At 43.6% G+C, this 938,530-nt stretch overlaps 2 protein-coding genes, 1 long non-coding RNA gene and 2 pseudogenes across 12 annotated transcripts in view; 1 reads left to right on the top strand and 4 right to left on the bottom strand.

Annotated features, from left to right (window-relative positions):
* Window positions 1–575: 575 nt before the first annotated feature.
* Window positions 576–514,243, bottom strand: GALNT17 (polypeptide N-acetylgalactosaminyltransferase 17). Of its 2 annotated transcripts, XM_088796796.1 has the most exons (12): window positions 513,324–513,461; window positions 330,673–330,736; window positions 307,381–307,564; window positions 269,011–269,177; window positions 244,085–244,259; window positions 241,090–241,287; window positions 104,021–104,138; window positions 35,932–36,117; window positions 33,424–33,561; window positions 25,750–25,845; window positions 2,781–2,948; window positions 576–2,206 (listed from the first exon to the last, which is right to left on the bottom strand). In XM_088796796.1, exons 1-12 carry the CDS (start codon window positions 513,324–513,326, stop codon window positions 2,078–2,080), a joined length of 1,626 nt encoding a protein of 541 aa, XP_088652922.1. In that variant the 5' UTR covers window positions 513,327–513,461; the 3' UTR covers window positions 576–2,077. The 2 variants fall into 2 exon arrangements, with proteins under 2 accessions (XP_088652922.1, XP_019571332.2); XM_019715773.3 differs by lacking the exon at window positions 330,673–330,736 and having other exon boundaries at window positions 513,324–514,243.
* Window positions 466,998–467,178, top strand: LOC148758532 (U2 spliceosomal RNA; annotated as a pseudogene).
* Window positions 514,244–636,405: 122,162 nt separating the features above from the next.
* LOC141570660 (uncharacterized) lies at window positions 636,406–645,496 on the bottom strand. 2 transcript variants are annotated; one of them, XR_012494940.2, is made up of 6 exons: window positions 645,365–645,496; window positions 645,148–645,258; window positions 639,514–639,773; window positions 638,428–638,651; window positions 637,798–638,005; window positions 636,406–637,060 (listed from the first exon to the last, which is right to left on the bottom strand). It is a non-coding gene; the product is annotated as an uncharacterized LOC141570660 (long non-coding RNA). The 2 variants fall into 2 exon arrangements; XR_016020752.1 differs by having other exon boundaries at window positions 638,428–639,773.
* Window positions 645,497–748,823: 103,327 nt separating this feature from the next.
* Window positions 748,824–749,271, bottom strand: LOC109449741 (large ribosomal subunit protein eL34 pseudogene; annotated as a pseudogene). Its single transcript, XR_016020554.1, has one exon. The product of XR_016020554.1 is annotated as a large ribosomal subunit protein eL34 pseudogene (transcript).
* Window positions 749,272–751,657: 2,386 nt separating this feature from the next.
* The window catches only part of AUTS2 (activator of transcription and developmental regulator AUTS2), a 1,118,598-nt gene continuing 931,725 nt past the window's right edge, over window positions 751,658–938,530 (bottom strand). For 2 of the 7 annotated variants that reach the window (XM_074328450.2, XM_074328453.2), the window contains 14 exons: window positions 834,177–834,228; window positions 779,445–779,916; window positions 777,854–778,107; window positions 776,544–776,785; window positions 774,868–774,912; window positions 771,845–771,940; window positions 769,262–769,333; window positions 768,032–768,061; window positions 766,246–766,317; window positions 762,953–763,094; window positions 759,540–759,617; window positions 758,510–758,593; window positions 757,128–757,350; window positions 751,658–754,823 (listed from right to left, as the gene is read on the bottom strand). In XM_074328450.2, the coding sequence (XP_074184551.1) occupies window positions 753,575–754,823; window positions 757,128–757,350; window positions 758,510–758,593; window positions 759,540–759,617; window positions 762,953–763,094; window positions 766,246–766,317; window positions 768,032–768,061; window positions 769,262–769,333; window positions 771,845–771,940; window positions 774,868–774,912; window positions 776,544–776,785; window positions 777,854–778,107; window positions 779,445–779,916; window positions 834,177–834,228 (3,111 nt within the window). In that variant the 3' untranslated portion in view covers window positions 751,658–753,574. The remainder of the gene's footprint in view (window positions 754,824–757,127; window positions 757,351–758,509; window positions 758,594–759,539; window positions 759,618–762,952; window positions 763,095–766,245; window positions 766,318–768,031; window positions 768,062–769,261; window positions 769,334–771,844; window positions 771,941–774,867; window positions 774,913–776,543; window positions 776,786–777,853; window positions 778,108–779,444; window positions 779,917–834,176; window positions 834,229–938,530) is intronic. The other 5 variants (XM_074328451.2, XM_074328452.2, XM_074328456.2 and 2 more) reach the window with 5 other exon arrangements.

Genomic DNA, 938,530 nt, shown 5'->3' with positions numbered 1-938,530 from the left:
AGAAAAAGGGCAACTCATAAGAGCATTTGTGTGACACCGAACAAGATGGGCCTTCTTGGCCTCATCAAAGGAAAGAGGCCTGGGGCCATCATAGCCCAAGGGACTCTCCCCCCATTTGTTTTCCATATGCACTTCCATGACAGAGGCCTGGCGTCTTTTTGGATTTTACTTTTCCATGAACAAAAGGGGCAGATACTTCCATCACTGGCTTCAAGGTCTCCAGAGGTGGGAGTCATTGCCTGGCAGCAGGAGGGGATGAATGGGGATCGCTCAGCCAGATCACCCCCACCCTCCTCTTCCTTACAGTTATCGTCACCAGCCAACCCTCCTCATCTGGGGTCAGCAGGGGGTTAGTAATCCAGTGCCAAATGTCAAGTTCTGTTCTGCTTTGGGGCGTGGCAGGGGAATGGTGGGGGGAGGCAAGTACAAGGGCAAGCTGGCTTTGTCTCAGCTCCAAGCTATGAGGGCTTTGGCTATTAATAAGACCAAACCCTCAAACCAAAAGAGCCTTCTGGCACACCCCAGGAACTCCCCCAGCCCTGGGCTCAGGAGAAATCAAGAAACAAACAAGGCTGTTTTGGGAAGTGCTCACATGTATTTATTTCACAAGGTGGGAGATAGGGCAGGGGTGGTCTTCAACAAGATGCCACCCAACGAGACTCTGTGAACCCCAAACTAGGCAACTACAGGGTTTGGTTCTGGGCAGGGCTTGGCCTGTGGGGATAGCATGAGGGGGAAAGATGGGCACTGGCAGAAGGGACAGCTTTCCGTTTTGGGGACCACATGGGATAAGGCGGAGCCATGTCCTCCTGGCCAGTGAAGCCTGGCCACTGCACCCCCTTCCCCACCCAGAGGCTTCTTGGCAGCCTCGTCCTGAACCAGGTGAGCAGCGAAGCAGCAAGCCCAAAGCCACACTACTACATCTGCTCTGCCACACACCCAGACACACATGCCACATGGTGTCACACATGCACCACACACGTGCAGCTGCACACACCCTGCCACACGCACCACATGGGCACACACACTCACGCATGCACACAAGTCCATATATTAACTCTGATTTATAAGTGCACCCTAACCAGAGGGCAATCGAAAAAAATTATTACTCTTCAGAGAGGAATCGACTGTCTTCTCCCGTCAGCCAGCAAGTATGGGCTGGAATGGGATGAGCAGAGAGCATCCTCAAGGGTCCTGGTCCCCTCTGCTGTGCTGGCTCCAGTCCCTACGCTCCAGGTGGAGGCCCCTTGCTGCCTACCCTGCAGCAGCCTCTGAGAGGCAGGGTGTCCTATGCCCCAGGCAGGCAGAGCTGCAGCGCCTGGCTTAGCCTGGGGCCCTTCACAGCTCCGACCATCCTGTGTACTCAGCCTGCTCCTGCCTCAACTCCCTGGAGACAGAGGCAGAACAGCTGGCCAGGAACACAACAGCCCAGTGCCCAGGCGACCATGGAAGTGTCAGCTCCTTCCAGGCCATCTCAGGGAGGGTCCAAAAAGTCCAGAGCTGTAGCCCCCACAGTCACCTGATGGAAAGGTTTGGGATGGAGGCTGCCTTGAGCTGTGAATGGACATCTGGGCAGAAGCAACCTCAGGGGAAACTGAGTCCCAGGGCCTCACTGCCTCCTCTGAGGGGGAGCTAAGATGTGGTTGAGCACCCCCCACACACATACACACACTTTGTTGAGGGCTGGGGTGGAACTCAGAAGCTGCGGCTGCTGCTGCAAGAGATGAGAAAGGAGAGGCCCCGCCTGTCCCTGTCCTGACAGCGGTGGGACGACCACAAGCAGATGTGGATGTTTTACTCCTTGGTACCAGGTCCACATCCGGGCTGCAGAAGACACAGCTCCTGGGTTCCCAGAGAAGGGTTGGGGGTGCTTTTCCAGGATGCATGAGCCATGTGGCAGCTGAGTGCCTGAGGTGGACAAAGTCTCCACCCGGGGCCCCCACACTGCCCTGGAGCAGCCTCAGGGGCCCACCAGCACCTACTGGCTCCCGGCTGTCCCCCCACCAGTGTGGCTGGTCCAGAGGACAGGCAGACCCTGTCCCAGGGGCCAGGCTCTGGGGTCCCCAGCTCCTTCCCACTACTTGATGGAGTTCTTAATCGTCCACCTCTGCCCCGTGCAGCTGCGGAGGATGAGGTCAATGCCCGCCAGGCCACGGTTCTCCACTTCCAGGCAGCGGCCAGTGCCCTTATTCATGATGGCTCCATTCTGGGAGGAGATGCGGCAGAGTGGGGGGGGGGGGAGAGACAGAGGGGAGAGAGAGGGAGAAGCTTAACTATCATAGTGCCCGGTACATGGCCTCCTGGGGAGAAATCCCACCAAAATTCTTTGCACAGGGGGAGGGAAGGGTCACTGGGGCCTCCTCTGGAAACTCTAAAGTCAGAAAATAAATAAGCTTTGCCAAATTTGAATGGCTGAACTAGGTGATGAACAATGGTGGGGGATGGTGTCAGAATGGGGAATTTCCAGGGATATTCGAGGTCTGACTTTCTAAATCGTACTGCCTGTAGGTACTAGCAGATTTCAAGGAAATCACCCCCATACACCGCTCCCAAGATTTATCAGGACCAACCTAGCTTTGTGCTTGCTGTAGGGATCGAAGGCGGTCTCCCACAGAAATCACCCCACCAACTCCCCCAACATTCTTTGGGTCCACGCACCGGGCCCAGGGCTAGGAGACCTCTGGTGTACTTTGTCAGGTACTCTGGGGAAGCCAGATTGCCCTGTGGCCGGCAGCACCCTCACCTCCTCTGGGTGCTGGCCTTATCGATGGAGCACTCACCTGGATGAAGTTCCAGCGCTTGTATAGGCTGCTCTTGACCTTGTCACAGTCAAGGAGCTGGGGCAACCGACTCTTGGAGTTGTCCACCAGGCAGCGGGTGTCGGGGAGGAGCGTAGTGGTCCCCAGGGCTCCCAAGTGCAGAAAGCCTTCCTTGGTGTATCGGGCGAGCTGGGGAAAGCAGAGCGGCAGGTAGGGGTGAGACCATGAAAGGAAACAGGGCTCAGGTTTGTCGGTCTCACCCATGCCTCCATCAGTGCTGCAGTCCTGGCTACCATCTCAGACGTGTCACACCTCCATCCCCACCCCCACCCGCACCCCCATCCCCAACTCATAGGTGAGCCCTGCCCAGGAAGCTCTCTGGCTTGCTAAGCCTGGATACCAATTCCCTGGGGCCACTTTGAGTTTTCCCAAGCATGTCTTTGTCAGTGTGTCAGGAGTCTGGCCTTCTGTCCAGCGTGGGTGAGAAGGGATAAGTGACAGAGCAGGGCAGCTGACTTCTAAAGCTCCACTCTGCTTCCAGCTGGCTGGGCCACCTTGAACAATTCATTTAATGTCTCTGAGTCTCCATTTCCTCCTCATTTGCAAATTGGGATTAATTAACGCTACCCTGCTGCAAGGGGCCCAAAAAGGCAGTGCACAAAAGAAGAAACAGATATTAAAAAGCATTCAGTCTCATAGGTATTAAAATAAATAAACTAAAACAGCAACGAGATACCACATTTTTAAAAAGAACTTATTCTTTTGTCAAAGTTAGCATAACATGCGCTGGACAGAGGGTAAATTATACAACCTTGCAAAAAGGGGATTTCAAAACATACACTTTGTGCTTTTAAAATGTACCTGTCCTTTGATTCAATAAATTCATGTTTAGAAATCTATCCCAGTGAAATAATCAGAACTGTCAACAAGTTTATGTCTAGAGTATTTATTGCAACATTGTTTTATAATGACAGAAAAGCAGACACATCCTAAATGTGCAGCACAGTCCCGGTACTTGCTTTCTGCTCCATGTACTGCAAGGAGCCCTCGGAGGTGGTGGTAGATTCCAACAATGGCACATCCTTCGTTCTCCTTCTATACACCGGGGGCAATGTGACTTTGCAGCAATCTCCATCAAGTGGAGTGTAGTTCCCCATCCCTTGCATGCTGGTGCCTTGCTTTGGCCAGCAGAGCTCAGCAGCAGCGAGGATGTGCCTGTCCTGAATTAGAGCCTGCATCCTTCCGCCTCTTGTAACCCCACTGCCCCATGGCAGGCAGCTCAGGGCGGACTGCTGGAGGATGAGAGACGCCTGTCTCCAGCAACAGCCAGTCAACCACCAGACAAGTGGATGAGGTCATCCGAGGTCAGCCAACCTCCGAGCTGATAAGAGATTCCTGAATGAATCCAGCCCAAACCAGCCAAGCCTTGTCCAGATCAGAGAACCATCCGCAGGTCTATACACTCATGAGCAATAATACATGCATATCGTTTTATGCCACTACGTTTGGGGGTAGTTGTGCAGCGATAGCTAACTGATACAGACGTGGTGTTGCCTGCCAACCCTTCCCCCAGCAGGGCCCCTACTACTTCATTGTTCCCCTCTCCTGCCTGTCTGTGTTGTTTGAACTTTGCATTCCAACTTTTGAATAAATGCATACACCTATCACTCATGCTCCTTTAAAGGCAGGGCTGTGTCTAATTTATTTCATTCCTTCTAGGAGAGAACCCACAGGCCAAGTGCTCAAAGCACGTTTGTGGATGAACACATTGCAAATGCAGTAAACTTCAGCATTGAAAAAAATGCAGTGTGACATCGTGATGGCCCTGGAGGGGACTGTGCTGAGTGGGGTGTGTCAGACTGAGAGAGACATATACCATACGATCTCACTTATATGTGGAATCTAAAGAACAGAACAAACAAACAAAACAGACCCAGAGACACAGAGAACAAACCGATGGTTACTAGATGGGAGGGGGCTGCGGGGATGGGTGAGGAAGGCGAAGGGATTAGGAAGCACAAACTGGCAGTTACAAAATAGTCACGGGGAAGTAAAGTACAACATGGGAAATATAGTCAATAATGTTGTAAAAACTTTGTATGGTGTCAGAGGGGTACTAGACTTATTGGGGGGATCACTTCATAAATTATATAGATGTCTAACCACTGCACTATACACCTGAAACTAATATAAAATAATATTGAATGTCAACTGCAATTGAAAAAAAAATAGTCATAGGGATGTAAAGTACAGTATAGGGAAAATAGCCAGTAATGTTCTAACAATCATGTACAGTGTCAGGTGGGTAGTAGACTTGTTGGAGGTATCAGGTGTGTAAATGTATGATCACTGTGTTGCTCTGTACACCGAAAACTAATTTTAAAAGACGCGTTGAAGAAGCCAAAAGTTAGTTCTTTGAATAATGAAATATAGAACAGTATTTTTTTCTATGACAAAATTAAAAAATGATTGTGAGGGGGGATAAGTATGGACATATTCAGATTGTATGATATCATTAACATATATCTTAAATTTATAAAACAATGCTATATATTGTCAAAATAAAAATAAAAAATGCAGGCAATCTACTTATTTAAACTCTACAAGCACGTTTTGCAGAATCCTCTGTGTGCAGCTGCAGACAGGCTTCTGGGAAGTAAGGAAGGGGCTGACTTTCCCCCCGAGAAGGCTCCGCGTGAGCTAGTGAGGGCAGTGAGACAGGCACGCACACCCTTCTTGCTCGTTCTTACAGTTCTGAGAGGTGGCTGGGGTAGGAGTGATGATTGCTAATACACAACCGGTTCCTCATAAATTAACAAAACAAAATTACCAGCTGGCATGTACTGAAGACACTATGCATAATTTCTAAGCATTGTACAGAGAACAAAGAGTGGCATTTCCGTAACAATCCCGTGAGATAGGTTCTACTATTCTCCCCATTTTACAGATGGGGAAACGGAAGTGTGAAGCTATGTGGTCACCTGGCTGGGTCCTGGCCTCTCTCCTTGGGTCGCTAGAGACCGGGTGGTTGGAGGCCCTGGCCCAGCAGGTGTGCAGCCAAGGGACCTCCTCCCAGGTGACCCCGGCCTCCTTCCGGGGGCCTGGGCATTTCCTTTGACTACTTACAAAGGAGTAAGAAGGCAGCTCTGCCTAGGGACACAAGTGCCTCTTCTCCAGGGGTGAAGATTCTCCACAGGGGCTCTCGCCTCCTGGTGGAAGCTACTCAGAAGCCCTCTGCTCTATCCCCAATGGGGAGCCCGCCTGGTCCCCGCTGAAACAAAAGACAGGAGTTTATTAAGTGCTCTTGAGAGAGATGCAGTTAACATGCACTTTAACCCCAAAGTACTTTCAAATCAGAGTAACTGTTAGAGGCAAAATAGTAAGAAAATCAGTAAACCCTCCCTTACCCCTCCCTAAACAATGTGTCCAAATGTATCTGAATTCACCAAATGCGAGTGATGAATGACAGCAAGCTGCCGTTATGTTCAGGGGAAAGATATACACAGCTGCTTATTGAAATTATGAATCAATCTATTATCCAGCAGGCAAATGAGCAGCGCTAAGCACATTAATTAACTGAACAGATCTGTGACCCAGATGTTTCAAGAGTGAAGCTAAATGCCACTGAGAGTGAGAGTCTCTCCGTCTGACGTCTGTGAGGGCATGAAAACACTGAGACCCAGGCTGCTAGGACCTGCAAAGGCCACACACCAGCCCCAAGCCATGCAGGCATCAGGGCGGGCAGGGCAGGTGAGGACAGCCTGCAGGATTTCTGCTCCTGGGAAGGTCATTTCTCACACCACAAATATGAGGCCGCGTGTACAGGTGCACTGGCCTGGCCAAGGGGCCAGCGTCAGGGGAAAGATGCTATGGTCTGAAAGGAACCTGAAAGTTAAGTCAGGCCACCAGGTCTCACACTTGCTTCTCCCCAATGAGGCAGCAGAGCCATGAGCACTGGGACCTGCCATCACCCATGTGCCCCTGGATTGGGAGTCTGCCTAGCCCACCACCCAATGCTTCCTACCCCCATGCTCCCTCCTTAAGGACCTCTGCTCTCTGACTTCTGCATGTCAACAGGCTTCCCTGCCTTCAGGGTTTTGCTCTAGTGGTTTCCCAGCCTGGAAATGCCATTTATTGGTGTTTCTCTAGAACTTTCTGGCTTCACCATTGCTGGACCTCAGTGCAATTCTCTCCAATCCATAATGTCTTCTCTAACTCTTCCCTGTCATCTCCTGTCAAGTGTTCGGCGCAACAGAGATCCATATGCCGTCATGTCTCCCTTCAGGGCGTGGGAGTGTCCCGCCTCCTCTTGACCACTGTTTCCATTCACCAGGCGATGGATGTTGGGTTCTTTCCACTTTGGGCTATTATGAAGCATGACGCTATGAACACTCATGTATAAGTTTTTGTGTGAAGGTATGTTTTCAAATCTCTTAGGTATAAATCTAGAAGCAGAATTGCTAATTGTTGGGTCGTATGGTAAGTCTATGTTTAACTTTTTGAGAAATTGTCGAACTGTTTTCAAAGCAGCTGCACCATTTTCCATTCCCACCAACAGCGAACCAGGTTCCAATTTCTCTACATCCTGGCCAACTCTTGGTATTGTTGTTAAAAAAAAAAATTAAATTCAAGCCATCCTAGTGGGTGTGAAGTGGCATCTCACTGGGGTCTTGATTTGCATTTCCCTAATAACTAATGATGGTGAACATTATCAGCTTATCTTCTTTGGAGAAATGTCTACTCAGATCCTTTGCCCAGTTTTGAATTGGGTTATCTTTTTATTGTTGAGTCGTAAGAGTTCTTCATATTTTTGGATGTTAGACCGATTTCACATATATGATTTATTAATATTTTCTCCCTTTCTGTGGGTTTTTTCCCCCACTTTCTTGATAGGGTTCTTTGAAGCTGAAAAGTTTTTAATTTTGATAAAGTCCAATTTATCTATTTTTTTCTTTGGTTACTTGTGCTTTTTGATCTAAGAAATCATTGCCAGCTTCTCCCTGGTTTTGACAACAGAGATGGCACAGTAGGTAAACGCTGTGTTTACCTTCTCTCACAACCACATCAAAATTACAACTAATCTGCAAAACAACCATTATTGAGAATTGACTAAAATCAACCTGAACTGAAGCCTTTCAACTAAGGACGCTCAAAAGAAGCACCCCCCAGACTGGTAGGAAAGCCAGAGACACGGACCAGGCTGGTCCCACACCCACGTGTGACCATTAAAGATTATGAGGGCTATTTCAGCTGTGGGGGTCCCCCCATCCCCTAAATGAGCAAGAGATCCCAGCCAATCCCCAGCGAAGGATTCCAGTGCTGGGGAGAGAAGCCCCCATGATTTCTGATTGTGAAAAACAGTAGAGATGGTGACTCAGTGAGACAGTGTGGCTGCACTCACAGGCTCTCCTCTTAAAGGGACCACACACGGACTTACCCACCAGTGCAATCACTCGCTCTGAAGTCCAGCACTGGGGCAGCAGGGGAAAGCCAGCAGGTGGGGAACTGAGTTACCGGGCTTGGGATGAGGGCTAGAGAGGCGGTTTTCTCCTGGATGGGGGAGCTGGCGGAGGCCATTGTTTCTTTGTTGAGCCCTCCCCTTTCCCAGTGTGCAGACGCAGGCGGCCACCATATCTGGTCTCTGCTGTTCATTTGCTACGCCTGGCTATTTGAGACCCTGCTCCGCCCAACTTTCAGGCACACCTAGGCTGCTTTCAGTGGCTTTTATGTGTGCAGACCACCTGCCTTGGCTCAAGCTGCAGACTTTCCTAGGGTCTCTCAAAGGTTTGCAGAACCCAGAGAAGCAACATCTGGCTGAGCAGCCCTAAGCCAGCACTAGCAGCAGCCGGCCTTAGTTCACGGCTTAGACTCTCAAGGAGTTTCCAAGCATAGCATGGGCAGCAGCCATCTGTGGATTTCTTTCTGTCTTCTTCTGGGTGGCCCCAGGTAGGGCATGGGCTGTGGCTGAAGTAGACCTACAGAGGATTCCCTCGAAGGTGGTCCTGGGGCTGGAGCCCCCAGTGGCCAGCTTCAAAACAAGCTGGAGCATTACCCAGCTGCCTACAAGTACAACACACCCAAGGAGCAGATTGGGCAGACACCAGAGTCCTGCTGAGGCAGATCCTGCTCCATAAGATCAGCCCCTGCACAACAACTCTTCCCCTGTAGTCAAGGCCAGTCCTCACAACCAGTGAGCTTAGGGGTCAGTCCCTCCTATTGATGTGCAATTATCAACCAAGGCTCAACTACAAGAGGAGGGCACACACAACCCACACAAGGGACACACCTGGAGCATCCGGCTCAGGTGACTGGAAAGACTGTGCCACTGAACCCCACAGGACACCTACTACACAAGGCCACTCTACTAAGACCAGGAGACATAGCAGCCCTACCTAATACATAGAAACAAACACAGGGAGGCAGCCAAAATGAGGAGACAAAGAAACATGTCCCAAATGAAAGCACAGAACAAAGCTCCAGAAAAAGAACTAAGCGAAATGGAAATAAGCAATCTATCAGACGCAGAGTTCCAAACACTGGTTATTAGGATGCTCAATGATCTCAGGGAGAACTTCAACAGAGAGATAAGAAGCATGAAAATGGAGACAAAAACCATAAAAAAGAACCAGTCAGAAATAAAAGATACAATAATGAAAGCAAAGAATATATTACAGGGTATCAACAGTAGATTAAATGAAGCAAAGGATCCAACCAGCGATGTAGAAGATAAGGTAGCAGAAAACGTCCAACCAGAACAGCAAAAAGAAAAAAGAATCCAAAAAATTGAGGAGAGTTTAAGGGGTCTCTGGGACAATATCAAGTGTACCAACATTTGCATTATAGGGGTACCAGAAGGAGAAGAGAGAGGGCAGTGAATTGAAAACCTTGTCAAAGAAATAATGACAGAAAACTTCCGTAACCTGGTGAAGGAAATAGACATACAAGTCCAGGAAGCACAGAGAGTCCCAAACAAGATAAACCCAAAGAGCCCACACCAAGACACATCATAATTAAAATGCCAAATGTTAAATACAAAGAGACAATCTTCAAAGCAGCAAGAGAAAAGCAGTTAGTTACCTACAAGGCAGCCCCTATAAAACTGTCAGCTGATTTCTCAACAAAAACTTTGCAGGCAAGAAGGGAGTGGCAGGAAATATTCCAAGTGATGAAAAGCAATAACATACAACCAAGATTGCTCTACCCAGCAAAGCTGTCATTTAGAATTGAAGGACAGATAAGGAGCTTCCCAGACAAGAAAAAGCTGAAGGAGTTCATCACCACCAAATCAGCACTACAAGGAATCTTAGGGGGACTTCTCTAAGATGGGAGGGGGATTAAGGACAGGTGAAAGGGGATAAGATTAAGAACAAATTGGGTGTTATACAGTAGTCACGAGGATGTAGATTATAGCATAAGGAATATAGCCAACAATATTGTAATAACTAGGTAAGGTGCCAGATCTATCAGAGGGTGATAGATAGGAATGGGGTTGGGGCAGGGTGAAAAAGGTGAAGGCATTAAGAAATATAAATGGATAGTGAATACAGTGTGGGGAATACAATCAACAATGTTGTAAAGGTCATGTAAGGTGCCAGACGGGCACTGGATTTATCAGGGGGATCACGTCATGGACTGTGTAGAGGGCTGACCAGTGTGCTGTACACCTGAAGAGCTGAAGTAGAACAATACTGAATGTCAACTATAACTAAATATATAGGTATATATAAATATATAGGTATAAATATATAGGATGTGGAGTACAACATAGGGAAGATGGTCAATGGTATTGTAGCAGCTACGTAAGATGTCAGAGGGGTAGTAGCTTGGGGGGTGGGCTATCACTGTAGGAGGGGTTTAAACATCTAACTATTACGTTGCTTTGTACATCTTAAACTAATAAAATAAAGAAAAAGAAAAAAAAAGAAACTGTTGCCAAATCCAAGGTAAACCCATAGATTTACTTCTATTGCTAGTGCAAGCAGTGTCATTTTCTGCGAACCACAAGCCACCATCCTGGTACCTCATGGTCACTCTGAACTGTGGGCTCTGAAGTCTTCTTGGTTCCTGCTTCTGCAGGGCCAGGGCCAGTGCCAACTGCCCACATTCACTGCAGACCCATCCAGAGCTTACTGTGCCTGGGCCTTGCCCAGCTCTCTCATCTTTTCATTCACCTCATGTGACTGTCAGTCAATGTGACTCTCTGTCACCTCGTGTGACTCCTTACCACCACGTCAGGGTCTTGATTTTAAAAAAATATGTCCTTTGCCCTCAGTCCCCAGCCTGGTGTCCCGGGCCTTCACTGCCCTCAGAGTATCTTGCCTCCCTCTTTGTTGAGAAGTTATCTCTCCTATACCCCAAAACCCGACTTCCTTCCCATTTCCTCACTTCTTTTCAGTCTCTGCCCTCTCCTCACTCTGCAAGTACCTTAAGTCATTATTTCTCCCTTTTTATTTCTGCCTAGTCACAAACACAACCGGATCTTTATGCCCAGAAAATCTTCTTTAGACTCAGCTCTAATTACCTCCTAGTTTAGTCCTTGGACTTCTTCTCTTTGATGTTTTAGCTTGGCAACGTGGCTTCCACCACCACAATTCACTGCAATCACTCTCCTGAAGATCAACAAGGTTACTCCGTCAACCATCAACTTCAATTGCTTTTTCTTCATCTGCATTGGGCACAGACTGTGGGTCAGATGCTGTGCTGGGCACAGGTGACAGCATCTCTTCTCTCAACACCCACCGTCCTGCAGAGCTTGCCATTCTCAGGGCTCTCAGTAGCATCTGTGCTAACTTTGCTAATTGTGCCAAATCTATCTCCAAACCAAACTTCCTACCCAGTTCTAGATTAGTATGTCTAACTCCCCACTTGACGTGCCACTTGGGTATCTAATGAGCATTTCAAATTTACATGACCCAAAGCAAATTCCTCCTCCTCTGTGTAACCCACCGTCCTCCTGATGCTCATCCAGCATCTCTTCCTTCCTCGTAGTGACATCCCCATCCTCCTTGTTGCTTAGGCCAAACACTTTGGTTTTCTCTTTATTTGTCTCTTCCTCTGACCGACCATATTCAGTCCATTAGCAAAGCATGTCCCGATTTCACCTCCACTGCTACCTCCTTGTTCCAAGCCACCGTCATCTTTGGACTAGATTACTACAATGGCCTCCTAATTGGTCTCCCAGCTCCCATCCTTGCCTCCCTTGGTCTTTTTCCAATATAGCATTCAGAGTGATTGCTTTTAAAATATGATGTTAAAATTATATTACCATAAGTTGGAGTCAGGCCATGCCATTCCTTCACTCAACAGCCTCCAAAGTCTTCCTACCTCACTCAAAATAAACGTCCAAACGCCTTACTATGGACTACACAATCTAAGACCAACACAATCTAATCATAGCTCCTGAGCCCAACTCCCACCACTCTGCCCCTTGCTCATGTTGCTCCAGCCACACTTGTCGCCGTGTTGTTCGCTAACAGGCCACAGCTGCTGCTCAGAGCCTCTGAACTTGCTGCTCCTTCTCTCTTGAATGCTCTTCCCCAATATAAGAATGGCTCACTCCCTCATCTCTTTCAAGGTTCTGCCCAAATGTCATCTTCTTGGAAATTTTTTCTCTTGCCTATCTTATTTAAAATGTCACCTCCACCACTTGCTCCTCCCTCCCTTGCCGTATTTCTCTCCAAGCACATATTATCTTCTAATAGACTATATGTGTTCCTTATTTACAGACTTTGTTGTCTGGCTCCCTCACTAGCATGTGTGAGGTACGAAGGCTGAAGCTTTGTCTTTTTTATCTCTAGCCTTGTCCCTAGCTCTTAGAAGAGTGCCTGGCCCATAGTAAGTGCTCAATAAAGTCCTGTTGACATCATGAATGAATGACACAGTACATGCCTTCAAGGAGCTCACACCTTACTCAAGTAAGCAGGCAAATAAAGAGGTGAGGATGACAACGTGTGAAATAATGCTATGAAATATACTAAATGTCGTCTTAGAGCCAGAAGAGGAAAGGCCCCAGTCCAGAAGAGGGAGGGCAGAGAAGGCTGCCTGAGGAGGGTGCATTTAAGCCAACCAAACGAGTAGGAGAGGGCAGACCAGACCAGACAAAGGCAGTAGCGCATCCAAAGGACTACAGACCAGAGGAGATGATGGTGTAACGGCTGTGATGGGGCAGAAGTAGGGAGGGCGGGGACACTACAGATGAGCCTGCACCATACAGACGCACCACACTCAGGAATCGGGGTGTTATACGAGGAGCCATCTGAGCAGTGAGATGGCCACACTGGCTGCTGAGTGGAGAATGAACTGCATGGGGCGTGACGGAAGTCCCGGGCTGATGGAAAACTGAACTCAAGTGGTGACACTGAAGGAAGAGAGAACATGACAGATTTGCGAAGTGCATCCAAATTAAGAATGACTCTGTCTTCCTGGTGAGTTGAATCTTTCATCATCATGACATGATACCATTCATCTTTAATAATGCATTTTGTGTGGAAGGCTACTTTGTTTGATATTAATGTACTTACTCCAGCTTTCTGCTCTTTAGAATTTGCTGGCCATTCCCTTTTCCATCCTTTTGCTTTCAACATTTCCCTCTCCTTGTGTTTTAAATGTATCTCTTGAAAACAGATTACTCCTGGAATTTAAAAAAATTGAGGTGATAGTCTCTGTTTCTTAATCAGAAAGATTAGTCCATTTGTTTTTATTGTGATTAATGATACATTTGACTTATTTCTACTATCTTTCTTATACTTTGTGTCCAACCTTCCCTGTTTTTCTCTTCTATTTGCCTTTGTTTGGACTGGCTACATTTTTATTTATTTGTTGGAATATTATCATATTTCATTGTTCCCCTCCACATATTAGGAAATTATATTCCATTTCTGTTATTCTATTGTTCACTCTTGGAATTTAACCATTAACAACTTAGCAAAATCTAATGTTATTCAATATCTTAACATCTACTTCCACTCAATAAAATTCATGAACATTAGGATACAAAATTTCGTCACCTCTGTTCAATGTTTTGGTTATATTTCCCCACCCCAAAAAGACATTGTTATTTTAGGTAAGAAATACTTGTTTAGATTTACCTATATGTTTATAAATTTCTTTGATTGGAATTCATTCTTGCTTCAAGACATTCTTCTGGGGTCATTTTCTTTCTTCTTGAAGTACATTACTTAGAAGTTCCTTTGGTGATTGTCAGATTTTGTTTATGGGAAAATGCCTTGGGGTGATTTGTTACGCAGCAAAAGCTAATGCATACAGTTGCTGTTGTTTACCTAGAAAGGTTTTTAAATGATATCTGTTGTAGATGATCTGGAACCTAGTTATAAGTAGTGGGGAGACTTCAAAGCATCTAACCTGCTCTATTGTTAGAAGCTAGCTCATCATCTTCTCTCTGTATGTTCACCTATAAAATTATGGCCAACCCACTCTCTGTGGAATTTGTCACCTCAGTACGATGCTCACGGTTGCCAAGGTAACCCTGCCCATAGGAGGAGAAGCATGTGCTCACATATCATGGGAGGGGCTCCCTCTTCTGAGCTGATGCCTGCCTGAAACTTGTTGACACTCACTTTTCCAGTTGTGGTCACCAGACAGCTGGCTCCCCTTGGTACACCATAGCCCTGATCTCTCCCTAGGGTCTAGGTTTGTCAACTTGAATCACATTTTCCTTTTCCTCTCCCTCTCCCTCATCCACAAAGTTACAGTCTTACAGTTCCTGCCTGTATATGTCTCTGAGATGTTTTCTCCTAGTATCCCAGGACAGACTCTTCTTAGACCTGAATTGCTGCAGTAGCTTTGTAACTGGTCCTCCTCCCTCTAGGACTTCCTAGCTGCCATCTGTCCTACCCAATCCTTCAGGTTCAGAGCATGTCATCCCCTGCCTCAGCATTCAGTTGCTCCCTCTGCCCACTGATTTAAGGGTGAACTCTTCACCACGACATTCCACTACAGGGCTCCAGCTGACCCCTTCAGGCTTAAATCTTAGCTTCTTGGCTTAGTCTGACAGATGACTTGAGATTTCTCAAAAAGAGCCCTACATGGAGGATGTCCCCAATGTACCCCTACCATCTTCCACTGGCTCCCACAGCCCCCACACAGTTGTGGTGCCTCTCAACTTACATAATCGTGTATTTTATGGATGTGTATTTCCTTGCTACAGGTTGTTGTTGTTGTTGTTTTAGGACAGCACTATCCTATGCATTTCTGTACAGCATGAGGAATGAGAAAAGTATCTGGCAAAAAGCAAATGTTCTATAAATGTCTTTTGAATTGAATGGGATTATTCTAGCTTTGGCTGCTGGGCCCAAGAGGAGAAATGAATGTCATTACCCACAACACTAAAGCATTAGGAGAAAAACCTCTGAGTTCAAATAGAGTTAATTCTCACTTAGGAGAAAAAAAGAAATTTCTGTTTGAGATGATCTAAGAAGCACACACAGCTATTAACCCACATTTGACAGCCTTGAGGGAAAATTAAAACATCCAGGGTATAGCCAGATAAACAAAAACCAGCCAGATTATTGTGGAATGACTCTGGAACATAGCAAAATCCATTGTATTGTCAATAAAAGCATGGCTTGCAATTGCTTTCATGTTAAGGGTCTTTCTCATCACTTTAAAATCAGGCCTAGTCAGTAGAAAACCATGGCTAAATGAAAAATGGAGTTTACCCACCTTCTACACATGACACAAAGATATGGGTTCCATTGATTCAAACCTGCTTTAGGGTGAATTTGTTTGTGGCTTGGCAGAAGCCACAAGAATGGTTTCTGGTGACTACATGTGTACATGAATATTCTTAGAAACAAATAGCCTTTCTCCATCACTGTCAGGGCATGCCAAATACCATACTGAATACGAAACAAATGTCTCCAAATTGTATCCAGAGAGGACAAGAGGTGGCTGCCTTGGAGCTGGGGCTGGAGAAAAGGGGCAGGAGGAATCTCTGGGCCTGGGGTGAGGGGGATGGAAATGTTCTGTATCTTCATTGGGGAGGCAATGCTACAGATGTGTACAGCTGTCAAAACTTGTCAGATTTATATGAGTACTTTAAGTAAATACAGTTCATTGTATTTACTTTATACTTCAATAAAGTTAATTAAAGTATATATCTGGATACTTTGAAGGCATTTTAGAGAACCAGATATTTATTTATTTATTTATTTATTTATTTATTTATTTATTTATTTATTTATTTATTTATTTATTTATTTTGCAGAGAGCCAGTTTCTGGAGGTGGGATGGCCCCAGAGGCCTCCCTCCTCAGTCTTCCTTCTTCCGTCACTGGTGACTCATCATGCTGGATTACAGAGTTATGTTTTCAGAAAATGCAATTGCTACTTAGAATGAATGGGGACCCTGCAGAGACAGGTGCAGGAGCCAGTGGGTGGATCAGGGCAGTGCCAATGGAGGGGGTGGCAGGGCCCGGCCCACATAGTTTACCGAGAGAGCTGGGGCCCCTTGGAGAAGGGTCCCCTAGGTGTGTGGTCAGAAGAGCAAGTGGGAGAGGGAAGGTGAGCAGTAGAGCTGCCTCCGACCTCCCAGGGGCCTGAAGCAAATTCCTAAGCATGCCTTCCAAGCCCACCCTGACTGTTAAAGGAACAGTAACACAGACTATTTTTCAATGTGTGAAATAGGAAGGTAAGATTGTATCCTCTGCTCCCTTTTTAGCTCGATCTTAGTTAAATCTGTCTCACATTCTCATTTTTATAATTGATAAAGCATCCCTGGCTTTGTGCCGTGTCACCAAAGGGGCAGAATATTACATGGGTGAGGACTTGGACTCTGAAGCTTGCTGAAGAAATCCAAGCTCTGCCACTTAATGGTTTTATGGTCCTGGGCCAGTTACTTTAGCCCTGCGGGGCTTTGTTTCCTCATCTTCAAAATGGGGACAATTTTAGGATTTGGTAAACCTACCAAGTAGGGTAGTTACGAAATTCAATAAACGAGTGAGAAGAGGATGTGGTACATAGCAAGCCCTGTATGTGTGTTACGCTTATTTCCCTGACTTTGCCCGTAGAGGACAGAGCCTTGCTTCTGCTTCACCGAAGACTTCAGTTCTTCCCTACAGACTCCCGTGTGGCCCCACAGGGCCCGCATGTCCTGGCTCTGGCTCCTTCCTGGCACTCAGCTACCCCAGGCTGCCTGTCCTCTCCCAGAGCCTTTGTCTCTAAGGTCAGGGGTGCTGCCCCAAGTACTGGGCAGCTGCGTGCCCCCAGGCAGCCTTTCAGCTACCCAAGGCTCTCCTGGGCTGGGTCAGCGGTTTCTTGTGTCAGACACCTGGCCCAGGAAAGTCTGCATCCTGCCCCCTGCTCTTGCCCTGCCCTCCTCTTTCCCTCTCCGACTGAACTTCCCTGGTTTGATCCAGACCTTGTGTGCCTGGCCTGGAACAGGCCCGATTCCTGGAAGGCTAAGGTTTTGCACTGGACTGTTGGTACTCACCTCTGTATCCATAAAGCTACCCTGGGTCCCATGGATGCCCCAGGCCCTTAGCTCACAGCTTCTCATCTCTGATGTGTGCCCCTCCTCCACACCTTTGCAGTGAGGATAAGAGCTGCGCCCATGTTCTGCTTCTGGCATGTTCCCTGATGTGTCCCAGGCAAACCATTAACTTGGTCAGCCTCGCCCACATGGGGATTCAGAGCCTTAGATGCGGGCCTGAGTGTGACATTCACATGTGACAGTGGATGTGAAGATGCACTGAAATGGAGCCAGCCCCCGAGATTCAGGTCCAGGTTTGAATATCACCGAATGGCCATTACACTCCAGGCCTCGTTCTGGGTCTGTTAATTTGCATAATGGTGTTTAACCCTAAAAATGTGGGGACACTTTCCATTTTATACTTTCAACTGAAAAGACGATATATTTTCTCTCAATTCTAGAAGCCAAAACTCCCCTTGGCACAGTGCCTTCTCCTTCCTCAGTCTGTGGACCTCTCCACCTAGACTGGCTCCTCTCACGTGGCCACATTCACCTGCCACCTGAGCCCAGGAGCTTATCCTGGAGCTCGTGCCAGGCTGCGGCCACCCTGGGCTAACCTCACGGCCGCAGCACGGGCCTGGCCAAAGCATCCGGGCTTCTCCTGCCAAGAGCTCATACACCCTTTGTGACTCTTCATTCACCATTAACACATGTACATGGCCCACCAGGTGCCCCAGCCTCCTTAGTCGGAGAGAATGCCTGGGATGTGGGGCCTTCATCTCTGTAAGCTATGCTGGCTGAGCTAGAAATTGTAGTTCTCAGAGGCCTAATTCTAGGCTGGCAGGTCAGTCAGTTTCTGTTTCTGTTGAGATAAATTCATAAATTTCTCTCAGAAAAAAGGCCTAAATTTCTGCTCCCACATCCCCTTACTTGACCCAGGGGAAACTTAGTTTTGCTCAAATTCAGGTGACAGAGCATTAATCTTCAGTGTTCTCTGGATTTTCCACTAATGTTTTAGAAATGTAATTAGTTCCTTTCTGTTTAGACTTTCACTCCCCTTCACTTTGCCTTAAATGTGCTCTCCAGTTCCAGCCCCGGCAGCCATCCCACCTGTCTTCTTGCCTTCTCTCAAAGTCAAGCTTCTGGAGAGCTCTCCCCATCGCCTCCCTTTCTCCCTGCACCTGCTCCATGCTCCTTGGAGAGTCCTCTCACCCACAGGTGCGTTGTTACTACACCTCCATGCAGCGCGGTCTAGCTTACTCTGGGCAGCAGCATTTGACACTACCGTTCCTGGGTGTGACACTCACCCTTCTAGTGTCAACAGCTGCTCCCTCACACCCACCCCAGAGCCCCATTTGTCCTCAGCACCGGACTGGAATATTCGGCTGCCTGGAAGACATCACTATTAGGGTTTCCAAGGCGCCCCCCCCCAAAAAAAAAAAAAAAAAAAAAAAAAAAAAGCTCACATTGCCCCAAACAGAATTCATCGTCCTCTCCTGAAACCTTGGCCTGTTCATGGCCAAACCAACTATTTACGTGGCAGACACTGAGGCTGATCTGACGAAACCCACGTCCTATGCACAAGTCCTTCCTGCAAGGCTTCTTGGATTCACCTTCAAGACCTGGCTGGTTGACACCTCCGTCTCCATGGGGGAGCCACAGACTCAGCCTCTGCAGGAATTTCAGACATGAACCTATCTTGTGGGAGCAGGATCAGGCAGACAAGATGACTGATAGGGGCTCCTTGAAAGAAGGGCCCATCACCTACGATACTCAACCCCTGGAGCTACAGGAGGAAGCCACACAACCAACGTCAGTGTATAAGCCAGCCTCAGTGGGCCCCACGGGGGTGAAAATCTAGCAAGTTGTCTGATCCGTGGCACTTTGTACAACCCCTTGCTGCCGAGTCAGGCAGGTGGTGTGGTGAGGACAATCTTGGGTATTCTGCTGCCCACATCTGGTCTTCCTGGCCTCCGACAGTGTGAACCACTCTCCCGAGCCGGCGTCCTGCACCAGTGGCCTGAAACCCATTAGTCCTGAACTCTCCTGGGTTGGCCCTTGAATGGCCATATTCTCAGACCCTCTCCATTCCAAACAAGCAACGTATTTCAAAATAATAATTCAACAGACACTGCTGCTCCAGAGAAAAAGTAACACTCTGAACTAAAAGGCCACCTACTGTTTGCACTGACTCTGAGATGCTTAGGCCCTAAGTACCTTCACCAACAGCCTTCACCTTCCCCCTCATCCTTCAGAAGCAACAGTGCTGTTTCTTAACCTAAGAAACCAAGATAGTTCTTCAGAACAACAACAATAAAAAAATACAAAGACTGAACACAAGCCTCAGAAATGATAATAGTTGTTTTAGGGTGATAGGATTATGGATGATTTCAATTTGTGTTTTTCAAACTCACTGTAAGGCGGTTGAGTCTTTAGTAAAAAAGAAAAAGATTACAGTGACTTTCTCTGAATTTAACAGCTCTGGGCAAGGCAGGAAAGTTCAGTTGATAATGTGGCCACCACCGCATTTTTCAGTCTGAGTTCCTTATTCCACACCTCACATTAACCCAAAACCTGCCTGGATTACTTTTTGTGTCTGGAGAAAAAGCAACTAAATTTCTAAGGAGAAATAAAACTCTAAATTAAGAATCTATACTGGAAAACAATTAATGATTCTGATTTTCTGGAACAAATCGCTCATCAGCTCATTCTAGCAAGAAAGAGTACAGTACAGTAATTCTTCCTCAGCCGGGGGCCCTCCTTGAGCTAGATCAACTACACATGTATTCACTTCTGTATGTAACTTAGAAAGACAATTACTCCAGATCCCTGTATGTGGATGTCGAGACCCATTTCAGAGATAATCAGAAAGAGGGAACTGGAAATTGGAAACAGAAAAGGGAAGGAAAACAGATAGCAGAGAAAGAGGCCTCAGAAAACACAGACAGTAACCTGCCCTCATGGAGGTCTGCGAAGAGGGCAGCCCCGGGGATGTGCATGTGGGCTGCAGGCAAGCCCAGGAGGCAGGAACTGACAACCCCAAATAATAAAATCAGAAACGTTTTAAATATTTTTCGAGAATATGAGTCAGAGGAACAAAAAAAATCTTGATACTCCCGCTATCTGCAACAAGGCAAAACGAATTTATGCGTGTCATACTGGAATGTGAGGGGAGGGTTTTTAAAATATGGCATAAGAACAGGAAATGGAATTGAGCATACGGAACCTGCGGGGTGCACATGCACTTCAGATGTGTAAACAGCACTGGTGTTGTCTCCAGCTTTCCCTGTGTCTCTGTGGATGCGGTGGGTTTTTACTAACATAAAAATCTCTGCCCTCACTCCTCCCACCGTTTGCTCACAAGGCCCAAGGTTTCCTGCTTGACCTCATGGTGCTTTCCAGGAATCGGAGGGGATTACTGGGGTTGCTTCGTACCAGATGTGGGAAGCCCTTTCCCAGAATCATATGCCTGTTTGGGGGTGGGGCCAACGCCATCCTTCTGTGGGTAGTTAACTCCCAAGTGCTCCCGATGGCTCCATTCCCTGAGCCCCAACTCTTACAGGACTTTGTTTGGAAGCCAAGAGGCTGCTGGATGTCATTAACTTCTGTGTTTTCCAGGCGCCTCCCACATGTCCACAGCTCGTTGGAGCCCTGTCACTCCAGTGGCGCACGAGTGCCTCATTGGCACAATGCATCATCGTGACAAGATGTTGGATGATGGATCACTTCAGAGATAAAGCCATCAGAGAGGAAGTCCAAGATCAGATTAAATTTAATTATGGGATGAAAGAATTCTCATCTGTCATTCCGATGATGAATTAACTGAGAGAAGGAATGTGAGCTTCTCAGAAAACAGGGGAAAGGAAGAATAAAACGTATTGACAGAAGGACAAACAGAGGGGAGACCTGTAGTACCCTTCCCAGAGACCAGTGAATCAGAAAGGTCCTCAGCACAGAGCCTGATACACCTCGATTCCTCTCCATGGCACACACCTTGTCTTAAGAATGCCCCACTACAGAGAGCAGCTGTCCAGGAAGTACCCAAGACTGCTTCATTGGAACTCTTGGCTGGTCATGCCCTGTGCATGCCATGGCATGCTACGCTGGGGAGCAGCACCCCCTCAGCTCCACGAGGAGCCCACATCAGAATCAAAGGGACGTTTCGTGTTTGCACACACACACGTGCAGCCATTTAGGGGATTCCCACCCACACTCCCAGTGAAACTGGTCCTCAAACTTGGTATGTGTAAAGCACTGGGGACTGAGGGAGGGGTTAATGACAAAGGGACTCGGGAGGGTGGGGGTGGCAGAACTGCTCTATACCTGATGGTGGTGGGGTGACTTGACCACATGTGTTTGCCAAACTTGCAAAACTATACATTATAAAGAGTGAATTGACTTTTAAAAAAAACATCAATTATATAAAAACTGAAATAGCATTATAAATTTTTTTAAAAATTACGCTGGGACACGAGGCATAAATTGGGCCTGTCCTGGGCAAACATCCCATGGGACCTCCCATCACGACTACATACCTAACACCTAGCTCTGCCCATAATCGATGCTCCATGATCATGTTCCTTGAAAAAAAGAGCACTTGGAGATGAGTGTTGACGTGTAGATTGTAGAATCCCAGGCCACACTTTCAGTAGTTCTGGGGTGGGAACCAGGGAGCGCATTTGCAAGGAGCTCCCGGTAGCCAGCAGTCCTGTGGACCAGACCCGACCCATGCTGGGTGGGGAGCCCTGGGGCTCTCAGTGCTCTGTGCATATTGGCTGTCCTGGACCACTTGCCACGCCAATTGCTATTGTCCCCCAAAACGTGGCGTATGCCCCCCAACCTCGCACCACTGCTCTGACATTCCACTTGCCTAGCACTGGCGCCACGCGCTCACGTCTTTCTGCCATGGCCTGCTGCTGTGGGCTAGAGGACATGTGGGATTTGAGTGTATGAGACATGCTTCCAGACGGCACTGCAGAGTAGCCAAGATCAGCAGTCACAAGACTTTAGTTTTTAAAGTGGGACGGCACTACCTGAGTCCCAATCTTCTTGTAAGTAAAGGGAGCAGTTACTACTTACCTGATTGGATTAAAGGTGTTGCCAAAACCAGAAATGGGTTTCTCATCAGCAGCATTTTGGTTCCCTGCCTCTGGCCCAAACGAACGCCCAGAGCTGTTTCCAGGCAGGGAAGAACACTTAGCCCTGGGGCACTGTGCAGCCTGCTACAGCTCAGCTGCAGACTTAAGGCAGCCTAAGAACCACTGGAGGAGTTAGGGGTGAGGAAGATGCTATGCGCCCCTAAGCCCCTGGGGGCGGCACTGCCCACTCTTTTCTTTCTTCCTGACCTTTGCTGTCAAAGGAAACCTGAAGCAAAGGCTGAGGAGGGTTGATGGGGTGGGCTGAAAAAGAAGGCAGGAAGGGGCTGTCAGCGGAGCCATGCCCACGGCTGGTAGCCCTGTGGGGCAACCTTGGCTGCTCCAGCTTGGGGACCCGCCCGATGTAGGCCCAGGATGGCAATGCGCTGGACTGGGGTAGGGAGTGGTAGCTCCTTAGACAAGACCCTGCTCTTAGTGGGGTTAAGATGACACCAAAGGCTGCTGCTGCGTCCTTGGCCATTTTTAAATAAAACAGGCTCAAAATAGAAACGGATGTTTGTCTAATCCAAATTAGTAGCCGACAAAACCAAGGCTGGTCATGAGCTTGCTGACAAACACTTGCTAGCAAGCAGGCTCTCTGAGTGGCTGGGAACCATTTCCAACTTGTTGACAAATACATGTTGCAAGACAGGAAATTACCCTCCTTGGTGCCTATTTTATCTCTGTTTAATTGCTGTTTGATAATAAATTACAACAGAGTCCATTAATTAGGCTAACAATGTCCACGGAACACCAACTCCTTCTTGGAGTGGCCCTGCTCCAGGAGCCGATTCAGTCTCTGTTAACCCCCAGCACTTTAGGAATCAGTTGAAAAGATGCCAAGGCATGTTACTGGCGTGTAACGACCCCTAGCACAGAGGGAGCAATTTAGGGAAGGGAAGAAACCTTGATGAGTGAGGGGAGGGGCCACCAGCCAGCTGGAAAACAGTACCAAGAGTGCGCTCTATTTCTGAACATGTGGTAGGACAAAAACAACATTAAACTTACTTTAAAAATCAGCTGATGCAAGACAACTATTGCTGACTTACAGGTATGCATCTCAGACTTGAGGGGAGAAACAAGCACCCTCATTTGGTCTGCCACTTGGACAAAGAAGCCGGGAGTTAAGTGGTCCTCTAAAGGCTGGTCATGTACAGCAATATAGCTCAGCAGTGGACATCCCCCAAGGCTCGGTGTCCAGGCTCCTGCTGCCCTCCTGGCCCAGTACCACTGCTTCCCCATCTCCCTCTCCCAGCCAGCTTGCCCGAGAGAGTAGCTGTGGTCAATCGTTGGCTTGTCATTGGGCCTATTCCAAGATGCAGCCTCTCAAACAGCTGACTTGACTGTCCCTTGCAGACCACAGCTCCCTGTACCCATTTCTCTGGTCACCACGTCTTCCAGGGTACTTCACTCCTCAGTCCCCAGGACGGGAAAACTGCAGTCAATGGGGACCAGAGGCCAGATGTCTCCACAGCATCTGCACTTCTCCGAGGCTTTCTGTGCACAGTCTAAACATACCAACCCCCAGGTGAACCCTTCAATGGCTCCCCGTTGCCCTCAAGGTCAAGTCCCAGCATCACCGGCATCATCTAGGAAACTGTGAGAAGTACACAGTCGCAGGCCATACCCCGACCTCCTGACTCAGAAACTCTGGGTGGGGCCCAGGAGCTGGTGCTTTACAAGCCTCCCCGGTGGTCCTGCTGCACACTGAAGTGCCTGCCTTAGGGCATGGCCACCTGCCTCCACCTGGCTTTGGTCTTACCTGTCAGCACTTCCTTCCCTCTTGCATTCTAAGCCCTGCCAAAGAGAGCCACCTCTGTCTCCCAGCACCCAGCACCCTGGGCTTCTTGCCTTTCTACACTTACTATGCTGTAGGTTTCTTGCCTTGTTACTTGTCTCTCCCCCTCAAGTGTAAACCACTTGAGAGCAAGGATGATATCTTATCAAATGCCGTATACAATTGTGGCTAACATCAGTAGTAGGTGAGCAAGACATATTTGTTGAGAAAATGAGTAAATGAATGGAGGAAGACACTCACTGGCTCTTTAGTCCATGTTGCCTTTGATGCTAATGCCCATTGTCCAATTGGAGAGATTTCCGCCTAAGCTTCCCAGTCATTCTCCTGCTTCCGACGGACACTTTTAGCCAATTGTGAATGGTGGTAGGGCTCAGTGAAATATCTTGAATTAAATGGACTAGCTTTAATTTAAACTGCTTTGGTTGTTCTAGTGGGCCTGGCTCTAGTCTGCTTTGCTAGCAGGAACTTGCCCCTCCATGCCTCAGTTTCCTCATGCTACCTGCTACCTCCCAGAGTGACTACACGGATCAAAGGATTCAGGATTTGACCTGTCTGGCCTTCGGAGGACCCATCACATTGTAGGGAGGCTGAGGGTCTAGATTACAAGCAGCACTTGCAGTAATAGAAGGAACACAACTCTTTTCTTTCTAGGTACTGGCTTAACGGGAAAGCGAAGTGCTCTAAGCAGAGAAAACCAGGGAGTTTTTATGAACGCATGTGTACGTGTGCACGTGTGTCCATAGGGCATGAGAGAGACAATGGGAGCTTACAGGGTCTTTCGTCCAGTGTCTTCCTTTCACAGGACAGTCTGTGAGTCTGGCTTTGAACAAACCATCTAGTGCTCCTTTGAAATTGAATGATAAATGTTTTCCCAATTTTTAGCTTGCCTTTTATTACCATTGGTTGACATAAAAATGTTTTAAATTTTTATGAATGTCAAGTGGAATGACATTTTTGTGTATGCTTAGTCCCAATCTTAGAGAGTTTCTGCGAAGCTCTTTGTGCGCACACACATACATACCATTGGCTAGCACAAAAACATCAAAACAAATTCATTTCCCAGGCTCTGCTTTCACTTTGTTGGCTGACCGTTTTGTCCTTTCTGAGTTGTCTTGTGTGTTCTCCTGAGAGACCAGAGAACACCTGTGCTCTCTGAAATGCACTGCAAGCACCTTCCTCCTTCCCAGGGGGCACAGGGCTCTTGTACGGCACGTACAGACCAGGTCACACTCACCACCAAACTGACGCTGGCCCTGCAGCCTGGGCATGTCAGTCAGGTTCTCATGAGGGAATCTGCTAACTCTTTCTCTGAAGTTGTACACAGGGGTATTTGGTTATAATTACAACACATGCACAGGTGGCATATACTTGCCTATTAGCAAATGCCTCTCAAGTTTATTCACATTTTCCTTTCAGTTTGACACATGCCAACTGCTCCTCTTAATATCTGTGCTGATACAAGCACTTGTGAATCTTTTCCCTAACTCATACAGAAACAATCAGAAAGCCCCCACATTCTCAGAACTGGTAACAACTACCAGAACAGAGGACAACAGAAGTGACCAGAAGTCCCACAGATGCCCTGTGGGCCAGTGACTTTACTCTTTTTTGGACAGAGATGGGCTCCTACCTGGGGTCCCCAGCCATGGCATGGGTACAAGATTGCTGTGTGGTTCTCCATCGGCCCCTGGTCCAAGCAGACATCTTTTGCCTTGTTGTTGCGAAGCTGCAGGAATAGGCAAAACATCACCCATCAGAGTTCACTGGTGGAGTGGCTGCTACCTACCCACCGTCCCATCATGCCTTGGTCCCACCTCTCACTGGGAAGGCTACACGATGCTCCACATAACTACCAGGGCCTGAGTCTGTGAGGTGATCACTTTAGTAGGAAAGACAAAGTCCGTCAATGGATGCCATGGGCATCAGTACTCTGCCTGTGACCCCCACCTACGCAGCTCCCCCATTCCCAGCACAAAAAGGATCTCAGGAAACTTTTGGACATTGGAACACTGGTCACCCATTGGTTATCCAGGATGGCCTTCAGTACCAACATTGATTTTAATAACCCTGGGAATCATAGGTCAGCCTTCGGGTCATTACCAGCATAGAGCCACGAAAAAACGATAATAAAAAAAGCAAACAAAAGCCTTGTCATCATGCAAAGTTCTAGCAACATTTATTTATATATTCAAAATATATTTACTGAATGCCTACGCTATGCCAGGCACCATCCTGGGTGTTTGGAACACACCAGTGGAGGAACAGACAAAAGTCCCCAGGACAAAACCCCTGTTTCTTTGGGAGCTTGTAAGAACTCACCTATTTGAACCTCCAGGTGCACTGTGATTCTGTATTGGCGTCCACCCCGCCCACCACCCTGCAATCTCTACCAGTGGAAAAATGGTAATGTTGGTCTGCCCCATATATACACAGTCCCCTCCAGATTATATTCCACATGGAAACCAAACTAACCAGGAATAAATAAAGAACAGAGGCAGGAGGCACCCTGCTTTTGTGCGCCAAAATTGTGTCTAGGTTCAGACAACCAAGCAGATTGTTAATGACATTTTTTTTTAAATTATAAAAATAACACCATCTCATTGAAGTATTGTGGAAAATACAGAAGAAAGTGATAACTGTTAACAGTTCTTTCACACAATCGTTAATTTGGGGGCAATTTAGTTTTGTTCAATTTTTGCTGTGATAAGCAACTTTATGCATAAAGCTTTGTTCACATTTCCGATTTTCTTGACTAGAATCCTAGAATTAGGAATACTGTATCAAAGGGTACAGACACCTTGATGTCCTTAAAACGTGCTGCCCAGTTGCTTACTGGACATTTTGAAGTAGTTTATATTCCCATCCACAAGATACATAAATGCTTACCAGTCCTGAGTTTCACCACCTAAAAATACTGTGTTGGTCCAAGTGTACAAACTTCCAGTTCTAAGATGAATACATTTGGAGTATCTATTGTACAGCACGGTGATTACAGCTACTAATATTGTATTATATACTTGTACATTGCTAAGTGAGTACATCTTAAATGTCCTCACCACAAAAAAGAAATGGCAATTACGTGAGGGGATGGAGGTGTGAGCTAACACTACTACAGTGGTAATCGTGCTGCAATTCATAAGTGCATCATGTCAACACCTCACAGGCCTTAAACTTACACAACATGATATGCCAATTATATCTCAATGGCGCTGGAGAGAAAAAAGAAAAAGAACAATAGATGGGGGCGGAAATTAAATGGTGGAACCTTCTTTAAAACCCAAAGTACTTAAAGTTTGTTGAGGGGTGCAGAGAGAAGTGATGAGTCTATGTGGCATAACGTTCCCAAGGACTCCCCAAAGCCAGCTATCGCTAAGGAATTGCAAAGCTAACATAGGAGTCCAACACCATAGCTATAGTTCTTTTATGAATGAGTTACGGGAACGCTTGCTGCCAATGCTTTCAATGATGCAAAGGATAAATTAGATGGAAAAACCTGGACAACTTCTGAGTCAAATTTCAGAGTTAGATTTTGAAAGCAATGAAATTTAAGAACTACCTTTACCAATGTATTTTGCTCATATTTTCTTTTTTATGTATACACAAGAGCAATATGATGATAATGTGTCTGATGAAGTCTAACAAAACTTTTAATACAAATTATAGGTAATAAAAAAAGAATTTAAAATATTGTTTGGGGAGGTAAAGAAAGATCTTTATTTTATAAATTTATAATTAATAGTAAATTGGAATGTTTTATGTTTCGTAATCATTTCCCTTTTAGAGAATTATCAATTTATTTCCCCACTGGGATCTCAAGTGCTTTATTAGAGATTTGCAAGAGTGCTTCACATATTAAGAAGATTAATTATTTTATGGCATATTCCATGTCACGATTTCAGAAAGCTAGGCTTCTAAATTTTGTTTCTAAGGTTTAGGCAATCCAATCTATCATTTGGTATTCAAAAAACATTTATGGAGGGCCTGATAAGAGCCTGGGACTGCGCTAAGTTTAACAAGGACCTTGCCCTGAAGCTGTCTGGAGGGAGAGACACAGGATGAGCCAGTGCAATGACTGAGTCATGCCAGGGTGACAAGGACACATCCTTACCCCTCTGAAAGGCTCAGAGCCTAAGGGGCGCTAACTCCTGAGCTGTGTGTTCAGAAGGATAAGTGGGGGGATGCCGGCAATGATCCCCTTGCCCTGGCGGTGCTTACGTGGATTTGTGCACGTGTGTGCATTATGCACATGGCATGTGTGTTGTATTTCATATAAATAATACCTAAAGAAAAAAAAAAGATGAGCAAAAGTGAACTAGGGGCCACAGGAGGTTCAGGCCATAAGGGTAGCTTGAGCCGACCACAGAATTTTGAGCAAAAGAGTTGGTGGCCGCATGTTTTTGTGCACAGTGAAGTGCATTTGCATGTGGGAAGGCAGTATCTCACTCGTGTAAGGGTCAGGACATAAAGCATACACATATCTTTTTTTAAAGACTATTTTAAGGCTTTCCAGCTAATAAACATGAATACAATTTTAAAAAAGAAGCAAAAGTGACTCATTATCTAAGTGGACTGGACACTGACACTGGATGTAGGGTGAGGCAGATACACTGGGGCTGACACCTGCTCAGAGGTGTCTGTCTGCTCCCTTTGTCACTGAGCTCTGGTCTGATGCTGGGACAAGAACTGGTAGGGGTCAGCGTTAAAACACAGCTGTCTGAATATGGTAAATTTTGTCACCGAACTGAATGTGACTAGAAAGTGATTCTTAAAGAAGGTATAAAATGCAAATAAAGTGTAATAATGTTTGGGTCTAAAATCCTAGATAATATCAACAAAGACTGAAAAGTTGATAAAGAGTTCAGGAGAAAGTGTGTTAAAGTTCTTACATACTGCTTGACCTTTCATTCTGGAGGCTCAAAGGTTTGTTTTATTTTGTTTTGTTTTTTTAAATCAGAGGTTACCATAATGTTATCAAGAGCAAGACATATACAATTCAAATGACTAAGAAACTTTTAAAAGCCAAAAAACAAGCTAGGTAAAAAAATTAGGGAAGAGCAAGGAGCATAAAACCCAGAAATATTTATTGGCCTGGGGAAAGATTCTCAAACAGAATTGCACATGAAAAACGAAGGGTGCAAAGTGCATATATGTATGAATTCACTCTGCTTTCTTCTTTTTCCACTGCGTGGGGGCCTGGTTGTGGTGAAAAGAACCAGCAGGAGTGAGTGTTAAAAATAGAGTTGTCTAAATAATGGTAGGTTTTGTTATCAAACTGAATTTTATTAGTTTCATTTCTTTCATTTAATGCTATAGTCCATATCTGAAGTATACATTTTAGTAGCTGGTGAGTTCAGCAAACAGAGGAGTAATAGAAAACGCCTAAAATGTTAACAACGATCATATCTGGGAATTAGGAATTGGAGTTAGTTTTGTCTTCATCTTTATATTTTTCCACAGAATGTATACATTAAATTTATTACTTAAAAGAGATAGGGAATTTTGCAAAATCAAGACTTCCCCTCTCCAAAAATCGGACATGTTACCTCCAAGGCCACATCACTGTTCAGCTCCAGAGACATTATTTACACTGTACTTCACGTGCATGGCCAGCTCTGGGGTTGTGCAGTGCACAACCTGTGGAACTGTGCCCTGGCCATCTAGCATTTTCCCATTTTTATTCTTTCTTTGTTAATACTATTTTTCTTCTAATTATAATATCACATAAACATTAGCAATAATTGGGAAACATGAAAAGTGCCTACACAATAACTGCCTGTCCCACTATACTCAGAGGTAACTAAAACTATCATCTCCATTTCCCAATACTATTCTCTCCCTTGTTCCCAATTTAAAATAGTAGCTAATCCAATTCATAACTCTGACTTTTTCCTTTTAAGAATTATATTATCAATATTTTCTCATGCCATTAAACTTTTGTGCATACCTTTTGAAATGGCTGCAAAATATTTCAAACCATTAATATACGGAGGGTGCCAAAAAATGTACATATTTTAAGAGATGTTATCTATGTATTACTTTTCGAAGTTGAATTGAATTAAGGTAGCAATGTGTAGTATGAGGTTCACGCAAAAGATTTCGTTAATCAAATAAATGCTAGCATCATTCATTGTATTACAATTTTAATAGTCTTTTCCTTTCTTAAAATGTGCATACATTTTTTTGGCTCTCTCTCTCTCTCTCTCTCTCTCTCTATATATATATATATATATATATACACACACACACACACACACATACATATACATATATGTATACATACATAGTGTATATATAGTGTATATGTAGTATATAGTATACATATATATAGTATATCTAATTAACCTTCAAATTAGATTCAAAATTTTTGATCCAAAACAAAAAAACACTGAGATGAATAATTTTATTCTCAAATCTTTGTTCTCATTTCAGATTATTTGCTTAGGATAAGAGTGGAATGACTATCAGTAAGCCTTTTAACACATGTGGTTCAAATTGCCTTTAAAAAATTATTTCAATTTGTGCTGTCACCAGAGGATATGTGGGTTTTCATATTACCAAGACCTTGCTGGAAAAATACCAACATATATTCCAAAAATGAATATTTGTTCATTTGGTAGTAGGAAAAAGCCTACCTCAATGTTTTTTTAAATTAGTTTCAATTTCTTTGATTATGAAATAAACTTAAAATGTTCATGTGTTTTTCAATTATTTTTATTTTTCTCTTGTACTTTATTTTTTCTTTTGATATTTTAAAAATTTTTCTTATTTAGGTTAAATTTTTTACTTAAATCAATTTGCAGAGCTCATTACATATTAATGGCATTATTGATGAATCTACAATATTTTTGGCATACATATTTTCAGTTTGGCATATTATTTCTCTATTCAGTTGATGTATAGTTTACTGTAATATTTATGAGCTCAGATCCATTATCCTTTTCCTTTGTATTTTCTTCCTTTGCTTTCATTCTTAGAAAGCCCTTTCATATCTATTTCTGTATGGTTGTATTATGGTTTCTTTTATTTCATTTAATGCTATGGTTCATCTGAAATACATTTTGGGATATGGTCAGCAGTAAGAATCTAAATTGTTTTCTTTTTAGATTCAGTTTACCCAATTGTTTCATGAATAATCCATTCATTGCCCATAATTTTTCAATGCCTTATTCATATTTGATCTTATTTTGTTAACCAAAAAGCAAAACAAAACAAAACAAAACCAACCAAACAAAAGAACCCAAACCATGCTTTTATTTTGAAGAAGAAAAGACAAGGCATTTGGACCTATTAATAGGTACTGCTGTGTGCCAGGTACTGTTCTAAGAACTCTACATATCGCAGCTCATTTCCTCTTCCCAACAACCCTATGCAGTAAGCATTTTTCTTCCCTCATTTTGCAGATGAGGGAATGAGAGTCGAGAGGAACCATTCTGGGCGGCTGCAGTCTTCCTCTGTTCTAACCACTATGCAGACTGCCCTGTAAGAAGCAAGCTTTCCATTCCAGATTCCAGCTCCGGAGAGGCATGTCGCCAAGACCCTGATGGTTTAACCTGGAGCTGATTTACTTTTTTCAAAGGCATGTAGTCAGTGGTACTGTAAAAGCTATATATGATGTCAGTAGATTAGGGGCGGGGGTTATCACTTTGTGAGGGGTGTAAATATCTAACTATTACATTGTTTTGTACACCTGAAACAAATAATAAGAACAAGGCATCAGGCATAAAGTAGGAAAATTCAGTTACAGAAAAGTAAACGCTCTAAGTCAAAGAGAGCCTTCCTAGCTTCAGCCTGGCTACCACAGGGAGCTGCAGGCAGCCCTGGGCAGAAACCCAAATGCCGAGCTAATGGGGTGTCTCTGCCAGGTCCAGAGCACCCGCCCAGCTCCCTGAGCCCTGGCCTGATTCTGCCACCGACTCCTCATCCAAACATACACTGCAAGGAAGGAACAAGGCGTCTGGGCAAGCACCTTCTCTGCAGGGGTGCTTATATAATAATTTAAAAAGGGAGACAACATAAATGTTTATGTATTCAAGCAAAGCAAAGTATACACAAAAGGTAGCATCATATGTGGCCACTGATAATGTTGCAGAAAAATGTTTAATGACACAGAAAAATATTCTTTGCATATTATTGAGTAACATTTAAAATTATTATGCATGTGGGCAGCATAATTTCAGTAATTATATAGATATATATGGTTTCAATAATATATAGATAGATAGCTAGAGATAGATATATAGATATATACAGCCTATATATCTAGATATATATATATATATATATATATATATATATATATATATTTTAGTAAATATATATATATAGCTTTAGTAAAAAGATACATATAGACACAGTAAGGAAGATCATACATCAAAATGTACATATTATCTATGGAATCAGAATGCCTATGCCCAATCTTGGTTTCATGATTTACAGGCTGTGAGACTTTAGGTAATTTATTTAATTTCTCTAAGTCCCAGCTTTCTTACCAGAAAGCACTTAGAATAGTGTGTGGCGACAATAGTTTAGTGGTTGCCAGAGGGTAAGGGGGGTGGGGGGTGGGGGGTGGGAGATGAGGGTAAGGGGGATCGAATATGTGATGGAAGGAGAACTGACTCTGGGTGATGAACACACAATGGGATTTATAGATGATGTAATACAGAATTGTACACCTGAAATCTATGTAATTTTACTAACAATTGTCACCCCAATAAATTTAATAAAATTAAATAAAAAAAAAAAGAATAGTGTGTGGCATATCAAAAGCACTCAGTAAGTGTCTATTGCTATTACTACTATTTGCAAATTTTCCTAAAATGCATATTTATGGCATTTGTAATAAGAGAAAAGTCAATCTGTTTTAATGTTTAGAAAAGTGACATTATCTCATCCTAGAAAATCCAAGACGAGCATCTAGACCCTTTTTCTGGTGGTAAATGGCTCCAGCACACAGCACTGAGCAATGACCCAGTCCCCACCTTTCTTTATACCCAATTTCCTATTCAATGTCCCACTTAAAGGTCCCAGGGGACCTCAAAATCAAAAAGTCCCAAACAGAACTCATCATCTGCTCCACGCCCTAGGCAAAAGGATGGTCTATGTCTCATTGTAACATTACATCTGTCCCCTCTACCAGTTGGTGAGGGCCTTGCTGTCAGGGAGTGCACCATCAAAAACCACTTATTGAATGAATAAATGAATGGAGGAATGAACAAATTACTCTGTTCCTTATTTTCCCCCATTAAAGCAATCTACAACCCATTGCACAGCCATCCAAGTTGATAGCATGCGTGGTCTTAATTACCTCCCCATATGCAACGGTGTTATTGTATCTTCTCATTTCTGGGTAAACATGATCCAGGTACCACTGGAAATTCTTACACTTTAAACTTTTCCTTAAGGCTCTTCTTTCAGAGACATCACCTATGTCAATTCCTGGATTCTGGAAATAGAGAGAAACAAAGGGCATTAGTGGCTGGGGAGCTCTGGCCAAAGAGAAGGATAGGTGGTGTCACCCTCAGGAAAACCATCAGAGAGAAACCTTAATTTCTCTGCATGTTTGCTCTGAAGGTCTGATTAAGGGGACCTATTTGATCATGTAGCCCAAATCTAGACACTGCTGTCCCCTGTGTACAACACACAGCCCCCAATGTCAGCTGCCCTTATCAATGCCACGCAAAAGGAATCGGGGACACACTGAGACGACAACCTACGTTCCCAGCTCCGTCTCTCCCACACTTCTTCAGTGACTATCCGAGCCCATTATTAGAGGAATTATTTGACTAAGACAAGAAAATAGATGCCTATAAACCACCTCCTGTCTTTCTTTTCTTACACGTGTGTAATTTCCCCCTTTGTTGGCTCTTTGTGAAGTTCATTTATGCAGAAGTGAAAATAACTTTCCTTTGAAAAGCTTGTAATGATGTTCTAATGAATAATTCACTCTACTTTTACAGAAATGAACCTGTAATGGGCTGCTGTGTGCTGACGGGGGAAATAAAGTTGCTGAAAAATGACTCCACAGACTCAGCCGTGAGATGGCCGTGAACTGACAGAGGCAGGACGCTCTCTCCACAAAGGCCAGCAGTCAGGCAGCATCTTGGGGCCGAGGAGAAGAGTTCAAATTATTTCATTAAGATTTCTTCTTTGGCAGCCAAACAATGATTTCAAAGGAAAATCTCTCTAAATGTCAAACATTAAAATTCAAAGGGAAACCTGGGCAGCAATATTGAACTCTTTGTTTTAATATACTCAGTGTGATTAATGAGAACGGTCATTTGTGAAAGCGTGGAAGGGTGCCCTGGCATTAGGGACCAAGGTTGTTTGTAATGATGGAGAAAGTGCTGGGGTGGAGTCGACAGCCTTGGGTTCTTATGATTCTGAGCAAGTCACATCATCATTGTAGGTCACAACTCCTCTGTTTGTCACAACTGGCAAAACAGGAAAAATAACCTCTATCCCACTGATGTCGCAGGGTAGAGGTGAACCAAGATGTGGGTTCATATCCCTGCCCGGCCATGTGCTAGGTGTCATACTGAAGCAAGTCGCTCTTCAACCCAGAGCTTCGGTTTACCCATCTATAAGGTGGGCATCACAGGACATTCCTTTCAAGCTAGACTGAGTACTTAATATTTGCTATGCTCTGTTCTAAGCCTCACTGCTAGCTTCGCAGGAGCCCTATGAGCTAAATGTTAACAATCTGTGCTGTACAGATGAGGAAACTAAGGCAGATGGTTCCTGAGTCATGAGGTGGTTATGAGGGCTAAATGAGATATTGCACATAAGGAACTTATCTGGTGCCTGGGACATAGTAAGGGCTCCACAAATGTTGCCTATCTTTATATCACAACATGTAAAATCACTTGGAGTATAAGAGCTATAAAGTGCTACATGGCCATAGGGGGTTTTCAGTGTTTTAGGACATTATTTCCATAATTGTAACAGCAATGAGATAAATGCTCCACTTTTATCGTCTTTATCCGCAGACCTGCACATAATTTAGCTGCATTTCTGCTATTCTGGGCTCCAGCCCTCTGAAACACAGGGCCTGCCTTGCACAGTGGGAACAATTCTAGACGACTCTCTCAGCATGGCTCAGATACCTTCAGGTGCTCTGGCTGAGGAGGTCAATCCAACTGTGGCAGACAAGCAGTGCCCACCGACACCTCCACGTCCCGTGCCACACACTGCTCTGAGCATGTCACCTGGACTTAGATTTAGTAATTTAGATTGAGTTCTCCCAAACACCCGAGGAAGGAGGACCCGCTGTTACCCCCATTTTATAGCTGAGGATCGTAAGGTACAGAGACAATAGAAATGGATTTATTCAAGATCTCACAACTAGTAAGTGGCAGAGCTGGGATTCAAAAGGTTGTAGTAACACGGGAATTTTCCTACGCAGAATGTAGAGGAGAGTTGAATAGCCATGAAAACAAGGGACTCAGCCTACAGTGAGGGCACATGTCGTGGGGCAGCTGCAGCTCCGTGGGAAGGCACACAGCCAGAGCAGAAGACAGGGTCTGGGGCCAGAAGCTCGACAAGAATCTTCTGGACATAATGTGTGTTCAGGAGCGGGGCATTCAGATTAGTATAAGACTGCGATTAACACGGTGAGACCTTTGTAATCTTTGTCAATGGATTTCGAGATTTCCGTTCTGAAACCTGGAGATCTGTGGACTCCTCAAAATGCACTCATAAGTTTGCAAGCTTGAGCATATTTCTGGGGAGGAAACCTCAGCTTATTAAAGGGAGCAGTGATCTGTCAAACACAAGCATCATTGGTGCAGGTGATGGGGCGAGCTGCGGGGCCTACCTCCAGGGGCAGGTTCCACGCTATGTAGACGTGAGACTTGTAGTCGTCCATCCAGACCTCAGCCACCCGCAGAGCATTCCTCTTGGTGTAGAAGCCGATGTTGCTGTTGTACGGCTTCTTCTTCCGCTCGATGTGGGCCACCCGTGAGCAAGGCAGGACCTCCATGCTGCCCCCGCAGAGCCACACCTGGAGGCGCAAGGATTTCATCATCAGCCGGACAGAGAAATTCCCAGAGGCCACTGCCCCTCCCCGAGGCCCAAAGGCAACGGCTCAGGAGACCGCGTGAGTGAGAAATGCGTGTTAATATGTAAAGCCGGTGAGATTCCAGGGTTAGTTTGTTACTGCAGCATAGCCCAAGCTAACCTAAAACAGGTAGAAAAGAAGGTTTTTGAAATTTTTATAGATACAATAGTTTAGGACATTAAAATCCAGCTTGGTTCACCACCCAGAGTCAGTTCTCCTTCCATCACCATATATTTGATCCCCCTTACCTTCGTCTCCCACCCCCCACCCCCCTTACCCTCTGCACACAATGCCTCTTAGCCATGGTTCAACTCCACCCACTTCCCTTCCCATCCAGGATGACCGCTAGACCCCCTCCTCCTCCTCCATCATTCCAAGCTGCCACCACCTGGACCACAGCAGCCACCTCCCCACTGCTCCATCTATCCAACCTCCACTCAGCAGCAGTGCAGTGATCTGGTCATGCCATGTCCCTGAACGCTTCGCTGGCTCCCACTGCTCTGAGAATAAAGTCCAAAACCTTACTGTGGCCTTCAAGGACTGGCATCGCCTCACCCCACCAGTGTCATGGCTGCAGCTTCCCCACGATCCTGCGCCCTAGTCTCCCTTGCTCCATACTCTTCCCAGCCTCAGAGCCTTTCTGTCGCCCTGCTTGGGACCCTCCTCCTTTCTCCGCCTAGTTAACTCCTATTTCAGCCTTTTAACTCAATCATTGCTTCCTCAGGGAAGCCCCCGTGAAGTCAGAGCCCCTGTATGCTCTCGTGGAGCGCCTACCACAGTTGTGATTTTGTGAGCATATTACTTTGTCTCTTCTTTACCAGGCTGTTAACGCGATGAGGACAGGACTCACGCCCTCCTGTGTCCCCACAGCCCAGCACTGTGCCTGGACACAAGGAAGCACGCGATAAATTCTTGTTCAGTGGATGAGCATGTGAGGGCATCAATTAGTGGTGAGGAGGGCTGGAGGACATATGCATGGGAAGTGTCTGGAGAGCGGGCATAAGAGGGAGGGAAGAAGGAACAAAATTAAGAAGAAATGGAATAGTCTAGGAGATACAACGTGATCAGCAGAGAAAGGAAAAATCAGATCGACCAAGGGCATTTACTACAGGACTCAACACCAGGAAGAGTCTCTCCACCTTCTCCCGCAAACCCAGAACCACCCCTATCCCCCCCCCCACCCAGTTCTGAGAACCCTGCTGTTCCTTGGCACGCCGACTGGTGATGTGAACCCACCCTGCAGTTGTCACCACTGACCGGCCAGCCCACCCTGGACCCAGCTGGGAGGTATTCTCTAGGGTGAGCTGAGAGCTACTGAAGGAGGAGTCAACCGTTTGACTGTCTAGTGAGGAAAGGCCACAGGCTCCACTTCTCCCAGAACTTGGGCACACACATTCTCCCCCGAGCCCCAGTTTTCTCATCTGTAAATTGGGGAGGTTATCTCTGAGTCTCTTTTCATCTCTGGCACTCAGAGTCTGCGGTTCTCTATACCACAGACCACAGCCCCAGGCTGCAGGACCAGGGGGCATAACTAGCAGTAACACCAGCTTCCTAAGGCTGCCCACTCAAGTGGTAACTTCCTTGAGGAATAATCTTGGGCCACCAGGAATCCCCCAACGAGTGCATTACGCATGTGATATAGACCACTCCCTGATTTACCTCTTAGTCAAACTTCTAGGGTGCCTTGGGAGAAAACATAATTTTCTCTATATTTCATCATGTAGATTTGGAATATAAGAGAAAAAATGCTTACCCCTTAAAAAAGGTGGGGGGAGGGAAGTCAAAGAGCCCAGAATTAAATAAACACTCTGATGGCTTCCAGTGGTTTGTGACCTGCAGACACTGGTTCTGGATTATAAAGTGTTCTGGGGCCACACCCACTCCTGCACCCTACAGCATCCCCTTAAGAGAGGCGGACGCACCTGACTTTCAGCTCCAGGTCTCTTACTCGCATGGGCTCCTTTCAGGGCCAACCTACGCATGTGACCCCGCAGAACCTGGAGCCCTGGAGTGGCACCTCTGCTGCCCTTCCCTTAGGGAGGTAGAGTCTCTCAGGTGTCTCCTTCCCACAGACAGGAACTCTTCCTGGTACCAGACTGAAGTCAACTTTAGAAGTTATTCAAACCAATTTACATTGTTAAAAACAACATTAGAGGAACACTTAACACAGAAATTACGTAAATAACCTCATTCAGTAATCCAAACACAGGCAAATTTTAATCTTTTGTCTGCTGGTAAAACCTTTCCAAAACAACAGGATTTCTGGCTAAGAGTGCATTTCATGTGTTACTCCCATCCCACCAATCCTTTCAGGGACTACCCAGTAACCTGCTTCCCAAGGCCTGGATTCATGCTCAGGGCTCCCAGAGGGGCCACCGTTTTTCAGCTCTCCCCTCTGACATCCTGGAACTGTTGAACTGGTTTTTCCCGGTTTAAATGCACATTCTATCCCACAAAATTGGACAGACACATAATGGCTTTCCTCCTAAAGTCCTTCACGAAAATTCAATTTCAATCTTCTGCTTTATTTATTACTGCTTCTCAGAAATAGGATTCACAAATATGGACCTCGAGACATATCTTAATTTAACTATCAGAGTGACGAGAAGCTCTAAATACCTGGATTCTATTGCCAGTCAATGCAAGTCATTTCTCTTAATACAAGATGAGGAATTAAAATGAAGCTTGTAAATGACATGTGATTCAGAAGAGGAAAAAAATGCATGCTTAAAGCAGCTCGATTTATCGAGCATGGAAGAGGTGTTGGGAGAGCTTTTTCCTTTTCTTTTGATTTTTTGTTGCTGTTGCTTATGCACTTAAAAGTGTAATATTGGGTAAAAAAATAATATGGGGTCTATGTTCACCAGTTTACGATTTGCCCCAGCTTTACTCCCCAGCCTGATAGCATGTTATTGTCAGAGAGGGCCTGGGTTTCTATGTCAGAAAAATAGCCCAAAGTAGCCTCAGTCAGGCACTTTTAGAAGGCTGGGCCCGGTTCTCCGCTCTCCTCTGCCTGCCTCTCTTTCCTTGCATCCCTTTCCCTACCGCTTAGGACTGGCCCTGTCAGCTGTCTGCTCTTGTTTCTGCCCTACCTCTGCCCTGTTCCCAAACTCCTTCCTCTGCACAGTCCCTCCTTGTACGAGAGCAGCTCCAACGCTTCTCCTCCCTCTTTGCATTCCCAGTTCCCTGTCCTGCTTGAAGTCTTCAACTTGTAAATAATGCACCTTCTTGAGTCATTCGATTCAGTGCCATATACATGTTTGCTAAGACCAGAGCACAGAGCTAAATGCTGCCAGGGATGTAAAGATAATTTAGGCAGGGATCCTACTCAGTCTTTGCTCTTTCCTTGGAGCTTAAAAGTAGAATTCCAGGAAAGTGCTGCAGATCGCCTTAGAGCCTCGGTGCGACATCAGCCAGGAGGGAGCAGGTGACACACTGCCTTCACTTCCCCTATCTGTGCATCCATGTGCTGCTGTCATTCAGTCTGCATTTAGCCCAGGATTAAAGAGGAGGTGGTGGGTTGCAATTGTAGATAAACTATGCTTAACCACAGGAGGAAAACGAATTCTATTTCACTATGTCTATAACAGCAGAGGGCCAGAGCTGTGTGATCACGTGCAGTGATCTGGAAGGAGACTGGAATATCTGCAGGCTTTGGAGCGTATCCCAGCTCTGTGGTTCAGAGGCCCTCAAGGCTGTGATCGCTCTCTCGAGTGCCTGAGCTCCCGCACTGAAACCAACTTGGTCCATGCTAAATAAAAGGCCTTGCCGCTTGCCACCTCCACTGATCTGCAGAAGGGTACAGTGGCTGTAGAGTGGCTGGCAGTTTGGGGCTAGGACTAGGGGGAGGTCAGGACTGACCCGCCCATCACAGAGCCATCAGATGGAAAGTCTGTCCAAGGCCACTACCTAACATGGACCTCCCCTTCATTATCATGCAGCCAGGAGGGCCTCCTGACACCTGCCGTAGAGAAAACCTGGTTGACTACTCATCTGACCCTTCTCTCTTCCTCAGGGAAGGCCGAGGGAGGCCCACTCCTCACTGGGGATAGAGGTGTGAGGTTTGTCAGTCAACCTCACAAAGCTTGGATCCAGAGGGTGCACAGCAAGGATCAGTGCAGATGTCCTGATGAGGGCAGAACTTGAGAAGCCCCACACAGCAAGCTGTCAAGTCCAGGCGCCCAAGACCAGGATCTGAGGCCAAGGCAGAGCCAACGGCAATGGCAGAGCTGGGAAATGGAGAGAGAGGCGTCGTGGTGAAAGCTGGTGCAGGGAGGGCAGGGCCACCTCTGCAGATGGGAGGAAGTGGGCATGGAGGACCCGAGAGGCAGCACCCAGAACTGAGCAGTGTTCTGCTGGGCCCACTGGCTCGGCGTTTCCCACAAGCTATTTCCACGGCAGCTGTAGAGCATGACCTCGTGAAAGGTCTATGAGAGGTCTGAAGCACTGGGCTCACCTCCAGCTCTGCTACATGGCAGCCTGGCCGCTCTCACCTCTGAGCACTGGTTTCCTCAGCCACGAAGTGCAGCCAATCACTTACGGCACCTGATCCGAGAGTTGTTGTGAGGTGGGAACTGGGGCCTGTATGTAAACCTCTAGCATGATGGTGGCTCATAGTAAATGCTGAACAAAACCCATGTTAGCTACTATTTGCTGACCCTGAGTGCAGCTAGGAAGTGAACTGTGTGCTGAGCAGTAACGGCACCAGGGCCTGTGTGTGGTGCCCACAGCAGGGCTCAGCTGGAGATGACGACCTGATGACTGTAGGGAGAGTGAGGCTGCTGACACTGGTGCAGGGCTGCAGGGGGTACCTTGAGTACCTTTGTGCATTTTATGGCTTTTCCTGTGGCACAGAACTGCAATTTGATGTGGGCTCTCTGGTGAGCTGGGCCGTGCCTGCCTAGCTGGGCAGACCCTCAGCCCTCTTATAGCTACTGGGGGTCAGGACTGAGGATTTCCAAGGGTGCAATTGCTGTAAAGTGGTATCGGGCATTCAGGGAGGCTCAGAGAGTAAGGACAACCACTTAGGAGAAACTCAGAGGGACCCTGAGCACCACTGGAAGTCCACGGTGACATGAGGGTGGTTCTCCTGAGACTGTGACCACAGACACTTCCTAGGAGGTGCAGACAGGGCAGCGCTGGGGCGAGATGCTCACAGAAAGGGACTCGTGGGTCTCCAGGGCCTGGCAGGAAGCCAGCCTGCTCCTGTTTGGATACCCTACATTGTAGTCCATGTGGGTAGTCGACCTGCTAGGGTGCAGGTGGAAAGGGATCAACAGGGGCCATAGAGGTTGTCACTCATGCTCTTCCCCCCCAGTTCCTGTAGGAGCAGGAGGAGTTGAGCAGAGTGCTAGGCCTCCAGCCTGTGGTGCATCCCATTGCCATCTGTAAATAGCAGACTTGGATGTCTCTGTGGGGATGGAATCACCAAACACACTAGTCTTTGTGGTAGAGGACCCTGAAGAAGCCTTGTCCAGCTGTAGAGAGGTTTCAGCTCCTCCCTCTGCTTTTCCTGTAGCTGAGATGAGGGGCATGATCAACTTCCTTCCTGTGCACTGTACACACAGGGAGCCACACGGATAAGTGAACACACACTCAGTTTCCAGGCTCAGCAAAGGAAAGAGTGAGAAAAATAACTGTCAGTGACACTTAAGAAGGTGAGTCCACTTCCACTTCACTCGGAAGATGTAAAGACACTGAGTCCCTTGTAAGCAGCCAATTAATTAAAGAGGAGGTTCAAGACAGAGGCTGAGGACACGTTGGGAGCATCCAGTCTTGCCTCCCTGAGCGGGGTCACTCACTGCTTCCTTCAAGGCTGCAGCCACCTCAGAATCTTCCTAATGAATCCATACCAGCCTTTTCTTTTTGCACAAACTGCTAAGAATGTCAATTAATTTTTAAAGTGTGGAACTAGTAACTGGGCTAGACATCATGGATGTTGGGAGAATGTGGGGTTTCTGAAACTGATGATAAGCTCTAAGCCAGCAAAGAGACAGAGATGCTGTTCCGTGTTGGAGGATGCAGCATCAGGGCCCAGGGATGCAGGACAAAACGGATGACCCGACAGTTACCGGCGGGGGGGCTTTTGGGTGGGAGAGCTGCCCATAGGAGAGTCTGAAGACCAGAACTTCTGAGCCTTCAGTTGACATGGTGCTTTGGGGGATGCTGGGTAATTTAAAGCACAGGAAAGACAAACACAGGTCCTGGTTCACTTGGGTCTAGGCACCAAATAGAACTCAGAACGATTAGGCAACCCTCCTAAGTGAATGTGGGCCTGCAGCTGGGGGCTTGCAGCTTGATGAGTTACAACACCAGTAGGTTTCCCAATCTCTTCCATTTTTTTAATGTAAATATCAGGGCTTTGATCAGGAAAGGATCCTAACAACTGGAAGGATGCTCATATGCTGAGAAGATGACAAATCTCAGTCCTTGTCCCTGAATTCCAACCTCTATTTCAGGCCTCAGAAGGACTAGTGAATCATGCAAAGCTCTACGTGGGCCCATGATCATCTGTTCACAAGCCTAACCCGAACATGACACCGCCCATGGGAAAGAGCAGGGGCAGCTGTACCAGAGTCTGTGCCAGTGCTTGAGCCTCTCTGAGGCACGTAGGCAGCCACACCCCAGCCCCCTCAGCCAGGTGTGCTGTAAGGCTACTTCTCACCAGGGCAAATGCACCCAAGGCCTGAGGTGCTTGAGAAGCTCCTGTGCCTTCTCTACCCTCTCTTCCACTGCCCAGGGACATTGTAAGTCACCTGTAAAGATGGAAGAGCCACACATGGCAGGAGCTGAGGTGCCTAATGACCACAAGGAAGGCTACCTGCCAACCGTGAACATCCACAATGGGTTTTTACGAAAATTCCAGTTAAGCCACTGAGATTTAGAGGTTTGCTTGTTCTAGTGGTGAGAGTGACTTGTCCCATATATTCTCTGTCCCCTGTCTTGACTTGCAAATGTGTAGAATATTAAAATGCATACAAGAATTCCATGCTTCAAATGGATTAGACGTCCTGAAACAAGTGGCCTTTCTGAGATTCTTTCCAATTTTGTGATCTTATTTTTGTTTAGCTCCCAGAAAACACTTCATTCTGCAGCCTCCATGGAGGCTGGATATTGCACCTGGATATTGAAAATGTCACTGATCTGCCCAATCTCTATTCTCTGCCCTGCTTGGGGCCAATTTCGTTTTGGAAATTCCTGGAATGGTAGCCAGCAGAGGAGCTGATAAACGGAAATGATCTTTTAAATTTTTAAACAGTTCTTTCAGGCATTGCTTTGTTCTTGCTCTCTTAACACGGTGCTCGGCATCTCTTGCAGGCCTGAGGTCTATTTGAACAATGCTAAAATGTCATCTCTTACCTGCTGACTTCTGCTACTGCAAGCAGCTGGCAGCCTGCCTCCCACAGAGCCCGAGCGCTGGAATGTGTGTGCACACTATCCATTCACAGAAAACCCAGTCAAAAGGAGGCAGCTTTGACCAAAATATATGTACTTGTATCTGCTCTCTGGCTCAGAGAAAACATAGGAAGGACAGTGTATTATCTTGAACGCACACCCTTTTTTGCCTTTTGCAAAGGTAGTGTGAGGTTGGGTTTTGCTAGTTCTTAGATAGAATGCCATTGAATAGCATTGATCCTGAAATCTTAAAGAACCATCAGCTTAGGGTTTCTTTACAGACCACCCCAGGCCTTTGTCCAGGAGAATTTGAAGAACAATCCATCCTGGGATTGAATTTTATCATGTCTGGCAATCTCAACAGATGCCACGTGTTGTTGTAGTTTCTTGCCACCCCTGGGTCCTAGAGAAGTGCTAAGGGGACAAAAAGAAGTCACATCTGTTATGGGCCAAATTGTGCCATTCCCAAGTTCATTTGCTGAAGTCGTCAACCCCAGTACTTCCCCTTAGAGAGGGAATTAAGGTTAACTGAGGTCATTAGGGTGGGCCGTAATCCAGAGTGAAGGGGGTCTTTATCAGAAGAGAAGACGAGGATGAAGATACATAGAGGGAAGACCCTGTGAGCACAGAGAGAAGACGGCCACCCACAAGGCAAAGAGAGGTGTCAGAGAAAACTGACTCTGCCAACACCTTGATCTCACACTTACAGGCTCCAGAACTGTGAGAAAATAAATTTCTGTTGTTTAAACCACCCAGGCTATGGTGCTTTGTTATGGCAGACTAAGAGGACTGATACAATATCTTTCCTACATTTTCCCTGGGCACTGCCCTAGGGGAACCCAGCTAGGACTGACCAATAGAAGGTTCTAGAGAATCCAGAATATGGCCTGTAAAGGAAAACCTTCCTCCAATAAATTTGAGGCAGTCAGTTGCCCATGAAACTGCAGCACCTTCTGTTATAATCTCGGAGGTCCACTTTAGGAAAACATTTTACATCTCCTCTCAGAAACAGAAGAGAGTTAAAGTGCTTCCATATGGAGAAAAAATAACTTCTGGTCTGCAGACAGGAGGGGGCTTCTTTGGCAAAACGAGACACTTTGCTCCATGCAAAGAGTGGGGGCAGCCAGGAGTGATGCTATACTCTCAGGATCAGGGAATGGGCATCAGCAGACAGCACCCTACTCCTGGGGATATGTCACCCTCCTCATGGGGCAGGGGACAGCTGATGCTGGAACCACTGGGCACAGCGTGTCTGCACTGTGACTTGCAGGAGAAAGCCCCGAGCACCTCTGAGAGCCGGGTCTTCCTGTCATCCTGTAACCACCACTTCCTTTCTCAGCCTCGGGTTTGCTGCAGGCTCACAAACAATATTATTTTATCATCGTCAGCACCAAAGGCAGCTGAGACCCACTGTGTGTCAGTCACTTTGCAAAGTGCATTATGTTATTTTATTTCATTCTCACGACAGGCCAGTGAGGTAGCTGCTCCCCGAGTTATAGATGAGAAGCTGAGGTTCAGGGGATACTGACCACCCCCAGGCACACACGTTAAGTGAGGCCCCAAAAGCCAACTTGGCTCCATTTAACCCCCGCTGTTTCCCACCGCATACACTTCCAGAAGTCTCTCTATGATGGAGCCTCTCAGCAGTGCCACCGACCCCCCAGTTCTGAGGTCCTGGTTATTGGGATACAGCTGGGATAAGCCAGAGGTTTTCTCCGGCCTGGGGAGGTTTTGAAAAACATACACAATTGCTAATACTAGTACCAGTTTGAGATGAGTGAACATCAACATGAATTTCACATTCCTGACCAAGTTTACAGACCCCTTGATTCCATCACAGACTCCTGGGAGATGTGTGGACCCCAGGCTAACAGCACTTGTCTGGGGGCTATGCTAGCTATAAAATCTAAAAAACTTAGAATATGGATTTCAAGAGGTTTTCTTCATGTCTCCACAAACAGGTTTTCCAAGAGGTAAAATCAAGCCAAAGAGGTGCTTGATTTTCATTGGCAATGTGAAGTTTGCATGGGTATTTTGATCTTTTCTCCCAGGCAAAGGGACTACATTAAATGATTGATTTAAAAATTAGGCATCACTAGTGGAATAGTAACCATGAGAAATCACATTCATGCAAATTTCACAGGGGAAAATGTTGCATGATTTATCTTTTTGTCAGCATTCTGGCATTCTAAAATGAGATATATTTTCCCCCCATCTTGCTTTGTTTTGCACTTATCTTAATTTTCTAAATAACATGGTTTCCAAATTGTGAGAAATGATTATCCTTATTCAGAGCAAATCGTGCCAAAGATATATTCCTGCAAAAGGCTGAGTTCTTCCTGCAATCAGCCACCTCCTCCTTGGCCGTGTCAGACTGCATTCCCCTTTGAGGGGATCCCCCGACGGTTCAGCAGGAGAAGGCAGGAATGGAAGCTCCCATGCAGCTAGGAGCTATGCTTCACGGACACCAGGAGGTTTGCTGTGCTTAGCTGTTCAGTAGCTCCTGGGGTAGGATTCTATGCATGCTTCCCCAGCGCTTACTAGCTTAGAGCACTTCTTGCCGCTTCTGGTTGGTCAGCGTTTGCTCGGCTGCTCACAATGATGCAACTCATCGCAGAGGTAATGGAGTTTAGCATCTCCTGCTGGAGGGAACTGAGCCGTCCCCAAGGCCTTCCTGGTGGTGGAGGAGAGACATCCGCCAGAAGGGGATGATGGACACTGGTGGGCAGCCCACATCTCCCGGGAGGAGAACGTAGAAACTCTCCCAGGTGTGCACATTGGCGATGAGACTGCAGCTCACATAGATACGGCTTCGTCCTCAGCAGGGTCTTATCAAAGTACGCAGTGCCATTCAGATCTCCTCAAATCTTTTCTCTGTTGGCTCCTTTTAAAGCAATGTTCACCCCTCACACAGCATCATGAGCCTCAGTACCCTGCATCCAGACTTCCAGGCCTCACCGATACACAGAGGGCAGGACAAAAACCAGAATATCAAAAGTTCCGTTTCAATATTTCCCTCTGTTCGTCTGGCCCGAGCCTCCGGGCTCAGATTTCGCTTCCCCGCCATCCCTATTAGATTCCACTACATGCTCTCCTGTCCATTCTAACCTCAGCAACTGTTCACACAGTGCCCATACCAGGACGCCCTCTCCCGTGCTCTCTGCTCACCAAAATCCCACTCACCTTTGAAGGCCTAGGGGCCCTACTTAGAAGCACTTTCCTAACCCTCCACGGAAGGGACAGTCCCCTTTCCTCCTCTATTACCACATTCTGTATTTGTGCCACTATTTCACAGATGGAGCAGATGGCCTAAAACGTCGGCTGTGCATGGGGACAGTGTGTCATTCTAATTTGTGAGCTGCATGTTGAGCCAGTGCTGAGAAATGCTCTGGCCACATTCAGAATGACCCACTCTGACCTTAGGCTCCTTTTCTTTTCTGCCGGTTCTCATTCACTTACTCCTACTAAACTTGTTCAGAGGGAGGGCCTCAGGCCTCAGTGCCTGTAATAATAAAATAATAATAACAAAGTAATGAGAGCTAACACTTAACTGTGTTTTAAGCACTTTACATTTACTAACTCATTACAAACTCAATCACATAATGAGGTAATCACATAATCACATTATGAGGAATGTGCTATTATGCTCCCCATTTCAGAAACAAAGAAACTGAGGTAGAGAGAGTTTGAGAAAATTGCCCAAGGACACCAGTGTCCTAACCATGTTTTCTTGGGTTCTGTATCTATTTGGCAGCCATTAATCATGGGACCAAACTAACGGCCAAGTGGTTTAAACCCCCTGCAATCCAGAGTGTGTGCTCTGGATCCACCTCCTTACCTCACTCTCTCACACCACGCCAGTATTCCCTGCCCTATGTCACCCAGGGCCACATACCAGACAAGTGCGACAGTCCCCATGACCAGGCATGCTGGAATTCTTCAAGCCAGTCAACCCTAAGCTGTCTACCTGCCCTGCCTTGCCTTCCCTGCAGAGGCCCTAGTAATGGCTCGGGCCTAGGCTGTCCCTTCGCTCCGGCCTCCTGACCAAACCTAGTACTTGCCCCTGGGGTCTTGTGTGGCGGGCACACCTCTCGTTTCTAGGGGAGCTGTGAGCAACATTAAGCTCTTCTTTCAATGACACTGACCTTTGTGTGTCGTCACTCAGCCACTATAAATTAAGAGCCAGGCACAAACCACCCAGGTGGGTAGTGGCTGGGCTGGGATTTGAACCCCGGCAGTCTGTATATATTGCCCCTGCTGCTTTGCTATGCCTAGCTCTTCCTTCCTCCTCAACTTACAGCCATTCTCCATCACTTTCAATACTCTCTTGTACTCCTCTCTTTGCACCACTGCCCTTCTATTGGACCCTCTTGGCAAAACCGCAACCTTGGATTGGACCAACAGTCTGCGTTTTTGAGGACCAATACCCGAACTACTAAGTACTACAGGAGAAAAATCTTATAAGCACTAGCTGTCACCACAGATGCATGTATTCAAACTTCAAGAGGGCCTTTCAGCACCTTCCAAGTCTCCCTGGAAAGCCCCCTCTTTGGTCCTGACTGCAGCTGTTTCAGTCTTCCCGTTCTTCTCAAACCTCCAGCTGCCCTCACCTTTAGCTGATGACATAGCCTACATGTACCCAAGCAAACAGAAGCCACAGGTGGGAAGCCACTCAGGCCTCCGTCACCAAACTAGCCTGCTTCCAACCTTGCCCCCTCCCACCTTCCTCCAGTTATAGGGGAGATGCTGTCTACATAGGGTGAGGGATGGCGCCTTGCTGCTAAGCCCAAGGGCACTTTTAAACCCTTCCAAGACTGCAGTTCTCTGCCCCATTGACCCATTCCACTCATTAATTTATTGAGCACCTACTATGCATCAGGCACCAGCGGTGGGGAAAAACAACGAAAGATCCCTGCCCTCTGGAGCTATATTTTCACAAGGGCAGGTAGATATTAAATAATACGTAATAATAATAAGTAATAGTAATAGTAATAATAAGTGAATTGTGTCACACATTGGAAGGTGGTAAGTCTATGGAGAGGAGAAGCGGTGTGGAGGGCTCTGCAGGGCAGGGGTGTGGGCAGTGGGGAGGAGAGGCTGTGTAGCATGAGACGAAGTCAGTCCCTGGAAGGTCTGTAGGGGACAGAACTGCTTTTAGCTTTACTTCAAGCGAACTGGGCAGCCATTGGAGGCTTTGGAGCACAGGAGTGCCATGATCCGACTTAAGTACCACGAGCATCAGTCTGACTGCTATGTTGAGATGGACTGTGGGCCGACGGGCGGCACGCAGAGAAGATGCGGGGAGACCCGTGAGGAGGCTCTCACAGCGTTCAGCGCAGGAGGTGAAGGTGAATTAGGCAAGAAGGGAGCAGGGAGGTTGGACCTTGGAACTCTGCCCTTCCTTGGCTCTCCCTTGGTTCTTTCTGCCATGTTGGCTGCTCTTCCTCAGTCTCCTTGGAGGGTGCTCCCCTGGACTTCATGGGTTGGGGCTCCACAGGGCTCCTCTGACAAGCTCTTTCTGGCCAGTTGCCATCTGCATGTTGGTGACACCGACTCTCCAGCTCACATTTCTCTGTTGAGCATCAGACCTGCAAATCCAACAGTCTACTCATCCATCTTTTGGATGGGACGCAGCCTTCAGACACAGCCCAAAGTCACCACACATCTGTTCTCCCCATCTTGGTGGATGTTACCCAGGGACTCATCCAGGTGTCCAGAGAAGAAACCTGGGACAATTCACTGTCCTTTAATATCACAGCCAACTTGTCACCAGATCTGGTGATCTTCCCTCTGGAACAGCTTCGGAAAGCATATCTGCTGCTTCCATCCCTGCTGCAACTTCGCCAGTCCACTGTCTTCCCAGGAGGACTGTGGCAGCCTCCTAATGTACCTCCGCTGGAGTGAGCTTTCAATAGTACAAATCAGCCTGGGCACTGCCCATCTCCCACCTGCAGGGGCTCCACATCGCCCGGTAGGAGAAGGTCTAAATTCTACCCGTGGGTCCATGCTGACCTGCTCCCTTCCCCCACTGATTTCTCATGCTCCGGCCACAGTGAGAATCCCCCTGAACCATCCTCTGTGGCCCACGAGCCCTGCCACTTGCAATTCCATCTGAACGCAACACCCTTCACCCACCCCCCATCTCTCCCAATCATTTCAATGTCACATTCTCTAGAAGCTGCCCTCACCCTAGATGAGCAGGGAGCCCCACAGATGGGTCCTTTACTTCTTCAGCCAGAGTATCTCCATTCTGCCTGTTGTTTACTTGTTTGTGGCCCCATCATGTTATCAGGTCACTGAGAACTGCCCCCTGCCCCTCGTCTTCCTCCCCAGAATCCCAGCTAACGGTGATGTCCCAGACATCGTAGGCTTTTGCTGAATAACAAAATATAAAGAGGTGGGGTCGGGCTGCTCAGGTAGTCTGGTCTACATATAAACATGGCTCCCTGAGTCGAGCTTGTGATCTGGGAAGCCTACACTGACAAGTGACACTGGGAGCTCCTTTATCACTGTGACCCTGACAATCATCTGGAAAGGGATAAGTACATCTGCAATATGCAAGGCCAAGGACTAGACACTTTATGGGTTATTTCATTTAATTTTCACAATTAGTTTTCTATCAAATCAGTTTTCCAATTTTCATTTTATAAATGAAACACCAAAGCTATGAGAAAAGGAACTTTTGCTGAGTGACAAACAAGTGGCAGAATGTGAATTGCCACTTTGGAGTTACGTGCCATTATTACCCTCCATGACACAGTTCCTCAAACATAGGGAAAATAACCCTGTTTTTCCAATAATTATCTCTTATCCTCCTACCCACCCCCCAAATTTCTCAAACCCTTTCTTGAATACATTTTATTTCTGGCTTGTACAGTTTTAAGTATAAGGGTCTACAGACTGCAGTGTAAGGAAATACACTCTCTGATTTGCCTTCCAGCTCCTCTGCACCTTCGGGTGGGGCTTCTCATCCAGGAGGGTGGATCCTTGGTGACTGGTCCTGGCAAGGCCTCACAGGGCTGGTGATACCTGCCCCTCCAGCCCTGGCCTCCTGAGGGGCTTCTAACTGGGCACAGGGGTCTCCATCAGTGGCTCCCATAATGGTTCTCCTCTGGGTCTGCCCAGCATCCTTCAGCCCTTCTCACAGGAAGTGGTCCAAATGAGGCACCGAAAAGAGACAGGTTTGCCAGCAGACTACAACCACAGAGCTGGTGGGATCTAGCACTGGGGTGGGGTCTAGACTGGGGTGGGGACTAGGACTGGGGTGAGGTCTGGACTGGGGTGGGATCTAGACTGGGGCGGGATCTAGATGGGTAGGGTCTAGACTGGGGTGAGGTCTAGACTGGGGTGAGGTCTGGACTGGGTTGATGGGACTCGCACTCTCAGATATGGGCGTGATGGGGGAAGGGAGCTTCTAAGTGAGATGCCCCACTGTGACGCTGGTGCCCCTGCAAGCAGGGGCTGGGCCCTACCCACAAGTGTCCCTGTCTTTGTCTCTGCCTTGCCAAGGACTGCCACCCTCCAATTCTTGATGTAACTGAGCACAGGGCTTCAAGTGGAAAGTAAAAATGGGCCTTTTCCCTGGGTCCCTTCCTGCGAATGCTACTTATGCCCTGGATTTACCATCAGTTGGCATGTTTCTAATATGACTTACTTCCTCTGCGGTATTTCTAGGGGAGCGATTAATGAGCAACCAGACTTCAAGAACAAATTCAACCAAACAAATGCTAAGAGAAATCTCTCAGGGCCTTCAGGGGGCAATGAGGCATGTTATATGAAGATGAGCAGAGAGAACCGCCAATCCCCCTTAATAAATAAATAATGAAGTGGCACATACCAACAGCTGTCTTCATTTCCTCCCTGGTGGGTGAACGCACTTTACTCCTGCTGATTCAGATGGATTCTGGGGGAGCCTCCCCAATGCCTCTGCTGACTGAAGGACTATCCTGGCCCTCAGGACAAACTGTCTGGCCTCAGTCGGCCCTTTGTAAAGTGTCAGGGTAGGCAGGCCATTATTTTAAGACCCCTTCCTATGATTTTATGATGCAAATCTCCCACATTGCTCCCCAAAGCTTCACACTGGGGAGCCTCCCCAATCCAGAGCAGGGTTAGGCCTGGGGTGAAGCTAAACATCTCTGGCTCCTTAATAAAAAGGGTCTCCATCTGCTGTGGCTCCTGAGCCTCTGCCCAGGGTGTTGAGGGTTAGGTTACTTCAGGTCCTCAAAGAAAGACTGGTTGCTGGCTAATTTTCCTCTTCCTCAAATTTTGCCATCAGCTTCAAGCACCAACCCTTGCCCATTTAAGTTGAAGCCACCTGGTGACTTCTCACCTGGATTATTACCACCTTAACTGCCTAACTGGGCCCTTGTTTCCACTCTTGTCCCACTACAGTAGAATCCCCACATAGCAATGAGGAATCCTTTTAGAACATAAGTCACACATGTCACGCCCCTGCTCAAAACCCTCCCGGGGCCCCACCTTACTCGAGTACACACCAACATCCAAACGGCGGTTGATGGTCTGTCCTCCCCTATCCTGCCAACTCTTCTCACTCTCACCATTGCTCATGCCATGCCAGCCACGCTGACCTCCTGCTGTTCCTTAACTGGGCCAAACTTGTTATAGCCTCAGGGCCTTTACACTTGCTGTCCCTTCTGCACGGAATACTCTTCTCCTAGAAATCCACATGACTTGTTCTTTTACTTCACTCAGGTCTGCTACTTAAATACTGCCTTATCCCCCAAATCTTCCCTGTCTACACTACTCAAAGCAGCCTCTTCCTCAAGCCCCCTGCATCCATGTTATGTACTTATCTGCTAATTATCTGCTCCACGAGGGATGGAATATGTCTGCTTTGTTCACTGCTAATCCCTAGTGCCAGAACAGGGCCTGGTGTACAGTCAGTGCTTAGGGAATGCCTGTTGAGTGGATAAATGAAATGAAGAGTCTGCACCTGAATTGACAGTCTCAGCATCGACACGGACTATTCTTGGGTATGAACCCAGCAGCGTATCCTATGTCAGATATGCTTCGTTTCTTCACATCCAAAATGGCACCTCTCCCATGAGTCCTCGCTCTCAAACTCCATGATTCTGGATTGCATCAGGATATCCAAACATATCGTCCTTGCTATTTTCTACTCTTGCTGAGCTGAATCCCTGGCTGGCCCTTTTAGTGTTGCCCCAGTATTTTTAGAAGGACACTTCTTGTGTGTTTGTAAGGGCCAATTATCCCAGCTGCCTCTCTGGGTACATTTCCATTTGCTGGTTCATTTCTACATTCTGCATAAACACTGATGAAATTGCCCACTAAACATGTGCCAATCCTGACAAAACTCAATGACATTGGTCCTGAGTGGCCTTGGCCACCATAGCTCATCCGGTGGAAGCGCATAAAAGTGGATCAAAGGGATTAAAGTGCAGAGTTGTTCTGGCAGGAAGCAGTCGGGAGAGGGGGGACCAGATGGCACGGGGGGGGGGTGTCAGCGTGTTAGGGGAATGCCAGCCCCTCGTCCTCACAGGACGTCTCAGGTTTACTCTCTTCTCCTCCAGCATGGGACCTCTGCCAAGGGAAGGGTCTGGCTTTGCTGCCGGCACCCTGGAACGCAGGATGTCCTCTGGGTACCAGCACATAGTCAGGATTCATAAACATGGGACGGCTGAATGAATGAGGACAGGAGGAGGGTTAGAGGGTCAGCTCAACTGTCTACACCCTGCTCCGAGTCTGCAGACTTTGGATGGATTGTTGCGAAACAATCCCCTCAGACTGCTCATACAACGTCGTGAGTTTGTTCAGTATTTGGGAAGGGGGGTCCATCAGTGCCACCAGAATTTCAAAGTGGCCACTGACCCCAAAACATTAAGGTTAGAAAGGTGTGAATGTACCCACAGGACTGGGGACCCCGTTCCTGCTGGAGCAGTGTGCACTGCCTTCCTGCCTCTGGTCCTCGCCTTCTTCTAGATTGCTTCCTTGTCACCGCCACCTTCACAGGTGCCACACGTTCCCCACGTGGTACCTCTGCCCCGTTGTGCCTTCTGTGAAAACGCTCTCCTCTCCCCCACCAGTCAAGTCTCGCCATGTTTCCAGACCCCTCAGGGCTGCCCTGCTCCAGGCCTGTCGCAAGCACCTCTGCTCTATCACACCCCAGAATCCCCAGATCAGGGCCACCTACAGTGTGGCCCACAGGCTGCTGCCTGTCCTCCAGTGGTCTGCCAAAAAGGATTCTCATGGAAATTGTCAGTAAGCTTTAAAACAATTTGACTGAACAATTTTATGTCAGTTGAATCTAATCATAAAAAGTTGGGGCTTAGATTTGGTTCTTTTTCCCCATTTTATTTTTCTAGTAATTCATTTTTATTTTATTTTATACCAGTATCAGCCAATGATGGATTGGAAATAAGAACCATATCTGGTCTTTTACTATAAACCAGTATTTCTCTAGCTTTTTTTCATTATTGCCCCCCCGTGGAGCAATTTTAGATACCCCCCCATAGCCACCCGCTCGTCTCCCACCATGAATTTTAATACCACAGATATTCTGTATATCTCTGAGTGCTGTATGTCTGTGGTTTACAGATAAAAAGAGCGGTACTCTTTTGCATCCACCTCCAAGAACCAATTTTCACCCCGATGGGGAACATGTGGATAAGAACACATGCCTTACACATGTAGATGGTTCGAGAAGCACTGTTGCAGTCCTAGGTGAGGGGGGTGCTGCCTCTAGGAGGAGCCTAGGAACCTATGGGGTGTTCTTGTCAGCTAGTAGTTGTGCCAGAGCCTGGAGGTATAAATGTTATTGTAAATCACCTCTCTTTTATTTCCCTGGTACACTACAGTGATGGAATTACACTGATATTTTTTATGAATGTCAGTAGGTTCCTTTATCTATGATCTTCCTGTTGGGTCTTGTGACTCTTCAACAGACGAGAAGGAGTATGTCGTGCTACCAGCTGCTCGTCCCCAGTGTTCTTGCTCCCCTGGTCATTTGCCTTGTGATCACTCACTGCTCGCCATCTGGACATCTCAGGGCACCCCGGGGAGCCCTGTGAACCACCTGGAGAAGCTGTTGTGGCATGTGAGTAACCAGGAAACACTGGTCTGGGAAGTGGTCCTCCCTGCTACACCTGCGGTACACTCAGCTTTGTAACCAGCTGGAAGCCATGTCCACTCGGCGGCAAAGCCCACGTGTCTGTTTAAGTCAGAGGCTTCCAATGCCACTGCTTTTACTCTCACCTCACTCTATACTTCCTGCAGGAGACCTATGACAACCAGAGAACTAGCATTCCAAAGGACACACTTTGGAAAAATCTGAGCCTGAGGTTCAGTTCCTGTTCCTTTGCCCCAGGACCACATGTCAGTGGAAGTCAGTTAATCAGTGAGAAACCGAACCTCTTCCTTGTCCAGACTGATGCAGAAAGGCTGGAGGTTCCTGGGGTGCCGGCACCTGTGCATTCAGACCTCATCACCCAGTTTTGAAATCCTGCCCATCATGGATCCTGGAGCAAGTCTGAGGAACATCATGGTTCTTGAAGCTACCATGCTCTGGACTGAGGTCATTCTCTCTCCCCAAGTCTTATCACGGACTTGGCAGACACTGGAAATTCAAATTCATTTTCTAATTTCTCTTGGACCAAAGGTGGATTCATTCTACTTGAAGATGCTGAGTTTCTCATCATCTCTCCACTTGGCAGATAAGCCAAAGTGCTGGAGCATCATGGCTGCATTTAGTGCCCAGGTTCCCTGAGCACTCGCCAGAGCTGCCCAGATGATGTATTTCTTCAGAAAGAGTGATCATTCATTCTCTCCCAGAGGAACTGTTTCAAAAACAACGAAGTCAGTCTGAGTTCAAAACAACAGTCTGTTAATTGTTGGACATGGGCTTAGAGAACATAATGGATGGTGCATTCGTGTGCTAGGGCTGCCATGACATAGCACCACATACTGGATGGCTGGAATGACAGAGACTTATTGTCTCACAGTTCTGGAGGCTGGGAAGTCCAAGACCAACATGTGTCAGCAAGTTGGATTTCTTGCCACTGTCCTTACTTGCAAACAGCTGTCTTCTCCCTGTGTCCTCACAGGGTCTTCCCTCTATGTATCTGTGTCCTAATCTCCTCTTATAAGGACACCAATTGTACTGCATTAGGGTCTACTCTAATGAGCTCACTTTAACTTACTTATCTCTTTAAAGACCCTGACTTCAAATACAGTCACATTCTGAGGTACCGAGGGCTTTAACATATAAATTTGGGGGAACATAATTTAGCCTCTAACAGAAGGAAGGCAGTGGGCCTCTCAAGTTTAAATCGCAGAGAAACACATTTGTGGAAGCTTTGGCAACTGTTGAACTCGTTCATTTTATTAACTGGGAAAACGAGGCCCATGAAGCAGAAGTGACTGCCCACAATAACGCAGCTCATGGGCCCTGGGCGCAAACCTAGGGTTCCCAGGACCGTCAATACAGTAACCTTTCTAGGCACCCGTCAGACCATTTCCTCCCCGCACTGCTACTCCTGCCCCTACCCAGACAAAAAGCCAAAACCCCAAAACCCCAAAAAATTATAAGCAATTTAAAAAGAGAGAAGAAAAAATAAGTCTGTAAGGGCAAGGTAAATACTTTGACAAAGATTCTTGGCTTGACCAATCTTTAGTCAGGTTTCTGAACCTTCTCCTATGCCCTTGCTTGTATGACGCAGTTTTTGCAGGAACCCTGCTAAGTCAGTTTACCAAGAACTCGCTCATCAGTTTCCTCATCTTGCACCACAACTCCCCGGGTGCTGTCTAACAACTCTGGCCTGTCTTCAGTAAGAGTCCTGTCATTTTCCATCCACTGACTCCGGCCCTGCTGCTTGGCTACAAATCCCCACGTTCCCATGTGGGATTCAGAACTGATCTCTTTTCCCCTCTGCAAAATCCCGTTGCAGTGGTCCCACATTTGTGGCATGGGCCTCAATAAAGTCTGCCTCAGTGTCACTGAGTATGTTTTTCTTTAACAACTTGAAGTCTGGGTTGTAAAGGCTGGAGATCAGGGAAGCAACATTGAGTCAGTTACGTTATTTAGCTGCAGTTTTCAAAGTCTCGTCCACAAAAAACCTGGGGGTCCCTGAGACATGTCAGGGGTCTACAAGTTCAAAACTATTTTCTAGTTATACTAAGATGCCATTTACCATTTTCACTTTCATTCTCTTGAGTGTGAGAGTTTTCCAGCGGCCACACCACACGGGATGATGTCATTGCTCTGACGGCTGATGGAATGCATGAAACAGGTACGAAAATCCAATTGTTGTCTGTTAAACCAGACATCAAGAGCTTTGCAACAAGGCAGGACAATGCCACTTTCCTTCTAATTTTTTGGGTGTGTTTTGGAAAATAGTTATTTTATTTTTCATAAAAATGTGTTACATCACCTTGGAATGGATTTATTATTATTTTGGGGTGATTAAATAAATACTTTTAAAACTTCTTTTTTAATTTCTAAGACAGTAAAAATCAGTAGAGAGGACACATATAAACAAAAGCTCTTTGGGAGTCTGCCATAATTTTTAAGATTGTGGATGGGAGCTAAAACCCAAAAGTTTGAGCACAAGTGCTCCAGAGCAATGAATGAAGCTCACTGATGAAACCAGCAGGCATTTGTCTTCATTCTCCTGTATGTCATTTCCTTCTACTTTGTTTCTGTTAAGAACTGACTCAGTTTCCCCCCAGGCCTTTACAGAAATGGATGACCTAGAATCCCGAGAGAGCCAGCTCCAAGCGTTGCTGCTCCCTACACTGCCCTGCCCTCCCTACCTTCCCAGTGCTCACTTTATCAGTCTCTGATGGGCCCTGCACCCTGTGGCTGGTGACAAATGTAGGAAACCAGTACCTCACTGCTGATGTACAGTTAATAAGCACAGAGAGGGACATTGGCTGACATCACAAAGCCATAATGAAATGCCCCCGGTGGCCATGTCCTATTTCCATCTGTAATAGGCCCTCTTCTGCTGGCTTCCTGGATGTCTCCAGGGATGTTCTGAGCTCTCCTTCTGATGAGGGTTTGAGAATGTGTTGATTTACTATACATTCATCTTTTGGGTCTTTCAGCAAGCTAAGTTTTTATCCTTCCTTTGCCATTGCCTGGTGATGAATGAAGGGAGGAGGGAGACAACAGAAATAAGGTTGAAAGGTAAGAGGCTGCACACAGAGTACTTGTTTCCCAAGAACCGCCAAGCTAGGAGGTCCTACTGTTGACAGCAGTGACAAGCTAACACCCACCAACCGAGAGAGGCTAAGTAACTTGCCCACGGCACACGGCACAGGAAGAGTTTGCATTCTGGAAGCCTGATGCCAGTGGTAGTCTGTGCTCTTTAGTGCTGTGCTGTACAGAGAACACGATACAATATCCTTTCTCAGGGAGCCGAGCAGCTCACAGTCTGAAAGGAAAAACAAGGTCCAGATCTAGGATGTTGGGAAGGGGCAGATGAATGTGTCAAATACAACACTCATTCAGAGGACAGACCTTGGCCTCAAGGAAGACAGGAGGAGATGCTGAGGAGGGGGAATGAGCAGTGAGTAAAGTCTGGGCATAAAAACCCTCGCTTATCGTCCTGTGAGCCCCTCTAAGTTTTGCGATGTCTTATAAGAGGTATTCCAAAGGTTACGGAAGAGCCTCCTGCCAATTCCCTGCTGCTCCAGTGTCGTAGCACTCAGCTGGGAGAACCTACATTGATGGAGGATTGTCTGAAGAGTCTGCAGTCGTCCCAGGCCTTCCACCTCCTCCTGTCTCAAATCAGACCTAAAGGGCAGTCTCCCAGCCTATGAACAGGAACAAGGAAGCCCAAACCACATGAAGTCCTGCGAGATGCCACATTCAGATCCTGAAATGACATGGAGAGAAATTTCAAACTGTAGTGGGGCAAGGCAGGAGTCAAGGCAAGTAGATGCATTCCAGAACAAAGCCAATGGAAGCTAAGAGAGACAAAGGTGTGTGTTACAGCAGGCCCACAGAGGGCTTGGAGAGGAAGGCCATTCATCCTAGAAGCAACAGGACTTCTTCTGAAGACTTAGTGTTCCACCTGTTCTCAGTTGTAATCACCTCCATGTCCAGTCTTTGAAAGGATGCTCTTATCACTTGGGAAAGTATGCTCTCAACTTTCATTCCAACATATAGTGAGATCATCATTTTATACTCAGAAAGCCCCAGGAGAAGAATGCCTAGAAGAGTGATGAATATAAAGGATCGATTTCATATGTCAGCCTTCTACCTACCCAAGTAACGCCACCATGTTCTACCTTGTATGGGCTCCATGCATGTACATTCTGTGTTGGGTCCTGTTCCTCTGCACGGTATGTTATGAAGTGTCAGAAAATCCCTGTAGCAAAGGAACAGGGCAGACTGCAACTCGGGGTCTCCTGGTTCTTCATTTCTATGGAGTGAAAAACATTTCTAGGCATCGACCCAGGAAGGACATTCCTTTTTTCTTGTTGACAGATGAAAAAATGAGCCGTAGAGACATGATAAAAAAAGATATTTTGCTAAAGAGAGAGGATAACTGTCCTTTCTTAGGGACATAGTATGTGGCCAGTCTGGAAGAGTGGCCAAGGGGACACTTTAACACACAGTGAAGCTCTATTTCCACCATAGGATGCTATGATCTTATCAAGGTTTTCAAAAATGGAAGACAGGAAAAATAAATATTTTTATCCATTATCCATCCATCCATCCATCCTACACTTTTCTTAAAGGCCAACAACATGTCAGGCACCATCTAGGTTAGTCAGAGGATACATTGATGATAAAATAGGCAGAGACTCTCTTCTTAGGGAGTTTGCAATCTAACAGATAAGGGAGATGATTTGAGAGTTACAAGTATTCCTAATACACCGAGAAGAAAGGCAGTGTTCTGGGGGTCACCAGAGCACAGATGTAAGGCAAGGGAGAAAAAAAAAGAAAGCCACGCATTAAAGTGTGTTCACAGTGGAGCTGTTCACACTGAATTAAAACCCGGCTTAAACTCTCTACCTAAGGATCCAATTAAAATGTGGAAATGATATATCGCTCATATCTACATTTGAATATATGACGTAAGCCTATAACTAACTGAGGTTTTAAAAATGCAACCCAGTGAAATGTAGGAACCAAATCCTGTCTCTTGGGCTATTCACTAAATCCCCCATTAGCAGTCAGACAAAGGCCATTGTCCCCAAAGCAGTCATTTTGGTGTTCAGTATGATCTGAATTTGCAAGCCTGTGTGAATTGAGAACCAGAATAAAGCTGATATCTATCCAAAGAGGAAAAACGCTTGTTGATGACAGAAAAGAATGACAACCAGAATAAGTGAGAGGTCAGCAGAAACCTGACATTGAGAAGGATTTATGCTTCCGACAATTATTCCTTTTTTGTCAAAAAGATTTGGTGCCTTTTTCTATCAATTCTCTCTACCTTATTTCAAAATTACTCTCTGGGTGAGAATACTGCTGAAAAACTTTCAGGAATTATGAAAAATGAGCAACGTACTGATGAGAGAAGAAGGCATAAAGGTTCACCATTTTCTATATGTAACACCAAAAGAAGTGAAGGGACTATGCCACTTCACACTTCCACTAATTTTAGGGTTAAACGGGGGAGGAATGACACTCCACTCCCTCCTTATGAATCTCAGTCACAATTATGAATGACAAAGAACACAACCAGGGCCTCACCTTAGGCTTCATGTGGGATTCCCTGGGCAGAAATGGCTCTAGAGCTGGCATTGTTCTTGGATGGCAGATGCAACCATCATGACCCACTCTCCAGAGAGGAATGCTTGAGGCCAAGCATACATGCTTTGAGTGTCTGACTCATGGGTGCATTCTCCATTTAGAGTGGAAAGTCTATTGGACAGGGCATCAGCAGTTCTTCCTGGCCTTGGCCACTGAGCGTGGACACACTGTGACTCTGTAGTCTACAGGCCATCTCTGAAGAGGCTCTCCAAGGCTCTGAGTCTGAGAATTGAGCATTCAGCACACAGCACAGAAAGCACCCCTACATCCATGCCCCATCATGGTGGCTGAGAAACTGTGATGGATAAAGGATGCGACTTAGGTGACCAATGCATGATCTCCTACACATGGGGGTGAGCTCATATTCCTTTTTTTAATTTTTTTTATTAAATTTATTGGGGTGACAATTGTTAGTAAAATTACATAGATTTCAGGTGTACAATTCTGTATTACACCATCTATAAATCCCATTGTGTGTTCACCACCCAGAGTCAGTTCTCCTTCCATCACCATATATTTGATCTCCCTTACCCACATCTCCCACCCCCCACCCCCCTTACCCTCTGGTAATCACTAAACTATGTCTGTGTCTATGAGTTTTTGTTTCTCATTTGTTTGTCTTGTTCTTTTGTTGTTTTTGGTTTATATACCATATATCAGTGAAATCATATGGTTCTCTGCTTTTTCTGTCTGACTTATTTCGCTTAGCATTATACTCTCAAGATCCATCCATGTTGTGACAAATGCTACCAATATCATCTTTTCTTATTGCCGAATAGTATTCCATTGTGTATATATACCACAACTTCTTTAACCATTCATCTATCGAAGGACATTTTGGTTGTTTCCATGTCTTGGCCACTGTAAACAAAGCTGCAATGAACATTGGAGCACATGTGTCTTTATGGATAAATGTTTTCAGATTTTTTGGGTAGATACCCAGGAGATGGATTGCTGGGTCGTATGGTAATTCTATTCGTAATTTTATGAGGAAACTCCACACTGCCTTCCATAACGGCTGCACCAGTCTGCATTCCCACCAACAGTGTATGAGGGTTCCTTTTTCTCCACAGCCTCTCCAAAACTTGCTACTATTTGTCTTGTTGATGATAGCCATTCTGACTGGGGTGAGGTGATATCTCATTGTGGTTTTGATTTGCATTTCTCTGACGATTAGTGATGTTGAGCATTTTTTCATATGTCTATTTGCCATTTGTATGTCCTCTTTGGAGAAATGTCTCTTCAGGTCCTCTGCCCATTTTTCAATTGGGTTGTCTGTTTTTTTGTTGTTGAGTTGCATGGGTGCCTTGTATATTTTGGATTAGCCCCTTATCAGAGGCACTGTTTGCAAAAATCTTCTCCCATTCAGTTGGTTGCCTCTATATTTTGTCGATGGTTTCTTTTGCTGTGCAGAAGCTTTTAAGTTTCATATAGTCCCATTCATGTACTTTAGCTTTTACTTCCATTGCCTTTGGAGTCAAATTCATAAAATTGCTCTTTGAACCCAAGGTCCATAAGTTTAGTACCTATGTTTTCTTCTATGCAGTTTATTGTATCAGGTCTTATGCTTAAGTCTTTGATCCATTTTGAATTAATTTTAGTACATGGTGACAGATAGCAGTCCAGTTTCATTCTTTTGCACATGGCTATCCAATTCTCCCAGCACCATTTATTGAAGAGGCTGTCTTTCCTCCATTGTATGTTTTTAGCTTCTTTGGCAAAAATTATCTGTCCATATTTATGTGGTTTTATTTCTGGGTTCTCAATTCTATTCCATTGGTCTATGTGTCTGTTTTTCTGCAAATACTATGCTGTTTTGATTATTGTAGCCCTGTAGTATAAGCTAAAGTCAGGGAGTGCGATACCTCCAGTAGTGTTCTTTTTTCTTAAGACTGTTTTGGCTATTCAGGGTCTTCAGTGGTTCCAAACAAATCTGACGATTTTTTTGTTCTTTTTCTTTAAAAAATGCCATTGGGATTTTGATGGGGATTGCATTAAATCTGTATATTGCTTTGGTTAATATGGCCATTTTAACTATGTTGATTCTTCCAATCATGAACATGGAATGTTTTCCCATTTCTTTGTGTCTTCTTCAATTTCTTTCAGAAATGTCTTACAGTTTTCAGCATATAGGTCTTTCACATCCTTGGTTAAGTTTATTCCCAGGTATTTTATTCTTTTTGCTGCAATTGCAAAAGGAATTGTTTTTTGTATTTCTTTTTCTGAGATTTCATTGTTAGTATATAGTAATGTAATGGACTTTGTTCGTCGATTTTGTAGCCAGCAACTTTACTGTATTCATTGATTATTTCTAATAGCTTTTTGGTGGGGTCTTTAGGGTTTTCAATATATAGCATCATGTCATCTGCAAACAGTGATAATTTAACTTCTTCATTCCCAATTTGGATGCCTTTTATTTCTTTCTCTTGCCTGATTGCTCTGGCAAGGACTTCCAACACTATGTTGAAAAGCAGAGGTGATAGGGGACAGCCCTGTCGTGTTCCTGAACGTAGAGCAAAGGGCTTCAGTTTTTCACCATTAATTATGAGATTAGCTGAGGGTTTCTCATATATGGCCTTTATTATGTTAAGGTATTTTCCTTCTATACCTATTTTATTAAGTGTTTTAATCATAAATGGATGTTGTATCTTGTCAAATGCTTTTTCTACATCAATTGATATAATCGTATGATTTTTGTCCTTTATTTTGTTTATGTGATGTATCACATTGATGGATTTGCGGATGTTGAACCATCCTTGTGCCCCGGGGATGAACCCCACTTGGTCGTGATGAATAATCTTTTTAATGCATTGTTGTATTCGATTTGCTAGAATTTTGTTTAGGATTTTTGCATCTATATTCATCAGAGATATCAGTCTGTAGTTTTCTTTTTTAGTGTTGTCCTTACCAGGTTTTGGTATCAGGGTAATGTTGGCCTCATAAAATGAGTTAGGGAGTACTGTCTCTTCTTCAATTTTTTGGAAGAGTTTGAGCAGGATTGGTATTAGATCCTCTTTGAAGGTTTGGTAGAATTCACTAATGAAGCCATCTGGTCCCGGACTTTTGCTTTTGGGAAGATTTTGGATGACTGATTCACTTTCATTACCGGTGATCGGTCTGTTTAGATTTTCCAGTTCTTCATGGTTGAGCCTAGGAAGGCTATATGTTTCTAAACTTGTTCATTTCTTCTACGTTATTGAATTTGGTGGCATATAGTCCTTCATAGTGTTCTTGGATGATCCTTTGTATTTCTGTGGTGTCTGTCATAACTTCCCCTTTTTCATTTCTGATTTTGTTAATTAGTGTCTTCTCTCTTTTTATCTTAGTGAGTCTAGCCAAGGGTTTGTCTATTTCGTTAATCTTTTCAAAGAACCAGCACTTTGTCACATTAATTTTTTTCTATTGTCTTTTTGTTCTCTATTTCATTTAGTTCTGTTCTGATTTTTGTTATTTCCTTTCTTCTGCTGACCTTGGGTTTCACTTGTTCTACTTTTTCTAGTTCTTCAAGGTGTAACATGAGGTTATTTATTTGGGATTTTTCTTGTTTCTTGAGATAGGCCTGTAATGATATAAAATTCCCTCTGACAACTGCTTTCGCAGCATCCCCAAAATTTTGGTGGGATGTATTTTCATTGTCATTTGTTTCTATGTATCTTTTGATCTCCCCTCTAGTTTCTTCTTTGACCCAGTCGTTATTTAAAAGTATGTTGTTTCATCTCCATGTGTTTGTGTTGTTTCCCACTTTCTTTTTGCAGTTGCTATTCAGTTTCAAAGCTTTGTGATCAGAGAATTTGCTCGGTATGATTTCAATCTACTTAAATTTGCTGAGCTGATTTTATGTACCAATATATTGTCTATCCTTGAGAATGTTCCACGTACACTAGAAAAGAATGTATAGTCTGATGTTTTAGGATGAAGTGCTCTATATATGTCAATTATGTCCATTTCATCCAATGTGTCATTTAGGGCTGCTATTTCGTTATTTGTTTTCTGTTTGGATGGTCTATCCATAGCTGTCAATGATGTATTTAAGTCCCCTAGTATAATTGTGTTTTGGTCAATTTCTCCCTTCAGTTCTATTAGTAGTTGCTTGGTATATTTCGGGGCTCCCTGATTGGGGGCATAAATATTGATGACTGTTATGTCTTCTCGTTGTATAGTCCCCTTTACCATTATGAAATGTCCATCTTTCTCTCTTGTTATATTTTTCACTTTGAAGTCTGTTTAATCTGATTTCATTATGGCTACACCTGATTTTCTCTGGTTACCACTTGCTTGGAGTGTCAATTTCCACCATTTCACTTTGAGTCTATGCTTGTCCTTGTAACTGAGATTGTCTCTTGGAGACAGCATATGGTTGGGTTTAGTTTTTTGATCCAATCTGTAACTTTGTGCCTTTTAATTGGTGAGTACAGTCCATTTACATTTAGGGTGCTTATTGATATGTGAGGATTTCCCGTCATTCTATCTTTAGTTTTCTGGTAAGGCTGTGTCTCCATTGTTTCTTTGCCTTTTTATTGTTGTCTATTATTTCTGTGTGGTGGTATTCTATGATGTTTCCCTCTGTTTCTTCTTTTATTATAGTATATATTTCAGTTCTGGATTTTTTTGGAGTGGCTACCTTAGTTTATGGAAAAGAAAGTTTGATATTTAGAGTATTCCATTTTCTTCAGCACACTTACTTTTATATTCCTTTATTCCGGTTCAGACATTTACTCTCTCCCTTTTTATGTTTAGGTTGCCACAAATTGTCCCTGTTGATGGTGGTCGAATAGCCTCCTTTAATATTTCTTGTAGTGCAGGTCGTGTATTAGAAAATTCCCTCAGCTTCTGTATGTCTGGAAAGGTCTTTATTCCTCCTTCATATCTAAAGGATATCTTTGCTGGATGTATTATTCTTGGCTCAGAATTTCTCTCTTTCAATAGTTTGAATATTTGGTTCCCCTCCCTCCTGGCTTGTAGAGTTTCTGCTGAAAAATCTGATGATAATCTAATTGGCTTTCCTTTGTAGGTTACCGTCTTCTTTTCCCTGGCTGCCTTGAGGATTCTTTCTTTGTCGTTGATTTTAGACAGCTGCAATACAATGTGCCTTGGAAGGCCAGTTGGGATTGAGGTAATTAGGTGTTCTATTTGCTTTTTGGATTCGAGGATCCAGTTCTTTTCACAAGTTTGGGAAGATCACATCAACAATTTGTTTGAATATATTCTCTGTTCTCTTTTCTCTTGCTTCTCCTTCTGGTATGCCCATTATTCTTATATTACTCTTTCTGATGGAGTCAGAAAGTTCTTGTAGAGTTCTTTCATTTCTTTTAAGTCTCAAGTCTCTTTCTTCTTCCATCTGAGTCATTTCCATGTTTCTATCTTCTATGTCACTGATTTTTTCCTCCATCTGATCAAGTCTACCACCTAAACTGGCTATTTCATTATTAATTTCTTCTATTGAATTCTTAATCTCCAGAAATTATAGTTGTTTTTTTTTTTTAAATTTCAATCTCTTTGGTTAAATGTTCATGTTGTTCTTTGATTGTGTTTCTGAGTTCATTAAACTGCCTTTCTGGGTTTTCTTGCATCTCATTGAGTTTTTTCAGAACTGCAATCTTGAATTCTCTGTCATTTAAGTCACATATTTCCATATCTTTAAGTACCTTTTCTGGAGACTTTTCTCCTTCTTTCTGACCTGTCTTGTTGCCTTGGTTATTCATGGCCATTGCTGATTTACTGTTTCTCTTCCTAGGCATCTACAGGAATGGCTTCTGCAACAGGTTGATAGGAAGAGGTCTTTCTTTTGTTTTCCAGTACTTGTTGGTAGAATGTTTTATTTTCTCTCCGACTGCAGCTTTTTTTGCCACTCTCACATGGTAATGCTATGTTTTCTTTGCACTATTCCATCTTCTCCCACAATGGGGATATTACCTCGGAGATGGGCTTCTCCTCTGTTTATAGTTCGCCTGGGTCACAGGGCGCAGTGTCCTGGTGGGTATGTGGAGAGCTTTTGATGTTCCAAAGCTCTTCTAGCTCCAGATTCAGAGCCTGTGTGTTTCAGCCGTTCTGTTTACTCCTGCAGGGATCCGCCCAGATATGTGGGGCCAAGGGCGGGGTGAGTTGTGAGAGGTGGCCCAGAGCAATGGCGGCGACCACCACCACAGCCGGTCCTGCTTCCACGGCTCCATCCCCTTTGCTGGAACTAGTTGGGCTGCGAATCTGTGTCTGTGGTCTTCAGTCTACAGAAGAGCAAATATTCTGTTCTTTTGATCTGACACTGCTATTGTTCTGTTTCTAGCACTGGGCAGGTGGGGGCGGGGTGAGCTCTGGGAGGATAGGGAGGGGGAGGCTGGTCTCAGTGCCTAGTCTCCGTTCTCTGCTCGGCAGTGCGGGCTTAAACCACCGTTTTCAGCCTTCTTCCCTCAGTCTTTTCTCCGAGGTCTCTGCCGTGAGCGTTGGGTTCAGCCGTGTTATATGCTGCCCCCTCAGCCCTGTGGGCCATAAGCGGAGCCCCAGCAGTCCGAGGTCTTCCCTGTCCTGCAGCTGCGGTAGTTCCGGGAAGCAGCGAGCTCGGCGCACTGAGCTGGGTCTGCGTCCTGCGCCCGTGCGGCTCCATCTCCGCTCACTTCTCCATTCTCTCCTCCCCCCGCTCGCATGATTCACCCACCTGTGGGTGACTTTGGTAGTGGACCTCTTCGTCTTGCCTGTCTGCTGTGCAGGGAGTCCTTTGTGGAGTTTTTGTTGTTCGATTCTTTGTAAATTCCAGGGGAGCTTTACAGAGGCTCACCTCACGCCGCCATTTTTCCTCCCTCAACCCCCTCCTACCAGTCTTGATGTTGCTTCTTTATTTCCTTAGTTATAAATAACTTCTCTTCAGCTCGACTTCAGATGGGTCTCAGGTTGATTGTTCTATAATTTAATTGTAATTTTAATGTGGTCACAGGAGGAAGCAAGCACAGCATTTATCTACTCCACCATCTTGGATGTCTGGTGAACTGCCATATTTTAAAGGGCCATGTCCTCTTCTTTTCTACAGGAAATCTAGGGTTTTTTTTACTTCCTGACCTTTAACCACCTATCACAAAAGTTCAAAAATAAGACATCTTCTTTAAATGAATAAAGAAGGATGATTAAGCTAAACTGCCTTTTGGCTGGTTCCTGAACTAAAAATCGGATTCCCTCAGGAGAAGAATAATGATGGAGTGGTAGTGGAGGTCAGGGAAAGGAAAAGGTTTACACAAAATCTCTAGTGATTGTAGGGAAAGCAGTTCCAGAAAAGTCATCTAGGGGAGATAGATGGAAGAACACTGAAGCGGAAGGACAGTGCGTGGAGACCACCTTTTACTACCAGGAGCCTGGACGAGAAGAGGGGGAGAGAAAACTGCAGCTAGAAGAGGAGGAAACCAGCCTGTTTATATGATGAAAAGAAAGGTGCCAATGAAAGGGGAGGTTTGAGGAAACAGGGAGGACAAGAGAAACAATCAAGTTCCTGAGGAGGTGGGAGGGAAAGGAATCTTGGATTTCATTGACTTCAAGCTTAGCTTGAGGTACCACTGTAAACTGCCCACCTCAGGCTCTAGGAACAGGCCCAGATTCTAATAAGAACCCCATTCTTGTCTGGTTGAGGCATAAGCTGGAGACCGCCTACCAGGCACCTGTGTGCAGACTTTAACAAGTTACATGGCTCCTCCATATGTACCGTCTCAGGGCCTCTCATCCCATCCACCTGTGAGGTCAGCTGGACGGCACTTGGCTTCATTTGACAGAGGTATGGTCTTGCCATCAAAGCACCACATTCAGAACTTCTAGGTTTCTGACCCCAAGCTCCTGATGCTTCGTGCTTCACCTGCCCTTGTCAGAGGTGGGAGAGATGAGGGCGACACCTCCACCACCTGGAATCATGGGAGAAAACCTCATTGCTTTCATCCTGCCAAGCTGAGTGGAAGCCATGCCTCTTCTAATGGCCTCATTCATTCAGAGTCCTTTGGGGAGAAAAGAAGCTGATGTGGAATAAGAGGATAACAAAGCAGAAAACATTTTGGTTCTGAAGAGTAAACAGAAAAGGGAGCCTGGCTGCTTCAATCTACTTCACAGGCTGAGAAGCTACACCTGAGGCTGACAACCTAGGTGACGTGGGAGGCTGGCCAGTGAATGGGAAAGTAATAGAGTGACAGACCTTCGGCCAGGAGACAGAATAGGCTAGCAGGTTAGAAGCCAGTCTGGTTAAGGTACTGATTGAACAATTCCATCTAAAACTAAAGATGACAAATAGCCTGTCCCATTCCACGAAGCACTGCCAATGCGATGAGCCTCATGCTCCCTCGTGATGCTCCAGCCACACCACCCCCCACTTCCCTGGTGCTGGCACCCTGTCTGCCAGGGCAGTGCTCCTCTCCGCCAGAAACTGCCATGCTCGTGCTGGAAGATTCCCACCAGTCACACTGGTCTTGAAACAGACTGTTTTGGCAGGAAACCATTTTCCATTTCCTCTTTAAGGGAAACAAATGTGAGGGTGGAAATGACCCCAGGAGTGATCTCTTGGCCCTCTCCAGAAGACATATTTGGGTTTGTCCAGTCTAATATGATCACAAGAAATTGGAGACTAAGGGCACTTTTTGTTTTGAAATACTAACCTTTTTGGTGATGAGGTTGAACAGTTTTATCATAAAACCATGGACTAATAGGTCTAAAATAAAGCTAGCTAGTTGCAACTCCCAATAAATACCCAGTGAGGATGAACAACTTGCTCCAGGTCTTAAAGTAAGTAAGCCATCCCTGAAAGAAACCAGGGTTCTTGACTCTCGGCTTTATGATTTTTCTGAAATTATGTGTCCTGGAGCCAAACAAGATAGAGAGGGTTACTAAAAACACCCAGACACAACCATCTGACCAGTGGAGGAGACTGAAGGCAATGATCTGGAATGCTTTTTCAATCTCCATGTTCTGATTGATCCTCTCAGAAAACCGACTGCTCATGGAAAGACAGATGCTGATTCGATTCACACACCTGCAGAAGGACACTGCTTCCCAGGGCTGGTTAATGTTAACCCCTTAGCATTTTCACCTTTGATTCCCTTAGTGTGATTGCTCCTGTTTGACAAACATCAATTCCTATTTGTCCTCTTAAATGGGCTGCTTAATGCTGGGGGAAGAAAGACCAACAGACAACCCTCATTGTCATCCATGAATAACTCCAAAGTCATTCTTCTTTGAACTTAGACATTTTTATCACATACAAATATCCTCACTGGCAGCATCTAGTCCTTTATGGAGTAACTGCCCCTCAGAAAAGATCATGTTTTTCTGAACATACAGTATTTTTGGATGCAGCCTTGAACTGCTGGGAATGCAACTGCTTTTTAACTGGAACCAACAACCAGAGCTGGCTTGGATTCAGAGCTGAGCCTTCCCACCTCAGAAATGTCTGCTGGAGCCTGGAGATCAGGGAATGGGTGGCCTAGTGATCCACCTTCAGGTTCTCCTCCCAGGGAAGCTCTGTTTGGACCTAGGGACTATGCTGGCTCAGAAAACAGAATTTCTTTTCTCTGGCCAGAAAAAAATGACTTGTCACTCATGGGGACCGCAACTGAGTGGCTCATGGGGGAAGTGTTCAATTGCCCAGTTGGTGTCTGTGAATATGTGAATAAACTAGAAGTTCAGAGGAAAGGAAACAGAAGAATCACCAAGAAAGTTTTTGTTGTCTTCCATCAATATGCCAGGCCAAAATGTCCTTTCCTTTCCAAAGGGAAAGAATTGTAGGAACAGTTTCTCTTGTCTTCTGTTACTGAAGGAAATAATCAGCATTCTGGAAACCCATCACTTCTGGTTCTCATTCTATCAAGCAATTATTTAGAATTTATAGCTTATTAATATAACAGTACATCTCATTGACACGGTATGCTAAGCAGCTTACGTTTAATCAGAATATCAAGCACAATGGCTTGTTAAACACAATCTCTTCTCCATGCATTACTTTGATTTAACTAATTTTAACCGAGCACATGAAGGAAGTGAGCTGAAGGCCAGTCGTCCACATTGAAATGCCGGTAGAGTAGTTATGCACAATATAAAGGGACTAATAGGAAGTGTCTAACGGGCTATTTCCATATGCAAGAACTCAGATGGGGTATGTGTTGTGCCAGATAAAGCTGCTGTGCAATTTGGGATGAAAACCAACATAGGGAAAAATCCCAACAATTCAGTGAAATTCTCTCTTCTCCCATTCACATGAACTCAAGTCCTTTACTCTTAGTCTAAGATTTCAAACAGTAGATACAGGCTTCTACATGGGGAGAGGGAGGATTCCATCTGAACTCACAGACATTGTTAATTCTAGCTGAGTAAGGTTTCCAGGAACAAAGGAACCTACATTTGTCTGCATAATACCCTCTGCTTCCACCGCCGATGCCTTACAGATGGGAGACAGTGTCAACTCACACCCAAACTGGGGCTGGGCGGTGGGTGTGTGGCCCATCCAAATGCAGCTCCCATGCTAATGTGGCCCCTCCACTGTCCCCACACTCACACTCTCTCTGCTTTGGGTCATGTACCTCCAGCTAGCAATTCGAGGCCATGAGCTCCGTCGTTGTTCCAAGGGTTTCCCTTCTGCAGAGCCAGCAACATTTTAGGGCATCCTGGGTTACTTCATCCTATGATCTTCCTCTTTCTCTGAATTTCTTTAGCACTTTCACACACTGGTTAATATACAGTTTCCCCCTTTTCCCAAGAGTTTAATGTATTAACACCAACAAGCAAGTACAAGTGTGTCTACAACTGCCCTAGTCCCTGAGAAAATTCTCTGTCATCTAGCAAACATCTGTCCGTGTATCTGTGCTGAGAGCATTGTGCTGGGGCACAATGAGGACAGAGAGGGCCAAGGGAGCTTGTGAAGGCAGTAGGACACGTGAAGGAAGCTTATACGCTGCTGGGAAGAAAGACAAGTCAACCATCCAATCGTGCCACACCAACTACGAGCAAGGGGGTGGGCGTGTTGGGCTGGAAGGAACTATGACTTGTAACTCCAGGTCTGCTGGATTTGAGCTGGACTTAAAATCGGAGACACTGGACTGGGGTACTTTGCGGAAGGCGCCTGGAAGGCCCACACACAGGGCAGATTTCAGTCTGACAGCAGTAGGGACACAGCAGGTGTCTCTCACGAGGGGAACAGCAGGCTGCTGTCTGATTTAGAAAGAGGGGACTGCTGAGCATCCCATGGGAGTGGGAATAACAGTGTAACTGAGGGCAGACAATGGGCACACACAAGCCGAGGATGCTCAGAGGGAACTACCGGATGAATCGGATGTGGAGTGAAATAAAGAGGTGGGGACACAGGTTCAGATGCTGTGTGGCCACACACGAAGGGAAATTTTGACTGAGATTGAATATTCCCGATTCCTCCACCACTTCGTGTAATTATAACGATTGCAGTGAAAGCTGTTAATTTACCTTTGAGCATCATTGTGGCGACATTCCTTGGGTTCTGATGGTTCTGTTTTCACTTGCATTAGCTTTTAGTAGCTTGTTAGGACTTTCTTGGTGCTCTTTGTCCAACAGTGCTGTAGTTAGAAGCATTTTAAATGTCCAAAACTTCTTTCCCCCAGGGGTCTTTTTATTTAAACCTATATTACTAATTTTTGCTTCTATTACATTGTGATCAGAGAATAAGATCTTTAAATATTTGCTTTTTAAGCTCTATGAAACTTTTGCAGACTAGGACATAGTCAATTGTTGTGCCTGACCCATGGACATTTGAAAAGAAGTTACTCTCTCCTTCTGGAAGGCATTCAAGTTCTAAAAATATCTACTTTTATTAATTATGTGTGTTCATTAATTCATCATGTAACTGATGAATCAATGTTTGTTAAACATGATTAAGTCAAATTAACTGTACCTTTCATATCCACTATATAATTTTTCTATTTCTTTTCCTCAGTTTGCCACATATTAAAAATGGTGGACTAGCAATTTCTACTTTCTCATGGCAATTCTGATTCACCTGATGTTTTGTGCCTGGATCCTCCTTCACCTTCACGGTGATTGGTCCTTTTCCCTCTTCTTCAAGTTCTCACCACTCACAAAGGAACATCTGTGACCCCAGTTGTCCTATTTCAGGCCCACTGGCACCTGACTGCCCTTCAAAGGCTCACTCATTCTGAATCCGTGATCTCCACAGCCAAACCCAGCCAAACGACTCAGAATAGGTGAACCAGTGCAGAGGAAGTGGAATAAGGCCCATCCTTGAGCGTCAGCATCAGGCTGCAACGAAGGCTCTGGGGGACAAGAGTTAGACAGGTGAACATCCTCTGCTGGCTTTGCTCAGGAGAATAAAGGATGTCCAAGTGACCATGTGGCTGAGTCAAGAAATGACATGGTGTTGGGTATGGATCTCTGGGCAGGGACTGGAGGAGGCCAGGCCGAGCTCAGGTCCTCTTCTGTGGTCACTACAGAAGAGCTAAAAATGATAGGATGGTGCTTGGAAACTTCATTATCTTGATACTGCTTATATTTGGGTAGCTATTTATCTTTAACTTTGGCTTTTACTAAGCTCACTGTGACAGTGATATTTGCTGTTTACTGAGATTCTTTTACTGAGATTGAAATTCCCGATTCAACCTCACCATGGCCTCCCTGTGGTTAGATGAAGCCCTGTGACTCCAACGAGTGGTGCATCGCACCTCAGCAAAAGCATTTAAGAACAAAACTGGCACACGAATCTCCAGTTTCTCTCTTCCCTGCTGTGACCTGCAAGCCAGTTCCAGATGGTGTAACTGTAAGATGACTATGTTTATGCACACACATGCACATTTGGGGGGGGGGGATGAAGAGGCACTTGTCATAATTAGGCCAGGACTTTCCTAGAGCAACAGAACTACATGCACCCTGTGTTATGTAAGTTGAAAGCAGGTCGGTTCCCTGAACTACCACTTGGAAAGGAACCTACCCTGAAGAGTCACCCAGCTCTCGCTGAACTTTACATAAGTGAGCCATAACTTCTGTGTATTAAGCAACTGAATGTTCAGGGGATAGTTATTACCACAGTGTCGCTTGTCCTATCCTGATGACAAAGTTCTTTAGACAATGTCAATGTCTCTCAACATGTGGACCATCAGCAAGGAAGGAAGAGGGCTGGGCTCACATGTGCTTTGCTCTGTTGAGAAATCACCAAAGAAAGAGTGAAAATCCAGGGACAAGAGCTTCTTCCTGTCCTCTTTTTGTCTGGAGACTTTTTTCTCTTTTACACTGGGAACTTCTGTTATTCATAGATTATATGTCTATGTCTCATTACCATGTCAGTTATCTTTTCTCACATTCTTTTGGAAATATTTCTTGTTTATCTGTTTATCTTCTTCAGTGTTAATTTAATTTTTAAGTGCAACAGCAGTAAAACATAGTACAAGTTTTCTTAGTGTTTTACTTTCACTGTCTTATTATGTGCCACCCAGTTTATGATTAATAAACATAAAACCCTCCTCTATCTTGCTGGAAGTCTGTAACAATGTTTCCTAACTTTTCCCTGGGTTTCAAGTAAGATATAATTTAGGCACACCTTTGAGCTCTTATGACTTTGTTCTTTTGTGTTACAAAATGTATCCATAGGTTTTAGATACTTTTTCTGTTTGTTCTTATACTTTGCTAAGCTCAATGCATGGATGATAAAATTCTTGTTTTTCAGGCAGTATAAGAAGCATTTTTAATGAGCGTCTCACCCTATCACCATTGTGGATGATATTATGTAGTATTTTAACAAGACACTCAGTTGAGAAGCCTCTGTGGGAATGGGCCACTTATTTCTGACCACCAGAAATTTCTGTTGCTTTGCTGCCACCCATACTGCCCACCTTTCTCTGACTCACCATACATGCCATTAACACTGCTTGTGCCTTCTTGACTGTACCAGTTTGTCTCACCCTGTTCTACAGATCTGTGATTTAAGATTGTGAGCAAGAGAAATCAAAATGGGATTTGTGTGTGTGTGTGTGTGTGTGTGTGTGTGTGTGTGCGTACACGTGAGCATGTATGAGTGTGAATGGGAGTTAACCACAATGACTAAAGTTGATAGAAGTAAATTTAGCAAAATCAAATATTTCCTAAGAGATATTCCCCAACCATATACACACTGGAATTGCTGTGGGTGGTGAGGGTGGGTTTCAGGCTGAAAGAGAGACAAGACACTATAATCAGACCACAGGATACCACAAGGAAGAACTTTAGATCCTCTATGAAAACAGATGTACTATTACTGCCATGAGATAAAAATCAGATGCTACAAAAGATCAATAAGGTTAGAACATCCCTAAGGCGGAAGGAGTTAGGAGGAAGGACAATTTCACATACACAAAATAATGCTGCCAAGAGCTGTGCAGTCTCCTTTACACTCTTTATGTTACATGCTGGCCCTCGAGAGCTGGCCATCGAGCCCTCGGGCCACAAACGATGACAGGTTTGGAACGGCTGAGTGATGTGTGAAAGAGTGTGCACTATTAGTTGCAGTCCATTAACATTTAAATTTGGTACGCTTCCTCCAATATGATTTATACTAACTGGCCCCCCTTGATCTTGGAAATTTTCCCATAGGCTAAATGAATCCTCTTTCCTCTGTGCTTGCCCGCCCCTCCCCTGGAACACCATTAGTCCTGCTGGTCTCTAAGGGACAGTCAGAGGTGACTCTGGGCCCCCAGCCCTGGACCCTCTTCTGTCATTCCAGCTTATCCTGGCACGTCTGCATGATTGTGCTCATTGTGCTTTATTACGTTAGCCAATCACGTGATTTCTTTTTCTTTCTTGGGAGCAGGACCTATGACTCCTTCACATTTATATTCCCCAGACTCAGGGCTCTGTTTGAAACACATTAGGCTCTCTGCTGCTGTGTAAATACGGAATAGATGAATGAAAACACAGAATGTTGGCACAAAGGCGAGTCTTCCTTACGTTTAAATACATTGTGATGAAGAATTGGGCAAGCATGACGGTGAAGACTGGCGACAGCCTTCTCAGTATCCCTGATCAGGTCTCCTCAGCGTAGCTTCAGTGACTAGTTCTGAAGGGGATTCCCAAGAACATTTCTTTGTCTGTGGGAAAACAAGTGGGTTTATTTACTCTGTATCCACAGTGTGATGTAATCTTAGGCTTTAAGCAATACTGCTAGAATAAGAGATAGGACATGTTCCTGTCCCCCACCCTGCTGTTTGCCATATATAACGATTCAGATTCCTTTCTGGGCAACAGAAGAGAAGAATCTGGACAATAGGAAACATGAAGCAAGAGATTAGAGGAGTCAGGGAGGAACTCGGTACGTTTATCCTACAGAAGAGAGGATTGGGCGGCTGAGTGGGTGGGGGAGTAGGATGGGATAGGGCCCATTCACCCCACTCACTGGGGTGAATTATCTGAAGAAAGTTTGTGCAAGAAGAGGAATTGAACTTGCACCACAGAGCTTCGGTGGGTAGAACCAGTACCCTTGCATGAGGGCCATGGGGAGATACTATGTGAATGTTACAGAGCAATACATTATAAGGTAATATTGCATGGTGCTTCATTACGCCTCTGAGGCAGATGACCTGTGTTCAGATCCTGGCTCCTCCCTTAGCTAGCTCTGTGATTCAGCTTCCCTGTCTGTGCAACGGTGACAATAAAAACAGCTCGCTTGGCAGTTCTCAGAATTAAATGAGGTGACCAGCACTTAGCACAGTACCTGTGCTAAGGCATTCCAAATGCGTGCCTCTAGAAACACTACCTATTTCCAGTGTTGGAGGGGTGTCAGGTGGTGACAGCCTTGTCACCAGAAGGGTTCAAGCACAGGCTGGCTGACAGCTGACATACGAACTTGTAGGTCCCTCCTGACAGAGCTCTACAGTGAATCTGGGAGCCTGAAAACGGCTGGTGGGCATCTTCCCTGCAGCATGGCTGCAGGCACTCTGGACCCCTCAACTGCAGCAGAGAGAGAGAGAGAGGAGTGGCAGCTAATCTGTGTGCAAGAAGCACCTTGGAGAGAGCAACACGCAGAGTGAGTTATCATAATTCCATTCCTAGTTTGAAATGCTCCAATTACTCTACTTTAGAACAACTTTTTCAAAGTTGAAACATCAAAGCTGCAACTTTTACCATCGCCCCAGGCCACCACCGGAGAGCAAACGAGGTGGACCTGTTTTGGAGCGCATGCTGGGGGCTGGGAGCTGTCTCTCAAGCTATGGGCCCTTTGGATTGAAATTTAAAGCACTTCCTCAGCACAGATTGAGGATAAAAATAGACAAAATTTTGAGTCTGAGAAGAGAGCAATATTTGCCAAAAAATGTCATGAAATAGTGTTATTTCTCTTTGTAGATATATGGCTTGGGTAGAAAATATGCATTTTTTTTTTTTTTTTTTTTTTAAATCAGGGATGGTCACAAAATTCTTTTCCTAAAAGATCATGAGCTTAGAACAAGAAAGAAATCAGTTGAGACAGGCCCCAGAGGGAAGTCAGGTGGCATACTGATTTACTTAAGAAGTGTGAGAGGATATGGCCAAGGCCAGCTTTGCATGGGTCCCTCGAAAAGAATCAATTTGCAGCTGCCCAGCCCAGCCTGCTCTTCTCAATCTACAGCCATTGTGGAGGGAAGAGACTGCAGAGACACTGGCAGAAGGTTATATTAAGGATCCCACTGAACGCGGAGGCTGATTCATTCCATGCTTGTGGGATTTGGGGCTTCCTACCTCCCTCTAGTCTAACCTCTCAATTTTCCATTTTTTCTAATCACTCCTTATTATCTTGCCTTCTGTTGGTTCCTGTTATCTCACAAGTTCCCTGCTCTCTAATGATACATGATCTCAAGTTACCTTACGAGGTGCAAACCCCTCTAATCAGCAATTTAGGTCACACCCCTCCATGCCCAGGTGGCCCTGAGCCAGTGCAGTAGAGGGCACAGCTTCTGGGCAATGACTGCTCACTGTGGCCCCGCCGATTTCCTAACCCGTGTGCCTCCGTTTCCCACCTGCAGAGTGGGAGATAAACAAGAGCATCTGCATCCCGGCCTGACTGTGGCCCTGAAACCACCTGACCCATGGGCAGTGGGCCGTGTTAGCCGGCCTCGTTAGCCAGCATCGTGAGCGGTCCCTGGCACCCAAACCTGCCCACTGTTGGAAGCCGTCTGCTTCCCCATTTCAACTTCCAGTTCTTCTTCTATAGCCTCCCAGAAAAACTGGTTCTCTCTTGATCTAAATCAGTGTTCTCAACCTCGTTTTTTATTATTATCCTTCTGAGAAGACTTTTTAGACAATTATTTTCTAATTCAATTTTCCACCATGAAATTTTAATACAATGGATATGCTATATATCTATTTATGTACTGTGGCCCTTTGGAGGGCTACCAACCATTGTAATACCTAAGATTTCACCCTTCTAAGAACCAGGTTTTAGCACTGTGGGGACATTTTGCCCCGTTGAGAAGGCGTGGTCTAAATCAGTTGTGCTTCACTGAGGGTAACTTGGTTCCATTCCCCTCCCCCCAGGGACATTTGGGGATCTCTGAAGATATTTTTGCTGTCACAAATTGGTGGTGGTGGTGGGTACTACTTGCATCTAGTGGGTAGAGGCCAGAGATGCTGCTAAATACACTAAAAGGCACAGAATACCCCTTTCCCACACAACTAGGATTTACGCCGCCCAAAATGCCAAGACTGACCGGGGAGAAATTCTGCTTGAATGGATGACCCTAGAAGCTTTCTGGGGGTCTCAACTCAGGCAGAAGAAGTCTCTTAGGCTTAAACTTCCGCTGGCCTCAGGCTGGCCTTCAGCGCTATTCTCTCAGGAGAAGGGCCGCTCTTAACACTGCACAGCGTGATGCAATGACCGGACAAGACTTCATTTCATTCAGGGCTCCTTGAGGCCTTAGCTAAGACCACACTTCCACAGCCAATAAGGCTCACAGGCCCCAAATTCTGGTCTCCCCTACCATGCCCTCATGCCCCAGAGACTCACAGAGTATGACTGTCAGAAGGTGGCATTGGCCTTTTAAATAAACGAGAGCAAAAGCCATACAAGTATTTTGTCAGGGCCTTCCCAACACAATCGGACCAGCCTGTCTCCTCTCAAACCTGCCTCCCCCACAAGTCTTTTGTGGGATCATGCGGTTCTCCCTTCACTCACCTCTCACGTATGTTGCGCTAAGGCCCCAGTGCGTGCTGTGGCCTGTGAGGCCCTGCCAGGTCTGGTCCCTCCCTGCCTTTCCAACCTCTTCACTTTCAGGCGGCACCTTCATCATTCTGCTCAGTCATACAGGCCTTCCCCAGGCCCTGGAATCCAGCAAAGCCATTTGTCCCTGGAGCTCAAGGTATTTCCTCTCAAGAACATTCTTGGCTGTTCTCTGCTGTCCCCTCCCCCGTTTAGGTCATGCTTCAGTATCGTTCCTTAGGAAGGTCCTCCCTGAGGAGTGTCCTCAGCCCGCCACCCAGCCCTCTGCTCTTTGTCATGGTGCTCAGTGCTTCTCCTTCCTATCACTCATTCCAAACGCGTTACTGTCTGTGTGGGTGCTTAGTTACTTAATGTCTGACCCACCAAACAGACTGTCAATTCTAGGATGTCGGAGACCTCACCACCCCAAGCCTCACAGAGTACCAGCACACAGCGACACTTAATAAGTATTTGTCAACTGACTGAACTCTAGGCATTTCCATAGGATACCTGTCACCTCTAACTCCATGTAAAAAATATTTCTAGAAAGTTGGTTGAGACATCTCACTCATATAGATGTTGCTCCTAGGTCTTTCTGTCTTAAATCTACCAAATTCAAAAGAGAATTAAAAGGCTCCCAATGAACCCCAAAGTCACACTGGAAACAAAAAACTACCCCTAACCGCTGACTAGAGAAATGATAAACACCACTGCTGTGGGTTCATTCTCCTGTGTGAGCCCGATGCCCCCATTACAGGAGTGTTAGCCGTGTCCCTGCTGACCCCAGAAGCCAGTTGTTGACCATGCTGGGGTGAGGATGCACTGCTGCTTCTGAGGGAGGCAGCCAGGGTCATCAGAGACGGTTGTCTTGTAGAGTGTGGGTTGTTCCTGCTTCCTGAACCAGAAGACGACGTGTCCCCTCAGGTAAGAGATGAAGCCATGGTGCTGCTGCAGAAGAGTGTAGGGAGCGTGAGAAAAGATGAACACACAGGACAGGATGGGGAGAAGCACAGAGAGTGCTTGGGGGTGGAAGACCCACAGGCCCCACCCTGCCAGGCCAGGCAGTCATGTGATGCTGGCCACAGGGGAACCTTGAAATGGAGCCAATCCCATGACCTCCACTAGGAACCGCTTTCAGTCTCCAGGGTTCCCAACACCTGGCTTCCATGAGCCATACAGCACTAATCACACCTGACCTTGCACTCTAGTCAGCTGCACAGCTGTCATCAGTCCTCCATTGCTGTAACTCTCCTAGGCCAACAACACTTCCCGGCTGCCGACACAAGGCCTGACACAACCCTTAGCTCACTTTCTTGCATGCAGAACCCAGAAAATGTTTATTGAGCTGAATTTAATTCCTTCTCTGGGGGTAAACAGACCATGGCTGTGAAAACCTCATATGGCAGCAGAGATATTCCATAAAGAAGATGGCAGAGTCGAAAGGGGAATGGAGGAAGGACAGACTGGCCCAGTTACTTGCTCTTGACAGAGGTTGTCTAATCCACCCAGCTGGGGGATGGTGTGTTCTCCAATGTGCAGATTGTATTTTCCACAAATTGTGGCACCTATCACTCCCCTTCCATACGTACTGTGACTCTGACACTGTGTCCATCAAGAAGCAGGGTCTATGCCCCTTCTCTTGAACCCAGGGCTCCCCTTGAAATGTGACTATAGTAGTTCCCCCTTATTCAGTTTCCCCCTTATTCAGTCTGCAGCTTCAGCTACCACGTGCTCTTCAGAGCACACCCCTATCCCACAGAGCAAGCCTCAAACCTGCCCCAGTGCTCTCAGACTGAGGGGCACCATCCCAACTTGTCCCAGAACCCTGGCATGCCTCTGGGCTCATTTTCCCCTGATAACTTTCAAAAAAAGAGCTCCAAATTTCCCATACCCACTCTAAGTCCAAAGAACTGGCTGATTTTCTGGGTAAGCAAAAAAGCTGAACTTGGTGTGAGTGTCAATGGGATAAAAACATAAAAAAGACAATGATAACTTTCCATTGTAATCTACACATTCCTTTGAACTTTTCTGCATCAATAGAATGGACTTTTCTAATTTCCTGCATGGGTTGTTCTTGTAGGAGCAATGGGGTTTGAATATGTCTCAAAAAGGTTAAGAAGAATATAAAATGCAAGTTTCAAACTTACGTGAGGCTTTCATTTTGTCCATTTCAGTCACATAGAGGAAACACACAGTTGTATTTCTAAGCTTGAGTACTTAAAATTTATGAAGTTGTCAAATACACAATATATATCCCTTTTATATTTTCAAAAGTGGAGGCAATTAATTACAAATCAGTCAAACGGGTGCCATTTCATGCTCTGTGAGGCCGGCAGTGACTGCATATGGCTGTGACTGGAAGAAGGACTCACGAGTGGCGTTTTGCATGTGTATGGACAGTGGCTTCAAAGTTGAGGCCGACATCTGGCAAATCCATCCGCCATATTTCCTATCTCCACTTAGATTTCTTTTCCCAAAACAAACTGGTTTAAATAAGAGCTTCCACAGCGATAAAGGCCATTAGCATAAACAAAGAGTTTGCTTACTGAGCTAGGTTGGTACGTAATACTTACGAAATGACCTTCAAGAACAAATGGCCCAATTACACACAGTCCCCAACACAAACTTTCCAAATTTAGGATATGCCAGAGATGCTAGAGGTACTTTTGTGCTTGAATGCGGAGTCCTCAGTGGGGACCGCAGTTTAGTGATGGGTTGCCCTATTCTGAGGGCCTGTAGATGCAGCCAGCCCAGCCATGCATCAGGCTGCATGGGTGGGGGAGCCAGCCCAGGGCACCAGACTCTACCTGTCCCAGGTACTCCCCAAGGATTCCTCTCCTCATTGCTAGCCCGGTCCACCATTTTCCCCGCTGGCCTTCCTGGCTCTCCAATTTTCTGGCTATGTTTTCCCGCCCTGATTCCTGCTCATACCCTCTACCTCCTTGTTTCAGTGACTGTTCAGGCTCTTTTCCCACTGCCCACGTCCCTTGCCCTGGACGCATCTATATCTCTGGGCCCAAACAGCCTTGGTCCCCTAGGACCTCAGACAGCTGACAAAGGGACATCTCCCACCTTGGCATCTTAGCAAAGGAATGGAGGATAAAACACTGACATTCCCCAGACGAGTTTTTCTCTGATGGGCCAAAGGATGGGTGCCAAGAGTGATAACCTGGACGTGCCCAACAGGCTATCAATAGGACAGCCAATATCCAAGAAGCCCCCAGACATTTCACTACTTCTCTGATGAAGCCCTGAATATTTTGCAGGGGCAGTTCCTGAAGGCTGAGCCCATCGCGGTGCCCATGGTATGTCTGCAGACATCCACCCAACTATGGGATCCAGGACTGAACAGAGCAGCTCAGAACATGCAGGCTGTGCTTTCTGGCACGGTCAACAGGCCTCCACAGCACAGGGGGAAGCAGTGACACCCGAAATAGAACAGAAACAGGATGATCCCCCCTACCTTCCTGTGGAAATAGTAACAAACACACCAGGCCAGGATGCTACTGCCCAGTTCCTGGCCCCAGAAACAGCTATTATGAATCACCCATATCACTAAAGTCCTAACTGGAGAAGATGGTGTATATTCAGGCTCATATTTTACAGAGAATCAAATTATTGCTTTGTTCCCAGGGAGATGAATGAGAGTGACAGACTTTTTGGAGTTGTAAAAATAGATGGATGCTTTCTATAAAATCACTCACAGATGCCTACAGTAATTCACAATAGATCTGGGAGCAAGCAAGTGAAATTCCAGATAGAATACTACACTGTTTTCCAGTGGTAGAGCAAATAGTTTGGCTATTATGATAATACATTTCCGCACAGCAAATACATCTCCCCTTAATAGAAATACATTAGACAACATTTATAAAAATATCAACATTGCAGTTCTGTTTCTTGAACTATAAGTTAGACACCAATCTAACACAATTTATGGATGAGGAAATCCAATTTCATGCTGTTTCAAACACATTTTTGTTTATTACACAACTATAGTTCTCTCTATATGAGATAGTGTATTACATGAACTCGATGTATGGGCATGGTATCTCTCTGTGTCTGCATAGGAATTATCAGCATTGTACCTATTACAAATGGAATTATTTTAGGATATGTATTATACACAAGCAACATCCTGAGCACTGACGATATGATGACATCACTGCATGATCTGTTGCCCAAGCTGTCCCGAGGGTGAGGGATGAGATGCTCTGGATGAATAAATACTCCAAGAAATGGGGAGTAAAGCTGCAGAGCATTTTACAGTCAGACAGATTTGGGCTGAGTTCTGACTCTTCTAGGTATTAGTGGCAAGATCTTGGACAAATTCCTTGGCCTCTGTCAGTCCCCATTTCATCATCTGTGAAATGGGATCCATAATGACTAATTCTTGTGAGGAGTGAATAATGTAATGTTTGTAATGCCTAGCACAGTGTCTGTTACAATGTTACAGCCATTTTCTTTTTTTTTCTTTAAGTGCTTCTCTCTCCTATTTAAATGTAATGACATTTGTGGGAACCATCCACAAACTTAGTCCTTACTTTCTTGCCTTCGTAAGCACCAAACACAGACTAACTGAATACAGACTAAGTGTGGGGCAAAGTACTACCCAGTGAGGGACACACAGAAGGCCTGCGGCTCTTCACTTGGCCGTTTCTCTTCTTCCCTCCCTGGCATCCATTCTGTTCTCTCCCGCCACTCAGTGCAGGTTTTTCGTGACACACTCTTCCCATTTTTAGAGTTCTGAAACTCCTGTCTTTACCCCGGTATGGATTATTTCTCCTCTCTGGCTTAGCTTAGGTATACAAGGATTTAATTAGCTTTGACAATCAATATGACACTTTTTTTCTGGGGGGGAGGGGTGTTTTCCTTATGGCTGGCAATTCTTGGGTTTTTGTCTAATGCTCTAGAGATAATAGTAATGATAGAGCCCCCAGCTACTCACATACAGGAGCTCAGGCAACAGTGAAGGTGGGCTAGGACAGATTTACACACAAAACATATCCATGGGAAGCAACAGTCCAGACTCGCAGCGTCCCTGGAAGAATGGGTTGCTGGATACCACAGAACCAAAAACCTAAAAGGGCTCTGGGCAGAAATCGGTCTGAAAACACTGCTTGGTACCCACTGCTATGACTATATGGCCCAGCCGAGCCAAAGTTTCACAGAGATGGTTATAGCACTTGTATTCATAACAGTCAAAACTTGGAAGCAACCAAGATGTCCTGCAGTAGGTGATGGATAAGTAAACTGTGGTACCTCCAGACAATGGACCATTCAGTGATAAAAGGAAATGAGCTATTAAGTCATCACAACACATGGAGGAAACTTAAACGCATATTACTAAGTGAAAGAAGCCAATCTGAAGAGGCTGCGTATTGTACGATTCCAACTCTATGACATTCTGGAAAAGGTAAACTATAGAGACAGTAAAAGATCAGCGGTTGTCAGGGATTGGGGGTGGGTGATGAAGAGGCAGAGCACAGAGGAATTTTATGGGTAGCAAAATTTATGATATTCTGTATGATACTATCATGATGGATACATGTCGTTTCACATTTGTCCAAACTCATGTAATGTACACCAACAGTGAACCATAATGTAGAGACTATACATTACTAGGGACCTTGGCTAATTATGATGTGTCAATGTAGGTTCATCTGTTATAAGAAATGTTCCACTCTGATCAGGGATGTTGATAATTGGGCAGGCCGTGCATGTTTGGGGGCAGAGGGTAGATGGGAAATCTCTGTAATTTTCTCTCAATTTTGTTGTGAACCTAAAACTGCTCTAAAAATTGTCTTAAAAAAAGCCAAAACTTTAAGTTAAAGAAGTTTAGTCAACTGACTTGTAGCTTCAGTAAAATAGAAAAAAAAAGTGAACTTCATTGATCATTGCCATATAATTCTATCATCCTATATCAAGGAGGTAGCTTAACACGCACAGAAAAATTATTTCAAATACCTTTAAAACCTAGAGTGTTGACTACACATCTCTAGTGAAATACATCCTAAGGACAAAACAAACCACAAAGAAATACTAAATTTCATTCAGTCAACTTATTACTTGGTATTCCTATTTGGAAGTTATTATTTACATACTGTAGGATAAAGCAAATAAGAAATTACATCAATAAGAAACAGACTTATTCTTATGTCAATATGAATAGTGAAAGATAAGTATAAAATCAAAGAAGTGAAAATCCTGCAATTGCAAATAATGTGAATTAGAAATATTGGCTTGAAGTAATGATTTACAGTTCTCCTTCTAAAAAGAAAATTAGTATTGTACAGCTTTGTTCTTTGAAAAGCCTTAGACTCAATGACAAGCCAGTAGCAATGAGATCCCTGACTAACAAGACTTTGGTTTCTAAATACCATTTCCTACCAGAAGGAATGAGACCCCCTTAGAGAAATGCCTGATTCCAGGTCTGGGATTAAAAATATATAAGATGAGACTGGAACATCATGTGCTGGAAGGCAAGGCAGCTCTGCAAAGTTGCTGTTCAGGTCTTTTGCCATTTTACTCTTGATTTTTAGAATTTGCTCTATATAATATGAACAGGATTCTTCTGTCAGACATAGGCACTGTGAATATTTTTCCCAGTGTGTGACTTGCCTACACATTTATTCGATGGTATCTTTTGACGAGCTGAAATTTTAAATTTTGATTAAGTCCAATTTGTCACTTAAAAAAAAAAGTTAGTATCTAGCTCAAAAGCATATTGCTTACTTCAAGATATTCTTCAGTCAGTCTTCCGGCGCCTGGGACCGCCCACTCGGCTGGCGGCCACTCAGAGCACTGGGTCTACTGGGAAATTCTCCAGCCCGCGAGACAGAAATGTTCTTGTTCCCGGCACAATACCGAAACTCCTCTGTAATGGTGTGTTCCCCCAAACTGAGAAACTTCAGTATGGTGTTTGAGTGAGGGCTCTGGAGTCCTGCAGACATCGGTTCGACTCTCAGTAGCTCGGTGACCACAGACTAATTAGAAAATCTGGACTATTCCATCAAAATGGCAGCGTGAGGTGAGCCTCTGTAAAGCTCCCCTGGAATTTACAACTAATCAAACAACAATAACTCCACAAAGGACTCCCTGTGCAGCAGACAGGCCAGAGTAAGAGACGTGCAATTGAAATCATCTAAAGGTGGGCAAATTGGGTGAATGGGGGAGGAGGAAAGGGGGAAATGCGGAGACTTCGGCTCTGAGCTCTGAGCTCCCTGCATTCAGATGCTACTGCAGCTGCGGGAGAGGGAAGAATTCACAGTGCTAGGGCTCCAATTATGGCCCACAGTCCTGCCTGAGGGGGCAGCATATAACATGGTTGAACCCAACCTTCACGGCAGAGACCCTGGAGCAAAGACTGAGGGAAGAAGGGTGACATGGCAGTTTAAGCCCTCACTGCCAAGCAGAGGATGGAAGGCATAGGCACAGAGCCTAGCCGACCCCTCCCCACCCACCCACCCAGAGTTCACACCTCCCCCGCCCTCTCAGTGCTAGAAGCAGAACACTAGCAGTGTCAGATCAAAAGAACAGAATATTTGCAGTTCTGAGAACTGCAGCCCGCAGCCACAGACTCAGGGCCCAAATAGTTCCAGTGAAGGGAAGAGAGCCTTGGGTGCAGGATTGGCTGTGGTGGTGGTTGTCACCATTGCTCTGGGCCACCTCTCACAACCCATTCTGGCCCTACCTCCCCCCCCCCATCTGGGCAGAATCCCGTAGGAGTAACCAGAGTGGTTGAAACACATAGGCCCTGAATCTGGTGTAGGAAGAGCTTTGGAACTTCAGAAGTGCTCCACAACGCCCAACGAAGGCAGTGCACTGAGACCCAGGCAACCTACTCAGAGGAGAAGCGCACCTTCCAGAAAATTCCCCCATTGTGTGAGAAGCCGGAACAGTGCAGAGAAAATATAACACTATAGTGTGAGAGAGAATAAGAGGCTGCAGTCAAAGAAAGTAAAACATTCTACCAACACCTGCTGGAAAACAAAAGAAAGACCTTTTCTATCAACCTGTTGAAGAAGCCACTCCTTTCAGTGTCTAGAAAGAGAAATAATAATTCACTAATTGCCATGAATAACCAAGGTAACAAGACAGCTCAGAAAGAAGGAGAAAAGTGTCCAGAAAATGAACTTAAAGACATGGAAATATCTGACTTAAGTGACAGAGAATTCAAGATTGCAGTTCCTAAAAAACTCAGTGAGATGCAAGAAAACACAGACAGGCAGTTTAATGAACTCAGAAACACAATCAAATAACAAAACTAACATTTGACCAAAGAGATTGAAATTTTAAAAAAGAACCAAATAGAATTTCTGGAGATTAAGAACTGAATAAAAGAAGAATGAAATACCCAGCTAAGGTAATGGAGTTGATCGGATGGAGGAAAGAATCAATGACATCGAAGAGAGAGATCTGGAAATGACACAGATAGAAGAAGAGAGAGTCTCGAGAGTTAAAAGAAATGAAAGAACTCTACAAGAACTTTCTGACTCCATCAGAAAGAGTAATATAAGAATAATGGGCATACCAGACGGAGAAGAAAGAGAGAAGGGAACAGAGAATATATTCAAACAAATTGTTAATGAGAACTTCCCAAACTTGTGGAAAGAACTGGATCCTCAAATCTAAGAAGCAAATAGAACATCTAATTATCGCAACGGGGCTTCTGCAAGGCACATTGTATTGAAGCTGTCAAAAATTAATGACAGAGGAAGAGTCCTCGAGGCAGCCACAGAAAAGAAGATGGTAGCCTGCAAAGGAAAGCGCAGTAGATTATCATCAGATTTTTCAGCAGAAACTCTAAAAGCCAGCAGGGAGTGGAATCAAAAATTCAAACTATTGAAAGAGAGAAAATTTGAGCCAAGAATACGATATTAAGGAGGAATAAACACGTTCCCAGACATACAGAAACTGAGCGAATTTTCTAACACATGACATGCACTACAATAAATATTGAAGGAGGCTATTCGACCTGAAACAAAAAAGCAAAAGAATAGAAAACCATGAGTAGTATTATGAACAGACAGAAGCAGGAAATGGCAACCCCTACACCAAATAGGACACTATATTCTTAAACATAATACACAAGGTAAAGAAGGAAAAAAAAAACCCAAACACTTAAAAGACACCTTGATACTGCAACGCAGAAATCAACTCCCAGCAAAAAAGGGGGATAATTTCTGACAACAAAAACATAAAAGGGGAGAGAGTAAAGGTCTGAACCGGCACAAGGGAATGGAGAAAGTAAGCACAGTGAAGAAAATAGAATATTCTAAATATGAAACTTTCTTTTACATGAACTTAATGGTAACCACTCAAAAAACATCCAGAACTGAAATGTATAACATAAAAAAAAAAGAAAAAGAAATAGAAAGAAAAAAATCATAGAATACCACCACACTGAAATAACAGACAGCAACAAAAAGGCAAAGAAACAATGGAGACACAGCCTTACTAGAAAACTAAAGCTAGAATGACAGGAAATCCTCACATATCAATAATCACCCTAAATGTAATTGGACTGAACTCACCAATAAAAAGGCACAGAGTAGCAGATTGGATTAAAAAACTAAACCCAACCATATGCTGTCTACAAGAGACACATCTCAGCTACAAGGACAAGCATAGACTCAAAGTGAAATGGTGGAAATTGACACTCCAAGCAAATGGTACCCAGAGAAAATCAGGTGTAGCCATAATGATATCAGATGAAACAGACTTCAAGGTGAAAAAGATAACAAGAGACAAAGATGGACATTTCATAATGGTAAAGGGGACTATACAACAAGAAGACTTAACAGTCTTCAATATTTATGCCCCCAATCAGGGAGCACCGAAATACACCAAGCAACTACTAACAGAACTAAAGGGAGAAATTGACCAAAACACAATTATACTAGGGGACTTAAATACATCATTGACAGCTATGGATAGATCATCCAAACAGAAAATAAGTAACGAAATAGCAGCCCTAAATGACACATTAGATGAAATACACAAAACTGATATTTATAGAGCACTCCATCCTAGAACGTCAGACTATACATTCTTTTCTAGTGTACATGGAACATTCTCATGGATATACCATATATTGGGACATAAGGGCAGCCTCAGCAAATTTAAGAAGATTGAAATCATCCCAAGTATATTCTCTGATCACAAAGCTGTGAAATTGGATATCAACTACAAAAAGAAAGCAGGAAAAAACACAAATATGTGGAGATTAAACAACATACTTTTAAAGAATGACGGGGTCAAAGAAGAAATAAGAGGAGAGATAAAAAAAACACACAGAAACAAATGACAATGAAAACACAATCATACCAAAATTTTTGGGATGCAGTAAAAGCAATTTTAAGAGGGAAATTCATATCAGTACAGGCCTATCTCAAGAAAGAAGAAAAACTCCAAATAAACAAACTCATGGTTACACCTTAAAGAACTAGAAAAAGAAGAACAAATGAAACCCAAAGTCAGCAGAAGGAAGGAAATAATAAAAATTAGAGCAGAACTAAATGAAATAGAGAACAAAAAGACAATAGAAAAAATTAATGCAACAAAGAGCTCGTTGACAAATCCTTCGCTGACTCACTAGGTAAAAAGAGAACAGACACAAATAAAACCGGAATGAAAGAGGGGATGTTATCACGGATGCCACAGAAATACAAAGGATCGTCCAAGAATACTATGAAGGACTATATGCCACCAAATTCAATAACCTAGAAGAAATGGACATTTGTTAGAAACATATAACCTTCCTAAACTGAATCACAAAGAATTGGAAACATCTAAATAGACAGATCACCAGTAAGGAAATTGAATCAGTCATCAGAAACCCAAAGCAAAAGTCCGGGACCAGATGGCTTCACTAGTGAATTCTACCAAACCTTCAAAGAGGATCTAATACCTGTCCTACTCAAACTCTTCCAAAAAATTGAAGAAGAGACAATACTCCCTAACTCATTTTATGAGGCCAACATTACCCTGATACCAAAACCTGGTAAGGATAACACACACACAAAAGAAAATCACAGGCCAATATCTCTGATGAATACAGATGCAAAAATCCTAAACAAAATTCTAGGAAATCGAATGCAACAATACATTATAAAGATTATACATCAGGAACAAGTGTGGTTCATCCCAGGGGCACAAGAATAGTTCAACATCTGCAAATCCATCAATGTGATACAGCACATAAACAAAATAAAGCACAAAAATCATATGATCATATCAATAGATGCAGAAAAAGCATTTGATAAGATACAACACCCATTTATGATTAAAACACTTAATAAAATGTGTATAGAAGGAAAATACCTCAACATAATAAGGCCCATATGACAAACCCTCAGCTACTATCATAATTGATGGTGAAAAGCTGAAGCCCTTTGCTCTATGTTCAGGAATGCGACAGGGCTGCTTTTCAACATAGTATCGGAAGTCCCAGCCAAAGCAATCAGGCAAGCAAAGGAAATAAAAGCCATGCAAATTGGGAACAACGAAGTTAAATTGTCACTTTTTGCAGATGACATGAAGCTATGTATTGAAAACCCTAAAGACTCCACCAAAAAGCTATTAGAAACAATAAACAAATACAGTAAAGTTGCCTTGCTGGCTACAAAATCAACGTACAAAAGTCCATTGCATTTCTCTATACTAACAACAAAATCTCAGAAAAATAAATTTAAAAAACCACAATTCCTTATGCAATTTCAACAAAAACAAAAAAAATAAAATACCTAGGAATAAACTTAACCAAGGATGTTGAAGACTTATAGTCTGAAAACTATGACATTTTTGAAAGAAATTGAAGACACAAAGAAATGGAAAGACATTCCGTGTTCATGGATTGAAAGAATCAATATAGTTAATGTGACAATATTACCCAAAGCAATACACAGATTTAATGCAATCACCATCAAATCCCAATGGCATTTTTTAAAGAAATAGAACATAAAATCATCAGATTTGTATGGAATCACAATAGACCCCAAATAGCCAAAGCAATCCTAAGGAAAAAGAACAATGCCGGAGGTATCACACTATCCTGACTTCAGCTTCTAATACCAGGCAACAATAATCAAAACAGCATGGTATTTGCAGAAAAACAGACACACAGACCAATGAAACAGAGTTGAGAATCAAGAAATAAACCCGTATAAATATGGACAGACAATTTTTGACAAAAAAACAAAAAACATACAATGGAGAAAAGACAGCCTCTTCAATAAATTGTGCTGGGAGAATTGGAAAGCCACGTGCAAAAGAATGAAACCAGACTGCTATCTGTCACTGTGTACAAAAATTAACTCAAAATGGATCAAACACCTAAACATAAGACCTGAAACAATAAACAGCATAGAAGAAAACATAGGCACTAAACTTATGGACCTTGAGCTCAGAGAACATTTTATGAATTTGACCCTAAAGGCAAGGGAAGTAAAAGCTAAAATAAATGAATGGGACTATATCAAACTAAAAAGCTTCTGCACAGCAAAAGAAACCATCGAAAAAATAAGTGGCAATCAACTGAATGGAAGAAGATTTTTGCAAACAGTGCCTCCGATAAGAGGCTAATATCCAAAATATATGGAACTCATACAACTCAACAACAACAACAAAACAAACAATCCAATTAAAAAATGGGCAGAGGACCTGAAGAGACATTTCTCCAAGGAAGACATACAAATGGCCAACAGACATAATGAAAAAACGTTCAACATCACTAATCATCAGATAAATGCAAATAAAAACAATGAGATACCACCTCACCCCAGTCAGAATGGATATCATCAACAAGGCAAATAGTAACAAGTGTTGAGGAGGCTGTGGAGAAAAAGGAACCCTCATACACTGTTGGTGGGACTGCAGACTTGTGCAGCCGTTATGCAAGGCAGTGTGGAGGGTCCTCAAAAAATTAAGAATAGAATTACCATATGACCCAGCAATCCCTTTCCTGGGTATTTACCCATAAAATCTGAAAACATTTATCCATAAAGATTTATGTGCTCCAATGTCCATTGCAGCGTTATTTACGGTGGCCAAGACATGGAAACAACCAAAGTGTCCATTGATAGATGATTGGATAAAGAAGTTGTGGTATATGTACACAATGGAATACTACTCTGCCATAAGGAAAGATGAAATAGTACCATTTGCAACAACATGGATTGATCTTGAGATTATTATGCTGAGCGAAATAAGTCAGAAAGAAAAAGTAGGGAACTATAGATTTCACTGATATGTGGCATATAAAACTGAAAACAACTAAAGAACAAGAGAAGCAAATAAAGAAACAAAAACCCATAGACACAGACAATAGTTTAGTGCTTAGCAGAGTGTAAGGGGGGAGGGGAGTGGTAGACGAGTGTAGGGACAGAGTCCCAGAGAGCAGTTTCCAGGCTCTTGACCTCACGCTCACGTGGGAAGGTCCTGGCTCGGGTAGTAGATGGCCATCAGCTGCAACTAGTTGGCCATCAGCCATTAGCCATTGGCCACTGATATAATTGCCGTCGCTAAGTTAGCAATCATGGATTCCAGTTAGCAAGAGGTTGGTTGGTTGGTTGGCTGGTTGGTAGAGAAGCAGACAGCTGATTGCGGCTAGCAAGAGGGGTTGGTTGTCAGAAAAGCGGATGACAGATTGCGGATCGTGTGGCTCCTGCTTCCTGTATCTCCAACCCAGCCGCCAGTGAGACTATAGTGTTATGACTCCCCTACCTATGGCTCTGTTGGTGTTCCTTTTTGGCCTCACCATATCCTGCGTTCTTGTGCGGGGAGTGGGAGCAGAGACCCTGCATGACACATGGTGCAGCGAGCAGGGTATGGTGCCGGCCAGAATTTTCAAAGGGATAATGGAGCAATTTATGTGTATGAAAACTCAGTCTCAGGAAGCCCATGAGGAGCGGCTCCGGGAGCAGGAAATGCAATCTGCCTGGGAGAAACACGACCCCTTGGTGAATTGGTGGTCCTCTCAAGCATCTGGATGGCACACCGCCCTGTTGGCCATAGCAGGCGTTGCCTGCTTTTTGGTGGTCTACTGCTGCTGTAGACTCCAAGGGTTGTGGACATCTTATTCCGAGGCCTCTACCCAATCGGACGCCTGGCACAGCGTGCAGGATTCTGGCCAGGTAGGAATGGCATCTGACTCTGGGCAGAAGGACATGTGACCCCCACACAGTTTGTGTTGCCCAATAGCCACTATTCTCAGGAGTTGAACCCCCATGGAGGGGTGGGAAGATGTGGATGGTTCTCCGACCAGCTTAGGCTGGAGAAAGCGAAGGTCACTGTGGCCCTGTGGGCTGGGAAGTGCTTGCTGAGGCAGCCCAGATGTGGGATTTGTAGTCCCAGGAGGAAATGCTTGCTGAGTCCTCGGTGGAAGATGCAGGTAAGGTCAGGGTCGTCCCTCAACCCTAGGTTGGGGAGGACTTGGAGCCCTTGCCCTGCAGAGACGGCATACGATGTGAGGCCAATGCATAGCCCTGGCGAATGACTGTGGACTATGGGGAATTGCCTTCCATCCCTGATTTGATGGACCACTTGACTGTTTGCTTGGGAACGTGCCACCATGTGATGGAACTGGCAGATGTTTACTTTCTGTGTCTCACCCAGCCGCCAAGAAGACTGGGGTGCAGGAAGACCCCTTATTGGGGTACTGGTGGATGTTTACTTCCTGTGTCTCGACCTTTGAGAATATGTAAGCACCTTGGCTGTGAGCCACTACTGAGACCAGCATGGTACCCTGAGAAACCCTGGCTGTGCTTAGGAAGTCTGGCTATGCCCAGAAAGACTGATTGTACCCTGAAAACCCTGGCTGTGCCCAGAAAGCCTGACTTCAGGTAGGTGGTTCTTCAGCTGTGGCTCTAGTGGGGGCCTCATCATCTCCTTTTGGGAGGTGCCACAGAAGAAACATGGGAGCACAGGAGCACTAGATGCGCAGCTAAGGAGCCTCATGTACTTGCATGAAATTGGAGTCTGGAGTGGAGATGTGCAAGTTGCAAACATCTTAAAAAATTAAGATCTTTTCCCAAAAATATTTCATCAAAAAACACGAAGAGTCTTCAATTAAAAAAACCCAAAACACTATTTTCCTAACTCTTCAATTCTTGAGGTGTAGCACATGAGGCAAGTACCTGCTGTGAGCCACTGGCTTAAATCATAAAAGGGATCACCACATCCTGCTTCCTTTAAGTCAGCCCAAAACCTAAGCACTGTGGTCCAGCAGATAGATTGGAATGGTGAACACCCCACACCTGTCCTGGAACCCCTCTACCAAGCTCTACCCTTGGCTGGGACCCTGTAATACTACTACGTTCCCTTGACCTCTCACTGCTAGGTCACAGAGCACTGCTCCTCCTCAAACCAAAAGTTTCTGAAATGGAACTTCTCGAGTCCCCACCTAAGACGTTCTTCTCTGCCAGTGTCCTCTAAGTGAATACAAGTGCTTGGAAACCTGGAGGTATCCTTCACATTCCCACTCATTCATTCCTCACGTTCAATAACCCTAGCTCCTGCTGGACTTACCTCCTAAATGGCCTCATATCCATCCCCTGATCTCCATGTCTACTGTTTCTAACTCCAACTTCTCTGGGTACTTACGTGCACTCTTCTCTCATTGCCACAAATTCACTCTCCACGTCACTTCTTCTTAGTCTCCTTTCCAGCCTCTCTTTCCATGCCTTAAGTATTGCTTTCTTTTTTTCCCCCCTGGACTTCTGTCTTATCCCCTCTTCTCCTTTCTATAGGTAAACTCTTCCTTCTTGTGTCTTCAAATATGATATAGGTACCGCAGATGGCCAGTCTATCTCAGGCCAAGTCCTCTCTTCTTAGCTCAATCACCACACAGCCAACTGCCTGCTAGATGAATACGAGTGTTTAAGAAACTTCAGACTCGCCATACCTTAAACAGAAAACATCATCTCTCTGCCTTCTCCCAAACCTCCTCCAGTGGTGTTACTTATCTCAGAGAATGATAGCACCAGCATCTTTCAGTTGTTCAAGCTAGTAGGTATCTTGAGAGTCAGCCTTGACTCCACTTCCCTTCATCCCCTCCACACACTGAGTCCTCAGGTCCTGTTGCCTCTACTTTCTGAATTGGTCCATTTTTCTCCCACTGCCCCAACCCTAGTCCAAGCTCTCTCACTGTTCATCTTCTGACTCTATTCAGCTTCATAATTCATTCTCCACAAAGCAGTCATATTAATGTTTGAATTAAAAAAAACCCACAAAAAACTCTGATGGCTTCACTCCCCTTAAATCTCTTCAAAGGAGCTGGTGAAGGACATATGGAAGTGTGTGTGTGTGTGTGTGTGTGTGTGTGTGGTAGTTACATATACATATATAGTTATATCTGTCTATAGATATATAGAGATATACACAATGCATATGTATCTGTATCTTTTTCTCCTGAAATGTTCACATTGGTCCTTATGAAAAAACCAAATTCTTTTTCAAAAGTCCTCCATAATCTAGGCTCTCCACCCACATTGCTGCCACTACATCTAACGCATTTCTCTCTTCCTTTCTCTGCTCCAGCCATATGGAACCCTGCAGTTCTCTGACACGTTTTCCTCTTAGAATTCTAAACTTTTTCACATGCTTTACTCTTTGACTAAAATAGTCTTTCTCTTTTCTGAACCACATTACTGAGGTATGATCAACATACAAAAAGCTGTACATAGTCAGCATACACAACTTGATGAGTTTGAACATAAGTATACACCTGTGAAATCACTACCACAATCTACACTATAAATTATATTACTATTATCATATTACTACTATTTTGTGATAAGAACACTTAAATCATATAATCATCTCAATAGATGCAGAAAAAGCATTTGACAGAATTCAACATCCATTCATAGTAAAATCTCTTAACAAATTAGGAATGGAAGGAACATACCTCAGCATAATAAAGCCTATATATGATAAGTGCACAACTAATGTACTTGGTGGTGAGAGGTTGAACGCTTTTCCTCAAAGATCAGGAATAGGACAAGAATGCCCACCCTCACCACTCCTGTTCAATAGAGCACTGAAAGTCCTAGATAGAGCAACCAGGCAAGAAAAATAAATAAACAGCCTCAGAATTGGAAAGGAAGAAGTAAAATTGTCTCTATTTGCAGATGACATGATTTTATACATGGAAAATCCTAGAGACTCCCACTAAGAAACTGTTAGATCTAATCATGAATTCAGTAGAATTGCAGGATATAAAATTAGCACACAAAAATCAGTAGCATTTTTTTTTATACAGTACAACAAATTATCTGAAAAAGAAATAAAGAAAACGAACTAATTTACAACAGCATCACAAACAATAAAATAATTGGGAGTAAACTTAACCAAAGAGGTGAAAGGTCTCTACTCTGGAAACTATAAGACATTGATGAAAAAAATTGAAGAAGGCACAAATAAATGGAAAAGTATTGTGTGTTCATGGATTGAAAGAATTAATATTGTTAAAATGTCCAAACTACCAAAAGCCATCTATAGATGCAATGCAATCCCTATAGAGATTCCAGTGGCATTTTTACAGAAGTAGGAAAAACAATCCTAAAATTTATGTGGTACCAAAAGACCCCAAATAGTCAAAGCAATCCTGAAAAAGAAGAACAAAATGGGAGGCATCACACTTCCTGATTTCAAGCTATACTATGAAGCTATAGTAATAAAACAGTATGGTACCAGCACACAAACAGACAAACAGATCTATGGAACTGAATTGAGAGCCCAGAAATAAAAAGCATATATGGTCAACTAATAGATGACAAGGGAGCCAAGAATGATCAATGTAGATAAGACCATTTCTTCGACAAATAGTGCTGGGACAACTGGATATTCACAAGTAAAACAATAAAACTGGACCCTTTTCTTACACCACTCACAAATAAACTCAAAATGGATTAAAGGCCTAAATGTAAGACAGGAAATGATGAACTCCAAGAAGAAAACATAGGAAAAAAATCTCCTTGACATGGATCTTGGCAATTATTTTTTTTGGATATGACACCTAAAGCACAAGCAATAAAATAAAAATTAAAAGCTTCTGAACAGCAAAACAAACAACCAACCTAGTGAAAAGATAATCTAAGGAATGGGAAAAATATTTGCAAATCATAATCTGATAAGGGATTAATATGAAAATATATAAAGAACTCATACAACTCAATAGCAAAAAAGCAAATAATCCAATTTTTAAAAAGGGCAAAAGATCTGAGTAAATATTTTTCCAAAGAAGATATATGAAAAGTCAACAGGTACATGAAAAGATACTCCACATCAGTAGTTATTAGGAAAATGCAAATCGAAACCACAATGGACTATCACCTCATGCCTTTAAGAATGGCTATCATCACAAGGGCAAAAAATAAGTCTGCAAAGATGTGGAGAAAAGGGAACCCTTGTGCACTGTAAGTAGGAATGTAAACTGGTGCAGCCACTACAGAGAACAGCACGGAGGTGCTTCAAAAAATTAAGACTAGAACTGTGATATGATCCAGCAATTCCACATCTGGGAATATATCCAAAGGGAATGAAAACACCCACTTGGAAAGATATATGCACCCCCTTGTTCATAGCACTGTTATTTTTTATTTTTTATTTTTTATTAAATTTATTGGGGTGACAATTGTTAGTAAAATTACATAGATTTCAGGTGTACAATTCTGTATTACATCATCTATAAATCCCATTGTGTGTTCATCACCCAGAGTCAGTTCTCCTTCCATCACCATATATTCGATCCCCCTTACCCTCATCTCCCACCCCCCACCCCCCGCCCCCCTTACCCTCTGGCAACCACTAAACTATTGTCTGTGTCTATGAGTTTCTGTTTCTCATTTGTTTGTCTTGTTCTTTTGTTGTTTTTGGTTTATATACCACATATCAGTGAAATCACATAGTTCTCTGCTTTTTCTGTCTGACTTGTTTTGCTCAGCATTACTCTCTCAAGATCCATCCATGTTGTCACAAATGTTCCTATATCATCTTTTCTTACCGCCGAATAGTATTCCATTGTGTATATATACCACAACTTCTTTATCCATTCATCTATCGAAGGACATTTTGGTTGTTTCCATGTCTTGGCCACCGTAAACAAAGCTGCAATGAACATTGGAGCACACGTGTCTTTATCTCTAAATGTTTTCAGATTTTTTGGGTAGATACCCAGAAGAGGGATTGCTGGGTCATATGGCAATTCTATTCGTAATTCTTTGAGAAACCTCCACACTGCCTTCCATAACGGCTGTACCAGTCTGCATTCCCACCAACAGCATAGCACTGTTATTTACAACAGCCAAGGCGTGACAACAACATAAGTGCCCATCGATGGATGAATGGGTAAAGATGTGGTACATATATGCAATGGAATATGACTCAGCCATAAAAAAATGAGGAAATCCTGCCATTTGCAACAATACGAATGAGACTTCAGGATATTATGCTGATGGAATCTAAAAAAAATAAAATTAAAAAAACCCTCAAAAACCAAAACAACAAAAACCCCAAACTCAGAAAAAGATCAGATTTGTTGTTACCGGAGGCAGGGCGTGGGGGAGGGGAAACTGGAGAAAGGTGGTCTAAAGGTACAAACTTCCAATTACAAGATAAATATTTACTAGGGGTGTAATGTACAGTGTGATGACTATAGCTACTGCTGTATATGTATGAAAGTTAAGAGAGTAAATCCTAAGCGTTCTCACACAGGAAAACATTTTCTTTTTCTTCTTCTGCTTTCTCTTTTTATTGTGTCTATGTGAGATAATAGATGCTAAATAAACTTACTATAGTAATCATTTCACAATATATGTAAGTCAAACCGTTATGCTGTACACTTTAAACTTATACAGTAATATGTCAATTATATCTTAAATAAATATTTTTTTAAAAACACTTAGCAAAAAATCTACCCTCTTAGCAAATTTTTAAGTATACAATAAGTAGTAACCACAGGTGCTATGCTGTACAGTAGATCTCTAGGACTCACTCATCTTGCATAACTGAAACTGCCTGGAATATTCTTACTCCCACACCCTACTCCCACACTCTCTTTGCCTATCTAAATTCAACTCATTTTACAAGTCTTAAACATTTCCTTAGGGAGGTTTTTTCTAACTCTCTAGACCAGGTTATTTTCTCTTGCTATGTTTCCCATAGCACCCCCATCCTCTTTTCATACTCATCTCATTGGTAATTATTAGTTAAATGAATGGTTTTTTTAACTGAACATAAATTTCATGGCAGCGGAGAACATGTCTATCTACGGTGGCGTCCCCACTGAAAGTGCCGCTGGAGTAGACAAGGCACTCAACACGTCTCCATTATCTTCAAAGCATTCAGTTGAGCCATTGGCCACTGCAATATGTGCATCCAGATTAAAGAGCAGTCTGAAATCCCCAAGGCCTACTCTATCCCCAGATAAGACCAGGAATTTTCTCTGGATTTTATCACACATATATGCTAACCCTGCACTATGAAGGTATTTGCATAGCCAGACATGGCCAATGCCAGCAGGGAAGAGAGAACCAAGGATTTGTACAATCTAGAGGTTAGGAAAACTAAACAGAACTGATGGTCTTGTCCCCTCTAGGAGTAACCGTTATCTAAATCACAACAGCCAACAAATGTAGCAGCCTTGAGCCCAGGAGTTCCAAATGGAAGAGAAACATCACAAGAGGCTTCTGGACATGGGAATATTGGTGTCACGGGTCTCAGAGAGAGTAGGCGGGTGTATCCTGCTTAAGATGGACCTGAGTAATGTGTCCCAAACCCATGGGTAGAGGAGTGGCTGGGGTGGAGACCAGAGCACCAGTCAACTGCTTTTGTCAGAGCTCCCGTGTTTCTGCTGGAGCTAAGACATCGTCTTCTGCTGCCCTCACATATCAGCCCTTCCGGTTCTTGGACTTTCAGACTCAGACTGGGACTTCATATACCCCCGATTCTCAGGCCTTCAGACTCGGACTGAGTTATACCACCAGCTTTCCAGAGACAAGAGACAAGGTGGGGAGCAAAACTGTAAACATGAGACGGGATGAAGGGACTAGTGTGAGTGGCAGATTCCATGTTCGTTTGGAATCTGGAATGTTGACCACCTATGCAGCCCATACTTTCCGAATGACCCTTGTGAATGAGGCAATCCTTCAAATCTACTGCTGAAGTTATCCCTGCTGGCTCAGCGACTATGAGGGCCTGCGCCTGTGGGCGACCCTGAAGGTCTCCAGAGACTTGGGCTTGTGGGCTAGGCAAGATGGCAAGGATGACAATCTTGGGTCCCCTTGGGTCAGAATGGCTTCCCAGCTCTTCCGAAAAATGACTGGCCTGGAGGCATCATGGACTATGCAACCAGCAGTTGAGATACACAGGTCAAAACCTGCTTTTTAAGAACAGGATTGTTAACCTATACAAATTAAAATACACATGTCCTTTGCCCATAATTCATGAGTCTGAATGCTTCACCTACCACTGTTGTGGAGTTTCTGGCAAAAGCTGCACCCAGCGGGAAGCCTTGGGGCTGGGAGGGGCCAGTTAAGGTGATCACATCTGTGCATCCCCACACCCTTGTTTACTTACCTCTATCATGGGTCCTTGGTCTCACAAATCTTTTTTAGCAATGTGTGCACACAGGAATTCTGCCGTTTATTCAGTCCTTGAGGTTCCTGATCGAGCTAAGGCATTTTCTGATAGTTTGAAGGTCTGACAGTGTCTGTTTATTGTCTTCCTTTAGGACTGGCTGCCTGATAGGGTTGAGCAGTCTTGTGTGTCACTGTTTTATACAAGGATCCAGACTAAGATAGCACCTTTTCTTCCCAAAGAAGACTGATGTACAGGAGAAATCTGAAGCCATCTGATTTTACTCCACTTAAAAGTGATCTATCCACTCTTCTCCCCTTAGGGGATTTTTTTTCCCTTATCATTTAGACATGTTACAATAAATGCCTAGTTAATAGTTTCTGATTAATGTTATGATGAAAGCTTTCAATTTCTAATCTCATTTATTTTCTCAGTCCTGGAAACCTGTTTTCCTTTCACAGGATCGGTATTGATTGCTTTGGCCCCAGGCAAGCTGCCTTTCATCCTAAGGGTCCCAGAGTCAACTCTGAACCACAGTAAGACTTTCTGTTCTTCCTATTCTTGACACATCTTTACTTCTGAGGAATTAAAAGCTAATGAACATTTTCAAAGAATAGTTAGAAAGACTGTAGATGGACCTATTTCTCAGTGAAAAAAAATCACAAAGAAAAGATGGTATTCTCTAGTTGAAACGTTCCCACTTAATGAAAGCATAAGATTTTTGTCATTTGTTATAGGTTAATTTCTATAAATGTATGTGTGCACACCATATGAAAATTATATATGTGTGTATATTAAATAAAGCTCTGATTTTTTTTCAAGCAGTGGGGATGGCTTTCTTAATAATGTATTTATTATTCACCTAATTTGTGCTCTCAGCAGTATAAAATAGCACAAAATGAGAGAAGAAGCAATATAGTTTGTAAAACAAGCACCTGACATAGATTATTCCATGTGAAAAGGAGCCCTGCCCAGGGACCTAGCAGTCACCTGGTCCAGACACCTGCACATGCTGTTAAGGAGGAAGTGGGTGGTGGTATCTAAGGGGGCTGTGCTGTATGGGCCGGGAGTGAAGACAAAGGACTCGCTGTGGGCCCGCAGTGGCCATGAGGGGCACCTGGATGAGGCCTTGAAAAATGTAGACTCTAAACTGAGCTCCTTTCTGAGAATATTATGCATTTTCCAGGAAGCTGGCTAGGTCAAGGTATGGACGTGTGGCTCTCAAACTTGGCCATGTAACAGAATCACCTGGAAGGCTTGTTAAAACACAGGTTGCTGGACTCCACCCAAGTGTGTGATTCGGGAGGTCTCGGGTGGGGCCCAAGAATCTGCATTGGTAATAAGTTCCTAGGTGAGGTCTATGCTGCTGGTCAGGGACCACACCTTGAGAACCATAGAATATCGTAGGGATGGTGGCTCTCCAGACCCTGAACCCAGCCTTTGGTCTTTATGGCACCAACAGCACTCAACTCCTGCTTTAAGGATCAGCAGCAAACCAAGACTTCTATGGAGTTTGCAGGAGGGCATGCTCTGTGGGAAGTCAGAGGCATAAACCCTCCCCTCTCTCCAGCGTGAGTGAACAATAAGAGGCAGGCAACTGCACACGAGGGCGGTACCCACACCCGATCCATCCGATGCTTTCATAGTGATGCAGAGAGCAGCCAGTGGAAGAGTGGCTGAAGTGCCATGGAGATGACAGGGCAGGGAGCGGGCTCTATGGGCTGTTCATAAGGAACGTGTAGCTTTGGTGCACTGGGCTGTGCTTCGACGTGGAAACAGATGGACCTTCAGTTCCTTCAGGGATGGGGCAGCCATGCAGGACTGTCATCACCATCACCACCGAGGCTGACCTTTGCCAGGTCCAGGTCACTGCAAAGTAAATGCCTCACGAGTGTGGGGAGACCATCATCTTTAGCAAGCCTTAGCAGTGACTTCCCCGTCACATCCTCTGTCTCCCCAGAACACAGCCTAAAGTGGCACTCAAACCTGGGAGTCCCACCTGTCCCCATAACCCTCTGCCTATGCCCCTACCTCCTTAGGGACAGTGCTCCACCCATCATCCTATGCTCCCCTCCGTGGGTGATGAGGTCGTATCGTTCACTGGCTTCCTTCTCTCAGCACACAGACACATTCAAATCTCTCTCATCTTAAAAATAAAATAAAAAAAATAAAAAACTCCACTCCACTCAGGGCTTCACTCAGCTCCTTCCTTTCACAGATCAGTACCTGGAACGAGTAGGTATCACCTGCCATTCAGCCATCTACTCATCCCGTCAGGCTCGTCTCCACCACTGCACGGCTCCTACTCATGCTAAATTCCCAATAGGCATTCATTCAGTCATTAATCTACCAGGTACCTTTTGAGCCACGTGCCAAGCATGGTCCTACATACTTGGGATGCAAAGACATGTGCGCCACAGAGCTTATAGTCTAGTGATGGGGAGGTAGAGAAAAATAAGACACATGATAAATAAAGTCTATGGCAGCTAGAAGTTGATGGGAGCTGAGGAAAAGAGCAGCAGCAGAACAGGACAAGGAGGGATGAGAAGATGGGGGCAGAGTGGACATTTAGGTTACAGGTCAAGTTCGACATGCTGGGTCCAGAAGTTTTCTTCAATTAATTCAAAACAGATGAAAGACAAGTATATTAGCTATGATAACATACTTATGGAGTTTTGAATTGCTGGGCTTCATGAAGAAATCCTATGCAAATTCCACTGAGGATGAAACCCAGCCTGAACTTGAAAACACAAAAAGAGTCTGTGATCTCCAAAGGGGAGTGATTTTAGGATCCAGAGTGGTCCCCATCATCCCCTTCGCTCATGTAGCTTGGCTGTTCATTATACCACGAGAGCACAAAGCCTGTCATTCCATAAAGGAGGCTCAAATGTAGATGAGTGGCCAATGAAGCATCTCAAAGGTACTGAGCAATTAGGGATAAACCAGGGAAATCACAAACAGGGCAGGCTTTGATTGGAAGTAGGAATTCTGCACTAGATAGCTGCCTAGTAGAACAAAATCAAGAAAACAACAGAAGAAGGTGGAAGAAATTCAATAAACATTAATCCTTACAATTGTGTCCTGAGTCATTTCCAGCAAGGTTACTTTCTAGGGGCCTTTCAAAGGTTCAGGATGGGGCAACAGACACAGAGACCCCAGCAGGGCATCTCCCAGCACTAACTCTTTGCAATGTGGAGGAGGACTTAACACCAGGCAGGAGAAGGAAGCCCATTGGTACGTGGTTATCAGGTCCTAAAGCAGTCCCTTCACCCATCCGTGGGGTTCATTTATCCGAACTCTAAAACGAAGAATTTGGAATGCATCAATGTGTCCAAATTTAATTTTTTTTTTTTACAGCGGAATTCTTTTTTCAAACAAAATCTTAAGCAAAACCCAGTATATAAAATATCTAACAGTGGACCTGATCTGGGCTGAGGGTCTAGCAAGAGGCGCATTCTGCCTCCTCCTCAGTCACCTCCCCCATCATTCTTCTTAGAAGCATTTCCGAGAAAAGGGAGGGTCCCACAGAAGGTGGTACTTCCCTCCTCTGGCACCATATAATTCTATAATGTACGTGACCATCAAAGTTCATAGAATGGAAATACTATTAGGTTTATGCAAAAATAATTTCAGTTTAAAAGGTTAAAAATAATTGCAAAAGCCACAATTACTTTTGCACCAACCCAATAATTTAAGGCGATTAATTAAAAAAAATAAATTTAAAGAGACAATTGAACTGGAAGAGCATGGGAAACAAATTCTCTTACTCATGCCCAGAGTGGGTCACCTAGGCATAGAATAAATCGTTCAACCCTTTAAGAGGAGAAAGCCCAGGATTCCCTGCCTAAGGAGGGGTGACAACCTTGCTGGAACATCTTCAGGAACAGGGGTGAGGTAAATGAATCTGTCGTTCACCAGCTAAAGAAGCTTTAAATACACATTAAGGCAGCTCTGCTCACAAACGTGAACAAACCAAGAAGATAGGATGCCAGGTCACAAACCTTGATTCCAAGTTCGATATTTTCTCCTCCATACACATCCATCCCAGGGTCCAGAAGGCCAATTTCACCAAAGAACTTCCTGTTGACCACGAAGGAGCAGCCAATCATGGCTGGCGTCCTGCGGAAGAGAGAGAGAAGCTAAATTTATGTGATACACACACACACACACACACACACACACACGAGACACATACAGACACGCAGAGAGAGAGAGAGACAGAGAGACACATACAGACACACACACACACACACACACACACACACACATGCACTTTTTTCAGCCATAAGAAAAAAGGAAATCTCACCATTTACAAAAGCATGGATGGGCTTTGAGGGCATTATACTAAGTTAGATAAGCCAGATAAAGACAAATATTGTATGATATCACTTCTATGTAGAATCCAAAAAAGCCAACCTCATCAAAACAGAGAGTAGAATGGTGGTTACCAGAGACTAGGGTTGGGGGAATTGAGGAGATGTTGTTAAAAGGTAGAAACTTGCACTTAGAAAATGAGTAAGTTATGGAGATGTATGAACAGTGTAGTGATTATAGTCAACAGCACTACATCATATCCTTCAAAGTTGCTAAGGGACTAGATCTTAAACATTCTCACCACAAAAAGAAATGATAATTATGTGATGTGTTAGAAGCGTTAGCTAACACTACACTGGTCATCGTATTGCAATGTATAAATGAACCAATCAACATGTTGTACACCTTAAACTTACACAATTTTATATGTCAATTATGTCTAATTTTTTAAAAAGAAGGAGCTGAAGTCATTATGGCATCAGTACCAGAAGCCCTTCACAGGCACCATCGTAACACGTGCTACGTTCCACTCTGGCTAATGGAGTACCTTCCCTGGAGGCCTCATTCCTGCACCCTCATTCTCCACAAAGCTGTTTCAGCTTCAGACAAATGACAGGCCCCAAACCCGCTAGGGATAAGCTGGCTCCTCTGTAGCTTGGACAGGAACAATCTCACATATCACATGAAGCCTGCAAACAAGAGCACTGGTTCTCACGGCACATCTGGTGACAACCGTCCGTGGGCGGTCTCCGAGAAGCTCAGAGATGATGAACAAGACATATGTGCTCCCTGTCCCAGGAAGAAGAGCTTTACAAGTTGGGGGTGTGCAGGGAAATGAGACGGGAAGGTCAACGGGAAGAAGCCCAATCTCCACATCCTGGTAGGAGAAAGTGGAGCAGCAGAAGGCAGAAGACTCAAAGGACATCCCTGGTGCCCAAAGGGGTCAATAATAAGCCCAGAGAGACTACCTCTGTCCACACAGAGGGGGCGCTGAGCAAGAGAGATGCAAAGTATCTACAGGGCGGCTTGGCCATACAGTCTGAAAATAAAGATTAATATTTTATTTCTGCATATATTAATACCCTTGATTATTTTTTCTAGAGTAGGCTAAAGGCACAAGTAGAACTCAGTGAAAACCAGAGACAAAAACCATCTGAGGCAACACATCACGGATGCATGGGTAGGAATTGGGGAAATGCAGCATTAGTCTACCATGTTCATTGCAATTTTGCATGAAACACGGAACCATGCATTGCTAATGAGGACAACACACTGACACATTTTACATTGCATGGTATTATATTATATTACATCCTATATTGTCATGTAATATCAACAAATCCTTTATGATGTCTTTCTGCCTCTGTTTCCAAACTCTATAGGTACCCTTGTATAATAAACTGATTCAGGATATATTTTCTCAGCACCTACCGTATCTAAGGCATTTTACTGGTGCTGTAGGGGTAAAGAAACATACAATATACTTCCTGCATTCAAGCAACCAAGAGTCATCATCATTATTACTATATTATTGTTATTATTACAGCAGTCATGTATTGAGTAATTACTATGTCTCCAGCACAGTGCAAACTGCTCTTCATACATTGTCTCATTTAAAAACCTCCACAGCCCTGTGAAGGAGATAGGACCATCTCCATTTAAAAGCCGAGGCCCACGGAGACTTAGTGACCTGCCCCTGAGTCCCAGAGTAGAGTTCAGAACCCATTCATCTTCCAAGCCCTTGATTACAGCCCTTCTGAATCATGTCGCTCTCCAGCAGAGGCTTCATGGAAGAACTGGTGAACCTCACTCCACCAAAGGCCAGACATGCATTAGGATGCTTCCTGAACAAAAGAGACATCTCATACCGGGGGCCCAGTGAAACTCCCCTGCCCCCCCCCCACGTGAAAGTACCGTGTTTTGCCGTGTATAATGTGCACCCACGTCTTTGGCTCAAAGTTTCAAGGGAAAAAGCTTTCATTTTAATTTTTTAATTCAAATTTTTATTTGTTTACATTTAGGTACTTGTTTTTTTTATTCTAAAGAAATTGTAGCATTTATTTTTTAACATTATGGTATAAGAAATTCCACATAACAAATAATTACAAAACATAAGAACTGATCAAAGTATAGGAAATTTTATGTATTGGTAACAAATTTACGATATTTACACATCATAGAAGGCCAAGAACTCCGGCGTTGCTAGTTCATTGAAAGTTCAACAAAACCGATGATCGTATTCCAGGGTGTTATTTTGCATACGGATATAGTTATTGATTTCTAGAGTTACACTTTTAACTCATAAGCACAAATAAAAGAATTAAAAACATTTATATAGATACGGAATTAGTACTACCCATGTATAATGTGCATCCTTATTTTTTCCTCACAAATTTGGGCAAAAAGGTGCACAAAAAGGTGCACATCCAGCTCAAAAGAATTCCACCTAATACCATGGCAAAATATGGTATTAGGTGGAATTCTTTTGAGCTGGAATGTAGACCTCAGTCTCAGCTCCTCATCTGCTCCTTCTGACTTTGAGCTTAATGTCCAGATTTCTAACTCTATGGAATACCTCTAGGTACCCATGAGATAGGGCAGTACTGAGGCACACTGGAAAAAGCAGTGTTCAGAGGTGAAAGGACCTAGTTTGAATGCTGGAACTGCCATTGAAAACTGTACTTGGTTATGTTAACGGAGCGCTCTGGATACCAGTTAAGACTCTCCGGAGTGTTGCTGTGAAAAGATGTGAGATGTGCTCAGTGCATAGGGCAGGAGTTCAGTAAATAATGTTCCTTTGCCCTCCTACTGAGGCCCATCCATTTTCCCCCAGAAACCTCACCCAATCACACATGGGATGCTGCCCTCTACTGGTGCAGCTGTGCCACTCCAGCTACAAGGCCGGAGGAGGGGTTGCGGGGTAGGTGAGGGTGGAGGGCAGAAACCACTTCAGTGTCTGTCAATTGTTTCCTTCAGACCTTGGCCCCTCTGAGAGAAGCAGACCTGAAGCCTGGAAAAGCACTATGTAAGCCCATGCCCTGGCCTCAGTTAACAATCAAATTACGTTTTTCCTGAAACTTGGAATGGTGCTGGGAGCTAGAACTAGATGGTCTCATCCACGTGTAGAGCACCGGCTGCTATGTGATGTGGTGCAGCTCTAATGGCCCTGGGCACATGGATGATGGCACATTGGCAAGAGGCAGATGCACAGTGGAGGTGTGAGCCAGGGGGTGGGGCTGCCTGGTGATTTCAGCTTCCTGTCTGCTGACAGGTCTGGCTCAATTCTCTGCCCCAGATCATGTGAGAGCCCCCTGTATCTTTGGGGTCTGTCCTCCTTGACTTAAACCATGTTAGATAAGCTTCTGTTCTTTGCAACCCAAACCGTGATGATGACACATGCTGTCCCCTCTTACTTATGACCCAGAGGGAGGAGGGAGTTTTCATCACATGCCCAGAAGTGACAAACTGCAGGGAAGATTCATTCGGGGAGAGTTAAAAACTAGGGTCCACCCTAGTGATGGAGAAATGTGACATGCGTGCGAGAGATGGGAGATGAAGCCTCGGAGTGCAGGAGTCTCCAGAGAAGGGGCACAGCAGCAGCCTGGCATTAACTCAGCTTTCCAGAATGCAATTGCTGAGCACATCAAGGAATTCCGGTCAGAACAATCTCCTGCAAAAGCCTGTGCTTGGTGGTTAAAATTGTCTGCTGTTAACAAGCATAGCTAGTTAAAATGCTGCCTCAAGATGTTATACTTTCTAACTCCTGAAGGCAACCAAGGCAGTTAAAATCACAGGGCAGTCAACAAACACTATTAAAGAGGTGGCTTTGGACACTGCCTCACGGGTAAAAGGAATGATTCTCTGAGATCAGCTCAGGGCACACCTGGGCCGACATGTGCCAGCGTCACCCGGATGACTCCTTAGAAAATGCAGATTCTTGGGGGTGGCCCCGAACCATGGAACCAGATTTACAGAGATGGGACTCAGGAATTTGTGTTTGTACCAGCAGAGCCAACCTATGGAGACGTCTCCCTCTCAAACTGCCAGGTCCCCCAGAGCAGACAGGTTACCCCTCCAATTGCTCATTGTATTCTCAGGAGCTGGTGCCTTGCCTGGCACAGTGCAGGCACTCATTGGATCCCATTGAATCGATGAATGAGTGTAGCAGATGTAGATGAATGCCCAGGTGGGGAAGGGCTCCATGATGGCTCAGGGACAAACTGGCTGAACTGAAATGAACCAGAACACAAGGACAGCAGGGGAGTGTGCTGTAGCTAGGGCTGGAAGGGAGGGAACAGGAAGGGGGAGAGAAGAAAGAGGGAAGAGAAGGAGGAAGAGAGGAGAGAGGTGGAGGACAGAGGGGAGGGATAGGAAGGGAAGGAGGAGAAAGTGCTGGAGAGAGGAAGAGGAGGAGAGGCAGGAGGGAGTGATCCAAAGCACGTAACTTTCACTGTCCAGCAGGGTAGACAGACTTGTCCTTCCAGGGTGCCCTCTGAGAAACACCTTCCCCCGTAAAGCAGTCAGTCTGATATTTTAATATAACTGGCTTTATATGGATGATGTTTTTGGTTGTGGTGGTAAGGAGAGAATTCACAGTACCAGTCACCTTGAGTCCCCTGTCGGCTGGTCACAGCTCTGTTCAGTATATCTGACCAGGTTCCATATCAGAAGCCCTGAGACAGGACTGAGAGGACGCTAGTGTCTCCTCATTAAAACCAGGCCATAGCAGCTGCCCAGGCTGGCACAGGACCCACAGGAGGCCATGGCAAAGCTGACCTCTGTGTGCATCTGGGCCGGCCATCAGAACCCAAAATGAAGGACAGGAGGCTATTCCTAAGGCGATGGAAATGTGGAATGAACTCGTGACCATTATAGCTGTATTGCTGGCCTGTAAAACGGTTCTCTAAAGGCCCTGGTCAGAAATCTCCACAGTGTCATGAAGAGTGCATTGGCGCTGCTCCCAGTCTCTGCTATAGCAAGGCAGCACCCGACGGGACCATGAGGAAAGAGAGGCCGGAAGCAACCTGGAGATCAGCCCTCTGGAGGTGGCCGCCCCACTAAGCCAAGATCCCGGCCCTGAGAACAGCAGGGCTCGGAGGCCTGCCCCACAGTGCTAGGCTCCTGGCAGGCGGTTAATGTATATGGTAAGTGTGGAGACTAAATAATTAAGAGAGACATGTCCTCAGCCATGGCTAGGCCAGCCAACAGTGCGGGTGAGTTCAGTGGGACGAATGCTTTGAATTTTGGAACTATCTGACTAGACCGACGATGAGTAGCTGTCCTCTTGAACGGGAAGAAACAGGTCTCCAACAGAAATCCACCCCCTGGCCCTACCTGGGACCCACGACACTGGTTAGCCAGACTCATCCTTAGTAAGCCAAGAGCCAATTGCGCCCACCTTCCCCTCCAAAGACTCCCTCACCACCTTCCCAGCCATGCGAGGCGCAGTTAATGGCACTTCTGGGCTGAGGAGATTCTGGAACATGAGCCTATAGCCTCATTTCTCAAACACAACTGCGATTACCACCATTAGTGTAAACATTTCCATTCAAAACCATTCAAAAATGATAATCATATTAAGGGATCTGCCAAAGTCTAATAGCTCCATTACATAGGAGAAGAACCGAAATTAAAAATAATCACTCTTATTGTTGATGTTACAGAGTATATGCAATACACACAACACTTCCAGCTGAGAGAGATGAGAAAGGAGATGGATGCACGAGGAAAGGGTGCAGTACTAGGAAATTTCACCAAGATATGCAAAGCTTTCTCTGTGTCAATGCTTCCTCTTCTCACAGGTGACAAAGGCCCATTCTGTGTTCTAGGTATTTCCCCTCTTCAAAACCCTTCACTGGCTCCCTATTTTCTCCTAAATTAAGCTTCCTCTTTGGCATTCCTGCCCTTCTCAATACCTTTCCAGCCAATGCCCCTTAGACTCTGTGGCTTAGCTACACTGGGCTATGCATTCATTGTTCAGGAAACATGTCCCAATTTGTGCCTATACCTTCCTCACTCTCAACTGATGACTTTGCTTCCTACTTCTCTAAGAAAGTAGCAAACTAAATAGAATATCCTACCTCCCACATCTACCCACTTACCATTATCTGTCACCCACTTTCCTTCCTTTTGCTATAATTGACTGTCCATGCTCTTAGCTGAGGCCAAACTGTCCTTTCTTGGTACTCAAGAACCTCATCTCAGCAATCTCCCATGTCCTAAATACACCTGTATTAGATATCTTTTCTTGTTTTCTGTATTCTTGATGCTTTGGTATCTGGGGACTTGCTGACTGGGGAGAGAGTGCCCCTCCCAAGGTAGCCCAGGAGACAGCAAAGGAGAGCAAACTAAGCCAGAGACCATGCTCTCAGCCACCTCCCCACCTGGCTCTCACACTCCAGGGGGTGATCTCCCTGCACGGTGCTGCATGGTGATCATCCCGGGGCCAGGAATCAGACACCTGGAGATACCCCTACACCCCAGAGCCTGCCCAAAGTATTCCAAACACAGTAAAGACCCATATCCATGCTTTCCTCTCCTTCCACCTCCTGACTGACCCAGGTGCTTCTCCATATGGCCCTGTGTGCATGGCAGTTTCTTCCTCTTGGGAAATGTGAATAACAAACTATCTTTTTAATGACAATCACCTCCTAATCTGTTGTCCTTACCATACCTGAGTAAAATAACCATTTTATCATATATTTTAGAACAACACTGCATATCATCAGCTTCCGTCCTGGGCTGGATCATTCCTAGCTGCTTACACAGCCTATAAATCCCCCTCTTGACCCTTTTCCTTTACAGCTATACTCTCATTTTTTGCTTCCCCTTGTTGAAAAACCCCTTTAAAGAGTTGTCTAAACCCGGTGCCTCTAAGTCCTCTCTCCAGTTCTCTCCTAAACCCATTCACCTAGGCTTTCCCCTCACCATTCCACAGCAGACATTTGTCAAGGTCAGAGATCACTCATCCTTCTAAATCCAACGCTCAATTCTCAGTCCTCATCGTGTGCACCTCCTAGCTGCATTTGACAGAGTGGATCACTCCCTTTCGTTGGAAGCAGGGTCTCCACTGGGCGTTCAGGCCCCACACATGCTTGTCTTCCCAAATGGCTCCTTTCAATCTTCTTGGCTGGCTCTCCTTTTCCCCAGGACATTCAAGGCAGTAGGACTCCAGGCAGAGCCTCAGATCTCCTCCCTTCTCCAGCTACACTCACTCCTTGGTGAGCTCACGGATTTCAGTAACATTCATATTCCAATAGATTCCCAATTTACACTCCAGTTTGAATCCTTCCTCTAGACTCCAGCCTGGTATATCCAACTGTCTACTCAACATTTCCATTATGTCTAAGAGATCCCTCAGACGTGGCTAAGTGGAATTTTTAACCTTCCTTCCACTCAAACCCATTCCACCCACAGTCTTTCCTATCTTAGGTAATGTCAACTCCAAATGCTGAGGTAAAAACTTTGGTGTCTGTCTTGGTGCCAAACGGTCAGAAAATATACCCACCTTTAAAATATATCTGGGATGATGATCTCTCAACACCTTCACCACCACCATCACAATACTCTCTGGATTACCACAACAGCCTCCTAACTGGCTTCTGCTTCCTCCCTTGTTCACCTTCAGTCAACTCTAAAGAGAGCATCTAGAATAATCTATTTAAACATAAATCAGATCAGAATGTACCTCTGCTGGAAACCCTCCAATGACTCTCATTTCCTTCAGAGTAAAAGCTAGGACCTCACAGTGGTCTACAAGGCTCCATCTAGACAATTTCCATTCCTGGGAATTCTCTGACCTCCTCTCCATGCCCTTTCTGCTCTAACCACTTTTCTAGGTATATACCCAAAATAACTAAAAACAGGTGTTCCGATACCACCTTGTACACACATGTGCATAGTACCATTATTCACAGTAGCCAAAAGGTTTAAACAACCCAAAAGTCCATCAGTTGATGAATGAATAAAATGTGGTACATGCATACAATCCATCCACTAAAAAGTATAAAGCTCTGATAGACGCTGCAACATGGATGGACATGGAGGAGGGGGTAGTAGACAGTGACCACTTCATGGATATGGGGTTTCCATTTGGGGTGATGAAAATGTTCTGGAAGTCGGTAGATAGTTGTGATGGCTCTACAACTCTGTGAATGTAATTCAAGCCACTGAGTTGTAGGCTTTCAATGGTTAAAATGGTAAATTTTATGTGTATTTTACCACAATAAAATACATTGAGCTGGTGACAACAATCCTCATGCATGCTTCGATTTTCATGTTACATTATAAATGTGAAGACAAAATCCAGTTGCCCTTAGAACAGAGGGCAGGAAGACAGAGGGGTGGCTCTATCTCCATTCTTACCTTCCATGCATGGAGACAGATTTTTCTAGCACTCTGGAGATAAAGTCCCACAGTATTTCAAGCTTTAGTCCAAATGTTTTCAATCTGGGATGAATGGCACAAGCACCATGGTTGTCACTCTACAATGGGTGAGAACACGTGGCCCCAGCTCTCAGGGAAAGTACACTAACCGAAAGGTCCTACCACCTGCTGGGCAGTCATCCAACCATCTGTGACTCCGTTTCTTTATTAGTAAACTGGGCATGAGACTGCCCTGATGACCTAACAGGATTATGGTGAGAGTCTGACGAGATAATAAAAACAGATGTGCTCTGTGCCTGACAAAGTGCTCAACACACGTGAGTTGTTATCAAGGACTTTAAAGAAAAGTGAGAGATGAAGGATGGTGGGTGGGGGTGAGAGGTGGACATGGAGGGAGAAGCTGGTGAAGATCCTGGCAAATGATGTCGCTCCAGGAAACAGTTTAGGTCTAAAGTGAGTCAAGCAGAGATGGAATTCTAGGAGGAAAGAGAAGTGAGAAAGTCTGGTCCAACATGGCAGAGGTGTGAATTCTGAGGTGAGTGACAGAGGCAGGTGTGAAAAAACACCCTAGAGAACAGAGAAGCGCCCATGCCACCTGCAGTGACAAGGTGGGGGATGTCGGCCCCACAGATGGCCCAGCGCGGCCTGAGGTCATCTTCTCTCAGCTCCAAGACTGGGTGCAGCGTTCGTGCCTCTGCATGAGGAGTCCAAGAGGACGTGTGAGAATTGCTACCTCCCCATTGCTCCTAGCACCTGTTTAACTCTAAACACCTTCTCCTCATCTGTAGGGAACGGTTCTGAGTCGGGGGTCGAGTGTGCTCATCTGTGCATTTGTTTGGTCAACAAGCCTTGTGAAACAATGGAGGATGCTTGAGGATATAAAAACATGTTATCCCATTATAGTGAGCAAGCAAAAACTGTTTTTTGTTGTTCCTTGTAAAAATGATTTCTGACTGAAGCCATGGTACTCCCTGTTATATATTGGTGAGCAGGGCTGTGGAAGTCAGAAGAGTAGGATTCATTGGTGAGGAGGAAAAAAGGAGCTAGAAAATGGAGGCCCTGCAGATTGTGGCCTGTGAACTAGGCAATGTGCTGTCCTCAGGACGCAGGATGAAGCCTCCATCGGGAAGGGTCTTCCCTTTGCCCCTGTTCAGTGCCTGCTTATACCAGGGTGCATGCATGTCACTCTGTGCCTAGCTGTCGTGGTCATCAGGCAGGGTGTCAGGGCTGGGGTGTCTGCCCTTTGCTTTGCCCTGCCCACCTTCCATCTCCTGCTGTGCTTGCAGGTCCCAGTCACCCCCTGGCCTCTGTCTCTGGTGGTCACATCTCCACATTCATGTCAGGCTGATGGTTCATTAGCTAGGGGCTCACAGCTTACCCTGTTTTTTCTTTTCATAATTCCAGCTGGTCCCTCATTGGGACTTGCTACCTTTCTGTGACCTCAAACTCAAACCTCTGCCATTTTCATTGGTTTCAGTTCTGCTTCAGCTAATGTCATGGCCTCTTTGCTGAACATCTTCCAATGCCAAGGCCCCATCTGTGGGAAAAGCATACAAACCTGAATGCCATCCCTGTTGTCTCATATGAGTCTCTGCAAACACTATTCTCAGGGTATAACCAGCACTAGGTATCCTGGTGGCATTGCCAACCCCCACAGTAGGTAGCTTGGTTAGTCAAAATGCTCTTATTTCAGTGCTTGGTTCCAATACTGTGCACCACGAATTCTTTTGCACCATCTCCTGATCAGCAGAACAAGTGCATGACGGGGATGTGGCCCTTTCTCAGCCTCTGACACACACACTGATGCTGAAGTGACCGAAAGACAGGGCAGGGGAGGGAGCTGGGTGGGACCACATCACCCAGGCCAAGAACTCCCTGAAATGAGCGAGTGGATGCATCAGTGATGCATTAGGACAAGTCATAATTGTTTCTTAGCCACAAGCAGCTCTTCTTGGCAGATATAATTATTCCCATCCTCCAGGTGAGCAAACTGAGTCTATGGGTCAAATGATCTGGCCAAAGGCACACACATGCAAGTAAATGTGGAGCTGGGAATAGCCAGTGATGTCTGAGCCCACACCCTCCTATGTATCCTGCAGCCTCCAAACGAAATCATCGAGAATTGGCAGCAGTTAAGAGCTGTCACACTGGGTAGAATAAGTGGTCCCGCTTTGAAGATTTCTGGGAACTTGCAGCTGCTAAACACGAAAACTACAATTTTGGGGAAGGACTTGGCTGACTTGCATAGAATTCTCACCTGGCACAGAGCAGTAATTTAATACTCAGAATTCCATTTGCCTCTGCTATACATATAAGCACCAAAAGGGTAAGTCCCACTGCCTTTTTAAAAGTCTAACGCCGTCTCCAGCACACAAATAGCTCACAAGAAAATAGGACCCAGAAGCCCGTGCTTCGCCTGTTAATGGAGGTAGCACTTTCCCTTTTGTTGCTGAAAAGATAATTCACGCTGAAACAACAACTTCCTCCAGATTGGGAAGTGAACCGTCTGGGTATTAAGAGCCTTTCCTCGCAGAGGATAAAGGAAATGCTCATCTCTCTGGAGTGTGATTTTTCACAGATGCAGAAAATGCCAGCAGGGATTGAAGTTGCCAGCCCCAAACACACTGTCTTGGCTGACTGACTTCGTCTGGGCTTGTTTTATTAAAACAAAGACCATGTAGAAACACTCTAGTAAGATGTTTCCTACAAGTAATTTTCTCAGCATAACACTTTGCTCTTTGTTAATCACATTTTCTTTACGCTTTGAGAAACTGATGTGCAAATAATCCTTTGATGATGATTTTTGTAAAAGCACAAAGTTTCTGAAGAAGTGGTAACACACATTAAACCATTATCACACATTGACACACACATGTGTGGGTGTGTCTGGTGAGCTATTGTATGAGATGAAACATAGGTCAGGTGAATGGGAAAGTGAAAAAGAGGAAAAGTCTAGGACAGAGGTCAGCCAACTACACTGCCTGTTTTTATTCAGCCAGACAACTAAGAATGTTTTCTTTTTATAGATGAATGTTTATAATTGACTTAAAGATGAGATCTCTAGTTTTGAACCTCAGTGTAGCTTCCCCTCCCCCAACAAAAATTTAATTTTCCTCATTAGCAGACCTGAACTCCAAAAACTGTATGCATCATTATTATATTTCGGATTTTATCAGTAAAACATTTGTGGAAATTTGTTTTTGCCCTTGTTTATAAGTATCTACATAAAAGCTTTGATTTTGCCTTGTAGATCATAAAGCTTAATTTATTTATTATTTGGCTCTTTACAGAAAAATTTGCTGAACTCTGTTGGAGCACATGAGCCCTGGAGGGGAGTGAAGGCTCTACGTGGTGGTCCTGGGCAACTAGCAGGAAGGTAACTTTGAAAACGATAGACAAGGGACTGAGGGGGAGAGAAAGACTAAAAAAATGGATGAGCACCATTCTCACCTGTAAAAGGAAGACGATAATCTATCTTCAGCTTCCAGGGCTGAGGTAAGAACAAATTTGATAAAGGCTTTGGGCCATACACTTGAAAACGGTGTAAGGCTAGCTAAACACACCCTGTTCTATGAATACAAGCAGAGTACTGGAATTTGTGCATCATGGATCATTTTTCTGAGGTTTTAGAACACCCTACCTACATGCAGGCACTACAGCATACAATAAAATTAAAAATAAGTAAATGAGAACAAGCAGACGAAGGGGAAATGAGCAGGATAAGATGAGCCCAGGGTGAGCTCAGTGTACAGAGCGTTCACTTAATAAAGACGGGCCACAAGTTTCACTCCGTGTTCTCTGCAGACAGGATCCCTGGAGTGATCTTAAGTGTCTAAAAGATTTTTAAAGACAAGTATAGTTACTTGTCCATGAAGCCCATAGAAAAATATCTCTACTGAGTAATTTGGTGAACAGTCTCCTCGCAACACCACTGCAGTAATACAACACGTTTCACAAATATGTCTCTTAAAACACCTCTCAGCATTGACACATGGCGTTTCCCCAAGTATAAGATGAAAACAATTGTTTCCAAGGTCAAAATGAGGTCAATGTAAGAACATAGCTTTCTGATGGCCTTGCTTATTTAAGCGCTAGATTAGTAGTACAGTAGATATAAGAAAGTAGTCAAATAAAATAATAATACATTTTGAAATATATGAGAGGGCTTTTCTATTCTGGATTTGTTGTTTCATCCAGAGACAATTGTAGCTATAAGGCAGGTTAAGACTGTCAGAGCTGGGATGAAGAGAAGCAAAGATGTTAATTTTCGGTTGTGACTTAAAAACTGACACTTGAAGCTAATTTCTGAAAGTCTCAAAGCCAGGATTTCAAGTGTTCGAGCCATGCCCTTGAGAAAAGTGTTTTCTAAATTCCAAGTCTCCCTTGAAATATCACGGACAGCAGTCAAGCAAAGTCAGAGGATGGAGGTTGTGACACGGCCAGTCATGGGTCTTGGTGCCGGCCCACGCTAGGACCACCTGGGGAGCTCTTAAAAATTACCTTGCTGGGGCTCACTCCCAAACACTCCAACTCAATTTGTGTACATTCACAGTTGATTCAAAAGTGCAACCAGGGTTGAGAACCACTGACAGATTGAGTGTTTCCAATCCCACAAAGAGGTTAATTCTTCCTAGGCTGGGGGCAAAGTCTGGAGAGTGGAGGAGGGGCAACAGACATGCAGGAAGGCTTCTTCTGTGGGGTTATTAGCCTCGTGCTGCTGCTCAGGGTGGAATTCAGGGTGTGGGGAAAGAAATGCTGCAGAGACTTGAGGCTAAGCAGGCAACAGAGATGATGCCGTGCTTGCCGCCTATACTCTGTGGGAGGGAGAGTGTCTTGTGCCCAGGCACTGGGGCAGAAATGGCGGGGTGGTGTTTAGGCAGAGAGACCTACAATTGCACTCCCAGTACCCAAAGCCAGCTCCTAGACTGCAGGAAATCCTGGTGTTCCTGCATTCCCCAGGGAGGAGGTGGCACAAGCTGAACAGTCTGGATGGACCACAAGGATGGGAGGGCACAGAGTGAGTGACTGCTGCGCCCAGATACCAGAACCAAGAACATTAGCTGGAAATACAGAGGGGATAAAACTCTGAAGATAGGAGGTGTGAGACAGTTATCAGGAAAAGGAGTTACCAGAGGACAGCCTGCAGCCCAGATACCTCTCCCCACTGCCACAGGACAGGGCCAGCTTCTTCTTGCTCCAGGTGCCATTCAAGAGAGGAGGCAGGAGAGGGAAACCTTTCAAGGGGGAAGAGTGGCTCTTAGAAAGAATAACCTGTAACCTGTTTAGTCCCAATTTCACTGAGCAATTGACTCCAAAGAGCTGGAGTTTTAAATTGGAAGAAACTGAGTTACCTTGAAATGACAAGATTAGTTTTCTTTTCCATCAGCACTGAAATATGGGCTAGAGACCAAACTGAATTCAAACATAGAAAAAAAAAAGTCGATCAAAATGGCAGCGTGAGGTGAGCCTCTGTAAAGCTCCCCTGGAATTTACAAAGAATCGAACAACAAAAACTCCACAAAGGACTCCCTGCACAGCAGACAGGCAAGACGAAGAGGCCCACTACCGACTGAAATCACCTACAGGTGGGAGATTCGCGCGAGTGGGGGGAGGAGGGAAGGGACAAGTGCAGAGACGGAGGGGCGCGGGCGCAGGACACAGACCTCGCTCAGTGCGCGGAGCTCGCTGCTTCCCGGAACTACTGCAGCTGCGGGAGATCAGACTGCTAGGGCTCCGCCAGGGCTCCACAGGGCTGAGGGGACAGCATATAACACGGCTGAACCCAACGCTCACGGCAGAGACCTCGGAGAAAAGACTGAGGGAAGAAGGCTGAAAACGGTGGTTTAAGCCCGCACTGCCAAGCAGAGAACGGAGCCTTAGGCACTGAGACTAGCCGCCCCCTCCCTCCCCTCCCAGAGCTCGCCCCGCCCCCACCTGCCTGGTGATAGAAGCAGAACAGTAGCAGTGTCAGATCAAAAGAACAGAATATTTGCTGTTCTGAGAACTGTGGACCGCAGACACAGATTTGCAGCCCAACTAGTTCCGGCAAACGGGAGGGAGCTGTGAAAGCAGGACCGGCTGTGGTGGTGGTCGCCGCCATTGCTCTGGGCCACCTGTCACAACTCACCCCACCCCTGGTGCCACCTATCTGGGCGGATCCCTGCAGGAGTAAACAGAGCTGCTAAAACATACGGGCTCTGAATCTGGTGCAGGAAGAGCTTTGGAACTTCAAAAGCTCTCTGCATACTCACATGGACACTGCGCCCTGTGACCTAGGTGAACTATTAACAGAGGAGAAGCCTGTCTCCCAGGGAATCCCCGCATTGTGGGAGAAGCTGGAATAATTCAGAGAAAACACAGCACTACCGTGTGAGAGAGAGAGAAAAAAAAAAAGGCTGCAGTCTGAGAAAAAATAAAACACTCTACCAACAAGTACTGGAAAACAAAAGAAAGACCTCTTATTATCAACCTATTGCAGCAGCCACTCCTGTAGATGTCTAGGAAGAGAAATAATAAGTCAGTAATTGCCAAGAATAACCAAGGAAACAAGACAGCTCAGAAAGTAAGTGAAAAATCTCCGGATAAGGAACTTAAAGATATGGATATATGTGACTTAAATGACAGAGAATTCAAGATCGCAGTTTGGAAAAAAAAACCTCAAAGAGATGCAAGAAAACACAGAAAGGAAGTTTAATGAACTCAGAAACACAATCCAAGAACAACATGAGCATTTTATGAAAGAGATTGCAATTTTAAAAAAGAACCAAATAGAACTTCTGGAGATTAAGAAATCAATAGAAGAAATTAAAATGAAATAACCAGCTTAGGTAGTAGAGTTCACCAGATGGAGGAAAGAATCAGTGACATCGAAGATAGAAACCTGGAAATGACACAGATGGAAGAAGAAAGAAACTTGAGACTTAAAAGAAATGAAAGAACTCTACAAGAACTTTCTGACTCCATCAGAAAGAGCAATATAAGAATAATGGGCATACCAGAAGGAGAAGAAAGAGAGAAGGGAACAGAGAATATATTCAAACAAATTGTCGATGAGAACTTCCCAAATTTGTGGACAGAACTGGACCCTCGAATCCAAGAAGTAAATAGAACACCTAATTACCTCAATCCCAACAGGCCTTCTCCAAGGCACATTGTATTGAAGCTGTCTAAAATCAACGACAAAGAAAGAATCCTCAAGGCAGCCAGGGAAAAGAAGACGGTAACCTACAAAGGAAAGCCCATTAGATTATCATCAGATTTTTCAGCAGAAACCCTACAAGCCAGGAGGGAGTGAAACCAAATATTCAAACTATTGAAAGAGAGAAAGTATGAGCCAACAATAATATATCCAGCAAAGATATCCTTTAGATGTGAAGGACGAATAAAGACCTTTCCGGACATACAGAAGCTGACGGAATTTTCTAATACATGTCCTGCACTACAAGAAATACTAAAGGAGGCTATTCGACCACCATCAATAGGGACAATTTGTGGCAACCAAAACATAAAAAGGGGGAGAGCAAAGACATGAAAGAGAATATGAAAATGGAGAAAGTAAGCGTGCTGAAGAAAATGGAATACTCTAAATATCAAACTTTCTTTTACATAAACTTAAGGGTAACCACTCAAAAAAAAATCCAGAACTGAAATATATACTGTAATAAAAGAAGAAAGAGAGGGAAAAATCATGGAATACCACCACACAGAAATAGTAGACAACAAGAAAAAGGCAAAGAAACAATGGAGACACAGCCTTACCAGAAAACGATAGATAGAATGAGAGGAAATCCTCATATATCAATAATCACCCTCAATGTAAATGGACTGAATTCACCAATAAAAAGGCACAGAGTAGCAGATTGGATCAAAAAACTAAACCCAACCATATGCTGTCTCCAAGAGACACACCTCAGTACATAGGACAAGCATAGACTCAAAGTGAAAGGGTGGAAATTGACACTCCAAGCAAATGGTGCCCAGAGAAAATCAGGTGTAGCCATAATGATATCAGATTTCAAGGTGAAACAGATAACAAGAGACAAAGATGGACATTTCATAATGGTAAAGGGAACTATACAACAAGAAGACATAACAGTCGTCAATATTTACATCCCCAATCAGGGAGCACCGAAGTATAGCAAGCAACTACTAACAGAACTAAAGGGAGAAATTGACCAAAATACAATTATACTAGGGACTTAAATACATCATTGACAGCTATGGATAGATCATCCAAACAGAAAATAAATGACGAAATAGCAGCCCTAAATGACACATTAGATGAAATGGACATAATTGATAGAGCACTTCATCCTAAAACATCAGACTATAAACTATTTTCTAGTGTACTTGGAACATTCTCAAGGATAGACCATGTATTGGGACATAAAATCAGACTCAGCAAATTTAAGAAGATTGAAATCATACCAAACATATTCTCTGATCACAAGGCTTTGAAATTGGATATCAACTGCAAAAAGAAAGCAGGGAAAAACACAAATACATGGACATTAAACAACATACTGGGTCAAAGAAGAAATTAGAGGAGAGATCAAAAGATACATAGAAACAAATGACAATGAAAATACATCCTACCAAATTTTTGGCATGCAGCGAAAGGAGTTTTAAGAGGGAAATTTATATCATTACAAGCCTATCTCAAGAAAAAAGAAAACTCCCAAATAAATAACCTCATATTACACCTTAAAGAACTAGAAAAAGAAGAACAAGTGAAACCCAAGGTCAGCAGAAGAAAGGAAATAAAAAAATTAGAGCAGAACTAAATGAAATAGAGAACAAAAAGACAATAGAAAAAATTAATGTGACAAAGAGCTGGTTCTTTGAAAAGATTAACAAAATTGACAAACCCTTGGCTAGACTCACTAAGATAAAAAGAGAGAAGACACTGATTAACAAAATCAGAAACATAAAAGGGGAAATTATCACGGACACCACAGAAATACAAAGGATCATTCAAGAATACTATGAAGGACTATATGCCACCAAATTCAACAACCTAGAAGAAATGGACAAGTTCTTAGAAACATATAGCCTTCCCTGGCTGAACCATGAAGAACTGGAAAATCTAAACAGACCAATCACCAGTAGCGAAATTGAATCAGTCATCCAAAACCTTCCCAAAAGCAAAAGTCCGGGACCAGATGGCTTCACTAGTGAATTCTACCAAACCTTCAAAGAGGATCTAATACCAATCCTGCTCAAACTCTTCCAAAAAATTGAAGAAGAGACAGTACTCCCTAACTCATTTTATGAGGCCAACATTACCCTGATACCAAAACCTGGCAAGGACAGCACAAAAAAAGAAAACTACAGACCAATATCTCTGATGAATACCGATGCAAAAATCCTAAACAAAATTCTCGCAAATCGAATACAACAATGCATTAAAAAGATTATTCATCACGACCAAGTGGGGTTCATCCCCGGGGCACAAGGATGGTTCAACATACGCAAATCCATCAATGTGATACATCACATAAACAAAATAAAGTACAAAAATCACATGATTATATCAATTGATGCAGAAAAAGCATTTGACAAGACACAACATCCATTTATGATTAAAACACTTAATAAAATGGGTATAGAAGGAAAATACCTTAACATAATAAAGGCCATATATGACAAGCCCTCTGCTAATCTCATAATTAATGGAGAAAAACTGAAGCCCTTTGCTCTACGTTCAGGAACACGACAGGGATGTCCCCTATCACCTCTGCTTTTCAACATAGTGTTGGAAGTCCTTGCCAGAACAATCAGGCAAGAGAAAGAAATAAAAGGCATCCAAATTGGGAATGAAGAAGTTCAATTATCACTCTTTGCAGATGACATGATGCTATATATAGAAAACCCTAAAGACTCCACCAAAAAGCTATTAGAAACAATCAACGAATACAGTAAAGTTGCTGGCTACAAAATCAACGCACAAAAGTCCATTGCCTTCCTATATACTAACAATGAAATCTCAGAAAAAGAAATACAAAAAACAATTCCTTTTGCAATTGCAGCAAAAAGAATAAAATACCTAGGAATAAACTTAACCAAGGATGTGAAAGACCTATATGCTGAAAACTATAAGACATTTTTGAAAGAAATTGAAGAAGACACAAAGAAATGGAAAGACAATCCGTGCTCATGGATTGGAAGAATCAACATAGTTAAAATGGCCATATTATCCAAAGCAATATACAGATTCAATGCAATCCCCATCAAAATCCCAATGGCATATTTTAAAGAAATAGAACAAAAAAATCATCAGATTTGTTTGGAACCACAAAAGACCCCGAATAGCCAAAGCAATCTTAAGAAAAAAGAACAATAATGGAGGTATCACACTTCCTGACTTTGGCTTGTACTACAGGGCTACAATAATCAAAACAGCATGGTATTGGCAGAAAAACAGACACATAGACCAATGGAATAGAATTGAGAACCCAGAAATAAAACCACATAAATATGGACAGATAATTTTTGGCAAAGAAGCTAAAAACATACAATGGAGGAAAGACAGCCTCTTCAATAAAGGTGCTGGGAGAATTGGATAGCCATGTGCAAAAGAATGAAACTGGACTGCTATTTGTCACCATGTACCAAAGTTAATTCAAAATGGATCAAAGACTTAAATAAGACCTGACACAATAAACTGCATAGAAGAAAACATAGGTAGTAAACTTATGGACCTTGGGTTCAAAGAGCATTTTATGAATTTGATTCCAAAGACAATGGAAGTAAAAGCTAAAATAAACGAATGGGACTATATGAAACTTAAAAGCTTCTGCACAGCAAAAGAAACCATTGACAAAATAAAGAGGTCACCAACTGAATGGGAGAAGATTTTTGCAAAAAGTGCCTCCGATAAGGGGCTAGTATCCAGAATATACAAGGAACTCATGCAACTCAACAACAAAAAAACAAACAACCCAATTGAAAAATGGGCAGAGGACTTGAAGAGACATTTCTCCAAAGAAGACATACAAATGGCAAATAGACATATGAAAAAATGCTCAACATCACTAATCATCAGAGAAATGCAAATCAAAACCACAATGAGATATCACCTCACCCCAGTCAGAATGGCTATCATCAACAAGACAAATAGTAACAAATGTTGGAGAGGCTGTGGAGAAAAAGGAACCCTCATACACTGTTGGTGGGAATGCAGACTGGTGCAGCCGTTATGGAAGGCAGTGTGGAGGTTCCTCAAAAAATTACGAATAGAATTGCCATATGACCCAGCAATCCCTCTCCTGGGTATCTACCCAAAAAATCTGAAAACATTTAGAGATAAAGACACGTGTGCTCCAATGTTCATTGAAGCTTTGTTTACGGTGGCCAAGACATGGAAACAACTAAAATGTCCTTCAATAGATGAATGGATGAAGAAGTTGTGGTATATATACACAATGGAATACTATTCAGCGGTAAGAAAAGATGATATAGGAACATTTGTGACAACATGGATGGATCTTGAGAGAGTAATGCTGAGCGAAACAAGTCAGACAGAAAAAGCAGAGAACCATGTGATTTCACTGATATGTGGTATATAAACCAAAAACAACAAAAGAACAAGAAAAACAAATGAGAAACAGAAACTCATAGACACAGACAATAGTTTATTGGTTGCCAGAGGGTAAGGGGGGTGGGGGTGGGGGGTGGGAGATGAGGGTAAGGGGGATCAAATATATGGTGATGGAAGGAGAACTGACTCTGGGTGATGAACATACAATGGGATTTATAGATGATGTAATACAGAATTGTACACCTGAAATCTATGTAGTTTTACTAACAATTGTCACCCAATAAATTTAATAAAATAAAATAAAAATACTAATCTGATGAGAGTCACAGCCCCATGCTCTGAGCCCTGTGTAATCAGGGCACTGTGGTGGGTGGGGGCTGAGGTATTGAAGGGGAGCCCAGTGTACCCTGTTACTCAAGCCTCAGCTCTAATGACATCTGTGTCAGGGTGTCCCCAACACCGCTCAGTTTTCATCATTCACCAGGAAGACTCACAGGACTCAGCATAGAGTCATACTCCTGGCTCCAACTTATTACAGCAAAAGGATACAAAGGAAAACCCAAAGGGAAGGTGCACGGAACAAAGTTGGACAAACCAGGCACAGCTTTCAAGATACTCTCCCAGTGGAGTCACACAGCACATACTTAATTCCCTCAGCAGTGAGCTGTGACAACATGTGTGACATATTGTCTACCAGAAAGGCTCATCAAAGACTTAGTACCCAGAGTTTTTATTGGGAAGGCGATCATGGAGGCACTCTCTACTCGGCGTGCAGCAAAATTCCTCTCTCAGAAGGAAAGCAGGCACTTAGCATAAGTCATATTTTTTGTCTGAATAGTTTAGGTGCAATAAGCCACTCTTATCAGATAACAAGTTCCTAGATGCCAGCCAGGGCCTATAAGCAGGCCTTTTTTAAGAAGAAGCACTTAGGCCTGTTATGTTAACTCTTTTCTGCACACAAGCCAATATGGACAACGTAGCACCCCAACAGACAACCCTTTTCTCTCCATTTGTGCCAGATCGCACACTTGCAAAGCTTGCCTATTTTATTAGACCCTTGTGAAAATCTTGTATAAGAGACTGACAGGGATCAGTCCCCTCACATATCGGCTGCCAAAGGCTGAGGAGATGCTTGGTTCTAAGTCACTGAGAAAACGTTTGGGAAAGCTGGACCCAAAGGTCAGCCAGTCTCCTCCCTCCGGACCAAGAAAGGAAGGCTAGGCATGGCCTAGATAACCTACGTGAACAAAAGCATAAGAGAAGGTTGCTGTCCTTGCTGTCACTTGGCTGTAGAGTGAGACAGGAATGGGTCTCCACCACTCAGGGAAACAAAAGGAGAACAGAGCGCCAGTCTCCATGAACTTTTACCTCTTCTACACGGCTCTCAATGAAATCAATTCACACAACATTAGTGCTAGAAGTGTTCTTGAAAAAGTCACTGTGTATAACTAATGTCTTTATTTGAAAAACATGGGAAACAATTAGCCCCTATTGAATATGGCTCATAACCTATTGTTTAGAAAAGACTGGAGAATGTGTAATGAAAGCCTTATGTATGGTAGCTTTTACTGTGCTTCCTTTATTGTTAGAAGACTGCCTTTATTATTAATGGAAGCACCAACTGTCCCCCGTCTCCTGCTGCAGGCTGAAGCCAGGGATCCAGTTCTAAGTTTAATACAGAATTTAAGAAAAAAAAAAAAAAAAGACAAAAAAATAAAATCCTCAGTTTTTCTACTATGTAAAGGCAGGCAAATTTACCCAGATGTGGACAAGTGGACCCATTAGAGGGTTTCTGGGAGGAGGATAACGCCTGCACATGAAGTAAGGACGTGCCCTGTCTAGCAGTGCCATGTATGAATCTTTCTGGATCTGAGTTTCCTCACTTCTGAAGTGGGGAGACCAAGAACAGCTACCATTGACAGACTGCTTCCTCCAAGGTGGTACAAGGCCCTGAACTCCACATATATTTGTGATCCCATTTGATTCTCACTCACAGCAGTACTTTTAGACGAGTAATAGCACCTGCTTTTGAGAGTCAGGAACACGGGAACACCAAAGTTCAGAGAAGTTGGGTGCTTTCCTCTAACACAGCAAAAAAGAAAATGCCAACCTGATCTCCCTGACTTTCAGGGAGATGATTACATCATCTGCCTGCATTCAGAAAATCTGCTCCATACGTAAGTCACAAGGAAACACAGAGAAATCTACCTGTCTCCCCTTGGGCTCTGGGTATGAAAAAAAAGTGTCCCCTGAGAATTCATAATGACTTGCCCATAACAGAGTTTGAGATTTTAATCCCATTAGCTGCATGGTCAGGAAACAACAGGCTTACAAATTTACATGAAACGTAGTCCTGGCTGGCAACACCTAGGAGTGACTGGCAAAGGCAAATGAAAAACCACACTGGAGAGACCCAATTTAACCTAAATCTAGACCACACAGAGCTCCGACCCAGAAGCTCCACTGAAGGTGAGCTCATAATCTAAAATTACAACACATGAGAAAACAATCCACCATCAGTGAGAGTCAACAAATACAATAGGATTAGAACCCTCAAGAGCTTGAGATAATAAACTATCAGATAGATACTATAAAATAAAAATGTTCAAAATGTTCAAAAACAAAAAATAGAGGTAAAAAACATAAGAATAAGGCCCTATGGGAAAAATAAGTGGATGTGAAAAATAACCAGAGAAAACTTCTAGAAATGAAAAATACAGTCTTTGAAATTTAAACACAGCAGGCAGGTCAAACAGCAGATTATACATAGCTGAAGAAAGAAATAGAGTGAACAAAGAGATATATTGATGAAATTACCCTTCATACATATAAAGAGAAAGCAAATATTAAAAAAGAGATTAAGAGATATGAAAGACGGATCCTGCCAGGTGAACACTAGCCAGCAAGCTACTGCAGCCTGAGCAATTTCTGTTGGTTGGCTACAACAGTGGAAATTACTACATGTTCTACATTCAAATACAGCTTTATAATTTATAAATCAAGCTTTTGAAGTTAATTCATATAATTCACTGAAACAAGCTGCTCAAGTGTCTTGCTCCTGAGAAACCCTTCTACAACAAACCGGCTTGATTTCTACATTCTTATAGCTCAAATTTATAAGTTATTGGGATTCAACATATCTGCCAGGTGGGATCTTCAATCTGACAAGGCTCTGGATTCATTAACCTTGACAGAAGGAGTCTGGGTAAATCTGCTTGCAAAATCTCTGCTGTATATTTTAATTCTCAAAAGGGCAAGAAAAATAGAATACAGATCTATGTACCCTGCTTCAGTGATATCCTTGACAATTTCAATAAACTTCTCAAGATTATCATAAACTTTTATTAAAGAAGTGGCTTCTCCCAGAGTGCCGGAGCATCAACAGCACAGGGAAGGTATGCTGCTGCCTCTGGACTCAAAGCGAGCTTTGTTCCTTGCCTCTCTTAGGCATTTATTGCTTTCCATCTTATATTACAGTTATTCACCTACATGGTCTAATTCTCCTGGTCTAAAGATATGCTCATGTTTAGTCATCAGCAGCATTTAACACAATGTCTCTCACTTAGTAAGCGTTATATAAATATTTGGTGGATAGCAAAGGAATGAATGTGCCTGATGAGGATACTCTTTCTTCAGTAACTCTTTGCTTAAAGAAGTCTGGTCTGAAAAGGACCTCCATGTATATTCATGAGAGAGCAGCAGGAATCCAGAAAGAAATGATGTACAAGTCAGTAAGCAGTCATATTTATAATTGAGTAGTCCTTTCCATTCTTGTTCCAGATTTGCAACATGATTACGTTGGGTTGTCAAGAAGAATTCTTAGGAAGATGCTCAAGGTTCAGCTGCTATCTCCTCACGTTATCAGGGGTTGGAAAACAGTAGAATAGTGACCACATTACAGAGGTAGAACGGGGTTTGTGAATGGGAGCTGGGTGGGGACAGGAGACCAAAGAATTAATTCTCTCTCCATACCTCCTGGTAGCAAGTGGTCACTGTTCCTTTAGTTCAACTCTGTGATGTGACTTAAAGCATCCAAGGCAGACAAGTGAGGAGTAGGGATTCAAAGCAGGAGAAGTGGGTTAATGCAGCTGTTGACAGTAACTAGCCTTGTGTTAAGAAAGAAAAGGGTCCACTGGTGAATGCTGCCTTCATGGGCAGCTCAAACACCTGTTCTGGTTTGTGAATTATAATACTGTCACACTCATATGATTGAACAGAATACTTCTACCTTCTTGGAAACTGGCCCAGAAATGTATGTGTGCAATGAAATATAAATATACATTTAAGACTATTAACTGTTGTATTTGTTGGAATAGAAAAACATAGAAATAACCTAGGGTGCATTGATAGATCTTGATTAAAACGCTCCACAGGGTGGATAAACTTCTGCCTGTCATGTGTACTGCAATAAGTCCAGCACCCAGAACACTGCATGGCACACAGTAGGTGCTCAATGAATACTGGTTTATGAGATGAACGGGATGGTGTCCAACTGTTAAAAACACTGAGGTAGAATTGAATTCCAGATATGTGCTCTTGATGTATGAAGTGAGAAAAAGTAAGTTGAATATGAATGATGTACTCAAAATTTTGCATGTCGTAGGTGCCATCAAAATATTTATTGGAAAAAAGTTCATTGAATTTATGTAGAATTGAAATCTTGTATGTTTATGAGCATATGTAACACACACACACACACACACACACACACATATTGGTAAATGTATAAAGAAAAGGATCTGGAAGGCTATTCAAAGGAAGGTAGTATGATAAGTAACTCTTGGCTTATATGATCCTAAATGGGTTGACGTTTTATAATTAACATATTTCTATTTTTATAACTCATATGACATTTAAAAATCTCAGCCTTCAAGAACCTCCCCCCCACCCCGCAAAGGGCCCAGCACAGTAGCTTCCATAAAGTGCAATCTGTAACCACTGTCAGTCCTGAGGCCTCCTCCCACCCCTCCAACAGAATGTGAGGTGAGGGATGGAGAAACAAGCTCTGGGCCTCAGCTCCTGATTTCAGTCCCTGAGCTCATAGAAAGAGCAGGGAAGAGACTGTAGTAACCTTCATAAAATGAGGGTTAATTTAACAGTGGAGAAGCTGCTCCTGCCGCCACATAACCAAAAAGGGGAGGTTGATAAGGGCTATTGATCATTTTATTTCATCACTTCAAGGGACTAGAAAGATCTTTCACAGGCACTGAACTTGCTCTCAAGTTTAAAGGCCTTTAAATCAATTTCATTAGGTTAATTGATCTCTTTGGTGCAGTTTTGTTCTGCAATCTGCCATGTTCTATCAGGTTGACTGGAAAGCTCAAAATGGACTTGGCCCTTCATCCCTGCAGGAAATCGGAAGCAGAGAGGATGAAGTTGCCCTCCACATGCCACTGGCATATGGGCTAAAGGAATAAGAATTACTCCGCCCTCACGCAGGTGCACAGCGCTTGAAATAGCATTGGTAAGCGCTGATTTCCAGGGTTACCAGCGGGCTCATACAAATGTGATCGGGGCAGAAGACACATTGAGAATTTTCTCTCTCCTTTTATATAGCTTTAATCATTTTAAGTGTACTAACTACAAATTATCACTGTTTATTCATTTAAAAGTTGAGACCTGACTTTGTAATTTTATATATATATATATATATATATATATATATATATATATATATATATATATATGTATGTGTGTATATATATATGGGTGTACATATATATACACACACATACATATATATATATACACTTTGTAATAGTATATATGTAATAGTATATATGTAATAGTATATATGTAATAGTACATATATATAATAGTATATGTGTATGTAACAGTATATATGTAATAGTATGTGTGTGTGTGTGTGTGTGTGTGTGTGTGTGTGGTCTGACAATTAAGTTTGCGAACTTGTTGCAACAATGTTGCTAACCTTTTTTCATGTCAGAGGGATTATTCATTATGAATTTGTAGCAACTGGACAAACAGTTAACCAAGTTTACTATTTGGAAGTGCTGAAAAGGCTGCATGAATAAGTTAAACGATCTAAACTTTTCACCAATAATTCATGGCTTTTGCATCACGACAATGCACCAGCTCACATAGCACTGTCTGTGAGGGAGTTTTTAGCCAGGAAACAACGGTACTGGAACACCCTCCCTACTCACCTGATCTGGCCCCCAAAAACTTATTTCTTTACCTGAAGATAAAGGAAATATTGAAAGGAAGACATTTTGATGACTTTCAGGACATCAAGGGTAATACAACGACAGCTCTGATGGCCATCTTAGAAAAAGAGTTCCAAAATTGCTTTGAAGGGTGGACTAGGCACTGGCATCGGTGCATAGCTTCCCAAGGGGAGTACTTCAAAGGTGACCATAGTGATATTCAGCAATGAGATAGGTAGCACTTTTTCTAGGATGAGTTCATGAACTTAATTGTCCGACTTTGTATATAGTTTTCTGGGTGGCTCACATCAGAAATTTATCCTCTAGGTCGGAAGTCCAAAACCAAGGCATAGCAAGGCTGCACTCCTTCCAAAGTCTCCAGGGAAGAATGTACCCTTGCCTCTTTCAGCCTCTGGTGGCCTGAGGAGCTTCGTCACCTGTGACTGCAGAACTCCAATCCTGGCCTTTCCTCTGAGGCTAGGACTTCTGTGTCTTCTCTGTGTCTGTGACTTCTCTTCTGTATCTTATAAGGACATTTGCCATTGGACTCGGGCTCATCTTGTTAATCCAGGATGGTCTCACCTTAAAACTCTCAACCCAATCACATCTACAAGGAACCCTCACCACACACTTTTCCATACAAGGTCACAATCATAGGTTCTGGGGGTCATGATGTGGACATATCTCTTGGGGGGGTCTTCATTCAATCTGCCACCCTTATACCAGGCACAGAGGATACAAAGATACATAAGCCATGGATTTCCGGTGAAGAGTGAGGAGTAGGTAAACGTTGTGCTCACCTCCTTTCATGACCACATCAAAATTACAATTAAATTACAGAACAACCATCATTGAGAATCACTGATATCTAGCTGAACCAAAGTCCTACCTCTAAAGACATAGAAGAAGCCACCTCGATACTGGTAGGAGGGGCAGAGACACGGAAGGGGCTGGTCCCACACCCACATGTGACTGTTAAAAATCAGGGGCGATATCTCAGCTACAGAGGTACCCCCTGCGGAGCGCAGGGTCCCAGCCCCACACCAACCTCTCCAGTGCCAGGGAGAGAAGTCCCCACAATTTTGGCTGTGAAAACCAGCAATGACTGTGGCTGAATGAGACGGAGGGCAGCTGCAGTCCCAAGAGCTTCTCTTAAAGGAGCCACACAGGGATTTACTCTCTGACTGACTCACTCACTCTGAGCTCCAGTGCTCAGACAGCAGCTCTAAAGATGCCAGGGACATAGTGGGAGGAACTGAGTTGTCTGGCGTCAGAGCGAAGGCTGGAAGGGCAGCTTTCTCCCAGACAGAAGTGCTGGGAAAATCTATTGTTCCTTTGTTGAGCCCTCCCCACTCCTGGTATGCAGACACAGGCAGGTGCCCTATCTGAGTCTCCATCAACCTGGCTATGACTATTAGTCCATCTCCCTGCCCCACCAGTCATTACTTGAGAACCTGCCCCACCCAACTTTTGGGCATAGCCAAGCTGCTTATATCCAAATGAGCTGTCTTGGCTCATGGTGCAGACTTTCCTAAAATTTGTCAAAGGTTCACAAACCCCAAACAAGCAGCATCTGGTTTCAGCATGTCCTGTACCTCTTGCCAAGCAGCCCCAAACCAGGCACTAGCAGTAGCCTTGGGTCAAGGCTTGGCATCTCAAGGCACCTCCAAGCACATCACAGGTGGCAGCTATCTGTGAATTGCTTTATGGCCCATTCCAGGTAGCCCAAGGCAGGTCACAGGCTGCAGCAGAACTTGGTCTGAGGTGGGGCAGACACACCCAGTGGCAGCTTCAGACACAGCCAGAACATCATCTGGCCACCTCCAAGGATGACACACCCAAAGGGCAGACTGGGCAGGCACCAGAGCCCTGTTAAAGCAAATCCTGCTCCACAGGGTCAGCCCTGCACCATAGCTCCTCCACTGTAGTCACAGAAAGTCCTCACAATCAATCCCTCCCACTGATGTACAAACAACATCAAGTCTGAACTACAACAAGAAGGCATACACAACCGACACAAGGTACACACCTGGAGCTCCTGGCTCAGATGACCAGGGAGACTGTCCCACTGGGCCCCACAGGACACCTACTACATAAGACCACTTTACTAAGACCAGGAGACATAGCAGCTCTATCCAATATATAGAAACAACCACATGGAGGCAGCCAAAATGGGGAGACAAAGAAATATGTCCCAAATGAAAAAACAGAACGAAGCTCCAGAAAAAGAACTAAACAAAATGGAGATAAGCAATCTACCAGATTCAGAGTTCAAAACACTGGTTATAAGGATGTTCAGTGATCTCAGAGAGAACTTTAACAAAGGGATAGGAAACATAAAAATGGAGATAAAAAACATAAATAAGAATCAGACAGAAATAAAGACTACAATAACTGAAATGAATAATATAGTAGAGGGAATGAACACTAGATTTGATGAAGCAGAGGATCGAATTAGTGATTTAGAACATGAGGTAGCAGAAAATACCCAATCTGAAGAGCAAAAAGAAAAAAAGAATCCAAAAAATTCAGGATAGTTTCAGGGGCCTCTGGGACAACATCAAATGTACCAACATTTGCATCATAGGGGTACCAGAAGGAGAGGAAAGAGCAAGGAACTGAAAACCTCTTTGAAGAAATAATGATGGAAAACTTCCTTAAACTGGAAGGAAATAGACATACTAGCCCTGGAAGCACAGAGAGTCCCAAATAATATGAACCCAAAGAGACCCCACCAAGCTATGTCACAATTAAAATGCCAAAGGTTAGAGACAAAGAGAGAATCTTAAAGGCAGTAAGAGAAAAGCAGTGAGTTACCTACAAGGGAGCTCCCATAAGATTGTCAGCTGATTTTACAACAGAAACTTTGCAGACCAGAAGGGATTAGCATGAAATATTCCAAGTGATGAAAAGCAAGGACCTACAACTAAGATTACTCTACCCAGCAAAGCTATCATTTAGAATTGAAGGACAGATAAGGAGCTTCCCAGACACGAAAAAGCTGAAGGAGTTCATCACCACTAAGCCAGTAATTACAAGGAACATTAGAGGGACTTCTTTAAGATGGAATAAAAAAAGATAAAAAACATGAATAAAATGGCAATAACTACGTATCTATCAACAACTGTTTTCAATGTAAACGGATTAAATGGTTCAATCAAAAGATAGGGTGGCTGAATGAATAAGAAAGCAGGACCCTTACATATGCTGCCTACAAGAGACTCATTTCAGAAAGAAAGGCACACAGACTGAAAGTAAAGGGATAGAAAAAGTTATTTCACGAAAGTGGAAACAAAACAAAACAAAAAGCTGTGATAGCAATACTTATACCAGACAAAATAGACTTTAAAACAAAGGCTATAACAAGAGACAATGAAGGACCCAGTAATCCCACTGCTGGGTGTTTATCTGAAGGAACCCAAAATGCTACTTCAAGGGGACATGTGCATCCATATGCTAATTGCAGCATTGTTTAAAATAGCCAAGATGTGGAGGCAGCCTCGGTGTCTATTGGTGGATGAATGGGTAAAGAGGAGGTGGTATATATATACAATGGAATATTGCTTGGCCATGGAAGGGAATAGGTTTTTACCATCTGCAGTGGCATGGATGGACCTGGAAGGTATTGTGCTGAGTGCCATATGTAAGACAGATGCAATGCGATTTCACTTATATGTGGAATCTAAAGAACAAAATAAACAAGCAAAACAGACTCATAGAGAACATTTTGATGATTCCTCGGTGGGAGGGGCATTGGGGGTTGAATGAAAAATAGCAAGGGATTAAGAAGTACAGATTGGTAATTACAAAATAGTCATGGGGATGTAAAGTAAAGCATAGAGAATATAGTCAATAATGTTGCAACAACTATTTATAGTGCTAGGTGAGTACTAGACTAGTCGGGCGGATCACTTCTTAAATTATATAAATGACTAACCACTATGCTGTACACGTGAAATTAATGTAAAAAATATTGAATGTTCTCCCACTAACCTGTTAATAAGTTCATTTTCTCCTGCATTCTCAAAAAAAAATAAAAAAATAGATACAGAAGCCACAATTCTCCCCATGGAAGAGTCATAGTTTGTTACATGTAATCAAATAACTATGATACAACGCAATACAAAATCTACAAGGTGGATGGAATCAACACTCCTGAAGACTGATTTAGGAGAAAGCATAAAGAGGTGGGGTGAACCTTAAAGAAAGAATAGGCCACCACCAGGCAGACAGAGATGCAGTGCGCTGAGAGGCATCCAGGCAGCAGAGAGATCAGACGCAATGTGGGTTTGAATGTGCTTGGTGTGTTCAGGGCGTATATGCAACGTAACCCAAGGGGTCATTCGGTGGGTACCTTAGGGAAGAGGAACCAGGAGATGGGATTGGTCATCTGGAGTCAGGATCTGCTCTTCCAAGCCCACATATGCCAACCACTTGCCATCACTCAACTCTTAAAGGACAAATTTATAGTCACCTTAAACTTATCTGTATGAGTAACTCCCTGTTACAGAAGAAGCTCTTCAAGGCTGAAGGTCCCTTTCTTTGCTGACACCTGAGCAATGAACAGTGTCCAGGGCACAGCTATGTCTAAGACTTGGGTCTCTGTGTCAGACTGCTCCAGCTGGAGAAAGGGTGAGGCCCAGATATAGGAGGCCCCCAAAGGCAGAGTGTAGGGTGTAATAAGAAATCTGTATGAACACGTCTGTGGGAAAAGTTTAGAGAGAGAGCAGTGACTAGAGTTGATAAGCAATCTATTTCGATGTTTGGTTTTTAATCTTTCATAGTTAAATGCCCAAACAGACTGTTAAAACAGTCAGTTGAGTCATAAAGTGAATTGTTAGGCTAAATTCATTGATTTTTATTACTAAACAAGTTCCAATAATGGCCTGAGCTGGGTTGTTATATAGACATAGCTTCAGTGCTACAGTACACAGAGTCAAAAATTCCAACTGTTGGAAATTAAATGCATTTATTTTTACAAATTAAATTTCCTTGAGGAAATCAGCCTCAGGTGCAGAAATATTTAATGATTACCAACTAATATTTCAATTGCTAAGGCACCCGGTTGGGTTTTCACACGTGGCCCAGAGTGACATCCATCTTCCTGATAAGCAGATAAAATGAAATCATGACCACAGAACCAAGGATTTCACGCCCACCACTTTTCCTACACAGATGCTTGATGGAAACTCTAGACACAAAGGCAGTGTGGTCATTATTAAGCCATATGTTAGAAGAAAGCATCACAAAGTGGGATGAGCTACTATTTGTACAACCGTCTGTTGATAGCAGAACTTAATGGTCCTGAAATCAAATTTTGATGTACTTTTACTTCATAGGTAAAAATACATAGAAATCAAAGGAAGTGTACTAGATTTGAATCAACTTCCCTTCTTTTTCTATACAGATCTAATCTGGTGTCCTCATCAGGGACTATGTTACTTAGGTAACATTTCAGAACAAACAGAGAGCATAATAAGAATAGCATGAGCCAACCCCAAGCCCACAGATAGTGGTTAGACAACGGGAGGGACACCTCAGTGGCAGAGGTCCCCTTGAAAGAGGTAGGGGGCCCAGCACCACACCAGGTTTCCCAGGCCAGGGCTCTTGTGCCAGGAAGAGGAGTTTCTACAACATCTGACAGTGAAAATTATTGAGGACTTTGTCTGCCTGTCCTGGAGAGACAGGAGGCAGCTGGAAACCCAGATGTCCTCTTAAAGGGCCTGCATGAAAATTTGCTCACTTGCAAATACTCACCTAGTCTCTGGTGAGGGGCAGTAACTCAAGAGGCACCAGAGACATATGGGGAAACAGTGAGCAGTATGGCTTTGGGGCACGGGCTAAAGATATAGGAGCCATTGTCCCTGTGTGGAGCCTGACTCACGTGGAGCCTACAGGACAGTGCCATCTTTTCTATGTTGAACCCTCCCCCAAAGGGACAAATCTGAGACCTCATTGGTCTGGTGAAATCTGAGCATGCTCACCACCTTTGGGGCACACCACCTGGGTGCCCACCCCGCTCGGCCCAGGCACTCTCAGCTGCTGAGTGGCTGGCCCTGCCCCCACAAGCTTCAGAGAACTTTTATAGCAGCCGACAGGCAGCAATGGCCTAGGAACTGTTGGTGGTGGGTAGTGACAGTCCCAGTGCTACAGCTTCTCTTGAGCAGCTCTCGGGGATCTGCAGGTCTGAAGCAAGCAGTGGCTGGCCGCGGTACTTTCAGGATATTTTTGTGAAGTGGTGACAGGCCCAACACTGGTGCAATAACTGAAACTGCATTAACTTCGTAAAAACCGCTCTCCACACCCTGTAGCTCCCTGAAACCCCACCCCACCCACCTACAGCTGCATTGCCAGAGGCACTCTCAGTGCCTGGGTGGCCAGTCCTGATTTATAGGCCATGAAAGACTTTTACAGCAGTAGATGGCCCAAAGCTGCCTGGGGGGTTTTGGTTGAGGGTCAGTGACCCCAAACCTGTGCTATAGCCTCTCATAGGCAGCTCTCGGGGATTTGTGAGTCTGAGGTGAGCAGGGGTTGGCTGTGGTGTTCTCAAGGCTCTTTGCGAAGTGGTCACAGGCCAGGCACTGGCACAAGACCTGAATCTGCATTAACTTTGTAAAAACCACCAGCCACGTCTTGTGACTCCCTGAGACCCTGCCCAGCTCAGCTAGGGCTGCGTCACCAAGGCCACTCTAAATTCCAGGTCAACCAACCTGGCCCATGCACATAAGAAGGCTCTTTTAATGGCTGAACCTTACGGGCAGCTGGCAGGTGGCAATAGGTCTAGGGGGTCTGGGGCCTTTTGTTAAGCTGCCCCAGGCCCACTAAAGGTGGCAGCTAGCCTCAGTTCACAGAGCGGCCACCCCCACATGCCTCCAGGTCCAGCATAGGCAGCAGCCAACTACATATAGCTTTCTGACTTTTACCAGGTAACCATGGCTGGTCTCAGGCATGTCTGAAATTGCCCTGCACAGGAGACCCTCCTAAGAAACACCAGAAACAATACACCCAGAGGTCAACTTCAGACCAAACCAGAGCATTACCTAGTTAGCCCATAAGTGGCACACCTAAAGGGTGGTCTCAACAGGTACAAGATCCCACTGGGGCAAATCTCCCTCTAAGGGGTCAGCTCATACATTATGGGTGTAGCCAATCCTCACAGCCAGCGAGCCTGAGAGGCAATCCCACCCAATGACGCGCCCAAAGCAAACAAGGCTTAACACAACAGAATAACACACACAGCACACTCAAGGGACACTCCTGGAACACACACACAGGAGACTGTCCATTAGACACATAAGACACATATTACATAAGCCCACCCAGCAAGGACTGGGAGATACAGAAGATCTATCTAATACATAGAAGCAAACACAGAGAGGCAGCTAAAATGAGAAAACAAAGAAACATGTCCCAAATAAAACATCAAGAGAAACCACCAGAATTACAACTAAATGAAATGGAGGCAACCAACCTACCACACTCAGAGTTTAAAACACTGGTTATTAGAATGCTTAAGGAACTTAGTGAGAATTTCAACAAGGAGAGCAATCATAAAGAAGGACACAGAAACCATTAAAAAAGTCAGAAACAGAGAGACTCCCATCATTCCTAGGGCAATTGCTTTTGCTTATCACCAGTATATCACTCTCCTGATTCCTTTATATCTCTTCCTTTCTTTTTGATTTTCAAAGTTTTTCTTTTTCGTCTTCAATTTTTAAAGACATTATACTTGTTTTTTCTTTCTTTTGTTTGTCCCTTACAGATTTGTCTTAATTTCTGATATTAGTTGTTTATTCTTCTTCTTGAGTTCAGTGACCCTATTTCTGAGTTTTGCTAATTCTTATTCATGTTTTCCTTTCATGTCTTGTACCTTCTTAAGGTCTTTTAGCTCATTTTAAAACAGTCAGTGACAGTTTCTCTTTGTTTTGTGGGCACATCTTCATAGCTTGTTCCCATAGTCTGTGAAGAATTTTGTCTGTTCCTGATTCTCATTTTTGTCTCGTAAAACCTTTGATTGAGATTTAAGCTTCACACTTTTTTGTTGCTCCAAATATGTGCACTTTCTCTTATTGTTATCTTTATTATTTTACAAGAGAGAGAAATAAACAATTTGGTTTATGGTGATTTGAGGCTTTTAGTTTTTTTATGTGAAATTCTTTTTTCTCATCTTTTAGACGAGGCGATGCTTTCAGGAAAGCTTTTCTAATTTCACAGTGCTCCCTCTTCTGTGCTTCTGGGATTTCCTGGCTGTGGTTCCCTTTTGCATTTTTATGTAGATCGTCTTGAGTTTTCCTCTCTCTTGTCCTGTCTTGGTCAATTCTGATTCAGTTCTTAGACGTTTCTGCTTGGCGAGGGACCCATCCAAAAGGACTCTGGAGAGTTTATTTTGAGAGTTCTGAGGGGCCTGGGCTGCTGCAGTTCTTCAGTTTTGCTTAACCCGGGCCCTAGTCCTTACCCAGTTTGTGGAGAGCAAACGCCTTCTCTGTTTCAGTTGCTGTTCTCAAGTTGATCCATTATTCTTTGCAGAGAACATCTGTTGGCTCTTTGAGATGACTTCTGTTCTTAGTTCCAAAACATACCACCTTCATTGTTTGTCTTCTTCCCACACAAACAGTGGTGCAATGCCTGTCTTGTGGCTATTGGTGTCTTTTGCAGTTCATGGAGATACCTTGAAACCTAGTTTTGTTGTAAATGTTGTCCATGTGTTTTCGGTTTCACTATGTAGTTGCCATCTGTTTTTAAGAAGGAATTCAAGAAGACTGAAAAATCTTGCAAGTGTCTGATGACATTAGAAGAGTGTAGGATCTTTTAAAAGCATTGCAGTACATGCATGGCTTAGGTTTATTAAGTAGCCTTATAGGAACTAGATAGGAGCCATATTTGGCCAAATTTGTCCCATTCATTGATGGTTTTCTTTTCTTTTTCTTTTTTGTTGTTGTTTTTTTTTGCTATCACTTGCATCAGTAGCAAATAGTGGATTTTAATAGGGAAAAAATATCACTAGCACTTTCTTGTTCTTGTATAGAACTTCTAAAACATAACTTTTTAAAAAAATTTGAGGTTAAAAGGTGCTTAAGCTCTATGAGAAAATTAAAGCTGTTTATACAAAATCATAATCAGTCTAGATGAGATGTTGGTTAGACACAGAAAGGAGGTTACAAAATATGAATTACTCAAGAAAAGAAGGAAAAGATATTTTAACCCACTAAAAGCAGTTTTTCATGTTTAAACATCTAATGCAGATGGGGACACACTACACACTCCAGCCTTGTGTGGCTGCCCTTCTTCTGAAGTGCCAATGTTTTTTGTGGTCCCCCCCTCCCATATTTAGCTAGGTTAATAAACACCTGTAAAAAAAAGTCAGAAATGAAGAATACAATAACTGAAATGAAGAATACACTAGAATGGATCAACGGAAGATCAGATGAAGCAGGGGATCAAACCACTGATTTAGACAACAAGGTAGCAGAAAACACCCAATTAGAACAATAAAAAGTAATAAGAATAGAAAAAAATGAAGATAGTTTAAGGGACCTTTGGGAAAACAGTGGGCATAACAACATTCACTTCATAGGAGTACCAGACGGAGATGAGAGGGAGCAAGCAATCAAGAGCCTATTTGAAGAAATAATGACTGAAAACTTCCTGAAGTTAGTGAATGAAATGAACATACAAGTCCAGGAAGCACAGAGAGTCCCAAACTAGAAGAACCCAAATAGGCCCACACCAAGACACATCATAATTAAAATGGCAAAGGTTAAAGACAAAGGGAGAATCCTAAAAGCAGCAAGAGAAAGACAACTACTTCCTTACAAGGAAGCTCCTTTAAGACTATCAGTGGATTTCTCAACAGAAACTTTGTAGGCCCTAAGGGAATCACAGGAAATATTCAAAGTAATAAAAAACAAGAGCCTACAACCAAGACTACTCTACCCAGCAAGGCTATCATTTAAATTTGAAGGAGAGATAAAGAGCTTCCCCAACAAGAAAAAGCTAAAGATCCATCCATGTTGTCACAAATGTTCCTATATCATCTTTTCTTACTGCTGAATAGTATTCCATTGTGTATATATACCACAACTTCTTTATCCATTCATCTATCGAAGGACATTTTGGTTTTTCCATGTCTTGGCCACTGTAAACAAAGCTGCAATGAACATTGGAGCACACGTGTCTTTATCTCTAAATGTTTTCAGATTTTTTGGGTAGATACCCAGGAGAGGGATTGCTGGGTCATATGGCAATTCCTGAAATCTATGTAATTTTACTAACAATTGTCACCCCAATAAATTTAATAAAATAAATTTTAAAAGAAAAAAAAAAAGAAAAAGCTAAAGAAATTCATTAACACCAAGCCAGTATTACAAAAAAATGTTAAATGCACTTTTTTAAGCAGAACAAAGGAGAAAACAAGCAAACAAAGATAAAAAAAATAATAATAATAAAATGGCAATAACTGTGTACCTGTCAATAATCACTATAAATGTAAATAGATTAAATGCGCCAATCAAGACATAGGGTAGCTGAATGGATAAGAAAATAAGGCCCATGCATGTGTTGCCTACAAGAGACCCAACTCAAAACGAAAGACATACACATACTGAAAGTAAAGGGATAAAAAAAGATATTTCATTATATGGAACCATAAAAGACCCCAGATAGCTTTGGCAATCTTGAGAAATAAGAACAAAGTGGGAGGTACAATGACATCTGACATCAAATTATACTACAAGGCTACAGTAATCAAAACAGCATGGTACTGGCATAAAAACAGACACACAGATCAATGCAACAGAATAGAGAGCCCAGAAATAAATCCATACCTATATGGTCATTTCATCTATGACAATGGAAGCAAGAATTTACGGTGGGGTAAAGACAGTCTATTCAATAAATGGTGCTGGGAAATCTGGACGGACACATGCAAAAAAGTGAAGCTGGACCACCTGCTTATACCATATACAAGAATAAATTCAAAATGGATTAAAGACTTAAATGTAAGATCTGAAACCATAAAATTCCTAGAAGAAAATATAGGAAGAAACTTTACAGACATTACCCGGAGTAAGATTTTTACTGATATATCCCCTCGGGCAAGGGAAGTAAGAGAAAAAATAAACATGTGGGATTACATCAAAGTAAAAAGTTTTTAACAGCAAAGGAAACCATCAATAAAACAAAAAGGGATCCTACTGAATGGGAGAAAATATTTGCCAATGACATATCCGCTTAAAAACTAACAACTCAACTACATAAAAACAAACAACCCAATTAAAAAATGGGCAGAGGACATGAAGAGACATTTTTCTAAAAAGGACATACAGATGGCAAACAGACATATGAAGAAATGCTCAACCACTTTAATCATTAGAGAAATGCAAATAAAAACCACAATGAGATACCACGTCACCCCAGTCAAAATGGCTATCATTAATAAATCAAACAAGTGCTGGCGAGGATGTGGAGAAAAGGGAACTCTTGTGCACTGTTGGTGGGAATGCAGATTGGTGCAGCCACTATGGAAAACAATATGGAGGCATCTCAAAAATCTGAAAATAGAACTACCTTATGACCCAGCAATTCCCCTCCTAGGTATCTATCCAGAGAAATCCAAAAAACTAATTCAAAAAAATGTATGCACCCCTGTGTTTATTGCAGCAGTATACACAATAGCCAAGACATGGAAACAACCAAAATGCCCATCGGTAGATTACAGGATTAAGAAACTAGTACATTTATACAATGGAGTATTACGCAGCCATAAAGAAGAAGGAAATATTACCATTTGTAACAATATGGATGGACCTAGAGAACATTGTGTTAAGTGAAATAAGTCAGACAGAGGAAGACAAATACCATATGATCTCACTTATATGTGGAATCTGAAGAAAAGAACAAATGGGAGACGTCATCAAAAACAGTGTGAGGTGAGCCTCTGGAGGTCTCCCCTGGAATTTATAAAATTAAACAGCTATAACTCCCCAAAGGACTGCCTGCACAACAGACAGGCAAGACGAAGTGTCTCTCTACCGAATTCACCTAAAGGTGGGCAAATTGCATGAGCAGGGGAGGAGGGAAGGGAGAAGAGCGGAGATGGAGCCCTGCAGGCTCAGGACACAGACCTAACTGCAGGCGCAGGACACAGACCTAGCTCAGTGCTCCGAGCTTGCTGCTTCCCGGAACTACCGCAGCTGCAGGACAGGGAAGAACTCGGACTGCTAGGGCTCCGCCTATGGCCCACAGGGCTGAGGGGGCAGCATATAACATGGCTGAACCCAACGCTCACGGCAGAGACCTCGGAAAAAAGACTGAGGGAAGGGGGCTGAAAACGGTGGTTTAAGCCCTCACTGCCAAGCAGAGAACAGAAGCTGTGGGCACGGAGCTTGGCCGCCCCCTCCCCAACCTCCCGCAGCTTGCCCCGCCCCCACCTGACCGGTGCTAGAAACAGAACAGTAGCAGTGTCAAATAAAAGAACACAATATTTGCAGCTCTGAGAACTGTGGTCCGCAGACACAGATTCAAAGCTCAACTAGTTCTGGCAAAAGGGGAGGGAGCTGTGGAAGCAGGACTGGCTGTGGTGGTGGTTACCGCCATTGCTCTGGGTCACCTCTGAAAACTCACCCCGCCCCTGTCCCCGCCTATCTGGGCGGGTCCCTGCAGGAGTAAACAGAACTGCTGAAATATACAGGCTCTGAAACTGGTGCAGGAAGAGGTTTGGAACTTCACTACATCTCCGCATCCCCACAGGGACGTGGTGTCCTATGACCCAGGCGAACTGTTAACAGAGGAGAAATCCTCCTTCCAGGGAATCCACCCATTGTGTGAGAAGCTGGAATAATGCAGAGAAAACATAGCACTACAGTGTGAGAGAGAAAAAAGAACTGCAGTCGGAGAGAAAATAAAACACTACCAACACATACTGGAAAACAAAAGAAAGACCTCTTCATATCAACCTGTTGCAGAACCCACTCCTGCAGATGTCTAGGAAGAGAAATAATAAATCATTAATTGCCATGAATAACCAAAGTAACAAGACAGCTCAGAAAGACAGTGAAAACTATCCAGAAAATGAAGTTAAAGATATAGAAATATGTGACTTAAATGACAGAGAATTCAAGATTGTAGTTCGGAAAAAAAACAAACAAAACAACTCAACGAGGTGCAAGAAAACACAGAAAGGCAGTTTAATGAACTCACAATCACAATCAAAGAACAACATGAACATTTTACCAAAGAAATTGAAATTCTAAAAAAGAACCAAATAGAATTTCTGGACATTCAGAACTCAATAGAAGAAATTAAGAATGAAATAGCCAGCTTAGGTAGTAGAGTTGACCAGATGGAGGAAAGAATCAGTGACATTGAAGACAGAAACCTGGAAATGACACGGATGGAAGAAGAACGAGATTTGAGACTTAAAAGAAATGAAAGAATTCTACAAGAACTTTTTGACTCCATCAGAAAGAGCAACATAAAAATAATGGGCATACCAGAAGAGAAGAAAGAGAGAAGGGAACAGCGAGTATATTCAAACAAATTGTGGATGAGAACTTCCCAAACTTGTGGAAAGAACTGGATCCTTGAATCCAAGAAGCAAATAGAACACCTAATTACCTCAACCCCAACAGGCTTCTCCAAGGCACATTGTATTGAAGCTGTCTAAAATCAATGACAAAGAAAGAATCCTCAAGGCAGCCAGGGCAAAGAGGACGGTAACCTACAAAGGAAAGCCCATTAGATTATCATCAGATTTTTCAGCAGAAACCCTACAAGCCAGAGGGAGTGGAACCAAATATTCAAACTATTGAAAGAGAGAAAGTATGAGCCAAGAATAATATACCAAGCAAAAATATCCTTTAGATATGAAGGAGGAACAAAGACCTTTCCAGACATACAGAAGCTGAGGGAATTTTCTAATACACGACCTGCACTACAAGAAATACTAAAGGAGGTTTTTCGACCACCATCAACGGGACAATTTGTGGCAACCAAAACATAAAAAGGTGGAGAGTAAAGGCCTGAACGAGAATATGAAAATGGAGAAAGTAAGCGTGCTAGAGAAAATGGAATACTCTAAATATCAAACTCTCTTTTACATAAAGGTAATGGTAACCACTCAACCAAAATCCAAAACATACTGTAATAAAAGAAGAAACAGAGGGAAACATAATAAAATACCACCACGCAGAAATAATAAACACAACAAAAAGGAAAAGAAACAATAGAGACACGGATTTACCAGAAAACAAAAGATAGAATGACAGGAAATCCTCACATATCAATAATCACCCTAAATGTAAATGGACTGAACTCACCAATAAAAAGGCACAGAGTAGCAGATTGGATCAAAAAACTAAACCCAACCATATGCTGTCTCCAAGAGACACATCTCAGCTACAAGGACAAGCATAGACTCAAAGTGAAAGGGTGGAAATTGACACTCCAAGCAAATGGTATCCAGACAAAATCAGGTGTAGCCATAATGATATCAGATGAGACAGACTTCAAGGTGAAAAAGATAACAAGAGACAAAGATGGACATTTCATAATGGTGAAGGGGACTATACAACAGGAAGACATAACAGTCATCAATATTTATGCCTCCAATCAGGGAGCAACAAAATATACCAAGCAACTACTAACAGAACTAAAGGGAGATATTGAACAAAGCACAATTATACTAAGAGACCTAAATACATCATTGACAGCTATGGATAGATCATCCAAACAGAAAATAAATAACGAAATAGCAGCCCTAAATGACACATTAGATGAAATGGACATAATTGACATTTATAGAGCACTTCATCCTAAAACATCAGACTATACATTTTTTTCTAGTGTACAAGGAACAATGTCGACGATAGACCATATATTGGGACACAAAACTAACCTCGGCAAATTTAAGAAGATGGAAATCATACCAAACATATTCTCTGATCACAAGGTTTTGAAATTGGATATCAAATGCAAAAAGAAAGCAGGAAAAAACACAAATATATGGAGGTTAAACAACATATTTTAAAGAACGACGGGTCAAAGAAGAAATTACAGGAAAGATCAAAGGATACATAGAAACAAATGAGAATGAAAATACATCCTACCAAATTTTTGGGATGCAGCAAAAGCAGTTTTAAGAGGGAAATTTATGTCATTACAAACCTATCTCAAGAAACAAGAAAAAACCCAAATAAATAACCTCATGTTACACTTTAAGAACTAGAAAAAGAAGAACAAATGAAACCCAAGGTCAGCAGAAGAAAGGAAATAATAAAACATCAGAGCAGAACTAAATGTAATAGAGAACAAAAAAACAATAGAAAAAATTAATGTGACAAAGAGCTGGTTCTTTGAAAAGATTAACAAAATTGACAAACCCTTGGCTAGACTCACTAAGATAAAAAGAGAGAAGACACTAATTAACAAAATCAGAAATGAAAAAGGGGACGTTGTCAAGGATACCACAGAAATACACAGGATCATCCAGGAATACAATGAGGACTATATGCCACCAAATTCAATAACCTAGGAGAAATGGACAAGTTTTTAGGAACATATAGCCTTCCTAGGCTGAACCATGCAGTACTGAAAAATCTAAACAGACCGATCACCAGTAAGGAAATTGAATCAGTCATCCAAAACCTTCCCAAAGCAAAAGTCAGGGACCAGATGGCTTCACTAGTGAATTCTACCAAACCTTCAAAGAGGATCTAATGCCAATCCTGCTCAAAGTCTTCCAAAAAATTGAAGAAGAGACAGTACTCCCTAACTCATTCTATGAGGCCAACATTACCCTGATACCAAAACCTGGCAAGGACAACACAAAAAAAGAGAACTACAGACCAATATCTCTGATGAATACACATGCAAAAATTCTAATCAAAATTCTAGCAAATCAAATGCAATAATGCATTAAAAAGATTATTCATCATGACCATGTGGGGTTCATCCAAGGGACACAAGGATGGTTCAACGTATGCAAATCCATCAATGTGCTACATCACATAAACAAAGTAAAGGACAAAAATCATATGATTATATCAACTGATGCAGAAAAAGCATTTGACAAGATACCACATCCATTTATGATTAAAACACTTAATAAAATAGGTATAGAAGGAAAATACCTTAACATAATAAAGGCCATGTATGACAAGCCCTCAGCTAATCTCATAATTAATGGTGAAAAACTGAAGCCCTTAGCTCTATGTTCAGTCCTTGCCAGAGCAATCAGGCAAGAGAAAGAAATAAAAGGCATCCAAATTGGGAATGAAGAAGTTCAATTATCACTCTTTGCAGATCACATGATGCTATATATAGAAAACCCTAAAGACTCCACCAAAAGGCTATTAGAAACAATCAACGAATACAGTAAAGTTGCTGGCTACAAAATCAATGTACAAAAGTCCATTGCTTTCCTATATACTAACAATGAAATCTCAGAAAAAGAAATACAAAAAAACAATTCCTTTTGCAATTGCAGCAAAAAGAATAAAATACCTAGGAATAAGCTTAACCAAGGATGTGAAAGACCTATATGCTGAAAACTACAAGACATTTTAGAAAGAAATTGAAGAAGACACAAAGAAATGGAAAGACATTCCGTGCTCATGGATTGGAAGAATCAACATACTTAAAATGGCCACATGACCCAAAGCAATATACAGATTTAATGTGATCCCCATCAAAATCCCAATGGCATTTTAAAAAGAAATAGAACAAAAAAATCATCAGATTTGTTTGGAACCACAAAAGATTCCGAATAGCCAAAGCAATCTTAAGAAAAAAGAACAATGCTGGAGGTATCACAGTCCCTGACTTTAACTTGTACTACTGGGCAACAATAATCAAAACAGCATGGTATTGGCAGAAAAACAGACGAATAGAATAGATTTGAGAACTCAGAAATAAAACCCCATAAAAATGGATAGAAAATTTTTGACAAAGAAGCAAAAAACATAAAATGGAGACAAGACTGCCTCTTCAATAAATGGTGCTGGGAGAATTGGAAAGCCACGTGCAAAACAATGAAACTGACTGCTATCTGTCACCATGTACCAAAATTAATTCAAAATGGATCAAAGACTTAAGCATAAGTAAGACCTGACACAATAAACTACATAGAAGAAAACATAGGTACTAAACTTATGGACCTTGGGTTCAAAGAACATTTTATGAATTTGACTCCAAAGGCAAGGGAAGTAAAAGCTAAAATAAATGAATGGGACTATATCAAACTTAAAAGTTCTGCACAGCAAAAGAAACCATCGAGAAAATAAAGAGGCAACCAACTGAATGGGAGAAGATTTTTGCAAACAGTGCCTCCGATAAGGGGCTAATATCCAAAATATACAAGGAACTCATGAAACTCAACCACAAAGAACAAGCAACCCAATTGTAAAATGGGCATACGACCTTAAGAGACATTTCTCCAAAGAGGACATACAAATGGCAAATAGACATATGAAAAAATGCTCAACTTCACTAATCATCAGAGAAATGCAAATAAAAACCACAATGAGATATCACCTTACCCCAGTTAGAATGGCTATCATCAACAAGACAAATAGTAACAAGTGCTGGAGAAGCTGTGAAGAAAATGGAACCCTCATACACTGTTGGTGGGAATGCAGACTGGTGCAGCCGTTATGGAAGGCGGTGTGGAGGTTCCTCAAAAATTTAAAAGTAGAATTACCATATGACCCAGCAATCCCACTCCTGGGTATTTAGCCAAAAAATCTCAAAGGAATTATCGATAAAGACACGTGTGCTCCAATTTCATTGCAGCTTTATTTACGGTGGCCAAGAATGGAAACAACCAAAATGTCCTTCGACAGATGAATGGATAAAGAAGTTGTGGAATATATACACAATGGAATACTATTCAGTGGTAAGAAAAGATGAAATAGGACCATTTGTGAGAACATGGATGGATCTTGAGAATATAATGCTAAGCAAAGAAAGTCAGAAAGGAAAAGCAGAGACCATATGATTTCTGATATGTGGTATATAAACCAAAAACAACAAAAGAATAAGACAAACAAAGAAGAAACAAAAACTCATAGACACATACAATAGTTTAGTGGTTACCAGAGGGTAAGGGGGGAAGAGGGTGGGAGATGAGGATAAAGGGGATCAAATGTATGGTGCTGGAAGGAGAATTGCCTCTGGGTGGTGAACACACAATGGGATTTATAGACGATCTAATACAGAATTGTACACCTGAAGTCTATGTAACTTTACTGACAATTGTCACCCCAATAAACTTTACACTGGCCTTTATTATGTTAAGGTATTTTCCTTCTATACCTATTTTATTAAGTGTTTTAATCATAAATGGATGTGGTATCTTGTCAAATGCTTTTTCTGCATCAGTTGATATAATCATATGATTTTTGTCCTTTACTTTGTTTTGCACGTGGCTTTCCAATTCTCCCAGCACCATTTATTGAAGAGGCAGTCTTGTCTCCATTTTATGTTTTTTGCTTCTTTGTCAAAAATTTTCTATCCATTTTTATGGGGTTTTATTTCTGAGTTCTCAAATCTATTCTATTCGTCTGTTTTTCTGCCAATACCATGCTGTTTTGATTATTGTTGCCCAGTAGTACAAGTTAAAGTCAGGGACTGTGATACCTCCAGCATTGTTCTTTTTTCTTAAGATTGCTTTGGCTATTCGGAATCTTTTGTGGTTCCAAACAAATCTGATGATTTTTTTGTTCTATTTCTTTTTAAAATGCCATTGGGATTTTGATGGGGATCACATTAAATCTGTATATTGCTTTGGGTCATGTGGCCATTTTAAGTATGTTGATTCTTCCAATCCATGAGCACGGAATGTCTTTCCATTTCTTTGTGTCTTCTTCAATTTCTTTCTAAAATGTCTTGTAGTTTTCAGCATATAGGTCTTTCACATCCTTGGTTAAGCTTATTCCTAGGTATTTTATTCTTTTTGCTGCAATTGCAAAAGGAATTGTTTTTTGTATTTCTTTTTCTGAGATTTCATTGTTAGTACACTGATTCCAAAACCACACAAAGACATTACAAAAAAAAAAAAAAGATTATACACCATGATCAAGTGGGATTCATTCGTGATATTCAAGGTTGGTTCAATGTCCACAAAGTAATTAACATGATAAACGACATAAGCAAAATGAAAATAAAAATCATATGGTCATATCAATATAGGTAAAAAAAGAATTTCACAAAATCCAACATCAATTTATGATAAAAGCTCTCAGTAAAGTGGAAATAACAGGGAACATATCTCACCGTAATAAAGGCCATATATGACAAACCCACAGCTAATATCACACTCAGTGGGAAAGCCAAAAGAATTCCCCTTAAGATCAGGAACAAGACAAGGACGCCTACTTTCACCAGTTTTATTCAACACAGCACTGAAAGTCCTAGCCACAGCAATCAGACAAGAAAAAGAAATAAAAGGCATCCAAATGGGAAAGGAAGAAGTAAAATTGTGATTATTTGCAGATGACATGATACTATATAGAGAGGGCCCAAAAATTTCCACCAAAAAAACTATTAGAACTGATAAATGAATTTAGTAAAGTAGCAGGATACAAAATTAATCTCAAGAAATTGGTATTTTTATTCACATTTTTATACACCAATAAAGAACTATCAGAAAAAGAAATTAAGAAAACAATCCCATCAAAAAAAGAAAACACTTATGAATAAATTTAACCAAGGAAGTAAAAGACCAACACTCAGAAAATTATAAGATATTAAAGTGAGATTAAAGAAGATACAAATAAATGGAAACATATGCTATGCTCATGGATAGAAAGAATTAATATAGAAAAAATGTCCATACTCCCCAAAGAAATCTACAGATTCAATGTAATCCCTATCAAAATAGCAATGGCATTTTTCACAGAACTAGAACAGTTAATCCTAAAATTAATATAGAACTCTCAATGACCCCAAATAGCCATGGGAATCCCGAGAAAGAAGGACAAAGCTGGAGTATCATGCTACTTGATAGCAAACTATACAACAAGGCCGTAGTAATCAAAACAGCATAGTTTGGCATAAAAACAGAGACAGATAAATGGAACAGAATAGAGCCCAAAAATAAATCCGTGCTGATATGGTCATTTAACCTATGATAAAGGAAGCAAGAATTTACACTGGGATAAAGACAGTCTATTCAGTAAATGGTGCTGAGAAAAGTGGACAGATACATGCAAAAAAACAAAAACAAAACACACAAAAAAAATAAAAAACTGCACCACTTTCTTATGCCATATACAAGAATAAACTCAAAACATATTAAAGACTTAAATGTAAGACCCCAAACCATAAAACTCCTAGAAGAAAATGTAGCAAGTAAACTCTCACATATTACCTTTAGTAATAGTTTTACTGATATATCTCCTCAGGCCAGGGAAACAAAAGAAAAAATAAACAAATGGGACCTATCAAATTAAAAAGTTTTTTCACATCAAAGGAACCATCAACAAAATTAATGCATCCTACTGAATGGGAGAAGATATTTTCCAGTGATACATCTGATAAGGAATTAATATTCAAAATTTATTAAAAAATTCATACAACACCAAAACCCCCCAAACAATCCAATTAAAAAATGGGCAGAGTACCCAAATAGATATTTCTCCAAAGAGGACATACACATGGCCAATAGACATGAAAAGATGCTCTACATCACTGATCATCTGAGAAATGCAAATAAAAACCACACTGAGATACTACCTCACTCCTGTCAGTACGGCCATCATCAATAAATCAACAAACAACAAGTATTGGCGAGGATGTGGAGAAAAGGGAACTCTTGTGCCCTGTCAGTGGGATTGCAAATTGGTGCAGCCACTATGGAAAATTGTTTGGAGGTTCCTCAAAAACTTAAAAATAGAGCTACCTTATGACTCAGCAATTCCACTCCTGGGTATTTACCCAAAGAAATCCTAAACACTAATTCAAAAAAATACATGCACCCCTATGTTTACTGCAGTGCTATTCACAACAGCCAAGATATGGAAACAACCAAAATGTCCATCAATAGATGATTGGATAAAGAAATTGTAGTACATTTATACAGTGGAGTATTACTCTGCCATAAAAAAGAATGAAATCCCACTACTTGCAACAACATGGATGGACCTAGAGAATATTATGCTATGTGAAATAAGACTAAGAAGGACAAATCCCTATGATCTCACTTATATGTGGAATCTAACGAACAGCATAAACAAACAAACAAGTTAGAAGCAGATTTATAGACACAGAGAACAAACTGATGGTTACAGTCAATAATGTTGTAAAAGTGTAAGACGTCGGGTGGGTGCTGGACTTGATGGGGAATCACTTGATAAGTTGTATGGATGCCTGGCCACTGCACTGTACACCTGAAACTGATATAAAATAGTATTGAATGTCAACTATGATTTTATGTATTATACATATGGTCATGGGAAGTAAAGTACAGCATAGGGAATATAATACAATGGTATTGTAATAGCTGTCTACAGTGTTACCGTATATAATGTGCTCCTATATATAATGTGCACCCACGTTTTTGGCCCAAACTTTCAGGGGAAAACTTTTGTTTTAATTTTTTAATTCAAATTTTTATTTGCTTACATTTAGGTACTTATTTTTTGTATTATAAAGAAATTTTAGCATTTATTTTTTAACATATTATGGTACAAGAAATTTTATGTAACAAATAATTACAAAACATAAGAACAGATACAAGGCACAAAAAATTTATGTACCGATAACACATTCACGATACCTATGCATCACAGAAGGCCAAGAACTCTTCGTTGTTGCAAGTTCATCGAAAGCTCAACAAAATAGATGATCGTATTCCAGGGTATTACTTTGCATACGGATATTATTATTGATTTCTAGAGTTACACTTTTGACTCATAAGCATAAAGAAAAGAATTAAAAACATTTACATAGATATGGAATTAGTACTACCCATGTATAATGTGCATCCTTATTTTTCCCTCACAAATTTGGGCAAAAAAAGTGTATTATACATGGCAAAATATGATAAATGGGTAGTAGACTTGGTGGGGTTATCATTTTATGAGGGGTGTATATGTCTAATCATTATGTTGTTTTTAACACCTGAAATTTTTTTAAAAAAGAAAAAGAATGACTGATAGAGGGGAAAAAAAGGTATGTATATGGTCTTCAAGCATAGGAGAAGATACTTAATACATTAGTAATCACAGAAATGGAAATTAAAAGCACTATGTGATACCACTACAAACCCATTAGAATGGCTAAAATTAAGTGTTGCTAAGAATGTGGAATTACTGGAACTCTCATACACAACTAATGAGAACGTAAAATGGTAGAAAAAATTTGGGAAACATTTTGATAACTTCTTAAAATGTTGAAGATACACTTGTCATCTGACTTGTCATTTTGGAATTACCCAAGAGAAACGAAATCTCATGTCCACAGACATCTTTTATATGACTGTTCATGGCAACTTCAGTCAGAGTGGCCCAAAACTGCAAAACAACCGAAGTGTCTATCAACAGAAGGAGGTATAAACAAATTTTTGTGTGTCTGTGTATTAGAATACTACTTTGCATTTCAAAGGAATAAACTACTGATACATGAAAAATAGAGATGAATTTGAAAACCATTATGCTAAGTGAAAGAAGCCAGACATAAAGTGTACACTTTATGACTCCATTTCTGTGAAGTTCTGGAAAGGCATGTCTAACAGTGACAGTAAAAGTATTTCTGGGGCCAGTGCTAGGCAAGTATTGACAGGGAAGGAGCACAAGGTAACCATCTATACTTGATATCATGATTGTGCTGTTCATTACAGGTTTATTATACACTTATCAAAATTTGTTAAACTGTAGATTTTAAATGGGTGCATATGATATAGTTAAATAAGACCTTAATAAATTTAGTTTTTAAAAGGGAAAAAAAGAATAGCTTGAGCCAGACTCAGATATCCGTCAGCGTCTGGCTAGCACCGTCTCACGCCACCTTCTTATCACGTGGCAAGATGGATGAAAACACAAAAGAAAATAACAATTTCTAATCATTCTAAAGCTTGGATTCAGGTAACATACTGATAACACCTGGCAGAAATATCTACTAACCACACATCAGTGGGGCTGGATAGAGAAATACAACTGTGGCTTCCCTCTTGAAACAGCATTCTTGCCCTCTTGAAGGATGATAAGAAAGCTGTATGGACCTTCCCAACCACCTTCCCACTGGCCCAAAGGCTCAGTAATGGAGAGAAACAGAAAGCTGGGCAGCTTGGTTTCTACTACTCTGGGGGACATGATACTAGGTTGCACCATTCTCCTTTAGAAGCCTGAAACTCCCAGAAAACAAGAGGCTGGAAATATGCTGGAAGGAATGTGATGCATGGTGTCATAGAAGTACAGTTCTCATAAGTGAGCAGGGAAGGGAGAAGGTAGCACTGAGATTCAGTATGCAAAATGTATGTAAAGTAACCCAAAACAAACCTGCAAAAGCAAACCTACACAGCCTTAGAGACTCCCAGGGAGATCTCTAGGAGATGCCTGAATGAAGCTAGCAGATGTACACCTGTGATGTGTGCACATCATTCTGCCCCTGGCTGGAAGGACAGAAAAGGCTCTGACCCACAACTCAAGCCTAAGATAATCAACCACCTTGGCCAGCATCTCTCTAGAGCAGGGGTGTCAAAACTGCGGCCCACGGGCCAACTGCGGTCTGCAATCTCATTGTTAATTGGCCCGCAGCAAATTCCAAAAATATATTTAGTTTACTTAAATAAACCAGGTGAGGCAATACGTACTTCACCTCGAGTGAGTGGCCCGGCTGTTTGTGTATTTTACCGTATATGGCCCTTGGTGAAAACCGCTGAAAAAAGTTTGGACACCCCTGTTCTAGAGGATGCGCATCTGTGAAAAAAACACTTCAATGGAAGGGAAAGAGAATAACTTTCTGAGCTCTCAGAGAAACAGTACGGCTCTGATAGTATTTGCTACAGGAAGAGACATTTATTTCAAAAAAGTTTAACGTCATCAATGGCAAGATGCAAAAATACATAGTCTCTCGATCTTCCCTAACCTGTTTTCCAAGACATTCTACTTCATATTTATGTTATGGATTCTGGCAGGGAAGATGGTGCACTTTTGTTCCCCTACAGTTTAATAAATTCACAAGCTAGTCACTCATATTCCTAAACCAGGTTGGTTCCTGCCTTAATTCCTTAGCTTCATGTCCACATGAGGACGTTTAAGCTGTGATGAAGATAAGTTTCCTTGGATAATTCAAATTTTTATTGAGAAATCTATTTCTAAATGTCTTGGTCAAGTGATGGGTAAAAGGAACTTGAGCATCTACTACTCTTCCCCCTCACATGGGTCGTGGGTGAAGGTGGAGAGCACACTCTGCGCTGCCAGCTCTAGAGATGGAGAGCTTGGCACAGCCAGGCCACAAGAAGGAGACCCAGAGGCCCGACTAAGGTAATGGGGCTTGTCCTGTGAGAAGCACAGAACCTGGAAATAGGTGTAGCAAGAGGCAGTTCCCTTCCATGTATGTTTTATTCCTTTCTAACCCCCCATCTGGAGGAGTAAGCTTTGGAAGGCTGTGGACCGGGGTGGACCTGAGGAAAAGACGAGAAGCAGGCTCCTCGGGGCTGCCTCTTGAGCTTCAAGCTCTGCACGAGAGAGCCCCTGAGGCTCATCAGAGAGGAGGCCAGCTGGCAAATAGGGATGAAGTCCCTGTCAAACACATTGTCAGTCCCCTTGTCCTCTTGTGCATGTAACATGGCTGACGTGAATGTGGAAATGGACAATTTGTCAAAATGTATTCCTTTAGATCCAAGCCATCTCAGGAGACATTGTCTGACCTGTGTTACTCAGCTCAGAAAGTGCTGATATGATTAGTGCATGTAGATATACGTCAGTTTAAGAGAAGTGCTAACCAAAACAATCTGTGCAGGTGATTTGTCTATTCTGTCTCAGAGCCAACCCTACTCTTTAAAGCCCTGCACTGTGATATTGGGGCAGGGAGTCCCCAAATGACATTTTCCAATCTCCTTTGCCTGATTAGATTCTAATTAGATTAGGTTATACAGATTATGTGCCATAAAATTAGATTCTACCAATGGAAAGCACTGGCAGAGGGCTTGAAGTCAGGGGGAGGAAACAGGATTCATTCCTTGTCTTCAGTTTGGCTCTACAGCTCTTACGAAGCAAAGGGAGAAAAGAGCTCCAAACTCCAGTGCACCTGAGTTCCTGGTATAACCTGCATTAGGTCCCCAGGTGAACTGAGCTCTTGCTACTCAACCCTCTCTCAAATACCTAGCTTGGCTTCTATGTTCTTGACTGGACCCAGGCTGACCCACTACATTTAAGAAATATCCTAGAATTTTGTGAGGCTTAAGTTAATTATTATATACATTTAGATTAAGGTCTGGAATATAGTAAAGTTGAAAGCCCAAAGCCAAGTCACATACAAGTATTGGCTATACTGTTACTCCAGAGACTGCTGCTGAATTATCATCTAGCTCTGCACTATCCAGTATCGTAGCCGCTAGCCACAGGTGCTTACTGACTGTGCTGATGGGACATCAGGGACCCAGGGCTCGCCACCTTCTCAGCAGAACTGTAATTATAAGACAATTGACTAAGTAAGCAGGAAAAATGATGAGTAGCCAAACGTTACCTGGGTCACAAACTAATTATATGTTCCTGTTCACCTTTCTAATCACAAAGCTCATTTCTTAGTAAATGCTTCCACTTTGACTGTAACAATTAACCTTGATTTTTAAACAACAACAAAAAAACACACAGATTTTCCATTGAAAAACCCAGAAGTCAAACTTAAACACTTCCTAACAATGAATTCATGATTGTGTAATTAGCTTTGTAAATATTAAGGTAAATATACCTAACAGTCACTGATTATTCATTGCCTAACTGTGCCCTACACATGTGCCCAACCTTCCCCTCTTACAGAAGAAATATACACAGAACGCATAATCTGAGGGTGTTAGTCAATGTACTAACCAATCCCATTATGCAAAGACCCAAATAGCAAATGCTTTTTTTTTTTTTCTTTTTTTTTTTTTTTTGGTGTACAGAACTGTTAGAGAACATTATGTTAAGTGAAGTAAGTCAGACAGAGAAAGACAAATACCATATGATCTCACTTATATGCGGAATCTAAAGAAAAGAATAAGTGAATGAACTAATCAGAAACAGTTTTGGAGACATAGAGGAAAAACTGAGGGTTGCTAGATGGGAGGGGGGTGGGGATAAGGGGAAGGTGAGGGGTCTAGCAAATGCTTTTTGATGCGCAGAGCTGGGAAAGTTGTCTCTGATGATGTATTTTGCATATCTCACTGCCACCACACAGGAGCTAGGTGTCCCATGGTTGGTTCTTTCTCTGCTCCGACTGCTGGCTAGGCCATTTCAATCACTGAAGCTTTATATTTCCATTTTATATGTAACCTTGCATTTTATTTTACAGTCAGTCTTTTTCTTTTACACTTAATCTTATGTCACATGGTTTAAGTCTTATATATATGTGCTTTCACTCTAAGTCTCCTCGGCAAATAGGTGATTTAAAATTCATCTATCTATCCACCCATCAGTCGAACTATTCTTCCTTGCTGTGGGTGACAGCTACAATTCAATAACTAATTTCACTAGGATTTCTAACTCCCCCTGGAATATACTGGAATTATAGTGGAAGACAGATTATGTTAATTGAACACAATTCATGTTCTGCCTGCTCTGACCATGCTCTCCTACGTACTTCCCACCTCCTGATTGGGCCAATGGCATGTGAGTGGAGGTGTGCAGGCCATATTCAAACCAGATCTTCAGGTTCCCTGCTGCCATTTGGCTCTCATTGCTCCTGCCCCTTCCGTAAGAACGGCATGTCCCATGTAGGTGCTACTCTTTGGCCTGGGTCTCTGAATGAAAAGGCATGGAACAGACACCCAGTCAATCCACAACTTGGAGAAGAGTTGCAGGGTTGCCTCCAACCTGCAGATGACATGTGACATAAACACCAATGACCTTTGTTGATGAGGTCACCAAGATTTGGGGTCACGGGCTGTGCCACATAACAGAGCATAAGCACTCTTGTTCATTGTACTGTTGCTGATACAAAGGGGCAGAGTAGAGCACTGGCCACATCTGACGGAGCACGCCCAGCTGGGGTCAGCTCACAGCGCGCCAGGTCACAGTCACGTGTGTTACGCTGGCTAAAACCTTCCAGCAAAGAAAACAGAAGGATGCGAAACAGAAAGAATCCGCAGACGGTGAGGTGGTACCTAAAGCTACAACAATGAAATTCAAGGGCACTGAACAAGCCTGTGCCCTGGCTGCAAGAGCAGGGAGAGCTCCTGTCCTGTCCGGGGTCATTTCCAGGCCCTCTGCCTACGTTATATACCCCCGGCAGAGTCCCTTTGGACTTGGCCTCTGGCCTCCCCAAAACTAAAGGGAATTTAGTAAAAAACCTTGGTTCAACAGTCATATTTCAAAAGCGAAGAAAATATTAATATGAATAAATACAGAAAGGGGGTTGGTATGTGTGCGCGCGCATGTGTGTGCATGTGTGTGTGCGTGTGTGTGTGTGTGTGTAAGGAGAAAATAAAGATCTCTCCTTATGAAACACCAAGTTCCTTGTCTCATTTTTACTGTAGACATTTAGGATTTTGTTACATTTTAAGATTTCCTACAGATGGCAAATATTTATTAACAAACCAACTATAAAATGAGCACAGCAAGAAAAGACAGTCAAAAGTTTACACAAGCCTTGAAGTCGAGAACAAAGTGAGCCTCAGTATCAGCCTATGGAGGAAAGGATAAAATCAAACCAGAATGGAGGGAAAATGGATCTCTATGTAGTTGCAGCTTTGAAATCTCAGCCTCAGAGCTCCTTTCAATTACATACCAGGACACCTCATGCCATTCTCAGAGGACTGACCTCACATAATCAGGGGCAAACAGTAGTTCTTCACATTCAAACGTTGCCACTACATGACAGTTTTGTTCTACTTTTTGTTGTCCATGGATTTGTATTGCCTAATGACCTGTATAACGGTTTTTCTGTATGATTTTTATATATCATACTGATCTATCTTTAGACCTTCCTTTGCTTTAATATTTTACGGAAGGGATGTTGTCACACACGCATTATTAACTTCACTCAGTGAGAATATAATGGCCATCTCCAGCAACAATCATAATATTTGCAACAACAATGAATGGGATACCTTTTCTGTGCAATACGCTGTGCCAGATACAGTCTGAACCCAAAAATAAATAGCATCAGTTTCCATCTTCCAATTCTAATGAAAGTATCTAATAGGGCTCAGAGGCTGATTGAAGTTAGAGGGATATGAAATTTAATAACTAATAAGGCAAATAAAATGATCATTGCTATAAGTGGGGTGCAGATGAAGGGGCTGTGGTGAGATTATATTGAGTTTGGAGATGAAAGTGGGCTGCAGGAAGGAGGTAGCACTGAGAGGGCTGTGGCTGCTTCTGGGCATTGGCAGATGAGAAGGGCATGTTAACCAGGGGAACCATGTCAGTAAAGTCACTTGAAGTAGGAAGGAGTCTGCAAATGTTAAGAGCCTGGTGTGGTTCCAGTTTGCAAAGGAATATTATCTTGCATTTCAATGTGAGAAGTCTTGCCTGGTCCCCTGAGGGGCAGGGGGGAGAGAAAGGAGGGGGGAGGAAAGAAGAAGAAAAGGGAAAAGCCTAGGTTCTAGGTCCTTTTTCTATTCCTGGCACTGCGTGTGAGCAGCAGTCACATCAACTCTTTTCTGAGGAAAATGTCTAACATCCCACGAAGGGAAGAATCAAAACAAAGAAGCAAAAGTGGGAACATTTTGGACTAAGAAGACTAGTAGTTGCCCCTTAAAACACCTAAGCAGGTAAGTCTAATAATTATTATAGATGTGGTCACAGAAGTAAATGTAACTGTCAACTATTCTTCAAAGAGAATATAGCTGACATAAAGATTAATAAACTGATAATCAAGTCGGCCTAAAACCTTAGATTTTATTACTAGAGAGCAGGAGAGAGGGGGGAAGAAGGAAAACTTTTAATGAGTTAAACGTCTTGTCTTATTTGGAGGAGTCAAGCAGTGGAGATTTCTTCTTGATGTTGATCACTTAAAAATATAGGCTTTAAGTATTTTTGAAAAGAAAAATAAAAGTGATAAAACTAAAGACAGCAACAAAAAAGTGTATTTTCCAAATCACCAGAGAAGATAAAAAGAGAGAACACATACATCATAGAAAAAGATAGAAAACAAAGGCCAAGAAAGTATGCAAACAGAAGGTATAAACCAGAATATAAGTAAGGGCACTGGTGTTAATTCTGACAATAATCATATGGGGTTCAGACTCCTATACTAAACTCAGACTCTGGACGGAGTTTAAAAACAAAATCCATCCATGTACTGCTCCCAAGCACAGTGCTTAAAACAAAGTGACACAGAAAGGTGTAAGGGATGGGCCAAGACTTGGGCAAAAGCAAACAGAAAGCAAACAAGGGGCCAGTGTTGATTACAGAAAGATGAGAGGCCATGCTTGCTACCCCAATGTGTACCAGAGACTCATGCTGATAGGACTCTCTCACTACCGTTCACAAGGTTAAAATAGACAATGGAACACAATGACTTCACTTCTTTGAACATCTTTCTCCAAAGGCAATTACCAAATGTTTCAGGAAACGTGTCTGGTACACCGTGGCCATCTGCTCAGCCAGCTGGACACTGAGGTTGCGTGTGGACATTGGGTACAGTTCTGTCAGAGCTCTACTACTGAGACAGCCTAGACCAGTGGTCTTTAGGCCTACGTGGCATCAGAGTCACGCTGGGACCACACCTAGAGTTCCTTAGTCAGTAGGTCTGGGGGCCTGGTAATCTGCATTTCTAACATGTTCCCAGGGAATGCTGGTCCAGGGAGCAAACTTTGAGAGCCCCTGGCTTAGATGATTTATTGCTCTACTAATCCAAACATCACTCAATGAATCAAAAAATGATCCCAGGTGAAACTGAGTTCTACCAGGTAGGGGGCCCTCACTTTGTGACCACCTCACTGGCCTGAAGAGCAGGGCTCATGGGTGTGGTCAGTCCCCATGGGTGTAGCAGAGGCCCCAAGAATCACCTACATCACCTCAGAAAGGGCCACTCATGCTCATGAGGGTGTGAGGAGTGTTTGTAGCCAAGAGTTGATGTTGTGTCAGAATCATATCAACCATGTGGGCTTCTGGCATGTTCTGCTTTCTTCTCTGAGAAAAGACAAAGCCTGGATCAAGAGGTCCCATGGTGCTCTGCAAAGAACATTGGACCGAATGTCAGGGCCCCAGGTTTTATTCTCAGCACATCATTAATAAGCTGAATGATCTTGGGCAAATCATTTAATGTCCCTGTACTTTGGTTTCTTAAATGAGAGATTTAGACCAGAGATTTCCAGGGGCCCTTGCAGTCTGATGTTCTATGATTCCTTCTAGAATCAAAGCTTTAGGGGGAAAAAGTCTCTATGATTATGGAAATACTAACTCAACAGTCATACTTTTAATGCATACCATCTGTTACTGTTCAAATGTGTCATACGTACCACAATGTCATCAGCTGGTAATCTACATCCCTTCCTAGCAGCATGACGGATAATAGTCAACCTGCCACCGAATGTATCAGGAAGAAACCATTTTCCAAGCAAGCAGTGTGGTGAAGCAGAGCCTGGGCATGAGAAGAACAAGAACAGAGTGGAGCTGCCTTAGTTGGCAGCAGGCCCAGAGCTGGGTTCAGCCACAGTGATCTGAGTAAACTGCCATTCTCATCTGCTGGGGGCAGAAAGGCTGCCACGTTGGCACTAGGGCTCCAAGGACTTCCATGGAGAAGGTGTGGATAACAGCAGTTAATATAACGATGGTTTCCCAGTTAGGCCCTGGAAATCTGATCTAGACCCCAGAAAAAGATGAGCAGTAGCTGGTGGCGATTCTCTGGGCAGATGAGCAGGGGTGGGGAGGAAGACAGCCTTTATCTTTGGCAGACCTGGCTCCCTGACCACCAGTAGACAGGTGTGCTAAGCCTGACCTTCACCTGACTCACTAGTGCACAAACCATAAACACACAAATGCACATCAGCCCTAGAACCTGCCTTCGGACAGAGCTGGCATGTGTCTGAGGACCTACAGTCACAGCTCTGTGTGTGACATTCTGGAATCCCAGCACCACCATGCATACACATACACACACACACACACACACACACACCCCTAGAATCTTCAGTGGCTCCCCATGGTCCTCAGGAATCTCCCACAGGCATTTTCTGCTCTCCCCCTCGCCTACCTGGAGATCAGCTTTGCAATTCAGAAAGTGCCAAAAAATCACACTACCCCTTAGCAGATTTTACTGTAGGTACTGTAGTAAAACAGAGGGGGATGAGAGAGTTCTGATCAAGATGGCGCAGTAGGTAAATGCTGTGTTTATCTTCTCTCACAAGCACTTCAAAATTACAACTAAACTACAATACAACCATCACTGAGAATCACCTAAAAGCTTGCTGAACTGAAGCCCTACAACTAAGGACGTGCAGAAGAAGCCACCTCAAGACTAATAGGAGGGGCAGAGATGTGGAACGGGCTAGTCCCATACCCACATGTGACCATTAAAAATCGGGAGGGATATCTCAGCTTTGGAGGTCACCCAGGAGGAGCGAGAGGTCCCAGCACCTCCCCAGCCCAGGTTCCAGTGCTGGGGAGAGAGGTCCCCATAATTTCTGGTTGTGAAAACCAGTGGAGATTGTGACTGAGTGAGACAGAAGGCTGCTAGAATCCCAAGCACTCCTCTTAAAGGGACTGCACAAAGACTTACCGATAGAATCACTGGCTCTGGGCTCCAGCACTGGGGCAGCAGTTGGAGAGGCCAACAGGGTCATATGGTGGGGAATCAAGCCATCTGGCTTCAGGACAGGAGCTGGAGGGGCAGTTTTCTCCTGGATGGGGGAGCTGGCAGTGGCCATTGTTTCTTTGTTGAGCCCTCCCCCTTCCCGGCATGCAGACTCAGGTGAATGCCATATCTGAGTCTCTATCAAGCTAGCTAACACCACTCGTTCTCCACACCCTCATGATTTGAGATCTCACCCTGCCCAACTTTCAGGCACACCCAAACCATTTCCAGTGGCTTTTTTTGTACAAACCACCTGCCTTGGCTCAAGCTGCATTTTCCCAGGGTCTCTAAAAGGTTCATGGAACCCGGAGAAGCAGCATCTGGCTTGAGCATGTCCCATACCTCTGGTCGAGCAGCCCTAAGTACAGCACTAGAGTCAGCCAGCCTTGGTTCACAGCTTGGCCTCTCAAAGTGCTTCCAAGCACTGCATGGGTGGTGACCATCTGAGGATTGCTTTGTGGCTCCTGCTAGGTGGCCTTGGGTAGGGCATGGGCTGCAGCTGAACTTGACCTGCATCGGGTCCCCTCCCAGGTGGCCAACTTCAAAAAAAGCTAGAGCATCACTTAGCTGCCTCCAAGTATGACACACCCAAGGGGCGGGTTGGGCAGGCACCAGGGCCCTGTGGAGGCAGAGCCTGCTCTGTAGGCTCAGCCCCTGTACCACTACTTTTCTACTGTTGTCAAGGCCAATCCTCACAACCAGTGACCCCAAGGGTCAGTCCGTCCCATTGATGTGCAATTGCAACCAAGTCTCAACTATAAGAGGAGGCCACACACGACCTACACAAGGGACACACCTGGAGTGCGTTGCTCAAGTGACCAGAAAGACTGTGCCACTGAGCTCCACAGCACACCTACTATATAAGACCCCCTACTAAGACCAGGAGACATTAGCAGCTAGACCTAATACACAGAAACAAACACAGGGAGACAGCCAAAATGGGGAGACAAAGAAACAGTCCCAAATAAGAGAACAGAACAAAGCTCCAAGAAAAGAACTAAACATAATGGAGACAAGTAACCAACCAGATGCAGAGTTCCAAACACTGGTTACAAGATGTTCAATGATCTCAGGGAGAACTTCAACAAAGAGATGGGAAGCATAAAAATGGAGATGGTAACCATGAAAAAGAGCCAGTCATAAATAGACTACAATAACTGAAATGAAGAATACATCAGAGGTAATCAACAGTAGATTAGATGAAACAGAGGATCATATCAGTGATTTAAAAGATAAGGTAGCAAAAAATACCCAATCAGAACAGCAAAAAGAAAAAAGAATCCAAAAAAAAGGAGAGTTTAAGGGACCTATGGGACAGCCTCAAGCATACTGACATTCACATCATAGAGGTACCAGAAGGAGAAGGAAGAGAGCAAGAAATTGGGAACCTATTTGAAGAAATAATGACAGAAAACTTCCCTAACCTGGTGAAGGAAATGGACATACCAGCCCCGGAAGCAACCTGATGCTAGTACTTTCACTTGGAAAACAGAAATATGCGTAACTGATTCTCACCCCAACTCTGAAGAGCCCTTGTGATTTCCTGAAGGGAAGAAACACTGCCTCCCTCCTCTCAGTGCCTCCAGGACATCTGGCAGCAGAATGTGTGCTACTAAGTGAATGAATGTGAGAAAAAAATGAATGAATTGGCCAACATTCACTGATTAAACCACTTACCTAATCCAAGCAAGAGACAGGGAAAAATAGGCATGAAACCACTTACTGGAACCCAGAGAATCTTCCAATTTCCTTCCAGGCAAAGGTTTTAACCTTGTCTGGCAGTGGGCTTTGAGAAACATGTGTTGTTCAGAATATCTGTCTTTTCTGCCTCTGCCCAAGGAGCAGTGTGAGAGTGTATCCACATCATGTTTGGAGAAAGCCACAGGTTTGGGGAGCCAAACAGCTATTCTGAAGCTTCCTGGTGACTCACTGAGTGAGGAGGCATTCTGGAAATAACAATCTCAAACCATATTGATTTCAGTAACACATGCTGGACTTGTCTCTTGGGTGATTAATGCTATCCTGTTAAATCTCACACTTTGTCCAGGACTTACAGAAACACTATATTCAAGGCACAGCAGGTTACAATGCCTTTAAATCATGGCACTCAACCAAAGTTCCTTGGGAAAGCAAGTTCTGGGTTAGAACTTGGATACCAAAAGAAAGGACCAGGAAAAATGATGATGTGAAGATGAAATAATTGTCTTCTTCAGAAATCAAGAAAAATGGGAAATGTGCAGAATCAGCAGTAAATAAAGAAGAAGATACATGAGGCAGCAATTACTGATGAGCATCTTCCCACATCTTTTTTATTTTTATAAACTAGACCAGATGGTGCCATGGCTCTACTTAAAACCCTTGAAAGGCTTCTCCTTGGGCTAAGAATGAAACGCTACATGCTTGCCTTGGCACAGAAGGCTCACACATTTGGCCCTGGTCAACTTTTCTGCTCCCCTTCACGGACTCCAGCCTCCCTGCCATCATCTAATTCCAAGAAGGGGCCTTTCATGAGCTCCTCCCTCGGAGGTGAGACCTCCTGGTCCCAAGCCTTTCTTCACAGTTGGTCCTTCTTGTGCTTCACACCCGCAGTTGGCCCTATGTCACTCTCCCATCACGCTGTTCAATTTCTTACATGGCATTTATCACAGGCTCAGGGTTTCTGTTTCTATTTACTTGGGGGCTTGCTGCTCCCATGTCTCTTCCTGCTGTAGTTTGTAGGCACCATGAGCAGAGGGGCCTTCTCTGTGCTGTTCACCACTGACTTCTCTGAACCTAGAACAGCCCTTGGCACACCGTTGCAGTCAGTGATATTTTTTATTAGATGATTGATTTTCATGATCTTATATTTATCTTGACATTTTATGCCAGAGAGACACTGCAAAGCTTTGTCATCTCCAAAAGCGCTGCACATGAAAATCAGTAAGTTGGGCAAATAAGCAGGGGACAGCCCTCTCCTCCCAAGGTCTTTGACATTGCTGCATTACTGTCAGCAGCCTCTAGGGTGGCTTCGGGTCCTGAGGCATAGTGACACCAGAGAGAATATAAGTGGTGGTCATAGCAACATTCACCCTGGTGGCCGAGGAAAGCCACACAGGACGCCGTGTGCTCTGAGCTTGGAGACTTGACCAAGCCTGAGGCTGGGAGGCTGTGTTTGTCTAGTGAGGACAAGTGCAACCCCAGGGACCAAAGCAGTTCTCCTGGGCAGGAGTCTGGGGACGAAACAAGGGTTGTGCTACAGGTGAGGGCAACAGGCAAAAGGGGAGCAAATGGCTCACCCATCACAGGAGCCAGGATGATTGGGGCCCTCTGTCAAGCCTGTGGGCTGATGTCAAGTAACTCTTGCATGTTCCCATCTTCCTCAAGGAACCCTACATACCTGAGGGTGCATGCTGCACCCCTCTGCTCTCTGATGGAGGCCCTGGATCTGGAGCAAGCCCCACAGGGACAAGCCAGATGAAGAGGAGGAGCCGTTTCTCCACACCTGAGGTGGCCTGTCCAGAATGAAGGCTCTGCAGTCAGTCCCAAAGCCCTGTGCACATGGTCAGGGATGCTTCATTGCACATCTAAAACCACGAGACTGAGGCCGAGTCCTTCTCTGCTACTAGTCACTGTAGATTCTGAGCAATTACCAAATTCCTCAGGTATCAGAAGAAGAAAGGCAATAATAGCTCTCTCCTCCCCAAGGGGAAAACAATGGAGAAAAACAAAAGATGAGCCAATTTAAAGAGGGCCTGCCTCCATGAATGAGGAGAGAGCACCACCAAGGGCCTTGCTGCAACCTCAGGGAGTGTTCCTAAGAGGCCCAACCCCCAAAGGCCCAACCGCCTGTGCTGCGGAAGTCCTTTCTAGACCATGAACCATACAAGTGGAAAAATAAAGACAGAGAGAAAGATGGGTAATAGAGCTTGTTCTACCATGGATAAGCTTCAGTAGGTGAGTAGTGACATCTACACGGGACTGTCCCTCCCATGCCCAATCTGGCTGCATTCTGCTGGCAGGGGTCTCCTGGCAGCTGCACAGTCCAGTGCATTCAGGGCGAGGGAAAATGTGTGCTCCTGGGGGATGTCAACCCCAGCCTCTCTCTGGCTTCTAGGGCAACTGTCTCTCTTTATATCCTTTGCAAATGAACCCTGGGGTGGCCAGGCTCTAGTGGGAGGAATCTCACTGTCCCACTGAAACTGACCAAAGCAAGACAGCAATTTTAGTGACTGCAAACCAAGGAACTTGGATTTAGCTCTGTGGAGAAAGAAAAGTCACTGGAGGCAGAGCAAGGCTGAGCAAGGGAATGACAGAATTAGAGCGTGTTTCAGAAAGATTAAGCAGACCTCGAGGAGGGAGGTTGGACAGGTGTGAGACAGCCAGGAGATGTCACCAAGAGAGAAGGACCAGGTGTGAATCTAATGAGGGTGTGGCTGGAGGACAGAGGGAGGATAAGACTTACAATGGCAGATCCCATCGGACCTGGTACCTCATCTCTCAAGGAAGCCATCCCTGACAACAAGGCTCCAGGCCTCAAAAAGGGAGGGACGCTGTTGTCACTCAAAAGGCTAATGGCTACCTACTCAGGTCAGGCAAGACCAGGACACCTTCCCTGATCACGCCTCAGCTGAGTGAGTAAGGGACTATTCATTCCCTCGCGCTCCCATAAAGCCTTTTAGGGGAAACGGCACCTGCCCCATTGTACGGCTCTTACATTTGACTCATTCATTTTCCCAACCAGACCTTAAGCTCCTTAGGGCTCGGTGCCATTTATCTTAGGCGTCACTGCATCCACAGCCCTGGAATATAGAAAGATTTCAGACCGTATCAATTTCTTCTACCAGAATTTTCCTACATGGTTTTCCTCCTTAGTAAAAAATAAAACCCAAGGGGAGAGCGCCCATGAGTTGCTCACAGTTGAAGCTGAGTAATGGGTACACAGAAGTGTGTTATGCTACTCTACATTTGTGTATGCTTGAAATTTTCCATAATAAAGAGCTAAGGTTAAAAATAAACTAAAATTGCCAAGGGAAGAATAAAAGGTTTGGAATTCAGGGTTCCTTGCCTTTACGGAATGGCTCAATCTGTAAAAAGGCAACTCAACCTTTAGTTACAACAATCAGCCTTGAAAAACAACACAAACAGCCTAATCAACCCAGGAATGTAGAGAAGACTGTTTGTGAAACTTAATTGCCATTTTAATGTGCTTTAATTGCATAGAAATGCTATTTAATGTAGTGTTTCAGTTTCCATTTGCCATTTTGGGAGATCGCAGCGCTCAAAAAGCAGCCAGGTTGCAGCAGAAGGACTCTTGGCCCATTTGACGACAATGAAGTATTTCCCTGAGCAGGCGACATGGGCCTCGGCCTGCTTTTCCCCATGCCCCTCCATCACACCTTGTCCCCGAAACAGGGGGCCCCGTCCATGCGTGGCTGTCAGAGGGAAAGAGAACAGCGCCCTGGGCACAGTCACCACCAGGAGAAATGGAACACCACCAAAATGGGCCCCTTCCCAGGTGGGGGGGCTGAGAGCCTCAAACACATTCCGAGCCCCAAATGTCTCTCCCATCAGCGTGTGAAGGGCTCAGAACAGGTGGGGAAGGCGCTAAAAAGCAAAGCTGCCCTCTGAACCTCTGTGCTGATGCTCCAAGCAGGTATTTTCTCCCAGGGCACTGTCCGGAGATGCTGGAGAGCGGGCAGGCCTTTTGTCAGGCCCAGGCAGCTGGCTGAGCTCATGCAGGAAGGCGGGGCTGTCAAGCTAGAAAACCCACCACCCCACACTACGTCTCGCTGTTACATATCATAACACAGCGGGGCAAAGAAGGCAACCTCAGCGATACCGGGAAGATGGATCCCAGATCAGCTGTACATTGACACAGAGCCAGTGATGAGGGGACAAACTCTCATGCAGATAAAATATTGCCTTAAATTTTAAAAAATGTCAATGCAACATACAGATGTATTATGGAATTGTACACTTGAAAGTTCCATAATGTTATTAACCAAGGTCACCTCAATAAATTTAAATTTGAAAAAAGTCAGTTATACCTCAATAAAAAATAAATTAAGAAAAAACAGAAAAGAATTATTTCCATTCAAGCAGAGGCAACATGGATCCTGGGAGTACAGTGGCATGTGGCAGCTACTACCAGAAATATCTAACAGAAGCAGGACTCTGGGATGTCAGACAAGAGAAGGGAACCCTGTCTAATCCATGCAACTGCATCAGAGAAGTCTGGTGGGTGGCAGGCAGGACGGCCACACATGTTGTACAGGTTGTACACTGCCCAAATCTAGATTTATAGATGAATTGTGATGATTTTCCAGCAGATGGCAGTAAAGTGTCTTGTGCCTTTTTCCTAATTTGCACAAAGTGATGTTTGGACCAGCAAGGACCCTGGTGTCAGGGCCCATGCCATGGACTGAAGTTGACTGGCTGGATGAGGGCCACCTGGGGTTGGAGGAGGCTAACAGAATCCAATGCTACACCCCTGGGCAAATGGACCAGGTCTCAGTAGGATGTCAGATCAGGTTGCTTCCCTGCTTACCACTCTTTGAGATTTCCCATTGTTTTTTAATAAAAACCCGACTCCTTACGAAGGTCGCCCAGAGCCGCCTTGCAGGACCTGCTGCCCTCACCCTCCTGCCCCACTTCCTCACACCCTTTACCCCTCACTCCCACTACCACACCCTGAGCCCTGCACCCCATCTGACCCTTGTAAACTCCTGCTGACTCCTGCTTCCCCCACTTTTCAAGTGGGTGCGTGTCCCCAGAACTCTGCTCAGCGGCTCAGTCTCCTCCTTAAGGTCTCAGCTGAGAGAGGCATGCCCTGTCCATCCTCTCTCAGACCACATGACCCTCCCGCCTGCAGATGGGATGGACATGATGAGGAGAGACTTTTCACAACAGCCGACCTGGATCTTGGAAGAAAAGATGTGATTTAACGGCGGGAAGTGGAGGATGAGCACAGGCCCAGGCAGAGCAGGCAGACGCATGGTCTGCAGACGCGGTCAGAACCACACCCGACAAGGCTTCCAGCTTCCGGGCTGGTTTGCCCGGGTGTCTGTGTTCTCTGTGTGGACGTGGGTTTGGCCTGTGAGCAGGCTGGACGTGCCAGGGCTCAGCACCAGGAGTGGCCCAACGGATAGAGGACAGGATTTGGTGGACAAGCCCCCCCGCCCCCCATGCCAGGCCAATCTATTCGGTTGGTGCAAAAGCAATTGCAATTATTTTTAACTTTTTAAACTGCAATTACTTTTGCACCAGCCTAATATATATATAGAAAGTAGACTCGTAGTTGTCTAGCGCTGAGGGTGGAGGGGCTGGGGTGATAGCTAAGAAGTACAGGGTTTCTCTGGGGGATGATGAAAATTTTCTAAAAATGATTGTGGTGATGGATGCACAACTCTGTGAACACACCAAAAGCCATTGAGTTGCATACTCTAAGTGGGAGAATTATATGGCATATGAATTACATTGCAGTGAAGCTCTTAAAAACAAATGAAAACAATCAAAAAAGCACCCCAAGGCCTCTGCTCTCCTGGGAAAATGCAGACTGTGCTCCACACAGGTTCTCAGAGGGCCCCGCAGGCGGAGCTCGGCCACCCACAGCAGTGACTCGGTCATGAAAGCCCCCCCGCTTGCTCCCCTTCGTAGTGCTTTCTGGAGCCATCCCCCAATAAACTGCTCGCCCCGAATCCTAGGCTCAAGGACTTTGGCAGCATCTCAGGCTGAGACACAGGCTCTGGTTTGAATCCTAGCTCTGCTACCAATTTATTAGCTTTGGGCAAGTTTAAGTCTCAGGGAAGCCAAGTGTTTCCTTAGCTACAAAATGGAGATAATTATACCCATTTTGTAAACATTCTTGTAAGAATTAAATAGGATAGCAAATATAAACACCCAGAACAGTGCTGAGCATGAGCACTAACAGAGATGGGAGTTAGTGGGGGGGTTAGGCAAGTGGCTAGAAGGTAACTCAGGTCAGAGGCTGTGCACACACACATGCACACGCACACACACACACACACACTCACACACGGACACACACACACACATGCATACACATGCACACATACGTACACACACATGCACAGACACACGCACACACACGCACACACACACGCATACACATGCACACATGCACACACATGCGCACACGCACATGCATACACATGCACACACACCCACACGCACGCACCCACACACATGCATACACATGCACACAATACATGCATACACATGCACACACATGCATGTATACACATGCACACAGATGCACACACATGCATACACATGCGCGCACACACATGCATACACATGCACACACTCACACACACATGCACACACGTGCACACACGTGCACACACATGCACACACACACAGACACACGCACACACACATGCATACACACACACACACGAAGGTGTTCAGGGTCTTTTCCCAGAAACCTCTGCATTCTAGAATTAGGCAAAAGACAGGGCAGAGAACTACAAAGCAGCCACCCTGTCACATGGCAGCTCCAGGGTGTGAAGCTGGTCACGGGGAGGGACCATGGTCCTCTAGAGGGAAGTGAAGGGGGAGCCTGTAAAACTTCCAGCAGGTTCCTAATCTGCAAAACCAGGGCTACAGGTAAGGCTGATGACCTGGAGGACACAGCTGGTCAGGACCTGTGCAGGGTGGGCCAGGAACAGTCACCTAAACCAGCAAGAGCACCAGGGTCTCCTGACCCACCAGGAAAGCGCTTGCCTGGGTTCACCTCTCTGGTTTTGAATGACTGCTCTAGCTTCTAAGAATCCAGAAAAGTGGGCAACACTATCACTGTGTAGGTGCTGACAGCCAGGTTTCTGTCTTAGAAACCCAACTGGAAATTGTAGTGTCAGGAGCAAACACAGAACCAGCGGCTTTTGCAGGATAGAATCCTGATGCTGAGCCCTCCTGGCATTTCCAGGTTGCTAAAGCCCAGCCCAGGTTTAGCTGGCGTAACATAATTGCAAAAAATGCCTTTTTAAAATATGCTGATGGATGTCACACCCCTGCAGTTTTCACTGAGGTTTCATTTCTTTCTTTCCTTGCCTGAAAACAAGGTCCCCAGCTCTGCAAATCACCCCAGGGAAAGAAGCAAAGCAGAGGAAAGGTGAAGACACCGCATAACGAGTGGGGGGTTGCAGGCCCACCCGGGCAGCCCAGCCCATCTCATTAGGACAAGGAAGCTGGGTACGATTAGAATGAGGCGGCTTAATTTCTTTGGGGTGGACTAGTGCAGCTTAAAATAGTTAATATTTTGTTTTATCTTCATTGACTTGTCTAATAATGCAGAAAATATCCTCCTTGGGCACTGAACAAAGGAGATTATCCTGTCACACAAGCTTAACAAAGCCTGTGAGCTGAATGCTGATCCCAGGTGTGTGCAACTTGAAATCCCCCTGCTTAAAACAATTAGGCTTATCACAGAGGGAGACACATCATTTTCCTCCCTCCTTACCCCTTCAAACATTTCCCAGCCACACAGACCTGCCCCTCAGACCTGCCCCACAGCTCCTTTCCTCCTGTGCAGAAATGTGCAGTGTTCTAGATCACTCTTTTATCTGACAGGTAATAAACAGGTAATCAGAAGATGCAAATTACTGCTGTGGGAAAGGGACACAACTCAAAGATTAGGCAACACGCTATGCTAGCTCAAAGCCAGTCCACAGACACAACCAGTTTCATTTTCTCAGTGTGTCAAGGCTGGACCACAGAAACTTCATACTGCAGAGTCAAGAGGGACAGTGAGTGAGCACTTACTTCCAGGGAGCAGTTCCAGCAAAACCCTCTCAAAACGATGCTGGACCCATGACGAGGTGTTTTCCCAGAAATCACCTGGGGTGCACGCATAAACACTAAGTGTTTTCATTATTTTGGCTGAATTTCATTTTCATTGTGTAAAAAAATCATTACCAAAGACGTTCCAGATCAAAACTGTGTCCAGGCAGGGGAGGGCAGGCTATCGTGAGAGGGGGTGGAGACCGAACCCCAGCCCTTCTGGTGTAGGAGTATGGACCTGGCCTTTTAAGCCTTCCTTCTCTGCCCAGCTGCTGTCCTCCTCTTTAACTTTGATTCTTGGTTTTGCTTTAGCCAAGAGGCAGAAAGAGAGAAACTAGAGCCATGGAGTTCGTGGCCCCCACATCTCAGGTACATATCGTGCTTATTAAGGAGCTGAGAGTAATGCCAGGTGGTACAACCAGAGCTATAAATGCTCAGTGCCACAAAAGCATAAGTCATCACTCTCTGTCTTTGTATTTTTCCCAAGTTCTCTGAGGGTAGGCACCTATAGAGAGCCTTCTAGGGACTTGCATTCAAGGGAGAAATATGATAGAAAATCATCACACAATTACAAGCAGCTGGACAGTCAGGTGGAGAGGCCCGTGCTAAGAGCACATAATGGAGGAATCTGATCTGCCAGGAACACCCTGGAGGTTCTCTAAAAGAAGGAATTAACTGGCAGAGAGGGAAGAGAAGACATCCCAGCAGCAGGACGAGCACATGCAAAGGTCCTGGGCCAGGGGTGATGTGCTAGGAAGAAGAGGAGGAGGGCTGGTGTGGTGAGAGCAAACAAAGGGGTGAGACTGTTGTAGCTGGGGCTGGGGTGGTAGATAACACCAGGGCATCCATCCCTATGGGCCAATAAAGGATTAGACTCTTAATCCTAAGAGCCAAGGGAAGCCACTGCATTATTTAGTGTATGAGCATTCAAGCATATGAGGTGTGATCCAATTTGCATTGTGACAAAAACCCTGGGATTGCATTCTGGGATAGAAAGGAGAGAATGTCAGGGGGGAGTGAGGTAAACCGGTCCAAAGGCTACAGCAGAGGAGCTAGTGAGAGATGCAGCAGCTCAGTCTAGGGTGGCTGCGGCAACGGGCAGAGAAGCAGACAGACTGGAGAGACGTTCAATGGGCTATGGAGAGTAAGGGACGAGGCTGTGTCAAGAATACTGCTTCTGGCTGGGTAACGGGCTGGCAGCAGGACCGCTCACTTCCCTTTGGACCACGGTACCTCGCAACCTCCTGGGTTTCCTTTTTGCTCTCAGGCAACTCCTCTACATGTCAGTGTCCCCAGGTCCCTGTGCAGTGACTGCTTTTCTCTCTGTGTAACTCCCCATGTTTCCTTGATGACCTCTTCAGCTCCCTGGGGTAAAATAAGAACACTGAGGTCCCAGAGCTCTAAGGCCAGCCCTGACATATCCAGCCACCTACTTAGCATGTCCACATCAACAGCCAATTTCAGATTGAACACAGACAAAATAAAACTCATAAGTCACCCCCCAGTATATGTCTCCCCAGTCTCTGCCATTTCAGGAAATGGCACTACCATCCTCCATCCCATTGCTCGAGCCAAGGGTCTGGGGATCACCCTCAATCCTTGTCTTGTCCTCATTCCTCACATGTAATGCTCACAAATTCTGTTGACTAAAGCTCCAAAACGTCCCAAATCTACCCAATTCTCCCATCACCATCATCCCTACTCTAGTCCAACCAAGGCCATGTCCTGTCCCTTCTGCAGTAGTGTCTGCCCTGTCTCCCTGCCTCTACGTGTGTCCTCCATAGGCCATCCTCCACCAGAAGCTGGAGGGAGCTTTGTAAACCAGTTCCTGTCACTTCCCTGTCACACCATACTTTCCATCTCAGACCATCACTCCCTTCACTCTCCAGACCATGCAATTCTCCAGGGAATTCGTTAAGCTCCCTGCAAATTCCAAGATTTTGTTTCCACCTCAAGGTCTTTCTATCACTGTTCTCTCTGCCTTGAATGCTCTTGTCACCTAATCTCTACATGATGCCTCAGTTTTATTTTTACAAAAGCTTTACTGAAATATAATTTATATACCTTAAAATTCTCTTACTTGAAGTACACAATTCACAGAGTTGAGCAATTATCATCACAATCGAGTTTAGAACATTCTCATCACTCCAAAAGGAAATCCCACACCAATTAGTTGTCACTCCCCATTTTCCCCCAATCCCCAGCCCAAGGAAAATCACAATCTACTTTCTCTGTATATATATTTGCCTCTTCTGGACATTTCCTATAAATGGAATCATGCAATATGTGGTCTTTCATGACTGACTTCTTTCACTGAGCATAATGTTTTCAAGGTTCCTCTATCTTGTATCAGTACTTCATTCCTTTTCATTGCAAGGTGGCTCTTCTTGTCACTCACCTCTCAGCTTCACGTCCCCTCTTCATGACCACCCAGACTTTCTTTAGCACATTACCTTTATGAAATTTGCTGTCTGGTATTTGTCACTATCTTTTAGTTTCTTTCTTTCTTTACATATTTATGTATTTGACTGTCTGCCTCACATCTCTAGACTAAGAGTTCTATAAAGGCAGGAACTTCATCTGTCTTACTCAAATACTAGGGAGAAATAGTGCCCCCACAACGAAAAGCTTTCATAAACCCCAAGGCAGAGCAGGTACGGGGAGAGGCAGATCATGAGTAGTTTTGGAATCTTGGCCGTGTTGACTTTGAGCTGCCTTTGGTGTTCCCAAGAGGGAATTACCAGTAGGAAACTGGATAGATGGCTCAGTGATGTGAATTAGGACTCATGTGCACAGACGTGGTCATTGAAATGAGACAGTGGAAGAAATTGCCTCAGGAGGGAGCATAGAGTAAGAAGAAAAGAAAATCTGGGCTTGAGTCTTGAAGAATTTCAATATTTAATAGTTAGGGACAAAAAAAAAAATATATAAGAAAAGGAGGAAGCAGCCTGAGAAGTAGAAAGAAAACTAAAAGAGTCCAGAAGAGCATTATACAATTTACACCAAGAGAATTCAACATTTCAAGGTAGAGAGGTCAACTGTGTATAAGGCTTATTGCCCAGAAACAGGAGGTCTGAACAATATCTGTTAGACTTAGCAACATGTGAGCCTAGAAGAGTCATTGCAAGCACCTGACAGTGCTAAAAGTGGTCCGGAACAGGTTTGGGAGTGACCTGGTAAGCTAATGCTGTGTAACACACCACCCCAAAACTCAGCGACTTTCAAACAATACTTTTGCTCACAAATTTAGTTCACAAATCTATAATTTTGGCGAGGCTCAGTGGGGATGGTTTGTTTCTGCTCTGCTCAGTGTGAGCTCAGGCAATTCAAAGGCTGGGGACCTGAAATCATCCCAAGTCGTCCTCATGGTTCTGTCCAGTGGTTGATGTTGGGAAGACTGAAACAGCTGGGCTGGGACAGTGGGGGCTTCTCGGGCATCTCTCGCTGTGTCCATGTGGTCTTTCCAGTCTGGGTGCTCTGAAGATGCCAGACTTCTTACATGCCAGCTCAAGGCTCCCAAGATGTGTGTTCACACGCACACACACACACACACACACACACACACACACACACGGGGAGGGGGTGCCATGTTGCCTGTGATGATCCAACCTCAAGTGTCAGCAGCAATACTCTGCCACATCCGACTGGCTGAGACAGTTAGGAGGTCCTCCCAGGAACTCCCATCACAGCGGGAGAGTGCCACATCATGATGTAAGAAAAGCATGAAGGACGGGATTTATCCTGGTGTGGCTGTTTTTGGAAAGGACAATCTGCCCAGGAAGGAATGGGAAGTGAGGAACTAATGAGCAAAAGTTGAGAGGATTGAGGTGTCCACAAATATGAGACTGAGTTGTTGTGTTGTTTTTTAATGTGAGAGTTCAGGCATGTTTAAAGGCCTGTCGGACAGACCCTTTTGAGAAGGGAAGGTAGAATAAACAGGAGACTGAAGGGCTCATGAATTAACAATGCAAAGTGCCTACAAAGGCAGGGACTGAACCCCGAGTGTAAGTGAAGGAGCCGGCTTAGGAGACAGGGCTCCTCCAGTGTAAAGGGAGGGAGGGACGAAAGGGTGGTCAGATTTCCAGGAATTTGTTATTGCAGTTCTGAGGATGAGGATGGATCCTGCTTCCTCTGAGCACAGATGATGTATTCACTTGTGGGGAGTACATGGGAGAAGGGGGGTCAGAGATTTGGGAGGTTGGCTGAAGTGGAACACTGACCATGGAATGTTGGAATTGCCTCCACACTGCGGCAGGGGGCAGGGCCACCTGTGGCTGGTGATTGGGAGTCTACCTGCCCTGTGGGAAAGGCCCTTAACAACACTTAGGGTGTGACTTCAGGTAGGGGAGACCCATTCAGGAATGAGACTTTGCCGTAGGTATATAACAGAAAGATGGAGGAACAAGAGCATTTAGTGTGATTGACACAGTGAGCCCTGGAATCCAGACTAGATAAGGAGGAAGTGATGAAAGAAGAGCACCCTGAAAGAAAGAAGAGGGCGGTGCTGCAAGTTCTGAGGCCATCAAAGGACACTTAGAGTGGAGAGCAAGCCAAGATGTGGCAGGGGACGAATGTCTGAATGACTGCGTTATAAGTTTTGACAAGCTCTGGAGGTATGGCTGTGAGAATGGGTGGCTGAGGTCAAATGCAGGAGATCAACAGAGAGCAGGAAGCTGAGAATCAGGCCAGCATGCATGAAGGGGCATCTCTTAGATGCTGAAGTCACAATGATGGCAGCATGGAGAGGGGAGGAAGATGCCATCTGGGTCTGCCTCAGCAGAGTACAAAATCATTGTGCAGTAAACACTTACTGCTCACAATAACAGTGGCTTTCCGAACCAATCAGAGAATCTTTATTGAGTGCCTATTGTTTTCACAGCACTTTACGAAACTCTATGAGGAGACGTAAGCATGCACATGTTTTAATAGACATTCAAGACTGTGATGAGAGATGGTACAGAGCAGCGCAGTGACTTGTCAATAACTCCTCCAGGAAATTGACAGGAGGAAGCAATCGACTGGGAAGGACGAGGCAGGGTTGTCTTTACAGAGGGAAATACGGATTTGAAATGGCTCTGGAGGAGCAGGTAAACGCTGGAGAGGTGAAGAGAAATTTGGAGCACATTTCAGGCAGATGGAGGCCAGAGCAAATGCTCTTGTTCATGATTTGTCTGGGCTTAAGGATGTTTTTCCTTAGAATCTTTAAAGCACTCAGAAAACGATGATGCCATTAATGCAAAATGCTGTCACATGCAGTACCTTCTCTTACTGGGGGTCTGAGCCTTCGGTCTTGGACCAGGCTGGAGTTACAGGTCTTCTCTCCCACTTACAACACTGTGTATAAATCGACATCATCTTAGATCAAAATGTTACTGGTTCATGCAAAGTACCAGTAAATGATAAGCCCACACCATACCCTGCCCAAACTGGGGCCCCACTGCAGGTGATGGTACAGTATTTAGAGGCAAGAAAAGGGAAGATCTGAGGGGAAAAAATACCATCTCGTTAAATGGTAGTTAACTTGGATGTGAGATTTGAAGATGAAAAAATAACAGCACACTGTCTTTTTGCCTTCAGATCCTCCTAAGAATACACTTCTGCCAAAAGAGTTGCTATGGAGATTTACACAGTATTCCAACGGCCTGCAGGTCATCCTTACAGGTAGAGTTGGCATAGTATAGATTTCAAAGAAAATATCAACAGATGCTCTTTAGCATCAAATGTCACCATGTCCTCAAAGAGAGCTTAACTCAGGGGTTTTTGCATTTTCACAGAAGCACAGAATCTCAGGGTTAGGAAGGACCTTAAATGTCATCTATTTCAACCCTATTCATTTCTTTGACACAGTTATCTGGCTCTTGCTGGAACATCAATCTCCAAGGTTTTCTGAGGCAGCCCAGTAGTTCATTCGTCGGTGCTTCAGAGCTGTACCGATGGGGTCCTCTACTCTCAGCCAACACATATCCCCAGGCTCTGCTTTCGGCCATCTTGACTCTGGGCAAAGTGCATCCCCTCCATGTACATGCCATTCTCTCTTGTACCCCCAAGCCCATAACTCTGACATTTGTTAAAATTAATTACAAAATGGAGACTGGACTTGAAAATTACCTGAACACACAAAACCACTTAAACCACATAAGCAAAACTAAATCTAGCTTATTTCATGAGCATAAGCGAAACTGAACTTAAGTTATTTCTTGTAAATACTTTCAATAATCTTATAAAAAAACACTGACATTTGTAAAAGTGGTATATGATAATACCTTTTCACCACTCCTCTGACAGCTGGAAACCCCCCTGTAATAGCCAGTCATTGTAAAGGGTAGACAGCTTCCTCATTTTCACCTTGTAAGCTATCTTGTAACCGCTGCCTCTGGGCTTCATATCCGTTTTGGATTCGAAAACTCCCAACTTACAAAGTATTCTTAGATGCAAAATAAACTCTTATTAAATATTGTTCTATTGATCTGGCGGTTTTAATTTTGCTATTCCAGATTTTTGATGCACTTGAGTCCTGCCTCACAGATGCAAATTCCATTCACTGACCTCAATGCTGAGGCTAGACAGTCGCCTCCCTCCACCTCCCTTTTCTTTGTTATGTAACCCTTTCTGTCCTTTATATTACCAAAGTAATACAAATTCGTCGTAGAAAACGTGATGACTACAGGTAAGAATGTTTAGAAATGGCAGTCAGCCATCTTCCCACCTGCTGGGATCACCTGTGCAGCCACAGTGGGCTGTCTCATCAGAGCTCTTTACTCACAGATTGAACTGCACTCACAGGTGCACGTGTGCACACGCATTCTTTTCAAAGACAATTGTGCTGCACTGTCTGCCTTGCAAACTGCCTTTGTTGAAGAATAATGGTGTTTTGTGGATGTGATTCTTCCCCAAAGTCCCAGCCATTTGTAGGAAATCGCTGCAAAGAGCACCTGGGTCCCCAAAGCTGGCTCTTCCTGCTGGAGCCCCCAGATGGTGCTCCTGTCACTCCTGGCCTTGCCAGTCACCGCAGCAGTGAGAGTCGTGGGTGGCAGCAGGGACCTCACTAACCCTGGCAGCCTGGACGTGGCATTTTGAGTGTGCGCTCCAGGAACAGGGCACACTTCCCAAATGGCACAGTGGGTGCACATGGAACAGAGTGTTACGGGCCGAACTGTGTCCCCCTCCAAAGAACTCATGCGTTTAAGTCCTTATCCCTGTACCTCAGCACGACTATATTGGAGATGGGTCTTTAAAGAGATAATTAAGTTACCATGAGGTCGTTAGAGTGAGCTCTAACCATTATGACTGGTGTCCTCCTTATAAGAAGAGGAGATTTGGACACAGACAGGCACAGAGCGCAAACCACACAGAGAAGACGTCCATCTGCAAACCAAGAAAAGAGGCCTCAGAAGGAACCAACCCTGCTGACGCCTGGATCTCAAACTTCCAGCCTACAGAACTGGGAGACAACAAACGTCCGTGGTCAACTGATACGGAAGCACTAACATGCAGAGGAAGGCCAGCTCACTGCGGACAGAACAGCAAATGATGTGTTTGTCCCGTCCCTGCTGCCAGTTCGATGATGGGAATCCAAATTCCCCTCCTTGGGCAAATTTCTGAACTTTCAGGTCATTTTCAGTTACTGAAACTTAGACCAGTCCTGCCAAGAATGCGGCTCTCACTCTGCTTCGGCCCTCTCACCGACCCAGGACAGCTAGCAGGGTCTGGACCAGGAAACAGGGCACTGTCAGGCTGAAGTACCTCTCTCTCCGCACCCTCCATGTTCTAACTCGCCTGAGGTTGGACCTGGGGGGGGGGGGGGCAGGAAGGCTGGATAGGGCAGTGTTGGGAGAGGGGCAGAGATTGTCTGTGGCACTGGAGGAGGTCAGTGCTGGTAGGGGCCCGGCCTCATTTCTGGCCCCTCGATTCAAGCTGTGGCTCATGGCCTCACCAATGTGGTAGCCCCGAAACAGGCCACGTACTGTGCATTGCTCTGGGGAAATGCCCCCCCCCCCCCCAATGCTAAGGACCTCTGCACCCTCAGAGAGAGGAAGTCCTGCCTCCTATTGCCCCATCAGTGCTCCATGCCTGCAGACACTCTGGGTAACGCTCACCACTGCTTGCCCTGCCGCTACCTGGGTATACTGTGAGCCCTACCCCTGCCACCCCAGAGCCCCTCACCCTCAAGCTCTGGGAGCTGCTGGTTTTGCATGTTCAAAGAACATGGGGACTGGGAAAAGAGTTTCCACTTTGTTTCCCATAAGGTCCCTTTAGCCCTGGTAGCACTTGCAGGTCACTGGGCTTGCCATGTTGATCATTCTCTAGACCAAAAGTAGACATTCCTGCAACCCTCTCCTTACTATTCTGCAACCTTCCATACACTTGGAGAGGAGGGGACGGTCTCATAATCTGCAGCAAAGGCATCATGATTATTTGCAGTTCAAGCAGAGAAATTGCCAGCCTCATACACAACCGTCAAACATCCTCCAGTTACAGGGCTGTGCCAAAAGACAGCACTCCCCTTCCAGCCCGGTCAGTACTCAGTGGCTAGTAGACCAGGCACTGGGGTCAGACCTTGGCGTGACATTTAAATCCAGCTCTCCACTGCTCACCCTGGCAAGCTACTTAACCTCTTTCTGCCTCATCTGAAAAATGAAGATGATAATAACACTTCTTTCACTGGCTTGTTCTGAGTAATAATAATTACTAAGCCACATAAAGCGGTTAGCACGGTGCCTGGCATATGACAAGTACCCAATAGAGACAGCTGTCATCGCTGTCATTTTTATCATTATCATCACACAGGATATGGACTACAGACTTTCCTTGGCTTCTCTCCTGTTTTGTCCAAAAGCTGATGGATTTCATTCTTTTCTGTGAGTAAACAACTTCATACAGATATCAATGTCATCGATAGTGAGGGTGTGTGTGTGTGTGTGTGTGTGTGAGAGAGGAGAGAGAGAGAGAGAGAGAGAGAGAGAGAGAGAGAGAGAGAGAGAGAGAGAGAACACCTGATAGATCTGAATGGAAATATTTGCATTTTTCAGAAAGAAAAGGTAAAGGCTGGGGGGTGATGTGAAGAAAGGAGATGGGAAGGGAGGAAAGGAGCCAGTCGAAGCTAGTTTCCTTCTTACCAGGTGAACACAATTCTTCAACATGAAGGTAAACTGAGGTTCTGTCAAGAACATCCAGACAATAGCAGGTGCGACGACATATGTGACCTGACAGTCCTGATGGGTAGCAGGGACCACTGCTGCACCCACTGCCTGGGTGGAGAAGCCCACAAGAGCCCTGAAAGGCCCTGGCTCGATCTGGCATTAGGCTGAGCTCCAAGACAAGACTTTGCTGCACTGACGTCTGCACCCATAGCACCAAGCCCAGATGCCTGGACCTGCTGGAATTCAAGCATGAGCAGTAAGTAGTAGGAGTCAAAACTATTTGCTCTGGAAACTGACCATTTCCACAAAAATTGTTATTTGTTCTTATATATGCAAATTATTTGGCTACCAGTGGAAATCAGGGGCTGAGCGGGACCCATCCATACATAGCATATGAACTAAGGAATGCTAAAGGGGGACCCCTGGCCCCCAAATCTTCCCAGTTACTGCTCTGGCCCATCGTAATCCCCCAGATCTCTCCATTCAGGTCATTACTTCAAGATAAAACTCTTATTAGAATGCAGTTTGGAAGGAAAAGGGAAGAATGATGGTGTGGCATCAGGTACTTTACTGTCAATCTGAATGCTCACACTGGTTCTATGAAATTGTACTCTCTCCATTTTACAGATTTACAAACTGAGAGAATTTAAGTAACTTGCCCAACAAGTACCTCGCCAGCTTACTTTTTGAACCCAGGTCCCCCGCCACCAAACCTCTCTCTTCTCCTCTGTCAGGGAAGAGCCACCCATCAGATATGATCTATGCCTTAGTTAAGGTACAGTGGATTCGGGTGCTGGCTCCTGGCAGGCCCTGCAAGTGAGAGATGACAGAACTGACGGTTTCTGAGGGTTGGAAAGCTTTAGTATGGGTATTTCAGGAAGGTGGGCACAAGTGAGGGGTTTCTGGCAGCTCTGTGGGTGGCAAAGAGGACCCAAAAGAGGCCGAGTTATCCCTGAAACACGGACACAGTATCTGGCTCATGCTGACAGACGAACGATCTCAGCGTAGGTCAGGGCTTCTCAAAATACGGATGCCAGACCAACATGGCATCCTCATCACCAGGTTAATTGTTAGCAGTGCCAACCCTCAGGCTGCCCTGGACCTAACGGATGAGAAAAGCTGCGTGGGTGGGGTCAGCAGCCTGCCCGTGAACAGGTCCTCCGCACGCTGCTCCAGGGCCTTCTTCAGACAAGATGGTGCTGGGCTGCTCCAGCCGACCTGCCGGGGCTGAGACAGAACTCTGCCTCTCTCCGCAGGCATAGAGTGTGGATTAATTTACTGGGGTATGGGGATGCCTTAAATCTTCCCGGGGACGAGGCAGGGAACAAACATATAAATAATGCTGCATGCTTCTCAGCCATGGTGGCCCTCACTACAAATCATAAGCTGTGAAATGCAACTGGTGGAGAGAAGCTGACTTGACAGCTTCTTACATTCCCTGCCTAAGGAAAAATAGAAACCACCTGTACCACCACCCTTCCCCCAAGTTCACAGCCTCCACCACCACCCCCTCACCCCCAGCCACTCAGCAGTACCGCAAGGCTCAGCAGACAGAGCCCAAGGTACCAGAAGGCCACAGTTTTGAAGGGACTAACTCCCCTTGCCCATGGAACCCAGTCTGGTCACTAGAGATGCTGCTCCGCTCTGCCTGCACCCTCACGCGCTCTACAAACACTTCCAGGGGCCTCGCTGCCATTCCATCACTCTGGCCTTCTAGTTATTCTATCTTACTGTCATTCTATCTAGTGAAAGCTTATTCTGGCCAGATACATGCCAGCACCTTCTATACTTTAGCTCCGTCAATTCCTACAACAACCCGATGTGACAGCTGCTACTATCCTCCTTTTACAGATGGAGAACCAGGCTCGGAGCACTTGAGTCACTTCTCACAGTGAATATCTAACTCCAAAGTCTGTTGACTAGAGCCGATTGTCTGCTTTGTCTGAATCTCCTGGTCTTATTTCAGGTCTCTGGGCCTAATTCTGTCCTTGCCTGTAGGAGCTGGGTGTGAATAAGGCATCTGAGGGCTGTATTTAGGTGTCTGTGTCAAGCTGACCTATGTTTTGGTCTTGTTCTATGTCAGGGTGCTCAGAACATGGCCTCAGACCAGCAGCATTAGCATCACCTTTGAACTTGTTGAAAATGCAAATCCTTGGGCCCCACCCACCCTGACCTGGGTAATGAGAAAGTCTAGGGGAGGGGCTAAGAACTGTGTCTCAGCAAACCCCCGTGTGAACCTCATGTCACTCCAGGTTGTATTCCTATGAGTAAGAGCGTCTGGCTCTGTTCCCTGCGCTGACCTGCCTTTCTCCTGAAAGTGTCTTTACATTCCCCACAGCAAAGACTGCCAACTCCTCTGCATTCCATCAGATGGGATGCTGGTCTCCTCTCTGCTATAGGACTTCATTAGCTTGCCTGTCCGGACCCCCTATGTTCTCCCCTATGTAGGTGCCTTTGCACTCCCCTTATCCCACTGACCCTTGTTCTGACTGCCAAAGGCTTACTTCTTGCCTTGACTCTATTCTTTTTTTTTTTTTTTAAATTAAATTTATTGGGGTGACAATTGTTAGTAAAATTACATAGATTTCAGGTGTACAATTCTGTATTACATCATCTATAAATCCCATTGTGTGCTCACAACCCAGAGTCAGTTCTCCTTCCATCACCGCATATTTGATTCCCTTTACCCTCACCTCCCCCCCCACCCCCCTTACCCTCTGGCAACCACTAAACTATTGTCCGTGTCTATGAGTTTCTGTTTCTCATTTGTTTGTCTTGTTCTTTTGTTGTTTTTGGTTTATATACCACATATCAGTGAAATCACATGGTTCTCTGCTTTTTCTGTCTGACTTGTTTCGCTCAGCATTACTCTCTCAAGATCCATCCATGTTGTCACAAATGTTCCTATATCATCTTTTCTCACTGCCGAATAGTATTCCATTGTGTATATGTACCACAACTTCTTTATCCATTCATCTATCGAAGGACATTTTGGTTGTTTCCATGTCTTGGCCACCGTAAACTAAGCTGCAACGAACATTGGAGCACTCGTGTCTTTATGTATAAATGTTTTCAGATTTTTTGGGTAGATACCCAGGAGAGGGATTGCTGGGTCATACGGCAATTCTATTCGTAATTCTTTGAGGAACCTCCACACTGCCTTCCATAACGGCTGCACCAGTCTGCATTCCCACCAACAGTGTATGAGGGTTCCTTTTTCTCCACAACCTCTCCAACATTTGTTACTATTTGTCTTGTTGATGATAGCCATTCTGACTGGGGTGAGGTGATATCTCATTGTGGTTTTTATTTGCATTTCTCTGATGATTAGTGATGTTGAGCATTTTTTCATATGTTTATTTGCCATTTGTATGTCCTCTTTGGAGAAATGTCTCTTCAAGTCCTCTGCCCATTTTTCAATTGGGTTGTTTGTTTTTTTGTTGTTGAGTTGCATGAGTTCCTTGTATATTCTGGATACTAGCCCCTTATCGGAGGCACTGTTAGCAAAAATCTTCTCCCATTCAGTTGGTGGCCTCTTTATTTTGTCAATGGTTTCTTTTGCTGTGCAGAAGCTTTTAAGTTTCATATAGTCCCATTCGTTTATTTTAGCTTTTACTTCCATTGCCTTTGGAGTCAAGTTCATAAAATGCTCTTTGAACCCAAGGTCCATAAGTTTAGTACCTATGTTTTCTTCTATGCAGTTTATTGTGTCAGGTCTTATGCTTAAGTCTTTGATCCATTTTGAATTGACTTTGGTACATGGTGACAAATAGCAGTCCAGTTTCATTCTTTTGCACGTGGCTATCCAATTCTCCCAGCACCATTTATTGAACCTTGACTCTATTCTTGCTTGACCCCCAATGAGTCCCTGCACCCTTGGCAGGCTTTCAGTACTGTCACCAAACTTCTGACTCACCTGCTGTAGTTTCCAGGTTCTAGTTCCTCCAGATCTACTTTATTCTATATCAATTAAGCACGACCCAGAAAGTATATGAACAAAGTCATTTGCTCATGCTGCAGCAAGCTTAGTAAGAGACAAGGAAATGCTTAATCCTCCATCTTGATGGAGACACCAGTCATATGTGAGGTCCCTAGGAAGCAGCCTCTGAAATGGAGCTTCAGGTGCAGGAAATAGGGGAAGCAGGATTGTGCAGAGAAGTTGAACTGTGATACAATTACAACAAAGACCTCAGAGGACTCCTTGGGGAGCTCTGAAGCAGACCTGCCCTACAGAGATGTCCTGAGTCAGACAAGGGAGCTGGACCTTTGTGCCCCACATTGAATAGTCAGTGGGTGAGGGCTGAACTTGGGGAAGGGCTTAACCTTGGGCAAGGCAGCACCTTCCAGTCACCACTATGCCTGGGGAGAAGCTCAGCTGTGAGTTGTTAGAAGGCAACACTCCCACTAACTGGAGGAAGGAATACATTGGTCTGAAGGAGGAATCTAGGTGACACATCACAGCACCCACACATCACTGGCATGCAATGACAGGCTTCTGCTGTTGTGAGAAACAATGGGCTATGGTCCACACTGATATGTCTCAAAAGGTTAGAAAATCATGAAAATATGCCACTACAAGTAGGGTCAAGACCAGGGAGAAAATATATTAAATGTACCTTAAGTGCATCAGATCTATTGAAAATTGGTAGCTAGAACCTTATTTGTTCTAATATTTTAAAATTGGGGTTGGTGAAACATGATTTTGCTCCAACCAGGAAAGATGACAATTATATTATGACTTCCCAAGGAGAAGGTACTGTGCCTTGTTGTATCTGGAGCCAGCAGTTGAGTAGCAACTGGTGTGAGCTACAAAATGGCTACTGCTTCACTTCCACCTTCCATATCCCCATACAAATCTCTTTTTTGGTCCACCCTACAGGAAAACAAGCAGGGAAGTGAATACTTGGAAGTGTAGTTCAACCAGGCCAAGTTGACACATCACCAAGCCAGCACACCCAGCTTTTAAATAAGCTGAGTCTGTTGGAAGGACTCATCAGGAGAGCTTTCATAAGGAATTCACATCTACCTCCTGAGCAAGTGCACTGGTTTGGTACAAAGCTGAGGGACCATACTCAAAGGAGAGAGGTGACTGCAAGCTCAGGATGTGGGTGTATGTCTTATGATCTTCACAGGCAAAAGGCAAAGATTTCTGCTCTTGAGCTCTGTGCAAACTGGGTTGCAGAGAAAGTGCTCATTCAGGAAAACCTCTATCAGGTTTTGAAAGCACAAGGCCTTAGGACTGATGTTTCTGTTACTACCTTCACTCTTAGGAGACTCAGAGCAATACTGGCAGTCATGGCACAATTCTTGTTCTTGAGTTTTAATGTAAGTGTGTGTATTTATTAAGAATACTTGTGGGAATAGGGTCAGTATATAGTATTAAAAGTCAAACACGCAGGTACAGGTACTGGTCAAGATGGCACAGTAGGAAATGCTGGGTTTGCCTCCTCTTGTGACCACATTAAAATTGCAGCTAAATTATAGAACAATCAACCTGGAGAAACATTCAAGGACTAGCTGAAGGAGGGGGAGAGACGCAAAAGGGGCTAACCCCACATCCACATGTAGCAGTCAAGGATCAGAATATCTATTGCAGAGATCCCCAGTAAATGGTGATGTGTCCCAGTCCCATATAGGGCTCCTCAGCCCAGAGTACAAGTACCAGGAAGAGGAGCTCCCACAGCATCTGGCTGTGAAAATCAGCAGAGATTCTGTCTGACTGGGTGAGACAGAAGGTGGCTGGAAACCCAGTGTCTTCTTAAAGGGTCCACGCACAGACTCTCTTGCTTCCAGCCACTTACCCTTGGCTTCCACAGACACACTGAAGCTCAAGAAGTACCAGAGACATACTGGAAGAAACTGAGTTGTGTGGCTACAGTGGGGAGGGCTGGAGGAAAAGCTGCCATTGTACCTGCATTGAGCCCTCTTTATGGGTAGCTGGCGGACAGATGCCATCTTGCCTTTGTTGAGCCCTCCCTGGTGACTTCCTGGGATTCTGACCTACCCAAATCCCGTACCACTTGAGGCTCTTTCAGTGGCTGAGCATTATGGACAGCAGGTAGCTGGCAGCAGGCCTTGGGGTGCCCTGGGCCTTTGCTGAGCTACCAAGGCCCGAAAGTGGTGATAGCCAGCCTCAGTTCTCAGGATGGCCACCCCCACTCAATTCCAGGTCCAGCACAAGCAGCACCCAACCATGAATTACTTTGCAGCTACTACCAAGTAGCCCTGGAACAATCACAGAAAGGAGCTGACTTTGGCCTGCACAGGAGCCCCTCCCAACAGTTCCCAGAACCAGCACACCAGGTGGCCAGCTTCAAACCACAACAGAACACCACCAATAAGCCCCACAAGCAGCACACCCAAAGGGTGGTCTCAGAAGGTACCAGAGCCCACTGGGTGAATCCCATATCATGGGGACAGACCCCACACAGCAGCTCATTGAAACCAATCCTCACAGCAAGTAAGCCTGAGGGCCAATCTCACCTACTGACATGCCAACATCAATCAAGGCTCAACTACAACGGGACAGAACACACAACCTGCAAAAGGCATACTTCTGGAGTATCCTGCTTAGGTCACCAGAAAGATTGTGCGAGTGGGCCCCATAGGACACCCACTACATAAGGCCACACTGCCAACACTGGGAAACATAGCAGATCTACCTAATATCTAGAGACAACATGGAGAGGCAACCAAAATGAGGAAACAAACAAACAACACAAAAACCTTGTCCCAGATGAAAGAACAAGAAAAAGAAAACTCCAGAAAAAGAACTAAAAAAATAAAATAATAATAATAATGGAGGCAAGAACTCTCCTAGTGACAGAGATCAAAACACTCATTATAAGGATTCTCAAGGAACTTAGTGAGAAGTTAAACAAAAAGGTGACAACATTAAAAAAGAATAGAAACTATAAAAAACAACCATTCAGAAGTGAAGAACACACTATAAGGAATCACAAGCAGACTAGATGAAAAAGAGGATCAAATCAGTGACTTGGAAAATAAGGTAGCAGAAGACACCCAATTGGAAGAGTGAAAAGAAAACAAAATTAATGAAGATAATTTAAGGGACCTCTTGGACAATTTCCAGTGGAACAACATTCAGATCATAGAGGTACCAGAAGAAGAAGAGAGAGACGAAGGTATTGAGAACCTATTTGAAGAAATAATGACTGAAAACTTCCCTAAACAGGTGAAGGAAATAGACATACATGCCCTGAAAGCACAGAGTCCCAAACAAGATGAACCCAAAGAGGCCCACACCAACACACATCATAATTAAAAAATCAAAGCTTAAAGACAAAGACAGATACTTAAAAGCAGCAAGTGAAAAACAGTTAGTTACCAACAAAGGCGCTCCCATAAGACTGTCAGCTGATTTCTCAACAGAAACTTTGCAGGCCAGAAGAGATTGGCAAGTAATATTCAAAGTAACAAAAAGTAAAGAACTGCAACCAAGACTACTCTACCCAGCAAGGCTATCATTTATTATAGAACTGAAGGACAGATAAAGAGCTTCCCAGACAAGAAAAAGCTAAAGGAATCATTATCACCAAGCCAGTATTACAAGAAATGTTAAAGGGACTTCTTTATGAAGAAGAAGGGGAAAAACAAAAAAAGAAGATCAGAAAAATGAATAATAAAATGGCAATAACTATGTACTTAGCAATAATCACTTTAAATGTAAATGGATTAAATGTGCCAATCAAAAGAGAGGGTGACTGACGGATAAGAAGACTCTTATATATGTTGCCAAAAAGAGGCCCACTTCAGATTGAAAGACACACATAAACTGAAAATATAGGGATAGGAAAAGGTATTTCATACAAATGGAAATGTAAAAAATGCTGGCGTAGGGGCATCCAGATGGCTCAGTTGGGTAGAGCACGAGCTCTGAACAACAGGGTTGCTTGTTCGATTCCCACATGGGCCAGTGAGCTGCGCCCTCCACAACTAGATTGAAGACAACGAACTGCCACTGAGCTTCCGGAAGGGCAGCCGGATGGCTCAGTTGGTTAGAGTGCGAGCTGTCAACAACAAGTTGCCAGTTGAATTCCCACATGGGATGGTGGGCTGCGCCCCCTTTGACTAAAGATTGAAAACAGCAACTGGACTTGGACATGTGCCCTCCACAAATAGATTGAAGGAGAACAACTTGGAGTTGATGAGCCCTGGAGAAACACACTATTCCCCAATAAAATTAATAAAAAAAAAGAAAAAGCTGGGGTATCAATATTTACATCAGACAAAAAAGACTTTAAAACAGGCTATAAAAAGAGATAAAGAAAAACATTCCATAGTGATAAAGGGATCAATCCAACAAGAGACTATAACCCTTGTAAACATTTATGCACCAACATAAGAGCCTCTAGATACATAAAACAAATATTAACCAACATAAAGGGGGAGTCTAACAGTAATACAGTCACCATAGGGGACTTTAACACCCCACTGACATCAAGGGATAGATCTTCCAGACAGAAAATCAACAAGGGAATAGTGGCCTTAAATAACATACTAGACCAGATAGATTTAATTGACATTTTTAGAGCATTTCACCCCAAAGCAGCAGAGTATACATTCTTCTTAAGTGCATATGGAAGATTTTTCAAGACAGATCATATGTTAGGCCAAAAAATATTTCTCAATAAGTTTAAGAAGATTGAAATCATATCAAGCATCTTCTCCAACCACAATGGTATGAAACTAGAAATCAATTACAAGAGAAAAACCTGAAAAACACAAAAACACATTCAGGCTAAAGAACATGCTACTAAACAATGAATGAGTTAACAATGAGATCAAAGAAGAAATCAAAAGATAACTTGAAACAAATGAAAATGAAAAGACAATGAACCCAAATCTATGGGACACAGCAAAAACAGTCCTGAGAGGGAAATTCATGGCAATGCAGGCTTACCTCAAAAAACAAGGAAAATCTCAAATAAAAAATATAACTCTAGGAAGAGTTCCAGAAAAATGGCGGAGTGAGGTGAGCCTCTGTAAAGCTCCCCTGGAATTTACAAAGAATCGAACAACAAAAACTCCACAAAGGACTCCCTGCACAGCAGACAGGCAAGACGAAGAGGCCCACTACCGACTGAAATCACCTACAGGTGGGAGATTCGCGTGAGTGGGGGGAGGAGGAAACGGAGAAGTGTGCAGATGGAGCCGCGAGGGCACAGGACGCAGACCTAGCTCAGTGCGCCGAGCTCGCTGCTTCCCGGAACTACCGCAGCTGCGGGTGAGGGAAGAACTCGGACTGCTAGGGCTCCGCTTGTGGCCCACAGGGCTGAGGGGGCAGCATATAACACGGCTGAACCCAACGCTCACGGCAGAGACCTCGGAGAAAAGACTGAGGGAAAAAGGCTGAAAACAGTGGTTTAAGCCCGCACTGCTGAGCAGAGAACGGAGCCTTAGGCACTGAGACTAGCCGCCCCCTTCCTCCCCTCCCAGAGCTCGCCCCGCCCCCACCTGCCGGTGCTAGAAGTGAAAGAGTAGCAGTGTCAGATCAAAACAACAGAAAATTTGCTATATTTGAGAACTGTGGCCCACAGACACAAATTCACAGCCCAACTAGTTCCGGCAAAGGGGAGAGCTGTGGAAGCAGGACCGGCTGTGGTGGTGGTCGCTGCCATTGCTCTGGGCCACCTCTCACAGCTCACCCCTCTCCTGGCCCCACCTATCTGGATGGATCCCTGCAGGAGTAAACAGAACTGCTGAAATATACGGGCTCTGAATCAGGAGCTGGAAGAGCTTTGGAACATCAAAAGCTCTCCGCATACCCTCCGGGACACTGCGACCTGTGACCTAGACGAACTATTAACAGAGGAGAAGCCCATCTCCCAGGGAATCCCCCCAGTGTGTGAGAAGCTGGAATAGTGCAGAGAAAACATAGCACTACCTTGTGAGAGAGGAAAAAAAAAGCCTGCAGTCGGAGAAAAAGTAAAACATTCTACCAACAAGTACTGGAAAACAAAAGAAAGACCTCTTCCTATCAACTTGTTGCAGAAGTCACTCCTGTAGATGTCTAGGAAGAGAAATAGTAAACCAGTAATCGCCATGAATAACCAAGGCAACAAGATAGCTCAGAAAGAAAGTGAAAAATCTCCAGAAAAGGCACTTAAAGATACAGAAATATGTGACCTAAATGACAGAGAATTCAAGACTGCAGTTCTGAAAAAACTCAATGAGATACAAGAAAACACAGATAGGCAGTTAAATGAACTCAGAAACTCAATTAAAGAACAGCATGAGCATTTTACAAAAGAGATTGAAATTTTAAAAAAGAACCAAATAGAATTTCTGGAGATTAAGAACTCAATAGAAGAAATTAAGAATGAAATAACCAGCTTAGGTAGTAGAGTTGACCAGATGGAGGAAAGAATCAGTGACATCGAAGATAGAAACCTGGAAATGACACAGATAGAAGAAGAAAGAGACTTGAGACTTAAAAGAAATGAAAGAACCCTACAAGAACTTTCAGACTCCATCAGAAAGAACAATATAAGAATAATGGGCATACCAGAAGGAGAAGAAAGAGAGAAGGGAACAGAGAATATATTCAAACAAATTGTCAATGAGAACTTCCCAAATTTGTGGACAGAACTGGACCCTCGAATCCAAGAAGCAAATAGAACACCTAGTTACCTCAATCCCAACAGGCCTTCTCCAAGGCACATTGTATTGAAGCTGTCTAAAATCAACGACAAAGAAAGAATCCTCAAGGCAGCCAGGGAAAAGAACATGATAACCTACAAAGGAAAGCCCATTAGATTATCATCAGATTTTTCAGCAGAAACTACAAGCCAGGAGGGAGTGGAACCAAATATTCAAACTATTGAAAGAGAGAAATCATGAGCCAAGAATAATATATCCAGCAAAGATATCCTTTAGATATGAAGGAGGAATAAAGACCTTTCCAGACATACAGAAGCTGAGGGAATTTTCTAATACACGACCTGCACTACAAGAAATACTAAAGGAGGCTATTCGACCACCATCAACAGGGACAATTTGTGGCAACCAAAACTCAAAAAGGGGGAGAGTAAGGCCTGAACGGGAATATGGGAATGGAGAAAGTAAGCGTGCTGAAGAAAATGGAATACTCTAAATATCAAACTTTCTTTTACATAAACTTACGGGTAACCACTCAAAAAAAATCCAGAATTGAAATATATACTGAAATAAAAGAAGAAACAGAGGAAAACATCATAGAATACCACCACACAGAAATAATAGACAACAACAAAAAGGCAAAGAAACAATGGAGACACAGCCTTACCAGAAAACTAAAGATAGAATGACAGGAAATCCTCACATATCAATAATCACCCTAAATGTAAATGGACTGAACTCACCAATAAAAAGGCACAGAGTAGCAGATTGGATCAAAAAACTAAACCCAACCCTATGCTGTCTCCAAGAGACACATCTCAGCTACAAGGACAAGCATAGACTCAAAGTGAAAGGGTGGAAATTGACACTCCAAGCAAATGGTGCCCAGAGAAAATCAGGTGTAGCCATAATGATATCAGATGAAACAGACTTCAAGGTGAAAAAGATAACAAGAGAGAAAGATGGACATTTCATAATGGTGAAGGGGACTGTACAACAAGAAGACATAACAGTCATCAATATTTATGCCCCCAATCAGTAAGCACCGAAATACACCAAGCAACTACTAACAGAACTAAAGGGAGAAATTGACCAAAACACAATTATACTAGGGGACTTAAATACATCATTGACAGCTATGGATAGATCATCCAAACAGAAAATAAATAACGAAATAGAAGCCCTAAATGACACATTAGATGAAATGGACATAATTGACATTTATAGAACACTTCATCCTAAAACATCAGACTATACATTCTTTTCTAGTGTACATGGAACATTCTCAAGGATAGACCATATATTGGGACATAAAATCAGTCTCAACAAATTTAAAAAGATTGAAATCATACCATGCATATTCTCTGATCACAAGGCTTTGAAATTGGATATCAACTGTAAAAAGAAAGCGGGAAAAACACAAATACATGGAGACTAAACAACATACTTTTAAAGAAGGACTGGGTCAAAGAAGAAATTAGAGGAGCGATCAAAAGATAAATAGAAACAAATGACAATGAAAATACATCCTACCAAAATTTTTGGGATGCAGCGAAAGCAGTTTTAAGAGGGAAATTTATCTCATTACAGGCCTATCTCAAGAAACAAGAAAACTCCCAAATAAATAACCTCATGTTACACCTTAAAGAACTAGAAAAAGAAGAACAAGTAAAACCCAAGGTCAGCAGAAGAAAGGAAATAACAAAAATTAGAGCAGAACTAAATGAAATAGAGAACAGAAAGACAATAGAAAAAATTAATGTGACAAAGAGCTGGTTCTTTGAGAAGATTAACAAAATTGACAAACCCTTGGCTAGACTTACTAAGATAAAAAGAGAGAAGACACTGATTAACAAAATCAGAAACGTAAAAGGGGAAGTTATCACGGACACCACAGAAATACAAAGGATCATCCAAGAATACTATGAAGGACTATATGCCACCAAATTCAACAACCTAGAAGAAATGGATAAGTTCTTAGAAACATATAGCCTTCCAAGGCTGAACCATGAAGAACTGGAAAATCTAAACAGACAAATCACCAGTAACGAAATTGAATCAGTCATGCAAAACCTTCCCAAAAGCAAAAGTCCAGGACCAGATGGCTTCACTAGTGAATTCTACCAAACCTTCAAAGAGGATCTAATACCAATCCTGCACAAAGTCTTCCAAAAAATTGAAGAAGAAACAGTACTCCCCAACTCATTTTATGAGGCCAACATTACCCTGATACCAAAACCTGGTAAGGACAGCACAAAAAAAGAAAACTACAGACCAATATCTCTAATGAATACCGATGCAAAAATCCTAAACAAAATTCTCGCAAATCGAATACAACAATGCATTAAAAAGATTATTCATCACGACCAAGTGGGGTTCATCCCCGGGGCACAAGGATGGTTCAACATACGCAAATCCATCAATGTCATACATCATATAAACAAAATAAAGGACAAAAATCATATGATTATATCAATCGATGCAGAAAAAGCATTTGACAAGATACAACATCCATTTATGATTAAAACACTTAATAAAATGGGTATAGAAGAAAAATACCTTAACATAATAAAGGCCATATATGACAAGCCCTCTGCTAATCTCATAATTAATGGAGAAAAACTGAAGCCCTTTGCTCTACGTTCAGGAACACGACAGGGATGTCCCCTATCACCTCTGCTTTTCAACATAGTGTTGGAAGTCCTTGCCAGAGCAATCAGGCAAGAGAAAGAAATAAAAGGCATCCAAATTGGGAATGAAGAAGTTCAATTATCACTCTTTGCAGATGACATGATGCTATATATAGAAAACCCTAAAGACTCCACCAAAAAGCTATTAGAAACAATCAACGAATACAGTAAAGTTGCTGGCTACAAAATCAACGCACAAAAGTCCATTGCCTTCCTATATACCAACAATAAAATCTCAGAAAAAGAAACACAAAAAACAATTACTTTTGCAATTGCAAGAAAAAGAATAAAATACCTAGGAATAAACTTAACCAAGGATGTGAAAGACCTATATGCTGTAAACTATAAGACTTTTTTGAAAGAAATTGAAGAAGACACAAAGAAATGGAAAGACATTCTATGCTCATGGATTGGAAGAATCAACATAGTTAAAATGGCCATATTACCCAAAGCAATATACAGATTCAATGCAATCCCCATCAAAATCCCAATGGCATATTTTAAAGAAATAGAACAAAAAATCATCAGATTTGTTTGGAACCACAAAAGACCCCGAATAGCCAAAGCAATCTTAAGAAAAAAGAACTATAATGGAGGTATCACACTTCATGACTTTGGCTTGTACTACAGGGCCACAATAATCAAAACAGCATGGTATTGGCAGAAAAACAGACACATAGACCAATGGAATAGAATTCAGAACCCAGAAATAAAACCACATAAATATGGACAGACAATTTTTGACAAAGAAGCTAAAAACATACAATGGAGCAAAGACAGCCTCTTCAATAAATGGTGCTGGGAGAATTGGATAGCCATGTGCAAAAGAATGAAACTGGACTGCTATTTGTCACCATGTACCTAAGTTAATTCAAAATGGATCAAAGACTTAAGCATAAGACCTGACACAATAAACTGCGTAGAAGAAAACATAGGTACTAAACTTATGGATCTTGGGTTCAAAGAGCATTTTATGAATTTGACTCCAAAGGCAATGGAAGTAAAAGCTAAAATAAACGAATGGGACTATATGAAACTTAAAAGCTCTGCACAGCAAAAGAAACCATTGACAAAATAAAGAGGCCACCAACTGAATGGGAGAAGATTTTTGCAAACAGTGCCTCCAATAAGGGGCTAGTATCCAGAATATACAAGGAACTCATGCAACTCAACAACAAAAAAACAAACAACCCAATTGAAAAATGGGCAGAGGACTTGAAGAGACATTTCTCCAAAGAGGACATACAAATGGCAAATAGACATATGAAAAAATGCTCAACATCACTAATCATCAGAGAAATGAAAATCAAAACCACAATGAGATATCACCTCACCCCAGTCAGAATGGCTATCATCAACAAGACAAATAGTAACAAATGTTGGAGAGGCTGTGGAGAAAAAGGAACCCTCATACACTGTTGGTGGGAATGCAGACTGGTGCAGCCGTTATGGAAGGCAGTGTGGAGGTTCCTCAAAAAATTACGAATAGAATTGCCATATGACCCAGCAATCCCACTCCTAGGTATCTACCCAAAAAATCTGAAAACATTTATCCATAAAGACACGTGTGCTCCAATGTTCATTGCAGCTTTGTTTACAGTGGCCAAGACATGGAAACAACCAAAATGTCCTTCGATAGATGAATGGATGAAGAAGTTGTGGTATATATACACAATGGAATACTATTCGGCGGTAAGAAAAGATGATATAGGAACATTTGTGACAACATGGATGGATCTTGAGAGTGTAATGCTGAGCGAAATAAGTCAGACAGAAAAAGCAGAGAACCATGTGATTTCACTGATATGTGGTACATAAACCAAAAGCAACAAAAGAACAAGACAAACAAATGAGAAACAGAAACTCATAGACACAGACAATGGTTTGGTGGTTGCCAGAGGGTAAGGGGGGTGGGGGGTGGGGGGTGGGAGATGAGGTTAAGGGGGATCGAATATATTGTGATGGAAGGAGAACTGACTCTGGGTGGTGAACACACAGTGGGATTTATAGATGATGTAATACAGAATTGTACACCTGAAATCTATGTAATTTTACTAACAATTGTCACCCCAATAAATTTAAAAAATAAATTAAAAAAGAAAGAAATAAAAGTCATCCAAATTGGAAAGTAAAAAGTAAAACTGTTATTTTTGCAGACATGATACTATATATATATATATATATATATATATATATATATATAATCAAAAGATTCCATCAGAAACTATTAGAACTAATAAATGAATTCAATAGACTAGTAGGATACAAAATTAACATTCATAAATCAGTTACATTGCTATACACCAGTAACAAATTATCAGAACGAGAAATTGAGAAAACACCATTTACAATTGCATCAAAAAATGTCTAGGAATAAATTTAACCAAAGAGATAAAAGACTTGCACTCAGAAAATTATAATACACTGAAAAAATAAATTGAAGATACGCATAAATGGATGCATATACCACGGTCATGGATAGGAAGAATTAATATCATTACAATGCCCATAGTATGCAAAGCAATCTGTAGATTCAATGCAATCCCTATCAAAATATGAATGGCATTTTTTCACAGATCTAGAACAAATAATCTTAAAATTTATATGGAACCACAAAAGAGCCTGAATAGCCACAGCAATCTTGAGAAAGAAGAACAAAATTGGAGGAATCACGCTACCTGATATCAAACTATACTACAAGGCTATAGGAATCAGACAGCATGATGTAGGCATAAAAACAGACACATAGATCAATGGAACAGAACAAAAAGCCCAGAAATAAACTGATATCTATATGGTCAATTAAACTATGACAAAGGAGGCAAGAATATACAATTTGGTAAAGACAGTCTCTTCAATAGATGTTGTTGGGAAAATTGGACAGATTGTTGCAAAAATAAAATGAAACCAGATCACCTTCTAACACCATATACAAGAATAAACTCCAAATGAGTTTAAAAGACTTAAATGTTAAGACTCAAAGCTATAAAACTCTTAGAAGAAAACACAGGCAGTAAACTCTCTGATATTGCTCTTAGTTATATTTTTTCTGACTTTGACAAGGGAAACAAAAGAAAAAGTAAACAAATGGCTTGACATCAAACTAAAAAGTTGTTGGTTGTTTTTTTCCCCCACAGTAAAGGAAACCATTAACAAAACAAAAAGACAACCTAGTGAATTGGAAAAAATATTCACAAATGATACATCTGATAAGGGGTTAATATCCAAACTTTATAAAGAACTTATGCAACTTAGCACCAATAAAACTAACAATCCAATATAAAAAGAGGCAGAGGACCTAAATAGACATTTCTTCAAAGAGGACATACAGATGGCCAACAGGCATATGAAAAGATCCTCAATGTCACTAATCATCAGAAAAATGCAAATTAAAACCACAATGAGCTACCACCTCACACCTGTCAGAATGGCTATCATCAATAAATCAACAAACAACAAGCGTTGGCGAGAACGTGGAGAAAAGGGAATCCTCATGCACTGTTTATGGGATTGTAAATTGGTGCAGTTGCTATGGAAAACAGTATGGAGGTTCCTTGAAAAATGAAAAATAGAACTACCTTATGACCCAGCAATTCTACTCCTGGGTATTTATCTTAAGAAATCCAAAATACTAATTCAAAAAGATATATGGACCCCCATGTTCACTGCAGCATTATTTCTAACAGTCAAGATATGGAGGCAACCTGGGTGTCCATCAATGATGAATGGATAAATAAGAAGTGGTACATTTATACAATGGAATATTACTCTGCCATAAAAAGATGAAATCTTTCCATTTGTGACAACATGGATGGACCTGGAAGGTATTATAAGTGAAATAAGTCAGAGGAAGACAAATGCCATATGATCTCACTTACATGTGGAACCTAAAGAACAATATTAATGAACAAACAAAACAGAAACAGACTCATAGTTGCAGGGAACAAGCTGATGATAGCCAGTTGGGTTGGGAATTGGGGGGGGTGGGTAGGATGAAAAAAGTGAAGGGCTTAAGATGTGGAAATTGTAGTTACGAAAAAGTCATGGGGATGTAAAATAAAGCATTGGGAATATAGTCAATAATGTGGTAATGAGAAGTATGGTGTCAGGTGGGCACTAGACTAGTCAGCGGGATCACTTGTTAAATTATATAAATGTCCAATTGTTATGCTGTACTGCTGAAATTAATATAAAATAATATTGAATAGCAACTGTACTTGAAGTATTTTTAAAAGGTGGGGAAAAGATGAAGGAGAATAAGGTTCAAGATTCCAGGTATAAAACAAGTCCTGGGGATGTAACGTCCGGCACAGGGAATACAGTCAGTAATACTGTGATAGCATGGTGCGGTGTCAGATGGTGACTGGACCTCTCATGGTGATCACCTCTTTAATTGTATAAATGTTGAATAACTATGGTGTACCCCTGAAACTAATATAATATTGTATGTCAGCTATATTTTAATAAAAATTTTAAACAAATGAACGAAAAACAAGAAAGCACAAGGCCTGCTCAGGGCAGGCACTGGCCCCCTTCTACAATGATGACAGACAATGTCCTCGACATCAGAAACCAGTGGCTTCACTGGTGGGTAACATGTATCACCAAAGCACCTTGGGTGAGTGCCACCAACTGTGCCTGTGGCAGGCACCATGCCATCCATGGCGTTGACATTTTGGGCATCAAAGCAACAGGAGACATCACATGAAAGCAGAAGAGGAAAGGCAGGGCATCCTGTTGGACCCAAGAGGACTGACAGCGGAGGTCCTGCCCAAGGCAGGCACTGTCAGGACCATAGAGGAATCCTCAGAGGAGTTCCCAAGAGCCCCAGACCTGTGACTGCTACTGGGGACTGAATTTTAATCATTGGCCCAACCGATGTTATGATGGCTTAGAAAACATGAGTGAGGGTTATTAAAGGATGGAAGCACACCAGGTGTCAAAAACATCTCAAAGGAGAGGAGTTTCCTTCAAAGGAGAAAATATATAGCTCCATCAGCATCAAGGGAGATGTGACACGTCTCACAAAAGCAGCTCTTGTGTAGTGTTTCCATTTGAACACTTTCTAGAAATATTGGCTGGAGTGGCCACAAAATGGGCCCCGTGGCCTGAGAACGTCAGAGCAATCCTTGATTCAGACAGCATTAGCAGCTCTTTGAGCCTCGCACATTCAAAAACAATTTAGTTATTCACCTGAGCATAAGCATCCATCTCTGCAAACATAATCCTGGATTTTACAATCTCTGGATGTTTAAAGAACTTTCTATTTGCAAATAAATGAGTTCCAGCAAGAGAAAGTCATCCTTTAAGACTGAATCAGGGAGACTTCTTTCTCCCTGACCAGCTAAAAAGAAAAGGTCTGTGCTGTTCATCACTCACAAATTCTCTTGCCTGAATCAATTAACTACCTGAGTGTCATTTGAAACCAGGCTGAGCCGTAATCAAGACAGCCGTCTCAGCCCACGATGGCCTTTCCTCTGTGGCATATTCCAAGAATCTGTAAAGACAGAGCCCACCTGAAGCCTACATGCTGAGCAGCACAGTGAAAATCTGGGTGGAAAAAAAATTCATTTTTTTGTTTTTACTTCACTTGAAACATTTTTTGAAATTCAAGTATAGAGCGTCAGTCATACATATGGTTAGCATGGGCTGAACAAGGCCTATCATGAAGCCACTGTTCTTGTAATCAACTAAAAGATAACTTCTGGTCTATATATAACAAGACACTGCTGTTAGTGAGTTCTTCCAGAACCTGCCTAATTAGGGTGAGAAGCACAGAGGAGGTGGGAACAGTGACGGTTTGTCTGATGGTTACAATGAGTATTTCACAAAAACACAGAAATGCGAAGTGATTTGGTTCCTGAGATAGTTGTACAGTACCATTTTCTCCTGCATCAGGCAGAGTTCTGCATGGCAGTGTACAGACCCTAGCTAGTTTAGCAGAACAGAAATGTTTAAAGGAGGCCCTCACCCAGCTGCCATGTGGCTGTGCCTTTCAGAGTTTCCTCCTCCCTGTCATCAGAATGCATTTGCCGTGGTACCTCCTTCTTCTCACTGCCTCCCCAAGCTTCCCACAGGTAAGTCTGATTGGAGAAGCTGGTTCTCACAGCTGGCCTTAGCTGCAAGGGAGGTGGACAAGTGAATTTCTCTTTGACCTTAGAAAGACAGGACTCATGGTGGAAATGCCCCCAACGTAGTGCTTGGCAGCCACCAAGCAGGATGACAGCAGGACACCCAGCGTGTCCTTACTTTTCCTAGCCCTCACCACTCTATGTTTAGAAGAGACAAAAAAGTAAGCTGTGGTTTATTTAAAACTCCAACTTCCAGAATATGGACTGGAATTGGATAACTTCAGCTGTAAATCCTCCACTCTCTAACTGTCCAGGCTTAGTGCAGGGTAGGCACAGTAAGTGCCTCAGTAAATAGTCTCAATAAATGAAATCTCTTTCATTGTATCCAGTTTTATGTGTTCATTATGGTCATAAAGTAAACCAGCTCATGTCTGAAAATCTTTCAGACATGGGTTTGCAAGCCCACAGGTTTTTCTAACAGGGTCTGAGTGGATACTTGAGAGTCAACTAAGGGACAGGGGAAGCCAGGACACTGTGGTCCCACTTGGGACTGTCAGTGACGTGTCTAACAACTATCAGAGTCCTATTTTTCATCCACAAAATGGAAGGATTTAAGCACATCAGTTATTTTCAAACTTCTTTTGAGACCAATACTAACCAGCTGAAATGGTCAGTCCCACACCAACACAAGAGCAGAGGAAAGAGGGGCTGGCAATCTGGAGAACCCCACCCCTCCTCTCTGGTCCCACTGTCGCTCCCAGGGCCTCCTCATCCCACTCTGTGGGAGCTGAAGGATGTCATTTGAAAACCACTCAACTTCATGACCTCTATGTTCCCTTCCAAGACTCTGATTCTACGAGTGTAGAACACTGACCCTAGATGCAAACCTCTCAGCCTCAGCACTGTTGACATTGGGGGGCTGCATAATTCTTCATCGTGGCTGTTCTGTGCATTGTGGGGTGTTTAGGAGCAGCCCTGTCCTCTGCCAACTAGATGTCAGCAGTAACCCTAGTTTTGATGACCACAAATGTCACTATATATTGCCAAATGTCTCCTGGGGGACAAAATCCTCCCCCACCCCTTGAGAATCATAGTCCTAGATTAATTCAAAGTTCTATTAAATATCACAGTCTGTTTCTTCAACATTTTCATCAATCTTTGGCTTTTTCTCATTCATATGAAAAAAATACAATCTTCCTTCAGCTAGCAAGAAGGCAGTTAATTCTGCTATTCAAGGGATTTGCAAGCCAGGGTTATTATATCCTATTGGCACTCTCCATGATTTTTGTTCATTGACAGTCATACATCTTGCCATTTACGTGTCCTTTTTGCTTTCTGTATCTCCCCAGCAACTTAGGACATGAAGCAGGGAGGCCTGGAGGATACAAAGCCCATCACTGCCCCCTTACACTGTTACGCTCCTGCACCTAAGAGCTGAAACGGTCTTCTCCAACCACAGCAACCTTGCTTTCACTCACTTCCGTTCCGCTCTTCGGTTGGGATGTGGATCCCAGCTGGTCAGGTGAATCATTGGTTCCTAATCAACACAGCCCACCAGGGAAAAGACCAGGCAGCAGCACACAGGAAAGTGACAGTAACTGTGACGATGAAGACGATATAGTCGTATCACAGATAACACTTGCAGTGTAATTAATGCTTACTATGAATTGGGTGCTTTACATGTTTCCCAAGCACTTTAGACTCTCTCTTTATATATAGATGAGAGAGACAGAGAGAGAGAGAGAGAGAGAGAGAGAGAGAGAGAGAGAGAGAGAGAGAGAGACAGAGAGAGAGAGACAGAGAGACAGAGAGACAGAGAGAGAGAGAGAGAGAGAGAGAGAGAGAGAGAGAGAGAGAGAGAAAACATTTTTTGGCAGAGGGTGCCAAAAGAATGTGTACCCATTTTAAGAAAGGAAAACTGTATAAAATTATAATACTCAACATATACCGATAACAAAAGATGAATACAAGTCACATTTGACTTCTGCGATTACAAGAGGTGCTCAAAGTGGTTCCCATCAGCATCCAGACACTTCTGATTATGGCAAACTACTGCTTGAGCAACATTGACCAAAGTGTCCACTTCTATACGTTTCTTTGGCACCCTTATTATATATACGCACATGTCCCATGACCATCAGGAAGACTTGTCCAAACATGGAAATGGGTTAAGAGGTTCCTTGGGTCCTTTCAATACAGTTTTGGGTCTGGTCCAGCAGAGCCTCCAGGGAGCACGTGCCTTTCACTGACTTCCTGTTGAGGAGGCTATTTTAGAACTCTGTAGCCAACTCCCATGGCTGCTGTAACAAATCACCACATACTCGGTGGCTCAGAAAAACAGAAATGTATTCTCTCTCAGTTTTGGAGGCCAGAAGTCTGAAATCATTCCACTGGGCTGACCTCATGGCATCTGCAGGGCTGTGCTGTCTCCATGCTGCAGGGGAGTATCTGCTCCTGGCCTCTGCCAGTACCTGGTGGCTGCCAGCATTCCTTGGTTTGTGATCACATGACTCCAACCTCCACCTCTGTGCTCTTGTGTGCGCGCATGTCAATTCTCCCACTGTCTCCTCTTATAAGGATACATGTGATTCCATTTAGGGCCCCCCAAGATAATCTTTTCATCTCAAAATCTTTAATATAATTGCATTGGCAAATTCAATTCTTTGCCATATGAGGTAACTGTCAGGTTCCAGGGATTAGAATGTGGATAACCTGGGGGGGAGGGGTGTCATTATTCAGCCTCCCACTGTAGGGGTATTGGCTGCATTGTGGAAAACTGAGAATAGTGGAAATGCTACCTGTAATAAATGTTTTTGTGGCACAGAATATAAATCTGTAAATCAAACTTTCATTTGAACTACACTTAACATCTTATTGATTCTTCTATGATTTAATAACTTGAGTAAAATGTTGGGTTTTCACTTTATATTCTCATGCAAGACATGATTTTACCCTTTCGAAAATTATGCTTTAGTGATAGTAACTCATCAATCCTCACAACAGTTTCATGAGCTAGGTGCTGTGACTTATCCGCATTTTAAAGATTATAAAACTGAGTCCCAGAGAGGTTAAGAAACTTGTCCAAGGTCACACAGCTAGGAAGGATGGTTGGGCTGGAGAGCCCACTTTACTGCACTGTCATAACATGATGGTGGAACTAAGTGACCTATGATGTCCTATTCAGCTGGCTTTGCCATGGGTCCATAAATGCTGTCATTTGCTTTGAAGGTTCAGTAAACACATTCCACAACAATCCCATGGAAAACAAAGCACAGATCCGGTGCTCGAGGGTAAACATGATCATGTGCCTCATTCAGGAGAGCTGGGTTGTTTTTCTCCTACTGCAGAGCACAATCAGAAAACGCAAATATTAGGACTGAGCCAACACACATATGCAAGCTGAAGAATAAATATCAGTGATGGGAAAGCACTGTTGTTTATAACCCCCAACTGCAAAGGATGGAGCACTAGAGGGTCCTTGTCTGCTGAAAGGGAAGATGAATTGGAGAACATTAGATCGGAAAAGCGGAGCCAACTTGTGTAGTGTAAGAAAAGAAGTGTAGAGAGATACCAGGGAGGAGGGGAGAGGAACTGGGAGCCAATGAGGGGATTGAAGGGCAGGGTCAGGTGTTAAACAGCGATCTGGTTATCTCACTGTGGCGTGTGACATGCCTGCCCCACTGCTCTTGCATTAATCGCTTGTACAATCTATTTGACATAAAACACCCTTTGTGGAGCCAAATTTGTTTCTGAAGGTACAGTGCTGAGCCCTACTGCGAGAAGGATGAAGGGGTGAGAACACAGGCTGCCCACAGGCCCCCACCACGTCGGGCTCACACATAATTATATTTTAAAACTACATGTATGCCTTTCAAAATGTCCAACGAATTAACTGTGGTTTGGGGAATCAGATTTGGCAGGATTTCAGTACATTACCGCATCTCCAATTTCATGAATTTGCATGAAAAAAAGTTAAACAAAAAAATGGAAGCAGGGAGAACTAATGATCCCGTTTATAAAAAATGATACCAACCCAAATATTATTCAATATGCAAGACACATACCCTCATTGTCCAAAATACAAGAACCAAATAGATGACTTAGTGTGGGATTCCCCATTATTTGTTTTCAAAATGCTAGGTCCCCCTGGGTGTCTTTCAGTCAACCAGGTTTTCCAGACTGTTCGTTTTCTGATCCAGTTTAAATATCTGCCTAGGTTCTGGTTTTCACATCAACTCCCTCCTTCTGCTTGGATCTTTTCATTTCTAAAAGCCAGCAGTTTCAAAAGAGTTTTTCCTTCCTGAATCTGGGTCTGAACAACCAGAGACCACAAATACACCAAAAGGATAAGACCAGGAAGGACTTTCAGTTCCAAGTGCTCCTTTCAGCTTGGCTTCTGCTGGTGTTTCTCCTGCAACCACATGAGGGACCAAAAACCAACCAACCAACTTACATGTCCCCCCCCCCCCCCCCCAATTTAACACTGTATTCATAACTTACCTCTTATTTTTGGAAATATATCATTGCTATTCATTTCCTAATTAGACCACAATCTATAAGGGTACCACATGGCTTGAGTCCAACATTTTCCCCCAAGGGACAACACCTCTAATTGCATGATAAAGTCTCGCTGGTCCTTTGATCCCCAGCCTGTCTTCAGAGGCCACAGGCAAACACTGGCTGGTATTACTGGCAATCGCCCTAGGGGATAGGTACCACTGTTATTTTCTCCAGGCTTTATTGAGATTTGAGTGACATACAGCACTGTGTAAGTTTAAGGTGTACAATGATGATTTGATATGCACATTGTAAAATGATTACCAAAGCAGCGTAGTAGCCTCCTCCATCACCTCACATAATTATCACTTTGTTTTTATAGTGAGAACATTTAAGATCTACTCACTTCACAACTTTCAAGTATATAACACAGTATTGTTAACTACAGTCATCGTGCTGGTACCACTGTTTATTTATAGAGGAGGAATCTGAGGCTTAGAAAGTTTAAATAACTTGGCCAAAGTGACATAACGCAGCCAACACTCGAACCCAGGCCTCTAGGACTGGTTTCTTTTACATGGTTCCCCCAGGGACACTGACGTCCTGGCAATTCCTGGAAACTAATTCCTCCTCCTTCAGTGACCTCAGAACCTTCAGTGACCATTTCCTGAGCCCAGAACATTCTCCCTTCTCTCCCTATCCTTTGCCTCCTGGACTCCTACTATCTGTCATCTTTACTCCAATGTCCCCATTTTGGGGACACCATCCCCAAGCACCTTCTCACATCACCATGTTCTTTACTGGCAAAGCACTCATCTCAGTTTGTAATTGTGAGGTCACTTGTATGATGACATGATAAATGTCCCTGTCCCCACCTACCTCCAGGCTTCTTAAGAGGCAGGAATTATGACCCTGAGCCCAGTAAACAATAACAGTTCATTAAATTTTTATTGAACAAATGGAAGAATGAATGACTTACAGGTGACAAGTTATATGACTGGAAGAATGAAAGCAGCCCAAATGGAGAACTCAGAGCTCACTGTGCAGGGACAGACACTGCAAGCTCCCAGGTCAAGATGGAAGGAGCATAGGCCAGTGAGAGTTCTGGGGAGACCACCTAATATATCAGGAACCCCCCAGAACACACCCACACTCTCCCTATGTGCCAAGCCATGTAGCAAGATGCAAGGCCTGGCTGGTGGAGATGCTTTCACCCAGGATCCCCCGGGCAGTTCTGCCCATCTGTGATCCATATAGATACTGGCAAGTACACTTTGGCTCTGAAACTCCTCGGTCCCCATCACAGCTGTCACCCACAGCTGACTGTCCCAGTGTTTGCACCTCGGGTTTCCACATCGACTTTGAGCTCTTTGGCTTTCCGTGTCTCCTGCTGTCTAGAATGCAACTCTGAGCATGAGCCTCAGGCCCCCCAAGCCCCAAACCTTCCTCCCATCACTAAACTGGTAGCTCACCAGGCCCAGATGAGTCAGATGAGTAGGATTCAAACGCAGAAATTACTTTAAAGGCCATTTTTTCCAGCACACATCTCTTACGTAAAACGAGGTGTTTCTGTACTTTAGATGAAAAAATTAGTGTTTCTTATCTTTGTGTTTCTCTATTGATGACCACTATCTTCCAGGCATGACTGTGTCCACCATTGCCCCAAATTAACCCAATTGTTTTGAAAGAGTAATATAGACAACCAGTATTTACTCCACCTTCTGTGGATCTTATGTAAATAGAAGCCTATTTAGGAAACGCAGGGCCCTCCTGATCTATAACATAGGATAGCTGAAATGCAAATGTCTCGAAGACATCTTGCCTAATCCCAACCCAGCCCCTTTCCAACCAGACAGCTGTCCCTGGGGTGGAAAAGGACAGCTTTCCAACTTCTTTATAGATTCCAGAGTCATGATTGCTCTCTGCACAAGAGCTCTTTTGAGATATAACTTGAAAGAAGGACTAGACTTGAGGAAAAGAGGAAGTAAGTGAGTAGAAGGCAAAGGAGGAGCTATTGCTTTTACTAAGCAGGCTTGATGAGGTAAAGAAGCTGTTTTGGAACATTTTCTTTGCCACCAACGTTGGGTGCTAGTGGCTTAGACACAGGAAGAGGAGATGGAGCTGGGTGGGGAAGCTCTGTCCCGTTCCTATGCGGTCTATTGCGCAGTCATCTTGGGGAGAGTGAGGGCTATCAAACCTCGCATATGAAGAAGTAGATTTGGCAAACTCTCTCCACAGAAAGCAAGCTAAGTAGGTTAAATTAAGTTGTCAAGGAGTGTTTCAACCCCTGTCCTGTTCATTCACACAAGGAGGCAGGAAAGTATGAAAAGTTCATTTTGCCAGCAAATCTTTGTGGTCTGAAGGTTATGCTGGAGGCGGAAAACGGAGGATCAGGAAAACACCTTCTTTCTGTTTCCAGATGTCTCTGAAAAAAGGCCCCCTCCCCACCCTTGTTTAGAGGTTAGGTCTGTCAGGGGCATGGAGGGGAAGGGCAGTAGGAGGAGGTCACTCGACAAAGACTCTCTCCCTTGACCAAACTTTAGTTAGGCTGCTCTGAGCCCTCTTCTCCCCTAGGCCTTGGCCTTGAGCTTCTGTGTCCATCCTTGCCAAATCCAGTTGTAGCAAGGATCCTGCAAACTCAGGATAAAAAGAACCCCCCACCCTTCATATCTGATCAACTTCCTCATCCCTCACTCTTGATACCTAAGCCCTTGGTCTGCCTCCAGCAGGAGTCCTATTAGGTCAGTTTTGCAAGAACCTCTCCACCCTCAATGTCTTCTCTTAGTACTTTTCCACCCATTGGCCCCGTCACCCTGCTTCTTAGCTATAAATCCCCACTGTCCTTGTATTCAGAGTTGAGTTCGATCTCTCTCCCCTATTACAAGAGAGTCAACCCCTATTGCAATAGTCTTGAATAAAGCCTTCTTACCATTTTAACAAGTGCCATACATTTGTTTAACACAAATGGAGGGGATGAAATGGTTGGGAGTGGGATGAGCATCTTGAAACTGAAGAGTTCTCACTATAGTAGCTCCCCGTTATCTCTGGTTTTGCTTTCTGCAGTTTCAGGTACCCACGGTCAACCATGATCTAAAAATATTAAGTGAAAAATTCTAAAAATAAATAACTCATAAGTTTTCAATTGCACACTCTTCTGAGTAGCAGAATGAAATCCTGTGCTGCTCTGCTCCATCCTGCCTAGGATGTGAATCACCCCATGGTATCCATGCTGTATGCGCTCTCTACCTATTAGTCACTTAGTAGCCGTCTAGGTTACCAGATCGACTGTGGTGGTATCGCAGAGCTTGTGTTCAAGTCACCCTTTTGGGAGCCTAAAGCTACATCACAATGGCTACGTCATCCACCTCCCTTCATTTCATCACGTAGGCATTGTATCATCTCACATCGTCACAACAAGAAGGCTGAGTAGAGTACAATAAGATATTTTCAGAGAGACCACATTCACAAGATTTTTATGACAGTATATTATTATAGTTATTCCACTTCATTATTAGTTATTGTTGTTAACCTCTTACTTGCCTAGTTTATAAATTCAAGTTTATCATACATATGCATAGTACATATAGTGTTCGGTATTGTCTGCGGTTTGAGGCATCCTTTAGGGGTCTTGGAACATATCCCCCGAGAATGAGGGGCCATCGACTATATAGGGGAGAACTTTGCCCTGGTTCCCACAGTGTCCCACAGGGCAGGGCTGCACAAATGCCTTAGAAGGCTGAGCAGCAGCGAGAACCCCCTGGATCCACACGAGGGGTGCATCTATAACCCAGGGCAGCTGCCATCCCCACAGTCTCTGAACACAAGGATCTGCTCTGTTTTCCCAGGACTTCTGCATCCTTGATCAAGTCGGTGGGAACAGGGAAGCCATATCATGACATTCTCAGACATCTAGCTAATTAAGCCAGTTTTCAATTGATCCAAAAACTAAAGATATGCACTTTTCTTGTACCAGGGAGTCATACAACAAGTTCATAGCAGTTACATAAGAAATAACTCAGACCTGTTGGGACCATTGTGGGAGGCAGTGCTAAAATGAGAGAATCCCCTGGGAATGATAATCCAAGACAGGACAGAGAAAGGCAGAGAACCAAGGGGGGTCAATAGGAGGCCCTGCCTGGCAGGCCAGCTCCAAGGAGGGAGGCAGGGGCATCAGGCAATCATGTGGGAAGTGCTTATTCCTCCAAGGATATATTAATGGAGGTCCCATTCCTGCATTCTTATGTTAATTTAAATGCTGTATGTTTATGCCCCACTGAGCATAAAGGATATTGAATTAATACACACATGAAAGGAAACCACAGCTCTCAGCAATCATTCTCCAAATACTCTTCATAAGCGTTTGGATGAAGGACTGCTTTACTCTGCTTCTAAAAAATCTTTCTGTTATCGCCTCCCTATTTTGAATACTTACTATAGAAGCCATTAAATACTAGGTTTAGAAATGAGAAAAGAGTGTAGTAGGTCAACAATTTATTTCAACACATCCTGCTTAAGAAAAATGAAAGGCCCATTCCTACATTTTCTCTCCATTGTTTTCTAAGTGTTTGTCCAACATCTATAAGATAATATTTTCCAATGTTCACAGTGAGGTTTGGATTTGGCCTTCCCTTGACAAGTCTACAGTGACATCCATTAAGACATAAAAAACAAAGTGGTGATATTCTTTTTCTTAAATAATTTATTTTTCAGTTACAGTTGACACACAGTGTTGTATTAGTTTCAGGTGTACAACATAGTGATTAGACACTTATATGCCTTATGAAGTGACCAGCCCGATAAATCTAGTACCCATCTGACACCATACATAGTTATTATGGTATGATTGACTATATTCCCCATGCTGTACTTTAGTTCCCTGTGACTATTTTGTAAATAAAAATTTGTACTTCTTAATCCCTTCCCCCTTTTCACCCACCTCTCAAGCCCCCTCCCATCTGGCAACCATCAAAATGTTCTCTGCATCTATGAGTTTGTTTCTGTTGTGTTTGTTTGTTTGGTTATTCAGATTTCATATATAAGTGAAATCATATGGCACTTGTCTTTCTCTGGCTGACTTATTTCACTTAGCATAACACCATCTATGTTCATCCATGTTGTTGCAGATAGCAAGATTTCACTTTTTATTGCTGAATAATATTCCATTGTATATATGCACCACCTATTCTTTATCCATTCATCCATTGATGGACACCAATGTTGCCTCCATATCTTCGCTATTATAGGTAATGCTGCAATGAACATATGGATGACATGTCCCTTCAAAGTAGTGCTTTGGGTTCCTTCAGATAAATATCCAGAAGTGGGATAACTGGGTCCTTCTTTGTCTCTTGCTATAGCCTTGGTTTTAAAGTCTATTTTGTCATATAAGTATTGCTACCCCAGCTTTTTTTTTTTTTTTCGTTTCCATTTGAATGAAATATCTTTTTCCATCCCTTTACTTTCAGTCTCTGTATGTCTTTCAATCTGAAGCCAGTCTCTTGCAGGCAGCATATGTATGGGTCTTGATCCATTCAGTCACCATATGTCTTTTGATTGAAGCATTTAATCCATTTACATTTAAACTAACTGTTGATAGATATGTAGTTATTGCTACTTTATTATTCATATTTTTGACTTTTTTATTCTTCATAAAGAAGTCCATCTAACATTTCTTGTAATACTGGTTTTGTGTTGATGAACTCCTTTAGTTTTCTTCTTGTCTGGAAAGCTCTTTATCAGCCCTTTGATTCTAAACGATAGCTTTGCTGGGTAATCTTGATGGTAGGTCCATAATTTTCATCATTTTGAATATTTCGTGCCAATCCCTTCCCTGTTGAGAAATCAGTTGACAATCTTATGGGAGCTCTCTTATAGGTAACCAACTGCTTTTCTCTTGTTACTTTTAAGATTCTTTGTCTTTAACCTTTGGCATTTTAATTATGATGTGTCTTGGTGTGGGCCTCTTTGGGTTCATCTTGTTTGTGGCTCTCTGCCCTTCCTGGGCTTGTATGTCTATTTCCTTCCCCAGGTTAAGGAAGTTTTCTCTCATTATTTCTTCAAATAGATTTTCATTTCCTTGCTTTCCTCCTCCTTCTGGTACCCCTGTGATGTGAATATTGTTATGCTGATGTTGTCCCAGAGGCCTCTTAAACCATCCTCACTTTTTTAAATTCTTTTTTCATTTTGCTGTTCCAATTTGATGTTTTCTGCTACCTTATCTTCTAAATCACCTATTTGATCCTCTGCTACATCTAATCTACTGTTGATTCCTTCTAATGTAGTGTTCATTTCATTTATTGTATTCTTCATTTCTGACTAGTTCTTTTTTTATATTTTCTATCTCCACTTTTATGTTTTCTATATCATTGTTGAAGTTCTCACTGAGATCACTGAGCATTCTTATAACCAATGTTTTGAACTCTGCGCCTGGTAGATTGCTTTTCTCCATTTTGTTTAGTTCTTTTTCTGGAGCTTTGTTCTGTTTTTTTATTTGTTTCTTTGTATTCCCATTTTGGCTGCCTCCCTGTGCTTGTTTCCATGTATTGAGTAGAGATGCTATGTCTTCCGGTCTTAGTAGAGTGGCCTTATGTAGTAGGTGTCCTTTGGGGCCCAGTAGCACAGACTCCCTGTCACCTGAACAGGGATCTCCAGGTGTGTCCTTTGCGTAGGTTGTGTTTGCCCTTCTGTTGTGGTGGAGCCTTGGTTGCTGTTTGCAGATCAGTGGGACAGACTGACCCATGGGCTGACTGGTTGTGAGGACTGGCTGTGACTACAGTGGGGGAGCTGTAGTGCAGGGGCTGATGCTACAGAGCAGGATTTGCTTTAGCAGGGCTCTGGTGCCTGCACAGTTTGTCCTTTGGGTGTGTCGTCCTTGGAGGTGGCGAGGTGGTGCTCTGGCCTGGGTCTTAAGGGAGCTACAAAACATGTCAGCCCCAGGGCCTCCTGGCAGGGACCCCACCACAGGCTAAACTCAGCAGCAGTCCATTCCTTGCCCAGGGCCACCAGGCATGAGCCACAAAGCAGTCCGAAGATGGTAGTCACCGTGGTGGCCTTGGAGGTAGTTCGGGAGTCCAAGCCACAAACTGAGGCTGGCTGCCACTCTTGCTGGGCTTGGGGAAGCTAAGCAAGAAGTACAAGGCATACCAAGGCCAGATGGTCCTTATTTTGGGCTTTGTGATCCTTTTGAGAGATTTTAGGAAAGTCTGCAGCATGAGCTAAGAGGGGTGGTTTGTATGGAAAAGCCACTGGAAGTGTCTTGGGTGGGCTCACAAATTGGGTGGGGCGGGGTCTCAGGGAATCACCAGGGCAGGGTGAGTAGTGTTAGCCAGGTTGATGGATATGGTGGCCACTTGCATCTGCATGCTGAGAACGGGTAAGGCTCAACAAAGAAACAATGCCTTCTTCTAGCACTCCTGTCTGGAAGAAAACTGCCCTTCTAGCCCTCGCCCCACAGCCAGACAATTCAGTTCCTCTTAGTGTGTCCCTGGAACCCTTCAAGCTGCTGCCCCAGAGCTGGAGCTCAGAGTGAATGAGTAAGTCCATGTGCAGGCTCTTTAAGAGGAACACCTGAGACTCCAGCAGCCCTTCATCTCACTCAGCCACTATCTCTGCTTGTTTCTACAGCCAGAAGTTGTTGGGACTTCCCTCTGTGGCACTAGAACCCTGGGCTGGGAAGTCTGTTGTGGGGCTAAGAACCTTTGCTCCTCTTTGGGGGACCTCCACAGCTGAGATAGTTATCCAGATTTTTAACCCCCACACGTGGCTGTGGGAGCAGCCCTTTCCATGTCTCCACCCCTCTTATCAGTCCTGAGGTGGCTTCTTCTGTATACCCTCAGTAGCAGGATTTCTGTTCAGCTAGCCTTCAGGTGATTGTCAATGATGGTTTTTTTGTAGTTTAGTTGTAATTTTGATGTGGTCATAAGAGGAGGCAAACACAGTGCTTACCTACTGTGCAATCTGAGGGTGTGATATTGTGACTAATATATTCTTAAATGGGTTTCAGTCATAAGCATAATAAAGTTTTCAGGAATGTAAAGTTTAATATCTCTCTAATTTCCCCTGTAAACCAAAATTAATTTTAGATTGTAATAAGGAATCTGGAAAAGGCATTTATTTGAGCAAATAAGAGCTGCAGCCTGGAAGAACAGATTCAGGTAGCAACTTAAATTGTGCTTCACTGAGACAAAGGGGAGGCTATCTTTTATAGCAAGAGTTCTTGCCCAGGTTCTTAAATAGGTCTATTTTATGTAAATGAGGTGTCCCAATTCATACAGTTCTGATTGGTCAGTATAAATGCAAACAAGGATACAGTTTCTATAGTTCTGTTTGGACGTGGAAGCTCTCAGCCATTGGTAGAAAGACGAAACGAGCTAAGTGGAAGACTTAGATGGTGTAAACAAGCAGGCACAGGGAAAGAAGCTGAGAGTCCAGTGTGGGCTTCTACCCAGTGTAGAGAGTACATGAGAAGTCCCTGTCAGCAAATGGCTGCTATGTTCTTATTATTCATAAACTTTGGGCCCTCAGTTGACCCTGGGGTGTCCATCTTAGCAGATAAATTCTTTGTTGGAGTTCACGTCAAATGAATCTTTCTTCTCAGGATCCACACTCCCTCTCTATTTTTTATTTCAGTCCTAAACATGATTCTTTGGTGTGAGATCCACTTTGTCCCCTTGTCCTTCAACAAGATCTGGCCACATATAACCATCACAGTTGGACAGTTGCCACCCAAACTCTGCTTGTAGTTGTTGTTAGAATGGTGGTGATTTAGTTTTATAGGAGATCCTAATATGCCCAAAATATTACTGTAGAAGATCAGACCATGCCACCCAAAAAAACAACTCTTTGGCATAAAAATTATTTTCACCTGTTTATTTTGAGAAAGCGCAAATACAGGAAAAGCTCTAACAGAATAGAAGTTCCCCTTTTGTAAGAAAAATTAACATTTATAAAGGAAATTCTTCATTTGTAAGGGTGTCTCCTCCTCTCTACTAGGAAGAGAAGGATAGCTCTACATCACAAGACACTCTTATGTAAGGAGAAGACATAGACTGAAATCTGCATAACTCACCTTACCCTTGTTTAGGGTACTGTTCCTGGCCGCCCTTTCCATAACTCGTCTCTTCCACACTTTTCTTCTTTTGTTTTAGCTGAAGATGGTATTTGAGCCCCATTTCTAAGCCACCTGTTTGAGTTTATTCATATCTGAGTTTCTCCCAGATATATAGCTAACCCTTGAACAGGAGGCTTTGAACTACGTGGGTCCACTTGTCCCAGGTAGTTCAAAACCTCTTGTTCAAGGGTCAACTGTATTTTCAATCCACAGTTGGGAATCCAAGTATGTGGAGAGCTGACTCAAGTTACATGTGGATTTTTTACTTGGAAGGTTGTGGGCACCCCTGACCCCTGCATAGTTCAAGGGTCAGTTTTATATGAGATATATATGTTAATAAATTTCTATTTGTTTCTCTTCTTAATTTGTCTTTTGTTATGGGATCCCAGTAGAGAACCTAGAAGAGTAAAAGGAGAGATTTTTCTTCCCCTATAATTTCTTTTTATTTTTATCTGCTATATGTGATAAAAAATTCTACTTAATGTCATGACAGAACCAGCTCAAACTGATCCTGTCCTTCTTCTAACAAGATACTTTTCACAGACAACAGCCCAAAACTGCAGGTCATGCAACCGAAGCATGTGCAGAGGAGAGAACTTTGCCCTCCAGTGCACCCAGAATCAGTCTTGTCCACTCCCAGCTAAAGGACCTGGACATGACTGGAACTTTAGAAGCAAAGTGTCCATCGCCCAGGAAGATAGGTGCCGAAGCCCTTTACTATGTCGTACCATAAATGGCCGAGCTCCAAAGCTCTCCAATCAAGGTTTCCACATATCAGCCTGCTCCCCTAATCCCTTAAAACTTGCCCCAAACTCTCTGGATCAGGGGACCAGTTTGACCCTTGCATCCTGTCTCCTTGCATGTCAACTTAGCAGTAAAAGCTTTTTCTTTTCTCTAAAGCTGGTGCCGCAGTACTGGCTCCTATGCACGTCGGGCACCAAGTCCTTGCTTGGTAACAGCAGGAAATGAAATCGCGTGGTGGTCTACTATTCCTCCCAGTCTCATGGTCCAACACCCCTGTCTGCTTTACAGAAATCTTAGTTTTACTTGTGCATCTGGTACTGCTCCGTGCAGCTCTTAATTCAGTGGGGAAGCTCTACTTTCTTTGTTCCTGGGGCAACGAAAGATCAGCCAGATGATAGTCGACTGATGCAGAGAATAGAGTCCCACTGTACCCATGATGGCAAAGGACAAGCCAGCATCAACGCCTGGCAGCACATCTGGGACGACCCCTACCACTGAGCTTTGCTACAGCATTCCACGGTGGCACAAGGGTGGGAGAGGACAGAGGCCCCATGAGGAACACAGTGTGGCTTCACAGAGTGGAGGGGAGAAAGTGGCTGTGTGCCCTGCCTTCTGTTGACGCCCGCTGCTCTAGATAAAATGTCATTAGTTCCTTCTTACAAAGAGGCTTATTTAGAAATGTAAATGCAATAGCACAATGTCCTTGTCCTCCCCTCCCTGCCCTCACAGTTCATTTTCAGAAGAGTAGGAAAGAACTAACAGTCCACTGGCTCGCATGATATGCTGTGCACGCAGGTCAATGACGTTGTTCGTATCAGCTCCCTGAACCTTCTCAGGAGAGCCGAGACGTAGCAATCTGTCCTGAGGCTTACCATGGTATCTGGGGCCCCCTGAAATGGGCCTGGACAATAGCTGGCAAGTGCTGAGACTGAGGTTTGAGCCAGAATACTTGGTTTTTGAAGCCTAACTTGTTCTCTTATGCCAAGAGGACTATCCCTTAAAGAGAAGCCATCTCCTGCTCAGTGTGGTGTTGGCCCAGTGGGGTGTGAGGTTCCGGATGGAAGGCTGGGGAGCATGAATTGCCAGCATTAGAGATGGCTGTCTTCTCTGAGAGCCGGGCTAGCATTCATCCCTCAGGATCAGGTACAGTGCCTTGTTCATAGTGATGGCCAAGAAACATTTGCTGAATGAATAAGCAAGACGATGAATAGAAACTCTTATCGAAATGCCAAACAAACAAACAAATAAAACCCTGAAATGTATTAATACTTATGAGACATATTATTACATGAACTTTTTAAGTTATAGTGCACGTGAGTGTATAGATTAGCAAGTCAGTCACAGAGCAGGGCTCATACAGATGAAACTCCTACAAGAGGATGTAGACATTCCAGTTAGGAGTTGGAATGACATAACCCAAATGAGCCATCAGTGTGTCTGCTGACACTGACAAAAGGAACCTGATGAAGACACTCACCCCCAACTGAAGATTTGTGGAGAAGGGGAGAAGTGCTGCTGAAAGAGATGAAGCAGTCAGGAAGCAGAGAATGGGAAGCACCCAGATCTGTGCTCACTGTACCGCCCTTCCGTACCTGCCCCTGTCATGGTCTCTTACATATAAAGGATAGGTATCAAAGAATGTCAGCAGTGAGTACTTGGAATCAAGTTTGCTGTTTATGGCAGACATGAACAAAAAATATCTGGAATTAATTATGAATGACGTTCAAAATGAAATCGGGAAGCACTCCCTGCACCCCTGCTCTGACCCAGGCATCCATACTCAACTTGAATTCATGCAAAAGAAAAAGTTTATTTACTATGTTTCGGGCGGAGGACTAGAGTGATAATAACGCACAAAGTAAGCATGACTCTTACCCTCCTGGGTCTTGAACTCACTGCAACACCAATGAGAACAGAGAAAATCATGGATAGACAAGTAAGAAAACTACGAGTGATAGATGTAGGGCCAGGATCAAGGCAGAATTGGCAATTACTTTAGGCAGATGCAGCAAAATTGAGAAAAGCTATCCAGGATTTAGCAGAGTGAATATTCTGACTACACTTCATGAAACAGAACTTGCCAGAAAAAAATAAAATTGCAAGATGCTTTATTGTTGCCCTGGAGCCCCTGGGCCTGTACCCACCAGAAATTGCCCTTTCCATCAGACACTGCGCCCGAAGAGGGCAGACTACCACTTCTGCTCAGCTCAGCTCACACCACTCCTCGGGGACAAACCCAGGAGGCAAACACCAGTGATTTTGAAATGCATACCAACTTTCTACCCAATGGATAATGCAATTTATTTTTCCCCATAACCATCATAACAGTTGATCACATATTAATCCCTCTAAATTTTAATACTTAAAAAGAAAATCACCGCAATACAGTTAAAGCAAGAAATTAAGAATAAAGGTTTACATTTTTAAAACCTAACTTGGATTATAAAAAATACTTCTAAGTAACTCTTAGATCAAAGAAGAAATAAAAGCTGGAATTATACACTATTTAGAAACAGTGACAACTCAAACACTACATATAAAAATTTATGAGCTGTGGCAAGATCAGCACTCGGAGGAAAACACATAACATTAAATGCCTTTGCTATTAAGCAAGACAACAGGAAAATAAATGAACTGAGATTTCAGCTCAAAAGGGTACAAAGCAAGACACCAAGGGTAAAAGAGGAAGAGACAAAGCAGATTGTAGAATTCATATACAGGGAAAGGGGGAATTGATAACTCAGGAGTTGGTTCTTAGAAAAGGCCAAAATTCAATCTAATTTTAAAAGGAGAGAAAAAAAACCACACACATAAATGCCATTAGAACTGAGAAAAGCACTTTGACCACAAACATACAAAAGCTTTTAAATGCTTTAATGATAAGTGAATGGTAAAAATGTCAGCCCAGGAAGCTTTCTGAAGTAGAGTGGAGAACTGGTGTACACTACTAAAAATCCTGGAAAAGTCATCAAGAATTACTATCCAAAAAGGCACTAGACCCACTTTGTACTACAAATAAATTCCAGCAGTTTCTTTGAGGAATAGGAAAACAGCCTGTGATCTGAAGTAGCCCAGAACATAAAAGAAAATTAAAAATTCATAATTTTGTCCTAACATCTATAATGCTCATTATAAAAGCAGTAAAACCAGCACACACACCTTGAAAACATTATGCTAAGTGAAAGAAGTCAGCCATGAAATACCACTTATTCCATTTACATGAAATGTCCAGAATAGGCAAATTTACAGAGACAGAAAGTAGATTAGTGATCGCTAGGACAGTGGGGCCAGGAGGAAATGAGTAAGAGGTTTCTTTGAAGGGCAATGAGCATGTACTAAAGTTGTGGTGATGGCCACCCAGCCCTGTAAATATACAGTACTAAAAATCATTCAATTGTACACACATTAAAAGAGTAAAATGCATGACATTAGTTATATCTCATTAAGGCTGTTATTTTTCAAAAAGACAGCACATAAACACAAAAATGAGAACACTACATACAAGTTTCACTAATCAATTGAGGGTTGGAATTTTTAACTAACATACTGGCAATTAACACATCAGGACCAAGTAGAATTTATTCCAGGAATACAAATGTGGCCCTATTTTAGACAATATTTTAATATGATTCAAAACAAAAAATTATAATCACCTTAATAAATGCCAAAAAGGCATGCGAAAACATTCAATATGTGTTCCCAAGAAAAAATCCTAGTAAATTAGAAAGAAACTTTCCCTAACCTCATGTTTATTTAAAACAAACCAATATTAGTCATAACAGTGAAAAACACTCAAGGTAGTGCATTAAGTGAGGAAGGAGACAAAGATTTGCTCTCACCATTAATATTCAGTATCGCTCTGCAGATTTCAATTGAGGCAATAAAAAAGTATAGAATGAAAGGGAAAAAGAGGCAAAATTATGTTTATTTTTCATAATATGATGCTCTATCTTGAAAAATAAAAAAAATCAACAAAAATGATTAGAACTTAAAAAGATTTCAGAAATGTGGCCAGTTGTTATTTATAATGAAACTTTTTATTGGAGTAGAGATACAGAAATTCACACAAATCTCAAGTGTTCAGCTCTGTTAGTTTTCACAAATAGAACACATTATTTAACCATCATCCAAGTCAGGAAACAGAAGATGACCAGTCTTCCAAAATCCTTCTATATACTCATTACCCCGTAATGACTGGTCCAAAGATAACCGGTATCCTAAGTTCCAACACTGTAGATTAGTTGTGCTTGATTTTGAAACTTATATTAAACTAATAAAATACATATATTCTTTGGGATCTGGATTCTTTGATTTAACCTTATATTTGAGAGAAGTACATGCCTTTTGTTTTGAAAAAATATCATTAATGTCCTCAGATATATAGAGATTATACTGTATTTATGAAACAAGAACTGGGTGCTGTGACAAAAGATCAGTTAGAGAACCAATAAGAATTCTGGAAAATTAAAACAGAAAAGCAGAAATAGAAAGTTTAGGAAATAAAGTTAATGAAATTTCCCAGAAAGGATAGCAAAACAGAGAACAACAACAACAACAAAAAAAGTGAAGAATAAGAGAGTATAGATAAGAAAACTAAAGAAGCAATCCAGAAGATTCAACATCCAAATAAATGGAGTTCCAAAAATGGAGAGAACACACACACACACACACACACACACACACACAAATATCAACAATGAACATGAGTTTCCATTGGAAAGTTCTACTGCGCGTCCAGCACAATGGATAAAAGTAAATCCCAAAGCACATCATGAAATTTCAGTATACCTGTGATAAAAGGATTTCTAAAGAGATAAAGAGAAGTAATCTTCAAAGAACTGGAGGCAGAATGTCTCCAGAGTTCTCAATATCCATGAAGGAAGCTAGAAGACAATAAAACACTGCCTTCAAAATCTGAGGGAAAAATCTTTCCAAGTGAGAAGTGGGAACCCCGATATTTTCAGATATACAAGGACTGAAAATTTACTTGAGGATATGCACAACTAAAATGAGGGAGTAAGCCAAGGGGAAAAACAGACATTGGGTCAGGACACAGGGGATCCAACACAGAAGAGAGGTGAAGGGAACCCCAGAATCTGTTATACTGGGCAGCCAGTTTCATTTCATCGAAAGGGTATGCTGGAGACTTTTCTTTAAAAAGATGAACTGGACGGAATACCTAATGTGGCTGAGAGGATTGAGAGGGAATTCAGACAAGAGGCAGAGGGTCTGGGGTTGAATTAGTGAAAAGTACATAGAAAACAAAGTAAGCAAACAAAGCAAAAGACAATAATTAAGAACAGAAAAAACAACAATCTGTGCAGGAAAGAGGAATTAACCAAAGTATACCGTGTAGATGAACTGTAAGTAATTATAATAAGGGTACATACTTAAGAAATGATGTAAAGAAAATTATAACTGTAATGGAGGATGGGGGGAGGAATGAGAAGTAGGTGTGGGTGAGTGATAAAGTGTTATTACCTTATTTTCCATAGCCAAAAGCTATGAAATCATGCCTAAATCTGAAAAACAAGCAGCAGGAGTGTATGTTATTTAGAGATAAAGAGATAAATAAAAGGGTCATTTATAGGAGTGAAGCGTGGCACCTCTAGAGAGTGTGTAGGGCATTGTACAATATATATTTGACTTTTTAAACACATACATATATAATTTTTTATAAAACTACAAAATAATTTAAAATGTGAGACACTAATGAATCAGATCCTAATGAAATATTGATAGTGGTTGCCACTGGTGGTGTGATTATGAGTGCTTATCGAATACTTTTTTATGCTTTTTAATTTTTACAATAAATATTAAGTTTACAATGAATACATAAAATTTTACAAGAAATGCATAATAAAAAAGCATTTTTACAACGTGATTTTACAATTCTCCAGTGTCCCTGTCACTGCCCTTGTTGTCTGCTGTGCTGGCAGATGACACTAGATTAGAAGCAGGAAGGAAAACCATTCTTATTTTCCTTCTCCTGAATGCCTATAGACAAATTATGGAGCTCTGCTTTCATGGCTGCAGCCTCTGCTCTTCCCTCCTCACATTCCTCAGGATTTGAAGTCTCTGCAATTTCAAGTTTCTTCAAGCAAATATTTCAGTTTTTAAGAGATGACTACAAGATTTAAAGGATTTTTTTTCTTTTTCTTTGCACAGTTACTTTTAAGAGACTCCTGTAGGATTTGGTGGAGGAGAATATGTAAATCCTAGTCACATAAAATCTATAAGCGATCTGACCACCATCCTTTACTATTTACAGGCATGAGAGTATATTCAAGGGGATACATGGAGAAGGGTTGGAAAGGTGAAGGCGGCCATTTGGACTCAAGGAATGTCATGTACTAGCCACAGGGACACAGCGGTGGACTGAAGAAGGTCCACCCTTCAGGCAAGGTTATCACACCTGAGGGTTCCAGCAACGTAACAGGAGAGCTCAGTGGCCTGGGCATGGAGCTGGGGCAGGGGCTGCAGCAGAGCAACCAAGAAGCGGTACTCAGAGGGGTGAGTCCAGGGCAGGCAGGCACAGCAACAATTCCCAGGAGCCTAGGAATCTGAGTGGACATCTGGTATCCCCTGAGAGAGGGACTGGCCAAAGTAAGAAAGACCCCTGGCTGCCAGGAAGCCAGAATTCTGTGAACAGGGCACACTGGCAGGATGGAGCGTTTAGAGGTGGGAAGCAGCCCCAGGAGCCTCAGGATCAGAACAAAGGCCTGTGGGAGCCATGCTGGCGGGGGGTGGGGTGGGGGGAGATCGGGCCAGGGGTGCCTGGGCGGTTCAAGGTTCAAGAGGTGAACACTTAGTGGGGGCTGGACTGCCCCTTGGCCACCACGTCACACGCCTCGGCCCAGGACCCAGAGTGGGACTGAGTTCGCACTGGAGAAGGTAGGGCAGGGCTCTGTGAGGAGCTGGGGGCAAAGCAAGCCTGGGGATTGAGGGCAGGGCTGACGAAGGACAGAGGTCGTCACCACTGCCCCCACTTGTTCTCTAAAACCTGGGTGAAGCAGAGCCTGGGAGCAGCTATTCCTCAGCAATCCTCTGCGCTCTGCCCCAGAGAAGGCAAGTCCTGTGCAGTGAGGTGACTGAAAATTGCTCATGTGCTTTCCTCTTTGGGGCGACAGGAACTTTGCTCTGAGTTGTCAGTGGGCGATTGTGAGCTATCTCAGTTCCTTCACCTCCACCGTTGGGAGGGGATGCTAAGCTCAGAGGAAGCAGGCTACGGGGCTCTTACAACTGGAGAGAAAACCCTCTTGCTCCACTAAAGCTGAGCACTGGTGCTGGTGCTGATGAGAAGTAAAAAGTGCTCCACATGAAAGCCCAGTTTTCCCACCTCAGGTCCCATGTGAAGGAGCAATGGAGAGGGAGGTGGTGAGAGGAGATTAGGCCCAGAGAGAGGGAGAAATGTGTTCCATAGTGAGGTTGGCACATGGGGGGAGGTCTCTATTTTCCACGGGACCGTGGAAGACCCTCCCTCACAGGCGGTCTCATCTCCATCTGGGGCCCAACTCACCACAGTGAACGTGATGGCACACTGGAGCCATGTGACAGGAGGCTCCGTTCCCCATGGGGGGAAGGGGAAGAGCAGCTGAAGGTCTACCCAAGGGCCAGATGAGTCTGCAGCTGAGGCTGGGAGGGATGAGAAGAAAGACGACCTAAGCTCAGGTGTCTACAGCCAGCACAAGCCATGACAGCCAAGGCACATGGGCTGTGATCAAGCTGAAAAGTCAGCTCACAAGCCAGGCAGCTGTAGATGTCTGCCAGTAACACCAGCAGGGCAAGGGACACGGCCCAAGGGAAGGAGAGACACACCGAAAACCTGAGGCTTCCACTCGGCCAGGAAGGGGCACATGCCTGCCTCCCAGTCCCCACACCCCCAGAAGCAACCAGAGAATAGACATCTCCTAAAGAGGCTGAGCATTTCCAAAGGGACAGAATATTGTCAATAACCCAAACCCAGCCACAGTCCCTAGATCTTTGAATTGGCTGAGCCTGGCATATAGTAAGGGCTCAATAAATATGTGCTGCTGAGTGAATGAATGATTGAGTGTTCTGCAGTTTTCTGTCCAAGATATTTGATTTAAAACTAAAGAAATTTCATAACAACTTAATGGCAGATGTGATATTTTATCATTCATCTCCCTGTCAGAGCATTTAATTGAGGCTAGGGTGCCAGATGCAGGGTGAAAAGATTCACATTCACGGCTTTCTTTGGCCTCACTGCCTTTTTGCTTCCACTAATTCACAATACCGTGTTTCTTGAAATAAGACTTAGCCGGACCATCAGCTCTAATGCGTCTTTTGGAGCAAAAATTAATATAACACCCGGTCTTATAGAATAGAACAGAATAGAATAGAATGCCGGGTCTTAATTTTTACTCCAAAAGATGCATTAGAGCTGATGGTTCAGCTAGGTCTTATTTTCGGGGAAACAGGGTAGCATAGATCGGTCACTGTTGGGAGTGGCGTGGGTGATGGGGTGGTATAGACAGAAGTAACAGTAACTTCTGAATTAAGAGTTATTGTTAGTTTGCTTTTCAGTATATACAAGCAAACTTGCTACAAATCTTTGCTGAGTGATGGCAAAAAGACACATACATACATACATACATACATACATACATACACACACACCTACATACATACATACATACATACACACACACCTACATACATACATTCATACATTCACAAACTAGACTAAGTTGCATTAGAATTGGAGATGAAGTTGAATGCTGAAAGTCAACTGTAATTGAAAGTTAAAAAGCGGGGGAAGGTATAGGGGAGTAAGAGGTCCAAAGATCCAGGTATAAAACAAATAAGCCATGGGGATGGAATGTACAGCATAGGGAATATAGTCAACAATATTGCGATAGCGTGGCACCATGTCAGATGGTTGCTGGACTTAATGCTTATCACTTCAGGTATATAAGTGTCGGATAACTATGGTGTACACCTGAGACTAATATAATATTGTATGTCAGCTATATTTTATCAATAATAAAAATCTTTGAAAGAAAGGAAGAGAAGAGAAGAGAAGAGAAGAGAAGAGAAGAGAAGAGAAGAGAAGAGAAGAGAAGAGAAGAGAAGAGAAAGGAGGGGAGGGGAGGGGAGGGGAGGGGAGGGGAGGGGAGGGGAGGGGAGGGGAGGGGAGGGGAGGGGAGGAGAGGAGAGCAAAGCAAAGCCGCGACTTGCCCGGGGTCGTTTTCAGAGCCCTTCCTCCCACTGACACTTTGGGTTTGGCTGCAGCCCGGGAATGACTCATCCCCAGCGGGTTCTAGCTACAAAACCACCTGCAGCCACCACGGGCACCAAAGTCAGAAATTCAGTGTTAATAAAAGACACACAAGGAGCATTTTTCTCCTTTTCTTTTAAGTTAAACTCCTTAGGAGCCTGGGGGTCCATTGAACTTCACATACAGAAGTTAAGACTCCACAGCACTGACGTGGGCACCCTCCCAGGTCTCTGAAGAGCCTCCGTACAGCGGGCGAGCTTTCCAGGGCTCACATACCGCTGTTCTCAAAAGGCTTTGAAGAGACCTCTCTCCATCAAGCACTGCTGGTAGTGAGGTTGCTCATGGCAGTAAAGCCAGCTTGTCACAGCCTCTGCACTGCTCTGAGGAGGTGCTGCTACCAAAATGGGTTAAGGACACGGCAGCCTGGGCTTCTCAGAAGAAATGAAGCCCATTGCTTCTGACTTCTTGGGTGCCTGGTTGCAGAAGCTATTTTTAGAGCCACATTGGCTGCAAAAAGACTGAAGGCTGTGACCTAAAACTCTGGATAGGAATTGCAAAGTGTTGGCCCACATTTCCCTACTTTGGGAGAGTTTGGATAAAACTCTGCAGCCTTAAAAACTGTGCTGGGTCAACTGAATAAAAAGGCAGTTGTGCAGTAATGTAAGAGCCGTTGGTCATTTATGCTAGGCTGCCGGCAGCTCATTGTTTGGCAGAGAAGCGTACTGCAGACTCTGCTATCGGTGCTTATAATTAACTTTGCAAGCTCTGAACGGAATTCGATTTGCTTTCTGTCCAATCTGAGAGAAATGAAATACTCACAAGTTCCTGTATTTCCATAAAAGAGAGAAGGAAATGGATAGGGGCTGGGCTCCAAATGGAGCCTCAACCACTGAATGCTGTGCAACCCGGATGGAACTCCGGCAAGTATGACTGGGAAGCTGGGTAGGCGGGAAAGGCTGCGTGGCTTGAGAACAAGCTTTAACCTTAACGTTGCCATTTCAGCCACACAACCCCTGGAAACGACTGAGGGGTAACAATGCCTGAGGACTGGATGGGCCAGGAGACAAAGGAAGAGCTCTGAACTGCGCGGCAGAGAAAACTCTGGAGCAGTGGGGAAGGAATGAGGAAAGAGCACTTTGTGCTCTGAACTCAATCCCACTTTTCCACAGCTACTTTTTGGGCTTTGAGAGTGATGTGGAAAAGAGAAACGGGATGAAAGGGCAGGAGAAAGTAGGAATATGAAAGGGGCCAGAAGATGGTGCATTTCGGAATGAACTAGGAAAGGGGGCTTAAAGCTACCAAAGCAATGGCTGGGGCCTCCCCCTGCCCACCCCACCTACAATTGTATCCATCTAGCTCTGACCAAAGAGGAATCTGAGCTACCCTCATCCAGCCAGATCAATGTACTAACATTAATGGTATAGCTCCTCCCCTATTTATGTCCAGCAATAACTTAGAACTGGGCATTTAACTCAGAGGTGAAGTGTCTTCTAATGTTTTAAATCTTAAATTTGAAATGAAACTTATTCGTGTTTTGGCAGTCCACCTCATCGAACCTCTTTATAAGTGAGGAGGAAAGCCTTTCTCACATGATTCAGATTCACCTATGTGCTGCTGTGAGCTGTCACAATGCATGTTGGTTGATGGAAGCAGGTCCCTGCTTGTCATCACTAAGAATGGTTACCCAGCAAGCCTTGCTCTATCTCCAGGGCACTGCCTGGGGACTTGGCTTCCAAAGGAAAGGTATCTAGCAGTGACATCAGTATGCCATACAAAAGGAAACCCTGATCTACCCAGGCTGGTATTGGTACACAGGTGATGTCAAGAAGTACCGTATTTCACCCCAAAGCAGAGTGTTCACCATTGTGTAAGCACACTTCAGTTTGATTATGAACAGCCTCCCCAAAGGGACTTACTTGGGGAACATGGACCCTTATTTCCCTGTGCAAATTCCCCGGCATTAAATACGCCTCTCCTTTGCTAGCAGCCAGGGTTCTGCTCCATCCGTAGGGTACTAAGTCAGGGGTAACACGACGATCAAATTGTCATAATCATGTATGAACGAGCCAGTTGAGAAGAGAAAAGCTGTCGGATTCCCACAGTGAGGGGCAAGACGTGCCATGGCAGGTCCCAAAGAGCAATTACAACACCAACAACAATCACAATAGCTAGAGCATCCTAAGCCTTATGCGTGCATTAGCTCGTTTAGCCTTCACGACAACGCTGTAAAATAGAGTAACAGCCCCATTCACAGATGAAGAATCTGAGGCACAGAGATTAAGTGACTTGCCCAAGGGCTCATAGAAAGGGTCTGCACCACATCAATCATTTTACAGACAAGTAAGCTGAGGCTCAAAGAACACAAGTCTTGGCATCCCAAGTGTGTTCTTTCTGTCCCATCATGGGGCCATACTTGAGGCCATTTGCAAACCACATGTTCCCAGCCGTAGAGGCAGGTATTCTTTGAGCAGCATGAGAAGGCAGCAGCTAGCAATGAAAGGTGATGCAGAGCTGACGACTAAAGAGTGATGTCCTGTTTCCACGGGAGCCGTGCCTGCTGCTTTCTGAGGAAGTCACAAAGTTGAGGACAATGCTCCTTCCAGGTCCTGACAACTGTGATTGTTACGAGGTGTTCTTTCCAGATAATTGGCCAAAGAGCAAAAGTTTTGAAGAAGTGGGTATGTCTCCCATTAGACAAACTTATAGAAGGGTAAACTCCCATTCTTTGCTTCTCCCGAAGTGAATACTGAGTCCTCATTTGGGGTCTCAAAAATATGTAAACACGAATAAGTCTGAAAGGACCGAAACACAAGGAGAGTATCCTCCATTCTGCTTCAACACTGGTTTAAGGTGAACAAATGCGACACCTGCAGAGACAACCCCTATTCCTGATCCTACTTTATAATGATGCTTCTTCCGGAATGAGAGGAAATCATGCAGTGACCACTGTTGACAGAACCAACACCATCTATCAACTGGGTTTCTCCAGGATTTTCCCCTGAGGAAAGCAAGTAGATTTGGTGGAGGTTTTTTATTTTTAACTGTAAATTGCCCTGTGTCATGCTTCTGCAGTAGCATGCTATTAACCGAAACATTTGATTATCCACAATACCTCATGCTATCACTTCAGAGAGTTTATAATTAGTGCTTTTCATTTGAGGGACCAAAAGCTTTGTTATGGAAGTTTTCTGTTACTAGAACAATATACCTTTAAATGCTAGGTAGGTTTTATGGATAAGAAAACTAAAAGCTCATTTACACAGAAGGCGAGTGACCTGTGTAATGACACAGACCCTGTTGGTGGCAAAATTAAACAGGCCATTCCTCCGTTACTGCAAGGCAGGAAAAGGAGGTGGAGAAGGTCTAGGTTTTCCACGATGATTTTTCTCCTCCTGAATTGACAGCTTCACCTGGCACCTGAGCTAGACTCCTTTTCTGACTCCCCTTCCCTATATCCAAAGGGAAGTACCAACCACTGTTGTCTTCAACCTGTCCTTACCCACAACACACTGCGATTAGCCAGCATGACATACACAACCCAGGTTTGTCAGCAGCACCAGTTGTGCTGGTCCAGCTCTGTGCGACGCTCAGCTCCTGCCCAGCTGCTGCCCAGTGGCTCCTTGGTTTCTGAATCCCTGCTTGTGACTCTACCGTGACAAATTCTGCTGCTCCATGACTAGACCCCAGTTAAACTGCCAGGTGTACTCTGTCCTGCCCTGCCACTTCCCACAAAAGGTAGGAAGGGGAAGGGGAGAACCACACAAGACTCTGAGCCAAAAATTAACCCCAAATGTCTTCATCTTGTCGCAAGATTGGTCATCTGTCATCTGCTGATAGCCATCAGCTTCTAAGATAGAATTCACATTCCATTCAATTCATCTATTTAAAGTACACAATTCAATAGATTTTAGTATGTTCAATTCAGAGAGTTGTGCAATCATCATCAAAATCAATTTTAGAACAGTTTTCATCACACTCCTAAAAAACCCGTAGTCTAGCAGTCACTCTGCTCCCCATGCCTCCCCCTAGCCCTAATGAACCACTACTCTACTTTCTGTCTCTCCCAATTAGCTTTTCATTCACTTGTCTACTTCATTGGACAAGTAGATCGAGCGTGGGCTCCTCTTTTTGGCTTTTACAGCTCTCCATAAAGTGACTTCTTGTTTCAATTGATGCAGTCTTCCCTCTTTCCTGGACTTTCCCCCCTCTACTTTTAATGCACGCTCCCTACCTTTAGTCTCCTCACCAGATCCCAAACACCCCATCCTCATTGTACAGTAAAGGGTTAACTCAGTGGACTTGGGTTCCCCAAACCCTGAACATTCCCGAGAAAGAACTGGCTCTTGCTAGGCTTCTAGGAGATACCTGCTAAGCCCTTGGAATATTCTGTCTAATAAGACGGTTGTTGAGGCCCTGAGCCATGCTGTGTTAGTTCAGCCTCTGGAGTGGTGGTGGTGCTGGAGACTGAGCAGCCAAGGTCAGTCATATGGGTGTTCCATGCTTACATGACTGACCCCCAGTAAAATCCCTGGATACCGAGGCTCAGGAGAGCATCCCTGGTGGCAACACTTCATACATGTTGTTAGATAGCACTGCTGGGAGAAGGAAGCATGGCCCAGGAAGTCCACGGGAGAGGACAAGTAGGAGCTCATGCCGGGCTTCTCCTGGACTCTTTCCTAGGCATCTTTTTCCTTTGCTCATCGTTCTCCCTATCCCTTCACTGTAATACATTATAACCTTGAGCATAACAGGTTTCCTGAGTTGTCTGAGTCCTTCTAGTGAATCATCAAACCCAAGGGTGGTCTTAGGGACCCCATACACACTCATTTTCACTCATATACCTCTAATTGTATTGTCTCCCGTACACTGTCAGTGCAAATCCCCTTCAGTTTGCAAGGCCCAGCAAGTCCCACCTTTTTTAGGACAGACAGCACAGTGGGTAAGGTGTAGACTCTGGACCAACTGGACCAGAATCACAGCTCAGCTCTTACTAGGTGTGTGATTTTGGGTAAAGTGTTTACCCTTAGGCCTCAGTGGCCCTGCCTGTGAAATCGGGATAACAATACATATTTCATAGGGCTAGCATGAGGTATAAATAGATTCGTATTGTGTAAGGCACAAGAACAATGTCTGGCACATAGAAAAGGCCATTGTTAGTTATGGTTTTCATGAGCTTTTCTATCCACTCCACTCACAAGGCTCCCTCTTCCACGAATCCACTCTGACCCATGCTGACGTGCAATCACGTGCACTTGGTCCTGTGTCTCCAGCCAGCCCACGAAGTCCTCCAGGAGGATCATGTAATCTACCAATACTATCCCCTAGAAGTTCCTACTGATACATTTGCTCATGTATAAGGAAGCTACCTCTACTACAAAGTCTAAGAAAATCGGATTCTTCACTTAAACATTTCATCTTTGTCAGCTAGTCATATTTGTCTATGGAGAAAAAAATAACCTTCTCCTTTTATATACATGTATGCACAGAATTTGAGATCCCAGCAACTATACATATCTAGGCTAGCCTTTTCAACTAAAATTGCCTAACTAACTATAATGGCTCCTCTATTCTAATTTATCATCAAATTATACATTGAATTAGGCTTGCTAATTGTTAATCACCAGTCTGAATTAGTTATTAATGAGTAATGTCACTAATTACAGGGCCACCTAACACAGAGCAGGCAGGCACCACTGGCACCTCACAGAAGATGCCTGACTCAGCTTTCAGCCAGTGCCTGGAAAGCAGTGTGTTGTTAAGTGTCCCATCTCTGATGACACCACAGACCCTTACCTCCCCTGGTAAAAGTCAAAGGATTTTACAGCTGGAAAGGACCATAAAGATGAGTGATTCCCAAGCTATGAGCTGTGGGTCTCTGAAGGCTCCTGATCTAAATCAGGTTCCCATGAATTCATGGTGAATGCAACCAAAGTGACTTCAGGTCCTTCATTCTTACCTTTGCTACTGTTTTTCACACATACATACATAATGTTGGGAATAATAAAATTTCAGTTTGACAACTGAATTCATAGTAATGTTTGTCAAGAAATGCTCATGGGAAATTTATTGAATTTATGTTTCTCAGACCTCATAACAGCATCAACTAGTTTTTGTGTTCTTGGCTATCTCACCCAGTCCCTTCCCTGTGGGCAATTATTCCAGACCTCTATCACTTTTCCGTAGCCCCCTATCCAAGGCCTAACTCTTACTCTTAGCAGTGATTTTCTCCTAATTCACAAGGAAAATGTGAATCATAAAGCATGAGCTCTCTCGTAAACCACTCCTCCCTCTTCTGGACCCTTTTTTCTGATCAGCCCCTCCTTCTATGGCTTCACACTTTCCCTCTCTCCATGCTTTGTGCCTTCAGCTATATGTGCTGTGTTAAAGCAGGACTTTTCATGTTCTCATCTGGGCTGAGGATGTTCAGACAATAGGTACTATATTCAAAGATATCATGCAAAGAGTTCACAGCAGATAACCAAACAACAGTTAGCTGACTAATGAGGATGAGTGAGTGAAGTCTGGAATGGCAATGTGTCAGGAGTTTCCCTGGAGAGAGCTCTACCCTGAATCCCCTCCCCAAGGGGAGAAGCTGCGGGTACTACCATCTGATGCAAAGCCCTGTGTTCAGTGCTCCTGGCAGTGGAGAGACATCCTCTTTGGTGCCAAGTCATCTCAGCAAATGAAAAGTGGCCTGTAGAGCAGACGGAGCCCTGTGTGGGAAGTCACCTCTTTCTGCCCATGCAGGACAAAGGGGTGTGAATTTTGCAAACCAGATGTGAAACCCAGAAGGAATGCTGACCTGTGGCCACTTTAAAAGTAATCACTATGAACTCTCACTCATAAAGAAGGAATGAAGTACTGACATGTGCTACATGTATGAACATGGAGAAACCTCATAAACTTTATGCAAAGTAAAAGAAGCAAGGCACAAAAAACTACATATTGTATGATTCCACTTACATGAATTGTCCAGAAGAGGCAAATCCATAGACAGAAAGCAGACTGGTAGCTGCCAGGGGTTGCAGGGAGGGAGGAGTAGGGAATGACTACTTAATGGATAAGGGGTCTCTGGGGTGATGGAAAATTCTGGAACTAGATATTGGTGATAGTTGTACAACACTGTGAATATACTTAATGCCACTGAATTCTACACTTTCAAATGGTTAAAATGGTAAAATTTATGTTATGTGTATTTTACTATAATTAAAAAATATCATAAAACAAAACAAAAAGGGGGATGGCCAAGATGGTGGCTTACAAGATATGGAAAAAAATCTAAGTATCTGTCAATGGACGAGTGGAAAACAAAATGTGATACATATACAAAATGGAATACTATTCAGCCTTTAAAAAGAAGAAAATCCTGCCTTTTGTGATAACATAGATAAGACCTGGGGCACATTATGCTGAGTGAAATGAGACAGACACAGAAAGATAAGTACTGCATGATCTCACATATGTGTGGAAATAAAAAAGTTCAACTCATAGAAATAGAGACCAGAATGGTGGTTGCCAGGGACCTGTGGGGGAAGGGGCGATGCTGGTCAAAGGGTACAGACTGCAAGTTGTAAAGTGAGCACGTTCTGGAGACCTAAAATACAGCATGGTGACTATAGCTAGTAATAATATACTTTATACCTGAAATTTGCTAAAATAGTAGATCTTAAGTGTTCTCACCACTTAAAAAAAAAGAGGTAACTATGTGAGGTAATGGATATGCTAATTAGGATTGTGGTAATCATTTCACAGTGTATATGTATACTAAAATATCATGCTGTACACCTTACATATATACAACATTTATTTGTCAATCACACTTCCATAAAGCTGGGGCAAAATAAATGTTTTAAATACAAGTATAAATTAATTACCAAAAAAAGGCAGTGGCTTGTCAGAGTATGCGGTCCTAGCAGCAAAAGGGTGCACATGCACAGGCAGAGGTAGAGGGAGGCCTGGGAGAGGCCACTGAGGGAGGGACCCTGATGGCATGAGAAGGCAGCATGGGGGTTTCAGTTCCCCAAGCCCACACTGAGCCATCAGAAGGACCTTCCATGTACCCAGGAAAGAACCAGGTTTGCCCACCTGTTGCCCTAGAGAGCACGAAACCATCATAGGACAGTGTCAATCAAACAAGAACCCTCCTACCCTCCTTTTCCCCCCACCCCCTGCTTGATCCCGGGTGGGGTCAGATACTGTACCTTCTGAGGGAAAGATGAGTGAGGGAGAGAAGTAGTAAGGGCTCTAGCCCCTCTTCCACTGAAAGGGTCAGCAGGCCACAGGTGAGGGAGAGGAGGACAATGTCCATAACAGATTGAGGCTGGCTTGTGACTTAAAGTGACTCTAGGACTTTCAAGAGTAATAAGAAATACCATGGGATCTCTGGAGTTTTCAAGGAACAAAAGAAAGACGCATTGCACTAAACAAGTTAAATGCAACAGGAGGAAACCAAAGCAACTGGGTTTTATAAACATAAACCATGAGTTGCATTTGTTCATTGTGCTAGAGGTACTTACTCAGTGTCTTCCATTCTAAAAACATGTCACTCAGTCTTGTACACTTCTCCACAGTTTCTGCCCCCTCCCTCTCCAAGTCTTCCCCAAATATCTCAGAAGTATAATCACTTCCCTCACTTCTTCATGTCCCATTCATGTCTCTAACCACTGCCATCTATCTAGCTGCAGGCTCACTCATACCTTGTTAAAATGGTTTCACTAAGGTTATGATGAGCTAATCCCTTAAACCACAGAGGGCTTTTGGTCTTCCTGTTATTGAATCTTTATGACACCACTGCTCTTGTCAGTCTCCTTCATGAAGGCTCCCTTCATCCCACAAATATTGGGGTTTTCTTTCTCCTTCTCCAATGTACCTCTGGGAAATCTTGCCCTCTTTCTAATGGTTCACTAGCCTTGACCTCTCTTCAGAGTTTCAGATGTCGTTCATCTATTCATTCATTCAATAAATATTTTCAGCATGCCTACCAAGTGCTAGGTACTCAATAGGCACTGGGGATACACCTGAAATAGCAATAGTCATGGCTTCCTAAAGCATATAGACTAGTGGGCAATAAAAATGGTAAAGAAAGGCTCTCTAACTATAAGTGTCAAGTAGACATACCTAGCAGTTGTTCTGAATGTAAGTCCTATGGAACACTAGGAGGCTGATTTCAAGATACCCATAAACATCCATGTTCAGGGGTGATATGATCTCTGGCTTTCAAAAGATATTCACAGAGGTCCTAGACTCAAAAACAGTTTAAACTCAACTGGTCTGATAATAGGTTGTTGATATGACAATGGAGATGATGCCACTTTGGAGAAAAATCAGGGCTTAAGATATACATTTGAAAACATTCTTTGCAGAGAGGTGAGAGCTGGGTCAATGCTCCTCAAATTATTTTACTGAAGAATCTCAGAGGCAGGCTGAGGGTTGTAACACACAGTGGAGGCAGGAGGGGGATCTCGCATGGCTTAACTCAAGCTCCAGGAAGTCCAGCCAAGTTTCTTCTATGTCTTTGAGTCACACATTCCCCAAATCCCTCAGCCACCCAATAATGCCACATAGCACAGGGACCTATAGCTCCCAGTGTGAGAAACATGGAGAAAGGCTGCCCTGGAAATGCCAGAGGTCCCCAAGGAAGCATGTGTATAGCACAGACAAAATTTTGGGAGCCCAGGTTGTCAAATCCAGTCTAGAAACATGTTGTTTAGCTCTCATAGTTTTCAAGAAGAGGGATTTACTGCCAACATTTAGAATTCAAGAGATTTTATGAAATTATCTGGATTTGTCTTTTCTTAAAAGTCTGAGAACCTGACAATGCTGCTCCTGTGTCCCCAGCACCATCATGGGACTGGCAGCAGCTACCTCCTTGGGAGCATGTGTTATTCAGTCCACATCCTCAACCCTTACACTTGGCCCTGCCCTCTTTAATGGCACCTGTCCATTCTCTACACCTGAAACTCTGGTGTAGACAAAGAAGAGCACAAAACAAACAGAAAACCTTGGGAAATAGCTGTTTACCAGGCAGAACATACATAGGAAGAAAGAGGGAAAGAAGTAAAACACAAAGGATGTAAATTCCTTTAATGCAAAACCTGCTATGTTATGTTGCCTACCAAGAAGACTCTGTATCTAAAGATTAGTCCAATCTAATTCCATTTGGATTGTGAAAAGGTCTTGTCATCCCATCCTTTACCAGAATAAAACATTTGCTATTAAAATGTTGAGATCAAAGAGGAGTGGATAAACCACAATGTCTTAACTTTTAAGAATCATGTTGTGGAAAATATCGCATGTTCTGGTCAAGATGGTGGAGTAGGTAAAGGGTGTGCTCAGCTTCTCTCACAACCACATCAAAATTTCAAGTAAGTTATAAAATAACCATCATTGAGAATCGCCTGAAATCTTGCTGAACTGAAGCCCTAAGGACATGCAGAAGAAGCCACCTTGAGACTGGTAGGAGGGACAAAGGCATGGAATGGGCTGGTCCCATACCTGCATGTGACCATTAAAAACTGGGAGGGATTTTTTAGCTGTAGACATCCCCCTCAAGAAGCAAGGGATCCCAGTGCCACACCAGGCTCCCCAACACAGAGTTCCAGTGCCAAGGAGAGAAGTCCCCATACTTTCTGGTTGTGAAAACTAGTGGAGATTATGGCTGAGTGAGACAAAGAACAGCTGGAGTCCCAGGCGCTCGTCTTAAAGGGACCATGCACAGACTTACTCATTGATGGAATCACAGGCTCTGAGCTCCAGCACTGGGGCAGCAGCTAGAGAGGCACCAAAGACATATGGGGGGGGGAGGTGGGGAACTGAGTTGTCTGGCTTCAAGATGAGGGCTAGAGGGGTGGCTTTCTCCCAGATGGAGGAGCTGGTGAAGCCATTGTTTTTGTTGAGGCCTCCCCAATCACGGCACACAGACACAGGCAGGCGCCAACTGTGAGTCTCCATCAAGCTAGCTGACACCATTTGTTTGCCATGCCTGATGATTCTGAGACCCCATCCCATCTAACTTTTGGGCACACCCAATCCGCTTCCAGTGGCATTTTCATACAAACTGCCTGCCTTGGTTCATGCTGCAGACTCTCCTAGGGTCTCTTGGTGGTTCGCAGAACCCAGGCAAGAAGCGTCTGGCTTCAGTGTGTCCCATACCTCTGGCTGAGCAGCCCCAAGACTGGCACTAGAAGCAGCTAGCCTTGGTTGGCAGCTTGGCTTCTCAAGGCACTTCCAATCATGTCATGGGTGGTAGTCATCTGTGGATTGCTTTGTGGCTCATGCCAGGTAGCTCTGGGATGGTCGGACCCTCCAAGGAAACTCCGGGTCAGGAATACCCAGTGACCAGCTGCAGACCCAGCTGGAGCATCACCTGGCCACCTCCAAGGATGACACACCCAAAGGGAAAACTGGGCAGGCACCAGAGCCTTACTAAAGCCAATCCTGGGTCAGCCCCTGCACAACAGCTCCTCCACTGTAGTCACAGCCAGTCTTCACAACCAGTCAGCTCAAAGGTCAATACCTCCATTGATGTACAAAAAGCAACCAAGGCTCAACTACAAGAGGAGGGCACACACAATCCACAAAAGGGACACATCTGGAGTGCATGGCTCAGGTGACCATGGTGACTGTGCTACTGGGCTCCATAGCACACCTACCACTCTACCAAGACAGGGAGACATAGCAGCCCTACATAATACAAAAACAAACAAGCAAACAAACAAACAAAAACACAGAAAAGCAGTCAAAATGGGGAGACAAAGAAATATGTCTCAAATAAAAGACAGAACAAAGCTCCAGAAAAAGAACTAAACAAAATGGATACAAGCAATCTACCAGGTGCAGAGTTCAAAACACTGATTTTAGGGATGTTCAATGATCTCAGGGAGAACTTTAATAAAGAGATAGGAAACATAAAAGTGGGGACAGAAAACATAAAAAAGAACCAATCAGATAAACAATATACAATAACTGAAATGGAGAATACATATAGAGGATCAACAGTAGATTAGATGAAACAGAGGATCAAATCAGTGATTTAGAACATCAGGTAGCATAAAACACCCAATCAGAACAGCAAAAAGAAAAAAGAATCCAAAAAAGTGGGGATAATTTAAGGGACCTTTAGGACAACATCAAATGTAACAATATTTGCTTCATAGGGGTACCAGAAAGAGAAGAGAGACAACAAAAAATTGCAAACCTATTTGAAGAAATAATGATGAGAAACTTCCCTAACTTGGCAAAGGAAATACACATACAAGCCCAGAAAGCTCAGAGTCCCAAAAAAGATAAACCCAAAGAAGCCCACACCAAGACACATCATAATTAAAATGCCAAAGGTTAAAGACAAAGAGAAAATCTTAAAAGCAGCAAGAGAAAAGCAGTTAGTTACATACAAGGGAGTTCCCATAAGCTCCCATTGGCTTCCAAATCAGCTAATTTCTCAACAGAAACTTTGCAGGCCAGAAGGGACTGGCAGGAAATATTCAAAGTAACAAAAAGCAAAGACCTATAACCAAGATTATTCTACCCAGCAAAGCTATCATTTAGAATTGAAGGACAGATAAAGAGCTTCCCAGACAAGAAAATGCTAAAGGAGTTCATCACCACCAAACCAGTATTACAAGGAAAATTAGAGGGACTTGTTTCAGATGCAAATATGCAGACATATAATAAAATGGCAATAACTACATACCTATCAACAGTTACTTTCAATTTAAATGGATTAAATGCTCCAATCAAAAGACATAGTGTGGCTGAAAGGATAAGAAAATAAGACCTATACATATGCTGCCTACAAGAGACTCACTTCAGATTGAAAGACGCACAGTGACTGAAAGCAAAGGGATGGAAAAAGATATTTCATGAAAATGGAAATAAACAAAAAGCTGGGATAGCAACACTTATATTAGACATTATTTGTAAAACAAAGGCTATATATAAGAAGAGACAAAGAAGGACCCAGTAATCCCAATTCAGGGATTTATCCAAAGAAGCCCAAAATGCTATTCGAGGGTATGCGCTCATTCATATTTTCACTGCAGCATTATTTACAATTGCCATGATGTGGAGGCAGCCTGGGTGTCCCTGGATGGATGAATGGATAAAGAGGAGGTGGTACATATGCACAGTAGAATATTACTCAGCTACAAAAAGAATGAAATCTTGCCATCTGCAACAACATGGATGGTCTAGAGGGTATTGTGCTGAGTGTTGTAAGTCAGACAGCGAAAGGCAAATGGTATATGATTTTACTTATAAGTGGAATCTAAAGAACAAAATAAACAAACAAATGAAACAGAAACAAACTCATAGATACAGAGAACATTTTGATGGTTGCCAGATGGGAGGGAGTTGAGGGTGGGTGAAAAAAGTAAGGGATTAAGAAATACATATTTGTTGTTACATAGTAGTCATGGAGAGGTAGGGTATCGCATAAGGAATATAGTCAATAATATAATAATTATGTATAGTGTCAGATAGGTACTAGATTTATCGGGGTGATAGATGGGAGGGCATTGGGGACAAGGTGCAAAAGGTGAAGCAATTTAGAAATACAAATTGGTAGTTACAAAATAGTCATGGGGATGTAAAGTAAAGCATAGGAAATATAATAAAAAATATGGTAATAACTATGTATAGTGCCAGGTGAGTACTAGTCAGGGGGATCACTTCGTTAATTATATTAATGTCTAACCACTATCATGTGCATCTGAAATTAATATAAACTAATATTGAATGTTAATTCTAATTGAAAAATTAAAAGAGGGGGAAGATAAAGGGGAATATGAGGTTCAAATTTCCGGATATAAAACAAATAAGTCTTGAGGTATAATATACAGCATAGGAAATATATTCAATAATATCATGATAGCGTGGTACAATGTCAGATGGTTGCTGGACTTATCATGATGATCACTTCTTTAACATAGGGAATATAATCAATAATATGGTAATAATTATGTAAACTGCCAGGTGGGTACTGTTGAATAACTACGGAGTACTCCTGAAACTAATATAATATTGTATATTAGCAATGTTTTAATAAAAATCTTTTTAAAAAAGAATCATATTGTATCTGCTTAATAACATCAGAAGAGCCATAAAAATTCCTTCTTACAATTAAATATCTCCATCAAACTATTAACAAATTAAGCATGTTATAAGGTATGATACATTAAAAAGAGATCATTAGTATGTGATTCTATTTTGTACATCAGAAATGCATGTAAATTAATAACTCACGATCACGATTACTTCCTTGAGTCTTTTAAAAATGCATATTAATCATTTGTTAATGTTGCCATAACTCATAAAATACAAGCTAAATTTTTGCTTTACTGCCTTACAGATATAGGGGTAGCCATGTTTTCTGGGCATCCCAAAGCACTGCACTGTATCCACTTATTCCCCCTGTTGTTAACACCACTGTCACACCCTCATTCCCTTATTTAATATCACGACTGGAGGTCAGCCTTCCTGTATGTCAGGGACGAAGCATCATTTGGCCAAAAATATGAAGCTCACTGTTTGTCAGTCCATCATTTGAACTTCAAAGTCTTAGGGCCAATGGGGTCTTTAAGCACTCCCCATTAAATTTTTTAATGATGATAAAATACATAAAACATAAAATTTAGTATTTTAACCATTTTTGTGTACAGTTCAGTAGTGTTAATTAAGTGCACTCATGTTATTGTGTAACCAATTTCCGAACTCTTTTCATCTTACAAAACTGACACTCTATACCCTTTAAAAAACAGCTCTCATTCCGCCCTCTCCCCAGCTCCTGGCAACCACCATTTTACTTTCTGTCTCTATGAATTTGGCTATTCTGTGTACCTCATATGAGTGAAATTGTATAGAATTTGTCTTCTGGTGACTGGCTTATTTCACTTAGCATACTGTTACCAAGGTTTATCCATATTGTAGCATGTGTCAGAATTCCCTTCCTTTTTAAAGGCTGAATAATATTCCATTGTACGTATATAGCGCATTATGTGTATCCATTTATCTGCTGATGGACTTGGGTGACTTCCACCTTTGACTATTGTGAATAGTACTGCTATAAACACAGGTATACAAATATCTCTTTGAAACCCTGCTTTTCAAGTCTTTTGGGTGTATACCCAGAAGTACAATTTCTAGGTCTAGGTAGTTCTATTTTTAATTTTTTGAGGAACTGTCATACTGTTTTCCACAGTGGCTGTACCTTTATACATTCCCACCAATAGTGCACAATTGTTCCAGTTTCCACATCCTTGCCAACACTTGTTATTTTCTCTTTTTGTTTTTTGTTTCTAGTAGCCATGCTAATGGGTATGAAATGGTATCTCACTCATTAAATATTAAATATCCTGAAGGTTATGCTTTGGTTCTCAGATAACACCTTAGTGATGAGTCTATGTTACTACTTGCGGAAAGCCAAGAGCATGGCCCTGTAGCTTGCACAAAGATGCCAAAGTCTACTTTGGGATGGGAACTGAGCCGTGAGGCATCTCTGGCTAGGGAACTTATGGCCCCCCCCAAATCACCTTCCTTGTTGCACAGGTTTGCCCATAGGCAGCTCTCCTCTAATGGAATTCTTCAGCTTTCAATTTGAGCAGGAACATAAGAGCACATGGGGTAAAGGGGTCTATACATCTCACAATCTTACTCTTATTTATTAAAACTTTGTAAACTGAGAAAGAACTTCATGGCTACCTGTAAAATGTTCTTACTCCTAGTCTACTAGGCCTTCTCACTATCCCCCTTTACACCAACAAGTACTGCCCTAGGACTAGGGCAAAGTAAAAATGACTCTCCCACCTCTTCTCACTTAAGACAGAACCATGAAGATCTTAAGAGTTAGTTTGGCCCTCAACTAAAACTCACAGAAAATATTTAACTATAATTCGAGTATTGTCTTAGTTAAAAATCAGAGCATTTGTGGTGAGCTGAACAATGCCCTACCCCCGCAAAAAAAGTCACCTATGAATCCTGTCATCACAAGGGCCCTTATATAAGGCAGGTGAGAATGAAGAAGGCCATATAACGAAGGCAGCAGGGAGAAAGGGGCGTGATGCAGCCATGAGCTAAGGAAAAGCAGGAAAGGCAGGAAATGAATTCTCCCCTGGAGCCTCCAGAAGGACGCAGCTCCACAGACATCTGGAGTGTAGCTCTGTAAGCCTCATTTTGGATTTCCTACCTTTAGAATGTAGGTGAATAAATGTATGTGCTTTCTGCCACAAAGTTTGTGGCAATTCATTACAACAGCCACGGGAAGCAGACATGGCATCAAAATCAACGTATTTCAACACCCTTTCTATATGAGCTTCCCAGCAGGTATGCCATGATGGACTACCTCCTTGTCTCCAGGGGAAGCTAGGAGGACCCAGGGCAAGTCTTACAGAGCTGCCCAAGGCCCTCAGTTACCCAGGTTCCAGACAAGTATTTTCCTTTTCTATGTGTTCCTGTATCATGAGAAAGAGTGGGAAGCAGCATGATAATAAAGGTTGCAAGTATGAAGGAACCCCAGGAATTAATATGTTTCAAACCTCGTACTTAAAAGCTCTTGAACACAGTTCATCAGGTATGAAGAAAAATCAAAAGACGTGAGCCTTCCTATCAATTCCAATCTTTCAGTGTTGCTGTTTGATAAGCTGCCCTCGAACAGTTTGGCTAAAGGAGCAAAATGCAGTCTCCTCCCTCAGCAAGAAGACTGTGAGGGTAGGCACCCCAGATTCCTAAAGCAGCCATTTACACACAGCTGCTCCAGGAGTCTCTCCTAGCCTCCCTCGCTCGGCTCCCCTATTCTCAGGGATCTGGGGACTCATGGCCACCAGAGCTTGATTGCCACAGACCTTATGGGGAGAGAAGGGTCTCCGGCGTCCCACCAGTCCTTAGGGGGGCTGATGTACATGCACCACAGCTCCCAGCTGTACCCGTGGGCTGAGTTCTCGTACCGCTGCACCTCAAAAGTGTCCTGTTTGATGTTGTCAATAGACGGGAGGATCACTCGCTTCCGGTTCTCCTGGATTCGGGATAGAACGGGCTCGGCCCTGAAATACAGAGAAGTAGAAATAAAATCTCTCTCCAGAGGGAGCCCACCACTCAATAGGCACACCCCCCAAGACCACAGGGAATGACCAGAAGCAACACAGTTGAAGCTTGGACTTGGGGCAGACTGGAACTCAGATGGGAACTGAGGCTCCTGAGTGGCCTTTCCCCAGTGGGTCATGCAATGTTCAGTGAGTGCTGTGCACTGCAGCTCAGGCCCTCAACCATGTGGCATCACCACAGTCCAAGTAGGATCACTACAGACCATGTGGATCACCACAGACCATGTGGGATCACCATAGACCACGTGGGATCACCACAGTCCAGGTGAGATCAGCATAGACCATGTGGGATCACTGCAGACCATGTGGGATCACCATAGACCACGTGGGATCACCATGGACCACGTGGGATCACCATAGACCATGTGGGATCACCACAGACCATGCAAGATCACCACAGACCACATGGGGTTCACCACAGACCATGTGGGATCATTACAGACCATGTGGGATCATTACAGACCATGTGGGATCATTACAGACCATGTGGGATCACCACAGACCACATGAAATCACCACGTACTGATGCCTGCAGGAGAGGCCTGGAGCAAGAATTCAGAACAACAGAGCCTCTGCCCCAGAAAGTGCTGGGCCTGTCTTTCATACCGACAGTGAAGGCTAAAGCAAGGCAGTCCTGACTACACGATTTGCATTACACTACAGTTTTATACAGTATTTTCAGTTTCCCCTCAGGGCACTGGCAGATGCCTCTTGTATTTTCCCTCTCCCAAAGTAGGTCACTTCTGCCCTTAATAGCTGGGTTTTAATAAGCATTTCACTGGCTTCTTTGTGTGTGACTATTTCAGTTGTTTTAATTGATTATTTAATTGATTTCTTCAAAGCGATCTAATTGAATTGGTTAGCAACGGCAGGCGGGACGAATTAAATGCAAACACAGGCAGAATCCTGCCTCCTGGCTAGCCTGCCTCTCAGGGCTGCAGGAGACGACAGGCAGGGAGCTGGCTCTGGACTTCTGAGGTGTAGCTGTGCTGGCTTCGGGAAAAGCAGGTGTTCAGACACCCTGCCACTGTGTGTCTCAGCGGCAGGTGTAGGAAGGGCTCATTCCTCATATCCTGGAAGGAGAAGGTAGCTCTCACAAGCCAGGCCATTAATCTCCTGCTTAGCATAGAGCACAGGCTTTGGAAAAGTCAAGTGAAAACCTTATTCCTCTGCATTATTTGGGAGAATAATGAGAACCCTCGGCCTACATCCCATCTCTTTTCATTTGTAGCTACTGGATTACCTGTGGGCTCATCTCATCTTTCTATTTAAAACGAGCAAGAAAATATGTGCTGGGCCATTTACCACCTTCAACACTTTTGCACAAGTCATCTAGGCTGAAGCCAAATGGGATGGACATTCTGCGGCTTCTAGACATGCTGTAGCACTCCACCCCCTCCAAGTCTTCACTCACTCTGCTGTCCTCCAGGAATGCCTTTTTGCTGCTGGCAGGAAGTCTGACCGGCTATGGAGTCTTATTAGATCTCATGCCACCTCTTTCAAGAAGCCTTCCTTAATTTCCCCCCGTAGGAATGCTCTCTCCATCCTCTCGACTCTTAGACCATCTTCTCCACCTCATTCAAGTCACACTGACTACATGCTGCCTTAGCTAATCCTTGATCACAGATTTTTCCTAATGAGCTAATAATACCTGGTATTTATTGATCACTTAGTTTGAGCTAGGCACCATTCTAAACATGTCACATATGCTGGATAATGTAAATTTCAAAACAATCCTATGAGATAGATACTATAGTCACCATTTTACAAATGAGGAAACTCAGTTCCAGGGAGGTTAAGTCACTTGCCTCAGGATACCTAGTCAGCTCATGGCAGAACCAGGTTTCTACTCAGATGGTCTGGCTTCAGCCCCAAATCGAAAGTCCCACTGCCTCCTTGAATGGGCCATGCTTCCTCCAGGCTGGTCTGATGCCACACACACAGAAGCTTTCAGCTGAGCCTGTCTCTGTGTGGTGAAAGTTACTGGGCGTAGGGACAGAATACCTTGTTCAAATAGTGCTTTTGAAGTGAGGAATTTGGTCCTCCAGTCTGTGAATAATGTACAACTGATGCTAGTAAGTTGCTTCCCTCCCAGGGGACACCCCACCTATTGCCATGTGGCCTACAGAGTCTCCCTGCAAAGGGGTATACTCTCTCTCTCAGCCCAAATCAGCATTTAGCTTGGACATGTGACTTACTTTGGCTAACAGGATGTGAGCAGAAGTGGTCATGTCACATCAGAGCAGAAACCTTCATAGCCATTGCAAGGTTCTGCTGTTGTTCATTTCTCTGAGCCACGAAAATGGTATATCCTCGACAGGAATGTTCCCTGGTCTCAGAATGCTGAGTACATACAGGGCAGAGTCACAGACAATCCGCAGCTGACCTGTCACGTGGACAATACAGAAATCTGTGTTGTCATCAGTCACGGAGGTTGGAGATTACTCCTGTAGTATACCTTAGTGAAAGTGGAGACACAGCATCTGCCCTGTAGTGAGGAACCACGAGGGACATATGACGATGACAGTGATGGACTGAGCAGACAGCAGACAGATTTCTCCCTGCCTCTCAGTTTTATCCTGGGCTACAGTCTTACCTTCTGCTTCAACCCCTCCCCCCTTCTCCATTCTTCCAGTGCCCCAGAGGAAAGAGCCAGAGTGCCCCACCTCTCAGATTCTGGCCCCCACTGACCACACTGCAGGTCCTGAGTGCCCTTAGTATTCGGCTTGGCACCTACCAGCCAGCGGTGAATTCCACATGGGCATCAAAGAAGCCGGTGACCTGGCCGGTGGCCACCTTCCATCCCTCGATGCGCGCTCTGATGAGGCCCTCTCTTTTTTGATTGCGTACCACCTTCACCAGCCCCGGGTAGCGTTTGTGGACGTACTCCTCCAAGGGGGCCTTCAGCTCCTCTACAAATGACAAAATGCAAGAAGGTCTGTAAACATGTCATTTAAAATGTGTGTCCAACCCATTGTGATGCAGACAGATCTTTAGGAAAGTCAGAGTTTGCAGAAAAGTGCATGTGTTAGTAGTTTTAACAGAAAGGACAACTCAGTTGGTGTGAGTCAGAAGACGTCTGACATTCCAGCCCAGGACAGCAACGTCCTTCCTGTGTTGAAGATACACAGCTCTTAGGCCTGACCACTGCAGGCTGGCGGAGGTCCTCTGAGGTTTCTTGTGGCCTGCCCTCCCTCCCTGGCCAGCATTCCCATTCCTCCATCTGTCTCCTGGTCCTGTTTATCAACTGCTACATGGGTGTTTCCACCCGCACATACACCAGTCCTTACAGTATTCGTCCTGGGTGGTCCAGACGTATAGTCATGCACCAGATGCAACGTTAACAGGGTTGGTGCTTTGGTCTTAGGATGTAAAGGAAATCTTAGCCCAGTAGTGGGCATGCTATCATGGTGGCAGAAGTAATGTTAGCAGAGATCACACACTTCTACAAGTGGGGGGTATAAAGGGCTTTATTTATATGATCTAATTTAATCCTTACAGTGACCCTAGGAGGTTGCCATATTAGTTCAATTAATTAGCTAGATGAATTCCACCTTGCAAATTAAGAAACAGTGTCCTCTCCCAAGGTCATATACCTAGTAATGGAAGAGCTGAGACACAGGCCAAATGTATCTAATTCCACATTTATACCTTTATGGACATAAGAATCACCAGATATAGGAGGCCAGGAGGGCTGATAGAGGGGGATTCTTAGATGTTCCCTAGGACAGGCTCATGCTGCTGGCCACTCAGGGGGCCCAGGAGCAGCCTGGGTGTCAGATGCAAGTGGTTCACAAACAATACTTCAGGAAACAATGCTGCCTCTGCATGTGCTCTAGAGAAACCCAAAAGGCTGTGTGTACACACAGTGAGCAGACCTCTCACTTCCTAGTTGTACAGGGTGGTATTTGTCAAAGCAAAGCCATATATCAGCAGCATAGGCAGAGACTGACCTCGCTGGGTCACTGCTGTTGTCCCTGGGAACGATGCAGCCCTATGACCCAGGAAGAGATATGGAGGATGGATGTTTTGATGGATGGAGGTGAGGGAGTCCCCAAAGGTACAGAGATATGAAATAGTTCCTGTCAGCCAAAGGTGTGGATCTTGGGGGAACTGGAGTGTTATGGGCTTCACTGTGCACCCCCAAACCCATGTGTTGGAGCCCTAACCCCTAATACCTCTGAATGTAACCATATTCGGAAATAGGGCCTTTAAAGAGGTGATTAAGTTCATGAGGTGCTTAAGGATGGGCCCTGATCCAATCTGACTGGTGTCCTCATAAGAAGAGACTTTGGACAGACACAGCCACCAAAAGCATGCACACGGAGGAGAGACCACATGAAGACACCTTGAGAAGGCAGCTGTCTGCAAACCACGGAAAGAGGCTTTAGGAGAAACATGGCTGACATCTTGATCTTGGTTGGACTTCAGCCTCCAGAAATGTGAGAAAATAAATTTCTGTTGAGCCAGCCAGTCTGTGGTATTTGTTAAGGCAATCTTAGCAAACTAATACAGGGCAGTATTCGTTTGGAAAGGAGAAACAAAATGAAACCTGGATGGGATGGGGCAGAAACCTCTAATGAGGCATAGCATGTGGTTAGGAGTTCAGACTGGGGTCAGACTGCCTTAGGTTTAGAACCGAGGCTTACCATTTATTGCCTGGGTGACCCTGGGCAATTCAACCAATCAATCTGTGCCTCAATTTCCTCCTTTACAGAAGGGGGATGATAATAGTATGGACCTCGTAGGGTTGTGGTGAGCATTAAACAAGTTAACATACATAGATGCCTAGAATTATCCCTGGCATTATGTAAACGCTCAACATTGAGTAGCCAGTAGTAGTAATTATTTTCCCTCTTTCCCTACATGTCAGTTTAAGGCACGGGACAGAGATTTCCAAGCAGCCCAGGGGGCCGGAGGAAGTTGTGCCCAAGATGGAAAACCAGGCCTATATGCTAGACTATGGTTCTCAAACTGGAGAGCACGTCAGCATTTTGGGTGTGTTGGAACAGATTGCCAGCCTCTCCCTCACATTTCATTTTCAGAAGGTCTAGTGTGGGGGCCTAGCATTTGTGTTCCTAACAAGACCTTGTTTGTAACAAGTTCTGTTATGGGGAACCACATTTTGAGAACTGCTGAGCTGGAAATACATAGGACAGTCTTAGCACATGCTTAGCACAGAGCACACCCTCAACCAGTGACTTGTGTTGGTGTTTCTGCTGGTATGGCGACCATCTTTGCCATCATCTAGGGGTTGGTGACGGGCTGGTAGAGAAGCCAGGCTGTGGGGACCCTCTGCTTCTTCACTCAGCATGAATTCGAAGGATAACCAAGTAAATGGGACTGGGATGGCCCAAAGAAGGTTCAGCTTCTACAAACCATGTACTACATGTTTGTTGGGCGTGTGTTAATTAAATTTCTTGGAACAAGAAATCTAGGAAGAAGGTTAGGCAGACCATGCCTGCTTGGTTTTTCATTTATTCCCAATGAGTGCTGGGCGAGTGGGCAGGGGACGAAGGGACAAGCAATGGGAGGCAAAGGACCATGCATGGGCACAGCATCCATAGAATGGTGCAGTAGAATCCTGTCCACTTACTGGGGATGGACGAGGCTGGCGGGATTTGGGAAGCTTCGTACGTTCAGAGAGAGCATTCTGCCACCAGGAGACCCTAAGGCACTGTTAGTCCTTAGCTGCCAGGCAGCCTGGGACCCCATTTTGGCTTTGCCCAGTACCTGGATGTCAGCTCCTGGCCATGCTAACAAGTGGTTTCCTCATTTGTTCAGTGATTGTGACTGATACTTCAGGGTAGAGAGATGGACAAGCATTTACAAGTTTGGCAAAAGATAATGTGGTTCATTACCACTGCCCTTCTCAAGGCTACTGAGATGCGGACATTAAAGGGCTTGAAATGTAAAAGGGATAAAGGATAATTCCTAAGCTTTAGTAGTAGCCTATGGCTGTTAAGAATACATGAGATGCTACATATAATGATATGCATTCAATAAATGTTATTTCTAATAATAATTGGTCTATTAATATTATTGATACGCATCATTTTTGTAGCTTCCCATGAAGAACAGCTTGTCTTTTTAGCTAGTCAATATCATTTTAAAGTCTGGGGTTCACTGTACAGGGGTGACACCAGCTTCACTCTTACAAGGTTTAGGGACACAACGTTCAAAACACAGCAGAACGGATGGCCTGTGGGCTTCCATGGAAACACGGAGAGAGATGCCACCGTGCAACAAGCAATGCTCAAGAACAAGGAATACTGAACAGGCCTCTCTTCCCAGCACTTGCATGTAACTCAGCACCTAGGAAGCTACAGACCTGGGCCCCTGTCTGGATTTAAAATCAAGTGAGACACGAGCACTCCTTCAAGATGCTTACAATGCAGTTAAGGAGATGAGACATGTTCACAAAACTGCAATATTCAGTATTATAAGGAAAATGGAGCTAATGGCCAAAGAGGGAAAGTGCTATGAGGGAGTCACAGAGGGAACAATTAGTTTGGCTGAGTGCGTTCACGGAGAAGGTAGTGTTTGAGTTAAGCAGAGGCTTGAACATGTGCTCTCACTATTCCAGAACACATAACATACATAAGCATTGAATTGGATCTACTTAGGTTACAGAATCACCAGTATCTGGGTAACTGGGAAGATGCTATTAATTAGGAGAGAGAAATGAAAGAACAAGTTGATGAGTTCACCTGGGGACAGGGGAGTGCTTGTCATTCAGGCTGACATTCAGGGGTACATTGCCGAATCAAGGTGAAAAAAAAAGCAGAGCGTGGGGACGCAGTGGTGAGACATGATGGCGTATTGAGAGGAATACAGTTCCAGGAGAGAGAGTGAAGAAGATTAGAACCGCACTTTGGGAAACATGTACATTTAGGAGGCAGGGGGACAAGCTAAAGGATAAGACTAGCTAGAAATAGTGTCTTAAGGGCAGAATCATATCAAGGGTAGAGTTCACAAAAGAAGGATACTTGCATTTGTTTCACAGGTATTTACAGAATGCCAGCATGGCTGAAAGTGACACAGTTCTTATCCTCAATTGTTACTCCATGCCCAACATCAAGAAAATCAAATGCATTGGAGAAAATGAGTTGAGAACGAGCCATTGATCTAGGCTGATAGTAGGTTCTTGATGGGACCAGTGAAAAACAGGAATCCCCTTCTGGATGCATCTGAGCTCTATGGGGACAGGTTAGCATGGAAAGAAGAGAATGGGTAGGACAGCTCCAGAGAGACTTCCAGAAAGGCTGGTCCTGGTGGAACAGGACTGTGACAGCCTGAGGGCGTTGGTGTGTTGAGATTTGGAAATCGCCTTAAAGTGAGAGAGCCCACATGTTAACCAAGTACAAACAAGGTCTCAGGACCTTGGGACCATGGAAGAAAACAAATCCCCAACCTGACAGTGGTAAGAAATGTCACACCATCACAATGTGCCCCCAATCTTTTGTCATCTTTAGCAGAAGAAACCATTCTAGGACATTAGAGTAACAGTAAGAAAAATAGTTTACGTAAGATTTTTCTCCCTGAAAAACTCAGAGAAAAAAACCAAAAACTGCTTTCTGCAAAAATAAATGTTTACCTTCCAGCTTTATAAAATCCAACACTAAATTGGTCTAGAGCCATTTAGAAATCCTTGTTTCTTAGATTTTAGTAAACAGCATTTGGAGAAGTCAACAGGGAAGAAGAAAACACTGCCTGTGATCAGAAGGGACAGGGAGGGAGACATGTCTGCTCCTTAACAATAAAAGAAATATCTGTCATCCAGACTTAAGGAGTACACATTGACAACAAGAAAGTTATAATGAGAACTAAAGCAGAAAACATTATAATGGAATTATATTTATATTCCATGCTTTCAGTGATGTTAGAGAATAAGCCATCAACCCAGTCCCCGTCTCTAAGCCCTGCTCAGAAGCACATGTTGACCTAGCAGACTCATCGCCACTTGCCCCTCCCCCAAACCAGGACACGAACCTCGGTGCCACACAGATGTGAGCTTGGAAATGGCCATGCCACCTAGGTTTGGGCCATGTCCGTACCTCTCAACCCTCACAGTTATCAAGTCTTGATGATGAGACTAACTGAATGTTCTAATTCTCCCTCAAGGTATGGCAACTCAGGAGAATCAGTCGCAGTTTAAATGAGTGCTTCCCAAACTTTAACCTGTACCAGAATCACCAGGAGGTCAGGGGTGTGGCCCAAGAACTTGTTCTGACGAAAGCATTCTGAGTAGCTTGGCTTAGAGTTAGCCCCCAGCCCATCCCCATCTGCACTGAGTCAGTGCGTGTGCAGAAGGAGACTCATCCATCCTGAGCAGACGTTCCGAATCCAGTGTCGCCACTGCCCATCTCCGCTTTCCCCACTACACAGCCCTCCTTGTCCTGCCTTGTCTGCAAGATTGAGCCCCTTGGAGATGACCCCAGTCTGTAGAACGAGGGTTTGACTTGCCATTTCCAAAACTGGGTCCTGATTGCTGGCCACCTGTGCATGGAGCAACCTCACAATTAGGTCAGTCCCTCAAGAAAACCCCACGTGTTCATAGCGTCTGCTCTCACCCCATTATTGCTCTTACTACTACCAGTGCTTCAGTTCTACCAGAACTACTTTTGCCGTCATCAGTGCCAAAGTCACCCCCACACCCCTTCTCCCTGCCAACAGTTGCTGAGGTTGGGGCATGCTGCTAGCTAGGAATGCACAGATTGTGATAGCTGGGACAAGAAAATAGCACGTATAGCATGTTTCAAGCAAAAACAAAACAAGAAACACCTGTCTCAAAGCTCGTGTCCCTCAGAGTGTGATCCCTCCCTGGGAATCCCTTGAGAGCTTGTGAAAATGCAGGTTCCCAAGCCCACCCTAAGAGTTTCTAATTTAGTGGGCATTAGTGGGGTTGGCCAGCACTCCAGATGATTCTCACACAACTCCAAAACTTCTTAAAATCACTGGCTGATGTTTTTTATTGCTTTTTACTGCGGTAAAATATACTTAACCTAAAATTTACCATTTTGATCAGTATACAATTCAGGGACATTGCTACATTCACATGTGGTGCCACCATAACCACTGTCTAGTGCCAGAAGTTTTTCATTACCCCGAAGGTAAACCCTGCACCCAGTAAGCTGTCAGTTTCCATTTCCTGCCTCCCCCAGCCCCTGGTAACCAGTAATCTGCTTTCTGTCTCTATGAAGAATCACAAATATGTGGCTTTCATGTCTGTAAGCCCTAGTCAACTGTGAAGGTGGAAGGGAGAGGTGAAGTGAGTTTTTTGGTGTGAATTTAAACCCCTAGGCCTTGGTGAAGATCCAATTCCATATTCTGTTGCCAGTTAGCTTTTCTGAACCCCATTTTGGTTATGTGGTTGACTGGAAGCTCATTCCGAAAGCTCCTCCAAATTCAGTGAAGGCAGTTCTGACTTCTCTGAGGGGCGGATCCAGACCTTGGATCTATGTTCACCTCGTCCCTCAGCTCCCTGGTTCCCTGAGGGGAATTTCCAGATTGAGGACCTTAAGATAGCTCAGGGAACAGCGTGTTGTTCAACACAGAGTTTTAGCACAGACATTAGTCATGAGACTCTAGTTCTGCAGTGTCCTTTTTAATGAGATATGTAACATATTCAATATTGTGTACATGTGAGAATCAGTTATGATGTCATATAAAGAACACAAAAAATAGACTTAAAACACCTTGATGTTCAGGTATCCCCAAGATACCTTTATGCTTAAAATAACCAGCAAACCAAATGTATGAAAGTAGCCATACAAAGGCCAATAATACATTTTTTAAAATTATGTTTTACTCAGACAGAAAAAGACAAGCACTGTATGATATCTCCTAGGTGTGGGATCTAAAAATGTTAAACCTATAAAACACAAGAGTGAAATGGTGGTTGCCAGGGGGTGGGGTGTGGTGGGGTGGGGAATAAGATTGATGGTGTTTAAGGGAACAAACTTATAGCGAGTAGTAAATAAGCCATAGAGATGTAATGCACAGTATAATGAATACAGACAATAATATCGTACTATAGAGATGATGTCTGACTTACACTGGTTCAACTTACGATTTTTCAACTTTCGATGGTGCAAAAATGATATGCAGTCAGTCGAGACCGTATTTTGAATTTTGAATTTTGATCTTTTCCTGGGCTTGTGATACGCCATACGATACTCTCCCGTGATGCTGGGCAGCGGCCGTGAGCCCCTGCTCCCAGCCTGCCCTGCGGACAGCAGGGTACACAGCCGGGACCCTAGTGTGCTGGGTTGCCAGAGTTCTTTTGGATATTGTGTTCTGAGCACGTTTAGGGTGGGCTAGGCTGCGCTCTGATGTTCAGTAGGTTGGGTGTATTGAATGCAGTTTTGACTTAGGATATTTTCAACTTAAAATAGATTTATCAGGACGTCAATCCATTGTAAGTAGAGGAACCTCTGTAACTATGTAATGTGATAAATATCACTGCATCAGCAATCATATTACAATACATAAATGTGTCAAAGTAACACCCTGAATACCTTCCACAATGTTACTTGTCAGATTGACTCAATTAAGAAATTTAAATTCAAAAAAATTATCTTTTAAAATTAAAAAACGGAAGGTGGAGAAACCTGATTGGATATCCTCGTCATGCAACATCTCAGTTTCTCATCTGTCAAATGAACATAGAAAGTTTCAGAAATGAATCCAAGTTTTGTGGGACCTGAAGTTTATACAATTTTGAGGATCCTCTTTAAGAAAAAGAAAAATCTCTCTTCTGTAAATTTTTCAAAAACAAATGCACATGTGCACACACTGTCGGCCCCTCCCCCCCCACTCCCTGCGGGCCTCTAGGGGCCCCAAAGCACAAGCTTCCTTATTAGCTTCAGGCCGGTGTACCCTGGTGAGGCTGACTTTCCAGATGCAAAGTTGTTGTTTTTTTGTTGTTGTTTTTTGCTAACAATCACTACTTTTCAAACATTTTAAACACTATGCCTATCTGTATCTATAATGAAATATTTATATCCCAAAATTGCTAACCAAGCTGACTAAAAATGTCAGCTAATCATGAAATGCTTTGAAACACTATCCAGATTAGTTCCCCTTTCATATTTAACCAGAAAATAATCTACCTTGCAAACTCATAACATCCCACAATTTTTGTTTTAACATTTACTGAGTCCTAATTAAGTGACACTTACTGTTGTAACTACTTTACCTATATCAACTTTTTTTACCCTCATAACGGCTTTGTGAGATAAGGGGTAGTATCAGTCCCATTTTATGGATGAGGAAACTGAGGCACAGAGACGGGAAATGCCTTGCTAAAAACTACATAGCTAGTAAGTAACATGCCCGCACTCCTAGATATTCTACTGGATTCTAGTAGATACGATTCCCATGGAATCGGAAGCTGTTCATCTGCTCGCGTGTAACTGTGCCTCGCACATTGGGAGTCCAAGCCAGACCTACCTTTCTCCTGGAACTGGCTCTCTCTGTAACTCTGAGGCAGCCACACTTTTGCTCTGGGCTTGGCACATGCATCTACCTTTCTAGGCAGCTGTCCTCTGACAGGGGTTGGCCCTTTCCAGAGAAGAAGCCCAGTGCTGATGGAGGGGCTCAAAAGGGATGGGCATCCCTTTTGAACAGGCTGGGCTTCCAACTTCTCCAGTGTCACCAAAGTCTGAAGGGACAGCAGGTACACAGCACAGTTCCACTTCTACTGCACGGGCCTGTCAGCTCTGAATTCTGGCCTTCAAGAACATAAATGGACAGGAAGTAAACATGTGAAAATGCAGGCTGAAATAACATGGAAGGCAGCTACAGTACAAATTTCATTCTCGAGCATCTCTCAGCGATGTGGATTAAATAGTGCATTTTCAAACTATGGGAACAAAAAAGGCAAGAACAAGAAACTTCAGGAAAAACGGGGAGATTAAAAAGGGATGTTTTTGCCACGTATGAAAGCATTTTAAAGGCAAGATCAAAGCAAGGACAAAAGGAAGCAAAAGACGAAAAGAAGCAAGAAAAGAGATGTGAGGCACAATACCAAAGTGTTAAACTAAATATATCACAGAGTCATGCATTCATAAGAGACGCTTTGGAAAGAAAAGCCATCTCTGCTTTCAATTCCTTTGTTAAATTCCTGTCTCCCACTGCTTCCATTTAAATTTCACCTTTAAAAAAATAGATATAAGTAGCCCAAACCAACAGGAAACCATCATAATGCCTACCCGTGATGCCTCCAACTTGTTGCCCCAAATTACAGGAGCATTCTCTTATCTTGCCCCATCAAAAGGCAGTTGAAAGTCTGGTATTTGCAGCTCATTCTAATAATAACGTGTGAATTTAAGCGATAAAATTTGCCTACAGGCTGCAGTGTGTTTTTCTTTCATCATGTTTCTTATTTACTGCGATATTGATTCTGAAAGCTGTGAAGCTGGCCAACCTCTTGAAATAGCAAAAGTCACAGTCATTAAGTGGCAGGGGGGGGGAGAGCAAAACAGCACACAGACCATGAAGTCCAGGGGAGAAAAGGGTCACATCTTGATGCTTGGTTACTTCCGGTTTTCTTTAAACACAGTTGGCAGACAGAAATGGAATAACTAGAGCAAGGCATCTGCTCAGCCCACCCTTCTCAAGCATTGGGGGCCTCTGTATTCAGAACCAGGAATTCTCCAAGGTCAAAGGCAGCAGGGAGCCTATGCAGAAGGAAAACGCTAATGCATGCTCACTAAAAATGATGCATGTTAAATTGTTCTATAAATAGCAGCTTTTATTAGGGCCCAAAAGGCCTGCAGAACCTAACATGTGTCTTCCAACCCAGAAGACTATCAAGATAGGTAACAGCCAGTCACATTGGCAGCGACCAGTCAGAACCCATGTGGGCGGGAGCCACCCGGGAACGTGCTGGCTGAATAGCTGCTCTGCTACTATCAACCCATCATCACCCCCAGCATTCCCACACATCACATTCATTCGGACTAAATACCTGCAAAAATACGACTGATTTTAGGTGCACAGAAAGTGCACAGGGCAGGAACTGTTTGGTCTAGAAAAAGATGGAAGTGGAATGGTCTCACGGAAGAAGGGTGCCACGGGGACAGGTACATTGTATGCTCTTACAGTGAGCTGGGCGTACCTGGGGAGGCAGGGACACACCTGGTCAGGAGCATTCACCTTGAGCTGCTGTTGACATCAGGGGAAATAGCTAATACGGATAATAATGGTCCCTACCCATTAGGGCTGTTGGGTATTTAAGTAAGGGAACGCATGCTAAGTGCTTAGCTCAAGGTCTGGCACATAGCAAGTACTCAATAATGGTTAAAATTATTATTCATTTTTATTATGTGTATAGTTTTGCACAGGTGAAGGGAGAGTAGACATGTCTTGGGAAGCAAAGAGATGAATCTGGTAAGGGTGCGGGGAAGGGAGTCAGTGCTCAACTGGAAGGGAGGAGGATGCACCGTAGGAAGGGAGGCTTGTGGGGGGACGGGCGGGGGGAGCGTGGAAGGCCTGGTTCCAGGACTGGGGCTACTGAGCTGGAGCCTCAATTCTGGGAAATTCTGGCTATGCTACCACGGGTAAGGTACTTGCCTCTCCGAACTTCATCTTTTTTTATAAAAATGGATATCAATGGTCCTCTCCCAGTGTCAGAGGGTGTGCTCAAGACACAAGAAGACATGTGATCAGTTAGCTAAGGTGAGGGGATGGCTTGTCATGTCATCTTTGCATTTGTGTCGAGCCCTCAGGTGTTCCTGGATGTCCTGCAGGGGTAATTAGTCACCAGGCGCCACTGAGTCCAGACAGCTCACTGTGCCCCATGTAGGTAAGAAAAGAAGGAAAGGAGCGGCCAGGCAAGACTCCTGACTCTGAAGGCAGCCATCAGAGGGTTTGCTCTTGGCTGTGTCCCGGTCTCTGGGGCAGGCCCTCCCAGACCCATACCACAGCCTAAGGCCAAAGTGCCTCTGGCCAGAGAGCCACCCAGAGCTCACAGCTAGTGATCTAGAGACACTCATGTCAATGTCACCTCACTTTTTCAATAAAATCAGATCAAAACTGGGAGGCTGCTCTTCTGGGAACAAAGGTGAAAACGGCCACACCTGGTCTTCCTAACAACTACTTCCACCAACCCCCAGACTTCCTGGCTCCACAGCTCCATCTCACATGATCAGCCTGGCTGACCCCCATCCCTCCTGCTCAGAGGAGGCTGGCTGATCACTTACCACTATCAGAGAACAGCAGAGACCTGCCTGTTCCCACTGTCCCTCCCCAGCCCTGTGGCCCAGGGCCGGCCCTCCATCTCTGACTGGGACTCGCTGACCTCTAAGCCTCCCATCAAGCCCTACATATTGATCCCATCTGCACACTTCCTCGATATGCCCCAAGCATCCCTGCCTCGAGATCTGGATTCCTGTACTTTCCTCCACTGTCATTTCCACATGTCAAAATTCTGTCTCTTTTGGTCTAACTCAAGGGTCACCTCCTTTTGATCATTTATTCCATTATTTCATCCTTCACAAAGGCCTCATTTGTTTCCCCACCTTGTAGGAATACCACATACAAATCTCATGGGTGTTATCACATTAGCAGTCCACGGAGTGCTTTGCACACAGCCCCTCCCTTTCTGGAACTTTGCCCCACGGTTACTAGGGCGTGGTGGTTCTCTGCATGACCCTGCCTTCTTGGCCACAGTTGACCGATCTGACGAAGGGCATGGGACCTAGATTAGAGTACTATTTCCCGTCCCTGGGATTACCCTAGAGAGATGGTCTGGTCCTCTCCAACAGCTGAAGCTGCAATTAAGCATCAACTTTGGGTCATTTCCACAGCGATATTTCACTCCAGATGGCCTGGAGAACTGGAGGTGGCTGGTCTGCACCAGCTGACAGTGGAAGGAAGGGCTGAGACACTGGAAACCCCGGACAGAGGACCCTGGACATGTTTGAGCACCTGGGTCTGACTTTCCCTTGGCATTCTTATATTGTTGAGTTCCAATCTAATGGGCAGCCAAAGTCTGATCACGGGGCAAAACTTTCAACACACTTTTTGGATCACTGCTGGAATACAACACATTCCTCTTAGCACCATGGTCTCCAATGACAAAATGAAAACTTTTCCTCCACTGGAGGCTCGGCTGGAAGATTAAAAATTAATGAGATTTATTTATTTTTTTTAGAGGGGATGCCACATAAGCATTTACCATAAGCATTGAGCATTTACCATAACTCAAGCAATTGTATTCTTGGGCATTTATCTCAGAGAAATGAAAATTTATTTTCACACAAACATCTGTGCACAAATGTTCTTAGCAACTTCATTTGTAAAAACCCCAAACTGAAACCCCCAAATGTTTCAATAAGCAAAGGGTTAGACAAACTGGTAAACCCACACCATGGAACATTAAGCAGAAATAAGGAGAATGGACCCTGTACACAGCAGCCTGGATGGGTCTTAAGGTACTTATGCTGAGTGTAAGAAGCCAATGACAAAGGTTATGTACCGTATGTTACAATTTATAAAACATTCTTGAAATAACAAAAGTATAGAGATAGCGAACAGATTAGGACTGTCAGAGGTCAGGGATGAGGGTAGGGCTGGGTGTGGTTATGAAAGAACAGCAGGGGAGCTCTGTGGTGGTGGGACAGTTCTGTACTCAGTTGTGGTGGTGGTGACTGGGACCTACAGATCTGATAAAATTGTACAGCACTACCTACCTACACATACACCTCACACACCATACACACATTCATCAGAACTACCCACCTACACACACACCCGTTCATCAGAACTACCCATCTACACACACACATTCATCAGAACTACCCACCTACACACACACATGCATCAGAACTACCCACCTACACACACACGTTCATCAGAACTACCCATCTACACACACACATTCATCAGAACTACCCACCTACACACACACGTTCATCAGAACTATCCACCTACACACACACACGTTCATCAGAACTACCCACCTACACACACACGTTCATCAGAACTATCCACCTACACACACACACGTTCATCAGAACTACCCACCTACACAAACACATGCATCAGAACTACCCACCTACACACACACATGCATCAGAACTACCCATCTACACACACACATTCATCAGAACTACCCACCTACACACACACATGCATCAGAACTACCCACCTACACACACACGTTCATCAGAACTACCCACCTACACACACACATGCATCAGAACTACCCACCTACACACACACGTTCATCAGAACTACCCACTTATACACACACATGCATCAGAACTACCCACCTACACACACCTACACACACACGTTCATCAGAACTACCCACCTACACATACACATGCATCAGAACTACCCACCTACACACACACATGTGCATCAGAACTACCCACCTACACACACACGTTCATCAGAACTACCCACCTATACACACACATGCATCAGAACTACCCACCTACACACACACGTTCATCAGAACTACCCACCTACACACACACACACACTTTCATGTTAAACTAGTGAGGTGGGAGTCAGTTCCATAGATTGACCAAAATCAGTTTCCTGGTTGTGATAATGTACTAGAGTTTTACAAGATGTAACTGTTGGAGAAGACTGAGTGAAAAGTACATGAGACGTCTTGTACATTGTGCAACTTCTTATGAATTTACAATTAATCAAACCTTGTTAAAATCAAAATAACAAGACTTTTTTGATTGTTAGTTTTTTAAAGGCAGTTAGCCTTTAACTATGAAGCTTTAGCTGGGGATCTCACATTATCTCTGTGTAAAGACATACACTCTCCTACTTACCCTCTCTTTTTCTATGGCCTAAAAATGCACAAGAAGAAATGTAAAAGCAAAACCCAGTTGTGATTACAGACCCACAGAGCAAATGCTGCCACATTACAGTGATCTGGTTGGGGACAAAAACAAGTATTATTTCTGATTAGGAAGGCTCTTTACAAGCAGGGGAAGGCAGGTGGTGTTCAAATAAGGAAGCCTGGCCCTGCATGGAAATGTGCGATAACGTGGTGTCTCTTGGCTACTCCACTTGGAGCCTTAACAACACAGGAAAATGTTATCTTCCAGAAACATATGACTTTTCCTATCTCTTCAATTATAGACCAAGAAGAAAAGCAAACAATGCCAGTGTGCTTCCTCCACAACCCCTTTTGGAAGTCCAGAGGGTATATCCTTCCACTGAAAAAGTTTCCTAACTTGAGATATCCTGCTTACAACCTTCGAGCACACCAACCAAGAGAGCAGCTTCATTGGCTGAGCTGGCTCCACAGGGAAACGCTAGTGACCAGGTATCCAGCTGTCCAGGTCACGAAGAGCCTTGCGGGATCATTATTGGAGACAGGCATTTTTTGAGTTCTAAACCAAAATAACTATAGAGTAGAAGCCAAAATATGTACAATAATGCCAAATGTATGACTCCCAGGATGGAGTTAGAGAAAGCAGAAAAAAAAAATATCTTTGCACTTGTGCAGTTGAACTTAACCTGTTCAGCAATCACTATACACAGCAGAGTGCAGGCCCTGGGGACACAGCAGAGAGGGAGCTATGGTTCTTGCCCTCAGAGATCTTACAGTTTAGAGATGGGCAAGTATGCCAATGTAAGACAGCATGCCAACTGCTGTGCCACACTACACACTGGTGCCCGGGAGCAGAGGCAAAGGGCCCCCAACCTGGTCGCAGCTGAAAAATTGGGAAAGGCTTCCCACAGGGGTGAGGCAGAAGCAGAGAGCTGGGCTAGTGAATCAGATGATACCCTGAGCACATTGAACAGCTACGCCCTCCAGTGTACTGCCAGGATTTGAACTACAGGCGTTTCCAAGAATTCTCTCTCCACCTCATGATTTACACCCTGCAGAAAAGCCACTGTGATTACCAATTTGCTCAAGATCAGGAAAGGTTAGTCCTTGGCCCAGACCACACAGGATTTGATTCCACATTTTCCTCCATATGCTATTGCTTAAGGACAACGATGGTACGGAGGTATGTTTTTAAAACAGTAGTTAAAAATGTTGATAAGACTTATCTTAAAATGTATTCAGGATTATAATAGTAGAAATGAAGCAGCCTATACTAGTTTAAGAGAAACTTGGAGGACGAAGTAGCTCCTTAGGTGAAGGCGCACCAAACTTCCACAGGAATTGGATAACATCTCCAAGAAAGTTAACTGGATCCCTGGCCCAAACCCACCACTCCTACCACATTCCGTTCTTAACGAATGACACCAAAACCCACCCTGTCACCGGAACCAGGACCCTGGGCATCTCCTTTGACTCCACCCTCCTCTTCACCCTCTTCCATAACCAAGCAGTCCTCATGTGATTCAGCCTCAGTGTTTACAAATCTAAAACACTATATGAAAACCAGAAATTTCAAATCAGTGGTTAAAGGATCGATTATTAGATACATTGAGATAACCAGACTTTGAGACAAGAATCTCTATGGTAAAACTCTCATACCATAATGTAAAAATATTTAATCTATTTGGAATTTATTTTGAAAAGAAGTATTTGTCTATGAGAAAACATACTTGAGTATTTGTGCCATCTAGGGATAATGAATTACTTTGTCAGGACATCTCAAAAGAAAAAAACTGATTTGATTATATAAAAATGCAAAATTTGTCAAAAAATAATGCAAATTAAAGTGAAAAGGACAAGTTGAGAGAAATACCTGTAAAAAGGATTTCAATATGTACAAAGCTTTTTTTAATCAATAAGATTAAAGATTAATACTTCAATAGAAAAAAGGAATAAGTGGTCCATCAATAGGCAAATCCCTACAAAGAGAAACAGTCAAACACATGAAAAAGTGTTCATTATCACTAATAGTAAAAAATGCAACAAAGGAACAAGACAAACAAATGAAGAAGCAAAAACTCATAGACACAGACAATAGTTTAGTGGTTACCAGAGGGTAAGGGGGAGGGGTGGGAGATGAGGGTAAGAGGGATCAAATATATGGTGATGGAAGGAGAACTGACTCTGGGTGGTGAACACACAATGGGATTTATAGAGGATGTAATACAGAATTGTACACCTGAAATCTATGTAATTTTACTAACAATTGTCACCCCAATAAACTTTAATTTAAAAAAATGCAGATTTAAAAATGATACATCATTTTTCAGTCATCAGAACATGAAAGATGACAACGATTAAGAAGATTCAGTGTTGGTGAGGATACAGAGGAAAAGATACATTCACACATTTTTCACGGGACAGTATCTGGCGAGCAATTTATCAATCCATATTAAAAGTTCTTAAAAATGAATATGCAACTTTCAGGATGAGATGATGAATTTAACTCATGAATCTGACATCGTCCTCTAGTCAAAACACACTGAAAACTACAGTAAAGGGATTTTCAAAAAAATAAAATAAACCCATAACTGCCCAGGTCAGGGAAAACACAAGAGGTAACGACCGCAACACTGGGGAAGCTGGAAAGCAGACTCACAGGGTAAGCACAGCGACAGGTGTGTCAGACGTCTCTGCTGTCAAAACCAGTAAGCCCAACCCAAACTCTCAGTGTGTGTGTGTGTGTGTGTGTGTAAAATACATAATATGAAGTTTTCCATTTTAATTATTTTTAAGTGTACAGTTCAGTGGTATTAACTACACCCACATTGTTGTACAACCATCTCCAAAACTTTTTCATCTTCCCAAACTGAACCTCTGTGCCCATTAAACAATAACTCTCCATTTCCCCTGGCCAAGGCCCTGGGACTACCTAATCACTTTTTAAAAGGTAATCATGAGCAGTCAACATGATCCTGGACACCCAAGGAAAGTGTGCAGCATGGGAGACATAAAGTAAATAATATAAAGAAAAAAGCAACTTGTGGAAACAGAATATGAAAGGAGAAAAACTAAAAAACAAAATTAAACATTATTAATATCCTCCAAGGGATAAGAAAATATATTGCTTCCATTAAATAAAAATAATATGCTATAAAAAGGAACTTTCAGAGAATAAAAATGAGCAATTAGAAGTAAAACCATGATAGCAGATATAAAAATCATACTAAATAGAAGGGAAGGAAGATAAAATTAAAGAAAGCAAAACAAAGCAGAACAAAATGGTAAGATAGCTGAGAAAAGAAAAGCAGGGGTGGAATAATGGGAGGTGCTAAAAGAGAGAAAAGAGACATAATGCAGTGGAATTATCAGTTAAATATTCCAAGAAGTTTCCCCAAAACTGATAGACATCAGATTCCAGACTGAAGCTACTAAATGTCCAGCCCAGTGGTTGAAAATTGATCTACCCCAGGGCTCATCATGGTGAATTGCAAAACTTTGGGGACAACGTGACGATTCCACAGGCTTCCAGAAAGGAAAAAAAGTAATAGATCAGGAATTTGAATGCCTTTGGTTCTTTTTAAAACACACTGAAAGACAGAAGATAATGGAGCAAAACCATCAAAATTCTGAAAGAAGGTTATACCTAACCCAACCAGGCATCATTCACATAGAAGATTAGAATAAAGCTTTCTTCAGATATGGATGATCTCAAAAGATTTGTATCTTCCTCCAGTCTTTCTTAAGAGGCTCCTAGTTGTGCATTTTACCAAAATAAGCAGGTAAACCAAGAAAGAGAAAGGCATGGAGTCCAGCATGCAAGGGTGCTCGGAGACGCTCAGGAGCGTGCTACAGGGGCGTCCAAGGTGGCATGATGTATGGGCACGGTGGCAACATGCCCGTCGCAGAGCAGGGTGCCCGAGGCACACACACTGAAAGTTTCAGGTACTAGCTCTCTGGAAACTTACTGCCCTTTAAGCTGAGGATAGATTCTCTGAAAGAGACAAGAACTTTTAATATGAATTGATAATTTGTTCTCCAGATACGAGGTACCGACCACCAAAAGTGTATGAGTGTGTCTTTTTCTCTGTATCCTCACCAACATTGAATCTTATTAATTGTTGTCATCTTTGCTGTTCTGATGACTGAAATGTCTGAATGAGGAGAGATTGTCCCTTTCTTCCCTATAATTGGATGTTCTCAACACAGGCTGATGAAGTTTGAGCTCTCTCTACATGCCTGCTGCCTGGAGCAGCAGAGAGCTTTCATTGCATCCCTCAGATGTGGTCTGCTCTGACTTCCTCCATGGGTAGGCAGTCTGCCTTGATGAGGTCAGAGGCAGAAATCACAGAGCAGCCATTCCATAGTCCAGATTTATGCCTTATGCCCAGGACCTCGCTCACACAGTAGCCCTGCCAGATGTCCCTGTGTGAATGAGCCCTATGCTTCCCTAAGCTGTCTCATGACCTAGCCACATCTTTTCCAGAGAGGCTGTTGTAAACTCTTACGAAAGCACATGGGTCAATGCTCTCGTTCCTGACATGGCAGAATAGCAAGCATTTATCAATAAGTACAGTTTAAATATTAGGTGGGTGCAAAAGTAATTGTGGTTTTAAAGGTTAAAAATAATTGCAAAAACCACAGTTACTTTTGTACCAAGCTAATAATAGAAGGGCCAGGGAAACTAAGCTTCCCCACCCCAGCAAAATAAAAAATAAAAAAATTGGAAAGTAAGAAACAAAATTATCACTATTTGAAGATGAAATGACATTATATATAGGAAGCTCTAAAGAACATACAAACACATACTCACACACACATGCACAAAACTATTAGAGCTAATAAACAAATTTAGAAAAATAGAAGGATACAAGATCAATATACAAAAATCAGCTACATTTGTATACACTAGCAATGAAAAGTCCAAAAATGAAATTAAAATAATTCCATTTAAAATAGCATCAAAAACCTAAAAATTTAATAATGAATTTAACCAAAGAAGAGCAAGATTTGTATATTGAAAACTATAAAACATTGTTGACAGAGGTTAAACAAGACCTATATAAATATAAAGACACCCTATATTTAGGAATTGGAATTAGTGTTAATATTGTTAAGTTGACAATATTCCTCAAATTGACCTTTAGACTTAATGCAATCCCTTACAAAATTCCAACTGCCTTTTCGCAGAAGTGAACAAGCTGGTCCTAAAATTCACAGGTCAATATACAGAACCCAGATAGAAGAAACAACTTGGAAAAGAGGAACAAGGTTGGAAGACTCACACTTCCTGATTTTAAAACTGACTACAAAGGACCAGTTATCAAGTCTGTCTGGTACTGGCATGAAGATAGAAACATTGATCAGTTAAACAGGATTTACAGTCCAGAAATAAGCCCTCACATTTCAGTCAGTTGATATTTAACAAAGGTGCCAGGACCAATCAATGGGGAAAGAACAAGCTTTTCAACAAATAGTAATGAGACAACTGAATACCTTCATGGGAAAAAAATGAATTTGGATCCCTAACTCAAACCACATACAAACATTAAGTCACAATCAATAAAAACCTACATGTAGGAGCTAAAACTATAAAACTCTTAGAAGAAAACAGGTGTAAATCTTTGTGCCCTTGGATTAGGCAACAGTTTCTTAGATATGATACCAAAAACTCAAGCATCCAAGGGAAAAATAGATGAACTGAACTTCACTATAATTAAAAATGTTTTAACATCAAAGGATATTATCAGTAAAGTAAAAAGACAACCCACAGAATGGGAGAAAATAGTTGCAGATGCATTTACAACAACAACAACAACAAAAAATACTTACAGAATATATTTGATAAGAATGCATACCCAGAATATATAATGAACAATTACAACTCAAAAATTAGAGACAAATAACCCATTTTCAAAATGGGCAACAGATTTAAATAGACATTTCTCCAAATAAGATAGACTAATGGCAAATAAACACATGAAAAGATGCTCAAATGATTAGTCATTAGGGAAATGCAAATAAAACCCGGGTTTTAATTTAAAGGCCGGGTATAATTTAAAGAAGACGGAAAATAACAAATTTTGGTCAGAAATGTGAAGAAATTGGAACCTTCACACTTTGCTAGTAGAAATGTAAAAAGGTGCAGGTGCTGTGAAAAACAGTCTGGTTGTGGAAAACAGTCTGATGGTTTCTCAAAGTATTAGCCATAGCATTATCATATGGCCCAGCAATTTCACTCCTAGATATATATCCAAGAAAACTGAGAACATGTCCACATAAAAACTTATACATGGATGTTCATAGCAGTATTATTCCTAATAGTCAAAAAGTGGGAAAAACCCAAATGTCCATCAACTGATGAACGAATAAAGAAGATGTGGTGTATCCCTATAATGAAATATTATTTGGCAATAAAAAGGAATAAAGTATTGATACATGCTACAGCCTGGATGAACCTAGAAAACCTTATGTTAAGTGAAAGAAGCCAGACATAAAAAGACATATATTGAAGATTTCATTTATATCAAATGTCCAGAATAGGCAAATTCATAGAGAGAGAAGGAGCTTCGTGGTTGCCCAAGGAACTGGGAGAGACTGCTAACGGGGTCAGGATTTCTTTGGGGAGCAATGGAAATATTCTGGAATTAGACAGTGGCAATAGTTGCAAAACATTATGAATATACTGAAAGGCACTGAACTGTACATTTTAGAATGGTGTGTTCTATGTTATGTGAATTATATCTCAGTTAAAATAAAGGAAAATAAACAAAAGATGATGTGGTGTATCAAGAATTACCATTGATATAATTCTGTGCACCTTTAGCCCCTCAAACAAATTTCAAGGCAAAATATGCTGAGGTTTGGGATATGGCCAGGAAGGGTCACACTCAAGAGTAACTAACAGGAGGCATGTGGGAAAGGCAGGAGGAAAAGCGTGGAAAGACTTCCGGTCTTTGATGAGGAGATAACTGAGAAGAAGGTGAAGCTCTTCACTGGAAATAAGGATAAGAAACAGGTTTCCAAGGCTAGGAGGGAAATGGTAAGTTAGTCCTTGGACCAACTGAGGTGATGGTTTTCGAGGGGCCCTGGATAGCCATCTAGGAGACAGAGAACACAGGTTTGGAGCTCGGGCAGAGGCTGAGCTGCTCTGGGCCGTGAGTACAGATCTGGGGATGTTCAGAACGTGCACAGTAAAGAACTACCCAGTGTCCTGATGGCAAGAATCATGAGTGATCCCAGGGAAAGCAGGGAGCTAAGGAGGAGGACGAGTAGAGGAGAAGCCCGAGAGTGCTGCCGGGCCTCAGGAAGAGAAGAATGCCAGGAAGAAGCCACCGACAGTGTCCAAGCAACATGCCGGGTCGGAGCCGGGAGGTGCCAGCTGGACTGGGTGAGCAGTGATCACTGGCAAAATCATCTGAGTGATTTCAGTTTAATGTACAAAAGTACAAAGAATTTCACTGTACTTGGGCTTAACTTACGCCAATATCCATATTCAAGCTCAATGAAACAAATTACTTAAAAAAAAATAATAACCAGGGAAAAGCCCTGACTTGCCTATGCACACAGATCCAGTTGTCTGGCTTTACTCACACCTTCCCTCAGCCACTCTTCTTCTTTTTTTTCCCTGAAAGAGTATTTTTATCTTGAATGGATGTGATAACACATGGAAGCAGGGGGCTATGTTCCCACCTGAGCTAATCTTGACCAGCCTGAGAATGGACCATTCTACCCTCATTAAAGCTTTTTTAATTAAAAGGGAAATATGCTTCACAGTTTAGGTGGAAAACGAGAACACTAACTTGTTTTTACTATAGGATCTTAACTATGTAAAACATGCATTAAAAACAGGGTGAGAACATGGGCAAATGAGCAGTTGCTTCTGGCTAGTCTCTGAAGTATTTGTTTTTTCCAACCATATGTGCTTTTGACACATTTGAATTTTCCTACAAAGAGCATGCCTTACTTTTAAGATCAGAAAAAATGGTAATGCTGAAAAAAATGTTATAATCAAACTCGAAACAGAAGGTAAGCAGGGATAAAAATATTAATGCTAAACAAAGTAAATGGAAGGCAAAAAAAAAAAAGGTATGTTTTGAAGATAAAGGGAGCATTACATAATGGTAACAACCACCACTAATAATGAAGCCACGCAGATACAAATCTATGTTGCCAAAGAAACTGACAACAAGCTACAGAAATCAAACATTATTAGGAACACAGGAAAGAATAGTCACTGTAGAAGGAGATGTTAAAACGCCGTTATCAAAAAGATGTAATAAGATAAACTCGTAGTCAGATAGACAAAATTGATGCCAGGCAGGAATTCAATTCCATGATTACAGTGTAGGGTTTTTTCAAGTGTATATAGGATATTTACAAAGCTCAATAAGACTAGTCACAAGGGAAAAAATTCTCAACAAAGAAAAAATGTTAAATTTCTCTTCCCATTAAAGAAAGGCACTTCTGGCCTGGAGAAAATATAGAGGCTAGAGCAGGAGAAAGAAATGAGAGAAATGCCATCAATATGGTCCACTCCAGGTACCCTAGGTATTTGGGGGGACAGGGAAGGATGAATGGGAATTAACTTTATGGTCAGACTAGACCAAATACCTCTTCCTGCTTTTTCTCACCCACTCAGCATCTCCATTTAAACCATAAGTGTGAGCCACTGAAATGGTACCTATCTCAGTGGGTCTCACAGTGTGGTGCCAGCAGAATCAGCAATACCCAGGAGTTTGTGAGAAATGCAAATTCTCAGCACCCCCTCCACCTTCAGAAGCTGAATCTCATCCAAGGTGGGGCTCCAGGAGGTTCCTACCTGAAAGTATCTGGTGTTAAAGGTGTATCAACACCCAGGCTCCCTGAGCCCTGAGCAGGTTGACTGAGGGGAGGGTTTTACAAGGCTCCCAGAGTCCTTTTGGGATGAAGCTCCCATCGTCCACAGTACCAATCTGCCTAATACACCTTTGGGGGTGCCTTCCCTTCCCAGTGCTACCTCCCCACTCTCCTCTCCACTTCCCAAATACAAAAATGCTCTCAAATCTTTGTGTCAGGGTCTGCGTCGGGGGGGAAGGCATACCAGACATCTACCAGAGAACCTGCGGCTCGTGTTCTGGCCAGGCCTGGCTTAGGCTTGCATTCCTTCCTCTCTGGCTGGGCTCTACAGAGATGCCCTTGGGAGAGGCAGCCCCACTGGGGGAGCCCTCACCTCAGCTCAGTCCAGCGCTCATCGTTTGCGCTCTCCTCTGGGGCTGACAGCTCTTCTCTGCAGCACCTCCAGCCACTCTGCCGCCAGCCCCTTGCCCTTCCAGCTTCATCGCTCCCTCCCTCCTGGGTGACACTCACCAAGGCTCAGCTAACAGCCAGGCCCTTTGGAATAGATTCCTGCCTAGAAGCGGAGGTGCAGATATGCAAGCCATGGCGCTATCACTGCTAGAGCACCCACAGCTTGCTGAGGCAGCACAGAGAGGGCCTCACAACCATGTCAGCAAGGACTTCGCCAAGAAGGTGACACGTGTGGAACCTGGGGAACTAGTGGGACTCAGCCAGCAAATGGGGGAAGGGGTGAGCAGTAGGGTCTGGGGGCACCGCTGAAGCAAAAGGTCTGCAGTGGGTGCAGAAAGGCTGCAGAGAGGCCGCTGAGCTGCCAGAGAGAGAGACTTTGCCAGATGACTTAGAGACTTCAAGGCACTGGAAGAACATCCTCGCAAGAAGACTCCCAATGTCAGTTTTAGAAGAATCTGTAGATAATGAAGTGGCCAGAGGGAACAGAGAAAAATAGGGATGTGAAAAATTCAGCAAATGACCCATCTGTCCTCATAATCTGGAGGCCCGGGAGAGGGCAGTGGCCTGAGTGGCACATCTCCGAGTCCAGGCACCCTCAGGCTCTTCACTTGCAACTGTACTGCTGACTCAGAAGGGCCAGGGGGACTTCAGCTGTTGGGCCAATGAAACGTGATAGGCTCATCGTGCAGCTGCTGAAGACAAAGGGGTTCAAACAGGGCCTGTGGCTTGTCCTGCCTCTTGCTCGCCCTCTTCTGACCAGGAGGCACACGGGTAATCCTTGTCTATTCAGCATGCAATAGCAAGGGCTTCAGCCTGCCCCTTAATCCTCAGTTGCTCAGAAGGTAAGCCTTAAGCATGCGCCCGCCCAGCTGGCTTGCTTTTCTGTCATCAGCTTGTGAGGGTTTGTCCCTGCAGTAACACAGTGAGTTCTGTAGGCTCTGAGCTGCCACAAAGGCATAATAGCCTAACCAACCCACCCAACCACCTCGACACCAGGCGTTTGTCTCCAAGGACCTCAAAGGATTTTTGCCATCACCATCCAATATTTGCTTGTTTCATTTATTTATTGTTTTACGTAAGCCACCATTCCTAACAGAGCTAAACTCCAAAAGGCCTGCAAACACTGCTCATTTCCACCTACAGTCATTGCAGCCGCAGTGGCCCAGTGGGGAATCCCAGGATAAGATGAGCAGTTCCCGTCACAGGACAGAATGTCACCTTTCTTTTGCCTCTCAGAAAAAGACAACAGAGATGGGGTTGGGAGTCGGGGGTGCAGAGGAATTAAGCCCTTCAATGTCATCTTCTTTAGGGAGTAGGAAGAGGGAAAGAAAATTAGTCTAGAACCATAACCAGTTACTTATTCTTAAGTGCCCTAGAGGACTCGAGGATGAATGAGCCAGCGTTTGCCTAGCCATCTTCCTCTTAAACAGCTCCCACTGCCCGGGAACAGGAGATAAAGACACGTGGGCTCACTTGGAATGAAAAGGGGCATCCCCCCCACCCCGTGATGTCATACTTGTGCATCTGCCTCTCCAGGAAGCTGGCGCAGGCGCCCCGCCCCATACCTTCATCACTGTTGTCGTCCACCAGGATGATTTCCTTCAGCAGCTGTGTCGGCGTGTGGTTGACAGCACTGTGGACCGACCGCAGGATCACCGACAGGGCCTCGTTCACAAAGATGAAGATGATGGATATCTGGGGCAGCTCCTTGTTGTACTTGAGCTCCTTACACCTGGGAGGAGAGCAGAGGAGAGTGGAGTCAGAGGAAGGCGAAAAGCACGGGACTGCTTCTGACACAACAAGGATTTCAGCCCAAGCCTCGTACATGTTTTCCCAAGGCACAAGTCATCAGTTCTCTCTCGGCCGCTCCTGGTTAAGACCTGAGAATAAAACCAAGGAGAAGAGCATTAAGGGATCCAGCCCCACCTCTCCCAAACTTAGCACCCTGTGCAAATGCGAAACGTCAGTCTTAGGCACACATCCACTGTATCACAGGCTGCTGTACCCACACTTAACCCCTCATCCCACATCAGTGCCCACCTGCCGGACTGCCCACTGTGTGCACCTGCATTTCTCTGTCTGGAGCCCCGCTAAGCAGCTACCCGGCCCCCATCAGCTCTCATCCAGAGACCGCTGGAGGGTGATGCATAAATACCCAGGCTCCCTGGGCCCCTTGGCAGGTTGATTCTGAGGGGTGGGTTTTACAAGGCTCCCAGGGACCCCTTGGGATGAAGCTCCCATCGTCCACAGTAGCAATCTGCATGACATCCCCTTTGGGGGAGCCTTCCCTTCCCAGTGCTACCTCCCCACACCCCTCTCCACCTCCCAAAAAAACTAATGCTCTCAAATCTCTCAGGGTCTATTCCTGAGGGAATGTGTACTGAGACATCTACCAGACCCTGTTCTCATGGAGCTTACATTCTAGAAGACATAAAACACACATGTAAATAATCATAATCAAGGAAGCGTGTCCTCTGCCTGCATACGAGTGTGCGGCCTGGCACACCCCAACTCTTCCTGCCAGGGTTCTGAGACTCTCCCTGGGGCAGGTGATGGCACCACCTGCCTAAGACCCAGCAACTCTCCCACCCCCAAAGCAAGGGGAGAATGCTTTTCATTCAGGCTGGGCTCAGGGGCACAGAACAGGGGCCTCCCTGGAGTCCCCAGTGACGTAAGAGATGACGAATACCTAGGGTACAAACTCTGCATGGCCCAGTCACGGGAGCACCCACATTCTGTGGGGGAGCCCGGGAGTCTGGTTTCATGCTTAGTCTGAGCCCCAGCGGAAATACTACATGGAAACAGAGGAACAGCGTCCGGAGCTCGTGCATTTCAGTGCCTTCCCCTTTGCCTTGCATGATTCTGCACAACATTGAGAATAATGGGGGAGAGAGCAGAATACGGACGGCGGGATGGAGGAACGGAGTGAGCAAAGCAGCACCGGAGAGGGAGCAAGAAATATGGCTGCTTTTTGTGCTGAACAGCTTGGCCTGTGTCAGGCCATATTAATCACGTAGGCAATTTTCGGAAGAAAATAAAGTTTTGTTACAATATACATTTGTGTCTCCTGGAAGAGATCGTCCAGGGACCCATTGATCATGCAGCCTCGTTTTTACCACATCGCTGTAACTTCACTTCTGGGGCTGCCTGGGAGATTAGAATGGTTACTGGCAGGCTCCTGGGCAGTCAGCGGGGATCATCTCATTTACTGTGTGATGATCCGAGAGAGGAGGGCACCCTAGAAGGTCCCTCAGAGCCCCTTTGACTGGGGACTGGCACCCATCATTGCCTGGCATGCTGGCAGCTGCTCCTTCTCAGCTCATTACTCACCAGCCCGTGCACGTGAGCACACAACCGTCTACACCCACCCACTCTGAGCATTCATTCCTGGGGCTGCTTTCTTTGGTCCTTTGTTTTTAACAGCTTCTGCTCCTTCAAATTAAGAAGCAAAAAGGCCAGACTGCACTGTACCAGCACAGTCTGCTCCACCCACAGGCAATGGGGTCATGCTGCCATCGAGACTGAGTTGTGAGTCTAGCCTCTTGGCCAGAGCAGGCAATACCCCCTGGTGAAACAGGAAATGTGGGAGCCTCAGGGGAGCAGAGGGTGGATCCTGCCCCTTCCTGGGCCAGGGAGGCCATTCAGTAAATCATGGGGATTTCAGAAGTGAGAAGTGCTCTGCTACACACTGCACATGTTCCTCTGGGCATACTGCTCATGTGTCTTCACCTCTACAACTGTCAGAATGATCCTCACCATCCCTAGCTCTGGGTGCCTGGCTAAGATATTCACTCATAAGGATCAAGTGACACCGCCTTAGAGAGCCCCATGAAAATGCAATGTAACAACTCATGGAGAGAAGCAGTCTGCCTAGCTGGCCCCTCTGTCCTCCCTTCTGGCTTCTTCGTTCTCTTTTGTATATTCCCCATCACCATCGGCCAGGCTTCCAGAGTTTCCACTCAACCCAGACCCTTCCTGCAGGAGCACCCGGGACTCTCCTCCCTCACAGGGCCCAGGTATCTAAGTTTGCCTGCTTACAACCATTCACCTCTGCTGTGCCCGAGGGCCTTTGGGTTCCACAATAGGCAGACACTATGAATGCAGGCATTATTATGAAAATTAGCATTATTTTTGTAGGTCTTTCAACTCCAGGGCAGTAGGCTCTGCCTTAAAATCTCTAACCTGGCTTGTTGCCTGATGTGTGGAAAATGAGCAGAATATGTTTGTGAGATGGACAACTGAAGTTTTAAGCACTTTCTGTACGGAGGAGGCACTGACAGATATTACATTACTGGATGGTCAACGAGAGAGAGGCTCGCAGACCACAGAAATGAGAGAGACTGCAGAGAGGAAGAGAACAGACAGGGTCCTGCCCCAAGGCATGGCTGCTGAAACAATTGTCTCAATGGCTCTCAGGAGACTCTGTCCAAACCTCACATATCTGGGTAGCCCACACCCTGTAGACTGGGGCTGACTTGAAAGAAGCCCCTCCCCTCACTCCTGAGTCCCTGCAGAGCTGAGGGAGTGGAAGGTGCCCAGTGCCCAGAGCCCCCGGGGTGGGCATGGCACTCCCTGGGTAGCCCCAGTGATGGCCAAGCAGACTGGGCAGGCAGACCTGGGAAAGGGAGCCGTCAGCTTGGCTTCAAGCCCCGTCTCTATATAATGGAACATACAGGATCAGACACGTTTCCTGCCTCCCTGATGCTTTCCAGGCTGCAAAATCCAGGTAAGAGTAACCTGAGAGGTTGTGAGGATAGAAGGATAGATGCCTTTCAATAGATTGAAAGGCACTCAGGGCGTGAGGAGAGAATGGCACACCACAGAAACGGCAAAATACCTCAAAATCTATAGCTGTGTGTGTGTGTGTGTGTGTGTGTGTGCGTGCGTGCGCGCGCGCGCGTTGTGTGCTCCCTCTAGCAACACAGACTCAGATCTGAGTCCCAGAAATCACAAATTTCCTTTCAATAACTAGTCAGTAAGCAACAAACAATCCTTCGTCTGAAAGAAGACGGTTGGCAGGAAAGCAACCTTCAGGTCTGGATCAATGGCAGTGAGTGAGTGCTCCAGGCCGGAAGGGGCTACAAAGAATTTCAAGACCAGGTGCCTCACCTCAAAGGGCTCACAGGGGAACAGATTTTTGTGAAGCTGTTCTCATAGAGAAAAGAAACAAAGTGAGGTCTTTTAGATGCCTTACATCTGTCCACCCAACTGTCTGTTGAGCTGTCCACGTATATGCCTGAGATGCTTCCACGTATATGCCTCAGTAACTCCCCTTGGGTGACCTGTTTCCCCTTCCTCATCCCCCTCACCTCAGAGCCTTGACATTGACTTAACACCGAAAGTGCCCATGCTCTTACTTCACTGATGGCGAGCAAGAAGAGGAGAGCCAGGAGACCTGGCTGCCACTGAGAACCCACCACAGGCAATCGCATTTGATGTGAAAGAAGGTGAAGGGCAGAGGCCTCCAGCAGGAAAGAAATCAAAGCCCAAAGAGTTGGCCACACCCTCTCCTAAGCAGACCCCTGCTCGCGACCACCTTTTAAGGAAACATCTTATATGACCCCGAAGTGGTCCAGATGAGAGGTATCAAGACACACTGTGACCCAGTCCCAGTCTGCCAACCTGGAAACAGAAAGATGACACCAACATCCCCACTGTTGTAAAAGAATGTAGATGCAGTGTGGTTCAGGAGACCCAGGAGGTTACAGATGATGACGGTGATAATAACTAACACATTCCTAGCAGCCTACATGCCGAAACTGCTGGAAGCTTCCATACACCATACTGTCTCATTTAATCTGCACTGCAGCCTTATCAGAGGTAGGCAGTGTTATCATCCCCATTTCACAGATGAGGACATTGGGACACAGAGAGGTGAAGTCACTTGCCCTAAGTCACACAGCAAGTCTGCAGCAAGGTTGCCTGGATGTGCACTTCATCATCTGCTGTTTCGACTCTCCCAGGTGCCCCTGCCAGACCAAGGCAGGGTGTGGTAGCTGCAGCAGACAACCCCCTACACAGCTTCTAACCCAGCCCCTCCTAGGTGGGAGACCTTGGCTAGTTATTCAGTCTATCTGAGCCTCTGCTTCCTTATCTCTGATCTAAAAGCTCCGACTAGGAGATGGCCCTCCATGACTTGCTGCACCACGTTTGTGGCCTGCTGGGGGCAGAATGCAGATCAGGACAGTTCCTTCCAAGTGGGATATGGGTGAGCAAAAGCCAGCCCTCCACCCCCAGGATTAATAAGGTAGAATGTGGGCAAAGGTTATAGTGGTCGGCTGTGAATCTGAGCAGGGTGCCACCTTGGGTGTAGACCCCAGGGAGCTATCAAAAGCCTTTTAACTAAAGGACCCCCCCCCCCCCCCAGAGAGAATCCACGCCTGCCCTGGGCCATACAGAAGTGTCACATAGATCCTGCTGCTAATGAAGCTTTTTGGTCCTCGCACCAAAGCCCGACTGTCTGGCCTCCATCCCCCAGGGCAGGGTCAGAAAGCCCCAGGACCTGTGGGTGCACCTGTGTGTGTGCCCTGGATGGCTAGGTGGAGCCAGTTCAGGGCAGGTGCCCACAGGCCCGCACTCAGGCTCCAGTTCTGTGCCTGCTCCCATTCCTGGCCATTAGTCCCTCAGGTCCCATCTAAAGTGATGGTTCTCCTTCCAGGACCTACCTGGTTTCTCTGTGTCACTTGGCTCACGTGACCCATCACTGTGGGGCCAATCTGCAGGGTGTTCCTACCTGCTCACCTCAGTTCTGGCTCCCAGGTGCAGTGACAGCCCTAACCTTCAGTCTCTGCCCAAAGGTCTGCCCCACCCTAGTGAAGGGACCAGTTACTGAGCAGCACCTGAGCTCTAACCTGCTCTCAGTAACGGAGAGTCCTGGGTTTTGACAGCTGAGACACATCCAACACTCTAACAAGGCAGTTAGTGACTCAGTGCAGTAAATGCTAGGTGCCCAATGGCTCTACTTCCACCAGCCCTGATGGATGAGCTGAGTGGACGAGGAGGGAAGGTGAGATGAGCTATGAGCTGGATTTGAAAGATGGATCAACGGATCAAACTTGCCAAGAAGACAGGGAGGGGCGGACAGGTAGAGCTCTTCTGAGCACACGGAGGCACCAGGGTCCCCTTATTTTCTCTTCCAGAGCCTTCCAGAATAAATCTGTCTAAGTTTGTTTAGAGATGGAGTAGTAAAGAACCAGGTCTTGGAGACACAGACTCACATCAAGCTCTGCAAATTCCTATGAGGCTGATTTTCATTTTCAAAGTGCTTCAAAAACAGGCATAAGGTCACAAAGACCCATTAATCAAGATTCTACAGCTGACTAGTCTGTGTTCTCAGTGCCAGGTCTCTACACCTAGCTTGCGAGGCTCCAGGAGGCAACATGGACTGAAATGAGAGGGAGGAAAGTGCAGAGAGCCAAACGGAATAGGTAGTTTGAGTCAGAAAACACAACCTTGCCATCCCAAGAGCAGCCACACTCTAATGAGAAAACTCTTGAGAACTGACAGACTTAGGACACACGTTCACATCCAGTCCTCCCACTGTTGTGGGCGGAAGCAGGAGGTGAGCACTCCTTTTCTGAGTACCTTGCATCATCACCAAATCTACACATCAGGTCCACTTCAAAATGGAGAGCCCAGGGATTTGAGCATCTACCTTATACATTCTGAATGTGCTTACGTATGAAAGCAAGGCTGGAATACACCCCTGTGCCACCCCCCTTTGCACTTCCATAACTGGCACACCTGTTCCCCAACCTCAGGCCACACTCTACCTTGCCTGGACACAACCTCGCTGGCCAGCATCAGGTACGCTGGAAGCCCACATTCTCAAGCTGAGAGGTGAAAGGGCTCCATCCCCAAGAAAGTGTTAGTGTGGCCTAGCCGCTTGGTAATACGGTTCATTTTTCCAACAGTGATATGCAGTCGCCAGGGAGAAGTCTCAGGAAGGAAAGACAAAGGTCTGCATTCCATGTGGTCATGAGAACCGAACCACAAGCTTCACCATAGCCGTGGCTGTTGTATGCCAGTCCAAGCTCCCCAAACCAGGGGTCGGACCCAGCAAGTGTAGAAATGGGGCTCCTCCTTGGAAGCCCTACTGAAAAAGCACCGACACTCCTGAGCCTGGAAATGGCCACGGACACATGCCGTGCATGCTGACAGACACACAACATCAGAATGCCCCACATGCCTTCTATGGCTTACCACTGCCCACAACCTCACTTTGTCTCCAACAAGGGGACGCACCCCTCCCACTTCTCTCTCGCTCACTGTGGACATGGGGCTGGATTATAAGGTCAAGTCACCATGTAAATTGAACTGCCTGTGATGGCTAATTGTATGTGATAACGTGGCTAAGCCACAGTACCCAGATATTTGGTCAAACATTATTTGAGATGTTTCTGTGAAGGTGTTTTTTAGAAGAGATTAACATTCAGATCCCAGGCTTGGAGTAAAGTGGATTACCCTCCACAGTGCAGGTGGACCTCAGCCAATCAGTTGAGGCGTTTAAGAGAAAAAAGACTGAAGCACCTGAGAAAGAAGGAATTCTGTTAGCAGATGGCTTTTGGACTCTGCAACCTCAGCTCCTGCCTGGGTCTCCAGCCCGCCTGCAAGCCCTGCAGATTTCGGACAAGCCAGCTTCCTTAATTGTGTAAGCCAAAGTCCTTAAAATAAATCTCTCTTTTTCTCCCTCTTTAGATAGACAGATGATAGATAGATAGACAGACAGACAGACAGACAGACAGACATTTTACTGGTTCTGTTTCTCTAGAGAACACTCTCTGATATATGACCCTGTAGTCCAGAATAAAAGATTCTACCAGATTGAGCTGTCACACCTCATCAGAACCCTGGCATTCCAGTCCCTCGGTCCCAGCACAGCCTCGGACACCACCTCGGCACAGCCAGGAAGCCTCTGACCCACACGACAGATGACCAGAAGGACTACCTTGTTGGGGTTACTGCAGTGGAATTATCTCAAAACTTCCATGACTTTTCCTGGACCTCACCATTGCCCAGAGCTGCTACATCTCAACCATCTTCACCTTCAGCAACTACAACCTCCTTTCGCTTCAGTTCCCCCATCTCGTCCTCCCCTAACACCTGCTCTCAGACCTCCACAGGACCTCCGGGTCCTGGGACGCTCTGATTTCTCCAGGACATTAGCCCTTCCCTGGCGTCACATTCCTCCACGCTCAGCTAAAATGCACGCACTGCCTTCAACCTTGCCCTGCTGTTACCCTCCTCGTTCCCTTGGCCTCTTTCCCACCAGCCCCGAAGGACCCCAGCTTGGGATGAGTTGTCCATCTGACTCTCCTGCCCTTCACACAGGCTGCTGAAACTGCTGGGAAAAGTCCCCACAGCTGCAGTGGTGACAAGACAGAGCTGGGGTCTCCAATCCCCGTGGCGCCCTTAGAGCTGCCCAGCAGCCTTCTTTGCAAGACAGGTCAGGGCCCTCAATCCTCGCGCCCACCACCATGTGCCCCACTTAACTTGGGCCAAGCTTCCTGTCACAGCAACTGGGCTTCTACGCCACAGAGGAAACCGAGGCTACGGCAGGAATCTGTGAGCGGCCACATGCCTGCGGCACCAGCCGAGCATCGCCCAGCAGCCCGTCAGAAACGCACATTCACAGGCCCAGCCTCCCCACTGGATCGGAACCGAGTCAAGCTCTGCAGGTGATTTCTACTGCATGGGGGAGCAGGAGCGTGACAAGCGCGTCCTAGACCCTCCCCCCCCCCCCCCGCTTCCCCCGCAAACTTACTGACCTCTGAGCTGAGCCTTGAAGGAAGCAGAGTCAGAAGGTCAGAGCTCACCCCACCTCCGTGCTGTGGACTCCCCAGCCTCCTCCTACCTCAGGGCCTTGCTTCACCCACCATTCTCTCTCCTCTATCTTTAATTCCTTTGAGGGCACCCCACCCTTTGTCTTCAGGAGTCAAATTAAAATCATGACCCAGTCAACATGTCCAAGAAATCACCAGATTCTGGAGATTTTGCCACCTTTAGGGTCCTTTATGACACTCATGTCCCCCCACCCATTTCTACTGCCTTAGCTGCACTCCTCATCAATTCCCTCCAGCATGACACCAAAAGCCACCTCACTGGTCCCTGGCCTCCAGTCTGGCCCTCTGCAGTCAAACCCCATCCTGTCCACCCCACTGCTTCCAGAATGTTCTTTCTGAAAGGCAAATATGGTCGTATTACTCCTCTTCTCACACTGTCCCTCTGCCTTTCCATAGCTTCTGGAATGAGGCTCGGACTCCTCTGTGCAGCACCCACGCTGAGCCTGCTTATCTGCCCAGCTTCCTCCCCATGCCCCGCATTCCTCCAGCTACTGCACACTGTTCGCATTTCCCAGACGTGGGAATGCTGGCTCTCAGCTCACACACACTTGTCTCTCTGCCTAAGCGCCGCTCCTGTGCCCAGCATCCTCTCCTCCCCCGGCCCCAGCTTCGCGCACCCTGCCAGGCCCCCAGCAGGATGACTGCGTTCTCTCCCCCTGCACACCGTCACACTCGTGCTCTTCACTCTTCTTCCCATTGCAGGGTAGCTAGTGGGTCTTTATTTTTCTTTACCCAGCACAATACCTGGCAGATAAATGGTGACTGAATGAATAAATGAAAACCCTCCTGCTTTCTCTATTTATTCCCTCTGTTCTTCTTGCACTCAAAGGCATCCCTGATCTCCCCCCCAATTAGAACTTTGGTGATGGCACCTCAACACTGAAAAGATACCATCCTGGACACAACTGCCTGCTGTCTCCCTGGATTTACTAATCAGGCCTCAAATTCTGAAAGCTTGGGTCACATGCATTAACTAGCCCTATACTCTCTTTTTCCTTCTCTCCTCATCAAGCCTTTCCTATAGTCCTAGGAAAAAGTGGTATCATCTGTAGCAACAGCATACCTTGCAAAATCAGGTGTGGGGCTGAATAACTGAGATGTACGAGGCCTCTCTTGTAGACCTCCCATTATGAGGGAAAACACACACTTTGCTGAGTGGCTTCACTTTCTCCGGTTGCAGGAACAGCACACCTCATCAGATCAGTGTCCGCTCAGAGAAGTCTCCGGGACAACCGCCTGCTCCAGCATTTGAGGCCCTGTGTGTCCCGCCTACCAGTGGCACTGGGCCTATTTTCACGAATCACGATCCAGCTGGCTCCACGCATGGCATGAGTTCTTGCACTGGGCTCCACGGAGCCCCATGAAAACCCTCATAAAGTCAATGCCGCATGTTGTGGGTGTAGGAGTATTTGTTTGTTTCTGGGGCGAGAATTCATACATTTCCTCAGCTTCCCACAGGAGCCTGGAGGAGAGGATGAAGCCAGGCTGCACAGACCCAGCATCGCTGTCAGTGTGCGGTCCCCTGCCTGGTCGCACACCAGTGCCCAGGCCCTGTTTCAGGCAGCTTAGGCTCCACACAGCTCTACGCTCCCCTTGCCAGCCTGGTTCCCATAAACATTTACTTTGGAATATTCCCCAAGCCATTTTTGTGTTAGCACTGATCACCTACTGGCTCCATGGCCTCCTGGGAAGTCGCATTCTCTGAGTTGTGAAACATTGCTTTTCCAAGGACAAGGCAAGGCAATTGTCATTAGCCAGAAAATCCATGAGACTCAGCTCCACTTGGCTAGGTGGCAGCTATGCCAGTTCAAGCTGTAGTAGGAGGTGGTGATATGGGCAAACCCCTCTCTTGACTCTATCTTCAGAAGGTGTTTTTTTTAAGTGAAAGAGGTTGACTCATTTGTGACAACATGGATGGATCTTGAGAGAGTAATGCTGAGCGAAACAAGTCAGACAGAAAAAGCAGAGAACCATGTGATTTCACTGATATGTGGTATATAAACCAAAAACAACAAAAGAACAAGACAAACAAATGAGAAACAGAAACTCATAGACATAGACAATAGTTTAGTGGTTGCCAGAGGGTAACGGGGGTGGTGGGTGGGGGGTGGGAGATGAGGGTAAGGGGGATCGAATATATGGTGATGGAAGGAGAACTGACTCTGGGTGGTGAACACACAATGGGATTTATAGATGATGTAATACAGAATTGTACACCTGAAATCTATGTAATTTTACTAACAATTGTCACCCCAATAAATTTAATTTAAAAAAAAAAAAAAGAAAGAGGTTGACTGACCTTCTCTAACCCTCAGTTCTCACCACAGTTCTGTGCACACTGCTTTCTCCAAACGGGTAGGGAGGAAACACACATATATGGGGCTGGGGCTGGGGCTGGGGCAGCGGCAGTCTCAGAGTCTCCATTCAGTAGACGAACCTGGCCAGGTATGATGTAGCTTATCTTACTGCATTTAGCTGAACAGAAAAAGAAAAGAAAAACCCTAAAGTTTTATTAAGCCATGGCTCAGGAACACAATTTCTAAAAACAATTAAGAGTAAATTAATGCAGATAGTTTCAGGCCAGAGCTAAGAAAACCTCAGTGCATTTAAGACACAGGAAATGCTGCTTTAGTTATTCATGCACAGTGTTTATCCTATAACCTTTCAAAGGTGAGTAGAATGAGAGGAGACAGCCCCAACTGCTGCAGGAGGGACGAAAATACATTAGAAAATTGTGCCAATTGGAAAGAATAAATAGCTGTATTCCAAGGCCCAGCAGATCCAAAATTTGGTCGATAGGATTCTTCATAGAAATTGAAGGCTGCAAAACACCCTGCTCTCAGCCAAATTGTCGCCCGCCTCCAGTCCTCACCCTGCACAGAGCTGCACTTTGGTTCTAAAGGTTGTTATCGTGTAACTTCAGCACAGCAATGAGAAACATAATACTGAACTAGCTATTTTTCCTTTTAGCGTTCCAGCCACATTGGCCAGCCAAGCTCATCTTCTACTGACACTGGCCCTGAAAACACTTGTGTTTATTCCCACATCTGGGCCACCACTCTGACTTTGGTGTTAGTTCTATTGCATTTACTATTGTTCCCTCCACATGTGAAGTTTTCCCCGAGGTCAGGTCCTCCCCACTCTGAAGCAAATCCCACACACCAGCCCCCCAGGCCCAGTTTGGTAGTAACCTGGCCCTACCTCTCTCGTTCAAACCCAAAATGCCTCCCCCTCCCTGAACTGCTGGTGAGGTTCAGCAGCTCCTTCTTGTCCTGTGTGGCAAAATGCACTCAAGTCCCAGTCCTGCCCCTCTACATGTGCACATCCTCTGCCACGTGACTTTGGAGTTTTTGTTACCATAGAGATGAAGTCTAGTTCCCCATGCCCTGGATCCAGGCTCAGCCAAGTGCTTTGACCAGATGAACAAGGTAAAGTGCTTGTGCCAGCTCTACGCATGAGCCTCAAGAGGGCGGAAGGGGAGTGGTGAAGAGGTGACCCGGGGGGACGCACATGCATGTGTGAACCCAGTCCCTGCAGCAGCTCACTATGCCAAGAACTTGGCAGTGCATACATCAGCTCATTATTTTTCATAATGAGCAATAACATAGGTATCCCCATTTTGCAGTTGAGAAAACTGAGGCTCAGAGTCACTTGCTCAAAGGCAAGTGAGTGGTAGGCGGAGCTGGACTTTACATTCACATCTACCGGACTCCAAGGTGCTTTGTCTTAGCCTCTGAAAAAAGGAAATGATTTCTCGAGAAGGACCTGAGTGGAGAGCCTTTTAATGGCTTCTGTTTAGTCCTCTGTATTTCACTGTTGTCTTCAGAGTTCTACACCAAACAAGTACTACTTACATAACTTAAAAATACCATAAGTGTTACTTTTAAAAATATTTCTATGGAAATAATTTTAGCATTCGATACATGATTTCAATATTGACCTGAAAGAATAAACAGGAAAGAATAGCAAAACTGTTGCAGGGGAAGGGTTTCAAAAACCCCAGAGACATATGTGATGAGAAAATCCAATATAAGCTAATATCATTTAATCAGGAACAAACTGAATCACAAGTGAAACAGAACGAAGACACCAGAAACAGACCTTGTCTTGGAGAATTTATGCCGAGAAGGCGTCACAAACCAAACAGTAAGGAAAGTCATTTAATAAATGGTGATGGGACTATACTGTCTCCCTATCGAGTCAAATAGCAAGAGTCCCCCTGCAAACACACTGTGAAGTAAATTTTAGACAGATGCGACAGTTAAATTCAGAATGCCAAATATAAAGTAAAATAAAAATGTAAGCAAAAATACATAATATTCTGGATATTGAAGAATCTTCAATAGTTTGGTAATAATTGCAAACCTCTGATCACAAAAACAATAAAATTTGAAAACAGCAAAATGCAAAAAAAAAAATGTACAGCAATTACAAAAGAGTTAAAGATAATGAAAGCTCAAAGAACACAATTAGATAAATAAACAAAAACATGAACACACAATTCAGAGAACAAAAGAAACCAATAAACATGAAAATAGGTAGACCCTCACCAGTAATAAAAGGATTTCAAATTAAAACAGTAATGAAATGTCATTTTGCCTCTAGGTGAAATTACAAATAACTTTCTCTTGCTTCTTTATACATTTTCTGTTCTTATTTTTTATAGTGAGCAAATATAACAGAAAAACACACCAGTTCAGATTAATACACATACATGGACGAGAGAACCATATTGCAAAATTAAAGGGAACTGCAATGCTTGACCCGCTCTTGGATTTTCACTTGGGCATGACATCAGTTGGCATGAATAAGAGACACACCAAATCATTCCACAATGTGCCTCTGTTGCCACAATCAGAAATAGAATTCTGAGTCAAAACCGAAATCACAACTATTCTGCCATTTCAAATACAGATGTGGGGGATGGATGACATGGCCCGACCTCATGAAAACAAAGATACCTATCCCAGTTTATTAAGGTTATGGAAACTGCTGCTTACAATGATAAAAAATATTGAACAGAACATGAACCCAAGCCTGGGCATTTTATAAAGAAACTGAACCATTACACTAAGCTTGCCAGGCATCCAGTCTTATTTATTAATACCCATTTATAAAACAAACCAACTTTTGTGACCAATTCCTAACTCTAGGACACACTTCCACTCTGGAAGAGAATGAAATGAATGAAAAAGAAACTTTGATCCTCTTTAAATTCCATTTCCATTGTTTTTCAATGTCATGTATAATTCTCCCTGCCACTCACTTGTACCATCCCTCAGACAGAGACAATAACCCATAGTTTTCATCCTTTTCAACTTTCCTCCCAGTAATGCCTTCTTTTCTAAAATCCACGGGTAAGATCTTATGCTAACTTATAGGCCTCCACATTGACTCACCTCCTCAAAGAGTGGGCTGGTGAGCAAGGCACAGAACTGGCAGTGGATACATGAGACAGAGTGGTAATAATAAATCTCTCCTTGGGGTCATTAGCTCCAACACTTACCATTGTCATAACTAGCCTGTAGGTTCCATGAGGGACCACATCTCTTTGGCTGATATATCTCCAGTACATAAGTGTGCTCAATAAGTATTTGTAATCACATTAATAAATAAAATAGAGAAAATAAATTCTAGTCATATGTGGCATAAAGGGGTTGTATGGAGAATACAGTTCTGGAATTCCAAGGATTTAATGCAGAGCATACAGTCACAGGAAGACTGAATCCCCTCACAGGGTACCTGGTATACCTGTTTTGAAGATGCCACATCTCAGGTCCCTGGAGAAGCAGCTCACCTTGCTGAAGATGGTGACTTTACTGAATTCCAAATATGTTTTGTCCTAGTAGCAAGAGACAGGAGAGAGAAAACGCCTAGAAAAACGAGCAGTACGATTATGCCTTGATGCTTACGCATATAATGGATGGAAGGCAGACCTATCCCTTGACTTAAACATGGATGTCATATATATCCAAAAAACCTGTTCTTCTATTTTCAGCACACCAAAGGACAGGTGTATATAGATCACCTGGAAACATGAGCTGAACTGTGACATTTGCACACATTGTATATCAATTATGGACCAGCAAAGTGTTGAAGATAAAGAAATCTTTAAAATCCTCACAATTACCCTGGAAATGCTCACAGCACATAAGAAAAAAAATAGCTAAATCATAATGATGATTTCAGAATGAGAAATGTCACAAGGGAGAGTGGTTCAGGATGCTGTGGGAGCCTATTTCTGCCGGCAAGGAGGCAGATGGAGCCCACCCCGCAAAGGTTTTGCAGAGGAGATCAAATTTCATGTGGACCATGAAGCATGAGTATAAAATTTCCAGGTGAGGGCCTGTGAAGGGAAAGAAGAGAAGAAGGGAAAAACACTTTACGCAAAAATGAGTGAAGAACGTGTTGACAAACAGGAGAGGAAATGTGTACTGCACCTCCAAGAAACAGAACTTGGTGTTTCAGGCGTAACCGGGGTGAGGAAAAGAAAACAGCAGGTAACTCTGAAGGCAGTTTGTGAAATTCAGACTCCATCCTCCAGCAGTGGGAAGCCACGATGCCAAAGACTACTGATCAGAGAAGGGACATGACAGCACACGGTACGCGTCTAAATCAAAGAACAGCATCCTGCATGTTGGGCCAAGATGCGACCAGAGGCAAAGTTCCAGACTGTCAAAGAGGTAGTGGCTGTGAGCGTTCTCTGTCCAAGGAGCTCATTAATGTCAGCCTGCAGGTCACAGCCCTAGCTCCTCACCATGTCTGTTCATCTGCTCCTCACAGGGTTCCAGGGACTCTGCCCAGAATGGCCCTGGTCAGTTGGACACGATGGAGACTTCCTCCATGCTGCTCGCAATTGGCCATGATACTGCAATTCCTCTCCCAGGTCCCAAAGCCCTGGTCATTCCACTAGTTCTCAGAGTGGACCTCAGAAGAGAGACCATAATGAAAAGTACTTCCGTGATCACATAAACTTACAGCTCACTGCATTACTGGCAGAAAATAATGTTTTTCAGTTCAAGCCATCAGAACTATGGACAAGGGATGTTATCTTATAGGCAAGTTCCAAATGGAACGGGGCTCCTGAGATAAAACTTAGGAGGCGTGGTGGACTTATCAATGGGTGGTGAGACCAGTCAAAGAAGCAGCCACTTGCCAGATCTGATCTGTCAATTTCCCAGGGGCCTCAGGCATTAGGGGGCCTCACCCTAACCTGGCCCCACCTCTTAAAGGCAAACCCACATAACTTGGGGGTGCCCATCCAGAAATCACCAACGAACACGTCAAACATCAGGGCTCCTCTACCCACACCAAAGGCCAGGGGCTCATGCATTGCAGTGGTGGTCCAACATGAAATGTCCCTCCACCCCTCGCCCAGGGGATTGGAGTTCAGGGTTTTCACCAACACTCTTCTAGACCCCACACCCTTCATCAACATATCCTTATGCTAATACCCAGCTAGAATTGAATATTCATTTTAGAAAGATACTCTGAAGGCAACCAGGAAGAAGTTTTGAAAAGAGGAGGCAAGGGAAACAGGAAGATCAATAAGAAGATAATGAGTGATTTTACAGGCGATACGAAGGGACCCCAGGGTCAGAAGACTGCTTTCTAACTGGCAAAGGGTATGACTTAGGACAATTAAATAATCATGAATGTACGCACCTAACAACGTAATTTGAAAATATGCAAAGCAAAAGGTATTGAAAATCCCAGAAGTAAAAGACAAATTCACAATCACAGTGAGAGATATTAACACATCTCTCTCAGAAATCAAAAGAAACAAAAATATCAAATAAATATATAAAAAGATGATCAATGTCTATGATAACCAACGAAATGCAGCCAAGAGCTATAAGGAAATATGGTTTTTATCCTTCAGGTTGGCAAAACAAATTGGAGATAGATCTTGCACAGGGCTGTCACATGTGAGGAAAGACACTCTCACATACTGTTGGTTGAATAAATAGGCCAAGTCCTTTGGAGAACAAGTCAACAGCCTCCTTCAAAATTAAAAAAGAGCACGGCCTGCATGTCCACACAGTGTCCACATATAAGACAGTGTCCCATAGATGCACACGAAGCAGCTGACGTGCCACGGCTGAGGAGAGCGACGTTTGGGGCTGGGGCCTACAGAGGGGGTCTTTGGCTTTCTATATACAGCTACATAATCCATAAATAATACATTCAACTGTTATTTGTGCATTTTCTTTAAATTAAAAAAAAAAGACTTTAAAAATGTATTAGATATGGCTGTTAGAAAATCACAGGAGACAGCTGTAAATTTCAGTAGTGTTTCCTATGCTGTGGAAGGAATGGTAGATGCAATGAATTAAGACCATTTCTCCTAGACACCTGATAGCAGTGGGAAAGGAAGGAGGGGGAAGTAGTTTTAAAAAGAGGAATCCTTACTTGGCATTGAGCCCCAGGAAATGGGTCCCTCTGGTCCTGGTCCTGTAGTCGTTGAAGACCCTTATTCCCTGTTCGGACACAGGCCTGACTGCAGGCAGGAAGCACGTTAAGGTGTAGCAGTCAAACTAAGGGCTTTTCCGAATGAGTGTCCTGATACATCGCTTTCCTTCTAAGACATCTTCCTCACTGACGCTGTGTCTGTGTGTGTGTGTGTGTGTGTGTGTGTGCGCGCGTGCACGTGCGTGTGTGTGCGCGCATGCACACGTATGCGTGTGTGTTTAAAAATTGCTTTAATGAATAACTGCAAATGGATGCTAATGAAAAATAGGTAGCAAAATGTCTGTAATACTCTACAAAATGGTCTCCTTCTTATAGGAGACCCAAAGGAATATTTATAGGAATGTCGTGATTTGGCAAAATCATGTTGTATCAGGAATTCCACCCCACCCAAGCACTTCACAGAAGAGGGGCGAGGTGAGGGCTGGGAGGGAATATCAATGGGGAACACTGAGTCCTGGGAGGACTGGGCTGGGGTCAGAGGCTTCATCCAAGACACGCAGAGAAGGCAAAGGAAAAACTGCAGGAGCCCCAAGGTTCCAAATGCCAGGAATCGAGGAAGGCACACCATAAATTTGTGTTTCAGGCATTGGAATTAGTATATTAAACCAAGAGTTTGCATCCAGTTTTCACAATATTGAGCTCAGTCTTTGGGCCAGCCAGTATATAAGAGTGGGGTGGACAGCCTGGTTAAAATGTTCAGGTATGAGACTGACCCCAACCCTAGGTGAGGTGCCCCTCAGCCACTTCCTCTGTCCTGATGAATGTGGAGTCTTCACAAAGCAGGAGCCTGGTTCCAAAGATTCATCTTCCTTACCTGTCTACTGCTCCTGGTATAGGATCTGGTGGTAGCAAACTTTGTCTTCATGTACTGTCTCTGAATCCAGGTGGATGTGGTAGGGAGAGCAGAAAATTGCAGAAGGTGCAAAATACTGGCAAAGGATGGGGCTTGTTAGTGGTGGAATATCAGACGGCTTCTAGAGACATAAACAGCCCCAAGTAGCCATCTTACTTGTCAGGAAGAGAAATTTGTACACATGTCAAGACAAGTGTTGGAAGGCATCTCTGGCTGGGATTTCTCCTGCTGGCTTCCAGTAATGTTTAGTAGACACTTCATACTGAGCACCCTGGAACTTCAGAGGGGCCTTTCAGATCTCTCTGGACAGCCTGTGGACACTTCTGGTCCTGACCAGCACTGGGGAGGCAGAGGGCTGGTTGGCGTGCAGAGCAGTATGTAGGGTGCAAACTACTTGTGTGTGTTGTAGGTGGACGAAGGCACTGAATTGTTACCCATCAGTCTGGAAGAAATCAGTGACTTTGCCTCAGGATCAGTCTGTGCATGGTAGTTCAACATCCTCGGGGACCCCTCTACCACAGCTCCTTAACGTGGTTGAAAGTTACTGTACATACAGCTCTTTCTGCTGGTTTTAATGACGTTGGCTGTAGCAAAGGTCTCCAGCCTGGGTAAGACTTGGGCAGGACAGCCTCTCTGCCCTGGGGTATCTGCTCAGTAGGTTTGGCCATCAGGAACACAGGAGATGTACAAGTCAAGCCATTTGAAGAACACCACGCACCTCACCTGGCTAGTGGGGAGGCGGCCGGAAGGTCTCAGAGCTTGCTCCAGGTGGTAAGAATAAAGGTTCATGAGAAGCCAGTCAGTGTCCTGGTCCAAGACCGGGCTTCTCAGACTGGACTGTGCATGTGGACCACCAGAGAGGTTTGTTAAACTGCAGGCCCTGATTCAGTAGATTTGGAGTAAGGCCCAAGATCTGGCATTTGTAACAAGCTCCCAGCTGATGAGAAGGCCAGGGGTACATGGCTCACACTTGGAGTCCCAAAGACTTAGGCCTGACTTTGAAGCCCGGGTCTGCCACTTACACGCTGTGGGCAAGTTACTTAAGTGTTCTGGGTAGGGAGTGAGGAGCGGGAAGGACCTGGGAGAGGGAACAAAGGGAGGCTGGTTTGAAGTCAGAGAATCAACCAAGAGGAAAATCGCAAGCTGGGGAGATGAGAGTGGGAACAGGAAGGTCAGGATCAGAGGGAATGGAAGAGGTAAAGCTGTCTAAAATGAAACGTGTCTAAAATGGCTGCCGGCATTGGCAACTGGTTGCTATAGAGTGACCAGATCATAATGAATGTTTGGAAAAGATGTCTCTGCTCTGAGAGCAAGGACTTTGCCTCACAATCTCCACTGTATTTTCTAGCACCTGGTGCAATCCAGGGCACATCATCCACATTCTAAAAAATTTAGTTCTTGAGTAAATTAACACATCAGAAATGGAAGGAGACTTGAAGAGCATCTTGTTCAAGGCCCTGTGTTCACAGCTGAGGAAAGAGTGCCCAGAGCAGCTGAGATCTACCCGACATCACACAACCAGGGTACAGTCTTGGAGTCAGGACCTGAGTTTCCCTTTCCACAGCTAAAAATTGACCATGCTTCCTTCACAACCCATTGAGAAGGCTGTTATTGGGGAACGGTTGGGTGGAGTGTTTCCTGTCAAAATATACATAAACTGATTTGTTTTCTTGAGACATTTTAGCCAGAAGAAATGCCACTAAATCAGCATCTTGGCCATAAAAGAAAGCAATAGCAAGCCTTCATCTGAATCATAAAGCCACGGTGATTAGGCCTATGCACAAGCTTCAAGGAGGTGAAATGGGATCAATGAATTTCTTTGTTAATCTTAATATTTGCAGGAAGCAAATGAACCAAGCACTCTGCAAATCACTGACTTTAATCTTCAGAATTACTTATACTACCATTTAGGAGAGTTTTGTTTTCTGCAGAGATTTGCACACAGCAGGAGGCAAACATTCTAATTGCTGTTAAGTACATTTGGTGTAATATGTTGGGGGAAACGTAGTCGTTGAATCAGTTCAGCATGAACACACATGCTCAGGGGCAGAATGCAAGTTTGCACACAGACACACTCACCAGAAGTGTTTTATTCACAGAGAAAATCTCACATAGGAAAAGAGGCTGTCTCTTCCAGACACTAACAGCACCTGGCTCCAGCCATAGTTTAATTTCATAAGCAAATGTCCCAAGTGTGTTCAACCTTTTATGTTCCTTTCTGCCCACTCTCTCTTTGGATTCATCTGCAGTCAAGGTGCAATGCTATTTATAACATACATTGTGCTGCAGTCACCAGGATTTGCAACATAAAGCAGAAAGCATTCAATCTATGCAACAGGAGTAAAGCCCAATGGGAACTCAGTGTCAGCTATTTTATTCTGCCAAGTATCACAGTCACACATGGCCACTTCGCCTACTAGATTAAAAACTCTTTGCAGTCAGGCAGCATGTCTAGTTCATTTTCACAATCCTCAAGCTCTTAGATATGTGTCTACCACATAATACTTAGTATGCAATCACTATTTGTTGAACTGAATTGAAGATTCTTCCCAAGATTTAGAATGAAAAGGAACAGAGAAGTACATGAAAAGGGAAAGGGACCTTCAAGACCATCATAGGTCATGGGAAATTACGTTAGTGGGTTTCAGGTGCTAAAACCTACCTGGAGAGGCATGCTGATAAAGTTTGCTGACTCCAAAATCACAAGTGAAATGCAAGATTCAAACATTTTTTAAAATAATAATCCAATCCTGGGTTGATTTCCATTTATATTGCTGAAACCTTTAAGGTCTTCCAGCCAAGTGTGAAATAATTCATTTAGCTCTTGGTGAAAAGAAGAACTTTTAAAACTTGACAAGCTGTAGCTAAGTAAATAATTTACCCATAATGAAGAGAAAGGCAAAGTGTGGTTACCTGACTATTCTGATTAACGGGAAGCCACTAGCTAAACCATACACAGGGCCAAATTCCAAAGAACTGAATATTAAGCTGCACCATCTGAAATTGCCATTTCTGGACATTTATCAGCAATTTCATATGGCTCAAACAAATACAATAAAAACACACACAACACTAAAGTAAATCTACTGAACATAATTTGATATCATAGCTGTTTTATAAGGATGTTTCGTAAACTTGTTCGTTTAAAAATGTGTTCATCTAGATATTAAAACTACCAATTCAGATATGATGTGACCTCCACCATCACGACTCATATGTAAAAGGAACAAATGTGTCTTCCAGTTCAGATGAGTCATTGGGTTCTGAAGCAGGAACCCAAAAGGAAGAACTAGGTTTTGATGGAGAAATCATTTTCCAAATTCCCAGGAACATGGCCGTGGAGCATCAGTTATCACTCTAAATATAGCAGACAGACAAGGCATGGGAAATTGGCCTGCTCTGTATATGACAAGTGCTGAGACTCTTTGTTTCTACTAAATCTCAGATATCAGATTGCCATTTGTTCCTCTCTCCTATTAGGAGGGCATAAAATACACATATGAATTTTTAAAACTTTCTGATGGCTATATTTCACATCAAGAAATAGTGATCCTGATAGAAAGTACTGGTGACTAGTAACTTCTTGCTGAATGAATGTTTAAATAAATGACACAATGGGGTCCATAAATATTACATGAGTTATGCGAAATCTCTAAATTTCCTGGTTTGCAGTTCTGTAGCCAACAGTAGTTCTTTCTATATCTGATTTTACAGTCTATACCATCTATATCAATGATTCTCAAACATTAAGGAGCAAAAGAATCATCCAAGTTGTCACTTGAACTACACATTCCTGGGCTCCACTGCCAGAGGTTTTAAGCCAGTCTATCTAAGGGGGAGCCTAAGAATCTGCAGTACAAGAGCCTGAAAGACTTTTGATGTAGTTGCTCCACTGATGTAGGTAAATATTCCCATCAGTATAAACCTCGAATCTAGTATCTCCTATCTTAAAAACAGCATGAAAATTTGGGGCTCCATAAATCCAAATCTCTCAGCACATTCTCCAAAATAATAATAAACAATGACTGAAAGAACAAATAAAATTATATTAATAAGATAGGAAACCCCCAAAAGCTTCAAATTATCTTTAAATAGAAAAAAAATTTAAAAGCAGGGGTTATGATCCTAATACCATAAAAAGTAGAATTCAAGCCAAAAAGCATTAAATGCAACAAGTTAAATGTAACCAAGAAGGTCATTTTTTTAACACTAAAAGTCATAGTTCACAGTGAAGATATAACAGTTTTCATATCTATGCACCAAATAATATAGTAACCGTCTTTATGAACCAATACAGCAGATGCAAGATGACATAGATAGAACCAGCAATAATAGGTAGTATTAATACCCTACTCTTTCTTTGTACTAGCAAATCAAAGAGACAATGAATAAAAATATAGAAAACATAAATAACATAATTAATAAGAAAGAACTTATGTCTATGTATCAAATTTTACTCTTAGAAAATAGACAATGTACCTTCTTCTCAAGCTCAGGAGAGGAGTTGTAAAAAAATAATCACAAAAGAAACATCAGTACCTGTCAGAAAATAGAAATATTACACACAACATGCTCTGATCACAATGCAATCAAATTAAAATTAGTATATTTTTAAAAAGTCATCCACCTGGAAATTTTTTAAAAATTACTAAACAAATCTTGAGTCCAGGGTAAATACAAACCAAAATTAAATAATTTCTTAAAAGTAATGTTAATGAAAACACAAAAAGAATCAAGTGGAAAACTTTCAAGCAATAAGACGAATATTCAAAGCCTTAAAAACTTTTAGCAATAAAACATACTTGTGTTTCATTACCAGCTCAGAAAGCTAGACAAAGAAAACAAAGTAAACCAAAAGGAAATACAAGGAAGGCAATGACAAATATAAAAGCAGAAATCAATGAGTTAGCAAATGGAAAAATATACGCTCTAATAATAAATCAAAATTCCAGTTTTTAAAAAGGACTGAACAAAATAAGGCAAAAACTTTTAGCTAATTTAATCAAGAAAAAAAGGAGGAAACAAAAATATATAAAATAAGAAATTAAAGGTGAAAATAACCACTGAAGCAAGATTTTTAAGAGAGAGAGAGAGGTAAATTTGCAGATGTCTCTGCAAATAAATTTGAAAGCCTAGCTGAAACGGACAATTTCCTAGGGAAAAGCAGTTTACCAAGCTTGACCTCATTAGAGACAGAAACCTTTAGCAGACCTATTTCCACAAGAGAAATAGAGAAAACCATCAAAGAACTACCGCATAATAAATCATCAGGCCAGATGGTTTCACGGGTGAATTCTACCAAACTTTCAAAGGCCAGATATTAATAATGCTCCATAAATTGTTCCAGAGCAAAGGAAAGAAAGCTTCCTATTCATTTTATAATGTATTGATAACCTAAGCCTCTTACAAAAAGAAAGACAGAATGAATATAAATATTGATGCAAAAGTCTACACAAACTATTACTGAATATCACATTAAGAAAATAACACACTATGACCTAGTGGAATTTACCTTAGGAATGCAAATTTGGTTCAATATTAGGAAATCCAGTAATGTAATACACAATCTTAATAGATACGGAGAGAAAAAAATCGATGATTATCTGCATAAATATTGAAAATACTGAAAAGCCTTCAACAAATTCAACTCATCCTAATAAAGAACTCAAGAAAATAGGAATTGATGGATGCTTTCTTAATATGGTAAACAACTACACCATAGGCATAAAGCCAGCTTCTTACTTAACGGGGAAACACTAGTGGCATTTCTATTACTATCAGGAACAAGGCAAGGGTGCCCACTCACTCTACTAATTCAACGTTGTACTGAAGGGATCAGGAAATATAATTAACTACCAGGCAGATACCACCTTTAACCAAGTAATCAACATTAACACTACCAGTAATGAGACAAATAGATGACATGTGCGTCCTCGAAAGAAGCACTGAAATGAACACATCACTTTTATAGTATTTTTGCACACTAGCATAACCTGAAACTAATTCTTGAGGAAATAGATAAATCCAAATTGAGAGACATTTTTCAAAATAACTGGACTGCAGTTTTCAAAACTGTCAAGGTTACGAAAGAAATACTAAAGGACTATTTCAAAACAAAGAATCATAACAATAAATGTAATATATGATCTAGTACTTTCTTTTTCTATTATGCAATTATTGAGAAAATTGGTGAAATCTGAAAAAGACTTCTGGAAACACTTTCTGAAAAAGGTCTGCAAACAGGTAATATTATCATATTGTACTGTTGTTATGCAAGAAAATGTCCTTGGTCTTAGTATACACATAGTAAAGTATGAGGTGTGATTAAAAGATACGGTGAATATTTAAATTAAAAAAATTTATTACAGTAAAAGACACATTGCCATTAATCCCCCTCAAAATATCCCCTTTGCTTCAAACACAGTTATCCCATCGTGCTTGCCACTTTCTGAAGCAGTTCTGGAAGTCCTTTTCCATGAGTGTCTTCACTTCATCCTCCATCATGACAATGCTCTGTATCACACATCGCTTCTGGTACAGCAATTTCAGCCCAATAAAAACATTACGGTGTGTCCTCATCCACCTTATTTACCGGATCTGGCACTGTGCAACTTCTAGCTCTTCCCCAAAGTCAAAATGACCGTGAAAGGTAAACATTTTCAATCAATTCAGGACATCGAGGCAGCCAGGACAATGCAACTAAACACACGAAAGAGGACTTCCAGAACTGCTTCAGAAAGTGGCAAGAACGATGGGATAAGTGTGTTCAAAGTGAGGGGGAGTATTTTGAGGGGGATTAATGGCAATGTGTCTTCTACTGTAACAATTTTTTAAATTTAAACATTCACTATAGTTTTTGATCACACCTCAGATTTAGAGGGAAGGGGGCATGATGTCTGCAACTTACTATCAAATGGTTCAGGAAAAAATACATGTATATGGAGAGATTTAAATATTGTTAAATGTTAACATTGGAGGAATCTGGGTAAAGGGCATGTAGAATTTTTTGTACTGTTCTTGCAACTTTTCTGTAAGTCTGAAGTTATGTCAAAATGAAAATTTAAAAATTAATAATGATAATAAAAATTCCTTTGATTCACGAAGCTCTAAGCTACAACCCCATGACTTTTCCCTTTCACAACAAAATTTGTCAAGAGTTGTCAGTTTGCTCTCTCCGTTTCCTGCCTCCCACTCGTTCCTTAACCAACCCCAATCAGAGTTGTATGCCCTTGTCAAAATCATCAATGAACTTTCTGTTGCCAAATCCACTGCACACTTCCTCTGGCTACTCAGTACTAATTCATGGCTAGTGACCACTCCTTCTCTCTGGAAACACTCTCCCCTTCTGGACTCCATGTCACTACATCCTCCTGGATTTCTTCCTTAGTCATTAGCTATTCCTTCTCCGTGCCTTTCACTGATACTCTCCTTTTTCTGTGCTCTAAATGTGGGAGAGGTATAGCACTCATTCCTGGGTCCCACTCATCTCCAGCTCTCCGACCTCAGCTTCGCTGGCCTCCTCTATGCTGACACCTGCAAAGGTGTCATCTCTAACCCCACCTGTCCCCTAGCTCCATATTCACACATCATTCAGTTGCCCATTTAATATCGCCGATTCTCTGACTAAAAGTCAAAGTAAACTTTATATGTCCAAAGTAGAATTCTTAAATATCTCCCCAAATCTGCTTGTTTCTCAGTCTTTCCCCACCCCATTGTAAATGGCACTACCATCCACCCATATATTTCCATCTAAAACCCAGCAGTCTTCCTTAATTACTTCCAACATAGATCTCCGTCATCTTTGCTCTATCGCACTATGCTCCTACCTATTTGGGCTCCTACCTCAACTGTCGTCCAAACTGGACTCTTGATTCACTCTTGCTCTGTACCACTCAACCTCCAACAGCATTTAGAATGATCTTTTAAAAACATAAACCAGAGACTCCCCTATATGAAGTCTCCAGTGGCTTCTATTACTGTATGTATTAGTTTCCTAGAGCTAATGACAAAGCACCACAAACTGGGTGGCTTGAAACAGCAGGAATTTATTCTCTCACAGCTCTGTGATTGCTGGCAGTCCGTGACGTCCCTTGGCTTGACATGCCTCACTACACTCTGTCTCTGCCTTCAGAGCTTTCGTGTCTGTCTCTCTGTGTCCCTGTCTCTCCTCTTCTATATAAGGACACCAGTCATACTGGATTCAGGCCCCTCCCTAACAAAACATGACCTCCTAATTTCATCTGCAAAGACCCTATTTTCCTATAAGTTCATCATCTGAGATTCCAGATGGACTTGAAGTTTTGTGGGTACACTATTCAACCCAATATACTCCTTTTGTTCCCACTGGAATAAATCCCAAATTCTTTATCATTGCCCACAGTCCTGCATGATCTGGTTCTTACATGCCTTTCCATCCCCCTCAAACCATTTGCCAGTATCTCCTATCAGTTCCTAAATAAAGCCAACCCTATTGCAAACTTAGGGCTTTTGTAAGGACTGTTCCCGCTGTCAGGAGAGTGTTTCTGCCAGGTGCTGGAGTTGCTAGTCCATCCAGCCTCAGTGGACTTTCTGTAAAGTACACACTCATTTCTAGTTATCCTGTATAACAGCATCCCGTGTATTTACTTACAGAAAGCACCACAATCTGTAATTATTTTGTATTTACTTAGTCCCAGTTTATTTTGTCTCCCATTGTAATCTCAGTGTCTAGCATAGTACCCGGTACATGGGAGCTGATCTATGAGTATTTACTGAGTGAATCAGTAAATTCAAGTGACTACAGAGAATGTACCATACACATATGTTATAACTCCCATAGTACATAGTACCTGCCCATGTATCTACATGGCCCTTGAAACTGTTTGTGGAAATCAATTGACAAATAAATTCCATCAATTTTCTGTAAGTCATCATTGATATCTACACAAGAATTCTCCTGATCAGACTTTGTAAGACAAAAGCAATGACTCTAATTCTGCCACCAGGTTTCCAAAGATTTATTAAGAATTTTTTTCTAGCATAGCATAGTCCAAGACTCATCAAACTTCTGATGACCAGATATTCCTTAAGCAGATCCATGTATAAAGTGGGATTTTATTTACAATGATGAAGATAAGCTGTAGCTTATTTAACTGTTTCCAGGTCACATGATGAATAGGACTGTGCTACTAAAAAAATCATTTGTGTCCACAAAACATTTGAAAGTTAAGGAGAGCTCAATATTATTATCAAGGGTCAAGTGTACAGCAAGGTACTGCCCATGGAGGCATATCACATTACTTCCTCATGACAACATGTACAATTAATGGAATCTTCATGGAATAATAATTTATAGTACATCTACTTGAAGCAATTTTGCAATTCTTTATTCAATTAAACTATTTACATTATTCATAATGAAAAGAAATGGAACAGCATTGGTTCCATCACATCTTCCTTTGCTTTCATTTGGTTGTCACATATGACTATTTTTATGCAAATGAGGTTATGATGACATTAAACATTTTCTACTGATTTTCCAAGAACAAATATGTTCTCTCCATATGCTACAATCTTCTTTTTCCTGCATCTATCCTTAAAGCTCTGTTGGCTGATCAGAATGTCTTCTAAATTAACTGCAAGGACATTCCATCTGTAATACTGATGGGCCTGTCTCCCTCTGCAGTGCACATGTAGCATTCCCATTAATACCTGAATTTAGCCCATTTTGCCCATTCCACCGGAAGCCTTATTTATATCCCCAGCTCTTACAGCGCTGTAAATCTCACCTTGTTACAAAGCTTTGTGCCACTTCCCTGCTTTCCTTGCAGAGCAAAACCCACAAAGAATTCCACACATAAAAAGGCGTTGTGATTGCAGACATTTGCGTCTATTGATTATATTCAGGGCTGAGGAACAAATGTTTTCAGGAAAGTTTTTCATATAACTACCCACTGGACAAATCAGTGGAATTAGGCTCATGTAGGTTAGCTTGGGCTTTCTTGTAGGGGTGTGTGTGTGTGTGTGTGTGTGTGTGTGTGTGTGTGTGTGTGAAAGAGAGACAGAGAGAGAGAGTTGTTTTTTTTGTTGTTGTTGTTTTTAACTTAGTGCACTACCAGAGGGAGGGGCATTGGGACTAGGCAGGCAGAATAATCCTGCCCAGAAACATATAGATTGTAAATTCCAAGTCTAGAGTCTCCAATAACAGGCATTATGGAAATTTCTGATCATTACATGAGGTGGGCTATCCTCCTACATTTCTCAAGTGCCTACAGTCCCTACATAAAGCATCAAAGGGCTCCAGAAGCAAGAATAACCATTTCTGTAAATCCCAACATTGGTTTGATTTAAGGTTATCACTCAAGAATCCCATTTCCCATAAATACACACTTGGGGAACATGAATTTGGGAAACGTGAATTTGGAACTCAATGACTCTGGAGGTTGTAAACAGACAACAGAACAGATCCATTTGCATAGACAACACAAGGTTTACGTTGGTTTCTATCCACTGATTTCAAGTTCCTCATGCAGGAAATTGAAATTTGTCCAGAGAGCTCGCTAGAACAGGAATGAAGGGGAATCTTTTCTGTGGCCTCACTTTAATGCATTTAGATGAGAATCCTCTCAGGTCCCAATAAAAGATGAAATAAATTTTGCCAATTCACAAACTTTTAGGCCCAGGCTGCCACTGCCTCTAGCAGAAGTGGGAATCTTTCCTTAAAAATCAGTGAAGCCTTTGACCCCCATCACGTTTATGATGTCTCCTGGGCTGCAAATAATATCTTGGCTTCATATTTATCTTTCTTGTCTACATCTCTGTGTTTGAAACAACCCAGAGAGTTGTCAAGCATTTCATGTGGTATAATGAAATTCAGAAAGGAAAGTAATTCAAACTGAGGTTGATTTCTATTAATTTTCATTTGTTAAATAAATGGATGCAACTGGAGAATATGGGATGGGAAGGAACAAGTGAGGAGGGAAGGAAGTGACACAAGGTAAACCAAAAACAAAGGACAAGAACTTCCCCAAGTGTGGGCACCCCTGCCCTGCCCTGTCCTGACTCACATTTTCTCTTCCACCTGCCTCCATCCATGGAGAATATCAGAAGATGGCGGGGCCTCAGGATGCTCAAATTTTTAAAATAAGAATCACTCAGGGAGCTTGGAAAAATGTAGATCTATTTACAGCCTCTGTTCTTATCTACTAACTCTGTAGCAGGCCCAGAGATGACATTTTTTGACCAGCAGCCATGGTAACTCACATGCAAGGACCATACCTCCCAAACCATGATAGGATCACTGGTTCTCAATCTTGAGAAACACTGGGGTCACCTGGGGAGTTTATTAAAAATAATTTAATACTGATGCCTGGGCCCCACTCCCAGAGATTCTGGTTTGCTTACTCTGGGGTAGAGTCTACCCAATCTTAAGATTGGCACCCCAATCTTAACAGCTCCCCAGGAGATTTCAACACGCAGTTGAGGCTGAGAACCACTGGTGTGGGGAGATGAGTTGCATTTAAGCAAGTCGGGATGTGGGCTCCGTAAGAGCTTCTACCCTTCACTTTTGCAACTTCTGGCCCTTTTACACAGAGAACATTCCAGGCCCCTATTTAAATAATCATATTTATTCCAAGATTCACATCTCTTCCTAACAGGCAGGAAATGATGATTAAAAACTGAGCTATGCGCCTTTTTACTGTAACTGTTGGGGATATGAAGACAGGAGCATCTGACTGAAGCAAGAAAGGGTTTTGTTTGTGCTGTCCTGACCCCGGAATGGCCTGCAGATGAGGCAGCACTTCTTCAGCCTCTCCCTGCTGCCCCGCCCCTGGTCAGCTCGGAGGCAGTCAAGCTCTACACTGGGGCAGCTTCACAGAAAGCCTCAGAAATCACAATTTCACTGAGAACACAGGCATTCTGGAGACAAAGCCACAGGTGAATAACACCTGATCTTTCAAAACTCTCCTTACCCTTTCAGAGGTTCTCAACATAGGAATTAATGCATAGGAAGTGGCCATGACTTCAGACCAGGAAGTGCTGGGCGCAGCAACCTACATTTTCAGCAAGCTCCAAAGACCTCAATCTGAGAAATACTCCAAATGTGCTTTTTAATATTCAGCTCTTTTCAGGGAAAAATTATTTTAATGTGTGTGGGGGAAATCATTTCCATTTGTGAAAAAGTTAGAACACAGATTAGACTAAGCTTTTGGTCTGACCATTACTGATGATGGCAGAGACGCATCAGGAAGCAGTGGGTCCCATCCCACCAGCTTTCAGCCTCCTATGCCCTCTGGACACCTGAACTGACCTCCCTTAACAGGGAAGCTGTGGTGAATCCCAAAGCTGAGCCTTCTAACCCCGCCAGGAAGAGCCTGAGGAAATGGACGTGCCCTTCTCAGGCACTCACCACAGCCTAGCATCTATCTCAGGCCAGGTCCCCTGGATTTCTGTGCCAACTTGAGGACAAGAAATGCTAATTACTAGATCTGAGTTTTCTACATAAGAAACATACAGTTGTACCCCATTTTTCAGGTAGATCCTTTCCTGAAGATTCTGTCATTACATGCAATGTGTTTTAAGATAAGAGGTATGTATAGTAAAGGATCTTTAAAAATAACTGAATTTAATGTTTATTGACCAGATATCTTTAGTACATGAGGAGAGCTGAGGCAAATGCCTAGTAGATTAGTCTATGCAATGCCCATGTAACAATCGATTTACTGCCCACAACAATTCCATAAAGTAGATATCATTACATCACCATTTTACATATGAGGAAACTGAGGCACAGAAAGGTTAAATAACTTGCCCAAGGTCACACAGCCAGTAAGAATCAAAGCTGGGATTAGAACAGACAGATTTCGAAGTCCATGCCCTTGACGTTTATGAAAAACTCTCATTAAAGGTTTTAAGTAATCCAGACATGCTCTTCAGACCTAGGGAACCCACAAATGTAGGATCAACATTCACCCATAAATACTTCAGGAATTATCACCCTTACATATTAAAAGTGAATGCACCCCCACTTGCTTGTTTCACGTCACTCTGCCACCCCACAGCTGGGTGAGGACCAGCTCTGAAAAAAGATGTCCCTCCTGGTTGTGTCTCGAGGTTAAATGAACTCTATGGTAAGACATCTCCTAAACCTAATAATATTTTTAATTTATTTTTCCTGAGTTTAAAAAAAAAAAAAACACATCTCTTATGAAGGTTTCAACTATATTACACTACATATTAGGACACCATAATGGGCAACAGTTAATCGAATTCAAGATACTACCCCTGTGGTAGTGGAATTTTGCTAAGAGTTGAAAGGGGCAAAACGGACCAAGAGAAGAAAATTAAGGAAGTATACGAGGCCTGACAGTGAAGCTTGTGAACTCATCCTAGAAAAAGTGCTACATACCTCATTGCTGAATATCACTAAGGTCACCTTTGAAGTCCTCCCCTTGGGAAGCTATGCACCGACGCCAGCTCCTAGTCCACCCTTCAAAGCAATTTTGGAACTCTTTCTGGAATGGCCATCAGAGCTGTCATATTATTTTTGATGTCCTGAATGTCATCAAAATATCTTCCTTTTAATATTTCCTTTATCTTCGGATAAAGAAGAAGTCACTGGGGGGCCAGATCAGGTGAGTAGGGAGGGTGTTCCTATACAGTTATTTGTTTACTGGCTAAAAATTCCCTCACAGACAGTGCTCTGTGAGCCGGTGCATTGTCGTGATGTAAAAGCCATGAATTGTTGGCGAAAAGTTCAGGTCGTCTAACTTTTTCATGCAGCCTTTTCAACACTTTCAAATAGGAAACTTGGTTAACTGTTTGTCCAATTGGTACAAATTCATAATGAATAATCCCTCTGATATCAGAAAAGGTTAGCAATATCATTGCAACAAGTTCACAAACTAGTTGTCTGACTTCGTACATGTATGCATGCACACACACATAAACATAATTCCTAAGAGAAACTGTCCTGTCTCTAAGACTCAGAATTTATTTTCCTTCTGGTGATAGCAGTGTGAAGTAGAAGGTTCCATTCCACTGACGTGGAGGGATACACAGGGCAGTGCCTAAAGAGGTAACATGGGGGGGACAGGGCACAGGCTTGAGGAAACACACACAGCTGGGTCTGAATCTGGGCTCCAGCACTTGCAAGCTTTGTGACCTCAGACAGCTTGCTCAGTCTTTCCAACCCTCCTTTCCTCATTTATAAAACAGAGTTGGTAACAGCTACTTCAGAGAGCGGTTAAATTTAAACGAGATCAATAAAACATGCAGCACAGTGACAAAAACATAAAAGGCAGTCTTTAAAAGGGAATTATTATCATGGTTAGTGATTCAGAGATACTCCTAAGCATGAACCTATTTATTATTTCAACCAACAAGTATTTATTGGATAGCTATCCTCTGTGCCCACTTCTGTGAAGAGAAAGTTTAACATAGGATTCTTGACCTTCTTTAAGGTGCTTTGATGCTATTTGAAATCCATCCTGTGAGCTACTGGATATTTAACATCTGAGGAATGACTCGGAAAAAAAAAAAAAAAAAAAAAAAAGGCCGAGTCACAGCTTCAATAATCAGATGTTTCCTTTTCACAGGGGGCGGGGGGGCATGGGTTGAGTAGGGTCTTGACTGATGAGTAGATTCGTTCCACTAAATTACACCACCATAACTCATGTACACACACAGCTCACATACAACAGACTCAATCTAAAATGCCCACTGCACCTGCATGATTCCCAAATCTCCATGGGCAGCCCAGGCATCATTCCTGACCTCCAGACCCAAACCTGTCTGCTGCACACAGCATGAAGATGGTCCACAGACATCTCACGCTGTGTGTGTACAAAGCAGACACTGTTGGAATACAACATGTTAGAATTGGTGGTGATAAAAGAAAGGGAAGACTTTTCGAGTGAAGCAAAATGAATTCCAAAGAAACTTGACATCTGGATTTATAAGCAGAAGGCCAAAGGAGAAGTTGAAGATAACAGTAGGAGAAACTGCCCATAAATTACCTACACAGTCTGCGGGGAGGAGGCAAGCCACAAAATGCATTCAGGGACCTCAGCAGTGGCTTGAACAAACATGACAGATTTCTGTGCTGCTAGGTGGCCCCGCCCCCATATTATGAGATAATTGGGTAAGCAGATAATTAATATGCCAGGATACAATATAGAATGACATATCTTGGCAAGGGAAAGGAATAGAGGTTTATAAAGCCTTGACTGGCTCCTGGTGTCACCAAATGTTACCTCTTTGCTCACACGCACATAGCGAAATAATGAGTAAAGCTGGACAGATTCATCTCATGAAGCAACCTCAAGAAACTCATAGCTATGGGGAACCCTGGATAAGCAGAACCGTATCTTCCCCACAAAACACGAACCTCGGCATGAGTCTCTCCACTGGTTAATGAAGTCACTTCCACTCTGCCTCCCAAGCTAGAAACTTCTGACTGCACCCACTTAATCTATATCCAATTACTTGCCTCATCTGGCTGATTCTCAGAACATTTTTCTTGAATGTAGTCACTCCACTCCATCTCTTCTTAGTCCTTGGTGTGTTACAGAGAAATAACTGCCCTGAAAGCCATGCGATAATACAAAACACTCACTGTATATTAGAAGTCTTTCTTTCCTCTCCCTTGGGCAGTGCCTGGCACACAACAATGTCAGACGGATAGAGAAGAGACTTAGATTTAGCCATCCTGCACCAGCTTCCATTTCCTCTCATATAAGCTCCACATTTCTCCCACAATTAGTTATTATTGTTAAAAAGGGGGATTATAACAATAATATCATCTTGCTTCACGTCTGCCACTGGCATCCACTGAAACCAAGTCCCCAACTAACACAGGCTGGCACATGAGGCGCTTTGCATGGCTCCCCTTCTCTCCTCCCTTCTTCTACAATTCACCCCAGAAATTCTATGCTACAAACAAAAGATTTTGTGCTGCACCCCTCAGCCCAAAAATCTAAGAACTTTTCCAGTCCTGCCCATGCTGTTCTCTCTCTCAAACGCCCTGAGTTCTCTTTAGAGGAAAAATCCCTGCTCACCATTAAGACCGAGGTCACCTCTGTGCTGCCCTCTGACTCTCCCAAGACAGCCCATCCCCTTCTATTAGTTTCTAAGGCTCTCCAAGAGGCAAATCCAAAGGACAGCAAATAGTCGCCTGCTGCCCCGACTCTCTGCTTGCCTAGGAAGCCGAGGGGTGCCTTGCTCCCCCCATGCTGCTAGCACAGAACGTGGTAGATTGGAGACTTCAGTCAAAAGTCATTTTTAATAATTTTTTAAAAGAAAGGAAAAGAAGAGAAGAGAACAGAACAGAACAGAAGAGAACAGAAGAGAGAGGAATAGAAGAGAACAGAAGAGAAGAGAAATATAGACCAAAGGAATAGCTTGGAGCCTCGAAAATAAGACCACATATATAAAAAGCATAAAATGTATTACATTTAGCACCTCCAAATAAGAGAAAGAAAAGTTATTTACAAAAATTTTTTTGAAAAGCTGCTTTGAAAAACAAATGGGCAAACATTTTAAACAAAAAATACATACCTTGTACCATATTCCAAAATAAACTCTAGATGGGAAGGGTAAAATCTGAGTCATGGAAAAGCAACACAAATCAGAATAGAAGTATTCTGGGGTATAATACGTTTCTTGGGGAGGGGGGAAGGTGAAAGAGGGAGGGAGAATGGAGGGGGGAGGGAGGGAGATAAATAAATAAATAAATAATGAGCAGAGGACCTGAATAGACGTTTTTCCAAAGAAGACATACAGAAGGCCAACAGGCACATGAAAAGATGCTCAGCATCACTAATCATCAGGGAAATGCAAATCAAAGCCACAATGAGATATCACCTCACACTTGTTAAAATGGCTATCATCAAAAAGATAAGAAATAATAAGTGTTGGCAAGGATATGGAGAAAAGGGAAGCCTCATGCATTATTGGGGGAAATGTAAATTGGCGCAGCCACTATGGAAGTCAGTGTGGAGGTGCTTCAAAAATTTTAAAAAAAGAACTACCTTATGACCCAACAATTCTACTTCTGGGTATTTATCCAAAGAAATTCAAACTTTGGAAAAGACATATGCACCCCCATCTTCATTGCAGTATTATTCACAATAGCCAAGCTGGAAACTTAAGTGTCCATTGATAGATGAATAGACAAAGAAAATGTGGTGTGTGTGTGTGTGTGTGTGTGTGTGTGTGTGTGTGTGTGTGTGTGTGTAGACATATACCGTACATATACAGACATATACACAATGGGATACTATTCAGCCATGAAAAAGAATGAAAATTTACAACAACATGGATGGGCCTTGAATCAAGTTTATAGATACAGAGAAACAGATTGGTGGTTGCCAGAAGCGTGAGGTGGGGGTTGAGAGAATGGGTAAAGAGAGTCAAAAGATACAAATTTCAGGTTATAAAATAAATAATTCATGGGGATATAATGTACACCATGGTTATTACAATTAATAATACCATATTGCATATTTGAAAGTGGCTAAGTAGATCTTAAAGTTCTCATTACAAGGAAAAAAATTCTGTATTATATGTGGTGACAGATGTTAACTAGACTTACTGTGGTGACCATTTCACAATGCAGACAAATGTCAAATCATTATATCATACACCTAAAAATAATATAATGTTGTATGTCAATTATACCTCTATAAAAATAATAATTTAAAATATCTTTTTAATGCAATCAAAAACACTAAGTAATCAAACAATTCTATCCCTTGGCCCCCTGTAGATACATACCTCCTACAGCCCTGCATCATCTGTTTTAATGTAGCATGGTTGCTCTCTTGGCCTGCTACACAGTTGTCACCTACCTTGGAATGTTACCCTGGAACAGCCCTTCATCATCTTTCTGGGATCTGCTTTTAGTTTTCTCTTGCTGGAATCCCGTTTCCTTATTCCTACTATCATTATCTTTCTTACTTTACACCCTTGTTTTACTGAAGCATATGCTTGAGTAGCTTCCTGAGAACAGATGTAGGGAAGGTAAAATTTTTGACACCCTACATAAATGTAATATATTTACTTTGTGCTTGATCTTGACACAAACTATCCTATGGCTGACTGTAGAATACTAAGGTGAAAATATTTTTTTCAACTTATTTCCTACTTTTTAATGTTGCTACTGAAAAACTCAATGCTAACTGTATATGAGTCACACTTTCCCTCTGAAAGCTTTTTAAAGTTTGTAGTCTCTTTTCTCTGCAAATATGTTTTCTATTATTGTTGTTGCTAAAGACTTTCAGATTATAATAGAGACTCTCCTGAGATGTCTCGGGATTCTGGCTCTCCTTTCTTATTATAGAGTAAGAAAGCTACGTATAGATGGATGGAGCTTTACAACAGGCATAACTTACTAATAGTTAATGAGCAGAACCCAACCATTTCAGCAGCGTGCCCCCAACTAGCAGATCTATTGGACTTTTCTTAGGCTGGTTTCTTCGGAGTGGTTTCTTCAAACACTTGATTATGGGGGTATAAAAGCCTTGAAGGGTAATGAGACTGAGGGTGTTCCCATTTAGTGTGCAGCCCTATCCTCTATCCCAGGCCCAGAATTCGCCTTCTCCAGAGAGTGAACCTCCCATATTCCACTAGGCACGGAAGGGCAAACTCTGGTTGTGCAGAGTTGGAGAATGAATCTGGGGATACAACAGCGTTCTTCTAGTCAAATCTACCTCTCAGCCATCAGAAGTACCTGGAACCTCCAATTCCTCAGTCTCTGGGATTCTGAGATGTAATTAGGTGCATTCTTCTGCTCTTGGCACCACTTCCCACCATATTCAGGAGGTTGGGTCTCAGCTTCATCCAGTTTGCTGCCAGTCACAATTCACCCATTCTCTTTCCACCTTCCAGAACTTTGTAGGTGTCGCTTCCCTTCTGTCATCGCCTACTTAGTTGTCCCTTATAGGTTGCCATCCTCTCTAGTCCTTTGTTATCATCTTAGTAAAATTTCAGGAGGGATCAGAAATAAGTAGTATACTCAAGCCGCCATGCTACACTACAGAGCAAGCACTATTGAGCAATGCATTCGTCCCTGAGCACATCATGTTTTTATTTGTACCTCAACTCTGCTCTCGCTATTCCCCTGCTTGGTCTGCCCTTATCCTTCTCCCCTCCTCAATTTTCCAGCCTTTAAGATTAAGCTCAGGCATCATCTCAAGCAGAAAACTTTCCCAGTTCCTTCCTGCACATGCTGTGTGTATCTCTGACCTGACACACACCCCGTATAGACCACACTGTGCTGAATGGATCTGCCTGCACAGCCCTCTCCCTCCCTAGACAAGGAGTAAGTAGGTAAGGTTGTGCTTTTAGTGTGGGGAAAACATCTGGCACGTAATAGGTATTCACTAATATTTGGTCAACTGACCCATTTCCAGTAAGTTCCATGTTGGAAGCATTTTCATTCTAGGAGTAAAAAAATAAAAAAAAATAAAAATTGGCTCTGTTTATTTGCCAATGTCCAAATAAGAAGGGCTAATCAGAGAGTACCAGGAAATGAAAACAGCCAGATGTTTTTGAGAGCAAAAGTCCAGGAATACAAAATAGCTTCCAACAGAGGTGATGGATGTTTTCCTACTGATTCAAAAATGAATATATACTTATTAAGCAGGGAGATTTAACAGTCTCCTCGGCTGATCCTGCAATTTTAAATCCATTTAAGATAATTTTCTTTATCTGAAATCTACTTTTCTCAGTAACCAGGACACTTAACTGATTTGTACAAAATCCATTTGAAAAAGAAATAATCTGCTCTAAACAAGGGCATACTCAAAATGGAAAAAGAGAGACACTACAAATGAAACAGAAAATGAAAAATCTGTTTGAAAGGCCAAGGCAGACTCCTGAAAATAGGTTTTCCTCCAGCATCTTGATTCTATGACCAAACTCCTTTCTCTGTTTCGCAAGGAAAAAACAAATAATTCTTAAATCTGAGCGCACAGGACAAATACCTTTCATAAGACAACTAAGATGCAAACAAACTTTTTCACAGGTAAGAATCTTAGATAAAACGTGTAAGTAGAAACAATCATGGGATATACTTTTTCACCTATCAGCGTGACAAAGTATTTTTTAGCACCTGGTTTTGGACGGGCCAAGTAAAATTCCAATAGGCATAGAGACTGCTATAAACTTTTTTGGGAAAAATATCACAATATGTGTCTAGAGCTTCAAAAAATATTCTTACAACATGATCTAAGGATTATACTTTTAGAAGTGTGGATTAAGAAAATAAATATCACATCAATACACATAAAGACTTGAATGGGAATATATTCATCAAAGCGTTATCTAAAATAATGAAAAATTAAAAATAACCAAATTCCCAAGAGTGGAAATAATGACCATAACTAATGACATCAGAAAATGCTCATGAAATACTGTTAAATGAAGAAAGAGATAAAACAATGTATCATATGCTCATAATTGGTAGAGAAAATAGACTCGAAGACAATATACAAGATTTTACCAGCTGCTATCTCTAGGTAAGGAGATCATGGTGATTTCTGGTTTTTATTTAAAAATTTTTGTAGTGTGGACCTTTCTATATCGTTCTGGATTACGTCCATAAAAATTTAAATTTTAATTTAGCGAATATTTCATAATCAACAGTACTCACTTTATTGGTGGTGGAGGAGACTGAGATAAAAGCTCCCTTGCTAGTTACAAATCACATGAGAAAATGTCACAGACTCAAGTCTGCACCCATCCACATGACCAGGCAAGCCCTTCTGAATGGCTGAATCACAATTTACCTGGTGGGACGGTAGTCCGGAATGGAACGATCCAGTGAGATTTTTTCACTGAGGTAGGAATTGTAGCCATACTTCTCATGGGGTCCCTTGGCTTTTTCTTCTTCAGCTGGGGAAAGGGTAGCAGGAAGGCCCCCTTTGCCCCGCCCACCATAACCTTCAATGAGCCCAAGGGATTTGGATAAGCCTAGAAAAAGGAAGAGAAAAAGAAATTATTTGCAAACCCCCATACCAGGATATGTCATGTAAGCTCAGATGCAGCTTCAATGGAAATTTTAACACTCCTATAACAGGAAAAGTCATGTCCTTGATTTCTCAATCTTGGGAATATGCCCTGAACACATTTACATTGAGAGGAAGGGCAAGGCAACTATGAGTTGTGGGGTTAGGTCCTGTTGCCAATAAGGAGACTCTCCTTTTGGGACCTGGGGGTCAGCGGGGTCTATAAACTGGGAAAAATGGGGACCAAGAAGGACACGGGACATGGGGGAGAACTGCGACTGTTACCCGTGCCTGTTTTCCTCTCTCCATGGGGAAATTACAACAAAGTTAGATATGCCAGGAGCTACCCAGTATGACAGGAAACTGCCAAATTGCAGGTGTTTATATTTCATCTAAACAGAGAACGATATACAGATTGATTTTGTCATGAGCTTAAAGTGTGTAACAGCCTGACACAGTTCTCCACCTAATGGTTTTATTTAAATTTCATCTAAATGGCAAAGGAACTACAAAATGTTTGAGAATAAATCACAGAGAAAAATCCCATCAGGGTGATAACTGTGCCAAGTAGAGTAGGAGGCCTCTGTAATAAGCCTCACTGAGCAACTGCAGGTTCCCAGGATGGTGGCAGCTTTATAACTATTGTTCCATTATACAATACACAGCTTGATGGGCAATTTTTAAATCCTAGAGTTATGGGAGGTTTTATTACTCAGCTAGAAAACTTTTGTTGTTAAGAGCTCTCCTTTCACCATTTCAAATGCTCAAGCTACTCAGTATACAGTTGGGGAAACACACACACACACACACACACACACACACACACACACACACACAGGACTTTATCCACAAAAGTCTCCGTGCTGCCAGTGAAATCTCACTGGCAGGAAGAACATGGACCAGAGCTGTAAACAGCTCCCTCGGCTTCCAGAGTGGGCAGCCCACAGAGCCTGGAAGGATGTCCATCCCCAGGAAGGCATCCTCTGGCAACTCAAATGCCCCCAGGTCTGCTCCAATCACGGGATGGTTCTCCATCACATAATGGCAAGATTTGTATTCATTCCCTTTCCTGCTTCTCTGAAAACAGAAATTTATTTTCTGTGATATCAAGATCAGAAAGCAAAGTTTGAGCAAGCAGCTCAGAGGTGGGCTCAGGTGAACATCATTTTTCTACCTGACATCATTTCCACTGTCCACCATGTTTTCCAGGAATCCTGACATCTTTTCTGCCTGCCACCATCCCAACAGAGGCAACATAAACAGAGAATTAGGTTACTCCTGCCCTTGCTACCTCCTTCATGGTCTTTAATCCCTCATTCCACATCAATGTGCAACAAACATTCCAACAATATCAGCTTCACCATGCTCAAAAACCTACAAGAACTCTTAAGTACAATCACCCGTGCTGGGTTTTAAAAAGACCTGTGAAAGAGCATTACTAAGGGAGTATAAAATGGTGCAGCTACTTTGGAAAACAATTTGGCATTTCTCCAAAATGCTAAACATAGTTACCACATGACCCAGCAAGTCCATTCATAGGTATATACCCAAGAGAAAAAGATATTCCTGCACAAAAACTCATATACAAATGTTCATCAGAGCAGAATTCATATTAGCTACATGTCCATTAACTGATGAATAAACAAAATGTGCTATACCCATACAATGGGTTAATATTTGGCAATAAAAAGAATGAAGTGGTAATATACACTATAACATGGATGAACCTTAAAAACATTACATGCCAAGTAAACAAAGCTAGCCAGCAAAGACCACATATTGTATGATTCTATTCACATGAAACGTACAGAATATGCAAATCTATAGCGACACAAAGTAGATTAGTGTCTGCTTATAGCTGAGAGGTTTGGGAGGAAACGGGGAGTGACTGCAAACATGTATGGGGTGTCTTTTTGGGAGATGGAAATGTTCTGGAGTTAGATTGTGGTGCTGTTTGCCCAACTTTGTAAATATACTTAAAATCACTAAATCGTACACTTTAAGTGGATGAGTGATCTGGTATGTGAAAAATATCTCAAAAAGGCTATTTTAAAAACCCACTTGTGATAGACAATTCTGGTTCCAGCAAGATGGAAGGCTAAAATAACATGAAAACTTTCCAGTAAAGCATCTAGAAATGCTGAATACAAAACTTTTAACATATTTTAAATACACAGCTGAGCTTGCAAGAAAAAAAGGGAAACTCCCAGAGGTAAGTTAAAATCAGAGTTGAGACTGTATCTGCTGCAATGGGGTGAAGGGTGGATTGCTCATTAACTAAAGGCTGGAGTATTGGGGCTCAAATATGCACAGAATATGAGACCTTTTATGCCTTAAATGTTTCATAATTTTTAATTATGAAGGCACAAGTTTCCCCTGTCTACCCAAAACCCATTATTGGAACCTATTTGGGTATATAATCGAATTAAGATAACAGGTATCCTTATAAGAAGAGATAAATTTGTTCGCAGACAGAGACAGAAACACAGAAGGAAGAAGGTCAGTTGATGACACCGTTAGATATTGGAGGGTGTACCTACAAGCCAAGGAATGCCAAGGACTGCCAGCAAATCCCAGAGGCTAAGAGGCAATGAAGGATTCTTCCTGAGGGCCTTCATGGGGAGCATGGCCCTGCCAGCACCTTGATTTTGGATTGCTAGCCCCCAGAACTGTGAGACAACACATTTCTGTTGTTTTAAACCACCAAGATTGTGATTGTGGAAAATTGTTACTGAAACTAATACAATGAATAAAAAAATAAATCCAGAGTGGAAATGGGTAGAAAAAATATATGCCAGGCAAATACTAATCAACAGAAAGCTGGCATGGCTCTATTAATATCAGATAAAACAGAATTCAGGGCAAACAGCCTTATGGGATATATAAAGTCATTACATAAGCTTAAAGTAAGAATAAACCAGGAAACAATAAGGAATTATAAACTACCACGCACTTAGCAATACAGCTTCAAATTACATACAGCAAAAACTGACCACATTACAAGGAAAAATCAACAAATGAACAATCATAGTGGGAAATATTAATACATTTATCAGTAGTATTAATACAACAGATCAGAAGGACAAAAATTTAGAAAAAATATAGAAGAACTGCACAACAAAATTAACAAACTTGATCTAATGGACCCTGCTCCTGACTTTCTAATAAGTACATGTTCTCTACACAGGCAAATGGAATATTTAAACAACTGACAGACTACAAACAAGTCTCAACCTATCTTACAAATAATCTCTGAATATAAAGCAATTAAAAAAAGAAACCAATAATTAAAATGCCACAAGGAACCCACATATTTTGTCAATTTAAAAAGACTTCTAAAACAATCATGGGTCAAATAATCAATCATAGTGCCACTAGAAGATATATAAAACTGATATACTACTTAGGATAGTGCTAAAACAACACTTGGAAGGCACTATATTAATGCATATATTGGTGGGGGGTGGGGAAAGACTGACAATTAATGAGGTAAGCATCTAACCCAAGGAGTTAGAAAAAGAAGAGAGGAAACCCCAAAAAAGCAATACAAAACAAAAGAACAAAAATTAATGACATGCACACATACAAAGGAAAATAAGCAAAGACAGACGGAGTAAGAGGGAGGGAGAGAAGAAGGTGGTGGAGAAGTAACCTCAGCAAGACTGGAGACAGAGAGAGAGAGAGAGAGAGAGAGAGAGAGAGAGAGAGAGAGAGAGAGAGAGAGGAGGCATATGTCCCTTTCAGGGAGGATTTATGTAGTCATCACAGTAGACACAGTACCTAGCACCCCCAATATTTTGGGAGGCCCAGCAAAATGTTTAAATTTATTTTAAAATCATAACAATGCAGTCACAAAATATGTTTAATATTTTTTTATAGAGGAGGAAACCCACGAAGGCCAAAGTGCCTGGGGCATGCAAAACTCATTATGCAGCCCTGGTTACCCTTGAGTTTAGAATTTTATCTATAAATGACACAGTGCCTAAACAAGTAACAAAATGTGAGATAGGATTTATAAATTTTACCTATAAGGTGGATGGCACAAGGACAGACCCCAGGCTCTAACAGTGATGACATCTAATCTCCTGACAACCTCATGAGAAGGGTATTATAATCATCTCTATGTGACAAATGAGGACACTGAGTCTGAGAATGTTTGTTAAGGTTACATGGCTGGCAAGGAAAGATAGACCTGGGTGCTAGATACAGTTAGAGATATAAAGGAGGATAAAACCTGGGCTCTGTGAGACAAGGAGATCAGCTCAAGGGCTCTTGCAGCATTCCAGACGAAGGATGGCAGGGGCCCCATTTTAAGGCAGTGGTGGCAAGATCAGAGAAATATTTAAGAGATACCATCACAAGGCAGGAGACAGACAATTATTACGGTAAGAGAGAGGGAAGCAGTGAGTGAGCCTGGAGTTTCCAGTTTGACGACTGGGTAGTCATACATACCACTCACAAGGATTGGACATACAGAAGAAAGTTTGAGAAAATGAGTTCTATTCTCTACATGTAGTATACAGGGCATTCATGAACATTAGGATAGGATCAGAGGTCCAGTTGGGGGTTAAAACACATGAGAATGGAAGTGCAGCCAGCAAAGGAGTCCAGAGATAGGAACCTGGCAGCCATCAGCATGGCAGGGGTGGGGGGGTGTAGCCATGACAGAGGGCAGGGGCTGGGGGGGGCAGGGGGATGTTGAGTAGCAAGAAGGAGAAAGATAGACAACGCTCAGAAAGTGTTCTCTGACCCTACTCCTCTTGTATACTTCATTATGTCGAGAGCAGGAATCACATACTTCAAAGCTTATTTCTTCTCTGTGTGCATCATCTCTCATCAAAGCTACATTTGAAGCTCAAGACTTCAAGGAACGGAGACTTACAGGATTACAGAAACATCTCAGTGTGAACCAGTGGTTAAGCTTCCTGCTTGTCTTCATGAATCCATTTGACCACCCTCTCTCCACCCACTGATGATTATTGTTTAGGCTTTCCCTTCCCTTCCCTTCCCTTCCCTTCCCTTCCCTTCCCTTCCCTTCCCTTCCCTTCCCTTCCCTTTTCTTTCCCTTCCCTTTCCCTCCGCTCCCTCCCCTTCCCTCCCCTCCCCTGCCCTCCTGTCCCCTCCCCTGCCCTCCCCTTTCTTTCTTTTCTTTTCTTTTTCTCAATGCTTTTATACACATTTGTCTATTCAACTGGCAGGGTAGACATGACCATGACCAGTTTAGAGATGAAGAAATGGAGGCTCAGAGGATTAATTATTCAACCATCCAAAAATAATGGAGATGGAATAAGACATTCCTCCCAACCCTCAACACACACATAAATGCACTTTTCAGGAAATTCTATAGGAAAGAACTCAGCATTGAAAACATGATGGAGAATGGTAAATAAATGGTAGTAAGCTCACAAAACAAGAATACTGTACAGCAAGGAAAATGAATGGCTTGCAGATAAATCTCATAGACTCAATGTAAAGTGAAAAGCAAGTATCAGAAGTACATATAATTCCATTTATACAAAATCCATTTATAGAAAAGTTTCACAACCTAATCAAAATATAGTTTAGAGATACAAACTTATGTAGTGAAACTATAAACAGTCACAAAAGAGAGAGTGGATCACGGCTAGGGAAGGACACACAAAGGACCTCAAAGTTCCTGGTAATGCTCCATTTTAAAGCTGGGAGGTGGACATGACTACTATTCATGATATAATTTTTGCCTGATATATATGTGATATATATGATGTGTGAACTATTGAGTAATTTAAAAAGATAATAAAGAGGACACTGACAATGGGTTTTTCTCCTTGTTTTGTGTACTTCTGTTCATTCACCCTGGGTTTCCCTTTTCCTTCCCCAGTACTTGTGGCCTTTTCTCACAAGCCACAAACTCAGCCTTCTATGGTTTTCCTGCTACCGTGGAACGCAAGAGTCAAGAAGGGAAACTACCAGAATGGGGCAGAATGAGGTTCCCCATAAAGGAGCAAGGGGCCCCAGCCCCCCACACTAGGCTCCCCAGCCCAGAGTACTGGTGCCAGGAAGAGGAGCTCCCACAACACCTAGCTGTGAAAAACAGTAGGGATTCTGACCTTTTGGGTGGGACGGAAGGCTGCGGGAAACCCAGACATTCTCTTTAAGGGCCCACACAGGCACTCATCCTGGGCTCTGGTGGAGGGACAGTGACTCAGGGGGTGTCAGAAACATATGGAGAGAGATTGAGTTGTGTAACATCTAGGAGAGGACTGGAGGGACAGTCCCCATTTTCCCTGTGTGGGGCCCCCTTCCTGAGCTGCAGCAGGTGGGCACCATCATTCCTTGAGCCCGTCCCCTATGCTTACAGCTAAGTCTGAAACTGATTGGCCTAGTGAGCTCTGCTGCTCCACCCTGCTGACTCAGTTGGGACCCTGCCGCACCTAACTTGCATACCACAGGAGGCTTTATTAGCAGCTGAACTTTACAGGAGCTGGCAGGTAGCAGCAGGCCTTGGAGTGTCCTGGCTTTTTGCTGAGCTGCCCCAGACCGTATTGGTGGCAGCCAACCTCGGTTCGCAGTGTGGCCTCTCCCACCCACCTTCAGGTACAGCACAGGAAGCGACCAACCATGGATCACTTGGTAGTTCCTACCAGGTAGTTCCCAGCTGGTCACAGGCAGTGGCTGACCTGGGCCTGCTCCAGAGCCCCTCCCAAGAAGCCCCAGAACCAACATACTTGCAGGTTGGCCTCAAGACCACAGCAGAGCACCACCCAATTAGCCCCAAAAGCAACACACACAAAGGGCAGTCTCAACAGGCACCAGAGCCTGCTGAGGCAAATCCTACACCATGGGGTAAGCCCCTCGCACAGTATCACCTAAGGTGTGCATATGGCTAAACCCCACAGCCAGTCAGCCTGATGGTCAATCCCACGCACTGACATGCCAACAGCAATCAAGGCTCAACTATAACAGGAGGGGTCACACAACCTACACTTCTGGAACACCTGACTCAGGTGACCAGGAAGACTGTGCCACTAGACCCTAGAGAACCCCTACTACATCAGGCCACCAGGCAAGACTGGGAGACCTAGTAGCCCTACAAAATACATAGAAACAAACATAGAAAGGCGGTCAAAATGAGGAAACAAAGAAATATATCCAAAAGTTAAAGAACAGGAGAAAATTCCAGAAAAAGAACTAAATAAAATGGAGGCAAGCAACCTACCAGATACAGAGTTCAAAACAATAGTTATAAGGATGCTCAAGGAACTTAGTGATAACTTCAACAAAGAGATAGCAAGCATAAAAAAGGACACAGAAACCATAAGAAAGAATCAATTAGATGTGAAGAATACAATAACTGAAATGAAGAATGCTCTAGAAGGAATCACCAGCAGACTAGATGAAGCAAAGGATGGAATCAACAATCAGGAAGACCAGGTAACAGAAAACATCCAATCAGAACATCAAAAAGAGAAAAGAGAAAAGAATCCAAAAAATATGAGGAGAGCTTAAGAAACCTCTGGGACAACATCAAGTGTAACAACATTTGCATCATAGTATACAGAAGGAGAAGAGAGAAAGCAAGAGACTGAGAATCTATTTGAAGAAATAATGACTGAAAACTTTCCTAACCTGGGGAAGGAAATAAGACATACAAGCCCAGGAAGTATAGAGACTCACACACACACATAAAAAGAACCCAAACACTCCCACACTAAGACACATTATAATTAAAATGGTAAAGGTTAAAGACAAAGAGAATCCTAAAAGGAACAAGAGAAAAGCAGTTGGTTACCTACAAGGGAGCTCCCATAAGACTATCAGCTAATTTCTCAACAGAGACCTTGCAGGCCAGAAAGGATAGGGAGGAAATATTGAAAGTGATGATAAGCAAGGATCTACAACCAAGATTACTTTACAAAGCAAAGCTATCATTTAGAATTGAAGATAAAGAGCATCCCAGACAAGAAAAAGCTAAACCAGTTCATCACCACCAAACAAGTATTACAAGGAATATTAGAGGGACTTCTTTAAGTTGGAATAAGAAAAGATCAAAAATATGAATAAAATGGCAATAACTATATATCTATCAATAATTGTTTTCAATGAAACTGGATTAAAAGGTTCAATCAAAAACACAGGGTGGCTGAATGGATAAGAAAACAAACAAACAAACAAAAAACCCTTATACATCATGCCAACAAAAGACTCACTTCAGACTGAAAGACATACACAGGCTGAAAGTAAAGGATGGAAAAAGAGAATGGAAATAAAAATTTTAAAAAGCTGGGTAGCAATATGATAGCAATACATATAACAGACAAAATAGACTTTAAAACAAAGGCTATAACAAGAGACAAAGAAAAACCCAATAATCCCACTTCTGGATATTTATTCAAAGAAACCCAAAATGCTACTTTGGTGGGATGTGTACATCCATATATTAATTACGTCATTATTTACAATGGTCAAAATGTGGATGTAACCTAGGTGTCTGTCGATGGACAAATGGATAAAGAGAAAGTGGTGCATACGAGGTCTGACAATTAAGTTCGTGAACTTCTTGCTAACCTTTTTTAATATCAGAGGGATTATTCATTATAAATTTGTACCAACTGGACAAACAGTTAACCAAGTTTACCATTTGGAAGTACTGAAAAGGCTGCATGAAAAAATAAGACAAAAAAGACCCGAACTTTTCGCCTACAATTCATGGCTCTTGCATCACGAATGCACCATCAGCTCACATGGCGCTGTCTGTGAGGGAGTTTTTAGCCAGTAAACAAATAACTGTATTGGAACACCCTCCCTATTCACATGATCTGGCCCCCAATGACTTCTTTCTTTACCCGAAGATAAAGGAAATATTGAAAGAAAGACATTTTGATGACATTCAGGACATCAAGAGTAATACAACCAAAGCTCTGATGGCCATTCCAGAAAAGAGTTCCAAAATTTCTTTGAAGGGTGGACTAGGCACTGGTGTCAGTGCATAGCTTCCCAAGGGGAGGACTTTGAAGGTGACCAGAGTGATATTCAGCAATGAGGTATGTAGCACTTTTTCTAGGATGAGTTCATAAATTTAACTGTCCAACCTCATATATAATGGATGTTGTTCAGCCACGGAAGGGAATGGTTTTTTGCCATCTGCAGTGGCATGGATGGACATGAAGGGTATTGTGCTGAATGGAGTGTGTCAGACAGAGAAAGACAAATGCAATGTGATTTCACTTGTATGTGGATTCTAAGAACAAAATTAACAAACAGAACAGAAACCAACTCATAGATACAGAGAACATTTTGATGGCTGTCATATGGGAGGGGGTGTTGAGGGGGTAGAATGAAAATGGGCAGGGATTAAGAAGTGCAAATTGGTTGTGACAAAGTGGTCATGGTATGTAGGGTACAGCATAAGGATTTAGTCAATAATATTTTAGTAACTATGTATGGTGTGAGATGGGTACTAGATTTATCGGGGTGATAGATGAGAGGGGTATAGGGATCGGGTGAAAAAGGTGAAGGAATTAAGAAGTACAAATTGGTAGTTACAAAACAGTCATGGGATGTAAAGTAAAGCATAGAGAATATAGCCAATAATATGGTAATAACTATGTGTAGTGCCAGGTGGGTACTAGACTAGTCGGGGGATCACTTCTTAAATTATTTAAATGTTTCCCCACTATGCAGTACACCAGAAATTAATGTGAAATAATATTGAATGTCAACTATAATTGAAAGTTTTTTAAAAGGAGGGAAAAGGTGAAGAGGAATAGGAGGTTCAAATTTCCAGATATAAAACCAATTAGTCATGGGGACAGCCAGGGAATATAGTCAGTAATATTGTGATAGCATAGTACGGTGGCAGATGTTTGCTAGACTCATCGTGCTGATTACTTTTTTAGGTATATAAATGTTGAATAACTATGGTGTACACCTGAAACTAACATATAATTGCATGCTAACTATATTTTTAATAAAAATCTTTAAAAGCCTAGGAATGCATGCTAACCCTACCAGGGACACACCGGGAATGATGGCTCCCAGTGAGATCTTCTTCCCCTTCCTGTGGCATTATTTCTTCCATCGTCAAAGGTTCCCACTTAGCAGCCTCAAAAAGACCATTCCTCACAGTGCAACATGACAACTATAAATTTTATGTTTTGTGGTTCATGTGCTCTCATTTTACCCCCAAATTCATCTCCCAGAAAGTTTCAACAAAGCAGAAAAAACTTTCACTGGCATTTTATTGTGCTTACTTAGCAGATCCTAGAAACTGTTGGCAAATAAGAGTTCAAGTTCACCAGCAAAGCTCAAGTTGGTCTTCACTTAGCTGGGAAAAGCTGCCAATGGAGCAGGTTGGGATGACTCCATGAACCAGGGAGACTTCTTTTCTGAAAGTGCCCTTTGCTCCTCAGCCAGAAGTAATTGCAGCTGCTGCAAATTGATATGAACTTGTAGGCATGGAAGTTACAATTGGCAAAGGGAAGAAGCAGCAGCAAAAACAGAAAAGAGAATGGGATGGCTACTTGGCACCAGGGCCTGGGACGACTCATGATTCCTTTCTTCTCCATCTGGCACTGCCTCCTGAGTTATTTTAGCTGAAAACTGCATAGCCAAGTGGTGTCCTTAGACAAGAAGTGAGGATAAAGGGACGAAGACCAAACTGAGGTCAGTCATCCCATAGCCCCTATACTGAATGGACTTCATGCTTCTATCCAGACCCACTCTCCCCCCTTTTTCCCTGCTGCATGCTCCAGGAGACAGACGTGTATAGAAAGCATCAAGGGTTCCCTTGCTTTGGGTTGGGTGCAACAAACAGGAGGCACTTTGAGGAGACTGACAGAAAGAGAGAGGTTGGGATATTTCTCCCACAGCTCCCTCCCGACTGGGCAGTGGTTTGGTAGAGGCTGCATTCTTCTGTTCCCCAGCTGCAATCAGGCAGCCCTCTCTGCAGATTAGCCTAGGGTCACAACTCAACTGGGTTCTGTCAACCGCTCCCTCCTCTGGCCCCTTCAGCCCTTGGTATAGCAACCTCTCCCTCCTCTGTTGCCAGCCCTGCAGTCATTCACCATCCTTTGTCATTGCTGATTTCCCTTAACTCTGCCCAAACCTTTGTAAATGTTTTGCTAAATTTCTTCAATCACCCCTTCTGAGTGTGCCATCTGTTTCCTGCTGGGATCCTGACACGTACAGCATCTTACCTACCCCTGTAGGAAGATGTCTAGGTACTCTCCTTAAGGGCAGGGATATGGTAAGTCCAGTGCCTGACACATAGAAAGGTCTTAAAAACTGTTGCGTATATGGATGAATAGAGATAAGATCTGGAGATTGAACTTGGGGCCTTTTATTATACAGTGATGTTGAGAATGAAAATTAAACATCCATAGGAAAAACATCTATTAGGAGAAGAGGGGTTAAGACTACATATTGTAGTATATTTATAGTCATAAAGTAGAACAGAGTCTGCACTGATGAAACTCACAGAGAAATCAATCCTGGAAAAGGCCATTTGGTTCGGCAGTGAACATGGCCTTGGTGACCCTGGAGATGGTCATGTCAGTGAAGTAAGTGCTTCCACGAGGGTAAAAACAGCAGAATGCCTGCACTGGGGCAGATACATGATCATGGTCATGTGTTAATACTTTTGTATCTCAGCCATAACCAACTAGAATGTAGAATGTTAAAAAACAACAACAAGAACAAAAAAAAACTATTTGTAAAAGCAACAAACATTGTAGTATACCTAGAAATAACTTTAACCAACAGGACAAAATTATGAAAGTTTACTAAATGAAATAAAATCAGACATACATAAATTGGCAGAGGGAGACATGATTTTGAATTAGAAGATGAAGATATGAAGATACAATTTTCTTTTTTAGTGTACAGTAAGTCCTCACTTAACTTCATCAGTAGGTTCTGCAACTTTACGTGAAACAACATATAACAAAACCAGTTTTCCACAAGCTAAATAATATAACCAAGAGTTAAGTTCCTACAGCATCCCATCAATGTTGTAATGAAATGACCGTGAACGAAATGGTGTTATTCGAGGGCCTGCTGTGTAGGTCCAATGTAATTCCAATGGAGATGTGTATTTCTGGAACATAACAAAAGGTTCTAAAATTAACCCAGAAGAACACAGAAGAAATAAAATTTAAGACATTTTTGTAAAAGAAGAAAAATGAGGGGTTGCCCTATCTAATATGAAGTTAGGATATAAAGCAATAATAATTAAAGACGCATGGTGCCTGAGAAATATTATATCTATCCTGGCAGGTAACGCTCTACATTATTTTACTCAAATAGTCAAACAATTTCCCAAACACTAAATAATAAAAGAACTTCTATGTTTTAATAATTAGTTTTTTCAATTACAATTGACATTCAATATTATTTTATATTAGTTTCAGGTGTACAGCATAGTGATTACACATTTATATAATTTAAGAAGTGATCCCTCGATTATTCAAGTACCCACCTGGCACTATACATAGTTCTTGCAACATTATTGCCGATGTTCTCTATGCTGCACTTTACATCCCCATGACTGTTATGTAACTGCCAATTTGTACTTCTTAATCCCTTGAACTTTTTCACCCAGCTCCCCAAATCCCCTCCCATCTGGCAACCAACAGTTTATTCTCTGTATCTATGAGTCTGTAATGTTTTGTTTGTTCATTTGTTTTGTTTTCTAGTTTCCAAATATAAATAAGCCCATGTAGTATTTATCTGTCTTGGTCTGACTTACTTCACTTAGCATAATAACCTAAAACTCCATCTATGCTTTTGCACACCAAAGATTTCATTCTTTGTAATGGCCAAGTAATATTCCACTGTATATATGCACCACAACTTTTTTTTTTTCCTTTTTTTAATGTATTGGGGAGACAATTTTTTTTTGTTTATTTTTTTTTAATTTATTGGGGTGACAATTTTTAGTAAAATTACATAGATTTCAGGTGTACAATTCTGTATCACATCATCTATAAATCCCATTGTGCGTTCATCACCCAGACAGAGTCAGTTCTCCTTCCATGACCATATATTTGATACCCCTTACACTCATCTCCCACCCGCCAACCCCCTCACCCTCTGGTAACCACTAAACTATCGTCTGTGTCTGAGTTTTTGTTTCTCATTTATTTGTCTTGTTCTTTTGTTGTTTTGGGTTTATATACCACATATCAGTGAAATCATATGGTTCTCTGCTTTTTCTGTCTGACTTATTTCGCTTAGCATTATACTCTCAAGATCCATCCATGTTGTCACAAATATTCCTATATCATCTTTTCTTACCACCGAATAGTATTCCATTGTGTACATATACCACAACTTCTTTATCCATTCGTCTATCGAAGGACATTTTGGTTGTTTCCATGTCTTGGCCACCATAAAGAAAGCTGCAATGAACATTGGAACACACGTGTCTTTATGTATAAATGTTTTCAGATTTTTTGGGTAGATAACCAGGAGAGGGATTGCTGGGCCATGTAGTAATTCTATCTGTTATTTTTTGAGAAACCTCCACACTGCCTTCCATAACGGCTGCACCAATCTGCATTCCCACCAACAGTGTATGAGGGTTCCTTTTTCTCCACAGCCTCTCTAACACTTGTTACTATTTCTCTTGTTGATGATAGCCATTCTGACTGGGGTGAGGTGATAGCTCATTGTGGTTTTTATTTGCATTTCTCTGATGAGTAGTGATGTTGAGCATTTCTTCATATGTCTATTTGCCATTTGTATGTCCTCTTTGGAGAAATGTCTCTTCAGGTCCTCTGCCCATTTTTCAATTGGTTTGTTTGTTCCTTGTATATTTTGGATATTAGCCCCTTATCGGAGGCACTGTTTGCAAAAAACTTCTCCCATTCACTTGGTTGCCTCTTTGTTTTGTCGAAGATTTCTTTTGCTGTGCAGACCTTTTAAGTTTCATATAGTCCCATTTGTTTATTATAGCTTTTACTTCCATTGCCTTTGGAGTCAAATTCATAAAATGCTCTTTGAACCCAAGGTCCGTAAGTTTAGTACCTATGTTTTCTTCTATGCAGTTTATTGTGTCAGGTCTTATGCTTAAGTCTTTGATCCATTTTGAATTAATTTTGGTACATGGTAACAAATAGCAGTCCAGTTTCATTCTTTTGCACGTGGCTTTCCAATTCTCCCAGCACCATTTATTGAAGAGGCTGTCTTTTCTCCATTGTATGTTTTTTGTTTTTTTGTCAAAAATTATCTGTCCATATTCATGTGGTTTTATTTCTGGGTTCTCAATTCTATTTCATTGGTCTATGTGTCTATTTTTCTGCCAATACTATGCTGTTTTGATTATTGTAGCCCTGTAGTACAAGCTAAAGTCAGGGAGTGTGATACAAGTATTATTCTTTTTTCTTAAGATGACTTTGACTATTCGTGGTCTTTTGTGTTTCCAAACAAATCTGATGATTTTTTGTTCTATTTCTTTAAAAAATGTCATTGGAATTTTGATGGGGATTGCATTAAATCTGTATATTGCTTTGGGTAATATGGCCATTTTAACTATGTTGATTCTTCCAATTCATGAGCATGGAATGTCTTTCCATTTCTTTGTGTCTTCTTCAATTTCTTTAAAAATGTCTTATAGTTTTCAGCATATAGGTCTTTCACAACCTTGATTAAGTTTATTCCTAGGTATTTTATTCTTTTTGCTGCAATTGCAAAAGAAATTGTTTTTTGTATTTCTTTTTCTGAGATTTCATTGTTAGTATATAGGAATGCAATGGACATTTGTACGTTGATTTTGCAGCCAGCAACTTTACTGTATTCGTTGATTGTTTCTAATAGCTTTTTGGTAGAGTCTTTAGGGGTTTCTATACATAGCATCATGTCATCTGTAAAGAGTGACAATTTAAATACTTAATTCCCATTTGGATGCCTTTTATTTCTTTCTCTTGCCTGATTGCTCTGGCAAGGACTTGTGCCCCGGGGATGGACCCCACTTGGTCGTGATGAATAATCTTTTTAACGCAGTGTTGCATTCGATTTGCTAGAATTTTGTTCAGGATTTTTGCATCTGTATTCATCAGAGATATTGGTCTGTGATTTTCTTTTTTTGTGTTGTCCTTACCAGGTTTTGGTACCAGGGTAATGCTGGCCTCATAAAATGAGTTGAGGAGTACTCTCTCTTCTTCAATTTTTTGGAAGAGTTTGAGCAGGATTGGTATTAAATCCTCTTTGAAGATTTGGTAGAATTCACTAGTGAAGCCATCTGGTCCCGGACTTTTGCTTTTGGGAAGGTTTTGGATGACTGATTCAATTTCGTTACTGGTGATTGGTCTGTTTGATTTTCCAGTTCTTCATGGTTCAGCCTTGGAAGGCTACATGTTTCTAAGAACTTGTCCATTTCTTCTAGGTTATTGAATTTGATGGCAGATAGTCCTTCATAGTATTCTTGGATGATCCTTTGTATTTCTATGGTGTCAGTGACAACTTTCCTTTTTTCATTTCTGATTTTGTTAATTAGTGTCTTCTCTCTTTTTATCTAAGTCAGTCTAGGCACGGGTTTGTCAATTTTGTTAATTTTTTCAAAGAACCAACTCTTTGTCACATTAATTTTTTCTATTGTCTTTTTCTTTTTGTTCTCTATTTCATTTAGTTCTGCTATGATTTTTGTTATTTCCTTTCTTCTGCTGACCTTGGGTTTCATTTGTTCTTCCTTTTCTACTTCTTAAGGTGTAACATGAGGTTATTTATTTGGGATTTTTCTTCTTTCTTGATATAGGCCTGTAATGATATAAATTTCCCTCTTAAAACTGCTTTCGCTGCATCCCAAAAATTTTGGTAGGATGTATTTTCATTGTCATTTGTTTCTATGTATCTTTTGATCTCTCCTCTAATTTGTTCTTTGACCCGGTCGTTCTTAAAAGTATGTTGTTTAATCTCCATGTATTTGTGTTATTTCCTGCTTTCTCTTTGCATTTGATATCCAATTTCAAAGCCTTGTGATTAGAGAATATGCTTGGTATGATTTCAATCTTCTTAAATTTGCTGAGGCTGAATTTATGTCCCAATATATGGTCTATCCTTGAGAATGTTCCATGTACACTATAAAAAAAATGTATATCTGATGTTTTAGGATGAAGTGCTCTATATATGTCAATAATGTCCATTTCATCTAATGTGCCATATAGGGCTGCTATTTCGTTATTTATTTTCTGTTTGGATGATCTATCCATAGCTGTCAATGATGTATTTAAGTCCCCTAGTATAATTGTGTTTTGGTCAATTTCTCCCTTTAGTTCTGTTAGTAGTTGCTTGGTATATTTCAGTGCTCCCTGATTGGGGGCATAAGTATTGATGACTGTTAAGTCCCCTTTACCATTGTGAAATGTCCATCTTTGTCTCTTGTTACCTTTTTCACCCTGAAGTCTGTTTCATCTGATATCATTATGGCTACACCTGATTTTCTCTGGGTACCATTTGCTTGGAGTGTCAATTTCCACCCTTTCACTTTGAGTCTATGCTTGTCCTTGTAGCTGAGATGTGTCTCTTGGAGGCAGCATATGGTCAGGTTCAGTTTTTTGATCCAATCTGCTACTCTGTGCCTTTTATTGGTGAGTTCAGTCCATTTACATTTAGGGTGATTATTGACATGTGAGGATTTCCTGTCATTCTATTTTTAGTTTTCTGGTAAGACTGTATCTCCATTGTTTCTTTGCCTTTTTGTTGTTGTCTATTATTTCTGTGTGGTGGTATTCTATGATGTTTCCCTCTGTTTCTTCTTTTATTACAGTATGTATTTCAGTTCTGGATTGTTATTGAGTGGTTACCCTTAAGTTTATGTAAAAGAAAGTTTGCTATTTAGAGTATTCCATTTTCTTCAGCACGCTTACTTTCTCCATTCCCATATTATGGTTCAGGCCTTTACTCTCCCCCTTTTTATGTTGTGGTTGCCACAAATTGTCCCTGTTAATGGTGGTCGAATAGCACCTTTAGTATTTCTTGTAGTGCAGGTCGTGTAATAGAAAATTCCCTCAGCTTCTGTGTGTCTGGAAAGGTCTTTATTCCTCCTTCATATCTAAAGGATATCTTTGCTGGATATATTATTCTTGGCTATTAATTTCTCTCTTTTGATTGTTTGAATATTTGTTTCCACTCCCTCCTGGCTAGTAGAGTTTCTGCTGAAAAATCTGATCATAATCTAATGGGCTTTCCTTTGTAGGTTACCGTCTTTTTTTCCCTGGCTGCCTTGAGGATTCTTTCTTTGTCATTGATTTTAGACAGCTTCAATACAATGTGCCTTGGAGAAGGCCTGTTGGGATTGAGGTAATTAGGTGTTCTATTTGCTTCTTGGAGTCGAGGATCCAGTTCTGTCCACAAGTTTGGGAAGTTCTCATCGACAATTTGTTTGAATATATTCTCTGTTCCCTACTCTCTTTCTTCTCCTTCTGGTATGCCCTTTATTCTTATATTGCTCTTTCTGATGGAGTCAGAAAGTTCTTGTAGAGTTCTTTCTTTTTTTTTTTCCTTATTCATTTAGCCATCGTATCTTTTTTTTATTATTATTAAATTTATTGGGATGACAATTGTTAGTAAAATTACATAGATTTCAGGTGTACAATTCTGTATTACATCATCTATAAATCCCATTGTTTGTTCATCACCCAGAGTCAGTTCTCCTTCCATCACCATATATTCGATCCCCCTTATCCTCATCTCCCACCCCCCACCTCCCACCCCCCTTACCCTCTGGCAACCACTAAACTATTGTCTGTGTCTATGAGTTTCTGTTTCTCATTTGTTTGTCTTGTTCTTTTGTTGTTTTTGGTTTATATACCACATATCAGTGAAATCACATGGTTCTCTGCTTTTTCTGTCTGACTTATTTCGCTCAGCATTACTCTCTCAAGATCCATCCATGTTGTCACAAATGTTCCTATATCATCTTTTCTTACCGCCGAATAGTATTCCATTGTGTATATATACCACAACTTCTTTATCCATTCATCTATCGAAGGACATTTCGGTTGTTTCCATGTCTTGGCCACTGTAAACAAAGCTGCAATGAACATTGGAGCACACGTGTCTTTATCTCTAAATGTTTTCAGATTTTTTGGGTAGATACCCAGGAGAGGGATTGCTGGGTCATATGGCAATTCTATTCGTAATTTTTTGAGGAACCTCCACACTGCCTTCCATACGGCTGCACCAGTCTGCATTCCCACCAACAGTGTATGAGGGTTCCTTTTTCTCCACAGCCTCTCCAACATTTGTTACTATTTGTCTTGTTGATGATCGCCATTCTGACTGGGGTGAGGTGATATCTCATTGTGGTTTAGATTTGCATTTCTCTGATGATTAGTGATGTTGAGCATTTTTTCATATGTCTATTTGCCATTTGTATGTCCTCTTTGGAGAAATGTCTCTTCAAGTCCTCTGCCCATTTTTCAATTGGGTTGTTTGTTTTTTTGTTGTTGAGTTGCATGAGTTCCTTGTATATTCTGGATACTAGCCCCTTATCGAAGGCACTGTTACCTTTCATTTGTTTTAAGCCTCAAGTCTCTTTCTTCTTTCATCCGTGTCATTTCCAGGTTTCTATCTTCGATGTCACTGATTCTTTCCTCCATCTGGTCAACTCTACTACCTAAGCTGGTTATTTCATTCTTAATTTCTTCTACTGAGTTCTTAATCTCCAGAAATTCTATTTTGTCTTTTTTAAAATTTCAATCTCTTTTGTAACATGCTCGTGTTGTTCTTTGATTGTGTTTCTGAGTTCACTAAACTGCCTTTCTGTGTTTTCTTGCATCTCATTGAATTTTTCAGAACTGCAATCTTGAATTCTCTGTCATTTAAGTCACATATTTCCATATCTTTAAGTTCCTTTTCTGGAGACTTTTCACTTGTTTTCTGAGCTGTCTTGTTGCCTTGGTTATTCATGGCAATTCTGATGTATTATGTCTCTTCCTAGACATCTACAGGAGTGGCTTCTGCAACAGGTTGATAGGAAGAGGTCTTTCTTTTGTTTTCCAGTACTTTTTGGTAGAATATTTTATTTTCTCTCTGACTGCTGCTTTTTTTTCTCTCTCACACTGTAGTGCTATGTTTTCTCTGCACTATTCTAACTTCTCACACAATGGAGGGATTCCCTGTGAGACAGGCTTCTCCTCTGATGACAGTTCGCCCGGGTTACAGGACAGTGTCCATGTGGGTATGCGGCGAGCTTTTGAAGTTCCAAAGCTCTTCCTGCACCAGATTCAGAGCCCGTATGTTTCAGCAGTTCTGTTTACTCCTGCAGGGATCCACCCAGATAGGTGGGGTCATGGGCGGGGTAACTTGTGAGAGGTGGCCCGAAGCAATGGCAGCAACCACCACCACAACCTGTCCTGCTTCCACAGCTCCCTCCCCTTTTCCGGAACTAGTGGGGCTGCAAATCTGTGTCTGCGGACCACAGTTCTCAGAACTGCAAATGTTCTGTTCTTTGACCTGATACCGCTACTGGTCTGCTTCTAGCACTAGGCAGGTGGGAGCGGGACAAGCTCTGGGAGGTTAGGGAAGGGGCAGCTAGTCTCAGTGCCTACGGCTTCCATTCTCTGCTCGGCAATGAGGGCTTAAACCACCGTTTTCACCCTTCTTCCCTCAGTCTTTTCTCTGAGGTCTCTGCCATGAGCATTGGTTCAGCTGTGTTATATGCTGTCCCCTCAGCCCTGTGGGCCATAAACGGAGCCCTAGCAGTCCGAGTTTTTCCCTCTCCCACAGCTGTGGTAGTTCCGGGAAGCAGCGAGCTCGGAGCACTGAGCTAGGTCTGCATCCTTTGCCTGCGTGGCTCCGTCTTCGCACTTCTCCCTTTCTTCCTCCCCCGCTCACTCGATTCGCCCACCTTTAGGTGAATTAAGTAGTGGGCCTCTTCGTCTTGCCTGTCTGCTGTGCAGGGAGTCCTTTTGCTGAGTTATAGTTGTTCGATTAGTTGTAAATTCCAGGGGAGATTTACAGAGGCTCACCTCACGCCACCATGTTGATGATGTCTCCCACATCTTCTTTATAAAAGCATCTATTGACAGGCACTTGGTTTGCTTCCATATCTTGGCTATTGTCAAAATAGTGCTATAATAAACACAGGGGTGCATATATCTTTATCAATTAGTGTTTGGATTTCTTCAGATAAATACCCAGAAGTGAAATTGCTCGGTCATAAGGCGGTAAAGAACCTCCATCATTGAAATTTTAGAAATTACCTTCTAGTGCATATGAGTCAACACCTAATCTCTGCAGGACATCTCATATGGATCATGAAACAGCTTCATCTGTGTCACATGGAGCCTGGGAATCCAGAGACGTGAATGCACGATACCCACTCAGCAAGAGTAAATCACTCTGCCCATATCTGACCGTGGTTGGACCCAAGCTATAAAGACTCCATTAGTGGTGGCCAAAATAAAGAGCCATGGTTCTCAATCAACACCGAACTCCTTCCCACCTCCCTTCATAAAACTAAGGACATAATTTCTCCAAGGTCACAATTTAAACTTATAAGTTTACAGATAGCTGGCATTATTCTTTCAGAAATAGGGATGGTACTCACAACAGATGTACAAACTCCAGAAAACAGACTGCAATGAAATGTAATCTGTTTCCTTGTCATCTCAGGAAGTTTATCATCTCAGCAGCAACAGTCCAGAGGAGACACACATACATGCATGCACACACACACACATACACACACATGCACATGCACACACGCATGCACGCATATACAGAGCAGTCTGGCATGTCACACGGCCTGTTTTCAGTTGGACAAGCATGGGTTAGGTGGAATGTGCAGAGAGATCAGACTTCTCCTGATGGTTAGAGTCCCAGGGAGATCCCATGATGCTAAAGCATTTGAAAGTTGATAAAAGTTATAGACAATCAGGACGTCACAGCCATACACTTAATAGTGAGCAATAATTCCGGGTTCATTCCTGGCCAACTTCTGTGTCTGCCTGGGAGAGTGAGGAGCCTGGCTGAGGAAGCTAGCTTGATAATAGAGATGAATCGGACATCTGAGAAAGGTGTGAAGAGGAGTCATGTAGGGACTTACCCTACCAGCTAGTAAAACATACATAAAAGCTCTAACAATAAAGATCAGGAGATAATGGAACAGGAAACGACAGCAGATCAATGGAACAGAAAAGCTAGTCCAGAAATATTGCTGAAAGAAGAAGAGGATAGCACCATTTTGGATACAAATGTTGGTGATAATTAAACTGACAAATGTTCGCTAGATACAAAGCACTATACTAAGCAGTTTAATTACATATATACTATTTATGTTAAACATATATGCTAACTGTATATATATGTACTAAATACATATATTTAAATTCACTTAATTCATATATATATATATATATATATATATATATATATATATATATATATACTCATATTTAAAGTCACTACTCAAATGACTCTCGGCACTCGTTTGACATATCTCGACTCTGTTCCTCCCCTCCTCTTCATGATTTCTGCCACCACCTGAATTCAAGCTCCAGGCATCTCCCCCTTAAGTTACTGCAGTCAACTCCTAACACCCCCTTCAGAGAGAGCTTTCCACATGAAAATCTGATCAATGCTTGCTTAAATTTTATTCATGCACTCCTGCTTCCTATGGAGAAAAATTTAAAACCTTCACGCAGTATAGGAAGCTGCTCGTTGGCTGACTTCTTGCCCAGGTGATCCCCTGCCTCTCCCTCTGTGGCGTCCTCTGCTTTGGCGATCCCACTCTCTTCTCATGTTCTAAAGCCGCTGCTGCTGGTCATCCTTGCTCTTCACCACAACCTGCAAACCCTTTCTGAACATTACCCTACCCAGAAAGTCAGGTACTGCTCTTGGTGTAAACCTCACTTCACATCGCTCATGTCATATTACATGTGTCCTGGACTGTTCACTCACAAGAGTGCAGGCTTCTGCGAACAGCAAGACATCTCTGTGTCTTATCCATGCTCTGGCACACGGTGAGCACCTCATACATGTTGTACCGTGAATGAATGGGTGAATGAACAAAGTGAGTGAAAAAATGAATGAACCAGTGAATGAGTGCATTACAAGCTGTGCTGGCCCAATATATTATTACATTGTTCTAGTGTTGACACAGAAATCTCTTGAAGACATCAAAAACTGGTAAGCATTGCTTCATGAACTCATGTCAAATCATTATTGATGCCTCAGTTCATATATTAGTACGATGATCTTGACATTCGTTGACATCTGCATTATGATGCTTGTGACGTTTTCTGTCCTGTATCCTCAGTGTTTCCAGACATAAATCCAAAGTTTATGTTAGTCTTAGTATCTTGAATGAAGTCATAAGAGTACAGCTTGGTGAAAGAGAACTGAGCAAATTGTCTCCTAAGTCTAAGACCAATAGGGCACCTGGGGTCCAACTTAGAACCCTGAGTTGGAAGGAAGGAGAGGTTAACTGGCTGTACCCCTCCAATCTGATGCAGGAATTCCAGAGATAAGGCCACCCAGCTGGCAGCATTCCTCCAGAGCAAAGAACGCACCAACTTGCAGGGCAGGGCATTCTTGATTTACAGCTCAAATAGATGGAACTTCAAAAATATGTATTTGATTTCTTTTACACAGTGGTCTTACTTCTCTCTTCTATATCTATCATGCATATAATTACACTTGTATGTAATTTTCAAATATTGCAAGACATTATCATGACTTATCCTCATGTCTTCTTTTTTCCAGGCTAAACTTATCCACTGTTTCAACCACTTTTATATGATCATGTTTTCAAATTTTCCAGGACTTCTTAGTCTGTGCAGAATACCATAACAAAATCCCATAGACTGAGTGGTTTCAACAACAGACATTGACTTCTCACCATTCTGGAGGCTGGGAAGCCCAAGAGCAAGGTGCTGGCAGGGGTGGTTCCTGGTGAGGGCCCCTCCTGGCTTGCAGATGGCTGCCTTCCTGCTCCGTCCTCGTGTGGTGGAGAGACAATAAGCCCTTGCATCTCTTCATCTTCTTGTAAGGGCACTAATCGCAGCCTGGGTCCCACCCTCATGACCTAATCACCTCCCAACGGCCCCTCTTCCTATCACTATCACATTGAGGGGTGGGGCTGAAACATACCAATGTGGGGGCGACAAAAACATTCAGTCCTTGGCGCATGGTCATTCGTTTGCTGAATTCTGTCCTAGAAGATAAACGATGATTAATAAGTCTCACGATGTATGCTCCCCCCTGGAGCCCAGAATACTGGAAGCACATTTTTGCCCATTAACCAAACTGTTCATGCAGCATTTGCAGTTCCAAGAGATATGAATCATTGTTATGTGCTTGAAGTGCCTTTGGAACAAACTGTCCATAAATTTTCAAGCTGCAGTTTTATTCAAAATGACATGTCTTACATGTATTATGAACTTTATACTTCCTAGAATCTTTCTACAACGATTATTTAATTTGTTCCTCAGAATAGCCCCAGCCACATTCAGCAGATGAGAAAAGGGAGGCCCAACAGGATGAGGAATATTCTGAAGATGGTGACAAATGGATTGGAACCTGGGTTGGTATTCCAGGTGGCCACGCATACCTACACAAACGCATGCTCAGATTTCAAGTGATGAAGAGTATCACAAAGGCTACGCTCAGTGCCAAATTAACACTGGCACAGACACCCTTTTGTGTGGGGGTGACAGACACATAGCCCCGGCCTGGCCCCCGCTCTGGCTGATGCATATGCCTGAGTGTGTCGATGAGCAGAATATTTCTAACAAAACAAGGAAGAGTTGGGCAATCATTAGGATTGCTGAAGCAGATGGATGAAAGCAGATGGAGCAGACGCTGACTGCACAGGTTAATTGTGTCACTTAGCCCCACATCACTTATAAAACTACCGGGGGAGAAAGCTGACCTGGAGCCAGGTAGGAAATATGCTGAATTAAAGGAAGCCCCTTGTCATGACCTAAGAAATGTGCTGGCATCAAATGTGTGCCAGACACTGCAGACCAGGCCATGAGCCACGTTCACTTAGCACCAGCCAGGCCCACCAGTGTTCAGAGGAAATTCCCGCCCCTCCCTTCTCGTGCCCTGAATCCTCCTTCTAGGGTTTTATGCCTAAGAGGAGGGAGAGGGGGCAATGAAGTTCAGCAACAGTAACCTTCACCAAATTCTGCAAAAAGCGTATCATTTTTAAATATTATATGTGTAGATTTTGAGTGACAACAACCGTGTCATGTCATAGAAGGTAAATTATGAAATCAAAAGAGAGATAAGAATGAATACGAAAAAAACAAAAGTGAACCATCATAGGAAAATGTTACGATCTTTTTAACCCCCCCAAAAGCATCAGTATAACCTTCCTTCAACACACACACCCACCACCAACACTACCATCCCTAATTAATTATTAGAACCTGGAGACAGTAAAATACCGGTTCTCAAAAAGCTGTTCAGAAGCAACACAAGTTTAAAAAACAAACATCCACTTCCTCACAAAAAGTCCCTGTTGACAACATTCCATTATTTATGAGTCAATTTCTTCCTTGAAGCTCTTTCTCCGAAGTGGTACATTGGATTTTTGTTCGGTTAAGATATACTTTCTGCTCACCACATCCCTCGAAAGAGCACACATCCCCCACATTGACGTTGGGCCTGACCACTTTGCTGGGTACTGTGTTCTCCCCCACACTTAACTTTGGGCTCGGCTACAAGACTTGCTTTGGGCCACAGGGGACTAGTGGCTGTGACATGAGCAGAGGCTGGAAATGAGCTTGCCCTGTTGGTCTCAGCCTCTTCATCCTGCCATCATCATGACCACTGCTTTGGGTGGCCTCCTGGGCCAAGGAGGATGAGAGACACAGAGAGCAGCTGGATGCATTCTGTAGCTTGGAACCAAGCCCAGCTAAACGCAGCCCAGGTCAGCTTATCTGAGGACACATGAGAGAAAGGAAGCTTCAAAAATAGCTGAGTTTTACATTTTTGACCTGAGCAACATGAAGTGTTGGCCATTGGTGCCATTTGTTAGGATGGAGAAGTGGGGGAGAGAAAGATTTTGGACATGAGGGGGTATGACACAGAATCAAGAGTTTGGTGGGGACATAGTAAATCGGAGGTGCCTGTGAAACACCCTGATGGAGACATCAAGCACATGATATGGTATGAGGTCAGGTTTGGAGAAACAAACTGGAATTCACCAGTGTCAAAGGGGAATCTGAAGATGTGAAGGAGTCACCTAGGCAACAGAGAAACAGGAAGCCTGATCCCTGATCCCTGGGCACTGCAACAAGTAGGGTCCAGAAAGAGAAGAGCCAAGAAAAGAAAACTGAGAGGAATGTAGACAGAAAACCTGGAAACGGTGGAGTCTCAGAGCTGCTCCATGGATTCGGTAAGGTGGAGGCATTAGGGAATTTTGCAGGACCAATCTCAGGGAACCAAAGTCCAGAGCAGGTTCAAGAGAAGAGGTGAAGAAATGAAGGTAGCAGGTACAGGTAATGCTTCCAAGGAGTCTGCTATAAAAGAGCAAGAAAGTGGAGCTGCTTTTATGCTAGGGATCATTATAGAAAAACAGTCACCCTAACAGAACAACAACAAAAGAGCATTAATAAAGCTCAACATGTGCGGATGTGGTTGTGTAGATCCCAGGGCCTGCTCCGCCCGGTCGGCCAACGTCCTCTGACAAATGCCTCCCACCAAGCTTGCACATGTATAATGGGGACATGGACCGAAGAGTGCCTGAAATCCCCTATAACTCTCAGATTCCCTGTTCCTCTCTGCAGCTCCAATGTGAAAGCATGTGACAGAACGAGGACACAGGCAAGAAAGCACATCCATCAGTAAACGAAGAACGAGGAATACCATGACTGCTCTGAAACCAGGAGATTTCCAAAAGCATTCATTATCATGGTTTCATGGTTTTGTGGGACCTGTGCAGTGGGAAATTGGGAGGTCTCAACACCTGACTCACACCTCAGAGCACTGGGCACCCCAGCAAACCACAAGAAGGGAAGTTAGAGCAAAGGTCTTCCTTATCCAGGCAGGCCCAGAGAGCAAGACAGTAGCTCAGGGTTTATCCACTAGATGTACAAGTGGTAAAATCAGCTTCTTGAAGAGTTGGTAAAGTCAACAGATACAAAATAGCCACCCCCACCTCACATAAATATGAAATGACCAAACAGGCAAGACCCCAGACTCTCAGGATCACCCAGGGCCACCTGTCCACACTGTGGTCAGGGTGGCATCCAGCCTCAGAACAAATGCCTCCAGAGGTACAGACTCACCCCTGAGCCCCAAACAGCCCATTCCGTGAGGCCCATTTGACAGGTTCTCTAAAAAGTCAGCATCGGCCTCGTCATTGTGTCTTCTGCACACTGGCCTTAATTCTGCCATGAACACAGAAAAGGCTGACTTCCTCGGAGCTGCAAAGCCGTCCTGTCGGCACAACCCCCAGGAACAGCTTTCTCCATCCTCACCCCACTCACACTTTCCTCACCACTCCACGGAACGTGGTGCGTCCCTCGTTATGGTTCCCAGATGAGAAAACAAAGAGCAGGCGCAGGAGAAGGAAGTGTTCCCTGGAGAAACACACAACCCTGCCTCTCACCATGGTTATCAGACCCGCCCAGCTCTACCTGGTGGCTGCAAGGTATGCAGGTGAACAAGCGGAACAGTCTGGATAGTTCCCTAAAGAGAGACGCAAGTGGGTATAACAGACCACAAGGAAACGCACACACGTCGAGGCCCCAGTTACTCTCCACCTCCTAGAAAATGTCTTTATGGCCCGAGTTTGTGGAAATCACGTATGAAAAACACCCTGAATTTATTGTTCTTGGCTCGAGAACATTTGGAAGCCTTTGGGGGTCAATGACCTACAGAGCATGTGTATCCTAAGAGGCCCCAACACTGAAATGCCAGTTCTCATTTCCAAAGGGCTGGAGTAGATGTACATGGCAAGAGTGTCTTCTTGCTCTTTCTCTGGCTGCAGGGCCGCCCTCCCCAGCTGTGCTGTTAACCTGGCCAGCGCCACAACATTCAGGAGGTGTGAACAAGCACACCTGCCTTTCCTCCCTCTGGAGGCCAGCAGGAGGTGCCCAGGTCACATGGCATTCACCTAACATGGCCTGGAGAAGCTCTTTAACTTGGGATGTATTTATTTATATCCCTCTTTGTGCAAAAACAACAACAATGACAATCAAAGCAAAAATCAGGAATTGAGAGAACAATTAATGATTGAAAAGTGACAAAATGAAACCAGGGATTAATATTACCTCAGCTCCTGATCTGCGGCAGGGCTGGGTGGGTGCAGGCAGAGATGGGCAAAGTGTACAGTTGTCTTAGGAACTGTCCAGCTATTCCCACCTGATGGGTCTCCAGTGACCACAGTCAGGGACCCGGCCCAGCCTGTTCTGTCTTCTTTCTGCTTCTGACCTGCAGTGTCCCCCTTGGCCCCAGGTGGCCAGCCTGTGAGGCTTCCCTTGGCTTCTGCTCTGGTTCCAGCTGCAAACACAGCAGAAAGGCTGGTTACCTTGCAAAATTTCCTCTGCTGCACTGGACACAGTCTCCTGCCCAGTGCTGGTTGGGTACATTACTTGATACTGGGCTGGTCTTCTCCATGCTCTGCTGTGTCCAGACCTCTCCACCTGCCCTCCAGGGTGCACTCATCCTCTGCTCACTGGACCTTGGGTTAGGACGTCAGTGTTCCAGTCCTAGCTGAGGCCACACAGTTGGCCAGATAACAAAACCCTCAGTGATATTTCTCTCTCTCTCCCTCTCTCTCTCAAACTCTTGGACCCTCAGTTTCGTATGCTGTAAACGAGGAATGTTGACTATAACCTCATACAATAGAACATATACCAAGAGGGGAGCACAGTGCTTGGCAAACAGCAGGGGCTCAAATAGTAAGGGTGCTCTTACACACTGCTGGTAGGGGTGTAAAATGGTGCAGCCATTTCAGAAAACACTTTAGCAGTTCCTCAAAAGGTTAAACATAGTGTTGCCATAGGAGCCAGCAATACCACTCCTAGATATACACCATAGAGAAATGAAAACATATGTCCATGTTCAAACTTGTGCACAAATGTTCATAGCATCATTATTCATAACAGCCAAAAAGTGGAAATAACCCACATGTCCATCAGCTGTTCAATAAATAAACATAATGTCATCCATCCATAAAACAGAACATGACTCAATCATAGAAAGGAATGAAGTACTGACACACACTACAACGTGGATAAACCTTGATGTTATGCTGTTAGAAAAGCCAGACCAAAACACAAATATATAAATGAAATGTCCAGAATAGGCAACTGTAAAGAGACAAAACAAAAAACAAAAAACCAGATTAGTGTTTCCAGGGCAGGTGGAATGGGCAGTGACTGCTAATGGTTATGAAGTTCCTTTTTGGGGTGATGAAAATATTCTACAATTAGATGGTAGTGGTTTGTATACTCTAAAAGGGTGAATTTTATGGTATATGAATAAAAAAATAGAAAACTTAAAATAAGTAAAGTAGACTATGAAGCAAACAAACAACAGTAAGGGCTCTTTACCCCTCACTCTCAACTTTGTTTCCACTTCAAAATCACATGACCATCAAGCTCAGAGCAGCCGCTTAGTAACGCAGTGAGCTAAGACTAAAATACAAAAGGCCTTTACCTCTTTCTCTGTTGGGTCATGTATCTAGCTCTAACTCTATATATACCCATTATCCATCCACCCATCCGTCTGTCCATCCATCCGTCTATACATTCATCCATCATAGTTCTATTTCCTTTCCTCTCCACAGTTCATCCTACCTAATTCAGTTACTATTGCAAAACGAATTAGAAGCAGGTTTATGTCATAGTCACACACACACACACACACACACACACACACAATTTTCTGTTCTTCAGGAATAACTAACCACTATAACTTTTCCATTCCATTGTCTGCAGAGTAATAAACTACAGACCAAAAATATATTTCAGTAGTGTTTTATTTTACAAAGGTAGGAAAACTCACTGTCCCTCTAAGACTGAAGGTCTGCCTTTCCTCTGCCCATAATGGCTAACAGTGAGCTGAAATGAAATAATCTTTTTCCAAATGCATTAGGTGAAGGTTTTTGGGTTTTTTTAAGTAGACAACCTAGTGAGCAACTCCTGAATTTTCCTGACATCTCACATGACATTATGTCCTCTTTAATCCCTTCCCAAGGCTAACAACTGCGGCAACTCAGCCCTTCACATTTAATTTCCGTTTGAAACCAGGTTTCTGTGGGGGCTAGGCATCCACCACAATAACGTGTTTCCCCGAAAATAAGACCTAACCAGAAATTAATATAAGACCCAGTATTATATTATATTATACCGGGTCTTATATTATAGTAAAATAAGACCGGGTCTTATATTAACTTTTTGCTCCAAAAGACGCCTTAGAGCTGATGATCTGGGTAGGTCTTATTTTCGGGGAAACATGGTAGTTACTCTGGAAGAATTCTAGTGAGCAGCAACTGCCTCAGACCCAACATGTAATCATTGTTATGCAAACTGCCTTCATAGAGGGAAATTCAAGTCAATATACATTTTCTCCCCAGACTAGCTTGCTCTGTCCTCTAATGAGCTTTGCTGAGCTACGGCTCACCACTTTTTAAGGTCAAAAAGTCTCCTTTACAGAATATTCATCTGATACATTGACAATTCATTCTTGACAATTATTCTTTCCTAAAGAGAACCAAGCAAGCAGCCGTCTTTGTTGCACTGGACAGACAGTTGGCCACACTGCAGGAGAACCTTTGTTCCCCAATTGCTCTCCTATTTCATTTACTCTTTCAAATGTCAACGCACTGGAAAACTGTCATTGCAAACACTCAAGCACCTGGAAGGAGGAAGCATTCTGATGATGTGGCCTTGCCCGCCTGTAATCTGTAGTCTGGACAGGGAGCTGAGATGCACCCACACAGCTTAAGCAATAACAATAACGACTCCTGAAAATAACCTTTACAATGATTCAGAGAAGTGACAGGTCAGTATGGGCTTAAAATAACAGACTCATATTCATAATCCAAGTATGATAAGAAATGATGCTGCTAGTTCAACAAGTGGAAAGTCTGTAGCTCTCTTTCAGATGGACTCTGAGTTGAGATTCGATGGATCTCTCTTTGGGGAAGCCCTCACCCACCAAGCCCACCAACATGAACTCCCCCAGTGAGCACAGCTGGGAAGGGGGCTGCTACAATGGTCACAAATAAAGCAGACGCAATTCCTGGCCTCCTGCCCCCTCTAGCCGAAAGGGGAAGATGGACAGAATGCAACTATACAAGTAATTAATTTCAGTTAGATAAGTGAGGTATATAGCATGCTAAGAGCACATGTGACATGTCTTGTTACATGTTTTTACATGTCAAAGTCCCAACTTCCAGTACCTCAGAATGTAAACATATTTAAAGATAAGGTCTCTAAAGAGGTGATTAAATTCAAATGACGCTGTTAGGGCGGGCGCTGATCCAATCTGACTGGTGTCCTATGAGGAAGAGACATTAAAAATGAGCACACAGAAAGACAATGTGAAGAAGACGGCTTCCTACAAGCCGAGGAGAGAGGCCTCAGGAGGAACCAACCCTGCCAACACCTTGATCCTGAACTTCCAGCCTCTGTGAGAAAATAAACTTCTCTTCTTAAAGCCATCCAGTCTGTGGTGTTTTGTTATGGCAACTTAGCAAACTAGTACACAATCACAGACAATTCTGCAAAATGTTCTAGGGCTTTTTAGCAGTGGTGACATGGAAGCAGGGGTTAACAGCAAGGTTTGGATCCAGGTCAATAGGTAATGCTGAAAGGAACTGGGAGAAGCAGACAGAGGGAATGCTGGTGTGGGAAGGTGCGCTATACGCTAGACAAATGCTCCCTGCCATCTCAGTCATCCCAAGGTCCTTCTTAGCTTTTGCATCTTATGCTCTCCCACACAGGGACGGTGAACAACTGCAGGGTACGTCCATCCACATCCTTGAAAACGAACACTCCTGTTCCTTCTCTAGCTTATCTCAAGAATGACAATGAGTTAAGGGAAGGCGCTCCCAGCTGTGTCCTCGTAGCTCTACACTGACAAGCTGTGCTGCCCTGATTAATTTCTCTACTGCCCTGGATTTGAGTGTCCTCATTTATAAAATGCAGACGTTGTCCTAGACCACAAGCTTTCAATCCGTGCTCTGGAGAAGAGAAACACGAGCTGTGATCCCTCTCAGCGTTTTTGAATTTTTTATGTTATTCATACTTTAGTCTAAAAAAAAATTCTTCCTCCTTCAGCCTTTTTTTAATAAGCTTAAATATTTGTTTTTAAAAACTCTCTATTTTATTCTTTCAAAATGTATTCTTTTACCAACCTATTTTTAACACTTGTCTTAAATATTATTCCATTTGTTTTGAATTATTTTATTTTAATTGCTGTAAATTTTAGCTTTTTATCTCCTTTATCAAAACTCAATTATTTTGTCTTCATGTTCTGTTTATTTCCAAAAAACATTTTCCCATTTTTGCTCTTTTCACTTTCTTGCCTTTAGAACTATTTTAACCTCCACCCTCCTTGTAGGATACTACCTTTTGTAGTCTTCCTTTCCTATTGTGTGATTGAGCACCTGTTTCATGGCCAACATGGTGGGGGTGGGGGGTGCAAGATGGGGAGGCGGCTACACTCGCTACACTCACCCCGGTGACACTTTCTCCCAAATACCCCTGTACTGCCCAGTGACACTCCCTCACCCTCAGGCTCCCCCAGCTCTCCTAAGGCAGCTGTAAAGAAGCACACCACCTCAGGTGGTTCTGAAGACCTTCCAGGTGACACTCTCCAGGACAACCATATACAGATGGCATATCTGAGCTACCAGAGGGAGGAGTCAAGAAACACACCAGCCTTCCAATCCTTCTATGAGGAACTAATTGCTTTAAAATCGATACTGTTAGATAATGCCCCAAATCCATCACAACACAGAAGTCGTGAATGGAGGCCACTCACAGAGAAGAAACCAGGTGACTACTTTCATCCAGCCTGCCAGCCTCTGGAATACTTATTTCCAAATTGCCCCCTTCCTTTCCTACCTTCTTGGCTGAATTCTGGGAAGACATCTTTGGCAGGGAGCAGAGAGTAGATGGGTGGGGGAGAAATTCTCTGAGCTCAAGGAAGTCCCAGAGTGGCTGACCAGAGTGGGGCTTACCTCAACTAGTTTCTTGTTGTGCCCTGTTGGGTGGCTTATTAATATGTCAGGGCAGCTGGTACCTTCCAAGAATGTGGAAGCCTGGGGCCAGAGATGGAGGCTATTTTGCTCTAACTGTGCTCTGGTGAAATGCCTTTGGTTTAGGGGAGAGGCTAAAGTTGGGCTTCTACAATTCTTAGGTTATCCCCCAACTCCCAAAAGACACATATATATTTCCATAGGGTTTACATCCTTGAGGGGTGATTACATCAATTTTCAGAGCCCAGGTCATAATTGCAATACCTGTAATTAGTGGTTTTCAGTTCTGTCCATTGATTTGCCACATAGGAACCAATTAAAGGGAGTTTCTTCCCCACTCAGGACCTTATTTATTGCTACACAACATTTCTGACAGTGCCTCCCACCAGCTTTAATAACAGCAACCGTGGCTGACTCTCCACTGAGAGGCTTGACCCTCAGATTATCTCCAACCATAAGAAGAATCCTCATCTGAATGAAATACCAGTGAGCCTTACCCAGCAAGACTTAGCCAAAAGGCCTGAACCATATCCGTCTTTGCCAAACCTAGAATATGCTATTCCTCCATGATCTACACTGCATACCTCTGGGAACCAAGCATCTGTATTGGGTCTATCAAGTCCCCTGAGAGGACGTGGTCATTTATCTCCATCCTTGCAGAGGGACAAAACACAGGGTTAACTGGACATATAGCAAACCCTCACTACAGATATTGTCACTTTCAAGCTCCCTACTGCTCAGGTTATAGATAAGGTCAGTGGAAAGAAAACAATATCCATAGAGGCTTGCTAAAATGAAATATAGAGCAGCCGTTCCTCTCAAGACTCAAAAGTTATTTGGGGAATAAATCTAATCAACAGTGAGCTGCATGATGGTTTTGCCTCCTATAGAACATGCTTTACTAGACGGTTGTGTTCAAGGCCTACAGTGGCCGACACTCTTAGCTGTCATCCCAAGACCCCTTTCTCTTCTCCCACCTTCGTGCTGACTAACAGAATGTGGATCATGTGGCATTTTGCCCAGCCCCAGGATGACCATGCAGGCCCAGGCCAGTCATGCCTATTTGCCCAGCACTTCTCTAACCCTCTTGCTGCTATCGGTGCTATGACCTTGTTCTAGCCAACATAAGAAGAAGTCTTCTAAAGAGATTCTGGAAAAACTGTTCCTTCCTGATAGAAAGGAAAGCCCTTTTCTAGCTACCCTGCTTGGGATGCTGGTGTCAGGACACAATGCTTGGATGAACCATGAGGAAAAGAGTACAACAGATCAGAAAGAGAACCACATTCCTGTCACTGTAGAGTTATGAATGAGCCTGGGACTTCAAAAATTCTTGTTAAGTAAGTAGTAAATGTCTTCCTGGTTTCAGACACTGCTAGGTGTTCTGTTATTTGCAAACAAATGCAATCTGGCACATAAAATGTGAAGTTACATTGACCTCATATGCCATTGAAGACAGTAATATGACTCTGAGTGTCATTTATGACAACTTAAGGGAAATCTGTTTAACAGTTCAGCATTTTCTCTTTAATGTGCTGCTTCTGACTCGCTTTATCCTGGAGACACCATGAACCACATGAATGATACTTCTTTCTCGCTATTGGCTGGTAGAAAGCACAGGTGCAAATTTGGTCTCTATTTCTAGCAAATATATTGACATTTACAGCATACATTATTTATATTCAAATGACACCCAGCTTCATCCTCACTCTTCCTTTACCCTTTATCATGAATTTCTTAACATAATTATTATTATCATTATAATAGAACATTCTAATTTCATAAGGATAAATCTGTGGTATATAAATTTTATTTTGCCTCACATCCTTTTGGAAATTATAAGTAAATAAATATGAATAAAAGATACGTTGGGTGGATTTATGGGGCAAGTGATACATGAAGGCCTATACACGTTATGGGAACCCAGGTGAAGGTATGGCTTTCTCTCCTTGATGGGAGCATGGGCAGCTTCTCTAAGGAGGCAACATTTGCATTTCATTCTGAAGGACAAGTGGGTGTATGCCAGGCCAAAAAGAAGTAGAAGAAGCATATTCCCAAGAGAAAGAAAAGCAGCTACCTCAGTTCACAGATGGGAGAGCTAAATTTAAGGCAGAATGAGATGGGAAAGAGGTGAGATAGGAAGGGTGGCAAGGCTGGAAAGACATACAGGAATCAGATTGCAAAGACTCATGTATTTTGGTCTCTGGATCCCAGCAAACCATAAAATGTACTGAGTAGGAGAAAGAAAAGAAGTGACCAGGTCTGTGTTGGACGGTATAAAGATGATTCTGACTAAAGTCGGGAAAATAACACTGAAGGGGGAAAAGATCATTAGCAGGCAACATCAGCTGTTCAGCTGAGACTGAAAAGGATGTGAGCTTAGAGAAGCAATGGGTAGAATCATAGAGATCAGGATTCTCCAGGAGCAGAGCCGAGAGGGTTTGCCACTGCTGTAGGGCAAGACCCATCACATGCAGTCATTCATGTGACAGTTTGTTAACCTGCAGAATGTCTGACACTGCAAGGTTCTGGGGATACAGAGGGACTCTCGATCTTCTCTGAGACACACACAAGTTTCAAAGGGTTCTTACAAGGACCATATGCTAAATATGTAAGTTTTAAGTCAAACTGGGGTGAGAGGAAGAATTTGATACAGGATTTCAGCAAAACAATATTCTCCCCCGTTCACTCCCTCCACCCCAGAGACACATGCAGATCTTGTGACACCAGATCCAGTGCCTCTTTAGAAAACAGGTCTACAAGGTTGAACAATTAAGTTCACGAATTTGTTGCAACAATGTTGCTGACCTTTTCTGATATCAGAGGGATTATTCATTATGAATTTGTACCAACTGGACAAACAGTTAACAAACTTTACTATTTTGAAGAGCTGAAAAGGCTGCATGAAAAAGTTAGACGACCTGAACTTCTCACCAACAATTCATGCCTCTGGCATCACGACAATGCACCAGCTCATACAGCACTGTCTGTGAGGAAGTTTTTAGACAGTAAATAAATAACTGTACAGGAACACCCTCCCTACTCACCTGATCTGGCCCCCAATGACTTCTTTCTTATCCAAAGATAAAGGAAATATTAAAAGGAAGACATTTGGATGACATTCAGGACATTAAGGGTAATATGATGGCCATTCCAGAAAAAGAGTTCCAAAATTGCTTTGAAGGGTGGACTAGGCACTGGCGTCAGTGCATAGCTTCCCAAGGGGAGTACTTCAAAGGTGACCATAGTGATATTCAGCAATGAGGGATGTAGCACTTTTTCTGGGATGAGTTCGTGAACCTAATTGTCAGACCTCGTATAAAATGCAATGAAGAGGAATGAGAATGGAAATGGAGCAGTCTGAGTGTCAGGATGTCCCTCGGAAACACAGGTGAAGTCACACACTGCCTGAGTCCACAGCCTATGAGCCAGACTGTCCACCTCCAAGCCGCAATTCAAACCTTCTTTCTTCCTCTGCATATATCTTCAAAGGCTTGACAAATGTGAGTTACCACGACAAGAATAGCACCATTCCTAAAAAGAAGGTCTTCATATACTTTGTTTCTCTGTCCATATTTGCCATCTTATCACTGCACCTTCACCCATGGGACAAACTCTCCTGACCCAGGGCCTTTAAAGTTCCCTAGAATGGACATTACGGCAAAAACACATCACCCAGGTCAGGGTCAGTGTGCACGTCACCCCTACTAATCTGCTGGGCAAATTTTCTCCCAAAGGTCTCAGTTTGGCCTTTTTTCTGATAACCACAAACTGTGATGTAACTTTCCCAATTAAGTAACCTTTACAATCTCAGAGCCAGAGAGACACACACACACACTACAAGGAAAAAAAATGCTTTAAACATCATTCGATTCCAAAAATACTGCTCTAATTCAAACCCACCAACCATTTGGAGGTTAGACTTAGTTTATTCTACCAAGCAGCTTTAGAGAGTGCTTTAAGAACTTTTCTGATTTTCTGGTCAAGATGGTGAAGTAAGTAAAAACTGTGCTTGCCTCCTCTCATGACCACATCAAAATTGCAACTAAACTACAGAACACCATCTTTGAAAATCACCTGAAGTGTACCTAAACACAAGTCCTACAACTGAGGACATACAGAAGAAGCTACCTAGAGACTGGTGGGAGGGGCAGAGACGCAGAATGGCTGGTCCCACACCCACATGTGGCAGTTAAAAATCAAGAAGGATACCTTGGCTGCAGAGGTCCCCCTTGAGGAGCAAGGGGCCCCAGCCCAACACCAGGCTCCCCAGCCCAGAGTTCCAATACCAGGAAGAAAAGTACAACTTCTGGCTGTAAAAACCAGTGGAGATTGTGACTGAGTGAGACAGATGGTGACTGCACTCCCAAGTATTCCTCTGAAAGGGCGTACACACAGACTTACTCACTGACAGACTCACTTGCTCTGAGCTCCATGATACAGCAGGGGCTTGATAGGCACCAGGGACCTACAGAGAGCAGCCAAGGAGTCTGGCTTCAGGGCAAGGGCTGGAGGGGCAGTGTCATGCATAGTGTCATGCAGGGTCTCAGCTCCTGCTCCCCACACCAGAACACAGGATATGGTCAGGCCAAAAAGGAACACCCACAGAGCCATAGATGGGGGAGTCATACCACTATATTCTCGCTGGCGGCTGGGCTAGAGACACAGGAAGCAGGAGCCACACTATCCGCAACGTGCAGTCTGCTTCTCTGACAACCAACCTCACTTGCTAGCTGCAACCCACTGTGCTAACTGCAATCCACGCTTGCTAGCTCAGCCACCATCCGCTGCTAGCGTAGCCACGGCAGTTATATTAGTGGGTAATGGCTCACTGGTTACAGCTGATAGCCACAGCTGATGACCATTCGATCACAGTTGATGGCCACTTACTACCCGAGCGAGCACCTTTCCACATGAGGCCGCGAGCCTGGAAATTGCACTCCTGGCTCTGTCCCCACAGGCAGTTTTCTTCCAGACAGAAGTGCTGGCAGAAGCCATTGTTTGTTTGCTGAACCATCCCCCTAACAGTGTGCAGACGTGCAGGCAACCACCATATATGAGTCTCCATCACCCTAGCTGACACCATTAATCTCCATGGTGATTTCTTGAGACCCCACTCTACCCAACTTGTGGGCCTAACCAAGCCGCTTCCAGTGGCTTTTCCAGACAAACAGCCTGTCTTGCCTCATGCTTTGGACTATTTTAAACCATCTCAAAGGTTCACAAACCCCAAACTCAGCATGCCCCATACTTCTTGCTAATAAGCCCCAAGCCTGGCACTAGTGGCAGCCAGCCTAAGTTTGCAGCTTAACCTCTCCCAAGCACCTCCAAGCTCTGCACAGGTAGTGGTGGTCTGTTGGTTGCTCAGTAGCTCACTCCAGGTGGCCCTGGGTGGGAAACAGGCTGCAGCTGAACTTGGCCAGCAGCAGGACCGCTGAAGAAGGCCGCAGACTGGCACGCCAGATGGCCAGCTTCTGACTGAGCTGAAACATCACCCAGCTCCTCAGGTAACAGACCCAAAGGGTAGAATGAACAGGCACAATAGCCCTGCTAAAGTGAATCCTGCTCCATAGGGTCACCCCTGCACAACAGTTCCTCCACTGTAATCAAGGCTAGTCCTTATAACCAGTCAGCCTAAGGGTCAATCCCTCCCAATAACATGCCAACAGCAACTGATGCTCAACTACAACAGGAGGACACACACAACCTACACAAGGAACACACCTGGAGTACCTGGCTCGGGTGACCAGGTGAATGGCGCCACTGGGCCTCACAGGACACTTACTACATAAGGCCACTCTACTAAGACAGGGAGATATAGCAGCCCTACCTAATACACAGAAACAAACACAGAGTGGCACCCAAAATGGGAAGACAAAGAAAATGTCCCAAATAAAAGAACTGAACAAAGATCCAGAAAAAGAACTAAACAAAATGGAGACAAGCAATTTATCAGATGCAGAGTTCTAAACCCTGGTTATATGGATGCTCAATGATCTCCATAAAAAGGGAGATAGAAAACATAAGAAAGAACCAGTCAGAAATAAAAAATACAACAACTGACATGAAGAATCCATTAGTGGGAATCAACAGCAGATTAGATGAAGCAGAGAATCAAATCATTGATTTAGAACATAAGGTAGCAAAAAATAGACAATCCAAACAGCAAAAAGAGAAATGAATCCAAAATAATGAGGAGAGTTTAAGGGGCCTGTGGGACAATATCAAGTGTACCAACATTTGCAGCTTTGGGGTCCTAGAAGGAGGAGAGAGAGAAAGAGGAATTGGAAACCTATTTGAAGAAATAATAATGGAAATTTCCTTCACTTGGCAAAGGAAATAAACATACATACCCAGGAAGGGCAAAGAGTCCCAAAAAAGATGAACCTAAACAGGCCCACACCAAGAACCACCATAATTAAAATGCCAAAGCTTAAAGACAAAGACAGAATCTTAAAAGCAGCAAAAGGGAAGCAGTTAGTGATCTACAAAGGAGCTCCCAAAAAACTGTCAGCTGATTTATCAAAAGAAACTTTGCAGGCAAGAAGGGATTGGCAAGAAATATTCAAAGTGATGAAAATCTAGGACCTACAACCAAGATTACTCTACCCAGCAAAGCTATCATTTAGAATCGAAGAACAGATAAAGAGCTTCTCAGACAACAAAAAGCTAAAGCAGTTCATCACCACCAAACCAGTAGTATAAGAAATATTAAAGGGACTTCTATAACAAGAAGAAGAAGGAAAAAAAATAAAAAATATGAATAATAAAATGGCAACAACTAAATATCTATCAACAATTACTTTAAATGTAAATGGATTAAATGTTCCAGTCAAAAGACCTAAGGTGGCTGAATGGAAAAGAAAACAAGACCCTTACATATGTTGCCTGAAAGAGACTTGCTTCAGATCAAAAGACACACACAGAGTGAAATAAAGTGCTAGAAAAAGACATTTCATGAAAATGGAAACAAAAAAATCTCAAGTAACAATACTTATACCAGACAAAATAGACTTTAAAACAAGACAAAGAAAGACCCAGTAACCCAGTAGTCCCACTTCTGAGTATTTATCTGAAGAAACTGAAACAGTACTTTGAAGGGACATGTACATCTATATGTTCAATGCAACATCATTTACAATAGCCAAGGTATAAAGGTAACCAGGTGTCCATCAATGGATGAAAGGATGAATGAATAAAGGAGTAGTACTTACCATGTTTCCCCGAAAATAAGACCTACTCAGCCTACCAGCTCTAATACATCTTTTGGAGCAAAAATTAATATAAGATGCAGTATTATATTATTATATTATATTATATTATATTATATTATATTATATTATATTATATTATATTATATTATACCGGGTATTATATTACATTATATTATAATATAAAGACTCGGTCTTATATTATATTAAAATAAGATTGGGTCTTATATTAATTTTTGCTCCAAAAGACACTGGAGCTTATGGTCTGGCTAGCTCTATTTTTGGGGAAAACACAGTATCTACAATGAAATATTACTCAGCCATAAAAAAGAATGAAATCTTGCCATCTGAAACAACATGGATGGACCTAGAGGATATTGTGCTGAGTGGAGTAAGTCAGACAAAGAAAGACAAATGCCATATGATTTCATTTATATGTGGATCTAAAGAACAAAATAATTGAACAAACAAAACACAAACAAATGCATAGATACAGAGAACATTTTGAGGGTTTTCAGATAGATCAAATTTGGGGGAAATGGGTGAAAACAGAAAGGGATTAAGAAGTACCAGTTGGTTGTTACACAATAGTCAGGGGGATGTAGGGTATAGCATAAGGAATATAGTCAATAATATTGTAATAACTATATACAGTGTCAGACGGGTACTAGATGTATCAGGATGATCGCCTCATAATTTATATAAATATATAATCACTATGTAGTACACCTGAAACTAATATAATATTATATATCAACTTCAATTGAAAAATATTGGGGAGACATCATCAAAATGGCGGCGTGAGGTAAGCCTCTGTAAATCTCCCCTGGAATTTACAACTAATCAAACAACTATAACTCAGCAAAAGGACTCCCTGCACAGCAGACAGGCAAGACGAAGAGGCCAACTACTGAACTCACCTAAAGGTGTGCAAATAGAGTGAGCGGGGGATGAGGGAAGGCAGAAGTGTGGAGGCGGAGCCACGTGGGAGCAGGACGCAGACCTGGCTTGGAGCTCCGAGCTCGCTGCTTCCCGGAACTACCGCAGCTGCGGGAGAGGGAAGAACTCGGACTGCTAGGGCTCTGCTTATGGCCCACAGGGCTGAGGGGACAGCATATAACACGGCTGAAACCAACGCTCACGGCAGAGACCTCGGAGCAAGGACTGAGGGAAGAAGACTGAACATGGAGGTTTAAGCCCCCACTGCTGAGCAGAGAATGGAAGCCTTAGGCATGGAGACTAGCCGCCCCCTCCCTCCCCTTCCAGAGCTTGTCCCACTCCCACCTGTATAGTACTAGAAGTGGAACAGTAGTGGTATCAGATCAAAGAACAGAATATTTGCAGTTCTGAGAACTGTGGTCCGCAGACACAGATTTGCAGCCCAACTAGTTCCAGAAAAGGGGAGGGAACTGTGGAAGCAGGACTGGCTCTGGCGGTGGTTGCCTACATTGCTCTGGGCCACCTCTCACAACTCACCCCACCCCTGTCTCCACCTATCTGGGTGGATCCCTGCAGGAGTAAACAGAACGGCTGAAACACATGGGTTCTGAATCTGGTGAAGGAAGAGCTTTGGATCTTTAAAAGCTCTCCGCATACCCACATAGACACTGTGCCCTGTGACCCAGGTGACCTGTCAACAGAGGAGAAGCCCATCTCCCAGGGAATCCCCTGAATGTGTGAGAAGCTAGAATAGTGCAGAGAAAACCTAACACTACAGTGTGAGAGAGAAAAAAGGCTTCAGTAGGAGAGAAAATAAAACATTCTACAAACAAGTACTGGAAAACAAAAGAAAGACCTCTTCCTATCAACCTGTTGTGGAACGCACTCCTACAGACATCTAGGAAGAGAAATAGTAAATCAGTAATTGCCATGAATAACCAAGGCAACAAGACAGCTCAGAAAGAAAGTGAAAAGTCTCCAGAAAAGGCACTTAAAGATATGGAAATATGTGACTTAAATGACAGAGAATTCAAGACTGCAGTTCTGAAAAAACTCAACGAGATGCAAGAAAACAGAATGGCAGTTTAATGAACTCAGAAACACAATCAAAGAACAACATGAGCATGTTACGAAAGAGACTGAAATTTTTTAAAAGACCAAATAGAATTTCTGGAGATTAAGAACTCAATAGAAGAAATTAAGAACGAAATAGCCAGCTGAGGTAGTAGAGTTGACCAGATGGAGGAAAGAATCAGTGACATCGAAGATAGAAACCTGGAAATGACACAGATGATAGAAGAAAGAGACTTGAGACTTCAAAGAAATGAAAGAAATCTACGAGAACTTTCTGACTCCATCAGAAAGAGCAAGATAAGAATAATGGGCATACCAGAAGGAGAAGAAAGAGAGAAGGGAACAGAGAATATATTCAAACAAATTGTCGATGACAACTTCCAAAACTTGTGGACAGAACTGGATCCTCGAATCCAAGAAGCAAATAGAACACCTAACTACCTCAATCCCAACAGGCCTTCTCCAAGGCACATTGTATTGAAGCTGTCTAAAATCAACGACAAAGAAAGAATCCTCAAGGCAGCCAGGGAAAAGAAGACGGTAACTTACAAAGGAAAGCTCATTAGATTATCATCAGATTTTTCAGCAGAAACTCTACTAGCCAGGAGGTAGTGGAACCAAATATTCAAACTATTGAACGAGAGAAATTATGAGCCAAGAATAATTATCCAGCAAAGATATCCTTTAGATATGAAGGAGGAATAAAGACATTTCCAGACATACAGAAGCTGAGGGAATTTTCTAATACATGACCTGCACGACAAGAAATAATAAAGGAGGCTATTCGATCACCATTAACACGGACAATTTGTGGCAACCAAAACATAAAAAGGGGGAGAGCAAAGGCCTGAACCGGAATATGGGAATGGAGAAAGTAAGCGTGCTGAGGAAAATGGAATACTCTAAATATCAAACTTTCTTTTACATAAACTTAAGGGTAACCACTCAAAAAAAAATCCAGAACTGAAATATATACTGAAATAAAAGAAGAAACAGAGGGAAACATCATAGAATACCACCACACAGAAATAATAGACAACAACAAAAAGGCAAAGAAACCATGGAGACACAATCTTACCAGAAAACTAAAGATAGAATGACAGAAAATCCTCACAAATCAAAAATCACCCTAAATATAAATGGACTGAACTCACCAATAATAAGGCATAGAGTAGCAGATTGGATAAAAAAACTGAACCCAACCATATGCTGTCGCCAACACACACATCTCAGCTACAAGGACAAGCATAGACTCAAAGTGAAAGGGTGGAAATTGACACTCCAAGCAAATGATATCCAGAGAAAATCAGGTGTAGCCATACTGATATCAGATGAAACAGACTTCAAGGTGAAAAAGGTAACAAGGGACAAAGATAGAAATTTCATAATGGTGAAGGGGACTATACAACAAGAAGACATAACAGTCATCAATATTTATGCCCCCAATCAGGGAGCACCGAAATACACCAAGCAACTACTAACAGAACTAAAGGGAGAAATTGACCAAAACACAATTATACTAGGGGACTTAAATACATCATTGACAGCAATGGATAGATCATCCAAACAGAAAATAAATAACGAAATAGCAGCCCCAAATGACACATTAGATGAAATAGACATAATTGACATTTATAGAGCACTTCATCCTGAAACATCAGACTATACATTCTTTTCTAGTGTACACAGAACATTCTCAAGGATAGACCATATATTGGGACATAAAATCAGCCTCAGGAAACTAAAGAAGATTGAAATCATACCAAGCATATTCCCTGATCAAAAGATTTTGAAATTGGATATAAACTGCAAAAAGAAAGCAGGAAAAAACACAAATACATGGAGATTAAACAACATAAGTTTAAAGAATGACCTGGTCAAAGAAGAAATTATAGGAGAGATCAAAAGATACATAGAAACAAATGACAATGAAAATACATCCTACCAAAATTTTGGGGATACAGTGAAAGGAGTTTTAAGAGGGAAATTTAAATCATTACAGGCCTATCTCCAAAAACAAGAAATATCCCAAATAAATAACCTTGTGTTACACCTTAAAGAACTAGAAAAAGAAGAACAAATGAAACCCAAGGTCAGCAGAAGAAAGGAAATAACAAAAATCAGAACAGAACTAAATGAAATAGAGAACAAAAAGACAATAGAAAAAATTAATGTGGCAAAGAGCTGGTTCTTTGAAAACATTGACAAAATTGACAAACCCTTGGCTAGACTCACTAAGATAAAAAGAGAGAAGACGCTAATTAACAAAATCAGAAATGAAAAAGGGGAAGTTATCACGGACACCACAGAAATACAAAGGATCATCCAAGAATACTATGAAGGACTATGTGCCACCAAATTCAATAACCTAGGAGAAATGGACAAGTTCTTAGAAACATATAGCCTTCCTAGGCTGAACCATCGGAAAATCTAAACAACCGATCACCCGTAATGAAATTGAATCAGTCATCCAAACCTTCCCAAAAGCAAAAGTCCAGGACCAGATGGCTTCACTAGTGAATTCTACCAAACCTTCAAAGAGGATCTAATACCAATTCTGCACAAAATCTTCCAAAAAATTGAAGAAGAGACAATACTCCCTAACTCATTTTATGAGGCCAACATTACCCTGATACCAAAACCTGTAAGGACAACACAAAACAAGAAAACTACAGACCAATATCTCTGATGAATACAGATGCAAAAATCCCAAACAAAATTATCGCAAATCAAATACAACAAAGCATTAAAAAGATTATTCATCACGACCAAGTGGGGTTCATCCCGTGGCACAAGGATGGTTCAACATCCTCAAATCCATCAATGTGATACATCACATAAACAAAATAAAGGACAAAAATCATATGATTATATCAATTGATGCAGAAAAAGCATTTGACAAGATACAACATCCATTTATGATCAAAACACTTAATAAAATAGGTATAGAAGGAAAATACCTTAACATAATAAAGGCCATATATGACAAGCCCTCAGCTAATCTCATAATTAATGGTGAAAAACTGAAGCCCTTTGCTCTACGTTCAGGAACACGACAGGGCTGTCCCCTATCACCTCTGCTTTTCAACATAGTGTTGGAAGTCCTCACCAGAGCAATCAGGCAAGAGAAACAAATAAAAGGCATCCAAATTGGGAATGAAGAAGTTAAATTGTCACTGTTTGCAGATGACATGATGCTATATACAGAAAACCCTAAAGACTCTACCAAAAAGCTATTAGAAACAATCAACGAATACAGTAAAGTTGCCGGCTACAAAATCAACGTTCAAAAGTCCATTGCATTTCTATATAGTAACAATGAAATCTCAGAAAAAGAAATACAAAAAAAATTCCTTTTGCAATTGCAGCAAAAAGAATAAAATACCTAGGAATAAACTTAAGCAAGGATGTGAAAGACCTATATGCTGAAAACTATTTGACATTTTTAAAAGAAATTGAAGAAGACACAAAGAAATGGAAAGACATTCTATGCTCATGGATTGGAAGAATCAACATAGTTAAAATGGCCATGTTACCCAAAGCAATATACAGATTTAATGAAATCCCCATCAAAATCCCAATGGCATTTTTTAAAGAAATAGAATTTATAGATGATGTAATACAGAATTGTACACCTGAAATCTATGTAATTTTACTAACAATTGTCACCCCAATAAATTTAATAAAATAAAATTTAAAAAAAAGAAAGAAAGAAATAGAACAAAAAATCATCAGATATGTTTGGAACTACAAAAGACACCGAATAGCCAAAGCAATCTTAAGAAAAAAGAACAACACTGGAGGTGTCACACTCCCTGACTTTAGCTTGTACTACAGGGCTACAATAATCAAAACAGGATGGTATTGGCAGAAAACCAGACACACAGAACAATGGAATACAATTGAGAATGTAGAAATAAACCCACATATATATGGACAGACAATTTTTGACAAAGAAGCAAAAAACATACAATGGAGAAAAGACAGCCTCTTCAATAAATGGTGCTGGGAGAATTGGAAAGCCACATGAAAAAGAATGAAACTGGACTGCTATCTGTCACCATGTACCAAAATTAATTCAAAATGGATCAAAGACTTAAGCATAAGACTTGACACAATAAACTGCATAGAAGCAAACGTAGGTACTAAACTTATGGACCTTGGGTTCAAAGAGCATTTTATGAATGTGACTCCAAAGGCAAGGGAAGTAAAAGCTAAAATAAACGAATGGGACTACATGAAACTTAAAAGGTTCTGCACAGAAAAAGAAACCATCGACAAAATAAAGAGGCTTGTTCTTTTGTTTTTGGTTTATATATCACATATCAGTGAAATCACATGGTTCTCTGCTTTTTCTGTCTGACTTATTTTGCTCAACAAATGAGAAACAAAAACTCATAGACACAGACAATAGTTTAGTGGTTACCAGAGGGTAAGGGGGATGGGGGGTGGGAGATGAGGGTAAGGGGGATCAAATATATGGGGATGGAAGGAGAACTGACTCTGGGTGGTGAACACAGAATGGGATTTATAGATGATGTAATACAGAATTGTACACCTGAAATCTATGTAATTTTACTAACAATTGTCACCCCAATAAATTTAAAAAGAAAGAAAGAAAGAAACAAAGAAACAAAGAAAGAAACAAAGAAAGAAGCAACCAACTGAATGGGAGAAGATTTTTGCAAACAGTTTCTACGATAAGGTGCTAATATCCAAAATATACAAGGAACTCATGAAACTCAACAACAAAAAAACAAACAACCCCATTGAAAAATGGGCATACGACCTGAAGAGACATTTCTCCAAAGAGTACATACAAATGGCAAATAGACCTATGAAAAAATGCTCAACATCACTACTCATCAGAGAAATGCAAATAAAAACCACAATGAGATATCACCTCACCCCAATCAGAATGGCTATCATCAACAAGACAAATAGTAACAAGTGTTGGAGAGGCTGTGGAGAAAAAGGAACCCTCATACACTGTTGGTGGGAATACAGACTGGTGCAGCCACTATGGAAGGCAGTGTGGAGGTTCTTCAAAAAATTACGAATAGAATTACCATATGACCCAGCAATCCCTCTCCTGGGTATCTACCCAAAAAATCTGAAAACATTTATACGTAAAGAGACGTGTGCTCCAATGTTCATTGCAGCTTTTTTTTACGGTGGCCAAGACATGGAAATAACCAAAATGTCCTTCGATAGATGAATGGATAAAGAAGTTGTGGTATATATACAAAATGGAATACTATTTGGTGGTAAGAAAAGATGAAATAGGACCCTTTGTGACAACATGGATGGATCTTGAGATTATAATGCTAAGCAAAATAAGTCAGACAGAAAAAGCAGTGAATCATATGATTTCACTGATATGTGGTATATAAACGAAAAACAACAAAAGAAGAAGACAAACTAATGAGAAACAAAAACTCATAGACACAGACAATAGTTTAGTGGTTACCAGCGGGTAAGCAGGGTGGGGGGTGGGAGATGAGGGTAAGGGGGATCAAATATATGGTGATGGAAGGAGAACTGACTCTGGGTGATGAACACACACTGGGATTTATAGATGATGTAATACAGAATTGTACACCTGAAATCTATGTAATTTTACTAACAATTGTTACCTCAATAAATAAACAATAAAAAAAGAAAAATATTTAAAAAGAAGTATCCCCTCCTCTAGGAAGTCTTCCTTGATTACATGCAGTCTGTGCTCTCTTAACACCTGTCTCTATCACGACACTTGTCACGTGGTATTTTAATTTTCTGTTTCAATGACTCTCTCATCCAACACTTCGTGAGATTCCTCTCAATTGGCAGAAACTGGGTCTTATTGTCTGTGGTCTGTGTACTAGCACCTGAAAATGTAAAAATGCACAGGCAGCAGTCATTCAAACTGGGGGTGAACCACAAGATACCACCTTACCTCAGGATAGGTATGTCAAAATAAACAAAAAACCAGTAAATAGCAAGTGTTGGTGTGAACATGGAATCATCAGAAAGCTGAGTACCGTTCATGGGAATGTGAAATGGTGCAGTCGCGAATGTAAAACAGTATGGCAAAAAATTTAAAAAATTAATTTTAAATTATTTTTAATTAATGTAATGTATTTAATTAATTTAAAAATTAAACAGTACAATTAAAAATAGAACTACCATATGATCCAGCAATCCCATTTCTAGGTAGATGTACAAAAGAATTGAAAGCGGGGCTTGAAGAAATATTTATGTTCAAATAGCAGCATATTCATAACAGCATTATTTACAACAGCCAAAGTTGGAAACAACCCAAGTGTTCATCAGCACATGAACGGATAAACAAAATAGGGTCTAGCCATACAATAGAATATTACTGAGCCTTAAAAGGAAGGAAATTCTGACACAAGATACAATGTGTATGAACCTTGAGAACATTATGTTAAGTGGAATAAGCCAATCAAAAAAATATAATTCCTTTTATATGAGGTACCTACAGCAGCCAAATTCATAGACAGAAAGTAGAATGGGGTTGCCAGGGGCCGGGAGAAGGGAAGCATGAGGAGTCCTTGCTTAATGGCGTCGGTTTCAGTTTGGGAAACTGAAAGTGCTCTGGAGATGGGTTGCACAACAATGTGAATGTACTTAATGCTACTGAACTGTACACTTAGAAATGGTTAAGAAGGTAAATTTTAAGTTATTTATATTTTACCACAATTAATAATTTTTTAAAGTATAAATCAAATACTCATCCAGTGCCTTTTCAGGGAATCTGCAATTTAAAGGGGGGGAAAAAGTGGCAGAATGAATCATGTTACATCAGGGGATGTCTTCTGTGGCCAGTCAGTCGAGTTAATAACTATGATCTCCCCTGAAATCCAAAATGTTCCTTGAAATACGGGAACTCTCCAGCTCCATGATTGAAACCCATAATGCCCTATAACCAGCCTGATGTATCCTTTACCACTGACCCGTGCAGAGCTGCAAGGATATCTGAGAGCTGATTTCAGGACATCTACCAAAAAAACAGGCACTGTGAGGAGAAAGAGGGACAGATTTCCTCTTTAAACATAAAGGAATGTCAAAGATACAGTCTCTGCAAAAAAGATAGGACCAGATTTTAAGAATAACTGCTAACAATTTCACTCCTGTGAATTTTCAGAACAATCTGTCATCCCAAGAGAAAAGCGAATTTATTCTCGCCAGTGGGTCAGCCCAAAAGAGAAAAAATAAATCTCGGTGCTTTAACCTAGAGCAGAATTTGATCTCCAACTTAAGGGGAGTCACCCCAGGAAGAAAGGATTAGGGTAAAGATTTGCTAATACATAAAGTTTTATAGTAGCATTTACTAATTTACTAGTCCTGGAAGCAGGAGTGTGAAACAAACCAAAATAAACCCTTCCCAAGGAACTAGCAAAATCAAAATACGCTCAAAAACTTTTTGCTCCAAATCAGATTATATTTGGTAGAAGAAAAATAATGGAGTTAGGGATTAAGGTATTTAATTTTATAAATTCATACACTTGTATCTATACCTACCTCTATCTCAACGCTGTTCTTTCTGTTTCCCCATTGTATTAGTGGGCTCAGGCTGCCACAACAAAATACTACAGACTTGGGGAGGGGGCACACTTAAGTAACAGAAATTTATTTCCTCACAGTTCTGGAGACAGGAAGTTAAGATAAAGGTGTGGGAGTGTTGGTTCTTTCTGAGGCCTCTCTCCTTGGCCTGTAGATGGCCAACTTATAAAGGCAACAGTGGTAGGAATAGAACCAACCCTAACCACCTCATTTTAACTTACCTCTTTAAAGACCCTGTCTCCCAACACACGTGTTGAGGGGTTAGGACTTCAACATATGGATTTTATGAGGACAACTTCAGCTCATAACACCCACAGAGGGAAAATACTGGATTTCTAAGGAAAATACTGAACTTTGAGGTAAAACCAGCAATGGGTGCTCATTTTAGCAGATCATTTTCCAACAAAAACACTGGGATAAGAAACACAAGCCAAAGCCCTCAAAATTGCCGGCATTCCCTTGGCACAGGCAGGCAAATGCAGGTCATGTGCATCTTGAGACCCCTGCAAACTGAGTGCTCTCCAGTTGATCACACCTGGATAGGGCCCAAACATGATGCTCTTGGGCATTTCCTAATAAAACAGTCATGCAACACTGCTTAATCAAAACCCTCTCCATTTTCAGTGGTTTACCCATTGATTGAATGTAACCAAACACTTACAGACACCTATTCAGAGTCATTAGGTAACTTTCCCAAGGTCATTCAAGCAGCAAAGGGAGAGAACCAATGCTCAAACCCCTGCTGTCAACTCCCTCCATGTCTTCAGCTTGCACTTAGAGTTAGACTTGTATATGCAGTTATGGACTCCTCCAAAATGGAGTCAGTATTTTTTTATCACTAGTCTTTCCTCCTCTGTGCTTTGTCTTTCCCCATTGGGAAAAATACTAGATTTCTGGGTGAAGACAGCAGATTTAGCACACACATGTCATCCTGTTCTCTCCTGAACCACCCCAACTGATAGCTCAGAAAATGGAGCTATTTCTCAAGGTCTAAGCCCTCATGGATGGGGCGCACAGAAGAGGAGACAATAATAACAGGATTTTGGAAGCTGGCAAGCTTATGGGTGAGTGGTAACAAAACAGACCCAAGTGTCAAAGCTGCATCTTATAGCAACAGTGAGGAAAAGTAAGCACCAGCCTGGTTCCCTCCAGAGTTGTCAAAGTTCGTAGGAAATGAAGGCACCAAGTGCCAGTGCAGGTGCCACCTGACTTGCCGTGCCAGAGAGAACTTGTGCAGTGGCCAGCCTCCAGCTGTGAGCACCTCTGGGATCTGCCTTGCCTTAGTTGCTGTGGCCATCCTTTCCTGAGCAGTCCACCAATGACCGAGCACAGGATTAATCATTTGGGCTCAGTGAGGAACAGACAACCAAGACAACCAGAGTCAACCAAGAGTCTGACTGTCAGATTTACATCACAGTCAGGCTCTCCCTGCCCACCCCCATCCCTGCTTTGTGGCCCCTCTCCCTCCTTTCCATAGTTGTCAGGTCTGCTTTGCCACCCTCCCCTCCCTTCTCTTCTTCTCCTTCTTCCCCAGCTCCTCCTTCTCGCTCTCTTTCATTTCACCTTTCTCTTTCTCATTTCATCTTAAGTCCTGAATTATCACAAGATTTTATCACCTCCCATCTGAAACAATTCTTTTCTGTTAGCATCCCAGGACGTCAGCCTGTCCTGGTTTCCCTCCCATCTCACCAGTAGCTTCTTCTCCATCTCCTTTGGTGATTCCATCTCATTTTCTGGCTTCAAAAGATGGCCCAGGCTCAGTCCTCAGCCCTCTTATCTTCTCTTCACAGAATATCCTCATTCCCCAAGTCCATAAAGCCAGTCCTATGGCTTTAAATGTCCTCTGGTCACTGATGCTCTATGCATGCCAAACTTCTACCCTCAACTCTAAACTCACAAATACAACTGTTAAGCATCATCTCATCCTGGGTGTCTAACAAGCAGCCCAAACTCAACATGTCCAGCTCCCAAGGCCCCTCCCAGACTTGCCCCTCTCATCACAGGGCAGCTCCACTCTTGCAGTTGCCCTCCTTGTTATCTGCTCCTTTGGGAGGTGATAACTCTTATTATGGCCTCAGGAAATTATGTCAAATTTTCCTTTGAAATACATGCAAAATTGACCACTTCCTGCCACCACGTCACTACCGTCTCCCCCAAAAGCCTTCTGTTCATCGTCTCTGCTTCCCACCCCCTGCTCCCTTTCCCAATATTTTCCACACAGAATTCAGAGTGATGTTTTTAAAATATTAATCAGCTCATGAAACACATTTGTTCACATCCCTTACCACTCACTCACAGAAAGGCCAAAGTGCTTATCATGGCCCAGTGCAGCCTGGAAGTGCAACAAAGGCCTGCACAGCCCTCAGCCCTCTCCCTGAACTCGTCCACCATACCTCCCTCACATACCCTCCCCTTAAGCTACAATAGCCACCCTGTGGTTCTCCGTTGGTGTCAAGAAGGCTCCTGCCTCAGTGCCTTTGCATGTGCTGTTCCCACTAATTAAAGTCCTCTTTCCCCAGATGTCTGTATGGCTTCCTTCCTTACTACTCTGAGATCTTTGCTCAAATGTCACTCTAGATAAGACAGCACCTCTCACCACTCTCCATTGCCTACCCTGCTTTATTTTCTTTCTAGCCTCTAGCACCACCTCACACAGTATGCAGACATCTGTTTGTCAGTCTTCCCAGATAATAAGCTGCAAGAGACTGGGAACTTTGTGTTCTTAGAGCCTTAGGCATGCCTGACACTTTGCAAGTGCTCAAAAATTATTCACTGAGTAAAACAGCAAATGATTTAGTGAATGAATGAATACTGCTTGAGTACTGCTGATTCTCTGAAGAAGGAAAGCTTGTGCAGGGGTTCAGAACAGACCCTGTGGATGGGTCCTATGAGAAATGTTTACCTCTCCCTTAAAGAATTTAAATTAGGGGCCTTGCCCATAATAAGAGTTATCATCAGAATAACATTTTATGACCTGTATATAAGGCAGGGAAAATTTCTTATTACTGAATATCTGCTCTTCTTATCATCTTGTAATGACCTACCTCCCCTTTGAAGCCCCAATGGTACCTACCTCATCCTTACCTCAGAATGCCATATAGACCTCATTTTAACTTTTTGTCCTTGAACGTCTCATGCACGTGGGGTTCCCATGCGTACATATATAATTAAATTTGGTTATTTTCACTTGTTAATCTGTCTCATGTAGATTTAATTATTAGACCAGTCAGAAGAACCTCCAAGGGTGGAAGAAAGTTTCTTCCTCCCCAACACTTGCAAAAATCAAGTATGTGGCTACCCAAAGAGCAGAAACTAGGTGTGTTCTTGTTCAAACGAGCAACGCATGCTTCAGAGATGAGCCAGAGAAATTAGAGTGAAAAGCTCTGCATACATTCTTGAGGGACAAGCTCATTTTGTACTTTAATAGGCACAAATACGCACATGTGCTCCCTGGGACACGTGTGGAGAAATGGAAGCCAACTCTTGCTTGCAGTCTCCAGATAACTTTAATGTGGTTGTTTTCTTTAATACTTTAATACTTGCCTCACAGCTGTGCCTGAGGAGTTTAGCTATTATTTGGATCCTGGAGGAAAAACTGCACCAAGTTTTGTTGTCAGACTTCTAGAAAGAGAAATTCAGAGGGCTAATGTCAAATGTTTGAGGTCAAGTCCTGCAAGGAATGGGGCTCTTCATCCAATTGAAGGGCTTCCTCTCTAGAGGGAAGTCCAACCTAATCCGAGTCATGAAAAAACAGAGAGTAATTCCCTGATACCAGAGAATGCATGAATCATTTCCAAGCACCAGGGAAATGTGCTAACTATCCATAATTACTGCATGAACAAGAAAGAGTAGAATCAGACATCTTTCCAGCACACATCAGAAAAAAAGACTGGATTTGTATTTGACCATGAACTTTTCCCCTTCAAGCACCCCCATGTTTATTAAAGCAGCCATTATTAACAGGTTCCGAGACTCAAAATAGGCTGGCTAATTTCACCACGGTATAATTTATGAAGAAAATGAAAAGAAAGCAATTAAGTGGTATAAATAAGACTGGCATGCCTATTCTAAAATGCCATCATATTTTTAAGGGTCTTAGAATACTAATTACAGGCATGAAAGTTACTGCTCCTGATAACAAAATAGTGTCCCATGTTGAATGAGACAAGTGCCACAGAGTCTCAATGTAGACAATTTTTTTTTTTACAGCAGAATCATGCTATGTTTCTGAAAATAATAAATGCAGTAAAACTAAGAAAATTCAGTAAAATAGTATTTCTGGGGTTTCATCACCTCAGACTGGCTTTCTCTCTCCACTGCAATAACATTCCATGTGGTTATAGTATCTGAGCTGAGAAGCAAATGATAAGAAGACTTATGCGCTAAGAACAACCAAGAGACAGGGTGTGTGTGCACACACGGCCTAGCACATGTGTGCTTGTATCTTTGAAGCCCAGAAATTACTGTACAGTATTCCAAGGTAACCATTTCAAGTTAGACAACGCTTATCTCAAAATGTAAATTGTGAGGAACTACCTCATTATTTGTGAACAGACTTTTTACTAACTTACACTATATTTTCAAAGTCACTGCCCACAGCAGCATTCTTCACCTTCCTCCCCTGGGTAAAAAAAATAGAAGTTACTACTAAACCGTTAATTCAAATGACAGTTCATTTATTTTTCACTTATGCGTCCTCCTTAATTTATCTTCAATTTACGGTATTTGATTTTTCATTGTTTTAGCTTACTGTAATAAGAACACTTAACATGAGATCTAGCCTCTTAACAAAGGTTTAAATGTACAGTATTGCATTGTTAACCATAGGTACAATGTTTTACAGGAGATCTTTAAAACTTAATGCATCTTGCTTAACTAAGACTTTATGCCCATGGAAGGACAGACAAAAGAACCGCAAGACTAACAGAAAACAATTCATGAACTGGCAATGGTAAATCCTTCCCTATCAATAATTTCTTTAAATGTAAATGTATTAAACATTATTGGTTGAAAATAAGTTTCTTTTAAAATGAAATAAATGGTCGATGATAAGTTGTGTAAAAGGACCGAGTCCAGGCTCCGAGGCCCTCAGAGCAGCTAACGTCTCCTCAGCCCAGGCAGAGGGCAGAAGGAGGGCCCAGAAGTTCAGCGCCAGCATCATGCCCACCTCGGGAACGGGCTGTGTACACCAGGACACATAAACACAGCATCCACACTTGGAAGAGATGCAGCTACGGGGAGCGCGTGTGAATCTCCGGGAATCCCTTTTTTCTTCTTCCCCTTTTAAAAGTACTTGTGTGCAATTTTTAATTTTGCCTAGCAGCATGTTGAAAACAACGTGTGTACGTGTATGTGAGTGTTTGTGTGTAGAAAACAAATGACTTGCCTTCCAAGCTAGGAAGAACAGCTGTTTGTCACTTATTAGGATCAGAAAAACCCCTTCCATTTGTTATCCTGTCCAAGTCCATGAACGTCCAACAGTCAGTGAGTCAGAAAAGCCCAGCCACAGTGGCTCTGCAGAGAGCGTCACACAGGAGAAGACTGGCAGGCCTCTCCATTTGCTGACAAGTGCTTCTTTTTTATTTCACTTTTTTTATTTTTTAACTATTTTTTTTAATTAAAGTGTATTGGGGTGACAATTGTTAGTAAAGTTACATAGATTTCAGGTGTACAATTCTGTATTACATCATCTATAAATCCCATTGTGTGTTCACCACCCAGAGTCAGTTCTCCTTCCATCACCATATATTTGATCCCCTTTACCCTCATCTCCCACCCCTCCCCCTTACCTTCTGGTAAACACTAAACTATTGTCCATGGCACGAGCTTCTCACTTGGTGTCACCTTCATGTATAAACTCAACGAGCCTCCTTGTAGAAAGAAAAACCTCAAGGCCAGAGCCCACATCCTCCTCCTCTCTTTAATGAGAGCACAGATTCCTTCTCCCTAAATTATTAAAGGAGCCCCAACTCCAAAGGGTGTTATCAAAGCAATTTAAATCATCTCCCTTAAAAGTCTGATGGAACATGCAGTCATTTCTCCTCCATCAGTGCCACGCAGGACACAAGGGCAGGCTGTGTGATGCTGCGATTAAGGGGCTGGATCATTCCGCCCGACAGCTGAAAGCGCAGGCACATGAAGGTCGCATCGCTCCATGTGACCCTTGGCCTTCCCTTCCCCACACATTGTCTCTGCATGAAACCCCCTTCAATTCTGCCGCTGTGCAGGCACCAGCCTAGCATGCACCACGGGGCAGTTCGCACGCCAGTGAGGGCAGAAGTATACTCGGTGTCTGGCACCCAGCAGACACCCAGCTAGAATCCACAGAATGAAAACTAAGGTTGTACTGCTGTGGCTGCAGAGGGAAATCAGTGCCACAAATCCTAAATCTGCATAAGCCTCAGCTTCCTCACCTGTTAGATGGGGTAGATAACCACCACCTCACAGGTCTGCTGCGAGGAACTCCTGAGGTGGCATATATCACACACCTAACATGTCATGGGTGATTTCCCTCGTTCTCTGTACACAGGGACTTCTGTCAGAATAATCTAGCCCAGGACAGACTGAAACAACATCCAGGAGAAAAGATAATACTGTTCCAAGAACTCCGGGCTCGGTGGGCCCCCAGTTCCCCACAGGTCCTTCACCAGTCATTGCTCTCCAAGGCACAGGTCTGCACACCTGTAAAATGAGGGCAGGGCTCAGGGATTTAAGGTGCCATGAGCAGACTCCACCTTTCTCTGCCAGCGCGCAACGGCAGGCTCCACCCTTCACAGTCACAACTCTGCTAATCAGCCACAAGGGCGGGGACTCTGCACCCCCAGATCACAGGTGTGAAAACCCTCAGTGCTCACTCACAGAGATGGGGCAGAGCCACAATCACACCATCAGCACTATTTCCCTGCCAAGTTTCCTCAGGAAGCTACTCTTTTTGAAAATCACATTCCATATTTTGGGGTTAAAGTGGCATCAGTCTGGCAACCTCTGAAACAAAACAGGTCTCCGCCCACACAAAATCAATTTCTATTAATATTCCATAGAAAGCACAGGCCCATGTACATAGTTCTGATGGACATACACACACACACACACACACACACACACACACACAGACATCACTGGAAATTAAACTGGTGTACAAATCTGATAGAGTTAGATTGAAAAATACAAACAGTGACCTGAAAATGCCTTTACCTTTGGAAATAGAAAAACCGAGCCATTCGGAGCGAAGACAGGAAATCTGGCTGTGGCTGTTGTCTAAGGTCAGTTCAGACAGAAACCCAGGATCTGAACCAGAAAGACAAAGGGCAGCCTGTGCATACCATGTTTTACTGAAAATAAGACCTAGCTGGACAATCAGCTCCTAATGCATCTTTTGGAGCAAAAATTAATATGATCCGGTATTATACTATACTATATTATATCCAGTCATATTATATTATATTATAATATGTTATATTATATATTATATTATATTATATTATATTATATTATATTATATTATATTATACCTGCTCTTATAGTAAAATAAGACCAGGTCTTATATTAATTTTTGCTCCAAAAGATGCATTAGAGCTGATGCTCTGGCTAGGTCTTATTTTCAGGGAAACATGGTAGGGCCGAGCCTCGTTGGTACCAAGACTCATCAGTGTCTCCTGAGCCTTCATCTTCCACTTCACTACCTCTTTTCCTTAATCACACTCATTTTATTTTGGTTAACATTTCTTTGTTCCTCCAGTAATTTTTGTTTAACATTGTATTGATTTTTTAAATTTAGGTGAAATTCATATAACATAAAATTAACCATTACAAAGTGTGCAATTCAATAGCACTTCGTTCATTCACAATATTGTGCAACCATCACCTGTATCTAGTCCCAAAGCATTTCCATCGCCCCATAAAGGAGCTCCACATGCATTAAACATCACATTGCATTCTTCCCTCCCTCAGCCATTAGCAAGCACTGACCTACTTTCTGGACATTTCATATAAATGGATTCACACAATATCCGACCTTTTCTCTGCCTTCTTCCACTGAGCATAATGTTTTTGAGGTTCATCCACGTTATAGTATGTATCAGAACTTCATTCCTTGTTATGGCTGAATAATATTCCATTAGATGGATTGGCCACATTTTGTTTATCCATTCATCCATTGATAGCATTTGGGTGGTTTCTGCCTTTTGGCTACTGTAACAGTGCTGCTATGAACATTTGGGTACAAGTAATTGTTTGAACACCTTTTTTCAGTTCTCTTGGGTGTATACTTAGGATTGGAATTGCTGGGTCATAGAGTAATTCTATGAGGTCAGACAATTAAGTTCACGAACTCATCCTAGAAAAGGTGCTACATACCTCATTGCTGAATATCACTATGGTCACCTTCAAAGTACTCCCCTTGGGAAGCTAAGCACCGACGCCAGCGCTTAGTCCACATTTCAAAGCAATTTTGGAACTCTTTTTCTGGAATGGCCATCAGAGCTGTCGTCGTATTACCCTTGATGTCCTGAATGTCATCCAAATGTCTTCCTTTCAATGTTTCCTTTATTTTCAGGTAAGAAAGAAGTCATTGGGGGCCAGATCGGGTAAGTAGGGAGGGTGTTCCAATACAGTTATGTGTTTACTGACTAAAAACTCCCTCACAGACAGTGCCGTGTGAGCTGGTGCATTGTCGTGATGCAAGAGCCATGAATTGTTGGGGAAAAGTTCAGGTCATCTAACTTTTTCATGCAGGCTTTTAGCCCTTCCAAGTAGTAAAGTTGGTTAACTGTTTGTCCAGTTGGTACAAATTCATAATGAATAATCCCTCTGATATCATAAAAGGTTAGCAACATCATTGTAACAAGTTCGTGAACTTAATTGTCCGACCGCATAAGTTTTGAACTTTTTTAAGGAATCACCAAATTCATTTCTACATACTGCATTGTTTTATATTCCCATCAGCAAGTAAAAAGTTTCCAATTTTTCTTCACATCCTCACCAAAACTTGTTACTTTCTGCTTATTTTGACTATAGCTTAGTGATTGTAAAGTGGTATCTCACCACTCCCCGCCTCCCCCCCCTTTTTTTTGCATAAAGAGCGAACATGTGGTTCACTGACATATAACTTACATACAATAAAATACACAGATCCAAAGTTCAATGTGTTTTGACAACTGTAACGACCTGATGTGTAACCACCACCTAAGACTAGATCTAGAACACTTTCAGCTCAAGAGCAAGTGCTGGCATGTCCCCTTCCAGTCCTTCGTCCCCTCCCACCCCAGACATTCTCAGCACATTGTCACTTCATCACCAGAGGTTACTGCTGCTGACCTAGAACTTCCTGTAAACGGAATCCTACTTTAGGTACTTCTTCTGTCCAACATGCTGTTTTTCACATCCACCCACTATGCACCAGGAAGTTCAGTCCTCTGTGCGGCTGAGCAGTAATTCACAGTATGAGTGGGCCAGTTTGCATATCCATCCACCTGTGGATTGACATTTGGGTGGTTTTCTGTTCAGGGCTATTATGAGTAAGGCCACTGTGAACATTTTGATTCAAACCCCTCTTGTTTCAGAAGATCAGTTTTGGGACTGTGACTCCCAGGAAAAAGCAGCTGAGAGCAGAGGGAACAAGAAGATTTAAAATTCTAGTAGGTAAGGGGGGCGGGGGGTGGAGGTGGGAGATGAGGGTAAGGGGGATCGAATATATGGTGATGGAAGGAGAACTGACTCTGGGTGATGAACACACAATGGGATTTATAGATGATGTAATACAGAATTGTACACCTGAAATCTATGTAATTTTACTAACAATTGTCACCCCAATAAATTTAATAAAATAAAATTAAAAAAAAAAAACATTAAAAAAAAATTCTAGTAGTAGTTAAAATCGTGAGAGGGGTCACCCAAAGATATTAAAAAGTTTAATAAAGCCATAATAGTTAAAATTATGTTACTTTAATAAAACAATTAACAAACAAACCAAGTAAACAAAACTGAGTCCATTAGTAGGAACAAAGGATACATAAGAATTGGATACATGCTAAAGAAGTGTTATAAATTAAGGACTCCAGTATTTATCAAATGGCATTGAGGAAATTGGCTCTTTGGGAGTTAATTCTGGATGGATAAACCAGTTTATTAAAGTTAACATGTTAATAATCATAAGTATATTTCTATCAATTACCATTTATTGGGTATTTAAGCTGTGTGCCAGGCATTGTCCCAAAGGATTTTCTTTCATTATCTCATTTAATCTGGACAACCCCTTCTATGAAGGAGGCACTATTACTTCTCCGTCATCTATTCCAGCCAACTCACTTAAAAACGAGCCAGCCTCGGCCCAGAGAAAATGAGTGACTTGGCCAGCCAGACAGAGAGCCAGGTGAGCACTGTGTCCAGCATTGTGTCCATCTAACCATACTGTTTCCACTTGTCGCCTTTGTTAAACGAACGCAGCTCTCTAGAGCTTGCCAAACAAGAGGAACCCACAGCAGAGAGAAGGAAGAACACAAGCAAATGGAACCTCAGGGAGGGTTTTCGGAGAGAGAAACTGAGGATCCAAATCAGGATGTGACCAGCCAACACTAGTACTTTTGTCAAAACTGTAGAGGGAGCTTTTACTAGACACCACCCAGGCCTTGGCTCACTGCCCCTTTCTGCAGACAGCCCCCTCTGAGCTCAACTCCCATGCTGCCCTGGGTCTGACTCACCAGGCTCTGAAAGCAGAGGAGGCTCCATTCCCCCTCCCCACCATTCACACAGCCTCCACTCAGAGCCTCCCTGCAGTACCTTCCCCAGGGCATTTCTACAGTGTCAGTCAAAGAAAGAAGGCTTCACAGTCCGGGGTAGGTTCAAAAAATGAGCACATTCCTGGATATGCCAGCTGGACAGAAACCTTTCCGAAGACTCTCAACATACAGCAATAGACGAACACCCACTAGGGGAGGACACACACAGATAAGCACACTCTCAATGTCATGGTTTAGCAAAAGTTTTTTTTTTTTTTTTTATTAAATTTATTGGGGTGATATACCAAAAGCAAAAGTTTTAAAATGGAATATTCGACTGTAAATAGGTTTGGGTTTCTTTTGGGAGTGATGACAATATTCTGAAATTAGATGGTGGTGATAGTTGTACAACATTGTGAATATACTAAAATCCACTGAATTGTACACTTTAAAATGGTGAAAATGATGAATTTTTTTTCTTTTTTTTTTAATTTATTTTTTAAATTTATTGGGGTGACAATTGTTAGTAAAATTACATAGATTTCAGGTGTACAATTCTGTATTACATCATCTATAAATCCCATTGTGTGTTATGTGAATTTTATCACAATAAAACATAAAATTTTGAAAAAGAGAACTAAGAAGTAAACACTTAAATTTAAACATTGAACTACATATAAATGTATCTTCATAATTACATGTAAATTAAATAAATAAATGTATGTAAAGGCAAAAATAAAATGCAGAATATTCTAATTCAATAATTTCCTTATTAAAAGTGTCCAATAATGATTCTGATAATTAAGCCTAAACAAGATTGCAAAGAAAAAGATTTATGGTCCAGTGATGGAAACACAGGATGGAGACGTCTAAAAACATGCTCCAGGTCTTCTCTCACGTGTTTGATCAGGACTCCTAACCTCTCATCACTGGACCTCAATTTCCCCATATGTAAAGTGGGCACATTGAACTATGTAGTTTACAGTCTTTTTCAACTATATGAACCAAATCATGCTTTAGCATTATTTTAAATACATCATTTAAAGAAAAATTTAATGAACTGCTAGTCTCATCAAATGAAGTATATCCAGACCCAAAATGTTCCCAGGCTCAGTCAACTCCCCTCTACATAGGACCTGCTCCAGCAATGCACGCTCCCCTAATTCAGTTCTGAAACTGTGGGAACCTCTTAATGCCCAAGTGAGTATGTGCCTCAAAGTAGGGGATGAGGCAGCAGAACTGCAGTCTAAGAACCCGTCCAAAATTCAGGGCCACCGCACTGCTACCAGGCTGTGAGCATGCGGCATAACCATCCTGGGGTGACCTGGGGTGCTGCAACACCTGTCAATTTGAGATCTGATTCTGAAATGAGAGGACCACCAAAACAATTTCCACAATGATCCAACCAGCTCAGGGCTTACAGTCAGGAAAAGGAATGCTGACAGGATGCCAGAACCATGCCAGGAAGTCAAAGATATCAGGAGTCAAAGAAATGCGAGTAAAAGCTCCGTTACTCCTATTTGGATGTGAGAGAAGAGGCAAGAGCCCTCCTCTTCATCAAGTGGAGGAAGGTGTAGAAAGAGAGCCGTAAAGACCCCCTCTAGGAGATCATTTCTCTTTGACCAATGAGGAAACTGAGGCTCGGTGAAGGCTGAAGACAAGGCTGCAGGGCCAGCCGGTGCTGGAGCTAGCATGGTCACAGGCCACGGATGGGCGCCCAGTGGCCCCCGATCACACGTAGGTGCCTCTTGCTGCAAATGCTCCCCTGAGAGGCCGATGGAGGAAACCCTGGCAAGCTGAGAGCTGGTTTTCTTGTTTGCAAACAGGAATAATACTGGCCCTGTTCGGCTCACAGCGCTGGAGCGGATATAAAATAAAGCACTGTGAATGCCTGCAAACTGTAAACCACTACACAGATGTAAGGAAATGTAATTATCATTTAGGCAAGCATTCTTAATATCTATTTTAAGAAAAAAAATTATTTTATTTTAAAGGTATATTAGAGAAGAGAAAACACCAGGTTGTGCTATCCCAACTCCTTCACCAGGGGACTTAGCTAATACTCACATTCATAATCAACAAGTGCAAAGCAAGAGCTACCACGAAGCTACTGCAGCGTAAGCTCCAGGGCCCCACGTGCACAGCCCCTTCTAAGGCCTGGAAAGGGCCCTAGCAATATGTGCACACGGTCAGATGTTTTTGTAAAACTTGCTAAAGCAAGATACTTCTATTACAATTAGCTAAGATATCTCTTGCCACCCCAGTTTTTCCACTCAAGTGTTTCGTCTGTCACAGTCCCTGCATATGGTGGGAGCAGGGGAGTGTCGGAGGGACAGTTATGTGGAATTTGGCTTTAGGGAATTCAGGCTGGGAATACATTTTGTTTCGCTTTAGTGGGATATGTTTATGATGGCTTCCAGTCTCCCATATATTGCTGAGCTGCCCTGGAGTAGGAATAGCTTCCAAGAATACTCATAATGTCATCAGTTCAAAGTATATTTAACACACGTAACCAAAGGAAAATGTGAAATGTCTTCTAATCTTATAGCTCAAATAGCAAATGGATAGAGGTTGCCCCAAATTTGACAATTTAAAAATTTACATGACATTTCCAAAATTGAGTTGTGAAGCTAAAATTAATTTTCTAAAGTATCAACTCTTTGAACAAAAATATCAGTCTATCAGTCAACCATACTAGGACAGTAAATGAATTACATTTGTATTCTCTTAACAGAAAAGGATATTCCAAGTTGCTGTCATATGAACTCACATAATAAGCGGTCACAAAATGTAAGAGAAAGGATTGTGAAGGTGTGTCAGTTAACTAATAAAAAAGTGATTTCCCTGGATTTTGTGATGTTTGTGATATTTCTCAGCTTTTTTAACTTTACAATTTTTTCCTTATTCTCAATAAATATTTACTTTTGTGCCTAATTCTGTATTACTAATTTTATATTCTTTTTCTTAAAGAATAAGGCAACATTATATAAGCTTCAAACCCCAGTAAATCCTGTATCTCAAACCCCCTGAGTGCTCTCACGTTTTTCACTTCTCATGTTTACTCATTAAGGAAAAAAAAAACAAACTCAGAATTTCCTTTCATAAAAACAAATGCATTGATTTTAAAGCATCTCCACCAAGGGTCAAAAGGAAATGGATTTGAACAACAGTGTGTAGAAGAGTTATACAGAAGACAAAGAGCCTTCTAACCACCAAATCTCATAGAACCCAGCCTAGAACTCTTAAGAAAATATTTTGTCCGGAATAGATGGAAAAAATCTTAGCTGAGTGCACAGTGATGGCTGAGTCCCAGAGAGGAGTGCCTGGCTTTTTAAGTTCAATGAAGAGACTAATGTTTAAACTGATTTATATGTACATACCTATATATGAGAAGAATCTGAGTATGGCTTATAGTACAATAAAATCAATATAATTAGTCCAAGACAAAAATTGGGCCACAGATTAGAAGGGGAAGGAAGGAAGAGAAATGTTCCAGGGAATCACCTGGCTAAGGGACAGCACAGCTGCCGCCCCACCTCCACTCTCGGAGGACTCTTCCAGCCAATGCCACTACCCTCCCGTGTGTCCTGGCCGCTCTCCGAGCCCCTCCTGCCATCAATCCTTTCTTGAACCTTTACCCCCACATTGTCCAGTGCTGCTCCCTCCTGGCCAGTCTGCCACCTCTTTCCTCCTGGCAAACCCTTCTAGTGGCCTCTAAGACACCACCCCACCCTCTTCCCAGTGAATCCATACCGTATTTGCTTTCCCTCAACCTGAGGCTCCCCAACGATGCAGACCCCCGACCCCCGAGGAAGACTCATCACCCAAGCCCTACAGATCTATATGGGGTATTCTCCCCAACCCCCAACCTATTTGCACAACTTTCCTCCCTCCTCTGCTCTTATGGCAGGCTTTCCTTTGGCTTATAAATATGCTCCAGGCTCTCTAGTCTGGCTCTGCTTTCCTTCCTTCTTTCCTTCCTTCCTTCCTTCCTTCCTTCCTTCCTTCCTTCCTTCCTTCCTTCCTTCCACCCACCCATCCATCCATCAAATATGGAATTACCGTACACCACATGCCTGGCACAATGCTAAACGCTGGGCCTATAACAGGGAGCCTAGAAAAACACACCCTTTCCTTTCCTTTCTCCCTAGTACTCTGTGTTCCCATTGCTGATTACCTAACTCAATCACCGTTTCTCCCACCAGGCTCAAAGGTCCCCATGTGGCTGTGTCTCAAACCCTAAATATCTGCTAAACTGAAAGTGAGACGAACTCCGTAGGCCTCACTCCATGTCGGAAGCGGCAAGCTTGCCAGGATGAACAGGCTTTTGCCTGAGCCTTAGCTCATGAAAGACAGCACCCTATTGAACGAGTGTGGGATTTCATATAATGGCCTTAACCACGTGATGCTTCTTGGGTTTGCCCCATGAAAGCAAGATTCACGGAGGACGCGGGAACCTAAGGAAGGTGGTGTTCTCATTTATCACTGAGAACCTTGAGGAAGGAACAGTTAACACCTCAGGGGACAGCCTGTGACCTGGACCCTAGTAGGGATGAGAAAGAATCAGGTTCATTCCAGAACAGAATTGACTCCAGCAGGCAGCTCACCTGGTCCCAGGAGGCTAACCTGAAATCTACGGGTTGCTTTTAAAAATTCCAAATGAATTTTCAAAACATCAAGTAGGAAATCATAAATTGCTCCCACGCAGGGAGATGGTTCGGTCAAAATGGATTTTTCTGATATCAGAAAATATATATAATTTTCTCCCAAATTCAAAACTGCTGACACAATTTCCAGCATACAGGGGAACACTGGCCCGCTGGCACTGCAGTTGACTTCAGAAAAGGCTCAATTCAGTGATATGATCACAAAGGAAAAGGTGAGAGACGGCAGATGATCACAACTACAAGAGACAATGCATTTTTATGCAATGCTCAGGAGAGCTCCACCAGAAGCTGCCTGATGGGCCCTGTCATTCCCTGGGCCACCACAGCACAGGGAGCCAAATCCCATCAAAGCCCCAGCTCCCAGTCTGTAATTCCTTTCTCAAGCCCCTGCACCTGCATGTGGCCATTTGCAGATTCCAGGAAATGAACTATTTTCCTGTCTGCACTGGAGCTGGAGTCAAGTGAGCCAACTCCTTCGAGCTAATGGGCTTTCTTTTTTCTCTCCTCACTCAGCCAGGCAGCCCAAGCTGGAAACCTGGGGTGGCTGTCTCACTTCCAAAAGACCAGGCCAACCCCAAACCCTAGGCCCCTGACCCTTATAGGGGTTCAGAGACAGCCATGTCTGTCCTCAAACCAGACCAGAGACTTTCCTAAGACTCCTCTGATGGAACTTTCCCAGAAGAGCCTCTTTCTCCAGCTGCCATCTCATCTTAGCTACCAATGCCCTGTCTACGACCTAGAAAGGCGGGTAGAGTCTTGAAGACATCACTTGAATCCCATGGATTTGGCCTTACCTGAAGCCAGGCTCTATCCTGGACTTCCCAGTTATAGGAGCTAATAGATGCCTGCCTCCTCCGCTTCATGCTTAAGATAGGATAAATTGGTTTTCCGTCATTTAAAACCAAGTGGCTCTTGAAAAGTAGGTAAGTATAAATCAGTGTCCTAATCCTGATCTTTGTCACTAGCACCCTCACCTGCTGCCATCCTCTCTCTGTGGAAGTGGAAGGAGAGGCAGGCTAACACAGTGACTTCACCCTGTCGTGCCACCAGTAAGCCACGTGACCATGTGGGACATTACCTAACACCTCAGCTTCCAATGCAGTAAAAAGGGGATAATCCCATCGACCTCACAGGGTAACCATACAAACAGGAGAACTCAGAGAAACAAGAAAAGTGCTCTGTGTGCCCTTCTGGGCTCTGAACCCTGTTCCCTCCCACAGCCTCAGGGACCCCCTTCCTCCATGACTTCTCTCACATTCAAAGGCAAAAATTCCCAATGGGGTAGGAAATGCCCCTCTCTATACCTGTACAGAGCATGCTTAAACAACATAATCTAGAGACCAATTAAAAGCAGGCTCCAAGATATTATTTGCCAAACACAAATTCAAAGTAAGAACTCCAGGTTAATACCGCAGCAGATAGAGAAACAAAAATCATTACATGGGCCAGACAACTAATTTTCATAAAAGGCAAAATCCCTAATGAAGACGACAGTCAACAAAGTTTACATGCTAAATAACATGGAGAACCTTAACAAGGTCAAGCATCACCCCTCCGTGGAATATTCTACTCCTGCTCCCAGATCCAGTTTGCCCCACCTTCCTCCACTCCCTCAGCCTGGGCACACCTGCAGGGCAGCCTCCATGCTCTAGCCTATACAGGGCATCAGAGAAGACACAGCTCTGATGTCTGACAGACAGGCTTATAGTGGTTCAATAGTGTACCCCCCAATTTCATGTCCACCACAAGCTTAGAACCTGATCTTGTTTGGAAATAAGGTCTTTACACGTATAATTAAATTAAGATAAGGTCATACTGGATTAGGATAGGACCTGAATCTGATGACTGGTGGTCTTCTAAGAAGAGGACACACAGAGGAAAGTAGGCCATGTAATGATGGGAGCAGAGATTGGAGTGACGCAGCTACAACCCAAAAAAACACTAAGGCTTGCCAGCAGCCACCAGCAGCCAGAAACAGCAAGGAAGGATTCGTCCCCAGTGCTGTCAGGGAGAGCACGGCCCTAGAGACACCTGGGACAGCTTGCAGGCTGCTCCACTGCAGAAATCTGAGAGAATAAATGGTCATTGTTGTAAGCCACCCAGCTAGTGGAAATTTGTTGCAAATGTCCTGGAAAATTAATACAAAGATGCAAGTGACCTGGGACAAGTCACTTAAACTCTCTGAGCTTCAGTCTCCTTATCTGTGACAAGGATACTAATAATAGGACTGATTCATAGAGTTGTTATGAGAATTCAATAAATGCACAGTGTGATGGTTAACGCCATGTGTCAACTTGCCTGGGGGCAGGGGTGCCCAGATTAAACATGGTGTCTGGGTGTGTCTGAAGGTGTTTCAGGATGGCCCTCCCCAGTGCCTGTGGGCATCACCCAATCCATTGAAAAGCAGAAGAGAAAAGGCAGAGAAAAGAGAAATCTCTCCCTTTTTCCCCTGTTTCAATGTTTGAGCTGGGATATCTCATCTCATCTTCTCCTGCTCACAGACTGGAATTTACACCATTGGCTCCTGTGGTCCCCAGGCCTTCAGACTGCGACTGAACTGCACCACCGGCTTTCCTGAGTCTGCAGCCAGTTCCTATCATACTCTCTCTCTCTCTCTCTCTCTCTCTCTCACTCTCTCTCTCTCCATATATATTGTAAATATCTCCTTTATATATTGTAAATATATATATACAATAAGTAATAATACAATTCTATTAAGTAATAATAATGCAATTATATATACACAATAAGTAATATTTTCTATTATAATGTATTTTCATAAATTATTATAAATTCATATAATAATTATTGTGGTATACAACAATATTATATATTACATATTTTATAATTATTGTATGTTGTATATCATATTATTATATATACAATAAGTAATATATATTATATATAATATATATTATAATTATATATAACATATAAGATAGTTATTATATATTATATATTATTACTTATTGCATATATAAAATAATTGCATTTTATTAGTATATATAGTACTACATATACTATTATTATTGTCACTTGTATCCCTCATCCATCCCTCCTATGGGCACACCTCAAAAGTGAAAATGAGCTGCCTAGCTTGACTTTCTCTTAAGTATCATCGGAGAGAAGTTAGAAAAAAAATGCCCAATTATCTTAGGCTCAAAACACAACCTCTGCTCTCAAATTAATTTTTCAAACTAAAAAGAAACAATAGATTTCAAGTTTCTTTCCCCTTTGTGTAACTGAAATATTTTCTTTCAGGGGTGACCACACAGGGCACAAAAAAAAAAAAAAAAAGCAGTATGAAAATAAATCAAATTGAAAACAACAGATGGGGACTGGGATGAGAAAGAATACAATTGTCGTTATTCCTGAAAGGAAAAAACTCTCTCTCCTCATCAGGACAGCTGTGTATTTTATTTCTTTCTTTCCAGCTTTACTGAAGTAAAACTGATATACATAGAACTGCACATATTGAATGTATACAATATGGCGAATTTGGACATACACCTACATCCATGAAACCATCACCACAACCCAGGTAATAAACATATCCATCACCTCCACAGTTTCCCCGTGCCACTTTGCTTTCGGGGATTTTCTTTGGGGGGAGGTAAAGTACAGTTAATGTGAGATCTACTTTTTACCAAATTTTTAAATGCACAATACAGTATTGTTAACTATAGGCAGTATGTTGTACAGTAAACCTCTAGAACTTATTTATTTGCATAATTGAAACTTCATACCCATTGAACAGCATCCCCTCGCCCCCCATCCCTTGACAACCACCTTTCTACTCTCTGTTTCTATTAGTTTGACTATTTTAAATACCTCACATAAATGAAATTATGTAGTATTTGTCCTTCTGTGACTGGCTTATTTCATTTAATATGATGTCCTCTAGGTTCTTCCATGCCATCGCATATGGCAGGATTTTCTTCCTTTTTAAGGCTACATAATATTCCATTGTGTGTATATGCCATATTCTCTTTATCTGTTCATCTGTTGATGGACATTTAGGTTGTTTTCATATCCTGGCTGTTGTAAATAATGCTGCAGTGAACATGGCAGTGCAAATATCTCTTTGATATCTTGATTTCTATTCTTTTGGATATATACCCAAAATGGGCTTGCTGGATCATATCATACATCTAATAATTTTTTGAAAACCTGTTTTGAAGAATACTGTTTTCCACATGACTACACCATTTTACATTCCCAGCAACAGTGTACAAGGCTTATAATTTCTCTATATCCTCACCAACAGTTATCTTTTGTTTGTTTTTTTGGATAATAGCCATCCTAACAGGTGTGAGGTGATATCTTATTTGATTTGCATTTCTCTGATGATTAATGAAATTGAGCATTTTTCACATACCTGTTAGCCATTTGTATGTGTTCTTTGGAGAAATGACCATTAAAGTCTTTGTTGGTATTTTTAATTGGGTTAATTACTTTTTTTGTTTTTTGTTTTTTGGGAAAGCTGTCTTCTTTCCTTCCTTCCTTCCTTTCTTCCTTCCTTCCTTCCTTCCTTCCTTCCTTCCTTCCTTCCTTCCTTCCTTCCTTCTTTCTTTGTTTCTTTTTTTCTTTCTTTCTTTCCAGCTTTATACTTTACTGGAGAATAATTGATATGCATAAAACTACAGATATTGATTGTTTTGTTATTGAGTTGTAGGAGTTCCTGATACATGTTGGATATTAAACCCTTATCAAATATATTGCTTGCCAATATTTTCTCCCATTTCATGGGTTGCTTTTTCATTCTTCTAATTGGTTTCCTTTGCTGTACATAAGCTTTTTAGTTTGATGTAGTGCCATTTGTCTATTTTTGCTTTTGTTGCTTGTGCTTTTGTTGTCGTATCCAAGAAATCATTGTCATGATCAATGTCAAGAAGGTTTTCCCTTAGAAATTTACAAGTTTCAGGCCTTACATTTAAGTCTTTAATCCATTTTGAGTTGCGACAGCACCATCGGTATAAGATAGGATCCCATTTCATTCTTTTGCTTGTGGATATCCAGTTTTCCCACCACCATCTGTTGTAGGGACTGTCCTTTCCCAATTGTATATTCTTAGCCCCCTTGTGGAGGATCAGTTGACTACGTGTGATGGTTTATTTCTGGGCTCTCTAGTCTATTCCATTGGCCTATGTGTCTGTCTTTATGCCAGTACCATACTGTTTTAATTACTATAGCTTTGTAATATATTTTGAATTCAAAAAATGTGGTACTTTTAGTTTTGTTTAGCCTCCCACATTCTAATGGCTTTTTTCAGTGCTTCCAGATCACCAAAGAAATTTTAGGCAAACTATGATGCAAACCCAGTCTCTTCACATCTGTGAAGTGTCCAGATCTGCACATCCCCTGGCTCTTACAGAACTCACTCAGCCTCCCATCCATCCATTCCACAGACATTTACAAATTGTGAGGTGGCCACTGTTCTAAGGAGCTGGAGAGATGGTGTCAAACACAATAGGTAATGTCCCCGCCTTCATGGTGTTTATGTGCTGCTGGGCAAGAGCGATAAGAGGCATGGAAACATTTTAATAACGAACGATAAATGTAAGGCATAGAGTAGTAAGTACTGTGAAGAAAACGAAGCTGTAAGAGGATGGTGGGGTGGTGACAGGAGCTGGTGAGTGTGGGTGACAGGAAGAGTAGTCCATCTTGCTTTTAATTCCATCTCTATGCATGGAGCCCAAGTTTTCCTAGGGCTCCATGAGTTGGGACAAAGCACTTGGCACCAGCTTAGGGAAGGGAGCTTTGTAAATTGGGCACCAACAGAGTGAGGCAACACACACATGAGAAAGAGAGTTCCATCACTTGATCCTGCAAAAGCAACCCTGCTTCCTTCCTGCTGCTGGTCCCACCCTGACACAAAGTCACCACAGTAGAGCTGGCAGCATTATCTGTGCCCTTTCTCTGAAGAGTGCCCTCGATGGCACTACAGCTGACAGAGCCCATACGCGTGCCAGGTACTGGGCTAAGTGTTCACGCACAGACCACAGTGATTCTCAAACAGCGCTGTGGCTCAGTGGGTCTACATCCCAGCAACATCAGGGCTCAGTAAACACAGGTCCACTGCGGAGGCTGGGGTCTGGGGTGGGGTCCAGGGAGCTGCATTTCCAGCAAGTTGGCAGATGATGGTGCTGTCGCAAATCCGGGGACTGCCACTCGGAGGGCCCCCCTGTAAGGGAAGGGTTATTGCACCTACTTGACAAAGGGGGAACCTAGAGACAAAACCATTGCCAGGGTGGCAGGAGGCAAACATACACCTTTCGTGCTGCTTCTGCCTTCATTTTACGGGGCCTCCCAGAACTGAACTCACTCAGTCATTTGTTTGGGGACATGACTCCTGAGGCATGCCGTCACAACCTGTGTGGGCCCCCTTCTGGGGACCAGCAACCTAAGGGCAGGACTGTGGTGATCTGCTCGGCTTTGGACCCCCAAGGCCTAGGCTGCTCCCCAGCACACCACTGCCTCAGCAACCATATTGTTGGTGGAATAACTAACTTTGCTTCAAGGAATTCTTGCCTCCACTTTGAAATGCAAATCAGAAGAAAACTGAGCTTTCATGTCCACCCAGTACCTGGAGCCTGCACTAACGCAAGAGGGCATGGGGTGAGGCGCTTGCCTCTAAGAGAATCTCTGAAATCCAGTCAAACTAAAATCAGCCAGGTGGCAGTGTCTCGTATAATTTAACCTATTACTGTGTGTGCCAAATGTGAAGTGCATTACTCCTGACAAGGGTCTTACAAGGGGATCTGTGGGAAAATCAAACATGTGGAAGTGGATCACAGACAGAAGTAGAACATTCCTTGAAAGGAATGGTGTGCTGGAGTCAGCTGTGCCAAAGCAGCTGTTAATTCCTCAGAAACTTTGCACATACCAGTTGTCAAACACTGGTAGCTTGAAATCAGCCATGGCAGGAATATTTGCACCAAGGGCCCCACCCCATCACCACATATCTGTCCCCTGTCCCCCGTCTGAGAGCTTGTTTACCAGCACAGCACTGCTTGACATGAAGATGGGGGTTCATAAGTGTGCTACTGGCTGTGCTTGGGAGCCAGGCACTTCCGTGGGCACTTGTCTCTAAGTGAAACTAAAATGGAGGTCAACTGAGAACTATGATTCATTCTCTCTCTCTCTCTCTCTCTCTCTCTCTCACACACACACACACACACACACACACACACTATCCCATCAGAAATTTCACTATTATATTTGACCATCAGTAACAATCAAACTTTTCATAGCTGATCAAAAGAATGCTTAGTTAGCCAAAGGCACTTTATTCCACTCTCTTTTGCTACTTCCAAAAAGAAACATTCATTGCCTCCAAAATACAAATAAGAATCAAGCTCCTAAGAATTCTTGCTCCATACAAACTTTGCCCACAATATTCTTCTGTCTACAGGACAGAAACCATAGACCACAAACAGGAATATCTCATTGTCCACCTTCATTCAACTCTTTGCTGAATTTACTAACAGGAAAGAGGGATAGCATGAATAATTCAAATCCCCAGACAGCCGAAAAACTACATTTTAGCCAAACTTTCAACTATAGCCATAACCAAGGAGAAAATAATCCAGCTTACATTTCATTATCTTCCATTTCTCCTGCCTGTCTGAAGCAAGTGAGAAGGCACTGAGCAGTAAAACAAATGGCCCAGGAGGGAAAAGGAATAATCCACAAACGATATAAACAGCTCCTTTTATGAGCAAAGCAAGGTCTCCAGTAATGTTACAAAGGACTGGTACCTGGGAAGTGAGGTGAGTGATTACAAGAGGTTGCCTAGCCCTAAAGAGAATTTTGTATTAAAAACCCGAACAGAACATGCAGCTTCTACTCCAAGCAGGTTTTTGTGGCATTTTCATGGAATTATATGTATATAAAATGGTTAAAAATAACAAAGCAGATGAAAAATAGTCTCGTCAACCTTCACCACTAGTAATGGTAATGCTTTACGTCAGTCATGGGTTTCAGCCAGCAGCAGACTCAATAGCAATAAAAAATGATCATGCCCACCCTTTCTTCTCTGATTGCACATCTCCATTTTCAAGGCTCTGCTTCACTCTCCGGTAGGGTGAGCAAGCAGCTGTGATTATCTCCACTTCACAAAAGGGAACAGGGAGATACAGGCTTCAGATGATTCACTGGGTGCCATGGCTGTGATGAGGGGCAGAAAGGGAATCGGTCCCAGGTTTCTGAGAGCATGTTCTTCCAACCATGCCACATCAGCCCTCGTCAGCCCTGTTACCATGCCTGCCTCACTGATGGGCACAGTCTCCCACCAAAGCATCACTTTGGAGGCACAAAGTGTACCCATAACCAGGGAATCCTGCAGTCAACTTCCTGAAGTAGAGGTTGAAGGCTTGCAGGAGAGACTCACGGGGGCGATAATTGAGACGGGTTTCCGAAAGTACATTCTTGCCCTTCCATTCATAAAAATCTACATGACATCTGCACACCTAATAAAATGTCCAGGAAGGTACCTGATAATACCAAGTGAGCAGGGAGCAGATCATGGGCTGCCTAAGGACGGGGTTGGGGAGTGACTATAAAAGGGCACTTTTGGGGTGACAGCTGTTCTGTGCCTCAACTCTGGGGATAAATACATGGCCGTGCACATGTTAGAACTCAGGAAACCGCATACCTACAAAGGTGAATTTCAATGTATGTAAATCAGACTTCGATAAATCTCACTTAAAGGAAAACCGTGGATGAGGGTTAGAGGTTTTGAAATTCATTCCCATAAGATCAGATTCTTTAAAAAGCCTGTTTCCTAGACACAAAGTGTCTGGAGTGACCTGAGATGGATGAACAGGACCTGGGTCTATGGTGCTGGCAGGCAGGACACCCGTTTGGGAGGCCCAGTGCCTCCGTGTGTACCAGCACCTTCGTGTGAGTGTGCCGTGCCCAACGAGTCCAGGTGGGGGGCATTTTCACATTATAGGACCCGGGACAGGTACCTGGGGTCAGGGTGTCCGGTTTGTGCTGTAACTGGGTTTTTTCAAGGAAAAGTGTAGCACCCTGAGGCAGAAAATATTGAAGGGAAATGAATTGGCAGCAGATGATTATTCTCAGCTCTTCACACATTCAAATGAGTGAGTCTTTAAAAGCTTTTGTCAGCTTGCTTTAGAAATGAAATTTGATATTATTCAGACTATCCAATATGAAACAATTATATAAGTGTAAATGGAAAATTCATTTAAAGGGTCATGATGAGATGAAGCCCCTGGAAAACGCCTTCCTGGTCTTCTTCTTCTTTTTTTTTTTTTTTTATCTGACTAAATAAGGTCAGATAAAATGAGGACAAAACTAAGTCAGCATGCAGAATTTAAATTATTTGAATTACTTTCCTTTTCTTTGTCCTGCAGCTGAACTTCAGAATATGGTAGGGGAGCTGAGCAGCCTAAACTGAAGCTAAGCTGTTCTGTATCAAATGGCAATTATTCTTCAACTATTTTTTTTTTTGTCTGTCCGCTCAACAAACATCCACCACCTCAAACAAATTTGCTAACAGAGGCAGAAGAGCGTGGGGATTCAGAGCATGGCTTACAAATTGAACTGCTGAAGCTGAGTGAGTGTATACCAAGTCCATTATATTATTCTTTCTACTTTATATGTGTGGAAAATTCTAGAATAAGAAACTGAGAGACAGAAATGATTGGAGGTGGTACATGAGAGAAAACCGATCAAAGAGACAGGAAGCCTGGGTGTAGATCCCTGCCCCTTCACACTTGCCGTGTGCCTGCAGGTGAGTTTTTTAACCTCTCTGTGCTTCAGCTTCCTTGTTTTAAACGGGGCTAATAACTGTACCTACTCACAAGGTTGTTGTGAGGATTAAATGAGTTTAAAGTATGTTTATTAAATACGCGGGACAGTAAGGAGACATATTTATAAGCACTGAGTATATGTGGGGTAGACATGCTATAGAGTGAGAGACATGATATATACACATTATATAGAGATTATATAGAGAGACATAATATATGTATAAATGCACGCCCATGTGTGCGCGCGCGCGCGCACACACACACACACACATTTCCCAAAGCCTTTAAATCAGTACAAATCAGTTCACAGAATATGTGAGATCTCTGATCCTAAGTTTATACTTGGCCTTGTGTCAGATTTTATAACAAATTTATTGAGTGGGCTGAGCCCCACAGGGTAACAGGAAGTGGCTTCATTTCTCCATCGTCACAACCCCAACGACGTGCTGCCCATCTCCCTTCCATGCCCAATGGCAACCTCAGGCAGATCCCTCAGCCTTGAAACAAAATACATCATGAACTTACAAATTGGTTTTAGGATTTAAAAGGCACAGTGCCCCCAGTGTGCCCATCTCAGTGCACACCTGATTCCCAGCTGCATCCCGCCCCTCAGGTTAGGCCCGAGGCCGGTCCTCCAGGCTTCTTTCTCCCTACCCCATCTCCTGACTCCTTCAAGGTCCAGGAGGAGGGAGAGTAGACTAGACAGAGCATGAGAAGCAAACGCCTGCCTTTTAAAGATTTTGCTGTACCTCTTGTGATCAAAGGTGAGCTTTCCTGCAGGGCACATCTGAGGGGGCCTCCCTGGGAGGCCCCGCACACTCAGGGCTCCCTGATTCTGCAATGAGCCTCTAGCTCTCTCCAGGGCCTCCTCCTGTGACTCTTACTGCACCTGACATTGGCATTCCAAGTGCACAGACCCCCTTCCGCCTACCCTTTCCCCACCCCCATCTCCATGGGTCCACAGGAGACTCACACAGGCTTGTCAAGTGGGGGTAAGAGGAGACTGCTGGCCTCCTGCCTTCAGAATCCCCTCATGTCCACGTAGGTTCCTCCAGTCCAGAGAACCCATGTTAATTTCTTCCACATTCCAGAGGCTTGTAAGTACGTTCTCACCAAACTCTGCTCCTGAAATGAGGATGGGCCTGTGAGAGCGAGGTCAGCAAGCGCCCAGCCAAGGAGACAGATGCCAGGCTCCTCTTCTGGAAGGTACTCCAATCTCTATGTGTGGTCTGCTTATATCTCCCCATTTAACCTGGGGGAGTCACTCCCGTTGGGAGGAAAAAGGAAACACCCCACCTCTCCTGTAACCCTCTCCTCTATGAATTCATCCTATCCTGACAGAGAAGTGTCATGGAGGGTGCTGGACCAATCACACTATCTTTCAGTAGGTCCTCCCCTGAAAAATGGAAAATCCTCCCCTGCTGCTTTCAGCTTTGGAACATAAGCCAGAATTCGCAAACAAAAGGAAACATCCCATTCCTTGTTTTTATATAAAGGAAGCTATTAGTCTCCATGACTTTAAGGAATAAGCAGGATAAAGGCTAAGAAAGGGCCAGGACACAGAGCTTCAAAATCCACCAGCAAATGAAGAGAAGACATATTTACTGAGATGGATACGAGAAACATTATCAAGGGAGAGCACATTTCTGGAAATACAGGCAAGTAGCCTTGAAAATTGCTTTACGATAGTTCCAGCTGAATTTTCCCTTCTTAATAAATTATTCCCAAGTCATTTAAGCTATTAGATTTATTTACCCCCATTTTAAAGACTACATGACATCCTGAAAGATACATGACTTCCTGAAGGAGAGGAATCTGAAAAATTCATAACCAGGGAGATCAAGGTTAACAACTGAGCCCCCATCGTCATTCCAGGAAGGTGCGGAGAATGAGAAAGGTGTCCTAGCAACAGCAGATCTCACAGCTCCTGGCTTCAGCCACTGCCTATGTGTGCACAAATCTCCACACACAAATAGAGGAACCCAGCAGACAAGAACCAGAGCCTGCGACGGCTGACACCTTGCAGGTGCCTGGGAGACTTGCAGCCTAAGAAATGAGACAGGCAAGTTAAAGACTGCACCGGGATGTGCATTGTCTGCTAACAGGAAGTGCAGTGCTTTGCCAACACCAGGATGGCAGTAAGCAAGCCAGGGAAGAGTCCGTTGAGCTCTGAAGTGAGCCAGGCACCAGGAGACACAGGACCTGTACCTTTCTCTTGATTAATGACACCATTAAAAACGACACCACTTTAAACCTGAGTCATTCTCAATGCTCCCTATTCCTTCTTCCTCCACTACTGACTTCTCACATTGTTTCCTCTCGATTCAAGCCCCTATCTCCTCTCCACACCCAATGACCCCATTTTGGTCCAGGCCCTCGCAGCCCTCACATGGCCTCTGGGAGCAGCAGAGCTGGTCTTCCACACTGGATTTCTCTCACCTTGTTAAGTTGACTTAAAAGTCCTCATGTGCCCTGGGGTCAGCTGAATAATGCCCTCCCCGCAAATGTTTCCACATCCTAATCCCCAGAACCTACAAATATTACTTTATATGGCAAAAGGGGCATGCAGGTATAAAGTAAGGATCTTGAGATGGGGAGACTACCCTGGATATTCTGGTGAGCCCCATAAAATCACAAGGCTCCTTGTAAGAGGGACAAGGAGGACCAAAGTCAGAGAAGGCTGTGTGACCTCAGAAGCAGAGATTGGAGTGATGCAGCTGTAGCCAAGGCATGCCAAGAGCCTCTAGAAGCTGGTGGTGACACAGGACAGAGTTGAGTCTCTCTTGGAGCCTCCAGAGGGAATAGTCTGCCAACACCTTGATTTCGGCCCTGTAAGACTCATTTTAGACTTCTGACCTGGATTATTGTGAGAGAATAAATGCATGTTATTTTAAGCCACTAAGTTTGTAGTAATTTGTTACAGTAGCCATAGGAAACTAACACATGGCCTCTTTCTTTAAAAGGTAAACATCAAACTGTCAGCAGACAGAGGTGGCACCAACTTCTCTCCCACCTCAGCTCCCACCACGCCTGTACCCACAGACCTCATGCTGCTGCCATCTTTAACTGCTTAACTCTTCCCCAAAAGGGACAGATGTTCCCAGCCCCTGGTCCATTGCACACACTGCTCCCTCAGACAAGAGCACCCTGTGCCCTCCTCTCTGCCAGGACAACCTCTGCTCATCAGTCACAGCCCAAGGCTCCACCACGTCTGTTGAGCCTTCTTTCTCCTCCCTAAGCTAAGTTAGCCATTCTTCACTCTATTGTCACATGGTACTCCACATAAAGACGTTCTTCAGAACTTACTACATTTTTACAATAATCTCATTAATGTGACTGGCTGCCCTCATCATCTCTGTGACCCCAGGGAGGTCCCTGCCTACGTAAGAAGAGAGTGGAACCCTAGCAACCCTGGGAGAATGACTATAAGATGAGGTAAATACAAGACCTTATCGCCAAATGTGGCTATATCCTGAGATACTCAAGGTTAGAACTTCAACACATGAATTTCGGGGAACACAACTCAGTCCATAACAGTCCCCAGGAATTAAAATCACGCTACGTGAACACCCACAATATGCTTGCCAGTGAAAAGTGGCATGTATGTAACAGACCATTAATCCTCACATTGCTCTTCACCACCGTCACCATCAGGTGTAAAAGGCAGGGCTGCCCAGCTATGAGCTGGGCCTTCAGGGGTGCCCAAAATGTTGATCCCCTCGGTGCTCATGGCTCCTGGAACAAGGGCCTGGGCTCACCACTGCCGCTCCTACAGCTGTCACACTTTCCCTCTGGTGTGCTGTACAACTGTCATCACTTTCCTTTTCCACATGGCCATCTCTGTGTGAGACAATAGTGAATAGTGACACTACCTATGACTACTGAGAGGAATGAACAAAGTACAAGCGCAAACACCTAGCAGGGAGACCACAGCCACCCAGGAGAACGCCCACCAGCATTCACTTTGGCTGTTGACATCACTGTCATCATCATCATCGTCGTCATCGTCATCACCACCATCATCACTGCCCCCACTGTCTTGATTACAGCTCACAGCACCAGAGTGAGCTCTTGCCGTCACATCTCAGGATCACGTGCACAACCAAACTTCTAGGGGCTCCATATGGAGGCTCTGAGAAGTCCACCTACTCAAGGTGCACAGGCGGCAGGCGGGGAACTGCTAGCTGCTGTCCCCAATGCCTTTGAGGTGCAAAACAGAGCAGGGTCCTGCCAGGAGCTCCGGGATGTCTTACATCATGATTCTCAGACTCGGCCGCACGTTGGAAACACCCCGGGAGCTTTACACACCTCTGGTGCCGGCCCCAGCCAGGCTTTCTGATCTAACCAGTCTCTGTGCAGCCTGGCCACTGGGAGTTTTCAAACCTCCCCAAGTGATTCCAAAGTGCAGATAAGGCACAAAATTCTGCTCCAAAGTCAGCCGTTCACTCCGGAAGGGGGTGTTTTCTGTGCCAGTCAATAATATGCTGTCTCTATATGTAAAAATCTAACAAACCCCGGGTTTAATTCTCCTGGACTCAAACCACTTAAAGAGATGAAAATGAAAATACAAACAGCACCCCAAGGAATAAAAATCCTGGGGAACAATAAACGGTGGCATAAAACGGGAGGAATAGAGCATTTCTAGGAAATTGGGTCCCCAGAAAAGCAAATACCTTTGCTAAAAATATTCTCCCTGATTTATCTTGACAAATGGATCCCACACACTGAAATAATAAAGTCAAACAGTGGGTGTCAGTCAGCCACCCCTGCTGGGAGCCAGGGGAGAATGGCAGAGTTACAGAAGTGTTGAGAGATTTATAGAAGCCCCAAACTGGAAGAGACGTTTCAGATCATTTGGGGAGATCTCCTACTCCGAGGGGGAAGCTCCTTGACAACAGCCCTGCTGTTTTGCCTTTTATCCAGGGAGCTTCACTCTTTCTTGACAGCCCGTTGCAATTTTAGGGAGCACCAGTGCTTAGGGGGAGAGCTGCTTCAATGCAACTTCCATCTATAGCCCTGAGGTTACATGGAACCAGATATCCTTCTTCTACATGAAATCCCTGCAAAGATCTAATGACAGTGATTCACCCCCTCCCAGGCCTCTCTGGTGTATTCTTTGCTCCCCTAATATTTTTTCAGGGGACAAGAAAAAGAACAAGAGGTCTGTGTCCTCTGCCTGCCCTTTAATTTGTTAATGTCCCTTCTCACATTTGACACTGTCTGCTAAGCATATTCTGTGTTTCAGATCTGACCCACAAGACAGGGTCTGTTTTCATCTGGAGGCTGCCGTTTCAGTCCTCTTGGGCTGCTGTAACAATATCAAACTGGGCAGTTCAAACAGCAAACCTTTACGTCTCACAGTTGTGGAGGCTGGGAATTCCAAGATCAAGTCACCGACAGATGTGGTGGCTGGTGAGGGCCCACTTCCTGTTTACAGATGACCATTTTTTGCTGTGTCCTCCCATGGTGGAAGGAACTATGGCGTTCTCGGGGACTCTTTCATGAAAAAAGGGCACTGATACCATTCATGAGGGCTCTACCCTCATGAACTAATCACCTCCCAAAGGTCCCATCTCCAGATGCCATCACATTGGGGATTCACTTTCAGCATCTGAATTTGGGGAGACACAAACATTCAGCCTACGGCAGCCATCTAGGGCCATGGTAAACGCACAAGCTCCAGAGGCTGACTACCTCCCACCCGGCCATCCTACAAACTCTATACTTGTGGGCAAGTGGCCTGACCTCCGGTATGCTTCAACAATACTTTATTAGGCCCTAGTGTACAGGACTTACAAATAAATTTAAAGCCATCCCCCAGCCTTCAAGTAGCATATACCTGAAAAGACATTAACGCGTGAAACAGGAAAATGCAACCCCTCATTCATACCTGAAACCACCTGCTTCTGTGTCTTCTCACACCCTAGCTCCTTCCCTGCTCAGAGACCTGAGGCTTTGATCCCTGCCCTTGACACTTCTGGGTATGGAATCTCCTAGATATTCAGATTTAGTCACTGCTCCAGAAGGTGGAAGCTCCTGCTCCAACCTGAGCCATGAATTCATCCTGGGTCCCTATCCTGGCCCTTCCCTCCCAGTGGGCACTGTGTGCCTTGCTCAGGGTCTAAGGTGAATGAGACATCATGTAGTACAACCAGGAAGGGCTCCAGCCTCAGCCTCCATATACACATACCCTAAATATCAGTCTCAAGAATCACACCATGCCCCACCCCACGGCCTTTCAAGCCCTCATCCATATGTGTCCTATCTGCTTTTCTCCAGGCTCCTGTGGCATATTCCTGAGCCCTCTCTATAGCACTTACCATGTTTACCATTTTTCTGTGCATGCAACTATCAGCAGCCTGAGAACTCCTTCGGGACAGGTCCACACCTCACTCATCCCTGCATCCTTAGAGTGCAGCATGGGGCTTGGAATACAAAAGGTGCCGTATACGTATTTGTTGACTAGAATAGAACCGACTTGTAAGCTAGCATTATCAAGCCTCCATTAAAGAAACTGTACTTGAGCTAAGCCTTATCAGGCTACTGGGAAACCATGGAACAGTTCCTGAAGCATGAAGGGATCACACTTGGCCATGAACCGGCATTGTACTTTGGGGATGCTAAGCACAGTGAATGGCTTCAGAGCTGGTGAAAAGCAAATGCTTCTTGTTGACATGGATGATGGGGAGTCAGCCTCTGGCCCTTAGAGATCTGGCCCCATGCTCTGTATCCAGGAAGAAGCACCGGGGATAGCAGCTTCTCCCTAAGGACAGACTTTCGGGCTCTGAGCGCGTAAGCTCAAGGATAGCCCTGAGTCTGGAGAAGTTCCCCCGATGAATCCCATCTCAGTTCCTGGGTATCAGCAATGCTGGGACACCAGGGATGGGGCGGAATGAAGCGACCACTTGGGTTTATGTATAAAGGCCCAACATGGAGGCCCAACAGAGCTGGGCCACAGGGTACACGGGTCTTCCAGGAATCAGACAGCCTGTCTTTGCCCAGGACACCGTGGGAGCGAGTGATTCATGGAACCCAGGCAGCACTACCAACCCAATTCCTCCTTTTGTCAAACTCCAAGTGTCCCTAAAACTCACGGTGGGACTCATACAGGATAAGCTGAGGTCTCTGACGTTCCCCTCTTGGTCCTACCCTACGGCAGACCCCTCTCTCCCACCCCCACCATGGACTAGAAGCAACTGGGTGTTTTCCAGGCACCTAGAAGAGAGCACTGACCAAATGCAGTAATCTTCCTGAAGCTGCTGTTAATGCCACACTAAACCCATAAATATCAGTGGGAAAGTATAGTGTAGAAGCCTTGCACAAACTTATCAAATCTATAGCTTTTACATGGTAAGTTATACTGAAATGTCATTTCTATTTTCACTCTGCTTCTTCCCCCTTTGATAAATGGGCAGTGGAAATATTGGCTATGCTGGGAAGATACACTCGCCCTTGGAGAAGAAGAATTCATTAGCTAATCCACCTACTTGGAGAATTCATTTTCAAGGCTGAACTTTGGGGAGGTTTTACAATGGATACCCTGACAATGGGAAGCATGAATCTGTTCCAGATGGTTAATTGCTCTTTATCATTCCTTTTAATAATAGTTAAGAATAATAAGACAACTGGAGTGAAAAATGAGAATGCAGACAGAATTAAACTGAAGTATCCTGAACCCATTTCCCCAAAAAGAACACGTAGAAGTTGTGCAGAGAGCCTTAACATACCAGGTTTTAGAACTGGAGGAGGTTAGGAACCTGAACTCAGAAGAGGAATTAAGTTCTGTGTTACCGGAGAGCATCCCGGAGCAGTGGTCGAGCAGGGGCAGCTCAAGATCCAGCAGAGACGCTGCAGAGGGATCCCCGCGGGGCCGGGGCTGGGAAGCACCTCTCGGCAAACTCAAGCCACCCCTGCTCAAAAGGCTTCACTAGCTCCAGTCAGAAGTTTTCAGCCCTCCACACAGGGCCTGGGAGGAGGGCCCGGCAAACAGGAGGGTTTTGTCTCCCATCCTGCTTGCTTGTCACGTTCATCCACAATACTGAGCTACTGAGATACACTGAAACACAGCCGGTTTCCCGGCCAGCCGCCTCGCCTTTAACCACTTCTCTCTGCCGGAAGGTCTTCCCCAGGCTAATTCACCTGCGCAAGTCCTGGTCACACTCCAAGTTTCACTTGAAGAGCTCATTTCCCTATGAGGCCCTCCTCACTCAGTCTGCAGAGAAAGTACTCTCTCTCCCCTGAGCCCTCATCGCTGACCATGCAGACGCGCGCTGGACATATGTATTTGCATGTCTGTCCAGTAAACGGGAAACACCTTCAGAGCAGGCAGAGACTCACAGACTTTTCCTCTTGGCATCCCCAGCCTTAGCTCCATTCTTAGCACATGATTGATTAATAAGTATTTTGTTGACTGGGTATGTGAAACACACAGGAATCCATTGACAAACTGTTCTAAGTTGAACATTCTGTGATTCTAGATTCATCCCACTAGCTAACATTCCCTCTCACAACTGATGCTGCAGTGAATAAAGCCTTTTCTTGACAGAAAGCTACTGATATGTGTGTTCTCTTGGGGAAGCTCTGGTTTCAGACCAGACCCAGAATCGTCTCCTTGCGTGGGCAACCGGATGTGACTCTGTGAAAGCATCCCTGGCCTGGTCTCATTTCCTGTCCCAATTTGCTGGGCGACTTGGAGCCACGGAGAGCCAGAACAATCCACAGGGGTATGGGAGAGCATTGAGGCCACAGGCCCGTGTCCACATTCTGGGGCCCCACTGGGTTTCAGAATCAGAATTTTGGGGTTTTAAAAGTAGTCTATTACCTTTGTATGTATGACCTAATGGTCTCCGGTGAGCCTGGGCCACCACCCCACATGAACACATGACTATTCCTACAGTGTACATAGTAAACATATTTACCCTGAATGGGATAAACACACACATAAATAGCCTTCTTTTCAGTTAGGGTTAGGTTTTACTACCTTTAAATTTTCTTTTTTTATTAAAGATTTTATTTTTTTCCAGAGCAGTTTTAGGTTCACAGCAAAACTGAGAGAAAAGTACAGATTCCCCACAACCCGCACTATCATCATCCCCACATTCATTACAATCTGTGAACAAAAGGGCAGCTACGTAGCAAACCTGACAAGCTCAGGGGCCACACGGCAGGTCCAACAAGCCAGTGATAGAGAGTCACCACACAGGATGGTCTGGCCACAGATGCCTAACCGGGCAGGTAATAGCAGGTAGTCAGTCCCAGGCCTCCAGCTTCCTTAGCCAAGGTTAGTCTTTACCTTACGTGAGCTCTGTCCATGTTCTTATGCATCTAGGATAACATATCTTTGAAATATAAGAATAATTTCCTTCTCCAGACCTCTGAGGCAGACAGAACCAGAATGCTATGAATCCAAACCTCCCTGCTGTTATCTTCTTACCCACAGACCATTTCTATTTGGTTTAAAGGTTGTTAACTATCCCATACCTGCCAATGTAAAGGAAGTATGTGTCTCTTCATTTTACTTTTTATCCAATCCTAGAGATTTCCCCACTTTACTTTCTCCCACCTCCTTAATCTACCACCAATGGATTTCATGTAACCCTCCCTACATTTTTCTCCTTTGATTCTAATGTATAAAAAGAACTACAAAACTGCCAGTCTCCACAACACTTTCTGAAACTCTTGGGATCGTGTTCTCAGGCCTGGCCCAAAGGTTTGGCTCAAATAAACTCTAAAAAAAAATTTCTTTAGGTTCGGGCATTCTTTCTTTAACAAATCAATGAACCTACATTGAGACATCATTATCAACCAAAGTCCGTAGTTTATGTTACGGTTCAGTCTTAGTGTTGTACATTCTGTGGGTTTGGACACCTTCTTTATTAGAGTTTGAGAATGGCAGATAAAACAGTCCAAGCCTCTACTACAACTTCTATTATAGTAATACGTACTGATCTGAAAACAAGAAAAGGATATTGGGTCCAACCACAAGCAATACATGCACTGGCAGTGGCATCTCTCTGGGGGGATGTCCCCTGTGGTAAGAAAACGTGGTGTCCCAGCCAATCCAGTACCTCCACAGCCCAGAGGCAGCACCGGGAGACACTCTGCTGGGGTTTGCTCCCACCCACCCTGAACACGCAGTTTACATGTGCCTGCGCAGTGACTGTGGAGACCTTAGGCCACTGGGTTAACAAAACTAGCCCCTAATAATGGGTCAGAGACTTAGATTTTTGCAAAACACATGTGCACTGAGGATGACGGTAGTAAGGCAAACAAGCTAACTTTGATAACACGGCAGAGCTGACACTTTTTCCTCCTCATGAGAGCTTGTTTTCAAATATTGTACAAGGTAAAAACAGTGATGATCTGATACAGATGTAATAAGGAAAAAAGGAATTTACAAAAAGAGCACTGTGGGTGCAGATCCACTGTCACAGTGACCCACATCTAAAAAATCCATTGTGCCTTGAGCTATTACCCAAGCACAGCAGGAGACCATCACACTTAAGGGGGCATTTAAAAACAAAATTAAAGATGAGCCTCTGCAATGTTTTCAGTCACATTTAACACCTAGGCACAATCCAAGCACCTTCCAAACTGTCTGCAAATTAAATGAGAAACATTTTCATTGTCTTTTAGGGTTTCTTACACAATAGCAAAAGATAAGAAGCCACCCTGGAGAGATGCTTGTGCTTTGGATGGCAGGAAAAATTAGCTGAACTACCGTGTTTCCCCGAAAATAAGACCTAGCTGGACCATCAGCTCTAATGCATCTTTTGGAGCAAAAATTAATATAAGACCCAGTCTAACTTTAATACAATATAAGATCGGACCTATAATATAATATAATATAAGATCGGACCTATAATATAATATAATATAATATAATATAATATAATATAATATAATACAATACCGGGTCTTATATTAATTTTTGCTCCAAAAGACACATTAGAGCTGATGGTCCAGCTAGGTCTTATTTTTGGGGGAACATGACTATCACACGCTAAACAATCTGGCCACACATTAGATGTACCTGTCAGCAAATCCCTTTGAAAAACGCACTGAAAACACTGGTAACAATTTGACGGGAGAACCTGAGAGACGCACGAGTGTGGAGCTCTGCTGTGCTTGGGGTGAGGGTCTCTCAACATGCCTCAGCTCGTGGGATTAGCCAGATTCCATCTCCATCATGACACACACACAGTGCTAGTTCTTGTGAGCCAATTAACAAGAGCTGCGGAGTACATTCATATTATGAATTAAATGAGAACCGTTCCAGTGCGGCTCCTGATGGAACGGCTGCTTTGCCTGAATAAAAGCCGAGTTTGGGGGTGAGACTGCAGAGACAGCAGCACAAGGAAATTCATTCACTCCATCGACCTGGTGAATGACTGGAGCAGAGGGCACCGAAGGCTCCAGGATATCATCGTAAAAACACAAGATACTTAAAATGGACTCGTCTTTACCCACATACTTTAATAAGATGGGCAGCAACCTAAATCTTCTGGGGTTTGCTGGTTATCTTGTGTCACAAACTTTAGAAAAGTTGTAAGTGTAAAAATAAACTACAGTAGTCCCCCCTGAAACTGCAGACAGTACTGAACCCGGTATATACTGTGGTTCTTCCTATACACACATACATATGATAAAGTTTAACTTATAAATCAGGCACAGTAAGAGGTTCACAACAATAACAATAAGATAGAATAACTATAGCAGTATACTGTAATAAAAGTTCTGTGAACAGCTTTGGGGCGATTATTAAGTAAAGTAAGGGTGACTTGAACACAAGCACTGAGGTATAGCGACAGTTGATCTGAGAACCGGGACGGCTAAGTGACTACCAGGCAGGGAACACATACAGTGTGGAGACGCTGGACAAAGGGATGGGTCACATCCCAGGTGAGACAGAGCAGGAGATTTCATCACACTACTCAGAATTTAAAATTTATGATTTACATATTTCTGGAATTTTCCATTTAATATTTTCAGGCGGTTGACCATGGGTAACTAAAACTGCAGAAAGCAAAACTGTGGATAAGTATGACCTCAGAGTACTGTACGCATTATTTTCTGTTTATATTCAAAATTTGATGAACTATTCTTGAATGACCGGTGACAATCAAGAGCATATGGCATCCAGCAGTTATTTTCAGGAAAAGTAAACATAATTTATTCCCTCAAGGTAAAGACGACATTTTAATGATGAATGAAAAAGTAATACTTTCCAAAAAGAAAACAACAGCAAAAAAAACAAACTTGCACTACTGGAAAGGTATGTTGAAAATGGATGTTTGGAAACATTTCCATGATAAATTATTTGTGGCTTAAAATGCTATAATTTGATTTATAAAAACTCCTATCTGCTTACTTCAGAAACTTGGAAATGGATTTTTCTAGTCTTTTAAATGTCTTCCAAATAATGAATTTCAATGGGTTTCAAAGCCATTTGTTAAAAATATTAAAACAGAGTACCTTTCAGTTAGTTTACAAAAACATCATGAGAAATGGAAACTTACTAGTTGAATTTCAAGAAAAACCTTTGTATAATACATGGATGGGGTTGAAAAATGAATATTACAACTTAGTAAGCACCATCTATGAACTCCTTCCACTTTAGTCTACATATCTTTTTGAAGTGCCTTTTCAGCTACTGAAACCAAGAATAAGTGAATTAAAACTAGACATTTGAATTACTGTGTCACAAAAAGCTAAATCAAGATCTTGAAAATAATAACACATATCCACTAACACTACTGTCATTGGAAATATGACCAGTAATAATATTTTAAGGAGAATGAAAAGGTTTCCGGGGCCATTAAATAAAGTATTATAAAAACTATTTATAAACATTGTTCATTTCATCATATCATCCATATGACCCACCAGCATTATGATCCACACATACCATTTATAAATAAACAAATACACAGGAATTAGAAATGTGTGCTCAAAAATTTTCACCAACAGGGTATATAATCAAAACGACAGTGAAAGACATAATCTGCTCAATGGGGAGATGACCCACCTAACTCACCAGTTAATGAGAGAAACGAACAGGAAAGTGCTTTTCAAAAAGGACCAAGTGCCAAAGAGAGGCCAAGCATTATAAATAAAGGGAGAGGTCTCCACTAGAGTGAGCTGTTGGAACTGTTGGTATTTTTTACCTCACTGGTCAAAAATGTGGCTACCTTGGCTTCCTCCAGGCTGAAGGTGTCCAAGGCTCATTATAATAGAGCTTTGTTGAGCAAAGGCAATAATAGCCTAAACATCGTTGCATGAGGTATGTTTAACCCATGTAAGAAAATCTGTAAGAGATGCTGCTATTTAAAGATGGAACTTAAGAACTCATTAAAAAAGGACACATAGCTGGAAATACCATCTGTAAGTTTTACTCACCATACACGTGAACCACAAGATACTGGTTCTACTTTTGTTATTTTTTTCTTACTACTTTATTATACAAACATTGTAATGATGATGGTGATTAGCAGCTACTGTCTACTGAATTCCTACTACACGCCAGGCCCAAACGTGGCATACTTTACCTCAATGTCTCACAACATGTTTAGAAAGTGCCAGGGAAGCAGAGGGGAAGGGGAACGAATGGCGAGGAAGCTAAAGGTGTCACCTTTGTAGTCACAACATGTGGGTGTGAGAGCCGAGCTCTGCTCCGATTGGCCTACGTATGAAGAGCCATCCAGCTCTCTTGCCTGTCTGTAAGCACCTACTCCATGGAGGGTCAGGAAGACTAAATCAGCCATCTAATGGACAGACAGGATAAGAACAGAGATGGGGGCGGTGGGGAATGAGCTGCTACAACTATGAAGTAATGTCATACCCATTTTATAGATAAAACTGAAGGATTTCAATGACAAAACTAGGATTTGACTTTCGGCAACATTATAACAAGAATGAAGATATCTAAAAAAAAGAAAGAACAGTCGCTCCTGTTTTCATCACAGAAACCCATCAAACATTCTGCATGTCCCTTACCAGATCCTAGTCATATGAATATACTTTTATTTTATATATAAATCATAGTACAGATGACACCTTGCGTCATGCTTATTCTCACTTACTTATATCATAATGGATTATTTCAGGTAGATATATGCTTCTGCTTGGTACGCATAATTATATTCTTAAGGAATGGATGACACGCCATAGTGCGAATACCATAATTTAAATGGCCGCTCCATTCCCGTTGGTTGTTTAGGATGCTTCCTAATTCGCTGTATCACAAGCAATGAGGCAGTGAGCATTCTCGTGCGTGTGGCACATTTCCTCCTCTCAGACTGATTACCTTAGGATAAATCCCCAGAAGAGAGATTACTAGTTCAGAAGATATGAAATACTTTTGTCGTTCATGATATGTACTTCCAAATGTCTTTCCAAAAGTGTGACTCTAAGTTTACAAGGCCACCAGCCACTGTGAGCCTATGGGTCTAGGTAAAATCTCAACCATTTTGGGTAGCAAGTATTTCTTTGCAAAAAATTCTACTCTCCGCAGACTTCACAATTCATGCTGCCCTTCTCCTACTGGTTTCCCTTGTTTTTATTGAGTGATCTCTGCACTTGTTTTTCAAATTTTCCATCTCTAGAAAGCTAATTTAAAATACTAATTTACACACAGACATTCCTTTAGTTGTCTCTAGCCTTTGCCCATCAGAGAACCAGAAAATCTAAAGACCCAACTTGTCCAATCCCCAGTGTCCACAGAACTGTTCACCTTCAGAGACTCAGAACTAGAAATGGCACTTGTGTGCCTTGAGAGCCCCACACCTTCATGGCAAAATCGTATTTCTCCAGCTGTACCCGCCTGGTGCTCTGCATCCTGCTGCCTGCCTCTTCCTCCCCAAACAGCCCAAGAACACTGCATTTGCCCGGAGCACCACAATTAACGGAGATTACTTCAGACCTGCACCCTCCTTTATATCCTGGGGGGCAAGCAGTACAAGATAAAAATGACACAACAGTCTGTCTCACAAAATCAAGACTGTTTTGAAAACAGCCTGTCTATTCAGCACACATTCTTAGCATTGCCCCATAGAATCATCCCACTTACTTACTATACAGTGTGTGTTCAGTTAGAAACACCCACAGATGTCAGTCACATTATTTGTAGGCTGTGACAAAGTCTCCACAAAGTAGGTGGATAGAAGACAAGGGTGACTGGTGCCCAAGAATTAGAATGTAATTACTGAATGGTCTACTGTCTAGGAGTCAACAAACAACACAAATACCATGGGCATTTGGGAGTGCCTCGAGTGGGGCTGTGTGACAGGTTAATTGCTTTTCCTTAGAAATACCCACTTCTCAGTGGGGGTCCTTCCCAAAAGATAGATGGTTTCTTTGGTTGATTTCTAATCTGAGTTTTGACAACAGCAGGGATCCCAGTCTCAGTCTTCATCCTGAGATTTCATTCCCGCAAAGCTCTCATGTAATCTTTTATTCCTCACCACAAGCCTAAGAGGTTGGCACTTCTATTATCCCCATTTTACAGATGAGAACAAAGAGGCTGAATAAGTTGCTCAAGGTTACACACATAATAAAGGACAGAGTTAAGGTTCAAACTTAGGTCTGTGTGACTGACTTCAAAACTTCAGCTCCTGACCACAACCTCTTTGTCTCTCTTAGAAGAATGAATGAGCCACAAAACCAAATGCTATGGTGTCAGTCGGAACTCTGAAGGCCAGGAGAGACTGATAGTGCCTTGGTGCTTAATCAATAATGACACCGACAAGCTTTCTCCTGGATGATGGCAGCCCTGTGGTGAGGCTGAGTACGTGGGAGCAGAGTACTGAACTAGAGCAGGTCAGGGGGTGGCTGCACACCAGGAGAAATGTACATAGAGCAGGGCTGGGCGTGGAGGAATAGGGCATGGGCTCCAAAGCAGAGCAGGGACCAGGGGAGAGGAGACTCAAGGAGGAGACTGAAGACCAAAGGTAGGTGGCCAGGAAAACACACAGGACTGTCCTAATGAGATGGAGACAGCATCTTCTGGAGCCAGATGCACAGAGGGAGTGGCTTGTCCCTGTGCCACACCTGGAAGAAACCTGGCTGAGCCTGTCACATCTCCCTGTACCTCCTCCAGCTTCAGGGGAAACTGCTCCAACAAGCCAGTGACTCCTTTCTCTACCTGCGGAGCACCCAAGGTTGGCCCCCTTAACTGTTCTCTCAGTCTCACTGCAACTCCCAAGCACCCCTGTCTTTCCAGAGCACCACCCAATCCTACCCCACCCTAGACCAAGGCTGAAGTGCCCCTGCTCTGGGCCACCACGGCTGATTGGGGAAGCTCTAGCTCCTGCACTGGGCACCGTGGCCGTTCGGGTCCCCTCTCCACGCCCATTAGACCCCTGGGCTCACTTGCCTCATTAATCCTACCAAGCTTATCTCCCTCAGCTTGTGGACCTGTACCTAATATCAGAGGGTGTTCAATACGTCTTCTCTCCCTCACTCCCTCTGGTCTCTAAGGATGAAATGTCTGTGCATCTGTCCATAATCACACAGCCCAATCTCCCTCTTACCACCCTCCCGCTGCTCACGGACTCTGCTCTACCAGCCAGCATCCCCCGCCCTGCAGCTTCCTCACCTCCCTCGGGCTTCTTTCTCTCTTTGTAGCCGCCAGACCTGCACACTTCCCTCCCTTCCCAGAGAAAGGCACAGCACACACTGCCGTACCCTGTGCCTCCACTTGTCTTCCCTCACTGCTCATTCAGCTTCTTAAAATAGCCATCCACATCCACTCCCTTCTCCCATTTTCCCACCTCACGTCTCAGCCCCGACCCCATACGTCAGTATGGCTTGCACCCCTACTCCTGCCCAGCACACGCATAACCTCTGAATTGTCAAATCCAACAGCAACATTTCAGTCCTTCCATTAATGGACATTTTTCATCTTTATATGAATTCAGACACTGTCTCCCTGAAAACCTGCCCCTAAGTGTATTGTTCTACGAGTGCTCAGAGAGGAAAACAAGGTAAGATCCACGGGCGGAAGCCAAAGGTAGCAGATTTCTGCTTGCTAGAAAGAAGACCTTGGGTGTCACATCAACAGGCTGGGAGCTAGACTGGCCAAAATGACTGCAGAAACTGATGTCAGTGAAGGGTACACAAGATAGATGATCTAGAAGATTCTTTCCAACTCTAAGCTCCTAATGGCTTAATGGTTGGAGGGCACGGACTGAAGAACGCAGGCAGCATTCATCTGCATTGGTTGTCTTTATCTGGGGGACGGGGGAACAACTTGTGCAACCACATAATTCATGAACATGGGGTCCCTTCTACAGCAGCCCAGTGACAGGTGCCCTGGAAGATCTAAAGGGGTAGGAGTTAGGGTACAATTTCCACTGTGAGTGACAGAGGCCTGAGATGACACTGGCTGAAACAAGGCAGGTGAGGGTCTTGCAACGTCCTCGGGGACCCTGTTTCTTCCCCACCCTGCCTAGCTTGTCACTGTCTCTGTGATCCAAATTAGCTCAGAGCTACATCTGCGTACAGCCAGTGGTAAGGGGTCAGGGGAAGAGGGGCACGTACCCCTCCCTTCAAGGACAACTGTGGGAACAGCACATGGCACTCCTGCTCATCTCCCCTTAGTTCATATCCCTGCGACCACACGGCGAGGGCAGCTGCTAAGGCATCGCTTTCCTGGGCAGGCACAATGCCTGTGACCAGAGACGGTGGGGGCTCAGAAGTGGGGGCACAGGGCAGCTGACACTCCTTATCGCCAGGGCGAAGGACACAAAGGAAGCCTGGCGCCTGCTCCCAAGAAGCTTCCTTAGCCAAACCACTCCTCCCACCACAGCACTTCCCCGACCAGCCGGACCAAGGAGGAGAGAAAGCACCAGTAGGCACAGTCACCACTAGTCTCCTCGGGAATGTTCACTTCTGGAGTATGCTAAGTACACCGGCAAACAAGCACTTGCAAGGAATGTATGGACGAGCTCTGAGCCCAGGAAGCAGAACCCCCGATCCTCCAGATGCTGCTGGAAAGCATGTGTGATATGTGAGAATGTCTTATCTAGATATCACGGACAATTCCTCTGAGCTCAGCAGAGGCTGGGGCAGCACATGCATCTCTGTCCACTTCCGGTTCTTCCCCAGGCACTGCTAAGGATCCCAGAGGGGAGTGGGCTTTTAATGCTCCGTCCTCGGAGGGAAAAGGTGGGAAATGTCACTTCTGTGTGACTGTGAGGCATTCTTTCATTTCAGTATGACCAAGGTCCCTTAAAACCCCCAAATTTAAGGAATCTGAGTTCTAACTCCCAGCAACTCCAATGCAATATAGGACAAAGACAAAAGCTTATTTTTCATAAACTACAAACAATCACTTCCTCTGACTCCAAAGTCACTTCCACTTTGTTCTTGAAGAGCAATAATGTAAAAATCATTTTTCCAGCCGCAGTCCGTATTTCCTAAATGGATGGCTTAAGTTTCAAAGTGTGAGCTGGTAAAGTTATTTTTAAATCTGTTTTCAGAGCTCAATCACATGGTCCAGCTCATCAGTACCCCTAACCTGGGGCTTGAGGTGAAAAAGAATCTTGGGCTGAGCTGATTCACACAGGCAGTCCCTGCTGCTTTTGAATAAAAGGTCCTGGGGTTAGGATATCACTGGGCCATCTTGGTAAAGGCTACTATGCAGGGGCCCTTGGGTAGGGAAGGCGAAGGACTGTTGCCTCAGTTATCTATCCTTGCATAACAAATTACCGTATTTTGCCACGTATAATGTGCATCCATGTTTCTGGCCCAAGCTTTCAGGGAAAACAATCTTTCATTTTAATTTTTTAATTCAAATTTGTATTTGTTTATATTTGGGTACTTGATTCTTTTATTATAAAGGAATTTTAGCATTTATTTTTTAACATATTATGATACAAGAGATTTTATGTAACAAATAATTACAAAACACAAGCACAGATACAAGGTACAAGAAATGCTATGTACTGGTAATAAATTTATGATATTTATGCATCATAGAAGGTGGGAATGCAGACTGGTGCAGCTGCTATGGAAGGCAGTGTGGAGGTTCCTCAAAAAATTACGAATAGAATTACCATTATGACCCAGCAATCCCTCTCCTCGGTATCTACCCAGAAAATCTGAAAACATTTATACATAAAGACACGTGTACTCGAATGTTCATTGCAGCTTTATTTACGGTGGCCAAGACATGGAGGCCAAGAACTCTTCGTCATTGCAAGTTGGTCATAAGCTCAACAAAACCGATGATCTATTCCAGGGTGTTATTTTGCATACAGATATCGCTATTGATTTCTAGAGTTACATTTTTAACTCATAAGCATAAATAAAAGAATGAAAAACATTTATATAGATATGGAATTAGTACTACCCATGTATAATGCACATCCTTATTTTTCCCTCACAAATTTGAGCAAAAAAAGTGTGCATTATACACAGCAAACTACTGTACTCCAAAATGTGGCTTAAAACAACATTCATTACCTCAGTTTCTCTGGGCCTGAAATCTGGATATGGCTTAGCCTGGGGACTCTGGCTCAAGGTTTCTCTAGGGTGCAAATTGTTAGCCAGGTCTGCTGTCCCATCTGGAGGCTCAGTTCAGGCATGACTGAAAGTCCCTTCCAGGCCCATGCACATCTGTTGGCAGGGCTCCACCCCTTGCCACATGGGCATCTCTAGGCCTGCCTCCTGCATGATGTGGCAGCTGAGTTCTCCCAGGTCCAAGAGAGACAGCCTGCCCCGAGGGAAGTCACATGTCACTTCTACTGCATTGTGTTCATTACCAGGACTGCCTTGTGATGACAGGGGCAGGGCTTTCACTGCAGGTAAAGACAGGTGTCATTTCATTGTTTCACTGGGGACAAGCTCAAACACAGGATCCAAGAGATGCACAGGGCGGGGAACCTGCACCCCCCAGGCCTCTGATATTTAACCCACTGGTTCAATAAATACTGAATGCAGCTGCAGAAGCCACCTCTCCCCACTCCTCACATTCCCTGTCCTCGCCCCAGAACCAGAGTGACTAATCTGATTGGAATAGTGGAGACAGAGTCATTGCTCTTGGCTGAAGCCTCCTGGGCTTCCTCTGCCACAGAGGGTATGGTTGACCTGCCCTCTGCCATTGGAATGAATGTGGGAACTGTCCAGCTTGGGCTGCTGGGAGGGAAGTTTAATGTTGAAGTCAAGTAGTAAAAAACCCACTATGGCCACAATCAAAGCCAAATCCTTCAGGCCAGCTTCCATCACTAATAAAGAGGATGTTTCTTTACTCCATTGGCCTGACTCCTCTGCTTATTTCTCATATGATTTCAAATGCAGGAGAGGCAGGAAGGTGTGCTGACAATTGCCCTCCCCAACCATCCCCGTCGCACACTGAGACCCAGTCATCTAGTCCACACTTTTATTTACAGGTGAATAATCCAAGACACTATGAGACAGGGACAGAGTATAAATAAATACCCCCACTAAAGCCCCCAAACTCCTATCTAGCCACCAACTATTTATTAAGCGCCTACTATGTGCTTGGCTCTGTGGTAGGGCCTAAAATAAGAAATCTTCACATTCTGTTCCAGGAAAATGACTGGATCCCTCTGAGCCTCAATTCTCTCGTCTTGAAAAGGGGAAAAAAGTGAAATGATGCACACAGAGTTGGTGGAGAGTATACAGTAAACATCAACAGTGTCACTGCTCTGCCCACCACACAGTTCTAAGGGGAAGTCTATTTGGGTTATAAACCAAAGAAGGATTCAATTTGCCTATGATTTGATGAATTTGAGCACTGCTATTCCATTCCATGACTTACTGCCCTACCTCCCACTTTCCAGCCCCCAAAGAAAGTGCCAGCATGTCTGTGTGTTATCGGGAGACTGAGATTCCTGAGGAGTTCTGACAAGCAGCACGGGAGATTTTGCAAGGGTGTTAACAACCCAAGCTGAAGAGCTGCATCCACTCCCTCAAGGACACTCGGCAAGCATGTAGCAAAGATAAAAATAGAGCAGAGTATGGATCATTTCCTTCCCTAGGCTGGCCTTCTTTCCTCTTCTCTTTCTAACGATTTAGATGATTTTTTTCCCCCAGCACAACCATCAGCTATTATAGCAGGTGTAGTTTTTGTAAACACCCCACAGAAGTGCTGTGAGCCAGGTCAAGGGCAGGTGCACCCGCTGAGGGCTGGCCTGGATTCCATGTTTCTCGTTACTGTCTCCCCAATGCAGACTGGAGGTTTCATCTGGGGATACAGGTGCACTCAGCAACAGAGAGAACACTGGCCCAGCCCTCCCAGGAGATGGCAGGAGCTTTGGGCAAAACAATGCAATTCCCCATCCTGGGAAAAAGAAAACAAGCAGGCCTCAGACAGGTGAGGGTGCAGCTACCCAGGATGTGTGGTCTGCAGAGCCCTGAAAAAGCACCCTGACAAGGAGACCAGGCCCATCCAGCACTGAGGTTGTGAGAAGTACGGCCCGATTGCTAAATCCCATGGGCGCTGGCCCTGAAAAGGCACAGCCACTGCCTCAGAGAGGGCATGGTCTGCTTTCTGGTACACGAAGCCCCAGTTTTCCTAATTCAACCCTTGGATCTCAGCTTTACACCACTGAAAATAAAAACCCACAAAGGAAGCTAGCAGTGAAGCCTTATCCACCATTTAAACCTCGGAGTGGATGAGTTTGTCAGCTCCTTTCCTGAGAGAGGCTCTTTCAAGTCTAAAGGGCTGAGGAGCCAAGGGCATTAGAAACTGGGTGGCAGAGAGGGTCACCCAAAGTGAGAGGAGGGGCTGGGAGCAGAAAAAGCCCCCCATAATGCTCCACCATGCTGCCCCCCTGGGGACACAGCCATAGGCTGGACACAGCCGAAGTCCGATATTATTTGGTGCAACCTCCACTTTCCATTGCTGGGAGCCTGAAAGGGGTGATGGGACACCAATAAAAGCCTGACTTCTCAGTTAAAATAGAGAAAACTCTCTGATGATTCTTTATCTTTGTGTTCTGTGTTTTCTGGCTGCATCGGAACTAATTCTGCACAACAGTGGTTCTGTCAAAGCCCTTCTCGTCTCCTCTCCCTCCCCCCTGAAGTACTGGACAAAGATTTCTCATTTCATACATCATTTATTCCAGTGGTAATGCCATCCAAGTCACTTCAGGTCCTTAGCAAACAAAAAGAGCAAAATTCAATTCTGTTGCAGCACTAAGAGTAGAGACATGGTTAATGGCAGCTTTCGTGTAATCACCGAACCATGATCGGAGGGCCCTATTCCCAACCGAGGGCAAAACCCAAGGTGAGCAGACTGAACGTTTGATCCCTAACGGTGAAATCAAACCTCCAGTGTGCTCTCAACAGGTAGGAGACCCATAGTCACTGTACAGGAGAGGAGAAGCCAGGTACAAAAGGGCCAGGGACAAACCCCCTGGTCCCCAAAGTCAGGAAGCAGCAGCCACAATATCGAAATTTGTTTCAACAACGGGAGTAAAGCAATCTGGGGAGATACTGGTTTATCGCTGTAAAAAGCACCGTGAGAATGTGGTTAATTACTAGTACAGATGAAACCAAGACCTGTTCTAGAACATCTGACCCGTGCATGGGAGGTAGTTTAGTTTCTCTCCCTTCACCCCACCCTGCCCTTCCCATTCAAAATTAAATCTAATGTCAGTATATGCGAGCTCAGAAATCGGTTGTGCAAAGTCACTTTAAAGAAACAGGAAGGCTGTCAGACTACACAACCGGGTTGACTATGTTAAAACATCTAAAGGAAAAAGTATGTGCTCCAAAGGACCACAGGTCAACATGGAACGAGGGATGGGGAGCCCCTCCGTGAGGCTCTAAAGATGTAGCTGCCATCACACAGGGCTTGGCTGCCGGGCTCACACAGTAACTTCTGGCTATTCTTTGGCTTTCCAAATGACCAACAGAGAGCTCTTGTGCTGGTCATGCCAACGCAAACCTTCTAGGCCTTTAGCGGTTACAGCTCTCCATGAAATTTAATTCATAGGCATTCTAGGGTCCACTTCTGTTGAGCATGACTTTCAGTTAATGAGTCTCTCACACAGGCATGATCTCTGGAGCCTCAGAAAACAAGATGAGATGCTGACACAGCGTGGGCTAAGGAGCGCCCCGTCCAGCTCTGTCCCCTCCTTCCTACACCTCATCCCAATTATCTGAAAATAGGATCTAAGCCTACGAGGTGGGGGTGGCCCTGTCCGTCACTGCCATCTGCGAAGCGCACAGCCCCAGGCCTGTGGACATCTAGAAAATTTACAGACTCCACACTTAGAAAGGAAGATGTTAGAAAGGTGCGTGGAGGCGTGTGGGTGGTGGAGAGGCCGTCAGGTCCACAGCAGGGCACCTGAGCATTTAAAACTCGTCTTTCCTCCTGGTTTGTAGAGCAACTTTCAGCTCTCCGCACCTCAGTTTTCCCTTCTGTGACAGAGGGAGTATAACCTACTTCACAGGGTTGTTGAGGATTAAATGAGGATGTGTGTGAATTTGGAGTTCACTGTGGGCACTCACACTGCTCTCAGTTACCTATAAAACCCCCTCATCCCCACTCCTTCTACCCCCTACCTTGTCTCCATGCCCCTCCTCACCTCTACTGCCCTGGCTACAATACAAGTAACCCCGAGGTAGTCACTGGTGCAGGGTGTGCTCTGAAACGCTGTGTCACCCCTCCCCCACTGACCTTGACTGCCAAGGCCCTGAGAGGAACTTTCACCTTTGTGCAAATGAGATGGGGTGATTAGAGAAAGGGGGACAAGAAGTCTAGGGCAGAAGGAATGAAGGCCTCACCTCAGGGGGTTAGCTCCTGAAAGGAGAATCTGGTTTCCACTCACTTGACCTTGCCACTTTGGTCCCAAACTCTTAGTACTCATGGACACCCACCGAGTCTCCCAGTGCTCACTGGTTTCTGTGGCAATCCCAGAATTCTCCATGAATGGTGACTTGGAGCATAACTCAGGGAATGCTGGGAATGCTAAAGATCCTCATATGCCCCAAGGGATATCAGCCAATCAGACCCTACTTCCCCATTGTTATGGACCAGATGTTTGTGCCTCCAAATTCACATGGTGAAGGCCTAAGCCTCAATTTGATGGAGGTGGGAATGTAGGTGGAGGTGGACGTTGGGCCTTTCTCCTTCCCACTCTATTTCTCCCCATTTTTTCCTCTTTGTCTTCTCTCTCCCTGCCTCTCTCCACCATGTGAGGACTCTGCAAGAAGACCGCCATCTACGAGCCAGGAAGAGGACTCTCATTAGACCCCGACATGGTGCTACCCTGATCTTGGGCTTCCCAGGCTCTAATTCTTCCCAGATTCTCAAATCTGAGTGTGTACCCGAGTCCCCTGAAGGACCTGTGAAGACACAGACCACCAGCTGCCACCCCAGAATTTCTGATCCAGTGAGTATGGGTGAGGCCTAAGAGTTTACATTTCTAGAAAGTTCCCAGGTGACGCTGATGATGCTTGTCCAGGGACCATACTTTGAAACCCACTGTATGTGACACACCCGTGTGGGGATCCGCAAACCAGAAGTCCTTAGCACTCAAAGGGCACCCCTGGGTGGATGTGAACACCCTCCTGCCTCCTTGGCAGGGTCTACTGCTCCTAATGCTCTCTTCCTGCCAGTGCCGAAATACCAGAGCTCTCTAAGTAGTGCTGTGCCAGGGCTGTTGGCTGCCAACCTGGCTTCATTCCCAGCACCGCATACTCTCCGTCTCAGCCTCCTTTGAAGCTAAGGTGGTCATGTGATCAAGCTCTGACAAAAGGGACAAAGGGAAAGTCTGTTGGGGGTAAGCGGGGAGCTGAGAAAGCTGATGCTCCCTGACGCTGGTGCCAACTTCCCTCCCTCTTTCTTGAATGTAGGCAGCATGCCTGGAGCTGTGGCAGCTTCTTTGTAGCCATGAGGGAAGCCCAGACATTCAGCTTCTGACCCCTTGCAGTAGCAGCCTGCTCCCAAATTCTTGATCATGAGTAAAACAAACCCATATTTAATTTGCTATTAGTTTTTGTGCCTTGACGCTGAAAACATTCTTAACTGATACACTACTAATCCACTTTAATTTTAACCAACTATCTCATATTTGGACATTCAGCATCTGTTTCATGGGGGTGGGGAAATGCACAGAGCAGATGCAGCAGTAATACAAGAAACACCCTCAGCCTTCTCTTCTCCAGCCCAAATTCACTCCGTCCCGTGGCCCTTTACTCACTGGCTCTCTGCCCCATGGCTCCTCCTCCAGCAGCCCCGGCCTCTGACTCAAGCTCAGCACCATGTTTCCTCCATGCTGAGCGGTGTATGAGAACTGTTCTCAGGCCACCCCAAGACAAGAGGCCCACCTGGCCTGGCCAGGTTGGTCCAGCTCATCAAACAAGCAGGTTGCTCTCCTGGTGTCATCCCATTACTTTCCTTCTACTCGGTGGGTGACTCAGGCGGGAATCCACCCTGCCCTGGGCACAGCATGTCACAGACATGGAGCTGAACGAATGAAGCAGGTGAATTCCATGACTTCTCGCTGTCCCCACATGTAGCTAGAGCCTGACCACTGCACTGACCTGACGGTTGCTGGATTCAGCTAGGAACCTCTCAAAGAGTCAAGCCATCCTGCACCTCTGTTTGCCAGGGTATCAGGAGCTGTTGGGGACAGCTAGGAGGTTCCCCTTCACAGCAAGTACAGGAATGACTCACAAGTGTCCCTAAGTTTGCCTCACATATCTGGATCCCCCTGGTTGACCTTATATTTCAGACCTACTGGCTACCAGATAGGGAAGCTCAGAAATAGCACGGCCTGTGGCCAAACCATGTGGCCAGCAGCTGCTTGAATGTGCTATGGCTGCTGAAAGAGCCAGAAAATACAACAAGAGATGATGCTGCGAGTGAAATTGAGCCCCTTGTGCCCTTATCCCAAGGCCACTGATGTCAGGCTGGCCTGTCAGTCAGAGCCGGAGAAGACTCCCAAGTGAATTCTGGGTAAGTAAACAGCTTTCTGGCTGTAACTGTGGCTTAAGCCAAAGAGACATAGAGGCAGGCAGTCCTGTCTGAACTCTGGGTTGGATTCTCTGCAAGTATCTCGGACATCTGCCTGGGACAGTAAAATAACTATGTCACCTCTGAGAATCATGTCCTCACACAGAAGCACCCAGAGCAGAAAAGGAGAAAGAGCAAAAGGACGTTTTCCGATGTGCTCTCTTTTGTTGGAGAAACAAGCAAGTCCCAGATGCCCACTGTTGACATGCTGCTCACCTCATGGACCAGACGAGGCCACATTCCAGCCAGTCAGGCACAGGGGAATGGACTGCAATAAAGCTGCTGGCCCACTGGGATCAAATCTGGGCCTTGGCAGGGAGAAAGGGCTGTTGTAGACTGAAAAATGCCCCCAAAGACAGCAGGTTCTAATCCCTGGAACCTGTAATTGTTACATTTGGGAAAGAGGCCTCTGCAGATGTGATCAAGTTAAGGATCTGGACATGGAAAAATTATCCTGGATTATTCAGGTGGGCCCCGAAAGTCATCACAAGTGTCCTTATGAGAAGAGGTAGAGGCCCATTCAACTGACACATACAGGAGAGAAGAAGGCAAAATGAAGACAGAGCAGAGAAATCGGAAGAAATCAGCCTTGAAGAAAGGAGTGATGTGGCCACAAGCCAAGGAATGCAGGCAGCCACCAGACGCTGGAAGAAGCAAGAAACAGATCCTCCCCTAGAACATCAAGAGACACAAAAACCCTACTGACACCTTGATTTCAGTCCAGTAGTCCTGAGTCTGGACATCTGGCCTCCAGAACTGCTAGGGAATAACTTTCTCTTGTTTTAGCCACTAAGTTTGTAGTAATATGTTACAGCATCCACAAGAAACTAAAACAAAGGGGAATGGCTTCCAGACAGGAAACCAGCTGTGTCAACCCTGGGTTCCTTCCCTGAGGTTCTGATCTCTCCTTCCCACTTCAACCCCTAACATACATGGGCGCATGCACACGCGCACACACACATGCACACGTATATCAAGCAAGGCCCTCCTGATTCTCTACCCTGATATATCCTGAAGACAGGTCCCTGGAGCAAATACTAAGCTGGGGCCCTTTGGGACCCCTGTTTCCTCCTCTGTTGGGCTGAACAACCCAGAATGTTTCCTACTTATAACAATGAGAGGGAGCCTGGGAGTAAGGTGTCCAACAAGCTCCCAGCTTGGAAGCAAAAGAAGGACTGTAGCATACAGCACAAGGAGCAAGGCATGCTGAGGCCAGAGGAGTCGTGCCCTGCTCTTGCTCAAGCCCTGCACTGGAAGGAGGACACAGACTCACTCAGCCAAGCACAGGGTATAACCACTGGTGTGCTTTTCAGGAAATCCCTCATAAAATATTCATAAATGCAGCTGACCCTCATTAGAATGTGTTTCATTAAATTGAAACATCAATCCCAGAAATATATGTTTGCTTAACAAGCAGAAATGATTTGGGAACCTCATGCTGCACACCATCAAATCAAATCAAATGGTGGGAGCAGACGAAATGAAGCTATCAAGCATGGGGGTAGGAGGGACAGCAGAGGTCTCCTGCCAAAGGAACATAATCATGGCTTGTAACAAAGCCCAAAGCTTCCAAATCGTGTGTCAATGCAAAGCAGTAGAATGGGACAAGGAGCTTAATCACACAGGTGCTCGATGGAGGCAGACAGGTCACCCCCGAAGGGACCAGGGTCTCCCCAGAGATCTCCCAGGAGCCTACCATTCAACCTCCAGGGTCTCCCTTCTGAAGTCTTGAAGGAAAGATTCTGAGGAGGAGCTCAAGGGATGGAGAGGGCATGGTGATCCCCCAGCTTCGTCCCATTAAGATGTGTAGTCTGAGAGGAAGGTTACCAAAACGGCAGAGTAAGGTGAGCCTCTGTAAATCTCCCGTGGAATTTAAAACAAATCGAGCAACAATAAATCCACAAAGGACTTCCTGCACAGCAGACAGGCAAGACGAAGAGGCCCACTACTGAATTCACCTAAAGGTGGGCGAATCGCGCGAGCGGGGGAGGAGGGAAGGGAAAAGTGCGTAGACGGAGCCCCGCGGATGCAGGACACAGACCTGGCTCAGTGCTCCAAGATCGCTGCATCACAGAGCTACCACAGCTGCGGGAGAGGAAAGAACTCGGACTGCTAGGGCTCCGCTTATGGCCCACAGGGCTGAGGGGACAGCATATAACACGGCTGAACCCAACGCTCACGGCAGAGACCTTGGAGCAAAGACTGAAGGAAGAAGGCTGAACACGGAAGTTTAAGCCCTCACTGCCACAGAGAATGGAAGCCTTAGGCACTGAGACCAGCCACCCTCTCCCTACCCTCCGAGAGCTCGCCCCGCCTCCACCTGCCCAGTGCTAGAAGCAGAACAGTAGCAGTGTCAGATCAACAGAACAGAATATTTGCTGTGCTGAGAACTATGGTCCTCAGACACAGATTCGCAGCCCAACTAGTTCAGGCAAAAGGAAGGGAGCTGTGGAAGCAGGACTGGCTGTGGTGGTGGGCGCCTCCATTGCTCTGGGCCACCTCTCACAACTCACCCCGGCCCTCTCTCCACCTATCTGGGTGGATCTCTGAAGGAGAAAACAGAACTGCTGAAACACACGGGCTCTGAATATGGTGCAGGAAGAGCTTTGGAACTTCAAAAGCTCTCCGCATACCCACACGGACACTGCGCACAATGACCCAGGCGAACTGTTAACAGACGAGAAGCCCGTCTCCCAGGGACTCCCCCCATTGTGTGAGAAGCTGGAATAATGCAGAGAAAACATAGCACTACAGTGTGAGAGTGAAAAAAAGGCTGCAGTTGGAGAGAAAATAAAATATTCTACCAACAAGTACTGGAAAGCAAAAGAAAGACCTCTTCCTATCAACCTGTTGCAGAAGCCACTCCTATAGATGTGTAGGAAGAGAAATAATAAATCAGTAATTGCCATGAATAATCAAGGCAACAAGACAGCTCAGAAAGATAGTGAAGAGTCTCCAGAAAAGGAACTTAAAGATATGGAAATATGTGACTTAAATGGCAAAGAATTCAAGATTGCCGTTCTGAAAAAACTCAACAAGATGCAAGAAAACATAGAAAGGCAGTTTAATGAACTCCGAAATACAATCAAAGAACAACATGAACATTTTACCAAAAAGATTGAAATTTAAAAAAGAACCAAATAGAATTTCTGCAGATTAAAAACTCAATAGAAGAAATTAAGAATGAAATAGCCAGCTTAGGTAGTAGAGTTGACCAGATGGAAGAAAGAATCAGTGACTTTGAAGACAGAAAACTGGAAATTACACAGATGGAAGAAGAAACAGACTTGAGACTTAAAAGAAATGAAAGAACGCTACAAGAACTTTCTGACTCCATCAGAAAGAGCAATATAAGAATAATGGGCATACCAGAAGGAGAAGAAAGAGAGAAGGGAACAGAGAATATATTCAAACAAATTGTCGATGAGAACGTCCCAAACTTGTGGAAAGAGCTGGATCCTCAAATTCCAGAAGCAAATATAACACCTAGTTACCTCAATCCCAACAGGCCTTCTCCAAGGCACATTATATTGAAGCTATATAAAATCAACGACAAAGAAAGAATCCTCAAGGCAGCCAGGGAAAAGAAGACGGTAACTTACAAAGGAAAGCCCATGAGATTATCATCAGATTTTTCAGCAGAAACTGAACAAGCCAGGAGGGAGTGGAACCAAATATTCAAACTACTGAAAGAGAGAAATTATGAGCCAAGAATAATATATCCAGCAAAGATACCCTGTAGATATGATCGAGGAATAAAGACCTTTCCAGACATAAGGAAGCTGAGGGAATTTTCTAATACATGACCTGCATTACAAGAAATACTAAAGGAGGCTATTCGAATACCATCAACAGGGACAATATGTGGTAACCAAAACATTAAAAGGGAGAGAGTAAAGGCCTGAACCAGAATATGGGGATGGAGAAAGTAAGCGTGCTGAAGAAAATGGAATACTCTAAATATCAAACTTTCTTTTACATAAACTTAAGGGTAACCACTAAAAAAAAAAAATCTAGAACTGAAATATATACTGTAATAAAAGAAAAAACAGGGGGAAACATCACAGAATACCACCACACAGAAATAACAGACAACAACAAAAAGGCAAAGAAACAATGGAGACACAGCCTTACAAGAAAACTAAAGATAGAGTGACAGGAAATCCTCACATATCAATAATCACCATAAATGTAAATGGACTGAACTCACCAATCAAAAAAGGCACAGAGTAGCAGATTGGATCAAAAAACTAAACCCAACCATATGCTGTCGCCAACAGACACATCTCAGCTACAAGGACAAGCATAGACTCAAAATGAAAGGGTAGAAATTGACACTCCAAGCAAATGGTATCCAGAGAAAATCAGGTGTAGCCATAATGATATCAGATGAAACAGACTTCAGGGTGCAAAAGGTAACAAGGGAAAAGACGGAAATTTCATAATGGAGAAAGTGACTATACAACAAGAAGACATAACAGTCATCAATATTTATGCCCCCAATCAGGGAGCACCGAAATACACCAAGCAACTACTAACAGAACTGAAGGGAAAAATTGACCAAAGCACAATTATACTAGGGGACTTAAATACATCATTGACAGCTATGGATAGATCATCCAAACAGAAAATAAATAACAAAATAGCAGCCCTAAATGACACATTACATGAAATGGACATAATTGACATTTATAGAGCACTTCATCCTAAAACATCAGACTATACATTTTTTTCTAGTTTACATGGAACACTCTCAAGGATAGACCACATATTGGGACATACAATCAGCCTCAACAAATTTAAGAAGACTGAAATCATACCAAGCATAATCTCTGATCACAAGACTTTGAAATTGGATGTCAACTGCAAAGAGAAAGCAGGAAAAAACACAAATACATGGAGATTAAACAACATACTTTTAAAGAACGACGGGTCAAAGAGGAAATTAAAGGAGAGATAAAAAGATACATAGAAACAAATGACAATGAAAATACATCCTACCAAAATTTTGGGGATGCAGCGAAAGCAGTGTTAAGAGGGAAATTTATCTCATTACAGGCCTATCTCAAGAAACAAGAAAACTCCCAAATAAATAACCTCATGTTACACCTTAAAGAACTAGAAAAAGAAGAAAAAAATGAAACCCAAGGTCAGCAGAAGAAAGGAAATAACAAAGTCAGAGCAGAACTAAATGAAATAGAGAACAAAAAGACAATAGAAAAAATTAATGTGACAAACAGCTGATTCTTTGAAAAGATTAACAAAATTGACAAACCCTAGGCTAGACTCACTAAGATAAAAAGAGAGAAGACACTAATTAACAAAATCAGAAATGTAAAAGGGGAAGTTATCACGGACACCACAGAAATACAAAGATCATCCAAGAATACTATGAAGGACTATATGCCACCAAATTCAATAACCTAGAAGAAATGGACAAGTTCTTAGAAACCTATAGCCTTCCTAGGCTGAACATGAAGAACTGGAAAATCTAAACAGACCGATCACCAGTAACGAAATTGAATCAGTCATCCAAAACCTTCCCAAAAGCAAAAGTTCAGGACCAGATGGCTTCACTAGTGAATTCTACCACGCCTTCAAAAGAGGATCTAATACCAATCCTGCTCAAACTCTTCCAAAAAATTGAAGAAGAGAGAGTAAGTACTTCCCAACTCAATTTATGAGGCCAACATTACCCTGATACCAAAACCTGGTAAGGACAACACAAAAAAAGAAAATCACAGACCAATATCTCTGATGAATACAGATGCAAAAATCCTAAACAAAATTCTAGCAAATCGAATACAACAATGCATTAAAAAGATTATTCATCACGACCAAGTGGGGTTCATCCCGGGGCACAAGGATGGTTCAACATACGCAAATCCATCAATGTGATACATCACATAAACAAAATAAAGGACACAAATCATATGATTATATCAATTGATACAGAAAAAGCGTTTGACAAGATACAACATCCATTTATGATTAAAACACTTAATAAAATAGGTATAGAAGGAAAATACCTTAACATAATAAAGGCCATGTATGACAAGCCCTCAGCTAATCTCATAATTAATGGTGAAAAACTGAAGCCCTTTGCTCTACGTTCAGGAACACGACAGGGATGTCCCCTATCACCTCTGCTTTTCAACATAGTGTTGGAAGTCCTTGCCAGAGCAATCAGGCAAGAGAAAGAAATAAAAGGCATCCAAATTGGGAATCAAGAAGTTAAATTGTCACTCTTTGAAGTTGACATTATGCTATATATAGGAGACCCTAAAGACTCCACCAAAAAGCTATTAGAAACAATCAACAAATACAGTAAAGTTGCTGGCTATAAAATCAATGTACAGAAGTCCATTGCATTCCTATATACTAACAATGAAATCTCAGAAAAAAAATTTAAAAAAAGATTCCTTTTGTAATCACAGCAAAAAGAATAAAATACCTAGGAATAAACTTAACCAAGGATGTGAAAGACCTATATGCTGTAAACTATAAGACATTTTTGAAAGAAATTGAAGAAGACACAAAGAAATGGAAAGACATTCCGTGCTCATGGATTGGAAGAATCAACATAGTTAAAATGGCCATTATTACCTAAAGCAATATACAGATTTAATGCAATCCCCATCAAAATCCCAATGGCATTTTTTAAAGAAATAGAACAAAAAATCATCAGATTTGTTTGGAACCAAAAAGACCCCGAATAGCCAAAGCAATCTTAAGAAAAAAGAACAATAATGGAGGTATCACACTCCCTGACTTTGGCTTGTACTACAGGGCTACAATAATCATAACAGCATGGTATTGGCAGAAAAACAGACACGTAAACCAATGGAATAGAACTGAGAACCAGAAATAACCCCCCATAAATATGGACAGATAATTTTTGACAAAGAAGCAAAAAAGATACAATGGAGAAAAGACAGCCTCTTCAATAAATGGTGCTGGGAGTACTGGAAAGCCACGTGCAAAAGAATGAAACTGGACTGCTGTCTGTCACCATGTACCAAAATTAATTCAAAATGGATCAAAGACTTAAGCATAAGACCTGACACAATAAACTGCATAGAAGAAAACATAGGTACTAAACTTATGGACCTTGGGTTCAAAGAGCCTTTTATGAGTTTGAGTCCAAAGGCAAGGGAAGTAAAAGCTGAAATAAACAAATGGGACTACATGAAACTTAAAAGCTTCTGCACAGCAAAAGAAACCATCGACAAAATAAAGAGGCAACCAACTGAATGGGAGACGATTCTTGCAAACAGTGCCTCCGATAAAGGGCTAATATCCAAAATATACAAGGAACTCATGCAACTCAACAACAAAAAAACAAACAACTCAATTGATAAATGGGCAGACGACCTGAAGAGACATTTCTCCAATAGAGGACATACAAATGGCACATAGACATATCAAAAAATGCTCAACATCACTACTCATCAGAGAAATGCAAATAAAAACCACAATGAGATATCACCTCACCCCAGTTAGAATGGCTATCACCAACAAGAAAAATAGTAACAAATGTTGGAGAGGCTGTGGAGAAAAAGGAACCCTCATACACTGTTGGTGGGAATGCAGACTGGTGCAGCCGTTATGGAAGGCAGTGTGGAGCTTCCTCAAAAAATTACGAATAGAATTACCATATGACCCAGCAATCCCTCTTCTGGGTATCTACCCAAAAAATCTGAAAACATTTATACATAAAGACACATGTGCTCCAATGTTCACTGCAGCTTTGTTTACAGTGGCCAAGACATGGAAACAACCAAAATGTCCTTCGATAGATGAATGGATAAAGAAGTTGTGGTATATATACACAATGGAATACTATTCGGCGGTAAGAAAAGATGACATAGGAACATTTGTGACAACATGGATGGATCTTTTTGTTTTTTTTAATTTTTTTTAAAATTATATTTATTGGATCTTGAGAGTGTAATACTGAGCGAAATAAGTCAGACGGAAAAAGCAGAGAACCATATGATTTCACTGATATGTGGTATATAAACCAAAAACAACAAAAGAACAAGACAAACAAATGAGAAACAGAAACTCATAGACACAGACAATAGTTTAGTGGTTACCAGAGTGTAAGGGGTGTGGGGGGTGGGAGATGAGGATAAGGGGGATCAAATATATGGTGATGGAAGGAGAACTGACTCTGGGTGGTGAACACACAATGGGATTTATAGATGATGTAATACAGAATTGTACACCTGAAATCTATGTAATTTTACTAACAATTGTCACCACAATAAATTAAAAAAAAAAAAAAAAGAAAGACAAGAAGATGTGTGGCCCCTCAGGAAGCAGCACAGAATGTGGCCAACTGCCAACCTAAGGCACGTAAGGGGCAGAGCCAACATCCCAGATCCTTCGCCAGACCTGACCTGGAAGGACTCACAGCCTTTCCAATGACGTTTGCCTTGAGTTTCTATAGCTCTTTCTGTTATATTATCTAATTTCTTACTACACTGCTGTGAAGCAGAGAAGCCATTATCCTGCCCCAACGTAACAGAGGAGTGACTCAACCTAGGCCACAAGTTTAGCAAATGAAAGCTCCCAAATTAGAATACAGGTCCGTTATTTTCATACTCACCTTTGCTGTGCTGCTCTCCAAGGGAAGTCCTGCCTCCTCACCTGGCTGTCTGAGCCAACGGCCAAGAAGGACATGGTGGGTGGTCAGAAAAATATCCAAATCATAGACACTTAAGACCTTAACAGTTCATGAAATGACCAATGATTTAAGAAGCACATCGTACACTTCGCTCACTGTTCAGAAATGTAAGTTCCCTAAGGGCACGAGTATCATATAGCTAATTTTTTTTAATTAGTTTTAATATATTACTCACAAGCAGTGTAAATTTGATAAGAAAAATAAAAAATAAATCAAAATGATCAAAATGAAAAAAAGAATGCTCACCAACCTGGAAATAGAAAATAAGATGTGCCTGATTCAAAATATTTGCAGATTAATTGCGATTATTGTCTCTATTGCATAGCCTGTTCACGCATTTAAGGTGTTAAACACAATTTTTGTGAGAATGAGAATTAGGAATGAAGGTGCCACAAAACAAAATGATACAAACTGGCTTCAGGGGAGTATTTTGGTTTATGATGAATTTTGGTTCATGGATGCCCAACGGTGAGGTGAAGTTTCCTCCAGCAGCAACTCAAAGTCCCAAGGTACTGGTTCTGGCCTCCTCTCCCTTGCCAGGCTGGCTTCACCCTCAGGCTGTGCACAGAGACAGCTCCCTAGAGCAGCTCCCAACTCTCAACTCTTGGTGGCAACATGGCTGCTGCTGCTCCGGACCTGACATTTGAGAACACACCTTCATCCAAGGAAAGGGAGAACATTTTTTCTGATTGCTTCTGTGGCATAAAGGGAAAGCTTCTCCTTCCTAAGTCCCTAGAAAAGGTTTTCTTATGATTTGCTGGCTTTGACCAGACATAAGGTGCCAAATGGTTTAAACCAGGGAGGGTCCTGGTTGGAGTTAGGTGTTGTGTCAGTCGCAAGCACCAGGCTAAGGTGGGGAGGAAATTCTGGTTACTGTTTCTGGAAATACAGGGCCTAGATGTACCCCTTTAACCAGATGTCCACGTTAGAGATTATTTAGTTAGGCAACGGTAAATATAAATTAAAATAACAATACAAGTAACATCATAAGAAACAAAATATTTACTATCAAAACAGTTTTGGAAAAGGGCTATATTGAATATATGTTTCTTCTCTGCTTCCTTCTAAAACCTTATCAAAATGGAGTAAACAAATTTTAAACTCTGAACTATACAAGATGAGCCTGGAGTATCTTGTGGTGCCAGAAAATAAGAAACTTCTTTGAAAAACAAGAAGTTGGAGGCACTTCCAAAGTATATGAGAACCAACCTGACTACCTGAAAGAGAATGGGCAATGCTAGAACAATCTGAGCAACAAGAGAACTAAACATAGTATTGGATATAGACCAGAGAATAAAAATAAATATTCATAAATCCACCCTGATATAAATTAATAATTGAATAAAAAGTAAATGGGGGAGAAGGGACAACTTTTCCTGACAGAAGAATTCCAATTAAGAAGTATGGAACGAATGAGAGAAGTAGAAAATCTTCACTAGACACCACAGAAGTCATTGCTTCAGGCAATGTCCACCAATGGATGCCAAATATCGTGGCAAAAGTTCAAGAAGTAGGATATTTGCATAGCCTCCAAGTATCCCAATATGCATTCGTCACAAAGAAGAAACCTTTGCCGTCCACGGGAACCTTCCGGGGAGAAACCTGGCAGACACCACCTAAGCGAGAGATCATATGAACACCACCAGCCACGAGGACGTCCATGGCCCTGACACGATGCAGTGAACAGCACATCATCTGTGTCCTTCCCCCAAATCCAAAACCTCAATCTAATCATAAGAAAATGCCAGACAAGCCAATGAAGAGACATTCTACAAAACACCTGACCAGTGTTCTTCAAAAGTACTGAGGTCATGAAACACAAGAAAATTCTGAGGAACTCTGATAACTAAGACACTATCAGAGCCTGACAACTAAATACAGTGTAGGATCCTGGACTGGGTCCTGGGACTGGAAAACCTGGTGAAATCTGAATCAAGGCTGCAGTTTATTTACCATGTTTAGTTATTCTATTTAGTTTAGTATTCGGTTTGGCATTGTACAGTGTTAATTTCCTAGCTTTGATAGTCATGCCACTGTTATGTAAGACGTCACCATTAGGGAGCTCACTGTACTATTTTTGAAACTCTTCTGTACATCTAAAATTACTTCAGAATACAAAGTTAAAAGCGAAGCTCATACCACAGGCAGCAGCAAAGAGAGATGGGAAGAGACCAGGCTCTAGACCACATTCTCCCACTGTGCAAGCATACGAAGCCCCTGACCACTGGACTATCCACTGGCTTGAATTAATAAATTTCCTTACTATCACAGGGCGTAAAAATATCTATGGACTTGGAAGGACAAGAATAGGAGAGGAAACTACAGATAGGCAGCACGAACTGACATTTGGAAGAAGAAATGAGGGAGAAGGAGCCAACAGGGTGGAATACCAACTGACTGCAGGTGGAGATACCAATTCATGCTCAGGACCCCAGAAAAGAGGCTCCAGAAGGGGGGGGAAGGTGGAGGACTGACAGAGAACCATGGTGGTAATTCTGGGGAAGGGGCAGCTATGCCCCTAGCCCTCCATCGCCTACCCTATGCTAATTCTACCCGGACAGCTCACTGCATCACCCCCCAGAGGCTCCAGTGCCCGGGCCCCGGCACAGAGGAGGATGGGGGATCAAAGGGAACAGAGGGAGGTCACATGAAAGTCTAGACACACGCCGAGCCTCCAAATGAGCTCCCAGAACGCACACAGCCAGGCCTACAACCCACAGATGACTAGAAGTTTCTTCTCTGGGAAAACTGGATGTCGTCAGAGGAAAGAGCTACAAATACGGACATGTGAGCTTCACTCGGTGTACTAGTTGTCTCGGGCTGTCATAACTAAGCACCACAGCCTGGGCAGCTCAAACAACAGAAATTTATTTCCTCACAGTTCTAGAGGCTAGCAGTCTGAAATCAAGGTGTTGGCAAAATTGGTTTATTCCTCGGCTTGCAGATGGCCATCCTCACAGCGTCTTCCCACTGTGCATGTCTGTGTCCTAATCTCTTCTTCTAAGGTCACCAGTCATACTGGATCAGGGACCATCCTAATGACCTCGTTTACCTTAATCGGCTCTTTAAAGGCCCTGTCTCCAAATACAGTCACATTCTGAGATACTGAGAGCTAGGACTTCAACATATAACTTTGGGGGAGGGGCACAATTCAGCCTGTAACACCCAGGAAATAGCTGTCCACCTGCCTAGGCACCCACCAATGAGGACCCTGGGTGTCCCACCCCAAAATTCACAGAAAGCTCCCAAATGCCTCAGAGCTTTCCTCTTTTTTTTTTTTTAATTTTATTTTATTAAATTTATTGGGGTGACAATTGTTAGTAAAATTACATAGATTTCAGGTGTACAATTCTGTGTTACATCATCTATAAATCCCATTGTGTGTTCATCACCCAGAGTCAGTTCTCCTTCCATCACCATATATTCTTTTTTTTTTTTTTTTTTTTAATTAAATTTATTGGGGTGACAATTGTTAGTAAAATTACATAGATTTCAGGTGTACAATTCTGTATTACATCATCTATAAATCCCATTGTGTGTTCACCACCCAGAGTCAGTTCTCCTTCCATCACCATATATTCGATCCCCCTTACCCTCATCTCCCACCCCCCACCCCCCGCCCCCGTTTCCTCTTAAATGAAAGAACAAAGCATCACCAGGCCTTGAAAAAAATTAACAACATGAGGTCAGATGCCAAAATCAACAAATAGATAATAATAAACTTAGAAGAGAGGGGTGTGGACCTCATGCAAAGGATGGCGAAACCCCCTATAACCCTGGGAGAGTCGAGGGAAAGGAACTACACTCACAAGACAGAGATAGGGTATTCAGAAGAGGAGCAATTAGAGAGTAAGAAAACACTTTAGAAATTAAATATGATAACAGAAGTTTTAAGAGAAGAGTTGGGAGACCAAATCTCCCATAAATTAGGTAAAAAGACAATAAGGCAGAAAATATGAGGAAATAAAAATCAGGGGTTTAATCAAGGAGATCTAGCACATGACGCAGAAGCACTCCAGAAAAAGAGGGCAGAAAAAACACAGGAGACAAAGACTCAGTAAAGGAACACATACCAGAACCAAAGATTCCCCAGGGAGCAAATCAAAGTGAGAAAGATGGAGGTGTATGGAAACCGGGCGCTGAGCACAGGAGGTGAAGGGAATCCCCAGGGGGAGGGGTGCACAGCAGGCACCCCAGGGAGCTGGGAGGACTGTCTCCAAGAAAATAACCAAAACACAACAGAAAATGGAGCTAATGTACTCAACCATGCGGAAAAGAGCAGCATCCAGAGATGCTTACAATTTTGTTGGCATGTACAGGATAGTAGCCAAAAAGCACAAATATAAACATCCAAGTGAGGAAAAGTAAAAAAAGTGAGGCGTTATTAACTCCAGGAGGTGTACAAGATTGAAAATGTAACCATAGTTCCCCAGGTTACCAGGGAACAATACACACACAGTCACAATAAAGTAAATGCTAAACATTGACTCAGTCAACAGCTATAACAAGCAGGTACCAGGAGGCAGGAGGCAAAAAGACAGGTTACCAGGCAAAGTGACAACAGCTGTGGAGCAGGCACTCTGCAAGCAAAAGGCACCAAGGATGTAACTCAGCAACTGTGGCAGCCCTTATGGGTGGCCTCTTCTCCCTCTGGACACAGTCTTGAAGGATGGGCCGGAGTCAGCTGAGAACAACCCACACAAAGTACCAAGAGAGAACATCTGGCATGAATTAGCTACTCAATAAATAGTAGTTGTCACTACTGGTGTTTTTATCAAATTATTAACGATCCATGAAGAACATGGAGTGTGCCACGCAGAACGTGTGTCTATTATCTACACCATGGTTAGACCACCGTAGACACTTCATGGAATGATAGCTATTCTTAATATTGTTACAGATGGTCTTTTACATCATCCCTAGCCCTTGTACACTCAGTTATTTGTGGCTCATCATTTCAGTTATCTATTGCAGCGTAAGAAACCACTTTCACACCTCGCACTTAAAACCACCACCATTGTATTATTTCTCATGATCGTATGGGTTGAATGGGCTGAGTTGATCGGTTCTCCTGCTGGTTTTATGGCTACAGTAAGATGGTGGATGATGCTGGAGTATCCCAGAAGGCTGGGCTCAGCGGGACCCTGGCACAGCTGGCTTTTCTCCCCATCGCTTTTTCCATTTAGTCTCAGGACCTCTCCCTTGCACAGTAGCTGGGCATGCAAGGGCACACAGGCCTTCTGAAGGCAAACGCCCAAAGTTAGCACGGCCACACGCCCCTACACTGTACTGCCTACAGTAAGTCACTGGCCAGCGTGGGCTCAGCACGGGTAGGCACCACGCACAGACAGCACACTAGGCAGCGTTACTCATCGAGGATCACAGCAGCCCCTGCAGGACAGTGGCAAGCCTCAGAGACCACATATTTGACGTACCTCACAGGGAGCCTGCCCTGCATGTTCTAAGTACTCAACAAACAGTAGCCAAACAAAAGAGGGAAACATTCCAGTTGGAAAACCAAATGTACAGAGGTACAGATGCATGACACACCATGGAAAGATCGAAAGTACAAAATATTGGTAGCTGAATACAGAGTCTAAGAAAAGAGCCAGACGCAGGAAAGGGATGTCTGCTGTCCTGTAACCTGCTTTCCCATATCACACATCACTTCTGGTACAGCCAATTCCATCAAATAAAAACATTACGGTGTGTCCTCCTCCATCTTATTCACTGGATCTGGCACTGTGAGACTTCTGGCTCTTCCCCAAAGTCAAAATGACCATGAAAGGTAAATGTTTTGAGTTGATTAAGGACATGGAGGCAGCCATGACAGCACAACTAAAGACACTCATGAAAGAGGACATCCAGAACTGCTTCAGAAAGTGGCCAGAATAATGGGATAAGTGTGTTCCAAGTGAGGGTGAGTGTTTTGAGGGGGATTAATGGCAGTGTGTCTATTACTGTAGTAATTTTTTTTTTTAATTTAAACATTCACTGTATTTTTTTATCCTTTTTTTTTCTTTTTACTCTTTTTTTTATTATTAAATTTATTGAGGTGACAATTGTTAGTAAAATTACATAGATTTCAGGTGTACAATTCTGTATTACATCATCTATAAATCCCATTGTGTGTTCATCACCCAGAGTCAGTTCTCCTTCCATCACCATATATTCGATCCCCCTTACACTCATCTCCCACCCCCCACCCTCCACCCCCCTTACCCTCTGGCAACCACCAAACCATTGTCTGTGTCTATGAGTTTCTGTTTCTCATTTGTTTGTCTTATTCTTTTGTTGCTTTTGGTTTATATACCACAAATCAGTGAAATCACATGGTTCTCTGCTTTTTCTGTCTGACTTATTTCGCTCAGCATTACACTCTCAAGAATATATGGTGATGGAAGGAGAACTGACTCTGGGTGATGAACACACAATGGGATTTATAGATGATGTAATACAGAATTGTACACCTGAAATCTATGTATTTTTACTAACAATTGTCACCCCAATAAATTTAATTTTAAAAAAAAGCTATTAGAAACAATCAACGAATACAGTAAAGTTGCTGGCTACAAAATCAATGCACAAAAGTCCATTGCCTTCCTATATACTAACAATGAAATCTCAGAAAAAGAAATACAAAAAACAATTCCTTTTGCAATTGCAGCAAAAGGAATAAAATACCTAGGAATAAACTTAACCAAGGATGTGAAAGACCTATATGCTGAAAACTATGACATTTTTGAAAGAAATTGAAGAAGACACAAAGAAATGGAAAGACATTCCGTGCTCATGGATTGGAAGAATCAACAAAGTTAAAATGGCCATATTACCCAAAGCAATATACAGATTCAATGCAATCCCCATCAAAATCCCAATGGCATATTTTAAAGAAATAGAACAAAAAATCATCAGATTTGTTTGGAACCACAAAACACCCCGAATAGCCAAAGCCATCTTAAGAAAAAAGAACAATAATGGAGGTATCACACTTCCTGACTTTGGCTTGTACTACAGGGCTACAATAATCAAAACAGCATGGTATTGGCAGAAAAACAGACACATAGAACAATGGACTAGAATTGAGAACCCAGAAATAAACCCCCATAAATATGGACAGATAATTTTTGACAAAGAAGCAAAAAACATACAATGGAGCAAAGACAGCCTCTTCAATAAATGGTGCTGGGAGAATTGGATAGCCACGTGCAAAAGAATGAAACTGGACTGCTGTTTGTCACCATGTACCAAAGTTAATTCAAAATGGATCAAAGACTTAAGCATAAGACCTGACACAATAAACTGCATAGAAGAAAACATAGGTACTAAACTTATGGACCTTGGATTCAAAGAGCATTTTATGAATTTGACTCCAAAGGCAAGGGAAGTAACAGCTAAAATAAACGAATGGGACTACATGAAACTTAAAAGCTTCTGCACAGCAAAAGAAACCATTGACAAAATAAAGAGGCCACCAACTGAATGGGAGATTTTTGCAAACAGTGCCTCCGATAAGGGGCTAGTATCCAGAATATACAAGGAACTCATGCAACTCAACAACAAAAAAACAAACAACCCAATTGAAAAATGGGCAGAGGACTTGAAGAGACATTTCTCCAAAGAGGACATACAAATGGCAAATAGACATATGAAAAAATGCTCAACATCACTAATCATCAGAGAAATGCAAATCAAAACCACAATGAGATATCACCTCACCCCAGTCAGAATGGCGATCATCAACAAGACAAATAGTAACACTGTATTTTTTTAATTTAAACATTCAGTGTATTTTTTTTTTCACACCTCATAGACGCTGGTAAATCTATACTAGGCCATGCAACATCAAAGGTAACGGAGTCAGAGCTATTGTACCAATGCGGACAGATCTCCAAGACAGACTCTCAGGTTCAAATAAAATAAATAAGTTGCAGAAAAATACACAGTATATGTACCCATTTATTATTTTTTTAAAAACCAAGCATTCACTTTCATTTCTGTGTGCCAATATTTGTGGATAAATGCATAGAAAAACTTTAGGATAGGAACACACTAAATCATCAACAATTTAGCACAGGGTAGGGAAAAGTTTATAGAGGGAATTTTGCTTTTCCCTAATGCCGTACTACTGAATTTTTCAATAACAATGTATGTAGACACTTAGGTACTTTTATTAAAATAAAGAAAAAGGCATAACTAAAAACACTAAAAGGTGAAAATACTAGAATGATGTAAGGTATTTCAAATATAACAATCTCACCCCTAGATTAGCAACAACCTAATTGGTTTGATAAAAAGGAAGGAAATTCTCCTTTTGAGATCAATCAAATGCAACAATATGCTGATTACAGGAAGCTCATGGAAAAGACACACCTAAGATTAAAACACAAAATTAGGTTAACCAAATGCAAGTGCAGCATTATACCCACAAATGAGAATTTAAGACAAAAATACTAAGTAAAAACAAAAACTAAAACTAAAACATACATACACACAAGAAAATTATGTAACAATAAAGAATAAAATAAATGAAGAAAACATTATAGATGCATCCCCAAATAATACAGAAGTAACATAAAAAATTTTTTCACAGAAATAGTACCAAATCATAATACCCAATATCATAATATGATAATGAAGTAAAAAATTAAGACACTTAATTTAGATAATTTAAATAAAGCAATTGAGAAAGTAGAACTGTAAGTATATAACAGGAGAACAGAACATATATTTTTCTCAAATGTACATGAGATCTTCACAAAACCTGGGTCCAATTCTATGGTCTTACCTACAACCATGAATCAATTGCAGCATCAGTAATAGGAGATAACCAGACCTCATAAGCATAAGCCCCTTATGGAATGCAGTAAGAACATACAGTACCCCCTAGATGTATTCTTGTCCTCCTCCAGCCACAAAAATAAAAATTGGAAGGTGTTTGAGACTCTAAATCACAGGTTCTCAAAAGTGTGATCTGGGACTTCTGGGGGGACTCTCAAGATCACTTCACAAAGTCCACAAGATCAAAACTATTTTCTTAATAATACAAATACATTACTTATCTTTTTCACTCTCATTCTCTCTCCCAAGTATACAGCAGTTTTTCAGAAGCCATGTGACACATGATGACATAATCTATGGCCAATAGAAGGTGAGATTGTATCTACTTGTGTTTTTTAATTTTCACAGTTTTAATTTTTAATATACTAAATATCAGTAGATCTAACCAACATAAATAAAAGCATTTGAGTCCTCAATAATTTATAACATTGTAAAGGGGTTCGGAGCCCAAAACGTTTGAGCACCTCCTGCCCTTGATTTAACAATATATTATAGGAAATACTGGGTCTAGAAGAGCAAGTGAAATGACACCATGAGTAAGCATGAACCACAGCCAGAGCTTAATTTATAGGTGAAATGACATAATATTTAGGATTTGATTTAAACTACTCCAGGACAAACAAGGAGTGGGAATGAAATGAGGTTGAAAAAATGATCATTACCGTGTTTCCCCGAAAATAAGACCTAGCTGGACCATCAGCTCTAATGCGTCTTTTGGAGCAAAAATTAATTTAAGACCTGGCATTATATTACATTATATTATATTATATTATATTATTATATTATATTATATTATATTACATTATATAAGACCTGGTCTTATATTATAGTAAAATACGATGGGGTCTTATATTAATTTTTGCTCCAAAAGATGCATTAGAGCTGATTGTCCAGCTAAGTCTTATTTTAGGGGGAACACAGTAGTAAAGATATATGGGTATCTCCATGGGATACATGGGATACAATCATCTCTACTTTCATGTAGAATTTTTAATTTTATTGTCATAATACAGTTAAGATAGAAATAAATATAATAAACTCAATCATTTAGAGGAATAGCTATATCAGGAAAAATATAAAATATAATAATAGACATTTTTAAAAATAATGATAATAAAAACACTTTCTAAAAATTAATGATGATGAAAGTCTCTGCCATTAAAAATACCAATAAAAGAGAAAAACAAATAAAACAGAAAAATAAATTTTAACATTTAAAAAATAAAAAACCCAAGATTGATGAAAATGTCTTATGTGGCAGAAGCTCAATGCCCTAATGCTGGCCAGGCAGGCGGCCAGGAACTATACTTTGTGAACCAAAATGTAACAACTACCAGAATAAAAAACGCATCAGGAAGCTGTCGGCATCTCTTCATGAAAAGATGAAAGGTAGCATTAAGATTAAACTGGGATTTTTTGGATCAAGATGGCGGAGTAGGGAAATACTGGACTTGCATCATCTCATGACCACATCAAAATGACAACTAAACTAGAGAACAACAACACTGAGAATCGCCTGAAGTCTAGCTGAACAGAAGTCCTGCAATTAAGGACATACAAAAGAAGCCATGTCAAGACAGGTAGAAAGGCAGAGACATGGTCTCACACTCATGTGTGGCAGTTAAAAACTGGGAGGGATACCTTGGCTGCAGAAGCCCCCCAAAAGGAGAGAGGAGACCCAGCCCCACACCAGGATCCCCAGCCCAGGGTTCCAGTGCTGGAAAGAGAAGTCCCCACAACTTCTGGCTGTAAAAACAAGTGGAGATTGTGACTGAATGCAATGAAGGGCTGCTGGAGTCCCCAGAATTGCTCTTAAAGCCACGCATGGACTTACTCACTGTTGTACTCACTCGCTCTGAGCTCCAGTGCTGGGGCAATAACTTAAAAGGCACCAGGGATATACGAGGAGGAACTGAGTGGTTTGGCTTCTGGATGAGTGCTGGAGGGCACCTTTGCCCCAGACAGAAGTTTTGGCATACAATATTGCTCCTTTCTTGAGCCCTCCCCCTACCCAGCATGCAAACATAGGCGACCACCATACTTGAGTCTTCATCAACCTGGCTAACACCATTTCTCCCTCCCTGGTGATTCCCTGAGACCTCACTCCACCCAAGTTGGAGGCCCAGCCAACCTGCTTTCAGTGGAATTTCCATAAAAACAGCATATTTTGGCCCATGCTGTAGACTTTCCTAAAATCTCTCAAAGGTTCACACACCCCAAACAAGCAGCATGTGAACTCAGTGTACCTCATAACTCTTACTAAGCAGCCCCAAGCCCGGCGCTTGTGGCAGCCAGCCTCGGTGTGCAGCTTAGCCTCTCCCAGGCACCTCCAAGCCCAGTCCAAGAGGCAACCATCTGTAGATTGCTTTGTGACTCATTCTAGGTGGCCCAGGGCAGGGCACAGGCTACAGCTGAAATTGGCCTGCAGCAAGGACCTTTGCAGGAGGCCCTGGAGCTGGCACACTGGTGGCTGGCTTTGGACAAAGCCAGAGCATCACCTGGCTCCCTCAGTAGATGATACACCTGAAGGGCAGACTGGGAAGGCACCAGAGCCCTGCTAAAGCAAATCTTGCTCTGCGGGGTCAGGCCCTGCACCACAGCTCCTCCACTGTAGTCAAGGCTAGTCCTTACAATGAATCCGCCTGAGGGTCAATCCCTTCCAATGCTGTGCAAATAGTAACCAAGGCTCAACTACCAGAGGAGGGCACACACAAGGGACACACTGGAGTGCATGGCTCAGGTGACCAGGGAAACTGCACTACTGGGCTCCACAGGACACCTACTACATAAGGCAGTTCTACGAAGACCAGGAGACACAGCAGCCCTACCTAATACATAGAAACTAACAAAGGAAGGCAGCCAAATGGGAGGCAAAGAAACATTTCCCAAATAAAAGAACAAAACAAAGCTCCAGAAAAAAAAAAAAAAAAAGAAAAAAAAAACTAAACAAAATAGAGACAAGTAATCTAACAGATGCAGTTATATAACTGGTTATATAACCAGTAATATAACACTGGTTATAAGGATGCTCAATGATCTCAGGGAGAACTTCAACAAAGAGATAGGAAACATAAAAATGGACTTAGAAAACATAAAAAAGAACCAGTCAGAAATAAAGAACAGAATAACTGAAATGAAGAATACTTTGGAGGGAATCAACAGTAGATTAGTTGAGGAGGATCAAATCAGCAATTTAGAAGTGAAGGTAGCAAAAACAATCAGAACAACAAAAAGAAAAAAAAATCCAAAAAAATGATAGTTTTAGGGACCCCTGGGACAACATCAAGCATACCAACATTCACATCATAGGGGTACCAGAAGAAGGAGCAAGAGAGCAAGGAATTGAAAACTTATTTGAAGAAATAATTATGAAAAACTTCCCTAACCTGGTGAAGGAAATAGATAGAGCCCACAAAGTGCAGAGAGTCCCAAACAAGATGAACCCAAACAGGCCAACACCAAAACACATCATATCTAAAATGCCAAAACTTAAAAACAAAGAGAGAATCTTTAAAGCAGCAAGAGAAATACCTACATGGGAGCTCCCATAAGATTGCCAGCTGATTTCTCAACAGAAACTTTGCAGGCTAAAGGAATTGGCCCAAAATATTCAAAGTGATTAAAAGTAAGGACCTACAACCAAGATTACTCTACCCAGCAAGGCTGTCTATCATTTATAATAGAATCAAAGGACAGATAAAGAGTTTCTCAGACAATAAAAAACTAAAGGAGTTCATCACCAGTAAACAGGTATTACAAGAAATGATAAAAGGATTTCTTTAAGGAGGAGGAGGAGGAGGAGGAGGAGGAGGAGGAGGAGGAGGAAAAGAAAGAGGAGGAGGAAGAAGAGAAAAGACAAAAAATATGAATAAAATTTGGCAATAACTACATATTTTTCAACAATTACTTTAAATGTAAATGGATTAAATGCTCCAATCAAAAAGATATAGGGTGGCTGAAAGGATAAAAAAACAAAACCCTTACATATGCTGCCTACAACAGACTCAATTCAGATTGAAAGACACACACAGACTGAAAGTAAAGGGATGGAAAAAGATATTTCATGAAAATGGAAATGAGAAATAAAAGCTGGGGTTGCAATACTTATACCAGACAAAATAGAGTTTAAAGCAAAGACTATAACAAGAGACAAAGAAGACCCAGTAATCCCACTTTTGGGTATCTATCCGAAGAAACCCAAAACACTACTTCAAGGGGATGTGTGCATCCATATGTTAATTGCAGCGTTTGTTTACAATGACCAAGATATGAAAGCAACCTGGGTGTCCATCAATGGATGAGTGGATAAAGAAGAGTTAGTACATATATACAATGGAATATTACTCAGCCATAAAAAGGAATGAAATCCTGTTATCTGCAACAACATGGACGGACTTATCGAGTATTATGCCGAATAGAGTAAGTCAGATGAAGAAAGACAAATGCCATATGTCTTTAGATTTCACTTATAAGTAAGTGAAACTTATAAGTGAAATCTAAAGAACAAAATAAACAAACAAACGAAATAAAAACAAACTCATAGATACAGAGAACATTCTGATGATTGCCATATGGGAGGGAGTTTGGGGGTGGGTGAAAAAGGGGAAAGCATTAAGAAGTATGAATTGGTAGTTACAAAGTACCCATGGGGATGTAGGGTATAGCATAAGGAATATAGTCAATAATATAGTAATAACCTATGTATGGTAGATGGGTACTAGATTAATCAGGGTGATCACTTCATAAGGTATATAAATGTCTAATCACCACAGTGTACACCTAAAACTAATATAATATTGTATGTCAACTGTAATTGAAAAAAAATGTTTTAATTATTAAAAAAAGAAATAATGTAGAACAAATTGCACCAATGTATTGTTATTTTACAATTAGGTTAGAGAAGCAGTAACTTTTACAACCATTGTATTCATGTGTGTTTTGTCTAATAGCTAATGCACTTAAAGTGGTATAAAATGCTAAATTTGTAGTTTAAATTATTTAAGGAAATTCAAGTTTGTAATTAATGTTTAAATGTTAAAGAAACAGTAGTTTTTAAGTGTTCATGTATTAGCTATAGAAGTTTAATAAACTGACCATTAAACAAACAAACAAAAAGATTAAACTGGGGTTTGAAAGAAGACTACAATAAAATGACAACACAATTAAGAACATCCCAGAAATGCAGTCCAAAGCAGAAATGGTTCTGCAACACATCACGTCCCATCAATGAAGCAATATCCTGAAGAATGGAAGAGAGCTAAAGGAATCTATGGGAGAAACAAAGCACACGCCAACGGGAACCTAACCTTCAGATTGCAAGGGCGCCTGTAAAAGCTGGACCAGACAGTAGAAGGAAAAAGTGCCCTGGAAGGAAAAAGTTGTCCTAGATTGCTTAAAAACTTAGTTTGGGGAGGCAAGGAGCTCATGACGTTCCTTCCAGAAAACACAGCACAGAGGAAGACACCTGGTTCTCTCCTAGGAAATGGCTTCTTAATGCTCTGAAAATGGAAAGAGGGTCACACTCAAAGGGGGAAGCAAAACAAACAAAAATTTTATCTGGATCCTCATATCAGACATTAGCAATAGGCATTAACCCTCCAGGATATAAGCAGAGACTTCCAGGTATTTCTTACCCTGCAGAGCTGTCACTTCAGAGCTCCTGGGACAGAAGGACGTAAATGTGTCCAGTGCCTGAAGGGATCATTTACTGTTCACACCCCTTACTGATAAATTTCACTTTTGAAATCACTTAAAAGCAGCAACTGAGTTTAAATGCCAACTCCAAAAGTTCAATACAGGACACTAACGGGAAGGGGAGCTGTACCATGAGGAATAGAATCACAGATCAATGAGAACCATATAAAGTGTGAAAGCGAAAACAAAGCTATTAAGAAGGGAAGAAGAACTGCCTGAGCTTCTCAGTTTCCCTGGGAGGGAAAGGCTGGGGGTGCGGAGAGGGCAGGGAAGCCCAACTGCTCTTCTTCCAGCAAGAAGATGCAACATTGATGACATTGTGCTAAGTGAATAAGCCAGACATAGACATTTAAATAAGTACATGGTCTCACTTACATGTGCAATCTAAAAAAGTCAAATTCACAGAAGCAGAGAGCAGAGGGGTGGTCTCCAGGGGTGGGGTGCTGGGGCAAATGGACAGATACTGGTTAAAGGGTACAAAGTTAGTTATGTGGGATGAGTAAGTCTAGAAATCTAATGTACAACATGATGGCTAGAGTTGATAATACTGTATTGGATACTGGAAATTTGCCAAAAGAGTAGATTTCAGGTGCTCTCATCACACTCACAAAAAAATGGTAACTATGTAAGGAGATGATACATTAAATTAGCTTGACTGTAGTAATCCTTTCACTATGTATATGTACATCAAATCATCATGTCGTATATCTTAAACATATACAGTTTTATTATAATATTTTTTAAAACCAAAAATTGCTGCTTTCAGTTAAGTGGTTAAAAATTTAAACGTATATACATAGAAATAGTGCATGTTGACCAATGTGGTTTAGTAATGTGACAGTGGAAAGAGGCTAGTTATGATAAGAATAAAACAAGTAAAAAGGGGAAAAGAAGGAATCATGCCATTGAGGAATGGCCAGGATTCTGTACTCGTAATTGGAAAGAGATGTCAAAAGAACTATAAAAATGAAAATAGAATATAGGATGACAGAAGATGATCCAAATGTTACTCTAAAAATAAAAGAACTTAATTATTATCTCATGGTGAGGATAAAAGAAGTTCGTGACTGGATTAGTAAGCAAAATCTATTACACATGAACAAAATGTGAATATTGTATACAGATTTTTTTAATTAAAAAGAATGCCAAGATTACTGAACGTGTGAGTTAAAATTCACTTCACAAATTACATATGGTCAGTATAAAATGTTAAAGGCATACTAAGAACTAAAATCCAAAGAATGTTGAACACTTCTCAGATAATAAATGTCAATGAAATATGTAAATAAAAACTGATTGCCAATGTAAAGAACTTGACAGAATCTCTTGTAATGATTTGCCATAGAACCATGCTGTCAGAATTCAGTAATCTATAGATTACAAAACAAAGACATGGGTCTGAACAATATCATTAATAAGAGTGAATTAATGAAGAATTAGAACAAATAAAATGAAAACGGAATTTTTTTAAAAAAAGGAATAGAATAATAATTGATAATATAATATACTATATGCCTTATGCACAGAGAATTATTATAGAAGTAAAATTCTATGATCACAACATAATAAACATGAGTTAAGAAAAGTCAAGTGAATAAGTTTGCAGAGTAATAAATAAAAATAATATCTGTTTCTTTCTAAACAAATCTAAGAAGACAGAAAATCCTGAGGTAAATTTAAATAAGAAATAGAGAAAACACAAGTGCAAAACATTAGAAAAGAGAAATAACAATGCACAAGGTGGAGAAAAGTCTTTTGAGAATGCTATGCACAGTGATATACAACTAAATTTTTTAATCTATAGGTAATTTATGATTTTCTATTAAAGTTTAAAATATCAAGCCAATGAGAAATATAAAATTTAATCAAGTCAGTAATTGGGGGGAAAACAAGCAATTATAAAAAGAAGAAAACATATACACATATGGACACATACACTCACAAAACTCTTCCAAATCTGAAAAATCTACAATAAGTTTTAATAAATATAAGTGTTTTGCTAAGCACTGCAAAGTAATTCTAAACATAGGAAAAGTGTGTGTGATATACTTCATCTTGAAAGACATTATTCTGCAATCATAAAAATTTAATCAGGATTTTACACAAAAGGAAATTCTTCTGCAATTTCATTTTTGAATGTAGGAAAAATATATAGAACATGATACTAGTTCATTAAATATAATATTTTCCCCCAAAAGCAAGTTCACAACTATAGATTCGGGGAGAAAATATTTAGCAGCAGCATGAGTTTCAAACGCAGTCATGGAGGTTTTTTACTTGACTTTAAATCCAAAACAGTAACAACAGCTCCCATTTATTGATCACGTATTATTGTGCCAGCCACTTAGCCTGTCCCAGCTCATATAATCCTATTAACAAGGTAAACACTTTTTTTACTCCCATTTACAAATGAAGAAACTGAAGCCCAGAAAGGATAAAGAACTTGGAGGTCACTGAGCTTCCATGTAGTGGAACCAGATTCACACTCAATCTCTGCTCTCTCCTGTACTATCATTAAGAGTGAGGAGCTAACTCATCCTGGGCTTAGGAATATGTTGTATCTGGGGAATTTACTTATTGGTTGAATTATAACGACATTCTATTACAATTATAAAATTGTTTAGTCTTCCCCACGACTCTTCCCCACGACTCTTTTAAACTCCTCAAGAACAGGGATTTTACAGTTAAAACTAAACTCAGGCAGAGATCAGCTCAAAATGTCATTCCACCATTACATGAGTGCTATGCCCCCTTGCACGAGTGACTTAATTTCAGTAAGCCTGTCTCCCCACTGTAAATAAATAAATAAATACGTAATTAGAAGTTTCTGTGATCATTATATGAGCTAATATATGAAAGGCTTGCAGCACATTCCTAGCATATACAATGTGTTAAGTAAATCATAACTAACCAGACAACCCCAACAAGGAGTCAGTAAATTGTGGCCCAAATCCAGCCCACAGTCTGTTTTAGTATGGCCTACAAGCGAAAAATGGTTTTGTATTTAAATGGTTGGAAAAAATATCCAAAGAAGAATAACATTTTATGGTACATGGAAATTATATGAAAATCAAATTTCACTGTCCAAAAATAAAGTTTTATTGGCACGCAGCCACGCTCTTTTTTTATGCCGTAACTACGGTTGCTTTCACACTACAGTGGCAGAGTTGGATAGTGGTGACAGAGACCATATGGTCTGCAGAGCTGAAAATACTTACTCTCCAGCCTTCTACAGAAGAAGTGTGCCAACCATTGATTTAATCAATTATTGGACAAAAGTAGCAAGTCAAGTAATTATAAATCAATGCTTTGTTTCCTGTAGTATAATGTTATAAATGGAAATTGCCTTCCTGGAAGCCCATATCATACCTTAAAAGTACTGAAACTGCTTACATGAGAAAAGAAATACAAATACATTATATGCGTTGCATCACAACCCCCTTGAGAGCTTCCCTGCTGTAATCTGAAACTGGCCCCATCAGGAGGGCAGGGAGAAGATGAAGAAAGAGGCAGGCCACTCCAGATTGGTAGGTGGCGGCTTTAATAAGCAGAGGAAGTTACATAGGAGGCTCATCTTGGGGGACTGTATGGCCAGTAGATTTTCCACACCCGTCTACCAGAACCTTAGAAGTTTGCGTAGAGGCCTTAACTGGGTTCAGTCATATCCACAGGACCCCTTAACTGGGCTAGGTCATGTACACCATACAGATGGTCTCAACAACACCTTACTATCTCAAGGCTGGGTTCTTGAGCAGCTTCTAGCCTGGGGAAGGCAAGCAGAACGCACCTTCCCAGGACAGGGGTGGGGGAGGAATCTCCAATTGCCCAGGTCCGGTTCACAGGTCAACTGGCAGTCACATCCCCCAACAATACAATTTTACAAGCATTATTACATTAACAAAAACACAATATGAAAGCTATGTCATATGTTTCTTGGGGAGATTAGTCTGTGTGGGAGAGTCTGGCTAAGGCCTTTTGGGTACAGTAATCTACGGAGGCGAGGCTCTTCTCTCCCTGACGGATCTCCCTGAGGGAGCAGGTATCTGTTGCTGTTCTGTCACCATCCAAAATTATGGCCGTGTGTCCATCTCATGACCTGAAAGTACACTCAAGGTGGCATGCTGTTTCTTGCCTCAGGAAGCCCTTTCTTGGAGTGTCCACCTGAGGTCACATGCACCCTAAGCTACCCCACCCCCACACAAACCAGGTCCCATCATCCCTACTATCCACTTAGCCTGATGAATGCCTTTTAGGACTTAGTGCATATTAGTGGAACAATGAAATAGGATATCTATCTCCCATATCACTGGAGAAGATGCAAATAAATGATTCTGACTCTATATAACAGAAGATGTGGGGCCAGGAAAGCAGAGGGTGGTAGCACAATAACAGATGATGTCAAAAATGAAAGCAAAAACTAATGTACGACAAAAAAAAGGGCATGGTTTAAACTTACAAGTTAAAAACGCCATTGAAATTGGATTAAAATCTAAATATATGCTGCTTATTAAAGATACAATACAACCGATCAATGGCACAATTCAGAAAAGGGCTCTCTTTTATGAGAGGAAAGAAAGGCATCAAAAGTTAGGCAGGTAGATTCCAGAGAAACTGTTCTTACTGATCAGTCTTGAGGAAGGAAGGGGAACCTTGTGCAGGGAGAGCAAAACCAAGAGAGAAAGTGGGAGAGCTCAGAGATGGCCTGCATGCTTTGTCCAGAACAATAAGAACTCTGCCTGTGCAGAGGTTTTCATCAGAGCTGCACTGGGAACCCACCACCTTGGTCACTCTGAAAACAGAGCCTCTCTCTACTCCTCACAGAAATGGAATCATCATGAAAAAAAATCCTGCAAGTAAAATAGAACTAATTAGAATCAGGGCTACATATACTCTGCTTAGTGCCATTCTGGGAATCTCTGGGGAGGAATTTGGGGAATGAGTTTATACGTCAAAGAGTCATATTATAAAGGGAAAGAATCTGATTTAGTTACAAAAAGATTAACCTGGGCCTCAGCACTCAAAAGAGCTTCTAGTGCCACTGCTTCTCCTGCTGCCTCCAGCCAAATCAGGACAGACAGTAAATCTTGCAATGCTATTGTCCTCATGGGGTCACCTGGTCTGTTCATCACTCCTGCACGTGGGAAGGAACTATGGACTGGGAGGGTGGGAAACTAGGTCCCGTCTGGTGTCCTGCCACGTGCTGCCCAGTAGCCTCCATCTCCAGCTGTGGTCCTTCTCACGACTGTTCAATTGTCCGCTTGCCCGCCTCTGAGTGGGCAGGGATGTCTGTGGCTGTTTAAGCCCTCTCTGCACGTGGCCAGGTCTTCCCTCGATGGGTGCTCAAAAAAGCTCTGTTAAGTGGATGGGTAAATTGGACAGGAGATACCACTCATGCAAGAAATACCATAGAAATCAACAAATGGAGAAATGTTCAATGTCAAAGAAATACAAATTGAAATTATATGGTCACCTTGTATTCATGTAATATATATGAGTATATTGCTAACTTCATGTGTACAAGTTGCTACTGCTTGATACACATACATACACATGCACACACATGCATACACTGTTTTTCCGCGAAAATAAGACCTAGCCGGACCATCAGCTCTAATGCGTCTTTTGGAGCAAAAACTAATATAATACCCGGTCTTATATTATATGAAAATAAGACTGGGTCTTATGTTATATTGTACTATATAAGACCCGGTCTTATATCATATGAAAATAAGACCAGGTCTTATGTTATATTGTACTGTATAAGACCCAGTCTTATATTATATTAAAATAATACTGGATCTTATATTAATTTTTGCTCCAAAAGACGCATTAGAGCTGATGGCCCTGCTAAGCCTTATTTTCGGGGAAACATGGTACATATATGAAAAAGCAAAGCTGTGGTAAAATTCACCAAGCATTTGTTGACATTATACAATTTATGTAAATTCTCAAGTTGGGAAAGCAACTTGACAATTTGTATGAACACCCATTTGTCTATGTGCTTTGGTCTACTGACTTCACTGCAGTGTCATATCCTAAAACATAATTTTCAACAAGGAAAGGCCATATGCACTGCAAAGTTTACTGTTGCATTATAATAGCAAAATGATAGAAACAGTCTAATTATTTAACAAAAGGAACTGGTTAGGTAAATTATTAAACACCAACTCAATGGAATAGCATTTCACAGACTCATGTAAAATAATAATTATTCAAAACATAATAATACGGAGAAAACTTTGTGATGTAAAATTAAATGGATAAATTTAAAATATGACACTGAAGTTTAGTTATAATTAAAACTATGTAAAACTTCATATATATGTAAACAGAATTATGTGTGTGCTTCAAGAAAATATTACAACGGGCTATGAGTGAATTTTTCACTTTGTTTTCTTTACTATAATAATATTGGCTGTGTGAAGATATTTTATTATGATGATATAATTGAGATTACAGCATTGTATTAGTTTTAGGTATACAACATCATGATTTTATAAATACATATAGTGAATAGATTATCACAATCAGTTATGTGTGATGAATTTCTAAAAAATATACAATTAAAAGTTCTCAAATTGTATCTCACTGCAACTAGAGAAGGGAGAGCTGTTCTTTATATGTCCTTTTGCTCTATAAAACTTTTCATTACTTATTTATACTATTGTATGTACAATGCAATTAAAAACAGCAAAAAAGGAAAATTATTACTATTTGGGGAAAAGAGATGAATAAAGAGGATTTTCTCCATTGAACATTAGAATATGTTCAAAAAAAAATATCACAAACAGTAGCAATAGCTTAAAGCCAAGCCAAGATCATTGAGGCAGAAGAGGCACCCAAGCAGTAGATCCAAATTTTTAAAGAATTAAATAAGTGGGAAAGTAAAATAAAAGGTAATAATCATACATCATGACAGAAACCAAATAACAAAATGAAGAAAAATTAGCTTAGATCCATACCCAATCTAAATGTAGTGGGGGGGAAAATTTGTTATATTTATAACAAATCAAACCTAAGAAAAACTAGAATAAAACAAAATAACATTTTTCTCCCAAGTAAAGGGTTTTTTAAGTTATTGTAATAGGAGAGATTTCAAAGGAAAGATAACCATTCATTCAATAAATATCTGAGTTCTTAACAGGCAGCTGTTATTATTTCATGTAATTTTATAAATCTTGCCAACTTTTATGAAGCTGAGAAAACTCAAAGAGAAAATAATAGCATTGGAAAACTCATAAATAGTACACACACAAACACACACACACACACACACACACACACTACGAGGTCTGACAATTAAGTTCGAGAACTTGTTGCAACAATGTTGCTAACCTTTTCTGATATCAGAGGGATTATTCATTATGAATCTGTATGAGCTGGACAAACAGTTAACCAGGTTTACTTAGAAGTGCTGAAAAGGCTGCATGAAAAAGTCAGACAACCTGAACTTCTCGCCAAGAATTCATGGCTCTTGCATCACAACAATGCACCAGCTCACACGGCACTGTCTGTGAGGGAGTTTTTAGCCAGTAAACAAATAACTGTATTGGAACACCCTCCCTACTCACCTGATCTGGCTCCCAATGACTTCTTTCTTTATCCAAAGATAAAGGAAATATGAAAAAGAAGACATTTTGATGACATTCAGGACATCAAGTGTAACACGACGACAGCTCTAATGGCCATTCCAGAAAGAGTTCCAAAATTGCTTTGAAGGGTGGACTAGGCGCTGGCATTGGCGCACAGCTTCCCCAGAAGAGTACTTCGAAGGTTACCATAGTGATATTCAGCAATGAGGTATGTAGCACTTTTCCTAGGATGAGTTTGCGAACTTAATTGCCAGACCTCCTGTATATATAGAAACCTCATTCAAAGGGAAAACATTCCACCAGTCTCCAGAACAAACACAAACATGGGTGTGAATAGAACTCCTCTAGTAAGTCAATAACTAAAAGTGGGTTTAATGTGTTAGTAATTAAAGAAATTCAAATCAAAACAGTGGGCGTACTCTTTAAAATTTATTAAATTGGAAAAACAAAAAAGTATTAAGCCCAATTTGAACAGGGAGATAAGCAAATTGGCTCAATTCTTTGGGAACAAAGTCTGACTAGTTGTATCAAGAATAATTAAAAATACAACAATAACAAGCACAATACCCAATCATATAAATGTATGTAAATAATTCAAAAGAAGAAAAAAGAATTTGTATGTGTGGTTATTGTTTCCTGTATGTAGATGCTAGAAACAGAAGCATTTAGTTATTTTTTAAAAATAGAAATGACCTAATATCCAGCAATGGAAAATGGAGAAGCCATAAAGGTATATTAAACCACGGATTATTATGGAGTTATTACCACCATGGAGGAGCAAGAAAGAACATTTTGCCAAATAGTAAAAAGAGAGAAAAACCGAAAAAATTGAATAGCTGTAAGACTAAAACTATGTAGAAAGCACCATGTATTTAAATAAAGATGGGACAAGAATAAGGAGAGATGAAAATAATTCAGATAGTTTAATAAAAGTTTATAAAGCAAATTTTTAAACACTTTGGCTAGATGAAAGGACACACAGAGCCAACATACCATTTTACATCCTTCGCAACCAGCCTCTAGGAATCATTCAAGCAGTTTATACCTGCAGACATGCAGTTACCTGAATCACCTCACCTAGTACTCAAGGCCAAATGGTCAAAGGGCTCCCAGCAAAGTGCTCTAGAATTACTGACAGGGGTGCTCACTAATGGTTGCTAGTGCCCAGTGTGAGCAGAGTCAGCCGGGCACTCCATCACTGCAGAAACAGCTTCCACAACCATCCTGCACAGAACCCCGGGCCAGGCTTACAGAAACACACATGGGTCTTTGTGATAGTCCAATAACAAGGCAGAGGTTTCTAAAAGCTAGCATCCTTATTCAGAGGAAACCTGTCTGCCATTATCATCAAGAGGCTTTGAAAAGTTTCTTGGGGATAAAAGGCTTTTCACCAAAAAGCGCTGGGTTAACAACATTTGTGCCTTTATTTCAAGAAATCAGCAGCTCTCTCAAAACATTTTCTGAAGAAATATATATTCACAGGGAAGTGGCAGTATTAATCCAATGGATTCAACTATTAATTCACTAGGAAAAAAGAAATGCTCATTTTGCTTTAAGGAAGACAAGATAGCGGAGTTTCTATTACAGTACCATAAACCTCTTGGGAGCAGGGACATGGTCTTAATTTTCTTTATAACTTTATATTTTTTTTTATAATGTGCCTATCAATACATTATGTTGGGTGGGTGGGTGGGAGGATGGATGGATGATTATGAATCCTGATCCATAAGGATCTACCCAAACCGTTCACACATATCAAAAGGTAACACAAGTTACAGTGGTAGGAATAGTGGTATTCTGAACATAAGCCAAACAAGAGAGCATTACACAAATCCTTTGTTAGGACTGGTACAGTCAGCCCATGAAAAAATAAATGAACCATTTGTGAGATCTTTCAAAGAAAAAATTCAAGGTTTCTTGCCTTGTAAATTAAACTTAAACTCCTTGGTCATTTAATCAGGTTAAAAGCAGTACAGTAAAGTACTTGAATGAATCACTCTTGACAAAGAAAAGAGATGTCCCTCAGCTAGAGCTAACTTTGCTGCAATGGAAGTTGCAGTGGAGCAGAGGTTTCCAAAGAATGGCCAAGGCCCAAGCATCAACAGTGACTGGGAGCTGTTTAGGAAGACAGACTCTCAGGCCCCACGCAGACCTAGAAACCAGAAACTCTGGAGGGATGAAGGGAGGGCCAGGAACCTGCGTTTAAAGAAGGCTTCTAGGTAATGCTGAAGTCAGCTCAAGTGTGAGAACCCACGCAGGCATCACATAAATAAAGAGAACCCAACACTCAGTTTTGACCCAGCCTTCCTTTTTTCAGAGAGGAGAGGGTAGCAAAATAAAGTGGTTTACAAATCTTAAGTAAGCACCTATCTTCCAGAGCTACATAAACTAGAGTATGCTTAACCATGAGGCTCTTCTTTCTGACTTCTGTACTGGTATTAGTCACTTACTGCTAGTCCAGACACCCCAGAGAAAATTCTGGAAAGCCAAAGTCTTTCGGCTCCCTCTCAATTTCCCTCATACAGGGCCAAGTTTAATAGGTATACCCAAGGTCAACAGACAGCAAGTAACATAACACAACGGACTAAGGAAATGATAACAGGAAACTGAAGAGCTCTCCTTTCTTGCAGCAATGCCCATCTACTCATCACACCCATTTTGGTTAGTTATTGTTATTGGATGGGAGAACAGAAAAGAATTAATATTTGTTGAGGACTACTATGTGCATATTCCTCACTTACCCCAGATCATACCCATTTGAAGTTGGTATTTTCACCTCTGTTTTACAGATAAGGAACGAGGTCCCACGACAGTCTCAAGGCCACCCACTATTAGGTAACATAACCAGGTTCTACCTCAGATGTCCCCAGGTCAGTGACGAGCTAGGAGGACTCACAGGACTGGGCACATAGTCATGCTCATGGCGATCATTTATTACCATGAAAGGAGACTGCGCAAAATCAGCAGAGGGAAAGGCACATGACACGAGGTTTGGAGGAAACGAGGCTCATACTCCCAGAGTCCTCTCCCAGTAGAGTCACACAGGATGCACTTGGTTTCCCCAGGAAGGAGTCAGGACAACACATGTGAAATATCCTCTACCAGGGAAGCTTATTAGAGACTCAGTGCTCAAGGCTTTTATGGCAGGCTGGGGACTGAGCTACCGCATACCAAAACTGGTGTTCAGCATACACCATATCATTGGCATAAACAGGTTAGGCATAGTGAGCCCGTTTTATCAGTTAGAAAATGGTGGGAATGCTCCGGAAATCCAAGTTCTCAGGTGCCAGCCAAGGGCCAACCTTGCCAGCAGACCTCTGTAAGGACAACAATCTCAGGCCTGCAAGGCTGTCTTTTCTGCACGCCAAGCTGGCCAAGTACAAAGCCTCTTCTCTTTCCACTGCTATAGACAGACAGAAACTTCTTTCAAACACCTACCTAAAAATCCAATGAGCTCTGTGGCAATTTTTAAATTTACATACACCTAGAATCAATGATTCCATTCCCCAGTGTCTGTATTTCCTGTCCGATCAAGTCTTTGGTCAGCAAAATTTGTCCAACTATCTCAACTGTACCACAAGTTTTTAATGTATGGAAGTAACTGACAACAGAGAGGCTAATGCCATTAAAAGATTGTTATTATGTACATTTTCCAAGGGAAGGGGGCATGCCATGCCATACAGGGCCACCCGGGGACATACCAGGAGTTGGTCAGGAGGCAGAAGGAGCGAAGGGAAAGCCTAGGCCTGAGCCATTACTAGGACCTCTGTAGGGAAGGCAAGGCAGGGCAGGTAGACAGCCTAGGGTTGACTGGCTTGAAGAATTCCAGCATGCCTGGGCATGGGGACTGTTGCACTTGTCTGGTACCTGGCCCTTAATGACATAGGGCAGGGAATACTGGAGTGGTGTGAGAGAGTGAGGTAAGGAGGTGGTCAGAGCACACACTCTGGATTGCAGGGGGTTTAAACCACTTTGGCTGTTAGTTTGGGCCCATGATGAATGGCTGCCAAATAGATAGAGAATCTAAGAAAACAGAGCACCAACCCATTGTGTGTCCCCTGCCCTAGATCTGGCCCACCCTGCCAACCAACCCACCCCTCCCCCTACAGCTGCCTAATACATGCACAGTGCTCAGCACAGTGTCAGGACAAAACCAAGTGTTAGGAAACATTGGCTTATCCACACTACTATTTTGTGGCTACTCATGAGAAAATGATTGCAAGCACAGGCCCCACAGTTAGACGACCTAGGCTCAGCTCTGTCACCTTTGGAGCATCATTTAAAGGTTTTAGGAAGCATTCATCTGTAAAATGAGGTTAATCATGGTCCCCACTGCACAGAGCTGATATGAAGATACAATATGGTAATATTAGTACATCAAGTGCTAAGCAGGTGGCAGGCAGGGACTATGTGCAAAATGCATATCAGCTACTCTTACCTCCACACTTACCCCCTCAGCCCCAGGCCAGAGATGGACCAACACATTTCTACATCAGCTCACATCCCAGGGACCAGCAGATGGTGCAACAGTCAAAAACGATAGCAGTGGCATTATAGTGTCTCTAACCACAGGGACAGACAGCTCTCACCCAGCTCTTGATCCATTTAATTTCTTAAGGACCTTCCTCCAATAGGACCATACAAATCTGAGACAGTACTGGCTGCTGAAGGGTGCTAGTGTTTTGTTCATAACTCTACCAAGGTATCACTCTTCAATTCAAGGGAGTAACTATTAGGTTTGAGCAAAAGTAATTGCAATTTTTGCAATTGTTTTTAATCTTTTAAACTGCAATTACTTTTGCACCAACCTAATAAAATGGAGGAAACTAAAGTTGCTTAAGGTAAGGAGTAAAGCTTAGAGCTGGAAAGAATAAAGAAGATAATATCCAAGAATTAATTTTACCGATGAGTAAACAGAAACACAGAGGAATTCAATGACTTAGCCAGGACACATGGAGAATAAGAACTCCTCCTCAGTATCCAGGCTGTCACCGCCCCCCACCTCAGGTCCCCACTTGTAAGCACCATGACAGTGGCAGGCTCTGTTTCATCACAGGATGAATCTCTATATCGACTTCACTTCCCCAAAACCTACGTGTCCCTTCTCTCTCCTCCAACTCCAATATTGTACCTTCCTGAGAATAATATTATTTGACCCTCTGGATCCAAAAACTTTTTTTAAAGATTCTATATCCCTTTTTCAAAGGTGGGGGGAAAAATTCACTGAAGTATCTTATGACAAACCAAGAAATTTGTAATTTCAAATACCTATTCAAACTAGGACCACAGTCCAAGCTAAGTGACATTGGGCAAGTTATTATATGCCTGTGACCCTCAGGTTCCTTATTTTTTAAAATGGGCATCACATCTGATTTAAAAAAACAAAAAACAAAAACAAAAAAAACTACTTCACAGTTATTTTTATTAGTGAATAAAAGAGTGGACACAAGAATGTTATGTATCTCAAACACCATTTTGATACAAGAAGCCAGTTTGTTTTCTGCCAATACACACCAAAAGAAAGTAAAACACTACTCCTTTTTTAACTGCACGTGCACCAACAACACATTATTTTATAGTTCTTGCTATTTCTGTAGCTAATTTCTCAGCTTGTATTCTTTCTTTTTCTAAAACGAGCAAAACTAAATCAATGAAATAAGAATACTGCTTTTTTCTGACATGAATTAAACTCCCTGTCCAAACACAACCAGAACAGCCAGCAGCATATGGGTCTGTTTTCTCAATCTTCCTCCTTATCCCCAGGGGAAAATCAACCATATGGCAAGAAGGGATCGGCTGGGTGTTGCAATAATGGAGGCCAGCCTGGTCGTAAGCTCTGAAGGAGAAAGACCATGGCACACGTAAAGCCAGAAATGATGTCGTTGTTGACATCCTTCCCCCAGCTCTGCTCAACTGAGCCAAGAAAGTGGTGTGTTTATACCAAAAAAGGTAAAGGGGGTATCGGTGTAAAATCTGATTAATGTGAACAAGTAGATGATGATTAAAGACCAAAGTACATTCTGTCAAAGAGTCTGGGTATACACATGCTCTGTGTAAAGAGAGGCTATTTAAAGCCTGGGAGGCGGATAGCAATGTGAGGTGTGGCCTCTCCAGCCACCTCAGAGACAAAGACAAGCCTGGGACTGAACCACACCAATCAAGAAGTATTCAGAGGAGTGGCTAGTTAGCTCAGTTGGTTAGAGCATGGTGTTCGGAGCACCAAGGTTGCCGGTTTGATCCCCACGTGGGCCACTGTGAGCTGTGACCTCCTTAAAAAAAAAAAAATAATTACTCTTAAAAAAAAAAAAAGTATTCAGAGCACAGTGAGATACCATTCCACACCCACTAACACGGCTAAGAGGAAGAAGACTGATGACACCAAATGCTGGTGAGGATGAAGAGCAACCAGAAACCTGCTGCGTTGTTGACATAAGTCTAAACTGGTACAGTGACTTAATAAAATTGTCTAGTAGTGTCTTTAAGAGTTCAATAAACACCTACCCTATGACAGTAATTCCACTCCTTGGTATTTATGCAGTACAAATGAAAATTTAGGCATACAAGTCTTACACAAAAACATTTGTAGTAGTAGCTTTATTCAGAATATCCAAAAACTGGAAACAGCCTGGGTGTCCATCAATATGAGGATGAATGAATAATCTATGATACATTCATGCATGGACTACTACTCAACAGGAAGGACCAAAACTCCTGATAATCAAAATAACATAGATCATGGGTCAGCAAATTATACCTGCAGACTAGTCACCTGTTATTGTAAATAAAGTCTTATTGAAACAGAGCCACACCCAGTCATTTCCGTATTGTCAGAGACCTTGTGACTGGTAAGCCTAAAATATTTACTACATGCTTCTTTAAAAAAAAGTTTTCAGAGATCCAAGATGGCAAAGTAGATAAACACTGTGCCTGAGTCCTTCCATGAACACATTAAAATTACAACTAAATTATAGAACAATTTGATGGAGAACCATCTAAAGTCTAGCCAAACAGAAGTCATATAACTAAAAAGCTAAAGAAGAAGCCACGTCAAGACTGGTCGGAGGGGCAGAAACTTGAAATGTGCCCCAAACCTCCCTGCAGCAGTTGAGAATCAGAAAGGATATCTCAGCCGTGGAGTTCCACCCTGTCGTGCGGGAGACCCTGCTCGCTGCGCCATTTGTCGTGCGCGGAGGCCTGCTCGCCGCGCCATTTTTCAGGCGGGGCGGCCTGCGGGGTCTCTGCTCCCGCTCCCCACACAAGAACGCAGGATATGGTGAGGCCGAAAAGGAACACCCACGAAGCCATAGGTAGGGCAGTCATACCACTATGGTCTCACTGGAGGCTGGGCCCACCGGACGTGTGACCTGCCGTCCACCTTTCCACCAACCGACTGACCGACTCTCCTCCACTCTCCTCGGCAATCCTCATCAGTCCTCGGCTCTCCTCCGTAGCCTCAGCAGTTATACTGGCAGCCAATCAGCCACAGCCGAGCCAGCACCTCTCCACGTGAGGCCGAGAGCCTGTAAACTACCTTCTGGGGCTCTGTCCCCACGAGTGGTATAACTGCTGTGGCTATGGAGGAGAGCCGAGGACTGACGAGGATTGCCGAGGAGCCGAGCAGAGCCGAGGAAAGCGGAAGAGGAGAGCCAAGGAGAGCGGAAGAGAGGAGAGGAACAGAGTCGAGAGAGTGGAGGCGAGTCATCGGTCAGTCGGTTGGCGGAAAGGCGGACAGCGATAGTGCGTCAAGTGGGCCCAGCCTCCAGTGAGACCGTGGTGGTATGACTCCCCTACCTATGGTTCTGTGGATTTTCCTTTTCGGCCTCACCATATCCTGTGTTCTTGTGTGGGGAGCGGGAGCAGAGACCCCGCAGGCCGCCCGCCTGAAAAATGGCGCAGCGAGCAGGGTCTCCCGCACGACACACCCCCCTCAAAGAAGTGAGGGACCCCACACCAGGCTCCCAATCCAGAGTACTGGTGAGGGGAAGAGGAGCCCCTACTGTCTGTGAAAAACGGTGGGATTCTGACCATTCGGGTGGGGAGGAAGGCTGAGGGAAATGCAGGCATCCTATCAAACGGACCACGCACAGACTCACTCACTCACAAGCACTCACCTTGGGTTCCAGCAGAGAGACGATGACTTGGGGGACCTTGGAGACATATGGTAGGGGACAGACTGAAGTGTGTGACTTCAGGGGGAAAACTGGAGGACAGTTGGCATTTTCACAGGGAAGGGTCCTACTTCCATGCAGCCGGCAGGCAGGCACCATTTTTCCTATATTGAGCCTGCCCCACACAGGCCAAATCTGAATATGATTGGTCTTGTGAGCTCCAATGCTCCACCCTGCTGACTCAGCTGGGATGCCACCCCACCCAACTCTCACTCCGCCTGAGGCACTTTCTCCCTAGAGCAGCCAGCCCCTCCGATTATTGCACTCTTTCTTTTCTGTGTGTGTGTGCGTGTGTGTGTTTGTTTGTTTTTTTAATTTATTGGGGTGACAATTGTTAGTAAAATTACATAGATTTCAGGTGTACAATTCTGTATTACATCATCTTTAAATCCCATTGAGTGTTCACCACCCAGAGTCAGTTCTCCTTCCATCACCATATATTTGATCCCCATCACCCTCATCTCCAACCCCCATCCCCCTTACCCTCTGGTAACCACTAAACTATTGTCTCTGTCTATGAGTTTTTGTTTCTCATTCGTTTGTCTTGTTCTTTTGTTGTTTTAGGTTTATATACCACATATCAGTGAAATCATATGGTTCTCTGCTCTTTCTGACTTATTTCGCTTAGCATTATACTCTCAAGATCCATCCATGTTGTCACAAATGTTCTTATATCATCTTTTCTTACCGCCGAATAGTATTCCATTGTGTATATATACCACAACTTCTTCATCCATTCATCTATTGAAGGACATTTTGCTTGTTTCCATGTCTTGCCCACCGTAAACAAAGCTGCAATGAACATTGGAGCACACGTGTCTTTATCTCTAAATGTTTTCAGATTTTTTGGGTAGATACCCAGGAGAGGGATTGCTGGGTCATATGGTAATTCTATTCGTAATTTTTTGAGGAACCTCCACACTGCCTTCCATAACGGCTGCACCAGTCTGCATTCCCACCAACAGTGTATGAGGGTTCCTTTTCTCCACAGCCTCTCCAACACTTGTTACTATTTGTCTTGTTGATGATAGGCATTCTGACTGGGGTGAGGTGATATCTCATTGTGGTTTTGATTTGCATTTCTCTGAGGATTAGTGATGTTGAGCATTTTTTCATGTGTCTATTTGCCATTTGTATATCCTCTTTGGAGAAATGTCTCTCCAGGTCCTCTGCCCATTTTTCAATTGGGTTGTTTGTTTTTTTGTTGTTGAGTTGCATGAGTTCCTTGTATATTTTGGATATGAGCGCCTTATCGAAGGCACTGTTTGCAAAAATCTTCTCCCATTCAGTTGGTTGCCTCTTTATTTTGTCGATGGTTTCTTTTGCTGTGCAGAAGCTTTTAACTTTCATATAGTCCCATTCGTTTATTTTTAGCTTTTACTTCCATTGCCTTTGGAGTCAAATTCATAAAGTGTTCTTTGAACCCAAGGTCCATAAGTTTAGTACCTATGTTTGATTCTATGCAGTTTATTGTGTCAGGTCTTATGCTTAAGTATTTGATCCATTTTGAATTAATTTTGGTACATGGTGACAAATAGCAGTCCAGTTTCATTCTTTTGCACGTGGTTATCCAATTCTCCCAGCACCATTTATTGAAGAGGCTGACTTTCCTCCATTGTATGTTTTTAGCTTCTTTGTCAAAAATTATCTGTCCATATTTATGTGGTTTTATTTCTGGGTTCTCAATTCTATTCCATTGGTCTATGTGTCTGTTTTCCTGACAATACCATGCTGTTTTGATTATTGTAGCCCTGTAGTACAAGCCAAAGTCAGGAAGTGTGATACCTCCATTATTGTTCTTTTTCCTTAAGATTGCTTTGGCTATTCGGGGTCTTTTGTGGTTCCAAACATATCTGATGATTTTTTCTTCTATTTCTTTAAAAAATGCCATTGAGATTTTGATGGGGATTGCATTAAATCTATATATTGCTTTGGGTAATATAGCCATTTTAACTATGTTGATTCTTCCAATCCATGAGCATGGAATGTCTTTCCATTTCTTTGTGTCTTCTTCAATTTCTTTCAAAAATGTCTTATAGTTTTCAGCATATCGGTCTTTCACATCCTTGGTTCAGTTTATTCCTTGGTATTTTATTCTTTTTCCTGCAATTGCAAAAGGAACTGTTTTTTGTACTTCTTTTTCTGAGATTTCATTGTTAGTATATAGGAAAGCAATGGACTTTTGTACGTTGCTTTTGTAGCCAGCAACTTTACTGTATTCGTTGATTGTTTCTAATAGCTTTTTGGTGTAGTCTTTAGGGTTTTCTATATATAGTATCATGTCATCTGCAAAGAGTGACAATTTAACTTCTTCATTCCCAATTTGGATGTCTTTTATTTCTTTCTCTTGCCTGACTGCTCTGGCAAGGACTTCCAACACTATGTTGAAAAGCAGAGGTGACAGGGGACAGCCCTTTCGTGTTCCTGAACGTAGAGCAAAGGGCTTCAGTTTTTCTCCATTAATTATGAGATTAGCAGAGGGCTTGTCATATATGGCCTTTATTATGTTAAGGTATTTTCCTTCTATACCTATTTTATTAAGTGTTTTAATCATAAATGGATGTTGTATCTTGTCAAATGCTTTTTCTGCATCAATTGATATAATCATATGATCTTTGTCTTTTATTTAGTTTATGTGATGTATCACATTGATAGATTTGTGGATATTGAACCATCCTTGTGCCCCGGGAATGAACCCCACTTGGTCGTCATGAATAATCTTTTCAATGCATTGTTGAATTTGATTTGCTAGAATTTTATTTAGGATTTTTGCATCTGTATTCATCAGAGATATTGGTCTGTAGTTTTCTGTTTTTGTGCTGTCCTTACCAGGTTTTGGCATCAGGGTAATGTTGGCCTCACAGAATGAGTTAGGGAGTACTGTCTCTTCTTCAATTTTTTGGAAGAGTTTGAGCAGGATAGGAATTATATCCTCTTTGATGGTTTGGTAGAATTCACTAGTAAAGCCATCTGGTCCCGGACTCTTGCTTTGGGCAGGTTTTGGATGACTTGATTCAATTTCGTTACTGGTGATTGGTCTGTTTAGATTTTCCAGTTCTTCATGTTCAGCCTTGGAAGGCTATATGTTTCTAAGAACTTGTCCATTTCTTCTAGGTTATTGAATTTGGTGGCATATAGTCCTTCATAGTATTCTTGGATGATCCTTTATATTTCTGTGGTGTCCGTCATAACTTCCCTTTTTTCGTTTCTGATTTTGTTAATTAGTGTCTTCTCTCTTTTTATCTTAGTGAGTCTAGCCAAGGGTTTGTCAATTTTGTTAATCTTTTCAAAGAACCAGCTCTTTGTCACATTAATTTTTTCTATTGTCTTTTTGTTCTCTATTTCATTTAGTTCTGCTCTGATTTTTTAATTTCTTTCTTCTGCTGACCTTGGGTTTCACTTGTTCTTCTTTTTCTAGTTCTTTAAGATGTAACATGAGGTTATTTATTTGGGATTTTTCTTGTTTCTTGATATAGGACTGTAATTATATTAATTTCCCTCTTAAAACTGCTTTCGCTGCATCCCCAAAATTTTGGTGGGATGCATTTTCATTGTCATTGGTTTCTTTGTATCGTTTGATCTCTCCTCTAATTTCTTCTTTGACTCAGTCGTTCTTTAAAAGTATGTTGTTTTAATGGGATTTATAGATGATGTAACACAGAATTGTACACCTGAAATCTATGTAATTTTACTAACAATGTCACCCCAATAAATTTAATTAAAATAAAATAAAATAAAATAAAATAAATATAAAAAAGTATGTTGTTTAATCTCCGTGTATTTGTGTTTTTTCCTACTTTCTTTTTGCAGTTGATATCCAATTTCACAGCCTTGTGATCAGAGAATATGCTTGGTATGATTTCAATCTTCTTAAATTTGCTGAGGCTGATTTTATTTCCCAATATATGGTCTATCCTTGAGAATGTTCCATGTACACTAGAAAAGAATGTATAGTCTGATGTTTTAGTATGAAGTGCTCTATATATGTCAATTATGTCCATTTCATGTAATGTGTCATTTAGGGCTGCTATTTCGTTATTTATTTTCTGTTTGGATGATCTATCCATAGCTGTCAATGATGTATTTAAGTCTCCTAGTATAATTTTGTTTTGGTCAATTTCTCCCTTTAGTTCTGTAAGTAGTTGCTTGGTATATTTCGGTGCTCCCTGATTGGGGGCATAAATATTGATGACTGTTATGTCTTCTTGTTGTATAGTCCCCTTCACCATTATGAAATGTCCATCTTTGTCTCTTGTTATCTTTTTCACCTTGAAGTCTGTTTCATCTGATATCATTATGGCTACACCTGATTTTCTCTGGGTACCATTTGCTTGGAGTGTCAATTTCCACCCTTTCACTTTGAGTCTATGCTTGTTCTTGTAGCTGAGATGTGTCTCTTGGAGACTGCATATGGTTGGGTTTAGTTTTTTGATCCAATCTGGTACTCTGTGACTTTTCATTGGTGAGTTCAGTCCATTTACATTTAGGGTGATTATTGATATGTGAGGATTTCCTGTCATTCTATCTTTAGTTTTCTGGTAAGGCTGTGTCTCCATTGTTTCTTTGCCTATTTGTTGTTGTCTATTATTTCTGTGTGGTGGTATTCTATGATGTTTCCCTCTGTTTCTTCTTTTATTTCAGTGTATATTTCAGTTCTGGATTTTTTTTGAGTGGTTACCCTTAAGTTTATGTAAAAGAAAGTTTGATATTTAGAGTATTCCATTTTCTTCAGCACTCTTACTTTCTCCATTCCCATATTGCGGTTCAGGCCTTTACTCTCCGCCTTCTTATGTTTTGGTTGCCACAAATTGTCTCTGTTGACGGTGGTCGAATAGCCTCCTTTAGTATTTCTTCTAGTGCAGGTCGTGTATTAGAGAATTCCCTCAGCTTCTGTATGTCTGGAAAGGTCTTTATTCCTCCTTCATATCTAAAGGATATCTTTGCTGGATATATTATTCTTGGTTCATAATTTCTCTCTTTCAATAGTTTGAATATTTGGTTCCACTCCCTCCTGGCTTGTAGAGTTTCTCCTGAAAAATCTGATGATACTCTAATGGGCTTTCCTTTGTAGGTCACCGTCTTCTTTTCCCTGGCTGCCTTGAGGATTCTTTCTTTGTCGTTGATTTAGATAGCTTCAATACAATGTGCCTTGGAGAAGGCCTGTTGGTGTTGAGGTAATTAGGTGTTCTATTTGCTTCTTGGATTCGGGGGTCCAGTTCTGTCCACAAGTTTGGGAAGTTCTCATCGACAATTTGTTTGAATATATTCTCTGTTCCCTTCTCTCTTTCTTCTCCTTCTGGTATGCCCATTATTCTTATATTGCTCTTTCTGATGGAGTCAGAGAGTTCTTGTAGAGTTCTTTCATTTCTTTGAGTCTCAAGTCTCTTTCTTCTTCCATCTGTGTCATTTCCAGGTTTCTATCTTCAATGTCACTGATTCTTTCCTCCATCTGGTCAACTCTACTACCTAAGCTGGTTATTTTGTTCTTAATTTCTTCTATTGAGTTCTTAATCTCCAGGAACTCTATTTGGTTCTTTTTTAAAATTTCAATCTCTATCGTAAAATTCTCATGCTGTTCTTTGATTGTGTTTCTGAGTTCATTTAACTGCCTATCTGTGTTTTCTTGCATCTCGTTGAGTTTTTTCAGAACTGTAATCTTGAATTCTCTGTCATTTACGTCTCATATTTTTGTATCTTTAAGTGCCTTTTCTGGAGACTTTTCACTTTCTTTCTGAGCTATCTTGTTTCCTTGGTTATTCATGGCAGTTACTGATTTACTATTTCTCTTCCTAGACATCTACAGGAGTGGCTTCTGCAACAGGTTGCTAGGAAGAGGTCTTTCTTTTGTTTTCCAGTACTTGTTGGTAGAATGTTTTATTTTCTCTGCGACTGCAGCCGTTTTTTCTCTCTCACACTGTAGTGCTATGTTTTCTCTGCACTATTCCAGCTTATCACACAATGGGGGGAGTCCCTGGGAGACGGGCTTCTCCTCTGTTAATAGTTCATCTAGGTCACAGGGCGCAGTGTCCCGGTGGGTATGTGGAGAGCTTTTGATATTTCCAAGCTCTTCCAGCTCCTGATTCAGAGCCCATATGTTTCAGCAGTTCTGTTTACTCCTGCAGGGATCCGCCCAGATAGGTGGGGCCAGGGGCGGGGTGAGCTGTGAGAGGTGCCCAGAGCAATGGCGGCGACCACCACCACAGCTGGTCCTGCTTCCACAGCTCTCTCCCCTTTTCCAGAACTAGTTGGGCTGCGAATTTCTGTCTGTGGTCCACAGTTCTCAGAACTGCGAATATTCTGTTATTTTGATCTGACACTGCTACTGTTCTGCTTCTAGCACTGGGCAGGTGGGGTCGGGGTGAGCTCTGGGAGGGTAGGGAGGGGGCGGCTAGTCTCAGTGCCTAAGGCTTCCGTTCTCTGCTCAGCAGTGAGGGCTCAAACCACCGTTTTTCAGCCTTCTTCCCTCAGTCTTTTCTCCGAGGTTTCTGCTGTGAGCATAGGGTTCAGCCGTGTTATATGCTGTCCCCTCAGCCCTGTGGGCCACAAGCGGAGCCCTAGCAGTCCGAGTTCTTCCCTCTCCCGCAGCTGCGGTAGTTCCAGGAAGCAGCGAGCTCGGAGCACTGAGCTAGGTCTGCGTCCTGTGCCCGCTCCATCCCCGCACTTCTCCCTTCCCTCCTCGTGGCTCGCGCGATTCGCCCACCTATAGGTGACTTCGGTAGTGGCCCTCTTCATCTTTCCTGTCTGCTGTGCAGGGAGTCCTTTGTGGAGTTATTGTTGTTTGATTCATTGTAAATTCCAGGGTAGCTTTACAGAGGCTCACCTCACACCGCCATTTTTCCCCAATTGGCAGAATTGCACTCTTTCTTAGAAAACTCACTGTCAGAGTCCAGAGGCCTCAGGCAGGCAGTGAATGGCCTCAGTGTGCTCTGAGACTTTTGCTGAGTTGCTCCAGGCTCAGCACTGGCACCAAACCAGAGTCTATATTAACCTGGTGACCACAACTCTTCCCACTCTAGTGACTCCCTGAGACCCTGCCTCACCCAATTTATGTATCGCATGAGGCTTTATCAGTGGCTGAACCTTAAGGGAGCTGGCAGGTGGCAGGAGGCAACTGGCTGTCTAATGTAATATTGTATGTTAGCTATATTTTTAATAAAAATCTTTTTAAAATAAAATAAATAAAAAGGCTAAACAAATAATAATTAAAAAAAAAAAGTTTGCAGACCCCTGACAAAGATAAATGCAATGCTGGGTGAAGAAGAAAAACAGACACAAAAGAATATATACTATATGATTTCATTTCTGTGAAGTTCTAGAACAGGCAAAACTAATCTACAGTGAAAAAGATCAGAATAGTGCTTATTTCTGGTGGACGTGGAGGGCTGACTGAGAAGGGGTGCAATAGAATTTTCTGGGGTGATGGACTGTTCTGTGTATGGGTGGGGTGTGAATTACACAAGTGTATGTGGTTTGTCCAAACTGATCACACTGTACAGTTAAGATCTGTGCATTTCACTCTATATGTAAATGACACTTCAATTTAGAAATACCAAAAAAAAAAATTTTCCAAGAAACAGGCAGAATCTTAGCTCTAAACTGGGCCTACTATTTTTTCTCTTTGGACGGTCTACATTCTTAGCTTCACATTTGAAATTCAAGTTCAAGCTCATCTTGTGCAGCTGCTTTTTCTTAATGACCAGCTGTTCCTCATGACCAAGCCTCGGGCCTCTGGGGATTGCTCAGAAGACTTGGTTTTTAACCTTATTTCATCTGCAGGCATACCTCAGATATATCATGGGTTTGGTTCCGGACCACTGCAATAAAGCAAGTATTGCAATAAAGGAATAGTAATCTTTTTGTCGGTGGAGGGTCTTACTTTCAGTTTGTAAAAAACACAACATCTGTGAAGTGCAATAAAGTAGAGTGCAATAAAACGAGGTGTGCCTGCACAGTCTTTGTTCAAGAAGTTCTATGGGACAGGCCCAACAAGGAAACAGCTCAAAACAAAGACACTGTGGTTGAGGCAGAGGTGAGGCTAGGCCAACTATTCCCCAACACCCCACAAATACATTGCTTGCCGGGTCTCCTCAGAGCACGCCACAGCACCAATGACACACATCCCTGCTGTTTTTCTGTACTAACCACTGTACACATAGACTGCTCAGCTCTCATGCACAGCATCTATCTCTGATGGCCCCTCCTCTCCAGGGACGGAGACTGCACAGTGTCATGGATCCTCCGGGGCCCACACGTCAGACAGACTACCCCACAGCCTCTGTTGCCAGGAAGGTCTGCGTGAAGGACCATGAGAAAAGCTGTCACCCAAGGAGATCCAAAACCTTGTGTGCAGACTTCTCTTTCCTGTCTCAAAACCTCATTTTTTTTTCTTCAAGAGCTGTGGGCCATGAATCAAAACACACACACTTCATAAACTAAGGTGTATTTTGCTCTTAAACTAGATTGCCCCTCAGAAAAACCTACCTTCTCACTCTCCCTGAGCCCATTTCTGGTGAGATGCACTTGTGTCCAGGGGCCAGGATTGTGTCCAAAGCTTTGCTGCAGACATTTTAACATATAAAGGGATGTGGCCTGCAACAGGCAGCAGTGCCCCAGCCGTTTCCCCCGACGAACCAGGACAACTGCAACCTACTTGCAGGTCAGTACCTCCTGACTTTTATGTACAAACTATACTCTCAAAACAATAAAGAATTTTACAATGGAAAATGGATGGGTAAAAAGTTATATTAGGAATCAATTCATTTTTATGGCTTCCTTAAAAACAAAACTACTGAGCAAAACTAACAAGAATGATCGAAATAAACAAAGCAGACAAACGTGAACATAACTCAGGAGAGATTCTTACCTGTCCCTGGCAAGTCTCTCCGTGTCTATATCCTAGACCTTATTGTTGAATTAATAATTTAAATGTTATCTGCTAAGACTTGGAGATGTCCTCCCTTTATTGCACTGTCTTCTGACATTGCGGCTGAGTCCATCTGTCAAGAGGTTTAAGCTTTGCTTTTAGATACAAAATCCAGAGAAAATGGGAAAGGGAATCGGTAGCAGAGGTGGGGGCCACTGTCTGCTTGTGTCTTTACCTTTAGGGAGAAAAAAGAAAATAAGAGAAATACAGGCTCTCTCTGAGGAAAGGAGTTGTAGGTTGCAGCAAGACCGGCCTTTGAGTTGGGGAAACTATTTATTTTCCCATTACAGCATCAGTCTTCACTCCATGACCAGGTAGCTGAGTTTGTTTGCACAGGCTCAAATCCCACTCCCATTTTGGTACTGGCTAGGGAACCCACAGCTATGAATCCCTTCATTGGGGTGCTGAGTTAGGGGTTTTAATGTTATTAGGCTGATCGCCCCTCCTTTCCATCATGCTCCCAAGACTGATGAGCGCCTAAGAAGCAATGGCAAATGTGAAGTGAAATCTGGTTGATGCATGAGGCTCATGATCAAGCTCCAGGGCCCCTCCCGTGTGCTAAGCCCAAACCCAACATGAGCTCTTACACTCCCCGCATAAAATATAAAGTCATGGAGTGCCCACAGGAGAAGAGCAAACATGGCAAGACAGTTGGGCCACCCCAGGAGGCAGGGCCCAGTTCAGCTTAGGGCAGCAGCAAAGCTGCTGTGCGAGAAAGCAAAGCAGCCACACTCTCAGGCACAGGTTTTCACAATCCATGACCCAGCCCCTCATAAATCTGGACCCATCGGGTCCTAGAGTCCAACCCAAGTAGGTTAAGTGTTCCTTCTTCCTCTGGGGGATGGAGAGAGATGCAATTTTAGATTCTGGTTTTAAATAACAAAAGGGAGTTAGCCAAAAAATATAAATCTAAGGACTTAGACCAAAAGAGAAGCAGAAAATTCTCTTTGTTCAAAAACCAGCTTTACACAGATTACCATTTTTAGAGAACCTAAATAGGTACTTAACATAAAATTATAACCACCACTATCTAATATATTTCTGTGGTTCGAAGGGCACACAGGAATCTGGAATTATCCTAGAGATCTTTACTCTGAAAGTAATAATCCTAAGAGCTAACTTACCATGTTTCCCCAAAAGTAAGACCTAGCCAGACAACCAGCTCTAATGCGTCTTTTGGAGCAAAAATTAATATAAGACTGGTCTTATTTTACAATAAGAGCAGGTCTTTAATGTAATGTAATATAATATAATATAATATAATATAATATAATATAATATAATATAATATAATATAATAATATAATATAATACCCGGTCTTATTTTACTATAAGACTGGGTCAGTGGGGACAGAACCAGGAGAGCAGTTTCCAGGCTCTCAGCCTCACATGGAAAGGTGCTGGCTCAGGTAGTGAATGGCCATCACCTGTGATTGGATGGTCATCAGCTGTGGCTAGTTGGCCGTCAGCTGTAACCAGTGAGTCACTGACCACTAATATAACTGCTGTGGCTATGCTAGCAGCAAATGGGGGCTAGCAAGAAGATGGTGGCCGAGTTAGCAAGCGCAGATTGCAGTTAGCAGGGTGGATTGCAGCTAGCAAGTGGGGTTGGTTGGTTGACAGAGAAGCGGACAACAGATTGCAGGTCATATGGATCCTGTTTCCAGTGTCTCCAACCCAGCTGCCAGTGAGACTATAGTGGTATGACTCCCCTTTCTATGGCTCCATGGGTATTCCTTTTTGGCCTCACCATATCCTGCGTTCTTATGCGGGGAGCGGGACCAGAAACCCCGCATGACACTCTGCATGGCAGGGTCTTATATTAATTTTTGCTCCAAAAGATGCATCAGAGCTAATTGTCCAGCCACGTCTTATTTTTGGAGAAACAGGGTAAGCGTTCCTGAGTGTTCACTCCAGGTAGAGCCTGTGCCTCATAACTTGCATCTCTACACTGCACAATGACTGACTGCAATTATTACTCCCATTTGAAGATACAGAAACTGAATTACAGAAGAGTAGGTAATGCCCCAGGTCCCACAGTTTGTGTGGCAGACTGATTCCACATTCAGAACTTTTATGCTCTGCCTTAAACTCCCTCCATTGTTTCCCATGCAATTTTTAGTACTGCTGTAAGAGTTAATTGTCAATTCCAATTAACACCAACTGACAGCATTTGCAGGTATGACTACACGTAGACTAATGTAACATGGGTCTGTAATACTACCCACCACACAGGAAAGCCAAGAAGGAGGTAAATGCATGGCCCTTTTAACATAACCAGCTGTTTGTTTTCCATCTTGAGAGAGGGAAGGGAATTCTGACAACTGGGCCAGGGAGTTGGCAATTTTAGTTAGAGATGGCAGTGTCTAACCCAACCGAGCCTATCCTAAGATAGTAAGTCTCTTAGATGGCTGAACAAAACTGAAGAGGATTTTCCTGAGGTAAAGTGTGTGTCATTAAGACACACAGCAGATGGGCTGCATCTGATTATAAGCTTTCTACGTAAGTCTAAGGGCCAGAGCTGGGGAAGATTGCAATTAGGCCACAGCACCCAAGCGAGGAAATATCAAGTCACCCAAAGGACATGGTTACCACATACGGCGTGTAATAGTTTGCCAGGAAGCCTAACAAAGTACCACAGACTGGGGTGCTTAAACAATAGAAATTTATTTTTCCAGTTTGGGAGGCTGGAAGTCTGAGATCAAGGTGTCAGCAGGGTTGGTTTCGCCTTGGCTTGCAGACGGCTGCCTTCTCATATGTCATCACAAGGGCTTCCCTGTGTGTCCAGATTTCCTTCCAATAAGGACACCAGTCGTACTAGAGTAGGGCCCACCCTAAAGACCTCATGTTAACTTAATTACCTCTCTAATGACCTTATCTCCAAATATACTTACATTCTGAGATACTAGGGGTTAGGACTTTAACACACGACTCTGGGGGGGGGACACAATTCAGCCCATAACACACTGTGTGGCAGTTCTTAGTGAGGGTGTAGTTGCTGCTACCGCATTGTATGCTGGTTTTTACAGACAAGCGGCAGACACTGGACTCTGGCCTGGGGGGTGGGGTGGCAAGACATCCTCAAAGGGTCAGACGTCAGGGTCTTGGCAAGTAACTCCCAGAATAAACTCTCACCTGGGGAAACCACTAAAGAGAAAAGTCCCTGGGAGGAATTCAGTAGTCCCCAGAGGGGCCCTGATCTCAAAACCCTGCACTGAGGGCCTTTGTAAAGCACATGCCATCTGGGTGAATAGGTAGTAATTGGGGGGAACAGCAGCGTGTGACAGCACACCAGTGGTGTTGATCAGGGTTACTCTCCTGTCTTCAAGAGCTAGTCTTGGATGAAGGGTGTGAGGACAGCCAAGCCGTCAGCCACATGGGGCCAGAGGGATGAAATGGTTAAATGCCCAACTAGAGAGTGAACATGCTCCCAAGTGTTCAGGCTGAGTTCCCGGAGAAAAGACAAAGGCAGCCAGGTCCCTGTCACCTTCTCAGGCACAGTGTCTGCCAGGAACTGACACTAAATTAAAAAGTTGAACCTCCTCACTCTTCACATCACAAAATTCCACCAGGTCCACAATTCTTCAACAGCCCACGCAGTTCACTGGCACGAAGTAGCTTGTTCTAAGAAACAATTATCCTCTGCAACCAAAGACCCAGCTTGCAAAGTCTGAAAACATGAAGTGGTTCATTTACAGAAACAATTCTTTTCTTTGCAAACCAAACAGAAACCCAAGCAGACCCCGAAATATTGGCAAGAGGTGCAGGATGTGCTACCCAATGCTACATGAGGTCATGATTAGCAAACTAGCTAATGAACATAACATAATCCCAGGAGGACCTCCCAATGTGTGTGCTGCTGGAGCCAGCCAGCTCTGCCCTCCCAGGACACAGGGTCTGCAGTAACACGTGGAAAGCCTCCCCATTTGCTCACAACGAATTTGTGGCAGAACATGCAGTGCTCTCAAAAGGTTACCCGAGAGGCTCCAGAAACCAGGTTCTAGGCTTAAGTGAAATAATAAAGTAAATTTCTAACAAATGTTAAATTGTGATTTGTGATCCCAAAGATACCTCTCTGATAGTCAAATCCAATAGACAAGACTGGAGAAAAACATTCCTATACAGTCAGCCTTGAAGCATAAATGGCAGACAGCGGAATTCACAAAGGTATCTGGACTACGAACAGTTGATTTTCAAAGTGTAGCCCTGTGCTAGCAGCATCAGTTTGACTTGTTAGAAATCTAATTTGGGGGCCAACTCCAGACCTACTGACTCAGAAACTCAGGTGGGACCCAGAAACTGTCCTCACAGTGATCCCGATGCACACACAAGTTAGGGGGCTATTAATTTAGTGGTCTGTAAGCAAGCTTCATCCCCTCAGTCTTCTACCCATCGCCATTTAGTATTTCAACTAACATTCATTGATCGCTATGTGTCAGGTACAGTGAAAGGCACAGGTGTCCAGAATTTAATAAAGAGGCTACCCTTGACCCTCATTCTCTTTTCTCCCTTACATCCCATCACCTATGTCCTCGCAGTTCTTCCTTTGCAAAGACTCCAATATCTGTTTTCCTTTCCATTTCTACAACCATGCTCATCATATGACCCTGCCTCATTGCACCAGCATCCCAAACTGCGCTCCTTGCCCCTGTTCTTCCCGGAGCCCTTCCTTTATCATGCACACCACTGGCCCTCTTTGTCCCAGAACTCCTCTGCTCAAACACTGCAGTGTTCCCCACTATTCCCCACATCTGGTCCAGATATCTCCACTTGACTTTCAGGGTCTCCAAATTGTCTGCCCCAAACCTACCAATCCCTGCTCTGAGCAGTTTTCCCTCCCCAATCAAAATAAAAGTGAACTCCTAAAGGCAGGACCGTGATTTATGCGTTTCGCTAGGTATGTACTGATGTAAGAAAACAAGAGGCATGTCATACAAAGGGCAAGACACTTAACACACCCACCTCAATTTTTCATCCACAGAAAGGTGACATTAAGAACCACTATGCATTCACAAGATGTCTTAGTTTGAGAACAAATTACCACAGACTGGGTGGCTTAAGCAACAGGTTTATTGCTCATACTTCTAGAGGCTGTTAAGTCCAAGATCAAGGTGCCTATAGATCTGGTGTCTTGTGAGGACCCTATTCCTGGCTTGCAAAGGATTATCTTCTTGCATCCCCATGGTAGAGAGCAGAAAGCACATGAGCTCTCCTGTGTCTTCTTTAAAAAAAAAAAAAAAAAAAAAAGTTTTAATTGTTTTATTTTTTTAAATATTGGTACACCTAAAACTTTGTAAATGTTACAATTTAATGCAAGGCAAAATTACATGAATTTCAAACAATAGTTAAGATTAATATATACCCATCAAAACGAACTTTAGGTCTGACGTCATCAAAATGGCGGCGTGAGGTGAGCCTCTGGAAATCACCCCTGAAATTTACAACAAATCGAACAACCATAACTCCACAAAGGCCTCCCTCCACAGAAGAGAGGCAAGACAAAGAGGACCACTAATGAATTCACCTAAAGATGGGCAAATTGTGCAAGCAGGGGAGGACGGAAGGGAGAAGTGCAGAGACGGAGCCGCGCAGGTGCAGGACGCAGACCCAGCTCAGTGCTCCGAGCTCGCTGCATCCAAGAACTACCACAGCTGCGGGAGAGGGAAGAACTCGGACTGCTAGGGCTCCGCTTATGGCCCACAGGGCTGAGAGGACAGCATATAACACGGCTGAACCCAATGCTCACGGCAGAGACCTCGGAGAAAAGACTGAGGGAAGAAGGGTGAAAACGGTGGTTTAAGCCCTCACTGCCAAGCAGAGAATGGAAGCCGTAGACACTGAGACTAGCTGCCCTCTCCCAACCTTCCCAGAGCTTGCCCCGCCCAATCAGCCCAGTGCTAGAAGCGGAACAGTAGCAGAGTCAGATCAAAAGAAGAGAATATTTACAGCTCTGAGAACTGTGGTCCTCAAACACAGATTCGCAGCTCAACTAGTTCCGGCAAAGGGGAGGGAGCTGTGGAAGCAGGACCGGTTGTGGTGGTGGTCACCGCCATTGCTCTGGGCCATCTCTCACAACTCACCCAACCCCTGTCCCACCTATCTGGGCAGATCCCTGCAGGAGTAAACACACGGGCTCTGAATCTGGTGCAGGAAGAGCTTTGGAACTTCAAAAGCTCTCTGCATCCACACACGGATGCGGCGCCCTGTGAACTAGGCGAACCTTTAACAGAGGAGAAGCCTGCGTTCCAGGGAATCCACCCACTGTGTGAGAAGCTGGAATAGTGCAGAGAAAACATAACACTACAGTGTGAGAGAGAAAAAAAGGATGCAATTGGAGAGAAAAATAAAACACTCTACCAACACATACTGGAAAACAAAAGAAAGACCTCTTCCTATCAACCAGTTGCAGAACCTCTCCTGTAGATGTCTAGGAAGAGAAATAATAAATCAGTAATTGCCATGAAACCAAGGCAACAAGACAGCTCGGAAAGAAAATGAAAAGCCTCCAGAAAATGAACTTAAAGATATGGAAATGTGTGACTTAAGTGACAGAGAATTCAAGATTACAGTTCTGAAAAAACTCAATGAGATGCAAGAAAACACAGAAAGGCAGTTTAATGAACTCACAATCACAATCAAAGAACAACATGAACATTTTACCAAAAAGATTGAAATTTTAAAAAAGAACCAAATGGAATTTCTGGAGATTAAAACTCAATAGAAGAAATTAAGAATGAAATAACCAGCTTAGGTAGTAGAGTTGACAAGATGGAGGAAAGAATGAGTGATACAGAAGATAGAAACCTGCAAATGACACGGATGGAAGAAGAAAGAGACTTGAGACTTCAAAGAAATGAAAGAACTCTGCAAGAACCTTCTGACTCCATCAGAAAGAGCAATATAAGAATAATGGGCATACCAGAAGGGGAAGAAAGGGAGAACGGAACAGAGAGTATATTCAAACAAATAGTCGATGAAAACTTCCCAAACTTGTCAAAAGAGCTGGATCCTCGAATCCAAAAAGCAAATAGAACACCTAATTACCTCAACACCAACAGGCCTTCTCCAAGGCACATTGTATTGAAGCTGTCTAAAATCAACGACAAAGAAAGAATCCTCAAGGCAGCCATGGAAAAAAAGACGGTAACTTACAAAGGAAAGCCCATTAGATTATCATCACATTTCTCAGCAGAAACTCTACAATCCAGGAGGGAGTGGAACCAACTATTCAAACTATTGAAAGAGAGAAATTATGACCCAAGAATAATATACCCAGCAAAGATATCCTTTAGATATGAAGGAGGAATAAAGACCTTTCCAGACATACAGAAGCTGAGGGAATTTTCTAATACACGACCTCCAATACAAGCAATACTAAAGAAGGCTATTCGACCACCATCAACAGGGACAATTTGTGGCAACCAAAACTCAAAAAGGGGGAGAGTAAAGGCCTGAACTGGAATATGGGAATGGAGAAAGTAAGCGTGCTGAAGAAAATGGAATACTCTAAATATCAAACTTTCTTTTGCATAAAATTAACGGTAACAGCTCAAAAAAAATCCAGAACTGAAATATATATTGTAATTAAAGAAGAAACAGTGGGAAAAAATCATAGCATATCACCACACAGAAGTAATAGACAATAACAAAAAGGCAAAGAAACAATGAAGACACAGTCTTACAAGAAAACTAAAGACAAAATGATAGGAAATCCTCACATATCAATATTCACCCTAAATGTAAACGCACTGAACTCACAAATAAAAAGACACAGAGTACCAAATTGGATCAAAAAACTAAAACCAACCACATGCTGTTTCCAAGAGACATATCTCAGCTACAAGGACAAGCATAGACTCAAAGTGAAAGGGTGAAAATTGACACTCCAAGCAAACGGTATCCAGAGAAAATCAGGAGTAGCCATAATGATATCAGATGAAACAAACTTCAGGGTGGAAAAAGTAACAAGGGACAAAGATGGAAATTTCATAATGGTAAAGGGGACTATACAACAAGAAGACATAACAGTCATCAATATTTATGCCCCCAATCAGGAAGCACCGAAATATACCAAGCAACTACTAACAGAACTAAAGGGAGAAATTGACCAAACAACAATTATACTATGGGACCTAAACACATCATTGACAGCTATGGATAAATCATCCAAACAGAAAATAAATAACGAAATAGCAGCCCTAAATGACACATTAGATGAAATGGACATAATTTGACATTTATAGAGCACTTCATCCTAAAACATCAGACTATACATTTTTTTCCTAGTGTACATGGAACATTCTCAAGGATAGACCACATATTGGGACATAAAACTAACCTCAGCAAATTTAAGAAGACTGAAATCATACCAAGAATATTCTCTGATCACAGGGCTTTGTAATTTGATATCAACTGCAAAAAGAAAGCAGGAAAAAATACAAATACATGGAGATTAAACAACATACTCTTAAAGAACGACTGGGTCAAAGAGGAAATTAGAGGAGAGATCAAAAGATACATAGAAACAAATGACAATGAAAATACATCCTACCAAAATTTTGGGGATGCAGCGAAAGCAGTTTTAAGAGGGAAATTTATATCATGACAGGCCTATCTCAAAAAACAAGAAAAATCCCAAATAAATAACCTCACATTACACCTTAAAGAACTAGAAAGAGAAGAACAAATGAAACCCAAGGTCAGCAGAAGAAAGAAATTAAAAAATCAGAGCAGAACTAAATGAAATAGAGAACAAAAAGACAATAGGAAAAATTAATGTGACAAAGAGCTGGTTCTTTGAAAAGATTAACAAAATTGACAAACCCTTGGCTAGACTCACTAAGATAAAAAGAGAGAACACACTAATAAAGAAAATCAGAAATGAAAAAGGGGAAGTTATCACGGATGCCACAGAAATACAAAGCATCATCCAAGAATACTATGAAGGACTATATGCCACCAAATTCAATAACCTAGAAGAAATGGACAAGTTCTTAGAAACATATAGCCTTCCTAGGCTGAACCATGAAGAACTGGAAAATCTAAACAGACCGATCACCAGTAACGAAATTGAATCAGTCATCCAAAACCTCCCAAAAGCAAAAGTCCAGGACTAGATGGCTTCACTAGTGAATTCTACCAAACATTCAAAAAGGATCAAATACAAATGTTGTTCAAACTCTTCCAAAAAATTGAAGAAGAGACAGTACTCCCTAACTCATTCCATGAGGCCAACATTACCCTGATACCAAAACCTGGTAAGGATAACACACACACACAAAAGAAAATCACAGGCCAGTATCTCTGATGAATACAGATGCAAAAATCCTAAACAAAATTCTAGCAAATCCAATGTAACAATGCTACAATGCATTAAAAAGATTATTCATCACGACCAAGTGGGGTTCATCCCAGGGGCACAAGGATGGTTTAATATACGCAAATCCATCTATTTGATACATCACATAAACAAAATAAAAGACAAGAATTGTATGATTATATCAATTGATGCAGAAAAAGTTTTGACAAGATACAACCTCCATTTATGATTAAAACACTTAAGAAAATAGGTATAGAAGGAAAATACCTTAACATAATAATGGCCATATATGACAAACCCTCAGCTAATCTCATAATGAATGGTGAAAAACTGAAGCCCTTTGCTCTACGTGCAAAATTACATCTTTAAATCCTAGATCCAGGATCCCACACCACAGCTCCAGACACAAGAGGGGGAGAGCAGAGAGGAGAAAAATGCCAACCTCTCCTGTCTCTTCTTATGTGGGCACTAATCCCATTCATGACAGCTCCATCTTCGTGACCTAATCACTTCCTAAAGTCCCCCCGCTTCCTAATTCTATCACACTAGAAATTAGGATTTCAATATATGAATTGGTGGGGGGAAGGAAAAACATTCAGTCCATAACACAGGGGTATTGTTAAGATCAAAATGAGGTACTACATTTGAAAGCAATCAGTAAAATATTATACAGGTAACCCCCATATAACACGGTTGTTAGGTTCCAAAATTGTCGTGTTATGTGAATCCGTGTTATACGAAACAAAGAACTAATACAAAAAAGGGGATTAGGTTCCAAAAACTTTTTAAAAAAATACTATTATAGTTTTATAATAAGAGAAATATCTTTATTAAAGCAATTTTCACCAAAGTATAACATATTAATATGTATTAAATAATGTTTTCTTCGTCATCACTACTAAGCACCATTAACCAAGGGCATTTTCTTTTTGACAAGATATCTTCATACTTTGAACTTAATACTCCATGAACAAAATGGATTTAAAATTCTAATAAATTTTAAAATTCTGCAGTCAAATCTGATACGACATCCATGCTTGAATGAAAAATTTCAAATGAGATTATCTTTTGCTCTTAAAAGCTCTTATTAAGCTCCGTGTTGTTTGGGGATTTCTCTAATTCTCAAACTGTGTTAGAGTGAAGCCATTTTCTAGGATGCTGTGTTATACAAGGGTTTTCACCAATTCTCAAACCATGTTATAGAAGTGCCGTGTTATATGGGGGTTACCTGTATAAGGCATGAAAAAGCCTTATTTCCCACCACTCATTTTCATACGAAATCTTAATAAAGCTCACTGTTATCTTGATTGTAGTGATGGTTTCAAGGATGTAAACATATGAAAACTTATACAATTGTATACTTCAAATATGTACAGTTTATTTTATATCAATTATATCTCAATAAATCTGTAAAAAAAAGTGTCTCTTTGTTGACCCTGGCTTCCAATATTGCCAGGATAGCTTGTATAGACTAACCCTCCTGCAGGTAACAGTTATCAAGTCTGGACAAAATGTATTTTTTAATGTATTTAAAGGTACTGGAGAGGGACCAAAAGCAGCAGAAACTGGACAGGAGTCTATCCTTGAATGACAATGGCAGAAGGTGAGATTTGTGATTTGCAACAGACATTTGCCTGAGGGCACTCCCCAGTTTGCATGCATCTAAGGATGGAAGAAAGCCACAACCTTAACTGACTTGAAGTATCAGAGGAAAACTTGGTGGCTAGAAGAACAACCAGAAAATTAGACGTAAAATCTTGGGAGAGAGGCAACTGCAGATGGGATAAAGTCCACTCAGATCCATGGCTGACTACTAAACTACACATGATGTGAGAGACCACAGTGGGTATGATGGAAAAGCAACAGCTAGAAGCTGAAAGAAATAAGTAGACATGTAAGCTGCTGCCTAGCACAAGGGACTGATTGTAGACTTTGAATCCAGCCAAGTTAACTATCAGAAAAAATCCTGTTGAAATAAACATAATAGGATCCAGAGTCTCTATAATGTATATTTAATAATGCCCAGTAATTGATCAAAAATCACTAGACATGCAAAAAAAGAAGAAAATATAACCCATCCTCATCGCTTCTCGGCCTTTTGGCTAAGATCAAGTGTGAAAATATAACCCATCTTCAAGAACAAAAAATGTTTTCAATCAACCAAAAGATGACCCAGGTGTTTAAATTAGCAGACAAGGACTTTAAAGCAGCAAGTCTGTGTGTGTACATATTATACATAAATATGTGTATATACATACACACACACACACATATTCAAAAGTTTTAAATGAAAATATATACACAATGAATGAACATATAGGTTATAACCACCCAGAAATTAGATACTAAGAAAAAAGAATCAAATAGGAATTCTAGAAATTAAAAGTACAATAACTGGAATGAGATTAATAGCAGATTAGAGATAGCAGAAGAGTCTGTGAATTATAAGCTTAATCAATAGAAACTATTCAATCTGAAGAACAGCAAAGAAAATAAGATTGAATTAAAATGAACAGAGCCTCAGAGACCTTTGTGACAATATCAATCAGTTCAACTTATATCTGGAGTCCAAGAAGAAGAGGAAACAGAGACTACGACAGAAGAATCTTGAAGAAATAGTCCTAAAACTTCCAAATTTTGTGAAACACGGACTTATAAACTTAAGAAACGCAACAAAATCCAAGCACAGCAGATATAAAGAAAACTACATCTAGGCAAATTGCTGAAATATTAAGTTAAAATCTTGAAAACATCCAGTTAAAACTGACACATTACATACATAAGAAAAATAATACAAGTGACGATGGCCTTCTCATCAGAAACCATGGAGGCCAGAAGACAGTGGAACAGTATCTACAAGCAGCAAAACTCTCCTTCAAACGAAAATAAGATAAAGACATTTTCATATAAACAAAATTATGGAATTTATCATAAGCAGATCTGCAGTACCAGAAGTCCTGAAGAAAGTTCCCCTGAAGGTAAGTGATTCTAGATGGTAATTCAAATCTACACGAAGGAGTGACTATCACTGGAAAGGAAATGTATGTAGTGGTCTCTGAATTAAAAACAGAGGGATACTGGAAAAACTACACATTTCAGAATACTACCGAAACCTTTAGGCAAGCAACTTTATCTTCCTGGTTTATTTTTCTTAATTTGAATAGAAATTTTACTGTATAAAATTTTAATATTGATTTAAAAGTCCTATAATTCTTTCCAAAGCATTTCAAGTTTTGTCTTAAATCAAAATGTTCCCAATCTGCTGATTCTATTCACATAGTCCACAGTCTAGATTCAATTTAATGGCTTTACTCAACTTCTCCTGATAAAAGCAAAAGTCTGCTCACTGTCAGGATGAAATAATTAAATAATGTTAATAAGACTTTTAAAACAAAGGTAGATAACCTCATACAAACTATACGCATACTCATCTAAGCGGATTGATGGCAGAGTCATTTAGAATGAAACACACCTCTGCCATGCTCCCTGCTTTTGTTCATACTGGTAATCTAACTAGAATGCTTTTGCCATCATATCCACCATCTCTGTATATCCAACTCTGTCTGACTTTCAAAGCACAGCTCAAATATCCTCTTCTCAAAGAAACATCCCCTCTTCTCCCAGGACAGGAGGGCTCCCTCCCTATATGGAACTCTTTCAGCATTTCAGTGCTTTCTAACTTGAATTATACTCATTTGTGTCTCATCTGCAGGGAATAAGATTTTCAGTCAGGGTTTGCAGAATAAACTCAGTATCAGAACCAACCAGGCAAGATGATACTAAATCAGAGTCCAGACGCAGGAAGTCGAGAGTGAGGAGTGGGGTAGGGTATTCCTAGGCTTTCTGGAAGCAGTGATATATATTAGTCAGGGACATCTGGGCGCTGGCTCTGCCTCTGCCCAGAGGCAGAGGAGGGGATATAACATTGCTGGTGCTGAGTTTAATGCAGGAATCAAGAGAACCCAGTGTTATATAAATGTCCCATAAAGTGTAAGGACAGTGGTTTGGCTTCTCCTCTCAGACAGAACCCTGTGTGCTTCAAAAGAGACACGGGCAACAGTGCACCCAATGGGAAAACCAGAGGCCACAAAAAGCCCAGTTAGCACCTTTTACACCTGCTTTGCTCAGAGCTGTCTCCTTGGAGCTTAACACCAGGCTTTCTATCCCCTTCGAGAGAGAGTGCTCCTTCGGGCAATGTTGGCATTTACACATGAACTCTAGGTCCCAGCATACCACCCATGCTCAATAAATGCCTTCTGGATGAATTCCATAAATGCTGGGTCCTGACTGGCTGCTGTTACCCCATGAAGGGAAGCAGATGCAAAGGGCCACAGCATTCCTGAGGCTTGGGAACACTTAAAGAGCTGGCTGCCTCCACTCGGGTTCAGAGTACACAGCAGCCTTCTAGGAGACCCAGAGAAGCCAGAAAAACAAACTCAGCTCAGAGATAGCAGAAAGCTACCAAGAAATGCAGTTGCCCGTTGCTGGAATAATGCTACATCTGTGCGTATGCAGTTTAGGAAGCTGTTCTGATGCAAGATTTCCTAACAAATCAATGGGACCCAAAGCCAAACACCCTCCTTGTCACAGCCTATCCCTCCACACACATGGCCCTCTCGGGGGATGGCCTCCCTCACCCCAGAGGTCCACGTGTCATCTCAGACTTTTTGCTCTTCCTTTTTCTCCACACTCCCCACACCCAACTATCAAATCCTGTCACTTTAGCCCCTGTACAGAGTGTACAGGCCAATTTTCCAAAATTGGCCAACAGCTATATTTCCAGATCCACATGCTCTTCTGGAACCTTGTCACCCCCCATCAAGAGGTGGAGACTATTTTCTCTCCTCTTAAACTTGTGACTGCCTCATGAATGGAATGTGGCAAAAGTGATGGGACATGAGTTCAGAGGTGACATTACAAAAGTCAACATCATTCCATCCGGTGTTCTCATTGTCTTTCACCTACTCTCTCCCTCTCTCCTCCGCCCTGTCTCTCTCTGCACTCACCCTCATAACCCAGATGCCATGTGGTGAAGAATGCCAGGCCACATGGAAAGGCCACACGTAGGTGTTCCAAATGAGATCCTAGCCAACAGCTAGTGTCAACCACCCAGGTATGAACAAGCGGGGGCTCAGATGAGTACCCGTCCTTGCCTTCGAGTCCTTACAGGTGATACTGAGTGGACCAGAAAAAAGGCAGCTTTGCCCAAACTGCAGATTTGTAAGCAAAATAAATATTGTCATTATTTTAAGCCATTAAGTTTTGTGACAATCTTAATTGTCATAAGCCATAATCACTGAAATAACCTCATAAATATCTCTGAGCCCTCACTCTCCAACCCAGGTGCCAAACTTTAGTTCAGGCCACTATCACCTCTCACTTCAACAATTTTAACAGACTTTCAATGAGTCTTGCCCAACTCCATTCCCTTCCTTCCCTAGTTCATCCCCCATGCTCCTTCCAGAGGGGCGCTCTAAAACACAAATCACTCCCCTGCTTAAACTCTGATAGATGATGACGGATGGATGGATACATATAGGTAAGACACAGAAAGATGGATGAAGCAAATATGGAAAAACATTAATTGTAGAATCTAGAGGTTGAGTTTATGAATATCATACCATTCTTTCTACTTTTAAATGTTTGAAATTTTTCACTTAAAAGATTTTCAAAAAATGAAAACGAACCTTCAGTTGCTCCCCATAGATAGAAATCCAAGCATGCAAGCCTCTTCTTCAGTGGCGTCTGCTGATGCCCTGTCCCACGTGTGGGCCCTCCCCACAGGCTCAGCCCTCCAGGTATACCTCACCACCCGCAGGTCTCCGAGGGGGCCGAGGTCCATACCTGTGCCCATGCTCTGGCATGGCGTCTGCTTACATGAACTCCACCCAGTTTCTTCTGTGCCCACCTGTGAAGGTGTCAACACTCAGCTCAGGTATCCCCTCCACTGGAAGTCCTCCTGACCCTGGAGAGTCCACCAGGATTCCCCAGCATCTGCAGCACACCCCCAGAGTGGCTAGGATTTACTTACCATCACCTTGCTCTTGCATGAGTAGAAGCTCCTCAAGGGCAGGGCTGGGCCTACCCATCTGCCCAGTGCACGCCCAGCACTGTGCTGGGACACGGCAAGCACTGACAAGTCTCTAAAGCTGCCTCAGAGAAAAGACAGCAAACAGACAGAAGTGGGTTCAAGTACAGTGGATTCAGTCCTCTTCCTCTCTGACCCTTACCCGACCCCACTGATCACAGGTATGCAGTCTACAACTAATATCTACTGCGTGTCTATTTTGTGCCAAGCACTGCTCTAGTTATTGAGAATACATGTGAATAAAACAGGAAAAAGCCACTGAACTCATGTGGCTTACTTCTGATAAAAAAAAACATTAGAAAGATAAAATATTAATCACAGCATTAGACTAAATACTTTCTCTCCCCCCATGAAGCAAGAGAGCCATCACTTTATCAAAATATGGACAGCCCAACAGCTGGAGCCTGCAGTCACAGCATCACCCCCGGAGTGCACGATCTTATTTCCCACTGACATGGCCAGGGATTCCAGGGTCCACATCCAGAATCATTGTCAAGCCCAGAGGGCTCCCAGGGGCCCCACGCGTGCTGCCACATCTGAGGTGAGCAGAAACAACAAAATCATTGCTTGGCACGCTCCCAGGTTGTCTGGAATGAGCATGACAGTGCCCAGCAGCCACACAATGCTTTGTGTTGTGACAGAAGGAACGACTTCTAGCCTCTTAAAACAGAACGATCACAATCATGACACCAGGAAACACCTATTGCTTTGCAGTTCCACAAAACCCAAATCTTATGCTGGCATCTGCTCTTTTCCTGGCCCCACTGCCTGGCTTTCCTTTACCTGCTGTCAATTCCCCTCTAATCCCTCTTCTCCTCACCTTTAGGACAGAATAACATCCTCATTTCAAACCAAACAGGAAGTACCAGGACATTTCAAAGCTACCCTAACTGCTTATTTCTCAGTAATCAGGTTACTCTGTTTATTAAAAAAAAAAAAAAAAAAAAAAAAAAAATGAAGTTTGAGTAGAATTTCAAGGCTAAGGGCCCTTTATTTATTCAGTAAACATTTATTAAGCTACTATTGTGTACAAAGCATTATGCAGTTTGAGCTATGGTGACATATGCTTTCATTCTAGAGGGCTTGGTCCTTATGGAGACCTCAGAACCAAAGAGCAGTCCAAGATGGCATCAATCCATTGCTTTGGGGGATAAGCAAGCATCTTAGAGGAGACTAGCGACAGTAAAGGATTATTTCAGGATCTCCGAATCCATTCCTAAACCTGGCTAACTTCCTCAATCATCTGATGAATACATACACCGTTGGCTCTCTTCTTCATTTCTTTGCCGTTCCTAAATTCTTCCTATTTTCTTCTGTCCTGTGTGGTTTTCTCCCACCTAGTCCTCAGTTCCCTTCCATAAAACCACTCTCACATTAGTGCACCCAGGTAACCTTAGCAGCTGAAAAGAGTCAAACAAGAAGATCAGGTTGGTGGGCAGGGGAGAGGAAGAAGTTTGTATCCTTCCCAGAAAGTAAATCTAAACCAAATGGAAAATCAAAAATGGTCAAGGAAAATACTCTAGAAACAGTCATTCAAGTTGTACTTGCTTTAAAACTCCCATAACCCCACATTCTTCACAATATTGCCTGTCTCTTTACAAATGTGATCACACAACATACTTAAAGAAAAGCCATTACCAAGCCCAGCAACAATTCTAGGAATGATTGGCAACATATGCAGCCCCACTTCCACATTCAACCTCATCGCGTGGATTTCCAATACAGTTCTGAGCAATTCCCAGTTGTCTTGGGTAACATCCCAGAATCTTTTTAAAATAAAGCAAAAGTAAATAGCACAAAAACTTCAGAATCAAAAAATCCTTTGGCACAGCACAGCAAATTCCATTACAGTGGGATGCAAGTTTCCAAATTGTTCAAATAGATTAAAAACGGAGTCTGCATTCATTTTACATCTTACAGCCTGTGATAGCTACAACCAAAAATCACAGAGAATTAGGCAAAGTCTACTGCAATGATAATAAGTTCACCTCCCCAATCAGTAACTGACAAGTAATTGGAAATCAAAAATGTCTAATGATATATTTCTAGTGAAGCATAAATTCTCTTTCCAGAATAATTATTCACAGAGATACCCCTGCTACAATGTTTTCTTTCTACTGCGATCCCTCCCTCAAACTCACTAGATACCTTAAGGGTAGAAAATTCCCACAGAAGCTTCCTATTAGTCATATATTTGGAAAATTCTACCTCTGTCCCATTTAGCAATAAAAGAAAAAAAAACTAAACAGCACAGATTAAATAGCTATAAAGTATAATGCCATCTGTTTGACAAATTTTCATTAAAAAGCGAAGTTCAGGATCATATGCTACCAGACCTGTATCAACTAGAGAGAAATTTTTCAAAGACCATGAATTATTTTGGAAGCCATTTAACTCCCAGTTAGCCATCATATTACCAATATTAAAAAACCAAGCACCCCATCGTTATTATATGAATGCATACAAGCATACACTTAAAATTCAAAACAAGCTAAATTTTAAATAAAGCTTCAATTTTAAACAGAACATACCCTGCTTTGATCTACTTCTTTGATGGATGAGGGGTAGAACAGTATCCTATATATTCTTATGGAAATGGAACAAGTCATTCACATTCATTCATTCATTCATTCATTATATAAACACACATTTACTATCAGGTCAAGAAGTAAATAAGATTCAGCCATAATCTTCAAAGAAACTATAGTCAAATGGGAAAAAGAAACAACAAAAATGACAGAAGTTAAGAAAAGGTGCTATAAATTCAAGGCAGAGGAAGGGGACTCTGGATAGACAGAACTTGCCCTCACACACAAAAGATCAGATGGCCTGGCTACAGCAAGATCCCACTAAAAAATTCACCAAGTGATACAAGAAACCATTATGTAAAACCCAAGTAAGTGACTTCTACTTTCAACCAAAATGGAGTAACAGGGACCAAATGTACTCCTCCGATGAAAATAACAGACAAAATACACGAAAGAACAGTTTTCAAAACACTACATATCCGACAATAAAGCACAGTAATTTGTTCCTTGAGAGACAAGGGACAAATGAGGTGAGCCATTACCTTGAGACAGTTTCCAGACTGAAGAGAAGGAAAAGGGAACCCAGGCACAGGCAAGCGGTCTCCCTGAGTTGAGGCGATAGAGATGAGGGTCCAGGGAGACCAAGATAGCTAGAATTCACAGGGCAGAGCACTGGAGAGGAGAGAGCTGCACAGACAGAGAATCACAGAGATCTACAGAGGGGCAGACTTCAGCATCAGCTGCACACAACTCATCCACATGAAGGAAAGAGCCCAGTCTGGGGAAATAATGACCCAGAAGGATCAGAGGTAACAGTGCCTGGGACTCACACAGGGCCAGCAAAAGTGCCAGTTGCTACCAGCCAGTAAAGACATAGATTCAGTAATTCTACATAAAATTTTAACAAATCAAATTTAATAATAAATTTAAAAGATGGCTAAGTGGGGTTTACCCCACTTACAGAAACCTACTGCTTCTGAAATTCACATGGAAACGCACACAGAAATGTAAGGGACCTAGAACAGCCAAAATAACTTTAAAAAATAAATACAGAGTTGGATGACTCACACTACAAGGTTCCAAGACTTATTATAAAACTACAGCAACCAAGGCAGGTGGTGCTGTAAAAACAGATAAGCACAGCAATGGAACAGAATGGGGAGTTCAGAAATAGACCCACACATACATGGGCACATGATTTTTAAAATATTTTTTATTCTTCAATTACAGTTGACATACAATATTATATTAGCTTCAGGTGTACAACATAGTGATTAAATATTTATATAACTCATGAGTGATCACCTTGATAAATCAAGTACACAACGGACACCACACATAGTTATTACGTTATTGACTATATTCCTTATACTTTACATCCCCATGACTATTTTGTAACTACCAATTTGCACTTACTAATTCCTTCCCCTTTTTCACCTATCCCCCCACCTACCCCTCCCACCTTGCTATCATCGAAATGATCTCTGAATCTGTGAATTTGTTTCTGTTTTGTTTGTTCACTTATTTTGTTCTTTAGATTCCTTATATAAGTGGAATCATATGGCATCTGTCTTTCTCTGCCTTACTCCACTCAGCACAATATCCTCTAGGACCATCCATGTTGTTGCAGATGGCAAGAATTCATTCTTTTGTATGGCTGAGTAATATCCTTAACCCCTTCACCTTTTTCATCCAGCTGCCCAAACCCCCTCCCATCTGGCAACCATCAGTTCTTTCTCTGTATCTATGAGTCTATTTCTATTCCTTTATTTTTATCTTTATATTTTACATATAAGTGAGATCATATATTTATCTTTTTCATTCTGACTTATTTCACTTAGCGTAACACTCTCTTAAATGGTAAGAGTTCATTCTTTTTTATGGCCAAGTAATATTCCATTGTATATATGTACCGTTTCTTCTTTATCCAATTGTCTATCAATGGACACTTCAGTAGCTTCCATGTGTCCATTCCAGTGCTGCATTGGACATAGGGATGTAGATATCTTTTCAAATTAGTATTTTGGATTTCTTTGGATAAATACCCAGGAGTGGAATTGCTGGGTCATAGGTAGTAATAGGGTTTCCAAATTCCCGACATTTTGGAACGTTCAGGAATCGAGAACGGGAAATCATATTTCCTGAGAATTCTCAAGAATTGCTGAAATAATCTTTTTAACTCAGTTTTTGTTGATCATCTGTAATAATGGCTGAAACAGTAAAACTTAATAAACAGAAAAAAGGTGGGACGACTGGGGTTCGTGGCCCTGGACGCAGTCTTTCAGAGGTTTCGAGACTCTCCTATATGTAAAAGATCAATGCAAAACTTGAGTAAATAAAATTTCCTAAATGGAGGTTGACCAGAATTTCATGACTAGTGCATCTCTTGCCCTGAGCACTAAACAGGGGTCACTGCAGTATCATTTTGGCTAGGTTTCTGTTACATTTCAGGTTTTCTCAAAATATAAACAATGTAATTAATACAAACTTTATTTAACCAAACCTTATAGTATACAGTGAGTTTTTACATATATCACACAATGCATTAACATTCCCAATCTCACTTATTTTATTTATTAAATTAAACATTAATAGAAAACAAAAGCAAATATTATTCATTTGAAAATTTTAGAAATACTTCAAATAGTTTTTATTTGTCATTTTTAAAACGAAACTTTAAGAAACATAGAACATTAATTGCCCAATCAATCGTAATTTTTGCTTTGTAACAAATACATTTTTGTGGAAAAATTTCTTTCCTTTTCTGTAGATATTGGTCAAATTGTTATGAGTGTGTCTAAAAGCATCTTCAAGTTGGGAGTGAGAGAATACGTTGCTTCATATAAGCTCATTTCCTTCCTTAGAGAAGCAAATATTTTGTCTGCATGCATAGGGCTGGGCTTTGATGTCAAAATTGATATTGCTTTAGTCAATTCACACTTCAGATCAGATTTTGACTTAATGTCAGAACTCTCTGTAAGGACATCCTTTATTTCTTCTCTTGGAACTTCTTTTGCTGTTCCGTTAAAAGTCTTTCCATTAATGACTTCGCCAGTCATGCAATTTCATTCTTACTTGACAAGGCAAAAAATTCATCCTCTTCCATCTCACAGACAACTAATGTTGCTCAAGTGCTTTGTGAGAGACAAAAGATCTCTATTTCTACGTTTAACCAATTAAAATTTTATTTCCTTTAAAGCCTTAAGAAAAAACTAAGAAAGACCAATATTGTGCAGCGAATATTTATAGCTAAAAAGTGACATAAAACATTATGAGATTGGAAATTATTGTAATATTGGAATAAAATGTTAGCAGTGCGAGTTGTTTCTAAATAGACTGACTTACCCACAGCAACTGAGAAAGCCAAGAACACTCACATACATCACAATTGTTCAGCTGCAAACAAACTGATCGAATGTGGTTGGTTGTATCGGCCATCACTTTGTGGAAAAGATTCATCGTGGAGAACAGAAAACAGTTTGTATTTACACAGAGAAATATTTATTTTCACAATCCAGGATTTGACTACAATGTCATATTAAGGTAAAGTACCTTAGATTTCCTTAGTTAGTTCACTTGAAGATGACTTTGTAGTCAAATCCTGGGTTGTGAAAATAAACATTTCTCTGTGTAAATACAAACTATTTTCTGTTCTCCATGATCAAATGTGCTCCATTTACAAGAGTAAAATTAGCTGGTAATGTTATATCTGATTCTGGTGTGGCCCAGGCATGTCTGGTGGCATGTAACATTGTAACACAATGTAACTTTAGATAGCGATAAATAGGAAAAATGTCTAAGAGATGCATTGTTAGTAGTACGTTTATTTCCCATTGTGGGTATTACTGGGTTCAAGGAGCCGATTTTCCCGATTTCCCAACCAACGTTTCTTGGGATTCAGGAACGGGAAAGCAAAAAAATTCCTGAGAATGGGCGGGAAGGAATTCCTGCTCGGAAACCCTAGGTAGTACTATTTCTAATTTTTTAAAGAACCTCCAAACCATTTTCCATAGTGGCTGCACCAAATTGCAATCCCACCAACAGTGTATGAGGTTTCCCTTTTCTCTACATTTCACCAACACTTGCTTGTTGATTTATTGATGACAGACATCTTGACAGGTGTGAGGCGAAACCTCACTGTGGTTTTAATTTGCATTTCTCTGATGATTAGTGACATTGAACATCTTTTCATGTGTCTATTGTCCATGTGTATGTCCATGTGTATGTCCTCAAGTTTATTCAGGTCCTCTGCCCATTTTTTAATTGGATTTTTTATTTCTTTGTTGTTGAGTTGTATGAGTTCTTTTTAAATATCGCATACATATGTATCCTTCGCAAATATCTTCTCCCATTCCGTAGACTGTCTTTTTGGTTATTTTTTTTTTTTTTTGATGGTTTCCTTTGCTCTGCAAAAACTTTTTAGATTGATGTAGTCCAATGTATTTTTTCCTTTGTTTTTCTTGCCCGAAGAAATAGATCACTAAGATCAATGTCAGGGAGTTCATTGCCAATGTTTTCTTCTAGGAGTCTTATGATTTCAGGTCTTACATTTAAGTCTTAAAAAAAATAAACAAAGAAAAAAAAATGTCTTTAGTCCATTTTGAGCTTATTTTGCAATTGCTGTAAGAAGGTGGTCTAATTTCAATTTTTTGCATATATATCTGTCCAGTTTTCCCAACACCATTTATTAAGCAGACTGTACCCCATTGTACATTCTGGCCTCCTTTGTCATAGATTAAATGACCATATACACATGGTTTTCCTTTTGGGCTCTCTGTTCTGTTCCATTGACCTATATGTCTGTTTTTATGCCAGTACCATACTCTTTTGAGTAATGTAGTCTTGTAGTATAGTTTGATATCAGGTAGCATGATACCGCCAATTTTGTTCTTCTTTCTCTCAAGATTGCTGTGGCTATACAGGGTCTTTCGTGGTTCCATATAATTTTTAAGATTATTTGTTCTAACTCTCTGAAAAATGGCATTAGTATTTTGATAGGGATTGCACTGAATCTATAGATTGTTTTGGGTAGTATGGACATTTTAATGATGTTAATTCTTCTTATCCATGAGCACTGTACAGGCTTCTGTATTTGTATCTTCTCCAATGTCTTTCTTCAGTGCCTTATAGTTTTCTTAGTACAGGTCTTTTACATCCTTGGTTAAATTTATTCCTAGGTATTTGTTTTTTTATGCAATTTGATGCAAATGGGATTGTTTTCTTAATTTATCTGACAGTTTTTTACTGGTGTATAAAAATGCAACCAATTTCTCAATATCGATTTTGTACCCTGCTACTTTACTGAATTCATTTATCAGTTGAATATATTGTATCATGTCATCTGCAAATAATGACAGTTTTACTTTTTCCTTTCCAATTTAGATGTCTTTTTTTTTTTTTTTTTTTTTCTGATTGCTGTGGCTAGGACTTCCAATACTATGTTGAATAAAAGTGGTGAAAGTGGGCATCCTTTTCTTGTTCCTGATCTTAAGAAGAACACTTTCAGTTTTTCCCCACTGAGCATGTTAGCTGTGGCTCTGCCATATATGGCCTTTATTATGTGGAGGTATGCTCCCTCTATTTCCACTTTGCTGAGAGTTTTTAATCATAAATGGATACTAGATTTTGTCAAACACTTTTTCTGCATCTATTAATATGATCATAAGATTTTTATCTTTCATTTTATTCATGTGGTGTGTCACATTAAGTGATTTGTGAATACTGAACCATCTTTGCATCCCAAGAATAAATCCCACTTGATCATAGTGTATCAATTTTTTAATGTATTGGTCAATTTGGTTTGCTAATAGTTTGTTGAGGGTTTTTACACTTATTTTCAACAGGGATATCAGCCTATACTTTCCTATTTTTGTAATATCTTTATTTGGTTTTGGAATCAGGGTAATGGTGACCTTGTAAAAGGAGCTTGGGAGCTTTTCCTCCTCTTGAATTTTCTGGAATAGTTTGAAAAGTATATGTGTTAATTCCTTTTTGAATGTTAGGTAAAATTCACCTGTGAAGTCTTTTGTTCCAGGACTTTTGTTCATTCGGAGTTTTTTTATTACTAATTAGATTTCATTAGTAGTAATCAGTCAGTTCAGACTTTTTTTTTTTTTTTTAATTAAATTTATTGGGGTGACAATTGTTAGTAAAATTACATAGATTTCAGGTGCACAATTCTGTATTACATCATCTATAAATCCCATTGTGTGTTCATCACCCAGAGTCAGTTCTCCTTCCATCACCATATATTCGATCCCCCTTACCCTCATCTCCCACCCCCCACCCACCGCCCCCGTTACCCTCTGGCAACCACTAAACTATTGTCTGTGTCTATGAGTTTCTGTTTCTCATTTGTTTGTCTTGTTCTTTTGTTGTTTTTGGTTTATATACCACTTTCTGTTTCTTCTTGATTCAGTCTTGGAAGACTGTATGTTTCTATGAATGTATCCATTTCTTTTCATATTAATTGTTCATAATATTTTATCATAATGCTTTGTATTTCTTTGGTGTCAGTTGTCACTTCTCCTCTTTCATTTCTGATTTTATTTATTTGTGTCCTCTCCCTTTTTTTCTTGATGAGCCTAGTTAAAGGTTTATAAATTTTGTTTATCTTTTCAAAGAACCAGCTGTTGGTTTCACTGATCTTTTGTTTTTGTTTTTTGTTTTTTTTTTAGACTCTATTTCATTTATTTCTAATCTGATCTTTATTATTCCTTTTCTTCTTGGGCTTTGTTTGCTGTTCTGTTTCCAGTTCCTTTAAGTGTAAGGTTAGGTTGTTTATCTGAGATTTTTCTTGTTTCTTGAGATAGGCCTGTATTGCTATGAATTTCCCTCTTAGAACTGCTTTCACTGTGTCCCATAGATTTTGGGTCATGTGTTTACATTTTCATTTGTCTCAAGGTATCTTTTGATTGCTTCCTTAATTTCACTGTTGATCCATTCATTATTTGGTAGCATGTTTATTAGCTTCCACGTATTTCTGTGTTTTCCAGCTTTTTTCTTGCAACTGATTTCTAGTTTCATACCATTGTGGTCAGAAAAGATGACTGATATGATTTCAGTCTTCTTAAATGTATTAAGACTTGTTCTGAGGCCTAATGTGGTCCATTTTGGAAAATGTTCCATGTGCACTTGAAAAAAATGTATATTCTGCTGCTTTGGAATGAAATGCTCTAAAAGTATCAATTAAATCCATCTGGTGTAGTGTGTTATTTAATGCCACTGTTTCCTTGTTCATTTCTGTCTGGAAGATCTGTCCATTTGTGTCAATGATGTGTTAAAGTCCCCTACTATGATTGTATTATTGTCAATCCCTCCCTTTATATCAGTCAAAATTTGCTTTATATATTTAGGTGCTTTATATATATTGGGTACATAAATGTTTACAAGGGGTGTATCCTCTTGTTGGATTGATCCTTTTATCATTGTGGGATATCCCTCTTTGTTATAGCCTATGTTTTAAAGTCCGTTTTGTCTGATATAAATGCTGCTACCCCAGCTTTTTTTTCATTTCCATTCACATGAAATACCTTTTTCCACCCCTTTCCCTTTACTTTCAGTCTGTGTGTGTCTTTCGATCTGAAGTGGGTCTCTTGTACACAGCATATGTATGAATCTTTTTTTCTTACCCATTCAGCTACCCTAGGTCTTTTGATTGGAGCATTTAATTCACTTACTTTTGAAGTGATTTTTGATAGATACACAGTTATTGACATTTGCTATTTTATTATTCATCTTTCTGTTCTTTCCCCCCTTCTTCTTCTTAAAGAAGCCCAGCCCTTTTAACATTTTTATACACTTTTTTATTAAATTTATTGGGGTGATGTTGGTTAGTAAAATTATATAGGTTTCAAGTGTACAATTCTATAATATAATCATCTATACATTGCATTATGTTCTCAAATCTCCTTCTATCACCATGTATTGGACTCCCTTTACCCTCTTCTTCCTCTCCCCACTGCTTTACCTTCTGGTAAACACTAAACTGTTGCTTGTGTCTCTTTAACATTTCTTGTAATACTGGTTTAGTGGTGATGAACTCCTTTAGCTTTTTCTTGTTTGAGAAGCTCTTTATCTCTCCTTCAATTTTAAGTGGTAACCTTAAAATAAATAAATAAACAAACAAATAAATAAATAATAGCCTTGCTGGGTAGAGTGGTCTTTGTTGTAGGTCCTTATTTTTTTATCACTTTGAACACTGTGTGCCAATCCCTTCTACCCTGCAAAATTTCTAAGGAATCAGTTGACAATCTTATGGGAGTTCCCTTGTAGATAACTAGTTAGCTTTCTCTTGCTACTTTTAGAATTCTCTCCTTGTCTTTAACCTCTGCCATTTTAATTGTAATGGGTTTTGGTGTGGGCTTCTTTGAGTTCATCTTGTTTGAGACTCTCTGTGTTTCCTGGGTTTGTATGTCTGTTTCCTTCACCAGGTTAGGAAAGTTACCCATCATTATTTCTTCAAATAGGTTCTCAATCCCTTGCTTTCTCTCTTCTGCTTCTGGTGCCCCTATGATGTGCATGTTGTTACCCTTGATGCTGCCCCTTAAACTATCCACAGTGTTTTTAAATTCTTTTCTATTTTTGTTAACCTGAATGGGTGTTTTCTGCTACCTTGTCTTCCAAGTCACTGATTCAATCCTCTGCTTCATCTAGTCTGCTGGTGATTCCTTCCAGTTCATTCTTCATTTCAGTTATTGCATGTTTCACTTCTGACTGGTTCTTGTCTTATGGTTTCTATGTACGTTCTTATGCTTGCTATCTCTCTTGTTGAAGTTCTCACTAAGTTCCTTGAGCGTCTTTATAATCAGCATTTTGAACTCTGCATCTGGTATATTACTGGTCTCCATTTTGTTTAGTTGTTTTTCTGGAGCTTTGTTGTGTTCTTTCATTTTGGACATGTTTCTTTGTCTCCCCATTTTGGCGGCTTCCTTGTTGTTGTTTCTATGTCTTAGGTTGAGCTGCTATGTCTCCCAGTCTTAGTAGAATGGCCTTATATAATAGGTGTCCTGTGGGGCCCAGTGGTGCAGTCTCCCTGGTCACTTGAGCTGGGTATTACAGGTGTGTCCCTTGTGAAGATTGTATGTCCTGTTATAGTTGAGCTTTGGTTGCTGTTTGCACATCAATGGAAGTGATTTACCCTCAGGCTGACTGGTTGTGAGTACTGGACATGGCTACAATGGAGCAGGTGACGCTACAAAACAGGATGCACTTTAGCAGGGCTCTGGTGCCTACCCAGTCTGTCCTTTGAGTGTGTCATTTGTGGATGTAGTTGGGTGGTGCTCTAGTGTGTTTTGAAGCTGGCCACACCAGGTGTTTGCTTCTGGAGCTTCTGTTGAAGGGCTGTGTTGCAGGCAAGGTCACCTACTACCTGTGCCCTGCCCAGGGCCACTTGGTATGAGCTACAAAGTGATCTGCAGATGGTTGCCACTAGTGCTTGATTTGGGGCTACTTAACAAGACTGTACCTCCGAGGCCAAATGCTGCTTGTATGGAGTTTGTAAACTACAAGAAGTGGCTTGGGTGGGCCTGCAAGTTGGGTGAAGAGAGGGGAGTCTCAGGGAATCACCAAAGTTGGGGGAATGCTGTTAGACAGGTTGATGGAGAGTCAGATAGGGTGCTCCCCCGTGTCTGCACGCTGGGATGGGGGGAAGGCTCAACAAAGGAACAATGCCTTCTGCCAGCACCTCTGTCTGGGAGAAAGCTGCCCCTCCAGCCCTAACCCTAAGCCAGACAATTCAGTTCCTCCCTGTATGTTCCTGGCGCCTTTCGTGCTCCTGCCCCAGGGACCTCAGTTCGAATGAATCCATCACTGAGTAAATCCGTGAATGGGTCCTTTAAGAGGACATCTGGGTTTCCAGCAGCCCTGTGTCTCACTCAGTCACAATCTCTGCTGATTTTCACAGCCAGAATTTGTGGGTATTTTTCTTCCTGGCATTGGACCCCAGGGCTGGGAAGCCTGTTGTGGGGCTGGGACCCCTCACCCCTTAGTGGGGACCTCCACAGCTGAAATAGCCCTTCCTATTTTTAACTACCACATGTAGGTGTGGGACCAGCTCATTTTGCATCTCTGCTTCTCTTACCAGTCTTAACATGGCTTCTTCTGTATGTCCTTAGTTGTAGGTCTTCTGTTCTGCTAGATTTCAGGTGATTCTCAATGATGGTTGTTCTGAAGTTTAGTTGTAATTTTGATGTGGTCATGAGAGCATGCAAGCACAGCATTTACCTATTCCACCATCTTGACTGGGAGCCCCTATGGACAAGTGATTTTTAAATAATGTAAAAAGCAATTATTGGAGAAAGAATAGTATTTTCAACCAACGATACTGGAACAATTAGATAGCCATAACAAATTTTCTTTAAACATACTTTGATCCATAACTTGCATCATATACAAAAATTAACTCAAAACGGATAATATACCTACATGTAAAACCTAAAACTATGAAACAAAATTAAATGTGGAAGAGACAACCTTTGTGACAATCGATTAGGCAAAGATTTTTTTAGATATGCTACCAAAAGATGATACATAGAACAAAATGATAAACTGGACTTTGTCAAAATTTAAAACTTCTCTTCAAAAGACACTATTACCACAATGAAAACACAAACTGCAGACTGGAAGAAAATATTTGTGGAGCACATGTCTGATAACGTACTTATATCCAGCATATATAAAGAAATCTCAAAAACTCAGTAATAAAAATATGTAGATACATAAATAAAATATGGGCAAAGGTTTGAACAGAAACTTCAAAAAGAAGATATACAGATGCCAAACAAGCACACAAAAAAATGATCAATAGTCACAAGGCTTTGAAACTGGATATCAGCTGCAAAAAGGAAGCAGGAAAAAACACAAATACATGGAGATTAAACAACATACTTTTAAAGAATGACCGGGTCAAAGAAGAAATTAGAGGAGAGCTCAAAAGATACATAGAAACAAATGACAATGAAAATACATCCTACCAAAATTTTTGGGATGCAGTGAAAGCAGTTTTAAGAGGGAAATTTATATCATTACAGACCTATATCAAGAAACAAGAAAAATCCCAAATAAATAACCTCATATTACACCTCAAAGAACTAGAAAAAGAACAAATGAAACCGAAGGTCAGCAGAAGAAAGGAAATAATAAAAATCAAAGCAGAACTAAATGAAATAGAGAACAAAAAGACAATAGAAAAAAATTAATCTGACAAGAGCTGGTTCTTTGAAAAGATTAACAATATTGACAAACCCTTGGCTAGATTCACTAAGATCAAAATAAAGACGACACTAATAAAGAAAATCAGAAACGAAAAGGGGAAGTTATCACGGACGCCACAGAAATACAAAGCATCATCCAAGAATACTATGAAGGACTATATGCCACCAAATTCAAAAACCTAGAAGAAATGGACAAGTTCTTAGAAACATATAGCCTTCCAAAGCTGAACCATGAAGAACTGGAAAATCTAAACAGACCAATCTACAGTAACGAAATTGAATCAGTCATCCAAAACCATCCCAAAAGCAAAAGTCCGAGACCAGATGGCTTCACTAATGAATTCTACCAAACCTTCAAAGAGGATCTAATACCAATCTTGCTCAAACTCTTCCAAAAAACTGAAGAAGAGACAGTACTCCCTAAATCATTTTATGAGGCCAACATTACCCTGGTACCAAAACCTGGCAAGGACAACACAAAAAGAAAACTACAGACAAATATCTCTGATGAACACAAATGCAAAAATCCTAAACAAAATTCTACCAAATTGAATGCAACAATGCATTAAAAAGATTATTCATCACGACCAAGTGGGGTTCATCCCAGGGACACAAGGATGGTTCAACATATGCAAATCCATCAACGTGATACATCACATAAACAAAATAAAGGACAAAAATCATATGATTATATCAATTGATGCAGAAAAAGCATTTGACAAGATACAACATCCATTTATGATTAAAACACTTAATAAAATGGGTATAGAAGGAAAATACCTTAACATAATAAAGGCCACATATGACAAACCCTCAGCTTATCTCATAATTAACGGTGAAAAACTGAACTCCTTTGCTCTACATTCAGGAATACAACAGGGCTGTCCCATATCACCTCTGCTTTTCAACATAGTGTTGGAAGGCCTCGTCAGAGCAATCAGGCAAGAAAAAGAAATAAAAGGCATCCAAATTGCAAATGAAGAAGTTAAATTGTCACTCTTTGCAGATGACATGATGCTATATATAGAAAACCCTAAGGACGCCACCAAAAAGCTATTAGAAACAATCAATGAATACAGTAAAGTTGCTGGCTATAAAATCAATGTACAGAAGTCCATTGCATTCCTATATACTAACAATGAAATCTCAGAAAAAGAAATAAAAAAAATTCCTTTTGCAATCGCAGCAAAAAGAATAAAATACCTAGGAATAAACTTAACCAAGGATGTGAGAGACCTGTGTGATGAAAACTATAAAGACATTTATAAAAGAAATTGAAGACACAAAGAAATGGAAAGATATTCCGTGCTCATGGATTGGAACAATTAACATAGTTAAAATGGCCATATTACCCAAAGTAATATACAGATTTAATGCAACCCCCAACAAAATCCCAATGGCATTTTTTAAAGAAATAGAACAAAAAATCATCAGATTTGTTTGGAACCACAAAAGATCCCGAATAGCCAAAGCAATCTTAAGAAAAAAGAACAATGCTGGAGGTATCACACTCCCTGACTTTAGCTTGTACTACAGGGCTACAATAATCAAAACAGCATGGGACTGGCAGAAAAACAGACACATAGACCAATGGAATAGAATTGAGAACCCAGATAATAAAACCACATAAATATGGACAGATAATTTTTGACAGAGAAGCAAGAAACATACAATAGAGAAAAGACAGCCTCTTCAATAAATGGTGCTGGCAGAATTGGAAAGCTGCGTGCAAAAGAATGAAACTGGACTGCTATTTGTCACCATGTACCAAAATTAATTCAAAATGGATCAAAGACTTAAGCATAAGACCTGACACAATAAACTGCATAGAAGAAAACATAGGTACTAAACTTATGGACCTTGGGTTCAAAGAGCCTTTTATGAATTTGACTCCAAAGGCAATGGAAGTAAAAGCTAAAATAAACGAATGGGACTATATGAAACTTAAAAGCTTCTGCATAGCAAAAGAAACCATTGACAAAATAAAGAGGCAACCAAGTGAATGGGAGAAGATATTTGCAAACAGTGCCTCCAATAAGGGGCTAATATCCAAAATATACAAGGAACTCATACAACTCAACAACAAAAAAACAAACAACCCAACTGAAAAATGGGCAGAGGACCTGAAGAGACATTTCTCCAAAGAGGACATACAAATGGCAAATAGACATATGAAGAAATGCTCAACATCACTACTCATCAGAGAAATGCAAATAAAAACCACAATGAGGTATCACCTCACCCCTGTTAGAATGGCTATCATCAACAAGACAAATAGTAACAAGCGTTGGAGAGGCTGTGGAGAAAAAGGAACCCTCATACACTGTTGGTGGGATGGCAGACTGGTGCAGCCGTTATGGAAGGCAGTGTGGAGGTTCCTCAAAAAATAACAAATAGAATTACTGTATGACCCAGAAATCCCTCTACTGGGCATCTACCCGAAAAATCTGAAAACATTTATCCATAAAGACACGTGTGCTCCAACGTTCATTGCAGCTTTGTTTATGGTGGCCAAGACATGGAAACAACCAAAATGTCCTTCGATAGATGAATGGATAAAGAAGTTGTGGTATATATACACAATGGAATACTATTCGGCAGTAAGAAAAGATGACATAGGAACATTTGTGACAACATGGATGGATCTTTTTTTTTTTTAAATTTTTTTTTAATTAAATTTATTGGATCTTGAGAGTGTAATACTGAGCGAAATAAGTCAGACGGAAAAAGCAGAGAACCATATGATTTCACTGATATGTGGTATATAAACCAAAAACAACAAAAGAACAAGACAAACAAATGAGAAACAAAAACTCATAGACACAGACAATAGTTTAGTGGTTACCAGAGTGTAAGGGGTGTGGGGGGTGGGAGATGAGGATAAGGGGGATCAAATATATGGTGATGGAAGGAGAACTGACTCTGGGTGGTGAACACACAATGGAATTTATAGATGAAGTAATACAGAATTGTACACTTGAAATGTATGTAACTTTACTAACAAATTTCACCCCAATAAACTTTAATTTTAAAAAAGGTCAATATTAATAGTCATTAGGGAAATGGAAATTAGAACTACAGATAACACTACACACATTGAAATGGTTAAAATTTAAACATGCAAACAAGGATCTGGAGAAACGGGAACTTTCATACACTGTGGGAATGCAAACGAAAAACAGTTTGACTATTCTTAAAATGTTTAAATGTACACCAATTATGTGATCTCGCCATTTAGCGTCCAGTATTTACCTAAGAGAAATAAAAGCCCATAAGACTTGTACACGAATGTTCATAGCAGATGTATCTGGAATAGCCAAAATTTGGAAACATCCCAAATGTCCATCAACAGGAAATAGATACACAAACTCTAGTCTACCCATATAATGGAATATACTCAGCAATAAAAAGGAATGAATTATTGATATAAGCTACAACATGGATGAGTCTCAAAACAATTATGCCAAGAGAAGTCAACCAAAAAAAACACACACATTGTATCATCCCTTTCATGTAAAACTCAGGAAAGATGCAAAGTGATCTGTAGTGACAGAAGGCAGATCAGTTGCCCAGGGAAAGACGGATGGGACGGGCAGGAGGGCAGTACTACAAAGGTGCACAAGGAAACTTCTGGTGTGATGAATGTGTTTATTTTCTTCACTATGGAGACGGTTTCACCGGTGCATGCATACGTCAAAACTTATTAAATTGCACCCTTTAAACATGTGCAGTTTATTATATGTTAATTATACCTCAAAGAGCTATTAAAAACTTGTAAAAAGTCCAAGAAAGTATAAACAAATGGAGATTTATGAACAAATCTAATGGGCATTATTTCCATTTTACTCATGGAAATTCAGAGTCACTTGCCAGGAAAACAGAGAACTTTATTTCAGCTCTATCATGCCACCCATATTGAGCACCGACATTCACTTGCAAAAGAAGGAGACCGATGTGCTTACTGCGCTTTCACTATTAACTACGTCTGTGCAGTGGTGCAAAGGACACTCTTCAGAAGGAAGGAACTTCACAGGGGTCCTCCCTGAGTATTTAATCATTGTGTGGGACATGACCCCATTGACAGAGGGCCCACAGCAGGAGGTAAGGAGTTTCAGGTGGGGAAGAAGAGCGGCTTTCACCAAAGTCCTTGCACACGTAGCCAGAAGGTTGCATGTCACTTCCATGAAGCGCTCACTCCCCATGTCCAGCCCATCCAGTCTAAGGATCTAGCTTGGCCCGAACTCCAAAATTCCTGGTTCATTGTACACCTAAAGAAATCGGACAGGCTTACTTTTAACATTTACGTCAAGTCAAGCAAATTTTACTTGCAATACCAAGGGAAACAGTTTTAAGGGTCCAAATAAAAGTGTGTATTTCAAATAAACTAATCACCAGCACCAGAACTCGAACCCAGATCTTCAGACTCCAAGCTCTATCTCCCTCCTAGTGCCTCTGTGCTACTCCAGCACAGTGCCAGCCCAGCCCGTTTCAATCCCAGAGAAACAAAACAAACACACACAAAAGAAACCTGTCTTTCTGTTAGGTTTCCCTGTTATTTTGAGATTGAGTCCATCAGTGTAAAGTGAATTATTTTTCAAGCTTTTCTTATTTTAAATATTCATCTTCTTGAAGTAGGTCACTCTTTTATGAGCCTCAGCTTCTCTTTGAACTGATTCCCTGTTTCTCCATATCTCCCCAATAGAACGAGTAATGCATTCAAGGTGTGAAATCCAATTCCAGTTAATTTCATTGATTCCTTTCACAGCCTCCTTATTTCTTATGCTAATTCATGTTTATTTCAAAAAGGGAAAATGAAACAACCTTTTTGGAGAGAATGCCCTCAAAATCTGTAAAGAGCTACCACATTTTTATTCAATTATAAATGAGATATACAATATTTAAATCACTCACTGGAAGTTAAAACAGGTTTTAATCCACTTCAGAACACAGGAAACATCTTTACATAAGTTAACCTCTTCTTTGGAAGCAACTGAATGACTGAGATGATGATAAAATAAGTACTGTGTCACACTCACACACTCACACTCACCTAGGTTACCTAACGTTTAACATGTGTTTTCACTATCATCCCTGTCCCCTCATTGAGTTTCATACTGGAGACAGAATGCACATGGCAAGTCCCACTTAAGTGTACCTCTCCAATACTTCCCTTCTCTGCAAAAATTTCTCTTATTTTGGAAAGGGAACAAGTATATGCATTTTTACCCTGCATAATTTATCACCACACCACACCTGGGAATACACAGCCAGACACTGAGAGAACTGTCCTGCAAGGTCGGATCAGAATGGCCTGGGACCTATCTGGCTTTTTCCTGCATCTTGAAAACATTCTGTCTCAGTCCCAAATAAAATGCTACTAGAGTGGCCAGTTTTCTCCCTACTAATGGATTAATCCTGTAGTAATGGATTCTATGAGCAAAGATGAGTTTCTAGAGTGTCATAAGCAAATCAATCCTCGACTTGCTTCCAAAATCATGACTGCCCAAAGCCAACCCATAGAAGGTAATCACAGCAACCCTTTTCCATGAGCATCAACTCTTTAGGCCTATCACTGAAAGAGGTAATTTACTACCTGGCCTATATCTAACAGGTCTTCAGATTTGGTGTTTCTGAAAGAAGTCATTTCCTCCTAAATCATTAACAATTCAATATTTAAGGGACAGCAATTCTTTCTTCAACATAAACAAACAAACAAACAAATACATAAATACCTTCATCATCTCTCAAAAGAATCTGAATTAGAAGAAATAATTCCAAGACTAACTCTTTCCAGAAAATGAACTAAGATTCCATGTTCCAGAACCTTGTTTGGCTGATGAATGAGGTGGGAGAGGGACATTAAAAACTGGTGAGTTTCATTTTCTAACTCTGTTTCCTTCTTCTCTGTATCCAATCAGTCACGAAGAACATTTTAGTGACAATGCCTTTCTTCTCTTCTCTAACAATCTCCTTGGCAAAGCCTCTTTCCTCCCTTCTCTTCCCACATTTAGATCAAGCCCAAATCCAGAACTGCAGCCAACTGTCTACTCAACATCTCCATTTGGACATTTAATAAGCATCTCAAACTCAATGTGTGTTTTGAGTTTGATGTTTTCTCCCCACCTTAGTGAATGACAACTCCATTCTCCTAACTGGTTAGATAAAAACATGAGTCATCCTTAAATGCTGCTCTCTTTCTCTCCTGCCTCATGCCTATTTCATCCACAGATCGTCACAGTGCTATCTTCAAAATAGGTTCAGAATATGACCACTTCTCCCCACCTGCACTATTCCAAACAGATCGAAGCCACCATTTCCATCTCGCCTTGTCTGCATCACCGCAATAGCCTCCTAACTGCTTCCACCTGCTTTCACCCACGTGCCCCATAAGACCATTTCCACACAGCATGGCACTATTTTGAAAGCATCTGAATTGGAGCATGTCACTACTTGGAGCTCAAAACCCTCTAAAGTCTCCCCGCATCACTCAGAGCACAATCCTTAGAATCACTACCAGCACTGTCTTCTCCAGAAGCCTCTACCAACTGGTCTCCTCTGTTCCTTCACAACAATCTGTGTACACCTCCATCAGCACTGATAATGTCACGTCTGACTCACCTGTGTCCTCCATTGGGCTGAGTATCTTGAGGGCTCTTTCCCTTAAAGCACACAACACACAGTGAGTGCTCAATAAGTGTCCATGAAATGGACAGACGCAAGGCCAACTTCACTGGTAACGTCATGCAGTCACACAGAGCCCAGAGCTTAGAAGGGCCCTGCACTTGGTTTAATGCTCCACTGCCACCATATTGAAATTGTTAATAATTGTTGAACATGGTGCCCTGCATTTTCATTATTTTATCAGACCCCACAAATTACATAGCTGGTCCTGGATGAATGGACAGATGGACTCAATTTATGAAATATCAGAACATAATGTCATAGCTTTCAGGGGTAAGATTTTGACAAAGAAATTGTATAATTAGCCAAAGAATATATGTGTAAAGGCAAAGGAAAAATACAAAACAAGATCTCTGAAAATCTATCATCTATGTACCTTTCCTCCAGGGATATCACTGGTCTCAGAAAGACAAACAAAATTAAGATTCCAGTATGTGGCCCAGTGACCAAAAAGAGGTATAGCACCTTTAAAAAGGAAAAGAAAAAAAAAAGAGGAAGAAGAGAAATGATAGGGACTAAGAAGATCACAAAATTAACACAATATTGCAATGATTCAAGCATAGATATAACCCTAGAGCACAACAGACACCTCAGAAACATTATCGGGGTTTCTTTGCATATAACAATTGAGAGCATGATAAGGGAGGATCATGAATAAGTGGTAAAACAGCATTACTCAATGAATGGAGCTGAAGTAACTAAAATAAACGGAAAAGATCAAGATAGAACCTCAACTCCCAAGTATAATCCCTAAGTATAATTCTCATGTATATTTTTAGTTATATGCTAAAAATTCAACTTAATTTTTAAATAAAGCTAGAAAAAAATATATGTGAATATTTTTTCAAATACTGAATGAGAGAAAACTGTACAAGATTAAATGCTCTATGAAACTGCAAGACCTATATATGCCATCCAAAACAGTTATCAATATTAAAAGGTAAGCAATGAGTTTGGAAAGCATATTTGTAATAAACATTGAAGACAGAGATAATTTCTTCACTACATAAAAAATGCATGCAAATGAACAACTGAATAAATCAACAGAAAAATTCTGTTTTTAATAGGTAAATTAGAACTTTAGATTTTACAAAAATGCAAGCACAAATAAATAATATTTGGAAAAACATTCAATCTTACTACCAATCAAGAAAATGCAAGCTAAAACAGAATATGTGATTGTTTATCAAATTAGCAAGGTTTTGCAAATTGTGATATCCTTTCATTGTGAAAGAGGATTGGGCAACACAAAGGCCTTCATGCATGATTGGTGAAATTATAAACTGATACAAACCTAGTGGAATCCAGTTTGGCAAAATATATTAAAAGTCTTTAAAAAGCCCATACCTTTGGACCCAATAATTCCGCATGAGACTACTTCTATCTAATACTTATATAAAGTTTTACATATAAAGATGTCATCACACCATTATTTGTAATAAATATTTTTTTTAAATAAGATTTTGTTTTTCAATTGGGGAATATTGGGGAACAGTGTGTTTCTCCAGGGCCCATCAGCTCCAAGTCGTTGTCCTCTAGTCTAGTTGTGGAGGGTGCAGCTCACTGGCCCATGTGGGAATTGAACCAGCAATGCTGTTGTTCAGAGCTCGCCTCTAACCAACTGAGCCATCTGGCCACCCTGTAATAAATACAGTGGTATCTCGGTTTTCGAACATCTCCATTAACCAACATTTCAGTTTACGAATGCCGTAAATTTTATGGATCTATGGTATCACTAGATAGTAAAATTCATGCTTTATTTGCAGTTTTAGGGATTGATTTTAAAGGTCTGGAACAGATTAATCCATTTTGCATTACTTTCTATGGGGAAACCATGCCTCGGTTTTTGAAGGTTTCAGAGCTCGAACGATCTTCTGAAACGGATTACGTTCGAAAACCGAGGTACCATTGTATTTGAAAGCAATCTACGTCTCTGCCTACAGTGAAGTGAGAAAATGACTAAAAACCATTGCATAAAAAATCACATACAACAACTAAAATAATGTTTCTACGATGTTTAGTAATATGGGGAAATATTTACATCAAAATGTTAAGAGAAAGCACTGGATGTGAATGTTTATGTAGGACTATGATCTTAAAGATGTAAAAATGTGTACAGCAAACTGCTGTTATTTTAATGCTGTAGAATTATAACCATTTTGTTTTCTAATTTCCATTTTCCCTAGTTTCTCCAATGTAACACAATGAACATGCTAATTTAACACAATAGCTACTCTCCTAACTGATGCACCAGACTGACTGACTCTGTCACCTCTGTCAACCAGGATGAGGGCTCGGCTGGGAGGCAGGCACCCCTCCTATCTGGTCTGCCTCTTTCTGTTCTCACCAGTTGAGCTGTATACCTGCCAACAGTTGCTTATTTTTTCCCCAAACCTCTTCATGCCAGCTGTGTTTGTTACTATAATTACGTAATTCTATTAAATTACATAAATTGATGACATTATGAGTGAGAAAAGAAAAAGGATTACTGTTTCAGTGAAAACCAAGTTGAATGCTTTAGAAGAACGCCACAAAAAGATAGAAAAAGGAAGGTCTGCAACCTGATGTGGGCAAAACTACCATATAACATTTGTAAAAAATCATAAACTATAGAAGATTTCTACAGACTGCATCACAAAGTTGCCTTCTTAATGTCTAGGATATCATGCAGCACAGACTGAAAAAGAGAACTTGGAAGCAGAAACCATTTCGGAGTTGATCCCCAGTCGCCTAAGACGGGCCACACCCAGAAGAGGCAGCTGCGGAAACAGTATGGAGGACATGGGAGTGACCAGCAGTCAGCCAGGGAGAGCTACTGGGTGTGAAAAGAAAGACTGAGGTACCAGCTTGTCAACCCAGATCAATACAATAAAGGGATTTAGGAAACACCGGAGGAGAAGCAGTTTTTACACAAAAAGGTAGAAATTGTACTCACAGCAAACAGAATGAAATACATTCAACCCAGATCCAGGTTATCAAACAAAAGACACCCCAGATGGTGCGAGAGGAAGGTGTGAAGCAGGCAGAACAGAAGGCACCATAAGCCCCAAAGGGGGTGCCAACAGCCTCGGCCACAAAAACAAGAGCCACAGCACGGCTCCAGATCAAGAGAGTGGATCTCACGCTAACTCTTCCTACCACAATAAGAAGAAAGAGATTATCAGTTCTGAAGGTACATTTTTTAAATCTTGAAATTAAAAGGCAAATGCTGGTGATAAAGTTAATCAAGTGTAGGAAAGAAAGGGGAGAGGAGGGGTCTACAAGAAGCCAGGAGTGTATCAGACATCCCACGTGAATAAACTCATCTAATCCTCCCAATACCCTTATGAAATCAATAATATTTTTACAGATGAAGACACTGAAACTAAGGGTGATATCTACCCTCCAAGAAGTAGTTCAGAGGTATGAAGGCTTGAAAGCTTTTGCCATGAGGAAAGGACTTGGAAAGTACTTCAAAGCACAGGTGTCAACCATCTCAGCGGCTCCCAGCTGCTCATCACAATCACCTACTAAGCTTTTGAAAAATAAGGATTTCCAAGTCAAGTCCCACGCTGTATCTGCCAAAAAGAACCTCCAGATTGAAGGATCTGGAAACCGGACCATTTTTCCGAAGTTCCCAGGGCAACATGAAGCTCAGAGAGGCATGGGAACCACTGGCCTACTGCATCCCTAGTCTTTAGTAAGTGTGAAAACTGCAGGCTCTGTGTGTGTGTCCAAGGTAACACTGGAATAAAAAATGTTCTCACTCTGGAAAAAGTGAGATGTTGATTTGTGTCCTCTGTTATAAGACCATAATTCAGACAAGCCCCCTATCTGCCACTTTACTTAACTAGAATAAAAGAAGTCTGCGGAATTTATTTAAGCTTGTGGAGACTAAGGTGCTCTGCAGGTCTGCAGTGTGTATTCTTCATAGAAGCACCAAATTCTCCAGTTTCCACAAAAAGAAGAAAAGCATTGTAGAAACAGGCTGTGTCAAATGTGTTCTTGTCTCTGCTAAAAGACCTGAAACAGACTGATGTTGGAAACTCTGGCTCAAGTATCCATGAGACTGACATGATGTTCTATACAGCTAAGTGATGCCCACGTGGGAGCGACCCATTGCCAGCTGGCCACTGTCCCTCCTCCTGCCCAAACACAGCAGCAATACACAGCAGTCCAGGCCAAGGCAGAAACTTGCCTAACAGATGCCTTAAATTCTTGGCCGACTTAACCCCCTCTGCAGTAGTGAGTCTGTTATACACAGTCTATCAGTGGCATATAAGACCAAGACTTAGAAAAAGTATTCATTACCCACTTTTATATCCATAAAGAGTCTTTAGCACAGTGCTGGGTACTTTAAGCAAGTGCAAAATAAACGTTAGCTATTGTCGTGCGGGGTCTCACACAGGGTCTCTAGTCCCGCTTCCTGCACAAGAACGCAGGACATGGTGAGGCCAAAAAGGAACACCCACGGAGCCATAAGTAGGGGAGTCATACCACCATAGTCTCACTGGAGGCTGGATTCACACGATGTGCGACCTGCTGTCCGCTTTTCTGCCAACCGAGCAACTCCCCTCGACTGACCAACCAGCACAGCTGCGGCAGCTATATCAGGGGCCAATTGGAAAACCAGCCACAACTGATGGCCATCTACTACCTGAGCCAGCACCTTTCCATGTGAGGCCGAGAGCCTGGAAACTGCTCTCTGGGGCTCTGTCCCCACACTCCACCCCTAAAGGGTCTCGCCTCTCAATCTACGCGACAAGTGTCTTCTGCGAGGGTTCCTGTGCCACATTAGTCTACAGGCAACTGACCACACAACACACAAAAACTTGATGGATAAGCCAGGGCCTTGAACCTTTTCCTCATTCACGGCCCAGCCACGTGACTTCAGGTGGCGGAGAAGAGAGGGAGCTACTTGCTCTAAATCTGAAAGAGAATCAGATTTTAATAAAATATCATCGACATAATGAAACAAGGCCACAGAGGATGGGTGATCCCACTGTGCCAAACCCTGGGCCACAAGCCCGTGGCAGATAGTGGGGCTGTGAGGTATCCTTGTGGAAGGACTTGAAAAGTCCACTGCCGCCCATCCCAAGTAAAAGCAAACTGCTCTTGACACTCGGGTGCAACGTCATTGGAGAAAAAAGCATTGGCCAAGTCCACTACATAGTGATATGTCCCCAGGCGGACAGTCAGACGATCCATTAAATCGTGAATTGAAGGCACTGCAGCATGCAAGGGTGGCGTCACCTTATTTAACTCCCTATAGTCCACAGTCATTCGCCAGGTCCCATCTGGCTTCTTCACAGGCCATACTGGGGAGTTAAAGGGACTGTGCGTTGGCCTCACAATATGTGCCTTGTCCAATTCCAATATTGTACGACCAGTCTCCTCCTTTCCTCCTGGCAGGCGGTACTGTCGCACTGTAACCATGTGCCAGGGCTGTGGCAACACTTGAGGAGGGTGGTGAGCATGCCCGCGTGTCACCGCTTTCACCACCCGGATCCGGAGACGGAACTCTCCTACCGACATCTGTAAGCTGAGGCCATATAGCACGTCCACCCCTAGAATATACTCCAAAACGGGGGAGACATAAACCTTGTAGGTACGAGGGGGAAGCCTTCCTATACCCAGCGGTAAGGAAACAGCTTTCACAGTCACAGTTTTTCCCCCATAGCCATCAATGCAGATTGCTGGTCCAGGGAACAGTTCTGGGTTCCCATAAACGAGACTGCAGTCTGCACCAGTGTCAACTAGGGCCAAAACCCTCTGCACATTAGAAGGGGACCAATATATGGACAGTTCCACGTGGGGCCTCCGGTCCCTGCTCATCCCCTCTGACCGGGTACCTTGGCCCCACCCCTAATCAAGCTGAAAGGAGTCGGCCTCAAGCGGCTGCATGAAGTCCTGGAGGGACACGGGTCGCACTTTCCCAGACTTCTCCTTTAGGCTTCCCCAGAATTGCTGTTCCGGACGCAACTGTTTCCAAAGTTCCAACAAGGGTGCCTTGGGTTGTCTATCTATCTTCTCCTGATCGACCCCTGCTGCGACGAGATCACGCCACATCTGTGCGCATGTTACCCTCTGAGGCCCGCCACCTCACCCCTTTACCTTTGATTTGGGCTTCCAGCTCTCAACTGCGTGGACCTCCTGTCTTAACTTCCTTCGCCTGCTGCTTTCAACATCGCCTAGGGTGGCCATGGCAGTTGTAACTTCATGGATCTGTTGCCCCACATAGGGTGTAAGAATGGCAACCAAGGATCCAAAAGCACTCTCAGGTGCAGTATCCAAAACCAAATCTCTCTTACTGGCTGTAAAAAGCTCATCATCCGGTCCCCGCATACTAAGGTTGAAAATAGCATATCTCATACCCAATTCATGGATGATTTGCGTAAGTTCCGTATATGACTGCCATGGACTCAGTGTCTGGCAGCTCGCCAGCCTGTCCCCATACTGTGCGTACTGCAGCAGTGAGCCACTCCATTAGAGAGTGGTTGCCCTGGTCTTGGGCCAACCTATGGCAGTTCTGTAACCTTTGTCAGAGGGACGGATGCACTGTCACAAAGGCTAGCTTTTCCATCTCGCCTGGGGAGCAGAGAATGCTGTCTGCTCCCTCATCCCATAAACGTAGTAGCCAAGCCGAGACTGGCTCTCCAGGGCGCTGTCTGTACTGCCTCCCTAGCTCCTGCAACTCAGTGGGAGTGTAAGGGGTGTAGGTTGTGAACTCAGTCACAGCTGGGTTGCCAGCAGCAACGCCCCTGGGACCCAAAGGTTGCTCACGTTTTGCTCTTTGCTTCAAGATTGGCTGGGCTTGGGGGTTGGGAGCTACATTGTCTCCACTCGCTTCCTCCACCTTTGCCTCAGAGTCTCCACTGTGGGGCCCCTCTTCTAACAGGTGGACCCCAGCTTCCAGCACCTCCAACCGGGACACCTGGTCCAGCACCTGGGCCATTTCATTAAGCGCATTTTCCATGTTGAGGCTCAAGGCCGTGAGGAACATCCAGCCCACATGGCCGGCTGTAGCCTTCTCCTCCTCCGGCAACCGCTCAGCCAGAGCCTGCAGGGCCCTCTCCACACTGGCTGGAGAGCCGTCCATGTCCTCCCACCCCTCCTTGGGGGTCCAACTCCTGAGAACAGTGGCCACCGGAGACCACACACTGTGTGGGGGCCACACATCCTCCTGCCCAGAGTCAGACTCCATTCCTACCTTGTCAGGATCTTGCTCACCGTGCCAGGTGTCTGAGTGGGTGGAGGTCTCCGTGGAAGATGTCCACAACCCTGGTAGCCTAAGGCCGTAGCAGATCACCAAAATGAAGGTGACGCCATCCATGGCCAAGAGGGTGGTGTGTCAGCTGGAGGCTTGAGTCTCCCAGGCCGACCACGCCTCCCGTTCCCGGTGTCGCTCCTCATGGGCCTCCCGAAGCTGGACTCTCACACGCACAAACCGCTCCACCATGCTTCGGTAGGTTTTGGCCGGCACCGTACCCTGCTTACGAAACTGAGCTTTTATGCGTGTAAACTGCTCCATTACCTTTCGGAGAGCTTCAGCTGACACCATACCCTGCTCGCTGCGCCATGTGTCGTGCGGGGTGGCCTGCGGGGTCTCAGCTCCCGCTTCTCACATAAGAACGCAGGATTTGGCTAGGCCAAAAAGGAACATCCATGGAGCCATAGGTAGGGGAGTCATACCACTATGGTCTCACTGGAGGCTGGATTCACATGACGTGCGACCTGCTGTCCGCTTTTCTGCCTGCCAACTGACCAACTCACCTTGACTCACCAACCAGCGCAGCCGCGGCAGTCATATCAGTGGCCAATTGGCTAACTGGTTATAGCTGACAGCCAACTAGCCACAGCCAACGGCCATCTACTACCCAAGCCAGCAGCTTTCCACATGAGGCCGAGAGCCTGGAAACTCCTCTCTGGGGCTCTGTCCCCACAGGCTTAAAAGAACAACTACATTTCTTTCGCTCCTGAATCTGCAATGTGGGCAGGGCTTGGGGTGGGGACAGACAGCTCATCTCTGCTCCACCTGGCACCTGGGAGAGGCCAAAGGCAGCAGTAGGGTAGGGTAGATTGAAGCTTGCTTGCTCACATGTCTGGCTCCTGCACTGGGAAGACAAAACACAGCTGGGAGCTGGTAGGACTGAGACTGCTTGGACACATCTATCTAAATACCTACCTAGACAGCTGGCTCTAGTGCTTACACGCACACTTCTCACTCTCCCTCTCTCCACATGGTCTCTCCACTAGGGTGGCCTCAGGGCAGCCCGACTTCCGACATGGTAGCTCAAGACTCCAAAGATGCATGTCCCCAGAGAGAGCATCGGGCAGAAATTCCATCGCCCTCTATAATCCAGCCTTAGAAGTCAGGCAACATCATTCCCATTGAATTCTATCCACCAGAAGAAAGTCACTAAGACCAGCCCGTAATAATCAATGGGAGGGGAATTAAACTCCATTTTTTGCTGGAAATAGTGTCAAAGAATTTGCAAATATGTTTTAAAACCACCACATCTAGGAAAATCATTTCTCATTCCTTTAGCTTGAACTTTTTATTGCTGCCAAAAGATGCAAATCTGACCAATGCTGGCCAGTCATTGTTTACATGAAAAGTCACTCTTTGAATCATTGACTCTACCTATCTGATGCATAAAATTACAAAACTTGAATACACTTTAGATCGTGTCTAGATTTCACTGGGGGAAAATAGAGTCCGGGTGGGAATAAATGTCTTGTTCCAAGGAGTAGTAATAGTTCTGTCCACCAATGCTACATTAATAAAACCATTCATCAACATTCTACTTACAGGACTGTTCAAAGTGTTCTACAAATATCACCTTGGACAGTCTTTATCATACTTACAGGAGCAGATGCCGTTTTCCAGATGGGCTGCCAAAATTCAAACTTTGGCTTGGCTTTTGTTAAGTAGCCAAAGGAAGTTTGAGATTTCATCTCTCTAACTTGAAAGCCCAAGCTCAGTCCATTGAATGGCACCCCCTGGAGGTCTACTGGTTAGGAAGGTCTCGCTGGGGTGGGTCAAAGTTGTACCTCTGGCTCTTGTCTGAAACTCAGTGCTATCAACTTCCTCTACTGAGGATTAGGTTTCAATAGAACCATCCCTGAGAGGTACCCACGAACGTACACACTAATGAAAATGTGCACTGTTAACACTAAGTCCTTTCTTGTGAAGAAGAGGAAGGATAGACCTGGATCCCCAGGGGCGTGGGGTTTTCGAGCGTGAAGAGGGAGCTGGAACACCCACCAAGCAGTGATGCTGGGGCACTACAAGCCCTTCACTGGCTGCAGTGGTGCCAAGCCAAGATCTGAGTGAGGAGGAAGAGGAAGGAGAAATGAGACCAGCGCAAGCCTCCCCAAGTCTCTTTGTGTACAGGCTACTGAAGAGCAGTAACAGGAAAGAGTTTAATTCAAACCACCCATTAGTAGCTACTGCTTAGCTTTTGTTTTTCCCCAAACTGCTTTGTGCAAGTAAACACAGCCCAAGGCTTCTTATTCTCTTCCTGAGTGTTCACCTTCAGCTATTAAAGGAAAAGGAAAAGCTCTTGAAAAGATATTTCATGAGATTTGTAATTTCAGCCCCTTTTTTTTAGATCTTGTGGATCAGTTCAATTGCAGGAGGATGGGAAGGCAGGAAAAGAGACTGAAGTGGATTTTAGAACAACTTGGCAAATTAGCAAAGTTTTTAACATCATTAAAGAGCTCTTAGATATTCTCCCCCAAACTACATTTTCATCTTGTGAATGTATTTCAGTAATTGCTTTAAAGGAAATTGTAGAACTTTGGCACAAACATAAATGTTTGCATGATTTAAAATGCAGTAGCAGCAAAGATCATGATTTTATTTTATTGCTAATTCTTAAACTACCCTTTTCGGTTTGTCTCATCTTGAAAAATGCCAGTTCCTATCAGCGAAGCTGTAGTAAAGACGATGCATATATTATTTACTTGTTTATAATTGCAAACAACTGAGCTATATTTCAATACTTAACCCTCAGCTCCAACTTAGAGCATAAGTAGGGGATGATTACAATCATTCCATCATTCTGTAATTAGAAAAATGGGACACTGCAACACAAGACTATTTTCTTAAAGGCAACAGCAGATCAGATAGAGAAGCTGGTCTAGAACCAGGTAGATTTCAATCTAACTACTTTACCTCACCTCACTTATTGTTTAGCTGAATCAGTATCTGCTGATCACATTAATCGAGGACAGAAACCTACAGTAGATAGACTGGCCTGTCACTAAGAAAGACAAGTGTTCCAGCTCTGCCTAATTTAATTAGTCAGGATAATTGACACTAGCTGCTGTAACGGATAAGCTGCAAAATCTCAGTGGCTTAACATAATGGTCCAATGCCAGAGACATTAAGACAGAGCTGGCGAGGGCTGTACTCTGCTCCATTGCTCCATGTAGTCATTCAGGGACTAAGGATCCTTCCATTTCATATGCCACCAAGAGGTAGACTCACGGCCACCACAAAAGATAAAGAAAGAATGCATGGAGGACCCCACAGGAGGTTATATGGGCCAGGCTTGACAGTAGCAAATATCATTTCCATTCATCTTCCATTGCCCAGAAGTCAGTTATATGGCCCCACCTAACTGTGGAGGAGGCTAAAGATTAGCTCTGTACCCAAGAGGAAAAGAAAATTCCATGGTGAACATAGCATTGTCTCTGCCACCCCAACTAGAACAAGGGTATTTCTACAACACCTGGTGTCAGCCTCCCTGATGCAGACCCTGATCTGCTATATACAATATCATAACAAAGCCTTGCCCCCTGACTTCTAGGAACTCCTAACTAAAGTTCTGCACTGCACACTCAACCCCAGGTCCATGGCATAGATCAGGATGGTGAACAGGAATGAGAAGAAGCCACTGGACCCAAAGGGCTTACCTTCCAGACATAAAGGAACCACACTGGCCATTTGCATCAGGTATAAGCTGGCACACAAGTTCTGAAGTCCCTCACACACACTTCTAGGACCTGGGCCCTCAGCTGGATGGCATGGATCCCATGAAGGGTTCGTATCTATTAAAAAAATGACCATCACAAGATTATACTGGATCTTACCCAATGAAAGCCACCATGATGCCAATAAAATGGATATACGATTGTAGGGAGGGCACAGGGCAGAGGCCAAGAACAAAGCTTGCCTGAGGCCTGCTCAGAGTTGCCCAAGGAAGACAAAATTAACAGTGTGTGCTTGTCAGCACTCCTGTTGTGCTTATTTCCTTGCAAATAAGAGCAAAGCCTTTTAATTAACTTAATATCAATTTCACTTTTCTCACATTTTGTTCTAATTATGGGATGGATTTAAAGCTCACACAGCATAATTTAGAGCCCTAGAATTAACAATTTTACAACTTTACACACTAGTAACTGCTAACCCTGAGGGCAGTGATGTTCCCTGCCACCATCCTGTCACTGCTTTCCAATGCTTGCCCCTCTCCAATCCCTGGACTGGCCACCAGGGCTTGTCAGGATTGAGTCCCTCACCCAGGAGTCAGGGAGTACCAACTTCACAAAGGAAGACCCGGAAAGGCAGCTGGTGGGTGTCTTTCTGGGTCATTCTCAGTCTATGGACAGTGATGATATCAGTTAGAAATGCCTGAGAGCTCTCACCTGAGCCCCAACTATTTGCTGCAGCCCCTACAGACATTTCCCGAACCAGAGCCAATGCTGTGGCTGGAGGGGCCCTTGGGGTTCTTATTATGATTGCATGAAGCACCTTTGAAAAAACAAGGTTATTACTCACAAGTCCTAAAGGGTACACTGCATGCCCCAGGCCACACAGCACGGTCACAGGTAGTGAGACAGAGAGTGGACCTAGGGCTCTGTCTTTACTGGGGTCAACAGTGGGGTGCCTAGGGTTTCACAGGTTTACTCTTTATCTGTGAATTTAAAACAAATACTGGGAATTGTAGTGCAAAAGAGGAAAAGGAAAAGCAGGGTCACTCATGTGGTCACTCAGGGCTTTCTCAAAGAAGAACTTCATGGGCGGTGGCCTGGCAATGTTTATTCAAAATGGACATCTATGAAATGGACACCTTGGCAGTCAGAAGCTTAATGTCAGGCACTCACATTACAAAGAAAAACAACAGTGTCTCTGGACAACTTATTTATTTGTCTGAGTTTCTGCTCCCTCATATGTAAAATGGGTATAACAGAATAAGTAGGTTTGATGTAAAACTCAGTAATGTGAAACACTTGATATGTATTAGATGCTCAGCACAAATATTACGCATGGTAAACTGTGGTAAACACGTATATGTAAGATAACATAATATATTTCATCAAATCTAAGATGCCTTCAACTGTAAGTTGCACCATTTTTATGTACTCATTAGGAAAACATGCTACCAACTAAACTGTGATACACCATTGATCATAAAATGAATCTCAATTTCAGAGATATAAAAATGTGCATCCAGCGTTGACAAAATATGGTTTTGTATATATGGTCGTTTCAATCTATGATATATCTTCAAGTCAAATCCAAGTTAACCAGAATACCCTATGACTTGGGCATTCTAGTTTATTCAATTTCTAGTTAACAGAGTCTTACTTCATGTTAATATTCATTAAAAATGTACTGTGGGTGTAGAGAGGAGGGCAGACACTATGGGTTCCTAATGCAAATACCATTCCTTCTCTCCTCTTTTGCCTCCATCATACTTACTTTCTCTAGAAAGCAACTATTTTCTTGAAGGTTGGTCATTTTCTGGACCACATATGGGAGCCTTCCCAGAGACACTTCTGGAAAAGATTTTCTTTTGTGATTAAATAATAGGAGTAAATGTGGCCAGTGATACAGTACTTCCTACCCTGTACAAAGATGCAATGACTGGAGCTACAGCAGCCATCTTGTAAGCATGAAGCACAGATCAAGAGAAATGACATTATAATATCATAATGACGTCACAATTCTGAACCAAGGCCAGTACCATTACTTACTGGCTTGTTAGGTGAGAACAAGTTACTTGCTGATGAATGGATTCCTAAATGACCTACAAAGGGATTTTTTAAATGAATGCAATCTATTCTGTTGCAAACTACATTTAAGCAATTCATTATAATGCAAGGCACAGATAAACAAAGCAGACCCAGACAAAGTACCTCGAAAACGCTGAAGAAGAAACAACTAATTCTGAGAAAGTGGCCGGGGAAGGTTTCAGGGAATAAAAGGTTTCTGAATTGGTCCTTGGAGAATGCAGGAGATTTTAATAACATGGGCGGAAGGGTGTTATTCATAATCTGATAGTCAGAGGACCGTAAAGTCACAGAGCTCTCATTTATACATGCATAAACTTTGGTTCCCAGAAACAGAGGAGAACTGGAACCCTGGTGTCCTGACTGTTAGTTCAGTGCTCTTTCCACTAGGGAGGGAGAACACCTAACAAGTTATGTATTACCATAAGACACCCCTCAGTGAACACTAATCACACAATGAGCCATTGTGACTGAGGCTGGGATGGAAGGAGGCCCTCGTGGAACCCTGCTCCCTATTAACTGTCAGCACACTCGTGTGCTGGTGTCTGGATGCGGCCGCCTGTAATTATGGCAGTGGTTTATTACTCATGCATGGCAAGGCTGAGGCTCTGCGATTAGCAATGACAGAGACATTATTAAAAGGGAAAACTTCTCTATCAGTGGCTAAGCCAATTGTCATCCACATGTCAGGACAGTCTAAAGACCTGTGAGAAGCAACACTAAAGGCAGAGAAAGGTCTTTCAGCCAAGTGAGTCCTGCATTTTGTTAAGTACTACAGGAATCAGGCAAGGAGGGAGGGAGGAAAGGGGAAGGAGGGCAGGAGGGAGAGAGAGAGACAGAGAGGGAGGGAGACAGGGAGGGAGGGAAGGTGAGGGAGGGAAGGAGGGAGGGAGGGAGAAGGGGAGAGAGGGAGGGAGGGCAGGGGAGGGAGGGAGACCCCCTGCTGGGTAGGGAGCTGTTCATGTCCCTCTTTGCAGCTCATCCCCTCTGGTCAATAGCCACCCCATGGGAAGTTAGCTCCCCTGAACTTCTGGGTTCCACCTTCGGGCCCATCAGCAGCTGCTCAGGAAGCAGGCCCTGCCCTGCAACATGGCATTCCAGCAGAATCCAGAAGGGGCAGGGGGACCCAGATGCCTGGCAGTGGCCCCACAAGGCAGACCCATGTGGCCACTGCAGCAACCACAGCTGGGACAAAGCTTGGTCTGGAGCAAACAACTCCTCTGCCCTCACCACTGCGGCCTCCCTCAGAAATCCCTCCAGCTCACCCACCTCCTCTTGGGCTCAGGAAGTCATGGGGAACAGAAAGTGAGACCCATCATCAGGGGCTGGATAAGCTTGGGCCCAGCTTAACCTGCAGAGCCAGGGTCAGGGCGCCAACCCTGCCTGGAGGGAACTTTCCTTGGGAATAAGCTGATTAAGGCATCACTGGGTGGATGGGGGAAAAGACACAGAGGTGAGTACCCTGGGAGTGCTGGCAGGGATTCCTGCCAGCTCACCATGGGCAGGGCTGTCTCGGCTGAACACAGAGGGACAGACCCACCAGGAGCTAGAGAAAGGGTGTGGCTGGGCGGCCGATGCCCCCACGAAGTTGGGGGTGTGGCAAGCTGGCGGGAAGCATTCAGGTCAGAGCTTCTGAGGGCTGATTCAGATTTTCCAAAGGAGCAATTCCAGATGCTAACTCTTAGCTCGAGACGTGGCCAAGTAGGGGGCTCTGAAGGTGCACTAGATCACTGACGGTCGGAGGCTGGCTGAACCCTGAACCAGAGGCAAGGCTGGGCCAGTGATGTCAGCACTTTATACCTAGGCCTGAGTTCTAACCCACTTTCCCACCTACCAGTGCATACACTGAACCCCAATATCAGATCCCCAGGTGGTCTCACTACCTGTCTTCTGTGATCCATGAGTCAAATTGCTGAGTGCTGTTCAACACTCACTGGCTAAGCACCTACTGTGTACCAGTTCAAGCCTCACCATTTCCATATGCATTCTAGTATTCTTCTGGGAACTTCTGGTAAAACTACAAACCTATCGTTCCAGCTAGACCACAATGTCCATTTGGGCATGATACTGCAATCCCGGCATCGAGTCCCGCCTGGCTGTGGGGACGTGGTCACTCCAGATGTGAATGACGGATGTGTGTATGACGGGACTAGACACGTACAAACTGCCATTTCTTCTCCTGGGCCTCACAAGTGATCACCCAAAGGCACCATCTTACAAGGAGGCAGAGGAGGGGGAGGAAGAAAGGAGAAGGAAGAAGGAAACAGAGTCCAGCCTCAAACACGCATGAACAGAGAAGGACCCCGAGTTAATTCAGAGTCCAAGCAAGTCACAATGAGAAGGGCCTCCTCTTACCCCTCGAGATTCCCGTCACTGATAACAACCACCACACTCTGCCACGACGCAGCGCTGGCTGCTCACGCATCCATTCCAGAAAGATTTGCTAAGCACCTACTGTGAGCCATGCAGTTCTCAGCATCAGTGATACGATGGGGAGCAGGCAAGCAAGGTCCCTTCCTTCAAGGAGTTGGCCTTCTCCCAGAGGTCACACATCAGGCCCCATGGCTCTTGCTGGATATTTGAATCCCAATTCATCCTGACAGAACAACCCTGCTTTACAGTTGAGAGGTGAAGTGATTTGCCTAAGGTCACACAGCTAATAAGTGACAGAGTACACACCAAAGCCAGGCTGTCTGACACCCAGTGAACAACCATCCTGCTAATATTACATCCTTACAGACTAGGAGGACATTTAATTTTAGGTTCTCTCTCCATCTGACGTGGGCCTCTCTGTGCCTGCATTCCTTCTTCCCCTTGTCAGCTCTAATTCCTGTCCACAAAGGAAACTCCTGATTTGGCAACACCAAAGGTCAGGGGGTTGGATTTCCTTCTCGAGAATGACACAGGCAGCCTCTCCTGGATACCACTGGGCTGGGCAGACAGCAGCTCCCCCACTGGCAGGGTGTCTGTCCCACACACCAGCCAACACAGATGGGCCTGCATCTAAGGGCTGCCCAAAAACTGCACCTCCTCTCTCCAGAAGGGGCCAGCTGCCCCCGGAGCTATCAGCCCATTGGAGGGGAAGGAAGTGAGCCCGCCTCCAGCTCCCAGGCCCTGGCTTCACTCACCAGGCCTTGCCCACCCCGGCCCCTGGCTGTGCAGAGTCCTGCAGAGCACATGGTGGCGCTCATGGCCCTGGCGTCCCGCGGACACTCACTGCAGCCATGGGTCTTCACGCCAACATCTGCCCTCTGCTTTTCGCCCTTACCTCCTTCCCATAGGAAATGTTGGCGCCATCCAGCTCTGTAGGTTATACGAGCACATCAATATCCCGGAGGCAGGAAAGATGCAACGGGTGCAGGCCAGCTCTGGCACCCAGGAAGACACGCCTCCAAACGCCATCCCTCTCTTTCCGACCCCAACTTGGAGGACTATAGAGCAAATCTCTGCCTCTGTTCCTATCTGCTGGCTTTGCCTATGTGTCAGACTGGGTGGACCGCACTTAAGTTATTTGGGGATGTTTTGGTTTTCTGGAACTCACATTCCAGCCTCATCTGCCTGTGTGGCTTGGGGGCAGGACTAGGACAGGTAATTTTGACTTCTCTCCATTCCCACAAAGATTTTCAATTTCTTCAAGCAACCCTGATTCTATTCAATATCCTTCTGAAATCTAAATTTGGTACCTAACCTGAATCAACTGCATTTCTACTTATGACAGAGATGCCCTGGGCTTACAGAACAGTGACATGCATCCTTCCGATTCATTGCACAGGGGCTCTGATGAGGGCCATGGTCACCAGCCAGAGCTCAGGGCTTGCATGGGACAGGTGAAACACCACACCCCTCCCCAGTCTTCACCCTGACTCATCAAGAGGGTGCTGGACTGGGGAAAAGTACCCTGCTATTCAGGAATCTTCGCTCTGCCCTTCACTGGCCATGTCATGTAGGCTAAATCACAGTATCTGTTTCTCACCTTCCTCAGCTCTAAAAATGAGAGAAACAAATAACTTCCTCAGGTGGTGACAGAAAGCCAAAAGTCATGCACAGAATTACATGTGAATTCTAACAAGAAACCTGTCTGTCCCTAAGCCCGTTTTCCTAATGCTGGTACAAAACCACCATGTCTCCATTTAAAAATATATTTTCTTCTGTATGATTCTTTTTCAGATTTACCAAATTTTCTACAATAAATATAAATTAACTTCATTCTATGAAAAAGGAATATAAAACCATATTTCTGTCATAAAATTACATATTCAAAGAAAACATACCAAAACATGCCAGTCCCTAACCTGACTGACTGCTTCACTTCCAAGCTCCTCAGAAGGATCTAGTGTCCTTCAGTCTGGAAGGTAAAGAACCAGCACAGCCACAAGAGGGTAGAGGCAAGACAGCTTCCTCACACTCAGTCCCCCCAGCTATGTCTTTCCAGCCCCTTCCCCCACCATATCCACCCAATCCAACATAGGCTTTACAGTGTGGAGGTTATTTCCTCTGTGGCTATCAATCCCTTCCTAAAACTAGCTCCCATCCAATTAATCAACCAATAAACCTTAGGTGCCCACATTACGTGCAAGGTGCTATGGCAGATGCTGACAGACAGAGGTGGTATTAAAAAGTCCAAAATAGGATCAAGCCCCTAAAAAGCCTACAGTCCAATTCTGGACTCAAAAGATAAACCCATGGAGGCACTAGAATATAAGCCATGGGTACAAAACATCACTGGACAACAAAGCCTCACACAACTCCAAGCAGAAAGAGCTCTGAGCCTGTGGCCTGGCACAACTTGCCCATCTCCAGGCAGTAACCTTGAGCCAAGCTTTAAAGGAAGGGTGACTGCAGAAAGGCGCAAGAAGATCAAACCTGAATACCTAGTACTTCTCAAAAACGGGGGTTCAAATATGGAGTCTACGATCTAAAGGTAAATGTGAGGTATTTCAGCACGTCCATCAGTCCAGCTCAAGGAGGCAGAGGACACTGGGCACAGAGACACTGAGAAACCAGAGGCAGGACACTGTGTTAAAGAATACCACCACAAAGCTCAAGGTCAGCAGTGGGGCCTCATGGAAAGAATGGAAGACCACATACAAGAGAGAGTGGAGGGAATACACTAACTCATCTCTGCGTGCTCTCCTTCACACCAGAATCTTCATTGCCTCTTTAAAATGTCCTCTTCAGCCTGGATTACGAAAAACAAAAAATAACAACTACAACCTGTAACTGTTTTCAAGAGGCAGCATACAGGACCTTGGCACTGAGAGTCTTGGCACAGAGGCCAGTTTGGAGGCAGTCTGGGTCACTCAGGGCCCCTAACACAGGGGTCCCTCTGAGGACACCCAAGGAAACCTGTCTCATGAATAAGAGAGCACTAGAATGGCTGTGCTCACAGCCAGGGAGGTAGAACCTTCCAGGGTCCCTGTTGATGGAATTTCATAAGAGTCCAGAGGAAAGGTTGGTGAAATGTGAGCAACCTTTAAAATGCCAGCAACAACTTTGCAACTAAGGGGTTGGACCCGTGGCCTTCTTCTTACTGTATGCCCAGTGTCCAGCTCTCCCAGGCCGTCCACAATCCTGAGGAATAAAGAGTGCCAAGGTCAAGGTTTCCTTCTCCTCCTCCAGTAGCAGGGGATGGAGACAGGCTGCAGAGCAACTCCAGGTCCCATCTCCCAGGTACCAGGAGATCTCTCCGCCCTCTGCCGCCCTCCTGCTGCAGCAGGTGGCCCCTGCAGGCCTAGCACATCAACAGGTGGGACACATATTATAGAAAACAAGCACAGGCGAAGGTGGGAATGCTGGGGGGTGGGGTAGAGAAGGGTGGGTCCTCTCCATTTCACCACTTGTCCCTGTTCTCTTCCTCAGGTTTCATGTCACTACAAATTACACTCTGTGGCCAGGAAAATAGCATCTACCTAGTTGCAGCTTGAATTCCTGGCTTGCCCAGGATGAGCTCTCAACCCAGCCTTCCTGCCAGTTTCTCCTCAGAGGCTACAAGAAAACTCAGCCTTCCATGTGCCCTACCCAATCAGTGTCAAGGGCCACACACTCCCACTCCCCCAGGGAATCCCTTGCACAGCAGAAGCCTACACAGGGAAAGAAGACAGCCCCCCAGCCCAGCTGAAGCAAGCTCTGGGCTTCTCAGAAGTCCCCACCCCGCCCCTACAGGCTGGCATTGGCAGGCAAACGTCTTTTTCTCTGCTCTGCTTGGTGTAGGCAATAGAAGGCAGTAAACCATGGGAAAGGCCACAAGCTTGTCAGAGATGCCAAGTGTACGCCCTCACCCTACCCCAGATGTACTGAATCAGAAACTCTGGGACTGGGGCCCTCCCTGTGACTCTGATGCACACCAAAGATTGAGACAGGCTGGGTCAGCAAAGAGCCTCAATTCTGGAACCAGACTGTCCAAGTTCAATTCCCAGCTCTACCACCCCTGGCTGAGTGACTGTAAGCAAACTACTATTGGAGGGTAGAGGGGCAGGAGTAATAGCATCTATCTCCTAGGACTGCTGTAAAGACTAAGTGAATCCCTGCATGTCTGTAGCACTTAGTAAATATCATTCATAATTTTATCATTCCTATTTGGAGCATTTGGGGGTATGTGACTATGTTATATTTAGCTTCCTAATTGAAACCAATATGAAAACAACTTGTGTCCCTGAGTGCAGCCTGACGGAGAGAAAACCCAGGCTGTCCTGTACTCTCTTTTGGGTTCTATGGGTACATCTGTCGTGCGGGGCGGCCTGTGGGGTCTCTGCTCCCGCTCCCTGCACAAGAACACAGGACATGGTGAGGCCAAAAAGGAACACCCACGGAGCCATAGGTAGGGGAGTCATAGCACGATGGTCTCACTGGAGGCTGGGTTCACACAACATGCGACCTGCTGTCCGCTTTGCTGCCAACCGACCGACTCTCCTCCACTCTCCTTGACTCTCTTCCTCTCTCCTCCACTCCCCAAAGTAGCCGCGGCAGTTATATTAGTGGCCATTGGCTCAATGGTTACAGCTGACGGCCAACCAGCCACAGCTGACGGCCATCCACTACCCGAGCGAGCACCTTTCCACGTGAGGCCGAGAGCCTGGAAACTGCTCTCTGGAGCTCTGTCCCCACAACATCTATGGCAGGTATCTGTCAATAAGACCCATCCATAGGCTTCGAAATCCCACAGAAACAAATTCTGGGTTTTGTTTCTTTCTATGCCTTGGTTTTTTTGACACTCAGAAGAGCTCCCTCCCAACCCTCACAGCAGCCTGCTCCGACAGCCAGGCCATGCTACCTGCGAGATGGCAGGTTCCTGCTGCAGATACAAGTCCAAGGCATCCCCAGGACACTTGCTGAATGACATGGAGAAGGCCAAGGGATCCTTTCAGAGGGTGCTCGGATATCTGACCACATCCTACCCAGAAGGACCCGGAAGGACCCAGAAGGGATCATTGGAGAGCAGAAAGAGAACAGTTGGGTGTCATCATTCTCCCTGCCACCAGCCTGGTCTCGCTCTGTAATGCAGGGAAAACAGCTGAGTGGGGTCCTCCTAACGTACAACCTTCCTGTCATCAAGCTTAATACTCCTTATAATTAGAAGGAGACGGTAGATAGAGGTTGTCAAGAACATGGGCTCTGTGGTCAACCAGAACATGTGGTTCTGATTCCAGACTCTACCACTTAGGAGAAGCAGGATACCAAGCAACCTAGTTAACTTCTCTAAGCCTCTTTTTCTCGTGTCTGATATGGGCATGGAATGGACCCACCTGGACTGGTGTGAACATTCAATGACCTAATTCACTTATAACATCTCTGCCCAGTGTCTGGCACACAGGAAGAATTCCAGCAATTATTAGTATCTTTATCTTTATGATTACCTGTAATTCTGGAACTACCATGAGAACCATGAGTTGGAAGCTCAGGAAGGGAAGTGGCAGCCTTGGATCTGCCTTGGATACCGGCCGTAGAGACCCTGGAGAGCTGCCTGCACTCCAATAAGGAATTCTCAATCTGACCTTGGGGATAGCAAGTGTCCACTGACCTATCAGTCCCTGGACCAGCTGGGACCATGGTACATTAAGTCTCCCTCTTCTCCTGAAGCACTGAGGAGAACATTTTAGATGGGACAGATTCTGACAACTGTCAGTACAGTAAGTCCTCACTTAACCTCATGATAAGTTCTGTGACTTTAGGAAGACTAGTATAAGGAAACTAGTTTTACCACAGGCTAATTGACATTAGCAAGAGTTAAGTTCCTGCAGAATCTCATCAACGTTACAAGGAAATTAAGTTGAACGAACAGAAGTTATAAAGACCTGCTGTAATTGGATGGCACACATCTCTTTACAACACGGTAAAAACCTGCTTCCCCAACCCATCTGAGAACTTTAGCATCGCCCTCAGGCAGCTCTCTGGGGGAAACCGGGCATGTTTTTAATAGCAGCCTCCATCTAGGCTGCGGGAAGGAAGGAGTCCTCGTTATTAGCTGTGCAGCCCGCCTCTCCAACTTATTCCCGAAGCGCATTAGCTTCAGACCTGAGGCCTTCACCCTGCAGACATTTAAGCCCACTGATGTCCCTCCCTGTCGGACCGCAACAAACGCTACGCTGTAAGAGCTATTTCCTCCCTCTAAGAAGGCCTGCGCCTCCAGTCCCATTTGGCCACGCGACTCGTTTCTGAACTTGCGATGGAGTCGCCAGGTATGATTCCTGCACTCGGGGACCAGGAGTCAGCTGTACTGACATGTTTCCACAATAAAAGCAAACTTACAGCTGGGCACAGAAAAGAGTCAGGCAATTCTTTCCAGCAGCCCCCGGAGGGAGGGAAAGAGGGAGCGCGCAGGAACCAGGAGGTGCTGGCTCCCCAGCACCGCGCAGGGCCCCGGGGTTTACCGAGCCCGGTCGGCACCCGCGCGCGTCCTTACCATTCAGTTGCCGGTAGACGATGTCCTCCAGCAGCGAGAGGCGCTTCAGGACCGCATCCTGTATGGGGCTGGCGCTGTGCGCGCTGAGGTTGGCCGCCTCGGCGCGCGGTCGAATCTCGTGGAAGGCGTCTCCGCTGCGCACCGCGATGGGCCGGCACTTGGCCAGAAAGAGCACAAAGCCGGCCACCGCGATCAAGTTCAACACCAGCAACACTTTGACTCTTCTCAGTGAAGCCATCAAACACGCCCGGCCGGCCCTCGTCCCGGACCCGCGCCTCCTCCGGCTCTGGCGAGGCGCGGGGCAGCCCGGGGCAGTGCGAGCCTCACACTCCGAACGGCCGGCAAGGATTCCAGCCGCTCCCGACCCCACAGCGCAGATGTTCCGGCAGCAGAGACGCTTGGGAGAGCAAGATGCTCAGGAGGAGAGCAAAAGCATTCACATGGAAGCCCTGGATCTGTAGAAGTGCTCCCCAAGATGCCTGCTCAGTCCACAGTGCGCAGCCCCTGCCAGGCGCCTCGGCTTCTCCACGAAGGGCCGAGGGCCTCTCCTTCGCACCAGCAAGTGGTTCGCCGCTGGCCCTCGGGCCGCCAGGAGCGGGGCTACGGGAGCAGTGGACCTCGGCGCCTGAAGGGCCGGCAAGAGGGGCTGCCCTGGTGCCGGGACGAGAGCGGCGCGCAGGTGTCGGGTTCAGGGTTCGTTGCCTGCCCGCGGTGGAGCGTGCCGCGCCTCGGGCAGCACAGCCACCACCCTAGTCCACAAGCGGCCGTCGCGGCGCGGGATCCGCGGTCTTTAGCCGAGGACCCGCTCCCTGGGGCGAGCGTCTTTGTTCCGCTCACCGACCCGCTCCATCACGCGGGGCAGAGGGAAAGCCCGCACCCGGTGCCCGCATCCTCTCAGCTCCGCAGTCTTGCTTAAGTCTCAATTACTCTCAAAGTGGGGGCAACACTAGGGGACGGACGACGGGGCAGAGCGCGACGTCCTCTCCGCCCTTCTTACCGGGGGACACCCCACCCCGCGCCAAACTCACCAGCGCGCACAGCGTCGTGGGCTCCGGGACACGTTCCAAGTCCCAACACCACGCAGTGAGCCTTCGGGGCCTGCGGGTGACACTGGCCTCCCTCCCTGCTAGAGCGTCGGGAGGCTGGCCGGAAGGAGGAATCGGACCTCAGAAGTCACAGCAGTTCTCTACGATCCTCCGAAAACGTCGCGGGGAGCGCGGCGGGCGGGACGCGCGCAGCGCACCCCCCCACTCACAAGAACTGGGAACGCCGCTCGTCCCGCGCCCCAAGGAGCCAAACGCCGAGTCTCCTAATTGGCGGACGCAGTGAGACCGCCGCTGCGGCACCAAGAGCCCATACAGCCCCGGCGCTGGAGAGCCCTGAAGGGACGCGAAGGTGGCGGCGGGGCGCGGCCCGAGGGGACCGGCTGCAGCGCCAGCTCCGCCGCCGCCGCCCCTGACCACCCCCTCCCCGTAAGCCTGTCGGCCGCCGCCACCCGCAGGCTGCCCAGCGCACAGCTCCCCGGCTCGCCGGCTCGTGCGCGCGCACCCGGAAAGGTGGGGGCGCCGAGAGAGCAGGCACCGCGCGGGATGAGGGCAGTCAAGTCATGTTGGCTGCTACGGGCGTTGGAGGGACGCTTTGGTTCTCAGCACTCCCGAAGCGGGTGGGTTTGTTCCATCCTCGTAGGCGATGAAGACATCCCTTTCTGTGAGCTCGCAGCTCCGCTTTGCGTGGCCGGGAATGGCTAGAGGGAAAATCTGGCCTGGAGACTCGGATTCTGTTACTATGGGAGCCAGGCCGGGCGTTAGTGAGTTCCCTCCGTGTGAGAATTCTAACCGTCCAAGTCACAGTTTCTGTGTTCACCCACACCTCTATACGCCTTTTATTATAAGAAGCATACTTTGGCTCCTGGATTTCCATGATCTCTTCCTCTTCTCAAAACCAGGAGCTGAAAATGCTGGAATTGAAAGCCCCTCCTTGATCCATTTAATTCCTTGGGCCTAAAAAAGAAACCAGGCTGCCAACTGATGAAGACCTTGCAGTACAGCCCAATGAATCTGGTGACTGCCACCACTTTGTTTCGATCTCATTAAAGTTTCTGTTTGGTTTTGTTGCTTATTTATTATTTTAAACATTAATTTTTAACATAGGAAAGTGTATGAAAATATAACAATCTTTTTATTTCATCCCTTGGAACCCTGGAACTGGGTTCAATATCACCTTTAGGTTTTTGTATAATGTACAAGGAACTCAATACAAACTAGTTAAATGAAAAAGCCATATCGGAAGCACAAGGGACAGTTTATAACCACAGATGTTGGGGCATAAAAGGCGTTGACTGAGAAAAATCTGAGTTATTGAGCAGTTATGATATGACAGGCACTGGGCCAGGTGTGGTCCCCACATGACCTCACTGAATACCCAGTCAAGTTAAGTGTTGTTACAACCATGCTACACATGGAAGCTAGTAGGGATTCTGCAAAAGTAAGAACCTTCAGTTGGCCACAGGACTGAGGCTGGGAGGCTGAGGCACTGAGCTAGGGGTCCCCAGTAGTAAGTGGCTCTAAACACTGGAGGGTCAGACTTCCAAGATGTGCCTATTTGGGAGTAGGAGATGGGAAGCAAAGGAGACTAAATGGCCTCAGAGTAATAAAGTTTCCAGGCAAGACTGCACTTCAGAATTTTTTCATCCTCTAAAGCCAGAGAGGTCCCCTGCCCAAATTAACTTGCGATCTTACCACGCATCTTACAGGCTTCTCCCTTCACCTTCTGCATGCATCCTGCCCAGCTTCTATGTTCACATCTGAAACTCTAGACTCATGGTCACACCCTGAACCCTGTCACCACACAGAAGTGCTCCACTCCTGCAGTCTTGCATTAACATCCCTCCTAACCTTTTACCTCTCCCACTCTCAGTGCCAAACAAACATTCTCTAGGCACCAGCAACCCCCTACCCCATTCCCACATATCTAAGCCCTCTTTAGTTCCTTCTCTACCTTTCCTGGTTACTTGAGTTCCAGGTACTCATTTATTTCAAACACATTCCCAGTGCAGCCCCAATTCATACAGGCTCATATGCATGTTCTCCACTGCCCCAACCCAGCAATCCCCATCTCTGAATCAGTCTCACCATCTTCTTTCTTGAACCCATGCACTCAGACAAGAGAGTGTACCTAGGGAAAACCATCTCACCCAAAAGCTAGGGGACATTACCAATTGGTGGTGTCCAGCTGGAACTGGATCGTTAATTCTACTCAGCAACTCTGTTCAATGTCCCTAACCAGCTCCTCTCTCCAGAGGTGCCCAGAGTAGACTTTAGAAGTCCAAAAACACCCCTCAATCAGATACAAAAAATTTTTGTGTTGTCATATGGACATTTTTCTGGAGAAAAGACCTGTAACTTCCATCAGATTCCCAATGTGGTCAGTGACAGCACAAATTTAAAAACTTGCCCGGCATGTGCTAGATATGCAAAAATATAATCAGTTAAATATTTATGCCATCTGCTTATGACATCAGTGGTGACGAGGCACACAAGCTTAGTGGAGCTCGCCAGTCGTTTGCGTACCTTGACAGAAGATAGAAAACTCTGGACTAAGGCCAACATGCTTGTATAGATGAAAGGTGAACTGATATGAAGGAACTGAATTGAATAGGTTCTGCCTGCCGTGTGAATTCTCAAGCCCCACAGGAACACACTTCAACTACACACACAAAGATTACAGGATCTGTGTACAAAGCCATCGACTGCCCTGTACCCAGAGGATCCGAGAGGGATGGGTGAACCCCCTCAATTAATGACTGCCATCTGTCTACACACCGTTTGCCCCAACCCAGCTAGTAAAACCAACAAAACTACCCTTCAGTGGCTGTGTGGCCTGCTCACCAGAGGAAAGGGGTCCTATTCCACCTCCATTATCAGGGAGCAAATAAGTTCTTGACTATAAGAAATTTATCCTGGATGGCTCCCCAAATCTTTCCTGATTATAAAACTCAGCTAAACTACAAACATTTTTTTAAAGAGGTGTATTGGTATCTTTGTTTAGCAAACTGAAAGGAAGGAAATTGATGAATTCTGCCCATAGGTCCCCAAGAATTTTGATTCCAAATACATTTTTCACTAATCACCATGGTTCATAGGACATGTGGCTCTGACTTGACCCTTGCCTTTGCTTGCCTGTTAAAAATACCTTGCGTATGGGGACAGAGTCCCAGAGGGCAGTCTCTAGGCTCTCAACCTCACGTGGAAAGGTGCTGGCTACTGGTTGGCCATCGGCTATAAATAGTTAGCCAATTAGCCACTGATATAAGTGCCTTGGCTGCGTTGGTTGGTTGGTGGGTTGGTTGGCGGCTACTGTTCCAGGTGTCTCGCCCAGCCACCAGCAAGACTGGGGTGCAGAAAGACCCTTGTTGGGGTACTGGCAGATGTTTTGCTCCCTGTGTCTCCAACCCAGCTGCCAGCGAGGCTATAGTGGTATAAATCCACTGTCTTTGGCTCCATCGATGTTCCTTTTTGGCCTCCCCATATCCTGCATTCCTACGCTGTGACACATGGCACAGCGAGTAGGGTATGGTGCCGGGCAAAGCTCTCCCAAGGAAGGTGGAGCAGTTTGTGCATGTGAAAGCTCAGCTTCCAGAGGCCCGTGAGGAGCTGCGAGCATCCAGCTGGCACACCACCCTGTTGGCCATGACAGCAGTCACCTGCTCTTTGGTAGTCTGTTGCTGCCGTAGGACCTGAGGGTTACAGACATCTTACACACAGAGGCCTCCACCCAATCGGACGCCTGGCATGGCAAGCAGGATTCTGGCCAGGTAGGAATGGCATCTGACTCTGGGCAGGAGGACAGGTGGCCCCCACACAGTGTGTGGTGCCCAGTAGCCACTGTTCTCAGGAGTTGGACCCCCAAAGAGGGGTGGGAGGACATGGATGGCTCTCTGGCCAGCATGGAGAGGGCCCTGCAGGTTCTAGCTGAGCGATTGCCGGAGGAGGCGGAGGGTACACCTGGCCATGTGGACTGGATGTTCCTCACAGTGTTGCATCATAACTCAGAGGAAGCGCTTGCTGGAATAGCCCAGGTGCGGGACCAGGTGTCCCGGTTGGAAGCGCTGGAAGCTCGGGTCCGCCTGTTAGAAGAGGGGCCCCACAGTGGAGACTCTGAGGCAGAGGCGGAGGAAGCAAGTGGAGACAATGTAGCTCCCAACCCCCAAGCCCGGCCAATCTTGAAACAAAGGGTAAAACGTGAGCAACCTTTGGGCCCCAGGGGCATTGCTGCCGGCAACCCAGCTGTGACTGAGTTCACTACCTACACCCCATACACTCCCACTGAGTTGCAGGAGCTGGGGAGGCGGTACAGACAGCGCCCTGGAGAGCCAGTCTCAGCTTGGCTGTTACGTTTATGGGATGAGGGAGCAGACAGCATTCTCTGCTCCCCAGGCGAGATGGAAAAGCTAGCCTTTGTGACAGTGCATCCGTCCCTGTGACAAAGGTTACAGAACTGCCATAGTTGGCCTGAGACCAGGGCAACCACACTCTAATGGCGTGGCTCACGGCTGCGGTATGCACAGTATGGGGACAGGCTGGCGAGCTGCCAGACACTGTGAGTCAATGGCAGTCATATACGGAACTTACTTAAATCATCCATGAACTGGGTATGAGACATGCTATTTTCAACCTTAATATGGGGGGGGGGGGCGGATGACGAGCTTTTTACAGCCAGCATGAGAGATCTGGTTTTGGATACTGCACCTGAGAGTACTTTTGGAAACTTGGTTGCCATTCTTACACCCTATGTAGGGCGACGGATCCATGAAGTTACAACTGCCATGGCCACCCACGGGGATGTTGAAAGCCAGTGGCAAGGGAAATTAAAACAGGAGGTCCGAGAAGTTAAGACCTGGAAGCCCAAACCAAAGGTAAAGGGGCGAGGTCGCGGGCCTCAGAGAGTAACACATGCATAGATGTGGTGTGATCTCGTGGCAGCAGGGGTCAATAGGAAGAAAATAGACCGACAACCCAATGGGCTCCTGCTGGAACTTTGGAAACAGTTGCATCCAGAGCAACAAATCCGGTGAAACCTAAAGAAGTCCAGGAAAGTGCGACCCGTGTCCCTCCAGGACTTCATGCGGCCACTTGAGGCCGACTCCTTTCAGCTTGATTAGGGGTGGGGCCAAGGTACCCGGTCAGAGGGGACAAGCAGGGACCGGAGGCCCCACGTGGAAGTGTCTATATATTGGTCCCCTTCTAATGTGCAGAGGGTTTTGGTCCTAGTTGACACTGGCGCAGACTGCAGTCTCGTTTATGGGAACCCAGAACTGTTTCCTGGACCAGCAATCTGCATTGGTGGCTACGGGGGAAAAACTGTGACTGTAAAAGCTGTTTCCTTACCACTGGGTATAGGAAGGCTTCCCCCTCATACCTACAAGGTTTATGTCTCCCCCGTTCTGGAGTATATTCTAGGGGTGGACGTGCTACATGGCCTCAGCTTACAGACGTCAGTAGGAGAGTTCCGTCTCCGGATCCAGGTGGCGAAAGCGGTGACACGCGGGCATGCTCACCACCCTCCTCAAGTGTTGCCACAGCCCTAACGTGTGGTTACAGTGCAACAGTACCGCCTGCCAGGGGGACAGGAGGAGACTGGTCGTACAATATTGGAATTAGAGAAGGCACATATTGTGAGGCCAACGCACAGTCCCTTTAACTCCCCAGTATGGCCTGTGAAGAAGCCAGATGGGACCTGGCGAATGACTGTGGACTATAGGGAGTTAAATAAGGTGACGCCACCCTTGCACGCTGCAGTGCCTTCGATTCATGATTTAATGGATCGTCTGACTGTCCGCCTGGGGACATATCACTATGTAGTGGACTTGGCCAATGCTTTTTTCTCCATTGACATTGCACCCGAGTGTCAAGAGCAGTTTGCTTTTACTTGGGATGGACGGCAGTGGACTTTTCAAGTCCTTCCACAAGGATACTTGCACAGCCCCACTATCTGACACGGGCTCGTGGCCCAGGATTTGGCACAGTGGGATCACACATCCTCTGTGGCCTTGTTTCACTATGTTGATGATATTTTATTAACATCAGATTCTCTTTCAGATTTAGAGCAAGCAGCTCCCTCTCTTCTCCGCCACCTGAAGTCACGTGGCTGGGCGGTGAAGGAGGAAAAGGTCCAAGGCCCTGGCTTATCTGTTAAGTTTTTGGGTGTTGTGTGGTTGGGTAAGACAACGGTCATAACTGAGGCAATTATTGACAAAATACAAGCCTTTCCCTGGCCAACCAAGGTCTCCCAACTGCAGGCGTATTTGGGTCTGCTGGGGTATTGGCGGGCGTTTTTACCCCATTTAGCACAAATGGTAAGGCCCTTGTATAACATGATAAAAAGGGGGCCTCGTGGGATTGGACAGAGGCTATAGAACAAGCCTTTTTTGCCACAAAACGGGCAGTGCAGCAGGCACAGGCTCTGCAAGTAGTAGACCCTTGGTCGCCCGTTTGAACTTGATGTTCACGTAACCCAAGAGGGGTATGGTTGGGGCCTCTGGCAATTGCAGGAACATCTCCGCTCACCAGTGGGATTTTGGTCCCAATTGTAGAGAGGAGCTTCTCTCTGATAGAGAAACAGCTGGCTGCTGTGTATGCAGCCCTCGTGGCCACAGAAGCCATCACAGGAACGGCACGGGTTTTAGTTCAAACAACATATCCCGTCCAGGGGTGGGTCCACACATGGACTCAGTGACCCAAAAACGGGGGTGGCACAGACCACCACCCTCGCCAAGTGGGGTGCCTACTTGGAGCAATGTAGCACCCTTAGTTCAAGCCCTTTGAGCACAGAGCTACAACAGGTCCTGGGGCCTTGGAGCTTGTAGCCCAGGCTGAGCCAAGCGCTCTGCCCAGAGAGGAGGACTTGGAGCCCTTGCCATACAGAGGACAGCCCCCAATACCTGAGGATGCCTGGTTTACTGATGGGTCTAGCCGGGGAGCTGAAGCCATTTGGACGGCTATTGGTGTGCAGCCCAAAACAGACACCATTTGGTTTGATACTGGGACGGGCCAGAGTAGCCAGTGGGCTGAGCTATGAGCTGTGTGGATGATAATCAGCCATGAGCCCAGGCCCCTAGTTATTGGTACTGACAGCTGGGCGGTGTTCCGGGGGCTAACGTTGTGGCTCCCTACATGGAAACACCAAAACTGGTTGGTGGGACACCGTCCACTGTGGGGTCAAGCCATGTGGCAGGACCTCTGGGACCTAGGGCAGAGAAAGGAGGTGACCCCAATGCATGTCACAGGTCACTCCCCCTTAGTGTCCCCAGGTAATGATGAAGCAGATGCCCTAGCACGGGTCTGATGGTTAAAACGGGACCCAGCCACTAATGTGGCCCATTCGCTGCATAGGAAATTGCTGCACGCTGGAAACCGAGCCATGTGGCAGGTGAGCAGACGCTGGGGCCTGCCTTTGAAATGGCAGGAGATAGCAGATGCCTGCTATGACTGTGCCGTCTGTGCCCAGGACAGCCCCCAAAGGCGGAGGCTCCCCTGGGAGACACAGCAGATTACGCGAGGGAGGGTGCCCCTCACTCGCTGGCAAGTGGATTACATTGGACCCCTGCCTAAGGCCCGCAATGCGATAATGCATTTACAGCAGTGGACACTGTTATGGGATTGATGTTTGCTTGGCTGTGTCCGGCTGCGGATCAGCGGCATACAGTGGTCGCTCTTACACAGCTGTGCGCCCTCTATGGGCGCCCACAAGTCATTGAAAGTGACAGGGGTACCCATTTTACGGGGCAAGAAGTGCAGCGCTGGGCTGCCAGGATGGACATACAATGGTTGTTTCACACCCCGTACAATCCACAAGCAGCTGCCATGATTGAACGCTAAAACGGCCTTTTGAAGCAAGGCCTCCGGGTGTCAAAACACCCTCCCACTATGCGTGACTGGGCATCGCGTCTATGGGACATCCTGAGAGTCCTGAATGAGAGACCACGGAAGGGAGGGCCCATGCCAGTAGAAGCTCTGCTACATCGAACGGCCGCTCCCATTCAATTACAAGTTACCACCAGTGAGACTCTGTTAAAGCCAGGCTACGGCAGAAATGGAAACATTTTGCTGCCAGCACCCACATGCTTGAAAGCAGGGGAATGGCAGCAATGGACTTGGCCCTGGTGAGTCAAAAGCCCCCACTGTCGGTGATTGAGCCTTTTAGTCCCATGGGGGGGGGGCTGCTTTGACCCATGATTTGCAAGTGACACCAGGGGTGGTGGCCAAGTGGCTACCGCAAGTGACTGTGGTATATGGAGGTCCCGATGCCAGGATAATTTTGCGGGGAACCTATGTGCTCTCATTATGGCCTATTACGGGGTCCCCTGTTCTGCAACATGTCGAAACTGTGCAAAGGACCCCAAGCACTACCATAAAGGTCTGGTACCACAAACCGGGAAAGGTGTCAGTGGCAGCGACCCCCCTTTCCCAGGACAAAAAGCTAGCAGGTATCCTCCAAGATGGAAGGGATTTGCCATTGTTCGTTCCTAAGACTGCTATTTCTTTCAGCCCATAGATGCCTATAGGTTAATATGACACAGGGACCCTCGCAAAAGATGCTTGTCACGTAAATTGTGAGGTGAGACCCTGTAGGGGTGGAGTGTGGGGACAGAGCCCCAGAGAGCAGTTTCCAGGCTCTCAGCCTCACGTGGAAAGGTGCTGGTTACTGGTTTGCCATCGGCTGTAACTAGTTAGCCAATTAGCCACTGATAGAAGTGCAATGGCTGCATTGGTCAGTTGGTGGGTTGGTTGGCAGGCAGAAAACCGGGCAGCAGATTGCGGATCGTGCGGCTCCTGCTCTGGGTGTCTTGCCCCGCCACCAGCGAGACTGGGGTGCAGGAAGACCCCTTGTTGGGGTACTGGCAGATGTTTTGCTCCCTGTGTCTCCAACCCAGCTGCCAGCGAGGCTATAGTGGTATGAGTCCCCTATCCATGGCTCCGTGGGTGTTCCTTTTTGGCCTCACCATGTCCTGCGTTCTTGTGCAGGGAGCGGGTGCAGAGACCCTACATGACAGCATCTCAGCCTGGTCTATCACAGGAGTGAAAAAGACTTGCAGGCTCACCAAGGAAAAGCAGGGTTCTTGTCTTTATAGAGGTTCACCAGTCCACTTACTCTGCCAGAAGCACAGAGGTGGGGCCCTCACTCTCATAAACCCCCGAGCATTGAAACACATACCAGAGTTCTGTTTTGCTTTTAAGGAAAAAAAACAAAACAAAAAAAAACCCAAAACGATATGCAAGTACCTCCCCCTTTCAAGAATTCCCAATGCAGTGGGGCAAAGCTCACGGGGGCTAGGAAAATGGAGAGGCCACCTGTGCTGTGTGCCTGCATTGCATGCAGCTGTACCAAGCACTAGGTACAGGAAGAAAAGATGACAACTTCTATTTACTGTTACCCAAAACAAGAAAGAACTCAAAATCCACTGATACATAACATATGCGTGACAGCCACACATGTATGTAATTTCTGAACACTCTGCCTATAATGAGCATGCATGTTTCACATCTTTTCCTGAGAGGGTCCACCACACAAAAAGCATGGAGGAACCTACTGGCCAAGTTACAGCAGCCTGGGGGTTACATTTGCACTAAAATGCCCCCTTTCTGCTGGTGGATTCCTTCTAAAACTCAGGCTTTTATGGCCCCTTTGAGCGTCTCAGTGCTTCCTGGAGCCCTACCGGGGAGCTCTGAACATATGCAGCTTTTTATCTACAAATTATCCACAAAATTTACCTACAAACCTATTTACTGACTTATTCATTAAATGAACTTTTACGGAGCACTTGTTGTATGTCATGTGTACGGAGCATTGTGGATACATGTTCCCTGCCCTCTTGGGGCTGATTGTTTAGCAGGAGAGACAAATAGCAAACACACCATAACACCAAATCATTACACTGCAGTCAGGAGAAACACAGTGGCCTGGCTGCGGGGGACTGATGGGCTGGGTCTGTTTGTTCACAGTCATGGTTCTTCCAGTCCGTCTTCTGGCTGCTCTGGGTAATACCCTCCCCTCCTGCCTGTCCTTGGACCCTTCTCATTTTCACTCAGGGATGCCCACCCTCTTCCAAGGACAACTCAACCACTGGGGAATGCCTAAGGCTGGGGATGTTTTCTGAAACGTAGATGAATCTCATGCCCACATGCACAGGACTGTATTCCATTTACGCATGCAACTTTTCTTCATTTGACAAACATTTATTGCAACCAGAAGATTGTCACTGATTCTAAGTGAAAAAAAGAAAAAGGTGCCAAGGATGAGCATAGAGGTGAGTTTACACTGTCTGTTTGTTGCCCATTGTTACTATGAAGAAAAGCCCTTTATAGGACCAGTGAGTGCCTTGGCTTTGGGGTGAATGTGTGGAGGAGATGCCAAAAGACAGGGCTCTCCCTGTCATGGGCCATACAGATGCTCTGTGGTGCTGACGCTGCTCAGGAAGGTTCTGACCTGAGTAGACAGCTGGGAAAGAAAGCAGATGGCCAGGGGCTCAACCCATCCACAGAGGAACAGCAACAACAGTTCTCCAGGTGTGGGGCCTCAGTCCCCCTCCCTTACCCCACTCAGCCCCCCTGCCAGCTCTCGTCCTACCTGACCATTCCTGCTCCAGTTAGCACGAGCAGATCTGGGTGCTCAGGGTTGAAGCTGGAGGCATTTGTTAATCCATTGATTCCTATCCTCTTTTTCAAGGACTAAAACTCTGCTACTGGGCATTTTAGACATTGTTTCTTCTATCTACAATCTGATACCCAATAACCTACACACCAGAACCATAGGAAGTATATATTCAGATACCCCACGATGCCCTTCTCATTATGTATTTCCTATAAGGAACAACTACCTGTCTGTGATGGGCAGTGGCTTGGGCTCAAGACTAGCTCTGCTGGGTGATTTCATGAAGCTTTGGGAGGTAGCCTTTGAAACTACTGCTTCCTACATTGTTTTGCTGAATGTGACAACTCGTTTGAAGAAAATTCCCAGGAAAGCATAATTTTTGATCGTTCACACGGAATAGCCCAAAACACTATGCAGATACTTTGGAAAAGAACAAGATAAGCGAGTTCTCAACATGTGTGTGGATGTGCGGGGATGAGTAGAAGTTTCTGGGGTTTTTGTCCTGCCCATCTGTCACTTATTTCATGGTGAAGGACATGTAAGCCAATCGTCCCCAAGTTCCCCAAGCTCCTGAGTTGCGCTTTTCTTAAACGTTCTCCATCCTACTTGTGGCAGAAAGTCCAGTGTCCTCCCCAAGTACTTTTACTTCCAATGGTAAAGTTTCTCTGGGGTTGCTCACCTTCCCCTGGCTGTCCTTGTCACCTCAGGCTCGTAACCCTTGGTTTCTCAGGCAAAATTTGCCCATGTCTCCATCTCCTTTCTTCACCATTTCTTCTCAACCAAGGACATACTTTCCTGTATTATTGTTCTATTGTTACCATGAAAAATTTTCACAAACTTAGAGGTTTAAAACAACATGAATTTATCTTATAGTTCTATAGATCAGAAGTCCAGCATGAATCTTACTGAGTTCAGATTAAGGTGTTGGCAGGGCTGCATTCCATTCCTCTCTGGAGCCCATATCCTTGCTTTTTCTGGATTCTAGAGACTGCCTGTATTCCTTGGCTTGTGGCCCCTTCCTCCATCTTCAAAGCCAACAATGTCAGGCTGAGTTTTTATGCTGCTTTCTCTCTGGTTCTCTGACCACAGCCAAGAAAGATTCTCTGTTTATGAGGACTCACATGATTCAACTGGGCCCACCTGGCGAATCCAGGATAATCTCCCATTTCAAGGCTTTTAATCTTAGTCACACCTGCAAAATCCCTTTCTATGTTGGTTCTGGGGATCAGGATGATGACATTTTTTGCAAGTGGTCACAGGAGCATTATTCTGTGCATCACGGTCCTATCCTTCGTGCCTGAGGCACCTCCAACTCAAGGCAATTGTGTAACAGATATTCTGTAAGAGCAGAGTATATCATGGGAATTACAGTGGAGATGAGGGTAAAGGAAACTTCAGTATTAAGGGGCAGTGGGCCCTTCCCCTTGACTGACATCTTGCTCCTTGGCCCTGGCCCTAATAAGAATCCTGCCACCAACTCCAAGAGCAGTATTTCCAAACTTCAGTCATTTACATTCAGAGTCAGCCAGCTGTTCATCAAAACCTGGGACTCAGCTATGCTGCTCTTTCCAGTCTCCCTTGCACTTAGCTGTGAACATGTGAGTGAGTTTTAACCAATAGAACATGAGCTGAGGTGGTGTGGCAACACTTTGAGCTAGGAACTTTAAGGTAGCTGCGGGACTTCTTTTCCCTTTTTCTGTGTGCTAGAACCTAGAGGTGGTAACCCACCCAGCCTTTACCTTGAAGGTGATGAGAGACTCAAAGGACAGGAATAGCCTCAGGACAAAAGGACCCTGGGGACCTGAAGCACCACATAGAGCAAAAACACCTGCTGACTGGAAACAGTCCTATATCGTTAAGAAAATAATAAACTACTTGTACTTTAAGCCACTGAATTTTGGGGTTCTGTTCATTACAGTCACTTAGTCTTCTCTAATGGATATATTTACCAATCTTTTAATGTTTAAGTACCACATGTTCTATTATCTACATAGTTTTTATTTAAACAAACTAACTTTTCAATTAGCTACATTTTAGACAATAATAGTTACAAAATAATAAAGCAAATTTTATCAGGTGCTTACTACGTGTCATGCTTTTGTCATACACATTTTAACTTATTTAATGTTTTGCGTGCATTAATTCAGTTTAATCCTCATGAGAACCCTATAGGCAGGTACTATTATTATCATGCCCATTTAACAAATGAGGAAAGTGACATGGAGACACTTAGTAACTTGCTGAGGTCCCACAGCTGGTAAGTGGAAGACCCAGGAGGCAGGGCCAGCTCCGGTCCCATGACACAGGCAGTCCCGAGTGCTCTGTTACTAACCTGCATTTCCAGAATGCTGGTCCAAAATTTACACATGACATTTCTTTCTTATTGATCTTTTTACTAGGAGGGCAAGTAGGTTAAAGGTATCTCAAAGAAAAAAAAGAAAAACGGAAAGCCAGAGCAAAGAATAGAGATCAAGAATGATATTACCCAATCCAAGCACCTTGAGGATTTGGGGAAATGAATCTGTATAATGGCATAGAGGCAATCAATAATCACATCCACATACATTAATAAATAAAAGGAATAAATAAATTATACCCAAGTGCTATTTTCTTCATACTCAGAAGACGGTTATACTTTAGTGAGATGAAGGAAACAGGATTTCCCATCCTCTTCATCCCAGAATTGGAGACAGCCTAAGCAGCTTTCCTCCTTTACCCATTATTCTCTTATTTTATACCTTAGACGAATTTCACCTTGGTTTGTTTAAAGGAAAGTTGAGAGTCAGGGATTTCTCACTAAACTGGTCCTTGGTGTGTGTGCGTGTGTGTGTGTGTGTGCGCGCGCGCGCCAGTGGGCAAATACGTGTGTGTGCAAAATCTTCCCTAATTCCTCAGATTGTGTTAGTTACTTCTTTGTATTCCCATAGCTTTGTGAATACTCACCTCAAGGATCATATTGCATCCTAATTCTTTGTTCCCATTTCTGTCACCAAATGGACTGAGAGGCTTAAAGTCAGAACCATGTTCTATCTCGTCAACACTTGGCATGCAGAAGCTTCACAGTGAATGTTGGCTGAATAGGGAAGTGAATTAATGAACTGAAAAAATAAATGATCAGACTCTGGCCTGAATAAGTCATAGGGGTGACCCACAGAGGCCCTTGTTTATGTTCTTCAGCCTGAAATATGGACTATTTCCACTGGCATTTGATTTGTGTTTGCTATTGTACATGCCGGCTTTTACTCCTATAAGAAGGAATAAAGGAGATCTTTGACACTGACAGGAGGTGAAAGCTTACGTGCGTCTGATAAACAGGAGGTTTCTGTGTGGGTGCCCAGACAGCCAGCATCAGAACACCTGCCCACAGAAGCATCCCCAGACCCCCCCGTGTCTGAACGCACACCTATAAAAACATGTTAGCTGACATTTTCTGAGTTCAGAAAGCCCTGATTTCCCATTATCTTCTGCCACTTCCAAATAAGTTGGCTTTCCTCTAAGCATGATAGATGTGATTTTTACATAGAATGACCTAACTACTGTCTTTCAATCTTTACCAGCCAAACCACTGTTTTCGTTCCAGAAAGACAGCTGTATGCAAACTCCTATGGAGGGGAAGTTCTCCTGGGGAAAAAAAGTCTTCTGGAAGAAACACCAAAATTTTCTGATTTGGCACAACTGATTTGCCTTCCTGTTGTGAATTTCAGTTACTGCTCCCCCATGAAGATTCCTCGGCCCACTCAAACTGTTTTTGTTTGTGATTATTGGTTTGGGTTCAGAGTTGCGCTTTCTCATTCTTTTTTTAAAGTCAATATTATTGAGATGTAAATTACATATAATAAAAGGTAACTCTTTTAAATGTATATTTCAAAGCATTTTAACAAATATATTCACTCATATAACAACCACCACTTCCGAGGTAGAGAATATTTTCTTTAATTTAGTTAGTTAGTTATTTTTTAATAAAAATTGTATATACTTCCTGTGTACAACATGATGATTTGGTATGCGTACGAGTACACCTAGTGAAATGATTACTACAGCCAAGCTAATTAACACATCTTCTCACATAGTTACCTTTTTTTTTGTGATAAGAGCACTTCAAATCTACTCTTTTGGCAAATTTCCAGTATCCAATACAGTATTATTAACTCTAGTCATCATGTTGTACTTTAGAATTCTTCATCTAGTTTTATTCATCTTATATAACTGTAACTTTGTACCCTTTGACCAATATCTGCCTATTTCCCCCAGCACCCCAGCACTGGCAACCACCCCTCTGCTCTCTGCTTCTGTGTATTTGACTTTTTAGATTGTACATATAAGTGAGACCATATAGTTATTTACATTTCTATCTGGCTTACTCAGTATAATGTCCTTCACCTTCATCTATATTGTTGCAAATGGCAGCGTCTCCTTACAAGACAGAGACTATTTTTATCACCCCCAAAAAGTTCCGTCAAGCCCTCTGTTGTCAATCTCTCCTAACTCTAGCCCCAGGAAAATACTGATTTGTTTTCCATATAAATGAAATTACCCAATATGAAATTATATCTTTTTTGGTCTGGCTTTTCTCACTCAGAATAATTATTTTGAGATTTATTAATATTGTGGCATGTATCAATAATTCATTCTTTTTTTCTTGGTGAGTACTACTCCATTGTATGGAGATACTCCAATTTGTTTATCTATTAATCTATTGATAGAAATCAGGTTGTTTTCAGTTTTTGCTTTTGCTTAGTATCAATAAAACTTATGAATATTCATAGAGAAGTCTTTATGTAGAATTTTTTTTCTCTTGGGTAAATACCAAGAGTAGAATTGCTAAAAATATGCGCTTAACTTTATCAGAAACTGCCAAACTGGCTTCCAGAATGGCTGCACTGTTTTATATCCCCACCAGTACCCCGTAAGAGATTCAGTTCTAAATCTCACCAATACCTGCTAGGTCTTTTTCATCTTAGCCATTTTAATGGGTATGAAGTGATAATCTCATTGTGGTTTTAATTTACATTTTCCTCATGATGAATGATTATAAACATCTTTTTGTATGATTTTAAGTCGTTCATAGATCTTCTTTCATGAAATGTTTGCTCAAATCTTTTCTCTATTTTTAATGGATTGTTTATTATTTCATTGAGTTGGAAGAGTTCTTTATTCTAGACATAAGTCCCTCTTCGATGTAACCGGCAGTAAGGAGAGATGTGGCCTATCCTACTTACCTAATCTAGTTCTCAGAACTAGTTATCCTAATTATCAGAAGCTTCTTGTCTACAGTAGTTCTTGTCTACAATAGTCATATGAATTAGCCTGAGCTTCTGGATGTGACTGACATATGCTGCATTTAGTTAGTGTTCTCTGCTTTGTTTCTGGCAGGGAAGGAGATAGGACATAGAACCTTCTTCTCATCCTCTTAAAGCTGACTTCTGAACATAGCAGAAAGGAAGGAAGAAAGGGAGGATGGGAATAAAGAAGAGGATATTCCAGGGAGGTGTCAGCCGCCGACAACTAGCATCAGGACCTGGGCAGGTATCCCAGTCACTAAGGTAACAAATTACACACCCTTTCACCCAGGCTACCTTTCTGCTTTATGAGCTCTACAGAGTCTGGGAAATGGGGTGCTTGTCCTGTTGCCCACTAATTTGTAGGAAAGGACAACACACCTCATTCTTTTATAATGATTTCTCCAGCTTTCATCTACCATCTCTTAATCAAATAAGCTGTGCAACACTTGAAGGCAGAAAACAGAAATTTAAAGATTCTACAGGTTGTGGGGCAGCTGTCAGGTTGAGTTATGTTTATTAAAGGGAACAACCTTGGCACCAAATAAATTAGGGTTTCAAAGCAGGAGCAGCAGGAAGAGGGATGTTTTCCCCTTTCTAGCATCTGGCCAAGACTCAGTGCAGTCAACAGAGCTATAAAGAAGACTGGGCTGTAGAAATTCAGGATTAACATTTGGAGATCTCAGGTTTACTCAAATTAAATTAACCCTCTGGATTAAGTTCAAAGGGGAAAAGGGAAGTGTGGGGGAGGGTATGGGGACTTTAAGATGACTGGAGGGCACAAAGGGCAGGAGTGTGGATGCGGCATTTTTCACATTGAGTTCTGCTGGCCATTTTCAGCTTTGTGTTCCAGCATTGTCCCCTGGTAGTGAAGGGAGAAAATGGGGAGAGCTGGATCAGGAGGTCTTGATGGTGTCATGCAGGGAAGTGGGAAGACATGTCTATTCAAGGTCATTGTGTCACATATCAGCAGCTTCCTGGTCCGAACGGTTAAGTGCAAAGAGCTCAGTTTGTCCGCAGCAGGACTCAGCACAGCCCGCCTATGAACACCTCTCCTCTCACACACGCTCCTGTGCTGCAGAGCTCAGGAGGCTGGCGAGCAAGTCACAGGGAAGACAGTCCATCGCAGAGTATCTCTGTACCACCCTCCCTGCTCGTCACCCACCTTCGGGAGTCCTTCGCCTCATCTGGGAATGGGCACACATTCTAAAATTCTGCAGATACCATTAGCTAACTTTCATTGTCTCATGATATACTCCAGAAACCCCGAGGAGAGGGCTGAGCACCTTACAGACCAGGAAGCTGAGGCTCAGGCAGGTTATGTGCTTTGGCCAAGGTCACCCAGCAAGTGGAGGAATCTGGATCTGAACACAGGTCTCAAGTTCAGAGACCAAGAAATGGATCACTTGCTTGCTTGACTGACTGAAGAGAATCTGCTCTATTGCAGCAATTAACAAAGAAGCAAAAAGAAAAACCTTTACAAGATTGTGCCATAAAACAGGACAGAAGGGCCAACATGGAAATGAAGGCATCTAGGCACGAGCGGTTAACCTAATTCTAGTTCCCTAATTTGAGAAATTCCTCAAGTGTCTCTGCTTCAAATTGAATAATTTTCCAATTTTCTCCGTAAGGTAATTTTTTAAACTACTGATTTTTATAGGCTTGAGCATGTGAAAAGCCGACTACTGTATGTCTTTTTAATTAGATCCTTCACATGATAATTAAAGTCTCTCTTTGCATCATAGTTATTCTTAAACTCTGGTGTAATGTTCCTCTGGCTGGAAGTTAGCTGACCATCTGGAAGCAATAAAATATCTTAACCTTAAAATGCAAACTATCAGTTAGAGATACCACAAATTAGACCTACTCGTCATTACTTTAATGGGTAAAATGCCAGGGCTCCATCTTTCATTGTGTCTAAAAGGAAAGTGCAGAATCTTACATTGGAACAGGGATTTTGAAAGTCAGATACTCGTACTCCTTCTTCCTTTGGTTTTTCAGAACAAATCTGAGCAGGCCTTCCCTCTCATGGCTCTGAGGCATACTATCCCCCAGAAGGATAGTTCAAGGATATTTTTAGAAACATCTTCCCAAGGTAATCCTTTGTTTTTAGGGCTGGGGACCAACACTGGCCTTGGAAGTAAAAGGGAGGTAAAGAATGTTGGCCAGAAGCTTGGGAAGGGTTAGAGCGCAGAGAGGAGGATGTGAGCAGAAATTAGCAAGAGAACAAATTACAAAAGAGAGGGTGGTGGCTTGGGCTACAGATGGTGGAAGAAGTTAAGTAATGGCTGTGATCATGTGTCCATACAGGTGAAAGCATGGTCAATATAGTTATTGACTCAGGACCATATTTGAATTATGCCGATGGTGATTGTTTCTGTAAGTGATAGAAGCACTCCGTTTCAGATGTTATGCCATTGTTTTCATTTGGGGAAAATAAACGAAGACCAATCAAATGAGTAAAAGCTAAGGCTGTTTACTCAGAACTTGCTATTTCAAGGGAGTCAGCCACATCCACTTGTGCTTGGCAGAGACTCAAAGGCAGGCAGAGTGTGGCAGAGCCCTAGAGTGGAAAAGGGAAGCCTTCAGGTGTGCTCTGATTGGCAGCTGTTGGCCTGGGGAGGTGATAGGTGGGACAAGCAGATGATGGTTATGATCATTCCATATGATTTGTTAGGGAAGCAGACTTTGCTTTCTCTGATTGGTCCTAGGTACAAGGTACAAAGATTAGGGAAGCTGTCAGTTATTAATCAAGTCCTGGCCATTTGGGGCCAGTTGTTGCTGTTGGTTATTATTTGGCTTCCTAGACCAGTTACTAGAAGGTAGTTGGCTGACTTCCTACAAATCTGACTAAGCAAACTACGTAATGCATAAGAGATAGCAGGCCTGATTCTTTGGCTGGTCACTGTAGCTAACGGGTTGGATTCTTAGAGTGCTTGCTGCATTTGTGGGTCACAGTTCTATTTTTATGTAAAGTCTGGTGGTTGTACATTTGTGTACTCACACTTCAATTCTACATATGTTTAAACAGCACATTATTAGTGGTGGCATATGCAGTCAAATTATTCACTTACATTTATAAGATAATATTATTGGTTAAGAACATGAATTTTGAGGTCTGACCACATGGTTCAAAGTCCAATTCTACCACTGACTGGCTGCATGATCTTGGTGAGTAACTCAACTTCTCTGGTCCTCAGTTTCATTGTCTGTATAATAGAGACAAAAACAGTACCTACCTTACAGACTAATTTTGAGGATTCAATGAGTTAACATACATCGAAAGCAATTAGGCCAAGCCACATAGTAAGTACTATGTAAGTGTTTGTTTTCATTAAAAATTGAAGAAAAAAAACAAAAAAAAGGAACAATATGCAACAGCAGCCTTCCAAGTCCACGCTTGACCAGGATGCTACCTGAGGAGTTTCCTATGCTATAACACAAACACTTTAAAAATGTAAAGAAACTATCAAGTATGTGGAAAGATTCCACAACAAAAGGTTAAAATCTAATATAAGTGGCTTCTCAATAAGCTACTAATGCATAAAAATCTATATTCTTCCTATAGTGAGTCCTATCAGTAGTCTGTAGTTTTTCTCCTGAAGCTCATAGAGAGCAACATTTGTGTTCCCATCCTTAGAAAGCAATTGATTGAACATAAGCTAGTTATTTTTTTAAATACTTTTTTTAAATGGTGAACTATAACCCACCTATAGAAATGTCTACAAATAAAAAATGGACAGCTCATGAACTCAACACAAAGCAACCACTTGTGCAACCAACACCTCAGTGAAGAAAGAGAACTTTGGCACCCAAAGGCCCTCTTTGCACCCCCTCACATTTCTATCCTCCCCTACCCCTTCATTTTCATGGTGTCAAAGGTAAACAAAGTCAGATGCTAGTTAGAGTGCTAAGGACAGATTTTAATCAGTAACATACTATTGCAATAGGGAAGTGTGTCCACCTTGAACTTAACTTTGATTTGTACAGAGCTGACTGAGTATGTTAATGAGAGTGTAGGGAGAACGGAAAGCACAAGCTCAGAAGAGTCAGGGAATTGAAAATGACAAAAGGTTGGTTGGCATAAATGCTGATTAGGCCAGCTGTGTCTGCTAGCTGGCAATGATCTAAGTTAGGCTCCTTTTCTCCCACAGAAACGGGGAGACAGAGGCCCCATCCTTCCTGCTGATTGCATTTTCTGTTCTTTTTATTTTTAATTAACTGATTTTTTAAATTAATTTCAGGTGTACAAAGCAACGTAATAGTTAGACATTTAAACCCCTCATAGTGTGATAACCCACCCCCCAAGCTACATCTTCTGTAGCTGCTACAGTACCATTGACTATCTTCCCTATGTTGTACTCCACATCCCGTGACTATATATACCTATATATGTAGTTATAGTTGACATTCAGTATTATTCTACTGCAGCTTCAGGTGTATAGCACACCGGTCAGCCCTCTACACAGTCTATGACGTGATCCCCCTGATAAATCCAGTGCCCGTCTGGCACCTTACATGACCTTTACAACATTGTTGATTGTATTCCCCACACTGTATTCACTATCCATTTATATTTCTTAATGCCTTCACCTTTTTCACCCTGTCCCAACCTCACTCCCATCTATCACCCCCTGATAGATCTGGCACCACACCTAGTTATGACAATATTGTTGGCTATATTCCTTATGCTATAATCTACATCCTCGTGACTACTGTATAACACCCAATTTGTTCTTAATCTTATCCCCTTTCACCTGTCCTTAATCCCCCTCCCATCTTACAGAAGTCCCCCTAAGATTCCTTGTAGTGCTGATTTGGTGATGATGAACTCCTTCAGCTTTTTCTTGTCTGGGAAGCTCCTTATCTGCCCTTCAATTCTAAATGACAGCCTTGCTGGGTAGAGCAATCTTGGTTGTATGTCATTGCTTTTCATCACTTGGAATATTTCCTGCCACTTCCTTCTTGCCTGCAAAGTTTCTGTTGAGAAATCAGCTGACAGTCTTATGAGGGCTCCCTTGGAGGTAACTAACTGCTTTTCTCTTGCTGCTTTTAAGATTCCCTCTTTGTATTTAATCTTTGGCGTTTTAACTATGATGTGTCTTGGTATTGGCCTCTTCGGGTTTCTCTTGTTTGGGACTCTGTGCTTCCTGGGCTTGTATGTCCATTTACTTCACCAGGTTAGGGAAGTTTTCTGTCATTATTTCTTCAAATAGGTTTTCAATATCTTGCTCTCTCGTCTCCTTCTGGTACCCCTATGATGTGAATGTTGGTACACTTGATATTGTCCCAGAGGCCCTTAAACTCTCCTCAATTTTTTGGATTCTTTTTTCTTTTTGCTATTCCAGTTCTGTGTTTTCTGCTACCTTATCTTCTATATCGCTGGTTGGATCCTCTGCTTCATCTAATCTACTGTTGATTCTCTGTAATTTATTCTTCGTTTCCATTATTGTATCTTTTATTTCTGACTGGTTCTTTTTTACGGTTTCCACCTCCATTTTTATGAGATCACTGAGCATTCTCATAAACAGTGTTTGGAGATCTGTGCCTGATAGATTGCTTATTTCCATTTTGCTTAGTTCTTTTTCTGGAGCTTTGTTCTGTTCTTTCATTTGGGACATGTTTCTTTGTCTCCCCATTTTGGCTGTCTCCCTGTGTTTGTTTCTATGTATTAGGTAGGGCTGCTATGTCTCCTGGTCTTAGTAGAGTGGCCTTATGTAGTAGGCGTGCTTGGGGTTTTAGTGGCACAGTCTCCCTGGTCACCTGAGCCACACTCTCTAGGTGTGTCCTTTGTGTGGGTTGTATGTGCCCTCCCCTTGTGGTTGATAATTGCACATCAATGTGAGGGACTGACCCTTGGGCTCCCTGGTTGTGAGGACTCGCCTTGACTACAGTGGAAGAGTTGTTGTGCAGGGGCTGACCCTACAGAGCAGGATCTGTCTCAGCAGGGCTCTGGTGCCTGCCCAATCTGCCCCTTGGGAGTGTCGTACTTGTAGGCATCTGGGTGATGTTTCAGTTCGTTTTGAAGCTGTCCACTGGGGGCGCCAGCCCCAGGCTCACCTTGGAGGGGATCCGCTGTAGGTCTACTTCAGCTACAGCCCATGCCCCACCTGGGGCCACCCAGAAGAAGCCAGAAAGAAATCCATACCTGTCTGCCACCCATGCTGTGCTTGGAAACTCCTTGAGAGGCCAAGCTGTGAACCAAGGCTGGCTGCTGCTAGTGCTGGCTTAGGGCTGCTCAGCCAAAGTTACACACTCAAGCCAGATGCTGCTTGTCTGGGTTCCACAAACCTTTAAGAGACCCTAGGAAAGTCTGCAGCTTGAGCCAAGGCAGGCGGTCTGCACATAAAAGCCACTGAAAGTAGCCTGAGTGTGCCCAAAAGTTGGGCAGGGCCAGGTCTCAAATCGCCAGAGCATGGTGAACAAACGGAGGAGACTCAGAAATGGCAGCCGCCTTTGTTCGCATGCAGGAAGGGGGAGGACTCAACAAAGAAATAATGGCCTCTGCCTGCTCCTCCATCCAGGAGAAAGCCTCCTCTCCAGTCCCCGTCCCAAGCCAGACAACTCTATTCCCCACCATTTGTCCCTGACACTTTTCCAGCTGCTGCCCCAGTGCTGGAACTCAGAGCAAGTGATTCTGTTGGTGGGAAGTCTGAGCACAGTCCTTTTAAAAGGAGCACCTGGGAGTGCTGCCACACTGTCTCACTCAGTCACAATCTCCATTGGTTTTCACACCCAAAAATTATGGGAACTTTTCTCCCCTGCACTGGAACCCTGAGCTGGGGTTGGGCTTGCATCTCTCACCCTTCTAGGGAATGGGGAGGGACCCTGACAGCTGAAATAGCCCTCCCGAGCTTTAATGGTCCCATGCGGGTGTTGGACCAGCCTGTTCCATGTCTCTGACCTTACCAGTCTGGAGGGGGCTTCTTCTGTGCATCCTTAGTTGAAAGGCTTCAGTTCAGCTTGATTTTAGGTGATTCTCAATAATGGTTGTTTTGTAGATTAGTTGTAATTTTGATGTGGTTGTGAAAGAAGATAAACACAGTGTTTACCTACTGCACCATCTTGGTTATCTCTGGAAGGACATTTTATCAACTCGATGATTGCATTTTCAAGGAATGGCTTTCAGGTCCTTGAGAAAGATGCTCCTGAATCATAGGAGATACATACAGAGGGTGCCAAGAAATGTATACAAATTTTAAGAAAGGAAATAGCCATTAATTGTAATACTCAATATATACCGATAACAAAAGATGAATACAAGTCATGTCTGACTTCTGCAATGACATGAGGTGCTCAAAGTGGTTATCATCAGTGATCAGACACTTCTGATTACAGCTAACTACTGCTTGGGCAACGTTGACCAAAGTGTCCACTTGTATACATTGTTTTGGCACCACCGGTATACATCTAAGAGGAAAAGAGGAAAGATTCACAATTGTAAGGCTGTTTTAGTAAATGCTCTAAGAAAGACTGGAATTAGTGTCTATCTTCCAGGGTTGACTGGAACAAACAGGAAATTCTCGCAGCAGCATTGTGCTTTTCTGGGCAAGCCCTTTAAGGGAATCTAGAATCACCTAGGGATGTAGCCTTGAGCTGCTAGAAACTATGTTACTGTTTGTTTAAGACTTTTAACATGAGGGACAGGGCTGAGAGTCTGTGTTTCATAGGCCAAGGTCGAGGTCTCCTTGAGAAGAGGTTAAGAGGAGCCTACTAGATTTTGTCAATGGTAAGCAATTCCTTGCTTTTTCTTATGGTTTCACCACCTAACCACACATCCCTAATCATGCTATTTCTGTTTTTCCTGTTTGTTTGACTTCATACGTTATGCATTCTTTGTGCCTGGCATCTGCCAACACTGTCTGTGAGCTTCATTGGAGCGGTTGTGTGTAGAGCTGCTTTCTTCATTTATGTTGCTGTCAAGTATTCCACTGAATAAATATATCACAACTGATTTATCTGTGGACTTGAATTGTCTCATTTTAGGACTATTATAGATAATGCTGCTATGAATGTCTTTTGGTGCGTGTGTCCACATTTCTTTCAGATATAAACCTAAAAGTAGAGGAATTACTATGTCATAGGGTAGGTCTATGTTTAACATTAGTGGAAACAATAGTTGGTTAGAGCGTGAGCTCTGAACAACAGGGTTGCTGGTTCAATTCCCACATAGGCCAGTGAGCTGCACCCTCCACAACTAGATTGAATACAATGACTTGAGCTGAGCTATGGGGGTGTGGGAGGGTGGCAACGGCCGGATGGCTCAGTTGGTTACAGTGCGTGCTCTTAACAACAAGGTTGCCAGTTCGACTCGCACTTGGGATGGTGGGCTGCACCCCCCTGCAACTAGATTGAAACAGTGACTGGACTTGGATCTGAGCTGCACCCTCCACAATTAAGATTGAAGGACAACAACTTGACTTGGAGCTGATGGGTCCTAGGAAAAACATACTGTTCCCCAATAAAGTCCTGGAAATACACACTGTTTTCCTTCCCCAATAAAATCTTGAAAATAAATAAAAATAAAATAAACTATTTCCAAAGTGGCTTTAACAATTTACACCACAGATATTATAAGAGAATCCCCACTGCTGCACGTCTTTGCCAACAAACCTGTTATTGTCAGACATTTAGATTTTAGCGGGGCTGGTGGGTGCCTAGTGCTATAACTTGTGGTTTTAAGTTTTATTTCCATGAATACTAATAAAATGTAATACCTTTTCATATGATTATTGAATGTTTAAATATATTCTTTTTTGAAGTACTTGTTCAAGTCTCTTACCCATTTTTATTATCTGTTTTCTGTCTTTTTCTTATTGATTTGCAGAAGTTATTTATATATTCTTTCACAAGCCCTTTTATTGGTTATGTTATCACAAATATCTTCTTCCATGCTGTTGATTGCCTTTTCAATTTCATTCTCTTAATGATGTTTTTTCTTGTCAAAGTTCTTGTTTTTGATGTTCAATCTCTTTTATACTAGTGATTTTCATAGCCCTGTTTAAGAAAACTTTCCGTTCTCCAGGATCATAAAATATTTTCCTATATTATTTTCTGGAAGCTTTGTTGTTTTGCTTTTCATATTTAGTTCTACAATCAACCTGGAATTGAACTTTATGTATGAAGTGATCACCCTATTCTGCCTCTGATATCCCACTCCTGCTGTCCCAGCATAGACATTGTCCTAACCCCACATAGGCTCTGACACCCCACTCCGGGCCATCATGGCTCCTACCATGGGCCTCTATTGCTCTGTCCCACCTAAAGGCCTAAGGACTGAATTGTTTAGGTAGGCAAGAAAAGGGAAAGGAAGAAAAGAGTCAGGAAGGGGGGGCTAAGAGGGAGGAAAAGCAATGAAAGAAAAGAGGAAAAAACAGTCTCACATTCAAATTAGCCTTCTTAGATTCCGGTAAAGATGGCAGAGGAGGTAAACGTTGTACTTTCCTCCTCTTATGATCACACCAAAGTTACAACTAAACTACAAAACAATCTCCTGAAGTCTAGCTGAATTGAAGTCCTACAACTAAAGACATAAAGACGAAGACACCTCGAGACTGGTAGGAGTGGAGATGTGAAATGGGCTGGTCTACATCCATGTGTGACCATTAAAAATTGGGAGGGATTTCTTGGCTGCAGAAGTTTCCCCCGGAGGAGCAAAGGGTCTTAGCCCAACACCAGGCTCCCAAGCTCAGGGTTCCAATACTGGGGAGAAAAATCCCTATAACTTCTGGCTGTGAAAAGCAGCAGAGATTGTCGCTGGGTGAGATGGAGGGAGAGTAGATTCCTAGGCGATTTTATTAAAGGGCCCACACACAGACTTGCTCATTGAGAACTCATTTGCTCTGAGCTCCAGCACTGGGGCAGCCGCTCAAAAGGTGCCAAGGACATAGAGAGAGGTACCGAATTGTCTGGCTTCAGAATGAGGGCTGAAGGGGTAGCTTTGACCCAGACAGAAGTACTGGCAGAAACCATTGTTTCTTTGATGAACCCTCCCCACTCCTGGTGTGTGGATACAGGTGGGCACCATATCTGAGCCTCCATCAATGTACCTAACATTGTTCATCCACCCTGCCCTGGTGATTTCCTGAGATCCCACTCCACCCAACTTTCAGGCACACCCAAGCTGCTTCCAGTGGCTTTTCCATCCAAATGGCCTTTCTCGGCTCATGCTATAGACTTTGCTAAAATCTCTCAAAGGTTAACAAAACCCATAAAAAGCAGCACGTGCCTTTGGCATGTTCTGTACCTCTTGCTAAGCAGCCCCCAGTCTGGCACTAGCAGCAGCCAGCCTCAGTTTATGACTTGGCCTCTCAAGGCACCTCCAAACTCAGCATGGGTGGCAGCCATCTGCCCATTGCTTTGTGGCTCACGCTGAGTGGTTCTCGGGCCAACACACCTGGTGTCCAACTTTAGACTGAGCTGGAGCATCACCTGGCTGCCTCAAAGGATGACACACCCAAAGGCAGACTGGGCAGGCACCAGAGCCCTGCTAAAGTGGATCCTGCTCCATAGGGTCAGCCCCTGCACAGCAGCTCCTTCCTGTAGTCACAACCATTCCTCACAGCCAATCAGCCTGAGGGTCAATCCCTCTCATTGACATGCAAATGGCAACAAAGGTTCAACTACAACAGGAGGTCACATGCAACCCACACTAAGAGAACACCTGGAGCAACCAAATTTGGTGACCAGGGAGACTGCACCACTGGACCCCACAGCACACCTACTACATAAGGCCACTCTACTAAGACCATGAGACACAGCAGCTCTACCTAGTACATAGAAACAAACACACAAAGTTATTTAAAATGGGGAGACAAAGAACCATGTCCCAAATGAAAGAACAAAACAAAGCTCCAGAAAAAGATCTAAACAAAATGGAGACGAACAATCTACCAGATGCAAAGTTCAAAACGCTGGTTATAAAAATGCTCAATGATCTCAGGGAGAACCTTAACAAACATAAAAAGGAGATAGAAAACATTTTTAAAAATCATAAATAATACAATAACTGAAATGAAGGATACATTAGAGGGAATCAACAGTAGATTAGATGAAACCAAGGATTGAATCAGTGATTTGAAAGAGAAGGTAGCAGAAAACAACCATTCATGACAGAAAGAAGAAAAAAAAAAATAATCCAGAAAAATGAGGGTAGTTTAAGAGATCTCTGGGACAACATCAAGTGTACCAACATTTACATCACAGGGGTACCAGAAGAAGAAGAGAAAGCAAGGGACTGAGAAGCCATTTGAAGAAATAATGACAGAAAACTTTCCTAACCTGGCAAAATAAATAGACATACAAGCCCAGGAAGAGCAGAGAGTCCCAAAAAAGATGAACCCACACCAAGACACATTATAATTAAAATGGCAAAGGTTAGAGAAAAAGAGAAAATTCTAAAAGCAACAAGAGAAAAGCAGTTAGCTACCTGCAAGCAATTAGTTACCTATTCCCCTAAGACTGTCAGCTGATTTCTCAACAGAAACTTTGCAGACCAGCAGGGATTGGCACAAAATATTCAAAGTGAAAAACCAAGGACCTACAACCATGGGTATGCTACTCAACAAGGCTATCATCTAAAGTTGAAGGACAGAGAAAGAACTTTCCGGACAAGAAAAAGCTAAAGAAGTTCATTACCACTAAGCCAGTATTATAAGGAATGTTAGAGGAACCCCTTTAAGATGGAAAAGATAAAAAATATGAATAATAAAATGGCAACAATACATAGCTATCAACAATTGCTTTCAATGAAAGTGGATTAAATGGTCCAATCAAAAATATAAAGTGGGTAAATGGATAAGAAAACAAAACCCTTACATATGTTGCTACAAGAGACTCACCTCAGACTGAAAGACACACACAGACTGAAAGTAAATGGATGGAAAATATCATTTCATGAAAATGCAAACAAACAAATAAAAAAGCTGGGGTAGCAATACTTATACAAGACAAAACAGAATTTAAAACAAAGGCTATAATAAGAGACAAAGACGGACCCGGGAATCCCACTTCTGGGTATTCATCCAAAGAAACCCAAAACACCACTTTTAGGGGACGTGTGCTTTCACATGTTCATTTCACGTTGTTTACAATGGGCAAGATGTGGAGGCAGCCTGGGTGTCTACTGATGGAAGAATGGGTAATGATGGGGCAGTGCATACTCATATATACAGTGGACTATTGCTTGGCCAGGGAAGGGAATGGGATCTTGCCATCTGCAGTGGCATGGATGGGCCTGGAGGATGTTGTACTGAATGGAGTATGTCAGACAGAGAAAGACAAACGAAATGTGATTTCATTTTTATGTGGAATCTAAAGAACAAAATAAACAAACAAAACAGAAACAGACTCATACATACAGAGAACATTTTGATGGTTGCCAGATGGGAGGGAGGTTGAGGGGGTGGGTGAAAAAGGGGAAGGGATTAAGAAGTACAAATTTGTTGTTATACAGTAGTCATGGGGATGTAGGGTATTGCGTAAGGATTATAGTCAATAACATTGTAATAACTACATATGGTGTCAGATGGGTACTAGATTTAGCATGGTGATAGATGGGAGGGGGCTTTGGGCAGGGTGAAGAAGGTGACGGTATTAAGAAGTAAAAATTGGTAGTTACAAAGTAGTCATGGGGATTTAAAATATAGGGAATATAGTCAATAATATTTGATACATGGTATAGTATCAGATGGTTATTGGACTTATCATGGTGATCACTTCTTTAGGTATATAAATGTTGAATAACTATGCTGTATACGAGGCCTGACAATTAAGTTCGCGAACTTGTTGCAGCAATGTTGCTAACATTTGTTTGATATTAGAGGGACAATGAATTTGTACCAACTGGACAAACAGTTAACCAAGTTTACTATTTGGAAGTGCTCAAAAGGCTGCATGAAAAAGTTACACGACCTGAACTTTTCGACCACAATTCATAGCTCTTGCATCACAACAATGCACCAGCTCACACGACACTGGCTGTGAAGGAGTTTTTAGCCAGTAAACAAATAACTGTATTGGAACACCTTCCCTACTCACCTTATCTGGCCCCCAATGACTTCTTTCTTTACCTGAAGATAAAGAAAATATTGAAGGGAAGACATTTTGATGACATTCAGGACATCAAGTGTCATACGACAACAGCTCTAATGGCCATTCCAGAAAAAGAGTTCCACAATTGCTTTGAAGGGTGGACTAGGCACTGGTATCAGTGCATAGCTTCCCCAGGGGAGTACTTCAAAGGTGACCGTAGTGATATTCAGCAATGAGGTGTGTAGCACTTTTTCTAGGATGAGTTCGCGAATTTAATTGTCAGACTTGATACCTGAAACTAATACAATATTGTATACTAGCTGTATTTGAATACAAATCTTTAAAGATAAATTAAATTAGTCTTCTTAATACTCTTGCAATATGGGTTTAATATGACCTTTGAAAAGATAATACAGTAACTACATTATATTATTTAAACTAATTCCAACCATAGGAAATTGTTTGATTTTTAAAATATAACCAAGAATTAGAGATGAGAGCAGTGAAACACATGATAACAGTAAACAAATAAAAAAGATCTTTTTCAGCAGTGACCATTCATTATTTTGCTTTTGAGAACCAAGAGAAAATTGTCTTCTTTGAGTTTCAAACGTTCAGTAAATCCAATCATGGTTCAGTATATCCATCTTAGCTTCAATAATATCTTGTTTCTAAAATAAGCAAATCTGAACAATCACAGATCTTTTCTGGTTTGATGTGGCCAACAATGGTGTCATATAGTAAATTACCTTGATGCAATGATAACCCGTAAGCGCACTACCTGGCAGGAACTCCCAGAGCCCACAGAACAGAAATGTACAAAGACCAAAATAAGATGCTTAAAGCACAGAAATAAGCCAGGAATAAGAGATGGAGATGGAGTAGAAGTACATCTCTCTCTCTCTGTCTCTCTCTCTCTCTCTCTCTCTCTCTCTCTCTCTCTCTCTCTCTCTCTCTCTGTCTTTCTCTCCATAAACATATAAAATCTTTTTGCCTCTCTCCTGCATCAACCTTCCTAGTGGATGATGTGGTTACAATGACTGGAGTTGAGTTGATTCAAGGAAGCAACAGACAGGAGGAGCTGTGGGTCAGTAAAGCACATTTGCTCTATGAGAGGATCAGGGGCAAGTACGCCTACCTACAGCTGAGGCACCAATTAGGCTGATGGCCACCTGTGAATTTTATCTGCATGTTTTGGCACAGTAGATTTCCCAGGATGGAGCAGGGGCCACTAATGGGTAGCTAATTTGAGGATAATATAGCTGTCATACCAGTGAGGGCATGATCTGTACCTGAAGAAAGTATTTCCATCACATTGTATTCATAAATAACGTTTTTAGGTATTCCATTATTTTTACCAGGGAAAATGTCTTTCAGGTTACCTGTTTAATTCTTATCTAGCCTTAACATTCCTTAGGAATTCTGGTTATACCTCTCACAAGCTAATAGATTACTTATTATGTATACTTAATATATCATTTTCATTCATCCCATTTATTTTTCTTTCCTCTGTAGGAGAATTAACTGTTCTTCAATAATGCAAAGAAAAGTGGCCACACTGTGGATTTTTCTCCACAGAGCTCTCTTCACACATCATGAATAATGGTTTTCCATGGATTTTTCCAGTACTCCTGTAGTGTGAGTTCTTTCCTAGGCTCACTGTCATCTTATGGACAACTGCATTACCAACATCAGCCCAACCAAAGTACTCTTAGTATTCTCGCAGTAAATACACAGGCTGGAAGATTATCTCACTTTCTGGAAAGTGAACTGTCGGGAAGCCCATCTGCCTAGAGCTGCGGCCCAAGTCCCGCAGCATCTGACAGGCAGAGTGTAGAATGTGCCTCCTGGGCCAGGCAAGGCAGAAGCCCACGTCCATGCTGCCAAAAAGGCTCCTTGGGAACAGAGGGTTGGATCCCCAACCACATGGGGAGATAGGCAACCAACTAGTGGAGCTGCGTGCACACGCTCTGAGCCCAGGGCAGAGCTCTCACCACTGACACTGCAGAAGCTGATGAGACATTGCACCCATCATTTTCATTGGTCAATTCTGAATGTCCAACCAACTCTGCATTCTTGGACTAACACAATCTACTGGTTGATATAGTATCCTTTCTATATATATCTATGGATTTGTTTTGTTATTATTCTGGATAGGATTTGTACATCTGCAATTACGAGTAAAGTGGGCCTGTAACTTTTATCTACCACAATGCCTTGTCAATTTTTTTAACAGTTTAATTGATATATAATTGACATACCGTAAAATTTACTTGATGTAAGTGTATTTTCATGGGACTTTTAGTAAGTTTATACAGTTGTGAACCATCACCACAATATAATTTCAGAACATATATTTTACCCCCTAAAAGTTGCCTTGTGCTCATTTGAATCAATTTTTATTCCCAGCCCCAGATAATCTCTAGAGTGATCTGCTTCCTGTACTCAAGAGAGACTTGACTTTTCTAGAATTTTCATAGAAATATAGTTTTACAATACATGTAGATTTTTGTGTCTGGCTTTTTTCCTTAAAATTTCCATAACATTTTTGAGGTTCAGACATGTCGTAACATGTATAGTTTGTTTCTTTTTATTGCTGAATAACAGTCTATTGTATGCAAACACTACATTTTGTTAATCTATTCACCAGCTGATGGATATTTCAATTGTTTCCAGTTTGGTGTTATTATGAATAATGCTGCTATGAACATTCGTATATATGTCTTTGTATAGCAATATATTTTCATTTCTCTTCATAGATTCCTAAGAATGAGATTATTAGGTCATATCATAAATTTAACTATTTAGAAGACTGACAAATTGTTTTCCAAAGTGCCATTTTACATTTCCACCAGTAATATATGAAGTTTCTAGTTTCTCTACCTGCTCACCAGAACTTGGTAATGTCAATCTTTTTTATTATAATCATTCTAGTGGGTGTGAGGTAGTATCTTGTTGAGGTTTTGATTTGCATTTCCCTAATGGCTAATGATGTTGAGCATCTTTTCGTGTGCTTATTGGCCATTTGTACACATTCTTTGGTAAAATGTCTGTCCCACATCTTTCGGCTATTTCAGAATTAGGTTATCTTCTTATTTTTAAGTTTTGAAAGCTCTTCCTGTATTTTGGGTGCAAGTCTTTTATCAGGGATATGACTTGCAAATGTTTTCTCCCAATTAGTTAGTGGCTTATCTTTTATTTTGTTAAGGATATTTTATGAAGAGAAAAAGTTTTTCCTTTTAAAGGAGTTCAATTTATTATTTTCTTAAAATCATGTTTTTGGTATTTTATCTAAGAAATATTTATCTAGCTCACAATTACAAAGATTTCTCTTAGAAATCAAGAAGTTTTATAATTTTATCTTTCACATTTAGGTCTATGATCCATTTTTTAAATTAAATTTATTGGAATAATATTGGTTAATAACATTATATAATTTTCATTAAATGGCTATTATCAAAAAGATAAGAAACACATGTTGGCGAGGATGTGGAGAAAAGGCAACCCTCATACACTGTTGATAGGAATGTAAATTGGTGCAGCTACTATTGAAAACAATACGGAGGTGCCTCAAAAAATTGAGAATAGAACTACCATGTGACCCAGCAATTCCACTTCTGGGTATTTAGCCAAAAAATATGAAAACACTTATTCATAGAGATATAGGATCCATTTTGAGTTAATTTTTGTATATGGTTCTAAGTTCTTTCTTAAATATGGACATCCAATTTTTACAGCACCATTTGTTGAAAAGATTATCTTTTTCTCCATTGAATTGTCTCAAAACCTTGTCAAAATCAATTGACCATAAATATAAGGTTTATTTCTGGGTATTCTATGCTGTTCCATTAATATATATGTCTATCCTTATGCTAGTACCACACTATCTGGATTGCAATAAGTTTGAAATCAGCTCCTGGAAGTCCTTAAACTTTGTTCTTCTTGTTCAAAATTGTTTTGGCTATTCTGTTTTTCACATTTCCATATAAATTTTAGTATTAGCTTGTTGATTTCTAAAAAAAAGTCTCTCTTGGATTTTAATAGGGATTGCATTGGATTCATTGCTTAGTTAGGGGAAACTGAATACCTATTTATTCAGAGTTTTAATTTATCTCACTATGCTGTATCTAGATGTGGATCTCTTTGTGTTCATAATAATTAGAGTTCATTGATCTTCTTAGATGTGTTGATTAATGTTCTTCATGATATTTGAGGTTTCATCCATTAGTTCCTTGAGTGTTTTTTATGCCCCTTTGCTTCTCTTACCTGATTCTAGGAATCCACGTTGGTGTACTTGATGGTTTTCCACAAGTCTCTGAGGTACTGTTCACTTTTCTCCATTCTTTTTTTTCTTTCTGTTCTTCAGATTAGATCGTTTCCATTGGTAAATCTTAAAGTTCACCAATTCTTTATTCTGTCAGTTTACATCAGATTTGCTTATGAACCCCGCTAATGAATTTTTTATTTCAATGCTATGCAATTCCATAGTTTTCTGTTCTTATTATTTATTTTTATTTTATATTTTATTTATTTTTATGTCTATCTTTTTATTGATATTTTCCTTGATGAGAAATTGTCATCATACTTTTCTTTAATTCTTAAACATAGTTTCATTTAATTCTTTGAACATATTTATAATAACTTCCTTCAAGTTTTTGCTGTTAATACCAGCATCTGAACTTAACAGAGACAGTTTCTATTGACTGCTTTGTTTAATGGGTATGGATCACACTTCCCTGTTTCTTTGCATGTCTCATAATTTTGTTTTTTGTTGTTGTTCTTGAAAACTAAATATTTTAGGTAATATATTGTAGCAAGTCTGGATTCTGATTCTCTCCTTCTGGGGTCATTATTAATACTGCTTTTGTTTGTTCAGTGACTTGCCTCGATTAATTCTGTACAATCTGTCTCTTCCCCAACTCCAATGTATAGCTACTAGCATGTCTGCTCAGTTTTTAATGTTTTATTTGTTTGTGTGTATTTATGTTTAAGCCTATGTTCTTAAGATTTGACCCTGAGTCCAATAGTTTGGTGGTTGCCAGAAGATTTGACCCTGAGTCAGCATAGCTTAATGGTCAGCCAATGATGGGTCAAAGGTTGAGCTTAAATATATTAAGTCACTAAGGCTTCTACTCTTTACCAATATGTGTGTATTTTGGGAAACACATTCAAAGTTTAGAATGTTTAAAAGTCTGATCCGGTCGAGGCCAGTTTCGTGGGTATATGACCTGTGGAGTCACATGGGGTCCTTGCTTAAAAGGGTCTAATACTTGGTTTAATGCTGTGTTGGTGCCATCTTGAAATTCTTTATACTTTTTAAACAAGGAGTCCTGCATTTTCATTTTGCACCAGGCCCTATAAATCATGTAGCTGGTCATGGCCCTAGTTTATACTTTGTACTGGGTCATTTATTGTCTTCTCTGCTAGCCAAGAAGCTAAATAGGGCCCTCTCCAGTCTCTCCTGGATGTATGAGCAACCTTGAGTATGCCTACAAACTTCCAGGTTACCAGGTATATGCAGGAGCTTATCAAAGTCCATTGTAGCCATCTCATTACCTGAATCTTTACATTTCTGGCTTATATGCCCAATCTGCTGTTCACTGTAACAATAGGCTACAAGTGATGTTGGCTTTCTCCAATTGTTTGCTACCAAACTCACTATAGTTTTCAATAATGCCCCTGAGCATTGATTTTTCTGCACTCAGCAACAAATCAAATCAGCACCCTTCAGCAGAAAAGCTGCTGGACATCTTGACTTGTCCCAACAGAATGGGGAGGGGACCATGGGGAATGCGAGGAGCTCCAGAATGAAATACCATAGGCTCTTAATCTTCTCAACTGAGGTCCAGTAGTTTTTCTCAAATAAAATGCTACTCCATTTTTCATATGCCTTTGGCCAATTTCCAGAGTCCTAAAATTGTTATTTTTCACAAATGTGCCCAGTTTTATAGTTGCTTTTGCCGAGAGGTTTTGCTGATTTTTTTCATTTCACCAGTTTGGAACTCCTGCCCTCCCCCAACCTCCTTTCCATTTTTCCTTTCAAATATTACATTTTTAAGTTCCAGGATGACATTTGGTTCTTGATATAGATTCTATTTGTTTGTTTAAATTATCTGGTTTTTTAATCCATTTCTGGTCTATATTTTCTTTAAAAAGAACATATCTATAATGACTATGTTAAGGTCACCTGCTGTTTCTAAAACATGGATTCTTTGTAGGTCTTTTTCATTAGAATGTTATTTTCTATAAATCATATTATAGATGATGTAATACAGAATTGTACACCTGAAATCTATGTAACTGTACTAACAATTGGCACCCCAATAAACTTTAATTAAAACAAAGAATGTTATTTTCTTAATTGTGGGTCATATTTTTCTGTTTCCTTGCAAATCACTTAACTCTTTACTGTACACTAGATATTGTATATTAAAGAGCCATAGAGATTAAGAGCAATACTATTTGCCACAAACAAAAACACGTTCTTTTCTCTGCCAAAAACCCAAATGCTTTGGAGCTGGGTTTCAATGCAAGCTAGTTTTAGTTCTTCTTTGCTTTCAAGTATATTGAGGGTGAGACTTGTGTTCATTTCACGGCCCTCCCTCCAATGGTTACACTGCCCAAGAACCAGGAAAATGCAGGGACTTTTTCTCTGCCTTTCTATCTAGCCAAGCTCTAGCCTTAATCACAACCCCAGCACTCAATAAAAGTCATGTGATAGAAAACTGGCAGGTAGGAAAACCCATCTTCCAATTCTTCATCCCAGCCCACAAGGTCATTAAAAATTACAATGGCTTCCTTTCCCTTGCAGAGTTGTCTCTCTTTCCCCTTGGAAAGAAGCTTGCTGATCTGTGCTCACCTAGGGAAGGACCTCTCCTCTCCTGAATTTATTCCTTTAAACTTATTTGCACCAACATGTCTCTGATATCTTTAAAACTATGTGAAATTTCACTTAATGTAGTTATTTTGTACTCATTATGGTAGGAGCAATAAGCTGCCATGACCTTCTACATCCTAACTATGGGGGAACTCAATGTTATTGGTTTAAAAGTATTAATTTTTTGCTGTTTTTTTCTTTACATTTAACTTTAACATCTGTTTTGACTTTATAGATTCAAAGGTATAAGTATAAAAAATGTATGTCTTGTTTAAAGTTTGTATGTGTTTCACTAATAAATAGTAAATAATTTGGGTCAATGCTCGAAGTATGTGAAAGGTTTTTCTTTCCCCTTTAGAGGAGATTCTTTCCTTAAAATTGAAAAATGCTATGCCACCCTAAGCTATTTCTCTATTTACTACTCAAACCTATCACAAAAATTATTTCAATGCTGTTTTATAATAACATTGGTGCTGGTACAATGGCAGGTTAGTACATCTGACTAAATGCTGAATTCAGATAGCTGAAAAATAAAACCTCCAAGCACAGACAAAAATGTTTCAGTATATTTCTAGAAGACACTTCTTGAAGAATTTCTGAAATGTGTACCTCAAAGATGTTTATAGCAGTTGGTGGCAAGAAAGAAATTCTAGGGAGCTGAGAGTTTTCTCTCCGAGGCTATGTGGGCGTTTATATGGCGCCATCTTTCAGTTCTCAGAAATCAGAGCATTGCATCCTTACCCAGGATGCTGGACTGTAGAAACGTCCACTGTCTACCATCAGAGGGTACACGAAGGGAGGGAAAGAGAAGATTTAGTGTCATGGGACAACACACGGGTTCTGGTACATGTGGAATTAATCTATACATTCTTACTTTGTATTCTCAAGCTGTTTCCTTTTTTATTTTAAAGTTGATTTTTGACATGTGTTTTAACAGTTTAAACTTGATAGGCTTAATTTTAGGTAGATGTCAAGAGAAGTACGCAGAAATCTTCGCCTAGCTAAGCCCTGCCCAGACAGCCTTGGGTCCCACGTACACGAGGAAGTAAGGTGCAGAGCTACGTCCTCTCTGCTTCCCTCCCCCAAGATCCTTTTAGTTTTCACCCAGTTCTCTCACTGAAGTCCCTGCGTTCACCTAGATCCAGAGATACCACTTCCCACGCCTCGTCAGGATTCTGCAGAGTAGATTAGAGTGGTTCACAGCTTTGCCCACTGGGAGCTGGGGACTTATTTATTGGGTCTCCTAAGTCATTTACCACACGTACATCAGCTTCCATCCATCTTCCAAAAATTTTTTTGCTATCTTATCTCGTTTTTCCATACATTTGTGTTTACATATGTTTTTCTTTCTTTTCTATGGTCTCAGTGGTATTTAGAAAGGAAGTGAAAAAAAAAGTGTGCACATTCAATCCATGTTGTAACCCAGAAGCCTTGAAAAACTGGGTGAAGCGCCATTCCCCACACCTCATAGCGTGGAGTTCACTGTGGCTGTGAGTGGATCTGTTCAGCGGCTCTTACCTGCTCTCCGTGGGGAATGCCCTGCAGTGGGGAACTAGAGCATCAACCCCACCACAGCCCGCTTTCCAATCATTATAAAACTGGAGCCCTCGCTAATGGAAGCACTCAACCTTTCAATAGGAGAATGTTTAGATGAAAGCACTTTAGACAGGCGTGGGGTTGACGTCCAGGATTTGGCAATTTGAGCCGAAGCTACAATTTTGTCGTAAACGGTAAGCTCTGACATTGATTGGGAGCACAGGTCTTGCAAGAAGACAGTTCCCATGCTGTTCTAGAGATTGGATCCAATTCAAATGTGGAAAAACATTTAATGAGGCATTCATTTGTTATGATTTAATGGTTTTTCCCTCAAGCTTTTAATAATATGATCCAGAAATTTGGGTGGCCAGATTGTCTTCCTATAGTATAATGAGAAAAAATGCAATATATGTGTTATATATACGTATATAACACACACATGTATAATATTTATGTCTTTATATAAATACACAAAGTGGCATCTATACCTCTAGAACAGCACAACTTAAAATAGGGTTATTATTGTAGAGCACAGATACCAGAGCTGTTCAAGGACATCCCTGGGGAAGGGTGTATTCTCCCACGGTGAAAAAAGAATGTCAACTTGAGACCCAACTACTCTCAGAAGCCTCCACAGACACTGACTCATTGTGTGACCTTAGGCAAATTATTCAAGCTATCTGAAACCAAGTTTCTTCCTATCTAAACAGTGGATAATGATACTTACCCTGTAAAGTTTTTATTGGGATTAGAATAGTATCTGGAAAATACCTAAATACTTGACTCGCTAAACTTGTGTACTTAAATGTATTAGTCCCCAAGACATTTGGGGCCCAGGAAGGCCAGATGCAGCTGCCAGGGCTTGTACCTGTGCTGGGACACTCACCAGCGCAGGTATCACCCTGCACTTCCTGCTTGCCAGGAGCCATGTCCCAGGGTGGAGACCACCCCAGGCTGCCAGCCTCAGGGGGTGTTACAGCCAAAAACAGGCCCACACTAAGAATATACACAGACGGGCAAAGTCCAGGTCTCACCTCCTTCCATCACTTTTTCTGCCCTCCTTGGCAACTCTGCTGCATCCACAGAGCCAGTTCCAGGAATTCTGAATGCTGCCCTGGGTTTTTGCCAGCTCTTTCCTGCCCTCCCTGCCTGTGATGTCTCTGGTCATCATTTCAATATTAGGGGACCATTGTTTGCTGGTCTGCTGGGAAGAGCCCCCTCAACTCTCTAAGCAAAGCCATTTTTCCTTCCTCGAAGGCCTAACCATTGGGTCACTCACTCACTCACTCTCATTCATTGAAAAATAGCTATTAAGCATCGACTCCGTGACAGGTATTGCACAAACGCTACAGGTACATCGGGGAGCAAGAGATGCATGATGCCCACCTGGTAGAATTTATAGCCTGGTGAGAAATTTTCAGCGCGCCCTGTCTCCCTGCTTCTCTCTGACTTTTTAAAATTGTGTGTGTGTGTGTGTGTATGTGTGTGTGTGTATGTGTGTGTGTGTATGTTGTTACATTTTAAACCATGGCTTGAATTCAGATTTTGTGAGTGGATGGATGAAGGGATTCTTTTTTTATTTCTAAGTCTTCAAAATTCAGTTTGTATTTTATACTTAAAGCAGATCTCAAATCAGAGTTCCTAATATACCATGAAAAAAGATTCACATACCCAAACATACTTTATTTCAAACATCCTTTAAAACTTCCCAATAACTGAAAAGAGTATCAGTTTTAAAATTTAAATATAAATTAATTAAAACTTAATGAATGTAAAACTTCAGCTCCGCAGTCACACTGGTCGCATTTCAAGTGCTCAATAGAAACATGTGGCTAGTAGCCACCACATTGGACAGTGCAGCTCTGGAGTTAACCTCTAGTTGAAAGAAAACACAAAAAAGACAGTCAATTGACACCATAAAGAAGTCAGCAGACAAATCCAGAGTTCAGTGCATTTACAAGATATGTGAGCTCTTTGAAGACTGCAGGCTCTTCATTCAGTGACAAAGTCATGACTTCATTCAGTGAACGTCATGAAAGCTTAAGAGGCAGGTAAATGAAAGAAAGTAAAGCTACACAGCAACCAAATGCAATGCTTGACACTTGATTAGATTCTGAATCAAGGAAAATAATAAAACTGACATAAAAGACATTTTTAGGACAGTTGTAGAAATTTGGATTATATATTAGATGACATTATGGAATTATTAATTTTCCTAAGTGTGACGATGATATTGATAGTATATAAATAAATGTCATTATTCTTAGGAAATCCATGAGGAAGTATGTAGGGATGAAATGCCATGATGTCTGCAATTTATCAAATGGTTAAGGTAAAGTGTGTGTGTGTGTGTGTGTGTGTGTGTGTGTGTGTGTGTGTGTGTGTGTGATGAGAGAAAGAAGTAAAGATAATGTGGTATAATGTTAACATTTGATAAAACTAGGTAAAGTGCATGTACTATTCCTTCATTGTTTCACCTTTTCTGTAGGCCTGAAATTTTTCAAAATACAATTAAACTAGTCTCATGAAGATTACATTTTAGAGAAGGGAGACAGAAGGTTAACCATTAAGCAAATACATGAACAAAATACTTTTAGCTTATTAAGTACTACTAGTACTCAGATGTCATTAAAAGACATTGCTAATATAAGGAGTGATGGTGGCTGGGGGCTGTTTCATGCTAACTGGTCAAAGCAGGCCTCTCAAAAAGGTGAAAGTTGGTTCAAAACCTGAATGACAAGAAGGAAACAACCATGGGACGATCTGGGCACAGAGCTGTCTGGATGGAGGAAACAGTAGAGGCCTGGAGGAGGAAAGGAGCTTGCTGTTCAGGAAACTGAATGAGGCCACAGTGGCCAACACACAAAACTGAGGAGGGGAGAAGTTGAGGGTGGGGCTCGAGATGAAGGCTTGACTGGTTCCTGTAGGACCCAGCAGGACATGATAAGGAAATTGGACCTTATTTTAAGTGCCATGGGAAACCACTGGAGGGCTTTAGGCAGAGAAGGAACAGGTTGATGTATGTCTTTTCACATCATTCAGACTGCCACATAGAGAATGGTGACAGAGGACAGCAGAGAAAACAAGGAGATCAGCTGGGAGCCTGTGCAGTGGTCCAGGAGAGATGAGGTGGCCTACAGCAGGAGAAGCACTGTTGCTGGAGAGAAATCAATGCACCAATGGTACGCTTTGGATGAGAACAAAGGGACTTGCTTATGGAACAAATATGGAAGACAAGGAAATGAAATGAATCAAGGATGACTTGCAGGTTTTCTCCTAAGGTCCAGGGAAGACAGGTTAGGGTGGAGGAAGGAGTCAAAAACCGTCTTAGCCATTCTGACTGGATGTGCCCCTTAGACTTACTCCTAAGTGGGGTGTGAAGCCAGCAGTAGGCTCTGTGCAGAGACAGATTTGGGCATCATCTGGTTGTATTATAGTTTACTAACCATCATCCTGTTTATGAACATAAAAGTTGTTTCTGATATTTTAATTATTCACATATGGATAATGCTATGATAAACATCTTTTTATAGAAACACTTTCATATTTCAGATTATTTCTTTTTTTTAATTTAAGTCTATTGGGGTGACAATATGTGGTATATAAAACTGAAATCAGATTATTTCTTTTCTTTTTTTTAAATTAATTTCTCATAGACACAGACAATAGTTTAGTGGTTACCAGAGGGTAAAGGGGGTGGGGGGTGGGAGATGAGGGTAAGGGGGATCAGATATATGGTGATGGAAGGAGAACTGACTCTGGGTGGTGAACACACAATGGGATTTATAGATGATGTAATACAGAATTGTACACCTGAAATCCATGTAATTTTACTAACAATTGTCACCCCAATAAATTAAAAAAAAATAAAAATAAAAAAAATTAATTTCTTTAGGAAGCATTCTTTCCTGAGCTTTTTACCCCAGCATGTGAATTTTTTTAATTATAGTTTGAAATAATTTTGGACATACAGAAAAGCTGCAAAAATAGTACAGAAAGTTCTTTTAACCCTTTCTTCCAGCTTCCCCTAATGTTAATAGTTTGCATAACCATAAGACAATTATCAAAATTTAGAAATTGGAAGAATACTCTTAAATAAATTATAGACTCTATTCAAACTTCACCAGTTGTTTTTTTCACTAATGTCCTGGTAAGGATCCAATCCAGGATTACACATTGTATTTAGTTCTCATTTTTTCAGTTTCCTCCAATCTGTGATAGTTCCTCAGTCTTGCTTTGTCACTCATGACCTTAAGGCTCCTGAAAATCACTGGTCAGATATTTTGTAGAATGTTCCAAAATGTAGGTTTAACCAATGGTTTCTCATGATTAGATTTAGATAATGCATTTTTTGGCAAGAAAACCACAGAAGTGATAATGTGCATAAGGGGGGTTCTCTGTGCACAAGGGCAGTTCACACGATTGATAAATCTTCTTTAATAAAATTTATTGGAGTGACAATGGTCAACAAAACTACATAGGTTCAAGTGTACAATTCTGTAATACATCATCGATATATCACATTGCGTGTGCACCACCCAGAGTCAGTTCTCCTTCTATCACAATATTTGACCTTTTTTGCCTCTTCTACCTCCTCCCTCCCCCCTTATGCTCTGGTGACCACTAAACTATTGTTTGTGTCTATGAGTTTTTTTGTTTCTTTATTTGTTTCTTTTGTTCCATTGTTGCCTTCAGTTTTATATCCCACATATAAGTGAAATCATATGGTTCTCGACTTTTTCTGTCTGACTTATTTCACTTAGTATAATAATGTCAAAATCTATCCATGTTGTTGCAAATGGCACTATTTCATCTTTTCTTATGAAAGAATAGTATTCCATTGTGTATATGTACCACATCTTATTTTTTGTGATGTTAACCTCAGTTAAGTTGATATCTGGTGTCTGCCAGTTTTTTTCCACTATACGGTTGCTATTTTTTCCTTTGTACTAATAAATATTTGAGTGAGGGCAGATTATTTAAGACTATGCAAAAATCCTGTTCTCAAATTTTTATTTATTTATTTTTATTGTGATTTTAAAAACCCACATAATATACAAATTACCACCATTTTTAAATGTACAGTTCAGTAGTGTTAAGTATGTTCACACTGTTATAAAACAAATCTCCAGCACTTCTTGCACATCTAAAACTCTATACTCATTCAACAACTCCCACTTCCCTTATCTCCGCCAGCTCCTGGTAACCACCATTCATGCTGTTTCTATGAATTTGACTACTTTAAGTACCTCAAATAAGTGGAATCATACAGAACTTGTCTTGTAACTGGCTTATTTCACGTAGCATAATATCCTCAAGGTTCACCCAAATTTTACCATGTGACAGAATTCCCTTCTTTATAAAGACTGAACAATATTCCATTGTGTGTATATATAACATAATCTGTCTATCCATTCATCTGCGGACGGACGCTTGGATTGCTTGCTACTCTTGGCTATTGTGAATAATGCTGCTGTGACCATGGGTGTGTAAATATCTGTTTGAAGCCTTGCTTTCCTTTCTTTGGATATACACCCAGAAGTGGGATTGCTTGATCAGAGGGTAGCTCTATTTTTAATTGTCTTAGAAACTTTCATACTGTTTTCGTAACAATTGCACCATTTTGCAATCTCACCAATAGTGCAGAAGGGGCCTAATTTCTCAACATCTTTGCCAACACTTGTTATTTTTCTGTTTTTGTTTTGTTTTTTTTAAACAGTAGCCATCCTAAAGTGTGTTAGGTAATACCTTATTGTGATTTGATTTTTATTTCCCTTATGATTAGTAATGTTGAACATCTTTTTATATGCTTGTTTGTATATCATAAACTTTGGAGAAATATTATTTAAGTCCTTTTCTCATTTTTTAATTGGGTTGTTTGATTTTTGTTGTTGTTGAGCTGAAGGAGTTCTTTATATATATATATATAACTTGCAAATATTTTCTTCTGTTCTTTAGGTTGCCTCTTTATTCTATTGGTTGTGTCCTTTGTTGCACAAAAGTTTTTAAGCTTGAAATAGTTCCAATTTGTCTATTTTGCTCTTGTTGCCTACTCTTTTGGTGCCATATCCAAGAAATCATTGCTAAGTTCAATATCACGACGCTTTCACTTTATGTTTTCTTTTAGAGTTGTATGTGAGTAGTTTTAGGTCTTATAGTTAGGTCTTTAATCCATTTTAGTTAATTTTTGTGTATGGTATAAGATAAGGGCATGACTTCAGTCTTTTTCAGGTAGATATCCAGTTCCCAACGTCATTTGTAGAAGAAACTGTTCTTTTCCCAGTGAGTGGTCTTCGCATTCTTGTCAAAGATCATTTGACCATATATACAAGGGTTTATTTCTAGACTGTTTTATTTCATTGGTCTATATGTCTATCTTTAGGTTAGTAGCATACTATTTTGATTAGCATAGCTTTGTAATGTTTTAAAATCAGGAAGTGTGAGTCCACCAAATTTATTCTTTTTTTTCAAATTGATTTTGGATATCCTGGGTCTCAAGATTTCATATGATTTTTTCTTTTTTTTGGTAGAAATAGGCTCTTTATGAAAGGTTATTAGTCATGTAGCATTGAAAAAAAAAAAGACTCACTTTCTGGGCTAGGGAATTTGAATGCTGGAACAAAAGTGGGAGTCAGTTAGCAAGAAGGAGAGGAGATGTCTGTAGAGTAGACGATCAAGAGGTCCTGACAGCACATTTCTGAAAACAAAGAAAAAAACCCTCGTAATTCTAAATTTAATCAGTGGTAGACAATGCTTGAGTAACTGGGTCCATTTCAGGAAATGTACTGACCTGCAATGTTCAGTAGATTTGGAATCTTTGTCTTCTTGTCTGGTAAAATAACTATGTCAATCAAATACATACTCAATTAGACACTTTCTGCTATTAATTGTTTAACTAGATGCCAAGATACACTAAAATATGGGGACCAAGAATGGATAAAATGTCAATCCCCAGTTCAGCAAGCCTGACAATCTTCAGGGAAATATGAGATGGAAAGCCAATTCAGTTCTAAGTTAAATGAAGACAATTGTGCCTTCTGATTTCATATGAATTTTAAGATAAAATTTTCTGTTTCTGCAAAAAAAATTCCATTGGAATTTTGATAAGGATTGCACTGAATCCATAGATTGCTTTGGGTTGTATGGACATCTTCACAGTATAAGTCTTCTACTCCTTGAACGAAGGATGCCTTTCCATTTATTTGTGCTTTCTTTAATTACTTTTAGCAGTGTCTTGTAGTCTTCAGTGTACAAGTCTTTTACCTCCTTGCTTAGATGTATTGCAAAGTATTTTATTGTTTTTCGGTGCTATTATAATGAAATTGTTTTTTTAATTTCCTTTTCAGATTGTTCGTTATTAGTGTGTAGAAATGTAACATGTCAAATTTCTGACAACAGTTGATGGAACTTGCTTACAACAATTATTAATATAGTGTTTGCCCAATGATTTTTTATTTCCTTCATTTCTTTTACATTTATTAATTGGAATTCTTCTGTAAAAGAAGAGTTATCCCTTTGTTCCTATTAATTTATTTATTCAATCATTTATTTTATCAATATAGACTCATGGGTTTTGTTTTTTGTTGTTGTTTGTTTCATTGTTTTTCACTCTGTGTTAAACTCCAGTTATATAGTTATTTATTTTGCTACTCCATTTGTTCTACCTTTGGGTATTAGGAGCTTCTTCAGTGTTCCCTTTCTTTTCTAATCATTTCCAACACAAGATGCTCCCGGCTCATCTTGCATGTATAAGTATACAGAGAAGTGTCATTCCCTCCCTGTACTTACTACTTATTATTTCTTTCCCCTTTTCCCTTCTTTATACACCTCCTCCCTCCAGACAACCAATCTATTTAGTTTTCCTATTATCCTGCCTGTATTTTCTTTTTCTTTTTTTGCTTAAATGAGCAAGGTATGGATGTTTTTCAGCCTCTTTTTACATATTGCTTTCCAGGAAGGCTGCTTCAGTGAACACTCCCATGAGTAGAAGATAATAGTTTCTGTTTTACTGTAGCCTGAGCAACAGTGGGTAGTTTATTGTTTAAATCCTTGGTAATTTGATAGGCAAAATTAGCTTCCTGTCCTAGTCCGCATTTCTCTGATTTCCTTCGAGGTTTATATATGTTTCAAATGTTTCTTGGCTGATTGTATTTCCTCCTTTGTGAGCTCTCTGTTCTTGGCCCACTCATCTATGGGAGACTTATGGGTCTTTTAAATAGATTTTCATAGGTCCTTTAACAAGGAGAATAGTAACTCTTTGTCCCCCATCACTTCGTACATTTCTTTAGAGAATCCCCTTAATGTGTCCATAAAGTGCTTTCCCCAAGGAGCTGCTAAGATTATCCTTTTCATCCAAAGCAACCCAAATTTGACTTTAAAGGATGGGCAACAAATGGTCACTGAATCCAGTGACCCATTGATAACCAAGGCAAGAAACATTTCTTCTGTCTTTTTGCACATACAGAGTTTATGACTATTATGAGTTTTGTTCTAAATGAATGAGTGATTTTGAGCTTCATTTCACATGCACTGCTCATTTTCTCTAAGTCATCCAAGATATTACCTTTGAGGAGAATGTTTGCATCTATAACATAAACTATTTAGTTACATATTAATTAGTTATAACAAGCAACAAGATGTTTTGTTTGATATGAACAAGTAATTTTTTATCTTGGCTTCAAATAAACTGTTTAACATCAACTACAACTTTCTCTAATGCTTCAGAAGAAATTGGTTTTAAGAAGAATGATAGATTCTGAGATTGTTTGACATAAGCTGTTTGGCATTGTCTAAACTTACTCTAACTCACATTTCTTTTAAATTAAAAGTGTCATTTGCTGGTTGTGTCAAATAGTCAGCTTAGTTTCATTGAGATTTACTCTATGTCATCTTAGGAAGTTACCTTACATATAAATGTGTGATTTTGACATTGTTTTCATTTAACCTGCTCAGATTCATTTTAATGCGCTCTAACTTGCACCAAGATGGCATTTTTGAGATGAATGTGCGTTTCTGAGCTTGTTTGCATGTATAAAGTTTATAGAGCACTCAGGAAGCTTTTGAGAAGAATGTGACACCTATTTATTTTGCAAGTTTTGATGAGCATGTTTAGACAGTGACAACTACATCATGACTGCCCACGGACCAGCGGTGACTGGAAGACACATCCCAATTTCACAGATGCTCAAATGTGATGAAAAAATGTGTGACATCAAATGTAGGTAGCAGAACTATCAGTATTTGGTAATGGGGAGTAAAAGGATAAAATGAATAAAAAATTTCTCCTAGGTTGCCGGCTTGGACAGATGCACACACTCTATTGCTGTATATTTTTTCACCACTATAATTAACCATGAATAATATCCTTGAAAATAAAATTATGGGGATTCCTGACCACTTCCTAAGGGTAAACTCCTAGAATTTGATAGATTAAAACATTATATTTCATTTGCTACCTTGGTCAGCATTTTTGCAATGATATTGAATTTGCTTTCATAAGTTCACAAGCCGTTTGTATTTCTCTTCTTGCAAATTGCCTGTTAATGCTCTTACTTACCTTTCCTCTCGAATGCTGATCTCATTTCTATTGTTCAGTAAGAGCAGTTTATATAATAGGAAACCTCAATCGTCGGTCGGATACATATTGCAATTATTCTTTCTTAATTTATGTTTTCATCTATGAGTACTGGAGTGTTTGGATTTTTAACATTTTGTTACAATACATCTAAAACGTATAACAAAAATTTAAAATAAAAAAATGAGCACCCGCTACTTTTCTTTATAAAACCTTAACATTATTCCATATTTAGTTCAGATTTGTTTTAAAGAAATAAAATTTTGAAGTCTCCATGTCCCCTCCCCAATCCCAAACCCTTTCCTACCTCCCCATTTATTTAACTATCTTGAATTTGGTAATTTCATTCCATATATTTGCTACAAGTTTAGATATCCACAGATCTTCAATGATATTGTGCTCCAAGTTTTAAATTTGCTTTACATGTATATAATGTGTATTTGGCATATACCCCTCTGCACCTTGCTCTTTTCATTCAATTTTTCCCCCAACATTTCTCAATGCTGATACATGTAACTGTAGTTCATTCATTTTTAGCTGAAGTACATTTGACTTTATTAACATGTCCCAAATGATGTATCCATTCTCCTGTGAATGGATTGAATACTCAGACTGTTTCCTCTTTTTTTCTATTATAAACAATTTTACAATGAGTATTCATAAATATGTCTCCTTTAGCCCTATGTGAGAATTTCTTTCCTGAGTAGTAGAGTATAAAAATCTTCTGCTTTACTAAATGTAATCAAATTCACCGCTAGTTATTATATCAATTTGCACTTTCACTAGCAGCATAATAGAATTTGTTTCTTCATATTCTTACCCACACTCTGTGTTTAATTTTTGCCAATCAGATATGTGTGAGTTGACATTCATTGTTATTTTAATTTTTCTTTCCATGATGACTTGTAAGATTGAGGATCCTTTCATACGTTTATTTATAATTCAGGTTTCTTCTTCTATAAATTGTTTGTTCACATTGTCCATTTTCCTACTGAACTGTCATTTTTGTATTGGTAGTAGATTTTCTTTAAATTCTGTAAATAATTGTCTGTTTTTTATACTGTAAATATCCTCTCTCAATATGTGGCTTGTCTTTGAACTTCTTTGTTCTGTCCTGATTGTGAAGAAGTTTTATATTAACATAGTCCAATTCATTAATCTTTTTCCTTATGTTTTGTGCTTTCTTTTAAATAGATCCTCCTTATCAAAAGATTGTAGTGACAATTGTTAGTAAATTTAAAAAATAAATTATATAAAAAAAAAAGATTGTAAACATACTCTTTAATATTTTCTTCTAAAAATTTTAAAGTTTTGTCTTGGAAATTCAGATTTTTAGTCTATTGTCACCCCAATAAATTTAATAAAAAATAAATAAATAAAATTTTTTGGTTTACAGTTTGCGGTAAGAACATATTTTCCATATTTTTCCAGCAATAGTTCTTTCTCCATTAATTTATGATGCTATCTCTTTAATATGTTGAGTTGCCATATACCCAATTGTATGTTCCCAAGCTTTCTACATAGTTTGAATCTATTCAATACTTTGAGTGCATTTCCAATCTGAATTATTTCTAATAAAACCTAAAAAATAGCTACGAATTATTTCTTTTAAAAAATGGATTTTCCATCATCCCCACTATTCTTTTGTTCTGGAACTCCTAGAATTCCAATTAGCTAAATGTTGAGGCATCTCAACTTATCCGCCATGTTACTTAACCTCTCGTTCATGTTTGGCATCTTCTTACCTTTCTGTGGTGTATTTTGTGTGAATTTCTCAATTCTGTCTTTTAATTAATTAATCCTTTTGTTTCCATTTTGTAAAATTATAGTGGCTATGATTTTTCTTTCCAATGATTATATAGTTTTAATTGATTCTTTTTTGTATCTACTTGGTTTTTTCAGCTCTACTTATTTTATTTTGTAATTTCTTGCTTTTTAAATGAAAAGCATGTCTTCACTTTCCTCTGAGTATCCTAATAATATAAAAATTAATATTTTATAAATTGATATTATACTTTGTAATTTAAAAGTCCTTGTCAGACTTCCATACATTTAATTTTACATGCATGAATTTATGTTCTGTTCTGAATGTTAATTTCATTGTTTGTCTTCCATGAGACATATTTCTCCTGTATTTTGGTATTTTGGTTTACAGTCCAATTTCCTATGGGATTTGTTTTTGTTTTTCTTTTAATTCTTTTTATTCCTCTCTGTCTAGTGGTTTACAGTTGCCACCACCTGGTCCTCCAAGATCCCAATCCACACCAGGCATTGTATTGATATTGGGACCATCACATATCCAATCACAGAGCTGGTTCAGAGCTTGGCTAGCCTCCTAGTCTGGAGGTCAAGTTTGTGTTCACTTTCCTCCCTAATCCCACAGCTCACCAGGAGCTATGGCCCTAGGCAACATTTTTTAAGTAATAGTTTTATTCAGATATAATTTGGGTACTATAAACTTTGTATTTGTAAAGTGTACAATTCAGTAGTTTTTTATAGAGTCGCAAAGTTGTGCAACCATCACCACTAATTCCAGAACATTTTTATCACCCTCGAAAAGAAACTCAGTACTCATTAGCAGTCGTTCTTCTCCTCCTCCTACCTCCAGCCTCTGGCAACTACTAAGCTTTCTGTCTCTATGCATTTGTCTATTCTTGACATTTCATATAAATGGAATCATACAATATGTAGCCTTTTGTGTCTAATTTATTTCACTTAGCATAATGTTTTCCATGTTCATTCATGTTGTAGCATGTGTCAGTACTTATTCCTTTTTATAACTCAATAATATTCCATTATATGGATATACTACATTTTATTTATTGAGTCATCAGTTGATGGACATTTGGGTTTTTTTCCACTTTTTGATTTATGAATAATCCCGTTGTATCAGTCATCTGAGGCTGCCATAACGAAATACCATAGACCAGGTGGCTTAAACAACAGAAATTTATTTCTCGCAGTTCTGAAGACTGGAAGTCTGAAATCAGGGTGCCAGCATCATCAGTTTCTCATGACAGAGTTCTTTTCTTGGTTTGTGCATGACCACATTCTTCTATGTCCTCACATGGTGGAAAGAGAGAGAGCAAGCTCTCTGGTATCTTTTCTTACAAGGGCACTAATTCTGTCATGAAGGCCTGACCCTCATGATCTCATCTGAACCTCATCACTTTCCAAGAGCTTTGTCTCCAAATACTATCGTATTGGCAATTGTGGCTTAAACACATGAATTTGCAGGGGACATTATTCAGTCCACGCCATTCTGTCCCTGTCCCCCCAAATTCATGTTCTTCTAACATGCAAAATACATTAGCTTCACCTCAATAACCCCAAAAGCCTAACTCATTCCAGCATTAACTTGAAAGTCTAAAGTCCAAAGTCTCATCTAAATATCATCCAATGTGGGTGAGATTTAAGGTACTCTTCACCCTGAGGAAAAGTCCTCTCCAGCTGTGAATCTGTGAAACCAAACAAATGATGTGCAATATAATGGTGTGACAGGCATAGGGTAGGCATTCCCATTCCAATGGGGAGAAATATGAAAGAAGGAAGGGGTGATTGGTCCCAAGCAAGTCCAAAAGTAACAAGACAAATTCCGTTAGATCTTAAAGCTTGGCAATAATTCTTTTGGTCTCAATATTCCAACTTCTGGACCCACGTGGGCATAGTCCCATTTTTATGACTGACTGGGGTGGCAATCCCACCCCTTGGCTCTACTAGACAGTGGTCATGCCCCCAAGGCTCTGCCAAGTGAGGGTCCTACTTCCCAGATTCTGGGCAGCCCCACCCCTGAGGCTCTGGGGTAAATGTTGTCTGGCCTGTTGCAATTAAAACAATGACATCATTCTTTGAAACTAAGGTAGCAGCACTGATGATCGCTGAATTGCCTTTGGGGTCATTCTTCCTTTTTTATGAAGAATAGTGCACATTTATAGCTAAATGTTTTTATGGTCCAGTCCTATAGATCCAAGAAGTCTAACATCCTTCCTTCCTTCTGTCCTGCTTTTTCTGTCCCATTTAGTTCAAACCTGTAGTGTCTTTGCTACCATGTTTCCCCGAAAATAAGACCTAGCTGGACAATCAGCTCTAAAGCATCTTTTGGAGCAAAACTTAATATAAGACCCAGTCTTATTTTACTATACTATAAGACAGGGTCTTATATAATATAACCAGGTCTTATATAATATAGTATAAGACCTGGTCTTATGTAATATTATAATATAGTATAATATAATACTGGGTTTTATGTTAATTTTTGCTCCAAAAGACACATTAGAGCTGATTGTTCGGCTAGGTCTTATTTTGGGGGAAACACGGTGGTATAATACCATCTCTATGCCTGGCTTCTGTGGAGATGGCTGGTTAAGTCCATGAGTCGTACCCATGATCTCTTTATCAAATGGTTGTTCAGCTACACCATTAGTGTTCTCTTCAGAACACATTTTCTTATTTTTTGCAATATAAATAGGCTGAGAATTTTCCAAATCTTCAAGCTCTGGTTTCTTTTTCACTTAACAATTCCTTCTTTAATTCATCTCCTTTTGTATTTTACTATAAGGAGTCAGGAGGAAGCAAGCTGCTACTTCAACCCTTGGCTTAAAATCTCCTCAGCTGAATACCCAATTTTACCATTCACAAATTCTAACGTCCACAAAATACTAGAAGACAGTACAGCAAGTATTTTGCCACTTTATAACAAGGATTATCTTTCATCCAGTTTTCCGTAAGGTGTTCCTCATTTCCATCTGAGATCTCACCAGAATCACTCTTTTTTTTTTTTTTTTTTTTTTTTTTTTTTATTAAATATATTGAGGTGACAATTGCTAGTAAAATTACATAGATTTCAGGTGTACAATTCTGTATTACATTATCTATAAATCCCATTGTGTGTTCATCACCCAGAGTCAGTTCTCCTTCCATCACCATATATTTGATCTCCCTTACCCTCATCTCCCACCCCCCATCCCCCACCCCTCTTACCCTCTGGCAACCACCAAACCATTGTCTGTGTCTATGAGTTTCAGTTTCTCATTTGTTTGTCTTGTTCTTTTGTTGCTTTTGGTTTATATACCACATATCAGTGAAATCACATGGTTCTATGTTTTTCTGTCTCACTTATTTCGCTCAGCATTACACTCTCAAGATCCATCCATGTTGTCACAAATGTTCCTATATCATCTTTTCTTACCGCCGAATAGTATTCCATTGTGTATATATACCACAACTTCTTCATCCATTCATCTATCGAAGGACATTTTGGTTGTTTCCATGTCTTGGCCACCGTAAACAAAGCTGCAATGAACATTGGAGCACACGTGTCTTTATCTCTAAATGTTTTCAGATTTTTTGGATAGATACCCAGGAGAGGGATTGCTGGGTCATATGGCAATTCTATTCGTAATTTTTTGAGGAACCTCCACACCGCCTTCCATAACGGCTGCACCAGTCTGCATTCCCACCAACAGTGTATGAGGGTTCCTTTTTCTCCACAGCCTCTCCAACATTTGTTACTATTTGTCTTGTTGATGATTGCCATTCTGACTGGGGTGAGGTGATATCTCATTGTGGTTTTGATTTGCATTTCTCTGATGATTAGTGATGTTGAGCATTTTTTCATATGTCTATTTGCCATTTGTATGTCCTCTTTGGAGAAATGTCTCTTCAAGTCCTCTGCCCATTTTTCAATTGGGTTATTTGCTTTTTTGTTGTTGAGTTGCATGAGTTCCTTGTATATTCTGGATACTAGCCCCTTATTGGAGGCACTGTTTGCAAAAATCTTCTCCCATTCAGTTGGTGGCCTCTTTATTTTGTCAATGGTTTCTTTTGCTGTGCAGAAGCTTTTAAGTTTCATATAGTCCCATTCGTTTATTTTAGCTTTTACTTCCATTGCCTTTGGAGTCAAATTCATAAAATGCTCTTTGAACCCAAGATCCATAAGTTTAGTACCTATGTTTTCTTCTATGCAGTTTGTTGCGTCAGGTCTTATGCTTAAGTCTTTGATCCATTTTGAATTAACTTTGGTACATGGTGACAAATAGCAGTCCAGTTTCATTCTTTTGCACGTGGCTATCCAATTCTCCCAGCACCATTTATTGAAGAGGCTGTCTTTGCTCCATTGTATGTTTTTAGCTTCTTTGTCAAAAATTATCTGTCCATATTTATGTGGTTTTATTTCTGGGTTCTCAATTCTATTCCATTGGTCTACGTGTCTGTTTTTCTGCCAATACCATGCTGTTTTGATTATTGTGGCCCTGTAGTACAAGCCAAAGTCAGGAAGTGTGATACCTCCATTATAGTTCTTTTTTCTTAAGATTGCTTTGGCTATTCGGGGTCTTTTGTGGTTCCAAACAAATTTGATGATTTTTTGTTCTATTTCTTTAAAATATGCCATTGGGATTTTGATGGGGATTGCATTGAATCTGTATATTGCTTTGGATAATATGGCCATTTTAACTATGTTGATTCTTCCAATCCATGAGCACGGAATGTCTTTCCATTTCTTTGTGTCTTCTTCAATTTCTTTCAAAAAAGTCTTATAGTTTTCAGCATATAGGTCTTTCACATCCTTGGTTAAGTTTATTCCTAGGTATTTTATTTTTTTTGTTGCAATTGCAAAAGGAATTGTTTTTTGTATTTCTTTTTCTGAGATTTCATTGTTAGTATATAGGAAGGCAATGGACTTTTCTGCGTTGATTTTGTAGCCAGCAACTTTACTGTGTTCATTGATTGTTTCTAATAGCTTTTTGGTGGAGTCTTTAGGGTTTTCTATATATAGCATCATGTCATCTGCAAAGAGTGATAATTTAACTTCTTCATTCCCAATTTGGATGCCTTTTATTTCTTTCTCTTGCCTGATTGCTCTGACAAGGACTTCCAACACGATGTCGAAAAGCAGAGGTGATAGGGGACATCCCTGTCGTGTTCCTGAACGTAGAGCAAAGGGCTTCAGTTTTTCTCCATTAATTATGAGATTAGCAGAGGGCTTGTCATATATGGCCTTTATTATGTTAAGGTATTTTCCTTCTATACCTATTTTATTAAGTGTTTTAATCATAAATGGATGTTGTATCTTGTCAAATGCTTTTTCTGCATAAATTGATATAATCATATGATTTTTGTCCTTTATTTTGTTTATATGATGTATCACATTGATGGATTTGCGTATGTTGAACCATCCTTGTGCCCCGGGGATGAACCCCACTTGGTCGTGATGAATGATCTTTTTAATGCACTGTTGTATTCGATTTGCTAGAATTTTATTTAGGATTTTTGCATCGGTATTCATTAGAGATATTGGTCTGTCGTTTTCTTTTTTTGTGCTGTCCTTACCAGGTTTTGGTATCAGGGTAATGTTGGCCTCATAAAATGAGTTGGGGAGCACTGTTTCTTCTTCAATTTTTTGGAAGAGTTTGTGCAGAATTGGTATTAGATCCTCTTTGAAGGTTTGGTAGAATTCACTAGTGAAGCCATCTGGTCCCGGACTTTTGCTTTTGGGAAGGTTTTGGATGACTGATTCAATTTTGTTACTGGTGATCGGTCTGTTTAGATTTTCCAGTTCTTCATGGTTCAGCCTTGGAAGGCTATATGTTTCTAAGAACTTATCCATTTCTTCTAGGTTGTTGAATTTGGTGGCATATAGTCCTTCATAGTATTCTTGGATGATCCTTTGTATTTCTGTGGTGTCCGTGATAACTTCCCCTTTTATGTTTCTGATTTTGTTAATCAGTGTCTTCTCTCTTTTTATCTTAGTAAGTCTAGCCAAGGGTTTGTCAATTTTGTTAATCTTTTCAAAGAACCAGCTCTTTGTCACATTAATTTTTTCTATTGTCTTTCTGTTCTCTATTTCATTTATTTCTGCTCTGATTTTTGTTATTTCCTTTCTTCTGCTGACCTTAGGTTTTACTTGTTCTTCTTTTTCTAGTTCTTTAAGGTGTAACATGAGGTTATTTATTTGGGAGTTTTCTTGTTTCTTGAGATAGGCCTGTAATGAGATAAATTTGCCTCTTAAAACTGCTTTCGCTGCATCCCAAAAATTTTGGTTGGATGTATTTTCATTGTCATTTGTTTCTATGTATCTTTTGATCTCTCCTCTAATTTCTTCTTTGACCCAGTCCTTCTTTAAAAGTATGTTGTTTAGTCTCCATGTATTTGTGTTTTTTCCCGCTTTCTTTTTACAGTTGGTATCCAATTTCAAAGCCTTGTGATCAGAGAATATGCATGGTATGATTTCAATCTTCTTAAATTTGTTGAGACTGATTTTATGTCCCAATATATGGTCTATCCTTGAGAATGTTCCATGTACACTAGAAAAGAATGTATAGTCTGATGTTTTAGGATGAAGGGCTCTATAAATGTCAATTATGTCCATTTCATCTAATGTGTCATTTAGGGCTACTATTTCGTTATTTATTTTCTGTTTGGATGATCTATCCATAGCTGTCAATGATGTATTTAAGTCCCCTAGTATAATTGTGCTTTGGTCAATTTCTCCCTTTAGTTCTGTTAGTAGTTGCTTGGTGTATTTCGGTGCTCCCTGATTGGGGGCATAAATATTGATGACTGTTATGTCTTCTTGTTGTACAGTCCCCTTCACCTTTATGAAATGTCCATCTTTGTCTCTTGTTATCTTTTTCACCTTGAAGTCTGTTTCATCTGATATCATTATGGCTACACCTGATTTTCTCTGGGCACCATTTGCTTGGAGTGTCAATTTCCACCCTTTCACTTTGAGTCTATGCTTGTCCTTGTAGCTGAGATGTGTCTCTTGCAGACAGCATATGGTTGGGTTTAGTTTTTTGATCCAATCTGCTACTCTGTGCCTTTTTATTGGTGAGTTCAGTCCATTTACATTTAGGGTGATTATTGATATGTGAGGATTTCCTGTCATTCTATTTTTAGTTTTCTGGTAAGGCTGTGTCTCCATTGTTTCTTTGCCTTTTTGTTGTTGTCTATTATTTCTGTGTGGTGGTATTCTATGATGTTTCCCTCTGTTTCTTCTTTTATTTCAGTATATATTTCAGTTCTGGATTTTTTTGGAGTGGTTACCATTAAGTTTATGTAAAAGTAAGTTTGATATTTAGAGTATTCCATTATCTTCAGCACGCTTACTTTCTCCATTCCCCTATTCCGGTTCAGGCCTTTACTCTCCCCCTTTTTGAGTTTTGGTTGCCACAAATTGTCCCTGTTGATGGTGGTCGAATAGCCTCCTTTAGTATTTCTTGTAGTGCAGGTCGTGTATTAGAAAATTCTCTCAGCTTCTGTATGTCTGGAAAGGTCTTTATTCCTCCTTCATATCTAAAGGATATCTTTGCTAGATATATTATTCTTGGCTCATGATTTCTCTCTTTCAATAGTTTGAATATTTGGTTCCACTCCCTCCTGGCTTGTAGAGTTTCTGCTGAAAAATCTGATGATAATCTAATGGGCTTTCCTTTGTAAGTTACCGTCTTCTTTTCCCTGGCTGCCTTGAGGATTCTTTCTTTGTCGTTGATTTTAGACAGCTTCAATACAATGTGCCTTGGAGAAGGCCTGTTGGGATTGAGGTAACTAGGTGTTCTATTTGCTTCTTGGATTCGAGGGTCCAGTTCTGCCCACAAATTTGGGAAGTTCTCATCGACAATTTGTTTGAATATATTCTCTGTTCCCTTCTCTCTTTCTTCTCCTTCTGGTATGCCCATTATTCTTATATTGCTCTTTCTGATGGAGTCAGAAAGTTCTTGTAGAGTTCTTTCATTTCTTTTAAGTCTCAAGTCTTTTTCTTCTTCTATCTGTGTCATTTCCAGGTTTCTATCTTCGATGTCACTGATTCTTTCCTCCATCTGGTCAACTCTACTACCTAAGCTGGTTATTTCATTCTTAATTTCTTCTATTGAGTTCTTAATCTCCAGGAACTCTATTTGGTTCTTTTTTAAAATTTCAATCTCTTTCGTAAAATGCTCATGCTGTTCTTTGATTGAGTTTCTGAGTTCATTTAACTGCCTATCTGTATTTTCTTGTATCTCGTTGAGTTTTTTCAGAACTGCAATCTTGAATTCTCTGTCACTTAAGTCACATATTTCTGTATCTTTAAGTGCCTTCTCTGGAGATTTTTCACTTTCTTTCTGAGCTATCTTGTTGCCTTGGTTATTCATGGCGATTACTGGTTTACTATTTCTCTTCCTAGACATCTACAGGAGTGACTTCTGCAACAGGTTGATAGGAAGAGGTCTTTCTTTTGTTTTCCAGTACTTGTTGGTAGACTGTCTTATTATGTCTCCAACTGCAATTTATTTTTCTTCTCCCACACGGTAGTGCTGTTTTCTCTGCACTATTCCTGCTTCTCACACAATGGGGGGATTCCCTGGGAGACGGGCTTCTCCTCTGTTAATAGTTCATCTAGGTCACAGGGCGCAGTGTCCCGGAGGGTATGCGGAGAGCTTTTGATGTTCCAAAGCTCTTCCAGCTCCTGATTCAGAGCCCGTATGTTTCAGCAGTTCTGTTTACTCCTGCAGGGATCCGCCCAGATAGGTGGGGTCAGGGGCGGGGTGAGTTGTGAGAGGTGGCCCAGAGCAATGGCGGTGACCACCACCACAGCCAGTCCTGCTTCCACAGGTCTCTCCCCTTTGCCGGAACTAGTTGGGCTGTGAATTTGTGTCTGCGGTCCACAGTTCTCAAAACAGCAAATTTTCTGTTGTTTTGATCTGACACTGCTACTGTTCCGCTTCTAGCACCAGGCAGGTGGGGGCAGGGCGAGTTCTGGGAGGGGTGGGAGGGGACGGCTAGTCTCAGTGCCTAAGGCTCCGTTCTCTGCTCGGCAGTGCGGGCTTAAACCACCGTTTTCAGCCTTTTTCCCTCAGTCTTTTCTCTGAGGTCTCTGCCGTGAGCGTTGGGTTCAGCCGTGTTATATGCTGTCCCCTCAGCCCTGTGGAGCCCTGGCGGAGCCCTAGCAGTCCGAGTTCTTCCCTCACTCGCAGCTGCGGTAGTTCCGGGAAGCAGCGAGCTCAGCGCACTGAGCTGGGTCTGCGTCCTGCGCCCGCGCGGCTCTGTCTCCGCGCACTTCTCCGTTTCCTCCTCCCCCCACTCGTGCAATTCTCCCACCTGTAGGTGATTTCAGTCGGTAGTGGGCCTCTTCGTCTTGCCTGTCTGCTGTGCAGGGAGTCCTTTGTGGAGTTTTTGTTGTTCGATTCTTTGTAAATTCCAGGGGAGCTTTACAGAGGCTCACCTCACGCCGCCATTTTTCCGGAACTCTTTTACAGAATCACTCTTACCATTCATGTTTCTAGCATGCACCTCAAAACTATTCTAACCTCTACCCCTTATCCAGTTCCAAACTGCTTTGAAATGTTTAGGTATTTGTTATAGCAGCACCTCGCTTCTTGGTACCAAAATCTGTCTTAGTCAACCCAGGCTGCCATAAGAAAAATACTATAGGCTAGATTTCTCAGAGATCTGGAAGCTGGCAGTCTGAAACCAGGGTACCAGCTTGGTTGGGTTCTAGTGAATGCTTCCTTCCTGTCTTGCAGATTGCCACATTTCTGCTGTGTCCTCACCTGGGGGAGGGGGGAGAGAGAGAGAGAGAGAGAGAGAGAGAGAGAGAGAGAGAGCACTCTGGTGTCTCTTTTGATGAGGGCACTAACACCAACAGGAAGCCCCATGCTCATGACCTCATCTAAACCTAATTATCTCCTGAAGGCCCCACTTCCAATTACCATTCCACTGGGGATTAGGGCTTCAACATATAAATTTGAGGGTACACAAGTCAGTCCATATCACCTGCTACAAACATTTCTGTACAAGTTTTTGTGTGGACATATATTTTCAATTCTCTTGGGTATATGTCTAGAAGTGAAATTTCTTAGTCATATGGCAATTCTATATTTAACTTTTTCAGAAACTGCCAAACTGTTTTTCACAGCAGCTGTACCATTTTACATTCCCACAAGCAATATATGAGGATTCTATTCCCTCCATATCTTTATTAATACTTGTTGTTATCCATCTTTTTTATTATTACTCCCATTCTAGTGGGTGTGACATGGCATCTCATCGTGGCTTTGATTTGCATGCCCATAATGACTAATGATGTTGAACACCTTTCCATCTGTTTATTGGCCACTTGAGTATCTTCTTTGGAGAAATATCTATTCAAATCTTTTGCCCATTTTTAGTTTGCTTATTTGTCTTCTTATTGTTGAGTTGTAAGAATTCTTTACATAGTTTAGATAAAAGTCCCTTATTAAATATCTGACCTGAAAACAATTTCCTTTGACAGCATTTTGTAACATTTTCAGTCTCCTTCCTCTGGCATATTCAGTTCGCCTCCTCTACCTTCACACAGGGCAGTAATTTGAGCTCACATAGCCCACTCTCAGCCCGGTTCTGGATCCAGGGTCCAGCAAGCATTTGGCTTCAGCTTGTGTTTCTACACTGTCCGATCCATAAAAATGTTTATCTTGTACTTGAGTCTCAACCTACCTTTTAGTTCTCCCTTTTGTGAGTTTTATCCATCATTGCTGAGTTTCTACCAAAAGAGCATCATTCAACTGTGAACTCACAGCATCAGATTGCCTTGGAAGATCTCCAACAATATTGTTTATGTGTTCACCACCCAGAGTCAGTTCTTCCATCACCATATATTTGATCCCCTTTACCCTCACCTCCTACCCCCTACCCCCCTACCCTCTGGTAACCACTAAACTATTGTCTGTGTCTATGAGTTTTTGTTTCTCATTTGTTTGTCTTGTTCTTTTGTTGTTTATGGTTTATATACTACATATCAGTGAAATCACATGGTTCTCTGCTTTTTCTGTCTGACTTATTTCGCTTAGCATTACACTCTCAAGATCCATCCATGTTGTCACAAATGTTCCTATATCATCTTTTCTTACCGCCGAATAGTATTCCATTGTGTATATATATCACAACTTCTTTATCCATTCATCTATCGAAGTAATACGGAATTGTACACCTGAAATCTATGTAATTTTACTAACAATTGTCACCGCAATAAATTTAAAAAATAAATTTTAAAAAACCAAAAAAAAATATTGTTTATAGTATTTTTCTTTATGCATACATTTTTTTAAATTATGAAGTTCGATCCATTGATATTTTTATATGATTTCTCCCCTAGCTTTTATGCTTAGAAAGGTCTCTCCCATCCTCAGAGGAAAGAAACATAATCTTACAATTTCTTCTTATAGTTTCTTTTTTCTTTATGGTTAGCTCTCCAGTCCATCTGGAATCTATCTAATTATTGTACAGGTAGAGATCCAAGTATAAGGCCTTCCAAATCATTTACTAATTATTAATGATAATAATTAATGATTTTAAATACTACTCCAATTATGTATCCAATTTCAATAGCTACTTTGTGTCTACTTAGAGCGTTTTATTTCAACTCTATCCCATTATTTTATTTTTTCATTCCTGGGCCTAAAGTGGGAAGCATATCATTTGCGTGTATGTTTCCTTTAGGCCTAGCTTAGGGCTTGTTATATTATAGGTGCTCAACAAATATTTCCTGGACGAGTTTATAATGGAAGATTGGAATGGTGGAAGGACACTGGGAAAGTGCTGTCCAATGGCGAGGCATTCTTAGAAAGGCTGACCATGACATTAAGGAACTAAAACTAGTACATAGCATAGTGCATAGCACATAGCAGGCACTCAATAAAAGACTCAGTATGTGGAAAGAATTTTGAAGTGGTAAGATCTTCGAGAATTAACTTCCTCCAGCTGAGTGTTTCTCCTCTGCTATTGCTGAAACCTACCTCAAAATTCTTAACCAGATGGATCCTTCACTTTCAAAATGTACTCTTTCTTCCCTGTCTGCCCTCCACAGCTCCTCCCAGAAACCCAGAGCTCTATGCTGAGTCAGGCAACCAGGCATAAACTGTTGGGACAAATTAAGAAAATGAAAGTTATAATGATAATCTTTGTGAGTCTAGGGTCTCAGGTCTTTCTCCCCAGTAGCTGGCCTATCATTGGAGGCTCACTATAGTCTGGCTCTCAGAGCATTGCAGAATAAAAGGAATGTTGATTTAAATTCAGAAGCCATGGGCCTTTGCCTCCATCTCTTTTATTAGCTCTATGACTGCTGGCAAGTTACGTAATTTCTCTGAGTCACAGTTTCTTTATCTGTACAATGAGATAAGATCAACTCAGAGGGATATTATAAGAATTAAATGAGATAACTCATATAAAAGAGTTCTTTAATGAGCAAAGTGCTATATTTGTATGACAACTACCTCCGTATGACCGTCCCTCATTCCCAACATGTAATCTCTGCTCCAGGTAGCACAGGATTTTCACTGCCCCTCAACACCGGGGGCTTTCCCCCCTCCCACTTTCTGTGGTTCTCCCTGCCTATCCAGATTCCACTTGTCCTTGAAGGCCCAGCCTCAGCCTCACCTTGCTCTCAAATACTTCTCTTCACTTCTGCCCACTTTCATGGGCATGTTCAGTAAACCACTGTTCAGCTCCTATTTTCTAATAGGGCAGTAATGTTAGCTCAGATATCCCACTCTCAGCGCAGTTCTGGACCGAGGGTCCAGAAGATGACAAAGAACCACCTTCTCCTTCTTTGAATTCTTTTATTCTAATGTGTGAGCCCACATGAGGCTCAATTGTTCCCTCCTTGTTTTACGAGGGTTGAACATCTTCAAAAGACCTGTCAATTCTGTGTCAGCAGGTGCCATGTCACGTTCTCCTTAGTACACCACTCAGTGCTTAGTGCCAAGCTATGCCCAGAGTAGAAGCTCAGCATTCATTGCTATATGAATGGCAAAGAAAACATAATGGTTGTAATATCACTGGGCTGGGATTTTTTTTGTGTACTTGTATGTTGGATTGTTGGATTAAATCACTGAAACCACAGTGGTATGTCTTCAATAGTGGTATGTCTTTGATGTCTTCAAATATCCAGCTTTCTGAACTACAATGGACATAGGAAAGAAACAAGGGAACAGAGTCAGGGTTAGTGTCAACAGGACACTGGGCAGTGGAGATAAAAATAGAATAACGAATGTTGGTTCTGGAAAGAGCACATTTTACAGGTTGTTTATTCCAACCTCATCATTTTACAAGGAAACTAAATGAGGCCTGGACGGGCTAATTGCTTTTCTAAGGTCAACACGCTGACCAGGCCTCAAGTCCCCTGATTCCCCATTCAGTACTCTTTCTTCTAGGGTGAGTTCAGCTCCTTAGGTTTTTCCAAGTTGAGATTCATTCATACAGCAGAGGTGCTAACAGTCCAGGGTAGGAGAGGAGCCTTAAGAATAGTCCAAAAGTTTGGGAGACATGAGAAATTCTCATATCCCATCAGCAGCACTGTCCTGCTAAACTGACTTGCTTGGAAGCTGGAAAGGTCTCCTGTTTGGACTTGTACCAAAGTCCAAAACAATGAAACATATGGACATCTACTGATCCCAATGGCAAAGAAAGCCTTTGAGCAGCAAATGATGCAAAAAAAATCCTGTGTCCCTGCATTATTTGTTTTTCCATTCTTTGTTTCACCCTCCCCCTCGTGATTGTGGAGCAGCTGTCTTTCATCAGACACAAGATGACAAAGAAACCTATGCTTGTTCAAGAGGGATTCTGGCCCCACAAAAGTGTGTGGGTTGCAAAGCAATTATTCTGCAGGAGAGTGTATGTGTTCAAGCAAATTACACCCTTCACTCCCCCTATTACACCGGGCCTGAACAACACCATGCTGACTCACTAATGATGCTATCAGAGGCTTTACCTGTGATTTTCCAAGCAGCATGTTTTGGGTCGGCAGAGCCAGGGTTGTTTGATAAAACCACGAGCCCGTCTCCTCTCATGCACACTCATAAAGAACAAAAAGTCAGCATGCCCAGGAGAGCGAGCAGATGTAGCAGGCTCAGGCAATAGCACAGCAACCGCTATCGCAAATGTGCAGGGCTTTCAACTACAGTGGACATAGGAAAGGGACAAGGGGGCAGAATTAGGGTCAAGGTCAGCAGGACACTCAAGGCAATGTAATTAAAAGTGGAATCAGAGAATGTTGGCTCTGGAAAGAGCAAATTTTATTGATCATTCATTCCAACTGTGTCATTTTATAAAAAAACGAATTCTGTGATGGTTAATTTTATGTGTCACCTTGACTGGGCTAAGGGAGGCCCAGATAGCTGGTCAAACATTATTTCTGGGTATGTCTGTGAGAATATTTGTGTAAAAGACTAGCATTTGAATTGGTAGACTGAATAAAGCAAATCACTCACACCAATACAAATGGGCATCACCCAATCTATCCAGGGGCTGAACAGACCAAAAAGGTGTAGGAAGGGCGAATTTGTTCTCGTTGCTTGAGCTGAGTTATCCTTCTCCAGCCCTCAGACACCAGAACTCCTGGTTCCCATGTCTTCAGACTCAGACTGGATTACACCACTGGCTATCCTGTTCTTCAACTTGCATATGGCAGATCGTAGGATTTCAGCCTCCATTATCACATGAGCCAATTCTTATAATAAATTATATATTCATTCTGTAGCCAATTTTATAATAAATTTTATATATTCATTCTATTTTATCTGGAGAACCCTGAATAACATAGAACCAAATCCTAGAGTAGCTGTCTTACCAACGTCAACCCACAGAGCCAGGCCCCCTGACTCCCCATCCTGTGTTCTGTCCACTACAGTGAGTTCAGCCCCTTGTGTACAAGGAGTGATCAAAAATACAGTGAATGTTTAAATTAAAAACATTATTACAGTAAAAGCCCCTTTGTCATTAATCCCCCTCAAAATACTCCCCCCTCGCTTGGAACTGCTGAAGCAGTTCTGGAAGTCCTCTTTCATGAGTGTCTTTAGTTGTGCTGTCATAGCTGCCTCGATGTCCTGAATCTATTCAAAATGTTTACCTTTCATGGTCATTTGACTTTGGGGAAGAACCAGAAGTCACATGGTGCCAGATGCAATGAATAAGGTGGATGAGGACACACCGTAATGTTTTTATCTGACAGAAATTGCCGTACCAGAAGCGATGTGTGCGTGGAGCCTTTCCATTGTGTTCGCAAAATACGGTGAATGCTGCTGCCGAGTGCCATCCCATTGAAAGGCAGGGATCTTCAATATGGGAAGCAGCACATTGAACCTTAGTAACAGTGTGTGACAAGTTTCAGCTTCTTTGGTACAGTCAGTCAGGTGTGAGCTATGGGTGAGAGAAGGTGTGTTTTAAAGTGTGCCATAAATCATCCTCCATCATGACAACACTCTGTGTCACACATTGCTTCTGGTACGGCAATTTCTGTCAAATAAAAACATTACGGTGTGTCCTCATACACCCTATTCACTGCATCTGGCACCTTGCGGCTTCTGGCGCTTCCCCAAAATCAAAATGATTCAGGACATTGAGGCAGCCATGACAGCACAACTAAAGACACTCATGAAAGAAGACTTCCAGAACTGCTTCAGAAAGTGGCAAGAATAATGGGATAAGTGTGTTCAAAGCGAGGGGCAGTATTTTGAGGGGGATTAACGGCGATGTGTCTTTTACTGAAATAATTTTTTTAAATTTAAATATTCACTGTATTGTTTGATCACACCTTGTACTTTTTCAAGTTCAGATAAAAGAATGAGGGCAGAGGGATTTGGGAGCTCTTGTTTACTTTGGGTGGCTATTGAGAGGATCCTGCTTTTGAGAGGATCTTCCCAGGGTCTAAGACAGCATGAGAAGAAGAGCTCAGCAGATGAGAACAGTATTTGAAAACCACTAAGAAGTCTCAGGTAAAAGCTATGGAGTTTACATCCCAGAGGACTTTGTTCTGTGTGTACACGACATCAAAAGGACAAATTCAAGCCATCTACTCAAACAGTTTGACCATTGTTTGTCACACATAAGGTCAGTATGGTGTCCACCTAGAAACTGTGGGAAAAGCCAGACATTTGGATGTTGTAGAGACTATGGTTTCCTTGAAATGCCTTGTGGATGGGTTTGACTCCACAGCCAGATGCCCTGTTACCAAACCTCCCCACAAAAATTGTGTTGTTACTTTTCTGATCTGTGTTTCAATATCTTCAGTTGTAAAGCCAGGTACATATGACCCAGTTGACAGATATTATCTCTATTATCTCTTGAGGTGATGAGCATAGTGCTGGCAAAGTAGCTCAACAAATGAGGTTTAGTTATTTGTTTACAGTATTGTTATTATTTGGGTGGGATATTGGGTTGGATATTAATCCCTTATCATATATATGGCTGGCAAATATTTTCTCTCATTCCGTAAGTTGCCCTTTCAATTTTTTGAAGAAGATTTTTTAGTTTTATGCCAGCCCACTTGTCTATTTTTTCTTTTGTTGCCTGTGCTTTTGGTGTCATATTCAAAAAATTGTTGTCCAGACCAATGTCAAGAAGCTTTTCCCCTATGTTTTCTTCTAGTTTTACTATTTCAAATTTTATATTTAATTCTTAAACCCATTTTGAATTGATTTTTGTATGTAGCATGAGATAAGGATTCAATTTTATTATTCTGAAAGTAAATATTCAGTTCTCCCAACACCGTTTAATGAAAAGACTATCCTTTCCCCAGTATGTGCTTTTGGCATTTTTGTTGAGGATCAGTTGACTGTAGATATGTGGGTTTATTTCTGGGCTTTCTTTATTTTCATTGGTCCAATCTGACTGTTTTTATGCCAGTACCATACTGTTTTGATTAATGTAGCTTTGCAATATATTTCTAAATCAGAAAGTCTGATGCCTCTAGGTTTGTTTTTTTATGTTCAAGATTGCTTTGGTTGTTCAGGGTCTTCTGTGTTTCGATGTAAATTTTAGGATTTTTTTTCTATTTTTGTAAAGAATACCATTGGGATTTTGATAGGTGTTGTATTGAATCTATAAATCACATTGGATAGTAAGGACATTTTAACAATATTAAGTCTTCAATCTATGAACATAGGATATATTTCCATTTATCTGTGTCTTCTTTAATTTCCTTCATCAATGTTATAGAATACTCAGTGTACAAGTCTTTCACATCCATGGTAGGTTTATTCCTAAGTATTTTATTTATTTATTTTTTTGTTGCTACTGTAAATTGGGTTGTTTTCTTAATTTTCTTTTTATATAGTTCATTGTTGTATTTAAAAACATGACTCATTTTGTGTGTTGATTTTGTGTACTGTAACTTCACTCAATTCATTTATTAGTTCTAACTGTTTTTGTTGTTGTTGAATCTGTAATGTTTTCTATATATATGATCATACTATCTGCAAACAGATCATTTTGCTTCTTCCTTTCTGATTTGCTTCTGCCTTTTATTCTTTTCCTTAAATTGGATCTGGTTATGACTTCCAGTACTATGTTGAATAGAAGTGGTAAGACTGGACATCCTTGCCTCTTTTTTTCTCTTTTTCTTTCAATTTATATAATTTTAAAAAGATTTTTATTAAAATATAGCTAACATACAGTATATTAGTTTCAGGGGTACATCATAGTTATTCAACACTAATATACCTAAAGAAGTGATCACCATGATAAGTCCAGCAACCATTTGACACTATAACATGTTATCACGATGTTATTGACTATATTCCCCATGCTGTACATTACATCCCCATGACTTATTTCTTTTCTACCTGGAGATTTGAACCTCTTACTCCCCTTCACATTTTCCCCCCTTTTTAAATTTTTCAATTACCATTGACGTACAATATTATTTTGTGTTAATTTCAGGTGTACAGCATAGTGGTGAGACATTCGTATAATTTAAGAAATGATCACCCCAACTAGTCTAGTACTCACCTGGCACTATACATAGTTACTACTATATTATTGATTATATTCTCTATGTTTTATTTTACATCCCTATGCCTAGTTTGTAACTATCATTTTGTACTTCTTACTCTCCTCACATTTTGCACCCTGCCCCCTACCCCTCCCACCTATCACCCCAACAAATCTAGTACCAATATGACACCATACATAGTTATTACAGTATTATTGACTATAATACCCTGCATCCCCATGATTACTGTGTAACAATCAATTTGTACTTAATCCCTTCCCCTTTTTTCACCTTCCCCTTTTTTCACTTATTCCCAACCCCCCTCCCATCTGGCAACCATCAAAATGTTCTCTGTATCTATGAGTTTGTTTCTATTTTGTTTGTTTATTTTGTTCTTTAGATTTCACATATAAGCAAAATCTCAATGCATTTGTCTTTCTCCGTTTGGCACTCCACTCAGCACAATTCCCTCCAGGTTCATCAATGCTGCCGAGATGGCAAGAACACATTTCCTTCCGTTGCCAAGCAATATTCCATTGTATGTGTACCACTTCCTCTTTAAACATTCATCCATTAACAGACACCCAAACTGCCTCCACTTCTTGGCCATTGTAAACAATATTGCAGTGAACATGTGGATTCATACATCCCCTTGAAGTAGTGTTTCTTCAGATAAATACCCAGAAGTGGGATTACTTTGTCTCTTGTTACAGCCTTTGTCTAAAGTCTATTTTGTCTGGTGTAAGTATCCCCACCGCAGCTTTTTGTTTTGTCTTGCTTTGCTTTGCTTTGTTTTTTGCACTTCCATTTTCATGAAATATCTTTTTCAATACATTTACTGTCAGTCTGTGTGTGTCTTTCAATCTAGAGTGAGTCTCTTATAGGCAGCATATGTAAGGGTCTTGTTTTCTTACCCATTCAGGCCTCCTATGTCTTTTGATGAGAGCATTGAATCCAATTACATTGAAAGTAATTGTTGATAGACATGTAGCTATTGCCATTTCAGTACTCATAATTTTGATTTTTTTTTTTCCATCTTAAAGAAGTCACTCCAACATTCCTTGTAATACTGGTTTGGTGATGATGAACTCTTTTAGGTTTTTCTGGGGAGCTCTTTATCTGTCTTTCTATTCTAAATTATAGCTTTGCTGGGTACAGTAATCTTGGTTGTAGGTCCTAGCTTTTCATCACATTGAATATTTCATGCCAATCCCTTCTGGCCTGCAGAGTTTCTGTTGAGAAATCAGCTATCTAATTGGAGCTCCCTTATAAGTTACTAGTTGCTTTTCTCTTGCTGCTTTTAGGACTCTCTCTTTGTCTTTAACCTTTGCCATTCTAATTATAGTGTGACTTGATGTGGGGCTCTTTGGGTTCATCTTGTTTGGGACTCTCTGCACTCCCTGGACTTCTAGGTTCATTTCCTTCACCAATTTAGGGAACTTTTCAATAATTATTTCTTCAAATAGATCCTCAATCCCTTGCTTTCTCTCTTCTTCTTACCTCTTCGGGTACCCCTATGATGCGAATGTTTTTATGCTTGCTATTGTCCCAGAATCTCTTAAACTATCCTCATGCTTTTGGATTTTTTTTTCTATTCCTATTGGGTGTTTTATGCTACTTTGTCTTCCAAATTGCTGTTTCAATCCTCTGCTACATCTAGTCTGCTAGTGATTCCTTCTAGTGCATTCTTCATTTCGGTTATTGTATAGTTCACTTCTGACTGGTTCTTTTTTTATTATTTCTATGTCCTTTTTATGCTTGCTATCTCTTTGTTGACGTTCTCACTAAGTTCCTTGAACATCCTTATAACCGTTGCTTTGAACTCCATATCTGGTAGATTGCTTGCCTCCATTTTGTTTAGTTCTTTTTCTGAAGTTTTCTCCTGTTCTTTCATTTGGAACATACTTCTTTGTTTCCTCATTTTGGCTGCCTCTCTCTTTGTTTCTATGTATGAGTTAGATCTGCTATGTCCCCCAGTCTTGGCTAGGTGGCCTTATGTAGTAGGTACCCTGTGGGGCCCGGTGGCACAGTCTCCCTAGTCACCTGAGCCAGGTACTCCAGGAGTGTCCCTTGTGTGGGCTGTGTGTGCCCTCTTGTTATAGTTGAGCCTTGGTTGCTATTGGCATATCACTGGTGGGATTGACCCTCAGGCTGATTGGCTGTGGGGTTTTGCCACAGCCATAGCTTATAGGCTGCTGTTCAGGAGCCTTACCCCATGGAGTGGGTTTTGCTTCAGTGGTCTGTTCAGTGGACTGTTGAGACCACCCTTTGGGTCTGCTGTTTGTGGGTCTGATTGGGCAGTGCTCTGTTGTGGTCTGAAGCCAATCTCCAAGTATATGGGTTCTAAGGTTTTTTGGGAGGGGCTCCAGTGCAGGCCCAGGTCACCCACTGCCTGTGACTGGCCAGGGGCTACCTGGTAAGAGCTACAAGAGCCACAGTTGTTCACTGCCTATACTAATCCTGGAGGCACATGGGAGAGTCCATGCGGTGAACCAAGGATATCTGCCACAATTACTGGGCCTGAGGTAGCTCTGAAAAATGCCAGGACACTCCGAGGCCTGCTGCCACCTGCCAGCAACCTTAAGGTTCAGCCACTGATAAGGTTTTGTGTGGTATGCAAGTTGGGTGAGGCAGTGTTTCAGGGAGTCACTAGAGTGAGAAGAGTTGTGGTCATAAAGTTAATGTAAATTCTGGTTTGGTGCCAGTGCTGAGTCTGAAGCTACTCAGCAAAAGTCTCAGAACATACCAAGACAGTCGCCCCCTCCCTGCGGTCTGTCGGACTCTGATAGATTTCCAAGAAAGAATGCAATGTGGGCGGGGCTGGCTGCTTTCAGAGAAAGTGCATCCAGAGTTGGGGTAGTTGGATGGGATGGAGTCCCAGTGAGTCAGCAGGGTGGTGCGATAGAGCTCACTAGACCAATCAGATTCAGATTTGGCTGTAAGTGTAGGGGGAGGGCTCAACGCTGAAGAGACGGTGCCTGCCTGCCAGCTGCACAGGAGATGGACACCTCACAGGCAAAATGCTGACTGTCCCCCAGCCTTTGTCCTAAAGCCACACAACTCAGTCTGCCCGCCCGTATGTCTCCAATACCCGCTGAGTTACTGTCCCTCCTTTGGAGCACAAGGTGAGTGCCTGCGAGTGAGAGAGTCTGTGTGTGGGCCCTTTAAGAGGACACCTGGGTTTCCTGCTGCCTTCTGTTCCACCCAGATGGTCAGAATCCCCAGTGTTTTTCACAGCCAGATGTTGTGGGGACTCCTCTTCCCAGTATTCTAGGCTGGGGAGTCTGGTGTGGGGCTGGGGTCCCTCACTCCTCTGGGGGAACCTCCATGGCCGAGGTATTACTCCTGGTTTTCAACTACCACACAGGTGTGGGGTTAGCCTGTTCTGAGTCTCTTCCCCTCCTACCAGTCTTGATGTGGCTTCTTTTTTATATCCTTAGTTATAAAATTTCTGTTCAGCCAGACTTCAGATGGTTCTCCAGGTTGATTATTCTATAATTTAGTTGTAATTTTAATTTGTTCACAGAAAGAAGCAGGCACAGTGTTTATCTACTCCACCATCTTGGATCTCCCTCTCCTTGCTTTTTAATGGATCTTAGAGGAAAAGCTTTCATTTTTCCCTATTGATTATGATGTTTGACTTGGGCTTTTCATATATGGCTTTTAATGTGTTGAGGTAAGTTTTTCCTATAACTATTCTGTTGAGAAATTTTAATCACGAGCAGATGTTGAGCTTTTTCAAATGCTTTCTCTGCATCTATTGAGATGATCAGGCAGTTTTTTCTTTCATTTTGTTAGTGTGGTGTATCATTTTGATTGATTTGCATATATCCATCCTTGCATCCCACTAGGTCATGATGTAGAACCATTTACCACGCTGTTCAATTCTGTTTGCTAGTATTTTATTGAGATTTTTTTGCATCTGTATTCATCTAGGATATTGATCTATAGTTTTCTTTTCTTGTAGTGTCTTTATCTGGTTTTGGTGTGTGGGGACAGAGCCAGGAGTGCAGTTTCCAGGCTCTCGGCCTCACGTGAAAGGTGCTGGCTCAGGTAGTAAATGGCCATCAATTGTGATTGGATGGCCATCATCTGTAGCTAGTTGGCCGTCAGCTGTAACCAGTGAGCCATTGGCCACTAATATAACTGCCGTGGCTATGCTAGCAACAAGATGGTGGCTGGCAAGTGCGGAATGCAGTTAGGACAGCGGGTTGCGGACAGTGTGGCTTCTGCTTCCTGTGTCTCCAACCCAGCCGCCAGCAAGAATATAGTGGTATCACTCCCCTATCTATGTCTCCGTGAGTGTTCCTTTTTGGACTCACCATGTCCTGCGTTACTATGTGGGGAGCCAGACAGGAGACCCCGCCTGCCACCCCGCGTGACACTCGGTGCAGCGAGCAGGGTACGGTGCTGACCAAAGCTCTCCGAAGTGCGGTGGAGCAGTTTGTGCATGAGTCTGAGGAAGACCAGGAGGAACAGCTGCTGGAGAGCTGGACCCCCATGGAGAGGTGGAAAGATATGGACAGTTCCCCAACCAGCAGAGGCCAGAGAAAGCGAAGGTTGTTGTGGCCCTGTGGGCTGGGAAGTGCTTGCTGACGCACACCAGATGCGAGACTTGTCCCAGGAGGAAATTCTTGCTGAGTCTTCCATGGAAGCTGAGGGTGAGGTCAAGGTCATCCCTCATTCCCAGGACAGCCCTGGTGAATGACTATGGACTATGGGGAATTGCTTTCCATCCCTAATTTAATGGACCGCTTGACTGTCTGTTTGGGAACGTACCACCATGTAGTGGAACTGGAGGATGTTTACTTTTGTGTCTCGACCAGCCGCTGTGGAGAATACGTGAAAAACCCTGGCTGTGTCCAGGAAGTATGTAAGCACCTTAACTGTGAGTCGCTGTTATTCCAGCACGGTACCCTGAGAGGCCCAGAGAGAATGGCAGTGCCATGAGAGCCCTGGCTGTGTCCAGGAAGTCTGGCTGTGCCCCGAGAGAGTGGCAGTGCCCTGAGAGCCCTGGCTGAGCCCAGGAAGTCTGGCTGTGCCCAGAGAGAGTGGCAGTGCCCTGAGAGCCCTGGCTGAGTCCAGGAAGTCTGGCTGAGCCCAGAGAGAGTGGTGGTGCCCTGAGAGGCCCTGGCTGTGCCCTGGGAGACTGGTGGTACCCTAAGAAGCCCAGGAAGTCTGGCTGTGCCCAGAAATACTGGTGGTGCCCTGAGAAATCCTAGCTGCGCCCAGAGAGCCTGGATGTGTCCAGGATATTGCATTCACCTCCAGGCTCCTCGCACAGGGCCCCTCGCGGAAGACGCTTGTCACATAGATTGTGAGGCGAGACCCTGTAGGGGTGGAGTGTGGGGGTGTGGGGGCAGAGCCCCAGAAAACAGTTTCCAGGCTCTCGGCCTCATGTGGAAAGGTGCTGGCTCAGGTAGTAAATGACCATCAATTGTGATTGGATGGCCACCAGCTGTGGCTAGTTGGCCGTCAGCTGTAACCAGTGAGCCATTGGCCACTAATATAACTGCCGTGGCTACACTAGCAGCAAATGGGGGCTAGCAAGAAGATGGTGGCTGAGCTAGCAACCTCGGATTGTGAAAGGCGGATGCCGCCATCGAGAATATAGTGGTATAACTTCCCTACCTATGGCTCCATGCGTGTTCCCTTTTGGCCTAGCCATATCCTGCATTCTTATGTGGGGAGCGGGACCAGAGATCCCGCAGACTGCCCCACACGACAGGTGTCAGGGTAATGCTAGCATTATAAAATGAGTTTGGAAATGTTCCCTCCTCTTCTATTTTTGAAAGGGTCTTAGAAGGATTGGTATTCATTCTTTCAATGGTATAATTCACCCATGAAGCCATCTAGTCCTAGGCTTTTCTTTGGGGGAAAAATTTTGATTATCGATTTCATCTCTCTATTTTTTAGTGGTCTGTTCAGGATTTCTGTATCTTCTTGATTCAGGTTTAGTAGATTATATGTTTCTGGAAATTTGTCCCTTTTTTTTTTTTTTTTAAGATTAACCACTTTGGTGTTTCATAATTGTTCATTATAGTTCCTTATGGTCCTTTATATTTTGCAGGCATCTGTTGTAATGTCTCCTCTTTCATTTCTAATTTTAATCATTTGAGTCTTCTCTTTTTTTAAGTTATTCTAGGCAAGAGCTTGTTGATTTTGTTTATGTTTTCAAAACACCAACTTATAGTTTAGTTTTGTTTTTTCTATTTTCGTTTGATTTATTTCTGCTTTAATCTTTATTACTTCCTTTTCCCTGCTAACTTGGACTTAGATTATTTTTCTTTTTCGAGTTCCTTGAGGTGTAAAGTTAGGTTGTTTATTTGAGGTCTTTCTTCTTTTTTTAATGTAGGAGTTTATTAGCATAAACTCCCCCCTCTTAAAACTGCTTCTGCATTGCATAAGTTTGATATGTTTGTGTTTTATTTGCATTTGTCTCAAGATATTTTAAAATTCCCCTTTGAATTCCTCTTTGACCCAATGTTTGTTCAAGACTGTGTTGTTTAGTTTCCATATATTTGTGATTTTTCCCATTTTCTTGCCATTATTGATTTCAAGCTTCATTTTATTGTGGTCAGAAAAGATACATGGGATGATTCTTCTTGAATTTGTTAGACTTGTTTTGTGACCTAACATTTGGTCTAGACTAGATAATGTTCCATGTGTGCTTAAGTATATGTATTCTTTTGCTATTAAGTAGAAAGTTCTGTATATGTATAGTAGATCCATTTGGTCTATAGTGTTGTTCAGTTCTTCTGTTTCCTTATTGATTTTTTGTCTGGATGATCTATCAATTAGAGAGTAGGGTACTGATGTCTTCTACAATTTTTATATTGCTGTATATTTCTCCCTTCAGATCTGTCAATATTTGCTTTATATATTTGGTGTTTTGATACTGGGTGCATATATATTTATAAATTTATACTTCCTGTTGAATTGAATATTTTAGCATTATATAATGACCTTGTCTCTTGTGACAGTTTGTGACTCTTATTTTATTTGATATCAATATAGCCACTCTTGCTCCCTTTTTGTTACCATTTACATGAAATGTCTTTTTTCAACCTTTCACTTTCAGCCTATGTATTTCCTTAAAGCAAAAGTGATTATCTTGTAGGCAACATACAGTTGGATCTAGTTTGGGGTTGTTGTTTTTTTAATTTATTCAGTCATTCTGACTTTGATGGCAAAGTTTAATCCATTTTCCTTTAAAGTAGTTATTGATAGTTAAGGACTTACTATTGCCATTTATTGTTTTCTCTTCTCTTCTCTTGCTGTCTTCCTTTGCGACTTGATTTTTCTTTTTCAGTAATGGTTTGTTTTGATTCCTTTTTCTTTATCTTTGTGTATCTGCTAGAGATTAAACATCTAATAGTTATAACAGTCTATTTTACTCTGATAACAACTTTAATCACATACAAAAACTACGCTTTTATTTGTCCCCCCAACATTTTATATTATTGATGTCACAATTTACATCTTTTCATATTGTGTATCCATGAACACATTATTGTTTATATTTTTTAATACTTTTATCTTTCATACTAGTTATAAGTGATTTACACACCATGGTGACAGTATTAGAATACAGTAGTAATGCCTCGGTTTTTGAGCATCTCCGTTGACGAACATTTCGGTTTATGAACACTGTAAGTTTTATGGATCTATGGTATCATTAGATAGTAAAATTCATGCTAAATTTGCAGTTTTAGGGTTGATTTTAAAGATCTGGAATGGATTAATCCATTTTGTATTACTTTCTATGGGGAAACCGCACCACGGTTTTCGAATGTTGCAGAACACGAATGGACTTCTGCAACGGATTATGTTCGAAAACCGAGGTACCACTGTACTTTGAATTTGATTATATACTTACCTTTACCAGTGAGCTTTATACGTGCAAATATTTTCATGTTACTAATTAGCATACCTTTGTTTCAACTTAAAGAACTTCTTTTAGCATTTTTTGTAAGGCAAGTCTGGTGGTGATGAACTCCCGCAGCTTTTGATCATCTGAGAAAGTGTATCTTGCTTTCATTTCTGGAGGACAACTTTTCTGGGTATAGTAATTCTAGTTGGCAATTATTTTCTTTTACCACTTGAATATATCACCCCACTCTTTCCTGGCACCAAGGTTTCTGCTGAGAAATTTGTTGATAGACTCATCGGTTGTTTCCTTTGTATGTGACAAGTCATTTTTCTCTTGCTGCTTTCAAAATTTGCTTTGCCTTTTGATAAATTAATTATAATGTGTCTTGGTGTAATTTTTGGAGGGTTGGTCCTGTTTGGGGATTTTTGAGCTTCGTGAATCTGGATTTCCATATCCCTCCCAAGATTTAGGATGTTTTCAACCATTACTTCTTTAGTTAGCTTTCTTACCTTATCCCTCTCTTCTCCTCTGGGATTCTCATAGTGCTTATATTGGTTACTTTATGGTATCACATAAGTCCTGCAAGCTGTCTTCACTTTCAAATTTTTTTCTTTGTTCTCCTCTGAATGAATGACTTCAAATGACCTGTATTCAAATTCACTGATTTTCTTCTTTTTTTAAAACAGATTCTGTCCTTTATGCTGTTGAAACTCTCTATTAAATTTTTCAATTCATTCATTGTATTCTTCAACTCCAGAATTTGTTTTGTTCTTTTTCATAATTTTTGTTACTTTGAGGAAATTCTCATTTTGTTCATGTATTGTTTTCCTAATTTTGTTGAGTTGTCTGCGTTTTCTTCTAGTTTCCTGAGCTTCTTAAAGACAATTATCTTGAATTCTTTGTTAGGCAATTCATAGACTTATGTATATTTTGGGGTCAGTTACCAGAGCTTTATTAGTTTCCTATATTGGTGTCATATTTTCCTTATTCTTTTCAGGATCCATGTAGCCTACATTGGTGTCTGTTCATTTGAAGGAGCAAACCACCCTCTATATACTTCTGGTAGGACTGCCTTTGTAATCACAGCTGAGTGGGACTGGAGCGGAGTCATGTTGCTGCTGGATGGATACATGGCTGACAGGCCTGTTACAAGTGTTGTGAGTGAGTGTGGTTTCTGCTGGATCCCCAGGTGGAAGGAACTACCTTCAGTACCACAGTCAAACACAGATGGAGCCAGGTCTCGTAGTTGTTTCTGGATCCACAGATAGCAGGCCTGTTCTCAGGGCTGCAGATGAGTGTGGCTTCTGTGAAGTCCCTTAGTGTGCTTTCACTGTGTCCCTGGGTGGGTCCCTGAGCAGGCAGAACTTATTCTAAGACTGCAGTACAGCAGGCCTATAGCCATTCCCAGGGCTGCATCAGGGTCTACAGTCAGGACTGAGGTCAGTGGGCCTGATACCAGAGGCACAGACTGGCTTCACTGGATTCCATGATAGACTAAGGCTGGAGGTGGACCACAGGGTCAATTCAGGATGTACAGTTGGGAACAATGTCAGTGAACCTCTTATAAGGGACATAGATGGGTGTAGTTCCTCCCAGGTCCTTGAGAGTCGGGGCTAGTTGTAGCACCATGGGCAAAAGAGGCTAATGCCAGTTCCATAGGTAGATGAGACTGCTTTCAGTCTGCGACTGAGACTACAACAAGATTAACACTGAGATATGGACATGTCTTTTCGAAGCAGCTCTTCGCTCTTGGGCTCTGCTAGGGTTTTACAATATTTTATCTGGTTCCCAAAGCTCCCACAAAAAGCACTTTTGTCCCTAAAGGGATGCCATATTGTTATGTTTATGAGAGGATGAGACTGTAGACCTCCTATTTTGTTGACATCACTCCTCTCTCTTAGCATATTTTTGAGTTTCATCCATGTTGTGGCATGTATCAGTACTTTGTTCCTTTTTATGGTAAATAAACATGACAGCATATTAGTTCATCCTGTAGATGTAACATAATTTAGCCACATCCATTCATGGATATTTAAATGTATTTTTGCTAACATAGTTAATGATTCATTGAACAATTTTTGTACATATCTACAAATATTTTTGCAGATTTTTAAGGCCAATTTTTGTTAAACATATCTGCTACTATTTAATTACCAACTAATTTAATTAACTTTTTGTTAATCAAAATGACTCATTTGGACTGGCCATTTCATCCAAATTCCTGAACTGAGAGCTCCATTTTGACACAAAGAAAGCATCCTGGAAAGGTAAAAGTTACAAGGAGAAAAGGAAATGAATCCAGTAGGCATTCTAATATGTCTTTCTTCCTAGCCACAGAGGAAAGCACTTGTATCTTCCCAACATAATTACCTTCCTGATGTTTAATGAATACAATTTTATTTCATCCTATACAATTTAAATCTGCTAAAATTCAAGACATGCGGGAAGTTTCCTTGCACTTGCTGATCTGATATATAAAAGTAAAGCTTTACATGTCTGGAGATAATTGATTTGGTTGTTTATATGAGGAATTCCAGTGGGGTGTCCTTTGAAGCAATTACCTAAAGTGTCTCAATATGTGAAGCAAACCTAAAAAGAAGCCCCAGAGAAGATCCTGTCTGGTGGAACCAGAGGCCTGTCAAGGCTCATGAAGTTCCAGGACAAGACCAGACCAATAGTTTTCAATCTTTGGCAGATAGAAGGGGCACCTGGGGAGATTATTAAAAACTACAGATGCCACTCCAATTCACTAAATACAAATTTATGGCTAGAGGCTAAGTTCTGTATTTTTAAAACCACTTCCTCAAATAATTCTGATCTACACCAAAGTTTGAGGACATTAGACCCAACCATTGGAGAACTCTGTATTTATTAGCCCCTGCAGCAGAAGAGCCTTCCTAAATGGACCCTCTGCTCACATGAAAGAATGTTAAAAGAATTTACTATATAAACCTATTCTTGCTTTACTTGCAGACATAACATTGAAGCTGTTGCTTTGTCCTTTCTGTGATGCCCCATATGAAAAAAATGTTTAGACCCACTGGTCCAGAAAATTTTGGTTTATCCTGAAGAATTAACGTAATTTGGAAGAAGGGGATCAAGAACAATTAGTATTTCTAATAAATCATATTTCTGATCTTATTTTGGTGGCCAGGATACTCACCTTAATTTTATTAGCTATCTTTTTGCCTTATTGAACCATATATAACTCTTGGGTTTCTACCTGACATATTCCCCTATTATGCATTTATTTTCCTATGCCATAATTTAAAATTTTGTCTCCTGTTTAGCATGCTGTTTATATTCTTGTAAGCTATCTAAGAGCATTTATAAGAGGCATGATGTGTGAGTTTGAGAGTGTATATGTAAGTTTGTTTGTTTATTTGTTTTTCTACCTATTTAAATTTCTCAAGTGCTGACTATCCTGTGCAATCAACAGCATCATGGTTTCTCCATTCCTTGATCCATTTAGTATTCTTACCAAAGAAGGTGCTAAGAATATTATAAATGGGAGGGTGAAGGCATTGATTAAAAGCTGCAAAGAGGATGCTATAATTAAAATGGATGTTTCTGAGAGCTTCACAATGAAACAAATCTAGATGACATTTCCTCCAAGGGTCCTTTCCCTGCCTGTCTTTGCCTCGCCTCTGGGTTTTGATGAATCTGGATGGCTCAGTGGATCACAATGTCACTTCCTTCCTCAACCAGTTTGCTGAGTCTCTGGGCCACAAATAGTTCTCTTCACCTTGGCCAGGTGCCTGACAACTCTTGCAGAAACAGCAGGCCAGAATGAATTTGTCGATGGAACAGGATAAATTCCTCTCTGCTGCTGGGAGAGGAAAACAGCTCCTTGTTTACATGCTGGTGACTGTGGCTTAGCATTGTCATCTTCAAAAGACAAGGATAAGATGGCTTTAATAGGGGAAAAGATTTGTTCTACCACTCAAGCCTTTAATCTGCCTAGTAGAATTGGCTCCCAGAGTGGGCATGTCTGAAACAGGGCCTCACATCTCAAGACGTTCAGCTAAGGCCATAGAGAAGTGGTCGCTAAGCCTGTACAGTATAGACTGCTAATGGCCTTCACACATTGCACAGATCACAGGATGGCCACAGAATCCAGCTGTCCAAAAAAAGTCTTGCAAAGGCTCCTCTTGCTATTCTCTGAATTGAATCACCTGAAAGACATCACACGCATATAGAAAAAGCTCAGAATAATGAGACAGCTATTATTTGTTTCCTGACCCAGCAACATTGCTTGTGTTTAGAATTTGGCTATGTTCATCTTTACTTTCAGAAATGAATCAACAATTCAACACTGTTTGCTTCCTATTGGTGTCTCACCAGCCATAGCAGTCCTTCCTCTCATTTTGATCATTTTCCAGGGAAGCAAATGGGAGCAGGTGGGTTAAGTGGTCCACAGGGCCTACAGCAGCAAGCTGTGACAGAAAGAACAGGAAGGCTAGCACTTTAAAGAGACATTACAAATTTATATGGGTCACTTATGGGTTTACATAGCATCTCTGTGTTAATTTGTCTCCATGAGGGAAATATTCTCTCCATTGGCAGCTAAGACAGACTGGGTTCAAAGGCTGAGCCCAGAATTATGTACTAGCACATAATGGATCTGGATCGCTTCCAAGACTCACATCCTGTCATATCCTTTAGTATCCAGCTTGCGACAGGTGATGAGTTGACTGGACAGAGAGTAGATCACAGATTGGGAAAGACGTTGGTAGGATGGGACATCCCAGACCCGAGGCAGCCTGTCTGCCTCAGGCCCAGCATCCTCTGGAATGCAGAAGCATCATGTTATCCTCCACCTTCTTTCAGCTCAGCTGGTTTTACCAGATACATCTCAAGACTTAGATCTTTAGAATATTCTTTTTTTAATTCAGTAATGTGTTTGTTTTTGCCTGTAAATGATTTGACTTCATAGCAAATAAAAATCGGAAACCTCATCATCATTCTCATGTTAGAAGCTGCTATTCAGAATTATCTATTTTGGTTCCGCAATATCTTTTTTCTCTCTCATTTGTGAAAGACGAAAGCTGCAAAGCCATTTATCTCCCCTAAATTAGCCATGTGACAAATCTCAGCTATTAATAACCACTCCCCGCAGCATTAATGTTTATGTCTTAGAGGGGTCAAGTGGTGATCAACACAGAGGGAGAGCAGCCAAGGTAAATATGAGCAACACAGCAGAAATGCAGCCTGAGTCAGCACCAACAAAGTGGGAAGAGAACAGATATAACCCACAGACCCCCCGAAGCCACTGACAACTTGTAAGCACAAGAGAGGTCGCCATTGCCCTCCTCCCAAGGACCGTGGCCCTGACTGCCCTCCAGCCTGACTGTGACTCAAGCCCTCAGGACGGATGGCACCCTCCACACACTCCTGGCCCTGCTGGTGCTGCAGCTGCTGCCCCTGACTGCCTGTTCCTACTTCTATGGATCGACCCCTGCTACCTAGGGGCTGGCTTCTCCTGGCCATGGCCACTGCTGCCACTCAGGACACAGAAGGCTTTGTCACTTGGCCCCAAGTCGCGAACATGAAGCAGGATTTTGCTTAATTTTAGCACCACACAGCAATGTTCGTATTTCTTATTTGGGGCCAAACCAGAATCTCCAGTTGCTATAAACCCTTGCATTTCTTACCACTTCCCAGAGGCTGCCTTCCCGTCATTGTAGCAGGATCTTAGTATGAAGCCCTACTATTCTCTTGTGAGTGACCAGAGCTAAAGCTGAATATGAGCTCCACCTGCAGAGAGAAAGGAACATACTCTGCTGTCAGATGGCCTGGGTTCACATCATGGCTCTCTCAACACCTGCATGACTTACTCTCTCATTGTCTAAGTTTCCCTATCTATAAAATATGAATTATAATATATATACACCTACAAAAGGCTCTTGTGGCATTAAGTGAAGGAAATCTATGATCCTTGTTTAGCAGGGGAAAAAAGGTAGTTATTTTAACAACAATGACAACAATGAGTGAGTACAAGATTTCTGGAAAATGGAAATCTTTCCAAATTGTCGAGATTTGAGGAAATCTCTGCAAAGTAGATGCAAGAAAAACTCGGCTTCAGGGAGAGCGTTTCTCTGCGAAGAAGCCAGGCCCCTTAACAAAGATCGAATAATCTAAGATGCCCTGGGAGCTCCCCAGTCCCTCTTAGTCATGAAGTAGCTCCCAGAGCAATCTCTTCAGCTTTTATCCTGAAATGCTCAGGATGAAGACATTAACAATTGCCTCAGGGTTGAAAAATAAAATACTTGAAATGTCAAACTGGGCTGATCAGAGAAGTAGCAATTGAAACACCTGCTGTTTCTGTAATGGACGGTAGTTTGTAGAGGACAACATCCTTGTATGCTGATCATAAAACATTATTCAGCGACAGGAAGCTGCATTCAATTTGCAGTGGCAACGGTTCCATTCAGGCAGTGAAGGGCTCTCCTTAGGAGTTAATAAAATCCTAATGGCCAGGCATCAGAGTTTCTTAATTTCATTCAATAGCTGAAGCATTTTCTCTCTGAAGAAGACTACAAAGTCATTTAAATCTATCCCTTCATTTCCATTCCTAATAGAGTGATAATTGTCATTCTTTCTGGATGCCTGGCATCTGAGCCCTCATAATACAACCCACCTTTCATATAGAAGCTAAAATTGCAAGATACTCATTTTCCCAGCCTCCCTTGCAGCTAGGCATGAATGCATGGCCCAGCTTAGCTCACCATATACCCCTCCCTGCCTGGACTTCAAGGAGGAACCTGGAAATGTGAAGAAGCAACAGCCACATGGGGTAATTTTGCACCTGGTGTGGCAGATGCATTTTGAGTCCTGATTCCTGAGTCACAGGGGACAATTCTCATGAAGCCCTCAGTGGAAGGGTAGGAAAAGCATCACATAGTGTCAGCCGTGTCTTCATTGAGCCATTTCACAGTGCAACCTTGAGCATCCTTCCTGTTTGCATGCCCTCAGAGTATGATTCTCAGGACTTTTGTGAGTTCTCATTATGTAGTCAATGCTCCTCCTCTTGTTAGCATATATTTCCTTTTCTTTACCTGGGTACCTACTGCTCATTCTTTTAGATTGAGCTCAAGCATCACCTCCTCCAAGAAGTCTTCCTTGATGTGTATCTTCTTCCATCAGACTATTTAAATTTATTGACATCAGGGGCAAAGTCTAATTTATTCTATCATCACAAGTGTCAGACCCATAGATATTCAATAAATACACCTGTATCAGTTTCGTATGGCTGCTATAACAAATTGCCACAAATTTGGTAGCTTAAAACAATGCGTATTTCTTTTCTCACCAGTTCTGGAGTCCAGAAACCTGAAATATTTTAGTGGGCCAAAATCAAGATGTTGTTAGGTTATGCTCTTTCTGAAGCCTCTAAGGGAGAATCCATTCCTGGCCTCTTCCAGCTTCCAGTGGCTGCCAGCATTCCTTGGCGTATGGCCACATCACTCCAATCTCTACCTCTGTGGTCACACTGCTTTCTCCTCTTCTGTCTGTAATCTCCCCCTGCCTTCCTCTTAAAAGGACAATTGTGATTACATTTAGGGTCCCCCTGGATCATTCAAGATAATCTCCCCATATCAAGACCCTTAACTTAATCACCTCCGTAAAGTCTTTGCCATCTACTGGCTCTCAGGATTAGGACACGGACATCTTGGGAGCCATTTTTCAGTCCACCTACATCATAGGTCATGTACTGGGTAAAGTTCCGTAAAGCACTAGCCTACCCCACGTTCTGTGACACTGTCCCTTAAAGTTGCTCCCATGGGGCTGTATTTTGTGTGAAAGTATTTTGGTCCTTCACAAACTACCCCTCCTTGAACTGAATCTACCTTTAGCAGCCTGCCTCCTGTGCAAATCTACCTGGTGGCAAAAGTCCTCACAGAGTTCATGTAAACCATTGTGATGGCCATCTTCCCAGTCCTACTGCTGAGTGTATGACCTTGAACAAATCTGTTAGATGAGTGGAATACCTCTGCCCTAATGTCAGGAGACCTGGCATCCAGCCTCTTCCTTGTATGGGTGAGATAAAAGAACACATCCCGTACGATGCCATTTGCATAACTCAATAACAGGCAATACTAAGTTGTTTAGGAATCTTTAGGAATGCTTATATAGGTAATAAAGAAACCTAGGACGTGATGTTCACAAAAGCTAGGATAATGTTTATATCTGGTGGGTGTGGGAAGACAGAGAGGATTTGGGGGACTAGCAATTTTCTTTCTTGACCTGAGTGGCGTGTATACAGACATTTGCTTATAATTTTTTGCTTAATCTGCACATGTATGCTTTATTTACTTCTATTTAACTTTTTATTTTGGAAATTTTCAAATATTCCCAAAAGTAGAGACAATAGTATAATAAACCCCAGCTTCAACAATTATTCACTTTTTCCTATTTTTGTTTCATATATGCATGCTTCCCCATTTTGGACAACATGAGACATTTTAAAGCTAATTCCAGCAATTGCATCATTTCACCCACAAATGCTTCAGTATGTACAGATACATCTTATGCATTGTTACATATATAAATATGTACATATATAATATATTACTATATATATATATATATATATATAATATATAGATGTATATGTAATATACTAAATAAATTTAATCACAATAAGACACTGACAGTAAAAAGGGAGGGAATGGAGCTCGTATTGAAGGCAGAAATCCTATGCAGGAAAGGACTGCATGTGTGGGGTGGGGAGGGGGCATTGTCCACAGCAGGATGTCTGCTTTGGGTTGGAGGAGCAGCTAATCCAGTGGCTTACCTTGGGTGTCATGGTCTTGGCTCCCAGTGATGGAACTAGGCACTTAAGTGAGCACAGGTAACTCTGGGAACCCAGAAAAACTGTAACCCTTGGGACGGCAAGGGGTCTCATAGGGCTGGATGAATTGAGAGTGAGCTCCATGTCTGCCTTTTCATTTCTGTCTGCCCAGCACCTAGCACAGGTAGTTGCCCAGAGTTGTATCGCAGTACTTGTTAAAAGACAGGGAAAGAAGAGGGCTCTAAAAATCCTCACAGTTTAGAGGAGGCTCAGATATTTTTTTCATGACTTTAAACAAACTGTCTTGCTCTTTGGGAGAGGGAGGAGGTTGTGAGTTCCTTTGTGGAATAGCAGCAACCCCACACTACTAGTGGGAAAGAGGCATGGTTCTCGGCAGAAGTGGGTGGAGATACTGAGTCAAACCATCTGTGCCCCTCATGTGGGCCTCAATCTGTTCTGGTGCTGGAGAAACCCGGAATCAGGTCTATAACAAGTTCAAGCTGTAAGAGTCCAAGTCCTGAAAGTAGGGTAGGAATGGTAGCATGCTGAGCAGTTCTCAGACTGTATCCTGGGGTTTAAGTGCCGGGGTTGCCAGGCCCTCTCTACAGGTCTCTGAGCTTCTGAGCACCATGCAGATGCCAATAGAAGAGGCCAATGTGTTATCTCAGAAGCTTCCTTTGCTCAAGACCTGCCCATTCTTCAAGTCTATTCAAGTCCTTCTCTTCCAGAAGCTCCTAGCACACAGCAAACCTTCCCTTCCATTCTGTCCTGGTACAGGCTGAATGCTTCTGCCCTAGCTGTTCCCAATGCTGGAAATGCTTTTCCTACAGATTTTCATGTGATTCACTACTTCATTTTCTTTTTTTCTTTTTTAATAATTGTTTTATTTTTCAATTACATGTAACACACAGTATTATAACCCACAATATTATAGTTTCAGGTGTACAACGTAATGATTAGACATTTATATAACTTACAAAGTGATCACCCCAATAAATCTAGTATCCATCTGAAACCATACATAGTTATTACAATATTATTGACAACATTCCTTATGGTATACCTTACATCCTCTGACTATTTTGGAACTACCAATTTGTACTTCTTAATCGTTTCCCATTTTTCTCCTACCCTCCAACCCCATTCCAAGGTGGCAACCATCAAAATGTTCTCTGTGTCTATGACTTTGTTTCTGTTTTGTTTGGTTGGTTATTTTGGTTTTCTGATTCCACATATAAGTTAAATCATATGGCATTTGTCTTTGTCCTCTGACTTACCCTATACAGCACAATATTCTCTAGGGCCACCCATGTTGTTGCAGATGGCAAGGTTCCATTATTTCTTATGACTGAGTATATGTACCACTGCATATACTCACTGCATATATGTACCACCTCTTTTTAATCTATTTATCCATTAATGGACACCCAGATTGCCTCTACATCTTGACTATTGTAAATAATGCTGCAATAAACATATGATTGCTCATGTCTCTTCAAGTACTGTTTTGGGTCTCTTCAGATAAATACCCAGAATTGGGATTACTGGGTCCTTCTTTGTCTCTTATTACATCCCTTTTTTTTTTTTTTAAGTCTATTTTGTCTGGTATAAGTATTGCTACCCAAACTTTTATTTTTCCATTTCCATTTTTCATTAAATATCTTTTTCTATGACTTCACTTTTATTTTAGTCCGTGTTTGTCTTTCAATCTGAAGTGAGTCTCTTGTAGGCAGCATATGTAAGGGTTTTGTTTTCTTAGCAATTCAGCCACCTTCTTTTTTGATTGGACCTTTTAATACATTTACATTTAAACTAATTGTCGATAGGTATGTAGTTATTGCCATTTTATTATTCATATTTTTTATCTTTTGTTTCTTCTTTTTCTTAAAAGTCTCCTTAACATTTATTGTATTATACTACTGGTTTGGTGGTAATGAAGTCCTTTTGTTTTTTCTTGTCTGGAAAGCTCTTTATCTCTCTTTCAATTCTAAATAATAGTTGTGCTGGATAGAGTAATCTTTGTTGTAGGTACTTGCTTTTCATCACTTGGAATGTTTCATGCCAGTCTCTTCTGGCCTACAAAGTTTCTGTTGAGAAATCAGCTGACAGTCTTATGGGAGCTCCCTTGCAGGTACCTAACTGCTTTTCTCTTGCTGCTTTTAAGATTCTCTCTTTGTCTTTAACTTTTGGCATTTAAATTATGATGGATCTCTGTGGGTTCATCTTGTTTGAAACTCTTTGTGTTTCCTGGGCTTATATATCTACTTCCTTCACCAGGTTAAGGAAGTTTTCAATCATTATTTCTTCAAATAGGTTTTCAATTTTTTGTTGCCTCTCTTCTCCTTCTGGTACCCCTATGATGCTAATGTTGGTACACATGATGTTGTCCCAGGACTCCCATAGATCATCCTCATTTCTTTGGATCCTTTTTGCTGTTCTGATTGGGTGTTTTTTGCTGCCTTCTCTTCCAAATCACTGATTTGATCCTCTGCTTCATCTAATCTACTGTTGATTCTCTCTAATGTATTCATTTTAGTTATTGTATTCTTCATTTCTGATTGGTCTTTCTTATGTTTTCTACCTCCATTTTTATGTTTTCTGTCTCTTTGTTGAAGTTCTCCCTGAGATCATTGAGCATCCTTATAACCAGTGTTTTGAACTCTGCATCTGGTAGATCACTGTCTCCAATTTTGTTTAGTTGTTTTGTTTTGTTTTTTCCTGGAGCTTTGTTCTGTTCTTTCATTTGGGACATGTTTTTTTGTCTCCCCGTTTTGGCTGTCTCCCTGCATTTCTTTATATGTATTAGGTAGAGCTGCTCTGCCTCCCTGTCTTAGTAGAGTGACCTTATGTAGGAGATGTCCTGTGGGGCCCAGTGATCAGTCTACCTTGTAACCAGATCCGGTTGCTCCAGGTATGTCCCTTGTATGGGCTGTATGTGCCCTACTGTTGTATTTGAGCCTTGGTTGTTGTTTGCACATCAGTAGGAGGGATTGATCCTGGGGTTGATTAGATGTGAGATCTGGCCATGAGTACAGTGGAGGAACTGTTATGCAGGGGCTGACCCTATGGAGCAGGATTGGCTTTAGCAGGATTCTAGTGCCTGCCCAGTCAGCCCTTTGAGTGTGTTATTTATTTACAGAGACAGAGAGATGGTGCTCCGGCTAGGTTTAAGTCCTGCCACTGGGCGTGCCAGACCCAGGGCCTCCTAGGAGGGACTCCACCACAGGCCAAATTCAGCCGTAGCCTATGCCCTACCTATTTAAAAGTTAAACAGAAGTAAATAAATACAGCATACAGGTATAGATTAAGCAAATAATTATAAGCAAATGTCTGTGTACACACCACTCAGGTCAAGAAAGAAAATTGCCAGTCCCCCAAATCCTCTCTGTCCTTCCATACCCACCAGATATAACCATTATCCTAGCTTTTGTGATCATCCTTCCTGGGAGACTTGGCACTGTGGTGAGGCTTCCCCATCAGCCCTGCCCTAGGACTGCACTGCAGTCTCAGACCTTCCTTCCTTCCTTTTCTCTCTCCTTCACAGGTTCATACTTGCGTCACAGTTTATGCCTTTCCCAGCCTGAGCCCACTTCCTTCTTACTTTCCCTCACCGGCATTCCCCCTTAATCTGCATGTCTAATCCTGTCTTGGTGTCTGTTTCTTGGAGGACCACAAGTGACAAGGTTACCATGGTGCACAAGTCTTAAATGGTCCCAAGGTCACAGTGTCATGTGTGGAGGGCCTGGGCACCCCACAAAGTCTGGTCAGGAGTTGACTCCACTCGTTGCCTTTAGGGGAGGGCCTTCTATCACAGTCATTAAAATCAGGGCTTTAGGGTCAGAAAAAGGTGGGATCAAACTCCAGCTCTTCTCCTTGAGCAGACATGTGATCCACAGTGAGTCTTACAGCCACTTCGTGCTTCAGTTTCCAAAGCTGCAAAAGAAGTATTTTTGTAAGAATTTCATGTGATAATGTGTGTCAAGTATTTGGGGACAGTAGATAATGAGTGTTTGGAACACAATGGGCAGTCAGTTGATGACAGTTGTGGTTGCTAATACTGCATATACTCTTTTCTTTCTAGTAAGAACTCATCCACGGATATTTAAAACTGGCAGACAGGGTCCTTGGTCTGGGGCTACCTTTGTCTAGAATCAGAGCTGCCCTGAAGCCCAAACTTTCCCAGAGAATCAGGCCAGCAGGTCCTCTGTCAGTCCCAACACCCAGCACATATGTAGAGATTTTGAAGGACACAAGGACCATTGATACAGCTCAGAGACCTGCTCTGTTCTCAGCAGCCATCCACCAGATCCACGTCAAGTCCTGCCACCATGTCTCAACCAGGTCTTGGACCTCTCACTTAACCTCCTTCGACTTCAGTTTTTTTGGCAGTGAAATGGGGAGAGCAGGGGTGGTGCACACAGTCTCCGACTTGCCTTCTAGCTCTGCTGATGTTCTATAACAGTGCTCAGATATGCCCAACATGCTCAGCTACAGTCTTGGCCTGCCATTGAATTTCAGCATTGATGCAATGTGAAGGCAAGGTTTTTTAGGGCATTTATTCTCTAAACATATTTGATCTGTGATCACGTTAACACAGGGAGGATTTTCAAACCAGGTAAACCTAAGCATGTTTAACTTAAAGATTTACAAGATTTCTTTTTTAATCAAAATTTTCTAGAGACAAAGAAGCTAAAATCTAAAAACAACGGAACAAATCCCTTTCCACAGAGAGGGCTCAATCCCACAGCGATTGTTGGGCGCTTCCTCAGAGGCCTGAGGGGAGAGGAAGCAGAGCTGTGAGACGAAGCACCTAGCCAGGGATCACCGTCTTGTCCGGGCTCTGGAACCTCCAGAGGATGCCTAAATACAAACAGCAGGGGCCTGTCAGACACAGCATGACTCCCAGTGTGCTAGTTAACCGGGAGACAGGGCTAAACCCCGTTCAGCCTGCTCCAGATCCAGCCTACTCCCCTCTCCAGCTTGTCTCTTCCCTTGTGTCCTCTCGCTTGGAACAGGGCTCCCCACCAGCTCCCTCTAGTCCCAGGGGAATCACTGCTGCACCAGGAGCGAGAGGCAGCAGACCCCGCCCGGAGGTGGGGTGGACAGATTTCTGTGGCTGCTCAAAACCTGGAGAAGCCACATATAATTCTTCTGCTGAAGGTGTTATACCCTGCAGCCCTGAGTAAGCTACTTCCAGAAGCCTTGAGAGTGACCCCTCTCCTGGGGTCTTCACTCCTCTAGCCACTCCCGCCCACTCCCACCCCCCACCCCTGGCTTCACGTCCTAGGCTGCAGGCTCTCCAATGCACTGCATCTCCCCAGTTCTCATGGCTGGTTAAATGACTGACCTTGTCTCTTCCTCTTCCACCATTCTTATCCCTGGGGAATATTTATCACAGCTGTGTTTGTGGGCCCCTTCATTTCCTCTCTTCACTGATATAATGGGCTTTTCATGGGTGAGCACTATGAGTTGTTCATGTGTCCCCAGCAATGGCACAAAGGACATCGCAAGTGTTCAGTGGAAGCAAGCAGGGAAGGAAGAGGCCCTGGGCTACACCTGGTCATGGGGGCCATGTGGGTGCAGGGAGGAAGGAGCACCAGAGCCAAGAACCCCCATGGTGGGTGGCCTGAAGGTTTCTCTGACAACGTCCAGCATGACCACCACAGTGATATGTCAGATGAGGCTGATTGTAGAAATGACACCTTGTCCCCAGAGATGCTATTAAAATATAAAGTGAGGAAAACAGCAACTAAGGAATCAGTCCCATCAGTGTATAGCAGACACACCGTAGGCCCTGGCTAGTGACTCCCTCTCTGACTCAGTTTCCCCTGGAGAAGCAGTTTCCCCAGCGGGATCTGCCCAACTGGAAAAGTGAGTCCAGCAGGTTGGTGGATAGAGGCAGCACCTGAGTTTTCCACTCAGCTCTGCCAGGAACAGCTCTGTGTGATCTTGAGCAGTTCACACTCTCCAGGCCTTGGCTTCCACACTGGTGGGTCCCACCCAGCTGGAATATTCCAGAGGCTCTCACTCCACCATACATTCCTACCTAGTGGTGGACTTTAAGCCGTGAGTCGTAGCTGTGCTAGCGGTGGGTGGCTCGTGGGCAGCAGGGCTGGGCTGGGCATCCTGCCCCGCAGATGGCAGTCCTAGGAAGGCCTGCACAAACCTGGCAAGCTGCCAGCAACCCACCCTTTCTCAGTGGTGACGGCAGGGCCCTGACTCAGAATTCCAGCAGCACATTCCGTTTCCCACCATGGCCTCCTCTTCGCCCCGCCCCCAGCCCACCTCTCAGTCTCCAAATGGAAATCTGGCAGAAGCCAAACTAGGTGCCATAATTCAGCATTCATTTATGCATGACCGATTCTAAGAATGAGCTCCTCACAGAGCTCAAGAGGATTCCTCACTATATGCTTATCCAGCAATTCTCAGAGTGCTGTCGGGGACCTCTAGGGTCCCGGAGAACCTTTCAGAGGTCTGCAAGATCAAAACCACTTTACAGTTGTCCCCCCGTATCCGTGATTCTTTTTTTTCCCTGTGGTTTCCGTTACCTGGATTGGACTGTGGTCTGAAAATATTGAATGGAAAATTCCAGAAATAAACAATCATCAGTTTTAAATTGCACGCAATTCTGAGTAGTGATGAACTCTCACCCTGTTCTTTATCCTGCCCAGGACGTGAACCATCCCTGTGCCCAGCGTCTCCATGCCGTGTATGCCCCCTGCCCGTGAGTCACTTAGTCGCCGTCTCCGTTATCAGATCGACTGTCTGGGTATCACAGTGCTTATGTTCAAGTCACCCTTTTTTTACTTAATAATGGCCCCAAAGTGCAAGAGCAGTGATGCTGGCAATTCAGATATGCCAAAGAGGAGCCGTAAAGTGCTTCCTTTAAGTGAGAAGGTGAAAGTTCTTGACTTAAAGAAAGGAAAAACATAAAACTATGATGAGGTTGCTAAGATCGACAGTAAGAATGAATCTTCCAACCGTGAAATTGTGAAGAAGAAAAAGGAAATTCGTGCTAGTTTTGCTGTGGCACCTCAAACTGCAAAAGTGACGGCCACGGTGCGTGATCAGTGCTTAGTTAAGATGGAAAAGGCATTAAGTTTGTGGGTGGAAGACATGAACAGAAAACGTGTTCCGGTTGACAGCACGGTGTTGCGCCAGAAAGCACTGAGCCTGTATGAAGACTTCAGCAAGGGATCCTCTGAAAGGACTGACACCAAGCCATTTACTGCAAGTAAGGGATGGTTACACAGATTCAGGAATAGGTTTGGACTGAGAAATGTAAAAATTACTGCAGAGGCTGCGTCTGCTGATGAAGGAGCTGCTGTCACATTTCCGGCAGAGTTGGAGTTGGTTAAGGAGGAAGGTATGTGTAGGGAAAACAGTATATATAGGGTTCTGTCCTGGGGATCTTGGAACAAATCCCCTGTGGATAAGGGGACTACTGTACAGTAAATCCTCACTTAACGTCATCGACAGGTTCTTGGCACTGCTGGGAAAAGACGTACAACAAAATCAGTTTTACCATAGGTGGATTGATATAAATAAGAGTTAAGTTCCGACGGAATTTCATCAACATTAAACAAAACAACAATGTTGAACAAAACACTGTTATTCAAGGACCTGCTGTACTAGCATGTTATTTCCCTGTGCGTTCCTATTCTCTCACTAGAGCACAGTGAAGTTTTCCAGGGGCTACACGTTGTGGGACATTGAAGCAGATCAAATGCAGCCATGAGAATTCAGCCACCTGCTGTTAAGCCAGAGATTAAAGGGATTTGCAAAAATATGGAACAGTGTCCTCCTTCTCATTATTTTTTAAAACTCTTGGTTGCTTTTCTTTTAAAACACATTATTTGTTCATGTGTAATGAATTTATTGTTGTTGTTTAAAATGAATTAAGGAGTACTTTAAGAATTTCTCACTGTCAGTCAGTTTCTAATGTTGTACATATTACTGGATATAACACAATAAACAAAAGCTTTTTGAGGTCCTCAATAATTTTTCAGAGTGCAAAGAGGTCCCAAGGCAAAAAGACTTGAAATCTACTGCTGTACTCAAGAGGAAATGAAGGGCTTCCTGTCACTGCCTCGGCCGGCTGCCCTTCTGGACTGGATTTTCCGGTTGGGCACATCTCCCAGGTAAAACAGCTTCTCCAAGAAATCGAGTCAGAGGAGATGGAGTCACACGTGGGTTCAAATGCCAACCCCACTACCTCCTAGCAGGGCAATCTTGGGCGAGTTCCGAAACTACGCTGAGCCTCAGTTTCCTCATCTGCGAAAGACAGGTATCATCGCGAGGTGTTTCCCACCATACCTGGCACTGGTATATGCTCAGTAAATGTCGGTCTGTCCCTGCTTCTCCAGGAGCAGGGCACGTTACCTGGGCATGAGCAGATGGAGAGTAACTGCTGAAGGACAGATGCTTTCCAATCCTGGCCAGGTGTTGTTGATGCTGCTGGTCCAGGAGTTGCATTTTGAGAACCATGGACATGGGCCTTTAAGGGTTCAAACCTTGTACATGATTGAGAAGTGTTTCACCTCCCTGGTATTTACTGAAACTTAGGTCCTGGAAGGTTCTTGGAGGGTAAGGGGCTCCTGAGAGTGAGAGCCTCCAGAAAAAGATGAGAGGGGACCTCTGGCCATGTTCATCAATTCCCCCTTTGGATTTCCATAAACAAATGCTTCCCTCACAGTCCCAACCTTGGAAACCCCATTCTGCCAGTGGAGAGAGAAAAGGGAGGGGCCCATGTCAACAGGCATCATCAATCTTACAGAGGTCTCCACAGCCCTGCCTGTGGCACACTGCTCTGCTTCCTACCCTCTCGATTTCCCCCATTTTCTTTCTCCCTCTTTTGCATCCTTTTTCTTCCCCTTTCAACCCAAGAGTTGGTGACTGAAAGTTGGTGGCTTGCCCCCTCTGGAGCTCACAGCAGTGGCCCTGGGGCTGCCCCCTCCACTTCAGTACAATTCTCAGGGTCACTGGGGGCTGAGCAAAGAGGCCCTTTATGGACAAACTTGCTGCTGCTTCCAGGGAGGTGCAGTTGGGGGCCACCCTGAATCTGCTGCCCTGTTCCTCCTTAATACTCAGAATTCTTTCCCCGTTTTTGCGTGCAGCCAGCTTTCACTTTTCAATAGTCCTGAGACATCCCCAAAAGAACTCTTCCCTTCAAAGCCAGCATCTCACTTTGGGAAGCTGTGAATACAGTGCTACTGTTTTTTGCCATAAGCAAATCTTTCCCCCAATTGGGTGGGTTCCTGAGCATCTCTGCAAATCAGGCAATAGCAAGGGGGAGGGGCATTTAGCCATCCTCCTGCAATAATGAGGCTTTGTTCACCCCAAGCCTTCCCTCCCCAGTGGTGTAGACATGGATTTGCTCAGGCCACTCCAGTTTCATAGACACTAGGGCAGGATGGAAAGTGGCCTCTGACGAGTTAGAATGCAAGGTCAGTGCCAGTGAGGCCAAGCAACTTTTACAAGCTTCAGTTTCCTGTTGAGTGAGGTGGGAAGGATAACAGCTGAAGTGTTGCTGTGAGCATTAAATTGCTCACTATATCCGGGCACTGTCAAGGGCATCTGTGTAGCCTAGCGAGCCACCTGCTAGTGTCCAAGCGTGAGCACCCACAGTCTCTCCCCACTGGCCCTGCAGGAACCGCAGTTATGGGCAGGCGTTTGAGGAGGCATGGAGTGTAATGAAAATCACCTCTCTGGGATCAGAACACCAGGTTTTAGCCTCACCAAGCACTCGGGAGCTAGTTAGCATGCCTGGCTAACAGGTTAGTGAGCTTCTTTGCTCACTTCCAACATGGAGGCGAGACCTACACCAGACAAAGAACTGGGCCTCCTTTGCACAGGAAAGTCCCAGGAACCTGTGAAGTTCCAGATAAAGGCTGAACCTCTTTTCCTAGCTGGTCTGTGCCTGAGCCTCAGATAAGGGAGCTGACGTGAAGGGCTGGCTCTCTCCATGCTTCCCCCTCCCTCAGTTTCACACCCCTGCAGCGGATCACGTTCCTTCCCCAGGCCCAGCTCCCAGGCCTTGCATCTTGGGCTGGGAGCCCAGAGAGGCCTTGCTGAAGAGACATTTGGCCCTTCTCCCTGAAATGGCTGGCTTCGATTTATGACTCATCCTGGCCAGTGTTCTGCTGACCTGATCTTATAACCATATAATTACATTATTAGCATATGATGACCACACTACACAATGTGTTCTGCTGGAGAGGATTAGAATAAATAGCATCTTCAGCAGAGAGAAAGGAGAAAAGGTGAGAGAGAGCAAGCTGGAGAGGCTGGCACACAGACCTGGTGCAGGAGGAGATCTCCGACACCTTCTGAAAAATACAAGACCCAGAGAGAGTGAATCGGCTTGCAAGCACATTCCATCAAACACAGACCAGGGGGTGCCAGTTTCACCCCCAAATTTAATAAGCCTTGGCAGGAATTACAACAATGGGAAAAGAAGAAAGATGTTTTCTACAGGCAGAGATCCAGCCCAGAGGACGGAGAGTAAAATGTTCATTCTGAAGGCTTAGGACCCATGTGGCTGAGGGGCCCCAAGACCAGGGCCAGTGTTCAGGCCACGTGGAGCCCATGCTTGACCACACCTGAGCCACTGTGGAACCAGGGCCCAGCCCACAGCAAAGCACACACCAGCACTGGCCAGGGTCAGGGCCCACAGTGCCCCTTGGCACTCGGCACTCTGAATTTGGTGACCCTGCATTGCAGCTTGTCTCAACTCTGAGGCTGTGTTCCTGCTCTTCCTTCTCTCCTGCTGTCCTATGGGGCTTCACCTCTAGGGCTGCCTTTGCAGACCTCTGCCACATTGGAACAATGGCCTGGATGAGGTGTAAGTTAACCCTTTGTCACCTGCTCTGAACATCCCTCAGGCAGCAACTTGACCTATATCTGTATTCCTTGTGCAGCAAAAGGCCTAACTGCAATGAGATGCTCAAGCCACAGTCGATCTGAGTCGTCATGCAGGTGGGACCTGGGGGTGATGGGAAGCTGTCTGAACATCCTTGGGCTGGGCAAGTGGAGAACTGGGTGCCTTGTTGAGGGGTGCAAGAATGTCTGGAGGGGACGGTGGTGGCGCTGCTTGATTTCCCTGCTCCCTGGGATCCTGGGGTGAAGGGGGGGGATTCACATCTAGAGACCAGGAGGCTCCAGCTGTGAGGAGAAGGTGATAATGAGGCTGGCAGCCAGACATGGCCAACAGATTGGTGGAAGGTCCTAGATGGAAACTCTGAAATAAGACAGAAGGAAGACCATCTGAGCAGAGGGCAGGGCATGGTGCTTATGAAAGCCAGCTTTCAGTGCTCGCTTCGGCAGCACATATACTAAAAAATGAAAGCCAGCTTTTGTCCTCCAGTTCCAGACACCAAAGTTTGCTTCATCTTGGCCAGAGGGCTCTGCTGTACCCATGTCCCCATCTGCACCAGGCCATGCCCAAGCCTCTGTCCTATTGTTCCCACCCGTGGAGTTCTGAGTGGTGCTGGAGAGAGCTGTGTGGCTGCTCTCACTGTTCCCCTACTTGGCTTCTTGCTGCTGCTCTTGCTGGCTCCCTGCTGACTTTCTCAGAGCCTGTCCAAATGTTCCCGTTTCCTGGAGGCCCCAAACATACACCAGTCCCAACTGCACTCAGCCAATGACCTCATCTGCTTCAGGGAGACTGGAACCACACACAAGAAACTCCTTTCAGTTCCCTCCCTTCTGGATCAGTGTTTCTGTCCCCTCACCCATCCCACCCTCCTTTTCTCTCATCCCTTGGCAAGAGCATTCCTCCCCTCAGCTTCCATCCTATCTCCTCCCATTAGTTCCTTGGTCTACAAGAAGATGGTTTCATCCAGTCTTAAAATATAGTTCCTCAACCCAGCTGGTCTGCAAGCTGCTGCCCCATGTTTCTCCTTCCTGTCACCATCGCGCTTTGTAGAAAAGTTAGTCCCAACGCCTCCACTCGCTAGTCTCACTCCTCAGCCCTCATAGTCATGGCTTCAACCCACAATTTGACTGAAAATACGCACCCAGAAAGATAGTCACAATATATTTTGAGTTCGAAAGTACAGATGACAAAACAGGATGCAAGCTACAGTTCCATTTTTTTTGTTTAAAAAAAAAACCTGTGTATTTGCATGTTTTTCATGGAAAAATGTTACATGGTTAAATAACAGTAGGTATCTCTGTTGTGGTAATGCAGTTGTGGGTGATATTTTCTTATTTTTATCTACTTTCAGATTTTTCTCAATGAACATGAATTATTTGTAGAAAAAAATACAAGTTTTAGGAGAAAAACAGGCAGCAAACTGCTTTTCAAATGTTCAATAATAACCTTTAAATTCAATGGCTTACATCACTCCTTAAATTTAGATGAATCATGGGTGTATCAAAGATTTAGAAGTAGAAAATGAAACAATAAAAGAATTCAAAGAAAATTTGGGAAGATTTCTCCTAATAATCTTGGAGTAGACAAGACTTTTTTGAGCAACTCACAAAAAACAGAAGCCATAGAAGAGAAGATTAATAAATTTGATGGCAGCAACTACAATAACCAAACTCAAAATACAGGGGACAAAGTGGGGGAAATGATTCACATGTTAGAAATGGTTAGTTTTCTTAAACTATAAAGAGCACTTTTAAATTAATAAGAAAAATATCGACTAGTTAACAGAAAAGCGTGTGCGCAAAGGACCTAGAAAAAACATTTTACAGATAAAGATATACAATTAACTTAGAAATACATGAAAATGAATGCAAAACTTCTAAAGAAAAGACACCATTTGCCACCTCTTGGTTTGGCAAAGGATAAAAATGTTGACAATGTACATTATAGACAAGAATATGCGGAAACTGGGATTTTTCACATACAGGGATAAGATATACATTGATGATGCCCTTATAGAAATCAGTGTGGTAATATCTTTCCAGATTCAAAGTTCATGTGGCTTAGGAGCTATCACATTCACTCCTTGTAATTCATTCTAGGTATACGCTTTCAAAGAACCAGCTTTCGTTTTTCTGTTTTCTGTTGTTTGCCTGTTTTTCATTTCATTCATTTCTGCTCTAATTTTTATTATTTCCTTCCTGCTTCTTGCTTTAGGTTTAATTTGCTTTTCTTTCATTGGGTTCCTGTCTTAGTCTATTAAGGCTGGTACAACAAATATACCATAGACAAGTGGCTTAGACAACAGACATTTACTTCACACAGTTCTGGAGACTGGGAAGTCCAAGATCTAAGTGCTGGCAGATTCAGGGTTTGGTGAGGGCACACTTCCTGCTGTGTCCTCACATGGTGGGAGCTCTGGGAGGTTTTTTAATAAGGGTTCTGCCCTCATGACCTAATCACCCCCCAAAGGCCCCACCTACTAATAACATCATACTTGGGGTTAGAGTTCAACAAAAGAATTTGGGGCAGGGTCACAAACATTCAGTCTACAGCAGTTCCCAAGGTGGAAATTTAGGTAATTTCTTTGTGGTTTTTCTTTTTTCTATTATATGAGGTTGGACAGTTACGCTTGCAAACTCATCCTAGAAAAAGAGCTACATACCTCATTGCTGAATATCACTATGGTCACCTTCGAAGTACTCCCCTTGGGAAGCTATGCCAGTGCCTAATCAACCCTTCAAAGCAATTTTGGAACTCTTTTTCTGGAATGGCCATCAGAGCTGCCATCGTATGACCCTTGATGTCCTGAATCTCATCAAAATGTCTTCCTTTTAATATTTCCTTTATTTTGGGGTAAGAAAAGAAGTCATTGGGGGCCAGATCGGGTGAGTAGGGAGGGTGTTATAATACAGTTATTTATTTACTGGCTGAAAACTCCCTCACAGACAGGGCTGTGTGAGCTGGTGCATTGTTGTGATGCAAGAGCCATGAATTGTTGGTGAAAAGTTCAGGTCGTCTAACTTTTTCACGCAGCCTTTTCAGCACTTACAAATAGTCATCTTGGTTAACTGTTTGTCCAGTTGGTACAAATTCATAATGAATAATCCCTCTGACATCAAAAAAAGTTTAGCAACATCATTGCAACAAGTTTGCGAACTTAATTGTCAGAGCCTGTAAGCATTCAGTACTACACATTTCCCTCTAAGCACCGCTCTTGCTGCATCCCACAAATTTTGATATGTTGTATTTTTATGTGCCTCAAAAGACCTTGTAAGTTTTCTTGAGACTTTCTCTTTGACTTATGGGCTATTTAGAAATATGTTGTTTAACTTCCAAATACTTGGGTTTTTTCAGATATCTTTCTGTTATTTACTTCTAGTTTAATTTTGATGTGATCCAAGAAAGCACATTTTGTGAGATTTTTTTTTAATTTGTTAAGGTTTGGTTTATGCCAAGAATATGGTTTATCTTGATGAATGTTTCATGTGCATTTGAGATGAATGTGTATTCCGCTGTCATTGAATAACGTATTCTATGAATGTCAATTAGCTCAAGTTGGTTGACAGTGTTCTTCATTCCATTTATCTTCTGCCTACTTGTTCTATCAATTATTGAGAGAAGGCTGTGGAGATCTCCAACTATAATTGTAGATTTGCTACTTCTCCATTCAGGTATGTCAATTTTTGATTTATGCATTTTGAATCTCTTGTTACGTTCATACAGGTTTAGGAATGTAATGTCTTCTTGGAGAACTGACCTCTTTATTATTATGTAATATTCTTCTTTATACTTGATAATCTTCTTTATTCTAAAGTCCACTCTATCCAAAATTAATATAACATATGAAGCCTGACAATTAAGTCCACAAACTTGTTGCAACAACGTTGCTAACCTCTTTTGATGTCAGAGGGACTATTCATTATGAATTTGTACCTACTGGACAAACATTTAACCAAATTGACTATTTGGAAGTGCTGAAAAGGTTGCGTGAAAAAGTTAGACGACCTGAACTTTTCACCAACAATTCATGGCTCTTGCATCACAACAATGCACCAGCTCACACAGCCCTGTCTGTGAGGGAGTTTTTAGCCTGTAAACAAATAACTGCATTAGAACACCCTCCCTACTCACCTGATCTGGCCCCCAATGACTTCTTTCTATACCCAGAGATAAAGGAAATATTGAAAGAAAGACATTTTGATGAGATTCAGGACATCAAGAGTAATATGACAACAGCTCTGATGGCCATTCCAGAAAGAGTTCCAAAATTGCTTTGAAGGATGGACTAGGCACTGGCGTTGGTGCATAGCTTCAAAGGTGACCGTAGTGATATTCAGCAATGAGGTATGTAGCACTTTTTCTAGGATGAGTTCACGAACTTAATTGTCAATCTCGCATAACTACTCCTACTTTCTTTTGGTTAATGTTTTCATAGTATATCTTTCTCCATCCCTATCCATGTCTTTATACTATTATATTACTAGTATACTATTTATACTACTAGTATACTACTATACACTAGTATACACTAGTATATATACACTATTATATAAAGTGTATTTATTGTGGGAAGAATATAGTAGAGGCTTGATTTTTTTAATCCAGTCTGACAATATCTGTCTTTTAATTGGTGTGTTTAGACCATTCACACTTAAAATAATTATTGATATATTCAGACTAAAATCTATCATTGATTGCTGCTAGCTGGTTTCTTTTTGTTACATTTGTTCATTGCTCTTCTTCTTTTGTTGCCTTCCCTGGTTTTAATTGAGGATTTTTATGATTACATTTTATCTTCTTTATTGACTTACTATTTTTACTTCTTTTTAACTTTCTAGTGGTTCCCCTAGGGTTTACAATATGCATTTTTAAATAATCTGAGTTCCTCTTTTATTATAATATTATAGCACTTCATGTGTAGTATAAGGACCTTATAATAGAATACTGCTAGTTCCTGCCTCCCATCTGTTATGTCACTGTGGTTCTACATTTCATATTTACATATGATATAAACACCAATACGTCATTACTGTTATTGCTTTGTATAATCAGTTATTTTTAGAGCAACTGAAAATGAGAAAAATATTATATTTTACCATTATTGATTCCATTTCCAATATGCTTCATTTCTTTGTGTAGATCGAAATTTCTTATCTTTATAATATTCCTTCTACCTGGAGAACCTCTTTTTAACATATCTTATATAGTGCTCTGCTGTCAATGAATTCCATCAATTTTTTGTTTGAAAAGTCTCCATTTCTTCTTTACTTTTGAAGCATATTTTCACTGAGTATAGAATTCTAGGTTGACAGGGTTTTTTCTTTCAATACTTGGAAGGCTTTATTCGATTTCTTTTTGCTTGGTTGGTTTCTGATGAGAAGTGCTATTTTATATCCCTGTTTCTCTATAGATAAGTTTTTTTTCCCCCTGTCTCTAATTTCAAGAATTCTCTTTGTCTTTGTCTTTCTGCCCCTTGACCTCTCCCGTTTGTATTACTACTATTGTGTACTTCCCCCTTTTGTTACTGGAGGCTTGCTAACAGGGTGTGGAAGGGGTTAGCTCTAATTTTAGGGATTAGGGATTGTTCCCTAATTTTCTGATTAACTATCCGTCTTTGAAGTATACCGTGGGTCTATATCTTGAGATGTAACCTTCAAAATTGTTTGTGTTCCTCCTCCAAGGGTAGAGCTTTTACCCCTCTACCCCTATTCCATTGTCTTGCAGCAGGGAATAGCCCCCAGCATTTTCAGTCTGTGCCCTTGAGGAGAGCCTCCCTGCCGAATAAGGCTTTGGTTTCTAGGTGAGCCATGGAGGCTGGAGCCATGTAGAGCAGCCTCTGTCAACATACATCCCTTGCAGGGGAAGAATGGGTCTGTGGGATTTCAGCAGTGACTGCTACTCTCCACCCCCCACATCCCCCATCAGTGTCTCTGGATTTTCCCTGTCCTTCCTGGAAAAGGGTAGGAATTTCTTCCCCCATGACTACAGCCCCCAGGAGCTTTACACTCTCATATTCATCCACACCTAGCCTCCAGGAAAGCATTAAAATTTCTGGTTTAGTGTTTCTACCAGCTTATATGGTATCCAGTGGTTTCTGTCTCCCGATAAACAAATACCATGTTCTGTATTTCTCTTCAGGATGGTGGTTTGTCTTGTGACCTCAATTCTCTGATACGTTCACAAAAATGACAAAAAGTCATTAATGTGATGCTTGTCCAGCTTTTATCCTGTTGTATCAGTTGGTGTGGGGGGGGCTCTTTTTTGGTTTTCTTCATATCTTAGAGACATATGTTCAAATGATATATATATATATATATACACATATGAAATTTATTATCTTATTATTTATTACCTTATTATTTATAGTAGAAAGACTGAAAACAACACTCTTAACAGTTTAAATTTAGCAGCTCTTGGTTTATTGGTTTCTTTTTTAAAATTTAAAGCCTACTCTACAGAGTTGTAAATATCCTGGAGATGAAGGTAACCTGCCTGGGACTCCATCACCCCACTGACCCCTAGGGATGAGGCTGCTTGGATCACCCAGGAGGGAAGTTCCCAGTTCTGCTCACTCCTTTAATAGCATCCTATCCAATGCTGTCTCTTGGTGGAAAAGGATGGCTTTCCCACACAAGAAGTGCATTCTCCAGGCATGGCAGTAAGACTATTTTCCCCAACTCTGGGTCCATGTACAAGATGGCTGGAGTGACCAAGATGGCAGCAATGAAAGAGGAACTGTTAGAAGCTCTCAAACAGCAGAAGAATATGCCAAGAGGTTTAGAGAAGGCAAAAAGACAGTGCAGGATCCCAGAGGAAGACCTCTGTAGCCATACTCCAGAGAGACCAATGGTTCTTCTTCATTTCTCTCTTGGCTTCACAGAAAATTTAGCTGATTATTGTCATACCACAGTGATGTGATGTTAAACATCTGTTTGCTAGGAAATATTTGGATAATTGAAAGCAGGATTTGTTTAAATTCCAGATCCTGGAACAAAGTTTGAGCAGGGAGCTCTCCTCACCGCCCACTCTCACCGTGCAGCATAGGCCTTTGGCCACAAAACCCTGCTGCGGCCCCAGCAATGCACAGTCTGCAGAGGAATGAGTTTTCCCAAGGTTGCCTAAGATGACACATTTGGCCTCATACGCTCAGAATGTCCCAAAGTAAAAATGTTCATTTTTACCCAGATGAAATGCTCATTTTTATCCAGACATTTTGACTACCGAAATAAAATTAAAAGCAGCAATAAGGAATTTCTTTCCTCCCCCAATCCTTCATACCTACTTACCTACATACCTACATACAAGATACATACTGATCTTGAACTCTTTCTTATGAAGCCAGACTTAAATGGTTTTCAAGCAAGAAAAACTCCACTTTAAGCCACTTACATTATTAGGAGCTCATTATCAGTTAGCTGCAGGCAGAGCAGGCAGGATTTTACAGTTATACACATATATAGTAACAATAGATAACAACTCCGAGAATTTTCTATGAGTTGGGACACAGTGTTAAGTGCTTTAAATGCAATAATCCAATTAGTTCTTATAGAAGCACTATATATTAAGTGCAACCATTCACTCTCTTTTGTAGATAGGAAAATGGAAACACAAAGAAGCTAAGCATCTCGCAACAAATATGAGGAACTGGAAGGATGAAGGCACCGAATCCTAAGATGAGGACAATTAGGGATGGAAGTTTAGGCAAAGGAAACCATGGCTTCTATGTTTCACATGCTAAAGCTGAGGTGTCAACAGGCAGTTAAGTGAAAGTATCAAGAAAGTGTTTGGGTCCAGATACCTGGAGTTCAGGAGCAAGGTAGAAACCAGAGACTTAAATTGGGAGATGTTACGATATGGATAGAATTTAAACCATGGTACTGGGAGGGATGATGTAGGGCAGGAGTGTAGAGAAGAGTCTGAGGATGGAGGCTGGGCACATCCATAGTAGGTCAGAAAGAGGAGTCAGCGAAGAAGACAAGGAGTCACCCACCGGGGGGGTGGGGGGGGGTGGCCAGAAGAGATAGACACCAAGAGCCTGCGGTGTCCAATCACCAACTAAGGAAGTGTTTTGAAGAAGACATAGTGTCAACTTGTCAAAGGCTACTAACAAGTAGGGTATGATAAGGACATTTGGCAACGAGGGGTTATTGTTGACCTTGGCAAACGCAGTTTCCATTGAGTGGCAGGCCCAAAGCCCACCTGGAATGGCCAGGAAACTTAGATGCATAGAAAAGAAACCAGTTCACTGCTGCCCCCACTTCACACCCAATTCTTTGACCTCTTCCATTCCAGTGACTTCCACCGCCACTGCAGTCCAGCTACTCACTAATAGATCTTGTTTCTTTTTTCATTCTGAACACCTGTACTTCTGAACTCTTAGTCTCCAGTGCTTTATACTCTGACCTTGTTTCCTTTCAGCTTTCCCCTCCTTATCCCACAACACCCTTTCTTTTGATGATATGGGACTTCCTCTTATGGAGACAGTCTCTGGACTCCTCTGTTTTTCTCTCTAGTACTCTCACTTTCTTTAGTTCTTTCCTGTTACAGTCTAAAATCCCTCAGTCCACTGCACCTCACCTGAAAAATCTACCTCTGGATGAAGTTCACATTCTACTGCTCAGGTAACTGAGTCCTGCTACAGAAACGTAGGCCACCCACACCCCAGGCAGATACCCTGCAAATTCATGATTCCCCATTTTGACTGGTCCACCCCCATGTCTCCCACTGCTGCCCAGCCATTCTCCTATTGGTTAGCAGTCAGATCTCATCTCAACTCTCCACAATAATTTCCCTTATTTCAAAGCTTTAACAATCTCCTCCCTAACTCGCCTCTCCTCCCCTCACCAGCAGAAACATTTTTGCCAAGTTGGAAATTCTTTTTAGAAAACAGATTCCAGAACTTTTGGCCCAACTCAGTGCTCTGGGGGTACGCAAGCAATTTGAAAGAGAAATGATTAATTCTGGATATAGGGATGGCCTGATTCATATTCCATCCCTGTGCCAAACAGAGAAAGCCCTGCCAGTGGGAAATGGATGACAGAGGTAAAGGATGAGCCCTGGCAGGGATGCAGACACACTTCCAGACAGCTTGGGGCTGTCTGTGCGCTGCAGCATCACAATGGGGCTTCACTCTGACATGGCAGCTGGTAGTCCCCTAAGAGACACCTATAGCCAGGCAGGGCCATTCACTCCTCAGCCACACATGACTCTTAATACTTAGAGGGAACACACACCTCCCCCCGGGTCTTTTAGCTTCGTCTTCATTCCCCGTCCTTAAACATGTACAGAATACAATGGATTCTAGTAAGATATTTACAATATAAAATATTCCAACAATTTCTGAGAGAATCAAAAAAGGTTATCATTTGTTGAAGTCTTTGACGTGCCGTGTTAGCTAGATGCCCTATATGACATCATAACTATGCCAGAGACTGCTAGACTCTGGGTAGAGAGTAGTGATAAAACTGAACAGTTTTTGTACCCATGAATTAATGGAGGAGATGAGCTTTAAGCCAATCAACTCACAAATAAAAATATAATTGTAAACAGTGAAAGTGTTACCAAAGTAAAAATAGGATGCTGTTATGGGTTGAAGTATGTCCCCCTAAAAAGATATGTTGAAGTCCTAACTTCCAGTACCTCAGAATGGAAACTTGTTTAGAAATATAATTATTGTAAATGCAATTAGCTAAATTAAAAATGAGGCTATACTGCAAAGGGGAGGCTTTTAATGCAACATAACTGGTATCCTTACAAGAAAAGGAGAAAGACAGAGGAAGGAGAATGCCATATGAAGAAAGACACAGAGAAGGAAAATAGCCATGAGAGAATGGAGGCAGAGGTTAGAGTTAATGCTTCCACAAGCCAAGGAACACCTAGGGCCACCAGAAGCTAGGAAGAGATAAAGAAGAATCCTCCAGTGGAGACTTCAGAGGCAGCATGGCCTTGCCATCACCTTGGTTTTGGATGTCTAGACTCCAGAACTGTAAGAGAATAAATTTCTATTGTTTTGAACTATCCAGTTTATGATACTTTGTTATAGTAACCCTAGGAAACTAAGATAGAATAACAGCTGGGGCCTAATTTAGTTTGGAATGCATATCAATTAACTTTCTTTGAAGGTAAAAGACAGAAATGGTTGTTACCTTACGTAAAAATAAGGAATTGACTCAAAGGAGATGCGGTAACCCAGAGTAAATGCTGAACAAGTAAACCTTGGGAAGGATAGAAACCATGGAAGTTTGGGAATCTGGGAGAAGGAACCCACAGGAAGATTTTTCAGGCCACCACCCTCAAAATAAATATGTTCTTACTATTTTACTCCCTTGGATCAATCTGACCAAAATTCAAAATTCTGGGGCGGAGACTCCAACTGGCTTACCTTGGGTCATGTGCCAACTCTTTGGAGGGCTGGTGGGAATGAATTGGGGAAATTGGACACCTTGATAGCCTAACCCATGAAGACTATCTGCTTCCCAAAAGAAGAGGACAGAGGTGCTAGAGAGAAAAAAAAAACAAACATAGCAGGTTACTTGACTTTCTGGGAAAGTGGCCTTTCAGCTGATTCCATATAGATAGATAGATGATAGATAGATGATAGATAGATAGATAGATAGATAGATAGATAGATAGATAGATAATAGATAAATAGCTAGATATAGGTAGATATAGATGTAGATATATAGATATCAAATAGATATCTTCATTTTTTAAAGATTTTTATTGTCTGTGTCTATGAGTTTTTGTTTATGAGTTTTTGTTAAGGGAGTGAGGGGTAGGAAATGAGGGTAAGGGAGATCAAATATATGGTGATGGAAGGAGAACTGACTCTGGGTGGTGAACACACAATGGGATTTATAGATGATGTAATACAGAATTGTACACCTGAAATCTATGCAATTTTACTAACAATTGTCACCCCAATAAATTTTAAAAAATTCTTTAAAAAAAGATTTTTATTAAAATATAGCTAACATATAATATTATGTTAGTTTCAGATGAACACAATAGTTATTCAACATTTATATAACTAAAGAAGTGATCACCATGGTAAGTCCATCAACCATTCAGCTGACTCTTAAAGGATGATTAGGAAATAGGCAAACAGAGGTCAGAGGCTGGAGGATGACAGGAATAAGGGTAAGACCATCACAAACAGTTTGGTATGTTCAAAGAATGAGCAAACAAATGGATATGACATTGACTGAGAGGGAAAAGGCTGGAGGAAGAGCATACTTTGTTGAGAAGATTAAGAGTTCCATTTGGGGGCTCTTTGGTTTTGGTTTCAGAAGTCTAAAAAACAGGAAATTGTTAAATAGGAAGTTGAATGCATGATCTATGGTTTATAAGGAAGGTCTGAATGGACATGTAAGTTGCAAATTTATTGACATAAATGGATATGGATGTGATCATTTAGGTAGACAGTGTTAGAGAAGAGAGGATGTTCCATGGTCAAGGCCAGAAGATTTTCAACATTTAGAGCAGTGGTACACTCCAAAGCATTTCTGACTTCCCCTGCATCAGTAAACATTTTTAACCTATACTTCCAATGTGCACAATTTTTTAAAATTATGTACATGAGCCACTGTACTCAAATAATGTGTGTGCTATAAAACACACACACACACACACACACACACACAATTTTGGAAGATAAAATTTTTTCATTGAATTCAATTCAAATAAAAATTAATGTAAATTGGAAGAACATTGATTTGGCAGTTGAAGTTTAAAAATATGAGCCAGCCAACAAGTGGCCAGAGGGAGAGAGAGGTGAAACTAGAACAACACGGCATGATTTTTTAAAAAAGTGTTTCAAGAAAAAGGTAGCAATTACAATGTGAAATATTGTTGAGTAATCTGGCAAAATAAGGAACAGAGAACAGTCTGTTAGATTTAGCCCATGAGAGACATTGATGACTCTGACAGGAGCAGTTTCGATGGAGAGGTGAATTTGGAAGCCATACCAGAGATCTGAAAAATAAATGGGCATTTAATTGCCCCAGCTACCCTGCAAGGTGAGAATTATTACCAGCATTTACAAATGAAGATATCAAGCATTACAGTTGTAAGGAATACGACTTAGTTATTACACTGCAGGAGAAAAAGTGAAAAATTAATACCAAGCCTGCCCAGATTTGCAATACCTGGTTTCACCCATTAGAGAAAGCTAATGATATAAAAATGCCATTAGGTAGAAGCAAGGCCTGGGTTAAAATGGAAACAACTACTCATAAATAGTGCACTGTTGGAGCCAGGTCAAGATGGCAAAATAGGTAAATGTGCTTGCCTCTTCTCATGACCACATCAAAAGTACAGCTAAGCTACAGAACAACCAGTGAGAATCGCCTGAAGTCTAGCTGAACAGAAGTCCTATAACTAAGGACATACAGAAGAATCCATGTTGAGACTCATAGGAGGGGCAGAGATTCAGAACAAGCTAGTCCCACACCCACGTGTGGTGACTAAAAATCAGAAGGGATATCTCAGCTGTGGAGGGGACCCAGCCCCACAGCAGTCTCCCCAGCTCAGAGTTCCAGTGCCAGGAAGAGAAGTCCCCACAACTTCTGGCTGTGAAAACCAGCAGAGATTGTGGCTGAGTGAGATGGAGGGTGGCTGGAGTCCCAAGCATTTCTCTTAAAGGACCCATACATGGATTTACACACTGATGAACTCATTCACTCTGAGCTCCAGCTCAGGGGCAGCAGCTGGAAAGGCACCAGTGAAGTACATACAGTGAAGGACTGAATTGTCTAATTCCAAAGAGAGGGCTGGAGTACTGGCAGAAAGTACTGTTTCTTTGTTGAGCTCTCCCCCAACCTAGCCTGCAAATAGGTAAGTGCCATATCTGAGTCTCCATCAACCTGCCTAACACCGTTTGTCCAATCCTTCCGAGACCCTGCCAGACCCAACTTGCAGGCCCACCCAAGCTGCTTCCAGTGGCTTTTCCACACAAACAGCCTGTCTTGGCTCATTTTGTAGACTTTCCTAAAATCTCTCAATGGTTCACAAACCCCAAACAAGCAGCCTCTGGCCTCCCTGTGCCCCGTACCTCTTGCTAAGCAACCCCAGCCTGGCACTAGTAGAAGCAGGCCTCACTTTGTAGCATACCCTCCCCCAGTCACCTGTGAGCACAGCACAAGTGGCAGCCATCTGCAGATCATTCTGTGCCCTGGGGGCAGGGCACAGCCAGCAGCTGAACCTCTGCAGCAGAGCCTCTCCTAAGTGGCCTCAGAACCAACAAACCTAGTGGCCAGCTTCAGACCACAACAGAGCACTATCCAATCCTCTCCACAAACAACACACCCAAATGGCAGACTGGGCAGGTACTAGACCCCCCGAAAGTGAATACTGCTCCATAGGGTCAGCCGCTACAAAACAGCTCCTCCACTGTGTTCATGGCCAGTCCTCACAACCAAGCAGCCTGAGAGTCACTCCCTCCCATTGACTTGCAAACAGCAACCAAGGATTAAGGACAACAGGAGGGCACACACAGCCCACACAAGGGACACAATTGGAGTACCCAGCTCAGGTGACCAGGGAAATTGTGCTATTGGGCCCCACAGAACACCTACTACATAAGGCCACTTTACTAACGCTGGGAGACACAGCAGCTCTACCTAATACATAAGAAGAAATACAAGGAGGAAGCAGCCAAAATGGAGAGACAAAGAAACATGTCCCAAATAAAAGAACAAAGCTCCAGAAAAAGAACTAAACAAAATGGAGACAAGCATTCTACTAGATACAGAGTTGAAAACATTGGTTATAAGAATGATCAATGATTTCTTCAACAAAGAGATAGGAAACATATAAATGGAGATAGAAAATATATATTTGAAAGAACCAGTCAGAAATGAGGAATGCGATAACTGAAGTAAAGAATACATTAGAGGGAATCAACAATAGATTAGATAAAGCTGAGGATCGAATCAGTGATTTGGAAGATAAGATAGCAGAAAATACCCAAACAGCGCAACAACAACAACAACAAAAAAGGAATTTTAAAAAAATGAGAATAGTATAGCGACCTCTGGGACAACATCAAGCGTACTGACATTAGCATCATAGGGGTACCAGAAAAAGAAGAGAGAGAGCAAGGAATTGAAAACCTATTTGAAGAAATAATGATGGAAAACTTTCCTAACCTGGCAAAAGAAATAGACATACAAGCCCATGAAGCACAGCAAGTCCCAAACTAGATGAACCCAAAGAGGGCCACACCAAGACACATCATAATTAAAATGCCAAAGCTTAAAGACAAAGAGAGAATCTTAAAAGTAGCAAGAGAAAAGCAGTTAGTTACCTACAAAGGAGCTCCATAAAACTAAAAGGGGAAGGGATTAAGTATAAATTGGTTGTTATAGAAACTTTGCAGGCCAGAAGGGACTGGCAGGAAATATTCAAAGTGATGAAAAGCAAGGACCTACAACCAAGATTGTGCTGACCAGCAGCAAAGCTATCATTAGAATAGAAGGAAAGGTGAAGAGCTTCTCAGAGAAGAAAAAGCTAAAGGAGTTCACCACCACCAAACCAGTATTACAGGAATGTTAGAGGAACTTCTTTAAGATGAAAAATAAAATAAAAAGATGAATAATAAAACAGCAAAGCTACATATCTATCAACAATTACTTTAAATGTAATTGTTGTTAAATGGATTAAATGCTCCAATCAAAAGAGAGGGTGGATAAACTGATAAGAAAATAAGAACCTGATATATCCACCTATAAAAGACTCACTTCAGATTGAAAGACACATACAGACTGAAAATAAAAGGATGGAAAAAGACATTTTATGAAAGTGGAAATGAAGAAAAAATCTGGTGTAGCAATACTTATACCTGACAAAATCGACTTTAAAACAATGGATATAACAAGAGATAAATAAAGACCCAGTAGTCCTACTTCTGGGTATTTATCTGAAGAAACCCAAATGACTACTTCAAAATGATATGTGTATCCATATCTCCATTGCAGCATTATTTACAATGGCCAAGATATGGAAGCATCCTGGGATCCATCAATGGATGAATGGATAAAGAAGAGGTGATATATACAATTACTCAGCTATAAAAAAGAATGGAATCATGCCATCTGTATCAACATGGATGGACCTAGAGGGTATTGTGCTGAGTTAAGTAAGTCAGACAGACAGAGACAAAAGCTATATGATTTTACTTATGTGTGGAACCTGAAAAACCAGATAAGTAGGCAAAACAGAAACAAGCTCATAAATACAGAGAAACTTTGATGGTTGCCGACTGGAAGCAGGGTTGGAGGATGGGTGAAAAAGGGAAGGGATTGAGAGGTACAAAATGGTAGTTACAAAATAGTCATGGGGATGTAAAGTATAACATAAGGAATATACTCAATAATATTGTCATAACTGTGTATGGTGTCAGATGGGTACAGATTTATTGAGGTGATCGTTCATAAGTTACATAAATGTCTAATCACTATGTTGTACACCTGAAACTAATATAATATTGTAAGTCAACTATAATTGAAAAATTTAAAAAATATTTTTAAAAAAATAGCAGAATGTTGCTTACAGAACATTCTGGGAATGTCTCTGAGAAGAAAAGAAATTGGTACTACACCAAAAGCGTATTCCTCATCCCCGGGCTCCTAGCAAAAAGGCAGGTTCACCCAACCTTTAAAAGGGCATCTAAGTGCTGAGGAGTTGTGTCTTAGGAGGGGTTTGGGTCTAAAGTCAGCCCATGAGGTAAATCTTCTGTAGAGCAAAAATGGCCCTTGGACAATCTGGAGACTAACATACTGTATCTCAGTAAGTCCACCTGGGTATATTTTCCTTCTGTAGTTCAGAGCTTTGCTTTCTGAGTGAGCACCAGATGAAGTAATTGACTTGCACAGAGGGGGCCATCTTGTATGCAAAATGCATCTCTTAAGACACCAGATAAACACACAGCCCTGAGTAGCCTAAGGACCCTAAGACAAATCAAAGGAGCCAGAGATTCATGCATCCTTTCACATACAAAACACTGGGACATTCACTCATCAGGCAGATTGGCAGATTGGGTATTTAAATTGCTCTTGTTCTTGTTGGACTATGTTAGAGTAATAAGAATTGGAATTCACCTCTCATCATAAACAACTAGAAAACAGGACACACTATTTTCAGGGATTGGACTATGAATTAATTGTTTTCAGACTTTGGGCTACAGGTAGCAGAGGACAGTGAAACTTGGGGGAAGAGAAACAAATGAGGTAGTTCCTACAATTGCCCAGCTTTCTTTCCAGAGTACTGGTGTAGGGAAGGAAACACCACAGAGCCTCTGAATTAAGAAGATAGGGCCTGAAGCTTAGGGAGGCTGACGCAGCTAGAAATTCAGGGCAAAGTTCTGGAAAGGAAGAAACTATGCAAGAAAAGTGCTTCCTAAATCTGCATAGGGGACCCCTTGATTCTTTGCCAAGTTGTAAGCTATTTGTGCATAGAGTAAAACTCTGCTAGGCCTAGGAAACAATGACTTGTGAGTCATGAGCTGAACAATCCCCAGGGTTCATGCTGATTAGGGACACATTTGCACTTCAACCAGCCAGAGTGAGGAGGGTTCATTGATCACCCCTGGAGACATTTTAGTGGCAGGGCTCAACTATCCTTGGAATGAAGACTGCTCTAGACCCACCCTGGCAAAGCTCAAAGTGGACCACAAAGAGCTCATCTGCCTGTCAACAGCCCACAGAGTATTTGAAGGAAGAAAACAAAATAAAAAATCATTAGACATTTCAAGAAGCAAGAAAGCACACTCATATAATTGTCCTACAATATGTATATTTGACTTTGTGTGAGCTAAATGTGACACAACATTGCTCCAGGCTTAAGTCCCTAACCCGACACTGGCCCTTTGTTTTGGAACATGTGTATACATGTGTTCTCCCCTTACATGTAGGCAGATCCTCCCTCCCTTCCCCTGCTCCCTGGTCTCATGGGGTTTTGCTAAAGAAATAGTACAGAAGTCTAAATGTGCCAGCTACTCACTTTACATTAATTACTTACTTAGAACATGACTTCTGCAAATGGCTGTGACCCTCATCATGATAGAATAACACAGATGAATATCATTCACAGTGGAGACATTAATACACCTTGTAAAGCATAGCCTTGATGCTTTTATATACTATTTTTATTCTACTTTGGGATACTGTGTGGCATTAAGTAGCAAAACTCCAGATACTGTGAGGGTTTATTCCACAGAATAAAATATATTTATCTTCCAAAGCTGTGTAACAAATGAAAAATTAAGTGTAATTCCTTCAACAAAAAATATAAGAGAAAGAAGACAACAAGAGTCATATAAATGTAGATCTTAAATGTAAGATGACAGAAGCTAGGCTGAGTGTTCCCGGGGAGCAGGCAAGCACTTCAGAGACAGAGAAAGACCCTGGGCTGTGGAATTAGTCAGACCCAGAGTTGACTCCCACAGCTGTCATTGGCTAGTTCTGTGACACAGGGCAAGTTCCTTCAGCTCCCCTAGTCTGACCTCTGACACTTCCACCTGTGTATCCTTGTACTTAATTTCTTTGTCCTCAATTTTGTCTTCTGTAGGATGAGAATGATAATCATACCTTGCAAGATTGTTTCAAGTATTCAATGAGTTAATAATACATTTAAAGTGCTTATGATAACACTTGGAGTGTGGTAATTGGTCAATGTTAGCCATTATTATTGTAATTAATATTATTTATTTCATTATTATTATTATTATAGTCTCTTCTGTATATGGGTAGCCCCCCGATCCACGGTTTTGCTTTTTGTGGTTTCAGTGACCGGCGGTCAACCACGGTCTACAAATATTAAATGAAAAATTCCAGAAAAAAACAACTCCTAAGTTTTAAATTGCGCACTGTTTTGAGTAGCAAGATGGAACCTTGCACCCTCCGACTCTCGACCAGGGACATGACTCATCCCTTTGTCCAGTGTATCCACGCTATACACACTACCTGCCTGAGTCATTTAGCTGCCATTGGTTATCACATTGACAGTCTGGGTATCGCAGTGCTTATGTTCACGTCACCCTTACTTTACTGAATAATGGCCCAAAGCACAAGAGGAGTGATGCTCGCAATTCAGATATGCCAAAGGGAAGCCATAAAGTGCTTCCTTTAAGTGAAAAGGTATGTGTGTATAGCAAAAACACATACCGTGTTTCCCTGAAAATAAGACCTAGCCGAACAATCAGCTCTAATGCATCTTTTGGAGCAAAAATTATTATAAGACCTAGTATTATATTATATTATATTATATTATATTATATTATATTATATTATATTATATTATATTGTATTATATTATAGTAAAATAAGACCGGGCGTTATATTAACTTTTGCTCCAAAAGACGCATTAGAGCTGATTGTCCAGCTAGGTCTTATTTTCGGGGAAGCACGGTAGTATGTAAATGGTTCGGTACTATCATTGGTTTCAGGCATCCACTGGGGGTCTTGGAACCTCCGTGAATAAGGCTGGGGAGAGGTGGCTACTGTACCATCACCTGCCTCCAGTGCTTGAAATAAGGATCAAACAGATTGCCTAGCATGTAATAGGTGCTCAATAAATGGTATGTATTGCTCAGGAAATAATAAGGATAATTTGAGTACATGGAAATATTAAAGTTCTGTATATCAAAACATCAATAAAATTAAGAGACAAACAGGAAAATTTGGGGCAACAAATATGATAGCCTTAATAAATAAAGAATTCATACAAATTGATAGAAAAAGGTATAGGGACAAAGGCAGTAAACAAATAATTCATAAGAAGATACATAAATGGCTACTAAATATTTAAAGTATTGCTCAAGCTCCTTAACATTCAAAAAAGCATAAATTAAATAACAATGAGGTAGTAAAATACTATTTCTGGAAAGCCATCTGGCAAAACGTATCAACAATCTTTAAAAATGTCCACGCTCTTAGAGCTGGTAATGTCTCTTCTAGGGATATGTTCATAGGAAATAACCAGGAAAGCGGACAAAGACTTATTACTAAAATGTCCTTGCAGCATTATTTATAACAGTTGTGTTCAAATGAAAATAATATAAGTTGACTAGTTCTGTTTTTCATAACCTTAATGCTGTTACAGTATTGCTTTCACAAAAAACATACTGGGGGAAAAAAGATGGCTTTTATGTTAAGACATAACACGTAACACCTAGAGAGAACTTCAAATTGCTTTTAACGAATAATCGCTGCTTCATGGGCACTCAGCAAAATGCCTTAATGTTTCATTGTAGTTGCAGATCTGGGAAAAGGTTCATTTGTCTTCTGAGGTGCCAAAAAAGTGCTAGTGGTGTGCGTGTGTGTGTGTGTGTGTGTGTGTGTGTGTGTGTGTGTGTTGGTGATGATGATTAGCTCTGTAAGTAGCATTAGCACTCCATCTGCAGCAGAGGCAGTCCCTCTGTGCAAACAGGAACACAGGAGGCTGAGAACAGTGTAGCAGCACAACTCCAGCTGAGCTGAGTCAAACCAGCTAAGATGGATTTCAGAGCCACTAAGAGTGAGTGGCTGTGTGTCCCTGGATGAACTCATCAGCAATTTACCACATTATCACTTTCTACCACTGACATTTTTGAGAAACTAAAGAAATATCAAAAAGCTGAGAGCCTTTGCTTTTTTTGGTATGTGATTTTTTTTTTTTTTTTAAAGAGCAATGGTGTTTAGAATAGTCACAGTCTGGAGACACTCTGCTCCCCTAAAAGTCCCTGAAGGCATTACATTTAACAACTTTATTTTTGGAACCGCTTACCAAGAAGCAAGGTCATTTTTTTGGAGCGATGGCTCTAGTTGAGCGAAAAGGCACTTGCCATCTCTATTGCATTGTCACTCACTCAGAGGACAAGTCCAATACTGAATGTTCAACTGAGTCTAAGATGTTACCTTTTAGACACAGAATCACAGAGTAGGAAGAAACCAGGAAGTTCTGGTCTGTGTGCCTGGATACCTGGGTGTGACTGTAAGCCAGCCTGACTTCTCCGTGACACAGAATTGAGGGGTGGGGAGAGGAGCTTTGTTTCCATCCTTAATCAGTCCTGCCACACAAACATTCTGACAGAGCAAAGACATCCAGCCCCACTGAGCAGAGAAGCTGTGAATGCTTCCGCTTTCTATATCTTTCACAGGGTGACTCTTTGGAGAGACAAAAGAAATCTCCTTAATTCTCCCAACCAGGGCCTTTGCCCAACCACTAGAAATTACTTCATCTGCTCTGTCCCAATGTCCTCTGTCGCACTTAGTATTCTGTAGGTGATCCGCATTGATTCAGTCCTGGGATTGCTGGGATGATGTCGCTGACACTCTACAATCCCCATGACAAGCACACTGGCATTTGCAGCCTGTGGAGACTGGCTCCGGCTATTGGCAGGTACGGGCTGAGACAGATGAGTGGATGTTGCAGCTGGGTGAGGTGTGGCACCTTCAGAGTCCTGTCAGAGGCTGGCTCTCATCGGCCTGCTCCCTTCCATCAGGCTGCAAGACAGCCCAGGTGTGCAGCCCGAGAGTCCCCATTGCGGTCCTGCGTGTGGCCTCCTGAGTGCCCAGGTGGAGACCCCCCACAGAGCGGGGGCCGATTTTTTTTTTTTTTTTTTTTTTTTTCACCTGGTTTCCCGCTTTGGCCGATAGGGATTCCCTGATTCCCATCACAGTGATCAAGCATAATGTTCTAGTTAAAAAAGAAGAAGAAAAAGAGTGTACCCATCTAATTTAACTAGGGAAATCCCCAAAACTCTGCAGATGGGGAAGGACGGGTTCAGCAGCTGCTACAGTCCATCAGGCTGATTCTGCGGGCTGAGCCCAGGGTTGAGGTGGAGGTCTGCAGGGAGCGGGCTGTGGGCTACATACTGCCGGGCCAGCGGGCCACACAGACTTCCCTGGTCCTTCTGCGTCAGCACGTCTGTCTTCCACGGGGAGAGATGCCTGGAAGCTGGGCCAGGTGCAAGCCTGCAGGGAGTGTGTGTGGAGGGGGAAAGGATGTTGCTAAGGGAAATGGTGCCTGTACACATGACCCTCCCCCATCCTTGGTCCCACCCTGGACCCCAGCATGACCCAGCATGGGCTTTCTCAGAAGTTCTATACTCTTTGTTCATTCTGACCTTCACCTTCCTCTGGCTGCCTTCCTCCCCAGCCTGACCCTCTGGCAGTGCCTTTGCTGCCAGAACTTCCTGGGTTGTGCCTCCCCATCATCCCAGGAAGGGCTCCATCCCACTGTCCATTTTTTTATCGTCTTCCAAAATGGCCAAGTGCTACTGAGGAAAATTACATAAATATCCTGGTCATAAGACCACAAATTTATAGTTGGCTTCTGATACACTCACTTCCTGGTTCCTACTCAGGCCCAGACTCACCATTCTCATTGGCATGTATTCATTTCACTATATCCATAACTGTTCCATTATAACCCTACCTGCCTCACCCTCAACCAGCTCTTCATAGGTAACTTCGCCCATATTCCCAGGGTGAACAGAAGTCACAACCCAGGAATTCCTTTGACTTTGCTTCCTTCCCTCCTTTCCATCTCTGTGGAAACACTCATCCTGCCTTCGAGAAACACTTTCTCTTCCCCGTATGCCCGGCGTCTCAGCCCCATTCACGTCTTCTCACCTTGCTCTGCTTGTTAACCCATCTCAGCTTTAACTCCAGCTCCATCCCTCCAGCTCACCAACACATTCAAGTCTTCCCACAGTCGCTCTCTTCCATCTTCGACTCTGACCATTTTGCTGAAACTTATAACAATCAATCAATGGGCTACTCCCCACCCCTTGCTCAGTGGGCTCTATGAGGCATCTGACACTGTTGACCATTCCTGAGTCTCAGTCTTCCCTGGTCTCCCCCTTACCGCTTTGACAATGGCCTTCCCAGTCTTATCTCCTTCCACCATCTCTTCCATTCCCTAGATTTTGCTCTTCCCTAGGATTCCACCTTTGCTGCTTTTATCCTCTTGCTCTGCATGCTCCCCTGGGTGACCTTTTCAATGACTGTGGCTCCAACAATCCCTCGTCTATTGATGATGCCCAAATTCATGCCTCCATCCCATCCTTATTCTTCATCTCTCCCTGGAAAGTACTGCAAGTCCCAGGAGCTCCACAGGCCATAACTGGACATGTCATCTTCCATCTCCACGCTTGCCTCCAGTCAGCATCTGAAGCTGGTCACCTCAGAGTCATTCTTGATCACTCCCACTGATGTTCTCATGTTCCTCAGGCCAGCCAGGCCCGTTCGCAACTCCAGCCACTCTGTCTTTCATGCCTTTTACCACCCTCTTTGTCTGGCAAATTCCTGCTCCTACCTCTAAAATATGGGTGAATATGAATGACTTCCTCATCCACACCTCAGCCCACTTCCCTAGCACAGTGAGTTTCATGTTCCTCTGTGCTCACACACCATTTTGTGCCCTTCTTGCTGTGGCACTTAACATGGCACGGGTCAACCTACCGTGTACATGGCTGCCTTTCCCTTCTAGGCTCAGGGCTTCAGGAGGGCAGGGACAGTTTCTTTTCCATTTTTATATACATAGTTTTCAGTACAGTGTCTACCCCTAGTACATATAGTAGATACTTTTTGACAGAATAGGGATTTCTAACCGCCCCTTGGACCCCGCTGTTCCCCATACCATGGGAGGGAATGCGGCGTGGAGTTGTAGAACCAGGCTTTGGAGGCCACCAGACTGGGGTTTGATTCAGCTCCAGCATTTTCTAGCTACATGACCTTGGGCAAGTTATATGAGCTCTCTGAGCTTTGGGAATATAGAGATATAATCACCCTTACCTTATCAAATTACTATGAGAATTAATGAAGTGATGCAATGGAAAATACATAGCAGAGTGCCTAGCTCAGAGTAAGAACTTATAAATGTAACTATTATTATCAATAATATGAGGGCTCCCCTGTAGACATGTGGAACAAAACTGTAATCTTTTTAAAACCTTTGGCAATCCAAAGCTCTAAGGCAAGTTTGAATTAATAACTTTCTGATGAATTTGGTTTTTAAAGGCATATGAGATTTTAAAAATGTATGGTATTTTATGTTTGAGTATAACTGCAACCTTCAATGTATATTTTATATGTCCAGTGAAATAAGAAATGTCTTCATGCCTATTTAAAATGAGAAATCTAACAGAGAAAATATAAAGATATCTATATTGAGTATTCATGCTTCAAAAAAGTTTAGAAAGAACTCCAGCAGTTTTCTTGATGGATAAGGCTTCCTTTACCTTTTTCCAGAGGGCCTAGAGGCAAAAGAACATGTCATATAACTTCCTTCTCTAAATCTCTTAAACATTGACAGATACTCATTTGTACACATGTGCCCACGATGCATCATATTGAATTATTAACTGTCTCTCCTAAAGATCTACCTCCCATCCTCCCATTGGAAAGAAAAAAAAAAAAAATCTAACTAGGCTTCCAGGAAAAAAACCTAACAGGTTATCATTCTATACATGGAAACTGCATGAATAATTAATTTGCAGGGTTTTGATAAATTTCATTTACAAATGTTGCATGGTTTACTGAGAGTTTTTAACACAGGTTGTATTTTCAGGCAGAGCTTGAATGGATAAAAAGTGATTAGAAGTCAACAGAACAAATGAGGGATGCTTGGGGGCTGGGTCTAGACCATGCGTTCTACTCAGTTTACATGAATCAATTATGTTTGAGGCCTGAGAATGAGCTGTATAAAAAAGAGCATTAAAGATATAAGGCATTATCCCTGGTTTCAGGGAGTATTATGGGCTAAATTATGCCCCCCTCCCAAATTCACATGTTGAAGTTCTAACCCCTAGTACCTCAGGATATGACTGTACTTGGAGATGGGGTAATTAGAGAGGCAATTAAATTAAAATGAGGTCATTAGGGTGGGCCCTAATTCAATAACTGCTGTCCTATAAGAAGAGGAAATTAGGGCACAGACACACAGAGAGAAGACCATGTGAGGGCACAGGGAAAAGACAGCCATCTACAAGCTGAGGACAGAGCCTCAGGAGAAACCACCTCTACCCACACCTTGATCTGAGACTTCCAGCCTCCAGAACCATGAGACAACAAATTCCTGTTCTTTAAGCCTGTGGTGTTTTATTGCAACAGCCCTAGCAAATTAGTATAGAGGGTTTATCAGAAATGATATATTCTAATGCAAATAAAAACCACAATGAGATATCACCTCACCCCAGTCAGAATGGCTATCATCAACAAGACAAATAGTAACAAGTGTTGGAGAGGTTGTGGAGAAAAAGGAACCCTCATACACTGTTGGTGGGAATGCAGACTGGTGCAGCCGTTATGGAAGGCGGTGTGGAGGTTCCTCAAAAAATTACAAATAGAATTACCATATGACCCAGCAATCCCTCTCCTGGGTATCTACCCAACAAATCTGAAAACATTTATACATAAAGACACGTGTGCTCCAATGTTCATTGCAGCATTGTTTACGGTGGCCAAGACATGGAAACAACCAAAATGTCCTTCGATGGATGAATGGATAAAGAAGTTGTGGTATATATACACAATGAAATACTATTTGGCAGTAAGAAAAGACGATATAGGAACATTTGTGACAACATGGATGGATCTTGAGAGTACAATGCTGAGCGAAATAAGTCAGACAGAAAAAGCAGAGAACCATATGATTTCACTGATATGTGGTATATAAACCAAAAACTACAAAAGAACAAAACAAACAAATGAGAAACAAAAACTCATAGACACAGACAATAGTTTAGTGGTTACCAGAGGGTAAGGGGGGTGTGGGGTGGAAGATGAGGGTAAGGGGGATCGAATATATGGTGATGGAAGGAGAACTGACTCTGGGTGGTGAACACACAATGGGATTTATAGATGATGTAATACAGAATTGTACACCTGAAATCTATGTAACTTTACTAACAATTGTCACCCCAATAAATTAAAAAAAAAAAGAAATGATATATTTTTATCACTGTCATTGAACCTGTGATATTGTGATTTATAATAAGAAATACATATTTGGTCTTAATCCTTGGTTCTGGAACCACCCACCCAAGCTCCTAAAACCCTTGGAATTTCCTGTGATGGTGAGAGCAATAAAGGTGTCTTTTGTTAAGTTAATGAGGTGACTTTTGGACTGTACCTAAGGCTAGGGCTGGTTGCCAGGGGAACCAGCCATGTGACTAGAGGGTTGACTCTCTAGTCCCACCGCATGATTCCAGTGAGAGAAGAGGGGCTGGAGGTTTAATGTACTGCCAATGGCCAATGCTTTAATCAATCCTGCCTTTGAAATGAAGCTTCCTTCCATAATAACCCGAAAGGATGGGTTTTGAGGAGCTTCAGGGTTGGTGAAACATGGAGATTTGGGAAGAGTGGCACATGCAGAGAGCGTGGAAGGTCCGTGCCCTTTCCCCACACCTTGCCCTGTGTATCTCTTCCAACTGGCTATTGTTGAGACATAGCCATTATAATAAACCAGTAATCCAATAAGTAAAATATTTCTCTCAGTTCTGTGAATTATGTTATAGCAATTTAAACAAACCTAAGGAAGAGGATCTTTGAAACATCCAGTGTATATCTGGTCAGTCAGAAGCCCACTGACAACCTGGACTTAAGACTGGCTTCTGAAGTGGGGGGTATGAGGGTCAGTGTTGTAGAACTGAGCCCTTTACCTGTGGGATCAGATGCTGTCTCCAGGTAGACGGTGTCAGAATTGAGTTGAATTGTAGGACACCCAGCTGGTGTTGGAGAATTGCATGGTGGTGTGGGGACACCCCTCAATTACCCAAGCAGTGGCATTGTGCCCTGGGCAGCAGCTGAGTGGAGACTCTGTCTTCTCCTGATCCCTGCTAAACCAGCCTGACACACTCTTTCTGAGACCCTCGTACCAGCTGGCAGCATCCCCACCTCTGAAATGCTAGGGTTTCATGAACCCCCTCGCCCAGCCATTTTCTGCAGTTAGTTTTGGGTCCTCTCCAGTGCTTTCTACTCTTTGAGCCCTTCAGCACCTGTGCTGCTAATTCCCTACCTTAAGTCCCCTCCTTTGAAATACGTAGGTAGTGGGATTCACTTACCTTCCTTACTGGACCCTGGCTGATGCAGGTCCAGAGCGTGTGAGGACACAACTCCAACCTCTTAGAGTGGTGCTCTGAGCCCATGATGACCTGGCCCCGGCCCACGCCTCCGTCGCACTCTGGATGCACTCACTCTAGCTTGCCTTACCGTCTTGCTGCATTTGGCTGCAGACACTGCTCTCTCTGGCTCGGTGCTTGTACACACTCTGCTTGTACACACTCTGCTGGAAGCTACTCTATGCCCCACCTTGTTCTTGCAGTTCAGCTTGAGAATCTCTTCCTCTAGGAAGCTTTGCTGACACTGGTCTCTTGTTCTTTCCACAGTTGGACGAGGTGTCCCATTTTTACACCCCCAGCATCCTGCATTACTTCTATTATAGCACTTAATGTACTGCTTTGAAATTGTCAGCTAATGTGCCTGTAACTCGCACTGACAAGCACGGGTTCTGCCTTCTCTCCTAACCCCCTTTGTCTCTCTGAGTTTCTTACTTATAATACAGGCTTGCGAAATATTTCCATAAGGAAGGAGAGAGCGAGGGAGCAGGGGAAGGAGAGAGGGAGTGGGAGAATTCAGTGTCCTGAGGTTACTTTCTATGCCCCCAGTACACAGTTCTGACCACAAAGTATGCTGTGGAATATGCTCTCTTTTGGAATAGTAGTATGGTTAGAATGCCAAGTCCTTTTTGGTTCTAATCGGGAGCTGAACAGCTTTTCACTCTCTGGTGGTTCGTTTCCCAGCAGAAATGGACAGGACTGGCTAGCTCTGTTGGCTCCAGCACTCAGCTCCTGACCAAGGCTCAGCTCTGTGAAGTGGTGATGATGAAAACAGCTTCTAAAGAGCAGAAGATGACCGAAATGGAAGCTGGTGCTGGAAGCAGAAGGCAGGGCAAGCCAGGGACAGACACCACTGGGTCTGGCAAGGTCGCACAGAGGCAGGACCCTGCTCAGAGCCAGCCTAGCAGCCCTGATGGAAGAGGAGAAATGAGCTTGGGCCCAGGAGCCAACCCGGCATGAAGCAAAAGGAGGGAGGTTTGGAGAGGCATCAGCAAGGACACAACCCAGCTCCTTCCATCCCGGAACAGCTGTCTGCTATCTCCAAGCTATCACAAGGAGAGGGCGAACACTGCCAACACAGAGGCTCTAGCAGTTATAATTTCCACTTTGCCCTCCTGTCCACTTGCCTTCTGGCTTCGTTGGATTGAAAAATCATTTGAATTACTTTTCATCTGTTCGAAGTACCACTTGGGAAAAGGACTTTTTCTTTCTGTCATGTTGTATGGGTGTGGTGTGTGTGTGTGAGAGTGGTGTGTGCATGTGTGTGGTGTGTGTGTGTTGTTTTGTGTGTGTGTTGTGTGTTGTGTTGTGTGTGTGTTTTAGTGTGTCTGTGTTGTGTTGTGTGCGTACATGTGTTGTGTGTGTATGTGTGATGTGTGTATGTGTTGTGTGTGTTATGTTGTGTTGTGTGTGTAAGTGTGTCTGTGTTGTGTGGTGTGTGTGTATGTGGTGTGTGTGTATGTGGTCTGTGCATGTGTGTGTGTGTGTGTGTGTGTGTGTGTGTGAAATGCCTCTCAAACACCCTGGAGTTGGCCTGACTTGCCCAAGTGCTCAATGTTTGGGAGCAGCTAGCAGGAGGCAAGGGGACAAGCAAAATACTTGTGAGGTTTTCTGGCCTGAGCAGGCCACGGCCCAGAGGGAGCAGAGACCCAGAGATGGGAAGGGGTTTGCCCACAGCCACCCAGTGGTTGCTCAATGGACAACCTAAGACTGGAGCCCAGAACTTCTGATTCTAGGTCCAGTGTCCTTCCATTACAAGGTGACACCTCTCTGATTCACAAAAACAGGATTTATTATTATCCCTGCAGGCCGTGGTGGCAAGTTCAATATTCCTTTACCGGATAAATTATTCATATTGAAATGTGCTCCTGGGAGAGCACAGTGAAACCATACAAGCTGGGAGCGTCGCTGAATTTATTGCTGCACGGATTCCTGAGTGCTGCTTGTTCCGTTGCGGCCGTTTTTAGTGCCACATTTCCAGTTCCAGTTCGATGTCCTGCTTTGGCTGAGGGAGCGGCTTTTGAGGAGCGCTGTGTGGGGCACTGCAAGGCCCACAGAGCACACGGGCCTATGTGTCCCCACCCCCATCCCTAGCCCTCCCTCCAGGCCCCTCTGACCTGCTGCTGATGCCCAAGCTTAGTCTGAGTCAGACTCCTTCATGCAGAGCAAAGAGCGCTGTGCAAAGGCAACCTCATTTGACCTCACCGTAAACCAGCAGGGTAAGTGTCCCCTGGTCTCGGGTGTGAGGGGGCAGAGACGGGGGGTCCTCGCCTGCAGCCCCGACTTGGGTTCACAGTCACGTTTGTCTGATCAGGAAGCTGTAGCACACTCCAACCGCTCCCTTGAGAGGCGCTGGGGCCTTGTGGCTGAGAGCAGACTCTGCTCCTTGGGTCAGTGACCGCACCCCTGTGACTCAGTTTCCTTATCTGTAAAATATAGATATTGTGAGGATTAACTGAATTAATAGCGTAAGGGACTTGGAGCAGTTCATGGTAGGCATTTGAATAAAATGCTGCTGCCAGTGAACCACGGGGCCAGGTACCGCTGTCTTGGTGGACATGGCACTGAAAGGTATTTTAGTCTCCTTGACATGTGCCCGAGGCCTAAAAAGGAAGCCACAAGCCCTTCATGTCCAGAGCCCAGACTCAGGTTTCTAGCTGTCGTTCTGTCATAATTACCCATGTCACTGAACCCCGCTGAGCCTCAGTTTCTAGGTCTATCAAATGGGAGCAGTGATCCCTGTCTTGTTTGCTTCACGACACTGTGACATAACGGTGCCATGGAAAGCAGAACAGCAGCGTTCTTATTATGTGATAATGACGACAATGGAGAGGGACCAAGGGACCCACAGGGCTGCGAGTGAACTCTCCATCCCCGTGGGTGCCTCTGGTCCTCACTGCAGTGGCTGCCCCTGCTCAGAGTCCCTGGGGTCCTCAGACACAGCTGCACAGGGTGTCTGAGGAGGCACAGTCTCCTGCCAAGCCCTTCCCTTGGTCCGAATCGGCCAGTTCTCCACTTCCCCTATGCTGAGCCAATGCCCTCATGAGTATGGGAAGTGAGTTGTTCTGCCATTAGCCGGAAGTCTCTCTTCTCCTCCCATCCTGACCCCTGTGACCTCCTGCTCATCCCCAACTCCACCTCCATGTGCTTCCTCGGAGAATACCTGCTGAGCCTTCCTTAGGCACCGCTTCTTTCCTCTGCTCCCTCACGCCAGGCCAGCACTTCAGGGACCAGCCGAGAGTCAGGTCCAGAACAGGCCGCCATGCCAGCAGGCAATCATGGGCCCAGAGAGCGTTCATCCTTCCCGGGCACTGGTCAGCACTGCTGGGCTTCCCTCTTCAGCCTCCCCTACACAAGGCCAACTCCTGAGACTTCAGGCAGGACAAGGAAGTGGGGTTTACAGGCACTTTTGTGGCAGCCATCAGCCAAGTCTCTCTTTGTTGCCCAGACACAGACAGGACTTGTCCTCTCAAGCTTTCCCCCAACTAAGGCCCAATCTGGGGCTGATGCTCAGTTTCTCGTCGGACGAGAGCAAGCGCCATGCTCTCTAATTTCACCCATGGGGAACCAGGGACCCTGCAGGAGTCCCACAGAGTAGAAGTTCGGGTACAAGAAGCAGCCACTGCCATCGCTGAGAAGTGACATCTAATGCCTTGGAAAGGGGATGACTCAGTAACTGGTGGCCAAATGTAAAGTGGGTCATGTCTTAGCCCAGTGGTACGAAACCCTATCTACATGTGAGAATTACCTGGAGAGCTTAAAAATAGCAACAATGTAACCAATCCAAACCAACCTCTGTTGTGGTTTCCAGACACCTTGTTCTTTAAAGTTCCCAGATGATTCTGATGCACAGCAAGGCCAACACTCCCCTTGGGGTGCTGGAGTCCCATTCGCATCTGCCCGAGTACAACAAGGATTTGTCCTCCAGCTGCAGGATATAGGAGGGTCAGCATGAAGGTCAGGCCCTGTCTACAGCTGGTCAAGGAGTCCGGATGGCTATTTCCACAGGAGTACCTACTGGAAAACCAGTCAGTACAGTAGGAAGATATTATCCATGAAAACATCAAGAAATGAAAAGGGTGCGCAAGCAGAGGTGGAGACCCCAAACTGAGACCCCATTATTTTCCAATGTTGGTAAGACGAGGATAACTAATAGGCATCCTGCCTGTCTCTTAGGGTGTTTATGACTCTCAAAAGAGGATGCAGATAATAAAACAAACTGTACCTTCTAAGGCTTTTGTATAACAGTGAATTATTATGTTGGATTAAACTTGCCACTGCTCCGCTGGTTTTGCGGGCGTAAAATACACTCAACATAAAAACAAACAGTTGCAAGAGAGAATTCCTCTTGTTAGAGTAATTTTCACCTGGAAACTGGGTATGTAAGCATCATCAGACCCAGGTTACGGACACACTTCAATCACTCCACTCCAACCCCTTCCAAAGGAAACCATTCCAGAGCAACTGGTTAACCTAACCCATGGCAGCCAGTGTTAAATGAAGGTGAGATTTCTGTTTTAACCGAGTCTAGCTAGAACCAAAAGGCAAGCATGACACCTTGGTGGTGGGGCAACGTCTTCTTGAACCATAAAGTCCTGTGCCATCTCTTACTTGCCTCTGTCAAGAGCCAGGTGTGGAGGAAAAGCGGGCAGTCTGAGCCCTTAGGACATCGTCAACCAGGGAAATGCAAAGGCTCAGACCCCACAGTGAGGTCAGTTCAGCCTCACTCCAGCTGAGGGGTCAGGGGACCCTCTTTTGGGCAACACTCAGAGCCACCTTTGTCCCCTCTTTCCTAACTTAAGGAAGCCACGTGAGTGTGACTCAATCCCAACCTTATATCCCTTACTCAGTCCCACTTAGTCACTCAGTTCTGACTCACCTGATTGGTGACTAGCAACACTGAGGCAGGGACATCTTAGCCCCTGGCATCAGTCTGCTTAGGGACGGCTTAAACAACAGACATTTATGATCTCCCAGTTCTGGAGGTTGGACATCTGAGATCAAGGTGTCAGCAGGGTGGGCTTCTTCTGAGGCCGCTGTCGTTGGCTTGCAGATGTCACCTTCTCCTGGTGTCCTCACCTGGTGCTCCTCTCTGGCATTTCTGTGTCCTAATCTCCTCTTCTTATGAGGACTCCAGTCCTATTGGACAAGGTCCACCCTAAGTGCTTCAGTTTAACTTAATCACTCTTTGAAAGCCCTGTCTCCAAACACAGTCACACTCTGAGGTGCTGGGGCTTAGGAGTCCAACACATGGATTTTATGGGGACACAATTCAACCCACAACACTCCAGTCTTTACAATTACTCTAGATACACCTTTGCTTGACTCACTCCGTCCCAGTTTGGTTACTCATGCTTGTTTCCTGGGCCTGTGAATGGCCTTTGGTCGTGGTCAGTGTGCTTGCTAAGCATTCTCCCCTATTTTCAGACTGCTGCAAGTCACAGCACAGAGCCCCGCCGTCGCTCTGACCCCCAGCCAGCATCATAGACTGAGTCCTCCTTGGTTCTTATGGAAAGAGTTTGGGTGCTCTGCCAAGAACCAGTGGTTAGAGTGTGTTCCTTGCCATGACTTCGTGGCCCTCCAGTCTTTCTGCAAGAATTCTGGTTTGGATAAGGGAAAAAGTAAGTGGCCTCTTTGGCTGATTATCCTTGGTAATGAGAACGGCCTCCTATAGCTCCTTTTTTACTCTATAAACCCAGTTCCTATAAAATTGAAGGGAAATTCAAAGAACATGTCCAGAATATTCATATATTTAGCTACAAATGTTCATGAATATGTGAAGAACCTATCTCTCAAGAGATGTCTGATACGCTGACTGATAAAGAAGGAGCGATGTGGCACCTATGGAACCCAGAAGTTCCCTCAGGGTATTTGCGACAACATCATGACACCTTACGTCAGATGGGTAAAGACAATGCCACCATTCCTAGGCAGGGCCTGACCATGGGGCAGGTGGTTGGGGGAGTCAGGAGAATAAGTAGTAAAAGAGCAGTCAGTTTGTTCTCCAAAATTTCTGTCATCTCCCCAATAGTTGTCTTAGCATCAGGTGAAAATCTTCCAGCTTGTGGTAGACTTGCTTCTTTGGTCATCAGATGGGGCCAGTAATATTCATTCATTCATTCATTCATTCATTCATTCATTCATTCAACAAACATGAATTGTGTATTACCTTCTCAGACTTCTGCTGGAAGTTGGGAAGAGAAAGATAAAAGAAACACTCTCTATTCTCAAGAAGAAGCTTTAAGAGGTTCCTGAGTGAAGGGAGAAATGTGTCAGACTGGCTGGAGAGCCAGGAAATCTTACATGCGCACATGTATGCAGTGTCCAGGGTCAGCAGTGGTCCTGAGCCTTGAGTGAAGCGGACCATCCTGACCAGCACATGCAGAAGAGTGGAGGTGACTCAAGTTCCAGGATGCGAAGGCAGGCTTGAATTCAAATGAGGCTTTTCCCAGGGAATGAGGTGTGATCAAAAGATACAATGAATGTTTAAATTAAAAAAAAATTACTACAGTAAATGACACATTGCCATCAATCCCCTCAAAATACTGTCCTTTGCTTTGAACACACTTATCTCATTGTTCTTGCCACTTTCTGAAGCAGTCCTGGAAGTCCTCTTTCATCAGTGTCTTTAATTGCACTGTCATGGCTGTCTCGATGCCCTGAATCAATTCAGAACATTTACCTTTCATGGTCATTTTGACTTTGGGGAAGAGCCAAAAGTCGCACGGTGCCAGATCCAGTGAATAAGGTGGATGAGGACACACTGTAATGTTTTTATTTGACAGAAATTGCCATACCAGAAGCTAAGTGTGACATGGAGCTTTTCCATTGTGATCACAAAATATGGTGAATGCTGCTGCTGAGTGCCATCCAAAGGAAAGGCAGGGATCTTCCATACAAGAAGCGGCACGCAGAACCTTAGTAACAGTGTGTGACAAGTTTCAATTTGTTTGGCGCAGTCAGTTGGGTGTGAGCTACGGTTGAGAGAAGGTGTGTTTTAAAACCTGCTATAAATCATCCTTCGTCATGACAATGCTCCATGTCACACATCGCTTCTGGTATATGGCAATTTTTGTCAAATAAAAACATTATGGTGTGTCCTCATCCACCTTATTCACTGGACCTGGCACCTTGCGACTTCTGGCTCTTCCCCAAAGTCAAAATGATACAGGACATTGAGGCAGCCATGACAGAGCAACTAAAGACACTCACAAAAGAGGACTTCGAGAACTGCTGCAGAAAGTGGCAACAACAAGGGGATAAATGTGTTTGAAAAGAGGGAGAATATATTGAGGGGGATTAATGCAATGTGCCTTTTACTATAATTATTTTTTTATTTAAACATTCACCATATTGTTTGATCACACCTCGTACACCAGAGGTGGCATTGGTTCAACAGCTCCCCTACAAGCACACAAGGTTAGCCAGTCTCTGCATGCTGCAGTATGTGGTGCCAAATGCTAGAGCCACCTGAGGTTCTGGGGAATGAGGCTTAGAGATGGAATGACCTCAGGTAGCTTGAGGATCCTCTTAGATGAGTAAGCACACATAGAGCATTTGAAGTCAAGCCATCTTCTTCCTGGAGGGAATGCCATGTTCCATGTGCAAGACTGATTTCCCCAAGAGCTACTCCCATGGAGAGTCCTGCCAGCATAATCCATCCTAAGAAATGTTTGAGGTGCCCTAAAGTGGAACAATTTTTTTTTTTTACCCATGTAGCAGCCTATGTGCTTTGGTGCAAAAGGGAATATTAACCAAATCTTGAGCCTATCAGAAGTGTACTAGTCAGGGTTCTCCAAAGACATAGAACCAACAGGCAATATATAGATATAGATACATAGATAGATGAGAGAGAGAGAGAGAGAGAGAGAGAGAGAGAGAGAGAGAGAGAGAGAGAGAGATTATAAGGAATTGGCTCACATGATTGTAGAGGTCACAAGTTCAAAATCTATAGGGTAAGCCAACAGCTGGAGACCCAGGGAAGAGTTTGAGCCATCTGCTGGCAGAATTCCTTCTTCCTCAGGGGGAGGTCAGTCTTTACTCTATTCAGGCCTTCAGCTGATTGAACAAGGCCCACTAACACCACAGAGGGCAATCTGCTTTACTGAAACCCCATCAAATTGTATGTTAATCTCATCCCCAAAACACCTCGACAGAAATATCCAGAATAATGTTTGACCAAATATCTGGGCACCATAGCCCTGCCAAGGTGATGCATAAAATTAACTATCTCAAGAGGTCTATACCCAATATAAAGGCAGGCCTTCCACTTATTAATTAAAGACTTTTTGAGTGAAGACAGAATCAGTTTCTTCAAAAAGGGCACTCTGAATGTTGTGGTCCCTGGGGAAGGCCTGGTAGGTTATCCCAAGGCTTCCTCTTGAAATTTCATGATGCAATTATGGCACAGCCAGAATGCCCTGCTCTGCTTCCTTCAGGGCTGAGGACAGGCATTACTTCTCATCTATGGCTACCCAGAGGACACAGGGTTCCAGCTCAAGATGGAGGTGCAAGAGACAGGGCACCTGGCCTGAGGATCAGTTCATGGCTAGCTTGTCTTACTCAGCTGGTCACTCCTCAGCACTTGAGATCCCTTTCCTGGAGGTCACATATTTGCAAACATACCAGTCTTTTGCCCCCTGCTCCCAGAGCCACTCCCCTGATTTGCTCCCACTGCAAGGTCTGACCACACAAACTACATTTCCCAGGCTCTGTTGCCTGTTGGGTTCACTCAATGAGGTGTCAATAAGAGAGTGGAGCAGAGGAGGATCTGAGCAACCAGGGTATATTTCCTGCCCTCTTTCTCTCGCCCTCTGCCTGGAGCATGCCCCTAACCTGGGGCAAGTTACTTAATCTCTCCAAGCCTCTGTCTCCTCATCTGTTAAATGAGAATGATGACAGAATGATTACAGGCTTGTCGTAATGATTACATGAGTTAGGTTATGGCACATAGTAGGTGCCAGTCACTGTCAGTGATTATTTGCTCCTTGGAGCCTGTGTTCTTCCCAGCAACTAGGATCCTCCCTGTCTTTCAGAGTTCCCTGTGGGCAGAGCTGCCCTAGGCCTGGATCTTCTTTCTCCCTCCCTGCTTCATGCTACCAGCCAAGGCCAGCCTTGCCCCGGGTGCTGGAGTTCCCATCATCAGAGGAGCCACTGGAGGAACAGGGGGTGCTTCCTTACAAGAATATTTAGCTCTCAGAGACCATGAAGAATGTTTTCTGTCTTGCCCCCATCCAGCCTTTCATGGGGAGAAACTGTTTATTTGTTTGTTTGTTTGTTTTCTATCCCCGGGAAATTATAAGAGGAAATGAGGAGGCATTGTCTGCTAGTAAGAAACATCTAAAGATTATGGTGGAGAGTTCCCAGTTAGAGGAGGTCCAGGCTCCATGTGGGAAGACGCCCAAGATCTCCCTGCAGGTCCCTTCCAGCACTGGGCCTCCACGATCCTATGAATTAGATGTCTGTGAAATTCTCAGTGGCCTATTTCTACTCAAAAGGGAATGAAGGCTCTCCCGGCTGCTCTAGGACCAGTGTGGGTCAGGCTTCCATTTTTCAGATGCTGAGAGGGTATGTTGAACTAATCATGTATGGTTTTTCCTACTGTGTTCCCTGTCACGGTATTTCCCCATCCTTTAGGTCCGTAAGCATCCTTCCTTCATTGCCCCAGAGAGGGCAGACACAGCAGAAGACAGAAAATAAGTAGGCAAATTTGGAGGTTTTGCATTTCAAAAATGCGGAGCTGGGCCTAAGACTGAAGCTCAAACACACAAGATGAGAAAGACCAAGAAAATCCCCCCTATGTCCTGGATGAACACTCCCTGTGCTGGGGGTGGGTGGGGAGAATTAAGGGGAGGCAAAGAGCAAAGTGGCCCCTCCAACCTGTACCCTGGGCTGCACCCCAGGGGGTCATAAAGCTCCTAGATGAGCTTGGGCCTCCAAGAGAAAAGTGGCCCAAACTTCAGGACTGCCCATCCCAGTGTGCTGGGGTAGATGCCCTATCTATTGGGAAATGTAACCAGGCAGATGGGCTATGATGGGATCTCAGGTCCCATACGTCACATTGCAGCACAAGAGTGTCAGTGAACCCACGTACTGAGAGGAGACTGAAGCAGAGATAAATTCCCAGGGCTCAGAAAGTGGGGCACAGCAGAATGTCTGCAACGCACCGAAGGATAGCCCAGAAGCGGCAGCGAGAGCTGGCTGGTGGGCCCGAGAGTGCCTTGTAGGCAGTGAGGAATGGACTGATGACCAAAGGCTGGAGGAGCCAGGATGTCCCAGCACACGCAGCCCACAGATGATAACACCACGCATCTCCAGCCTGACCCCTGACCCCTACGGCCTGTGAGAGCCCTGGCATTTGGACACACCCTCAGGGAAACAGGAAACTCAGACTTGACAGAGGCAACATATCCTGCCATTTGGTGGAATGGGGACTTAACAGAGAAATGAAGCCCAGTTATAAGACAACAAAACGTGATTTCTTACAGGAGGATTTTGTGGCTGGGATTCTTACCTGCTCTAGCCCTTCCCAGGGAAGCCTGCAGCTCTCCTGTTGGAACAGTGATTTGCTTTGCTGGCTGCATCATTTGTCAAAACGTCATGAGCTCCAGGCCCTGGGAAGCAGCTGCAATGCAGAGGAGGGAGGGAGTCAGAGGGCTGCGAGGCTGATGTACAAGTCTGCTGGGCCCGCCCAGGGGCCAGCCTGGGCTCCTGCCTGAGAGGCTTCCAACCTGGCCAGCTGTTGCCTGGGTCTGAATCTGACATTCTTGTGTGGCAAGAGGCTCAGAGCCTCCCAGCTGCCAGCCCTCCAGGCCTGTGGCAGCTGCTGCTGCTACAGCAACTGCATCAGTTGCCACTGTGGGAACAACGCAGGCAGAACATGCTAAGGGTGCAGTTCCTCTCGGATGGTTTCCTGCTTCCTGTCTGCAGCTTCCCCTTAGCTGGTGCTCTCTAGCTGCCCACAGGCTGCCCTCTGACACCACTCACAGGCCAGCCCTCGCCAGATGCTTCCTCAAATTTCCTCCCACTGCCCTGACCTTCCCCACATGGGTATACAGACTGGTGTACACAGTGCCTACTTGTTTTCTCCCCGTCTGGAGCAGAATTGAGCTTACTTCTTCACCCCGACTGACCCATACCATAAATAGCACCACCCCTCACCCAGTTTCTCAGGCCAGAAATCCAGGAGTCAGCCATGATGCTTCTCCTATCACCAATCTGCTACCCACATCTGACTCAATTCTGCCAACTCTGCCTCCAAAACGTATCCTAATTCATCCATTCCCCGCTCCCTCCTCTACCACCACCCAAATTCAAGCCGTCTGTTATCTCTTGCTTGGACTATTGCAAACAGCTCCTACCAAGTCTCACTAGTTCTGATTCTGTGCCTACAATCTCCTCTCACAGAGTGGCCAGTGAACTCGTTTAAAACATACCTGTGATCACACCACGATCTGGTTGGAAACCCTTTAATGGCTTCCCATGGTGTTAGAATAAAATTTGCAGTCCCAGTGTGGCATGCAGGCCCCAGGACCTGACTTTTGCCCTCCTCTCACACCACCATCTGGCCATTCCGCCCTCCATTGCCTCTGCTCCAGACACCATGGCCCTCTGTCTCCTCCTCAGAAACACTGAGCCCACTCCTTCATCTGGGCTCGGTAGCTGCTCATCTCTCTACTTAGAAGGTTCTCCCCCAGATCTCTTGGTGACTCCTCATCATTGGTCCAGTCTCAGGGCAAATGGCACCTCCTCAGAGAAAGCTTCCTTGGCCGTTGTGTCTAGAGCACAGCCTCCTTCATGGTGCCTGCCCCTCAGTGGTCCCCAGAACTGGACACGCACGTTGCGTACCACAGTTTATCATTGAGATTATCAGTGAGGCACAAGAAGAAAGCGATAGACTTTCCATTCCTATGATTTTTTACTCTTACTTTCATAACCTTTTTATTTTGTACATGTTTTATAATGCATTCGGTCAGTGGCACATGCATATTATTTATAAACAATACACATGCTTAGCACATATGCGTGTATGGCAAGTGTTCAAAATATTTTGATAAACATGCAATCAAAATATTGGGAAGTGCTGCCATACTATAACACCCTATTTCATTGCCTTCTTGTCACCACTAAATAACATTTTTCCTTTGTTTCGTTCATTGGCTCTCTCTCCCCCGTAGAATGTAAGCCCCATGCAAGACCCACTTCTCTTTTTAATGTTGTTGTTATCTATGTGACCAGCACTAATAGCTCATATGCTGACTTACATGTCAACTTAGAGGTTGACCACACAGCACGTGCTCATCAACATCTGTTGACTGATGGAATGAATGCATGAATACACAGAGCTTTCTGTAGGACTTAGGGGAAAGACATCCAATTAATTCCAATGCCTTTCCACACTCAGGATAGTGGCAAATAATGTCATAATGGGATGCCTGCAGGAAAAGACTACTCATCGAAAAATTGCCAAGTTTCTGGGCCTTTTACCTCCTTTCCAGATTATTCCCCTGCATCCACCTAGAGTCACAATGCTTCCAGGTAATCTAGGTCCCAGGATCAGGAGAATAGCCCAGGAAGTCTTCAATTCCTTAACATGAGCTAGTTTAACACCCTACAGCTTCCCATAAGCACTAGCTCAAAGCACACCATTAAGATGGGAAGTCGGGGTTCTAGTCCCAGCTCCGTTGCAAACTACTCTGAGGCCTCCTGTAAGCTCCTAACTACTGAGTTAGCAACTTTAGTAAGTTTAACCTTGAAAACACCACTTTTATCCAGTCTACTACCCAGCGCTGCATTTGAGAGCAATGCTCAGCAGCAGCACTCCTTCAAACGGAACCTTCCTTGTGCCCCCGAGGCACAGCGCACATGCCACACGAACCGGGCGGCAGCAGAAGGGCCGTGCAGCGAATTACAGACTAGGTAGCTCAAAACAACACAAGTTTACTGTTACACTTCTGGAGGTCAGAAGCCCACAGTCGGTCTCCCAGGGTTAAGAGGCGGTGGTGCAGGGCTGATTCCGTTTGGAGTCTTGAGGGAGAATCCATTTGCTTGCCTCGTCTACACCTGGAAGCCGCTTACATTCCATGGCTCATGACCCCTTCCTTGAATAACTCCAACCTCCTGCTTCCATTCTCACATCTCCTACTTCCTCCTTTGACCTTGCCTCCCTCTTATAAGCACCTTGTGATCACATTGGACTCACCTGGGTAATTTGGGAGACTCCCCCATCTCAAGAACCTTAACTTAATCACATCTGCAAGGCCCCTTTGCAATGAAGGTGACATTTATAGGTTCCAGGGATTAAGATGTGGATATTTTTTGGAAAGCCACTGTTCAGCCTGCCATAGGCCACATAGAAGCAGGTTGTAGATTGCACAAAGGCACCAAAAGTCCAGTCTGTGGTTCATTTGCCAAATCCTGTGCCTTTTCCTTTTGAAAAGGACCCAGTCGGATTCCAAGCATGTGCCCAGAGGAATGCACCTTCCCCAAGAGGGCTGCTTTAATGCTTTGCACACAGGTTCCTTGTATGCTTGCTGGTGGCCAACTCATCACTCCCTCTTTCCCTCTAGGTTCCCCGAGACTCTTTCTGAGCAATGCTTACATTTCTAGGATCGGTTTAAAACCCCAGGACCCCACCATTAATATGGCTTCTGGCTCTGATGTGCTTTGATACCACATCGAAATGGGTCCCAGGGCACCTGGAGACCAGCTTGTCATCTGTGTAAACTGTGACCCAGACACAAAGGGACTCCCTGAGAGGCAGCCAGCCCTAGCCCAATGGGGAGCCCCAAATTCTCACAAACCCTGAGCTCCCCATGGCTCTTGGTCCTGTCCTCACTCTCTTGCCTTCATGGTTTCCCCAAGCTAAGCTCTCAGCATCCATCATTCACTTATTCAGTTGCTGACCCAAGACTTCATCATGACTACTTCTGTTTAGCTACCCAGCCCTGCCCTTCTGAGCCAAGCTGGGAGTCCCCAGGAATCCCTGAAATGGCTCTAGGAGGGACCTCCCTTTGTCACATGCCATCCCACCCTAGGGTCCCAACCTTGTGGCCCAAGTGGCTATACTCCAGTTGTGTACTGCACTAGGGACCTCTCAGGTACAGTAGGACATCCACTAACCTCAGACTAAGTCACACATTATGGTACCTGTATGAGATACAGGTGTGGTAAGGGAACCTGAAGGATGTTTCTGTCAACCCAGGCCTGCTCTGTGGCTGTGTCAGCAGATGCTATTACTGACCGTTTCCCTCTCAAAGCCACCAAGGCACCCTGACCTCGTACAGGTGTCATTAAGAGGGCCTCTGCTTTCCCATGTCTCCATAACTGTGGTTAGTCTGATGATGATTCTTCTGTTTTCTCTTCGTTCCCTCCTTCCCCTCCTCCTCTTCTTTCTTCCTCTCCTTCTCCTCCTTCTTCTTCCTCCTAATAAATCTTTAGATTCTATAACCTTCTGGCCCAGGAAATCTCTGTTTCTGAGTCTCCGTTCATTTCCCACTTTGAGTGAGTCAGTGTTGATGTTCTCTAATTCAGACTCCCTTCATAGCTAGAGTCCTGTGTCCCCTGTCTGCAGGACAGCTGGGCCACTTGGCTTTTTCTGAATCATTCTGCAGATCTGAGGACCATGATTCAGTGCAGAATACTTTGTTCTGTCGTAGTGCCTGCATGTAGTTCCTGGGACTTTCCCCCACAGACGTCCGCTGCCCCAGCTCCCATCAGAGCCTGTCCTTGCTGCACACCCCAAGGCTCATTCCGGAGCTGCCACCAATAGGCAGCTTCCTAAGGAGACAGCCATACGTGCTCCCTTCCAAGCTACCCCCATTCCACCTGGCCCCTAGCATAACACTCTTCCCAGATGCCACGACTATCAACCCCACGGCCTCCTACCTGTGGCCCCAATACCCGTGGGCCAGCATGTGGGACTCAGCACCCCCTCCCACATAGCTAGGCAGCCCCTGCCGTGTGCCAGGACTGGCACGGCAGAGCCTCAGGGCACCAGTCAGGCCGTTCTCTGCTGCTGGCGGGCCAGGGCTGGGGACCCTCTGCCTGGGAGGCTTTGGGACTTAAAAACAATAGTGGGAACCAACCATGTGTAGGCAATGTGCCCCATTTGGGGTCAAGGTCCACCCACACCTCTGCCAAATTCCGATCCATCCCAAACACCAGTAGGGGTCCTTGATATGCCAAAGATCTGTCCTGCTCCTTTTCCCTTGGAGCCAGAACTCCCATTTTGCCCATTTCATAGGCAAGGTAATTAACATCTTTCAAGTGTTACCTTTTTTCTTTGAGGAATCAAAAGGTTCATTTCTGGAATGACTTATATTAAAGGCTTTTACATTTACCCTACAAATGAGCTTCCTTTCTAGCAGAACAACAGAGACCTAAGGAACCTGCTAAAGTGCTCCCTGGCCAGTGTTACATTGAGGCGAAGGCTGAGGCTGCGGCCACATCACAAAGGACAGGAGGTGGGGCTGCTGGGCTGCCGAAGTGTGCGGAGAAAAGCGCCAGGCAACGGCCTCCCCTGGTGGGGCGACCATGGAGCTGGCAGCCAAAATTCCTAGAGCCTGTGGGGCCTTCTCTCGGAGAGCAAGAGAGGCTGCCAGCTCCCTCAGGCCCCCAGAGGTCCAGCCTGCCCCAGGTGACCGGAGGCAGAGGCACCCTAGAGATGCTGCCCTTTAGTGGAGGTCCGGTGAGCCCAGGGGTGGAGGCAGCCTCAGGTCACATGGAGGCTTGTCGGCCGGCTTCTCTGCACCACGGCCACCCTCATTCAGCCAGAACTTACTGTCCAGATAGGCAGGGTAGGCAGCAGGGCCTTGGTCTCTCCTTTCTTCTGGGTTTTCTATGTTCTTTTTAAAAATACATTGTGAGTATTATTCATAATAGCCAAAAGTAGACATGTTCATCAATTGATGAATGGTAAACAAACTAGATTATCTGTATAATGGAATATTATTCAGCCATAAAAAGGGAGTGATACATGCTACAACATGAATGAACCTTGAAAACATTGTGCTAAGTGAAAACAGCCAGTCGCAGAAGACCACATACTACGTATAATTCCATTCATATGAAATATCCAGAATAGGCAAATTGATGGAGATAGAAGTCAATTACTAGTCGCCTAGGGTCTGGGGGTTGAAGGGAGACTGTTTAGGGCCATGGGGTTTTCTTTTGGGTGATGAAAATGTTCTAAAATTTGTTATGGTGATAACTGGACAACTCTGTGAATGCCCTAAAAACCACTCAACTGTGCACTTTAAATGGGTGGATTATATGATATGTGAATTATATCTCAATAAAGCTGTTTTTCTAAACATGCATTATAAGCAGGGGTGGTAGGGAGGGATACTAGCAGAGAGGAGTTTCAGTTCAGAAGGATGACAGTCCACCTTCCAGCTCTGCCATTTATATGCTGAGTGACCTTCAGCAAGTCATTTAACTCCTCTGGGCCTCAACTGCTCATCTATAAATGGGCTACTACTGTCCATCTCAAAAGCTGAGATTAAATAAGATAATATATTTAAACCCCCTAGCCTGGGCTCTGACAAAAAACAGGGACTCAATAAAATGAAAATTGTTATGTTAGGTGGAGTAGGTGACTTTGAGTCAGAATAGCTAGGCTGTCATTCCAAGGCTAGCACCGCTTCACTGTGTGACCCTGGGGAAGCTCTCAGCCTCCCGAAGTCTGTGTAACTAGTAGTAAAATGGGATGAGAGGCTGACTTCACAAGGTTGAAAAGGTCAGTAAAGTAACAGTGTGGAAAGTCCTACATGCTACCTGGAGCCTAGGAAGAGCCCAGTACAAACCTGACAAACAAGTGAGTGAATGAATGAATGAACAATGATTATGAGATAGATGCCCCCCCCCCCCCCCCCCGCCACATACGCACACCTCTTCGTTGTACCAAGACTGGACAAACCTATAACTCCCACCATTCAGGTCAGCATTCTCATCTCAAGGCTTCCAGCTCCTAGGAATAAGCTTGAGCCTAGAGATTTCCAGAGAAGCCCCAGGTCTTTATAGGAAAAAGGTGTGTAGGTGGGGACCCTCCAGGTCAGTTCTTGAGCAGGGGCATACCCAGTTTTCCTCTTGGAAAGTAGGGAGGCTGTGTGTCTGGTGGCCTTCCTGAGCAGGCTGTTACATGCATGCTCTTAGACCCACCTGGTGCCTACCTCCGTGCCCCTGCCAACTGTCCTTGGGCCACAGCCATCCACCTGCAGGGCCCTCCTGGTTCCTCTGCCCCATCCACTCACTTGTATAGAGCAGGACCTAACCACCTCCTTCTGTCCTGAAGATTCTAAAGAAAAGGAGAGAAGAGGAGGGTTCTGGAGGACTCGAGGAGGCCAAGAGTCTCCCTGACATTCCTCTTGAACTTAAGCTTTAAATCCAAGGGGGAAGTGAGGCCTTTATGTGAACCTGAGCCTCCTTTGAGCAGGTCATGAAACCCAGCTTTGGGAAAAGGGGAGCCAAGGGGATTCGCTAATGAGGTGCCATCTAAGCTAGAGGGGAAAGGGGAAGCTTATAAAGCAGTGGCAGCCTACTGTCCTGCTTGATGAACACATCGGCCTGGCCAGGTGAGCAGGCATGTGTTGCTGCCCCATTTCACAGAGGAAGACCGAGTCTCAGGGTCACACCTCCTGAAGGAAGGAGCTACCTGTGCTCCAACACCAGGGCTTCTTTGCTGCCCTCCTCTGAAGACCCACCACCTGCAGTCGTGCAAAACAGTCTTATTTCCAAATACAAATTAGAGCCTTCGTGTGTTTGGCATTTCTTCTTTTCCTGGGGAATGTCGAAGGAGGTCGCTAGTTGCTCAGCTTGGTGAAAATAGTCCCCCTGCCAAAAGGTGAAGAGAATCAGCTATGTTTGAGTGAAATCCAGTCCCAAGGCCTCTCTGGCAAGAGAGAAAACAGGGAAAGGGCCACCAAATGCATGTGTGCGGGGTGCAGTTCAGCACTTCCCCGGATGCACCTCCAGCTCTCAAACCCCGGCTGAGGCTGGCTGCCCAACTGCACATGTCTAAGACCCCAAAGAACAAGAGCAGGAACGCGGAGAAGACATCATACACTGGGTCTCAACAAATGCACGCTGGGGAAAGAGGCTCGTTTCTGAAGAGGCCAGGAGAGCTAGGGCACGTGATCTCCCTCAGGGGGCCCAGCCAGGAGACCAGGGGTTCTCCCACTCTCGCGCTGTTTCTTTCACTGTTGTTTGTTTGTTTCTTGCAACCACTCTTTGCTTTCCTGCCCTAGGTGGCTCAGGGGCTTCCTGCCACCCATTTTCACCCCAGTCAACATCCAGTGCAAGACCTCCTGCAGACAGGAGACGCGACGACACACAGCACTGTACAGATTGACATGACCCAGACCTCCCAGACTTGACGATCTACTGGGGGAGACACACGATGAACAAGTAAACCAATAATTACCATAATTCCAGTTAGGATATGGCTATGGAGGAAGGAAAGAAGGGTGGTGGGAGAGGGCGGCCTCTCTGAGAAGACCTTTGAGCAGAGACTTGAATGATGAGAAGCAGCCAGTCGTGAGCTCCAGAGGAATAGCACCCAGGCAGAGGGAACAGTCAGTGCCCGGGCCTGGAGACGGGAACAAGGCTGCGTACTCAGGAGGCAAGGGGAAGGAGTTGGTGAATGTCAGTGTGGCTGGAATCTGGGGCGATACAGGAGGTGAAGGTGGAGTTGGAAAAGTAGCCAGGGGGCACAGAACGGAGGACCATTCAGGCCAGGTAGCAGGTTTGAACTCCACTCTCAGGATTGTGGGTGGGCCTTGGAGGGGTTGGTACACAGGAGTGATGGGATGTGATGTGACTTCCAGAAAGGTCATCCAGCTGCTGTGCAGATGGTCAGGATGGGAGCAAGCAGTGGAAATAGAGAGAATGGTCAGGAGCTTCTGTCCTGTCTGGATGAGATGATGGCATCTTGGCCTCAGTGCTAGTGGCAGAGGATGAGAAGTGGGCGGATCCAGGGTTTATTGCAAAGGCAGTGCTGCTAGGACCTGTGGATGGAGTGTTTTGGGAGTGAGAAAAATAAAGCATTTGAGGAGCAGCCGTAGGGCTTTTTAACCTGAGCAATGGGAGCCAGATACTGAGGTGGGAAGACTGGAGAAGGGGCATGTTAAACTTGAGATCATGGATATGCAGTGCTGGGCTGTCGTAGAGGCTGAGTAAGTGTAAGTATAAGTCAGAACACTTTTCCCTTTGTCTGCTGCATTCCAGAGCCAGCCAGGGGCTATTCTGCTTCAGAAACAAGGCTCTGTAGACCCACTTCAATCCTGGGTCGGCGTCACCCGAACTGGCTTTGGTATCAATATACAGAATGGGATCTCCTCAAAGGAAGGTTTTTAACTTAAACTTGGAGTGAGCCAGATGGATCTAGAAGATGATACTGCACATAGAATCATGGCCTAGCTGCCCTGCCCAGTAACCATAGCCATCTCAACAGGGCTGTCTCAAACTTTCACATAATTTGGAAAATATTATACTCAGAACTGTCTCTGAGGTTGACTATGTTCTAGGCAGTAGAGGTGAAAAAATGAATTTAACAGTCTCATGGGGGAGACAGACTCTTAAATAAGTGATTTCACACATAGCAGACAGGAGCGCAAGGAGCAGTGGGTATGTACAGGAAAGAGAATTCATTCTGCCTGGAAGGGTCAGGAAAGCCTCATCCATTAAGTGTTATTTGATCTGGCCTTGAAGTGGATAAGGGTATTTCTATTCAACGGAACAGCAGAAGAAAGAAACAAGGTTGTTAAATACGAGCTTGGAGAAATGGGGTGAGCCAGAGTGACAGATTGTATCTTCCTATGATGGCTGCACAAATATGTATCTCATCCTACTTGCTCTTCTCACAATATGACACTGATATTTCTCTATCAGGAGATGGAAGTCTTTGTTACCTCTCCTTGAACTTGGGTGGGCCTTTGGAACTGCCTTGACCAACACAACATGGCAGAAGTCTGGTGTGCAGCTTCTGAGGCTAAATCATAAAAGGCAATGCAGCTTCTCCTTGGCCTCTTGGATCATTCATTCTAGGAGCAGCCCACCACCATGCCGTGAGGACACTCACGCATCTCTGTGGATAGAAACTGAGGCCCCCAGGCAACAGCCAGCACCAACCCACTAGCCATGGGAGTAAACCACCTTGAAAATGAATCTTCCAGCCTTAGTCACTCTTTCAGAAGATTCCAACAGTCATCTGACTACAGCTGACCTCTGACTGCAACATGAGAGACCCCAAGGAAGAATTACCCTGCCAAGATGTTTCTGAATTCCTGACTCACATAATCCGTGAGCATAATAAATGCCATTGTTTTAAGCCACTAAGTTTTGGGGTGGTTGGTTTTGCAGCCACAGTGACTGAAACAGCCTGGAAGAATTATAGAGGACACTGAATATCCTACTAAAGAGTTTGTTTTATTCTTTACAAAACTGAGCACTACTGCTATTTTCTGGGTGGAGAGTTGTATGATTTGGCCTATATATCTTAGAAAGACGATTCTGACGATTTGAAAGACAGAATGGAAAGAAGAGAAAGAAGAAGGGAAAAAGGAGCGGCCATCGAGGGCAGTGAACCTGTTGTAAGACTCTAAGGAGGAGATGAGAGTTTATGCTAGGCATGGGGAAGGCACAGGGCCAAGATGTAGGGTGTTGGTAGGTCAATAGAATGGTGAAGGACTGAAAGCATGGAAAGAAAGGGAAAGTTGAAGAAAGATGGTGTTAGCAGATTCTGAGGGTTCTAGCTTGGAAGATCAGAATTCAGCGATATCTTTAATGGGATAAGGTATGAGGGTTTGTTCATCTAACAAAAAGGCATGACTTCCTGCAAAGCAAGGTTCACACCTTGACCTCAGGTTTCCTCTTGGCTTGTTTCCCCATGCCCCCTGGGGTATGGCCACCCCACCGAAGCCCTGTGCTTCTCCAGGGCCACCCTAGCTCTGGCACTCAGCCTCACTGAGCCAGAGTACCTGGCCCGCTTGGCTACCTGATTTTTCTCTGTAATCTTCCTTTCCCAAATGCTTCCAACTCTTCAGCAAGTCTTCTGGATTCTACCTCCACTCTTTCCATCTCCACGAAGGCCTGTTCCCAGGCCACCATCAAATCTTACCTAGGAAACTGCTGCATTTTCCATGTCTTTATTTTGTTTTGCATAATAGAAATCATATCATGCCATCCCTATGCTTAAAATCCTCCCCGTGGCTTCCCATTGTACTTAAAATAAAGCCCACACTCCACCCCATGGCCTCTGAGGCCACACACATGGCCCCATCTCTCTGAGTCTGACACTCTCCTTGCTGACCACACTGACTGGTCCCACTCGTCCTCTTTCTACTCTTCAAATGTGCCAAGCTCCATCCTGCCCCAGAGCCTTTGCATGTTCTCTTTTCTCTATGTGGCACTTCCTTCTTCAAGTTGGGGTTTGAGAGGGAATCCAATAAAAGCACTCATCTTCCCAAGTTGAGTCTGAACAAACAGAGAAGACTAAGAAATGATGGCAAAAGAAGATCAAAATATTCCTTGATGACTAAGAAAGGCCACGTTGGAGGATGTTGCTGAATGTGAAAGCTGAATGGCAAACTGTACCCCAGGACCAGCACAACCTCTCCACCCAGAGCTCAGCCTCACTGCACAGGCAGATCTCACCAAGGTAAGACTCAGAGCATGGAGGGACAGAGGCGAAGCCCTGAATCCCTTGGGAAGCTTGCTCCCAAGATGGAAAAGGGGAGGAGAATGACCTTAGGGCAGAGAAGGGAAGAGTTTGGGGTACCTGGTTGATTCTTTCTAACTGTACTAATCAGATCAGCTCCTCTACCTGCGCTGGGTGCCCTGAGGAATCAGGCAAAGAGCTGGCAGGCGCGGGATGCTGCATCAGGAGTGGAGAAAGTGCTCCCCCCAGTGACCAGCGTCTCCAAATGTCTACCTCCTGGCTCAATCTCAGGTCTGACAGGCCTTCGCAGGCCTCTCCACTATAAAAGATGTCCCCTCCCCAATACACACACACACACACACACACACACACACACACACACACACACAGTCTCTACTTCATCTTTATTATTTCTTTACATCCTGTGGAAGATCAATCATCACCACTAGAACATTAGCTCTGTGATGTCAGTGGCCTGTCGTTTAGTTCACTACTGTAACCCCCGTGCCTAGAACAGGGCCTGGCACATAGTAGGTGCTCAGCAAGGATTTTTTAATGAATCGAAGAGACAGGAACAGGAATCCCTGAGCCTAAGTCCCTTCAGTTGTGGCCTGGAGCTGGGGGCTTCTGGGCTTCGCAGTCCCCGAAGCTAAGTCCTCACAGCAGGTAGAGTGGCGGTCCATGACAGCATGCCAGGGTGTGAGTGTGCGTGGTGAGTTCATGCCTCTGCTACCAGTCTAAAAGCATAAGCCCCTTCTTTTTTTTAATTAAAGTTTATTGGGGTGACAACTGTTAGTAAAGTTACATAGATTTCAGGTGTACAATTCTGTATTACATCATCTATAAATCCCATTGTGTGTTCACCACCCAGAGTCAGTTCTCCTTCTATCACCGTATATTTGATCCCCCTTACCTTCATCTACCACCCCCCACCCCCCTTACCCTCTGGTAACCACTAAACTATTGTCTGTGTCTATGACTTTCTGTTTCTCATTTGTTTGTCTTGTTCTTTTGTTGCTTTTGGTTTATGTACCACATATCAGTGAAATCACATGGTTCTCTGCTTTTTCTGTCTGACTTATTTCACTTAGCATTATACTCTCAAGATCCATCCATGTTGTCACAAATGGTCCTATATCATCTTTTCTTATCGCCGAATAGTATTCCATTGTGTATGTATACCACAACTTCTTTATCCATTCATCTATCGAAGGACATTTTGGTTGTTTCCATGTCTTGGCAACCGTAAACAAAGCTGCAGTGAACGTTGGAGCACACGTGTCTTTATGGATAAACGTTTTCAGATTTTTTTGGGTAGATACCCAGGAGAGGGATTGCTGGGTCATATGGCAATTCTATTTGTAATTTTTTGAGGAACCTCCACACTGCCTTCCATAACGGCTGCACCAGTCTGCATTCCCACCAACAGTGTATGAGGGTTCCTTTTTCTCCACAACCTCTCCAACACTTGTTACTATTTGTCTTGTTGATGACAGCCATTCTAACTGGAGTGAGGTGATATCTCATTGTGGTTTTTATTTGCATTTCTCTGATGATTAGTGATGTTGAGCATTTTTTCATATGTCTATTTGCCATTTGTATGTCCTTTGGAGAAATGTCTCTTCAGGTCCTCTGCCCATTTTTCAATTGGGTTGTTTGTTTTTTTGTTGTTGAGTTGCATGAGTTCCTTATATATTTTGAATATTAGCCCCTTACGGGAGGCACTATTTGCAAAATTCTTCTCGCATTCAGTTGGTGGCCTTTTTATATTGTCGATGGTTTCTTTTGCTGTGCAGAAGCTTTTAAGTTTGATATAGTCCCATTCATTTATTTTAGCATTTACTTCCCTTGCCTTTGGAGTCAAATTCATAAAAGGCTCTTTGAACCCAAGTCCATAAGTTTAGTACCTATGTTTTCTATGCAGTTGTTTCAGGTCTAGCATAAGCCCCTTCTTACAAGAGCAGATACTATTTTAAGAGACAATTTGCGACTAGCTACCATGACGACAATGTCTCACCTATTTCCTGTGCTCGGAGACTCAGGGCACTAAAAATGCTGTGCAATGTAATTGGTTTCTTCAGCGTGGGGTCAAGCTTTCTGGGGTGTATTATGTTACAAATGAAAAGGAACAGCAAGATAAACCATTGCCCCGTTTCCTTCCCAGAAAGAGCCGATTCTTCCTGGCTCCTGCCAACTCATAGGGGGTTTGACTGATGGAGAGTCCATCCATCACCCTGGGCCATACTGTGAAATACTTCTTCTTTAGCTCTGAGAAAGGGAGCGGGGCCAGGACAGGAAGCTAAGCACCTCCATAACAGCCAGCCTTTCAGGGCACCGGTTATGTGGCCTGAGAATGTCTGACGGGTCACCTACTCCCATCCTAAGTGAGGGTCTCCAGGAGGCTCCCCAGACTCACTCCACAAGAGGAAATCATTATGGTTGACTCCTTTGCCCCTGTGCACGTTGCATGTCTGCTCCATGGAGGAGCAGGGACAGATGTGTCAGGACAAAATACCCCCGCCACCACCAAGTCAGCAAGGAGGAGAGAAAAGAAAGCAGCTCTGGATTTTTTGGGACAAGGGGCCAGGGTCTTCTTTTTCACAAGGACAGGACAGAGCAAGTCCATTCCCCTTAAGCATCCAAAGTCCCCAAACACCTCTCACTCCAGCCTCTTAAATACTGGCTCTCATTTTCAATCTGTGGAGAAGGGAGAAGCTGAAGAATTCTCTTTCATTTTGCTCCATGAATAACTAAGTGGCACAGCCTGAAATATTTATGGGCATGAGCACAGAGTGTATTCTGGGCAGGACCAGGCAGATCGTGGTGATTTGTAAGGCTGCTGTTTCAGCCCTTGGCAGAAGAGGCAACTTAATGACTTTGGTGGCCAGCAAGAACCAGTGGTGGCAAAGACAATCTCAGGTGTGTGCAGTCTGTCTCAGGAGCCCAGCAACTGAGGGCTTCCTCCAGCTCCCAGAACAGGTGCCTGTCTGAGGAGGCATAGCCAGTGTTTTCTGCTGCAGTGCTCCCTGCCCTCTATCGGTCTTTCTACTTTCTAACATCAGTGGGCCCAAGGAGACTGCAATGTGCTGAGCTACAGGTCCCCTGGTCCTGTGTGGGCCTCTGCACTGTAGCTTCCAACAATGCAGATATTTGGCTTGTTTTCTAGGACCTGAACTGCAACTGATCTGTGGCCAGAGGAGAGTGTGCTCAAGCCCCAAATGACCCAGGTGACCATGGGGACGTCACGTGGCTTCTCTGAGCCTCCCCACAGTAAACAGAGCTTAAATTAGATCGTTCCTAAATTTGTTTCCAATTCTATGACTCTAGTGGGAGTAACTATCTTAAACTTCATCTTTAGAAAGAAAGAACGAAGGGAAGGGAGGAAGGAGGGAGGGGGAAGAGGAAGGGAGACAGGAAGGACGGGAGGAAGGAAGGAAGGAAAGAAGGTTGGAAGGGAAGGAGGGAGGGCAGGAGGGAAGAAAGATAGCTTTATTATGCTTACTTAGAGATAAGGAAACTGAGGCACAAAGTTCTTTAATAATTTGCTGCAGTTTAGCCTCTACCCTGGTAAAGCCACAGTTCCATCCCAGGTAGTCTGGCTCCCCAAACTATGCTGTCCATCACTATTTCATATTGTCTGATCAATGACCTTTCATTCACTCAGTCATTCATTAGACAAGAATCTATGCAGTCCCTGCCATAGGCCAAGCACTGCCCCGGGTGATGACTTAGAAGTCTCCTCAAGCACATTGATGAATTTGCACATAAGAGGCCCAAAAAGAGTAGAGAGACATGTTTGTCCCAGAGTTCCTCTGTTCCGGGTGTCCAGACTTCTGGAATCACCTTGTCCCTTAGGATCACCGTATATTTGATCCTCTTTACCCTCATCTCCCACCCCCCACCCCCCTTACCCTCTGGCAACCACTAAACTATTATCTGTGTCTATGAGTTTCTGTTTCTCATTTGTTTGTCTTGTTCTTTTGTTGTTTTTGGTTTATGTACCACATATCAGTGAAATCACATGGTTCTCTGCTTTTTCTGTCTGACTTATTTCGCTCAGCATTACACTCTCAATCACCCAATTTTAAGACTTACTCTGTCACTACAGCAATCAAGATAGCGTAGCACTGGTGAAACAATGAGCGCATAGATCAACAGAATAAAATAGAGTCCAGAAATAGATACAGAGAAATATAACCAGTTGTTTTTGACAAAGATGCAAAGACAATTCAATAGGTAGCTTTTGCAATAAACGGTATTGAACAATTAGACATCCCTATGCAAAAAAAAATGAATCTTGACCAAAACCTCATACTTTATATAAAAGTTAATTAAAATGGCTCACAGATCTAAACATAAAACTGTAAAACTTTTAGAAAGAAACACAAGAGAAAAATTTCATGATCTGGAGTTAGGTAAGGAGTTCTTAGACATGACAACCAAAAGCATGAAAGAAAAGAATCATAAACGGGACTTATCAACATTTTAAAATTTTGCTCTACGAAAGACATTGTTAAGAATTAAACAACAAACTACAGACTGGACTGAAACATTTGCAAGTCGCGTATTCAACAAATGACCTGTATATAAAAAATATGAACTCTCAAAACTTAACAGTTCTGTGGAAAATGGACAAAATGACTCGAACAAACCCTTCCCCATGGAGGATACAGAGAAGTCAAATGAGCACATGAAAAGATTCTCAACACCATTACGACTAGGGAAATACACAAAACTATGATGAGACTCACCTACTAGAATGACTAAAAAAGAATAAAAATAAACCAATTAGACTCTTAAGCATTGCTTGTGAAAATGCAAAATGGTGCAGCCATCCTGGAAATGAGTTTGGCAGTTTCTTATGAAGAAAGCATACCACTTCTGAGAATTTATCCTAGAGAAATTTATGTTCATACAAAAACCTGTACCTGAATGTATGCATTACCACCAAAAACTGAAAACAAACCAAATGTCCTTCAGCAGGTGAATAAGAGGTGAATTGATAAACTATGGCACTTCCGTAGGAAGGAATGCTACTCAGCAATAAAAAAGGATGTGCTACTGATACCTTCAACAACTTGGATAAATCTCAAAGGCTGAGTAAAAGAAGCCAGTCTTAAAAAGTTCACTTACACACTGAGTGAAAGAATCCAAAAAAATGTGTAGTGTATGATCTCATTTATATGACATACTTGGAAGGACAAAACTATAGAGCCTCGATTAGTGGTTCAGGCGTTGCAGTGGGAGGAGGATGAGATGACAAATGGGTAGCATGGGGCAATTCTCTGGACTGATGGAACTGCTCTGTATCCTGGTTGCATCGGTTATACCAGTCTATACAGGTGTTAAAATTCATAGAACTGTTTACCAGGAGAAATACGTTAACTTTTAAAATAAAATGTTAAAGATATCCCCAAAATAATAGCCACAGCCAGCTCACTATCTACCTGTCACTCATGCTCCCCCACAGGAGGGGCTTTTTGCCTTCAGCAGAACCTTGCTAATCCAGGCCAAGGGAAAGGAGCAGGTGCCGTGCGACTGTGTTCACACAGTTCCAAAATTAATGTGCATATGCACTCTGATCTCTCAACCTCCCAGACTTGGAGCACTCCACAACTGTTAATCCTGCAAACCTCACAACACCAGTCACTGCACAGGATTACATTCAGAGAATCGTGAGAGTAGCCCCAGAATTTTAACAAAACATCTCGCTTCTAATTAAATCAATAAACGGCAATTTCTATCTCTCACTAGCATCTCTCGGGAAATGTTGAAGAGAATGCAAACATCCACCTTAGCAACACTTGTTGCACGCTCTCTTCTCTCTCCTCGAGAGTTCTCTTGTAATCTGCTGGGCTCCAGAGCCTCTTATCCTTTCCACTCTCAGAGAAACATCTGTCCCCACTCCGCGGGCATAGTCCCCACCCAAGTGGCTTTTTCTCCTTTCTCATGCCCCCTCTCAGCTCCTTCTTATGCAGCTCAGCATGGCCTTTGTCACCTAGGCCGCCCCCCCTTCTTCTCATCTCTCCAGTGGCCCTTCTCTTGCTCTCTGTAGGAAAATTTGACAATTTGGCGGTTTTAATTGCATTTTTAAATCATCTGATTAAGCCTGAATTGCTTAGTGGGTTGGGAAGCTGAGTGGGTCAAAGACTATACTCTTTATGTGGCAAAGGAGGGGAAAAGCATAACGGCTGGGAACAATGCCATATTAATAATTGCTTGCCCCATTGTATAACAATAATCCAGAGTTCCTGAGGCCAAGGTTGAGAATTTGATTTCTGCACAGGGAATAATTCTGCTCCTTACACCAAGTGAGGCCTCTTGTCCCCCATCATCCATCTCACAAATTCACCCCCTTCACTAAGGGGTCCTAAGAGTAGCCCCATTCTCTGGCACTAGTTCTAATCTGATGGATCTGAGCAGCACCTCATATGTGAAAAGCACCACGTAAAAGTGATGTTCAATCCAGTGCATGTTTTCCCTAAAGTTCTATTGATATATATATATATATATGTGTGTGTGTGTGTGTGGTTTTGTTGTGTTTTCCATCCTCCATTTCTCTTTACCCATTTTAATGACTTTAAATGTACCTATTAAGTAGCATTTTCCAGATCATTCTTTCATTTCTGGTTCTTGCAAAGATGATGCATTCTCATCTGTGACTCCCTCATGTGAGCTGTAGTTTGTGTTGCTATTTCATCTTTGATGGTAGAAGGGAGTGTCCTCTCTGGGGTTCCATGCCCTTTGGATTGTGACTGAGTCCCTAAAGAGCAGTTTTATATTTGCTCCTGCCAGGTCCTCAGGACGAGTTTTACACTAATTCCTCTGCTTGAAATTCCTACCCATGGCAGTGGTATAAACGAAGCTGCATTCTTGTCTAGTGCAGCTACGGGTCCAGTTCCTCCACGGTGTGGATACTGGAAGCCAGGAGTCTTGAGAAAGTTCACCCACCCTTGGATCAGCCTAGAGAAGGATGTAGACAAACATGCCTCTCCTACTTTGAAATAGTTGGTTCTTTACACTGCTAGCTTTGGAAAGCCCCCATCTGTGCTGGTTAATTGTATGTGTCAACTTGTTTAGATCACAGGCTCGAAGATATTTGCCTAAACCTTATTTCTGGTTGTGTCTGTGAGGGTGTTTCCACATAAGATTAGCATTTGAATCTGTAGACTGAGTAAAGCAGATGGCCCTCCCCAGTTTGGGTGGGCAGCATAAGAGCCATTGAGGGGCTGACTAGAACAAAAAGGTGGAGGAAAGGAAAATTTGTGCTCTCTGCCTGACTGCTTGAGCTGGGTCATTGATATTCTCCTGCCCTCAGACTGAGACTTACACCATCGCTGTCCCCTAGTTCTCAAGCATTTGGACTAAACTACACCACTAGCTTTCCTGTGTTCCCTAGCTTGTACACCACACACCATGGGACTTGTCAGCCTCCATCATCACATGACCCAATTCCTCATAATAAGTCTCTTTGTGTATATGTGTATGTATATGTGTGTATATATATATATATATATATATATATATATATATATATATATGTAGACATACACGCATATATATGAATCCTACTGGTTCTGTTTCTCTGGAGAACTCTAATACACCGCCCACTTGCTTTGGAAAGGAGGTCATAGTTATTTGTCTACTACCTGGCAGTAAAGTTGAGAATCTGATGTGGTAGACAGTTAATGATTCAGCCAACAGCCAGACCCCCTTCCTTCATTTCTAGCCATGATTGATTTGAGCAGCAGTGTGGTAGCCTCAGAGGGTGAATCCCAACAGGTCTAAGACAGTCATGGAAATCACATTGAGTTACTGCATTTCCACCTGCCCTGGGAGCTAACGGTAGCCACACAAAACATAGGTCTAGCCAATGCCGAGATAAGCCAAGGGGTTCTGGGGAAATTCCTCCTCTCTGATAGAAAGGAAGAAGCACGTGAGAATCGTTCCTTCTTCCAGTATCTTGACTGCCACCGCTTTCTTCCTCTCTTTCGTAAGTGATGCTCAGAGCTGCGGCCACCATCATGCAATCGTGAAAATCTACATTAGAGTCACAGATTCTGATTCAATGCCCTGATCCAGCACAACTGCCTACTTCCAGACTTTTGTTGTGTGGTGCCATTGTTATTTAACCACTATTAGTCCACTATGACTCCTGGGAGAGGGCGTTCCTAACCGATACAGAACCAGGGTGACTCCCTCCTCGGGCCCCTCCTCCCAGCCTGCAGAGGTGAGGGGCCAGGTGCCTGGAAGAGCTTGAGTCTCCTCTGTTGGGTGCTCTGGGAGGAGGAGGGGGTGATACCGTTCAAGGCCAGCCTTCCCATGCTCCGTGCGTGCAGCATGTACTGCAGAGCTGAGTGTAGTCTGCAGGTCCGCACTTCTGCAACTCCTGAGAGCAGCAGAGCGCAACTCTGCCTAAGCTGAACAAAAACAGGGTTTTTTGGAAGGATACCAAGGTAGCTCATACCATTAAAGGACGTGTAGAACATCACATTCTTGGCAAACACTGGACGCAGGACAGCTCTGGGAACCTCAGTAGAAGGAATCCAGGACCGTCTCTGTAGGATGCTGCCATGAAACGACTCCTACCATCTCTTGACATCAATTTGTGTTTTGGTTCAAGTTCCAAATTCCCAGGAGATAGAATCTGGCTGATGGAGGTTGGTCGGTACTCACACCTTGGAAAATTTAGTGTGGCCAGTAGTTGAGAGGTTTGTTGGTCAAGCCTCACTCACTGTCCATCGCTGTAACCGGGGATGGACCACAGGAGTGGGGTCTGCTTCCAGGATAACATGGAAGAAGAGGTGCTGGCCAAGAAAAGCAATCACTACAACAGCACTGCCCTTCATCTTGAACCTGTGTCATGGTTGTGACTCTGGGACTACTTGACGGTGTCCTCATTAGCCCTTGTCAGAACTTGGACCCAAAGGACTGAGACTTGTCCCCACATCTCACTCCTGTTCCAAATGGAAACAACTCATTGTCATCAGATGGGCCTGCAATGGGAAAACCATCAAAGGTTTTAATCAGGGGGCCACATGTTCTAATCCACATGTTCTAATGCTTTGAAATCATCCTGGCTTCTGTGCAGAACAAGGACTAGACCATTCAGAGTAGGTCCAGGCAGAGCAGCTGGGAGGTGGGTGCAGAGACCAAGTAGTGGAGGAGGATGCTGGTAAGTATAGACAGAGTGGTGGCTACAATTTCCGATGGATGATTGGGGTGAGAAAGAGAGAGGAAATGGAGTTCTGGCTTGACCACCTGGGTGGAAAATGTTGCTACTCATGGAAAAGGGAAAACAGGGGACAGAGGGAGTGAGTTTGGGCAAATGCTACTACTGCACTTCACACACGGTAGATTTAGATGCCTATAGGAAGCCCAGAGATCTGGGTCCAGCCAAAAATATATATTTGGGAATAATCAGCCTATAAATGGTATTTGCCCAGGGAAAGGATATAATTACTGGGGAATGAGGTAAAGACAAGAGAACAAAAGGGCCGGGTCAGAACACTGAGTGTTCCGACATTTGGAGGCCCATTTGGACAGGAGTGGCCATCAGCTGGGCCTGAGGAGAAGCAGCCACATAGCAGGAAGGGAACCCAGGAGAGTGTGGGGTCTGGAAGCCAGGAGGAGCTCACCTTCATTATGCTAATTCTGCTGTGATTTCGGGGGTCCCTCGGGGTTGACACTCTATACCTCTCCATGCAAATGGTCCTGTACAGCTGTCAGCTTCCTACATCACCCATTCTGGAGAATGAGCCCCCAGACTTGTTCCTCCTGCTGGCCTCTTCCCATCCACCCAGATGTCAGTGGGGAGGGAATAAAACCTTGGAAGACCACTGAAGGAAGAGTCCCCCACCTTCCTGGCCTGCACCTAACATAGCCACCCTGCCTCAAGGGTTTGTCATAATTGTTTAGCAATCCAGAAAGGGAAGAGGAAGTTGAGGCTACACTGTTGAGCTAGTTTTGCAGTTTCCCTACTCAGAGGCCCCTCTGCTCACCCCCATCTTTCAGGGAAACTCAGGACAGATCCGGCAGCACTGCCCGGCCTCCTTGCTGCACTGAGCATGTGCGTGAGAAGGAGGCTCTGGCTAGGCTGATAAGAGAAGCTCCAGGTGGCTTTTGGCTCGAGGAATACACAGATCTCAGCAGCCCGACTGCATGGGGCATTTAACAGGAAATTGGGGCCAAGTAATAGTATTTTGTCTTGGTTGGCCCTCTGATTGCTCTGATAGCTTAATTTTCAATTTTAAGACAAAAATGTTTTAACATAAGTGAAACCAAGCAGTGGGAGGATATTCCCTTTCTGTCTCTGACATTCAGCCACTGAACTCTACCTTGGGAGGATGGGGAGCTATGCCCTTTAAGGAGAAGTAACTTGTGAAAACCATCTATCACAGGAATTCTCAGCCTTCCCATGGGGGCAGAGAGGAAAGGCCGGGGCCATCGCAGCAGCTGGCTCATGATTACTGGGCCATAGAAGAAAGCCCTCCATGGTCTAGGGGCCAGACCCCTCTTCAGAGGGCTTTGTCCATTCGTCTACAAGAAGCTCCCAGCAAAGACTGGACTGGCACTGCTAACGGTTTCTGTACCTTGGTTGGCCCAGCCACACTGAAAACATGAGTGGCTAGAAAGAGTGGCCTTTAAAACTAAAGCATGCAAGACTCCCAATCCCACCTTCTCATTTCAAGAGGCCCAGAGAAGGTCAGTAATTTTCCCACAGGCACCCAGGAAGACAAAGATTAATCCCAGAGTGGAAGTCAGGGACTGGAGATTTGAGTCCTCACCAGGAGGCCCTTGTTCCTGTGAAATCTCCGAGCTGCCTGGTAAGGCTGGATGTAAGTAAAAGCCAGCAGGCCACAGTACTCTGCAGTCAACCAGTTCTCTCTCCTTAGCTCAGATGTGCCTGACAGATGCGTCCAATTCCTCAAGCTCAAATGCAAACAGAAAAAGAACCTGAGCGCTTGCGAGAACAGATGCTGCCATGGGAGGAGACGTGGGGGTGGGTTCCAGGGGCCCTGATAGAGCCAGAGCCCGTCCTGTCATTTGGTGCCATCATAGAAAAGCAGATGTCCTGTTTCATCTCTTTGAAGCTGGAGGTCTGATCGATAACAACATACTTATTTTAAAGAAAATCCTGTACATCAATTTGCTTTGGGAAAAAATAACTTTTATTACAACAGCACACCTTTATCAGAAAGGGAATACTGGGCAGCCAGTTAGCTCAGTTGGTTAGAACACGGTGCTCTTAACAACAAGGTTGTCAGTTTGATCCCCACATGGGCCACTGTGAGCTGCGCCCTCCACAACTGGATTGAAACAACTACTTGACTTGGAGCTGATGGGTCCTGGAAAAACACACTTAAATAAATAAAAGTTTAAAAAAAAAAATTTTTTTTAATTAAAAAACTATTTTTCTTAAAGAAAGGGAATACTTTTCCATCTTGCACTTATATATACAGCATAATATGCATTGTACATTCATTCATCAAACACCCTTGAGCACATCAGGTGTGAAAGACCAAGAGGTGACCTGTCTTCTGTCATTGGCTGATGTGGGAGGGGACTATACAATGTGAACTGGAGATTGGAGGTTGGCTATGACAATATTGATTATAAGAAACACACTTAAAACATAAGGAACACGGAATAAAATTCAAAATTTAATCAAAAGATTAAATAGAAAGACATAACAGGCAAATACTAATTTGTGGGAAGCTAAAGTAGCCATATTAATATCTTTTACAACAGGATTTGAGGCAAAATCATCAATAGAGATAAAGCGGTCATTATATATTGATAAAAGGCTCAACTTACCAAGAAGATATGGCAATTTTAAATTTGCATGTACCTAATAGCCTCAAAATACTTAAAGCAAAAAAAGAAAAAACTCTATAAAGAGAAACTGACAAACCGCAACTTGAGAGTAGTTAACACAATTCTTTAGTAATTGATAAAACATCAGTAATACATAGAAAATTTGAACAATTTTAACATATTTACAAGATAAGCATATTATTTCACACCAACTAGATTGCAAAAAAATTTAACTAGACCAATTCCAGGTGTTGGTGATGGTGTAAAGTGGTGGCGAGTTACTGACTGCTGCTGGGAGGGTAAGTTGCTAAAACCACTTTGGAAAAGACCTGGTTTCAGTTAGCAAGCTGACCACGTACATACTGTGTAGGACCCAGCAGAGCCACTCCTACGTAGACACACCTTAGGGACAGCTTCATACATGTGCATCAGGAGATGTATGTAAGAATGTTCAGAGAAGCATTCAATGTTCAGACCGCAGCCACGAGAGGGAAGCAACCCAAATGTCCGTCAGCCATAACCTGGATACAGCCTGGTGTGTTCGTGCACTGCAGTACTCTGCAGCACTGAAACGGATGAACTGCCCTTTCCTTCTTCATTTACATGAGCCAGTCTCAAAAACATAATATCAACTGTAAGAAGCAAATGTCAGAAGAAAGTTCAAAAATAGCCAAAGCTAAACTATATATTGTTTAAGGGTAGATAGCTAGATAGTAAAACTAAAAGGAAACTAAGGTAATGGTTAACACAAATTTAGGATCACGGTTGCCTCTAGAAACCAGGGGTAGAGATGGCAGATGTTATTGGACACGGCAGCCTGTGTTTTTCTAAGGTGTTAGCGATGTTCTATTTCTTAACCTGGGTGCAGGACATACACGCCTCAGGGGCCCTTCCATACACGTGCCTGAGGCTCTGCGTAAGCGGCTCACGGCAGTGCTGTTCTTAACGCCCAGGTATTTGCTTATTGACATTCTTCTAATTGTGCTCACACACGCCTGCACACCCTTCCATATATGTGATCTTTTTAAAAAGAAACGAAGGAAATACACCATAAGGTTAATGAGAGTGGTCTCAGGGTGGGAGGAAACCTAATGGCTGGTTGTGTTTTCATCTTCATAATTTTTTTACATCTTCTGAAATTTTTACAATAAGTATGTATCACTTTTACGACCAGAAAAGAAAAAAAAACTTTTTGAGACATGATAAAAGAAATCACAAAAGGAAAGACTTGAGTCTGAACACATGATAATATAAAACTTCCACATGTCTAAACCAAATAAAATTGAACGATGAATACAACAAGGAAAGTAATTTATTCTACATGAGTACTTACCAATAAATAAGAAAAAAATACATGGATATAAGACATGAGCAAGAATTCACATAAAAGAAAATACAATTGTCTAAAAACATATGGGAAAATATTCAACCACAATTAGTAATCCCTCCAAGATAGAGGGGAACTGTCACAGGCCTTCACACCTAGATAACCTGGGTTTGAACTCCCACTCTGCCAATTTACTAGCTGTGTATCACTTGACAGTTACCTTTAAATTTCCTGAGTCTCTGTCACATATAAAATAAAAGAAATAATTAATAGTTTGCAGGGTTGTTCTAAGGACTAGAAATAATGCATTAAATAATGCAAAAGGTTTGACACGTGCAGGTGTCTAATAGATGGATTTCCTTTTCCAAACAGTGAGGAGAAAGCAAGAGAATGGGGCCAGATTATGGACAGTCTACTGGGAAGACAGACATGAAATCACTATTCCCAGAGTGTGACAAGTACCCCAATAGAGGAAGTACAGGATGTTGAGATATCAGATAAAAGGGTTAGCCAACCTTGTCTAGGTGATTACAGACCTTCCTGAGAAGGTGCTTAAGCGGAAGTCTGAGGGCGAGTATGAGTAACAAAATAAAGAGAGTACAGGATTTTATTTTCCAAAGACAGTTACATTATCTCCCAGCCCACATGCATTTCTTGCAATGCAGTTTTGACATTCCTTCCTTTTGGAGGTGGGGACCATGTCCCTTCCCCTTGAACCTGGTGGGCTTGTAACGGTAGTTAAAGTGACACTATGTGACTTCTGCTACGGGGGCATGAGACACAGCACAGTCCCTGCCTGGTGGTCTTATACCAGGGGCAAACTGTGTATCAGTGGATTATTGCTCCCAGAACCCAGACACCACACTCTGAGGAAGGCTGAGCAGCCCACGGAGCCTAGAGGCATCCAGCCCTCAGCCTGGCTGAGTGCCTGCTGACAGCCAGCCATGTCAGTGCACTGTCAAAAGAGATTCCTCCAGCCCCAGTCAAGCTGCCGGGCAGAGAGCACATGGAGCAGAGGTGACTGTCCCCACTGAGCTTGCCCCCAATTGCAAGTTCTGGAGCCAAGTAAACGATTGCCGTTGTCTTAAGCCACTTAGGGTTGGGATGGTTGCTATGCAGTGATAGATCATGAGAACGGGGGAGAGAGTGCTCCTGGCAGCAAGAGAAGCATGAGCACATGTCCGGAGTCCAGGGCCAAGGTTGTACTGTCCTGTTCAGCCCAGCTGAAAAGCCACGTATTCACAGGAGGATGGTGAGAGCATGGGCTACAGAGGTAGGCAGCCCAAACCTTCCTCCACTCTATATGGGAGTTGGGACTGCAGCCTGCAGGAAATGGGGACAACTGAAGTTTTCCGTATGGACTCAATGTGATCAAAATTGTGCTTTTCAAAGATCACCCAGGTGGTCAACTGGTGAAAGGATGAGCAAGAGGAAAAACCAGTGGATGTGTGTAAATAGCCAGAATTAGACCACTGGTCGTCCTCTGGGCAAGAGAGAGTAATGAGGCCATGTTTCAATCGGCCCAGCCAGAGAAGATTGTGAGTTGAGATGAGCTGCCTTCTTTTCGTGCATCCTCCACCATGGCTCTAAGTGCCTGTGGGCCCGCCCTCCACCTCCAGGCTCACGGGGCAGAGGGAGATGGTTTACCAGCTGGCAGAAGAGTGGTGCTGACCGAATAGGTCATATGCTACATCTGCACACTAACTTGGACCCTGTCCTCTCATTCTGAACCCACCCTCCGCTCCCCTTTGTCATGGCCCCCTCTTTCTTCCCTCCTTCTCCCTCTTCCTTCTGTCTCAGAGGAAAACTGGCTCATGCATTCTTGTAAGTGTATGGGTCTCACCCCATGCCCTAAGCCAAGAGCTCATTGTTCTCTTCCATTGGGGTCGTGGAGGCCTCTTGTCTAGCTGCCCTGGATGGTGTACCTCACAGGATAACAGGAAATACCTTCACCAAATCAAGGCCCCATTCCAGATGGCAGGGGCTTGGCCTAGGGCTGGGGGAACGAGGGGACAGAGGCACAGAGGAGTAGAGATGGACCACGGAAGGCGACCTGCAATGAGATGGCTTTGCCAATCCTTGGGAACCTCACCAGAAGGCAGATGAGCAGCTTTTTCCTGAATTTGTTTTCCCTCCTACAAGTTCTCCAGTGACTCCCAGTCTGTCACTAGCAATCAAGCCTTAGTTTGTGCTATCTGCTTGCAGTCAAACTCCTGTCACCCAGTTCATTGCTGTGAGATGCCATTAGGAAGCCTAACAGTGTGTGTTAGAAAATCTGGACTCACATGAAGAAAACATTCATAAATATTGTCCATGGAAGGCTGTGTTTCAGGACTCCTGACACATTGAAAAAAACTCTGCCTTGTTACCTACGTTGAATGACGTAAGTGTGACATGCCCCCTCCTTTGTCTCTCCTCTTTCTATGACAGTCTTCTTCCTCTACCTCTTCTAGGTCCTTTCCTCCATGTACTCCTTCACATTTTTCCACAAATGGAAAAATGAAGGCAAAAATTGACCTATCTGAGGCTATATAAACAGAAGCATGATTCTAGAATGAAGGAGGTGAGAGTCCTACAGTCATTTGCATTTTTTTTCTTATCCCCTGTGATGATCTTCCGTTGAGGAAATGGAGACCTCAGATTTAGCTGTGTTATTAAGAAAGGGTTATAGGATTAAAGTAAACCTTTGGGGGGGGGGGTGTCCTACAACAAAATTATATTCCACTGTAGGACGATGGTGACTTGGGCTGTGATGAGAACAGTGGCAAAAGTGGACCTCGTTTAAGAGGTATGGAGACAAAGAAAAGCACATCCAGGGCTGGGAAGACCTCACACCTCCACAGGCCTGGTGTTACCGTGGGGGGATGTTTAAGCTAGAAAAGCACTGCTTTTCAAATATGGAGAAACGAAAGGAGAGAAGTAGGACCAAAGAGGGAAAATCAGTGACCAGGAGACAGTTTTTAGTTCAACATAAGGATGAGCTTTTTAATAGCCAGGAACCTTCCTAAGATGGAAGAACTTGCCTTATAAAGCGGTGAGCTCCCTGTCACTAAGAGTGTACAAACACAGGCTATCGTGGAGAAGCTATAAGCATTTGCCAGGTGGTTGAATGTTTTCAGTTTGATTTTTAAGGCTTTTCCCCAGAGCTTAACAGCATAAACAGTATAGGAGGACATATCATTATAAATAGATCAGCCTTGACTGCAGAGCATGCTGGGGCCTGTGAGTGAGTTGAGGGTTACATCAGGGGCTGGAAAAAACTAACAGAGACAAGGAGGCTAGTCTAGACCTGGGAGAAAAGCTGATCGGTTCATTCTAAGACACAAGGCCAAGGTGGCGAGGGACCCTCAAGTTCAGTTCATTTCTTGGTTCCTTCACTCAGTCATTCATTTATTCATTCAAAAAACCTTATTGAGTGTCTGTGCACCAGCTCCAGTCTCCAGGAATTTCCAGTCTGGGTGGAAGGACAGACAAGGAAATGAGTGATGTACTAGAAGGGGATTTATTGGTTCACATACTTGGAGGGACAGGGTGATGCCAACATCAGGCGGGACTGGCTTGGAGGACATTAATGGCATCCTTGGGATTCTCTCATTCCAGCTCCAGTTCTGCTTCTCCATATGTGTCTGCCTCATTTTCCTCTGCAGCAGGTGAGCTTTATTCCCCACAGATACTTCATGCTCCCTCCTCATCTCAGGATAGAAATTCGAGGGAGAGCTCTGACTAGCCAGGCCTGGGAAGAACTATATGCCTAGAACTCATCCCTCCAGAACCACATGACTGGAGAGGGGGAGGGGCAAATGAGCTCTCCCACTAACGGAGATGAAGCTTTCCCCAGAAGGTGGCTGAGCAACCAAAACCAAAAGGGGTCCTTCCCCAGAATGCAAGCACATGGGAGAGGCTCAAACCAGTCCTTGGGACACAGCGATGAGTTGGGGAGGAGGTGATGCTTACACTAAGTCCTGTAGGATGTGTGTGTCGGGTATGTTTGTCTGTGTGCAGTGGGGGTGACGAGGGGGGACCTGGGAAGGGGATAGGACAGAGCAGGAAACAGCAGATTAATGAGGGTTAGGAAGTAGGTCAGTACAGCTCAGGTGACAGGGGAGGTGGAGAGAGGTGTAGTGGGAGGTGGTGAGATAGGCAGATGCCCTTACTGGGACAGAATTCAAAGCTGGATTAAATATGGTGTCCTGCAGGTGTAAACACAGGTATCATCAGGTGTGAGGGATGATCAGGGCACTACAGGAAGAAGTCTGTGCAGTGGTGGTTTCCCCATCCAGGATGTCTGGACAAGGCCATTTCACGGAGGACCAGAATCGTGGCCAGCTTTGGGGAATGGCTGGCAGGAAAAAAGCAGAGGTCAATTGGAGTCCACCAGGACTGGACAGGAGCTCTGGCTCCTCTGCTGGGCTCGGTCTCCCCTGCTCCAAGTCTGGGCAGACAGTGGTCAGGCTGAAGATGTCCCAGGCCGACCACAGCCGACTGGGGCAGTCTGTGGGAGGACATGCATGATTAGGAATGAACCAGTTAGGAATGCCGCGAGCTGCAAGTAATGGAATCCAAGACTGATAGAGCCTTGACCCATAGTGCCGTTGCTTACTTCACAAGAAGCCCACAGGGAGGCATTTCAGGAAGGCTGACTAGCTTCACAGGGCCAGAGTACCAGGTCAATACCTCTGTCATTCTCTAGACCTCCTCCTTGTGGCTGCAAGAACCTGCCACAGCTCCGGACGTAACGTCCTCACATAACATATCCAAAGAGTGGAAGCAGGGAGCAGCAAGGAGGTAGAAATAAAAAACACTGCTCGCATGTCTGTCTTCCTGTCAAGAAAAGAGCTACTTGGAAGCCTGCTGACAGATTTTATGTTGTATGTCATTGGCCAAAACTGGGACATGTAGCCACCTTCGCTGCAAGGGAGAGTTGATAGTGGGAAGCAGGCAAGATAGGAGTTGGAAATGGCTATTAGATAAGCACCAAAAGTGACCACTGCAATTAAAAATGGTAATTTCCTGTCCTTCCCCTCCCGCCCCCATATTCTGGGTTGAGTGGATAGCTTGAGCTAAGCCCCATGTGGAACAAGGCTGAGAAACAACCAGAATCTCCAAGTGACAAAAGTGCTTTCTCATCAGCTTGCAGTAGAACAAACTTGCAGTTGCAGATAAAATGTGAAGTCAAGCCTCATAACAAGGACAGTCCTGGCATTCCTTATGCTACCCTTTGTGAAGGGCTGCTGGGTCCAGGCCTAAACGATCTGATTCATTTCTTATAACAACCTTGTGAAACAGGTCTTTTGTTCCCATTTTAAAGATGAGAAACTGAAACTTAGAGAGACTGGTAATTTCCCTAAGGTCATGTCATGCAGGGTGTTAGGCGGGGTCTCAGCTCCCGCTCCCCACATAAGAATGCAGGACATGGTGAGGCCAAAAAGGCACACCCACGGAGCCATAGACAGGGGAGTCATACCACTATATTTTCGCTGGTGGCTGGGTTGGAGACACAGGAAGCAGGAGCCACACTATCCGCAACCCGCCGTCCACTTCTCTACCAACTTCACTTGCTAACTGCAATCTGCCGTGCGAACTGCAATCCGCGCTTGCCAGCCCAGCCACCGTCTTCTTGCTAGCCCCCATTTTCTGCTAGCATAGCCACGGCAGTTATATTAGTGGCCAGTGGCTCACTGGTTACAGCTGATGGCCAACTAGCCACACCTGATGGCCGTCCAATCATAGTTGATGGCCATTTACTACCTGAGCCAGCACCTTTCCACGTGAGGCCGAGAGCCTGGAAACTGCACTCCTGGCTCTGTCCCCACAGGTCATAAAACTAATGAGTGGAAACTAAGATGGACTGTCAGGCTTCGGAGTCAGGCACCTTTCTCTTAAACACTGTGCCAGTGAGTGTCATACTTCCTGTGCATGTGAATCACCTGATTAAAAATCAGATTCCAGGACCCGTGATCCAAGGATCCTGAGTTAGCAGGTCTGGGGTGGGACCCAAATGTGTGTGCATCTAGCAAGCATCCCAGATGTTTCTAATGTCAGAGGTTGTGAGACCTCACCTAATGGGCTCTATGCTTCACAGCTTTTGAAAAATCTGGGTCCTGTTGCCACCACAAAAGCTTCTGGACCTGTCGTCCTCCACTCTCAGCACTTTTTGTCTGCATCACCCTTCTGAATAGTTATCATACTCAGTTATACACTCTGCCATCTCTGATACATATAAAGACCTTGAGAAAAGCATTTCTCTTATATATTTTCCTCTGTCCCAACATTCCCAATACATTGCCAGCCGTGAAGGATTTTGATAAATATCTTTGGTTTGTGTCTATTTCACAGCATTTCAAGGTGCCCAGATAATAGGTCTCTGAAAAAAACTATGGCTTTTGAATAGCAGGCATTGTCTGATAAATGAAATCATCATAAATATATTAAGTTTACTTGATAATAAATAATCACAATCAATTGATAATGAAGTGAAATACACAATCACTTAATTGAGAATAATTGGATTGAATGACAAACTTAGGCTCCTGATTAAAATTAACTGTATTACTGAGACAGCCTTGGACTCTCGAAGACAAGAAATTAAAAGCTCTCTCAGGTAAAGGCTAAATTCTCCTGTTTGGCTGTCCAAGAAAAAGGGATCCATTTATAGTCAATTTCTAAACTAGATTAAGAAAAGTAAAGATGGTATTACATTTGGACAGATGCTTCAATGGGGAGCTAAAGTTGGGTTAATTTGAATGGGCCACTATTGAACGTTTCTCAAAAGAGTACCATTTAATCTGGCTGCTCTAGGAAGGTTTTTCCAATTAATTGAGGGTTTGGATAGAAGCAAAATGCAAACTGAGCACTTGTGGGACTTGTAAATGGCAGGTGTGTCACCAGCCCTGGCCCCAGGGGAGACTTTGTTCCGTATGCACTGCTTGGCCAACTTGGAGCTCCTAAAGTAAGCCTTGTGTCAGCTCGATCAGTGCTTCCCAGGCTTCAATGTGAAGAGTCATCTGAAACTTGTTAAAATTAAGTATCTGATGCTGTAACTCAGGGGAGGGACTTGAGAGATTCTCCACTTCTAACAAGCTTAGAGATGATGCACCACAGAGTTCTATAGTAACAAAGTAACAAAGTTCTGTAGCACATGTGTCAGACCATGCTCAGCAGTCAGATCTGTCCCTGCACCTTCTAGTCACATTCTGTGGAGGCAGAACCAGCCTTCAGACATTCTGTTGGCCGGGATTTCATGAGCACTGCAGATTACCCAGTAACTATATGCAGTTTCCAAACAAACCATATACTTTATCATCTGTGGACCTTTCCATGCACTGTCTCCTGTGCCTAGTATGCCTTGGCCTTCAGAAAGAGCCAGGGATCTAAGGTCAAGCCACAGAAACAAACTCTTGTTACCTGAGGGACAGGTTTCTATCTTGCATCACTCAGAGTTCTGATGAAATTGACACATTTGGGTATCAGGGGCTACTGAGGCCAAAGGAGAGCAGGATAGGCTCACTACAGCATCATATGGTCCTCAGTGACACAGAAAGAGGCCAGCGCAGCTGGGTGCAATTGGGAGAGGGAGGGAGGGAGAAGATGAGAGCACATGACCAACATTCTAGTCTTTTGAAGGGCTGCCTGAAGGACTATTATCTGCCTCAACTGATTTGGAGCATTGATGGGAGCCAGCACACTTTGGATGCCAGGGGCCATTGAGGAAAGACAGTTGTGCAGGAAGGCTGGCCACCCTGCAGTACCACAGACAGACACAGAGGACCTGCAGTGCCACAGACAGACACCAGAAGAAGGAAGAGATTATGAGCTCCTGAGAATATATCAGGGAATCTATCTAGCTGAGAAATTAAATGCACAAGCCCAGAGAAGTTGCATCCCCCCAAAATGGTTTCAGGGTTCCCTAGAATCCTTAGCCAGGTTGAACGGTATACAAAGCTAGTCTGTAAAGACTGGGAGAGGTGGCTGTTTTTTTCAAATATGCAAAACTCAACAACAGCAACAAATTACAAGGCACCCAGAGAAACAGGGAAACATGGCCCAATCAAAGCAATAAAAACTGAATCTCCAGAAACTAATCAAAAGAGAGATCTTTGAATTACCTGATAAATAATTCAAAATAATTATATTAAAGAAGTTCAATGCTCTACAAAAGAACACAGATAGACAACAAAGTGAAATCATGAAAATAATGTATGATCAAAATAAGAATATCAATAAAGGTAGTAACTATAAATAAACAAACAGAAACTCTGGGGCTGAAGACTACAGTAACTTATTTGTAAAATACACTAGAGGGCTTCAACATCAGACTTGATAAAGCAGAAGAAAGAATGAGTGAACTCAAAGATAAGTCATTTGAAAATATTAAAGCACACAATGTGATATAGAGATGATGTATTACAGAAATGTTCACTTGAAACCTATGTGACTTTTACTAACCATTCTCACCCAAATAAATTTAATTTAAAAACAACATTGTGTAAGTTTAAGATATACAACATGATAATTTGATACATGAATGCATTGCAAACTGATTACTACAATAGAGTTAGTATCCCCTCACATAATTACAGTTTTTTGTGTGTAGTGATAACATTTAAGATCTACTCAGTTAAAAACTTTCAAATATATAATACAGTATTGTTAATTATGATTACCATGATGTGCATTAGATCCCCAAATTTGATTTATCCTATATCCGAGTTTTGTACTCTCAGACTAATATCTACCTGTTTCTCCCATGCCCCCGGCCATGACAACCACCATTCTACTCTATTTGATGAGTTCAGCTTTTTTAGATTCCACATTGGTAGTATACAGTATTTGTCCTTCTCAGTATGACTTAATTTACTTAGCATAAATGCCCTCAAGGTCCATCTATGTTGTCACAAATGGTAGGATTATCTTCCTTCTTGTGGCTGAATAATATTCCAGTGTGTGTGTGTGTGTGTGTGTGTGTGTGTGTGTGTGTGTATCTCACGTTTTCATTTTTTCAAGATTTTTATTAAAATATGGCTAATGTACAACATTATATTAGTTTCAGATGTACACCATAGTTATTGAACATTTATATACCTAAAAAAGTGATCACAACGTCATCGAAATGGCAGCGTGAGGTGAGCCTCTGGAAATCTCCCCTGGAATTTACAACAAATTAAACAACTATAACTCCACAAAGGACTCCCTGCACAGCAGACAGGCGAGACGAAGGGTCTCACTACTGAATTCACCTAAAGGTGGGCATATTGCACGAAAAGGGGAGGAGGAAGGGAGAAGTGGGGAGACAGGGCCGCGTGGATGCAGGAGCAGACCTAGCATTGCTCAGAGCTCGCTGCATCCCAGAACTACAACAGCTGCGGGAGAGGGAAGAACTCGGACTGCTAGGGCTCCACTTATGGCCCACAGGGCTGAGGGGGCAGCATATAACACAGCTGAATGCAACGCTCACGGCAGAGACCTCAGAGAAAAGACTGAGGGAACAACGCTGAAAATAGTGGTTTAAGCCCTCACTGCCGAGCAGAGAACGGAAGCCTTAGGCACTGAGACTAGCTGACCCCTCCCTACCCTCCCAGAGCTTGCCCCACAACCACCTGCCTGGTGCTAGAAGGTGAACAGTAGCAGTGTCAGATCAAAAGAACAGAATATTTGCTGTTCTGAGAACTGTGGACCGCAGACACAGATTCGTAGCACAACTAGTTCCGGCAAAGGGGAGGGAGCTGTGGAAGCAGGACCGGCTGTGGTGGTGGTCGTCGCCATTGCTCTGGGCCACCTGTCACAACTCACCCCACCCCTGGTGCCACCTATCTGGGCGGATCCCTGCAGGAGTAAACAGAACTGCTGAAACATACCAGCTCTGAATCTGGTGCAGGAAGAGCTTTGGAACTTCAAAAACTCTCCGCATACCCACAAGGACACTGCGCCCTGTAACCCAGGCAAACTATTAACAGAGGAGAAGCCCATCTCCCAGGGAAGTCCCCTATTGTGTGAGAAGCTGGAATAGTGCAGAGGAAACATAGCACTACCATTTGAGAGAAAAAGAAAAGGCTGCAGTAGGAGACAAAATAAAACATTCTACCAACAAGTACAGGAAAACAAAAGAACGACCTCTTCCTATCAACCTGTTGCAGAAGCCACTCCTTTTGATGTCTAAGAAGAGAAATAATAAATCAGTAATTGCTACAAATAACCAAGGCAACAAGACAGCTCAGAAAGACAGTGAAAAGTCTCCAGAAAAAGAACTTAAAGATATGGAAATATGTGACTTAAATGACAGAGAATTCAAGATTGCAGTTCTGAAAAACTCAACGAGATGCAAGAAAACACAGAAAGGCAGTTTAATGAACTCAGAAACTCAATCAAAGAACAACATGAGCATTTTACAAAAGAGATTGAAATTAAAAAACAAATAGAATTTCTGGAGATTAAGAACTCAATAGAAGAAATTAAGAATGAAATAACCAGCTTAGGTAGTAGAGTTGACCAGATGAAGGAAAGAATCAGTGACATCGAAGACAGAAACCTGGAAATTACACAGATGGAAGAAGAAAGAGACTTGAGACTTAAAAGAAATGAAAGAACTCTACAAGAACTTTCTGACTCCATCAGAAAGAGCAATATAAGAATAATGGACATACCAGAAGGAGAAGAAAGAGAGAAGGGAACAGAGAATATATTCAAACAAATTGTCGATGAGAACTTCCTAAACTTGTGGACAGAACTGGATCATCGAATCCAAGAAGCAAATAGAACACCTAGTTACCTCAATCCCAACAGGCCTTCTCCAAGGCACATTGTATTGAAGCTGTCTAAAATCAACGACAAAGAAAGAATCCTCAAGGCAGCCAGGGAAAAGAAGACGGTAACCTACAAAGGAAAGCCCATTAGATTATCATCAGATTTATCAGCAGAAACTCTACAAGTCAGGAGGGGGGGGAACCAAATATTCAAACTATTGAAAGAGAGAAATTATGAGCCAAGAATAATATATCCAGCAAAGATATGCTTTAGATATGAAGGAGGAATAAAGACCTTTCCAGACATACAGAAGCTGAGGGAATTTTCTAATACACGACCTGCCCTACAAGAAATACTGAAGGAGGGTATTCCACCACCATCAATAGGGACAATTTGTGGCAACCAAAACATAAAAAGGGGGAGAGTAAAGGCCTAAACCGGAATATGGGAATGGAGAAAGTAAATGTGCTGAAGAAAATGGAATACTCTAAATATCAAACTTTCTTTTACATAAACTTAAGGGTAACCACTCAAAAAAAAAAAAAATCCAGAACTGAAATACATACTGTAATAAAAGAAGAAACAGAGGGAAACATCATAAAATACCACCACATAGAAATAGACAACAACAAAAATGCAAAGAAACAATGGAGACACAGCCTTACAAGAAAACTAAAGATAGAATGACAGGAAATCCTCACATATCAATAATCACCCTAAAGGTAAATGGACTGAACTCACCGATAAAAAGGCACAGAGTAGCAGATTGGATCAAAAAACTGAACCCAACCATATGCTGTCTCCAAGAGAAACATCTCAGCTACACGGACAAGCATAGACTCAAAGTGAAAGGGTAGAAATTGACACTCCAAGCAAATGAGAAAATCAGGTGTAGCCATAATGATATCAGATGAAACAGATTTCTGGGTGAAAAAGGTAACAAGAGACAAAGATGGACATTTCACAATGGTAAAGGGGACTATACAACAAAACATATAACAGTCATCAATATTTACGCCCCAAATCAGGGAGCACCGAAATATACCAAGCAACTATTAACAGAACTGTTATACTAGGGGACTTAAATACATCATTGACAGTTATGGATAGATCGTCCAAACAGAAAATAAATAACGAAATAGCAGCCCTAAATGACACATTAGATGAAATGGACGTAACTGACATATAGAGCACTTCACCCTAAAACATAAGACTATACATTTTTTTCTAGTGTACATGGAACATTCTCCAGGATAGACCATATATTGGGACATAAAATCAGCCTCAGCAAATTTAAGAAGATTGAAATCATACCATGCATATTCTCTGATCACAAGGCTTTGAAATTGGATCTCAACTGCAAAAAGAAAGCAGGAAAAAACAAAAATACATGAAGCTTAAACAACATACTTTTAAAGAAGTACTGGGTCAAAGAAGAAATTAGAGGAGAGATCAAAAGATACATAGAAACAAATGGCAATGAAAATACATCCTACCAAAATTTTGGGGATGCAGCAAAAGCGGTGTTAAGAGGGAAATTTATATCATTACAGGCCTATCTCAAGAAACAAGAAAACTCCCAAATAAATAACCTCATGTTACACCTTAAAGAACTAGAAAAAGAAGAACAAATGAAACCCAAGGTCAGCAGAAGAAAGGAAATAAAAATCAGAGCAGAACTAAATGAAATAGAGAACAAAAAGAAAATCGAAAAATTAATGTGACAAAGAGCTGGTTCTTTGAAAAGATTAACAAAATTGACAAACCCTTGGCTAGACTCACTAAGATAAAAACAGAGAAGACACTAATTAACAAAATCAGAAATGAAAAAAGTGAAGTTATCACAGACACCGCAGAAATACAAAGGATCATCCAAGAATACTATGAAGGACTATATGCCACCAAATTCAATAACCTAGAAGAAATGGACAAATTCTTAGAAACATATAGCCTTCCAAGGCTGAACCATGAAGAACTGGATAATCTAAACAGACCAATCACCAGTAACGAAATTGAATCAGTTATCCAAAACCTTCCCAAAAGCAAAAGTCCGGGACCAGATGGCTTCACTAGTGAATTCTACCAAACCTTCAAAGAGGATCTAATACCAATACTGCTCACACTCTTCCAAAAAATTGAAGAAGAGACAGTACTCCCTAACTCATTTTATGAGGCCAACATTACCCTGATAACAAAACCTCGTAAGGACAACACAAAAAAAGAAAACTACAGACCAATATCTCTGATAAATACAGATGCAAAAATCCTGAACAAAACGCTAGTAAATCGAATACAACAATGCATTAAGAAGATTATTCATCACGACCAAGTGGGGTTCATCCCCGGTGCACAAGGATGGTTCAACATCCACACATCCATCAATGTGATACATCACATAAACAAAATAAAGGACAAAAATCATATGATTATATCGATCGATGCAGAAAACGCATTTGACAAGACATCACATCCATTTATGATTAAAACACTTAATAAAATGGGTATAGAAGGAAAATACCTTAACATAATAAAGGCCATATATGACAAGCCCTCAGCTAATCTCATAATTAATGGTGAAAAACTGAAGCCCTTTGCTCTATGTTCAGGAACACGACAGGGCTGTCCCCTATCACCTCTGCTTTTCAACATAGAGTTGGAAGTCCTTGCCAGAGCAATCAGGCAAGAGAAAGAAATCAAACGCTTCCAAATTGGGAATGAAGAAGTTAAATTATCACTCTTTGCAGATGACATGATGCTATATATAGAAAACCCTAAAGACTCCACCAAAAAGCTATTAGAAACAATCAACAAATACAATAAATTTGCCAGCTACAAAATCAACGTATACAAAAGTCCATTGCTTTCCTATATACTAACAATGAAATCTCAGAAAAAGAATTACAAAAAACAATTCCTTTTGCAATTGCAGGAAAAAGAATAAAATACCTAGGAATAAACTTAACCAAGGATGTGAAAGACCTATATGCTGAAAACTATAAGACATATTTGAAATAAATTGAAGAAGACACAAAGAAATGGAAAGACATTCCGTGCTCATGGATTGGGAGAATCAGTTAAGTGGCCATATTACCCAAAGCAATATACAGATTTAATGCAATCCCCATCAAAATCCCAATGGCATTTTTTAAAGAAATAGAACAAAAAATCATCAGATTTGTTTAGAAAAACAAAAGACCCTGAATAGCCAAAGATATCTTAAGAAAAAAGAACAATGCTGGAGATATCACGCTCCCTGACTTTAGCTTGTACTACAGGGCTACAATAATCAAAACAGCATGGTTTGGCAGAAAAACAGTCACGTAGACCAACGGAATAGAATTGAGAACCCAGAAATAAACCCCCATAAATATGGACAGATAATTTTTGACAAAGAAGCAAGAAATATACAATGGAGAAAAGACAGCTTCTTCAATAAATGGTGCTGGCAGAATTGGAAAGCCACTTGCAAAAGAATGAAACTGGACTGCTATCTGTCACCATGTACCAAAATTAAATCAAAATTGATGAAAAACCTAAGCATAAGATCTGAACAATAAATTACATGGAAGAAAACATAGGTACTAAACTTATAGACCTTGGGTTCAAAGAGCCTTTCATGAATTTGACTCCAAAGGCAAGGGAAGTAAAAGCTAAAATAAATGCATGGGGCTATATCAAATTTAAAAGCTTCTGCACAGCAAAAGAAACTATCAACAAAATAAAGAGGCAACCAAGTGAATGGGAGAAGATTTTTGCAAACAGTGCCTCCGATAAGGGGCTAATACCCAAAATGTACAAGGAACTCATGCAACTCAACAACAAAAAAACAAACAACCCATTTGAAAAATGGGCAGAGGACTTGAAGAGACATTTTTCCAAAGAGGACATACAAATGGCAAATAGACATATGAAAAAATGCTCAACATCACTAATCATCAGAGAAATGCAAATAAAAACCACAATGAGATATTGCCTCACCCCAGTCAGAATGGCTATCATCAACAAGACAAATAGTAACAAGTGTTGGAGAGGTTGTGGAGAAAAAGGAACCTTCATACACTCTTGGTGGGGATGCAGACTGGTGCAGCCTTTATGGAAGGCAGTGTGGAGGTTCCTCAAAGAATTACGAATAGAATTGCCATATGACCCAGCAATCCCTCTCCTGCGTATCTACCCCAAAAATCTGAAAACATTTATCCATAAAGATATGTGTGCTCCAATGTTCATTGCAGCTTTGTTTATGGTGGCCAAGACATGGAAACAACCAAAATGTCCTTCGATTGATGAATGGATAAAGAAGTTGTGGTATATATACACAATGGAATACTATTCAGCAGTAAAAAGATGATATAGGAAAATTTGTGACAACATGGATGGATCTTGAGAGTATAATACTAAGCGAAATAAGTCAGACAGAAAAAGCAGAGAGCCATATGATTTCACTGATATGTGGTATATAAACCAAAAACAACAAAAGAACAAGACAAACAAGTGAGAAACAAAAACTCATAGACACAGACAATAATTTAGTTGTTACACAGACAATAGTTTAGAGGGTAAAGGGGATCAAATATATGGTGATGGGAGGAGAACTGACTGTGGGAGGTGAACACACAATGGGATTTATAGATGATGTAATACAGAATTGTACACCTGAAATCTATGTGACTTTACTAACAATTGTCACCCCAGTAAATTTAAAATAAAGAGAGAGAGAAAATAAAAGTAAAATGATTAAAATTGTGATACTCAATATATACCAATAACAAAAGATGAACACAAGTCACATTTGACTCCTGCAATTACAAGAGGTGCTCAAAGTGGTTCCCATCAGCATCCAGACTCTTCTGATTACAGCGAACTACTGCTTGAGCAACGTTGACCAAAGTGTCCACTTGTATACTTTTTTTGGCACCTCCGGTAGAAAGGGGATCAGATGAATAACGGCCAGTGTCTATCATACCCATCCTTCTCTCTCTTCCCTCTTGCCAGCCCTGACCCTTTATGCCTCCTCTTCACCCAGTCCAATTACCCTTGTGCTTTAGGTCACAGCGTAGAGGCCATGTCCTCAAGAAAGCCTTCCCTATCCTGTTCTCCCCCTAGGCTGGGTCTGGTTTATTTCCTGTATATTTCCATATGTGGGGTCTGTGTCATGTCAGCCCTACTAGGCTGTGAGTCTTGAAGAGAGAAATTTCATCTGACCCTGCATAGGATCACCAGTTCAATAAAGGTTAGGTGAAGGGGTAAGCACGGGAGGAAAGTGCCCCCCATCAGTCAAGGTCACCTTTTCCAGAAGGAGATTAGCATAGAGCGTTGAACAGTCTACTGGGAGCAAAGGGGGACATGGTAAGTATAAGACAGGGTGAATGGACAATCTTGAACCACCTGGGACATGGTGAACTTGTGTAGGGATGATGGTCAGAAACCAATGTCATTGGGGTAGTGAGAGAGAAAGCTTCTTCCTAGGCAGAAAAACCTATGAGGTCTGACAATAAAGTTTGTGAACTTGTTGCAATGATGTTGCTAAGCTATTTTATATCAGAGGTATTATTCATTATGAATTTGTACCAACTGGACAAACAGTTAACCAACTTTACTATTTGGAAGTGCTGAAAAGACTGCGTGAAAATGACCTGAACTTTTCGCCAGCAATTCATGGCTCTTGCATCACAACAATGCACCAGCTCACAGGGCACTGTCTGTGAGGGAGTTTTCAGCCAGTAAACACATAACTGTATTGGAACACCTTCGTTAGTTACCTGATATGGTCCCAATAACTTCTTTCTTTACCCAAAGAGAAAGGAAATATTGAGAGGAAGACATTTTGATGACATTCAGGACATCAAAGATAATACGACAAAAGCTCTGATGGCCATTCCAGAAAAAGAGTTCCAAAATTGCTTTGAAGGGTGGACTAGGCTCTGGCATCAGTGCATAGCTTCCCAAGGGGAGTACTTCGAAGGTGTCTGTAGTGATATTCAGTCAGCAACGAGGTCAGACCTCATATCATCATTGTAAATATGCTAGAACTATCAAAAGTCTATGATATATCCTCCACATAAATTAACACATTGCGTACGGCGGGGTTTAAATCCCTCATACCCCTCTGTTCCGGCAGGTTTTTAAAAGAAACTACTTTAAAATGCACTCTTCTCTATAAGGTGTAAATGTTTCTATGTCATTTATTATTTTTCTATGGAATTTTTTAGGATTTACTCACCTATGATGTTAGTAATCCCTCCTGGTGTGATACTGCAGAAAGCAGCTTCCTTTGTTATTAACGAAACACAAATAATTCAATAAAATGTGCAAAGTAAAAAGAGTCAACAGTAAAAACGAGAATTCTCGTTATCCGTCCTTAACGCATGGCTCAGAAAAAAAACGAAGATTCTCGTGATCCGTACGCAACGTGTTAAGAAGCATCATGGTTCTATTTGCTCTATGTCAGTGTAAAAACATCTCAATTTTTCAAAAGATGGAATATTACAATATGTCACTGGTGTATCTACTCTTTTCCTACCGCCCTCTCCCATCTCCCCACAAAACCGAAACAAAACCCCCTTCTATACCACATTGAAGCTTAGGTCCCTCTTAGTAAAACTGTGGCAGATTTGTCCTCGTACCAGGGAGGGTGCAGTTGGGGGTACTTCTCCAGAAATTGAAGCCATGGGGCAGTTTCAGAGCTGAGTCATTCAGAAAATTCTTAAATGGTCCTACAAATGAGGCAGGGGGCAGGTGGCCCCACAGGCTGGGTACAGAGCACCTTCACAGAGTGTTCCAAGACCTGTGGTGTGAGCACAGCTAGGACCCTCAGGTGGGTCAGCATCTCTTGGTTCTGTCAACCTCAAGCCAGTGGGCAGAAGGCTGCAGGTCCCTAGTTTGTCTTTCTGCCTTGTTCTGCTCCCGAGTCACACTCAGACAGTCTGCCCGTGGCTTCTTTGCATCATCAATTCCCTACTGGCTCCAGTGCCCAACATGCCATGGGGGTGCGAAAGTTTTGAGGAGCACTGTTGAAAGGGAGCCAATGCCCACCATGCCCTCATTTCCCCAGTGGTGGGGAGCCCAGACTTCCAGCAGGCTGGTTCTCACCTGGACTTTCCAACCAATATCCCACTTAAATTCCCTTTGACAGTTGGTTGAATAACAATGCATTCCACTAAGCCAGGCTAATGGGGAAAGTAATCTTTCTCTTTCAGAGCTATTGCTTTGTGAAGTGCTTACCAAACAGGGTTTCTAAATAGCAAGAGAGCCAAACTCAATTTGGGAATTAATGTGTTTAAACCCACCTGGAAATGTTCCTGTTTATTCCCAAGGCAGAAACTGCAATTGGAAATCCTCAACTAGCCCCACTGGGTTTGGAGGCTAAGAAGAAGCCAGAAACCCCACGGTTTGTCTCAGCAGAGTCAGATTCCAGCAAGGATACCTGATGGTCCTGCCCCAAAGGTCTCCTTCCTGAGCCCTAAAGCCCTCCCCTTCAGATATAGGCTCAATCACCTCTAGACCAATGGACCTAACCAACTTGTGACACCCAAGTTTATAGGGGAAGGTCTCATTGGCCTGGCATATAGAGAAACCACCCTCTGTGTCCCATGGACCAGTGGCCACCATGGCTGTTGGCACCATGGTTTTTTAATCTCCAAGACACATCCAGGCTCTCGTACTGTTGAGACAGTTTTTTCCTGCAGCCCCCCCTAAGAGCTCCATCCCCTTATAGAATCTGTCTCCCTCCATCCCCTTATCGGAGATGTCTCCCGCGGGCACTGTGGTTAGAGGCTTCTCTGTCAAAACAATGTTGAGCGATCACAGCTGCTAGGGATGGACCTCCCCGGCACCCCAGCCAAATTTCCCCCCAACCCAGAGGCCTAACCCTATAAAACAAAGCGCCTGACCCCGGAAAGTGCTCAGTTCTTTGGGAACAATCCCCCTGATCTCTGTGTGCCGCTTGAGTCTCTCGGTCCTCGTCATTCTTCCGCAGCAGTACTCAGGTCCTTTCAACTGGAGACCCTAGTTGGCTGTTGGGAGCTTGGGCTGCACCCTCCCCCTGAGGCTGGCAGCATGGGCCACACCAGGCAAGCCTGGGGTGGAGAACCTGCCCTAGCCATAGAAAGTTTGGGGATGCAGCTCAGGCCCAAACTGAGTTTCTATGCAGGACCCCAGACTCCCTGCCCCTCCGAGGTTTCTTCCCCTGGAACTCAGGGGGACTCCAGCAGCTTCCCTGTAACAGAAGCTTCTACCACAGACTGATGATAAATACCGCAACTGCAGCAGGGGCCCCCAACTCGGCTCCTTCTCTCAATCTCTGTAGCTTTTTTCTTCTCTCTCTCCCCTCAACTCCCACCCCCAATTCTCCCACCTTCCCAGACCAGAGCCAAGCCCTGGGCATCCCGCTGTCTCAGCTTGGGGAAGAGCTGTGCACTGGGAGTGTTGGAATGAGCACACAATGTTCCTGTCCTCAGGGAGAGCAGAGATTTATCAGGCAGATATGTGATTGAATTCTTTTGTGTGTGTCTTAAAACTAGGCAAAATCACCTCCAAAATATGATGGCTTTCAGGAGCTGGAGGGAAAAGGAAATTGAACATGTGCTTTTCTAAGTTCTGAGGTATTGACTGGGGACAAATGGAGGGAAACGGATAATTGGCTAATTGATCAGGTAATTTATATTCTCAAATGATCACCAGGTTAAGAGTGCCCCCAGCAGGATATGGCCTATTCCCTGGTTAGATCTGTGGCGATGTAGAAGGCTGGAGACCCCAGTCTGTATGCCATGTTGTGCTAGGGGTCCCCAAGACCACCCTCAGTTTGATGATTCTCTAGCAAGTGTTACAGAACTATATACAAAGGGTGCTAAAATAATGTATACACATTTTAAGAGAGGAAAAACTATTAAAATTGTAATACTCAATATGTACTGATAACAAAAGATGAATGAAAGTCACGTTTGACTTCTGCAATTACAAGAGGTGCTCAAGGTGGTTACCATCAGCATCCAGACACATCTGATTACGGTGAACATTGTTTGATAGACTTCTGTGGCAAGCGTGTAAACTGTCTCAACACCACAGCGAAGAAGCAGGACTTGTTGCCGTGTGAGGCCTCCTGGATCTTCCCTTGTGCACATCACACCATGCGTCTCAGACTTATCACAAATGCATGCAATTGTTAGGTGTGTTGGAAGTTCCGTTGCATACTCATGCTCCATTGACGTTGTACTTCCATAATGTTCTCAAATTTCAAATACCACTTCAAAATGGTCTTGCACTCCTTGAATGACAACTGTGCTTCCATTTTCTTTGACTGTCTTGCCTGTTGCATGGTGACTCTAGCATTCATTTGATTAACGCCATCTTTTGAGCGACCATCATACTACACATTGCTGTCGTAATTCAAGTTTGAAAAGTAATACATAGGCAATATCTCTTAAAATGTGTATAGATTTTTTGGCACCCCCAGTATATATATATAAAATGTATATATATATATATATATATATATATATATATATATATATATATATATATATATAATTGCAGACAGGGCAGAGTGCAGGCATGAGCGTCCAGCTGTTCTCTCCCAGTGGAATCATATGGACAATACTTAACTCTCCCAGCAACAATGTAGGACAACAAATATGAAATATTGCCAACCAGCAAAGCTCACTCAAGACTTGGTGTCCAAGTTTTTACTGGGGGTCACATAGGCATGAAGAACCCCCATAACTGACCTTGGCTATTCAGTCTCTCTCTTCCCTCCCTCCAGAGGTCAAACTAGTATAATATGGTCCAGGGCCCCAGGCAAACAAAAGCAAGCATTCACCATATCCCATTGTAGCATAATCTACCCAGTGTAGCCCCAGGCATGCAAAGACACTCTTATCAAGCAGGATATTCCAGTGGCTCAGAGATTATCTCCCAGGAACTGGTCAAGGGCCTGAAGAAATGTGTAGGGTTTGGACAACCTGGGTCTGCTGAGTAAACCCTTTCCTGCATACGTGCCATGACAGCTCTGTATACTGGAAAGCTCAGGGGGAAAGATTTGTGATTAATTCAACCCTATTTTTTTGTCATATTTATTGGACATTCTCTGTCAATTCTCTCTCTCTATGTAGACCAGTCAGTTGGCCATACTGAATCATTTCTGCAAGACTTGCTTGAATTTCTGCAAGAATTGCCTCGGGGCTATATTTAAAAAAACAAACAAAACTATTTTAGAACAGTTTAGATTTAACAAAAATTGCCGAGATAGCACAGAGAATTCCCTCACACCAGTTGCCCTATCATTTACATTTTACTTTGGTATTTTACATTTGCTACACTTAAGAAACCAATATTAATATATTATTATTAACTAAAGTTCATGCTTTATTCAGATTTTCATAGTTTTTATCTAATGTCCTTTTTCTGTCCCAGGGTCACAGACAGGATACCATGTTACATTTATTGTCATGTCTCCTTTAGGTACCCCTTGAATGTGACAGCTTCTTAGACTTTCCTAGTTTTTGGTAATCTTGATAGTTCTGAAGAATACTGCTTAATATCTTTCAAAATGTTCCTCCATTGGGATTTATCTGATATTTTTCTCATGATTAGGCCAGCATTATGGGTTCTCAGAAAGACCACAGAGATAAAGTGCGATTCTCATGACATCACATTAAGGGTACATACTATCACCATGAATTATCACTCTTGATGTTAACCTCGATCACCTAGCTGAAGGAATGTTTGTCAAGTTTCTCTACTGCAGTTACTCTTCCCCACCCCCACTTTCTATACTGTCCTCTTTGGAAGGAATTCACTATGCGCAGCTCACACCTAAGGATACTTGGGGATGGATGGGGCATCTACATAAATTATTTGGAGTTCTTCTGCACGGGAGATTTTACTCTTCTCCTCCGTTTATTTTTATTTTCAATCATTTATTTATATCAGTGTGGACTCAAAGATATTTATTTTGTACTTGGATTATAATCTAATACTTTTTTTGCTCAAATTGCTTCAGCTTTGGTTTTTGAGAGCTCTTTTATTTAGTCTGTGTGTCCCTTTGACATACCCTATTATTATGGGTTGTTAGTTGGTTGGTTGGATTGTAGCACTTCTTTACTTTCTTATAGAATAAGATGGTCTAGATTTGTCTTGTATATTTCATGTACCATAGAATCAGAAAATTCTTCAAGTATTTATCATTTTTAACTTTGCACCAGGCACCTTGAAATTACAAAATGCCACGTTGAAAAATGCCTTAACACTATGTACACTACCCCCTAACTTCATAGATGGGGAAATTGAGGCAGGAAGGGGTGCGTTAGGTAGAACTGGCCACAATCAGGTGTCCAGGCACAGTGAGGGCTAGAAACCAGACCTCCGAGGGCACTGTTCCTCCCATCACACCACAGCACTATCCCTCACTAACGATTATTTGCACAAATAAAATAAGAAAGCTATTGAGTTGTACTCCAAGACGGCTTTCTGGAAAAAAATGTTTATTAACACTGCCTTCATGTTATTTTTTTTTCTCCTAAAAGTTGAGGACTGAAATAAAACTTCTGATTAGTAAAGACATCTGGTTAGAGCTGCCGTTGCTGGAGGTTCTCAAGGCCAGAGCCCTCTTGTTAGCTAATTTAAAACTCTGCCTTCTATATAGGCGCTTGGTTACATTTTCTTTTTATAAAGCCGTTAAGTGTTTGATGATAATCATCCCCACGGATACTGCAAATTTTGTCTTCTTAGGAAAATACAAGTTCTTGCATTTTAATACTATATTTACTGCATAATTGATTTTAGTGCTAAGGAATTTAGTGCAAAAAGTGGACAGAATTCTAAAAGGAAGCAATCCTTCTAGAATGATCAGGACAACATAGGACAACCAAAACACCAACTTAGAGTCCAGGACAGGAAGAATATTAAAGGACTAACGATGCATCCAGCTGGAAAAGGGTATCTTCCAACCTGAACCACGCACCTGCTTCTGCAGGGAGCAAGCCAGGATCGTCCTTGGGCCGTGCGACTGAAACAAGACCAGGTAGTATGGCCAATACAAGTGTGCGTAGTTTATTAAAAAGTCTCAGTTCTTTGGGGGATGAACATGAAAAGGCTTCATGTTCCCAAATACTGGGTTCTGGAGATTCTCTGTAATCTGCTCAATTCCTATAATGACTGTGTGCTTCTATGAGGTATTTGAGATATTGAAAGAGCTTCATTTGGGTGTTTAAGACTTGGTCTTGTTCAGTTTAAGACTGAACTTACAAATTCTATTCAAAAGCCTTAAAGATCTTCTCTCCACCCCCGCCCCTCATCCCTAGCACAGGTTCCCGCGTGTGTCTCTTTCTTTCTCCTCTCCTTTCCCCCACCCCCCAGAACTTTATCTCTGTCTCTGTCTCTGCCTGTCACCTAGGAGTCATTTCACAGCCTCTCACTCTTGTGTTCTTGTCTCCCAGCAGCTGGCACTTTGGGCGATGGTGGTATGCTGGGGAGGGTGATTACCAATAAAACCTTCTGCAGTGACATCCCTTTTACCCAACACAAACTCCCGCCCCCACAAATGGTGGTGTAGGGGCACAAAAAATAATTTTTATCCCTCCTTTCTAAGGTCTTCTGGCTGAGCTAATTAATATGAGACAGATTAACGGTAGAAAATGACCAAATTTAGTACATATGTGCATGCAGAGTGCCATAAGAATATGAGACCCTCAGTTGGGCAGTTGAAGCTTATATACCATTCTGGACCAAGGATACAGGGGCAAGGGCCTGGGAATTCAAATAGAAAGCAGGCAACTCACAAGCAGATGAGAAAGAGCAAATACTTAGTAAGTAAATTCTTACTGGGCCACCAGAAACAATGGGACATAGAGGGGGAGGTCCAACAGATAGGCTTAGCTAGATTTCTCCCTGTCTGCCACACTTAATTTATATATGCTAGGGTGAATATGCTAATGTGAATAGCTAAAGTGAATAGTTCCCCTCCTTTAAGCAGGTTTTTCTATCTGAATTCCCTTGGGCAGGTAAAGGGGAAGGGTCAAAGGTTCTATCTGAGTGTTTTGTTTCTAAATAACCAGCTTAAAATCAATACCCCAAAAAGCATATTTTGGGGTGGCAAACGTTGGTCCCCGTCAGTGTGAATGCAAGTAGCTGCCCACTGTACCTCTCTCATACTCAGCTCCTCTCTCTCCAGGTCCTTTCTCCCTCCCCCAGCAGCAAACAGCTTTCAGAGAAGACACCGCAGTGGAGTTGGATGCAGGAGGTTCACAGTCGTGAGATGAGTCCCTCATCCTCCACAGAAAAGGAAGGGCCAAGGACGTACCCAGCCATGCAGCTTCTCTGATCTTGCCCAGGATAATGGGGTCCCTCCATTCTCAATGGCACAGGACTTCCCTTGTCAAGAGCTCTTTATCCTGGGCCTGGGGACGTCTCAGTGGAGATGCAGGATGTGCGTGGACCAAGGATGTGTGTGAACAGAGCTTCTCAAAGTGTGGCCGCAGGTCCAGCAGCCTCAGCATCACCTGGGAACTTGATGGAAATGCTCATTTTCAGGTCCCAACCCAGAGCTACTGAATCAAAAACTTGGGGGTGGAGACCAGAGGTCTGTGTTTTAATAAGCCATCCAGGTGATTCTGACCAGTGCTAAAGCATGAGAACCACTGCTTCCAGGGGCAAAATTGTCTTCCTTTAGTTTTCAGTCATGCTTCTAAACCTATGTGTTCAACTTCTGTAGATAGATCTCAGTTTCTAAGCAGCTGAAGTGACTTTTCTCAGTTCCTAGGGCTACTCACTAACAGTGTTTAGAACCCTGGTCTCTAACTGGTACACATAGTGATTTCCAATGACCACTAATGGAGCTATTGCCACAGTGCAGGGTGTGCCAGCTGTGAACACACATAAAGAAAAACTGCTTTCCTTTATTCACACTTCTGAAACCAGATGTGTGAGTATTTCTGACACCAAGGAATTCTCCAATTCTTGGCAACACCAAATGAGTGTCCTACAATTTAATTCAATTATGACACTAACTGCATAGAGTTAGCATAGAACCCCGCAGGTTAGGGGCTCAATCCCACAGGACTGCCCCCACTTTAGACACCAATCTCAAGTCTCAGACACCTGTACTTTCAATCTACAAACAATAAATTAGGGGTTCCCATGAGCCCCTCCTCAGATTTGATAATTTGCTAGAGCAGCTCACTGAACCTAGGGGAATAGTTTATTTGCTATTACCAATTGTCAATAAAAAATAATATCGACTAGGTGATTCATCACCAAAATGGACTTATTCAGGAAAAAGAGTTGCAACCTAGCGCATGCAGACATGGGAAGCCACGTGCGCACTCTGGCGTGCATGCCAGGATGAAAGGGCATTTATCGAAGGAAAGGAAGTTCGTGGAAGTTAGAACCACAGGGCTTTATTATAAACATAGCGTTCTCCCTGTGGGGTGCTCACAGTTATGTAGAGTGTGAGGACTCCCACAATCCCTCACGCCTCCCATAGACCCTCCTGACTGGTTACGTGTGCTTCAAGTTTCAGTTCACCTGTGTCACAGTTCATTACAGAGGATACTTTAAAGGCTACAAATGAACAGCCAGATGAAGAGATACTTAAGGTGAGGTCCAGGAAGAGTCCCACGTGCAGGAGCTTCTGTCCCCGTGGGGTTGGGGGGTGCCACCCTCTTGGTACATAGATGAGTTCTTGTTCAGCAACCCACAAGCTCTCCAAACCCCTTCATGTAGGGTTTTTATGGAGGCTTCATTGGGTAAGCATGATTAATTAAATCATTGTTCATTGGCAATAAAGCTGATTAATCTCCAGCTTTTTTCCTTTCCCCATGGGTTGGGTATTGGGGCTGAAAGTTCCAGCCGTCAAATCACACGGTTGGTTCCCCTGGCAATCAGCCCTCTATCCTTAGGGCTTTTCCAAAAGTCACCTAATTAAAATAAACTCCAGTGTGGTTGAAAGGGACTTGTTATGAGTAACGAAAAACGCTCCTTTCGCCTTTATCACTCCAGAGCTGTTTCAGGAGCAGGGACAAAACTTATATTATAACTCAAGATGATCATATTGCTCTTGTCACTTAGGAAATTACAACAGTTTGGGGAGCTCTGGCCAGGAGGTGGGGATGAAAACCAAAACATGTATGTCCTACTATATCACAACATCACAACACAATATTGGAGCTCACCAAGCCAAGCATCAGTGCGACTCCCCCACCATCCCACCAGCGGGCTCTGAAGGATAGGCCAGGACCACCCAACCTACAGGGTCTGAGGGTGGTTACCTGAGTGGAAGCCGGGTGGAATTTGACAAGGAAATTAATCCTGTGAACCAGGCCATTGAATTGGCTTTAAACTTGTGTTATGGGAAAAGAAAGGAGCTCCAGCGTTTAGGTGGCCTGTCCAGGGTCACCTGGCCAGACCCTGTTTCTGAGGTGCCTGGGGCTCTCGGGCTTTCTAGATCCCTCTCCACCACACCATGAAGTCATTTCCTTAGGAGAAAACAAACCTGTGTCTGAAGTGTTTTCTAACATGTGAGCCAGCCATGGGAAGACAGCAGATGCACAGATTTGGGGGTTTACAATGAGGCTGCCAGCAGAGAAGCTGCTTCTGACTAAACACGTTTTGCTTTGAGAAACGTGCATCGTTCCGCTTTTACCTGAGGTTGTGAGCAGCTCTATGCGTCTGCTCGCGCTGCCATAACAAAGCACCGCAGACGGGGTGGTTTAAACAACAGAAACATATTTGCTCTCAGCTCTGGAGGCTGGAAGCCCAAGATCAAGGTTCCGGCAGGGCTGGGCTGGTCTGCAGCCTCGCTCCTTGCCCTGCAGGCAGCAGTCTTCTCTCTGTGTCCTCACACGGCCCTTCTCTGGGTGTGCCCTCTTGCTGTCTCTTCTTATTGGGACCAGTCCCGTTGGATCAGGGCCCCATCTTACGACCTTATTTAATCTTAATTATCTCTTTAAAGGCTCTGTCTCCAAATACAATCACATTGGGGGCTTGGGATTCAACCTATGAATTCGAGGGCACATAATTCAGTGCAGAACAGTGGCTGAAGCAGAGTGCAAACTACCCTGGCCAACCCCCACCCTGTCCCCTAGGCACAGCTTAACGTCCCGTTCTCTTGGTGCCTTCACTAACCAAGCCTCCCTCTCCCACTCTGAGCGCTCCGTCCTCCTCCTTCGTGGCATGTAACATAATTATAATCGTGTGTTTATGTGCAAGTTTTCATTATTGTCTGCTTCTGGAATCAGATGGCAAAGTTCAGGGGCCGTGTCGGCTTTGTCCCCTGCTGTGTTTCTCGCACCTGGCAAACTGCTTAGCATGTAGTAGGTATTCAATAAACACTCTTGAATTAATTAATTAATCAATGCTTCTTGTTTGTTAAAAGAAGCCAGAGAGTCCATCTCAGCAACATTTGGGTTCAATGCAACTAAAAAACATAAACAGAATTCTTTTAAAATCAACAAGATTACTTTTCCAATAACCTCAGTGGGTCCAATATCCATCCAGCCCCATCTTATATCCCAGACAAATGCCTGAGTGATGGATAGTTTGAGAGGAAGGACACTGAGTGAAGGATCAATAATTCCATAATTTGATGTTGAAAACAAAATGTCAAAGGACAGTGGCAGTTCGGGTGGGGTTGGAATGTACAGAATCACATAAAGGCGTGACTGGGGGAGATGGTTGGGGGGGACTCTGAGGGTGCTGTTGGGGACACGCCAGCCCTCAGGTCGTCTGTCCTTCCTAATGAAGCCAGCGCCCTGTGCAGTCTTGGTAAGTCCACCTGTATGCCCATTTCCTAGGTGGGATTAGGTTTGGTCAACTGTGCACACACCTGGACAGACAAACATCAGCTGATAAGCCTTTGCTTTCCTCTTGGGCTTTCAACTCCTCCCTGAGTGTGTCCCTTGAATATAATTCAGAGTAATTGCTTTGGCCAATCCCAACCTCAGCACACAGTACAATTTTCATAATACAGGACAACATTTTTTATTTCGTAGCACAAGCAATTTCTCTGTACTCTTACTATTCAAAGCATGGTCTGAGAACCAGCAGTGTCAGCACCACTAGGGAGTTTGTCAGGAATGCGGAGCTACAGAGTAGGAATCTGCATTTTTAATAACATCTCCAGGAGGCTCACATGCACCTCAGCGTTTGAGAAGCTGTGGTCTAGAGCAACTTCACTGGAAAGCTGCCCAAATGCAGTTCTACTAATGACCGCATCATGGAATGACCACGTCATGGGATCCCACCACTACCTGCAGGGTAGCCTGAGGTACCAGGTTTTATATCTTCCATATACATTTCAGAGATATGTCTGGGATCTTCCACATTCGTCTTATCATAAAAGAACCCTGGGAGCTTTTTTCACAAAAAGATGATTAAGTTTCGATGTCATGTAAATTTCCATTTTGGAGCTGAAAAAGTTTGACCCAAGCATTCTGAGTGCTTTGGGATGACACAGTAAGGAATGTTGCCCAAAACAACTCTAACTTTCCCCAAAATGACTTTATGTTTTTAATTTGTGTTCCCTCACTTCCTACCAGTGTCCTCACATCTCGAGGCCAGTTTCAGGTTTTGAAAGGAGAAAAAGATGGTTCACACAGAGCAGATGCAGTGGTGTGGTGTGAATAATGACTTCCACACTGTCTCTCAGGCTTTAACGCTTTTGTTTCAAAGCACTTCGACATGGACAAAACCCCTGGGAGTCAGAGGCAGCAGCGATGGGCATGGATGTTCTCACAGCTAAGAGTTTCCAAGTGTTTCAGATGGTTGGAGAGATGATATAAAGGACACAGAACTGGCAGTTTCCAACCCAACTGGAGCCCAGAGCTGTCTGACTGCTCATCAAATAAAACAGGTTTCCTTGCTGAACTGTCAGGGCCGTGGGTCATTATTGTCATCACAGAACCCAAATGGACACCCCAGGAAGACTGTCATGACATGGAAGGTTCGCTGGCTTCCTCAACAGCTGGAAGCACGAGGTTATTGGGGCTTGCACTCAATTGTTTCAGAGTCCTTTGCCAAGTTTATCAAATCAACCCGTGTCTTCCAAGATTATGTAAAAACAAAGCTGTGGTAGCTGCAAGGTGTTGAGTGTAAAATAGTAATTTGGTTTCTTCTCAGAAACCCTTTTAAGAGTCTTCACTCCATGGAGGATGTCAGAAAGCCTTTTGGGAATGAATTGGTGAACTTCAGAGGGAATAACAGTTGAGGTATCCTTGAAGGAATGTTGGCAGATGTCCCCAAATATTGTCTGAGGAAACAAGGGCTGTGAGGCTGAGACCCTGATGTTTCATCTAGTCCAGGGCCCTCTGGAGAGGATTAAAACGTCCCTTTTGGGAGCCAATCTAACACAGTGGTTAAGATCATGGGGCAGACTGCAGCCCCACCAAGTGGTGGACTCGGGAAAGTAACTGCAATGCTCGGGGCCTCAGTTTTCTCATCCATAAAATGGGAATTAAAAATAGTACAAACTTCAGAGGGCTGTCTGAAGATTAAATTAATGAACATAAAGTGCTCAGCACAGCACCAGGCATGTAGAAGATATCAATCAATTATTACTACTTCACTAAGAACTTCGTTGGCTAGACCATAAACCCTGAGGGACGGAGCTGTCTGACTGGTCTTGGTCCTTGTCGCCCCAGATCCTGATGGAGTGCACACACATGACAGGGACTTGATGAATGAGGAAAGTTCTCCTCAAGCCAGGGACACAGGCCAGAAGTTACTCTGGTTGGATTGTCCCAATGGTTGATCATCCTCTAAACACAGAGAAGCAAGAGGAAGATAATAAATAAGACGATGCCTGGAAGAGACCGCCATTAAAAGTAAAATGTATCTGTTGAAACAGGAAGCGTTGAGGAAAGCTTTAGAAGTTACAGATGCACAGGAGACATGCAGATAAAGAGTGTCAGGGGTGTCCACAGCCGGAGGTGTGGTGTGGCTGACGTGAGCAGCGGCAGAACTCGCTGGAGGAAGGAAGGGAAGTGAGAGGGCGGCTGGGGACCCTGCACCTGGTGGTCTGCCTGGGCAGGAGGGCCATGCAAGCCGCAGGCTGAGGTGTGGGAGTGCCCGTAGCATCTCTTGGCTCAGTAGTACCCCTTTGCTCTAGCCAGCGTTGCTGGGTATGAAGTTCAAAGAATGCTTGTGGGGCCAGTGGTGTTACTGTGCTAGGGTGTGGCCCTTCAGGTCCTGGTGTGACTTAGAAACAGCAACCGGCTGGCGTTGTTCTAGTGTTCCTGGCCCTGTGGAAGAGACATGCACCTCCCCAAGGTGGGGTGTTCCTAGACATGGAGGGGCTTCCCCTACCAACACCCCTCTCAGCCTTTTCCCCCAGAAGATTGCATACCTGCCTGAGATGTATGTTCAGAGTAAGAGGGACTGAGTTACTTTCCCAAATCTGAGTTGTAAAACAAGATGATCGAGAGCCCAGTACTCCATTTATCCTCCTGTTGGTCAGAAAAGGAGATTTGAACAGCATCCAGAAATCAACAAACCCCAGAAGCCACCTCTAGACAACTCCCGGTTCTATTTCTGCCTTTCCATCCTCCTAACATCCGGCCCTGGCAGCTTTGTGTGGAGTCCTGGCTTCCTGCCTCCTCTCGGTAGGAACTCTGGTGAGCCCCCAGATGAAAAGAAAGTGCTCTCATGCATGAGAGCAGAGCGGGTGCTGCAGCCACTGCGCCACTGAGAGGAGGAGGCTGGGCTGCCATGCCGCCTGGTCAGCAGGACAGGGGCGGCTCCCTGGGACAGCTGTGCTTTGAGGGGACATGGTCTGAACCCCCACTTCTGCTTTTCCTGGAGGTTCACCCCCTGCCCTTCCCCCAGCCATGAAGTGAGCCCAAAGGTAGCAGAGCCATAAGAAGTTGGACAGCGTGGGTGAGCTCCTTCTGTTCTTTGTTTCTTTTTTTTCAATTGTGGTAAAATAGACATAGCACACAATTTGCCACTAGTGACATTCCGTACAGGCACAGTGCTGTGCAGCCATCGGCATTAACTGATTCCGGAACATGTCATCACTCCCAAAGAAAACCCCACGCCCACGGAGCAGTCACTTCAACCTCCCCCTGCACCTGGGTGAGCCTGGAAAACGTTATGCTAAGACACAGAGACTGCACACTGTGTGACCCAGTTTCCATGAGATGTCCAGAGCAGGCCAATCCACAGACAGAGCAGATTAGTGATGCCCAGAGTCACACAGCAAGTGGTGGTTATCCCAGGATTTGCACCCAGAGCCTCCCAACAACAAAGCTCAGTCATGCCTCCTGGTCCACCATCATCATTTCTGTCCTATTTCTCACTTTCTAAGTGTTCTCCTGAAAGGACTGAGGGACAGAGACAGAAGGGTCATGGGCAGCTGTCACTGTCGGGAAGAAATTGTGGGGAGGACCCACGTGACATGATGGTCTCTCAGTCATAATCACAATTTTTAAAAACAATGCAGCAGACTCCTTTCTCTGATGACAATGTAAGAAAACTAGAAACAAGTGACGTGCTATGTAGTAAAAAGCACCCCAAACGGGTGGTGCAATCTCTTTGGAACGCCTCTGAGAAGGAGTGAAGGGAGCAGGTCCCAGCGCTGGTCTGTGAGGGGGCCCCTGGTGGACCTGGCTGGACGGCACATTTCAGACATCTCCAGGGAGCCAGCAGGCTGCTTTGGACACCGCCTTGACGACTGAATGACATGTCTTTATTAAAAACATTTCCTATCTCAACTTCCTGGGCAGCTGTAGTCTGGAGCCTCACAAATGAAGCCAATGGACCCAGGAACTCATCTGTGAAGGAATCCCACAGACGAATTTGGAAAACAGCAAAACCGTTTGCCTGCGGAAGGATAGCTTGCCTGGTGCTTGGGGACTCAGGCAGGTGGAGGGACCCGAGGTTGACAGCAGGGATGCTGAGCTGGCAGTCCTGGACTAAAAAGCCTATTGTTGTAGATTGTTGCAGCGGTAACAATCGCCGGAGTGTATTGAACATGCACCCTGGGTCCGGCACTGACACGAGAGCTTCACATGCAACCCTAACTTAATCCAGACAGCAAGCCTACCACGGATGTACTATTACTTTTGCCACTTCGCAGATCAGGAGGCTATACTGAGACATAAAGAGGGTCACAGGCTTAGTAAGTGGTGGAGCAAGTACTCAGGACCAAACACAATAGGGCAGGTACCGCACCAAACCCTCGCCAGCAGGGTGAGCCTCCCGGCCCCTGCCTTCCCTTGTGCATGGAAGATTCCCACTGGAAGGAACCTGGCTGGTCTCTAAGAGAGCCTCAGGATGAAAGGACAACTGCCCTGACAGGTGAGCCTGCCCCACACTGGCCTCTGCCATCCTCAGGCACAAAGTTGCCCCAGCAGGCAGGTCACCGGGGCAGGGGTCTTCTGCTAGCCTCCAGCCTGCGGCAGGCAGCGTCTTCCCAGCTGGTTGTTGATGACAAAGGTGGGGAGCCCAACAGGGCCACCAGAGGAACACATGAGGTTGACCTGTACAATTTACCCTTCCCCTGCCTCCTGGTCCTGGCAACAGTTCTGAAACAGCCTGATGGGGACAGTAAAGCCAGGGAGGGAGAGCCAAGTGCCTCTGCCTGGGCCCAGCACTTCCCCACCCAGGATACGGTCCACGTCTTTGTCTCCTGATGCTCAGGGTGCATTTATTTAACTTTTCCTATTGCTCCTCACTTACTCCCCTCAATGCCCGGAGACCGTCTCACAGGGGAGAGTCTCTTTTCTAAAGACCCCATGTTTGGGGGTGCTCTGTGGGGCCAACTTCACAGCCACTTCATTCCCTCACCCCACAGAGCAGCCCATGGGCAGAAGTGGTTAAAGACCTTCCTGGCAGACATGCAACCCCACAACGAAGGCCCCTGTGGTCAAGCGCAGCCAGTTCTCACCCTGTTGGGGCAGGAAGCCTGGCTGTCCTGGCATTTGGTGCCTCAGAGGATGGAGCTGCAGTCCTACAGTGAGGCACAGGATCTCCTGAGCCCTACGTGCTGCTTCTCACGTCTAAAGAGGCCACAGAGCACAGGCTCCAGATCCAAGCCCTGCGCTCAAATTCAGGGTCTGCCACTGACTAGCTGACCTCAGCCAAGTTATTTCAGCACTCTGCACCTTGATTTACCCATATAGGGAAAATAGAACACCTCTAGCTAAGGTGGATGTGAAGATTAAAAGTGTTAATACAAACAAAAGGTGTTGGGACAACTGGACTCTACAAGCAAAAGAGTGAAGCTAGATGAGTCCCTCACAGGGTGCACAGAATTCACTCAAAATAGATGAAAGACCAGATTTGAGAGAGAAAACTATAAAACTTTTAGAAGAATATAGGAGAAAATCTTTGTTACCTTGGATGAGATAAAGCCTTCTTAGACACAGCACACACACACACAAAAGATAAATTGGACTTCATAAATTAAAAAACATTTGTGTTTCAAAAGACGATACCATTAAGAAGCATAAAGACAACACACAGGATTGGAGAAAATAATTGCAAATCAGGTATCTGATAAAGGACTTGCATCTAGTACATATAAAGAACTCTTATAACTCAACAATCCAAAAAGACAACCAATTTTAAAATGCACAAAAGCTGTGAAGAAACATTTCTCTTAAGGTGATATACAAATGGCCAATAAGCACATGAAAAGATGCTCAACATCATTAATCACTAATTGCTAGAGAAATGCAAGTCAAAACCACAATATGACACCACTTCATCCTACTAGGACAGCTCTAATAAGAAAGATGGACAATAACAAGCACTGACAAAGGAATGGGGAAATTGGAACCTTTACGCATTGCTAAAAGGATTGTTACATGGAGCCGCTGCCTTGGAAAACAGTCTACCAGGTCCTCAAATAATTAACCATGGAAGTACAATCTGACCCAGCATCTCATACCTAGGTATAGACCCAGGAAAACTGAAAACAGGTGTTCACACAAAAACTTGTATACAATTGTTCACAGAAGCATTAGTCATACAATGGCCAAAACGTGAAAACAGCCCAAATGTCCAACTGATGAATGGATAAACAAACTGCTGTCCACACAATGGAATATTATTCAGCCATAAAAATGAATAGAGTACTGACACATGCTATGACCTGGATGAATCTCAAAAACATTATGCTAAGTCACAAAAGACCACATATTGAATGGTCCCATTTATATGAAATGTCCAGAATAGGCAAATCCATATAGACAAAAAGTAGATTAGTAGTTGCTAGAGGCTTGGAGGGAGGGGAGAAAAGTGGCTCTAGTTGGTAATGGGTTCCATTTAGATGAGGGGTATAAATGTCTAACTATTATGTTGCTTTGTACACCTAAAGCTAATAAAAAGTAAAAATAAAAAATAATAATAATAAAAATTATACAGGAAAGGATTGCATAATATTGAAACTGGTTGTATTAGAATAGAGTCTTGATTGGCTGTAGCAGTCTTTCTAAACAATGGAAAAATCTCTTTAACTGACTTAACTTTGGTCCATTGTGAGAGGTTGTGAATTTGATAACCTATTAATGTCATCTCCATAATCACCACAAATGTCTTATTGAACGATGTATTTCTTTCACCTTTTTCCCAAAGGTCAGAACACTTTGGCTTAGTCCAACTTAAATTTTATTATTTCCAAATGATATATTCTAGACTATAATAAAAATGCATTTAAAATAGTCAAAAATAAAAAAAAGTTCTGGAACTAGGTAGTGGTGATGGTTGCACAACTTGTGAATTGTACCCTTTAAAAGCAGTTTGTGAATTATGTCACAATAAAGCCGCTATTTTAAAAGAAATGTTAATACACGTAAATACATGTAAAGTACAGAACACGTAGTCATTCTTTAGTACGTTTCTTATTCCAGTCTTTGTGTAGGCATAGCAGTGCCAGAGATTCCAGGCCCCACCCTGTCTCAGCAGAGATAGTTAGAGGGGTCTCAGTCAGCTGCTGGCCACTCAGCCCCCAGGGAGGTGCCGACTGTCAGCTTCTTCTGGTTCTCACCCATCAGGCTTGTGTGATGTCAGACACCAGGACTCACCATCTGCATCTCTTTCCCAGCACTACCATGAGGTGAAACTTGATGCTCCCTCCCCTCTAGCCATTAAGTGTTAGCGAGACAACAAGACCACCCTCCAAAACCAACCCATCATCATTCTCACTGGCATGGAGAAGCAGGAGCTTCTCTTTTCTTCTATTTCACAATAAAATCCATTTACTCCCATTTGTACCCAGCATTCTGGGTAATACCTGTGTGCCAGAGATGACAAGTTTAGGAAGGAAGAAGAGAGAGTCTGGTAGAAGGCAGAAGAAATAGGAGAGCTTTGGTGCCAGCGACAGCTGAGTTCAAATCCCAGTCTCATCACTGACTTGTGTCACCTCGGGGCCTCTGATCCCTCACCAGTAAGGTCACCCAACTTCATAGGACTTGTAAGAATATAACAAAATATGCTAAAATGTTAGAAAAAATAAAAAGTGCAAAATAGCACATGTAACACACCTTGTCCAGTCTCTGGTGTACAGCTGGAACTAAACAATGGTAATCACAAGAAATCCATTTTGAAGATTCAAATCTGAGATGATGGTAAATCATTTGAAGCCAAATGGATGCTCCCTGTCGCTCCTGCCCTTCCACCACTCCTGGTTTCCATCTACCTTCCCTTCTCCCTGATCCCTTGGTAAACGTCTTAATGAACATTGTATTTCTTTCACCTTTTCCCCAAAGGTCAGAGCACTTCGGCTCAGTCCAACTTAAGTTTTATTATTTCCAAACAGCACTCCCCCAAAAGACCTGTTCTGAGTTCCGTTCTCTTCTTCCAAACTTTGATGTTCCTCAAGATACCTGTAGGCTGAAGACTCTCCAAACTATGTCATTTCCCAAACCTGCCATTCTGCCCATGGAAATATCTAGCCACCACCACCTCATAACCAACATAGTCAAAGCCAGAGCACCATCTTTCCCACTGTCTGTTGTGGCCCATATTTCTATCAGTGGCACGCCATCTCCCAGTCAGCCTCGTTAAGCCCCAGCCCCAGTCAGTCAGACCGACCTCTGCAACATCTGGGCGTTAGTTCTTCATCAGGACCCTCTGTTTTCTTTATGTCTTTCTAATGCTACTCCCATAGCCTCCTCTTCTGGTTATCTATTTCTTCATACCAATCAATTCCAAATTGAGTGGCATTAAGCAAGAATCAATGTGCTCAGTTCCCAGAATCTGTGGGTCAGGAATTCAGGCAGGGCTCAGTGGGACTGGCTTGTCTCTGCTCCTTGGTGTCCTGTCTTCAGCTGTAAGACTCAGAGATGGAAGGCGACCCAGCGGAAAGACCTGGAACCATCTGAGGGCTTGATACAGTTCTAGCATCAGCTGCTGGCTGTTGACTGGGACCTCAGCTGGCAGGTCAGGCAGATCAACTCCATGTGGCCTCTCGCTGTGTTTGCTTGGGCTTCTCACAGCCAGGTGGCTGGGTGTTAGGAGTAAGCATCCCAGGTGAGCCAGGCAGAAACTGTATCACATTTTCTGTCCTCACGGCCCAAGTAACGTAAGGTCATAGGTGTACCCATACTTTGGGGGAGGAAAGATAGACCCCAGCTCTTTGTGGGAGGCATGTCAAAGTCACACTGCAAGAAGAGCGTGTGGGATGGAAATGTAGTGGCAGCCATTTTTGGAAAACACAATCTGCCGCTCCTCCTCACCAGAATCCCTGTTTGCAGTCTCTGATAGCAGAGTGAAGCCAGGATTGGATTGGTCGGTTGTGCTCCCAAAACGTTTACAACTGACCTTTGAAAAACGTGGGGTCTAGGGGCACAGAACCTCCGTCCAGTTGAAAATTTGTGTATAATTTTTGACTCCCCAAAAACTTCATTGTCCCTTGGCATCTACAGAGGATTTGTACCAGGATCCCTGGGGGACAGCAAGCTCCCGGATGCTTCAGCGCCCTGTGCACAATGGTGTAGATCAACGCACACAGCTGGTCCCTGCATCCGTGGACTCCCAACCACGAATCAAAAACATTTCAGGTATTAAACACAAATCACCATATAAGGGGACCTCTGCAGTTCAGACCTGTGTTGTTCAAGGGTCAACTGTATTGGCTAATGCTGACCTTCTCTCAAAGAGAGTCCAGCAGGTTGGCTCTCCACTGCCAGAAAAAAACAAAAACAAAAACAAAAAAACAAGATCCTGCCTAATCTGGCCCAGAGTATTTGACAAGCTTGCCTCCAAATAGCTCCCTGTGTTATATTCATACCAGATGACCTGCCATGTTTGAGCTATAAATAACGCCTTGCCTTCCCCCTAGGCTGATTCCCAAACTGGAATTGTTCTCCCTTTGAAATCAGTATTGATCTGAAGACACAGTTTACCAAATGACTTATCCTAGCTGTGGAAGACAAAAAGGGAAAAGAACCATTTCTTACTGAGTGACAGTTACCAGCGCGGGAAAGGCAGACAGCTGGCTGTGAGGCTAGCTGGTCACTGTGCTTGTCATCTCCACCCCCAAAACGAGTCCTAGTCCCTGCCCCCAATACTGCCTGCTCTATGAGATGCCCTCCTCTATGCAATCTTGAAACATCCTTCCCTGTCCCCCGGGGTCTATCCTGGATGTCGAGGAGCCCTGATTCCAGCAGTAAACCCCTACAGCCTGAAGCCCTGCCTCACAGCCCTGACTATGGCTGTTAATGGTGGAGCAGAAACTGGGCCTTGTAATGAAGCACTGGAGGCCAAGCAGAATTGTCCTGTGTGCAAACACCGTGACCACAAAGATGACTTCAATTAAACAGGAGTTAATTAAGCTTTGATTGTCGAAATCTCTACTGAATCACTAAGTGGGAAGAATGAAATCAACTCGACTAGCTCAGCAGCTTTGGGTGACGGATCAGGTAGAAGGGTCAGGCCCTGCAGATAATACTTCCCAAGAGGGTGGTTTGGTTTTTCGTTTTTTCCCTGTGGAATCTGACTGCAGAAAGTTGAGCTAATCTTAACATTCAGCTATAGTACTCAGTCGTCTTGTCCACTTGCAGGGCCCCTCTTCACCTCTCCACGTCCACCCTCCAGCCCCCACATCAGAAGCACCCTTTAGTATATCTTGGTACCTGTATGTGTGTGCAGTGCTGTTTTGCGTGTGTAGTTATCTTCAGTTTGTATAAGTGGTATGGTCCTCTGTATCTCATTCTGCTTCTTGTTGTGTTTCACTCTGTGAAGCTTTAAGTTTAGTTTAGTGCTTCTGTGCTGCATACACATATTTAATCCCCTGGCAGAGAAATGGGTCCACTTCATCTCCCTGCTGCCACTAACGATGGCATTATGGTTCTTTACAGTCCCACATCAGATTTACAGCAGGACCACTGGTGAAGGAGTTTACACTCTCTTAACTCCATTAACTCCCCCCAGGTTGCTCCCCTGAAGGGCTGCACCAGGATAGTCTCCCACCAGCAGTGGATACATGGCAATTCCGTTTCCTCCATCCTCACCAGCACCTTACCTTGTCTTCATTTCTGAATTTGCCAAATCTGATTGGGATAAGTGGTATCTTCTATTCATGTCATAATTTTAATTTCTCTGATTACCAGTGATGTTGAGCATCTCTTCACATTCACACGTAGCCATTTGGATTTCTACTTCAATGAATTTTTATTCTTTGCCTACTTTGCAAGTGGATTTCTAGTTGGGGGGTGGTAGTAGTGTTTGGTTACTTCATAGGAATTTCTTATCTAGAATAGCTGCTAATCCCTTGTGAGTTTTGGATGTTACAAACATCTTTTTTCTATCTGTCACCCATGTTAACTCTGTTTATGGGTCCTTTGTTAAATAGAAATTCTTAATTTTGATTAATGACTGGGAATCTTGTATTAGTTATGGTAAGTTTGGCTGTGTAACAAATAGACTCAAACATGTAATAAATGACTTAACACAGTAGAAGTTTCTTTCTCTCACACGTAACAGTCCAGGACAATTCCAAGTCAACAATGGGAGATAAAGTTGGGGATTTCTGCTCCAAAAGTTAATTCTGGGTCACAAACTGGGCAGCCCTGCCATCTTCATCCTAGGAGTTTCATTCCAGTCATCATAAGGGAATGGCTGGCCCTGCTGTTTTTCCACCCTGAAGTGGCTACTGAGATGTGAGCCATGTGCCCAAAGCACGTGGAAGACAGAAAGAACACGAGCAAAAGGTCTGCCCCAAACTAACCAGTGGCCGTCTGTCTCCCACCGTGGGACCCAACCACCCTTTGATTCCCAAAGTGTTTCTTAGTTTTTTATGTTAGATTCTGGGATCTATAAACTCCCTTCTTCCTTCTGTAGTGCTCTATGTTAGTGACCTGTGACTTACATGACGATGTTAGTTCACCATCTTGTTAGGAATCAAAAGAATACACCTGGATCCTTATATTTCACCAGAGAAAGGAAACAGTGTTCTGTCTGCATGTCTGCCCTTCTAAAAGTCTGTTCCTGGATTAGCTTAAATTTCTCTCCTTTTTCCAAACTCACCACCAACCTATCTTAAAGAGTTTAATCTTGAGATCACTGACTCTCCTAAAAGAGATGAGGTTTGAGCATTTTTTCTCTAAGAAACCCTTTAGAATACATTTAAGCAGTTAACCCCACAGGTTTACTTATCGTACATGGGCCTCTGATGCTATGGGAAAGATACATAGAGAAATTTAAATTTATCAATCAAGTTTCTCCACCTATCTCCTCTGAAAATTTATCAGCTGGGCTGGTGCAGATCGCCCCCTGGTGGCAGGAAACCAGCTCTTCTCTCCCTGTTCTTTTCAATTCCCTCCAGGAAGCTTCTAGTGAATGGTTCCCTGGGTTGACCTCTTGTGATCTTCCAGCCACTATATTCTCTCTGTAACAGCAGAGTCTGCAGTCACTCACTCTCATTCCCTTCCTCAAGCCCAGCAGCCTGGCTTCTGCCCACACGACTGCAGATGTTCAGGCAGAAGTAGCCAGGGGATCCACATGAAAGTCCATGCAGCTTTCAACACTCACCTGGTGAATATTTTTTTTTTCTAATTAAAGTTTATTGGGGTGACAATTATTAATGAAGTTACATAGATTTCTGTATTATATCATCTATACATCCCATTGTGTGTTCACCAACCATAGTCAGTTCTCCTTCCATCACCATATATTTGATCCCCCTTACCCTCATCTCCCACCCCCACCCCGCTTACCCTCTGGTAACCACTAAACCATTGTCTGTGTCTATGAGTTTCTGTTTCTCATTTGTTTGTCTTGTTCTTTTGTTTTTGGTTTACATACCACATATCAGTGAAATCACAGGGTTTTCTGCTTTTTCTGTCTGACTTATTTCGCTCAGTATTACACTCTCAAGATCCATCCATGTTGTCACAAATGGTCCTATATCATCTTTTCTTACCGCCGAATAGTATTCCATTGTGTATATATACCACAACTTCTTTATCCATTCAAGTATCGAAGGACATTTTGGTTGTTTCCACGTCTTGGCCACCGTAAACAAAGCTGCAATGAACATTGGAGCACACGTGTCTGGATAAATGTTTTCAGATTTTTGGGGTAGATACCCAGGAGAAGGATTCCTGGGTGACTATTTCTACCACTGCACTGGGCCCTCTCTCAGTCGTGCTTGGAAACTCCACTCTTTGGCTTGCAGGATCCCCAGCACCCTGGCATCCTCCTGGGTCTGTCTCGTGTGTGACCCTCTTTCTCCTAAATGTTTGCACTCCTGATCTGCTGTCCTTTCTCTGCTTTGCTCACTCACTGGGTCGTGTCACCCACTCACACGGTTTCAACTACCAGCTACCTGGATGCACATAACTCAGGCCATACCCTTCTAGCCTGACCCTCTCCCTTGCACTCTGGACTATGTATCTAGCTGCCTCCTGGACCTACTCTCCCAGATGCGCCATAGACCAACCACCCGGACCCAGCACATCCAAAATGGAATCCATCATGTTCCCCCAGCCCACTCCACTGTGCATCCCCATCTCCACAGCCAGCACCCCAATCTACCACCCAGCCACCCTTGACTCCCCCTTTCTCCTTGCTATCTGTCGTGGCTTGAATTGTGTCCACCAAAAAGGTGGAATCCTAATCTGTACACGTGACATTAACTGGAAACTGGGTCATTGTAGATGTAATTGAGATGTAAATAAGGAGGAGGTCCTACCGAAGTAGGGTGACTGGTATCCTGACAAAAGGAGGAAAGAGAAACACACAGGGGGTGGGGGGGAATGCCATGCAACAATGGAGGCAGAGCCTGGATGACACAGCCATAGCCAAGGAAAGACCAAGATGGCCGGCCACAACCAGAAGCTAAAAAGTGGGAAGGAAGGAACCCACATAGAGTGTCAGAGGAAGCGTGGCCTTGTTGACACTTTGATTGTGGACTTTTAAGCCCCCATAACGTGAAACACATTTCTGTTGTTTTAAGCTACCCAGTTTGTGGTATTTTGTCATGGCAGTCCAGGAAACCAATCCACTATCCATTCTTCAGCACCATGGTTTGTCCTCCCACGTGGACTGTGAAATCAGTCTTCTCTCTGGCTGCCCGGCCCCCAGGCTTGTCCAGGCAGCTTTCTCATCCATGACCAGAATGATTCATCTAGAATGCAGACATGCCCTGAAGGCTGCACATGCCCCAGCCCCGTCCCTGTTACTTTGTGCTCCTATAAGACCCAAGACACCTCCAGGGTTTGCTGACCATGAGGTCTCAGCCTGCCATGCCCTCCTCCCCTCCTTCTCATGGCCAGTTCCATTCATTCCCAATATTGGGACTGTAGGCCTGCTCTGGGTGTTCCTCAGCTCTTGGAGCACTACCCTATTCAAACCACCATCCAACACCAAACATGATTTTTACTATAAATGTTTGAAAGCCAGTATGTCTCAGTACCACCATCCATATCCAGGAATTTGTGCAAAGCAAGAAAAATAAACCTAAAAATGTTCATCCAACAGTAATGAGACTTTACATATAAAACACTAAACAATGAATGGTGCTGATTTCATTTCATTGTTTCAGTTTGTGGTTTTCCTTTCATCATACTTTTGCAGGGCCTCAATGGTACCAGGCCTTGGGCCCTGTACCCACTGGGCTTGAAGGGCCAAGGGGGAGGTCATGTCCTCAGGGAAAGCCAGGGAGCTGGAGAGGCTGCAGCTACAGAGTGGCTCCAGGCAGGCTGGGGCGAGCCAAGGCTATTCTGTGGGCAGTGGGCCCAACAGTCGTGACAGGACAGAGAGGCTCAGATGGTGAGACACCAAAGGTACCCGTCCCTGGCCCTGGGGAGGACATGGGCCCCCACAGGGCCATCCCTGGGCTTCTCTGAGCTCTGCCACTGGGAAGGGGAAAGTAGAGGGAAAGGTCCTGCCATCTCCTTCAGGGAGGGGTCAGGTGGCAGGAGAGATCCAGGGTCACTCAAGACTGTGCATAGAGCTGTCCCTGGAGCCCAGAGATCACAGCACCAGGGTGAGTGAGGCCCAGTCCAACCCTGGAGAGAGAGGCCCCCGGTAGGCAGTGAGCACAGGCTCCGGGCAAAGGCTGGCCTGTCTTTTATGAGCTGTTAGGCCTCAGACAAGTCTCTGAAGCTTGACTGTACCTATGCGGTAAAACAGTTTCCTCTTAGAAGGAAACCAGCCAGATTGGATTATGCCCACCCTAAGGATCTCATCTCAATCTAATTACTTGTTTAAAGACGCATATCTCCAAATACAGACACATTCTGAGGTACTGAGGATTAGAACTTCAACATGTGCATTTTGGGGGTACACAATTCAGCCCATAAAAGGGGACAGGACTTCTCTATGGAACGTGGTGGTCCTTGTTAGCTATCTATGCTACCAACCAAGACTGAGACAGAAAGTACCATTAGCGCCTTGTTACACACTCTCTTTGTCTTTATGCATTGGTTTGCCAAGTTCTCATGTGCATGCCAAGCATCAGAATGATCATTTTGCTCTGGGACAGTCCCCTGAGAGTTTAGCCATCCTTGCTTGCAAATGATGGACTCCCAGGACACCAAGCAGAGCTGGCCCAGGTCCAACCCAGCCCAGCCCTTCTTCCCTGCCCCTCCCTCATATTCACTGTCAGCACAGGTCACCTAACTCACCTGAACAGGAGACCATGTAGTGGAGGGAAGGGGAAGGCTGGGAGCAGTGGCACATTTACCTTGACAGCTGGAAGTAGGGGTCCCATGCCAAATCCACCACCTCTCAATGATGTGACAAAGCCAGTCCCTCTCAATCTGAGCCTCCATTTCTCATTCAGAAAATATGGGGATTTGGACTTAATAACCTACTAGCCATAGTATTCTAGAGTCATAGAATTAATCCCTATAGAATAAAAGAATGCTCCTAGAATAAAACCCTTAACCCCATCCAACGTCAAATTCTAAAGCGTCTTGCACAAACATTTCTGAAAGGGACCTAGATTGTTCTCTGGCTCCACCCACTGGTTACATTAAAATACAGTTCTAGTTTTGAGGCCTAACTTGAGACCCTTGGGTGTGTTTCTTAAAATTCATCTTTCACATAACCTGGGCAAAATAATTTCTACCCACAGTTCACCCCCACCCCCAAAGTTCAGGGAGCAGGACACAGAAACGGAGGGAGAATCCATAAAGGGTCTGTGGCCTCGACCTTCTCTGTGAAGCGGATGGTGAAGAAAGCACAGAATTTTGGAAATCTGCTGCTGGGAACAGCTGCCACAAGGAATGGCCAGAAAATCAGCAAGAGTTGAACAAGTACATGGCCAGAGGCTCTTGGTGGGCTCAGACAGGATAAACCACTTGGGCTGCGGTCTCACCATCTAGAACCTCAAGATGTTAGAGCCGCGGTCAGGTGGAGCTTCTGAGACCAGGGGCCACGCCTGGATCTGAGCACCCTGCTGGGATGGGATGTCCGTGCAAGTTAAACAGACCTGCACAGAACCGGCCGGGACGCAGCGCGCGCATCTCAGGACAAGGTCACTCCCGTTGTGCAAGTGAGTTCCCTAATCCCGATTACTTGCGATAAGAGACCCTGGAAGCTCCCCACTGCCTCCTGCTAGTGGTATCTCCACCACCTGAAATACTTCACCTGAGTGCAAACTGATATAGCAACTTGGTTTTTATGTGGGTATTAATAGGAAATTAACTTGCGGTGTTTTAAGGCACATTTCAGAATGACTCTATGTGTATGCCAACCATTCAAACTTAGAAAAGCAGATAAATCAGAACAGCAACTCTTCAACGTTAAGGAAGGAAAGAAGAAAGGGGGAGGAGAGGGCAGGATTACCAGTAGGGCTCGAGTGAATGGGTAATTTATATCAGGTCAGCCTGATTTCTTGCAAGACAGCCCCAGATAAATCATCACTCTTGCACCTATGCCATTTCTAGCAGGGAGCACCTCAAACAGAGGCAGCAGATTTCCCAGATTTTTTCTGGAGACCACGTTCCAATCTAAACAGGCTTTGGCTGACGCATGCGCAGGTGACCGCTCCTAAAATCTGTGTTCTCATGACGCCCTCTGGTGTCCAGGGTGTGCAATAACAGGAAGCCTAGGAGGTTCCTCTGGAAACTGGAGCTTGGCCTTGGGGAAGTGACCACCACCTGGGTCCTGGTGGTGCCTCAGCGACACTAACCTTATTTACGTAGGCCCCACCACATTCTTCAGAGTTTTCTCAGTTCCCAACTGCAGTAAGATGAGAATGGAGGGCTGAGGTTTCTCTTGGGAGCTCTGGTTAGGACATTTTGCCCAGGGTACGTCACTAGTTAACCACCAGGTCAGGGGATATTTTTATTAGATTGTCATCCTTCAAATCATAATCGCAGAATGAGAGATCCAGTAAGGGTAAAGGATGCAGACACCTTACATACAGGAACTTTTTCATATTTCTATTGTATACATGAGCAAGCTGAGGCTCAGACAGCAGGTGTGGGGACAGAGCCAGGAGTGCAGTTTCCAGGCTCTCGGCATCACATGGAAAAGTGCTGGCTCAGGTAGTAAATGGCCATCAACTGATTGCATGGCCATCAGCTGTGGCTAGTTGGCTGTCAGCTGTAACCAGTGAGCCATTGGCTACTAATATAACTGCTGTGGCTACGCTAGCAGCAAAATGGGGACTAGCAAGAAGGTGGTGGCTGGCAAGTGCGGATTGCAGTTAGGACAGCGGGTTGCGGACAATGTGGCTCCTGCTTCCTGTGTCTCCAACCCAGTCGCCAGCAAGAATATAGTGGCATGACTCCCCTGTCTATGGCTCTGTGAGTGTTCCTTTTTGGCCTCACCCTATCCTGCGTTATTATGTGGGGAGCGGGACAGGAGACCCCGCGTGACTCCCTGCATGACAGCAGGTTAGAAGGGGCAGACCTGGGATTTGAGCCAAACACATAATACTAACTCCTAACAAAATGTTTGTTAAACATTTTATGTGAGTTTGTAACATTAATATTAATGAGTTTCCCGAAAGAATTGAAACAGGTATTCAAAGACATACTTGTACGTGAATATTCACAGCAATATTATTCATTACAGTAAAAAGATAGAAACAGCCGAAGGTCTATCAACTGAATAATGGATAAACAAAATGTGCTTTATGTATACAGTGGAATATTATGCAGCATAAAAAGGAATGAAGTACTGATACATGCTACAAGGGTATGAACCTCAAAAACATTATGCTGATGGAGTAAGCCAGACACAAAAAGGGGACTACATATTGTACGAATCTAGGTATATGAAATATCCAAAATAGACAAATCCATAGTCACAGAAAGTGACTTAGAAGTGCCAAGGGAAGAGGGGGAATTCGGGGCAGGGTCTCCTTTAGGGGTGATGAAAATATTTTGTAAATATATAGAGGTGTTGGCTACACAATATTGTGGATGAACTAAATGTTGCTGAATTGTACACTTTAAAATGTTTAATTTATGTTACGTGAATTTCATTTCAATAAAAATTCTTGTTAAAAAAATAATGAAAGAACGGGTTTTACATATCTGTTCAGAATTTTCAGAGTTTCACAATCTCTTTTAAGATTGTTAATTTGACAAGTTTTTCTGAACTCCTATTATGTGCCAGGCACTATGGTACGTGTTGAGAACCAAGCAGTGGGAGGGGGGGGGGGTGTGGAGCATAGAAACCTCTGTCCTAGTAAAAGTTACTTTTAGAAAAGGAAGTCAGACAAGGAACAAGACATTGTCAGACAAAGGATATCATATATGAAGTGGTGATAATTGCCAAGGGGAAGACTCAAGTGGGGACAATCTTATGGGAGCTCCCTTATAAGTTACTAGTTGCTTTTCACTTGCTGCTTTTAGGATCCTGTCTTTGTCTTTAACCTTTACCATTTTAATGGTAATGCATCTTAGTGTGGGCATGTTTGGGTTCATCTTGTTTGGGACTCTGGGCTTATATGTATATTTAAGCTTTCAGTCATTATTTCTTCAAATAGATTCTCAATCCCTTGCTTTCTCTCTTCTCCTTCTGGTACCCCTATGAAGTGAGTTTTCTTACACTTGATGTTGTCCCAGAGGTCTCTTACACTACCCTTATTATTATTATTATTATTATTATTTTTTTGGATTCTTTCTTCGTTTTGCTGTTCCAATTAGATGTTTTCTGCTACCTTGTCTTCTAATCACTAATTCGATTCTCTGCTTCATCTAGTCTCCTTCCAGTGCATTCTCTATTTCAGTTATTGTATTCCTCACTTCTGACAGATTCTTTGTTGTGATTTCTATGTCTTTTTTTAATGCTTGCTATCTCTGTTGAAGTTCTCACTAAGTTCCTTGATCATCCTATAACCATTGTTTTGAACTCTGTGCCTGGTAGGTTGCTTGCCTCCATTTTGTTTAGCTCTTTTTCTGGAGTTTTCTCCTGTTTTTTTCATTTCATTTTATTTTTTTGTTTCCTCATTTTGGCTGCCTCTCTGTGTTTGTTTCTATGTATTAGGTAGATCTGCTATGTTTCCCAGTCTTGGTCAGGTGGGCTTATGTAGTCGGTGCCCTGTGGGGCCCAGTGGTGCCGTCTCCCTTGTCACCTGCTCTGGGTGCTCCATGAGTGTCCACAATCGTGTGGATTGTTTGTGCCCTCTTGTTATAGTTGAGCCTTGATGTTATCAGCATGTCAGTGAGTGGTATTGACCCTCAGGCTGATTGGCTATGGGGTTTGGCAATGTCCAGTTTATGAGCTGTTGTGTGGGGGGCTTACCCCACTGAATGGGATTCACCCCAGCAAGTTCTGGGGCCTGTTGAGACCACCCTTTGTATGTGCCACTTGTGGGCCTAATTGGGCAGTGCTCTGCTGTGGTTTGAAGCTCACCTCCAAGTATGTTGGTTCTGGGACATCTTAGGAAGGGTTCCAGTGCAGGCTCAGATCACCCACTGCCTGTGACCAGCTGGGAACTACCTGGTAGGAGCTATAAAGTGATCTGCAGTTGTTCGTTGCATGTGCTAAAATTGGGGGCATGTGGGAAAGGCCACGCTGCAAACCGACGACAGCTGCCACCAGTACTGGGTTTGGGATAGCTCTGCAAAAAGTCAGGAGACCCCAAGGCCTGCTGCCACATGCTGGATCCCTTAAGGTTCAGCCACTGATGCAATATGGGAGTTGGGTGAGGCAGGGTCTCAGAGAGTCACTAGAGTGGGAAGAGTTACCAGGTTAATGTAGATTGTGTTTTAGTGCCAGTGCTGAGCATGTAGCTACTCAGCAAAAGTCTCAGAGCACACCAAGGCCACTTGTCACCCACTTGCGGCCCATGGACTCAGATAATTTTCCAAGAAATAGTGCAATGTGGGCAGGGATGGCTGCTCACAGAGAAGGTGCCTCCGCTGTTTGGGGAGTTGGGTGGGGCAGGATCCCCTACATTCATTGCAACATTGTTCACAGTGGCCAAGATGTGGAAACAACCCAAGTGTCCTTCGATAGATGATTGGATAAAGAAGATGTGGTACAGATATACAACGGAATATTATTCAGCCATAAGAAAAGATGAAATACTCCCATTTGCGACAACATGGGTGGAACTTGGAATTATCGTGCTAAGTAAAATAAGTCAGACAGAAAAAGTTGAGAACCAGAGGTTCCGGAAAAATGGCGGCCTGAGGTGGGCCTCTGTAAAGCTCCCCTGGAATTTACAAAGAATCGAACAACAAAAACTCCACGAAGGACTCCCTGCACAGCAGACAGGCAAGACGAAGAGGCCCACTACCGACTGAAATCACCTACAGGTGGGAGATTCGCGCGAGTGGGGGGAGGAGGGAAGGGAGAGGTGCGCGGAGACGGAGCCGCGGGCACAGGACGCAGACCTAGCTCAGTGTGCCGAGCTCGCTGCTTCCCGGAACTACAGCAGCTGCGGGAGAGGGAAGAACTCGGACTGCTAGGGCTCCGCCAGGGCTCCACAGGGCTGAGGGGACAGCATATAACACGGCTGAACCCAACGCTCACAGCAGAGACCTCGGAGAAAAGACTGAGGGAAAAAGGCTGAAAATGGTGGTTTAAGCCCGCACTGCCGAGCAGAGAATGGAGCCTTAGGCACTGAGACTAGCCGTCCCCTCCCACCCCTCCCAGAGCTCGCCCTGCCCCCACCTGCCCGGTGCTAGAAGCGGAACAGTAGCAGTGTCAGATCAAAACAACAGAAAATTTGCTGTTTTGAGAACTGTGGACTGCAGACACAAATTCACAGCCCAACTAGTTCCAGCAAAGGGGAGAGACCTGTGGAAGCAGGACCGGCTGTGGTGGTGGTCGCCGCCATTGCTCTGGGCCACCTCTCACAGCTCACCCCGCCCCGGGCCCCACCTATCTGGGCGGATCCCTGCAGGAGTAAACAGAACTGCTGAAACCTACAGGCTCTCAATCAGGAGCTGGAAGAGCTTTGGAACATCAAAAGCTCTCCGCATACCCACCGGGACACTGCAGCCTGTGACCTAGACGAACTATTAACAGAGGAGAAGCCCGTCTCCCAGGGAATCCCCGCATTGTGTGAGAAGCTGGAATAGTGCAGAAAAAACATAGCACTACCTTGTGACAGGAAAAAAAAAGGCTGCAGTCGGAGAAAAAGTAAAACATTCTACCAACAAGTACTGGAAAACAAAAGAAAGACCTCTTCCTATCAACTTGTTGCAGAAGTCACTCCTGTAGATGTCTAGGAAGAGAAATAGTAAACCAGTAATTGCCATGAATAACCAAGGCAACAAGATAGCTCAGAAAGAAAGTGAAAAATCTCCAGAAAAGGCACTTAAAGATACAGAAATATGTGACCTAAATGACAGAGAATTCAAGATTGCAGTTCTGAAAAAACTCAACGAGATACAAGAAAACACAGATAGGCAGTTAAATGAACTCAGAAACTCAATTAAAGAACAGCATGAGCATTTTACGAAAGAGATTGAAATTTTAAAAAAGAACCAAATATAATTTCTGGAGATTAAGAACTCAATATAAGAAATTAAGAATGAAATAACCAGCTTAGGTAGTAGAGTTGACCAGATGGAGGAAAGAATCAGTGACATCGAAGATAGAAACCTGGAAATGACACAGATAGAAGAAAGAGACTTGAGACTTAAAAGAAATGAAAGAACTCTACAAGAACTTTCTGACTCCATCAGAAAAAGCAATATAAGAATAATGGACATAACAGAAGAAGAAAGAGAGAAGGGAACAGAGAATATGTTCAAACAAATTGTCGATGAGAACTTCCCAAATTTGTGGACAGAACTGGACCCTCAAATCCAAGAAGCAACTAGAACACCTAATTACCTCAATCCCAACAGGCCTTCTCCAAGGCACATTGTATTGAAGCTGTCTAAAATCAATGACAAAGAAAGAATCCTCAAGGCAGCCAGGGAAAAGAAGACGGTAACTTACAAAGGAAAGCCTATTAGATTATCATCAGATTTTTCAGCAGAAACTCTACAAGCCAGGAGGGAGTGGAACCAAATATTCAAACTATTGAAAGAGAGAAACCATGAGCCAAGAATAATATATCCAGCAAAAATATCCTTTAGATATGAAGGAGGAATAAAGACCTTTCCAGACATACAGAAGCTGAGGAAATTTTCTAATACACGACCTGCACTACAAGAAATACTAAAGGAAGCTATTCGACCACCATCAACAGGGACAATTTGTGGCAACCAAAACTCAAAAAGGGGGAGAGTAAAGGCATGAACCGGAATATGGGAATGGAGAAAGTAAGCGTGCTGAAGAAAATGGAATACTCTAAATATCAAACTTTCTTTTACATAAACTTAAGGGTAACCACTCAAAAAAAATCCAGAACTGAAATATATACTGAAATAAAAGAAGAAACAGAGGGAAACATCATAGAATACCAGCACACAGAAATAATAGACAACAACAAAAAGGCAAAGAAACAATGGAGACACAGCCTTACCAGAAAACTAAAGATAGAATGACAGGAAATCCTCACATATCAATAATCACCATAAATGTAAATGGACTGAACTCACCAACAAAAAGGCACAGAGTAGCAGATTGGATCAAAAAATTAAACCCAACCATATGCTGTCTCCAAGAGACACATCTCAGCTACAAGGACAAGCATAGACTCAAAGTGAAAGGGTGGAAATTGACACTCCAAGCAAATGGTACCCAGAGAAAATCAGGTGTAGCCATAATGATATCAGATAAAACAGACTTCAAGGTGAAAAAGATAACAAGAGACAAAGATGGACATTTCATAAAGGTGAAGGGGACTGTACAACAAGAAGACATAACAGTCATCAATATTTATGCCCCCAATCAGGGAGCACCAAAATACACCAAGCAACTACTAACAGAACTAAAGGGAGAAATTGACCAAAACACAATTATACTAGGGGACTTAAATACATCATTGACAGCTATGGATAGATCATCCAAACAGAAAATAAATAACGAAATAGCAGCCCTAAATGACACATTAGATGAAATGGACATAATTGACATTTATAGAACACTTCATCCTAAAACATCAGACTATACATTCTTTTCTAGTGTACATGGAACATTCTCCAGGATAGACCATATATTGGGACATAAAATCAGCCTCAGCAAGTTTAAGAAGATTGAAATCATACCATGCATATTCTCTGATCACAAGGCTTTGAAATTGGATATCAACTGTAAAAAGAAAGTGGGAAAAAACACAAATACATGGAGACTAAACAACATACTTTTAAAGAAGGACTGGGTCAAAGAAGAAATTAGAGGAGAGATCAAAAGATACATAGAAACAAATGACAATAAAAATACATCCTACCAAAATTTTTGGGATGCAGCGAAAGCAGTTTTAAGAGGGAAAGTTATCTCATTACAGGCCTATCTCGAGAAACAAGAAAACTCCCAAATAAATAACCTCATATTACACCTTAAAGAACTAGAAAAAGAAGAACAAGTAAAACCCAAGGTCAGCAGAAAAAAGGAAATAACAAAAATTAGAGCAGAAATAAATGCAATAGAGAACAAAAAGACAATAGAAAAAATTAATGTGACAAAGAGCTGGTTCTTTGAGAAGATAAACAAAATTGACAAACCCTTGGCTAGACTTACTAAGATAAAAAGAGAGAAGACACTGATTAACAAAATCAGAAACATAAAAGGGGAAGTTATCACGGACACCACAGAAATACAAAGGATCATCCAAGAATACTATGAAGGACTATATGCCACCAAATTCAACAACCTAGAAGAAATGGACAAGTTCTTAGAAACATATAGCCTTCCAAGGCTGAACCATGAAGAACTGGAAAATCTAAACAGACCGATCACCAGTAACGAAATTGAATCAGTCATCCAAAACCTTCCCAAAAGCAAAAGTCCGGGACCAGATGGCTTCACTAGTGAATTCTACCAAACCTTCAAAGAGGATCTAATACCAATTCTGCACAAACTCTTCCAAAAAATTGAAGAAGAGACAGTACTCCCTAACTCATTTTATGAGGCCAACATCACCCTGATACCAAAACCTGGTAAGGACAGCACAAAAAAAGAAAACTACAGACCAATATCTCTGATGAATACAGATGCAAAAATCCTAAATAAAATTCTAGCAAATCGAATACAACAATGCATTAAAAAGATTATTCATCACGACCAAGTGGGGTTCATCCCCGGGGCACAAGGATGGTTCAACATACGCAAATCCATCAATGTGATACATCATATAAACAAAATAAAGGACAAAAATCATATGATTATATCAATCGATGCAGAAAAAGCATTTGACAAGATACAACATCCATTTATGATTAAAACACTTAATAAAATGGGTATAGAAGGAAAATACCTTAACATAATAAAGGCCATATATGACAAGCCCTCTGCTAATCTCATAATTAATGGAGAAAAACTGAAGCCCTTTGCTCTACGTTCAGGAACACCACAGGGATGTCCCCTATCACCTCTGCTTTTCAACACAGTGTTGGAAGTCCTTGCCAGAGCAATCAGGCAAGAGAAAGAAATAAAAGGCATCCAAATTGGGAATGAAGAAGTTAAATTATCACTCTTTGCAGATGACATGATGCTATATATAGAAAACCCTAAAGACTCCACCAAAAAGCTATTAGAAACAATCAACGAATACAGTAAATTTGCTGGCTACAAAATCAATGCACAAAAGTCCATTGCCTTCCTATATACTAACAATGAAATCTCAGAAAAAGAAATACAAAAAACAATTCCTTTTGCAATTGCAGCAAAAAGAATAAAATACCTAGGAATAAACTTAACCAACGATGTGAAAGACCTATATGCTGAAAACTATAAGACATTTTTGAAAGAAATTGAAGAAGACACAAAGAAATGGAAAGACATTCTGTGCTCATGGATTGGAAGAATCAACATAGTTAAAATGGCCATATTACCCAAAGCAATATACAGATTCAATGCAATCCCCATCAAAATCCCAATGGCATATTTTAAAGAAATAGAACAAAAAATCATCAGATTTGTTTAGAAAAACAAAAGACCCCAAATAGCCAAAGCAATCTTAAGAAAAAAAAGCTATAATGGAGGTATCACACTTCCTGACTTTGGCTTGTACTACAGGGCTACAATAATCAAAACAGCATGGTATTGGCAGAAAAACAGACACATAGACCAATGGAATAGAATTGAGAACCCAGAAATAAAACCACATAAATATGGACAGATAATTTTTGACAAAGAAGCTAAAAACATACAATGGAGCAAAGACAGCCTCTTCAATAAATGGTGCTGGGAGAATTGGATAGCCACGTGCAAAAGAATGAAACTGGACTGCTATTTGTCACCATGTACCAAAGTTAATTCAAAATGGATCAAAGACTTAAGCATAAGACCTGAAACAATAAACTACATAGAAGAAAACATAGGTACTAAACTTATGGATCTTGGGTTCAAAGAGCATTTTATGAATTTGACTCCGAAGGCAATGGAAGTAAAAGCTAAAATAAACGAATGGGACTATATGAAACTTAAAAGCTTCTGCACAGCAAAAGAAACCATTGACAAAATAAAGAGGCCACCAACTGAATGGGAGAAGATTTTTGCAAACAGTGCCTCCGATAAGGGCTAGTATCCAGAATATACAAGGAACTCACGCAACTCAACAACAAAAAAACAAACAACCCAATTGAAAAATGGGCAGAGGACTTGAAGAGACATTTCTCCAAAGAGGACATACAAATGGCAAATAGACATATGAAAAAATGCTCAACATCACTACTCACCAGAGAAATGCAAATCAAAACCACAATGAGATATCACCTCACCCCAGTCAGAATGGCGATCATCAACAAGACAAATAGTAACAAATGTTGGAGAGGCTGTGGAGAAAAAGGAACCCTCATACACTGTTGGTGGGAATACAGACCGGTGCAGCCGTTATGGAAGGCAGTGTGGAGGTTCCTCAAAAAATTACGAATAGAATTGCCATATGACCCAGCAATCCCTCTCCTGGGTATCTACCCAAAAAATCTGAAAACATTTAGAGATAAAGACACGTGTGCTCCAATGTTCATTGCAGCTTTGTTTACGGTGGCCAAGACATGGAAACATCCAAAATGTCCTTCGATAGATGAATGGATGAAGACGTTGTGGTATATATACACAATGGAATACTATTCGGCGGTAAGTAAAGATAATATAGGAACATTTGTGACAACATGGATGGATCTTGAGAGTGTAATGCTGAGCGAAATAAGTGAGACAGAAAAAGCAGAGAACCATGTGATTTCACTGATATGTGGTATATAAACCAAAAGCAACAAAAGAACAAGACAAAGAAATGAGAAACAGAAACTCATAGACACAGACAATGGTTTGGTGGTTGCCAGAGGGTAAGGGGGGTGGGGGGTGGGGGGTGGGAGATGAGGGTAAGGGGGATCGAATATATGGTGATGGAAGGAGAACTGACTCTGGGTGATGAACACACAATGAGATTTATAGATGATGTAATACAGAATTGTACACCTGAAATCTATGTAACTTTACTAACAATTGTCACCCCAATAAATTTAATAAAATTAAATTAAAATAAAAAAAGTTGAGAACCATATGACTTCACTCATATGTGGGATATAAAACTGAAAACAACAAACAAACAAGACAAAAAAACAAACAACAAAAAAACAAAGGAACAAAAACTCATAGACACAAACAACAGTCTAGTGGTTACCAGAGGGTAAGAGGAGAGCAGGGGTGGTAGAAGAGGGAAAAGGGTATCAAATATATGTTGATGGAAGGAGAACTGGTTGTGGGTGGTGAGCACACAATGTGATACATAGATGATGTATTACAGAATTGTACACTTGAAGCCTATATAATTTTACTAACCTATGTCACCCCAATAAATTTAATAAAAATAAAAAATAAATAAATATAACAGTTTGACTAAGCTTTGTCTCAGGTTGTCCATTCCAGGGTACGTTTTCCCAGGGACATGGTGAACCCTAAATATCAATTTAGGTCTTCTTTTATTCCAGGAAGATTTTTGAATTACCGTTTTAAGGATTAGTTCTGTTCCCCTGTTTTGTTTCTGTTCTTCTGGGGCTCTTTTAATATGTGTGCTAGATATTTTCTGACTCTCTTGTAGACCAGTCACTTTGCTTTTTTACTCTTTGTACCTTGGCAATTTTCATGTTAATTCTTTCATTGTATTTTCCGTCCAATATATTTTTTCTAGACCATTTTGTAAGTTAGGCTTTATTTCTAAGATAATTTTGTCTTTTCCTCCATTTTTTCTGTGTTGAACTAATTATCATTTCACATCTTCCCAGTTTGCTTTTTGTTTGTTTGTTTGCTTTTAGCATTTCTATTCAGAGATTTTAAAATTCCAATTGGAGAATATGTTTTGTGTTTTTGAATGGTTCTTTAAGGCCATTTAATTTAGGTTGGTGTGTTTTGTTTTTTCTTATAGTCTATTTTTTACAATTTATTTTTCTTCTGCTAAAGTGTTTTAATTTTTTTTTTGTTTACTTCTTCTAGTCATTTCTAGTCATCTGCTGCTTTTATTTGTAAATTAGTGCAATAACAGTTGCATACAAACACGAGTAAAAGTTTGGAATGGCTTACTGTGTTTCTTGGTTCAAAAAATGCCCTCTTCTTTTCATAGAGCAAAGTTATTTTTAAAATCAATAGTGTTTTTATTTGTAGGAGGGTAAGTGTCTTTCTGACCTTTAATACCATGATTCTTAATTTTACCTTATGTTTTATTTTTTATTTTATAACCTGTTCTCCAAGGGACACCTCCCTCTATCATCCCTCTCCCCTTTTGGGTAGTGACTTCCTGGGACCACTTCCTCCGGTACACACTTTCAAGTTCCTTCCTTTTTGTTCCCCCTTAGCCAGTGAGGCAGTCTCTGTCCTCTGGTTCTTATGAACAGGAACATTGTGGTTTTCAATTGAAGTTTTCATTAACAACTAGAACTGCACTCAGACTAAAAGCCATAAAACAAGAAACCCACTCCACCCTCATTCCAAGTTTGACTCCCTTCTAGAATATGCCACTTTAGCTCATTCTCCAGTGCCCAATAAGTTATAGTTCTTATCTGTGAAAAGGAACAGGAAAAAAAAATAGATTATTATTGCTAAGTGCCATTGATATCCTAGGAAAAGATACTTAACAGCTGTGTATAATTAATAGACAATTAACAGAGTTCCAGTCAAGATGGCAGAGTTGGTAAACACTGTGCTTTCCTCCTCCCATGACAATATTAAAATTACAACTAAATTATAAAATAATCAACCTGGAGTACCATCTGAAGACCAGCTGAACTGAAGTCCTATAACTAAGGACATACAGAAGAAACCACGTCAAGACTGGTAGGAGGGGTGGAGATGCAGAATGGGCTGGTCCCACACCCAAGTGTGACGGTTAAAAATCGGGAGGCATATCTCAGTTGTAGAAGTCCACCATGAGAAGCAAGGGATCCCAGCCCCACACCAGGTTCCAGGGTCCCAATGTGGGGAGGAGAAGTCCCCAAAACTTCTGGCTGTAAAAATTAGTGGACATTGTGGCTGAATGAGACAGAAGGATACTGCAGTCCCAAGCATTCCTCTTAAACGATCCATGCACAGACTTACTCACTGATGGAATCACTCACTCTGAGCTCCAGTGCTGGGGCAGCAGCTCAAAAGGCTCCAGGGACATACAGGGAGGAACTGAAATGTCTGGCTTCAGAACGAGGGCTAGAGGGGCAGATTCCTCCCTGACAAAAGTGCTGGCAGAAGCCATTGTTCCTTTTTGCGCCCTCTCCTCACCCAACATGCACACACAGGCAGGCTCCATCAACCTAACACCATTCACCCCTCTCTGGTGATTCTCTGAGACCCACCCACACCCAACTTGTGAGCCCATCCAAGACACTTCCAGTGACTTTTCCATACAAATGGCCTATCTTGGCTCAGGCTGTGGACTTTCCTAAAATCTCTCAAAAGTTCACAAACCCCAAACAAGGAGCATATGGCCTTGAATGCCCCAAGTCCAGCACTAGCTGCAGCTGCCCTCAGTTCACAGCTTAGCATTTCCCAGGCACCCACAAGCCCAGCACAAGTGGTAGCCACCTTTAGATCACTTTGCAGCTCATACCAAGTGGCCTCCTGCAGGGCACAGTCAGAGGCTGAACTTCACCTGCAACAGAGCCCCACCCAAGAGGCTCCAGAGCCAACACACCTAGTGGTCAGCTTCAAACCACAACAGAGCACCACCCAAACACCTCCACAAATGACACATCCAAAGGGCAGAGTGGGAAAGCAAGAGAGCCCTGCTAAAGTGAATCTTGCTCTGCAGGGTCAGTCCCTACACAGCAACTCTTTCATTGTAGTCAGAGCGGGTCCTCACAGCAAATCAGCCTGAGGATCAATCCCTCCCACTGACATGTAAACAGCAACCAAAGGCTCAACTACAATAGGAGGACACACACAGACCACACAATGGACACACCTGGAGCACCTGGCTCAGGTGACCAGGGAGACTGTGCCACTGAACCCCACGGCACACCTACCACATAAGGCCACTCTACTAAGGCTGGAAGACATGGCAGCCCTACCTAATACATAAAAACAAACACAGGGAGGCAACCAAAATAGGGAGACAAAGAAATTTGTCTCAAATAAAAGAACAGAACAAAGCTCCAGAAAAAGAACTAAGCAAAATTGAGACAAGCAATCTACCAGATACAGAGTTCAAAACACTGGTTATAAAGATGTTCAAGGATCTCAGGGAGAACTTCAACAAAGAGATGGGAAGCATAAAAAAGAACCAGTCAGAAATGAAGGATACACTAACTGAAATAAAGAATAAATTAGAGGGACTCAACAGTAGATCAGATGAAGCAGAGTATTGAATAAGTAATCTGGAGGAGAAAGTAGCAGAAAAGAACCAAACAAAAAGACAAAAAGAATCCAAAAAATGAGAATAGTTTAAGAGGCCTCTGGGACAACATCAACTTACCAACATTCACATCATAGGGGTACCAGAAGGAGAAGAGAGAAAGAACAAGGAATTAAAACCCTATTTGAAGAAATAATGACTGAAAACTTTCCTAATCTGGCAAAGGAAATAGACATACAAGCCCAGGAAACACAGAGAGTCCCAAAAAGATGAACCCAAAGAGGCCAACACTAAGACACATTATAATTAAAATGCCAATGGTTAAAGACAAAGAAAGAATCCTAAAAGCACCAAGAGAAAAGGAGTTAGTTACATACAAGGGAGCTCCCATTAAGACTGTCACCTGATTCATTTCTTTTTTTGTTTGTTTGTTTATTGAGTGTTTATTATGTCCCTGACATAGCAATTTTCAAGCACCATTTCACTTAATTTTCACAATGTTCCTATGAGGTAGTTATTCTCCTCCTCCAACTCATCACCATCTTTACATACTAGGAAACCGAGGCTCATGAGGCCAAATAACTTGGCCAAGGTCACAGAGCTTGGGAGTAACAAAGGCAGGATTCAGAATCAGGTGTCTTCTGCTCCCAGTCCATTATTCCATTGTACCAGGCAGGTTATTTAATCATTTTCTGCTTTAATCTGTGCAGTTATAAATTAATAGTGAGGTTTAAAGTACTGCAGGAAGGAGAATTACATGAGGGACAGATTTTAATCATATTCATACTTAAAATATCATATTCATACTTAAAACATACATTTTCAAGGATTTTACAATGATTCAATGTAGATGTGTAGAAATGGCATGCAGTGAACTTCAGAGTAGGGCTATGAAGGTTTAATGGGTGCCATAATCAAAGGTTTCTTATTTTATTTTATTAATATTTTTATTTAAAATATAACTATGATATAATATTGTATTAATTTCAGGTGTACATCATGGTTATTCAACATTTATATACCTAGAGAAGTGATCAACCTGAGAAGTCCAGCAACCATCTGACACCATACCTGCTGTCACAATAATATTGACAATATTCCCTATACTGTACGTTACATCCCCCATTAATTATTTCTTTTATACCAGGAAATTTGAACCTCTTGTTGCCTTTCACGTTGCCCCCCATTTAATTTTTCAATTACACTTGACATTCAATATTATTTTATATTAATTTCAGGCATACAGCATAATGGTTAGACATTTGTATGATTTAAGAAGTGATCCCCCTTTCTAGTCTAGTACTCACCTGTCATTATACCTAGTTATTACCATATTATTGACTGTAATCCTTATACTATACCCTACATACCCATGACGTTTTGTAACAACCAATTTGTTCTTTGTAAACCCTTCCCCCTTTTTACCCATTTCCTAACACCGCCCCCCCAATCTGGCAACCATCAAAATGTTCTCTGTATCTATGAGTTTGTTTCTGTTTTGTTTGTTTGTTTATTTTGTTATTTAGATTCCACATATAAGTAAAATCATATTGCATCTGTCTTTCTCTTTCTGACGTACTTTGCTCAGCAAAATACACCCCAGATCCATCCTTGCCGCAGCAGATGGCGAGAACCTATTCCTTCCATGACCAAGCAATATTCCTTTATATATATATATGTGTGTATAAATATAATATAATATAATATAATATAATATAATATAATATAATATAATATAATATATTATAATATAATATATATGCATGTGTGTGTGTGTGTATATATATATATATATCACCTCTTTATCCATTCACCCATCAATGGACACCTAGGCTGCTCCATATCTTGACCACTGTAAACAATGCTGCAATGAATACATGGATGCACATGTCCCCTCAAACTAGCGTTTTGGGTTTCTTCGGATAAACACCCAGAAGTGGGATTACTGGGTCCTTCTTTGTCTCTTGTTATACCCTTTGTTTTAAAGTCATTTTGTCTGGTGTATTGCTACCCCAGCTTTTTAAAATTATTATTATTTCCATTTTCATGAAATAACTTTTCCATCTCTTTACTTTCAGTCTGTATGTGTCTTTCTATCTGAAGCGAGTCTCTTGTAGGCAGCATAAGTAATGGTCTTGTTTTCTTAACCATTCAGCCACCCTATGTTTTCAATTGGAGTATTTAATCCATTTACATTGAAAGTAATTGTTGATAGACATGTAGTTATTGCCATTTTATTATTTATTTATATATATGAATCAAATCAGTATGACAAGGAATGTTAGAGGGAATTCTTTAAGATAAATATATATATGTGTGTGTGTGTGTGTGTGTGTGTGTGTGTATATATATATATATATATATATATATATATATGTAAATTCCTGTAACATTTTTTGTCATACTGATTTGATTTTGAAAAACTCCTTTAGCTTTTTCTTGTCTGGGAAGCTCTTTACCTGTCCTTCGATTTTAAATGGCAGACTTGTGAAGTAGAGTAATTGTGGTTGTAGGTCCTTGTTTTTCATCACAGTGAATATTTTGTGCCAATCCCTTCTGGCCTGCAAAGTTTCTGTTGAGAAATTGTTTGACAGACTTATGGGAGCTCCCTTGTAGATAACTAACTGCCTTTCTCTTGCTGCTTTTAGGACTCTCTCTTTGTCTTTAAGCTTTGGCATTTTAATTATGTGTCTCGGTGTGGGCCTCTTTGGGTTCATCTTGTTTGAGACTCTCTGCACTTCCTGGGCTTGTTTGTCTATTTCCTTTGCCAGGTTAGAAAAGTTTTCAGTCAGTTTCTTCAAATAGCTTATCGAGCCCTTGCTTTCTCTCTTCTCCTCTGGTACCCCTATGAAGTGAATGTTCTTATGCTTGATGTTGTCCCAAAGGTCTCTTAAATTATTCTCTTTTTTTATTATTCTTTTTTATTTTTGCTGTTCCAATTGGATGTTTTCTGCTAACCTTGTCTTCCAGATAACTGATTCAATTCTCTGCTTCATCTGATCTGCTGGTGGTTCCTTCTAGTGCATTCTTCATTTCAGTTATTGTATTCTTCACTTCTGACTGGTTCTTTTTTATGGTTTATATGTCTTTTTTAAGGCTTACTATCTCTCTGTTGAAGTTGTCACTAAGTTCCTTGAGCATCCTTATAACCATTGTTTTGAACTCTGTGCCTGGTAGGTCGCTTGCCTCCATTTCGTTTAGTTCCTTTTCTGGAGTTTTCTCCTGTGTTTTCATTTCGTTTTATTTTTTTGTTTCCTCATTTGGCTGCCTCTCTGTGTTTGTATCTATGTATTAGATAGATCTGCTATGTTTTCCAGTCTTGGTCAGGTGGCCTTACATAGCAGGTGCCCTGTGGGGCCCAGTGGTTTCCCTGGTCACCTGCTCTGGGTGCTACAGGAGTGTCCTGTTCTAGTTGAGCTTTGATTGCTATTGGCACATCAGTGGGTGGTATTGCCCCTCAGGCTGATTGTCTGTGGGGTTTTGGCCGTGTTCATAGTTTATGAGCTGCTGTGTGGGGGCTTTACCACATGGAAGTGGGAATCACACTCCAGCAGGATTTGGTGCCTGTCGAGACTTGTTTTTGTGTGTGCTACTTGTGGGGCTAATTAGACAGTACTCTGCTCTGGTCTGAAGCCACCCTCCACATATGTTAGTTCTGAGACCTCTTGGGAGGGGCTCTAGTGCAGGCCCAGGTCATCCACTCCCTGTGACTGGTTGGGAACTACCTGGTAGGAGCTACAAAGTGATCTGAAGTTGGTCACTGCCTGTGCTGGACCTGGAGGCACATGGGAGAGGCCACACTATGAACTGTGGACAGCTGCCACTAGTGCTGGGTCTGGGGTAGCTCCACAAAATGCCAGGAAAATCCAAGGCCTGCTGCCACCTGCCAGCTTCCATAAGGTTTAGCCAATAATAATGCCTAAAGGAGTTGGGTATGGTAGGGTCAGTGAGTCACCTGGGTGGAGCAAGCAAAGCTCACCAGACCAGTTCAGATTCAGATTTGCTATAGCATGGGGGAGGGGCTCAACAAAGGAAAGACGGCATCTGTCTGTTGGCTGCATTGGAGGGGGATCCCACAGAGGGAAAGTGGTTACTGTCCCTTCAGTCCTCACTCTGAAATCACACTACTCAGTCTCTCCCCATTAGTCTCTGACATACCCCGAGCCATTCACCCTCTACCAGAGCCTAGGATGAGTGCTCGTGAGGGCCCTTTAAGAGGACATCTGGGTTTCCCCGCAGATTTCTGTCTCAGCCAGCTGGTTTTTCACAGCCAGAAGTTGTGGTGATTCCTCTTCCTGGCACAAGTACTCTGGGCTAGGGAGCCTGCTGTGGGGCTGGGGTCACTTGCTGCTCCACAGGAAACCTCTGTGGCTCAGTTATCTCTCCCAATTTTCAACCACCACACATGGGTGTGGGACTAGCCCTTTTTGTTCTCCACCCCTCTGACCAGTCTCAACATGGCTTCTTTATATTCCTAGTTATAAAACTTCTGTTCAGCTAGACTTCAGATGGTTCTCTAGGTTGATTGCTCTATAATTTAGTTGTAATTTTAATGTGTTCACAGGATGAGGCAAGTACAGTGTTTAGCTACTCCACCAACTTGGATTTCTCAACAGAAACTTTGCAGGTCAGAAGGGATTGGTGTGAAATATTCAAAGCGATTGAAAGCAAGGACCTTCAGCCAGTATTAGTCTACACAGCAAAGCTATCATTTAGAATCGAAGGACAGATAAAGAGCTTCTCAGACAAGATAAAGCTAAAGGAGTTCATGACCACTAAACCAGTATTACAAGGAATTTTAAAGGGATTTCCTTAAGAAGAAACAAACATCAAAAATATGAACAATAAAATGAAAATAACTATGTATCTATCAACAATTCCTTTAAATGTGCATGGATTAAATGCTCCCTCCAAAAGACAGGGTGGCTGAATGGACAAGAAAAGAACACCCTTATATATGCTGCCTACAGGAAACTCACTTTAGATCAAAAAACACACGCAGACTTAAAGGGATGGAAAAAGATATTTCATAAAACAGAAACAGGGGAAAAAATCTGGGGTAGCAATATTTATATCAGACAAAATATTTTAAATAAAATCTGTAACAAGAGACAAAGAAAACCTCAGTAATCCCACTTTGGAGTATTTATCCAAAGAATTTCAAAACACTACTTCGAAGGAAAATGTGCATCCATATGTTCATTGCAGAATTATTTACAATAGCCAAATATGGATGCAACGTGGGGGTCCATCAATGGATGAATGACTAAAGAAGAGGTGGTACATATATACAATGAAATATTATTCAGCCATAAAAAAGAATGAAAATCTTGCCATCTGCAGCAACATAGATGTGCCTAGAGGTTATTGTGCTGACTGGTGTAAGCCAGACAAAGACAAATGCAATATGATTTCACTTACATGTGGAATTTAAAGAGCAAAATAAATGGGGGAAAAAATAAAAACAGAAACAAGCTTATAGATACAGAGAACATTTTGATGGTTGCCAGTTGAGAGGGGTTTGGGAGGATGGGTGAAAAAGGCAAAGGAACTGAAGTACAAATTGGTAGTTACCAAATAGTCACAGGGATGTAAAGTATACCATAAGGAAGTGTGGGGACAGAGCCCCAGAGAATAGTTTACAGGCTCTTGGCCTCACGTGGAAAGGTGCTGGCTCGGCTGCGGCTGATTAGCTGTCGGCTGTGGCTGGTTAGCCGATTGGCCGCTGGTATAACTGCTGCGGCTACGGAGGAGAGCCCAGGATTGCCGAGGATTGCTGAGGATTGCCGAAGAGCCAAGCAGAGCTGAGGAGAGCGGAAGAGAAGAGAGGAACAGGGTCGAGAGAGTGGAGGAGAGTCGTCGGTCGGTTGGTTGGCGGAAAGGCAGACGGCAGGTCACGCGTCCAGTGGGCCTAGCCTCCAGTGAGACCGTGGTGGTATGACTCCCCTACCTATGGCTCCGTGGGTGTTCCTTTTTGGCCTCACCATATCCTGCGTTCTTGTGTGGGGAGCAGGAGCAGAGACCCCGCAGGCCACCCGCCTGAAAGATGGCGCAGCGAGCAGGGTCTCCCGCACGACAAATGGTGCAGCGAGCAGGGTCTCCCGCGCAACAAATGGCGCAGCGAGCAGGGTCTCCCGCACGACAAATGGTGCAGCGAGCAGGGTCTCCCGCGCAACAAATGGTGCAGCGAGAAGGGTCTCCCGCACGACAGGAAGGTAGTCAATAATATTGTAATAACTGTGTGGTGTCAGATGGGTACTTGACTTATTGGGGTGATAACTTTGTAAGTTATACAGATGTCTAATCACTGTATTGTATACCTGAAACTAATGTAATGTTGTGTGTCAAGTGTAACTGAAAAATAAAAATATCATTTAAAAAACCTGAAATTCTGTACCTATCAAACAATTCCCCATTCTTCCTCCCCCAAGGCAACCACCATTTTCTGTTTCTATGAATTTGACTACTCTGGTAATCTCATGTAAATGGAATCATACAATATTTATCTTTTTCTGACTGACTTATTTCACTTAACTTAATGTCCACCAGGTTTATCCATGTTGTAGCGTGTATCAGAATTTCATTCCGAAAATGCTGAGTAATATTCCATTGTATGTATATACCACATATTATTTATTCATCCATCTGTTATGGGCATTTGAATTGCTTTTATCTTTTGGCTATTGCAAATAATGTTGCTATGAATTTGTGTTCAAATAACTCTTTACTTCAAGAACATGCTTTCAGTTCTATTGGTATATATCCAGAAGTGAAATTGTAATTCTATGGCAATTCTATTTTTAATTCTTTGAGGTATTGCCATACTGTTTTCCACAGTGGCTGTACCATTTTACAATACCACCAACAGTGCACAAGAATTCCAATTTCTTGTCTAACACTTGTTTCTATTGTTTTTAAATGGTGGTCATCTTAACAAGTATACATTTTCTGATGATTAGTGATATTGAACATCTTTTCATGTGCTTGTTGACCATTTGCATATCTTCTTTGAAGAAAGAGTATTTGAATGCCTTTGTTCATATTTAATTGGGTTGTTTTGTTGTTAGATTGTAGGACATATATACAATGGAGATTATATATATATCCCCTGTATGCATATACGAGGCCTGACGATTAAGTTTGCAAACTTGTTGCAATGATATTGCAAACCTTTTTTTAAAAACAGAGGGATTATTCATTACGAATTTTTGCAAACTGGATAAACAAGTAACCAACTTTACTATTTGGAAGTGCTGAAAAGGCTCTGCATGAAAAAGTTAGATGACCTGAACTTTTTGCCAATAATTCATGGCTCTTGCTTCACAACATTGCACCGGCTCACACGGCACTGTCTATGAAGGAGTTTTTATCCAGTAAACAAATAACTGTATTGGAACACCCTCGCTACTCACTGATCTGGCCCTCAATGATTTTTTTCTTTACCTAAAGATAAAGGAAATAATGAAAGGCAGACATTTTGATGACACTAGGACATCAAGTGTAATATGACGACAGCTCTGATGGCTATTCCAGAAAAAGAGTTCCAAAATTGCTTTGAAGGGTGGACTAGGCACTGGTGTCTGTGCATAGCTTCTCAAGGGGTGTACTTCAAAAGTGACCATAGTGATATTCAGCAATGAGGTATGTGGCACTTTTTCTAGGATGTGTTCATGAACTTAATTGTCCAACCCCATATATGATTTGCAAATATTATTCCATTTTTCTATTCTGTAAATGTCTTTTCACTCCATTGGTTGTGTCCATTGAGGCACAGTTTTAATTTTGATGTTGTGTAATTTAATCTATTTTTACTTTTTATTTTATTTATTTATTTTATTGGGGAAGGGGAACAGGACTTTATTGGGGAACAGTGTGTACTTCCAGGCCTTTTTTCCAAGTCAAGTTGTTGTCCTTTCAATCTTAGTTGTGGAGGGCGCAGCTCAGCTTCAGGTCCAGTTGCCGTTTCTAGTTGCAAGGGGCACAGCCCACCATCCCTTGCGGGACTTGAGGAATTGAACTGAAAACCTTGTGGTTGAGAGCACACTGGCCCATGTGGGAATCGAACCGGCAGCCTTCGGAGTTAGGAGCATGGAGCTCCAACCGCCTGAGCCACCAGGCAGGCCCCTCTATTTTTACTTTTACTGTCTGTGTCTTTGGTGTCATATTCAAGAAATCATGGTCATAACTTTTCATCTATGCTTTCTTGTAAGAATTTTATAGTTTTGTAGTTTTAGCTCTTACATTTAGGCCTATGATTTATTTTCAGTTAATTCTTATATATGGTGTGAGGAAAGGATCCAACTCCATTCTTTACATATGAATGAATATCCAGTTTTCCCAACGCCATTTGTTGAAAAGATTATCTTTTTCCCATTGAATGGTCTTGGCATTATTGTCAAAAATCATTTGACTATATGTAAGGTTAGATACATAAGAATAGATATGTAGATCAATGGAATAGAACTGAGAGTCCAGAAATAACCATGTGTCTGTGGTTAATTGATTTTAAACAAGAATTCCAAAGCCATTCAATGGGAAAAAATACCATCTTCAATAAATGATGGTGGACAAGTGGATATCCTCAAGCAAAAGAATAAAGTTGGATCCTTACTTCACACCATATACAAAAATTAACTCAAAATGGATGAAAGACCTAAATAAAGGAGCTAAAACCACAAAACTCTGAAAATATAGGTGTAAATGTTTATGATCTTAGATTTATCAGTGATTTCTTAGATATGACATAAAAAACACAGGCAACAAAATAAAAATAGATTAAATTGAACTGTATCAAAACTTTTATCAAAACGGAAGAAAATATTTGTAAACCACATATCTTACAAAGAACTAGTATTTACAATATATAACAAACTCTCAAAATTCAATGGTAAAAAAAATTAAAAATGGGCAAAAAAGATGAACAGACAGTTTACTAAATAAATTATACAGATGGTAAATAAACATATAAAGAGATGTTCAATTCATAGAACCAGAGAGTAGAACTGTGGTTGCCAGGAGCAGGAGAGTGGAAGAAATGGGAGACAGTGGTCAAAGGGTCTAGACATTAAGTTGTAAGATGAATAAGTTCTGAGGATGTGATTATAATTAATGATAATGTGATGTATACTTGAGATTTGCTAAAAGAGTAGATCTTAAGTGTTCTTAACAAACCCACACACACAGTGATGGAGGTGTCAGTTGTGGTAATCACTTCACATTGTATACGTACATCAAATCATCATGTTGTACACCTTAAAAAAACCATCATGTACAAACTAAATATATCGGATTTTCATTTGTGAGTCATACCTTGATAAAGCTGGAAAATAATCATGTTCAACATTATTAGTCATTAGGGAAACTCAAATTGAAACAGCAATGAGATACCACCAACAGAATGGCCAAAATAAAAAAAACAGTTATGCTACCAAATGTTGAAGATGCAGAAAAACTCATCACTCATACAGCAGTGGAAGGAATGTCAAATGGTCCGGCCACTCTGGGAAATAATTTGGCACTTTCTTTAAAAACTAAAATGCAACTGCCATATCACCCAGCAAGTGTACTTTTTGGTTTTTGTCACTGAGAAATAAAAACTGATGTTCACACAAAAAAACTGTACACAGATGTTCATAGCAGCTTTATTTGCAATTTCCCCAAACTGGGAATAGCTTACATTTCCTTCAACAGGTGAAAGCTAAACAAACATATTAGGTGACTTTGTATGTACCACAAAATACCACAGACTGGGTGATTTAAACAACATAAACATATTCTTACCATTCTGGAGGCTGAGAAGTCCAAGATCAAGGTTCCAACAGGGATTGGTGACAGCTTTGTTCCTGGCTCACTGAGTATTCACACACACACACACAGAGAGAGATCTTTGGTGTTTCTTCCTCATTTATAAAGACAGGGCTATCAGATTCTATCAGATCAGGGCCCCACCCTTATGACTTCACTTAACCTCAATCACATCCTAAAAGCCCTATTTCCAGAACAGCCAGATGGAGGTTAGGGCTTCAATATCTGAATTTTAGGGAAATACAATTCAGTCCATAGTTCTATGGAATACTACTCAGCAATAAGAAAGGAATGACCTGCGACCTATTGTTACACACAACTTGGATAAGTCTCCAGGCAATTGTGCTGAATGAAACAAGGTAGATGAGGGTAAAGGGGATCAAATATATGGTGATGGAAGGAGAACTGACTCTGGGTGGTGAACACACAATGGGATTTATAGATGATGTAATACAAAATTGTACAACTGAAATCTATGTAACTTTACTAACAATTGTCACCCCAATAAACTTTAATTAAAAAGAGAAAGAAGAAAGAAAGAAAGAAAGAAAGAAAGAAAGAAAGAAAGAAAGAAAGAAAGAAAGAAAGAAAGAAGCCAATCTTAAAGAGCTATGTACGGTATGATTCCATTTATATAACACTTTGAAATGACAAAATTTTAGAACTAGAGAAGAGAGTAGAACTGTATTTCCCCGAAAATAAGATCAAGTCTTATACTAATTTTTGCTCCAAAAGATGCATTGGGCTTATTTTCAGGGGATGTCTTATTTTTTCATGTACAACAATCTACATTAATTTATTCAGGTACAAAAATCTACATTTATTCAAATATAGTCACATCATCTTCTTCTGGAATATCGTCATAACTCTCCAAACCCTGGCTTGAATTTTTTGTGACGCCATTTCCTGTAGAACCATTGGCCCCAATCTCTCATGTCCAGCAATAGAGCTCTCCTTAAATGAGCACTTCTTGTCCATGTAGCCCGCTCATAGTGCACTGGCAACACAGCTGTCAGTGATTTTACCCCATGAATTCTTCACCCAAGTCACGACCTCTTACAGGCTAGGCTTCACAAAGTTTCCACGCTGATTTCTCTCCATTCTATTTTCAATGCAGTCATTGATTTCCAGGTGCAAATGGTCCTTGAATGGCTTGTTTATTGCCATATCAAGAATCTGGAGACAGGCAGTCATTCCTGCAGGAATAATTATTTGATCTATTCTTCTCTCTGCAAAGAAGTTCTTCATGTCTTTAGCGCAGTGCGTGCTGGCTGAATCCCAGACTAGCAGACCTCTTTGGCCACCTCGCAAAACAAGTGGCAGCGTTAAATCGACCCACTTCCTTGTAACCGCTTGTGTGCACCAGGCTTTTTTCGTTTCAAGAACATAAATGCCTGAAACACATTCAACCTTATCTTTCTCGCCCTTAGTGATGATTAGAGGTGGGGTTTTCTTTCCACCAATAAGAATTGCCAAAATACAGGTAACACATGCACTTTCGTAACCAGTGGAGGGAATGTAGATTGACGAGGCACCCCTCTTATCAATTGTCATTTGAGGTCCTTGGCCCATAAGCACTGCAGTTTCATCCATAGCAATCATGTTGGAGAGTTGGTATCTAGAAAAGTCGATGCCATCAACAAAAGACTTGAATGCAAGTGCACGTTTAATAACTTCAGCGTCTTCCAGCTTGAACAGTGTTGGCGATCTTCTTAGAGACAATTCCTATTGCTGAAGGAAACCATCCAGCCAGTGTTGTGATGTTTTGAATTCTTCTGGGGATATTTCTAACTGTGGTGCCATTGCAAGGGCAAATGCTTGAATATCAGCCCTGTGCACAACCAAAGCCTTTGTTCTCCTGTCAGCAATCCTTTCACAGATGATGTCTTCCAGCTCAGGAAATAATGGTTACCGACCTGATCCACACTTTTGCTTCTTAGCATTTCCCTCATCCACCTGTTGACTGAGGTTATCGTACTCTGCTCACCATTTTTGGACCATTAGGAGATCCAAATTCTCTTTGCAGAAAGCCGTAAGATTCTTGCTTTGGGAGTCCTCCATGATTCCTTTCTTGTACTCGATGGAATAGCTCTTTCTTTTTGCACTCATCTTGTCTGGGGGGCAAAATATTATTCCCTTTAAATCTACCATTAAATCAAGTGTTAACTGAAGACTTATGAGACAGGAGTGGCAACAAAAATGATGACAGTTAAGAATGATGGTCCACACAAAAGCGACGAAAAATTGTAGGCACCAAAGTTCAGAAAACGTTTCTTTATTTCACACGAGTGCATTAAGTACATCCGTTACAACACACGACGTATTGAATTATGAAGATTCATATTATCCACAACCACGTCTGTTGATTATCAAGTGTGCACGTTATTTGTACATTGTATCTGTACTCCGATTGGTCATTCGGCAATAAGTCTCGAGTTCAGCTGTTTACATAGGCGTTTACCTCTCGTCCGAAGGCGCCCACTTGGGTATTTACAAATAGTTAATTATCATTTACATTATCATTTATTTGAAGTATTAATGTCAATGATATTATTTATCCATATTTATATATTAATATTATTATTTTATAATTCAATCATCTGTTGTGTGTTGCAACGGATGTACTAAATGTTTCCGTCTGGCTGACAATCTTAACTGGGGCTTATTTTGGGGGTAGGGCTTATATTACAAGCATCCTGAAAAATTATGCTAAGGCTTAATTTCTGGTTAGGTCTTATTTTGGGGGCAATACGGTAGTTGCCAAGGATAGGGCTAGAGAAGAGGGCTGTGGGGCCAGAGGAAGGAGATATGGTAGAGACATGAACCCACACAGGTGATAACAATTGTAAAGAACTTAACACACACACGGTGCACAATTATTGAGTGTAACTAAAATGGGGGAAAACCAACAAGACTGGTGAATTTTATCAGTGTCAATCTCCTGGTTGTGATATTATATTATAGCCTTGCAGAACGTTAATCACCGATGGAAACTGGGCAGGTTGTAACTGGATCTGTCTGAATTCTTTTTTACAACTACCTGCTAACTTACAATGATCTCACTCCACATTTCAATGTCTAAAATGTGTAATGTTTAGTTTGCAAATTGTATAAAGATCATGCTTAACAGAACTTTGCTCTTTCACACTTTCCTGTTTTTAAAAGTTAACCCAAAGTTCTTTGAATATTTTTTTTCCTTTTTTTCCAGTGTTTTTTCTTTCATGAATTCCATTTTTGTGTTTTCTATTTTTATCAGGATGTTGACTTGACTTCATTGTTAATGGCCTAAAGCAGGAATTAGCAAACTTTGGCTACACAGGCCAAATGTGGCTCACCATCTGTTTCTGTAAAGTTTTCCTGTAGATCAGACAGTCCATTCATTTATTATGCCTGCCCATGGCTGCGTCATGCTACAATAGCTGAGCTGAGTAGTTGTGACAAAGACCTAAAGGCACACCAAGCATAAAATATTTACTGTCTTGTCCTTTACAGAAAAAGTACATCGTCCTGGTCTAAAGGATTCAAAAATAAAATGCATTTTAAAAAATGTACAAAATTTTAATGTTTCCATCAGAGAGTAAATTAAATATTTAAAAATTAAAATTTATTTTGCGGGTTTTCAATTACTTTTAAATCTCAAAATTATCTCCTAAAATTAAAAGTCAAAATATAAATTGTAATGAATGACTATCAAAGTTTTACAGAATATTATTTAAATAATGCTGTTTTTTGTCAATAATGTTATTTTGAAATTTTAAATATTTTATAAAAATACAATGCTTAGCAATTCTAGTGTTTGTTGTCAGTGTAAAGAATCAGTTTTATGCTTCATCCTTGTTACATCTGATCTTACACAAATAGACATTTAAGAGTAATAACTGTTTATTATTCGGAATGTTCTTCAGTTGCCACATACAGAACGTGGTGAGTACTTGGCTAAGCTGCCAGTAGAGCAAGAACCACAAATTAGAGAAGTAAGAAGCTGGACTCGGAACCCTGGGACACAGCAATGCATATGCAGGTGCCTGCTGCTTCAGTGCTACCTGGCTTTGTCCACAGGAAGGGCTTGACTAATCATTAAGTAGTCTTTTCTTTTCTTGTCATGTTCCTACTGCTCCAATCTTCCCTGCTCTCTGAAGCAGAATCTGCCTGCAATGCTGGCCCGACCGAGCCACAACCTTCCTGGCACTGGGAGTGGACGCCTTTTACACAGCACTGTAAGGGCTTGGCGTCATGTGTTAGTGGAATCCACCTCGACTGTCACCTGATTGATCTCCCTGAAACTTTATTTATGGAAACTTGCATGGTTCGCAACTGCTCACACGATGAAGTTTAAAGTCCTAGCAAGAAAGACCCTTAGTACCAGCTCCAAAGACCTCTTGAATTTGGCTTTCAGGGCTCCTTCCTGTGACTTCTGCTCTCACATGTTACCTGCACACTCCTGTTTTTATCTTGGCGTTTCCTCCCTTCATGAACATTAGCAAATAAACTCCTATTTTTATCTTGGTTAACTTGTCACTTGGTTGTCTTCCCCGGGATATAAGCCCTCCAGGGAGAGAGGGGCCTTTTCTTCTTGGCTCCTGTTAGAGTCCCAGCACCTAGCATAAGCCTGGTCAACAGGACACCCTCCACGTCTGTCAAATAGATAACTGTCTATTTATTTCACAACTGCTCAAACCCACTAACATATTTATGCACTTTTTCTGCTGTTGGGGTGTGTGAACTTACAGCAGAAGGCATCTTTAGTTGCATTATTTTAGACCAGGGATGGGTCTGAATGTTGCTTTATCACTTTCAAGGATGTCACTTTATTGCCTGGAACTTTAGTTCAACAAGAATATTTTGTTTTTCAAGAACTTTTGTATTAAACATCTGAATGAACCCCCAATCACAAACTGCTCACTGACATGTGCCCAACATGTAAGGAAGCTGTGTGGAGAGTGCCATGTGGGATGTGGGGAGGGATGGGGTAGCAGGCAGCTCAGGGTATGTGCCCCTCAGGGACATGGGCTCAGTGCAGTCATGACTTCTAGTTTGCCTACATAACATTTCTTTTTTATAAAATAATTTTTATCAATTATAGTTGACATGCAATATTATATTAGTCTCAGGAGTACAACATGGTGATTAGACATTTATATACCTTATGAAGGGATCACCTCAATAGATCTAGTACCCACCTGACACCACACATCGTTACTATGATATTATTGACTATATTCCCTATGCTGTTTTGTAACTACCAATTTGTACTTAATCCCTTCTCCCTTTTCACCCATCCTTTCAACCCCCCTCCCATCTGGCAAACCAAATTGTTCTCAGTAGCTATGAATTTATTTCTCTTTTGTTTGTTTATTTATTTTGTTTTTAATTCCATATATAAGTGAATCATATGACACTTGTCTTTCTCTGTCTGACTGATTTCACTTAGCACAATACCCTCTAGGTTATCTGTGTTGTTGCAGATGGCAAGATTTCATTCTTTTTTATGGCAAAGTAATATTCCACTATCTACAGTGCTTCCATATCTTGGCTATTGTTAATAACGCTGCAATGAACATATAGATGAATATGATTTTTCGAATTGGTGTTTTGGGTTTCTTCAGATAAATACCCAGAAGTGGGATTACTGGGTCCTTCTTTGTTTCTTGTTTTAAAGTCCATTTTATCTGATATAAGTATTTTTATGCCAGCTTTTCTGTTCCATTTCCATTTTTCATGAAATGTCTTTTTCCATCCCTTTACTTGAACTCTGTGTGTGTGTGTTTTGATCTGAAGCGCATCATATATGAGGGTCTTGTATTCTTATCCATTCAGCCACCTTATATCTTTTTATTGGAGCATTTAATCCATTTACATTTAAAGGAATTGTTGATAGATATGTAGTTATTGTCATTTTATTATTCATATTTTTTGTCTTGTTTTTGTCTTCTTATTCTTAAAGAAGTCTCTGTAAAATTTCTTGTAATATTGGTTTGGTGGTGATGAACTCCTTTAGTTTTTGGTTGTCTGGAAAGCTTTTTATTTCTCCTTTGATTCTAAATGATAGCTTTGCTGGTAGAGTAATCTTGGTTGTAGGTCCTTGTTTTTCATCACTTTGAATGTTTCATGACAGTCTCTTCCCTGTTGAGAAATCAGCTGACAGTCTTATGGGAGCTCCCTTGTATGTAACTAACTGCTTTGCTCTTGCTGCTTTTAAGATTCTCTCTGTCTTTAACTTTTGGCATTTTAATTATGATGTGTCTTACGTGGGACTGTTTGGGTTCATCTTGTTTGGGACTCTCTGCACTTCCTGGATTTGTATGTCTATTTCCTTTGCCAGATTAGGAAAGTTTTCAGTCATTGTTTCTTCAGATAGGTTTTCCTTGCTCTCTCTTTTCTTCAAATAGATTTACCTTGCACTCTGTTTTCTTTTTCTTGTACCCCTATGATGTGAATGTTAGTACACATGATGTTGTCCCATCCTTAAACTATCCTCATTTTTTTAATTCTTTTTTCTTTTTGCTGTTTTGATGGAGTGTTTTCTGCTTCCTTCCAGATCGCTGATTCAGTCCTCTGCTTCATCTAATCTACTGTTGATTCCCTCTAATTTATTCTTTATTTCAGTTATTGTATTTTTCATTTCTGACTGGTTCTTTTTTGTGCTTTCTATCTCCGTTTTTTTGTTGTTGTTTCCTATTCTTTGTTAAAGTACTCACTGAGATCATTGATTATCTTTATAACCAGTATTTTGAACTCTGTATCTGGTAGATTTCTTATCTCCATTTTGTTTAGTTCTTTTTCTGGAGCTTTGTTCTATTCTTTCATTTGGGTCATATATGTCTCCCCATTTTGGCTGATTCCTTGTGCTTGTTTCTATGTATTAGGTAGAGCTGCTGTGTCTCTGGTCTTTGTAGAGTGGCCTAATGCAGTAGTTATCCTGTGAGATCCAGTGGCTCAGTCTCCCTGATCACCTAAGCTGGGTACTGCAGGTGTGTTCCTTGTGTGGGTTGTGTGTGGCCTCCTGTAGTCATTGAACCTTGGTTGCTGTTTGCATGTCAATGGGAGGGATTGATCCTCAGGCTGATTGGCTGTGAGGACTGGTGCTGACTACAGTGGAGGAGCTATTGTGCAAGGGCTGAACCTATTGAGCAGGATTCACTTTAGCCGGCTTCTGGTGCCTGCCCCGTCTGCTCTTTGGGTGTGTCACTTGTTGAGATGATTGGGTGGTCAGAAGCTGGCCACCAGGTGTGTTAGTTTTGGGGCCTCTGGTGAGGGGCTCTGTTGCAGGCCAAGGTCAGCCACAGCATGTGTCCTGCCAGGGGCCACTTGGTATGAGCTATAAAGCGATATGCAGATGGTTGCCTTTTGTGCTGGACTTGAAAGTGCTTGGGAGTGGCTAAGTCTGGGGCTGCTTAGCAAGCCAGATGCTGCTTGTTTGGGGTTTGTGAACCTTTGAGAGATTTTAGGAAAGTCTGAAGCCTGAGCCAAGACAGGCCATTTGTATGGAAAAGTCACTGGAAGTGTCTTGGGTAGGCCAACAAGTTGGGTGGGCTGCGGTCTCAGAACATCACCAGAGATGGGCGAAGGTTTTAGTCAGGTTGATAGAAACTCAGATATGGCACCTGGCTGTGTGTGCATGCTGGGTGGGGGGAGAGCTCAACAAAGGAACTTTGTTACTTTGGCCAGCACTTCTGTCTGGGAGGAATCTGCCCCTCGAGCCCTCTTTCAGAAACCAGACAATTCAGTTCCTCCCCCTATGTCCATAGTGCCTTTCGAGCTGCTGTCCCAGTGCTGAAGCTCAGAGAAAGTGGGTCCATCAGCAGTAAGTCCATGCACAGGCCCGTTAAGAGGAGCACTTGGGACTCCAGCATCACTCTGTCTCACTCAGCTACAATGCCCACTAATTTTCACAGCCAGAAGTTGTGGGGACTTCTCTCCTCAGCACTGAAACCATGGTGTGAGGAGCCTGGTGTCAGGCTAGGACCCATTGCTCCTCAGGGTGGACCTCTGTAGCTGAGATATCCCTCCCAATTTTTAACTGCCATTGAGACCGGCCTGTTCTTTGCCTCCGCTGCTCTGACCAGTCTCAATGTGTCTTCTTCTGTATGTCCTTAGTTGTAGGACTTCTGTTCTGCTGCACTTCAGGTGATTCTCAGTGATGGTTGTTCTGTATTTTAGTTGTAATTTTGATGTGATCCAGAGAAGAGGCAAGCACAGCATTTACCTACTCCATTCTGTCATTTTGATCAGATCCCATTAGTTCCTAAAATTTCTGTATTCTAAAATCATTGTGGTCCAAATACAACACAGACCAACATTTTAAAAAAATGAACCTTAGATGTATAGACTTGGGTAAATCATAACCCTTGGTTCATGACATATTCTCATCATTGAGCCATGCACAATCCTCATTTCATTTCATTCATTCATTCATTCATTCATTCATTCATTCCAAGCTATCAGTTTGCAGCCTCTGGACTATATAGGATGCTAATTACAAGTGCATGTTAAGTGGGTAAACAATGTCCCTGCAATTGCTGTTTATATGGCTAATTAACTCAGCAAGTCTTTTCTCAGTGGTAACACAGGACCATGGTTATAATGCAAGCTCTAGTGGGAGACTGCCTGGGTTTGTATCTATATTCTAGGTTATGCGTTCAAACACAGGTGAATTACTTCATCTCTCTGGGCCTCATTTTTCTCACTTGCCCCATTGGGTTATACCCTGTAAGGCCATTGAAAACATTAAGGGAGATAATCCATGTTAAAAGCACTTAAAAGAGTGCATACAAAAAGCACTCAGTTAACATTGGCTACTATTCTCATTATGCTAAGGAGAGGGAGAGGCTGACTTCTGTGCCCATCTCATACTGCTAGTGATGCATGAATTACAATCATACACTAGCAAGGAATTGTGGCAGACCTGGAAGTGGAAAAGACCTTTCTGGCTCAAATGAGGATCATGTATCAGGCTGGAAAGTCAGAGAACACAGCTTCTCTTCCACAATCATCTTCTGTTACCTGATGATTCTTTTTGCAGCATTTGGCCAGAACATCCCATTGCCCTTTCTACATAGGCTGAGTTAGTGGTCCACAAACTTGACTGTGCATTAGAATTGCCTGTTCATTAAAAGAGATCATTAAAACAGAGTTTCAGACTTTCAGATTCAGGAGGCTGGAGGGAGGGGGCCGCTATGTATTTCAAACAAGTTCCCAGGTAGTGCTGCTGCTGGTCCAGGGACCACGCTTTGAGAGCCACTAGAGTAAGCAATTAACCATGATGGGGGACAAGAGGCAGTCAGGGAAGGCTTCCCGGAGGTGAAGCAAAACTCAGCTTGCCAGATGAAGAAGACAAAGCAGAGGGAACAAAGACACAGGTGGGAGTGCCCAGGGTGTGCAGGGAAAGACACAGATGAAGCTGGCTGGTCCCAGGCACCAGGTACAGGCCCTTGAAGGCCAGGTGGGAGGTCCTGGCCCCACTTGCCCGACCTCTTTAAGTAGAGGATCCCTGTAGAACCTGGGAGACATGAGCAGAACCAGCAGCAGCACGAGGGCTGGTTTAGGGACAGCCCAGGCAAGACAACAAGGAGCAGCTGTAGGACGAAAGCAGAAAGCCTGACCCTCAGCCAAGGTGAGTCTCACCCTCCTGTAAAGTCTGGAGGATTTCTTCTGTGATGCTTTTTTCAAACTAGGGATTGAGACCCATGACTTCCAAATGCATGAAATGAAGTAGTGGGTGGTACCAGCATTTAAAAAAAAAAAAAAATGAATTAGAAGAGAATGGAATAAAAACAATCGGAGCCCATTACACAGAACCAAAGACCTGTTTCAGGTTTGTGTGCATGGTTGTGCACTGCATCAGGATGTATGTGGGTTTGTGGGGGCAGGGCCCCAGAAAGCAGTTTCCAGGCTCTCGGCCTCACATAGACAGGTACTGGCTCAGGTAGTAAATGGCCATCAATGTGATTGGATGGCCAGCAGCTGTGGCTAGTTGGCCGCCAGCTGTAACCAGTGAGCCATTGGCCACTAATATAACTGCTGTGGCTATGCTAGAAGAGAGAAAGAATGGGGGCTAGTAAGAAGATGGCGGCTGGGCTGGCAAGCGTGGATGGCAGTTTGCGGACAGTGTGGATCCAGCCTCCAGTGAGAGTATAGTGCCGCCAGAGAGAATATAGTGGTATGACTCCCCTACCTATGGCTCCGTGGGTGTTCCTTTTTGGCCTCACCATATCCTGCGTTCTTGTATGGGGAGCGGGAGCAGAGACCCCGCAGGCCTCCCCGCACGACAAATGGCGCAGCGAGCAGGGTATGGTGCCGGCCAGAGCTCTCTGAAGGACGGTGGAGCGGTTTGTGCGTGTGAACACCCAGTCTGGGGAAGGCCAGGAGGAGCAGCTGCCGGAGAGCTGGACCCCCGTGGAGGGGTGGGAGGACGTGGACGGTTCTCCCACCAGCACAGGAAAAGCCATGCAGCTGCTGGAGAGATGGAGCCCCGTGGAGAGGTGGAAAGATGTGGACGGTTCCCCAACCAGCACAGGCCGGAGAAAGCGAAGGTCGTTGCAGCCCTGTGGGCCGGGAAGTGTCTGCTCAGGCAGCCCGGATGCAGGACTTATAGTCCCAGGAGGTAACGCTTGCTGAGTCCTCCGTGGGAGATAAGGGTGAGGTCAAGGTCGTCCCTCACCCCCAGGACAGCCCTGGTGAATGACTATGGACTATGGGGAATTGCCTTCCATCCCTAATTTAATGGACCACTTGACTGTTTGTTTGGAAACCAGTGAGAGTGGAACTGGGGGATATTTGCTTTTGTCTCTTGACTGGCCGCCATTGAGAATATGTAAGCACCTTGATTGTGAGTCGCTGTTGTTCCAGCAGGGTACCCTGAGAGGCCCAGAGAGAGTGGCAGTGCCCTGAGAGCCCTGGCTGTGCCCAGGAAGTCGGGCTGTTCCCAGAGAGAGTGGCAGTGCCCTGAGAAACCCTGGCTGTGTCCGGGAAGACTGGTGGTACCCTAAGAAGTCCAGGAAGTCTGGCTGTGCCCAGAAGCACTGGTGGTGCCCTGAGAAACCCTGACTGTGCCCAGAGAGCCTGGCTGTGTCCAGGATATTGCATTCACCCCTAGGCTCCTCGCACAGGGCCCCTCGCGGAAGACGCTTGTCGCGTAAATTGTGAGGCGAGAGCCTGTAGGGGTGGAGTGTGGGGGCAGAGCCCCAGAAAGCAGTTTCCAGGCTCTCAGCCTCACATAGACAGGTGCTGGCTCAGGTAGTAAATGGCCATCAATGTGATTGGATGGCCATCAGCTGTGGCTAGTTGGCCGTCAGCTGTAACCAGTGAGCCATTGGCCACTAATATAACTGCTGTGGCTACGCTAGGAGAGAGGAAGAATGGGGGCTAGCAAGGAGATGGCGGCTGGGCTGGCAAGCGTGGATGGCGGTTTGCGGACAGTGTGGATCCAGCCTCCAGTGAGAGTATAGTGCCGCCAGAGAGAATATAGTGGTATGACTCCCCTACCTATGGCTCCGTGGGTGTTCCTTTTTGGCCTCACCATATCCTGCGTTCTTGTGTGGGGAGTGGGAGCAGAGACCCCGCAGGCCTCCCAGCACGACAGGGTTAGTCAAAGAGATCTCAGAACCCGGGCTCTGTGCAGTTTTCTGTTCACTGACCCAACCCAGGAGGGGCCTCTACCTGCCTGTGAGACCCCCCTTTAGGCCTCTGACCTGCAGTAGAGAAGATGAGGCCCTACGGAACCCCAGAACAAGAAGGGCTGAAGGGAGGGTAGAGGAGGGGAACACAGAGAGCGACACAGGGTTTCCAGAGGGAGGGCTTAGCGTGAAATGAGGCACTCAGGGAGGCTTTATGGAGATGGAGTTGAGTCTGATCTGACAGCAGGGTGTTTGGGAAGAGGGAAGAGAGCCTGCAAATAAATGTAGTTAAGAAGTTGCCAAGAAGCACTGAGAATGGTACAGGATGTGAGAAAGTAAATAGGTTTTAAAAAGCAAACTGAGGCCCAACAAAGATACAAAATCCTAATAGAGCTTGGAGGAGCCTCAAATATTAGCCAACACATTCAAGTTAGAGCTGAGGGGGCTGAGCCTGTGTGCCCAGGACCTGCCTGGAACACAAACACAGGTCTTTTTTTTTTTTTTTTTTCCTTTTAATTATTTTTATTACTCAAAAAAAGCTTCATTTTTTTATTTAGCTTTCTGACTCTGTGCTTGTGCCTTCAAAACTTTCACAACGATTTTCTGCTCCTCGATAAGGAAAGCACGCTTGATCCTGTCACGGACACATTTAGCACACATGGATCCACCATAGGCCCTGCTGACATGTTTTTTCGTTTTAGACAACCTCATCAGAACTTTAGGTCTCACAGCACGAACTCCACGGAGTCGGCCTGGGCACACGCCACATGCAGATTTTGGTGCGTTCCCAGCCTTCTTGGTATAAAGGTAAACAATTCTATTACCAGGGGTTCGGGACAGCCTAGTTTTGTTAGAAGCTGTATTGTAGGACAGCCTCCTATGGTATGTCAAACGCTGGACCATTCTGAATGCCTGTAGCCACCGTCCCCGGAAGAGGAACAAACACAGGTCTTGAAGGCTTCAGTGCTCTTCTGCCACCGTGTTCAGACTCCAAATACTGGCTCGAGGCTCAACTCCACCTTGCCTACATCAGGGATTCTATAAACAGCAGGGAAGGATAGTAGGTTGGGACCCTGACTGACAATATTCTGGGTGCTGTAGCCATATCCTGCCTAATTACCCCTCCCCTCACCAGGTGAGAAACACTAAGGCCTGAGTCAGAAACCCACTCCCTTTGGTTCTGCCAAGTATGTCAGCAAATCTTTATCAAGAGTTTCACAACACTGTAATCGGGGCTTAGTCTGTAAAAACAAATACAGTTCCTTTTTCTTTTGTGTGGGGGCCTCTATCCAGTCTACTATTCCCACTGCCTCTGGGACAGCACACACCCAAACCCCATCCACGCTGATGGACATCGTGCTTACAACCTGCAGGTCTTTAGGCTGTGCTAAGGTCAGATGGTCTCATTTCACATGTTAAGAAACACTTCAGAGTGGTGCTGTGGTCGCAGGTGTGGCCCTGCCGGCTGGTCCAAGCTCCTATCAGAGGCTTCTTGAAGTTCTTGTGAGAGACGAAAAACTTACCTTGTACTTGTGACAGTCCCAAAGGAAGGCCAGCAATTTCAGTGTGGAATTGTCTTTGATGATATAATTTTCTATCTGTTAAATGACCCTATTCTAGTGAAAAGAAACTTCACCTGTCTAGGAAACTGCTCAGAAATTCATAGAAACAAACAGACAAAATGATGGCAAAGCTTTAAAAAATAACGAGAAAAAGCCCAAGTCACTTATGTTGTCCTCTCTCCTTCAACTGATTTAACGTCACCAAAGCCTGGTGTGTTTCAGCATGGATGCAGACACAGGTGGCCTGGGGGTGCCCACAATGCATGCATGGCCACTCGCACTGGACGACTCTGCGTTCAACTTCTTTTTATGCTACATATGTACATAACATCACAAGTCACATCTGATTTCTCGTATCCACCCTGGCTGAGGCAGAAAAAGGATAAACAGCACATGCTGTTGCAAACATCCTTCCAAAATGTTAATTATTGCATCATTATGTTCGCTATTTTACTTGTCATGTACCATTAGAAGGTAACAAGGTCATTGTCAGTCAAAAATTGTGGAGATAATTAGAGCATCTATAGGTTAGCAGGAAATCAAATTGGTGCTGGTCCTCATCAATGCCAAGAAGCTGAACCTAATTAGAGGGAAAATATGCAAAGGTTGCGATAAATAAAGCCCCAGGGATTAAATACCGTGACTGATGTGCGAGTTGACTTCTCTACGTCCTGACATTGCAGATGGCGACATGAAAATAGGTGTACAATAGAAGACAGTGAGGTCTGCCAGAAACAGCAAATCAACACTGATGTTGATGTCTGGAAAGTCCTGAGAATTGCCTGATTTGGAAAAACACAGTGTTTACCATATTTTCCAATCCACTAGTTTTCTTCTAGTTATTTTCTCTAGTCTGGGAATCGGCTATTAACATATAAAAGTAGAGTGAAGTGGCCTTTACTCAAGCAGTCCCTGCTCCTCCCATCAGCTTTCTAAACGTGCAGGGCTGGTCCCCCCAGGGGTCTTCCAGTGCCTCACTTCCCAACACCCCTGTGAGCCCATGGCTCCCTCTGGTCACAAGCCCAGAGCCCCGTTCCTGTTCACTTCCACTTCTAACTTACTGTCAGTAGCCACCACACTCAGCTAACCAGGACTGCTTTCTTTTGTTTTTCCCAGTAGGATACAAACACCAATCCAAACAGAAATTTCTTCAGGTTGACAGAGTAACATTTAACAATTTTTACATCTTGGAAAAAACCCAAATTTTAGTGGATGAGGGAGAAGTCAGCAAATTGATGAGGGATGTGCCATGTCATTCAACAAGACACTGAAAAAAGAGAGACAGGAAGAAGCATCTGGAAGGCCTTAAGTAACAGAACCGATTGAGTCCTCAGTGAAATGCAGCCACGCAGACTGCTGCTAAAAGCCCCAAATCAAATTTGTCATCAATGCAGAGAAAGCAGACGCTGAGCTCTGAGGTGGTTCTGGGACACAAAGGGCGCTTGTTAACTTGGCCACACATACATCCTTTACAAAAACTTGAAGCACCTTTCCATGACTTGACAATATTTGGCTTAGAACATAAACCACCGCTGCCACCACCACCACCACCACCCACAACTGAGTGGCAGGGGCAGGGGAAGGGCACATATGTTAACAGAGACTAATTGGTGGTCACCTAGCTAAGTTGGCAGGAGGCCATTGGAGGGCAGCCTTCTGTTCTCACTTGGGCTGGGCTCAGGTGTGTCAGAGCCAGGTCTCACAGGTATGAATTCTTCCCTAAGGTAGTGATGGCCATTGCACACAAACAAACAGCTGAAAGTTTAGTTCACATTTTTTAATAACATGGCACAGTTTACATTACACAAGAAGGCTCCGCCGATGAGAACATGCTGAAGATTCAGTCGCTTCACTTTTCTTTTCACATAGGATCTAGAAAGGACTTTATTACATACAGGATAAACAGCAAAAAGTTCTGTATAGAACAATCTCTTTACAATACTGAAAGCTACCACTACAGTTCCAGTGTACATATTCCTTGGATTTTTTTTCCTTTTTAGTTGTTGTCTTAAAAAACAAAACAAAACAAAAAAAAAAAACAAAAAAAAAAACACTGCACAACATCTGGAGTTCACAAAATCTGAAGCTCACAACTAAACCTTCAGTTTACTACTAAAATAGATCTCTCTGCTTATTAGAAACAATGGTCTGTAGTTAACTTTTTTTTTCTTTTTTTGCAAAAACAGAATAACAATGTCAGATAGCACTTTTAATATACTAGAAGACCAAATGGAGCTAATTTTATTTCATACATATATTTTACAGTCCAGTAGACAAGATATATTGTATTTCTCTGCTAGTAAAGTCATATTCTCTCCAAATATGTAGACAAGAGGCTTAATGTGTTATAAAAGTATTATGAAGAGACATTGAGATCAATGCAAACTTAAAAGCACACGCACACACAAGACTTTGTCTCTGCCACCTTCCACCCTCTGTAACTCTCCATGGCCGCACAGGGCTGACCCGTAACGGCTATTCCCAGACTTTATTACCAACTGGAATACAATGAGTCACATTAGGAAATGTGCACCTTAAGCTCCTCAGTTATTGAAGACAGTGAAAACATATCCATCATCTGAGAAAACTTGAAGCTTTCTTTCAGGATCTGTTTAGGTGTAATTAAATCGTATTACAAAACGAGGAGGGGTGTAGATATGAAATAGGACACACTGAAATATGCATGGTTCCCACATGAGGTGTGTGTGTGAAATCACGTGATTGGTGGTGACGAGATGCTGGCGACCTGTTTGTGTCCCCTGATTTTGGCATCTGACAACTCCCATCCTCCCTGGCACTGGTTGCTCATGTCCTTGTTACCTTTCTGGGGCCGCCCTCTCCCCCTGGGGCCCATAAGCAGCAACTTCAGATGCGAAGTTTCAGCCTGGGGTCCAATTTGCAAAATAGGATGTTTCTCCGTTTGAAAAAAACAAGCAAGGAAAACAGAGTCATATCACGTAAGCACTTGTTCAGGGAAAATATGACCTTAAGTATGTTGTAAATGGATTGAAAAGGCTCCTTTGAGTTAGGCGGGCTTTTGTGAAAAGCCCTAACATTCATTGCATAGTTGAAGGGTTTAGCTGTCTATAACAATACATGGGAACACAGTGTAGCCGCCTGTGTTCACTGATATTAGGTTTGCAAATAGCACATTTTAAGAAGTATTAATGTATTATGTTACTTAATCTTTATCTATTTACATTTGTACAAAGTAAAGCTTTCATCTTACCCTTTTGCATATATGAACCCTTAGCTCGTGAAGCAATCTTTTTTTACATAGCTATGTACACGGCCTTCCCTTCTCACCTGAAAAAGCTTCGCACGATGGATTGTGTGGACTGTTGTTTGTTTGTTTTCTCCCCAAGTATCACCACACTGGTATGTGTTGTCATCTTCACTGTTTTGGTTCAAATAAAAAAAAAGTTTTATAGGAGAAACCAAGAGAGTTGGGACATGTGAGAACATGTGACTTGGCTAAAAGATCTGAAAATTTTCAACATATAATATACAAAAACATTTCAAAATCTGCACCGAGTCTATACATTTTTTACAAAGGGAAGAGTTGGGGGCTTCTGGACCCCCAGTCTGTGTTGTTGATGCAGGAGTTCTCCCGCGCTTTCTAAAGTCTGGCGTCGTGGTGGGGTAGGGTTTCTTCTTCCTTTCCTGTCCTAGTCTCTCCTTACCGAGCTTCGATATCCTTCAGAGTGTGGGAAGGCGGCCTCTCCCTTATCTCTGCCGACAGAGGAGTAGTCCTTCTGGGAGAGACTGGACGGCCCCCCAGCGTAGAAATGAGCGGGGGCGGCGCGCTGAGCGCAGCTGTGGGAGGGGTCTTGTTGAGGAGTCCGTTTTGGTGGCCCGCGGTGGGGCTGATTCTGGGGTAGTGCATGCTGGGGAGTCCCGGAGTGATGAGGCTGGGATGGGGGAGGTGTCCGTCGAGGGAGGCCGGGTGCACAGGATGGAGCCTTGTGTGCTCGTAGTCCTCTCTGAGCATGTGCAAGCGCTCCCGCTCATCCAGGTGACCCCCTCGCTCGTGTTCCCGCCGCGGGTCCACAGACAGAGGGTGGTGATGGTGGTGGTGGTGGTGGTTATAATCATGAGGCTCCCTGTCCCTGAAGGAGCGGTCAGCTTCGTACAGCCGGGGCGTGGAGAGACGGTGGAGAGGGTCACTCCTTAGCAGAAAGTCCCTGCCCAGGGGATCTCTCCGGTGAATGTCAAGTTCTCGGTAGGGATCCCTCAAAGGGTCCCGAATGGGGTCCCAGTGGAAAGAAGGGTACGGGAACCGCTCTCCGCCCGGGATGGGGCTGATGCCCATGAAGGGGGTCATCATGCGAGTCCTGTCCAGGCTGCTGATGCTGTTCATGGGGTGAATGCCTGTCACCCCCACCGTCATAGGCATGGAGGCCAAGGGCCCCGGGTGCACACTGGATGAGGAGTTGGGAGGCGGCGGCTCCGAGGCCCGGTGGGTCTGGGGGGCCTCCGGAGGGAGGTCATGGTCTTCCTTGCGCTCCTCCTTCACCTTGACCTCTGAGCTCTTCTTAGGGTTCTCGTAGGCCGGCTCGCTCTTGCGCTGCTCAGCCTCACGGCTCGAGGTGCTGTTGGGCCTGGCGCTCTCCACGACGGGGGTCCGCACGTAGGGTGACGGCACCCGGGCCAGCTGCTTGGCCTCTTCGCCCACGGCTCGCCCCTCGTGGCTGTGGCCGTCCTTCTCCGGCAGGTGGCCCTCCTTCGCTTTGTGCTCCTCGGCGGTGAAGTCCTTGCGGGACTCCGAATGGTCCCTCTCCCTCTCTTTGGATTTGTCTTTCTCGCGAGCCTCAGTGTTCAAATGACCCCTGATCTGTTCAGTGGAGCTGCGGGTATGTCCCAGGGTGCTCACCGGGAGGATAGGTGCTGGTGAAGGGTGGCTGGAGTGTCTTTTCTCAACACTTTCCCTGAGGAAGAAAGAGGCAAAAAGGAAGCAAATGAAATGGGCTTATCAGCCTGGCAAGGGGCTGCCAATGAAATGGTGGTGTGAAAAGGACAGGCTCGGGTCTGGTTCCCATGGTTGCCGAGGCAGCCTGACGTGCCCTTTGTATGACAAATCCAGCCACCCTGACTTATTTAGGCTGTAGAGGAAACTTTACGGTGAAGTGCTAGGGATGAGGGTGAATGGGAGAGCTGAGGGGAGAAAATAATTTTCTCTGCATGTAAGAGTCACGTGCCTCAATCAAGACCACAAAAAAAGAGCTGTCAGAAAGCCAAACTGGCCCAATGTGGTCAGTGAGTCAGTGATGTGGCAAGACCACCCGTCTGACTGGACTCTCAGCATCAGTCAGTGTTGAGAAGCAAGTTTGAAGAGCAGAAATGCAAACACGACTTTTCGTCCAACTTTGCGATACAGAGCCAAGAGGAGGAAGTTTACCGTGACTATTACCGAGCTTCTCTCTCCTGACATCAGGACAGACAGCTGGCTTCAGAGTAAAGGACATGGAGACAGAGCAATCTTCAAGATGCAGTACGTGAGGGGGTTTCAAAGGAAAGCACAATTTCAGGACTTTTGGGTTGCAAAAAGTACTTTTGCATTAGGAAGGATAAGAAAGCTAAAATCAGATGAGAAGATTGAGAAAGCCTGTAGGAAAAGCAGCTCCACAGACACAAAACCTCATGAGGGAAATTGAGAACAATCTGTGAACATCTGTGAATGGAAATGTGAATAAAGAATTTTAGAGACCTGACTTTGGTGGGGGCTTAAGAGTACTGGGCAGAAAATGCAAAGCAACTGAATGACAGCAAGGTACCACGTGAAGAGGGAAGACTAAGAATCTGGCAAGTCTTAGGGGTGGCCCCCACACAGATGTGGGAAGGTAAGGAGGCAAGCAGGATGCCAGAGGCTCAGTGACGGCCAGGCTCAGAAGGGGAGATGGCCACAGCAGGTGGAGGAAGATTCCCCCTACAAATTTGTTTCTAACCCATGTGCAAAGGCTAAGAAGAACATCTTTAAAAGGTAAGATAAAAGAAGAGTGTATTTTATTAGGTTTCCTGACTTTAATCCAAGAGGCCATTTTAACTCCATCAAGAAAGGTTTGCTGCCACATCCTGTTTTTTCTTCATTAACAGCCCGTGTAAGGAGAGCTCCTGGCCTAGGGCATGTCTATTTCAGGTGTGCCCCACTCGGGCAGTTTATAGCTCAAAGCTGAATGTTATCAGTGGTCTTCCCACTGGCTAAAAGATTTTTATCCGACTGCGTTGAAGGAAAATTTGTCTTTTTCTTTAATAAAAAAAATCAGTTAGCATGATGGCCTATGATGAATATCTACTAATTTTTCACATTTAGGACCTGCAAAGTTGAATTCTTTTAAATCACTGAGATACACACACAATATACACAGTAAAGAAAAATTAAAGATTTGGGTCATATAAGAGTCTTAAATACCAAAAGGAAATTGTTATTAAATATTTCCTGTCAAGCGTATCTTGTGTATTCCTTATCAGTTCGTTCAAAATGAAAATATCCTGAAGAAAAGAAAAGAAAAAGGGACACGTCAAGAATGCTTGCGACATTGTTCAGAAAAAAATGCTGTTTTCCTCCTTAAGTTTTCCTCCTTAAGTCTACTTCTTTTTTAGGCATGGGTTACAAAGTAGAGATACAAACGGTTAGTAAAATTAATTATCCTCTGGCAAAACAAACCCAAACCAAAACTGCTTGTTGACGTTTCTCTAAATCTAGGTTAGCAAAATTTTATTAGTCATCTGTGAGCCCAGGATTTGAGTTTGAACAAAATTTCAGAAAAGTATGATGAGACAATGCAAACATGACTTTCTAAAAGAAAACAAAAAGAAAGAGAAAGAGAGAAAAACCTATGGATGATTCAATGGACTGCACGAACTTGAAAGCAAATATGGTACTGATTCATGCTGTGTGTGTCTGGGCCAAAGCCCCTCCTCATTGCCTTTTAGAGAAAGACTTTTATTTGGATACCCTAATGCTCACACGGCTTTGGGAGGTTCTACATGTGCAGCTGCTTCTGAGTCAGGACCTCTCGCTCTGCTACGGTCGTGTGCTACAGTCACGAGGCGCTATGGGGCCAGAGGGGGGCACTCGGGGGTGTCGGGGACCTGGGCGCTGTGCTGGTCCCGCTGTGTGAGGAGCGGAGGCCACAGCTGAAGCACAAGGCTGGGACAGGGAGGGTGGACAGCCACTACTTGGCACAGAGTGGGCTCCCCCAGTGGGACTCGAGAGCGGTTTCTTTCCGTACCTTTCTTTGTCATCTTTACTAACAGATGAGTCTCGTTTATCTACATCTCTATCTCTGTCATGAGCTGCAGTGGGCGCGCCACGCTCCAGCTCCCCTGGCTTCAGCCAGGGCGGAGGGGTCGGGAACGACGGAGGCGTTCGGTGCAGCCGGTTCCAGGGTTCGTGAGGGTTGCTAAAGTTCTGCACACTGGGGCCATCCTTGTGGCCGAACATTGAGTTGGGTGCTGAAATGGTGAAGTGGAGAACAAAAAGGTTTAAGAGAAATTATATAATCTGCTGTAATGAAGGTACTTACCCAAAAACTTTTAACAGCATTCAGTTAAAATGAATACATATTATTGGGAGCTGGAAAAGGAAAGGAGATTAACAAATTCATTAGAGGAACTCTTGTCCTACACTGGAGAGGTAGCTCACAGCTTTTTTTTTTTTTTTTTTTTTAACCAAAGGAGGGGAAGATTAAAAAGGAAAGGGACCAAACAGGTATCAAGATTACCTACTGAAACATACGTGTGCATGCAGAAGTCCCAAGCATGCAGAAGGGTGTTTTGATGGTGTGGCTTAGATGAGTAATACTCAGTTCAGAGAATTCAGGCTTAGCCTCTACCCACCACAACCCTGCTAACATGACCACTACTCTTTCCACAACTTTTGCAAACTAAAGCAAGTGTCACCAGAGACCAGACAGCGCCTTGACCTAAATAGATGCATAAGGTCTGTGCTAGATGGAATTGTGATGGTTGCTTACAGCTGCATTTTAGGTCCCTGTACCTGGAGACTGTGATGTGTGGATGGCACGAGAGAAAACAAGTTGAGAGTATTATATTCACTGACAAAATAATGTTTAGAACATGTGCAGGTGTTGCAACTCTTTTCCTATTTGAGACAGACTTTTTAGTAGTAGAAAACCACACGATCCTCCCAGATTATGGAGCATGAAATGTTGCCAGCTCTTGACTCTCCTGAGCCTGGTGTTTTCCTGCTCTCTTTCATGGAGCTTTTTCAATTCTACTAATGCCAAGGACAAGATGAAAATTAAAAGTTGTTTGCACTTCTCATGGGAGTTGTAGGTAAAGCCGGGGATAGTAGAGATGGAATGTGGAAGAAACTACGAATTTAAGCAAACTTTTTGGAGTTCAGTTAACTATATTACCTTTCCTGAACCTCAGGAACATGTATTAATAGTGGGCTATGCTTAAAATGGTAGTTTCGATGGAATGCACACTTACACCTAACTCCATTGTTTAGGCCTGCCTTTGCAATCATATAACCTCAATTTGTTTCCCAAGAGCATAGTTTCCTTTTTTCTGGAAAGGTCTTGGGCCATAGACAAGCCACAGAGGATAAACAGTCCAAGGCAGATTTTAAAAAGTGAAAGGTACTCACTAACTGAAGGATTTCCAAGTCCGCCGAAGGCATTGCCACCAACTGCTGCTAGGCCCGTGAACGTAGACGGCCGATTGAAAGGCTCTGCAAACAAGATTGGGAAGGAGACAGCTGTAGGACTCCACTGTGTGAGGACCATAGAGCCTCGTGGAAGCGGGGCAAGGGGTGTGGTGGGCTCCTTGCCCTGTCCATACTCAGCTGACCTGTCCCACTCTCCTACCAGATCATGCGAAAGCTTTTCACTGCACTTGGATTTAGGCATTGGATTAGCACAATATTTACAAAAGCTGCTTTCTGGAACAGTGCATTTTGCCCTCGTTCTCTTTGGCCTGGTGGGGAACATGACTCAAGCCACAAGTTCTAAGATGTGTTTCTGCCCTGCATCCCCTCTTCCGGAATGTGCTCTGGAGGCTCTGACGGAAAGGAAGTAAGATGACATCTTAAAATAAACCTCTCAGTGATGAAACTCTGAAGGCTCACGTGTTACACACCCTGCTGTTGGGCATACCCTGCCTGCATCCGCTTGTAGACAATATCCAATAAATAAAGGCCATAAAAAAGCAGGCACCTTTACTAGAACAGACATAATAATAGGGCAGTGAATTGTGAAGTGATTAAAAAGTAGTGGGTAGTGAGTCTTCATAACACTATCTTGACTTTCTTTCCACCTCCAGCAGGTGCCCGTGGTTATGAGGCAAGAGCTCACCATCCTCCTCCAGTGGGCAGGAGCGGTGCTGTGCCCCTGGGTTCCCTGAGGGACCGAGGTAGGCTTTCCCTCGCACACCACCAGTGCCTGCAGACAGAACCAGGACGGAGCACAGATCCACTCGGCAAGAAAGTCTTCACTCCCAGAAGTGCTGACATCCCGAGAATGGCTGGCACGTATTCAGATGTCTACAAGATCGCCATCCCTTCCCTATGTAGGTGAGGCGTCTAGACTATGGCCAACCTGCCAGGAAGTGCAGTGGGAGCGCAGTAGACAGGTTTCCCGAAATACACATGTCATTCCCTGCCACTAGGGGCAACTCACCGAGGTGGGCGGCAGGGTTGAGGAAGTTGCTGTGATGAGGAGGCGGCCCAAAGGGGGTCCCAGTTGGGTGTGCAGCACCTGTAAAGTCACACGTAACGGAATTAGATTTCCCCGAAAGCCAACTCCTACAGCGCAAGCGGACTAACCACTCTGTGAGAGAATATGTTAGTCCGGACATAGCTCCAGTCCTCCAGGCAGCACATGGGGAAGAAGAAACATGCTTGCTAGGAAGCAGACAATAATAAACCACTCCCTTTCCTCCCAGCAAGCTGGGCTGGCCACCACCACAAACAGGGATGACTTTTTAAAGACGCCGGCACACAGTGTTAGAAACATGAGACACACTGTTGGGGGTGGGGGTTCCATAGCCAAATAAACTTGGAGAAATGGCCGGTTACAACACGTTAAGCAAGGTCCTTATCATGTTCATGGGCCCACCCGTTCTCTCCGAGGGGACATCTGGCCTCGGACCATTTTCTTCATAGAGCATCTCCGGGAGCAAGTAGTTCCCTCAGAGAAACACTGTTCTGGACACTACACTAACTCTTGGTGTAGGAGCAGCCGTTATGGAGCTGCACGTATGCGCTGCTCTGCTTCTGGGCCGTTGCTGACTCTCTTTTCCTAAAAGAGTGTTAGTTGTCACAGCCCCACACTGAAGATCCAGCCATAAGAGACTCACTGTGCTGAGTGAGACCAGGTAATGGAGGCAAACCCTCCGCTGGCTCTGTCTTCAATGCCAGGAAGAGCGAGCTTACGCCTATTGTCTGCTTCCAGAAACGGACACCAGTACTCTTATACTTGGCTCCGTTAGTCTTTGCCCACCAGGGAACTCAGGTCTAACTCAGTGGTCTTCTTGCCTTTGGTTTTCCCTTTATCCACATTGCCTCCTCTACTTTATATTTTGCCTTCAAAATATGTATTTCTTTAAGATGCCTCAAATCCTTTTCTTGAAGGAAGTTGGGAAAGAAAAAGAGAGAAAGAGAGACAGAGAGCATGCAGATGTGGCTCACGGAAGAACAGCATTTCTAAGAGCGTAGGGACCAGACTGGCTGTGGGTGTGCAGCGGGCAGCTGAGGCGGCCAGCTCTCTGGGAGGCAGGCGGCTCCACACACAGGCTGGCCATGGTCCTCTGCAGGAGCTTCTTTACTTTATTTCAGGTGTCAGTGCCCAACGGCAAGACAAAAGTGGCTGAATTTAACAAGTATGTGCAAATTATGTAGACCGGTTAAGAGTTTCCCTAAATAACCATTTGGGGCAAAATCCGGTATTGTTTATGCTGAAAAAGATTACCTTCCAGACTGGAAGAAGAAACAGCCTGAATGAATTTCCTAATAATGATTCCACAATCCCTTACACTTTGACTAAGTTCCTACAAACAAGTGTAAGTTCCTTCAGGAATGCAGAGTGCATGGAGGGTCATTCCCCAGCCCGCGCGGGCCTGTGGGCCTGGGCTGCGAAGGAGCCACAAATGCAGGAGCACAGCTGTCCCAGTCACGGCACCCCAGAATTGGAAGGCACCTGAGCAGCAGAGAACTCTCTGTTCAGCCCTCGATGGTGACCTACTCCCCACCCAGAAAGTCTAGAAATGATACCCCGTCTCCACAGAGCAACGGAGCCCAGCATCCTCATTAGGTATTAACAGTGTTGCCAGCGAGGTAGAAACTTGGCTGCAGACGTCTGTGTAGTACAAGCTAATTAATGCTTCCATGAAGACTGGTGCCCCCAGGGTGTCTTGCAGCTCCAGAATTATTGAAGCAAAAGAAGCCAATTCATCTGCGTGGCTCAAATGGAAGCCAGGGAGAAATCTCTATTTCTATCCAAAAATTGCTCTTAGTGTATAGCCCTGTCCCAGAGCCTGGGTGCCATGGTAACAAAGCCGTCAGATATGTCCCTAGACATAACCGATAGAGCAAAATCTGAGACCTTAGCAAATTCCATCTACCCTCAAGGGTGATTCATTTGCTTTGGCAACACAGCCCATTAAAACGATGATTTCTTGCAATGCAGGTGTTTCTCTCTTCCTGAGTGGAAGAGCCTTAAGTCCACCAAAAATGAGTCTTGGATAAAAGCCTGGGAAGGCAGCAGGCAGGATGGATGTGAAACGTGTTCCCTAAGGACAAGAACAGAGAGCCCCTTGGCCATCCTCTTGCAGAAGAATAAATTCTACTTAGCACCGCGGGTGTGACATTACGGACTGGTCGCCAGAGTGAGCTCAGTGGGCTCGTTTACAAGCATTGGCGAGAGAGGGGCCCTGCACTGTGCACCAAAAACAGCTTTAGAAAAGACTGAGTGGTAAGGAAGCCAACACACAGAGGGCTGTCTTGTCTACCTAAGAGCCCTCGTCTGGATGTGCCTGAGGCAGAAGCGCGAGGCTCCATGAAGCAGTGACGCTCAGCACACCCACCCCCGCTTGGGCACACCTAGGAGTCACTCGGCTGTGCGCATGCTCACAGGTTAGTGAGCAGCTCTCTCGGGTGCTTTCCACGCTATGTCCTGAATTTCCTTCATCGTTACAACCAACCAGGCAATAACACTAAGTTCTATAGCAGAGAAAACCAGCAACCAACTGACTCACCCTCCCCACCACAGACCACACCACTGGCAACTGTCTTAACCGTACAGTTGACCCTCGAACAATGTGGGGTTAGGGGTGCCGACCCCTTACAGAGTTGAAAATCTTCATATAAATCTTGACTCCCCCAAAAGTTAACTACTAATAGTCTACTGTTCACCAGAAGACTTACCTATAACATAAACAGTAGATTAACATATTTTGTGTGTTATATGTATTATATACTGCATTCTTACAATTAAGTAAGCTAGAGAAAATGTTATTAAGAAAATCATAAGGAAGAGAAAATACATTTACAGTACTGCGTGTATTCACTGAAAAAAATCCACATATGTGTGGATTCACACAGTTAAACCGTGTAGTTCAAGGGTCAGCAGTACTTCTTTACCTTCAGACCCTCAAAACACAGGATGACCGAGCACCACGGTGCAAACCCTCTGAGTGCTCTGTGGGTACTGACAGAAAGTGCGGCTGTACCCTCACACGAGTCCTGGCACTGCTTCCTTCTGATCTGCCCCTGCAAGCTTTTTGGTCTTTTTTTCAATAGCATTTGATGTGCTTGTGAGTGAGTTATATTGGCTTAATACAGAAGCAAATAATGAGCTGAGGCAATATGAGTCCCCTAAAGGAAAGATGATCTTTTTTTTTCCTTCTTTAATGAAAGAGGACATACCAATGAAGGAGGGTCCATTTCCCTATGTGCTGTGATGTGGCCTTGCAAGCTGGCATAATTTGTGTGTTTTTTAGGGAGTGATTGAGTGGCGGCCCAGAGCACAAACAGAATTTGTTTAGCTGCCTGAGAACACCATTTCCCAGCTCTGCCCTGCCCCCCTGAACTCACCAGCGGCAGAGAACAAAGTCGAAGGCCGTGCCAGGTCATGGGGATGGTGGATGGCTCCGAAGAGGCTGGGGCCGGGAGGACGGCTCAGGAACTCGGGTTTCAGTCCAAAGTCCAGTTTATGTGGGTCTGACTGCATCTGTTTCTAAAGCAGCAAGGGGGAAAATAAAAGATGACATCCCAAGAGGAATGGCAGGGAAGAAAGACATTCATGAAGAGGCTGAGATTGAGAGAGGAAACAGTGAATGGTGCACTCGGGCACTGAGCCAGTCAGGTCCAAGTTTATGAATGCTGTGAGAACACAGCCACCCACACGCCATTTAACCCTCAATGCCAGAGCAGCCGGTCAGTCTGAGAGGTCAGTCGTGCTTGCTCTTGGGCAGTACTGGCTCTCCTACCAGAAATGGCAAGTGGCAGAACCAGTGTTTGCTCTCTGAGGCTACAATGAAACCATATCCTATTGACTCAAACCACCACCCCTCCCAAGCAGCTTCTTATTTGCTGTAAAGGCCCATTTTAGTAAGTTTTTAAACGATAGTATTTTAGAGCTCATTTTATTAGGGATTCTGCATGAATAATCTGTGGAAATTAATTGTTTAACGACTCTTTGCCATAGTCTACTAGATCACAGTATATTATAACGCAAGTTATAAAGAAATATTTGCACACCTACAAGCTAATTTTCAAACGATCATTGTACATATTAAAAACAGAAACCAGAAACTAAGTAGGGATATCAATTTAACTGATAGAGGTCTTTTCTTTGCCTACTATCCGCAAGTACTTGAGCAAGAGGAGATCAGTCCAGACCAGCAGACCAGAAGAAGCTCTCCTGTGAAGTCCTTGCCGTCAACTGCAGTCACTCATCTCGTTTACATATTCACCCTGAAGCTAACTGGGCAGCTCAACCGCCTCTAAGGCTGTAGGAACTGGCTCCTGATTGCTTCCTGACTCCTTACCCCAATGTCATTCTCGAGGGCTACAGCTCTCTCACACGGCATGCTTTCAGAGTTGCCCCACTTTTCTGATTCTCAACAGCCTTGTCTGAATCAGCTTTATAGCCCCTGGGACAAGCACCAACACCCACCCGGGCCTGCGGCCCAAAGTCTCGAGTCTCCCTTCCCTTGCCCCCACCTCTGCGCTTTCCAGCCCCCCATTCCTCACAGCCCTGAGCCTGTTTCTGACACTCCCACTTCCAAGCTCTTAGACTCATCTGATGCTCTCAGTCTATCTGGCTCCACCCCACCTCAAACTCCCTCATGTTCGGCTATAAATAAACCCTTGTCCCACTGTACAGTAAGTCAGCGGTGGCGTCTGATCCTGCACGGGCGAGAACCAGGGACAAGTTGGCTATTCCCACCTTGCGGAAGGTCAGATCCCACTCATCCATCACACCTAGGGAAAATGAAACCTCCCTGAGCACCTAAGCTGAAGCAAAGCCCCTTGGAAGCACACGGCAGGCTCATCATTTATGTACACAGAGCCTCACTAGTTAACTCTAGACAGCTAGATGCCACAATATCTGAGTGCCTTCCGAGCCTGGCACAGCAAGGAGCCTGCAGGCAGCAGGCTCTTTAAATAAATATTTGGTGAGTGACTCAAAGAATGAGTCAATGAATGTTAAAGGAAAAAGGGACAATGTAATTTCTGCTCAAATCTACAGGGAATACCGTCACGAGAGTCCCACTCTAATGGAAGAGCCAACCCCCAAAACAAAGCTCCTAATTCACTATAAATCTATAAAAATCTTTTGAATGGCTCCTTTAATTTGGTTGCCAAATTATTAGTGCTAGTATTGCATGGTACACAGCACAGTTCCATTATCTACAACTTAGGTCCATGAAGCAAAATGGAGCTCGGGGATTACAAAGTTTGTTGGAAAGGGAAGAGGAACCGCTATCTCATGTGGAAGGTCTTCCTAATTGAATTGGGATAATGAAGGTTTTAGTCCTGGGGGACACTTTCATGGAAAAGTTGCCAAAGGGGCGTATACAGCATCCTTCATCACTTTTAACCAAAGAAATTACAAGAGGACGTGTCTTACCTACCGTTCCACTAAGCACATCATCCACAACAGAAAGTGAATTGAACTGTCAAAATCTAGTTAGCTCTTCAAGGCACACACTTCCTAACTAAGGGTGGGAACTGTAAGGCTGCTAATTAAACTTTGCCAAACAATGAAGTAAAAGTGAGTAAAACTCACTGATGGGATGTTATGAGAAAGAGCAGCTATTTGGCACGAAAGCAAATATCTTAGTGACCTCATTTGCTGAGGTTGGCTTTTTAACGTTTAACTAGGTTGGTTTTTAAAAAATAATTTAACCATGTTTTTTAAAAAAAATCACTCTCCCTCCATGTTTATCACCTTCTTTTATTATTCTCATAAAGGATCCCAAATGCTGTTAGGACCAAAAGCTTATTATTGAAAAAATGGATTAACTAACGTTTATTGGAATTACCTGACTGGTCATTTTCTCCCATTTTTCCAGGCAGTTACACAGACTCTAAAAACCCAGATTGTAAAATTTGGACTCGTTATTTTCTGAGCTCTTCCCTACTGCATCATAAGGCCTGGTAAAACAGGGAAGTATTCATCTATATGATGAAAGCAGATGAAAAAGGAAATCATCTGCGGAGAATAAGGGAACTGGCTAGATGGTGGTTCTGACAAGTACTGATTGTATTCCAACCTCTGGTACAGGTCATCAGGAGGACAAATGAGCATGGAAAGGTCACTGCAAACCAAATACTGCTTCTAGAAGAGTCATTTTTGATACTGTGCATTGCTCATGGAAGTGCCATAACATTATCTAGAGCATAAATTACTTCATCACTTTCCAAAACCATAAAATGACAAGAATGCACCAATTCTTATAGGAAAGAAATCTTTCATGTGTGGCTCTTCCGGCTTGGCTCCACCCCACCTCATGTTTGGCTATAAATAAATCCTTGTCCCACTGTACAATCCAGTCAGCAAGGAGCCATATGGTCTACATATTTCCCCCAAACCTTTATTTTAGGAGTTAACCCATATTTAAGCTCTTTAGAGCAATAAGATGACAAAATCATTTTTTTTCTAAAAAGGAAAAGAATACCAGGGAGTTATCAATTTGCTTCTGTTTTGCTGGTGGTTTCCCCAGTTAATAGTAAGATTTCCAAATAGCTTTTCCACGAGACTTGATCCTTCCTGCCAGTGGGTCTTTAGAGTCTGTTTAAATGCCTCCTTGGTGGGGAGATCACTTACATACCCTGGAGACCCGATCCCCAGGCCCCCAGACTAGGAGGGCAAGACTGACCTTGACCTTCTGTTGGTGGTGGTAGATCTGCCAGGCAATGTGAACATGCATAGCACACCACTTCCCTGGTTTCTGGAACAAGAAAGAACAACATAAGTCAGAAGGAAGATCTTTCAGAGAAAACCGTCTTCGGTTTCCCCAAAGCTTTCAGCAGATTTTTGGCTGCAGAGCCTTTTTTCATGAAACAGGAGTGCTTTGTACCCTCCAAGTGCCTTCTGTCAGCAGCTCTGCAGTGCCCAGGCCTGAGGGAGCCACACTCAGGGCCGCTCTCCTCCCACGGGAGCCTGAACTGCTGGCTACTCCTCAGAAAACCATACTTGACGAGGACCCCCCCCCCCCACCGCCCTCCCGGTTACCCAGGATAGTCGGCAAAGCCCGAAGCCCACTTTGTGTCTCTTCTTTCTTTCTTTTCTGATGCCAGCTGGCAGATTTGGTAGAGTGGGAAGCCCTACTTAACAAATGCGGCCATGCTATAATACAACTCAGCTGTTCAGAAGAGCTAATTAGTGAATGTCTGTGCATCAGTTCAAAGCCAGCGGGGGCCAGAACCTGTGTATCTCCCCCCACCCTGGCTTTTCTAAGCCCCCAAAGCAAAAGAAAGACATTCCACATTTTTATGGAAGCCCAGTTCCCTATAAGAGCTTCACGAAGAGTCAGCTAACCATTTATGCTGGTGGGCATTGTTCACTTCTGATGAAACGAAAAAGGGAAAGAAACAAAGGAGGGAATTCATTCCGTCTTACTCTCTAGGCCTCTCTCTGGGAGTGTATCAATCCATGTCTCTCAAATTATTTCATGTCTTGCTTTGAGGGTATAATGTCTTATCACCTGGAGGGCAGGGGCCATCTCTTTCCATTTCATTTGTATTCTTGCTACATAATCTACCCGTAAGCCTCGAAAGTATGCTCAATAACTACTGCCCCATTCCTACAATGGCAAAGAGCAGACACTTCTGATGTCTGTTAAGGAGCTGATTCTGAAATATAAACTTAAACCCAAGTCTAGGGTCAGTATTCTTTTCCTGTAATGAAATTATGAGTCACTGAAATCACCTAAGTGATGACATAATCCTCCTTTTTTCTGTTTTGAGAAACTGAGTTATCTGATTTTACATAGCAGAAATGGGATAAGTATAGCAGGAAGTCTACTATGCATCCAACCATCCATCTCCCACCTCTCCCAGCCAAGTCCATCAGCATTTATTCAGAGGTCATCTGCTGGCCACTCTCCAGACCTCTCAAGATGTTAACAAACCAGTGCTCCTCTAGTACCCTTTTCTGCACCAGAGAAGTATGTCGAACAGCTGTGACCAGTCCACATCACTCAGTGCAGAGTGAGGCAGCCACGAGTCACAATAAATACACCTAGGTGTGTGTGTGTGTGTGTGTGTGTGTGTGTATATATATATATATATTTTTTTTTTTCTAGATGCAAGAGAGACAGAAATCAATAAAATCCTAATTTCAGCGTATAGCTTAATTCGCCCCTCCCCTTAACTTCCCACTAGTCAAACCTTTTACCACAACTGCTGTAAAGAGACTCTGACTCAGTTGGATTTTATCTGTTAGCTTTACCTCAATAGCTTGGCTTCCTCCAACACTCAAAGCAAAACAATTTAGGCCATTTTCAATCACACTACCTGAGAAACTCAACCCAACAAAACTCTCAGTCCGACATTTTTAGTCCATCGCTTCTGTGGCTTGTTTCCTCATAATGGATTTATATTTTTAACCCACAGGGAGTCAAACAGAGGTTGCAAAAACAGTTCTAGAAGAAGCTTTCTTACCCTTAACATAGGTCTGAAAGGATCTGTCAACTGTGAAGAGAAAATGACAACTTGGTTACATGCCTGTCACTCAAACAATTGCTCTAATTAACAAATTTGTAGTGCTTCATTAGGAGGGGAAATTAAAATGTTAGAATTTTACTTTTAAATGAAGCCCTTTTAGAGAATAATTAACCCATTTTCACACTATCAAAAGTGCCAAGTGTCCCCTCCCTCACTTCACAAGCCTTGATACATCTGCACTGACAAGCCCCCTGAACAAGTTCAGTCCATAGCGATTTGCCCTCTGGCAACAGGATTTGCTCACATTACACATCTGAGGAGCCCCGCTATCTGGAGCTGCCTTTCCGAACCCCGCAGTGTGGGTCTAAGGGAGAACGGCCACCAGACCACAGGCGTGTCAGGCTGGATGCTAGGGTACTGGGCAGAGGTGTCCTTTCCAGACACACAGTAGAACTAGGCTGTCTGCCAGTGCCCATAATGTGATGACTGCATGCTACTTAGGGTGTTAGACATTGTAAATAAGTTCACTAAACATCATAAACATACTTACATAGTTGAGTCATTTTAAACTTCTACCTAACTCTGGTCATCAATTTCTGACTGCCCTTACCCAGGGAAAAAGACAATATTGTAAAAGGCAATCATTTTTCACATTTACTACAAAGATGAATGTAAATAACAATCAGTGAGACAAGATTATACCTATCGTGTGACTTTCAATTCTTTTTTGAGAGTAGATGGAGGTATACATTATGAATAAGTACCATAACCAAAGCATAATGGGTATTTTATTTAGCTCTGAGGCACAGAAGGATTCCTACCACAGTGAGAGCAGAGGGCCAGAATAGCTGTATGGCTCAGACTTCCTGACCCCAGGGAAGTGGGGGGAAGTCCTGACTTCCAGGAAGAAAAGCTCTCTGTGCTTTTCCATTGAAAACATTTTGCAGTTACATCGTTCACGTGAGAGAAACCTCAGGAGCTGTAGACAAAGGTTGGTTGAGCAGAAACCACCAAGCCTACAGTGTGGATTCCTGACCACAAGCCCTTCACTCCTCTGTCCTTCCCCTTGGGTCCTGTGACCACAGTCACGCACAAGAGACTTCCTTCTCTAAGAATAAGTGGCACTTTCTTCCACCAATAGAAGGAACAGCTGAAACAGCAGTTGGCTCAGATGGGCTTTGGGAGATGCCGCCCCGGTGTTACCTGAGACCAGCCTGACTCACGTACCCTTGGGTCCTTCTGGAGCAGCGTGTGTGGGACCGTCCCAGGTCGGGCGGCAACATCAATAGGGTTGGACGTCTACAAGTTAATCAGACCACAGCTTAGGGAGCATAAAACATGTGACACGAAAGCAGGACCTTTCTTTTATTCTAAATTACAGAAGCCAATGTCTTTTTCTGTTGGTTTCATTCTGGAATGCAGGAGTTAACATGCATTTTTCTTAGTGGACACACATGCTCTTCAGGAGGACCTGCTCCCTGTTTTCTCCAGGGATCCTGGCCAGAGACTGCCCTCTGTGGCAATGGCATCTAAAACAGAGAGGCAGACCTGCCACATCTCATTGCAGTAAAAAGCACAGGACCAAAGAAAGCCAACATGTGCTCGCGCTGCCCTGAAATCCATCTTCTCTGAGTTGCCACAGCCTGTCACTGTTTTCTGCTTCATCACCAACTGTCCCAAGAAGCCCTTAAGTGAAAAACATCGGAATCTGCTCGATCAGGTGCTTCTCATCAGAGTAGCTGAAAGTGTTTAACAGACATTAAGCCAACTCTCTAAATGTTAACTGGCAGACAATACCCAGGAATTACACTTAGTAATCTCTCATTAGCAGTGGTGGAGATGCGACAAGAGAACCTAATTTACGGAGCACACAGATCTCCTATTAAATGATTTCTAAAGTAATTCTGCTTCATCTTTCCTATTCTCACACAGTTCTTAAGCCTCCTTAATAACACTAACCTTATCTGTAGGCTTTTGTCCCTTGAATTACCCACAACAGCAACAAAAGCCTACTTCGGGCACAAGCAGTCACTTTCTAGTGAGTGAAGGATTCAGAGACTTTTTCACCAGCTATTTTATTTAAGAAATCACAACCTCTAGGAATCCCCTCACAACAGGGAGTTAACTTGTGGGGAAAATGAGCTCAGGTCTTGGCATAAAGCTTGCCTCCATGGAGAAGAAAAAAAGAAAGAAAAGGAAAGGAAAAGAAAGGAAAGGAAAGGAAAGGAAAAAAGAAAGAAAGAGAGAGAGAGAGAGAGAGAGAGAGAGAGAGAGAGAGAGAGAGAGAGAGAGAAAGAAAGAAAGAAAGAAGGAAAAGCAATCAGCTGCTGTACAGCTAACAATGAAGCTGGAGTTGTTAACAGCCTGATTTGCATACATATGAAGAACTCCACTAATGAACTGCAATCTACATATTCAATCAGTAAGACGGCCTGGAAAGGCCTATTTCAACACCAGGAGAGACACTTTCTTGCCCAGATGTAGTTTTCTGTGTGATTGGATAATTGTGAGTGAGGGAAATAGTCTAATTTATTAAATGACCTACCAGTCTGTTTGGGGATGCAGGAGAGATTTGTTGCAACCTAGAGGGGACAGACCAGGGTCTGAGGGAGTAGTAGAGCAGCTGGGGGAGGGGGAGGGAAGGAGTTTAAAAATCACATCCTTTCATCTCAAAATAGGAGGTGTTTCACATGGCCATCGTGAAAGCCCCATGTATATATATAACCAGGCCTATAAACTGCAATTCCATGCAGGTAAATGTGACTTCTAAGGTGTAGCCATCCACCCCCTAATGCTTTTTAATTTCTTTTCCTATTTCTAGTATCAAGGCAACATGCCTTTAGAAATGTAATATGCGCTCATCCTGGGGGACTCTGGCCCAAAATTGGTGTTTTCACTTAGCAATGAGATGGAAAATGAAAAAAGAAAACCAAAAATCACACACAGCAAAACGTCCTACTTTAAAATCTGAGAATGGTTATTAACATGAGAAGTACATTTCGCTTCTCTGTATTAGGGTGAAGTAGGGGCTGTAGCAGACTTAATCACAAAAAGGTAGTGTTCCGAGAATTCCTGCGTAATGCTGACCCTCAGAGGTAACTGGGGCCCAAGTTTGGCAGTGTGTCACTCACTAGGTAGAAAAGAATGTAGTATTATAAAAGGTGAAAGTTTAACTTCACACTGGGCTGTTGGTAAGTGATGACAGAGCCTTGACCTAGGCAAGTGTGAGCATGGGTGAGAGGTGGGGGCACTGACAGAGGGAGAAAAGGGTGCAGAAAACTGTGGGGGCCTCCAACTGCAGGGAGGACCTATTTGCAGACACTTGGGGCGGAGGGGGAAATGAGGGAGGACGAAGAGAAGCATCTTCCCTTTCCATAATTAGAAGGATACAGTTTTAGTTTGGAACTTTTTTCCCTCCTTCCGTTAAAATTCAATGAAGGCTCAGCTTTGCATCTTCTCTAAAACTACATACCTCAAGGACAATTTGGTACAATATATTTGACCTTGCACATTCCTGGCTGGAAGATGATGTCTACAACACTGGTGGAAAAATATACATAGATTCTGATATTTCAAGGAGCACAGGAAATCCTGGCTCGAATGAGATTACATGGGTAGTGCAAATTGAAAATTAATTTTGGCTGAGGTTTAAAACTAGGTGGACTAGAAAAAAATATGCTCACTCTAATCCCAGTGGTCACTTTGCATTGGAAAAAATGACAGGCGAGAGCACGCAGAACCCACTCGCCCACCTAGCCTGAGGCTCCACTTACAAACACGCACGTGTGTTTCCACTGTAAGGTTTCTTACCTTCGGCTGAAATGCTCCTTGTAGTGAACCAAAAGGGCCAGTGGGTGGAATCATAGGGGGGATGCCCGATACTGCAGGAGGATAGGAATGGAAGAGCTGTGGCCAAAGATGGAGAGGAGAAAAAAGCTTTTAGTGGGAGGCAAATGAGATACTCCAATTCCCTTCCCATAGAAAGACATTCACATTAGCAAGCCAAGTAATCTCAGTGTGATGCTATTAGTCAAAAAGCCATGATGAAATGATCACACAGATGTGCCATGAATGCTTAACTTAAAAACTTAAAAGTAGTTCAGAATCAATCAGCCAACAAATGATGTCCCAGATGAGGACATCATTAGAAGGGGAGCTTTTCTAATTATTAATTGGTAAATCAGATAAAAGTCCTAAACGGTTGGAAATTTTAATGCATATCAAAAACAGGAGGGGTGCTGAGCCAAATAAGATGCCTAGAAAATAACAAGTTAATTAGAAAAAGAAAAAAAAGGAAGAAGAAGCAAGTCTTTATGAGTTCCAGGATTTTATACCATTAAAACTTAATTAGTACGTTTAGATTTTTAATAGTTTGAAGAACTGAGAAAATATTCACAATCCTTGCTTCATTAAGTTGTTCTAGAAGTGGCAGTTCCAGAGGACAATTTAATTGTCTCATCTAAAATGGTGACCAGTATTTGTGGAAGGGTAAAACAATGACTCGGTATATACTTTCAGCGGAGCTGCCCATTTTTCTGTAAGATGGACAAGCTCATTGGAGATTTTTCAAGCCAAGCCCTTGACATGGCAGTCTGACCACTCAGTGAAGGGAGAAGAATGATTCTGAATTAAGAATATGAACTTTCTTCAGTTGATATGTTTATAGAGGACACAATGGAGGAAAGAAATATATGGCAGTAGTGTAGACAATGCAACACATCTTTTCCTCCTAAAAGCTTAGTATTCCTGAGAGTCTACTGCTCTGGTTCTATCCGCTTTGCTCAAATCACCATACAGATATTTAAATAATGTCCCACCCATATGGTTGCATAATATGTCAAAAATATAATAATAACTCAAGCTTTTCCTAATAATGCAATTATGTTAGCGATTTCTAGGTAATGACTGAAATCCACATTTCACAATCCTGTTTTCAGAGCACGTTTTTTTTCTGTTGGTCTTTATTTCATTTTGCTCCCTTCAATGATGCAGCAAAGTTTTTTCACACTAATTGATATTGAACTAAATCCACTTAAACAGTGATTGCAAGCCAAGTGCCCTCATTTAAAACTACTTTTAAGTCTAAAATTGTGTTTTAGATACTTGAGTGCATTGCATCTTAATTCCCCTTATAAAACGTCCTAATCCCCAAAGCAGGGAGACTAAGTACTTCATGTATTATCTGCTATAACTAATAGTATGAAATAATTCTCCTTCAGTACACTGTACGAAGCAGAGTAATTAAATACATGCCATACTAAAACACACTCAAATTTCTATTACTCTGCCTCCAGGTGGGTATTTTTCCTTTAATGTTTTCAATAAAAAACTGGATGTTCTCACCATTTTCCTTGTGCCTGATTCTGTTACTGACCCTCTTAGAATATAGCTGACTAGTCCCCCTTATTTTCCATTTTCAATCTAGAACTCTCTGTGGAATGTGCATATAAAAAGGCACTGCATTTGGTCCTAGGAAGTAAATCTGAGTCACCTGTTGAGTACCTTAAACTTTCTCTAAAATGATTTTGTGAGCCGGTCCTTAATTTAAATTAGCAAGACATAGACAAAGGGCAAAAATTTGATGCTTCTTAAGATGGTGTCACTCATGGGACAGACCCAAAGAGGAAACCCACAGGTCTACTGGATTTTCCTATCTATTTAAGCAATGCTTTTTATCATAGTACCGACTGAGCAGACCTGTATGTGAACACGGTGGGGGCCCCAGCACTCAAACACACTTTCCTCATCCCTTTCCAAAGAGATCTTCCTCATGGTACTTCTGAATGTCTCTAGAGTAATTCTTCATTGATTTCTAGTATTTTCTAGTCCAGACTTCTCAGCTACACTCAGGACTAACACAGTGTCTAAGTATCTAGTTCTAAGTAAGAATGAATTCACAGTCTTGGCTGATCTATTAAGTAGATGTCTGTTCAAATGATAACACTATCCAAAAATCAATGCAAACGTAGTTAAGTATGGTGAATCAACATGGCTACAAGCAATTACTAATCTTTTCTGTCTGGTTTCATTAAAAAAAATTTAAATAAACCACTGAGCAAAGAAACTTGCAAAATTTCAAGTAAAAACGATGCAGTATTCACTCCATAATCAAAATATCATGGTAAGATTTCAATGTTTTTGTATAGAAAGAAGTCCTTGTCTTATGAGGACTGTAGATAAAACTTAAGTTGGCACCAATTTAAGTTCCAGACCATACTCTTAAAATTGCGTAAAACAAGTATTTTTTTTTAAATAAAGAGTGAGTTTAAAGAGAAAAAAAAAAAATTTTTTTTTATTTTAAGACCTTCTTTTACTTAAATATCTTTATTTTCAGTTGTAGCAAGCTCAGGAGAATGATACCAGCCAGGTGGAAGAGGGTTCTGCATTTTGTCCAGAGGAAATGAAAACGTGCTTTTTGAAGAGTTATGAATAAAAAAGATGAGACTTCCTATTTGGAAGAAATCATTCAAATTGAATCCCAGGAATTCTGTGGTAATGACATTTTAAGTGATGACCGAAATCCTGTGATTTCAGATTCTCCTGAAGCTGATTCAACAGCAGACACCCCACTTTGGAGGACAGACGCCTGGCTTTCACTGAAGTTCAACTTTGCTTTCAAGTCTTAAGGAGGGCTTATGATTTTTTGATTCAGAAGATGATACTGCATCTTTACCAAAAGCAAACGTCACAAAAGCAAGCATCCAAAGTGACGAGAAGCAATGGGAATTCTTGCAAAGGTGATTAAGGAAAGCTGCTAGTCATGTGGTCTGTGGCGAAAGCACGAACATGGAAAAGCAGTTACAGTGAATGTGCAGCATGGTAAGAAGACTCACACTGTGCCGGTAGAACGGGTCAACTTTGGTAGGGTATTTGTCAAACTGTAAAGGGATCAAAGCAAAAGCTAGTTACTCAGAGAAGCTACATTTCTGTCCACTGTGTTAGTGGAGGTTGCCCCTAAGCAAGCTTCTGGGTATGATGCTGCCATCAGCCTCCACAACCTCATCGTATGTGAAACCATTCTGGGCTCCTGAGTCCCTCTGACAAGAAACCAACAGAAATGGGAAAAGAAAGTGCAAACCCACAGGTGCACTTAGGTCCTGGCTGCACTGTTGTGTCTCTTTCTACTCTATATTTAGAGATAGGCACAAACCCAACGTCTAAACTGGAGAAAAGGGGCAATTATTCAGATAAATCAGGGAGAAGTCAACATTTGGTCTGATTTATCCAGAGAATTCCCTTCATTTTCCTCTTCAGTTTGGTAGAAGAATTGTACATTCAGCTGTCTTCTGAAGAAATACACCCCAATACAAAGCAATCTGGGCTAGGTCTTATAGCTCTTCTTTTGAACAGAAGACTACACCATCGTTTCCTCTACATAATGCCGTCATCTGGGTGCTGTAACTCCCCTCTGTTCGATTTAACACATTTGTGAAACACCTTACTCAGGCTGGCATCAACTCTTTCCAAATGTAACAGGCCCTTAAAAATATAACTGTCGAGAAGTATAGTTCCTCCAGAGAAAAAGAGACAGGATTTGCTATGGGAAAACATTTTGGTCCCAAGGCCTCATCTCTAATCTTCTATATAAAATGTATAAAATAAACTTTAAAATGTATGTATATTTAAAAAACTCAGTTGAACAAAATGGGGGAGGCAGAGGGAATAAAGGAAGCAAAGTTTGGTGAAGGGAATGCCTCTTAAAACCATAGAATTCAAACCTTTTCTCACGGTGCCTGCCTTCACTGCCTTAAAATCAAGTATTTCCTTTATTATTAAAAATGATGTAAATAAACTGCTCTAATACTCACTGTTGTGGACAGGGCTCTATCTCAGGACACTGAGCACCCCAATACGGCACTAGTCACCACAGATCCTAAGTTAAGAAAGTCCTCACTGGCTCTCCTGGCACGTGCTAGTCTCCCATCAAGACTGAGACGCTGCTCATTGCCAGTGGGACCTCTCCCTACAGGCTGGGCTCTGTTCCCGCAGGGCGTGCGGCTCCCTGGCTACTTGCTGACAGGGCACTGTCAGACTGGGGTGCCGTCTTAGGAAATACATGAAGAGAAACCACCTGCACAGACAGGGGCCCAAGGCAGTCCCAGGGTCCTGACAGCTCTCCCCTGCCTCAGCCTCTTCCTGACACGGGTATTCTGTTGGTACTGGGTGCAAAGTACTGACAGACAGGTTTTTATATCTGGTGGTTGTAACCCCCCAGCACGTTCAAGGAAACAGAACGACCCTTGAAGTAACGCTGACTACCGACACTGGATGTGACTGTTGGGAGCGCATGGAGGATAAGATGCACCGCGTACAAGACATAACTTGAGGAGAAAGCTCCTGCTTGAGGCCCCGTTAGTGCCGCTGGAACAGGGTTCCCTCCGTTCTTTGCAGCAAAGAGGGAGAAGCCCCCAGGAGCCCCTGATGGCTATGCCCCAACGCTGTCCTGTCCCAGCAGCCCATCCCAGCCCCCGTGCTGCACAGAAAAGAGGCGTGCTCTACTCATCCTCACATTTCTGCCTGGGGTACGCACCATGGGAGGTGCTGGCGTCGGCATGATGGCGGTGGGCGGGATGGTGTGGGGGAACGGCGTGAAGGTGTGCTGGTGTGTGTGCTGGTGCGTGTGCTGGTGCTGGTGCTGGTGCTGATGGAACTCGGTGCGCAGGTAAGGTGGAGGGCCCAGGGAAGCCCCGCGGTCAGCGCTCTGGGACGCCAAGAACCGAGTGTTCAATTCCTGTCGCAGGATGTCTTGCTCTGGAAAAGAAGGAAGGGAGAGGGTGACACCTTCTCTCCTAATGGTGTTTCCTCTGGGGATCAGGACCGAGGGCGCAGGAGATGGGCACAGGGGTCAAATGGGGCCCTTAGCTGGCAGGGGACAACCCACCAGGGGGACGATGAGAAGGCCCAGTCACGGCCTCAGCCTCCTGTTCTCGGCCAGCCTCTCGGCGCTTGAGGACACAGGTCTGTCAGTGTGGCGTGCTGACAGATGCCCAGCAAATGTCAGAGGCTGGGTTTCAGCTCCCTGCCTACCAGCTGAGTGACCCTGGCTAATCACCCATCTGCGTCTCCGCTTCCTCATGTGTTACCGGGGGACAATACTGCCTACCTCATGGGTTTTTTCTAAGGGTTAAAGGAATTACCATTTGTAAGTGCTGAAGAAAGGGATGGCCATACTCATTAATAAATGTCAGCTGTCAACATGGCGGAGTCCCCATGCTCTCTTCAAGGGTAAATCTGCTTTACAGCTCTCTGTCCTGCTGGCCTAACATGGCTACAGTGCATCCCAAACTGGGACACCTGCCTTGACTAACAGGTGAGGAGGAAAGGGTGTGATACCTAACCCTGGGCCTGTGCTTAGGGTTCTAGGATGTACTGCACAACAACTGCACCTGCCCCTCTCAACAAGTGAGGGTCCTGAACTAAAAGAAACCCCTAAACCAGGCTGCAGTCTGAGTTCCTGGAATGAAACAGACAGGGGCCTGGGAAAGCTTCTGTCCTCTAATGGGAGCCCAGGCGACAGGGCACATACATTCCATGTTTTACCACTTTCTCAGTGGTGAATTTAGTTGGAAAAACCACATGACTGCAAACAAACTGGTTCTCTTGGGTGGTGTCCCGTCCACCTGGCTTCTGCTAGGTTGCTACAGGTGCTGGTACATTTTTTTGCAGAACCTCAGCCCATAAAAGATTGATTACAATACATCCAATACAGCACAAAATTGTAAATAGGTAAAACCTAGCAATCAGGTAAAATAGACAGTAGGTGGGACCACGGGCCATAGAGAGCATTAGCCGGGATGGCAGCCAGTGCCTCCATCCTACCTGAGTAAGTGCCCCCAGCCGGGTGTCCGGGGACCTGCAGACTCCCCGATGTCAGTGGTGGTGGAGGAGGCAGAGCAGTGGGAGGGGCAAACATATTGGGGTGATGGGAGTGTGCGGGGGGCTGCAGGGTGGGCGTGAAGCTGTGCAGGGGGCTGTGGGTGGGCAGTGAGAGGGGGAACGGGGAGGCCGAGGGGTGATGGGGGACGTGCGGTGGGGCCGGCTGGGTCTTCGCTGGAGTGCTGCTTCTGCTGCTGCTGTTGCAGGACCAACACAAGAAACAGAAAAATAAACAAAGAGGTAAGCAATTAATTTTCTTAATAAAAACAAAACAAAAGAAAATCCTGTCTCTCTGCCCAAAGCCCTTCTCTTGTTCTTCCTTATCACCGAGCTTCTCTGTGCCTGTCCTGCATCACAGCCCCTCTACACTTGTCACCACTGCTGCACACACAGCGAATGGAAACTGTGGCTCCAGAACCACGGCACTTCTGTGTCCAGACAGCTGATTCCGCCACTCAGGCCTGCTCTGCCCTCTGTGGCCAGGTTCTCATCTCTGTCCCTAGAGTCCCACACCTTCCCATCCTCCACTAGCCATGTTTCGTGTAAAGCGATACAATTAACAAAGGAACTAAGAAGCAGGACCTGAGTTCACCCTGTCTGTCCACTACCTTGGAAACGAAGAAGCGCAGAGAAGAGGTGAGCCAGGGAGCTTGGGTTCCCTGTCATCTCTACATTCTGGAGGTCACAGAAATGGCTTGGGTCTGGACCTTGGAGAAGGCCACCCCCCAAACAGGCTGTCCCCTCACCTGTCACAGGCAGGAAAAAGCAAGTCCCTGAACCGCCACAGTCACCAGGTTGTCACAAGGAAAACAACAGTGAAGACACAAAGCCCCACTGGTGTGAGGTGTTAGAATTACAACCCCAGGGACAACCAAGGGGGACCGACACGTGGCCCTGCACCTGTGTTTCTGTCTGCCTTTCCTCTGCAGCTTTCCTGTGCACTACTTTTTAAACTTTTCTTTGTAATTTGGCAAAACAAGACCAAAGAGGGCCTGGCTGTCCATGCATGAACTTCTCTACACCCAGATTGCTTCTTCTCTACATCTGTGACCCAACTCGGAGGAAGGAAATCACAATGAAAAACCTCAAACCAGAATACTCCTGGGTCCCAATCTTCCGCCTCTGCAGTTGCAGAAAGATGCAGCTTCTTCAAAAAGCCCTCCCCCTCAGAGGCAAACCGCCTCGCTCTAGAATCTCAACACTTAGTGGTGTCCGCTCTACCTCAGGACTATTCCCTGCCCTGGCCAGCGGCGGGGCTCCCAGGCACAGCACCCTCAGCTCTCTCTTAGGCATTCTCCTCCTCCTGCCTGCACTCCCTCTGTGGGTGTCTTACTTCCTTACAGCGTCCTCACCACCCAACCCAACCTGTCCTCTCCCAAGACACCCGAGTCTCACCTGACAGCCCCTTCTGTCTCTGCCGCAGAGAGAATGCAATGACGTTTTCCACAAGGAAACTGCAGTCTCCTGGAGAACCCTTTACCCAGTCCTGCCTGCCCCCCAAATAAGATGGCAGAAGAATAGCAGGTGGGCTCACCTTAGGCTGTTGAGGCTTAAGCTGCTGCTGTTGTAGGCTGACAAGGGCTGGGAGAGGCTGTGAGATGAGGGGTGGCCCTGCCCGGGCGGGAGGCTCTGATGGAGCAGCTGGGTGGGGGACTGTGGCCGAGGGGGCCTCTGCGCCTGAGGCGGGGGCGCAGGCTGCAGCGGAGCCTCTGGGGGCGCCTGCGGCGGCTGTGTGCTTGGACGTGGGGGCTGTGGCGGGGCCTCTGTGCACTGCACCAGATCCTGGGCCGGAGAAGGCGCCTGGGGCGGGGGCTCCACCTGGGGCTGGGGCAGTGGCGGCAGGGCCTGAGGGCAGGGCTCTTTTAGCACCACGGGCTCAAAGAGGGGCTCTTTGCCACAGTCCTGGCTCTTCTCCTGGCTTCTCTCTAGACCCGATACCTTGGGGACAATTGGCCCTGCATCCTGGCTGTCATGTTCAGGGAGAGTGCCAACGCCTAACTCCGGATCTGTGGGGGGAAACAAAGACAAAAGCACAGGCAATGACATGTGAGTGTGATATGGGAGGGGAAGTCGCCTCCACGGACACACTACACAGTCCCAAGACTCGGCCTGGAGCGAGTCCCATCCCCTCTGACTGTCCAGTCTTCACCCTGTGCAGAGATGGACACAGGGAAGGAAGATGGCGGTCGCCTGTGCCCCTCCAACAGCCGCGTCCCTGAGGGGAGAAAGGGAATGAGCAGGGGAGCCCACCTTCCAGAAAGCAGTCTAGGCCCCCGAGAGTGGGCAAATGAACGTTTTCCTTAATCTTGACAAAGCCCTTTATGGAGCAAATTAAGAAACAATAGCTGACAAGTTGATTTTTCCCTTTTAAAACAAATACAGTTCTTGAACATACACAGGAGAAGTGCTTTCGATGGCAAATGAAGTAATTATTTAACCACACACAGATGTTTCTTCTGGGCCTTGTTGACTCCCTCCCCCCTTTCCATTTTGACAGATGAGACACACTTGACACTCAGACAAGCAATTTTTGTTTCCAAGTGCGAGACTTCTGGGCGAATGTCCAGCCTCCTGATGCTCACCAGCTGACCCCAGTGGCATCTGAGATCAAAGGTGCAAACAAGAATTTAAATCAAATGTACTGTCAGCTACACAAGCTAGAGCATTTAAAGGATGCCCCTAGACCCGGCGAGGGGTCCTCCGCAAGTGAGGACAGGGGTGCGATGTTGGGCGTCAGACCAAGCCTGGGTATAATGTTTACGTAGAATTCTACCATCAGGAAAGACATTTGGGAAGTAGATGCTCCTGTATGAATTTAAAAGGTATGCAGACCTCCAAGGTTGACAAAGATCGATGCCACGTCTAGGGGTAGTGGCAGTGATTACCTCCTAAATTCAATCCCATAAAATTCTCTAAAACACAATGAAAGACAAACACGGCATAAAATATAAAGAAACGGCCCTATTTATGAGTAAGTACTTACATAAACATCTGTGGGAAAAACTACCTCCCCACATTTTTGTGCAAAAAGATGCATCCTTTTCTTTTACTACTACACAGGGTTTAAACAAGAAAAGAAATTCCGACATTCTCTGACAGGAGAGTGGTCTCCGGCATCCCTAAATGAACTACTCTGAGCGTGAACGTTCTCTTCCTGTCTCACTGTATCAAGTGTGAGGAATGCAAGGCTCTCACTGGTCCTGTTAATTCCATGCACTTGTGTGTACACACTTGTAATGTTCCTTCCCTGGAATCTGAATCAAAGTAATCCCTTATTTCCAATGTTCTTTTGGTAAAACAGGTCAAACCTGTAACATACATAAAAACAAAAACAAAAAACTCGGGGCTTTATTAACAAAGCACATTTCTGCTGATATGAACTTGGCTATCTTCAAGTCCCCTGACCAGCCTGGGACACTTACTTTCGCCAACATGAGGCAAAGAAGCCCCTCTTCACAGGTTGCAGGTGTGAGAGGACAAAGCACCCAGCAGGGCCCTGGGGAAAAGAAACGCCAGGCTTCTGACATCCTCCGCGCACATATTTCTAGCCAGTGCTATCAAGAACCTTTCTAGGAAGATTTTTGCTTACGATAAACTGAAATTGTATGACTTCTCAAAACTTAGTTTCCAACTTGAGGGCTGAATGAGAGCATCAAGTCCGCTGACGTGGACAGACCCCATTTAGCCAGAAGAAGAACTCCTGAATCACAAAGAAAGACTGTATCTGCAGACTCCGGTATCCAGGGGTGCTGGCTCTGCTTCTCCTCCCTCTCTCTGTTTTTTCCTATCACTTTCACAAAATTTACCATAGCAAGGAATTATATGAGTTTACTGAAAGTCACAGGCTGTACACATTGCAGGCTGGTCAGTTAGGCCTCGGGCAGAACCTTAGCAGCACAAAAGAGAGTGTTTCCGTTTCCCTCGATGAGAAGGTCCACACGTCACAGCAGGACCCTTCCCGTGCTGACAGCTAAGTCAGGATTATTATGCTGCTGCAATACGGACACCACTGTCCTCCGCACTGCTTTGTCCGCTCTGGACCGGGATGGCAAACAATAAATACACCAATAGTTTCTATCTCATTAAGTCTAACTTCAAATTCATAACCTCCCTCCAAAAATCAATGTCCAGACAAAGTTTCTCTCTGACATGAAAGAAAGTTTCCTTTTCCAAGGGACACCTCCCAAAGGATAGCATTTGATTTTACTCACTCCGGTAAGGAGGCACATTAGGAAAACATAGATAAGTGCTTTGCACATCTAGTTCGGCTAGATCTTTCTTTTCTTTTTTTTCTCGCCTTATTCTTTAATGAGTCTCTAGAATTTGGACAACACAGTCAAGTTTGCAGGCGGCACCATGCAGGCTTGGGCTCGCTTCCCAAAGCTCCGTCAAAGTCAGGGGAGTGTGCCTTCCTGTCTCCTCCGTTGCCCCACAGTCTCAATACCAACCTAAACAGAGCCACAGCAACCGTGGGCCAAGCCTGCGGCATCGGTGCGACGGCAACAGTCAGCGAGGTACCCCAACCTCTCCAGCAAATCCTGCAAATTTCTATGAAACAGTCTGTGATGAATGATAGAGAACCTAGAGGGCACCAAACTCTGGAACAAGACCAGAACCAGGGAGACAATCCCAGCACTTTTCAAACTGGAATGAGCACACGAACCGCCTAAAGATCTGACTAAAATGCAGCTTTGGATTCACTGGCCCTGGGGGGGGCGGGGGGGGCGGGGTGCGGGTTCTGTCTTTCTGAGAACTTCCCGTGTGGCACTGATGTCGGACCATTCTGTGAGCACCAAGGCTGTTACCAACCCTTTCTGACCAGATGGAGAAGCAGCCAGGGCAGCTGCTGCCTACAGGGCACTTGGCTGTTGAATAAATCGGACAATTTCAGTCCTAGAGCTGACTCTGACACCACTAAGTGCCTTTCCTCAGATTTACACCATGCTGCCCCCAAGAAGCAAAAATCCCCAAACAAAGCAGGAAATGGTAACTCCAGGATCCAGTTAAAATATGTATGCACAACCAGTGTGAAGTTAGGAAAGCTACAGAGTTGCTGCAATGCCACCCTTCACCTGAACCCGAAAGCTCTCTCAATCCATCACTGTTGCGATGCTGCAACCTGAGAGCCGGAGAGCTGACCAGTGTGAATGAAGGCGGGGAGGAGCTTCGCGGGCTCAACAGCTGTAGGCTCCCCACTTACAGGAATCTCTGGAGGCACGGGTTAGGCATCATGCATTCTTGTGGCTAATCGGTAATGCATTTCCTCTTCCTTTTAATTATTCAATGAATGTATCTTCCCAGTTAAGTTTTTCCATCCGGACAGTCAATTTATCTTACCGCTTCTCCACAATTGGCAAGAACACATTTTAAAAAGTCATTTTGTATTGCTCTGTGTGCTCTGAATTTGCCAAAAAGGATGAAATTTGCTGAGGTTGAAAGAAATAAAAATGTGCAAATGGACTAATCTTATTTAGAAGTTCTGTTCATTACATTTTGAGGTTTAAAAAACTTTCTTCTTGTGATTGTAAAAATACCATATTATGCTTATAATAAAAGGCGTGCAATTAAAAATTGCACTGCAAACTATGTAGCAGAAAGGGTGAATTAATTGCATGGAAATTACACCTCAATAAACTTGACTCCAACACAATACATTTTTTAAAAACTTAAGGACAGCTTAGGAAAAATGTTTGATTTTGATAAAATTTGGTACAAGTTAGTTTGGGAAAATGGGCCCTTTTGTACTTTACTAATAGAATGTAAACGCTACAACTTCTGTAGAGGGCAGTTTGTCAACTTTTAGCCAAAAAACGAATGGCATGTTGTTTCTTAGGCATGGTGTGTAAGGATTTGGTTTGTAGACACAATGAAACAACATCATGGTTTCAACTGCAAGTTTGGAAACAACTGTAATCATTAGGGGACTGGTTACATACATGCAAATTTTGTACACCCCTATCATGGAAATACTTACTGCATGTAGTTATAAAATGAATGAGGAATTCTATATGATAATGTACAGTGTATGCTAGCTTTTATGAAAAACAGGACAAAAACATATATTCATCTTTACTAAATGCATAAAGAAGCTCTGGAAGAATACCCAAGAAACCAACAGCAGTGGTTACCTGCTTGGCGGCTTAAGTAGTAGTAAGAACCAGACAGACAGAGAACAGGGGTGGGGGGAGGACTTGACTGTATACATACCATATATTTACATTTGTGAATCATGCAACCTATTAAAATTTTTATAAGAAAATTGACCTTACATTTAAAAATAGTCTGAGCAAGACAGAAATAAAAAGAAAAGCAAACAAAAATGGGAATTTAAACTGTGGTATGACTATAGCCGTGGAGAGTGTATTTTATATAAAACAAGAAAATATAATGTGTAAGTTTCAAATAATAATGAACAATTATGAACACATATAAATGACTAAAATTGACTTAAAAATAAATCTGATCATAAAAGTAAACCGAAAAACAACTCAATAATGAACACCTCACACCCCAAAAAGGTACCAGGGGCATATGGTGCTATAGATAATGTGGACTACACCTGTAAGAAACAAATTGTTCCTGTCATTTAAATTGAAAACCAACAGCAAACATACAACAAAAGAGGTAAAAGTATTATTTACAAAAAAATGTAATTATCTAGCTAGGAAACAGAGACAACTAGCTGAAAAAAATATTAGAACTAGTAGGAGCTCAGTAAGGTATCCAAATAAAGAAAAACCACAAACATCAGCAACAGAGTATAGAAAATAAAATTTAAAAAAGGATCCCCTTTACAATAACAAAAATCACATAATACTTGGGAATGAATGTAAAAAGATTACAGGGCCTACAAATTTTCAGAAATGTATCCTCAAAAATGCTTAGAGAAGTCCTACATTCAAGGTGTTTTGTGATGCAAAAAAAAGAGAAACAGGTCAAAGCCTCATAAGTGGTGGTTCTCCTTAGAGGATGGGGGAGGGGAAGGGTTCAAAATCTGTGGGAGTGTGTTTGGTGATCGCAGTGAGTGCAGGGCACTGGTGGCTCTGAGGGATACGAGACGTGCTGCAAAGTGAGGGTCAACACCACACAACATCTCGGTTCACCCTCTACAGACTCACTGGACATGGGTGCAGCTGAAACTCCCAGAACCTAAATCTGTTTCTGCATATTAACAACATTTGGGGGCGTGGTTTTAATACACACTGACTTTTCCAAGTACCGTACATGGTGTCTGTTGTGCACAACCAGGAGTTGTTCATCATTTGGGAAAATCGTGACAGCAACGGCAGAGCTGATCCCTGATCCTCAGACCCCAGTCGCCACGACCCACGCACCCATGTAAGTCAGTATTCCATCCTACGTATAGATTCAAGCATCTGATAATTTCACTGTCTTCTCATGTACATAAGCACTTACATACTTAAAAAATATTGTGTTATTATAAATTACTTTCTACTTGTTTCTCCTCTACATTTCGTAAGGGCTTTATATACATTTTTAAGTTATGTGTATAGATAGGCATATTAAGTATATATTTCATTCCAGAAAGCAAAGAATAAGAGTGTTATAAAATATTTCTTATATTACACGAAGAAGGCATTGGGTGTGGCAGGGTTAAGATTTGATGTACTACGTCCTGAAGATGAACTACTAGAAATCCAATAACTTACTGCAAAAACAAGGTAACTACCTCAGAGGGATGTTATGGAAATTAAGTCATGTTAAGCGCTTTCCACAATGTGCAGCACAAAATGTATAAGTAGAAAAGTATTTAATGTCATGGAAAATAACTCATGACAAAATTAGTGTTAAGTAAAATAAAGCACACGTCGCCCGTACTGAGAATTATCTGTGTAAATGCATATATGTAAGCACAGAAAAAAGACCAGAAAAATACACATCAATATGTTAACTGTAATCCCATCATCTAGATCTAACCGTTGACTTTATTATTTAAATTTGTGTTTTTTTTAACTTTCCAAATTTTCTAGGGTGACTATATATTATTATTGTAAAAGAAAAAAAAGGATTGTATTTTAAAATGACTCTCTTCATGGACAATATACCTCTACCATCAGAAGTCAACTGAAAAAGTGACTGTTCCAGTCTTTTTAAACAGCCCTACATACTGGATGGATTTTGTTTTCTTTTTAACAAAGCTCTTGACTCAGAGCACAGATTCATCAGAGATGAGGCTAGGATATGGTGTGCATTAGCCCCCCCCATCTACTCCTCAGCATTTCTAACTGGATGTATTTGGACAGAAAGGAAATGGTGAATATTTTTGGTGGTGGTGGTGGAGGAGGGAGGGAGGAGGAGGGAGAGAGGGCTCCCCCAAGGCACATTTCTGTTGGGCTCAATTAAAAAGCCCAAATAGGGCTTTCTCACTACACAGTCATTACTGCGGCAAATATGAATGAGGCTCAGAGACATCCAGAAAACCGTATGGGGCACTGGCCACGAGGTGATCCATCCATCCATCCACCCACCCACCCACCCACCCACCCATCCACAGCTTTCTGAATATCTGATCCATACCATCTTCAAAAGGACATGTCCTATTTTTAAATTATTCTGTTTCCTAGTACTCTACTTATCTGTCCAAATGACAGAACCACAGAGACCTCACTACATACAAATAATGAAGACTGCAGCCAAATAAGACAAAGAATCCAGACTTTAAATTAAAGAAACATGGGAATATTAACAAATGTTGAAACGTTCAACAACGAAAAGCTCAGAAACATGGAACATAAAATTTCTGTGAAACAATATGCAATTATTTGAAGCTACTAGCAATATCCACTTTAAACACTTTGTCTATTCTATTACCTCAAACAAAAATCTCCTTTTTAGCAAAGACTGCATATTTGTATATATTTATGGAAACAAAACTTGCACTAGGGAATTAATTTAGCAATACTTTCACTTCTCCCCGAGTTTTAGATTCTACCTTAAAAACTACATTCCAGTGGTGTTTTGCCAACAAAGTCTACCTTCTCTAACATACTTCCCTTTATTTTCCTCCTCTTTCCCTTTTCTTCAAATCATTAAACAGAGGCCAGTTTGTTCCATTAGCAGATTCAATTACTTGAACGAATGGAAGGATGACATTCAGTGCCGCAGCTCTTCTTCTCGGTCACTGAAACTGTACAAATAAATTGAGGAAAACCCACTGTTTGTTCAAGGCAAATTAATTTTCAAACACTGCAAGAGTGGGAGATCAGGGGAATGATGGGTGCTTGGCAGGGCTCAAAGAGATTCCATTTTGTGCTTGTCATTTTGTGTAAACATTAATTACCATCTGGGAGGCTAAGCTCTGGGCTGAAGTCTGCATGGAAAACCTCTGAGGGCCCCAGGGTTCCTAGTAAAAGCAAAATCCTAAATAGGAAAAAATAGCAGTTGCATCTGCTAAAACAGCAGCAGCAGATTAGAAGTTGCTGTTACTAGAGAAGCTAGTATGGATATCATCTAGTTTACCAGATTAACCAAGGATAGAGGTTAATCTGACAGGGGTTCAAGAAAAATCAACAGACTGGAGTTGAGTGTATTTGAACTTGCTTCAAGTTTATTCCCTGCAAACCTCACACCAAAAAGCATCAACCCTTAAGCGTGTGCCCAGGCGCCTTCAAGGGGACAATCAACCTTGACCGTGCAGACTACAGCCCGTCAGAACGGCTTCTGCCTACAGAACAAAGCACCCGTAAAGGTCAGCCTAAGTTTGCAAACATTTGATTTCTTTTGAAGCCTCTAGCTGCTAGGAGCAATGAAGGACCAGGTTGAAAAAGGACCACAATTAGAATGAGAGACCTAGGCTGCGATCTATTAGGGGTGGAGATGGTGGCACAATAATCTAAAAAAACCCCGAGTGTCAAGGTCATATATAATGCTTCTGCTTGCCACGTCATATAAGGGAAAGACTAATTAGTGTCATGTCACATGCCCAGCACTGTGCGAGGACCTGAAGACACAAAGGTGAACAAGAAACAGGCCCTGCCTTCCAGCAGCTGGTGGTTGAAGACGTAGAACACAGCACACAGGACAAAGACATAAAATCGACAGTCAGAATTGTGTGGCCTTCAACTTCAGTGTTTGTTATCTGTAAGGTTCAGAGAGAAGCTTATACAGTAAGAGCTAATGAACACGTCCACTGGAGTCTATTGATTCTGAGGTATCCACGGTAAGGCACTTTTATCTATAACATGTTCCTGCTGCACTGGTCCCAGGGATTAGTCTTAGGCCCAAATCCACTGAGTCATGTTCTGGGATGTGTAAATACCTTGCAAGAGAAACAAGGCACGACGGATGAAATCTCCAGTCACTTCTGAGGAGACTGGAAAAACTCCAAATACCAGTTTCCGAAAAAGGCCAAGCTTTCCTGTTCTGGCCTCAGAGACACGCCCCCATCATTTCTGCTTGTGTCCTCTGCCAGCCTCACTATTCATTAGTGGGCCTCTTTGGACAAGATGTCCCATCCCAGGGCCCTCCAGGGGGCTGAGCTTTAACCCCGTCTGGCTGTTGACACGGCACTGTGCACAGGTGTGCACACACCCAAGTACAACCAATTTACAACCAGTTCACACTCAACACCTCACAGGATAGTTCTGTGTCTGCGTGTCAGGACAGAGTCCTACAAAGGAAAGGTTCCCAAAGGCTTTTCAATCAAACATGCATGTATTCATGCAACATGCTACGCCCACTGTGATGAAGAGCAAATCTAAGGGCAAGGACATGCCACAATAAAAGCCTCATCACATTCCTTAGACTCCAAGACAACAAGCAGACCCTTTGCTTATTGTGGAAATTCTCTAAGAGGCGAGACCCAGGCGCTGGAAGTGAATGTAACTGTAGATGTATGTTAGAAAAAATAGAGACAGTCTCCCAGTACCTAATCAGCCGACCTTTCACATGAAGAACAATCAAGGGAGGATACGAGGGAGAACTGAATGTCATCTTTCTATAGGCAGCCCTCGCTCCAGTATTTGCATCACTAAGTATAAATGAGGACTCAAAGCCGTCAGGCTCACAGACCTCAGGGATCTACTTACAGATCTGACACTCTCCTCACTACCTGCTGCCCCTGCCCGAGGGTGTCTGAGGGTGTCCTGTCCACAGCCAGAAGGGCAATCATTGTGAGGCCAATCTGACCCTGGTCTCCTTCTGGAGCAAAAAGTCTTTGGTATAATGTGTCCTTGTCATTCTGTCTCTTAATGCAGTGAGTGATTTTTCTTGGATCTGCACGTCTGTTGTGTCAATGTTTTTGATATTACAGGGCTGGAATACAGCATCCGGCTAATAACGGTCATGCTCTAAAAGCTTAGCAGGCCCATGAAGGACTGTCTTTCGGTTCAACCCTATTTTCAACACTCTGAACTTTACCAGAGATTATTTTCTCAAAGACAAAGGTCAGAGCCGCCAGCACCAAAAACCCACTGAAATACTGTCAGTCACCCACTGTGTAGACTACACTTCCGCTTCATGTGGTTTCATGCACAGATGGGCCAATCACTGAGACTCAGGTAGCAAGGACGCTGGGTGGGGTGTGCGATGATGACACGTAAGAGCTGCCATCTTTGAAGCCTATGCCTGGGCTCTTCCTCAGCTCCCTGGCCCTCCACATAAATACTGGCCCCCTTCACGTTTCTTCTTGGCCCTCTGCACGCATGGCTCAGATGTGCCAGCTGGGCTTCTGGTTGGCACAAACTCCAGTCACCACTGGTGCACTCTCTCAGTTTCAGAACCTGCAAGAACATGCACCCTCTAAAATGAGAGTGACCTGCATCGTGCAACATCCCTGTCGACTTTTCTCTCAAAAATCACTCTCCCTCCAGGGTCCAGGTATCACAAGGAAGGTCTCAAGTTACCCTGGTACGAAGGCGTGGTTGTTGATAGTGGTAAGCAGGTCTTGTGTTCTGGAGGAAGGGAGGGAGAAAGCACAAACACCAAGGCTTCTGGACCACTCTGGCCCTGGGCTCACCCTGGGCCACGAGAGCGGCAGGAGGCGGGGTGCTCAATTCCCATAGGCAATGTCAGCGACATCAGTCCATGTCCCACCATGGTCACACAGCTGTCACTGGGAAGCTGTTCCCTGAGCATCATCAAGCATCCTACAAGCCATGGTTTTCCAGTGCATGGTGGGAAACCGCCAGAGCCAGTGCTGTCCTGTCCTCAGTAGGTCGCTGTGGCAGGGGGCTCTGCCTTGGGAAACAGCTGCAACCTCTGGTGATGAACACACTGTCAGCATTCAGTCATGCCTGTCTTACTCCTGAGAATGGATGACAAACCTCCTCTCCCAGTCTGTTCAAACCAGCTGCTGTGGCCACGGGGCCTGGGTGTTGCCAAGCCCCTGCAATCTGTCTGACTCGCTTAGGTTTGAGCACCACAGACGTTGCTACAAGGAATCCATGAAAGCTGCTTTTTTCCTCACATCATGGAGCCTGCGGTTCTTTAGTTGAGGGAGCAGCAGGGAAAAGAGGTCTTTGACAGTTTCTCTGAGTAAGTTTTGACCTTTCTGGTCCCGAAAAGTCTACTACCTCCTACTAGGATTCCAATCAATGTATTCTACAGCCTCGTTGTTCCAAGTGTGGGGCCCAGCCAGCAACACCAGTGTCACCTGGGATCTTGTCGGAAGGTAATTTCACAGTCCCCACCCATGTGCATGTTCAAGTTCGCAAAGCACGTTCTAGAGCTCTGCTGGGGGTGTGGAAAGAGCCTCAGCCAGCCCCAGGCTGAGGGGTGTCATCCGTAAGGCTGCCAATCCTTCTGTGTCTCCACCTCCCAAGACTGACTCCTGGAAATAGCTTCCTTCATCCCTTCCCCAGGTGGGTTCTCCACCAGCATGTATGCTGCTGCTGGGGTGGGGTGGTGGGAGCTGGTGGTGTCATTCAAAGACCTGGCACAGCCTCCTGTACTGAACAGTCACGAGAGCCAGCAAGTGAGCTCTTTTTCGTGGTGAGCTTTCCCATCCTGGTTCCGTGCGCATTCACCAGGTCAGTCCCCATGTAGAAGAGGGAGCTCGAGTCCTGCCCCAAAGAACAGCCAGGAACCACCTTCAAGGACCAAAGATGAGGAGGTAGGTTTATTGCGAATGGCATCATGGGCAGACCAAAGGATGCATAATTGTAGAGGAAACTTTCAACCTGAAATGGCCTGGGCTGCCACATAGGGGAACAAGCTCATGTTCTAGCTGTCTCTTCACTGGAAGTGTCCAAGAGGACACTGGAGGAGATGACTTCTGAAATTCGATGAGTTCCTGAGTAAGATACTGGTAGCACACTCCTTGGAAGAACATAATTTATTTTCCTTTACTTCTCAATCTTCTAAAATGTCTCACCTGTAGGTTAATGAACACTATCTCCTTGATTTGCACAAGTTTTGATAAATGCCACATCTTAAATAATTATAAACAAAGAATCCCGACACCAAATGACTACAGATATTATTTTCCTTAGGAATAGAAGTAAATCTGCTTATTCCTAGCCATGATTTTTGAAAAGTTGAAAGAGATTTTTAAAAAATGGAACGAGGGGGAGTACTGATATATTTTGTCTTTTTAAAAAGGCAAACCTACCAATCCTTAGATTTTCTATAAACCATCTGTGCAATAAAAACTTGGTAAGAAAATAAAATCTCCTGTCAATATTTCATCACTTGTCGTTACCTCATTTCACTGTCTTCAAATTATCACAGAAAAACGAAACATGCTCAAATATAAAATTTGAAGCTCCATGTCTATAAGGTTCAGGAAAGCAGTGAGGATGGTGATGACATCAGCCTATCAGAAACCACCTACCCAGTGGGTTCCATGGGGTAATGGCTGGCACTCTGGTCGCCGAAACTACCTATCTGCTTGAGTTGCCTTTCAAATCCCAAATTATAAAAGTCATCCTGTAGAAACAAATGGCGGGAAATCGTAACTGTCCTTGGATAGAGATGGAGGTGGAGTAAGTCACCAAAACAGTAGTGCTACCTCCCACTTACAGCTATCATCCTGGAAGGGAAATGGTCACAATGACTGAAACCCTTCTGCAAATACCTGAAATGTAACTTCAGAGATGTTTTCAAAGTAGAACGGCAGAAGGTAACATGACATTCTTTCGTTTCTTCTTCAGCTGCCTGAGGACCGTGTCCACACAGCTGTACTGCCATCACCCAGGCTCAAAATGACTACAATCCAGCCACTCCCACTGTGGCTCCCCACTTCCTATCATCTACGCTCAGAATCACAGCATCAATGTATTTTCAGTCCCCTTACACCAATCAGTGGCTCAGCTGTGAATCACGGCTTATGCGATGCCAGTGAACCCAAACAGGACAATGGTCACAGAACCTGCTGCTCCCTCGCAGCCTGAGGGAGTTTGTAAAATATACATCAGCTCATGCGGTCAGTTCTGTTTAAAATTCTCCAGTGGCTTCTCATCGTGCGTAAAACAAATGCCCAAGTCCTCGCCATGGCCCCGCTGCACTCTCGCTCTGCCTCTGGACCGCTGTCCCAAACCCCTGCTCTCGCCCCTTTGCATACTTACATGGCTTCTGAATCCCACCTTTCAAAGTCCTGGGTAGGTCAAATCACCTTCCTAATCCTTCTCCAGTCACCACAGCCCCTGGCAACCACCCCGATCACCTTCTCTTCCAGGTACTTGTGTAATGCCCACGGGACGTGCCGGGCACTTGCCCTGCGCTGGTATTGGTATTTCAGTATGCACAACTAGTTTTTTGAGAGGAGGGAGCTCTTAAAATCTCTGCATTTATGTAAATCCCAAACTCGATGCCTTCCATATAGTGAGCACTTGATAAATACTTGATTTTTTAGACATGTAATAATCAATTTACAAATTCTTAGCAGGTTTCTTTATATCTGCAATTCAAAGGGGAAAAAAATCCCTACGATGAGAAAAATACTCAATAAACAATTACACATTAAGCTAGAAAAATCATGTCTCTTTGGAGTCATTTCCATAATTGAACATTACACTGTAACAGAATAATATATATTACACAAGCAAATGTAAAATAATTAGAAGCCATTATAAAGTTTAAGGATCCATTTTCAATACATATAATAAAACTAATGTTCTACTTTGAATCATAACAGATTCTAATAGTTTTGGGACTGTTTGGTGTAACAAAAGAAAGCAGGATGATCAAAAGCAGTAGTGTTAAGGAGAGATGTGTGAACAGGCAACGGTGGTCCAGCTGCCTTAGGTGCATGCCGAGGGTCTGCAGGCTAGACGCCCAGTGTGTCCAGGCTTTATAACCACAAATACACTTTGATGTGACTTGAACAAATAAACAAGAAAATGTAAACAGTTGTAAACTTGGGAATACGTGTGGAGAGGTGTCAGAAGATTTTTATTTTTCACCTTCTACAGTATTCAAATTGTCAACAGAAGATTGGGTTTCAATCCAGAAAGGTGATGCTGAGTGAAATAACTGTGTAATCAGCCTAATACACTCATTGTGAGAAAACCACAGTAAAAAAAATCTTTCAAAAATTAGCAAAGAGAACTGCTAAAAATTAAACAGAACAACCACACAGTGATGAAACACCGAAGAGCCATGAATGCTGATACAGGTATCAGCCATGATACCTGAACAATGACGAAGTCCAAAGTCCATGCGTTGCGGGGGAGAAACAGGATTTGTCCCGACACAATAAAAATCTCTATGATTGCAAAATACAATTGGGAAACACACACACACACACACACAGAGTAAATCAAGCTGGAAGGTCATAAAATAAAAATTCATAAAATAAGGACTTCTCCATAAAGCAGGGGGGTAAGTTAATTTTTTAAAGCTACAAAAATATTTCAAATTGAAAACTGAATAGCGAAAATCCCATTTTCCAGAGGACATACATCACTTCAGTGGAACCTGAAGGTATGGCTGGCAGGCAGCAGGGGAAGGTGCACCGCATAAACTCAGGCACACGGAGCATGTGACCCTGGAAGAACTCCTTTTGCCCGCGCTGTTGGCATCTGACCATAGAAGATTTTCTGTCGGAGGCCCTGATTCTGTCCGTGGTCAAAGCCCCTCCTGCAGGGGACAGTCACCACTCGGAGGACAGCAGACTGCTGCCAGCGATGCTTCCCCAGGTTAACTCAGGCACTTCACTGAACAAAGATGCAAAGGAGCCATCAGAGCCTCAGTGACAGGGTCTTCAGGCTCCTGCTGCTGTTCCAGTCCGTCATCTGTCTTCGGCCTGTCCGCGGCCCTGTGAGCCGCACTCGCCACTCCCAGCAGCTGGCACCGAGCAGCTCCGAGGAGCTTCACAGGCGGCTTGTGGGCCCCGGTTCACAGAAGCCACACTAGCCACTTGAATTTAAATGTCCTTGCCTGTCCCTTCAATTTCCTTTGTCAAGGTGCCAATGAAGGCTTTTAATTCTAAAGCAGAACTGAAGGCCATTCTGAAGTCCTAACCTTAAAGCCTTAAAGTTAGGAGGAGGCAGTGTAGAGAGAGCAAGATAAAACGATGTGTGTTAAGCCAATGTCCCCAAACTAAGCATGTGCTTGCCCATGACCCTGGTGGCTTCAGAGGGCCACTGCACAGAGAAGCATGGACCCCTTACCACAGACAAATGGTGGAAAGGACCTATTTGCAATGACTGCCACTGGTTATGTGTCTTTAGATCCCAATTTACTCAGCTCTATAAATGACTTCCTCCCCAAAACCACTTAGGACAAGTGATCCCATTTGAAATTTGGTGTTTTCAAAGCACTGGGCTCCAAATTCAAGTATCCTCTGAGGAAAAATAATCCTATCCCCCAGGTACTTCCAAAAAATGAGAAGAATTCGAAAGTGCTTTGCAAAAACATTAGGGGCTCAAAATACAGTAGTTTCTTCTTTTACAAAAAGTGGGGGGAGGGGGAAATGATCACGCACCCCACATTTTTAACCAGGCTTTCCTGTTCTCTTGAAATGCTAACCAAATTCTTTGCTTCAAATTCCTGTACACTAGAAATGACTACGCTGCCAGGCAAAGAAGCCAGCGGCTTGTGGGGGTCCTAGTCCAAATGATGGCGCAGGCGCCAAGGTCACTTTACTTCGTCTTCACATCCGTCATGGTGGGGGTTGGGAGGACCACATGTCAACGAAACAAAAGCCATCAACTGGACAAGGAAGCATGTCCTGACTAGACGTAGTGACACCCCAATCCTCTGGAATGCACATTCCACAAACATAACCAGGGATGTTTTCCCCTCAAAGCCCCAGATCAGTTCACAGCAAATGCTTAAATCTTTCTGAGTACAAAGAAACACGATATTCTGTCTGCCCTAACAAAGACATGTAATTATAGATCATGCAGTCTGAAGAAGACGCACCTTGGTGAGTTTGTGTAGTGCCAGATTTTATAACGAAACTGAAATAAAACAATGGGAAGCCTATTACGAATAGTAAGTAGATTGGCAGAACTCAATAAATAGAGAAGCTGAACTAATGTAAGTTCAGCTTAAATTTCTCCCAAAATGAATAGAACGTATATCCCCCTTATGACACAATTTTGAGAGGCAAAATATCATAGTTCAAAAATGAACTGGAATCAACTTCTGGCTGTGCCACTAATTAGCCAAGTGACTGAGTCACTTGATTGTATTGGCACATCAGTCTATTTCCAATTAAGGCCATCAACCAATCACACATATGGTAATGATAGGAGGTGAAATTGTAGTTTTAAACCAGACACAGGATGGGTAAATACAAGTCTTGCCTCCATGTTGTTCCTAAAGAAACTCTCTTTAACAGACTCCAACTGCAAAGTGACAGCCTCTCAAAAGTTTGGCTTTCAGGTTTTAGGGAAATCTGCTAAAAGTAACAAGGGACCAGACTTACCAAATATTTTTCTGGCTGGAGGGGACTTTGGAAAATGGCCAGATGAGCCAAGTCTGTCTTTAACAATTAGTGTCATCCCTCCGAGTTAAAACAAGTCTTTAAGACTCTGAGCTTCTCGGGAGTGAGCAGGTACTATACCCTACACATCTGCACATTCCCAGTGCCTGGAAATACTTCTGGGACACAAAAGATGATTTACTGATCAAGTGGATAGAAGAATGAAGAAACAGGGCTGCTATAAACCTTGTTTTGAAAACGTAACTTTGTTCCAATGTGAATGTTGTGTGTGCTTATGTGCAATTCTGTTTTACAGGAAACACCAGATGAACGTAGAAAACTGCCCCAGTTGACCCAAGCCCACAGGAACATACTACACACACAAACTCCAAACACCTGCTGGCCACTTCAGGCCACCCGTCTACATCCGGCCCCATAACCTCCACTCTGATTTCAGATAACCCTCCTTCCGTCACTGCACAAGAACTCACAGGCTGCAGTCCTTCCAACACCCACTTCCACAAGCCAATATCAGGCCTTTTTCCAGGCAAATGCCGTATTTATCGTAATACTGATGTACTTAACCATGTAACATGTGTAAAACTAAGTCAGTATTTTTATAAGGTTCTTATCTTTTTTTCAACCTGTCAGTGATGAAATTTTTGTCTCGAACCCATTTTCCCTGTAAATTGTGTCGTTTTCATTGTTCCACTGTACACAGTACCATGATTGTTTAGGAGCACATGGCAGTATTATAGCACAGCTGACACAATCATGTCAACTCATGACAGAATGTCCTCTTACAGAGAATATCAAAGAACAGATCAACAGCCAGCCAACAGGAAAGTTTTTAGTAGGCTGCAAAAAGGTACCAGATATGGTCCTCTTCAATCTACTTATCAATTAACTTATTAATACGCAGAATTTGAGAGAGCAGATATTTTTGACTCATTCATTAAACAAAATATATTAGGCACTTACTCTGAGTTAAGTGTTGAAGAGCAAAAGATGATGAGATATGATCACTATCCTAGCAGAACTCGTAACTGAGCAGAGGAGAGACATAAATGGCTACCAGGCACTGCAGCAGAAGTGCTCATAAAGGTATCACAAAGTCCTCTGAAATCTCAAAGGAAGGAAGGACTAACTTTTAATGACAGAAATATGAATCCTCAAAGCTTAACAAGCTGAAATGGTGGGTTATAAGAAAGAAAAAAAAATTGGAACTACAACAGCACCAAATGTTAAGTGTATACTTAAAACCTTCAGGACTCTTAAAATTAAACCTGCTGCTGCTAAGCCTTGCCTGTTTTCTTTTATTGGAAAACAGTTGGTATTTGCATTTACTTTACAGTAGGCTCAAATCAGTCAAAGGCAATTGCAATGCAAGTTTTGACTATCTTAATAAAAATGCATAACTGAGGCAGTGGGGGTGGCAGGAGTGATTAAACCACATTGGAAGGTTCAGGTTCTGCACACCTTACCCTGAAGGAGCTGCCTCAAAGCTGGAACACATTCAAAGGATGGTGAACAGAATCAAAGCCATGTCTCCTTGGGAGTGGCTGCAGGAAAGGGGAAGGGGGAGGGCCGGGAGGGAACGCTGCTGTCTTCCAATATTTGAAGGGCTGTCTTCTGGGAGAGGAAGCAGACTTGTATCACACGGCCCCAAGGGGAAAGCTACATGGGGAACAGACTTCAGTTGACATAAAGGAGACTTTTCTAACAATTAGGGCTGCCCCAAGACAGAACAGAACTCCTACAAAGGTGTCTCAGGGGTGTTCCAGCACCAGCTTTGTGACCATCTGGCAAGGAAGCTGCAGGCAGAAGATTTACACATCACACAAATGGCTGAATCTAGATCACCTCCAACCAAAAGGTTCTATGATTCTAGTTATTAAAATTCAGCTTTGGCACGTTGGGCAAGTCACAATTCTTCTCCATGTTATAACTTCAGAGCCAGATACATCACCAAAATGAAACCACCTGACCCCTTTTTAACAGATGAAGAATCTACGATACTTACAAGTGAAACAGAAAGCATTAGGAAGAGGTCCAGAAGAGTCCCCACAAGTAATCAGTCCATGATCTGATAAGTATATAGTGCTCCCACCAACCCAAACCTTTCCATTACCCTTTGCTCCCCTGGATCCCTGCAACTAACACCTCTGAGAGGCTGGCATGGATATAAGGGGAAGGGGACACTTTGTGCTTTCACCTTTCTATACATTTATGCTGCTGCTCTGGCAGGGGCCTGTGGGCTCTCCTTCGAAGACTGATGTTATCCTGAAAGGAAAATTCATTTTAACTCAAGGGGAGTAGCTGTAAAAGCAGATCTAGATTTGTTTCTGGATTGAGACTTTCCGGTGTGAGCACCAAACCCCTTCTAGATGTTTCCATGGCTGGTTGTAAGGAAGACAGAAAAAGACCCGCATGAAACACCCTTTATTGCAGCAGCACCAGAGTACACACGATCCTTCTAGGTAACAGGAAAGGCCTCAAAGCCTTGCCAAGATCACCAAAGAGTAACAGAAAGCAAATTAAACCACCCAGTGGGTGTGGCCTCTGCAAACGGAACTTTGAATGTGGCCCCACACTTTCCTTGCCATAAAAATGTAGAAAAGCCATTTTTAACCAGATTAAGTTCCTTCTATTTGAACAAGTATATTCCAGTGGGTTAAGGACTTACGTGATTAGAAAAACCACGTCCAACATCCTCCTTTCCGATAGGGAGTGATGTGATATCATAACCTGTAAAGCCCTGGAGGCCACCTTTGCCTCCCTGGACCGAGCCCTGGAGCCTCGTGAACCAAAGACCTCCTACTCCCCATGGGCTGCATCCCTGTTCTACATCCTGGGTCGGCACAGACGGATTTACACTAGTTCTCTTCCTGCTTGCCATGTAGCTCAAGCTAGCAAGTATTGGAAAATAATTTTCAAAAGCTCAACTTCATTCATTAGCTTCTTAGGCCCAACACACAACTTTACACACATGTATATCATACGTCCAAAAAGTTAAAGAAAAAACACACTTTAGTATGCGCCAAGAACAACCTAAGTGCTTTCAGGGAGCCTATTCACCCGCGCAAGCAGCAACAACTATACCTCTGACCAATCGGAGAAGACCACCTTAAGGCGGGGGGGGCACAGGAGGGAAAGCAGGAGATCGGGGTGTCGTTCCCCTCCCACCGCGCTGGGTGTGCAGATTTACAAGCGGCTGTCTGTAACTTCCCTCTCGGACTCCACTACCTGGAAGGCTTCATTTCCTAGTTCTCAGGAAAGCTTGCAGAAAGGCCATGAGTTTCAGAGGCTCCTAACCGCACTAGGAGTCTACAGACAACGGGCCACACCTCTTCCTCTCAGTTTGCAGTTGATGGACTTGATCTGACCAAGGGCTGGTTTACGAATGAATGTCTTCAGTGGAAGCCTTGAACAGAGGACCTAAATTTTAAAATCTAATTAATTCGTATATTAAAATGCATCTTTTTATTGCTAATTGGCTGCAGTATAATAATCTGTCTACACTATAATATTTTACTGCTAATCAAAACGTCAATAAAATGGGCAGTGACTTATTCCCTTCTTCAAGGTTACGTATGAAGCCCCAGGGCTCGGAAACAGATGAGGGCTTCTCGTAGTCACCCCTCCTGGCTTTCAACATCCTGTGCATTCCCTGAGAGGAAAGGTATACAGTGGCAGGGTGGTAAAGAAACATGCATGTCAGTCAAATCTGGCAACTACGCATTCCTCCAAAATTCACACGTGTATGAGAACCGGATACAATAGGTCGGTATTTCTATCCCACCCTACAAATAATGGAGCAAACTGGGCTTCAAAAATAAATTCCTTGACTCAAAACCAGAAACATGACGTTCCACTTCCATTTTAATTCTAGGGACTACGCAGAATCTACCCCATAGATGTTACTAGAAGGGGCAATGGTGGAGAAAACAGCATTTTCCAGGTCCTTCCTGCATGTAGGTGCTCACATCACAGAAGAGTGAGGGGCAGGCTGACAGCGGGAGTCTGTGCTGTGGCCCAGCACGTGGCAAATGCAGCTAGAACACCAGTGGGATTGTGGGCCGGCAAGCACTGCCCAGAGCTGGTTGCTTCCTCTTTCCAGCTCCCTGCTGGTTCTATTTATGGCTGCTCACTACGGTCTTCACCAGGCATTCATGAAAGAAGTAAAGAAGTCGAAGGAAATGATTTTTCTCCTGGTGAACAGTTAGTCAGTTTAGAGGACAGAACTTCTGGCCCCCGGGGAGACTGCACTAAAGTTACTGAGGGTACTAGCGAATGCCCATGATTTTAAGGAGGATAAAGGGTGACGGGTCAGGCATGTGTGTGACTACAACACGATCTGTCCAGGTTATGTCGTGATCTTTCTAAGAGCCAGAGATGCACTTTGTGGAAACAATGTCCTTCCAATTACGTGAAATAGGAACAACTCCGGCAAGCCGGCTTTAGGAACATAATGAACAGCACTGACGTTTCTCGTCTCCATCACACCTGTTGCCCACCCCGTGTTGTCTGCATCATAGGCAAAGTCTTTCAACCAATGACTCATCAACCAGAAGAAAGCCCTCGTTCAATCACTCCTATGTGGAGGGACGAAGAACTGTACATAAAAAGCACTGATTCGACATGTTTAAAACTAGGGATGAACATAACTGAAAACATACATATTATACATGCATTTTTCTTCAAACAAATACTCCAACCACATCACTAATTTTGGAGAACAGAAAGCAAAAATATGTATTCCCAAACCTCTAAAACAACCTGCAATAAAGCATGCCTTTTATTTTATCTTTCCCTTCAGTTTGTATTTTTTATCGTTTGGATATCATAAGCATTTTCCCACACGGCATCTATTCTTCACAATGATCATCAAAACCATCAAGACCACTCCCTAGAAGGTCCAAGCTCCAAACCCGACCTTGGCACTAGAAGCCACATCTCCTGTTGCCCTTCATTACCCACCCTACCCCTCCTGGGACATGCTCCCGAATGACTATGGCAACTTCCAGAAAGGAAGTACAGAAGAGAAGTTCTGAACAAACCAAGTGTATTCACCATGGCCCATATCCTCTCGAAAGTCAAACAGGTAACTCAGCTAAAAGTCCTTTTGTTTGTGCCTAGACTTTAGAAAGATCTAAATAAGGCAAAGAAAAAAAGGAAGCAAATGCACCTCCGGCCTCCTACTTCCGGGGGCAATCTACTTCAACTCTCCTGTGGCAAGGCTGCATTCCTAGAGAGGAGGCCACTTACCCTAAGAATTGGTGGTGCTCTGCCACCTGAGGGACAGACTGCATACTGATTTTGTCCTCCTCCAGGTTTATGTTTTATCTTGACCTTGGGTTGGTAGCTTACAACTATCTCCCTTATTACCGTAAAATACCAAACACTTCTTCCTTTACCTTCAACAGTGCTACACCGAATTTAAGTTTAGGTAATTCCTAAGCATTAAAGTAGCTCTTCTGTCTCTTAACCACCTCTGAATAAGTCATTGCCTCCATTTTAAAAAGAGGCGGCGATAATGATGAAGAGAGTTTAAGAATCTTGGAAAGGCAATAAAATGACTTAGGGAGATATTACACACTAGCTCAAAAATTAACTCGGGGACTTTTACAGTTATTACATGGCTTTATTTTCTATTCCTGGAAACTGACTAACCCATGGAGTAGTCCAAAGTGGAAAATGTTTCCAGTGAGCAGGAAAGATGGTAGATGACCATACTCACCACACTCCGCCAAGCTCACCGCCAACCCTCACACATATGCCAACATATACACGACCCCCACCAAACCTCCTTCTGGGACTGTTTTCTTATATATGAAAAGGCGGGGGGGGACGGGGGACGGACTGTTTCTATCTCCATACTGATACTTCTCAGGGTTGTCATGAGATCCGAATGGGCAGGACCAGGTGAGGCCTGGCACACGCAGCAGGCTCTCAGGTGACGTGAGCTGGGAATGAAAGCCCTCACTGTGGGCTCAGCCCCATGCTCCTGAAGTTCAAAAATGTTCTGAGAAATAAAAGGTAACTCCGCCAAGGAAGATGATGGACTCCCTTTCATCCAACATCTAAGAGATGTGTGGGGACAGAGCCAGGAGTGCAGTTTCCAGGCTCTCGGCCTCACGTGGAAAGGTGCTCACTCAGGTAGTAAATGGCCATGCCATCAACTGTGATCGGATGGCCATCAGCTGTGGCTAGTTGGCCGTCAGCCGTAATCAGTGAGCCACTGGCCACTAATATAACTGCCGTGGCTACACTAGCAGAAAAATGGGGGCTAGCAAGCAGATGGTGGCTGAGGTAGCAAGAGCGGATTGTAGTTAGCACGGAGGATTACAGCTAGCGAGGGGAGTCGGTCAGTTGGCAGAAAAGCGGACAGCAAGTCGCATGTCGTGTGAATCCAGCCTACAGTGAGACTATAGTGGTATGACTCCCCTACCTATGGCTCCGTGGGTGTTCCTTTTTGGCCTCATCATATCCTGCGTTCTTATGTGGGGAGCGGGAGCTGAGATCCCGCAGGCTGCCCCGCACGACAAATGGCGTAGGGAGCAGGGTCCCCTGCACGACAGATGTTTATTTACTATGTGAACAAAGAGTATCACAGATAGCCTGGATGTAGGCGATCAGTGATGTAGGAAATGTTAACACGCAGACCCCAGATGACGGGAGTGTGTGGTGAGGGTGGGGGTGAAAGTGAGGGTGGTGGAGAAACAGATGATCACTATACGATGCTCTGGACCTTTCAGTAGATTCGAAAATTCTCGTACAGAACTACTGCATGAAAGTTATCCAAACAGTTGGCACCTTCAGTATCATACAGCACTTGTCCTGTAATAGCCAGGTTTCCTCAGTTCCGTAGAATGTTCTATTTATGCAGCACACACATTCCATCCCTTGGACTGGTACAAACCGTGGCTGACACACCACTAGCTCTAGTCTCCACGAGTCCTGGGAAACATCCCGTCTAAGGTGCCGTTGCCTCTGGAGACACACACAGGAGGCTAAGCTTTGTATATACTTCTCTGCTGTCTTGGATCATTAGAAATCAAGGGTGCACATGTTTATTATTCTTGGATGGTGCATCAACCAATTCCTACCAAACCTCAATACTGAGTTCTAATTAACAAAGCGATTAGGAAGTGCAGCCCGTGGAAACGGCAGAAGATGGGCCAGTCAGAGAAGCCGGTGTGAGGCCTGGCCCCACCGCGGCTCAGCAGCCGGGCTTCCCAGGAGCAGCAGACCCATCCTGACTCCTGGGGACAGAATGGAGATCACACGCACGATGTCTGCTTCAAGGTCTGTTCTGCGGCCAGAATACTATACACAGGTTTAATAATAACATAAAAAACAGAAGAGCACGGTGAAAACTGTAATGCGTAATACATGTCAGTGTGATTACTAGTTCACTTTGAATTGTTTTTGCGTCTGTTTTTGAAAACAGTGCATGCTTTTGCTGTATTATCCTGGAAGGCAACTTGTAGAATTCAGAATTTGGAATATGGTGAATCATAATAGGACAAGGGGAACTGAAGGGAAGGTGGGGCCTGCCTTCAGGGGCCTTTGCCTCCTGATCAGGAAAAGACTAAGTGGGCTCAAGTGAGGCAGGCGAATAGATGAGTCAAAAGGCCACAGGATAAAGAGAATTTAAGCTGTTCCCTCACCCCAGGCTTCCGTTAAGAGACAAGAGCTCTCAGGAGCAGATCCTACTGTGGGAAGATGGGTCTGGACAAAAAGCACAGCTCTGAAGAGTGTGATCTGGTGACATGTCCATGTCGTCTGTAGGTCAACCCCAGGAGTCGCTGTCTCTCTCCCAAAGGGCAATCTGGCCCATTCTAGCCTCCTACAGCCCACCCCCTACCCCCCCCACCTCCTCTGGGCACGTGCTCAGGAAATGGAAGCCGGCTACCTGTGAGGGGTCCACAGGGTGAGTGGGGCAGATGAGGCCAGCTACACATGCTCATGCACAAAGTTCAAAAGGACCAGTATAGACATGTACTTAGGAACTGCACTTAGAGATGTTCATTTCCTTACTCAGATGCAACTAGACTAGACCCTGTACTGAAGGGAAGAAATGCCATGAAGGACATTTGTGTCAATTGACAGAATTGGATTATGGAGAGTTGATGAGACAAAAGTATCACATCAATGTTAAATTTACAGAAGTTGGTAATTGTACTATGGTTATGTAAGACTCTCCTTATTCTTAGGAAATACTCAGTGAATTAAGCAGCATTAAAGGGTCAATTGGCTCAGAATAAAATGGCCTATTTGTCTATATACATGGAGAGAGAGAGAGAGAGAGAGAGAGAGAGAGAGAGAGAGAGAGAGAGAACCAGAAATGATACCTTAAATGGAGCAAAGAATTAAGAGATGAATCTGGGTAGAGGGTACATGGGTTTTGTGCTATTCTTATTCTTGCCATCTTTCTGTTTGAGATCGTTTCCAAATAAAAAGTAAGAAGAAAAAGGAGGAGGAGGAGAAGGAGAAGAAGGAGGAGGGAGGAGGAGGAGGAGGAGGAGGAGGAGGGGAAAAGAGTGCCTTTGTGATAGTCACTTTGAATGAATAATCACTGAAATGGAGGGTGCGATAAACTGAATGCTCAGTCTTCAGTCAGTTTTGCTTAAAACAAAAAAGGGCTTCAACAGACATTACAAGACAGTGAAGAGACAACCCACAGAATGGGAGAAAATATTTGCGAATCATGTATGACAAGGGTTTAGGATCCAGAATATAAAAAGAATTATTAAACTCAATAATAAAAAGACAAATAACCCAATTAAAAATGGGCAAATGATTTGATTGACCTTTCTCCAAAGAATGTATACAAATGGCCAATAAGCATGTGGAAAAAATGCTCAACATCATTAGCCTTCAGAGACATGCAAATCAAAACCACAATGAAATACACTTCACACCCACCAGGATGGCTGTACACAGACAGACAATAACAAATGCTGGCCAGAATGTGGAAAAACTGGAGTCCTCGTACAGTGTTGGTGGGAATGAAACATGGTGCCATCGCTTTGGAAAATAGTGTCGCAGTTCCTCAAAAGGCCAGACACTGAGTTAACACACGACCCCACAATTTCCTCCCAGGTACATACCTGAGAGAAATGAAAACTTATGTCCACTGAAAAACCGGTGCATGAGTGTTCACAGCAGCACTACCCATAACAGCCCCAAATAGAAATCACCTAAATAAATGTCCATCATCTGATGAGTCAATAAGTAAAATGTGGCATAGCCATACAATGAAATACTATTTGGCAATTAAAAAATGAAATACTTATACATGCTACAACATGGATAAACCTTGAAAAATTATGCTAGGTGAAAGAAACCAGTCATAAAAGACTATATACCATATTTTGCCGTGTATAATGCACACTTTTTTGCCCAAATTTCTGAAGGAAAAATAAGGATGTGCATTATACATGGGTAGTACTAATTCCATATCTATATAAATGTTTTCAATTCTTTCGTTTATGCTTATGAGTTAAAAGTGTAACTCTAGAAATCAGTAGCAATATCCATATACAAAATAATACCCTGGAATACGATCATCGGTTTTGTTGAGCTTATGACCAACTTGCAGAACTTGCAACAACGAGGAGCTTGGCCTTCTATGATGTGGAAATACTGTAAATGTGTTACCGGTACATAACATTTCTTGTGCCTTGTATCTGTTCATATGTTTTGTAATTATTTGTTACACAAAATTTCTTGTTATATTAAAAAATAAATGCTAAAATTCCTTTATAATACAAAAAACAAGTACCTAAATGTAAACAAATAAAAATTCAAATTAAAAAATTAAAACGAAAGATTTTTTCCCTGAAAGCTTGGGCCAAAAACATGGGTGGGCATTATACATGGGAGAGCATTATACACAGCAAAATATGGTTCTATGATTCCATTCACATAAAGTCCTGAATAGAGAAATCTACAGAGACAGAAAATAGATTAGTGGAAGCCTAAGGCTGAGGGACACGGGAGGACTGGGGGGTAGTATCTAAGGTATGCTGGGTTTCTTTTGGCGGAATGAAAATATTCTAAAATCGACTGTGTTGCACACCTTGGTGAATACACTAAAAACCGCCAATTTAACTGTTTACTTTAAAAGGGTGAATTTTATAATGTGTGAATGCTATCTCAATAAAAATATTGGTTGTCTTTTTACTGGTTGTTTGAATAATGGTAAAAAAGAGTCATGTGACCTACAGAAAGAAACGTCCATGACATTGGGCTTACACAGTTCATCCAATTACAACTTTTCAACCTAGAAGAGGAGGGTACCTGAGGCCTACCTAGCCTTTACCCATTTTGAAGTTTTTAGAGTCTCAGGAACATAATACATAATTTCCCCAGGTTCAACTGCTGAATGACTGCCACATTTCAGGGCCTGAAACTGGGGATTCACTGAAGGATCTCACAACTTATTGGGAAGATTGTTTAAAATGAAAATTAGATTTTAATACTAACTTCTCTAATAGAGCATGGGAGCCCCCCAGGGAATTTTAAGCAGGCCACAGGAATTGGGCATCATGAGGTGTGGCAAGGAGGCCCATGGGGGCGTGATGGGGAGCCTGACATGGGCTGGGGGCCTTCAGGGTGTGGGGTTCCTGACCAGAAGGGAACCAGGGACAGGAGTGGGGGAAGGGCAGAGGCGGAGAGCGCTGGGGACGTCAACCACCGATAGTACCTATCTATAAACCACCTGCATGGGACCTCCATGCCCACCTCAGAGGTCTGCAGACCTCTGGGAAGCACCTGGAGAAACAGAAAAGACTTGGAAGGTGTGGCCATCCTTTTCGCCCTACTTTGCAAACCCCTGTTCTCTGGTGTAGTAGAGCAGCCCTAGGGTTCACACAGAAGGAACTGAGAGCTCCTCCCAGCTGCTAAGCCTGCCCTGAGGCTGTGCTTGGGATCCCCTTTCAGGCCAGCCCCCTGGGAGAAAGAGCAGTTCAGGCTAGGAAGGGAAGAGAAATTGCTTTTAATCTGGGAGCATTGTTGAGGAAACAAAAACAATCTGTGGGGAAAAAAAATAATGGCTCAGTTAAGAATGTAAAATGCCCTGGCACTCCTTGTTCAGGCCACACAAACAATAGGTGACTGTCTTTTCTCTGGTAAAATTACCCATCAAACCATCAAAGGTACAACTTGGCAGAGCTGCTCCTAGATGGGCTCTGAATGGACTCTGGACGGACTCAGTCTCACACTCTAAGACTCTCGTGAGGGTCTTTCGGATCTCATTTTGCAACAAGACGATGCTGTACTCCCAAAATCATAGTTATCCTGCACTTCCAAATAAGGATAAATTTAGGATTCTCTTCTGACTTTGGCTGGCATAAAGCATTTAAAAAAATTAAACTGCTTTAAAAAAATCTCAGACATAGTAATTAAAATCCAAATATCAGGACAGCATCACAAAGCAAACAAAAATTTTAATTGTTTATATATGTTTTCCCTTGTTATATGAGCGGTTTGGACATGTGCTATTTTGTGAGATGATTTCTAAGAGATCAAATGGGAAAAAGAGTCTTCAAAATGTGAGGGAAAAGTGTTTAAAAACTCAGTATATTTTGTTTTAATTTTCTAACAGACCAGATTTTGATTACCAGTCTTAAAAAAAAAACATAAGAAAAACAAAAAACTGTGCCTAAAAAGCAATGTTCATATAAATTTTTTGTCATCTACTCCTGAATTTTTTCAAGAAGGAAATCATGAAAATTTAAGAGTTATAAACAACTGCATCAGCTAATCTCACTATAAGGGTGAACTGAGTCTTGATTGAATCAGGAGCAAACTAGAACAGGACGGAAGCCCCATCCCACGTTCTGATTTCACAGTAATGCCTTCCTTCCCCACTGTACAAGCTGTCTTCAAGAAACCTTACCCTGGTTTAAGGGGCAAGTTTCCCACAGGGAAAGGAAGCAAGTAAGCAAATCAAACCATTCACAATTTTCCTTTACTAGTCCCAGTATAGGGTTTTAATAGTTAGATTTTTTTTTTAAAAAAAATGACTATCTACCATCTCTGGAAGACATTAATGATTGCTTTCAGGGGTTTGCCTTTCTCAAGTTACAGTGTACAAAATGCCAGATTCACCTGACAGTCTGAATTGGGTAATCTAGTGACAGAATCATTCCAGATACTTCTGTGCTATTCAACTCCACAAGACCAACACCTGAGCCTTCCTTCAGTTTCAGGCTGTCACTAACACAGGAGACTTCTGAGGCCAGCATGCACCAAGGTGCAGCCTTTTGACTTGTTAGGTCAGGTCTGATAGTTAATGCTAACTTGTCTTATAAACCCAAGACATATATCTTAGGATAAGTTACATGATTAAGAAAGTTCTTTTGTCTGGAGACACAAATTGTTAATCTCTGGAAATTAAGTTTTACAAGCAGCCTGTGATAAAGAGCCTTTGGAGGCTCGAACACAACATGCACGGCTGTGCCCCTTTTGCTTGCTCGGACAGAAATTTGAATACACATTTGGGTACAATTACTGTTACCTTGGAATAAATGTTCAGATTCCCGCCTGCACGCCTGGAGGGGATTGTGTGATGTGTGCAAATTGGAAAGCTACCTTTGTATTCCCACAGGTGGGGTGGTATAACCTTCCCCCTTGGACACTGCACAGCTGAGGAAAGGAGTCATCAGACAACGGTGTGAATACTTGGCCTCAGCATTCTCCATGCTCATCAGCACTAATTGATGAGGAGGGTGAGAACACGGGGCTGGTTGGAGCACTGAGACCTATGTCTGCCTAAGCCTGCACAGTTCCCCCCCTGCCCCCCCCTCCCCACCCCGCCCCAGAGAATTACCTGATCAAAGATGATATACAAAAGCTGAGAGGAAAGGGAAGGAGGAAGGGGGCCTGGCTTTTAGATGCTTTAAAATAAGATAATCCAGCCTGTTATCCTTTACACCTGCTTTTCAAAAGAACAAAAGCACAAGATCCACTCTCAATACAGGTCACTGGGTTCCAGGAGATGCCATTGTGTTTAAGCCTCTGTGACTTGACAATATGATCCTCTAAACTGGGGGATTAAAGGGTCTTGGGGCGCTTCAACAGCAATAAGCTGGACAGGGACTCTGGATTTCTTAACGCTCAAGATATTATCTTCTCAAAATTTCTCGGATCAGTATTACATGAGGTTCCATTCGTACCATGGTATTTTCGCTCAGAGTTTGTCTCTGTTTATTTTCTCCTTACTGTTAGTATTTTAAGCCACAGAAATTTAGGAGGGCCAACACCAGATGCCATTCTGATAAGATATGTATCAACATACCAAAAAACTGACTATATACTGGTGACAGATTGTTTAAAATTGTTCACTATATTTCCATGTAGCAATTCACTAATTCAAATAATGAGAAATGAGTCCATGATGTAATTATTTTTGAAGGAGATACCGTTTTTCATTCAAATATATGCATAGTATGATACTGAAATATTCCTTTGAATATTTCTTTTTTGAGAAAATAAATCAGGGTTTCTAACAAACACATTCACTGTCTCTGTGTATGAGAAGTGGCATTTCAGGTGTTAAATGTCTTTCATTTTATTTCTAATCTTTTTCTAAAATGTGCAAAATTTCAAAATTCACATTCCAAATTTAAACATTGTAAATCCTGTCTCCCCCCCAAAAAATAAAAAAACCCAACAACCTCGCCATATCCCTTCCTTCTCCCAGATGCTTTATTTAAGGTTCAGTGTAATTCAGAACAGCACCATATGTATTTTTTAAATTTGGTTATTATTGCTAATGGGAGCAGTGAGGCTACTTCTGAGCTTTCAGATTCTCGGCCTGTGCCCCTGACACCAAACACACAGAGGAAGCTTAAGTCTTGGCTGAGCTCTCAAAACTCTTAGGTCAGAGACATGGATCCCTACCAGCAAGAGGGATCTTAGGCCTCTCATGGAATGCCACTGCCTTATCATTCATCACGGAAGTTTGCTAAAGGAAAATCCTCAGGCAGTTGGCAGAATAAAAATGCACTTGGTACTGACAGTCACAATAGAACACAGAGACAACAAAATTGCTCCCAAATCTCATTCATTCTTACAACGCAATCTCTTAAACGGTTGCCCTTATTAAAAAGGATTAAGGGCCTGCCACTATAATTTCCATTCTACCCAAGGCACCCTTTTAAGATGGGGTGTAATAGTCATTGCCGATGGAATGTTCCACACTGATGACATTTCAAATAGGCTTTCAAGGTGCTGACAATGGATGCCCCCTCATGTTTAGCCAGAGCACTCACTCCCAGAATTCACCCTAGAGGAAAAGGGTAAACTATTTTCCAAGTCCAATTTAATTTGCTCTCAGTCTTGGAGGGAAGGTCACGTCTGTCTCACTAAAAGGCCCAACCTCTTTGCTCTCTTTCTCAAAAGATCTATAAATCACAGTTTCAGTAGACAAATTATGAAATGTGATATACTGTGCTACACATCTGTACCCTATTTCTTAATTTCTATGATATATATTCGCCCCATCACCCCTGCACATACACCGATTCTGTATCTTGCAATCAACACAGCAGTTTAACATGGCAGTTATTTCTCACCCCTACCCTCCAAAAAATTATAGTAAGTCATCATGTAATGGAGGCAGTAAACTGTTTAATGCATGAGGCTGTTGAAAATAATCCATTTAGATTAAATCCTAACAATCCAGTTTTAGCTACAGGCCACCACTTTAGCACATAACAAATCAAGAATTTCAGCATGGAAATGAAACCATTCTTCTTTCCAAAACAGACTGGTGTTTTACCTCTCCTGATGCCTTGCTTTTGGTTAAGCTTACTACACACAGAGAATTCAGTTATGATATTAGCTTTCTCTACCCACGGGGTCAGAAATCAAATATGGACTCAAACACTGATAAGCACCTATGAAAATAACTGAAAATAATCCAAAGGCACAGCCCCTCCAAAATCATAGGTACATTTCCCTTTATAAAGTAAGTAGTATAGGTCTACACTTAGAATGTCTATAAACAAAATATTAGTTTCAGGAGGACGTGATCTTTATTTTTGAATTTTATTTTCTAGGTAATGGCTCCTGACACATCAATTTTACAGGCAACCAATGACCTGTAAACTAAAACTTGAATACACAAGGTAGTCTTCTTTTATTGAAGAGACAAATAAAAGTGGGATTACATGAGTATTTTTCTCAACAACTCAGAAAGGTAAATTAAAACACAGTTTCTCTGGGGAACAAAATGGCCTTTTGTTTCCTTTAAGTGCCCCAAAGCACTTTTTGCAGGTAATTTATCTATACAGCATCCACGCAAATGCCTGCTGTATCTGGCTCAGGGGGAAGCCGTCTCTCAGTGAGTAGTTAAGGGTGCAGGCTTCCAGGTCCTGGCTAAACCCAGGTGTGCTACTTGCCAGCTCTGGCCCTGGGCAGGTTCCTCAGCCTCTCTGAGCCTCCAAGTGCCCTATGAGACCCATGATTGGGTCAGTAAACTCTCCTATCTTCAAGGTCTTGGGGAGCCTACCTGATACCTCCTACTACCATAACCATGAAACTTAGAATCCAAAAGTGCTAGAATGTCCTTTTCAACATTCAACCTGCAGGGGTGTGTGTATGAACTAAGAAACCTTCAGGCAAGAGTTCCAAAAGGAAAACCTTGTTGACACCACTAAGGGTGGATGACGGGAAAGTGCCTTATGAAGAAAACGTCACCCATTGCAGATGATCCTGGAAACCCCTGTGGGGACAGAGCCCCAGACAGCAGTTTCCAAGCTCCCGGCCTCACGTGGGGAGGTGCTCACTCGGGTAGTAAATGGCCATCAACTGTGGTCGGATGGCCATCAGCTGTGGCTAGTTGGCCATCAGCTGTAACAAGTGAGCCATTGGCCACTAATATCACTGCGGTGGCTATGCTAGCAGCAAATGGGAGGCTAGCAAGAAGATGGTGGCTGGCAAGCACGGATTGCAGTTAGCACGGAGGATTGCAGCTAGCAAGTGGGGTTGGTTGCCAGAGAGAAGTGGATGGCAGGTTGCGGATCGTGTGGCTCCTTGTGGGGACAGAGCCCCGGAGAGTAGTTTACAGGCTCTCGGCCTCACGTGAGGGGGTGCTGGCTCGGGTGGTGAATGGCTGTCGGCTGTGGCTGGTTGGCCGTCGGCTGTGGCCGGTTAGCCGATTGGCCGCTGGTATAACTGCTGCGGCTACAAAGGATTGCTGAGGAGCTGAGCAGAGCCGAGAGGGAGGAACAGAGGAGAGAGTGGAGAAGAGTCGTCGGTCGGTCGGTCGGTTGGCGGAAAGGCGGACGGCAGGTCGGCGTCGGGTGGGCCCAGCCTCCAGTGAGACCGTGGTGGTATGGCTCCCCTACCTATGGCTCCGTGGGTGTTCCTTTTCGGCCTCACCATATCCTGCGTTCTTGTGTGGGGAGCGGGAGCAGAGACCCCGCAGGCCGCCCCGCCTGAAAGATGGCGCAGCGAGCAGGGTCTCCCGCACGACACTCCTGTTTCCCGTGTGGGGGCAGAGCCCCAGAAAGCAGTTTCCAGGCTCTCGGCCTCACATAGACAGGTGCTGGCTCAGGTAGTAAATGGCCATCAACTGTGATTGCATGGCCATCAGCTGTGGCTAGTTGGCCGTCAGCTGTAACCAGTGAGCCATTGGCCACTAATATAACTGCTGTGGCTATGCTAGAGGGAGAGAGAGAAAGAATGGGGGCTAGCAAGAGGATGGCGGCTGGGCTGGCAAGTGTGGATGGCGGTTTGCGGACAGTGTGGATCCAGCCTCCAGTGAGAGTATAGTGCCGCCAGAGAGAATATAGTGGTATGACTCCCCTACCTATGGCTCCGTGGGTGTTCCTTTTTGGCCTCACCATATCCCGTGTTCCTATGTGGGGAGCGGGACTAGAGACGCCGCTTAAGAAGCCCTGCATGACACCCATGGTTCTCTACTCCTAGGTCAGATTCCCTATTTGGGACATCCTACCCCTAATTCCGATACTTAACCAAATTACTGGTTTTCATCAGCATTCAGATTTATTTTAGAACAAATTTAATTTAAAAAATAAATGAAGTTTGTAAAAGCTAAGTTACATGATAAAACATGTTCTTTCCTACTAGGTCTTCAAACACAAAAATAACACAATATTTAGGTCTCTAAAATTCCCAGGAGTTTGGATCTAAAACACACGAACACATTATCGATCTTCTAAGACACTGAAAGGGGTATGGCTCTCGAGCACTAAGGCGATACATACACAAAGTTTTTAAAAATCATTGTGAAAAATAGTGTTTCTGCGGACATCACAATAATTTAAATCTAATGGACATTTAGTACAATCTTAAGTGTTCCTGACCCCCACTCCTGTTATCAATTAACCTGTCAGCTTGATAGTCAAATCTAATTAGTTAAATCCCTTTTTAATGAAAAGACTATGCCTTAAGCAGTCTGCTAGTTCCAGGGCTACTGGCAACTACAAATTAATCTCCCCCAAAAAAGAGGGAGAAGAAAATCCTTAAATTCCAGCGGAATCCAGAGCTTCAAAAGCGCATCTGACTCTTTAAACTGTAATTATTTATAGTACACGAAATACAGTGGACATGCTGCACACAAATGTCCAAGTCCCTTGCCTCTTCCTACAGTTATTTTGCACATGCAGCCCCTTCCCAAAGTGACTACCTCCAAGCACTCCCCCCAAAATAGCCAGTAAACTGGACTCACTCCAGAGAGCAGTTTCCAGGCTCTCGACCTCACGTGGAAAGGTGCTGGCTCGGGTAGTAGATGGCCGTCAGCTGTGACTAGTTGGCCATAAGCTGTAACTAGTTAGCCATTAGCCACTGATATAACTGCCGTGGCTAAGCTAGCAAGTGCGGGTTGTGGCTTGGGTTGTTGGTGGGGTTGGTTGCTTGGCAGAGAAGCACGTGGCAGATTGCAGCTCCTGCTTCCTGTGTCTCCAACCCAGCTGCCAGCGAGAATATAGTGGTGTGACTCCCCTATCCATGACTCCGTGGGTGTTCCTTTTTGGCCTCACCATGTCCTGTGTTCTTATGTGGGGAGTGGGACTAGAGTCCCTGCATTACAAGTGGTAAGAAAGCAGACAGAAAAATGGGATTTTTTTTTTTTAAATTAAAAAGTAATTGGGTAACAAGTTAAATGCCACTATGAGGAAATTTGCAATTTAGGATATCCTATAAGACAACGAGTCTGGACTCCTCAAAAAGTCATTATCATTAAAAAAAATGTAAAAGGTACGTGTGGTTGGGAATGGGGAATGGAGTGCTAGATTGGATTTCAAGAGGCTAAAGAGACATGTCAACCAAATGTGTGACCTGATGGGATCCTGGATCCAAAGGGAAGACAACAAAAGCCCACTATTTAAACAAGCTTTGGAAACAATCAAGGACAAAGTTCAATATGAACTTGAGATAAAATTATGGAATCGCAGGTAACTTTCCTATGTGTGATAAAGTATTGAGGTTATGTAGAAAAATGCGGAAGAATACTGAAGTAATGATTTACCCTAAGAACTGGAGAGGGGGAAAGCAAACATGGCTAAACATTAAGAACTAGTGCATCCAGGTGATGGAGATACGGAGTTCATTGTACTCTTTTCATTTTCTCTCTAGGTTTGAAATTCTCCAACATAATTTTTTTGGGAAAAATTTTAAAGTGAGAAAAAAAAAAAAAGAGTTCATGGTTCACAGATCTGGAGTCTATGTCTGCTGCCCCAGGAGACCACGAGCCGCTAAGAGCAAAGCCACGTCTGTGTCAGGGTCCACTGTTCCGCGCACAGTCTTGGGCACAAGTCGGCAGAAAGTTATCTGATCAATGGATGATGGATACAGGGATGAAATTCTGGCTCCAACACGTCCGTGGTGTGGCCTTCAGCAGGCGTCTCCCTGAGCCTCTGCAAAGCAGGTATAATACAGCCTTGCAGGTAGGGCCCCTGTCTCCATTAGGCCCAAGCAGAGCAGTTGGCATATTCTCGGGACCCAGCAAGTAGTGCCATTATTATATAATAATAATAACAACAACTCAGTGTTTTAAAAATCCCTGATATAGAAAAGTGCAAGCAGTTTTAGTTTTCAACTGAAATTGCTCAAATTTACTGAAGAAATGAGATTGGAGAGGTCTAATGTTGCCCCAGCACTTGCATGTTACCTCAGAAACACTCCTTTTCTGATCTCTCATTAAACTCTTTCACTTTATCAGTGCCAGCTGTTTCTTCATGCCATCACCTGACTGGGGACCCATCACCTCCATCTGGAGAAATGTGAACTTGACCTGAGCTCTCAGTATTGGGGAGGTCTTCACAAAGTACAGCGATAAGCTGTGTTACCTGAGGGTGCTGGGTTTGAAATCACTTTGAACGCAATTCCTCAGCTACTGAATGCCAACAGCAGCTCTAAGATGGTTAACAAGCCTGGGCTGGTGAGAAATGAGAAGGGATTCCTCCTTGAAGAAGCTTGGTGACAAGGACAAAGAGAGTACCCTTCCAGAGGGAAACAGAGCTGCGTGAAGGTGTGTGAGGGTGTGCATGGAAACCCGGACAATAAGAAGATCCCTACTGACCACTTCCCTGTCCATAACACCCTTCAGAAACCTGAAGGGAAGACACCTGCCTGCAGGGAAGCAGGGAAGTGTGCTGAGAAGCTCTGAGCAGCTTTCTCTCAGCCACTTTCTCCCCCCTCCCCCACATAATCCCAACAGACTGACCTGGGTGACCTGTGGTTCTGAGACCTGTGTGAGTAACAGGACGTTCACACCTTAACAGTGTTCCCTGAGGCACCCGAGTCCTTACTGCTTCCTTAAACTCTTGAGTCTGGTGAATATTAGAGCAAACAAAGTAAGTTTAGGTTTCAGTAAATCCCCCGTCAGCCAGATGGCATTAAAAGAAAAAAAAAGCTTCATGTTGAACTTTGGAGCTGCCTAGGGGTAAGGATTCAGATTTTGGCAGGAAGGGCTTTCAGACTGCTTTTTAAACGGGGGAGGGAGGAAGGAGCTGGCGGGAAAGACGAAAGAAAAGGGGAAAGGGGATGTCAGACTAGGAAAGGGAGCACTGCAGTCTCTCTTCTAAGATAAAATGCCAGTTTCCTAGGTAGGATCAAGAACTTGACAGCTTAATACCTGGTCACCAGGCTAACTCCAGCTCTTAAGTGACACCACCCTAAATTACCTCCAGGGATGAGAACATAGTGAGGTAAGAAAAATCAGGACAAAAAACGCCCCAGACTTTTACCTTGTGGGGCTGTAACTGGCTTTTCCATTTGTTTGTTTTCAAAATGTGTGCTTGAGAGAATAACAGTGATAGGTTAATCGCTACTAGCTCTATTCCAGGCCCCTTTGGCTCTTTGAGAAAAGGATTAAGTACTTCACTCCTGTTAGGGAACCTGTTCTAGCTCAGCAACCCTAAACAAATACTTCCTTTAGAAGGTGACATTGTTTTCACTGTACATTCCTTCTAGACAGACAGACATTTGGAAAACTCTGCTACCACCTCAGCGGACATGGGGCTGATACACCAGGAGTGAGGATCAGATCAAGTATAACCTTGGGCAGCTTGCTCAGCCTCCCTGTGCCTCAATTTCCCCAGGTCAAAATGCTCTTAACAACACTATCTCAAAAGGCTGCCAGGAGGATTCCATGAGTAAATCCATATAAAGCGATTAGAATGAAGCCTGGCTCATAGTTAGGTATGTACTCAGTCAATGTGAGTTCCTCTCCCTAGTGGTTATGGCACTTTAACAAACTGGAAAAGAACCTGGATTCTCATGAGGGTGATCACACGGCCTGGTCTGCGTGCCCAGCCCAGTGTTAGGTCTGTTGTCCCAAAGTAATTCTTAATAGCAGTTTGCTTCACTTTCAAAAGTGTCCTGGTCTAGACAGTAAGAAATACAGTCACTTAATTACCACTCAGAAGATATGCAAATGCAAGGTATTTTACAGGAAGGGAGAGGGAGAGAAAGATACCAAAAAATGTTCATTTGTTTAAATACCTAAAGAAGAAACAGGGCTAGATAGAGACCTGTTGTTTGTACTTTAGTTGTTATTGTGTTGTTCCTTTTTAAAGCTAAGGATATTCTTAAAAGACTGAAGGAAATAAAAAGCCAGTAGACAGGGAAAGGCTTGACTTGAGGGGTCAAAGACGGAAGGGGGAAGAAAGCCAAGGACCCAGCTCCCTCTGGGTCACGAGGAAGAGACCTTCCGTGTCTGGAAGAGGAAAACTGAAGCTGTTCCCCAACAGACCTCAGTCTTTCCCTAACAGGCCTCGGGTGGGGTGGGTGAGGTGGGGGCAGCCCAGGGAACTGAGTCGGAAACAGCTGTGGTGGGAGTGGGTACTGGGCAGTTACTCCCGTGACTGTTCCACGCATGAAGGAAAGAACGGGTGAGTGCAGGAACTGTCTAGATGTTTTCACGAGTTTCTGCTCGGGCTAGAGGGTACAGATGTACACAGAATTACCAGGCCGGTATCTGCTCAGCAGCCGGGGGCAGGAATGGAGGAAATGCGAGGACTGGCTTGGCACTGAGGTTGGCGTTGGCAGTGGATGAACAGAGCACTTGGTGACTGAGTGGTGGTGAGGAGGCCTTGAAAAAAACATGCATTTTAAGGTTCAAATACCTCTGTGTAGCATTTAAAAAAAATAAAAGATGCTTCACACTGATGCCTTGCCTTGGCACCACTGCCCACGAGGCGGAAGGGCACACAGGGCCAGAGACAGGCACCCGACATGAGTGGGTGGCTGAGGGCTGGAGGCTCTTTACGGAGGAACGTTCCACAGAAAATGGGTGAATAGCAGGCATTTCCTGCACTTCTGCTACCAGAAAACTCAAAGTGAGTTGGACTATCTGGCTAGATTAAATAAAAAGGAACAAAAAGTGAAAACAGCTTCGTAGGGGGATGAGTGCTATCGCCCTGGGGAAACACACCTTCTCTCCCTGTCTCTCAGACACACCACCAGAGGGTGCTTTAAAAACTAAAGTAACAAGTTCTAAATAGTTTTCAGAACTTCACTAAGATTTCCAGTCTTAACTGCTGTCTCACCACTTGAAATTCTTTTACAGCTTTTACAGTTTAATTTTTATTAATCAGCACTGTAACTTTCCAATTCTGTAAACATAGAAAATCTAGTTTTGTGGGAGGTGAAGTTTAAATATCACAGTAAGTCTTCCATAAAAGTAAGTGGCTAAATATACCCGACAGTTGTTCACAGTGAGGCTGTTCCCATGCTCTCTCTCCCTCAAGGCTTCCTGGCAAGACCTGCACAAGCACTTGTACCTAAACACACTGCAGACAGTTCAGGCTGAGTGAGAAACGCTGTTGTCAGTCGGAGGCATTTTTCATTTACCAAACCCAAGGCCCCCCCCTTTAGGTTGGGGCTGGCATAGTAGAAAGAGCAGGAGGCTGGGAGACCAGAAGGCTGGGACATAAGAACTGGCTCTGTCCCTTACCAGGCATAGGACAGTTTTCTCACACGTAAAATACCTATTTGGCTCGGCTACCTTCTGAAGTACAGAAACAGCACGCTGGAGGCTCTCAATCTCTTCCTGAGAAATGCCCAGTTGGGATCATCAGATTATCTAATAATACTAAATGTGTTGATTAGATCAAGTAAGAGTCAAACTTTCCTATACAGTTTCCCCAAAAATAAGACCTAGCTGGACAATCAGCTCTAATGAGTCTTTTGAAGCAAAATTAATATAACACCTGGTATTATATTAATGTTTATTATATTAAAGACCTGGTCTTATAGTAAAATAAAACTGGGCTAGGTCTTATTTTCGTGGAAACATGGTACTTTCTTTAATCAGGTCACTTAGAGCCTCCCATTATAACCTAAATTCCAAGGTTTGAAATAACTTTTAGGATGTTACATTTTAAGTCACTGAGGTTCCACAAACAGAAATGAGCCCGGATTTTATGTAGAGCACCCCGCCGGTCACCATGGTGGGGGGAGAACTCAGAGGACAGGGTAAGACAGCCAGGCGCATCCCCAACTCTACTGAGAAACACAGCATGCAGGAAGTGTTCAAATCCTGGGAAGGCGGGAGGGCTTCCTGGAGGCTGTGGCACTCACACAGAGCCGTGAAGAACAGGTATGACTTAAATTCACATACATGTCCATGTGTACAATCTCATCTGATGCCTTTCCATATGACATTCTCATTTTTAGACACGTTGTCCCTTCCATTGATAAACACAAACCATTTATGAAAAGGCTCAAGGGATTAAAAATGTGGGTTAGAAAAATGCAAACAGAGAAGGATAGACATAGTAATAAAATTCTTAGAGGGGAACCAACTTATTGCTCTGATAACTTGCAATTAAAAGGAAAGAAACATTTGTCTTCTCCGTTGATCATATCTGAGGGTAAGCAAAGAGCTCTAGTCGATGAGGGGAAGCCCTGTGGTACAGAAGAACTTCAGGCCATCAATGTGGCGGATGGCAGAACAGTCACCCTTTTGCCGTGTGTGAAATACTGGATCAGGGAAGGCTCACCGATGAGTGGCACCATTAGATAACAGTTGATGGGGAACCGGGCAATGCAGGTATCAGGTTGCCATGTCCTGAACTTACTGAACAATCCTGGTATCACTAAAACTGGGACGTCCAGACATTGTAGATACTCAGGTATGAGGCAACATAAAGCTCTGCCATGTCTACATATGGTGTTTTCTTGCCAAAAAGTCTAACCCGTGTCTAGTCAAGGCTCTGGGGCCCAATTCCCATCATAGGAAATATGAGGGACAGAGGAATAAACTAAATTTACTCTGGAAGACACAAGGGCTTCCAGAATGTGTAACGTCTACAAAACAGCTGACCTGGTTCCTTCAACAAGTCACTGACTTGAAAAGAATGGGAGGCTGGGGAGGGTGTGGATGGCTCTCAATTAAAATAAGTAATATGTGACCCCAGTGTGTGTATCTGGAGGGGAGTAGACCATGTAAAATGGTGCTTGTGAGACAATCGGGAGGTGGGATTGCGAATGGGTGTTAGATGATACCGAGCAGTTCTTGTGTATTTCGTTAGTCTGATAACAGAATGTGGTCATGCAGAAAAAATAGTCATTTTTTTTTTAAAAAAGTAGACGTGCACTTAAGTCCGTAGGGGTGAAATGACATGATTCCTGGTGTGTGCTTTAAAATCAGCAATAAAGATAAGAGACTAGATATCGCCTCACCCTACCTATCCTAGCACCTGAAAACAGCTGCGGTAGAATCCTGATAGACATGGCCCTGGAAATGGGGATAGACAGGGTTCATTCCACTGTCCTCGATGTTTAATCAAGTTGGACAATTTTCATTTTTTAAAAAGCTCCTGATGTGGATCAATTATGAAACTGCATTCGCTTTCATATGTAAGTCTCATTTCACACAAAAAGACACATTTCATACAACTTTCAACTGAGTCTCATTTTGCTATTGGAAAAGGCATTTACATTTGGAAAGCTTAACATATATGAGTTCCAAAGTGTGCCCCTGGGACGAAAACCATGGGCATCACCTGGTGGCCTGTTAGAACTACAAGTTTTTCCTCCCAGTTTCTATGTATTTTATTCATATTAAAGAAACATTTTCCCCAAATCTGCATTGATTCTGTGTTTGTGCTAATTGTTAGGTTTTTATTTTCAGCAAAGCAAGAGCAATAGCACAGAATAACACACAATGAAGAGTCCATTCACGTTGGTAACACTTGTGGATTTCTAAATATGTCTGTCACCTGTGGGTTTTGGAAACTTAGGTCATTTAAGGCCCCTGGGAGGCAAAAACTGGTGGCATCTGCAGGGGGTGCAGCGTGGCTGGGGCCCTTTGCAGAGCGGGTCACTGTGCACGGCTGAGCTCTCACAGCATGGCCGACACTGACAGTCGCATCTTTTCTTGTCTGTTCTTCGCTGCCTCTTTATGTGTCAACTCTGTTGGTCTGTGTGGAGTGAAGCCGAAGCAGCACATTTGTGTGGTACCCCTGAGCGGCTCTCACACGCTTTCTTGCCCTGTGAGGGGAAGTCTGTCCAGCCGGAGACTTCTCCCTTGGTGCAGGCCAGTGCCACCCAGGGGATGGATGGTGCAGGCCAGACGAAGCCTTCTTCCTTCCCCAGTGAGCTTATTCTGCAGTGTTTTGTCCGACTGTGTTGCTCAAGTTTCTTATGTGGACTCCAGGGCTCTCCCAGAATTCTTTCTGTTCGTGGATCTCTAATTATAATTATTGATCTTTTTGCAGGGACAGATGCTGGGGTCTCCCACTTGGCCATCTTGTTGACATTACTCTGTAGATCTCAAATGCATATTTCTTTCTTGTTTTTTAAATTTCCTTTTATTTTTCAATTACGACTGACATTCAATGTTTCAGGTATACAGCGTAGTGGTTAGACATTTATATACCTCGTAAGTCTAGCACCCACTTGACACCACACAGATGGTGTCAAACACCATACATAGTGATATTATCGGCTATACTCTCTATGCTTCACATGCCCATGGCGACTGTGTAACTGCCAATTTGTACTTCTTGATCTCTTCACCTTTCTCACCCAGCCTCCTCACCGAGACCCACTGAATCAGAAACTCAGAGTGGGGCTCAGCAATCTGTCTTAACGAGCCATCCAGCTAATTCTGGTGAAGGCTAAAGTTGGAGAGCCACTAGTTTAATACATCAAGTCCTGGGGGGTGCCTGTTCTTGAAGGATACCTAAGAAAGCTTAAATAGTTTGGTGACTTGCCGAAACGTCTTAAGGTATACAATTTTTGGAAATCCCCAACTCAGATATAACTTTATAGCTTAAAACTTTGATATTTCACACGGAAGGGAAAAACACTTCAAAACACTGCTGTTCATTATTCTACAATCCCAGCGATCGCAGTTTAATAAGGAATTTACACGGTACTTTGTTCACAAAAGTCACTGGTTATCACAGCACATTTGCTGTGTGTGTGTGTGTTTGTGTTGGGATAACCCCTCATGCAGATGGCAAGCGGGCATTAGTGATGTAGCATCTGCCAATCAGGAACTAAACAGAACAGCTTGTCTTTGAGAAGTGGTTGAGCAAGTTAGCTCAGCTGGTTATAGTGTAACATAGGCCCAAGGTCATGGTTCCAAACTCCATCTAGATCAGATAGCTTCACTTTGTTATACAGCTCTAAGTACAGGCCTAACACCTGCCAGCGACCCCACACACAAGTAGGGGGCTGTTCACCAGGCCAGAGAGAGTGGAAGGACTGGAAATCCATGACGAGAGGACAACTGAGTCCAATGGCAGGTCCAGCGTTACCTTCAACAGGCCTGGTGCATCTGATGTTACAGATAAACAAATAAAAAGGCTCTCTGACAATGAATAGACCTACTGCTGTTCAGCAAGAGTCTGGGTTTCCCTGAGTGATCCATGGATCATTGAGCATTTACAAAATGTCCAGATGTTCTTCCTTGCTTCGAGCCTGGCGGTCGTCTGCATCAGAATCACCTGGAAAGCTTGTTCAGAACAGACCCAGGGCCTCACCCCCAGCTTCTGATTCTGTGAGATTCTGCACCTCTCCCAGCAACTCGGGGCTGCCGGTGTAGCCATCTGGGCACCGCACTGGAGAACCCGTGGTCTAGACCCCATCCTGCCCCTGCACTCCAGCTGACCCATTCCTTGGAGCGGTGAGTTCCTCATCAGCAGAGACGGCCTTTCCCACTGAAACTGAGTCCTGGGCCTGGAAACCCAATCCACGGCACGGCGAGAAGATGAGGAGGGCGAGTTGAATGGCAAGATCCTTTCAGTGAATTCCTTAAGCCTGCAGGGCTGGGCACTGGACAGCAGCACGGCCATGGCCCCTTCCTCAAAAAGCTGACAGTGTATTTTGTGCAGCCCTCTCTCAGATGAGTGCTGCAGGAATTAAAGATAAGATGTACGCGCGCGCGGGTGTGTGTGTGTGTGTGTGTGTGTGTGTGTGTGTGTGTGTGTGTGTTACGGCCATCTTTTGCCACAGATACAAATACAAATGGTCACTAGTACTTGAGACCCCCTCTCCACAGTCCAGCTTTGCTGCCGGCCTCACAGCTGCACGCCTGCCTCCCACCCTCCCCGTTCTAGGGTGTCAGTTGTTCACCTGTATGGAAATGACAGCTGCTTGTCACAGTCGCCGTCAGAGGCCTCACTTGCAGCAGTAACTAGCATGCCATTTCCAAGGCTGTCATTCTCTGCTGTCAGCACAACCCACTGTTCAAAGATCTGCTCTGACATGAACCAGGCAGCGTCGTGACTGCTACTGCCGTGGACTCCTCTGTGCCCGACACCGATGGCAGCTGCTCGGTGCCCGAGGTTTGTTTCACCCAATTATTTGTTTGTCACTTGGAAGCCCGGGGTGTCGTGTAGGTATTGTGGAGGTATTTTTGGCCTGATGCACAGGCAGAAAGCATAATGAGGCCCTCAGGTGAAGGTCTATTTTGTCAGTTAGGTGCTAGGATGATGTGCAGCCCAGAAGCCGGAGTAGCAATTAGGATATTTGAATAAGATAAGATACCTGGCAGGAGGCTGAGAAGGCTCAGAAAGTCGGCCTTAACTTTTAAAGTGCCAAAAAACCCTTAGAGTAGGCAGTTTTCAAGTTTGTCCTGGAGCTAATATAGAAGGAGGAGGTGCAAAGGCTGGCTTTCCTCAGCCAGAAGCACTGAACCTTGGCCCAAGCCTGACCCGAAGGTGTGCTCTGGGGGATGAGGACCCCGCCAAATGGTCACACAGGTGACGAGTCAGTCACTCAGGGTAAGGAGTCACGTGGGCACTTACCAGCTACTCATAGCTGGCTGGGCCTCAGTGGGCCTGGAGAGGCACCTCTAACAAGTCACCCCGAGCCTGGCTGTTGAAGTCAGGCGCTGCTCCTTCCTATGGGGGTAGATGTCATTGAGTCGACGTCTAACATCTTGGCAAGAGGCTATTACAGGGCAATGCAGCCCCGACAGCCAGCTGCGAAAAACAAACCCACACTATTTAGTTTATAATCTAATATTTGACCAAAGCACACAGCAGCAATGCCCCTGCATCGTATCCAGGAATTTGTCTCTAAGATCTTTGATGTCTCTTCAGTGACGTGCTTCCTTCTCAGTTCTCACTCTCAGAAAGAAAGGGAGACAGCCCAGGCCAGCCTCATTCTCCTAAGTAACACACAATGGATTTGGTATAACACAATTAACCCGACTCCTTCTTAAATCCATTCACAGTTTTCATTTGTGCTACCTCTTGGGGAATGCCAAGACACCCAAAATATTACTTCTCGTTCTTTACTCTAAAACAAACCCTTCCACAATAGATATGACAGGGCTTTGAGTAAAGCTAAAACTCAGCAAACAGCAAGTGTGGGGCTGAGAGAATGAAGCCGATACTATCATCACTCCTGGCAAAAGAACGTGAGGAGGTGAGACGGATGCAGCCCAGCAGGCCTAGTTTACCTTTGGAAGAAGCAGGGCTCTGATGAACTGCGCAGTGTACGAGAGTGTACTGACAGCTAAAGACAGGTGGCGAGGTGGTGACATTCCCTACATTATCGAGAATGGTCCATCCAAGACTCATTTTACCAATGTGAAAAAGAAGCCACCTGGCAGCGAGCTCTAAAGCAGGGCCGGTCCCATCCTCATCTAACCTGCAGCAATCCCTGCCCAGGAAATGGTCAGTCAGTCCACTTAGGTCAAGTACAAAGGAACCTGGCACCTAAGTTCTTTCTACAGTGGGGTTTTATAAACAATTAGCAAGCAGATAAAACAACTCTTTTAACACCACGGAAAATGCAGACCAGCAGACAAGGGGGACTCTACATGGTTATTCTAATTCCGGAGGCTAATACCAAACAGCTGGTAATCAAACAGTAGACCTCACTCTCTCCCCTCTTCCCCCACCCCTGAGACTCAGCCCCCTCTTACCTCTAAGATCTTTCTTACAGAGATGGAATCTCCTGAAGAGAGAGGTTTAGACAGCCCTATGCTTGCTTACAAGTTCAGGACTGAAGTCAGAGCATTGGCTACGAGGCACCACTCTTTTCAAATGCAGTGTTCACAGTCTCATTCACAGCTATCTGGGAAAATGGATGCCCTCTGTGCAAGCTTCAGGCTTGAAAAGGACCTAGAACATTCAAAAGCAAACTTTGGCCTTTAGACCTTGGTGGATCTTGGAGTCCATTCAACCTTCTCACATTACCAATGAGAAAAACACGTCCCATGGAGTGATGTGCTCGTGGTGACCAGTCGCTCAGCTCAGCTGGAGCCCGACCTTCTGTTACTAAAAGCAGTGTTTACTGTAATACACCCCTCTCCTCCTTGTAGTATGCCAACCGGGCACAAATGGAAGGAACAGAATCTAACTGAGGAAACATGAAAAAAAAAAGAGGCGCCATTGATAGGTGACACACAGAACTTGACAGCACTCCTCCATACCTTTTCATTAGTTTAACCAACTTAACAAAAGCATCAGTTTTTAACATGGAAAACTCAAAGTGGTAGGTTTTGGTCTGACAGTGTGCACAAGCTGGTAGACAGTGGCCCCTGAAAGGGTGACACCTGCAGTCCACTGAGGACCCATACGGGTTTCACCTCAGATCAGTGTTTCCTCCTGACAAACTCTTATGGCCACTTAAAAAAAAGTTAGTAAGTGGCTTCTTTCCCATCACACCATTTCAAAAGTCGCTTTCCAAATTTAAAAATATGTTTAAATCCTTACTTTTTGGGTCATATTTTTAATATGATCTGTTCACTGTTGTTATCTCCTGAGCCTGTTGCTCAGTGCTTAATATTTGTTGAATGAAAGAATAATTTCAGTATGGCTTCCACTTCAAGCCAATTGAAGGAATGAATGGAACAGACATTGACATCATTTACTTAGCAGATGACAAATCTGATTTCAGAAGAAGAGTCCTTGCTAAACCAAAGCTTATGGGTAAAGTTTATGGATGAAGAAGACTTAAAAGATCAACCCAACAAGTCCAGCAGAAGACAGACCATACTTGAAACGTCAAGAAAAATGATACAAAACAAGAAGAATTACATAGCTGGGCTTTCAGGGAGAAGAGCTTTACTATGGAAAAGGCTTTCCCGGCTATAAACAGATAATGAGAAAATGATGTAATCTTGGCTAAAATTAGGTTTTAGTGTTACTCTGCTGAGAGATGTGAAAGGTGATAGATAAGAGGGGGGAAATGTTTTCCAAGTGGCTTTTAAAGGCATCCGAATATAACCGCCTCCCACATCAGTCTATTAACAGGCACACTTGAGACAGTTGCCTCTTCAAAAGGACTCTTAGAAAAGCAATGATGTGCTCTCAACCTCTTCCTTTATAAGACAAGCTTTACGAGGGTCAGAGAGGATTTGAGCGCCCACAGAACACTAGTCCTTGTTAACAGGCCCCCTCCCGCCTCAGCACAGGACTGGGCCTCATGCTTATGCCATTGGTTGTTAAGGAAATGCTCCTGCTTGAAAACCCTAAGTCACTTCTAATCAAATCTGACTGAAAATTAAAGATCCGTCCACTTATGGGCACAGGAATGGGCACGGAGAGTAGAAATTTGGAGAAATATCCTGTTATTAGAAGGTGAGGGAACCAGATACCTACGGCTGAGCCCTGGCGCGATGCAGTAACCATGACGACTGGGGGTGCCCCTGGGATGGGGCTCCTGGGATGCCAGAAGTCCTGGCGAGAGCCTCCATCATTAAGGAAAACTTCCTCCCAACCTCCAGGAACACAAGACACCTCATGAGGGGTGGTGGGAAAAGCCTTAGGGATTCGTTCTGGCCAATGATGGTCGGAAATGCCACCGACCACATCCAAGCTGAAACCTTAAGGAGCATTCTAGGGTTCTGACTGTACTTTTCCCTCCACCAAGACAACTACCAGGAAGGGGGCCGCTCCTTCTGCCTGGGCCCCAGAATAAGGACGAGGAGACCTGCGGCTGTTCCATGGCTGACACTTAATATGAGGCCGGTGTTGTCGTTGAGGCTCTGCAGCCTGATGTGCACAAGTGGACGGACGGATGGACGGACAGAAGGGCAAAGGCACTTCTCAGAAAGCAGCTGTGACAGCCCACTGTTTGTTGTACCGCCGAGTACTAGTAAGAGGTTTACAGGGGAAAAGCATGCGGGGCATGCTGACTCTTCACCTAAGTTATACCAGTGGCAGAATAGTTAATATTTATTTTTCAACTCGTGGATTCAACTAATGCTGAGAGGCTTGCTCAGATGGAGCATTCTGCACACAACCCCACAGTGAACTGATGGCGCACCCCACAAAGGAGTGGCTCTCCACTCCTACCCACAGGCTTCAGGAGCTGGTGAGAAATCATTTCCAGGAGGGGAACCAGAGGAATGGCCACTCATGGCCAGCTTGCCACTTGGACGTAAAATGAACTTCCACATACCAATATATGGGCCTCCTTGCATAATCAAGCCTTAGAATGCACTCTTCCAGTAAGTCCAGGCAGCTCAGCCATGGATGGAAGTCAAGCTTGTGGAATGGGGGTGGGGCATGGGGGAGGGCTGCAGAACCTCTGAACTCAGGCCCAGAATCTCTTTGGTGAATTCACAAAGTGGGTCCTTACTAGACAACCATTTTTCCTTTTTCAAGGCATAGACCGGGGAAGTGGTGAAACACTGATGGTTGCTCCAGGCAAAATCAAAACAGCTGAGCAATAGCTCAGGCACCATGAAATTAAGACAGTCTCTGTTGTACTTGCTCGACCCCCATAGGTTCAGGAATAAACCAGTAAAAATCCAAAATGCACAGAGGAGATTATTTGTGTGGGAATCAATCATTTCTCTGCTGAAATGTCCTGACATTTCCTTACACAGTATCTTCAGTGCATTCATAAGTCACCGAAGTTGCTTCCTGAGACTGAGCATTGCTGGGCTTTCAGAGTAATTGAGACAAATTTTGCTTGTTAAATAAATTCCAGGCAAGAGTATATTTGACTTGTGCATAGGAAAGGAGAGAATTCTTTTGTAAGCTGCAAAACAATGGAATTTTATCTTATCTGAGGAACTTATTGCCGCCTGCCTGTGTGTGTTTTACTGCCAAAATAAAATAAATTGAATCAGCTCACACATGATAACATGCTCTTTCCTAACTCATACTAATTGCTTGGCTAATTGATGTTTGTTGAACTTTCTCCATTTCATTGAGTGATTAGGTACAAAGCTAACAGTTGACATCTGTAGGCGCTTAACTGGCGTCTGTAATTACTGTTAATGTTAAATAATTGTTAGTTAATTGGAGTGGTAACTGACTGAATGGAATCCAGATTGTGAAGCAAAAAGAAACCTAGTTAAATAAACATACATTTTCAGAGAAAACAACATTTTTCTGCAGTTGTCAGAAACTAGAAATAATCCAGAGGCCATGGGATAGTCACAGGCTTCCTCCATGCAGGGAAACTCCAAGCCTGGGATAGAAAGTGTCACCAGTGAGGAGGCTCTTTGTCCTTTAATGGCCCCCATTAAAGACTCCAGAACTGACTGGGTGTTGTGTTCATGCCAACTGTCTCCTATGAGCGTGTATGACTTTCTGAGACAACCAAATATCACGTCACTGGCTAAACAAAAAACCCTGAACATGAATGGACTGAAAAGAGAGGCTGGTCAACATTCCAGCTTTTTTGCTACTATTGCCAAGTATCAGAGAACAGCAGCAATCATCCAATAAAGTAAGCGAAGAGCTTTATTACGTAGTAAGCTCAAATGTCAACAAAAGAATATTTATCTGACTAAAAGAAAGGATTCTCTTACACTGTAGTTTGCTCCAGCTCACAGGGGTACACAGGATCTGGCCTACGGTCTACGTGGAAAAGTGACATCACGGTAAAGGTTCTATTCCAAAGACACCACCCAGATTGATTTGAATGTTCAGAGTATCTTCCACCCTCCTCACTAAAACTCCAGTGATGGGACCCAGTATTTACCCAGGACTCCTCCTCACACTCATCCCTACGTCAGGGAAAGACCAGGTAGCAGCTGGTAAAAAACCCAGCAGGAACACTTGTTCACACCATGAAATACCTTTAGACCGGGGGTGTCCAAACTGCGGCCCGCGGGCCAACTGCGGCCCACAATCCATTTTAATTGGCCCGCAGCAAATTCCAAAAATATATTTAGTTTACTTAAATAAACCAGGTGAGACAATACGTACTTCACCTCGAGTGAGTGGCCCGGCGGTTTGTGTATTTTACCGCATGTGGCCCTTGGTGAAAAACGTTGAAAAAAGTTTGGACATCCCTGGTCTAGACCTTTTCTGGTGGTTTCGCACTAACAGTACAAGGCATGTTTCCAAGGAGTCTCAAGGAGTAATTCTATACAAGTTCTGTCTGTAAGAGCCTGGGGTCTATAGGAAGGTCCATTTCCACAACAAAAGGAACTGATTGCATGCTATTTGCAGGGTAGCGGAGGAGGAGGGACTGAACCACTCAGAACTCTTTTGTCTCCTATCAAGCAGCAATTACCCTTCAATAGTATTTAATTCTCCACACTTCAGACATTTCTATCTCCTAAAGATCCCAGAGAACGCTCTGAACCAGTACAAAAAAAGATCAGGAGAAAGAGAATTAAAAAGTTCCACAACAGCTTTCCCTTATCTAGGTTTTAAGACATTACAAAATTGCAACTAATTGACAGAGGTTGAAATTGGCTGTTTATTTATTTACTCTTGTGCACATGTGCTTTGTGTCATGTCCCCCTTCCAACTAAACCCAAGACACCACAAGGAAATGTAAAATGGTCTCCATGTGCTCATTATAATTTTAAACTCTGAAAAAAAAAAAATTAAAGAAAGCCACCTCACAGTCAACAACTGCATTATTTTCACTTACATAAAACGCACAGAATTATTTGAGCGGAGGGGTTTTTCTTCAATGGTGGCCTTGGTAGTAATATAACTTAGCTTTTTGGTCACCAAACCAAGGAATTGCCCCTTCAAGTCTGACCTAATGAACGAGGTGAGATCATCTCCACTGAAGAACTGATTAAGTACTCCGATACTGAACCTCATCACCCCAAGCAGTATCTCTGGTAACTTTTCTCTCACCTCATTTCCTCAAATCGCAAGCAATTTTTTAGCTAGTTGTCCTTTCCACGCTGCTGATAAAACCATACTGTCGAAAATACTGAAAGGCCCTACTAACTTAAAGGCTCTGAGTGCATGTGTGTCCCAAGGAAACCATTGTACCAAAGGACCCAAGAAGAGGCCAGGTGTATCCACCAGCAGGCCTGGTAGGACCCAGAAAAGGACAAACCGTCCTGGTCAGAGAACTCTGGGCGGCCCCAGGGTCCCTCTAGTACTCATCGTGGTGCCCAAGTGTCCACCAGAATTCCCATGGCTGAGCTGTATGTGCGTGTGTGGGAGGGAAGGGAAGCGGGAGTCCCACCCAGGAGGGTGATGGCTGCGCCTCTGCTGTTCACATTTCTGTAGACACTGGGCGCTCACAGCAGGAGAGCAACCAGGGGCTTCATCCCCTCCTGGGTCCTTCCCTACCCCAGCACTTCAGATGCCCACTCAGCTAGGTTCAGCTCTCTAACAGTGGGCTCAGGGGACCTTTCCCCAGGAGGGCCCAAAGCTAGAGGTGAGGGCAAAAGAAGGGGTGATAAAGTCATGGGGTGAAATATGAAATACACTTCTTGGCCACCTATCACCTACAACTTGCCTTGGTGGCAGGGGAGATCCTAGAAGAGGGCTCTGTGGCAAGAAGGGGCAGTGACTTGGGCCTTTTCTCTTCCCTTATCCTAGACCATGGGCCCACACTGGGCTGGCAGGTAAATAGCGGACTCCACAGAACACATGACTGCTCTTCTCCCTCCTCCCAGACAGGGCTTCCCTTCTTTCCTTTCCTCCTCAAGCAGCTCTGCCATGAAACAATACCAGAGTTTAAAAGAGACTACTTTCTTGGCAGGATGGTCATTTTCTGCATTTCTGTCTATATATCAAAGTGGCAAAACCGCCAAGAAGTAGGTCCTACAGTATGTAAGAAAGGGTAATCCACACTGGCTGCACATACTGACTTGACTGGAGAGTTCCCTTAAGGGTAAATCCTTCAGAATTTAGTCCTGTTGTTCCTACAGCAGTCAACCAACTAAACATGCACAAGAAGTAAGTCTTCCTCTGTCTCACTGGGAAAATTAATTTTTTCTTGGGCAGATGGTTGAGTTACAAAGACAGAAGGATTCATAAAATTCATATGAACATCCTGTAAACATTTAAACACATAAAGATTAAATAAGGCAACCATGACCTTGATTAAACTTAAACTAGTTTGTAACGTCTACAACCCTAAGCCTGCAATTTACAGACTCATCTTTCCACCTCTTTTGACATGCTCAGTACTCACCGGGCATGTCATGGGTACATGCAAGCACGCTTTGCTTGATAAATTGGTTTTAAAGTGGGAAATGAAAGGCATCAGAAGAAAGTAATGATTCGGAACACCTAAACCCAAGAAACTTTCTTACTAGTTCTCTATTAAATTGGATGGGCTCTCCAACACAGAGAAAGTCAAAATACAATCAGTGGGCAGAAGTGATATGAGACATATTCATCAGACCTGCTGTGTCAGCCCCTCCTCACTTCCCAAGTAACTGTCATAAAATATCCCACCAGAGACGGTGGCCCAGGATGAGGTTTGGCTAGGATTCAAAATTCTGCCCTACAGAGGCTAAAGGACTTGTTCAAGCTCACAAGCAGGTTGCTGGGACTGAGCCATGGCCCTGCTGCTTCAGCCAGGGGCTTCAGCCCCAGCATCAAAGCTGTGCCCCCCAGCCCCCAACACAATCAGTTTGTGAGATTAGCACTGCCCTCCCACAGTGAAATTTTATGGCCCAAATCTGCCTGCCGCTGGGCTCAGCAGCATAATCTCACCAGCAGCTTAAAGTCAGGCTTCTCTAAGGCCCAAGCACTGTGGAACCCCTGGGCAGGAGAGGTGACATGTAGCTTTAAACATCTGGAGGTGGAGAAATACACGTGTCAGCTTCCCTGCACGCTTGTTAGACTGTTCAATAAACTGAGGCTTTGAAGATTTTCCCAGTAGTGTTTGTTACCTGGTGTAAATGTGCCCTTTCTTACAACGCTTTTTATTGCTCTTGGCTAAGAATACTGGACAGAGACGGGAGACCTGACTTGCAGGCAGGCAGGCTGCTTTGCAGGAGAACTTGAACTTGATGTGCATGAAGCTGACAATTCCTTGAAGGCCTTGTCAACCATCCATCCAGTAAACACCTCCACGACCAGGAGTGAAAAAAGACCTAAAACCAAAAGCACGCCTGGAGGCTCTCTGCACCTGTCCTGAAGCAATTACTGACATTATCACTACACAATGAATCTCTTTTTGAAGTTGTTTTCCTGATGTTTAGCAGTTTGAATACTAATCCCCTTAACAAAACTGTCCCCATGCGTTGCCCCCTTCCCTGCCCCCCTTAATCTCCTTCTCTCAGGGGAGGAGGGCGGGTGTTGGACACCAGTCAGTCTAGTGGGCAGCACCTGGATTTGCATTGATTCCTTCGCTTGTCATTTATGTTTGTCATTTATGTTACCAACAGGAATTAGCATAAGGCATTAAGGGGAAACTCTGGAGGAGAAAAGAAAGGCCATTTTGATGGAAATAAGGGGCAAAGAATAATGTGCCATCAACTAAAATGCTTATTTGTGTATGGTTTCCCAAGCAAGGCTTAGAAAATGCCTATGTTGATTTTCGTGTACACAAAGAAACCTTAATCCTTTCAAGGCAACTAAATCACCCCCAGAAAAGCAGCTTAGAAGAAAGGCACCCCGTCAGGGGGTGACTATTCACAACCAAATAGATGCCACAAATCACACTCTGTAAGTAAACACAAATAAGAATGTGGGAAACATTTGATTGGAAAACGGAAAGCAGGGGGCAAAGCAGGAGGAAAGAGGCAGAGGGCGCTTCTCCTCATCAATCACTCTTCATCCCTCCTGAAGAGAGCCTTTCAGCCTGGTGAGGGCAGCGGCCGCCTGAATGCAGGTCCCAGAGCCAACTCTCATTCCAGGCTGATCCCAGAGAGGGCAAACACATTCCACAGCTTTAGAGCAAACTGGCCAAAGAAAGACACAGTCACACGGGGCTGCAGGGCCTGGGAGGGGCTGGAGTGGGCTGTCACTGAAACACAGAAGACCTCCTTTTGGCCACCTGGCCTATCTCAGTCTCCTCCTCCTCCCCTTTTCACATGGATACACCACTGTCTACCAATCAATCCTCTCCCTCATCAAAATGACCAATAAACAATTATGCATTTTTTACACATGAGCACTGTATGCTTTGAACTGCACATAGTTTCTTTCATTGGGCGTTTAGCGTTATGGTTAACAAATTTATACAAACTTTCAAAAATATACAGTTTATCAAAAATATGATGAAATATAAAACTGGAGGACTCCATTATGCACTAACAAAGATAAAATTCAATGACAATAATTCTGGGAATAACAGCAATCACATAAGCATATACACCTCAAGGGAACTTTAAACATAATGTACTACTTAAAATTGCAGTTGGTTCCAATTCTAAAAGAATCTCGCAGCTCCAAATAACTGCACTTGGAAATGTGTCTTACTAACCAGGTAGCAAAAATGCTAGCTACAGAATGCTGAAGTGGTTTCAGATTTCAAAAACTTTATGAGGGCCCAACTCTTCCATGTAACAGAATGAGACGAGCACAGAAAGCACATCTTCTTCATCTAGCAATTATCACACAAGCACCTAAATCAGGTTCCACAGTGGAGAGGAAAAGATCAAATAGTTCATATAATTTATACCTTTCGAATCAGACACCTTTGCAAAGCCCGTGATTAGACACTTCTTCCTTTAATTTCATTATTTCCAACAATACTGCTACAAATGAAAACTGCCCAGAAACCTATTGGCAATGATTTAAGATAAGTTTTCCCTTAAACGTATTCCTTTATCATTAGTCTCTCTTACTCTGTATTACAGTTGGGAAGAAATTAATGGGATAGCACATATTTAAATTTTGCCCTCTTGTTCATTTATTTACTTTACAGAAAGCCCACAGCAGAGTAAGGCTTGACTTCTGACCATAATGTTGTGACTACTACACATCCACCGGTTATTAGAGTCCGCAGGACAAACTGGCTATTTATAGTTCTCCGACTGCTGGGTAGTTGATAAGTAACAATGAAGTTAAGGCTCTTCGAGAACTACTTTCTCCATTACCACGTCCTACATTAAATTAAAGTCACATAGATAGTAATGATTTCTTAGTCAAATAAATTTAAATAAGGATTCAATGTATTCTTTTAAACTAAACTGCTTTCAGTGAATCACAAAATACAGAGTCATAAGAAGCAAAAATACAAATATGAACAGTAGTTCCAGAATGAAAAAAAAAGAAAGAGCACTGTTTTTTAATTTTTTTCTTCCTAGGCAGCGACAATGAAACACACATAAAAATATGGAAGCCATTGCTCATAATTAAAGACTCTTACCTTTGTTTATAATAACAGTATTGAAGAGTTTTTCAGAGCTGGCATCTGATGCCTGGAAAACAAGAAAGGGGGGGAAGTGTTATTACTGTCATTAATATTGTCGTCACCATCATCATTACTATTATTTTAAATCAATTTACTGCACTTTAGAAAAGCCTAACAGGGAAAGCAGAAATTTCCCCCCAGCCCCATAAGGTGGCGCTAGGTGACTGTATGAGAGAGACCTGCAGTGCAGCTATTTGCCAGGGGGGGGGAAATCTGATTTTAAAAACGTGTACTTATTAGACATATTATCTGTGCAAAACATATTTCTGAGATGATACACAAAGCAATTAAACTCATTCACATAATGATTTTGCAATATTGTTGACAGATTATTTTGGAAATGGTACTTTTTATATATTTGCAGACATGCCTATTCTTCAATTTTCTTTCATAAACCACAAATGCCTATTATTTAATGCTAAGCTTTTCCTCACTGAAAACTGTCGACTAGCACTCGCAGAAATTAATTTTTAAATGTTCATCTGATGATCCCAAGATCCCTATTCCTATAGTAACCAGGATGACCTTGGTGTTGAAACCTAAGCAAGCCAACCTGCCCCCAAACCTGACACTCTACATGCCATCAGCATAATTTCCTTTCCATTTTCTAGAGATCATGTCTGCTAATTATTACAGTGGCTTGAGGGAAATGAAATAAGCCTGCTTAAACAGCAAGAGTAAAGCCAATTTAAATTATACACTAATGTTCTGGAAAATAAACATGAAGTCGGTTTGGAGGAAAATGCTGTAATGTTTCAGAAGCACTGAATATTACTAGAACTTGAAAAATTAAAGAATTAAAAGTTAAGTATCCTTACTTAATTTTGAAGATGTATCTACATTTAAATTTATAATGGCTATATTATATTTATGCTGTTTTGCTAATAAACCCTTGTAAGAAATCACTTATCTTTCACTTTTATAAAGGTGCATGCTTGACAAAGCAAAGCATTGAATGTTGAATAAATGAAAAAGAAAGAAATGTAGGAAATAGAGGAAGGGGGTAGTCTGAAGTATTTTGACTCAGGCTGGCTTTTGGAAACAAAGAAGATATTCAATTTAGTCTTTCCATGTTATGTTGATGAAGATGAGATATGCCTGTGTACATCTGGGGACCATGTTCTAGTTCTCAAAGCAAGTGATATAGGAAGACATAAAATATTTTTATGATTACTTTTCCCTTTATTCTCATTCTAATTTTCCAACTGTAGGGGTGGTTCAGAAGATTAACAAACAGATCAAGAAAAAAATGAATACATGTACAAAACAAGTGAACTGCATACATTCATACATAAACAGTTTAAAATAAATCCTACATGGATTTTTCCTCATTTTGCAGGAATAATAAAAAATACGCGAAGGGCATTCCCGACATCTTAAACATAATTAAATAAAATTATTATAGTAGCTTTTAATAAAAACAAACTGCTAAAAGACTGTTGCATAGTGGGGGAATAAACTATGCATTAAGCAGATCAAGAAGATTGAGTTATAAAAGCAAAAATTATGGGAATAGTGTTGTTAAATTATAACACTGAGATTTCTAGGAATGTGAGTTTCCCCCGTAAAAACTTAAGAGATAAGAGTATTTCACCATTTTTCAATGAAAAAGTGTCTATTAGATCTAATTGGAATGGCTATGCTAAATTAATGGCTTAAAAAAATACACTCCAGTTGATCTTTTAAAAAAAAAAGTCTGTAAATCATTTTACCAAACTGAAATAACCCTTGCAGATTTTGGAGTTACTTATTAAAATAAGTCTAACTGGCTCAAAGAAATAAAAAAAATGACTGAACCCTAAATACAAAAAGCACGAAGAAGGAAATGGTTCCTGAATGAGTTTTTATTTGCACTTTGTGTGTGTGTGTGTGTGTGTGTGTATGAGAGAGATTGAATAGGACACAAGCTCTGGGTGAAGGTGAACAGGCCCTTTGGTTGTCTTTCACACCCTCCTTGGGGTTGCCACCTTTGTCAGCTTCACTGGGCTGCATGCTATGTTCTCAAGTAGGTAACTACGGCATTCCTTATGTCTGAAGCAAACTTACAGGATGTGATTATTATGTTGCCAACCAGTTAAGTTATTACAGAAATAAGTCTGACAGGATCTTCAGAGAAGCTTAGGAGTACACCTTCTAATAAAAGCTTTCTGAGCCCTTTGATTTTGTGATACATGTCACAAAGCCTGAAATCACGCCTCTTGCAAGGGGGAAGGGGGTGTCGCAACAAGGCCGCCACATAAAAACACCCAAAAGAAAATGATTGCAATGGGGCTTTGACTAATCATAAAATGATTCTGGATCCCTTCTCTCCCACCCAGGTGGTTAAAACTGTGGCGGACCGCTGCCCTGAAAGTCAGAAAAGGGCTTCTTAGCCAAAGTCTTAAGTGGAAACTACAAGAAAATTGCTTTTCCTCCATGAACTTTCCAAATTCTACTTCCATTTTTAAAGCGTTTGTGTAAATTCTTCGGCTCATTGGGTTTTAATCTTTGGGACCTTTTCTTTTTCATTGTTTTTTGAAAAATGTCTGTTATTCCTTATATTACCTGGACCATTTTCCTAGCTGATTTCTTTCTTTCTTTCTTTCTTTTTTTTTAAATCAGGAACGACAAATGGAGACGTGGCGAGCCGAGAGTTGGCAGACGAGCGGCGCTTTTCCTTCTCTCGTTTTTAACGCGGGGGTACCTTTACACACACTAAAGACCGTTAGATTTTGCTCGCCATTTCATTTCATTCGGTTCTGGAAGGTGAGAGCATGAAGTAAAAACCTGATTTAAAAAAATCAAAGCTCTCTTTTGGTTGCTTTTTATTTGTGCGGGGAGCGCTGATTTGTTTTTAAATACTAAAAAATTACTAGACGCCGTAGTTGGTGTTGAAAGAAAAGTTACGTCAAGCAGATTGGAGGAAGGAACACGGAAAATGAGGGACACGAATAAAAAGCCTTCCGTGCAGACGCGGGTGGGACGCGGCCGCTTTCGTTCGGGGTCGACTTTAATTCCCTTCCGTGGCGGACGCGGGCGACGGCCCTCCGCACCCGCGCGAAGAGGGTCTTTCCAACAAGAAATGACAAACCTCCTCGAAACTTAAGCCCGAGTTTTTTTCTCCAACTGCCGCGGATCCCGAGCCCAGATCTCCTTTCTCTTCCCTTGGCACCGCGTGCGGGCCAGGATCCCGACACCTCGGAGCCGGGAAGGGCTACCCCAAGACCGCGCAGCCAGCGCCGGGCCAAGGTCTCCGGTCCCAGCGGCGCAGGCCCAAGCCGGGCCCCGGGTCAGGAGGAGCCCCTGAGCCGGGAAGCGCCTGGGCCGCTCGGGCCCCCGGTCCCGACCGCGCAGCTCCTGCCGCCCGAACTGCGGCCCAGGGAGGAAAGTACAAAGGCGGGCGCCAGGGCCGCGGAGGGGGAGAGGGAGAGAGGCCAGAAGGGAAGGGGGTGGCGAAGGGGGGCTCAGGCGCGCGGGACTGGAGGAGCCCGCCCTGGCCACCCCTGCCCGCCGGCCGGGCCGCCCCAACAAAAGACCCCCGACCCGGCCGCCTCTCTTCTGACCGCGGACGGCGAGCGAGGGGGCTGTGCCCCCAGGGCTGCATTACCTGGTTGCAAAGGGTTAAGCGGTCCTGTCAGCCCCAAGTTCATGGTTGGGTTCCTTAGCAGGGTTCACGACGGGGGATCGTCAGAGACCAGGGGAAAACCAGCCAAACACACGAAGAGAAAACGCCCAACTCCGACTGGGCTCCGTCCGCAAGTCTCTCTCTCGTCCTGTCCTTGCGAAAGCCTGAAGCTGATGCACGAACCAGATCCGTACGCGAGCGGCAGCTTCGCGGCGGCCGGGAACCGGCGCCGCGCACACATCCAAGCGCGGCCGAGCCAAGCGGGCGGCGGCGAGAAGGATCGCGCCCGGCTCGCGCTCGCCCGCTGCCTCCGGGCCGCTCCTGCGACGTGCGGGGCACGGCGGGGACCCGAGGAATGTCCCGGGCGGGCCTGTGGGCGGGCGAGGCGGCTAGGAGCGGCCCGAGCCGCGGCCGCGGCGCGCGGAGCTAAGAGCTAGGCGGCGGCGGCGGCGACAGGACAAAGGAGACCATGTGCGGAGGGAGGGAGGAGGGAGAGGGAGGAGGAGGAGGAGGGCGCACCGCGGCGGCGGCGGCGGCGGCTTCTCCCCGGTGGCTGCCTCAGGCTCCTCGACTGCCGGGGGCCCGCCTTTCCAGCAGCGCCGCGGGCCGCCTGGTCCTGGTCCCGCCGCCGCCGCCGCGACAGAGGAGGAAGCTCCGAGAGTCTTTATTTTGGGCCGATCTCGCCGGCGCGCGGCGCGGGGGGCGCTGCAGCGGCCGGGGCGCCGGGCAGGCTGCGCGGGGCCGACGGCGCCTCCTGGCTGGAACTGGCTGGCGGGCGGGCAGCCGGGAAGCGCCCGGGGCTGGCTCGGCTCCGGCCCGCGCTCCGCTCGCCGGCGCCTGCCTCTCCCGCGGGCTCACAGCTCAAGTGAACTCCATCGGCGGCCGTCGCCGGCGCCGCAGGGCCCTGGCTGAACGGTTAGCAGGAGGGGTTTGCGGCGGCACCGGGCCCCCTGGCTCCGGACTTCGCTCCCCGAACGCGCCGAGCGCGCCACCTCCAGACACTCGCAGCTCTCGGAGCGGGACTTCCTCGGCGCGCTGAGCCTGAGCCGCTTGTGCCACCGCCCCTCCTCCGTCCCGCCCCGCGCGCCCCGCCCCTCGCTGCTCCACCTCTCGGCCCCCGAGCCGGGTCAGCCCCGCGGGGGCTCAGTCCCCAGGCGCGACATCGACAGCTGTCGCTCCCCCCGCAGCTCGGGCCCTAGGTCCCCAGGCTGCCTTCTTGGCGGACAGTTGTGGCGGCAACTGCAACGCTCCGCGCCCTCCCCGCAGTTGTGGCTTCCAATATTCAGCCGAGGCAGGGAAAGGCCACTAGGCCTGCAGCCTGGGGTTGAATTGCAACTCGACCAGCCCCATCTACACAGAGCAGGCTCTCTGGGCATCTGTAAAACGTCTGGCACATAGTAGGTGCTCAATACAAAATAATAAGTACATTGTTGAAAATGGATTGGGGTGGGGGTGTCAGAGTCTTGCATTAGTAAAAAAAGGTCTTAATCTAACCTCATCTCCACCATGATCAAAGACTGAATGCAGTTTGTTATGTCTTAAGGATAATTGAGTGCACGAACCGGCCATTTACAAACTCCCCTCCTCTTACTCTTCAAATCCACTGACAAAGTGGAGCCGGTTGGTTCCCCTGGCATCCACCAGATGTAGGGAAAGGATTAAATCAATGCCACAGCCTCACCACATGGGCAGCAATTACTATCATCCTAACATTTGTCATCATTGTATTCTCTAGTGTAGGGACTGGAAGGGAGCTGGGGGCGCTCGATGACCACAATCTTGGCCCTTGGTGTATTTCCCTTGAACAGCCCACTCCTGCCAGAGCATACTCAGCCCCCTTCCTGTCCAGCCTGGTAACCCCCTCTGCAGACTTCTGGCTTCTGTATTCACTATCCCAACCACAGAGGCTCTGAAAAGGCACTAGGCCATTCATGGAGGTGAGGAGACCCTCTGCAAATCTTCAGAGTTTTAATTCCACACCTGGAGCATATCAGGGTCCCTCCATGGTACATAGGGGAAGTTGCTGTGGTTTTTCCAGCACAAAGGAAAGAGGGTACGCAAGGTCTAGATTGCATCTGGGAAGGTTAGAGTGGGCACACCAGGGAGGAGCGAGAGGGAACTGGCAGCTTCTGATTTCCCTTCCAGTGCCACTGTTACCTGGTGTGCAGCTGAGAAGAGAGGAAAGGAGCGGGCTTGGGAGAGACATACACCACATACCAATGACATGAAGACTGGTTCAAAGCAACAATGCCCATTCCTCACCTCTTTGAAGTTGAACATCCATCACTGTTTGATTTCATGGCACTCTTGAAAAATGTCTCAAGGGGGAAAAAAGGGGGTGCTAGCTGTATGGCATACTTCTTTTTCTTTAGCTTCCAAATGCAATTAATTTTGGAAATAAGAGGGTTTCTCTCTCTCTTGCCGCATGTCCTCCTCAACTAGTAGCACCTCGTGGTGTTTCTAAAAACAACTGTTGTTTTTTTAAATAGGTAGTAGAGAGAGAGATTGTTTTCTCCAACCCTATCCCCAGAGGATCAGAAGAAAAGGTGCTTCGGAAGGCTTATGTTTGGAGTTGGATTTTCCAATTGCTTATAAGACGTCACGAAACCCAGCTGAGGCCCTTCGGCTACGGAGCATTCATTCTGAAGCTGTTTCTGCAGCACCCAGATACCGTGTTTCCCCGAAAATAAGACCTAGCCGGACAATCAGTTCTAATGCATCTTTTGGAGCAAAGATTAATATAAGACCCAATATTATATTATATTATGTTATATTATATTATATAGACCCGATCTTATAGTAAAATAAGACCGGGTCTTATATTAAATTTTGCTCCAAAAGACACATTAGAGCTGATTGTCTGGCTAGGTTTTATTTCCAGGGAAACAGGGTAGCTCAAAGGCAAATATTAAATTTTTAAGAAAAGACATTAAAATGTTGTTTCTCTTGGAGCAATCAAAATGGGATGGTTTTCTTGTCTTGTTGCTCTAATAAAATCAATATTACAGGAAAGAAATTGCCAGAGCTCCTGCCAGGTCCCTCTCAGGGTAAACTGAGACATACAAAAGAACGGACAACTTAGTTGACCAAGTAAAACAAGCACTTAACCCTCTGAAGTGCTTTTCTCAGGCAGCATTTCTGACACACTTAGCATGCCTTGAATTAGATTGTCATCTCTGATTATCAACAATTAGACCACAGATGAAAGCCTGGGACAGGTCTGTATGTGTCCCAGTATCTTGATTATCTGTAATTGGGAGGAAGGCAGAAACGCCGATAGCCAAGCCTCTAGAGAATCCACAGAATGTGGCTTCTGCAGTGTCCACATTCAGTCCCCCTGTGTCCTACCTGGGCCCCACGCCCTGTCACAGCCCACCACTGCCACTCTGCTTCATCTCTCAGCCTCTCATCGGACACCTGACTGAGTCTATTCTGATTGGTTCCCAAGTTGCTCTATTCTCCCTCCTTTCTGGAAGGGAGGGAATCAATAGCAAAATTGGAAGGGAACAGGTACAGGACAGCATCAGAAGTACAGAGATGGAAGACAGAAAAAAACAGACAAAAAAAGGATAATTTACACAACGGGTGACTGGGTAGCCTGGTCTGAGATCTGAATTTCTGACTTTCAAGAATCAGGAGGATTTACTACAGTTTTTTCCTTTAGAAACTCAGCTTTCCTTTATTGGAATTTTTAATCTAAAGAGTACAAAGTCAAAGGCTGGCAGCCATCATGTTTGTAACATTCAGAAAGTTTAACATACTAGCACTGATGGCTTCTTAATGTCACCTTCAGTCTCTGAACCAGATCTAAGGAGAGCAAGTCTTACAAAGTGGGGAACCTAACAAGGAACAGATAGCAAGAATATAGACTCAGTGGTCTTTTTGGTGTTAGATCAATTATTTCAAAAATAAAAACAATTTTTGACATACGACCAAAGACCTTAGCTAAATTTATGATTAACTAGCTAAAATCAAAACCAAAAAACTATGCTAAATTAAAACATGGAGTCATCTTCCTCAAATCTCAAAATATATCTAAAGATATACTAGCTTAAAAACTAAGGGAAGTTCTTCTAAATCAATCGAAAATGGCAGAGTTTTAAAACTTTCAATGTGAGATTTGATTCAATTTGTATCATAAATTACCAGACTGAGACTAAACATTTCCTGGTAAAATATTTCTTACAAATTCTGGTCTTCTGTTGAGCATCTTATATAGAAAAAGTTCACTTCATTTCATGGTGTTCTCCCTCATAAATATACTGAACTTTAGGCACTTCCTAACAGGACATGCGCTGGGTAATTCTTGGGGTGGTTTAAAAGAAGAGGAAGTCTTTACAAAAAATTCCTCCAGCTTTTCTAGTTTAAATTATGTAGTTGGAAAAGACCATACAAGGAGAGTGATAACACAGTTCTGTCTCAAACTAGCCTTGGGAAAGATGTCACCCCCTGGGTTATTTCTACATCTCCAGGAGGCTTGATCTTTTTGAATTCTAAAGCTCCTCAAGTTTTTAACAATACAAGTTTCTGCCTCTTCTTCGGGCAGAGGTTAAGAGCCACCATCTGGCTGCCATCATGGCCCTGTCATGTGAGCCAGGAGACCTTGGGAAAATCTCTTCACTGTCTGTGCCTCATTTTCCTCCTCTGTAAAATGAGATGACAACAGTTCTTGCACCTCATAGGGCTGCTGTCAATCACAGCAACCGGCACTTAGCAAGTGGGATATGTGTTGGCTATTATGATTAAAGGTGACACTTTATTTAGATTGCCGTGGAGAACGAAATAAAAGTATATTCTGGTATGGCTGCAATGTACATGGCCATACCTCACACTGGAGTCTCTCAAAGCAGACCACCACAGTGACAATAAAAATAACCATGTGAACATGAAAAACAACACCAATCTCCAAAAGCAGTGACAGCGATTTGCACCATCTGTGCTAGAAAGCCCCACCTTCACACAGGCGTGACTGCAAACAGTCCTTCCAGATGGGGTCAGCACCTGGATACTGGAGAGCTGGGTCACAGAACAAGGCTGGGGGTGGGAGTGACACGGGGCTTCTAGACAGATTCTAAAGTCCATTCTTGAGTCAAGCAAACGGGTGTGAGTTCACCAAGCTTTAAGACGTGATCAGCCACCTAATAGTGAGGGCTTCAGTTTCTTAAAACATGAAATCAAGGGCATCGCAATTATGTAATCTGGGCATGTCAAATGGTAATTTCCAGTTTAAAAAGGCCTACAGATTTGCTATGACTATAAACATGGCTTCTTACCGGTGCAGAAGCGTGTTTTGTTTTTTGTTCCTTTTCTCAGTGTGGGATGCCCACCACTCCATTTGATTTTACATTCTCCCATATAAGGATGGTCTCGGCGTCTTATTCACACCACAGCCCTAGCAGCACTATAAGGAACAGACACATGTGCCTGGAGACGGAGTCCAGCACTATGGATCTATTTGTGCGCATGGAATGCCAGCCTGTTTCCTGTGATGTGCCTTCTCTCTGAGCCTACCTGGTTTCTTGGGGATCTAATTCACATCTTGGCACATGTTCATCTGTCATGTACCCAGTCCAGTACTAGCAGACCTATCTCAATAGATGCTTGATGAGAGAGAATGAATAGATGACTGAGATGTTCCCAGCCTGCCAGTAAGGCTGGGACACCTGACAAGTGTCTGGGTAACTGATAAAACACATAGAGACTCAGGGATGAATGAAGGCTGCTGCTGAGAAGCTCAGAGAGACCTGCAGTTGGATTGAGGTGCCCGCAGCTCCTTGCCCGCGTGGGCCACCAAGAGACCTAGCATGGAGAACTGGAGTCGACAGGTTGCTCACCAGGAAATCTCCCCCGCTTGCGAAGGTCGTCGGGCTTCCCGCCTCTGTTAATACCTGACATTATGCCTTCCATGCTGTCCAGCCCAGGAGATTAAAACTCTTCCTGGATCCCAGGGATTTGTTCCATGGAAGCCAATTCCTTTTAAACTACAGATTGTGATTTCATCCTCTAGAGATGCATGGCTAGCCAACCTTGGGTGGCCAAGACCCCTCTGCTCTGTGCTCCCCACCTCTTCTAAATAAGGTTTTTTTGTTTGTTTGTTTTGTTTTATTTATTTATTTTTTAGTGGAAGGTTCACTACTTATTACTCTGAAAGGAGACTGCAATAGCTCTCACCCTTACTGTTGTAAAGAGAGAGCCTCCACCATTATATGCCTGTGTTGCTACAATTGATCGCCGGGCTGCAACAAGAGGGAAGTAAATAAACCGACTGGGTTAGTTTATGATGCACACTATTGAGACGCAGGGCGAAATAAATATTTTCCAAGAGTAGAAGCCAAGAAAAAGAATTTTACTTCCAAACTTCACAGTGTACTCTAAACTACAAAGGGAACATAGTATAAAAACCCATAAAATATCTCTTACTTAACCTCCAAACCTACATTAAGTTATTAATATTCAGAATCTGACAGTCCCAGAAAGAGAGGCAATGAAAAATAAGGTCATATCGCCAATGACCTGCCTTTTTACAGAAGATCAGGACGATGAGGCCATGTCTTCCCGGTTTTCACCTGTGCTTTGTTTAGTCCTCTGTCTACCACTTAATACTGATGAGTGTGTGTAATTAGGGGTCCAGAGACCTGCATTTGGTACCAAGTCCGTGCTCCAGAGGACAGGTACTTCCCCGGCCTTAGTGACCTGCTCAAAACTCCAGTACTTGGCTCCTCTCACTATTTCTACACAGAAATGGGGGTGGGATAAGGGATCAGAGGTAATGAAAACGAAAAATGTGTACAAAATATCTGCATGAGCTAAAAGGATGGGCAGAACAAAATGTGTAAATAAGTCAATGAAGGTGATAAATTGAGGAAAGGAAAGTGGTAAATTGAAAAGAAGATGCTTTTGACGAGGCATTTCTTGTAGGGTCTTTGTACAAATCATCCCAGAATCTGATTCTTAAGTAGGCTTACTGGATATTGTTATAATTCTTGGCCCTTGGCTTGGTGGTTCGAAGTGTGGGCTGGAAGTTAGAAGGACACGTCTTTGAATCCAGTCTCCAACACGACCACTGGTTCCTCTTGAGTAGTTACTTAGTTTTTCCTAAGGTTCATTTTCTTCATCTGTAAAATGGAGCTAGTAATAGAATTTAGCTCTCACAGAGTGTTGCTGCAAACATTAAATAAAATGATGCATTATGATGTGACTTGTTGCTGTGCTTTTCATACAAGGATGACTGCTTGGAAGGGCCTTTACAGTGGTGCCAGCCAGTTCTCTGTCTGGGGGGCAAGTGAGAGGTAGCTGGTCCAGTGGTTAAAAGCATAACTACTGACAGGAGAACTGCTGGTGCCAACTCCCGGCTCATCCTCCACTCCCACATACTAACTTTGTAATGGTGAAAAGATAGTATCACGTCTCTGTGCCTCAGTTTTCTCATCCATAAAACAGGGCAATAACCGCACCTACTATTATTACAGTGAGGGCTTAATAAATGAACACGTGTAAAGCACTTAGAGCGGTACCTGTTCTTCATGAGCTACAAGTCATCTGGGAGTAGATATTCTCAGTTTCGGGAAGACTGACTGACGGTACCCCTCTGAGTTTCATAAACAAAGGCGGTCAAGCACCTACTCCTTTAAGACCCTTTCTGGTGACATGACGAAGGCAGTCTTGCCATCATCTCTGCTGGCCGGATGGGCTGTAAGGCTGAAGGAAGGAGGACTGAGTGGGGGAGATGGTGGGGCTGGGGCCCACTCAGGAAACAGGGCTGTGTAAATAAGAGCTACAGCCTTGGGAAAGGGGCCCCACAAGGAGGGCAGCCCCTATTGTCACTGGTCAGGGTGCAGCTGTCTGTGTTTCAACTAAGGTGCACTAAGTGGCTCTGTCGAAAGGGCTGCTGTGGGAAATGGGGGCTGCTGGGGCTCTCATCGTGCTTTCCAATTCTCCATGTGAGAAGCATTGTGGCCACATCGGACGGAAGGAGCTCCCTAAAATATTCACCAGCTGAGGGGATGGGGGCGGCCTGGGAAGCCACCCTACATCCTCCTCAGGCGCATGCTTGAATGACTCCTATGAACAGTGAGATATTACCTTCCTTGGCCCCCAACCATCTCCGCCATTAAACAAGTCCTACCAGGTACAGTATCATAATTTCAGTTAAATTTTGCACGGAGGGAAAATGTTTTTCTGTATCTGATTGGAGGGCCCTCATTTCTAGCTTCAGTCAGTCCCAGGGAAAGACTGTTGCTATTTTTGGTCTGGGTCAGGCTCCAAGTGTGATTCTCGCATTCATCTCAGTGCCTTCCAATGAAAGGGAGGGAGGAAGCAACAAACTAGTGAGCCCTAGACCAGGAAAAGAGCAGGGGCCATAAATTATACACCATGATGCCTTTTACTGGTTCTAAGATTCAGCCTTTCATAAGGGTGCTACCGTGTGTGCCTACAGTAACATATATTTTTCCAAAATGTTTACAATTATTATGTCATCTGCTCTTACATCAACCCTGTGAGGTAAACAGAATAACTGCTATTCTCCTTCACATTTCAGAAGAGGCAATTGATACAGAGGGTACAAGAACGCCCTTTGGAAGTGGGGAGTCAGGATGACAGCCCAGTTCTAACAGTACCCAGTATCTTCTTCATTATCCCATGTGTCACCGTCCACGCTACTGGGTGAGTCTTGATGTCGCACTCCCTCGGCCAAACCTGGAATTTCACATACTCTCACGGCTGAAATATTTCCGCTCTAGATCTAAGTCAAAATAAATTCTGAGAGCTAAAATGTCGAGGAGTTTCAAGATCCAAAGTATTGTAAAGTGGTGTTTAAGCTGTGCGAATACTACGAGGACATGTGACTACTTTACCTTCATAGGTTTTATCATTTCAAAGATCACTGACATTCATATTAAGGTAATGTGCAAAAGTAACGAGAAATTGTGACCAACTGCCTGTCAGCACTTCTTTCCCTACAACTTTCCCTCAAAGGGTTTGCTATCTTGTCCTGGAAACATGGTACCTGAAAGTATTAATAAGCTTGAGGGCACTGGAAATTCTACTCCTCCATCTATACTAGTACACATGGACCAACAAAGCTTTTGTACTTTCATTTTAGCCTCATTACAGAGTATCCTGATGGTCCAAATATTTACTTGCAGAAATTCTTGTCGGGTAAGAATGAATCATTTGCTTCTACTGTTTTGGTGAATCGTACAGTTGCTGGGGTACTAGGTGGGCAGCTAGAATGTCAAAGAATTCCCTTGGTTTAGCTTTCCTGAAAGCATTCACCCTTGTTTTGGTCTTAGTTCTTTCTCCCCGTCCCTCCCTTCCATACTATCAGAAGGGAGTGGTAAACTGTAACATGGCCATTACAATAGCCTCCGTCTTTGTGGCTGTATGAATCAATTGAGCACACTTTGCAAATGGTCAGCTGACATACACACGCCAATTGCTCTGATCATATACTGCTGATACACAGAGTAAGCACAAGCCTGCACGCCTACAAAGACCTGCTAACTACTCTCTGCTCCTGTAGAATCTCCATTTATAGACCTTTGTTGCAAATTAATGACACTAGCAATTTCTTCTTCTGCTCTAAACACAACCGATCTTGAAGGTTTCCTTAGGAAAATCTATCCAAGAAAATGTCTGACATGTATTACCTGTTTCTTGGCTTACCTCTGGACACTGTCATTCCTTTAGGAGCATACGTTTCCTTAGTGGGAACAGGGCACTGCTTTGAGGAGCAAAGATGCAATCACTCGAGGCCTAGGACTGTGCCTTCAACCTTCCCACACAACATCACCATTTCTCTTAACATCTAGTGCAGCACTCTTCGGCCTTATGGGTAATGGATGGCCAATAAACAGTGGTCAGATCAATGAGTTAATGAATAAATGACCATACCTCTGCCAATTAAAACAGAAGAGAATGAAGGCATTATCTCAAAAATAAACTAAACTATAAAGTCCTTTCCACAAACTGCCACCAGTTTAGCATTTCACAGAATATAGAAACCCACCATAATAAGGCTAACAACAGAGCACATACAAATTCTCTTCAAAACTGATTACTAATTAAAATACCACACCCACCATTGTGGCAGCTACTCTCTAAATGTGGCCTCCAATAATCCTGCATGTGCCTGTCATTCCTCCATGAGAAGGTGGAGCATATCTCCTGTACCCTGGAACCTGAGCTGGACCTATAACTGTTTCAACCAATAGAACATGGTGGAAGTGATGTTCTGGAATTTCAGAGCTTAGGTGTTGAGAAGGCCTGGCAACGTCTGCTTCCCTCCTCTTGGAACCTGGCCACCATGTTGTGAGGAAGCCCAAGCAGGCCAGCATGGAGGCCACTTATGGCCTGGGGACAAAAGAGCTAGCGTGTTCCTAGGCAAAGCCAGTCACAACTTGCCAGTCCTGAGAACTACTACATCCTGGCTTGGCTCCTTCAGCCCAGGGGCTTGCCTGAGCGGATGCTGTGTGGAACAGAGAGAGACTGTCTCTACAGAGCCCTGGCCAAAGTGAAAACGTGTGAGAGCAAATAAGTTGTGTTTAAGCTATTAAATTGGTAGCTTGTTACAAAGCGATAGGTAACATCCATCTCGATCAGCTCCAACATTCAGAAGAAGGAAGCAGGTGAACACATGCCAGGGAGAGAGACATCCATGAGCATCACCTTTTTGCTTTCTTGCCTTTGCAAGGGAATGACAAGGACCTTGAAGTTAGAGAACGAAGACCACTGAACTAAAGATCAATCACGGCAACCAAAACATCCAGAAATAAGAAAAATCTTTGCCAAAATAAGGAAAACTTCTCTCCTTGATAACTTAGAAGAAAACTTGACAATGTTAATGAAAGAATAAATCTGATCGCCCCTTTCCTTTTGGAGACTGTGAATGTTTGCAAAACTAACAAGTCGTTAGTAATCCCTTCTTTTATCTAAAACAGATTGCTGTTTTAAGCACAGCCTCATGAAACTGCAGGTTCAAAGGAACCTGAAACCGAATTAGCATAAAATCTGGAATTCTCATTTCCACCAAATGCACAGCTGCCATCTGACAGCTCTTCTGTGATTTTGGTTTCAAATAGAAACAGAAAGTAGCTGAGGTGGCGGGCAGGGGCTCCATGCTTCTCTCCTCACTTCCTCCTCCATCCTTACACATTCAGGAGCTTCCTCCAGGCTTGCCTAAAACCTTCCGTGATAGACCCTCTATGTGGCACGCTGCCCTACAAAACCAGTGGGGGAAAACGCAAAGCCAGGGACAGTCTATAACTAAGGAGGGTTGGGGGTTGCCCATATGATATGAATACTTTGCTAATAACAGTTTTAAGAAAAAATATTTTTAAGTAAATTCACATACACTAAATAAACCAAAATGAATCTGCCAGCACTGAGCTGGGGGAGAGGCAGGGCACCCTTTCCCAGGTTTTGCATTACAAATGACAAGAAACCTACACTCCCCACAACTTGTAAACAGCAGGTATGCTCATTTTCTTTCCCGATTCAATGAACACTTTCAGCTTTCTGCTCAGGTAATGACTAAGCAACTACGTTCAGTTCTGGGTGACCCAAGATGCTTGCTGGATGCTGTGCCTGCTGCTGAGACACCATCACCTCTGGGAAAAGTTCCATGTCTTTGTATAGGGAAGAACAACAACAAAAATATATCTGATCCCCCCAGGAGTACCTGTGCTAGAAGCGGGTTTTCTCACCCCAGTAGAGAGGGTGGATTTGCCCAGAGCAGTCCCAAACTTCCTCCTCTGAGCCCCAGGAGATCAACTGCGTGACTTAAGTGACAGCTGGTGGGGGCACATCAATACCACATGAAAAGCAGGTTATGCCTGCCAGGGAGCCAGAGGCATGGCCTTTCCTCCTTCTCTCACATGCTGCCCCCCCACCCCCACTAGGCCTGCGGATTCACCGGTCCCCCGCACCCCACTCAGAACCATCTGCTCCTGAGGTTAACTTAACATCCACCAGTGAGGCAAGAAACGGGGAGGGGCCGTGTGCGCCAAGTGTGGTGGGCCGAGAAATTCACGGGGGTGCAAATATGGACCTTCAGGGGCTCACTCTCACCCAGTTTTGCACCTCCTTTGAAGTTCCTCTACTGTGAGGTTACAACTTTTCATATTCAACAGGAGAAAAAAAATTTAGTGAGCATCTGGTATTTATACAGAATCTTAGAGGGAGCTGACGGATTTAATTACAAGTGTTAGTACAACAGGAAAATTGTAGCCAGGCTTTCAGATAGCCACTCGCCTATAAGTAACAAGCCTTTCCTTTGTGCTGCTGGTAAAGAATGCAATCTCTTTTCCTAGCAATGAGTTTTCCTGGAGAAGGGAGGGCAAGCTGGTGAAAACAGTTGTTGGCTGGTAGCTTTTTAAAAAAATTTATGATGTTGTCCTTCTTATACAAAGATCGAGCTACAAACAATATTCTGGGAGGCAGTGTGTGCTGAGCTGGTTTTCCATTTGCACTAGTGGTGATGGATTTTCTCTGTTAGCAGTGCTCACTTACAGCTGACAGCATGCATTTGTGAAATGACTGGCTGGGTTTGGAGGTACACCATACGGCCAGGAAAAGGGGTACAAATGACTGGCCTACAGGATGATTAGCGAGTGACCTGAGCCTCGCTGGCAGCAGGCTATGGTGAGTTTTAAAACCTGGTCGCCAGGCTATCGCAGATTGTGACAGGGATGACGAGGCACTGAAAGAGTACTGGGCCAGGTGAGCAAAATCCAGAGACCTGGCTTAGATCAGGCCCAGTTCCCACAGTCTGGCCCTGGGTAAGTCACCGAGCCTTTCTGTCATCACGCAGATGGCGCAGGTCGGGACGAACAATCTGTCACTCTTTCCCATACATAAGCTCTTGTGGTTCTGAACAATCTAGTATCTAGATTATACACAGAAGACAGTTACTGGGTTAGGAAATAACATTTTCCTCTTTCCTTTTTCTTGGAGTTCACGTTATTAATTTCTGAGTAGGGCATACTGGTTGACTCACTTTTTCGCCCCCTCTTCCCCCCCCCGGCCCCCCCCCCCCCGGCCCCTGTCCCCGGAATGTCCTGATAAATCAATGTAAAGTCAGAAGCACGCTATGGTTTGCATTTAATCCTTCCAACTGGTAAGTACACTTAACTTCCTCATCAAAACAGTCAATACACATGTGAGCCTCTCAAGCTCTGTGTCTCTGTCACTTGGTACCACAGGCCCATTAAACACATTTGTCAGCTTTGTGTTTTAAAAGCAACACCAAAAGGGTAAATGTGTCATCACGCACTCTTTAATCTGAAATCCACAGGGGAAGGACTTCAGAAAGAAAAGGGAAAAAAATACACATATCCTCCCTCAACTCCCCCCCAACACACACACACAAATCAGAACGCTGCTAAATTCAAAGCTGGGCTTTGTCTTAATCAGACCATCCCTAGCCAAGGCCATATGCGGGCCACATTGGGAACCAATTTAGTCATTTTTGACTTCTCAACAATCAAATAAAACAATAAATAGCCTGAACTGGGCTTGAAGGGGAAGAGGACCACATGTATTTCCTCTCAGGACTTTTTTTTTAACATGAAAGTTTGGCTTGAAAAGAACTTATTGCACAGACACATGTGGCCTCAATAGGATAGATCTTTAACTGATGAGACAGATTCCAGATTGAAGCACACAGTATCAGGATTTAAATCCCCAGAATTTGGTAATGGAAAGTTTGGGTCATATTAAAGGCTGCGGGATCCAGGGTAAGATTTAGTTTTCAATTGGCCTCTCGGGCAGGCTGAGTGTCCCCCTAAGAAGCGCCATATGTCTCAGATTCCACCTCCTTCCTGCTCCCTTGGCAATTCCCATTTGATAGGCCAGAAAATTCCTGGCTTCAGACCACTTCCCTCTGTATTCATTGTTGACTTCCACCCTTAGACTTACTTTTATTATGCACTCTTAAAATGTTTCCCAAGTTTCTATTTTGAAAAATCTCAAATATATAGAAAAGATGAAATGCTGGTGTGAATAACACACCAAGTCCTTTACTTACATTCCTTGACTGGTTACATTTTGCCACCTTTATCTCTTCCTATTGTTGAATTGTATTAAGACACACATACTGTGGGGTATCCATTCATTGACCTACTCAGACTGTGTTGGTATGGAGGGAAGGCAAACTCTCTCAACTTTCCTTCTAGGGCTTTCTTCATCGGTGATAATCTAAGTGGTTAGCATGTAAGACCCTGGGCCATGTTTACTGGTGGACAGGGTCCCTGTACATTGAAAAACCACATGTGTGTTTAAAAAATCCACACATGCTTTGTTCTTCTTTCTGCTTCCAGAACTTGTGAGGACTAAGCTCAGCTGGGGGCCTCTGGAAGTTTCTCTGGGCTTGATGGTCCATCAGTAGTAAAACTGGCCTGGGTGAAAAGGAGAGGACATGCTTGCACGTGGCGGGGGAGCGTGAGCGGGGCGGGCAAAGGCAGTTGTACTCGCACAGATTGCAAAGAAGCTTGTGTGGGGTATTTGGCATTCACCCTACTGACAATAAAGTAATATTTGACTTTTGTGTAATTGTTTTCTCATCTAGAGAATGGAAAGTAGATGGACAGTATAATGTACCTGCCTCAGAGTTGTTGTGAGGATTAAATGAGTTAGAACAGTCCCTAGCACAGTAGTACTGAGTAAGCACTTGGTAGATATACCTATTATTATCACCATGATTATTGTGCCTTCAGTCTCTTGCTCCCTCAGGTACCACTTTGAAGGAGAGCTGACAGGGAAGGCAAGATCTGAACACACATTTGGCCATGTCAGCCTCTTCATTTCATCAAAACCTTTCCTTAACTTCCCTTGTGGCCTGTGTATGATTAATTCTTGCATAGTACACTAAAAGCCATTCATTCCGTCAGTAATGAAGGATACTTTTACTGAGTATGGACTATGTGCCAAAAAAAAAAAAAAAGAAAAGAAAAAAGAAAATTAACAATGCCTGTTAACTGCCCTTAGGGAACTTAGAATTTAGGAGAGAAGACAAGTGCTAGAACTAGAAGGCAGAACATGATAGTGGCCCTGGGAGGTGTCCAGAACAATGACCTGGGAGAAATGGTTCACACAACAGGAGAAGGCAGTTGAGGTGGTAAAGTAAGAATAGGCAAGGTGAGAAAAAATACCAGAGAGGCAAGGAAGCAAGGTAAAGTGGGGAGATGCTGAGATTTAGAGCTTGGGCAACTAGTTAAAATCAGGGACACTGAAGCAGGAGGGGCTGGCAGGGGAAGGTAAAGAAACTGCTGGACAAGACGACTCGAAAGACCTGTGAGAAAGGCCCCGCCGTAATCAGGAATTCAGGACTGGCCCCCAGGAGAGGGCGCTGAGCCGGGACAGCCCAGTGTGTCCTCTACAAGGAGGTGAGGAGCTATGACAGCCAAGGCAATACTGCGGAGTGGGGAGAAACAGAGCCAAGGACAAAACCCACATAGCACTCCTCTTACTGGGTCAGGGAAGGACCACAGAGAGAGGGATGTGAAAGGGGGATTAAGAAAGTATCACTGTAGAACCAAGGAAGGGCAGATTTCCAGAAGGAGGGGAACTCGAAAATGGCAGATGCCTCAGAGGTCTCGTAGGACAAGGGCTGAGAAGACAGACGGACTGGAGGAGAATGAAGTAGAAGCCAGATGACACATGAAAAGTTAGTCAGTACAGTAGGAAAATGGAAGCAGTAAACACAGACTATTTTTGAGAAGTGTAATGGAAAAGGACCGAAAAGAAATAGAAAAGTGAACATTTAGGCTATGAGTGTTTTCAGTTGTTTGCAGTAGAGGGCAGTAAATATGGACAGCACCCTTCAAACTAGCATGTACAATTTAACTATCTCCCTCCCTCCCTCCCTCCCTCCCTCCCTCCCTCCCTCCCTCCCTCCCTCCCTCCCTTCCTTCCTTCCTTCCTTCCTTCCTCTGTCTCCCTCCCTCCCCCCCTTTCTTCTTTATCTGTCTGTCTGTCTGTCTGTCTGTCTGTCTATGCCACACCTGAGATGCAGGGAGAATACACACACACACACACACACACACACACACACACACACACACTTTATCCCATATATATGTATTTTTAAGTAAAGAGTGTTCATCATGCCAAATGAGAAATAAAGAATCCAAATGTTACATACTTTACATTCACAGACCATTTTGTCCTTAGGAAGTCAATGAAAGCACGAGTAGAAAGAAACCTTAATAGAATTATGGTCGTTTTAAAACACGGCTGCACATCCTGTGACATCCTCCCATCTAGAAGTGTGTCTACATCCCTTCCCTTGAGTCTGGTGAGCTCGTGAGCACTCTGACTCAGCGGCAGCAGTGGCTCCATTCCAAGGCGAGGACAGAAGACGCCTTGCAGCTTGCTTCTGCCCCCATCTCTTGGAGTGCTTGCTTTCTGGAAGTGCCCCTTCAGGAAACTCCTCCCAGAACCCAGCTGCCATTCAGCTAAATGGCCAAGCCATGGAAGGGCCTGTGGGGTGCTGTGGTGGGCGGTCCCAGCCAAGCTCAGCCTTGAGTCATCCCCGCCCCGGAGTGGGACATACGGTGTGGGACATACGAGTGAAGACATCTCAGGTAATTCTAGCCTGGCCACTCAAGTCACCCAGACATTCTAGAGCAGAGACAAGCCGTTCCTGCTGTGCCTGTGCAAAGTCCTGACCATTAACTCTGTGAGCATAATAAAGGGGCTGTGGCTTTACACCACTAGGATTTGGAGTAGATAACCGGAACAAACAGGTCTTAAACATGGATTTTCTGCTTTGTCATGGGCGTTCTCCATAATAAAGTAGCTCATTTCAGAGGCTGTTTCCATGAAGGGTGGCGGGATTAATTTGAAATACTCCTGTAGCATAGGCCACACCTGAGGTTGCAGGGAGAACTTAACAGGATAAAAACTCACAATCTGAATTGTGGGGTATCAAGTCACATACTGGCAGCTCTTACCAAGTCACTTTTGAGAGAATCAACAAATGCAAAAGAACTTGATAAATATTTTCCATAACAAAACACAATTGGTTGCAATGGGATCCAGCTCTGTTCCTCATTAGTTACCCTTCACTTGCCAGACAAGCTCCGTATCTCACTGAAATCCATGGTGGGTTCTTTATAGTTTGTTGGGGAATGTGACCATACATTTCCTTCCTACCGCATGCTTTCCTGAGCCTGCTTTTAAATCTAGAGTACATGCTTAGCTCCCTTTCCCACAGGCAAAGGAGGTTCAGCTTCCAAAGAGAGTTTTGCAGGAGCGGGTCACAACGGCTGCGTGTGAAGTGGCTACGGAGCAGAGGAGGTGGAGAAGGCCAGGCTGCCATTATCAGGGGCCACCAGGTGCCCCCGGATCACGTTGGGTGATAAAACACTTGGCTGACACCAGAAAAAAGAATCATCACTCCTTCTCCTCTTCCCCACCCTCACTCCCTCGCTCCCTCTTCTTTTTTTTTTTTAAAGAGGCTTTTTACCCTCATTAAATGAAACCTTATCTCTGAAAGACTGCAATCCCCAGCCAATGACAAGTGCGCCTAATCTCATTTTCTGACAAGTGATTCTGACAGCATCTTCCTTTTGATTTCTGAGACATGTAGTTAGACATATATTAATCTGTCAGTCATCATCTCTGAGAAGAAGGAAAAAAGAGAGAAAGAAAGAAATGAACATTTGTGATTATGAGGGCACGCCAAGAAGCTACTAGCTAGGACTCTATTTTAACTGATGCGTGCACATCCCTTTCTCAGGCACCCCTCCTTCTCAGGCACATGAACAGCCACAGAGGGGAGCTGGAAGCTGCGCAATCAAGGGGCCTGTGGGACGGCGGCCATGATGTCAGGTCACATGGTCCAGGGGAAAGAGCCTGGGCTCTGGTGTGGGGCAGATCAGGCTCAAGTCCCCATCCTACCTCATAACGGCTAGGTCGATTACATGAGATCTTTAATCTCTGCAGGATCCTATCTGTAGGATGTGGCTCAAAGCATTTATTCGCTATAAAGATTAGATCATCTTTATCTGACACATGTGCAGGCATACAGTAGGCACCCGATACACAGAAACACTTCCTCCTACTGTTAATTCTAGGGAAGGGAGACTTTGTATCTGGGGAGCAGAAGGAAACAGAGACGTACCCCGTTCCCTAAGAGGTCATGTATGTATAGGTGTTCTAGAATTGTGTGGTGGCTCTCACAATGACTTCCAGGAAGAACCACATCAAAAGTGGTACCACACAACTACTTAAAACCCAGACTGTAATGTATTTTGCTCCTAAACCATGTCAAAGACCTGAGATACCCCCCGCCCCCCATTTCCTTGTTTATCACTTGAAAGTGGATTCTTAACTCTATTACTGAGATATTTGTAAACGGGAACGTGTGTGTGTGCGTGTGTGTGTGTGTGTGTGTGTGTGTGTGTGTGTGCTTTTTCTGAGGAGTGGAGGGGAGTCATGGGAACCAAATCTGTCTTGGGTCACTCGGGGGAACCAAGTCAATGTACCTGTTTGGTCTAATAAAAGTAGACCTGATATTCCTAATATCTTTTGTTAGTTAATTTTTGCATTGGGAGATGTGAGCAACGTATGTTGTTTCTTTTCACTCAGAGGGGCAAGGACTTGTCAAGCACAAATGCAAAGGCCTTCCAGCTTTACCTCAGACTGAAAGGGCATGAACGTGTCCTTTCATGGGGATTCTCTTCTGAGAGCCACAGAAGATGACCGCTGAGGGAAAGCAGTCTGATGGCAAAGAAAGGCTCTTCTCCTCTGTCATTTGTTTTCAAGATCATGCAAAGGTTTGCCAACATTTTCTGGAGTCACTGAGCCTGAAAACAGAATTTAGAGAGGTCTTCTCTAGCAGTAAACCACTCTAAGAGATGAGCTTCTGGGCTATATGCCTCAACTCCACCCCCCTCCCCCCCCACACACACACCCGAATAAGACAAAACAAAACCACCTCACTCCTCTTCCAAGGCACTCAACTGCATCGATTCCATCTCCCGGGGCCTGCGATTAGATGGATGTACTTATTCTTGCGACAGAAGGCTCAGACAACAAAGGGATAAAGCAGGAAAAGGACAACTAAGAGTTTACGGAGGCGTTTTCACTCATTTCGTAGTATTAACTTTTGTTCCTTGAAAAAGTCACCTCCTATGACATCGCTATTTGTTTTCCTCCTCTCCCTCTTTCTTTTTTCTAATATTCTCTTCTGAGAGCTGCAGAAGATGACCACTGATGGAAAGTGCTTGGCCATAGGCCTGTCTTTTATAGATAAGGAAATAAACAGAGATAGAAGCACAGTTATGGCTAATGTAAGAGCGGCTGGGACAGGCCAGACTGGGAGAATAAGAGATCCGTACTCGGGCAAAAATTACTGCACACAATCAACAATGGGGGGAAACAAACTTCTTCCTACCGTCTTCACCTCCCTCACCCACTCACTCAGCGCTGTGCTAACTGGATAGTATTGGGCTTCAAAGGAGGAGGACTTTCAGCACACGGGTGGACACATAACTGAGGAAAAACCTTGCAGGAAAGGCAACAGACTTTTGGCTTTAGAAAAAAATCAACTAGAAAGTCTCTAAACAATGGAAAACCTCCTTGAAGAAACCTGGCCTTTTTGTAAACTGCTCCACATTTGTTAACTAAGATTTTAATCACAAGGAAAATGGATCAAGAGAACAAGTGAGCAGGCCCTTTGCAATCCATGTGACCTGTGGGGGCACGTGCCATGTTAGGGCTCAGCAAACACGGCCTTGGAATCAGAAGTCCTGGGTCACGTTCTGACTGCCTGTCACTTCTCTGCTCTAGGCCTTATCAGTCAAGCAGGCTGTGTAATACCAGCCCCTCTCAGAGTTTCTATGACGAGGATTGCATTTAAAAATATCTATATATTTAAAAAGCACTACATCAACTCCAAAGGGAGACTGGAGTACATTGTATGTATATAAATTAGATAACTTTGGTATATATTTATATGCCAAAAGGTTGGGTGTTACTATCATTGCTGTGTTCAAAGAGATGTCCCCTGAACCTGAGGGAAGGTTACTGTAGAAAAGTTACAATTAAAAGTAATTAAAATATCGCGGTGGTCAGTTGGCTCAGTGGTTAGAGCTCATAACATCAAGGTGCTCATAATACCAAGGTCGCTGGTTCGATTCCCACATGGGCCAGTGAGCTGCGCTCTCCACAACTAGACTGAAAACAACGACTTGACCTGCAGCTGAGCTGCGCCCCCCATGACTAGATTGAAAACAAAGACTTGACATGGAGCTGATGGGTCCTGGAAAAACAGTTTCCCAACATTCCCCAATAAAAAAAATAATTAAAATATAAAGATTGAGATCGGCCAACTGCAGCAGTAGCCCAAGAAACTGTCCATCAATTCATGGCTGAAGAGGTCTAGGATGACCCCAATTCAACCCAAGTGACTTGAATGTAAACTCAATGGAGTCATGACCCAAATGGGATTAGCATTAAGGAAGCACAAATTGACTCACATCTGTCTTATCCACCCAACTTTCCACGCAATCTTCTGTCTGAACATCCACCCATCTGCTCCTCCTTCCCTCCCTCCCTCCCTCCCTCCCTCCCTCCCTCCATCCAATAAACAGCTACTCAGTGTCTAAAATATGACAAACACAGACTACTTTGCACCAGGGCACAAAGATAAATAAGACATAGACTCTGCACTCAGAGAGCCCACAGTCCAGCCCTGGAAAATAGATATAATCAAAAAGTATAATAAAGAGCAATAGGTGTAATAGCAGAAGTCATTGTACACTACAGGTGTTCACACCGGATGGAATGGACAATTCTGTCTACACCTCCTGCTCTTATATTCCCAGTTCACCAAGTGACCTCCTGACTATAGTAATCTGGCTTCCTTTGGGATTATCTTTCAGGAGCAAATGTTCCAACTAGTGCACACAAGTCATTCTGGTTGGGTTGGTAGTTATACTCCTCATTGTAAACAGAAAAAATTGTTATAATTTAATCAGTCTCCCTAGAATCTGATTAATACAATCACCTGAGTTTCTTGGCTGGACTGACCCAATGAAGCAACTGCCCTTCTGTGAGGCTGGGCTACAACTGCCAGCTAAGCTCCCATCTCATTTTTGATCTTACTGTTCTATAAACACCAGAATAGGGCTGTTTTCACTGGTATGGGGGTTTCCTCTGCCCTTCTGCTTTTAAAAATCACGAGTCCCACTCTTTGCAGTAAGTCAGTGACTGTTCCCGCTTCACCTTTCCTAAAGCTGTGCCACCAAAACAAAGGAGTGGCAGTGGCCTTGAGCTCACATGGGCTCTGGGCAAGGCCTCCTAATGAACAAATCCAACGGCCCTCTCTGTGTCTGCGCAAGTTGCTGCTTCTCCTCTTCCTGCAATGACAATGAACAATTACTGTCCTCTTATTGCAACAAGTGATGGTGCCTTCTCTTGGTTCTCTTATCCTTTAATGGTGAGATGCTTCAAGGTCTCCCTTCAGTGTCTAGAAAAAAGGAAGGAGGAGACACTTTTACCAGTTCCCAAGCTTCTACCATAATTTCTAAGCAGATAACTCCCGAAGCTGCAGTCTCCGATTTCTTCTGCATTTCAGACCCATATCTGCAACTCGTTTGTTGGGTGGTGGCACTGCAAAAATCAACATTTCTGCAAATGAACTCCTCTGTTTCCTGGGGGCTGCCAGTGGTCTCACGCAGCGCACCCTCCCACCCTCACCCCAACCCAGCTCACCAAACCCTCTCTCCCACGCCTCTCCTCATTTTCTGCCTTCTACCCTCCCTGTCATGGCTTCCATGCAGCTCCTCAGCCTGTTGGGTACTTCCTGCATACTGACTGTCTCTTCCCAGCTGAGTGTCTTCCACTGTCTCTTTTCACCCAAATCAAGGCTTCACACAGGCCAGGCTCATGTTACAGTCCCACGCCATATGGTACTTCCTTTCAGGTTGACAAGACTAAGGGCCAGGTTAGACAGAGGCTGGCTTTCAAAGGTCACCTCTGCCCCACCAAAGCCGTCCAGATCTTGAAAAAGGTATTTAAGCTCTTTGAATGCAGGTCCCTTTTCAGTCATGAGGGGTGGAGGGGGGTGATTACTTGATACACTCCAGGATGCTAGGAGGGGGCTGGGTACATGGTTTGGTGGAAAGCAGAGCCTTGAAATAAAGGGAAATAGGAAAATAAGAAAATTTTATTTGTCTTGCTTGACCTGCAGTGCCTAGTCCAGTTTACTGTACATAGTAGGAACTCAAATATTTGCATTGCCTTTGAAATAAGGAACTCTATTTAGCAAGTTCCAAGGAGAGGGAGATACTACTAAGGGCTAGGGCCATCCTCTCAAGGGATAATTCTTCCCTTCACGCAGTTACCAGGATTGATAATCTTTCCCTTTGTCCGTCACATCGAAGTCATTTTCTGAAGCCTGATAAATAGCTGCCTGCTGAACACCCAGCTGGGAAAGAAGTAGACCCAGCAAGGCCACACGTCATCTCTGTGTGAGCCGATTTGTTTCTGATTCTCTACGAAGGCCCTTCAGGGTGGCTGCAATCACTCTGCAATCAATGGTGGGGCATGAAAATAATAGGTCAAAATTTTTTTAATAGCATTGGAGTTGCAGAGGGTAGAGGAGGGAAGAAGTTTAAGGGAATGGGGTTGTTTATTCTCTTATCCTAAGGGCAACTCAATAACCACCCTTGAGAGTCTGAAAAGCTCCAAAGGTAGTGTCCTGATTTATGGAGGCCACAGCCAAGCATGTACACGATAAACTGGGTCTGCCCTGGGCTGTGCCTGGACACAGGGGAGGGACCCAGTGTCTCTGACGGGTCACTTCTAGCTCTCGGTTCTGTGAAACCTTGTCAACCCATGGGCTGTATAGCCAGGAATCAAGTACTCTGGGTGGATGGGTCTGAAAGGCTTCCCTCCGCTTTGGTGGCTCAACTTGACAGCAAGAACTCAGCCCAATTTCCTTTCCTCACTTGATAATAAAGGTGACAAATCTTACTCTCATTTAGATTACAATTTTCAGCCTTCGTACTCAACACATGCTGTTTTCTGACACATGCACATGAGGAGCAGGGCTTCTATGTGGACAGAATCTATTATAATTTGATTAAGACAGAGCAGAAAGAAAGGAAGTAATAACAATCATCATTTCATTTATAAAGCCTTCCTTCCTCACCCAGGCTCTTGGTGTGCTGAGAAGGCAATTAAAACAGGGTTCAATTAAAAATACCATAAAACAGAAATGAAATAAAATATTAAAAAGCCAAGTGCCATTATTAAATAAGTGTTTGTAAGAGGAGGTCCTCAGACAATAACGAAGAGTCTAGAGAGGGCAGGAAATCGTCTCCTGGCAGGGAGGACACACACTCAAGGCACACCTACAGTGAATGCTACTTGGTTTAGCTCCAAACCTGTGTTTTGTAGAAACATAAACGACAAGGCTCCCCTTGGCCACTCTACAAGGGTGCAACCCGTACTCATTTTCCATTTCCAGTTCTGAAGCATCCTGTACCCCTCTCTCCCCGCTTCGCTTCAAGAAGGGACATCCCCCATTAAGGTGCATGGGAGGTGTCGTGTGTGTATTAGAGTCTGCGACTTGTGTTTGCTCTCCTGCTCAGGACAGTGCTGATGCGTCCTTGGCATTCTTGTATCGAAGAAGAATCCAGTAAGAATCACATTGAAAATGCTGTTATTACGGCTCTTTATGAAATGACCTCATCACTCAAAGGAGGGACAAGAGATTGTCTACTTCTGATTGTGACTTTTATTAAGAATCTGGAAAGAAAAAAAATTATCTGCAGGCCACAGAGAGATTTAGGGACTCTCAGTCTCTAGGTTTCAGGCGTAGGTGTGTGACCTTGGGCAAGTCACTTAAATTTCCCTGAGCCTCAGTTCTCTCACCTACAGACTGAGGGGGCTGGAGTAGCTATATGAAGTCCCTTTCAGCTCTAAAACTCTCTGCTCTTCTATCTGTGTAAACAGTGCCCAGGCATTTTCTCTGTTGAACTCTTCTGTAGAGTAGACGAAAGCCAGAGAAACAAGATCCTTAGAAGTACATAATCTGAATAACCAGAAGGGATGTAATTAAAACCCGGGTTCTGTTCCCACAAACACAGCCAAGGCTCTTCCCATAAAAACACTATGGTAATTAACGAACCTGCAAACCCCACGTAGCCGCCCTCTAGGCCCCACCAGGCTTAGCTGCCAGCCTGGCTCGTGTCCTCCCCGCTCAGACAGCAAGCCCTGCTCCTGACTGCTCTCTGGGTGTGTTTTAGCCCATGGCTCTTCGTGAGAGAGGAGCATTTTCCAGTCATGCAGGGGCATGAATACATTTCTGGAATTTAAAAAATCATTAAAATGATGAAAAGAAAATACAAGGGGCCTGCTTGTATCAGAATATTCCCACCTCTGTACTAGAGCCTTCTCTCTTCTCTCTTTGTCTTCAAGAGATTGCCACAGAGCAGGTGCCAAATTAGTTCCTTGGGGACCTGGCTCTGGGAGGAGCCCTCTTCTCTCCTGAGCTGCTCTCCAACCCCCACCCCAAGAGAAGCGGGCTTCGCTGCCCAAATCCTCCAGGGTTGAGGAGTTCCATGGGTAGGGCCAGCCCTGGCACTGCTCTGACAAGAGTGAAATCTATTTTCAGAATTCTCCTCCACTTTTAACACCCTTATGTCATACGTTCACCCAGACTGGCCTTGCAGCCCAGAAATTATATTTGTCCTGCCAACTGGCTAACCTGATAAACTTAGTGGCCCGGCCAGGGAATGTGAGGTCACTTGGGGACAGCCAGGAAGGTCTGCTACAAGCAGAACACGCCTGTCAGGGGCTCTGGATAATATCAAGGAAGGTGTTCTCAATCACATTGCAAATGAGGTCCAGTAGGAGAAGCCAGAGAAAGATAACGCGTTCTCAGACATTTCTAGAATAAAGTCATTAAGGGCAAGAAATGTGTCTGGTTATCTTTGTAATCTCCATGGGTCGGCCACAGGGGCCTGGCACTCTCCGAGGGTCCTCCGCCTCTGATGCTCTGAATTCAACAACTGAACACTGACTTCAGAGTCGCTGTACAGCCCTGCTGCTCCGGGTGTAGTCCAGGGACCCGCAGCGCGTGTACCTCCTGGGCATGCGGCAGGAAGGCAGCCTCGGGCCCCTCGTGGACCTGCTCAGTCACATCTGCAGTCGAGTGAGCCCCAGTGACTGTGGCACATGCACGCTGGAGAACTACTGCGAGGGGGCAGAGGCGGGAGCGCGAGCAAAACCAGCTGTGGCGCCACATTTGGAATGAACCAGGAGGGAGAAAGTGAGATAGGATTTGGGCTGCATTCAGATTTACAAATTGGATCATGTGAAATACAAAACCCAAAATATAAGCAGGAGCCCAAAGGTGTCAGGAACAGGTGTCCTCATTTACAAACTCAGCCATCTGTGTGAAGTCAGCAGAACTGCACTTCAAATTGGAAAATTGGATTCTAGTCTTCCCAGAGTTTTGAAGGAGCCTCAGCAATGGACCAACGCATTCTTGCCCCATTCCCTGTACACCTGCCAGCTCATCGACTGCAGACACCAGCTTGTGCCTGGCCTAAGCCTGACTGGATTTTCTGCCCAGTATTCGTTAGAGAAAGGCTAAACAAGGAAAAGAAACATGAAGGTGTTTTCTTGGGGGGCCTCGTGCCCCTCCTCCAAAGGGAAAGGCCAGACTTTCAAACAAGCACAGTGAGGGGCTTCGTTATCGGTTTTGCTCTTTAGGCTGGATTAATAAACCCTGGTTTCTTTCTCAGCACAGGTACATTTTTCATTCGCTGATGATGGTGGAAAGCCTCCTGCTCATATCTGTATTATAATAAATGCATTATAAGTGAGTAAGTAGAAAACAGTAAAGAAACGATGTTTTACTTTTAAATGCTAATTACGAAGCCCTGGTGCAGTTAATGTGCAGGGTGTTCTGTCAATTTTTAATGTTTATGCCAAGTGCAGTCTTCAATTTAACATGAGCTTTTAATCCTCTGAGCACTAAATTGCCTTTTAATGCTTGCAGAACAACACTGTGTTTGCACAAAGTCAGGTCTGAAAAATGTATTTAGTGCAAGGTGTGTTGTGGGAAGGAGGTGGGGGGGGGTGGGTAACTTTTTTTTTTGAGAAGATGGTACTGGAGCACAGCAAAAGCAAAAGCACGCTGGTCCCTGCTCCCTTTCAGAACGTCATTTCCTATTCTTTCTGAGGTTGCCGGAGCGCTGCTCTCCCGCTGCTGAGTTAACCCTCCTGTGAAAGCTCCTGCCTCCCAGGAACACAGCCAGCTCCAGGATATACCATGCACCATCAAAAAGACCACAGCAGAAACAGATTTGCAAAGGAGGGGTGCTGATGAGCCCTGACCGCCCTACCGGCACACACCCAACTGGAAGGGAAAAATGCTCTAGGTATCTTTGAGAGTGTGCAGAAGTTTCCTATACCTCTACACATACAAAAGAAAAAAAAAGTATGATGAGAAAACATATCCATTTCCTATAAGTAAAAAGACTAGGGGCGGCCAGTTGGCTCAGTTGGTTACAGCACACTGCTCTTAACAACAAGGTTGCCGGTTCATTCCCTATATGGGCCACTGTGAGCTGCACCCTCCACAACTAGATTGAAACAACTACTTGACTTGGAGCGGATGGGTCCTGGAAAAATACACTTAAATAAAAGTTTAAAAGGAAAAAAAAAGGAAGACTCTCTCTTGCCACAACCCCATCCCCAATTAAAAAAAATAAAAGTAATAAAAATAAAAGGACTAAAGATTTTAAAACAGGAAGAGGGGCAGAAGAAAGCACAGAAAGGTAGGTAATGGGACAGAAAACAAAGCCGGGGGTCTGAGGACTCTCTTGACTCTGAGCATCATTCTCTAGGTGGGGGGTGGGGGGCTGAGAGGCAGATGGGGGTGGCTGACCAACTCGTGGGCTTTGTCCAGTGGTGGGAACCGTACCCAAATCACTGTCTGTCTTGCGATCTAAATCTCATTTTCCAGAACCTACTTCTCCTTCACTCCCAATATATCAGGCTAAATTCTCACTGCTCATCAAACATATTCAATGCCTCAGAGCTCTGCATAAAAACAGCAATGACTTAGTATGGTTCAGGCATGGAGCTAAACACTTTACATATATTAACACATTTAATTCTGTCAGTGAGCTGTCATACTATTATTATTATCCTCATTCTGCAGATGAGGAAACTGGTGCCCAGAGAAGTTGAGTAACTTGCCTAAGCTCACACAGCCAGTAAGAGGTAGATCTAGGATTTGAACCTGATTCCAGGGTCCTATGTTCTCAACCAGCTGTCAGTGCTGCCTCCCCGATTGATCTCTAGTGAAATGCTCTTCCTGGCACTTTTTATCAATCACGGCATCTCCCTCTTGTCAGTAGCTTCTGTTGAGATGCCATGTGCCCTCTGTGGAGCAATTCTTGACACTGACTCTCCTCTGTCAGCCACACTATCCTGGCACGTGGGTCACATTATGCTGTTATGGGCCTGAATTCACACTGTATCGAGTGCTTCTGCAGCTGGGTCTATGTCACCACATCAGAGATCCGTGATTCTGCTGATTCTACGAGACCCCTACATGACAGGGTCAGAGGCCTTGGTGCATCAGAAGTGGTGGGAAAAACGGGACAAAAGCCTCAGCAGAAACCCAGTTTAGTGGTAGTTTGAATCCAATGAAACTGCTGTTTTGAAGGACAAACATAGTTGAATATTAGCAATTTCATGTGCTCCAATGTATCCTTGGCTAGGCCTCCATGTGGGACCAGGGGTTCCAGAAGCACACCCATGTCTTCCCCTCACCCTTCCACTGACCGCCTCCCAACCTCGAAGTGCAAAGCATTCCCAGCAGGAAAGCTTGTTGCTCTCTCCCACTACTGGAAACCAGTTTCTGGAAGAAAGCGTTTGTTTTTAAATGTTTTCCTTTGGTGATCAGGCATTCAGAAAGAACAATGGCCTCAAACACACACTTAGTAAACAGCCTAATGATTAAACAATATATTATTAAAATTTGAATATAAAAAGGCCATCTTTACATGTGAAAGCTAATGGGCATGCTTGACAAACTTCAGTACAGCTGCTCAGACACAGAGAGAACTATACAGGGAGAGAAATTAGGAGGTTTCATCAGTTTGTAAGTTCAACAACAACACAAAATACCACATGGAGTCCCACAGCTGTCATTTACTCCAGGGCAAGTGCAGCATGAATGGCCGCCCTAAATACAGGTTTTTATGGCTATTTATTAAATGGTCAGCTAAATAATAATTTGATATAAAACTGTGTGTTAGCTTTCCAGGTACAATGACTGAAGGGAAAAAGCAGGTCTAGAATTATGAAAAGACAATAAGCATCAAGGGGTTTTTGATTTCTCGTAAACAGAAGAGAGATTTTTGAGATCTAGTCTATTGCATGAACCAAAAATGTCAGTAAAGATAGAACGTCAGTCTGTCCATCTTGCTTTAGCTGGTTCCCCATGCATTTATCCTCCAACACAACAATTTCTACCTCAGTGCAGTCCAAAACAACAACAACAACAACAAAACAACAACAAAAAACAAAACAAAAAAACAACAGCCTGGGTAAATTTGAGTTCAAGTCCCAGTCCCACAATTGACAAAGAGACGTAAGCCAAGACCGTGCATCTCTACTGGTAAAATGGTGGCACGCTCTATGAGATGTGGCAGTGAATAATGATTATCCACTAATTACTCCCCAAACTCATGCCCCTTCTTCTATAGCACAGAGTTGTTCCAGTTAAGCAATTGTCTAGCAAAGGACTACATTTCTTGGCCATGCCCAGGTCCTCTGCAACTCGTTAAAGCCACAAGACTAGTTCTTGGCAATGGTCCATAAGCAGAGGAGATATGTGTCAAACTGGGTCTCTTTATCCTTGGCCGGGTAGATGTAGAAAAGAAGGACGCTTAGAAAATGGCAAAGCCACAAGACAAAAAGAGCTGGGTCCCTGAATCACTGCACAGAGAAAAGGCATGTGCCAATCAGAATGTCCATGTGAAGACTGCCAGATGGATGAGAAATAGGTATCGCTACTTAAGCCTCTATTTATTTTAGGTTCCACTTGTAACAGGAGCTGACTTTATCCTAATGGATATATAGAACCTCCAGTTATTCTGAAAAAAGCCCTATATTGTTCCATAGAACTTACTATCCTCTACCTGTCAAATGAGGATACTTGTTTGAAAATTACTAGAGCTTAAGTAGCAGAGAATAGCGAGTAATAGCAAAAGCCAGCAATCTCATCTTCCCAAATGAGGCTCACGATTCAATATTTAGGGGAAAAAACTGATGTCAATTTACTTTATCCAAACTAACAAACTGACGACGTGGAGCGTCCCGTCTAAGGCCCTACCCATTAGTCTCTCTGACGCTAAGTCCCTGCCCTGCTGTGGGCAGGCAAGGGAGAGGAGCGACAGAGCTGGGAAAGAGCTTGCTTACACCCATCTCTCACCAAAGTACAGCCGAGAAAGAGTTTTGAAACACCTGCCTACCTTCTCCATCACAGAACTTTCTCCCAGGAAAAGGCTGGTGGAAAACGACATTATTATTTCTTCATTTGGGATAAATGGCTACAGGCTTCGATATGCAGGCAGCGGTGCCAGAGGAGTGATTTATGAAGTCCTGTTTCTCTCTCCCAGCCCTGAAGTGCAGCTACAGCTCTTGCTGTAACATCGGGGATTACAGCTTTCTAATGAATCACGGCCACACATTATCTGCCAGGTGACCTGCTGGGTTTGGAATTGAGGACTGTTTCTGAGGCAGTAATTAGGATTTCTCTTTCCTTCCTTCAAGATTGTTCTGCCTCTCTAGGACCCATGTCCACAGCTTGGCTCTGGGAAAGGCTGGGCGATGCTGCCTGCCCTAGGAGAAAGCTTATCTTAGCGCCTACCCACATTTCTAAGGAGGCTGGTACCCAGCCCCCAGTACACAGCTGCTCAAGCTCCCCCCAACCCTCATCCCTCAGCAATGAACACAGCATCCTGCTGTGGGGTGGGCTGGGAGAGCAATGCAGCCCTTCCCACTCGGGCCAGCTTTTGAAAGGCAGCTGTGTCAGCGAGCTGCTTGGGCACATGGGAAGGGCCCATGTCTCCTGCTCAGGTGTCCACCTCCCAATGGTCTGCTCTCACTTTCAATCTGGTTCAGGCAAATGCTCGGTGGAACTGCAAGAGCAGCTTCCAACCTTTCCCCCCAAGAACCGAAGCTGTTATTTGTAGTGATGGGACGGGCTTTCTGAGTGGTTGCTAGACTCCATGTTTTAATGACAGGAAAAGGTCAGCCAGCAGATGCTGGAGGCCAGTCGCATGCCTCACATAAGGGTTAAGCCTCGAGTCGGCACCACAGCCTCTGCAGCCAGCCTGGGTGCACATTCCCGGCCTCGCAGATGAACACTGCTCCACGCCAACATTTATCGAATTCTTGATGCATACAGAGCAATGTCTCATTTGATTCTCACCAAAGAGAAGATATTATTATTCCCATTTTATGGATGAAGTGAAGGAAGATGCCCAAGGTTACAAAGTCATCAGCGGTAGAACTATAGCTCCAACCAAGATGAGTCCTTCCCGGAAATGTGTCTGCCCTTCAGGACCTCCTCCCACTGCCTCCCTCCTTCTGCTCCAAGGGCCAGCAAAACGAACCATTCCCTATTCAATTCCCAAGTCTTCCTGGACGTTCTCTACTTCCACCTTCCTGTAAGCATTTTCCAATGCATGCCTTCCTCTGGCCCCTGCAACGTAATTCCACTCGGAGCCCACCCACTCTGCAAAGCCCATCCCAGAAATGCTTTCCTGGAGGAGGCAGCTGCAGGCACCATCAAGCAGAGTTTGTGCATCTCTTCTGGTACACCCTACATTCTGCCTGGCTTTTCACTTACTTCTGTCTTGTTTTAGTTCCCCTGTCAGATTACGAGGTGGCACACCAGAGTGCCAGCTGACCTGGGGTCAAACAGCAGCTCAGAGTAAGAACAGAGAGACTCCACTCTTTGTACAAGTAAACAAATAGATAAGCAAGGCAACTGCAGACTGTAGGCTGTGTCATCAGTGCCAAACTGAGGCAGGGATGGCCAGGGGAGTGACTAGGTGCTACTTGAGCAGAAGGATGACACGGACCATGTCTCCACAAGTATGGAGAATGAGCCACAGGGAAAGCTTTCTGAGCAGAGGGAAGGAGTCTATCTTGGCTCAGAAACAGAAAGTGTGGCCAGAATGTAAGGAGAAAGGGGGAGAGAGACTGGAGAAGAGGTAGCAGGGGCCGGCAGGAGTTGGGGCCATGTGAACAGAGTCTGGACTTTATTCAAGATTGTTGGGCAACCTCTGGACAGTGCAAGCAGGAAGATGCCTTGACTTGGTTTTTCCTTTTTGTTTAAAATGCCGCTGAGTCCTGTATAGAGAATGGGTTGGGCAGAAGAGGAGGCAGAGGGTGATATGGGGATCAGTGATTTAATGATTCGATGCCAGTTTCTGGCACACAGTAGGCCTTCCACATGCATGTGGGATCCCTCAAGGAGAGAGAATACTGCAGGCTAAGAGGAAACACTTTTCCACATAACTGCTGTGCAGCCGGGTGTGACAGGAACAAGTCATCACATGGCAAGGTCCCAGCGCCCTCCAATGCAAAGCAGGGTGAAAAACCCAATGCCTGCTTCACCCGTGAGGACACAGGAGAGGATGCATTAGCCTGGTGCCCTCCTGTGGGGAATGCTAATGGTGGTGTGGACGTGAGTAGAAGAAACTATGGCAGCCGTGGGGTAGGAGGCAAGGGAAGAGGTGAGGCTTCCTCCCATTTCCTCCTTGTGCTTCGAACAGTTCCTGAGGGGCTGCAGGGGATCCACACCAATCCACTGTCCTGGGTCAGTGACACGCAGGACTACTCTCCTTCTCTGAGTCTGAGCTCACTGAGAAACTGCACGGAGCAGGCTCCACATGCACCACACAGACAGCCACCGGCCAGCGTGGCAGCACAGAGTCTGGGGCCTGTCTTCGAGGAGCTTCTAACCTCTTTGGCAAGACATCGCACTGACAGCTCGTATACCTGGAGAGATGTGGCAGGAAGGGCGATACCTAAGAATCACCAAGGACTCTCCACAGTTGCTGCGCTGTGAAAAGCCAGGTCCCCCCTGGGCACCGCATGGGCATCATCTCCTGCCATTTGCCATCCCCCATTATCTGTCTTCGTAGCACTGACCACTATTGGGCAGTATAGTAGATCTCGGTGGGTTTGTTTGTTCTCACACGGCCTCCACAAAGGCAGGGCCTCTGGGCTGCCTTCCCGCCCTAGCCAGAGTGACAAAGCTCTGCAACCTAAGGAGCCATGGGCTTACCACCCGCATCTTGAAGTGGGAAACAACGAGGGTATAAACCTGTGCTGACATGGAATCACCTAGATGGAGGCGGAAAGTGTAAGAATCTTAGTGCCCAGGCCACGCCCAGCCCAGTGAGATCAGATTGTGAGAGGGGCCCAGGTCCAGGGCTTTCAAAGCTTCCCACATGAGTCCAGTGTGCATGTCTTGAGAGTGACATCAGCAAGTGCTCGGGAATTAGAGGAGGGGATACACGGGTGGCCGGGGAGCAAATCCTCCAAGAAGACCACTAGCAAACCTGACAGGGAACCTTCTTCCTCATCCAGGCCTACCTCCCACTGAGAATCCCCAGGAATCGCACCCTTTGCCCTGCGGTCAGTGACAACAAGGGGCCTGGTTTGCCCTGAAAACACCAGCAGCCAGGACGCCCCCGAAGCTTTAGGGATGTACAACAGCACGGTGACAACCCCACAGCCCACCAGGGAGCAGGCTGGAAAACCAGTTTAGATTCGCCAAGAAGCTGGTATTAAAATTGCTGAGAGCTCCCTGGCTCCGGCGGCCACGCATGTTAGGGCCTGTGAATAATAAAAGGGGAGCTTGTAATTCTACTAAAAAATGAAATTTCCCCATTTCTGCAGAATAAACAAAAACAAAATAATACATTAGCTCTGCAATATGTCTGTGCTTCAGGGCCTCAGATTGTCATTAAAGTTGGATTTTATCCATGACAGATTTCTTTACTCCCCTTGCACCCCAAGTAAAAAACACGCAGCCTCACGATGAATTTCCTTTTCTTCCCATTTTCTATCTGCATGTGGTTTATCCATACTAAACTGTGGCGGAAGCTGCCCAGACACTGGGCTCTTGTTTGCAATTCTTTGCCTTTCAGCCCTGAAGCATCTCCCAGGGCGTTCTTAAGAATCCCATAGGATAACATTGAAGCAAGCACCCCTCACAATTTAGGGAAGATAAAAAGACACCGCCCTCCCAGCCTTGGCTGTGAGAGGTAACTCAGAGAGAGTGACAGAGGGGCTGCTGGCCCTGGGTTCAAAGCCATCAGCCCGCGAGCGGCTGGATTCAGCAGAGAGACGGATCAAAGGCTCCTGTAGGAGGCCACAGCCAGCACCAAGGTGGCAGCAGAGCTTTGAAGCCCTTATCTGAAGAGACCTGGTACCTACTTCCTCTGAGCAGGAGCGCGTGCGCAATGGGATGTTTTGGGGTGACGGGAGGCGGGAGGGCTTTCACCACTAGCACAGGTGAGCCGGTGCCTTAGACAGATCCCCAGGGTCTCCGCCAACAGGACAATCCTCAGGCGGGAGGCCGAGACATTCCCTCAAGTGCCTGTCGCCCTACTTTCCAAAGGAGCTCTACCATGTCCGTCGTAGGCACTGATGGAGCTTATTTAGTGTTCAGCCGTTGGGGCGACTGGGGGACCGGAGCTGTGGCGAACGGAAGATGCATTACAGTCTCACCACTCTCATCTCTGCTTTAGCAGAAGTGGATATTCAAAGGAAGCATGCCTTTCACGGTTCCCCAAGCCCCGCTTCCTCTGTCGGGCAGACAGAGTATGACGTCTCAAACATATATGTGCTAAGGGGGCAAAGAAAACCAAAGAGGCTGGGATGTGCCACACACTGGGAAACAAGTCACTTGCAAAATCCAGGGCTTGGTGGAAGCAATTCTCCAAGGGCCTGGAGGGGATCAAGTTCTCGAGTTCCTTCCCACCTGTCCCCAGTGACACGAGGTTCCTTGTTCACACACGGCCAAGTACTGCTGGGAGGACTAGAATACCAACTTAGCTGCTTCATGGCGGGATCCCTTACCACAACGGGGATGGAAACAAGGCCCGATGACAGCTACGGGGTAGGTTACATAGCCCGCATCCCTAGCGAAGAAGCAGCAGCTGGGGAAAAAATAGCAGTGAATTAGGCACCAGGTGATATTCCAGAGATGACTCCACAAGTGGCCTGGGCTGACAGAACAACTCACATCTAGCTTTGATGTCTTGATAGGTTTTTAACAAAGTCTCCTTCAGTTATCCAGCTGCTTAGCTAATCAGATATTATTACCTCCTTTGTGCCTCCCTTCCTGCTCTCTCGCTGTTTAGCAGGCCTGCCTTGCTGTAAAAGGGTCTCCAGAATGATCCCTGCTGAAATATTTCACTTCTAATACAAAGCCATGCGTTTTGCATCCCGGAGAGACTCTCCAGCTCACTCTGCTCAGAAGGTGCTCCCCTGCCTGTGGCACAGATCTCGGTGACACTTTCTGCACTGTGCACCTCAGCATGCAAGACTGGGTAGGCAGACGGCAGCATTGACGGTTAACTCCAGCCCCCATGCACTGTGGACGTCTGCGATGAACGCCCACTGGCAACCACATCCTGCTCATCTGGGGCTTTGTCCTGACATCCAAAAACCAGAAGGGACATTTGGGCAAACCTCAGAAGGCCATCAGAAAGCCACAGAGAAGCCATCAGAGGGGGTGGGGGAAACACCCGTGGGGGCCTCGAGAGGTGTAATCAGCAGGGCGTGGCCTTCTGCCTCCGTGTTCTCAGCCCTAAGAGCATTCCTGGGGGTCTCTCTCTGATTCTTTAAAACACAGACACAACCTAGTCCCAGCACGAAACACATGCCTGTTTATAGGACGTGAACAAATCTGGGCCTGGAAAGTCAGCAAATGGGTGGGGTGTGTCTCATCCCCAATGTTGTCATTCAGAGCAGTCTCCCGAGGGTACAATGTCACTTGTTCTGATGTGACAACCAAGTGGGGTCACGGGCAGGAAGGCATGGCAAATACCCCGGGGCATGAAGGAGCTCTGCCCGAGGTCTTTCGTGAGCAGTCCAACATATCTGCGACATCGGGTTGCCCGACAGTGGGCATATCCAATGTGACCATACCATGTTCCTGCTCAAAGGAGTCTGACACGTTCCCATCACAGTGGCAATGAATTCCAGCCCCCTTCCTGTGGTCTGCCAGGCTCTATGGATCTACCGTGGCTTTGCCACCCACCATGCTCCCATGCTCCCTGGGCGCACGCTGCTCCAGCGCCAGCTCTTGCCTGTCTGCATAGCTCTTGGACGCACCATGTATTTGCCTTTTCACTTGCTGCGCCCTCTGCCTAGCACACTTCTGCCCCCAGACATTACTGTGGCTCAGTCCTTCACATCCTTCAACTGCAGTTCTCACCTGCTGAGAGAATCCTTCCTTGACCATTCTAACAGCAACCCCTCTTGCCTTCACCACAATGCTTTTCCCAGTTACGTCCCTAGTACCTACACCAGTGACTGCTAACTAGCCAGTGTTTAGTAAGTATCTATTGGATGAATGAATGGAAGAATGAATAAATAGTAATTTCAGATGCCGTTCACAGAAGATGCCACTATAGTCATTATGGTTTCCTAATGTCATTTCCGGCCATGTTTTTTGCTTCTTTTGCACACTTTTTTCTGCAAGTTCCTGTGGTAGTCTCCTATTAACTGTTCTCTCCATTTTTTCCATGGCACTAGAATTTTTACCTCATGTGGCAGTTCAAAACAAAAACTACATTTCCCAGTCTTCCTCAAAGCTAAGAGCAGCTGTGTGGCAGGATTCTGGCAGTTTCTAGGCACCCAACTTTTGGTCCTGGTCCCTAGCCCTCTTTCTCCTCTGCCCCTTCCCCCTAGACCTGTCCTGCTGCCTGGAAAGGTCAATGTCTGGCTGGAGCTCCATTTTGGACCATGAGAAGAGAGCCATATGCAGCACAAATCTAGAACACGGGGTCCCAGAAAGCTCTGAGGAACAGGGCTCTGCGTTGTTTACTTCCAGACATTTACATAAGAAAGAAAGTTCTTTTTCTAGCCACTGTTATTTTAAGGTCTTGGTCACTTATAGCTGAACCTTTATTCCCACTTTTCTTGCGTTTGTTATTTCTGAGTGGAAATTCCATCAAAGGAAAGAAAGGAAATCTCCGATGAAGTCTGGCAGAGAAGCGGAGGTTGGAACGAGCAGATAGCATGGCTGGGCCATCTGTGGCTATGAATGGCCTTCTTTAATCCTACTGCATAATGCCCTGGAGACTGGAACTTCTGCAGCACGAAAAGGAAAGTATCTCAGAGATAGACTCAGAAGGGTCAGCCCCAGTACCAACTATGTGAAGAGTGGTAAGACCTGACCAAGTCATCTTCGTTCTTCATGTAAGATGGGGACAGTAGTTATGCAAAGTATTATAATAGGTGTGAAAGTGCTTTGTAAACCATCAAACTCTAAAAATACAAGGTATTTAAGAATTAGCTCTATTTGGCATCTCAGAGATTAAATTAATTCTTAGAGTTCTTAAACAACTTCCTACAGTTTTATACATGTAATATCAAAAAAGCCAAGAGCCAATAGTTTAGATCATGGAATTAAATAACCTTTTAAACTATCCCATGAAATTAGATTGCCACAGGAGGAACCTTCAAATATATTTGAGTTTCCAGAATCTTATCTATTACTTAAAAGTAGTCTATTAAACAATACCAACTCGTGTCTTTTGTGCTGCAGTGGGACAAAAGGCAGACACTGTATGATGTTACTATGAAAAATGAAATTACTTTTCTGTAAGGTATTAAGGGTCCCAAAGTGGCTTATCCACATCCCAGAAGGGATAGATCAGTGTGCAGAGGACCAAAAAACGTCTGCCGGGTGGATAAGACATAGTATCCAAAAGACTCAGCAAGCTCAGATCCTAATAGGTACCATGAAGTCCTGCCAGGTAGCAAACACACTGATGGGGAATCCAGATGTCTGCTAATGATCAGGAGTCAGGAAAGACTTGCTGGCGACAATTCCAGAGAACTATCCAAGGATACTAGACTCTTGGCAAGGCTTTGATTCATGAGTCAAAGCAAAAGGTGCTCAAGCTATCAACTGGGGGGTTAGGTCACGTGCAGCAGACACAACTGGCTGCTTACCTAATAGCCACTCCCCCTTCTTCTCTGCCAATAGAACCATCAGTGTGGTATGTATCCAGTGCCACGGGAGGCTGTGATTGGTCTGGGCCAGCCACGGCACTCTCCTTCCCCTACACTAGAAGGCAAGGGATGCTGTTTCAGCTAGCAAGCCCCCAAGGGAAAACCACCGGAGGCTTCTGGGAACACAACTCCCTGCTGAAAGAGAACAGCATAAGGAAAAGCCATTCATTTTTATCAGCCGTTCTTCCTTCTCGCGTGGCACGGTCGCACATGAGGATGCGACATCACACTTGGATCAGCAGCCATCTTGTGTCTGTGAGGGAGCTCATTCTCCAAACACTGAGACTGGCAGTATGGAAAGACTGAGAGTGCCTAGGTCCTCTGTGACAACACCGAGCCTCTGCATCATGCTTAGTATCACCTATCTCTAGACTTCTTGTAACTGAAGATAGGATCTTTATTTGCTAAGCCACATTTCATCACTTGCTGATGTAACGGGGCTGCAGTCCTAGTCGGACTAAGGGGCCAATTGAGATGCCAGTCGCTCAGCTGGTGTCAGCATGAGGAGATGAGATGCCTGTGATGTGATGGAAATTTGGGGGTGCCAGCTTCCTTCTTAGAGCTCCCCAGCTTGGGTCTGACCAACAGCAGAGAGACCTGGCATGAGACTGAGAAGAGCCCCTGGGGCTGGACCTGGTCTTGGCCCTGCACTGGAGAGGGGTTCAGTCACACCCAGTGGTCGGGTTAACACTTGTCTGTCAGGGTGAGTGCTGCAGAGGGCCTGAGCTTTGAGGGGGCTGCTACATCAAAGGGCAGAAAAGCCCAGGAAGGGGACAGAGTCCCTGTACAAGCACTGACAAATAATGCTACGATGTGTGATGTCCCAAGTGCATGGGACTCTGCTGTTGGGATGGTTTTCCACCACAGGCTGTGGCAGTCATTTCTGAATCCGAGTTATAAGACACACATTGTAGGTGTCCAAACTCCAGAGACTAATTATTTCAAGTCAACCTGCAGGGTACTTGGGGCCCTGTTTCAAGTTTACTTCATATGGTTGCGTTTATTGGCTTTTTGACTATCAAGAAGAAAGGCTATTACTCCATGCAGTAATTTAAAAAAAGAAGTGATGATTTTTCAAGTAATTATCAGCAAAAATGCCAAACAGGAAGGTAGAGCCTGAATATCCCACTGAGAGAAACTACCAAGACAGAAAATAATGTGCCATAGATAATATTGCAAAAGCAAACCTCTTGGCAGACAGGGTGCTTTATCATATCATACTCACCTTTCTTTAATGAACTGCCCTCTGCAGCTGTGTTTAAATCATAAACAGAATTTAATCTAATTTCTTATGCTGACAAAGACTAGAGACCATTAACCCTGCAATATGTAATACTGTATATTCTTGTAAATAGGTAAACAAGTTTACTATCGCCTCATTTTTCTTTCTTTGCAGGAACTCCTTACAAAGGAAGTAGAATGAATGTGATTAATACCATTTTTAAAAAGTGACCAGAATCATTTACACTCCCATGTGGACTCGATGCCTTAGAGCAGACTGAAGGCCAAATCTTGCCCAATGTCTGTTTTTGTAAATAAAGTTTTTATTGGAACACAGTGATGTCCATTCATTCATGAATCATCCTTGGCTGCTTTTGCATTACACCAGCAGAGATGGGTCGCTGCCTAAAGACGGTTCTGGCTCTCAAAGTCCCAGATGCTTACTATCCGGACCTTTACAGAAAGAGATTGTTGACCCTGGTTTAGAGTAATGGTTATTCTTTCCTCCAAATTGACAGATAATGTTCATTTTGACAGTGCCCCCAAATCCTGCAGAGCAGTAAAGCACTAAAGTAATTCCATGGTTCCATAACCATTAACAGTGATTTCTACTATATTATGAGCATTGGTACAGAAAAAAATAGGGTGTGGATTACGTACAGTTTCCTGGGTCTTGACTCTAATTCTACTCGTTTTTTTCCATTCAAGAAATAAATCACAGCACAAGGAAGAAAGTCATATTGACGAATTAAATAACACTGAAGGATGATGATATTCTTATCATCATTAAAGGATATTACTGAAGGGAATCATTCCAATTTATAAAAACAGTAAACAGTTTGCAAATTTGCAAGCCCTAACACTCATTAATAACAAATCACTACAACATAGTTAAAACTGATTGCAAAGCCCCAGTAGGCCCGACACCATGGTTGAGAACCACTGATTTTAAGCAGTGATTTTAAAACAACAAATACATTCAATGATCTCAAGATTGATTCATTAATTCATCCTTTCCACATCTGAGGGCTCACTGTGGGCAAGCTCTGTGCTGAGCACTCTGGGGCACAAGGACAACTGAAAGTACTACAGATGCAACCCTGTTTCTCAAGGAGTGCGCACTTCAGGAGGACAAGATTATTGCCCGTTTGAGGGAAATGAAAAGGAAATAAACCAAGGAGAGCTTCAGGAAGTGGCATTTGAACTGGGCCTTGAGAGAGGGACAGGATTTGAACTGGCAATGGTGGGAGACCACTCAGGGAAGGGGAGTCTGCAGGGGCCTGGGAGTCAGAGCTTAACACACAAACTCTCAACTGGAATTAGGACAAGAACCCAGGTCCTCAGTGTGAAGCATTTTTTTCAAAAGTCATTGCCAAGGGTATTTGAAATACACTGAGTGGTAAGATTTTCAAGGAGGAAATATAAAAGTATGAGAGATAATGTTACTTTTAAAATTTTAATCATTTTATTTAGTAAGAGGGAAAGATTGTTATATAACCTATACTAGGAAAAGGAATCTATACTAGGAAACTATACTACAAAGGAAATTATAACAGGAAAAGGATATCAAGCCAGACAAAATCAATCAACTAGCAAAAACCCCCACCTTTGTCAAGAGTCAAAAAAGATCTGAAAACCTAAGAGTAAACTATAGTTTCCCTTTAGCTTACAGTAGTGAAAATAACCACCAATAAAACCATCCTTGAAATTCAGAGCTACCCCAGTTTTCTATGACTTGGCTCATTTTCCAATTGGGGATGTCTCTCTCTCTGTGTTGCCTTTTATATTTACTTGAGTACTTGATATTTAGGAGAAATGGTGACCTAAGACCTTATTATATTCATTAACTTTTGTGTTTAGACGATGTCAATTCCCTTCCTTCTAGCTGCCAAGTAAATCCCATTTGTATAAATTGTTTAACCCTAAAAAAAAAAAAAAAAGAAAAGAAAAGAAAGAAAAAGGTGCAGGAAGAAGGCAGGGATAATGTGTTGTGACTTAATTACGTATGGTACACTGTAGAGTGACCAAGTCCGTCAGCATTCATCTCAAAATGGAGGTGGTTCAGAGCACTGGTTACTATCATCCCATGTTGAATCCTACTCAGTGAAACACTGGGAGATATATTGAAGGCAGTCAAGTACCACTCAGTCAATCATAAGTAAATGGGCCTTGAAGCTTTCCCAATCAACGTCTGATCACACTAATACACATGGGATCAGGGTAGTGTGCAATTACGAAGGCATGTGCAATATATTATATGATCATAAGAATCTGGTGATGTCTTTACTGCGTATAGATATACTTAAACATCCCTGACTTCCAAAATGGAGGGAAAAAAGTATGAGGGAGAAGCCATCTTCAACGTTGTGTGTGTTCTTTGTGTTATATGTGTTTGCCAGTGTTTCCTGGGATCCAGATGGCCAGGCCAAGTTCTGAGCACTTCTGAATTTAGTGAAAACTTTCCCTACCTTATCTCCATGATATCTTGCTATAAATCCTCCCTCAGCAAAATCAATATATAGGCAGTCCTCTCACAAAGCCTTGGACTCCCCTATCTTTTATCTAGTTTGCTCACATTAAGCGAGGCTGAGCACAAGTGAAGACTGTGCGTCACGTTCCCTGGGCCCAGCTTTACCCTTTACTAACTGCATGGCCTTGGTGAGCTGGTGAACCTCTCTAGATCCCATTATCCCTACATTTAAAGCGCAAGTAATAAGAAAACAAACTCCATCTTATAGGGTGGCTTTTAGAGGACAAAATAAATTAAAACATGTCAAGTGCTCAGAACTTTGTCTTGAAAACAGTGAGTGCTCAATAAATGTTGTGATTGGTACGATCTCCTCCCACTCCGCCCTCCTGTCTGTTAGCCGAAACCCCTTCCTCAGACCTCAGCCATGCACTCAACACGATCCTTCCTTCCCCTGATTTGAACCCAGGCTGATCTATCAATCTGCTGGAAGTACTGATTTATGGGTAATTGTCATGGGTACAGGAAGAGTTTTCTTATCTAGACCGGAAACGTCTTGCGGATAAGGACTTCCGTGTGCATTGGCTGTCTGCGTGCAGAACGAATCTGATACAATGGCTGGTTAATGGTCATGGAAGCTAGACAGGGGCATCTGGATGCGAATGTGCATAGTTCTTATTTTTAAACAACATTCTAGGTAGCAATTGACAAGATAGTTATTAGTGGTAGTAGAATCAACTGAAATGTGCAACTATTATCTGTTTGATGTTGAGAATTTGAAAAGGAAAATAATGCCAGGAGAAACTGGAGTGGGGATGAGAGTAAGAGTAAGAGGAAACAGATTCTAGTTCTGTATCTACGACTAACTACTTCACGTTCTTTGAGATTCAGAGAGGTTAAACCACTGGCCGATTTCTCATCTACAAAGTGGTAGGTCAGAACCTATGACTTTTAAGGTCTCAGACAGACCCTGTTGGCTGCCCCAGTCAAAAGCCTTTGAGTTTGCTGAATACAGATTTTGTTTGGGGACTTGCAGCCATGTTCTAGGCAAATACCATTGGACTTTGCAGTGATTGTTTGAGGATCAGGAATAGGACCCAGTTCTAGACAATGGGACCTAAGGAGTATTTGTTGTGGGGCTTCTGGAAAAGAATTTCCACCTGATAAAAAGAGTGGTACATGAGGAACCCCTGACCCTTGCTTCCTGTCTGTGAGTGTGACTTTTTGAGGAAAGGGTGACTGATAACTGCAGTGCCATCTTGAAAGTATGAAGAAAAAGCTAAGAGAATGGTAGAAAATTCAATACAGTGCTCCAATATAGTTACCAAGTTGACTTAAACAGCCCGTTTTGGAACTAATAACTCCCCCTATTGCTTAAGCCATTTTAGTTCTGTTACTTGTGCCTAAAAAATTTCTGACTGACAACATGCTAAGAACCCAGGCACCACACAACTGAGGCACATTGTTAAACTACGGGAAATCTGACACACAGATAGATAATCTCTGGTGACTCACAAAATCCCTTCTGGGACATTCTTAGATGAATGTTGTAAAGGCTGAGCCCTGTGATCCGGAAGACCACTGTTTATGTTTCTCTGTAATCGATGTTTATTCATCTCACTTTGACATGTGGGTTTCTCTTTGTAAGCTGAGGCTGACATACACACATATTCAGAGATTAAGGTTAATAGGAAAAGGTATGTCCTAATTTCAAAACAGATTTAAACTCTATTTTCCGCAAGAAGTCTTTTAATCCTTTATCCAGTGGGATTATTTTAATAAGCTCATTTTTGCACAGTTACTATTGATTCTTTACAAAAGTTCCTTACATTTGTGTGGATGATTTCCTAGTTTGTCTATCATATTGCTAATCTAACCATTCTACTATGCTCAATGATCTAAGTGTATAAATTCCATTCAAGGTCACAAAACTCTCATGGGCGCATGCACACATAACAGCAACTTGCAAACTCGTCACAGCACTTCAGAAACTATCAGAAGAGAGAGCACTGCTGCGAGGCTCAGCCCGACCCCGCCCTATGCTGCAGATGAGGGGCCTGGGGTCTGGAGAGGAGACATACTTCGGTGAGGGCGACACAGTGAGCTGGTGGCATCACGGAGTGCAGGAAACTGTGGTAGTTTGGGGGAAGTGATTACAATGACATGAATGTAACAACAGCAACTCCATTCGTACTGGGCTGAGGACAGAGCAGGAGCTATTCTAGGTTCCTCATGTGTTTTCATCCATTTAACTCTTGCCAGAGCCCCAGAAGAGGTAGGTACGGTACTATCATTATTTCCACAATATAAATGAGAAAACTGAGACAAGAGCAAGGTAAGTACTTGCTCCAGGTTAACCAGTGCTCAATGCACATGCAATTATCATTCAGCCATTTCTTGTCTCCTCACATTACACTGGACCATGGGGTGACCTACTGTTGGTAGGTCAGTGGTTTGAATTGTGATGAAATAATAAGTACAATGGATTTCTCAAATCCTGATTTTCATCACATTATTTGTAGCTAGGGCACATAAGATGATCTGAGTTCCAAAAAGAGGCCAATGTTTCATTCTCAATGTGGCAGCACAGTCCTTCTATTGTCAGTGTCACTTGATTTCCTAGCATCCTAACAATAGGGAGTAAGAAGGGGGAAAGAGAGGCTGGTGGGCAGGCGGCAGATGGGCCGGTGGGAGAGGGTACCTGGATGATAGAGAAAGTTGGCCTCCCTCCCATTCAGTGGTCCTTGCCTGCTATCAAAGTGCAAGTCCCAGGAAACACACCGTAGAAGAGAAGAGACTTGCTGTGACCCAAATGCCTTGTCCTAAGTTTGTGGAGAGAATAAGGGAGAAGGCATTCTAAAGGCAGCATCATTTTTCAAGGAGCCATCACTATTTCTCACTTAAAAGCAGAGCTGGCCAAGCTGAGGTAATTCCTTCTCTGGGTTTTTATTGTATTTCAAAGCAAACATAAGCATGGATGAAAACATGAAGAGCTGGAACGGCCTCTCATGGTGACCTCATCGAAGCATGGGCCATGGACGCAGAGGGAAGCAAGCCAAGGCCCAGAGGGGTTCAGTGGTGTAGCCTGCTCATCAGGCCTGCACCACCACCCCGAGTCCCTCACGATGATGTGTTGGCACCGAGGGCGATGATCTCTGTTCTGAAGTAGAAGGGAGCATTGGACAGGGCAATGAGGGGGTCTGAACATGATTCCCAACATGGAACCCAAGTCAAATAGTAGGGGATCCAATCGGCTGCTGAACCAAACAAACCCCTCTCCTGGGTCTTGTCTGACTTCTCTAGGAGACTGTCCAAGTCTGGACAAGGCCAGGGTCAGGCTAAGACCTTGCAGCTCATCCCAGACACAGAGGCGGCGGGATCAGCCCTGAGTCCCAAACCACTCAGCCAGCCTGACAGCTCATCACAGCCTGAGCAGACAGCCTCCAGATTGGGCAAAGGAAGAAAACTGGCAGAGCCTCCTCTGATCAGACTGTTGGGCCTGGACCAGCCCGAGCCACGGCCCTGCTGCCCCGAGCCAGGGCTGTCGCACTAATGCAGGCCAGGAGCAGCGGCCTTGCATGGCACACATCTCTGGCCCTGTGTCTGAGTCAGTCTTGCCTACAGCTGTCAGCAGCACAGTCTGTCTGATGCTGCATGGATGGCAGCGATTCAGTCATTCCGGGGATGCTTCCAGCGCAGTGTTCTTGGGAAGGGGAAAAAGAGAATCCCCTTGGGGGGCCAGAGGCGGTGGGCTGCACTGCCAGCGGGCTGGCTTATGCCCATCTAAATACCATCAGAAGCCTGCCAGGGTGGTTGTGTTGAAAGCTGGCAGTTGAATGGGCCCTGACATTTGACTCGGGCCCATCCAGGTGACCTATTAAGTGAGATGTACTCTTGATGGCTAACCTTGGTGGATGTGATGGCAAGCTCAGGCCTGCTCTAAATAATAAAAATTCTTCCTGACAGTATTTAGGCAGAGAGGGAAATGGCCCCTTTGGTGAAACCCCACGGATTCTGCCTTCACCTCATTGCAGAGGGCTGCTGATGCAAAGGCTGGTATTTGCCTGCAATCTTTCCCTGGGAAGTAATTAGTTTCCATTTAGAGGGATGACAAATTGATCAGGCAGGAGTCGCACTGAGCTCTGAATTGAAGCTAAACTGTGATGGCTGTGGCTCTGGCAAGTCAGGTTTGTAGGTCTGTCGATGCATTTTACAGTTTCAAAATTCAATCACCCAACAGCAGGAGAGGAAAGACACTGCCCTGAAAAGAGAACCAAAGCCTGCATTTCTTCTGCAAGTTCATTATCGCCTCGCTAAAGCATGACGGTGGTGTGAAATGGGTTAGACGCACGGATGCTTCTGTTAACGGCCAAAGAAAAAAAAGTCGCACATCATTAGGAATGGAATAAACGATACTGAGGCACAGAGCAGAAATGATTTGATTAGTAATTTCCAGTTTTGAAAAGACCTGGAAAAGTACCAAATGACTATACAGAAGGTGTGATGGAGTTCTTAATTGCTATAACTGCTCTGGGAGACTTGATGATTTGTGACATAGAATACAGCACAGTACGCTAACGCTAATAACCGTTAATTAAATGCAGCAATGATATACTCTCAAAATGCACATACAAGTTACCATAATTTCTAGATTAAAAGCTGCACTGTCAGAAGCCAAAGGCAAAGAAAGGTGGAGGGAGCAAGAGACCTCTCTCCTGCCTCCGTGAGCAGGCCCCATGGCCTGCCCAGAACAGAGTGGGCAGAAAACACTACGGGGAAAAAAACACACTTAGCTGGAAAATGTGAAACGGTTCCTGAAAGAAGCTGGCCCTCTGGAGGGAGCGTTATTAATTCCGAAAGGCTGTTGCGGCACCAGACCATCTGGCGGCGTGGGGAGAGTTCAGTGTGGTGCAGCTTCCAGTTGGATCTGCCTTGCGCCCCCCGTGGCATCTCCCACCTGAACTGTCATCATGCCAGGTCCAAGATGTTTGGAGGGGAAGGGGGAAGAGGGAAGAGAGGAATCTGTGAGATCCTGGGGTTCAACAGTTTTAGCTGCTCTCCTTTTCCTGTCCAGCCCCTAACAAATGAGGGAGGTTATGAAGGATGATATTGGGGGGGATGGGGGTGTGTGATTCACATGAAAGCCTCATTTGAATGGAAGATAAAAGAAGTCAATTAATGTCCCTCCCTTTCGGTGAAGAATGCTTGTGAGCCTGAAGGAAGGAAGATGAAGGAGATGCTACCACTTCCAGCTCAATTATCTTGATAATGGCACACAGAGGAAGCTGGGACCATCCAGAGAAATCTAGAGACAATTCAAAGACCCCAGTTTAGGCCATGGCCTTGACTTTCTCACTTAGTTATTACTAAAACCACCAGCATTTAGGAAGCACAAGAGACCTGAGTCTGGGAGAGGTCAAGGAGCAAGAGAAACGCTTTTTGCCTGCCATTCAACCAACGTCCAATGCACTGTCACTGGAATACGGAACTCAGTCAGGCAAGCCATATACAAGGGAGCCATGTCGTAAGGTTCTGTAATACTTTTGGGGATACACGTTCCTGCAATGAGGAGGAAGAGATTTTAAATGGAAGAACTGCGCAAAGTTTCGTGGAGGAGGTGGCAACTAAGCAAATCCTGAGTAAGTCACAGCATCTGGACCTGAGGCAAACGGGAAGGCACTCCAGGAGAGGAGCGGCACAGTGGCTGGTGGGCGGGAACAGGAAAGGTCAGCAGAGCGAGCTGGGAGAGGTCAGGGCAGCCTCGGTGTGGAATGAATGAGTGGAATGGTGAGTGGGAGACAGTTCATAGAGAGCCAGAAGGACAGTCAGACATGGAGGACTTTTATTCTGTAAGGGGAGTGACCCAGTCAGGACAGTGTTAGCTAGAAGAACCTGCAGTACCTCTGTTTGAAACTCTCTCTTCGGGTACCTGCTCAAATGTTTCCTAAACAGAAAGCGACTCTCTCCCCATCCTCACTCTTCTATCCCTTCAACCTCCTTGGGTTTCCTTTAGCATTGATACCTACCCATCCTACTATCCATTAATTTGTTCTTTGTCTGCCTCCCCCGCCCTTTTCCATGCATGACTTTATTTTGTTTCCTGCTGAATCACAGCTCTGGAACATCGCCAGCACTGCTGCTCAATAACCACTTGCTGAAGGAGTCCACGGGTGGATGGACGGGCGGTCAGTGGAAGCAGTGGTTCTCAAAGTGCTGTGCCACCGTCAGCTTCAGTGCCACCTGGGCATTGGTGACAAAGGCAAATTCTCAGGCTCCACTCCAGATTAAATGAGTGAGAAACTCCAGGGTGGTGCCCAGTGACCTGTGTCTTAATGAACTCTCCAGGTGATTGATACACACGTCAGGGTGAGAACCACCAGGTTAGAAGACAGTGGAGACAGGGAGACCAGTCAAGAAGTTACTGCCGCAGAGGCTGTTTTGACAGAAAGGACGAGGGTAGAATGGGCAATCTTTTGAGAAGTTAAATACATAGCACCTGGCCAAGGAAGAGTGTACCGTGGTACCTCGGTTTTCGGACATCTCCGTTGGTGAGCATTTTGGTTTACGAATGCTGTAAATTTTATGGATCTATGGTATCATTAGATAGTAAAATTCATGCTAACTTGCAGCTTTAGGGGTTGATTTTAAAGGTCTGGAACAGATTAATCCATTTTGCATTAGTTTCTATGGGGAAACCGCACCTCAGTTTTTGAACGTTTCAGAACTCCAACTGTCTTCCGAAATGGATTATGTTCAAACACTGAGATACCACATAGAGATTTCTCGATTTCTGGCTTTGGTAACTGGCCGAACTGTGAGCGTGGGAATACAGGAGCAGAAAAAGGTTTGGGCAGGGTTGGGGAGAGAGCTCAGAGATGATACCTTCAATTACTACTTGATAATAAACTTACTTCCTTGCATTTCAAAGGCAGTCTCCCGGTGATTGATGCACACGAATTTTTCTGGAGAAAAATTCCCAGGATCCCATCGTAGGACACTGGTGGTGTCATTTAAAACACAGAGAATCAGCAGCGGATAATAGATAGGACAACAGTCTGGCACACTTTTAATTTTAGGTGCCCAAGAGACATTCCTAGCAGTGGTGGGGAGACGGTGTGTTGGCTGTAGGTATACGGATCTGAAAGGTCACTTAAGGAGATCTGGGAGTTGTTAGATACAATCAAGATAAGGAGAAAAGAATGTTTCAAGGAAACAAAAAGAAAAAAAATCAGAAGGTTAGTTGTAAAGTTTCCAATGCCTTCCAGTGACGAGTGCAGGAAACTCAGCTGGGGAAGCCTGACGAGTGCAGATCACTGAGCCCTCTGTGAGGACTGGTCAGTGCCACTGCAGTGCAGACAGTGCCAGCTGTTGCGATAGCGTGACAAGTGAACGGGGCTAGGGGACAAAGAGCCTGAGGGAGAAGAGCCAGGAGTGCAGGTGAAAGAACATCTTCATGTGTTAGTGCGAGACACAGAAGCCTGTTCCTACGCTGAACGGGGGCTAGAGCTTACCAGAGGGGAGAGATCACTGGGGAGGAAGAACGGGACGGGAGGTGGGGCTCAGGGCGCACAGGGCTTGAGCTTAGACAAGTAGAGTAGCCCACTGGAAGGAACCTCGTCCACGGAAAGTGGACAGAAGGACTGTAATCAATATGGACACATGGAAGCGGGCCAGCCAGGTTAAGGCTGGGCAAAGTTGAGTCTTCAATGGTGAACATAGCTTTGCTTCCAAGAACTCAAATCTGATTGAGGACGTGGACAGAGAGAAATTCAAGATGAACTCTGGCAAATGGTACAAAGTTTTATGGGATGAATTAAAGACCTGAAAGTGAAAAGCAAAACTATGAAGCTAACAAGAGAATATGCAGAATGATATCTGTAGACGAGGGACAGAGAAAGATTTCCTAAACCAGACCTTCCAGAACTTAAGTGAGACCAAAAAAATACATGCAAGTCGCTATCGGGAAATTAAGGATATTTTAACAAAGGTCACTACAGATAGTTAACAGATACAGATTAGAAGACGATATTTGAGTGTCTAAAAATAACAAATGATCCATAGTTAGGATATACAAAAAACTATCGCAAATCAATAAGAAGTCAGAAACTCAGAAAAATGGTCAATCACGATAACACTTTATACTGTTAAACGGCAAACACTAGAAATGTGGTAACAGCGAGTACTGGCGAGGACTGCTGGAGATGAGAAGTCTGCACTGCAGGCAGGTGGCTACATGCAGAGCACTTTGAAAAGCAGTCAGCAGCATGTACTGAAATCTATTTGTATTTGCTTTGTGACTCGGTAGTACCTCCTGGGATGTATCTCAGAGCAATGACTGCCGAGTTTCGTACACAGACACATTTCAGGGATGACTGTGGCGCTCGCGTTTGTCCTGGGACAAGGTGAAGGCAACCTTAGGTATCCTTTACTAGGGGAGTGCATGCTATGAGTCTTTGGCAGCACCGAGAAGCAACAAACACGTGTTCCCCAGCAGCCTGGACAGGTACTAAAGATGTGGTGTACAGTGACAAGAATCAGGACTAACATTTATAGCACAGGACCACTTGAGTAAGCCACACATACCCACAGGGTGACAATACCTATGTGACAAGGTTACATATACCCTGGTGAGAACCAAAATGATGGGGGAAATTGAGAGAGGCCTCACATGGATCTGGGGTGATGGTGCACTCTGGATTGGGGAGTATGATAGTCCAATGATCTGCCCTAAAGCTCATATTTATATTTATTTATAAAATAATCAAAACAGATTTATGGGAGAGATGCATTTCAAGCAGATATCTGGTATACCTTCCCGAGGTGGTAGGGTTTGTGATGTGTCTTAAAAGGATGGGGACAGGACTTCAATTCGAGGTAACAGACATGCTGAGCCAGGAGGATGGCTTGAATGGAGATGGGGAAGCCCTGGGTATGACTGGAAATGGACTGCTGCGACTGGAGCCAAGAGCAGTGGGCAGTGACACCCTTCCTTACCTGAGTGAGGATGACACAAAATCACTCATGGATGACTTTGGACGCTTGGCCTAGAAGCCAGGGAAAGATGGGCCACCCTGGCTGCTGCATGGGTCGGGGAGGCGGTGAGAACAGATGGGAAGGTCCGGGAGGAGTAGGGGCAGGAAGTGACCACAGCTTGAGATGCAGCAGTGGGAAGCGGAGCCGGCAGGGCCTGCGTGGTGCACACCTACAAAATTCCGAGGTAGCAGAGCTACAGCCCACATCACAACTTAATGATGACTTTCTCCAAAAACAAATTGTCCTTGTGGCTGCAGAAAAGTGTGTTACTGTTCTAGGCCCACACTCCTAGCAGCCAAGGGGACCAAGCCTTCTTTCAGTGCCCACCCACATCACCACTGGTATCAATGAAAGCCTCTATGTCTCAGTTAGCTGGTCTGCCTCTTACGCGTGTGTGCACACACGCACACATGCACACACACACACACACACAGTTAGTTGTGTACTAATCAGAGAAGTAAACAGTGTGTCACTCTAGCACATCCTGGGATTTCTGTGTCCACTTCCAATTTCTATTAGGTAAGTAAGCCAGTCCCTCCACCTTATGCAGGTTTTTTTCTTTCTTTCCCTGTGAGTTTATTTTCCAGAGTTTCATTTAGCTTAGTCTAAATTAGTCAAGAATTGGGGCTCTAACTTTTTCCCTTGAGAGAATTATGACTACTCGAAAAATTTCTTCTTTCATCCTAAGCTGTCTTTCTACCACCCGGGCCACCACCAGCCATTTATTTTTCTTTCAGGCACCAAGAAAAATGTTTTCAAGTATATTTTCTAAAGAGATGAACGTCATGATACATATACATCCATGTACGGCTCATGTCACAGCCTCCCCAGGAAAGGATGCCTCCAACAGGCATCCCAGGGGATTCCGTCTGCTCCGAGTTAGAGCACAAACATCTTTTTCTTGTCTACTTTTTGGCCTGGCAGCCTTAATACCTTTAGAAAGGCTCCACCATCATTACAAAAGAGGACATATTATCCTTAAGGTTTTCAAGCTCTGCTCTAAAACACAGGAAACCCACTCAGAAGAGCACAAGGCAAACTCTGAAACCTCTGTCACTTGCAACTGCACAGACAGTACTGGACTCAGTCTGCAGTCCCATCAGCAAGGGGGCGGCAGGCTTTCTCCCCTTCCCGTTTGCAACCAGGAAACTGAGGCAGGTATGGGTACGGCTGTTAGGACTGACCTAACGGCCTGTCTGCAAAGTCCAACTGGGGATGACTGATTTCATATTTCTCTGTGAGCTGGTCTTAGAGGGAGAGGGAAAAAGGTTTAAATCCTCCGGGGGTCAGCTCATTGGCTCCCAACTCAAAAGCAATTACGTAGTCCCTTGTCAATGCTGAGAAGACGGTACTTCATTTGGTTTTATCTAAAACACAGATTTTTTTATTTTATTTTCTCTAGTGGAAGGGCTATAAAAGAAACAAGGATTTTGGTGTGGTGGCGGCCGCAGGGAGTGGTGGTTGGGAGAGACGCATGAAAAATTATACTTTGACATATATTATGCGCTTAATCTTTTGTGGCAACTTTTGTACATTTGTAAGAGTTATGGATTTTAAAAGTCAGGGCTAAGATGGCTTAATGAGCATTCACCCCCCGGAAGTAGAAGTAGGGCTGATGTGTGTTAGTCAGCTGTTAGCTTTATGGCCTCTCTTCTGTACTAAAAGTGACAAGTTGAACACATTATAGAGAGCTCAGATGTGTTATGCAGATGAAGCCTGCAGCAATATCTGCCTGCTCTCTATTATTTATGATGTCTATATACTACAATGGACTGAGATTTAAGCCATTGTGATGCAGTTTGTTTTCCAGGGTGCTAAAGTACAGAACATTTTACAGAGAATTGCATCTCTGTTACATATTAATCAAATCCATCTTACATGCAGCTCTTACACTGTAAACTAAAGGGAAAAAAAGATTAAAGCGCTTGGCTTTTCCTCAGCTGTCAAGGACTGGCAATAAAATAATAATAAGGGCTTCTAAATAATGTGTGTGTGACAGGCCTGCGCCGGCTCGCACAGTCCTTTATGGAGGTTAACTACAAAATAAGTTCCAGTGAGTGATCGGGAACAGGCGTGTGTGCAAGACTGTAATGCCAACGACGGCATAATTCTTGAAAAGTTCATTTGCAGAAAATTCTCTGACTTGATGAGGCAAAGTTTGGCCTCCTGAATCATTCTGCCATGGTGTGCGGCATTTGTAGAGTTGTTCTGAAGTTTACAGCCCTCGCACTTTTGAACTTGCTTCAGCTGCAGTCCATTAAAAACTGAAAGCTCCCTTCCCTGGTACCCAGGCAGGGGTTTACCATCCGGGAAGTCATGGGAAAATGGTTTTACGACGGGGCATGTACAAAGGCTGCAGTGTTCTGTGGTCTGGGCAGGATTGGGGGATTATTGTGTTTAGAACAGGAAGATGGTGGCGCCTCAACTGTTACTCTGGACTTGGGAGCAAAATGGTGAATCTTGGTAACGGAAGCCCAGCTCTCTGGAAGCTCTGAAGGTGGCTCCCCCAAGGCCGTCACCCAGGAAAGCTCCACACGGTAACTCCTGAGACTTATGTGCCTTTACATTTAACTCTACAGACCCTTGAAAAAAACAATGGCGGTAACAAGTGTCATCACTGCTTCTCATTCTTCCATTCCTTAGGAATGGAAAACGCCTGCATGCCAACTTGTGCCTGACTCACTTCCAGCTCAAGGTAATTTTGAAAGGAAGGAGGGAAGGGAAATGGCACTTGGAAGTGCTCACTCAGCCTGCCAGGGAGTTAACAAAGGGCCTGGATCGACTCTTTTGTGTTAGGTTGGTGCAAAAGTAATTGCGGTTTAAAAGGTTAAAAATAATTGGAGAAACCGCAATTACTTTTGCACCAACCTAAAAGAAATCAGCAGATAGGACACAATGGTTTCCAAAGCTGCCTTTCTACCCAAAACCTCAAAGTACAAAATCTCATTATTATCCCCCTGCCCCCATCTATATAAACCAACCCCCAAACAGCCCTACTTAAGGAAATCACTCAGCCCCCCAGGGGTCTGCTTTTCTCCCTCTCACACAGGAAGAAAAACGCCCAGTTCTTCCTATCTCCTAGGCCTCACAAGGACGAATTCTAGAATTGGGGAACATTATATTGCTTCAGTTCCCTGTGTCCTTCAACTTTCCTTAAATGAATATTTGTTATCTGAATTATAAAAATTGCATTGAATGCGACTTTTAAACTACTTAATCCATTTCACAAATCTAATAAGCATTTATCGAGTACCCATGGTTTCCAAACCTCTCTGTCACATACTTAGATCTTATGTGTCCCTGAATATCCAGCAACTCTTCTGAGATGTGACAGTGTGGTAGATATGCAACGCACAGTGTTTTTCAACCTTTATGTACACATTGCAAATATCCAGAGTACTTTTAAAGAAACATTAATGGCTAAGCCCCACCTCAAGCAAGTGGACTCAAAAGCCCAGTATTCTTGAAAGCCCCATTGGCAATGGTTTCACCAACGTTGATAACGTGCACAAAGCATAAGGGTTAAGAGCACAGACTCCGAATGAAACTGCAAAGCCACCATGGAACAAAGCTGACCTGGATTACATGTCCTGCCTGCCAAGTTATTTAAACTTGAAGCCTCAGTTTTCTCTTGTGAAAACTGGGATAATAAGAGAATAACGTGACGCACAGGAATCACTGCTGTCTGGAAGATGGTAAGTGCTCAATACATACAAGCTATCATTTTTTTCTAAACTTTCTGCAAATTGAAAACCATGACACCACCTTCTGTATGAAACACTGTAGGTTAACACAGTACTTTTAAGGGCATCAGTTTAACTTTATCCCCACAAAAACCATGGAGGGGATGTATGATGATGACCATTTTTACAGAGGAGGAAACTAGCCCAAAAGAGTTGGGTGCTTTCCCAGGTCCCACAGAGGTAAGTGGAAGAGGAGGGCCTGAGCTCAGCTTCCTTGATGCCTGCAGCGTCCACCTCACAGCTGCCAGAATGAAGTGCACTGTCAGTGGGTGTGAGCGGTCTTCACGGCAGTCAACACGAACGTGCCGCTTACAGCAGTGGTTCTCAGAGCATGTCAGTGTCGCCCGGGGGCAGTGTAAACCATACAGTGTGGGCCCCACTCCCAGCTGTGTGATTCAGGAGGTCTGGGTGAGGGCTGAGAATGTGCATTTGTAACAAGTTCCCAGGTGAGGTCCACGCAGCTGTGGTGGGGCCACATTTGGAGAATATCCTGCTCTCCAGTTTGTGAAAAGAGGCGAAGAGCCACCTCACAGCCCGCCTGGGCCACGTCTTTGTGACTGGGCCTCCCCCACCTCTCTCCATGGTGCCTAGGTCCTACTAGCCCAGGTCGTATCTCATCTTTTGGTTTCTTCCTTAAGAGTCTCTGTCTGAGGAGCTCTGGGGGCGTGACAGACCTAAGTCTATTTGGCCAAATCAGTCCAGACGAAGGAGTGACCCCGGCACAGTCCCTGCAGGGCGGCTAGGACCACTCTGCCACCTGGACAGCATTTGCAGACTAACTGGTGGCAGCGCCTGAGTGCTCTGCATTTCAACTTCAGCTACCAGGCACATCATCAACCACGCCTCAAAATTCTCTCCTAGCCTCCATCGTGGGACTAGAGTCATCTGACAGCATGGATAGGTCCTTCTGCCCAGAGTCATTTTAGGCAGGAAAAGTAAAATCTGCCAATACTGAAAGAACACACTTTACCCTTTCCAAAGGATTCAGAACCACTTTCCAGCAGGAGTCCTTAGAGAGAACCTAAGAATTAAACAATGCTCTTCTCACCTCCCTCCTCCCTACTACCTGCCACGTTATTCCTTCCACTTCCCTCACGTGTTCACAGATGTGTACACACATAGGACTCACCTCAACCCTTTTCCTGCATTCAAAGCCCCAGCTGGACTCTGCAAAATGACCCAGCTAGGAGCTTCTAAGCCCCGTTTCATCTCCTTCTCTGGGTAGGCCTTGCCAAGTGTGCTCTGGGAGAGCTTAAGAAGCCAGTCCTTCAGGTCTGAGATGAAATTCCCTTGAAAGCCTGAGATACAGGCTGAGGAGAGGGGCTGGTCCCTCACCATGGTCCTGAAGATATGCAAGAGCTAACCTATCTCCTTTAGAAGGCAGCAAAATTTCCTGAGACTATCGACCTCTGTGAAATCCCCTGCCTTCATGACATCACCACGAGTCAAGAAGGTAAGTCACAGAGTTGGGCGGACACACGGAAGAGGCACCTCCCTGGAAAGGGCCCATGTCCATGTGGTGTAGATATGCAAGAAGCTCACAAAAGCTGCCCCGTCAAGCCAGGCCTGGCCACCATGCATCTCCAACATGGCGTGAAAGACATGGAAGCACTATCCAGTTTGGGGTGAAATGGAATTCATAAGGTACTTGGTAGTCTGCATCTTAGATCACACTCTGTTAGGGCCAGATGAAACTGCAGAGGCTACTTACTCCTAACTGCCTCTTTACAGATAGTGGAGGGAGAGGTGTGAGGTCCAGTGACCCCCTCAAGGGTTCAGCTACTCAGCAGCAGAGCAGCGAGCAGGTGCCAAGTTGGCTGACTCCAGGCCACAGCGCTAAGCTGCCTGAGACCTGGAGTGTCGAGAGAGCAAACAGAGTTTCTGTGATGTGCTGTTCATAATTTGCCTTCATATACATTTGTCTTGTTATACTGCAATAGCTTTGGGAGGAAGCTGCAACTTACTCCCATTTCACAGATGAGGAAGCCAGAGGCTCCAAAAAGCCGAGTGGTTGGCTGAAGTCACCAAGTTGAACGAGAAGGGAGGATGGACCACCTGGGCCCAAGTCCTCATAGGCTTCATGATTCTTAGCCTGGTGCTCTCCCTTTTCCCCAGGGCCGGAATGATCATGATGGGGACAGAAGGACACAGCGGATGACAAACGTGAAGGGGCCAGGCCAACAGTTAGCTCTGAAATGCTCATACTCTACAGATCACAGGGTCCCCACAGGTGCTGCTTGGGCAGCTTAACCCCAAAGGTCTCCCTCAACTACACAGAGTCATTGCCAAGGCCGGGCTCACCACACAGCAAGTGAGCAAACCAAGTGCCCACCTGGTGGCCCAGCAGCCAACCAGTACTGTCTGCTCCTGCTGGCTGTCCCCTCTGCATCGAGTGCTCTGCAGGCCCCCTCCCTTACTTCCTTAGAGTCCTGTCTCACATGTCCCCTTCTCAGTGGGGTCTACCCCTCACCTACTTCAGATGGTCCCCTTCCACTGCAGCACTCCCAGTTCCCCGACCAGCCTCCTAACATACCATGTTTATGCACTGACTATGGTGCTGTCTGTCTCCTACTACCAGCAGGTGAGCCCCATGAGGGCAGGGGGCCCGGCGAGGGCAGGGAGCTTGCCTATTTTCTCACGGCTGACATGTGTAGCACCCAGAATAATCCTGGCACACAGCAGATACTTCGTAAGTTTTTTCCCATATGTTTTACTTTGAAACTACTTTAAACCTACAGAAAAATAGAAAGACTATAGTGCATACCCATCACCCTTCACCTAGAGTCAACACTTATTAATATTTTGCCACATTAGCTTTATCTGTCTGTATGTGTGTGATACGCAGGTATTTACACTCACACATACATTTCTTTTTGGTAAACTAAAGGAAACCAAGTATTTCCTAAGAATACGAACATTATCACACCCACAGATTTTAATTGATACATTATCTAATATACAGTCCACATTCAAATCTCCTCAGTGTCCCCAAAATATTCTTTAAAATAAGTTTTTAAAAATGTTAGACCTAGGGCTCAGTGAAGGATCAGGCATTGCTTTGTTCCCACGTCTCCTTAGCTGCCTTTGACCTGGAGGAGCTCAATCAACGTCTGATGACTAAATGAATGAGTGAATGGGACAGTGAGACACACTATGATGGAATCCTCCAGAGATCTGCTAGCAGAGTCAGTCGGGGCGCTGGGGTCCTCACCCCAAATTTTCTCTGTACCTCTCTCTTCTACAGTAGGACAGGGTGTTTCCCTACCCGCCCCCCCCCCCCCCCGCAATGGTGCCCAGACTGCCATTTTCTTGCCACCTACCCCATGGGCATGCAATACTGCCCCTGAAGCCCTCAACCCAGGGGAGTTTCCGTCATCCTCCAGGACAGCCTTTTTTTTTCTCAAGGTGCAGGGCTTTTTCAACTGCTCTGGGCTCACATTTTTAAAAACACAAATACAGACAGCTGAGTGTGTGGCCTCCCTGGTGGAACCCTTAACAGGGCCAGCCAGCTTGAAACTGCCTGCAGGGCAGGGGGGACACTGGCTGCTCGAAGGAAGTGTGTTTTGAGTCACCAGCAGGGCTGTGTGTCCTTGCTAGCCCACAGAAGGCTGTTTGTTCCGTCAGAGCCAACCATGGCTATTACGAAGCCATTAATGGTGTGAGCCGTGGGATGCGCAAAACACAGGAGAAGTGCTCAGGGAGAGGGCAGGAGGAAGAACCCAAGAGAGACATCAAAACGCAATAGGATTTAGAGAGCGCTCTTAGGAGAGAGGAGGGTGATGGATGGAGTGGCGAGCGTGAAAGGAGGGGGACACATGCGAGTGGGGAGGACACAAGCTGGAGATGGGAGCCGGGGCAGCAGGGAGTCAGAAGCTAAGATGCACCGGACAGCGGCTCAGCCTGGGGGAGAGCAGGAAGGGTTCTAGGAGGTCAGAGAGCAGATTCAGGGAGTTAGAAGTCCATGGCCGCTCCGTCCCGGGGTGAACAGGCAAGGGCAGCGGGCTTTAACTGGAAACCAGCAGGGCTTCCTCCTGTCTCCTTGGTGAAACGTGGGGCCCTGGTTAGGAAACAAGGGAAACCAAATCCCCTGGCTGCCCTCACCTTCCCGCCCGCTGTTCCTCTCAGAGCTCGGCACTAATCACTGCCTCACCGCAGTCCTGACAATGGATACTCTCCATGGCTTCCCAGTCTGCCTACACATTCTGAATCACGTCTGCCTAGCAACGTCTGCCGCCCCCTTCCCATTGTCACTGGGGCCTGGAGTTGGTTACAACCTCCACTGTGGGTACTGACCATCTAATTTCCTAGTCTCCTAGGGGCTCTAAATCCAACCTCCTCTGACCTGCCAGCAGGACAGATGACCTCACATTTGTCCTGCTTATCAGTGGTAATAACCATTAGGGACAATGGCGGCAGTCACACCTGCTGCCTGCTAGGATGGCAGATCGGGTCTCCACAGGAGGCCAGAGATGCAAATTTCCTAGTCTTTCTCATCCCAGGGTCACTCCCAGGCACTCTCCCACATGGACACCACTAAACCAAGGCATGCCAGGAGAATTAAGCCTAAGAGACAGAGTGTGTCCCGTCCCCTTGCCCACAGCAAGTCAGCAGACACTGGCACAGGGGCTTACAAGATGCTGTAAGCCTCAGTGTTGACTAACAGACCTCTGGCTGCAGACCCCGTTGCTGAGGTCCACCTGAGTGCAAGGGCTAAGGCTTGGGACACGGGAGTCATGCTGTCGACCGCGTTCTCTGCTCAGCCCTTTCTTTGTGACGAGTGATTTTCTGTAGCTTGCTCATTTTCACGGCTGCCCTCATTGTCCCTGAAATGGTGCCGTGAACATGTGGGACAGAATCTGTGGCCCTCGGGTCACCACAGGAACAGCATTCTACACCCACACTCAAGGCTCACGACTCCCTTCCTTGCCCCCCCTCCCCCATGACAGAGACACAGACGGTCTCGGACTCCCCGACACTGAAGAGCCCACTGGGCTCATCCTCCCCACAGACGAGTGCCCACGGGCCCCGGACGCCCACGCGTGCATGGCCAGCCCTGCCCTCGGATTCTTTCTGAGGCGGCCAGCAGCCCCAGCAGCCAGCAGCAAGCCAGGCCCCAGCCCTGCTGTAAAGTATTAACTCATACTGAACACAGTTTGTCTCCGAGGACCCTCTTGGCCCCTTCGTCATCCTGTGCTGACATTTTAATCGTGCTTTTGTGGGAGCTGGCTGGCAGTTTGTCATCAGGAATGGCGCGGCGAGGGGCCAGAGCCGGTTGCTGGCTGTGGCTGCTGCTGAGGGAAGCAGCCCATTCTGACAGACTGAGCAATAATCTGAACTTACTGCGCCGAGCCTGTGGGACACCAGCCGGGCCGCTTTATCTTCTTCATTAAAGTGCGCTCAAAAAAAAAATCCATTTTCCTTTAAAGTCTCAGGAACAGATGGAGTAAAATTAATTGCGCCATTAAGTCCCGATAGACAATACCAGAGTGGTTTTCTTTCAACTGTGCATGTGTGTTACAAAGTGCTCTTCGTAAAAGGCAATTACTGCAACATTTGCCATAAAATAAAGGTTGCTTTAATGGGCAATAAACACAGGCTTCAAATTTTGTATGAAATGGGTCTCCAAAGGGCGCTGTTAGAGGCGGCTCAAAGGCACGACTGACTTTAGTGCTTCTGCTCCGGCTTCAGCTCAGCCAGTTCCGAGAACAATGATTCCCCACCCTTGGATGTATTCTGATAGAATTATGTCTGTGATGCTCACTCACTGCACGGGCCTCTCTAGCCAGATTGTTCTGGGCAGCAAATGGCAGGCAGGAGACGGGGCGGGAGAGAGGAGTTCACCAGGGCGGCCGGGGCAGTACCTGCTGCCTGCTGAAGAAGCCAGTTAAAGCGGCAGGCCCAGCTCATCGCCGTTGGAGACCGCGATTTACTCGTTTTCCGTCTCAGAGGTCTGGTGAGGGTTTCTAGTTGATTCCTGGAAGACGGGCTCAGGGAGAATCTATATTTATGTATATTTAGAGCCCTTTAGGACAGAGATTTGGCAAAGGCGGGAAACAGGCTGTGTTTTGCAACCGAGACAAAAATGATGATGAAGGTCTTTCACAGATTGATGACCAGGCGATCCTGCTGGGGCTCAGCTTGCTGTTCCTCTGAGGGCAGTCCTACAGCCCCTGGTAAGCGAACCCAGAGAACACGGAGGAAAACAAATACCTAACAGCACAGTGGAGGAAGCATCGGTTCTGAACCCCTGCCTTTTTCCTTTGCAAACCCCACATAGAAATCTTCCCCTTTCAGGGAACCAAGCTGCTCAGAACTGGCTGCATGGGGCATGACTGCAAAGACCAGAAATTCATTCCACTCCACTATATTTCTACATTTCAGTAATTACAAAGTTAGCATGACATCTAAATGATCCATTAATTGAAATATGGACTACACCAACTCCTATATTTATTGTATAAATCTATATTTCATTAAACAAATCCAATAAGCAAATATATCAAGGAGAACAGGAGAGCATTTTTAAGTATGAGATCAGGAACTAAGAGGACCATTTTCTGTCCAAAACAGAGCCCTACAGTTTATAAAAAAAAGAATCCTTAGAAGATTTGAAATTCATTGGGGGTTGGTGAGACAGAGAAGCTGATGGTGATGGAAATTAACCTCAAGTAAATCCAGGGTCAGCTTGTATGGTCGGGGCGCACGGCAGCGCTAGGAGCCCCAATGGCCACCAGCTGCCACGACACAAGAGGCTCTGGTCTCTGCTCAGACTACAAGGGGGCGGAAGGAGGCCACATGGTACGCTCTGGCTGCTCTGAGAAAAGCACGACAGGCTTTCAGCTATGTTTTAGAAGGAGGGTATGCATGCGCTGAGCCATCCAGGCTGTCGCCTGACCTCTTTGCATCAGGAGTTTCCAACTCACAGAGGCAGTGGGGTGAGGTCTGTGGAAGCACAGCAAACCTGACTGCCTCAGGACACATCTGAACCTGCCACCGGGACCTCAGCCCCTAGCTAAATGCATCCTCTGCTGGCTGTCCCACAGGTACTTCCTTGCTTCCAACTGTGATGGTCACCTGCCCCCTAACACCTGCCTTTCCTCCTGTGTTCTCCCAGGTCAAGTGACGATACCACCATTTACCCAGCTGCCCAGCTTAGAAGTCTGGGAATTGTCTTCAGACCCCTCACCTCCTTCTACTTCATCCATGCCACTCAGCCTGAAGATTCCATCTCCTCGCCTCTGCCTTCTCTGTCCCTGTCTTAGTTCAGACCTCATCATCTCATCTGGATGTAACAGCATCCTAACTGGTCTTCCCATTCCAGCCTTCGCCCTCCTCTCATCGCTTCTCCAGATTACTTACCAAATGGCTCAAATGAGTTTTCATACACCGGGTTATTAGCTTGGGGAAGGGTAATGTTACTAGTATACTCTTACTCTCAAAGTATCCCAGTTTGGATGACACATTATAATCCCAGGTAACTCACAGTACTCCCCTTGTTCAGTAACTCCTGTTAATTTCAGGAAAACGCTAAGGTCCTTTAGCTTTAGCTCCACGCTTATACAATTGTGTGGGGGGGAGGGGAAACGGGAATATTGAAGGGAAAGAATACAAAATATAAAATTATAAAAATTTACCTTAACTATCTTTTTGCAAAATTTTAAAAAGGAACAAAAACAGAACAATATCCAACATATGGCCATGTGAAGACACTGCTGGAGCCCTGGCAGGGGAGGGAGGGGCCCTGCAGCTTAATCTTCAAGAGCCTCGTGGTCAATGTGCCCGAAAACCGCTACAGGCACGTCTGTGACCTGGCCTTGGGCTGTCTTCAGGCTCCCCTTGGACATTGCCCCACCCCTTGCCCTGTGTTTCAGCCACCAAAACCGCGTATGCTTAGAACTATGTGCTTGCAACTCTGTGTCTGTGCGTGTGCTTTTGCATCGCCCGTTCACGGGATGAGGGGGTGTCCAGGCAAATGTCTGTGCAACTTTTCAGAACTCAGTTCTAATGTCATCTCCTCTGGGGAGACCTGTCCGACTCCAGGCGGGACTCAGTGCCTTTCTTTGAAGCTTCCATGACGTCCTGTCCACCTTTATCTCAGCCGTGATCGCACAACACAGAAATTAACTGTCTTCTTCACCACTGAGTGTGTGGTAAATGCTAAATACATGTCTAATGAATGAATAAGCAAATGTGAGATCAAAGTACCCCTTTTCCAGTGTCATGTGGGATCCCTGCTATGGCTAAACACTTAGGCTGAACACTCTGCTTAGAATGGAATGGGGAAATGACAGGAACTGGAGCCAGTCCTACACCATGAAATCTGAACTCTGTCCTCTCTGAATCAGGGCAGTTACCAGACTAGAGCAAATTGTGGCTGGAGGTTGGCAGGGATGGAATGAGAGCTGGTACTGATTAACACCCGAAGACTAGGTGGGTAGTTCTCTACTATATTTGCACAGTAAAACATCTAAGGTATTAAAACATGTATTTCGTTGCCTGGTACCTAGCCCCAGAGATTACTTTTTTTTTTCTGTGGAGGTATCCAGTCATCAATACTTTTGAAAAGCTCTCCAGATGATTCTAATGTTGTAAAACAATGACCTACCTAATCTACTGTCAATCAAAACCTGCCACTTCAACGGCAACTGGACCTGGAGCTGAGCTGCGCCCTCCGCAACTAAGACTGAAATGACAACAACTTGAAGCTGAACAATACCCTCCATAACTAAGATTGAAAGGACAACAACTTGACTTGGAAAAAAGTCCTGAAGTACACACTGTTCCCCAATAAAGTCCTGTTCTCCTTCCCCAATAAAATCTTTAAAAAAAAAACAAACAAAAAAAACCATGCCACTTCAAATATTTTTATTCACATTTGGATATGGTCACAGTTACCAACCTATCTTTAGCCACAATTATCATTTGCTCCGGATGATGAGCGCCATTGTTAAATACCTGTGTAGAGACAGAGATGATGACCTGGCACTTCCCACCATCTCATTGGTTCCATCAACACACGCTTTGTCAGTGTTTGATGCAAAGCACTCACAGGAAATACACACAGGTAAGACTTAGCTCTTATCCTCAAGGAGCTTACAATATTTGAGGCCGAATCCCATTAAAAGTTGATAGCAGAAGAACATTCAGAAGCCTGCGGCCAATCAAGTGCCATATGAGTGCTAGTGGTAAATGCTCTGTGTCACGATGTCCCTTCCTGGCATGGCTGTGACTGCCAAGCCAAGTATTCTGTGAATGCTAAGATGTTGGATTCATGGAGGAAGTAGCAGCTCCCACAGCTATCAGTCAGGAAATAACTCTAAAGTCAAACTGGACACTTACTCATTCATTCCTTCTACTTATGGCCATAAATACATATCAAATACTTATTCCATGAAACACACAACAGTGGGTTCCAGATATGCAGGGGTGCAGAAGACGAAGGCGACCCCCTAGACTAATGGAATATGGTATGAAAAAGACAATCATTTTTTAGGCACAGATGTCCTCAATTGCCACTGTGGTTAGTGCGATGAAGGGAAAGTCCAGGGTCCCAGGATGTGAAAGATTTTAAGTCAAGGACCACAGAGATTGATGTCCCAAGAATACAGGAGGTAATGTGCTGAACTTCGACAGTACACCAGGCTGCTGGCTTTGGAGCGGAGGGTTGGAACAGCCTTGAGAGGAAGTGGGTTAGCTGAGGAGAGCTCAGGCTTCTCCGCCCTGCTGGACAAAATTCTCTCTCACTGGCACAGAAATAACCTATGGGGACTTACACAGTGACATGCGCAGATGGGGTTTAATGAATGTGGTGATGATAATGATGATAATTATTCAAATTTTTTCCTATCTCTACACCCCAGGGAGGTCAGTGCTGCCTTTTGTCATTTGACTAAATTTAAGAGGTGACCCTTCTTCCTCAGTTTATTCTGTAATGTCTTACCACGTGTGGTGAAGTGTTTCTCCGCCTTTACACTCAAATCAGCATATGCTCAGCAGTGTGCCAGATATTCGGGAGGTTGCGAAAGAAAAATGAGATTGTCAGGAGAGACCTGGGCCATCCTGACATTGATGCCAAGGCCAGGGGCTGGGGCTTGCATAGGGAACACCTTAAAACAGGAAGTGTCAGGTGTGAGGACCAGGTAATAGTTTGTATTCATTTGTTTATACTTTACCTCTTTCAGAAAAAAAAAAAAAAATTACGGAGAGTTAAAATAAACAGACACAATAAAGTTAAAAAAGAGAAAGCAAAATTACAACCATGGGGAGTAATAAAGTGAACATGAGTGGGCACTGAATATAAGTCTGGCGTTTCCAGGAGATGGGCAAAAGCGAAAGAACGGGCCACGTAGTTTGCACTCCCCACTGGAAGAAGGATCCTGAGTGCTATGTAACACCTTATGCGAATGGCCCTCATTTTTAATAACGAAGGAATGATTTTCACAGCACATGCAAGTTATCTTCATATTAGTTTTTTTAAATTGTCAGTAAACCCAAGGTATAAACATTAAAGGATGATCTATCAAAGATCATTCAATTGAGGAAGATAAGCTAATACCTTCAAGTATCTGCTTTCCCGGCGACCTAACTTGATGAAAGGAGGGAAGGGGGTGAGCCAGGGTGGGGGCGTGTCCCTTGACTGATCTTCAGTGCCATCACTTTTCTTTCTTGGTTTCCAGGAAGAGTGGGAGAGTAGCGTTCCAAGAAACACAGGGCTCGGAGGCTCACCCCTATTTGGGAAGCCCAGGATGGCTGACAATCTGACCAGAGACAAAACTGAGAGTCTTGCTCAGTGTTCTGACCAGACTGAATGCTGCCCTTCTCCGGGTGGTGTCTGGGTGGTGACAAGGCCCTGGGGTACCTTCAGGAAAAACAAGATGTCCCTCAAGGCAGTGGTTTCGGGCCCACTGACTCCCTGCACAAGTGGTATGTGAGGACTCTAGAGTGCTGTCGTCCAACACTAGCCACTAGTCGTCACACGTGGCATCGGGCTCTTGAAAAATGTGCTACTGAGGAATTGACATTCAGATTATATTTAACACTAACTCATCAAAATGTAAAGTTAAATACCCACATGTGGCTAGTGGCTACTGAACTGGACGGGGCAACCCTGAAGATCCACAAAGCGGAACTGAGCAAAGGTATCCATGGTTGGCAAAGCTTCAGAACCGACATTACTCATAACCTACCCCGGATGTAGATGACCTCAGAGATGTCCTTGAGGGCCTCTCAGGATACGTCAGAATTCCAAGACTCCTGCAGGCACTTGAATAAGCTGGTCTGCTCAGTGAAACTATTTAGTATTGGCCAAATTCTGGAGAATGTTTGCGAAACACAACAGTTGAAGTCCTCACAAATCTGGGGTTGGGCCATCCCGATACTGGGTGACTGTGAGAACCAAATGCTTCCCCAAGCCATTTCTAATTCCCATATAATCCACGGCCATAAAAAACGGCCAAGCACATAAGCAGCCACTCTCTTCCTAATTGCTGTGGCAGGAGGGCTCACAGAGAGTTCACGTGAATTTGGTAATTAACTCCCACCTTAATGGTCTAGAATAAAACACATCTCTGTTTTCAGCACCTGTGATTAAGATCGCACATGTCTGGATATCGTTTCAGCTTACCCCAAACTTCTACAGTGGTAATAAAATACAACTTTCGAAAAGGTATCAATGGCCAGTGATTTCGGTTAAGTTTGGCCCTTAGCTGCCTTCATCCCACAAAGGAAAAGGGCACTGAAAGATGCATGAAAGCTGCCAACTGTTCTGGATCCGTTTTTCCATAAGTTGAAAGCGCATACTCGTTATATAAAATGTTTAGAAATCTGAGTTAAGTTTTGTCATAATGCATTAAGGCTGATTTCAGAAAAGAAGTTACAAACCTTTTTCTAGTCTTATATATAATAACAAACACAACTTTGTATTAAAGCACATTCTTGGCAAGAGTGAATGAAGGGATTATGGACTAGAAGCCTGGGGACTTGACTGGAGGGAGTTTTGATTCTAAGGAAGTCTGGGAGTTGGCGGGAGCAGCATGACCGAGGGCTGAGCGGCCACCGTGGGGGTGATGGGTGCCATGGAAGCTGGATGCACACCACGCTCTGCTCAGTGAAAACGTGCTCCCTAAAGAACAATGGAGCATTACCCCAAACAAACGCCAGGTCCCGCTGGCAGATGGGGGTCAGACTTTGGGAGCAGAAGACAATGGTAGCCCCTGAGGCCTGAGGGGATACAAGTCCAAAGGTGAGTTTAAAAAGAACTGGGAGAAAGGATTTGGTGAGAGATAGAAGCATGGAAATCAAGTTGCCTGAACATGTCCACTGTCAGGTTGCCTGAGGAACTTGGTCTAAACACAGTTTTAAAAACACTACGCAAAAGTCAGCCTGACTATCTACAGCGTTATGCAACACTTAGTAAATTTGTGAATTGGTTCGCTGTGTCTGCCATGGTCCATTCTAGGCCTTCTTCCTTAATTGTTACTTTTGCTCTGATCTAATTCTGACATAAGTGTATGTCTGAAAATGATGAGCTGAAAGTTTTTGCAGGTTTGTGTCTCCCAATCTAATATTCTACATGTGGAGCTGTCCCATATCCCCCACTTCCAAAAAACCAATCTGGCAGAAGATGGACAAACCACAGTCAGAAATACTAAAGGGTCCGTAATTTTGAGGAAGGAAAGGGCTACACTTTGGGTGAATCCAGAGAAGCCTGGAAATGAGGAGAAAATTCCTGGGAATAGTTTAAAAATAACTGGGGTCAGCATCCAGAAGAGGATTTCAAAATAGTGCAGGTGGCAAGACATCTCTTCCATGTGCTCAGCATTCTGCAGTGACCAGGCCACTGAGATGTGGACGAAAGCAAGGAGAGTTGCCAGCGAGAGTCAGTAATCCTGGACTTGAGAAGGCGGGGGGAGCTGGCTGCCCAGGTGTCCCCACGGAACATGTGCCCCAGCTCACGGTGAGACCGCACTGGGGGCAACGACACCCCGTGCCTTTGATGTGCCCTCACAGTCTCAGGGGAAGGGAAGGGAAAGGAAGAAGGGACGTTTGCCCACAGGAGCTATTCCCTTGTCTTCCCAGATTCATCAAGCGTCAGCTCTTTGCTCCCTTGTCCTGGCACTGCTGCCTCTCTTCCGCCAGCCATCACACCTCGTCTCAGCCTCACCGCCAAGCACACCTTCTGCTCAGCTGCTGACTGGTCTTCCAGCCATGCCTCTTCCTACACCCCCTCTTCTGACAATACTTCTCTAAAACTCCCCAGTGCCCCTCCCTGCCCCTTTGCCCAGTAACAGAAGGGATGAGTAGCAAAAACCAAAACACAACACAGGCCATGAAGCAGGGCTAGCAAGCAAAGCGTGGCGGAGATGGAGCCCAGTGGGGTACTTCTCCCTAAAGGAAAATTAAAGACAGATGCACAATCACCTCACTCCCAGAAGTTCTGCCTGGGGCACAAATGAAATAAATGAAAAGGGTGGAAAATCCTAATGAAACCACCAGTCCAAACAGCACAATGACCTGAGGACACAGAGGGTTAAGGTCAGGACATTCAGTGGGAAGCAGTCAGGGTATGGCTGAACCACACGGGGCAGGGGCCTTGACCTTTCTTTCTGTGGCTTGTGGCTCACGGCTCACATGGCACACCCATGACCGCTGCATGCCTACTGCCAGTGGGCTCACAAGGAGAGCAACGCACTCCTTGAACAGGTAAATTGGGTGAGCAGGTAAATCAGGGGTGAACAGGTGTTGTGTTAAAGGATTTCTCGTTTTATAAAAGGAGCTGTGAGTTCAGGTTCTGATACCAGCAAGTAAACAGGGTGTCCTTATGCTTTCTGCTTCATTTTGACTGGTTCCAAACAGGATTCTACCTGCCCAAATTCCGTGTACACCCAATATTTCAGGAGTGGTCTCTGATATAAATGGATCTGCACCAGTACCCTGTGCTCAGGAGTGGAGAAGAGGGTAGGAGAACGCTCAAAGAAAGCCAGCCCCTGCCCTTGGCCCACAGTCACTCCAGGCTAGTGGAGAGGTTGGCAGGACCCACACCCTCGCCGGCCGTGCGTGAGGCGGGCGCTGTGCTAAGTAAGCCCTTCTCAGCAGCTGTGCTGTGCAGAGGGCCCCGCCACTGTCTGTACCTTCTGTCTTTCCTTCCAGCTCTGCAGCTGGGACCCAAGTGCCAAGATGAATGGGCCCTGGGGGTGAGCCCCCGGTCTGAGGCAACACCAAGAGGGTCCTCCCTTAGCAACTGAGTCAGAGAAAGAGGGAAAGAGAAAGCAATGAAACAGGAGCATTTTCGAAACGTGGACATATGCAAATTCCCTCCTCTATATGCTACATAGAGGTCCAATGCTCTGGACAGGCTGTTCCCCTCACCAACTTCCAGGCAGCCACTGCTCAAATGCTAATTATTCCATAAGACTCCAATGGCAGCCAGGACAAAATAACCTCTTAAAAAACAAAATGCCAGGGTTTCACAATATATTTTTCCCTTCTTGGATTTTTTTTTTTTCACCTTGACCGGCACTTCTAATTATTTTAGAGGGAAGATAGGAAATCAAAAGATCTGGTTCAAAACACAGCTCTCTTCCTCCTCTCCTGGGGTGAGCTTGTCTCCTGTGAGATAATAAGCGTGGAGTGGATGGCAGGCTGCAGGCACTCCCCACACAATGGCCAGGGACAAAAAGGAAGCAGCTAGCACGCAGGAGCTGGCAACCTGCTGTCAGCAAAGGGTTAAAGCCGCAGCAGCCTCCAGCTCACGTCTGCCTTTCCATAAAGAACACAAGGCTCAGTGGGGCAGGCAGGAAACTCCCACAGGGTCCCTATTAAAACAGATCAAGTCACACATGTCGATATCCCCATTTCATAGATGCTATAATTTGTCTGACAGGAGTGAATCCTGCTGATCCAAGTCAGGACGAGGAAAAAAAAGGTTTGCGAGAGAGGAAGACCCACAGAGAGCATGGTGTTTTCTGTATCTGGTCTTTGTAAGAAACCCTCAGGTCTGCAGCAGTGCTTTGAAAACAGGGTGTGTCCCAAGGAGACCGCGGTGTGTGTGTACGCACACACACGCGCACACTCTGCATTGTTCTGATCTAACTGGGAGATGTTAAAAAGGTACAATGAAACCGCTCCCTCTCCCAGAGGAGCACAGGATCAAACCAGCTAAAATGCAGTGCCTGTGTTCTAACAAAACTCGGGGCCGTGGGGAGAGCGCCTTTCTCTCACGCCTGTTCTCCTTTTGTGTTTCTCTTTTTTTCTCTCCCTTCCTGTCTTTCCTTCCCTCTCTCTGTCTCTGTCCCTTGCCAGAGGCATTAAAGAGATGAGAACCACTCCACCAAGTGTGGGGGCCACGGGAGGGGGGTGCTACTCACTCACTGGCCCTGCTTTGCTGGGAAAGCAGGTTTTGAACAAGGCCCCTGGCACAAATAAGATGAGTTTAGTGATCGCTGTTTAATTCTTAATGGGGCACAGTGTGCTGTGTGGGTATGAAATATACAAGACGGGGGAAATGGAGTCCTTTTTGGAACTGATTTTTCCTCTTGGTTAATGAGGGCCAAGGGACAATGAAGGCACAAACTGAGACACTGAACACACGCGGGGAGGCGACCTCTCCAGGGAGACACTGCTGGAGGGAGGCCAGGGCCACTGCCTTTACCTTCCGTCCTCCCTTCCCTGTCCCTGGGGCCTGGAATCAGGAAGGCTGAGAGGGGCTTAGGAGCTGAAAGGGGCTCCTGGGATCCGCCCAGCCTCCCCACAGAGGAAAGGGTGGCAGCAAAAGCCCAGGGCCACCACCTGGCTTCTTGAGAGGTCTCCTGGGCCCAGCCGGTCACCACTAGCCTAGTTAATGCCTCATTCTCTCAACCAGTAAAGTCATAACGGTAACTGAAAAAAGAGTGTGTTGATAGGTGTTCAGGGCTCGTCTAAGAGAGAGGAAAGGACGCACACTCGTTCACCTCAGAACTCCCCTGGAAGGCTCTCCACAGACCTTAGGTGGAGTTGCTTTTGCTTACGTCTGTGCCCCGATTTCCAAGTTAAGTTGTCACAAGGAATAAATTTTCTGGAGATCTGAAGTAGGGAAACAATCATTTAAAATGGAGATATTGGGCAAAATAGCTGCTCATACTGAGGAGAATCCTTTCTGTTACGCGTAACGTTGTATTTCCTTTGGAGGGGGGTGTGGAGATAGAAGAAAGCAAAGAAGAGGACATAAACTTCGGCAAAAGTAAATTTCACAAAACTATAGTGCCTACTTAGAGTTCTAGTAGCTCACAGCTGAGGAACCTAACGTTCCCTACTCTCTCCTTCTCCTCTTTCCCATTCACTGAGTTGCCTGGGACTCCCCCACAAACTTCTTTTATCCCTCACAAAGCAGCAGCCCAGCTGAGGTATGACCCCGCTCACCCTTGCATTTGGCTGCAACGCCTGCAGGATAAGTAGTGGTCTGGTTGCAGCCACCTCCCAGCAGCAGGGGTGGCAGCATGCAGTCTGACCTCTCAGCACATTGCTCCCTGCCCCGGCAGAGGCTAAATGTGCACTCTCCCACCCTCCTTGCAGTTCTGGCCAGCAAGAACGATCTAAGCTGGAGCCCCCGGGGGCCACGCTCCTGTTTTTCAGGTAAAAAAGGGTGAACAAGGACTCCTCCTTGAATGCAGACATGATGCCAGGAGTTGCAATAGTCATAGCCATCAGGAAAAGGCCAGAAAGGTCTCCAAGATATTGGTCCCGACTGCTGAGCCACTGAACCAATGACAGAGGCCACCTATCTGTGGCTTCCTTGCAAACATGTGGAAAAAGCCGTCCTTCATTGTATCAGGCACTGCTAGTCAAGGCCTCTGCTACTTGCTGCTGAAAGTACTCCTAAGTGATACAAAGCCCAAGACTACTGACTGGAGCCTTTTTTTTGTCCCTTCACCTCTGGTCTCTAAGGAGGAAGTGCCCTCTTTTTTGTTAATAAAAATTCTTCTCTGCTCTTAATGCTGTCGCTTAACATCTCCTCTGGGACCTCCCTCCATCAATAATCCCAGATTCCCTCTTCAATACGTCCTACTGCTCATGCTCAAGTTTCTCCCATCTTAAAAAGTTTCATTTTACATCCTATTTTGAGGAAAACATCTTTGGGTTGGAAAAGCATGTTTACGTGCTCTAAAGACATGCCCTTTCAACCCTGACCACTCACTGTTCACTTTTCATGTGGGAGCTATGTATTGAGCAAACAGCTGGGCAGGGCATCCTGTAACACACTGGGGACTCGATGGCATGAAACAAGGGCCAGACCTTGCCCTTGTGGAGCTCAGAGACCTCAGATCATCCCACATCACTGCAAAATTCCAGCTGCAGTCCACAGTGGTGCGCACAGTGCCCCGGGTGGCCACGCCAGGCCCATCAAGCGGTGAGAGCTGAACGGTAGGTACTTCGCTGATCACCTGTGGACGAGTGTAGTCTTCAGGCTGGACCCTGGGTCCTCCCTGTGGTAGTTAGGTGATGCTCAGAAGAGGCTCTGAACCACTGTCCTCACCTGTCACATGGGGTTGATGCCCGTACCTCCCTTCCTGCAGTGTCCCCAGGATGACATACCACCAGTGGCAGGAGTCCCACAGTGTCTAGCACAGAGAATGTGCCTGCTATGGATTAGCAATACTGACTAGTGCTGTTTGCCCCACTTCTCGGTGGATGCGGATTAACAGGGCAGGGAAATGTGAAGAAGATGTACAGAAAGCATTTCATTCAGGTCCTCGTCTTTTCCTTCCTGGAGGAATCTCTGCATTAAATACTTTCTGGTACAAGAAAACTTTCTAACAAAACACTCTGCCCTTTGGCCTCCTCCTCATCCCTTATCAGTGAAGACAACTGTACACCTGAGAAGCAGCCCCGCAGACCTCTGTCTATGCCAATGGGGGGCCACACGCATCGGTGTCTGATGGCGCCTAAGCACGCTTTTCACGTGTTTCTCCTAAAAACCCAGAAACCCTGCAGGCCATACCTTTTGCAGTCTAGGCAGGAAAATCCTAAACCCGAGAATCCTAAATTGTCCTAAGTCCTGTCAGCTGAGCACACTCTAGACTCCATGTGAACCGTGGTGAGGGGACCACAGGAGCTCTCAGGCCCTGCTGCCTTGCTGCAGGATTCCGGTTCAAGTGAGGGGATTCTTCCCTCCGCCATGAGTGTGCTGGGAAGGTACGCTCAGGTGGGAGGCCCGTGAAGTCTGGGATCTGAAGAGGTTTCAGCAGGATTGTTCCCTCAGGGCATTTTCTAACATGTGCACGCACACACACATCTAAATTTCCTGGTGTCCCTAACTCCACCCCTCCTATCCCTGCCACCTACTACCCACCCTGTCATCCAAGGCAGACATACAAGCTCCTTTCCAACTACAGGGGACTGAACTCGCAAGGAATTTCCCTTCTGTCACTGACCTGGAGCCGGGGAAACAGAAAGACAGAGGGGAAGCAGTCCCAAATTAACCCCCAGTGTAGCCGACAGCCAGTTGTGCCTCATCCAGCACTTGGTGTTTTTTATTTCTGAAGAGCCACACGGGCGGCAGTGACTGAGCTGTGAGTTCAGCCAGTGTCCAGTCTGGAAGGCAGTGTACAGTGCGTGTGATCCAGAGCTGGGCAGCCCAGGGCACCGGTGCAGACCGGCCCTGCAGCCGCCGGCCTCTGGGTCCCCTGCCAGCCAGGCTGCTGGCTGCCAGGGGAAGTGAATGTGCTCAGCACGAGAGTGCCAGCTGGCCGGGCTGTCTCCCCAGGGGGAGGCTGTAAGCACAGATTACCAGGGACTTTGTTCAGGGCCGCTGCCGTGCTCCCCGAGGAGAGGAACATCAGAGCTCAGCATCAATACTAATAGGCTCTGATGTGCCAGAGCGGGGCTGAGAGGCCAGCGCCACGGGGGTGGGCAGAGGGGACAAAGACCACACCTTCAGAGGCAACGATTGGCTCAGCACCTAACAAGGACACTCTCTGGGCAGCATATCCCAGCCCCTGCCCGTGCTGCGTGGAGGAATAAGTTCATCACTTCCCCACTCTTTGCTGTCCACACCAAAACGCAGCCTCCACTTAACCCCATCATGGGAGCCCCCAGAGTCCACTAAATGACAGAAGAGAAACTAAACTTTCCTTTTCTTCATTTCAAGTCACATGAGCCGCCACAGCCAAGGAGTTGTCATGGAGACAGTGGTGGTAGCATAACTGACATTGGTCTCCACTTTCATTAAAAAAAAAAAAAAAAAAAGTAATTTAAAATTTTACGTATAAGACCAGTTCATTAGACTGAGAAATTAAATTGATAATTTTTTATTTTTCCTCCCAGAGGGATTTCTGAGGAGAGCTGCAAACTAACTTCTGTAAAAGTTTGCTGGGATTTCGGCCATAGAATGTGTACCCACGGAGGGTAAGTGCCAGTGGCAGGTCTGACTTGAAACTGGCTTATCTCAAGAATCAAAGGTGGCTCCTTCTTGGCTTCACTTCCCTGTTCCTGTTCAGTGGCAATCCACCATCCCAGCCCTTGTTTCAGGTGTGGTGGAACGCGCCTGGAGCCCGGGCAAAACGCGTTGGTGCCGTTTGTGTCACTTGTTGGCACCATTTGCACACTAACCTAAACCCGTGTGTGTGTGGATATGAATGCGTGTCTGTGAAACCACGGGCAGGTGCCCAGCAAAGCTCAGTTCTCCTACTGGGTGACCAACTGGTCACGCTGCCCTGACTGGAGCACTCCAGTGAGCCGGAGACACCTCTCCAGTTCATCCTTCTGCTTGCACGCAGGGGTCTCAGCTTTGTTCCCTTCCCTTTCCAGTCCCCTTCTGTTTGGGGGCCTATGAGTGCCCCCCTCTCTGACATCCAGGCACCTACAGCCTCTGGGTTCAGCAAAGAAACCCTCCCTGCTGTCCTCCTCTCCATCCCTGGGGTTAACATGGTCATAATGGGACTTACTGAGCCACTACCCTCTCCAGCCCTCCTCTGGGCCCTCCCGTGGCTGCCTCTGAAGTCCCCGGCCTGGGAGGAGGGAGACATAATGAGCTCTCACCAGGGTCAATCCCTAACAAAATACACCTAACACAATACCCTCCTCATCTCCTTTCATAATATGTAGGCAAGCTGTCATCAGAATCTACTGTGACACTCCTGAAAATCTAATATTACTTGCAAAAGAGCATTCCATATTCTCGGTGGAAATGTCTCTACAGCCTTGATTTCAGTGGTTCAATCAGAAGTAGATGATGCACTTTTGAGGCAAAAATATATTACACACACACGTATATATGCCTCTCCATCCTCTTTTCCTCTTGCTATTCTGGGGCTTGTCTTTAATGAGCAGCTCGAAATGACAGCTTTAATCACTGCCTCTGGCCACTGAAAGGGGCCGCTAATGATAGGAAAGAACACAGGGCCATTTGCATCAATCAGCTCCCGTCTAAATCACTTTTTATGATAATGCGCCCAAGCGAAGAAGAAAGTCTCTGATGTCCCTGCAGGATGATGTGCCACCATGCCACCATGTCTGGTTGCTCCGCGACCGCATCAATCTCTTAAAGACGCATGCACCCCACCCTGGACTGCCCAGGACTGCCCTCATTTTCTGCACCTTCGATGATCTGCACCAGGGCGGAATCGTGAGGGGCCAAGCAATCTGTCCCTTCAGTTCTCCGTCTTGGGGACACACCCTCTGTTAAAACATAAGTAAATCAAAAGGTATGGAGGAAGAAATAAATCCTGACCCGCTTAGAAGAGACTTGGTTATGATACCATTCATTTTGCTTGTCTTCTAACCTCTCAAACAAAATAAAGGTGGAGACACTGCCAAACTTGGTATTTGCCAGTCCCTGAAACGCAAGGCCATGTTGTATGATGTCAAGAACAGCGGGAGAGAACGCTGAGGTCTGGATTCCAGCCTGTACTGCACCCAGTCCATGTGACCTTGGGCAGATCGGTTACTGGGCCTCAGTTTCCCCAACTGAAAGGGCAATACTAGATCATCTCCAAGGTTCTGACTCTCAGACTGCTGGGACAGGTGATGTCTTCACCTAGAACCCCGTTCTGTGGGGAGAAGGCTGAGCGCTCTCCTCCTGGACCAGGGGTCTGAGCAGCCCCTGCGACAGACGTCAGATATGCAGCACTCTCCACAGGGCTCCCTGTAAGTCAGAAGCCTGGAGACGCCGTCCACGAAGTAGTTATTATACAATGGCATCGCCAGTTCTTACGCTGAGACGGTTCCAACACAGGGATTTTCTAACTATGTAGTCTCTGTAGAACTGAGAAGCCTGTGGTACTCTTCCCATTCCCCCCAAACTACAAAGGTCTATTAGCAGCTGACAACCTGGGCTCACTTGGCCCTTGGGATAGTCAGGAGCAGATATTTTCTGCTGCTTTAAGTGTAACAACCAATACATACATACATACATATACACACATGGACATATATACTCGGGAGTTTCGCATTTCTTCTGTGTATTTGGGGAAACGCTGAAAAAAAGCCCATTTGTAAGTCTCCCTTTGTAGAAAACGTCACTGCTCTACTGGAGGTGACCCTCAGTATATCCCGGAAGTCTGGTTTGGTTTGCTTGCCCACATGAGAGTAAGTAGTACTGTTTTTATTAAGTACAAGGCCATGAGTGGCATTTTGGTAAAGCCCATTAGAGCACATTCTAGTGAGTGAGTACATATAAGATCTCTATTCCTGTGCTTCTCGCACCTTGACACACACTGCATGAAGTGTAGGTGCTTCCCAATTGTGAGTGTGTCATTGCAACAAAAAGACATATAAGAAATGACATCCAAATATTAGAAACTTAGAAAGGTGAGTAATAGCTCCTTTTACAGTCGTTTCCCCACTGGGTCAGTTAGGAGTAAGTCTGGCTGCAACTGACAAGACACCTGAAATAAAAGTCGCTTAAATAAGAGTTCTTGCTCTCAACATCCCAAGGTAGGGCAGTTTAGGCCTGGCATGGCACTCTGTAATGTCAGGGACATGGCCACAGACAGGCCATTTCTAGACAGGCCATTGTTTCTGCCTGAATTGCCTTCCATTCCCAAAGCCACATCATGACCCAGGACAATAGCTGCAGCCCCAACTCCAAGTCCACGTTGTAGATGGGCATTTAAGGATATGCTTTACAGGCAGCACTTCATTCTTTCATTATCAGCCATTGGCCAGAACTCAGTTATATGAAAGCACCTTGCTGCAAGGGAGGCTATGAAATACAGTCTTAATTCTATGAAGTCGGGCCATTTACCCCACTAAAAATCAGTAGTTCTAATAACGAGGAAGAAGAAAGGAGAAGGGATGTTAGAAATCAACTAGCATTCTCTGCCACCCATGCGCTTCCCCACAAAGAAAGATACGAGGAAGTGAATTACCATCACTGGGACCCATCCCAGAGGACCCCAATTACACAACTCCCCTGGGATGTGGGGGCAGGGGAGCTCTAAGACACTTCTCTCTTCTCAGGGTGTCACATCTGGGGATGCTTCCTGATAACTTTTAACTTTCCTAAGAAGGTCCCTCTGAAAAAGTTACTCAAAAGGAAACTAGAAAACGGAGAGTGTTCTTGTAGAAAAGGGTCAGAGAATCATTTCCACACTATGAGAAGCAACATTTTAAAACCTCCCAGACAAAAAACCAGGATACTAGTTTTTGTCTGTCAAATTGTCAAAGAATAACTAACAAAGGGAAAGTGCTCAGAGCTGGCCAGGGTTTGGGGAGGCAGATATCCTTGTATGCTGCGCTGGAGCTGCAAATGCTCTTGCTTACGTCTTCACAGGGTCATGCTAAGTAACTGTAGAAGTAAAGGCTTTTAACTTCTTAGCACAACACATTGACCACCAATATTTTACATGTGGAATTTCTTCCTGGAAGTTGACTAACTTCTAACTTTAAGTGAATGCAGATAGCAGCAGACCTCCTACAAACTTCTACAATGCATAAGCAGCTTTCCTTTTGCTGTGTCTATATTTTTCTAAATACAGAGAGTGCCAAAAAAAGTACATGCATTTTAAGAAAGGAAAAAACTGTATTAAAATTGTAATACAATGAATGACACCAGTGTTCATTTGACTAACGCCATCTTTTGAGAGAATGTCATACTACATACACACTGCTACCGTAATTCAATTTAACTTCAAAAACTAACACATAGATAACATCTCTTAAAATGTGTACATTTTTTTGGCACCCCCAGTAAAAGTATCTGATAAAGGAATTAAAGCAATTAATAGATCTTTAGAAGAATAATCGTATACATTTCACATAAACTTAATTATTTGGGCGATGCCATGTGACCTGTCCATCTCCATGTGACGTGCATGGCAGTTTACTGCCCGCTGCACTTCTGTATCCCCAGACTGGAGAACAGGCCTGGAGGAGACGGAATGGAGACTGCACATCAGGGAAGGTGGTAATCACGCTCATGGGTGAAAATAGCCCCGTGTCCACTGTCTCTTCCACCTCCCAAAGTTCCCCCGACTCTTCTGTCACATCGTCTTTGTGGGGAGCTGTCAGGCACCTCCTTTAGATGGGGCCTTTCTAATACCTGGCACCTGACTGCTCCATATCTTCCATATCACACATCACCACCAGTTTAGTTTTCTCCACAGGGTTTCTGTCAATGGATTTTACCCAAGGGCCTCAGTTCATCATACATTCAGATAGAGAGATATGCATATTTTAAAGACAGAGCAGTCCATCAGCATTAAGGAGTTGACGACTACACTCCTCGGTCTTCCACGGGGGAGCTCCATGCGGCTAAGGGAACTCTAGCCTGGGAGAGTACTGCTGAGAGCAGTATTTCCTCACTTTACTTACAAAGTAGACCAACTGCAGAAGGGCGCTGGGCCTAACCGAGAATGGCCAGCGTACACGTATAATAAGGACCTATGAACGACAAGCTGCAACAACGACTACTCAAGTAATCAAAGATTTTCCGAAAAGCTTACTTACGTACACCACACTACATAACGTAAGCTTCGCCACTATATATCTTCAGTTCCTAATACATTGCCTACACGTCGCAGGTGCTCAGTAAATGTTTGCTGTCTGAATATATGAATGAAGCTTTAAAACCAAGAACCAAGTTATATCACAAACATAATTATTTATAGGTTGCAAAAGTAATTTGTTTTCTTTTAAGACACAAAGATGACTGGAGTGGCAGGGGCTCTCCCAAATCCTACATGTAGCTAGTCCCATAGGCTCCCAGTAGAACTGTCAAGTTATCAGATCTGGATGAGACTCACTTTTAAAGATCTGGAGGTGGTATAATCACCTCTTCTGATAATCGTATCCAGTGCCCAATAAGCTTATATGAGAAAGCTGACCTCAGACAACCACTAAGTTTCCACTATTTACTAGAAATGTTTCAGATATGGTATATGAAGTAGATTTCCATGGGAGTTTTTATGTTTACATAAAAGAAGGAAGGAAGGAAGAAAGGGAGGGAGAAAGGAAAGAGAGAGGAAGAAAAAAGAAAGGAAAGAGAAAGAAAGAATAAACTGCACCTCACGGTGCGCAGTGCCAGGGCGCCAGGAAGTAAACGCAATGACTACAATGGCCGTGCAGTTACACGCTTTTCCGTGTCAGACCCTAGCCCAGTGCCTGCTGGCTTACTTGGCCTGTGAACATCAACACCACATTATTTCGATTCTCAGGTCATTATGTCCATTCCTCTCATTTAGCGATAGCTGGTTAGACATGTCGAGAACCAAGAACAGGCAACCACTTCCCAGCATTTCCAAGGGACACAAGCTGAGCACGTTGCAAGGGCAAATGCTTTTCCTTTTTCTGCCAGGAGAGCTAACATTTGCAGTCCTCTCCTATAGCACCCGCTGTGTGTGCAGGCTGTGTGGGAGGCACTGGCAGAGACTGCTGAATGCATCCCTGGATGGCAGCAGCTTCCCTGTGCAAAGCACCTGCCCTACGCCATTGCCTCAGCATTTCTCAGTCTGGGGAGCAGGGGTTCAGGAGGGCCCACTGCAGAGATGCGTGGAGCCTTCAGGGGGCCATTCTCCAGACTGAAGCACTTCCCCTTGTGTTCACGCACCCATCAGCCTCTTCAAAGGTGTGGCTCTGTCAGTTGGGATCATACAGTGGAGGCTGGTGTCTGGCGCCAAGACACCGGACAGGGAGTAGGTGAGGGGTTTTCACTGCAAAACTCTTACCTCAGAGAATACTGAGCAACTGGCTGATCGTCTCTCTCTGCCTGCTTGGCAGTATAAAAGAAAAAGGGAAAATCGGGTAATGGGGTAAAGTACCACTTTTGCCCATCCTTCCCCCTCCAATCGGTGTCTGGGATTCCCAAGAGCTTTTACATGTCCTGTTCTTCACGTGTGGAAGTATTCTACACAGATGTAACTAGCTTTAAAAACTAAGTATGTGAAATTTCTGATCGACAGAAGAAACGAATGGTTAGAGGCAGAATAATTTATTTCACAACACAGTGCTTTGTGTTTTTTTTTTTTTTCAGGGGATTCGCTTTTACTGAGCATGTGAATTTAAACACAGCCTCAAACGACGGAAACCTGACTGACACACGACTCTTTAGGACACATCATTATCTTAGACAAGGCACATTTGCAAGAGCTCAGCTGGGGACAAATGAAGGAAAGTCATGATCCTGCGTGTGGGCTATTAGTACACACACATTCTGGCCCACTCTTGAATTCTGCAGTGCCAGGGTTTTATGCTGTTTGTGTTCAAGCAACAGTGACTCAAACATTCTATTATCCAGCCAACTGAAGGCTCCTGGAAAAAACTGAGAACTGAAGTCCATTCAGGAAATACCCTGATGCCTCAACCTCTTTGCATACCTTTGAGACACTTCTTCCATGACACCATGGGTGACCTCAGAGCATTTGGAATGTATTACTACAATGGGACACACACAGCGCCAACACCAAACAAACATGAATGCTGTTATCATGAGACCCTGAACCTCCTGGGAACTGATCCACTTATAGAACAAGGACCAAAACATCCCATCCCATCATCAGTCCTTAGCAACCTGTGAAATAAAACTCACAGACAAGGATATTGGGCCAGGTGTAGATGGACCAGAGGTCAAGTCCTGGTTGTGCCATCGGCTAACCTTTGTCCTAAGGTACGTCTCGGAGCATGGGTTTCCTCACCTTGAGGCTGAGGGAGCACTTGGATAAGTTAGATGGTAGGGCACAGGGTAGGTACTGTTCTCATCATTACCTGTACGAGGCCCTTCTGGGTGACAGCAAGACAAAGGCTCTGCTTTCAACACCTCTGTCACGAAATTCTGTTGCTCCAATATCCCGTACTCCAGGTGTATTGCAACAGTAAAGAGAAACTGACTGGAAGCCCTGAGGACTCGCCTGATGGTCTCAGGGACCTTGAAAGAGGCGCCCGCCCTGGGGGGTTGGGAGAGATCTGGCACCGCTACCATGACATTGGCTAATAGGGAGTCATGGTAGACTCCCTGTTAGGAGACTGTTTAGGGATGTAAACAGGAGACTGTTTAGGGATGTTGCAAACTTTGTTCTCACTGTGATATAACCCCACTATGCACGCACTTACTCACAGAGTATTATAACCAATCTTTACAACCCCTGATAAATAGGGAAGGCAAGTGGTCTTTTCCCAGATGAAGGACAGAATCGCTTCACCTCCCCGTCCCCTTTCGTCTACTCTTCCCTTGTCCCCCCAACACCTTCAGTCTTCCAGGAGTCCACAGCCTCCACAAAACCTCCCCACCACTGCCACTCACACTCTCTCCCAACAACCCACACAGCAGACATCCTGAGGGCTTCCGTAAGCAGTGAAAGGCTGCCGTACAAAGGATCTGAACAGACATTTCTCCAAAGTGGAGACACACATGGCCAACGAGGACATGAAAGATGCTCAAAGTCATTAGTCAACAGGGAAATGCAAATCAAAACCACAATGAGATACCACTTCACACCCACTGGGATAGTTATAATAAAATGACACATAATAAATGCTGGCAAGGCAATAGAGAAATTGGAACTCTGATACACTGCTGGTAGAAACGTAAAATGGTGTAGCCACTTTGGAAAACAGTTTGGAAGCTCCTCAAAAAGCTAAACATGGAGTTACCATAACAACTCAGCAATTCTACTCCTAATAGAATTGAAAAAATATGTCCACACAAAACCTTATACATGAACATTCATAGTAGCATTGTTCACAAGAGTCAAAAAGCAGATAACTGAAATGTTCACTTATAAATAAAACGTGGTATGTCATACAATGCAACATTGTTTACCCATTTTTAAAAGATGAAGCACCGATACATACTACTGTACAGATGAACCTCAAACACATTATGCTCAGTGGAAGAGAAGAGACACAAAAGGTCACGTATTTTATGGTTCTGTTTGTATGAAATGTCCAGTACAGGCAAATGCACAGAGAGAAAAAGGAGATTAATGGTTGCCAGACTTGGGAGAAGGATGTGAAGAGTGACTAATAATGGGTACTGCGTTTCTTTCTGGGGTAATGAAAATGTTCTGGAATTAGCGGGGCTGGTTGCATAACCTTGAGAATACACTGAAAATCACTGACTTGTATGCTTTAAAATGGTGAATTTTATTATCGAGATAGAATGTGAATCATTATCTCAATAAAGCCATTATTAAAAATCTAAACAAAAAAAGCTACCTTAGAGCAGTGGTTCTCTGACTTGAACTGTCACCTGTAGAACTTGTTTAAACGCAAGTTTCTGGGTGCCAGCCTTCCTGCTTTCGCTTCAGCAGGTCTGGGGCGGGGCTCGGGAATTTGCATGTCTACCCAGCCCCCTTGGTAGAGGTGGTCTAGAGCCATCTCTAGAAGGAACTGCTGGTCTAGAGCCATGTGTTGAGAACCCCTGGCTTCTGCCAACTCGGATGCAGGGGTGGGTACCATCCAGCGGAGGCCGTGTTGCCCAGCTGCTAGGAGTGCTGTCAGCAGGGCATATGAAGGCCTGGCCACTGCCGCAGAAGACCACTCTAGCCTGGATCTCCCATGTGTTAGTTCAGCCTGCTGGGCCTGTGGCACAGCCTGCCTTCTCCTCTACCTACCTGCCGCCTCCCTCCTGCAGGTGCTGAGCCTAAGGGCACTCCTGAACAAACACTGTGCTTGCCACACCATCTCACGTCTGCATCATGGGAGAGCCCAACCCGTCACGGTGCATACGGCTCAGCTGGGCATCTTGTTAAAATGCAGATTCTGATGAAAATATCAGGGGACAGATCTGAGGTTCAGCATTTCTAACAAGCTCCTAGGTGATGACCATGCTGTTGGTCCCTTGTGAGGACCTTGAAGTCCTCTTCTGAGTCCATGATGGGACGACTTCTATGAGCTACCTTGCGTAAATGGAGAAGACACTGCATCTTATAGGTCAACAAAAGGCAGTGACATTACCCTGTCCTTGAGATCCAGGCCAAGGAACTGGATTATAGGTGAGCGCATTTCAGAAAGGACTTTCAGGTGCTTCCACTAGCTAATCCCCTTGGACAGGGGCCAAGAGCAACTTGAGGGTTACTTTCCTTTCTTCTGTGCTCTGTTGTTACAGGATGGCTTCAGGGCGGTACTTGGCAGAAGTGAGTAACCTGCATTGTGCAAGGAGCAGACAAGTGCTAACTGACACCCTCTACACAACCTCTTCAGGGAAGGAAGATGAAAAGGGCGAGGCACAGGTTGTGACTGCTGTCTTTTCCAGTGCTTTTGCCCTCAAAGTAACAGTGTATTCTAAGAGCCTCCGGCCAGTTTGTCTCGTTTCCAAGTTGGATCATTTGATTAAGACTTTGGAATCTGTTTTTGACTTGAATCTGTTCCTAATTTGCTGGGAGCCCCATAACCTGTCTCTTCATTTTTCTATCTGAGATTACATTAATGTATAGGTATCAGACTCAGTAGATTGTAAAAAGGAAAGGAACCTGGGACCAAATCTTAGAGATGCTATCACAGAAAGAAACTTTCATGCGACTGTATCAAACACGCGCTGGTCAGAAACTCCTGGGGTAAGCTAAACCCCGTCAGCGTTTCTGAGAGAACGGCCATCTTTGACCCTGTGTCTCACGCTCTCTGGCTATTGTAACAGTTAACAGGCAGGTGTGTGAAGGATGTGCAAATGCTTCGGGAAAGGGCGACCACATGACGTTGTGATCTTTCATAATTAAGTCTTATGAAAAGCTATGAAACTTGGCAAGTTGTCATTCTTGAATGTTACGAGTCTCAAACTTCCATCCATGCGTGTACTCAAGAATCTGCCCATTGTATAATTTCATGAAAAATAAAAGGAGTCTGCTGTGCCTTGGGAAAAACACAGAAAAGGAGCAGCAAACCAGTAAGGTAAGCCTGCGTTAAGAAGCCACAGTCCTGCCAGGGCACAGTACAGGTATTTGCAACAGTTTTGTTAAATTTTCATAGCAGTAATGACAAAACAGGGTTAGGGGACAGGAAAAACCAGAGTAGGGAAGTTCTTAAAATTCTGGACAGTAACATCCGCATAACCTCAAGTCACCTCCCTGCTGTCCCCAGGCACCTGCAAGGCACCTGGGAGGGCTGAGGCCGAGGCACACCTACAGGAAACGTCCTTCTATACCTGCTTTCCTGGTTAACAATGGCGGTTATAATAGGTTTCCAAAGTGCTTTGCAAGGTTTAAAACCCATGGAATATTAAAGATGCACTGCTCCATCCCTGTCTCTTGCTGTCTCTTCTGAAGTGAAATGCATATTTAATAGTGCTCCCTGAGCCCACTTTGTGATACAGGAGTTTTCCAGAGACCGGAGTCCCTGCCCATCTTCTTGAAAAATCCAGCTGTTGTGAGCAAGGAAAAAAACAGTCAAGGTACAGATAAATACTGTTATTTGAAGTGCTGACTATTCACTGGTAGACTCGAAACCTACTGATTTCCAGATCTGCTAGAGCTTCTTACAGAAACGCACACACGAATCCCAACTCAGGGTTAAAGGGATTCCAAAGAACCGACACCAAAAATCCAAGGAAATTATCCTCTGGGAAGGGATTTCTCTCCAGTTTCACCGCTTCCCACAAGGGGAACAATTTCATGAGAACATAATAGTACAGGAAACAATATGCCACCAAAGAGGAAAATAACATCTTTATAATTACAGATTAGTTCTCAAACAAATTTCACACCCACACACTCGCTCTGCTTTGAGGCTGACTTCAGTGAAGCTCTCCCAACCCCTCCAGCTACCCACATTTACAACTTAACAGCTCAATGATGAGATTTCGATACAGAAACCCCAGACAGCAAAACACTCTCAAATGACCCATTCATTTCATTCTTGGGGAACGAGGAAAGAAAGCACAGTTACCAAAAGCACAGATCAGAGCTAAGCCCACTGCAGGGAGTGCTGAGCTTGGCTGCCCGGATGCCAGTGTCAGAGATTACCTAATAATTTCTAAACATTTCAGATTTGTATCAGGCAGGAATTGGCATCCAACAGAAATTCCTGCTTGGCCCAAGCTGGCACATCCCTTTATCAGGAATCCATCTAGGTTCACGCTACTTGAGCAAGGCACCCACATTTATTTCAACCCACTGGTTACTGATCCATTACATGGGTTTCTTAACCATCACAGTGGTTATTTAATTCCTACCCCATGGCTCCCCCAAGAAATAAAAAGCGCACTATAATTATATAAACTCTTAATTAAACCGAAGAATTCAGTGCTGCCATTACCCGTCAGTAATTCCACTCAATTAGGACAATGGACTTCCAGTTATTACTGAACTCCTAATTGCCACTTATTTTCCTGGTTAGTAATTGCCAACGCTATCAGACCATGTGTTGCTTAAAGAAAATCCTGCCATGACACTCTGTCTGCGCGTCAGAGGAAAGGTGGAACCAGAGCGCCCTTACTTGGTCAGGAGCTGAGTCCTCTTCTCCAGCCCCAGGCGACTCCAGGCTGGGGATTTGAAAGGAGGATGCCCCCGGGTTGGATACTGGTGCTGCGATCCACTGGAGACTTACTCACCAAGGAAAAGGCGTATCCAGGTAGCCAGAGAATCCCAAAGCCAAAGCCCAAACGAAGACACAAAAACAAAACCACCGCCGCGGTCTCTGGATTTCCAGAAGTTCAGAGCCTCCAGGAAAGGCGCGTCCGAGGTCTGCAGGCAGGCGGCAGGGGCAGCCTTTGCTGCATCCCGGTCCGAGGCGGGCAGCCCTGCGGCGCCCGGCCCGGGGCCAGCCAGCGCTGACGCCTCCCGGGTCCCGCTGGCTGCCGAGATCGCGGCGCCCTGGGAAGCAGCCTGCACCGGGCTGGCAGCGGCTCCAGGGGAGCAGCCTAGCGGCGGACTGCGGCGGCCTCGACCCCTGGCAAACGTGCGGCCTGCCCCCACCTCGCTCTGGACAGCGGAGCGCTCGCGCCCTCCGCGACGCTCATACCCGCTCTCCTAATTAGCCAGAAAGAGTGAAACCCGCGGCAGGTAACTTGACAATTTATTCCCAGCCCGGGGGAGGTCACCCGCAGAGCACGCGCGGATTGGCTGCGGCGAGAGCCCGGGCGCCAGCGCGGGGTGTGGCACGCAGAGGAAGAGCGCTAGCTGGTTCTGAGGACTGGGTCCTGGCCAGGCAGGGACAAGCGGGGACAGGGCCCGGGGTGTCCAGACAACCCCAAAGCAACCTGATGCTTGGGGCTGCGTGACAGGGCGCTTGGGGTGCCTGGAACCACAAAAGTGCCCCTCCCATCCGCACTGGGTGGTTTGAAAGAAACACCCCTTGCTGTTTGCGTTTTTAAATGGGACAGTCTCTGTTTGAGTCTTCCTGTTCATGATGGGCTCCAGCCCTTTGTAGCCAGGAGACGTTCCGACGGGAATATTTACTCCAACTCCGTGGTACAGAGGCGGAAACGGAAGATGAAAGGATGAAGGGGCTGTAAAGGTTAGTGGGTGGGAAGGCCAGGCCAGGCCTCCAGCCTCCTCCTTCCAGGAGGTCTGCAGGGCACCAGGGCTGTCCTTGTGGCTGCCTGCCTTGAAGACAGCCCTAACGTCAGAGACGCGCCCAGGCATGCACAGCAGAACACCGCACATGTGGAGTTAGGTCCACCCCACAGTCTGAGAGGTTGATAAATCACAGAGCAGTATCTCCATCTCATTCATTAAGAAATGAGGCTTGGCATGGTTCCAAAAGCTCCTTGTCCGGGAGCTAGTAAGTGACCAGAGTGGGCATACAAACCCAAGCTTCTACCTTCTGGGTTTCCACCACACACCTCAATGCTCCTTAACCAAGGAGGTGTGCCAGGAACAAATGGCTGAGGATGACAGTCCTGCAAATAATGCCAGCCTCCTAAAGGGGGCTGCTTCAATGCCAGCTTTGCACATCTGCTCAGACCCCAGCTAGCAATACTTCTTACTGCCCACCCCATTTTGGTGGTTCTGGGCATACTGATCCCTAAGTAAAGTCAATGCACCCCCACTACCCACTCTGTTCATTGTGTCTAGTCTGGCCTTTACAAACTCCATCCACAGAAATGGAAGGAAACTTGTAGGGTAGAGAGAAGCAACAAGCTGCAGAGAGTTTTCCTTGGGTGCAGGAGCAGAGAACTGCTAAGCTTCTCTGTGGTCCTCTAAAGTACAGAGTGAAGAAGGGGTGCTCGCTTGGTTGCCGCATTGTGGAATTTGAATTTGCAGAGCACAGCATCTGAACCACCCTGTGGTGTTCCTGAGCAGGGAGGAAGCATGGCTAACCAGTGCTGTCCACAGAAAACTTCTGAAAGTGCGGTTTCAGGGCCAGCATCAGCCAGGAACTTGTTAGCAATGCAAATAACTGGGCCCAACTCCAGACGTGCTGAATCAGGAACTCCGGGGTAGGGGCAGCAATCTGCTTTTTACAGGTCCTCATACACCTTGGGAGAGCAAGCACTACCAGGAAAACCTGCATTTCGATGATGGTCAAGGCTGAGCAACCTGCCATACCATCTGCGTCAAGGGCAGGTCCTAGTCTGGTGATTATGGAATTGGAGACTTGTGTCCAGTACCATTTGTAGCACAGCCCTTAATTACTGGAGATTTTTGAGGGTGGGGAGATCAACATGTCCCCTATTTTTTAAGCAATGCTTTATTTTCTCTCCTAAACACAATGTGCTATTTAGTCCCCACAACACCTAGGAAAGCAAGGGGGACTGTTTTTCCACTGAGTGGAAGGGAAAGCTGAGTTTCCCTGATGGGATTGGTGAATTATCTGCTCAGCGGCCAGATCAGGGTGAGAGAAGTGGGGCCAGCAATAGTCCTGAAGCATGTGTGGACTACAAATGTGCTGCGAGTGGGGGGAGCGTGCGTAAAGGTCCTGGGCATTTAACACGTTATGTACGGCGGGATTTAAATCCCTCATGAAGATTCTCGTGATCCATACGCAACGTGTTAAGGAGACAGTGGGTCATCCTGTTGCCGGGAGCCAGGGCTTCCTGTCAAAGAGTGGGCAGGTGTGGGTCTCAGAACTTTGCTTTTTCCCCAGTGAAGGGGAATAGCACATCCTATGAGCCAACAGCTTCTAGTGGGCAACAACAAACTGAGTCTGTTATACCACATCTGGTGGAACCTGGCACACGGTCACATCCAGAGGCACCCAATTGTTCTCATTTGCCTCGGCACTCTTACCAGTGGGGTGGGGGGGCAGAGCAGGTGGTATCACTCTTTCTGAGCCTTACAGAAGCAGACACACCTACTCAAGTCATGGTACAGTCACCCAGGACTAGCTCCACTATCTTCTAGGTCTTAGTTCAGTGTTCTCTTACCACCCCGTGTTGCCAGCCTAGTTGAATTTGTAAATCTGGGTGAGGAAACATTAACTGCAATCCCTTTAACTCTGCAGCAAGTCAAATAAAAACAATTTAGTAGGCACTCTAAAAGTGTCATAAATATCCATACAATGAAACTAAACTCATAAAGCTCCGCACAGAAAAGCTACCTACATGAGGAAAGCTACATGGTACAAACACATTTTGCTTACTACTAGAAGAGTTTTTAAGTTCACAGTACAAGCATGTTTGTTACCAACCAGGAAATCTGTTCATGTTTAGTTGACAACTCAGAAATGATTTCTCCATTTCTGCCACATCACTGGGAGATTTCGGCGCCCAAGGACAAAATGCTTTCATGTGTTTAGTCACAAGGGCTTCTGTATTTATGATTTAACAGAAATTTCTTTTCAGTCGTAAAAGTATGATGACTGGATCAAAGGTCTGGAGAGACAAGCTTAGGGCCGAAGAAATCACCTTATCACACAATGCTACCCTTCTATTCAAAACAAATCTTTATGGCAGCCGCCATCGCTGTTGTGTTTCTAGCTTGAGTCCCTAAAATAAAGGAACAGTGTGTCCCAAAGCAGTTCTCAACTTAGGACGGTAGGAACAAGGAATTCAGACTCAGAAGCTCTGAGGTGAGCCCACTTGGCCACGAGCCCTGTGAACTCGGCCAATCACTGGCCCTCCCTAGGCCTCGGTGTCCTGCATGCGAGTAATAAATGAGGCAGCGTCAGCATAGCTCCTTGCGAGGGTGACAGCAGTTCCAAATAATTGCTTTCTAGCCGGAGGGGGGTTGTCAGTACTTCTTGGGGTGCACTGTTCCCTTATCTTAGAGGCTCTTTACATACGCAGATGTAACAATAAGCCCCTGGCCACTATTCCATAGGTCTATTAACCTGAGTGCAGCCATTTGAGACAGAGGTCGGGGGGCGCGGTCTGAACATAAATCGCAGTGGCCTTGCCTACGCAGACTGTTCTCACTCCTTTCTGGGAAGGAAAGACACGTTGCTGGGCTCTGAGTGAGCGGATGGAGCGACTGTTCTGGCAGGGAGCAGCTGAGGAGGGAACTGGAGAGGAAGATGCTTTTGTGCGAGGCTTTGTCAGAGGCCTGAGAACCACTCTCGTTCCTCCCAGAGCCCCCTAGAGGGGGATGAGCTCTGTGACGGAAGCTGAACAGAAACTATCAATCATATACCCAAGACTTTCTGAGTCATTTTTTCAACGGGGTTTTACACACACACGGACTGGCTTTTGATTATTCTCCCTGTGAACCCGGGCTGCTCCTTGGTTCTCACCCATGCTCTGTCCATAGTGGAAGAGCCGTCGTTTATTAGTTCTCCCATGGGAGGAGGGGTGGAAGAAAATCCATCCCCCAGACCCAGTTTTCCTGTGGCTGGAAGGAGTGGTTGTCTAGCGGTGCAGCTACCACTCCACCCCCCTGGGACGCTAGGGCCAGAAAGGGCCCTCACTGCGGAAGTGCCCGCCTTTTTCCTGTCACAGCTCCTGTAGGAAATGCTCTAAAGGGATTTTGGAGGACATGGGGTGTCCAACGAATGTTTCAAAGTAGATGCTTCACTTTCAGTGAACATAAGCTTTGTAACCCCTGATATACAGATTGCGGTCTGAATATGCTTAGATCTCGGAATGGAAGGGTTTCTAAAGAAAAACTCCAGAAACATCTGAATTCAGATGTAAAGAAAAAAAAAAATGTGTGAGAATCAAGAACAAAGCCAGTGAAAGCAGAGGGAGTGAATAACCTTTCACTTCAAGCCGCTTTCCCCACTAGAGACACTCACGATCTGCGTAGCACGATTTGATGCAAATGCCTCTCAGAAAAGAGCCAGTGGATAATAGATAAAAAGATTATCTGTGACATTATGAGAAATGAAAGTTTAAAAATGGCTACAAGTCCCATAGAAAAAACCCTAAACTTAATATTCAGTCTTGTTGAAAGGCACTAGTGGAGCTGTGTTTTGTTCAGCTCCTGGGGCCCTGCCTCTCCCGCCATTGTTCTAATGCCTTCCCCCAGTTCATCAGGTCTCAAAAATCTTTCCTGCTGGTTTCCCTTCGCTGGAAACATAAGGTCCAAGAAGCTATCACAGCCCTGTTTCTTTGTCCTAACTTGACTCTGATGCTGACATCTAAGTGCTACGGCTCCTGCCCCTCTCTCCTGCCTTCCCCGCTGTCCCCCTCTGTGCTAACCCACCGGCTGCACACTTGATTTAACAGATGAATTACAGATTCCAGGCATGGGTTTCCAGGGCAGGAAAGAGTCTGATTTTTGTCCAGGTCTCTCTTGATTGGCTCAGCACGGAAGTCTTTCATTTAATGGACCAGGTCCTGCTGAGAACACCTCTGCTGGCACCACACCGATTTCTTTCTTTGCTGGAGAGAGGAGCAGAGATCCGAGAGACATTTTCCACCTTCCAGACTGCTGGTGCTCTCACCAAATATCATTCTTTTTAAACAGAGCATCACGAACATAACCTGAGACTCCAGGGAATGTTTAATTCATTTGACCAGCCATCTTTGATCTCCAAGTTGGCTGTGGTGTGGAAGAACCAATCTGAACATCTAAGCCTTGAAAACATGCCTTTGTCTTTCACCCAAGGAGGCAGCGCCCTGCCCTGGGTCTGCACTAACGCCGAGCGAACGCCCGGAGTTAGACTAATTGATTCAAATCCTGGCTCTGCCACCTGCTAGCGGGGAGAAATATCTGAATTTCTCCATTTGAAAAACAAACGATTATTAGATTGAATCATATAAAGTTGCTGATATCTGATTGTATTTTTATACAATAAGATTATTAGATTGAGCCATGTAAAATTGCCAACATTGGACTGGTTTTGACATACAAAAAAATGGCAATTTCATATGACTCCTCCAAAGATATACAAGATCAGGCAATTAAGTTTGTGAACTCATCCTAGAAAATGTGCTACCTACCTCATTGCTGAATATCACTACGGTCACCTTCGAAATTCTCCCCTTGGGAAGTTATGCACCAAAGCCAGCACCTAGTCCACTCTTCAAGGCAATTTTGGAACTCTTTTTCTGGAATGGCCATCAGAGCTGTTCACTGTATTACGCTTGATGTCCTGAGTGTCCTCAAAATGTCTTCCTTTCAATATTTCCTTTATCTTCGAGTAAAGAAGTCATTGGGGGCCAGATCAGGTGAGTAGAGAGGGTGTTCCAATACAGTTATTTATTTACTGGTTAAAACTCCCTCACAGACAGTGCTGTGTGAGCTGGTGCATTGTTGTGATTGATGCAAGAGTAATGAATTGTTGGCGAAAAGTTCAGGTCGTCTAACTTTTTAATGCAGCCTTTTCAGCACTTCCAAATAGTAAACTTGGTTAACTGTTTGTACAGTTGGTACAAATTACTAATGAATAATCCCTCTGATATCAAAAAAGGTTAGCAACGTTGTTGCAACAAGTTCGAGAACTTAATTGTCAGACTTCGTACTTCAAAGGGTGTCTGTAAAGAATAAGCAAAAAGCCACACCAAGTGCTTTGCCAGAGTGCCTGGTGCACAACATGTGCAAGGAAAGGTTAGTTGTTGCTATTATTGTCGAGAGGCTCATATTAATCACTTGCTGCATGCAGATCACTGTACCAAGTGCCCCCAAATAAAATACTCAAACCTGCTTGCCAGCCACCACCTGCCTGCTCACACCGTGCTGACAAACATCATGATGGAAAGAGTGAGAGGTATACTCAGCCCAAACTCCACGTTCTCACGACTCAATCTTTTGTCACATTTCTTCTTGAAAACTCCATTCTCAAGTGGAAAGGTCTGTCTCTGTCTGGGGCCATCTTACACACTCCCGATCGCTCTCATAAACTAGTTAGTAGGACTGGAATGACACCTATACCTGCTTAGACAGAGATTCCAGACATGTGCTAGAAAATGCACATCAACCGTAAAGATGCAAAAACAAGGGAGTGGGGGGAAGGGTGGTGGCTCCTCTGTGCCGAGAGCCAGTCTCTGGAAGCCAGGCAGTTCTGAGATCAGGATCAGATGCGGTGATGGTGTTTGCAGGGAGGCTAGAAGCCTAAAAATACAGCCTACCAGGCATAAATACAGCTTACTGAAGGTTCACTAACTAGAGGAGTCCTTCAGATTTCAGCATGGTGCTTCCTTGGCTCAGCACACAGCCAAGGACGCCCTGTGGCCCATGGCTCCTCACCCGAAGGCTTCCCCTATTTCTCTTTGTGCTTCCTCTTTACTGCAAGCGGTGGGAGAAAGGACCTGAGTTATTGCAAATGTTGGACTCAGAAGAAAATAGAAGAATTATGAAAATCTATGGGCAAGTGCTGACCTCAAGGACACAATAGTAAATGTCAACCTGCCATTGAATGTGACTGAACAGCAGAGTCTGTGGAGGCAAATCCACTCAGAATGCACACCATTGGTTTTTAATGCTGGGGATGCAACCCTTAGTTCTGAGTATGAGAAACATCAACGCCAGGTACCTGGTGCCAGTTACCACATGTCCTCCTGGACTCCCATCTACCAGCATTCTGCTGACATCAGTGCAGAGCTTTGTTCATTCTCCCAGTGACAGCGTCTCATATCCAATGGTGATTCTTGAGATGCTTGGCCGTAAACGTAACCTCCCCCGTCACCACACACACTCACACACATGTGCACTCTCACACACACACACTTGTACACACACATGCACACTCACACACGTGTACACACAGACTCACACATGCACTCCTATACTTTCATGTAATCATTCCCTATTGGCCTAATCATAATGATCTTGAAAGCTTTTTTAAAAACTTACTTTTAAATTATGAAATATTTCTGCCTGCAAGAAAAGTAGAGGATAATATAGGAATATATATAATAAAAACCTACATAGCCACTATCCAGCTTAAGAACTATATATTTCAAATAGCTCCTCACTGGGAGACACTACCACTCACTTGGTATTTATATTCATAGTATGGTACTTTTGCTCTGTATGTATATGAATACAACATTATGAGGTATTGTCCTGCATGTTTTTAAACATTCTCTCATTGCTTTTGCTCAGCATGTATCCTTCCACTTTTAAACGAGAGATTCTGACTTGCTGGGCCCACGATGCTTTGTGATTTGCCTTGAACGACCTGGCTAGGTTGTGGGTGATAGATGGGGTGACCATATCATGTAGCACCCAAACTAGAGTGTCTTTAAGAGTGAAAGGGTTGCTATTGAACTACACTATGCATAAGCCGGGACTGTCCCAGGCAAACCAGGACATATGGTCCTCTCAGTGATAGATAGCAGGTCAGTTCCTGCTTTAACACCATATGTGATTAGCATGTCTGGTTAGAAGCCTTTAGCCAGAAGTGCCTGATGGGCCATTCTGAACCAGTCACTTAGTTTGTGCCTTTTTATAGTAGCAAGTCATTAATGAGCACCCCAGTTTCCTATTAGTGAAATGGAGACTTTGGAAGAAAGGGAGGGCAGAGTTCTAAGCACCCTCCCCCACTTGCTGTTACAGGCCTGTGTGTAAGTGCTCAGAGCACAGGAAAACCCAGCAGCCCTACAGAAAGCCATGGAACCCTGCAGAGCACATCCTGTGTGTCAGTCCCCATTTCCACATCAGGGCAGGGACAGGTTGCCCCCTGCAGGACCCCCGAAAGCTGACTGGTCAGGGCTCTCCAATGCTTTCTCCGCATACAGCGTCTTAATTATCCTGTTTCTATGGAAATGAGCTTATTGCTAATCACATTCTCTCTCTGCTCTCCACTGGTTACTGATGTACCCTTCAGATGTGAAATAGTGCTGAATTTGATATTTGCTAGGTAAGTAAACAGAAACCAAAAAGAGTAGCACAGGAGTTGGTAATTTTGGCTTCCATTTGGTAAAAAAAGGACAAACCAGACTCTGAGCTTACAGAACACGAGAAGCAGACTGTGGAGGCACCATGAGAACCTACACACTCCTCAGGTTGTCCTAGGCGAGAGTGACACCGTGGGCAGCAGCCTGCAGGGTGTCCGAAATGACGGCAGCAGACCAAGGAACCGCCAGGCCCAACGCTGCTACATGGCACACATGCTGCGCCTGCCTTTTTCCGGCAGGACATGACGCTTCTTCCCTGGGCCCCTCCCTCCTGAGGCACAGCCAGCACTTACAAGCCAGGAACAGGGGACCCCTCATTTGTAGGGGTGCCCTGCGCCTGCACTCCACATGGCTTTGCCCAGGCCTGGCTTTGGTCCTCTGCCTGCTTTGGCTGCGCCCCAGCTTACCGCCCAATGTGCCTTCCTTATTCCGGCCCAATGTTCAGGCATTAAGACGCACAGCCATTTTATCGAGGGTTGTTCCCTCCCAAACTGCATTTGACCAGTTTCATTTCTGCCTGAAATTAAAACACAGAATTTATCAATCCCAAGCTGTCACAGCGTGAACGAAACGCTAGAAATAAATCCAGTCTAATGACAGAGCGATCTGGAGCCCTCAGAGGGAAACAAGATACTTTGTTTAATAATTATCAGCCTGTTTCAGGGCTTGTCTGCCAAAGCAGCAGTGTCAGAAGCAGCAGAGAGAAGTATTTTCCCCCCCCAGATTTCATCCTGGGAAAGACTGAAGCCATTTAAAACCAGACTGGACGCTTTTGATTCACGTTTCTGATATTAAAAGCGGAGCGGCTGTCTGCAGGTCTGCTACGAGGCATTACTTCAGTGCGAAGAAATGGGGTGGTGGCAGGGATCCAGTTTACTAATGAACAAGCTTATCTGGAGGAAAACAGCTTTCCACACCATAACAAACAATGAACACCCCTTAGATAACAAATTCAATGGTAAAAATATAGCACTGTACATGTCACAGTCCCATAATTTAATGGAGGCACTTGCAGCATTAGTGGTTTACATTAATTTTTAAAATTAATTTTGTTTGGCCCGCAGGGAAAATATTTTCTTTTTTGTGTCTGATATCCTGCAGCTCATTAACACTGCTTACTGCTGCTCTGCAATCCTATCCATAATCGTCCTCCTGGTAGCCAGAGGCCGCTTTTTTTTTCTTTTTTTCCGTTTTGTTTTTTTTAAAGAAAGCAAGAGGGGCAGAAAGCAGGCTTTTCTGTTTCCTTCTAGAAGGAAAGGCTCTCCGGGTTGGACAAAGCTTCATGGCAGCCCTGGAAGCAGGGACCTTTGGTATCGGCGGCCATGGTGTCCAGGGGGCAGCTCTGGCTAGACCAGGGAGGCGTTCCTCTGCCACTCACTCCCCCAGAGCAGTGGCTCCCAAACCTGATGATGCTCAGAATTACCTGGGCAGCTTCTGGAGCGACAGAGATTACGAGGCCCCAGCGTGTACCCATGATTCATTTCCTCTGCCTCGCACCCCTCCCCAGAAGGGGTTAACAACTGGCTACCAAGAAAACAGGCCCCCTCTTCCTCTGCCTGGGGCACGGAGATCAGGGAATTCACTGCTAATCACTGCGGTTGTGATTTCTGATTTCAACTGGCAGCAAAGAGAATTGAACTGGAGTCCCCGGAGAGAAGCCAGCTCCATGAGGCAGACCTCGAGCTTGTTAAGCTGTGGTGTTGCCGTGCGATTATCAATTTTAAATTAATCTCCTCAGTCTCTTTAAAGTGGTTGCTAAAAATATAATCTCTGGGATATCTTACCGTAAGACTTAACTAAAGGGAAAAATTTGGATACTAATTAAGTGCTTCCCTCTGTCTAAGCTTCCTGTAAAACACTTCTGGAGAGTCGGGCTAATCCGCTGGCAGCCAGGGCAGTCTCAGGTCTGAGGGAGCTGGTTTATAAGTTACACACTTTCTCTAAATAAAACTTAAACAGGCAATGTACATTTGGACAAAAGGTTAAAGATACAGTACTATACTGTATTAAAACAAATCCTTCCCTATTTTTAACCCAAAGAGGTTTGGGAGGGAAAGCCAAAAAAAATTGTCTAGACATACTTTTGCTAAGCTCACGAGGGAGTCGTTACAAATTCACTTTATAGGGACATAATCTAGGTTATATATACAACACTTTTTTTTTTTAAAGGCAGCAACATGGTGGAACAATCTGAACAAAGGTGAAAGGAGTTCTTATTCGTAAGAAAGGGGCTCTCTGTGGAAACATCTCTGGCTCTATAGAAGGCTCTAGTCAAAAGCAGACACAGTTTCTAAAAGCTACTAAGAACGATGAAGAAGCAGGGAAACTAACAGCAATTCATGAACAAAACCCACCGTTCTACCCACACTCTGCAGCTTTCTGCCAGATGAAAAGACACTTCTATACCTGGAGTCCTGGGAAGTGGCAAGTGTCAAGTTTCCCCAGGAGGAAACACTCGTGGTATTTTTCCTTCCCCTTCCCCTGACCTTCCTATTTCTTGGGGCAGCATGGTGGGAAGACCCGATCATTTAAAGCAAGAGTGCTTGAACAAATAGAGGTGTTTCTATGTGGAGCCACTGGAGTTGGAGAATGCAGGCTCTGGAGGGACCAGCAGGAGGCCCTCTGCAGGGCTCAGTGGGGGTGCTCTGTACACTCAGCATGACAAGGAAGAAGGGTGTGTGTGGGAGAGACAGAAGGGAAGGGGATGGGGGAAAGGCTACAGATCTGAAAAGGCTGAGAGGATGGACTTCCTGATCTTTCCATATAACCACACTGGGCCTCCTTTTAATGATAACCACAAAGAAAACCCCCAACTTTGTAAAATTCTATGGACTCTATAACAGCCTTTCTTTAATAAGAACAAGGAAGACAATAACTCATTATCTCTACTACCAACTAGATGTACGACCTTGTAAAAGGTACTTCACATCTGTGGGCTCCTATGGTAGAAGTGGGTTGGGTAAGACAAACACTAAAATTCTGATTTCATTATTCTAGGTAAAAGTAAATGTGGCTAGATACAAACCAAAGCTCAATTCTGGCCCCACGTTTGACCAGTGATGGAAAATTGGAATGGAGACATTTAAAACAGACACATTTTAACTGTATAAACAATATAAAATATAAGGGAAAAAAAAAAAGTCAACCACACCACATCAAAAAATTGCTTGAACAAAGGTGGAAGAAAAGTGATTCTTATGTCTTTTATACACGTGGAAGTTTCTAAAACCTTTGCTGAATGAAAATATGGCTCCCTGGGACCCCGGGTCTGTCTTGTTAAGGCTCCAGTTAGTGGGGAGAAAGGAGTCAGGACAGCAAAGGCATTTGTGGTGAATAATGAGCGCAGGGTGCATCTTAAAAGACTACTTGTGGGGGCCGGCCCGGTGGCTCAGGCGGTTAGAGCTCCGTGCTCCTAACGCCGAAGGCTGCCGCTTCGATTCCCACATGGGCCAGTGGGCTCTCAACCACAAGGCTGCCGGTTCAATTCCTCGACTCCCGCAAGGGATGGTGGGCTGCACCCCCTGCAACTAAGGTTGAACACGGCACCTTGAGCTGAGCTGCCTCCCGGATGGCTCAGTTGGTTGGAGCACATCCTCTCAACCACAAGGTTGCTGGTTCAACTCCCGCAAGGGATGGTGAGCAGCGCCCCTGCAACTAGCAACGGCAACTGGACCTGGAGCTGAGCTGCGCCCCCCACAACTAAGACTGAAAGGACAACAACTTGCAGCTGAACGGCACCTTCCACAACTAAGACTGAAAGGACAACAACTTGACTTGGGGAAAAAAAAAAGTCCTGAAAGTACACACTGTTCCCCAATAAAGTCCTGTTCCCCTTCCCCAATAAATAATAAATAAAGACCACTTGTGCACGCTGATGCTGCTAGCCCAGTGATTCTGGACTTTTTGTTGTTGTTTTACAGATCCACTTGAAAATCTGAGGAAAGCTTTGGACCTTCTTCTGAGGCAAATGTATAGACACACAAATAAACAAAACTTAAAATACATTTTCAGGGCATCCCTGGGCTCCTTGAAGCTTATCTACAGAACCTGTAGTGATGCATTAATCACAGATAAAACCCCTGTTTTTGGCCTAGACATCTATTTACCCTCCCATTTTCCTTGAAGGTGTTGGTGTTCCCATTTTCCGAAGAAGAAATTTATTTTTCAATTAAAAAAATGACCTGATTCTCCTTACACATGGAAGCAGTTCTACGGGGAGTATGGTGTGTTCAGCCGGAGAGCAAAAGGTGGACCACAAAAGACCTGCAGTCGTGGCCGTAAGGCCTGAACACCTGCAGAGGTAGGGCTTGTATCTCAAGCTTAATTCGGAACCCATTTCCATAGGAGAGAATTCCTCCCAGCAAAGAAGTAGTTGCCCCCACCCCATTAGAGACTGCCCTCCTTCTGCCCTACTTCATTCACCTTTTGACCTGCCTCCCTTCCTGAAACACTAATAGGAAATGCGGTACCTGGCAGTGAGGGGAGGATGGGCAGGGGCGCCCTCCTGGAAGGTCAGTGATGCTGTGGCCCAGACACCGACCCCATTCCCATCAGCGGGCGGCCGAGCGACTGCACAGGGCACATCTGCAGAGCGTAAGGTCAATATGAAACCAGCCTGGTTTCCAGCTCTGAAACTCCACTGTTTCAGGGGTTGCAAGAATGAAACTGTCAAGTATGGTCACTTTAAGTGGCACTGGGCTGCTGGCAGCTAAAAGCTGGAAATTTGGTTTGGTACCCAATACATGTTAGAGAAGTATGATTCCACCAAGCCAGTGCTAGTTATTTTTGAAGGCACTCTGCGGTTGCAAAGTGACTAAAATGGTTGCTTTCCCAGGGACCTGCATCCTGGCATGAAGGCATCTCTGAATCTGTCCTGCTAAAGCAATCAACCTTCACAGCAGCCTGATTTTCAGAGCAGTTGGTCATCTTCTATTATCTTTCTGCTTCTTCCAGGCTGATTATGAATAATATCTGAAGAGGAAAGAAATGGTGGCTCAGGGGCAGGTTCTCCCCCAGTTTCCACTCCAGCCAATCTCCCAACTAAATGGGTCCAAAAACCTCTCCTCAACAAAATGACAAATGAGGCACTAAATCAGCAGAACTGTGAATTCAATCACTTAGCTGAATGGAGAGAGCCCTACAAGATGGACTCCATCACACTAAATAGCTTGACTCGTGTCAGGAGAGAGCAGTCCAGACCATTGGGCAAAAGCTTGAAAACAGGATTTATTAATTGCACTTATTCTGTCCTATCCCTGGACAAGGTAGGTTTGAAACTCATGTCTCCAACACTTATGAAGATGTGATGGAATGTTCCATCAGTAAGTATGTGAACAAGACTGCTAACCTGATTTGTGATGAGCTAAGGCAAAGAATAAGAAACAAGACAGCACCAATTTTTGTTAGCAAATTGGTTAGGGAAAAGAATTCCACTGCCTCAAGAAAAACAATCCTTAAGAGCCAAACTGTTCATCTCAATCTCATCTGGATTATTACTTCAAAACAAATTAATACTTACTAATGTGATATTTTATCAGCATTGACTACTGAATCAGCAAATTTGATTTTTCTAAAATGCTCCTCCCTTATCTTTTATTTAAAGAAAGGAAAATATACCTTAGGAGTGTTAAACTTGTTAGTTTGGCTTTGGCTAGCAACATATCTGACCAAGTTAAGTACCTAGGGGAAAAGAAATTAATGGAGGTTATATCTCAATAAAAAAGATAGGCTTCATTAAAAAAAAAAGACTCAAGATAATTTGGCTAACTGGACGCAAGAACGATGTAGTTAGGTCTACCACGGAATGGCCTTGTGTCTTAACTCTACCAGACATTGGGAAAAGGACTGAAGAAGAGGGATCTGTTTTGTATTTTATGATGAACTCAATGGCAAATGTAGAAGCAGGTTAATTTTTCAGTGCTCTAATTTACTAATTTTGTGGTTAGAAGAATAAGAATTACTTCAGCAAGATGGGATAAAAAGAGTCCTGGAATTGGAATAAGGACATTTGATTTCTAGTGCCATGTGCATCTCAGGTAACTGTATCTGTCAAGAGGAAGAGAATGGGCATAGACAATGTGTGGTGCCCGGACTTCCTCTCCCTCATGCCATCCTCCCAGCAGGTATCAATAATCAACCTGGCCTTTTATTCCTTCTTGGCCTACAATTGTCCACACATTACACTACTCCAGGTAACCACCTGAAGACCAGAGCTAGCGGGACAACTGAAATCTGTGTGCAGCTGCAGAATAGAACGTTTCAAGGTCTTTTTTTTAGCTCTAAATTGTTAGAATGACTTACAGAATATCTTCATATCCTACTGGGAATCTACTGAGGGCAAAACGTATACAGACAAGAATGCTTTATAAGCTTTATAAGGAGAAAAAAAAAGGAAAACTTGGCTTAGTAAATTGTTTGCATGGCTCCAATGATGGGAGAAATAGAAAAACAAGGACTGCCATACCTGAGCGTCCGCTAAGACAAAAGGACATGTGTCCTGGAACTAAGTAACTAACTCTGACCATGCTGTGTACATCAACGCATACCAACCTTGTTGATAAGCCCAAAGCACCAACAGTCTCAGAAAAATCAATATCAATTATCAATTAGGTAGCTAAGACTCGGAATAGGCAACATGGGGTATCACTTACTCTGCCCTGGACCGAAAAGGATTTAAGGTGGCTTTAAAAGATAATGAAAACTATTGTTTAAAACTCTTGGTAGAGGAAAAGGAAAATAAACAAAGTAGGTATGCATAGCAGGGTTAGGAATGAAGTTTGTCTGTCAGTTAGTTGCCGCTTATTCACACCAGGTGGGTGACAAAACTGGCTCTGGGCTTCTAGCAGCCTTGTGATGAAGGTAACCTAAGCACTTGCACAGTTCTTGGGGGCCACATAATAAAGATAAGCCAATTATTCAGAAGAAGCTCGACTCTTCCTGACTCTACAACCAGCATGCTACTTCTCCCGAGGGTCTCCATAAAGAAAACAATGTCCAATGTACTAAACAATATGTTGCCACTCATGTGTCCAAAAGTCCCAGCAATGAGGTTCACGTGGCTGTTAGCGTGTCTCTGCAGAGCAGATGGTGCCATTCCAAAGCAGAATGCAGCCAAGGTTAACTCTGGTCCCCTGGGACTCACGATCTGGAGTAAGAGTTCCCGAAGTACAGTCCATGTGACCTATGAAATGTTACAGGTATTCAAAGGCCAAACCTCATTGGTAAACACAGCACATTATTACCACGTCTGCCCCACACTTCCAAATAAATTTGCCTAATTTGATCTAACCCAATATGCTAAACAAAATCCTTTATCCTAGGGCCATCTATTAGTATCTTATGGGAAGAGTACTCCAGGAACAACGTCAGAAA

This window comes from Rhinolophus sinicus, chromosome 3, assembly GCF_057876585.1.
Source record: "Rhinolophus sinicus isolate RSI-liver-muscle chromosome 3, RSI-T2T, whole genome shotgun sequence".
NCBI lineage: Eukaryota > Metazoa > Chordata > Mammalia > Chiroptera > Rhinolophidae > Rhinolophus > Rhinolophus sinicus.
The sequence above is the reverse complement of the archived record's forward strand: the minus strand, read 5'-3'. Positions and strand labels throughout refer to the sequence as shown.

Excerpts from the sequence above, each read along its gene's own strand:
- GALNT17 (XM_019715773.3), bottom strand. The coding sequence starts at position 513,561 with ATGGCTTCACTGAGAAGAGTCAAAGTGTTGCTGGTGTTGAACTTGATC. Across the intron at positions 244,260-269,010 it reads GGACGACAACAGTGATGAAG|AGGAGCTGAAGGCCCCCTTG; the intron begins GTATGGGGCGGG and ends TGTCATTTGTAG. Across the intron at positions 36,118-104,020 it reads ATATCGAACTTGGAATCAAG|GTGTGGCTCTGCGGGGGCAG; the intron begins GTTTGTGACCTG and ends TTGCGCCTCCAG.